The following is an 820,000-nucleotide window of genomic DNA, read 5'->3' as shown; positions in this document are numbered from 1 at the left end:
GTGAGTTATGTCAGCTGCGTAAAATAGTCTCAGTGTTGAGATCCCCACAACCATTAGAATGAGAGGGGAGAAGTGCTTGGTTATGCACTTGCAACAAGGGGGACCTATGAGTGGAGGGTAAATCCAATATTATTAACATTTGACCGCTAAGCGGTCACTAAGACCCTAAATTTCCCACCCAATATAAAACTTAACGTTTAATGAGCCAAGATTAAAATAACCTCACACATATTGATCCATAATGCATTGATTGGCATGACACTGCATGCTATATTAAGTGAATTGAAAAGATAGATTGTGGCAGCAGTCCACAATCTATGGTGTGAGACAATTAAAAATCTAACACATTGCCCGCCCGCCCGACGTTTCGCCACAGGCTGTGGCTTTATCAAGGGCTAAGAGGCAAATGGCTATGGTTATGCACTTCACACCTCGGCCCCATAATAAGTCTATGGCTACTGCATGCTTCTCCCTGCTCATTCAAATGATTGGTGGTGGTCTCAGCACTAAGACCATAACTGGAAATAACTTTAGACATGTCTCTGTGACATCCAAATGTTTAACCAGAATACGTCCAGTATCTACTTTGGTAGAATGTGATTGTGAAAGTATATCGAAACGGTCGAAACGTTGCTATTGTATGTTTTTGCTGAAATTAACTCTCTAATTCTTGAAGCGAATGGTGGACGTATTCTGTTCATACGTTTCAAAGTCTGCTGGGATTTCTTTCCACCTGGTCGGTCCGTGCATCTAACATGGCTATGTGAAGTGGTGCAGTCTCATTGTAACTCTTTTTATTAAATATCTCTGTGACATGTCAAAAGTTTTTATTTTATTTTTTTATTATTTTTTTTTACTTTAATACCTATACGTGTATAATGCTATAGTTCATGGCTTAGTGATTGGATATGTTATAAAAGTGGAATTGTAGCCTCTTATTCCTGGCAGAGAGGTTATTTCCAATGATATAGAAAGAGTTGTTTCCCATAATTCTATATTGGAGGAATGGGATTTTACAGCATTTTCTAATATTACTGACAAAGCTGCCATTAGGCTGGAGACCTTGTGCCTGAATCCCTGACATTACCCTTCATTCAATGCCTTTATTCCCATAGTCTCCAGGCTGTGAAGTGACTGAGCGCTTGGCATTCCGCCATCCCCTGTGATAGTAATTTATTGCTTATTGATTACATTTTACACTAGGGCACCGTTTCAACCTCATAATTGAAATATTTGTTGGTAGATGAAAGGAGGTTCATTAAAGTAAAATTCTATTTGCTAAAAGCTGCTTGGAAAGTATTTCCCTGTGAGTGGTATATAGCTCTCACCGGACCTCTCCAGTATAGTAATATATTATACATGTCATAGCTTTCATTTTCTTTCTTCTGGAATTCTTCAGAGGGAGATTTCTGTGCACCTAAAACTACTTTTTTCACCTCATCATCACATCAGCACCACACATGAGATTGCCCCCAATGATCCTAAAGGAACAGGAGGCACAAAGAGGTTAAATGGCCCCTCCCCAGACAACCCCCCAGTGTTTGCTGTTCCTTTGGGAAGCATTGAGGTTTTACCTCCTGGTCCTGGGGCTGGTAGCAGGATCGTTGTTGGACCAAGCCAGGCGGTGGAGGTCAGCTCCCTGGGATTCCCCCTCTGTATATATCGCTCTGGGTCGTGAGCTCCTCATGGCATGCCTCTCCGGACTCTCTAGTTCCACACTTAGGGAGTTAATCCGGCAGGGAGAAATTTTGTGCAGGACCTCTTGGGCACGCGTGTGTCCCCCCTGGTCTTTTCTGGTCTCCCGCGGTTCCGGTGCCTGCGTGTGAGGTTATGCTGCGCATGGGATGCTGGGATTGCCGGGGACCGGAAGTGCCGTCTGCGCAAGTGGTGGGGGCGAAGCTGCACGCGGACGCCGCAGGAAAGGTGCCAAATTCAAATCATCTGGGCTATATAAAGGTAAGACCTCCATTTCCTTACTGTCTATTCCCCCGAATGGAGGTTGCTGCTTCAATCCGCTCTGATTCTGTGGAGCAGGGGAAGTCTATCAGCCCAGTAAGTATCTGACCCCTTGGGGTTTCATTTACTTAAAGGGGTATTCCGGGAATTTTTTTTATCTGACTATGCTACAGGGGCTGTAAAGTTAGTGTAGTTCATAATATAGTGTCTGTACCTGTGTGTGACTGTTTTCTCACAATTCTTATGTGATTTTCATCCCAATATTTATTTTTACCAGCATACAAAATGACTGCTGTCTCGGATTTTTCCCAGCTTGCAATGCGGTCGAGACCTGACTCACTAGTCAGCTGATGACAGGGAGCCTGTCTGCTTCAATGGGTGGAGAGAGCAATCTGCTAGTAATGCAACAGCTGGAGGCACTCTGATTGAAAACCACAGGTCTGCAGCTCATTTATGTTTCAATGGGTGGGGTGGCTGATGTGTGGGAAGGAGGAAAATGGAATCATGGGATTTGTAGGCAAACAAGAAAACTGAAAACAGGAAATACAAGTTCACAGAAAGCTAGCCACAGTGTTATGGTAATCTCACAGCATAGCCATTTAGCCCAAGACAAGCGCAGATCCTTCCTAAGCATGTCCATTACTGTCTGCCAGGTACGTACTAAAATCACCTTATGGTGAATAACCCCTTTAAGGATGTGTTTTTTTTTCTTTATTCGTGGGTGTTCCTTCTCTCCTTCCAGGGAGACAAGGAGACCCCGAAAAAACCTTCTAAAGCCAAGCCTAAGAAGTTGCTGTATGTTTTGAGAAGTTACCTGAAGGGCACCTGAAACCCCTATGCAATTCTTACACGGCCAGGATTGTTCAGCAGGAGACTCTGTCCTTTTTGGACGAATTGAGCTCTATGATCAGTCAACAGGTCCAGGCCTCTGTGGCAGCTGCCCTGCCTACGTCAATTACTTGTGATCCTCCTCCTGCTAAAAAATATAAGCAAACTATTCATGTGGACTCAGATTCAGATTCTGAAGTGAATGTTTTGTCTTCTAACTTGGATTCAAAAGAAGATGTTCCCTCTACTTCCAAAAAATTAGAAAATAAAAGATCTTTTTCTAGGCTGAAGATACAGATATCCTTTTGGTTGCAGTAAAAAGTAGTGTGAATATAGAGGATCCCCCGGTTACCCTTTCAGTACAAGATAAGATGTTTCCAGGTATAAAGCCTAAAAAACAAAATGTGTTCACTATTCATGAGAACCTTAAAAGTCTAATCTTGGATGAATGGAAAGATCCTGATAGAAGACTTATGATCGCTAAAGAATTTAGAGCAAGGTTCCCATCCACGGATTTGTGGAATGAAGCCCCTAAAATAGATATTCAAGTGGCTAAAGTAGTCCAAAAGAAATCCCTTCCATTTGAGGATGCTTCACAATTAAAGGAGCCTATGGACGGGAAGATGGAGGGATTACTTCACTAAAACTGGGATGCCTCTTCTGCACTTTTAAACCCTAATATAGCAGCCACAAGCATTGCAAGATCTCTGTTTTTATGGTTGGGACAACTAGAAAACCATATTGAAAATAAAATACCTAGAAATCATTTACTTTCTTCCATTCCCATGTTAAAGCTTGCTACTGCCTTTTTTGGTTGACATATCAGCTGAGTCAGTAAGGATGGCGGCCAAATTCAACTCTGCCAGAAGAGCCCTGTGGTTGAAGAATTGGCAGGGTGATTCAGTTTCAAAAACAAAACTATGTTCTACGTTCTATTCACTAAGGTAAATTAGTGTTTGGCTCTGTCTTAGATAATATTTAGCAGCAAGAAGCACACAACAAGAAAAAATTCCCTGAAGAGATAGGTACAAAGCCAAAAAAGAATTTTCTTCCATACAAGAATAAACAGAGAGGAAAGTCCGGAAGGTGGAGTTACCCTAAAGGAGGTAAGGGGCGAGAGTTCTTGCTCAACCCTAACGCTTCTGAAAAAAAACAGTGACAGTGACTTTATTGTAAATTCTATCAAACACAGGTTCAAGATAGAGTTTGTCTCTCCTCCACCACAAACATTTCGCACAACAAATCTAGTTCCGATTGCCTGAACAAACGGTTATTTCAGGGGGTTCCGGATCTACTAGCTCTTGGAGCAATCATTCCTGTCGCCTTGAAGGAACAAGAACAGGGCCACTATTCTTGCCTTTTTCTTGTACCCAAACCAATTGGTTCTTTCTGGACCATAATAAACCTAAATCACCTGAACCGTTATATAACTTACAAACGCTTCAAGATGGAAACACTCAAAACAGCTGTTCCTTTAATACCTCAGAATGCCTGGATGGTAACAATAGATTTAAGGGATGCATATTTTCACATACCCATTTTTCCAAATCATCAAATATTGCTGAGATTTGCTGTAACCCAAAACCATCTAACCTTCCACTATCAATTCAAGGCACTACTGTTCGGGATATTCTCGGCCCTGAGGATCTTTACCAAAGTGTTAATAGAAGTAGTGGCCTTTTAGAGATAAAAAGGAATATTAATTATTCCATATCTGGACGATCTTCTGGTCATTGCTCAGTCCAAAGAGCTACTGTCCCAGCATGTCAATCTAACAATTTTCGCTCTACAGAATTTAGGCTGGATCGTAAACTTCCAGAAGTCGAATCTCCTTCCTTCAAGACAAAAAACGTTTTTAGGAATGGTGTTGGACATGAGCAAATAAATGACCTTCCTGCCAAGAGGACAAGTCTCATCGCTGATTCAGAAAATCAAAACCTTCTATCAATCGGACATTACCATCAGAAATGCAATGTCCCTGTTAGGTTCCATGACCTTGTGCATTCCAGCTGTCCCATGGAGCCAAAGACATTCCAGAATTCTTCAAAAACAAATTCACAAAGTCTGGGGTCGTTCTCAGTGTTCTCTGGAAATGAAGATGAGGATTCCTCTGACTGTCAAGAAATCCCTCAAACGGAGGATGAAAAATCAAACTATAAAGAAGGGGAGTATCTTGGATTTCTCTACCATCAGTCACAGTCATGACGGATGCCAGCCTAAAAGGTTGGGGAGCACATGTTCAAGATCTTTTTCTCCAAGGCATCTGAGACAAAAAGAAAAAAGGACATGCGCCCCTAGTGTAATACTTCAAAAACTTTGGGGTAAGGGAAGGGGTTGGTATTCCACTTACCAGATGGTGTTGCGCTATGGGCACAACACCTAGATGAGCTCGAGTGATGATGCAGTGTGCTGAATGCAGCCTGGATCCTCCGGTATCAGCGTGGCTGGCCGGCTTGCAGAGATATCAGGAACAGAAAAGGGGAAAAAAGATCCTCAATAGGCGCAATGGACAGCAGTGAAGGAGAATTCAATGGTCATCCATCATTAATATAAAGATATTTATTGAGCACACAATGGCAACGCGTTTCTTGCCCGGATCGGGCACTTCCTCAGGCAAATGTGCCTGAGGAAGTGCCCGATCCGGGCAAGAAACGCGTTGCCATTGTGTGCTCAATAAATATCTTTATATTAATGATGGCTGACCATTGAATTCTCCTTCACTGCTGTCCATTGCGCCTATTGAGGATCTTTTTTCCCCTTTTCTGTTCCTGATATCCAAGGCATCTGGTCAGAGGAAACTCACCGTCTTTCTTCCAATTTTCGGAAACTGAAAGCTGTGTTCAAAGCTTTGAAGGCATCAGAACCTCTCATTCAGAGACATCATGTGAAGATTTACACCAACAATGCTACCACTGTAGCTTTTTTAAACCACCAAAGGTGAACAAGACACAGATTACTGCAGGCGCTGACAGAAAAAATATTTTTTGGGGCGGAAGACAGGATATTGTCAATTTCTGCTATACATCTCAAGGGAAGCGAAAATGTTCAGGCAGATTACCTAAGCCACCACCAGATCAGTCCAGGAGAATGGGAACTCAATCCTCAAGTATTTCAGGAGCTGGTCTTGAAGTGGGGGGTTACCAGAAGTGGATCTTTTCGCCACTCGGAAAAATCGGAGGGTAAACAATTTTTTTCCCTATTTCCAGACGACCTCCCAGATGGAGTAGATGTTCTTCAACAAAGTTGGAACTTCAAGACAGCTTAAGCATTTCCTCCATTCTCTCTGATCAGCAAGACTCTGCAGAAAATTCTTATGAAGAAATCCAAAGTCATATTCATAGCTCCAAATAGCCCAAAAGGGGGTGGTTCACCTTTGTTCAACACCTGTCGGTGGATCATCCTTATCTTCTTCCCCTAAGAGAAGATCTCCTGTTGCAGGGCCCTCTATTCTTCAAGGGTCTAACAAATCTGCAGCTGACAGCCTGGCTTTTGAGCGGTCAATCCTAAGTCAGAAAGGTCTCTCACATAAAGTCATCAATACCCTGTTATAAACAAAAAATCTACAACCTCTGCCATTTATTGGAAGCAATGGAAGAAATTTGCCTCTTGGTGCGGCTCCTGTCCTCCGGATGCCTTGAACCCTTATATCTCTCAAATCCTTAATTTTCTTCAAGACGGACTTGACAAAGGTTTATCCATCAGTACATTAAAAGTGCAAACAGCAGCCCTGGGATGTTTTTTGGCTCAGGTATTGCAGACCATAAATGGATAAAGAGATTCTTTAATGCGGTGGCAAGATTAAAACCCAGAATAACTAACCTCTCGCCACCTTGGGATCTAAATTTAGTCCTTACAAGTCTTACTAAAGAACCCTTTGAACCACTTCTAAAATCTTCCTTGAAATTCCTTACCTGGAAAGCGGTCTTCTTGACAGCCATCACGTCAGCAAGAGCGGTGAGTGAGATTCAAGCGTTATCTTTTGAAGAACCTTATTTAACTATACTTGTAGACAGAATTATTCTGAAACTAAATCCAGCTTTCTTACCGAAAGTGGTATCAGACTTTCACAGATCCCAAGACATCATTCTACCTACCTTTTGTAATTCTCCCAAAAAACGGGAAGTTTTTCACTCCTTGGACGTGAGAAGAACTATTCTCCTTTACATACAGCAAACCAAAGATTGGAGAAAAGACTTAAAGGGGTATTCCAGGAAAAAACTTTTTTTTTTGTTATAATTCAACTGGCTCCAGAAACAGATTTGTAAATTACTTCTATTAAAAAATCTTAATCCTTCCAATAATTATCAGCTGCTGAAATTGAGTTGTTCTTTTCTGTCTGGCAACAGTGCTCTCTGCTGACATCTCTGCTTGTCTCTGGCACTGCACGGAGTAGAAGAGGTTTGCTATGGGGATTCGCTTCTACTCTGGACAGTTCCCAAGACAGGTGTCATCAGAGAGCACTTAGACAGCAAAGAACAACTCAACTTCAGCAGCTCATAAGTACTGAAAGGATAAAAATTTTATAGAAGTAATTTAAAAATCTGTTTAACTTTCTGGAGCCAGTTCATACATATATATATATATATATATATATATATATATATATAAATAAGATTTTTTCCTGGATAACCCCTTTAAAACTATTTGTTCAGTTCCAGGGCCCTAACAAAGGGGAAAAAAAGCTTCTAAAGCCTCAATTGCCAGATGGGTGACATCAACTATTTCTGAAACTTATAGAAGATCAGGAAGACAAGTTCGGGAACATCTCAAGGCTCATTCAACCAGAGTGATGGCGATCTCCTGGTCTGAGAAGTCTTCTGCCTCATTAGAGCAGATTTGCAGGGCAGTGACTTGGTCAACCCCTCACACCTTCTTTAAACATTACAAACTGAATGTAGCCTCGTCTCCGGATTTGGCATTTGGATGGAAATTGCTGCAAGCTGGTGTCCCTCCCTATACATCGTTTATCTGGTATGACTGGTGTGGTGCTGATGTGATGATGAGGTGAAAAATGGGAATTATAACTTGCCGATAATTCTGTTTTCTTGAATCATCACATCAGCACCCTTTAATCCCTCCCTAAGTTGTATACGTATGTTTTGTTTATATATATATGCTTCTTAGTAATTTGTAAACTCTGAGGGGTTGTCTGGGGAGGGGCCTTTCAACCTCTTTGCGCTTCCGGTTCCTTTAGGATCATTGGGGGCAATCTCATGTGTGGTGCTGATGTGATAATTCAAAAACAGAATTATCGATAAGTTATAATTCCCATTTTGTGTCACACAGTGTGTGACTTTACTACAGTAAACATGTATTCAAGTAAAAAAAAAAAAAGAAAAGTCATTCTTTTTCTTTTAATTTAAAATTGTAGGTAGAAAAGTGTATAAATCTGTTTACTGTAAGTCCGGTAATTTAAAGGGGTACTCTCTTACTTTAAAACATATCCTCTATCTCAGCGTTTTCCAACCAGTGTGCCTCCAGCTGTTGCAAAACTACAACTCACAGCTGGAGGCACACTGGTTGGGAAGCGGTGCCCAATCTGCACAATTGTGGTGGGTCTAATCTCTGGGCCCTTATGTGATTTCCAGAATGGTTCCTCGTCTTTCCCTGTGCATGAAGCATCATGTCGGCATGCACTGTGTATGGGAGCGCCAGAGTTACCCTAGTACAGAGCTTACCATATATACTCGAGTATAAGCCTATTTATCGTGCTGAAAACGCCCCCCTCGAGTGAACAAAAAAATATATATTGCTTTAGGCATACCGGTGGGGGTGGGCCGGGCTGTCCATCTTAACCGGGAGGCACTCTTCTCCGCTCCGGGCCGTCCATCTTCACTGCAGGGACCATCCGCATTCTGGTGGAGATGGTGAGCCGATACGGGCTGTCCATCTTCACCGGGATGCCTTCTTCGCTGCTCTGAGCCATCCTCGGACTAGTGGTGCTGCATTGACGCTGCTGCGCAAGGATGTCCTTGCTGGGCAGACATATGACGTCAGGGGCGTCCCTGCACACAGATGTCTGCTGCACACGGACCTCCCTGCGTGGTGGTGTCAATGCAGCATCACTAGTCCGAGGATGGCCCGAAGCAGAGAAGAAGGCCTCCCGGTGAAGATGGACGCCCTGTACCGGCTCACCCTCCCACCGAAATGCGGATGGTCCCTGCAGTGAAGATTAATTGGCCTGGCTCACCCTCCCTGGATGGTCCCTGCAGTGAAGATGGACGGCCCGGCTCACCCTCCCTGCAGCTACTAGAGCAACAATTGGGGAGGTGAGAAGAAAACGAAAGGGGGGTCTGGATGATGACAGGGGGTCATATGGAAGGGGGGGATATTGACAGGGGGGTCTGGATGATTACAGGGGTAGGGGATGATGGATGATGACAGGGGAGGGGAGGATGATGTATTTCCCACCCTAGGCTTATACTTGAGTCAATAAGTTTTCCTAGGTTTTTGGGGGGAAATTTGGGTCCTCGGCTTATATTTGGAACTGCTAATACTCGAGTATATACGGTATGTATTTCTGGCGCTGCCATAGAGAATGCATGGATCTCACGCCTACACAATGCTTCATGCACATGGAGAGACGAGACATCATTCTGGAGTACCTCTATAGGACATTGGACGTAAGTGTATGTCATGGTGCCCTGGTACTTATCGCAACAGAATGTACATTTACGTCCTAAAGGGCATTTTTACTACGAAGCAAGCACAGGAGCTGTGTGTGCTTCATAGGTGGCAAGTCCTGGCTGCTATCAGCAGCCGAGACCTCGTCACTAATGGCCAACATGGTCACTTTTTTATTTATTTTTTACTCTAGATTTGGTTAACACTTATTTCCCATTTGCCAACCACCAGGTACATGACCCGTGTTCATGGCATGCACCCGAAGGAAATTACACGCCAGCTAAGCCTAGCAGTAAAAGATGGCTTGATAGTGGAGACACTTACTGTCGGATGTAAGGGATCTAAGGCTGGTATAGAGCAGGAAGGTTACTGGTTACCAGGGGATGAAACCGTAAGTATTAATCCTATATATATAATCAAATGCTTTCTGTGTAGAAGACAAACACATTTTTAAGTGGCATGTACAGAGCCATCAATGTGCTTCTTTTGCCCGTGTGATTTATTACATGTATAATGTTTGTGTTGCTTTCTTTTGTCTTTTTCCCTTTTTTTTTTACATCTACATGTTAAAGTAGCGCTTCATCTTTGAATCTATGTTTATCTATTAGGCAATGCATTGAAATTGCCTCATGCATATCTGTAGCTCAAATTGGTCCCATTAGGTACGGTTGTATTTTGCCTTGGATAAGCGGTCTCGTGAGGGCAATTCCTTCCGCTCTGGCAAGCAAAGCTGTGGGTGACCTCACACTGATGGATTACAGGCTTTCTGATAATGTAATACAGTGTCGGGCCAGATCTCAGTTTTAGTCCGTGTACACATCTATACATCAAGCATACACCTCCAGCTTAGGTTAAAGGGGTACTCCGTGAAAAAAAAAAAAAAAAACATTTTATTAACTGGTGCCAGAAAGTTTTACAGATTTGTAAATTACTTCTACTAAACAATCTTAATCCTTCCAGTACTTATCTGCTGCTGTATGATCCACAGAAAGTTATTTTCTTTTTTTATTTCTTTTCTGTCTGACCACAGTGCTCTCTGCTGACACCTCTGTCCATTTAAGTAACTGTCCAGAGCAGGAACGGTTCCTGACATGGACAGAGGTGTCAGCAGAGAGCACTGTGGTCAGACAGAAAGGAAATTCAAAAAGAAAAGAAATTCCAGTGAGCCCATTATGACCCTAAGGACAGGAGCATTTTTTTTAATCTGACCTCTATCACTTTATGCATTAATAATTCTGGGATGCTTTTACTTTTAAATTTGATTCCGAGATAGTTTTTTTGTGGCATGTTCTACTTTATGTGAATGGTAAATTTTCGTTGATACTTGCATCATTTCTTGGTTTAAAATTCCAAAATTTCTGGAAAAATTTCTGGAAAAATTTGAATTTTTCTAACTTTGAAGCTCCCTGCTTGTAAGGAAAAGGGACATGTCAAATAAATGACATATTGATTCACATATACAATATGTTAACTTTATGTTGGTATCATAAAGTGGACATGTTTTTACTTTTTGAAGACATCTGAGGGCTTCAAAGTATAGCAGCAATTCCAATTTTTCACGAAAATTTCAAAATCAGAATTTTTCAGGGACCAGTTAAGTTTTGAAGTGAATATGAGGGCCCCTCAAAACTTGTAATTCATTTTCTCTCGAGTAAGGAGATACCTCATATGTGTATGTAAAGTGCTCTGTAAGTGCACTAGAGGGCTCAGAAGGGAAGGAATGACAATGGCATTTTGGAGAGCGAATTTTGCTGAAATAGTTTTCGGGGGGGCATGTCGCATTTAGGAAGCCCCCATCATGCTAGAGCAGTAAAAAAAAAAACACATGGCACACTATTTTGGAATCTACACCCCTCAAGGATTCATAACAAGGGGTAAAGTGAGCCTTGTCAACCACAGGTGATTGACAAACTTTTGTTAAAGTGGGACGTAAAAATAAAAAAATTTAAAATTTTCAATAAAAAAAGCTTGTGTTAACCAAAATTTAAAATTTTCACCAGGGGTACTAGGAGAAAAAGCCCCCAAAAATCTGTAACCCCATTTCTTCTGAGTATGGAAATACCTCATATGTGGATATAAAGTGGTCTGCGGGCGAACTACATTGCTCAGAAGAGAATGAGCGCCATTGGGCTTTTGGAGAGAGAATTTGGTTGGAATGGTGGCCATGTGCGTTTACAAAGCCCTCATGGTGCCAGAACTGTGGACCCCCCACATGTGACCCGCATCTACGATAGGACCTACATATAAGATAGGGCCAGGGACTATTGAAAGGATTCAGATTATTGTTCAGACTAGATGGGCCAAATGGTTCTTATCTGCCGACACATTCTATGTTTCTACATGCGGGGGGTCCACTGTTCTGGCACCATGGGGGCTTTGTAAACACACATGGCCTTCAATTCCAGCCTAATTCTTTCTCCAAAAGCCCAATGGCGCTCCTTCTCTTCTGAGCTCTGTAGTGTCCCGGCAGATCACTTCACATCCACATATGGGGTATTTTCTTACTCAGAAAAAATGGGGTTACAAATTTTGGGAGGCTTATTTCCTATTACCCCTTGTGAAAATGAAAAATTTGGGGTAACACCAGCATTTCAGGGAAAAAAATGTCATCAAAGATGGGGTGTTAAGGCTCGCTATACCCCTTGTTACGTTTCGTGAGGGGTGTAGTTTCCAAAATGGGGTCACATGTGGGTGTTTTATTTTTTTTTGCGTTCATTTCATTCCTCAAACAGGGTGCCCCCAGCTGCTGTAAGACTCCCAGCCTGCCAGGACAGTCAATGGCTGTCCGGCAATACTGGGAGTTTTTTTTTGCAACAGCTGGAGGCTCCGTTTAGGAAACACTGCCGTATGAGACGTTTTTCATTTTTATTGGGGGGGAAGGGGGGGACGTGTAAGGGTATGTATGTAGTGTTTTACCCTTTATTTTGTGTAGTGTTTTAAGGGTACATTCACAAGCGGGGATTCACAGTGAGTTTTCCACTGGGAGTTTGAGCTGTGGCCGAAAATTTGCCGCAGCTCAAACTTGTAGAAGGAAACCCACTGTAAACCCCCGCTTGTGTGAATGTACCCTGTACAAACCTTCAACTGTGGCAAAACTACAACTCCCAGAATGACAGACCGTACATGCTGGGAGTTGTGGTTTTGCAACAGCTGTAGGCACATTAGTGGGGAGCCACTGAGTTAAGAAACAGACTCCAGCTCAGTGATTCCAAGCTGTGTGCCTCCAGCTGTTGCAAAACTACAACTCCCAGCATGTACGGTCTGTCAGTGCATTCTGGGAGTTGTAGTTTTGCAACAGCTGGAGGCACACAGGTTGGAATCACTGAGTTAGGAAACAGACTCTAGCTCAGTGTTTCCCAACCAGTGTGCCTACAGCTGTTGCAAAACTACAACTCCCAGCATGCACTGACAGCCAAAAGGCATGCTAGGAGTTGTAGTTATGCAACAACTGGGGAACCACAGTTTGGAGACCGCTATGCCCTCCATATGTTGCAAAACTACAACTACAAGCATGTCCAGACTGTCCAGGCATGCTGGGAGTTGTAGTTCGGCAACATCCAGGGGATAGGAGGAGGTGGCACCTCTTTTTGGTCACTTTTTATATCATGAAAAAATTAATAAAAAGCAATCAAAAAGTCTGGTCAATGCAAAAATGGTACCGCTAAAAACTTCAGATCACAGCGCAAAAAATGAGTCCTCATACCACCCCGTATGCAGAAAAATTAAAAAGTTATAGGGGTCAGAAGATCACAATTTTTAACGTATAAATTTTCCTGCATGTAGTTATGATTTTTTTTTTTTACAGTACGACAAAATCAAACCTATATAAGTAGGGAATCATTTTAATCGTATGGACCGTGTGGTGTCATTTTTACCGAAAAATGTACTGCGTAGAAACAGAAGCCCCCAAAAGTTACAAAATGGCGTTTTCTTTTCAATTTTGTCTCACAATAATTTTTTTTCCTGTTTCGCCATTTTTGGGTAAAATGACTGATGTCATTACAAAGTAGAATTGGTGGCGCAAAAAATAAGCCATAATATGGATTTTTAGGTGCAAAATTGAAAGAGTTATGATTTTTTTAAAGGTAAGGAGCAAAAAACGAAAGTGCAAAAACGGAAAACCCCCCGGTCCTTAAGGGGTTAAACTCTAAAGCCAGTTGGAAGCGTAATCATTCCATGGTTTTATATATGCTTGCATATATTCTATATACACATAAGTCACTTTTGCAGAACTATAGCTCATCCATTCATGTATCATGGTGCTGAATGATATATTCGTTTTTCTGCATGCAGCGCTTGATACAGTACATAGTGTTGTATTTTTTACTTTTGAATGCAGCATGCACTTTTGTTAACAATCTGCATTATACAAATCAGTTAAAGGGGTATTCCGTCTTTATACATCTTATCACTATCCAAAGGATAGGGCATAAGATGTATGATCGCAGGGGTCCCGCTGCTGTGGACCCCCGTAATCTAAGTGCAGCCCCCGGCATTCTGTGCCTCCGAGACGGGGACGTGACGCCACGGCCACACCCTTTAGTGAAACCACGCCCCTCCATTCATGTCTGTGGGAGGGGGCGTGACGGCCGTCATGCAGCCTCCCATAGACATGAATGGAGGAGGCATGGCCTTTGGATAGGCGATAAGATGTATAAAGCCGGAATACCCCTTTTAATGTGTAGATTCCTTTTTACCAAGCATTGGCACAAATGTAATCTCTTCATAATAGGGTGAGAGCATTGGACCTTCGTGCTCTTGTCCCCCTCATTGATTGGTAGTGGCCATTATTTAGATGCTACTAGTCCTTCCAGTGCAGGTAGGGATAGAAAGATGGTGTCTGGAACCCAGCGCTGGGTGGTGGGTAATATGGTAAGTATGTTTTTTTGGGGAGGGTATTTCGATAAGGCAGCATTAGGGAGGGGGACCAGTAGAGGAGACATTCATACTACTTGCAACATAGTGATGTTTAACCATTAATATGTGTAAGCCTGGGATCAGTATTTGTTAGTATCTTTTAACCAAGACCCAGAGTGGGGCCAAAACACCAAAAAGGTGCAAGTCTGACCATTACAGTTTTTCTCTGTGTTGGTTCCGCTCCTGTTTTTGGCTTAAATATTACCCAGCTTTAGTGTGTATGAGAACAATGTTTACAAGCCCCCCCCCCCCCGGCCACCCACTGAAATATATTACAACTAAGTACCCCAAGGATTTGGAGCAGGGTTTCCAAACTGGGGTGCCTCCAGCTGTTGCAAAACGACATCTTCCAGCATGTCCGAGCATCCAGGGAGTTGTAGTTTTGCAACAGCTGGAGGCACCATGGTTGGGAAACAGTGATGTAGAGACTTAATATGTACTCTCTGGGGGGGGGGGAGGGGGGCATGCACCACATTTTCAGGACCCTAGGATTTAAGTTAGTGTCCCTCCATCTGTCGCACAACTAGTACTCCCAGCATGCCCAGACAGCCTTTGGCTGACTTGACTTGAAGGCCTGTTTCCAGTCGTTGTTCTGTTATTTCTCTAAAATGCTGCTGTGTGGTTCGGGCAGCATTAATCTTATGACAGGTTCCCTTGAAGGACTATTTGGGTGTCCTATTACAGCTCCAATTTTTTCTTTTATATAGAGCTGTAATACAGCAGCCAAATAATTCACAAGATCCTTGTGAATGAATGGGTACAAAATCATCTCACCCTTTCATAATCCCTTTTTCTTTTCTATGGATGTATATAGGAAAAAAAAATTATATATTCAAAGAAGACCGCAGCACTCCAAGGTAAAGTGAAAACTTGGATAGCGTTTATTCCATCTAGTTCAAGGGCAACGTTTCATCTGCGTACCAGCTGCAGAATTTTTCAAGCGTACCTGCAGCCTTTTTCAAGCGTACCTGCAGCCTTTTTCAAGCGTACCTGCAGCCTTTTTCAAGCGTACCTGCAGCCTTTTTCAAGCGTACCTGCAGCCTTTTTTGGCTTGAAGAAGACTGCAGGTACGCAGCTGAAACGTTGCCTCTGAACTAGATGGAATAAACGCTATCCAAGTTTTCACTTTACCTTGGAGTGCTGCGGTCTTCTTTGAATATACCTACCGTTATCCCGGGACCAGGGATTTGTACCGATAGTTCCCACATGTAAAGGTGTGCTGCTCCTTCTTGGGTATGTATATATATATATTATTGTGGTTGTATAAATAAAAAGGTTATGAATGAATCTCATCATGTCTGTGTGTGTTAAACATGTCCATTCCCCATTAAACCTTTTACGTATTTTTTCTGTCTCTATCAGGTAAGCCGTTGATGTGTTTTATTTTTGTTATTGTATGATATTCTGGAAGGGCATCCCAACAGCAAAAAATGGTTCCCATAATTGCATAGACATCATTACATCAGCCGACTGCAGTAAACCACTACAATAGTTGTATTAATAGCGACTGGAGCTTGTCTGGTGAATGGCGCGACTGATGGAGCAGATTTACATCAGATGAGAGCAAACATTTTGTTAACACAAGTCACTGTTTCCCAACAAGGGTGCCTCCAGCTTTTGTAAACTCTCAGCATGCCTGAACAGCCCAAGCCTGTCCAGCCTTGCTGGGAGTTGTAGTTTTACAACAGCTGGAGGCACCTTGATTTAGAAACACTGCCATAAGGGCTCTCTTATGAATTGAGACTGTGCTATTCAGGAGAAAGCCCCAGGCCCCCGGGAGGAAACTGGTGGCGCTGGCACTGTGGCTGCCCCGTGTGTTCCCTTTAGTGGCACTCACTACTCACCAATAATTTCGGGCTGCACCTGGACTTGCCACTGCCTAAAGCAGCAAGTGTCGTCTGTCGTCAGTGCCTCCACATGTAAGTGGGCCATAATGTAATTACTATTTTACTGACAGTCAGTCCTATGAGTGAAAACACAGTACAATGTGGTCCAAACTGGGACCGAAGAAGGATTGGGGAAAATGTTTTAAAGGGGTACTCCGGTGGAAAACTTTTTTTTTTTTTTTAAATCAACTGGTGCCAGAAAGTTAAACAGATTTGTAGATTACTTCTATTAAAAAATCTTAATCCTTCCAGTACTTATTATCTGCTGAATAATACAGAGGAAATTCTTTTCTTTTTGGAACACAGAGCTCTCTGCTGACATCATGACCACAGTGCTCTCTGCTGACATCTCTGTCCATTTTAGGAACTGTCCAGAGCAGCATATGTTTGCTATGGGGATTTTCTTCTTCTCTGGACAGAGATGTCAGCAGAGAGCACTGTGCTCGTGATTCAGCAGAGAGCTCTGTGTTCCAAAAAGAAAAGAATTTCCTCTGTAGAATTCTGCAGCTAATAAGTACTGAAAAGTTTAAGATTTTTTAATAGAAGTAATTTACAAATCTGTTTAACTTTCTGGCACCAGTTGATAAAAAATAAAAAAAAGTTTTCCACTGGAGTACCCCTTTAAATGTTAACCTGCTCCAGAACAGGAGCAAATGCCCATAGCAAACCTCTCCTGCTCTGGACAGTTCCTGACACAGACAGAGGTGTCAGCAGAGAGCACTGTGGTCTGACTGGAAAGAACTACACAACTTCCTCTGGAGCATACAGGAGCTAAGGATTGTGGAAGGATTGAGATTTTTTAATAAAAGTAATTTACAAATCTGTATAACTTTTTGGCACCAGATGATCTGAAGACTTTTGCTTTCCTCCAGGGTAACTCCCAAATAGCTGTCTTGGGGCTTCCTTCTGAATAGCAATATTTCTTGTCATGCTGTGATAGATCCCCCAGACCTTTTCAGAAAGGTGTACTCATCGGCATTCTGATTACAGGTTGTCCTGCTACTTAGAACCCCAGCAGTCATCTGTAGATTAGTTAACATCGCAACAAATGCTTAATTTCCCCACAGTGCCTCCACAGGAGAAATAAAGCATTACACAGCTACTATTAAAGTCAACCAGCTGAGACACTTTTTGTATCTGCTCTCTGTCCTGGCTGATAGATGAGGATCCTGACTAGAGGACTCCACAGTCCATAGTGCTCTCTGCTGACACCTCTGTCCATGTCAGGAACATGTCAGGAAATGAGCAGCATATGTTTGCTATGGGGATTTTCTCCTGCTCTAGGCAGTTCCTGACATGGACAGAGATGTCAGCAGAGAGCACTGTGGACAGACAGAAAATAAATCCAAAAAGATAAGGCCTTCCGGGCATGCTGGGAGTTGTAGTTTTGCAACAGCTGGTGGCCTCCTGGTTGGGAAACACTGTTAAGCAGTGAGAATTGTGCTCCACTTGCTTTAATACAAACATATGTGTTAAAGGGGTCATCCGGTGTAAAACTTTATATATTTTTTTTTTAAATCAACTGGTGCCAGATTAACAGATTTGTAAATAACTTTTTACTATTAAAAAAAATCTTAATCCTTCCAGTACTTATTAGTGGCTGTATACTACAGAGGAAGTTCTTATCTTTTTGGATTTATTTTCTGTCTGTCCACAGTGCTCTCTGCTGACACCTCTGTCCATGTCAGGAACTTCCTCTGTAGTATACAGCCGCTAATAAGTACTGGAAGGATTAAGATTTTTTTTTAATAGAAGTAATTTACAAATCTGTTTAACTTTCTGGGATCAGTTGATTTAGAGAGAAGAAAAAAAAAACAGTTTTCCACTGGAGTACCCCTTTAAACTCCAGAATGTGTCCCTGTCCATAGAAAATAAAAGAAGGCATCTGTAATGAGTGGAATGTCAAGACATTTGCTGGAGTCAACCAGGAGGCCCTTTTGTTTTATAGCATTTTTCTTAACCAAATGTATTAATTTTACCTGATGATTTTGCAATCCCTCCAAAATATGCCAATTCTGTTTAGCACAACACTTTTGTAAATTATTGCAGATGAAACATCACCAAATTCACGGAAGAGAGGGAAAATCAGTGAATTCACCTGAGGTTTGTTAAAGTGCTTTGATTTCAAGTGATGCAAGTATGTAAGCCAACACTTTCCTTGTCATTTTCCATAGTCAAAGCAGTGGGACTAAATGGAGTAACCTGATAAAGTGGGAGGCAAGTCCACGCTGGGGTTAATGACAATCCATTAAAGGTCACCACTCATTTCCCTCACTAATAGTAAAATAGGGTCAGAACTTACAACATAGCATGTTTTGGATCTCCAGACGTGGAAGAGCCTGTAGAGTGTTGCCGCTGCTTCTTTGCCACTAGATGGCCCAACTGCTTACTATAAATTTACTGTGTGCACATATATATATATATATATATATATATATATATATATATATATATATATATCTCAATATCTAGTTTGTAACACGGGATTAGAAATGCTATTGTTTAATCGAAACATTGAAATTGATTGAGGATAAGGGGTGCAGCCGCTCTCCAGTGGTTATAAAGATTCTAAAACATAGATTAATCCTTCTAGACTACTATGTTCTTAAAGTGTACCTTTAATTAACCATAAATGAGATTTCTTGGACTTCTTTTTATTGATGGCCTATCCTCAGGATCCATATCTGATCACTGGGGGTCCAACACCTAGCACCCCGCTGCATCCGCATATATAGTAAATAGAGCTGGAAGCAGACTGCTTGTACATTGTGTAGTGGCCATGCTGGGTAACTGCAGCTCAGCTCCCATTCACTTGTGATAATAAGCCGCAATAACCCAGCAAGGCCATAACACTAGGTACGGATCCAGCTGCTTACTACCTGTTCTCGGTGATATCTTGAGGATAGGCAATCAATAACAGTCCTGAAAAGCCCCTGTCAGCTGCAATTCAATTCACATTTTAAAGGGGTACTCCGCTGCTCAGCGTTTGGAACAAACTGTTCCGAACGCTGGAGCCGGCAGGTCGTGACGTCATAGCCCCACCCCCTTATGACGTCACGCCCCTCAAAGTAAGTCTATGGGAGGGGGGTGACAGCCATCACGCCCCCTCCCATAGACTTGCATTGAGGGGTGGGGCGTGATGTCATGAGGGGGCGGGGCTATGACGTTACGAGCTCCCAGCTCCAGCTTTTGGAACAGTTTGTTCCAAACGCTGAGCAGCGGAGTACCCCTTTAAACTGCTGAAACTGTTAGATACTTGTTAGGACCTTTGATGTATCTGTCTGTGCTTCCATAACATACAAAAATGCTTTAATTTTCCAGTCAAAGGGACAGTCATATCCCCATGAAGTGCTGAGGGCTGGAACTTCTCCTTGCTCCCCCTTCCATCCCCATTCCCATTCCTCCATTCCATTTGATTGACAGTCAGCTGTAAGCTGAGCCCTGTTTCCAAATGTCATACCTGCACCAAATTTGTGTGCACAATGCATGAACAAGATTTGGAACAGGGCTTGGCTTCTAGCTGGCTGTTAATCAAGCAGGAATGAGATGTAGAGCAAGGAGGTGTTCCAGCCCTCAGCACGTCTCAGGCCTGGGAACACCTTTTATGACACTCGGCACCATAGAATTAAAGCAGTTTCTACATTATGGAAGCACAGACAGATAAATGAAAGGTTCCACGTGTCTCTATCTAACAGTGTCAGTAGTTTGGAACATGAATTGCAGTTGGCAAAGTCCCTTTTACATAGTAAATGAGTATTGTGCAAAACTCGCACAACATTTCGTAACCATTTTTATAGTAGATTTTCGGTCATTCCAGATATATTGCAGCTTGGGCCTTCTGAAGTTAATAAACAGACCCCCAGCCCCTTAGGCTATGTTACAAATCTCTTGTTTATTCTAATGATATAAGTCAAAGAGAAAGTGACGGGGAGTATAGGAGACAAGACATTTGTCTTTATTTTATGACTGCTGCATAGCACACTTGCCAGTGTGCTAGCAGAAATGGAGAAAGCCCTCCAAATTCAGGCGTATGTCTTGCACAATATTCATGTATTGATGTATCATTCTCAAAGATTTAAAGAAGCACTCCAGGGTTTTTTGCAAATTTTTTTTTTTTGCCTATATCCTGCACACTCACTATCACTAGTCCTACAGCAACATCTGTTTCATTCTAGTACAGCTGCCTTTATACATTTTATTACTGTAACTGGGTCATGTGAGCACTAATCTGATTCACAGAAGTTCACAGTAGTTAACATGTTAGAGAAAGTGGTCAGCTGTGAACTACAGGATGACATTATCACCTATCAGATCCCTCCTCCTAGCTCACAGATCCCTCCCTCCCCTCTCAGCTCATAGATCCCTCCCCTCTGAGCTCTATCTGTATACTGCTGGTGCAGCTATCTCTCTGGGAATCAGGATATATAGTAGTTATACATATCCTCTGTTTACACATTGGCCCTCATTTACTATTGCAAACCCAACATGTTTTATCAGGTTGTGCGCCAGAATTGAAAAAACCATGACTAACTCTCCATTTTGCTAAGAAAACCCCAAAAAGGGGTGTGGCTGTCAGGAAAAGGGGGGCGTGGTCACAAAAAGGGGCGTGTTCTCTACATTTTCACAAAAAAATTACATATTTACTATGGTTTCCACATAAAATGTGGTGGCTTTGAGCTGAGGAAAACCCGACAGATCAGAACATGTGTAAAAAAAGCAAAATGTAGGGAAAGTGGAAAATGTAGGGAAACCTTAGTAAATACCGTGGAAAATAAATTGTAGGGAATTAAAACCCACAAAGAAACCTACACAACACTCTTAGTAAATCAGGGCCAATGTGTTTTCTGCTGTGATTTTCTCACCATTGCAGCAGAAATGTAGACAGCCAAAATGCAGTAAGAACGTGAAAGGCTAAGTTTCTTTTGTGGCCCAAAAAAACACCTTTTTTCTGGCGTTTTATGCATTTGAGTGGAAATTGCATTTTTGGCCCCTTTGGCTTTTTTTTTTTTTTGGTACCCAAAATAAAAAAAAAAAGGATGCAGTAGTGATGGGAAAAACAATTTTTTTAACGAAATTTATATTTTTATATCAAAATTTTAATACATTTTTAATAAAGTGTGTGTGTGTTTCACTTTTTTTTGTATCTATTTTATTTTATTTTTTACATTTTTTAGGTAGTACTATTACTCCCAGCATGGAACAAACTGTTTCATGATGGGAGTAGTAGTACCTTTACTTTATAGACATATCGCCCTGGTTTTCAGTCGTGACATCCGATGCGATCGTCCATAATATAGCAGAGATGCAGAGCGGCTCTATACAGCGCTCACATCTCTTCACTATACTCTGGCCAGTGATATGAACAGAACATCACTCATTCGTATTTTCCGCCCAGAGTTGTGATTGGCCGGATGGTTGCAGCCAATCACAGCTCTCAGAGGGAAATATGAATGAGTGATGTTCTATTCACATCACTGGCTGGAGTATAGTGCAGAGATGTGAGCGCTGTATAGAGCCGCTCCGCATCTCTGCAACAGATAGGATGATCGCATCGGGTGTCAGGAGTGATACCCACTGTGATCTGTTCTTAATTGCAGGTACTACTACTCCTATCATGGAGCACACTCTGTTCCATGTTGGGAGCTGTAGTACCTGCAGTTAAGGAAAGATCACTGCGGGTATCACTCCTGACACCCGCTGTGATCCTGCTGTATAATGTATAGATGCGGCGGCCGCTCTTCTATGGTCGCCTGTACTGCCGTATTTATACACCTATTCATATTTCCCACAGAGAGTTGTGATTGGCTGGTACTTCTGGCCAATCACAGCTCTCTGCAGGAAATATGAATAGGTGTATAAATACGGCAGTACATAGAAGAGCGGCCGGCTGCATCTATAAATTATACAGAAGGATCGCAACAGACCCCGGGTGATCTGTCAATTAGTACAGGAACTACTACTCCCATCATTGAACAGTGTGTTCCATGCTGGGAGTAGTAGTACTACCTAAAAAAAAATGTTTAAAAAAAAGTGAAAAACACACATACATTTTTTATTATTGTCGGCTACATTTTTAGAACCCTGCCTGTACACATAAATTGATTCCTGTTTTAAAAATTAATAAAAATGTTGTTATAACAGATACATTTCGTTAGATACAATTTTTTTCCTTCACTACTGTGTCTTTTTTAAATTTTTTTTTTTTTTAATGGTACCCTACACAATTTTATTAAAAAAGGTATCTCCATCACTTTTTTTGGATCGCTAAAGTCCAAAAAAGAATAAAAACCGTCTGCAAAAATGCCAAAGTTAAAACCCATGTGTCGTTTTTCTTGGCGTTTTTTTCACTCCCATAGAGTTCTATGGAAGAAAATCACCACGATTTTAGGGGAAAAAACGCCAGTGGCTCAACATGCTGCAACTTTGCAAAACCACCTAGGAGCTAAAAAAAAAAAAAAAAAAATTTGAAAAAACGCCAAAAGGATTAAAAAAAAAACGCAAACTGAAAAATGCCAAGTGGAAAAAAGAATTTTGCGATCTCTCTGCGGTAGAATCCCCCCCCCCCCCAAAAAAAACAAGTAGAAACTTAGCCTAAAAAATTCATTAGGAATTCTATGTGCATACAGCCAAAGTACTTCAAATCCTCATAAACACCTCAGTTGTGGTCAAGTAAATTTTCCTTATGGCAAAATGTCACAAAAAAATGCACTTTAAATAAGAAAATACATCAAAACTGCACATAGTGTAAACTGACCTCAACCCACTTATTAGTCTGAGTTCACCTGGGAGAACTCCAGCAATAGCAGCTTAATTAGATGGCTAGGTGCAGTGATCAGACCCCACACCCCACTCTCTGCAAAGCCAGAGAATTCATGGCATGTAGACAGCATTACAGAACCATATCAGTGTTCAGTTGCATCCAGTATGGAGCCAAACCTATACCTGCCACATCAACTAAAACAGGTAAGCACAAGGCATACACAAGAACCTCCACACTATTCTGAAATTATAGCCTATGCTGCACTAATATCTGCAAAAAAATAAACAAAACATCCCCAGAGTGCTTCTTTAACATCACTGATGCTTTTTATACATAAACCCACTGTGTTTTAAATATAACTGGATGTATATGTTGTCACATACTGTAGACGATGCCAGGAATACTCTAAACTATTTTGCGAGTAAACGTACTTCTACTGTTCATTTCTCATGCTCTTTCAGCACTGATCTAGGTCGATCTCTAATTAATGTAGGTTTAGCTACTAATTCTAATGTAGGTTTAGCTACTAACTCTTCTAAACGTCTTTACCATATACCTTGCCAAATAACCATGTGTTTCTTCTAGGAATGGGAGGCAGAAACTCATGACTGGTATTGTTTTGAATGTCATTCACCCGGAGAGGTGATGATATGTGACCAGTGTTTTCGTGTCTACCACCCAAAATGTTTACCCGATGATTTAAGACTCAGGGATAGCAGTAATCATTGGCAGTGCCCCATCTGCAAGGTAAGGCCACATCTTGTCTCTCTGGTTTCCTGATAAAATATGCAAATTGGGGGGGTATATATCAATTTTGCCTGTTGACCGTTTCTTTTTACCCTTTTTTTTTTTTTTCACTTTGGTTTTCGTGGACATGCACCAAATTTATCATTTGGTGCAAGTTGTTAGTAATTTTGGCGCAAATGTTGAAATCAGCTGTTCACAGCGCCTTTTACACAGTATTTTACCCTGTAGAGCAGCCATTTCGGAGTCCCTCCTGCAGTATATCAGCAAGCGACATGAGTTATTTTCTTTTGTGGGGTTTATAGCCGCCATGTGAAATGGATTTTATTTTCAACTTGGGTATTTTTTATTTATTTTTTGTTACTTTAGTGCAGTGGTCTTCAACCTGCGGACCTCCAGATGTTGCAAAACTACAATTCCCAGCATGCCCGGACAGCCGTTGGCTGTCCGGGCATGCTGGGAGTTGTAGTTTTGCAACATCTGGAGGTCCGCAGGTTGGAGACCACTGCTTTAGTGCTTACCTTTCCTGAACCTGTGTGGCCATGTCCAATGCTGGCTCAACGGAGGGTGAAGGTTCCTCAGAGACAACTATGTCGCAGGATAGTATTGAGCAGCCCTGGAGGCATCGCTGCTTTCACAAAAAATGTTTTTTAATGTATTTTGACACCTTTACACTTTCTGACATTGTTAAGTGTGTTTTCCATGTGCAAAATTTCTTTGCGCCAAAAAAAACGGGATTTGCGCCAGATCGATTGGCGCAAATGATGAATTACTGACTAAAGTTGAAATCGCACACACAGGACCGTGTGATTTTGAGAAAGTTGTAAAAATGACAGTGGAGAAGATGCACCAAACTTTGGCGCAAAAAGACACTGCGCCAAAGTATTGCGCCAAAGTTATGTGAAAAAAAAACCACATAAATCCTTTGATAAATACCCCCCATTGTGCCTACAAAACAAATACATACAGAGATGGAAAAATATGTTTTTTAAATGTGCAAATAGGATACAATAAGTGATGTTTACCTTTTGCGGGATGCTCTTATGTTGAGGAATTGTCAAAGACATTACAGAAATTACAGAAATTCCTCATTTAATACCTTAAATTGTGTTGTTGTTTTTTTTCAGCGCAAAATAAACATCTTTATGTCTAGAGAGGTTTAGATTCAGAGAGCTGCAGGGTATTGTTGAATGCTGTCACGGCTAAAGAGAAAGAATCTGCTTATAACAATTAGAGATGAGCGAACTTACAGTAAATTCGATTCGGCACGAACTTCTCGGCTCGGCAGTTGATGACTTATCCTGCATAAATTAGTTCAGCTTTCAGGTGCTCCTGTGGGCTGGAAAAGGTGGATACAGTCCTAGGAAAGAGTCTCCTAGGACTGTATCCACCTTTTCCAGCCCACGGGAGCACCTGAAAGCTGAACTAATGTATGCAGGATAAGTCATCAACTGCCGAGCCGAGAAGTTTGTGACGAATCGAATTTACTGTAAGTTCGCTCATCTCTAATAACAATATGAAGCAAATTCTTTATGCAGTTCTCAGATGTATATAAAAGTGTACGGCATAAAGTAGGAGGCCCCAGGGGCATGACAGTAGTATTTTCTCTTTGGTGCTCTGATTTCCTATGTCACAGCTCCCTTAGGCCCTGCACTAGGCAAAAACCACGATTTCAGATTTTCCTGGAGTGTTTTTATTTTTTTTAAGTATATATCGTATCATGTCTTTTTCTGCATTTGCTGTCACATGCTCTAAGACTCTCTTACATTGAAAAGTATCATAGTTTGTTTTAAAGGCTTTCGTTCATTTCAGCTTTTTATCCTGCAACTTTGATCCTGAGGAAGACAAAAAAAAAAAACAAAGTAGAAGCCAGAAAAATAAAATCATTCTTGACTCTAAATCTGGCAATCAGAATAAATCCCTGGATCAATGACCCTTCTCCAGAATCCATTAAAGGGGTATTCCAGGAAAAAAAAACTTTTTTTTTTCTATATCAACTGGCTCCAGAAAGTTAAACAGATTTGTAAATGACTTCTATTAAAAAATATTAATCCTTTCAGTACTTATGTGCTTCTGAAGTTAAGGTTGTTCTTTTCTGACTAAGTGCTCTCTGATGACACGTGTCTCGGGAAACGCCCAGTTTAGAAGATGTTTGCTATGGGGGTTCGCTTCTAAACTGGGTGGTTCCCAAGACAGGTGTCATCAGAGAGAACTTAGACAGAAAAGAACAACAACAACTTCAGAAGCTCATAAGTACTGAAAGGATTAAGATTTTTTAATAGAAATAATTTACAAATCTGTTTAACTTTCTGGAGCCAGTTGATATATAAAAAAAAGTTTTTTCCTGGATAACCCCTTTAACTATAAGCTGTAATATAATAACAATCCAGAACTACACCCTGGCCCCTTTTTTCTTTTTACCTCTTTTAGTGAGTTCCCTATGACACCTTCTACTAGCAGAGCGTTCCATAGTCTCACTGCTCTTACAGTAAAGATTCTCCTTCTGTTTTGGTGGAGAAACCTTCTTTCATCTAGATGTAGAGTATGAATTGTGGAGTATTCCATGGCTTCTGGTGCTTGAGGTGCGATGCAAACAGTAAATTTCCGCTCCCCCCACATTCGCTGTCATCCAGCTCACTAAATGTACAGTAACATGAGCGGTGATACATATGGTGCTGTGTGCATTGATCCAGTAGCTTTTGATACCTGCACACTCACAATGCTTCTAAGATGTGTGAGCAGCAGTGCATATTGTAGTGTGCATCACTGCTTACTATCTAGCTGCTGATCTGCTTCTAAGAAGCACAATACTCCAGAGTGCTTTGTTAACATGATGTAGTGCCGCCACAATTATATTGGCTGAGGCTATATCCCAGCATGCTACCCTCTCAAAAGTCAATTGAAAACTTATAAATAAAAGTAATCCAAATGTGAAAGAGCCTAAGGATGTCCTTAAAGGAAATCTGTCACCAGTGTCACCTGCACTAACCTGTCGCTACTGACAGGGGATGCAGGTGACACTGATGACAACGGTACTTACCTTGTCCCATTCCGTGCAGGGGATCCCCGGTAATCTTCTCCTTTAGCTTCAGCTCTGGGCCCGGCTTGGGGCATGGGAGGAGCTTAGTGACATCACCACTGTTGTTCCCTAGCAGTGGGACCCAGCAGAGAGCAGCAGCAGTGATGTCACTAAGCTCCACCCATACCCCAAGCCGGGCCTGGAGCTGAAGATACCGGAGAAGATTACCGGAGATCCCCTGCACAGAAGGTAAGTACCGTTGTCATGAGTGTCACCTGCACCATCTGTCTGTACCAACAGATTTCCTTTAATGTGAATCTGCTTATATTTATGATATGAGCTGTAGGCTTGGTGACGGGACAACAATATCAAACATACATTTGCTAGTGTGGACTTTTAAAATGATGTTGTGTGAAGGAGGATGGGCTGAGCTGTGTAGTGTTGTAGCATTGCTTGCCTCCTGTGTCCCCCTCCCCTCCATATTCTAGTTGATTAATTGTCTGTAACACAACTCTGTGCAATACTGTGACACTTAAGCAGCTCAGCCCCACCTTGACACTTGAGTTTTGGGACAAAAAATATCATTTTATAAGTTGTGGCAAATCCATGAACACTAGCAAATGTTTGTTTGATATCAAGTAAAGTACCTGACAGTGTCTGCAGCTCATATTGTAAGTATGATCCAAGGTAAGTGGTCGGCACTACCAAAAATCAGGTGCACGAGGATAATGTATATTGTAGGTATGAGCTGACTGATTCACTTTAGTGCTGGGCGGTATGACCAAAAATGCATATCACGGTATCTTTGTAAGCTATGGTGGTTCCACGGTATTTAACGGTATATCCCCCCCATTGGCAGGGGGGAGAGAAGCTGCGCTCGCGGGTGACAAACGATTAGTCCCCCGATTTGGGGTGCAGCGCTGGTCTGAGGGACGTTGGGGGGGCAGAGCTGCGGCCATCACTTGATGATAATAGGGGGGGGGGGGTAAATACCGTGGAACCGCCATGTTGTTCAATGTCCATACAGTACTGTAAATAAATAAGTTAGACCCAGTGTTATTTTCGGAGAAACAACCCAGATTTTTAAAACACAAATAAAACATAGAAAACTATATATTTTTTTAAACAAAGTACATTAGAAAGATTTTTTATTTACCATAAGGAGTGCAATAGCGAAAATTAGTTTTAATGATAGTGCCCATTTAAAGTTAGTGGGGGGAAATCCATGAGAACATCTTGACACTGCAGTTTTAAATATGCAATGTGTTCCTAGAGCAATAGTCTACTGATGGCTACAACAGAGATTTTATTGCCTGTTCAGGTCACCGGATCTCAGTTCTGGTGACTGCATTTATCTCACATAAAAACTGCAGCAGTTCCTGCCATACAGCACTGACAGACAGCTTACGTAAAGCGTACCTGCTCCTCACATGACGTTTCATTATAAAATGTCATGTGTGTCCATTGAACTGTCTCCTGCATTTTCAGCATTCTCTTCTCTGCAGGTTTCATCTTCAATTGCCGATTTTTGCTAAATTCAGCTTTAGTAGGTGTGGAGACTATCTGCACCGCACACATACAGAATAAGAATACATCCTGCGCCCATGTCTTTCTGTAAAACACTCTTATAAGCAGCAACAACATGAACATGTAGCTGTCAATCTAAATCTGGGCTGAGAAAACAAAGCACTTCCTAGAGTCAGCAGCACTATGGAGGACAGAATATAGCAGTACTGAACAGTGTAGCCCGGCCATAAATTGCATATCCTCAGATTTCCAATGTATTTTTATTTATTTTTTTAGAATGTAAGTGATACATTTTGCTGCAGTTTTAGGCTCAATTTAACCCCAGGCAATACACTGTCCCCTGACTACCCAACACTGTTTATGTGCAGAAACACATAAATAAGTAACATCTCTCTTTCTTTTTTTTTTTTTCTTTATTCAGATTTTCAAACCTGCATTGGACAAATCTGCACTATATTGGCTATGGTAAATACTCCTATTCCAAAAAATGGGATGCTAAAAAGTGGAATTGGCAATCATTCCAATATATAGTCAGTGGTGTTTCTGCTCCTAAAGTAGTGCAAATTTGGACATATGAACATGTCTTAAGAATTCTACTTTCATTTTCGATTATTTTGTTAATAGAACTAGCAACAATGTCTCCATGTTTCTATCTATCTCTCTCTCCCTCTATTCCTCTGTCTCTTTCTCTGTCTGCCTGTTTACCCCTCTCTTTCTCTTTCCCTCCATCTCTCTATCTCTCCCTCTTTCTTTCTCTCTCTATCTCTCCCTCCCTCTTTCTTTCTTTCTTTCTTTCTTTCTTTCTTTCTCTCTCTATCTCTCCCTCCCTCTTTCTTTCTTTCTCTCGCTATCTCTCTCTCTGTGCAGCTGTTGCCTTTTCCCTCTCCCCTCACCATAGACTTTTCTGTGCAGCTGTAACCTGATCTCTCAGGAGTTGATAAGCCATCTTCATCACTTCCTCTCTTAAACATATTTTACCTGTGGAATGAAAATAAGTAATCAGTGCAGGAGGGTGATGGAACAAGGAAAGAAGTCTGATGAGTACAGAAAAAGTAATTTCTCTATAAGATATATTAGTTTCTGATCTATGGCTAATCCTTTTGATTAATGAGAAAAAGGTGAAATAATGAAAACACTTTGATCAATATCTGAAATGAACTGGACATTTAGGTTGAATTTCTATAGTGACTGTTAGGTCTGACACCAGGCATGTCCATTATGTACCGTATATACTTGAGTATAAGCAGAGTTTTTCAGCCGATGGCTGTCCGGGCATGCTGGGAGTTGTAGTTTTGAAACATCTGGAGGTCCGCAGGTTGAAGACCACTGGGGCCTTCGTCATCATCCAGACCCCCCTTTAGTTTTCTACTCACCTCCCCTTGGTGGGAAGGAAGGGTGAGCTGGTCCGGGCCATCTATGCTGCAGGGACCGTCTGGTGGGGAGGGTTAGTCGTTCCGGCCTGTCCATTTTCACAGGGAGGGCCCTCTTCTCCGCTCCGTCCCCGGCCTAGTGATGTTGCCTTGACGACAACGCACAGGGACATCCCTGCGCATGACTGTCTCTGTGCGTCATCGTCAAGGCAACGTCACTAGGCCGAGGACGGGCCCAGAGCGGAGAAGAGGGCCTCCCTGTCAAAATGGACAGGCTAGAACGACTAACCCTCCCCACCGGACGGTCCCTGCAGCATAGATGGCCTGGAACAGCTCAGCCTTCCTTCCCACCAAGGGGAGGTGAGTAGAAAACTAAAGAAGGGGGGGGGGGGTCTGGATGATGACTAAGGCCGCAGTGGTCTTCAACCTGCGGACCTACAGATGTTTCAAAACTACAACTTCCAGCATGCCTGTCCGGGCATGCTGGGAGTTGTAGTTTTGCAACATCTGGAGGTCCGCAGGTTGAAGACCACTGAAAGGGATTGACAGGCGGTGATGATGAAGGGGGTGGGGGAGGATGACGAAGGTGATGATGATGGGGTGATAATGACAGGGTGATGATGACAGGGGTCTGGATGATGACGGGGGTCTGGATGATTACATGGGGGGATCATGTATTTCCCACCCTAGGCTTATAGTCGAGTCAATAACTTTTCCTGGGTTTTTGGTGTGAAATTAGGGGCCTCGGCTTATATTCGGTCGGCTTATACTCGAGTATATACGGTACTACATTTTCTAATCTAATCTTTTACATTATAACAGTGTATCTGCTGAAATGATTTGTCATTTTTTACGCTTTTATATGTCTGAGGTAGTTTGCTTAACCTTTATCTGTCATAGAGACATATCAAATTTTTTTCCGGACCAGACTAGTCACTAGAACAAGCAGGAAAAGAGGCGCGCCACCACGTGCTTCTCTTCTTTCTATGTGTTTATGTGACAGAGAGGTCTTATAGACTTACATTATGCAACCATGTGGGTCACATGACAAAAAGCTGGGAGAGCGTGCTTTAAGTCCACAACTCTCCCGGTTTGTTCTACTGATCGGTTGAACACTCAGACCCCGACCGGTCAAATCTTTTATATATATATCTCTCTTTGACACACACAAAATTTTTTTGTGACAGTGCCCATTTAAGTGTCAATGAATAAGACCCTAGTACTTTAACGTCTTATTTTGTTCTTCAGACTATGAAAAAGAAAAACGCTAACAAGCAGGAGATGGGTAAATACCTTCGATTCATTGTGTCCCGTATGAAGGAGAGGGTAGGTTTTACTTCTAGAGTAAGCTGATTCCTCCAGTGTCGTCTCAAGCACATGGTAATCACTTCTTGCAGGAGCAGCGGCTGTTCTCATATGCATGTGTTATTCTTGTGTACACTTTGCTCTCATCACTCAATGCTTTGTAGTGGTTTATTTCATTGCAAATGTCTTGCAGGATTTTAGTGAAGTATACTTGTATAGCTTTTATGCTAAATCTGTCATGCTTGGTCTTTACAGTCACATTTGTTAAAGGAACTAAAAAAACGTATCCCCTGCCTGCAGGATAGGGGATAAACCTCAGATCGCGCACGGGACGGGGCTGGGGACGGTGGGATATCCGACCGCTGTGACCCCTGCGATCTCCCGCACAGTGCCCCAGCCTGTCGACCACAGCAAGAAGTTGTAGCCATTGCGCCCCTCAAGGCATCTCTATGGGAGAGCTGGAGAAACTCGAATGCTGCATCTCCCACTTTCCCATAGAAATGCTTGGAAAGGGATTGTCGACCCAACTTCGTGCCGTGGGTGACACGCTGCGTTCATGCAGGGTGCTGGGTGGGAGATGCGGATAGGAAATACGTTTTTTTGATGCTGGACTTCCTCTTTAAATGTCTATGCCTTTCTTGACAAAATGTGTTCAATAGGATCCAGCTAAAAAAAAAATCAAAAATAAGGAGAGTATACAGATGTAGCCTGTTCGGCTTTATAACTAATTCTATTCATGTCTGGATATTCATTAACCCCTTAAGGACGCAGGACGTAAATGTACGTCCTGGTGAGGTGGTACTTAACGCACCAGGACGTACATTTACGTCCTAAGCATAACCGCGGGCATCGGAGCGATGCCCGTGTCATGCGCGGCTGATCCCGGCTGCTGATCGCAGCCAGGGACCCGCCGGCAATGGCCGACGCCCGCGATCTCGCGGGCGTCCGCCATTAACCCCTCAGGTGCCGGGATCAATACAGATCCCGGCATCTGCGGGAGTTCGCGATTAAAATGAACGATCGGATCGCCCGCAGCGCTGCTGCGGGGATCCGATCATTCATAACGCCGCACGGAGGTCCCCTCTCCTTCCTCCGTGCGGCTCCCGGCGTCTCCTGCTCTGGTCTGTGATCGAGCAGACCAGAGCAGGAGATGACCGAAAACACTGATCTGTTCTATGTCCTATACATAGAACAGATCAGTATTAGCAATCATGGTATTGCTATGAATAGTCCCCTATGGGGACTATTCAAGTGTAAAAAAAAATGTTAAAAAATGTAAAAGTAAAAGTAAAAAAAAAGTGAAAAATCCCCTCCCCCAATAAAAAAGTAAAACGTCCGTTTTTTCCTATTTTACCCCCAAAAAGCGTAAAAAACATTTTTTATAGACATATTTGGTATCGCCGCGAGCGTAAATGTCCGAACTATTAAAATAAAATGTTAATGATCCCGTACGGTGAACGGCGTGAACGAAAAAAAATTAAAAAAGTCCAAAATTCCTACTTTTTTAATACATTTTATTAAAAAAAAAATTATAAAAAATGTATTAAAAGTTTTTTATATACAAATGTGGTATCAAAAAAAAGTACAGATCATGGCGCAAAAAATGAGCCCCCATACCGCCGCTTATACGGAAAAATAAAAAAGTTATAGGTCATCAAAATAAAGGGATTATAAACGTACTAATTTGGTTAAAAAGTTTGTGATTTTTTTTAAGCGCAACAATAATATAAAAGTATATAATAATGGGTATCATTTTAATCGTATTGACCCTCAGAATAAAGAACACACGTCATTTTTACCATAAATTGTACGGCGTGAAAACAAAACCTTCCAAAATTAGCAAAATTGCGTTTTTCGTTTTAATTTCCCCACAAAAATAGTGTTTTTTGGTTGCGCCATACATTTTATGATATAATGAGTGATGTCATTACAAAGGACAACTGGTCGCGCAAAAAACAAGCCCTCATACTAGTCTGTGGATGAAAATATAAAAGAGTTATGATTTTTAGAAGGCGAGGAGGAAAAAATGAAAACGTAAAAATTAAATTGTCTGAATCCTTAAGGCCAAAATGGGCTGAGTCCTTAAGGGGTTAAAGAAGAACTCTGGGAATTTTTTCTCTTTTCTTGCTTATATAGTGCAGCACCGGCTGTAACTAAATAATAATGTAGAGGTTCTTGTGTATGCCTTGTGCTTACCTGTTTAACTGATGTGGCAGGCATGGGTTTTCAGTCATATTTCATCACTGAAATATTTTTTTATTTTTTATTGTTGCCTACATTTCCAATGAATCCCATGGCTTTGCAGAGAGAGGTGGTGGAGTCTCTTCACTGCAGTTCCCCTGGTGATCTTTCTATTACCTGGCTAGACTCCACCAGCCTAAACTGCTGAGACTCACAAGGGATTTGGTGTCAGTTCCCATTTTTTTTTCTATTCAAACAGCGTGTTAAGGCATTCTCTACTATTGCTATTCCCTAATGCACTTGACATAAGCGATTGAATTACCCTAGGTCAGTGTTTTCCAACCAGGGCGCCTCCAGATGTTTCCAAACTACAACTTCCAGCATTCCCGGACAGCCGGAGGCTGTCCGGGCATGCTGGGAGTTGTAGTTTGGCAACAACTGAAGCCACTCTGGTTGGAAAACACTGTCTTAGGTTATATCCTTGGCAGACAGATACAACAAGGCAGAAGAACCCCAAAATTCCCTATGCAGCTCTATAAACCTACATAGATCATCCATTGTGGATACGTTCAATGCTCTGCTAGAGATTTTGTGGGGAATTTATTAATCTGTTTAGACTGCTTTTTTCCATCTAAATTTGTCACAGGTTGGCCCAGTGGGACTTTTTCTACGACATTTCATTTAGACTGTAAAAATTTCATTTAGACTGTTAAAATTTCATGAAGGGATCTGATTTAGATCACTTTGTGCAGTGATTACTGATATATCGTGTGCGACTTTTTGTCAAAAGTCTCACAAAAGTTACAAGAAAGTCACTCGGGCCAGATTTAGAAGCTATCACAGGGCAATTCATTTGATAGATTTGTCGCACGGCCGATACTCTCTGCCACATTTAAGGTAGAACAGTTAGTTCTGTGGTCATCCTGCAAAGTCCATGCGCTATCTGATAAATTTGTTGCATGATCGCCACTAATTCTGTATTTTTTCAGCAAGAAAGCCAGAACAGAAGAAAGGACAGATTCGATGCCCCTCAAATGTATTTAAAAAAAAAAAAGTTTCTTCATAAAACAGAACAGTCATAATCTGTTCTCATGGCCGAAAATGTGCGGAATGTCCACCCGGAATACACAGGTGGGCATTCTGCACATTTAAAGGAAATCTGTCAGCAGTGTCACCTGCACTAACCTGGTGGTACCGACAGGTAGTGCAGGTGACACTGGTGACAACGGTACTAACCTTGTCCCGTTCCGTGGCGGGGATCTCCTGTAATCCCTTCTGTTAGCTTCTCTCCAGGCACCCGGCTTGTGGGATGGGCGGATCTTACGGACATCACCGCTGCTGTTCTCCCATAGCGAGACCCAGCAGGGGGCAGCAGCAGTGATGTCACTAAGCTCCGCCCATGCCCCAAGCTGCTGCTGTTCTCTGCTGGGTCTCGCTGTGACAGAACAGCAGCGGTGACGTCAGTAAGCTCCGCCCATCCCCCAAGCCGGGTGCCTGGAGAGAAGCTAACGGAAGGGATTACAGGAGATCCCCGCCACGGAACGGGACAAGGTAAGTACTGTTGTCACCAGTGTCACCTGCACTACCTGTCAGTACTGACAGGTTAGTGCAGGTGACACTGGTGACAGATTTCCTTTAAAGGAGAACTCCAGAATAGGAAAATTATCGTCCATAATGCCGGCAGTAAAAAATAAATAAACAGGTACATACCTTCCTTCGCTCCCACGGTGCCTCCGGTAACCAGCTCCGGCCTCCGCCGCGATCCTCTTACTGGTTGCCGGTGGTCGGTGATTCATACTGCACTCAACCAATCACCGGCCACAGCGAAGTCCCGACTCGACTCGGCCGGCGATAGGCTGAGCGGCAGTGTGACGTTTTCGGCCCCGGCAGCAGGTGCCGGCATAGTGAAGAGTTGTGTGTCTTGAAGCTTTCTCACCGGGGGAGCGAAGGAAGGTATGTACCTGTTTATTTTTTTTACTGCCGGCAGTATGGACAATAATTTTCCTATTCCGGAGTTCTCCTTTAAATGTTCAGATGGGTGCTAAGTCTGCTCGAAAATGCGCCGTCTCATAGACAGGTCTATTCTTTCAGTGGACGCCCAAATCGGGATCTCCAAGGCAGATTTTGCTGCCGCAGAAATTCTGCCATGTGCACAGTGCAGCAGGATCCCATTGAAATCAATGGGACTCTGCTGCAGCAGAATTTCCAAGTGGAATATTGCCACAGAATACCACTTGGAAATTTCATTGCTTCTCTGTATGTTATCCTTGACTTGCTTGTCATTTGTATGCTATGCTGAGCAGTAACACCCATTATACTAAAAATAAGTTAGTGACATGCTGTAAAAGTTTCTCTGGGCTCTCGAATCCTATGTTATTGTTGTATGTTATATACTTCTTCTTGATTGTATAAGACTGTTGGATCATTTGTGGATACGTATAAATCCGCTTTTCTACTAAATAAATTTCCTTTTTTTTCCAGGCGATTGAACTGAACAAGAAAGGAAAGGACAGTAAACATCCCATGTACAAGCGGTTGGTGCACACAGCCATCGATGTGTCCACCATTAATGAGGTATATATCTATAGAATGGTGTTCTGAACTACAGTAGAGACTGTAAAGGACACCTGCCCTGACACATACAGTGGTCCCTCAACATATGATGGTAATCCGTCCCAAATGAACCATCGTTTGTTGAAACCATCGTATGTTGAGGGATCTGTGCAATGTTAAGTATAGGACAGTGATCTCCAACCTGCGGACCTCCAGATGTTGCAAAACTACAACTCCCAGCGTTGGCTGTCCGGGCATGCTGGGAGTTGTAGTTTTGCAACATCTGGAGATCCGCAGGTTGAAGACCACTGGTATTGGAGGTTGTACTCACTTGTCCCCGCCACTCCAGACTGTCAACGCTCGTCACCACTGCCCTGGATGTTGCCATCCATCGCTGTCGCCGCGTCCCCGTGGTGTCCCCAACGCTCCGGGAAGGTCTCTGCTGCCTGGGAACGTCACTCTCCGTCGCCGCCATCACGTCGCTACGCATGCCGCTCCTATTGGATGATGGGACGGCGAGCGCGGCGACGTGATGATGACGAAGGAGAGCGCCGGCGATGCAGGGGATCCCGAGGAGTACGCTACGGAGCCCCGAGGACAGGTGAGTGATCGTCAGCGGACCACACGGGGCACCGTAAACGGCTATCCAGTGGCAGCTGAAGCAGTCTGCGCTGCCGGATAGCCGTTTATGCGATGGCCCCGACATACAAAAGCATCAAATGTTGATGCTGCCTTTAACACGCGATGGCCTCCGAGAGTTGAAGCATGTTGAAATTATTGTATGTCGGGGCCATTGTAGGTCGGGGGGGGGGGTCACTGTGCACACTCATATTTCTGCCTCCTTAGATGAGACATTTGTAATGCTCCGTCATTAGATGACTGTAAAATGCAAGTGGATAGCTTGGGTTTCAGTATAGAGTAGGGGTGCGTGATTGGCCAAAAATTTCATATTGTGATTATGGAAGTAAATATTGTGATTTCGATATACAATTGATGGTGAAATCCCCCATTTTGTGTCAAATCCCCCTCTCCATTTCACGTCTCTACCTTGTTTCACATTTGTCCCCTCATTTCACATCTATTCCCCCATTTAACATCCTGCCCATTTCATCAGCCCCCCCATTTTACATCCCCTTTGATATGGTGCCCGACACAGGGGAAACATTAAAAAAAATAATGCTTACCAAGCCCTGTTCCCCGTAGGTCTGCTGCAGATCCCCTTCTCCTCCAAGTGGTCCCAGTATTTTCTGTGCTTCCTTCTTCAGAGACAAGCTGCTGGTTGCAGGACCTTCCTCCTAAGCCAATCACTGGCCAAGACAGTACAACGCTGTTGCCAGTGATTGGCTGTGTGGCAAGGTCCTAGAGCAGGCTTCTTTTCTGTAAAGAAGGAAGCACAGAAGACACCGGGACCCTTTGAAGGAGAACGGGATCTGTGGTGGACCTGCATGGACCAGGGCAAGGTACACATCAGTTTTTTTTAAGGTTTTCCCGGTGCCCTCGCACTATATTACACACAAGGGTCGGGTCTGGGGCCGGGCTGGACTGCCGAAATTTAAATGAAAGGTAATAATTGCAGGACTTTGCAGGCACGTAATGGCTAAACGATAAATCATGCAGCCCTAGTAGAGAACAAGCTTGGCCTCTAGTTGTACTTGGTATCAGGTGGTCTTATGCACTTGCCTACATTTTTTACGGGATACAATCGATCAATTTATCAAATTAATATAGATAAGAGTCAAAACGAAAGCACTCTATGTAGGATACATATTCATGGTAGAACCGAGGGAGGGGGGTTACAGCTTTGCAGATGTCCTCCACCCAATCATGCCGTTAGATCTTACAGCAGTGTTCTTCAACCAAGGTTCCTCCAGCTGTTGCAGAACTACAACTCCCAGCATGCCCGGACAGCCTTTGGCTGTCTGGGCATGCTAGGAGTTGTAGTTTTGCAACAGCTGGAGGCACCCTGGTTGGGAAGCACTGCCTTACAGTATATAGCAATGTTTCTTAATGAACCCTCAAGAGGCCTTCTCTTAAGAATTTCCATCCAGCTTATCTGGATGGCCCTAAGTCTGGGACAGAGAAGCTGAACAAAGATCGCTGCTGCCGCCGCACACTTTTCCCCCCTCAGTTTTTAGATTGTAGGGGGGTCTCAACACTAAGACCCTGACAGATCAAAATTTTTGACATGTCAAAAAAAAATTACAAGCACACTTTTAGGCTAAGTTTCTACTTGTTTTTTTTTTTTTTTAGGGGGCGGGAAACGCCAGTTCTGCCGCATGGCGTTTTTTTGGCCCAAAAACGCTGCCACCAGATTTTAGCTGTAAATCAATGAGAAATCGCAAAATTCTTATTCCACTTGGCGTTTTTCACTTTGTCCTTTTTTTTTTTTTATCCTTTTGTCGCGTTTTTTCACCCTTTTTTTTTGCATTTTTCAGCTCCTTGGCGGGTTTTTTCAAAATCGCAGCATGTTGAGCCACTGGCGATTCTTTTAGTCAAAATCGTGGCATTTTTCTCCCATAGAAGTCTATGGGAGTGAAAAAACGCCAAGAAAAACGATATGTGGGTTTTAACTTTGGCGTTTTTGCAGGCGGCTTTTATTCTTTTTTGGACTTTAGCGATCCAGAAAAGTGATGGAGATACCTGTTTTCATAAAATTCCGTAGGGTACCATTAAAATAAATAAATAAAAAAGATACAGTAGTGAAGGAAAAAATTGTATCTAACGAAATGTATCTTTTTTATAACAACATTTTTATTAATTTTTGGCACCCAACAAATTTTGGGTACCAAAAAGAACTGCCAAAGTGAAATTTCCACACAAATGAAAAAAAACGGCATAAAAAACGCCAGGAAATTGCACTGGCGTTTTTTCAGGCGTTTTTTTTTTCAACACAAAAAACGCAGGACAAAAAAACAAGTAGAGACTTAGCCTTAGGCATGTAGACAAAAAAAAAAGTTGTTAGTCCTCTTGCACACAGAAGACCTTTCCAGTGTCATATGTCGGAGGTATTCTTCCTTAGAAGCAATGCTGTAATACGACAGGTGATGTATGATTTAATTTCCGTTAAATGTAGCCGGAATCTCATAGAAATAAGCCACCAGAGAAATTCGGAGGCATAGTACAGTAGGCCCTTTAGAGCCTCTGTCCATAATACAGCTGTATCAATGAGATTGTGAACTGACTGCTATTCTTTCCGGAGTTAGGAGGTACATGGTGACAAAGTATTTCTCACCCACTCACATATACATAAACAATGCACCTCACATTGCAACCCTATTCTTCATAAAGTCCGTGCCTTACAGAACCCTTCCAATACTTCTTTCGCTGTCTATGATTCTGCCATTAAGAGGTATGTTTTCATTTTCCTTTAACTACTGCTCTGAAGAAGCCAATAGCTATTCTTCTTTTTTTACAGTACAAGGAAATGACTTTAGTTTTCCCTCTGCAAATATTTAACCTATTTTATTTGCTTTTTTTCTTTAGAAAGTAAGTGAAGGAAAGTATAAAAGTTACGAAGAGTTCAAAGCTGACGCCCAGCTTCTTCTCCACAACACCATTATCTTTTATGGAGGTGATGTATGGTATTATTTATCTAGTTAAAGAGGACCTGTGACCAACCAAAAAAATATAGAAATTATCATTAAAGGGGTACTCCGGTCGAAAATATATATTTGATTTATTTATTTATTTTAGATCCACTGGTGCCAGAAAGCTAAACAGATTTGTAAATGACTTCTATTAAAAAATCTTTATCCTTCCCGTACTTTTTAGCAGCTGTATGCTACAGAGGAAATTCTTTCTTTTTGAATTTCTTTTTTTGTCTTGTCCACAGTGCTCTCTGCTGACACCTGATGCCCATATCAAGAACTGTCCAGAGCGGGAGAAAATCCCCATAACAAACCTATCCTGCTCTGGACAGTTCCTGACACGGACAGAGGTGTCAGCAGAGAGCACTGTGGACAACACAAAAAAGAAATTTCCTCTGTAAGAATTTCCTCTGTAGCATACAGCTGTTAATAAGTACTGGAAGGATAAAGATTTTTTAATAGAAGTAATTTACAAATTTATTTAACTTTCTGGCACCAGTTCGTTTAAAAAAAAAAAGTTTTCCACCGGAGTACCCCTTTAAATAGATTAGCATGCCCTGAACACACATCTTTTTACAGTTTTTTGATATGTCCTCCCATTCCTGAGATTTGAGGGTTTATAGTTTATCTGACAATTCAGGGAATCAGTCAGATGGGCGTGAAGTTAATTTTAATAGTGGGAGGGGTTATCAGGTGATGGGCGGGGTTATTATTCAATCTCTCCCTTATATGACTCTTACTAAAACTTGGTTACAGCCATCTGACACTGCTTTTCCTTCTGCCCTAACTTCACCATGCCCATACCCCCTAGACCTGAGGAAAAACATGGCTCCCACATTTCTTATCTACTGACATGTCTACAGTTATCATGGGTGATTTCATGATTTCAACATCTCATAGATTGTAAGCTCTTACAAACAGGACAAAAACAAAAACTGGGGAAAAACTTTTTATTTTCTAAAGCCGTTCTTTGTGGAGGGAGGGGTTTTCTGGTGAAATTGGGGGAAAAAAAACATTTTTAAAAGAGTACTCCACTAGAACACTTTTATTTATTTTTTTTTTTTTTTAAGTCAACTGGTGCCAGAAAATTAAACAGATTTGTAAATTACTTCTATTAAAAAATCTTAATCCTTCCAGTACTTAGCTGCTGTATGATCCACTGGAAGTTCTTTGCTTTTTGAATTTCCTTTCTGTCTGACCACAGTGCTCTCTGCTGACATTTTAACAACTGTCCAGAGCAGGAGAGGTTTTCTATAGGGATTTGCTCCTACTCTGGACAGTTCCTAAAATGGTCAGAGGTGTCAGCAGAGAGCACTATGGTCAGACAGAAAAGAAATTCAAAAAGAAAAGAACTTCCTGTGGATCATAACAGAGGCTGATTAGTACAGGAAGGATTAAGATTTTTTAATAGAAGTAATTTACCAATCTGTTTAACTTTCTGGCACCAGTTTATAAAAAAAAAGTTTTCCAGTGGAGTACCCCTTTAAGGAAGTAAATTTGACTAAGGAATATGTTCTTTTTTGTTGATAAATAATATGTTTATAACGTCCTAGGCTGGGAGCAAAACACTACAATCACAGAGTCACCCATATAGCCTTAGGTCATTGCCTCACAAGTAGTTGCACAAAAACTACATTATATGCCCTAATGTTTTTTTCATATATTTAAAGTTTAAAGTGTACCCGTCAGAGCCAACAAAATTTTTTTTTTAATATATCACTCAGTACCTCATCCTGACCATGATTTTATGTGTCTAGCACCTTTATTAATTTTTTTATTACACTTTTAATTTAGTTTACTAGTTTAAATTTCCTCTCAAAGGGAGGGGGTGTGGCCTCACTGTGCAGGTCTCCGCCCCTTCCCTCAGTATGCTGTCTGCTCACATCTCCCTTGGCATTAGCAAAACTACAACTCCCAGCATGTCCTCACTGACAATAGCAGGACACAAGCTGACAGTGGGAGGATTTTTCCTCCAGCTGTGAGCCCTGCGCTCACAGCTGTCAATCAAGGAAGTATGTCCATGACATAGGTGATGACACATGGACACAGCAGGACTAGTATGTGTCCAAGCAGGCAGGGGGGGGGGGGCAGTTGTTTGACTTGATTTTTCAGTATGAAATACTGAAAATGTCCTAATGAAACCAATTGCAAAACCTATTGGTTATACATGCTTTACAACATATCAAAAGTGTATGTATCTGACAGTGCCCATTTAAGTGCAGTACTTGTTTGGTGCAGTTCCCTGGCTTCATAACATGTCACAGACCTGATGTTGGGATAAGTCATCAGCTCACACATTCTCTCTTGTAATTCCTACAGATGACAGCGAGCAGGCTGATGTGGCAAAGGTTCTGTACACGGACACCTGTCATGAGGTAAGCTGGAAGTAGAAAAACAAGCGCTCCATAGGGTAATATTGTTGGTGCCCCCCCCCCCCCCCAAGAAAAAAACAAACAAAAAAACACGGGCAGAAGCAGCATTTACTTCAATTACAAGTCTATTAGTGAGTCAGAAATAGACCAAATGAGGACACGATTATACTACATTTACTCTATTGAAATCAATGGACCTGGTGTAGGTATGTCAAGGTATATCAGCATACCAGTTTGCCAATCTATATCCCAAACATACCTTATTATCCAGTTTTGACCATTAAAGAAAAAAAAAAGCTCTTTGTGTTCTACTATTGTTAAATACTTTCCTGCAGAGGGCTACTGTGTACTGTGTGGTATATGGTTGCACCCTGTAGATGGTATATGGCACTGTATGCATTTACATGGGAGCTGATTTCATAACATACAGATATACCTCCCACAAACGGCTTGGACACCGTCTGCACAGAGCCTTAGCTTAAAGGGGTACTCCTCCCCTAGACATCTTATCCCCTATCCAAAGGATAGGGGATAAGATGTCAGATCGACGGGGTCCTGCTGCTGGGGACCCCCGGGATCTCTGCTGCGGCACCCCGCTCTCATTACTACACAGAGCACACTAGCTCTGTGCGTAATGACCGGCTTTACAGGGGCTGGAGCATTGTGACGTCACGGCTCCACCCCCTCGTGATGTCATGGCCCGCCCCCTTAATGCAAGTCTATGGGAGGGGGCGTGATTGCCACTACACCCCCTCCCATAGACTTGTATTGAGGGGGCGTGCTGTGACTTAACGATGCTCTGGCCCCTGTATTACCCATCATTACAGATAGAGCTAGGTGCCGCAGCGGAGATCCCGGGGGTCCCCAGCAGCGGGACCCCGGCGATCTGACATCTTATCCCCTATTCTTTGGATAGGGGATAAGATGCTAGGGGTGGAGTACCCCTTTAAGTGTGTCCAATTGCACCATGACATAATTTTGTTTTTGTTTTTTTATATATGTGGTCTGTTTTAGGAATAGGTCAGTGGTGCCCATTCAGAGACTTTCATCCAAAGAGTCACTGATTAACTTGGTTGTTTGCTGTAGGCAGCTCCTCCTCTTTTCTTCTTCTTCCACTGTTCTTCATAACTCTCGTGGAAGGAAAACCCTTCATGTATTTTTTCTGATAAGTGTTCAGTGACTTTGTTCTTTTCTTTCAGTTGGATGAGCTGCAGTTGTGCAAAAATTGCTTCTTTTTGTCGAATGCCCGGCCTGACAATTGGTTCTGCTATCCATGTGTAAGTTTATAAAACAACCTTTTGCTTGAATGATGTAAATGTCGAATTTCTCAGACACAATGTAATAATGTACATGCACATGCTCTCTCCCCGTTCCCAATTTTCCCTTCGCTATTACCAACAGATGTACTGTCCCCATTTTTTTTCAGCCCTCCTCTAAAAACAGCAGCATTGACCCCCCTAACCCAGTGTTTCCCAACCAGGGTGCCTCCTGCTGTTGCAAAACTACAACTCCCAGCATGTCCAGACAGCCTTTGGCTGTCCGGGCATTCTGGGAGTTGTAGTTTTGCAACAGCTGGAGGCTTTCTGGTTGGGAAACACTGCCCTAACCACTTCTCTGCCCCTGTTTCCCCCACTGGCAGAAGCATTTTACCCACCTCTCACTAGCAGTGGTATTCTTCCCTTTCCTTTTCCTATTTCGACCCATCCCAGACTGGCAGGAGCACAGCAGATTATGGAAGTAAGAGTCCCTCTATGTTCTTCCTATGCCATCTCCTCGCTTAAGAGTAGGACTAGCAGATTCATGGTCATGTGACCATAATGTAATCCCTAATACCTTTCTAATTCTAACCAGGGTTGGCATTATGTGTGTAGTTTCTGCTTTGGTGTTCCTGCTCCATGCCGAAGCCTGCACTGGCAGGAACCACACACCTTACCAGCCAGTAAGTTTTGCCTCAAAGTTTGAGAAGGTCTACTCTAATGCGTTTTTTTCAGCATATTGTGCGTGTAGTACATGTCTATTTTTTCTTTTACAGTGTAATGTTTTGTAAGACTCCCAATTTCATTGCACTGTACTTTATTGCAGAATCTATACAGGAAATCAAAACAAACCTGCCATAGGTAAACACAGCCATCAGACCCATCAGAACAATCTTTTTCCATATGTCCTATAAGAGAATATTGGGTGGGTCCACATTGACGATAAGGCGTTCCATTGTCGCTTCCCCCCCCCCACTGATCATTGCTGGTCTAGCCACTCTAAACAATGCCCATACGGTCAGCTGATCGGCAGACTTCATTAGACAACCCTTTTAAGGATTCTTTTTGCCCTCATACAAGGTTTAAAGCGTACCTGTTATATCCCACAAAAAAAAAGGTTTTATGTTACTCAGTACCTAATCCCGGTCATATACATTTGCTTTTTATATATCTAGCACCTATATTTCTTTCACAAATACCTTCTTTCAATAACTCACTTTGTTTGTCATCCTGTGCTTTGGAGAGGGTGTGTCCCTCACTCTGCATGACTCATCTTACTCCATGAGTGCTGGGCCTCTCCATCCAATCACTGGTCTGTAACCTCTTCCCCTCCCCTCTTTCATGCTGCATTCTGATAGGACAGGAGTGAGCACAGAGGAGTGCAAGCCCACCCTCCATCAGTGGACTGTGTCCTTGCCTGTACTTCAGCTTGCACATACCATTATGTTCTGGATATACAAAAAAGAAGGTTGCAGCAGCACTCTTGGTCAAAAAATGGAGGCTCTTAGTGCACTTTTTGATCAAAACGTGTCCCCCCCATCCACCACGCGGAGGTGGCCTCATTTCGGATGGGACCCTAACACTCATTTCACTCACCTCTGCTGGGCATACAGCCACTGACTGGGTGACATGCTGGATCCACTATCAATTTAAAAAAACTCCTGTGAAACAGGGAGGGGTGCACGGATACAGAGGGTGCCACTTTCCCTAAATTGCACAGCAAAAACAAAAAGACAAATAGCCAGCACAGCTAGCTAATACACGGGTGCACGCTGCTGTGGCAAATACAGAGTATACAAAAAAGAAGGTTGCAGCTGCACTCTTGGTCAAAAATGGAGGCTCTTATTGCACTTTTTTATCAAAATGTGTCCCCCCTCGACCACGCGGAGGTGGCCTTTTTGATCAAAAAGTGCGCTAAGAGCCTCCATTTTTTTACCAAGAATGCTGCTGCAACCTTCTTTTTATGTACTGGATGGTATGAGAATCCCTAGTGTTTGTTTGTTTGTTTTTATAAGTCATGATTTCTATAAAAAGTAAATAACATTTTCTTATGAAGTATATGAGAAAGGTTAACTTAAAGTTTTGCCAAGATGTACAACATATAAAAAGTTTTTGAATCTGACAGTGCCCATTTAAGTTATTTTATACATTTTTTTTCTTATTAATATGAATTGAAAAATATTTTTCTTTGTGTGACATTGTCATTTTTATTGTTTTCTTTTATGCAATGATTTTATATAACAGTGTTATTATTGTGTCCAATAACCATTATAACCTCCATTTCGTTACAGATCCCTAACCATGAACTGGTCTGGGCCAAGATGAAAGGCTTTGGCTTCTGGCCTGCTAAGATCATGCAGAAGGAGGACAATCAAGTGGATGTTCGTTTTTTTGGCCATCATCACCAAAGGTACCTATATGGGTCGATGTACATTTATGTAAAACGAAAAAATTATTAAAAAGATAATAAGAATATGTAACAACGGTGAATAGAGTAGAGCAGTGTTTTACAACCAGGGTGCCTCTAAATGTTGCAAAACTACAACTCCCAGCATGCCCGGACAGCCTTTGGCTGTCCGGGCATGCTGGAAGTTGTAGTTTTGCAACAGCTGGAGACACCCTGGTTCGGAAACACTGGAGTAGAGTATTATAATGGACATTGTTCCGATTTAGAAAGTGTGTTTTGTAAAACTGAGAAAGCGGAGGTCATTACTTATGGTTATAAAAATCTTGTTTTAATCCTTCAGCAGGAAATGCTGTTAAACACGTTGACCTACATTAAAAAAACAAAACATTTCGGTATATTAGTAAATTATTGGATTCAGAGATCGATTATTACCAGCTACACCTTACTGAGCCACAGTAACTCAGCAACACCACTACATAGAGAATGGAGCCACCTGCTTCTGGCCCCATTTACTGTGTAGTCTGGGTGCTGCAGACTGTGCCGGTGAGGATAGTCCATCTACCTCGGTCTGGAAAATTCCTCTAATTTGAGATGGAGTTGCTGTACCATGCAAAGTTGCCCATATGGACAAGCATTGCCTGTCTCTTATTATTTGTGTTTTAAAGTGGTACTAAGTGGTTAAAAAAATGTAATCAACTGGTGCAAAAAAGTTAAACCGATTTGTAAATTACTTCTATTTAAAAATCTTAGTCCTTCCAGTACTTCTCAGCTGCTGTATGCCACAGAGGAAGTTCTTTTCTTTTTGAATTTTCTTTCTGTCTGACCACAGTGCTCTCTGCTGACACCTCTGTCTGTGTCAGGAACTGTCCAGAGCAGGAGAGGTTTGCTTTGGGGATTTGCTCCTACTCTGGACAGTTCCTGACATGGACAGAGGTGTCAGCAGAAAGAAAATTTAAAAAGAAAAGAACTTTCTCTGTAGTATACATCAGCTGATAAGTACTGGAAGGATTAAGATTTTTAAATAGAAGTCATTTACAAATCTGTTTAACTTTCTGGAACCAGTTGATTTAAAAAACATTTTTTCCCACAGGAGTACCCCTTTAAGTATTAGTCATACTGATTTCTTCATTTTTTACTGTTTGTACCCATTATTAGTTCAGTGCTATATAAGAAAAACTAAAATATACTTTCCCAGTGATATGTTGTAAAACTCCCATTATACATCAGGGCCTGGATTCCATCAGAGAATATCCAGGAAATTACAGTCAATGTTCATCAGCTGCATGTAAAGCGAAGCATGGGCTGGAAAAAGGCCTGTGACGAGTTGCAACTGCACCAACGCTTCCTACGTGAAGGCCGATTCTATAAATCCAAGGGAGAAGATAAGGGGGAGGAAGAAGCAGAATCGAGTATCTCATCGACTAGTAATGAACAGGCAAGTGGCTTATAGAAAGTACATTTATGGTACAGGATTTTAACAATAGCTCAATTCCTTTCATTCTCAATCTGCATGGTTTATTGACTGCTTATGTGTCATGCCCAGTTTGTTATTGACTGTGTGAACATGCCCCAAAACAGGTTTTGCCTGCACAAGGGTGTCTGGAAACCCAGCTGTGCAGGGAACTATAGCGTGGCCCCAATCGAGTAAAAGGGGCCAAATTACATTTCCCTGCCACGAACATGCGATGTGCAGGTAAAACTTAAGGCCACCATACACATTAGAAAAAAGCCATTTTAACCGCCTGGTGTAGGTGGGACTAGCTGACTATCTACTGCAGTGCTTTCCATCCAGGGTGTCTCCAGCTGTTGCAAAACTACAACTCCCAGCTTACCCAGACAGCCTATGGCTTCCCGACTTTCCCCTGATAAAGGTGGGACCAGCTAACTGTCTACTGCAGTACTTCCCAACCAGCGTGCCTCCAGCTATTTCAAAACTACAACTCCCAGCATGCCCAGACAGCCTATGGCTGTCTGGGCATACTGGGAGTTGTAGTTTTGCAACAGCTGGAGGCACACTGGTTGGGAAGCACTGGTCTAGTGTGTATAGGGGGCCTCCCAACTTTCCCCTGAAAGCTAAAGGAGAGAGCGATCAGGCATGTTGGATTTCAACTGCCCGATCCTTTCTTTCTTAGAGAAGTAAGCCGCTGATAAGATTAGGAGGTCTACAACTTACTCAGCCTCTCTCCATCCAGAACACACAAATGCCCGGCTGTACACGAATATTCTTGTGCATGGAGGTGATCATAAGAGACAGCTATTTCATAGGTATGGCTATTTTCAGACAGGGGTGCACTGCTAAACCAGAGCTTGGCACCCTTCAGACACAGGATTGGTGGGGTTGTTATAAATCAGAGCCACTTAATCAAGAAGCGATGACATAATCTAAACATACGTCTTTATGAAAGAACGATTATAATTTAACATAACTAAATAGTGGTTTAGTAGGAATAATAAAAAAAAATTATAATAATAATAAAGTAAAAGTAGTTTAAACAGTACCTGTCATGATCTTGTTAAACTTTATAATTCTCTCAGTTCACTGCCCCCATCATGCCCCACCCCCTGCCATTATTTTTTATTATTTGTTAGTTTTCTACCTTGATATTGATCTGTATTTTCTGCTCAGATTCATAGACTGGGAAGGGGCGTTCCCCAGTAGGCGTAACATCATCTGAACTTCCTCCCGCACTCTGCTACACACCGCACAGAGCAGTTCAGTGTGAGATGAGCTATGATTGGCTAAGGCTGCACCCCCCCCCCCAGCACTCCAGACTGCATTTCCTGATTGTGGACTTCTGCCAGGCCAGCAGGAGTCCAAAGCCTGTGCAAGAGATGGGGGGAAAATGTGCTCAGGACAAGTAGGGAGACACCTAGTGGCCTCTTTTTTTAAACACAAACAAAACATAGAAAACATAATTTTGTTTAAACAAAGTACATATAAGAAATATAATGCTAATTATTATTATTATTTTTTCCCTTTAACTAGGATAAAATAGGGCGTACGCTTTATTATGGGTCTGGTTAATCTAGAGTGGTACGTATTAATACATGTATCTCACTAGCTAAACAAGAACCATAATAAAGCATACATAAGAACCTATACCAGATAAAGGGTCACTCGGGAGGGGGGGGATTTTTTTAGATCAGCTGGTGCCAGAAAGTTATAAAGATCTGTAAATTACTTCTACTTAAAAATCTTAAAGGAGATCTGTGGTGCAACACTTTTTATGTCCACTGTGCCCGAGCTGCAAAAGCTGAAAAAAACAACAAACGTTCTCACCTTTCTATGTTCCCCCGTTGCGCCAATATTGGCGTCCCGGTCTTCCGGTGCTGGTCTCCTTCCTGCTTCTTGGGCTCGGTGACTGATACTGCGCTCAGCGTATTGCTGGTTGCAGCGATGTCCTGCCTCGGCCGGTGATAGGCTGAGCGCACTGTCATTTAAGGAGCCTGGGCCCCACCTTCTCCCTGCTGCCCGGGCTCCTTACATGACAGTGTGCTCAGCCTATCACCAGCCGAGGCAGGACATCGCTGCAACCAGCAATACGCTGAGCGCAGTATCAGTCACCGAGCCCAAGAAGAGGAAGCAGACCAGCATTGGAGGTCCGGGACGCCAATATCGGCACAACGGGGTAACAGAGGAAGGTGAGTAAATTTTTTTTTTTTTTTTTTTGTATTTGCAGTCCAGGCACAGGGGACATGAAAAGTCTTGCACCACAGTTCTCCTTTAAAGGGGTACTCAGGTGGAAATTTTTTATTTTTTTTTATTTTTTTTTATATCAACTGGTGCCAGAAAGTTAAACAGATTTATAAATTAATTCTATTAAAAAATCTTAATCCTTCTAGTACTTATTAGCTGTTGAAAACTACAGAGGAAATTATTTTCTTTTTGGAACACAGAGCTCTCTGCTGACATCATGACCACAGTGCTCTCAGAGTAGAAGAAAATCCCCATAGCAAACATATGCTGCTCTGGACAGTTCCTAAAATGGACAGAGATGTCAGCAGAGAGCACTGTGTTCCAAAGGGAAAATAATTTCCTCTGTAGTATTCAGCAGCTAATAAGTACTGGAAGGATTAAGATTTTTTAATAGAAGTCATTTACTAAAAAAAAAGTTTTCCACCGGAGTACCCCTTTAATCCTTCCCGTACTTAGCTGCTGTATGCTCCAGAGGAAGTTGTGTAGTTCTTTCTGTCTGACCACAGTGCTCTCTGCTGACACCTCTGTCCATGTCGGGAACTGTCCAGAGCAGGAGACGTTCCCTATGGGGATTTGCTTCTGCTCTGGACAGTTCCTGAGCACTGTGTCAGACTGGAAAGAACTGCACAACTTCTCGTGGAGCATACAGCAGCTGATAAGTACTGGAAGGATTAACATTTTTATATAGAAGTAATTTACAAATCTGTATAACTTTCTGGCACCAGTAGATCTGAAAGCATTTATTTCCTCTGGAGTACCCCTTTAATATGTACACCACTGCAATACATAAAATATATGAATACAAATGAGGATATCATGAAGAACTGTAGAGGCGGCTCCAGACATGACAGATCACCTGGAGTACACCTGGAGTCCTCACACAACCTCTTCACAATTTGTCCTGGTTTCCCCCAGACATGAAGAGATACATTGTCTGGGCAACAAGACAAGTCTGTGAATTGTTTCCTACAGCTCTTCTAATTGAAATCCAGACAATCTATAAACAGAAAGGGAACCAGCTCTGCACTATTTAAAGATTATCTTGTCGCTGTATATTCCTGCAGGATGGAAAGCATGTTTGATATCTGCTCAATGTTAGCAGGATTACATTGACATTGTATCCTTAATGTGTCAAGCAGAAGGCAACTCAGGAACCAAGAGCCAAGAAGGGGCGTCGCAACCAGAATGTAGAACCCAAGAAGGAAGTAAGTTCTCCAATGTATACTGTCTTATCATTTCTATATATCGGTTTATTGTAAGGCATCAGATATCAAAGCCAATGTACAAGCAACCTATAAAATATAAAGGATGAATAGGGAGAAATAAACCTTTAGTCAAGATATGTATGTAGCTGGGCTTTTTAAAGGGGTATTCCAGTTAAAATCTTTTTCATATCAACTGGCTCCAGATTTTTCAAATCTTAATGCTTCCAGTACTTATCAGCTGTTGAAGTTGAGTTGTTCTTTTCTGTCTGACAACAGTGTTCCTGAGACACAGCGGTGTCAGCAGAGAGCACTGTTGTCAGACAGAAAAAAACAACTCAACTTCAGCAGCTGATAAGTACTGGTAGGATTAAGATTTTCTTTTAAGATTTTAACTTTCTGGAGCCAGTGGATATGAAAAAAATTATTTTTAACTGGAATACCCCTTTTAAGAAATACATCGTAGTAACATTCAGGATTTTCATTGGTTAGACCTTTGTTTTCCAAACCAGGGTGCCTCCAGCTGTTGCAAAATTAAAACTACCAGCATGACTGGTCAGGCATGCTGAGAGTTGTAGTTTTGCAACAGCTGGAGACACCCTGGTTAAGAAACACTGGGTTATACGTTATGTATTGTCAAACTGAAGTGGATAGGGAGATGAAGAAATAAGCTTATACAGTATAATGGATAGGACCTTTTGCTGTATTTTATAGGTTACATATAGGTTAGGAAGGAAAGAATGATCAATCACTTGATGTCTATACCAGGAGACATTAGAGGTGCATTGGTAGAGATAAAAGTGGCAAGTTGGATACAACCTTTCAATGCATAACATAATTAAAGGAGTACTCCGGTCCTAATACATCTTATCCCTATCCAAAGGATAGGGGATAAGATGTCTGATCACGTGGGCCCCTTTCATTGAGGGAGCGGGGCGTGACGGCACACGGGGGCGGAGTCGTGATGTCACACGGGGCGGGGTCGTGACATCACGATACTCCAGCCCCGTGGTCATCACGCTACACACTCGGAGCCTCCAGCACTGCAGAGAGCTCACAAAGGTGGGTGCGGAATTACAGATTGCGGGGGTCCACAGTGGCGGGACCCCCGCGATCTTACATCTTATCCCCTATCCTTTGGATAGAGGATAAGATGTATTAGGGCTGGATTACCCCTTTAATTCGGTGTCTAATGATCTTTGAGAATAATTTATTATAATATTAGCTGCGGACCCGGTGTTGCCCAGGTCTTCCTACCTAAACCTTGTGGGCGAGGAAAAGCAACAATGAAGCTCTCGTCCTCATATCCCTACAGCATATACCTTGCCCATATCCTGGCCTCATATCTCGTCTTCATATCCCTTCCTCTTATCCCACCCTCAAATCCTGAGAAAAATTGGGACCTTATTCCTGACCCCGATTTCTGGGAGAGGAGATAAGTGTTAATGGTAGAAGAACCTCTTTAACGGCATCTATGATAAGAAGTTCACTATTTATGCAGCAGTATATCATCTAAAGCAGTTTATCTTAACTGGGGCGCCTCCAGCTGCTGCAAAACTACAACTCCCAGCATGCCCAGACAGCCGAAGGCGCCCTGGTTGAGAAACACTGATCTAAAGCATGCTACTGTGCTATACATGAACTATCAGTCAGAATAGGCACCTGTGATGGATTGGGCAGCACCATCACCAGATCTTAACCCTATTGATTCCAAAGGATTCCACCTTAAAGGGGTTCTCCACTGGAAAACTTTTTTTTTTTAAATCAACTGGTGCCAGAAAGTTAAACCGATTTGTAAATTACTTCTATTTAAAAATCTCAATCCTTCCAGTACTTATCAGCTGCTGTCTACTCCACAGGAAGTTCTTTTCTTTTTAAAGTTCTTTTCTGTCTGACCACAGTGCTCTCTGCTGACACCCTATCCATTTTAGGAACTGTCCAGGGCAGGAGAGGTTTGCTATGGGGATTTGCTCCTACTCTGGACAGTTCCTAAAATGGACAGAGGTGTCAGCAGAGAGCACTATGATCAGACAGAAAAGAACTTCAAAAAGAAATGAACTTCTGGAGCATACAGCAGCTGATAAGTACTGTAAGGATTAAGATTTTTAAATAGAAGTAATTTCCAAATCTGGTTAACTTTCTGGCACCAGTTGATTTAAAAAAAAATGTTTTCCAGTGGAGTACCCCTTTAATGGACCTTTTCTGTAGATATTGATGAAAATGATTTGTTAATCCAAAATCTAACACAAAAAAAAAACCCAAATATTATCTTGTTGTGAACATTTTCTATAGCAAGTATGCGCTTCACTACAAATCTAATCCAACCTGTTTTATTTGCAGGATCCAGAGCCCGAACCTGAGACGGAAGCCGTGAGCTCGAGCCAAGAAATCCCTTCTCTGCCACCGCCAGTTGAAAAGGTGTCTGTCTGTACACAGACAAAGAAGCAAAGTGCCTCGTCTCCAAGAATGTCGCACCGCAGCACACAAACCAACAATGACGCCGCGTGTCAGAACATGTGTCACGACAAGTACAGCAAGATCTTCAATGACTTCAAAGAAAGAATGAGCACAGACAACAAGAGGGAGACCGAAAGAGCTGTGCGAGAAGCCATTGAGAAGGTTAGAGGGAGAGAATCACTTATGTAAACTGACAGCATTCTCTGCTGTATATGCAGCACAAGTGCCCTGTATACCAAGCTAACATTAAAGGGGTACTCCACTGGAAAAAAAAATTGTTTATATCAACTGGTGTCAGAAAGTTAAACAGATTTGTAAATTACTTCTATTTAAAAAATCTTAATCCTTCCAGTACTTATCAGCTGCTGTATGTGCCACAGGAAGTTCTTTTCCTTTTGAATTTCCTTTCTTCCTGACCACAGTGCTCTCTGCTGACACCTCTGTCCATTTTAGGAACTGTCCAGAGTAGGAGCAAATCCCCATAGCAAACCTCTCCTGCTCCGGACAGTTCCTTACATGGACAGAGGTGTCAGCAGAGAGCACTGTGGTCAGACAGAAAGGAAATCCAAAAAGAAAATAACTTTCTCTGTAGCATACAGCAGCTCATAAGTACTGGAAGGATTAAAACATTTTAATAGAAGTAACTTACAAATCTGTTTAACTTTCTGGCACCAGTTGATTTAAAAGAAAATGTTTTCCAGTGGAGTACCCCTTTAAAGGCCTCTATGAAGCGATACTTCTTCTGCTGCGCCCACCGCAGAGGTAGGCAGGGAAGGAGGGATCGCGCACACCTGAGGAGCAGCTTCTATCCTGTATTTGCAGCTGAGCTGTCTGCTCTGCTCAGCATTGTGTCCATTACATATTACTCTCTCCGGGTGTTTAGGGTTCCCTGTTGATTTGTATACAAGTCACCAAGTCAAATAAATAGTGTCATATAACATATTTGAATAAGTCACTGGTAGGGATGTCCCGATACTGGTATCGGTATCGGGGCCAATACTAGCCATTTGCATGGTATCGGGGACTCGTTTAATGTCCCCGATACCATGCCTTATACCTGGTGCCGCTCTGCTGCCCCATTCTCCCGTCCTCTGGTCCGCATCATAGTGTTCCATGGAGGAGCATGTGACACACACGTCACTCCGCCTCCTCCCCCGCGCCCAGTGTAACGCTACGCAGGAAGCAGGAGTGACGTGTATGTCACATGCTCCTCCATAGGACGACACGATGCGGACCGGAGGAGAACGGGGCAGTGGAGCGGCAGCACCAGCCCCTGACAGAGGAGGGGGGGGCTGCTACTGTCTAAAGAGGGGGGCCTGCTGCTGTCTAAAGGGGGGCCCTGCTGCTGTCTAATAGGGGGGGGTGGTCCTGCTGCTGTCTAATAGGGGGGGTGGTCCTGCTGCTGTCTAATAGGGGGGGCCCTGCTGCTCTCAAATAGGGGGGGGAGCCCTGCTGCTGTCTAATAGGGGGGATACTCCCTACTATTGCAGGGGGATACTACCTACTATTAAAGACAATCTTACAGCAGAGTCACCTGCACTAACTTGAATGTATATGTAGATAGTGCAGGTGACCCGGTTTCTACTGCTGCTCACCATGTGGTCATCGTTCTCACCGCCAATGCAAATTCCCTGTTCTGTCCAATGGAGAAGAGAGAAATCTTGGCTCATACTACAGCAGCCGCCTCCATTGTACACAACAAGGACCCACATATCATACGGTAAGAAGCGCCAGAGACCGGGTCATCCTGGTATAAGATTCCCTTTAAAATAAAAGTACTCGTACTTGGTATCGGCGAGTACTAGAATTAAAGTATCGGTACTCGTACTCGGTCTTAAAAAAATGGTATCGGGACATCCCTAGTCACTGGTTTAAAGGGGTATTCCGGGCAAAAACATCTTATCCCCTTTCCAAAGGAATTGTTCACTTTACTGTCACTTTACTCTGAAGCATCTAAAATCAATCCGTGTAGTTTTTATATATATATATATATATATATATATATATTTTGCCATTGATACATTGTGACACATTAAGAAGCCGTGTTGTCTCATGAGATGGCTGACAATACTTCTTTCTCTTTGCAGCTGCGAACAGAGATGGAGGAGGAGAAGAGACAAGCAGTTAGCAAAGCCGTGGCCAATATACAAGGGGAGATGGACAAAAAGTGCAAACAAGTGAAAGAAAAGTGCAAGGAAGAGTTTGTTGAAGAAATCAAGAAGCTGGCAGCACAACACAAGCAGCTGATATCCCAGACCAAGAAGAAGCAGTGGGTAAGAGGCCCAATCTATATACAGCAGTGTTTCCCAACCAGGGTGCCTCCAGCTGTTGCAGAACTACAACTCCTAGCATGCCCGGACAGCCTTCAATTGAGAAACACTGATATACAGCTTAGGCCAGGGCTGCAGACACTGCGAGGACTGTTAAAACTTAGATAGACTCCCTTTATTGTGAAACATCCACCTGAAGAATCTAAAAGCTGGCCAGACATTTTAGGTAACCGTTTGACCTGACAGCACTATGGGCCCCGAGAGTATGTGTTACCCCTGGGTACAATGGATTTGTCTGGATCTTGAAGTGACATTCTGGCCATTTACATTTATCCACAAGATAGGAGATGTATAATTATTGGGGATCCAACTGCTGGCCCCCCAACAATCTCAAAAACCAGGGTCCTGTGTCCCATTAGAATGGAGCATCCATAACGTACTGCTGCTCCATATACAGTGACCCCCTGACCTACGATGGCCCCGACATACGATCATTTCACCATACGATGGTCTCTCAGAGGCCATTGCATGTTGAAGGCAGCATCAACATACGATGCTTTTGTATGTCGAGGCCATCGCATAAAAAGCTATCCGGCAGCGCAGACTTCTTCAGCTTCCGCTGGATAGCCGTTTACGGTGCCCCGTGTGCTCTGTTCAGTGTCACTCACCTGTCCCCGCTGCTCCAGACTGTCCTCTTCATGCTCCGCTGCATGGCCTTCCCTCTCCTTCATCGTCATCACGTCACCGCGCGTGATGGAGAGCGACGATCCAGGGCAGCGGTGACGGTCTGGAGAGGTGGGGACACCCCGGGGATGTGATGTCGGCGATAAAGAGCGACGATCCAGGGCAGCGGTGACAGTCTGGAGAGGTGGGGACACCCCGGGGACGTGATGACGGCGATAAAGAGCGACGATCCAGGGCAGCGGTGACAGTCTGGAGAGGTGGGGACACCCCAGGGACGTGATGACGGCGATAAAGAGCGACGATCCAGGGCAGCGGTGACGGTCCAGAGCGGCAGAGGGACACGTGAGTATAACTTTCTATATTATTATTGCACGGATCCCTCAACATACGATAAAGTCAAGTAATGATGGTTCATTTGGAACGAATTACCATCGTATGTTGAGGGATCACTGTATAATTAATGGATCGGCATTGCACACACAAAACCGGCACTCCATTACTTCAGGGGACTCGAAATCCTATTGTAGAGATTGTGGGGAGTTCCACCAGTCAGAATTCCTTGATCATAAACTTATCCTTTATCCTTTAAAGTAGTGTTAATGGCCACAATACCCCTGTAAGATAGAAATGCACAAAAGATAAAATTGTTTGTCTAACAGCTATCACTCCTGATTTCCTTATACACATGAACTCCCAGCTTAGGTGAGTGTGCATGTGCTCTGAATATGGAGAGGGAAGAAAGCTTGGGCAATGTCAATTATGTTCACACTATGAAATTTCCCCCTGGAGATATTCCCTGTTGAAGACTCCACCCGAACAGCCACTAGCAAAATTAATTGGTGTTAGGACCGTGCGGACCCGCGCCCTCACCATTAATGGCAATGCAGTCTGTGCGTAATTGTACCAAAAGAATGTACTGTGCATGTTTCTTTCAGCGGGTGAATGTCCGCAGATGAATTCTGCACTGCTGAAATTTTGATGTGAATGGGTCACGACAAGTCCCATTCACCCCAGTGTTAGATAAGTGCAGCGGAATCTCCCCACTGAATTCCTTAGTGGAATTCTGTGTGGAGATTCTGTAGTGTGAACATACCCTTAAAGGGGTACTCCACCCCTAGACATCCAAAGGATAGGGAATAAGATGTCTGTCCTGCCACTGGGGACCCCCTTGATCTCGGCTGCGGCACCCCAGACATCCGATGCACAGAGGGAACTTTGCTCTGTACCGGATGACTGGCGCTGCAGAGCGGAGGCTAGTGATGTCACGGTCATGCCCCGCTCGTGATGTCATGGCCACACCCCCTCAATGCAAGTCTGTGGGAGGGGGCGTGGCGGCCGCCCTCCCATAGACTTGCCCCCTCCCATAGACTTGCATTGAGGGGGCGTGGCTGTGACGTCACGAGCGGGGCATGACCGTGATGCAGCAGGGAGATCGCGGGGGTCCTCAGCAGCAGGACCCCCCCCCCCAATCAGACATCTTATCCCCTATTAAATAGAGGATAAGATGTCTAGGGGTGGAGTTCCCCTTTAAGAGGCCATCATATACATTACATGGTCAGGGGTTCCTGTCAAAATCATCAGGTTTGGTCAACCCATGTTTGTGCCAACTTAAAGGGGTACTCCGGTGGAAACCTTTTATTTTTTTTTTTAAATGAACTGATGTCAGATTTGTAAATGACTTCTATTAAAAAATCTTTACCCTTCCAGTACTTTTTAGCAGCTGTATGCTACAGAGGAAATTCTTTTCTTTTCAAATTTCTTTTTTGTCTTGTCCACAGTGCTCTCTGCTGACACCTTATGCCCGTGTCATGAACAGCCCAGAGCAGCATAGGTTTGCTATGAGGACTGCTCTGGACAGTTCCTGATACGGGCATCAGGTGTCAGCAGAGAGCACTGTGGTCAAGACAAAAAAGAAATTCAAAATGAAAAGAATTTCCTCTGTAGCATACAGCTGCTAAGGAGCACTGGAAGGGTACAGATTTTTTAATAGAAGTAATTTACAAATCTGTTTAACTTTCTGGCACCAGTTGATTAAAAAAAAATAATAATAATTCCACCGGAGTACCCCTTTAACTCTTTTGTCATTGTATTGTTTTTAGCCTATAAGACCTATAACGGTGTGACTGTGTTTCTTTCCTACAGTGCTACAACTGTGAAGAGGAGGCAATGTACCACTGCTGCTGGAACACCTCTTACTGCTCCATTAAGTGCCAGCAGGAACACTGGCACGCTGAACACAAGAGAACCTGTCGCAGGAAAAGATGAATCCTTCCCTCCCTCTTGTGTTGTTTTCTTCATATCTCTCCTCAAACTCTGTGTTTTGTTTTTAATATCCAAGATGCCGTTCTCGCTTACTATCCTTATACCATTTCCAAAGCAGCCCGTAGTTCGCCCAGTACTGGAAGATATGACACAACTCCTGTACTGAAGTGCCGAACTCTTTACTCCACAGCAGAAATATTTGGCACAATCCTCCGTGTGCTTGTATTCAGTCTCTAACCTGTTTGCTGCCAGAGGATCCCGCAGTGTGTTTTTATTTCTGATAAGTGCATGACATCTCTTCTGAAAACAGCCGAGGTTAGACGTCGTTCCTTCCCGTACTAACACGTGAGAAGTTGGAAGTGCGTTTTACATTCATATTGAAATATTTTGGCTAATACACAGTAGTTTTTTGCTAGTCGAATTTGCATTTCAGGTTTAAGGCATTTTGAGTTTTTTAAACGTTTTAATGTTTTAAAGTAATTTTTAACAAATATGTGTCAGCCAAGCGACAGGTCTTAATCTCCCCCCTATAGAAGCAGAGGGAAAAAAGGCACCCTAATTTGGTCTCATGGAGTAACCCTGGACCACAAATTTAGCTGATAGCAAAGATCAATTCACATTGAGCCAAATGTGTGGTGCCAGTCAGTTCTTGGTGGAGCTGTGAATGTAAAGAAAACCTAAAGGGAGGGGGGGGGGGATATATTACTACCTTTTTAAGTAGAAAAAAAAGCCTCACGTCTGAAACCTGCCAAGCTTGTGTCATTACGTTCCTTCTACTTTGAAAGGCATTATGATATTTTAGTTGTTCTGTACCAGGGGGTTTTAAGATTTTTGGGAACAGGGTTCATACAAAGCAAGAAATGTTTTTTTTTTCTTGCCTATTTTATTTGTAAAAATATATCCCATGTTTGTTCATTACTTATTTTCAATATATAAACTTTTATAAAGAAATGAAATATATTAACTTTGATTGCATAGTTTTAAATACTGGTAATCTTCTCTTAGTTCATAGGCGTTACTTTTACAATTTGCACAGTTCATAGTCCTATGGAGGCACACTAAAAAGAGACAATTCATCCCAAGAATCACCCTTGGACAACTTCTTACAGGGTTTATTGAGCGCTCGCGTGTGCTGTTATTGTACCTTAGAAATAGTTCACCTGTTCACAGAAATGCTAGGCATGCACGATTGTCACCTAGGGGCGTTAATCGGGGGTCACCTTGCTCTGGGAATCTTTGATTGACGTCCTGAATATACCGGGGCTTCATAAGTAGAAAATGTGATTTACTTATGTAGCTTTCTGTATTGGATTTCTAGTGTTGCAGGTTTTTAATCTTTCATGTCACACTAAGCATGCACATGATCAGGGCACTACTGCCATGTAAGCTAATACAATCAGAATGTGCATCAATGTGTCATAGGTAGTAGCTGATTTTGCAACAAATTACAATGTAAATTTTACTAGGAGGCCTACGCCATAGTATGGAGACATTAAAACCGATAATCATTCTGTAGGCAACTCTTGGTTAAACTGCAGGTCACCTATGCAGCTAGTTCTTTTTATTGTTTCAAGGGATCAAGGATTATACAAGCATGGCTGCTTTCCTCCAGAGAGAGAACAGCGCCATACATGTCCATGTCTAATATGAAACTGAGCTTCATGTCAATAAATAGTCTTGGACAGGTTTGGTGCTGTTTCTGGAAAAACAAACAAAGCAATTATGTTTTTGTAATCTTGACCCCCCCCCCCTTTAAATGGGTTATTCAGGAATCGAAAAACAGAGCACTTTTTTTTTTTTAACGCTTCCGGTCTGTCCCCAGGTTGTGTGTGGCTTTACATATTACAACTTGGCTCTATTAACTGCAATGGAATGGAGCTGCAAAGCCACACCCAACCTGGAGACAAACGGGAAGTAGTTTTTAAAAGAAATTAGCTCTGTTTTTCAATTCCTAGATAAGCCCTTTAATGTATCTACAACTATAAAGAAATTATCTTTCTTAAATTCTTTATAAAAAATCTACAATTTTGTGTCCACAGCTCTTATAGAGACCATTGTGTCTAGAAACTTACTTTCTCTTTGCACAAATCTCTCTCTAATGTGCAGGACTCGGCTGTAAGAAATGAAGAAAATGTATGGAAAGTTTGTTGCAGCATAAAACAATGACTTTAGCATTTAGATAATCTTTAAAGGGGTTGTCCCGTGAAAGAAACAGCCTGTGCATGGTGTCAGCAATTATAATAACACAGCTTACTAATATAGTGTTACTAGTCATAGTGCACAGATCTTCCATATGAGCTGAGTTGTCTGGTTTAAAGCTGTCACGTCACATTCTGTGCATGCAGTCTGTTCCTTCCCTGCTCTCCTTTCCTGTCTGCTTGGAAGGAGGCCATTGATGTCAAGGGGGTGGCTCATATTACTGCTCATTAGTTTTATGACCCCTTTAGATAATGCAGCAGGAAGCCTTTTTTGTCACATTAGTTTCTGTCAGAATAGGCTCAATGCTGTCTTATAGAAGTAATCCTAAATCTAATGGCCAGTAGTATGAGTTCCCCCTTCACATCACCGGACTTGTCTTGAGCAGGGAGAAGGGACTGGAGCAGACTGCATTCAGAGTGTGTGACTTGGCATCAGAGCTACAAGCCAGACAGCTCAGTTAATATGGAAGATCTGTGTAGGATGGCCAATAATGTTGCTTTAAAAAAAACTTTTTTTTTTTTCATAAAACATACACATTTTTTATTTTTTTGCTGGACAACACCTTTAACTCTCATCTATCATGCGACCTTAGCTAAAGCATCCACTTAGCAAAATCACCACCTAAGCATCTGAGATCTACCAGATGCTTAAGGGGTTCTTGTCATAACAAAAAATAAATAAAAACAAGCACTTTTTAGGATCTGATAGATCATTGGCACTTGTGGTTTTGCTGGTCTAAGTGTCAATGATTTTCCAGATGCTTTAGTAAGTGTTCTATGTTATAATATAATATGGGCACATTTTACTTCAAATGCTGGGCCTATATGTCTCCATGGTAACCGCTTTGTGTTGTCTGATTCTGCAGTCATACTAGCATCTATCTGTCCCCTATTTTTTAGGAACCTACCAAAAATATATTAGTAAGAAGTAGGGGACAGCTAGGAGGGAAGTATGACTTTACGGGATCAGACTACACAGGGATGTATTTGTAGTCTGTAACCATGGAGATACAGCGACCTGCATAGACAAAACAATAGACCCAAAACAATAGGATTTTTTTTTTAATGAAGTCATTTAGTTTTTTCAATGTAGATGCATTGGAACAATAAAAAGTAAAATATTTGTGCGCAGGTATGAATTACCTAGGATTAGTCAGAGGGATGCTGAACCGATCAGGAAGCTATATGATGTATTTTTGTGCATTTTTAGTTCATTCCCAACCTGCTATAAACAGGTAGGAGCTGCCTTGATGTTGGGGCCCCTGATGTCTACAGTCAGATACACAGCAATTACTGTCAGGATCTCTGAGGAGCCGACGCTTCCTCCACACAGTAAAGAGTAATGCATGCCAGTTCTCTTGTAAAATATCAGTTTTTACAACATCTTCAGAGCATTAACCATAGGAATGGATCGATAGTTGAAATTAGTGCTGGGTGGTATGACCAAAAATGTATATCACAGTATTTTTCAAAATTTTGGCGGTTTTACTGTGTTTAACGGGGGGGGTCCTTAGTATAGTGTCAGATGGTTGGGGGTCCTCACCATGGTATCCGGGGTCTCGGTCAGGTTGCCTAGTAACTCTCCTCCACGTCTCTGCAGTTCTGCTCTATTTTTCTGGTGGTCGGGGGTCCTCACCATGGTACCTGGGGTATGGTCAGGTCGTCCAGTAACTCTCCTCCATGTCTTCAGTTCTGCTCGAGCTCTGCTCTAGTTTCCTGCGCCCGCCCAGAAGTCACGTGCCCGCCGGAAGTTGTAGTCCCCTCCCAGCTCCTCACAGTCAGTTCAGTGCGGCTCTGACTACACTTCCCAGAGACGCTGTGCGTCCGGACGTTTCTCTACGCCACCGCGCATTGGAGTTGATTGCTATGGAAACGGTATTGCGGTATGTGAAAAAAATCATATCGAAAAGAAAAAACACACCGGTATTCAGTATGAACCGGCATACCGCCCAGCACTAGTTGAAATAATGTTTTATTGTTTTTTTTCACCTATAAATCTTTCACGTTGGGAGAGGGGGGTTGTTTTAATAAACAACATCATCAGCCACTTTTTATTATCATTGTATTTTAATTCATCGTATGTTCTGTGTGTGAAAGGAAGTTCGTGTTTTGTTTTGTTTCTTGTTTTTGTTCTGTTTTATATGAGGATTCTGAGCAGGAATGTAGAGAAACCTAATGCGCTAGCTAATCGGAGGAAAGAATATTGAGGAAGATTTGTAAATATTTATTTAGATCTTTGCTATTTATTGCAAGTGATTAGAATATGGCAGTGGAAAATGTCACCCGGGGAGCACTTGTGAATACTGATGAATGGCTGAGAGTTAATGAACAGCCATATTCTGGTTACTGCGGGAGACAATGAATCTATCGGTAGTCTATCGATTTTACATATACTCCCACAGTGTGGTTTTATTTTTTTGTTAACATTCAGCTTCATACATAAAGTCAGCATGACGTGACTGCACTTTCTTAAGATGACAACATCATCTTCCTCAGTCCATCCATACGAGATAAACCACTCCACTGCTGTAATGGGCTATGGTACAATCCTGGCAGAACAGATACTTATATACAATATCTGCAGTATCGATCCAGACCTATGAATGAAAGTGTATTGTGAAAAAATAAATAAAAATACATTGATGTAATATCATTCCAAGAAACATACAATATAATGGTTATCTGCATGAGATTGAGACTTGTGTTATTTGGGCTTCTTTTCCTGTGTCTTTTGACATGGTTGCACATTGCAGAGTCAAATCTGTGTGAAAACTATAAAAAAAAAATCAATTAAAGATTGTGGCCTGGTTTTGTATATGTTGTAAGTTAAAGTAAAAAAAGAAAAATGACAAAAAAGAAAAATGTTTTGAGACAGTTACTACAAAACTGAATTCACTTCTGTTTCTTAAGCTGTACTAAGATGTTAAGCTTGGCCACTCTGCACATTGTAATTATCCATTGTGGCTGGTCTAGTTCTTTGACACATTCTGCCATTTTGTAAGCTGCTCTTACTAGCAATATGTGTTAACATTTGTTAATAAATGTATTTAAAATCAAACCATGGTGTGGATGAAATGACTTTTCTCTGGGGTTCCTCCATGCAGTCTTGTATTCTTTACAGGAGACTGTTCAGTGCAGCTCATTGTGATAAAATTCAAGGACTTTCAATGCCCTTGTCTGCATTCTCTTCTAGAGGATGGTTTAGGAAGGCATACTGTATAGGTAGCATTTAACAGGCAAAAAGTATGTGGGCATCTACACAGTACACCTATAGGAGCTTTTAGGGCATCCCATTCTTCATTCATAGGTGTTAATATGGATTTTATGTCCGACTACTCGTTATAGCAGCTATAGAATGAGATGTACAATTGAAAGAAAAAACTTAAACAGGTACAACCAAACGTGCTGTATAGGTGTCAGGTGTATGTATCCAATCAGATGTGACACCAGGTGATATAAGGAAGAGAGCCCTAGTAACGTCTCCTTTCTTTGCTGCTCGTCAGGAGAGTTAAGTTATATCAGTATACTGTGAAATTTTGTCCTTTTATACTTATTCCCTTAATTCATGTTTAAATTTATTCACATCCTCCTATTTGCGCATTCCCTTTATTTGCATTACCCTTTCATATCCTTATCTATTCTCCGTTTTACGCATATTATTTTATATTCTTCCCGCTTACCCTTTCTCTCCTCTTAAGTCTCTCCGACTCTCTCTCCATACATTATATTATTTAATTATATTCTGGTACCTACTCGCTCCCGAGTCCTCACACTCCGTGTATCTCCGACGCCATTACTTTCTCTGCGCAGCTCCGATTTTCGCGCGCATACTCCCGCTTCTCGTGAGACTTCCCCTCAACTGCCAATCTTGTACTCGCGTTCTCCTCACACTCCGTCACTTAATTTGTAAACTTCTTAAAGGCATTCGCTTTAAAAGACCTCCACGTCCAAAATATATTTCCACCTGGGATGTTTCCTTGGTTCTCTTTCTTCTTGGACAGACAACGATACTCTTTCTCAAAAAATTTCATCTTTTAAACTTACAATGCTTCTTTGTCTAATTTCCATCAAGAGAGTCTCTGATGTTCATGCTTAGACATATCTCGTAGGACTTTTTCCCCATTTTTAAATATGTAGACATACCAAGACTTCCCTTCATTCATATTTTCCTAACCGCCCTGACTTATACATACTATCCTGCTTACAGGCTTATGAACGGAAAACCTCTTCCCTACGTTCTCCATCCTCATCTCAATTTCCAGTTTCCTCATCTACCTTAGCCAGATGGATTAGAACCACGATGGCTCTAGCTGGCATTGATATATCTTTATTTGGTGCCCCCACTGTTCGAAGCGCTATTTCTACAAAAACTGCTGTCTCAGGCGGCTCCCTTTCCGATATCTTAAAAGCCGCTAATTGGTCTTCAGAAACTACTTTTAGATCTTTTTTACTTCCGCCATGAACCTCACGTTTCCATGTCTATACTCTAATTCTAAACCTTTTCTATTCTTGAATATATGTTTTCGTATGAGCCTCCTAGTCTGACATAAAATTTATGATTTTCCTAACGTTTGTTACGGAAAATATGGATTTTATTAACGACAGGAGGCGAATAATATCCCTCCCATAACCCTACCCTGATATATATCTCTATGTTTATTTAGCCTTCTAGGTTTCTCCATGATGACGACGTTCCAGTTCCTTACTCCTTTTGGATGACAACTCTACAACTCATCACTCTGATGGATTAAACTCTTTTAAGAATGGAATTTCTCCTACGTTTTTCTTTTCTTCAAATTCGGGACTGGATTTCTACTTCCTATTGTTCCTGGTTACAACTTCATCTTCTACTTACTCACACCAAAGAAAGGAGACGTTACTGGGGCTCTCTTCGTTATATCACCTGGTGTCACATCTGATTGGATACATACACCTGACACCTACACAGCATGTTTGGTTGTACCTGTCAAAGTTTTTTCTTTCAATTGTACATCTCTTTTTATAGCTGCTATAACGAGTAGTAAAGAATTTGGGAGTGTGTTTGGAAATTTTTGCCCATTCAAAAGAGTAATTTTGAGGTCAGGCACTGGAATTGGACAAGAGGCCTTCACTTGCAATCCCCTTTGTAGTTCATCCCAAAGGTGTTCCATGGGGTTGAGGTCAGGGCTCTGCAACCAGTCAAGTTCTTTCACACAAAACTCCCCCAACCACACCTTTATAGACTTTGGTTTGTCATGCTAGAACTGAAGGGCCAAACCCAGACTCTTTCTTTAAAGTTGGAAGTAGAGATGAGCGAAGTTACACTAATTCGATTCGTCATGAACTTCTCGGCTCGGCGGTTGCTGACTTTAGCCTGCATAAATTAGTTCAGCTTTCAGGCGCTCCAGTGGGCTGGAAAAGGTGTATACAGTCCTAGGAGAGAGTCTACTAGGACTATATCCACCTTTTCCAGCCCACCGGAGCACCTGAAAGCTGAACTCATTTATGCAGGCTAAATTAAGCAAACGCCGAGCCGCGAGGTTCGTGACGAATCAAATCACTGTAACTTCGCTTATCTCTAGATGGAAGCATACAAATGTAATGCTAAAGATTTTCTTTATTGGAACTTACAGGTATAGGCCAACTTCTAAAAACCACTCCACAGGATTTGTGTTCCTCCCCCGATCTTAACAGTTGGCACAATGCAGTAGTTGGTAGTCACCACACCCAGACTTGTCCATCAGACTGCCAGATAAGTATGAATTGTCACTCCACAAAACATCTTTCCTCTGCTCCAGAGTCAAGGGGGGGGTTGTACTATACATCACTCCATCCATTGCTTGGTTATGTAAGGCTTGTATGCATCTGCTCGGCCATGGAAATTCATGTCATGAAACTCCTGGCAGGGCACAGTTTTTGTGCTGATTTTTATGACAGATAAGGTTGTGGCAGAGTTGCTGTGGTCCCCAAACATGTCCATTTTCAATAATACCACTCACAGCTGATCATGGAAGGTCTAGGATGAAAGAAATTTCACCAGCTTACTGACTTGCTGCAGAGATGGCTCCTAATACAGAAACAGGCTATTCAGAGGGCTCTTAGAATGACCCATTGTTTCACAAATGTTTGAAGGCGACAGCATATGCCAAGAAACATGATGTGAATGTAGCACCTGTCTGTATTGCTGGCACCATATCTCCTTCACGCTTCCATCAGGAATTCTCACAATGAACCAGCCATAGAGGCAGGACACCCTTCATATGCCAGAACTTTTTCCTGTATAGTTGGACTAATATATCTCATTGCATTAGGATATGTACAGTGTTTACAGTGTGTTTGCCATAATCATGTGGCTTCCACCATTTTTATAAACAAAATTGTTTGGTTTTTTACACTCAAAATTATCTTGAGATGTCTCCACAGGGCAGGAGGAGTAATCTGTGAGATCCAGACTACAAAGTGTAGGTAGAAAACCTTTCTGTGTGAAAACTCATGTGGTGCTCAGTGAGAACTTGATGAACTCTAAGGCCCATATCATGCACTTGTGTTTGACACCAAAAGGATATGAGCACATACATACATACATACATACATAAGTTATAGCTGTCAGATTAAAGATTTATTTTTATTTTTTTTGCTCATAGCTACTTCTTCCAACTCCAAAATATATATATTTTTTCAATGGAGAGTGGAATGGCAGTGACTATATCCTATGGGAACAAATTTCAATGTAAAAATCAAACATTGCCACATCCTTCTTTTCCCAACATTTGCCATCAGGTTAAAGTCAGGAAGCCCACACAAAAACTGGATATTACCACCATGTTCTAGTATCTTCTAACACAGGAGAACATCCATTACGTGCAATGAAAAAAAAGGTTTCCAAATCAATAGAGACAGGGATTCCTTACTGTAAGAGCAGTGAGATTTCAGGACTGTCTGCCAGAGGAAGGTGTCATATAGTTACATAGTTTATAAGGTTAAAAAAAGATCAGATCCATCAAAATCAACCTATATCCCTATTGCGCTGATCCAGAGGAAGGGAAAAAACCTTTATGAGTCTGATACCAACTCATTCATGATATCTGAGACCCAGCTGGGTAGTAACGGTACAGATGGTTTTCTTCATAATCTTTGTTTATTCATCTTTACGGATTCATGAAATCTTGATGCAATAGAAAATGAAAAGTGAAGCTAAATAGCAGATACAGACATGTATGAGCTGAGATGTCCTTCCTGCTCAACACCTTGGAGAAGGTCCCCTAATATATTTATACATACTGTAGTTATTAGGTCGCCCCTAAGCCATCTTTTTTTCTAAACTAAATAACTGAAATGTAGTGTTCTCCTTCCCCTTATTAGGGTGCATTTACACCACGATTCGTTAACACGGTCACCGGATCCGGCTGGAGGCTATGAAAACTGGGCGCTCCCGTACCCCAGCCGGACCCATTTGAATGAGCCGACCAAATTCAGATAGTGACTCCAAATGTAAAACAAAATTAGGGAAACACAGCCGCACATCCACCATTTGTATTTTGATCTACTTGCTTCTCAGCATAATTTCAAAAACTAACAGGTTGTTAGTATACATTTTGATCAAAAAGTACAAGCCCACTCGCCACGTGAAGGCCACCTAGTCAGAGTGGGTCCCTAATCTAACACTTGTGTAGCGCCAGGTGGCGACCACCGCCTCCGCGACACCAAGCCCACAGGGGGGAATGACCCAGTGACCAGGCAGCCCCACTGCTCCCCACGGCTCTGGGCCACCCCACCTCACAGACAAAGCATCACAGTAACAATGGCCGTCACAGAGCACCACAACACTGTGAACACCTATCATGCTCCCTGCCAGAGGGCTGGGAGAGTGCTAGGATGAAACCCATATGATAATTAATAATAATTAAAAACGCCTGGGCCAAATGGGTGGAGTGGAGTGTTGGCTATGGATGAGGGGAGAGACTACAAGTGTAAAACAAAAATAGAGAAACAAAAACACAGCTGAACATCCACAGTTTATATTTTGATCTACTTGCTTCTCAGCATAAATTCAAACACTAACAGGTTGTTAGTATATACATTTTGATCAAAAAGTACCAGGCCACCTATTCAGAGTGGGTCCCTAACCTATCACTGGCGTAGTGGTTCCGGTCGGCTCATTTTTGCTCATTTTGCTACTGTTAACATAAACTTCTAAGTCCTTTTCTATGTCAGTCATCCCCAGTATTTTCCCATTTAATATTCCCAGCCTGTTTTTATCCATTTCATGTACATAACATTATCAGTGTTGAACCTCATCTGCCACTTTCCAGCCCAATCCTCCGACCTATCCAGATCCATTTGTAACAGTGCACTGTCCTCTATTGTGTTAACTACTTTACACAATGCACTGTCCTTTATTGTGTTAATCACTTTGCAAAGCTTAGTTTCATCGACAAAAGATTGATGCTTTACTATATAATCCCTTTTTTCACCACATCTGTAGCAATCAAATTATTATGAAGTATATTAGGAAAATGCTTAGTTTTTGAGGAAGTATTAAATTGAAAAAAAAAGTAGTTTCTAATGACAGTAATGTCAGTCTAATATGACAGTCACACTGTCATGCCCATAGGCGTGCGCACAGGGTGTGCCAGGTGTGCCCAGGCACACCCTAATCACCGCGGCCGTGGAGCAAAAGGGGCAGCTGCCCCGGGCCCTGTAATTCCTGGGGGCCCAAAAGCAGCTCGCCCCTTTTGCCCCATGGGCCCTGATAAAGCTGATAAAGGCTGGCGGGCCAGGTGTCAGGGGCCCGGCCAAAATGTTAGTGGGAGGGGGCCCAGGGGGAAGGAGAGGGTCCGGGGGGGGCGGGTTTGCGCCGCAAGCTACCTTTTTATGTTCGCCGCCGTCGTCACTCATCCCCAGGCAGCCAGTACCGCAATGGCTGTCTGGGAGATGGTCACGTGACGTGACGTGCGACGTCACGGGCGGCATCATAGAGAGTAGCGGAGCAGAGAGAGTCTCCCGCTCCTCTCAGTCCCCACACGGCCGCTTCCAGGATCCAGTCCACAGCAGGGGACCCACCGCCGGATATGTGAGTATGTATAATGTGTGTGTGTGGGGGGTATTTATTATATAGTGTGCGTGCGTGTGTGTGGGGGGGGGGTATTTATTATATAGTGTGCGTGCGTGTGTGTGTGGGGGGGTATTTATTATATAGTGTGTGTGTGTGGGGTGGGGGGGGAGTTATTATATAATGTGAGGGGGGATTTATTATATAGTGTGGGGGGGATTTATTATATAATGTGAGGGGGGATTTATTATATAGTGTGGGGGTGGGGGGGATTTATTATATAATGTGGGGGGGGATTAATTATATAGTGTGGGGGTGGGGGGGATTTATTATATAATGTGAGGGGGGATTTATTATATAATGTGAGGGGGGATTTATTATATAATGTGAGGGGGGATTTATTATATAGTGTGGGGGGATTCATTATATAATGTGAGGGGGGATTAATTACATAGTGTGGGGGGTGGGAGGGATTCATTATATAATGTGAGGGGGGATTCATTATATAATGTGAGGGGGGGGATTCATTATATAATGTGAGGGGGGATTAATTATATAATGTGAGGGGGGATTAATTATATAGTGTGGGTGTGGGGGATTTATTATATAATGTGAGGGGGGATTTATTATATAGTGTGGGGGGGGATTCATTATATAGTGTGGGTGTGGGGGATTCATTATATAATGTGAGGGGGGATTTATTATATGGTGTGGGGGGGATTTATTATATAATGTGAGTGGGGATTTATTATATAATATGAGGGGGGATTTATTATATAGTGTGGGGGGGATTTATTATATAACGTGAGGGGGGATTTATTATATAGTGTGGGGGGGATTTATTATATAATGTGAGGAGGGATTTATTATATAGTGTGGGGGTGGGGGGATTTATTATATAATGTGAGGGGGGATTTATTATATGGTGTGGGGGGGGATTTATTATATAATGTGAGGGGGGATTTATTATATAGTGTGGGGGGATTCATTATATAATGTGAGGGGGGATTAATTATATAGTGTGGGGGGTGGGGGGGATTCATTATATAATGTGAGGGGGGGATTCATTATATAATGTGAGGGGGGATTAATTATATAATGTGAGGGGGGATTAATTATATAGTGTGGGTGTGGGGGATTTATTATATAATGTGAGGGGGGATTTATTATATAATGTGAGGGGGGATTTATTATATGGTGTGGGGGGGATTTATTATATAATGTGAGTGGGGATTTATTATATAATATGAGGGGGGATTTATTATATAGTGTGGGGGGGATTTATTATATAGTGTGGGGGGGATTTATTATATAACGTGAGGGGGGATTTATTATATAGTGTGGGGGGGATTTATTATATAATGTGAGGGGGGATTTATTATATAGTGTGGGGGTGGGGGGATTTATTATATAATGTGAGGGGGGATTTATTATATGGTGTGGGGGAAATTTATTATATAATGTGAGGGGGGATTTATTATATAATGTGAGGGGGGATTTATTATATAATGTGGGTGTGGGGGATTTATTATATAATGTGAGGGGGGATTTATTATATAGTGTGAGGGGGGATTTATTATATAGTGTGGGGGGGGATTCATTATATAGTGTGGGGGGGATTCATTATATAATGTGAGGGGGGATTCATTATATAATGTGAGGGGGGATTTATTATATAATGTGAGGGGGATTCATTATATAATGTGAGGGGGGATTTATTATATGGTGTGGGGGGGATTTATTATATAATGTGAGTGGGGATTTATTATATAATATGAGGGGGGATTTATTATATAGTGTGGGGGGGATTTATTATATAGTGTGGGGGGATTTATTATATAACGTGAGGGGGGATTTATTATATAATGTGAGGGGGGATTTATTATATAGTGTGGGGGGGATTTATTATATAATGTGAGGGGGGATTTATTATATGGTGTGGGGGAAATTTATTATATAATGTGAGGGGGGATTTATTATATAATATGAGGGGGGATTTATTATATAATGTGAGGGGGGATTTATTATATAATGTGAGGGGGAATTTATTATATAGTGTGGGGGTGGGGGGGATTTATTATATAATGTGAGGGGGGATTTACTATATAGTGTGAGGGGGATTTATTATATAGTGTGGGGGGGATTTATTATATAATGTGAGGGGGGATTTATTATATAGTGTGGGGGGGATTTATTATATAATGTGAGGGGGGATTTATTATATAATGTGAGGGGGGATTTATTATATAGTGTGGGGGGATTTATTATATAATGTGAGGGGGGATTTATTATATAGTGTGGGGGGGATTTATTATATAACGTGAGGGGGGATTTATTATATAGTGTGGGGGTGGGGGGATTTATTATATAATGTGAGGGGGGATTTATTATATAGTGTGGGGGTGGGGGGATTTATTATATAATGTGAGGGGGGATTTATTATATAATGTGAGAAGGGAGGAAATTATGCATGTGAGGGGAGGATAATAGTGATTATTATAATCCTCCCCTCACGTATATGTAACATCTCTCCCTCACATGTATAATCTGATAATCCCCTCCTCACACTGATTATCCCCTCACATATATAATATCATAATCAGATTATGTGTGAGGGGATTATCAATGTGAGGAGGGGATTATCAGATTATACATGTGAGGGGGAGATGTTACATATATGTGAGGGGAGGATTATAATAATCACTATTATCCTCCCCTTACATGCATAATCTGATAATCCCCTCCCCCGTACGTATCCTGTACTGATCCTGAGTTATATCCTGTAAATCTTTTTATTATAAAAATCTAAAACATAACAGACATAATCAATAATACATAACATAAACTCAGCTTACATGCGCCATAAATATGAAACAAAATAAGACAAATTGTCATTATAACAAAAACTAAACTTTTACCAGCCAGTCCAGTTTCAACTAAAACTAATTACGTACACGTATATATAAACTAATGAAATATTATGCGTACCCCAACACCATACATCACACCAAACTCACACCAAATACACAAACAAAAACTCTGCCATACCCGGCAATAGGAAATAAAAGCCGTCCAAACCTGGACATAATGAAAATATTGACTAACAGGCAGCAGATACATTACAGACAAAACATACATATAAACATACATATAAACATAAACATACATATAAACATAAACATACATATAAACATACATATAAACATACATATAAACATACATATAAACATAAACATACATATAAACATACATATAAACCTAAACATACATATAAACATACATATAAACATACATATAAACATACATATAAACATACATATAAACATACATATAAACATACGTATAAACATACATATAAACATACATATAAACATACATATAAACATAAACATACATATAAACATACATATAAACATAAACATACATATAAACATACATATAAACATACATATAAACATACATATAAACATACATAGACTTTTTTTTTTCCTTTTCCTCTCTCTCTCTCTCTCTCTCCCTCTCTCTCTCTCTCCCTCTCTCCCTCTCTCTCTCCCTCCTCCGATCCCACACTCACTCACACCCATCCTCACCACCATCATTAGCGGATATCACACTCATACCCATCCTCTCCTAATATATATTAAAAAAAAAAAAAAAAAAAAAAAAAAATTTCAAAACAAATAGATCCGGCTGCCTTAACTAAAACGAAAGGTAACTAAACATTAATAAGCATACATATACGGTAATACAGAAATACAGGTAAATGAATAACAATAACAACTCTTTCACTATCTAATCCCAAAGCCCCTCCAGCCCCTCTGGCCATGAGATGGTATAAATGTCCAGTCCAGTCCAGTCCATAATCCACACCAGGAGCCGGGCATCATGGAGTCCAATATTGTTCATCAATGGCTCCACCCAGCTCAACTCTTACCCCCCATTCCCCCACCCAACCTATTCTATAGCCCCCTATATACATATATACAAGAAAGTAAAAGCAAGGCCTATTCAGCCATGCCACCAAAAGGTTTGCCACACAACATAATTACTTAAACACATACTATACACTTATTAACATAAACATAACTATATACATAACTATACATATAACTACATTACTATATACATAACATAACAATTGTAAGGCCCAAGTTCAGTTACCTGCAAGCCCTTCATACACTCATTTCTCTAAAACAAAACAAAAAGCTAAAGGTGACATGCGCCAGCCCTCCACCGGGATCAGAGTATGGCAGACCAGATACCAAATAATTTTTAAACCTATCCCTCACCTACTTTACCTAGACTCACACTATCGCTGCCCCTAAAGTTTAAGCTGTCCCTACACACTGACCCTAACACTGACCCTACCACTCTATCCCTAACCAGAATTAAGGTGCCTCCCCCAAAGGGTTCAGCATCTAGGGCACATCAAATGAAAACCCTCTCCATAGGAGAGAAGCCCTACTTGTACCCAATCTGCCATACTCTAAAGACCTGATCTTCCCGAGATCACCGGTGATATTCCTACAGACCTCCACCTCGGAGAGGACTCTTCGCTGTGTAGATACTAAACACCGTGCATTCCACGTGTGGTACCTAACCACTAAGCTAACTAAAAATAATGTGCACCGATCTCGGCCACCCAGGATCTTGAATGCTCCATAAGCCCACTCCGGATAGGCAAGGCCGGCAAGTTGACTCCAGCCGATGGAAGCGCCCACCCGGTTGTAGACCCCTATATTAAAGTGACAATGAAGCAGGAAGTGGTCCATGCTTTCCAGCGTGTTCCCGCACTCTTCTCGGGGACAGTCCTGGTCATCAGAGCTCCTACACTTCAGGTTGTCCCTTACACATAGCTTCCCCTGAAAGCAGCGCCAGGCCAAGTCCCAAAACTTCTGGGGGATCCGTTTCGAGTTCAAAAGACTTAAACCAACCCTCAGATCCCGACCTGGGCAGTCCCTGAGCGCCAGAGGCTTCTGGAAGTGGGTCAACAGAACCCGTTTGGGAGATCAGGACCCAGTCAAGGCGTTCCCTTGACACACTCCCAGACCCCACCGACGTAACGCCTTCAGAGTCGGGGTAGCGTAAGCCGGAAGATATCCATGTGGTGTACGGAGGTCCTTCACTTGCCCTCCTGTCTCCCATTCCTGGAAGAAAGGCCGAAACCACTCCCTGCAGGAGAGTACCCACGGAGGAGACCTCTCTTTCCAGAGGTTTGCGATGTTGGCTTTCAAGAAGGTGTTCGTTAAGAACACCACAGGGTTTACCATAGATAAACCCCCTAGTCTCCTCGTGCGGTACGTAACCTCCCTCTTGACTAGGTTCAACCTGTTCCCCCATAACAGTTGGAAAAACAGGCTGTAGATCCTAGTGTAGTAAACCTCTGGCAAGATACATACGCTGCCCAGATAGATAAACAAGGGGAGCAGGTACGATTTGATCAGGTGTATCCTTTCCCTGAGGGTCATAGACCAACCCTTCCACTGGTCCACCTTCTGAGCGGCATCCTGGAGCTTACCATCCCAGTTTTTGGTGGGATAATCATCCTGGCCAAATGTGATGCCCAAAACTTTTGCTGACTCTTGGAGCCCTGGAAGGGTGTCCGGGAGATCAAACGTGGGATCCCCCCCTCCCAGCCAGAGACTTTCACACTTATCCCGATTGATCTTGGACCCGGATGCCTCCGAGTAACGATCCACCTCCGACATCACCACCTCGACCTCCACCCTCGAGGAGACGAAAATGGTGACATCATCAGCGTACGCCACCACTCTCTGGGCGACATCCAGCTCCGCCAGACTCATCCCGACTCCCGCTAACGGCCCACAATCTACCCTCCGGACGAAGGGATCGATTGCGAACACGTATAACAGCGGGCTCAAAGGACAACCCTGACGGACTCCGGACCCCACCTCAAAAGAGCGGCCAGACCAACCGTTCACCAGTGGGAAACTCTCTGCCCCTGCATATATGGTGACAAGCCAATTCACAAAAGTACTCGGTAAGCCATATCTCAGGAGGACGGACCAGAGGTACTCGTGGTTCACCCGATCAAATGCTTTGGCCTGATCCAGGGACAACAAGTACCCCTTCCAGAGACCCGCACTACTCCGCCCCACTGCCTCCCTGACACTGAGGACAGCACTTAAGGTGCTTCGGCCCGGAACAGAGCAGTGCTGGGCCCCCGAAAGGAGCCGGGGTGCAAACTTCACCAACCGATTAAACAGTATCTTGGCCAGAAGCTTCCTGTCCGTATTGAGAAGAGCTATGGGTCTCCAATTCTCAATCCGGCTAGGATCTTTACCCTTTGAGAGAAGAATCAGGGCCGACCTCCTCATTGACTTTGGCAGAGTGCCCGAGGAGAGACACTCATTAAATACCTCAGTCAAGAGGGGAGCTAAAGACTCCTTAAAGGTCCTGTACCACTCGGATGTTAAGCCATCCGGACCTGGAGACTTCTTAGGGGCAAGCCCCTCGATCGCCAGTCTCACTTCCTCTTCCCTGATTTCTTCTGCCAAAACATCAAGAGAGGGGTCTACCCCTGGCTCAGGAATGGTTTCAGCCAGGAAAGCCGACATCTTGTCCCGATCTAGATCCTTCCTCCCCAAGAGGTGTGAGTAGAAGGATCTGACAACCTCCAGGATCCCTGATCTGGACCGATTCAGAGATCCCGTACTATCGATCAGTCCTGAAATGACTTTACTACTCACTGACATCTTACAGTTTCTGTAAGGGTCGGGCGAGCGGTACTTCCCGAAATCCCTCTCAAAAACCAAAGATGCGTGCCTATCATACTGACACCTCATCAGCAAGGATTTCACTCTGGAGATATCCTCTCGGCTACCTCCAGTCGAGACGAGAAGCTCGAGTTTCCTCCTCAGACCCTGATACAGGCGATACCTGTTCAGGGACCTGAGGCTCGAGAGCTGGCGGAAGAACCCCGCAACCCGCTTCTTGAATATCTCCCACCACTCTGACTTACTACTACAAAGGCCCAGTAAAGGTACCTGACTCTGAAGAAAATCCTCAAAGGACTGTCTTATCTCCGCTTCCTCCAGGAGGGACGAATTCAGCTTCCAATAACCTTTACCCATCCGGGGGGTCTCTGAAACATTCAAGGAAAACAAAATCATACAGTGATCGGAGAACTCCACCTCAATCACGGACACTGCGGAAGAGACGGCTTCCTCCTTTAAATAAAACCTGTCTATCCTAGACCTGCAGCTACCTCGATGATAGGTGAAACCCGCGTGGCCTGAGGGGCTCCGGATGTGGGCGTCCTCTAGGCGAGCTTCCCTAACTATGCTATTGAGGGCTGTACTGTCATAAGCCAGCGGACCATTGGAGCCTCTCCTATCTTGGGACCTCGTGACAGTATTGAAGTCCCCTCCAAAGATCACTTGCCGACTTGTAAAAAGGAAGGGCTTGATCCTCATAAAGAGGCTTTTACGGTCCCACTTTGTTTGTGGGGCGTAGATGTTAATGAGCCGGAGCTCTTGCCCCTTCATGAGGACATCTAAGATCAGGCACCTCCCCATTTCCAACTCGATAACCCGTCTGCATTCAACAGGAGCGGTAAAAAGGACCGCCACCCCACTATATGGCTCAGCCGCAAGAGACCAGTGGGAGGGGCCGCGCCTCCACTCTCTCCTGGCTTTTACCAGGGAGGCTAGATCTGACAACCTGGTCTCTTGCAGATACAAAATGTCGGCTTCAACTCGGCCGAGAAAATCAAAGGCTGCAAATCTAGCCATATCAGACTTAATGCTGGCACAGTTAATGGATGCCAGCGTCAATGGGGTGAGTGCCGCCATCCTGAGTGATCGAGTTGGATGGCCTATCCCCTTTACCTCTTACCCTTCTTCTTCCCCCCTTCCCCATCAGAAGAAGACCCCCTTTCCTTCTTTTTAGACCTCTTTAGGGATGCTGACATATCCATCCCACGATCCTCATCTCCTGACCCAGGGGCCACCTGCCCTCCCAAGGAAGTTACCTCAGAAGGAACAGGCTCAGCACCTCCCGGAGGTTCCTCCGCCTCTGAACAAAGACTCTCAGCCTCCCCCTCCAAAGAAAGGGAAGAGTCCTTGCCAAGGGCCCGATACCTATTGGATAGAACGATCAGAGGGGGGTTGGTCAGGCTTTTCCCAGGCACTTGGCCTGCAACACCGGAGGAGGAAGATGATGCCCTGAGTACCCTCTGGCCCTGCCTCCTTCTGCCGCACTTTTGTTTTTCCTTTTGCCCTTTCCCATCTTCCTCATCCAAACTTTCATATTGAGAGGAACTTGAGGAAATGGCCCTATTTGCCTCCTCTTTACGAAGTTTCCTTATCTCTTCACCTAACTCGGCGTCCCCAAGAGCCTCAGCTGTCTTCTCTGAGCCAGCGTCGGGAGCAGGATCCCGGACTACACCTTCTACCAGGGAACTTTCAAGATCCCTGCTCCTTCTGCGCCTCTCCTCCCTCCTAAGCTTAGAGGGGCTCTTGTTCTTAACTTTCTTCATTGGCTCTAGTGCCCCTTCTCCTCTGCTGGTCCCCACCCCAGATGAGGCAACCTCACTGCTCTCCCCATCCCGGGTGGTCACAGCATTGGAGAATGAGCGGGGACACCGGCTAAATGGGTGACCAAGGTCACCACACAGGTTACAGCGAATCCGGCCACAGGTGGCAGCCAGATGACCCTCCGCACCGCACAATGCGCACATCTGCTTAGTGCAGTTTGCGCTAAAGTGTGTGGGATCACCACACTTGTGGCACAGCTTCGGCTGTCCCTGGTAAAAGACTTGGATCCTATCGCGGCCGAGAAAGGCGGCTGATGGAATGTGTGCGACAGTGTTACCTGAACGGCGGAGGCGGACGGAAAACGTCCAGGCTCCAGACCAAATGCCATGTTCATCCAGATTTTTCTTGGGGACGTCCGTCACCTCCCCATACCTGCTCAGCCAGGTCATTATGTCATAGCAAGAAAGAGACTCGTTACGTGTCAGAACGGTCACTTTCTTGACAAAACTCTGGCGGGATACCGCCTTCACAGCGAAATCCCGCCAGACAGGCTCGTCCTTCACCAGTGCGTGATTAGACCAAAAGAGCTCAAGCCCTTCTGGCTTCACAAAACTGATGTCGAACTCAGAGGTACCGAAGGGGTGGATCAGAGCAAAGATGTCATTAGCCCTGAATCCCATCTGGAAAAGAAGCTCCACAACTTTTGCCCTAGAAGGGCATGCATCACCGCCTCTCCATACCAGACGGGCCACATTCCTCCGGCCACGCTCCTGCCCGCTTGTTGGAAGGGACCAGACCACCTCCCCATTATGCTCTCGGAATGCCCCAAGTCCATGTCTTTCTATCCAAAAAGACAAGTCGACCTCCCGGTCCTCTACCTGGAGCGTTCTATCCCCTCTCCTTAAAGCCTCCAGGAGGCGCTGTTGCAAGTTACCTTCCCCTGGATTAAGAGATGAGGATCCCCTGGGACCCCCAGCAGCGACATTAGCATAACTCCTTATTGGAGCAGTCGCTACCGGGGGGGCAGCCGGACCGACACCACTCCCCCCAGAAACAACAGTAGAGGCAGTAACATTATACATAACACTTGTGCCTGTCCCCTCCTGCCTAGCTGCACTGGACTGGCCGGGATATAATCTTGCTGGCTTTATGATGCCGGGCTTTACACTTGCATCATTGGCTTCATTGGGCACACTCAACCTTGCAGCAGTCTTCCCTTTAGAAATATCGGAAGAAGCTGCTTTGTCGCATACTTTGCCCTCGGCCTCCGCCAATACCTCGGCTTCAATTTCTTTAACTGCTACTAACATTGCATGGGTTGTATCATGTCCATGTTCCTGTGGTACCAGTCCTCCACCGCCAGCTCCACCCACAGCAGCCCCACCACAGCGCCACAACTCAAAAGAGCCAGACACCGCTGACTGGGCCGCCGAGAATGGCGCTCCGGTTCCAGACACCTGGACACTCCCCCCTTTGCCTGCAGAGGAGTGCCCTGCAGTGCCAGACCTGTTCTGGGAGCTGCCCTCTCCCTTGTCTTTATAATTGCCCGGCCGCCCGAGCTCCATACCAACCTCTGCCACCTGGACACTCCCCCCCTCACCTGCAGAGGAGTGCCCCGCAACGCCAATATCCCTTAACTGGGGACATGCTACCTTGTCCGCAACACTGTCCGGCCCCTTGGCCGTATCTTTGCAGGTGCTGGCCCCGCTACTATGACAAGCGAGGCCAGCGCTTTCCCCCATCTTTACTTTATTATCCCAGGTGTTCTGGCCCCGCTCCACATTTGCAGAAGGGGGGACAGGCAGATTACCAGGGTCTGCACCCTGAACTGACTTTGCAGCCGGCCCAGGGTGCACAAAAGGAACATAAATCAAGCTTACTTGCTCAGATGTTTTTTTCTGCCTTTTCTTCTTCTTTTTTATTATTTGTTCCTCTCCAAGGTCGTCGCCAAAACTAAAATTATCCAAATGCATGGGGGACTCCATCTTTACAATTTGTGCCAGCAGGGCGCCACCACAACCCTCCTCCTCCTCGCCAGCACTCTCGCCCGATGAAGGTGGTAATGCCACTTGTCCTGCAGGTAGACTTGCTTGGGACATGTTCACACCCTGCATTGGCTGCGGCTTGGCTTCCACAGCTTCCCCACTTGCCAGCACCTTAGCCTCTTCAGCCTCCATTTCTTGGACCTCATCCTCACTACTGCTCTCATCTGCTGAACAATCACCCCCAATCTCCTCTTCTTTTACTGGGGATTTCATCCTGGAGGAGCGATCCTCATTAAGAAGTTTCTCCCTAAATAAATAGCTCCCCTCCAGGACAGCCATTCTCCTCAGCTCAGTCTCCTCCAGCTCCAGCCTCAAGGACTTAACCCTTGCAGAGTACTCTGGTTTCTTCCGCTTGGTAGTTGTGCTCACCTGATACTTGGCAAACTTTAGCTCCTCTCTCAGCTCCCTCAGCTTCTTCCCAAGGAGTTCGTACTTGCCAATCTTGGCAGCAAGTCTGGAGCTGTATGTCGCCATAGACTCCTTGGGTCTTCTCTGGCCCCACTGCTCCACAACCTGGCTCTTGGAGGAGCTCTTCTGTGCTACAGAGACCTTCTTTAAACCTGTCTTGCTTGCAGGCTTTTCTTCCTGGCTGAGAGCCTTGCGGCTTCCAACCATTGCTGGAGGGACAGAATCCACATCGCTGCGGACCCTGCCAGATCTTCTAACCCCTCCAGCCGGGGCACTGGCTGGTAGCTTTCCCTCTACACCCCTCGCCAGCCTGGACCGAGGAGTGGAGGTCAGGGGATTCATGCTGATGGCTCCCCCAGGAATCTGCCACCTTCCTGGGAAAGCAGGTGGAAAAATCAGCCTCTCTCCTCTGGAAGTCTGGAGTCTCAGGAGCTCAGCAACAGACACACCTAGCGACCACACCCTCCAGAGCTGTACTCACTATTCTGCTGGTGAGGTCACTGTGTACATACATTACATTACTTATCCTGTACTGATCCTGAGTTATATCCTGTATTATACTCCAGAGCTGTACTCACTATTCTGCTGGTGAGGTCACTGTGTACATACATTACATTACTGATCCTGTACTGATCCCGAGTGTGTGTGGGATGGGGATACCGCCATTATACATACACTGTACAGCAAGCATACCTCCATTATACATACACTGTACAGCAAGCATACCTCCATTATACATACACTGTACAGCAAGCATACCTCCATTATACATACACTGTACAGCAAGCATACCGCCATTATACATACACTGTACAGCAATCCTACCACCATTATACATACACTGTACAACAATCATACCTCCATTATACATACTGTCTGTGACTGTACAGCAATCATACATCCAATCCATTATTAATGGATTGGATGTATGATTGCTGTACAGTCACAGTGTATGTATAATGGAGGTATGATTGCTGTAGAGTGTATGTATAATGGTGGTATGCTTGCTGTACAGTGTATGTATAATGGATGTATGATTGCTGTACAGTGTATGTATAATGGAGGTATGCTTGCTGTACAGTGTATGTATAATGGAGGTATGCTTGCTGTACAGTGTATGTATAATGGTGGTATGCTTGCTGTACAGTGTATGTATAATGGAGGTATGCTTGCTGTACAGTGTATGTATAATGGAGGTATAATTGCTGTACAGTGTATGTATAATGGTGGTATGCTTGCTGTACAGTGTATGTATAATGGATGTATGATTGCTGTACAGTGTATGTATAATGGAGGTATGCTTGCTGTACAGTGTATGTATAATGGAGGTATGCTTGCTGTACAGTGTATGTATAATGGTGGTATGCTTGCTGTACAGTGTATGTATAATGGAGGTATGCTTGCTGTACAGTGTATGTATAATGGAGGTATAATTGCTGTACAGTGTATGTATAATGGTGGTATGCTTGCTGTACAGTGTATGTATAATGGATGTATGATTGCTGTACAGTGTATGTATAATGGAGGTATGCTTGCTGTACAGTGTATGTATAATGGATGTATGCTTGCTGTACAGTGTATGTATAATGGTGGTATGCTTGCTGTACAGTATATGTATAATGGATGTATGCTTGCTGTACAGTGTATGTATAATGGATGTATGCTTGCTGTACAGTGTATGTATAATGGTGGTATGCTTGCTGTACAGTGTATGTATAATGGTGGTATGCTTGCTGTACAGTGTATGTATAATGGATGTATGTGTTGCTGTACAGTGTATGTATAATGGATGTATGATTGCTGTACAGTGTGTGTATAATGGCGGTATGATTGCTGTACAGTGTATGTATAATGGAGGTATGATTGCTGTACAGTGTATGTATAATGGATGTATGATTGCTGTACAGTGTATGTATAATGGATGTATGATTGCTGTACAGTGTATGTATAATGGATGTATGATTGCTGTACAGTGTATGTATAATGGAGGTATGATTGCTGTACAGTGTATGTATAATGGTGGTATGCTTGCTGTACAGTGTATGTATAATGGATGTATGCTTGCTGTACAGTGTATGTATAATGAATGTATGATTGCTGTACAGTGTATGTATAATGGATGTATGATTGCTGTACAGTGTATGTATAATGGAGGTATGATTGCTGCACAGTGTATGTATAATGGAGCCTCCAATCCAAAAAAAAGCCTCCAATCCAAAAAAAAGTTTTAATAAAGTTTTTCATTTTGTTTGTATTGATATTTATGAGTGTAGGTATGTTTATGTATGTGTGCTTGCGCTGCGTGAGTTTGTGCTTTAGGGTGCACACCCTAATGCAATAGGCTGCGCACGCCTATGGTCATGCCTCCAGTATCTTTATGTACTGAGCCTAATTACAAAGGCACACCATCTAGTGGCTGACTTTGCCTGTCAGTGATTTGTCCCTCTGCCACTTCCATCCCTCCACAGTGAAGTGAGGCATCCTGGGAAAGAGAACTCCATTACAGACTGTGCTAAGAAGAGAAAGACTGCACCCTCCATTCTCCCATGTGGCAGTATCACTGGTAAGCTTATGGACTTGCCCCACAGTTTCTCAGCCACAGCTGCCACCAGCTACACAGACTCTTATGTTCAGGAGAAGCAGCTGCTCTGTCTTAAACGGGTATTCCAGGAAAAAACTTTTTTTTCTATATCAAATGGCTCCAGAAAGTTAAACAGATTTGTAAATTACTTCTATTAAAAAATCTTAATTCTTTCAATAATTATCAGCTGCTGAAGTTGAGTTGTTGTTTTCTGTCTGACAACAGTGCTCTCTGCTGACATCTCTGCTTGTCTCGGGAACTGCACAGAGTAGAAGAGGTTTGCTATGGGGATTTGCTTCTAAACTTGGCGGTTCCAGAGACAGGTGTCATCAGAGAGCACTTTTAGACAGAAAAGAACAACTCAACTTCATCAGCTCATAAATACTGAAAGGATTAAGATTTTTTAATAGAAGTAATTTAGAAATCTGTTTAACTTTCTGGAGCCAGTTGATATATATATATATATATATATATATATATCATTGTATATATCATTGATATATATATATATATATATATATATATATATATATAAAGTTTTTCCAGGATAAACCCTTTAACCATCATGGACGTACGCGTACGTATAAGCACCCACGCAGTTAAGGACCAAGGACGTACGCGTACCCCCGTGGGAATTTTGGTCCCTGCCGTGCGCCATGCGGGGACTGAACCGGGATGACTGCTGATATCGATCAGCCGTCACCCCGCGCAAATGCCCAGGGGGGTCATCATGTCGATCTCCACGAATTCACGGGTCATACGGGTCTATGGTGACCCAGAAAATAAGGGGGATCGGGGTTGTCAAAGACACCCACGATCCCCTTGAAGGGATAGGAGTGAGGTGGCATGGGTGCAACCCCTCCTATCCCTACTATTGGTCGTATAGACGCGACGACCAATAGCAGATCGGGGGGGTTAACTTTCGTTTTCCCCTTTCTGCCCACCCACAATAGGCCGGGCAGAACGGGGAAACCGAGGAGGACCGGCGCCGAAGTCCACTTACCCTGAGGGCGATGATCGTTGTCGGAGATCGGCGGGCGGCGATGTCATGCAGCTGGCTCCCTTGATCCTACGGAAGCCGGTGAGTTGCCTAGCAACATCTGGAGGGCTACAGTTTGAGACCACTATACAGTGGTCTCTATACTGTAGCACTCCCTATGTTGCAAAACTACAATTCCCAGCATGCCTAGACAGCTGTTTGGGCATGCTGGGATTTGTAGTTTTGCAACAGCTGGAGGGCTACAGTTTGAGACCACTGTAAAGTAGTCTCTAAACTATAGCCCTCCAGATCTTGCAAAACTACAACTCCTAGCATGCCCACACAACTGTTTGCTGTCTGGGCATGCTGGGATTTGTATTTTTGCAACATCTGGAGGTCCACAGTTTAGAGATCACTGTGCAGTGGTCTCTATACTGTAGCTCTCCAGATGTTGCAAAACTGCAAATCCCAGCATGCCCAAACAGCAAACAGCTGTCTTGGCATGCTGGGAGTTGTAGTTGCGTACCTCCAGCTGTTGCATAACTACATCTCCCAGCATGCCCTTCGGCGATCAGTACATGCTGGGAGTTGTAGTTTTGCAACAGCTGGAGGCACACTGGTTGGAAAATACTGAGTTAGGTAACAGAACCTAAAATTTGTAGTGTAATTTCTCCCAAGTACGGAAATACCCCACATGTGGCCCTAAACTATCTCCGTACTCGGGAGAAATTACACTACATATTTTGGGGGGCTTTTTCTCCTTTTACCCCTTATGAAAAGCAAAAGTTGGGGTCTACACCAGCCTGTTAGTGTAAAAAAAAATTTTTTTACACTAACTAACATACGTTTTATTTTCACAAGAGGTAAAAGGAAAAAAAGACCCCCAAAATTTGTAACACAATTTCTCCTGAGTATGGATATACCACATATGTGGGCGTAAAATGCTCTGCGGGCGCACAACAAGGCTCAGGAGTGAGAGCGCACTATGTACATTTGAGGCCTAAATTGGTGATTTGCACAGGGGTGGCTGATTTTACAGCGGTTCTGACATAAACGCAAAAAAATTGATACCAACATGTGACCCCATTTTGGAAACTACACCCCTCACGGAATGTAACAAGGGGTATAGTGAGCCTTAACACCCCACAGGTGTTTGACGAATTTTCATTAAAGTTGGATGGGAAAATGAAAAAAAAAAAATGTTTCACTAAAATGCTGGTGTTACCCTAAATTTTTCATTTTCACAAGGGTAAATAGGAAAAAAAAGCCTCCCAAAATTTGTAACCCCATTTTTTCTGAGTAAGAACATACCCCATGTGTGGATGTAAAGTGCTCTGCGGGTGAACTACAATGCTCAGAAGAGAAGGAGCGCCATTGGGATTTTGAAGAGAAAATGTGTCCGGAATTGAAGGCCACGTGTGTTTACAAAGCCCCCATAGTGCCAGAACAATGGACCCCCCACATGTGACCCCATTTTGGAAACTACACCCCTCATGTAATGTAATAAGGGGTACAGTGAGCATTTACGCCCCACAGGTGTCTGACAGATTTTTGGAACAGTGGTCTATGAAAATGAAAAATGTAATTTTTCATTTGCTCAGCCTACTGTTCCAAAGATCTGTCAAATGCCAGTGGGGTGTAAATGCTCACTGAACCCCTTATTAAATTCTGAGAGGGATGTAGTTTTCAAAATGGTGTCACATGTGGGGGTGTCAACTTTTCTGGCACCACGGGGGGGCTTTGTAAACGCACATGGCCCCTGACTTCCATTCCAAACAAATTCACTCTTCAAAAGCTCAATGGCGCTCCTCCTCTTCTGAGCATTGTAGTTCACCCGCAGACCACTTGACGTCCACACAACGGGTATTTCCATACATTTAAAACTGCATTTTAGTGCGAGTAAAATAACTGTGAGTGTTAAGGCTCACTGTACCCCTTGTTACGTTCCTTGAGGGGTGTAGTTTCCAAAATAGCATGCCATGTGGGTATTTTTGCTGTTCTGGCACCATAGGGGCTTCCTAAATGCGACATGCCCCCCATAAACCCTTTTCAGCAAAATGTGACTCCTTCTCTTCTGAGCATTGTGGTTCGCTCGCAGAGCATTTTATGTCCTAACATGGGGTATTTCCATACTCAGAAGAGATGGGGTTACAAATTTTGGGGGTCATTTTCTCCCATTACCCTTTATAAAAATGGTAAATTTGGGGGGAAAAACTGCACTTTAGTGAAATAATTTTTTTTTTCATTTACATATCCAACTTTAACGAAAAGTCGTCAAACACCTGTGGGGTATTAAGGCTCACTGGACTCCTTGTTACGTGCCTTGAGGGGTGTAGTTTACAAAATGGTATGCCATGTGGAGGGTTTTCTGCTGTTCTGGCACCATAGGGGCTTCCTAAATGTGACATGCCCCCCAAAAACCATTTCAGAAAAACTCTCCAAAATCCCATTGTCGCTCCTTCCCTTCTGAGCCCTCTACTGCACCCGCCGAACACTTGACATACACATATGAGGTATTTCGTTACTCGAGAGAAATTGGGTTACAAATTTTGAGAGGATTTTTCTCCTTTTAAAAAACTGGGTCTACAAGAACATGCGAGTGTAAAAAATTAAGATTTTGAATTTTCTCCTTCACTTTGCTGCTATTCCTGTGAAACACCTAAAGGGTTAACACACTTACTGAATGTCATTTTGAATACTTTGAGGGGTGCAGTTTTTATAATGGGGTCACTTGTGGGGTATTTCTAAGAAGAAGGCCCTTCAAATCCACTTCAAATCTGAACTGGTCCATGAAAAATTCCTATTTTGAAAATTTTGTGAAAAATTGGAAAATTGCTGCTGAACTTTGAAGCCCCCTGATGTTTTCCAAAAGTAAAAACATCTCAACTTTATGATGCAAACATAAAATAGACATATTGTATATGTGAATCAATATATAATTTATTTGGAATATCTATTTTCCTTACAAGCAGAGAGTTTCAAAGTTAGAAAATTCCAAAATGTTCTATTTTTTCATTTAATTTTGTAATTTTTTCACCAAGAAATGATGCAAATATCGACAAAGTTTTACCACTAACATAAAGAAGAATATGTCACGAAAAAACAATCTCGGAATCAGAATGAAAGGTAAAAGCATCCCAGAGTTATTAATGCATCCCAGAGTTATTAATGCTTGAAGTGAAAGTGGTCAGATGTGCAAAAAACGCTCTGGTCCTACAGTGAAAAATGGCCTGGTCCTTAAGGGGTTAAGTTGTGACCAGCAGACCAGCTCTCCACATGTCATCCATGTTATTACTTGTTATGTTCCAGTCATCTTGTATTATGCTGATGTTAGTTGTATATGAACATGTGTTTATTCATGTTTTCTGCTCTATTGTTTTCTAGTTTTACCGTGTGCTTATTTCTATGACTCAATAAATCTACAGACTTCACCATACAGTCTTGTCTATTGAAGAATAGGGCGGTTTATCTGCATGTCAGACTACACACACCACGGGGTAACGTGTAGCGAGACAGAACAGTGAAACAGCGGCTACCCAGCCAGCGGGATACAAGACACCGAGACCTGCTCACAGATATACAGCACTCTCTGCACAGACCAAATCTGTTGCTTCTGTCTCCACAAAAGCTTCATCTATTAGCAGTGCAGCGGCCATTGCCCGCGCAAAAGCTGAAGCAGCTAAAACACAAGCAGCATTCACCGAGCAAGAAATGCAAGTTAAAATACAGAAGGCACGGCTAGAAGCAACATTAGAGAAACTTGCTGCAGAAAAGGAAGCGGCAGCCACCATTGCTGAAGCTGAGTTCTTAGAGGCTATAGAGTACCCCAAAACACTAAGACATGACAGCATACAGGTATGAAGCTTAAACTGCAAGATCCATTGCAACGCACTTCAGAGTATGTAAATGAGCTACCGGGTTCAGACAACAATACTGATCCAGTACAAAAACCAGTTCCATAAGTGAAATAGGCCCAGTGCAGTATGAAGTGCCATCCTGGGTCAACTACAAGCAAGAGAGCAACTCCGCTGGTAATAACCTCATTACAGGTCAAGCAAAGATGCGTTTTTTAGAAAAATAAACAGAAAAAAAAGCGCAATCATGTGCCGTTATTCCTTTAGATAAATAGGTGGTGTGCTGTGGTGAAGTATGCTCACCTGGGTATGTTGTGTTGTGGGCACAACACCAATTTGCGCATATCGCCAACAACCAGTGGCTCAGTAGATCTGGAGTGCAGCCGACATTGATCCCGTCCTTCGGGCGGTCAAAATGATCAAGATTAAAGCCGGTGCAGGCTCAGTAGAGAAACGGATGTCTACACAGCGCTCTCCAAGGGATATAAATAATTACTAACCGTAACTCCGGACAGGTAAAATAACAAAGATTTATTTAACATGGATAGTGCACGGACTACGTGTTTCAAGGGACCTGACGAAGAGGGGGTCCCGCCCCTCGAAATGCGTAGTCCGTGCACTATCCATGTTAAATAAATCTTTGTTTTTTTTTACCTGTCCGGAGTTACGGTTAGTAATTATTTATACCCCTTGGAGAGCACTGTGTAGACATCCTTTTCTCTACTGATCCTGCACCAGCTTTAATCTTGATACAGGTCAAGCAAAGTCATATTACCTCACCGTTGCATCTCCCATGACGCCAAAGCGGTTTGATACTGGGCAGCACAACAAAGAGACTACTAACAGGTATGAGCGCACCCCATATTCTCACCAGGGTAGTCCACCACCAGTATATCCTGCTGTTAACCAGACCACAATGGACTTTGCAACGTTATTTTACACGGCATGAACTAGTCGCAAATGAAATTGTGAAGTTCAATGATCGTCCTGAAGGCTATAGAGCCTGGAGATCTTCCTTTCAGAATGTCACCAGAGACTTAGACCTGTCATGTAGTGAAGAGATTGACCTCTTAGTCAAATACCTGGGGGAAGAGTCAAGCAAACATGCAGCTAGGATCAGGACTATCAATATAAACTACCCTGAGACTGGTCTTAAAATGATTTGGAGCAGACTTGATGAGTGGTATGGTTCAGCAGAGGTTATAGAAAATGCCCTGCTCAAAAGAATTGAGGACTTTCCCAGGATAACCAACAAAGGCTATCAGAAACTCAGAGAACTTAGTGACTTACTAATGGAACTACAAGTTGCCAAATCTGAAGGGGACTTACAAGGACTTGCGTACCTTGACACAGCAAAAGGTGTCAACCCTATATCTCAAAAATTACCCTACAACCTACAAGAGAAGTGGATTACCCATGGTTCCACATATAAACATAATGTCCCTTTTCCTCCATTCTCTATTTTTGTTGATTTTGTTTTGATCTTACATTGTCATGTGCCACTCCAGTTCTCAATTCACCCAAAACCTTAGTGGCAGTACACAAGACCAATGTTTCTCCAACAGATTTTATTCACAGGCCTGCAAGCCAAGCAGAGGTAAAGGTCTAGGATCCAAGCAAACAGTGTCCCATACATCAAAAGCCTCATCCTCTCCTAAAATGTAGAGCCTTCAAGAGAAACTAGTTAAAGACTGCAAAAGATTCCTGAAGAGAATGGCATCTGTTACAAGTGCTGTGGATCCACATCTCATTTTGCCAAGGATTGCAAGGTCAGTGTAAAATGCACAGAATTTGACACCACAGATCACATCACAGCTTTACACCCTGGTCCAGCACCATGGGCTTCACAGAGCGCTTCAAGTGACATTGAGCATGACGGGGAGAAAGGAAACACTGCTATAGCTTCACCAGAGGTCACTTCACAATGCACAGAAGTGTGCAAAGGGACATTAGGCAGCAGATCCTGTTCCAAAATCTGTCTAGTCAGAGTCTATCCAAAGGGCCAAAAAGACAAAGCTGTAAAACTGTATGCTATACTGGATGATCAGAGTAATAGATCTTTAGCCAGATCAACATTCTTTGACATCTTCAAAATTCAAGGTACCAAGCACACCATACTCCTTAAAAACCTGTGCAGGTACCACATCCACAATGGGAAGGAAGGCTACTGGCTACCAGATTGAATCCTTAGATGGACAGACATGCCTGCCCTTACCTACCATAATTGAGTGCAACCAAATTCCTGACAATAGATCTGAAATTCCTACATCAGAGGCAGCAGGCTACCATTCACACCTAAAGAGCATGGCACATCTTATACCAGAATTTACCAGGCACAGATAATCCAACTTCTTGGGAGAGATATTTTACAAGTACACAAAGTGAGACGTCATATTAATGGGCTCAATAATGCTCCCTATGCCCAAAAGCTAGACCTAGGATGGGTCATAATAGGAGATGCTTAGGACGCATGCACACTCCCATCTCTGTGCCCAGCATGCTCACAACTACGCTAGACAATGGTCGCCCTTCTCTTTTACAACCATGCCACAACAACTTTCATGTCAAAGAATTGCCATACAGCGACCAACTGCTCTACCCTACACAGATCTTCCTTGTGACAACTATGCAACATCTATGAAGATCAGTTAGGATGTACAGTCTTTCAGGGAACAAAGGGGGTAATCAGGTAGCAATGTCTATAAAGGACAAGTTGTTTTTAGACATAATGCTGATAGATTTGTTAAAGATGATTTAACAGCTGGGTCGCACCTTTTCCATTCAGGAGTCCCAGACAACGCCTGCCGAATAACAGAGAACAAGCTCTAAAACGTTTCTCTTCTCTCAAGCATAATCTGCAGAGGAAACAAGAAATGAGAAATCACTTCTTCACCTTCATGGAAAAGATATTCGAAAATGGCCGTGCAGAGATAGCTCCCACACTCAAAGACTTTGAGGAATGCTGGTGCCTACCAATGTTTGGAGCATATCACCCAAAGAAACCAGGCCAGATCAGGGGGGTGTTTGACTCTAGTGCAAAGTTGGAGGGTGTCTCTTTAAAGGGGTACTCCCGTGGAAAACTTTTTTTTATTTATTTTTTTAGATCAACTGGTGCCAAAAAGTTAAACAGATTTGCAAATCACTTCTATTAAAAAATCTTAATCCTTCCATTACTTTTTAGGGGCTGTATCCTAAAGGGAATTTCAAAAAAGAAATGCATTTCCTCTGATGTCATGACCACAGTGCTCTCTGCTGACCTCTGCTGTCCATTTTAGAACTGTCCAGAGCAGGAGAAAATCCCCATAGCAAACATATGCTGCTCTGGACAGTTCCTAAAATGGACAGCAGAGGTCAGCAGAGAGCACTGTGGTCATGACATCAGACGAAATGCATTTCTTTTTTGGATTTCTCTTTAGTATACAGCCCCTAATAAGTACCGGAAGGATTAAGATTTGTTAATAGAAGTGATTTACAAATCTTTTTAACATTCTGGCACCAGTTGATTTAAAAAAAAAAAAGTTTTTCACAGGAGTACCCCTTTAAATGATGTTTTCTAGACAGGTCCAGACCTGAACAACAAACTTATGGGAGTACTCATGTGCTACCGCAAAGATTCCATTGCTTTCACAGCTGACAATAAAAAAAAAAGTTTCACTGTTTCCTTGTCAAAGAGAAAGACAGAAATGTCTTAAGATTTCTCTGGTACAGAGACAATGATCCTTCTAAAGATGTTACCGAGTGCCGTATGAGAGTGCACATCTTTGGCAACAGTCCTTCACATGCAGTTGCCATTTATGGACTCAAAAGGTCTGCTCAAGAAGGTGAGGCAGAATATGGATCAGATGCCAGAGAATTTGTAGAAAACAACTTCTATGTTGATGACTGCTTAAAAGCTATGCCTTCAAATGAGACTGCTACTAATCTCCTCAGGAGAGCTCAGGAAATGCTTGCCTACTCAAACCTCAGGCTTCACAAAATAGCCTCCAATAGGCAAGAACTAATGGAAGCCTTTCCATCTCAGCCTGTAGTGATTTGAAAGACCTGGACTTAGGGACTGACCCTGTGCCGGTACCACGCAGCCTTGGAATTCTCTGGAATCTAAAATCGGACACCTTCACCTTCCAAGTGCCAGGAGGAAAAGGCCTTCACACATAGATTTGTTCTGTCCACCATAAATAGCTTGTATGATCCCTTGGGATTTGCCGCTCCTGTTACAATTCAAGGTAAAGCCTTACTCAGAGACTTAACCCGTGAAACATCTGACTGGGACACACCTTTACCAGCCGATCAAAGGATTCAGTGGGAAGAGTGGAAAAACACTTTAACAGCGTTATCTAAGCTCAATGTAGCTAGACCCTATGCACCTGTGCCTTCTACAGTAATGCAAAGCCAAAAACTCTACATATTTTCAGATGCTTCTGTCAAGGCAGTATAATTATACTGCCAACCTTGTGGGGAGAATTATACTGCCAACCTTGTGGGGGGGGGGGGAACTATACTGCCAACCTTGTGGGGAGAATTATACTGCCAACCTTGTGGGGGGGGGGGAACTATACTGCCAACCTTGTGGGGAGAATTATACTGCCAACCTTGTGGAAGGAGGTGGGGGGGGGGGAGTATACTGCCAACCTTGTGGGGGGAACTATACTGCCAACCTTGTGGGAGGAAGTATAATGCCAACCTTGTGGCGGTGAACTATACTGCCAACCCTAATGTGGGGGAACTATACTGCCAACCTAATGTGGGGGAACTATACTGCCAACCCTAATGTGCGGGGAACTATACTGCACCTAATGTGGGGGAACTGTACTGCACCTAATGTGGGGGAACTGTACTGCACCTAATGTGGGGGAACTGTACTGCACCTAATGTGGGGGAACTATACTGCACCTAATGTGGGGGAACTGTACTGCACCTAATGTGGGGGAACTGTACTGCACCTAATGTGGGGGAACTATACTGCACCTAATGTGGGGGAACTGTACTGCACCTAATGTGGGGGAACTGTACTGCACCTAATGTGGGGGAACTATACTGCACCTAATGTGGGGGACTATACTGCACCTAATGTGGGGGAACTATACTGCACCTAATGTGGGGGAACTGTACTGCCAAGCTAATGTGTATTCTGATTTAATTGCTGTGCTGGCACTTTGAGGGGAAAAAAGTTGGCGTGCATTACGGTTCGGGCACTCGGGCTCAAAAAGGTTCGCCAGCACTGCTATAGTAAATGCAATACCTCTCACTCCAGTCCCTAGTGATCCTGAGGAACCTCTCTTATTGACTCCTGCCATTTTGCTTACTAAGATTTGTATAAACATCAATGGAGACAAGTGCAAAGTCTTGCAAATACCTTCTGGGACAGATGGCGTAAACAGTATTTATCTACATTGCAACCACGGAACAAATGGCAAATCAATTAACCTAAAAGATGGTGACATTGTTCTTGTAAAAGACTGTCAAGCTCAAAGAAACCATTGGCCTCTTGGCTTAGTCCCCAAAACACTCCCTAGTGAGGATGGAAATGTTCGCAAAGTAGAAGTGAAGATAACAAAGGGAAGAGTCCAAGTTGTTTCTCAGATCAATATCTGAGCTAATTTTGCTTATATCTTCTGAAGACTAAATTGGTGGCATCCATGGATACCAGGCGGGGAGTGTCATGCCTCCAGCATCTTTATGTACTGAGCGTAATTATATAGGCACTCCATCTAATGGCTGACTTTGCCTGTCCCTCTGCCCCTTCCATCCCTCCTCAGTGAAGTGAAGCATTCTGGGAAAGAGAACTCCATTACAGGCTGTGCTAAGAAGGGAAAGACTGCACCCTCCATTCTCCCATGTGGCAGTATCACTGGTAAGCTTATGGACTTGCCCCACAGTTTCTTAGCCACTGCTGCCACCAGCTACACAGACTCTTATGTTCAGGAGAAGCAGCGGCTATGTCTGAAGTTGTGACCAGCAGACCAGCTCTCCACATGTCATCCATGTTATTACTTGTTATGTTCCAGTCCCTGTATTATGCTGATATGTTAGTTGTATATGAACATGTGTTTATTCATGTTTTCTGCTCTATTGACTCAAATCTACTGACTTCACCATACAGTCTTGTCTATTGAAGAATAGGGCGGTTTATCTGCATGTCAGACTACACACACCACGGGGTAACGTGTAGCCAGGACAGAACACACACTATTTTGACCAAATCAGTGAACAGGGCTCCGATGCTCATGTGATCGAGTCCTATGCTAAACCATTTTTAGTCTTGTTTGGCTCTCCTGGGAAAACCAATATTGGAAATATACAGATAATGGGGCTCAAGAATATAGACATATCGATATACACAATAGAATATATAAAAATGTATTACAAATCTATAAAATAATCTCCAGTCAGTATGTCACGCTAAAATAACAGAACTGCACAACACAGGGCCCTTGTGGGTGCAGGACCAAATATATACAATATACACAGATAACCCTTAACACACTAAAAGCTGCTTCACCATTAGAATCAATGAGGAGGTCCTGAAATGCGTCTGACAATACCACTATTTACATTACCATATACACCTGTCTATGGACTGCTTCACCGAGGTCCATTCCAGATTTTCTCAAAGCTCGGTTTTCCAACTGCTCCAGTAGAGTACGCTGACCTGATAACATCATGCATCAGACAGACACCTGCCGGCCACCCCAGCGCTGTAGGGACGCCACCAGGACAGTGACTTACTGACACAGGCTTGCCCTACGCCCAGTCTGCATATTCCACGGGCAGCAGCTTCTTAACAGGGCTGGAGTGAGGACTGCATGTCCTGGGAACATCATGCTGGAGGGGTGAGCGGAATAGTGTGCCGAGTGTGATTGTTTGTTTTTTATAGGCCATATCTCTAGAGACTACGGCATATGCTTTTATCTCTATACTATATCTATTTAGAGACTGTCTTTTCCGAGATATGAAAATGCATGTACAGTGGGGCAATAGAATATTATGTCAGCCACCAATTGTGCAAGTTCTCCCACTTAAAAAGATGAGAGGCCTGTAATGTTCATCATAGGTATAACTCAACTATGAGAGACATAATGAGAAAAAAAATCCATAAAATCACATTGTCTGATTTTTAAAGAAATGATTTGCAAATGATGGGGGAAAATAAGTATTTGGTCAATAACAAAAGTTCATCTCAATACTTTGCTATATACCCTTTGTTGGCAATGACAGAGGTCAAATGTTTTCTGTAAGTCTTCACAAGGTTTTCAGATACTGTTGCTGATATTTTGGCCCATTCCTCCATGCAGATCTGCTCTAGAGCAGTGATGTTTTGGGGCTGTCGCTGGGCAACACGGACTTTCAACTTCCTTCAAATGTTTTCTATGGGGTTGAGATCTGGAGACTGGCTAGGCCACTCCAGGACCTTGAAATGCTTCTTATGAAGCCACTCCTTCGTTGCCCAAGAGGTGTGTTTTGGATGATTGTCATGCTGAAAGACCCAGCCACGTTTCATCTTCAATGCACTTGCTGATGGAAGGAGGCTTTCACTCAAAATCTCACAATACATGGCCCCATTCATGCTTTCCTTTACACTGATCAGTTTTCCTGGTAAATTGGCAAAGCATGATGTTTCCACCCCATGCTTCACAGTAGGTATGGTTTTCTTTGGATGCAACTCAGCATTCTTTCTCCTCCAAACACGACGAGTTGAGTTTTTACCAAAAAGTTCTACTTCGGTTTCATCTGCCCATATGACATTCTCAAAATCCTCTTCTGGATCATCCAAATGCTCTGTAACAAACTTCAGATGGGCCCGGATATGTACTGGGTTAAGCAGGGGGACACAGCTGGCACTGCATGATTTAAGTCTCTGGCAGCGTAGTTACTTTGGTCCCAGCTCTCTGCAGGTCATTCACCAGGTCCCCCCCCCCCCCCCCCCCGTGTGGTTCTGGCATTTTTGCTCACCTTTCTTGTGATCATTTTGACCAGGGGGTGAGATCTTGCGTGGAGCCCCAGATCGAGAGAGATTATCAGTGGTCATTTTTGTCTTCCATTTTGTAATAATTGCTTCCATAATTGATTTCTTCACACCAAGCTGCTTGCCTATTGCAGATTTAGTCTTCCCAGCCTGGTGCAGGTCTACAATTTTGTTTCTGGTGTCCTTCGACAGCTCTTTGGTCTTGGCCATAGTGGAATATGGAGTGTGATGTAGTGGACAGGTGTCTTTTATACTGATAAGTTCAAACAGAGGAGACTCTTAAAAAAAAAAGTTATAGGTATGTGAAAGCCAGAAATCTTGCTTGTTTGTAGGTGACCAAATACTTATTTTCCACCATAATTTGCTAATAAATTATTTAAAGATCAGACAATGTGATTTTATGGATTTTTTTTCTCATTATGTCTCTCATAGTTAAGGTATACCTATGATGAATGTTACATTATGCGCTACGGCCGCACATGCTGGCCGTGTGCGCATGGTCCAGTTACCTGCTGCTGCTGGCAGGGCTGGGATTCGCATTGCAGGATGCGCCCACATGCAAATCCCAGCCTGTCACTCACCTGGTTCTTCTTCTGTGCCTGCCTCTCTGCTATGGCGTGCATGTCCCCATCACCTAGGGTGCGCGCCAGAGCTTTAAGATTTAAAGGGCCAGTGCGCCCATTAGTGAAGTAACACCTGTGGCTCATTAATAAATTCCTCCACCTCCCACACTTCCCTGCCAGATCTTTGTTGCCCTAGAGCCTTAGAGAAAGCATTCCTGTGTATTGCCTTGCCGTGCCACCCTTGCTCCGTGACCTGACCTTACTCCTTTGCCGCCTGCCTACTGACCATTTGCTACATTTCTGACTACACTACTCTGCCGCCTGCCCTGACCTCATGCTATCTAGAACACGAGTTGCCTTACCCCACTTGTGCCTCGAATCTCCTCAGCGGCCTGTGTGGTCGAGCGGTGCCAGGGGTAGCGACTTGGGTGCCGGATGCCGCAGCAAGTCCTTCCCGCTTTGCGGTGGGCTCAGGTGAAAACCAGCGGCACCTTAGACTCTGCTCCCTGGTACAGTCAGAGTCATCTACCACACAGGTCCAGTGGATCCACTATCATCCACCAGTGTTCCAGTCTACTGAAACGTGAGTGTTACAATGAAAATTACAGGCCTCTCTCATCTTTTGGTAGAACTTGCACAATTGGTGGCTGACTAAATCCTTTTTTGCCCCACTGTACCTACAGCTAGCATTCACACTTTATATTAGGAGTGCTATTGTGGACACTGCATGGACTTAATTACGGCCTTTGAGGCGCAATACTATTGTTCCCAACATAGGAGATGTTTATTGTACATATTATGACTGTGTAAATTCTATTTATAGTGCTTTATATATATATATATATATATATATATATATATATTCGGTCCTGCACCCCCAAGGGCCCTGAGTTGTGCAGTTCTGTTAATTTAGCGTGACATATTGATTGGAGATTATTTTTCTAGATTTTTAATACATTTTTATATATTCTATATGTCCAAATCTGTGAGCCCCATTATCTGTATATTTAAGGGTAAGCTCCGAATTGTTCCACTAGATACAGTGAACCGGATATATTACGGTACATGGTTTTGAAAACCAATATTGGCCATGTATGGTTTTACAGAAATTGTAACCCAGCTCTCCCAGGACTTGCCGAACAAAATCAGTCAAACATGAAAAGAACAGGCACCCTGACCCCCACCTATTACAACTTCAGACGTGTCACTACGACATGTTCCCTATCATGTCCTAAAAATGACCGTATCCAAGGCAATGGCAGGTAAAAATATAGAATACAGTAGATCTACAAGCTGAGATGTAAGAAATAAACAAGCAGGACAGATATTCAGAGCAACAAAAATAAAAGCTTTTATTTCTTCATTTGAATATAAAACAGGCGTTATCACAGATGTACAAAGCGTACTGGTGGTTTAACATACAAGAAGGTTGCTGTCTTTTGCACATAAAAATTTTATTTAGTTTGTATCGGTCCAGCTGTGATTGGCTGAGTAAATGACGTTTCTCATACCAGTCAACACTCCATGAAGTAACGCTTCTGCTAACATTCAACTGATAGACAGGGACGATGTCTCCCTGGGGTAAAGTGTCAAGCAGAATTAAAGAGATCATAAAACAAGCACCATGAGGAATCTGTTGGACTGTGTGTGGTGTGTATGGATTATCTGCACTCTCCTCTCCGTCTACCCACATCGAACTTCAAAAAAAGCACAAAAGGTCACAAGACAGACGTTACAAGATCCCATGAATGGTATATCTACAGTACGCATTCTAATACAGAATCTTCCTTTATTGCTGTTTCTTAATCTTGCCAGCACCAGAGAGGGCAGTCACGTGTCATGTACGATGGGCACAATACACAGAGATCTGGATAAATATTACTGTACATTTTCTATATGCAGGCAGATAGTGCTACATGTTTCTGTCATTACTACACCCTTGGCTGATGCCCCTACTAAAGTGAATGATCGCTGCTCCTTGCCATCTAATACCTGAGATCAGATGCTGGCATTTTGAGTCCACATCACCAAATAGAGCTCAGCCGGTCAGTACTGTTCCCTTGTAAAGCGTGGTCAATGGTTTTAATCACTAGAATCATTTTCACTGTCACAAACACCACAATCATCTATTCATAGTCAACGACCAAAGAAAACCGTTGAATAGAACGATTGGCCCCAATGTGCCAAAGTGACACAGTAGAACCTTACGATGAGACTGTCATGGAGGTCTCCTCATTATGGAATGACCAAGTGTGAAGATAATATGGCTGCCTCATATCTGCACTAGGTAACCACTGAAAAATCAATAGCTAGGTCCCAATATAATATTGCTATTGTAGTCAATACATTTTCGAAGCAAGATGTTATTTATAATAGCTGCACACCTGCCCAAAAGAGTATCCTTCAGTTGCCATGTAGACCAGTAGGCTAACTATAAGACACTGGGGGAGATTTATCAAAACCTGCCCAGATGAGAAACTTCTGAGTTGCCCATAACAACCAATCAGATGGCTTCTTTCATTTTTTAGACACCTTTTCAAAAATTAAAGAAGCGATCTGATTGGTTGCTATGGGAAACACAGCAACTTTTCCCCTGGACAGGTTTTGATAAATCTCCCCCGTGTCCTGCAGCCTGAAGACTATCAATGGATTATACCAAACAGCCTGCAGGGGGGCCATGAGGACTCTGAACAGCATTGCGCATTATTACTAGATATTCGAAAAAAGGTTCTCTGCTTTGGACAATCCTAACCTTTTAGAAGGGTCTCTTTACAATAAGCAGATCACAAAGTGTCCTCTAGATGGGACCTCCAGTGAGTAAGAGATCAGCTGTAATCTGTGGTGGAAGCCTGGCAGTAAGTGTTCAGTTTCCCTGCAGCACTCCCACAGGAGAAATTAAGTATTACACATTTAAATTAATGGGCTGTCTGTGTAATGTAGATCCTCCAGAGCGAGAGATACTCTGAGTAACCGCTTTTCTATAAAATTTCAGAATTCCATAAGAGTATATGAAAATGTTTTTTGTAATCTGGACAAACCCCTTACACATTGGAATAGGGAATGACTATCTCTTCCAAATATATGTTTAAAGGGGTTGTCCAGTGAAACACAACTTATACCCTAACTCAGTAGTCTGATCCCCAAGATCTCCAGAACAGGGCCTCTGCCCTAAGAGAGATCACATGCGCAGATGACAAACAATCCATTCATTTCTATAGAAGTGACCAAGATACAGAGCGCTGTACTTCGGTATCTTTGGAGCTCCTATAGAAATGAATGGAGCGTGTGTCCTCTACAGCATGTGATCACTGAGAGCTGGGCCCCAGCAGTCAGAACCCCTGCGATCAGACACTTATCCCCTATCCTGTGGATGGGGGATAAGTTGTGTGACATTGGAAAAACCCTTTAAATGTAGTTTTATTATTTTTGATAAATTATTTATAGTAAAGAGAAGTTTCTGAAACTTAAAATCAGTTCATACATACGAATGAGATGGTTTCTGGAAGTAGCTCCTGGATTTCTACCAGCTCCATCCAGATCATAGAGATCAATGAAACTTATGCAAAAAATATGCAGCTTGACGCGATAAGTAATTTTGCTTCAGATTAAAGTTGTTTCTTATAAGGGAGACGATTCATATAAAGGCCTGTCACATGTAAAAGGACATCACTTATCTCCAGAAAACAGAGTGGTACCCTATAAATCGCATTGCTTAGATGTAGGCTAGAGCCAGTAATGAAACGTAATAAAAGATATCCAGCTGTCAAGTTGCCATGAGGGAGGTGTCTGCAACTAGATTGTACATACATTTTATAGAAATGATATGAAAACAAATAATAAATAAAATAAATCCTTTAAAAAAAATAAAAAGACACAGACTATATTTATGGGATTCTCTATTTCATCCAGTGACCCCCATAAAGTAAATACTATTGGCTGCGTGCGGTTGCCTTACTGTATTTAAAAACAGGATCCATATCTAGATTTAAGGGGTTGTCAGTGATTAAAGAAAGGGTCTAATTTATTTTCAGAAGCAGTAATAATTGTTTCTATGGGTTGTGTGGGTTACTAGAGAGTAAAAATATACAAGAATAAAGCCCAATACACATTTATGGACCGGATTCAACATGGGGCTTTATGACTAAGGTAGTGGTCATGTCCGGGTGAATAGAGGGATGAGATTCTATTGGTGGGAAATCATGAAAGACCCTTATTATGATCTCCTGATCACCATAGAAAATCTAATGTATAGGTGGCTAAATAAAAAAAAAAAGTACAAAACAAGACAACTTCTATAACACATGGTTTAATAGACATAAGTGGCATCTTTCCTTTACCTTATAAAATATAGATCAAAACTACAGTACAATTCACCTGGAAAAGCCTATTAGTCAATGGGACTTTGAATTGCAGGGTTTAAAGTAGTACTCCAGCTCAAAATAACTTATCCCCTATCCAAAGGATAGGGCATAAGTTATAGATCGCGGGGGGTCCGAGCGCTGGGGCCCCCGGGATCTCCTGGACAGGCAGCGGCAGTCTGCCGAAAGTGAAGTTTCGTCCCCAGCAGAAAGCCGCGGCAGACACTCCCCCTCCATGTATTTCTATGGGATTCATGGAGGGGGCGTGTCGGCCGCTGCGTCATGCGGGGACAGAACGCCCCCTTTCCTGTATATTGCCACGGCCCCGTACCGAAGATCGCGGGGGGCCCCATCGCTCGGACCCCCCACGATCTATAACTTATCCCCTATCTATTTTGCACATAGATATACTTTAATTTCAGTGAAATATTTCAAGTGAAATTAACGCCGATTCCGCTGAGGGAATCCCTTGCTGAATTTACTCATGGGCCCTAAAGTCAGAGTTTTACTCCAAATAGGAGACTTGGGAACCGTTTGGGGAAACATCTTGGGACAGATTTATCCAAACTTGTACATAGGATAGGTTGACCACCCATAGCAACCAATCTCATTTTTTTTTCAAAGATCATTTAAAAATGAAAGAAGCGATCTGATTGGTTGCTATGGGCAACTGGTCAATCTTTCCTCTGCACAGGTTTAAAGGGGTACTCCCATGCCCAAGTCTTCTGAACATCCGGTTCAGAAGGTTTGGAGCAGCAGCTGCTGCTCCAAGCCTTCTGAATTGGATGTTCAGAAGGCTGGGGCACTAGAGTACCACTTTAAGTCTACCCCCACTGACTAAAATGGAATGGTGTGAGGGCTGCTTTGCATATTCTTACTTCTCAGTGGAGTGTGAATGGCTTATAAATTGAACATTATCCCGAGGGTGTGTAGTCCTAAGAGGCTTTAAGGGGTTGTCTGGGTTTAGATTAAAATTTCCATGGGTTGTGCCTAGTACTGCATATTCACCTTATTCAAAGTAGTGGCACTGTCTGGGGGGGGGGGGAATAGAAGAGCCCTTGTTGATGTTATCATTACCATCATGTATGAAACCACTGTAAAGGCAACTCACAGAACAATCTAATACACATGGGGGGAGATTTATCAAAACCTGTCCAGAGGAAACGTTGACCAGTTGCCCATAGCAACCAATCAGATAGCTTCTTTCATTTTTGAAAGGGCCTCTTAAAAATGAAAGAAGCGAACTGATTGGCTGCTATGGGCAACTGGTCAACTTTTCCTCTACACAGGTTTTGATAAATCTCCCCCAGTAACATTTGCTACATTTTGTAGATTTTTGCCTGTGTTTGGGTATAATGAATAGATGGATGTCAAGAAAGAAGTTAAAAGAAGAAAAATACCCTCAAACTGGACTGTTCTTTATCTACTTGGAAAACTGTCTATTATTAAAGAGTAACTCTCATTAAAACTAATTTTTGCTATTGCACTCCTTATGGTAAATAACAAATATTTCTAATATACTTTGTTTAAAAAAAAAAAATGAAGTTTTCTATGTTTTATTTGTGCTTAAAAAAGCTCAAGAGCACATTTTCCCCCCATCTTATACACGGACTTAGGACCGAAGTCCAAACACAGGAAGTGCCGCCTGGAGTGCTGAGGGGGGGGTCCAACAAACAGCATATGGCAGTTAAGTGTGAGAGGAGCTATGATTGGATGAGGCTGGACACCCCCCCCCCCCCTTCTGCACTCCAGGCTGCACTTCCTGTGTTTGGACTTCGGTCCAAAGTCTGTGTATAAGATGGGGGAAATGTGCTCTATTAAACACAAATAAAACATAGAAAACTTCATTTTTTTTAAACAAGGTATATTAGAAATATTTTTTATTTACCAAAAGGAGTGCAATAGCAAAAATTAGTTTTAATGAGAGTGACCATTTAAAGGATTATCCAGTGAATAAGACTTATCCCCTGTCCACAGGTTAGAGGATAAGTGTCTGATTGAACACTGTGACCCTCTCCCGCGATCTCCAGAATGAGGCCCATCTCCTACCTCGGAGTGCTCCAACCCCACCTTTTGAGATGAACTGGTCTCTGAGTGATGGCCTGCTCCACCAAGTACTGTCAACAGCAATGTCCCATCTAATCCGGTGATTGGCGGAGCGGGCTGTGACTCCCAAAACCAGTTAAGGGATAGGTTTTATCCACTGATAACCTCTTTAATAAACCAAATAACTTACATAATGAATGTGAGTGATTAACTCACAGAAAGCAGCAAGCACTACAACCCCACATTTTTTATTCTGTCCCATAGTTATATATCACTGCAAATATGTAAAAAGTTCTATGTTTAATGTGAATGTCCTTTTTTTTTCTAATCATCTGAATAGTCCTAAAATTCTGTGCCCAGAATTTTTTTTTTATATCTTTCTAGAATATGGTCACATGTGGTGGATGGTCTGTAGATCTATCATATATTTTCTCAATTATCTTTAATAGGGAAGTCTGCAGCTTATCCGCCACATCTGAACATAACCTTAGGCTATGTTCACACAATGGAATTTCTCAGCGGAATTCTGCATTGGAATTGCGCACAGAGATTCCACAGGGGCAGAGTCCAAATGATTTCAATGGGATTCTGCTGTGCTGTTCACATTGCATAATTTGTGCGCTGGAAACATCTGGCGCAAAATTTTTTATTCTGGGGTCCGCAGAAAGAATAGACATGTCTATTCTTTCTGTGGACCCTGCACAGAAATGCACTGCAGTCTATTAGATGGCGCATTTCCAATCGGTCCTATCGCTGGCATGTTTTGCTGGAACTCTGCTGTCAGGGGAATGTCCCCACAGAGATTTTCCGTATGGACATTGCCCTGTGTAAACATCGCCTTATAGTAAGGAAAGTACCACAAAAGTGAATTAAAGGTATAAAAAAAAAAAAAAAAACCTATAGCTTTTGCTGATTCCCCACCGATGCTGTTCTGACTGCCGGTCCCCACTGGGGAGCGGTTCCTGCTCACCATCCCAACATGCAGGAAATGCCAGTCACTGACTGGGGGGGTTACTGCTGTGGCATGTGATTGGCTGAGCAGGCATTACCTGCATATCATAATGAAGAAAAGCAGCTGGGACTGACACCATTGGGGAATCGGCGACAGGAGAGTACATGTGTTTTTCATTTTTATCCCATTAAATATAGAAATGATTAGGATAAAAAAAATAATTAATCAGCACTGAATGCTAGGTCTGAAAATTATCTATAACTTTTTAAAAGTCTCTAAGAGGTCTAAGTGATGCCAGAAACCTGTAAAAACTGGAGGTGGGACAAGTCTCATTCAAATTCAAAGCACATTGGACATACTTTGCCTCTACAGAAAGAACGTCCTAAGGGTCTATTGACACGGTGGAATACACTTCTATGAGATTTCGCACTCCCGTTTCCACTTGCAGAATTCCATAAGCGGAAATTCTAAAGTGTCAATGGCAGAATCCCATAGAAGTGTATTGGGCTTTCATTTGAGGCAAATTCTGCTAACAGAAATTCCGCCGTGTGTATAGACCCTTACCGTTAACTAAGAAACCAGTGAAGCTACAAGCATACGTGCAGAACAATGTATCATAATACTATGATTTTCATTAAGTATTAAGGAACCTTATTTTATACTTTCTTTTCCATATATTCTCTTAAATTAAAAATTCCAGGGGCGGCCCATCCTTCACCAGATACAACAGTCTATTACGGCAGCCAGCAGACAGCCAGGGGAGCGGAGAGTACATCCATAAAAACATCAGCAGGGGTGGACTGCCGCAGGAACTCTGAATGACTGCAGCTACAGAGAAATAGACTGGAAACAGAGGATATCTGCTAGTACAGGTTTTATCACTCAATCCCAAAAGTTGCTTCACATTCGGATAAGTGTAGGGCCAAGTACATTATTTATTAACAGCTAAGAACACAATTTGAACCAACTTTTATTATTTTGTTATAGTCTCTATTAAAAATCTATTTTTTGTCTAGACAAACCCTGTGTAGGTAATCCTGAGGTCATACTATAGTCCAAATTGCTTCCTAGTTCTGGTTGAGATACATTCAATGGTTAGTAAGAAATAGGGGTGGGATGTAGTACACCCGCCTTTGAAGTCTGTTACCATGGATACAAATAGGACTTCCTAGGAGCTAGGAGACACAACATAAAAAATAATAGGAGATTTGTAATCAAGACTATTTGCAAAGTTAGGGTGGGTTCACACTGCGTTTTTATCTGTTTCACTGTTTAATTTTGCTGTATGCAAAAATGTAGTTACCTACACCATTGTGTTTGCTAAAAACTAGCTATATTTTACAATCCTTTTTTTTTTATGTACACCAATGGGAAACAGAATATGCTTTATGGCATTTAACAGCATCTGTTTTAAAGGGGTACTCCGCCCCTAAACATCTTATCTGCTATTCAAAGGATAAGGGATAAGATGTCTGATTGTAGGGGGGGGTCCGGCTGCTGGGACCCCGAGATCTTCGGCCCAGCGCCGCAGCATTTTGAACATGAAAGCTTGGAGCGTCACGCCATGCCCCCTCCATTCATGTCTATGGGAAGGGGTGTGACAGCTTGTACATAGCCGTCATGCCTTCTCCCATAGTCACGAATGGAGGGGGCGTGACGTCTGTGGTCGCCTGTCATCCGGTATAGAGCGGGGTTCGCTCCATGCACTGGATGACTGGGGTGCCGTGTCGGAAATCACGGGGGGCAGGGTGAGCCCACCATTACATATTACTTAAAGGGAAACTGTAAGCCTGTTCACCCACACTAAATCGAATACATTGGGTTATAGTGTGCGCGAACAGGAGTCCAACGAGGGGTCAATTACTTAAAAATGTTCAGTAGGTCCTAAGATATGTCCCTCAGAAGAGTCAGTGAATAACATGCAGGGGACACGGCTCCGCCCACACAATTTACATATTAATTGCCTGTAACTCCACATCCCAGTGGAGTCACAGACAATGAATATGGAAATTGAGTGGGCGGAGCCCCTCCCCCCTATATCCTAGTACAGTGGAGTTACAGACAATGAATATGCAAATTGAGAGGACAGAGCCCCGCCCCCTGTGTGTGATTCACTGAAATTAGCAGAGGATCTTCTGGGGGACATATCTCAGGACCTATTGGGCATATTTAAGTAAGTGAACCCTTATTAGACTCCTATAACCCAGTGTATTGGGTTTAGTGTGGGTGAACAGGCTGACAGTTTTCCTTTACAGCTTAATTTTTAATATTAAATTATTTTTTTTGCTAATTCTTATGCCGCAGTTAAGCCCACCCTAACAGCATTTAGATAAAATATGCTTTACAGCAGCTACATAGACACAGGAAAAAATAGACTCGAGGGGACTTATGGACTTCTATGGGATAGTCTTCTATGCATGCAGAGGTCACTGTGCAGGGAAGGTAGGATGGGAGCTGTGACAATCACCTATTGTGAATGGCCTGATCACATCTTATCTATAAACTGGTGTCACCTGTCATTGTACAGTGGTCCCTCAAGTTACAATATTAATTGGTTCCAGGACGACCATTGTATGTTGAAACCATTGTATGTTGAGACTAGAACTCTATGAAAATCTGGTAATTGGTTCTGAAGCCCCAAATGTTCTTCAAAAATAGGAAAAAGTGAGGATTAAAGAAAAATAAGTAGATACCTAATATAGATAAAGCAAATCCTTACATATAAAAGTAATAAAGATCTGCTGGGAGCTGTAATCACTGTCTATGTCAGTGTTTCCCAACCAGGGTGCCTCCAGCTGTTGCAAAACTACAACTCCCAGCATGCCCGGACAGCCTTCGGCTGTCCGGGCATGCTGGGAGTTGTAGTTTTGCAACAGCTGGAGGCACCCTCTTTGGGGAACACTGGTCTATGTAGAGGACAGGAGCTTCTTCAGGGTCCTGTACAGAACACACAGTGTCCTTAAAAAAAAAAAAAAAGGAAAATGGAGCCGCCCTCACCTGATGCCCAAAGGAGCAGCTAACTCTGGCACAGGTAAAGAGTACAGAACATGTAATACCTCCCTGTACTGTAGGGGGCACTACCAGACACCAGTCAGTGCATACACTTCAGTAATACAGGTAAAGAGTAGTACAGAACATGTAATACCTCCCTGTACTGTAGGGGGCACTACCAGACACCAGTCAGTGCATGCACTTTAGGAATACACAGGTTTTACCAGTGAAATGCCCATTCTGATTGGTCGGTTCTTCCAGCCATTGACACGTTTCGCAGATTCCATAGCATTGTATGTTGAGTCTGGTTTCAAGTTACAATGGTCCAGAAAAGACCCTTGTATGTTGAAACTATTGTATGTTGAGGCCATTGTAAGTTGAGGGATCACTGTAATCCTGTGATAGTAGTAAAGAGACTGCTGAAAACTTTTCTTTACAGAACAGGAAGTGTAAGCTTATTATAGGTTAGTGCCAGAAGAAAAATGCAAGATTTCAGTATTATTTTAAATTAAAGATGGTAAAATGCTAAATTAGAAAAAACATCACCAATCATTCAAAAAAAAAACCCTGATTAAAACAACAGGTAATTTTCTGATGACACGTTGCCTTTAAAGGGGTATTCCAGGCAAAAACTTTTTTATATATATAAACTGGCTCCGGAAAGTTAAACAGATTTGTAAATTACTTCTATTAAAAAAATCTTAATCCTTCCAATAGTTATTAGCTTCTGAAGTTTTCTGTCTAACTGCTCAATGATGATGTCACGTCCCGGGAGCTGTGCATGATGGGAGAATATCCCCATAGGAACTGCACAGCTCCCGGGACGTGAGTCATCAGAAAGCAGTTAGACAGAAAACAACAACTCAACTTCAGAAGCTAATAACTATTGGAAGGATTAAGATTTTTTAATAGAAGTAATTTACAAATCTGTTTAACTTTCCGGAGCCAGTTTATATATATAAAAAAGTTTTTGCCTGGAATACCCCTTTAAGTTACTTATGATGCATTTGGGCAATGATTGCAAAAGTATACATACCCCTGGTTTTCCCGCTTTCATTTAATCTCCTTTCATACTCTTCTATAACTTTAACTAAATCCTTAAATTCGATCTCACTCAGCACAGAAGTCTGCCTGCTCATAACACAGAATCTGCATTTTACAAGCAAAGTACCAGCGCTGGCATGTGGATATCCTTTCGCCCTTTACATTTAGAAATAAGTGGACACAATACACCTAGAGCTTTACTAGAATTCGAAATGAGTTGGACTGCGGGATTACAGGATGATCCTAAATGTACAGCTTCCCTGTTATCAGCTGGCAGACGTCCACGTTGGGCGAGGCCTGTCTGAGGTCACAGATTCTCTTAAAGATAAGTCACTTGATCCAAAGTTCTTTTTTATTTGTGTTACCCTGTGAGAAGATTTTCTGTATTCTCTGTATTGAACACAATTACAAAAAGTCATTTCTGAGAACAGAACTAAACATTTTACACAGAATTTAGAATGAGGCAGCTATGACGTAAATCTTATTCATAGATGTAAACAAACAAAACGATCCTCCATGTATCATGTACATAAAAAACAAAACATGATCGATGCTTTTTCATTCTTAGGTGGCTTTTAATTTCAAATTTGGGACTTCGAAATCTGGGTTGGACTGTGTAAAATAGAAATTTGATTCTTAATGTTATTATTCCAATGTAGACAACATTGAACGCCGATGGAAGATGTGAGGCAGCACGCTGATGATGACACAACTATGACATTTCTGAAAACCAAAACATTCCTCAACATGATTTTTTTCCCCCACATACTATCGATTGCATCCTCCAATCGGCACACACATTATACAATTGTATCTACTGTTGCTTCTCTAGGAAAAAGAAAAATGATAGTGCATATCAGACATACGTTTTGTACACCATCTAAAGGATGGTATTTAAAAATCCACTTGCTGGTATCTAGAGTAATCTTGTATACGGGAACACAGGCAATCCACGATTGCAGTTTTTTTTTTGTTTTTTTGAACAAAGATTGTGAATAACACCCAGTTATATACAGTGGGAGACACCATGCAAGTGACACGTACTGCATCGTAAACATTAAAATATATCCCTTCCCGCATAACCCATTAGTGAATTTATAATTTCATATATATATATTTGATGTGATACTATCCACTCAAGATAATACAACGCTTTTTTTTTATATTAGCAAACATTACAAGAAGTTTACTTTCTTGAATGCTGTTTTTTGTTTTATACTTCTAAAGAGATCAAAATAAATTAAACATTTTATACATAATTACATATGGAGAGTTAACTTATTTTATCTTTTTAGTTCAGTACAAAGATACTTGCCAAAGTCCACCTAATGCATACTATGTTTTTATTTTTAACAATCGCTAGGTATATTACTCTCAATCTGAGATGAACAGCAATTTATTTTTTAAATTTGTGTGCTTACTTAGGAATTGCTATGTAAACCCTCTTGGGGTTGAAGAATTCAGATTGTTAGGTTACAACATATAACCTCCATCATTCTTAAGCCCCAAGAAGGCAAAAAAATAATAAACATTAAATAAAGACTTTCTACAGTAGTCTGGTTTTTTTTGGTTGCAGGAGGACACATTAAAGCCCACTTAATGGTTTGCAACCAGTTATCTTTCCTTGCTGTATCAGACGGAGAAATACAAAATAAAATAAAAACCTCAACTCTTATATTAAGGGGTTAAAACACTGGACAGATTAGCAGCTTACAAACTTTGGCTTCAATCCAGTACTCAAAAAAGCTAAAACTGTGATTTCGATCCTTCTTATGCATGGTGTATCATTATGAAATTGGAGTTGTTGTTTTTTTGTGTGTTTTCGTACCACTTTTCATTTTGTAAATAACAGGACTAGCTTCTCCAATTGTCTCCGACACACAGATGTGAACAATGCAACAATCCTGTCACTTTAAAAAGTTTTCAGCCAATTTCATTCCATTCAAAAATAATCCTTCATAAAGTACAAAGCTACATAATGAAAACAATGGGGTCAGTCTAGCATCAAAAACAAAACAAAAAAGCAAAATAAAATTTTTCTCTTTTAAAAACTGGCATTTAAAATAATAATACAAAAGCTGAGGGTCACACAGGTCTTCGTGCAATGGAGACCTGAATAGTTCTCAGCCTGTCAAATGGAGGCAGCAAAGTACCTTAACAAAAAAGTCTCTTGGTGCTAAAATGTAGTGGTAAAAACAAAAAGCACATTTCACATTCTGTCTGCCCAATTTTGAGAAATTGGAAAGTTAAAATGACAAAAACTGATCCATTTTGAACAAAGGTTAAATCCCCTATTTGCAAGTTTGTAATTTTTTTTTGTTGTTTTTTTTTTTTTTTTTTAGTGGACACAAAAAATTTATACATCTATTGTGAAGTCCATGGAAGCCTTTAAAATTACAAGACTACATGTTGTAGGCCACATATATGGGGTCCAGCTGATCTGCCAAAAACCCATCTCGCAGGTGCATACGCTGTTTCTCTCCACGGGAGTTGATAGGAATGACACCAATGTCCACCACTACGACCACACCTACAATAAGATAATGTTCCTCCAAGATCACGTTGGTGACTAGTGGTACCAGATCCAGGGCTTCCTGTTCAGAGCCATCAAGTTCTACAACAACGACCAACAAATTTGTCCAGGTAAACACAGCACTGGCGGGAAAAAGATTAAGGTGAATAAGTTGTACAAAAAAACAATGGAATGGAATACACAATATTTTATCAACATTCTTTTTAAAGGGAGCTTGAAACATGGCTTAAACTAGGACACTAATGTAGACAATATTACGAGTTTATAAAATTAATTTACAGCATGTGATACCTACAAAATACAACAAATCACTATTTCTTACGGAGACAATGATGAATTTAATGGGCAACATAAATGACCCAGTAACTGTTCGTGTGGCCTAGCCCCGATTAAAGGGGTAGTCTAGTGGTGAAAAACTTATCCCCTATACTAAGTATAGGGGATAAGTTTGAGATCGCGGGGGGTCCGACCGCTGGGGCCCCCTGCGATCTCTATGTACAGGGGCCAGGCTCTCCGGCCAGATAGCGGGTGTTGACCTCCGCACGAAGCGGCGGCCGACACGCCCCCTCAATACATCTCTATGGCAGAGCCGGAGATTGCCGAAGGCAGCGCTCCCGCGGGCTGTCGGGGCTCCGTACAGGAGATCGCAGGGGACCCCAGTGGTCGGACCCCCTGCGATCTCAAACTTATCCCCTATCCTTAGGATAGGGGATAAGTTGTTCACCACTGGGTCACCACTGGACTACTCCTTTAAGCCTTGTGATGGCTTAACAAATGAGCGCCGATCAGCAAGATTGCCACTTGTTGCATGCCTCCCATTGTTATAGGGCCCTTACACAACAGTGTCTCAGGGTAACTGTTACTTGATGGTCTCTACAAACTTTGATTTTTGTAGACATCTTTTTATTGGCTTTCTTTATTCTCTTCTGGTCAGCCATGTCATAAAGAAAACTTTTTTGTAACATTAACCATTACAATATTTTCTGTTTGATTCAGACAATTTTTTGCAATTGTTCATGATTGTTGGTTATAATTTAATTTATTGTTTTTTTTGTAATCTTATACTCTATACATAGAATTCTTATTAAAATGATTACTATAGAAAATACCTATTGTAAAATAGAACACAAAGCTCTTACCATTCTGTAACACTCTTGTGGGCTCTGATCACAGATGTTTCTATATCAATTGGGTGATATCTCATCCCCCGTAGCTCCATTGCTTCATCCAGTGCCCCAACCACATAAAGAGCATCGTGCCTTTCTATAGAGATAAAAACAAACAAAATCTATATCTAAGCTTCTTTTGTCACTTATACTATTTTATCTCTTTGAACTATCATTCTTTTTATACAGATATTGATACAAGTTCTAGACAACTTTATAGGTCATAACTATGGGACTCCACTGCAAAATTTTGTGAACTTTACTGTTCACCAGACGACCTACGATGACCATGGCAGAATTCTTCTGATTGCTGAGCAAATAAATAAACATTGAGGTTGTATGGCAGTGGTGGCAATGGCAACAAAAGTTGCTGTTGAACCCTGACTATTATTGTTAAAGGATTTAACTGGTCTAGTGGCTAAGTCCTTCCATTTGCCAGAACAAACAAGAAGAAGCCCTTAGCTGATCGCTTTCTTTTCACTTTCTCTTCGTTCTCCCTCCAGGAGAGGGATTCTTTAGAAAGTGTATGAGTCTGTCTCTTCAGCTAGGAAGGAAATGGGAAGAAAATCACTTATATGAGCTCTTCTCCCTGTTCGTTCTAGCAATTGGTGAAGGTCTTAGCACCCAGACCCTGACCAATCAAATCTTTTGACAAGTCTCTATTACATAGAGTTTTACATTCATTTACAAAAACATTACAAAAACTTTAAAGTAGTTCCTAGCAATGTTACAACCGTAGTAAGGCCAGATTGACTTGTGTGTCAGAGGTTCTGGTCAAATAACTGGACCAAAAAATTTTTTTTTTGGGGGGGGGGGGGGGGGGGCAAAATAAAATCTAGATAAATGGAAGACACAAATGGAACCAATTAAAGTCAATGGGGTCCATTGTGCAGCAGACTGGATGGCTCAGTGTGCTGCTGCTGAATGGAAGAAGTGAACATGACCTTACAGGTGTGCATCATAAACCATCCTTCTTCTCTACTACTTAGTAATGGTGCTACTTTTTAATACTAGTGAAAGAGTAGCATAAAGTTTCATTTATAGTCTTACCTCCATTAGCATCTGTTAGTTCCGTTCTTCTCAAGAAACCCAGGTAACCCGTTCTTGCCCATACAGTTTGCGTGTCTCCAAAGCTAAGCCTAGAACTGAAGTGATCAGACTGCAGGGACTCATCTCCATAAATTGTGAAGTAGCCACTGGCATTGTGAGCGCTATGAACCCAAATCTATAAAACAAAAATGTATTTTTATTTTTTATTTGTTTCAATGTAAGCTAAGCTTTGCCTAGGTTGTTTAATCTATAAGAAAATTAAACTGTGAGAAATAATTTACTGACATGAAAGGCTGATACCACATCCAGTATTTTTAGTCAATTATCACTGCTAATGGTGGTGAAACAGTTATGTTTAGCTCAGGTTCCTTATGTTAATACTAATACTCAGGTTCTACATTTGTAGACTATTAAGCATAAATTTAAACTAAGTCTTAGGCAGTTTTTAGTTATCTTCTCCAATGGACTAAAACAAACAATGAAACTTCTGATTTTATTTTTGAAGTTTAGAAGTGGTCCTTTCAAGAACTGGTCTTCTACAGGGTGGTCTTCTCAAAGAAGATGGCCACTATGTATATTATGTTTGTATCTTGTTGAGGTTTTAATTTACTGAGACAGTTTAACCATAGTCTAGAGACAGTATAAGAATGAGTCAGATTTATCAAAGTGGCTTACATTGTATGGTAAGTTTGATGCAACTTTAATCAGATTTTCCTAACTTTACATGACCTACTGGTTGGTTTAACACCTAGAGGAGGCAGGATGTAAATGTATGCCATGGCTCCCTGGTACTTAGTGCACAAGGGAGTACATTTACGGGCCGAGGCATGTGTGATAAGTTTTTGTTTCCTGGATAAGCAATTTGAAAGTTACATCTTGAATTACAATAGGCATCTAGTCTAAGCTGAAATACCATACATACTTACACACTGCACTCCCTACAGGTTTCTGTCACTTCTATATGCGACATCAGGGGAGATCCGCGCAGTATGCAATATGCATGAATCAAACAAGGAGCGTAAGGCTGCCATTAGGACATGACAGTGTGACTGCAGTCTAAGGAGCTGGGGAAAATAGCAGGAAAAAAATACAGCTTGTGCCGTCTTTTTCTCCCGCAAATCCAGTCAAAAAAAGCCGGTGCCCGACGGCACCCATAATAGTAAATGACCTGTTGTTCCCAGTCACGAGAATGGCCGTTGAAGTCACAAAAAAAAAAAAAAGAGACTTTAATGGCCGTCCTTGATGGGGCGCAACGGCAGTGTGAAAGATTTAGCAACCAGCTAACTCGCTCCTATTACAAATATAGGAATAAAGATAATGACCAAGTTCTTGTCCAAGTACTAGTTCAGTGACACCTGTGGACAAATATACTATATAGTGGTGCTGTCAGATCATAATTTCCAGTGATATCCAGATCAATGGATCTGTTAGATGTTTTCAGGCGCTGCCTCAATGGTTTTTTGCATTGGCAGAGGGCCAGTCAGTCTGCCGGCCACTAGTGCAGTTGGTCTCTAGGGGATACAGGTGACTGTATTATACTCACAATATATTTTAGTACTTGCCTTTTAAGTTTTGAGATATTTGTTTGCTGGGATATTGATATACCATGTCAGTGAATACCTCTCCAAACCCAACACCCTATTATTGGCTTAATATACGTCAAAATCTTGCACCAAAATTTTTCAAGCATGTAGACACATTTTAAGCCATGCCATGTTTGAACGAAATGATGCACCTTTATCAAAACCACACTGCCTTCTATAGAAAACATGACCCTTGATTGGACACAGTGAAAAAATATCTAAAAACCCCTTATCTATGTATCACAGTATGCTGTGTCCGACTTCTGATGCATTTGCAATAGTATGTCTGCGCTATTCAACGTGACACATATATCAATAAATGAGGATCTAGATGGTGCGAATACTATTTACACTATGTATTACCTCTATATAATGCTGAATTATAGGCTCACTCGGTAGCATATACCATCAATATAAAAACTAGAAAATTGTTAGAACTACTCAGAAGCAGCGGAGGGTTCATTATTCAGCAGCAAAATTCCAAAAGCCGTTATCAAATTCTTTATATCAATTACATTGGTCCCATAAAGCTTAATGTATAAAAGAAAGAATTTATTGCTAGGAAAGTTATTATCTTAACAAAGAAAATGCTTTAGACACAAGTTAATCGTGTGTCATTTCACATTGGCGTTTTCTAAAGCAAAATGCTACTTTCATGTTCTAAGCAAGAAAGACGACATTGCTAAAGCTCATTGATTAATGTTCTGTCACGATTCAGAAGGGAATTTAATCCCCTTTATAAACAGCAATAAATCGTAAGGCTCTAATACCAAGACTTTGATTTCCAATATGCAGATATATTAAATATTAGATGCCAGAGGAAGAGAATAATGTAAAAGATTAAGAATAAAACAACAACAAAAACCACGATGGAGATGTACAAACAAAAAAAAGACATCAACAAACCCAATAGCAGGGAAAGAGGTCTCAGGCACTGAAGACTTTTTAAGCTTCCTATAGTAGTTTTCCAAGATTTTAGTGAATTTTTGGAAAACCTCATAGACTAGGTTCAGACTGGGGAATTTCCGAGCCTAATTCTGTTTAGAAATTCTGCTTGAAAATTCTAATGCAGCATTGCTGTCAATGAGAATCCTCTGCACCATGCACACTGTGGAATTTCAGCAGCAGAAGCTAGAAAAAAAAGGTATTTCGGCTTAATCAGTGCGGTATACATTGCTATTTATGGGGATGGTCCTAGTCCATGCGGTCCAGTGCCAGGCACCATCGGAATCTCCAGATGGAATATTTCTGAAGTATATATATTTAAAATATATTTCCGAAATATAACAAAAAGAAAACAAATAAACAAAAATTCTTGAAAAACAACCACACTTTGGCACTCATATAGATTTCATATAGATAAAAGAAGTCTTTTATTTTACACATCACCTGAAGTAATAATCTTCAGAGAAAAAGATGGATGACTTACCTCGCCAAGATGAGAGTCTCCAAGCGGTCCCTTTGTTTCAGGATTTGCGATGATTATTCGAACACCTGGAAGGATCTTGTAAGAAAGGAACAGACAATAATAAATGCAATGATAGTGATGCAGTCAGGTCAATATATGGGAGAAAATGGAAGATGTTAGCGCCAGATATATCATCAGCAGAGCGGAGAACACGTGTAGGATGGTAGACAGAGGTGAGGGAGGAGATGTAAGGTGGTGCAGTACTGGGGAGAGTTCTGTGAGTAAGACTGAGGATTTTGTACTCTTTTATGAACTAAACGGGTAACCAGTGTAGTGACAGACATAGGGGGAGGCATAAGTGTAATGAATGGAGAGGAAGAGGAGTCTGGCTGCTGCATGAGGAAGAGGAGTCTGGCTGCCGCATGAGAAAGAGGAGTCTGGCTGCCGCATGAGGAAGAGGAGTCTGGCTGCCGCATTTAGGATGGACTGGAGAAAGAGAGCTACGATATTCATGACAGTTTTAACTGTATCAGCAGTAAGGAAAGGGCGGATTCTGGAGATGTTTCTGAGGTGCAGATGACAAAAACATAGAAGGGAGTAAATATAGGGAGTGGAAGAAAGATCAGAATCTAGCATGACTCCAAGACAGTGAGCTTGCTGCCTGGAAGTTATGGTAGTACTGGACATGGAAATGGAAATGTCAAGTTTAGGTAGGTTAGTCAAAATATAGAGGAAATACAAGAAGATTAGTTTTCGAATTATTTAATTTTAGATATATGGAGGACATGATGTTTGAGACAGCAGAGAGACAGTCACTGGTATTTTATAGGAGTGCAGAGGTGATGTCACAGGAAGAGGTATAGAGTTGTGTGTCATCAGAATAGAGATGGTACTGAAAGCCAAATATACTAATCATTTTTCCAATAGTGAATGTGTAGAAAGAAAAGAGGTGAGGACCCAGGACTGATCCCTGAAGAACCTTGATAGCAAGGGGAAGAGGAGAGAGAGTAATGCTTGGAAAATGAGACACTGAAGGATCAGTCAGAGAGATAGTAGTGCCGGGAAAATGAGACACTGAAGGATCGGTCAGAGAGATAGTAATGCCGGCAAAATGAGACACTGAAGGATCGGTCAGAGAGATAGTAGTGCTGGGAAAATTAGACACTGAAGGATCGGTCAGAGAGATAGTAGTGCCGGGAAAATGAGACACTGAAGGAGCGGTCAGAGAGATGGGAGGAAAACCAGGAGAGAGCAGAGTCGTAACTGATAAGCAGAGAAGAATCAATGTAATCCACTTACTTTTCCTGATTCCATGAGAGGCAAACTGTGCGGAGACCCTCTTTCTACCAAACGAACTCTGAAACACAGACAAGTAAGAAGCCTCAGCGAAAAGAACTAAATTACAATAAGTCACATGGACAGTTAAGATTATGTTCACACATGAAGCCATGACTGCAAAGCACATAAGTGATGAGAACCATTAACACGCGATGGAGTACAACAAACCAGATGGGTAACATCACTTCTATAAGAAGGTGGTCCTGTTTCATTGTAGGGAGACAGGGCAGTGTGGGAGATCTAGCTTCTGCTAGGTACTAACACTTTAGTCAACCATGTATTATAACATACTGAGTGGATTCATTCACACTATGTTTGCCAATGTGTCCCAATGTATAGGCATACTGATGTAGCAGACTAACTACAAATGCCTATGAAACGTTCAATGTTTTCTACACCTATCCATTAATCATAGGTTTCCATTTTAAAGTTTCTATCATTAAAAAAAATGTATTTGACACGTCATAGACACACATTGAAACAGAAAGGGTCTGGGTGTTCAGACGCCAACAATCCCTAGAACAAACAGGACAAAGCACTTTGTTAAAGGGGTACTCTGCTGCCCCATCGTTCTGAACATTGTGCTCTGAACACTTGGCGCCGGCGGCAGGGGTTGTGACATCACAACCACGCCCCTCGTGACGTCACACCACGCCCCCTCAATGCAAGTCTATGGGAGGGGGTGTGGCTACTTCCACGCCCCTTCCCATAGACTTGCATTGAGGGGGCGTAATCGTGACATCACGAGGGGCATGGTAATGAAGTCACGACCCCTGCCGCCGGCACCCAACATTCTAAACCAACCCTGGGTGCTGCACAGAGATTGCTGCGGGACCCCCCACGATCAGACATCTTATTTTACACTGTATGTTGTTTTTTCTTTCTTTTTTAAAGAATACCTCTTTGCTGTTCCATGCAGCAGAAACAAAATTGTATACCAGCCTATAGACCACCTATAGGTTGGGTTCAAGTCCTGGGAAAAAAAGTGTGGGAACTAACCCAAGATTTCCACTCAAGGGCTGGTCCTACAGGACTCCTGCTAATGGGAATGGTGTTCTTGTCATTCCTATTAGTTCCTGAAGGCCTTGAGCACTGCCTATAGGAATATGTGTGACATACAGTGGCTATAAAAAGTCTACACACTCTTTTAGACAAGTTTAAAGGGGTTATCCAGGAAAAAACTTATTTTTAGATCAACTGGCTCCAGAAAGTTAAACAGATTTGTAAATTACTTCTATTAAAAAAATCTTAATCCTTCCAATAATTATCAGCTACAGAAGTTGAGTTGTTCTTATCTGTCTGGAAACCGTGCTCTCTGCTGACATCTCTGCTTGTCTCAGGAACTGCACAGAATAGAAGAGGTTTGCTATGGGAATTTGCTTCTACTCTGGACAGCTCCCGAGACACGTGTCATCAGAGAGCACTTAGACAGAAAAGAACGACTCAACTTCAGCAGCTCATAAGTACTGAAAGTATTAAGATTTTATAATAGAAGTTATTTACAAATCTGTTTAACTTTCTGGAGCCAGTTGATATATATATATATATATATATATATATATATATATATAAAAACATTTTTTTCCTGGATAACCCCTAATGGTGTGCACATTTATGCAGGTTATAGTGTAGTATTTTTCTTCAACCATCAAAGTTTTCATCTTGTTAAAAGGAAATCTGCAGTGAAATAAACGTATCCCCTATACACAGGATAGGGGATAAGTGTCTGATCGTGGGGGTACGAATGCTGGGACCCCCACGATATCCTGTATAGGCTCCGGCTCTGCCATGCAGGATGCTGTGGCTGACACGCCCTCTTCATGCATCTCTATGGGAGAGGCGGGGATGCAGCATTCGTGCCTCTCTTATAGAGCTGTATGCCCAACACCGCAATGCCGGGGCCCTGTATGGGAGGGGGGTGGTATTGATTGTGGGTCCCAGTGTTCGGACCCCCCCCACGATCAGACACTTATCCCCTATTCCTGTGTATAGGGAATACGTATATTTCACTGAAGATCTCCTTTAAGCAACTGAATTGTTCACATCATAGGTCACATTAATAGGTGGAAAAAGTTCTGACATAATTTATCTTTGTCTCATTCTTTAACATCATAAGAATCTGGCATTTTAAAAAGGGTGTGTAGACTTTCATATCCACTGTATATTCTGAGAGATTACCAAACCTACTCTATAAGTAAATCAAGAGCTGTATCAGCATAAAATACTGATCCGACCGTTTGTTTTCAGATCCCTAGATGTAATGCGGAGATATACACCACCACTAGAAGAGCTCAGGAGTTTACTGTATACTGTTATTGTATTTAGTCCAACATATTAACAGCATGCAGTCAGCAACTCAGCTACTTCCAGTGGTTATCCTGGGAATTTGGAGCTCTGCATTAACCCAATAAAACCAGACTGTTTCTAGCACAGTACGTTGAATATGGGGTCAGGTTACAATGTCCCAGGAAATACCACTGTATGGCAAAAATACTTTAACCTGATAAAGGATCACTGTATAACCATCAATAAAAAGCAAACTAGGAAGCTGGGTATTGGCAGAGATTTCTACATGCGTTGGCTGCACAACACTTCATCATAGCTGAGCAGTGCTTCCCGAACGCGGTCCTTAAATACCCCCAACCGGTCATGTTTTCAGTATTTCCTTAGTCTTTTATGGGTAATATATTTATGGTCAGTGAATCAGGCATCATCACAATGACATCACCTGTGAAAGACTAAGGAGATCCTGAAAACATGACCTGTTGGGGGTATTTGAGGACCGCGCTTGGGAAACACTGACCTAAGGGACCAAACAATTCTAGCTATTCAGACAATTGCTTTTACATTACTTTTTTTTCTTTATTCCATTAAAGCAACTTTAGTTTTATATAAATGTTGTATAACAAAACACTGATATACTTATGTACGCCTGTAAACTTTCTCTGCTCCTATCCTTAAAGGGGTACTCCACTCCTAGACATCTTATTTCCTATCCAACGGATAGGGAATAAGATGTCTGTTTGCAGTGGTCCCGCTGCTGGGAACCGCTGCGATCTCTGCTGTGGCACCCCAGACATCCAATGTACAGAGCAAACTTCGCTCCGTGTGATGACTGGTGATGCGGGGCGGAGACTCTTGATGTCACAGTCACACCCTCTTGTGATGTCACAGCCACGCCCCCTCAACAAAAATCTATGGGAGGGAGCGTGACTGCCGTCACACCCCCCTCCCATAGACTTGCATTGAGGGGGCGTGGCTGTGACATCACAAGAGGGTGTGACCGTGATGTCATGAGCCTCCGGTGCTGCACCCGATGCTCTAAATGAACATCCAGGTGCAGCAGGGAGATTGCAGGGGTTCCCAGCAGTGAGACCCTCGCGATCAGACCTCTTATCCCCTATCCTTTGGATAGGGGGATAAAATGTCTAGGGGCAGAGAACCCCTTTAAAAGGATTGTACAAAAGATGTCCCTGGACACTTTAGTGACTCCATCTCTGGGCATCATGTCGCCAGCGATCCCAGGGCTACAATAAGTTTGAGTAAGGGCCCAAGTGGCCCGAAATGTGTCGACAGTCAGTAGTATTTACATTTCTGTACTGCTGTATATTATGGCACTGCCTTGAGCAAAACTAAAGTTTTCAGTGGATTGCTGAACTTTCTGAATAGGTTAACTGCTATGATCACAGTTTTCTCTGCAGTAGTGCGGCTATCTATTACAGCTGTCCTCCCACAGGTAACAGCGTGGGCACAATGGCTTTGCCCATGCGATCTGACATATTGGTTTGTCACAGTGTCTCTACTACCTGAGGCCCCTGACATACTATAATGTCAAGGTGTGGGATGAGGTTAAAGAATGACTTGTCGTAAGCTGAAATAAACTGAAAATATTATACTAGTCATTACATACAATTCACCGGGCATTAGACATGCTCACAGTATTACTGCATTATCTGCCTAAGGTCCTATAAATCCCTGAATTTTTGTGGTGTTCCAGAAATCTTACATTCCTTAAAGGGGTACTCCGCCCCTAGACATCTTATCCTCTATCCAAAGTATAGGGGATAAGATGTCAGATCGCTGCAGTCCCGCTGCTGGGGACCCCCGGGATAGCCGCTGCAGCACCCCTCTGTCATTACTGCACAGAGCGAGTTCGCTCTGTGCATAATGATGAGCGATACAGGGGACGGAGCAACGTGACGTCATGGCTCCGCCCCTCGTGACATCACGGCCCGCACCCTTAATACAAGTCTATGGCAGGGGTGTGACGACCGGATAGGGGATAAGATGTCTAGGGCCGCCCCTTTAAAGGGGTATTCCAAGAAAAAAACTTTTTTGTTTTGTTTTGTTATCAACTGGCTCCAGAAAGTTAAACAGATTTGTAAATTACTTCTATTAAGAAATCTTAATCCTTCCAGTAGTTATCAGCTGCTGAAGTTGAGTTGTTCTTTTCTGTCTGACAACAGTGCTCTCTGCTGACACCTCTGCTTGTCTCAGGAACTGTCCAGAGTAGGAGCTGCTCTGGACAGTTCCTGAAACAAGCAGATGTGTCAGCAGAGAACACTGTTGTCAGAAAGAAAAGAACAAGTCCACTTCAGCAGCTGATAACTACTGGAAGGATTAAGATTTTTTAATAGAAGTAATGAGGACTTAAGAACCAAAATTGTAAAAAAATATCAACATTCTCAAGGTTACAAGTCCATCTCCAGAGATCTAGATTTGCCCTTTTTCCATGGTGCTCAACATTATCAAGAAGTTTGCAACCCATGGCACTGTAGCTTATGTCCCTGTGTGTGGATGGAAGAGAAAAATTGATGAAAGATGTCAACATAGGATAATCCGGATTGTGGATAAGCAGCCCCAAACAAGTTCCAAAGATATTCAAGCTGTCCTGCAGGCTCAGGGAGCATCAGTGTCAGCGCAAACTATCCGACAACATTTAAATGAAATGAAACGCTATGGCAGGAGACCCAGGAGGACCCCACTGCTGACCCATAGACCTAAAAAAGAAAGACTACATTTTGCCAAAATGAACTTGAGTAAGCCAAAATCCTTCTGGGAAAACGTCTTGTGGACAGATGAGACCAAGATAGAGCTTTTTTGGTAAAGCACATAATTCTACTGTTTACTGAAAATGGAATGAGGCCTACAAAGAAAAGAACACAGTACCTACAGTGAAATATGGTGGAGGTTCAATGATGTTTTGGGGTTGTTTTGCTGCCTCTGGCACTGGGTGCCTTGAATGTGTACAAGGAATCATGAAATCTGAATATTACCAACGGATTTTGGGTCGCACTGTAAAGCCCAGTGTCAGAAAGCTGGGTTTGCGTCTGAGATCTTGGGTCTTCCAGCAGGACAATGACCCCAAACAAAAAGCACCTAGAAATGGATGGCAACAAAGCGCTGGAGAGTTCTGAAACGGCCAGCAATGAGTCCAGATCTAAATCCCCCAAAACTTTTTTTTTTTTTTTAAATCAACCGGTGCCAGAAAGTTAAACAGATTTGTAAATTACTTCTATTAAAAAAATCTTAGTCTTTCCAGTACTTATTAGCTGCTGAATACTACAGAGGAAATTGTTTTCTTTTTGGAACACAGAGCTCTCTGCTGACATCATAACCACAGTGCTCTCTGCTGACATCTCTGTCCATTTTAAGAACTGTCCAGAGTAGGAGAAAATCACCATAGCAAACATATGCTGTTCTAGACAGTTCCTAAAATGGACAGAGATGTCAGCAGAGAGCACTGTGGTCATGATGTCAGCAGACAGCTACGTGTTCCTAAAAATAAAACCATTTCCTCTGTAGTATACAGACCCTAAAAAGTACTGGAAAGATTAAGATATGTTAATAGAAGTAATTTACAAATCTGTTTAACTTTTTGGCACTAGTTGATAAAAAAATAAATAAAAATTGTTGTTGGGAAAAGGCGCCTTCCAATAAGAGAGACCTGGAGCAGTTTGCAAAGGAAGAGTGGTCCAACATTGCGGCTGAGAGGTGTAAGAAGCTTATTGATGATTATAGGAAGCGACTGATTTCAGTTATTTTTTCCAAAGTGTGTGCAACCAAATATTAAGTTAAGGGTGCCAATAGTTTTGTCCAGCCCATTTTTGGAGTTTGGTGTGACATTACGCCCAATTTGCTTTTTTTCCCTCCCTTTTTTGGTTTAGTTCCAATACACATGTATAGCAAAACATGTGTTACTGCAATCCTTTCCTGTGAGAAATACTTCATTTTTTTTTAACAATTTCGGGGGGGGGGGGGGGGGGGCAACATTTACGGCCATGACTGTATATATATAAATTTTTTTTTCCTGGAATACACCTTTAAGGGCTGACGATACAGATACCGACATACCAAGACCTTATACAATGTGCGCTTTGGAATAATTGATAATCTGCTTTCTTGCAACAGGGGTTTGTGTTGATAGGAAATGTAAGTTTCTCTAGCAGAATGATATAATAAAACCTTATGGAAAGAGGGGCGGACGTCTGCTAGGAGAATACCGCACCATTAGTAATAAATGGCACACACATGTTTCTAATATTTTACTTTAGACAGCCCGCTTACCACATTCTAATTGTAATCCACCGCTACCACTGCGGGGCCAAGAAAACATATCCTCTAATGGAAGGACAGGATTTTATATGGCAGCCATTCTGTATCTGTAATATGCTCAAAGAAGCAAAAAAACCAACAAAAAAACTAAACTGGATAAAAAAAAAATGTGCAAAGAATGTCCTTGGCAACTGCTAAGGAATTGTGGGTAAATTCTTTGAGTTTTTACAGTACAGGTCATGATCGGTACATTCTGTATCTATACGTGTACATGTAAAGTCCTGCGCCGTAATGTGTGCAGTGTGTCCGCGCTTTAGGTCACACTAAAAACAGCATCGTCTGCATAGGGGTCTATGGGGTTTTGGATGAGGTTTCTTCATCTTGCATCCACATTGCTTAGGGTGGGTCCACACCACGATTTTGCTATACGGTTTCGTAAAAAAAAAGAAAAACGTATGCAACCGTACAGAAAGCCGTGCCCATAGACTTCCCATTCAAAACCGTATGCACCATAATGCATACGGTTGTCTCCGTTTTTCAAACCATACTTTTTTTTTTCTTGACATAAAATAGTGGCCTACCACGGTTTTTGGTAAAAGTGAAAAACTGTATTAAACCGTATACGTTTTTTTTTAAACATGGGAGTCAATGGGAACCGTACAGAACCGTATGTGCGTACGGTTCCATCCAGTTTTCACCATACGGTTTTTGACTTTCCACAGTTTTTTTTCTTGAAATTTCAATAAAACAAGTGAAACTTTATTCATAATGGAGTGAAAAGTTCAAAACGTATACGTTTTTTTTCTTAAAAAACGGATGAGACCGGACATCATTTTTCAAACAGTATACGGTTTTTAACCGTATACAGATAAAAATTTGGACACACGTTTTGATACAGTTTAGTCAGGCTTTGAGGAATCCGTTTTTTTTTTTTAATCAAAAACCTGATACAAGAACTGTATTGCAAAAACGTGGTGTGAACCCAGCCTTATACTGTACACAAAGCAGATTTTCTACAGGAAATTATTAGCATATGAACTCCACATAGTCCAAGATGGTGTTTCCCAACCAGGGTGCCTCCAGCTGTTGCAAAACTACAACTCGTGCTGGGAGTTGTAGTTTTGCAACAGCTGGAGGCACCCTGGTTGGCAAAGACTGCTCTATAACTACGTTCACAGCAGAAATCCAAGGCGAGCCACAGATTCAGACATTGACTTTAGCTCCAACAAATGGGGCTCATTTGATGGCTCTTACATTGGGGGAGATTTATCTTTTGGTTTTGATAAATCCCCCATTGCCTACATGACATCCATGGAGATGATGCATCAAGAAGTCACTTTTTTTTTCACGTAGTGTGGATTTCCAATCTTTATCAGAAACAAATCTGCATCACATGAACTATGCCACAGATTACGGTAACAGCAGATTTAAAATCCACTGTGAGAATGTTCCATAATGGTTTGATGTGGTATTTGTCACTATTTAATTACCCTTAAACCAATACCCCCCATGTATTCCAAACTCTTTCAATTTTGCACCTAAAAATCCATATTATGGCTTATTTTTTGCACCACCAATTCTACTTTGTAACGACGTCAGTCATTTTACCCAAAAATATACGGCGAAAGGGAAAAAAAATCATCGTGAGACAAAATTGAAAAAGTACAAAACGCCATTTTGTAACTTTTGGGGGCTTCCGTTTCTACGCAGTGCATATTTGGGTAAAAATGACATGTTCTCTTTATTCTGTAGGTCTATACGATTAAAATGATACTCTACTTATATAGGTTTGATTTTGTTGTACTACAAAAGTATCAGGAACTGTCCAGAACAGGAGCAAATCCCCATAGAAAACATATGCTGCTCTGGACAGTTCCTGATACAGAAAGAGGTGTCAGCAGAGAGCACTGTGGACAGAAAAAAAATAAAAGAAAAAAAAAAGAAATCCAAAAACTAAAGAACTTTCTATGTAATATACAGCCGCTAATAAGTACTGGAAGGATAAAGATTTTTTTAATAGAAGTAATTTACAAATCTGGTTAACTTTCTGGCATCAGTTGTTAAAAAAAAAATGTTTTCCACCGGAGTACCCCTTTAAATAATTTCTTCCTAGAGACATTGCTAGTGCAACCACCAGGTGGCAGCATCAGACCCAGTAAGGCAAGTATCAGAGACTCAGACTATGACGGTATGAATTTATGGCTGGCTGCGCACTGGATATGTGGGATATAGAATTTTTTGCAACTACAATACTGTACCTATAATGGCCAGTTATGTAACAAACAAGGCCCAACTTTGCTTATAAAGGTCCTTTTACACAGGTCGACTATCGTCTGTATAAGAATTCTTAAAGGGGTAGTCCAGTGGTGAACAACTTATCCCCTATCCTAAGGATAGGGGATAAGTTTGAGATCGCGGGGGGTCTGACCGCTGGGGCCCCCTGCGATCTCTCTGTACGGGGGCCAGGCTCTCCGGCCAGATAGCGGGTGTTGACCTCCGCATGAAGCGGCGGCCGACACGCCCCCTCAATACATCTCTATGGCAGAGCCGGAGATTGCCGAAGGCAGCGCTTCGGCTCTGCCATAGAGTTGTATTGAGGGTGCGTGTCGGCCACCGCTTCGTGTGGAGGTCGACACGCCCCCTTCCCGCAGGCTGTCGGGGCTCCGTACAGGAGATCGCGGGGGGCCCCAGCGGTCGGACCCCCCGCGATTTCAAACTTATCCCCTATCCTTAGGATAGGGGATAAGTTGTTCACCACTGGGTTTACCACTGGACTACTCCTTTAAGAGCCCTCGGTCCCAATAATCGGCCCATGTACAAGGCCAGAGATCAGCTGATGAAGGAGAAAACACTGGATAGTTGGTGGACCTAAATCATCATTATTGCCTGCACATTAACCTTTATAAACTGGGGATAGGCCTGACAGATTGAGTCCTGTGAAGGATCAGTGAACTAGTGCGGATCAACGTGATCAGCGTTCATTGTCAGGAGTCTGCGGGCCCATGTAAAAGGGCCCTAAAGAGATATTCTGAAGTCAGGAACAGCATAAAAAATGCTTCAGAAGAATATATCCTTATTTAATTGTCTGCCCCAGTTCTAAAACAAACAAAAATTTATACATTTTTTGGCGCCATGCACTTCCTGGTTGAACAGTTGCTCAGCACTACAATTCCCAGAATGCATAGCTTTCCCTCAGTTCTTCATTACAGTTGGAGATGAGCGAAGTTACAGTGATTCGATTCGTCATGAACTTCTCGGCTCGGTGTTTACTGACTTTATCCAGCATAAATGAGTTCAGCTTTCAGGTGCTCCGGTGGGCTGGAGACTCTCTCCTAGGACTGTATCCACCTTTTCCAGCTACTGGAGCACCAGAAAGCTGAACTCATTTATGCAGGCTAAAGTCAGCAAACACCGAGCCGAGAAGTTCGTGACGAATTGAATCACTGTAACTTCGCTCATCTCTAATTACAGTCCTCCCACAGCAGCCCTGCTACTTGCCAGTTCCCCACCCAGAGCTGTTGCATAAGGTGGAGCTTGAGCCCAGACAAGATCCAGCAAAGCTTCCTGAGACAGCAGATCAGGATGAGTCATCTCACCAGAGAGGGAGGAGCCGGTAGCTCGAGACAACACCACAGTGACAAAGAAAGAACAACACAACTTCCTGTCATGGATGAATCCCACAAAAGCACACTGAAGCCAGTACAATATGTGAAAGCACTATATTAGTAAATTATACGTCTTGGGGTGATAATCCTATTAAAACACTATTTTCTGACACTGGAATATCCCGTTGATAGAGAAACGCTCCATACCTGTGGCACACAATGGCTCTGTAGGACATATGCTGCAAACTTACAATCATGTGCATAATGCTTGGAGGAGACATCGCCATCTTATAAGGTAAAAGACGTTTTCTAGAATATGCCTATGTTCAGAAGGGGTCTGACTTTTGAAAAACCCCTCCAGTCCTGATAATGAAGGGGCTGCTGATGTGATTTAGTAAAGTGTCCCCTACGCACAACTGTGCTTGTCCCCATTCGCTTGGATGCAGCAGTAATTCAGAACAGGTACAGTAGCTGGCTAGGGTACTTCCCGGCATTCTCACCACTGGTGGGGGTCACAAAAATGGCTTCACTTTATTAGATAGGTAACTATACCAACAGAAACAAAAAGATATCCTGCACTGCAGCAATACAGGTCATCCGGCTCCACTTCTGGACCGCCAACAGACGGGCGGACAAGGCTGGCGTGGGGCACTCAGAGGCAACTGCTGCGCGAAACCGACGGCAGTCACCTCTGAGTGCCCCACGCCAGCCTTGTCCGCCCGTCTGTTGGAGGTCCAGAAGAGAAGTCGTATGAGGCCGGGTTCACACCATGTTTTTGCAATACAGTTCCCATATACGTTTTCAATTTGAAAACTGTACAGAACCGTACTGAAAACCGTATGCATTGACTCTCCATTGAAAACTGTATGCCAAACGATGCATCAGGTCGTGTTCGTTTTGCATCCTGTGCAGTTTTGTCAGTTTTTTTCCTGTACCCAAAACCGTAGTCTACCACAGTTTTTGGTTCGGGTGAAAAAACGTATTGAAACGTATATGTTTTTTTTTTAACATGGGAGTCAATGGGAGCAGAACAGAACCGTATGTGGGTACGGTTCTATCCGGTTTTCACCATACGGTTTTTGACTTTCCACAGTTTTTTTCTTGAAATTTCAACCAAACAAGTGAAACTTTATTCATAATGGAGTGAAAAGTTAAAAACGTATACGTTTTTTTCTTTAAAAAAAAGGATGCAACCGGACATTTTTCAAACCATATATGGATTTAAATATGTACACACGTTTTGATACAGTTTAGTCAGGTTTTAAAGGGGTACTCCGCTGCTCAGCGTTTGGAACAAACAGTTTTAAACTCTGGAGCCGGCGCTGGGGGCTCGTGACGTCATAGTCCCGCCACCTCATGATCTCACACCCCACCCCCTCAATGCAAGTCTATGGGAGGGGGCGTGACAGCCGTCACGCCCCCTCCCATAGACTTGCATTGAGGGGATGGGGTGTCACGAGGGGCGGGGCTATGATGTCACGAGCTCCCGTCGCCAGCTCCAGCGTTCGGGACAGTTTGTTGAGCAGCGGAGTACCCCTTTAAGGAATCAGTTTTTTAATCAAAAACCTGATACGGGAACTGTATTGCAAAAACGTGGTGTGAACCCAGCCTGACCTGTATTGCTGTAGTGAGTGCAGGATACCTTTTTGTTTCTGCTATTACAGTTACTTATGGGTGCTATTTGCTATGGATACTATTTAACACCGCTGGTTGCTGCCCTGGATACCCGCAGTGTACATCCGGGTCCCATAGTTGGAAACCGCTATATGGAGTGGTTGCGGTGCCATCATTGATTTCTATTAAATGTCTACTTTATTAGATGGGATTAACCCTTTATTGTCAGAGAACATGGTCGTTCTGAATATGAGAACCACAAAAATGTATTTTGGTATAATAAATTGAGTTCCGCTCCGGGTCTAATAGACTGAACTGACACAGAAGACTATAAAGCGCTCTTGGCTAAATGTATCTTGTTTCCTTCTGAAGATAAGGAAGACAATTCACAAGATATACTCCACTAACTAGAGCAGCGTCCCAGGTCTCACATGTTCCTGGAATGGAAGGTGGTGCCGCAGAAGGTGGGCCATGATTAGTGTGCAAGTAAAGCAACGAAACATTCGCAACAGTACAAGGAAGTAATGAGACACAAGGGTAGATACATCGCACAGTATTCAGAGCAGTCAGTGTGAAATGGGTCTCTAAGGCAATTACGAATGGTATTACAGGTTGTGTAGATCTGCTCTAAATAGCGACAAATTTTACAGTTTGTATTCCAGGACTGCAAAAGTACCTCCTTTAATTATACATTAAATAACATCGCTGTAGCTGTGAAATAGAGAAAGTATTCTGTACTGTAGATGTGGAATACCAATCAGGCTTTAATATAAAACTTAGGTAGTATACAGAAGTCCCTCAATTTACAATATGAATTGGTTCCAGGACGACCATTGTATGTTGAGGCCAGAACTATGGAAATCTGGTAATTGGTTCTAAAGCCCAAAAATGTCATCCAAATAGGAAAAAAGTAAGAAATAAAAAAAACAGTAGGTAACTAATACAGATAGAGAAAGTCCTTAAATATAAAAGTAATAAAGATCTGCTGGGAGCTGTAATCACTGTCTATGGAGAGGACAGGAGCTTCTTCAGGGTCCTGTACAGTACACACAGGGGGAGATTTATCAAAGGATTTAGACTGTTTTTTCCTGTCTAAATTTGTCGCACAGAAAGTCACAGTCTAAATACGTGCGACTTTTCTGCGACTTTTGCTCTAGAGGATTTTTGGAACATGGTGAATTCTAGTCTATTTTAGATGGAAATGCATTGGTGCTGAATTTATCAAAAGCGACTTTTCAGCAACAAGTCGCATTGGCTGAAAGTACGCCGAAATGTCAGACCATGCTGGAGCAGGTTTAAATACAGTCTAAAGCATAGATCACAAAGTCTGTGCACAGAATTTATAAAGAGCCGTGCGACTTTGGATAAATTAGGCGCACGATAGACCAGCCTAACCCTCTGTAGTTTGGTCTATATTGATGCGGAACATAGATAGCTTTGAGAAATCTCCCCCACAGTGTCCTAAAAAAGTAACATGGAGCCGCCTTCATCTGGTGTCCAAAGGAGCAGGTAACCCTGGCACAGATAAAGAGTAGTACAGAACATGTAATACTTTGCTGTACTGTAGGAGGCGCTACCAGACAGCCAGTCAGTGCATACGCTTCAGTAATACTGGGATTTTACCAGAGAAATGTCCATTCTGATTGGTCGGATCTTCCAGCCATTGAGATGTTCCACAAATCTGGACTGTCTGTAGCTTTGTATGTTGAGTCTGGTTTTAAGTTACAATGGTCCAGAAAAGACCGGAAATATTGTAACCTGAGGCCATTGTAAGTTGAGGGAGTTGTAGTTTTGCAACAGCGGAAGGCACCCTGGTTGGGAAACACTGGCCCAGTCTTACAGTATATGCTTGTTACAGAAATTGCTGAGTGAGCTGATCTGTCACCTTAACTCTTCAGCCCTCTTTGCCATGTCATGAAAAAAGTTGCATGCAATCCAAGGATCTGACCCCCAACAAACGCATACAGACAACAATTCATGTACAATGCTGTAGGCTATGCTGGAGCTATACTATGTAAGCAATGAGACACACATGCATATTGTTAATTAAATGGGTACTACGGAGAAACAAAAATGTTTTCAAATCTACTGGTGCAGAGTAAAGAGAAAGTTAAACAGATCTGTAAATTATTTCCATATAAAAACCTTAATCCTTCCAGTACTTATCAGCTGCTGTATACTACAGAGGAAGTTGTGTAGTTCTTTCCAGTCTGACCACAGTGCCCTCTGCTGCCACCTCTGTCTGTGTCAGGACCATCCGGAGCAGGAGAGGTTTGCTATGGGAATTTGTTCCTGCTCTGGACAGTTCTTGACCAAGACAGAGGTGTCAGCAGAGAGCACTGTCAGACTGGAAAGAACTACACAACTTCCTATACTGCAAAAAAAAAAAAAAAAAAAACCTAAGTGGGAAAACCCAATTTCTAGAACTGTTCCTGAACTATATAGTATATTCATTCTTTCAGTTTGATGTGTTTGTAGTTTTATCACTGTAAAAACAGATTTCACAGAAGATTATTTTTGTGATATTCTTTTTATAAGGCTAAGGCCATGACACAGGTCCAGTGACCAAATATTGCTGTGTCACACATGTATGTCATCAGTCATACATGATTCATTTCATGGTCAAAGTCGCTGTCACCTCTAGCCTAAATAACGTATTTGTCCATCTTCTCTCCTCTGTGCCATTAGTAGTATATAGTGTATATATAAATATAGTGTATAGTATGTTTACAGCTGTCAATATTCTGCCAGTAGAGTAGAGGAGTAGTGATGAGCAGCAGGGGTCATATTCGAATTTGTGATATTTCGCAAATATATTGACGATTATTTGTCCTATCTTTACAAAATTTGCATATTCGCTATGTGCATACAACTTTTTTTCCATGCAAAAATTCTCATGGAATATTCGCATGTGGGGAAAACGAAAATTTGCATGGGAAATTCACATAAAAAATTTGCATAAAAATGTGCATGTGAAAAAAAACAAAACAAAAAAGGAATATTCGTCATTACGAACATATAGCACTATATTCTAAATATTCGCGAAATCGCAAAGTGTCGATATTCGCGATAAAAATTCGCATAACGAATATTCATGCTCAACACTATAAAGGTGCGGCTGAAAATGGAGCCATCGCATTAATAAGCAATCTGTGTGTAGCCCTGGCCTAAGGAGGATAGTTTTAAGAAAGTTGCCCACATACCGGTCATGTCTTAATGCTCTCATATCCACATACACAGTTGTTGGATCTGGTCCAGATGTTCCCTGCAATAAAGATAATTATAATAAGTGAGTATTCTATAATAAAGATAGAAAGCTGTAATAATCACATGCAAAGCATAGCACATATATCTCAAAAGAGATCCTTATGTATAAAGACAAAAACAAAGATTTTATTATTTGTATAAAAATATCTTCTCTATCTATCATCTACCTACCTATCTATCTATCTATCTATCTCATATCTATCTATCTATCTATCTCATATCTATCTATCATCTATCTCTCTATCTATCTCTCTATCTGTCTATCTATCTATCTATCTATCTATCTACCTATGTTCTATCTATTTATCTAGAAACAAATGCATTCCAGAGGCATTCCCAAAATTAAGTTAAAAGTCTAAGGTTCTTTATTGACTCATGAAGGTGCGACGTTTCGACGGCATCACGCCATCTTTATCAAGCATGACATACTGGTTACAAGTGGTTCAATATATATGGTACATAGTTGATACGAATCAAATTCTCATTAATGTGTATACAGTAACTGAACATCATAAAAAATATACAATCAGTGCCAAATGGTGCAAGTATAAACTAAAATCCATAATGCATCATAAGTGATAATATACATAATGTGCAAAGTTATAAAACTGTTGTCTTAATTAGTGTCCATTAGCAGCTGTGTGCAATAAAATCACTGTGAGATTAAAAAAACATCACATGGATAAATGAGCGCTCACCGGCTACTGTATAGATGCCATCTCGGCATTCATAGTATAGAAGGTCTTACTTCTGCGCCATGTGACCATCACATGACCGGACTTGCGATCACATGATCGGCCTCTGTCAGCGCGAGATTCCGCGCATGCACACAGGGGATCGTGAGGCTGTGGAATCCATCATATAGGAGGGCATTGCTTCCAGTGTAGTAATTACAAGTATAGGTCTAAAAATTATTATTATGCAGCACCATAATAAATATCTAATGTGGGATGTACTTTAAATAGATCTAGGGCTGCATTCACACCTCGTTTTCAGCCTACGGTTTCCGGATCCGGCTGGGGGATGGGAAACTGGGCGCTCCCGTACCCCAGCCGGACCGGCACTGAAATCCATTTACTTTAATGAGCAGATTGGAGTGAAACGGTGACTCCGGTCGGCTCATTTTTGACCTGTATCCGGTTTTGTGACCGACCTAAAACCGTAGTATACTACGGTTTTAGGTCCGGTCAGGAAACCGGATACAGGTCAAAAATGAGCCGACCGGAGTCACCGTTTCACTCATCTGCATCTCACTGCATCTCCTTACACTAAATTGTTATGTGCACAGTTCTCCTTCTACACTAGTGTTCTCTCAGGACCACATGTGCTTTTCAGGACCCCTTGCCACTCCAGAAACTATTCTACATCTATGACATCAAGTATATTATATTTTTTAAATTGACATAGTCATTTGAAAAACTTTGCATAAACTTTGCAATAGTACAAGCAAATAAAAGAAGCTTCTTAATCTATCTTAAAAATGCTTCTTTCTTCTGTTATTCTTGCCCCTCCCCCTCTCATGAAAGACTGTATTCTACTCTAAAATTCAGCTCAGCTTTGTCCTGTGTCTGCAAGACAAGCAATACAAGTTTATGGAGGAGGAAGGTGGGAGCTCCACCCACCAGCTCTGGGAGAACTGCAAATTAGAGATGAAGCCTGCAGAGCAGAAATCTGCAAAAAAATATCATATAGAAGTAATATATTGGCCAGAAATAGTGCTGCTCCTCATGTACACACACAGGACAGCCTACGCTTTAAGCATCATCTCTTTGATTTTGCCAACTCAATTAGAATAGGGCATTTTGATATCAGAACCCTCTAAAAGAATCAAGCCCTGCCAAGTACTAATAATGGGCTCCGTGTATTACTAAATTTCCCCTGCAATGGCTGGATGAGACGCATATAGAACTCTTCAAGTAAAAATGAATGACACTAATGATACCTTGACCACAGCCAAGAGGCCCAGGCATTATGGCATAAAACTTGTTGATCATGTGATATTCAGAAGATTACCAAGCTGTGAGACAACTGAAGACAATAATGGCTTATTACTATTGAGAGTGTCTATTTTGTATAAAGAGATTTTAGAAGCTGATGGAAAATTTCTCTAATATGGCAGAAATAATTTTTTTTTGTCAAATCAAAAGGGAAAAATGTTGACTTACAATTGCCAAATATCACTAGCCTAAAAAGATGTTTCTGGCTCTTACTTTACATAACTCTATTGATTATTACCCTAAATATTCAATGCTAACCTGTCAGGTGATTTTTGCTGCCATGACAACAGATGATAGAGTAAGAGAATGTGAGTTCTTCTGACCCCGCCCACACAATAAGAGTTCTGCTGACTCTGCCTACATCAGGGAGTGTCCAGCTGACCCCACCATCAGCAATGAGAGTCCTAGTTATCCCACCCATAGCAGTGAGCCCTGCTGACTTCGCCCATAGCAGTGAAAGTACTAATGACCCCACCCACAGCAGTAAGAGTCCTGCTGACCCCACCCACAGCAATGAGAGTAACAGTGACCCCACCAACAGCAGTGAGAGTCCTGCTCACCAAGCCCACAGCAGTGAGAATCATGCTGACCCCATCCACACACAGTGAGAGTTCTGTTGACCTCACCCATAGCAGTGAGAGTCCTGCTGACCCTGCCAACAAAAAATGAGAGTCCTGCTGATCCCGCCTACAAGCAGAGTCCTGCTGACTTCACCCACACGCAGTGAGAGTCCTGCTCTCCCCTCCCACAGGCAGTAAGAGTCCTGCTGACCCCACCCACACAAGTGACTAATAGCCTTCTCAGTACACACAGTAATATTGGAAAAGCTGACAAGCAGGAAGCACAACTCTCCTAAGAGTCCTGTTAGAATTTACTCCACCCCCTATTACAACCAGCTAAGATTTACTCTAAAACACTTCAGCCTTTCATACTTTAAAAACAAGCCAGGAACTGGACAAAAGGTCCTCTGGGTCATCCCCAGTTGCTTCTTCTCACTCCACTGGGATTCATTGACAGGTGTCCCTATTTTTTTTTATCATTCACAATGTAAATCAGTGCCTAAAGAGAACATAAAATCATTTTATGCAAGATGCACATTTAATACCTGCTAAACCTTTAAGCTGTGAAGTCAAATGAGATAAAGAAAGTGATCTTTCTTCATATTTAGTTGTGTTTAATATCTTATTCTTGGTCACTGGTTTCCTACTACAATTGCACCCAGCCAGGACTGTGATTGGGCATAAAATACTATACTTCATTGCACTGTTCTTGAATCAGGCCAATGGTTGAACTGCATAAGACAGATATTTGAACTAAACTTATGCATAGGAAATTTTCTAAATACATTTACCCATCTGGCTATCCTTAAAAGACTCAGCATAGGGCTACCAATATAAAGTAGGTCACCTACAGCCAATACATTTTCTCAAAATGTACAAAACAACCACTGTGCTTCAAGTGATGTCTTTAGAAGGAGCACTCTACTGACAATATTTCCCAACCTGTTAGTAACATGAACCCTCAGTATGAGCCAGGACTGAAGGCTGCTTTCTCCAATGACACCCATGTATAACATAGAGAGCCATTCATATGATCAGCCTCTGTCTAACACTATATACTGAACACCTATGCAATTTCCATTGCAGTGGTAAAAAAATAGATGAAGGCAATTTTGTCCAATCAGCTGTCTACCAAGTAGTAGGTGATCATTACCGTGGCTTCCACGTTAGGTTGTCCATACAGGTTTTGGCCTAGCCACAGTGACTCCCTGTGGTTTACTACTATTTGCTAAGCTGTAGGGTACCCTTGCTTGTGGTTTCAAGTACAAGAGAAACATTGCAATTGGCGGTAATCCACATGCAGTTACCAACACTCAGCCAAAGCCTTTATGGCAAACCTTACCGGGGTAGTCTGTGACTAGATTCCTTCAACACTTGTTCAAACTTTGCAACGATTTAAAACTGAAAAATCAAAATCCATCTATGGATGGTATAAGAACTATAATAATGTTAATTCACCACAACAACAAAAAGGAAAGAATCCGGCACCGTTGCTACTAAGACAAAAATAACCTTCCTAGTCACTGTGGCCGAGGTGTAGGTGTACCGTGGAGAAGATATAATCTTGATGGTGCTACATGTGTAGAATACGTAGTAGATAATCACTTCACAATAGAAATTTTCACGGAGCATTCACCCGGTAAGATTGTAGCAGTATAGCCGCTACATCCATAGGAAGCTGGGATTCGAGCAGAGAAGTGGAAGGAGGAACCGGGGGGAGTTCAGACGCTGGGCCACGGACCGTGTCGCGCCGCTTGGTGCTTCGTCAGGCAGTCTGTGGCCGAGCGTCTGAACTCCCCCCGGTCCCACCTACCACCTCTCTGCTCAAATCCCAGCTTCCTATGGATGTAGAAGCTACACTGCTACAATCTTACCGGGTGAGTGCTCTGTGAAGATTTCTATTGTGAAGTGATTATAATAATAATGTATTGTTCACCTATAAGGTTAATTCAAGCTGCAAAAGGTAAGTTAATATTGATTAATAATTGACCGAAGTAACTAAAGCCGCCCAGTCACTGACTGATTTCATGAGTTTTAAACAGGACAGAAATATTTCAGATATAAAGCATAAAGTATTCAGAGCAGACCTGGAAACTAAAGAAAGTTGAGAAATTTAATTTCTAAATCTAATTCGTTAATATGAAATGATTTATTCAGATCTGCAAGGTCCGCTTCAATTTTCACAGATTTATTATCTATCTATCTTTCTAGACCAGTGATTCCCAACTGGGGTGCCGCAGGATTTTGCCGTGAATTTGTCATTTTTTTTTTTTAAATGTCCCACCGCGGCCTGCGCGCCTATGACTCACGGTGCCGCAAGGGGGAAGGGAAGCCTGCGTGCGGTCTGCGCACACAGCGTCCCCCCTCCCCCTTGTCCACCCTCCCCTTTCACCCATGTCCATCCTCCTGTCGCCCATGTCTACCCTCCTGTCACACATATCCACCCCCCATCACCCATGTCCGCCTTGTCCACGTCCCTGTCACCCATGTCCATCCTCCTATCATCCATGTCCGCCTTGTCCACCTCCCTGTCCATCCCTGTCACCCATGTTCACCCTCCTGTCATCTATGTCCGCCTTGTCCACCCCCTGTCCATCCGTGTCACCCCTTTGTCACCCCAGTCCACCCATCTCTGTCACTCCTGTCCACCCCTCTTTTACCCCCTTATCACCCTTGTCCACCCCTCTGATCCCGTCTCCCATGTCCACCCTCCTGTCATCCATGTCCACCCCCCTATCCAACCCTCTGTCACCCCTGTCCATCCCCGTCACCCATGTTCACCCTCCGCTGTCCACCATTCTGACCACATCCTTTTCACCCATGTCCACCCCATATTCACCCCTCTGTCCCTTTGTCACCCCTGTCCACCCCTCTGTTACCACCTTGTCACTTCTGTCCATCCCTCTGTCACCCCCTATGCCCCCTGTCACCCATGTTCACTGTTCTACACCCATCTGTCACCCATGTACACCCCCTACACCCCTGTCACCTCCCTAGACCCCTCTTTCACCCCCCTATACCCCTGTCACCCATGTATACTCCTCTACACCCCTCTGTCACCCCATACGCCCCTCTGTCACCCATGTACACTCTTCTACACCCCTCTGTCACCCATGTACACCCCTCTGTCACCCCCTACACCCCGCTGTCACCCATGTACACTCCTCTACACCCCTCTGCCACCCATGTACACCCTTCTACACCCCTCTGTCACCCATGTACACCCCTCTGCCACCCATGTACACTCTTCTACACCCATCTATCACCCATGTACACCCCTCTTCACTCCCATCACCCATGTACACTCCTGTCCACCCCAACACCCCTCTGTCACCAATGTACACCCCCCTATCACCCCCTTTGCCCCCTGTCACCCATGTTCATTCTTCTACACCCCTCTGGCAGCCATTTACACTCTTCTACACCCCTCTGTCACCCATATACACCCCTCTGCCACCCATGTAAATAAATGTGCGGAGCCTAATAAGTTTGTTTTGCAGGTTTGCAAGAAATTGCCATGATGGCCCGGACCAGATGGAGAAGAAAAGGAAACAACGCTGATTAGAGAATACATCACTTGTGAGTTGTGTCTAAGGCAGGAGTGTACTTTCCCCCCCTTTTTTTTTTGCTTGTAAACTTCGGTTGGGGTGCCCCGAGACGAAAAAGGTTGGGAAACACTGATCTAGACAAGAAAAAAGGTAGCAGAACACCGAATAGTAGGCTTGGGAGTGGGTGCAATGAGTAGGGGATCCCAGGTCACAGGACTCCAAGCCTGATATAATCAAAATAATACTGCAGCACTCCAAAGGAATAGTGGAAAATGTGGATAGCGTTAATTCCATCTTAAGCATCATGGCAATGTTTCAGCTGCTTGCATGCAGCTGAAATGTTGCCATGATGCTTAAGATGGAATAAACACTATCTACTTTTTCCACTATTCCTTTGGAGTGCTGCAGTATTATTTTGGTTATATCTATCTATCTATACACACATATATTAGAGTAATATACATTTTTCTGTGTTCGTGTCTCTCAAAGTGCTAGTCCAATGCCCATTCGATAAAACTATACATACTATGAAACATATCCTAGCTGTTAGAATTTAAAAAATAAATAAATATAGTTAGTGCTTCAGTTTTATGTGGAAAACAAACATTGAAGGGTTATCCTGGCCAAGTTCATCTTATCCCCTATCTAAAGTATAGGGGATAAGATGTCTGATTGGAGGGGCCCGCAGCTGGGACCCAGTGCAGAACCGGCATTCTACACGGAGCCACGTCTCCAGTCTTGGAAACCTCTTTGTTTCCGGGGCTGGAGACGTGACGTCACGACATGCCCCCGTCATTCATGTCTATGGTCGTCACGCCCCCTCTAAATAGACATGAATGTGGGGGCGTGGCATGACGTCACGTCTCCAGTCCCAGAAAGAGGTTTCCAAGACTGGAGACGCTGCCTGGAGATTGCGGGGGGTCCCAGCGGTGGGACCCCTGCAACCAGACATCTTATCCTCTATCCTTTGGATAGGGGATAAGATGCATTTGGCCAGAATACCCCTTTAACATCACATTTAATACTCCTCCCGCACCAGACAAACAAATTTGCAACACTGTTCAAAATACCATTTTTATTCATCCATAAACCTGATGGCTTTTAAATGCTAAGATGTCACAACAATAGGGGAGATAATAAAAAAACTGGGTAATTCTTAGACCATGTAAATTTAGACAAGACAGTATAAAAATGCAGCACATTTCTACAGTGATTTGGGCTGTTTTAAACTCTGGCACATGTTTAGACTAGTTTAAGTTTGTACTATGTATTAGTTGGCTCAGTTGTATGCAAAAATGGCACATATTTTGGTGCATATAATTCACACCCTCTTTTAAGTGAAGCCCTTCCCACTTTTCAGTAAGCCCTGCACCCTTATCAATCAAGGTGCAAAAATGTCTAAGGGGTGTCTTAAAAAAGTTGAAAATGTAAAGTAGACAAACGTAAACCAGTTTATTTGGAGCACATTACATAAGATTTTAGATGCTCACAGTTCTGATTATCTCCTACAATTAGTTGATTCTTACATGTCCATTAAATTGATGGATCAATGAAGCAATTTTTCATTGATCTCTTATAATTATTTTGTTATTAGTGATAAGAAAAATATTTTGTGTCTTTCTTTGTCAGAGGCCAACCAGGCAATACACATGACCAACACATTTCAGATAATGCGTGATGTAAAGAAATTATATTATAAGTTTGCACAACTAAGGCTTGCATTGGGCAAATCTACTTATTCTTATGCATCCAAGATAAAAAAGGAACCAATTTTGCAATTAGTATTACTGAATAATATTCTGGCAGCTCCAATGCAGATATATGTCCCCATAGTAACAGACTACAAACAAACCCTGTGTAGGCTGATCCTGCACTCATTCTCTCTTCTATCTGTCCATTTCCTTACATTAAAGGGGTATTCCGCCCCTAGACATCTTATCCCCTATCCAAAGGATAGGGGATAAGATGTCTGATCGTGGGTGGTCCCGCCACTGTGGACCCCCGTGATCACGGCTGCAGCACCCCAGACATCCGGTGTACTGAGCGAACTTCACTCTGTGCCGGATGACTGGCGATGAGGGGCGGAGGCTTGTGATGTCACATCCACGCCCCACTCGTGACGTCCCGTCCCCGCCCCTCAATGCAAGTCTATGGGAGGGGGCGTGAAGGCCGTCATGCCCCCTCCCATAGACTTGCATTGAGGGAGTGTGGACGTGACGTCAAGAGCGGGCATGCCCCCGATGCTCTTAACGAATGCCGGGTGTAGCAGGGAGAACACGGAGGTCCCCAGCGGTGGGACCCACTGCGATCAGACATCTTATTCCTTGGATACAAGGGTTTTACCTTTCAAACTCGCAGCGTGTTTCTCGCAGCTGCAAATTTCTGCTATGGAAAATCAGCCATAAATCCTATTGACATTAATAGGGTCCGCGGCAGATTTTCTGTAGCGGAAAATTTCTGAACATTTTTCACGGACAGCTGGCAGAGAGCCTGCCCCCTTACAGACTCGCAGTGGGAAACATGCTGCAAGTTTAAAGGAAACATGCTCATGTGAACGAGCCCTTGGGCTCAGCAATTTCTGCAAGAATTATGCCACAGGTGAACTAAAGTAAGCCTGGTAGGTTATCAATTTTGGACAAAATATAGCTGGCCATGCACATTAAATAGCTGTTGTTCGAATGTTCCTTCAGTCATAAGCTAGGTTGCCCTGCCAAGTTTGCATGTATTCTGAATAGAGAGGGAAGAAAAGGTTGTTGCTAGACTCCTCTGATGGCTTATGTCCTCAAGGAGAAAAGGATTGGGCAGTTGAAATGCATTATGTCTGATCCTTCACTGACATCTGCTGCTGGCCCCATATATATTAGTAATGAGTCAGAAGATGCAGGGCTTGGTTGTTGTCTGTAACCAGATATATACACAGAGCTCCATAGGAGCAGGAGACACAAATGGTAAGATATTATTCATCAAAACTACTTGCACATAATTTGTTATTCTACATTCACACTATTGTGATTGGTTGCAAAGGTGGAAGAGAGAAAAACCAACTTAAAGCACATAAATGTTCTACAATGTGGTAACAAATCTTAGTACAAAACAGATTTATCCTTAGACTTGTCTATAAAAATACATTTTGCACAACCTTTATAAATGTGTCCCTCTAAACCACTTTAAAGGGAACCTGTCCATAGTTTCATGCTGCCTGAACCACTGACAGGCTCCTTATCATGCACTCTGAATAGCTGTGTTATCATAGTTTTGGCTGGGAAATGGCCTGCGTGTTATTGAGGCTGTCTCCAACCCTGATGGACAGATCTTTCCCTAAACCCCCGCCCTGGACTTAAAGTCACGTTGCCGGCTGAAGTTACAACTATGATTACCCTGAAGTGGCAGTGCCATTTAGAATTGAATGATATAGGACTGTGATAAGGAAGCCTGTCAGTGATTCATGATGTCTATGGTTCGGGCAGCATGAAAATAGTGCTAGGTTCCCCTTAAACCCCCTGTTATTTGTCCAGTTTTGACTCAAACATGTAGAAAGCTCAGAACTTAATTGGCTGATATGGTTAACGTAAGAAATTTTATAGGTGGGTTTTAAGGGAATGTAAAAATCCCATACCTGCTCAGTCAGTTTCCCCAGCCTGTGTGGCTATAGCAGCAGGGATTGCAAAGGGGGTGAGTGAAGGTACAGTAAGGAAGAGGTGAAGAAAATTATAAGAAGGAGGTGACGTACAAAAGTCAAACAGATATAAGAACACAGGGATGTAAGGAAAATGCCAGAAGCAGGGAGTAAAACAAAACAAAAAAAACAAAAACAAATGTCAAATATAGAAACTTTAGCAAATGAAACAAAAACAGTTAAATTAACAAAAGAAAATAATCTGTTTAAAGATTAAACAACTAAAAGATGAGATGTCTACAAGTTTAGTAGAGACAGTCATGAACAGTTGATGCCAAAGCAGCATTTAATGACACCTACAATACCTGAGAACATAGTAATAACACAACGTGTGTACAGACAGGACAGCGGTAACATCTCTAATGTATGTGGAGGAAACCCAGACCAAGGTGATAAAATACTTAACCCCCAAATACTTCATACACATGAACCCTGCTAATTCTCCCTTATATATACTGTATATGGCAAACAACTGCTTTACACAAAATATGTTGTGCTTAATTTAATGTGCAATAGAAATCTACTCCAGCTATGAGCCCATGACCTCTATTAGATTACAGGTACGATATTCATCCTTAAGGTGATCAAACAATCTTAATCCTTCCAGAGGTGTCAGCAGAGAGCACTGTGATCAGACAGAAAAGAACTAAACTATTTTCTCTGTAGTATACAGCAGTTGATAAGTACTGAAAGGATTAAGATTTTTTTAATAGAAGTAATTTACAAATCTGAATAACTTTTGGCACCAGTTGATTTGAAAAAAAAAAAAAAAAATAATAATGTTTTTCACCGGAGTGCCCCTTTAAGCATACACACTATGGAGTTTCGTTGACTCCGCCAAAATAATTAACATGTTCCTTCTTTTGGAAAAATCTGCTCCAAATCCACTTGAGATGGTGGATTTCCAAGTGATCCTAGAGCTGGCTTGGTCTGCTGCCCATGGGGTCTTTGAGCCAAATTTTTTCCGGGCAGACATTCCGTAACGTGAATGAGCCCTTATACACTGTTGAAAATAATAAAACAAGAGAAACAGAAACACAGCCGCACATCCACCATTAGTATTTTGATCTTTATGTTTCTCAGCATAAATTAAAAAACTAACAGGTTGTTATTATACATTTTGATCAAAAAGTGCAAGCCCACTCGCCACGTCAAGGCCACCTATTCAGAGTGGGTCCCTAACTTAACACTGGCGTAGTGCCAGCCGGCGACCACAGCCACCCCAACACCATGCCCACAGGAGGAAGGACCCAGTGGCCAGGCAGCCCCACTGCTGCCTGACCAAGCCCCTGGCTCCGGGCCACACCACCCCACAGACAAAGCATCACAGTAACAATGATCACCGCAGAGCACCACACCAGTGTGAACACCTACCAAGTGCTCCCTGCCAGAGGGCTGGGAGAATGCTAAGAGGAAACCCATATGCAGTCTCCTGATAATTAAAACTGCCTGGGCCGAATGGGTACAGCAGAGTGCTGGCTATGAACAGATTGTTAGTATACATTTTGATCAAAAAGTACAAGCCCACTCGCCACGTCAAGGCCACCTATTCAGAGTGGGTCCCTAACCTAACACTGGCGTAGTGCCTGCTAGGTTAGAGACTCTGTGGCAGCCATTGTTTCTGTGATGCTTTGTCTGTGGGGTGGTGTGGCCGGGAGCCAGTGGCTTGGTCGGGCAGCAGTGGGACTGCCTGGCCACTGGGTCATTCCCCCTGTGGGCTTGGTGTCATGGTGGCAGTGGTCGCTGCCCAGTGTTAGGTTAGGGACCCACTCTGAATAGGTGGCCTTGACGTGGCGAGTGGGCTTGTACTTTTTGATCAAATGTATACTAACAACCTGTTAGTTTTTAAAATTATGCTGAGAAGCAAATAGATCAATATACAAATTGTGGATGTGCGGCTGTCTTTCTCTATTTTTGTTGTACACTGTCGAAAATGAGCCTGGCATCCGGCAACTCTTTCTTCCATACAGCAAAATCTCTTTCAGAAGACTCCCCCCTCCCCTATTGGTCTTCTGGGCAAAGGTGGTCTTCTCCCAGTGGGCTGAAAATATTTCACAAGAAATCTGGTCTGGATAAGGTATCCTTAAAGGAATACTCCGGTGCACACTTTTTTCATGTTATCCCGTCCGGGCTGCAAAATAAAAGAAAACGCACTTTCTCTTACCTGCCAACGAGCCCCCGGAGCTCCGGTACAGGTGTTCGGTCCCCGGGCTGTATTCTTCTTACTTCCTGTTAGCCCGGTACGTCACACGGAGCTTCAGCCTATCACTGGCCAGCGATGGCCAGCGATGTCCCGCCTCGGCCAGTGATAGGCTGAAGCTCCGTGTGACGTGCCGGGCTAACAGGAAGTAAGAAGAATACAGCCCGGGGACCGAACACCTGTACCGGAGTGTATCGGAGCTCCGGGGGCTCGTTGGCAGGTAAGATAAAGTGTGTTTTCTTTTATTTTGCAGCCCGGACGGGATAACATGAAAAAAGTGTTCACCAGAGTGCTCCTTTAAAGAGGGGGGAGCTGTTTATACAGGAAACGTTGGGTTGTCTGAGCCAGCTGTTGGCTGTAGGAGTGATGTTGGGTATACAGGAATGTTATCACTGCCGCCACGTAAACAAACCCCACAGAGAGAAATGGTGTTGAGTACAACGGGGCAAACTTACCTTTTACGGTAGGGTCACATGTCGCACATCCACAGCGTATTTGGCAATCACAAGAGCGGACTCCCTGCTGCGGCAGGCTAGCTCTGTGTTTCCACTCGCAGCGGCGGATTTCGCACTGCGCATCTGCTACGAGCAGGCACTATGTCTACACCCAGCAGTGAGCTCCCTCTTGTGACTCCAATTGGTGCATCCGCAGCTAAAATACGCTGCAGATGTGCTACATGTGACTGTACCCCTCAGGGTGTATTCACACACAAACACAGGATCCCCTGCAGATTTGAAGTTGTAAAATCCACAATTGCAGATTTTACAAGCCAATTCTTATGTACAACAGTGGATTTTACAAATGAAAATCTGCAATTGCGGATCTAGTGTGTGTGTGTGTGAATACGCCCTTAAACAGATTTTCCCCCAAAAATATTTAGAATACACTTTGTGCTTGCAGGACTTTATTTAAGTATAATGTGCCTTCTGAGGATTCTGTGAAAGCTGCGCGAGCCACAGTCACACGTATTCCAAGCAAACGCTAGGAGAAAGCACAGGATTCTAGGCTTTTAAGTAATGAAGCCGCGCGGCTCGTGAGATTTCCTATAAATACTGATTCACAAGCTAGAGATTGTCTTTTATCAACCTCTCCGCTGATAATCTTAGAGATTTAAGAAAATAACTTCAGCAAATGGCATTATGTTTTTAAGCTCGGCAACCGGAATACTAATGCGAGTCTTGTACAGCGCACACGGCTTAGGAGCCTTCTACTATGTGTGAATATATGGGGTAATACGATACAGACCCATAGAAATAGGTCATCTAGGCCAATGGTCTCCAAACTGTGGCCCTTCAGATGTCGCAAAACTACAACTCCCAGCATGCCCGGACAGCCAACGGCTGTCCGGGCATGCTGGGAATTGTAGTTTTGCGACATCTGGAGGGCCACAGTTTGGAGACCACTGATCTAGACAACCATACAATGAGCACAGATGCAATGTTATGAGCATCAGGAAAAAAAAGATTTTTTATTTATTTTATTATTTTTGCACTAAATTTATGTACTAAATTATGCTTTCCCATAGAGAAGATGAGCGTGAAGGGTTAAGTCCTGCTGAAAAAGCGTTGCCGATGTAGTTTAGTCAATGGAGTCTATGAACTGCGCCTTACGGGATGTATCAAATCGTGAAATCTCAACCATCCGTCAGGAAGAGTAATGGGGATTTCTGCAGCTTTTCTGTACATTTTGTCTGGCAATCTTCAGACAGTCAGACGCAGTCGGTTTACAACAAAGCCGACGGCTGTCCGGGCATGCTGGGAATTGTAGTTTTGCGACATCTGGAGGGCCACAGTTTGGAGACCACTGATCTAGACAACCATACAATGAGCACAGATGCAATGTTATGAGCATCAGAAAAAAAAAGATTTTTTATTTATTTTATTATTTTTGCACTAAATTTATGTACTAAATTATGCTTTCCCATAGAGAAGATTAGCGTGAAGGGTTAAGTCCTGCTGAAAAAGCGTTGCCGATGTAGTTTAGTCAATGGAGTCTATGAACTGCGCTTTACGGGATGTACCAAATCGTGAAATCTCAACCATCCGTCAGGAAGAGTAATGGGGATTTCTGCAGCTTTTCTGTACATTTTGTCTGGCAATATTCAGACAGTCAGACGCAGTCAGTTTACAACAAAGCCAACGGCTGTCCGGGCATGCTGGGAATTGTAGTTTTGCGACATCTGGAGGGCCACAGTTTGGAGACCACTGATCTAGACAACCATACAATGAGCACAGATGCAATGTTATGAGCATCAGGAAAAAAAAGATTTTTTATTTATTTTATTATTTTTGCACTAAATTTATGTACTAAATTATGATTTCCCATAGAGAAGATTAGCGTGAAGGGTTAAGTCCTGCTGAAAAAGCGTTGCCGATGTAGTTTAGTCAATGGAGTCTATGAACTGCGCTTTACGGGATGTACCAAATCGTGAAATCTCAACCATCCGTCAGGAAGAGTAATGGGGATTTCTGCAGCTTTTCTGTACATTTTGTCTGGCAATCTTCAGACAGTCAGACGCAGTCGGTTTACAACAGAGATACGAGGGTCTCCGATGTAAAGGCATCTGAGGCTGTAGTGTTTTGGTCAAATACACTCAATGCTTGCTAGAATTATGGTTCATTACAATTACTTCCTATAACCGCTAATTCCTTTCTATTATTGGACACATAAATCGACACCACAGCATATTTGCTACTGTGTATTTTTTCCTACCCATTGAAGTCAATGGGTAGGAAAATACGCAGCAGCAAACATGCAGCAAAATACGGCACCTGCGACTTTACCCTATGGTGGTATTATTTGGGTACCGAATGGTAATGTCACTTACCAAGGGCTTTATATTACAATATTCTTTGGACACTGCATATTATTTGGACGCTGCATAGTTGAAAACTAAAATGACCTACTATTTTTTTTCCCAGTGTATTATTTGTGGGATTTATGGAATAGTATTTTTGGGGTGATTTTGTCAAATAAAAAAATAAATTAAAATAAATAAAAAAATCTATTTTTCTGATGCCCATGACATTGCATCTGTGCTCATTGTATGGTTGTCTAGATCAGTGGTCTCCAAACTGTGGCCCTCCAGATGTTGCAAAACTACAATTCCCAGCCTTATAGGATGTTATTATGTGGAATATGTATAAAAGTATTTTGTCACTATATGGCAGTTTACATGAGGTTATATTACAAGAACAAATGGCGAGTAAGGCTGCATTCACACCACGTTTTTGCAATACAGTTCCCGTATCGGGTTTTACATGAAAAACTGACTCCTCAAAACCGGACTAAACTGTATCAAAATGTGTTGAAATTTTAACCCATATACAGTTAAAAACCGTATACAGTTTGAAAAATGACTTCCGGTTGCATCCGTTTTTTTTTAACAAAAAAACTTACACGTTTTAAACTTTTCACTCCATTATGAATAAAGTTTCACTTGTTTTATTGAAATTCCAGGAAAAAAAAAACAACTGTGCAAACTGGATGGAACCGTACGCACATACGGTTTTGTACGGTTCCCATTGACTCCCATGTTAAAAAAAAAAACGTATACTGTTTCATACAGTTTTTCATCCGGACCAAAAACCATGGTAGGCTACGATTTTAGTACGACTAAGGCGACTAAGGTCACTGAAACGCGTCACTTCATGATCCCTGTTGCTGTTTGCTGTCAGATTTTACAATAAACCATCCTTTGCATCGTGCTTACAGTGCTGGACAATCTCTTTCTACTTAGGCTACAATTTTAGGTACGGGGAAAAAAAAACTGACAGAACCCTACAGGATGCAAAACGGACACAACCTGATGCATCGATTGGCATACGGTTTTTAATAAAGAGTCACTGCATACGGTTTTCAATACAGTTCCATACGGTTTTCACATTGAAAATGTATACGCAAAAAAACGTATTGCAAAAACGTGGTGTGAATGCACCCTAAGTAAGGCCCTCCAATTGCTTGTTGCTCAGGGCTCCGTTTTACAGAAAATAAAACTGTATACTATAGTGTTAAAAAAAAAAATATATATATATATATATATATATATATAGTGTAACAAAAAATATGTGTGCACCTCCATGTAAAATCAGGGTTAGGGTGGGTTCACACCACGTTTTTGCAACACAGTTCCCGTATACGGTTTGAGCGTCAAAACTGTATGGAACCGTACTGCAAACCGTACTCATTGACTTTGTATTGCAAACCGTATGTTACGGTTGCATACGTTTTGTATCCGTTACGGTTAAAAGCGTTTAATTTCCCGTACTTCAAACCGTAGTCTACTACGGTTTGAAGTCTGTTTGAAAAACCATATATAAACCGTATCAGTTTTTTATATAATGGTGGTCTATGAGAACCGTATTCAACCAGATACACTTACGGTTACATCCGGTTTTAACAATACGGTTTACGACTCTGCACATGCGCAGTTGCCTCCGAAAGTTCCACCAGCTGCTAGAATCTTCTATCTGGGAGTGTTTTTAGTGTAAAACCGTATGCAACCGTATACAACCGTATATCTGTTTTTTTTAATCACAATACGGTTTTTAACCGGAATCCGGCATATACAGTTGTATACAGTTTAGTATGGTTTTTAGCGATACGTTTCCTTCAAAAAAAAAAAAAAAACGTGACACGGGAACTGGATTGCAAAAACATGGTGTGAACCCACCCTTACATAGAGAACCTGTTGGTGCTGGGTTACTATGGTTGTGACTCAGATTTAGAGACTCTAAGCTATTGTTTCCCAACCAGGGTGCCTCCAGCTGTTGCAAAACTACAACTCCCAGCATGCCCGGACAGCCAACGGCTGTCCGGGCATGTTGGGAGTTGTAGTTTTGCAACAGCTGGAGGCACCCTGTTGGAAAATACTGCTCTAAGCAAAGAACAATGGACAAGGTGATATATAAAACAAAATTAAATTATCCTGGAAGGGAGCACTTTAAACAATAGCAAAAGCAACAGTAAAAAGAAGTGAAGCGGTAGAACATTAGGACACCTGACAGACTGGCGTCATGACATCTGCAGCGCAATTTCTCTCTATAATTATGCTCTATGGAAGGACGTTCACTTCATATAATAGAATACAGCATGCGATGGCAGAAAAACTATTTTTTTTTCCTATCCCAGGGTAAACACTTTAGTCCCGACAGGTAGAAATCAAATACATCAGTGGAGACAGATACTAGAATATTTTATAAGCAAAAAATGTTCAAAGCCAGGACTAGACAGATGGCGAGTCCTACCGGCTGTAATATACAGCTTGTGACATATAAATGCTCCCAATATCCTAGCCCTGGAGGGCATACGTAATGACTAGATCGCCTCGCAAGTTTCACGGCGCCATACAGGATAACATATACGTGAAACGTACCACAGCTGCACTGAAGACGGAAAAGAAACAAAAAAAACACCTGATAAAGTCATTTCCAGGGCGCATTCTGCTACGCGGGTACATCAAAGCCGATTCGACTCTCCACTGCGGAGGACGACAGGTTTCGGCCATGGTTGTGATAGATGTTCTGCATTTCAAATGCCATTCCGCTCAATTTCCGTTCTGGATTTTTTTTTTGCAGTTTTGCGGAATTTGGACGGAATTCCGGCGGAATTTCTGTGCGCTCGAAACACAGAATTCCGCCGAAATTCAAAGCCCCGTTGACTTCGCTGCAGAATCCCGCTAAATTTAGGACAGGTCTTTTGCGTAATGCGGAAATTTCGCTGTGTGACTTGGACAGTGGAATCCCATTGAACATAGGGGGGAGATTCACCAAAACGTGGGCTGAGAAAAAGTTGACCGGTTGCCCATAGCAACCAATCAGATCACTTCTTTCTTTTTATTCAGGCCTCTGAAAAATGAAAGGAGAGATCCGATTGGTTGCTATGGGCAACCGGTCAACTTTTCCTCAGCACAAGTCTTGATGAATTAGGGGCAGTAAATTTCGGCAGAATTTCTGGCGGAATTATTTCTACGAATAGTGAACATAGCCTAAGAGTGTAGCATGGATGTCAACTAATCTACTGTATAGCTAGATCAGGCTGCGGTTCCCCGGCTGTTGCAAAACAACAACTCCCAGCATGCCCGGACAGCCGCTGGCTGTCCGGGCATGCTGGGAGTTGTTGTTTTCAGGCCCGGTGTAAGAATTTTTGCCACCCTAGGTGAAAGCTCCTTCCGATGTATGGAGGCATGCGCGATGTTAGACAGATCGCCCCTGTCTGTCTCGGAAATGGCGCTGCGCTCCTCCAGTAGGCTGAATAATGCTGATTATTGTAGTACGGGTGATGGTAGCGTGGCAGGGTTTTGCTTGATGGGCAGGTGCTTCAGATGGGCGGGTGCTTTAGATTCTGGCTAACTTTATTGCAGCTGACAGAGTGGCGCCCCCATCAAGAGGGCGCTCTAGGAGGCTGCCTATTTTGCCTATAGGCAGAACCGGCCCTGGTCATTTTGCAATGACTGAATCTCTACAGTTTAGAGACAATTAATCTATATGTTCCCTAAAAGACTTGTTACTGCTTTATGAATAAGAAGAACCCTGTCAAAGACATTTTTGGGGGGAGGGGCCTTTATTTTAACAATGTCTTGCCGGGCAGTTCTAATGGGTCAGGAGTTGATCCATGCACGTGACCAAAATGTATAGATTTTTCCAATCTATAAGAAATAAATTGACTCTCTTCAGAACATAAAATGCTTTCTTAGCAGAAGTCATTGCTAGAATAGTCAGAGCAGTTTTTGTGAACGTCAGATATAAAAAAAATAATAATATTACTGGATGCATCATCTTGGATTTGCTCCACTGATGTCAGGTCATTTTTAATGTTCACAATAATAAGTCCCCCCCTTCTTTAGAGCTAAGACATCAGGTTCACTTACTGTAAGCAACCCTCTTCAGGAGACTGGGAAAGTTGGATGGCACCCGTACTGCATGCCGCCCCAGCAATCATAGGCTGTTCATTCTCCCAGAACTCCTCACTGTAGCAGCACCGCAATGCCCTTTCCCTGCCCCCACACTGAACTCTGCTCTCCCACCCCACTATTCTCTCAGCCCACAATATATCTCTCCCGTGCCCATCCCCTCTCCCTGCCTTTGCATTAACTATTCTCTGCACCTGCCTGCTGGACAGTTAAATGACATTGTTTCAGCAGCAGGATGTTTTAAACTCCTGGATAATCTCCACAGCCTGAGAGTCACGCGATAAGGAGATGTACCAGAAGTCCTACTTGCATGGGACTGAATTCCGGTCAGACTATGGGACTTCTGGTAAATCTCCTTATCGTATTACCTTTGGGCTGTGGAGATTGCCAGCGAGTTTTAAACTTTCTGCCGCCGCATAAATAACACCCATTGTAAAGTATGATTTAACTGTCCAGGATCCCTTGTTTTACTCTTGGGCTGCAGAAATTGTCGGTATTGGGACATCTCTTAACTCTATTATATTTACTATACTTTAAAGTGTATTTGTCATTTACAAAAACTTTATGTATAATGTAGATAATACTATTATATCTATATTTGTAATATACATTGGTTAAAAAATTTTATATTTTCGGTTGAGAAAATACTGTCCCTGCAGCTATTGTCTGTGTGTCTCTGTGAGGAGACAAATAAAGGAAGTGAGGACAGGACAAGCAGGGCTCTGTGCAGACTCCTGACTTGTCAATCAGCCTGCTGTGTAAGCCGGATGTGTGCTATAGAGCCTCAGTGTAGAGAGCCCTGCTTGTCCTCAGTGTACAGAGCCCTGCTTGTCCTCAGTGTACAGAGCCCTGCTTGCCCTCAGTGTACAGAGCCCTGCTTGCCCTCAGTGTACAGAGCCCTGCTTGCCCTCAGTGCACAGAGCCCTGCTTGCCCTCAGTGCACAGAGCCCTGCTTGTCCTCAGTGCACAGAGCCCCGCTTGTCCTCAGTGCACAGAGCCCCGTGTGTCCTCACTGTACAGAGCCCTGCTTGTCCTCAGTGCACAGAGCCCCGCTTGTCCTCAGTGCACAGAGCCCCGCTTGTCCTCAGTGCACAGAGCCCCGCTTGTCCTCAGTGTACAGAGCCCTGCTTGTCCTCAGTGCACAGAGCCCCGCTTGTCCTCAGTGTATAGAGCCCCGCTTGTCCTCAGTGTACAGAGCCCTGCTTGTCCTCAGTGTACAGAGCCCTGCTTGTCCTCAGTGTACAGGGCCCTGCCTGTCCTCAGTGTACAAAGCCCTGCTTGTCCTCAGTGTACAGGTCCCTGCTTGTCCTCAGTGTACAGGGCCCTGCTTGTCCTCAGTGCACACAGTGCTCCATCAGATAGTCTTTCTGCTCTCACAGTGTCAGACATTGGAACTAAATTTATTTTACATATTCTAGCGGTTCATTACAGTTAATACTGTAAACTCCTAGAGATGAGTAATAACCGGTAACACACTGTATACTGTTTGCTCTTAGATAGTGATAACCAGTAAAATGCTCTATACTGTCCTTGCTGGGTGTAGCGGATAGACACGACTGCGGACTGTCTGGAGGTTGCAGTTACATTAGGCTGCCGACTGAGCGGGGCAGTGGTTACATTAGCCTGCGTATAGGCTGGAGACAGTGGTTATGATAGATTATGGACAGATTGGGGGCAGCATTTATAGTGAATTTTTTATTTCTTCAACAGTAGGTACCAAAAAAGTGGGGAGATCTCTACAGTGGGGTGGCAAGTCTATATAGTGGGGGGGAAAGGGGTTGAAAGTTCTATACAATGCTTTGTGGAAGGTGTATACAGAGCTGGGGGTCTATAAAGTGGTTTGCGCAATGCTTTTGGAAGAGAAGTCTATACAGAGTTGGAAGGTGGGAGTATATACAATACTTTGGAGAGGGGGATCTCGAACATGCTGGTGGGAAGGAGTGGATCACTAATGTGCTTAGGGATGGGGGATGTCTAATGTGCTGGAAAAAATTTGCTGGGGTGGATCTCTAATGTGCTGGGGGAGTGGGAATGTGCTGGGGGTGGGGTGAATGTAAAATCTGATGAGGGGTCTCCTCACTGGTGCCATGCGTTGCTCCCATCTTGTCCTCTTCAAAGAGCAGTGGCAGCAGCCAGTGCCTCCCCTGCCTGCAGCGCCCCCGCTGTCTTCTCTTTAGCCATGTATCAGAACATCACAACTGACCTTCCATATACAGGGCTCAGCTTCTCAGCAAGGAGATCACAGCAGTAAGGGCTTCCCTGCTGCCTTAAGACATGTCCTGTACATGAAACATCATTGATTATACAGGGCAGAGATTTCAAAGCCCCATAGACTACATACAAGCCAGGCGGGTCGTAGTGCCACCGCCTGGCCAAAGCAGTGACGTACAGGGTCACATGACCAACCCTGTAAGTTATAAAAGCCAGTCAAATTTTTAATGCAAGCTAATTAGAGAAAATAAAGTTGCTGCAAGGCAGGTTTATTAACATTTAAGTAAGTATAATTTAGAATACTACTTTTATGTTTAGGCTCAAATGAGAAAGAGAACAGAATGAATGCAGCTGAGCCTGTAAAGGTTATAAAAGAAGGAGCTAAGTGTCAGCATTAATAAGGTAATGTAGCTATGCAAGACACTGCCCAAATGATGGTGCGCCCACGCTAGAGGCAATACTATCACAGTATGAAAAGGAGCTACTTTGTAGCCAGAGTTGTGGAGTCAAAGTCCTGTTGTCTGAGTCAATTCTTCGTAGAGTCTGCAGAAATGTGAAATAAGTGCATGCAAGGTCTTCAAAAAGGCTCTGTAAGTAATAACTTGGGCTTCATTAAAGCTGATAAAACACTAACAACCCTAGACATTGTGTGCTTGTGTGATCATAGTGTTCAGTAAGTAAAACATACTATACCTGTAAACATATGGCTAGATTAACACGGCAGCCAAATGATGTGCTTACGGCCCTCGGATGCAGACCCAGGTCTTTAAATAATTTGGAGAATGATTGGGTTAAAGATATTCGAGGGCGCTCCTCAGCCACTACCACACAAGTCCGTACTCTAGAGAGGTCCAAGCCCCTTGCCTAGGAGACAAGAAGATACGTTATGAAATGTATGATCCCATGAAAACAATAGGAAACCTGGAAATGCTTAGGACACAATAAATCTCTAGAGGCAATTTGTTCCAATAGATTCCCTGTGGGGAAATCCAATATTCAATAATTCCAATAATCATTTCCCATATCCTTGTTTCATAAAATTCCCATAAGCTTTATTAATTTTCTACACAGAATATTATTTTTTTCTCACAGAAAACTCTTATGCTAGCAGAGAGAAACTGTCCGCAGGTTACACTCAATTGTATTTCTGGGTAACAGCACTATTCCTAGTTAAAATTTGTCCTACTCTGGGCAGTGTAGGACAAATAATTATATTTTCAACTGTAAATTTTTATAAAATTTTCACAAAAGGAGTACAAACAAGTAGAAGTTGGGGAGACAATCCCCAGTAGCAGGCATTACACGTAGTGAAATACAGCAAAACATATCATACAAGCAAGGCATCATTGTGGTAAAATAAGGACCAAGGGCTAGGAGTTCACCCTCAGGAGGGGGGGTGGCCTGTTTCCAATGCATGGCAATGAGAGTCTTGCCCGCCAGGACAATATGAAGAAATAATTTAAAGGGTCAAGGCTTTAGTGGATAAGTGTAGTAAGAAGACTAAGGGATCCAAGGACACCCTATCTCCCAGAACCTCCCGAATAAAATGTTGCACTTTCACCCAGAATGGGGTGATCAATGGACACGTCCAGAATATGTGATATGTATCACCTAACCCTACTCCTCATCTCCAACATTGAAGGGGATATCAGGGTTCAGCCTGTTGAGCAGGACAGGGGTGTGATACCAGCCCATAAGCATCTTAAATGGTGTCTCTTTATACGCCGTACAGATGGAGGCCCGAGAGGCCCTATCCCAAATCACCCGCCACTAAGGAAGTGAAATGGTAGTATCAAGGACCTCCCCCCAATGCCCCATATAGCTATGTGAGGGGGGGGGCACCATCCAAAGGGGAGTTTAAAAGGGAATAGATACTCGAGAGTAGTCCCCTCGTCTGAGGCCCACTCCTACACAACCGCTCAAAGCTCGTGGGGAGTGACACAGTCAGTGAGCCCCGCTGTGAGGACAGATAATGCCTCAGTTGCATTTAGTGGGCCAGTTCAGAAGCAGGGAGGTCCGAGCGAGACTTCAAGTCCTCAAAGGGTAAGAGAACACGAGTGACAGGATTAACTACATCAGCCCAACAGAATAGACCTCTCGAACCCCACTCCCCCACCATTCGCGAGGTACCCCCCCAGAGGAAAAGCTGGGTGATAGAGGAAGGATTGCATCGGGGAGGAGGAGGAAAGGAGTTGGAATCGCCTAGAGCAATAAGTCCAAACATAGCGAGCGAAGGACCAAAGGAAGGCACTGGGATGTACCGGTGCCAGCCACAGCTTTTCGAGTTCCATCCATTTACTATAAGCCCGGAGGGTAGACCATGCGGCTAGGCAGTGTAGGACTAATTTTAACTAGGAATAGTGCTGTTACCCAGAAATACAATTGAGTGTAACCTGCAGACACACGCAGTTTCTCTCTGCAAGCAAGCTAGCATAAAAGTAACAGAGTTTTCTGTGAGAAAAATAATATTCTTTAAATTAATATAAAAAGGGTAAACAAGTATATGGGAAATTAGGGAATTATTGGATTTCCCCACAGGGAATCTATTGGAACAAATTAACTAAGTTGGTCTCGACCAGTTATGGTGAGGGTAACTGTATATCAGCTCTCATACATGTCAATGGGAACCGAGCTGCAGTAACCCAGCAAGAAAGGTAAACTGGGGGTCACATAACTTGTTCACGTCCATACACAACTATTAAATAGGAAATAGAAGAACTATGCCAATTGTATCCAGGTTTGTTCTGTATAATAAATGTGAAAATGATCTGGCTTAGTGAGTGACCAGAAATCAGACAAAAGAGGAAAAACACTTCATAAAAATGACATGTTGTAGGAACATGAAAACATTGTGGTACTTAATCCCCCCTAAAGGATTGCCAAAGAAGTGATCTGGCCTGGAAGTAAGAATAACATAGCTGAGTGCAGGAGCATTTCATGTTACTTACTGAACTATGTATTCTCCATGTAAGATTAATCCTAATAAGTTATTCCCATGGATGTGAAGCTACCTCCCAAAGTCTGGTGCCCTGAGACCAATGATGCTATTGTCTATGATATTATATAGGTACTACTGCTCATACCAGTATATATACACTCTACCACTAATGCTAGTACATAATGTTATATATATATACACAGCGATCCCTCAACTTACAATGGCCTCAACATAAAATAGTTTCAACATACAAATGGCCTTTTCTGGACCATTGTAAGTTGAAACCAGACTCAACATACAATGTACAGACAGTCCAGATCTGTGAAACATGTCAATGGCTGGAAGAACTGACCAATCAGAATGGACATTTCACTGGTAAAACACCTGTATTACTGAAGTACATGCGCTGAACTCCTGTCTGGTAGCGCCCCCTACAGTACAGGAAGGTATTACATGTTCTCTACTCTTTACCTGTATTACTGAAGTGTATGCACTGACTGGTGTCTGGTAGCGCCCCCTACAGTACAGGAAGGTATTACATGTTCTCTACTCTTTACCTGTATTACTGAAGTGTATGCACTGACTGGTGTCTGGTAGCGCCCCCTACAGTACAGGGAGGTATTACATGTTACGTACTCTTTACCTGTATTACTGAAGCGTATGCACTGACTGGTGTCTGGTAACGCCCCCTACAGTACAGGGAGGTATTACATGTTCTCTACTCTTTACCTGTATTACTGAAGCGTATGCACTGACTGGTGTCTGGTAGCGCCCCCTACAGTACAGGGATGTATTACATGTTCTCTACTCTTTACCTGTATTACTGAAGCGTATGCACTGACTGGTGTCTGGTAGCGCCCCCTACAGTACAGGGAAGTATTACATGTTCTGTACTCTTTACCTGTATTACTGAAGCGTATGCACTGACTGATGTCTGGTAGCGCCCCCTACAATACAGGCAGGTATTGCATGTTCTGTACTCTTTACCTGTGCCAGGGTTAGCTGCTCCTTTGGACACCAGTTGAGGGCGGCTCCATGTTACTTTTTTAGGACATTGTGTGTGCTGTACAGGACCCTGAAGAAGCTCCTGTCCTCTACATAGACCAATGTTTCCCAAGCAGGGTGCCCCCAGCTGTTGCAAAACTACAACTCCCAGCATGCCTGGACAGCCTTTGGCTGTCCGGGCATGCTGGGAGTTGTAGTTTTGCAACAGCTGGAGGCTCCCTGCTTCGGAAACACTGACATAGACAGTGATTTACAGCTCCCAGCAGATCTTTCTTACTTTTATATGTAAGGATTTGCTTTATCTGTATTAGTTATCTACTTATTTTACTTTAATCCTCACTTTTTCCTATTTTTGGATGACATTTTGGTGCCTTTAGAACCAATTACAAGGTTTCCATAGAGTTCTGGTCTCAACATACAAAGGTTTCAACATATAATGGTCGTCCCGGAACCAATTCATTGTGTAACTTGAGGGACCACTGTATATATATACACTTCAAGGAAAAGGCAGTGGCACTCCAAGTCGTGAAACGACTTGGAGTGCCGCTGCTTTTTCCTTGAAGTATTCAAGAGGATCCTGGACCAGGACCCTGGATGAGAGGCACCCATTCACATTGGGAGTGCTGCTTTCTTCCTTGAGTTATATATATATATATATATATATATATAGGCACTATGGTCCACAATACGGCTTATGTTATTATATGCACACTATGACTCTTGGTGTTTTATATACATTTCCTCTTATACTACTACATATATGCATTATGCCCTATGTTTTTATATAGGCACTACCGCTCATACCAGTATATATACTCCACCACTGATGCTAGTACAGTATATCTGCCTATGGTCCATGTTTTTATATAGATACTACCGCTCATACCAGTATATATACTCCACCACTGATGCTAGTACAGTATATCTGCCTATGGTCCATGTTTTTATATAGATACTACCGCTCATACCAGTATATATACTCCACCAATAAAGCTAGTACAGTATATATGCACTATGGCCCATGTTTTTATATAGATACTACCACTGATACCAGTATATATACTCCACCACTGATGATAGTACAGTATATATGCTCTATGGTCCATGTTTTTATATAGATACTACCGCTCATACCAGTATATATACTCCACCAATAAAGCTAGTACAGTATATATGCACTATGGCCCATGTTTTTATATAGATACTACCGCTGATACCAGTATATATACTCCACCACTAAAGCTAGTACAGTATATCTGCCTATGGCTCATGTTACTGAAGACAGTCCCTCCATATTCGGCTCCTGGGTTTGCCCCTGGAATGAACCAAAGATTTCTATCCCAGCCATGATGAAGAACCACAGATGTAATATTAATGCACCATCTAGAAAATACGACAAGCTTTAATTTTTCTTTCTGAAGTCAAGAAATAAACAATATACCCCGGGGCAAAAAATGCATTCATTACCTTTAGGGATTCAGTCTGTAATCCAAGTCCCTTGGTACAAAGTTCCATTACAGAGTAGGAACAAAATGTGTCTCTGACTTTGTACTGACTGACAGCAAGAAGCCACAAGGCAGGATTGATCTCCAGCTCTGAGGGGGGAATCAGAATAGACTGGTGTCCTGAATATACGCTGTAAAGACATGAGACATATTAGCATGCACGGGGAGTCAGGCTGCAGTATTTTATGACATGAACACTGCTGACTAAGCAAACTCCTAGGACCTGTACACAGCTATTAAACCTTACTTACTATTTCATGGCTCTGATCTACTGACATTTTTTATTTCTAAGACACAAGACTGTAATAAAGAAACACTTTCAATGCTGAATGTACAAATCTCAAATTGAGGGTTTGCATCTAGAATATAAAAGCCATCCGGTCCGTGCTGCACTGCACATAATGTCTCCCTTTTTGTGGCACTGCACTATCATTATTACTATTATTATTATTATTGCTGTTGATATAGTTTCTATTTCTGAGGATACTACAGATAATACCAAACATTAAGGTGGGGGGGGGGGGGGGGATTTATCATCCTTGCACCTAATGCAAAGTTTCAATAAAAGGCACAAATTGTAGCTAAGATCGATGCCAGCCCCAAGTTGGCATAGTTTTTTAGTAAGAGCACACGGGCAGCCTTAGATACAACCCCATATTTTCTGCCTGAATTCTTATTTTCACGGTACCCAATTTACTTAAAGGGGTACTCCAGTGGAAAAAAATGTTTTCAAATCAACTGGTGCCATAAAGTTAAACCGTTTGGAAAATAATTTTATTTAAAATTCTTAATCCTTCCAGTACTTATCAGCTGCTTTATGCGCCACAGGAAGTTGTATTTCTTTTTTTTTAATTTCTTTTCTGTCTGACCACAGTGCTCTCTGCTGACACCTCTGTCCATATCAGGAACTATCCAGAGCAAGAGAGGTTTGCTGTGGGGATTTGCTTGTACTCTGGACAGTTCTTGACATGGACAAAGGTGTCAGCAGAGAGCACTGTGGTCAGACAGAAAAGAACTCCAGAATGAAATACAACTTCCTCTGTGGCATACAGCAGCTGATAAGTACTCGAAGGATTAAGATTTTTAAATAACAGTAATTTACAAATCTGTTTAACTTTCTGGCACCAGTTGATGTGAAAATTATGTTTTTCCATTGGAGTACCCCTTTAACACACTAAATAGAATGGCTTGTCCAGTATTAGAAAATAGTCTCCTTTGTTTTACAAGAAACACCACCACCCTTGACCATGGGATGTGTCCGCTATTGCAGCTCAGCACTATTCTCTTGAATTGGGCTGCAATACCAGATACAGCCTCCTAGGCAAGAATTGCGCTGTTCTGAAAAATTAGCCATTAAAATGCTGTTAAAACTCTTCAACTATTTATAAGATACAATCATTACAAATGTGACACCACTACCAAAGCACTTAAAGCATTGTCTGGTCTAGAAAAAATGCATGTCAATAAATTTTACATCCAAAATGTGCAAAAATACACTGTGTGAACATGGCGATAAGCCAAAGGCTGTCCGGGCATGCTGGGAGTTGTAGTTTCACAACAGCTGGAGGCACACTGGTTGGGAAACAGTGTTATACATATTAGCATATGGTAATACAATACTGCTTTACAGAGATACTGCTTCCAGTAAATAATATCTCCATACCAAGATCCACACCACAAACTGTAAACCCTTTGAAGGGAACTAATCATCAGATTTTACCATATATAACACGTGGAAACACATCATATATGGTAAAATCTTCTTCCTCACTATCCCTGGGATGGTGAAGATATGAAGTTAGTAGGTCTCCCCCGCTGGCCCTGTAAGTAGTCTCCGGGGAGCTATACTTACCTAGTCCTTTCTTCTCCAGCCTTAAAGGGGTACTCCGATGAAAAACTTTATTTATTTATTTTTTTTTAAATCAACTGGTTCCAGAAAGTTAAACAGATTTGTAAATTACTTCTATTAAAAAAAATCTTAATCCTTCCTGTACTTATTAGCTGCTGAATACTACAGCGGATACTCTTTCCTTTTTGAAACACAGAGCTCTCTGCTGACATCATGAGCACAGTGCTCTCTGCTGACATCACGAGCACAGTGCTCTCTGCTGACATCTCTGTCCATTTTAGGAACTGTCCAGAACAGCATATGTTTGCTATGGGGATTTCCTTTTACTCTGGACAGTTCCTAAAATGGACAGAGATGTCAGCAGAGAGCACTGTGCTCATGATGTCAGCAGACAGCGCTGTGTTTCAAATGGAAAAGAATTTCCACTGTAGTATTCAGCTAATAAGTACAGGAAGGATTAAGATTTTTTATTAGAAGTAATTTACAAATCTGTTTAACTTTCTGGCACCAGTTGATTTAAAGACAGCCCTTCGGTGTGATTGACAGCCCACGTCCATGCTATGATGTGGTCCGTATCCGGGCTGTCAATCACGCTGGGGGGGCATGATTACAGCTGGAGAAGACTGAACTAGATGAGTACAGCTCCCCGCCCATTTACAGGGCGGCGAGGGTGTCTTACTAATTTCATATCTTCCTCATCCCTGTGGGCAGGAACGTCCCCTGGGGATGGTGAGGAAGAAGATTTTACCACATAATGTAGGTATAGATTTATATAATATAATGTTTTGTTTAACCAAAATGGAAATATTTTTGCACTGATGGATTGTGAGCTCTTGTGTACAGGGTCCTTCCTCCTCTTGTTTGAGCCACAAGGCTATGTTTAAATGCCAGAATTTCCAAGCGGAATCTGACGGTAAATTTCTGCTCGGCAGAGGCATCTTCTGCAGAAATTCTGATTCCAGCCTACGCCAAATGATTTGACAGGTCGATTGTCTTGGCAGATCATGCCCGGAAATGCATTACCGTCTATGTAGTCTGCGCATTTCAGAGCAGTCCTGGTGCCGGCATGTTCTGCCAGCGCCCGCTATTTGCGGAATGTCTGCGCGTGTTTTTTTACTGGCAGGCATTCTGCAAAAATTCCGCTGTGTGAACATAGCCTTAGTGTATATGTGGAATACGTTGGGGCCATGTTTGTGTAGCTCATTGTGAATGCACAATACATTTCCTGTGGTTTATGATAGGATGGCAGAGAAAACTCCTGCGTTATCTTAACACAGACTCCAATGCATGAATAACTCATCCTCAGCAGATATATGATCAGAATAACTCTTCCTCAGCGAACATTTCCACTACATGACTAAAACTGTGAAAAATCACTTCTCGGATTCTAATAGACCAGGAGCAGCATGAATATGGACTATAAGGGTTAACACGATATAAGCAAATACGTGGTACAAATAATGTAACTGAGAACTATCCGGACTTATATCAAAAATATATACCAGCCATAAATATTTAGCACCCACAGCAGGGGTCTCCAAACTGTGGACTTCCAGATTCAACATCTGGAGGTCCACAGTTTGGAGACCCCTGACCTACAGGATAGGAGATAAATGTTCAATTAGTGGGATATACCAAATCGGCATACAATATTGTAGCGATCAGTAGGGGTCAAAGCAGTCAGACCCCAACAGATCTAACATTCATTGTTTAGATTTACATGATCAATGCAAGCAAAGTTAAAGGGGTTAAAAAACTTTTTTCTTAATATATATATCTCAACTGGCTCCAGAAAGTTAAACAGATTTGTAAATTACTTCTATAAAAAAATCTTAATCCTTTCAGTACTTGTGAGCTTCTGAAGTTAAGGTTGTTCTTTTCTGTCTAAGTGCTCTCTGATGACACGAGTCTCGGGAACCGCCCAGTTTAGAAGAGGTTAACTATGGGGATTTGCTTCTAAACAGGGCGGTTCCCGAGACACGTGTCATCAGAGAGCACTTAGACAGAAAAGAACAACCTTAACTTCAGAAGCTCATAAGTACTGACAGGATTAAGATTTTTTAATAGAAGTAATTTACAAATCTGTTTAACTTTCTGGAGCCAGTTGATATATAAAAAAAAGTTTTTTTCCTGGATAACCCCTTTAACTTTGCTTGCATTGATCATATAAATCTAAACAATGAATGTTAGATTGGTTAGGGTCTGACTGCTTTGACCCCTACTGATCGCTACAATATTGTATGCCGATTTGGTATGTCCTACTAGTTGAACATTTATCTCCTATCCTGTAGGTCAGTGGTCTCCAAACTGTGGACCTCCAGATGTTGAAAAAGTACAGCTCCAAGCATGCCCGGACAGCCAACGGCTGTCCGGGCATGCTGGGAGTTGTAGTTTTTGAACATCTGGAAGTCCACAGTTTGGAGACCCCTGCTGTGGGTGCTAAATATTTATGGCTGGTATATATTTTTTTATATAAGTCAGGTTAGTTCTCAGTTTGACCCCTACTCATCGCTACAATATGGCATGCCCTACTAGTTGAACATTTATCATGTATCCTGTAGGTCAGGGGTTTCCAAACTGTGGACCTCCAGCTATTACAAAACTACAGCTACAGTTGTAGTTTTTCAACAGCTGGAGATGCACAGTTTGCAGACCACTGCTGTAAGCTATAAATATTTAATTAATTTACAAATCTGTTTAACTTTCTGGAGCCAGTAGATATATATAAAAAAAAGTTTTTCCCTGGAATACCCCTTTAAATGGATTGTTCAGTTCTCAAAAACTATTTTCATACACCCCAGTCGAGGGTTAAAGGAGTACTGTTGCCAAAATTAACTTATCCCCTATCCACAGGATAGGGGATAAGTATCTCCTGAATGGCACCCCGTCTTGCTCAGTGAGGGGCATGTGTCCTCTACCCTAAATGGCACGCGCTCCATTCATTTCAATGGAGCGTGTGCTGTCTACCACACAAACTCCTCACTCAGAGATGGTCCCGTTCAGGAGATTGCGGGGGGTCCCAGCGGTGGATAGGGGAGAAGTAAATTTTGGCCACAGTACTCCTTTAATAGGGAGACCTCTGTTCCGGAAGGAGCGCCTGTTACTATGGAGTAGCTGTCCTCTACTGTATTATACAGACAACTTATTGATTTGAATGGACTGGGTGTAATAACTGGTTTCGCCTGTGGTGGCGCTGCAGAAAAACAGAACACGTAGCTCCAGATTTCCCCACATTTCCTGATTTGCTTTTTTTTTTTTAGTAACCAGACTCTTCCAATTGGACAACCCCAAGGTTTTCATCAATAGCACCATTGTGCATTACACAAAAACTTACAAAAAGACACTTTTAAAGAAAAGATTTAAGATCATACAATGACAGAGGGACATAGAACGACAGGCTGTACACCCAAAACATACCTACAGAGGCACCAAAGGACAAAGCCCAGTCCACAGTAAGGATCCAGACAAATAGCCACCTCTCTAGAAGGGTAGAGCTCACACTGAAGTTTAATGGATCGACAGAAGGCACTAGTGGCTGCATGGGACATCTGAAAGATAGAAGAACAGATTCAATGAACAGGACTAGACAACAAGATCAGGACTAGAAACTAAATTGGCATCCCTATACCAGGAACCTAACATCCGGCAAAGCTAGCCAAACCGTCCACCCAATCCCGGGAATGTAGGATTCCGAAAGATAATGAGATAGTAAAATTCTGTTTTATACCACATACAACTAATGGAGGATCCAACTACACAGAGTTTGTTTGTAGCCTGCTACCATTGGGACTCATAACTCTGCACAGGAGCTGTATACTCAACATGTTAGGATCTTAAAGGGGTATTCCGGCATGTGAAAAAAATTATATGTAGCTGGAACTGTGAAAAAAAATTGATAAAAGGCCATACTTACCCAACCCTGGTCCACCGCTTGTTTGCTGCAGCTCCTGTGTGGCTCCTTTTGTGTCCCCCCCCAATCTCCTCTCTTCTTCTTGGTTTCTGAGGAGAGGTTGGTGCAGATCCTGTCTGCTCAGTGAAACATTGGCTTAGACAGGATGCCTCAGTGGCCAGTGATTGGTTGAGCGGGAAGGTTCTGCCCTGAGCTCTTGTCTCGAAAGCAGGAAGAATACAGGGGTTCAGTGGGAATGGAAGGAACCAGACAGGAGCTGTGGGGGACCTGGCATAGGTTAGTATGGGGATTTGGTAGTTACATTTGTATTTTCTCACGCCCCCAGCAACATTTTATTATTTTTTTTCTTACCAATACTGGAATACTAATTAAATAAGACAATTTTCTAACATTTTTATTTTTGATGCACTGATAAGTGAACACAATTTTACACCAATGTTATTTTTAGTTCAGAATCCTATCCTAAATTTAGTCTCCAACCTCAAACTAGAGACAGATAAGAGAACACATTGGCACCACAAGAGTTACAATCGCTGCAAATTGCGAAACGGACATAGCGATAAATCCAGACTGAAGCTTTATGTATATGTTGAATATGCTCCTAATGAACTGAAAATGATGACTTGGCTGCAGCGTATGAGCCATTAAATCTTTATGATACACAGGGACATTTTTACTACACTGGTTGCTTGACTTGGAAATTACAGCTCGTTAGGACAATCTGTAATGCGTTTGGATCCGTCCGCTGGATGATTTTTTTTCTGGTGAGTAAATACAGGCCATTTGACACAATCTCAGACACTTCATCTCATTCAATTTACACTAATTATTTTTTCTAAAGTTATCGTATTTAACAGGCATTTTGGTGTTTAAGAGACCGGTCGTATATACGGAGCGGAGGCAGACATTTTGTGGTCGGAGCCAACATTTAGCTTATTAGTCCACTAAGACTGCAGCAACAACGTGTAAGGGACACTGCAATAATAATAAGTAATGCTGTCATAATAAAGCAATAGTGTTGCCAAATGTGTTCTGATATTTTTGCACACATGACATAATCACTGGCTGGGAGATTATAAAACCATACAGACTACAGAAATGATTTTGTAAGAGTTTGCTGGCAGTGAGGGCAGAAGCTATTGGGATCTGTCAACACCCACTGACTCTAAGGGTACTGAGGAGAGGTAGGTTTGCAAGGGCAGAACTGCATTGGTGGAAAGGTCACAAGGAATACTCATATGTATGTTACAGAGGTAGTAGAGTATCAAAAAACGTAGGATGGGGAGAAGTGTCAGATCACAGGGGGTCCGACTGCTGGGACCCCCCTTTGGTCATCCGCCTGGCCTCCCTGCTCTCTGCATGAATGCACTGTGTGGACCCCGGCAGGAAGCAATGGCCGACACGCCCCCTCCATGTATCTCAATGGGAGAGCAAGAGATACCCGAATGCTGTATCTCCGGTTCTCCCATAGAGATGCATGGTGGATGAGTGTCGTGGTCGTCACGCCTCCATTCATGAGGAGAGTTTGGGCACTGGGAGGGACCCAGTGGTCAGACCCCCTGCGATCTGACACCTATCCCCTATCCTGCAGATAGGGGATAATTTTATTGATACTGTATAACTTCTTTAAGTAGGAGGCCGCTGGGCTTTGTTGAACTAGTTTTTAGGTGCGCAATGCAGAACAAACACTTTGGGTTGGCAATGAATTATGTAAAAAGTGGGCCACCATTCTAAGGTCAGCAACAAAAATGGACCACATAGACCACTTAGTGGTGTGTCATCCAAAAACTGAGGATATGCTTTTACAGACAGTGCTTGAGCAAGGTTTCTGAGATTGCTTGCTTCTTACTCAATGTTTTCTTGTGATTTTAATAGAAAATGTCTAATAAAGATGACCCTTTCCATTTGGAGACATAAGCCATAAAGAGGCCCCCGCTCAGGACCTTCGACTATTAAAGGAGCTATCCGAGATTAGCAAAACAGAGCCAATTTCTTCCAAAAACAGCACCACACCTGTCCTTGGGTTGAGAGTGGTATTGCAGCTCAGTTTTACTGAAGTGACTGAAGCCAAGTTAGAATACCACACACAACCTAAAGACAGATTTGGTGCAGTACTACCATGTATTAAAAAGGTTGTCCATTAATATAGATGGCCGGCACAAAATGCTACTACTACACTATCTGCCGGGGTATCACCCACTGGATCTGATGACTGCTGGGCTTCAGTAGAAAAAGTCTTTAGGTATGAATGTGGTCACACAAAGGTATAAAGTCTGGACTTACCTTCACCCCAGCAAGCATTCCAGTTGTAGATACACTAAAATCAAGGTAAGCCAACGTCTCCGGGTCTGAGGGTTTGTAGATTTGGGATGGTCTTTTCTTTGGCAAATCATCTTAGAAAATAAAGAGAGAAAAAAATCTTACAAACTACCAAGAAATATATAGCGAAGTCTACAAAAAACACAAATTTGACACCCATTCATAGAACCTGTAGCTTTGGATTTTCAGCAAATTAACCTATAAATATGTAAGAGCAAGTATGACAATGGGCTGGGGACTGTGACATGCAGAGACCCTTCGTTAGTTTCTATACTCATACATGCTTTCTGCACTACATGAGGAAGAAGGAGCAATCCTTAAAGGAAATCTGTCAGTAGTATCACCCGCACTAAACCTGTTATACCGGCTTGTAGTGCGGATGATGCTGATTAAAATGGTACTCACATTGTGTAGATTCGCCCAGCCGTTCCACCACTAATTGCGTTTTTCTATATATGCTAATGAGGGCCTTGGGGCATGGGCGGAGCTCCGATCCGAGCATCGGGCACCCTGACGTCATCTTCGCCGGGCGGCTGCTGCGCCTGGCTCATCAATATTCATAAACCCCTTCCCTGCTCCTTCGGAATGTTATAGTACTGCGCATGTGCCGCTTACTGTGCAATGACGTCTGCAGCTGTGAAGCCGAAGGGAATGCCGCTTCCGGGAGGACACAGTAAGGGACGCATGCGCAGTACTATAACACGGCTGAAGGAGCAGGGAAGGGGTTTATGAATATTGATGAGCCGGCCGCAGCGGCCACCCGGCGAAGATGACGTCAGGGTGCTCGTAGCTCGGGTCGGAGCTCTGCCCATGCCCCAATGCCCTCATTAGCATATATAGAAAAATGCAATTTGTGGCGGAACGGCTGGGCGAATCTACACAATGTGAACACCGATTTAATCATCATCACCCGCACTACAAGCCTGTGTAACAGTTTTAGTGCGGGTGATACTACTGACAGATTTCCTTTTAGGGTGTGTTCACCCGGCCGTCTGTCCCCATTTTTTTTGTCCCCGTTTTGTTTCCTTTTTGCAGGCTGTAAACGGATTCAAAACTGTTTTACAAAAATCCCATTCATGTCAATGGGATTTTTGACAATCCGTTTGCACCCGTTTGCACCCGTCTGCACTCATTTCCGTTTTTTTTTTACGGCAGAAAAAACGGCACATGCAGTATTTTTTCTTCCGTCCAAAAAAGGGAAGAAAAAACGGATACAGTAAATTTAACATTGAAGTCTATGGAAAACGGATGAGCCTTTAAAGTCATCCGTTTGCATCCGTTTTTTCGATCCGTTTTTACTTTTGAGCATGCTCAGAACAAAAACATTTTTTGGGGGGGATTATTAACTGAACAAAAACGGATAAAAATTGATAACATCCATTTGCATCTGTTAATGTCCGTTATTTTAAAGTCCGTTTTTAATTTTGACGGGAGAAGAACGGGTCTAGACGGCCGTGTGAACGCAGCCTAAGATCTGCCATGGACTGAGATATATACTGAGACCATAAAGCACACAGGCTACATACTGTACATACACACTAGAGAGGGAGGCAATGTATGTACAACACACAAATTAACCTCCTTAGCGGTAATAACAACGCATGTGCTATGCAAACAAGAGATAGTGGTAAAGGCTACAAAACCCCAAAAGTGCTGCTCTCAGTATTATTAGTATAATATGAAGAGGAAAGAAACCAAAATGGCATATTATACAGAATTATAATAGATTTTCCAGCTTATTTTGAAGCAGAGGCCTTTTCATTCACTTCTCTCCAGCTGCTTCTGTGAATGACCTACAGCCCAGGGCTGGATATCTGTCTGATACTACTTTCCTGATTGCTGCAGTATAATTACATTTGTAGATTTAACAAGAGTATGAATATTGGAAATCTACAGAGAAAGAGAATTAGTAATGCAAATTCTAGGTGCACAAATCCAACAACAATAGTAAAATAGTGCACTGTGTCCAGAACAATGTTTTGTCCCTGTAACTATTTCCTGTGTGTCTCTGGCTCTGTCCAATGAGGACAAGCAGGGCTCTGTACACTGTGGACAAGCAGGGCTCTGTACACTGAGGACAAGCAGGGCTCTGTACACTGAGGACAAGCAGGGCTCTCTACACTGAGGACAAGCAGGGCTCTGTACACTGAGGACAAGCAGGGCTCTGTACACTGAGGACAAGCAGGGCTCTGTACACTGAGGACAAGCAGGGCTCTGTACACTGAGGACAAGCAGTGCTCTGTACACTGAGGACAAGCAGGGCTCTGTACACTGAGGACAAGCAGGGCTCTGTACACTGAGGACAAGCAGGGCTCTGTACACTGAGGACAAGCAGGGCTCTGTACACTGAGGACAAGCAGGGCTCTGTACACTGAGGACAAGCAGGGCTCTGTACACTGAGGACAAGCAGGGCTCTGTACACTGAGGACAAGCAGGGCTCTGTACACTGAGGACAAGCAGGGCTCTGTACACTGAGGACAAGCAGGGCTCTGTACACTGAGGACAAGCAGGGCTCTGTACACTGAGGACAAGCAGGGCTCTGTACACTGAGGACAAGCAGGGCTCTGTACACTGAGGACAAGCAGGGCTCTGTGCAGTGAGGACAAGCAGGGCTCTGTGCAGTGAGGACAAGCAGGGCTCTGTGAACTGAAGACAATCAGGGCTCTGTGCTCTGAGGACAAGCAGAGCTCTGTGCACTTAGGACAAGCAGGGCTCTGTGCTCTGAAGACAAGCAGGGATCTATACACTGAGGACAAGTAGGGCTCTGTACACTGAGGACAATCAGGGCTCTGTGCAGTGAGGCTCTGTGACATGCCCCTAGGCTGATTGACAAGCGTGAGGCCTGCACAGAACCCTGCTTACCCCGCCCACACTTCCTGTATTTTGTCTCTGCACAGAGACACACAGGCAATAGCTGCATTTTATCATTTAAAATTTTTTTTTTACCAATATATATTTAAAATATACACGTCCCTCAATGTACAACATACACAGCCCTGACTGTGCAATCCTGCCCCCAAACCTGATAATCACTTATATTTTTAAAATGTAGTTCATGCCTACTTGACTATTTACTGAATTGTCAGACAAATTATAAACTGTTATATCTAAGGAATAGTAGGGCGTATCACTAAACTGTAAAAAGGTGTGTGTGATCGGGACAACCTAAGCCATTTAATAACATCTCATTTTTGGGGGGAGTGGCTACAGGTGATCTTAAAGTGTTACTGTCATTAGAAACAACCTTTTTTTATTTAATACTTCCTTAAAAGCTAAGCATTTTCCTAATATACTTCATAAAAAAATTTGATTGCTAAAGATGTGAAAAAAGGGTTTATAAAATGGCCACTATGGGTCTCTGTCCTTTTAATTTTGCAAACGAATCCTGAAAATTCAGCCTTTTTGGTCCATTAAAAAAAAAAAAGCCCAGAATATGAGATGAAAGTGTTGAAGTTGGCTTCAATGGAGGTAACCAGCTCAAACGGTGCTGACTGACCAGGACACAGCGAGGAGGATAAAAACAGACTTTAATACCAGGATGCAACATGTTTTGCTGTGCATGCGCAGTGAAACGTGTTGCATCCTGGTATTAAAGTCCGTTTTTATCCTCCTCGCTGTGTCCTGGTCAGTCAGTGCCGTTTGAGCCGGTTACCTCCATTGAAGCCAACTTCTGCACTTTCATCTGGTATCATCTACCGGAGGGCAGCAGACGACCATTTATATATTGTGCCTGAAACATTGGTGTCTATGAATCTACACAACCACCCAGGGTGAGCAGTTAACCATTTGATCTCTCACACCGGGTAGTGCTGGTTTTACCCTATGGAGCGCTTGTTTTTTCACTCCAAAATATGTGAGGGGAGGGGGCGAGAGGTGTGGTTATCTCCATGCTGTTCCTCAGAGCACAGACAAGATCCAGGCAGCTGCAGTTTTTGTGAAGCATTCAAATGCACAGTTACAAGCAATACAAGGTGCTAAACTATTATTTATATGCAAAATGATTTCTCTTTGGTCATTTTATGAACTTATTTCTTGTGTATGTGCACCCTATAGGTTCCACATGGCTGCTTTAGGGTTATAAAAAGCATGCACTTTGCTGGCAAAGCTGTAAACATTTAAAAATCAAATTTTGGGGAAAAAATGCAGGTTTTGTCTTCTGTATTTGCACCATATAGTTTCACATGACTGCATTAGAGTTATATAGATCATGCATTTAGACAGTATGTTTTGCAAATGTTTGTGCAGAACTCATGACAGGGGAGAGGGAAGGGGGGAGGAGAGGACCTGATCATGCTCCAGGGGAAACACCCCCAGCCTCATACATCAAAAGGTATTTTACATATTAACACATGTATATTATTATGCACACAGGTCTTAGGGCACATTACTACACTGATGTAAGACTTTTATTTTCTTACCAATGGCAGCAACGCTTTAATGTAAGGCTGAGAATGGGCCCAAAAATACAATAAGTATTCTGTCAAACTATTTCAAATGTAACTACTTTTGATAAGTATAGAAGTCACCATGAATGTGTCATGACAGACATGCCCTCCACATGTTATATCAATAATATGATTGCTTAGCAGTAGCAAACATATTGTAGTTAAGAACTGAGAACAGTTTCCGGTGCTCAGTATATAATATAGTTCTCATTAAGTGACAATGTCTAGGGAAACATACACAATATAGGTCCTTCGATTTCTATTTTATAGTAGACTCCCAGGATTAAAGGGGTATTTCGGGAATTTTTTTTATTTGACTATGCTACAGGGGCTGTAAAGTTAGTGTAGTTTATTATATAGTGTCTGTACCTGTGTGTGAGGGTTTTCTCACAATTCTTATGTGATTTTCCCCCCCAATATTTATTTTTAACAGCATACAAAATGACTGCTGTCTCGGATTTTTCCCAGCTTGCAATGTGGCCGAGACCTGACTCACTAGTCAGCTGATGACAGGGAGCCTGTCTGCTTCAATGGGTGGAGGGATCAATCTGCAACTAATGCAACAGCTGTAGGCACCCTGATTGAAGACCACAGGTCTGCAGCTCATTTATGTTTCAATGGGTTGGGTGGCTGATGTGTGGGAGGGAGGAAAATGGAATTATGGGATTTGTAGGCAAACAAGAAAACTGAAAACAGGAAATACTAGTTCACAAAAAGCTAGCCACAGTGTTATGGTACTGTGTTTCTCCGAAAATAAGACCGGATCCTATATTAATTTTAGTCACAAAAAACACACTAGGGCTTATTTTGAGGGTAGGGCTTATTTTTTTTTACAGTATGTACATTGAACAACATTTAACGGTATTTACCCCCCCCCCCCCCCATCATCTTCATGTGATGGGCACAGCTCTGCCCCCCAACGTCCCCCCCCCCCCCCGCCGGTTTATCAGCCCAGGGCTGCACACCCACGAGCGCAGCTTCTTTCCCCCCCGCCAAATAATTATCAGCCTTTCCCCCCCGCCAAATAATTATCAGCCGCTGCGCTGTTCTCCTGTGCCTGGGTTTATCAGCCCAGCGCTGCACCCCACATCGGGGAGTCCCTCCTCCCTGCCAAATAATTATCAGCCGCTGCGCTGTTCTCCTGTGCCTGGGTTTATCAGCCCAGCGCTGCACCCCACATCGGCCGGTGATAGGCTGAAGGCTCTAAGACATCCCAACACCAGCAAGCACCAAGAGCAGCGGAGGACAGCGAGGCTGGTTCCTTAGCAATGGGGGAACGGAGGACAAAGGTAAGTTAAAGTTTGCTTTTTAATATTTGCAGCCCGGGCATTGCCTAGGTCAGTGGTCTTCAACCTGTGGACCTCCAGATGTTGCAAAACTACATTTGTAGTTTTGCAACATCTGGAGGTCCGCAGGTTGAAGACCACTGGCCTAGGTCTTATATTCGGGGTAGGGCTTATATTGCAGCCCACCCTGATTATCCAGCTTGGGCTTATTTTCGGGGAACCATGGTAATCTCACAGCATAGCCATTTAGCCCCAAGACAAGCGCAGATCCTTCTTAAGTATGTCCATTACTGTCTTCCAAGTACGTACTAAAATCCCCTTATGGTGGAGAACCCCTTTAAGGGCCTGATTGCTCCTGCTATGTATGCACTTACCCACAGCTACTGATGTAGATGCAACTTCAAGGTAACTAGTGATGGAAAAACTCCTTCTCTGAGTACAGTAAAGCCATTTCTACTTGTTCTACTAGTATTGTTTGTTTCAGAATGGTGCTTTCTAAAGTTGTGTTTTTAGCAGAACCGACTGGTGATCAAGTCAATGATATACAATGATATAGAGCAGTGATCTTCAACCTGCGGACCTCCAGATGATGCAAAACTACAATTCCCAGCATGCCCGGACAGCCAACGGCTGTCCGGGCATGCTGGGAGTTGTAGCTTTGCAACATCTGGAGGTCCACAGGTTGAAGACCACTGATATAGAGTATACTGTTTGGAGGTCTGCTGAATGGTCACACCTCCACTGCTTTTAATTTTGGAGGCCAGTCAAAAATAAAGTAAGATGGCACAATCAACACTATTTTTCATAAGAGAACTAATAAATATTAGATTTCTGTCTTGACCTAGTAATGTGGTAACTAGGGGTAGGCCTAGGGATGCAGGATGTGTCCTTCTGTATCTTTGTCTGTTTATACCCTTGGGTACAAATACAAAGAACCAGTTTAAAGAGGATCGGCTTCAGCGTAAAAAAATAAAAATAAAATTGTTTTTATACTATTTTGTAGCTTGATTTAGCCTTGTCTTTCTTTGCTACTAAGCTACTGCTCTCCTGAGATATAAAGAAACAAAACTGCTAAAAAAATAAAGGGAACACTTAAACAACACAATGTAACTCCAAGTCAATGACACTTCTGTGAAATCACACTGTCCACTCAGGAAGAACACTGATTGACAATCAATTTCACATGCTGTTGTGCAAATGGAACAGACAACAGGTGGAAATTATAGGCAATTAGCAAGACACCCCCAATAAAGAAGTGGTTTTTCAGGTGGTGACCACAGACCACTTCTCAGTTCCTATGCTTCCTGGCTGATGTTTTGGTCACTTTTGAATGCTGGCGGTTCTTTCACTCTAGTGGTAGCATGAGACGGAGTCTACAACCCACCCAAGTGGCTCAGGTAGTGCAGCTCATCCAGGATGGCACATCAATGCGAGCTGTGGCAAAAAGGTTTGCTGTGTCAGCGTAGTGTCCAGAGCATGGAGGTGCTACCAGGAGACAGGCCAGTACATCAGGAGACGTGGAGGATGTCGTAGGAGGGCAACAACCCAGCAGCAGGACCTCTACCTCCGCCTTTGTGCAAGGAGGAGCAAGAGGAGCACTGCCAGAGCCCTGCAAAATGACCTCCATCAGGTCACAAATGTGCATGTGTCCACTCAAACAGTCAGAAACAGACTGCATGAGGGGTGTATGAGGGCCTGACGTCCACAGGTGGGGGTTGTGCTTACAGCCCAACACCGTGCAGGCCGTTTGGCATTTGCCAGAGAACACCAAGATAGGCAAATTCGCCACAGGCACCCTGTGCTCTTCACAGATGAAAGCAGGTTCACACTGAGCACATGTGACAGAGTCTGGAGACGCCGTAGTGAACATTCTGCTGCCTGCAACATCCTCCAGCATGACTGGTGGGTCATTAATGGTATGGGGTGGCATTTCTTTAGGGGGCCGCACAGCCCTCCATGTGCTTGCCAGAGGTAGCCTGACTGCCATTAGGTACCGAGATGAGATCCTCAGACCCCTTGTGAGATCATATGCTGGTGTGGTTGGCCCTGGGTTCCTCCTAATGCAAAACAATGCTAGACCTCATGTGGCTGGAGTAAGTCAGCAGTTCCTGCAAGAGGAAGGCATTGATGCTATGGACTGGCCCGCCCATTCCCCAGACCTGAATCCGATTGAGCACATCTGGGACATCATGTCTCGCTCCATCCACCAACACAGCGTTGCACCACAGGCTGTCCAGGAGTTGGCGGATGCTTTAGTCCAGGTCTGGGAGGGCATCCCTCAGGAGACTATCCGTCACCTCATCAGGAGCATGCCCAGGCATTGTAGGGAGTCTCTCATGGATACGGGCTAACTGGTGACATTTGTTTTGTCCTCCCTAGCCGGGCCTTTCCCTCAAATCAATGTTGTTCGTTTATTAGCTGTCCTTCCTATACAGGTGCCATTTAATACTATTTGAATTTTCTAAGGTGTGTACAGCTGCATATTTACCTTTCTAGTGATTCCATTTGCAGGTCTTTCCTCTAGATCATTGCACATTATTATGGATTATTGACATTACTTATTGTATGCAATTGAGGGGAGCACTGGCAGCTATTGGGAGGTCAATATAGGTCCCTTGGTATTGAATAGGGAGGTACATCATTACGTTTATTCCCCTGTCCTGGGGGGACATTGTGTCTCTCCACTGTAGTGTGGCTCAGTTAGAGCCTTTTTAAGTGTTTTTAATTGTGTCTTTTCTTGTTGAATTTGTACATCCTGTGTATCTTTTTTTTTCCAATTCTTTATTTATATTTTCTCACTTATTACAATCATAGAGAATCTCAGTACATCAATTAACAATAGTTTACAACAATCATAAACCTACTGAGCTTATTTACTTTATACTCAAAACTTAAACTCCTGGTATTCACATACTTCTCTATATGCATGCTATCTATATGTTTAGTACATAGGCCTATCTCCTAACTTCCCATTTCCCCTCACTTGCCCCACACTCCCCTCCCCATCCTTCCTCCCAACCCCCTCTCCCCCCTTCCTCCCAACCCCCTCTCCCCCCCCCCCCCCCCCCCGATAAAACTCCTCCTCATATTCCAGTGATTTATGGTATTCTTTCCATGCGTGCCATGTACTTAGAAACCAAGTATCTTATCTCTGTTTGAGAGGGGCCGGTTCTTCAAGAACATGGCGTCGTTCACCCTTGTATACTAGAATGCTACCGATGGAGTCCTTTTCTGTCTCCAGAAAAGAGGAATACAACTTCTGGCTGTAACTATTAAAAAGCTAAGTAGGGAATATCTATATTTCTTCATTGGTATATCATTATATTGTAGTAGAAAGAATTCTGGAGACATTGGGACTGCATGCCTTGTTACCTCACATTTAGTCCTATAGAACTGTTCCCAGAATTTCACAATCAGTGGGGATTGCCAAAAAAATATGCAAGAGGGTGCCTGCCTCCTCTCCACAATGCCAGCATGATGTATCAAGGCCTCCCCAATCTTTATCTAGCCCTTTTGGCGCCCTATACCAGCGCAAAATTATCTTGTAATTAGATACTTGTAAGCGTATAGAAATGGCTGTACAGTGTGCTAGACTAAACATCCTCGACCATTCTTCTGGCGAAAAATGTCTGTCTAAATCCATTTCCCATTATTGAGTAAACCCAGGTAGAATCCGATCTCTTGATGTGGTCCATAACTTATATATGCGGGAAAGGGCATCCTGTGTATCTAATAAAATGTGTTACTTTTTCAATGTATTTATTGTGGGTGTGCATCTATTCTAGCATTGATTCTTGTCCTATATACTTGTAGTAGGGAGGTCATACGGGCACGTGGAGGCCACACACACTACTGAGCCTCATTTTGACTTTATTTAAGGACATTACATAAAGTTGGATCAGCCTGTAGTGGGGTTTTCCACTATGATTTTGAGTGTGACTCCATATCCAGACCTCCATGGGTTGATAAATTTGATTTCCATGGATAATATTTATCGGTAGGTTGCCATAATATTTTATATTATGCTGTAATATCCACATGTCTATGAATTGCAAAATACATAACCTCAAAATAATTTAACAAACTGATTTATCTCTTTATCACAAAATCACTATGCCACTCACTGCAGTCTGTTTGTACCAGACAAACAAATGTCACTCCTTTATCTCTTGGAACACATGTAATTCATGGGGATTATCCTGTTATTTGCTTGACAAAATGTATGTAAATCTATGGTTACATTTTTAAATATTAATCAGAACACACAAAAGTCACAAAAACTTTGTGCTCCAACAGCACCATCAAAGTTACCAGCAAGGGCGTATGAATTTAAGGTACCCCTGCTCACTTTCCATTGGTGCTGTGAACTTGGGCAGGTCGCTGTATTTTGGGTCAGTATTATTAGTCCAAACGAGAAGTGGTTAAAAACACAGGATACTTTTATACTTATCATTACACTTTTTTTTATCTACCGTATATCAGTTTTGGTTAAAATATTGTCTGAGGCTGCTATAACCAAAACATTGCAGTAGGAAATAAAATAAGAGTGAAATAAAAGGGGTGCACGGATTTTGTCATACTGCCTTGTTTCTTATTGTGTAATGTAGATAACAGGACATTTTTAAATGCTCATACTCATGTTTTCATAAATAATTCTGGCACAAAGTTTACACTACCATTATAATGGTGTGAAAATGTAAAAAAGTAGGATTTTTTTTTACATAATATATTTTTTCCCTATATGTTAAATATTGCACTTTAAATGCTGTCATTGCAAAATACTACTAGAAGGGGCAAATGACAGAATTATGATTTGAATAATTCTTGTAAATATGTGCAATTTTTACAGCAATTTTAGAATAAAATGCCAGCATGGCTATGGTACCGCAAATAAAACGCAATGTGTGAATACGGCCTAAAAAAAGGCAGATATGTTTTACTTACCTCCTCAACAAGTGTATCTTTTTTTGGCATGTGGAAATTGTTTTGGGAGGGGGGGGGGGAGATTTTTGACTTTTTTTTTTAGCTTTCTTTAGTAGGTGTGTTCTCATTCACATTCATGTTTTTGTATTAAATTGTTTCAGATTAATCTTCTTTGCAGGACTCCTAAAACCACCTCACAACCTCATTACGTTTGATTTGCATTTTACCGCTGGAATTTTTGGGGATTTTAAATAAATGCTAAAGTTTTTTTGTTTTGTCATAAAATGAAAAAAATGTTGCACAAAACTAAAGCCTCACATGTTTTCAAACACAAGTGAGCTATGAAAATGTGGTGTGAGAAAAAAAGGTGTGATTAAAGTTACTGTAAAATACTTTATACAGGTTTTTGACTATGTCCCCCATTGTTTTTTGCATCTCAACAGACAGTTTTGAAGTAAAATGTGGCAATTGTTTTAGTGGCGTGCATTATTTTTTGGCCTAAAATTTAAATGTTCAGTGAGCAAGCCAAGAGGTGAAATAGAAGAGAAAATTGTAATAAGTAAAGCTAGGTTCCCACTGTCGTTGTACTACGACTTGTTCACGGTCGGTTCGGCTTTTTTTGTACTGAACGGACCCTGAATGGGTCGGAGGATAATTGCCACCGCCGGGTAACAGCGGATCCCATTGGCTTGAATGGGATCTGCCAATGTCTGTTTTTTACAGTAGTTGAGCAGGGAAAAAATAGGACATATAGTATTTTCTTTCTCTGCTCAAATCCCATCCTTCCAACGGACTGACCAATGGAGTTTCTTTTAGCAGAGCATGACGGCAATGTGAACGACCCCTAAGATGTGCCAAAACTATGACACAGTGATCCTTACTGTAATACATTTGGCTCAGCTTTGCCTGTCTCTGCTAGTTTTATATTCTTTACATTTTAGACAATTTTTATAAATATCACTGTATCTAAAATATGTCATTTTTGAAAACAAGGAATGCTGGGAAGCACAACATATTGGTGACCTCTGTCACAGAGGAAGTATTTAGCTTCTTTTCTAACCAAGGTTTCAGTAATATACAATATGGAAACTATAAAGAATGTACATCATATTTTTAACAAAAAAAGATGTAGTCGTTTAATTATTCACCAAGACACATACCCAGAAGCGGTTTTGTTCAAGTCTACGCATTATGATTTACAGAAATGAAGGGGAATCTTTTCTTCCCAAAGTACAGTAGTAGGACAAATCAATTCGGAATTTCCGAGTTGAAAGTATCACTTATCACATCCAATTATAACAGCTAGCAGGCAATTCTTCAAGATACAAGCACAGTTCACACACAGATTTAAAGAGAGCCAAGTAATTCTCACCAGTATCCAGGATCGGCGGCCACGTTCTAATATCCACGGCTGCTGCTGCTTCCCTTGACCGTAACAGTTTACAGATGAGTTGCGTAGTCATTAAGCAGGCAGAACGGCTCACCTGGGAATCAAGGAGGAAGAGAATGAGAAAATAATTATGTCTGCTCCCAGCGTCCAACCTGACAGTGTTCAGAAAAATTCTATTCTCCTTGGGGGTTTCTGCAAACCATGATATTCTTCTTAAGCTCAATCACAATGAATGACATATATTAATATTTTGTCTTTTGTGTAATAAACACTAGGTTGTGGAAGTCTGGAATTGCAGTCACAGCTAGATGAAGAACAACTTGCCAAAACATGGAAACATCATCAGGAAAAAGTAGAAAACTAGAACTTATTAAAAACATACGTCAAATCTGTTTTCTGTACTACGGTGTAATTTTTTCTGTTATACAGCAGCTACAGGGAAGAACCATATTAATAACAAACAGCCCATAATCCTTGCCTGTATAATACAATAATACAAGATCTTATGTTAGAGGTAAATTTGTGTAGGGCACATTTTACAGGATCGGAAACTGGGCATCTATTCAGGTCCCCTTATTTCCTAAAAGACCTATAAGGCAGGGAACCAAACAGGGAAGAAAACCAAAACCAAACAGCAAAATGTAGCGCAGTATGGTGGAAGTATTTGGAAAGTGAGTTGCAGTATTATCTAGGGAACTATATGACTTGTAGCCAATTGATTCAATTGATTCGGCCTTTTTCAGGATTATTTTTCCCAGGCCTTCCCATTTACTAGCTGTCTGTGCCATCTTCTTAGTGTCTAATATGCTAATAGGGGCATAGGTTGTCAAGCAGGTGGTCCCCACCACTCAGTTCTCAAGGCAGAGAGATCTTAGGTTCATGTTCTATTGAAAGTAGCGGTGACCGCCCCATTGCCAAACCATAGACTGAAATGATGTTCAAAGCTATGGGGAAGTCACATTAATCAGCATTCTCCCCTTTGAGAAGTGAGCAGTGGTTACCATCCAGTTGACAGCAGAAGCCCTCATGAGTATATTGAGAACTGGAGCAAATGGCACTGACAGCTAATAATTGGGAGCCTAGAAATAAAATTAGGAATGCCCGATTTCATGGAGCAGAAGCTCCACATGGATGATGATGCACAGGAAGACTAGCACAGTATTTTTCAGTCGCTGCATAATATTTGTGGCTTTCAGTTGGTAGTTTACATTCTGGGAGTATAATTTAGGTAATTATTTAGGTTGGGCTGTAACTGTCTAATGTTTCAGTACATAGTGGTCAAATTGGGGTATTCCGTGTCCACTTATAGTGGTATTTAAAATTGGGATGGCCAAAAGCAGGGTTTGATCACATCCACTTATTTGTTATATCACATAATTTCACAGTGGCTGCTGAAAGATAAATAAGTATATGATGTTCACTGTTAGAAAGTATATTTGTGTACTCTCCAATGATCTGTTTTAGGAGTTTGCAAAGCTTTGCAGAATACATACCGTACTTACATACAACTGTTTACTGCACATACATTTTTGTGCACCAAGCTATTACCAACATATGCCTCTATTCTCTTTGCAGGTACACAGATATATATTAATCTTTTTTGCCCTAGAAGTATTGTTTTACCATTGTCAGATCACGTCCCCTATGGTTAACCCTTGCATTCCAGTCCTTGTTTTCCATGTTACTATTGTACCATCTGGTAAGGTCAGGTTATGTCCCTCACAGATGACCCTTTTCTGGTCATCCTGGAGAACTTCATTAGTTGTTTGTGTATATAAGAGGGCACTTGCCTATTGTACTTTGCCATGACTAAGAGCTATATATAGCTCGAAACGCCATGGTGTTTCGCTTTCTGTTTTCACTTTATTTGTTTTGTGCTTATTTTAATGCATATCTATTAAAGATGGAATTTTAACTGAATTGGATACCTTGTGGGAAAGCTGGATGCCCTTTCTCTTCATTGCCTGTTTGTGGTTCTACATGACAACAGTAATACTGCTGCTGCCCTGCTCTATTATAGTATCACTTCAAATCACACAATGCTCAAAAAAATAAAGGGAACACTAAGATAACACATCCTAGATATGAATGAATGAACTAATCGTATGAAATACTTTTGTCTTTACATAGTTGAATGTGCTGACAACAAAATCACACAAAAATTATCAATGGAAATCAAATTTATCAACCCATGGAGGTCTGGAAATGAAGTCACACTCAAAATCAAAGTGGAAAACCCCACTACAGGCTGATCCAACTTTATGTAATGTCCTTAAAACAAGTCATAATGAGGCTCAGTAGTGTGTGTGGCCTCCACGTGCCCGTATGACCTCCCTACAATGCCTGGGCATGCTCCTGATGAGGTGGCGGATGGTAGCGCCTCCATGCTCTGGACACTACACTGACAGACACAGCAAACCTTCTTGCCAAATCTCGCAATGGATGAGCTTCACTACCTGAGCCACTTGTGTGGGTTGTAGACTCTGTCTCATGCTACCACTAGTGAAAGCACCGCCAGCATTCAAAAGTGATCAAAACATCAGCCAGGAAGCATAGGAACTGAGAAGTGGTCTGTGGTCACCACTGGTAGAACCACTCCTTTATTGAGATGTCTTGCTAATTGCCTATAATTTCCACCTGTTGTCTGTTCCATTTACACAACCAAATGTGAAATTGATTGTCAATCAGTGTTGCTTCCTGAGTGGACAGTGGGATGTCACAAAAGTGCCATTGACTTGGAGTTACATTGTGGTGTTTAAGTGTTCCTTTTTTTTTTTTTCTGAGCAGTGTATAAAAGAAAGAACAACTAAACACTGAACGTAAAAAGTTTGCAAACTTTGTGTAATCTACAAGATATATCCATGGGGCTTTCAATCTTTCAATCTTTAAAATTTGAACAGAAGATATGAGGACAACATTCATCCAGTAGGTGATACCCTCAGTGTGGATGCTTCAGTCACAAAGACCCGAAGTCTTATTTTCTATAGACTCTGGCCCTCATTTACTATTCTAAACCCAACTTCTTTTGTCGGGTTTTTTTGGCGCATCTTTGTCTGCGACATGTCGCAGACATCGTGCGCCAGTCTGCGACACGATGCAACATTTTTTCCCTACGGACGCGATGTGGATTCTCCCAAACCCGAAAAAGGGCGTAACCCGACATTTCTGAGCTTTCCCACGTATTTATAAAGGTTTCCAACCCGAATTTGTTGAATTGTTGTGGATTTTTTCCCGACAACTCAGAGGAGTTGGAAACCAAAACCTACAAAACCCACGTGCGACAAACAGGATGCGACATAATAATAAATACCAGGGGAAAAAAGCAGTCGGGTAAGAAAGCAAGATAGACTTACAACCCGATTTTCTAAGTAAATGAGGGCCTCTGTGTTCCTCAAGTGCCGCTGTTTCACATCAGACTAAGTGATTTCCATATTAGAATTATACGTATCTACTGTGCAACAGTGAAAGGAATGGTAGGCAGGGATCCCTATAGTCACCCAAGGTATCTGTCCTATATGGACATCAGGTTTCAGGAAGCAAATATCTCTTCCAAGGAAAGCTAAGCAGGATGCGATTCACCCAGAGAGAAGAAGGGCGAAACGTGTCAGAGTGTAAGGGGGGGGGGGGGGGACGGACACTTGGCTACCAGAATATCAGTTTTGGGTGGGTTGATTTAGTCATTGGATTGTTTTTCATTGTTTATTTCACTTCTGTTGAAGTACTCTCATTTAGAACTTATCGTTCTCCATAGGTAGCATCAGTATATTCATATTACATGTATTAAAGGCTCACTTTTGGTGTTCCCCAACCAATATGTTTTTAGAATGTCCTCTGTGTTTGTGTTTTTAGGGTGGGACTTACCTGTTATTATGAACTGTTTCATATTCATTCTCAATAAAATGTGCTAATTTTTTGAATTTTTTTGTGATTTTGCTTTTTATTTGTGGCAGGATTTTGTAGGTTATTTTATATTGTTCATTCTTACTTCGTACTTTTGGCATGGTTTAAATAAATGATATGATATTTTGATTTTACTAATATAGGTTGTGTTTCAAAGGGGACATTTTCCAGGAGTAAGTAACATATTGTTAATAACTGTTTTGTTGGGTGGCTGGTAGTAAGCCACCTATTTAGCTAGATAAGATTTATGTGTAGTTAGCACTGGGTGAACAGGATTTGTTTTGTATATGGTTATGCCTGAAGCTTCCATTTCTGTTTGACTGCTATTTTGCCTATGGTTCTATGGAGCTAATCTCCCACACTACCTAATGATATATCTAACAACAAAAATTAAGAGTCAGAGTACTGAAAAAAGAAGAGGCTAGGCTATAAGTGTTTGTCTGAATGTTTGCCAAGAACGAAACTGCTGCGAACGGTGATCATTTATAATTTGCTTAGACAACTACTTTGGCATGAGATCAAACGTCAGTGCAAGCATTCATTGATCTGAATCTCTGCTGTCATACCCTTATTACTGGGATGTAATGTATTACTCAGTGGAGTGAGGAATGCCATGATGGGTGCCATCGCACCCTTTATGTCACTAATGTAAAATATTAATGCCATAAGCTTTATTAAATATGTTTAATTAAAGGAACAGGGATAATTTTAATACTGTACTATAAGTGAAATGGGCACTGTCAGATTCAAAAACTTTTTATATGTTGTACATCTTGTCAAAATATTAACCTTTCTAATATTCTTCATAAGAAAATGTTATTTCCTTTTTATAGAAATCATGGCTTATAAAATCATGGCTTTGTCCACGCTGAAGCACAGACATGGGCAAAGTCCAGTATGTGAGGGTGGGCTAATACTCCTCTGTGCTCTCTTCTGTCTGATCGGACTCCTCTGTGCTCTCCCCTGTCGGATAGTACTCCTCTGTGCTCTCTCCTGTCTGATAGTACTCCTCTGTGCTCTCTCCTGTCTGATAGGACTCCTCTGTTCTCTCTCCTGTCTGATAGGACTCCTCTGTGATCTCTCCTGTCTGATAGCACTCCTCTGGGCTCTCCTGTCTGATAGCCCTCCTCTGTGTTCTCTCCTGTCTGATAGCACTCCTCTGTGTTCTCTCCTGTCTGATAGTACTCCTCTGTGCTCTCTCCTGTCTGATAGGACTCCTCTGTGCTCTCTCCTGTCTGATAGGACTCCTCTGTGCTCTCTCCTGTCTGATAGGACTCCTCTGTGCTCTCTACTGTCTGACAGCACTTCTCTATGCTCTCTCCAGTCTGATAGTACTCCTCTGTGCTCTCTCCTGTCTGATAGGACTCCTCTGTGTTCTCTCCTGTCTGATAGCACTCCTCTGCTCTCTCTTGTCTGATAGGACTCCTCTGTGCTCTCTCCTGTCTAATAGCACTCCTCTGTGCTCTCTCCTGTCTGATAGGACTCCTCTGTTCTCTCTCCTGTCTGATAGGACTCCTCTGTGATCTCTCCTGTCTGATAGCACTCCTCTGGGCTCTCCTGTCTGATAGCACTCCTCTGTGTTCTCTCCTGTCTGATAGTACTCCTCTGTGCTCTCTCCTGTCTGATAGGACTCCTCTGTGCTCTCTCCTGTCTGATAGGACTCCTCTGTGCTCTCTCCTGTCTGATAGGACTCCTCTGTGCTCTCTACTGTCTGACAGCACTTCTCTATGCTCTCTCCAGTCTGATAGTACTCCTCTCTGCTCTCTCTTGTCTGATAGGACTCCTCTGTGCTCTCTCCTGTCTAATAGCACTCCTCTGTGCTCTCTCCTGTCTGATAGGACTCCTCTGTTCTCTCTCCTGTCTGATAGGACTCCTCTGTGATCTCTCCTGTCTGATAGCACTCCTCTGGGCTCTCCTGTCTGATAGCACTCCTCTGTGTTCTCTCCTGTCTGATAGTACTCCTCTGTGCTCTCTCCTGTCTGATAGGACTCCTCTGTGCTCTCTCCTGTCTGATAGGACTCCTCTGTGTTCTCTCCTGTCTGATAGCACTCCTCTGCTCTCTCTTGTCTGATAGGACTCCTCTGTGCTCTCTCCTGTCTAATAGCACTCCTCTGTACTCTCTCCTGTCTGATAGTACTCCTCTGTGCTCTCTCCTGTCTGATAGTACTCCTCTGTGCTCTCTCCTGTCTGATAGCACTCCTCTGTGCACTCTGCTGTATGATAGCGCTCATTTGCTCTCTCCTGTCTGATAGTACTCCTCTGTGCTCTCTCCTGTCTGCTAGGAAAGCCCAACCTCACTTACTGGATTTTGGGGGAGATTTATCAAAACCTGTGCAGAGGTAAACATTGACCAGTTGCCCAAAGCAACCAATCAGATTGCTACTTTCATTTTTAACAAGGTCTCTGAAAAATGAAAAAAGTGGTCAACTTTGCCTCTACACTGGTTTTGATAAATCTCCCACTTTGCCCATGCCTGTGAAAGGTTTATGTTTTGCCAAGATACAACATATAAAGTTTTTGTATCTGACAATGCCGATTTAAATTTAGACCTAAGAGCAGTGTTTCCCAACCAGGGTGTCTAAAGCTGTTGCAAAACTACAAATTTCAGCATGCTCAGACAGCCATCGGATAGAAAATAGGTATCAGATCACAGGGGGTCCGACTGCAAGGGCCCTACAATCATCTCTATGGGAGAGACAAAGTGCTGCACTCGTGTATCTCCGATGTGGGGGAGGGGGGCGTGTTGACTAGCACTTCTTGCGGTGGTCAACACAGATCTGTGCAGGAGGAGAGCCGGGGAATCAAGTAGGAGATCGTGGGGGGTCAAAGCAGTCGACTCCCTGCGATCTGACACTTAGCTCCTATCCTTTGAATATGGGATACATTTTTCTAAGCTGGCCAAACCTTCATGACAAAAACCTAGTATAGCATAAGACAAAAAATAAATAAATTGACTAGCTTTGGTCTTCTGCATCTGTGTGTGTCCGTAACTGGACTAAATTTTATGCGGCTTGTATGTAAAATATTAAATAATTTAATAAAAAAAAAAAGAAAAGTTCATTATTAAGGACATTAGAAGTCACTCTGAAAAATAAAGAGCCTTGTATTCAGTAATCGGAAGAAGCACACTATAGTTTATGGCACAGTTTAGAAGAATCAGCAGCATGCTCTTCTGTTAAAAGGAAACTTACTTTATTGTCACCTGCCGATAAGAAAATGCAGACAACTTTTAACAACTAGTTGGGACACTTTGAAACGTGCATATCGCCCTTACAAAGAATGACGGAAAGAAACGTAATGTAATTATTATGCATTGTACCTCTACAATTATAAAAAAAAAAATTATGTGGATAATTGAAGGCTGTACAATTAACAAGCGTGCCGACTGAGAGACTATGGAAATCAATTTCACCAAAAAGCTATGGAATAATGATGATTCACATCACTTACAAGGTAATTACCATCAATGTAATCTAATGTGTATATTGTGCTAGATAATAAATACAATGTACTAGTTAGACACACCACACCTGCCTAGAGAAGGGGCTCCACCTACTCCGATGACTCTATAATGTTCAGTAACAGAGCACCCAAAGCAAGTATTACGCCCTATGACCTGGCTGTGCAAATGTAAAGTGATTTACATTAGTGAATACTGTATGTATCTCCGCTCAGTACTGTACACAATTAGGGAGTCCAGAACAGTTTCTGCTCTTGTATGTACATTACCTAGCACTGTACACATCTTGTATAATCTATATACAGGTCCAGGCTGATAATTCGGACCTGAATCGGCGGATCCTCAGTAGAATGCACTTCTGGTTGGCCACTCTTGTAACTCCAACAGTGGGGCCATCCCTGATATTATGGCATGACTATTGTCACTGTGCCGTATGAGGTCCAGGGTAATTAAAGACAAATGAAGGTTGATGATTAAACAATTGCTGAACGAATGACTGTCTGGACGATTTTGCCAATGCTACTTCATACTGCCTATAAATAACCGATGACACCGGGTGAAGGATGAATGATCTTTTAGGAACAAGTAGGAAAAGGTTGTTGATAAACAGTAAGATCTGTAATCCGAATTTCAAATGAAAATGTAAAACATGACCGGGATGACGACAGTCTGTCATCAGTTACCTAAATCATTGTTTTAAAATTTCACCAGATAAACAATCGTTTGGTTAAAATCAACCAAGTGTGTACTTCATGTATAGAGAGACCCCTACTCTGAAGGGGTCTTAGTTCAAACAGAAAGTCTTGATATTAAATGAGCGCTGTCACTACAAACTTTTTGACAGGTCTCTACGGCATGTCAAAAGTTCTCTGCTCAGTCGGCTTTGAGAGTGCAACTGAGATGGACTTTTATAAAAAAAAATCTATGGGACTGTCTCCTGTCGCGTGCCTAGACCAGGAAGAAGTTGCACTTAGCTGCGCCCTTCTCCTAGTGATCGGTGGAGGTCTTTACAACATGTCCAAAAAGTTTTGATCGGTCAGCTGTATAGACAAACTTGTATAGAATTCTTAGGGACTATCCTCCTGTTGGGTGCATAGACGGGAGACGCAGCACTCGGCTGTGCTCTTCTCCCTGCTTGTTTTAGCAATCGGTGGGGGTCTCTACAACATGTGAAAAATGTTTTGATCAGTCGGCTCTGTTTGTGCGATGGAGACGGACTTGTATTAAAAGTCTACAGGGCCTTCTCCTGTCACATGGACAGAGAGAGGTAAAACAGTACTCAGCTGTTCGCTTCTTCCTTCCCATTCTAGCCATTGGTGGGGGTCTCTACAACATGTAAAAAAAACTGTGATTGGATGGCTCTGTCTGTTTGACGGAGATGGACTTCAATAAAAAGTCTAAGGGACCTTTTGCTGTTGCGTGCACAAAAAGGGGAGATGCAGCACTCTTTTCTGCTCTTCTCCCTTCTCGTTTGGGTGATTGGTGGAGGTCTATATGAAATGTCCAAAAAGACAAACATCGATAGAAAGTCTTTGGGACCTTTTCCTGTCGTAAGCACAGACCAGGAAGAAGAAGCACGTGGCTGCACGCTTCTTTCTCCTCATTTTAAAGATCAGTGATGGACCCTAAGTGACAGGTACACTTTAATGTCTTCATAAAGTGATATTTAATCCTACCAACGATAGTAGGGGGTTTCCTTTATTCCTTCGCTGGGACCTTTTACAAGCTTCTAATTATGTGAGAAAAGGCAGCAAGACAAGGAAGAGCCGAAAATATTAATTTTAATAGCCGCCATCTTTTTTGCTTGTCCTAATACCACAATATTTCTCAGCTAAGCACAATTCCAGAGTCAAGATATGGAACTGTATTTCTATATGCAAAGAAAAAGTGTAACTCTTACAGGAAGAATGTCGCTTTTTTACCCACCAATGACTTTTTAATAGAGCCACAATTATTAAAGGCCAGAGCCTGGAACAGAAGCCTGCATGAGAAATTATATATAATGTTGCTGTATATCACCCATACATTGACTAGCCTTTAATGCACTCAGTATGATAGCTCATAAAAAGGCTGCTTACTCTCCGATGACTAATCCATAATTTACCTCAACAATCATCTTCACCGTAGGCAGCGTTGTTGCAATGTTCTGAGGGTGTGGAGGTCGCACTGTTATTGGCACACAACCGGCATACAGACAGCCATAAAATGCTGCAATCAGATCTATTCCTGCAAAGAAGAATCAGAAAGCGATGTTGGTAATTTACTTAGGAAATGTATGTCCACCCGCTGACAACATACATCAAATCCCGTTCATTTTAAAGGGAAAAAAATATACACCAAAAATTCCCAACCTGGGTGCCTCTAGCTGTTGCAAAACTATAACTTCCAGCATGCCTAGACCAGGAATGGAACCGATACAGAGAAAACTATAAAGGAAAGATTTGCACCTTTTTATCTGTGTTCTGGACCCACTCCTGGTTTTGACTAAAATACTGTGTGTGAACCCAGCCTTAAAGGGGTACTCTGCCCCTGGACATCATATTCTCTATCCAAAGGTCTCCATCGACCTTGGCTGCGGCACCACAGACATCCGGTACACGGAGCAAACTTGGCTCTGTGCCGGATGACTGGCGATGCGGGGCGGAGGCTTGTGACATCACGGCCATGCCCTGCTCGTGACGTCATGCCCACGCCCCTTCAATGCAAGTCTATGGGAGGGGGCGTGGCCTAGATGTCCCAAACCTCCGGCGCTGCACCCGACGCAGCAGGGAGATCGCAGGGGTCCCCAGAAGAGAGACCACCACGATCAGACATTTTATCCCCTATCCTTTGGATAGGGAAAAAGATGTCTAGAGGCAGAGTACCCCTTTAACATGAATCAAAAAACTGCAGTGTAAATATAGTCTTATAGGGAATTATAAAGAAAATACAGGGAGTCTCTTTTCAGTCAGAGTGCAAAAGAGCATTTAGAACACTTGCTGTTCCCAAGCAAAACTGTAACTAATATTTGGGGACCCCAGCAACGGAACACCTTGTGACTGAACATCAAGGCCCCTACTAACAAAAAGTGAGGACAACCCTTACAACAAACCTTAAAGGGGTTATCCAGGAAAAAACTTTTTTATACATCAACTGGCTCCAGAAAGTCAAACAGATTTGTAAATTACTTCTATTAAAAAAATCTTAATCCTTTCAGTACTTATGAGCTGCTGAAGTTGAGTTGTTCTTTTCTGTCTAAGTGCTCTCTGATACCACTTGTCTCGGGAACTGTCCAAAGTAGAAGCAAATCCCCATAGCAAACCTATTCTACTCTGTGCAGTTCCCGAGACAAGCAGAGATGTCAGCAGAGAGCACTGTTGCCAGACAGAAAACAACAACTCAACTTCAGCAGCTTATAATTATTGAAAGGATTAAGATTTTTTTAATAGAAATAATTTACAAATCTGTTTAACTTTCTGGAGCCAGTTGATATAAAAAAAAAAGTTTTTTCCTGGAATACCCCTTTAAAAATACTAATATATAAGAATACCTGGAGGATAGACAAGAGCCACATGATCTCCATCTTGTAAGTGTCCCCTTTCCATCAACATCACTGCTATCTTCTCCGCCCGTTTATGTAGCTGGCTGCATGTCAGAGAGTTCGCTATAGTTCCCTGGAGATGACAATACAGTGAGATGAATCACGATATACAAAAGGAAAGACTTTACTGAAGCTATGATGTGCCACAGACCCTTCTTCCCCTCAATATGTATAAAAAGAATGGATAAAGCTGGCCATATATGTCAGATAGTAATCACGTCTCTCCCGATCCCCGCATACACATGACCGTTCAACTCTGCCAACCATGCATTTATTCCACATGGAGAGAAGGCAACTGGCAGACTCCCCATGACAGCAGCTTATCTTCCCGGTACCAACAGCGGAAAGCTGAGTGGTCACCATGTACGTTATATATATTTATTAAATCTTTATTAATAAAGTTCTTTTAAATAAACTAGTGGTGGGTTTCAAATTAGTAGTAAACTGTAGAATATACAGTGCATAAATAGCTAAATATTAATGGCAAAGAGCCTGGTAGCTATAAAAAGAAACATGGAGAGAACTAACGTCCTGTTCTAGAACAACTGTGTCTCTGTGTGCATTCTGGGGGCATACTATCTTCCCAAGATTAAAAGGATTGGGCGTGTTGAAATCCAGAGGAAGGGATTAGTATAGTGGTTAAAAGGAATGGAAGATTCCACACTGAAGAAATAGCAGCTTTATTGTAAATCTTCGCGTAAAAACAGCAAACAAACACTTCAAATCGTCTGTCACACCTTGACGCGTTTCGAGCGCATGCGCTCGAAACGCGTTAAGATGTGTCAGACGATTTGAAAATCTTCGTGTAAACACAGCATACAAACACTTCAAATCGTCTGTCACACCTTGACCCGTTTCGAGCGCATGCGCTCGAAACGCGTCAAGGTGTGTCAGACGACTTGAAGTGTTTGTATGCTGTTTTTATACGAGGATTTACAATAAAGCTGCTATTTCTTCAGTGCTGGATCATCATTCCTTTTATCCATTGATTGGACACTGAGTCTGAGTGCAGGTCCGTGCACAAACAAAAGGGAGGTGAGCTAGACTTTCTTTATATAAATTAGTATAGTGGTGCCACCAACATTTAAGGCAGATCTTCATTATGACACCTGAGTCGTCAGGTCTTCTGGAAGAACAAACAACAAGTTCTTACCCTTGAGTTCAATAATGTATAAAGCACATGATCAGGAGTTGTTTGCGCTCTCCATTGTAGAACTTCAGACAAGAATAAGAACTAGAGAAAAAAAAAATCATATTAATATTATCATATTATGTATGGGACAAAATTGTGTGACCCATTTAGCCAACGTTATCCATGCCATGGTACAACATGACGGCATGGTACAGCAAAATTATTTTAGCTTGACATCATTATTATATATTCTGGTTATCGGTTGACCATATAAAACTTCTTTGTACAGTTGTGTTGAAAGACGATTGGAGGCCCCACAGTGAAGATCGACGTTACCCACCTACTACTACTAGTTTCTGACTTTACCCCCTCAGAATAGAAAGGCCTGGTGTTTTTCTTGTTTTTCCTGAACCTTAAAAGGGGTTCTCCGGTGGAAAACATTTTTCTTAAATCAAATGTTTTCAAAAAGTTAAATAGATTTGTAAATTACTTCTATTAAAAAATCTTAATCCTTCCAGTACTTAGCTGTTGAATACTACAGAGGATATTGTTTTCTTTTTGGATTTTTTTTCTGTATGTTCACAGTGCTCTCTGCTGACACCTCTGTTTTAGGAACTGTCCAGAGCAGGAGAGGTTTGCTATGGGGATTTTCTCCTGCTCTGGACATTTCCTGACATGGACAGAGGTGTCAGCAGAGAGCACTGTGGTCAAACAGAAAAGAAGTCCAAAAAGAAAAGTAATTTACAAATCTGTTTAACGTTCTGGCACCAGTTGATTTAAAAAAAAAAGTTTTCCACCGGAGTACCCCATTTTGGAAAACACTGCACTACCCCAACTGAGCACAATCTAAATACATACATGTAATAAAATCTCTAATACGCTTTCTACAGTAATAAAATATTTAATGCTTTCTACAGATAGACAGACACGACCTAGTGATAAGACATGAGCACAAGAATAAAGGTAACACCATGCACTCTACCCTAGAGCAGATAGACCTAGAAACTTTAGGGAACCTAATACAGAGAAGGACACCATGACCTTAAAGGACATCTGCAGCAAAAAACAACTTGTCCCCTATCCACAGGATAGGGGATAAGTGTTTGATTGCGGGGGGGGGGGTCCCACCACTGGGACCCCCTGCGATCTCCCAAATGGGACCCCGCATTGCCGCTCTATGTGAGGTCGACGGTACGGTACACCCCCTCCCCATACAGATCTATGGGAGAGGCTGGGAGGCACGAATGCTGAAGAGCCGTGGCCCCGTGGAGGAGATCGCTGGGGGTCCCAATGTTCGGATCCCCGCGATCAAACACTTATCCCCTATCCTGTGGATAGCGTATAAGTTGTTTTTTGCTGCAGATGTCCTTTAAGAGTCAACTCAAAAATCACTTCAGAATTCATAGTTTTTGCAGCAATTCCCCCCCCCCCCCAAAAAAAAAAAAAAAACAAGGCAATACGTGGAAATCATGGCAGTAAGTCGACGATGTGTAAAAAGAAATGACAGCAAGGAAACTGCATTTAGACTAATTATATACCTCTGAATTGTAGCTTCTCATGGGAGGGATATTACGTATCCTGGTTAAACACATTAATGATCATAATTTCGACATATACAGAACAGATGCAAACTGTACATACACAGCGAAGGCAAAAATGGAGATGAAAAGCAAACAAAACAAAAGATGTCTGAGTCTACATTAAACACAGGTCTCCGCTCGGGGTAGCGGCACTACATGACAAGCGGTGATAATGTGTGCTTGTTCAGTGATGTAATTGTGATAGGGAATGGCCTTTTGTTTCTTCCTTTAGTAACGTATATGAGTCACCCCTGAACGCTGCCAAAACATTGCCATCTACAAACGCAGAACAGCCGTGGATCTTCAGCTCTGGCTCCCCAGCATTGACTACATGATTAAAGCCCATGTCAATAGCATTACAGTAGGTCGCAGCAGCACAATTACCGTACTGTCCTTGTGCCCGCATGGTATCGCTGTAAGCAGTTTACAACTATAAAACATACGTTTTTATGGAGAAGAACAGAAAGCAAAGCTACTTGTTGCTTCCTTATGGTTTCACACTCATGACCTATCTAAATACAGTGTATTCAAAAAGTTTTCAGACCCTTCTGCTTTTTCATAATTCTGCCGTCAATATCCCATAATGGCAAAGTCAGAACTGAATGTTAGAAATTGTTGCTAATTTATTGAGAAGGAAAAACTAAAATATTGCATTGATATAAGTATTCAGACCCTTTACTCAGGACTTCTTTGAAGCAACTTTGACAGTGATTCCAGCCTCCAATCTTCTTGTGGATAAGGCCGCGAGGTTTACATACATGGATTTGGAGATTTTCTGCCATTCTTCTCTGCAGATCCTCTCAAGCTCTGTCAGGTTGGATGGGGACAATTGGTGGAAGCCATTTTCAGGTCTCTCCGGAGATAATCCATTGGGTTCAAGTCATGGTTCTGGCTGGGCCAATCAAGGACATTTACAGAGTTGTCCCTACTGTGATGTCTTGGCTGTGTGCTTATGGTCATTGGCCAAGATTTATCAAACTGTGTGAGAGGAAAAATAGAGTGATTTTTCCACAGCAACCAATCACAGCTCAGCTTTCACTTTACCAGAGCTCGTTAGATGTGCTATGATTAGTTGCTGTGGAAAAAAAATCACTATTTTTTCTGTCATACAGTTTGATAAATTTGGGCCATTGTTTTGTTGGAAGGTGAATCTTCACCAAGTCTCATGTCCAGAAAACTCTGGGTCTGCTTTTCAATAAGAATATCTCTGTACTCTGCTCCATTAAGCTTTCCCTCAACCCTGAACAGTCTCCCTGGTCCACCTGTAAAACCCCCCACAGCACGATGCTGCCTCCACTATGCTTCACAGTAAAGATGGTGTCGGGCAGGTGATAAGCAGTGTCCGGTTTCCTCCAGATATGATTCTTAGAATTGAGGCCAAAAACTTGAATCCTGATTTCATAAAACCAGAGAATCTTGTCAGTCTGAGAGTCTTTTAGGTGCTTTTTTGCAAACTCCAGACAGGCTTTAATGTGTAATTTACTAAGGAGAGGCTTCTTTCTGGCCACTCTGTAAGAAAGCCCAGATTGGTGGAGTTCTGAAGTGATGGTTGACCAGACTCCTTGTCCTCTTCAGCCATTACACTGAGGTCTCCCCACTTTGATTCGCTACATTGGTTGCCCATTTAGTTCAGAATGCAATATAAACTTCTATTTCTGACCTACCAAGCTCTCCCCAGTGCTGCACCTCCCTCCATCTCCTCCCTCATCTCCGTCTACCATCCTACACATGTTCTGCTAATAATCTAAAGAGAACATCCTGCAGAATCTGATCTTTTCACTCCTGTCTTGAAGACTTTGCTTGTGCTGCACTCTAGGAAGAGTTCTGGTTGCTCCAAACGTCTTCTACTGAAGAATTATGGAGGCCACTGTGCTCTTGTGCAGCAGAAATTTGTGTAATGCTTAAAGGGGTACTCCGCCCCTAGACATCTTTATGCAAAGGAACTTTGCTCTGTGACTGGCGGTGCGGGGCGGAGGCCTGTGACGTCACAGTAATTCCAAACTCGTGGCATCACAGCCACGCCCCCTCAATGTAAGTCTATGTTGCATAACTACATCTCCCAGCATGCCCTGACAGCTGGACACTTGCTGCTGGGTTTCCAAATACCAAAGTCCTCCAGCCTGAAGTTATTTTTCCCCTGACAACTTCTATAAGTGCAGAGATAAATAGAAGACACATAATCCTTTTTAGGTTATTAAAGGGGTACCCCACTGCCAGCATTCAGAACATTTAGTTACGAATGTTGTGCACACAGCGTTTGGAGCTAAATATTTCAAACGCTAGCAGTGGAGTACCCCTTTAATAGGAGAGATTTATTTGCTCATTATTGTTTTTTTATCCAGTGAGATTTGTTATTGCCAAACCCCTTGGTTCTTCCTTCCTGTATGTCTCGGTTCAATGTCATATTTTTACTGGTTTAACTTTATTATGTTTCGGATGATGTTGAAGATTTAGACTAAATATGCTGTCAGAAACCTGGCCAACACAAGTGATACAAACCTATGCACAGAGAACAGACCATATACAGTAGAAAATAGGCATGTTCATGTACTGTATACAATGTATGTATAAAGAATGTGATATATATATATATATATATATTGTAATAAAAAGTATAGAAAAAGACACATAAATGTTAGTAAATTGGGATTCTTAAAAACCTGTGTGATGTGCGTGTGGAGGACGTGAAACAGAGTAGCTGTCTACAGATGGGGAACTTCTTTCTCTTCTGAAAAAGATTTAGATTTGGTAGCTAAAACTGTCATGTTTTAAGGCTCCTTAAGGGTCAAGCACTGTTTTGAAGGGAAGGCAACGGAGAGGACACTTTTTAAAGGGGTACTCCGCTGCTCAGCGTTTGGAACAAACTGTTTCAAACGCTGGAGTTGGTGTCTGGAGCTTGTGATGTCATAGCCCCCCCTTATGACATCACGCCCCGCCCCCTCAATGCAAGTCTCTGGCAGGGGGCGTGGCAGTCGCCACGCCCCCTCCCATAGACTTGCATTGAGGGGGGTGGGCCATGACATCACGAGGGGGCGGGGCTATGACGTCACAAGCTCCCGGCGCCGGCTCCCGCGTTTGTTTGTTCCAAATGCTGAGCAGCGGAGTACCCCTTTAAGGGTCAATTTTTTTTCCCCCTTGGAGCTTTGCATGGAGTATAAACAGCCAAAACCTTATCTGAACAGCCCCTTAGACCAATTTGAGATCACTCATTTTAACATCTGTACAGCAACAAAACCAAGTCCCATGTGGTTCTACTTAACAAAAGTTAGAGAACCCTAGGGTTCTATGATAATCTACATTTAGTTCAATAAAACCCCAGGGATTTGGATTTTCCCTGTATTGCAGTCATAATACACTGGCCCATAATAAATATCTAAAGGAAATCTAAAAACAATAGATGATAGAACACAAAGATGCCCTTTTTTGAAGCATTTGTAGTTCCTCTGCTTTCAGTTCAGTACCTAACATGTCCAATAAATTAGGAGATTAATGGTCCATAACAATTGTTCCATAGAAACAGAGACATAGTTACACCCCTTGTTATTGGACATAATGACAGCCTCAGTAGCTGCATAGGATAAGGGGAATTCTCCTACATTATATATACACAATTGCCCATCAGTTATTGTTATACCCCCCCCCCCCCCCCCACAGATGACATCAAAGTATGGTGACCGTATAGTCAGCAGTACCATGAATGGGTTAATCTAAGCTAACAAGGAGTCGGCGCGTCCTGACATTCAGAGAAATATGAGAAATTAATTTTCGCTGGAGTCTGTATCTAGTTATTGTTATTTATTTGACATGGATCAATGTTAACACACTTTTCAAATGGTAAGTCGTCTATAAACCATAGGTCAGAAGCAACCAGCGTATTCTTTCCAAGTCTAAATTATAATGTCACTCTGCATTACTCCACAAAGGGGAAACATGATTTCTTTTAACAATGTAATAACAAGCAAAAGGCAGATTAGAAGTAGAATTTGTTACTCCATGAAGATGTCATAAGTTTAGCCTGTTCACCATGGCTTTATAAATTAAAGGGGTTTTCCAATACTTAAAGGGAACCCAGAGTCATGTGGCTGGTCCACGGTGGATTCTCCCTGTCCCACCAGCTTTGATTGACAGATATCTCCCTTTACCCAGACTAGAGCGATCTATCAATCAATGCTAGTGATCAGGAAGAAGATACCGGAGGATCGTGGTTTAGGTGGCATGAAAGTGGTAAGAGGTGCCCTGTAAAAGTTGAGACCCTTTTTTTTAGGATTGGCAATAAATATTTGATCATAATGTGGTCTAACCCTGGACCCCTGCCAATCTACAGCATGCAGTGACTGCGGCATTGTCTTGTCTTCATTGTTGGCATAGCCACAGTGGACATCTGCTAATCTTGGCTGATCACCTGAAACCTTTGACCTGTCTCTTTTAAGTATCATTGCCCATTTAACTACAGTGACCCCCTGACCTACGATGACCCCGACATACGATAATTTCAACATGCGATGGACTCAGAGGCCATCGCATGTTGAAGGCAGCATCAACATACGATGCTTTTGTATGTCGGGGCCATCGCATAAATGGCTATCCGGCATCGCAGACTACTTCAGCTGCCTCTGGATAGCCGTTTAAGGTGCCCCGTGTGCTGCAGTGATGATCACTCACCTGTCCCCGGCACTCCGGACCATTGTCTTCAGGATCCCTTGCATCGCCGGCGCTCTCCTTCGTCGTCATCACGTTGCCGCGCACGCCGTCCCGTCATCCATTAAGAGCGGCATGCGCAGCGACATGATGACGGTGATGAAGAACGACGATCCCAGGCAGCAGAGACGTTCCGGAGTGGCGGGAACACCCCAGGGATGCAGCGACAGCGATGGAAGGCGACATCCAGGGCAGCGGTGACAGTCCGGAGCAGCGGGGACAGGTGAGTATAACTTCCAATACTTTACATTGCGCGGATCCCTCAACATACGATGGTTTCAACTAACGATGGTTCATTTGGAAAAAATGACCATCGTATATTTAGGGACCACGGTACTTGCAAATCATAATTATTCTATAAGGAATATAACTATTGCAGCAATAGAAAACAGTTGCAACCTCATGTTGGGTTTATGGTGGGCTTGTGCTATTATACAGTAGCCAACCTTAACAAGCAGAGCTGCAAAAACCTTTGACCTCAGAAATAAGACAAGAAATGGATTTCAGGTGCCAGGAAAAAGTGACGGTTGGGTACTTCTATTACTTTTCCTCTGGCTTCCAGTAAATAACCCTACTAGTCCTCATAATATGCTAAGAAACACTACAGTAATCTACATATAGTCTGGTATCAAACAAAAACAGAGACAACTCTGGTTCTGAAAATGTTTTACAGGTTTTGGCCACCTTAGTGATTAGTTATTGTTTTGGAGGCATGATGCAATATGTATTTTTATTTTTTTTTACCAATTTTGTGGTTTTACACATTGTTGAATAATTAATAACTTATTATAATCATTATTATTTTAAAAATGTTATTATTAATAATAATGACAATAATAATAAATAGCATATCATTATATATTTTTGTAAGGCACTTCCCCTGACGATACATACTGATCCTGCCCACCGCACCACCACTCTTGTCCACAGCAGCATGTGACATGGAGAAGTCCATCCATGCCGGTATGTTCTTGATCTGCAACTGCACATGCGATAGTTTTAGATCTATTTTGGAACAGCTCAATTGGTAATGCTGTAATACCATTATTGCCACTGTTTTCCAACCACTGTGCCTCCAGCTGTTGCAAAACCACAACTCCCAGCATGCCTGGACAGCCTTTGGCTGTCCCGGCATACTGGGAGTTGTAGTTTTGCAAAAACTGGAGGCACAATGGTTGGGAAACAGTGGCAATAATGGTATTACAGCTAGAGGTGCACCGAAATGGAAATTTCAGAACCGAAACGAAACCGAAATAAAAAAAAATGTCCGGCCGAAACCGATACCGATACTGAAAATGACTTCTCCCCGTCTTCTGGTAAAATGCAGCGCTCCACTCATTAGATTAGATTCCCCCACATTAGATTGGCAGCTCCCCCACATTAGGTCGGGAGTTCCCCCACATTAGGTCAGCAGTTCCCCCACAATAGTAGGCAGCTCCCCCACAATAGTAGGCAGCTCCCCCACAACAGTAGGCAGCTCCCCCACAACAGTAGGCAGCTCCCCCACAACAGTAGGCAGCTCCCCCACATTAGGTCAGCATTTCCCCCACAATAGTAATCAGGTTCCCCACAATAGTAGGCAGCTCCCCCCAACAATAGTAGGCAGTTCCCACACAATATTAGGCAGCTTCCCCCAACAATATTAGGCAGCTCCCCCCACATTTGTAGGCAGCTCCCCCCCACATTAGGTCAGCAGTTCCCCCACAATAGTAGGCAGATCCCACACAATATTAGGCAGCTCCCCCCACATTTGTAGGCAGCTCCCCCCCACAATAGTAGGCAGCTCCCCCCCACAATATCAGGCAGCTCCCCCCAACAATATTAGGCAGCTCCCCCCAACAATATTAGGCAGCTCCCCCCCACAATATTAGGCAGCTCCCCCCCACAATATTAGGCAGCTCCCCCCCACAATATTAGGCAGCGCCCCCCACAATATTAGGCAGCTCCCCCCACAATATCAGGCAGCTCCCCCCAACAATATTAGGCAGCTCCCCCCAACAATATTAGGCAGCTCCCCCCCACAATATTAGGCAGCTCCCCCCAACAATATTAGGCAGCGCCCCCCACAATATTAGGCAGCTCCCCCCCCACAATATTAGGCAGCTCCCCCCCCACAATATTAGGCAGCTCCCCCCACATTTGTAGGCAGCTCCCCCCCACAATATTAGGCAGTTCCCCCACAATAGTAGGCAGCTTCCCCCCACCCCACAGACATACAGCTTCCTGCCATATTAGGCAGCTCCCCCCACATTTGTAGGCAGCCCCCCCCCCCCCAATATTAGGCAGCTCCCCCCACATTTGTAGGCAGCTCCCCCCCACAATATTAGGCAGTTCCCCCACATTTGTAGGCAGCTCCCCCCCCCAACAATATTAGGCAGCTCCCCCCACATTTGTAGGCAGCTCCCCTTCAACAATATTAGGCAGCTCCCCCCCCCACAATATTAGGCAGCTCCCCCCACAATATTAGGCAGCTCCCCCCCCACAATATCAGGCAGCTCCCCCCAACAATATTAGGCAGCTCCCCCCACAATATTAGGCAGCTCCCCCCCCACAATATCAGGCAGCTCCCCCCCCAACAATATTAGGCAGCTCCCCCCCACAATATTAGGCAGCTCCCCCCACATTTGTAGGCAGCTCCCCCCCCCCAACAATATTAGGCAGTTCCCCCACAATAGTAGGCAGCTCCCCCCACCCCACAGACATACAGCTTCCAGCCATATACAGTGTATGGCTGGATGCTGTATGTCTGTACTGCTGCCCCCACAGTGTTCCGGTCACCGCTCCTCCGGCCCGGGGTCACATCTACTGCTATGGCATATGGACCATAGCAGTAGGTGCCGGGACCGGTGACCGGAACACTGAAGAAGATGACACGGTCACTTACCAGGCCCCGGCCAGCGCGCATTCTCCTGCGACGATCCTGCGGTCCTCCTGCGTCTCTATGGTTGTACGCACAAGACGTCAGTGACGTCCCGTGCGTACGACCATAGAGGCGGAGAAGCGAAGGACCGAAGGAGGATCGCAGGAGGACACGCGCCGCCGGGGAATGGTGAGTGATCGGCGGACATCCTTATGTCCCGAAAAGATTTTTCGGGACACAGGGATGTCCGGGATAGGAATACTTCTTTTTATGTGCCCGGGCCGGCTTCCGTGTGTGGCTGCAGGCGGGGGCCGACCAGAGCATATAAAACCTAATACTGTATACTAAAAACCAGGGGGCCTCCAGCTGGTGTGAAACTACAACTCCCAGCATGCCCGGACAGACTTTGCCAGTCCGGGCATGCTGGGAGTTGTAGTTTCACAACAGCTGGAGGCCCCCTGGTTTTTAGTATACAGTATATTAGTTTTTATATGCTCTGGCCGGCCCCCGCCTGCAGCCACACACGGGAGCCGGTCCGGGCACATAAAAAGAAGTATTCCTATCCCGGAGAGCGCCCCCCCCCCAGATGTGCGGCCGGCCCCCCCCTGCACCCCTCACGAGTGCCTCTGCCACTGGCAGTGTTTGTAACTTGTGCTGTGGGCGGGCAGGGGAGGTGGTCATTATCGGCACATTTTTTGTTGTTTCGGCATTTTGCCGAAATAGCTATTTTCGGCCGATATGTATCGGCCGCCGATATATCGGTGCATCCCTAATTACAGCATTAGCAATTGAGCTGTTCCAAAATAGATCTGAAAGCATCTGTAAGCAGTGCCCAGGGCAAGGCAGGTATTGCGCTTCCTATTCCAACCCAGCAAATGTAAAGTGAGCAATGATGCATATACAGTACTGTATGCATAGCTGCTTACTTTTCATTGAACATACTGGATAGGGGGCACAATAACCAGTAGATTTTACACCAATAAGAATTTTTGCGCTCCAGGCAACTACCCCTGTGCCCCAAATCACACATATTGGCCCTGATTTACTATTCTAAACCTGACATGTTTTGTTGGGTTGTGCGCCAGAAATTCTGTCTGCGCTAGAATAAAAAAAAAAAAAAAATCCAGACTAAGGCTGGGTTCACACCACGTTTTCTTAAATACGGTTCCCGTATACGGTTTGGAGGAGGGGGGGCGGGGCTTAATCGCGGCGCCCGCACTCAGCCGTATTCGGGAACCGTGGTCGACCACGTTTTTGCCTGCGGTCGGGAAACCGCATACAGCTGAAAACGAAGCCGACCGGAGGCTGCGGTTCACTCCAGTCGGCTCATAGACTTGTATTAAATACGGTTCCCGAAAACGGCTGAGTGTGGGCGCCGCGATTAAGCCCCGCCCCCTCCTCCAAACCGTATACGGGAACCGTATTTAAGAAAACGTGGTGTGAACCCAGCCTAACTCTCCATTTTACTGAAAAAAACTGAAAAGGGTGAGTGGCCGCAGGGGAAAGTGGGCGTGACCACTGAAAAGGGGGCGTGTCCCCAACATATTCACAAAAAAACAACATATTTACTAAGGTTTCCACAGAAAGAGTGGATTTGAGATGAGGAAAACCCGACAGATCAGAGCAGGTGTAAAAAAAAGCTAATTGCAGGGAAAAATTTGTAAATATTGTGGAAAAAAATAGTAGGGAATTAAAACCCACAAAGAAACCTACTCAACACTCTTGGTAAATCATGGTCACTATGACACTATCCCTAAAGAGGATTTTATCATATTCCTAGCGATGTCAATACATGGATATGAAGACCGTTTACCTTTCTGGCCTGATCATTGTCCTCTAGCTGTCCCAGATCCCTTCCGCTGGCTTGTGCGATCCTCTTACCAGAGACCAGGTTCCCCACCATCACAGAGGCAGGGCCGATTTCTGCACAGACAAAATATCATGACTCTTACTTTAATGGTAGTGAAACTTTACGGAAACTTTAGTCGAAAATTTCCCATGGGGCTCAGCTATTATTTATGGCTTTATTTTAATCCCTATAAAACACCATAGATGACATATCCCACAACACATATATTAAATAATACATGTTACAAACAAATCCGGGCTACGAAAGCGAATCTAATCAGCATCCCCTGGTAATAAAAATGTCATGTCTTTGGCAAGCCAAAAATGAACGTCTACTTTATAACACAATTTCCAAAACAATTTCTGCATTTCTATTTGCTCTGGTCTGTTCTTAGTGATTCTGATACAGATATCCAAATTCCAAGCACAGACATAAGTAAGTGCTCATTCTCGTTTTCGGGGTAGGTCACTAGTATACATCACCAGGATACTGGCAAACTGCCAGAACCATTGGGGACATATATATATATATATATATATATATATATATATATATATACGTATATTGTTTTGCAAGTCACTTTTGTTGCAGTTTATTTGGTGGAAGCGCACATATTTATCATTTAGTCTCACTATGTGTGATAAATAACGCGCTAGTCTGCCATAACTAACAGATGACTTAACATTACCATTTCTCATGTTGTAATACAGGTTTCTAGAGCACCACAGAGTAGAGTCTACACTTGCGTGAAGGTGTAAAATTGCCACTTTTTAAATATTGTTATTCAGGGGGAAAAAAAACAAAGCTAATGTGTGGTAGAGGGTGTGAGATGCAGGGCAGATGGAATTACCCTAGGGGCAAATGGCATTAACCCCTTGTATTCGTGATGTCAGGGCGTGGTTTATCCTTAATACCACCCAAAGGTATACCGCTGGATCCTGGGCTAGGCACGGGGGCAATAATGACTCCAACAACAAGTTACGGACAACGGTAGCTTAACTGAGTGACAGATGGAACAGTCTATACAGTCCTGCCAGGCCCACGGAGGTGACCAGTGACTTCAGAGACCTTAAGGGCTTGCTGGGACTTGCCGTAGATTTGGACAATTTTAGTGCAGGCCACTCTGACTTGACAATAGATATGTGACTGACTTGACTTGAGACTAACAATGCTGTGGTTACAGCTTACTTGAAGAATTGTGGCTGCTGGACTGACTTAAAGGGATAGCTATCCCGCCCCCTCCCATAGGCTTGCATGGAGGGCGTAGCGCGACGTCACATGGGGGCAGAGGCGTGACGTCACACGCCGTGTGCTCTGTGGTCGCCGGTAATCAGACCTGGAGAGAACACGCTCCGGGGACTGATTATAAACGGGTGCCGCGTGCAAGATCACGGGGGTCCCGAGCTGGGACTCCCGCGATCAGGCATCTTATCCCCTATCCTTTGGATAGGGGATAAAATGTCTAAGCACCGAAGTACCCCTTTAAGGCTTCCTATGGACTCCAGACACACTCTAGGACTTGACTGCACTGCAACTCAGCAGAGAGTGAAGAGACTCCTCCCAGGGCTTTTATAGGGGAGACTCTGGTGGGGTCCCATAGGTCACCCTTAAGTCACATGGTCCCTGATACCTCCTGAGTTACACTCACATGACAACTGGTGATCACATGTTAACATTTCTTAAAGTAATAACACATAATATATGCATTATACAGTATAACACATGGTAAACAATTTATACATAAGGGGACACTGTAAGGAGGCTGCCCGACAAGGCAGCAAGGATACGGGGGCACAACTCCTGTACTGGGCCACCACAAATGTATTTGTGTGTTGTATTATAGCTTGGTTCCATTCACCTTAATGGAACAGAGCTGCAATACCACACTCAACCTGAGGACAGGGGCGCATTGTTTTTGGACAAAATCAGCTCTGTTTTTATTATTTTGGATAACCCCTCTGAGCTGTTTCAGTTATAATTTATGAGAACTTGTGGCCTAAATGTTAGTAAATCTGTTCAGATGGGATAGGCCACACTCTCTCTGCTATGCCACTCCCAATTCAAAATGGTAAAAGAGCCCAAAAGTCACAAATGAAGGTGTGTGCAAAAATTTGCAACTTTTGCACATCAGAGAACTGGCGTACATGTTTTCACAGATTCCTATTCAACATCTGTAATCTGTTACATAAAGAAGAAGAGTACATACTAATAACATAGGTTCTTATTGAGGACATCTGAGAACACTACATAGAGACCAACATCTACCATAAAGGGCTATGTTTACCATTTTTTTGGGCCCCATTTTGTTCAGTATTTTTACCAAAACTAGGTGTAGGTCCATAACACAGAAAAGGATGCATTTTTTTCCATTAGCTTTCCACTACTGGTTTTGGTAAAAATACTAATGAAAATGAGGCCCAAATAAGGTTCAAAAACTTAATGGAAAAATAGCAAAAGGCTGTATTTGGCATAAAACTATACATTCATTTAAATTATAGTATCTCCTAAAAAAAAAAAAGATAAAAGAATCATATAAGAAAAATAGAATTCTGGTCTCACCTGGCTGTTTCTGTCTTGGTTTCGGAAGGTTCGTGACACACGTGTGAGGACACATGAGCACATTGCACGGATGGAGTGACCCCTCGAGGAACAGTTGCTTGGTCTCTGACAGGTGAATACCACCTAAAGGGGTTTTGGGGAGTGTGTTTGCTGGTACTAGAGCTAGACAGTACACTCCAACTTGATGTATACTATCGATTGCCTGTAAGAAACACAAGAAGCCATTATCAAAAATATTTATTTTCATAACAAGGTTGGTGCTAACTAGATCAACTGGCGGTGTCTGACAACATGTTGAATTATGCAGATATATAATTAGGCAGTAAACCAAGATGTAGACATAAGTACTTGTCAAGGTTTTTTCATCAAATTCTTATTGAAACTGTCTTACTGTTATTGACGTGCTGGGTGATCACCATTTTAACCCCCATTCTTGTTCCCATATGGGATTGGCACTTACCATATATACTCGAGTATAAGCCGACCCGAATATAAGCCGAGGCCCCTAATTGCACCCCAAAAACCCAGGAAAAGTGATTGACTCAACTATAAGCCTAGGGTGTGAAATACATCATCCCCCCCTGTCATCATCCCCCCCTTCATCATCCAGACCCCCGTCATCATTCCCCCTTTCATCATCACCGCCTGTCAATCCCTTCAGTGGTCTTCAACCTGCAGACCTCCAGATGTTGCAAAACTACAAGTCCCAGCATGCCCGGACAGCCATCGGCTGTCCGGGCATGCTGGGAGTTGTAGTTTTGAAACCTCTGGAGGTTCGCAGGTTGAAGACCACTGCGGCCTTTGTCATCATCCAGACCCCCTTTAGTTTTCTACTCACCTCCCCTCGGTGGGAAGGAAGGGTGAGCCGTTCCAGGCCATCTATGCTGGACAGCCCACAACGACTAACCCTCCCCACCGGACGGTCCCTGCAGCATAGATGGACTGGACCAGCTCACCCTTCCTTCCCACCGAGAGGAGGTGAGTAGAACACGAAAGGGGGGGGTCTGGATGATGACGAAGGCCCGGCACTGGTCTTCAACCTGCAGACCTCCAGATGTTTCAAAACTACAACTCCCAGCATGCCCAGACAGCCGATGGCTGTCCGGGCATGCTGGGAGTTGTAGTTTTGCAAAATCTGGAGGTCCGCAGGCGGAGACAGGCGGAGAGTTCAATCTAGTATAAGCCTAGGGGGACGTTTTCAGCACGAAAAATCGTGCTGAAAAACTCGGCTTATACTCGAGTATATACGGTAACTTGAAAGTCTATGAAGAAGGCTGAATTAGGCCTGCTGCTGCCCTAGCACTTTTAGTCGTACACCCTTACCAAGCATTGTAGTCTCTTAACTCCTCCTTTTATTACCTTCTCCATGCTCATCAAGGGCAAAGATGAATCGCTCAGCACCACAACAATGCCTCCATATCAATGTGGGCTCATTCTAGGCCCACACAGATAACAGGCCCCTTACCTCCAGGCTGTAAGCAACCAGTGAAACTAAATGTGTTCAACAGCCCACCACAACTAACAGAGGTGGGCGGAACATAAAACAAGTCAAGACAACATGCCAGGCAGGACGAACCAATAACCCCTGGCCATACAGTATTATATACAATATACTACATGGGTTTGTACATGCCTTGTTTTGCTGTGACAGTAGATGACCGCATGTGCTTCACTGTGTGTGAAGGCCACCCAAAACCAGGTGATACAGTACAACAATCCTTGACATTTCCAGTTTTGCCAAGTCAAATACTATTTTTTGTCTTTCTTTTTCTCCTCTTATAGCATAATTTATTTCCCCACTTGTAGTAAAATATTTTCAGGGCAATTTGACTCACCTGTAGAACTCTGCTCATCCACTGGAAGCTATCCTCCTCTGTGGAATCCGGCCGCTGCTCAGCCACAATAACTATCCTCTCATCATGCAGGACGTTCACTGAAAAGACGGCTATCCTGCACAAAGACAACATACATCAAAGTTATGGGATGTACAGGTCACTGGGAGAAGAGCTACAGTGATCTACAGAACAAGCCACAGAAACCTGGGAAAAGTGCACAATGTTACTATGTACATAAACTCTATGTCATATAGGTTTCTGTGTTAACATTGCAAAAGTTACTGTCATTAGTAAGAAAATGAAAAAATAATAATGCTTGAATCAGTGTAGTAATGTGCCCTAAGACCTGTATGCATAATAATATACATGTGTTATTATATACAATACCTTTTGATCTATGTATTACTGTTACATAGTTAGTACGGTCAAAAAAAGACATATGTCCATCAAGTTCAACCAGGGAATTAAGGGGTAGGGGTGTGGCGCGATATTGGGGAAGGGATGAGATTTTATATTTCTTCATAAGCATTAATGTTATTTTGTTCCAGGAATGTATCTAATCTGTGATGAGTCTTTCTCAATTTCTCTCAGAGGCTGGGGGTGTTTCCCCTGGAGTATGATGAGCTCCTCTCCTCCCTCTCCCCTGCCATGAGGTCTGCACAAACATTCTTACATTTACAAAGCATATTGCCTAAATTCAAGTTCTCTAATGCAGCCATGTGAGACTATATGGTGCAAGGGCAGAAGAAAAACCTGCATTTTGTGCAAAAAAAGATTTTTACAGCTTTGTGACCTCAGCTTTGAGCATGCTTATTATTACCCTAAAGCAGCCATGTGGAACCTTTATGGTGCAAATACACAAGAAATAAGTTCATTAAATGACCAAAGTGAAACCATTTTGCAGACAAATAATAGTTTAGCACCTTGTATTGCTTATTACTGTGCATGGAAATGCTTCTCTTCTTAAAGGAGTACTCTAGTGCAGAGTATTCCTGCTCCATCCTGCCCGGGCTGCAAAAAAAAAAATTAAAATAAACCATCTCTCACCTTCCTGGGTTCCTGCGGAGCACCACTACAGCTGATCGGTCCTCCAGTCCATCTTCTTCATACTTCCGTGTGAACGAAGCGTCACATGGCGCTCAGCCTATTGCCGCCCACCGCAATGTTCTGCCTCGGCCCATAATAGGCTGAGCACCATGTGACGCTATGTATGAAGAAGATGGACCGGAGGACCGATTAGCTGTAGTGGCGCTCTGCGGGAACCCAGGAAGGTGAGAGATGGTTTATTTTCTTTTTTTTTTGCAGCCCGGGTAGGATGGAGCAGGAGTACTCTGCACCAGAGTACTCCTTTAAAGACTGCAAACTGTCTGGATTTTGTCTGTGTTCTGAGGAACAGTGGAGATAACCACACCTCCCTTCCCCCTCCCCTCAGATATTTTGGTCCTTTTCTTTGATGGATCAAAAAGGCAGGATTTGCAGAGTTCGTTTGCAAATGTAAAAGACAGAGACCCCTAGTGGCCATTTTTTTAACCCTTTTTTTAAGATCTTTAGTATTTACATTTTGTTATGACATATATTAGGAAAATGCTTGGTTTTTAAGTATTAAATAGAAAAAAGTTGTTTCTAACGACAGTAACGCTTTGAGTATCCAGTATCTTTATACAAGGTTCTTTTAATTAGCAGTTTATTTCAACTTTGGAAAATGTAAACTATCCTTAAGATGCCTTGATCAAAAGAATTCTGATCATTGAGGATGACCCATATCGTAAAACACACCAACGCCACTAAAACCTGACTCACAAGACTAAAATGTGCTAGATGTATTAAGAGGCGCAAGTCTGTGTATCGATTTAAAATTGTAAACTCTGGATGCCAAAAACCAGGCATACAGGGGTAATAAATTCCCATGGCTTGTGGCACAACATTTTGGCGTAAAGAAAGACAAATAAAAGTTGGCCTAAACTTAGACTAAAATCACGTCAGATACATTTGGCATAGTTTTAGACTTTAGTCTAAGTTTACTTCAACAATTAGGCACCATAAGTAAATCTGCTCCAGAGCACACTAGGGACTTTGGATGACCATAAAGGCCATTGAGACCATTTTCTGCCAATAATCTTTTTGGGTCTTAAACAAGCAGGACAAATGCCAGCTAACTCAGATATCTGTCAAAAAACTGATGTTGGGGTAGTTGAATGCTAAAGAGTGTTGTGTAAGTTTCTTTGTGGGTTTTAATTCCCTACAATTTATTTTCCACGGTATTTACTAAGGTTTCCCTACATTTTCTACTTTCCCTACACTTTCATTTTTTTACACATGTTCTGATCTGTCTGGTTTTCCTCAGCTGAACTCCACCACATTTTCCTGTGAAAAACCTTAGTAAATATGTTGTTTTTTTGTGAAAATGTCAGGAACACGCCCCTTTTTGGTGACCACACCCCCTTTCATGACTGCCAAGCCCCTTTTTTTGGGGTTTCTTAGCAGAATGGAGAATCTGGCGCACACCCAGACAAAACATGTCGGGTTTGCAATAGTAAATGAGGGCCATTATGTTGCATTAAAGGGGTACTCCGGTGGAAAACTTTTATTTTTTTAATTTAATTTTTTTAAATCAACTGGTGCCAGAAAGTTAAACAGATTTGTAAATTGCTTCTATTAAAAAATCTCAATCCTTCTAGTATGTATTAGCTGCTGAATACTACAGAGGAAATTATTTTCTTTTTGGAACACAGAGCTCTCTGCTGACATCATGACCACAGTGCTCTCTGCTGACATGTCCATTTTAAGAACTGTCCAGAGTAGAAGAAAATCCCCATAGAAAACATATGCTGCTCTGGACAGTTCCTAAAATGGACAGAGATGTCAGCAGAGAGCATTGTGTTCGTGATGTCAGCAGAGAGCTCTGTGTTCGAAAAAGAAAATAATTTCCTCTGTAGTATTCAGCAGCTAATAAGTACTGGAAGGATTACGATTTTTTTAATAGAAGTCATTTACAAATCTTAAAATTATGTGCAGCTCACAACAGAAGGACCGAGGCAATCAAAGCTAAAGTCTGACCCCACCGGCAACAATAATAAATATCAATTAGAATATATAGCTTATGCCTCTAGGACCTCACCAGTGGTGCATAATGATGTGGGCAATAATAGATTGTGGCAGCGTTAATCAGAAATTGTTTTTAATTCAGATTATAAAATATAAATATATAAAACAATGACAAAGTAACACATTAAACTGGCACTGTCTAATGAAAATCCCACTGGGCCCTAGTGGGATATCCGAAATAGAATATAAAAATATAAAAAATATAAAAAAGGATGAATTAATGTTCCAATAAGTCCATAAATCTGCAAATGAAAAATAATGAAATCCGCAAAAGGTATGGATAGATATTCGGTTTTGTGGCAAAATAAACTTGTAACATAAAGTCAATGTAACAAAAAGTCAATAATCAAAAAAAAAAAAAAAAAATAAAAAATCTGTTTAACTTTCTGGCACCAGTTGATTTAAAAAATAAAATAAAAAAAGTTTTCCACCGGAGTACCGCTTTAAGTGGCATGTGTCATACCATACACTGAATCTTGCTCTCAGCTACATCTCTTCCTAACCCAGTGTTTCCCAACCAGGGTGCCTCCAGCTGTTGCAAAACTACAACTCCCAGTATGCCCGGACAGCCTTTGGCTGTCCAGGCATGCTGGGAGTTGTAGTTTTGCAACAGCTGGGGGCACCCTGGTTGGGAAGCACTGGCTTAACCCTTCCTACTTCTCCCTGAGATTTGCAGTGAAGAGTGGGAGCAGTATGAGTTTTGTTGACCTCAGGGGCAGGAGATGGCTACGAACAAATTCTGGATCCACATGAGGACGCAGAAGAATCAGTCCATGATACAAAGACCTAATATAAATATTACATTTTGTAAAAAATGTAAAAAAAAACAGGGACCTATGTATAGGTGAAGATTTCAGACGTGGTTCCTCACGTGGCCTGGACATGACAGCCTGGCCGGGATGAGTCTTCTCTGGTAATTATCTGCTGGATAGAGCCCGCAGCCGTGTGAGCTGTCAACAGCGCTCAGAAAACCTTATCATTTCTTCACCCAAAAAGGCAGCAATTCAGTTATATGTCATGTTTGTGTCAAGAAAATAAACTGCATACTATGTCATTAACCACGAGAACCCCGTATACTCAGCACGATTGTTTACCCAGAAATAAACACGGGGAGAGATGGGAATCCAGGGCACTGACATGTAATTGGGACTATTATATAGGCTTGGAGAGAAGCCAAACCCTACACATCCTGCAGCCTTAATATGACCGGATGGCAGGAAGAACAGACAGATAGATGGAGCAGAGTTTATGGTCATCTCATTTTTATAGCACAATCGCTGGTTTTACAAAAAATTGCAGGTGAACTTACTTTACTGTGATAGACACGATGATGCAAAGCTTTTTCATTTTATGAGAAATTATTAAAGGGGTACTTTGCCCCTAGACATCTTATCCCCTATCCAAAGGATAGGGGATAAGATGTCTGATCGCGGGGGGCCCACCACTGGGGACCCCTGCGATCTCGGCTTTGGCACCCCAGACATCCAATGCAGGGAACGAACTTCGCTCCGTGTCGGATGACTGGCGATGCGGGGCGGAGTCTCATGATGTCACAGCCATGCCGCCTCAATGCAAGTCCATGGGAGAGGGGGTCGTGAAGGCCAACCTCCCGTAGACTTGCATAGAGGGGGCGCGGCCGTGACATCACGCTCTAAACAAACGCTGGATGCAGCAGGGAGATCGCAGGGGTTCCCAGCGGTGGGACCCCCCACAATCAGACATTTAAAGGGGTACTCCGTCCCTAGACATCTTATCCCCTATCCAATAAGATGTCTATGGGCGGAGTACCACTTTTAATGTTCGATATACTGTGTATACCATATATACTATATATGTAACCTATCCCCCCCCCCAAAAAAAAAAAAAAAACAGTTATTGAAAAACGTAGAAAGTCCTAATCACACAACTTTTTAAAGTTTTTGAGATGTCCTCCCATTCCCAAAATATGAGAGTTTATAGTTTGTCTGACAATTCAGGGAATCTGTCAGATGGGCGTGAACACAATTTTGATAGTGGGAGTGACATCAGGTGATAGGCGGGATTATACACTGGATGTTGTACACTGAGGGGCGTGTGACGTACTGGGCTAAGGGAAGTTGGAAGTAGACAGCCCGGCTGACCGAACAGCTGTTGTGGAGCTCCGGGGAAACATAGGAAGGTAAGTAAAAGTTTGTTTTCTCTTTTTGAAGCCAGGGCAGGATGGAATAGGAATAGTCCTTTAAAGGAGAACTCTAGCAGGTGTTATTTATTTATTTTTTATCTATGGCCGTTGTGTAGAACATAAAAAATTTACATCTACAGCTTCCCCAATGCCTCCAGTCCACCGATGCGATAGTCTTCCTGAGCTGCAGCCTGACAATCTTCCACGGAAGCACCCGGGCCCAATGTGTCATACCACAGCTCAGTGAATCTCTGGCAGATGTCACGCCTTAGCTAGCGATTTGCTGAGCTGCAGTGTGGCCCCTGGCCCAATGTTTTATACTGCAGCTCAGCGAATCGCTGGCTAAGGCGTGACATCTGCCAGAGATTCGCTGAGCTGTGGTAGACGATCCCATTGGGTATCTTCTAATGAGTTATATACTGAAATCAGATAAACCCTTCAGATAGCAAATTTTGTTCTGCTGCCTTTAAATCAGTGTGTGAACAAAGGCAGTAATTTAGGGCTGCACTTTTTATGGAGAACTTGCAGAAGAATCCACATCCAAGTAGATATACTAGTTCTAGAAAACCCTGGTAGAAGTGAGAATACACTAGTTCTAGAACACCCTGGTATGAGTGAGAATACACTAGTTCTAGAGTACCCTGGTATAAGTGAGAATTTACTAGTTCCAGAGTACCCTGGTATAAGTGAGAATATACTAGTTCTAGAGTACCCTGGTATGAGTGAGAATAAACTAGTTCCAGAGTACCCTGGTATAAGTGAGAATATACTAGTTCTAGAGTACCCTGGTATAACTGAGAATACACTAGTTCTAGAGTACCCTGGTATAAGTGAGAATTTACTAGTTCTAGAGTACCCTGGTATAACTGAGAATACACTAGTTCTAGAGTACCCTGGTATAAGTGAGAATTTACTAGTTCTAGAGTATCCTGGTATAACTGAGAATACACTAGTTCTAGAGTACCCTGGTATAAGTGAGAATTTACTAGTTCTAGAGTACCCTGGTATAACTGAGAATACACTAGTTCTAGAGTACCCTGGTATAAGTGAGAATTTACTAGTTCTAGAGTACCCTGGTATAACTGAGAATACACTAGTTCTAGAGTTCCCTGGTATAAGTGAGAATATACTAGTTCTAGAGTACCCTGGTATAACAGTAATTTAGGGCTGCACTTTTTATGGAGAACTTGCAGAAGAATCCACATCCAAGTAGATATACTAGTTCTAGAAAACCCTGGTAGAAGTGAGAATACACTAGTTCTAGAACACCCTGGTATGAGTGAGAATACACTAGTTCTAGAGTACCCTGGTATAAGTGAGAATTTACTAGTTCCAGAGTACCCTGGTATGAGTGAGAATAAACTAGTTCCAGAGTACCCTGGTATAAGTGAGAATATACTAGTTCTAGAGTACCCTGGTATAACTGAGAATACACTAGTTCTAGAGTACCCTGGTATAAGTGAGAATTTACTAGTTCTAGAGTACCCTGGTATAACTGAGAATACACTAGTTCTAGAGTACCCTGGTATAAGTGAGAATTTACTAGTTCTAGAGTACCCTGGTATAACTGAGAATACACTAGTTCTAGAGTACCCTGGTATAAGTGAGAATTTACTAGTTCTAGAGTACCCTGGTATAACTGAGAATACACTAGTTCTAGAGTACCCTGGTAGAAGTGAGAATATACTAGTTCTAGAGTACCCTGGTAGAAGTGAGAATACACTAGTTCTAGAGTACCCTGGTAGAAGTGAGAATATACTAGAGTATATTTTGCACTTTCCAGCTTCACTTGGCAAAAGGATACAGTTTACAGACATTTCTCTAAAATAATTGCATAATACAAAATATATCTCTGGGGAAATCAAGCATTTTTTGTCATTTCTGTATTGAGTTTTATTTTTATTTTTTGGCAGAGACCAGATACAGTGTTTGAGCAAAAAGCAAAATGATAATTCTTGTTAGAGATGAGCGAAGTTACAGTAAATTTGATTCGTCACAAACTTCTCGGCTCGGCGGTTGCTGACTTTATCCTGCATAAATGAGTTCATCTTTCAGGTTCTCCGGTGGGCTGGAGACTGTCTCCTAGGACTGTATCCACCTTTTCCAGCCACCGGAGCACCTGAAAGCTGAACTAATTTATGCAGGATAAGTCATCAACTGCCGAGCTGTGAGGTTCGTAACGAATCGAATTACTGTAACTTCGCTCATCTCTAATTCTTGTTAATGCAGTATGCCAAATGTAAGAAATTTATGAGTAATTTTTTTTCTTTTTAAGTAATGTTACAGTACGCCAGCCATAGGAAGGGAAAAGTGTCTTGGGCTGGGTACAAATACATCCAGTGTCCCAGCATTATTGCCTTCTGCCGTTTAGGTACCGGGTCAGAATACAAAGGCCAGAGAGCAACATGTAAAATGTCCTGTGTATGTTGGGCATGCTAAAATCCTCCATAGTTATGTACCATCAAAGACTATACATGTTATGCCCCAGGCATCCTTCTCCCCTTGTCCTTACTAGGTATTGCCAATAGGGATTTATGCTCTGCTTTATAAGACAGCTGTACACTCTCTATTCCTCCTCTTGTAAATAAAAGCCGAAATAGCAGACAAAGTTCTATCCATTTGCTGCTTGTGCTTTACATTTTATTGGTTTTTGTCTTGCTAGGTGTCTCTGGTGATCTGGACCTACAAGGAGTTTAGACTGTCTAATATGAGAAGTTATATAATCTCAGTAATATCCAAAAGAGATCTCTGCGGGAGGCCACATCAGATTCCATTGTTCTGCACTACAGAGCTGTAGGAATTGTGTGCCGCCCTATGGCACAGTGCTCAAAATCTGACCATACCTAAAAAGACCTAGGTAATCCCAAAAGCTTGCATTTTTTTTGGATATTTTCAGTTCTAGTGTTTTCTAATCAGGGGGCCTACAGCTGTTGCAAAATTGAAGCAGGACAGGCTCCTTCTGATCACCTGACTAGTGATATCAGTTCTCGGCCGCATTGCAACCTGGGAAATCCCGAGACAGGAGTAATTTTGAATGCTGTTAAAAATAAATATTGGGGCAATAATCACAGAAGAATTGTGAGAAAACCGTCACACACAGGTACAGACACTATATTATGAACTACACCTCTGTCCGATTTAGGGACTTTCCAGAGAAGGAGCAAATCCCCATAGCAAACCTATCCTGCTCTGGACAGTTCCGGTGTCAGCATGTGTGAAAGCAGAAAAAGAAAGAGGCCCAGAGGAGGTGCCTTGTGCGTTACCCTAATTAACACGAAGATGTGCCCCACACAAAATGGGGGCAAAAGGGGAGTCTATAAAATGGCCGCTCACCTGGAGCATATACAGTGGTCCCTCAACATACGATGGTAATCCGTCCCAAATGGACCATCGTTTGTTAAAACCATCGCATGTTGAGGGATCCGTGCAATGTAAAGTATAGGACAGTGGTCTACAACCTGCGGACCTCCAGATGTTGCAAAACTACAACACCCAGCATGCCCGGACAGCCAACGGCTGTCCGGGCATGCTGGGTGTTGTAGTTTTGCAACATCTGGAGGTCTGCAGGTTCAAGACCACTGTTAGAGGAAGTTGTACTCACCTGTCCCCGCCGCTCCGGACCATCACTGCTCGTCATCGCTGCCCGGGATGTCGCCGTCCATCGCTGTCGCCACGTCCCCGAGGTGTCCCCGACGCTCCGATAAGGCCTCTTCTTCCCCGACATCCGCGCTCTCCATCACCGCCATCACGTCGCTACGCACTCCGCTCCTATTGGATGACGGGACGGCGTGCGCAGCTACGTGATGCCGATGATGGAGAGCGCCGACGATGGAGAGTGCCGACGATGGAGGGGATCCTGAAGAGAACCCGCCGGAGCCCCGAGGACAGGTAAGTGATGGTCAGCAAAGGGCACGGGGCACCGTAAACAGCTATCCGGTGGCAGCTGAAGCAGTCTGTGCTGCCGGATAGCCGTTTATGCGATGACCCCGACATACAAAAGCGTCGTATCTTGATGCTGCCTTCAACATGCGATGGACTCTGAGAGACCATCGTATGTTGAAATGATCGTATGTCGGGGCCATCGTAGATCAGGGGGTCACAGTATTAAATACGCATATAACCTCAAGCAGAGGTATAGTGAACTGGGGATCCCGTGCAAGCCCACAGGTCTCAGGATGGAACCGGATGGAAATCCTGTAGTCAGACTAGGTGCAGCAAGGAAAAAATGACCTACAAAGAGGCGCCCAGGTATCCATGGAAACATCACAACCTTACTAGCAGGTTTTACGCCAATAAATATCCCAAAAACTTAATTACTGCTGCTAAAACTCAAGCCAACAAAGTCCCACAAACCGAATGTCTATCGAAAATCACCAAAAAGACTTCTACAGTTGAAACGTCCCAGGACTCTTGATATTGCAGTTTTATCACTACTTTTTGCACCTGCGGCCTACAATATGTAATATACCTGTTACAGCGCACCTGCGGCCTACAATATGTAATATACCTGTTACAGCGCACCTGCGGCCTACAATATGTAATATACCTGTTACAGCGCACCTGCGGCCTACAATATGTAATATACCTGTTACAGCGCACCTGTGGCCTACAATATGTAATATACCTGTTACAGCGCACCTGCGGCCTACAATATGTAATATACCTTTTACAGCGCACCTGAGGCCTACAATATGCAATATACCTGTTACAGCGCACCTGCGGCCTACAATATGTAATATACCTGTTACAGCGCACCTGCGGCCTACAATATGCAATATACCTGTTACAGCGCACCTGCGGCCTACAATATGTAATATACCTGTTACAGCGCACCTGCGCCCTACAATATGTAATATACCTGTTACAGCGCACCTGAGGCCTACAATATGCAATATACCTGTTACAGCGCACCTGCGGCCTACAATATGCAATATACCTGTTACAGCGCACCTGCGGCCTACAATATGTTACATACCTGTTACAGCGCACCTGCGGCCTACAATATGTAATATACCTGTTACAGCGCACCTGCGGCCTACAATATGTAATATACCTGTTACAGCGCACCTGCGCCCTACAATATGTAATATACCTGTTACAGCGCACCTGCGGCCTACAATATGTAATATACCTGTTATAGTGCAACTGCGGCCTACAATATGTAATATACCTGTTACAGCGCACCTGCGGCCTACATTATATAATATACCTGTTACAGCGCACCTGCGGCCTACAATATGTACGCCGGACCACACAGTGCCTCAGGAATCGCATCAACAAACATCATAGCAATGTGATGTTAAAATACCAATTACATAGTGTGTCACGTCACGCCTTTACATACCATGATGGAAATATTGCGGATTTCAAAATAACAGCCATTGATCATAAATAAAGGGGTTCCACTACGCTACAATACCCTTAGACCGCGTGAGAACTTCTGGATTTTAAAATTGAAGACCTTGCAACCTTTGGGACTAAACAAATCCATTGAAAGCAATCTGTAAACCTGTATGTGTGTTTCTATTTTTGCATATACCGTACATATCAGCTTATATTAACTTTATCCCCTTCACTTTTAGCTCCTTTACTATTGTCTTTTCATCCTCGTCCATAAGGTATCTTATAGTCATTTTTTACCTTTCTCGTTTACTCTCCTGTTTTTGCAATATATTGAGTCCATCCATATATTTATTACTATGATTTATTATTGCAATTTCCATATGTATACGTACGGATACATGTTCTTACATATGTATATATGGTCAGGTATATATATATATGTGGGTATGTGTCTGTGCATATGTATATGTATGTGATATATTTCCATATGTATACGTACGGATACATGTTCTTACATATGTATATATGGTCAGGTATATATATATATATATATATATATATATATATATGTGGGTATGTGTCTGTGCATATGTATATGTATGTGATATAATTTCCATAACTTATGTATACACACTGATATAGTTCCTTATTATTATACTATTACAACCTTCTATCCATTTAATTTTTCATATATTCATTTATTTAATTACCCATGTATGCTGTCTATATATTATTACTATCATTATTATTACTCCAGGCTCATGGGAGCTATAAACCTGCAAAAATGTGTGTATATACACAACACTTCTACATCATTTTATCTCTATTAATGCAGTCACTAATTTTATGTTTTCATTTGTCCTTGAGTATTCCAATCATCAAAACTCCAAAGTCTCCCACTACCGGACATTCAGACAGGCGGCCAGCGCGATCCCTGCTGAGATACGCTCCTAGTGACGCGTCCTTAACAACCAGGATGCCGGTCCGTTCTTTTCACATGAAAGCAGCGGCATATGACTGTTCAATACAGAGCCGCAAAGATCAGTTCGCTCGCTCTGTATTACCTTTGCTGCAGGGACACGCTCCTTAGAGACGCGTCCCTTGCAACCAACACACAGCCCGGCTCTGTTAATACTAGAAGATGGGGCACGTTGTCCTTTGTTTACTAGCCGTGGAGCGCACGCCAACTTCAAAGTGCGGATCAAGCCTCATCCTGGTCCATAACCGGACAAACTTAAACATGTTCCTTTCCATTATATCATTTCACTTATAACACAATGATTATTTCTAAATTCCTTTTAATGTCTACAGTCATAATATTGCTAGGTAACTATCTCCCAATGTGGAATCTGATTTTCTTAGAACACTTAAGCAGGTTTTTTTTGAGTGTGTCACTTTGACCTTTGATCTGGCCACCATCTTGTTTTTTTTTATTAGTGTGCATATATAAAGCCAAGATGTGTATGTTATTTTATGAATCTGCTTAATCTGAATAAGGGGTATGTACACCCTGAAACGCGTCATTGCTGTATACTCCAATAAACTTGAAGCTTTACTCCACTTCTATGACCTGGTTGTGATCTTACCATGGATACCTGGGTGCCTCTTTGTAGGTCATTTTCTCCTTGCTGCACCTAGAGGTGTCAGCAGAGAGCACTGTGGTCAGACAAAAAAGGAAATTCAAAAAGAAAATAACTTCCTTTGGAAGGATTAAGATTTTTAAATAGAAATAATTTACAAATCTGTGTAACTTTCTGGTAACAGTCAATTTAAAAACAAATGTTTTTCAGGGGAGTACCCCTTAAATAAGGCATATTTTGGTGTATAACAGCTTAGAGGATGTGTGGAATCATTGTAAACTTGCATAAGGCCCTATTTTGTACCAAAGGAAAAAAAAAAGGATGTATATTACCTCTTGAAAACTTTGGAGCTTTCTCTAAGGGCTCTATAACATGGCCCAACATGCGCTTTAAATGAGCCTACTATAAAGCTTGTGTGGGGATAGATGCACCAGTGATCACTGGAACACAGCCCTCTGCCTCCATTTTTGTCAGCCGCACATCCCCTATTACACAAGAAAGATGTGCGACCATTGAGGGATGGTTTTTGGACAGCCATGTAAGCATTGGCTCTTTTGTCAGCTGATAGGACAATTTTGGTCTATTGAGCCAATAATCCCCTTGCGTAATAGGGTCCAAAGCAAACTAAAGTCTCTCGAAATCGCTTCTAGCTATACTTTCTATTAGTTGTGTCTGCTCAAAGCGAAAAAATATTTATTTATAAACAACCAGATTAAGGGCAGGGTTACACGTAACCGATCCACAGCGTTTTTTATACTGTGGATCTGCCGATGACCTGACCCATAGTGTGCCTCCAGCTGTTGCCCCGCAATCCGCCGCTCCGTACAGCCACACAGGGGCCTGCGAGTTGTCTCTCGGTGACTCGCGAGCCCCTGTGTGGCTGCACGGGCGGGACGAGGCGGGGCAACAGCTGGAGGCGCATTTTATGCTGTGGATCCTTTACGTGTGACCCTAACCTAAGAATGAATCTATGTTGTGGCAATGACATCTATAATTATTACAGTGGGAGACATCTTCTAGACTATTTGAGCTTTTATTTGGACACGTTCAGAAATTCATTATCACATTATTGTAAAATCATAGAGAATTGGCTTTCGGTATACACCCTGTTAGGCCATTGATGTCCTCTGAGGCTATAACCATAATACTTTGATGTACATTCTAAAAAAAGACTAAGACAAGAAAGATGGTGACATAGTTTGCATAAAATTGCATTTTTTCTCTAAGGTATTGTGAAAGGCTTGTAAATGGCTTAACTATCAAAGAGAATAATATCAGCCGCACTGACTATATGGAATACAAATGATTTTAAGGTGTGAAATCAAACCACAAAAAAACATTGAGAAAAGGATATTTCCAAGAATTGTTATCTACCTACCCTAGTATGAAAATGTAAACCTGTACAAGGCAAGGTACCTGAAGATATATTGGAGCATCTGGGTCATGAGTTATGAGGCCACCATAGCCAAGGGTTGTATAGAAGAGGTACAATATCTGAAAATAAGATAACACTGTAGGGAATTCATATTCCCCATGTGACTAAAGATGAAAGAAAAGTTTCGAGAATTTTTTAAACCCATGATGTCCCTTAGGTATACTTACATGTCCAGGCAAAGGCTGAAAATAAGGCCCAACCTAAATTTTCTCGCATCAATTTGGAGATTCACAAGTGCTTTTTGTTAGCCCTCTCTTGTAGTCGGCTCTACCCTCAAGTCCTGGGCAATGGTTATAATGACCTTCCCAAGAATCTGTATAGGAATTTATATCACATTCACGGAGCCATGACCTATACAGGTTCCCAGGTAGATCATGACAATCACTGCCCATGACCCACATGTACAGGTATTCTACATGACCGGGCTACCAGACAGCACTTATGGTTCCCCGACTGGTGGATAAACACATAGGTTTGAGTTTAGGGCTTGGATAGGACACTTTTAGGGCTTGGATAGGACACTCCTTTCCAGACAACAATTGTATTTTAAGATTTTTAAGCCAGATTTATCAATGTGGTGCACGTTGTTTGATAAATCTGGTGCAACCATAGACAGTGTTTAGACAAACTATCAGAACTTTCCTTTTACACAGAGTGTAAAGTTACAGAGTTTTGAGTAAAAATTTTAACCCCTTAGGGACTCTTTTCACCTTAAGGACTCAGCAATTTTTTGTTTTTACATTTTTGTTTTTCCCTCCTTCCATTCTAAAAATCATAACTCTTTCAACTTTGCTCCTACAGACTAGGGATCGACCGATTATCAGTTTGGCCGATATTATCGGCCGATATTCACAATTTTGGGTGTTATCGGCAATTACCTGCCGCGCCGCAGCACCCAACGATATCGGTCGATCCCTACTACAGACCCATTTAAGGGCTTGTTTTTTGCGTCACCAATTGTACTTTGTGATGACATCACTTATTTTATAATATAACCTACGGCGAAACAAAAAAATATATATATATTTGTGGGGTGAAATTAAAAAAGAAATACCATTTTGTAGCTTTGGGGGACTCCCGTTTCTATGCAGTGCACTTTTCGGTAAAAATGACACCTTATGTTTATTCTATAGGTCCATACGGTTACAAGGATTTATCCCCAATTTATAGAGGTTTTATTTTATTTTAATACTTAAAAAAATACTACATGCACCAAAATTTGTAGGTTTAAAATTGGCATCTTCTGACTCCTATAACTTTTCTATTTTTCCCTGTACAGGGCGGTGTGAGGGCTCATTTTTGTGTGCCGTGGTCTGCAGTTTTTATCGTTACCATTTTTGTTTTGATGGGACTTTTTCATCGCTTTTTATTAATATTTTTATGGTATATGAAGTGACCAAAAATGCACAATTTTGGAATTTGGTATTTTTTTACGTGTACGCCATCGACCGTGTGGTTTAGCTAACCTTATATTTTAATAGTTCAGACATTTACGCACGTGGCGGTACCAAATATGATTATTTTATTTAAAAAATGGGAAAAAGGAGGGTGATTTTAACTTTTAATAGGGAAGGGGTTAATGAACTTTTCTTAAACTTTTTTTAGCTTTTTTTTTTCTTTCCTTTTTTTAGCCCACAACATGCAATCTTCTGATTGCATACACTGATCAGTGTTATGCCATTGCAAAGCACTGATCAGTGTAACCAGCACTCTGCTGCTCCTGCCTGCTGCGCAGGCATGGAGCAGTAGATCGCAGATCAGACGACGGAGAGGCAGGTGAGGACCTTCCCGTAGTCCGGGTAAATTGATCGGGACATCACAGTTTTGTTGCAATAGTCCCGATCAGCTCAGCCGAGCTGCGGGGATTCTTTTACTTTCACTTTAGATGCCGCAATCAACTTTGATCGCAGCGTCTAAAGGGTTAATGCCGGGCATCGGCCCAATCGGCCATGCCCGGCATTAGCCGTGGGTCCTGGCTGCCCGCAGCAACAGAGACCCACCGGGTTTAACCCGTTCTCCGACGCTGAGAACGGTTTAAACCCGTTAAACTGGACCAGGGAGTACAGGTACGCCTTGAGTCATTAAGGATCGGGGACGCGTACGCCCTGTGTCCCCAAGAGGTTAATGCATTTCTTTATGCATTTAGTCCCTACTGTGTTGATTGAGAGGAAGGCAAAAACCCCTTCCCAACTCCAATATGGCATCAGAATAAATCCCTGGATCAACATTCTTTCCCCATAAATCAAGCATTTATAATCTGTAATATTATATTTTTCCAGAAAAACATCCAGGCCCCCCTTGAACTTGTTTATTGAGTCAGACATCACAACATTATGTGGCAGACAGTCTCAATGCTCTAAAAGTAAAGAATCCCCATCTGTGATGATGGTGAAACCTTCTTTCCTCTAGATGTAGAGGATACCCCATTGTCATGGTTACTGGCCTAGGTATAAAAAGATCACTAGAAAGATCTCTGTACTGTCCATTAAGATATTTGTACATTGTGATGAAATCATCTCTAAGACGTCTTTTCTCCAGACTACATAACCCCAAGCTCGATAACATGTCTTGGTCCTGTAATCCTCCCATACCATCAATTATCTTGAGCCTCCTCTGCACAAAAATAGCACACAATACTCCATATGTGGTCTGACTAATGATTAATACAGAGACAAACTTATGTTCTTGTCACGTGCCTCTATGCCACCTTCATACATCCCATGACTTTATTAGCCTTGGCAGCCGCTGCCTGGTACTGATCATTAAAGTAGAGTTTACGGTCCACCAGTACCCCCAAGTCCTTTTCAGTAAAAGTTTTACCTAATGTCTTATTTAAAACATACATTTTACATTTTGTTTTTACAGCCAAAGAACATAATCTTACATTTATCCACAGTTAACTTAATTTGCCATGTCTGTGCCCACGCCTCCAGCTTCCCCAGATCCCTCTGTAATATTATGTTATCATCCTCTGTGGTGATCACCCTTCCCAGTTTAGTGTCATCTGCAAATATAGAAATTCTACTTTGGAATTCCTCTACAAGGTCATTAATAAACATATTAAAAAGAAATGGACCCAGTAATGACCCCTGTGGTCCCCACTAGTAACTGTCACCCAACCAGAATAAGTTCCATTGATCCCCACCCTCTGCTTCCTATCACTAAGCCAGTTGCTAACCTATTTACATATGTCCTCCCCTAGTCCCAGCTCATCATTTTATGCACTTACCTTTTGTTTGGTACAGTATCAAATACTTTAGAAAAGTCCAGATATATAACATCCACAGCTTCACCCCGATCCAATCTATAACGGACCTCCTCATAGAAGCTGATCAGATTAGTCGGACAGGACCGATCCCACATAAACCCATGTTGGTGCGGTGTTAGAGGTTTATTTTCATTGAGATACTCCAGAATAGCACCTCTCAAAAACCCCTCAAAAATCTTACAGATGTTAAATGTACAAGCCTATGGTTTTCATGATTCCATTTTACCCCTTTTTGAAGACTGGAGTGAAAAAGTGTCTAAAATGTGGGACATGTCATGTAAACTATTTTTTTTTTGTCCCAACTACACCAGAATTCTGGCACATTTGCAATGTAGAGTAAATCTGCACTTTTGAGCTTAAAGTGATACTTCAGGCAAAAATTCAAAATACAGCAATGATCTTTTACAAACCTTCCTCTGTAGACAAACTTCATTGGTTCCACCGCGAGTGCCGTTGCTACTATGTCATCAGCGTTGTGTCTCCTTCCACTCACAACCATCAGGCCATCCATTTTTCCCACAACAAACACCAGCCCAGCTGGTCCAATAAATCCAAGAAGGCCAGTCCTTATGAACGGATATTCACTTATTGGTGCTCCTGAGCTTGTCATTGGGAAAACCTATAGAAACAGTAAAAGATAAGATACTATACCCAATCTCATTGTAAGCTCACTACCTTCACTGTACATACATGATATTTTTCCATATGTTCTGATGTATATGTTTCTATTCCAACAAGGTGATACAGTGGGGCAAAAAAGTATTTAGTCAGCCACCAATTGTATATGGTAAGTTCTGTGAGATGAGAGAGGCCTGTAATTTTCATCATAGGTATACGAGAGACATAATGAGAAATAAAAACCATAAAATCACATTGTCTGATTTTTAAAGAATGTATTTGCAAATTAGTGTGGAAAATAAGTATTTGATCAATAAGAAAAGTTCATCTCAATACTTTGTTATATACCCTTTGTTGGCAATGACAGAGGTCAAATGTTTTCTATAAGTCTTCCCAAGGTTTTCACACACTGCTGCTGGTATTTTGGCCCATTCCTCCATGCAGATCTCCTTTAGGCTAGGTTCACACAGCGGAATTTCTGGGCATAATTTCTGCTGGAGATCAAGTCGTCGGCACTAGGACCGCACGGACTACATTGCCGTCCCCATAGATGCCAATGCATTTCTGAGCAGATCTTCCAGAAGATCCACCCAGAAATGCATTGCAGTCTATGGAGGCAACAATGCAGTCTGCTCGGTCCTAGCGCCGCCGGCTCAATCTCTGGCAGAAATTCTGCCCAGAAATTTTGCAGTGTGAACCTAGCCTTAGAGCAATGACGTTTTGGGGCTGTTGCTGGGCAACATGGACTTTCAACTCCCTCCAAAGGTTTTCTTTGGGGTTGAGATCTGGACACTGACAAGGCCACTCCAGGACCTTGAAATGCTTCTTATGAAGCCACTCTTTCGTTGCCCAGGTGGTGTCTTTGGGATCATTGTCATACTGAAAGACCCAGCCATGTTTCATCTTCATTGCCTTTGCTGATGGAAGGAGGTTTTCACTCAAAATCTCATGATACATGGCCCCATTCATTCTTTCATTTACACGGATCAGTCGTCCTGGTCCCTTTGCAGAAAAACGGCCCCAAAGCATGATGTTTCCACCCCCATGCTTCACAGTAGGTATGGTGTTCTTTGGATGCAACTCGCATTCTTTCTCCTCCAAACATGACGTGTTGAGTTTTTACAAAAAGTTTCTACTTTGGTTTCATCTGACCATATGACATTCTCCCAATCCTCTTCTGGATCATTCAAATGCTCTGTAGCAAACTTCAGATGGGCCCAGACATGTACTGGCTTAAGCATGGGGACACGTCTGGCACTGCATGATTTGAGTCCCTGGTAGCGTAGTGTGTTACTGATGGTAGCCTTTGTTACTTTGGTTCCAGCTCTCTGCAGGTCTATCACTAGTTCCCCCATGTGGATTTTTACTCACTGTTCTTGTGATCATTTTGACACCACAGGGTGAGATCTTGCGCGGAGCCCCACATTGGAGGGAAATTATCAGTGGTCTTATATATCTTTCAGTTGATTTATTCACACCAAGCTGCTTGCCTATTGCAGATTCAGTCTTCTCAGCCTGGTGCAGGTCTACAATTTTGTTTCTGGTGTCCTACGACAGCTCTTTGGTCTTGGCCATAGTGGAGTTTGGAGTGTGACTGTTTGAGGTTGTGGACAGGTGTCTTTTATACTGATAAGTTCAAACAGGTGCCATTAAAGGAGATATCCAATGCTGAAAAACGTATCCCCTATCCTAAGGATAGGGGATGAGTTTCAGATTGCGAGGGGTCTGACCGCTGGGGCCCCCTGCGATCTCCTGTACGGGGCCCCGGCAGCCAGCGGGAAGGGGGCTTGTTGACCACCGCACGAAGCGGCGGCTGACACGCCCCCTCAATACAACTCTATGGCAGAGCCATGAGAGCTGCCTTCGGCAATCTCCGGCTCTGCCATAGCGATGTGTATTGAGGGGGCATGTTGGCCACCGCTTCGTGCAGTGTTCGACACCCGCTATCTGGCCAGCGAGCCGGGGCCCACGTACAGGAGATCGCGGTGGGCCCCAGCGGTCAGACCACCCGCGATCTGAAATTTATCCCCTATCCTTAGCATAGGGGATAAGTTTTTCAGCACTTGACTACCCTTTTAATACAGGCAACAAGTGGAGGACAGAGGAGACTCTTAAAGAAGAAGTTACAGGTCTGTGAGAGCCAGAAATCTTGCTTGTTTGTGTAACACTCACGTTTCAGAAGACAGAAATCCCGGTGGATGTGGGTCCGCTGGACCTGTGCGGCAGATGACTCAGACGGAACGCAGGGAGCGGAGAAATATATAAATGAGCCACAGGTGAGTTACACTAATGAAAGCACTGGCCCTTTAAATCTTAAAGCTCCGGGGATCGGGACATGCGCGCCGGAGCAGTGAGGCAGAGGCTGGGGCAGGAGAAGTACCAGGTGAGTGACGGACTGGTGCTCGCATGTGGTCGCGTCCCGCGATGCAGCAGCAGGTAACGGGACCATGCGCTTATGGCCAGCGTGTGCGGCCGGTGCACATAACGTAACAGTTTATAGGTGGCCAAACACTTATTTTCCACCATAATTTGCAAATAAATTCTTTAAAAATCAGACAATGTGATTTTATGGATTTTTTTTCTCATTGTGTCTATCATAGTTGAGGTATACCTATGATGGAAAATTACAGGCCTCTCTCATCATTTTAAGTGGGAGAACTTGTACAATTGGTAGCTGACTAAATACTTTTTTGCCCCACTGTATAGAGAGAGAAAAAAAATTTTTTGTCTGATTTACCAGCCCATGGTATATAATAAGTATTGATTTGTCTTAAGGCTCATTCACATTACATTTTTGGGGTACGACACTGGTATACATTGTGTATGCAGCATACCCGAATTTAATAGACCCAACCTTATCTACAATTGACTATGTTCAGTCTATTTCCCAAACATATACTTTTACATGTAAGACTCAAAAGAATGGTCTACTATGTGCAGTCAGTGGGCTTACTGCAGGTATGTTATGTTACTGCAGAATATCCTTTTACTGGTATTCCAACGTACACTAGTGATGTACCCAAAGACTTGATGGATGGAATGGAGCCTTATTCTTTTAAAATCACAAGGACAGACTTCAAACCAGGCAAATGGATCAGGACTGGAGCTTTTACGATGTGCACGCTAAACCTAGGGAGGGAGGAGACGTCATGTGAACAGCCCCTCATCTATACAAACTGCTGGCATGCTGCTATTTATAATGGCTGCTCTATGTAAAGAAAACCAAGGATATCTGGATACTCATGCCTCTAGGACACATTGCTTCTGTGCTTTATAGCTTTTACTTGTGTTCACAGCATTAGAATTCATATTAGGTTGCATTACTTTGCAGAAAAGCATTAAAATTGAAATACTGCACGGAGTTTGCAAATCCTCCCAGGTTTTGTCTTCCAAGTGCACCGCAAGAACACTCTATTCAATTATTAACATTCACTACAGACAAACGCCTTTAATGGTGAGTGCTCAGCATGCTGACAGCAGTCTTCTGCTCAACAGACATGATACGACCTTCATTGTTTAACTTATTGTGAGCTCAACGTTATTTCCAGTAGCACAAACTGCAGATCAAAAGAAGGAAGAATACTGGAATGTGCAGGGTTATTTCAATATCATTCAAAAATGATATGTATGAAAAGCCTGAACCTCATGCAAATCAGCTGTAATAAGTTTTGCCTAAAGTACACTGCTCAAAAAATGGGTTAAATAGGTAACCCATTTTAGAAACAGAAGTTTAAAAAAGCAGGAGTTGGAAGTAAGAGCTTAAAGTAACTGTAAGTATTACTTTCCCTTATAAAATGACTTTTCCTTTATAATTAATCACAGCGGGTTGTAACCAAGGATATGGACAGCAGGATTGGAGGTTTTCTTCAGTGCACATTGTGCCACATGTATACATCTCTGGAGCAGCAGATCAGGGTGAATACCGCTGTGGCAGATGTGAGCATGTTGCCCACCTGGAAGCTCGTATTAGAGATCTAGAGGAGCAAAATGCAACACTGAGGGCGACAATCTTGGAAAGAGCATACTGTTAGTGGGGTAGAAATGTAGGTTGGAGAAATTAGCCAGTAGGCCCAAGTAGGGAGCTGGGTTAATGTAGTAAGAGGGTCTGGAAAGGGGGCAAGGAAAAGGAAGGTCACTTCTGCTTCTGATCTCCCAAGAAAAATTGCCAAGTTGGGTGATGATGCAAAGGCCTCCCTATCAGTAATGGCAACCCTAATGGATACTGGTCTCCCTAACAGCCGGGGGGGACAGTCCAACTAGTAGTGTGGGGGATGGTAACGCAGGTAGGCCAAGGCAGTTAGTGGTTGTAGAGGATTCTATAGTCAGAAAGACGAATAGAATAATTTGTCACCAAGACCGCCTCAACCGAATGGTTTGCTGTCTCACTGGTGCCAGGGTTCGGCATGTGGTGAAATGGGTGGACATATTACTTGATGGGGCTGGGGATGACCCAGCTATCGTGGGCCACATAGGAACCAACAACAGAATACATGGTAGGTGGAGGTCCTTAAAGAATAATTATAAGGAACTAGGTGCCAAGCTGAAGGGAAGGACCTCTAAGGTTGTATTCTCTGTAATACTGACTGTGTCATGTGCATCGCAGGAAAGACAGCAGGAACTTAGGGAATAAAATGCATGGCTTAAGTTGTGGTGTAAGGGGGGAAGGGTTTGGGTACTGGACTGATTTTTCATTGGGGTACAAACTCTATTCTATGGATAATTTCCCCGCTGTGCTGGGGAAAGAATCCTGGAAGGGGTGGCAGAGTATTTAAACTAGGTAAGTGGGGGGGGGGAGGATAATAAAGCAAAGCAAGCAGATAGTGGGATGGATAGGTTAGAGAGGAGTCAGGACATAATCGTGGGTGGAAAGGAGACCTGTGAAAGGGAGGTTAAAGGGGTATTCCAGGCAAAAACTGGCTTCAGAAAGTTAAACAGATTTGTAAATTACTTATATTAAAAAATCTTAATCCTTCCAACAGTTATTAGCTGCTGAAGTTTTCTGTCTAACTGCTCAATGATGATGTCACGTCCCGGGAGCTGTGCATGATGGGAAAATTTCCCCATAGGAACTGCACAGCTCCCGGGACGTGAGTCATCATTGAGCAGTTGGACAGAAAACAACAACTCAACTTCAGAAGCTAATAACTATTGGAAGGATTAAGATTTTTTAATAGAAGTAATTTACAAATCTGTTTAACTTTCTGGAGCCAGTTGATATATAAAATAAAGTTTTTGCCTGGAATACCCCTTTAAGAGCAGTGGATAAGGAGATCCATGTGTTACAAACCAGCGGTGAAAATAAATGTACCCATATAAATGTACTCCCAATAGCGAAAACATATCATTAGCCCCAATAACTCAAAAAATCCCATTAGCCCCAAAAACTCAAAAAAATCCCATTAGCCCCAACAACTCGAATAATCCCATTAGTGAGATAGAATGTGTAAAACTTAATGGACATGTAAAGTGTATGTTCACAAATGCCAGAAGCCTAGCAAATAAAATGGGGGAGCTTGAGGCCTGGCTAGACTCCTCACATGACTGGGCTGTCACTCTGCAGGGGTTCGTTTCGCAGGCATAGGGTAAACAGGAAAGGTGGTGGAGTCTGTCTGTATGTAAGAAGTGGTATGAAAAAGTCAGTGTGAACGATGCCATAGTGTGTGATGATTCTGACGATGTGGAATCCCTGTGGGTAGAGGAGGAGGGAAACACTGAAAAGATAATTTTTGGTGTAATCTATAGACCCCCCAACACCACTGAGGAGATAGAAGGTCGGCTGCATAAACAAACAGAGAGGGCCGCCCGGGCAGGTACAGTGGTAATAATGGGAGATTTTAACTATCCAGATATAGATTGGGGTCCGGGGTTGGCTAAAACTACAAAGGGGAGAAAATTCCTACATTTATTGCAGGATAATTTTATGGGCCAGTTTGTGGAGGACCCAACAAGAAGTGATGCCTTGTTGGATCTGATCATTTCCAACAACGCAGAGCTGGTTGGTAATGTAACTGTGCGGGAAAACCTTGGTAATAGCGACCACAATATAGTTACTTTTGACTTAAGGTGTAGAAAACAAAGACCGGTTGGGAGGGCAAAAACATATAACTTTAAAAAGGAAAATATATCTGGGTGAAGAGCTTCACTACAGGACATAGACTGGGGGGAGGTGTTCTCAAATACTGATACAGACGAGAAATGGAACATTTTCAAATCAACACTGAATAAATATACAGTTAAATGTATTTCTAATGGGAACAAATATAAACAATTAAAACTAAATCCTATATGGCCAAAAAAGGATGTTAAAAGTGAAATAAACAAAAAAAATAGCTTTCAAAAAATACAAATCAGAGGAGTCAGCTATAACATTTAAACAGTACAAAGAGGTTAATAAAATCTGTAAAAATTGAATAAAAACAGCAAAAATTCTAAATGAGAGACAGGTGGCCAAAGAAAGCAAAACAAATCCTGAATATTTTTTTAGATATATAAATGCAAAAAAAACCAAGGACAGAGCATGTAGGACCCCTTAATAATGATAATGGGGAGGTTGTCACAGGCGATCAAGAGAAGGCGGAGCTACTGAATGGGTTCTTTAGTTCTGTATACACTATGGAAGAAGGAGCTGACATTGGACAGGTCAGTGCTGGTAACACATCATGTAATGTACTGAACTGGCTTAATGTAGAGATGGTCCATGGTAAATTAATTAAGGTAAATGTAAGCAAATCTCCAGGACCAGATAGATTGCACCCAAGAGTTCTCAGAGAGGTAAGTTCAGTAATATCTGTACCCCTGTTCATGATATTTAGAGATTCACTGGTGTCTGGTATTGTGCCAAGGGACTGGCGCAAGGTGAATGTGGTGCCAGTCTTCAAAAAGGGCTCTAGGTCTTCCCCAGGTAATTATAGACCGGTAAGTTTAACGTGCATTGTGGGTAAATTGTTTAAAGGACTTATAAGGGACTACATACAGGAATACATAGGGGGAAATAGTATTATAAGTGATATGGGTTATCTAAGGAGAGAAGTTGTCAAACCAATCTAATTTACTGTTATGAAGATGTGAGTAGAAGCCTTGACAGAGGGATGGCTGTGGATATAGGGGGAGATTTATCAAAACCTGTCCAAAGGAAAAGTGTCCCAGTTGCCCATAGCAACCAACCAGCTCGCTTCTTTCATTTTTAACAAGGCCTCTGAAAAATGAAAGAAGAAAGCTGATTGGTTGCTATGGGCAACTGGGACACTTTTCCTCTGGACAGGTTTTGATAAATCTCCCCCATAGTGTTTCTGGATTTAGCTAAAGCATTTGATACTGTCCCTCATAGACGTCTGACAGGTAAGTTAAGGTCTTTGGGTTTCGAAACTTTAGTTTGTAACTGGATTGAACACTGGCTCATGGATCGTACCCAGAGAGTGGTGGTCAATGATTCGTACTCTGATTGGTCCCCGGTTATCAGTGGTGTACCCCAAGGTTCAGTACTGGGCCCGCTGTTGTTTAATTTATTTATCAATGATATAGAGGATGGTATTAACAGCTCTGTTTCTATCTTTGCAGATGACACCAAGCTTTGTAGCACGGTACAGTCTATAGAGGATGTGCATAAGTTACAAGATGACTTGGATAGACTAAGTGTCTGGGCATCCACTTGGCAAATGAGGATCAATGTGGATAAATGTAAAGTTATGCATCTGGGTACTAATAACCTGCATGCATCGTATGTCTTAGGGGGGATTAAACTGGCAGACTCACTGGTAGAGAAGGATCTGGGTGTACTTGTAGATCACAGACTACAGAATAGCATGCAATGTCAGGCTGCTGCTTCCAAAGCCGGCAGGATATTGTCATGTATCAAAAGAGGCATGGACTCGAGGGACAGGGACATAATACTCCCCCTTTATAAAGCATTGGTACGGCCTCAACTGGAATATGCTGTTCAGTTTTGGTCGCCTGTACATAAAAGGGACACTGTGGAGCTGGAAAGGTTGCAGAGACGCGCGACTAAACTAATATGGGGCATGGAACATCTCAGCTATGAGGAAAGCTTAACATAATTACACTTGTTTAGTCTTGAGAAGAGACATTTAAGGGGGGATATGATCAATGTATATAAGTATATAAATGGCCCATACAAAGAATATGGAGAAAAACTGTTCCAGGTTAAACCCCATCAAAGGACAAGAGGGAACTCCCTCCATCTGGAGAAGAAAAGGTTTGGTCTAAAGAGGCGAAACGCCTTCTTTATCATAAGAACTGTGACTTTGTGGAACAGTCTACCTCAGGAACTGGTCAAAACAGGAACAGTTGAAAGCTTTAAAACAGGGTTAGATACATTCCTGGAACAAAATAACATTAATGCTTATGCAGAAATATAAAATCCCATCCCTTCCCCTTCATCCCACCATACTCCTTCCCTTCTAATCCTTGGTTGGACTTGATGGACGTATGTCTTTTTTCAACCATACTAACTATGTAACTATGGTAAGATAAGGAAATAATTCAGTACCCTTCCTGATTTTGAGCCCTTTCCATAGGCTGTTATAACACTATATAAACTATACTATTGTAAGGTATTATGGAGTATGCTCTGAAGTAGAGCCCTGGGCAGGACTGTTCATTATCCAAAAGTAACATAGAAAAGAAAAAGCACATATTTAGGCGCACACCAATTCCATCTAACTGATACTTTGTTATAGTACACAACATGTATCAAATAGACAGCACAATAGTCATAAAAACACTAAAAACAAGAGATGCCAGGTTACCCACAGCCTCCTTAAGCCATGGAGGGAAACCCCAGAATACAGGAGGATCCCACTCAGGGACACCCACCTGCTCCCAATAACACAATATATAAAGTCCCTCTAGACCTGTAAACCCCTATGCTGAATAGCACACAAGTGAACACAATATTGCACTGTATATAGCAGATGCATGAATATGAAATCATTCAAATAAAGTGCATGGTCAGGAGAGATGGTTAAAGATACATCACAATGTGATAAATTGAACAGTGCCCCCCCCCAGAACAGGTCCCCACGTGTTCCGTCACTCCCAGTGACTTTCTCAGGGGCACATGTATTGGCATCACCTACTGCTCTGTTTCCCCTTTCTACCAATGTCATTTCTTGCTCATCTGCACATTAGTTTTGCCTTCTGTAAAATTTTGCCTGTTGTGCATCAATCACCAATGTGACTTTTCCTAATAGTTTGCTGACTCTGCCTACTTGTGCTGATCCCACATAAGAGGCTACTTTTTATTTCCAGGGACACTTTAATTACCCAATGCCTCCATTAGCCTATATGATTCTCCCCTGCAGACTGCCTCGTATCTGCTCTTCTCTCTCTTTCTAGCCTGTGTGAGCTGTCCTCCAGGGTTTCTCTCCTCCCCTGTCTACAATCTGAGCTGGTGTGTAACCCCCTTCTCTCCCTGCTGCTATCTCTAATATTGAGAGAGCAGAAAGCCCATCTGATGGATGTATCTTATCTTTCTCAATGAAGACCAATTTAGAAAGTTGCTTGAAATTTTGCATTTAGGAAACAAATCCACAATAAAAAAAATAAAAAAAATCAGCAAAAAGGATCAGTAAAGTGTGTGCACAGCCTTTAAAGTGTGCGCAGCATTCAATCCCACTGTATAATGCATTACATATATATGTGTTTCTATCAGACTGGAAACACAGGATAAAGAGTTATTACGGTCATTTACCCTATGTAATGGGCTAAGAAATGTACCCTCCTGTAGTCTGAGTTGTAGATCATATTTTAATGCAGGGTGTGAAATCAAATGATGAATAAATGCGGAGAACACGACATTCGATAGATTGAAGACATTTATATCCATAGAAACAAGGTTTCTAATAAAGGTCAGTTGTAACCCCTGAAAGCTAAGTATGGAAATATACGACTACAAAAGTGACATTAATCTGTTATAATAAAGTGCTTCCACCAACCTCAAAGGTATTCTTGGTCATACCGGACAGACCGTAATAAGATGTGCCTGTAGCGAGCGCGCACACACACAGCTCTCCTATCTCATCTGTCCGACATAGCTGTGGGATCCCATCGGGTTTCACCGAACACATAATAGCTGAAAGAGATGGACACAGAGTTACCACAAAACTACCGTTCTATCTTAAAAGGATTGTCCAGCTTAGAAAAGCAATGTACTCTATCAATTTCTAAATTAATAAGGGACTGTCTCCTGTTCTGGTCTCCTGGTCCGATTGAAGAGACCCTACAAAGATCTCTGCAGGACCTGTCCTATCCTACATTACATGGAAGACCTTTTTACGTAAATGGGGACTATGTAATGCTTAGTTTCCCCTGTGGTGGTGCGGAAACTCAACACTAAGGGTACATTCACACTATAAAACTTTTCGAGCTGAGAAATTTCACTCAGAAATGTAATTCAAGAGTTGAAGGGGTGCTCCGGAGAAAAACTAAATGTTTACAAATTAGCTTGTGCCAGAAAGTTACACAGATCTGTAAATTACTTCTATTAAAAAAGCTTAACCCCTCCAGCTTAACCCTTTTAGTACTTTTCAGCTGCTGTATGCTCCAGAGGAAGTGTAGTTCTTTTCAGTCTGACCACTGTGCTCTCTGCTGACACCTCTGTCCATGTCAGTAACTGTCCAGAGCAGGATAGGTTTGCTATGAGGATTTGATTCTGCTCTGGACAGTTCCTGACATGGACAGAGGTGTCAGCAGAGAGCACTGTCGTCCGACCAGAAAGAACTACACAACTTCCTCTGGAGCATACAGCAGCTGATAAGTACTGGAAGGATTAAGGTTTTTAAAATGAAGTAATTTACAAATTTGTTGAACCTTCTGGCACCAGCTAATTTGAAAACATTATTTTTTCGCTAGGGTACCCCTTTCACTTCTTCCAAAAACTGCATCACTCCTGCCCCCAGGTTGTGTGTGGTAGTACATGTTGGCTCTATTCACTTCAATGGCAGTGAGGTGCAATACAGCACACAATTTCAGGACAAGTCTGGTGCAGTTTTTGGAAGGAATCGTCTCTGTTTTTCTAATCCCGGATAATCCCCTTAAATTTATTTAAAAAGAGGTTGAAACATATCAGTCTGTATGAATGTGTTATGTTCACATATCATTTTTGGAGTGTATTTTGAGCTGTTAAACACACATTTTGTATGTGCTTTCTAAATAACAATTAAAAACACTTGAAATGTGCAGGTAAAGACCTGGTTTGTGAAAATATTCATAAAATACATTGAACAACTTTGAGGCTGATTTAGCTTCTGAGCCTTAAAAATACACAGTGTAGACATAGGCCTGGGCTGTACAACTAGGCCGCAGTGAAAAAGTTCTGCTAATGCCAAAATATTTAGGTTTCAGAAATATTATCAGAATTAGAGTTATTTAGTTAAGAAAAAAAGACAGTTTAGGGGCGACATAAAGAAGTACTCCGGGTTAGGGAAATTCATCCTCTATCCTAAGGATAGGTGATAAGTGTCAGATCGCGGGGGGTCCGACCACTGGTGCTCCGGCACTCCACAAGAATGTAGGCATGTTGACCACGGCACAGTGACCACGCCCCCCCCCCCCCCCAGGAAGGTCTACAAGAGAGCCGGAGATACCCGGACAAGGCGCTTTGGCTCTCCTTCAGAGATGCACGGAGGAGGCGTGTGGGCCACGGCTTCATGCAGTGGTCGACACAGCTCTTTTCAAGCAGAGAGCCGAAGTGCCATATGGGAGATCCCCCTGCGATCTGACACTTAACCTGTATCCTTAGGAAAGTACTCCTTTAAAAGAAAACTGTGACCAAGTTCACCCACACTAAACCCAATACACTGGGTTATAGTGTGGGTACACAGGAATCCAATGAGGGGTCACTTACTTTTCTTCCTCCAATTGCTGCTTAGTTATGCGTCGGTAAAGTTCCCTTGTTTGGCATATGCATCGTGCTTTAAGGCGGGGCCCCCCGCCGGCTGTCCTCCAGAGCTCTGGCCATTGTTACTGCGCATGCGCCGGTTCCTCGCTACACCTGGAAGTTGGGATTAACAAGGCTTTAGCGAGAGGGTGAAAGGTTTAGGTGCAAGCACTCTGCAGACAGAGCTCTGCACTCATTGGGCGTAAGACTCCACATAATAATAATTATGCTAAGTAAGGCGGCAGGCTTAGGACACGTCAGAGGATGACAGCTGGAGGGGGGCCTCGCCTTGAACCGCGATACAGGGGCGAAACAACGGGACTTTACCGGCGCATAACTCAGCGGCAATTGGAGGAGGAAAAGTAAGTGACCCCTCATTGGATTCCTGTTCACCCACACTATAACCCAGTGTATTGGGTTTAGTGTGGGTGAACTTGGTGACAGTTTTCTTTTAATTACTATGTATAAATATATTAGGGGGCAGTAGGGGGCATTCTCTACGTCTAGAGGAAAGAAGGTTTCTACAGCAGCAAAGACAAGGATTCTTTACTGTAAGAGCAGTGAGACTATGGAACTCTCTGCCATAGGAGGTGGTCATGGTGAAGTCAATAAAAGAGTTATAAGAGCTTGGATACACTTCTGGAGGGTAATAACATTACAGGTTATGGATACCAGATCTATAGGGACAGAACATTGATCCAGGTATTTATTCTCATCACCATATTTGGAGTTGGGAAGGAATTTTTACCCTAGTTCGAGGCAATTGGCATCAGCCTTATAGTTTTTTTTTGCCTTCCTCTGGATTAACTCAGTAGGGACACAATATGGATATAGGTTGAACTTTGGTCTTTTTTTCAACCTTATGAACTATGTTAGTATGTGGATGTAAGCGGTGACGGTATTAGTTCAGGCACGTTGCCCTGGTATATCTGTTGTCTTGATTTTCAATCATTTCATTTAGCATGTGTTTACATAGATAAGTATACATACATAGCAAGATACACAAACACGCACAGGTTTATTTAATTGTACTTCTCATATGTCAAGAAGCATTACCGCTAAATGAGGTAAACACGTCTGTTTTTGTTATTTACAATTTACAAGAAGGAAAAACTAGAAGGAGATGCTGTCCTCGCTCTGGCAGCAAATGAGCGCGGAGCGGAGAGCAGCTGCAAGCAATCTTGTGTGAAGGCATCTCTAACATGTTCCACTTTTCCTTTTCGGAGAGATTGCCTCAAACAATGCGGTTAGCTCAGCTGTAGATTCTATCCCTTCGGCACACCCGGTCTTTGGCCTTAGATGACCAGAGGAAATCATCACTAGTAAATATACCTTTTCTATAAGTACAGCACATTCCAAGTGAATAACTTACACGACACACAAGACTACAGTGCATTTTATTTAAATAAATGTCTGCGCAAACAATATTTATTATTATTAAAAGTTTTAGTATTATGGAAATCATAAAAAAGGTGAACAAAAATCTGCCATAAATTCTTAAATTCTGCATTGTACCCCGGAGGCACACAGCACACAGCAGAATTTCCATGCGGAATCCGCACTGACATTCCATACAGAGATTCCACAGCAGCAGAGTCCTATTGATTTCAATGGGATTCTGCTGCGCTGTTCACATAGCAGAATAGAGATTTTCCATGCGGGCATGCCCCCATGTGAACATAGCCTAAGAGTGTCAAAAAGTGTGAACGTGAACTTGAACTTGAACTTAAAGGGGTACTCTGGTGGAAATCAATTTTTTTTTTAAATCAGCTGGTGCCAGAAAGTTAAACAGATTTGTAAATTATTTCTATTTAAAAATCTTAATCCTTCCAGTACTTCTCTGCTGCTGAATACTACAGAGGAAGTTCTTTTCTTTTTTTAATTTATTTTCTATCTGACCACAGTGCTCTCTGCTGACACCTCTGTCCATGTCAGGAACTGTCCAGAGCAGGAGAAAATCCCCCATAGCAAACCTCTCATGCTCTGGACAATTCCTGAAATGGACAGAGGTGTCAGCAGAGAGCACTGTGGTCAGGCAGAAAGAAACAACTCAACTTCCTCTGGAGCATACAGCAGGTGATAAGTACTGGAAGGTTTAACATTTTTAAATAGATGTAATTTACAATTCTGTTTAACTTTCTGGCACCATAAAAAAAAGTCCCCCTTTAAGGTTGCCTGTTGTTATCTCTGTGTAGGAATAAGATTTTACATTTCTTCCGAATTTTTAGAACACACTAAAGCCTCGTGCACATAGGTTTATTGGAGATGCATGTTGTATGAAATGCATGAGCCCATGCTGGGAGTTGTAGTTTTGCAACAGCTGGAGGCACCCTGGTTGGGAAACACTGCTTCAAGTACTGTGCACGGGACACTGCAGTCAGCCAGTAGCCTAAGGGGTCACGTGCAGGCCTGCAACTAACAAATATTATATATATATATATATATATATATATATATATATATATACACACACACATATATATATATATATACACACAGACATGGCCGTAAATGTTGGCATCCCTGAAATTTTCTCACAGAAAAGGATTGCAGTAACACATGTTTTGCTATACACAGGTTTATTCCCTTTGTGTGTATTATAACTAAACCAAAAAAGGGAGGAAAAAAAGCTAATTGGACAAAATGCCACACCAAACTGGACGGATGAGAAAAACTGATTAAAGGTGTCAACGCAGGATAGTCTGGATGGTGGATAAGCAGCCCCAAACAAGTTCCAAAGATATTCAAGCTGTCCTGCAGCCTCAGGGAGCATCAGTGTCAGCGAGAACTATCCGTCAACATTTAAATAAAATGAATCACTATGGCAGGAGACCCAGGAGGACCCCACTGCTGACACAGAGACATAAAAATGCAAGACTACATTTTGCTAAAATGAACTTGAGTAAACCAAAATCCTTCTGGGAAAACGTCTTGTGGACAGATGAGACCAAGATAGAGCTTTTTGGTAAAGCACATCATTCTACTGTTTACCTAAAACGGAATGAGGCCTACAAAGAAAAGAACACAATACCTACAGTGAAATATGGTGGAGGTTTAATGATGTTTTGGGGATGTTTTGCTGCCTCTGGCACTGGGTGCCTTGAATGTGTACAAGGCATCATGAAATCTGAGGATTACCAATGGATTTTGGGTCGCACTGTACAGCCCAGTGTCAGAAAGCTGGGTTTGCGTCCGAGATCTTGGAAGACATTGTCTTCCTGCAGGACAATGACCCCAAACATACATCAAAAAGCACCCAGAAATGGATGGCAACAAAGTGCTGGAGAGTTCTGAAGTGACAGCAATGAGTCCAGATCTAAATCCCATTGAACACCTGGGGAGAGATCTTAAAATTGCTGTTAGGAAAAGGTGCCTTCCAATAAGAGAGACCTGGAGCAGTTTGCGAAGGAAGAGTGGTCCAACATTCCGGCTGAGAGGTGTAAGAAGCTTATTAATGGTTATAGGAAGCGACTGATTTCAGTTATTTTTTCCAAAGGGTGTGCAACCAAATATTAAGTTAAGGGTGTCAATAATTTTGTCCAGACCATTTTTGGAGTTTGGTGTGAAATTATGTTCAATTTGCTTTTATTCCTCCCTTTTTTGGTTTAGTTCAAATACACACAAAGGTAATAAACATGTGTATAGCAAAACATGTGTTACTGCAATCCTTTTCAGTGAGAAATACTTCATTTTCTTAAAAAAATTCAGGGGTGCCAACATTTGCGTCCATGACTGTTTTTTATATTTACTTTTTACACACTTTTTTAGTCCGCTAGGGGGTTTTGTATGAGCAATTATTCAATTACTCATACAGATCAATGCAGCACATAAATACTGCCCTGATCCATAAAATATGCAATAGACAGACTTTATCAATAGAGCCCCAGCAGCCGCATAGGACTATCAAATCTGGCCCACTGCACCACCAATGACACTTGCAACGGCCATTTAGATGCAGGTGGTGAAAACTCCTCATTGACCGACTAATTGTTAATGAAAATAGTTAAAGGGGAGCTCCGGCTCGCGTGTCCCCATCCCTTAGGGCACGCGCGCCGGAGCTCACAAATTTAAAGGGCCAGACCAATAATTATTGTGTACACCTGACACCATTCTATACGTATACCCAAAAAAGGTAGGTTAGTACACCTCAAAATTTAACAAAACAAGACTTATAAATCACACATATATCCTATAGAATAAGTCAAAATTATTTAAACATGAAATTTTACCCAATATTAACCCATAAAAACACATACACATAAGACCATTAAAATATGTTCTATAGGATGGAGGGGTACAGTGCAGTGCAATTCATCAAAATAATTGATCTATATATACATATCATAAATAAATAGATAATTTGCTGTCTCTCTAGTGATGTGCATCCGGGCAGGGTGGCGGCGTGTGGCGCGCGCGAAGCGCCCAATAATGGCGACCACTCTGTTTCCATTGGCCATCTATAATTGGATTAAGGTATTTAAACCCCCTTGCATTCCCCCACCTCACAGCTCCTGGACAAAGCAGCAGCAAAACGCGTTGGAGGGTGAGGTGGGGGGGTCCGGTGCAGTATTTGAGTACATTCTTATGGTTTGTTGTGAGCCCTCTATTTTGTAGGTATCTATATAGGTATATGTGATTTGCATGGCATCTCACCTTTGTTATTTGATATAGCTGCTTATATATTATATTTTATCACTCATTGCACTTTATTCTCAGTGCAATATATCTTGTTGTGCAATATAATCATAGATTCTGCAGCTTTATTTATAGTTTTCAGTAATAGTGCAATACACACAGCTGTCCTTGTTATGCACCTTATGTATGGTATGGTATGGTGCAATCTGTCTACATGCCATGTATATTGAATAATTGACTAATGTGGCTCCTCTATTCTGTGTATATATATATATATATATATATATATATATATATATATATACACACATTTATTACTCTAGTTGATGAATTATCTATTTATTTTTGATATGTGTATAAAGATCAATTATTTTGATGAATTGCCCTGCACTGTACCCCTCTATCCTATAGAAAATATTTTAATGGTCTTATGTGTATATGTTTTTATGGGTTAAAATTAGGTAAAATTTAATGTTTAAATAAAAACTAATTTTGTATAATAAATTTTGTTGTAAATAATTTTGACTTATTCTATAGGATTTATACTATTCTATAAGTCCCTGCACCTCCCACACTTCCCTGCTGGATCTTCAGTGCCCCTAGCCTGAGATTAAGCGTTCCTTATAGCCTGTTAGCTTTACCCGTGTATCCAGACCTTTCGCTACGTTACCAGACTCCGCACCTTTGCCGCCTGCCTTGACCATCGGCTACCTTTGACTACGCTACTGCCTTATCCTCCTGTACCTCACCTTGCCCAGCTACCTGTGTGGTCAAGCCATGTGGGGGTAGCGACCTGGGTGTCGCCGGCCGCAGCAAGCCCATCCTGCCTTGCGGCGGGCTCTGTTGAAGACCAGCGGCACCTTAGACTCCGCTCCCCGATACGGTCTGAGTCATCAGCCACACAGCTTAGAGGATCCAAACCCAGCTCCGTTACAGCCCCATTGTCTACAAACTGCTTATGTCTGCATGAGGCCTATCAGGAATCTTCATCCCCCTAAGCATCAAATTAACATTGCACACAATTGGTTGGCTGCAGCAATAGATCTCTCTATGTGAAAAATAAATTAATATTGGTCTTCCCTTTACACAACAGTAATTGGCTCAGAATTTTGCATCAGTATAAGCTAAAACAAGAAGTGTGTCCAAAACATGGAAAAGGTACAAATCTTTCAATAAAAACTGTTTTCTATTTAGGTTTCACATTTCTGGTGTTCCCCAGATACTGTCGTGTGAAACCAGCCTTACATATCTCCGTCCTGGGGAAAATATGTGACCTAAAGATTAATTTCCCTTAAATATCTTTTTGGGGTAATGTCATATGTATAATAGAATTTTAACTTGTCCTATATACTTACCACCAGGCATCACTGTCCCGACATCTTGCACAGTGAGTACAGATAGTTTTTCTTCCGAGTCCACCCTAATGACTCCATGGGTGAGTCCTTGCATTGATAATACCCCTCTTCCCGGAGGCTGGTTGCTGTCATCAGTCGGCCTATGTTAAATGAACAAAAGCAAGAAGAATGGATAAGGAAAATATTTTTAGCACAGTACTTTTTCGATATGTTTTTAACTTTTCAGACACTTGTAGGTTACCATAGAGACACGTAAGTCTGTTTAGGAGTTCTATACACTATATAGTATACATTTCTTAAAGGGGTATTCCGGGTATTAACATTTTATCACCTATCCAAAGGATAGGGGATAAGATGACTGACCGCAGGGGGGCCCACCACTGGGACCCTCCGCGATCTCCCTGCAGCACCCGCATTGTATGCGGGACTGCTTCTCCAGTTTCGGAACTGAAGACGTGACGGGACTGGAGACGTGGCGTAACGCCACTCCCCCCCCCTTTTGACGTCACGCCACGCCCCCTCCATTTATGTCTATGGGAGAAGGTGTAACGGCCAATATGCCCCCTCCCATAGCCATGAATGAAGGGGGCGTGGCATGATGTCTCGAGGGGGGCGTGGCGCTACGTCACGTCTCCAGTCCCAGAAACCGGAGGTTTCCGAAACTGGAGACGCAGCCCCACATACAATGCGGGTGCTGGAGGGAGATCGCGGAGGGTCCCATGGCGGGCCCCCGAGATCAGACATCTTAACCCCTATCCTTTGAATACCCCTTTAATCAAGAACTGTGGTCAATTTGCTTATTTTTTTATTCACTGGAACAATAAATAAACACTTAGTGGAGTAAGTCAATGTTATTCTGTGTACAGTGCAGTGCTTGGCTATCTCATTTAATAAAGTGGGGGCGCTCTTGTTGACCCTCTGCTTAATTTAAAACAAAGTAGTTGTGCACTGTTCAGCACACTTATCCCCCAACTGTGTATAGGTTAATTTAATTTAGAATACCCCTTAACCTTGCAAACCAATATCAGTTCTTACAGTTTTGAAAGAATAATAAACCTGTTCTGATCTAGTATTACTAACACAACCCTTACACAATGGGCTCTATAATACACTAGTGCTAGAAGAACATTTCCAGGACAGATATTAACAAAGTATATTAGAGAGTTCCAAAACATTTTATAAGAGAATGATTTCTTGCAGGAAACCTCTTAAGATCCTTGATCCATGATCTTTCATTTATTTTATTACTTTATACTGGAACCATGCTGGCATTCACAAGGCTTTGAATAATTCACAGTAAAGAAGCACTAAATATAGTTTAATTGAGTGTTTTTACAAATAAAGCACTAACAATACACCAACCAAGATCCCAGCTCTCCACTTTACAAGACATTTAAATCACAAAGACTTTTCCTCTCCCAATGATTCTCCTCTGTCTCTCCCCCCCATCAGGGTTGATGAAAAAAGTTACAATATGGGTCAATGGCAAAGCATTAAAAGAACACAAAAAGGTTTTATTGAAATAAATTAGACAAACGGATGAACAGGCTGCCCTCTTGTTGGCTTGTGATTTCTTCTTTCTTTTTCCAGGAATCCAATCGTCAAATGTATTGCACAGATGGAGTCTATGACTCATATTTTACTATGATCATTACTGCATGAATCCTATGACATGCCATGTAAACGGATATCACTTTTATCATGGTCTCATAACTGCATTTTACTGTTCTCTGGACTACAGAAAATCATGTTTGCATGTGTAAAACTCAATAAACATAGCATTGGAAGGAAATAGGTTCTAGCGCAACTTCAGTCTCTTAAAGAAACTCTTAGGCTAAGTTCCCACTTGTTTTTTTTCTGGCAGTTTTTGGAATTCTGCCACTGTAGTTTTTGAGCCAAAGTCAGAAGTGGATCCATAAGGAAGGAGAAGTGTAAGTCCTTCCTTTATATGTCCTATTCCTTTTGAATACACTTTGGCTTTGGCTTAAAAACGGCAGTGGCCGTATTCCAAAAACTGCCAGAAAAAAAACAAGTGGAAACTTAGCCTTAAAGCTCGCTCAGATTCTGGGACCAGGCTCTGCAGTGTCCAGTTTGTGGGTGTAAGAAATACTCACAGATAACTAGGCTGCAGGACTAGTCGTCACATATAGCAGCCTTCTTCCTGGCGCCCGGGCCGGTTACATGACACTGACTCAGCCTATCACCAGTCGAGGCAGGACAACAATGCGATAAGCTGAGCCACAGTGTTACATGTTGGGCACCAAAAGCCAGAAAAGGACCGAGCCAGTGGATGGGACAGTACTATCAGACAGGAGAGAGCACAGAGGAGTGCTATTAGACAGGAGAGAGCACAGAGGAGTACTATCAGACAGGAGAGAGCACAGAGGAGTCCAATCAGACAGGAGAGAGCACAGAGGAGTCCAATCAGACAGGAGAGAGCACAGAGGAGTCCTATCAGAGAAGATAGATCACAGAGGAGTATTATCAGACAGGTGAGAGCACAGAGGAGTACTATCAGACAGGAGAGAGCACAGAGGATTACTATCAGACAGGAGAGAGCACAAAGGAGTCATATCAGACAGGAGAGAGCACAGAGGAGTACTATCAGACAGGAGAGAGCACAAAGGAGTCATATCAGACAGGAGAGAGCACAGAGGAGTACTATCAGACAGGAGAGAGCACAGAGGAGTGCTATCAGACAGGAGAGAGCACAAAGGAGTCCTATCAGAGAGCAAAGAGGAGTACTATCAGACAAGAGAGAGCAGATGAGCGCTATCAGACAGGAGAGAGCACAGAGGAGTCCAATCAGACAGGAGAGAGCACAGAGGAGTCCTATCAGACAGGAGAGAGAACAGGGAGTATTATCAGACAGGAGAAAGCACAGAGGAGTGCTATCAGACAGGAGGGAGCACAGAGGAGTACTATCAGACAGGAGAGAGCACAGAGGAGTACTATCAGACAGGAGAGCACAGAGGAGTGTTATCAGACAGGAGAGAGCACAGAGGTGTACTATCAGACAGGAGAGAGCACAGAGCAGTGCTATCAGACAGGAGAGAGCACAGAGGAGTACTATCAGACAGGAGAGAGCACAGAGGAGTACTATCAGACAGGAGAGAGCACAGAGGAGTGTTATCAGACAGGAGAGAGCACAGAGGTGTACTATCAGACAGGAGAGAACACAGAGGAGTGCTATCAGACAGGAGAGAGCACAGAGGAGTGCTATCAGACAAGAGAGAGCACAGAGGAGTGCTATCAGACAGGAGAGAGAGCAGAGGAGTACTATCAGACAGGAGAGAGCACAGAGCAGTGCTATCAGACAGGAGAGAGCACAGAGGAGTACTATCAGACAGGAGAGAGCACAGAGCAGTTCTATCAGATGGGAGAGAGCACAGATGAGTACTATCAGATAGGAGAGAGCACAGAGGAGTACTATCAGACAGGAGAGAGCGCAGAGGAGTACTATCAGACAGGAGAGAGCACAGAGGAGTCCTATCAGACAGGAGAGAGCACAGAGGAGTCCTATCAGACAGGAGAGAGCACAGAGGAGCACTATCAGACAGGAGAGAGCACAGAGGAATACTATCAGACAGGAGAGAGCACAGAGGAATACTATCAGACAGGAGAGAGCACAGAGGAGTGATAGCCCACCCTCACTTACTGGACTTTGTCCATGCCTGTGCTCCAGCATGGACAAAGCCATGATTTTATAAGCCATGATTTCTATAAAAAAGAAATAACATTTTCTTATAAAGTAAATTAATGATCTTATGAAGAAAATTAATCAATAAAAGGTTAATGTTTTGCCAAGATGTAAACATATAAAAAGTTTTTGAATCTGACAGTGCCCATTTAAGGTTTAATATTTTCATTCCGCCAGCCCGTGCATAAGGGATAAAAAACAAACAAACCTGGAGTTCTCCTTTAAGCAGCCAGTCACAGAGACTAGCTGTACTAATCAAGAGCAGATACCTGCAGGACAATGGACCAGCTACTCTCTTAGAAAATAATAATAAGAGTAGTAGTACTTACAACTGATTTATTCAAACCACAATTATTACACAGAGACAAGAACAAGCTAGCAGTAGGCCTAGGGTGACAAAGTGAATGCTGGCTACTCCAGCAAACAAGACAGAAAGCACAGAGAAAGCAATACCCCCAGCACCTCCACATACTGTATGTAAATGACGACCTAAATAACCTAGCAAACACCAGCCTACACCAAAAACCAGACCCAACTAAAATCTGGAATGGATCCATTATATTATACTGTGATGTTAACTAGCAAAATAAATCCATATTCACTCATCAAACGTAAGTGCAGAATGTGCCACAAATGCAATAACTCAGCCCATTACATGTGGTGGTAACATAATTAGCTGGTGGTAGTTACCAACTGGGACGCCTTTCAATGGAACTTACATTTGCCACTGATCAAGTTGGCTTTTCGGCACTCTTGAGATTTTTTTTACAAAACAAAACATACTGTGGGACATTTCTCATCTGTGGCATTTTGGTGCACCCCCGCATAAATAAAGCTCGACCCGTTTCCAGTAAATTCAGCAGCTATGTGGCATTGCGTCCACCGCACAGGTATACACCATCTATTGAGACGTGTATATTTGCGACTTTAGGTGTCGCAAGGCATATATGCAAGTGTGCCCCTCAATGAGAGGCCGAGTCCTCTTGCAGGCTCCTTCGCGCCCCTCTGGTGCTAGCGGTAAATCTTTGCCATCACTGCTCAAAAAATTTCAACTTAAGGTCACTGGTGCAGCTTAATAAATATCCCCCATTATTTACATGTAGAATAATACTACACATGCAGATATCTATAATATTATTCATGCAGATCACAATCTTGTCATGATTGTAATTGAAAAGGATTGCATTGTTCAGGCCATATCGCAATGACGATCTAACCATGAAGCGATGAAGATAGGAAGCATCTGCATCCAGCCTGCCAGTTTTGTATAGTGTACAGTACAAATTGTCATTCAGGGGGATTATAGAATGTATCCATACAACCACGGCCTATGTCATATACCCTACTGACTCAGTGAAGCAGTCAACTCAGTCAGACAGAAATGTCACAGCGATTTTCAAGGATGAGATGAGACACCACTCCATCCGGCTTCACTCCAAGACGTAAATAGGAAGATAATGCAATTCAGTCTGGGTTATGAATGACAATTACATGCAAAACATATCAAGTTACTTAAATAGCCCAGGCAAATGTAGCAAGAAAAAGCATTCAGCATCTTTGTAGGTCTCCCGAGGTTCTACTGTGTAATTTTTATCCAGTGCGGCAGGCGCTTCAATTCCTGACTAATTATTTGCGCTCCTCTAACGGGTCATATGACTCAAGTTAATTCAGATAGCAATATGGTCTCTTGCAAAGCTTCCCTTGAAAAACCTGCAGTGATAAATCTCAATTAAAGGTTAATGCAAGAGCCGGCTCTGAAACGGCACAGAGATCTCGGAAACTGGAAGCCTTCGGGCGTCAATAGAAAAAGACAATATGAAGAAATGTGAGAGACAGATCTGGTAGCGATGACATCTGTGCTGACAGGAGAAGGCTGAGAAACAGTAATGGAGGCGCGCCATGAACACTGGCATGAGATTTTACTCTAGAGGAAGACTATGTGGTATATCACAAAACAGCTCAGGATAGACTTCGTCATGTTCACCCCCCTGTAGATCGCTTTCTACATCTGTATATAGAAAACAGAGTGCGGCATTCACAATGACTGTATTAATGGGGTCTTTCAACCATAAAATACATACGAGATTGCCTGTGTCTTCACGTTGGTTCCACTCTAAAGTTTCTACCCCTGGGACTTGCTTTGGATTTTCAATACAACAGACTCTTTGTAATTACAGTTTTAATTAGGGATCTCTATTGGGCAACTCTATGCTCATCTCTGAGTGCTGAAAGGAAAGACAGGACAGAACTAAAGCCACAACTAGTTACCCTAATAGTATCATCCCTTTAAAGGGGTATTCCGGCCCTGAGACATCTTATCCCCTATCCAAAGGATATCCAAAGCCGTGGCGTGCAGCTCAAAAAGGTGGGTGGCGAATACAAGATTGCGCGGGTCCCCCCAATCCCCAATCCTTTGTCTCAGGGCCAGAGTACCCCTTTAACCTCTTAAAGGGGTACTCCGGTGAAAACCTTTTTTCTTTTAAATCAACTGCTGGCAGAAAGTTAAACATATTTGTAAAATACTTCTATTAAAAAATCTTAATCCTTTCAGTACTTATTAGCTGCTGAATTCTACAGAGGAAATTCCTTTCTTTTTGGAACACTGATGACATCACGAGCACAGTGCTCTCTGCTGACATCTCTGTCCATTTTAGCAACCATGCATAGCAGATGCATAGCAGATGTATGCTAAGGGCAGTATGGTGGCTTAGTGGTTAGCACTGCTGCCTTGCAGTGCTGGGGACTTGGGTTCAAATCCCACTAAGGACAACAATAAATAAAGCGTTATTATTATTATTATAATAATGTCAGCAGAGAGAACTGTGCTCGTGATGTCATCAGAGAGCATTCCAAAAAGAAAATAATTTCCTCTGTAGTATTCAGCAGCTAAGAAGTACAGGGAGGATTAAGATTTTTTAATAGAAGTAATTTACAAATATGTTTAACTTTCTGCCACCAGTTGATTTAAAAGAAAAAAGGTTTTCACCGGAGTACCCCTTTAAGGACACAGTGCAATTTCCTTTTAGCTTTTTTTTTTTTTTTTACCTCGTCTTATAAGAGCCATACCTCTTATTTTTCTATCCACAGACATATATGAGGGATTGTTTTTTGCAGGACCAATTGTACCTTGTAAGGACACCTATTTATTTTACCATAAAATGTACGGCAAAACAAAAAAAAATTTGTGTTGCAGGAAATTGACATAAAAACACAACTGTGCAACTTTTGCGGGGTCTGGTTTTTTACGCAGTGCACTTTACAGTAAAACTGACATGTTCTCTTTATCCTGTGGGTCAATACAAAACAAGTCAAAATGTGTTATGTTTCTTTGGCTTTGTTATTTAAAAACTATGAGAATGCAACTTTGAGTTATCAAAGTGCAGATTATCAAGTGGATCGCGCCATTCTCCTTGGGGATTTTTTCCTGCTCCTGCTTTACATATACTGAATTTCTCTACAGAACAAGAAGTGTAAGTTTATTAAGGCTTACTGAAAACTGCAAGATTTCGGAACTTTTTAAAAATATAGGAAAGTTAAAAGAAACATTACTGACTGTTATTTTTAAACATCACAAACATAAAAAAAACATAACATTTTTTTTACAACAAAATACGTGTTAAAATGTGCAAATATATCAAAAGAAATAATCAAGGGCAAAGCGTGAAGAAGCAGTAAAAAGGTTGGGGCGCTCTCTCGTAGATGATGGGGGCGTGATGAACTTGTCAAGAACCACTACACTCTGGGTGGTGTGATGTCCCGCCGAGGTTATCAACGGGCACAGCACCTCACCAGGTGAGTGTAAAGTGGAGAGTAATAACGGTAGTTGTGCTGCTCGAGATCCCCTGTCCGTGACCGCGAGGGTGTACGGAAATATTATAACCAGGAAGAGGAGAGTAGAAAATGGGAATACTTGACGAGCGCTACTGCTGAAATAAAAAGGATGCGGAACGCCAATAAAGCACAGGACAGTTTATTGTGGTTTAGAACAAACGGACAACACGTTTCGGCACCAGCATGTGCCTTCTTCAGGTCCATAAAATAAATGATTTTGGCATCCTGAAGCCTATGGTGTGCGGTGGTGACGATGCCACCACAGCACACCATAGGCTTCAGGACGCCAAAATCATTTATTTTATGGACCTGGAGAAGGTGCCGAAACGTGTTGTCCGTTTGTTCTAAACCACAATAAACTGTCCTGTGCTTTATTGGCATTCTGCATCCTTTTTATTTCAGCAGTAGCACTCGTCCAGTATCCCCATTTTCTACTCTCCTCTTCCTAATCATGGGCAAAGTAAGAGGTTGTATGAATTAGAAAAACATTTACCCTATTAGGGAGTTTTGAGGATCCTCATAGTTTGTGCAAAGCATAAAGCAATAAAAAAAAGAAAAAAAAAGGAATTTCTTACAAGCTGACTTTACCTGCATATAACCTATTGATTTGAATGGGCACTGAGTGATACCTAACTTCCTCTTTGGTGGCGCTGCAGGGAAATTGAACACTTTTTTTTTTATATCAGTTTGTTGCACAGATATCAGCTGATGGCTTGGTGTCCCAACAGGAGAAGGACACTTTGTGATCATCTCATAGTTAATTGTAACAAGTAGGGATTGTCCAAAGCAAACAAGTAGGGACTGTCCAATGCAAACAAGAAGAAATTGCCCAATGCCACAAAGTAGCGATTGTCTAAAACAAACAAGGAGGGTTTGTCCAATGTGACCAAGTAGGGACTGTCCAAAGCAAACAAGGAGGGATAGCTCAAAGGGTACAGGGAGGCCCGTCGCTACAGGACAGGCAAATCAAGCATGTGCTTGGGGCCCCGAGGAGGCTGGGGGGCCCCGAGCAGAGCCAGTGTTTGCTCGTCCTGTAGCGACGGGGCAATTCCCCCCATCACCAGAGCCGGATTAACAATCCTGCTCTTGGAGTTTGTGCTCCGGGCCCCAAGCACCCAGTCAAACAAGAGGGCCCCCAAATGTCTGACATTTTTTTTTAAATAAACTCATTTGCAGCTTTGGAGTTCTTCTCACCTCACCACAATCATGCTCCCCCCCACCCCCGCTGCACTTGGTATCTTCCCTCAGCCCGGACTCTTCTCTCAGCCTTCAGCCGTCTGAGCAAGAGGAGGGGGAAGGAGAGAGCTGTGAGGAGACCGCAGAGGCTGTACAACATGGGGCCTGACTATAGTAGGTGTCCCTGGATATATATATGTATATAAGCGTGTATGTGTGGATATATATATATATATATATATATATATGTACATATGTGTATGTCAATGTGCTGTGCCTGTGTGTGTGTTACTACTGTGGATAACTATATGTAAAGTGCATGTGTGTATCTATACCAGTGTTTCCCAACCAGGGTGCCTCCAGTTGTTGCAAAACTACAACCCCCAGCATGCCCGGACAGCCAAAGGCTGTCTGGGCATGCTGGGAGTTGTAGTTTTGCAAGCTCTGTTGGCATCCTGGTTGGGAAACACTGATCTATTCTATCTGTGTGTGTATGATGCATGTATAGTATGTGATGTGTACAGTGTGTGTGTGTATGAAGCATGTATAGTATGTAATGTGTACAGTATCTGTGTGTATGATGCATGTACAGTATGTAATGTGTACAGTATGTGTATGACGCATGTATAGTATGTAATGTGTACAGTATCTGTGTGTATGATGCATGTACAGTATGTGTATGAAGCATGTATAGTATGTAATGTGTACAGTATGTGTGTATGATGCATGTATAGTATGTAATGTGTACAGTATGTGTGTGTATGATGCCTGTATAGTATGTAATGTGTACAGTGTGTGTGTGCGTATATGAAGCATGTATAGTATGTAATGTGTACAGTGTGGTGTGTGTATGAAGCATGTATAGTATGTAATGTGTACAGTATGTTGTGTGCATGAAGCATGTATAGTATGTAATGTGTACAGTATGTGTGTATGATGCATGTATAGTATGTAATGTGTACAGTATGTGTGTATGATGCATGTACAGTATGTAATGTGTACAGTATGTGTGTGTGTATGAAGCATGTATAGTATGTAATGTGTACAGTATGTTGTGTGTGTATGATGCATGTATAGTATGTAATCTGTACAGTATGTGTGTGTATGATTCATGTACAGTATATAATGTGTACAGTGTGTGTGTGTATGATGCCTGTATAGTATGTAATGTGTACAGTATGTGTGTGTATAAAGCATGTATAGTATGTAATGTGTACAGTATGTTGTGTGTGTATGAAGCATGTATAGTAAGTAATGTGTACAGTATGTTGTGTGTGTATGAAGCATGTACAGTATGTAATGTGTACAGTATGTGTGTATGATGCAAGTACAGTATGTAATGTGTATAGTATGTGTGTGTATGATGCATGTATAGTATGTAATGTGTACAGTATGTTGTGTGTATGAAGCATGTATAGTATGTAGTGTACAGTATGTGTGTGTATAATGCATGTACAGTGTGTTGTGTGTATGATGCATGTACAGTATGTAATGTGTACAGTGTGTGTGTGTATATAATGCATGTACAGTATGTAATGTGTATAGTGTGTTGTGTGTATGATGCATGTACAATATGTAATGTGTACAGTGTGTGTATGATGCATGTACAGTATGTAATGTGTACAGTGTGTGTGTATAATGTATGCACAGTATGTAATGTGTACAGTGTGTGTATATAATGAATGTACAGTACGTAATGTGTACAGTGTGTGTGTGTAATGTATGTACAGTATATAATGTGTACAGTATGTGTGTGTGTGTATAATGCATGTACAGTATGTAATGTGTACAGTATGTGTGCTGTGCGTATGTAATGCATGTACAGTATGTAATGTGTACAGTGTGTGTTGTGTGTATGATGCACGTACAGTATGTAATGTGTACAGTATGTGTATGTGTATGATGCCTGTACAGTATGTAATGTGTGCAGTATGTGTGTTGTGTGTATAATGCATGTACAGTATGTAATGTGTACAGTATGTGTGTTGTGTCTATGAAGCATGTGCAGTATGTAATGTGTACAGTGTGTGTGTTGTGTGTATAATGAATGTACAGTATGCAATGTGTACAGTGTGTGTATGAAGCATGCATGTACAGTATGTAATGTGTACAGTATATGTGTTGTGTGTATAATGCATGTCCAGTATATAATGTGTAGTGTGTGTGTGTGTGTGTGTGTATGAAGCATGCATGTACAGTATGTGTGTGTATGATGCATGTACAGTATATAATGTGTACAGTGTGTGTGTTTGTATGAAGCATGCATGTACAGTATGTGTGTGTATGATGCATGTACAGTATGTAATGTGTACAGTGTGTTGTGTGTATGAAGCATGCATGTACAGTATATAATGTGTACAGTATGTGTGTTTATAATGCATGTACAGTATATAATGTGTACAGTATGTGTGTGTATATGATGCATGTACAGTATGTAATATGTACAGTGTGTTGTGTGTGTATGAAGCATACATCTACAGTATGTAATGTGTACAGTGTGTTGTGAGTGTGTATATAATGCATGCAGTGGCGGATCGGGGGGGGGGGGGGGAGACAGGGAAAGTGCCCCCCCCCCCCCAGATTAATTTCCCCATCACTTTTAAGGATATCCCTATTAAGGACATCCCTATTAAGGACATCCCATGCCCCTGTTAGCCCACTGACGTCCCGTGCGTGCGCCCATTGGAAAGCAACGCGGAGGAGCGGAGCAGCGAACAGGACATGCGTTGGCCAGCATGGTAAGTGACCAGCGGCACATCAGCTTCAGTGCTCCGACCACCACTCCTCCAATCCCGGGACCTACTGCTATGGTGGCCGGACCAGAGGAGCGGTGGTCGGAGCACTGAAGTAGGGCAGTAATCAGGCATACAGCCTCCAGCCATACACTGTATGGCTGGAGGTTGTATGTCTGTGGGGGAACATACTGCACCAAATGTGGGGGAACTATACTGCACCTAATGTGTGGGGACTATACTGCACCTAATGTGGGGGAACTATACTGCACCTAATGTGGGGGAACTATACTTGCACCTAATGTGGGGGAACTATACTGCACCTAATGTGGGGGAACTATACTGCACCTAATGTGGGGGAACTATACTGCACCTAATGTGGGGGAACTATACTGCACCTAATGTGGGGGAACTATACTGCACCTAATGTAGGGGAACTATACTGCACCTAATGTGGGGAACTATACTGCACCTAATGTGGGGTAAACTATACTGCCAACCTAATGTGGAGAACTATACTGCATCTAATGTGGAGAACTATACTGCACCTAATGTGGAGAACTATACTGCACCTAATGTGGGGAGAACTATACTGCACCTAATGTGGGGAGAACTATACTGCACCTAATGTGGGGGAACTGTACTGCATCTTATGTGGGGTAAACTATACTGCCAACCTAATGTGGAGAACTATACTGCATCTAATGTGGAGAACTATACTGCACCTAATGTGGGGAGAACTATATTGGACCTAATGTGGGGAGAACTATACTGCACCTAATGTTGGAGGACTATAATGCACCTAATATGGGGGAACTACAGCCTAATGTGGGGGACTGTACAGCACCTATTGTGGGGAACTATACTGCACCTAATGTGGGGAACTATACTGCCTAATGTGGGGGGAACTATACTGCACCTAATGTGGGAACTATACTGCACCTAATTTGGGGAGCTATACTGCACCTAATTTGGGGAGCTATACTGCACCTAATGTGGGGGAACTATACTGCACCTAATGTGGGGGAACTATACTGCACCTAATGTGGGGGAACTATATTGCACCTAATGTGGGGGAACTATACTGCACCTAACGTGGGGGAACACTGCTAGCCTAATGTGGGGGGGGGGAACTCTGCTGCACCTAATGTGGGGGGGAACTCTGCTGCACCTAATGTGGGGGAAACTCTGCTGCACCTAATGTGGGGGGAACTGTGCCGCACCTAACGTGGGGAGGGGGGGGGGGGAGTGTGCCGCACCTAACGTGGGGGGGGGGGGGGAGTGTGCCGCATCTAACGTGGGGGGAACTGTGCTGCACCTAATGTATCTACGTTCGCTCACGTCGCGCTCCCAGAATTCAAGGGCTGGCGTTACTACGTCCTGACGCCGGCCCTAGAGCGTGACGTGCGTGAACATCAGGGTGGGGGGGGGGGGGGGGTTGTCTAAAGTGAACAAGAAGGGCTTGTCCCAAGAGGAGAAGTTCTTTAATCAGGGCAGGCCAAAGATAGCAGTATGTAAATGACATGTTAGAAGTTGGGGGTCCAGGTGCTGAGATCCCCACCAATCACTAAAACAAAGGTCTGAAGTGTTTAGCACAGCTGAGCTCTGTGCCCCTTTGTGTTTGCTTGGCTCTACTCGGAGAATGCTGTGTACGGATTTACAACTCATTGGTTGGAGGCCGACTGTCTTACCAACTGGACCTCCAACAATCAAAACTTCTGACGTGTCACTTATAACTCTTTAATTTAACCCCTGTACACAGAGCAAGGTAAGGCTGTTATTATAGGGTACCTCTAGTTGCACTCCTGGCGGAAGGATATTTTCTTCAATTTAAAAACCACTTTTGGATTTCCAGGAAATTTCTCTCCAGATCAGGGCAGTTACGGGCAAGTCACTCGATCAGTAGTGGCCATGAAATTTAAAAACCTATCCTAACGTAGGAGTATGAATAGAGATACCCTTTAAGCAGGGTATGTGGTCATCATCATAATTAATTACAACACAGCCTGCCTCCCATCATACACCTGCTATGTTGAACCTTTTGAAGCAAAACCCTTAGAAAACCATTCAGATCCAAAATACACTTCCTACTCTAAACTAAAGTAGCTTATTACATTACAATAATCCCTTTAAGAATATTGCTGTAATGTTTTTTTAAGTGGTTGCCATTGTTGTCTCTGGCAGTAACATTTCCATTATTCTGTAAAACACTATGAAATTATTCCACCAGCCATTGTTGAAGTTCAAGCTGTGGTAAACTAAATGTGTTTCTTTTATGAAGTACAATATAAATTGTACTTTGTGTTTTCTTCTTTATTATATACACTACTGAGATTTTATTTGTGCTTTTAAAAAATGCTTATAAAGTTACTATAGCTGGGAACATATAGGATAATGAGAGTAACATAACCATCACTGTCGTCATTGTAAAAAAAAAAAATCAGGCTCATTTCATCATGGCCGCGCCCCGCTCATGACGGCACGGCCACGCCCCCTCAATGTAAGTCTATAGGAGGGGGCGTGATGGCTACCATGCCCCCTTCCATAGACTTGCATTGAGGGGGCATGGCCATGACGTCACGAGCCTCTGCCCTGCATTGCCAGTCATCCGGCATGCACCGGATGTCTATGGGACCCAGCTATATATTGGGACCCAGCTATATATTTTGCATTGCACCCAGGAGCTTCAAGTTACACCTCTGGATTTCAATCATATGCCGTTCATTTAGCTAAGGAAATGGATATTCCATCAATACTTAAAATAAACATTACCTCCTTATGGCTACAGTAAGAGCCTCTGGTGAACTGGCACAAGGACAAATGACTTCTTGCCGCAGGCCTTTACTTTGGAAGACATTGAGGAAAGCGTCACAAGAAGAAATGGACCCTGGGGAGAGAGGACAAGAAGAGGATGTGATAACAAATGTGCAGGAAATATAGCGCTCGGACAAGATGATTTAGAACTCTATAAAGAGCAGTGAGGACATTCAGAATAGTTCATCTTCACACGTGTCCTGCGGCATTAGAACACTACAAGAAATAAACTAATACGGAGGCTCATTTATCTTTGTCCATTTGTCATTTGTCTAATTCAAGCCACCAACACTGCTTTTCACTTTCCAGTTAGAAGAACAAACTACAAATCTTGAAAATAAAACATGAAGTGATGAGATGCTGTAATATGGCTCCAAAAGTCAAGGCCATTTTAAGGGAATGTATCAGTAAAATACATATTTCCCTTATATAACACTAGAAGCTCCAAATGGTTCCATAATTGAGCAGGACCGAGTCTACGGTGTCCATATTAGGACATCATCAGGCGTCAGCCAAATAGCCATCATTCCTCCTCCCTCATCCTCAAAATCTGTCCTCCATCAGAGTAATCTCGTCTCCTCTGTCGTATATCATATTAACCGCTGTCATCCCTCAACCAAATCTCTCTTCTCCTTCACACATAAACAAAATCCTCCCACATTAAACAGTCAGCTTAACCTCCCTCATCCCTCAGACAAACCTCGGTCATACCTCAGACAATCCTCCGTCATACCTCAGACAATCCTCCGTCACACCTCAGACAATCCTCCGTCACACCTCAGACAATCCTCCGTCACACCTCAGACAATCCTCCGTCACACCTCAGACAATCCTCCATCACACCTCAGACAATCCTCCATCACACCTCAGACAATCCTCCATCACACCTCAGACAATCCTCCATCACACCTCAGACAATCCTCCATCACACCTCAGACAATCCTCCATCACACCTCAGACAATCCTCCTTCACACCTCAGACAATCCTCCATCACACCTCAGACAATCCTCCATCACACCTCAGACAATCCTCCATCACACCTCAGACAATCCTCCATCACACCTCAGACAATCCTCCATCACACCTCAGACAATCCTCCATCACACCTCAGACAATCCTCCATCACACCTCAGACAATCCTCCATCACACCTCAGACAATCCTCCATCACACCTCAGACAATCCTCCCTTAGCCCTCAGCTCTCAGCCAAACCTCTTTCATGCCTCAGATGTCAGCCGAACAGCCGTTAAAGTTTTCCTTTACTCATAGAAAACTGAGAGCGCATGCGTAGCACTCCACTGACAGCAAAGGGCTAATCTAGGAAGCTTTAGGAGCGTAGCCCTGCGCATAAGAGCGCATGTGCAGCTTTCCTCCACTACGCAGTTAGCGTAGGGAGGATAGCGCATGCACAGTTGTTCAGAGTAGTCTGTAAAAAACTGTGCGCGCATGCGTACATAATTAGAGTAGGTATCAGGTAGGGAGAAAGGGAAACCATCGTAGGGTTAGCATAGTTTAACATTAGTGGAGCATAGCTTGTTTAGATTGTAACGTAGTTAGCATAGGTTAGGTTTTATAGTGAAAGGAGCTAGGATATAGGTTTTAAAGTAAAGAGATTACAACTCCCAGCAGGCCCAGGCATGCTGGAGGTTGTACCCCCGACAAGGGGTATAAAGCCATCTATACAGATGGCTGTATACGGTGATCAGAAGGCCACTTACTCACCTCCGTTCTTGCTCAGTCACTAGACGTGGAGCAACACAGAAAGACGACAGAGCTGGAACGGGCGTGGTAAGTAAGGCTCTCCAGGGGGAGAACCCCAAAAAATGTACTAACCCATTTTTTGTGTTTTTCTTCTCGTTTCAGATACGTGAATGCGGAGGACTACATCGGATTTGGTGGACTACGATGATGACCTGCACTTTTTTTTGTTTTGTTTTAATAAAAAAGGTTAACGAGGGCTGTGGGGAGTGTTAAACCACGGGGAGTGTTAAACTACGCTAAACTACGCTAACCCTACGATTTTTCCCATCTGCTACCTACTCTGTGCGCACATGGGTACGTAGTTAGTTTTCTACAGACAACTCTGAACTGCGCATGCGCTAACATACGCTAGCCTCCCTATGCTAACTGCTCTTATGCACAGGGCTACGCTCCTAAAGCTGCCTACGTTAGCCCTACGCTGTCATGCGCTCTAAGTTTTCTACGAATCGAGGAAAACTTTAATGTCTGTTCGACTGACGTCTGAGGCATGTCGGAGGTTTTGGTGAGAGCTGAGGGAGGTTTGTCTGAGGTGTGACAGGGGTTTGTCCGAGGTGTGACGGGGGTTTGTCTGAGGTTTGAGGGATGAGGGAGGTTAAGCTTATGGTGTAATGTGGGAGGATTTTGTTTATGTCTGAAGGAGGAGAGAGATTTGGCTGAGGGATGACAGAGGTTAATATGATGTACGATGAAGGAGTCGAGATTACTCTGATGGAGGACAGAATTTGAGGATGAAGGAGGAGGAATGATGGCTATTTGGCTGATGCCTGATGATGTCCTAATATGGACACCGTATGAGTCACTGTTATAAATCTTTGACGGTCATAAGGAGGTTTCTCAAGTTCCAGCTATAAACAACTAAATAACCATAGGAGATAGTTATCCTAAACGTGTTCCTGTCATTAGGAAAAACTGTTTTTTACATGTCCGAATTCTTATGCAATCTTTTCCCCTGTGTAGGTATGCAGGGTTGGCTCCAGGCATTGCAGGCCTTTGGGCAACAGAGTCACAGTGGACCCACTATTTACCACACCATCTGCTTGATAGTTGTGCAGCATGTTTACCGCCATAGGCCCCTATGTCCAGTGGGCCCTTGCACCTTCCTAGCTTTGCTTGGTACTGATGATGGCCAGGTAATTATGAGAGTTATTGGGACCCATTTGGTGTATAAGTGCAATTAAAAAAAAAGTTACTTCTATCTCCATTTAGGCACTATGCTTGTAAAAACACATGGCAACATACAGTATACCACAAATACGGTTACAAGTTACAAGTCCCAGTGTATATTTTAGCACCATATCCCCAAAATTTGATGCAGTAGTGCGATAACAGCTCACCCAATGTGGACCCGCGTGAAACGCGTCAGATCTTATCGTGTGTGTACTCCTGTATGTGTCAACTGAAATAAAGCCAAATTTTACTTCACCATCACACCTTGGATGGCGGACATTCTCTTTTGTTGCCCCAAAATTTTATGTGAGGCCTTAAAATGGCCGTACACTTTTCAATGTTGGCCAAGCGTTTGTATCTTATCTCTCTTAGGCTATATTCACACAGTGGAATTAGCTGGGACTCTGCTGAAGCGCAATTTCTGAGCTGGATAATTGTGGCGGATTCAACTTGGAAATTCCGCCAGGTGAACATGGCCTTAGAGATAAAATTTCAACCCAGTCCTTGGCTCCACTGACATCATATGTCAGCGAAGAGCCAGGACTCAAGAGGCCTCTGTACACTTTAAACAGTTGGCCAAACCTGCTGAAGTCAGTGGGTTTGACCAACTTTAAGGTGTCTATGGCAGTGTTTTTCAACCAGGGTGCCTAGCTGTCTGAGCATGCTGGAAGTTGTTTTGCAACAGCTAGAGGCACCCTGGTTGAGAAACACTGGTCTAAAGTCTATGAGCCCCTTGATATATGACCAGGTAAATTTGTAGCACAGTTTGGAAATAATAAAAATGATAAAATAGATAAGAACAACATCATTGTGATATATAAATTCACATAAAGTAGAATGTAGAGCGGCACTCCAGCCTGTATAATATAACAACATCTATATATGGACACTTTGGGTATTCAGAATCAATCGACCAACGGTGGTGCTAGGTATAGTGGTTAACAGCTTATCAAGAATCAACAGTAGTAGAGCATGAAAGTAATCCTGCACTCACCTCAAAGGTAAGGGTCATCCGGCTCGTTCCCAGGACCTCCAACAGATGGACAGGCAAGGCTGGCGTGGGGCGCTCTGAGCGCCCCACACCAGCCTTGCCTGTCCGTCTGTTGGAGGTCCTGGGATCGAGCCGGATGACCCTTACCTTTGAGGTGAGTGCAGGATTACTTTCATGCTCTACTACTGTTGATTCAAAATATATAATTCACTTCTTCACCACCAGTTCCCTGCTTTAATAAAACCATATTAAAACAGCAATATAAATCATTGATATATTGGCAATACAGTATTGAAAACTAAAATAAATTCCCATACAAAATATCCTGTACAGAACATACTAATACTTGCTGGCTTCTGCTCTTTATCGTTCATCGACTACGGATCAGACATTTACAGTAGATTTACCACAACTAGATGACCACAACTGATTTTAATACTGCCCGACCCCGGACTGTACTTACAAGGATTTGCTCCATCCGCCACAATCAACATGCGTAATGAGGAGAGGTTGATGTCTCGTTGATCCCGATGTGCAACCAGGGCCCAGTGCATGTCCCTTGACTTCACACATGCCACTTTTGCTTTAAGAAAAAAACAACAACGGGTAAATGCAACAAGACTGAAAGAAAGTTAATAAGAAATGCAGAATCGCCAAAATGTGACCCAAAAATACTAGATCCCTTCATTTGGCTCTAGTCGCTAGAGACCCTGATACAGATCTCTGGGAACTGACAGTGCCACAAACCTTCTAAATAGCTATGTAAAATATGAGAATATAAAGCAGAATTCCATCAGTTTGGGATATAAAAATTATTATTTATGATAAACTGAGATTTTGTATCAGAATTCTTGCTTGGAAATATGAATGGATATTTGCATTTATGGTAAATCATGTCAATTGTGGGAAATGTTGTGTCACTGCACTATCCCAGATATGCGGATAGTAAAACTGGCAATTATGGTATTTTACCATTATTCACCAAGGCAAATGTAGAGGTGTGAATAATAACGAATAACCAGCGGGACAAAACTGACTCTTTGCCATATAAGCAGCAGGTATTGTTCTGGACTGCGCAGATTGCCAATGATTATCTTTAAACCTATGTGCAATTTTCAGCTTTATTGTTACCTTTGTGACATTAAAAACACATACAGTGACCCCCCGACCTACGATGGCCCCAACATACGCTCATTTCAACATACGATGGCCTCTCAGAGGCCATCGCATGTTGAAGGCAGCATCAACATACGATGCTTTTGTATGTCGGGGCCATCGCATAAACGGCTATCCGGCAGCACAGACTGCTTCAGCTGCCGCCGGATAGAGTCACTCACCTGTCCCCGGCGCTCCGGAACGTCCTCTTCGGGATCCCCTGCATCACCGTTGCTCTCCTTCATCTTCATCACGTCGCTGAGCACGCTGTCCCGTCATTCAATAGAAGCGGCGTGCGCAGCGACATGATGACGGTGATGAAGAGCGACGATCCCAGGTAGCAGAGACGGTCCGGAGCGGCGGGGACGCGGCGACAGCGATGGAGGGCGACTTCCAGGGCAGCGGAGACGGTCCGGAGCAGCGGGGACAGGTGAGTATAACTTCCTATACTTATCATTGCACTGATCCCTCAACATACGATGGTTTCAACTAACGATGGTTCATTTGGAACGAATTACCATCGCATGTTGAGGGACCACTGGTATAGTCATTTTATGTCACATTTCAATACAAGCCATGTAATACTCCAGCACATTGTTTCCCCAGCAGGGTGCCTCCAGCTGTTGTAAAACTACAACTCCCAGCAAGCCCGGACAGCCAAAGGCTGTCCGGGCATGCTGGGAGTTGTAGTTTTGCAACAGCTGGAGGCACCCTGCTTGGGAAACAATGTGCTGGAGTATTACATGGCTTGAAAAGCACAACAGACTGACAAGTTACCTTCCTAAGGGTATGTTCACACAGTGGAATTTTGGGCGGCCTTTGCCAAAATAATTGACGTGTCGATTCTTTCAGTGAAAGTCACTCAGAAATGCATTGCCATCTATAGAGACGCTCCTAGTGCTGGTGGAACATGAAAATTTGCAGAATGTCTGCCCGTGTTTTGCAGGCGGACATTCCGAAAAATTTCCTGCTGTGTGATTATACCCTTATGGTAAACACAATTTTTATTTTAATGCCAGCATTAAGGCCTAGTTCAGGTGTGTTGCGCTCGGTTCAGAGGAGCTCCGCTGGCGGAGTTCGTTCAAATTACGACTTGAGCGGAGAAAAAAAAATACTGCAAGCAGTAACTTTTGTCTCTGCTCATCTCCTGCGAAACAACGGACACCTGCCAGAAAACCGTCGGAATCCATTTAAAGTCAAAGGGATTTGTCAGTGTCTGTCTGTGCTCTGACCGGTTCAGGGTCCATGCGGTACAAAACGGGTTGAAGCACAACGCTTAGCCTAACGAATATGGACTTTTTAAAATGTCTTTTCTAGACACTTTTCAAAACTGGCATGGAATGTGCAGGAATTGTCTACATGACAGTGGTCTCCAAACTGCAGCCCTCCGGATATTGCAAAACGACAACTTCTGGAGTTTTGGGACATCAGGAGGGACAATATTTGGAGACCACTGATCTAAAACACAAAAATAAATTGGCGCATGGCATGTACTTGACCTTTGACCTAATTTCCACCTAATTTGGCACTCCTTGTCAAAGTATAGCATTTTGGCCTTCACCGTATGTGATGGATTACGGATTGATGACTGATCCCGTAGACTTATAATGGGTTCTCCAAGTGTCTTTTGGAGGACACACCTGAATGGGGCTCAGTTTGGTTTCTTGCCTTTGCCCAGTTTCCCCAACCAGTCTTCCTCCAGCTGTTGCATAACTACAACTTCCAGCATGGCCAAGCCTTCCGCTGTCCGGGAATGCTTGGAGTTGTAGTTTTGGAATAGCTTGAGGCACACTGGTTGGGGAACACTGCCATAGACACCTTAAAGTTGGTCAAACCTATTGACTGTCCTATTGGAGGACATGTGTAAATGGGGCTCAATTTGGTTTGTTGCCCTGGCCCAGTGTTTCTCCAGCTGTTGCAAAACTACAACTTCCAGAATGTCCGGGCATGCTGGAAGTTAAAGTTTTGCAACAGCAGGAAGCCCCCTGGTTGGGAAACACTGCCCTAGCTTATGCATCTTGCAAGTTTTAGAAAAATGTTGGACAACAACAGATTTTACCTTTGTACTGGCAAACTTTCTGTATCCACGACAAGGGATTGACTTTCATGAGGGAGTACGGGATGCTGATCACATGCATCATGTTCATGACACTCTGAAATCAAAACACAGCGATCCTTGATTATGAGACGGGAAGGGAAAACCATCTTCCAGGATAATTAATCCACACAAACAGCGGCGGTGCTAATTTCCCAATTTAATTTTCGCCTTTTCTCCGCATTTTCACGAGGACACTTAAAGTTAATGTTCATAATAATTTAGAAACATGAACATTTTACAGTGCGGTAAAGGACTCGGCACATTAACTGCAAAAATATAGGATACAGCCCAGTTATCAGCCACGGCCTCGTAATGCCAAAGCTTTTTCCATTGAAAATGTTTATGCGAATTCTTACAAAGTTGCTTGGGGAAGCAGAAGTTGTCAAGTCTAATAGCGCTACATATAGTTGTATATGGCTGGTCTAGGAGAACAACATATGTCAAAAATGATGGATGACTCCTGAGTATTTGAAAAAATAAATATATAAATGGATGTATAAATAAATTAACATTGTTAGGCCACTGTCAGCAGGCTGTATAGGACTTTTTATCCTGAATTTGTTCATACCTCTCATTAGAGATTTGACCAATCCGGTGCAGAGATATCAGAGTTTAAAAAGATATGCAAATTAGGTTTTGTAGCCCAATGGGCGTTTACCTCAGTCACAAGGGTCCAGCAGCATTCAGTCACTTCACCAGTTTGGTGAACATGGTGAGACAGTTTTACACAGGCCCACACTAGCCTGACGATGAACACCGATTGGCGCTCGTTTCCAGAACCTATACAAGGCTCAATAAACCATGTGGCCCACACATCCTGTTTACAGAGGCCAATGTGCAGCTGATATCGAATGGCTACACAAAACGGCTGATCGGTGGCCCTTTTACATGATAATCGGGAACAAGCCTAGGAATGCTCAATTGTTCAAAAATTGTCCTGCCTAAAAGGGCGTTTAGTCCTTCCCCTATGTACACTGGTCACCTCCTCTACCCCCGATTGACAACCAATAGTGACTGACCTTTGCTGGGCTCCACCGGCCGAACGTCCAGTGATATCTCAGCACTGAAAGCAATCAATTAACTAAAGGAATGTACTGATTTAGGGCCAAAAGTCCTATAGAGCAATGCCCTTACTTTATACCCTAAAAATCAGCTGACAGGCCAGCTTTAAAGGGATATTCCAGAGGTAGAAAGTCATTGCATAACTCAAGGATTAGTGAGGGCCTAATATTAGGGACCCCAACAATCATGAGAAAAAAATGGGCATTAGAGGATGTCGGCCCTCCATTCTTGTGGCTAGCATGGACCCTGCTTTTGGGACCACTATCTATCAGCATGTAACAGAATATTCTAACATTTCTAAGACCAAAATGTGGGATGGACGACAGCATCATGAATGGCAGCTCTGGTGTAAGGTCCTGCTGTATAGTCCTGTGCTAAGAGATAACTAAGCACCATTCCCTCAGTGTAACACTCTTTCCACACTATGGGGGGAAATACCATGACTGGAGTTCCATATGCCAGTCTAAAGTAATCTCCCACCAGTGCAGTACTGAAATGGATCCATCATGGGGCACCCACCTCTTATATCCAGGAACATGTGAGGCTGCACTGTGTGGCAGCCACAAAAAGCTCTGAAAAGGCATAGATTTTCACTGCAATTCATATCTGCCATCTGGTTGTAAATTGTAGTAAATTCGGACACTTGGTGAAGATTGTCAAAAAGTTGCAAAAGCTTTGGACTAAGCTGGTGCTAGTGCACAAATAATGACATATTTTGCCAGTTTAAGCCAGATGCTGGCATAATACATCTTGTGGAAGGCAGGGAGGATCCCTAAAGTAAGCCACTGTTTTCTATAGGCTGCACAGTTTCCAAACTTAGTCATGTTTACATATGTTTTTGCACTAATTAATATATATATATATATATATATATATATATATATATATATATTATATATATATATATATATATATATATATATATATATATATATCACTGCTCAAAAAATAAAGGGAACTCTTAAACAACACAATGAAACTTCAAGTCAATGACACTTCTGTGAAATCACACTGTCCCCTCAGGAAGCAACACTGATTGACAATCAATTTCACATGCTGTTGTGCAAATGGAACAGACAACATGTGGAAATTATAGGCAATTAGCAAGACATCCCCAATAAAGGAGTGGTTCTGCAGGTGGTGACCACAGACCACTTCTCGGTTCCTATGCTTCCTGGCTGATGTTTTCATCACTTTTGAATACCAGCAGTGCTTTCACTCTAGTGGTAGCATGAGATGGAGTCTACAACCCACACAAGGAGCTCAGGTAGTGCAGGATGGCACATCAATGCGAGCTGTGGAAAGGTGGTTTGCTGTGTCTGTCAGTGTAGTGTCCAGAGCATGGAGGCGCTACCAGGAGAAAGGCCAGTACATCAGGAGACATGGAGGTGTCCGTAGGAGGGCAACAACCTAGCAGCAGGACCGCTACCTCCACCTTTGTGCAAGGAGGAGCAGAAGGAGCACTGCCAGAGCCCTGCAAAATGACCTCCAGCAAGCCACAAATGAGGGTGGTATGAGGACCTTGACATTCACAGGTGGGGGTTGATGTTACAGCCCAACACCGTGCAGGATGTTTGGCATTTGCCAGAGAACACCAAGATTGGCAAATTCGCCACTGGCGCCCTGTGCTCTTCACAGATGAAAGCAGGTACACACTGAGCACATGTGACAGAGTCTGGAGACGCCATGGAGAACATTCTGCTGCCTGCAACATCCTCCAGCATGACCGGTTTGGCGGTGGGTCAGTAAGGGTGTGGGGTGGCATTTCTTTGGGGGGCCGCACAGCCCTCCATGTGCTTGCCAGAGGTAGCCTGACTGCCATTAGGTACCGAGATGAGATCCTTAGACCACTTGTGAGACCATATGCTGGTGCGGTTGGCCCAGGGTTCCTCCTAATGCAAGACAATGCTAGACCTCATGTGGCTGGAGTGTGTCAGCAGTTCCTGCAAGAGGAAGACATTGATGCTATGGACTGGCCCGCCCGTTCCCCAGACCTGAATCCGATTGAGCACATCTGGGACATCATGTCTCGCTCCATCCACCAACGCCACATTGCACCACACACTGTCCAGGAGTTAGCGGACGCTTTAGTCCAGTCTGGGAGGACATCCCTCAGGAGACCATCTGCCACCTCCTCAGGAGCATGCCCAGGCATTGTAGGGAGGTCATACGGGCACGTGGAGGCCACACACACTACTGAGCCTCATTGTGACTTGTATTAAGGACATTACATAAAGTCGGATCAGCCTGTAATGCGGTTTTCCTCTGTGATTTTGAGTGTGACTCCATATCCAGACCTCCATGGGTTGATAAATTTGATTTCCATTGATAATTTTTGTGTGATTTTGTTGTCAGCGCATTCATCTATGTAAAGACGAAAGTATTTCATACGATTAGTTCATTCATTCAGATCTAGGATGTGTTATCTTAGTGTTCCCTTTATTTTTTTTGAGCAGTGTGTATGTATATATATATAATTAATTTTTTTCCTTTTACAATAGGCAAAAGTGTAGACGTTCGCACTATTATTCATGCAGCCAGTTGAGCATTGGATTGAAAGACATCATGTCAGACGTAAACAAAGTTTGTCTACCTCTTCTGAGACCCTCTAAATGCAATTTTACGTTAAGTTTTGATCTTCATGACCGTCCTTATTCACCTTCACCTTAAACCTTATTTTGTAACTTCCTTAATACTCCAGCAGTTTAGTCTATTACGGAACTTACTGTATCTTTCATTACACCAGCATTTGCCAAACAGGGTGCCCCCAGCTGTGTCAAAACGACAACTCCTAGCATGCTGAAGGCTATCTGGGCATGCTAAGAGTTGTATTTTTGATACAGCTGGAGGCACTCTGGTTGAGACACACTGCATTACAATATTAAGCTATTTTGATGCTTGATAGAAAATAACTCAAGTGTGAACACAGCCTAAAATATTCTCAGGATGGCACACAATTAACTTTTTTTTGTAAAATAGATCATGATGGCACACCATTCACTTTCTTGTAAATAAAAATAAATCTGGGTGGCACCCCACTTACACGTGAGTAGAAACAAGAATCTTTTTCCAGATGTTAATACACAAAATAAGCCAAAAGTCAAACTAAATCAGAGTCTGAGTCTAAATAATTGTCATTGTCCACCAAAGCAGTGTTTCACAACCAGAGTGCCTGCAGCTGTTGCAAAACTACATCTCCCAGCATGCTCGGACAGCCGTTGGCTGTCCGAGCATGCTGGGAGTTGTAGTTTTGCAACAGCTGGAGGCACCCTGGTTGGGTAACACTGGTCTAAATATTTTACTAGGAGCCATTGGTTCACCAGAGACCATCAAAAGGCAGGTAGCCAAAGCTAAAGCATGTATGCTAATGAACGCACATCATTAATGATCATCTATTGAAGGCAGAATGCTCAAAAACACCAATAGTCAAAGATAGACAGTTTCAAGCTAAAAATATCTGTCGGCATTGGATTAAAGGGGTACTCCACTGGAAAACATTTTCTTTTAAATCAACTGGTGCCAGAAAGTTAAACAGATTTGTAAATGACTTCTATTAAAAAATCCCAATCCTTCCAGTACTTATCAGCTGCTGTATAATACACAGGAAGATCTTTTCTTTTTTGAATTTCTTTTCAGTCTGACCTCAGTGCTCTCTGCTGACACCTCGGTCCATGTCAGTAACTGTCCAGAGCAGGATAGGTTTGCTATGGAGATTTGCTCCTGCTCTGGACAGTTCCTAAAATGGACAGAGGTGTCAGCAGAGAGCACTGTGGTCAGACAGAATAGAAATTCAAAAAGAAAATAACTTCCTGTGTGTTATACAGCATCTGAAAAGTACTGGAAGGATTGGGATAGAAGTAAGGTTATACGAGGACAAATTAAATTTTTAGATGAAGTTCACTTTTAGCTGCATCACCTGCTCTGTTTCAATCCGAAAATCAATTCTCTTCAACAACATCAACAAAGCCATTAATAGCAAGAGAAATATTACCCAAAGTTACACCGAACACATATCAAAAACAACAGCTAAACTTTTGTTCCTGCAGATCACAAGCTCAGCGCCCTCCTGGGTATCCTACATCCGAGTCACCTTCACGCATCTACTAGGAATACATTTCCTTACTCAAATTAGATAGAAATGTGAGACGCTCAAGTCAAGCCAATGTTCAAAAAGGGCAAAGTCATGGAAAAAGGAAGAGCAGGTGGCGGATTTAAGAGCGGAGCACCTCTATCTGATCCCACTTAATCTTCACCTACAGAGCAGTTGTCATACAGGACATGCACAAACAGATCAGAAACAGATTAAAGGGGTACTTCAGTGGAAAACTTTTTTTCTTTTCTTTTTTTAAATCAACTGATGCCAGAAAGTTAAAGGGGTACTCCACCCCTAGACATCTTATCCCCTATCTAAAGGATAGGGGATAAGATGTCTGATCATGGGGATCCCGCCGCTGGGGACCCCCGCAATATAGCATGCAGCATCCACCTGTTACTGCTATGGAAGCGCTGGAGGGTCTGGCTCCCGACCACGGGGTCAAAAGATCGTGACATCACGACTCCGCCCTCGTGTGACATCACGCCCCGCCCCCTCAATGCAAGTCTATGGGAGTGGGCGTGATGGCGTCACACGGGGGCGGAGACGTGACGTCACGATCTTCTGTCTCAGTGGTCGGGAGCCAGACCCTCCAGCGCTTCCGGAGCAGTAACAGGTGGGTGCTGCGTGCTATATTGCGGGGGTCACCAGCAGCGGGACCCCCGCGATCAGACATCTTATCCCCTATCCTTTGGATAGGGGATAAAATGTCTGGGGGTGGAGTACCCCTTTAAACAGATTTGTAAATCTCGTACCTCTATTAAAAAAATCTTAATCCTTCCTGTACTTATCAGATGCTGTATTCTACAGAGGAAATTATTTTCTTTTTGGATTTCTTTAATGTCAAGACCACAGTGCTCTCTGCTGACACCTCTGTCCAACTGTCCAGAGCAGGAGAAAATCCCTATAGCAAACATATGCTGTTCTGGACAGTTCCTAAAATGGACAGAGGAGTCAGCAGAGAGCACTGTGCTTGTGACAGAAAATAAATCCAAAAAGAAACAAATTTCTTCTGTAGTACTGGTAGGATTAAGAATTTTTAATAGAAGTGATTTACAAATCTGTTTAACAGTTATCAGTTGATAAAAAAAAAAAGTTTTCCACTGGAGTACCCCTTTAAAGGGAAAATGTCTATGAACTGTCGGTCCTTCTCCCACCCCCAACACAGATTGGTAACCGCTGAATGATCGTTCCCCTTCAAAAGGTTATAGCAACAATAAACAATCAGAAAGGCAAACAAATTAGAAATAAAAAGGCTTTTAGATAAAATTGCAGCAAAAATGTGAGAAAGTGAACTAAACCACTGGAATTTTTTTTGTAAATAAAAAAAAAACTGAAAAAAAAGTTTGTCTCATTTCAAATTTGGACAATATTTTTTTTTATAAAAATATGTTTAATTGATGCCTCATTTCAGGAGACTTTTTGGATGAAAAAATAAAATAAAATCAGTGTCCTTAAACTAAAATTGTGTCTGATCCTTAAAGCGTACCCGTCAGATCGAACAAAAAAAACATTTTTTTATATATCACTCAGTACCTAATACTGACAATGTACATCTTATTTTTGTGTCTAGCACCTTTATTTATTTATTTATTACACTTTTAATTTAGCTCACTAGTCTGAATTCCTCTCAAAGGGAGGGGGCGTGGCCTCACTGTGCAGGTCTCCGCCCCCTCCCTCAGTATGCTGTCTGCTCACATCTCCCCTAACATTAACAAAACTACAAGTCCCAGCTTGTCCTTACGGACAGTAGTGGGACACAAGCTGACAGCTGCGCTCACAGCTGTCAATCAAGGAAGTGTGTCCATGACATACGTGATGATGCATGGACACAGCAGGACTAGTATTGTGTCCAAGCAGGCGGGGGGGGGGGGGGGGGGGGGGCAGATGTATGAAATACTGAAAAATTTCTAATGAAAGCAATTGCAAAACCTATTGTTTATACATGCTTTACAACATATGAATTTTTTTTGTATCTGACAGTGCCCATTTAAGGTTCAAACACCATGGACCTAAATAGGTTAATAGTGATATCTTACATGCAACCTTTGCACCTACACAGGGGGCAACTGCACCCCCCCCCCCTGTTGCAAGCACGCCTCCTGCCTCATGATTGACAGCCTTTTTTGCCTCATTTTAGATGAGCTTGTGCTAAAATGAGGTAGGGCTGTCAATCATCAGGCAGGAGGCGTGCTTGCAACAGGGGTACAGATGAATGCAGACAGACGACTCCAGCCCCAATCACTCCAGATATTTCACTTACAAACAGCACAGGCAGCAAACAAAGCTTAGTCTCTAAAACATATCACTCAAGACACACATATCATGCACATGTATAGAATTGTTATATTTTGGGGAGTTTAAGCATTTACTAAAACAGACGAATAAACAGAAGTAACAGAATTCTACCGCTATAATAACGAAATGATGTAATGACAGGCTATTGAGAAGTCGTTCTCATCTTAGTAACAATAATCTATCTGAAGTGGAGTAGAAATGGATCCCAGATGGAGACATGAGACGCTGGAAAGCCAAGGCTTTGTGTGCCGGTACAGCAGGTGATAACAAAGAGATGAAGTAATCGGCAGATCAATCTCTCCGATTGTTTGTTAGTCGACGGTTGTTGTCAAACCACAGAACAAGCAAACACAATGATGTCATCTGGAGTGAAGGATTATTGTTAGGTTTATGATTGTAAAAGGCCCTTTGTGGCACGTCAAGATGGAAGTACACACTAATAGAACAGGTGCTACCATGCGTACTGTGTGCAAAATGAGTCTCTGCTGCGAGGCTCCGAATGACTCTCACAATGAAAGGTCCTCCGCAGCATGACACACACCGCTTCATGGAAACACCATGAGGCCCAAAACATCTGTCCTATGTTCTCTGATGTCCCGAGGAGGGGACACTTAAAAAACACACAATTTGAAGGTTTGTTATTGAGAAGAACACAGGAAACCGACAAAGTCCAACGGATAAAAGAAAAACCCTTTGTTCTCAAAGATGAGACTGTGCTCTGTGAAGAACCCAATGTTCACAAAAATAGAGGAAACGTATTAGTGGTAGAAAAAAAGGCACAATTTTGGCAGCCCAGACAGACCGGACTGATTTACTGCGATGTACATCTATGGTATCTGGAATCTATGGTAGTAATGACCGGCATAGATTTCAGATTGTGGTTCACAAATTTATTAGGAGGTGTTTTAGACGCAGGCGTTTAGGACATTCAATTCAATACTATGAACAACAAAGAAAAGTTGGATATCGTACCGTCAAAATTCCGTGCCAGAGCCCCACATCTTTCTTGAAATCCAAAACATTCACAATGGTTTCCGCTACACAAGGAAAGGTTCAAGTTATAAAAAAACATCAGTATAAGAAAACATTACAAACAAAGACTATAATCTATGGATTCCTTGGTTATTAATAATCTTCTCAGAGCAAAAACTAATCTACTAGAGGGATTATTACCTAAATGAGATTACAATTAACCATTGAGTTACTGGATGCCGATACCTGTCATACCCACATAAAACCATACTGGTATCTGTAAAACATCAACACAACAACCTGTGGAACTGACTCTTAAAGGGGTGCTCCGGTGAAAACCTTTTTTCTTTTAAATCAACTGGTAGCAGAAAGTTAAACATATTTGTAAATTACTTCTATTAAAAAATCTGAATCCTTCCAGTACTTGTTAGCTGCTGAATGCTACAGAGGAAATTCCTTTCTTTTTGGAACACTGATGACATCACGAGCACAGTGCTCTCTGCTGACATCTCTGTCCATTTTAGCAACCATGCATAGCAGATGTATGCTAAGAGCAGCATGGTGGCTCAGTGGTTAGCACTGCTGCCTTGCAGTGCTGGGGACTTGGGTTCAAGTCCCACTAAGGACAACAATAAATAAAGCGTTATTATTATTATAATAACGTCAGCAGAGAGAACTGTACTTGTGATGTCATCAGAGAGCATTCCAAAAAGAAAAAATTTCCTCTGTAGTATTCAGCAGCTAATAAGTACAGGAAGGATTAAGATTTTTTAATAGAAGTAATTTACAAATATGTTTAACTTTAACCAGTTGATTTAAAAGAAAAAAGGTTTTCCCCGGAGTACCCCTTTAAAGGGGTACTCTGATGTCAGGCCACACACCCTTAGTGCAAGTCTATGGGAGGGGCTGTGGTGGCCACCATTCCCCCCTCCATAGACTTGAATTGGGGGGTGTGGCCTGATGTCACGAAAGGCGTGGCCGACCCCTGCAGTGCGCACACAACGTTCGGAATTGAATGTTCCGAATGCTGGCTAGTGGAGTACCCCTTTAAAGGGCAAGTGCAGTAAAGAAAGTAAACCTCTGGCATGTGGACACATCAGAAGATAAAGTTGGTGGCGGTCCATGGGTTAGGACACCTTGTTTCAATGTTGAAAGGGCTATAGCAGTACATTGATACTGCCCCAGTATTGACTGTCTAAGGGCAGATATTGGGGGCACAATACTATGATATGTGAAAAATGTCCAATCAGCAGGGGTCTCGGCCAAAAATATTTATTTCTGTAGGCGACCAGAGGAAACCGGAGACAAAGAGGTGGCACTGCAAGGCCTTGTGATCAGGAGGAGTTTTAGCAGTGGGTCCATCACCGATAAGACCATGATGACTTATTTAGTGGTGTGCCACAAATGTCAATCTAGAGGCAATCCATAGAGACTGTAAAGATCTATACACAGTGGTCCCTCAAGTTACAATATTAATTGGTTCTGGGACGACCATTGTATGTTGAAACCATTTTATGTTGAGACTAGAACTCTATGGAAACCTGGTAATTGGTTCTGAAGCCACCAAAATGTCATCCAAAAAGAGGAAAAAGTGAGGATTAAAGAAAAATAAGTAGATAACTAATACAGATAAAGCAAATCCTTACATATAAAAGTAAGAAAGAGCTGCTGGGAGCTGTAATCACTGTCTATGTCAGTGTTCCCCAAGCAGGGAGCCTCCAGCTGTTGCAAAACTACAACTCCCAGCATGCCCGGACAGCCAAAGGCTGTCCGGGCATGCTGGGAGTTGTAGTTTTGCAACAGCTGGGGGCACCCTGCTTGAAAAACACTGGTCTATGTAGAGGAAAGGAGTTTCTTCAGGGTCATATAAAGAACACGCAATGTCCTAAAAAAGTAACATGGAGCCGCCCTCACCTGGTGTCCAAAGGAGCAGCTAACTCTGGTACAGGTAAAGTGTACAGAACATGTAATACCTCCCTGTACTGTAGGGGGCACTACCAGACACCAGTCAGTGCATGCACTTCAGTAATACAGGAGTTTTACCAGTAAAATGCCCATTCTGATTGGTCAGTTCTTTCAGCCATTGACATGTTTCACAGATGTGGACGGTCTGTACATTGTATGTTGAGTCTGGTTTCAACTTACAATGGTCCAGAAAAGATCATTGTATGTTGAAACTATTGTATGTTGTGGCCATTGTAAGTTGAGGGATCACTGTATAAATAATATAGTACTTCATATACTAATATAGTACTCAATATACTATACAGTAAAATAAGGCAAGGTAGAGGTAGCTCGGGCCAGTGGTGGCTAGACTCCTGACTCTTCAGATGTAGCTCCTTATTCATCAATAGGCAGATCCTGGGCTACTTCCATTGCCTTCTCCAACATTTTAACATGGTCAGCTCCAGGGTCCCCAACACGGCTATGTACTCCAAGACAGCAACAACAAATAGCAAAGATAGCCAGTGCTAGCGATGAAAACTTTATTCGAATCCCATTAAAACCGCATACAAGCGGAAACAGCCAACAAACAACTCACAGTAAGCGTGGACGCATTTCGGGTAACACCCTTCGTCTAAGCACCAGTGCTTAGACGAAGGGTATTACCCGAAACGCGTCCATGCTTATTGTGAGTTGTTTGTTGGCTGTTTCCGCTTGTATGCGGTTTTAATGGGATTCGAATAAAGTTTTCATCGCTAGCACTGGCTATCTTTGCTATTTGTTGATACAGTATATGTTGTTCCACCCAAAATATTATTGAAATGCATTTTGTTGTTGTTTGTGCATTACATTATTGAAATTCAGCCCCTTTTCTGCAAAATCTATTGCTCAAAAGATCCTAGTTCTACTAAAAAGGAGCAGTGACATTTACCTTCCGTGTATCCACAGGCCTGTGTGAGCGCCTGGCAATGTGTGAGGAGCGCTATTCTAGTCACTGTTACCCCCAGCACGCTGCCATCTTTACACGTTTTATACTGTAGAAGAAGAGATGTATAACATAAATACACAACTAAATATCATTGTATCATGACACATTATGCATTTACTAATACACAATGAGTTTTGTTTCACCATTGTCAACACTTCTGTTTGCTGTCACTGAATGAAAGAGTTCTACGTTAGTTGTGCTCACCTGCTTCCCAACCAGGGTGACTCTAGCTGTGGCAAAACTACAACTACCAGCATGCTGGTATGTCAGTACTATAGTGTTACATACTATGTCAGTACTATAGCGATACATACTATGTCAGTACTATAGTGTTACATACTATGTCAGTACTATAGTGTTACATACTATGTCAGTACTATAGTGTTACATACTATGTCAGTACTATAGTGTTACATACTATGTCAGTACTATAGCGATACATACTATGTCAGTACTATAGTGTTACATACTATGTCAGTACTATAGTGTTACATACTATGTCAGTACTATAGTGTTACATACTATGTCAGTACTATAGTGTTACATACTATGTCAGTACTATAGTGTTACATACTATGTCAGTACTATAGCGATACATACTATGTCAGTACTATAGTGTTACATACTATGTCAGTACTATAGCGATACATACTATGTCAGTACTATAGCGATACATACTATGTCAGTACTATAGCGATACATACTGTCAGTACTATAGCAATACATACTGTCAGTACTATAGCGATACATACTATGTCAGTACTATAGCGTTACATACTATGTCAGTACTATAGCGATACATACTATGTCAGTACTATAGCGATACATACTGTCAGTACTATAGCAATACATACTGTCAGTACTATAGCGATACATACTATGTCAGTACTATAGCGTTACATACTATGTCAGTACTATAGCGATACATACTATGTCAGTACTATAGCAATACATACTGTCAGTACTATAGCAATACATACTGTCAGTACTATAGCGATACACACTATGTCAGTACTATAGCGATACATACTATGTCAGTACTATAGCGATACATACTATGTCAGTACTATAGCGATACATACTATGTCAGTACTATAGCGATACACACTATGTCAGTACTATAGCAATACATACTATGTCAGTACTATAGCGATACACACTATGTCAGTACTATGCCACTACATACTTACTTCTATATAGGCAGTGTCATTATTTGCATCCTTGATATGTGGAAACCAATCGCGAGGAGGTTTGGATAGATGTTTTGATTCTGTGACAAACCAGAGCAGCTTTGGCCAACCTTGAATTATACAAAAGAAAAGTAAAAATTATTGTTGTCCTAATATAAAGAATTGTGGCTCATATGTTTATAACTTCTGTAGTAGAACTCCTTCACTTGTATCCTGCTTTTGGCAGGACTTTCCCAGGAACTGGGTTTATGCAAACCTGGCCCAAAAGTGGATACTTTGGAGGCTTTCCTGGTCATTTCTGTGGGGCTGAGGCGTAAATGTCTCAATGTTGTGATTTCATATGTAGGCAAGAATGAAAAAATGATAACCTAACCATGGTTGCCATCTTTCCACCATGGAGGCTGAGGCTGGTGGTCTATATAAACACATGCTACCAGCACTTTGACATAACAGCAGTTTGGAGATGGCACTGTAACCAACAGAATGAGGGCAGCAGTCTCAACATACAGATGATTTAAGTTCTTATCATTTTTGCATTAAAAAAACACAACAAAAACATCCATTCCAGTGCTACTGGATCATCACCTTTGAATTGTGGTATCTCCCCCGTTGGACTCTTTGGCAGTCCTTTATGACAGGCATCACTAGTCAAGGCCACAGTAACTCCACAGCTTCCTAGCAAAAATCCAATCTGCTGGCTTCCTGCATCCTGGAGAAGAGGAAACATAAAACATCATGATACAGGAGCAAACACGGGATCTCATGGAAGGTTAATGAGGGTCCATTTCTTGGCCAGGCATCAATTTCTAAAGCAAATCATATTAGACTACTACACAGTATGCATTGGCGAACAAGAAAAAAAAAAACACACATGGCAAATGTGATGGAGCATGTGCTCCTCTGCTGCAAGATCCACATTTAAAATAATCTTGTAGTTCGTCATCTTCCCAGCTGGAGGCTACATGTCCATGTGAACTCTCATAGACTTCTGTCAGCCCTGCAGCCCCGAACTGAGCGGAGAGGACTGAATCGAATTCTTTAACTATGTGAGGTACCGTGACTTTGTGAATGTAGTTTTCTGCAATAAAATGGCAATTTTTTTTTACAAACCAAAAAGTTGGAATTATTACTTACTGATAATTCGTTTTTCATGAGTCCATCATGACAGCACCACCATGAGATTATCCCCTGTAGCTCTAATAGGAACAGGAAACACAGAGAGGTTAAATAGGCCCCTCCCCATCCACCCCTCAGTGGTTTTCAATTAACTAGAGCATAAACAATACTTCTATAATACTTATCCACATAGAAGGGCGGGGATTAAAGGGTGCTGTCATGATGGACTCATGAAAAACGAATTATCGGTAAGTAATAATTCAAACTTTTCACTTCCTCATCATGACAGCACCACCATGAGACATCCCAGATCAACAGGTGACATTAGGGAGGGACCACAGCTTGCAACACCTTTCGGCTGAAAGAAAGATCTTGGGAAGAGGTTACATTCAACCTATAATGGTTGAAGAAGGTATGCGGAGATGACCATGTTGCCGCTCTGCAAATCTGTTCTATGGAGGCTGAGGCTTTTTCGGCCCAGGAGACAGCTAGCGCCCTGGTTTAGTGAGCATGAAGACCTTCAGGGACTTGCTTACTGGAAGATTTATAGGCCTCCTGGTTAGTTATCTTCAGCCACCTAGAAATTGAATTTTTTGAAGCTTCCTTGTCCTTATTAGGCCCTTGAAATTGATTGAAAAAGTTAGAATCTTTTCTCCAGGATTTAGTAGTCTCCAAGTAATGAATAACACATCTTCTAACATCAAGGTTATGTAAGACTTCCTACTTCTGATTTTTTTGGATTATTGCAGAATGAGGGCAATGTAATTATTCTGAGACCTGTGAAAATTAGTGACCACTTTTGGAAGAAAAGCTGGATTAAATTTGAAGATAATCCTATCATCCAGGATGATACAATATGGTTCTTCAACAGATAGAGCCTAGATTTCTCCAACCCTTCTTGCTGAGGTGATGGCAATAATTTAACAGAGGTCACAGACAGAGGCTCAAAGGGATGAAAAGGCAGAAAGAACTAAATTTAAATCCCACGGAGGAGTCAAGTTAGATATTTTAGGTTTAAATCTAGAAATGGCAGAAAAAAATCTTTTTATCCATTTATGTTCAGCTGAAAGGTATCAAAGTAGCATCCAAAAGCTGCCATCTAAACTTTTAAGGTACTGATAGAAAGACCTTTTTTGAACCCATCTTGGAGAAAGTCTAATATCTTAGGGATGTCTGGATTCAGAATGTCCGATGGGGAAGGACCACGCCATAAGATACATTTCTTCTAGTATCTCAAATATATACCAGAAGTAAAACCTTTTTTTACTTTTCAACAATGTATTAACCACCTTACTAGAAAGTCCTTTCGTTAGTAGGATCTGCCTTTCAAGAGCTGTTAACTGTAGGGTTTTCTAGGTCTTGGTAACATAGAGGTTCCTGTGTCAGAAGATTCTTCACCTTGGGAAGCCGGATCAGATCTGTTACAGAGCTGAGATTAAGGAGACAACCAACCTCTCTTGGGCCACCAAGGGGCTATGAAGATGACTTGAAGTTTCTCTGCTTGAATCTTTTCAAGTGCCTTCAGGATGAGAGGCAGAGGAGGAAATGCATTAGCAAGAGAGAAGTCCCAAGCTTGTTGAAGAGCATCTACTGCAAGAGGTTTCTCCCTTGGATTGAGGGAGAAAAAGTTCTGGACTTTGCAATTTTTCTTGTTGGCAAAGAGATCTATTTACGGGTTCCCCAAGCTCTCACCAGTGACTTGTGAATTTAGTTCCCATTCCCCTGGATCCACTTGTTTCCGGCTTAGGAAGTCTGCTTCCTGATTTTCTATGCCCTTCAGATGTACAGTTTTAAGGGAAAGAAAATTTTTCTCTGCCCAGATGAAAATCTTTGAGGAGAGATCTCTTAGAGGGGAATGTCTTGTTCCCCCTTGGTGGTTGAGAAAGGCCACTGTAGTTATATTGTCCGAATATACCTGCACATGATGGTTTTTTAAGAGATGTTCTGAAGCGCTTAATGCAATTAAAACTGCCTTCAATTGCCAAAAAATGTAGGAGAGACATCAGGTTTTCTGAAGATGAAGGTGCTCCAACCCTGAAGACTCGCGTCTGACGTCACTGATGTGGAATTTGAAATCTCTTCTCTAAAGACAGTTGGGATCTGTCCCATACTTTCAAAATCAGGGATTAAAGGGGTCTCGAATGGCTTTAAGCCCACGGTACTGCCGGTATCCAGGATGTCATTGACCCTAAGACTGACATGGCTGTTTTTATAGGACAAGAATTTATCCGTATCAGATATGAGGAGAGAATCAGGAGAGAATCAGGAGAGAATCTTGTCTTCTGGGAGAAAGGTCTTTTGTTTCTCCGAATTTAGGATCATGCCCAGAAATTTCTTCTTCCTTGCTGGAATTTAGTCTGACTTCTGCCAGTTTATGATCCAGCTGAGGTTCTGAAGACAAGACCGAGTTAGAAGAAGGTGCTGATGGATGTTGACAGGAGGTCTCCTTTTACTGGGCAATAATTAGTAAATCATCCAGGTAAGGAATTATTAAAATTCCTTTTCGTCTCAGATGAGCAACCACCTCTACCATTACTTTCGTAAATATCCTCGGGGCGGAGGATATTCCGAAAGGAAGGGCCTGAAATTGAAAATGGAGACTAAAGTGATTGCATTGAATTGCAAACCTGAAGTATTTTTGATGAGAGGGATGAATTGGTAGGTGGAAGTAGCACATCCAGGAGTCTCTTTGTATCAGAGGTATGGCTGTCTTTAGGGTCTCAGTCTTGACCCTTTTGTATGAAATAAACTTGTTTAGATTTTTTACATTTATAATAGCTCTGAACGTGCCGTTGGGCTTGGGCACCAAAAATAGATGGGAGTAGTGACCCAGACCTTGTTCCAAGATGGGGAGCGGAATGACAGCTCCTAGAGATAAAAGATCTTTCATGCCTGAAAAGAGACGTTCGTTTAAAATGTCTGATCCAAAATTTGTAGAACAAAATCTTGGAGGAGGAAGGCTGATAAACTCTTTTCTGTATCCCTGAGATATGGAATTTAGAAGGAAGGGATTTATTGTGATCTGGGACCACTGGTGACTGAACAGAGACAGCCTTCCTCCCACCAGATTGTCATTGCTTTTTGTTATCAGAATCGGGATTGAGGAAAAAGTATTTGCTTTCCCTCCTTTGGGATAGCTCCAGCGACCTCCTTTACCTTTCCCTTTATATTCTTTGTCCCTATTAAAGGAACAACACTTTTTTTTTTTTGTTTAGGTTTTTTCTGAATAGGGGAATCTTTTTTCCTGTCTGCCACCTGTTCTAGAATTTTTTCAAGGACCGGGCCAAAGACAAGATTACCATGGAAGGGGATGGCACAAAGCTTAACCTTAGAGGTAGAGTCACCTTGCCAATTTTTAACCTATAGGGCCCTTCTAGCGGAGTTAGATAAGGTGGTGGCTTTTGCCGCAAATCTAATTGATTCCGCTGATGCATCCACCAAAAAGGCTGTGGCTAGTTTCAACATTGGAATGAAAGATAAAATATTTTCTCTAGATGTTTTATTGAGCAAATGGCTCTCTAACTCCTCTAGCCATATAAAGAGAGACATGGCTACAGTAGTAGCTGTAATATTGGGGTTGATTAAAGCCGAAGAGGCTTCCCAGGATCTTTTTAGAAGACCATCCATTTTGCAGTCTAGGGTGTCCTTCAGCTGACCCACATCCTCAAATGGAAGCGCAGAATTTTAACAACTTTAGAAAGCTGCACATCCATTTTTGGAGGTTCATTCCAAAGTTTAACTTCATTAGGGTCAAAGGGGAAACGATATGAGAAATTCTTTAGCAATCTGCAAGCGCCTCTACGGAACCTGCCACTCATCTGTGAGTTTTTATGCTAACATGAACCGAAAAAACTTTTGTTTTTTGAGGTTTCAGACCAGCAAACATCCTGTCCTGGATAGATGTAGGTTCTGGAGTATCTATTATATTCATGGCATTTCTTATCTTCAGAAGAAAAATAATATTTTTAATCATCCCTCTTAGGAGGAGTGTCTTGAATTTCACCCTCTTCTTCAGAGAAAGTAACATCAGAATTAGAATCAGAATTAGAATCAGAGTCCAAAACAATAGCAGTTTTTTGCTTTTTTGGTGGAGGAGGTTCAGCCCCAGGCATATCAATAGTAGCGGAGCGGAGGTACTAGGCAGTGCAGTAGCTATGGCAGACTGTACTTGCTGATTAATAAGTAAACGAAGCTCATCCATAAAGGACGGAGATTCTTGGAAAACAATTCTGTCAGTGCAAGCCTTACAAAGGGGTTTAGGATGGGTATCCGGTAGTACCACAGCACAGATTCCATATTTTTTGGACTAAGATTTAGATTCCTTAACAGTTTTCTTTCTTTTCATTTATTTGGGGCCTCCTTGTCTGCTTAAGTGGGAAAGGGAATACCCATAAGAATAAAAACTATATACTACTTAAGAAAGTAGAATATAGGGAAAAAAGCAGCATAGAGCAAGGCAATATGGTGCTAACCCCAAAGAAACCGCTGCAATTGAAAACACCTTGTGATACATTAGAAAAAGCAGCACAGAAAGTAAGTGAACCCCTGAGGGCCACTCACGGTTACAGCTGATGCCGAGCACTCCAGATGAGTAGAGCAGGGGGCAGCAGACAAATCCATCACTCAGAGGGATGTAGGATGGAACAGAGGAGCAATTTATACTCCTCTGTTCTAATTTGGCGCCCCTCCACGCTTCTCCGGTGGGCGCCGCCATCTTGGGGTGGGACTTCCGGTCTCCAGCCAATGCCTGAACATACACGCGTCAGTGCGCGCGTGTAGCATCACACGTGCGCGCCCCGGCAGCATAGAGCCCGGAACAGCCAGGGAGCTCCAAGGAGAACAGAGACCAGCCAGAGCAGGACTCCTGCCGCAGGAGGAAGGGACCAGGAGGCAACAACTCGGAGGAAAAATGACTCGATGCAGCACAGGGTGAGGGAGATGCCAGCATGACCGAAGCCCCCCTGCCTGGCAGCCCCATCCGGATCAGAAATCAGCCCACCAGAGGTAAGAACCTCACTCTCCGTGTATGCTCCTAGGAACAGAAAACACTGAGGGGTGGATGGGAAGGGGCCTATTTAACCTGCCTGTGTTTCCTGTTCCTATTAGAGCTACAGGGGATAATCTCATGGTGGTGCTGTCATGAGGACGAAGTGAAAAAAACCTTTAAAAGGAAAAAAATAATTTTCAAAACAACTAGAAAGTTGAACAGATTTGTAAAATACTTCTATTAAGAAATCTTAATCCTTCCAGTAATTATCAGCTGCTGTATACTACAGAGAAAGTTGTGAATTTCCTTACTGTCTGACCACAGTTCTCTCTGTCTATGTCAGGAACTGTCCGGAGCAGGATATGTTTGCTATGGGGATTTGCTTCTACTCTGAACAGTTCCTGAAACGGACAGAGGTCTCAGCAGAGAGCCCTGTGGTCAGAAAAGAACAATGCAACTTCCTCTGTTGTATACAGCAGCTGATAAGTACTGGAAGGATTAAAATTTGTTAATATAAGTAATTTACAAATCTGTTGTTACAACAGTTGTCACAAACTTTCTGGAACCAGTTGATTTGAAAAACATTGTTTTCCACCAGAGTACTCCTTTAAGGCTGTGTTCACATGTTCAGTCTCTCTCCCCACTACAGGTGTTGAGCTCCATAGACTTTCCATACAATCGATCTTCTGCAGGAAGGAAAGAGACATGAAAGTCAAAATCCACCAGAGAATATCCAGCACCAGTGGAGAGTCTCGCGTGACATGTCTAACATGACTACCCAGTGCCAAGGAAAGTATCGGTGTGGCTCGTCTAAGCATGGTGGGATTGGCTAAATCCAAGCACAGGAAGAGGGTAAACCTCATGAGGTCACATGAATCTGTAAAGCATTGACCCCAAAATGGCCGCTGGAGCCAGAAAAACAGGGATCGAGCATCATCTCGAATCATATGTACTATAATACTATATATGGAAAAAATGCAGGTATGCGTTACGGATTGCAGATGCATGTATATTACACATTAATATGACTTTACATGATGCAGTTAATTCCATGTAATTTTCATTTGCTGGAGTACCACATAAAAAATGATATTTTTTTCTTAAAATTGCATCAATTGACTTCAGATCACGAGAGCTCTGGGACTTTTCTTCTTAACTGTTATGAAAAGTTAGTGCTCCTTTCATCCATATCTTCCGACCAACAGTATTGAAGCTGCAAATCAATGTATAACCTATAAAGCACGGCACAGGTTCTAGCAGTATTCATTACATGGCCCTTTTCGGAAACACTGCAGGCAGCAAAGGGGTCACAGCACCTCACCTTCCTTGTAAGTGGCACTTCAATGGGAACTGGAACAACTTCAGCTAATAGACAGCCATAAAACGCTACCATAAACGCAGCAGGGTCATTATTTGGAAAAACGAGGGCCACCTACAAGAACAAACAAGATGTTACCAGAGGAGCAAAAGGAATTAAACAATTCTGAAAAGATCATGTGTGCTTCGCTGTAATGGAAAGGGCATTCAAAAAAAAAATATTAAATCTATTTCTCAGGGTCTACAAGTTTTGTTGTGCAGTCTTAGGCTCTTAAAAGGGGTACTCCACTAGCCAGCTTGGAACTAAATGTTCCGAACGCTGTTTTCGTGCTGCAGAGGACGGCCATGCCCCCTTGTGACATCACGAGGGGGAGTGGTCGACCCCCGCTGTGCGAAAAAAGCGTTCGGAACATTTAGTTCCACGCTGGCCAGTGGAGTACCCCTTTAAAGCAAATGGCTATATAAACGGTTGTATTATGCCTTCATACATGAGATGTTTATTTATTGTCAAAAACAGAATCAAATCTTGTTTTATGGGATCAGGAAAGAAAGTTTTTAGAAAGTTTTTGATGTAACAGAACAGGATGCATTCTTAGCTCTTAAAGGGGTTTTCCAGGACTTTTCGATTGATATACAGTGAATGAGGCCAGAAGCTTCGTGCCATTCATTGTATACTGGTGGTATTGGGTAACTGCAGCTCAGCGCCCAATGAAGTGAAGGTGAGCTGCAGTTACCTGGCGCCACCAGTATACAATGAATGGCTCAGGCCTTCCGCAACGTTCACCGATAGGGTGGAGCGCTAAATAGCTGAGGGGGCATGAATGCAAGGTGTCAGTTCCCACCAATCAGCGACTGATGACATATCCTGTGGATAGGCCATCAATCAAAGTCCCGGAAAACCACTTTAAAGTGGTCTCTGGGACTTTTTCCTAGAGATAGGTAATCATTTTCTGTCTGGTGAGGTTTCAACAACCCACAGCCCAGCAACTGTATACACAGAGAACAGAGGTGGAAGCAGACAGCTCCATGTAGTGGCCATGATGGGTTACTGCAGCTCAGCTTCCATAGATGTGATTGGGTGCTGAAATACACGAACTCAAAATGGCCACTACACAATGTACAGATCTGTCTACTTCAGGCTCTGTTCATTGTGCACGCAGGTACGGATGCAGCCCCCACTGACCCACTGAGGATAAGTAATCAATAAAAAACTCCAGAAAAAAACCTTTATGTCTCATGTATAAAGCCACAAAACAGCAATGTGCACAAAAGTGAAGTGCAAGGGGTGTAGTTACATGGGGTGCATAGGTTGTGGTCACACCTAGGCTGTGGAACCTCAAAGACCCTCTAGAGGCCATCTGGAGCTTAATGGGGTTTTCTAGACATAACCTATCCAAAGGCCATCAATAGTTGATTGGCACCTGGCACCTCTGCTCCAAAGGAAATAAACAGTGAAAGGGAACCAGAAACCTTGGCTCTGTTTATAGTGGGGGTGCATCCCACTGAAGTCAATGGGAGCTGCCTTGCAGTTATCCAGCTCCACCACTACAAACAATGTATGGATACAAGACTTCCAGCTCCCATACACTGTTTATTTCCAGCGCCAAGATTAGGCCATCAACAGTTTTTTGGATTGAAAACCCCGAACTTTATTTATTTTTTCTCACCCTAATCTGTATTAGGTACTTCTCCAGGATACCCCTTTAGGGTCTGTTCAAACCACAGAATCTCCACATTGAACTCAGATCAGGAATTCTGCTTGAAGATTCAGCTGCACTAATCGAACATTGGTGTGAATGGCTCTTCCGCCCAGCCGCTTATTCCCACACTAAATTAGCAATTTTTGCCCAAAATGCTCCAAGCTTTAATGTTTTTGTGGGTAAAGTATGTCAGGATATATAACACTTCTTCACTTAACATTCTTAGAACTTCTTAGACACTAACTAATCCAAATTTAAAAAGAAAATGAATAAATAAAATATCTGACGAGATCCTAGAAAATATCACGTTATCTTCTGTCTTTCGCCGTCGGATGAAAGTATTATGTATATATAAGCCTTTACTTTGTAATTGTGGCCCTAGAAATATGAGAGATTTGTACTTACACAGCAGTAATTAAAAAGCTGTCTTTGGAATTGTATTTTCAGACGGAAATTAAAGGTTTTCGCCGGTCTCACTCCCACATTGGGTAGAAAGCAACACAAAAAAGGAGTTAAATGGCTATAGCATATTAATTGTAATGAGACCAGGCAATGGGATTGTATGAATTCCATCTGCACTGTAAGTCCTTGCTAAATCCTGCCCTTTCAGGGAACAGAGCTGTGAAATTACTATGTGTTAGAACATAATTATGCCTTTACAGCGCACTGACATTTGTAGCAAGTGTGGAAGAGGAGCCGAGACCTCTGTGTCCTTTTTTAATTTTTAGGTTTTGAGGGTATTTTTTTTTTTTATCATCATCAATGAAAAAATGTAAAAATAATCATAAACAGAGATTCTATGGTTATGTAAATTATTTAAAGGCGCCTAATGGTCTTTTTTATTGCTTTATTAAAGGGGTATTCCAGGAATATTTTTTATTTGACTATGCTACAGGGGCTGTAAAGTTAGTGTAGTTCATAATATAGTGTCTGTACCTGTGTGTGATGGTTTTCTAACAATTCTTCTGTGATTTTCACCCCAATATTTATTTTTAACAGCATACAAAATGACTGTTGTCTCAGATTTTTCCCAGGTTGCAATGCAGCCGAGACCTGACTCACTAGTCAGCTGATGACAGGAAGCCTGTCTGCTTCAATGGGTGGAGGGATCAATCTGCAACTAATCCAACAGCTGTAGGCACCCTGATTGAAAACCACAGGTCTTTTGAATGGATGCAGCTCATTTATGTTTCAATGGGTGGGGTGGCTGATGTGTGGGAGGGAGGAAAATGGAATTATGGGATTTGTAGGCAAAAGAAGAAAACTCAAAACTGCCCGGGTCAGCACAAGAAACTGTCGCTTAGCCAATCACTGTCCAGCCTCAGCTAGTGATTGATTGAGTGACAATGTGATGCGTTAACAGCAGCACCAGAAAGTTAAGTTTAGTGGGGGGTGAAGTTCCTGAGGGGGAGAAGAGAGGTATAAACAGGCTTTTTTTTATTTTTATGAGGCAGCCTGGGCAAATTTCATAAAAAAACTTTTTGCTGGACAACCTCTTTAAACACTGCTCTTTTACTGCTTCAAAAAAATGCACAAACTACTGTGTGTGAACATAGTCTAAGAATGCACCACATTTAGTGGCTCAACTTAAACTGTCTAGTCTTAGTTTGTACCATCTATTATAGTTGGCTTGGTTATACATAAAAAAATGTGTGGCAAAAATTTTAGGCACACTTAAGGGGGTATTCCTGGATTTTTTTTTACTAACTGTAAAGTTAGTGTAGTTCGTAATCTAGTGTCTGTACCTGTCTCTAATGGCTGGTCTCATATTCTTATGTGATCTTTGCTCTGAATGTTCATTTTTAACAGCATACAAAATGACTCCTGTCTCTGGTATTTCCCAGGATGCAGTGCGGCCGAGACCTGACATCACGAGTCAGGTGATAACAGGGAGCCTGTTCTGCTTCAATGGGTGGCGCAACCACAGGGAATTAGCAACAGCTGGAGGCACCCTGATTAGAAAGCACTGACCTTTTTCATTATATCCAGCTTGTTTGATGTTCAATGGGTGGGGTGGCTGATGTGTGGGAGGTAGGAAAGGGGAATTATGGAATTTGTAGTAAAAAAGAAAACTTTGCAGGAAATACTAAGGTTCACAAACAGATAGCCACAGCCAGGGCCGGATCATCATTGGCACTCATGGAGCGCCTGCTCCGGGCACCGTGCCCGCAGGGGCCCCCGTCACATTCGGGGCATCCCTGTGTCCCGAAAAATCTTTTCAGGACATAAGAATGTCCCAGTTACGTCTCTGCGGTGGCCCCCGCGTTAACTTTAAAAACGAAGGGGCCGCCGGAAGGTAGCGCACTCAGGGACGTCACTGACGTCCCGTGTGTGCGCCCATAGAAGAGCAGAGCGGAGCAGTGAGGAGGACGTGCGGGTATGGTAAGTCACCACTCACCAGCACGTCATCTTCAGTGTTCTGACCACCACTCCTCTCCGGTCCCGGGACCTACTGCTATGGCCCATAGGCCATAGCAGTAGATCATGACCCCGGATCGGAAGAGTGGTGGTCGGAACACTGGGGCAGTAAACAGGCATACAGCCTCCAGCCATACACTGTATGTGGCTGAAGGTTGTATGTCTGTGGGGAAACTGCACTGCACATTAGCACTGCACTGCACTGCAGCTAATGTGCAGAACTATACTGCACCTAATGTGGGGAACTATACTGCACCTAATGTGGGGAACTATACTGCACCTAATTGGGGGAACTGTACTGCACCTAATGTGGGGAACTATACTGCACCTAATGTGGGGAACTATACTGCACCTAATGTGGGGGGGGGGGACTATAATGCACCTAATGTGGGGGGGGGGACTATAATGCACCTAATGTGGGGGGGGGGGGACTATAATGCACCTAATGGGGGGGGAACTATACTGCACCTAATGTGGGGGGAACTATACTGCACCTAATGTGGGGGGGGGAACTATACTGCACCTAATGTGGGGGAACTATACTGCACCTAATGGGGGGGGACTATACTGCACCTAATGGGGGGGGGGGAACTATACTGCACCTAATGTGGGGGGGGAACTATAATGCACCTAATGTGGGGGGGGGGGACTATACTGCACCTAATGTGGGGGGGGGGGGAACTATACTGCACCTAATGTGGGGGGGGGGGGGGGGACTATACTGCACCTAATGTGGGGGGGGAACTATACTGCGCCTAATGTGGGGGGGGAACTATACTGCACCTAATGTGGGGGGGGGAACTATACTGCACCTAATGTGGGTGAACTGTACTGCACCTAATGTGGGTGAACTGTACTGCACCTAATGTGGGGGAGCTATACTGCACCTAATGTGGGGGAACTATACTGCACCTAATGGGGGGGGGGACTATACTGCACTTAATGTGGGGGGGGGGGGACTATACTGCACCTAATGTGGGGGGGGGACTATACTGCACCTAATGTGGGGGGGGAACTATAATGCACCTAATGTGGGGGGGGGAACTATACTGCACCTAATGTGGGGGGGGGGGAACTATACTGCAGCTAATGTGGGGGGGGGAACTATACTGCACCTAATGTGGGGGGGGGAACTATACTGCAGCTAATGTGGGGGGGGGGGACTATACTGCACCTAATGTGGGGGGAACTATACTGCGCCTAATGTGGGGGAACTATACTGCACCTAATGTGGGGGAACTATACTGCATCTAATGTGGGTGAACTGTACTGCACCTAATGTGGGGGAGCTATACTGCACCTAATGTGGGGGAGCTATACTGCACCTAATGTGGGGGAGCTATACTGCACCTAATGTGGGGGAACTATACTGCACCTAATGGGGGGAACTATACTGCACCTAATTGGGGGGGACTATACTACACCTAATGTGGGGGAACTGTACTGGACCCCTAATGTGGGGGAACTGTACTGCACCCCTAATGTGGGGGAACTGTACTGCACCCCTAATGTGGGTGAACTGTACTGCACCCCTAATGTGGGTGAACTGTACTGCACCCCTAATGTGGGGGGGAACTGTACTGCACCCCTAATGTGGGGGTGAACTGCACTGCACCCCTAATGTGGGGGGGGAACTGTACTGCACCCCTAATGTGGGGGGGAACTGTACTGCACCCCTAATGTGGGGGTGAACTGCACTGCACCCCTAATGTGTGGGGGGGAGCTGTACTGCAACCCTAATGTGGGGGGGGGGAACTGTACTGCACCCCTAATGTGGGGGGACTGTACTTCACCCCTAATGTGGGGGGGAACTGTACTTCACCCCTAATGTGGGGGGGAACTGTACTTCACCCCTAATGTGGGGGGGAACTGTACTTCACCCCTAATGTGGGGGGGAACAGTACTGCACCCTAATGTGGGGGAACTGTACTGCACCCCGAATGTGGGGGGGGGAACTGTCCTGTACCCCTAATGTGGGGGGGAAACTGTGCTGCACCCCTAATCTGGGGGGGAACTGTGCTGCACCCCTAATGTGGGGGGGAACTGTACTTCACCCCTAATGTGGGGGGGAACTGTACTTCACCCCTAATGTGGGGGGGAACAGTACTGCACCCCTAATGTGGGGGAACTGTACTGCACCCCGAATGTGGGGGGGGGGGACTGTCCTGTACCCCTAATGTGGGGGGGAAACTGTGCTGCACCCCTAATGTGGGGGGGAACTGTACTGCACCCCTAATGTGGGGGGGAACTGTACTGCACCCTTAATATGGGGGGGGAACTGTACTGCACCCCTAATGTGCGGGGAACTGTGCTGCACACTTAATGCGGGGACTTATACTGTACCTAATGCGGGGACTTATACTGCACCTAATACGGGGGAACTACAACCTAATGCGGGGGAACTACAACCTAATGCGGGGGAACTATACTGCTCCTAATGCGGGGGAACTATACTGCACTTAATGTGGGGGAACTGTCGGGGGGGGGGGCATCATTTGGAAGTGCTCCGTCTTCCAGGCAGCCTTAATCTGGCCCTGTCCACAGCTTTATGGTAATCTCACAACAGCCATTTAACCCAAAGACAAGCGCAGATCCTTCCTAAGCATGTCCATTACTGAGTGGCAGGTAGGTGCTAACATCACCTTATGGTGGAGAACCCCTTTAACCCACACTTACTATAACTAGGCCACACGCAAAAAGCCTTACCCCCTTGTTATGGAAGGCACAAAACGGTCTAAATCACATTGAAAATGTGGTGCAAGGCATGTGCGCCAGTATTTTTTCACGAGGCAGTTTTAATCAGCTGTTGACTGTCCGGTCATGCTGACAGTTGTAGTTTTGCAACAGCTGGAGGCACCCTCCTGGTTGTAAACACAGTTTGAATCAACTAACAAGAGAACATAGTACAAAACGTTACCCTGTCTCCAGGCCTGACCATCGGCTCCTGTTTAGTTCCCAGTTTATGTAATATATTGTAGGCAACCTTCATACTTCTAGTCCATAGTTTTCCTGTTAAAAAAATAATTATTAGAATCATATTTCTATCCAAATGTAAAACCAAAATGATGCCTGACAGTACAGCATTTCTCAAAATAGGACTCTTTCTTAAGACCGTTCACTTAGGAAATTGTCTTAAATTTTTTTGTTCTTGAGCAGCCAACAAGTCTTATTCAAGGTAACACCAACTTTGTCTTCTTTAACTTTTTCCAGATCATTCTTTATCATTCTTTCCTGTGTTCGCTCGGGCTTCACATGATATATTTATTAAATAAAATGAGCTATAAATTACTTATTTCTGAGAAATGGGGGGGGGGGCTCAAAACAGACGGAAAAGCGGAGGCAAATATGAAATATTAAAAGAAAATGTAGTATTTATTTATTTATTTCACATAAGGTCTCAGTCTCAGGCCATGTTCACACAATAGAATTTCTGAGCAGAATCCGTCGGAAAAATTCTGTTGAAAATTTAGCAAACAGTTACTATTTCCTTTCCCTGAGTTTGTTGAGAAAAGTCAAAGAATCCTTGCAGGAGGATCAGTAATTCATAAAAGATGTCTTATTTTAAAAGAAGATTTACAGATGAAGAAGAGCTAAATGTGACAGTTATCTATTTAGAGTTGTAATTAATAATGTCGGGATAGAATGACCCCCCCCCCCTCTCCTAAATACAGCATAACACAATATGTATGACAAAATACTACTTTGTAATCCAGCTCTGCTGTATCTGGAAACATGCCAGGAGCAGTTGTGCATGGACTGCATTAATATATAGCCTGCGACAAATATTCTTGCTACACACAATGTCTACTGCCACTGGAAATATGTATTCTATAAAAAACATTGCAAAAAAATCTAATTTGTACTTAAATTTTATAATTTAATTAAATAAAAATTTATATCACACTTTATTCCATATTTGACTTCTCCCAGGCTGTCCCTGAAAACTACATAGCAAAAATTAAATTGGGGGGGGTCTTTCTAATTTCTAGGGCAAACATGCATATCGTGTGGGTGAGAGAGGAGGTAGGAGAAAGCGTATGCTTTTATGCATGTTGGGTGACTCAGTTACTACAGGACATGTTGCCATCACTTCATAATCAGGGGCGGACTGACTGGCTGGTCCATTCGGACGTGGTCCAAGGGCCCGGCCAGGTAAAGGGCCGCCGCAGCTGCTGAGCCTCCAGGACACTTGTCCCAGATCCCTAGTCAGACAAGCTCTACTTTCTATGTTCTTTTCTATGTAAATAAATAGGGATGAAAGGAACCTGATTGATGGCTCCCCCCCCCCCCCCCCAGCACAGGAAGAGCTGACAGGCCTACCGGGAACACCACAGAGCGGGCGCTTCATGTGAGGGTGAGTAATGTCCCTGTGTGCTGCCTCTTTCCCCTCTGATCAGCAGTATAACCTGGGGGTGGGGTGTGTGTAAAGTAGCAGCCCAGTGGGGACACTTTCCCTCCTCCCATGTCCACAGGTCACCAACAGGTCGCATTACCAAAAATTATTTGTGAACAATCACGGACAAAAATGGCATTGTTTTACCGCAATTTTTGAAATCCCGGTAAAACCGTGCTATTTTTGCCACAATTTTTCAAAAAATTGTTCTGGTGATGCAACCTGTTTGTGACCTGTGGACACTGGAGGAGGGAAAGAGACCCCCCGCTGAGGCCACAACATGTGGACACACTGCTTGTTTACTTATTATTAACCCCTTAAGGGTACATTCCCACGTACAGGATCTGCTGCATATTTTGTGCAGCTGATGTTGTTACTCATTAGCTTCAATGGGTAGCAAAATCAGCTGCACAAAATATGCAGCAGATCCTGTAGGTGTGAACGTACCCTAGGGATGCACGGCATACATGTACGCACAGTGTCTGCTCCCACTGTGTTGTATAAATCATTAGCCGGAACCATCAGCTAATGCCAGACATCACCGATCCGGCTGTTGTCTGAAATTAAACCTTTGGACACCGCTATCAAAGATGATGGCTGTGTCTAAATCTGATCAGGACCACTGCAGCAAAATCGCAGGGTCCCAATCAGCTGAGAGGAAAGCTGAAGAGGCCCTACCTGGCTCAGTGTCGTCCGATCGGCGCTCCAAGTATAGGCAGCCTGTATAAGTAGAACGCTAATAACACTGATGAATGTTGTGCTATAGTACAGCATTGGTTAGTGTTTGCGAACAAAAGGTGATAAAAAAAGGTAAAACAAAACCTATATAATTTGGTTATCCGTGTAATAATATACTATTATCATAAAGATAACGTGTCATTTTTGTGTAGTAACAAACCCCTCCAGAATTTGCAAACTGCGCTGTTTTAAAAAGAAAATTCGACCCACAAATATTTTTATTTGCTTTCGCCATAGATTTTATGGTAAAATGAGTGATGTAATGACAAAGTACAATTGGTGGAGCAAAAAAACAAGCCTCAGAGAATGGGGCGGGGCAGAGGTGTGGCCAGGGGCTGACTGGGGGCCCTTGCTTTATTTGGTCCGGCAGCCCTGAGTGTTGTCCGCCCCTGTCCATAATAGTTACAACTCTTTGCCCTTCCCAATTAAAGTAGGAAGAGCAGCTCTAAAATACAAATTTGCACATGGCATATTACATGGAATAGATACTTTTAAGGGGCGCAGGAAATGGAAAATAAGACCTAAAAATATGTGTTAAGCTAAATAAAGCAAAAAGAGAAATGCATGGCAAACCTAAAAGTCAAAGAAAGATGTTTATATTGCGATATATCTGTTCTTGTCAGGCTGTAAGAATTAAGCCTGGGTCTGGATGTAATCCACTGACAGGTCAAAGCAATATATAACTCTTGAAAGGAACATGAAGTTTCTGATACAAGTTGTTTTTAGCTGACAGCCTGAGAAAAATAGACCCTTGTCAGAAAGTGAATACATAATTGCATTTTTTATTACTGTTTATATCAGTTTTGATATCAGAATGTTCAAAGATATTGGAAGAGATTTATCAAAAACCTGTTGACCAGTTGCTTATAGCAACCAATCAGATGTCTTAAATTTTAAAAAATGTTTCTGAGAAATTAAAGAAGAAACGATCTGATTGGTTGCTGATTGGTTGCTTCTCATCTGCACAGGTTTTGATAAATCCCCCCCAGTAACCCCCCCTCAGTAACGAGGGGCTAACAGCTTGGGGATGAAGATCTAAGAATGAAGAATCACCAGTTGGGAACAGATATCGAAGAATAGGGGTCACCAGTTTGGGAACCAAGAACTAAGAATGAGGGGTGACCAGTTTGGGGAAAGAAATCTGAGAATAAGAGGTCACTGGTTTGGCAACGGAGATCTGAAAATGAGGGGTCATCAGTTTGGGGACAGAGGTCTGAGAATGTCAACCACTGTCCAGGCAAGCTAGAAACTTTAGTTTTGAAACATCTGGATCGCGCCCTTCACCTGCTTATTCTAATGATCGGTGGGGGGTCTCAGCACCAAGACCCTGACCGATCAAAACTTTTGACAATTCAAATTTTTTTTTTAATGACTGGAACACTTAAATTTCAATGAAAAGGAAAAACTCTAAAGCCATTCTGCAATGATCTATGAGTAAATTATTCAATCACTATTTCTTATACAGCCTTGTTATAGTAAGAGAGTTTTTTTCTTTGAATATTCAATCCGCCTGTTTCCATGAGAAAGTGTGTTAATGATTAATGAGTAACTAACTCCATGACCACAAGGCAAATTAAATATACACTTTTATTTTCTTATATAAACTGCTCAAAAAATAAAGGTAACACTTAAACAACACAATGTAACTCCAAGTCAATGACACTTCTGTGAAATCACACTGTCCACTCAGGAAGCAACACTGATTGACAATCAATTTCACATGCTGTTGTGCAAATGGATCAGACAACAGGTGGAAATTATAGGCAATTAGCAAGACACCCCCAATAAAGGAGTGGTTCTGAAGGTGGTGACCACAGACCACTTCTCAGTTCCTATGCTTCCTGGCTGATGTTTTCATCACTTTTGAATGCTGGAGGTGATTTCACTCTAGTGGAAGCATGAGACTGAGTCTACAATTCACACAAGGGGCTCAGGTAGTGCAGTTCATCCAGGATGGCACATCAATGCGAGCTGTGGCAAGAAGGTTTGCTGTGTCTGTCAGCGTAGTGTCCAGAGCATGGAGGTGCTACCAGGAGACAGGCCAGTACATCAGGGGACGTGGAGGAGGCAGTAGGAGGGCAACAACCCAGCAGCAGGACCACAACCTCCGCCTTTGTGCAAGGAGGAGCATGAGAAGCACTGCCAGAGCCCTGCAAAATGACCTCCAGCAAGCCACAAATGTGCATGTGTCCACTCCAATGGTCAGAAACAGACTTCATGAGGATTGTATGAGGGCCCAACATCCACAGGAGGGGGTTGTGCTTACAGCCCAACACCGTGCAGGATGTTTTGCATTTGCCAGAGAACACCAAGATTGGCAAATTCGCCACTGGCACCCTGTGCTCTTCACGGATGAAAGCAGGCTCACTGAGCACATGTGACAGACATGACAGAGTCTGGAGACGCCGTGGAGAACGTTCTGCTGCCTGTAACATCCTCCAGCATGACTGGTTTGGCAGTGGGTCAGTAATGGTGTGGGGTGGCATTTCTTTGGGGGGCCGCATAGTATACCATGTGCTTGCCAGAGGTAGCCTGACTGCCATTAGGTTCCGAGATGAGATCCTCAGATCCCTTGTGAGAACATATGCTGGTGTGGTTGGCCCTGGGTTCTTCCTAATGCAAGACAATGCTAGATCTCATGTGGCTGGAGTGTGTCAGCAGTTCCTGCAAGAGGAAGGCATTGATGCTATGGACTGGCCCGCCCGTTCCCCAGACCTGAATCCGATTGAGCACATCTGGGAGATCATGTCTCGCTCCATCCACAGACTGTCCAGGAGTTGGTGGATGCTTTAGTCCAGGTCTGGGAGGACATCCCTCAGGAGACCATCTGCCACCTATCTGGAGCATGCCCAGGCGTTGTAGGGAGGTCATACAGGCACATGGAGGCCACACACACAACTGCGCCTCATTTTGACTTGTTTTAAGGACATTACATCAAAGTTGGATCAGCCTGTAGTGGGGTTTTCCACTTTGAGACTCCATATTCAGACCTCCATGGGTAAAAGGGGTATTTCAAAAAAATTTTTTTTTTTTTAGATATCAACTGGATCCAGAAAGTTAAACAGATTTGTAAATTACTTCTATTAAAAAATCTTAATCCTTTCAATAATTATCAGCTGCTGAAGTTGAGTTGTTGTTTTCTGTCTGACAACAGTGCTCTCTGCTGACATCTCTTCTTGTCTCGGGAACTGCACAGAGTAGAAGAGGTTTGCTATGGGGATTTGCTTCTAAACTGGGCGGTTCCCAAGACACGTGTCGTCCGAGAGCACTTACACAGAAAACAACAACTCAACTTCAGCAGCTCATAAGTACTGAAAGGATTAAGATTTTTTAATAGAAGTGATTTACAAATCTGTTTAACTTTCTGGAGCCAGTTGATATATATATATATATATATATATATATATATATTTATATATATATATATATATATATATATATATATATATATATATATATATATAAAAGTTTTTTCCTGGATAACCCCTTTAATAAATTTGATTTCCATTGATAATTTTTGTGTGATTTTGTTGTCAGCACATTCAACTATGTAAAGACTAAAGTACGGTATTTCATACGATTAGTTCATTCATTCAGATCTAGGATGTGTTATCTTAGTGTTCCCTTTATTTTTTTTGAGCAGTATATTTTTTGCAGCCCAGGGGGCAAGGCAGTCAGCTAACAGAGGGGATGTAGGAGTGCAAGACCCGCTAATAAGATTTGCCTTTTAGCTTCAAATGTAAACATTGAGTTCAGGCGAATCAACAAGATCTTCAAAGTTTATTTGCCAAAGATTTACTATGGCAGGAGACAACCAAACATTCCAACCAAATAGTTGAGAGTCAAGAAAATGTAAAAAAAAATAAAAATTACATGAATAAAAAATTAATTTAGCAACCCTGAAATTCTCTACACAAATGTATTTTTTTCATGGTACAAGTTAATAAAAAAATAAATAATAAATTAAAGAATGTCCCATGAAAGGCAACACCTAGCTAGGGTATAAAACATTTTTCAAAAACTATAAAACTCCAACATTACATCCAACATCTGACCACTAAAAGTTATATCAAATAGGTTAAAGCAAAACCTCAGTGAACCCTTTATTACTTTTCATACACAGCTACTAAGACAGGTCATGGATTTCAAGTGCCCCACTGTATATTGGCAGTAATTTCCTCCTGCGCTGTAGAAAAGCGATGAAGGAAAACTGATCACGTTCATACGAATAAGACAGTTCACATCTTGACTCATTTCCCCCTTCCGGCCTGTAAAAATAATGACAGCTGGACCCTAGACAACTGATGCCAAATTATGTACTTTGCCATCGGTTGTGGCATCAGTTGCGACCAGTTTTAGGCAGGGTTCACTGAACCGGATTGCCAGATATATGTGAACCCAACCGAAGACAAAAAGATTGACTGGCTTAAACTCTCCAAAAAAGGTAACTAAAGAGAAGCAACCCTGTTCCTGGCCTATGATAACAGTAGGATTTCTTTAAATTGCTGAAGCATTTCACAGTGAATCATACACCACGCAATAAGGGATCCTAAACGTGTTTTATGATACTGTGGTTTGGGAATACAAAAAAAAAAAAATCATATTACCGTAATACAAATAAGTAAAAATAACAACTGTTGCTATATACAGTATGAACCTTGGATTGGGATTTGCTAGGGACTGTTCATTCAATACTGTATAAATCTATTGGTCTATAAATACAGTACATATGACTAAGATATCTACAAGGTTACAAACACTAATTCCAATATAATAAAATCATCAGCACAACAAGTAAGGAGAAAATGAATATGAGATTGCTCAGGCGCTGTATTTATTATTGCCAGGAAAATTGCATTTCATGTCACGTTATGGGTGTTTGCACCGTCTGATCACACAACAAATCACTAGAGCAATTTTTAGAAATTATCATCTGCAGACAGCCAGACTGGATCATAGTGTCGGCCATTAAGTGCTCCAATTTAGAACCAATTTACTAAGTGCTTTTTCAGAGCTCAGCAACAAATACAATGAAGGATTTCTGGTGAGTGTTCTTTTAAAGCAACTAGTGCCTGTAATGTTGGCAAATACCCAAGGGAGTACAAAGAAACCTTAGGGCTCTTCCAAATATCTTACTTTTTCACTTATGTTTTGCCAACTGATTTTGCTCCAGTTTCCCTGTTGATTCCACCTTTTCAACACTGAGGTGGGGCCCCATCTCTTACTTTAGAGAACTTTAGCCCCCACCTTTTAAGACAAACTGCTCTTGGGAGTAAATGCCAGCTCCATCAATTATCAGCCCCAGCCATGTCCCGCTTTAGCAGGTAATTGGCTAAGAGAGACTTTACTCTTGAGAACAGGTCATCTTGGACGGTACGGCCCAAAACTCTCCGAGGTAAGAGACGGGGACCCATTATGGAGATCACAAGGGGGTTGTCCAACCCTTGGGACCCCCTGCTATGTCCAGAATGGAGCTTGTCTTTTACCTCAGAGAGCTTTGGCCTCTACCATCAGACACTTGTTACCTAGATAACCCCTATAAAACTCCCCTGCTTATACCTCTGCTTTAAATCTCATCTACTGGCCTGATACTGCAATCCACTGTGGATAAATACACAGTATTTTCTCCCACAATCCCCCACTGCATGCCCAGTGGGGACTAACTACCAATACCTCCAGGACTGAGACCAAGAAACTACAGCCAAACTGAGCATGCGTGACCACCTTAGTATAATCCATAAGGTGGACATAACCAGGGCAACAGGTTATCAAAGCAGAGCAGGCACATTGGTTATTAGTGAACAGTAGTTTCTTAAAAATGCTTGTACATTTGAAATATATTTACTTACAAATAATGCATCAGTAGACATATTTATATTAATGGGAAAACCCCCTTAATTTATCTTTAGTTACAGCTGAAGTACTCATTTACAGATTACACAAGAATACACAAAGGCTCTGAGAGCAGAAAGAACCCTTAATATTAATTCCAGAGGGACTTACAGTAGTTTGTAAGAGAAGCTTTGAACTGGAATCACACAGAGTAGAAAGCGTTCACTGTAAAGTTTAGCTATGATTTAGACAAATAGTATAAAAAATGTTTTCAACAAAAATTCAGTAAGTTTTAATTATCTAAGGAGTTAAATATTGATTATTTTTATACCAAAGGGATAAAAAAAAACTGTTGTAAGAAGATTAAATTGAAAGCAGAAAACTGTGGGTGTAAAATAACCAAAACCTCCAACTTCAATCAGCGGTTTCTTTACTCCTCAGACCTTTAAGGTAGATCGATACACTCTGGGAGATACCTGGGGCACCATGGGGAACTGACAAAATGGGAGGACTCATATGACTGCAAATATTACTTAATGCCATGCCAAAAGAACTGGGACATACCCCTGGTGACACCACTGCTGCCAACTTGTTCCTCATAAATGGAACTTACATCTAGGGCACTGGTATAATCTCCAGATTATTTGCAAACATGATAGTCAAGCCACTATAAATATATATATATATATAAATGGGAAGAGGATTTAGGGTGATGGGATACATCAGAAGTGACCACAATGACATCTACATGACCCTGGATGACATCTATATGAGCATCCTGAGGAAGCAATGAAAGTGCGCTCGGGGTCCAGCACACAGCGCTATCGCAATATGGGTGAGCTGCATGTCCTGGTATTTGTCACTTTATATGAGGAAACAATTTAGGATGGTAATTTTTGCACTAGATGTAATCTGATTAGGTGGGTTGTTACTCTTGGCACTAGTCACTTTATTACAAAAGATTACCGTAGATTACGGATGTTATATCTTCACCTATTTGAATATATTGAGGCATCTATTTTGCCATCCCTTTATGTATTATATTGTGGATCTGCAGCTACCCTTATTGTAAAAAACGTACCTAAATTATTAACTTTATGCGCTACACTGGCTGTAATTTCTGTATTTTTGTAAACATCTCAATGGATTATTGTGTACTTATTTTACACAGTACGCGGTGCAACAGATTCTTCTTCTTGGTATACGTTGTTGTAAAGATGTTGAGGCCATAGTATTTAAAGGGGTATTATGGCCAAATACATCTTATCCCCTATCCAAAAGATAGGGGATAAGATGTCTGATCGCGGGGTGTCCCAGCAGCAGACCCCCCCATGATCAGACATCTTATCCCCTATCCTTTGATCTCCGTGCAGCATGCGTTTCCGGGACTGGAGAAGTGACACCACGCCATGCCCCTTCCCATAGACATGAATGGAGAGGGCGTGACGTCACATCTCCAGTCCCGGAAACACAGAGGTTTCCAAGACTGGAGCAGCAGCCCAGCATAGAATGCCGATGCTGCACGGAGATCACGGGGAGTCCAAGCAGCGGCCCCCCACAATCACACATCTTATACCCTATCCTTTGGAGAGGGGATAAGATGTCTTTGGCAGGAGCACCCCTTTAAAGCCTATCTGCATTGTGAAATGATGTCCCCCGTGCATCTTTTGTGTTTCAGAAATTTCAGACTCAAAAGCACTTGGCATCGCATTTGCTAAGGGCCTCGGTGATGTAATCTCCGGTAATACGGCGCTAATAATCCCGATGGTAATCCTGGTGCTTGCATTGGTTAATAATGGGTAAGTATCCCAAAATCTCCACAAGAAATTATCACAATGAAAAAACTGTAGTTTTCACCAAACATTCTCTTTAAGGAAGCATTACTTTTTGCACTCTTGTGAGAAAGCTTAGGGCTGAGGGCATAAACAGAGAACTTAAAATATAAATAGTGTAATTGACACATGGGCCCCTTACTTTTCTGACCATTGACACATGGCCACCCACCTTTCCCAACCATTGACACATGCTGCTCATCCTTTCTTGACCACTGACACATGTTCGCTACCTTTCATCCATTAACACATGGCCACCCATCTTTCTCGACCACTGACAGATATATCATATCTTCTTTTCTTAACCACTGACGCATGGGCACCTCCTTTCCAGATCATCATTAGACCTCCATTCTTGATCATTGATGCATGGTCCCTCTTCTTTCCTAGCCATTCACATATGGTCACCCACCTTTTTTGACCACTGACACATTGCCCCCCTCGTTTCTTGACCACTGACACATGGCCCTCACTTTTCAGACCATCATTAGACCTTCTTTCCTAATCATTGATGCATGGTCCCCCTTCTTTCCTGACCACTGACACAGGGTCCCCACCATACCTGACAAGCCAAACCATGAATTGCACATTGTAATTGCAATATGGACAAATAATATTAACTAAAATGCATTTAAAAATGTATGAATGTCAGAATGTATACGAAAGCCACAGCAGTAAAGTCATTCATCACAGTGACATTACCTTCATTATATTCCTTTTAACTGATTAATTTGTGTGCAAAAGTCACTCCACAACTTCCACACCCTTTAGTTAAGACTAGCCTTTGGTGTTCACCTTATCTGTCCATCTGTTCTTCGTTTATGTTCCAAAGAAATAGACCCTTCATCTGGTTTCATAACATTCAATGATGTTAAACAACTTTGATCTTTTCTTTCCCCCAAACTGTGCGAGTCAACACAAATCCAGACTCTTACCATATGTCAATATGTAGAGTGGTTTTCCATTTGTATCCATAGTGGTAAGGCAGGGCGCTTTAGGTGATATGGTTCCCCATCGCTGTAGTGCTGCTTCTAATGAAGGCGGCCAGTTTGTGACTACTCCCAACTGCTCTCCTCGCATGGCTAACATCTGCGCTCCTTCTGGTTTTGGCTGGTTTGGGTCAGGCTGTTGAACTTCATAGAAAATATAATGACAGATTTAGCATTAATACAAGAGAAAATACTCTCCTGTGCAACAAGAATGTAAGCCACTGCAACACATTGTAGATTTAATTATATTTATTTCTTTATGGACTTCTTTATGTTGTGGTTTAGCCATTTTACGCCCCTTCAGGACCAGATTATATTGGGCTCTAGGAACACATTTTTTTTTTTTTGCACCATACTTGGTGTCTTGCTCATTCAACGTGCATGAAAAGAAAAAAATTGTTTAAAATCATGGCAAGTGCCAAAGAGGCTGTCTCTTCTCCCTACATGCCCGAAAGGCTCAGTTCTTGACCTGACTGGATGCTAGAGCTGTCAATCATAGCGGAAACTTGGGGAAACCTAATACTGGTCCCTTCATGCACCTAACCTGAAGAGCCTAACTCCTTGACACTCATATCAATAGACAAGAGAGTCAACAATGTTTTATTTCCGATGGTGATGAGTATAGTGATCATTGTTATACTGAAGGGATCAGTGTTTTCTCTGATCCTGACAGGTGTGTAAGGAGAATGTCTGTCAATGAACCTGCAAGATCATGACAAATATGTCATGTTGCGGCAATTGATGTACATTTTCATCAAGGCGCTGGAATAGGTGATGTTGCTCTTTAAACATTTTAATAGGGAACTGCATTATTGTGGATAAATACTACATAGCCTCTGTGGTGTTCTGGAAAACAATCTGGACTATCAGCGGTGCCGCAAGATGTTATTTTGAAACTCCCAATTACATATGATAATTTGTACATTTGTAAGCTGACTGCTTGCAGAAACAGAAGTTTATTTCCATACCACTGTCATGTGACCTAACAGCCTATGCGAAATTACGTAATCGGCATCTGATCTTCAACATTGCATATGGAATTGGCATTTGATCTTACATTGCAGTTTACTGTATATAAAATATTTAAGATTAAAAAAAAACTTGTCATTCAAATAATTGTATTGATTAAAAAATTTAGTATTTTGAATAATAAGCTAAATAAAGGAAAAAAAATGTATAAAAGATTAATATGAAACATTTCAATACACACATCATACACTGCTCAAAAGAATAAAGGGAACACTTAAACAACACAATGTAACTCCAAGTCAATGACACTTCTGTGAAATCCCACTGTCCACTCAAGAAGCAACACTGATTGACAATCAATTTCGCATGCTGTTGTGCAAATGGAACAGACAACAGGTGGAAATTATAGGCAATTAGCAAGACACCCCCAATAAAGGAGTGGTTCTGCAGGTGGTGACCACAGATCACTTCTCAGTTCCTATGCTTCCTGGCTGATGTTTTGGTCACTTTTGAATGCTGCCGGTGCTTTCACTCTAGTGGTAGCATGAGACGGAGTCTACAACCCACACAAGTGGCTCAGGTAGTGCAGCTCATCCAGGATGGTACATCAATGCGAGCTGTGGCAAGAAGGTTTGCTGTGTCTGTCAGCGTAGTGTCCAGAGCATGGAGGCGCTATCAGGAGACAGGCCAGTACATCAGGAGACGTGGAGGAGGTCATAGGAGGGCAACAACCCAGCAGCAGGACCGCTACCTCCGCCTTTGTGCAAGGAGGAGCACTGCCAGAGCCCGGCAAAATGACCTCCAGCAGGCCACAAATGTGCATGTGTCCACTCAAACGGTCAGAAACAGACTCCATGAGGGTGGTATGAGGGCCTGCCGTCCACAGGTGGGGGTTGTGCTTACAGCCCAACACCGTTCAGGACGTTTGGCATTTGCCAGAGAACACCAAGATTGGCAAATTCGCCACTGGCACCCTGTGCTCCTCACAGATTAAAGCAGGTTCCCACTGAGCACATGTGACAGACGTGACAGAATCTGAAGACGCCGTGGAGAATGTTCTGCTGCCTGCAACATCCTCCAGTATGACCAGTTTGGCAGTGGGTCAGTAATGGTGTGGGGTGGCATTTCTTTGGGAGGGCCACACAGCCCTCCATGTGCTTGCCAGAGATCCTCAGATCCCTTGTGAGACCATATGCTGGTGCGGTTGGCCCTGGGTTCCTCCTAATGCAAGACAATGCTAGACCTCATGTGGCTGGAGTGTGTCAGCAGTTCCTGCAAGGGGAAAGCATTGATGCTATGGACTGGCCCGCCCGTTCCCCAGACCTGAATCCGATTGAGCACATCTGGGACATCATGTCTCGCTCCATCCACCAACGCCACATTGTACCACAGATTGTCCAGGAGTTGGCGGATGCTTTAGTCCAGGTCTGGGAGGACATCCCTCAGGAGACCATTCGTCACCTCATCAGGAGCATGCCCAGGCATTGTAGGGAGGTCATACGGGCACGTGGAGGCCACACACAATACTGAGCCTCATTGTGACTTGTTTTAAGGACATTACATAAAGTGGGATCAGCCTGTAGTGTGGTTTTCCCCTTTGATTTTGAGTGTGACTCCATATCCAGACCTCCATGGGTTGATAAATTTGATTTACATTGATAATTTTTGTGATTTTGTTGTCAGCACATTCAACTATGTAAAGAAGAAAGTATTTCATACGATTAGTTCATTCATTCAGATCTAGGATGTGTTATCTTAGTGTTCCCTTAATTTTTTTGAGCAGTGTATTATCAATGTATCTTGTACTGATCCTAAATAAAAGCCTTCAGAGCTTCATTCTCAAACCTGCAGACTTTAGGGTAGAGCTATTCCTGCACACAATTCTGCTCACACTCAGCACACAGTTTATTTGGTAGGAAAAACTATTTTCCTCTATTAGAGGAGCTCATCTAAGCTGTTAGAGATGTATGTAACAAAAAGCCTGTTGACCATTTCCAATGACAACTAGAAGAAGTGTGAATACAGCTCTGGAGTGTAATAAAGGATATAACCTAGAATCAAGGTAAGCAGTTTATTATTTAATTCTAAGAGCATACAAACGTAGACAGACAGTCTTTAAAAGCACCAAATTTATCACCAAATAAATCTGGCGCATTTGTCTAGTCTAAGTCTTCATTGTTCCAAAAGCTTGTAGCTACAAAATACTGGTAGTCCAATAAAAAAGGTTTTACAAGATTCTACAACATTCTATGATTTTAGACTATCTATAAATTTGCCTACTTTACGCCAGAATCGTGTGCCAAAATTCTGGTCTCCAACGGCACATTTAGGCCAAGTCCCTTTCCAGAGAAGGCATACACCTTTCAACTAAGCACAAAATCCATCAAACAAGGTGCAAAATTGTTGAAAACACATAATAAAGGTGCCACAAGCCACATAACAGGGGTTTGGCACAAATAACGCCAGAATGCTGGTGCATTTGCATTACAAAGCCTGTCCCATTGTGTTTTTGAAGCCCTTTTGCCACTTTTTTAGATACACACAAATGTAACGTAACAAGTGTGCGAGGCTTCAGACTCTTGCCAAACAAGACTCATTTATCAAAATACTTCCCCACAGTTTTCGAAAACAAATAGAAGGCACACCTGGGGTTGTTTTTAACCTACAATAACTGCGTTCATCCTACTGATGAATCTGGCGACATACAATGCAATGAGGGAAGAGTCCTTAGAAATCTCTGCCAATGTATTTATAAAGACGATACATTCTGCATGGAGCATAATGTTAGGCATTTGCATCAAAAAAAGAAAGAAAAAAAAAACTAGGTTACTGCCATACAATATGTAAATGTTTTCACTTCCTATAAATATAGTGATATGTACACCCTGGGAAAGGACAGCAAGCAGACAGAATGTTACTGTGGTGTTTTTCTCCGCTATGTAATTAGACTAAACTATTGGGGATAGAAGGAGATTATTATGATATTAGCGTTCTGCCAGATCACAAATACCAGTTATTGGCTTTAGGCACCTCTCACATTTCAGAACTAATGAAAGTTGACAAATTGATCAGATGCAATTAGCGGTAACGTGACAGCGCGCCTATTCTGGCGGATTCAGGTGTGCAGCGCTTATTAATACTCTCCGAGGACACGAGACAGAGCAGGGAATTGTGCTACGCTACACGGAGAGATCATCTACTGCTTCTATTCACTGGGTTGTCCAAGCTGTGGGTTTTAACGAGCAACTGTCATGAAGAATATGCTTGTGACGCTGCACACACTGTGCACTAGGGCTTCACAAGCATATTCTAGACATACCTTTACAGGTCTGTTAGGCTGCTTTATACTTACACAATGTGGCTTCATAATCTCTCTGGGAGTCAGGCTCTGCTCCGGGTCACACCGCCTCTTTTTGCGCAGTTGATTGACAGACAGGGCTCGTCTGCTTGCAATGGCCCTGTGCAGCTCAGCTGTGATCGAGCCCTGTGTGTCAATCAACTGCGCAACATAGGCAAAGAGAGGCAGTGCAGCCCGGAGCAGAGCGGACCCCAGGCTCCGCCTCCCCGACTGTCAGCCTGACTCCTGGATGGATTATACAGCTGCATTTTGTAAGTATAAAGCAGCCTAACGGACCTGTAAAGGTATGTCTAGAATATGCTTGTGAAGCCCTAGTGCACAGTGTGTGCAGCGTCACAAGCATGTTCATTGTGACAGTTGCACTTTCAGCTGCTGCAGGAGTGATAAACCAAGGTATATCAGTTCTTGCTTTGTGTCCCTCTCGGTTTGCGACAAGCGGCAATAAACGGCACATCAACAAACGGAAGGCATCACACGATCATACTGTACTGACTTAGGGTATGTTCACACTACATAATTCCGGAATTACGCGCTGTGAACATAAACACATAAACATCAGTGAGAATTGGTTTCCACGAAACCCACTCACACTGAGCAGTTTCCGAGGCAGACAATTCTGCCGCTGAAATTGTTCCACACAAAGAAAGAACATGTTCATTCTTTGCGCAGAAGTCTGCGAGCACTACATAGCCGTCAATGGTGAAGGCACAGTGCCGCACGATCCTACCGCCGAAGTATTTCGGCGGCGGCCACCAGAATGGAATCTCCGCTCGCAAAATTCTGAGAGCGGAGATTCCGTTCAATCTCCGTAGTTACCTTAACATACCCTTAAGGTTTCATGTTGCTGAAAAAAATTGCTTGGTTCTCATCAATCTTTAATGTACTTTACAAAGCGTTTTGGGGTAATACATTTATTTCCCTAAATAGGAAATACATCACCACATCTTATGTAAAGAATCAATGCATAGCTTGGTATCAGCCATATCATGAACCAAATATACATATAAACATGGATGTGTGTTTACATTTTAAAGTCACGTGATGTGGTAATGTATTTCCTGTTTAAAGTCACGTGATGTGGTAATGTATTTCCTGTTTAAAGTCATGTGATGTGGTAATGTATTTCCTGTTTAAAGTCACGTGATGTGGTAATGTATTTCCTGTTTAAAGTCACGTGATGTGGTAATGTATTTCCTGTTTAAAGTCACGTGATGTGGTAATGTATTTCCTGTTTAAAGTCACGTGATGTGGTAATGTATTTCCTGTTTAAAGTCACATGATGTGGTAATGTATTTCCTGTTTAAAGTCACGTGATGTGGTAATGTATTTCCTGTTTAAAGTCACGTGATGTGGTAATGTATTTCCTGTTTAAAGTCACGTGATGTGGTAATGTATTTCCTGTTTAAAGTCACGTGATGTGGTAAAGGATTTCCTGTTGAAATTTAAGTGACGTGGTGATGTATTTGTTGTTTGGGGAGGGCCAGCCAATAGAAACTGCACCTCCCTCCAATGGAATCATAAGGACCATATGTCAACTACACTTATATATGTCTTGTGCTCCCTACAAAGTGAGAACCATTTGAATTTGCATATGTGTCACCCTATGAAGCGCTCGGCCCATTCTCTTCTTTTTTTTATATACTATGTGCCTTTTAGTAAATTACTAGTTAGAAGTATAGGACACATTTTCAATGTCTCCCAGAAGTTTGCAACGTATTAATAAAAACAAACGGTATTACTAACCTTCCAATAACTCCTCAAAGTCGTCAACAAAGAACTCCCGTAACGGTGGCCGCTTGGGTCTTTTTAAGGTGTTGACCAGTTGCTGGATCTTTGCAGACACTCTACTGCTTACAGGGACACCTGGAAAACCATAAACAAACAAAAAGATCAGTAATACATTAGCAACTCACAATAAAAACTAACACCGTGGTGGTTAGAATAGTTAGGTGTATTCAATAACTTTCGTTTTCAGATGTCTACATCTACTTTGAAGTAAGGGAGAAAATTGATATCTATATGTGAATTCTGGTAGAAAAACAGACATGGTGCACATCTACAATCGTGTATAATGATCTGATTGCTTCTCAGCATAATATCAAAAACTAACAGGTTGTTAGTATATATTTTTGATCAAAAAGTACAAGCCCACTCGCCACGTCAAGGCCACCTATTCAGAGTGGGTCCCTAACGTCCCTAGCATAAAATGGTGCAGCACCGGGCGGCGACCACCACTGCCGCGACGCCAATGCCCACAGGGGGGGAACAACCCGCTGGCAGAGCAGCCCCAATGCCACTCAAACCAGTCTATGGGCCGCACCCCCCCGCAGACACGGCGCCACGGCAGCAACGGACACCGCACAGCACCACACCAGTGTGAACAGGGATGTAATAGCTCACTTACCATACTCTCCCAGTCAGACTGGGAGGCAGCTAGGAAAGAAATGGCCCATGTGCAGCTAACTACTGCTTATATATCTTCCCCCTTTTTTTTTTTTTGAACATGTGCTGCACTCTTCCCCACCCCCTCAGCCCAAACTTATATAGGTGGTAATTAGCTAGGGCCATTTCACTCCTAGCTGCCTCCCAGTCTGACTGGGAGAGCAAGGTAAGTGAGCCATTACACCTTGTTCACACTGGTGTGGTGCGGGGCGGCGTTCGTTGCTGCCGTGGCGCCGTGTCTGCGGGCGGGTGCGGCCTATAGACTGGTTTGAGAGGCATTGGGGCCGCTCTGCCAGTGGGTCGCTAAACCCCCCCCCCCCCCCCGTGGGCACCTGTGTCGCGGCGGTGGTGGTCGCCGCCTGGTGCTACGCCATTTTATGCTAGGGACGTTAGGGACCCACTCTAAATAGGTGGCCTTGACGTGGCGAGTGGGCTTGTACTTTTTGATCAAAAATGTATGCTAACAACCTGTTAGTTTTTGATATTGTGCTGAGAAGCAATCAGATCATTATACAAGATTGTAGATGTGCGCTATGTCTGTATTCTACTCGAATTGATATCTATATGTATTTAACCCAGATAACCATTATATCTACTAGGTCAGTGGTCTTCAACCTGCGGACCTCCAGATGTTGCAAAACTACAACTCCCAGCATGCACGGACAGCCGTTGGCTGTCCGTGCATGCTGGGAGTTGTAGTTTTGCAACATCTGGAGGTCCGCAGGTTGAAGACCGCTGTACTAGGTTAAGCAAAGGATCCAGATTTTTCCAGGGATTCTCAGATGCTGCTCTATATAGTAACTTGCAAGCTAATATAAAGAAGCAGGTAAGATGGACTTGTACATTGAAGAAGACCTGTGATGTTTTCATCCATGTTGAGCGACTGTTCTACAGATTTGGGTGATTTTTCTCCAGCAGTAATTGGTGCAATTAGCCTTGGCACCTGATATGCCAATGAGGACCTAAACTGTCAACTGGGTGCTCACTACCACTTTGTTCCAATAAAGAAAGGATCAGGCGTAAACCCCAATGAGAGCAGAGGTCACCTCCTCCTTGACAGTCTATGGACATAATTCTGGTCTGCACTGTTAAGCAGGCACCACCAATGAGAACTCTCCCTGCTGAAAGTTGAGCAGTGGTTGAGCACCCAGTTGACATTCTAGTGGTGAGCACCCAGTTGACATTCTAGTGGTGAGCACCCAGTTGACATTCTAGTGGTGAGCACCCAGTTGACAGTCTAGTGGTGAGCACCAAGTTGACATTCTAGTGGTGAGCACCCAGTTGACATTCTAGTGGTGAGCAACCAGATGACATTCTAGTGGTGAGCACCCAGTTGACATTCTAGTGGTGAGCACCCAGTTGACATTCTAGTGGTGAGCACCCAGTTGACATTCTAGTGGTGAGCAACCAGATGACATTCTAGTGGTGAGCACCCAGATGACATTCTAGTGGTGAGCACCCAGATGACATTCTAGTGGTGAGCACCCAGATGACATTCTAGTGGTGAGCAACCAGATGACATTCTAGTGGTGAGCACCCAGATGACATTCTAGTGGTGAGCACCCAGATGACATTCTAGTGGTGAGCACCCAGATGACATTCTAGTAGTGAGCACCCAGTTGACATTCTAGTGGTGAGCACCCAGTTGACATTCTAGTGGTGAGCACCCAGATGACATTCTAGTGGTGAGCACCCAGTTGACATTCTAGTGGTGAGCACCCAGTTGACATTCTAGTGGTGAGCACCCAGATGACATTCTAGTGGTGAGCACCCAGATGACATTCTAGTGGTGAGCACCCAGTTGACATTCTAGTGGTGAGCACCCAGTTGACATTCTAGTGGTGAGCCCCCAGTTGACATTCTAGTGGTGAGCCCCCAGTTGACATTCTAGTGGTGAGCACCCAGATGAAATTCTAGTGGTGAGCACCCAGATGACATTCTAGTGGTGAGCACCCAGATGACATTCTAGTGGTGAGCACCCAGTTGACATTCTAGTGGTGAGCACCCAGATGACATTCTAGTGGTGAGCACCCAGTTGACATTCTAGTGGTGATAACCCAGATGACATTCTAGTGGTGATCACCCAGATGACATTCTAGTGGTGATCACCCAGATGACATTCTAGTGGTGAGCACCCAGTTGACATTCTAGTGGTGAGCACCCAGTTGACATTCTAGTGGTGAGCACCCAGTTGACATTCTAGTGGTGAGCACCCAGTTGACATTCTAGTGGTGAGCACCCAGTTGACATTCTAGTGGTGAGCACCCAGTTGACATTCTAGTGGTGAGCACCCAGTTGACATTCTAGTGGTGAGCACCCAGTTGACATTCTAGTGGTGAGCACCCAGTTGACATTCTAGTGGTGAGCACCCAGTTGACATTCTAGTGGTGAGCACCCAGATGACATTCTAGTGGTGAGCACCCAGTTGATATTCTAGTGGTGAGCAACCAGATGACATTTTAGTGGTGAGCACCCAGATGACATTCTAGTGGTGAGCACCCAGATGACATTCTAGTGGTGAGCACCCAGATGACATTCTAGTGGTGAGCACCCAGATGACATTCTAATGGTGAGCACCCAGTTGACATTCTAGTGGTGAGCACCCAGTTGACATTCTGATGGTGAGCACCCAGTTGACATTCTAGTGGTGAGCACCCAGTTGACATTCTAGTGGTGAGCACCCAGTTGACATTCTAGTGGTGAGCAACCAGATGACATTCTAGTGGTGAGCAACCAGATGACATTCTAGTGGTGAGCAACCAGATGACATTCTAGTGGTGAGCAACCAGATGACATTCTAGTGGTGAGCACCCAGTTGACATTCTAGTGGTTAGCACCCAGTTGACATTCTAGTGGTGAGCACCCAGTTGACATTCTAGTGGTGAGCACCCAGATGACATTCTAGTGGTGAGCACCCAGTTGACATTCTAGTGGTGAGCACCCAGTTGACATTCTAGTGGTGAGCACCCAGATGACATTCTAGTGGTGAGCACCCAGTTGACATTCTAGTGGTGAGCACCCAGATGACATTCTAGTGGTGATCACCCAGATGACATTCTAGTGGTGAGCACCCAGATGACATTCTAGTGGTGAGCACCCAGTTGACATTCTAGTGGTGAGCACCCAGTTGACATTCTAGTGGTGAGCACCCAGTTGACATTCTAGTGGTGAGCACCCAGTTGACATTCTAGTGGTGAGCACCCAGTTGACAGTCTCGTGGTGACCACCCACTTGACAGTCTAGTGGCGAGCATCTAGTTGAAAGTCTAGCGGTGACCACCCAGTTGACTGTTTAGTGGTGGCACCAAGTGGACAGTCTAGGCCCTCACTAGCATATCAGCACTAACTGATAATGAACTAGGGTCAAGAAATCAAAACAAAGCGTCCAAATATTTGAAATAGTAACTTCATATTTACATAAGAGGTACAAGGAAGATTCCGTCAGGATCTGTCTGACTACAGCACGGACAGACAGGTATCTGATGCGTTTTGGTCGCCAATGGTGACTTAAATGCATTAGAGTCATGTCTGTCGGTGCTGTGTGGACTACTGAATCAATAAAGAAATGTTTTATGGAAAACTATACTGCTGGAAGCTTCCTTGTACCTCTTATGTATATATTGACGACCCAACTCCAGGTCATCCGTGCAGGATAACGTTTTCTTGTGTGGCGAGAGCTAGTTTGTACTTTTGCACATTTTGTCTAGTAGCTCCATATTGATAATGGAGTTTTTTTTTATTTTATAGAGGCCATATATACTTTTAAGTTTGGTTAAATTTTGGAAAACAAATATATAGGGCTGTATTTCTCAAAGTAATTTATAAGTAGCGTTGGCCAACATGTAACATTTATCTTCAACGCCATCACAAATAACAAGACTGTCGAGCTTCAGGCTAAAAGCAGTGCAGCTGAAAATAAAAATATGAGTTAGGCCTTCAACACGTGGATGTTATAATATGCTTTTCCATTCTATTTTATTTTTTGACAGGGAAACAGATAGGCACATTGAGATCATTGATCTCTATAGAGTTATGGAGTGCCAGTGCATACAGTGGTAACAGATGACGAATGTCAGAAAAAAAAGGATTAAAACCCTCTGGAATTCGCCTATAAAATCTGCTTTCGGCAGTGGCTGTGTGCATTACTTTATAGACATCAATCATTCCTATCTGGAAATCTATCTATCACAGGGTGATATGAAAGCAGGAAGGATATCATAACAACCATAGGCATAGCCTAGTACTGCCCTACTATACAGTGGGACTTGGGGGGAGCACACAGGCAGCAAGGGTCCTATGCAAGAGTTATATGTAGGTCCCCCACTCTTAAAGGGGTTATCTAGGCTTTTAACAATGATGGTCTATCCTCATCATAGGCCATCAATATTACATTAGCAGGGATTATACTCCCAAACACCTCACCACAGCTGTTTGATGGAGAACCTTGCAGAACCTTGCACATCCACTACGGATACCCAAGAGTTGCAGCCCATTTATACAGCTGATTATACAGCTCATCCTATTATAATATTAATGGCCTATCCTGAGGCCTGTGTGACGCTGTGGCATTTTAAAGGAATGATAAAATCACGTGGGAACTGGCCTCTGAGAGGTGGTCCTCAGTGGCTTTTCCTGCCTTGTTGACCTTGATTTATGACTCTCTATACACTTATAGGGAGATATCTACCAATCAAGATAGAGACAAATGGACTTCAAAAGGTGCGGTGGGTCTTTTGCGGCGCTGACTCGGAACAGGCACATGAGGTGAGTATAAAAGGTTTATTAAAATGCAACGTGTTTCACCGCACATGTGCAGCTTCATCAGGCCTGATGAAGCCGCGCATGTGCGGTGAAACGCGTTGCATTTTATATAAACCTTTTATACTCACCTGATGTGCCTGTTCCGAGTCAGCGCCGCAAAAGACCCACCGCACCTTTTGAAGTCCATTTGTCGCTATCTACTTGGTTGGGAGGCTGCAGATAAGGCTCGAACAATCCTTACACGCTGTCCATTGTTGTGTGTGAGCTCACACAACCACCTGGGGTAAGAGGCTTTAAAAAGAAGCCTTCTACCAATATCTACCCAGTCGGTTTTACACTGTGGAGCGCTCTCTTTTATCATTTTTAATCTACCAATCAAGGCCAGAAGGGTAGGGAAGAGCCACTAGGAACCACCCAAATTGGAGCCCTGTGTCTGGGAGACATAACAATCATTTAGGTTGAATCATACAACACTGCAAAGAGGGAGTCTGTCTCTGCTTTATGCTGCCAGTGATTCGGACAGCATGAAACTGCTGCCAAAACATGGAACATAACTATATGTGAAACCAAAATCTTCTCAAAAAGGAAGACACTTTAACAGAAGCCCCCAACCAATACATGGCACTAAAGAGCTGAATAGTTTCTAGATAGGATAGCTATTTTGTACACTTTTTTTCCCAGTAAGCATTGCATGCCCTATAAGATTCCCTATGCCAGCTTGGCGGTCTTCTTAAGAACACACCTTACCACTCAGCCCCTCTACTGGAGCATTCATTACATATATGATGAATATGGTGGGTTCAAGGATCACTTTAAAACATCAGTTTTGTATAGTATGTATGATGGCTCAATAAAAAAAGGAAAGAAAAAAAAAAAAGGGTAAAAAAATGCATCTTATCTTATGAGTCAGATGCTACCATCGCCAACCGGCATGTGACTTATGGTAATCATTGCCACGCTGAAGCTTTCAAGTAGCAGATCAACTATTCCAGGAGTTAAAAAAAAAGTCAAATTAGAAGCAAACTGTGCCAAGGGCAATACCCATTACTGCACAAGCCATTGTTCTGCGGTGTGCCGGAATGCAGTAAGTTGTAATTATTTTCCCACTATTTGAAATGACTGTTTGTTCTCAAAATAATTAACATCAGCTCCAATAAACTGTACAGACTTTGTGCGGACAGCACTCTTCTCTATAATGCTTGAGATTGGTTTTGGAATAAATGTAACAAAATCCTAACTATGAGCAGTAATGTCTAATATCCTGGTATAAGTAATGTTATTGTCAATTACCTTAAAGAATAATCTCATTAAAAGTCTAATTACACTTAGCAGTTTTGTCATTTTAAATCTGTTCTGTACTATAACAAACCATTTGTAATGCAGGAATAAATGCCTTCTGTCAACTATTAACACCCAATATTAAAAGGGTATTCCAGGAATTTTTTTTTATTTGACTATGCTACAGGGGCTGTAAAGTTAGTGTAGTTCATAATAAAGTGTCTGTACCTGTGTGTGACGGTTTTCTCACAATTCTTATGTGATTTTCCCCCCAATATTTATTTTTAATAGCATACAAAATGACTGCTGTCTCAGATTTTTCCCAGTTTGCAATGCGGCCGAGACCTGACTCACTAGTCAGCTGATGACAGGGAGCCTGTCTGCTTCAATGGGTGGCGAGAGCAATCTGCAAGTAATGCAACAGCTGTAGGCACCCTGATTGAAAAGCACAGGTCTGCAGCTCATTTATGTTTCAATGGGTGGGGTAGCTGATGTGTGGGAAGGAGGAAAATGGAATCATGGGATTTGTAGGCAAACAAGAAAACTGAAAACAGAAAATACCAGTTCACAGAAAGCTAGCCACAGTGTTCTGGTAATCTCACAGCATAGCCATTTAGCCCAAGACAAGTACTGATCCTTCCTAAACATGTCCATTACTGTCTGCCAGGTACGTACTAAAATCACCTTATGGTGGAGAACCCCTTTAATGCAAAAAAATAAGTCAGAGTTTGAAGCAATGTAATATAAAGTCAAACACATAAAAAAAAAACTATTCAAAAAATATAAATCCCCTGGGTGGAGTTAAAGCAATAAAGCAAAATTTCAATATTACAGATCTGCACTTTATGAATGGGAAGCTCAGCTGAGTCCCAGAAGCCCGCTAATGTCTACACTGCGTCAAGAGAAGAAAATACTTACATTTTTGTTAAGTCTTATTTTATGATATTTGGTAATAGCGGAGATCTATTCATATTATTAACATATTTATAGTGGATGATGTCTTTATCTTTCTTTTAGGGTAAGGTCAGACATAATAAATCCATAGCATATGTGACGCTGCAGATGAGCTACTGACCATCCCTAGAGCAGTGGTCTCCAACCTGCGGACCTCCAGATGTTGCAAAACTACAACTCCCAGCATGCCCGGACAGCCAACGGCTGTCCGGGCATGCTGGGAGTTGTAGTTTTGCAACAGCTGGAGGTCCACAGGTTGAAGAACACTGCCCTAGAGTGTGTTTCCTGCTGTGCCGCGTGTGTTCTGCTTTGCACTTTGCACTCACAGACATTGCAGTCGCTTCCTAAGATAGGTTGAGAGCAGCCGCGATGTCTGTGAGTACACTGCGCATGTGTGTGTGACTCGCAATACCCTGTGTGTCTGCTCGTAGCGTCGGATTGCTACTATGAGCAGACAAAGCAGGACAAACGGGCACAGCAGGAGGCACACTCTAGGAATGGTCAGTAGAGCATCCGCAACGTCAAATACGCTGAGGATGCGCTATGTGTGACCCTACCCTTAAAGTGTCCTTGATATGTAAAAACTTTTGACAAGTCAGAAACATGGCAAAAGTTTTGATTAGAATGAGCCGGGAGAAGCACATGACTGTGCGCTTCCCTCCCTGACTTGCTGCGATCTCTATCCAGTTGACGGGCTCCAAAGGCTCATAAGAAACCCCGACCAATCAAAACTTTTGACACGTCTCTGACATCCAAAATAAACAGTAATGGAACAGCACCACATTGACAAATGATGGAGGCATGTGACTTAATTGTATGGACTTGATCCAGCATACACAATATGAAGAAAACAGCAGGTCCGATGCTGGTCCATTTTCCCAGACCTGTCAGAAAGCTGTACTGTGTGACCTTTGGTGTCGTGGACTAAGCTGTTTCTCCAAAATGAGAATTGGTACACCCCAATCCCTGCTCTGACAGCACTCACAGGCAGAAGCAATTGATTACAGAGCCATTCTGTTCATTGTGCTTTTGCTTAAAGTGCTGCTCTTGCCCATCTAGTGCTAAATGCTCTTAGGGGCAGCAGTGTATAGGGTCAGGGTAAGATATTAGACTTAAAGGGGTACTCCCGTGGAAAACTTTTTTTTTTTTTTTTTTTTTTTTTTTTTAAATCAACTGGTGCCAGAAAGTTAAACAGATTTGTAAATCACTTCTATAAAAAAAAATCTTAATCCTTCCAGTACTTTTTAGGGGCTGTATACTAAAGAGAAATCCAAAAAAGAAATGCATTTCCTCTGATGTCATGACCACAGTGCTCTCTGCTGACCTCTGCTGTCCATTTTAGGAACTTTCCAAAACAGGAGAAAATCCCCATAGCAAACATATGCTGCTCTGGACAGTTCCTAAAATGGACAACAGAGGTCAGCAGAGAGCACTATGGTCATGACATCAGAGGAAATGCATTTCTTTTTTGGATTTCTCTTTAGTATACAGCCCCTAAAAAGTACTGGAAGGATTAAGATTTTTTAATAGAAGTGATTTCCAAATCTGTTTAACTTTCTGGCACCAGTTGATTTGAAAAAAAAAAAAGTTTTCCACAGGAGTACCCCTTTAAGGGATACAGTAACCCCTAACCCTATACACTGCCCCCCCCCTATAATGGCATTTAGCACTAGGCAGCTCTGCCACTGCTTGCTTCTGCCTGGGAGTGCTGTCATGCTTGATGGTCAGTGGGAATTAGGGCCTGTGCTTGTGAAGTAACTTTAATTTTGGAGGAACAACTTGGCCCACGTCACCGGAAGTAACACAGTACAGCTTTATGACTGGTCTGGGAAAATGGCACAAACATGGCTTCCCATGAAGTGAACATCGTACAGTACAAAGCAGAGCAATATTTCGACCCTTACACAGTGATGTTTTGGGGATATTAATGTATTTGGGAGTCTGGGATATGAATGTATTTAGGGGTCTGGGATATGAATGTGTTAAGGGGTCTGGGGATATGAATGTTTTTGGGGGTCTAGGGATATGAATGTTTTTGGGGGTCTAGGGATATGAATGTATTTGGGGGTCTGGGATATGAATGTGCTTGGGGGTCTGGGGATGTGAATGTTTTTATGGGTCTAGGGATATGAATGTATTTGGAGGTCTGGGATATGAATGTGTTTAGGGGTCTGGGATATGAATGTGTTTAGGGGTCTGGGATATGAATGTGTTTAGGGGTCTGGGATATGAATGTATTTAGGGGTCTGGGATATGAATGTATTTAGGGGTCTGGGATATGAATGTATTTAGGGGTCTGGGATATGAATGTATTTAGGGGTCTGGGATATGAATGTATTTAGGGGTCTGGGATATGAATGTGTTTAGGGGTCTGGGATATGAATGTATTTAGGGGTCTGGGATATGAATGTGTTTAGGGGTCTGGGATATGAATGTATTTAGGGGTCTGGGATATGAATGTGTTTAGGGGTCTGGGGATATGAATGTATTTGGGAGTCTAGGGATATGAATGTATTTAGGGGTCTGGGATATGAATGTGTTTAGGGGTCTGGGATATGAATGTGTTTAGGGGTCTGGGGATATGAATGTATTTGGGAGTCTAGGGATATGAATGTATTTTGGAGTCTAGGGATATGAATGTGTTTAGGGGTCTGGGATATGAATGTGTTTAGGGGTCTGGGGATATGAATGTATTTGGGAGTCTAGGGATATGAATGTATTTGGGAGTCTAGGGATATGAATGTGTTTAGGGGTCTGGGATATGAATGTGTTTAGGGGTCTGGGGATATGAATGTATTTGGGAGTCTAGGGATATGAATGTATTTGGGAGTCTAGGGATATGAATGTGTTTAGGGGTCTGGGGATATGAATGTATTTGGGAGTCTAGGGATATGAATGTATTTGGAAGTCTGGGGATATAGATATGTGTTGTTATAGAGACAAGACATGACTGCAAATGTGTTGGATTATATTCTCTATGTTGGACTATATTTGTTTTCTTAGCATAAAAGGGTCCACTTCAGTTTAAGGTTATGGGTTCTTATAGAGGTCCCTTTTGGTAAAATTTCCTTAACCAAACAATGACAAAATAAAGCAATATAATTATATCACACATGTTACCAACTTCTCCATTCAGTAATACCTACCATCTCCTGTTTCCATAAGCTCAGCATTGCCATACTTGGAGGTGGCCCGCGATGTTGATCCCTGTGGTCGTTCCACTTGTATGGAGTGCTCTGAGGTGTATGTGGTAACATCTGGAGGGGCTGAATGGTTTTCTGTAAAAACACAGTAAGACTTAGCTATGGGGAAGACGACATTCTTCATTTGGAAACACACCACAAAATGCAGCCGAATCTCTGCAGATAGCAAAACCGACACATATTACTTCATCAACTGTTACAATAAGCGGCCATGACAAATGCTTTGCAGATGTATAAAAGACATTCAATCTTAAAAATAAAATACAAATATATATATAAATAAATACCTATATAAATAAAATAAAAATAATAATAAAAATACTAGCTAAGGCTTCAGCAAACAAAATAAAAACTGGGATGGTAGACGGAAATGCGACAATTTACTATTATAAATTTCTTGTAGGGACACAGGCAATATACAAAGACATACGGTGTCAGGTAGGCACGGGATTTGCAGAAAAGCATTTTTTTTTGCATTGTTTTCATTACAGAAAAAACCAAAAACATATAATAAACATCATATATGCCTTATATACAATGTTTAGAAAGCTTACGACAAAAAAACAAAAAACACACTTTCTTTTATCTTGAATAACACGTTGCCCATGTTTCAATGACTGCCACGTCTTATTTTCAGTCTCTTTTATATATGGTGATAATTCATTCCAGAAACCATAGCGGAGAAAGCGTGAACTCAACCATACATTTCTTACTGTAGAGAAATTGTTCTGGGGTCTTCGCCATTCGATCGCCAACTAGAATAATAATGCTGTCCAGTGCTGCTTTCCAGATATGTGAATTTTACAGGATTAAACCTAGTGCTATGATAGTAGGAAAGTAGGAAAAAAGGTGCTAGGACATGAAGGGGTTATCCAGGAAATTTTTTTTTTTATATATATCAACTGTCTCCAGAAAGTTAAACAGATTTGTAAATTACTTCTATTAAAAAAACTTAATCCTTTCAGTACTTATGAGCTTCTGAAGTTAAGGTTGTTCTTCTCTGTCTAAGTGCTATCTGATGACACCTATCTCGGGAACCACCCAGTTTAGAAGAGGTTTGCTATGGGGATTTGCTTCCAAACTGGGCGTTTCCCGAGACAGGTGTCATCAGAGAGCACTTAGACAGAAAAGAACAACCTTAACTTCAGAAGCTCATAAGTACTGAAAGGATTAAGATTTTTTAATAGAAGTAATTTACAAATCTGTTTAACTTTCTGGAGACAGTTGATTATATATATATATATATATATATATATATATATATATATATAAAGTTTTTTCCTGGATAACCCCTTTAAAAACTACATGGAAGAAATGAAATGTATAAAATCGCTTTTTACTATTGGCTTTGGTGCATTTTGCATAAATAGCAACAGTCCGGCAAGTGCGTAAGATACTAGTATTGCATGGGATAATATTGAATATTATTATAAAATAGAGGGGAAAAAACCCCAAAAACTACTATCCAAAGCAGGTCTATTCATATGAATTTAAATACGTTCAACCAACTCCAATTTTTGAAGGTCTACTGCAGTGGTCTCCAAACTGTGGACCTCCAGCTGTTGCAAAACTACAACTCCCAGCATGCCCGGGCATGCTGGGAGTTGTAGTTTTGCAACAGCTGGAGGTCCACAGTTTGGAGACCACTGCAGTAGACCTTCAAAAATTGGAGTTTGGAGACCACTGGTCTACTGCATAAAGCCTAAAAATTCTGCAGTCTATGGGACCCATCCTGTACCTCCATATGCTTTTATTTTTATAGATTCCTATGGAACTTTACCAGAAAAAACAAATGTGACCTGTTCCATTAGATGCTATATTAGGTTTTCTTTTGCAGAGCCTCATTTCTTCTACGGGACAATATTTCTATAATACCGTGTGCTTCGCCAAGTGCCCGGCGTCTAATTATCACTCACACTTTAATTAAGTTTCGATGCCCCGGTCCCACTCGAGTACCCACTTCTTAAAATTTAGAAATGCATTACAGCCGAATACGTTTATACATAACTTAATGAAATTGAAAAAAATAAAAACTGAAGCTGCATGAACTAGGGAGAATTCGTTTTTCTCTAAAAAAAATTTATACATTCAAATAATTAATGTTTTCCCCAATACATTTTATTTAAATAATTGAAATAAATGTTTTTTATTTGTTATATGGAATGATGAAGTTGTATGTGCAAAAATTTTTTAGTAATAAAAACTAAATTAAAGGTTTAGTAAAGAAAAACAAAACAAAAAAACAATCTAATAATACTGATTCATTCTGCAAATTTTAATCTGTAAAGAACGGTGTTTATGTACACGGGTTATTCGCACTTTAAAATGCATTTAGCGTAAAAAAGAAACAGTCGGCTACACCTCACAAGACTCATGTTTCACAAAAGAAGGTACTACAGGTTTTTTATTTACTATATAGTGTCGGTGCTGTTGGATATTTACATTCATTTTATTTGTTAGGACAAAATCATGTATTCACCTGCCTCCGGTCCCCCACCAGGGCCATTTTAATGGTGCTGGTCCTCTCTATTGAGCACTTCCTACTCTTCTCTCGACAAATAGGAAATGCCTACTCAGCCAATCACTGGCTGAGGCCTTCAAGACTGGTGACTGGCTGTGCTGGCACTTGGCAGCAGGAACCTGCATTAGCAGGGAATCAGTAGAAGATGAATACATGCTTTTTCTTCTCACTTTGAGCCCTTAAAAGGGGTTCTCTGGTGGAAAACATTATTATTATTTTATATATTATTATTATTTTACTTCTATTTAAAAATCTTAATCCTTCCAGTACTTATCAGCTGCTGTATGCTCCAGAGGAAATTGTGTATTTCTTTTCAATCTGACCACAGTGCTCTCTGCTGACACCTCTGTCCATGTCAGGAACTGTCCGGAGCAGGAGAGGTTTGCTATAGGGACTTGCTCCTACTCTGAGCAGTTCCTGACATGGACAGAGGTGTCAGTAGAGAGCACTGTGGTCAGACAGACAGAAAAAAAATAACTTAAAGGGGTACTCCGCACCCCTAGACATCTTATCCCTGTACAAAGCATAGGGGATAAGATGTCTGATCGCTGGGGTCCCGCTGCTGGGGGCCCCCGGGATCTCGGCAGCAACACCCACCTGAACGGCTGACACCTCACACCGGGAGCGCTGGAGGCTTTGGATCCCGACCACAATGGCGGACGAGCGTGACCTCACGACTCCGCCCCATGTGACGGACCTCCCATAGACTTGCATTGAGGGGGCGGGGTGTGACGTCACACGGGGCGGAGTCGTCCGCCATTGTGGTCGGGATCCGAAGCCTCCAGCGTTCCCGGTGTGAGGTGGCAGCCGTCCAGGTGGGTGTTGCTGCCGAGATCCCAGGGGCCCCCAGCAGCGGGACCCCGGCGATCAGACAACTTATCCCCTATCCAAAGTATAGGGGATAAGATGTCTTATCGTGGGAGTTCCGCTGCTGGGGACCCAGTGATCACAAGGCCAGCGGCCGGAACACAGAAGCTTAGTGCTTCCATGTTCGTGACATTACCCCGTCCATTCATGTCTATTGGAGTGGGCATGATGGCTACGTTCTAGCCATTACACCAGCTCCCATAGACATGAATGGAGGGGGCGTGGCAGCTGTAGTCACCAGTCATCCGGCATGGAGCGTGTTCGATCCATGCACGGATCACCGGGGTGCTGCGCCTGAGATTGCGGGGGTCCCCTTTGGATGGGGGATAAGATGTTTTTTGCCTGAGTAGCCCTTTAACTTCCTTTGTAGTATACAGCAGCTGATAAGTACTGGAAGGGTTAAGATTTTTTTAATAGAAGTCATTTACAAATCTGTTTAACTTTGTGGAACCAAATGTTTTGAGAAATTTTTTTTCCACCCCTTTAGGGTACGTTCACACATACAGGATTCTGCATAGATTTGAAGCACAGGATTTGTAACTGCCGATTAGAAGCTGTGATCAGTCATTCAGTTTACATCTACAGCAGAAAATCCTGCGCATCAAATCCTGCGCATCAAATCTGCATATGTGTGAAGGTACCCTTAATGTATAAAATGAAAGCTCCGGAATACTGCTGTAACTACATAAAGCCTTACTGTCATTGAAATTAACTTTTCATATGGTGCACAGACAAAAGTTAAGATTTGTCGAGGGGGTCTTAGTGCTGAGACCCCCTCCGACTGATAGTTATAGCCGAGTGAAGCACGCAGCAGCATGCTTCACCTCTAGCTTGGTGCAAAATAGACTATAATGAAGCACATCTCCACCTGGGAAGTATTTTGCGCTGCCGCACTTTCATCCAGCTATAACTAACAATCAGAGGGGTCCCTGCCTGTGTAACATGGTAAAAGTTAATTCAAATGACAATAACGCTTTAAAAAGACAAATAAAGCCGCTAAAATGCCCTGAGGTTTATCCTGAGGCTGGTTTCACATGGGTGTATTAGGAAGGCATTTTTGAATCTGTATTATGGACTCCCACCCGGCCTGACTGACACTTGTTTATTACCATACTCAGGCTGGAACTTGTAGCCGTAATACAGATGCAAAATTGCATCCGTAATAAGCCCATGTGAAAATAGACCTAACACAAATTTTACCAAAATTTTGTTTAAAAAGTAACATGCAACTTTAAGTGCATGTTCACCCAAAAGATTTCCACAACAGAAATCTGAGCCAGACCTTTGTATTTCTGCCGCTAGTTTACAGTCTCATTCTGAAGAATTTGACATGAATTGTAGTCTCGTTCATTGCAGCTAATCCGCAGATTTGCATAGGCTTCACATGAAGACGTGACAAGTCACCTTTTCCCACGATGCAGATTTAAAATCCATGTCAGAAAAAATTCAGTACCATATAAACTATAACTATAAAGCCAAAAATCTTCTTTATACTCTCTGGTGGGACCACCATTTCTGAATGTTTAACTTTACACAATAGTATTTTTACCATCAATACAAATTTGCATATACAGTAGTCCCTCAAGTTACAATATTAATCGGTTCCAGGACGACCATTGTATGTTGAAACCATTCTATGTTGAGACCAGAACTCTATGGAAACCTGGTAATTGGTTCTGTAGCCCCAAAATGTCATCCAAAAATAGGAAAAGTGAGGATTAAAGAAAACTAAGTAGATAACTAATATAGATAAAGCAAATCCTTACATATAAAAGTAAGAAAGATCTGCTGGGAGCTGTAAATCACTGTCTATGTCAGTGTTTCCCAAGCAGGGAGCCTCCAGCTGTTGCAAAACTACAACTCCCAGCATGCCCGGACAGCCTTTGGCTGTCCGGGCATGCTGGGAGTTGTAGTTTTGCAACAGCTGGGGGCACCCTGCTTGGGAAACACTGGTCTATGTAGAGGACAGGAGCTTCTTCAGGGTCCTGTACAGTATACACAGTGATCTAAAAAAGTAAAATGAAGCCGCCCTCACCTGGTGTCCAAAGAAGCAGCAAACCCTGGCACAGGTAAAGAGTAGAGAACATGTAATACCTCCTTGTACTGTAGGGGGCGCTACCAGACACCAGTCAGTGCATGCACTTCAGTAATACAGGTAAAGAGTACAGAACATGTAATACCTCCCTGTACTGTAGGAGGTGCTACCAGACACCAGTCAGTGCATACACTTCAGTAATACAGGGGTTTTACCAGTGAATGCCCATTCTGATTGGTCGGTTCTTCCAGCCATTGACACGTTTCACAGATCTGGACTGTCTGTACATTGTATGTTGAGTCTGGTTTCAAGTTACAATGGTCCAGAAAAGATCGTTGTATGTTGAACCTATTGTATGTTGAGACCATTGTAAGTTGAGGGATCACTGTATTTAAAACTGTCCCTTATAGCTAACCCAGAGGCAGACTGTGCTTCTAAATCATCAGTATCTTATAATGGAGTTCACATATATTGCATTCTGTAATAATATGAAGAAAATAAACCTTCTAGTCTGGTTTACACATGATGCAAAAAAGAACAATTGTACAAGAACTGTTTTCCAGCAGCATCAATGTTTAGTACATAGCCAAACTGTCTCAGATAATAATCCCCCTCCCAAACACACAGCGGGGACGTATCAAACAGCATAAGCCAGGAACAATTTGGAAGTACTGACCCGAGTCGAGTTAACCTTCCATCATACATCAAACTCTAAATACTCCATTAATGTCTCACAACGACAAGAAAAACTGCAAGCCCATGCTGGGGTTTTGTCTTAATGCTCAACAAAGCGCACAAGCAAAGGGAATAAAATGGAACAGGGAATATAGCCACGACAAACAATTGCTTATATGCTTAGATATTTTTTCCTTGGGGCAAAGGGGTTGTGGGAGAGTGACCATAAAACAGTACAAACAGGCACAGCAAACCAAAGAAGGATGACATGCATACTCCAAATGCACGTACAGTATACGTAAAACAAATTGCAACAAATTTGTAATGCTGGTGATATATTGGCCTTTAAGGATACAGTCACAACCCATATTTGTTGCTGTTTTTACTGGCATTTTAAATAAAAAATATAGTTAGAACAGTGGCAAAAATTGAACACAGCGTAAAGTAGATAGTGGATGTACCTGTACTCACTAACTGGTCCCTAATTCTTTATAATAAATGTCAGATTCCCCTAGGCCAAAAATGCTGCAACCAGGCCAACAAACAGGTTATTTGCACATTAAAGGGCCCATTCAAAACCCACATTATAATTTTTTCTGTATATGTGGCATTCCAAGACAATATTAGTATATATATATATATATATATATATATATATATATATATATGTTTTGGGAAATGTATTGCATTGGGATTCAATTGATTCTTTTTAGATATGTTTTTGCATCCAGGGGTTTGTTTATCTACTAATCTAGTTATGTATTCAATTTGGACGGGAGGTCATGGTGGGGTTTGGGGGTGGAGTTATGGGTTATTTAAAGGAGACATTGGAGACATTGGTGCTAAAGGGTCAAAACACGTTGTGAATTTAAAAAAAATAGTTCCTATATTCTTTCATCTTGGTAGATTTTACTGTGAGCTGTAGGTTTGACTGCGCCCCGGAATATGGAAAAAATTGTTGGCCTAGTTTTGGTCTTTTTGGAAAACTGCTTTACATGTCAGCGTTGGTTCCTTGGTGTTGTGTACATGGTTCTGCACTGAGCTGACATCTTTCCACAATTATCAGAATTTGCACCACTCTAGAAGGTTAGTGCATTTCCTTTGGGCTTCTGTTGCTCTACATTTTTGTTTTGCAGTAAAAGAGGGCACTTGAGCCTTAAGGTGGGCCATACATATTAGACAGAAGTAGGCTAATGGTCTGACAACCACCGTTGTCTGATGAACAGTCATTTTTAAGATCATATTGACTGTAACAGTTGTTTAAGGGGCAGAGGACGAATGATCTTTCTGGGAAAGTTCTTTAAACATCTTTTAAATTGGATGAACATTTCAAACAAGGTCAACTTTTTACAATAAAGGAATGTTGTCAACTAAAACAGTCACTCAGTTATATTTTATCTGTTGAATCTTTATTATGGTTGAAAACATCCATTTTCATCAACTTTGTTTTTATATGTATGGACATCGTTAAAGGGGTACTCTGCCCCTAGATATCTTATCCCCTATCCAAAGGTCTGATCTCCTTGCTGCACCCAGCATTCGTTTAGAGCATCGGATGCAGCGCTGGAGGCTTGTGACTTCACGGTCATGCCCCTCTCGTGATGTCATGGTCACGCCCCCTTCCATAGACTTGCATTGAGGGGGCGTGGCTGTGACATCACAAGCGGGACGTGACCGTGACATCACGAGCCTCCGCCCTGCATCGTAAGTCATCCGGCACATCGCTTCATGCACCGGATGTCTGGGGTGCTGCAGCCGAGATAGTGGGGGTCCCCTTTGGATAGGAGATAAGATGTCTAGGAGCGGAGTACCCCTTTAATGGCCAATGTGGTTCACCTGATAACTTCTAAGCAGGTTATCCACCTTTACATCCTTTTCATGCTGAAGAAGTCTTGCAGAAGAGGTGGAGCACTAATATGAACCCAGTCGAACCCAAGTGCTCAGTGTGAACCGGCTTTCATCTGTGAAGAGCACAGGGCACCAGTGGCGAATTTGCGAATCTTGGGGTTCTCTGGCAAATGCCAAACGTCCTGCACGGTGTTGGGCTGTAAGCACAACCCCCACCTGTGGATGTCGGGCCCTCATACCACCCTCATGGAGTCTGTTTCTGACAGTTTGAGTGGACACATGCACATTTGTGGCCTGCTGGAGGTCATTTTGCAGGGCTCTGGCAGTGCTCCTCCTTCCACAAAGCCAGAGGTATCGTTCCTGCTGCTGGGTTGTTGCCCTCCTACGGCCTCCTCTACGTCTCCTGGTGTACTGGCCTGTCTCCTGGTAGCGCCTCTATGCTCTGGACACTATGCTGACAGACATGGCAAACCTTCTTGCTACAGCTTGCATTGATGTGCCATCCTGGATGAGCTGCACTACCTGAGCCACTTGTCTGGGTTGTAGAAACCGTCTCATGCTACCACTAGAGTGAAAGCACCGCCAGCATTCAAAAGTGACCAAAACATTAGCTAGGAAACATAGGAACTGAGAAGTGGTCTGTGGTCACCATCTACAGAACCACTCCTTCATTGGGGGTGTCTTGCTAATTGCCTATAATTTCCACCTGTTGTCTGTTCCATTTGCACAACAGCATGTGAAATTGATTGTCAATCAGTGTTCTTCCTGAGTGGACAGTGTGATTTCACAGAAGTTTCATTGACTTGGAGTTACATTGTGTTGTTTAAGTGTTCCTTTTATTTATTTTTTGAGCAGTGTAGTAAATGCCAACTTGACAGAACCAGAGATGAGCTTCATCGAGCAATTCATTCTGTCGGAAAAGGCTCCACTTTCCAAGTACTTTTTAAAGTTCTCTGATTCACCTCAAATGTCACATCAGACTTTTTCAGGGAATCAGAGAACATTGAAAAACAATTGGAAAGCTGAGCTTCTTTTTCAGACACAACAAATTGCCCCATGATACTTTGATTTCGGTAATTCCTACAGCATTTTTCCTTATATCTGGACAGAACAAAAAGTGCACATTAATGGGAGATCGGTTTTAGACTCATGACTACTATATTCCAGCCTAAAATTTTGATTTCCTAATGCCATTTCCAAACCTGTATCATAAAAATTTACTTTGCCAAAAAAAGGACAAAACTTTTTTTTACGACAAAACAACATAACAGGGCTGACGTATAAAATGATTAAAAAAAAATATTTTGAAATACACTGGTTTACTTTCATGTTTGGGTCATGAACTACAGTCTATATTATACTTCAGAGCCGGAATCACTATACTGCAGGATTTAGAGCTGAAATCTCCCAACATCCCAAATGGTCAAATTAAGCCTTTATACTAAGACCTATATGGTAATCTTAGGAAAAAAGACTGCCCTATTCACATCATGGTTTTGGTCAGATGTCAGGGTTTTAGTCTGCAGTCGGTCGAAAAGGGGTGGGATGTACAGCCCAATGTGTTTCCAGAGGGCCCATTGACTTTAATGGGATGAAGTGTAATTCTGTTCACAATGGTTGGCCCATTGGGACACAGGATTCCTGATATATACCCCAGCATGTGACCAAAAATGTGATGGGAAGGGGGGCTTAAAAGGGTACTCCGGTGGAAAACTTTTTTTTTTTTTTTTTTAAATGAACTGGTGCCAGAAAGTTAAACATATTTGTAAACTACTTCTATTAAAAAATCTTTATCCTTCCAGTACGTATTCGCAGCTGTATACTACAGAGAAAATTCTTTGCTTTTTGAATTTCTTTTTTGTCTTGTCCACAGTGCTCCCTGCTGACACCTCTGTCCATGTCAGGAACTGTCCAGAGTAGCAGAGGTTTGCTATGAGGATTTTCTCCTACTCTGGACAGTTCCTGACATGGACAGAGGTGTCAGCAGAGAGCACTGTGGACAAGACAAAAAAGAAATTCAAAAAGAAAAGAATTTCCTCTGTAGCATACAGCTTCTAAAAAGTACTGGAAGGATAAAGATTTTTTAATAGAAGTAATTTACAAATCTCATTAACTTTCTGGCACCAGTTGATTTAAAAAATAAATATTTTTTTTTTAAAGGGGTATTCTGCCACCGAGACATCTTATCCCCTATCCTAAGAATAGGGGATACAATGTCCGATTGCGGGGGTCAGGCCGCTGGGACCCCGGGGATCTCCTAGCCAGCGTTCTTAACATTCATGTTCAAAATACGGATTTTGGGCAGCCATGGTCGTGCGACCACAGCCGTCATGCGACCACAGCAGTCACGCCCTCTCCCATAGACTTGAATGGAGGTGGGCCTGGCATGACACCACAAACATGGCATGCCCGAAGCCGTCTTTGAGAACATAAATGTTCAGAATGCCGGGGTGCTGGCCTGGAGATGGCAGGGGGGTCCACACACGATCACACATCATTTCCCCTATCCTTAGAATAGAGAATAAGATGTCTAGGGGTGGAGTACCCCTTTAACAGTTATAGGGACTTGGCTGTAATGCTCATCTACAGTTTGTAATGACACCCAAAAAAAAACTGTGTAAGAATCTCTGAACTACAATAGTACTGCAATAAAAGTAATGTATTTACAAAGTAGTGTATCTTTTTATGCAAATTATAAAATAGAAGGTTGCTCTAACCCATAGAAATAAAAAAACAACATAAAACACTACACTTATTGGGTACATTTCTGGCTTTATGTGGTGTCTTTCTGAGGTTATAATAGAGATCACCACCATCAGGATTAAGACTAGGTCCAGCACAATGTTCTGGTTAATGCATGGCCTACTTGGGATCTGAGCAGCCCAGAACTACATATAGGGCACAACATTACACCAAAAACATATCTACAAAATGGGATAAAGTGATGCGAGGGAAGAGCAAGGAGTTGGGAAACTTCATGTACTCACCATTTTTAGGTGTGCTTTGCCAGTGGCAAGAAGCACCTTTAGCACTCGCCTGATTCTGTCCATTTGACGTTAAGAAAAAGCCGCGACCACTTGTGTCACATGACTCATTTTGAAAGTGTTCCTTGATGGAATGCACAACTGTCAGTGAAGGTAAAACACACCAAGATGTGAGGATCGCCTGTCAGCTAAGCAGTGAAGGAGTTAATGTGCAATACAAGTTTACAATCAAAGAGGTCTTAGAGATCTCACAGATTATAAACATATAAAAAAAAAAATCTATAGCATGTCTTAGTCTACTATTCCAGCCCATTAGGGACACTCAATATCACCCACCACCGCCTACTATCCTCCAAGAAAATATGGACCCATCTGTCAATCCCCCCAAAAACAACCCTCCTAATGACATTCAATGCTTCAGGATTTCACAGAACATGACTGGGGAGTAAGCAAATTGCCATACTAGGGAAAGGGATAAGTCAACATAACAAGGAAGAAGCTTGGGCAGCTAGCACTGGAGAGCAAATTCAAGATGCAAAAAGTCAGCTATACATACTGTGATACTGTCCATCTGTCCTCCTATTCCCTTCAGGAAAGAAAAGCAATTGTAAGCCAAGATAGCAAAGGCTCAATTAACTTTCTGGTGAGACATAATACATGAGATGCTAAAGATATACTAATGTGGCCTCCTCTACACTCACGGCAGGAAGCCATTGTACAGGTTACAATAGTCATGATAACGTTGCCTATCAATTCACTAAACGTGTGAAATACATTGGAGCCACATTGCTTACTAGTTCAAGGGGTCTTTCGGATTTATACATCTTATCCCCTATCCAAAGGATAGGGGATAAGATGTATGATCGCAGGGGTCCCGCCGCTGGCGGGACCCCTGCGATCAAACATCTTATTCCCCTATCCTTTGGACAGGGGATAAGATGTATAAACCTGGAATACTTCTTTAACTTGGTTCCAAGACTAAAATGGCTATGCTGGTTGGGTATGGTCAGTCGACATGGTTTACAGATGGCATCTATTTAATGTAGCGAACCTTCCACTACTTCTTAGCTGCCAACGCTCAAAGGTCGTAGATGTGAAGTGAATCTTCTAACCCAAACTAAGATGGCATAACATTCAGATACTATGTTTTGTAAAATAACCATATAAATTAGGATTAAACTGACTACTGACTACTCTTAGGGACTACAGATGAAGTGGTGAAAGGGCAGCAGTCCCTAAAACCCAATCTTAGAATTAATAGTTTTATGCAGTTTACTCTGAAAGGTTTGGTCATTCTATTTACCACTAGTGAAATATCTTCATGAATGTTTACTAAATTAGTCTTAAAGATGCAAGGGACATAAACATATTTTGCAGAAAATAGAATATAAATACATAAAAATAAAAATGCATTGTTCTATACATCAAATCCTTTAAAAAAGAGAATGTTAAAGGGAATCGGTTAAATCCACCTTTCCCGAAACTGATGGTGGTTTATTTCTTTACCAAGTGTCGTGGAGGCGGAGCCAAACTGTTCATGTGCCAAAGCCTGGCATTCCTTCTTGCTCACTCTCACCTCTTAGCCCAGACTTGACTGATTTACAGGAGTCAGCTTACAATCAAAGAGGGGCTGGGAGTTGAGGGCAGGCAAGGAGGCGTGACAAGAAGCTCAGCCCTGCCTCTTTGACACTTGGCTGAGAAATACAGTGAAAAGGCAATTTTTTAAGTTTGGCAACCACCACCAGCTCCAGGAAAGGTAAAGTTTGGGTTTTATACTCTAACAACTTTTTCTTTTTCATTTTCTTTTTAACTAAAACATAGTATAAAAAAAATGTTTAAAAAAGAACAAAGCTACTATGAAGAAGCGACAATTTACAGACCTTGTAAGAAAGTGGCACAAATTGACTTTACTAACTCTGTTAGATTAAATGGGGTCCCCATTGATGGATTATCGAGACTCCCAACTAATCAGCAAAACAAAAAGAGAGGTGGCACTCAAGAGTGGGATTCACCTAAATGGGACTAAGGCCTGGATAAAAATAAAAAGCCCCTTTCTTCTGCTGATGAATAAATATTCTGGTGGTCGGGAGCCAATCAACAGTCTATTCTAAGGATAGGCCATCCAAGTATTTCCTAGAAAATCAATGTTTGGTTACCGATTGTACTTGTTTTGTCACTTCGATAGAAAGAAAATCACACATTTCTATGCTCTAACTATAGTCTGTACAATATCTTGTCTGTACATTATACTAGAACATTATATTAGCAAGACGACGGATTTATCACCACAGGTCGGCAGAGGTGTTCTTCTGCAAAGGGTATTCATGGACACCAGCAACATCTTTTAGTTTCTGTCAAGAGAAGACGTCATTAAGTAAAGTTAGCGGCTTGGCAATCACGTACCTATGTGCGTCTGGGCCATGACATCTGCTAATCTGTGAGCGGCACTGCTGCCCCCGCTCTGTGTTGAAGAGGAAGAAGTGGTTGATGTGGTTGACCCATGGATTGCTTGGCTAATCCAGTGCTCCATGTTTATACTTCCTTGGCTTGAGGTGGGAGTTCCCTGGGAGTCACCTTGTACTGAACCTTCATCCTCTGACCCTGAAGAGGTATCTGCCAAAAATACAGATATAATAAATGTACCAAAGCCCAAAACACATCTGAGGATCTGATGCCCGTTTTCACCAGGAGAAGGCTCACAGTCAGTGTGGAGGACTAGGTGGAGGATAGTGGAGGACTAGGCAGTAATGCCCATTGCAACAGATATTACTAGAAATGGAATTCACAAGATTCCAAAAACAAATTTTGGGTCAGTATAACCTCACCTGGGGGTGTGTATGCATCCATTGATGTTTGCACCACAAGGGAGCGACGTTTCGATGGCATGGGTACTGCCATTTTCCTTTCTTTATGCTTAGCAAGCGCTGCCTGGACTGCTTCTGTATGTACATCTGTAACAGCAGCAAATCAGTGTTTCTGAATGATGTAAAAAACCTTATAGCAGTGATTCTCTTTGATATACAAACCTTATTTTATCAGCTGCCCTATAAACAGAATAAAACACACAGCTACTGGATATATGGAGAATGTTCAGTCTTTCTGATCCCAATGTGGACATGAAAGTATGTAAAGATATAGCAAGTCTGGAGAACCTTTGCTTAGGACAATGAGAGGCATTTATCAAAAGTGAACTTTTGATTGCTTTTTGTTCACTTTAGATAAAAAAAAGTTGGGGTTAAAGTGGCGTCCATGTGCCAAATTTCTTAAATGGCGCACGGATGTTAATAAATGCCCTCTGAACTGCTCTGTTTAAATGTCGCAGAGCAGTGGCGGGCAATGCAGTAATGCCTCGCCCCCTCAATACAAGTCTATGGGAGGGGGCGTGGTGACAGTCACACCCCCTCCCATGGACTTGTATCGAGGGGGCGGAGCTTGATGTTACGAGGGGGCGGGGCTTGACGTCACGAGGGGGCGGGCGTGACGTCATAATACTCCGGCCTCTGTATCGCCTGTCATCTACTGCACGGAGTGAACTTTGCTCCGTGCAGTAGATGATAGGGGGCGCTGCAGGAGAGATCTCGGGGGTTCACAGTGGCGGGACCCCCGCAATCAGACATCTTATCCCCTGTCCTTTGGATAGGGGATAAGATGTCTAGGGGCAGAGAACCCTTTTAATACAATTGTCGCATGGAAACATATAGGGCAGGGTTGAATTGCCCTGGGATTTCTTCTAAATACGGTCCGTGCAAATTTTTTGTGACTTCTCAAAGAAAAATCGCACATGATAAATTAGTGACCACTGCACAAAGTGATCTAAATCCGATAATTTTGTGGTAATAAAAATTAAACATTCTAAATGAAATGTTGCAAGAAAAGTCACACAGAACCTGTCTGCGACTTTTCCTGCGACAAATTTAGACGGAAAAAGCTGTCTAAATTGTTTTATAAATTCCCCTAAATGTGCTGTTCCTCAATTCTTTCCTCCTGGAAATGTATGAATAAATTGACAAGTAGGCGTTACCGTTTCCCCTGTCAAATGGGTGTGACTGTAACCCGGCCACAAGGTAAGGTCTCAATAGGTAGAGCAGTGGTGTCAAACTATGGCCCTCCAGATGTTTTAAAACTTCAACTCCCAGCATGCCCGGACAGCCAACGGCTGTCCGGGCATGCTGGGAGTTGAAGTTTTACAACATCTGGAGGGCCACAGTTTGACACCACTGAAGTAGGGGCATAACTCTCTACTGGTAATAGTTATCAATTTATACATACATTTCTATGTTTTCATTTTTAGATTCAAACATTTAAATCATCAAAAACACAAATGCCAAATCTCTGGATGTATCTTACCAGATCGATAGCGTTCATCTCTTGAGCCTGAGGAGCGCCGACGATGATATCTAGAGGAAGAGGAAGGGGTAACGGGAGTTCTACGTTCTGGTGGTAGTACTTGGTCCACCCCTGCAGAAAGAATAAAATGTAAAAGTAAAATAATTAAAGTAATAATAAAAAATATATATATTTATTATAAATAATAATAATACATAAATAAGTACATCAAAAAATTAAAAAAAAATAATCCAGTATAAAATATATCACTAGGAACAAATGTAGGAATTCATCCATGGTGTCATTTTTGGTCGCCACATAGAAATGAAGCCAATTTTAAATTTGTTTTCCTAACTCTAAATACTACTACAAGACATTTTATTGAAATAACCCGAGTGCTTGAATCGATTAGAAATAAAATGTGGTCTGATCCAAGGTTATCCAAGCTACAATTGCAGGCCAACGCAATGTAAATAATGTAATGCTGCACAAACCGTTGTACTGGCTACTAGGGGTGTGAATCGGCAAGAATTTGGCGATACAATGCGTATCGCGATACGATATATCCCGATTCTGTTTACGAGACGATATAATGCAATATATCCCGATTCTGACTCAAAAACGATATATTGCGATTTTTACGCACGCAGTGATACCGAATATGTTTATTTTTATTTTGTTGACATGTTTTTATATAGGAATAGGGGGTGATTTTAACTTTTAATATGGAAGAGGTTAGTGTGTGTCTTTTACACTTTTTATTAAAAAAAAATTGTAATTTTTTTTTTATACACTTTATTAGAATCATTAAATTCCTCAGACAGATGAATAGAGTTCTACTGAACTCCATTAATCTGTGATCCATTGATAGAGCCTAGTCAAGCCAGGCTCTATCAATGACAGAGCCACGGGACAGCAGGAAGCAGAGGTAAGTCCTCCGGCTACCTCCACAGTGGATCGCTTGCCCGCAATTTTTTGGGTGTCTTCCAACACAGGGTGCCTCCAGTTGTTTCACCACTACAACTCCCAGCATGCCCTGACAGCAAATAGATGTCAGGGCATGCTGGGAGTTGTAGTGGTGAAACAGCTGGAGGCACCCTGTCAGGAGAACTAAGGGCGGAAGTCGGCCCCCAGCAGGCATCAGTGACGTGGTGCCTGCTGGGGAAGACTGCCTGGAAGTGAGCACACTACCAGGCAGACAAAATGCCATTTTAAGATAATAAAAAAATAAATAAATAAAGGCAGGGAGGGGTTAGGGATAGACGGGCAATAGGCAGGGACAGAAAAAATAAATAAATTTAAAAAAAAAAGAGGATGGTGGAAGCTACCCTTTAAAGGTGTACTCTGGTGGAAAACATTTTTTTTAAATCAACTGTGCCAAAAAGTTAAACAGATTTGTAAATGACTTCTATTAAAAAATCGGAATCCTTCCAGTACTTTTTAGCAGCTGTATACTATAGAGGAAATTCTTTTCTTTGTGAATTTCTTTTTTGTCTTGTCCACAGTGCTCTCTGCTGACACCTGAGGCCCGTATCAGGAACTGTCCAGAGCAGGAGAAAATCCACATAGCAAACCTATCCTGCTCTGGACAGTTCCAGACATGGACAGAGGTGTCAGCAGAGAGCACTATGGACAAGACAAAAAAGAAATTAAAAAAGAAAAGAATTTTCTCTGTAGCATACAGCTGCTAAAAAGTACTGGAAGGGTAAAGATTTTTCAATAGAAGTCATTTACAAATCTGTTTAACTTTATGGCACCAGTTGATTTTAAACAAAATGTTTTCCACCGGAGTACCCCTTTAAGTAAAAAAAAAATCTAACTTTGCCAGGTCGGGAAAATGAAAAATCATGAAGTTAACTTTTTTCCCCCTGCAATGTGGATGTTTACTCAACAAGGGAATTATTATAGTGTGTGTGTGATGTAAGTGTTTTTTTTTTTTTATCCCGTTTTCTTTGCAGTTTATTTGACATGGCTGGGACTAATTTATCAAAAGTCACACAGCCTTTTATGAATTGTGGTCGGAAGCATCAGTGATATTGATGACTGGAGATATTGCGTGGTATAGACGCTTTTTACCATGTGGTCAGACTTTTTGCATTGCACATACATTAGCCACTTTTCACAGAAGTCGCAAATGATAATCTGTAACTTCTACGGTATACACAAATGCAGTGGTGTGTAAAATCGCTCTGGGTGTAAAGTCACAAAAAAAAGTCCCAGCACAGCTTGCTGCGACTTTGTTAGGGTCTAATTTATAGGGGGGAAAAAAAAGGGTCAACACCAAGATAAATGTCCCCCAATGTGTTCAATATAAGACATGAATAGTACAGCTGTTTGTGCGTTACCAGTTTTGGTGTAGGTCAGGACTGCGACTCTGTGACACACCAAGTAATTTTAAAGTAGTGGTCTCAAAATGTGGCCCTCCAGATGTTGCAAAACTTCAACTCCCAGCATGCCCGGACAGCCAACGGCTGTCCGGGCATGCTGGGAATTGAAGTTTTGCAACATCTGGAGGGCCACAATTTGAGACCACTGTTCTGAAGGATTTACTGAAGTCATAAGTAGAGATGAGCGAACTTACAGTAAATCCGATTCGTCACGAACTTCTCGGCTCGGCAGTTGATGTCATATCCTGCGTAAATTAGTTCAGCTTTCAGTCTCCTAGGACTGTATCCACCTTTTCCAGCCCACCGGAGCACAAGAAAGCTGAACTAATTTATGCAGTAAAAGCCATCAACTGCCGAGCCGAGAAGTTCGTGACGAATCGAATTTACTGTAAGTTCGCTTATCTCTAGTCATAAGTATAAAAACATGTTTCTGTGGAAAATTGTAAATACATATATAGCATACAGCTGCAAAGATAAAACATAATAGAATACTTTTCAATGCAACAACAGAACAGAGAAGGAAAAACAAAACTAATTTTATGTAAAGTTTGGCTTCTAAGACAACATTGTTTGTACGGTCCAATTATAATTTTTCTTTCAGCAAAAATAAATAAAAAAGATGCACTGTGTAACAGACCATCTGGCTCATTCAGGTTACTGTCAGGAATTGGATTGCTCAATGTGATACGTTTAAGGCAGCAACTTCCAGCTGTCTGGGATACAACAGAATTATTAACCCAATTTATATCCTGGCGTGAGGCTGTAATATGCGTAATGTACTATGAGGACATAATTATAAGACCGTACATCTTCAAGATCCAAGAAAGAACAGTATGCACCTGGGCTCATCTGTACTAATATCACAACATGCACAAATGAGTCACAAAATACAACACTCAATATATATATATAAAATAGGATACAGACCTCAAAATATATATATATATATATATATATATATATATATATATATATATATATATATGGGAATATATGCTGACAGACTAGTTGTATGAAATTAAAATAGGTATTTATTATGGTTTAGAATAGTTTAAACTGTCCAAGCAGGGCCCTTGCTATGGACTAATTAATATCTATCTATATATATATATATATATATATATATATATATATCTACCGTATATATATATATATATATATATATATATATATATGTATAGATAGATAGATAGATAGATAGATAGATATAGATATTACAATAAAATAATATATTTTATAAATAAAAATTTTATTTTAATATATATATATATATAAATCATAAAATGTTACAGTCTCTTGTAATACCTTTTTTATTGGACTAAGCATTTTGTATAGAGAAGCTTTCGGGATTCCTCCCTTTATCAAGTCCAAAGCAAATCTAAGCTCACAAGCAGAAGACACAGGTTACATCTCACAAATTTGCATATTTGTGAGATGTAACCTGTGTCTTCTGCTTGTGAGCTTAGATTTGCTTTGGACTTGATAAAGGGAGGAATCCCGAAAGCTTCTCTATACAAAATGCTTAGTCCAATAAAAAAGGTATTACAAGAGACTGTAACATTTTATGATTTGCATCTGCATTACTGGACTAATACGGCTACTTAAATTTACTAATATATATATATATATATATATATATATATATATATATAATCCCAAAATAAAGCAGCACTACTTATCCAGTCCAACCAAAAAATTGGTGCCAGCGTCCCAAAGGACTTGATCAGAGCCCATCCAAGATAAAAACCAGATACAGGCGCAGCACTCCAACAAAATAAGTGATTTAATGTCTCATGTCAGCATTACAACGTTTCAGCTCCTCCTGGAGCCTTTTTCAAGCATGCTTGAAAAAGGCTCCAGGAGGAGCTGAAACGTTGTAATGCTGACATGAGACATTAAATCACTTATTTTGTTGGAGTGCTGCGCCTGTATCTGGTTTTTATATATATATATATATATATATATATATATATATATATATATATTATTTTACTATATATTTATTTTATTGTAATATCTATCTAAGGTATATATAATTAGTCCATAGCAAGGGCCCTGCTTGGACAATTGAAATCAGTGGTGTGGAAATAAAAAAAAAAATAACTACTTGTCCAAGGGACTAAAGCGGAACACAATCTACTTGTCCCTCAATAAAATCCACTTGTCCTGGTAGATAAAATAATTTCAACCAAAATAGTACGAAAATAAGGTCTTTATTAGTTTCCGCACTTTCGTTTTTTCCTCCTTTTTCCTATAACAGCCATAACATTTATTTTTCCATCTACAGACCCATATGAGGCTTGTTTTTTGTGGGGAAGTATACTTTGTAATGACACATTTTCATTTTTCCATAACTGAGACAAAAAAAAAAAATTTTTGTGAGGTGAAATTGAAAAAAAAAATGCAAATTTTGAGGTTTTCTTTTTTTCGCCATTCACCTTGTGGTCAACATTACATATTATTTTGATACTTTACGTCGGTCTGATTACACCAATACCAAATTTTTGTTTCCGTCACGTTTTAATAATTTTTTTTTTTTATTTAAAAAAGAAAATCCCTGACCTATAATATTTTTCTTTTTCCGTATATGAGGGGTTATTTTTTGGGCCGTAATATGCTGTTTGTATCGGTACCATTTTGGCATTGATCAGACTTTTTGAAAACTTTTTTACTTCATTTTTTCTGGGATATGATGTTATAAACATAAAAAAGCTATTCTGTGATTTGGTTTTTTTTTTAACGTTAACGCCATTTACCGTACGGGATATAAAATGTTATTTTTTAATTGTTCAGTCAATTATGCACGCGCCAATACCAAATATGTTTATTTTTATTATGTTTACATATTTTTATATGGAAAAGGGGGGTGATATGAACTTTTAGGCTACGTTCACACGGGCGGATTTAATTGCGGGTTTCCCGCTGCATATTTGAAAGGGGGCAGGCTCTTCTCAGCTGTCCGCAGCAGATTTTCCTAGGCAGAATTTATGCTGTGGAAAATCCGCTGCAAGCCCATTGAAGTCAGAAGGGCCTGCGGCGGAAAATCTGCTGTGAACAGCAGAGAAGAGACCGCCCCCTTTCAAATACGCAGCGGGAAACCTGCAAATAAATCTGCCCGTGTGAACGTACCTCTAATATGGAAGGGGTTAATGGGTGTTTTTAAACTTTTTTTTTTTTATACACTTTTTTAGGAGGAATCCTTTAGATTCCTCATACATCAATTCAGTTCTATTGAACTCCATTTGATCTGTCTTCATTTGATTGAACCTGCTCAAGACAGGCTCAATCAAATGCAGATCTATGGGGGCAGCCATGAATGCAGAAGTAAGCCCTTCGGCTACCTCCACAGGGGATTGACAAACCCCCCATCCCCCGCCCCCCACGATTGCGCTGTGGAGGTCGATCCACCCCACTTGATCACCAGGGATGGTTAAAAGATCCCTTTAGACACTGCTGTCAACTTTGACAGCGGTCATCTAAAGGGTTTATAGCCGCCCGCGGTGATCGCCGCATGCCGGACTATTAGCGGCGGCCCCGGCTACTGAAATTAGCCGAGGGCCGCCGAGTATGGAGCAGGCTTGAGTCAGGAGCTCCCTCCATACACCCTGAGTGCCGTATGAGGTGCAGACTTGCGTCCCATGCAAGTCTGCATCAGCTCCTGCACCTCACACCGGCATTATGGTCAAAAAAAAAAAAAAGGGGGAAAGTTGCTCCGGCCCTGCTTGCCCGATACAGGGCTAAGGGTATGAAAAATTCACCTGCCCGGAGCCCGGAACTACATGTCCCGGGCGTCGGGCGATAGGATTTCCACATCCCTGTAAACTATTCTAAACCATAATAAATACCTATTTTAATTTCATACAACTAGTTTGTCAGCATATATTTCCATATATATATATATATATATATATATATATATATATATATATATCTCTAGAGGTCTGTATCCTACATTGTCTTTTTTATTATTTTTTGGCACGAAGGGTTACGTGCAACACAAGCACCTTCCAGTTTTATATATACCATACATGTATATATATATATATTTTTTTTTTATATGTTTTTATTTTATTTATAAGTGTATAACTTTTTTCATATGTGTGTGTGTATATATATATATATATATATCTATCTACAGTGGGGTAAAAAAGTATTTAGTCAGGCACCAATTGTGCAAGTTCTCCCACATAAAAAGATGAGAGTCCTGTAATTTTCATCATAGGTTTACCTCAACTATGAGAGAAAGAATAGTGGGAAAGAATACAGGAAATCACATTGCAGGATTTCTAATGAATTAATTGGTAAATTCCTGGGTAAAATAAGTATTCGGTCGCCTACAAACAAGCAAGATTTCTGGCTCTCACAGACCTTTAAAGGGGTACTCCGGTGGAAAACTTCTTTTTTTTTTTAATGAACTGGTGGCAGAAAGTTAAACAGATTTGTAAATGATAAAAATAGGATATTAGTCCTCAGCTCAATATCAAAAAGATTAATGGGGGATGTCTGGTATCAATAATAGAGAAAACAAAATTAGTATATAAATGATATTTAATAGATATTAAATAGTGCGTTCCCGCACAAAAAATCCGACATGGGTGATATATCTAAGTGAGAGAATATGCCAACACAGGTTTTTATAATGTATCAAGAAAATGATCGTTAGTATTTATGTAGAACATTACATGATACATGTAGAATATCAGATAAAGTAAAATTGAAATAAAGATGAAATTAAAATAAAAATGTAAATAAATATGGGTAATAAAAATACAGATAAAGTGAATATTAAAAATGAATAATGAAATGAAGATAAAAATAAATAAAAATAAAATTAAAAAATAAAAATAAAAATGAAAATAAAAATAGATGAAAAAAAAAATATAAATAAAATAATAACTAAAAAAAAAAATATAAATAAATTAAAATAAAGAAAAAATAATAAAAATTTTCATTTTTATTTTTTAATTTTATTTTTATTTATTTTTATCTTCATTTCATTATTCATTTTTAATATTCACTTTATCTGTATTTTTATTACCCATATTTATTTTAATTTTTATTTCAATTTCATCTTTATTTCAATTTTACTTTATCTGATATTCTACATATATCATGTAATGTTCTACATAAATACTAACGATCATTTTCTTGATACATTATAAAAACCTGTGTTGGCATATTCTCTCACTTAGATATATCACCCATGTCGGATTTTTTCTTTTACCCGATAGTCAGAGTTCATGCCACTATTCCTTACCAGGTCTTAGATATAATTCTAATTGTTTGGAGGCTTATAAAAACGAGCAGAGACCGCATATGGTCATACACCACTGAGGAAGGGGCACTACTAATCTGCTTTGAACCCCAAAACGCGTTTGGTGACTGTGATTGAGCCTTTTTATATTGGTCTAGTTCACACTACAGCTGCGGTTATACAAGCACTGATCGGATAGTTCCTCTCTGGAGAGATCTCACTTATCATTCATTTATTACATGGTCCTGTATTCAAATCCATCTGCTGAACCGGTGCAGAGCCCTCCATCATTGGATCAATATTTCTATCTGCATGCATCATTGATATTCAACATCATCTAGTATCAACTAACCTCCCGCACAAGGTCAGCTGACTTGCCATCAGCTGACCTGCTACGTCAGACGCCAAGAGTTAACTCGCCGGTGAGAGCGGCTGGATACTCTGCGACCAACGATCCGCCCCGGCTAGAGTACACCTGACGCCAAGGGACAGCTCGCCGGTGAGAGCGGCTGTATATCCTGCGACCATCACGCCGCCCCGGCTAGAGCGCATCTGTCCATCGTCCATCTGTCCACCAGCGGTGCGGTGAGTGGCACAATCTTGCCAGCGATTATATTTTCATTTGCAGGCCATTTGGCTGTGGAGTGGAGAAACCGGCAACAGCGATCCAATTCTAATACCCACTATACAAATTGATTTATATGTTATAATCATATACAGCATACGATTTTATCACAGGACATTGTTCCAGGCCAATTGTAGGATTCATCCTACAGGACACAACTCCATCATCTATAGGACTGTCACTTTTATTATTTACAGGACATTTTGCATATTTTATCAAATTTTTTTTTTCTTTTCTATCAAGCTATTTCCTTTCCAGGAGGAACGTTTTTATTTTTTATTTTTATTTATTTTTGTGTGCACTGAATTTACTACCATTCTGATCAGAGTAACACTGTATGTCACATTATCACCCAGTGTATCATTATATGGCTGTTAGCCATAATAGATACATTTGTTATTAGGAGTAGCATTCGCTCTGTAGTGTAATAACTTGTTGCATTTTTTATATTTATTACTTTTTAACTAATTGTGCGCCACTGTAGGGCCCTGCGGGAACGCACTATTTAATATCTATTAAATATCATAGTTACATAGTAACTATGATATTTAATAGATATTAAATAATATCATTTATATACTAATTTTGTTTTCTCTATTATTGATACCAGACATCCCCCATTAATCTTTTTAATATTGAGCTGAGGACTAATATCCTATTATTATCATTTTTCTATAGCTCTCTGTGGGGGAGAGCTTTTAGTTAACCTCGCTCATTTTTGTGGTTGAGCTACACATATCTGCATTTCCAGATTTGTAAATTACTTCTATAAATAAATCTTAATCCTTTCAGTACTTTTTAGCAGCTGTTTGCTACAGAGAAAAATCTTTATTTTTTTTTTATTTATTTTTTGTGTTGTTCACAGTGCTCTCTGCTGATACCTGATGCCCGTATCAGCAGGAACTGTCCAGAGCAGGAAAAAATCCCCATAACAAACCTATGCTCTACTGAACAGTTCCTGACACTGACAGGTGTCAGAGCACTGTGGACAACACAAAAAAGAAATTCAAAAAGTAAAGAATTTCCTCTGTAGCATACAGCTGCTAAAAAGTACTAAAAGGTTTAAAACATTTTAATAGATGTAATTTACAAATCTGTTTAACTTTCAGGCACCAGTTCATTTAAAAAAAAAAAAAAAAAGTTTTCCACCGGAGTACCCCTTTCACTTCTCTTTAAGAGTCTTCTCTCTCCTTCACTCGTAACCTGTATTAATGGCACCTGTTTGTTATCAGTATAAAAGACACCTGTCCACAAACTCAAACAGTCCTACTTCAAACTCCACTATGGCCAAGACCAAAGAGCTGTCGAAGGACACCAGAAACAAAATTGTAGACCTGCACCAGGATGGGAAGACTAAATCTGAAATAGGCACGCAGCTTGGTGTGAAGAAATCAACTGTGGGAGCAATTATTAGAAAATGGAAGACATACAAGACCACTGATAATCTCCCTCGATCTGGGGCTCCACGCAAGATATCACCCCTTGGTGTCAAAATGATCACAAGAATGGTGAGAAAATATCCCAGAACCACACGGGGGAACCTAGTAAATGCCCTGCAGAGAGCTGGGACCAAAGTAACAAAGGCTACCATCAGTAACACACTACGCCGCCAGGGACTCAAATCATGCAGTGCCAGATGTGTCCCCCTGCTTGAGCCAGTACATGTCCGGGCCCATCTGAAGTTTGCTAGAGAGCATTTGGATGATCCAGAAGAGGATTGGGAGAATGTCAGATAAAACCACAGTAGAACTTTTTGGTAAAAACTCAACTCGTTGTGTTTGGAGGAGAAGGAATGCTGAGTTGCATCCAAAGAACACCATACCTACTGTGAAGCATGGGGGTGGAAACATCATGCTTTGGGGCTGTTTTACTGAAAAGGGACAAGGACGACTTATCCGTATAAAGGAAAGAATGAATGAGGCCATGTATCATGAGATTTTGAGTGAAAACCTCCTTCCAACAGCAAGGGCATTGAAGATGAAACGTGGCTGGGTCTTTCAGCATGACAATGATCCCAAACACACCACCCGGGCAATAAAGGAGTGGCTTTATAAGAAGCATTTCAAGGTCCTTGAGTGGCCTAGCCAGTCTCCAGATCTCAACCCCATAGAAAAACCTTGGAGGGAGGCGAAAGTCCGTGTTGCCCAGCGACAGCCCCAAAACATCACTGCTCTAGAGGAGATCTGCATGGAGGAATGGGCCAAAATACCAGCAGCAGTGTGTGAAAACCTTGTGAAGACTTACAGAAAATGTTTGACCTCTGTCATTGCCAACAAAGGGTATATAACAAAGTTTTGAGATGAACTTTTGTCATTGACCAAATACTTATTTTCCACCATAATTTTCAAATAAATTCTTAAAAAATCAGACAATGTGATTTTATGGATTTATTTTCTCATGTCTCTCATAGTTGAGTTATACCTATGACGAAAATTACAGGCCTCTTATCTTTTTAAGTGGGAGAACTTGCATAATGGGTGGCTGACTAAATACTTTTTCGCCCCACTGTATATGTATATATATATATATATACACAAGATTTGTGTGTGTATATGTATATATATTTGGGGGTGCACCGAAATGTCGGCCGCTGAAAATTTTCCACCAAAAATGGCCCTTTCGGCCAAGGGAAGTTTCTGCCAATAACTTAGGTGGGCGTGGCTTAACACCTTCCCAACCCTTGACATACATGTATGTTATGGGTTGGGAGAGCGGACCTGACATGACACGCGTCTGCGGGTTTAGTCCACGTCATAAACGGGAGATGCCTGCTGCTATCAGCAGCTGACATCTGCCTGTAATGATGGAAATCAGAGATTGCTCCAATGTCCGTCATTTAACTGGTTAACGACCACGTCATTGTGCCGTTAACCGTGTACCGGTGATTGCCGCGGATGGCTATTAACCCTTTAGATCGCTGCTATCAAAGCGGACAGTGGCGTCTAAAGGGACATGTAAATGCTCCCTGGTGGTCCAGTGGGGTGGATCGCGAACCCCAACAAAATCCCCCCTCAATCCCCCCAGCAGCGCAATTGCGGGGGACAATCCACTGTGGAGGTAGCCAGAGGGCTTACCTCTGCATCACTGGTGTCTGTGGCTCTTCATTTGATTGAGCCTGGATGGAGCAGGCTCAACCAAATGAGCAAAGATCACACAGATCAATGGAGTTCTATGGAACTCCATTGATCTGTATGAGGAATCTAATGATTACTCCTAAAAGTCCTCTAAGGGGACTAATAAAGTGTAAAGAAAAAAGTAAAAAAAAAAAAAAAAAAACACCCATTAACCAAATCCTTTTGGTCACATTAGATCCCAAAAAAAAAAAAAAAAAAAATAATGTGTGTTCTTTAAAAAAAAAGTGTACAAACAACATATTTATCACATCCCATGCAACTATTCAATACATTTGGTGCACATACACGTTACCACCACACACATTAAAGGTGTAGAAAAATCATTCATCTACACCAACTTAAAGGGGTTATCCAGGAAAAAACTTTTGTATATATATCAACTGGCTCCAGAAAGTTAAACAGATTTGTAAATTACTTCTATTAAAAAAATCTTAATCCTTTCAGTACTTATGAGCTGATGAAGTTGAGTTGTTCTTTTCTGTCTAAGTGCTCTCTGATGACACGTGTCTTGGGAACCGCCCAGTTTAGAAGCAAATCCCCATAGCAAACCTCTTTTACTCTGTGCAGTTCCCGAGACAAGCAGAGATGTCAGCAGAGAGCACTGTTGCCAGACAGAAAACAACTACTCAACTTCAGCAGCTGATAGTTATTGAAAGGATTAAGATTTTTTAAGAGAAGTAATTTACAAATCTGTTTAACTTTCTGGAGCCAGTTGATATAAATGGAATACCCCTCTAATAAATCCCCCTTATGTCTCTATTTCATTGCTCCCCATGCATTTTGCTGTTAACCATGGTATGAGATGTTCTTATTATGTTTGTTACTGCATATTTGATGCTCCGTACCTGTAGCCTGTTCTCCTCACTCTGTTTTGTTTTGCCGTCTGTACCCCTTGCTGTTCAATAGAACATTTTATTTTTAATTTTATTTTTTTTTTATATGAAAAAAGATTGGAATAGTGTTCCAGCCTCTTGCCCACTGCGGCATGCTCCACAGTTATTTACAGAACCCACCGCAGACGCTGCATTGATCAATAGTGGGCTGTGTCCCACTTCATGGCTCAAATTGTTGTCTAGCTGGAGTTATTTTTTTTTTTTACAATAGTTTTTATAGCTGTAGTTATTATTTTTTTTTTTTTACAATAGTTTATATAGCGGTAGTTATTTTGTATCATGATGTGGGCCTGGCTATATAACCAGGCTACGGACACAGCTGAAAAGCATGTTTTTTAATGCTTTGTTTGTACCTGTTATGGTGCAAAATAGACTTTCTCCATTGGTTGTTATTAAAAATTTTACTTTACCTTTATAGCCTATGCAGCTTGCTGTAGGAGCTCTATTTTCTCTTTACTTGTATGTACAAAGCCTATATCATTCTCCCCTGCCTTGTATCTACTCACTTCTCTCTCTCTCTAGCCTAGTGTTTCCCAACCAGGGTGCCTCCAGCTGTTGCAAAACTACAACTCCCAACATGCCCGGACAGCCAAAGAGTTGTAGTTTTGCAACAGGCGGAGGCACCCTGGTTGGGAAACACTGCTCTAGCCTGTGTGAGCTGTCCTCTGGGGTTTCTCCCCCAGAGCTGGCATGTTACCCTATCACCATCGCTGTTGCTGTCTATAACACTGGGAAACAGAAAGTGCATCTGGTGGATGTCTCTAATATTTCTCTTAGTAGCATTTAAAGGGGTACTCCACTGGAAAACTTTTTATTTATTTATTTATTTATTTATTTATTTTTACATCAACTGGTGCCAGAAAGTTAAACAGATTTGTAAATGACTTCTATTTAAAAATCTTAATCCTTCCAGTACTTATCAGCTGCTGTATTTTCCAGAGGAAGTTCTTTTCTTTTTGAAATTCCTTTCTGTCTGACCACAGTGCTCTCTGCTGACACCTCTGTTCACGTCAGGAACTGTCCAGAGTAGGACCAAATTCCCAAAGGGAACCTCTCCTTCTCTGGACTTTTCTTAAAATGGACAGAGGTGTCAGCAGAGAGCACTGAGGTCAGGCAGAAAGGAAATTCAAAAAGAAAAGAACTTCCTCTGGAAAATACAGCAACTGATAAGTACTGGAAGGATTAAGATTTTTAAATAGAAGTAATTTACAAATGTGTTTAACTTTCTGTTCTGGCACCAGTTGATTTAAAAAAAAAAAAAAAAAAAAAAAAAAGTTTTCCAGGGGAGTACCCCTTTAAATAGTTGAAAAAACTATTTAGAAAGTTGCATCATTTTCCATTCAAGAAACAAATGGGGTTTTTTAATAAATCTGTTTAATAAATCTTTTTCTAATCTCAGTCCTACTTTAGTTTTGGGGCAACTAGTACGGTATATAAATAGTAACAGAACAGGACTTCCCACCGGGCACTGGGTAAAGGTAGGGGTAGGACATACACCCTGTTATTTAGGACGTAGAACCTGGACTGCAATGTCAGTCAGTAACTCACAAGTAGCCACCAGACTTCTGGCCTAGTTATGTCCACAGATGTCCAGCTATCCATTGTCATTTCCTGGAAGTAGGCTGGAATTAGGCCGGTTTTAATAAAAACATATGGCATGTGGCATTTTTCATTTTAGCAAACTGGCAGAAGCTCATACGTCTATGCCTAATTTTTGGCCAGAGAGAGCGCTGGGTACAATGCTGAAATGTTGATCAATGCTATGCTACTTTCTGATGCAGGGTGGTTCCATCTCTGGACATAAGGGAATTAAAGGGGTTATCCAGGAAAAAACTTATATATATCAACTGGCTCCAGAAAGTTAAACAAATTTGTAAATTACTTCTATTAAAAAATCTTAATAATTTCAGTACTTATCAGCTGAGGAAGTTAAAGGGTAGCTCACACCATCCTATTTTTTTTTCGTTGCTAGCCCTTTCCCCCACCGCTACTGCACTAGCCCGTTCAATACTCCCCCCCCCCCCGCCCCGCATACCCCGTTCCCTCATTACACTTGCAGTTACTGCAGAGTCCGGCAGCAGACGTGCAGGGACAGCGGCGGCGGCGATGTGCGGGAGGAGTGGCCTCCCAGCCAGTGGCCGGGGAGCCAATGCGCTCGCTCCCGCCTGTCTGATTGACAGGCAGGGAGCGAGTGCAGCCTAACTGAAAAAGGACTGATTGCCACTCCAAAATCAGTCCTTTTTCAGTAGCCGGTTTTTAAATGTAAATTAAAACCTTTTTAATAAAAAAAATGTAATAAAAGTATATTAGAGATATGTTGTAGTACATAAGTACTACAACAGATCAAAAAATAAAGTTGGTGACAGTGCCCATTTAAAGGAGAACTCTTGAATATAAAAATTGTGGCCCATACTGCCGGCAGTAAAAAAAATAAAGATGTACATACCTTCCTCCGCTCCCCCGGGGCCTCCGGTAACCGGCTCCGGTCTCTGCCGCGATCCACTTCCTGGTTGCCGGTGGTCGGATGAGTCATACTGCGCTCAGCCAATCACCAGCCGCAGCGAAGTCTGACTCGGCCGGCGATAGGCTGAGCGGCAGTGTGAAAACGCTTCAGGACACAAAATTCTTCACTACACCGGCACCTGCGGCCAGGGCCGAAAACGTCACACTGCCGCTCAGCCTATCGTCGGCCGAGTCTGACTTCGCTGCGGCTGGTGATTGGCTGAGCGCAGTATGACTCATCCGACCACCGGCAACCGGGAAGTGGATGCGGGGGAGACTGGAGCCGGTTACCGGAGGCCCTGGGGGAGCGGAGGAAGGTATGTATCTTTATTTTTTTACTGTCGGCAGTATGGGCCACAATTTTTATATTCCAGAGTTCTCCTTTAAGTTGTTCTTTTCTGTCTAAGTGCTCTCTGATGACACCTGTCTCAGGAAATGTCCAGTTTAGAAGCAAATCCCCATAGCAAACCTCTTCTACTGTGTGCAGTTCCCGAGACAAGCAGAGATGTCAGTAGAGAGCACTGTTGCCAGACAGAAAACAACAACTCAACTTCAGCAGCTGATAATTATTGAAAGGATTAAAAAATTTTAATAGAAGTAATTTACAAATCTGTTTAACTTTCTGGAGCCAGTTGACATAAAAAAAAAAAGTTTTTTCCTGGAATACCCCTTTAAACCCTACATTTTGTCAAATAATAACAACAATGTAAGCCAAGTGGTAGCATAATTCAATTGACACATATGAGCATTATCCTATACCTGTAAATAGATACTAGTAACCACTGAATGCCCCTTCTCCCAGACTCGAAGTACCAACTACCTGCCCTACTACCATTATGAACCCAATCCACATCCACCAATCTACTCCAGGCATCAACCTAGCATGTCCCACTATAAACCAAGAACCTAATTTATTTGTATACTTAGATTCTATACACGAACAGCAAAGTAACTAAAGATGACATGGGCAATGAGTAAGAAAAACAAGCAATAAATCATAGGAAAAAAATGAATGCATTACCAGGGTATCACATGTGTGTTCAGACAAAAAATGTATTTATAAAATGTCAGAAGGCTCAAATAAAACAGAATTAGAAAACCATGTTAAACAGGGCCTGTGGCCTCTTCTAACCCCGATTTAGCTGATATTGTAAATGACATAACATTTGTAAAGCATATTCTCTTGTTGAATACAGATCTCTGCGTTGTGCCATTCATCTATTATTCCTCTTCAGAATGTATGAATAAATTGACAAATGGGTGTTAGCACTTCACATGCCAATAGGGCGTGTCCCTACTCAGAACAACCAATGAGAGCTGACCATGTCAGAATGTGTAGAAAGGATATGCAAATCAGTTTTCTCTTGGCACCTTTCCCAGGTAGCTTTCCCTTAGTCAGTGTTTCACTCCAACTAGGAGTCTTAGAATATGACTGGGAATGCATGGAAGCCAGAAATCTCTCCAAAAAGAAAGAATGGCCATTTAAAGGGGTACTCCGGTGGAAAACTTTTTTTTTTTTTTTTATCAACTGTTGCCAGAAAGTTAAACAGATTTGTAAATGACTTCTATTAAAAAATCTTAATCCTTCCAGTACTTATTAGCTGCTGAATACTACAGTGGAAATTATTTTCTTTTTGGAACACAGATCTCTCTGCTGACATCACGAGCACAGAGCTCTCTGCTGACATCTTGACCACAGTGCTCTCTGCTGACATCTCTGTCATTTTAAGAACTGTCCAGAGTAGGAGAAAATCCCCATAGCAAACATATGCTGGTATGGACAGTTCCTAAAATGAACAGAGATGTCAGCAGTGAGCACTGTGCTTGTGATGTCAGCAGAGAGCACTGTGTTCCAAAAAGAAAATAATTTTCTCTGTAGTATTCTGCAGCTAATAAGTACTGGAAGGATTAAGATTTTTTAATAGAAGTAATTTACAAATCTGTTTAAATTTCTGGCACCAGTTAATTTATTGAAAAAAAGTTTTCCATCGGAGTACCAGTGGCGTCGCTAGGGGGGGGCCAGAGGGGGCCATGGCCCCCCCTAGATCAGGCCGTGCCCCCCCTTGGGCCCCCCCAATTTAAAAATAAAATGGTCCCCCCCAATTTAAAATAAATGTCCCGATACATTGATGGCTCCGCCCCCAGCACAGGAGAGGACAGGCGGAGAGCTGACAGGTCACACAGCAGAGCGTCCCTTTCATGTGAGGTGAGTGATGTCCCGTGTCCTCCCTCTCTCCCCCTGATCAGCAGTATAACCGGGGGCTGAGTAATGTGTATGGTAGCAGTCCAGAGGGGTCACTTTCCCTCCTCCAGTGTCCACAGGTCACCAACAGGCCACATTATCACAAAAATTTTTGGGAAAAATCGCGGCAAAAATTGCGCGCTTTTACCGCGATTTTTCGTAAATCGCGGTAAAACAGCGCAATTTTTGCCGCGATTTTTCCATAAATTGTTCTGGTAATGTGACCTGTTGGAGACCTGTGGACACTGGAGGAGGGAAAGTGACCCCTCTGGAAGAACAACATGTGAACACATTAACCCCTCATTAACCCCTTAAGGGTATATTCACATGTACAGGATCTGCTGCATAATTTTGCTGCATATTTTGTGCAGCTGATTTTGCTACCCATTAGCTTCAATAGGTAGCAAAATCAGCTGCAGAAAATATGCAGCAGATCCTGTATGTGTGAGCGTATCCTAAGGGCTCATTCAGGGGTGGATCCGCAGTGTATTTTACGCTGCGGATCCCCCAACAATGGACCCTACAGTGCTGCCTCCATCTGTGCCTGCTCATAACGGGAATCAGCCACTACGAGCAGACACGCTTTGATGTGTATACTCGCGCACATCATGGCCGCTCCTCCTGCTCTCTGAACTAGGCCGATGTGTGCATTGTCAGGGGGATCGGCAGCGTAAAATATGCTGGGGATCCATCCGTGTAAATGAGCCCTAAGGACACAAGGCGTCTACGCACAGTGCCTACTCCCACTGTGTTGTATAAATCATTAGCTAGAACCCTCGGCTAATGCCAGATATCCCCAATCAGGCTGATGTCCGACATTAACACTTTAGATGCCGCTATCAAAGTTGATGGTAGTGTCCAAAAGTTTTAACGACTTAAGGTCCGAGCGTTTTTCCGTTTTTGTACTTTTGTTTTTTCCTCCTTACCTTTTAAAAATCATAACCCTTTCAATTTTGCACCTAAAAGTCCATATGATGCTTATTTTTTGCACCACCAATTCTACTTTATAATGACATCAGTCATTTACCCAAAAATCTATGGCAAAAACGGAAAAAAAAATCATTGTGTGTTTATATATATATATATATATAATATATATATATATATATATATATATATATATATATATGTGTGTGTGTGTGTGTGTATAAATACACATACACACATTTTAAAATTGCCCCCCCACTTTTGTCACTGGCCCCCCATGTGCCCCCCCTAAATTTGAATGCTGGAGACGCCACTGCGGAGTACCCCTTTAAAGACAGCTGTAATATAGTATCGCCGCATGCATAAATGTGCAAACTACAAAAATATAACATTAATTAAACTGAATGGTCAATGGCATACACGTAAAAAAAAATGCGTATTTTTTGCTTATATGAGTCTGTAGGTGGAAAATTTAAAGCGTAATTATTTTTAGAAGGTGAGGAGGAAAAAACAAAAGTGCAAAAATAAAAAATGGCCAGGTCCTTAAGGGGTTAAGCACTGGGTGGATATAAAAGGCCTCTTCAGGTGTTGTTCTGTGCTGGTTATAAGACATGTACTCCGTCCACGTTGGCATGATGTTTATTATGTCTGTCCGTGCATATATCCTGAGTTTTAACCATGGTTATCTGTCCTGTTTGATATATAGATTTTAGCTTCCTTTGTTTTAGTACATTTGTTGGGTTTTAGTATTCTTGTATGTTTGATCTGCATTTGTTTTGCATTGCCTTAGTCTGCATTCACACTGTGCGTTTTGTCAGTCCTGTTTTGACCTTGTTTGATCCTGAAACTCCGAGGGTAGAATCCTGTTCTGAGCCTAGGGCTAATCCGTCTATCTAGGAGTGAGTGAGTCTTGTGCCTGTAACCGTGTTTGCTTGTATTTAGGATTTTTGTTTCCTCCTAGGCTAGTATTCTGATCACTCTGTGGCGCGTGCCCACTAGCTAGTAGCCGATTTGGTTTTGTTATTGATGTCCCTCCTTGCTTGGAGTGGAGTGTCTAGTGTGTTTCTTGTTCTGAGTCCAGTGTGAACAGTACTCTTGATTTCCTGACCCATTTAGTGTTCTGACATTCAGTTAACCTGTTCATCCCCTGCATCTCCTGATTTTGTCTGCTGTAAACTTATCCTCATATCTAGTCTTGTACAGATTACCATATCTGCCATTAATCTTGATTTCAGTTTCTGAACTGTATGTTAGTATGCTATATCTTGCCTTATTTGTATTTATATAGCTGCTTGTTGGACATGTACAGTTGGTTTGTTTTGTCTGACTCGGACGCCCATGCACTTTAGTGCCAGTCAAGGGGAGATTTCTGGCTTAACATACATTCCCAGTCATGTTCTATGAATCATAGCTGGAGTGAAACACTGACTTTAAAGATTAAAGGGGCATTGAAGGCCAAAACTTTTTTATATATATTAACTGGCTCCGTAAAGTTAAACAGATTTGTAAATTACTTCTATTAAAAAAATCTTAATCCTTCCAATAGTTATTAGCTTCTGAAGTTGAGTTGTTGTTTTCTGTCTAACTGCTCTCTAATGACTCACATCCCGGGAGCTGTGCAGTTCCTATGGGGATATTCTCCCATCATGCACAGCTCCTGGGATGTGACATCATCATTGAGCAGTTAGACAGAAAACTTCAGAAGCTAATAACTATTGGAAGGATTAAGATTTTTTTAATAGAAGTAATTTACAAATCTGTTTAACTTTCCGGAGCCAGTTGATATATATAAAAAAAGGTTTTGCCTGGAATACCCCTTTAACTACTATAAAAGGTTTCATGAGAAAGCTGCTTTACATATCCTTTCTTCTCAGAATTCCCAGTGGACCATGAATGGCCCATAAGTCTCCACACGGTTTAAAGAAGCTCTCCTTACAGGAGTAATGGCACAATGCAGAATCCAAAGAAAATGCTTTAGGATTGTTGTTTTTACAGTAAATACAAATATTCATTAACACTTATATGTCAGGAGAGCTGAGAGGTCTTCTCCAAATCATGTAGATAAGTTAATAAAACCCGGACCACACCTTGTAGCTGAGGAAGATAGGCTCCTATTAACTTCGATCTTTTCTTTTCATACCCTTTCTGTGTGATGTCACCTGCCAAAAATAAGAGAAATGGATGACGCTCTGAACTTATTTCTTTATTGCTTTTTTATTTGAGAAATTTCACCAGTGTTCCATCAGACATAGAGAAAACACAAGCCAAGTGACAGGTCAGCAGAACACAAGCCACAACAACTATATCCAAAGCCAAAGCAATGTAGACGCAGAAAAACAGATACATGTGGTAGGAATATCCATTAGTGACTAAGCAAGAATGACTTCAGGGTTTTATTGAAGACCACGCCTTGCTATTACTTTATTTATAGATAAGACACTGGAAATAGTCATGGGATACAGCAATGTATTCAGTTTTTTATGCAATAGTGAGAGAACAAATAGCAGGGTTATGTATGGAAACGTATTCCCTGTTATAGCTTTATTGCCAAAAAGTCTAAACAACCATATAAAACATATACAAGGACTGTACCACATTTATTATAACAGTTTATGATAGGCTGTGGTCTGGGCTCCATAAACAGCATCCGACAGCCTGACAAAGACTCTGCTGACAATTATTTTTTCTTTATCTACCATCCTACTGCATTATCAAATCCCGTCTGATGTCATAATGTTAGAGAAAAAATAAATTATAAATGTTTGTGTGTAAAATCTGCCACCTTCATCAGAGCATCAGCTGACTCATTGGACCTCATTTAGAGTGGGTTCACACTACGTTTTCTCCCATACGGGAGCGCATACGGCAGGGGGGAGCTAAAACCTCACGCTCCCGTATGCCTTCGTATGCGCTCCCGTATGTTATTCATTTCAATGAGCCGGCCGGAGTGAAACGTTCGGTCCGGTCGGCTCATTTTTGCGCCGTATGCGCTTTTACAACTGGACCTAAAACTGTGGTCAACCACGGTTTGAGGTCCGGTTGTAAAAGCACATACGGCGCAAAAATGAGCCGACCGGACCGAACGTTTCACTCCGGCCGGCTCATTGAAATGAATGACATACGGGAGCGCATAGAAAGGTATACGGGAGCGCGAGGTTTTAGCTCCCCCCTGCCGTATGCGCTCCCATATGGGAGAAAACGTAGTGTGAACCCAGCCTACTAAGGTTTTTGTAGGGTTTTTTGTGTTGCATGTGTTGTGCACCAGAATTTTCAATAAAAAAATCCAAAAAACCCTACTAACTCTCCACTTTACTCAGAAAACCTGGAAAAAAAAGGGGCATGACCATTGGAGAAAAGGGGCATGTTTCCAAAAAAAACTACATTTCCAGAAAATAACTACACATTTACTAATGTTCCCACATAAAATGTGGTGGATTTGAGCTTTGGAGAACTAGACGGCTCAGAGCAGGTGTAAAAAAAGCAAAGTGTAGGAAAAATCCCCAAATACAAGATACAATAGTAAATACCATGGGAAAATACCTGTCGGAAACAAAAACCCACAAAGAAAACTACACTCCGCTCTTAGTAAATGAGGGCCATTGTGTATTAAAGGTATATAGCAGCTATTCCTATAAAGGAACTGTCTGGACAAGAGCTCTCAAGAATAGCTCTAACACACTGATTTCTAGAAGATGTGAGAACTTTGTCCCTCAAATCCATATTATACGAAATTGTAGAGCAACCTAAAAGTTAACTATATTTAACCACTAAAACAGGGTGAATCTCCAAGAGCAGCTTAATTTATTGTGTCCTAAGTAAATGGTGCAAATAATATTGCTTTCATTTATAAACATAGTGGCAATATTAAGTCAAAAGTCACCAGAAATCTATTAATCTATTTATTTTAAATAAATAATGAATTCATTTATGTATTTCATTTATTTATTTTTTGGGGAAATTTTAAAGTTGAACTGAGGAAGCCACCTGGAATTGGCCTAAACTTTCCTTAACTAGACATCCACAGTATTTTCTCTGTGAAACAAATGAATTATCAGAAGAAAACGGATTTAAGTGATGTTGAATGTGACATGGTTGTTGGTGACAGGCAGGCTGATCTGAGTATTTCAGAAACTGCTGATCGACTCATTTTCTTGCACAATCATCTCTTGGGTTTACAGGGAATGGTCCGAAAAAGAGAACATATACCAAAAGTGGTCGTTGTGTTAATGTAAATGTTTTGTTGATGTCAGAGGAGAATGGGTAGACTGGTTCAAGATGACAGAAAGGAAACAGCAGCTCAAATAACCACTTGTTAAAACCAAGGTCTCCAGAATTCATCTCTGAATGTACAACACGTCAACTGGTTACAGTAGCAGAAGACCACACCGGTTACAGTAGCAGAAGACCACACCGGTTGCAGTAGCAGAAGACCACACCGGTTACAGTAGCAGAAGACCACACCGGGTGTCACTGCTGTCAGCTAAGAACAGGAAACCGATGCTACAATTCACATAGGTCAGCAAAATTGGACTGTAGAAGACTGGAAAAACATTGCCTGGTCTGATGAGTCTCGATTCCAGCTGCCACATCCAGATGGAAGGGTCAGAATTTATCATTAAAAAAACATGAAAGCATGGATCCATCCTGCCTTGTTGTTACTGTCCATCCCTTTATGACCACAGTGGACCCATCTTTTGATGATACATCCAGCAGGATAATGCACCATGTCATCAAGCTCACATTACCTCATACATGACAATAATGTCACTGGATTCCAATGGTCTCCACAGTCACCAGATCTCAATCCAATAGATCACCTTTATGATGTGGTGGAATGGGAGATTCTCATCATGGATGTGCAGCCAACAAATCTGCAGAAACTGTGTTATACCATCATGTCCATATTCACCAAAACCTCTGAGTAATGTTTTCAGCACCTTGAAGAAAGTATGCTACAAAGATGGAAGACAGTTCTTAAAGGCGTACTCCGCTGCTCAGCGTTTGGAACAAACTGTTCTGAATGCTGGAGCCGGCACCGGGAGCTTGTGACGTCATTGGCCCACCCCCTCATAACGTCCCACCCCTCAATGCTTTTCTTTGGGAGCGGGCGTGGCAGACTGAGGGGCCAGGGCAATGACACCACGCGCTCACAGCGGCAACTCCAGCATTAGCTTAGCAGAGGAGTACCCCTTTAAGGCAAAAGGGGTCCATCCATCCCTTTAAGGCAAGGTGTACCTAATAAAGTGGTCAGTGAGTATATGTAGATTTCATGTAGATTTACAGGAAAAAAAACTTAAGCTAATACGAAATTTTTCTGGCTGACAAAGGCAGCATTTTTTTTTGGCACAAGCCTCATTTGTACCCCTCTCATCACTTATTAAAAAAGCAGGTAAGGATTAGCTGAAGAGGCATGCTGTCCGACTGGTGGATTTACCACAAATTACTCCAAAAATGGTAAATATATGTCAAAAGTCTATTCCAGCTCATGGCTCATAATATTTAAAGCATGGTATACAGGCAACAAAAGATGAGACAAATGCATTAAAAGGCTTGTGATTCGTAATAAGTTTGACACTCAATAGGTGTGCAGATAGGCTACAGCAGCAGAAGACCACAAAGGGTGCCCTGTCTGTCAACTAGGAACGGGAAACTGAGGCTACAAGACAGGCAACAAAGTTAGGCAATGGAAGACAGGAAGAACATTGCCTGGTCTGATAGTCTCACCTTGCTTTAGTGCATCTCCACTTTAGATCAGGGTAAAACAATTTGGTCATTAACCCCTTAAGGACCAGGGTTTTTTTTTCAGTTTTTGCACTTTCGTTTTTTCCTCCTTACCTTTAAAAAATCATAACTCTTACAATTTTGCACCTAAAAAAACCATATGAGGGCTTGTTTTTTGCACCAACAATTCTACTTTGTAATGACATCAGTCATTTTACCCAAAAATCTAAGGCGAAACGGAAAATAAAATCATTGTGAGACAAAATTGAAAAAAATTTTTGGTAAAAATGACACCTTATCATTATTCTGTAGGTCCATACGGTTAAAATGGTACCCTACTTATATAGGTTTGATTTTGTCGTACTTCTGAAAAAAATCATAACTACATGCAGGAAAATTTATACTTTTAAAATTGTCATCTTCTGACCCCTATAACTTTTTTATTTTTCCGCGTATGGGCGGTATGAGGGCTCATTTTTTTGCGCCGTGTTCTGAAGTTTTTATCAGTACCATTTTTGTATTGATCAGACTTTTTGATCGCTTTTTATTCATTTTTTCATGATATAAAAAATGACCAAAAATATGTCATCTTGGACGTACGCCTTTGACCGTGCGGTTTAATTAACTATACATTTTTATAATTCGGAAAAGGGGGATGATTCAAACTTTTATTAGGGAAGGGGTTAAATGATCTTTGAATATACAAAAGGAATAGCAGGTGGGGGCACTCACAAGGTGTGTAATGTTATCTAAGCCTGTTCTATGGCTCCTTATGGATCGTATATACAGATATGGCGGCCCCGGGTACTCACGTGAAAATGCCACCTGCGGGGTGCATATCAGAAAAGCTGCAGTATCATAGTAATATTGTATAGAGAAAATAGTATGCACTCACCGCTAGGCTATGGCTGTCAATCCCAGAAGTCCGGGGACACGGGTGGAGTCGGCGTCTACATGGAGCGCTCGGAGGAGACGTTGACTCCACCAGTGTCCCCGGACTTCTAGGATTGACAGCCATAGCCTAGCGGTGAGTGCATACTATTTTCTCTATACAATATTACTATGTTAAATTATCTTTATTCACTTTTTTTTTGCAATGTTATAGCTCCCATAGGGACCTATAACACTGCACACACTGATCTTTTACATTGATAAATGGTTTCTCATAGGAAACCATTGATTAATGATTCTGCCGATTGACTGCTAATGCCTGGATCTCAGACACTGAGCAGTCATTTGGCGATCGGACACTAGGAGGCAAGGTAAGGGACCCTACTGCTGTGTCACAGCTGTTCGGGATGCCGCGATTTCGCCGCGTGGCCCCGCATTATAGAAAGGGAAAGGACTCAGGACGTACCGGTATGTCCTTGGTCCTTAACAGGTTAAAAATCATCCCCCATTCATCCCCAAGTGTTTATTAAAATATAGTAAATTTTTGCATACATTTATTTCTTTTTTTTTCAACTGTAATTTTTATTAAAGATTTTCACAAAAGAAAACAGGAGTTCGCCAAGACCTAGGCAAATCAGAGTCCGGGGCGCAGCCCAGCACAATCACAATAGGGGTAAGTAACAATCCAAAATGGAGAGCAGGGTAAATATAACAGTTGTACATCAGAACAATTAGCCCCGCTGTAGACAAACCATCAACCCGAAGCAAATGTACATAAAATAAGAAGTCATATAGTGAATTACTCAAAGGAGACAACTGAAAAACTCTCCAACATGAAGGAACGAGAGAGAAGACAAACATAAGACAGAAGGAGACAAAGACATCAAAGCACAAACACATTAGGGGAGAAGTAAGGAAGAAAGAGGAGGAAGGAATAGGGAGGGAAGGGGGGGGGGGGGTAGGGAAAGTTTTCGGTATCGCCTTAAGGAGGTTGCCTGTCAGAGAAACGGTCCCACGGTTCCCAAACTGAAAGGAAGGTGGGGATAGTATTATTCAAAGAGGCTGTGAGATATTCTAAAGGGCGAATTTCACTAATACGGGAGAGTAGGTCTGACTCAGTGGGAGGAAGAGTCCTCTTCCAGCATTTAGCAACTAAGGTCTTAGCCGCCCAAAAAATTTGCATAGCCAGTTTAAACAGCCTCTTGGGTAGAGCAGAGTGCGAGAGGTGCAAAAGATAGACCTGAGGGTTAGGAGGGACTGATACTCCAAAAACATCCGAAAGTAAGCGACTCACTAACTCCCAATATCCCGTGATAAGCGGGCAAGACCAAAAAATATGAAACAACGTACCCAAACCACACCGCCAGCACTGGGGGGGGGGGACACTGGGATTCAGCCTATTCAATAACTCCGGGGTATGGTACCAACCCATAATCAGTTTGTATTGAGTCTCCTTATAAGCAGTACATATGGATGCCCTAGAGGCCCGCTCCCATATTATTTTCCACTGAGGAAGGGTGATAGACATATTAAGCGCTTCCTCCCAACGAGACATATACCAGTGGGATACCTGGACACACCCCATAGGCCGGATAAGCATACATTTATTTCTACGACTGTTCCATTCTTCTAAATAGGGCTTGAAGCTATCCATGTACTGACTGCATACACTACCCTATCACAGGGATTATGCAGCCACATGTATGTATACAGCAACGGATGTAATGTTACTCGCCCATCTTCCAGTCTTCCAGACAATGCCCTATAACTCTCACACAGTATCTGACATGACTGCATTCCCCATTATTAATAATGCACGGTGACTCTGACCGCACTGCACATTAATGCTCTGTACAGAAGGCTTGCCTACGTCACCACAGATGATGAAAACCGCATGAGGTCTCCGGCCTAAAGAACACATTTACGTTTAAATTAATCATCACCTTTACTAAGAAACATTTAAAAAGCCTTTAAAGCCTGTGTGAAGACAAATCTGGACCATGTGAACAGTGATCAGTACGATAAATGGTGCCACAACAGCACTAAAGATAATCTCTGCAACAGTGTTTTCCAACCAGGGTGCCCCCAGCTGTTGCAAAACTACAACTCCCAGCATGCCCGGACAGCCAAAGTTGTAGATTTGCAACAGCTGGAGGCACCCTGGTTGAGAAACACTGCTCTAGAAAGTGGCTGGAGACTGGACGAAGGCAGAAAATAAACAGACGCTGTATCATCTTATTACACAAGATTTGTCGACATCATTCTTAAAGGGGTACTCCGGTGAAAAACTATTTTTTCATATCAACCAGCACTAGAAAGTTAAATAGATTTGTAAATTACTTCTATTCAAAAAAATCTTAATCCTACCACTACCAGTACTTATCAGCTGCTGACATTGAGTTGTTCTTTCCTGTCTGACCACAGTGCTCTCTGCTGACACCTCTGTCTATGTCAGGAACTGTCCAGAGTATAATCAAATCCCCAAAACAAACCTCTCCTGCTCTGGACAGTTCCTGACATGGACAGAGGTGTCTGCGTCTGACCACAGTGCTCTCTGCTGACACCTCTGTCCATGTCAGGAACTGTCCAGAATAGGAGAAAATCCCCATAGCAAACCTATCCTGCTCTGGACAGTTCCTGACATAGACAGAGGTGTCAGCAGAGAGCACTGTGGTCAGACAGAAAGAACTACACAACTTCCTCTGGAGCATTCAGAAGCTGAAAAGTACTGGAGGGATTAAGAATTTTCAATAGCAGTAATTTACAAATCTGTTTAACTTTCTGTAACCAGTTGGTTTGAAAAAACATTGTTTTCCACCGGAGTACCCCTTAAGTTTCTGTCCTGTGTAAACAGAGCCTAAAGCTGTCCATACACGCTTGAATCAGCTGAACCCACTAATTTTGACTCCATTTGCCAACCATCAAATGTATACAGGGACCTTCAGAGTCTCCCCAGATGCCAGATATAGCGAGAGAGAAAAGACAGGCATGTTGGATCTTTACATCCTTAATCTTTTTGTTCTCAGGGAGATAAGTCCCCTCCAGAGGTGTCTGGCAGCAACTTTATCTCCTCTCTTTATGCATATGTACGGGGGAATTCGAAGAGACAGAACTGCCAGACTTACATTCGGCCAACAGCTATCTGAAATATATAGCAGCCAAGGGCAGGGAATATATATGACAAGCTCTATATCACACTCTTTAGTGATTGCAATTACATCTTCTATGATTTCCCTTTGTGGTGACCCAGTACAGGATGTCGTCCCTGCTGTTACTGTTCTAGGCCCACAACTCCATTTTATATTTTGTTATATTGCACCGTGATCTTGTGTTATGTTGTGATAAATTATGTAACTGTACCTTTAAGGGAATGTGGCAGAGTGAACCAGGTGACCCTGATGACCCAATGGGAGCCCCCCCCACATTATTCTTAGGTACTGTAGTGGGGAGGAGTTATTCAGTCTAGTCAGAGAGTTAGGCGCAGTATACAGTCCAGTCAGAGAGTTAGGAGCAGTATACAGTCCAGTCAGTGCTGTGTAGAACCGTGTGGAGAAGTCTGAGGAGTCCTAAGGAGAAAAAATCCAAAATCTGCAGCCATCCAAATCATAGGATAACCTCATCACTCTGGTGAAAGTCAAAGCCTGGCGGTAAGCACAGAACTCTGGGGGAAAATAGTCTAAAGTCTCTAATTCAGCTGTCATTAATCTTAAATCTGCAGATGCAGCAACTACAAGTCCCAGCAAGGCGACAGCTTTCTGGGTTCATTCCCTTCCCTCTACACAAATCTGTACTGTGAGGATTTCAGCAGTAATTCCTGCCTCAGTAAAAGATAGTTTTCCGTAACCTGGCATCGTGGTCTTCATCGTCCGTGAGCCTGGCCCAGAAAAACTCTCTCATCCTTGGAACATGGTGGTTATCGTTGCCCTGGTGTCACAAACCCCCATATTACATTATTCACCCACCCCTGAAACCACACATTGAAAGGCCTATTCCAAATCAAAATGACTTATCCTCTATCCACAGGATAGGCGATAAGTGTCAGATCGCGTGAAGTCAGACCAATGGGAACCCTGTGATCTGCAGAATGGGGCCCTTGGTCTTTGTTATGAATAGAGTTGTGCATCTGCACCACTGCTAAATTAATTCTCTAGGAGATCTGCCGACAGAAGTCGAGCCTTGTAGTCAGCCATGTTAGCCAGCTGTATAGACAATGCATGGTGCGGTGGCGCGCACGCGCAACTCACCAATCCATTCATAACAAAGACCCAAGGCCTTGTTTTGCAGATTGTGAGGGTTCCCAGCACAGCAGCACAGCCCTCTTGTACAAATCAATGGTAGATGGTGCACGCATGTTCTAGAGTCCGGGTCAGGGGCACACTCTTAAAACAGCAATGAAAGAGTCTTACAAAAAATGTCTTACAACAAGCAACGTTTCGAACAGCTCCTCCTGAGAAAGACCAGGATGAACTGGTTAAAACGTTGCTTGCTGTAAGACACTTTTTATTAAATAAATCACCAGTATTTTTTTTTTTTTACCAATCTTTAGTGCTGTTGGGAGACCTTTCTTTAAAGATATATATATATATATATATATATATATATATATATATATATATAAAACAATGACTGAAATATTACCCTGGTGTTATGTGTGATATAACTGACGTTAAACCCGAAACAAAAATAAATGTGACCTTGCTGTGCAGAATCCTAAGGTACTAACACATTTGTATCTGGTATTGGATGGTATTGGAGCCTGGTGATGTCCCTGATGGACGTGTAATTGAAAATCTTCAGGGATAAAAAGGCATTTCACAAAGTAGTGAGATAGAATCACTTTCATCCCTGTTTCCTTTAAATAAATCAATTTATGAAGAAGGTGACACATTTGCACTAAAGATGCCTATCTCAACCCGAGTACACAGACTGAATGCAGAATATTGAGTATAAGGCTTTATATATGATCCGTGTATCCATCAGAGTGTAATCCATTTTATTTGTTCTGGCAGGTCACTGCGAGACTGTCACATCGACCTGCTGCGACAAATAAGGTGGATTACAGCCTGACGGATAGTTCAACACCGGGCGAGTGGCCTCATTCTAACTTTACTATTGATTTCAGTCCGCCGCTCAAGATGTGGACATTGAAGTTTGATTTTAAGGAGAAAAACCTTTGGATAAGCAGAGAAGGTTCCAGAGAAAGAACAACAAAGATCACAAGATATTATGGTTGCAGGGCTGAGGCTTCAATCTGATAGAACAAAGAATTTTATGTAGTGACAGATAAAGGTACTTTCACAAGATTCTAAAGCAGTGTTCTCCAGCCAGGATGATTCCTGCTGAGGCAAAACTACAACTCCCAGCATGCCCGGACAGCCGTTGGCTGTCCGGGCATGCTGGGAGCTGTAATTTTGCAACAACTGGAGGCATCCTGCTCTAAAGGGAACTTGTCACCTTGAAAATGTCCAATCTGCAGGTATCATGTTATAGAGCAGGAGGAGCTGAGCAGATGATATATACAATACAGTACAATCTGCAGGTATCATGTTATAGAGCGGGAGGAGCTGAGCAGATGATATATACAATACAGTACAATCTGCAGACATCATGTTATAGAGCAGGAGGAGCTGAGAAGATGATATATTAAATACAGTACAATCTGCAGGTATCATGTTATAGAACAGGAGGAGCTGAGCAGAAGATATATACAATACAGTACAATCTGCAGGTATCATGTTATAGAGCAGGAGGATCTGAACAGATGATATATACAATACAGTACAATCTGCAGGTATCATGTTATAGAGCAGGAGGAGCTGAGCAGATGATATATACAATACTGTACAATCTGCAGGTATCATGTTATAGAGCAGGAGGAGCTGAGCAGATGATATATACAATACAGTACAATCTGCAGGTATCATGTTATAGAGGAGGAGGAGCTGAGCAGATTATATATACAATACAGTACAATCTGTAGGTATCATGTTATAGAGCAGGAGGATCTGAGCAGATGATATATACAATACAGTACAATCTGCAGGTATCATGTTATAGAGCAGGAGGATCTGAACAGATGATATATACAATACAGTACAATCTGCAGGTATTATGTTATAGAGCAGGAAGAGCTGAGCAGATGATATATACAATACAGTACAATCTGCAGGTATCATGTCATAGAGCAGGAGGAGCTGAGCAGATGATATATACAATACAGTACAATCTGCAGGTATCATGTTATAGAGCAGGAGGAGCTGAGCAGATGATATATACAATACAGTACAATCTGCAGGTATCATGTTATAGAGCAGGAGGAGCTGAGCAGATGATATATATAATACAGTACAATCTGCAGGTATCATGTTATAGAGCAGAAGGAGCTGAACAGATTGATATATAGTTTTGTGAGTCCTTGCACTCTCTAATTACTTAAAAGAGATTTTCCTGCAAAAAAAAAAAAAAATTATTCATTAAATATAAACAAACAACAAAAAACGTGGTCTCAAATGGCTGGAGGTGCTCAACCCCAAATGCGGTTGTGCATTTATACTGGGGGAGCAGATCCTGCCCTTGTAGTCCGTTGCTAAGGGCGATCCCCAGCATAAAAATGCATACAATGGAGGATGCCTGCAGCGGACTACAAGTGCCACAATAGAATCCTACACCAGATAAACGTTTATCTGGTGTAGGATTCTATTGTGGCACTTGTAGTCCGCTGCAGGCATCCTCCATTGTATGCATTTTTATGCTGGGGATCGCCCTTAGCAACGGACTACAAGGGCAGGATCTGCTCCCCCAGTATAAATGCACAACCGCATTTGGGGTTGAGCACCTCCAGCCATTTGAGACCACGTTTTTTGTTGTTTGTTTAAATTTTATATTGGAGGTGTGTAAACTCCAAAATTAATGCGCCTTGAATATCTACAAGGCAGCATTAAGGTAGCACCTGTGAGGCCAGGCACCCATAATAGCCAACTCAGGTGGGGCTTGCAGCTTGCCTCCCTCCTCCCATTGCATGTGTGCTCAGTCACGCTGGAGGGTATCTGGAAGGAAGTTGTGAGTCAACCGAATGCTGCCGTAATTGCCCACTGGCCCCTGTTTTGCTTATCAAGCACAGGTAGGATTAGCGTTAGGTCTCGCACCAATTTGAGAAACCTTGGCGTTGGTGTGCGGGCTCTGGTGTGTCCTTCATATAAGGATACACTGGCGAATGTCTCAATTTTAACATCAGTGTTGAGGGATAGCCAATGTATTGTTTACATCTACCACAGTAGTGCACCCATATTCCTGTATTGTATTCATAAAATATGCACAGAATACCTGCTAAAAGTAATAAAAAGTTTGTACTTTCCTCCCCCCGCAGCCTCCCTCACGGTGCCCGGCCTTCACAATGCTGCACTTCCGGGTGCTGTAGTCAACACCTCACATTGCTGCTCGGCAAATCACTGAACACAGTGTTGTCTTGTCTCAGCCTGTAATTGGTTAAAGGGGTACTACACTGGAAAACATTATTTATTTATTTTTAAATCAAAAAAGTTAAACAGATTTGTAAATTACTTCGATTAAAAAATCTTAATCCTTCCAGTACTTATCAGCTGCAAAATGTTCTCTTTTTGAATTTCCTTCCTGTCTGACCACAGTGCTCTCTGCTGACCCCTCTGTTCATGTCAGGAACTGTCCAGAGCAGGAGAGGTTTTCTATGGGGATTTGTTCCTACTCTGGACAGTTCCTTAAAATGGACAGAGGTGTCAGCAGAGAGCACTGTGGTCAGAAAAAAAGAAAATTCAAAAAGAAAACAACTTTTTGTAGAGCACACAGCAGTTGATAAGTACTGAAAGGATTAAGATTTTTTTTTTAAATAGAAGTAATCTACAAATCTGTTTAACTTTTGGCAACAGTTGATTAAAAAAAAGTTTTCCAGTGGAGTACCCCTTTAAGCAACAATGTGACATATTTACCACAGCACCAGGAAGTGCAGTGAGGCAGAGACTGGGCGCTATGATTACGGAGGTTGTGGGGGGGCACGGGAGGTAAGTACAGGCTTTTTTAATTTTAGCAGGGAGCCTGGACATGTTTATGAAAAAAAAAATGTACAGTATGCACCGCTGCTCACCTCACATATGCCGCCGCTGGTTCAAAGCATACCATAGAACCACAGCAGCTCGTAAATACACTACTATACAGTATGCATTGTACTTAAACTGTGTGACACGCTACACCAGTAGTAAAGCATGCGACGCACACACTAAAGCATGGTGCCAATAAAGCTGGCAGACACTAAATCTGTACAAGAAAATGTGGCTCCGATTACAACAAAAAATTATTTTATTATATATACTTTTTCTATTAACATTTAGAATTGAGCAGTGACACCTGGCACAAGGGTGGTGCTAGATAGATATATATATATACACACACACATAGCAATTCTTTCATATAACTCCTTTACTAACCCCCGAAAATTCTGCAGATTGCCAACAAATTAAAATTACTTAAATATTTAGAAAGGTTCTAGCTCAGATAACCGTTCTGCAATGTATTCTAAGTGTTTAATGCAGTGTTTCCCAACCAGGGTGCCTCCAGCTGTGGCAAAACTACAACTCCCAGCATGCCCGGACAGCCGATGGCTGTCCGGGCATGCTGGGAGTTGTAGTTTTGCCACAGCTGGAGGCACCCTGGTTGGGAAACGCTGGTTTAAAGGGGTACTCCGGTGAAAACCTTTTTTCTTTTAAATCAACTGGTGGCAGAAAGTTAAACATATTTGTAAATTACTTCTATTAAAAAATCTTAATCCTTCCAGTACTTATTAGCTGCTGAATGCTACAGAGGAAATTCCTTTCTTTTTGGAACACTGATGACATCACGAGCACAGTGCTCTCTGCTGACATCTCTGTCCATTTTAGCAACCATGCATAGCAGATGTATGCTAAGAGCAGCATGGTGGCTCACTGGTTAGCACTGCTGCCTTGCAGTGCTGGGGACTTGGGTTCAAATCCCACTAAGGACAACAATAAATAAAGCGTTATTATTATTATAATAACGTCAGCAGAGAGAACTGTGGTCATCAGAGAGCATTCCAAAAAGAAAAGAATTTCCTCTATTCAGCAGCTAATAAGTACAGGAAGGATGAAGATTTTTTAATAGAAGTAATTTACAAATATGTTTAACTTTCTGCCACCAGTTGATTTAAAAGAAAAAAGGTTTTCACCGCAGTACCCCTTTAATATATTCAAAGCAAGAAAGAAAAACTGTATTGTGTGGTCGAGAATTATTTCTTGTGGTTAGAAACCCAATTCAACCCAAGAGTTCATAGAGTGGTGACATTACTCAGACTAGACAAGAGAAAGACTCGTGCGAGACACAAGCACAGCTCAATAAATCATGAAAATGCAAACAAACCCAAGTTTTCTTGGCGACCTCCCAGAGGAAAGGATTAAGAGAAATGCATCCAAAGATTTAACATGCTGGAGCTGGCCAAGAAGTCTCTAGAGTGGCTGCATCTAGTCCACTATTAAAAAGGGTGGATGCAAGAGCAGAATCAATATTAATCCAGTAAGGCGATACAAGGCCGATACACAACACAAAGTAGTTTGCACAAGGATTCCAATTGGTCCTATAAGAAGGAGTCCATTTGGTCCTATAAGAAGGAGTCCATTTGGTCCTATAAGAAGTCAATTTGGTCCTATAAGAAGTCAATTTGGTCCTATAAGAAGGAGTCCATTTTATCCTATAAGGAGGGGTCCATTTGGTCCTATAAGAAGGAGTGCATTTGGTCCTATAAGAAGAAGTCCATTTGGTCCTATAAGAAGGAGTCCATTTGGTCCTATAAGAAGAAGTCCATTTGGTCCTATAAGAAGGAGTCCATTTTATCCTATAAGGAGGGGTCCATTTGGTCCTATAAGAAGGAGTCCATTTGGTCCTATAAGAAGGAGTCCATTCGGTCCTATAAGAAGGAGTCCATTTGGTCCTATACGAAGGAGTCCATATGGTCCTATAAGAAGGAGTCCATTCGGTCCTCTAAGAAGGAGTCCATTCGGTGCTCTAAGAAGGAGTCCATTCGGTGCTCTAAGAAGGAGTCCATTCGGTCGTCTAAGAAGGAGTCTATTTGGTCCTATAAGAAGGAGTCCATTTGGTCCTATAAGAAGGAGTCCATTTGGTCCTATAAGAAGGAGTCCATTCGGTCCTCTAAGATGGAGTCCATTCGGTCCTCTAAGAAGGAGTCCATTTGGTCCTCTAAGAAGGAGTCGAAGGCTATAGCATAATATGTGGGCATGCTATAGCAGAAAACGACTCTCCATAATATACCATAAGATGGAACATAGCACAATTTCTTATTTTCTCACAGCTTTCATATGAAGAATCTGATAAATAATACAAGCAAGAATAGGGAATAGCACGGCTCTACTGGCTATCCATCTTTGAGCTTAAAGTAGTTATCCAGGCTCAGTATAGGCCATCAATATCACATCGGCAGGTAACAGACTCCAGGCACCCTTGCCAACCAGCTTGTTGTAGTGGTTGCGGAATTCATGCAAGTGTCACAGCCTCTTTAATGTTTAACAATGTTCATACTGCATTGCAATAGTGGCGCCAGTGCAATGTACCGCAGCATTGGTGGAGTCAAATGTATGGGACAAAGCTGCAGTACCTTACACCGCCACAACTAAAATGATGCTGATGCAAGGACTGGTAAACGTCAAGGAGAGTGCGGCACTTGCATATGTGCTATAGACTCTTCAAACAGCTAATTGCCTGGTTGCCGGAAGTTGGGCCCCTGCAATGATGATGGTCCATCTTGAGACTAGGACATACATTTTCGAAGGCTCAAAAACTCCTTTAAGAAATGAGTCATTTAAGACAGACAAGTCTGACATAGAAACAAGATCCCGTACAATTAGTTTACCCTACAGATTAGGCTCAAGGTTGAATAAAGACTGAGCTGATGTTAACAGGTCCTAGAAATCGGCACAGCCTGTCGACAATTAAAATATATTTTAATGATTAGTTGGCCTCCCGGTTTGCCTGCACTGTAATTGCAGCAGCAGTTAAGGGAGTATGGGGATTGATCACTGCTGTCGGATATTAACCATTTAGATGCAGCAGTCAAAATTGAGAGCAGCATCTAAATAGCCATTACAAGTGTCACTGATTGTGTAGTAGTCCTGATCTGCTGCTCGCTATCGCTGTGCAGCAGATCCATTTTCATGGCAGCAAGAGGGCCTTTGCTAGTCCTACATAGCTACTGGGAATCATGTATCAATGCAATATATATGCTGAATTGATCTGTATGAGCAATCAATTAAATGCTCATAAATGTACCCCATGGGGATTAAAAAAATATATAAAAACTGAGTAAAATAAGAACTAATAAAAAATAAAATATATAAATACAAATATATCTATATATATATATATATATATATATATATATATATATATATACATACACACACACACACACACACACACACACACACATGAATAAATAAACCCCCACCCATAACAAAAATTCAAATCACCCTCTGTTAAAATAAAAAAAAGTAAATAAATAAACATATTTGAAATAACAGCACGCGGAATTGTCTGAACTATTAAAATATAACATTATTGATCCTACACAGTGAATTGACTCGATAAAAAGAAAATGCCAGAATTTCCAGAAAAAAAAGAATAAAAAACAAATTGGTACCGATAAACACTAGCAGAGCAATGCATATCCTGTACAGACACCAAGTCAGGCTTTCAGATGTTTTAACAGGAAAACAGAGCATTGAATGCAGCTATATATGTGTCTGGAGCCATATGCAATTCAAGATCAAAAGATCGTAAAAGATTTCACTGGTGTATAATGCAAAAATGGTGTATAATGCAGAATGATGTGCTCACACCATGCCCCCTACAGCATTCTGATCCAGAAAAAAGGCATCTAATTACACCAGAGAACACTGCTTTATGGTAGGTACTTTGGAATATGTCAGACGTATCCGACACCTTAGCTAAACTAAAGCTGGCAGAATTTCAAATAAGATGCGAAGGAGGAAATTATATAATTCCTGATGCCTACAATTGCCATGGACACGGAAATCGTTTTTGCAGATAAACCCAATTTTTGTGGAAGACTACACTTCTGACTGATGTTCTGCAATACAATTCAACATACAAAAGACTCAAAGCTATTGAATTATAGATGGTACACAGGGAAACCACCACCAAGCCAAACAAACAAAATAAAACCATGCCCATGACACCAAACATTTTCTTCAATTTCAATTTTAAAATGTTATTTATAAAATTATATTTAAAAAAATATATAAATAAAGTGGATTTTATTGCCAACTTTACAAGGTAGAGTTATTATAACTGTAATTGACTTTGGACGCCTTTGAGTGTTTGGAGTTGAAGGGGTACTCCGGTAAAGGGGTAAAGGGGTACTCCGGTACTTCTTTTTAAATCAACTGGTGCAAGAAAGTTAAACAGATTCGTACATTACTTCTGTAATCCTTCCAGTACTTATTAGCTGCTGAATACTATAGAGGAAATTCTTTTCTTTCTGGAACACAGAGCTCTCTGCTGACATCATGACCACAGTGCTCTCTGCTGACATCTCTGTCCATTTTAAGAACTGTCCAGAGTAGGAGAAAATCCCCATAGCAAACATATGCTGCTCTGGACAGTTCCTAAAATGGACAGAGATGTCAGCAGAGAGCACTGTGCTCATGATGTCAGCAGAGAGCACTGTGTTCCAAAAAGAAAATAATTTCCTCTGTAGTATTCAGCAGCTAATAAGTACTGGAAGGATTAATATTTTTTAACATAAGTAATTTACAAATTTGTTTAACTTTCTGGCACAAGTTGATTTAAGAAAAAAAAACTTTTCCACCGGAGTATGCCTTTAAGAGTTTGCTGTGGTTGCTCTGCTTTCTTTCTACGTTTGAATGTAAATCATCCCATACAGAGTGACTTGTGTGTGCTTAAAGGGGTACTCCACTTCCTCAGCGTTTGGGACATTTTGTTCCGAACGCTGGGTGCGGGCGTCGTGACGTCACGGCCACGTCCCTCAATGCAAGCCTATGGGACGAGGCGTGGCATCACAAGGGTGTGGCCTTGCACATCACGACCCCCGCAGCCCGCACCCAGCATTTGGAACTAAATGTTCAAAACGCTGGTGCAATGGAGTACCCCTTTAACTCCCCATCTGCAGCCTGCTTGAGCTGCCCTTCATGTATGCTCTCCCAACTCTCCGCACTGTGAGTATTGTGTGATAGGAGGAGGTTAAACACAAGTGCATTATAGGGGGCGCATTTTTTTCATATGTATTGTTGCCCCAGGTCCATCCTCAATGGTGAGTATAAGAATATGAATGTGGCCAATATTTTGCTTGTGTGAAACTGGTCTTATAGGTAGAGAGGTAGAGAGGTGTGGAACAGAAATGGACATAGTTCTCTGACAGTTTATTTTCATACTTAAAAGGCAGATGAAAGCCTGATGAAAGACTTACACAGCAACAGAATGGTAGAGAATATTTAATAAGTACGGTACCTGTCACGAAATAAACTATTCTAAACTAAATCATGCTATGTTCCCTAACTACTCCTAACACTGCTACAGCCCTTAAAAATTTCAAAGCTTTAAAAAGCTGTGTATCATACATTTCTTCTTGCTCACACAGTGAAATTTCCCAGCAGGAGAAAGTGGGCGTTTCCCAGCAGGCATGGCATCACATAAGCCTGCAGGGGGCCACTTCCGCCCTCACATCATTGCAGCGCTGTGAAGAATAGAATACCTCAGGCTCTGTGCACATTTCAGTCTGTGTTGCTATCAGTGAGGCTCCCCTTAAGCTTTCAGTCTGTGTGTCTTTCTGTGAGAATCTGTGGAGTTTTTACTTTCTGTGCAGCTGTGAATGAAGCTTAGTGCAGAGAAACACTTCCTGAGTTTGGACTCCTCCCAGGCCAGGAGGAGACCAAACTCACTGTGTTAATTGTGGCAGGGAACAGAACAGAGCCACCTAGTGGACATTTTTTATATTACATTTTAAACATATTTATGTTGATAATATTAAAAGCAAATGAATGGGAAAGTGTCTGCTAATTACACAAGGAACACTATATTAAAAGTTTTATTTGGAGACAGGAACTCTTCAATAAAGACAATATAGAAATAAATTAACAATAAAACTAAAGAAATTCAGTGCAAATGGTTCAAAACTAGACCAGGCAGTCAGCAAATGTGCCAAAGATTAGAAAGATTTGCCACATCTTGCTAGACATGTTAGAGACATTTCTATTTATTTCACAAATTTTTTAATAAAAAAATTGGCACATTTTAAACCATACCCCTCTTCTCTAAACCATTTACCCTTTTCCTAGACATTTTCATCTAGTAAGGCACAAAATGGGTTTAAAATATATAATAAATCCAGCACAAGGCACGTTCAAGGTATTTCTCTTGGAGCAAATTGAGTCTCAATTCTGGTGTCTTTAGGTTAGTAGATTTCCCCATTATGTACATACCCTTGTTGTGTATGATGCTAATAATCTAATAAAATTACTATGATTAAATAAAAAACAGGATACAAGTTCCCCTTGAAACATTTCTCTCTCTCTCTCATAATTTTAGATCCATATTTCCCCCTAAGAAATAATTTTCGGAGAGTTGTTTACCGATGACTCAAGTTTGGTGTCAGCCGCTTGGCAGCGGGGATTACGGAGAAATAAAGCTGTTTGTGCAGCACGTCATGAGTCATATATTATACCATCTTTACCAATTCAAGCATTTTAGATTGAGTATGGATTTATGCTCTAAGGACCTTATATTCTGTCTCTGAAACGGGAAAAAGTTACCAATTAAAATGAAAACATCAACTAATCCTCACTGAGCCGCCTTCAAGAAATATACCGTCTCATGACCCATCTGGACATTCGACAACAATGGTATTTTTATATATATACTTTTACGATCCTGAAATGGCTTAAGGCAAAATATTTCATTTTTAATGAATCTTCTGCCGGCCGGCCTCAGTCTGGTGCCCTTGCTTAGTCACTGTTTATAATCAGAATGTTTTCCTTGCAGAAACATTTCGGGCAGATTTATGGCACTAAACATTGGCAGAGTAATAAGATAAGGAAGAATGGTGTCGGACATCGGTGTTGCTTGACCAGGGATTCTCCAGCTGTTGCAAAACTACAACTCCAATCAGGATGTCAGAGCATGATGGGAGTTGTAGTTTTGCAGGTTTGAACACTGCTTTACATCGTATGTATCAAGGGGCATTAACTGTTTGTAGCGATGAAGGGAGGGGTGGCGAAGAAGGTAGAAAATGCTCTCCATGGTGTAGTGGGTGCAGGCAAGATAACGCCAGGGATTAAATTGAGTTTACCCCAAACCGTAGATGAGAACAAAAACACTTCTAGTTTGGAATGACTAGCACTGAATGGACCTTCACACCAGGATAAAGACAAACTTCTTTATTCGACCATAATGTACAACGTTTCTCTGCTCAATGGCTGCTTCGTCAGGCATACGCCTGACGAAGCAGCCATTGAGCAGAGAAACGCGTTGCATTATGGTCGAATAAAGGAGTTTGTCTTTATCCTGGTGTGAAGGTCCATTCAGTGCTAGTCATTCCTGACAATTTGCTCGAAAAGTTCTCCCGGTATCCACAGATGTTTTGTGCTTGCACTACACAGTAAGCAGGGATGGAATGAGTTGGATTGGTTCACTGTGTAGTGGCAGACCTGGTTAATAGAGTACCGCACCTGTTTACTTAATTTTAAGTAAAGCTGCAGTTACCAGGGGCCACAATTATGCAGCGAAAACAGCCAACTACTTCCACCCATATTTATTGTGTAGTGCAAGTGACAAACAGCTGACTGGTAGGGATGCCGGGTGTGCCAACACCTCCACCAATGGATGGCCCATCCTAGGAATAGGTCTTCAATCATATTTGCCCAGAAGATCCTTTTAAAGCTATATTCATACTAGTGCTATTTCTTGTCCCCTGATTTATTTGAAGACTAATCTGCAATAAGGATGCACTATATGTCAACATTAGATTGCCTACAGGTTCACTTATTCTGGACTTGAACTACAGGCTCCATTGCTCCATCCATGAAGCTTTATATAGGACTTACAGACTTTGACTTCTTTGAGCGGGTTCCCTGTTCAGCCCATGTAGGTTGCTCTCTATCCCTTCATTAAATATACAAACACAATATAGATTTTAATGGTCAAACCCACATAGCACTGTGGTGAATAGAGCCGGGTTCATCCACAGTAGACCGCCACCCTATGATCGGTTGGCCATAACCTGTGAATTGTAGCAATTGTAGTTTTTACAAGAGAAATAAACTATGCAAGAATCCCAAACTATAATATTCAGAAGAAAGTTACTGCGTGATGCATTAGGTATTTGGCCACATGGGAAACATTAATATACTCAGCTCAACAATTCAGGTCCAACAAGTCAAATACAGTATTTATTAACAAAAAAAATGTCGTTGAAAATGTATCGGCCACATGGTTCTCATTCCTTCCTGAACATTTTAAATGCTGAGAAATAGGCAACAACTCTAAACAAAAACAAACAGAATTAAGAGACACAAGGAGAACATTACATTCAGCACAAAGTTCACGGAGGGCGCAGTCAGCGTAGAAGCTTCAATAGACTCGGTAATCGGCCTTCTAATATGTAACATGTTTCTGTTTTACAGTCAGGCAAGAAAAACTGTTATTATGTTTATACCCATAGAAGATATCAGGGGCTGGTCCTGTCACATTTTGATGGTATGCCGCAGCTATACATCGGGTTACCATTAAAAAGGTGTTAAACAAACCCAAATAGACAACAATAGGTCTACTGAACCCTATGGCTATGCAGTAATATATGTTGAAATATCTTTTTTTGATGGCATTCCTGCGTATACCCACGGCATACAGCCATACCTGATGTGAACAGCCCGAAAAATGAGAAAATTGAGCCAGGTTCATTCCCACTGCAGTCTTTAAAAAGTTCAAATTTGTATACATTATTTGAAAAGGCAAGAAGCCTATATATATGAGTGAAAATCGCACTAATACAAAGGCATTTTCAAGTTGATAACAAAAAATATTTTTCTGGCATCTGGTACCCTACCAATCAGCAAGACTGCTTTAAAGCCTAAAGCTATGCATACACTACAGTTACGACTTCTGATATTAACTATATCAATTGATTAAAGCAGGGTGGGGGAGGGAGGAAGCATGCATGCTTCAGTTCAGCAACAGTTCCTTGTCATTTGAGCCTGATCTTAAGCTGACAGATTCCCTTTTAACAGAGTCTAGGCAAGTATCCTAGATCCATATTCAAATGGATCCCAACGAAACCTGATGGATCCCATTGATTTGCAAATGATTTCTCACTTTTTAGCCTAGTTTTTGCCACATTTCACATTTCAAGTGGTGCATTGACAGAACAATAACAGTGCCAGTGTGACTTAATGCATTTACGCAGGCTTTATAATGTAGACATTTACTACATGAGGAAAAGTTAGATCTTGTGGGCACTGCTTTAAACCAAGTCATCTCGAGAAAGCAGAGGACTATGCAATTGTTTGACAGGGTCCTAATACTGGGGAGCTGCTTTAGCAGTCCCTGCAGGATTGATATTGAGGACCAAGTTTTATTAAGTAACATACAAAAGGTTGGGGCATCAAAAAAGACTAGAAAATGCAGATTCATGGTTTCATTTGGTCACGGAAAAGGAAGCAGCTCTCCTATGCACAACTCTGCAAACAGCACTATAAGGCTATGTTCACACGGTGGAATTTCCGAACCAAATTCCTTGGAAATGTTGATGCTGCAGAGTCCCATTGAAATCAATGGGATTCTGCAGCACTGTGCACATGTCGAATTTCTGCAGCAGAAACACCCAGATTCCGGCAAACGCAGAAACATTAAACCTGTCCAATATTTCTGTAGACTACACTTGGAAGTGCATTGCTGTCTATTGTGATGGCACATTTCTGAGTGGTCCTGGCACCGCCGAAATGAACAAATATGCTGATGGTCCGTCCATGTTTTTCAGGGCAGAAATTTTGCACATTTTAAGCCAAGTGAACATAGCCTTAAACTCCTCTTCCTTGTCCCATGTGCATTAAAAGGGATATCCAGCATAAGGTGATTTTAGTACATACCTACCAGACAGTAATGGACATGCTTAGGAAGGATCTGTGCTTGTCTTGGGGCTAAATGGCTATGTTGTGAGATTACTATAACACTGTGGCTAGCTTTTTGTGAACTGGTATTTCCTGTTTGCGTTTTCTTCTTTTGCCTACAAATCCCACAATTCCATCTTCCTCCCTCCCACACATCAGCCACCCCACCCATTGAAACAGAAATGAGCTGCATCCATTCAAAAGACCTGTTGTTTTCAATCAGGGTGCCTACAGCTGTTGCATTAGTTGCAGATTGATCTCTCTCCCACCAAGCGATCGCTCCACCCATTGAAGCAGACAGGCTCCCTGTCATCAGCTGACTAGTGAGTCAGGTCTCGGCCGCATTGCAACCTGGGAAAAATCTGAGACAACAGTCATTTTGTATGCTGATAAAAATAAATCTTGGGGTGAAAATCACAGAAGAATTGTGAGAAAACCGTCACACACAGGTACAGACACTATATTATGAACTACTCTAACTTTACAGCCACTGTAGCATAGTCAAATAAAAAAAAAATCCTGGGATACCCCTTTAAATATTATGCTGAAATTAATTCTTCTGTTATAATCTTTGAAATTATACTTCTTCTCTTTCCAGTCGCATCTTATGTTTATGGTGTATAAGTAATGTATTATCTATCAGCGACTGTAACCTCCTATATAAAACACACAGACATGCATCTTATATACAAAAACAGTTCAGTCAGGAAAAGCTTTGCCGTATGATCACAGTCCTAGAGCATGCACACATCTGCCGACAAGATAAATATTCAGGCACACTGGGATAAAGGAATAAGCTTTGTTTCATGTGCAGCTCTAAGCAGTGGTGTTATGACATGCTGTGTCCCCAGAGAATAAGCAAATTCCCAAGGTACTGGCCTGCAGCCAATGGTGCGAATACCCAGCTAGAGGCCTAAATAGTTTAAGGCCGGAGAATTGTGTGGTCGTCTTGGATTTCCCAGAACTCCCCGGGAGTAGAAGACGCGAGCTGTGCTGCTTTTATGGACTGGCTTACTGTAAAAGTAAACACTGGCTGTCTCTACAGGGAGTTTTCCATATCTAGCGTCAGGATATTTCATGGCTCTAATAGTTGCAGCGGACACTGTGTATCGAGGACACAGCCATTTCCATTTTTGGAATTTTATGGGCAATAGAACCTAGTCAAATATTTGCTTTCCTCTGCTCCTTCTTTATATGCCATACTCTCCTCAGACACAGTGCCATATTTAATGGAAGCCGGTCCATAGGAGATATGTGGAACCTATCTGTGTATTATAAAGATACATTATAGGACAGTGTTTGCCAACCAGGGTGCCTCCAGCTGTTGCAAAACTACAACTTCCAGCATGCCCGGACAGCCAACGGCTGTCCGGGCATGCTGGGAGTTGTAGTTTTGGAACAGCTGGAGTCACACTGGTTGGGAAGGACTGTTATAGGAATTTGGAATCCGTCCCCCCCCCCCCCCCCTAGAATTAGAAATTGTAATAGGCTGAAATGGACAAATGGAGGACTTTTTTCATTCTTATAAACTATACTACTATGTTAAAGGAGAACCCCCCGCGTTTAAAATTGTATTCCCATCCATAGGATAGGTAATAAAGTATCTGATCGCTGAGGGTCCAACCTTTTGGAGATATCTAGAGATGAGCGAACTTACAGTAAATTCGATACGTCACGAACTTCTCAGCTCAGCGGTTGCTGACTTTTCCTGCATAAATTAGATCAGCTTTCAGGCACTCCCTTGGGCTGGAAAAGGTGGATACAGTCCTAGGAGACTCTTTCCTAGGAGTGTATCCACCTTTTCCAGCCCACCGGAGCACCTGAAGGCTGAAATAATTTATGCAAGAAAAGTCATCAACTGCCGAGCCGAGAAGTTCGTGACGAATCGAATTTACTGTAAGTTCGCTCATCTCTAGAGATATCCAAGCACAGCCTATCTCCAACGCTCCCATAGAGAATGCATGGAGTGCATGCCAAAGCCTACACTCCATGTAGCTGGGAGGTTCGGGGCCCCTGTTCTGGAATTAAATGGGTACTTCGGTGGAAAAGTTTTTTTTTTTTTTTTTTTTTTTTTTTTAAATCAACTGGTGCCAGAAAGTTAAACAGATTTGTAAATTACTTCTATTAAAATATCTTAATCCTTCCAGTACTTATTAGCTGCTGAATACTACAGAGGAAATTCTTTTATTTTTTGGAACACAGAGCTCTCTGCTTGACATCATGACCACAGTGCTCTCTGCTGACATCTCTGTTCATTTTAGGAACTGTCCAGAGCAGCATATGTTTTCTATGGGGATTGTCTATGGGGAAGTACTGGAAGGATTAAGATTTTTTTAATAGAAATCATTTCAAAATCTGTTTAACTTTCTGGCACCGGTTGATTTAAAAAGAAAAACGTTTTCCACCGGAGTACCCCTTTAATGGGGGTGTCCCAGAGGTTGGACAACCGGGCGATCTGACATTTAACCACTATCCTGTGCATAGGGGATATGTTTTTAAACACTAGAGTACCACTTTAATAGTATAACATAAATTCAAATACTCTGGATTCTTATGAAATCTAATATTCTAGCACAAGAATAGGCAAACTTTGGCATTGCAGTAATTTTCTACTACATCCCCCATTATGCTTTTAAAGGGGTACTCCAGTGGAAAACATTTTTTTTTTTTTTTTTTTTTTTTTTATCAACTGGTTCCATAAAGTTAAACAGATTTGTAAATGACTTCTATTTAAAAATCTTAATCCTTCCAGTACTTATCAGCTGCTGTATGATAGAGGAAGTTATTTTCTTTTAGAATTTTGTCTGACCACAGTGCTCTCTGGTTTTTCTGTCTGACCACAGTGCTCTCTGGTGAAACCTCTGTCCATTTGAGGAACTGTCCGGAGCAGGATAGGTTTGTAATAAGGATTTGCTCCTGCTCTGGACAGTACCTGACATGGACAGAGGTGTCAGCAGAGAGCACTGTGAAACACAACTTCATGTGGTACATACAGCAGCTGATAAGTTCTGTCACACCCCCTCCCGTAGGCTTGCATTGAGGGGCGGAGCGTGACGTCACACGGGGGCGGAGGCGTGACGTCACACGCCGCCGGCCTGTTGGTCGCCTGTAATCAGACCCGGAGCGACCCCGCTCTGGGGACTGATTACAAACGGGGTGCCGCGTGCAAGATCCCAGGGGTCCACAGCGGCGGGACTCCCGCGATCAGGCATCTTATCCTTTGGATAGGGGATAAGATGTCTAAGCAATGGAGAACCCCTTTAAATAGTCCAAAGGTTGTATGTGGCGATGCAGTACCAGACACAACCCATAGGTGGTACTGTTTCTGAGGAAAAAAACAACCTGGGGGAGATTTATCAAAACCTGTTCAGAGGTAAAGTTGCTGAGTTGCCCATAGCAACCAATCCGATCACTACTTTCATTTAAAAAAAAAAATGCCTCGGAAAAATGAAAGCAGCAATCTGATTGGTTGCTATGGGCAACTCAGCAACTTTTCCTCTGGACAGGTTTTGATAAATCTTCCCCATAGCCTGTCTTTATAACCCTTTTAGGATATACTGACATACTATGGAGAGTTAGGGTGCATTCACACTGGTCAGGAAATTGTTGCCTTCTGTCATTTTATCCATCAAGCGGAATTTCCATGCGGAAATGAAGAGGGAATGAATGAGGAGGCTATTTAATCTACTTTTCTGAATTCCACTTCAATTCCGCTCGAATTCTACTTGAAAACGATGTCGGGCAGAATTTTTTTTTTTACTATTGACTTCTATTGGATTCTGCTCACGGATTCCGCTTGAAGAATGAACATGTTTTTCTTCAAGAGGAAAGGAATCCAGGGTCGGAATTCTGCTTGCGGAATTTCCGCAGTGTGAACAGGACAGCAGAAATAACATTAAAGTCAATGGGCAGAGGAGATGGGCATTCATTTGGAGCGGAGAATTCAAGGGGAATTACTCAAGTAAATTACTCTTAGTGGGGGGAATTTATCAAAACCTGTGCAAAGGAGAAGTTGCCCAGTTGCCCATAGCAACCAATCAGATCGCTTCTTTCATTTTGCAGAGGCCTTGTTAAAAATGAAAGCAGCGAGCTGATTGGTTGCTATGGGCAACTGGGCAACTTTTCCTCTGGACAGGTCTTGATAAATCTTCCCCAGTGTGAACAGGCCCTTAGTCTCTCCATGACATAAACCATGCAAAACTACAACTTCAAGCAGCCGGCTTCATAGTCCCCTAGCACGCAGCCACCGTGTGTGTGTGTATATATATATATATATATATATATATATATATATATACACGTTCTGCGCAAAGGGTTAAACTTGAACCCGCAAATTTTTCAAAACAATCCGCATGTTGCAAAACCATGGCAACGTCAGCAGTATATGTTTCTGATAAGGCATGATGACGGATGAAGTGGATAATGTTAACAATATGTGTTTCCCTGACACCGCATATAATGTATGTCACCCTGCTTGGAAGAACATAAGGGAGTAATAAAAACGTAACTCGCAAAAATCCAACTGGTGACCCTCTTCCGGGAGATGGAATGCTGGCGGCACCGAAGAGAGAGACCACATGAATATAATTACTCCATGAAGCCATCTATGATCCAGCACAAGAATTCTTTTAGCAAGGACCGTCTGACAGCTGCTTTTTCCCCCAAAAAAACATTCACTAAGTCACCGCCCCCCCCCCCCCCCCCCATTGTCCCAACCAACTGGAATCTGCCAATAATTGCTTTTAAGTGATCGATAAAACTTGTTCTGAAATTCTTCCCCTCTGCTTATGCATTTCAGTAATTTGAAGTGAACAATGTCCGATATCCGTGCCAGGGGTGATAAGCCAACAGCACAGCATGTGCCAAGCTGAACACTTGTTCTCGGGACGTGAAATGTTCCATTCCCTCGCTCCTGCCGCCATAGAAGACCGTCCACTAAGACACGTATTCTTACGCCATTATACGCAGATTAGGAATTTTCAATTTTGACGCTGATAACATAGACTAGACAGGTGGGGCCAAGTGGAGAGAGAAAGTGTATGCAACCAACTACAGCAGTATTTCCCAACCAGGGCGCCTCCAGCTGTTGGCTGTCTGGGCATGCTGGGAGTTGTAGTTTTGCAACATATGGAGGTCCACAGGTTGAAAACCCCTGATATATAGAATAATGAGAGGGCTGAAGGACGATCCCATTGTCCAGCCATGTAAGCTACACCCATGCTTCCCAGAATAAAATTCCTGAAAAGATTTTGAAGCTGGAGAAAAGGACAATGGACTGTGTATTGTAATCTAGAGTTCCTCTATAATAGTAGTCTAGTCTGTAGTTTAGTGTTCCTCTATGATAGAAATCTAATCTGTGTAATCTAGAGTTCGCCTAAAATAGTAGTCTAGTCCGGGTAATAGTAGTCTAGCATTCCTCTAGAAGCATAGCCTGTGTAATCTAGAGTCCCTCTATAATAGTAGTATAGCCTGTGTAATCTAGAGTTCCTCTATAATAGTAGTATAGCCTGTGTAATCTAGAGTCCCTCTATAATAGTAGTATAGCCTGTGTAATCTAGAGTTCCTCTATAATAGTAGCATAGCCTGTGTAATCTAGAGTTCCTCTATAATAGTACTATAGCCTGTGTAATCTAGAACGTCTTCTTGACCAGCAGTTGTATAGTCTAGACCCCCCCTTTTTGCCTCTTTGCAGGTTATTCTTTTTTAATAAACATATTGGGAGATGCAGAGAAAAGTCTTTGAGAGGACAACCTAAAATTGCACTAAAAGGTGGTCTTCTGGGGGGCTGTCTTTTTAATGAACATAACTAGCATGCAATAGAAAATCTGATCTGCATAAGGAGTGATCTTCTCAATGGGGTGAACTTTAGGAGATCTTCACTGTAACTTCTTCATGGACATACTCTAGAATACAAAACGAGACCGAGTGCTTTCTTGAATAAGATCTCCAAAAGGAGTGTAATACAATGATATATACAATAGAAAAGTGCTTGTCTGGTTTTGTTGTGTATTTTTGAAGTATGTGTCAAAACTGAAAAACCTGGAGGAAACCCAACGAATAAGGGGCGGACATACAACTTCCATGCCATAGGTTATAAGTACCTCAGTGCTGCAACACTGCAAACTACGAAGCCACTATGTAACCGGCGTATGACACAACAACCAGCACATGGGCAATAAATATACCGAAAATCCGCCAGTATTTTGGTTCAATGTAACAAAATGAATTCATAATGCTAAGATAACTTGTAACTACAGTGATAATATATTTCCTAGGTGTGACAAAGCAGAAAATGTGCAGACATTACAAAGTTATTTATTTAGTAGAACAGAGAAGATTCATTTTGAAATATCCGGACATTTTCGGCTTTGTCCACCAATGAACTATATTATGGTCATAGCTGATGGATTTGTCTCAATGAAGGAATTTTGTAATTTTTACTTAGATCTGAGACCCTAAATACTTGTGATATTTTCTTGTATTTCTTGTCCATGTGCTTGTTGTGGTGTCATAGACCTCTTAAGATCTTAGTGTACATAGACCCTGAAAGCGTTATCCGTGAACACTGAACATAATGCACTGGTATTGTATCATCTCTTCTTCTAAAACAGTGGTTCTTAACCTGGGTCCGATCGAACCCCAGGGATTCAGTGAGTCAGTCCCGGGGGTTCGGCGGGGGAGGTCGCAACAGGACAGGCAAACCAAGCAATTGCTTGGGGCCCTGAGCTGGCCCGGGGCCCCGAGCAGAGCCAGTGTTTGCCCATCCTGTAGTGAAGGGGCAATTCCCCCCCATCACTATTAACTCCCTGGGGCCCTGCGTTAAGCTTAAAAACGCAGGGCCGCCGGGACATAGCGCACACCAGGACGTCACTGACGTCCCGTGCGTGCGCCCATGGAAACTAAAGCGTCAAGGACCGGAGGATAGAGAAGGAGGAAGACGCGCACTGTCCAGCTTGGTAAGTGAACAGCGGCACGTCATCTTTGGTGCTCCGACCACCGGTCCCGAGACCTACTGCTATAGCAGGAGCAGTGGTCGGAGCACTGAAGTGGGCAGTACACAGACATACAGCCTCCAGCCATACACTGCATATGGCTGGAGGCTGTATGTCTGTGGGGGAACACTGCCTGCCTAATATGGGGGAACACTGCCTGCCTAATGTGGGGGAACACTGCCTGCCTAATGTGGGGGAACACTGCCTGCCTAATGTGGCAGAACAATGCCTGCCTAATCTGGCAGAACAATGCCTGCCTAATCTGGGGGAACACTGCCTGCCTAATGTGGGGGAACACTGCCTGCCTAATGTGGGGGAACAATGCCTGCCTAATGTGGGGGAACACTGTCTGCCTAATCTGGCGGAACAATGCCAGCCTAATGTGGGGGAACACTGCCTGCCTAATGTGGGGGAACACTGCCTGCCTAATGTGGCGGAACAATGCCTGCCTAATGTGGCGGAACAATGCCTGCCTAATGTGGCGGAACAATGCCTGCCTAATCTGGGGGAACACTGCCTGCTTAATGTGGGGGAACACTGCCTGCCTAATGTGGGGGAACACTGCCTGCCTAATGTGGGGGAACACTGTCTGCCTAATGTGGGTGAACACTGCCTGCCTAATGTGGGGGAACACTGCCTGCCTAATGTGGGGGAACACTGCCTGCCTAATGTGGGGGAACACTGCCTGCCTAATGTGGGGGAACACTGCCTGCCTAATGTGGGGGAACTCTGCCATTGTTGCGAAAATGACATGAGAGTGGCACTTGCCAAGGTAAAGCCGCGCATTTCTGAACTAGTCTCTGAAAGACAACAGCAGAAGTCACAATGATTTGTAGAAAATATTCATTATGTTTTTGTTTTTGTGTGAAAATCATGTTTTCGTGGTTTTGTTCCTTGTTCTTAATGGTTTTGTTCATTTTGTGCTCCTATGTATAAATATATACTTAAATATATACCTCCTATGTTTTGAATTTGAAAAAATCATATTTTATTTTTCCAAATAAGAGGGGTTCGGTGAATGCGCATATGAAACTGGTGGGGTTCAGCACCTCCAACAAGGTTAAGAACCACTGTTCTGGACGTAATATTTTTTAGCACCAACGTGTGTAGCACATTGTCCTGGCCCTTATTCACAGTACGGTTCTATCCAACTAAGTGGAGATCACAGAATGTTTCCCCTATACTGAAAGATTGCAGACTTGTAATTTGTTCAGTCCTGACTTCCTCTGAAGCCATTTTTACAGCAGCCAATATCCTCAAAAACTTCACAAGATTTTCTGAAAGTGGCACCAGGGAAAGATGAACAGAAGACTAAGATGAGGTCAGCGTATCCAACGCTCCAGCAAATGGCTGACTGTGAAATGTATACAGAGATCAGTCTAATGGGAGGGAGAAAGGAATAAAGCATCTGAAGTTCGGCTATATACTGCTGGAGAACGCCATGCAGTTCTTGATGTCGGCATGCTGTCTCCTTCCAATTATAAACATCCATTGCAATATCCCGTCTTCTCATTACATTATTTTGCTTATTCACAGATGGATATACAGATGTAGATACAGAATTATAAGTTTCCAGAGAAGAAAGAGACCCTGGTAATCCTTCCCTCTATGATTAACTTATGTAAAGAGGAATGGTAACATGAAAAGTATTGTCCTAAGTGTCGCCCCAAAGAAGCAAATCCTCAGAGCCCTGTTCAACATATACTGGTAAAGAAAAACCTTCACCTAAAGGAGCAAGGGGGCCTTTATGCAATATTCTACCATACAGTCACCAATGTTGATCAGCACCATAGGCTGCAAATGCAACTGCCCACCAAATGCCTAATGTGCATGTTTCTTTGAGGAAATTCATAGGGAGATGATGGCTGTATATAAAAATACCTGTATATCACCCCAACCGCTGTCACTACCTCCAACTGGGTGACAGTCCCTACACTCGCTAAGGATGGGTTCACATCACGTTTTGTCCCATACGGCAGGGGGAGCTGAAAACTTACACTCCCATATGCGGTCCCGTATGTAATGCATTTCAATGTGCTGACCGGAGTGAAACGCTGACTCCGGTCGGCTCATTTTTGCCCCGTATGCGGTTTTTCACCAGACCTAAAATCGTAGTCGATCACGATTTTAGATGCGGTGGGACAAAACGTGATGTGAACCCAGCCTAAGTGCACAGGGCTTCGGGGAAGTCAGACAGGCCAGGTCAGCAACTCACAGGCAAAAAGGTACTGGTCAGCAGACAATGGGTTAATCCAAAACAAGGCAGAGGGTCATAACCTAAAAGGGAGCAGAATACAAAATCAGAAACAACTACAGAGTCAGGGTCAAACCAGGAGGGTAGCACAGTAAGTCAGGTCAGGTATACAGGGAATACAGGGGTCAGGAACACTGATAATGGAAAGAAACATCTATTACATGCACAGGCAGTATATACAGGGCAGTTTAAAACATACCTGTCACCAAATAAACTTTTCTAAACTTACTCAGACTATGTTCCCTAACTACTCATAACACTCCTCAAACCCTTAAAAAAAAATTCAGAGCTTTAAAAAGCTGTGTATCATACCTTCATTCTTGCTCACATAGTGCATTCTCCCAGTAGGAGAAAGTAGGTGTTTCCCAGCAGGCATCACTGAAGCCTGCTGGGGGATTACTTCCGCCCTCACATCGTTGCAATGCTGTGATAAATATAAGACCTCAGGCTCTGTGCATGTTTCAGTGAGGCTCTGTGCAGCTGTCAATCAAGCTCAGTGCAGAGAAAAATGTCCTGAGTTTGGTCTCCTACCAGGCCAGGAGGAGACCAAACTCACTGTATTAATTGAGGCAGGGGGACAGAACAGAGCCACCTAGTGGCTGTGAATGGGAAAGTGTCTGCCAATTATACAAGGAACACTATATTAAAAGTTTTATTCGGTGACAGGTACTCTATAAATATACCAATGCTGGGAGGTGTGAGGTCACTGGGGCTGTATTAGATGGCTTCTCTATGCCCCGCTGGCCTTGATTTATAGCTCCTACAGTTTATATATAGGGAAAAATCTTTCAATCAAGCCTGGTGGGGTTGTAGAAGATGTCCCAGTGACTTCATGGCTGATTTTTAAACTGTGTCATGCGCTGCATTTGGTTCGGGAAGCATTGTGGGTAAATTTTAGCAGGCCTAAGTATAGCGTTTAGCAGATTTCTTTATGGAGAATGCTCAGACAGCAGATTTCCTAAAGAGGTGGAGAGAAGATTCCTCGGTGACTTAAAGCCCCGTTCACATCTGATGAAGCAGCCCTGATGATGCCCCTGGTGAAGTGAAACATGTAGGTGGGGGCCCATGTGTCTAATGTGTTTTAAAAAGCTCACATACACTAGTATAACAGACCGCAGCTACCAAAATACAACATGACATTGGGATAGTCTTATATAGAGGACTGTCCCATAAAACATTACATCACTAGTCCCCATCTTTCTTTGACTGTGGATATTGGTTGTGTACCTATCCCAGTTATAGCCATTGGTTCAGGCAGCATGAAACTGATCCGGTTTCCTTTAAGAGAAGAGGCGTAACGTTTTGCAGATTTCTGTATGAAGAATGTTCCGCCAACAGATTTCCTTTCCTAAATATACAGAAAATATGTAGTAGGAATCAGGTCATAATTATTTCTACTTTCACAGACACTGCAGATAGAGAAGACAATTGTGACGAGGCCAGATCCATTACATGCTATTATATGCACCAGTTACAGGAATAGTCAGGGTTAAGTAAGAGCCTCTCTCACGTACGTCAGCAGCGAATCCCTGTTGTTACTCCTGGTAACACGTTGTGATTACTAAGCAAGTCTATTAATAGTCCCAGTCTCTTCTCTCCTCTTCATTACAGCAGCGATCAGCTCCACATTATGTCAAGGACATCATCCCGCACACAGGTTAAACACAGTGAACAGCCAGCAGATCAGCAAATAAGACTAATAGAACTAAAACACTATCTGCCCCGAGCTCCATGGCATCTCTTCTGTCACCTTATGGTGAAGATATCCTGTAGCACCTTCCTATCTATCTGATATATCAAGATCGGTCACTAAGACATTCATGGAGGACGTAAGATAACCTTTCGGAAATTACCGAGATATGAACCTTACTTCTGGGTGGTTACATATTGTATAATATTCAGATGTTTATGGGTTTATAATAAAATCCACAATACATGGCCATATCATGTGATTTAAAAAAAAAAAAATTTTTGTTTTTGTTTCCAGCAAGTATGGCAAAATCTGTAATGCATCCTCTGGTACATGTTGGAAATGTCATTCACTCCAGAGAAATGCAGTGGAAATTGGCAGAAAAAAAGGACATAGCCGAGTAACCTCCAGCTGTTGCAAAACTATACATCCCAGCATGCCCAATGCTGGGGGTTGTAGTTTTGCAACAGCTGGAGGTCCACAGATTGGAGACCACTATAAAGGGGTACTCCTCTGGAAAACATTTTTTTTTAATCAACTGGTGCCAGAAAGTTAAACAGATTTGTAAATTAAAAACAAAAGGAAAAATAGCCAGCACAACAACCTAATACACAGGTGCCCGCTGCTGTGGCAAATACAAAATGTACAAAAAAGAAAGTTGCAACAGCACTCTTGGTTAAAAAATGGAGGCTCTTAGCGCACTTTTTGATCAAAATGTGTTCCCCCATCCACCACATTTTGATCATAAAGTGCGCTAAGAGCCTCCATTTTTTGACCAAGAGTGCTGTTGCAGATTTGCAAATTACTTCTATTTTAAAATGTTAATCCTTCCAGTACTTATCAGCTGCTGTATAATACAGAGGAAGTTCTTTTCTTTTTGAATTTATTTTCTGTCTGTCCACGTTGCTCTCTGCTGACACCTCTGTACATGTCAGGAACTGTCCAGAGCAGGAGCAAATCCCCATAGCAAACCTATACTACTCCAGACAGTTCCTGACATGGACAGAGGTGTCAGCAGAGCGCACTGTGGTCAGGCAGAAAGGACATTTTAAAAGAAAAAAACTTCCTCTGTAGTATACAGCAGCTAAGTACTGGAAGGGTTAAGATGTTTTAATAGAAGAAATTTACAAATGTTGTCATCTAAGATGAAAAGATGGCACTTCGCAATGTGGATACAAATAGTGCTGATTTATTAACTTACAAGAGTCAGCAGGTTATATGGATCCAAGAGAGGGAGCAGACAGGTGGAACAACGTCCGTTTCACGGTTAAACGCCACTTCTACTGGTTCCTACCAGGTAGGAACCAGTAGAAGTGGCGTTTAACCGTGAAACCAGGTAGGAACCAGTAGAAGTGGCGTTTAACCGTGAAACCAGGTAGGAACCAGTAGAAGTGGCGTTTAACCGTGAAACCAGGTAGGAACCAGTAGAAGTGGCGTTTAACCGTGAAACCAGGTAGGAACCAGTAGAAGTGGCGTTTAACCGTGAAACCAGGTAGGAACCAGTAGAAGTGGCGTTTAACCGTGAAACCAGGTAGGAACCAGTAGAAGTGGCGTTTAACCGTGAAACCAGGTAGGAACCAGTAGAAGTGGCGTTTAACCGTGAAACCAGGTAGGAACCAGTAGAAGTGGTGTTTAACCGTGAAACCAGGTAGGAACCAGTAGAAGTGGCGTTTAACCGTGAAACCAGGTAGGAACCAGTAGAAGTGGCGTTTAACCGTGAAACCAGGTAGGAACCAGTAGAAGTGGCTTTTAACCGCGAAACCAGGTAGGAACCAGTAGAAGTGGCATTTAACCGCGAAACGGATGTTATTCCATCTGTCTGCTCCCTTTCTTGGATCCATATAACCCGCTGACTCTTGTAAGTTAATAAATCTGCACTATTTGTATCCACATTGCGAAGTGCCATCCTTTGATGACAAGTGTTGAATATCGTATATTGCTGTTGGATTGAGCACCGCTACCAGTGGACTGTATAGAGACGAGTATACACCTCATTACTCCCATCTACTACTGTCCTTGCTGGAGTTAGTAGTGCCGACCCCCATGTCCATCTTATCTAATTTACAAACCTGTTAAACTTTCTGGCACCACTTGATTTAAAAAAAATGTTTTCCAGCGGAGTTCCCATTTAAAGAGTACCGGTCATCAGACTAAACTTTTAATATATTGTTCTTTATGTAGTAATAACACACGTTGCTATTTACTTGCTGTTAACATTCTCAACCTTTCTATGTTTTTATGTGATTAATGTGAAAAAACAGCCACAAGGGCTCTCTTCTGTTCCCTGCGCAAGTCAAACAGTTAGTTTGGTCTCCTCCCGGCCTTGCAGGAGACCAAACTCAGGAAGTCCGTGTGGGGCTAGTGAGGTACAGCTCTCGCAGGGGAAAGGTATGATACACAGCTTTTTAAAGCTCCGAAAACATTTTTAAGGGCAGGAGGGGTGTTAGGAGTAGTTAGGGAATATAATCTGAGTTAGTTTAGAAAATATGGTTTGATGACAGGTTCTCTATAACAAGCTTTGATGAATCCCCCACAATGGTTCTGTGACACATTCCCACTGAACTCCAAAAACGAAATAGTCTGCAGTGTGTTGCCTCAACCTTATATATAAGCGCCATCCTAATTCTGCCTCTTTGCTTTTACAGTAAGAGAGATATTGCTGAGGAATACGATTCAGAGGTGTTCTCTATGTGTTCTCTATGTGGAGAAGATGCCTAGACACAGGAGTGCTGAATTAGGCAGATTTCCCATCTGAACCATATGACAATGACTTCTAAGGTGAATCTGATCCAAATGCTGCAGAAAAAAAAATCTACATACAGTCCATACAGAAATGAACCCGCAGTGCTATTCCTTTTACCTACATGAATCCTCTGTTTTATATGTACAATTTCCCCATGTACTGTATAGATATCTATCTACTAGGGCTGCACGATATGGGGAAAATGTGCGCTTGCGATTTTGGGCCTAAATATTGTGATATGCAATGTGATATAATAAAAAAAAATGGTGAAATCCCCCCATTTCATATCCAATCGCCTCCATTTCACATTTATCCACCCATCTTATGCCCACCGCCTGTTTCACATCTCCCCCTTGTCACATTTCCCCCCCCCCCTTGTCACATTTCCCCCCCCACTCCCCTCCCGTCACATCCCCCCCCCCCCTTGTAACATTTCCCCCCCCCCCCCCCCTCCCCTCCTGTCACATTCTTGTACTGTAACAATACACTCAGTTTCCTGGGTGGATTTCAAATCTTCTGCAGGACCCGGGAAACCGAGTGTATTGCTGCAGTACAAGACCATTCTCCATCAGCCAATCACTGGCTTGACACGTGACACCACTGCGGCCAGTGATTGACTGAAAAGGCAAAGGTCCTACTGCACTAAGAAGAGAGGAAACTCCGGACCGCACGGAGACGAATCTGCAGGGACCGGGACTAGGTGAGCAGAAGGTTTTTTTTTATTTTTCTCCCTGCGCCCTTAGCTCAGTGTTTTTCTAGCAGGGTGCCTCCAGCTGTTGTGAAACTACTACTCCCAGCATGCCCGGACAGCCTTTGCCGGTCTGGGCATGCTAAGAGCAACAACTGGAGGACCCCTGGTTGGGAAACACTGACTTTTAGTATTTAAATTAGTTTTTCCCTGCTCTGGCCGGCCCCCGCCACAGGAGCCCGAGCAGATAATCGCATGTTTTCCCGGGGGGCCGTATCGCCATATCGCAAAAAGCGAAAATCGCGATTCGATTGCTTTTGCGATATATCGTGCAGCCCTTCTATCTACATATATATATATATATATATATATATATAGAAACAGAAGAATGCAGCAGCACACTGCCAGCACAAGGATATAGGTGCAACATGAATATGCAGTTAAAACATGGAGAGCTATACAGCTATGGTGTAATAGATGCAAATGTGAAACTATGAAATAGTGAGGCACTTAGCTCGCAAATTTGGAGACAAATTTGCGAGCTAAGTGCCTCACTATTTCATAGTTTCACATTTGCATCTATTACACCATAGCTGTATAGCTCTCCATGTTTTAACTGCATATTCATGTTTCATCTATATCCTTGTGCTTGCAGTGTGCTGCTGCATTCTTCTGTTGCTGTATATCTAGACTAGTAGCGTGCACCTGTAGGCCAGGTCCATATAATAGTTTGGTATCAACTAAAGTGCTGGCTAACTTATTCTTTGTCTATATATATATATATATATATATATATATATATATATATAGGCTACTGCTGTCGGAATGTTGCACTTTATTTTGTGGACACAAAAAATTTCCAGTTTTCTTCATGATCCAAGACCCGACTGGTGCTGTGATTTTCGGAGTTGGTATATATATATATATATATATATATATATATATATATATATATATAGTTTCCAGGGACTATGGAAAGGAGAGTGACTAGAAGTGGTGCAGGAATAACTTTGGCGCTGGCCGAAGAAGATTGGCAAAACCACAAGAGTAGAACCAGGTCTTTTTATTGTGCAAAGATGTAACGCGTTTCGCTGCACATGCGCAGCGTTATCAGGCATCTGCCTTGGTAAGCGGCTGCTGGTCCCTCTCTAGATCCTACACACGGAGCGCCTTCTGCTTTCTTTTTTCATGTACTGTACTATGCAAAAACCTTATGTTTTGTGTTTACTGTTTTAATAACAATTTCTGAAAATAAAGGATTAGAAATAAAATAAACAACCAACCAAATAAATCAATAAATGAATGAATGAACGAATAAATAAATAAATGAATGAATAAATGAATGAATGAATAAATAAATAAAATGAATAAATGAATGAATAAATGAATAAATGAATGAATAAATGAATGAATGAATAAATAAATAAAATGAATAAATGAATGAATGAATGAATGAATGAATGAATAAATAAATAAATTAATAAATAAACTGATCTGCAGAGTTACTTTTAATTCTGCAGCATGGCAATTTATTTTGTGCAAATATTGCAGACTTGTTGCAGTAAGCCTGCACTGTATTTTATGGTTGCGGATTCTGCTGCAGATTATACACAGTCATGAATTTTAACCAGGGGTCAACTCACCCCAGTTTTCCATTCAAGGACTGGTCCCTGCAGGACTCCTGCTAATGGGAACAGTGTACCAGCAGTGGAAAAAGTGCAGGAACTCCATTCCCATGCGTTCCTGCAGGACCTGAGCCCTGATTTTAACCACAACAACTTCATGATATAGTATAAGGCTCAACCCCTCAAGTCCTAGTTTTGCAAAAGCTGGGAAACGACATGCAAAGGAATATCGCTCTGTGACATCTCATTACATTGAAGAGACCTCATGCTAGGATGTCAGTCCATATTATTATTACGGTGTAATTACTGATCACGATATGTCATTCAAACATTCCAGCCATGCACATGTCTAGATATGTATCACAAAGTAACGTCTCATTTCAAAAAACAATATACATCAAACCTTCGCTCCCTAAACTGCTATCGCAAAAGACAAGCATCAAAATGTAACAACAATCCCAAGATTTGTTTATTTTCTCAGGTTCTATCAATTAAACACCATGTATCATTTACTGTCATCATTTAAACATGCTAAGCTAGTGTTTTCCCAAACAGTGTGGCTCCAGCTGTTGCAAAACTGCAACTCCCAGCATGCCCGGACAGCCTTTGGCTGTCCGGGCATGCTGGGAGTTGTAGTTTTGCAACAGCTGGAGACACACTGTTCGGAAAACACTGTGCTAAGCTGTCACAGAAACAGCTAACAATAAGCATTCAGATTTTAAAATATGCAGCACAGACAAATTTATCTTATAGCTACTTAAAGGGGTGCTCCGGCGGAAAACTTTTTTTTCTTAAATCAAAATTAACCAGAAAGTTAAACAGATTTGTAAATTACTTCTATTAAAAAAAAATCTTAATTTTTCCAGTACTTATTAGCTGCTGAATACTACAGAGGAAATTATTTTCTTTTTGGAACACAGAGCTCTCTGCTGACATCACAAGCACAGTGCTCTCTGCTGACATCTCTGTCCATTTTAAGAACTGTCCGGAGTAGGAGAAAATCCCCATAGCAAACATGTGCTGTTCTGGACAGTTCCTAAAATGGACAGAGGTGTCAGCAGAGAGCACTGTGCTCATGATGTCAGCAGAGAGCTCTGTGTTCCTCTGTAGTATTCAGCAGCTAATAAGTACTGAAAGGATTAAAACATTTTAATAGAAGTAATTTACAAATCTGTTTAACTTTCTGGTGCCAGTTGATTTAAAAAAAAAGTTTTCCATCAGAGTACCCCTTTAAAGGACTTCACTGTTGGAAAAAAAATGTTTGCAAATCAACTGGTGCCAGAAAGTTTAACAGATTTGTAAATTACTCCTATTCAAAAATCTTAATCCTTCCAGTACTTATCAGCTGCTGTATGATCCAGAGAAAGTTGTATAGTTCTTTCTGTCTGACCACAGTTCTCTCTGCTGACACCTCTGTCCATGTCAGAAACTGTCCAGAGTACAAGCAAATGCCCATAGCAAACCTCTCCTGTGCTGGACAGTTCCTAATAGGGACAGAGGTGTCAGCAGAAAAAAATACAACTTCCTGTGGAGCATCCAGCAGCAGATAAGTACTGGAAGGATTAACATATTTAAATAGAAGTAATTTACAAATCTGTATAACTTTGTGGCACCAGTGGATTAAAAAAAAATAATAATTTCCACCGGAGTACCCCTTTAAAGGAGAACTCCAGCAAAAATGTATTTATCCTCTTTCCACGGCATAGAGGATAGGGTTCCCCCCACGATCTCTGGAACAGGATCCAGCTGTCATTGAGGAGCACATGCTACAGACAGCAAAGCGCTCCATTCATTTCTACAGACAGCAAGCGCTCCATTCATTTCTACAGACAGCAAGCGCTCCATTAATTTCTACAGACAGCAAGCGCTCCAATAATTTCTACAGACAGCAAGCGCTCCATTCATTTCTACAGACAGCAAGCGCTCCATTCATTTCTACAGACAGCAAGCGCTCCAATCATTTCTACAGACCGCAAGCGCTCCAATCATTTCTACAGACAGCAAGCGCTCCAATCATTTCTACAGACAGCAAGCGCTCCAATCATTTCTACAGACAGCAAGCGCTCCATTCATTTCTACAGACAGTAAGCGCTCCAAAATAAATGAGTTGAGTGTGTGCTGTGTACCCGTAGATGACACTTGCTCCTCACTGAGAAAGCCAGGTCCCATCCTAAATAGCAGGGCGTCACAGCAGTTGGACCCCCCCCCACGATCAGCTTCATATCCCCCATCCTGTGAATAGGGGATATGTACATTTTAGCTGGACTTGAAAAATACAACTCAATTCAGTCTTGTGTTTACAAGATGGAGTAGGAGCTCGCTAACATGCTAACTACGTAAGAGGGAAGGGCGAGGAAGGAGATGCGAGTCAGTACAAATTGACTGTGAGTATAAGATCTCTCCCCAGGGCTTGAATCACAGCTTATACTGTTCAATACTGCTCTATAATGCCCTCAGTGCTGCTGCTGCTTCTTAGGATGTACAGTACTTTAAAGACAGAGCAAAGCCCTTCTGTGTGTGCAGGGTATGAGACATTACGGAGGCTAGGATTCATACACTAGCTCATGGAAAACTGAAAATTAAAGATGAAGCTTACAGAGGGGGAAAATGGTGAAAAATCTCATATGCATATTACACAATAGACAGAAATAGTGCTACTTCTCATGTACAAACACAACAGCTTCTGCTGTGACATTACCTGAAATGACAGGTATGTTTAAAGAAATACAACAGGGTTTAAGAAGCTTTATAAGTAACAAAAGTTTGACATTCAGAGGTAATTTGATCTGACGCTTGAGAACAAGCCCCCATTCTCTATTACCAGACTCTCTCTGTACAAAATGACTAAAGAGACTGACAATTCACTAAAGAGACTGACTGCTGTGTCCGATAATGGGATTACTGACAGGAAATCTGCTAAGTGCAAAAAAACAACATCCCCGCTCAGTTTATTTATTTATTTTTATTATTGTTATTTCTTTTTGCTTTTTTTTTTTTTAGTAATTGGTTCTAAAGGGATTTTCCACTTTACATATATTGTTTACTCATGGAAGACTAAAATGTTTAGCAACATTCTAATATATTTGTAATTCAGTTATTAACCATGTTCAAGATATCTGCTAGCTGACAGTGAATGGAAGCCTTGCTTTATTTGAGAGGTCGAAAATGACATGGAACAAGTTAGGGTGGGTTCACACAACGAGGGAGATTGATCAAAACCTGTGTAGAGGAAGAGTGGTGCAGTTGCCCATAGCAACCAATCAGACTGCTTCTTTCATTTTCCACAGGCCTCTTTAGAGGCCTGTGGAAAATGAAAGAAGCGATCTGATTGGTTGCTATGGGCAACTGCACCACTCTTCCTCTACACAGGTTTTGATAAATCTCCCCCCAACGTTTTTCAAGTACGGTTCCCGTATACATTTTCATTATAGAAAACTTATGGAACTGTATTGAAAACCGTATGAACCCCGATGCATCCGGTCGCCAAAGACCTAGGCGTCACCCCTGTAGCGGAAATACACACAAATACACTCACTTAAAACTGGCCTAAGAGGTGTAACATTGAAGTTTCTGTAATAAAATTAAAGAGATTGTCCCAATAAATATATTTTTTTAATTAGACTGTGTACATTGAGGCACAAGTAGAAAATGTTCCATTGGAATGGCGTCAGTAAAGAATCAGGGGCAGATGTATACCAACAATTTCATTTTTTTTTCCCCATTTAAAAAATAATACATTTATCTGGACAACCCCTTTAAGGAGGTTCTGTGACAAATTTTGATCAATAATGCAAGTTGGTCATGGCCATGACTGCTCGGTCTCTGCTTTCGGTGCCAATTCTGTTACTGGGACAGTCTTGTTACTAGAGATACACAGAATGCCCTAGTCCAGAGTCTAGGCCCTACTCGATACAAACTTTTCTGTTGATCATTCAGCCATAGTAATCAGATTTTTTGCAAAACCAAGTATCAGGGCACATTCACACTCAAAAATCTGCTTAAAGGGGTACTCTGCTGCTCAGCGTTTGGAGCAAACTGTTACGAATGCTGGAGTCGGGATCTCGAGACGTCATAGCCAGCATCCCCTCATAATGTCCCGCCCCGCCCCTCAATGCAAGTCTATGGGAGGGGGCGTGACGTCTGTCACGTCCACTCCCATAGACTTGCATTGAGGGGGCGGGGCGTGACATCATGAGGGGGCGTGGGCTATGACATCACAAGCCTGCTCCAGCGTTCTTAACAGTTTGTTCCAAATGTTGAGCAGCAGAGTACCCCTTTAAAACTCCAGTGCAGCAGCCTCCCATTGTGTTTAATCTAGTTCTGCTGCACTGCACAACTGCTGATTTCCCATGGAAATATTCATTCTTTCTGGGCAGATTCCACTCAGATCAGCATTACCGTCAATCTTGAAGCATGTCCAAGCGCTCCTAGCACAGAGTGTGCGCTGAATATTCGCCCAGAATTTCTTTGTGTGGACATTCCATAGTGTGAATGCGCCCTTACATGTACTGTCAGATTTCACAATTATGCTCTATTAATATCACATCTTAAAGGGGTACTCCCATGGGAAACTTTTTTTTTATTTATTTTTTTAAATCAACTGGTGCCAGAAATGTAAACAGATTTGTAAATTACTTCTATTAAAAAATCTTAATCCTTCCAGTACTTATTAGCTGCTGAATACTACAGAGGAAATGGTTTTCTTTTTGGAACACAGAGCTCTCTGCTGACATCATGCGCACAGTGCTCTCTGCTGACATCTCTGTCCATTTTAGGAACTGTCCAGAGCAGCATATGTTTTCCATGGGGATTTTCTTCTACTCTGGACAGTTCTTAAAATGGACAGAGGTGTCAGCAGAGAGCACTGTGCTCATGATGTCAGCAGAGAGCTCTGTGTTCCAAAAAGAAAACCATTTCCTCTGTAGTATTCAGCAGCTAATAAGTACTGGAAGGATTAAGATTTTTTAATAGAAGTAATTTACAAATCTGTTTAACTTTCTGGCACCAGTTGATTTAAAAAAAAAAAAAAAAGTTTTCCACCGGAGTACCCCTTTAACATTCTCCTCCACAGCAGCTTCGAGGTAAAGCCATTTTAGTTTATTACAGGCTTCAGATTTTTGAGTAGTACCTAAGCATATAACAGCTGATATATTATCATTGACTCTTTTTTGTTTCTATAAACTATGTATTATTGTGCTTACTGGAATCACATTAGCATTTTTACATATTAATCAGAGTCTTACTTTTTTTTTTTTCCACCTCTACTGAGGCCTGCATAAAGAAAAATGGCCGCTCCCGGAAGCTTTGGATTTATTGCCCATCAATTTCAAGATACAGGACCAAAAAAAACACTCACGTTACCGATTATGAACCTAATATATCGTGTGTTTATTTCTCCATGTCATTTATTAAGCGGCTTGTCATTGAGCGTACGCAACCCCTTTGAATTAGGAGGGGTGTCAATTTAGAATTTTCACTTTTGAATGCTACAGAAATATCACATAGCATCACACATAAGCATCGAATCAATGGATAATCAACACGAGAAATGACACGCTATGGACCGCCATGTCGAGTCATTACGGGGAGAGAACAAGCTCTTGACTCTCTTGGAGTCTAATTTCTCATTGTCGCCATGAAGGAGCTCCTGATTGGTTCACTCCCGGGAGCACAACATTACATGATTGCAGAAATAAATCACAAGAATCACAGAGGCGAGGAGACGTCGAAACACGGCACAAACACAATCAAATGTTGAAAATATGTATGAATCCTTCTTACATAATGCTGCTGTTTTCCAAGACCTCCCATGCCATCTCATTGCTGAGGGACCCGAGATACATGGATGACCTGGAAAACAGTTATTGTGGAAGAAACAGCTAGTGAAATAAATCATTGCAGGCAAGACACATTTCATTCAATATTAAGGCCCTTTCATACACAAATACACCCCCAACCGTCAGCAATGTTCTATGTACATTTTCCCACCAAATCAAGAATTTAAAGGGTACTCGGCTCAGCATTTGGAACAGTGCCGGGAGCTTGTGATGTCAGGGCCACGCCCCTTCATGATGTCACACCATGCCCCCTCAATACAAGTCTATGGGAGGGGGCGTGACATCCGTCACGCCCCCTCCCATAGACTTGCATTGAGGGGGCGGGGCGTGACACTATGAGGGGGCAGGGCTATGATGTCACGAGCTCCCGGCACCAACTCCAAAGTTGGGAACAGTTTGTTCCAAACGCTGAGCAGCGGAGTACGCCTTTAACTAGAAATTTAAGAAATTATCTAAAATTGTCCTTTGGGGTAAAGTCCAGTGTTAAGGATTCTATGAAGTATAGTTATTGTTTAATTATGTTATGCACAGATGGGTCTCACCCTACCTTTCTATGCAGTCCAATCTGCAGGTAGCATGCTATAGAGCATGGAAAGCTGGGCAGATTAATAGAAGAATTCCAGGATAATTTATTCTTTTCAAATTCTTGCGTATTCTGAGTTTAGGAGTCCAGTGGGCGGACTCCAGGGGTCAAGTCCCGGAAAAAAAAAATAAGTAAAAGGACCTCACACATGATTTCCATTCATGGGCTGGTCCTGCAGGACTCCTGCTAATGGGAATGGTGTTCCTGCTGTGGAAAAAGTGCAGAAACTCAGTTCCCATGCGTTCCTGAAGGACTTGACCCCTGGCGGACTCTATACGAGTGTGCATCCTATTGTGATCGGTAGGGGTCCCAATGATCGGACCCACGCTTATTAACTAGTTAAAGGGATACTCTGGTGCTTAGACAAAGGATAGGGGATAAGATGGCTGATCGCGGGAGTCCCGCCGCTGGGGACCCCCGTGATCTTGCACGCGGCACCCCGTTTGTAATCAGTCCCCGGAGCATGTTCGCTCCGCGACTGATTACCAGGGACTACAGGGCGGGCGGCGTGTGACGTCAAGCCCCCGTGTGATGTCATGCTCCGCCCCTCAATGCAAGCCTACGGGAGGGGGCGTGATAGCTGTCACACCCCCTCACGTAGGCTTGCATTGAGGGGTGGAGCGTGACATCACACCCGGGCGGAGGCATGATGTCACACGTCGCCCACCCTGTAGTCGCCGGTAATCAGTCCCGGAGCGAACATGCTCCGGGGACTGATTACAAACGGGGTGCCGCGTGCAAGATCACGGGGGTCCCCAGCGGCGTTTGGATAGGGGATAAGATGTCTAAGCACCGGAGTACCCCTTTTACCCCTAACATGTGGATAGTGGAAAACTTTGAATCTTGGAATAACCCCTCATGATCCAAATTCAATATATTCTTGTAAGCAAAACGCAGGATAGGCAGTAATTGGCATCATAATCACTACTGTAAGTGCCTACATACTATTGCTTACACACCTCCTGCCAGAGTAGTGTGAAATACATTTTTTTCAATGCTTTTAATTTGAGCCAAAATGCAAAAGGTAAGTGAGGACACATCTGTCTAAAAAATGTAATCTGTGGTTTTGAGAAATGGAATTAGCGAGCGATGATAATATCACAAGATGAATAAACATGAAAAACAAAGCATGTGATTATCCTTAAAAGCAATGCTGCAATCTATGCGGGCCATCTAGCATAGCTCTTGAAGGACCAGCTCACCCCATGGGTTTAGCGGCATCTGGACATTAAAGGGGTTATGCAGGAAAAAACATTTTTTTATATATCAACTGGCTCCAGAAAGTTAAACAGATTTGTAAATTACTTCTATTAAAAAAATCTTAATCCTTTCAGTACTTATGAGCTTCTGAAGTTAAGGTTGTTCTTTTCTGTCTAAGTGCTCTCTGATGATACCTGTCTTGGGAACCGCCCAGTTTAGAAGCAAATCCCCATAGCAAACCTCTTCTAAACTGGGCGGTTCCCGAGACACGTGTCATCAGAGAGCACTTAGACAGAAAAGAACAACCTTAACTTCAGAAGCTCATAAGTACTGAAAGGATTAAGATTTTTTAATAGAAGTAATTTACAAATCTGTTTAACTTTCTGGAGACAGTTGATATATATATAAAAAAGTTTTTTCCTGGAATACCCCTTTAAATACTGTAAAGAAATAAGCCAGCTTTGAAAAATTCTTGTACATTTATAAAGCACTGACAACACAATATAAAAAGGGTTGCCTTATTTTAACAATCCCTTTGTATGGTTTTTAAGGAAGAATATACATCATGAAGGGGATATTATTACTCTGCACCCTTTTTATGAGCAACAGTGGAGAACTTTAGTCCATTCATGAAAGGTCACAAATTTGAATAGCTACCGTAATTGTAGTACCAAATTTCCCCTGTAGCGGCCGCTGCAGGGAATATGAGCTATGAATGCAATCTTCCACTGCAAAATCGGGAACACCTTTCATATTAAAGAGGTCTCCAGAACAGTGGTCTCCAAACTGTGGACCTCCCGCCGTTGCAAAACTACAACTCCTAGCATGCTTGGATAGCCGTTGGCTGTCTGGGCATGCTGAGAGTAGTAAATCTACAACGGCTAGAGGTCCAAAATTTGGATACCTAGGCTATAAAAAGTACTTGACCAAAGTGAGAGCTGTTAGAATATGAAACAGATTAACCCTCATGGGTGGGCGATTTTACCACTTCTAATAGACCTAATTCTAATACATTGTGGGTTCTACTTTACTTCAGTGCATGATTTCATTACACCAATATACATAATTAGCGAAGTTTTGGCACCAAGTCCGGAGCCCACACTACTGCCTATGCAATGCAGGGGCAGCGCTGGCAGTTACACCCGTTATTTTTCCCGATCACTCATTATTTCAATTTTTTTTTTTTTTAAGAATTTTTATTTATATAATTGTAAAATAATGTTTACATTTTATTTAGTTCTAGTTTGTAGTCACAAAAAATATGACGCAAGTGCTTTACCTTTACTCTAGATAAGTTTCTGTTCACATCACAGTTATGGCTTCCACTTAACATAGTATATGCTATATCCCTCTGACTGATGGCATACAGAGGCATCAGTCACCTTTGGGATTCCATTATTAGGAAAGTTAGGCAGCCGCCTAAGGCCCCCCACTTGCAGGGTCCTTGTTGCCGCCTAACTCACTCTGCTAAATATGTAAAATTAATGGCAATGCATACAATATGCAATTTTTACAGTTTACTTTTATTTTCACTTGCATATCATTTTTAACTATGAGTGTCCGTGAGGGCCTCATGTTTGAGTTTCATCTAAGGCAGGGGTCTCAAACTCCCAGCTTGCGGGCAAGCAGCACTGAATGCCAAAAGACTTAACACATGTCAGCACTGCTACAGTACCTGTACCAATCACATGATTTTTGCCCCTACATTTATTTTTAACAGCATACAAAATGAGTGTTGTCTTAGGTTTTTCCCAGGTCGTAGTGTAGCGCGAGACATTACATCACTAGTCAGTTGTTCAGAGGGGAGATCATTCTGTAATTTGCAACAGTTGAAGGCACCCTGGTCAGAAAACACTGGTCAAATGCATTGAAGGCAACACAGGTGTATTTCAATGGGTGTGGTAGCGGATGTTTGGAAGGAAAAAGGATGACTTCACACTTAGAAACAACTATGGGATTTGTAGTTTGAGAGAACAAACTCCAAAAAGAAATTGCCAGTTATGGTAATCTCACAACACAGCCATTTAGCTCCAAGACAGGCGGGGATCCTTCCTAAGCATGTCCATTACTGTCTGCCAGGTACATACTAAAATCACCTTCTGGTGGAGAACCCCTTTAACATCTCTCTTCAGTAGGAGTCCAGTGGGAGGTTCTAATCAATGAGTGACAGCTATCTGTGTATCCATGCATTTACAGGGAAGGCTGAGTGAGACCACCCACTGGACTCCTAAGTATAGAAAGAGCCAATCAAAAGTTTCTAGTTATTCTGAATCTTTTCCCCACATGCTGCGTATTACTATTCTAAACTGCTGCTGTATAAAACGACGATAGTAGATTAAAGAACTTTTTCATAATGACAGATTAATTTTAAGTTATTCCACGAGAAGGAACAACCTTTCCAAAGTAAAGTTACTGGCCTGAAGTAAGTAGGGCACACGAATCCTATGCAGTAAGATGGTGCCGGGTATAAAAGTACACCTATAAAAAAAACACTCAAAAGACTTTTTCCAATGTATGATGTTCATTTATGCAGATTTTATTTGACTAAATCCGCTATTTTCTTTCATAGTTCCATTATGTAGAACTTTTTCTCCACAGATGGGAATTGCGAGGTGCAATTAGCAATTTATCTTGCAGAAAACATTTAATTCTTAAGCATATCGGAATAATGCCTTGAGAGAAAGAAACAGGGGAGGGGGGACCAATTAGCCGCTATTCACATCTGCTTTTGTATTCAGCAAAAGTAGTAAAAACTTTTAATATATAGCTGGAGAAAAAACCTTTAAATAATCTGAATCTGGCGGACCTGCGAAATGAGGACGTGTTATCTTATAGTAGTCAACCTGCGCCGCTGTGATTGATGGGTCTGATAATTGACGAAACTCATTTCCACAGAACTAGGTAGATGTAGCGATCATCATTTGACAAATGTAGGACGATGTAGTAATCTTACAGTAATAGGACTCAAAGTCTCCGAAACAACGCAATCCATTTCTGCTGGCTAGATCTACCATTATACAGCTGATGGCAATCATGTACAGTGATCCCTCAACTTACAAGGGCCTCAACATACAATAGTTTCAACATACAATGGTCTTTACTGGACCATTGTATAACTTGAAACCAGACTCAACATACAATGCTATGGAATCTGCGAAACGTGTCAAGGGCTGGAAGAATGGACCAATCAGAATGGACATTTACTTATTTAAACCCCTGTAGTCATAAAGTGCATGCACTGACTGGTGTCTGGTGGTGCCCCCCTACAGTGCAGGGAGGTATTACATGTTCTGTACTCTTTACCGGTATTACTGAAGTGTATGCACTGACTGGTGTCTGGTAGTGCCCCCCTACAGTACAGGGAGGTATTACATGTTCTGTACTCTTTACCTGTATTACTGAAGTGTATGCACTGACTGGTATCTGGTAGTGCCCCCCTACAGTACAGGGAGGTATTACATGTTCTGTACTCTTTACCTGTATTACTGAAGTGTATGCACTGACTGGTATCTGCTAGCGCCCCCTACAGTACAGGGAGGTATTACATGTTCTGTACTCTTTACCTCTGCCAGGGTTAGCTGCTCCTTTGGGCATCAGGTGAGGGCGGCTCCATTTTACTATTTTTAGGACACTGCGTGTTCTGTACAGGACCCTGAAGAAGCTCCTGTCCTCTACATAGACCAGTGTTTCCCAAAGAGGGTGTCTCCAGCTGTTGCAAAACTACAACTCCCAGCATGCCCGGGAGTTGTAGTTTTGCAACAGCTGGAGGCACCCTGGTTGGGAAACACTGAAATAGATAGTGATTACAGCTCCAGCAGATCTGTCTTACTTTTATATGTAAGGATTTGCTTTATCTATATTAGTTATCTACTTATTTTTGTTGAATTCTCTTTTTTTCCTATTTTTGGATGACCTTTTGGCGGCTTCGGAACCAATTAGCAGGTTTCCATAGAGTTCTGGTCTCAACATATGATGGTTTCAACATACAATGGTCGTCCTGGAACCAATTAATATTGTAACTTGAGGGACCACTGTATATGGAAGTTTATTTTACCAAAGCTGACCATTGACACCTGTAGTTGTGAATGCATAGTTGACCACCAGATGTCTAAGGCCATATTCATACATGGCCCAACTAATGCAGATTTGCCCGTGTATTCCTCACCTTAGTCTGAATTGTTCACAGCACAATGCATGTGGATAGGATATTTAACACTTCATCCACAAGTTAAAGAGGAACTCTTTAAGATGTCTGATCGTGGGGGTCTTGCAGCTGGATCTCTGTGGGGTCGCGATGTCACCCCCCGCCACGCCCCCTCCCATAGACTTGCATTGAGGGGCGTGGCCGTGACGTCACGAGCCCCGCCACCTGCTCCAAGCGTTCGAAACTCATTTTGACATTCATAGCAAGCTGGCTATACTGAGGAAATGACACAATGTTATACCCAAGATATTGGGTTGGGTTCACACTGTGCCTTTCCCCCTTTCATCAGAGGTATATGACAGAAGGACTCCTAACGTATACCTCCAACGGAAGGCTGGTATGTCCAGGCATACAGCAAGATACAAAGCCTGCTCCGATATGGGAAGCCAGAATTGGTCAGTTGGCACAGCAGTAAAATGGTAGAAAATTCTGAAGGAAGACCATTTAGAAAGTTACTTAAAGGGGTATTCCAGGAAAAAACTTTATATATATTATATATATATATATATATATATATATATATATATATATATATATATCTCAACTGGCTCCAGAAAGTTAAACAGATTTGTAAATTACTTCTATTAAAAAATCTTAATCCTTTCAGTACTTATGAGCTTCTGAAGTTAAGGTTGTTATTTTCTGTCTAAGTGCTCTCTGATGACACGTGTCTCGGGATACGCCCAGTTTAGAAGAGGTTTGCTATGGGGATTTGCTTCTAAACTGGGCGTTTCCCGAGACAGGTGTCATCAGAGAGCACTTAGACAGAAAAGAACAACCTTAACTTCAGAAGCTCATAAGTACTGAAAGGATTAAGATTTTTTTAATAGAAGTAATTTACAAATCTGTTTAACTTTCTGGAGCCAGTTGATATCTATGAAAAAAAAGTTTTTGCCTGGAATACCCCTTTAACTTTGCATTAACAAAGCAAATGAAGAATAAAAAAAATCTGTACAAAAAGGTGTTTATAGGATCAGGTCACAGTTCTTCAAAACACTGCACTAGTGCATCTAAACCTGACTAACTTCCACCAAAATATATCCAATGCAGAGAACGCACTAACTTAGTATGTCAACAAAGCTATTTAAATTGCTGCCTTGCAGAAACATTATCAGCCAGCAGCACTTTAATTATCGTTCATCAGGATCAACATTAATGACATCTCTTAAATGGAGTCCATCAACGCCGGCTATTACTGACAAGGTAGATTGGCCGCTTCCTCCTATCTCCGGCAGCAGCTATTAACGCCATTTTCATAATATTACCTGTACACAAACTCTTTTTCATTAAATCGACAAGGGCAGCTGGCATCCTTTCTTCTCAGGCAAACCTAGAAAAGGCTAGGACTGAGAAGCTTCAGAATATAGATTTCAGGGATACTTCTATATGGTGTGAAATAAAACGGTCAATCAAACTCAACTATCAACTCAAATAGCATTTGTTAAAAAAAGGTCATCAAATCCATTTACATTCAGCTTTGCCATAATCAAATACGGTATCATACACCGATATAGAGAACCCTGCCAATCAATGGAGGTAAATGGTGCGACTATATAGTTTAACACCAAAGATAAGAAAAAGTGCACCACAAAAAACAATATTAGCAATGTAAAAAAATATATTATGATCACAAAACATATAAAAGACAGATAAAAATACATGTACATAATCAGGAAATAGCACCAGATACATACACATATAGATAGGAGGGCACAAACTTCAATATAGAAATGAGAACTAGATCACAGGTCAGGGTGTATTAAACACAAAAATCAAGTAAGTAAGGTGTGGTAAAATACCACAGGGATACAGCGTAATGAAAGACCTGGAGAGAACAAAATAGGACAAAACATCATAGAAGAAGTGCCAAACCATACCTATGTTACCCCAACGACCGTTTCGCTGTATGATCGCTTCCTCAGGGGGCGTGAAACGCCCCCTGAGGAAGCAATCATACAGCGAAACGGCCGTTGGGGTAACATAGGTATGGTTTGGCACTTCTTCTATGATGTTTAGTCCTATGTTACCCCAACGACCGTTTCGCTGTATGATTGCTTCCTCAGGGGGCGTGAAACGCCCCCTGAGGAAGCAATCATACAGCGAAACGGTCATTGGGGTAACATAGGTATGGTTTGGCACTTCTTCTATGATGTTTAGTCCTATGTTACCCCAACGACCGTTTCGCTGTATGATTGCTTCCTCAGGGGGCGTTTCACGCCCCCTGAGGAAGCAATCATACAGCGAAACGGTCGTTGGGGTAACATAGGTATGCTTTGGCACTTCTTCTATGATGTTTAGTCCTATGTTACCCCAACGACCGTTTCGCTGTATGATTGCTTCCTCAGGGGGCGTTTCACGCCCCCTGAGGAAGCAATCATACAGCGAAACGGTTGTTGGGGTAACATAGGTATGGTTTGGCACTTCTTCTATGATGTTTAGTCCTATTTTGTTCTCTCCAGGTCTTTCATTACGCTGTATCCCTGTGGTATTTTACCACACCTTACTTACTTGATTTTTGTGTTTAATACACCCTGACCTGTGATCTAGTTCTCATTTCTATATTGAAGTGTGTGCCCTCCTATCTATATGTGTATGTATCTGGTGCTATTTCCTGATTGTGTATATGTATTTTTATCGGTCTTTTATATATGTTTTGTGATCATAATAAAGATATATTTTTTACATTGCTAATATTGTTTTTTTGTGGTGCACTTTTTCTCATCTTTGCTGTTAAATAATCAAATATCGTCTCCTTGAAATTATTCAAAAGGTTGATACTCTTGTACCAACATTGGATCCAGAAATATTAAAGCTTACAGAGGGGGAAACACTAAACAGGCCCTTCTGTTCCAAGATCTTTGAAACAGAGCACTTTTATGTACCCCACTACTAGTGGATATTACTATTTGTGTGGTATTAAAGAACCCTGTGCAATAAAAGAGACAGGGTCCTAAGTCATACTGAAGTAGTACAGATATCAAAAGGTCCGATCGTGGCTGGCCGGGGAATTGAATGTTGCTTGATTTCCCAACTTGGAACTAGCGATCTCTGCAGGTCTAAGGCGTGAGTCCCAGTGTGAGCAAAACCTTTGACACGTCTGGGCAACCTGTCAAAAGTTATTTCTAATAACAAACACTTTAAAGGGGTTTTGTCACAATTTTTTAACAATCCCCTTTTCAGGATAGGGGAAAAATGTATGACCGGTCGAGAAGGGCTATCGATCGTGCACTGGTAGCTGTATGCATCATCTATAACAGTCAAAGATAGCCAGGTGCTGTACTACGCATATCAGAATGCTACTTCTTTTAGGATATGTTCACACTGAGGAATGTGAACAGAATTTCCACTTGTAGAATTCTGTGAGCGTAGATTTCATCTGGCGGCCGCCGGCAAAATACTTCAGTGTGAACATATCCTGAGATGGAGGTTTCGGGAATCTTGGTCTCGAGATCATGGGTGTGGCAGCGGTTAGACCCACTGCAGTCAAATAAAAGGTTGGGACTTCTGCATGCTTACATAAAAACGGGCAGTTCTATTCCACTTTCACGGGAAAGTAATATATTAAACCACACCCAGGCACGAAGTGGAGCAGTTCGCAATACACTTTATATTCACTCTACTCTACAAGACCGATAAAATCTCTAAGGTTCTTCTATGGGTATTAAATTACGACAGAAATCAGCGGTGAAATTTTACATGCATTTACATAGTCTTCTAAACTACTGATTTATTCAGACTATAACAATGAAAAGATTTTGCTCTAGGCCTGGAGCAACAGTGGATAAAATAAGACCATGGACTTGTTTTCTTCCAAATGTGACTGAGTGGGAAAAAAATCCTGACAATAACCATGGAGCACATACAAAAAGAATATAAAGGAAGGGATGATGAATGCTGGTTTATTGTCAGAGAGGTCAGTGATGATGTCAGATATAAACAATAACTCCACACTGTCAAACGGCTGGACAGAAAGCCATAACGTCAAGCACAAATGAAGTCATCTGTAAATCTGTAGGGATAATTTGGTAAGAGAGTGTCCATCCAAAGCAAGTAGTATTTATTATAGTCAGTTTTAAAGGGGTATTCTGGGCAAAAACATTTTATCCCCTATCCAAAGGATAGGGGATAAGATGTCTGATCGCAGGGGGATGGTTGAGACCCCCACGATCTCCCTGCAGCATCCACATTCTTTGCGGGTGCTGAATCTCCAGTTTCGGAAACCTTTCGGAAACTGGAGATTCAGCACCCGCATAGAATGTGGAGTTAATGTTTTCGCCCGTAATACCCCTTTAAGATGGAACAACAAAAACAAGAGCCTGGTAGTCTAACATATACTATATATATATTCTAAAAGAACACTGAAATCTTGTAGTATTCAGTCTGGCCACTAAGCCTAATAATAAGATTATGTTCACAACTGCGTTAGGAGCTCAGTTATAGATGCTGATAACAAGGCATAATGGAGTGTGTCACAGTGGACATCAATGGATCCTGACAGGTTCCATTGACTTTGATTAGTTTGTAGGGTTTCCATTAGATCTACCTTATTTCGCAGGGGTTTTTTTTTCCGCTAAAGTCCCATCATTTAAAAGGAATCAGTTAATGGGGCTTTCTTACGGAGAGCCTAATGCTGACGTGAACGAGTGTCATGAGAATAACTGTTTTGTAGATAGGTCTTCTCAACAGACCTAATCATTACAGGCAGGATTACAATGAAAGGTGACACTTGTGTAAGTTAACAAAGACCCACCACTGACAACAAGGTGATGGTCACAGCTTCCCTCCTCCCCCATCCTGTAGTGAGTGACCTCTACGCAGATCACAAAGCATGCCTAGAAAACTCTCCCAATTAGTTTTAGACTATTGTTTACTATGGACCATGTAGCTGTTCTAAAGAATTTATCTAAAAGCTGTTAAGCTAAGGCAATATCACTGTACAAAAAAAAAAAAAAAAAGAATTTCCCCCTTGCCTAAAACATAGTGTAAATCCACCAATAAAGGTAACCTATCACTTCCATGCTGACTAAACCAGTCAATAGGAAATTTCCCGTGACTTCTTCCTGTCCCGATCCCCAAACAGGACAAGATTTATCAGTCATGGCTGGTGGGGCAGATGAAGCTGCCCCAATGACTCATGGGAGCATGAAAATGACAACAGGTTCCCATTAAACTTTAGGTGTTTATGTTATATAGTGGACAACATGAAGGGCATTGTAGAAGTTACAGCATTTCAGCGGGTCCTGTCTCTTTAGCAGACTGGACCTCCAATTGTGACGGCTAAAGTGTTCATACAAGACACAGGTGATGTGAGGCATCACACCAAACCACTCAGCTATTTAAAACACTTCTTTCATCCTAGTTCACATTGTTACTTCTGAATGGATGAACAAGATAATGAGAACATTTAGCTCAAATTGATCCTCTCTTGCATCAGTCTTAAAGGACGATTACAGACATAATGCCAGTAGTAGAAGGCATCTCCGTAAATAGCATGAATATCCTGTTCCTTAACTTTAGTTATGAATTTTAAATTCTTACAAGGAAAGAAGGAAAGTTAAAACTTAATGTGTTGTTGGGCATGAAAATGGGGGGGGGGGGGGGAGGAGAAAAACGGCAAATACATTTCCCTTTTGGGTGCTATTAAAAATTGCCGCCATTACTTAGTTTTTAGCGGTCTGTAAAATGACAAGCAAATTGATTCAAACAGATTGTCATGCAATTATTTGTCTATAAAATACATTTCTTGTCTAGAGAATGCAGTTTATAGCTCTGAAAAGCGCATGGTGTCCTTCTGAAGAGACATTTTATTTCATCATTTACTTTTGCTGGTTGGACATGTTAGAGTAACTGTTCTTTATACAGATGAAGCAATGCTTTCCTAGGCTGTGTATACCAGCCTGTAACTCTCCAGATAATAACCCTTAAAGGGGTACTCCGGTGAAAAACTTTTTTTTTTTTTTTTTTTTTTTTTTTAAATCAACTGGTGCCAGAAAGTTAAACAGATTTGTAAATTACTTCTATTAAAAAATCTTAATCCTTCCTGTACTTATTAGCTGCTGAATACTACAGCGGAAATTCTTTTCTTTTTAAAACACAGAGCTCTCTGCTGACATCACATGCACAGTGCTCTCTGCTGACATCTCTGTCCATTTTAGGAACTGTCCAGAGCAGCATGTGTTTGCTATGGGGATTTCCTTTTACCCTGGACAGTTCTTAAAATGGACAGAGATGTCAGCAGAGAGCACTGTGCTCGTGATTCAGCAGACAGCTCTGTGTTTCAAACGGAAAAGAATTTCCACTGTAGTATTCAGCAGCTAATAATTACAGGAAGAATTAAGATTTTTTAATAGAAGTAATTTACAAATCTGTTTTACTTTCTGGCACCAGTTGATTTAAAAAAAAAAAGTTTTTCACCGGAGTACCCCTTTAAGTGCCACATAAATGCTAGCTGAGTCAGAAAATATCCAATACCAGATACAATGCAATTGGGTGGCAAGTGAAGTTCTTAAAGTGTACCTGTCATACCACTGAAAAAATAATGCTTATAAATGTTCCTCACCAGGTCATGCAGATTCTTTACATGCCTTTTTTTGTGTGTCTAACTTCTGTTTTTGGCTCACAAATCCCTCTGTTTTGCTGCTTACTCATTATGACATCCACTGCTCAGGAAGGGGCGTGTTCGACTCTGAGTCTGCTGTGCTGTGCTTCTTCATCGAATCAAATTAATTATCAGCCCAGCGCTGCTCTGTCCCTATCGGGGTACTACTCACGTCACCCACAAGCACTGCCCTCCTCGTCCTCCTGTTTGTTGCGGCCGCCGGCGCTGACACTCTATACTGTATCCCTATGCCCGGGCTGCAGAAGGTAAACAAAAATAAACTTTAACGCATGTTCCTACGTTGGCCTTATGCTCTTCCTGGGGATGTGAACCTCGGACAGCCGTTAGCCTATGACCAGCCGCAGCGATGTTCCGCCTCGGCCGGTCATAGGCTGAGCCCAATGTCATGTAAAAAGCCGGCTTCTTACATGACAGTACGCTCAACCTATCACCGGCCGAGGCGGAACATCGTTGCGGCCGGTGATAGGCTGATGGCTTTCCGACGTTCCATTCCCTAGGAAGCAGGTCCGAACCGAAGGGGAAGGGGAGTTAAAGGTTATTTTGTTCACCTTTTGAAGCCCGGGCATAGGGATACAGTATAGAGCAGTGGTCTTCAACCTGCGGACCTCCAGATGTTGCAAAACTACAACTCCCAGCATGCTGTATTCTGGGAGTTGTAGTTTTGCAACATCTGGAGGTTGAAGACCACTGGAATAGAGTGTCAGCACCGGCGGCTGCAAGAAACAGGAGGACGAGCAGGGCAGCGCTTGTGGGTGACATATGTAAGTAGTACCCCGAAGGGGACAGCGCAGCGCTAATAATTAATTGGGGGGGGGGGGCAGAACAGCGCAGCGCTGGGCTGACAATTCATTCCCGAGGGGGAGGGGCCAAACCGGTATTGCGGTATGGATTAAAATTCATATCGGGCAGCACAAAAATTTCGGTATTCGGTATGAACCGGTATACTGCCCAACCCTATTGCCAAGATGTACAACATATAATACATTTTTGCTAAAAGTTAGTGTCAATTTAAATCAGGGACACAGCAAAGAACAGGCTGAGAGTCGGACAGGATGGTGTCAATAAGCTTCTCATTCGTAAGGCTTTATAGCAGTGTTTCCCAACTAGAGTGCATCTAGCTCTTGCAAAACTACAACTCCCAACATGCCTGGACAGCCTTTGGCATTCCGACTCCTGATCGCATCAGTCTCGGGGTAAGTCTTGGGCTATGAGATAGCCAGGGACATTTAAACATATCCTGCTGCGGCTCATCGTGACATACACTTTTGTAACTTCCCATAGAGTTATCACTATAGCACTGACTGGACTATAGAAATTCTCCACAAAAACTATGGTGAGAGCTTTAATGACAGATGTATGTGTGGTTTCCCAGTACCGGATTGCATCCGTTACCTTGTGGTGAGGTCCCCAAAGTCAGAGTCCCTAGGTACCGGTGGGGTCATCATCTATAGTTAGCCCCTAGTCACCCCTTTAGTAGTTAAAATTATTCAAATTCTAAGTGTATATATGTATATAATGTATGCTTACCTTGTTGGTATTGCCGCAGGACCTGCGGGTCACGTGATGCGTTCCAGGACTCTATGGTTTTCTAGTTAAGGACCTTTGGAGGTAGTCAGGTGATCACCCGCCATGCATTGTAACGGTGAGTGACAGCTGACATTGGACCAATCCAAAACGGCCCTGCTCCTGCCCATATAAGGGAGCGGCGGCCATTAATCGCTCTCTTGTTCCTGTGCTGCTGATGACGGATCTGCGCAGCTGTCATCAGCACTTGCTAGGCCTAAGCCCTGCGGCAGCGGCCATCTCTCAAAAACTGTGAGTTACTTCAATCCCTGTTAACTCCGCAAGATCACTGGACCTAAATACTCCCCTAAATCCAGCGGATCTCTGCAAGAAACCCTAATTCTAATAATTTCTGGATAACTCAATGGTCCTCAGCATCTGTCAATCACTGCCGTGCTGAATAGAGACTTTGTTAATAAGACTGTTGCTGTTATTGGATGTACCGCAAATACCTCAGTAAAGTTTCACACAAGTTCAAGTTCATCTTTGCTGTGGACATTCAGTCATTTATACACGCACCTATCGTTTCTGGGAAGGGTGGCGATAGGCCAAAGATTTACCTCAGTGTATTAGCCCTCACCCTGGCGTCACGAGTGACAAGGGTTAAATTAACCCCTCATATACCGAAGCAACACCCCAACTACACAACACCCCAAGGCAGTTTACCACATATGGTCCCCATACCAGACATGACTTTCTGTTGAACTATTACTGCTGTTTTATTTTTCATGCAGTAAGAACGGACATAGGGGGAGATTTATCAAAACCTGTGCAGAGGAAAAGTTGCCCAGTTGCCCATAGCAACCAATCAGCTCACTGCTTTCATTTTTAACAAGGCCTCCACAAAATGAAAGAAGCGATCTGATTGGTTGCTATGGGCAACTGAGCAACTTTTCCTCTCACAGATTTTGATAAATCTCCCCCATAGATATCAGTGGAAAGCTACCACCAATATAATTTAGAATTCTAAATGCATTTATGTATGTATTGGGCTTTATCCAGAACACACGCTTACTACAGGGATGTGGAAAATACAGGTGATCGACCTCACATAACTCAGACAGCAGGGAATCAATAGATCTACTAATCTCCTAGAAAGGATGTTTTCCCATTTGTGACTACTAATACACGTTGTCCAGGAAAACACACAGTTTCCCTTAAACGCGTCTTTCATTGAGAAAAAGGGATGACTTGCCCCTGCTCGGCGTGTCATACTGCACTGCAGATCTGTGGTAAAGTCAGATTGGGAGACGCGGGTTACTATGGAGACGGCTGATTTACTGTGACCGGCCTTCTTTCCCTGCCTTATTCTGAAGCTTATCAGGATATAAAAAGTCGTCTTGATGCCGCGATTTAGTTGTCATCGTGCTATGGCTTCCTGGCTACCGTTTCCTCCTTAATAAAATGTTGCAATTTCATGTCAGCCAACAAATCTGCCAATTTCCGACAGGTAATGTGATTTTACAGTGTTTGACGGCTACCTGTCACCAGGAATTATTATCTTATCATTCAAAACACCATCAAAATTACCTACATAATCCTTAATAGCAAACATTTAGGCACACTTTTTCAAAGGGCAGGGGACAATGTGGGCAAGTCATAAAGTGAATTTGCTATGCTGCGGATTTGGAACACTCTGTTAAAAAAAAAATGAAGAATTGAAAGTGTAACTTATTTCGTAGAAGTTGAGATATGACATAGGTTTTGATTGGTGGGGATGCAGGAGCTAAGAATGAGGGGAAAGAAGCACTCAGTTGGGAGCGGTGCCCCTCTGGAGGTGACTGGTTTTGATGACTCAGCTTAGCGGCGGTAGTGGTGAATGGACTCGCGCACACACTCAACTTGGTGCAAAACTAAAGGACAGTCAACCAAAGGCGAAGGGGCACAGCACTCAGCTGAACGTGTCTGCCCCTTCATTTCAACCATCTGTGGATGTCTCAAGAACAAAACTGGATGTCTCAAGATGTCTAAAACAAGAACAAATACCCCCCCCCACCCACCCACATACTTACCTACGTGTCCACGTCACTTCCAAGACCGACTTATCTCAGCATTTACAGCCCTCGTATACAAAAACAGGCTGCCAGAGTGTCCTGCTTCAGTCATTAATAGACTGAGCGGGTCATCACTGCAGACAAGTGCGTCTCAGAAGTGTCAGCCAAGAGCGTTTAGCGGAAGACCGGAAGACTTCACAGGGGGATCCCTAAGCGAGCAAAGTAGGTAAGTATGTGTTTTTCTTATAGTCATGACTACTGCACAATGCATATGAATCGGGCTTTGGAAGCTTCACAACAAATTTTGTAGATCTGTACTGGGTATTCGCAGTTGATTTCAATTTGCAGATTCTAAACTCAATCTTACACTATGACAAAAATTGCAAGAAACCCCTCCCCCCCCCAAAAAAAATAAATAAATAAATAACATTCAAAAAACAGATTTACCAGAGGTGCAGAGAGTGAAGGAAATTGTGGCACATAGTTAGGTTTTATTTGAAAAGAGAATACCCAAAAGCCAGTTATTGCCCCAGAACTGCACCTAATGCAACAATTGATTCACATACATGGCATTCAGCTCAAACACAATAGGATTCGGTGTATTGCTGTTAGAAAGTAAGGCTGGGCGGTATACCGGTTCATACCAAATACCTACATTTTTGTGCTGCACGATATGAATTTTAACCCATACCGCAATACTGATTTGGCCCCTCCCCCTCTGGAATGAATGAATTGTTAACCCAGTGCTGCACTGTCCCCACATCAGGGAACTAATCCTATGTGACCCGCGAGCGCTGTTCTGCCCCCCCCCCCCAATTATTAGCCCAGCGCGGCGCTGTCCCCATCGGGGTACTACTCACATGTCAACCGCAAGCCCTGCCCTCCTCGTCCTCCTGGTTGTTGCGGCCGCCGGTGCCGACACTCTATACCAGTGGTCTTCAACCACCAGATGTTGCAAAACTACAACTCCCAGCATGCCCATGCTGGGAGTTGTAGTTTTGCAACACCTGGAGGTCCGCAGGTTGAAGACAACTGCTCTATACTGTATCCCTATGCCCGGGCTGCAAAAGGTAAAAAAAATAAAATTTAACTCACCTTCCCCATTGGTCCGGACCAGCTTCCTGGGGAATGGAACGTCTGACAGCCGTCAGCCTATCACTAGCCGCAGCGATGTTCCGCCTCGGCCGGTGATAGGTTGAGCCCACTGTCATGTAAGAAGCCGGCTTCTTACATGACAGTGGGCTCAGCCATGTAAGAAGCCGGCTTCTTACATGACAGTGGGCTCAGCCTATCACTGGCCGAGGCGGAACATCGCTGCGGCTAGTGATAGGCCAACGTCGGAACAGGAGTTAAATTTTATTTTGTTTACCTTTTGCAGCCCGGGCATAGGGATACAGTATAGAGCGCCAACGCCGGCGCCAGCAACAAACAGGAGGAAGAGGAGAGGTGATGTGAGTAGTACCCCGATGGGGACAGCGCAGCACTGGGACAATACATTTTTTTTGGGGGGGGGGGGGGGGGGGGGCGGGGAATACCGTTATATACCGTGGAACCGCCATGAGTTAGAAAATTACCGCAATACACATATTTGGCCATACCGCCCAGCCCTATTAGAAAGCAATGATTAAGCATTGTAGTGTTGCTTATTGTGGATGACAATGATGTCTGGTGTTTATATCTTGTACGAAACATCATTATAACACAAAGATTTTGCTTCACAAAATAATAAAACAAGATTCCAGGACTGCATGGAGCACTGTAACACTGATAAATGACTACAGTATATCATTTTATACTAAAAAATCCATTAGACAGATCCTGCTAACAGGCTGAACGGTTTGTGTATGGAACACAAGAAAACACAAAATGTAAAAGGTCAGAGTGAAAATCAATACAAGCGAGGATTAAAAAAGTCCAAGACATGGAAATATCACAAGAACGTATTCACTAGAAGGCAAGAGATTCTTCAGCATCTGTCAGATACATGATCTACTTAAAGGATACATCCACTGCTGAGGACCAATTTTCAGCTGAGAGACATGCACATAATCTGTACAAAAAGTTTAAAAACTTTAAGAATACATTGTATTACTTAAAGGGGCATGCTACAGGCATATGTATGCATTTAAAACTTTTCAGGGTATGGATAAAAAAAATAAAAAGAAGAAGCATGTTCTCACCAGCTGCCTATGCCGTTTTAATGGTGCAGATCCCATTTTTCAGAACTTCCTCTTCTCCATCATGGCACATAGGATATACCCACTCAATAGTGGCGACCCATTTTGGGCAGTGACTGGCAGAGTGGGTATTTCCTACGTTTTGTGATGGAAAGGCGTAGGCAATATCTGCAGGTGCCAGAATAGCAACAACGGAAAGGATCAGAGGCAGGTGAGTACACACTTTTTTATTATTATTTTTTTTAACACCCTGAACAATCTTTAAAGGGGCATTCCAGGATTTTTATTTATTTATTTGACTATGCTACAGGGGCTGTAAAGTTAGTGTAGTTCGTAATATAGTGTCTGTACCTGTGTGTGACGTTTTATTCACAATTCTTCTGTGATTTTCACTCCAATATTTATTTCTACCAGCATACAAAATGACTGTTGTCTCAAATTTTACCCAGGTTGCAATGTGGCCGAGCCTGTCTGCTTCAATGGGTGGAGGGATCGCTTGATGGGAGAGAGATCAAGCTGCAACTAATGCAACAGCTGTAGGCACCCTGATTGAAAACCACAGGTCTTTTGAATGGATGCAGCTCATTTATGTTTCAACGGGTGGGGTGGCTGATGTGTGGGAGGGAGGAAAATGGAATTGTGGGATTTGTGGTCAAAAAAAGAAAAGTGTCAAACAGGAAATACCTGTTCACAAAAAGCTAGCCACAGTGTTATGGTAATCTCACAACATAGCCATTTAGCCCCAAGACAAGTGCAGATCCTTCCTAATCATGTCCATTACTGTCTGGTAGGTACACACTAAAATCACCTTATGGTGGATAACCTCTTTAAGGGAAAAAAATGTTGCTGTAGTATATTTACATGATACAGAAGCAAAGGCTGTCCGGGTATGCTGGGAGTTGTAGTTTTGCAACAGGTGGAGGCTCTTTAGGTGGGAAACACTGAATTATAACATGACTGGGACAGTTTATCAGACTTAGTGAACGTGAACCTTCATTGGTTACTCCCAGACTGCAAGCAGAGAACTGAAAAAAATCCCTTAAGGGTCTATTCACACGTACAGTATTCTGAACAGATTTGATGCGCAGGATTTCAAGCTGTGCTCAGTTTACATTAAAATCTGCAGCAGAAAATCCTGCACATCAAATCTGCGCAGAATACCATACGTGTGTATAGACCATTAATGGGCCAATGTAGTATTTATTTTTTATATTTTCATATATTTTTTTGACAGACGCTGTATTTTCTAGCATGAAATCTTATACTAAGACTAAGCCGTGCATAGCAATTGGAATCAGTGATTGGAACGGCTGCTCCCCACAACATCCTTGAGGTGGTAAAGGTTTCAGGAACATGAGGGTCAACTCTATTTGTCAAATATGACAATCCAAAGGAGAATCAGTGGCTGATGGAGACAAACAGGCCAGAGGTTGAGCAAACCGTGTCTTGGCTCACTTGGTTAGAAGTCAAGTGCACGAAAAGCTAGAACTCCTCAATGGAGGCTGGAAACTGGAAAATAATTCAGAATATGTGAAACAGTGTTGTCAAAGAAATATTTCATATACAGTGATCCCTCAACCTACAATGGCCTCAACATACAATAGTTTCATCATACAATGATCTTTTCTGGACCATTGTAACTTGAAACCAGACTCAACATACAATGTACAGACAGTCCAGATCTGTGAAACTCCTGTATTACTGAAGCGTATGCACTGAATTCCTGTCTGGTAGCGCCTCCTACAGTACAGGTAGGTATTACATGTTCTGTACTTTCACCTGTACCAGGGTTAGCTGCTCCTTTGGACACCAGGTGAGGGCATCTCCATGTTACTTTTGTTAAGACACTGTGTGTACTGTACAGGACCCTGAAGAAGCTCCTGTCCTCTACATAGACAGTGATTACAGCTCCCAGCAGATCTTTCTTACTTTTATATGTAAGGATTTGCTTTATCTGTATTAGTTATCTACTTATTTTTATTTAATCCTCACTTTTACCTATTGTGGTTGACATTTTAGTAACATAGTTCATAAGGTCGAAAAAAGACCAGAGTCCATCAAGTTCAACCTATAACCCTAATAAGTCCCTACTGAGTTGACATAGATCTAGAATCCATAACCTGTAATATTATTATTCTCCAAAAATGCATCCAGACCACTTTTAAATTCTTTTACAGAGTTCACCATGACCACCTCCTCCAGGAGAGAATTCCACAGTCTCACTGCTCTTACAGTAAAGAACCCCCATCTGTGCTGGTGTAGAAACCTTCTTTCCTCTAGATGTAGAAGATGCCCCCTTGTTATTGATACAGTCCTGGGTGTAAATAGATCATGGGAGAGATCTCTGTATGGTCCCTGATATATTTATACATAGTTATTAGGTCGCCCCTAAGCTTTCTTTTTTCTAAACTAAATAACCCTAATTCTGATAATCTTTCTGGGTACTGTAGTTCTCCCATTCCCCGTATTACTCTGGTTGCCCGTCTTTGAACCCTCTCCAGCTCCACTATATCTTTCTTGTACACTGGTGCCCAGTACTGTACACAGTATTCCATGTGTGGTCTGACTAGTGATTTGTACAGCGGTAGAATTATTTCCTTGTTGTGGGCATCTATGCCCCTATTGATGCACCCCATGATTTTATTAGCCACTCTTTATTAGACACTGGTCACTACAGCTAAATTTGCTATTAACTAAGACTCCTAAGTCCTTTTCCACATCAGTCGTCCCAAGTGTTCTCCCATTTAATACATAACCCCAGCCCGGATTTTTCCTCCCCATGTGCATTACCTTACATTTATCAGTGTTGAACCTCATCTGCCACTTCTCAGCCCAAACCTCCAACCTATCCAGATCTATTTGTAACAGTGCACTGTCCTCTATAGTGTTTACAGCTTTGCAGAGGTTAGTATCCTCTGCAAAGATTGCTACTTTACTATTCAACCCATCTACAAGGTCATTAATAAATATATGAAATAGAACAGGACCCAGGACTGACCCCTGTGGTACCCCACTAGTAACATTCACCCAATCAGAGTATCTACCATTAATAACCACCCTCTGTTTCCTATCATTGAGCCAGTTATTTACCCACTTACACACATTCTCCCCCAGCCCAATCCTTCTCATTTGATGCACCAACCTTTTATGTGGCACCGTATCAAATGCTTCGGAAAAATCCAGATATACGACATAAGCGATTTTGGTGGCTTCAGAACCAATTACCAGGTTTCCATAGAGTTATGGTCTTAACATACAATGGTTTCAACATACAATGGTCGTCCTGGAGCCAATTAATATTGTATCTAGAGGGACCACTGTACAAAGGGGCAGAAGACGTATGCTCATATTACTTTAAATACATTCTTTTTGCTACAAAGAACTTGTTGATAAACCATCTGGATATGCCATAAAAGTCTGATCAGAGGAAGTACAACCATATCAGTGCTTGTCTTGGACACGCTCCTTTCTGAGCAGAGGATGTAAGAATGAGTGAGTAGCAGAACATAGGGATTTGTGAGCCAAATACAGAAGCTAGACACAGAAAAAGACATGGAAAGCATCTGCATGACATAGTTAATAAAACATACTGTACAGTATAAGCATTTTTCTGTGATATGACAGGCAGGCTTTAAAGGGGTACTCCGGTGCTTACACATCTTATCACGCCCCCTCCCGTAGGCTTGCATTGAGAGGCGGAGTGTGATGTCATATGGGGGGCGGTGGCGTGACGTCACACGCCACCGGCCGTGTGGTCGCCGGTAATCAGACCCGGAGCGAACACGCTCCGGGGATGGATTACAAACGGGGTGCCGCGTGCAAGATCCCAGGGGTCCCCAGCGGCGGGACTCCCGCGATCAGGCATCTTATCTCCTATCCTTTGGATAGGGGATAAGATGTGTAAGCACCGGAGTACCCCTTTAAACAAAAAAATTGCTGTCCACTATGCTTTATAGGAATTAAATTATTGAGTAAAAAAGTATGTGCAGGTATAATAAAGTGCAGAAAAGTCTATTTAAATTGGGAAGGATCAGAATAATTAAAAGTATTGGAAGATTAATGGATGAATAATTAGATAAAAAAATCTATAGATTATGTATAAAAATAATGCAGCAAGATAAAAATAAAAAAAAACATTTAGGATAATGGTGTTAATGAAGATCTTTATATACTCATTAGCACCAATATCCTGTATCTTTATTTTTATTTTTATCTTGTTACATTATTTTTCTACATAATCTATTTATTTTTTCAATAATTATTCATGCATTAAAGGAGTTCTGTAGTGAAACAATTCATCCCCTATCTAAAGGATAGGGGATAAGTTATAGATTGCGGGGGTCCGACTGCTGGGACGCCCCGAGATCTCCTGACCAGACCCCGGCAGTCTGCTGGAAGGGGGCGTGCCGACCGCAGCTTCCTGCAGGGGGTCGGAACGGCCGCTTCGGACAGACTTCTAGGGCTCCGTTCAGGAGATTGCCGGGGGGTCCCAGCGGTCAGACCCCCCATGACCTATAACTTATCCCCTATGCTTTGGATAGGGGATAAGTTGTGTTTCAATCTTCCAATATTTATAAATATTCTGATCCTTCCCAATTAATAGCACTTTCTGCTTTTTATAACACCTGCACAGACTAACTCATTCAGTAATTTATTTTAATTTAATTAATTTCAATAATTCCCATGGAGCCTAGAGAACTGTCATTTTTTGGTTTAATGCAGATTAGACGCCCATCAACTGAATGCACCAATTCTAATCTTATATGTATTGTGATGTATAAGGAAGGAACGATCAAGTATGATAGATTTCCAAATGTCAGATCCTAAGAAACTAAAAGAAATGTATGGCAACATGTTATAGGATCATGTCTGCAATAATGTCAATTGTCAGGATTGATTGTGTATTTGGTAAACCACACAGCCAGGGGGTCTCACAGGCCACGGGATGGGGACCACTGAAACTATGTTTTTTTTTTTTTTTTTTTTTTTAAGATCAACTGGCTCCAGATTTGTAAAACAGATTTGTAAATTTAATTCCATTAAAAAATCTTAATCCTTCCAATAGTTATCAGCTGATGAAGTTGAGTTGTTCTTTTCTGTCTGACAACAGTGCTCTCTGCTGACACCTCTGTCTGTCTCAGGAACTGTCTGGAGCATAAGAGGTTTGCTATGGGGATTGGCTCCTACTCTGGACAGCTCCTGAGACAGGTGTAATCAGAAAGCAGTTAGACAGAAAAGAAAAACTCAACTTCAGCAGCTGATAAGTACTGGAAGGATTAAGATTTTTTTTTTAATAGAAGTCATTTACAAATTTGTTTAACTTTCTGGAGCCAGTTGATATATCTAAAAAAGTTTTTTCCTGGAATACCCCTTTAACTAATGTAAACAAAATAAATAAATAAATAAAACGGACAGATCTCAGATTTGATGAACTGGCTCCTGAATTCCCCATAGGCCAGTGTTTCCCAACAAGGGTGCCTCCAGCTTTTGCAAAACTACAACTCTCAGCATGCCCGGACAGCCTTCGGCTGTCCGGGCATGCTGGGAGTTGTAGTTTTTCAACAGCTGGAGGCACCCTGGTTGGGAAACACTGCCATAGGCGGTGCACAGATTTGTGTCGTTTTCATGTGACAAGTACTGTGAAGTGCAGCCACAGCTACAGAATATATTCTTTCACTCAGAATAGATGAACATATAAGTGCCGCCCATCCTATCTGTCTTAAGAACACACACATTCTGTTTTGTAATGGAACTGTCTTTTTTTCATGATTCGTTTGAAAGTCAATTGGTAGTTGAAATTTTGCCAGCCGGAATTCAGCAATCTTCAAAACTAATATTCTTTGAGGTCCGTACAAAAAAAAAAGATGAAAATATATTCTCCTGTAATTCAAAACTATCTTCCCAGAATTCTCTACTGCATGGCAAATGAATAGGATTGAATCCACAGACATATCTCACTGACAGCTGCAGCTTTTATAGAGATTGTCCTGTCTTTACGTTGTTCCTCTATTATAGGATAATTCCATTTGGAATATTACTTATAGAAACATAGAATGTGTCGGCAGATAAGAACCATTTGGCCCATCGGCATGAGCACTTCTCTCTTTCTACTGCTTATACCTCTCCCTATACATCCAAGCATTCTGCTAGCGTTTCCTGCTGCTCTATTACATTGTCTTCCTACCTTTAAGTCTTCTGAAATAATTTCTCCTAAATCCCTCTCCTCAGATACTGAGGTCAGGACTTTGTCAAATATTCTATATTCTGCCCGAGCGTTTTTACACCCCAGGTGCATTATCTTGCACTTATCCACATTAAATATCAGTTGCCAGAGTTCTGACCATTCTTCTAGTATGCCAAAGCATTCTTACTCAGGCACAGTGGTTACCGATTTCACACATTCTGAGAGGATTTGGTGTTGTCTGGGATGCAATATCTAAAGCAGCAGTCCTCAACTGGTAGGCCAAATCCCAAATCTGGACCCCACAGAGCTGCCATCATAGATGTGTTTGGGGAAGACATGGTCAACTACAATGCATTTGTAATGGCCGCCAAGTTTGTGCTGACTCTTTTAATGTGTGGTAAAAATCGGCATCTACATGCGGATTCACTAGGAAATTCATGGGGTTTCCCTGCAGTTGCAGTTTGTGACACCACAACGTCCTGGGCTATGCACTGGATTAGAGCCATGAGCAAATAGCTGTAAAATCACTGTTAAATTGATTTTGGGACTAGACTTAACATGACACTTCTGATTATAACAATTTTCATATATTTGCAGTCCAAACACACATCACGGGCCAATGACATTGACAAACTGACCTTAAAAGGGTACTCCAATGCTCCAGCGTTCTGAACATTTTGTTCAGAACGCTAGGAGCCAGAGGCTGTGATCATGACATCACATCACGCCCCCTCCATTCATGTCTATGGGAGGGGGCGTGTCTGCCGATAGGCCCCCTCCCATAGACATGAATGTAGGGGGCATGACGTAACGCCACAAGGGGCGTGGCCGTGATGCTTCGACAACTGCCGCAGGTGGGAGATCGCGAGGGGAGGGGGGGCCTAGAATGCCGGATGCTGCGGGAGATCGCGAGTGGGGGGGGGGGCCCAGCAGCGGGACCCCTGCAATCAGACATCTTATCCCCTATCACTATTTTTATTTATAACCAACAACCAATAAAACTCTGGGATGAATATTATACTGGTATATGAACAATCCTAGGACCGACGCTCAGAACTCTAACAGGTTTAAAGGGGTACTCCGGTGGAAAACTATTTTTTTCAAATCATCTGGGGCCAGAAAGTTAAACAGATTTGTAAATTACTTTTATTTAGAAATCTTAATCCTTTTAGTACTTATCAGCTGCTGTATGCTCCACAGGAGGTTGTATAGTTCGTAGTCTGACCACAGTGATCTCTGCTGACACCTCTGTCCATGTCAGGAACTGCCAAGAGAAGGAGAGGTTTGCTTGTACTCTGGACTGTTCCTGATATGGACAGAGGTGTCAGTAGAGAGCACTGTGGTCAGAGTGGAAAGAACTATACAACTTCCTCTGTAGTATACAGCAGCTGATAAGTACTGAAAGGATTGAGATTTTTAAATAGAAGTAATTTACAAATCTGTTTAACTCTCTGTTACCAGTTGATTTGAAAAAAAAAAAAAAGTGTTTTCCACCAGAGTACCCCTTTAAGGAGCTGTTCATACTATGTCTTAGGCTTTTATGAAACCTTCAAAAAGGTATTCCAGTGTATCGCAGCATGCCCACGACTTAGCCATGAAGTTGACCATAGAAACCTAGGGGAGAATTACCAAACCCTGAGTAGAGAAAGAGTGGTGCAGTTGCCCATAGCAACCAAATACCTTATTTCATTTTTAAAAAGGCCTTTAAAAATGAAAAAATCCCAATCTGATTAGTTTCTACCCGTAACTGGTTACATTCTCCTCTACACAGGTTTTGATGAATCTCCCTCATGGTCTATATGTAAATGCATTTTGTCTTTTTATATTGGTATACATTTTATTTGGGGGGTGCACACGCTTAGCCTACATTGCTTTTGCGTACAGCCAATAAAAGGTATAACTCTGACTCCACTAGAGCAGTGGTCTCCAACCTGCGGACCTCCAGATGTTGCAAAACTACAACACCCAGCATGCCCGGACAGCCAACGGCTGTCCGGGCATGCTGGGAGTTGTAGTTTTGCAACATCTGGAGGTCCGCAGGTTGGAGACCACTGGTCTAGAGAGAGACCTATGGGCTGCGGGCATGCTGCATTATACATGACAATAGGGGAGATTTATCAAAACCTGTCCAGAGGAAAAAGTTGCTGAGTTGCCCATAGCAACCAATAAGATCGCATTTTTCAGAGGCCTTTTCAAAAATTTTAAAAATAAATCTGATTGGTTGCTATGGGCAACTCAGCAACTTTTCCTCTGGACAGGTTTTGATAAATCTCCCCCAATATGTTTGGATGATATCACAACATGACATGGACAGCAACTAAAATGCAAGTCTAAGAATTAAAGGAGTATTCCGAGATATAAAAACGTATCCCCTATCCTAAGGATGGGGGATAAGTGTCAGATCACAAAGGGGTCAGACCGCTGTCCCCCCCCCCCCCCCCCACTAACTCCCATTTGGGGAGTGTTCATCCACCGCATATTGCAATGTGGCTCTATGGGAGAAACTGAAATTGCCGAGTGTGCTTGTCAGCCGCTGCTTTGTGCGGTGGTTGAACACGCCCCAATTCAGGAGGAGAGCCTGGGCCCTGTATGGGAGATTGTGGGGGCCACCGGTCGGACCCCTTGCGATCTGACACTTATCCGCTATTCTTAGGATAGGGGATACGTTTTTGTATGATGGAGTACCGCTTTCATTATGCAATCACATCTACACAAAGAATCCAAACAGCTGGTACAATAAAGGCAATGTTTCGGGTGCAGGCCCTTCATCAGTTAACAAGTGTTTTCTACAGCTGTTGTACCAACTAAGTGATAAATATATACCAAAAAGGGCCAAGGACCTAAGGCAAAGCTTACAGCAGCGAGGCGGAGCCTACAGCAGCGAGGCGGAGCCTACAGCAGCGAGGCAGAGCCTACAGCAGCGAGGCAGAGCCTACAGCAGCGAGGCGGAGACTACAGCAGCGAGGCGGAGACTACAGCAGCGAGGCGGAGACTACAGCAGCGAGGCGGAGACTACAGCAGCGAGGCGGAGACTACAGCAGCGAGGCGGAGACTACAGCAGCGAGGCGGAGACTACAGCAGCGAGGCGGAGCCTACAGCAGTTTTACCATGATTGCCATTTTGTCCAAAATCATAATCAAACCACAAAAATAATAATAATATTAGTAATAATAATAATGTATTTCCATGCTGAATCTCTACAGTGGTCATGAGACTTTGTCATATGCTGTGAATACCCCCCGATAGGTGATAACCTTGTATTGATCTACCAATTACTTTTTATATGTATTCCATTTATAGTCACATCTTACGGCACAGTTTGGAAAGAAGATGCCACTTTAGTGTGACAGCCACATTTATAACAAATTGCCTATTCAAAGAGGAACAAAAAGATGGAGAAAAAAAAATTGGAGACATAATAGACCGAAAACAAAAGCTGAAGATTTGGCCAAGTTGTAAGGTCCAAATAACCAGCTGCAGCAAACAGATAAACCCAATAATATCAGAAAAGTGCAGAACACAATGTAAATCACCATAGTCACCTCTGATCCAACACGAGCCAACATGTAATATTCTGTCCGTGACTGCAGCGAGTGCGTCCTGTACATGAGATGTCAATATTTTCATTGGATACAAAATAATCAGCGCCCTGCCAGCAGGAAATACGCAGAGAACACTCAGGCTTTATGGTAATGATGGAACTCCCTCACACTTGTTTCTCAGTTTAGCTTTATTGTGTGAAATAAGGGGGGGGGGGGGGGGGGGGGGACGTAACATACTATACACAAACTTACGCTGAATAACACTGGTATCTAAGAAGGGACGAGAGCTGAAGAGTAGATTATAAAGGAGATCACGTTTTGGAAAGATTTTGTATGCAGTCATTCGTTTTACATGTTTAATATGCCGACAGCACGTTGTAGGGCATGAATTGCTTAGAAGATATCCAATCATAGTTTTGTGTATCAGTTATCATTTATTTATCTAAATCCTTGCTCCTTCTGGGGCAAAGAGTCCAGTAGGCGGTCCTAATCAGTGACTGACAGTTTTCCCTGTGCATCGGCAAAACTAATGGGAATGTATAGGTTGCAATTGATCCAGGGCCCTGGTGCTTAAATGGGCACTGTCACCAAACTTATTTTTTTTTTGATATGTTGTATGTTCGATATGCTGCAGGCTGGCGTGACGTCACACTCGAATTCGGACTGATGCTGGCCGGGCAATCGGTCCTAATTGATTCAGCCTGCGCTCGCTCCCTGCCTGTCAATCAGACAGGCGGGTGCGAGCGCTGAGAGCACATTGGCTCCCTGGCCTCACACACCGGCCCCGCCTCCCGGCATATACACCACTACTGCTGTCTTGCACTAAGGTATGAGAGTGGGGTTCAGGGGGGGGGGGGGGAGACTGAGAGCGGGGTTCGGGGGGACTGTGAGCGGGGTTCGGGGGGGGGGGAGACAGAGCGGGGTTTGGGGGGGGGGGACAGAGCGGGGTTAGGGGGGGACTGAGAGTGGGGTTCAGGGGGGACTGAGAGCGGGGTTTGGGGTAGCGCCATGGCCACAAGGTTTTTGTTTTCAACACAGGCTGTTTCCAGTTGTTTCACCACTACAACTCCCAGCATGCCTTGACAGCCAATAGATGTCAGGGCAAGCTGGGAGTTGTAGTGGTAAAACAGCTGGAGGCACCCTGTATAGATGAGGTAAGGGCAGAAGTTGGCGGAAGTGAGCACACTACCAGGCAGACAAAAAGGCATTTCTCAGATAGTAAAAAAAAAATTTAAGGCAGGGAGGGGGTTAGGCATACATGGCAATAGGCAGGGACAGAAGGAAAAAAAGATGGTGGGAGCTACTCTTTAAGGCAACCCACAAGGCCCCTTTGCCCCATAAGATAATGCAGTACAATAAATGGCACATCGTAGTTATGGGGCCCTGTTACAGATTTTGCACTGGGGCCCAGGAGCCACAAGTTACGTCTCTGTGAGTGTGCACACAGAACAAGCTGTCAGTCATTTGCTAGGACCATATACTGGACTCTTGAGACCAGAATAAGCAGAGGTTTAGATCAATTAATTACAAGTTATACTGAAGTCTTTCTTATAAAACTATCCATATGTTTGTCCACCTCTGTTTGCCACTAACAAATCAGATCACTTTATCAACTCTGTCAGGTTTCCTTTGAAGGGTTTGTCTCCTAAAGACGACACCTTAACTGCACAGGGGCATTAGAAAAGTGGGTGCCCATCTTGGGTCATCCCTCTATTACTGCGACAGTAGAATCTTTACCATGTAATACTATATTTTACCAGCAGGGGCAATAATATCTCAAGGCCAGATATATCTGATCGCAGTGGGTCCGGCCGCTGGGATCCCCTGCGATCTTTGGGCTGGCTTCAGTGTTCGTGAGGTCACGCCACGCCCCCTCCATTCATGTCTATAGGAGGGTGGCATGACGGCTGTGTACTTAAATACGAAAGTCTATATAAAAAAAGACAAATCCTTTGGATTTGGTGCATCATTATTTTTAAAGCAATGAAGGGGGATGCATTTCCTTAGCAGGGTTATTATTATTCCTCGTATAGTTATATGTGAGTGAGAATGAATCAGCCTCTGCTGCCACTTAAAAATAAATTTGTACCTTTGTTTCCTGGCAGCCGTGATGCCTGCAGGTACGATACCTGTAATTACTACTGAAATCCCTGGCTCACTGAACCCTGAAAGACACTCATGCTTTATTGTATGGCAGGGTAAAAACAGGCTCAGCCGCTCGCTCCGAACGACTCTCAGGCTAATCAATTAGGACCTTCATTAGCCAAGTCTTGCTGAATGGCACAAAGCAACACACACAAGTACCGCTATTCTTTGTGTTTAGCAAAAGCTAGCCCAGTGTATGTCAAGCCAAATTAGTGAACCGATAAGGGTAATTTCACATCAGCGGACTCTTTTACTGCTCCTTATTCTATCACTGAAACATTGGAAGAATCTGCAGCTGCATCCCCCTCCTCCCTGTCTTACATTACCTATTTTACACTAATTCTATACCTTGGAGAAGGTTACTGAATATTTACAGAGAACTTGTGTGCAGGTAAAGTAGAACTAAAGGATTGTATAATGTGAGGAAGCTACCTACTTCACCTTAATAATGTATTCTATAAAGTTTCATATTTTAAACAGTATCGGTCACCAAACTAAACTTTTAATATATCGCTCCTTATGTAATTATAAGACACTTTGCTATTTACTTGCTGTCAAACTTTATATTTTAATGTGATTGAAAAAATTGCCACTAGGTGGCTCTGTTCTGTTCCCTGCCGCAAGTCAAACAGTTTGGTCTCATCCCGGCCTGGCAGGAGTCCAAACTCAGGAAGTGCGTGCGGTGCATGGTGAGGCACATCTCTCACAGGCTTCAGTGACATTGTGTCTGCTGGGGAACGCCCACTTTCTTCTGCCGGGAGCTCACACATTGTGAGAAAGGGGAAAAGTATGATACACTGCTTTTTAAAGCTCGGACATTTTTTTTTAAGGGCAGGAGGGGTGTAAGAAGTGGTTAGGGAATATAATCTGAGTTATTTTAGAAAATATGCTTTGATGACAGGTACATAACATAAATTACTGCCATAATTTATTAAAGGCTATAGAAACCCTTGTATGTATTTTTATTATTGCATTGTACTTATTATGGCATAAAAGCTTTTTTTGCAATCTGCTCTTTCCTATTCAGAATGACTTTTGATTTGGTCAAAAATCAGCCTAACAAATAATCAAAAGAGAAGAGAGATCTGATTATAGAAGTCTATGAGAAAAGAAGGGGAAGCAGGAGAGGAGGGCCGAATGACTGGAGAGAGACAAAGGCAGACAGGGAAACTACAAAAGCTTATAGTGAGTATTAGGTCTCACCTCAGTGCTGAATTTACAGGTTAAACTTTTCAGTACTGCTCTATAATGTCCCCCATTCTGCTGCTTCTTCTGCGGGTGTGCTATAGAAATATGTATGATGTGCAGTATATGGGAGACATCATAAAAGCTAGTCTTCACACACTTCCTCAGAGACAACTGAAAATTAGAGATTCAGTCTGCATAATTTGGTGATAAATGCCATATACAAGTTAAAGGGGTACTCCGGTGAAAACCTTTTTTCTTTTAAATCAACTGGTGGCAGAAAGTTAAACATATTTGTAAATTACTTCTATTAAAAAAATCTTAATCCTTCCTGTACTTATTAGCTGCTGAATACTACAGAGGAAATTATTTTCTTCATGGAATGCTCTCTGATGACATCACGAGCACAGTTCTCTCTGCTGACGTTATTATAATAATAATGCTTTATATATTGTTGTCCTTAGTGGGATTTGAACCCAAGTCCCCAGCACTGAAAGGCAGCAGTGCTAACCACTGAGCCACCATGCTGCCCTTAGCATACATCTGCTATGCATGGTTGCTAAAATGGACAGAGATGTCAGCAGAGAGCACTGTGCTCATGAGGTCATCAGTGTTCCAAAAAGAAAGGAATTTCCTCTGTAGCATTCAGCAGCTAATAAGTACTGGAAGGATTAAGATTTTTTAATAGAAGTAATTTAAAATTTGTTTAACTTTCGGCCACCAGTTGATTAAAAAGAAAAAAGGTTTTCACCGGAGTACCCCTTTAAAGAATGGCCATAAACATTGCTGTTCCTCATATATACTTTAATAGGGTTAGAAAAAGAAGGTTTCCTTACACATGTCTAATAAATCAAAACATAACAGTTATGCATTGCACTGTACCAGTAAATCTTAATGATGACAATAGGAATACTGACTAATTATGAGATGTGCCGTGATAATTTCATTAAAGGGGTTAGCCAGGAAAAAACTTGAGATTATATATATATATATATATATATATATATATATATATATATATATATCTCAACTGGCTCCAGAAAGATAAACAGATTTGTAAATTACTTCTATTAAAAAATATTAATCCTTTCAGTACTTATGAGCTTCTGAAGTTAAGGTTGTTCTTTTCTGTCTAAGTGCTCTCTGATGACACGTGTCTCGGGAACCGCCCACTTTAGAAGAGGTTTGCTATGGGGATTTGCGTCTACACTGGGCAGTTCCAGAGACATGTGTCATCAGAGAGGATTTAGACAGAAAAGAACAACCTTAACTTCAGAAGCTCATAAGTACTGAAAGGATTAAGCTTTTTTTAATAGAAGTAATTTACAAATCTGTTTAACTTTCTGGAGCCAGTTGATATATATATATAAAAAAGTTCTTTCCTGGAATACCCCTTTAATCCCTGTGAAATTGTTCATTATATGGATAAAAAGATCCATCTACAAAATAGAATGGCATCGCCCCTCTTACACATAAGCGTTCTCTGTACTTAACAGAATAGTAACATCTGTCTGGACAGCAGACTTTGGTCAATAAGATCTTAAAATATAACGTCTCAGAGGGGGAAATCTCCTAAGAAACATAGTTTGTTTGAACAATACAGTTGGGAGCAGTTTATACAAGGACAAATCTGTAACACATGATCCGTTCGTTACATGACGTTCCGTTAGTGAATGTTATTAATAAATATGGAGAGAGCAAAACAGATACATGTTACTCTGAAGCAGTGGTCTTAAACTATGGCCCTCCAGATGTTGCAAAACTTCAACTCCCAGCATGCCCGGACAGCCGTTGGCTGTCCGGGCATGCTGGGAGTTGAAGTTTTGCAACATCTGGAGGCCCACAGTTTGACATCACTGCTTTATAGTAAATTTACAGATTATGGATCCTGCAAGTGCCACAATAATACTACTCATTTATCCCACAGAGGACATTAGATACATAGATAGATAGACAGATAAACAAGGATAAGTTGGCCAGCACTACTGATACCAAAACTACTATATGGACCTGGCATACAGGTGCACGCTGCTAGGCTAAATATACAGCAACAGAAAGAATACAGCAGCACACTGCAAGCACAAAGATACAGATAAAACATGAAATGCTATACAGCTATAGTGCAAAAAATGAAAAAGTGAGGTACTTAGCGTGGTGGGATGGTCCAAGCTATTTGGCCGCCAAATTGTGAGCTAAGTACCTCACTTTTTCATTTTTTGCACTATAGCTGTATAGCATTTCATGTTTTATCCGTATCTTTGTGCTAGCAGTGTGCTGCTGTATTCTCCTGTTGCTAGATAGATAGCTGTGAGATAGATAGCTGCGAGATAGATAGCTGCGAGATAGATAGCTGCGAGATAGATAGCTGCGAGATAGATAGCTGCGAGATAGATAGCTGCGAGATAGATCGATGTGAGATAGATCGATGTGAGATAGATAGATAGATAAGAGATAGATAGATAGATAGATAGATAGATAAGAGATAGATAGATAGATAGATAGATAGATAAGAGATAGATAGATAGATAGATAGATAAGAGATAGATAGATAGATAGATAAGAGATAGATAGATAGATAGATAGATAAGAGATAGATAGATAGATAGATAAGAGATAGATAGATAGATAGATAGATAGATAAGAGATAGATAGATAGATAAGAGATAGATAGATAGATAGATAAGAGATAGATAAAGAGATAGATATGAGATAGATAGATAGATATGAGATAGATAGATAGATATGAGATAGATAGATAGATAGATATGAGATAGATAGATAGATAGATATGAGATAGATAGATATGAGATAGATAGATAGATAGATAGATATGAGATAGATAGATAGATAGATAGATATGAGATAGATAGATAGATAGATATGAGATAGATAGATAGATAGATATGAGATAGATAGATATGAGATAGATAGATATGAGATAGATAGATATGAGATAGATAGATATGAGATAGATAGATATGAGATAGATAGATATGAGATAGATAGATATGAGAGATAGATATGAGAGATAGATATGAGAGATAGGATTTCCGCCCCAATTCCTCAGTGTGAACATACCCTTAGGACTCCTGCATGAGTCTGAAATCTATAAAAAAAAAAAGGAAAAAAGGACTGGTAGGGAGACCCCTAGTGGTCATTTTTTTCAAAGTGGAAAATTAAATAGAAAGAAGCATATTTTTTTAATAACATGCAATTGTAAAGTTATTCTGCATACATTAATCTATAATATATCAAAATTTTATTTTTTTTTTTTTATAAAAAGGTACCCTTTAACTTCAGAAGCTCAAAAGTACTGAAAGGATTAAGATTTTTTATTAGAAGTCATTTACAAATCTGCTTAACTTTCTGGAGCCAGTTGATATACATCTATATATATATATATATATATATATATATATATATATATATATATATATATAAAAAAGTTTTTTCCTGCATAACCCCTTTAATAAAGACTCCCTGTGTACACTCCAGGCCAGTGTTTCCCAACCAGGGTACCTCCAGCTGTTGCAAAACTACAACTCCCAGCATGCCCGGACAGCCGAAGGCTGTCCGGGCATGCTGGTAGTTGTAGTTTTGCAACAGCTGGAGGCACCCTGGTTCGGAAACACTGCTCCAGGCTGTATGAAGTACACACTTGACATCAATTATCAACTTTATACTGCATTCAGATATGCACAGAGAAGACTGTTCACTGGAGGACCCGCACCCCCCACCCCACCACCATTCCATCTCTGCACGATGGCGCAGAACGCACGACTGAGATCTTCAACGTGTCCAATTATTGTATTGTTAACCAGACAAAGATCTCAGGAAGTGTTGAGATGAAACAGTATCCAAGTTTTCATTTCAAAAAATTAAACCAATATGAAGAGACAAAAAAAAAAAAGTCTCATCAATTCATAACATAAAAACAAACACTCATTACAGACACTAAGCAAACTATAGCACCAGCAAATGAGTTCTATTGTCTGGAATTAACCCCTTCTTTCTAGCACATTAATTGGGAGAAGAAGAAGAAAATTATTTTTTATAAATAGAAGAGGAACAAGTTGCTTTCCCATCCCTGGAGTAAGTCGGGAGGGGGTTTTTTCGTGTCGTAACCAGAAGCAGATGTTTGCTGGTGCTGCATTGCATCAGCTACTCCTGAGAGCGCCTGCTGCTGCTGCTGCGCTTCATTATATTCCTACGAAGTGTTGTGCTTTTCATGAGACAAATCAGCAATGACAACCGATATCTAAAGACCGTGCTGACCCCCAAATAATTTTTTTATCTTTTTCTAAAACCTTTGGAGAAGCAAAGACCTCTAAAAGACCCCATTGCATCACACGTCAGGCCCTGGCCAACAATGCAGTGATCCCTCGACTTACAATGGCCTCAACATACAATAGTTTCAACATACAATGGTCTTTTCTGGACCATTGTAAGTTGAAACCAGACTCAACATACAATGTACAGACAGTCCAGATCTGTGAAACATGTCAATGAACTGACCAATCAGAATGGGCATTCACTGGTAAAACCCCTGTATTACTGAAGCGTATGCACTGACTGGTGTCTGGTAGCGCCTCCTACAGTACAGGGAGGTATTACATGTTCTGTACTCCTTACCTGTATTACTGAAGCGTATGCACTGACTGATGTCTGGTAGCGCCCCATACAGTACAGGGAGGTATTAAATATTCTCTACTCTTTACCTGTATTACTGAAGCGTATGCACTGACTGATGTCTGGTAGCGCCTCCTACAGTACAGGGAGGTATTACATGTTCTGTACTCCTTACCTGTATTACTGAAGCGTATGCACTGACTGATGTCTGGTAGCACCCCATACAGTACAGGGAGGTATTACATATTCTCTACTCTTTACCTGTATTACTGAAGTGTATGCACTGACTGATGTCTGGTAGCACCCCCTACAGTACAGGGAGGTATTACATGTTCTGTACTCTTTACCTGTACCAGGTTTAGCTGCTCCTTTGGACACCAGGTGAGGGCGACCCCATGTTACTTTTTTAGGACATTGCTTGTACTGTAAAGGACCCGGAAGAAGCTCCTGTCCTCTACATAGGCCAGTGTTTCCCAAGCAGGGTGCCCCCAGCTGTTGCAAAACTACAACTCCCAGCATGCTTGGACAGCCTTTGGCTTATTTAAAGGGAAATCGACAGCCGGTTCAATCGCACTAAACCCAATAAAATGGGTTATAGTACGGCTGAACTGGATTAGAATGAGGTATGACTTATCCAGATCCGCGGTCCCATTCCATTGAAATACCTGTTGTATTAGCCTTCATTGCTTATAGTCACCTTTGCGCAATGGAGGTGGGACCCAGCATGTTGGCAAATACTAAGCGGATCACTAAATACTGTTAATAGCAGCACAAGTAAGAAGGCTGACCCCATAAAAATGTACAGAAAATAAGATTTGAAACATATAAAAAGTTATACATTGCCTTTTTTATCAATTAGTGCCAGAAAGGACGAGGATCACTCACCATCAGGACTGTGCTTAAATCTTTATTCCATGTGCATCGTGAACAGGGCATGAGGCAAAGAGGACTTGAACTTCTATTTTTAAATAGAAGTAATTTACAAATCTGTTTCACTTTCTGGCTCCCGTTGTTTTAAAAATAAAATAGTTTTCCACCGGAGTACCCCTTTAATATTTGCCATTTGAGCACTAAATATAGCAGCCCCTATGGTGAAACTAAAAGTGTCGCGCTCAAATACTGCGCTACAGTCCTGTGTTATGGCCTACAGCAGTGATCTCCAACCTGCGGACCTCCAGATGTTGCAAAACTACAACTCCCAGCATGCCCGGACAGCCAACGGCTGTCCGGGCATGCTGGGAGTTGTAGTTTTGCAACATCTGGAGGTCCACAGGTTGAAGAGGCTTACAGGATCAATACTGTCATCCTTACAAAAATTTTTTTTTTCCAGATATTAGAAATAGTGGAAAATTCACTTCTTTGACTTATTTTTTTCATATCTGGAGCTTTTGTTTTGTCGCAGTTATAACCCCTAAAAAGCCTACAAGTGACAGTATACAATGAAATCATTGGCCCTCATTTACTATTCTAAACCCGACTTGTTTTCTAGGTTTTTTTGGTCGCATCTTTGTCTGCGCCATGTCGCAGACATCGTGCGCCAGTCTGCGACACGATGCAACATTTTTTCCCTACGGACGCGATGTGGATTCTCCCAAACCCGAAAAAGGGGCGTAACCCGACATTTCTGAGCTTTCCCACCTATTTATAAAGGTTTCCAACCCGAATTTGTTGAATTGTTGTGGATTTTTTCCCGACAACTCAGAGGAGTTGGAAACCAAAACCAACAAAACGCACGTGCGACAAACAGGATGCGACATAATAATAAATACCAGGGGAAAAAAGCAGTCGGGTAAGAAAGCAAGATAGACTTACAACCCGATTTTCTTAGTAAATGAGGGGATATGGAGGGTAAGAGGGAGTCCTAGTAGTCTATAACCAATTCTATAGGCCGGTGGTCTTCAACCTGCGGACCTCCAGATGTTTCAAAACTACAACTCCCAGCATGCCTGGACAGCCGATGGCTGTCCGGGGCATGCTGGGAGTTGTAGTTTTGCAACATCTGGAGGTCCGCAGGTTGAAGACCACTGTTATAGCCAATACGTGCTGCATCTGTTTAGAGGAATGGGGGGGGGGGGGGAAGATAAGCAGCCCCGTACTGAAACCCAATTAGATGACAACCGTGAAAAGCATTAATACGTTTTTCTTAATTAAATGTAAAAATAGCATCACCATACAGGAACCTGTGCGCCCGATAGTGAATGCCGCGCACAGCCAAGCCATCCATTCATTCATGTTATCTCATCGCATGCTCCCATTAGGAAGTAAGCATTAATAAATCTCTGACACTTCCCCATCGCCTACTCGGTTCAGCTATTTCTGGACATCTAAACACAATACCTGCAGTTCAGTGCTGGATGCACAGGCAGAATGCTCTCTGAAAGCCATAAGTCCTTCAGGTTAGACACACAAAGGAACGGTATATTACAGAGAAGGAAAGCACAGAACACTTCACAAGGGCTAAAGGAATTCTATATATTCAGCTAGTTATTGCAGGGTTACAGTGGTCACCCCAAGATTAAAACTTGCAACTTTAAAAGGTAAGTGAATTGAGGTGATAGTAGGTAACATTTTATTTCAAATAAACAGGTACAGGACAATAACATAACATGTTTCGGGGGTGGTATCCTCCTTCATCAGGGGTTTTATAGAACATTATATACACAAATATTAAAAAAATGGTGCCCAAACCCATGTGGGTGGCATCAGCTTACCTCCCCTTTACTCATTTACAACACTTTAATATTTGGCCAAGCCAATGTTCTTTTGTATGGGGTAAATGAGACAGATAGCCAAACCAATGTTTGCCTGACAGCTTTTAAAGGCGTATAAGCATCTTTACTTCTTGTGTGAATTACTCCTAGCCATTGCATCTCTTCAGTATCCACTCCCAGTTAGGGCTCCACATCAATGTAAAATAGAAAACATTTCAGATGCCTTGCGACAAATGTTAGAATTTAACCCCTTAAGGACAAAGCCCATTTTCACCTTAAGGACCAGAGCGTTTTTTGCACATCTGACCACTGTCACTTTAGGCATTAATAACTCTGGGATGCTTTTAATTTTCATTCTTATTCTGAGAATGTTTTTTCGTGACATATTCACTTTAAGTTAGTGGTAAATTTTTGTCGATACTTGCATCATTTCTTGGTGAAAAATTCCAAAGTTTGATGAAAAAAAGGAAAATTTAGCATTTTTCTAACTGAAGCTCTCTGCTTGTAAGGAAAATAGATATTCCAAATAAATTATATATTGATTCACATATACAATATGTCTACTTTATGTTTGCATCATAAAGTTGACAAGTTTTTTACTTTTGGAAGACATCAGAGGGCTTCAGAGTTCAGAGGCAATTTTTACATTTTTCATGAAATTTTGAAAATCAGAATTTTTCAGGGACCAGTTCAGTTTTGAAGTGGATTTCAAGGGTCTTCATATTATAAATACCACATAAATGGCCCCATTATAAAAACTGCACCCCTCAAAGTATTCAGAACGACATTCAGAAAGTTTGTTAACCCTTTAGGTGTTTCACAGGAATAGCAGCAAAGTGAAGGAGAAAATTCTAAATCTTCATTTTTTGCACTCGCATGTTTTTGTAGACCCAGTTTTTGAATTTTTACAAGGGGTAATAGGAGAAAAAGCCCCCAAGAAAACAGCCCAAAAACTGCCCCAAAAAAACAAAAACAAACAAACACATGGCATACTATTTTGGAAACTACACCCCTCAAGGAACATAACAAAGGGTACAATGAGCCTTAACACCCCACAGGTGTTTGATGACTTTTCGTTAAAGTCGGATGTGTAAATGAAAAAAAAAATATGTTTCACTTAAGTGCAGTTTTTTCCCAAATTTACAATTTTTACAAAGGTTGATGGGAGAAAATGTCCCCAAAATTTGTAACCCCATCTCTTCTGAGTATGGAAATACCCCATGTTAGGACGTAAAATGCTCTGTGGGCGAAATACAATGCTCAAAAGAGAAGGAGTCACATTTGGCTTTTGGAAAGAAAATTTTGCTGAAATGGTTTTTGGGGGGCATGTCACATTTAGGAAGCCCCTATGCTGCCAGAACAGCACTGTTCCAAAAATCTGTCAGACACCTGTGGGACGTAAATGCTCACTGCACCCCTTATTACATGACATAAGGGGTGTAGTTTCCAAAATGGGGTTACATGTGGGGGGGGGGGTTGATTGTTCTGGCACTATAGGGGCTTTGTAAACACACGTGGCCTTTAATTCCGGACAAATTTTGTCTCCAAAAGCCCAATGGCGCTCCTTCTCTTCTGAGCATTGTAGTTCGCCCGCAGAGCACTCTAAATCCACATATGGGGTATGTTCTTACTCCGAAGAAATGGGGTTACAAATTTGGGGGGGGGGGGGGCGTTTTTCCTATTTTCCCTTGTGAAAATAACAGACCGTGCATGCTGGGAGTTGTACTTTTGCAACAGCTGGAGGCACACTGGTTGGAAAACCTTCAGTTAGGTTCTGTTACCTAACTCAGTATTTTCCAACCAGTGTGCCTCCAGCTGTTGCAAAACTACAACTTCCAGCATGTACTGATCGCCGAAAGGCATGCTGGGAGATGTAGTTATACAACAGCTGGAGGTACGCAACTACAACTCCCAGCATGCCGAGACAGCTGTTTGCTGTTTGGGAATGCTGAGAGTTGTATTTTTGCAAAATCTGAAGGGCCACAGTTTAGAGACCACTGCATAGTGATCTCCAAACTGTGGCCCTCCAGATGTTGCAAAACTACAAATCTCAGCATGCCCAGACAGCAAACTGCTGTGTAGGCATGCTGGGAGTTGTAGGTTTGTAAGATCTAGAGGGCCACAGTTTGTAGAGACCTCTGCACAGTGATCTCCAAACTGTAGCCCTCCTGCTGTTGAAAAACCGCAAAATCCAGCATGCCCAAACAGCTGTCTGGGCATGCTGGGAGTTGTAGTTTTGCAACATCTGGAGGACTACAGTTTAGAGACCACTGTATAGTGGTCTCAAAACTGTAGCCCTCCAGATGCTGCTAGGCTAACTACTCACTGGCTTCTGTAGGATCGCCGCACCAGGGAGCCGCATCGCCGTCCTCTGCCGCCCGTCGCCGATAGTAAGTGGACCTCCGGCGCCGGTCACTGTCGGTTCCCCCGTTTTGCCCGGACTACTGTAGACTACCGGGTCACCGGAAACCCGTATGACCCAGAATCGCCGCAAACGCCAGTGTGAATTCACTGGCGATTTGAAGCGATTGCAGACATGGGGGGGGGGGGGGGGTGTCAGGACCCCCCTGGGCATTGGCACGGGATGCCTGCTGATAGATATCAGCAGTCATCCAGTCCGGTCCCCACCCGTACGCCTGTGGTCCTTGAGGGGTTAAACATAGTAGCCTAGCTTTATTTAATCATAGAGAAACATTGAGGTTATGTGACATTGCTGGACTAAAAGTTCTAGTGAAGCCCTAGCCTAATGGGGTAAAGATGCATCAAAACTGCAATAAACTGCCCTATGTGATCCTGGCCTAAGTCTTCATACCCAGCAGCAAGGACAGAAGGTCAATGTATTAATAGCAAGATTTAAATAAACCATAAAATTTCATCCTATTTTGTTTTGTTATTTAATCACGGTAAAGCTTTAACATAATTAGAACACAATAAATTGTAAAGAATATCCATACTTCTTATTGGTTTACTATAAAAGTTTCTTATTTAAACAAGATTTATTCTGGCAGCTATAAATTCAGAGCAAGACGCCAATTAATCCTCGGAGATACAGCTGCACAAAGTTCAATGTGTTCCAGAATAAACAGACATATATTATCTTTATGTGCTATGTACACAGGAGGCTTGGCTCGGGACGAAGCTTCTGTTCATCACACAGAGCACGAGCAACAAAAGTGAGGTTGGCAACAGATGCCTTATGTACCTCTTAACCAACTGGGGCAATGTGTGCTGCGCCTTATAAAACAGAGGGATATTATTTGGTGGTTTTGCCACATTTCTAGTAACTTATGTATAATATATGCTGAGCAGATCTATAGATTTATATAGGCCAGGCGAGAGTAATTTTTCATGATTTTTTACATTGAGTGCCAATGTATGCAAATATATCACATATGTTCTGAGAGTTTATCAACTTAAATACCAGATGTGTACCATGTGGTGTAAACAGAACCCTTAAAGGAGTACTTAGGCGAAAAATTTACTTTTTATTTATAAGTAGCTGATTGTAGGGGGTCCGACCACTAGGACCCCCTGCCATCTCCAGGACTGGACCCCCAGCTCCCTCAGTGAGGATCACGTGACGTCTACAAGGGGGCGTGGATAATGCCCAAGAGCTGTACTTGGATCTTTTTGGTGCTCCTATAGAAATGAATGCAGCGCCTGCCGGTTGTAGCACGAGTTCCTTATTGATCGTCTAGTCCCGTCCCGGTGATCATGGGGGGTCCCAGCGGTCAAACCCCCTGCAATCATTTGTGGATAGGGGATAAGTTAATTTTTGCCAGAGATCTACATTGCACAAATATGGTAATTTGCCATTCTGGATTTTGGCCATGTAGCAACCCTTATGGAATTTTAGGGTTTTTAAATGCCTTTTCAACATAACAGAATAAATAAAATGTATATGAACATATTTTTTTACTAAAATGTTACTATCATATAATAATTTAAGAATCACGAGAAGAAGGAGATAAGGAGGCACTCACGTTTAACGGTGTAACAGCTTCTTTTATTTTCGGTGCATACGGACATTACGATAGCGGGACACCATCACAGGAACACACAGGTGTAGTGACAATTGTTTACCGCCCCTTCCGAGCGTTTCTTCAAACTGCCTCTGAATGACGGGCGTGAAACAATTGTCACTATACCTGCGATGGCGTCCCGCTATCGTAATGCCCGTACGCACCAAAAATAAAAGAAGACTGTTGCAACGTTAAATGTGAGTGCCTCCTTATCTCCTTCTCGTGATTGTTGTATGCTGCTATTTCTGAGGATCGAGCCCCACGGTTAGCGTGAACAGGTATCTGCTTACCCGCAGTATCTGCAGGATTGTTGATTGCTTGAGCCAAAAGGGATATAGACCTGTATCAGAGACGTCAGTGCTGGTGCTCTTCCTTTCAGTGTATAATAATAAATTAAGGTTGCAACATAAAATGTGAAAAAAAGTGAGATTCTAAAAACGTCCCCAATGCACGGTTTGTGATTGTATAACCAGGCAGGACTGAAAAAATACACGCTGCTACCTGTTTTATAAAATACCCACTATTCCCCAACTATTCCCGTCACGTGTCCTAATAGGAAATGCAGGAAGAAATACTAGGTGTATTTACTTAGCGACTTGACTATAAGCCTCTGTGTATAAAATGAACATATATTAATTGCTGTGAACACATAATGTCAGCTAAATGTACTGACAGCAGTGATTTACACACAACACATATGTAGTAAACACAAACACTGGCATAAAGTTACTGATATATAGAATACATTAACACCTAGTTAGTGTTCAATATCATTTTATTAATATTGTAGAGACACACAAAATACCATAACTACAACAAAAATACCATAACTACAACAAAAAATAAATAAAAGAAAAAAAGAAGAAATTAGAGAGTAAAAAAAAAAAGGTATACAAATATATTCAATTCGATTCTTCAGTATTGCCTTATTGTTAAGCTGGTGATATAAATAATCAAAATAGATACTTCTTACTCCATAACTTGCAGTCTCCAGTCCCAAATACTTCATGGAAGAGAAAAAAGGGCAAATGCCCAGACAAAACCAATGCTAGAAAGAGGAAAAACAATGCAATTCCCAATTCCTATACACATTACTAGAACTCGTAGGTGGAGTGGGGTAATTCCCCATCCCCCCCCCCCCCCCCCTCTCCCTACACGAGCCAACACGACAGAACAGAACAACGACACTTCACATACATATCAGGGAAAATAGGGAACGATTATTATCATGTTTCTATAGTATATCTTATAATAAGGCCCTGGTCCTTAACCACTTTTTCAAGGCCTTTGGGGGAGATTTATCAAAACCTATCCAGAGGAAAAGTTGAGTAGCCCATCGCAACCAAATAGATCACTTCTATCATTTTTCACAGGCCTTTACAAAAATGATAGCAGCGATCTGATTGGTTGCTATGGGCAACTCATCAACTTTTCCTCTGGACAGGTTTTGATAAATCTCCCCTATAACCCCTATCCATTCTGACCAATTATTCCAAAAAGTTGGTCATTATCTGAAGCTCACATTCCCTCCAATTGTTGCAAAAGATCCAAGGCTTCAATCCATGTCCCTCTAGTGGGTGCCCTCTTTGATCCCCATGCTCTTGCTATAACTTATCTGACAAAACAAAACCAAGTATATCTTTCTTCCCTCCACCGATAGTAAAGGGTAAAACTGAAATCATATAAATTAAAGACATTTCTCCATAAGTTAAACACCAGGCACTGAGTTACCCCTCCAACATAAAGGGGAAGATATTGGATATTATTTATTGATTTTAGATGACTTAGTGGTTCGGTTCTCACACAAAGCTCAAAATGCTGTCATAGGCACATCGGGGGAGATCCATCAAAACCTGTCCAGAGGAAAAGACGCTGAGTTGCCCATAGCAACCAATAAGATTTCTTCTTTCATTTTTAACAAGGCCTCTGCAAAATGAATTAAGAGATCTGATTGGTTGCTATGGGCAACTCAGCATCTTTTTCTCTGGACAGGTTTTGATGAATCTCCTCCGATATCAAGACTATTTGCCAAGTTTAAGTCCTATACATATTATCTAAGCTGAAAGTAGAAGAACCATATTCCCTTAGGGGTTTCTCTTCATTCTATTGATTCCTTCAAGAAAAATAAACCCCTGGGACCAAGTACATCTTTTAGCCTAGGGGAAAAGTCTCCATTACGGGAAATAACCCCCATTTCCTTGTTCCTCATGGTAGAGCTGGGTTATCTACTAATGGGCTAAGTAACCCTGGAGCATTGATCAATCTACATTTCAGATTTATATCAAGCCATGCTCAACATAAAATACCTAAAAATGACAAATCCTGGGCACCTTCAAATTTTGCAACCAAAACACCCCTCTTGACAGAGAAGGATGAAGAGAGTGGAGCATATCCACCCAGAGTTTACTTTTACCCTGTTGGTGTAACTCCACTACACATATACTTATACTACATGATACAAACAAAAATCAGGTAGTCCTACCCCCTCTTTTCCTTTTTATTTTTATTTATTTTTTATAATCGCAGATTTCAATCTCAGTCTTTCCCCCTTCCAGAATTTTTTTTTAACCCTTTTATCCAATTTCTCAAGGGATGCTTGTGACATCCCCCTTGGTATTGCCTGGAATACATATAATAACTTTGGTAATACATCCATTTTTTTAGGTATTTATCCTACCAAACCACGATATGGGTTTTGATAACCAATTATTAAGGTCCCTGTCTATTTTCTTTATTACTACTAGATGATTACATTTATACAACTCATTGGGGATATCTATTCCCAAATTACAAATTTTAGATTCAGCCCACTTAAATGGGAAGGAAGCTTCCACTGAAGTCCTTTCCTCCTTTGTTAAATTAATGGTTTTACCTTAAAATCACTTAATTTACTATATATTTAATACATTTACACCTATTTAACTAGCTCTATTATAATTAATTTTTCAGAGAATTTAAATAAAAGTTTGTGGTTAAACGATCTGAGGGGAATCGGCAGTGTTTGCCCCATGGGGCAGCTGGGACCCCCCTTATGGAGGGTCCCAACTGTCCCATGGAGCAAATGCTGCCAATTCCTCTTCATCTTGTTTTACCTTAACTTTTATTTTAAATCTCTCAAAAAATAACTAAAACATAATGGTAAAAACTGACAAAAAAGGATTTGATCTGGAAAATGCTCCATGAAATAAAGGAATTAACTAGATCTATCTATATACCGTAGTTTTTCGCTGCCCTTTAAACTGCAGTGCAGGCTGTAATGATGTCCCGCTGGTGCAGAAGAAGGCTGTGCGGAGCAGAAACCATCAGAATATGTCTGATGTACGGATTCTCCATATGTGCATGATGATAACAGTAATAATAATAATAATAATATGATAATTTCCAGCATTTCAGGTTTTCAGAATTTAAGCAAAGATGAGATGAAAAAAGAAAATGGACCTAGAGACCAAGTTAGATAAGTCCAATGGATCTTGTCTGGTGGCCCCGCAATAAGAATTCACAGGTAACATCAATAGTAAAAATTTTAGGAACATTAGTTACCTGGCTCATGGGATTTCTCTGATCCTGCTTTAAAAGATTGATTTTCCATTTTGGATGGAATTTGACTGGGCCTTTTATTCCTCTCCCGAAGGTTAAACAGTTCTGGATTCACTGATCCTGCAATCTGAGAAGTTTAAAGGGAATGTTTCATAAGAAAATGACTTTTGTTTAAATCAAGTTTTAGGTTAAACTGATTTTTTTTTTTTTAAAGAATTTTTGTTGATCTTTTCCCTCATTTTAAATGGCAAACAGAACAAATCCTCCCATGTGGCGACGGGATAGAGAGCGCAAGACACCCAGGTATAGGAAGTGAGGTTTATTCACCCATGATGCAACGCGTTTCACAGATAGACTGCTTCATCTTTTTATCTCATTTTAAATGGTCACTGTCAGATCCCAAAACTTTTTTTTATGTTGTTATTGATAATAATTAAAGACCTTTTGTAATATGGTTGTTTAACAATTTTGACTATTTAATTAAGAAAACGGCTCCTGAAAATCCCACCACTAGGGGTCCTCATACCTACTGGGACACTAACCAGTCCTGAAGCAGCATAAGGCTAGTCCATCGTGGACAAGAGATTACTCCTGGACAAGGCTGCATGAGCAGATGCACCAATCACCTCCCACCACCACAAGGGAAGGACACTCCCCCTTCACCTGAGAGGATTTCTAACACTGTGAGAAAATGAAGAGAGGTATTTTTATATTAAAAATAGGTGATAGAGGCATAAAATTCATATGTACATGGTCAGGATTTGGTACTGAGTAACCTATTGTTTTTTTTTGTTTTGTTTTTTTGTGGCATCTGACAGGTACACTTAAAAAATTAACTTTTTCAATTATAAATGAATTCTGACCAATATGCCTAATAGCTGACATTGCCTGTTCTTTAGAAAAAACAGCAGTCTCCTCTATCATCAGAGACAGGACTACAGTGTAAGGTGACACCAGATAAGACAGGATGAGATCATTCACAATAGGCAATAATCACAGCTGTCTGCACAATGATCTCCACAAAAAGGTCACAGAGCATGCCTAGAAAACTTTTCCATTGAAGTCAATGAGTCCCCTGCAGTCTATTGCTTCCCTTGTCCTTGTAGCTGCTGTAAAGTGTATCTCTAAATGCTATTAACAAAGCAGTTCAGAGGCATAGGCAATATGGCTGCCCACATAGTATTGAACAAAAAAGTATCAGGCTCTAATTAGTAAACATGCTTAAGTAATACATTCACAATAAATCACACCAGCTATAATTTAGAGCCTATTTAATATAAGTAATAACTGTCCAGAGAAATTCTGGCCAGAAATCCTGTGTGCAGCTAGTGCCACAAAAATTAATTGGAGCTAGGACCGTTCAGACATGCTCTACTCCTATTAATGGCAATGGCACCCACGTGGCATTCTGCCAAAAGAAAAAGCATGTTCATTCTTTTGGAGGAGCCTCGAATCCAAGAATTTTCATGGTGCAAATTTTACTGCTGAAATTCTGCCGTGTGAACCATACAGCAGAATCCCACTAAAAACAATGGAAGGCTGCTGCACCAGAATATTAAGAGTGGAATTCCACTTGGAAATTCCATAGCGTGAATGGGCCCTTAAAGGGGTACTCCACCCCTAGACATCTTATCCCCTATGCAAAGGTTAGGGGATAAGATGCCTGATTGCGGTGTTCCCCAGTGGGCAACCGCGCAATCTCAGCTGCAGCACCCCAGACATCTGGTGCACGGAGCAAACTTCACTCCGTGCCGGATGACTGGCGACGTGGGGCTGAGGCTCGTGACATTACTACCATGTCCCACTTGTGACATCACGGCCACACCCCCTCAATGAAAAAGTCTAAGGGAGGGGGCGTGACGCTGTCACACCCCCTCCCATAGACTTGCATTGAGAAGGCGTGGCCGTGACATCACAAGCGGACGTGGCCGTGATGTCACGAGCATCTGGCGCTGCACGCGATGCTCTAAATGAACACCGGGTGCTGCGGGACCCCCATGATCAGACATCTTATCCCCTATCCTTTGGATAGGGGATAAGATGTCCATGGGCGGAGTACCCCTTTAAGGTCTGTCCACATGGAATGGAAATGCTGCAGATTTTTCATTCATTAAAACAAACAGTAGCAAATCAACACTGTCTGGATTTTACGCAAAGTTGTTGCCGCACATTTTAGTAGGACTTAAGCTACAATATCCCATGCGATATACTATACCTTACTTTGCAAGTTCTCGTTAGAAGTGTAAAAACAAAAGAAAATATACATTCAGTAAAAGAGCGTATTAGAGCCTGCCAGGGCGTTCTAGACAAATTTAGTCTCATAAATTATACAGTGGAAGCAAAACATGAAATAAATATGCTTCCCAGGAACAAGTGTGTATTTCAGAGCCCAGAAGTCCATTAGCTGAGTTACTGGAGCAGCCGTACATACCGAAGGCCCCGATAATTGAAGTCGGCCTTCAAATATTTAGACATCGCGGACCTGCCACTAATCTGCAGCGACATTTATTTTGTGCAAAATAAAAATGTTTCTGTTCACAATCAAATACCCTGACCTGTCATAATGTCACTAAAATTCACCCCGCTCCACGGATATAACACAGTGACATTATTACACAAATGTGCCAACTGCTTTCAAATATTAACTTTTTTTTTAATTTTTTTCCAGGAAATGAAATATTGATAACGCAATGAGAAACAGGAAAGGCTCCGAGCATTAGATAACGTACTGACACAGGTCCAGAAGCGCACATTCTATGTATGGTCTCACTTCCACAAATGTTTTCACAGATGTGATATGTTCTGTTCATTTAGGTTTTATAGGTTAGATTTTTTCTTTTTTATGTTTGACTGAGAGTCCTTAACTATGACAAGCACAAAGTGACATTGCACAGGAAGGTCTGTCTGTTCAATGTAACACTACAAGGCCATGGTTTGTTCTATGATAAGTACCAGGCAGATACACTGACCTTCTTAAAGCGTTACGGTCGTTAGAAACAACTTTTATCCATTTAATACTTCCTTAAAAACTAAGTATTTCCCTTATATACTTCATTAAAAAATGTGATTGCTAAAGATGTGAAAAAAGGGTTTAAAAAACGGCCACTAGGGGTCTCTGTCTTTTTAATTTTGCAAACGAACCCAGAAAATTCAGCCTATTTTGGTCCTTTTTATTTTCTTTTCTTAAAAAGGACCAAAATATGTGAGGGGAGGGGGCGGGAGGTGTGGTTATCTCCATTCTCTGCCTCAGAACACAGACAAGATCCAGACAGCTGCAGTCTTTGAGAAACATCCTCATGCACAGTTACAAGCAATACAAGGTGCTGAACTATTATTTATATGCAAAATGGTTTCTCTTTGGTCATTTTATGAATTTATTTCTTGTGTATTTGCACCGCATAGGTTCCACATGGCTGCTTTAGGGTTATAAAAAGCATGCACTTTGCTTACAAAACTGTAAAAATGTAAAAATCTTGTTTTTGGGAAAGCATGCAGGCTTTGTCTTCTGTCCTTGCACCATATACTTTCACATGGCTGCATTACAGTTATATGGAACACGCATGGCTGCATTACAGTTATATAGAACAAACATTTAGACAGGATGTTTTGCTAATTGAAAAATGTTTGTGCAGAACTCATGACAGGGGAGAGGGGAGGAGAGGAGCTGAGCTGATCCTCCTCCAGGGGAAACGCCCCAAGCCTCTGATAGAAATGCAAAAGACTTAGAAAGACGGAGCACAGGAATACATATATGAAAAGGTATTTTACATATTAACGCATGCACATTATTATGCATACAGGTCTTAGGGCACATTACTACACTGATTTAAGCCTTTTTATTACTTTATTTATTTCTTACTAATGTCAGTAATGTTTTAAAGATGAGACACAAGGTTTCCTTTTTCCATAGTCAAGCAGGGGCTACTTTTGTGAACCCCAATAACTTTAAACTTGAAACGTCACTTAATAAAAAATCCTAGAATTTACTGGCTTAGACATGAACTTTTTGTTACCGTCTTGTAATCTATATGGGCAAGGAAGTGGAATTTTTTTCTATTTAAAGGGGTACTCCGGTAGAAAACTTTTTTTTATTAACTGGTGCAAGAAAGTTCAATATATTTGTAAATTACTTCAATTTAAAAATCTTAATCCTTCCTGTACTTATTAGCAGATGTATGCTACAGAGGACATTCTTTTTTTTTATTTATTTATTTTTTGTCTTGTCCACAGTGCTCTCTCCTGACACCTCTGTCCGTGTCAGGAACTGTTAAGAGCAGCATAGGTTTGCTATAGGGATTTTCTCCTGCTCTGGAAAGTTCCTGATACATGCATCAGGTGTCAGCAGAGAGCACTTTGGACAAGACAAAAAAGAAATTCAAAAAGAAAAGAATTCCCTCTGTAGCATACAGCTGCTATTAAGTACTGGAAGGACATATCTTTTTTAATAGAAGCAATTTACAAATCTGTTCAACTTTCTGGCACTAGTTCATTTAGAAAAAAATGTTTTCCACCAGAGTACCCCTTTAACTGAGTTCTGAGCACAGATGTTCATTGACAAACTTCAGACGGGCCTCCATGTGTGCTTTCCTGAGAAGAGGGACCTTGTGGGCACTGCAGGATTTCAGTCCTTCAGGGCGTAGTATATGACCAATTGTTTTCTTGGTGACTATAGTTCCAGCTGCCTTGAGATCATTGATAAGACCTCCTGTGTAGTTCTGGGCTGATTCCTCACCATTCTCATGATCACTGAAACTCCACCAGGTGAGATCTTGCATGGAGCCCCCAACCAAGGGAGATTGATAGACTTCTATTTGTGAATAATCGCAACAGCTGTTAACTTCTCACCAAACAGTTTTCCAGCCTTGTGTAGATCCCTAAATTCGTTGGACAGCTCTTTGGTTTTGGCAATGGAGGAGAGTTTGGAATCTGTTTCATTGATAGCTTCTCTAGACAGGTGTCTTTTATACATGTAACAGGCTGAGATTAGGAGCACTCACTTTAAGAGAGTGCTCAAAATTTTTGCTCAACTCTCGCTCCCAGGTGTATAAAAGACACTTTGGAGCCCTAAATCTTGCTAATGGGGGATTAAATACGTATTTCACTACATAAAATGTGAATTAACCCGTAACTTATTAGAAATGCGTAGTCTGATATTGCAGCATAGCTCCACTGAAGTGAACAGAACAAAGCTGAATACCACACACAACCTGCAGAATATGTGGTGCTGTTTTCGAGAAGAAAGAAGCCAAGTTTTGCTTAATCGGAAACAACCACTTTAATATTTTCTAATGATATGATACGATCAAGTAGCCAGTTAAAATATATTACATTGAAATGTGCTCAAATCGGAGGTCACTTCAACCTGCCTGTAATTTCATATTGTATAATCCATACTAGTTCATGCACACACTTTTTTCAGTGTTATAAAATGCGTGTAATAAGAAAACGTCCGCAGCATCAGTCTTTTGTCACTTCATTGACAAGAGGAATGGTAATGCTCAGTTGTCAATTTATATACACATTTCCAGGAGGTGTAACAAAGGAACAATATGGATGTAGATTTCTAAGGAAGTCTGCATAAAGCATGATTGGGGAGGGGTTTACAGAGTTAGGACTAGGATAGATATATAAATGGACATTTTAGGTCAAAATGAATTAAACAGTCATCAGGGATTGAAAAACATATAAACAAAAAATATATATAGATAGATCGATAGATATATCTATATCTCTGGCTAAGTGCAAAAAAAAAAAAAAAAAAGCCCGTTCCTACTGGACACAAAACATCAAGGCCATACAATTACTATGGAGGAAATAAAATGTTTGCTTTCAGTCACCAGTATGCCACTCCGGTCTTGTGGAAAAAGCCAAGAGTAGAACTTTATTTAATTGGTAAAACATTTTCCTAATATGTCTCAGATGCTAAGAATTTAAAACAGTTTGCCAGCTTTATGGGACTCCGTTTTTTTCACCCCTAGTGTATCTATCTTTCACATTCCATTTAAAGCAGTGGTCTCAAACTGTGGCCCTCCAGCTGTTGCATAACTTCAACTCCCAGCATACCCGGACAGCCGTTGGCTGTCCGGGTATGTTGGGAGTTGAAGTTTTGCAACATATGGAGGGCCATAGTTTGAAACCATTAATTTAAAAAAAAAAAAAAAAAAAAAATAAAGATCCAGTCCAAAAAGCCAGGTCAAAAGGCAATACGCAGGGAATCACGACCATGACACAATATGCAGACTGCACCATATAAATAATAGAAAAAAAAGTCCTTGATTTAAAAGGTATTAGCATCTCTTAGTGACACATTATAACAAAACATTAAGTCTGGGTTACCAAATCTGTCTACCCGGTGGCAGCCCTGTGTGTTTAGTGAAGTTTGGGGAAGGACCACGTGCAGGCGTGACTGTGCACATTTTGCTGTGTTTGCGCTAAGTTGGACCGTACCCTTGAAATACAAAATGTCTGATTTTTGGTCACATCCCAGAAAAAATGTAATAAAAAGTGATCAAAAAGTCATATATGTGCAAAAGTGTTAGCGATAAAAACATGAAAATGCAAGAAAAGAAATTGGCTTTGTCCTCAAGGGGTTAACAATTTCTCCATCCATTATCCATTATACAGTGGTCACATAATATTGGCATATGTTTCACCCAAAATACTGCCATTCAGTGCTCAAAAAAATTGCATTCAGACATTACTGCCACATAATGCCTAATAGTGACGGGGATCAGAGCGGCCAGGCCAGTAATGGTTTACATACATCACTACTACAGGGTGGGCCATTTCTATGGATACACCTTAATAAAATGGGAATGGTTGATGATATTAACTTCCTGTTTGTGGCACATTAGTATATGTGAGGGGGGGGGAAACTTTTCAAGATGGGTGGTGACCATGGCGGCCATTTTGAAGTTGGCCATTTTGAATCCAACTTTTGTTTTTTCAATAGGAAGAGGGTCATGTGACACATCAAACCTATTGGGAATTGCACAAGAAAAACAATGATGTACTTGGTTTTAACGTAACTTTATTCTTTCATGAGATATTTACAAGTTTCTGACCACTTATAAAATATGTTCAATGTGCTGCCCATTGTGTTGGATTGTCAATGCAACCCTCTTCTCCCACTCTTCACACACTGATAGCAACACCGCAGGAGAAATGCTAGCACAGGCTTCCAGTATCCGTATACACTGCTATATACTACTATATACACCGCAGGAGAAATGCTAGCACAGGCTTCCAGTATCCGTATACACTGCTATATACTACTATATACACCCCAGGAGAAATGCTAGGCACAGGCTTCCAGTATCCATATACACTGCTATATACTACTATATACACCCCAGGAGAAATGCTAGCACAGGCTTCCAGTATCCGTATACACTGCTATATACTACTATATACACCCCAGGAGAAATGCTAGGCACAGGCTTCCAGTATCCGTATACACTGCTATATACTACTATATACACCCCAGGAGAAATGCTAGGCACAGGCTTCCAGTATCCATATACACTGCTATATACTACTATATACACCGCAGGAGAAATGCTAGCACAGGCTTCCAGTATCCGTATACACTGCTATATACTACTATATACACCGCAGGAGAAATGCTAGCACAGGCTTCCAGTATCCGTATACACTGCTATAAACTACTATATACACCGCAGGAGAAATGCTAGAACAGGCTTCCAATATCCGTAGTTTCAGGTGCTGCACATCTCGTATCTTCACAGCATAGACAATTGCCTTCAGATGACCCCAAAGATAAATGTCTAAGGGGGTCAGATCGGGAGACCTTGGGGGTCATTCAAATGGCCCACGACGACCAATCCACTTTCCAGGAAACTGTTCATCTAGGAATGCTTGGACCTGACACCCATAATGTGGTGGTCACCATCTTGCTGGAAAAACTCAGGGAACGTGCCAGCTTCAGTGCATAAAGAGGGAAACACATCATCATGTAGCAATTTCACATATCCAGTGGCCTTGAGGTTTCCATTGATGAAGAATGGCCCCACTATCTTTATACCCCATATACCACACCATACCATCAATCTATCCAATGTGGGATAGTGTCAGACCAATAACGGATGGTTTTGTTTGTTAACTTCACCATTCACATAAAAGTTTGCCTCATCACTGAACAAAATCTTCTGCGTAAACTGAGGGTCCTGCTCCAATTTTAGTTTTGCCCATTCTGCAGCAACTGAAACTACAGATACTGGAAGCCTGTGCTAGCATTTCTCCTGCGGTGTATATAGTAGTATATAGCAGTGTATACGGATACTGGAAGCCTGTGCTAGCATTTCTTCTGCGGTGTATATAGTAGTATATAGCAGTGTATACGGATACTGGAAGCCTGTGCTAGCATTTCTCCTGTGGTGTATATAGTAGTATATAGCAGTGTATACGGATACTGGAAGCCTGTGCTAGCATTTCTCCTGCGGTGTATATAGTAGTATATAGCAGAGTATACGGATACTGGAAGCCTGTGCTAGCATTTCTCCTGCGGTGTATATAGTAGTATATAGCAGTGTATACGGATACTGGAAGCCTGTGCTAGCATTTCTCCTGCGGTGTTGCTATCAGTGTGTGAAGAGTGGGAGAAGAGGGTTGCATTGACAATCCAACACAATGGGCAGCACATTGAACACATTTTATAAGTGGTCAGAAACTTGTAAATAACTCATGAAAGAATAAAGTTACATTAAAACCAAGCACATCATTGTTTTTCTTGTGAAATTCCCAATAGGTTTGATGTGTCACATGACCCACTTTCTATTGAAAAAACAAAAGTTGGATTCAAAATGGCCGACTTCAAAATGGTCGCCATGGTTACCACCCATCTTGAAAAGTTTCCCCCCTCACATATACTAATGTGCCACAAACAGGAAGTTAATATCACCAACCATTCCCATTTTATTAAGGTGTATCCATAGAAATGGCCCACCCTGTAGTTTGCTCCTAGAGGCCTAGTCCTAAGGGGTTGGAGCTCTAAACTAGTCCTCTTTAGCTGGGTTCATATAAGCTAAAAACAGTCATATTTTTTATGTCAGTTCGGGTCACCAGACCTATGGTTGGGCCCTTTTACAAACATAAATACACATTTGTATTAGGCTAGTCTGAACTAGGGATCGACCGATTATCGGTTTGGCCGATATTATCGGCGATATTCACGATTTTGGGCGTTATCAATTACCTTGCCGATAATCTGATAATGCCCCGCCCCCCACTGCGCCACACTCCCCAACGACCCGGGTCCACACTACTTCTGGCTCTTGCTGAGCCCTGTGTTACGCTGTGCGCTGCGCAATGACGAGTGTCGTCCTCAACGCGACGTCACCGTCAGTGTGCACAGTGACAGCTCAGGAGGACGCCACCGGAGCCAGATGTAGCGTGGACCCCGGGAACAGGTAATTATAAAACCGGGCATGAGGGAGGCAATGGGGCCAGGGCGGTGCAGTGGGGTGTGCGGCGGTGGGGGGCGCTGTGCAGTGCGGCGGTGGTCGCGATGGTAGCGGTGATAGGACTCAGGAGGACGCCCGGACAGGCAGGGGGAGAGAAGCGCCCGCTTTAAATCAATGATCTGCAGCTGTGTCGCAGGGGGGGGGGGAGGGGGGGATAAATAGCCGATAATTTATACCGGAATATCGGTATAAATTATCGGCTATCGGCCCTAACCTCCACAGATTATCGGTATCGGCCCTAAAAAAATCGATATCGGTCGATCCCTAGTCTGAACCCAGCCTTAGAAACAAATTAAGGTCTAGAATGTTTCCGCTTTTAAGAACTGTGCAGTACTAATGTCAACAAGCAGTTAAGCCAGGGTGGCATTTATCATTGTAGGTGTAAGTGAAGCATTTATCTTTGTAGGTGTAAGTGAAGCATTTATCATTGTAGGTGTAAGTGAAGCATTTTTCTACTCCTTTTTGTGTGTGCTGATAATGTGTAGAAGCAACAAATTTATTAAATGGTCGCAGAACATTTGATAAATTTTGTGCAGGTCACATTTTCTGAAATTTCTCTCTTCACATACACCAAAAAGCTAAACTAAGTCTGAGCTGGTGTAGTTTTAGAGGCTTTTCAGTGGCTTTGCGCCTTTTTTGATCCTTTTCACAAAAAGCCTTCCATATCATGTGTATTGCCAAAATCAGTGGATTGCAACTCAAAATCAGCAGAAATGTGTAAACCAAAAGATGCAAAAAAGACCCTGTTTGAGCCTTTTTTGCGCCTTTTGTAGACACAAAAAACAGTCTAAAGACAATGATAAATGTTGGCCAATACCCTTTTCCTTCATTCAGCCCAGCAACTGTAACAAGAATTTGTATCCACAGCTGCCAAACATTTGGGAATGTTCTTTTACTATTTGCAGTACAATGCAAATATATAAACATCAAATACACCAATAATACAGTCCCAGTTGTTTAAAACATCCATATTTGGTATTCAAAAGAAAGACACTGTACTAGCGTCTAAGTGACAACCACATTGCAATGGTCCATCATAGTGGACAAAACGACAATAGAAAATAAATTTGATTACTTTGTTCTCACCTACCGCTAGGGATGTAAGAAAAAATCTATTCTCGCGATAATCGCGATTTTTCATTTGCCGATACAGAATCGATTCAAAATATTTTTGAATCGATTCTTTTAGGGATGTGGAATTTTTAATAAAACGCACTTTTCTTACCTGCCAACGAGCCCGCGGAGCTCCGGTACAGGTGTTGGGTCCCCGGGCTGTATTCTTCTTACTTCCTGTTAGTCCGGCACGTCACATGGAGCTTCAGCCTATCACTGGCCGCAGCGATGTCCCGCCTCCGCTGGTGATAGGCTGAAGCTCCATGTGACGTGCCGGACTAACAGGAAGTAAGAAGAATACAGCCCGGGGACCGAACACCTGTACCGGAGCTCCGCGGGCTCGTTGGCAGGTAAGATAAAGTGCGTTTTATTTTATTTTGCAGCACCGGAGTACTAGATCGCCGCTGTCAAAGTTGACAGCGGCGTCTATTGGGATCTATGAATGCTCCCAGGTGGGCGATATATCGCGATGTATCGTCACCTAGACGGTATCGCGATATATCGCGATATATCGAATCGCCACACTGGTATCGCGATTCGAATCGAATCGCCAAATTCTTGGCAATTCACACCCCTACCTACCGCTAATACTATAGTTAAACTTATTTTTATTTTTTTATCTCCACATAAAAAAGGAATGAACATGATGAATGTGAAAGTGCTTAAAGGGGTACTCCCGTGGAAAACTGTTTGTTTTTTTTGTTTTTTTTAAATCAACTGGTGCTAGAAAGTTAAACAGATTTGTAAGTTACTTCTATTAAAAAATCTTAATCCTTCCAATACATTTTATGGGCTGTATACTACAGAGGAAATGCTTTTCCTTTTGGATTTCTCTGATGTCACGACCACAGTGCTCTCTGCTGACCTCTGCTGTCCATTTTAGGAACTGTCCAGAGCAGCATATGTTTGCTATGGGGATTTTCTCCTGCTCTGAACAGTTCCAAAAATGGACAGCAGAGGTCAGCAGAGAACACTGTGGTCATGACATCAGAGAAATCCAAAAATAAAAGGATTTCTTCTGTAGTATATAGCCCCTAAAAAGTACTGGAAGGATTAAGATTTTTTAATAGAAGTAATTTACCAATCTGTTTAACTTTCTGACACCAGTTGATTTAAAAAAAAAAAAAAGAAAGATGAGAAAAGATGAGTCATGCAGAGTAAGGAAACGCCCCCTCCAAAGCACAGGATGACAAACCAAATAAGCATCAGAAAGAAAGCATTTGTGAGTGAAATAAAGGTGCTAGACAGATAACATAGATAAGAAAGCTTTTTATTTTTTGTGGGATATGACAGGTACTCTTTAAACTTTTCCTAACTCTAAAAGAGGAAAAAAATTACCATTTAATTATCTTACATAACTGTGCAAATGTTTTAGGCAGGTGTCAAATTGGCTCCATTAATTATTCTGCAGCAGGAGAACGACTCCTAAATATACAACCTTTTTGATTATTTTCAGTGTAAAAAACTAACAAGGAGTCCTGGTAGTGAAGATTTGGTCTCCACAGAGGCCCCTGATCTCAACATCATGGAGTTTGTCTGGGATCACATGACGAGACAGAAATATTTGAGCAGGCCTACATCCACAGCAGAAGATGTTTGGAACAACCTTCCTGCCGAGTTCCTTAAAATCCTGTGTCAATATAGTTGCAAAAGTCTACCAATCTATGTGATAAGATGAGTAAACTACTTACACAATGCATCCTTTTTCTAAAATTGTTCATTTCAATAAGTAAAAACTATTTCTATCCACTGGAGTTAATAAAATCCTACATACAACAAACCATTTGCCTTTTAAATATCCCCCAGGATCGGTTTAGTTTTGGAATACAGTCATGCTCAATAAAGCTTTATACTGGAGCTCATTCCATTTCAGAGTAAAGTGACAGCCACACATAAAAACCAATACCCTTATATCGCTCTTAAGAGTCTGAAGAACACATTTTGTCTGATCTTTACATCACATTTGTTTGTGGGCCAGAAACTTCCCATAATCGGGCATCAATGCAACTGGACAAAAGTTGGCTTATGAAACATTTTATGAAACTACATTTACAAATTTAAAAAAAACCAGGGAATGTGTCACCTTAACCTAGATTTCTTTCTGATTAGTACCAGATACAGAAATTTGTAATTTTTTCTAATTTTCTAATTGGTTATTTTCTGATTGTAAATTTTTTTATTGCATTTTTGTACATTATTATGGGAGCAGCCATCTTGCCTGAGCTGTGTTTAAATAGGCACTGTCATCTCAACAAACTTTGCATAGATCAATAGCACAAGCGTATATAAGAAACCTTGTAATATATTGTATTAGACAAAAAGCTTCTTTCTCCTGTTTTCAAGCTTCTCCCCTCTCACTTTTCTCCAGAGAGACTGTATTCCTCTCTGAATAATCAGCTTAGTTTTGTCCTGTGTCTCCAAGACAAACAAAACAAGTCTAAAAAGGGGGAACCTGTAGAGCAAAAATCTGTTGAGAAATTCCATACAAGTTTTATATTGGCCAGAAATAGTGCTGCTCCTCATGTATACACAGGACAGCTTATCAGCATTTAAAGGGGTACTCCAGCGAAAAACATCTTATCCCCTATCCGAAGGATAGGATGTCTGATAGGACAAAGGATAGGATGCCACCACTGGGGACCGCCGCAATCTACAGCATGGCACCCTGGTCATCTGTGCACGGAGAGAACTCTGCTCCGTGCCGGATGACTGGCGACAACAGCTGCCACGCCCCCTCCATTCAAATCTATGGGAGGTGGCATGAAGGCTAGTATGCAGTCATGAATAGAGGGGACGTGGTGTGAAACACAGAAGCTCCAAGCTTCCGTGTTCCGGACACCGCCACTGACGGCCTGGGGATTGCGGGGGTCCCCAGCGGCGGGACCTCCACGATCAGACATCTTATCTCCTATCCTTTGAAAAGGGGATAAGATGTTTTTTGCCGAAGTACCCCTTTAAAGATATGCTCTACACCAGCTTCGATGGAAATAGGTGTCAACAGAAAGGAGAGACCATTCCACAAGGAGGGGGAGGCTGAGCTCTAAGATTCAGCTATTGTGACTATCCAGTATTGTCTATACACTGATGACATTTTGTTGTTTCAATCTCAGATTAGTTTTAGGCATAGTGGCCAAAATGAAAACTGCAAGATTTCAGGAATTTTTTTTTTTTTACATAAGTATAGTACAATGACAAATGAGGGGGAAAAAAATCACCAAAAATTCTCATAAAATATGTTTAACATATAAACTGGATTTAAACAATAAGTCATTTTCTGAAGACACGTTCCCTTTAATGATGCTCTAACATTAAAGGGGTATTCTCATGATTAAAAAGTTATCCCCTATCTGTTATTACTCAATAATTATACATTTTTTTTATTACTATGCATTCTTTCTGTGCTTTTAACTATTAGAAAAAATATATATATATAGTTTTGTGACAGTTTTTCTATCTGGTTTATGAATTAATCTACTATCTTAGAATTATCTGGTGTAAAAAATAATAATTCCCAACCAGAGCTGCTTATCTTTACACACAGATGTCAGTGGAGCCCTGCAGAGGGCAAAAATATCATAGCACAAAAAAAGTTATCAACCAAAATCTAGTTTAATGACCAGAGATGCAGAAGTAAAACTCGAGACAGTTTAGCATCTTAATATTGCAGGATTCGTTTTCTAATCAGTATCTTCACAGGGACCATGGTGCTAAAAGTCCTGCTTATTACTCTTCTATAATTATATTCGGAGCTCACAATATCACAAGGACTTTGGAGCAGGAAGATTATGTTTTACATGCTGGATCTCAAAGTGACAGCATTGTAAAGGGCTAAGTGCAAACCTAATCAAAACTCACAGTACGACGGGGGTGTGAGACACACAGCCAGACTCAGAAGAGAAGATCTTTATTATTCTCTGAATAAAATCTTCCCAAATATTATGGGACAAAACATTTTCCAACAAGACTAAGCCACCAAAGCTGATTTATTAATATGAAGTCTTCTCTATTTATACATTTGAAATAAATAAAAAAAAACACCACAACAATCTGGATTGCTATTTCTGTCAATGAACTAAGAGAGAATGTCTATTTTTGTTGTAACCTAGAATTATCCTGCCATAGCTCAAAATCCCATCACTCTTTATGTAAAAAATCCAATTCATTTGGTTTGGTCTTCTGCTTATGAAACCATTATAGTTGGGGAAAACTGACAATGTAATATGTAAGGGAGCTAGCTAACAAATGACTGTATTAATGGGGAGTAATTATATATCAACCACAGTAGAGATTTTTACAGCCATTATTGGGCAAACTTGGCCGCTAGCAGAGGTGTCTAATAGGTTCCCCCATAATAAAATGTAAGTTCAGCATCGGTGTGCCACTTGTTTCGCTTAGTCTGGCTCAGACTAATTCATAAGAATTAAGTTATCTGAAGACTGCTCCAGTCTAGGCGTATGCAAACTATTAGGTACTCTCTTTAAACCAGGCTCAAGAGCCAATTTGCATGTCATGCAACATCTGGTCATGCAAGGGATTGAAGACACATTTGCAAAAGTAAATCTAGGCTTATGTGTAGCTTAAATGGGCGCAGTCAGACACGAAAATTTTTCTATATGTTGTACATCTTGGCAAAACATTAAAGGGGTACTCCGCCCCTGGCATCTTATCCCCTATCCAAAGGATAGGGGATAAGATGTTAGATCGCCGCGGTCCCGCTGCTGGGGACCCTGGGGATCGCCGCTGCGGCACCCCGCCATCATTACTGCACAGAGCGAGTTCGCGCTGTGCGTAATGACGGGCGGTACAGGGGCCGGAGCAGCGCGACGTCATGGCTCAGCCCCTCATGACATCACGGCCCGTCCCCTTAATGCAAGTCTATGGCAGGGGGCGTGACGACCGCCACACCCCCTCCCATAGACTTGTATTGACGGGGGTGGGCCGTGACATCACAAGGGGCGGAGCCGTGACGTAACGATGCTCCGACCCCTGTATTGCCCGTCATTACGTGCAGACCGATCTCTCTCTGAGCAGTAATGATAGCGGGGTGCTGCAGCAGCGATCCCCGGGGTCCCCAGCAGCGGGACCCCGGCGATCTGACATCTTATCCCCTATCCTTTGGATAGGGGATAAGATGTCTAGGGGCGAAGTACCCTTTAAAGTTTTCTAATATTCTTCATAAGAAAATGTTATTTTCTTTTTATAGAAATCATGGCTTATAAAATCATGGCTTTGTCCAAGCTGAAGCACAGACATGGGCAAAGTCCAGTAAGTGAGGGTGGGCTAGCACTCCTGTGCTCTCTCCTGGCTGATAGGACGGGAGAGAACACAGAGGAGTACTATCAGACAGGAGAGAGCACAGAGGAGTGCTATCAGACAGGAGAGAGCACAGAGGAGTACTATCAGACAGGGGAGAGCACAGAGGAGGGATATCAGACAGGAGAGAGCACAGAGGAGTCCTATCAGACAGGAGAGAGCGCAGTAGTACTATCAGACAGGAGAGAGCACAGAGGAGTCCTATCAGACAGGAGAGAGCACAGAGGAGTATTAGCCCACCCTCACATACTGGACTTTGCCCATGCCGGTGATTCAACTTAGACAACGCCATGATTTTATAAGCCATGATTTCTATAAAAAGGTAGTACAATTTTCTTATGAAGTATATTAGAAAGTATATTAGAATGTACAACATATAAAAAGTTGTTGTATCTGACAGTGCCCATTTACAGTGTAAGTCCAGCATTGGTCTCCTGCCCATTCTGCAAAGATTGGTGCAGAGGCTGAGTGGTACAGTGACCAAACTTGCTGGACATTGTACAGAGAACTTTCTGAGCATCGCTTGGTTCTCTCAGCTTCAATCTTTGAAGAACAGGTGAGAATCCAATGCTGGACTTGCACTTTAAACCACACATTAAAATAGATTTACTGTTGAAAATTCTGGTGCAAAAACTTTTCTTGTATCACTTACGTAACTGAATGTGACATAGTGATGTTTCTTTCAGAAAAAGGGGGGGGGGGGGCATGGTATAAATGCACCAAAATGTAGACACTTGATCTGATTTGAAGTAAGCAACTAACAATTTGCCTAGGCTTAAACTGGACAAGTTATCACTGTTGATAAACCAGGCACATCTGAAGACTATCCGTCTAAGTTTCCACTGTCTAAGAATTGAACAGTTTTAGTAAATCGGGGGCAATGATTTTTAAATATCACGTCTAATAGGTGACAAAATTTAGATCTCTAAATCAATGTCCATCTCCTAAAATACTGTGTAAGATCTATACCTGGAGAATACTATACAAAAAATGGGTTGTGCAAGAAATGTGCAGGCACGCAAATACAGAGACTAGCGTAAATAAACAGTATTCAGACAGCACACAAAATATTTGGAGGACAGGGAGTACCTCATACGGTATATACAAACACTATAGTCTTACACACTTGTTTAGAGTACACTGTATGACACTATGGTGAAGTTACCAAAACATGACATTCCAGAAGGTCTTATCAGACCTCTGTGTAAACCGACATATTTGTTGGCTCATGTATACCAAATTCACCAACTTTAGTGGGCACAGAACTATTTTATTTAAACCAACAGAAATATTAATTATTTACCATCCATCTATTTGTTGGCATAATATATGTAAACATTACGGCCTTCGACTAAAATTTCCAAAAATGATAATACCTGCACCAATGTGAGGAGTACCCTCTATGGCACTTTCCTGAGCTAGATACCACCATTATTAAAAGCCAAGAGCCAGGCCTAAGGGTCACCACACATAAAATCAACCAAATTCACCAATTTTGGTAAGACCAGCCAAGTGCTTAATATGTTTGGGGGCTGATACATTTCTAAAGCCCAATCCTTTTATTCTCAGGAAGGAGTCTGGCAGCGGCTAACTCTCTTTCTCCATTCAGAAACATTTGTGTGTATGGTGTAAATGAGCCAAACTAATATTCCGCTAACAGCTATACGCATGGGTATGGTTATGTTAAAGCTGAACATGCATTTCCGATAACTGATGGCTATCTGTGCTTATCCACACATACTCAGGAAAGCATGCATGTAGCTCATGTTTTCTCCCTGAAAACAATAGGATCAGGCATGTTGAAATCCAACGAGTCTAACTCTTCTGTCCCTAAATATCTGCCATCGGGGAAGTGTCGGGAGACAAAAACATTAGTTGACCTTCAATCTAGTATTTATGCCCATCTTTAGCTTATCATTGGTTATCCATGCTTTGATCTTTTAAAGCTTTATTTCCTTTTTCATTACTATAGTGAAAATAAACACTTCAACGACCAGTCAAATCTAAAATCAAGATTGTGCATTGCCTTATCTATGTTGTGTCGCTTCTCTGCCTAAGCTAAAGCTCTTACTAAATGTGGTGTCTCTCACCTTCTTAAAATTATTTTTTTTAATCATCAGTTTCATCAACTTTCTCCGCACCGAGTCCACAATTTGTATTTGTTTTAGGACTGACTGATTTGCTGCAGGACTGCCTCGCTGACATTTCAAATCCTAGAAAATCAAGGTCTTTGGTCATCTGCAGGAGCTGCTGCCTTTCTATAATCCTTCTTTCTCTCTTCGATCGGCAGGTGAGGATCAGATGACAGTCCTGATCTGTGTGTTTCTGCATCATCTCAGCTGACATTTTAGCTTGGTTGCTCTTATGTAGTTTTAACCTTCCTGGTGATAGACACCTACCCATGTTTCTCAAGAACAGGCTTAAAGATTCTTTCCACAACCCAGCAATTCACCTTGATCATTGGAAACTGGATATTAAATATAGCTAAATGTCAAAGACACTAACGGTAACAGGAGATTTATCAGAATAGATTAAAGTGACACAAAATAGGAAAAATAACATCAAACGGAAGGAGGATCTCATGGAAAAATGAACTGTAATTCAATAATTCTAGCATAAAAAAGAAAAACAATGATAACGAAAAAGTGAAAATTTATTACACCTTTTATGAGATTTCACAGACGTTGGTCTACACTGAAATCTTCCCGGAAGTTGTAGAAATTTGCATTTTGCTAGGAAAATGATACAGACAAGTAACACATTATTATTATAGTGAAACTACACACTATTTTAGAATTGTGTTCTAAATAAATAAGGATTGGATTATCAAACACTAGATTAAGGGACTTCCATGGTAATTCACATTAAATAAACCAGTAAATCTGGTATCTATAGGTTCTATTTTTTGTTAGGTAGGTATCTCCTATTGAGACCATTTTTTATTTGTAAACTAATATGGACACCATTAAATCTCCTGAAGGAAAAGTTTCACTAGAGTTGACTGAGTCTACCATAACATTTACAGAACTTAATCATAATGAATCTGCTGTTGATTAATTTAGTCTGGTAAAAGTCGTTCCGCTTAGTAAGTGTGCCAAGTACCCGAAGAGGTTTGGAATGGAACTTTGGGCTGTCTCATTTCAGACTTCTCTGGAACACTCAGAAAACAGAACTTTTTACAAGACTAAATGACAACTATTTCAATAAACTTGGCTTTGGCAAATCTTACTGACTCACTCAACTCTGGTTGTCACTTGTAAATCTCACTAGTATGAAGTGATATAGGTGTGGAAAGTGAAGAGATCTGTTTTTCTAGAGTCAGGGAAATTAAGAAAACAAAGCATGTGGAGAATTGCCTAGAGTTTAGAGGAACATATATAACTAGTACAGAGCTGAGTATAGAACATTAAGCTAGCTCATATAACAATGAGTTTCATTAGTCAACTCAATAGACAATGGACAATATTGTTCAACAAGGTCATGGATACATCCATCCTTTTGGATGGTTCTATCATGGTAGTAGTGTAGTAAATTGCTGACTATCGGCTAAACCTCTGGTGTTGTGATTTATAACAAAAGTCATCATACAACAATGGCCTTGGCTGTCTTATCAGCCTTACTAAGCAACAAAGCTGTAAAAGTGGCAACAACTGCTGCTCCACGAGACCACCTGTGCCAGAGAAATATTGTAGATTTGCCATAGCCAAGGTGCATTCCTAATATGCTATCCTATATCTAACTTGTGACTGTTTACCAGACATTGCCTCTGCCTGACTCTTGTATACCTCACTGACTATCCTGTGCATTACCCGGAATACGAGTCATCCTACTGCTAATAGCAGATCTTAAAGGGGTATTCCGCCCATCTTATCACCTATCTAAAAGGATAGTGGATAAGATGTCTGATCGCGGGGGCCCTCCGCTGGGACCCTCCGCAATCTTCGTGCAGCAACCGCCATTCTGTGCCGGGCTGCTGCTCCAGACTAGGAAACCTCTGAGTTTCCGGGACTGGAGACGTGACGTCACACCACACCCCACCCCCTCCCATAGACATGAATGGAGGCAGCGTGGCGTGACTTCACGTCTCCAGTCCCAGAAACTCAGAGGTGCCGGCTGCTGCATGGAGACTGCGGGGGATCCCTGCGGCGTGCCTGGCGATAAGACAGCTTATCCCCTATCCTTTGGATAGGGGACAGGATGTCTATGGGCAAAATACCCCTTTAAGCTCTGTTACATCTTTACCTTGGGACTGCTTGACCTTTGCTGGGCTAAATCTTTTGCTGCTGACCAGCATCACCTATTGGAGCTGCTTTCTGCTACTGTTTGACCCACACTGGACTGTGCTTCCTCTCTTGCTATATCACCAGGCTGCTGACCTGTTCTACCTACCTTCCCTCTCTCTGCATCCCTAGTGCCTGGCATTGGGGCTGTCTGGCCTGCCTGCTCAGCCTTCGCCGACACCTGGAGCGCTCTTGGAACATTGACCTGGTACCCTTTGGCAGCAGAAGTCCAGCCTCTGCATCTTGGAGTGGGATAAAGGGTAAAAAAACTAGAGGATACTTAGACTCTGCTCCCAAGTTTTGCCCCAAGTCAAACCAGAAAGGTATTAAGGCAGGTCTACACCAACTTAGACATTACAAGTAATTGATAAGACAAAGCAAGTATTGGAATGTTGCATTTTGCCGAATATATTGCCCCTATATATCACAAAAATAAAACGTACAAATATGTATATAGTATCAAAAAATTGTATAAAGAAATAGCAATTCGCCATCAGTGTATGGCCACATATAAAGTTACAATATCACCACCTTAGGATAGGGATACGTTGTTGTAGCGCAACTGCCAATTCCCTCCTATACCTTGCTGTTGCGCATGCGGGATATTATAGTATTAATAGTATTAATGTATTGTGGTTTTAAACATTTAATGAGAGCCTGTCACCATGCACCCTCAGGTAGAATATAGTGCATGCGCGACATCCTCCCATCTAATGTGTGCCTAACATTAGAAGCCAATTGACGTGATAATTACTGTGACTGTCCTACCTACTCCAGAAAACGCAGCTGATAAGGAAGAATGTGTATGGTTCCCTATAATATCAAGGTTAATACATGATCAATTAGTGTGTGCGGCACCTGAGAATATATATTGCGCCCTGTGTACACATGCCTACATTTGTTGAATGATACAAGGAGGAATGTGATCACGTATGGGTGCTCTGTAGTGTTATTTAATAAGTGTGTGGAATAGTTGGTTATCGAGACTATTTATTTTTATTCCTATCTTGGTGGTGGTTTAGATGGGAGGATGTCGCGCATGCACTATATTCTACCTGAGGGTGCATGGTGACAGGCTCTCATTAAATGTCTAAAACCACAATACATTAATACTATAATAGCCCACATGTGCAACAGCAAGGTATAGGAGGGAATTGGTAGTTGCGCTACAGCAACGTATCCCTATCCTTAGGTGGTGATATTGTAACTTTATATGTGGCCATACATTGATGGTGAATTGCTATTTTTTTATACTATTTTTTGTTACTATATATACATTTTATTAGATGTGCACAAAGTTATGTTTTAAGGTTCCCTTTTTTAGTAATTTTTTTTGTGATATTATTTGGGAGACCTAACCCCATATTGATATATCAGTGAATTAAATATATATTTACATATATATATATATATATATATATATATATATATATACATATATATATATACACACATTATATATATATATATATATATATATATATATATATATATATATATATATATATATATATATATATATATATATATATACCGTATATACTCGAGTATAAGCCGACCCGAGTATAAGCCGAGACCCCTAATTTCAACCCAAAATCCCAGGAAAAGTTATTGACTCGAGTATAAGCCTAGGGTGGGAAATACATCATCCCCCCCTGTCATCATCCAGACCCGTCATTAACATCCTCATCATCATCACCGCCTGTCATCATCCAGACCCTCATCATCATCACCTGTCATCATCCCCTTGTCATCATCCCACACATCCCCCCTTCATCATCCCCTTGTCATCATCCCCACCCCCCTTCATCATCCCCTTGTCATCATCCCCACCCCCCTTCATCATCCCCTTGTAATCATCCCACACACCCCCTTCATCATCCCCTTGTCATCATCCCCACCCCCCTTCATCATCCTCTTGTCATCATCCCACACCCCCCCTTCATCATCCTCTTGTCATCATCCCACCCCCCCCCCCCCTTCATCATCCTCTTCTCATCATCCGCCCTCAGTGGTCTTCAACCTGCGGACCTCCAGAGGTTTCAAAACTACAACTCCCAGCAAGCCCGGGCAGCCATCGGCTGTCCGGGCTTGCTGGGAGTTGTAGTTTTGAAACCTTCGGAGGTCCGCAGGTTGAAGACCACTGCGGCCTTCGACATCATCCAGCCCCCTCTCACCCCCTTTAGTTCTGTACAGTACTCACCTCCGCTCGGCGCTGGTCCAGTGCTGCAGGACTGTCCGGAGAGGAGGTGGTCCGGTGGGATAGTGGTTCCGGGCTGCTATCTTCACTGGGGGCGCCTCTTCTCCACGCTGCGGGCTCGGAATAGAGGCGTTGCCTTGACAATGACGCAGAAGTACGTTGGCAATGAACGTACTTCTGCGTCGTTGTCAAGGCAACGTGACTATTCTGGAGCCGGGCCCGAAGCGCTTAGATGAGGCCTCCCCGGTGAAGATAGCAGCCCGGAACCACTATCCCACCGGACCACCTCCTCTCCGGACAGCCCTGCAGCACCGGACCAGCGCCGAGCGGAGGTGAGTACTGTACAGAACTAAAGGGGGGTGAGAGGGGGCTGGATGATGTCGAAGGCCGCAGTGGTCTTCAACCTACGGACCTCCGGAGGTTTCAAAACTACAACTCCCAGCAAGCCCGGACAGCCGATGGCTGCCCGTGCTTGCTGGGAGTTGTAGTTTTGAAACCTCTGGAGGTCCGCAGGTTGAAGACCACTGCGGGTAGGGAGTTCACTCGAGTATAAGCCGAGGGGGGTGTTTTCAGCACGAAAAATCGTGCTGAAAAACTCGGCTTATACTCGAGTATATACAGTATATATATATATATATATATATATATATATATATATATATATATATATATATATATGTGAGTGTGTACAGCAATTATTATTAAGATCTACAGAGACATATGAAGTCATTCGCAGTGATGTGGACAAGTATAACTTTTGCACTAGGGACCAAGACATTTCACATGAACAAGTTAATAATACATTAATATTAAGTTAACTTTACATGAACTATGCCAATACCATAAAAAAGCTAAAATATACCGCAACCAAAAGAAAGTAAAATTATACTAGAATCTCTAACATCCATTAATGCGTCTTTAGCCCAATCAATGTCTCCAACAGAGACTCCCACAGGGAAAACAAAAAACAGAAATGTTACTTGACTCATTTCCCTAGATGTTCCATGGGTCTGCAATGAAAGAGGTTAAATGCATACCATTAACCCCAGGATGGCTCGAGAAGAATTTTCCGATCATATGATTCTATCCTAATAAGAAAGCTCTGATTGTTGGGTTTTCTACAGTCCCGTCTCTTGTTATGGAACATGTATCCTAAACTACAAATTGCTAATAAGTTGACCTTTAACAAGAAAGGATGCTTGAAAATGTAAGAATATTAAAAGAGAGTGTGTGTCTGGGTATAGACTGTATTAGAATAGTTTAAAATAAATGTCTACAGTAAAGCAAAAGAAAATGGGGAACATTGTTGAAGCCATAAAAAGGCAGTATCATAATTAGGCAGAAGTCTACAGGTGTCATGCAAGTATGTTGTCCAAAGCACTTTAAGCCAGTCCAATGGTGTAGATTTGTGCCAGAGAAGTGCAAAAAATATCAAATGACAAATTCATGACGAGTTTTGAAATAAGTCTACACAAAGGTGCATAAAAAATTGCACCAAAGTATGCGCCCAATATCCACAATAAAACCAGTATACATCCACTGGGCACTGGGTTTCGTGCTATTCTTTGACCTTTTCTGGTAGGTTCTATCCTGCAATCAATATACTAGTTTATTACGGTAGTTCTTCTCCAAACTCTCTCCAAAGTATCTACATCCTTCTGGCCATACGGTCTCCAGTACTGCGCACTATATTCCATGTGAGATCTCACCAGAGATCCCCATACACATAAGACGGCAGGTCCTGCAGTTGTGCCTGATTTTTTTTCTAATGCTCTGGGCGCCCTAAGGCTCTGTTCACACTGCAGAATTTTTGCAAGAATTTCTGCATTGAAATCCATATGGAAATTCTGCATGTGTTTAAAGCCTATTCACTTCAATAGGATTCCTCAGTCACACAGCAGAATTTTTGCTGCGGCTGTTCTGCAGCTAAAATTCTGCTTTCTGCAAAAATAAAAGTCATGTTTTCTATTTTTGCGCAATTTGGCTGCGGAATTTGTGGGGAATTCACAAGGATTACATGTAGACTTTACTTTACCGGTTATTCAAGTGTAAAACTTTTTTTTTGTTTATCATTTAAAAATCATAACCCTTCCAGTACTTATCAGCTGCTGTTTGCTCCACAGGAAGTTCTTTTCTTTTTAAATTTATTTTCTGTCTGACCCCAGTGCTCTCTGCTGACACCTCTGTCCATGTTAGGAACTGTCCTGAGTAGGAGCAAATCCCCATAGAAAACCTATCCTGCTCTGGACAGTTCCTGACATGGACAGACATTCAAAAAGAAAAGAACTTCCTGTGGAGCATACAGCAGCTGATAAGTTCTAGATTTTTTTATAGTAATAATTTACTAATCTGTTTACCTTTCTGGAACCAGTCGATTAAAAAAATAAAAAAAATAAAAAAAAAAAGGTTTCCACGGAAGAACCCCTTTAAATTAAAAAAAAAAACACCTTATTAAGTGTACTGCGGAATCATGCAGAATTTGTGCGGAATTTCTGCACAAATTCTGCAAGATGTGGAATTCTGGTGTAAAAATAATGCTGCCGTGCCTTTTGAACGCAGATTTGTTATACAAAAATGTAGCGGTCTTGTTTAACTGAATGGTACTTGCAGAAATCCATTTGTTTCCTGACAAAACAAACCCATACAAATGAACAGGAAAAATGACAAGTAAAATGCCTTTCATCCCTGGACTGGTCTCCTCCCCGTGGATCTGATCACTTCCTGGTTTTCTCTTTGACCTGTGACCCTGCTGTTGCCAGGCCCCAGAGCACACACTTTCCACAATCCCCTTGCTTGCATACACAGTAGAGTCGAAGGCTAATTTCACAATGCGTTGTGGTTTCACCCGTTGTAGGTCTGTTCGGTTTTGTATTTATTTATTTTTTAGCGCTAAATGTATTTAGAACGGGTCAGGGCACAACTGACACTATTTTTTTCTTCACTCAACTCCACTGGCCGACAGAGCTCCCTTTACTGGAGTACAAAGGCACTGTGAACGAGACCTAACTGAGCATGCCTGGCCATCTCCGTGGATGCCCTAAGGTGGTCGGAACCAAGGGTAACAGGGCAAAACAAAGCAGACACATGGTGGCTTAATTAGTATATATCACAAATAGTAAATTTTCAGAAATGCTTGTATGTTAGAAATATATTTCATTTAACATAATTCATCAGTTTAGATCCATTTATCTTCATGGAAAACCCCCTTCCCGCTATAAAATGTATGCATACGTCCCAGCACTCGACACGTTCACGCGCTGGGACGTATGCCCTAGCGATCTCCTGCACTGCCGCGGGCAGCGCAGGAGATCAGCGGAGTAGCCAGCTGTCAATCACAGCTGGAGGCCAGCCGCAGCTACTGGAGATGCGATCACGCCGATCCCGGCAGCATTAACCCCATAGATGCAGTGATCAATCCTGATCACGCATCTACGGTGTTGACAAGGGGAGCACAATACGATCGCGGGTCGCCATTGGTTGCTATGGCAGCAGGACAGATTACCTCCTGTCTGCCTTCTACGGCAGGCTGGAAGGGACAGGCTGTAGCTGATCAGGTCATACTATGCTGCAGTACAAATGTATGGCAGCATAGTATAACCTGTAAAAAACTTAAATAAAAAGTTCTTAAATTAAAGTATGAAGTGTAAAATTTTTTTTTTATGCCCCTTTCCCAATAAAAGCCCTGAATTACCACCAAAAAGATCAAAAACACAAATATACATTATAGGTATTGCCACATCCGTAATGATGTGTACTATAAAACTATAACGTAAATCATCCCGCACGGTAAAAAAAAAAAAAAAAAAAAGCGCAAAATTTGCCAGTTTTGGTACAAATAGCAGAATAAAAGAGATCAAAAGGTAGCCATGTATCGCAAAAATTATACCAATGGAAAGTACAGCTCATCCCGCAAATAAAAATAAGCCCTTACTTAATGGCGTCAGAAAAAAGTTACGGCTGTTGGAAAATGAATGGCAGAAAAATTATTTTGCTCAGAAAAGGAAAAAAAACATAGAAAGCTATATAAAATGGGTATCGCCATAATCGTACTGACCCACAGAATAAATATCATCACTTTTACCGCGCAGTGTACACCATAAAAAAAAAAAAAAAAACACCAGAAATTTTCCAGTTTTTCACAATATTTTGGAGTTTTTCACAAAAAATTCTGCGTGTCAACAAAAAATGCTACACTTGTATAAAGCACAATATTTCACGAAAAAACAATATCAGAATTAGTGCTGGGCGGTATATCGGTTCATATCAAATACCGACATTTTTTTCCCTCACGATATGGATTTTTCCCATACCGCAAGACCGGTTGGGCCCCTCCCCCCCAGGAATTACTTAATTATCAGCCGCAGCACGCTGTCCCCACATCGGGGAACCAATCATATATGACCCGCGGGCACTGTTCTGCTTCTCTTCCCCCTCGGCCGCCTCCTTAGTGCGCTCAGCCTATCACCAACCGAGGCAGGACATCGCTGCGGCCGGTGATAGGCTGACTGCTCTGTGACGTTCCCATCCCCAGCGTGAGGCAGTTATCGGAGCAACAGGGGAAGATGAGTTAAAGTTTATTTTTTTTGTTTATTTTTTCAGCCCGGGCACAAGGAATATGGAGTACACTACAGATTTCTAGCGCCGGCGACCCGCAACTCACAGGAGGACAAAGTGACATATAATTAGTTCCCCGGGGGACAGCGCAGCGCTGGGCTGATAAATCGGGGGTAGGTCACATGATTGGGGGGTGGAAAATACCGTTAAATACCGTGGAACTGCCATAACTTACAAAAATACCATGATGCACATTTTTGGTCATACCGCCCAGCACTAATCAGAATTGCTCCACTCAGAAAAAGCATTCTAAAGTTATTGACATTTAAAGAGACACATGTCAGATAAAAAAAAAAAGAGCCTGGTCATTAAAGCGTACCCGTCAGATCCAACCAAATTGTTATATATATATATATATATATATATATATATATATATATAAATATATATATATATATATATATCAATCACTCAGTAGCTAATCCTGACCATGTACATCTAATTTTTATGTGTCTAGCACCTTTATTTTTTATTACACTTTTAATTTAGCTCACTAGTCTGAATTCCTCTCAAATGGAAGGGGCGTGGCCTCACTGTGCAGGTCTCCACCCCTCCCTCAGTATGATGTCTGCTCACATCTCCCCTAGCATTAGCAAAACTACAACTCCCAGCTTGTCCTCACTGACTGTAGCGGGACACAAGATGACAGTGGGAGGATTTTTCCTCCAGCTCTGAGCCCTGCGCTCACAGCTGTCAATCAAGGAAGTGTGTCCATGACGTAGGTGATGATGCATGGACACAGCAGGACTAGTGTGTGTACAAGCAGGCAGGGGGGGGGGGGGCAGTTGTTTAGAAAATGTTCAGTATTTCATACTGAAAAAGCCAATGAAGGCAATTGCAAAACCTATTGCTTTACAACATACCAACATTTTTTGTATCTGACAGTGCCCATTTAAGGTAAAAATGGGTCCATCTATAAGGGGTTAACAGTCCTTAAAAGAGTACTCCGCCCCTAGACATTTGATCCCCTATCCAAAGGATAAGGGACAAGATGTCCCACCTCTGGGAAACCCTGCGATCTCTCCTGCAGCAATCCCTGTCAACTGCTGCACGGAGCGAAGTTCGCTTTGTGTCTGATGATGGGCAATACAGAGGCCGGAGTATGGTGACGTCACAACCCCACCCCCTTGTGACGCTCCCTCCCACTGACTTGTATTGAGGGGGCGGGGTCGTGATGTCATGATACTCCGGTCCCTGTATTGCCAGTCATCAGGCACAGAGCAAACTTTGCTCCATGCAGCAGATGACAGGGGGTGCTGTAGGAGAGATCGCGGGGGTTCCCAGCAGTGGGACCCCTGCGATCAGACATCCTATCCTTTGGATAGGGGATAAGATGTCTAGGGTCGGCGTACCCCTTTAATTCTGGGGTCTGGACCTTTTGACTCTTCAGTGATATCAGCACAGTTATGGAGATTTAAAAGTAAAAAAAATGCATAATGCAGGTTTATACAGTTAGTTCAGAACAATCTTGGAAAGTTTAGCTAATTCCTATTTCATCAGGTGGATTCTTCTCATAAAACATATATATTCACTATTTAATAAGACATAAGCTGTTTTTTACAGAAAATGGAAAGTGGATATACATAATAAATATATAAAGTAAAATGTTTTCTATTGCGATTTAACTCTATAAAATATTTACAGCACAATATAACAAAAAAAGACACTAATATATTGCATTATTTAAGTAGACATATGCATTAATGCACAGTTATACACCATAGACATCTCGTCAACCAAAATCTATTTTTTCGTACAACTTAAAATCAATATTTTGTACATAATCTAGTTACTAAAGTCACAGTACAATGTATTAACAGCTACACATACTGATGAGCTCCATAGGGAGTAACATGTCTCAGTTCTTTCACACACACGCCAGTGTCCAGTATGTAGAACTGTATATTAATTACAATTAAGTGTCATCTGACAACCCCATGGAATTCTAGCCATGACTTGGAACGCGGACTCTCAATTAGAATTAGGGCTGCCTGGAGCCATGTTTATCACCACTGACAATACTCTAACACAGGCAAGAAAAGTGTAGCCAGGAAAATTCATTATCATTACCTATCATTTCCTGTACAGTACAATTCCCATCACACGGCTAAATACACAGAATTACAATCAGATCTTCCTACCGGTCAATGAACATACAGTTCATAAAAAAAGCTACATGTAACATCCTTAAAGGGGTACTCCGGTGAAAACCTTTTTTTTTTTTTTTTTTTTTTTTAAATCAACTGGTGCCAGAAAGTTAAACAGATTTGTAAATTACTTCTATTGAAAAACGCTTAATCCTTCCTGTACTTATTAGCTGCTGAATACTACAGCGGAAATTCTTTTCTTTTTGGAACACAGAGCTCTCTGCTGACATCATGAGCACAGTGCTCTCTGCCGACATCTCTGTCCATTTTAGGAACTGTCCAGGGTAAAAGGAAATCCCAGAATATGATGTTTTGGACAGTTCATAAAATGGACAGAGATGTCAGCAGAGAGCACTGTGCTCATGATGTCAGCAGAGAGCTCTGTGTTCCAAAAAGAAAAGAATTTCCGCTGTAGTATTCAGCAGCTAATAAGTACAGTAAGGATTAAGATTTTTTAATAGAAGTAATTTACAAATCTCTTTAACTTTCTGGCACCAGTTGATGTAAAAAAAAAAAGTTTTTCATCGTGTTAAAGGGGTACTCTGATTGAATTTTTTTTATTTCATATCAACTGGCTCCAGAAAGTTAAAGAGATTTGTAAATTACTTCTATTAAAAAAATCAGCATTTGTGTTCCTGTGGATAGGGGATAAATGTTCTGTATTAGAGTTCCCCTTTAAAGGGGTATTCCAGGCCAAAACTTTTTATATATATATATATATATATATATATATATATATATATATATATATCTCAACTGGCTCCGGAAAGATAAACAGATTTGTAAATTACTTCTATTAAAAAATCTTAATCCTTCCAATAGTTATTAGCTTCTGAAGTTAAGTTGTTGTTTTCTGTCTAACTGCTCTCTGATGACTCACGTCCCGGGAGCTGTGCAGTTCCTATGGGGATATTCTCCCATCATGCACAGCTCCCGGGACGTGACATCATCATTGAGCAGTTAGACAGAAAACTTCAGAAGCTAATAACTATTGGAAGGATTAAGATTTTTTAATAGAAGTAATTTACAAATCTGTTTAACTTTCCGGAGCCAGTTAATATATATAAAAAAATGTTTTGCCTGGAATACCCCTTTAAGATCTGAGAGCGCTTCCCCCTTAACTGTGGAGGAAGATGTGCCTTGTTCTTGTAGGTAAATTAAGCCTCTCCTGACGCAGCAGTGGATGCGGTTGAATGATAGAGATGGCAGATTTAATAGCTCTACTTTCTCCCAACAATGATTCGAGGAAATGGTTACTGTTAAGTGCATCACAAAAACTGGGCTTCCCAGAATACGCCGCGAGGAGATGAATACAATGAGTAGTAGTATTGGAACGGTTGCTGTTGTCATCGCTCTTAATTCAGATTGGAGTATCCATTATTTTTATGATTTCTAATGCCCGTAGCTACGTACAATTAATACAATTTATGTAGGATTGGTAACTGGTGATACTACCACAACTGTGGTCCTCCAAATGTTGCAAAACTACAACTCCCAGCATGCCCGGACAGCCGACGGCTGTCCGGTCATGCTGGGAGTTGTAGTTTTGCATCATGTGGAGGTCCACAGTTTTTGCTAATGCATTTTTTTTTGACAAATATTATCATCACAAAATTGCTGCCTATTGGGCTTCTGCCGCTCAGCTCCCACTGGAGTGAATGACAGCTGAAGTGCAGTAACCTGGTGCCACCACTACACAATGTACGGCGCTGTCTGCTTTCGCTTCTACTCTTTCTGTACAGTGGTGACCAAACATTTTGAGACTGACACGAATTAGGATTTTTACAGAGTTTGTTGCTTCACTTTCAAGGGTATGTTTACATGGCGGAAATTTCCATGCAGAATTCCGCCGGCATATTCCGCACCGACATTCTTCTGCAGAGCCCCACTGATTTCAATGGGATTCTGCTAAACTATATCCGCCAGTGTTTTCTGGGCAGACATTCTGCACTTTATCAGCCGTGTGAGACTGCCTTAGTCAGATGTTTCTATGGTACAATTACAAGTATAGTAAGGGAACTTAAAGGGGTTATCCAGGGGAAAAACTTTTTTTTTTATATATCAATTGGCTCCAGAAAGTTAAACAGATTTGTAAATCACTTCTATTAAAAAAAAAATCTTAATCCTTTCAATAATTATCAGCTGCTGAAGTTGAGTTGTTGTTTTCTGTCTGATGACAGTGCTCTCTGCTGACATCTCTGCTTGTCTCGGGAACTGCACAGACTAGAAGAGGTTTGCTATGGGGATTTGCTTCTAAACTGGGCGGTTCCCGAGACACGTCATCAGAGAGCACTTAGACAGAAAAGAACAACTCAACTTCAGCAGCTCATATGTACTGAAAGGATTAAGATTTTTTAACAGAATTAAAGGGGTATTCCAGGCCAAAACTTTTTTTTTTTTATATATATCAACTGGCTCCGGAAAGTTAAACAGATTTGTAAATTACTTCTATTAAAAAATCTTAGTCCTTACAATAGTTATTAGCTTCTGAAGTTGAGTTGTTGTTTTCTGTCTAACTGCTCTCTGATGACTCACGTCCCGGGAGCTGTGCAGTTCCTATGGGGATATTCTCCCATCATGCACAGCTCCCGGGACGTGACATCATCATTGAGCAGTTAGACAGAAAACTTCAGAAGCTAATAACTATTGGAAGGATTAAGATTCTTTAATAGAAGTAATTTACAAATCTGTTTAACTTTCCGGAGCCAGTTGATATATATATAAAAAAATGGTTTTGCCTGGAATACCCCTTTAATTTACAAATCTGTTTAACTTTCTGGAGCCAGTTGATATATATTAAAAAAAAAAAAAGTTTTTTTCCTGGATAACCCCTTTAATGGTCTAGGTTCACACTTGCATCAGAACTCTGATCGGAAGTATTCATTGCACATTCTATTCACTTTGCAGGCCCTGCAATACTGCAAGCAGTAATTTTTTGCATGGCTAAATACTGCTAAATAAAACAGGCAGACTGACCTCAAACAGAAGCCAAACGCAAGTGTGGATCTAGCCTTAGCAGAATATATATATATATATATATATATATATATATAGATAGATAGATAGATAGATAGATAGATAGATGTGTGTGAGTGTGTGTAAAAATAAAGTTAAAAAAAAATGTAGCTAAATATAATTCACTGCTAAATAAACCAGATGGACTGTTCAACTCAGTTTCCTGACCCCAAAAGGAACCCAAATGCAAGTGTGAACCTGGCCTTAGCAGAATTACATATATATGTGTGTGTGTGTGTAAAAATAAAGTAAAAAAAAATAAAATGCAGCAAAATATAATTCAATGTAATTCACTAAAAGATCACCAGAGTGGAAATCTAATTAGTGGTAAAGTGCCATTAGTATAAGATGTTCAATTAACATGGGCAGGGATTAGCGCTATGTACAATGACAGATTAACAATCATGGATGGATTAAATGATGTCTGCAAACCGCCAGCACAAAATAGGTCTGCTCATATCTATCTGCAGGTCATCTATGTAGCAACACATTAAACCGGTGTCCTTCATTTAATAGTGATGTTCACAGGCCTTATATCTTCTTCATATAATGCGCTGCAGAAAGTGCAGATATAAATTGTTATTCCAAACTACCATCGTACAAAAATTAAATAATATCTATGCATAAAGTTTTAATTCTGCCAAAAAAATACAAGAACACACCCACAGAACAGATGGGATCATTTTATCAAAACAGACCACTACCTGCCTAAGTGTATAATACTATTACTTTAATAAGTCATTCTTCATAGGATTAGAAATCACGACAATATACAGTAAAACCAATAACCTATAGAGCTACATTTTTAGGTCCCTGTTTAAAAATTATTAAAAATATTGTTCTAAAAATATAAATTTCATTCAATACAATTTTCAGTGAAAAAACGCTATAGTCTCAACATGCTGCAATTTTGAAATAACTGCCAAGGAGCTTAAAAACGCCAAAGGGATAAAAAATTTTTTTTTTTTTTTTTTTTTAAAAGCCAAACTGAAAAACGCTAATTGGAAAAGGCATTTTGCGTTTTCCTATTGACTTGCAGTTACCATCTGGCTGCAGTGTTTTTTTCACTGAAAAAACACCATGGGGCAGGTGGAAACAGCCTCAGAAAGTGAAAATGAAAACACCATTGCTAAAAATAGCTGTGGTGGAAAGAACTTAAAGGGGTACTCCGGCGGAAAAAAATTTTTTTTTTCATATCAACTGGCTCCAGAAAGTTAAACAGATTTGTAAATTACTTCTCTTAAAAAAATCTTAATCCTCCCAGTACTTATCAGCTGCTGTATGCTCCAGAGGAAGTTGTGAAGTTCTTTTCTGTCTGATCACAGAGCTCTCTGCTGACACCTCTGTCCATGTCAGGGACTGTCCAGATTAGGAGCAAATCCCCATACCTCTCCTGCTCTGGACAGTTCCTGACATGGACAGAGGTGTCAGCAGAGAGCTCTGTGATCAGACAGAAAAGAACTTCACAACTTCCTCTGTAGCATACAGCAGCTGAGAAGTACTGAAAGGATTAAGATTTTTTAAGAGAAGTAATTTACAAATCTGTTTAACTTTCTGGCACCAGTTGATTAAAAAAAATTGTCCACAGGAGTTTTTTTTTTTAATGTAACTATATGGTTGATCTCCATCAATTACTGATTGTTGGAGTGCAGACATAAGAAACCCCCGTCAATCAGTTGTTCACTGCCCCACATTATATAGTGTACGGGGCCGGAAACCCAGGACCATTAATTGTATAGTGGTGGTGCTGGGAGCCAAGATACAGTTCCCTAGTACCTCCACTAAAAAGAAATGAATAGCTCAGGGCTTATACCCCATTTTACTTTTGAATATAGGGCACCCAACAGGTGATTGGCAGGGGTATCGGGTGTCAGCACCCTGCCAATAAGTGATTAATAGCCTATTGAATGGATAGGCCCAAAAAACCCTACCAGGGTACAGTCACACATGCCGTATTTTGCTGCCCATTGACTTCAGGGGGAAAAAGAAAAGCACTCAGGCCTGTGAAACTTTTTGGAGGTCAATATTTTATTTTTTTACTTTATTAAAAAGGAAAAATAAATGATGATTTGTCAATTCAAACCAAATGTGGGTTGGAAGGAACCATCCCATGAAAATATATGAGTTCTTGAGGCTGGCGAATAAGCAGTGAGTAAACCTGATGAGCGCTTTGTGCATCTCCTCACAGTGCACATTAATTATACCTTTAGTCATCTCCTCGCCTCATATGGTTCAGTAAGATATCTGCTAATAGCACGGTTTTACTTCAACAGAATGGCACATCTGCAATTGCATTTGTCAACATCTATGTAACCGAGAAGGATTATATTAATTTCACCCCTAGCAAAAAAATAAAAAAGTAAAAAATAAAAAAGTAAAAAATAAAAAGGGGGGGGGGGGGGAGGGTGAGAAATAACTAGTTACATTGATCACAGCCGACACAAGGAGCTGTTTCCCAGCAACAATATAATACTTTTCATTATTCCCAGAGAACACGGATTTGTGTATTAGATCCAATATGACTTCCGTATGCTCGGGGGGATAGAATCCATGAGCTTCCTTCTCACGCAGACTGTACATGGTGTGATGTACAAGCTGCTGTATTAACACCATTATTTATTTGACATGTTGCCAACACCTTGGATAGGGAGATAGGGAGAGGGAACAAGACTATTTCGCTCGGCCCTGGAATTTGCAGGTAAGCAGAGAAGTAAAATCTTCAGATAATTGGGTTAGCAGCGGGTAATAATGTGTGACCCTATTGTTGGAGCGGGAGGTGTTGTTGGGAGAATGAATCAACTGATACTAATGGATTTAAAGTGGACCTGTCAGCAGGTGTTTAGGGTGTAAGTTAAGGATATGGCTGTATAGGGCTTATGATCCTGTATCCGTACGTACGTATAGATAATTGACTCCTCCAAAGATATCAGGGTAAAACAATATGCAAACTAGGTTTTGGAGCCCACTGAGCGTTCCCCTCCATTGCTAGAGCCCAGCATAGTTCAGCCCCTTCACCAGTTAGTGACTCCCCTTTGTGGTCACCTCCTCTACATCCCTGACTGACAGCAGTCAAAATGTGCAGGACTCTAGGAGCCAAGGGGAACAGAACTCTAATTTACATTTTTTTTAACTCTAATATCTCAGCCATGGAGGGGTGAATTTACTAATATGAGGTATGTGCAAATGTAGGGTCAAAGGCAAAATACATCCCTATATATCTAAGATTTATGGAGGTCCCAGTGCCCTATCCCACCTCTGGGACCCTGGCCACATAGTCACATGCAGTGGTCATGTATATGACTTTCTACTGAAGTCTGTGTAAGTTATAGAGACAGTCCATAATGTAACATCCTCCAAAAGATAGAGGTGATTCTTCCATCTGCTCATTTGCAAAAAAAAAAAATGTAAATGCGGATAGAGAATTGATAATTGAAATAAATAAACTACAATTTAAATTAAAAGATATGACTGGAATCCTGATGAGAAGCCCAATCTAGCCATGTGCTTATTTTCCTTAATGTTTTCGTGCTGACAGGTCCCCTTTAAGACGTGTTGACTGGGCCAGTCAACAAGTTGTTACATCCCCAAGAAGGACGTTCGGAGTAGATAACAGAATAAATCTTCCTGCTGCCATATATCAGTAACTACATTCCATACTCTCTATCCTACTACCCCTCTTATTACTTTATACCTTCATTTGACTTTTACTATTAATTGTTATAGCTGGTAACCTCCATATATTTTACACCTTCCCACTACCTGAATGGCTATTTTTTCCAGACTTAACTATCTTTTATTTTACCCAAATTTAAATTTTTTTTTTTTACTAGTGTGTCTTTAATACAGTGGTCCCTCAAGTTACAATATTAATTGGTTCTGGGACAACCATTGTATGTTGAGACCAGAACTCTATGGAAACCTGGAAATTGGTTCTAAAGGCACCAAAATGTCATCCAAAAATAGGAAAAAGTGAGAATTAAATAAAAATAAGTAGATAACTAATATAGATAAAGCAAATCCTTACATAATCCTTAAAAGTAATAATCCTTAAAAGTAATAAAGGGAGCTGTAATCACTGTCTATGTCAGTGTTTCCCAAGCAGGGAGACTCCAGCTGTTGCAAAACTACAACTCCCAGCATGCCCGGACAGCCAAAGGCTGTCCGGGCATGTTGGGAGTTGTAGTTTTGCAACAGCTGGGGGCACCCTGCTTGAGAAGCACTGGTCTATGTAGAGGACAGGAGCTTCTTTGGGGTCCTGTACAGTACACACAGTGTCCTAAAAAATTAACATGGAGCCGCCCTCACCTGGTGTCCAAAGGAGCAGCTAATTCTGGTACAGGTAAAGGGTACAGAACATGTAATACCTCCCTGTACTATAGGAGGCGCTACCAGCCACCAGGCAGTGCATATGCTTCAGTAATAAAGGCAAAGAGTAGTACAGAACATGCAATACCTCCCTGTACTGTAGGGGGCGCTACCAGACACCAGTCAGTGCATATGCTTCAGTAATACAGGTAAAGAGTAGTACAGAACATGTAATACCTCCCTGTACTGTAGGGGGCGCTACCAGACACCAGTCAGTGCATATGCTTCAGTAATACAGGTAAAGAGTAGTACAGAACATGTAATACCTCCCTGTACTGTAGGGGGCGCTACCAGACACCAGTCAGTGCATACGCTTCAGTAATACAGGTAAAGAGTAGTACAGAACATGTAATACCTCCCTGTACTATAGGGGGCGCTACCAGCCACCAGTCAGTGCATACGCTTCAGTAATACAGGTAAAGAGTAGTATAGAACATGTAATACCTCCCTGTACTGTAGGGGGGCACTACCAGACACCAGTCAGTGCATACGCTTCAGTAATACAGGAGTTTTACCAGTGAATGCCCATTCTGATTGGTCAGTTCATTGACATGTTTCACAGATCTGTACTGTCTGTACATTGTATGTTGAGTCTGGTTTCAACTTACAGTGGTTCAGAAAAGACCATTGTATGTTGAAACTATTGTATGTGGAGGCCATTGTAAGTTGAGGGATCACTGTACAGTGGCACGGACATATACAGTACATTAAACACAATTCGGTAGGCTTCTTGGGAATTGCCTATGGTCTCCATACATTCTCTTTCTCCCAGCAGCTAATATATTCCTGTGAGTGTAGGATGGATTAGTCACACACGGGCTTACTGTAATTACCACAGTGGATTCTGGGCACCGAGCCACAGTAACAGGTGCACACGAGTTACGTTATAAGGGACACAAGTGGTCTTAGCTTACTGTGAGTAACCCCCTGAAAAGTGCTGCACCCTAAAAGCCTTTCTGCTAATATGGTGTGTCTTTATATCATCTTTTTATCTGTGTGCATTGAAATAATATTAAAAATATCTTACTTATCAGCAGTAAAAATAATTTTAGATAAATCCCAAGACCTGCTGCAAGTACGGAGACAATAATGCAATGCACCATAACAATTGCTGGTAGATAGCTGGTTGTTGATCTATGGATAGATTGGCCCCCCAGTGAGGATGGATGGAAAAACACTGCGTGCAACTAGTACAATCATGTTGGAGACAACTTTCTATACATATGTAAACACATAGGGGGAGATTTATCAAAACTTGTGTGGAGGAGGAGTGGTGCAGTTGCCCATAGCAACCAATCAGATCGCTTTTTCCATTTTTACATAGACCTGTGAAAAATGAAAGAAGCAATCTGATTGGTTGCTATAGGCAACTGCACCCCTCTTCCTCTACACAGGTTTTGATAAGTCTCACCCATACTGTACATAGTCTTTAATGCAACAGTATCTACTTCGGTGGAAGAGGAACGGTGCCAGATAGAGATGAGCGAACTTACAGTAAATTTGATTCGTCACAAACTTTTCGGCTCGGCAGTTGATGACTTATCCTGCATAAATTAGTTCATCTTTCAGGTGCTCCGGTGGGCTGGGAAAGGTGGATACAGTTCTAGGAGACTCTTTCCTAGGACTGTATCCACCTTTTCCAGCCCACCGGAGCACCTGAAAGCTGAACTAATTCACGCAGGAAAAGTCATCAACTGCCGAGCCGAGAAGTTTGTGACGAATCGAATTTACTGTAAGTTCGCTCATCTCTAGTGCCAGATAGATAGTGGCAGGATCCGAAAGGAGAGTGTTTGTGAATTATCCTACAATATAAATGGTGATGCAGGGACACAAGATTATTCTACCCGATCCAATTGTAATTGTAACAACCGGATTGGCAAACAAGTATCTTTTTGGCTATGGTATCTTTTTAATATGTGATCTGTTTAATTCCCAGCTTTATATAAAGAAGGAAGATAGCAGACTGCACTCACCATGCATATGAAGGCTTTATTGTGGCAGATAAAGCATAACCATTAACAGCAGAGGACAGGGGCGCAGGACAGAGGACAGGGGCGCAGGACAGATCCGCTTTGCGCGGCTGGGCGCGCTTCCACAAGCTGACACTTGGCGTCTCATCTGGCGCATGCACCAGATATGTGGGAAACACCAGAAGGATTTCCATGGTAACATGTAAACAACTAGCGTCATGTGATACAAAGTACATAGAACGTAAGTGCAACTGAAAACAACTATGAAGACAAGCAAGGTATAACAATGTAGCACCTAAGGTTACAAAAACGGGACAAGCTTGTTGCTATCGTTCAAACCCAGTGCTCCTGTAGCGTCTAGTTGAACAATCCATTTGGCTTCCATCTGTAAAAGGATGACATATCAGTCCCCTCTGTGCGGGGGTACATTCACTCTCTAGAGTCCTGAAAATCGTAGAGAGCTGCAATCTCCTCCGTGCCATTCTCTTATGTGGACAATTAAACTAGGAGCACCAGCTCCAGTCTGTATGGAGCGAAAATGCTCACGAATGTGGACATGGAGCTGTCTGATGGTTTTGCCCACATAAAAGAAACCGCACGGGCAGAATAAAGCGTACACAACGAAAGTTGTGCGGCAAGTAATGAGGTGATTCACCGTGTGTGTATGGCTGCCTAATTTCACAAGTCGACATGATACATTATAGGAACAAAGGGAGCAGGTTCTGCAAGGAAAATTACCTTTCGGTAAAGCTCTGGTTGTTTTTACTCGTTCAAGGGCATCATTAATGATGGCACTGGGATAGCCTCTTTGTGCTAATCGGGAACACAAATCCTTGGCTTGTTCTTCAAACACTTTTTGGTCACTATGTATTCTTTTCAGGCGAAGCAGTTGTGAATATGGAATGCCTTTCTTTACATGCAGTGGGTGGGAGCTCGAGAAATGGAGAAGAGCACTGCGAGCAGTAGGTTTACAGAATCACATAGTCACTAAACTGTAGTCAATGACTTTTAACTTCACATCAAGGAAGTAAAAAAACAAGTTCTCTTTTTTGGAGACATTCAGAAAAGAAACTCAATTAGAAAAATCCACCTCTGTGCCATTGTGGCAGGGATCGGCTTTGTGACTGAATCTTTGTACCAGTATATGGAATGGTTACTTAAACCCCTCCTTCCCTCTACCCCCACATACATAAAAGATACGGTGATCTTTTATGACATCTAGAGGGATTCGGTTAGCAGGAGAGCTACAGACTCGCTTCCACAGACATTGAGAGCCTGTCCACCCGTATCCGTCATGATGCGGGTGTACAGGCTATCCGCGAGTTCCTCCTTGAGACCGACAAGACTCCCCAATTCACTAATTTTGTTTGTGACTCTTTGCGTTTTATCCTATCCCACAAAGAGTTGAAGGACAACGAGGACTGGTATAGGCAGGTGATTGGTACTGCCATGGGCACGCCGGTCTCCTGTACCTATACCAACCTGTTCCATGCTATCCTTGAACAACATTACGTTTTTTCTTTCATCAATCCTGTCGTCAAACACATAAAAATGTTTAAGTTTTGTTGACGATATTTCAGTGGTGTGGGATGGAACAGAGGCTGATTTTTCTAATTTAGTTTATTTTTTGAATGTCTCCAATAAAGAGAACGTGTTTTTCACTTAGGTGTTTGGTGGTCAAGAGCTCGACTTCCTTGATGCGAAGTTAAAAGTCATTGACGACAGTTTAGTGACTATTGGATTCCGTAAACCTACTGCTCGCAATGCTCTTCTCCATTTTTCGAGCTCCCATCCACTGCACCTAAAGAAAGGCATTCCATATTTACAACTGTTTTACCTGAAAAAGGATAAAAAGTGACCAAAAAGTGTTTGAAGAACAAGCCAAGGATTTGTGTTCCCAATTAGCACAAAGAGGCTATCCCAGTGCCATAATTAATGATGCCCTTGAACGAGTAAAAACAACCAAGAGGGCAGACTTGTTTAAATCAAAATGTAGAAACCATACCCAAGCCAAAAGATTTACCTTCTCCCCGGACAACACCAATTTGAACACTGTGGTATCTAATGCTATACGCCGCAACTGGTACAACCTTGAAACAGATGTAGATCTAAAAGAAGTTACTAAACATCCCCCACTTATAACCTTCAAAAAAAGTGTCACCATTGGTGACAAACTAAAAAGATCCTCTAACCATCAATTATGCAAGACTAAGAATTGGCTATCCAGAGCTTTACCGGAAGGTAATTTTCCCTGCAGAACCTGCTCCTTTTGTTTCTATAATGTAGCATGTCGACATGTGAAATTAGGCAGCCATAACGACATTTAGGAGGTGACCGACATTTCATCCTTTTACAGAGGGAAGCCAAATGGATCGTTCAACTAGACGCTACTGGACTGCTGGGTTAAAACAATCGCAACGAGCTTGTCCCGTTTTTGTAACCATAGGCGCTACATTTTTATACCTTGCTTGTCTTCATAGTTTTCAGTTGCACTTACGTTCTATGTACTTTGTATCACATGACGCTAGCTGTTTACATGTTACCATGGAAATCCTTCCAGATGAGACGCCGAGCGTCAGCTTGTGGAAGCGTGCCCAGCGAAACGGATCTGTCCTGCGTCCCTGTCCTGTTTGTCTGCCTGCTGTTAACGGTTATGCTTTATCTGAAACAATAAAGCCTTCATACGCATGGTGAGTGCAGTCTGCAATCTTCCTTCTTTACATTTGCCTGTTTCCATGACTGTTCAGACTTAGCACCACCTGAAGCGTTTATGTACTTGGATTGCACCTGTTGAGAGCTCCCCTCTTACCTGCACACAGTTCCCTAGTCTTGCAGCTGCCGATCCTTATCTCTACCATTTGCATTAATTCCCAGCTTTGCCACACCTGTACAGACCACCCGTTCACATTTTGAATTTGTGGTTAGCAGAGTAGATGGCAGCCTAGCATGGGGGGGGGGGGGGGGGGGGAGGGCTTTAAATCTCTTCATACAAATATTAGGGGCACTAAGAGATTAGGGTGGACAGACATGCAATGTAATATACACTATAATCACTAGTGATTGGTGGGGAGGGGTGGCCATGGGGGTATTTAATAAGCTGATTGTTGTCCATCTGCTATTTTTCTCAACTTCAAGGACCATGGGTGATGGCACGTTCCAAAACCCTTCTCTCGGGAACCCACAAGGTGTCTATAGTATTTCCACAGCAGAACTATGCGGGCAGGGTAAACTTGTCATAATGCCCCTTGGTCTAAAATAAGCCAGTGTAGCATGGATAATAGAAATATTCTATATAATTGCACAATACATAGTATTAGTGGTCAGCCAGACAGGAAGACAAGAGATAGCGCATGAAGAGGAATAAACCCAGATTATGCAAAAGGTCTGCAATGCTAATTATATTATCATTACGGCGGTGAAGATAGACCTCAACATGACACCAAGCGAATGATATAAAGCCTTAGTCCTTCTCATGCAATTAAGGATCACATAATGAAATCATGGCGGAAGGCTTTGGGTGTATTTACAAGACAGCAGTAATGAGCTTACTTGCATATTTCAAAAGAATGCGGGAAAAAAATCCAGTTGTAATAAAAGGCGATAGCACTTCAGATCGGCGGCAAAACAATCATGCGGCAGATGGTTGATACAACATTTGGCGGTCCAGCTCATTAGATAATCGTAAGCAATGCGCTGCCTGCTAATCTTCTTGATGCATTGTATAGCATCATGTTTTGTATCTGTCCATATACCAGCTACAAAAGAAAAGAGATAATATACACCATACACACACTATTCATTAAAAGGCCATCACCATGTGCAAACATAACAGAGATTACAGAAATCTATGACCTGCAAACTACATATTCTCCAGGTACAGGACAGCCTCCTAGCAACAGAATATAGGTACGGTCAACTGGCCTCCAAAAATAGGGAGAAATCTGTCAAACAGTATCAGGAAGGCGTGTGTGGGGGGTCATGATAAATAAAGCATATAGCAAACTCTACTCACTTTACATTTCATTGTCCTTGAGGAAACATTGGACCTGATTTATCAAACTGTGTGAGAGAAAAACTGGAGTGATTTTTCCACAGCAACCAATCACAGCTCAGCTTTCACTTTACCAGAGCTCGTTAGTTGAGCTGTAATTGGTTGCTGTGGAAAAATCACTCGTTTTTCTCTCACACTTTGATAAATCTGGGCCATTGTGTGAGGTTGAACTGTCTCTTTAACAACGTAAGATCAACCAATTGTATAGAGCAACAGCAAAATTCTGAGGACATTCAACCACCTCAATATTATGGGACTACGCCAACATTCAACACAATAAAAAAAACAATTATGTTGTCCTAGTTTCTATGATTTTGGCATAGCTGAGACATTTTACCGAACCCTTTTCCTCATGCAGAATCTAAAAATAAATCCTGCATGAGTAAATGATTCCTGAAAGCCGAAAATAGCTGGAATTAGTGTCAAAATGGCAAACTAACGGCAAGAAAAAGAACACGGAATAAAACAAATAATGTCTAATTCAAAAGAGGGTATATATTAAATGTATTACCACCGGTATTTCTATACGGTTATATACACGTTATCAGGCTGAAAGCTGGTTGTAGTACAATCTGTGTAGAGCTAAACATGATGGGCCATTGAGTTTGATCAATAGGGTCCAACCCCCAGGAACCCAACCAATCAGAAAATCATGGTATCATTGCGTAAATACTAACATGGCCACAACTGGTACTGCAGTTTAGTTCCATTTGTTGGGCCTGAATACACATTAAGGGTACAATCACACAGGATTATGCGCAGATTTTATGCGCAAGATTTGTAACTGCCAACTAGAAGCTGTTCCCAGTCATTTAGTTTAGTTTACATTGAAATCTTCAGCAGAAAATCCTGTGCATATGATGCGCGCTCACTTTTTTTTCCCGCAGTGTTATAGCCTCCATAGGGAACTATAACATGCAGTACATTGATTCAATACACTGATCAATGCCATTGCATGGATTTCTGGCTTGGAGCAATCAATTGCCGATCGGAGGCGCAGAAGGCAGGTAAGGCACCCTTCTGCTGCGACCTAGCTGATCGAGACATCGCGGTTTTACTGCGATGGTCCCGATTAGCCCGACTAAGCTGCCGGGAAGCTTTCACTTTAGACGCGGCAATCCACTTTGATCGCAGCGTCTAAAGAGTTAATGCCGGACATCAGCCCGATCGTCAATGTCCAGTATTAGCCATGGGTCCTGGTTGCTTCGGTACCCACCTGGTATGATGTGCGCTCACCTGCTGAGCTCGTGTCATACCTCAGGAGCCGCAGATGGACATTAATGAACGTCCATTTGCGGCAAGGGGTTAATGGTCATCCATATTGGTGGGGTTCTCAGCTGTTTAAAGGTGAAGTGGTTTTCCATTCATTGTTTATTTCATACCGAACAGTCACATTCAAGTTATGGCATTACAGCTCTGTCCCATTTCAGTGTATCAGAAGTCAGCACCCTACCATTCTGATATGAATGGCTAATCAGTTTAAAGTGTACCTGTAGGCTCCCACACAAAAAAAAACTGTTATATGTTACTCAGTATCTCGTTCTGATCATGTACATGTAATTTTTATGTATCTAACACTGATATTTCACACAAAAAATAGCATAGTACAGCTGCTCAATGTCTTTTTCATCTTCCTAAAGGGAGGGGGTGTGTCCTTCTCTTGCCTGCACTGTGATGAATCCTCCCCCTTCCCCACTCTGCTGACTCTACTCTGGGGAGCCTGGCAGCCCTGCTCTGTAATCCTTTTCTCTCTGGTTTTATGCTGCACACACACACGATTATTGGGGATTGCCTATACTCTACCATCTACCAAAGACAATATGTTGAGGGTATAACCTAGAGCCTCCTCCTAGTTACGGTCAAATTCTTCTTCTGTTTGGAGTTTGATGCGACTTTCTGACTTTGAACACATACTACTGTATTTTGTAAAGGAGTCTTGATAATATTTTTGCTGTTCAGAAAGTGGCATCGCCCTTTCATATAAGGTGGGATTCCATCCGTTAACCTTATGCACTTTTATTTATATGTGTGAACTGTGTTATATAGAATATGTATTCTTTTCACTATATTTAGTAAGTAAGAGTGTCACACGAATGGTGGCAAAGTGCAGGAGGTTAAAGCAGGTGTAATGTGTAATTTGATTGATGACTTTATTTAAGAACTCTCAGTGTGTTTTACCTTTTCTATAACTAAGGCTGTAAACTAGCAGCCGAAACGCGTCACTTTGTCTGTACCTGTAATTATTTAATAAAATCTTCGATATTTTACCGAACCAAGCGGTGGACCATCCTGTCTGCATGATCAATATTGCATGGAAGTGGTTCATTCCGGTCCTAGACGTTCTAGGAATCAAAGGGAGAGCTGGAATTTTTACTCTATATTAAACTTAAATCTATGTCATTCATGTGTGTCATCCTATAATGCTGGGACTTGTAGTTTTGGAATAGATGGAGGTACAGTGTATGGATAACTCGTTTTACAGCAGTGTTGACTTCAGCTGTATGCCTACAGATTTTCCAAAACTTCAACTTCCAGCATGCCCAGACTGTCCAGGCATGCTTGGAGTTGTAGTTTTGCAACAGCTGGAGGCTCATGTTTACCTCCTGCATCCTTTTCAATCAGCCATCTCGTGTCCATAACCCTTGGACACGCTCATACTGCTGTGGGATTCATCAGTGTCCGAGAAGGTATGGGGACCCGTAGTGGTGGTATTTTCAAAGGCAGTTTTCTTTAATAAAATGTGAAAAAATTTTAAGGGTAGGATCACACGTACAGGATCCTGTGCAGATTCGATGCGCAGGATTTGTAACTGCAGATTAGAAGCTGTGCTCAGTCATTTAGTTTACATTGAAATCTGCTGCAGAAAATCCTGAGCATCAAATCTGCGTATGTGTGAACGTACCCTAAAGAAGTATATTAGAAAAACTATTGTCTTGCCAAGATGTACAACATTTAAAAAGTTTTCATATCTGACAGTGCCCATTTAAAATAACCCAAAACCCCTGGTAACAGTTCATACATTTATATCAATATGCAGACAGAACAAAGTTGTGTTGCATAGGAGACTGCATTTTAATGATGGATGCATTTATTGATTTTAATCTCTTCCTATACATTTTCAGATGATAGCCGTTAGAATGTGACAAGGATGTACAACTAACCTTTTTAAATAAAAAATGTTAAAAAATTATAATAAATTCAATTTATTAAAAAAAAAAAAAAAAAAAAAAAAAGCCCCATTAAGTACAGGTCTTTGCTTTACTTGGTGATAAACATCTGAGAGATAATTAACAGGAAGTCAGCTGACCCATTACTGACCACTTCCCCTGACACATTAATAGTTAAAAGTGGGTTCAGTGAAAAAGCAACAACCTGTGTGAGGTGTTAAAAAGTAAAATAAAGAAACTTACTATAATAAATATTATTAGCCATAGTGCAGAGATCTTCCATATCAGCAGTGCTGTAACCCTTGTGAAATGTGATATTACGTCTTTGAGAAGCAAGTCTGCTCCATTCCTCTGTTCCTCTTGTTAGCACAGGACAAGACCAGTAATGTGAACAGGAAAGCTGGTATTACAGCTCATGAGATTTATGACTCCTTAGATAAGGCAGCAGTGTGACTGACAAGGCTTCCTGCTGCCTTATGTAATGAGTGGTAAAACCAGCTCTTTCCTTCACATCACTGGTCTTGTCCCATGATGACAGGAGGGGGAGTGGAGCTCTCTACATTTAGAGCCTGTGATATGATTTCACAGCTTACAAGGAAAAGGACACAGCTGATATGGAGGATCTCTGCACTATGGCTAACAACATTATAATAGTAAGTTGCTTTATTAGACTTTTTTCACGCCATACAACGGTTGTTGTTTTTCGCTAGACAACTACATTAAGCACTGTGATCTTCTGTAGATCCCACTGGTGATCACATGACCCAGTTACAGTAATAAAATACATGAATGTAGCATTCCTGGTATAAAACAGAATTGTAGGCTTAGTAATGTGCTGTTTTATTATATTATCAAATGGACAGAAAAACAGAGTGGTGATCACTTATGGTAACATGAACTATGGGAAATAAGAACAAACCCAAAAGCCAAAGAGCACCCTATAAGCCAACTAGCTAATAAAGGCTTCTGTAATGACTGTTGCCATCAAAAGTGACTGAAATCCCAATAGCAATGTGAACAGAGCCTAACAAAACTACTCCATTCCTGAAAAACTGTATATACTGTAGAACAAATTTCGCACCCGCTGATAATCTAATGAGGGTTGTCAGACAGAAAAGCAACATTAGGTGTCTGGCAGCCACTTCCACGGGAGATAATATATGTGTATTATAGGGGGGGTATCAGTAGTTATTACTGGATGAGAAATCTGCAAATCGCCAACAAGTGTCATAAAGAACAGTGTCCCTCCAGCTGTTGCAAAACTACAACTCCCAGCATGCCCGGACAGCCGTTGGCTGTCCGGGCATGCTAGGAGTTGTAGTTTTGCAACAGCTGGAGGGCAACAGTTTAAAGTTCACTGATATAGAAAAAACAAAGAACAAAAAATGCGCGACCGTAATGATAAACGACGCATAAAAGCGATATCATTGTACACAAAAGAAATCTATGTATAGATGCGAGAGGAACAAGTGCTAAACAGCTGCACATACACACAAGACGACCATAAGGAACATGTTTACAGCACGTTGCGAACCTCGACATGGTGGAATACTTCACACACATTCATACATTAGGAGGTGTCGGGGGGTGGGGGGATTCATGAAAGTGCAGAAATATTTTAGGAAAACATGTTATGAAATAAGATGCCTCCGCTGAAGGCTACGCCAATGTAAAAAAGGAAACAGATCTAGGAAGATTTTTGTTGCCGCGGTAACAATCAACAAATGAAATTATTAAGTGCGCCGGCTACTGTTCCTATGGCAACCAACATGTCTCCCAGGTTTCATTCATTGGCAAGATATTTTCAGTAAGGCAAAGGAAGAGAAAAAAAAAAAAAAAAATACTATTTTAAACAGGTAAGAAGGTGCAACTTTGTGCTGCCAGCAGGAAAATAAGAAAGTACAGGAAGAAATCAGTTAAGAGAAGAGGAAAAAAAAATCTGTATTTTAAAATTGTATTTTTTTTTTTTTGTTTAAAGGATAAACACACGTATATATATATACGTGTCATAATGGTGTCATTTTTTTTTTTTACCTCTACAAATGTTTCCCCCCCCCCAAAAAAAAATTATAATAATAATAATTAAAAATGCAATCTGTACTTTCCCTGAAAATAAAGCATTTGGGGGAAGATTTATCATTTGGGGGGAGATTTATCAAAACCTGTCCAAAGGGAAAGTTGCCCATAGCAACCAATCAGATCGCTTCTTTCACTTTTGAAAATACCATACCATGCACACTCACCACCACTAGTCGTATAGCGCCATGTTTTTTTATTACTCTAACTTGGTCATGTGATCACTGTCTGACTCTCACAAGGTTACTGTGCCTAATGTGTGTCAGAGGATGTCAGACCCGGGTCAGCTATATTCCTGTGAACTACAGGATGACATCATCACCTTCCAGATCCCCTCCTACTAGCTCACAGACCACTCCCCTCCAAGATCTGTATACTGCTGCTGCTGCTATTTCTATGCACATGTGATCAGGATAGATTATATACCTCCCCTGAAGCTTTATTACACATTGCTCTTTTTCTCAGTTTTCGCTATGATTTTCTCAACATTGTGATCTTTTACCGTAATTGAGGACATCACAGTAAAATGTGTAATTTTTACCATGATTTTAGACAATCACTGCAAAAACAGCCAAGATGCAGTAAAAATGTGTGAAAAATGCGGTAAGTATTCACCATGTGAACACAGTCTAAAGACTTAAAATCCTTATAAAACACCTTAAAGTGTACCCGTCAGATCCAACTAAAATTATTTTTTTTTATATATCACTCAGTACCTAATCCTGACCATGTACATCTAATTATCTTTATGTGTCTAACACCTTTATTTATATTTTTATTACACTTTTAATTTAGCTCACTTGTCTGAATTCCTCTCAAAGGGAGGGGGCGTGGCCTCACTGTGCAGGTCTCCGCCCCCTCCCTCAGTATGCTGTCTGCTCACATCTCCCCTAGCATTAGCAGAACCACAACTCCCAGCTTGTCCTCACTGACAGTAGCGGGACACAATCTGACAGTGGGAGGATTTTTCCTCCAGCTATGAGCCCTGCACTCACAGCTGTCAATCAAGGAAGTGTGTCCATGACATAGCAGATGACGCATGGACACAGCAGGACTAGTAGGTGTTCAAGCAGGTGGGGGGATGGTTGTTTGACAGGCTTTTTCAGTATGAAATACTGAAAATTTTCTAATGAAAGCAATTTCAAAACCTATTGGTTATACATGCTTTACAACATATCAAAAGTTTTTGTATCTGACAGTGTCCATTTAAGGGTAGGGTAACACGTAACGTAAAAAAATGCTGCAGATCTGCCGTGACCTGACCCATAGTGTGCCTACAGCTGTTCACACAGCTCAGCCAGATGATTTATAAAAACAGGCATTACATAATCACTTTAGAGTGGAATTGCAAACCAACATGCAACCAATCTCATGGCAGCAACATCTGCTAAAACAGGCATATAAACGTAGAAGGCATACACAACACAACCTCTATATATTTCTCTATAAAATTGCCTTTGCCACACTATGTATGCAAAAAAAGATAAAATCCTGGAGTGCTTCTTTAATATAAGGATACTCTTCAACTAGTAAAATGAACTCCCAAAAGCCAAATGTTCTAAAGGAGACATTAGGGAGGTTTTTAAGTCAGTTAAAAATACGGTAGCTCAAACAGCAGCCAAAATAAAAAAAATAGTGCACATGAATTTAATGGGGAACGCCAATGGGGAAAAAAATTATTTTCTTTTTTTTTTATATCAACTGGTGACAGAAAGTTACACAGATTTGTAAATTAATTCTATTAAAAATCTTAAATCTGTCCACTACTTATTAGCTGCTGTATGCTCAGGAGGATGTGCTTTTCTTTTTGAATTTCTTTCCAGTCTGACCACAGTGCTCTCTGCTGACACCTCTGTCCATGTCAGGAACTGTCCAGAGCAGAACAGGTTTGCTCTTGGCATTTTATCCTGCTCTAGACAGTTCCTGACATGGACAAAGATGTCAGCAGAGAGCACTGTGGTCAGACTGGAAAGAAATTCAAAAAGAAAAGAACTTCTTGTGGAAGTACTGGAAGGGGTAAGATTTTTAAATATTAATAATTTAAAAATCCGTATAACTTTCTGGCACCAGGTGATTTAAAAATGTTTTTTTCCACCAGAGTACCCCTTGAAAAATATTAGGTGTAATTTGTTAGGTTATACACTACACACCCTACAACTCTACCTGCAGTGAGATAATTCTCCTCCTGTTTCACTTCAGATGATTTCAATGACTTAGTGTCCGCTTCTCCCATGATTTACACTGTAGCTCTGCTTTAAAGCTACAAGTGACCCTACCCCAAAAATTCTACTGGCCAGTGGCTTCCACAATATGGCCATTATTAGAAATGTATTTTAATGTAAATGTAAATGTATTCCGCCCATGACAGTTTTTATAAGTAATGGCAGACTTCATCACTTTGTTATATCAACTAAATTGTTTAAATACAAAAGGCAAAGAAAACCAAAAATTTCCCTTAACCCCATGAAACTGGGACATTAGTACACTGCTCCAAAAAATAAAGGGAACACTGAGATAACACATCCTAGATCTGAATGAACTAATAGTATTAATTACTTTCGTCTTTACATAGTTGAATGTGTTGACAACAAAATCACAAAAATTATCAATGGAAATCAAATTTATCAACCCATGGAGGTCTGGATATGAAGTCACACTCAAAATCACAGTGGAAAACCCCACTACAGGCTGATCCAACTTTATGTAATGTCCTTAAAACAAGTCACAATGAGGCTCAGTAGTGTGTGTGTGGCCTCCACGTGCCCGTATGACCTCCCTACAATGCCTGGGCATGCTCCTGATGAGGTGGCAGATGGTCTCCTGCGGGATGTCCTCCCTGACCTGGACTAAAGCATCCGCCAACTCCTGGACAGTCTGTGGTGGATGGAGCGAAACATGATGTCCCACATGTGCTCAATTGGATTCAGGTCTGGGGAACGGGCGGGCAAGTCCATAGCATCAATGCCTTCCTCTTGCAGGAACTGCTGACCCAGTCCAGCCACATGAGGTCTAGCATTGTCTTGCATTAGGAGGAACCCAGGGCCAACCGCACCAGCATATGGTCTCACAAGGGGTCTGAGGATCTCATCTCTGTACCTAATGGTAGTCAGGCTACCTCTGGCAAGCACATGGAGGGCTATGCGGCCCCAGAAAGAAATGCCACCCCACACCATTACTGACCCACCGCCAAACCAGTCATGCTGGAGGATGTTGCAGGCAGCAGAATGTTCTCCATGGCGTCTCCAGACTCGTCACATGTGTTCAGTGTGAGCCTGCTTTCATCTGTGAAGAGCACAGGGTGCCAGTGGCGATTTGCCAATCTTGGTCTTCTCTTGCAAATGCCAAACGTCCTGCACGGTGTTGGGCTGTAAGCACAACCCCCACCTGTGGATGTCAGGCCCTCATACCACCCTCATGCAGTCTGTTTTTGACCGTTTGAGTGGACACATGCACATTTGTGGCCTGCTGGAGGTCATTTTGCAGGGCTCTGGCAGTGCTCCTCCTGCTCTTCCTTGCACAAAGACATAGGTAGCGTTCCTGCTGCTGGGTTGTCGCCCTCCTACGACCTCCTCCAAGTCTCCTCATGTACTGGCCTGTCTCCTGGTAGCGCCTCCATGCTCTGGACACTACGCTGACAGACACAGCAAACCTTCTTGCCACAACTCGCAATGATGTGCCATCCTGGATGAGCTGCACTACCCGAGCCACTTGTGTGGGTTGTAGACTCCGTCTCATGCTACCACTAGAGTGAAAGCACTGCCAGCATTCAAAAGTGACCAAAACATCATCCAGGAAGCATAGGAACTGAGAAGTAGTCTGTGGTTACCACCTGCAGAACCACTCCTTTATTGTGGATGTCTTGCTAATTGCTTATAATTTCCACTTGTTGTCTGTTCCATTTCCACAACAGCATGTGAAATTGATTGTCAATCAGTGTTCTTCCTGAGTGGACAGTGTGATTTCACAGAAGTGTCATTGACTTGAAGTTACAATGTGTTGTTTAAGTGTTGTCATTATATTTTTGAGCAGTGTATATTACAAGATGGAGCTACAGCCAATAATATTGTAGTGATGACAATGGCTGAGCAAGGCTACTGTAGATCAGACCAGCCAGACACTATTCCAGTGTTTTTCAACCAGGGTGCCTTCAGCTGTTGCAAACCACAGGGTGCCTCCAGCTGTTGCACACCAATCAGTGTGCTTCCAGTTGTTGCAAAACTACAACTCCCAGCATGCTCAGACAGCCGTTGGCTGTCCGGGCATGCTGGGGGTTGTAGTTTTGCAACAGCTGGAGGCACCCTGGTTGGGAATTACTGCACTATTCTCTACAGAAGAGGAACCACACTTATATAGGATATTTAAAAAAAAAAGGAAAATGCTATTTTAAACACTTATCATTCGATGTAGACTCTCTGGAGCCTATAAAAATTCGTCCATGAATTATGCAGCGAGAAATTGTTGCATAAAACATTGATTGTACCTTACAAGAGAGATGTGCTGGCATACGCTGGGGTTTTAAGCAAAACTGGATTAGCTAGACAGTCATTGCAATCCAAGTGTTCCTATTAACATACAGATTTTCAAAATTATCTCCCCCCCATCCCGGTAACTTTCTTTTTCACAGCTCCTGTACCAGATGCAAATGGAGATAAAATCCCAGCACCAAATGAAAACGTATTATGAAATGAGAGTCATAAAGATCCGGTAATGAGGACGGTGATTAGACGTGCCGCGGGACATGCCGGTGACATCACTGCATATAAAGAAATATCATGCCTGAAATGCTTTTAAGCCTCTCCCTGGCAGCACGGTGTAACTATCCATTTTATACCTGACGGGGTCCCTCAAGGACTTCTTCATACACCAGCTTTACAGGCATTGCTAGAAAACATTTTACCATGGCAACCGGGGCACAAAGTGGCAGACACCATTATCATGTAAAGGAAAATCATAGTCTTTCTTGCACAATCTGCTGTAAAACAATAGCAAAGCTTTTAGGTATCAATACCGAGTATAAGCCGACCCAAATATAAGCCGAGGCCCCTAATTTGACCCCTAAAACCTAGGAAAACCTATTGACTCGAGTATAAGCCTAGGGTGGGAAATATATCATCCCGCCCCCCTACCCTGTCATCATCCCCCCTGTCATCATCCAGACCCCCCAGGTCATCATCCAGACCCCCCCCCCCATGTCATCATCCCCCAGTCATCATCCAGACTCCCCGTCATCATCCCCCCTGTCAATATATCCCCTGGCATCATCCAGACCGCCCCCCCCCCCTGTTAACACACAGACCCCCCTTTCGTTGTCTACTCACCTCCCCAGTTGTTGCTCTCTCGGTCCTTTCCTGTTGCCTAGCAGCTTCAGGGAGCGTCCGCATACCGTTGGGGAGGGTGAGCCCATCCGGGCAATCCTTCTTCACCGGGAGGCCCTCTTCTCCGCTCCAGGCCGGCCCGGGACTAGTGACACTGCAGCAGACGTCCAAGCGCAGGAACACCCCTGACGTCACGGATGTCTGCTGCGCATGGACGTCCTTGCGCCTGTCGTCATGAATGTAGTGTCACTAGTCCGGGGCCGTCCTGGAGCACAAAAGAGGACTTCCCGGTGAAGATGGACGGCCCGGACCAGCTCGCCCTCCCCACCAGAATGCGGACGGTCCATGCAGCGAAGATGGATGGCCCCGTCCCCCCATCGGTATGCCTGAAGCAACTCTTTATTATTTTTTTTTTCACTCGAGTATAAGCCGAGGGGGACGTTTTCAGCACGAAAAATTGTCCTGAAAATCTCGGCTTACACCCGTGTCAGCAGAGGGCGCTCTTATTTTTCCACATTGGTTTAGAACAATATATTTTTATTATTTGTGAGGGGGTTGACATGCCCCGTTCCCAAAGAGAGCTGGGGTCCTGTGCAGTCGGACCCCCCGCGACTGTTTTTAATTTCACTATGGTCACTTGTAAACAATATCTTTAGGCTGCAGGTAGGGTTGCCACCTTGCTGGTGTTTTGGCCACCCTGCCGGAATTTTTATATTACAAAAATACTGGCAATGCAATGGTCGGTATTATTCCAATCAACCCTCCAACTACCAGGATGTTACACCATATGCTATACAAGTGTTTCCCAACCAGAGCACCTCCAGCTGTTGGCTGTCCGGGCATGCTGGGAGTTGTAGTTTTGCAAAACACTAGTGTTGGAAAACAATGACCTATACTATATACTACTATATAGTCAAACATGCTGTAGTTGTAGTTTTCATTTGGAGCAGCTGCTGAGCCACAGCGTGTATCAGGGCATGCTGGGAGTTGTAGTTCATAACTAACTGCAACTCCCGAATATAATAAAACAAAAGCGACCAAAAAGTCATATCAAAACAATGGCACTGTTAAAAACTACAGATGGGGGCTCATACAGGCCAGTATAAGGAGAAATAAAGAATTTATAGGGGTCATAATAGGACTAAATTTCCCCCACATATGCGTATCCTGTGATGTTACGCATATATAATTTATTATGCAAATTAGCATGTCCGCTATTTTTTTTTGCAAGAAAGGTGGCACCCCTAGCTGAAGGTAAGGGAGGGTGTCTACCATAGGTATATTAATGACCCACCTCTACTAACAGACCACGATAAAGAGCTGCATGCAGGATTGCTTCATGTAGATTTTCATTATTATGCACTTATGGATTTTTTATTTTGTATTAAAAAAACAAAGAATTTTACTCCGGAGCAACGAGTGCTGAACCCTTTTTTCTTTGTTTCAAAATTGTATTCCTGCTAAATCTTCAGTTCCAGTGTGGGGAGACGCAGGCCGCGCTGAGCGGTACAGCTGTTGAGTCAACTGGACCATGCTCAGCGAAGTTCTGTGCACGAGCGCTTTTCTGATGGACAGGACTTGTGCACGGAGCTTTGATGAGCATGTCATGGTTAATTCAGCAACTAAACCGCACAGTTTGACCTGCGCAATTTGAGGATTGCACAGGCTCACAAATTTGAATTTGCGCATCAAAAGAGGTTTCCTACTTTGGGCGATATCTACTTAAAGGGGTACTCCACTGTAAAAAAAAAAATTAAATTAAATCAACTGATGCCAGAAAGTTAATAAGATTTGTAAAGGACTTCCATTAAAAAATCTTGATCCTTCCAGTATTTATCAGCTGCTGTAATGATTCACAGGAAGTTATTTTCTTTTGAATTACCTTTCTGTCTGGCCACAGTGCTCTCTGCTGACACCTCTGTCCATTTTAGGAACTATCCAGAGCAAGAGAGGTTTTCTATGGGGATTTGCTCCTATTCTGGACAGTTCCTAAAATGGACAGAGGTGTCAGCAGAGAGCAGTGTGGTCAAGCAGAAAGGTAATTCAAAAAGAAAACAACTGGCTGTAGATCATATGGCAGCAGATAACTACTGGAAGGATTAAGATTTTTAAATAGAAGTAATTTACAAATCTGTTTAACTTTCTGGCACCAGTTGATTTAAGATTTTTTTTTTGCCAGTGGAGTACCCCTTTAAAGAGGTACTTCACTGGAAAACATTTATTTTATTTTATTTTTTTAAATCAACTGGTGCCAGAAAGTTATACAGATTTGTAAATTACTTCTATTTAAAAGTCTTAATCCTTCCAGTACTTATCAGCTGTTAAATGCTCCACAGGAAGTTTTTCTTTTTGAATTTTCTTTCTGTCTGACCACAGTGCTCTCTGCTGACACCTCTGTCCATTTTAGGAACTGTGCAGAGCAGGAGAGGTTTGCTGTGGGGATTTGCTCCTACTCTGGACAGTTCCTAAAATGGACAGAGGTGTCAGCAGAGAGCACTGTGGTCAGACAGAAAGGACATTCAAAAAGGAAAAAAAAACTTCCTGTGGAACATACAGCAGCTGATAAGTACTGGAAGGATTAAGATTTTTAAATAGAAGTAATTTACAAATCTGTTTCACTTTCTGGCACTAGTTAATTTAAAAAAAAATTTTTCCAGCAGAGTACCCCTTTAAAAGGGTCCCTTGACAACAACTTGATCACTTAGATCTCTAATGGGCACTCCAGCAATCAGCTGTAATCCATTAGAAAACTTGTCAGTGGTTTCGTTGCCCTGCAGCCAGACCACAAGGGAAATGAAGAATTACACAGTGCCCATTCAAATAAGTGGGCTGCTTGTGTAATACAGGACAGTTCCTCCAAAGCAAGAGGTGCTCTTTGAAACCATTCTTGTCAAGAAATGACAATTAACTCCCTAATAGGTAATGTACACTGACTGGCCACTATATTCGGTACACCTGTTTAAATTAATGTTATTCCGAAAATAGCTAATCGGCCATGCACATGGCAGCAACTCGATGCATTCAGGTATGTAGAGAATTACATTTTTTTTTTTATAAAGTTCAAACTGAGAATCAGAACGGGTAAAAAAGAGGATTTAAAGGAGTTCTGTGGTGAAAATTAACTTATCCCCTATCTAAAGAATAGGAGATATGTTATAGATTGGGGGGGTCCGAGCTCTGGGACCCCCCCCCCCCCCTGCAATCTCCTGAACGGGGCCCCGGCAGTTTGCTTGGAGGGGGCATACCCACCCCCGCACGAGGTGTCGGCTGACACACCCCCTCAATGCATTCCATAGAGATACAAGGAAGGGGAGGGGGGGGGGGGGGTCCGCTGCGGCTTCCTGTGAGGGACGGAACGGCCGCTTCCAGCAGACTATAACTAATTTTTCGTCGAACTACTCCTTTGAGTGACTTTGAATGTGACATGGTTGTTGGTGCCAGACGGCTGGTCTGAAAATTTCAGAAACTGCTAATCTACTGGGATTTTCCTGCACGTCCATCTCTAGGGTTAACAGTAAATAGTCTGAAAGGAGGAAATATCCAGTAAGCGTCAGTTGTGTGGATGAAAATGCCTTGTTGATATCAGAGGTCAGAGGAGAATAGGCAGACTGGTTTGAGCAAAAGTCACTCAAATTATTGATGGTCCCAATCAAGTATACCGACCAAGTATGCAGAATACCATCTTTGAACGCACAACACGCTGAACCATGAGGCAGATGGGTTACAGCAGCAAGGACCACTCTGGGTAGCACGGAACAGGAAACTGAGGCTACAAATAAACACAGGCTTACCGAAAGTGGACAGTGAAAGACTAAAAGAATATTAACTGGTCTGATAAGTCTCGATTCCAGATGCGACAATTTGGTGTAAACAATATAAAAGCACAGATCCATCCTGCCTTGTATCAACGGTTTAGGCTGGTGGTTGTGGTATAATGGTGTGGGGGGAATTTTTTTTGGCCCATTTGGGTCTCTCCGCACCAGTTGAGCATTGTTTAAAAGAGACAGCCTACCTGAGTATGGTTACTGACCATGTCTGTCCTTTTTTGGCCACAGTGGACCCATCTTCTGATGATACATCCAGCAGGATAATGCACCATGTCATCAATCTCACATTACCTCATACATGACAATAATGTCACTGGACTCCAATGGCCTCCACAGTCACCAGATCTCAATCCAATAGGGCACTTTAGGGATGTGGTGGAAACAGATTTTGTCATCATAGATGTGCAGCAGACAAATCTACAGCAACTGTTGCAGAAAATGCTTTCAGCCCCTCGTATAAAGTATGCCATGATTAATAAAAGCAAAAGGGGTCCAACCCGGGACTAGTAAGGTGTACCTCATAAAACCCTTTTAACATATAACACACACGGCCACTATAGAAAAATAACACTGTAAAGTGGGGTCTACAAGAACGATGAACTCCTGGTAAGGAAACACTGGGGGTAAGCTAGAATGGGCGTTGCTAACCATAACACTAGACTACTCCTATAGGATTTATGTCATGTTCATCCCACAATGTGGCATCCTTTATGGACATTTATCAACGGGTTTAGTCAGGTTTTCTTTACTATAATTGTCGCAAAATTGTCGCAACTGCGACTACACGATTTTTCGTGCGACATTTTGACTGGAAAGCGAGAAAAGCAAGTTTTCCTAAAATTTACTATGTAGTAATAATTTTAAAATGGACTACGGGTAGTCAGGTATTTATTAACTGCGACAGTCGCAACTGCGCAAAAAAAAGTCGCAACAGCGTTAAAAATTGACTAAATTTACTCCAGCTCAAACATGGAGCAGAAAAAGCTACTACCAAAGTAAAAAAGGAAAAAATGGTTACGTGAAAGAAAATTATCAACAGGCTGAAAGCAGTTGATAAATACGTCGCACATAAGCAAAAAAAAAGTAAGGAAAAAATTACTAAAAAAAAGAATACATAAGCAAACATTGATAAATGTCCCTCATTGTGACCAGGTCTATTACGTTAGATTACAGGCATGAATCCAATGCCTATACTTACTTCATTATAGCAAATCAGGGATGAAAATCAAATCAATATTCATACTCTTCCAGGTTAAGATTAGTCCAACCAGAAAATAGCGCATAGTTTACCAGGGAAATCTGCACTTACATCCTGCTAGGTGAAATCCAATCGGTTAAATAGCGATTAACACCTGTCCTTAGGTATAGTGGGATTGAGGCTACAAGAATCCAAAATATGCAAATAAAATGGATTAATATTTTGCAGTGAAGAGACCCGGCAGAGTATAACGTATCAGACTCGGGCAGAATAAGCTTTTCCATTTGTAATAAAATGACTTGCCAGCCTCCCACAAGTTTAAGTTCCCTCCACATAAAGTAAGGCCAGCAATTCACTTAAAAACCACCGCGCTGAAATTCTCCAGAGAACCAGCAGCTTCATATCAGGGCAATGAGATTTGCTCTACTTGGATGATCACTCGCTTACAGCCAAATGAAGAAGCTTAGATCTGAAGTTACCTATCTAAGGAATGTAGAAGTTTCTTTCTAGCAGAAACCATCGGATTTTCCCTGAAATAATAGATACAGGATTTAATTTGTACCTCGATTTGGCTTCAAAATAATTGAAAATCCTTGGTACAGAATCCATAGGGAATGGAACAGGTATGTAGTAAACCGTAGCAGCAATAGGTGCGGACGTTACAAGGTGGTATTCAGTATACATATTACTGCTCCGGCCAGAGGTTACATTGTAGTTAATGGGATTACTGTATTTTTCGCCGTATAAGGCTGGGTTCACACTACGTTTTCCCCCATACGGGAGCGCATACGGCAGGGGGGAGCTAAAAGCTCGCGCTCCCGTATGTCACCGTATGCGCTCCCGTATGTCATTCATTTCAATGAGCCGACCGGAGTGAAACGTTCGGTCCGGTCGGCTCATTTTTGTGCCGTATACGCTTTTACAACCGGACCTAAAACTGTGGTCAACGTATGGGGGAAAACGTAGTGTGAACCCAGCCTAAGACGCACTTTTTCTTCCCAAAAACTGGGGGGAAAAAGTTGGTGCGTCTTATATGGTGAATACACATTAAAACCCTGTCCTATCGCGGCGGTACCTGCGGCCATCAACGGCTGGGACCCGCGGTGATGCCCTGTATTAACCCTTCAGACGCGGCGATCAAAGCTGACCGCCGCGTCTGAAGTGAAAGGGACACTAACCCGGCTGCTCAGTCGGGGTGTTCGGGACCACCGCGGTGAAATCGTGGCATCCCAAACAGCTTACAGGACACCGGGAGGGACCTTACCTGCCTCCTCGGTGTCTGCTCCATGCCGGGATCCCCTGCATGGCCGGCGCTCTCCTTTGTCGTCCGCACAGTGTCGCGTACGCCATCCCGTCATCCAACTGGAGCGGCGGGCATAGCGACGTGATGGCGGCGACGGAGAGCGAGGATACCGGGCAGCAGAGACGTTCCGGAGCAACGGGGACACCCCAGGGATGCGACGACAGCAATGGAGGGTGACGGGTCCGGAGCAGCGGGGACACGTGAGTATTACCTCCTATCCAGTGGTATTCAACCTGCGGACCTCCAGATGTTGCAAAACTACAACTCCCTGCATGCCCGGACAGCCAACGGCTGTCCAGGCATGCTGGGAGTTGTAGTTTTGCAACATCTGGAGGTCCGCAGGTTGAAGGTTCAGAAACTTTTTTTTCTAGATTTTCAGCCTTTAAAATTGGGTGCGTCTTATATGCTGGAGCGTGCTATATGGTGAAAAATACGGTATATAGCATTTATATAATGCAGCTGAAAAATACAGAAATTTACATTCTATAGTTATGTACAACAAGCAATGACCATTCAGCCCCATTGTATCTTCAAAAATTTGGTTTTACTATGTGTGCTAGCACCCTTCCATAGGCCAAGAGCCATTGACTGAAGCCACTAGGCTAAACTACAGCACAAGGCCTCCAGCAAAGTATGTCCTACACCAACATATCAAAGCTACACTTGGGGCCTACACGAATTTGCTCTACACGCGATGCCTTACAGGATCTTATCCCTATAATTTGACTTGTCTGCAGATGCCCGAATAGGGTGGCAGAAGTACCGATGATGTTAGATCTGAAGTCCTACATGCTAAAATGGGGCCTAAACTGTCGAATGGGTGATCACTACCGCAATGTGTCGAGCATCAAGTTCATATCCCATTGTAAACAGTGATGACCTTCCCCTTGACAGGTAAAGAGGTTGTCCAGATATAGAAAAACAAAGCTAATTTCTTCAAAAAACAGAACTTCACCTATCCGTAGGTTGTGCGTGGTATTACAACTTGGCTCCATGCACTTTAATAGAGCTGAGTTGCAATACCACATAGAAATCATCTGTTTTTCTAATCCCATCTGCGGATTATCAAGGGGGACAGCCCAGACGACAGACTATGCACAGTTAGCATATCGGACACTAAAACTTAACAGAATGGAAGCTGGACATACTCACTTCTCCTCGCTCCCTCATATACAGTGACCCCTTGACATACGATCATTTCAACATACGATCACTCTCAGAGGCCATCGCATGTTGAAGGCAGCATCAACATACGATGCTTTTGTATGTTGGGGCCATCGCATAAACAGCTATCCGGCAGCACAGACTGCTTCAGCTGCCACCAGATAGCCGTTTACGGTGCCCCGTGTGGTCCGCTGACGATCACTTACCTGTCCTCTGGGCTCCGGCGCGTCCTCTTCGGGATCCCCTGCATCGTCGGCGCTCTCCATCGTCATCACGTCGCTGCGCACGCCATCCCGTCATCCAATAGGAGCGGCTTGCGTAACAATGTGAAGGCGGCGACGGAGCGCGCGGATGCCGGGGAAGCAGAGGCCTTGTCGGAGCGTCGGGGAAACCTCGGGGACGCGGCGACAGCAAAGGACGGCGACATCCTGGGCAGCGGTGGCGAGTGGTGGGGACAGGTGAGTACAACTTCCTCTAACAGTGGTCTACAACCTGCGGAACTCCAGATGTTGTAGTTCTACAACACCCAGCATGCCCGGACAGCCGTTGGCTGTCCGGGCATGCTGGGTGTTGTAGTTTTGCAACATCTGGAGGTCCGCAGGTTGTAAACCACTGTCCTATACTTTACATTGCACGGATCCCTCAACATGCGATGGTTTTAACAAACGATGGTCCATTTGGAATGGATTACCATCGTATGTTGAGGGACCACTGTATATGGATTGTTACTTTGAGCAAGCGTGCATGTTAAAGTGATTGGAGAGAAAATAAGCCACTGCCAGACCCTTTCAAGTCTAACATATCTGTTCTGTCTTCACCCTGACATATGGAGTTGGGAGGTAAACATACACATATTGGGGGAGATTTATCAAAACTTGTCTGGAGGAAAAGTTGACTAGTTGCCCATAGCAACCAATCAGATCGCTTCTTTCATTTCTCAAAGGCCTTTTCAAAAATGACCAGTTGCCCATGGTTGTTATGGGCAACTGGTCAGCTTTTCCTTTACACAGGTATTGATAAATCTCCCCCATAATCTGGTTTAGTTAAAACACACAGCGTTTTTGTGCAAAAATAAAACACCCCATAAGATGCCCTGTATGTTGTTGTTTTTTGGGACCAAAAACGTTGCAGCCAGATGTTAGGAATCAATAGGGAAATATCAAACTCCATTCCTACATGGCTTTTGCTTTGGTAATTTTCCTCCTGTTGTGGTTATAGGCTCAGTGGCAGCTTATCAATATTGCAGCATACTCTGGGTATGGCATTGTGAAATTTTCCTTCCCATAAACTTCTATAGGTGAAAGAAATGGCAGAAAAAACGCAGTGTGTGCATGAATATTGGCTTTTTTGTTGTTGTTTTTACTTTAACAGTTATTCTAGAATCCTGCATTTTCAATGGGATTCTGCTGCCCCGTACACATCTGTCGTGGAAATCCCTATTCAGGCCTCTACCAAAAGAGTTGACATATCAATTTTTTGGGCGGATTCCACTTGGAAATGCATTATCATCTATAGAAACTGAGACTGTGCATTCCCGAGTGGTCCTAGCGTCAGTATATTCAACCAACATCAACTATTAGCAGAATGTCAACCCAGAAAACACCAGTCATGTGAACATAGCCTTAAAGCAGTTTATGTGCACCACTGGCACACATACGGGGTCTGTACTGGTCGAAGTGTAGTTTCCATAGAACATAATTGCACAAGTCATCACTCAATGACTCTATATGTATTGGACAGTAAACCACATGCTCGATTCTATACCAGAAAAGTAGAGGAATTAAAGTATGATTCAGATTTTCTACTTTATTACAAATTTACTGCCGATTTCTCTTCACCAAATGTTTAATTCACATTCTTTTGATCACAATAAAGGAAATATTTTTAAATAGAATGAAAATGCAATATGTTTTATTCAAATTGTTTTTCTTTTCTTTTAAAAACATCCATTGACTCTCCGAGCTCTCGCTGTTACATCTAATAGCAGCGCTGAAGATAGAAATTAAAAATAACACAAAGGCAAGGAACAAAAAGGAATAAGAAAGAGATAAATGGTTTAAAAATAACCTGGGGATCCCACTGCCTGCCCTGTATCTGTGTCCATAACTCCTGCCGCGAAGTAAGCAGATATAGTACAAAGCCTTAATTGACTGCCAAACATACATATGCTGTCACCAGGTGACACACGCAGGCTATGAAAATGATGCCTGGCTCTTAAGTTACTTTCCACCAACAGAGAAGAAAAATGCAGGGAGTTGAACTTAGCATGTTCAATCACCACCGAATCTGTGATGTGAAGAGGAGTCAACCCTTAAAGCGGAGAAGGTTTTTCTCTCACTGATATGATATAAAGGAATAGAACTTATACTCGGCAGTCACTTAACCATAGCAATCTGCTACTTTATAACATTGGCGCACGGTTCACACCGCACAGACAAGTCAAATTTGGGATTACAAGACAAACCACCAAAAAAGAAATCTCCCAAAAGTATATGTGGAAAGGCCATGTGAGGGACAGACCAGGGGACAGGGAGAGTGAGCCCTAAACTGACCCTAAAACCGCTCTCCCTGCCTACTTTCCCATCCACCCTAACCGGTGGATCGACAACTAGGCGCCGGTCCCGCCATGAACTAAAGTGCAGGGGCCTAATAAAAACACAAACTTAACAGGAACTTAACAGGAACATAGAACTCTATAACAGATTAAGTTCAGAGGACATAGATCAGTGAGCAGCACAGGGGACACAATAGATAAGTGGACATGAACAGAGGACACTATAGATCCGTGGTCATGAACAGTGGACACCATAGATCAGTAGTCATGTACAGAACTCCAGAGATCTGAATAAAGAACTAAAACATATAGGGGGAGATTTATCAAAACCTGTCCAGAGGAAAAGTTGCCCAGTTGCCCATAGCAACCAATCAGCTTGCCTCTTTCATTTTTAACAAGGCCTTTGCAAAATGAAAGAAGTGATCTTATTGGTTGCTATGGGCAACTGGGCAACATTTCCTCTGGACAAGTTTTGAAAAATCTCCCCCATAGAGTTCAACACACCAGACAGGAAAACGGATAAGTCAACAGACTTTAGGAACAGACAGGGACATAGCATAATCCCCCAGAACATCCAGAAGACACAAAGTCCCCATGGACCAGAAACAGGGATCTATCGCTAATCAGGAATATTCGCATTCCCTATGCAAACCTCCAGTAGACACAAAGTCTCCATGGACAGGTAATAGGGATGCCTAGATACACAGGATATATTTATAGAACACTGTTCACACTGAACACAAGACAGGAATAATCGCAATCCCTTCAGAACACCTCCAGTAGACACAGGAATAACAATACCCTCTGAGTCCCATATACAGGTAACAGGGATGCCTAATTACAACTCAGAAAAACGGATACAACAGGATATAATTATAGAACACTGTTCACACTGAACACAAGACAGGAATAGCAATCCCTCCGAACACCCCCAGTAGACAAGGAGTCCCCATGGAGCGGTAACAGGGATGCAACATAGGACACTGTTCACACTGGACACACAAACTGGACACTCAACTCCAATATAGGAGTAGCCACTAATAATAAATCCAAATAGACTACTGGCCAGCGGCACACTCACCAGTGTGGACAGGATGCTGGCCCAGTAGGAAAACAGAAATATAAAAACACAGAACTTCACATAAACGGATACAAGAGAAAACAGTGTGAACAGACACATAGCAGAAAGGATAAACAAATCCTAAAACGGCTACACAAACACAGCTTAAAATCCACTAAGAGCATGCCACCTATCCATGGCTAAAACCAAAACATACAAGGTGCATGCTAAAACAGAGAAAGTAGATTTAAAAGCTCAAATAAGAAGAGTTTCACCCAAAGCCTCCATTAGCAGCATGGCAGTAGCAAGATGTAATGAAGTCCAAATGAAGTATCACCAGCACTGAAGCTAGTCAGTGCTGAACTTAAGTAGACACACCCTAAAGGCTATTGGACAACAGAGGCTGAGGCTAAAAAAGCCAGAGACATTAAAGGGGTACTCCCGTGGAAAACTTTATTTTTATTTTTTTTAATCAACTGGTGTCAGAAAGTTAAACAGATTTGTAAATTACTTCTATTAAAAAATCTTAATCCTTCCAGTACTTTTTAGGGGCTAAATACTACAGAGGAAATGCTTTACTTTTTCGATTTCTCTGATGTTGTGACCACAGTGCTCTCTGCTGACCTCTGTTGTCCATTTAAGGGACTGTCCAGAGCAGCATATGTTTGATATGGGGATTTTCTCCTTCTCTGGACAGTTCCTAAAATGGACAGCAGAGGTCAGCAAAGAAAGCTGTGGTCATGACAGAGAAATCTAAAAAGTAAATCATTTCCTCTGTAGTATATAGCCCCTAAAAAGTACTGGAAGGATTAAGATGTTTTTAATAGAAGTAATTTACAAATCTGTATAACTTTCTGGCACCAGTTTATTTAAAAAAAAAAAGTTTTCCATGGGAGTACCCCTTTAACTAACTATTCTCTGACCAGGGAACATAAAACTGTTCACACACAGAAAATCCAATAACTGTGTGTGAACACAGACCAGAACAGACATGACAGGCCATTGGCACACAATAGACATGTGAGAACTTGTAATTGCTTCTCTCTGTGCTGAGATACGGTCACATAAAGCTACAGGTCCAAAGCTTAAGGGTTCACTACTGAGAGACTGTGAGAGCTTTCTTTTAGGTGCAGAGCCGTCGTCATGAGGCCTTGTGTGGATTCAATCCAGCAAATACAACAGTATCCACTCCCAACCTGGTGTGAACAGTTGCAGATATACGTGTGATGTATTTGGCTATTGCGTATATCATCATAGAAGATATTAACTCCTTACCCACTTTCACCCTACATGTCTGAATGGTGTGTATGGAGTAGGCCCAGGAACTAAGTTACTTCAGTTGACTCTGTTGTGGCTGGGATGAGAGATAACTCAGATCCCATCTGTTTAACCACTCAGATGCCAAGGGCAATAGTGACCACTGGTGATTAGAAAGGGGGATGGGGCTTTTTTTCTCCATCTTACAGCCCCCCTACAACATGACACAGGGATGTTGTTGGATTGTCACGGCAGCCAGAAGCCTAAATAACATCCCAATGTCTGCCATGTTAGTACTCCTATCAAGCCCTCTCATAAGGAGAACTGGTTATCACTCATTCTTCCCAAACTACAAATCATCAGGGCAGTCCTGGACCCTTTTGCCTACTTTACCAACCTTTACTCATAGATATCTCCCTGTTATTGTATATTTAAGGCCAGTGGGCCAAGCAGAAGCTTCCAGAGACCGCCCCGATGACTCGTGTTTCGGGCAGCACAAAAGTGATTACAGGTTCTCATTAACAGGAGAATATGATAAGGTGCAATACACAGTGTATGGTACAACCGAATGAATGTTCAAGTCCCCTAGTGGGACTAAAAATAAAAAGTAGAAAAAAAGTTTAATAACGTTCAGATCATTGTCTCAAGGCAATTTAAATTCTTTCACAAAAGAAAAAAAATACTTGTACTGAAACCTTTTTACAGAAATATAACCAATTTAACATTTATATAATAATTAGAATTTAATATCCACTATAATGAAAACTATGCTATGCTATGAAAATGCTTGGAAGGAGCTTCTCTCATATATGGCTGGGCTCCTCTACATCCATCCTCTGCCTACGAGCGGTGGTCACCACTAAAATTAAGACCACCCACCCCACATCCTGAAGTGACCGCCAGCAGCCATGTACAGACAGAGAATTCATGGAGAGGTCCCCCAAATGTTTCTGTAGCCCCCAAAGAACTTAGTGCTGGGCGGTATGACCAAAACTGCATATCACGGTATTTTTGTAAGTTATGGCGGTTCCACGGTATTTAACGGTATACACCCCCACCCCTGCGCTTTAAATGAATGAGATGCCGATTGCTGCACTTTAAATGGTTAATTTGCCGCCCGCTGCGCTTTAAATGGTTACGTTGCGCTTTAAATGAATGAGATGCCAGTGTGAGGTTGCAAAATTCCCCCTCACACCGGCCGCGGCGCTGTAAACGATTACGTTGAGAGCCGGAAGCTGACACCTCCTCCTGCAAGCGCTAAAAGCCAGGCTTTTAGCGCTTGCAGGGGGAGGTGACAGCTTGCCGCGGCTCGCATCTCATTCATTTAAAGCGCAGGCGGCCGGCAACTTAACCATTTAAAGCGCAGGCGGCCGGCAACTTAACCATTTAAAGCGCAGGCGGCCGTCAACTTAACCATTTAAAGCGCAGGCGGCCGGCAACTTAACCATTTAAAGCGCAGGCGGCCGGCAACTTAACCATTTAAAGCGCAGGCGGCCGGCAACTTAACCATTTAAAGCGCAGGCGGACGGCAACTTAACCATTTAAAGTGCAGTGGCCCGCATCTCATTAATTTAAAGCGCCAACGTCTCACAGGGAGGACGGGGAAAACATATAATTATTTCCCTGATGTGGGGACAGCTGCTGCGGCTGATAATTCATTCATTCATTCATTCGAGGGGGGAGGGGCCCGACCGGTATTGCGGTATAGGAAAAATTCATATCGTGCAGGAAAAACATAGCGGTATTCGGTATGAACTGGTATACCACCCAGCACTAGTGTATATTACACATTTATAAATGTCTGAGGTTGGAATACCAATTTGATACTTATCTCTTGATCGCTTCTTTTTTATTATAAGGTTGAGTAAATTAATTCCTGCTATATATCGTATATCAGTTAAGTATACATTTCTGTATTTTGTAAACAATATGGGGGGGAGATTTATCAAATCCTGTCCAGAGGAAAAGTTGCTGAGTTGCCCATAGCAACCAATCAGATCGCTTCTTTCATTTCGCAGAGGCCTTGTTAAAAATGAAAGAAGTGATATGATTGGTTGCTATGGGCAACTGGACAACTTTTCCTCTGGACAGATTTTTATAAATCTCCCCTTATTATTTAACTTTTTTTTATTTACAAGTAATCAAATAGAACCCATATAGTATTTCCCAAGGTGAGTTGGGGCTTCACATAAGCCAGTGTTTTCCAACCAGGGTGCCTCCAGCTGTTGCAAAACTACAACTCCCAGCATGCCCGGACAGCCAACGGCTGTCCGGGCATGCTGGGAGTTGTAGTTTTGTAACAGCTGGAGGCGCCCTGGTTGGAAAACACTGACATAAGCATAGTGTACTATTATGAAATGCAGCATTCCCAGTCCTGGATGGTATGCAGGTGGCACTGCCAAGACTCAGATCATAAATTCACTTTGAGGATAGGGTTCTGACAGCTTCAATGGCCCATTCATCTCTCCATAGGACACAAATCAGGTATACAGTCCTCCCCATATTAGGCTTTAGCTATGGTTTTAGTCCTCCTCTGACATTTATCAGCGCAGAGACACCAAAAGAATCCACTAAGAGGAGATGAAACATCAAACTTCATTACACAGCACAGGGCTCGCCGGTGATCGCCGGTCAGCTACGACAGAGGGTTCTAGACACAAGGTTTACTGCAAGCTTTTGTACGGAATTCATAGGAATTAGGGTATACAGGATTAGGGTACAAAGCAAACTATTCTTTGTTGTCATAAAATTAAAATCCCATATGGAGAGGATTTGTCAGCTCTCCTGAGAAGTTGGTTTTTAGTTAAATAGTTACTTTAGAGTTGTCATTTTAGGAGGAATGCTTCTTTTGGTAGAACTTTGTATTGTGCTGTTCTGCTGTTACTCCTCCTGGAAATGTATGGATAAACTGACAAGTGGGTGTTGTCTTTCCTCTTGTCAAAGGGGAGTGTCCCTACACACCATAACACTGTCCAATCAGGAGAGTGTTTCCAAACCGGTGTGACTCCAACTGTTGCAAACCGACCAGCTGGTTGGGAAACATTGAGTTAGAGACGTGCAACATTGAAAGTGAAGCTAGTCATGAGTCTGCATGCACCTTGAATGCGGAAAGGGAAAAAAAAAAGGTTTTGCTAGACACTTCTGACGGGGCTTAAAGTGGAACTCTAGTTTGTAAAAATCTATCTTCTATCCATCAGAGTTTGGTCTCCAGAAATGGGCCGCGGCTGGACAACGCTGGGGATGGTGACTAAGAGGCCTATCGCCCCTAGACTAGTAAATCTTGAAAGGTGGGAGCCTGGAAGCTCACGGAGATAAGTCAGGCCCCATTCAGTCAGAACTCCCACGATCAGACACTTAGCCCCTATGCACAGGATAGGGGATAAGTGTTTACAAACTGGAGTTCCTCTTTAAGGGTGCATTTCCACCTGGCGTATTTTGCTGCGTATTTGCTGCTGCGTATTTTATTTCCGATTGAAGTCAATGGGTTAGAAACTACGCAGCAGCAAATACGCAGCAAAATACACCAGGTGGGAACGTACCCTAACACCCCAATAAAAAAGGGATCAGACTTGCTGTGATCTAACATACCTGACCATTCTTTACCCCAACATCAGCTGTCAGGGAGGAATTAGGAGGGTCCATAAACATTAGAAGGTAGGCTAATCCCAATGAAATTGGGGGGTTTTGGGCAACTTTAATGTGTATAGCCAGTTTAATGGTAACCCCCTGTTATTTTATACAATTCCAAGAAAAATAACAGAGAAATTGCATAGCACAGAGTTCTAAGAAAATATATCAACCTACATACATGCATAGATATTTACTTTGTAATTCTGTACATTCTGTATCATAGCCCAGAGCGGCAACCAACAAGCTTATCAAACATAACGCACCAACTCAGACTGGATCCCTATGGCAGCATACATGTGAGACCATCACTTGATTCAACCACATGAAGCAAGGGACCTCTATTCTCATGTTTGGTGGAGGTCCAGGCAATCGGATGGCCTAGAGATAGGGGGGAAAAGTTTTTAATGGGAAGGGTCACACATGCTGTATTTTCTGCAGCTAATTTTGCTACCCATTAGAAAATAGGGTAGGGAAATAGGCAGCAGCAAATATGCATCAAAATACGGCATGTGCGACCCTACATATAGATGTATTCCGGATTCATAGTACATCTTATCCCCTATCCAAAGGATAGGGGATAAGATGTATGATTGCAAGGGTCCCGCAGCTGGGGATCCCCCTGATCTTGGTGCAGCCCCTGGCATTCTGCGGCAGGACCCCTGCGATCATACATCTTATTCCCTATCCTTTGTATAGGGATAAGATGTATAAACCCGGAATACCCCTTTAAGTTACAAACCACAGGTTACTTTTACATATGGACTGTATAAAGCTGATCAAAAATGGACATATGTTTTAACTCTAAAAACCAGAAGAAATTCTGCTGAAATTATTAAACCCATTGAGTTTTTAAGTTTTTGAAATTTCTTACCATTAAACAGAAGATAAACATGCCCCTTTCTTACTATAATCTAACATTTTCCTATAAAATTTCAAAGCGCTGTGAGTTTATTGCCTTCTCCGGGCTGTCTGGCTAATCAAGTGCATCCTCATAAGAAGTTGAACGGTAAAGAAAACGGGAAAAAAATTATTCCGAAGTGGAAAAAAAGGGACGTGTGGTTTGGTATTTGAGCCAAATTGTGATGAAGAGAAAGCGTTCTTCCTGTGGCGGATCCCCCTAATGAGACATAAGGATGTGTACACTCCGACTGACCTCCTCCTCCAGTCTTTGATGTGTGTCAACAAGTGAAGAGTTTAGAAGTTACAGTCTCTTTATACGAAAATAAAAGTCCTGACAGAACCTCTGCGTCCCCTATTGGCACAACACAAAAGCAACTCAAGACACAAAAGCCACACGATGCAGTACACAAATTAAACATGACAACATAAAAGGTAGAAAATTGCCCAATTATATCCATAATGATCCAATCTTTAAATAAAACAATCACCATTGATATTCAACTACAAAGTACCACAAACCAGGGAGAAGGACACCTCTGCCTTCTCTAAGTCTCCTGGGACATTATCTAAACTGGACCAGTATTATGTCTTGGATTACTGTATAATCTAATTCATCAAATATGAATACATACTTATTACCCAACTATAACGCAGAAGACATAACCTAACCATCTACAAATGGGTGACCAAGAAATCACTTGGATAAAAACTAGATGACTAGAGTGCATTGTAGGTTGATTGTGAACCAGAGCGCCACCATGGAAGAACCAAGCTGATATCTTGCATATCACAATCGCTGTGCCACCGACTACCCGTTTCCAAAGTAGGATCCAGCAGAGGATTGACTGCTAAGTGCATAATTTCTGCAACTGAGGATGCAGCCATTAAGGGACCCTAATCATATCAAAACATTGCTTCAGTCTGGGAAGAACAATAGAAGATGGTAGCAGTCACCCCTGCACCCTTGAACTTGAGAGGATCCCTGCCGCATAACAAGACACCAAGGTTATAAATGGCGCATGGTGGGTGGCGAACCCTGCAAGACATTTTATTGGGGGCACAGTAGCCCCCGTGCACACACAACATTTTGACAATTCTCTCAGAGCTCATTCACACTATAGAATTTCTAAGCAGAGAAATTCCGCTCAGAAATTCTGGTGTAGCAGCCTTCAATTGTTTTCAATGTGATTCTGCTCAAAAGTGCACACTATGGAATTTCTGTAGTGGAAAATTTTGCAGTGGAAATTCAAATTCTGGACTGTAACATGTGCATTTTTTCTGTAAAATCAGCTTGGAAAAACATTGCTCTCAATTGAGACAGCGCATGTCCGAGTGATTCTTGTGCTGACTGATATTGGCGGCTGCTGCAGCATATGTAATCTCCACCTGGAGATATTTCTTAATGTAAACAGGGCCCTAATACAATTTGTATTTGAATTATTTATCCCTTTTCAGGAGATCTTTGCTTGCTGTTAATGAACGACAAATGTTTGCTATCTATATCCAAAGGCTGAAAACCAGTACAGACTTATACAGTGACAGCGAGCCCTCCATTATATAACTATAATAACTATGTAAACAGGACGGTCCTGTCTACTGAGCTCTAGAAACATCTCATATTAACATTAAAGGGTATTTCAGCTCTTAGAAACATATCCCCTATCTACAGTGTCTGACAGCTGGTTGTTATAGACTGTTAGACCCCCTGCGATCTCCATAATGGGGCCCAAACTCTCCCTGTTTGCATTGAGCGGTGGGTCGGCACATGCTCCATACATTGTCAATAAGAGAGCCAGTGATAGCTCGAGTACAGTGCTTGAGGTTGGACTCCTAGTGATCAGACATTTATCCACTATCTTGTGGGTAGGAGATGTTTTTAAACATTGGAATGCCCCTTAAAAGGGGTACTCTGCCCCTAGACATTGTATTACCTATCCAAAGGATAGGGGATAAGATGTCTGATTGCGGGAGTCCTGCCACTAGGAGACCCCCGTGATCTCTCCTGCAGCACCCCCTGTCATCTGGGGCATGGAGTGAACTTCGCTATGTGCCTGATTACTGGCGATGCAAGTCAATGGGAGGGGGCATAGTGTTACATCACAAGTCTCTGACCGCTGCATCACCAGTCATCAGGCACAGAGCGAAGTTCACTCCATGCCCCAAATGACAGGGGGTGCTGCAAGAGAGATTGCAGGGGTCCCACTGCTGGTATATGGGATTCGATGTCTAGGGGCAGAGTACCCCTTTAAGGGTCACTGCACACATCAGAATTGCTGTGGATTTTACCTGATGATTTACAGAGTGGATTATAGTATAAAGCAAGTGGATGAGACTACAAATCTCATTGACACGCTAAGGACTTTTTCTGGACTAAAGACTGACCCGTAGTGTGGATTTTAAAATCCAAAGCATGTCAATATCTTTAGCAAATTCTGACCATGGATTCTCTTCTTTCAATGTAGTGGCTTTTCCAGCAGATTTGCTTTGGATTTGCAGCAGAACAATCTGACTCGTGCAGACCTGGACTTTATGTGTACATAGAACCATAAACCCATAAAAGTGTAGGGTATAAAGAATATTGTTCTGCAGACTATGACCTGTATAGGAAGATGGGATAAGGCACGGCGAGGAATGCTTAGCTTTTATTTGGTCTGTACAAACCTTGGGTAAACATGGTGTCATTGTTTTGGTTATGTGGTGACTTATTAATGTTCTATTAATTATGTCATATTGTTTCTTTGGGTTATTTGTTAACTTAAACATGCTGAGTTATGATCCCTTCAACCTAAACAAATAGGAACAGATACTATGTAAAGACAAATGACACCACTCAGCACATTCTATAAAGATTCAGCCATAGTCAATATAGGAGACAGTAGATTAGAATTGATATGTAGCGTCAGGCAAAGGTGGCAAGGTTTCCAGAGCCCCTTTAAAGGGATTGTCCAGAATTAGAGGAATTAGCTGCTTTCTTCCAAAAACAAAGTCACATCAGTCATCAGGTTGTGTGTGGTATCCAGTCAATTCAATGGAACTGTGCTGCAATACCACATACAAACAGAGGACAAGAGTGGCACTTTGTTTGGAAGAAAGCTGCCATGTTTTTCAAATCCTGGATAACCCCTAAATCTAAAAATTACGCAGAACTAAGTGATCCACAATACAGTGCACAGTAAAGTTCTACACTGTGTACGATATTAAGCCAAAAACTGTATGCTCATGTGAACAAGGCCCAATACTGATGGGCCGTCATCAAGGCAGAAGCCACAAGGCTTTTCAAGTAAGTTGAATTCATGAATTGATATGCATTTAATCCCCTATCAGCAATATTTCTGGCTCCCAGGTGTCTTTTATACAGGTAACGAGCTGAAATTAGGAGCACTCAAAGGGAGTGCTCCTAATTTCAGCTTGTTACCTGTATAAAAGACACCTGTCCACAGAAGCAATCAGTCAATCAGATTCCATACTCTCCACCATGGCCAAGACCAAAGAGCTGTCCAAGGACATCAGGGACAAGATTACAGACCTACACAAGGCTGGAATGGGCTACAAGACCATTGCCAAGCAGATTAGTGAGAAGTTTATAACAGCTGGTGTGATTTTTCGCAAATGGAAGAAACACAAAAAAAAAAAACATTCAATCTTTCTCAGTCGGGGGCCCCATGCAATATCTCACCTTGTGGAGTTTCGATTATGAATCATTCCAGAACTACACGGGGCGATCCTGTCAAGGGCAGCTGGGACCATAGTCAACAAGAAAACAATTGTAACACACTACTCCATGAAGGACTGAAATCCTGCAGCGCCCGCAAGGTCCCCTTGCACAAGAAAGCTCATGTTTAGGCCGGCCAAAGTATTTAAATGAACCTCTGAATGATTCAGAGGAGAACTGGGTGAAAGTGTTGTGGTCAGATGAGACCTAAATCAATCTCTTTGGCATCAACACAAATTGCCATGTTTGGAGGAAGAGGAATGCTGTCTATGACCCCAAGAACACCATCTCCACCAAACAGTATGCTTTGGGGGTATTTTACTGCTAAGTGGACAGGACAACTACACAGTACACCGCATCAAAGAGACGATGGATGGGGCCATATACCGTCAAATCTTGGGCGAGAACCTCCTTCCTTCAACCAGGACATTGAAAATGGGTCATGGATGAGTATTTCAGCGATGCAATGACCCCAAACAAAGAGCAGTGCTTGTTCTAGGGGTCAGGTCATTATCTTCACTGACAAGCCTTTCCTATTTTTCCCAAATTCGACAAGAAAAGGGAGAAAAACACATTAAAACGGTCATTCTAATTTTATAAGCTGTTCAGAATAAAAGATCATAGCTTCTTTCTTCCAAAAACAAAGCATCACACCTGTCCTCAGGGTGTGTGTGGTAATACAACTTGGCTCTATTCTTTCTAATGAACCTGGGCTGCAATTCCACACATGAACTGAGAACAAGAGTGGCGCAGTTTGTAGAAGGAAGAAGCTTTTTTTTTTTTATTCTGAATATTCCTTTAATTCAAAAAGTAAAAAATAAATAAATCTGACAAAACAAAATTCTTTAGTTTAATTCTTCATCGAAGACCTAAAATAAGTGTATACGTGACAGTTATGGGTATACCAAATATATATTTGTCATTATTTTATATTTTATTCTCGTATTTTTATTTTTTATTTTTTTTGGTTTACTATAATATACGGGAACACTTATATGACCGTGTTTTTAAAAGTGTGCCCAGTGGAAAACCCCGTTATGTAATTTATATACAGTATATTGTGCCTTTGCATAGTAATATGCTCTTGCTCCACTACTGTACCCTAATAGAATTTTACAAGAGACAGCCTTGGGGTCCTTTGTCGGATAATAGGCTGTTGCCATAGTGATGCCAGCTACTTGCTTTTACGTCGCCAGGCCTGGGAATCAAAGATACGAAGAGGTTAACCCAGTGTTTCCCAACCAGGGTCCCTCCAACTGATGCAAAATGAGAACTCCCAGCATGCTTGGACAGCCTTCGGCTGTCCGGGTATGCTTGGAGTTGTAGTTTTGCAATAGCTGGAGGCACCCTGGTTAGGAAACACTGGGTTAACCGATGGGAAGGGAGGGCGGCTGCGTATTACAGCCATTGGATGAGCTCAGTAATAATGCCAGCATATGCACCTTGATGTAACAGTACCATTGACATACAGCTATGTCAGGACAAATACATAAAGGAACATGATATTGTTCCTGCTGCAGAAATTCTTGCAGGAGGAGACAGTACTTCGTACTTCGCCTACTGAAGTGTATCCCAATTATTATTCAGGAAAAACTCCAAAAATTTAAATGAAAAAGAGTGAATGCCGCTCTGTACCATTTTTTACCTGTTAAAATCCCCATCATAAGGCGAGCAAAAAAAATACATTGCTTTCACAAAGCCGCCCTATCAATCAGCGGCTGTAAAATTCATGGACCTGTCAACACCTTTCACTAGTAACTTGAAACATTGTTCTCTACAGAATTGTTAGACAGAGGTTCCTTACCTGGGATAAAAAATGACAAATTGCAGAATAGGGAAAAAAAATGAACAGCAAAGCCAGGAGTATCTAAGTGTAAACAAGCCTCCGATCCGCCACCTGCCATTATAATCCAGTCCGACTGGCGACGCTTCACTGATATCATCCTTATGGTATTTTCACACACAGCATTTTTGGGATAAAATACCACTGCAGATTTTGATGCAAATTTCTCAGTCAAAGCCAGAAATGTTTTCAAATAAAAATGGGTTAAAGAAGGACTTACACAGATATAGTAACTGCTAGATTGCGGCAGCGCGACATGAAGGTGCCACAGTGCATCAACACACTGGTGGGTGCGATACTGTCAAGTCCTATGCTGTACTATATGTATTATCATTCACTACATTTGCCGGTCCAGGCACTGTTTCACCCAGCAAAAGCACTGTAAGCAGCAATGCACCCAGTACTATGTGTATCACTGCTCACTCTTTACTGCACATTAACTGTCTACCTGGCCTAGCAAATGTGTATGATCGCTCAGAGGTTAGCGGTAATGCTGTATGAATCACTGCTCACTCTTTACTGCCTATTTACTCTGTACCTGGCCTACCGAATGTTTGCAATAGCTCGGGGGTTGGCAGCAATGCTGTGTTCATCACTGCTCACTCTTTACTGCACATTCACACTGCACCTAGCCTAGAAAATGTGTATAGGAGTCTATAGGTGGCTCTTACCCCAGGCCCAGTGAATGTGTACGATGGCTCACAGGTAAGCAGCAATTCTGTATGTATCACTGCTCACTCTTTGCATGCTGTGAGCACCCAGCCCTGCACATGTAAAGAGTAAGGGGTGAATGTTAAATATGCAGCGAGGCATACAATACTGTAGGCTTTGCAGTCCAGTGTGCAAGAGCAGGAAGTCCGACCATTGAAAGGAGTCCCTGCTCCTATATGTACAATGCATGGTGTGCTATACTATCAGTCTCGTGAAAAATGTTGACAGCAACAGCATCTGAACTTCTGTACTATGTCCCCCCAACAACAACATTAGCAGCAAGATTCTGAATTGCACAATGCGGTCAGAATCACACATGTAGTTTCATACTGGAAAGAAAAATACAAAGGGAGGACTTGAATGACTGCAAGGGAACGTACATTCAGGTCAATGGTAAACAAGAAACATTGCTGATCCACATTACAAACATGCAACTGACCATCACTTTTAGCATATAACTAAACGTGGAGACTAGAAAAACATATCTGTACAACAATAGTTGCATGAAGGTCACAGAGGAGTCACAGGGGCAACTTTGGCACCTGAAGAGTTGCCACAAAACCAAAAAGAATAAGTAATATATCTGCAGTGTAACAGTGTGCTGTCAGTACTGTGTGTGGGCCCGCACTGCATCTTGTTAACAGTGGTGTGATGTACTGATATACTGAAGTCACTATTGTGTAACAAAATAGGAGTAATGAAAGGCGCAAGTCATCCTACAAAAAATAAGCCCTCATGGATGTTGTAATGCAGAAACACAAGAACAAATAAAAAATAAACACACAAAAAGACTGTGGGTTGGTGTTCTTTCTATTTTCCCTGCAAAACAATTACCGTATGTATCCCAAAATGGTGATGTTAAATAAAACTCCTCCTGCAAAAAACAAGTCCTCATATGGCATATGTCCACAAAAAGAGAAAAACATAGCTCTTGGAATGTAGAAGTAAAGATGCTGTGGACACAGCGTAAAAGGTGATGCTTGCAGGCGCTCTTTCAATTTTCGATTAATTTTGTTAACTCCTGACTGGAAGAGCGCCTACAAGCATCACCTTTTACGCTGTGTCCACAGCATCTTTACTTCTACATTCCTCGACCGTTAGAAGGACGGGACTTGATGCCGGCTGCACTCCATCTACTTTAGCCACATTGTCTGGCTTCAAGCGCATGATGGTGTTGTGTTCATAGTACAATACATAAAGGTGAGGGTACCCTAATGCACCACAGAATACATTCCCTAAAGGAGTAACGGCACATAGTTGCACTTTCTTTTCTGTTTCTTTTTTCTATCTTGCATCCACCATAGCTCTTGGAATGTGACAATGAAGAAACCCATAAAACGTTGTGCTTATTAAAGGGGTACTCCGGTGGAAAACTTTTTTTTTTTTTTTTTATCAACTGGTACCAGAAAGTTAAACATATTTGTAAATTAGGGAAATGTAGATATGTGTAGCTCAACCACAAAAAATGGGCGAGGTTAACTAAAAGCTCTCCCCCACCGAGAGATATAGAAAAATGATAAAAATAGGATATTAGTCCTCAGCTCACCACTACACCACTGAGGAAGGGGCACTACTAATCTGCTTTGAACCCCGAAATGCGTTTGGTGACTGTGATTGAGCCTTTTATATTGGTCTAGTTCACACTACAGCTGCGGTTATACAAGCACTGATCGTATAGTTCCTCTCTGGAGAGATCTCACTTACTATTCATTTATTATATGGTCCTGTATTCAAATCCATCTGCTGAACCGGTGCAGAGCCCTCCATCATTGGATCAATATTTCTATCTGCATGCATCATTGTTATCCAACGTCATCTAGTATCAACTAACCTCCCGCACAAGGTCAGCTGACCTGCCATCAGCTGACCTGCTACGTCAGACGCCAAGAGTTAACTCGCCGGTGAGAGCGGCTGGATATTCAGCGACCAACACTCCGCCCCGGCTAGAGTACACCTGACGCCAAGGGACAGCTCGCCGGTGAGAACAGCTGTATATCCTGTGACCATCACGCCGCCCCGGCTAGAGCGCATTTGTCCATCGTCCATCTGTCCACCAGCGGTGCGGTGAGTGGCACAATCGTGATTTTATTTCTATTTGCAGGCCATTTGGCTGTGGAGTGGAGAAACCGGCAACAGCGATCCAATTCTAATACCCACTATACAAAAAATTCATATGTTATAATCATATACAGCATACGATCTTTTTGCAGGACATTGTTTCAGGCCAATTGTAGGATCTACCCTACAGGACATAACTCCATCATCTATAGGACTGTCACTTTTCATTTACAGGACTTTTGGCATTTTTTATTATTATTTTTTCTATCAAGTCATTTTCTTTCCAGGAGGAACGTTTTATATTTACTTTTATTTTTATTTTTTGTGCACATTGAATTTACTACCATTCTGATCAGAGTAACACTGTATGTCACATCATCACCCAGTGTATCATTATATGGCTGTCAGCCATAATAGATACATTTGTTATTAGGAGTACCTTTCGCTCTGTAGTGTAATAACTTGTTGCATTTTTAATATTTATTACTTTTTAACCAATTTTGCGCCACCGTAGGGCCCTGCGGGAACGCATGATTTAATATCTATTAAATATCATTTATATACCAATTGTGTTTCTCTTTTTCTCTATCATTGATACCAGACATCCCCCATTAATCTTTTTTGGTATTGAGCTGAGGACTAATATCCTTTTTTTATCATATTTGTAAATTACTTCTATTAAAAAAAATCTTAATCCTTCCAGTACCTATTAGCGGCTGTATACTACAGAGGAAATTCTTTTCTTTTGGGATTTCTATTCTGTCACAACCACAGTGCTCTCTGCTGACATCACTGTCCATGTCAGGAACTGTCCAGAGCAGCATATGGTGCTATGGGGATTTTCTCCTGCTCTGGACATTTCCTGACATGGACAGAGGTGTCAGCAGAGAGCACTGTGGTCGTGACAGAAAAGAAATCCAAAAGAAAATAATTTCCTCTGTAGTATACAGCCGCTAATAAGTACCGGAAGTACTAAGATTTTTTTTTAACATAAGCAATTTACAAATCTGTTTAACTTTCTGGCATCAGTTGATAAAAAAAAAACAAAAAAATAAAAAATTAAAAAATTCCACCAGTACCCCTTTAAGAGATGGTACCACTGATGTGGAAGCAGTACAGAAACTTCATGGAAAGAACATAAGAGTACTTGAAACACATTTAAAGGGGTACTCCACAGCTAGACATCTTATCCCATATCCAAGGGATAAGATGTCTGATCGTGGGGCCCCACTGCTGGGGTTCCCCACGATCTCCAACAGCACCCGGCATTCTAAACAAATGGCGGGTTCCTGCAGCAGTGGTCATGACGCCACGGCCATGCCCCCTTCATTCATGTTTATGTTAGGGGGCGTGTCAATCGACACACCCCCACCCATAGACATGGCGTGACATCATGAGGGGCGTGGCCATGACATAACAATCTTGGCCTCCGTCTCCGAGCATTCTGAACAAAATGTTCAAAACCCTGGAGCACCGAAGTATCCCTTTAAGAGGTGGAAAAAATAAAAATAAAAATTTAAAGGGGTTGTCTAGGGAGCAGAAAAATGTATTACCGCTACTGCTCCTCGACACACATCTTGGAAGAATACCTTCTAGGACAAGAAGGGGCAGGTGCCAAATCGTGATCATAAAAAGCCAAAAAAGCTGTCAATGCTACGGCGGCATCATATGGTTATTAGACAAGTGTACGATCACCGTAGATCTGACCCTCTACAGATCAGGACTTTCTGAATCGAGCGGTGGTCATGCCTCTTAGGCAGTCCCATAGACAATGAAAGGAGCTGCAATGCATATACTGGACCGCCATTAAATTCAGAAGGGAGCTTCAGGAATCCCTTTCTCCAATCCGTGGTGCAGCTGTTCCCTCATCCTCCCCTTTCCTTTTCCATAGACTTTTATAGGCAGCAGCTGTAACCTGATCTCTCAGTGAGTTGATAATCCATTTTCATCTCTGCTTACTCACTTGCAGTTTACAAAAAAAAAATCCGTAGATATGAGGCAATATAAGAGAAAGATAGGGTGAGGAAAGTCTCATACGTAGAAAAAAAAAGGATCTTTTATGTAACAAGATACGTTACAAAGTTTCTTATCACATATATGTTTGTACTTATTGATTTATGGTAGAAAACTGAACTGACGATAACACTTTCAACTGTTTGGTGTTTCCTTCTATGTGAACATTAGATAGAAGACTGACATATCAGAGCAGTGTTTCCCAACCAGGGTGCCTCCAGCTGTGGCAAAACTACAACTCCCAGCATGCCCGGACAGCCAACGGCTGTCCGGGCATGCTGGAAGTTGTAGTTTTGCAACAGCTGGAGGCACCCTGGTTGGGAAACACTGCATTATAGTCATGAAATCTCCAGCAAACAATACTCCGATGTCCAAGCAGCCGCCATACCAATCCCCCACTAGAAGCAGTAGTTCATTTTATTGCATATTTGTATTTATTAGTGTATGGGGGATCCGCTATGCTGCTTGCATTGCTATAATGAAATATGAGCCACGGACTGAGATGCCCATTCCTCTAGTCATTATCCTGCCATAGAGAGTAAGAGATAAAATGACTTGAATTTACTAAGCAATTTCTTGAAGAAAGCCTCTCTCAACCAAGCAAGTAATCTTGTTATATTCAATAAGACGACCGCGGCAAAACATTTATACATTTAAATTATACAACGATTCAGGATATTGTTCCTCCAAGCCCCGTTCTGTGACCTTTGCTGATAGATATAGAGACATATTTATTACACTCAATTTGATATTAGTGTAGGGGGAAAAAATCTAGGAAAATGCAGATATTAAACAGTTTCCGGCAATGCTATCAGGGATACACGCAATTTACTGGATGTCGCGGCTGAAGTAACCATTGTATGTCGGATTGTGACTACATTATAGAGAGGGGTTAGGAATGTGGCGCAGGGGGATTCGAACCAGGTTCTGCTATATCACAGGGGGTGACATCATCGCCATTCCAGCACTGCAAGCAACTGGCTGGAAATGATTAAGGGCGCAAGTGCTAATTCGTAACCCTTTCCCTACTCACCAAGCCACTATATGAGCCCAAATGGAGAACTACAAATAGGTCATTACCGAGAAAATCATTCAGCTAGAATTGGTTTTCCAATTACTTCTCATTTAATACTGGAAGGATAACGGAATGGAGAACGGTCAACAGTCTGGGTTGAAAAAGAAATCTGGAGAAAAGGGCATCTAGAAAAGTGCAAATGAACAAGGATAGAGAGAGAGGAGAGAGAGGGAGGGAGAGAGAGAGAAAGAAATGAGACAGATAGATAGACAGCTAAATAATAGATAGATCAATAAAGACAGACAAACAGATCGATAGATAATAGATAGATTCCAGATGCCGTAACATCCAGTTCTCCCTTGTAGCCCTCAGCGTCTTGGACCGGGGCAGACCAAATCCAGAGGTTATGAAAGAACAGAATAGTCCAGCGCTGTTTAGTCGGCAAATTATGAGGAATTTTTAAAGCAAAAAACACACAGGTACAGACCAGGTGACGCGTTTTGGCCGCTAGTACACAGCCTTAGTCATGACTAAGGCTGTGTACTAGCGTCCGAAACGCGTCACCTGGTCTGTACCTGTATGTTTTTTGCTTTAAAAATTCCTCATAATTTGCCGACTAAACAGCGCTGGACTATCCTGTTCTTTCATAATAGATAGATAGACAAATAGATGGATGAGAGAGATAGATAGATAGATAATATAGACAGACAAATGATAGATAGATAAATCTTGATACTGGAAAGACTCAGAATAATGGAATGGAGAACGGTAAACAGTCTGGGTTGAAAAGGAAATCTGGAGAAACGAGCATCTAGGAAAGTGCAAATGAACAAGGATAAGTAGAGAAAGAAAGAAAAAAAAAGTAAAGGGAAAGAAAGGAAAAGAAAAGAAAGAAAGAAAGAAAAGGAATCAAGAAAGAAAGGAAAAGAAAAAAGGAAAGAAAGAAAAGAAAAAGGAAAAAAAAAGAAGGAAAGAAAAAGGAAAATGAAAAAGAAAAGGAATGGAAAGCAAAAGAAAAAAGAAAGAAAGGAAAGAAAGAAAGAAAAAGAAAGGAAAGGAAAGCAAAAGAAAAAAAAAGAAAGAAAGAAAGAAAGAAAGAAAAGAAAGAAAGAAAAAGAAAGGAAAGGAAAGAGAAAGAAAGAAAGAGAAAGAAAGAGAAAAGTAAAGAAAATAAAAAAAGAAAAAGGAAAAAAGGATAGATAGATAGATAGATAGATAGATAGATTCCAGCTGTTGGCTGTCCGGGCATGCTGGGATTTGTAGTTTTGCAACAGCTGGAGGTCCACAGTTTGGAGACCATTGTGATAGAAGCAGAATTCCCTAATGGGATTATCTCAACCATTGACCTCAAACATGGTGCTTCACTTCACAAAAGCCTAATATTAGGCCCGATATGATAGAAAAAATAATTATGAAGGTAAACAGTGATATCAGGATCAGCTGGACAAACAGTTTACAGTCTGCAGTTCCGCCATTATTCCCCAACCGTACAGCCCTGGACCAGCCACTTGCCATGCACACCTGTAATTTCCAGCAGTACATAATGGATATGATAAAATCCAGTGAAAAACTACAGAGATCTATTTACACAGGTGCCGTGCTGCTCGCCGTGTATTTTCCTATATGTACCTGCAAACCCGAGACACAGCTTCATGACAGGATGATGAAATGGCTGCTGGGGTTTTCTCTCCAAAAATTCATTAAAGTGTACGCATTTTCATCATAAGAATGATTATCCTAATATAAAACACAGAAGCTGCACCGAAATTAGAAAAAAATATGTAGAATTTTTTTTTTTTTTTTAAGTTTAAACAACTTTACTTAAAGGGGAAAACTCATTAGAAACAACTTCATAATGCAGTTCCCAGGGCGATCAGCTGATCACTTCCAGTCCTACTCCTACCATTTCTGGCACATTCCTGGTTGTTTGGCCCAGGGAATGACCAACTGTCCTTCTTTTACAAGAAAGTCTGCTTTGATGGGGGTCCTAATGGGGGGGACCCCCTTTCTATTATGATCATGTGCCCTAATAAGGTATGGGGACACAAGTTGTCATTGTCCTTTAAGTGTCTAAGAAAAAAGTGGAACAGCACTGAGAGATGCCATCATTTCCAGATTGATGGGGTCCTATTGCCAGGACCTCTATGATTCTCAAAACCAAGAGGCCTTGTTCTTTCTTAAATAGTACCTGTCATATCCCACACAAAAAAGTTATATGTTGATTATACTAATTTATGTACATATCATTTGTATTTGTCTAGCACCTATATTTTTCTCACAAATACCTTCTATCTGTTGCTCACTTGGTTTTTTATCCTGTGCTCTGGAAGGGGCGTATCTGCCTCTGGCCGTCACTCTGCCTGACTCCTTTCTCCGTGGGTCTGCTGTGCTGGGTCTCATACAATCACTGCAAGCTGCTGTGTAACCCCTCCTATCTGTTTTCAAACAGGAGTTTGATAGGACAGGATTAAGCACAGAGGAGTGTTAGTCCCGCCTTCACTTGCTGGACTTTGTCCCTGCCTGTGCTTCAGCTGGGGCAAAGATGATGCTGCAGCCGGACAGGATTATTTTCTGGGTGACACAGGGACCCCTAGTGTTTTTTTTTTTTTTTTTTTTATAAGCCATGATTTCTATAAAAAGGAACAAAACTTTCTTATCAAGTATATTAGAAAGGTGAATGTTTTGCCACAATGTTAAACATATAAAATGTTTTTGAATCTTACAGTGCCTATTTAAATGCATACAACAGTTTTCCCCCTGCACATTCACGCCCATCCACCCACTGTGTGGGGTACTAAAACACAGATCTCTTTGTCCAAGCTAAGCTGTACAGCACACTGGATGGACTGTAGCGCCACTTTGCAGGAAAAAAAGTCAAGGGGACCACAGTCCCTTTTTTCACACATATTGGAAAAGGCAGATTAGGTCAACAAAAATTAGAGGAGAAAAAGGGAGAGCACTTCTTGTTATAAAAGAGAGATAATCAGTATAAAAGTGAAATAAGACAGCAGCTCACCAGACGTGATTGTGTGACGTCATACACAACAATGGTGAGTGCATCAAGAGGTAGTGTATCCGCAGCCCTCCGGCTAGGCAACGTATTCAATTGGTCTGACTTCAAGGAGAACACCGGCTCCACATGGCGCAGGATACAAAAGGAATGGAGATCAGATAAAATCGAGATAATTTATTTCCCAAGATGCAACGCGTTTCGCTGCGGGAAAGCAGCTTCATCAGGCATGAGAGGGAATGAGTACTTTATAGGAGTGGTAGTTTGTTACGTCAGTACAAGGAAGGGAGAGGGAACATTTGGAATAAGTAATGTGATATATGTTTTTGATATGTTTCTCCTGTAATTGTTACAATACATAACAAACCACCACTCCTATAAAGTACCCATTCCCTGTCATGCATGATGAAGCTGCTTTCCAGCAGCGAAACGCGTTGCATCTTGAGAAATAAATTACCTCGATTTTATGTGATCTCCATTCCTGTTGTATCCTGCACCATGTGGAGCCGGTGTTCTCCTTGAAGCCAGACCGATTGAACAAAAATTAGAGACCACTGCAGGAGCAAGCAAAGAGATTGCTGGGGTTATTCAGTCTCAGGATAGCCCATCAATATAAGACTGATAGGTGGTAAACTCCCAGCACCTTTTTTGATCAGGGGCCACAGAGCTCATTCGAGTGATGCAATCTCTTCACTGTTTACTTTGGTTAGAGCGGTTCATACTTTCAAATAAAATCAGTCGTGGTCTGAACACTCTCTTGACATGTTTGTCTTACATGTCCGGGTATTTTCCGCTTTAAGTTCATATATGAATAGGTAGGGTACAACAAGTTATACTTATAATGTGCTTCCTTGCTTCCTTTTGGATATACAGTGACCCCCTGACCTACGATGGCCCCGACATACGATCATTTCAAGATACGATGGCCTCTCAGAGGCCATCGCATGCTGAAGGCAGCATCAACATACGATGCTTTTGTATGTCGGGGCCATCGCATAAACGGCTATCCGGCAGCGCAGTCTGCTTCAGCTGCTGCCGTATAGCCGTTTACGGTGCGCCGTGTGCCCTGATGATCACTTACATGTCCTCGGGGCTCCGGCGCATCCTCTTTGGGGTCCCCTGCTATGCTGGCGCTCTCCTTCAACGTCATCATGTCGTCGCGCACGCCGTCCCGTCATCCAATAGGAGTGGCGTGCGTAGCGACGTGATGACGGAGAGCGAGGATCCTGGGCCGCAGAGACGTTCCGGAGCGACGGGGACACCCCAGGGATGCGGCGACAGCGATGGAGGGCGACATCCAGGGCAGCTGTGACGTGTCCAGAGCAGAGGGGACACGTGAGTATTACCTCCTATACTTTACATTGCACGGATCCCTCAACATACGATGGTTTCAACAAACAATGGTTCATTTGGAACAGATTACCATCGTATGTTGAGGGACCACTGTATAGCCGCTCCTCTCCCCCGACTCATTGCCTAGGTTATGAATCCTCGCTCCACTCTAGAAGCTGTGGCAGGCCAGTGAGGCCACTCTTTCTGCATTCTAGGGTCAGGAGCAAGGATCAGCTAGCGCCTTTGAAACTAGGTCCCCAGGCCGGCCACTTTATCAGCACTAGAGAATGCATTGGGCCTACAATTTTGTTATAAAAGGGGAATGTTACAACTGCTGTTACCCTGACTTGTCATCACTATCTCCTAGGCTGCAAGGACCAGTGCTGTGCAGAGAGCAGGAAGTAGCTGCAGGCTCAGCGCAGCACAGAGGTGAAAAAGGTAGATGGGAATACCTCTTAATATATGGCATCTCTTTTTAGGATGCACTGCAAATCCTGTCCACAGGAAAAGGGATAACAAGCTGATCGTGAGGGTCTGACTGCTGGGGCCACCACCATCGATCACAAGAATAGAGGAAAATTGTCTACCTGAATAAAAAAAAAAGGAGCCATGTATGTGTGCGGCCCTTTAAATATGCCATAAATCAATACAAAAAAAACAAACAATGGCTTTACTTCAAACTGCAATGTATGAGCCTGGCCGAGATAGCCTAATGATTTTAGCCTGCATGATTTTCCTATAGCTTGTCTTTTTTTCCCCCCTTTTCTTTACATACCCAGTATGAGCTTAGACCCACTTTTCCATTGAAGCTAATACTGAAAATATTCCCCACAATGCTTAAGCATTCAGAAAAACACAGCAGGTTATAAAAGCATAAACTACACTCCTACACGAAGCACCATTCCAGGAAAAAACATAGAAACACGGCATTATATTTAGACAAAAATAGAAGCTTTATGTGTATTCAGCCTTCCACATACATTGGTAAATTCTGTCAAAAGCTGTTTTTTATTTTTATTTTTTGAGGAGGGGGCATTGTATGTTACCTTATATCAGCGTTTCCCAACCTGGGTGCCTCCAGCTGTTGCAAAACTACAACTCCAAGCATCCTACTATATAGTCCAACATGCTGGGAGTTGTGGTTTTGAAACAGCTGGAGGCACCCCTGGTTGGGAAACATTGACCTCTACTATATACTACTATATAGCCCAACATGCTGGGAGTTGTAGTTTTGCAACAACTGGAGGCACCCCTGGTTTGGAAACACTGCCCTAGATTTACTGCTCTTTTTCTGTAGGATTATACCGTCTATATGGTTTTCTATAAACATTACTGCCAAGTGTTATGTGAAACACATTGAATATTAATGTCTTAGAGCCCACTAGTCCGTGCCGTCCTAAAAGCCTGAACCCTGGGGGAATAAAGGAATCAGTGAGTGTGTGCTGCGGGGACGACTCTTGGGGTAATTACTATGTATATGATGAGGTGATCAATGAGGTCTTCGGTTCATTATTGATATTGAGTAAGTACCGCCACACAGTGAACTGTAATACAGTAATGTTATGCAGCCTTCCAACATTGAAATCATTAACTGTACTGGCTGGTAATACTAATTTTTCCAACATATAATTATTTTCCAGTATCTAAAAAATACTCCTATACTAAAGCATCTTATCATACTGTCATAGGGAGACGGGGCACCAAGTGACCCATGGTGAATGTGGGAAACTATTCCACAGTCTCTAAAGACCAAAACTGGTTGGGCCACCAAAAAGACACCCCATTTGCCTGATGGTGACTAGGGTTGCCACCTTTCTTGCAAAAAAAATACCAGCCATGCTAATTTACATAATTATATATGCGTGACATCACAGGATACACATATGTGGGGAAAATTTTGTTCTATTCTGACCCCTATAACTTTTTTTTCTTCATTTTTTGTGCCCCGATCTGTAGTTTTTAACAGTACCATTATTGTTTACATTTTTTGTGACTTTTTGATCGCTTTTTTCTATCCCAGCATGCCCTGATATAGCCTATAGTAGTATATAGTATAGGTCAATGTTTCCCAACCAGGGGTGCCTCCAGCTGTTGCAAAACTACAACTCCCAGCATGTTGGATTATATATAGTAGTATATAGTATAGGTCAATGTTTCCCAACCAGGTGTGCCTCCAGCTGTTTCAAAACTACAACTCACAGCATGTTGGACTATATAGTAGTATATAGCAGTGGTCTTCAACCTGCGGACCTCCAGCTGTTGCAAAACTACAACTCCCAGCATGTTGGATTATATATAGTAGTATATAGTATAGGTCAATGTTTCCCAAAATGGGTGCCTCCAGCTGTTGCAAAACTAAAACTCCCAGCATGTTGGACTATATAGTAGTATATAGTATAGGTCAATGTTTCCCAACCAGGTGTGCCTCCAGCTGTTGCAAAACTACAACTCCCAGCATGTTGGACTATATAGTAGTATATAGTATAGGTCAATGTTTCCCAACCAGGGGTGCCTCCAGCTGTTGCAAAACTACAACTCCCAGCATGTTGGACTATATAGTAGTATATAGTATAGGTCAATGTTTCCCAACCAGGGGTGCCTCCAGTTGTTTCAAAACTACAAGTCACAGCATGTTGGACTATATAGTAGTATATAGCAGTGGTCTTCAACCTGCGGACCTCCAGATGTTGCAAAACTACAACTCCCAGCATGCCCGGACAGCCAACGGCTGTCCGGGCATCTTGGGAGTTGTAGTTTTGCAACATCTGGAGGACCGCAGGCTGAAGACCTCTGGTATATAGTATAGGTCAATCAATGTTTCCCAACCAGGGGTGCCTTCATCTTTTTCTTTCACAACCAAGAACAGTTGTGGAAAAGCATTTCTGTATCTGTCACCATTAGGGTTGCCACCTGGCCGGCCATTGCATTACTGGTATTTTTTATATAAAAATACCGGCAGGGTGGCCAAAATACCGATGTGGCAACCCTAATGGGGATAGACAGATAGATATTAGATATATATGAGATAGACAGATCGATATTTGTCACAAGAGTTATAGGATGCCATGGTTGGCAAGTCTCTTTGCCCCATAAGAGTAAATGCATATATATGTTATCTAGTCTCATTGTAATAACACTATCCCATAAGCAGCCAACATAATCAAACACTTTTTTTCACTGTAAGTAAATGTAAAGGTCCAGTACTCCCGGAAATGACTGAATGTACGGTACATAAATCCTGCGCCACTTTCTTGACTATATTCCAGAGTAGTGCGGGCCGGCTGTCAGGATCCTGGTTATCACACAGTAGATTATGTATGAAATATTATAACGTGATTTCTTCCCTTCAGATTTCCATTAATGGCAATTACAAATGCAAGAGAGAAATCTTCGTCTGTCCGACGCCCATATCAATCAGGACGCGGCTTTTGAAGTGAGCTCTGCCAGACGACCGGGCTTCTTGTCAACAGATGGGGTACTTGCTACTCAGTTTATAAGATCTGGACTGTCCTGCTAATAAGATTTCATCAAAGCGGTGTATTATAGCCTCAAGGTATCTGACTGAATCTGATGAAGCCCCACAATGCTATTTATCGGATTGGTAAAACTGAGCCAAGCACAAAAGAAGTCAAGAAGAATACATTCTTCACCAAGACCACAGCTGAACGGGATGAAAACAGTGCCATGCCATCTGACACTTGCAGAAAATACATGACTCATTCCCTTTAAAGATAAAAAAGAACAAAAAACACTTAAACCAACCAAGACACTGGAACCTATTAGAAAGGGTAAGTCTCAAGACTCAACATTTATCTATGAAACCTGCTATACGCCATATCTTCTCCGAAGCCATGCAATCTTGGCAATAATCTCATCTCACATAGTACATATGAGGGATAGAGAAAACAATGCTGACATTTAGGCCTAATGTACATGACAACGACACCAACCTAAACTAGGCTATATACATCTACATGAGGCCTTAGGGACAGGTAAACTGATACCCATTATTAAAGGATGGTGACATAGGTCAACATAGAAATTGCCATACACATGATAAGCCCACGAACTGCTAGCAACCGAACACCCTCATACATATGAATGACCGGCTGAGCTGAACATGCAAAAATTTGGTGGAGCAGTAGCGTATGCTTGGCCACCATTCTCTGTCTTGGCCACCACTCTAATCACTGTCTATGGGACTTATAAACCTTGCAGAGGGCTTGGCTATATTCTGAAGTCCCATAGAGAAGAAATTAAGTAGTGGGAAACCATGTGCACTGCTGCTCCATTTATTTGGAGGACAAGGAACCAGCATTCTCATAATCTGTCAGGGTTCCAGTGGTCAGACCCCCCCATCTACCAGCAAATTATCCCCTATCTTGTGGAATAACCCCTTTAAAAGGAACTACCTATTAGGTTCTTTCACACTACAAAATCCTCCGTTTTTAAACATCCGTAGGAAGATCCGCGTGAAAATCAGCTCAAAACGTCAGTAACAAAATCCTATACGTCCGTTAAAAAATCCCATTATAGTCTATGGGATTTTCTAATATCCGTATGAATCTGTTATAGTCAGTTATTGATAACTGACGTTAGTTTGTTACGGAAGATAGTTACGGAAGAAATAGCTCATGAACTATTTCTTCCGTAACTAATGTCCGTTATCAATAACGGACTATAACGGATCCATACGGATATTAGAAAATCCCATAGACTATAATGGGATTTTCTAACGGACGCATAGAATTTTGTTACTGCCGTTTTCAGCTGATTTTCACACGGATCTTCCTACGTATGTTTAAAAATGGAGGATTTTGTAGTGTGAAAGAAGCCTAAGAGAAACACACATTACCTACAATTCCTTGCCATCCAATATCTGGGAAGAGCATTGAACCAAAAATATGCAACTTACCCATTGTATACGTGTCCGCACATAAACATACAGACAAACACGTACGCTATATTTTTATTTACAAGGCAATTCCCTGGGACACCTGCTCCAGCTAAAAGCTATACAAATGCCTGTCCTTCACAATAGACGCTCCGTCATCCCTCAGTGCAGCTTGAACTTGGCAGCTCATTTTTTTAGCGAGACGCAGGCCAAGGTTGATATGTTTATATAAAAACCCATTTCCAGTGTAATCTAAAGTCAGCGGAAGAAGCCAACACAAGGGAGACAAAGCAGAGCCGGCAGTGTAAGCGTTAACTTCCATCTCCATCCAGAATGCCTGTGCAAGCATTGATTTTACAAATGCTCGAATAAGAGAACAGCTGCTACTTGTCAAAGCACAACCCAAACCTTCCAGCATACGCCCTTCCCAAACACGTCCAGCCGTTTCACACCCAACTGCCGCCATGCCACACTGGCCCTGTGCACTCCCAAAACCAATGTGTCCTGTGCAGGGAGGTGACAAGGGTGACAACCGGTCACCTGCTCGGACATTCTGCTGTCACAACGCAAGACAAACACTACAAGAATCTCATCGTGTGAATAGAAGCAGGGAAAGTGAACCACCACGTGCACATGCCCACCCTGCTCACCAGGCGTACAGCAGCATCCGCTTTATATATAAATATTTAACCTTTTCAAGAGTATAAAACGTATATGTCAAAGGCAAACACAAACATTGTGTGAACCAAGGGACGATCACAGAGAAGAATTGAGAAGAATGAAGAATTAATGCAACTTAAGGCTATGATTTTCAATAGGGAACAAAAAAACGTATTGATCTATTTAAATAGGTCGTCCGTCGTAAAACAACTTATTCCCTAGCCACAGGATAGGGGATAAGTGTCTGATCACAGGGGGGGTCCGACCGATAGGACCCCCGCGATCTCCTGATCTTGAGCGCTGGAGAGACCAGAGTGCTGTGCTCCTCTCAGGGAGCTGGGGTGCTGGGGAGGAAAACACCTCTTCCTATACGGTGGATAGTTTTCATGCAGATTGTGACAGAAAATCCATATAAAAGGGCGCATGCAAGCCCTAGATCCTTACTTTGTACAAGTCATTCCATTTAAATCCACTCCTGGCTTTGGCTCACAAAAGCGAATGAAAAACTGACAAAAACTAATATTTTCCAAAATATTTTGGGGGAAATTTATCATTGTCTGTGTAAATCATGCTCTTTTTACCCCATTTGCCTGGATATACATCATGTGTCCTTGCCCCACATTTATTTAAAGGGGTTCTCCACCATAAGGTGATTTTAGTGCGTACCTGGCAGACAGTAATGGACATGCTTAGGAAGGATCTGCGCTTGTCTTGGGGCTAAATGGCTATGTCATGAGATTACCATAATACTGTGGCGAGCTTTTTGTGAACTGGTATTTCCTGTTTGACTTTTCTTTTTTTGACTACAAATCCCACAATTCCATTTTCCTACCTCTCACACATCAGCCACCCCACACATTGAAACAAAAGACCTGTGGTTTTCAATCATGGTGCCTCCAGCTGTTGCATTAGTTGCAGATTGATCCCTCCACCCACTGAAGCAGACAGGCTCCATGTCATCAGCTGACTAGTGAGTCAGGTCTCGACCGCATTGCAACCTGGGAAAAATCTGAGACAAGTGTCATTTTGTATGCTGGTAAAAATAAATATTGGAGTGAAAATCACATAAGAATTGTGAGAAAACCGTCACACACAGGTACAGACACTATATTATGAACTACACTAACTTTACAGTCCCTGTAGCATAGTCAAATAAAAAAAAATCCTGGAATACCCCTTTAAAGTAGATGTTGACCGATTTCGAAATAAAGTCGGGGCAGGGTGAGATTGAGCAAAAAATTTGTGTGTTGGCGTAAATATTTGACAATTTTAAAAACGTTTCAAGTGATAAAACTACCGACCATTGCAAAAAGTTAACCATGGCACACTGCCTTCAAGGAAATTCTTTTCTTTTTGAAACACAGAACTGTCTGCCGACATCACGAGCACAGTGCTCTCTGCTGACATCTCTGTCCATTTTAGGAACTGTCCAGAACAGCATATGTTTTCTATGGGGATTTCCTTTTACCCTGGACAGTTCCTAAAATGGACAGAGATGTCAGCAGAGAGCACTGTGCTCATTATGTCAGCAGACAGCTCTGTGTCTCAAACGGAAAAGAATTTCCACTGTAGTATTCAGCAGCTAATAAGTACAGGAAGGATTAAGATTTTTTTAATAGACGTAATTTACAAATCTATTTAACTTTCTGGCACCAGTTGATTTAAAAAAAAAAAAAAAAAAAAAAAAGAGTACCCATTTAACTCCTTCCCTATTGCTGTCACTGGGGAAAATATGTGCTAAATCTACAGCATTTCTGCAAAATTTGCGCAGATTTCTTATGCAGTCTGTGGGGTGAAGCCTCTACAAATGCATCCACTGCATATTTTCTGAAAAAAAAAAAAAAAATACACAACTATCACTAATACACACATGCATTTTCACTAAAACCACCAGAGAGGTTGTCATCCGCAGTGAAGCTGCCATCATTCTGCGTTATGCCGATACAGTATATGAATAGTAATTTAATTTTGATAGCTTTTAGCGCATCATTATTTTCCTTAGGGATTAAAAGGCCTGTATATTAAAGTTCAGTCAGAATGTAATCTTTTCATACCCAGTATGTATTTTCAGCTCTAAACCGTCAGCATGCGTCCAACGTGAAGATATTTATAGCTCAGGAACCCAAATCCATGATTTATGAGCGCAGTTTCACTACCTTACCCCACAGAGTTTTTATGACGCAGTGCAACGACAACGTTACATTCTAATTCCAGCTCGACTGCTAAAAGCAAACCAGCCAATGTCAATATTTAAACCCAAATTTTCGAAGTTCTCGGCTGCCTGGCTAAAACAGCACAGCCCGCATCTGTCTTTTTCAGTCAAATTAGCACAGCAACCCTGTACTGTGACTAATCTACACCGGAAAATGGATCCACTCTCAGGCATGTTAAAATGGAATGAAATGCAGGGCTTGCTGGAGAGAGCTGTCATGTAACATTACCAAACCATTTGCTTGCATTTGGCTAAATAGCTTTAACTGTTCATCGCCTGTATGAGGAGGAAATGTGGGGCAGAACAAGTCCCTGCAGCTACAAGGGGAGTACAGTAAGACAGCTTTCATCTGCCAACTATAGAACCTGACATGGATTATACCACAAGCCAGATAGTCAGAGATGGGAATGTAAAACATATCCCTGCAGAACCCTGTAGATAGGTGGCCCCAAAATATGTCACCATCTAAAAAAATAAATAAAAAAATTGGTCATTGTACAGTGATCCCTCAACTTACAATGGCCTTAACATACAATAGTTTCAACATACAATTGTCTTTTCTGGACCATTGTAACTTAAAACCAGACTCGACATACAATGTACAGACAGTCCAGATCTGTGAAACATGTCAATGGCCGGAAGAACTGACCAATCAGAATGGGTATTCACTGGTAAAACACCTGTATTACTGAAGTGTATGCACTGACTGGTGTCTGGTAGCGCCCCCTACAGAACAGGGAGGTATTACATGCTCTGTACTACTCTTTACCTGTATTACTGAAGCGTATGCACTGACTGGTGTCTGGTAGCGCCCCCTACAGTACAGGGAGGTATTACATGTTCTGTACTACTCTTTACCTGTATTACTGAAGCGTATGCACTGACTGGTGTCTGGTAGCGCCCCCTACACTACAGGGAGGTATTACATGTTCTGTACTCTTTACCTGTATTACTGAAGTGTATGCACTGACTGGTGTCTGGTAGCCCCCCCTACAGTACAGGGAGGTATTACATGTTCTGTACTACTCTTAACCTGAACCACAGTTAGCTGCTCCTTTGGACACCAAGTAAGGGCGGATTTACAGCTCCAGCAGCTCTTTCTTACTTTTATATGTAAGGACTTCCTGACTTTTTCCTATTTTTGGATGACATTTTCATGGCTTCAGAACCAATTACTGGGTTTCCATAGAGTTATGGTCTCAACTTACAATGGTCGTCCTGGAACCAATTAATATTGTAACTTGAGGGATCACTGTATATGATTCATAATTTTGCTAGAAATAAGGGGTACACTCGCTATTCTGAGCCAAATCTTCTCTAAACTGAATCCTTTAAGAGGTTGTCCAACTTATTGGTAGGGGATTAACCCCAGAAACCCAAACTGATGAACTGTTCATCAAGGACCCGCAACACACACTGAAAAAAGGAAGGGCTCTATACAATGTGTAATGACTATTCACTTCAATGGTGCTGAGCTGCAGTTAAAGGGGTATTTCGGTCCAATATATATATTTTTTTTACCGTAATCAACTGGTGCTAGAAAGGTAAACAGATTTTTTAATTTCTTCTATTTAAAAATGTTAATCCTTCCAGTACTTATCAGTTGCTGTATGCTCCACAGGAAGTTCTTTTATTTTTGAACTTCCTTTCTGTCTGACCACAGTGCTCTCTGCTGACATCTCTGTCCATGTTAGGAATTGACCGGAGTAGGAGCAAATCCCCATAGCAAACCTCTCCTGCTCTGGACAGTTCCCGACATGGAGAGAGGTGTCAGCAGAGAGCACTGGGATCAAACAGAAAGGAAGTTCAGAAATAAAAGAACTTCTTGTGGAGCATACAGCAACTGATAAGAACTAGAAGGATTAAGATTTTTAAATAGAAGTAATTTACAAATCTCCACGAAAGCAACAGAAAAAGGGGAGAGCACTCTTAAGAGCAATATCACCTTATATAAGCAAAGTGGTCCTCGGTGACCTCTGTCAGTGTCTCCTGCGGGGTGCACATATGACAGTGTGAAGTATACAATGTAAATACAAAAAAGAGCACATACGTGCACTCACCGCAAAGCAGAGACAATCAAGCCTGGAGGTCCGGTGGCGATGACGGGGTGCTGGGTCTCGGCATCGGAGGCTACGCAGGCTGTTTAGCAGATAGATGCGTTCTTCTTCCGGCCTCGGAGAGGCCGGAAGAAGCACACATCTATCTGCGAAACAGCCGGCGTAGCCGCCGAGGGCCACACACCAGCGCCGATGCCGAGACCCGGCATCCCGTCATCGCCACCGGACCTCCAGGCTTGATTGTCTCTGCTTTGCGGTGAGTGCACGTATGTGCTCTTTTTTGTATTTAATTTACAAATCTTTTTAACTTTTGCCACCAGTTCATTTATAAAATATTGTTTTCCACCAGAGTACCCCTTTAACCAAAACAGCCACTACACAATGTATGGAGTTATATGCTTCTGTCTCCATTCATTGTGAATGTCGTTGCGAAGCTGTAGGGAACAGCTGATTTGCGTGGGTGTCAGATCCTTACCAATGAGAGATTCATAGCTTATCCTCGGGATAGGCAATTAATAAAACAAAAAATTCTGGAAAACCCCTTTAATAGAAGGGGGTCCTCTGTTTGGGATCCTCATCTCTTGGTCAAAGGGAAATGTGGTTAAAAAGAGGAAAACTTCCTCAGAAGGACCTGTCCTGTACTGAATTATACAGAAAACCCACTGATTTAAATAGGAGGAAATACTGAACCCTTACTGATACGTTTTCCACAAATTATTGCAAGTTCCTGGTGGTCTCGAAAGGCTGATACTTTGTAATCTGATTATTGTCAAGTGACCCTTCTAACTAGTAAAAACAAAAACAAAAAAAACCTTTAGGATAGGGTCACATGTAACGGATCCGTGCCTCCAGCTGTCCGACACAGGGACAGGAGAGTCTGGAAGCGCATGAACAGTGTACTCAGACATCGTGGCTGCTCCGCAATGACTGAGAACACTGCGAGTGCACGTGGTGACTCCCAGGTCCCTGTGCGGCTGTTCATAGCGGTGGATTGTGTGGCTGTTCATAGCGGTGGATTGTGCGGCTGTTCATAGCGGTGGATTGCTGCTGTAAACTGGAGGCACACTACAGGGTTAAGCATAAAATATGCTGCGGATCCGTTACATGTGACCTTACCCTTAAAGTATATTCAGACAGAATAGGACCTTAGTATAGCATTTGTATAACTATCTTTTAGTGTCCAGTAAAAGGTCTCAGTACCCTGCCCCCTCCCCAAATCAAAACTCTCAGAATATCTGAGGATATAAAAAAAAAAAATTTTTCCCCATTTTCAATAACTGTCGATCAAAAGTTTTCCCTCCCAACACCCTCACATACATAAATGTTCAGCACAACCTCCCATGTGTATTCTCTATGAAGAGGGGAGGGGTAAGCTGCAACCAGACAGGTCAGATGGTGGCTTATTCCCCCCCATAACAATAGGCAGTAGATCCAGCTGATGTTACTCTAAGGTGCATGGGCCCCTATACGTCACTTCCCTCTTGAACCAAATAATGAAGTGAACTTGTACCAAAGAAAAGGAAATGATCTCCCACCAAACAAAAACAATGGACGTGTGTCCCAAAAATCCAACCAGACTGATCTATCAAGAAGGGTCTCTTGGCTCCCACAGACAGCAGATCATGGCAGATTAAAGAATCTTTAACATCTATGAAAAGTTTACAATTGTGTTCTTTAGGATTTCGGATCATCACGTTCTATCACAGTAACTGATATGGATGAAAGAATGTAACTTTACTATTCTACATTTCTGCACATGAACGGAACACTTTCCACTCCACCCTTCCCTATACTAGCTGAGCCCTGTAGTTTCTCCGCAACGAAAGTGGAAACTAAGAAACAACACTCAAAAGCCGCTTATTTTGGGCTATATTTTTGCCACGTCAACTGTACAATACTTATTCTTAGATGTGAGTCAAAATCAGACTTTTTCACTTGGGCACCTTGTATTTTTGTCTGCACTAAGTTCGGCCACAGCACAGATTTAGGTCTCTGTATAAGCCGCAATAACGTGTCAATCGGAAACAAAACAGCAGTAAACACAATTGGTCTAACATATAAAAGAAAGGAACTACAAGGTAAAAAAGTTGTCAACAGTTGTCTATACTTAAAGTTAAAGGGGTACTCCGGCGGAAATTTTTATTTTTTATTAACTGGTGCCAGAAAGTTAAACAGATTTGTAAATTACTTCTATTAAAAAATGTTAATCCTTCCAGTACTTATTAGCTGTTGAACTGTCCAGAGTAGGAGAAAATCCCCATAGAAAACATATGCTGCTCTGGACAGTTCCTAAAATGGACAGAGATGTCAGCAGAGAGCACTGTGGTCATGATGTCAGCAGAGAGCTCCGTGGTCATGATGTCAGCAGAGAGCTCTGTGTTCCAAAAAGAAAATCATTTCCTCTGTAGTATTCAGCAGCTAATAAGTACTGGAATGATTAAGATTTTTTAATAGAAGTAATTTACAAATCTGTTTAACTTTAAAGGGGTACTCCGGTGGAAAACAGATTTTTTTTTTCTAATCAACTGATGCCAGAAAGTTAAACAGATTTGTAAATTACTTCTATTTAAAAACCATAATCTTCCAGTACTTATCAGCTGCTGTATGCTCCACAGGAAGTTGTATAGTTCTTTTCTGTCTGCCACCTCTGTCCATGTCAGGAATTGTCCAGAGCAGAATAGGTTTGCTATAGGGATTTGTTCCTGCTCTGGACAGTTCCTGACACGGACCGAGGTGTCAGCAGAGAGCACTGTGGTCAGACACAAAAGAACTACACAACTTCGTCTGTAGCATACAACAGCTGATAAGTACTGGAAGGATGAAGATTTTTAAATAGAAGTAATTTACAAATCTGTTTAACTTTTTGGCACCAGTTGATTTTGAAATATTTGTTTTCCACTGGAATACTCCTTTAAGATGGCAGTAATACACAATAGGACAAACAGCATCAATAAGGCGTACTCTACACTACAAATACAGCCAAGATCAGCCCATAAAATAAAAACATGTAGATAAATATCTAAAAATAGGTCTAAAATGTAGTTACATTTTTTTGCTTTAAAAAAAGACATTTTTCGAGACGTAAAATACAGCTCAAAAAACATTATGTCCATATAGCCTGACTACTTGTACAGTATCATGGTCACTTAGCTGTATGCAGCAAAGCTTTTTCTCTACTTGAATAACTAATGTGACAGAATATCACCTGCTATATGTAAATGTACAAAAAATGGGGGACCTGAGTAGGACAGTCTTATAGTGTGAACCGAAGCTCTAATGCAAAATGAAGGAGCCAAGTGAATTTGACGTGATAATCCTAGATAATAAATATGGTTAATGGTTTCCGAAAGGGTGTTTACAGCATGCCCTTTCTTGGCACACTTGACACCCAAGAGATTGGGTTGTAGACGAGATGCTACATCATCCCTCAAGCCTTAATCATTTAGCGTCTGAATAAGAAGCAAAAATAGTTTCTTCAAAATTTAAGTTGTTTTTAGTTTACTCTTGATTTTTTTCTCTCTCTGGTATCCGGTTGCTTAGGCTATGTTCACATCTATGTTGGAGCTCCATCTCAGAATCCATGTATTTAGAAGGAAAGGATCAGACAAAAAAAAGCTTCAAGTAGTCATTTTTGGTCTGGCCAGATCCTGCTAAATAAACGGACACCAGACGAAAACCAGTCAATGGGATCTGTCCGGCGTAATTTTCCCGCCCCAACCGCACCTCTGCAAAGATGTGAACGAGGCCTGTTTGATTTTCCCCAAACTTTCTTTGCTTACCAGGCACCGTGAATTCCTACATTTGAAGAACTGTTTTCTTTTATTACAGGAACTATTAGGGGTGTGTCCGTCGACAAGCATGTTGACAGTTTCCAACAGTAACCAGAAAGACCTTGCTTAAAGGGGTACTCCTCTGCCCCCGCGTTTGGAACATTTTATTCTGGGTGCGGGCGTTGTGATGTCATGGCCACGCCCCTCATAACCTCACACCACACCCCTCAATGCAAGTGTATGGGAGGGGGCATGGCAGCCGCTACGCCCCCTCCCATACACTTGCATTGAGGGGGCATGGCGTGATGACACGAGGGGCATGGCAGTAACTCCACAACCTCCGCAACCCACACCCAGCGCTCTGAACAAAATGTTCCGAATGCTAGGGCAATGGAGTACCCCTTTAAAGCTCCTGGTTACCGTATAGGCTGCAACTCAGGATAAGTACAACAAAGTTACTCAACGTTTTGGTGAACGCACCCTATAAGAAACGAACATCTACAGTGTAAGGCTACGTTCAGACTACAGAATCTCCAGCAAGAAATATTCTGTCTGGAGATTCCGAGGGCGTCCAAAGCCAAGCAAGATCATTCTTTCAGTGGCGGAATACCAGTGGCAGAAGGATTGCTCTATGCTTTCCAGAAATGCTCATTTCCCCATGGCCGCTGGGCATACGGTATCTTTACAAATTATATTTTTGCAGGAATGAGAACACAGAAGTAATACGGTCCTATGTGGCTATTTTATCGTGGATTGCAAAAGAAGATTCATACCAGATTATAGAGCAAGCTGCATATTTGTTGGCTTTGCATAGAAAATGTTTTAATGGATATATGACCTAGTTTCTGTTGTCAATGTAAATCATTATAAATTCATCTCCTAGTAAACCCCTTATATATTCATTTATAATATATACTGCAGTTTTGTGCAAACATTGTCTAGAAGGTGCATCCAGATTGTGCTTCTTGGGCCTGATACGTCAGGTTGCTGCATCAAGAAGACGATCGGCTTCGGGGCCAAGGGCAGGACACCTGAGCCATCGCGGGAGGTAAGTAAAGTTTGTTTTGTTATAGAACGGGCTTACCCCCAGCCACTGGATAACCCCTTTAGGGCAATACACTACCAGGGTCTCCGGACCACTCCATAGCATAGAGAATAGTGTCATGATTTGTCTCCCTGCTTTATACGGGAGTATTACCTCTATATAAAATGAGGATATTTCCACACCCCAATGCAGAGGTCCCCAACACAATCCTCAAGGCACATTTTTCCCTGTTCTAGTCCAATAGAGTAACTGAGAAATGTTGGTGGGCCATGGAGGTCTGGGTTGGGAACCAGTGCTCCAATGAATCCTACACTATTGATTTGTTTATACAGCGAACAGGGCCAATTAAAACCCTGCTCCAGGCCCTGGTTGTCACAACCTAAGGGAAGCAGACCAAAAACATGAGACATTGAAATCGAAATATGCAAAATAAAGAAATGCTGAATATAGGAATCAAGTAAAAGGGGACATTGCCTTCATAAAATTTATAATTTCAAGGGGTAAAAAATGTTTCCAAATAAACTGGTGTCAGAACATTATCCAGATTTGTAAATGATTTCTATTTTATCATCTTAATCCTTCCAGTACTTATCAGCTGCTATATACTACAGAGGAAGTTGTGTGGGTCTTTTCTGTCTGACCACAGTGCTCTCTGGTGTTCATGTCAGGAACTGTCCAGAGCAGGAGAGGTTTGCTATGGGGATTTGCTCCTACTCTAGACAGTTCCTGGTATGGACAGAGATGGCAGCAGAGAGCACTGTGGTCAGACTGAAAAGACTCTACAAAACTTCCTCTGTAGTACACAGCAGCTAATAAGTACTGGAAGGATAAAGATTTTTAAATAGAAGTAATTTACAAATTTGTATAACTTTCTGGCACCAGTTGATTTGAAAACCATTTTATTTTTCTGGAGTACCCCTTTAAAAAGAAAATGTATGAAAAGAAGGTATGATAATTATGATAAGAAATGATGAGCCCTGATCATCTCTACATATAGCTGGTTGGAAAGCAGTGGAAGGAAAGAGGGCACTGTAAGAGCAGAGATAAAAAAAAGTTAAGGCCGTCCTTAAAGGGGTACTCCGGTGGAAAACTTTTTGTCTTTATGAACTGGTGCCAGAAAGTTAAACAGATTTGTAAATTACTTCTATTAAAAAAAATATATACCCTTCCTGTACCTTTTAGCAGCTGTATGCTACAGAGGAAATTCTGTTCTTTTTTAAATTTCTTTTTGTATTGTCTACAATGCTCTCTGCTGACACCTCTGTCCGTATCAGGAACTGTCCAGAGCAGGATAAAATCCCCATAGCAAACCTATGCTGCTCAGGACAGAGGTGTCAGTAGAGAGCACTGTGGACAAGACAAAAAAGAAATTCAAAAAGAACAGAATTTCCTCGGTGGCATACAGCTGCTAAAAAGTACAGGAAGGGTAAAGATTTTTTAATAGAAGTCATTTACAAATCTGTTTAACTTTCTGGCACCAGTTGACTTATAAAAACCTTTAAAAAAAATATATATATTCCACCGGAGTACCCCTTTAAGCAGAACATTTTCTTGGGAAGAATATTCCAGCACAGAGATTTCTTCCACTAATAAACCAATACGACAGGACGACAGGACGACGTCTGGCCAAACCCTCGTCCCCCTGAAAATAAAGAACTCACGAGTTATCGTGGGAATAAAACAACGCGCTGTTTATCTGGAAAACTCCGCTCATATAGACACTTGTAAAATGATTTATTAGGCACATTTGTTTCTCCGAAGAACATTTCACTCTCCTGGGTTTGTTCAATCCAAGATCAGCGGAACATAAATGAAATCTAATTGACATGCAGAAACAAATCAGGATGCCACAATTTAGAGGAGGACGCTGTATGGCGGTATATTTTACGTTGAAGGCGCTTATCATACACACTGTAAAACATGAATGAACGAGAATTCACAAAAAAGGAAGGGGAGGAAGAATATGTTATATGCTCTATGGTCGTGGTCTTCAAACGGTGCACCTCCAGATGTTGCAAAACTACAAGTCCCAGCATGCCCGGACAGCCGTTGGCTGTCCGGGCATGCTGAGACTTGTAGTTTTGCAACATTTGGAGGTCCACAGTTTGGAGACCACTGCACATTGAGGAGAACAGGAAATTATATAGTACACCACCATAATCAGGAACTACTAAATCCATTATCAGCTACAGCAATGGTCCCAACAAGAGGCTTGTGACCCGCCATTATGATCATGTGCTCTGTGACCCGCCATTATGATCATGTGCTCTGTGACCCGCCATTATGATCATGTGCTCTGTGACCCGCCATTATGATCATGTGGACTGTGACCCGCCATTATGATCATGTGGACTGTGACCCGCCATTATGATCATGTGGACTGTGACCCGCCATTATGATCATGTGGACTGTGACCCGCCATTATGATCATGTGGACTGTGACCCGCCATTATGATCATGTGGACTGTGACCCGCCATTATGATCATGTGGACTGTGACCCGCCATTATGATCATGTGGACTGTGACCCGCCATTATGATCATGTGGACTGTGACCCGCCATTATGATCATGTGGACTGTGACCCGCCATTATGATCATGTGGACTGTGACCCGCCATTATGATCATGTGGACTGTGACCAGCCATTATGATCATGTGCACTGTGACCCGCCATTATGATCATGTGCACTGTGACACGCCATTATGATCATGTGCACTGTGACCCGCCATTATGATCATGTGCACTGTGACCCGCCATTATGATCATGTGCACTGTGACCCGCCATTATGATCATGTGCACGGTGACCCGCCATTATGATCATGTGCACGGTGACCCGCCATTATGATCATGTGCACTGTGACCCGCCATTATGATCATGTGCACGGTGACCCGCCATTATGATCATGTGCACGGTGACCCGCCATTATGATCATGTGCACGGTGACCCGCCATTATGATCATGTGCACGGTGACCCGCCATTATGATCATGTGCACGGTGACCCGCCATTATGATCATGTGCACGGTGACCCGCCATTCTGATCAAGTGCACTGTGACCCGCCATTATGATCATGTGCACTGTGACCCGCCATTATGATCAAGTGCACTAACACTTTACATTACTACAAATGTATCCCAAACACACCACAACAAATGTTATCTGCACGTGGACAAATTTCAATAAAATTTTTGAAAATTCATAATTTTTCGCTTCTCTACACTATGTTGACCCCAAGATCAGAAGGAGGGCCTTTGTAAGAGCATGTGTAGAGTTCCCCCATCGCTAACCTTTTCCATTATTCTACTCTGCAATAGGAGCAGAGGAACCAATCTGACTTTGATGGGGTCAGTTGGGTTCCCATTATGGTGTCCTCCATTTTACCATACAGTATTATACTTTTTGCCATGCTATCCATACAATGGGTCCCGCTGGGTCCTTTGGAAACAGGTGGCACCTTCTCAGGGGCGGCACATTGACATTTTTGACCTCTTCATGATCCATGACGGACCTAGTCCCTCATGGTGCCGCTCAGGGTGTATGGAGTGGGCTCCTTACTTGAACCCGCTCCATTCCCGGTGACCCCCAGCTGTCATCATTCGCTGGGGGTTGCCGCAGCCGGCTATTAACCCTTTAGATGACCGTTGTCAAAGCTGACCGAAGTGTCTAGAGGTAGCTTTAAACCATCCGTGGTGGTCCAGTGGTGTGGATCGCCCTCCGCAGCACAATCGATTCACTGTGGAGGCAGCCGGAGGCCTTACCTCTCCTTCCTGCCCATGTACAGCTCTGTATTTGATAGAGCCTGGCTGGACCAGGCTCTATCAAATGATTGCAGAGCACACAGATCAATGGAGTTCTATAAAACGTGATTGATATGTATGAGGAACCTACTGATTCCTTCTAAAAGTCCCCCAAGGGACCTATAAAGTGTAAAAAAAAAAAAAAAAAACACACACACACACACACATTTTCCCCTTTTAGTTCAAATCACCCCCCTTTTCCCATTTTCCATTTAAAAAACATTTAAACATAAACATGCATAATTGTCCAAACTATAAAAAATATAACATTATTAATCCCATACGGTAAATGTCGTAAAAGTAAAAAAAAAAAAAATACAAACCCCCAAAATATATATATTTTTTATGCCCTCCTAATATGCAATGGCATAATAAATTTTTTTGCCAGCATTTCCCTGCTGGACCCAGGCAGCACAATGTCTTGGGCCGGCGCTGCTTATACCATTGACATCACCTTTGGTTAGTTATTTAAAAAAAATCCAAATCCTTTGTTATGGGTGGTTGATGTAGTATTCATCTAAGGGCCATTTTACACAGGGCGATTATCAGTAGAACAGGCCAATACCACCCTGTGTAATAGGACTAGATATCAGAAGACAAACAAGTGTATACTTGTTCGTCAATTGATCAGGTCATTTTGACCTGCTAAAAAATGATCGGCTGTGGGGTGAACATATCCCAGTGTAATAGAGGATTTGCGGCCAATGACTTATTGCAGGAAAGGGCCACACAAATTATCCAGCGATTGCTCGTGCTACCGTCCCCGCACGATTTCTGAGCCATGTAATAGGCTCTATAAACGAGCGCTGATCTACGAGATCAGCGATCATTTACGCAGGATTTCGGACCATGCACTACAGCACTTAGACACTGAAAAGAACAATAGCATGTCATCCAATGGACAATGTGCCCTTCTAGACCCATAAGGCATATCAAAGCTTAGTGATGACTCAGCTCCCCACCTCCACGTTTTATTACTTCCGTCATCCCGTACATATCTCATTCTATAAAATGACATTATTTCCAAAGTGGCGATCATGTGGAAACATCTCCATTTTTCTATATTTTGTTCCGCCGGGTCTGCCTTGCTAAGAGCACATACCACAAAACACTCTGACACAGCTGTTGTCTCATTCGAATGTTTCCACTTCATAGCTCTGACCAATTTTCTTGGAATGTCCCTGGTGAATTTTACCTGCGCCGCCCTTTTGGATTATTCTCACCCAGACTACAAAAAAGCCTCGGCAGCCAGACATAGGGCGGATTTTATTTTAATTTCTTCAGGGTGATGACACCGGCATGGACAGAAGCACACAAATGTCAGCATGAATGTTTAATGACGCTACTCTTACCGAAAAAAGCCAAGGTTTACACGGGCAGTCCTGGAAACCCTCATTCTTTATTAGAGATACATAAGCTATGAGTACGGCAATTATGTGTTTACAGGCACTGATCTACAACAATACCAATCGGGGACGCCATCTTTCTTAAGATTTGAAGAATTAAACTAAAGAAACCAAGAATACTATTAGATCTGCCACCATTCCTAGCTGTTCGGGTGTCTAAGTTACACAATGGATGCAAGTATGGTGCTGAAATCATCATACTGGTAATACCACCAAACAACGTTAAGTTCACAACTTTTATGACAAAGCCTAGACAAACTCCAATGAGAGACAAAAGAGACCGTGGCACTCACCAAAGATGCTTGAGACTACTTTATTCACCGGGTGACACTGCAGGGAGACAACGGACAGGACAAACAGGGGTGCTTCTGGACAACGGAGCCGTTTCGCGTACTTTGACGCGTCAAAGTACGCGAAACGGTTCCGTTGTCCAGAAGCACCCGTTTGTCCTGTCCGTTGTCTCCCTGCAGTGTCACCCGGTGAATAAAGTCGTCTCAAGCATCTTTGGTGAGTGCCACGGTCTCTTTTGCCTCTCCTTGGAGTTTGTCTATAATGTAATGTATTGGATCCGTGTTGCACCACTCTATTGCGGACTGTCAGCCGGTGAGGAATCAGCTGCTTGTTAATTTATCCCAGAGGAGTGTCTGCAGTGCCGAGGTTTTTCTCTTATGTTGGGAGTTATATGACAAAGCCATTTGATACAAATCCCAAAGGAACCTAGTGGTCTACAATGAGTCCATTAGGTACTTTTTGATGCAGAATACAGTAGCAGACTGTGCTATTCTGCCTGTCCAGTGCTGGCTCATCTCCCATGCACAATGGATGTTTTATAGGAAGCTGGATATTTACTGAGAGAGTAGTGGATGCATGGAATAGCCTTCCTGCAGAAGTGGTCGCTGCAAATCCAGTGAAGGAGTTTAAGTATACATGTGATAGGCATAAAGCTATCCTTCATATAAGATAGGGTTAGGCATAAGGATATCCTTCATATAAGATAGGGATAGGCATGAGGCTATCTTTTATATAAGATGGGCCAGGGACTAATCAGAATATTGGGCAGACTAGATGGGTCGAATGGTTCTTATCAGCCGACACATTCTAAGTTTCGCTTTTCTTGCCGCCACACTATACCTGTTGAGGTTCAAAGACCAAAACATACATAGAAATTATATCTTATCTGAATTTGAATTGTATCTCTGTTTCTAGAGGAAATTAATCCCTATGATAAAATAATTCCTTAATTAAATAAATAGACTCTCCAATATACAGAAGGAGTGCAGTTGTTTTTCTCACTTAAAGGTTTTCTGTTCACTTTTAAATCTTCTGATAGGATATAGAGCTGAATGAGCTATGTATGTGTGTATATATATAATATAGAGTTTCTTGGGTAGTATATAAGAAGTCCAGTAGGTGTTCCTAATCAGGGGACTGACTGACATCTACGTTTGTATGCATATTCTTACTGAGATAACTGTCACTGATTAGGACCATCCACTGGACTCCTAAATAAGAGATTTCAACTAAAGTAAACATGCCATCAGATTTTACCATTTATAATGTGTTGCAGCATATTATATATGAAAATCCCCTTCCTCACAATCCCCAGGAGACATTCTTGGCGGCAGGGATGGTGAGGATATTAAGTTAAAAAAGTGCCCCCCAACGGCCTCTTAAGTAGTCCCCTGTTCAGGGAGCTATACTTACCAAGTCTCGCCTTCTCCGGCTGTAATCACGCCCCCTCAGTGTGACTGATAACCCTCGGCACCTTTTTGCTTCCTAAGAAGACAGAGCAGAGTAAAGACGCAGGCCGTGTCCAGGCTGTCAATCACGCTTATGGGAAATGATTAAAGCCAGAGCAGGCGAGACTATGTAAGTATCCCTGCCCAGGGGACTACTTATGGGGCCGGCAGGGGAGACTTTTTAACTTCATATCCTCACCATCCCTGTGGGCTGGAATGTTTCCTGGGGATGGTGAGGAAGAAGATTTTACTATCTATAAAGCTTTTCAATGCAAAGACAGGTTCCCTTTAATAAAATGCAAATTATACTAAATATTTTCCTTCGGCTGTCCAGGCATGCTGAGAGTTATAGTACTGCAACAGATGGAGGCACCCTGGTTGGGAAACGCCGATATAGACATACAAATAATGATTTTACACTTTTTAACCCCTTAAGGACTCAGGGTTTTTCCGTTTTTGCACTTTCGTTTTTTCCTCCTTACCTTTTAAAAATCATAACCCTTTCAATTTTCCACCTAAAAATCCATATTATGGCTTATTTTTTGCGTCGCCAATTCTACTTTGCAGTGACATTAGTCATTTTACCCAAAAATGCACGGCGAAACGGAAAAAAAAATCATTGTGCGCCAAAATCGAAAAAAAAAACGCCATTTTGTAACTTTTGGGGGCTTCCGTTTCTACGCAGTGCATATTTCGGTAAAAATTACACCTTATTATTCTGTAGGTCCATACGGTTAAAATGATACCCTACTTATATAGGTTTGATTTTGTCGCACTTCTGGAAAAAATCATAACTACATGCAGGAAAATTTTTACGTTTAAAAATGTCATCTTCTGACCCCTATAATTTTATTTTTCCACGTACGGGGCGGTATGAGGACTCATTTTTTGCGCCGTGATCTGAAGTTTTTATCGGTACAATTTTTGTTTTGATATGACTTTTTGATCACTTTTTATTCATTTTTTAATGTTATAAAAAGTTACCAAAATACGCTTTTTTGGACTTTGGAATTTTTTTGCGCGTACGCCATTAACCGTACGGCTTAATTAATGATATATTTTTATAGTTCGGACATTTACGCACGCGGCGATACCACATATGTTTATTTTTATTTTTTTTTACACTGTTTTATTTTATTTATGGGAAAAGGGGGGTGATTCAAACTTTTATTAGGGAAGGGGTTAAATGACCTTTATTAACACTTTTTTTTTAACTTTTTTTTTGCAGTGTTATAGGTCCCATAGGGACCTATAACACTGCACACCCTGATCTCTCATCCTGATCACAGGCGTGTATTAACACGCCTGTGATCAGTGTTATCGGCGCATGACTGCTCCTGCCTGGATCTCAGGCACGGAGCAGTCATTCGTCGATCGGACACCGAGGAGGCAGGTAAGAGCCCTCCCGGTGTCCGATCAGCTGTTCGGGACGCCGCGATTTCACCGCGGCGGTCCCGAACAGCCCGACTGAGCAGCCGGGATACTTTCAGTTTCACTTTAGAAGCGGCGGTCAGCTTTGACCGCCGCTTCTAAAGGGTTAATACCGCACATCGCCGCGATCGGCGATGTGTGGTATTAGCCGCGGGTCCCGGCCGTTGATTAGCGCCGGGACCCACGCCATATGATGCGGGATCGCGGCGCGATCCCGCTTCATATCGCGGGAGCCGGCGCAGGACGTAAATATACGTCCTGCGTCGTTAAGGGGTTAAATCCCAACTACCCCCATCCCACAAAACAAGAATAGATATTGGCCCTCATTTACTATTCTAAACCCGACCTCTTTTGTCAGTTTTTTTTGTCGCATCTTTGTCTGCGCCATGTCGTAGACATCGTGCGCCAGTCTGCAACACGATGCAACATATTTTCCCGACGGACCCGATGTGGATTCTCCCAAACCCGAAAAAGGGGCGTAACCCGACATTTCTGAGCTTTCCCACGTATTTATAAAGGTTTCCAACCCGAATTTGTTGAATTGTTGTGGATTTTTTCCCGACAACTCAGAGGAGTTGGAAACCAAAACCAACAAAACCCACGTGCGACAAACAGGATGCGACATAATAATAAATACCAGGGGAAAAAAGCAATCGGGTAAGAAAGCAACATAGACTTACAACCCGATTTTCTTAGTTAATGAGGGCCAATATATTTTTAGTAAGTTACAAAAATAAAATATAACAATTCCCTATTTTGTTGTTTGCGCAGCTTAGAGAAGGCTGCATGGCTTTATATGGCAAAACAGCAATAGCCAAGGTAAAGGAACCAGATCTGTGGCTTAATTTTTCATATTGCAGAGGCTCCAATGTATCCCCCGGTTCAGATTAAATTGGAGAAATATAATTATGGGCACTAATTGCCACTTGAAGCATTAATGTTCGGAGTAGGAGAACATTATATCCGCTCCAGTGCAGATAACATGCCCCAGAACTAGAACATCAAGCTCTAATGCAAACCCCCTTACTAGGCTCCTCAATAGCAAATCAACGCAGACTGCTTCATACCAGCATATAAACATAGCATCCAGTCTCTTCTTTTACATCATGAAATAGTAAAAATATTTTTTTCAATTTTCTTTTTATTTTAAAGGGGCACTCCGCTACTGCTTCTTCAGCCTCACAGCCTGATTTATCATTGTTGTCTTTGGAAAGGGAGTTTTTAAGTAATTTTTATTTCATTTTTGGCTTTAATTTTGTTTATGTGCAACACATTTATGATACCATCACATGGGGTTGATAAATGTGGTGCACATACACACAAAACAATAACTCACTGCAGAACACCAACTTGTACGATTCCTCCTCTTTTCTGCTCTAAAGTTGCAGTTGTGAAAAAAAATTATGTGTGTGTATGTAAGTATATATATATGTGTGTATGTGTGTGTGTGTGTGTGTATGTAAATATATATATATATGTGTGTGTGTCACACACATATATATATATATATATATATTTACATACACACACATATATATATATATATTTACATACACACACACGCATATATATATATATATATATATATTTACATACACACACGCATATATATATATATTTACATACACACATATATTTATATATATATGTGTGTGTGTGTGTGTGTGTGTGTATGTAAATATATATATGTGTGTGTATGTAAATATATATATGTGTGTGTATGTAAATATATATATATATATATATATATATATATATATATATGTGTGTAAATATATATTTACATACACACACACACACACACACATATATATTTACATACACACACACACACACACACACACACACATATATATTTACATACACACACACACACACACACACACACACACTATAATATATATTATATATATATATGTATTTATTCAGATCCGTGAATGCAGAGGATTACTTCGGACTATGTTGATGACCATTTTTTTTTTTTTTTTATAAAATGGTTAACGAGGGCTTGAGGGGGAATGTTTTTTGGAATAAAAGTTTAACATGTTGAGTTTTATTTACTTTAGTAGTAAAAGCTGTCTTATAGACATCCATCACTAAGCCGCTATCCCCCAATTACTACCACACTGGGAAGAGCCAGAACCAACAGGACCAGAGCATCAAAAATGGCTCTCCTGGTCCTAGGCGGTAACAGGCTGGCGTTATTTAGGCTAGAGAGAGTCAATAACAATGGTCCTTGCCCACCCTGGTAACGTCAGGCTGTTGCTGCTTGGTTGGTGTCTGGCTGAATTAAAATAGGGGGAAACCTACACGTTTTTAACATAAATAAATAAAATAAAAATAAAACAAAACATCTTTGGTCAATATTTAGTAGATTGTGTTTCAAAACAGGGACCCTCCAGCTGTTGCTAAACTAAAACCCCCATCATTCCCAGACAGCCAAATGATGGAAGTTGTAGTCTAGCAACAGCAAGCCTCCAGTTAAGCAACAACTGGAGGCTCACTGTTGGTAAACTACAACTCCCATCATTCCTAGCCAGCCAACGAGTGTCTAGGAGACACAGTGTGTAGAAAACCCTGCCTTAGTGATTGCTTTTTCTTTTTTTATCTAACAATGTCTATTTTTATAACCAGTGCAGAAAGATTCTGGTCGTCTGAGCTTGTCCGGATCAATGAAAAAAAAAAAAAGGGTCCGAGGTGGAACGGATAAATCGTGGACACCGAAGAACATAAAAACGGGAATTTATTAATGTCCTTAATAAATTCCCATTTTTTGTTATTCAGTGTCTGCGGTTTATCAGTTCCACCTCTGTGCGCGCCCCAAATAATAGGTGTGGCAGACACAAACCTTCCATGTTGTACATGGTCGGCCATTCATTTGAATATTTGCATATATTACTACTTTGCAGCAGCAAACATGTAAAGCCATCAGTTACCTTCCCTGATGAGACTATCGTTGTTGCTGCTTCAAATTAAAGGGGTTATCCAGGAAAAAACTTTTTTATATATATCAACTGGCTCCAGAAAGTTAAACAGATTTGTAAATTACTTCTATTAAAACATCTTAATCCTTTCAGTACTTATGAGCTGCTGAAGTTGAGTTCTTCTTTTCTGTCTAAGTTGCTCTCTGATGACACGTGCCTTGGGAGCTGTCCAGAGTAGAAGCAAATTCCCATAGCAAACCTCTTCTGCTCTGTGCAGTTCCCGAGACAAGCAGAGATGTCAGCAGAGAGCACTGTTGTCAGACAGATAAGAACAACTTAACTTGAGTAGCTAATAATTATTGGAAGGATTAAGATTTTTTTAATAGAAGTCATTTACAAATCTGTTTAACTTTCTTTAACCAGTTGATCTTAAAAAAAAAAGAAAAAGTTTTTTCCTGGAATATCCCTTTAAAGAGGTCTTTTAGGAGAACCCTCTATAACCAGCTTATATCATATTGCTGATCCATTCAAAGTAATAAGGCACAGCTGCCTAACTACATACAATAACATCTCTCCAGGAAACGCACAGAGCAGCAGGGAGTCTGAATCCTCCTTGGTCTTTTATCTATATTATTGATCATTCCGGCTTGTAAAAAGGGGCAATTTAGAGATCAACATTTTATAAGGAAATTGGTATTTGTGCAATTATCTAAAATTCTACTGTACGGCGAACACGGTGACAAAGTAATCGGCAGCAAGAGCAACAACTGAGTCCGTGCTATGGAAAAGAAATCCTTTCACATTAAAGGGGTACTCCACTGGTCAGCGTTCGGAAGTAAATGTTTCAAATGAAATGCTGTTTTCGCACTGCGGGGGTCGACCGTGCCCCTCGTGCCATCACGACCATACCCCCTCAATGCATGTTTATGGGAGGGGGCGTGACGTCCGTCACGCCCCCTCCCATAGACTTGCATTGAGGGGGCGTGGTCGTGATGTCACGAGGGGCATTGTCGACCCTCGCAGTGCGAAAACAGCGTTTGAAACATTTACTTCCGAACGCTGACCAGTGGAGTACCCCCTTAAGGGTGAGGTTTACACGGCAGAATGTACATGCAGAATCCTAGCGGAATATTCCGCACAGAAATTCCGCTGAAAAAGAGTCCCATTGATTTCTCAATGAGACTAACCCGCACCCAAAACTGTGGCTAAAACTGTGGCATATAAAGTGAAAATCCCTAGATATCTCATGGGCATGCCTTGAATTCCTGCTGGGAATTATTCTGATGAAATAATATCATTGTGTGAACAGAGCCTAAGCATTTCTACCCTGTTTTCCCGAAAATACACCCTACCCCGAAAATAAGCCCTAGCTGGATTATCGGGGTGGGCTGCAATATAAGCCCTACCTCGAAAATAAGACCTAGGCCAGGGGTACTCAACTGGCGGCCCGCGGTCCAGATCCGGACCGTGGCCGCCAGTAATGCGGACCGGAACAGCCCCCCATCCTCCACACTCCCACAGACCCCCATCCTCCACACTCCCACAGACCCCCATCCTCCACACTCCCACAGACCCCCATCCTCCACACTCCCGCAGACCCCCATCCTCCACACTCCCGCAGTCCCCCATCCTCCACACTCCCGCAGACCCCCATCCTCCACACTCCTGCAGCCCCCCCATAAATAAATAAGCCCTACCCTGAAAATAAGCCCTAGTGTGTTTTTTGTGACTAAAATTAATATAAGACCCGGTCTTATTTTCGGAGAAACACCCATATAAACAACCATATAGCTTTGTACAGGCAGCATATAAATTGAGCACAGTATGGCAGCACATAGACGCCCTACAGTTCTGTATTAGGGATACAGTGCTCTCTGTACTGTCCTATAGATCTCATTACATAGCTCTGCTTTATGCATTGGTCTTTAGACATATGAGTAGGCCAACAAGGGGTACGGTAATTTATCAAGGCTGTACACCAGTTTTCTAGTATACAAAAGTCTAAAAAAATGTGCACATCAATGGGTAACTTTTTTGGCCTGCTGCACCCCCCTAGGGCACATTAACAAAAAAGTGGGGGGGGATCTTATGGTAAAGGTCGTGGCCTCCCAAGGCAATGAAGATTTATCATCATTTATGCCCGAAACTAGAATAAGTATGCCAGAAATCTACTTCAGCTCCTATCTGTCTTAGACAGTACAAGAGATGCACCAAATTTATTATCGTGCACCTACCTTCAGAGCACTTTTACTTAAAGGGGTATTCCAGGATTTTTTTTTATTTGATTATGCTACAGGGGCTGTAAAGTTAGTGTAGTTCATAATATAGTGTCTGTACCTGTGTGTGACGGTTTTCTCACAATTCTTCTGTGATTTTCACCCCAATATTTATTTTAAACAGCATACAAAATGACTGCTGTCTCGAATTTTTCCCAGCTTGCAATGTGGTCAAGACCTGACTCACTAGTCAGCTGATGACAGGGAGCCTGTCTGCTGCAATGGGTGGAGAGAGCAATCTGCAATTAATGCAACAGCTGTAGGCACCCTGATTGAAAACCACAGGTCTTTTGTTTCAATGGGTGGGGTGGCTGATGTGTGAGAGGGAGGAAAATGGAATCATGGGATTTGTAGGCAAACAAGAAAACTGAAAACAGGAAATACAAGTTCACAGAAAGCTAGCCACTGTGTTCTGGTAATCTCATAGCATAGCCATTTAGCCCAAGACAAGTGCAGATCCTTCCTAAGCATGTCCATTACTGTCTGCCAGGTACGTACTAAAATCACCTTATGGTGGATAACCCCTTTTAAGAGCGGTGTAAAGTGATTGTCTGACAGATAATACCTGCCCACATCTGGTATTATGGCAAATGGGCCTCTATGCATCGCTTATAGAATAGAGAAAAAAAAGAGAAAAAAATAGAAATCATGGCAGGGATAAGTCTCTGTCTAACTTTAGCCCATTACCTACGTTGGTAGAAAGTGATTCCCTTTAGTTACAAACTATTTTTACGACAATTTTAATTGGACGATTTAGAACTTTCATTAAAATGAAGTATGCCAGGAATTGTAATTTAACACCCGCTCAAAAGAGTCAACTTTTGCACTGACTTATAATAGACAAGAACACTATGTGCTTACATATATACCCTGTACAGTCACACTAGAAAGGATATATCCAGACACCTTCACAAAAATGTCACTCCCCTAAAGACCTAAAATGTCACGTAACCAATAGACTCCGCATCCTGCAGTAGTGTCATGGCGATGAAACAGAATTGAGCGCATGAAATATTGTTCACTATAAAGGAAAACCCAGCATTTTAATTGAAAGAACAGATTGAGGTCATTGGGTTGTTATCTCAGCATTTACCTGCTTGCAGATGAAACACAACTCCCTTATGAGCAGGCAAATCCTGGCGGCCCCCCTGCTGTTCCTTAGCCGGCCACTTTGCAGTGAGTCTTCATTCCCTTGGGTGTTCTTCTCCGTGTGACTTTCCATAGTGACACGTCTGGTACTTCACGACTCAACAAACACCATTCCTCTAGCTATGTATAGCACAGCACAAAATGATTTATCTACCTTTATTAGCACACGGCGAAACCAAACCATTGAATAAGCCATTTAATGCTAGGGCCATGCTCTCCTCCGCTGGGTCAACACGTGGACTAATCATAAAGTCGAAGATACTAGATTAAACCTGGTATAGCGGTAAAATTCCTTCTCTCCACCAACATCTGTCATCAGGGAAGAGTCGGAAAGTTGGTCCATCCAAAATCATCAGGTTCAGCCTCATTAATATATATAGCCCTATTGCAGTAGCTCATTTCTTGTGCTCACAAAAACTATCCCATTCATCTTTATGGTGCTTACAAAAATCCATGTGCCTGTAACCAAAACAGCCCAATTTGGATGAATGGAACGGATTTTCAGTTGGAAGAAATTTTTCCAACAAATCTGCCACGTGTGATCCTCTTGTAAGGTTCAGAGTCTGTGCACACTATGGTTATGTTCATTTACATCAAGTTCATATGTTATAAGATGAAAAGGAAAAATGTTGGCAACTCACCAGTTCTTCGTTGAGTTTAAATATACTCACATATTTCAATCATGTAACGAGGTGGACGGGTCCAGGGGGGTACAGTAGGCGACAATGGGCCGTGTTTCGCACAGGTGTTGTGCTTCTTCGGGCCTCCTTGGAGGCCCGACGAAGCCCAACACCTGTGCGAAACACGGCCCGACGAAGGAGGCCCTTGGAGGCCCGACGAAGCCCAACACCTGTGCGAAACACGGCCCGACGAAGGAGGCCCTTGGCGGCCCGACGAAGCACAACACCTGTGCAAAACACGGCCCGACGAAGGAGGCCCTTGGCGGCCCGACGAAGCACAACACCTGTGCAAAACACGGCCCGACGAAGGAGGCCCTTGGCGGCCCGACGAAGCACAACACCTGTGCAAAACACGGCCCGACGAAGCACCACACCTGTGCGAAATACGGCCCGACGAAGGAGGCCCGACGAAGCACAACACCTGTGCGAAACACGGCCCGACGGAGGCCCAACGAAGCACAACACCTGTGCGAAACACGGCCTGACGAAGGAGGCCCTTGGAGGCCCAACGAAGCACAACACCTGTGCGAAGCACAACACCTGTGCAAAACACGGCCCGACGAAGGAGGCCCGACAAAGCACAACACCTGTGCGAAGCACAACACCTGCGCAAAACACGGCCCGACGAAGAAGGCCCTTGGAGACCCGACGAAGCACAACACCTGTGCGAAACACGGCCCGTTGTCGCCTACTGCACCCCCCCCCCCTGGACCCGTCCCCCCCGTTACATGATTGTAATATGTGAGTATATTTAATAAACTCAAGATAGAAGAACTGGTGAGTTGCCAACGTTTTTACGTTTTTCCTTTCCATCTTATACCATATGAATCGTTGACTGCTGTTTGACGTCTGAGCACCACTGAACTTCCCAAGACAGTATTCCACTATACTATACTGTAATAAGCATTAGCATAAGGGTACGCAGAAGAAAGCAGTGCCGAGCTTCTTTGACTGTGTTCATTTACATCAGGGTTTCAGTGTCTTTGACAGCAAGCATAGCATGGTCTGCAACAGTAGAATTGTACAGTGCTGCCAAATTTGTTGGTGCTATAGAAATAAATATTATTATTCTTATAATCATTATAATTATAAAAAACAGCAGTGCCATTACGGAAATCCGGCAGATCTGACTATAGGTCATGAGTGTCATATCATTATGGATCTGTTTAGAACAAAAAGCCATTTACAATTTCGTGCCCATTTTACTATTAGGTTCCTCTTACGCTCATAAATGACCCTGCTCTACTGAATGCATTACCTGGGGCCCACACACCGCTGGGAACGTAACAGAAGACTCTGTATCTAATCCATAGACTAATTCACGTCATTGAAGCTTTTGCTTCATTGGTTTTTTATTTTTTTTCCCCTTTCCAAACTCAACAACAAAGCTTATGTAATGGAAAAAAAATGTCTTGTGAACCCGGGCAAAAGAAGCACAAACGGATTCAGCGTTGTCATCAAATGAGAACCAGATTTAGGGAATATTTATTAAATTTATTCTTTGCAGACCTTTCACAGGTCGTTCAGGGAGTCAAAAGGTTAAAAAGAACATTTCCAAATAGCTGGCATATTTCTCTCCCCTAGCGGAATGGTTCCAGATTGAGATTCAGTGCTGGATTTACCATCTCTTTTTAATTATATATGAATGGCTGGTATGGAAAAAAAAAAATAGAAAAAAATAAAAGAGAGAGGTCTGCGTGAATGATTCGGGAATTACAAAGAAATACAAGCTGCCTCCTGAATCCATACAAATTCCATAGGCTCAAAAATGTGGTCTTACCAGAGATGCCGAGTATATGAAGTAAACCCAAACTGCTGCAACCCATGTCATTTTAAGAATTCTCAAATGTTGTAGAGAAGCAGAAACCCAGACAAATCCCAGGAGATAGTGAGCTAACTTTCTTTGGTAATTTTTAATTATGTGAGCACGTATCTTTCGGAGGGTAATTGTAAATTTGTCTGGATACAGAATTCTGTTTCTTTCAATGGATAAAAAAAAAAAATTCCCCAAACTCGTTTGTCTGAATGTTTTTCTACAAAATTAATTACTCTTAAACATACAATTTTGCTATACAGAATATAGGTGCTTTTCAATCTGGACAACCCATTTCTAAAATGAACACAACTTAAAGGGGTATTCCAGGAAAAAAAATAAAAAATATTATATATATATATATAAATATATATATATATATCTCAACTGGCTCCAGAAAGTTAAACGGATTTGTAAATTACTTCTATTAAAAAATCTTAATCCTTTCAATAATTATCAGCTGCTGATGTTGAGTAGTTGTTGTTTTCTGTCTGGCAACAGTGCTCTCTGCTGACATCTCTGCTTGTCTCGGGAACTGCACAGAGTAAAAGAGGTTTGCTATGGGGATTTGCTTCTAAACTGGGCGGTTCCCAAGACACGTGTCATCAGAGAGCACTTAGACAGAAAAGAACAGCTCAACTTCATCAGCTCATAAGTACTGAAAGGATTAAGATTTTTTTTAATAGAAGTAATTTACAAAAAAGTTTTTTCCTTTAATAACCCCAGACAATGGATGGTTATCAGAACTATGTGCACAGGTAGGTGATATCTTTTTGAGGAGACCACCGAAAATTGCATTGAAAAGTCATCTTCTTAAAAGGGTACTCGGCTACTCAGCATTTGGAACAAACTGTTCCGAACACTGCAGCCGGGAGCTTGTGATGTCATAGCCCCGCCCCCTCAGGGGATGGGGTTATGACGTCAAGAGCTCCCTGCGCCGGCTCCAGCGTTCGGAACAGTTTGTTCCAAACGCTGAGCAGCGGAGTACCCCTTTAAAGAGTCTCCTCAAAGAAAAGGGCCACTATGCACTTTGTATGGTGAACAGAAAATCTGTCACACAAGATATGAACTGGATGATAGGGTACCGGTGCAGAGGAAAACTTGCCCATAGCAACCAATCAGATCGCTTCTTTCATTTTTCAGATTCATTAAAAAAATAAAAATAAAAAAAAAGAAGAAGCAGCGATCTGATTGGCTGCTATGGGCAACTTTTCCTCTGCACAAATTTTGGTAAATCTCCCTCAAGGTCTTTTGGAGGAGTTTTACTGTATCTTCTTTAAAAAGGGGTTATCCAGGAAAAAAAAAAATGTTTCTTCTTTTTTTTTTTTTTTAATCAACTGGTGCCAGAAAGTTAAACAGATTTGTAAATTACTTCTATTAAAAAATCTTAATCCTTTCAGTACTTATGAGCTGCTGAAGCTGAGTTGTTCTTTTCTGTCTAAGTCCTCTCTGATGACATGTGTCTCGGGAACCGCCCAGTTTAGAAGCAAATCCCCATAGCAAACCTCTTCTACTCTGTGCAGTTCCCGAGACAAGCAGAGATGTCAGCAGAGAGCACTGTTGTCAGACAGAAAACAACAACTCAACTTCAGCAGCTGATAATTATTGAAAGGATTAAGATTTTTTTAATAGAAGTAATTTACAAATCTGTTTAACTTTCTGGAGCCAGTTTTTCCTGGAATACCCCTTTAAGTTCTTGAACAATATGCATAGTTTGGACAGCCTCCACATCCTCGAAATATTGTCCAATTCTGTTTGAGGGCTATAAAAATATTGTGACGGCAAAGGTCACTATAAAGCGAATCTTAGTGGCCACAATATAAAGTTCAAGTGCCACCTAGATTGGATCTTAGGAATAGAAAATGTCATTGTGTCAAGGATAGGCATGTCTCTTTATTTACAAAGCCATACGATAGAAACACGGTAATAAAGTCATCGCTTTCCCAAACACATCTTCTGTTCCTCTGAAAGTTCACACTAAGTGTGCAGAAGAATTCTGTAGAGAATAGATAGCCGTTCCTTCACAACCCACATTCTTCTGGAATGTCCCATTTATATATCAAAGTTACCAGTGACTGTATTTCAAAGTAATGTTTAGGACAATGGAGCTATTCTTCGATTCCATATTGGAGGTCAAGCAATGCAGGGGACAAGGCCAAGCTCACTGAGCTGCAATGTGCAGTAAGTCGGGCCTTGCAGAGGTTAGGGCGAATAGAAAAGGTCAGCATAAATCATGTTTATAAGCTGAAATCACCACTCACATACACATAAAAGGGCCTGGTGATGGCTTATTCCTTTCTCCCCATTGAAATAAAGATACGTGATTGGCTTGGCAGACTAGCTGTGACCAATAAGCCAATAGTTACGGCATTTTTATATATATATATATATATATATATATATATATATATATATATATATATATATACACATACATACACACACGTGGCTATAGGCTAGCTATAGACAAAGATTTTAATTAAAGGGGTCTTCCAGGAATTTCTTTTTATTGATGGCCTCTCCTTTGGCTCTTTACCAGGGCTACGGTCGCCATTTACACATTTAAAGGGGTACGCCAGTGAAAAACTTTTTTTGGTTTTTTAATCAACTGGTGCCAGAAAGAATCCTTCCAGTACTTATTAGCTGCTGAATACTACAGTGGAAATTATTTTCCGTTTGAAACACAGAGCTGTCAGCTGACATCATGACCACAGTGCTCTCTGCTGACATCTCTGTCCATTTTAGGAACTGTCCAGAGTAGGAGAAAATCCCCATAGCAAACATATGCTGCTCCGGACAGTTCCTAAAATGGACAGAGATGTCAGCAGAGAGCTCTGTGTTTCAAAAAGAAAATAATTTCCACTGTAGTATTCAGTATTGTAGTACTGGAAGGATTAAGATTTTTTAATAGAAGTAATTTACAAATCTGTTTCACTTTCTGGCACCAGTTGATGTAAAAAAAAAAAAAAAAAAAAAAAAAAAGTTTTCCACCGGAGTACCCCCTTTAAGAGAGGTGGAAGCAGACCGCTCCATACACTGTACCGGGTTACTGCAGCTCAGAACTTATTGAAGTATATGGGAGTTGAGCTGTAGTCACCCAACATGGTCACTTCCAAAATATATGGAGTTCTCTGCTTCCACCTCCATTTACTGAGTATGTGAGCACCATGATTCTGGTGGGGTCATGGTTGGTGGATCCTTCCATGATCAGCTGTTGATCAGCTATCAATAAGACTGGGGGAAAACCTTTAACAATTCAAAATATTTTAGGACTGCTAAAATTATATTCTTATGTCTATTATGCTAAATAGGATTGTCTTGAATCAATAGAAAGCTAAATATATTTTCTATCATCTGAAAAATAAATAAGGGGTAATGCAAATATACAATACTTCCAGTGAGAACAACAAAGTAGTGTTCATAGGATTGTGTAGATAAAGATACAGTCCATCTGGCACTGCATAAGGTTGTCTTTCAAGCAACACATTTTCATACAGCCTATGGTATTCTGGTGGGAGTCGTGCAGATTAAAGATGGTGGTGCTCTATCCTATCTGGCACATATCGCTTCCATACAATGTATCAAAAGAAGGGTAAGGATGGCACTCACCACGTTTGCTGAATAAATCATGGCATTTTATTCGTGCCACTATACAAAGTGCATCGTGCAGCTAGATCCGCAATGGGCGATGATGCTGGGACCTCTCCCCAGAAAGGTGCGACAGCTGTTTCGTAGCTTGTAGCTACTTCATCAGGCCACGCCCCATGGGGCGTGGCCTGATAAAGTAGCTACAAGCTACGAAACAGCTGTTGCTGTCCCAGCGTCATCGCCCGCTGCGGATCTAGCTGCACGATGCACTTTGTATAGTCGCACGAATAAAAGAACGATTTATTCGGCAAACGTGGCGAGTGCCATCCTTACACTTCTTTTGATACAGTGTTCATAGAATGCAATATAGATATATGAAAGGGATATAAAATGCTGCTACTTAAAGGGGTTATCCAGGAAAAAACTTTTTTTTATATATATATATCAAACTGGCTCCTGAAAGTTAAACAGATTTGTAAATTACTTCTATTAAAAAATCTTAATCCTTTCAGTACTTATGAGCTTCTGAAGTGAAGGTTGTTCTTTTCTGTCTAAATGCTCTCTGATGATACCTGCCCAGTTTAGAAGCAAATCCCCATAGCAAACCTCTTCTAAACTGGGCAGTTCCTGAGACAAGTGTCATCAGAGAGCACTTTGACAGAAAAAAACAACCTTAACTTCAGAAGCTCATAAGTACTGAAAGGATTAAGATTTTTTTAATAGAAATAATTTACAAATCTGTTTAACTTTCTGGAGCCAGTTGAGAGATATATATATATATATATATATATATATATATATATATATATATATATATATATATATATATATATATATATATAAAGAGTTTTTTCCTGGATAACCCCTTTAAATTTTTGGTTACATGTTTTAGCAAAATTTTGTGCCAAAAAAAACAAAAAAAAACAAAACACACAAGGGTAAGCTCTTGGATTCGCCTGGTCAACTTCTAAAGCCTCCTCCGATTTTATTATTCATCCCCGAGTACGATTCTCCTTGTTTGGTTAACTCTTCTTCCGCACTTGACAAGTAAGGCACTGTAAACATTTATCACACTTAGTCACTTCAGTCAACATACAAAATCTCTGTATGTGTCAAAGGACGTCTGCCCCGAATGAGCAGCTTTCATGTCACCTTCCAGAGAACGCTGCCTCAAAGAGAGTTTGTCTGGATGAAGTCGCTTTCAGAGATGTCACTGCTGCGCGGCGTCCAACCGAGTTCTACGAATCACATTGGGAAGAAGCAATTGTGTAGGTGCCAGACTAATTTGCACGAACCATTTACCGGCTGGAGCTGCAATCTGTACAGCAATGGCCTGAAAGTAACAGCAATTTACCTGCATATATACTGTACCAAAGGGGGCTGAAGAGCATAGATCACTCATGAAATATAAGAAAGAACCCCCTCCACAACTGGAAATTATTTATAGCATGTCAACGGTGACAAAGACCCGTATTATTTTATGCGGTTGACTAGGACATTGATGAGTGTATGCACTGACTGGTGTCTGGTAGCGCCCCCTACAGTACAGGGAGGTATTACATGTTCTGTACTCTTTACCTGTATTATTGAAGTGTATGCACTGACTGGTGTCTGGTAGCACCTCCTACGGTACAGGGAGGTATTACATGTTCTGTACTACTCTTTACCTGTATTACTGAAGTGCATGCACTGACTGGTGTCTGGTGGAGCCTCCTACAGTACAGGGAGGTATTACATGTTCTGTACTCTTTACCTGTATTACTGAAGTGCATGCACTGACTGGTCTCTGGTAGCGCCCCCTACAGTACAGGGAGGTATTACATGTTCTGTATTACTCTTTACCTGTATTACTGAAGTGTATGCACTGACTGGTGTCTGGTAGCGCCCCCTACAGTACAGGGAGGTATTACATGTTCTGTATTACTCTTTACCTGTGCCAGGGTTAGCTGCTCCTTTGGACACCAGGTGAGGGCGACCCCATGTTACTTTTTTAGGACATTGCGTATACTGTACAGGACCCTGAAGAAGCTCCTGTCCTCTACATAGACCAGTGTTTCCCAAGCAGGCTGCCCCAGCTGTTGCAAAACTACAACTCCCAGCATGCCCGGACAGCCTTTGGCTGGAGGATCCCTGCTTGGGAAACACTGACATAGACAGTGATTTACAGCTTCTTACTTTTATATGTAAGGACTTGCTTTATCTGTTTTAGTTATCTACTTATTTTTCTTTAACTCTTGCTTTTTCCTATTTTTGGATGACATTTTGGTGCCTTTAGGACCAATTACCAGGTTTCCATAGAGTTGTGGTCTCAACATACAATGGTCATCCTGGAACCGATTAATATTGTAACTTGAGGGACCACTGTAGTAGGATAATAGCACTAAGCTTTACGTGATTAGTAAACCAACTTTTATACACACCTTACTATGTGATAAACATGTATTAAAATCTAAAAAGGGCCCATGGCCTCTTGTGATGTGTTTATTGTAATACTTGTATTTTCCCTGAAATAACAATTTACTTGGTATTCTGTGTCATTCCTTTGTTATTCCCCCTAGAAATGTATAAATAACTGGGTGTTACAATTCCCCTTTTTCAAAGAGGTGTGCATCAACACAGTATGAAACCGTCAGCATTGCTTGGACAGTGTATTGGCAGACCCCCAACTGGTAACGCCCGGTTGCCATTGTATTTAGACATTTTTATGAGCGGTAACAGGGGAATGCAGGGAACATGCATATTTGTGCTTTTAGGGTAGGGTCACACGTGACCTATTTTGCTGTGTATTTGCGGCTACGTATTTTTCTACCTATTGACTTCAATGGGTAGAAAAATCCGGAGCAGCAAATACACAGCAAAATATGGCACGTTACCCTACCCTTAACCCCTTAAGGACTCAGCATTTTTCAGTTGTTGCATTTTCGTTTTTTCCTCCGTACCTTTTAAAAATCATAAACTTTCAATTTTCCACCTTAAAGGGGTAGTCCAGTGGTGAAAAACTTATCCCCTATCCTAAGGATAGGGGATAAGTTTGAGATCGCGGGGAGTACGACCGCTGGGGCCCCCGCGATCTCTCTGTACGGGGGCCAGGCTCTCAAGCCAGATAGCGGGTGTCGACCACCGCACGAAGCGGTGGCCGACACGCCCCCTCAATACATCTCTATGGCAGAGCACCCGCGATCTGCAACTTATCCCCTTATCCTTAGGATAGGGGATAATTGTTCACCACTGGATATCTCCTTTAAAATCCATATGATGGCTTATTTTTTGCGCCACCAATTCTACTTTGTAATGACATTAGTCATTTTACCCAAAAATCTACTTAAAAAAAAAAACGCCATTTTGTAACTTTTGGTTACTATTTTATATAACATTTCTGTTTCTATGCAGTGCATTTTTCATATTATTCTGTAGGTCCATACGGTTAAAATGATACCCTACTTATATAGGGTTGATTTTGTCTTACTTACTAAAATTGTCATGTTCTGCCCCTATAACTTTTTTTTATTTTTCAGCATATGAGGATGTATGAGGGCTCATTTTTTGTGCCGTGATCTGAAGTTTTTATCGGTAACACTTTTGTTTTGATCAGACTTTTTGATTGCTTTTTATGATATAAAGTGATCAAAAATCTGCTATTTTGGACTTTGATTTTTTTTTTTAAGTGTACGCCATTGACCGTGCAGTTTAATTAACAATATATTTTTATAGTTCAGACATTTATACACACGGCGATACCACATATGTTTATATTTATTTTTATCTACATAGTTTTTTTATGGGAAAAGGGGGGTTATTCAGACTTTTATTACGGAAGAGGTTAAATCACATTAATAACACTTTACTTTCATTTTTATTTATTTTTTGCAATATTATAGCCCCCATAGGGAACTATAACCTTGCACACACTCATTTCCTACACTGATCACTGCTATGCAATAGCATAGCATTGATCAGTGTTATCGCCGCTCGACTGCTCCTGCCTGGATCTCAGGCACGGAGCAGTCGTTCGGCAATCGGACAGCGAGGAAGCAGGTAGGGACCCTCCTCGTGTCCGTACAGCTGGTCGGAACACCGAGGTTTCACCATGGTGGTCCCAATCAGCCCGACCGGAGAGTGGAATAATGGCACAAGGGGATTAAGTATCGCATTAGTATAAAAGGTAAGCACACGCAATTATGAAAATAAGTAATTTCATGACTTATTTTGTCCGCAGGTACTCCTCGCGTGTAAGTTCCATGCAAATTTACACGCGAGGGGTACAGGCAGACATACTTTCACCCTTTGGGGGTACAGTTGCAAGAGGTTGAGAACCACTGCCTCTCATGATCTTGTAAAATGTTATAATCCTCCCAGTTCACTGCCCCCATCTTGATAAAAAAAAATAATGGCAGAGAGTGGTTTATCATTTTTTCTACCTTGATATTGCTCTGTATTTTCTGCTTAGTCTCAGACAGATTCACAGACTGGGACAGGGCGTTCCTCAGCAGGCGTGACATCATCTGAAGCCTTACAGGGGGGGAACTTACTCCCGCACTCTGCCACACACAGCCCAGAGCAGTTCATAGTGAGATGAGCTATGATTGGATAAGGCTGCACCCCCCCCCCCTCAGTACCAGGCCAGCAGGAGTCCAAAGTCTGTGCAAGAGATAGGAAATGTTCTCTGGACAAGTAGGGAGACACCTAGTGGCAGCTTTTTTTAAATACAACAAAAACAAAAAAACTTTTTTTTTAAACAAAGTATATTAGAGAAAAAATGATTTACCATAATTAGTTGTAATGAGAATGCCCATTTAAAACAATAGGCATTAATTCAAATCTTTAAAAGCTTGTTCCAAACAAAGAGAGACATGTTAAAAACTGACTTATCAAAACGCGTCAGCGTTTAACATGTCTCTCTTTGTATGGAAAAAGCTTTGAAAGATTTAAAATAAAGCCTATTGTTTTAAGGAATATGGCCAGCTGGAAAACCGTTTTACTTTTGCATAGGTATGAATGTAGGGTTAGGTGTATAGTAGTTGGTCACAAATGACAGAGACCGATATCACAGTATATGTATTTGTATTTACATCTTCACATTCTAACATCCATCAGTAGGAGAAGCTAAATAGAATGTGTTATATAGTCACTTACAAGGCTCTAATATTAATTTATGCTGATGGATAAGACCACAATGCCCTTCTCATTTGAATACATTTGCCTAAATAGCATTTTTTTTTCAAATACAGCTATTAGGCCTCTTTCAGAAGAAGCCTTCATACAGCTCTTCTGATCTCAGATGTCACATGCCGAGCGGACTGGCAGATTTTAAGCTTATCAGAATCATGTAAAATCTCTACAATACACTGCTCAAAAAAATAAAGGGAACACTAAGATAACACATCCTAGATCTGAATGAATGAACTAATCGTATGAAATACTTTCGTCTTTACATAGTTGAATGTGCTGACAACAAAATCACACAAAAATTATCAATGGAAATCAAATTTATCAACCCAGGAGGTCTGGATATGGAGTCACACTCAAAATCACAGTGGAAAACCACACTACAGGCTGATCCAACTTTATGTAATGTCCTTAAAACAAGTCACAATGAGGCTCAGTAGTTTGTGTGTGGCCTCCACGTGCCCGTATGACCTCCCTACAACGCCTGGGCATGCTCCTGATGAGGTGGGGGATGGTCTTCTGAGGGATGTCCTCCCAGACCTGGACTAAAGCATCTGCCAACTCCTGGACAGTCTGTGGTGCAACGTAGCATTGGTGGATGGAGCAAAACATGATGTCCCAGATGTGCTCAATCGGATTAAGGTCTGGGGAACGGGCGGTCCAGTCCATAGCATCAATGCCTTCCTCTTGCAGGAACCCAGGGCCAACCGCACCAGCATATGACCTCACAAGGGGTCTGAGGATCTTGGTACCTTATGGCAGTCAGGCTACCTCTGGCAAGCACATTGTGGCCCCACAAAGAAATGCCACCCCACACCATTACTGACCCACCGCCAAACTGGTCATGCTGTAAGATGTTGCAGGCAGCAGAACGTTCTCCACAGAGTCTTCGGACTCCGGATTTGCTAATTTTGGTGTTCTCTGGCAAATACCAAACGTCCTACACAGTGTTGGGCTGTAAACCCAACCCCCACCTGTGGCCGTTGGCCCTCATACCACCCTAATGGAGTCTGTTTCTGACTGTTTGAGTGGACACAAGCACATTTGTGGCCTGCTGGAGGTCATTTTGCAGGGCTCTGGCAATGCTTCTCCTTGCACAAAGGCAGAGGTAGCAGTCCTTCTACTGGGTTGTTGCCCTCCTATGGCCTCCTCCACATCTCCTGATGTACTGGCCTGTCTCCTGGTAGCGCCTCCATGCTCTGGACACTATGCTGACAGACACAGCAAACTTTCTTGCCACAGCTCGCATTGATGTGCCATCCTGGATGAGCTGCACTACCTGAGCCACTTGTGTGGGTTGTAGATTCCGTATGATGCTACCACTAGAGTGAAAGCACCACCGGCATTCAAAAGTGACCAAAACATCAGCCAGGAAGCATAGGAACTGAGAAGTGGTCTATGGCCACCACCTGCAGAACCACTCCTTTATTGGGGGTGTCTTGCTAATTGTCTATAATTTCCACCTGTTGTCTGTTCCATTTGCACAACAGCATGTGAAATTGATTGTCAATCAGTGTTGCTTCCTGAGTGGACAGTGGGATTTCACAGAAGTGGGATTGACTTGGAGTTACATTGTGTTGTTTAAGTGTTCCCTTTATTTTTTTGAGCAGTGTATATTTAGCTACACAACTGAAGAACAATACACGCAGGAGTACGAGTTCATTTCTGATCATTGATCCATTGCTGGTCAGAGATGACAACTGAGACAAGACGAAACCCTTTCAGGAATATTAATAGGAACAAAATAACACTAGAAATCTTCATCTTGCACAGTGGTCAATCTTACAGCTGTCGAACTGTCTACATGACAACTGCAAAATCTGCATCCTCATATGTAGTTTCCAAATCCTCATAAAGAACGACTAGATTATGGAAAAACAGTAGGACAGTAGGTGTGGACTAAAGAATGTTGTATATCATCTACAAGGAGACGACAATATATGTAGTGGTTGCATCAGCAATGCATAAAATGGTACACATTGTAGGAGCCAGGCAATAAGAACTTCCACGCACCCAAAAAGTAGCAATTTTTTAGGTGTGCGAGTTTCTTGGCTTTTGGGATTTGTGTAGCCCTTGGTTACATTACGCCACAGGAGTGTTATTCTGCCCACAGACATTAGATTTCTTTCAGCAAAGGATTATGATTTTTTTTTCTTTTAGGTATAAATCTTTAGTTTTATGTAAGGGGAAGGATACGGCATCTAAGTAAGAAAAAAGTTCTTACGTTTTTTTGTTTTTTATTTATCAAGCCAGACACATCCTTTCTGATGACTTGACCATATCCACAAGTTAAAAATGTTTCACAAATTTTTAGAAAAAATACACTTTCTATGAAGGCATCATAAATATTGCAGAGGTTTTTTCCCAGCAAGAAAATCCACATCTTACCACGTTGTAACCTGTGGATTTTAAAGACTCATTCACATTACGATTTCGGCCATCACATATATATGTCTGCAAAAGTTTTTGACAGTTCTACTATACTCGCAGCGCAATTGGCAGCAGGAGGATTATATGTGTTATGTTTATTCCATTGTGTATGGTCGGCACAACCAACTTTGGTGCATATTCACACTTTGTGTCCTGCCGCATTCAGAGGGTGGCTACACCATGGAGCGCTACTTCTTTTCTTTTTGTAGCAGCAGATTTTCACAGTCTGTCAATGAATACGTGCAATGGAGGGCTTAAAGGGGTAGTCCAGTGGTGAAAAACGTATCCCCTATCCTAAGGATAGGGGGTAAGTTTGAGATCGCGGGGGTCCGACCGCTGGGGCCCCCTGCGATCTCTCTGTACGGGGGCCAGGCTCTCTGGCCAGATAGCGGATGTCGACCTCCGCACGAAGCGGCGGCCGACACGCCCCCTCAATACATCTCTATGGCAGAGCCGGAGATTGCCGAAGGCAGCGCTTCGGCTCTGCCATAGAGTTGTATTGAGGGGGCGTGTCGGCCGCCGCTTGGTGCGGAGGTCGACACGCCCCCTTCTCGCGGGCTGTCGGGGCCCTGTACAGGAGATCGCAGGGGGCCCCAGCGGTCGGACCCCCCGCGATCTCAAACTTATCCCCTATCCTTAGGATAGGGGATAAGTTGTTCACCACTGGGTTCAACACTGGACTACTCCTTTAATCTTGGTGTGAACCCTTCTTTATAAGTGGATTTTTAAGATCAACACATGTTTTGATACATTTTCCAAACGGCTTTTGGCGCGACATTTTTAAACTCCCATTAACTTCATTGGGGAAAAAAACACATCAGTAACGGACAGGTTAACTCTTTAAAATTCCCCACATAAGTCATACTCCATGTGAGTGGCTGTTCGGGCATGTTGGGAGTTGTAGTTTTGCAACAGCTGAAGACACACTGTTTGGAAAACACTGCTATATATATATGAAATAGTTGCTAAACTTTCACACTAAATAGTTCAGACCTTTCCAGCAATTCGTATTACTGTTTGAAAGGTCTAAAAAGGCTACCAATTAGAAAAATAAAAAATATTGTGTAATGAGAAATACACACAGCTCTATAAGAATCAGTCTAGTGCCTAAAGGGTTACTGCATATGCTTTATGAACCAGGGAACAAGTAAGCCACGCTCGGTATAGAACAATCCGTGTCTTTCATGCAAAGTCTATTTCCCCCAAATAGAAACCTCATTACCTTACTCAATGACAAAGTCAACAAATGCAAACAGCGCCTCAGGAGGAGGATCCTCAAGAGGAGGCTGAAAAGCAGAGTCAATAGATGCAGTGGACCTAGTCAAATACACCCGGTCTCTTTCATTAGACTCTGTTTGCTCTTTGTATACCATTGTGCCTGCTGCTTAATCTCAAAATCTTCACCGTACCTGCTTTGTGCCTCAGCCTGTGAACCATCACACGTTATTAAATCATGGTGCTGAGTACGCACCTTCCCTTTCACCAGAGGCGCCTCTGTCTTCTATCAGCATTCAGGAGAGGCCCCTTTATCCACTAGGCCGCAGACTCCTGACACACACAGAGGGGATCACACAAAACACGAAAGAAGAAAAAAAAACTAAGGTAGATGCCCCAAAAAAACTATTTCACTAAAGTCAAAGTCATTGGCCCTCATTGACTATTGCAAACCCGACATGATTTCTCGGGGTCTGTGCCGACTAACTCTCCATTTTACTAAGAAAACACGGAAAGGGGGCGTAGACATCAGGAAAAGGGGGTGTGGTCACAGAAAAGGGGTGTGTCCCCGACATTTGCACAAAAACACAACATATTTACTAAGGTTTCTACCGAAAATGTAGTGAATTTGAGCTGAGGAAAATCAGACAGATCAGAGCATGTGTAAAAAAAAAAAAAAAAAGGAAGATGTAGGGAAACTGGAAAATGTAGGGAAACCTTAGTAAATACTGTGAAAAATTTGTTAGAAATTAAAACTCACAAAGAAATTTACACAACACTCTTAGTAAATCAGGGCCATTATCTGTAGAACCTTGACTTCTCTGTGATTACATTATACCCTTCCCTAATGATGTCACATGTAACCTACTATAACATGTGGCCTACTATAACCAGTCCATTTGGTGTGTATTTCTCTCTTTAAAAAAAAAAAAAAACGCAAAGATGGGTCCCCAGTAGAGATGAGCGAACTTACAGTAAATTCAATTCGTCACGAACTTCTCAGCTCGGCGGTTGCTGACTTTTCCTGCGTAAATTAGTTCAGCCTTCAGGTGCTCCGGTGGGCTGGAAAAGGTGGATACAGTCCTAGGAAAGAGTCTCCTAGGACTGTATCCACCTTTTCCAGCCCACGGGAGCACCTGAAAGCTGAACTAATTTATGCAGGATAAGTCATCAACTGCCGAGCCGAAAAGTTTGTGACGAATCGAATTTACTGTAAGTTCGCTCATCTCTAGTCCCCAGCTCACCATTATTAATAGCGATGTCCTGATACCAGTATTGGTGTCTATACCAGTCATTTGCATGAGTACTTGTACTTGGTTAAATGTCCCCCATACCCAGCATTCGGAACTAAATGTTCCGGACACTGGGGCAGTGGAGTACCCCTTTAAACTAGGCACTGATTTTAGGTAGAGCAAAGTTCATGACATAGGATAACTTTACAAAATTCCAAATAAGAGCTGCATTCGAAGAAAGTGCACTGTCCCTTTAAAATCTGAGGAATGCAGAACTTGAGACCCAGCTGTCAGGGAAGAACAGCTTTCAATACAGAACTATTAGCACAATTTGCCCTCTATATTAGCTCCTTTAGAAACTCTCGTCTGTGAGATCTGATCTGTCAGTGCCAAACATCAGTCCACGTGGGTGAAAGCACCATCTCTGTCCTCAAAAACACAGTGGCGACCATTGTTGAGCAATGCTGCTACAGTCTGCCAGCCACATGGACCCCTGCTATTGTCCTACCCAAGGTCATTTCCCATGCACAATGGGGATCATGCAGTGACAGCAAGAAGCCAAAAAAAGAAGGCATGAACTGTGTCCCTCACTGGCAGAACCCCTGCCAAGATGAGGAATGACCTTATGCTGCCAGCTTGACTTGTATTATGTTAACACTCATGTGGCAATGACGCTGCCAACAAACCATAAAATGGTCAAAGAAAGGAATACATCTATAACAAAGGTTAGTTGTATGCAAATCCAACAACCTGTTAGGAATGCAAAAAGGACATCCCACCGACATTACAGAGTCTTACACAAGGAAGATACTCATCTTCAAGGGGGTACACCGCTGCTGTGACGTCTTACCCCCTTTCCAAAGCATAGGGGATAAGATATCTGATCGTGGAGTCCTGCTACTGGTGTCCCCGCAATCTCCCGCAGCACCCGGTATTATAAACAAACCCCAGATTCCTGCGGCTGTGGTCGTGACGTCACGCCCTCATGATGTCACGCCACAAACCCCTCCTTCATTCATGTCTATGGGAGTATCAGCCAACACGCCCTCTCCAATAGGCATGAATAGAGGGGGCATGGTGTGACATCACGAGGGGCGTGGCAGTGACGTCACAAATACGACCTCCAGCTCAAAGCGTTCTGAACAAAATGTTCAGAATGCTGGAGCACCGGAGTACCCCTTTAAATCAAAACCAGCACCAACTAACATAAGATAATCAAAAGTTCCATAGTTATATCCTATTGTTCAATAGGCATGATGTATATCTGGCAATGCAGCAATAAAGGGTGTCACACTGCTTTTCCAGGCTTCAGAACAGCAATATGGGGGAGATTTATCAACACCTGTGCAGAGGAAAAGTTGTCCAGTTGCCCATAGCAACCAATCAGATTGCTTCTTTCACTTTGCAGAGGCCTTGTTAAAAGTGAAAGAAGCGATCTGATTGGTTGCTATGGGCAACTGGGCAACTTTTCCTCTGCACAGGTCTTGATAAATCTCCCCCGATGTGACTAATCAGACCAGTTATTCAAATCTATGGAAGCGAAACCACTGTTGATGGCCATAGTGATCCGGTCACACAGAACGTTTTACATTTATTTATAACAATATTTAGATTACAATCACTTGTGTTTACTAATAAAATGTAAACACAGACAATGTTAGGTTGGGGGGGGTTGCAACTGAATAGAACGGATATGTAAGGTAAAGTTTCTGACATATAAAATAAATGGAGGCTGTAATGGAAAACTAATGGCGGCATGCGTCACCCATAGACATAAGGGATTTATGTAACAGATACCTTGTAAGCTGCCATGTACTGGCCAGGTGATGCCAAAACAACACTTTTTAGGGTATGTTCACACTGAGGAATTGGGGCGGAAATCAAGCAGAAATTTTCTGCCTCAAAATATTGTTACTTTTCCACAAGAACTCAGATTTCGGGCGGAATTCGCATGGAATTCCAGGTTTCATGCGGAGGAGGAGTATCAAGTATTTCTATTCATAAATGTATTAAAAAAAATTTCATGCGGAAATTCCGCGCCAATTTCGCGCCAATTCCGTGCGGATTCTGTGTGGAAGTGCTTCTGACTCAAAAAAAAAAAAAAAAACAACATTGATCTCTATGGGAGAACGACGCTGATTCCGCCTGAAAGAAAGAACACGTTCTTTCTTCAAGCGGAACAGACTTCCTCGTCAGAATTCACTGCTGAATGATTTGGAGAGGAAAAAGCGAGCAGAATTACTCATGGAAATTCCTCTCCAATTCCTCAGTGTGAACATACCCTTCCACAATGGAATCTCCACCCAAAGATACTCCGGGCAAAGATTACGTCTGATGCGGGTGCCACAAAAATCCTTCAGCCATTGGACCAAACGGAAACGCGCCATCACCATTGATGTCAATACAGTCCGTGCGGAATTCTACCGAGAGAATTAACATGTTCATTCTTTCGGCAGGTTCGGAATTTCAAAATTCTGCAGTGTAAATGATGCAGCAGAATCCCATTCAAAACAATTGGTGGGCTGCTGCAGCAGAATTTTCAAGCAGAATTTTAGAGAAAATATTGTAGTGTGAATGTACTAACAGTGGCTGCGTACGAAGATGTCTAGCATGCACAGTAAGTTGGGAGCTTTCCCAGTGTACAGGTAAATCAAATGTTTGTTTGACTTCTATTTCTATTGCATTTTATTATTAAAATGACCAAAGGAAGTGCAAAAGACAGCAGACCCCGCCGATTTTGGTGGGACTGGCCAACTCTCTTATGTGTATGGAGCCTACAAATCTTGCCCCACAGATACTGTGTGGGGAGAGAAGGGTCGGGAATGTTGGATTTCAACTGCCGGACCATTTTGTTTTCCAGGAGATAAGTTGCAGTCAAAGCCAAAGCTACTGAAGGTGAATGGGCCCTTTTAGCAAATAATAAAACATTATATACCCAAGAAGTTATAAACAGTTTTTCTTAAAGGGGTATTCCAGGAAAAAAAACTTTTTTATATATATCAACTGGCTCTAGAAAGTTAAACAGATTTGTAAATGACTTCTATTAAAAAATCTTAATCCTTTCAGTACTTATGAGCTTCTGAAGTTAAGGTTGTTCTTTTCTGTCTTAATCCTCTCTGATGACACCTGTCTCAGGAAACGCCCAGTTTAGAAGAGGTTTTCTATGGGGATTTGCTTCAAAACTGGGCGTTTCCTGAGACAGGTGTCATCAGAGAGGATTAAGACAGAAAAGAACAACCTTAACTTCAGAAGCTCATAAGTACTGAAAGGATTAAGATTTTTTAGTAGAAGTCATTTACAAATCTGTTTACCTTTCTGGAGCCAGTTGATATATATTTAAAAAAAAAAAAGTTTTTTCCTGGAATCCCCCTTTAAGGCCTGCCTTGGGCATCACTAGGAGAGTCACAGTAAATAAGCAGGGTTGCCCGAAATGTAGATAGAACATAGCATAGAACAGTGGTTTCCAACCTGCAGACCTCCAGATGTTGCAAAACTACAACTCCCAGCATGCCCGGACAGCCGTTGGCTGTCCGGGCATGCTGAGAGTTGTAGTTTTGCAGCATCTGGAGGTCTGCAGGTTGGAGACCACTGGCATAGAATATATTGGAGGTCGGCAGATCACTTCAGAGATTTTCATTGAAAATTTAACTAAAAATAAAATTCACAAGACTGTTGTCTCAAATCTCATATTCTTCAAAGCCGAGCAGACGTCTACAGAGAGTGGCATGCACATTGCATCAGCCCATAGAAGCCTCGGCTGATCAGCTGCCCAGTAAGTGGAAAAAACTCCCAGACAATTTCAGGAAACACCCTGGCAAGTTCCATCAAGCTGCAACCACAGAAAGAACATTCCCTCTCAAAAACCATCCATTTAAAGTATTTTCCATTAACACCATTTTCATAATTTACCAAATGTAAAACCAAAATGGCGTGTGTGCACCCGACTCTCCCGCCCTCTCATCTATCACAATATTTTTATTTTGTTTACATTTTTTTTTTTAATTTTCAACATGGAATATATATTTATATTAATTGACAAAAAAAAACTAAACAAAACCATAAGGCAGACTAAATGGCTTCCACTGAAATTATGTGTTTTATTGGGGGCTACACGGTGCATGTGTAAAAAGCAATAGTCTGTTGCAGTGACTGGCACATCATGGGATCTCCACTGTGATATTTGTTGCACATTTCTATAGAAGACCTGTTAGCTCTGCTGACATATCTGTTTTAGTAACTACTTTTTATTGTATTTCCCATAAAAAAAAAAACTATTGTTAAATATCTTTTATTAGAGCTATGTCTTGAACTATTCCTTTTTTATTCTTCCTAAAAAATATAAAAATAAAATTGTCATCTGGGAGTTAACCATTTCCAATGTCAAAATGGCCTTCCACTAGACCAGTGGTCTCAAAAATGTGGACCTTCAGACTGTCCAGGCATGCTGGGAGTTGTGGTTTTGCAATATCTGAAGGTCCAGTTTAAAGGGTTACTCTGCCCCTAGACATCTTATCCCCTATCCACCCCCCCCCCCCCCTTTCCCCCGCAAATCACCTTTGGATAGGGTAGTACCCCTTTAAAGACGATTACATTAGACAGTCTAAAGGTGAAAATACACTTTTGTCAATAGATGAGTGAACCTGCTGTCTTTGGTGGGTTCGCCCAACTATCCAACACATATGAAGGCCTTCTGACTCTCCATGTAGGGCTTCGACCGCCTGACCCTACTGTTTTCTGGGAGAGAAACTGTCATCAGTAGAAATGAAGTACAAAATGACCCAAAGATCAAGCGCTGTTTCAGGTTCCAAAATTAAGAAGCCAATGCAGATGTAACGATTAAAGTACCAGCAGGCACTGTATTTATTAATTCAGAAACCAATTACGCGTTTCGGAGGTGAGATCCTCCTTCCTCAGATTGGCCAATCTGAGGAAGGAGGATCTCCCCTCCGAAACGCGTAATTGGTTTCTAAAATAAATACAGTACCAGCAGTTACTTTAATTGTTACTTCTGCATTGGCTTCTTAATTTTGGAACCTGAAACAGCGCCTGATCTTTGGGTCATTTTGTACTTCATTTCTACTAATTGGAACAGGACTGGATCTTCCACCCCTGTGACCCACTGGGCTTGCAGTTTTGTTCCTTACAAGGCTATGTCTATACCCTTTTAAGGGGTGATAAACACTGACTATATGCTTTAAGGTGAGCAGCCAACCGAAAGGCTGGTACCCCCCTCCCATCCCCGAGTCCACCTGGTGTCGTGGGTAATACACGTGGCGCGGTCCCTCTCTTTTTCTTCTTTTTCAGATATAAGCTGTCACAAGAGCTGTCTGACAGTGGCTTACCTATCTCCTCTTTATTCACAACATATGTCTATGCTGAATGTTCATGTGTATCGGGAGATCAGCAGAGAGCTATTGATGGTGTATGGGTACCTTGACACTGTCCAATTATTGCTAACAGCATCAAACTGTAGGGACACACCTAAATGACAAGGAGACTAAGGGCCCTTTTTAGATGGGCTGTATTATGCAGTAAATCTCGTACATCGGCTCTCTTGTTTACTAAGCCTTTTAGAAGACTCGACAATCATACAGGCAGTGCTGCAGGAATGATTGCTGGATCGCACATGCGGCCCTATGCTTCCATTTGTCAGCCCATCCTCAATTACATGGGTAGAGGTGCAATCGACAAAACAGTTTTTTTTTTTAAATCTGTCAAAAAAAATTCCTTACTACACAAAGCAATATTGGCCTATCTGGCCAATAATCATCCTATGTGAGAAGTGCCTTGTAAATTTATTACTATATTCCCAGGAGAGGTGACAGAGGAACAGCACAATGCAAAGTAGTAAATCTTTGCTCTTTTACGAAGAATTACTACAACAGACATGCAAGACAAGTATTTCCTACAACAGATATGTCAGGAGAATGGATAGGCCCTCCAAAAAGGAAACTTTTCACTATAAAAATACAATCCAGTCTGCAAGCATAATGTAATAGAGCAGGAGGAGCTAAGCAGATGATATATACAATACAGTACAATCTGCAGGTATCATGTTATAGAGCAGGAGGAGCTGAGCAGATGATATATACAGTACAATCTGCAGGTATTATGTTATAGAGCGGGAGGAGCTGAGCAGATGATATATACAATACAGTATAATCTGCAGGTATCATGTTATAGAGCAGGAGGAGCTGAGCAGATGATATATACAGTACAATCTGCAGGTATTATGTTATAGAGCAGGAGGAGCTGAGCAGATGATATATACAATACAGTACAATCTGCAGGTATCATGTTATAGAGCAGGAGGAGCTGAGCAGATGATATATACAATACAGTACAATCTGCAGGTATCATGTTATAGAGCAGGTGGAGCTGAGCAGATGATATATACAATACAGTACAATCTGCAGGTATCATGTTATAGAGCAGGAGGAGCTGAGCAGATGATATATACAATACAGTACAATCTGTGGGTATCATGTTATAGAGGAGGAGGAGCTGGGCAAATTATATATATAGTTTAGTAGGAAGACACAGTATAAATTGTTACTTATCCATTGAAAGCTCTGCTCATTTTGGCCTTAGGAGTCCAGTGGATGGTATCAATCAATGATTGACAGACTTCAATCCATAAGTAACAGGTTATTCTGGAGGTTTCTTCACAAAACTATATATCAATCTGTTCAGCTCCTCCTGCTCTATAACATGATACCTGCAGATTGTACTGTATTGTATATATCATCTGCTCATCTCCTCCTGCTCTATAACATGTTGTCTGCAGATTGTACTGTATTGTATATATCATCTGCTCAGCTCCTCCTGCTCTATAACATTATACCTGCAGATTGTACTGTATTGTATATATCATCTGCTCAGCTCCTCCTGCTCTATAACATGATACCTGCAGATTGTACTGTATTGTATATATCATCTGCTCAGCTCGTTCTGCTCTATAACATTATACCTGCAGATTGTACTGTATTGTATATATCATCTGCTCAGCTCCTCCTGCTCTATAACATGATACCTGCAGATTGTACTGTATTGTATATATCATCTGCTCAGCTCCTCCTGCTCTATAACATGATACCTGCATATTGTACTGTATTGTATATATGTATTGTATATATCAATCCTCCTGCTCTATAACATGACTCTGACGGATCAGAGTTAAGAGAGATACATGTTTTTGAAGAAGAGGCACACTGAGTGTGTGTTGACCCGGGGACCCAGTCAGGGTGAGAATAGCAGCAGTGGGGAATCAGGTAGTTCTTCCTAATCCTTTTGCCATTCTGCCCTCTTTTTAAGAATATTTATGCCACTGGACAATTCCTGTAAATCATTGCAAGAATTCGCACTAACTGCAGAAAGAAAAGGACCATATATCTAGTTTAGAGATCCACATGCTACAAAAGGTTTTCCCATATAAAGAATTCTATCAGTGCAGATCATTGAAGCCAATGTCATTGTGAAATTCCTGTGTAAGCTTTACACGATTTCACACAGATCCTCGGCAGCTGAATGACAGCCATGCTCCCTCTTTATATTCTGCCCACGTTGTCAGGGAGAGACGGCTTCATTGGTGGCTGTAGAGCAAGGTCCTTCAAGGAGATGGCATGAATGGGCATAGCAGAAAAAAAACTAAGCACAATATAGGATACAATAAAATCACTAAATACTGTGAGGCTACAGTGGAGCAAAAAAGTATTTAGTCAGCCACCAATTGTTCAAGTTCTCCCACTTAAAAAGATGAGAGGCCAGTAATTTTCATCATAGGTATACCTCAACTATGATTGACACACTGAGAAAAAAAAAATCCGTAATCACATTGTCTGATTTTTAAAGAATTTATTAGCAAATTATGGTGGAAAATAAGTATTTGGTCACCTACAAACCAGCAAGATTTCTGTAACAGAGTGTCCTCCACTTGTTACCTGTATTAATGGCAACTGTTTGAACTTGTTATCAGTATAAAAGACACCTGTCCACAACCTCAAACAGTCACACTTCAAACTCCAATATGGCCAAGACCAAAGAGCTGTCGAAGGACACCAGAAACAAAATTGTAGACCTGTACCAGGCTGGGAAGACTGAATCTGCAATAGGCAAGCAGCTAGGTGTGAAGAAACAAACCGTCGAAGCAATTATTAGAAAATGGAAGACATATAAGACCACTCATAATCTCCCTCGATCTGGGGCTCCACGCAAGGTCTCACCCCTTGGTGTCAAAATGATCACAAGAACAGTGAGCAAAAATCCCAGAAGCACACAGGGGGACCTAGTGAGTGACCTGCAGAGAGCTGGGACCAAAGTAACAAAGGCTACCATCAGTAACACACTATGCCGCCAGGGACTCAAATCATGCAGTGCTAGACGTGTCCCCCTGCTTAAGCCAGTACTTGTCAGAGCCCAGACATGGCTAGAGAGCATTTGGATGATCCAGAAGAGGATTGGGAGAATGTCATATGGTCAGATGAAACCAAAGTAGAACTTTTTGGCAAAAACTCAACTCGTCGTGTTTGGAGGAGAAAGAATTCTGAGTTGTATCAAAAGAACACCATACCTACTGTGGCGCATGGGGTGGAAACATCATGCTTTGGGGCTGTTTTTCAGCAAAGGGACAAGGACGACTGATCCATGTAAAGGAATGAATGGGGCCATGTATCGTGAGATTTTGAGTGAAAACCTCCTTCCATCAGCAAGGGCATTGAAGATGAAACGTGGCTGGGTCTTTCAGCATGACAATGATCCCAAACACACCACCCAGGCAATGAAGAAGGAGTGGCTTCATAAGAAGCATTTCAAGGTCCTGGAGATGCCTAGCCAGTCTCCAGATCTCAACCCCTATAGAAAACCTTTGGAGGGAGTGGAAAGTCAGTGTTGCCCAAAACATCACTACTCTAGAGGAGATCTACATGGAGGAATGGGCCAAAATACTAGAAACAGTGTGTGAAAACCTTGTGAATACTTACAGAAAGCGTTTGACCTCTGTCATTGCCAACAAAGGGTATATAACAAAGCATTGAGATGAACTTTTGTTATTGACCAAATACTTATTTTCCACCATAATTTGCAAATAAATTCTTTAAAAATCAGACTGTGATTTTATGGATTTTTTTCTCATTATGTCTCTCATAGTTGAGGTATACCTATGATGAAAATTACAGGCCTCTCATCTTTTTAAGTGGGAGAACTTGCACAATTGGTAGCTGACTAAATACTTTTTTGCCCCACTGTATATATAGGGGGAGAACGTAACAGTCCAGCACTGTCACAAAATATATAGTGCATCTCCACCCATAACAACAGCCCTGCACTTCTTTCCTACTAATCCAGAGTTTCCCAACCAGGGTGCCTCCAGCTGATGCAAAACTACAACTCCCAGCATGCCCGGACAACCTTTGGCTGTCCGGGCATGCTGGGAGTTGTAGTTTTGGAACAGCTGGAGGCACCCTGGTTGGAAAACACTATAGTAACGATTTTTTGCATTGGCTCCCATATGAAAGGGCTGACTGTGGTAAAAGCCCTCAAACAACAAAAGGTTCTTCACAGGTTTACACTAAAATGCTGACATTAAAGAGGTTCTCCACAGTAAAACTTTTTTTTTTTTTTTTTTTTTTTTAAATCAACTGGTGCCAGGAAGTTAAACAGATTTGTTAATTACTTCTATTTAAAAATCTTCATCCTTGCACTACTTATCAGCTGATGTATGTTCCAGAGGAATTTCTTTTTTTTAATTTCCTTTCTGTCTGACCACAGTGCTCTCTGCTGACACTTCTGTCCATTTAAAGGGGTACTCCGCCCCTGGCATCTTATCCCCTATCCAAAAGGATAGGGGATAAGATGTTAGATCGCCGCGGTCCCGCTGCTGGGGACCCTGAGGATCGCCACTGCAGCACCCCGCCATCATTACTGCACAGAGCGAGTTCGCTCTGTGCGTAATGACATGCGATACAGGGGCCGGAGCAGCGTGACGTCATGGCTCCGCCCCTCATGACATCACGGCCCGTCCCCTTAAGGCAAGTCTATGGCAGGGGGCGTGACGACCGCCACGCCCCCTCCCATAGACTTGTATTGACGGGGGCGAGCCGTGACGTCACGAGGGGCGGAGCCGTGACGTAACGATGCTCCGGCCCCTGTATTGCCCCTCATTACGTGCAGAGCGATCTCGCTCTGCGCAGTAATGATAGCGGGGTGCTGCAGCAGCGATCCCCGGGGTCCCCAGCAGCGGGACCCCGGCGATCTGACATCTTATTCCCTATCCTTTGGATAGGGGATAAGATGTCTAGGGGCAGAGTACCCCTTTAAGGAACTGTCCAGAGTAGGAGTAAATCCCCATATAAAACCTATCCTGCTCCTTACCGTTCCTTAAATGGACAGAGATGTCCGCAGAGAGCACTGTGGTAAGACAGAAAGGAAATTCAAAGAGAAAATAATTTCCTGTGGAGCATACAGCAGCTGATAAGTACTGGAAGGGTAAAGATTTTAAAAATAGATGTAATTTATAAATCTGTTTAACTTCCGGGCACCAGTTTATTTTAAACAAAAAGGTTTTTCCAGGGGAGTACCCCTTTAAAAAGTCATGAGATAAAAAAATTATAAAAAAGGATGAAAAAAAGTGGAGTTCTCCTGACCCCAAGCCAGGATCTGCAATCCCCACCCTTTTACGTGTTAAATAAGGAAGACCATGTCAGCATCTTATGCTCTTCCTCGCTGCTGACGGGGCTGGCATGAGTTGAATTCATCTTCTTGGCAGAGGGCCCTCTAAGACAGTTATAATAGGAAAAAGAAAACAACATAAAAATGTAATCTAGATTCCTATTCTGCCTTAGAGCAAAGAGAATCCTTATGACCCACGGGGTCAGGGTGTCTATTTATGGCTGGGAAGGGGGGCAGGGGTTTAGGTCAAAGTCAACATTTTGAATAGACAACTATCTGCAGAATGGAGGTCGGTTTAAGCCTCTTCTCTGGATTGGACATGATTGAAAAGTTTATTATTTAGTATTATTCTCAGATGTAACAAAGTGAATCTACACAGAAAACCACTTCCTGGACACGGCCCTGACAGCTGATGATCCTATAAACGTAAGCCTCTCACACTGTGCACATGGTGAAGACCGTCACCCAGGGAGGCCCCTAAGTAGTCAAAAGTATCACATATTGTACTACAAATAACCGGCCCGTCTCCATGTTTTCTTTTCTTTTAACTCATTCATGTCTTCTGTAACCTAATCTAATTACTCTGGGCCTCTTTTTTTCATATATAAACATTTTTCAGATGGATACATTTCTTAAACATTCTGTAGCTTGTGTACAAATTATAATCAAACAATAATCACACTCTGTGCACTGGATACAACTATTAAGTTAATATAGTAGGAAAAACAATGTAACTTAAATGGGCACTGTCAGATATAAAAACGTTTGATATGTTGTAACGCATGCAGAACCAATAGGTTTTGCAATTGCTTTCATTAGAAAGTTTTCAGTATTTCATACTGAAAAAGACAGTCAAACAACCATCCCCCTGCCTGCTTGGACACATACTAGTCCTGCTGTGTCCATGAGTCATCACCTATGTCATGGACACACTTCCTTGATTGACAGCTGTGAGCGCAGGGCTCAGAGCAGGAGGAAAAATCCTCCCACTGTCAGCTTGTGTCCACTACTGTGAGTGAGGACAAGCTGGGAGTTGTAGTTTTGCTAATGCTAGGGGAGATGTGAGCAGACAGCATACTGAGGGAGGGGGCGGAGACCTGCAGTGAGGCAACGCCCCCTCACTTTGAGAGGAATTCAGACTAGTGAGCTAAATTAAAAGTGTAATTAAAAAAAAAATCTAGGTGATAAATTCCTTTTAAAAGGTTTTTCTTGGGGGTTAGAATGGACAGATAGCCTATCCAAAGGATAGGTCATCAATCGCTGTTCAACAGGGTGGCAACACCCAATACCCCTTCCACTCAGCTATTTGACACCCACAAAAAACTGTGAACTGGACCAGAAGCAGTTGTAGTTGTGGCGCCACCTAACTGCAGCTCAGCTCCTGTTCACAGTGAGCTTCAATAACTAGGCCCAGCTACTACACAGAGAATGGAGCAAACTGCTTCCTGGCCTAGTCACCTTTCAGCTGATAAGCGAGGGTATTGGCACCCCGCTGAACACCGATTTATGTCCTATCTATTCTAGCCTAGAAAAACCCTTTAAAAGGGTTAGTGCTAGAAAGCCAAACTATAATCTAACTATAGTAAGCCCCAATAACACCATCAACGATTAAATGAAGTATTACACAATATCAATCAAATTTATTGTACTGTCTAATGTGCTGGGTCCTTCAGAGGAATGTTCACCAAATTGATCGGCTCGGTATAGTGCTATCTATGGCCACCCAACCATCATCACCAAACCACACGATATCATGATGTATCAAATTAATTCAACCAACTTTATTGAGTATGCAATTACAAGCAATGTTAAAAAACATATATAAGGCACAACAGGTATCACAACAGAAAAAATAGAGGGGTATACTCTGAGTAGATGCTGTAATATTATAATCCAAGGTCACAGGTATAGATTTAAGGCAGAACTGCTAAATGTTCATAAGGAGACAATCAGCACAAAGCATATAAAAAGTATAGAACTACCTGCTCAAATCATATAAAATAGTAGTACAAGTATAAAATATAGACTGTGCACCCTGTGGGGAGATACCTCACCTCCAGCCCCGAACGCACGTTTTCGCCCTTTTCTTCCTCAGGGGGCATGTACTAAGCACAGGTAGGGAAGGGTATAAATGTACATAGGCAACCAATCAGCTCCACAATCATACATAATGGACATCCATTACAGCATCTACTCGGAGTTATAACTGTTGTGCCTCATATATGTTTTTTAACATTGTTTGTAATTGCATACTCAATAAAGTTGGTTGAATTAATTTGATACATCATGATATCGTGTGGCCTGCTTGTTTGGTGATGGTCCTTCAGAGGAAGAAACACTCTCTGTAGTTACTTTCTGCTCTGGCTAAAAGACGTGGACCCTGAATCCAAATCTCCATGGGGGAGATTTATCAAAACCTCCAGAGGAGAAGTTGCTGAGTTGCCTATAGCAACCAATCAGATGGCTTCTTTCCTTTTCAACAAGGCCTCTGCAAAATGAAAGCAGCGATCTGATTGGTTGCTATGGGCTACTGGGCAACTTTCCCTCTGGACCGGTTTTGATAAATCTCCCCCAATATGTTGTCACCTATTAACAGGATAGGTAAGGACTAGCTTAGCGGTCTTCAAATTGTGGCCCTCCAGATGTGGCAAAACTACAACTCCCAGCATGCCCGGACAGCCAACAGCTGTCCGGGCATGCTGGGAATTGTTGTTTTGCCACATCTGGAGGGCCACAGTTTGAAGACCACTGGACTAGCTAATCGGTGGGGCTTCAACTGCTAGGAACACGATGATGGAGTTCCCTTGTCCTAGACTGAATGGCGATGCAGAGCACATGCCAAGCATAGATAGGGATAACCCCTTTGATTCTATTTCCTTCTATTTAAGCTCGGTGACAATGAACATGGAGGCCATTATAGCACAAAGAGATATAAATATAACACTGCATCAGTATGCACAGGGTATGGAAAAGACTAGATCTACAGCAGAGAAGATATGAGGACTTTAATTGGTGATCCAAAGCGGCCATACATTTTAAATAACGGTTGACCTTACAGCTATTTCTTTTGATCCTACTACCCCAAATGCACGTGCAGTTGACAGACCATGAGAGAAGGGAGAAAACCACTGCCAGATACCTTGGGTAACAGCTTATCTGCCCAAAAACAAGGAGATCATTACATCCAATATGCTGGACCATTCTCTCACCAACATCTGCCATTGTGGGAGAGGTGAGGGGCCCATACACATAAGATGGCCGGACTATCCTACTGAATCAGTGGGTTCAGCCGTCTAGAATGTGTATTGTTTAGCATTAGGTTAATTGTTATTGAATCATCCTCTCATATACATGGTCAGAGTTTCAGCAATATGTATTGCAACAGCTGGCAAGTCACAGGTTGGGGTGCGCCAATATATACGGTAGATCTTAAAATATAGTCAAACTAAAAGGACCATCTCACAAAGCCAATCGTTCTTACGTAGAAGCTGTCATAGAGACCAACTTTTCTAACGCCAATTGATCGGCTGATATCGCAGGAAGCCGCGTCTGGCTATACTTCAATGTAACATTATATGCGATCATTCATATTAATGGACCAACATGTCATCCATGAAGAAAGAGGCCCACAAGAGCTCAGTCAGTTCTTATTCACACACTACAGATTTGGTCAGTACTTTGAATGAGCATTTTGAAGCCAAAAATCCAGGTATAAAATTCTTCCATAAAAAATTTCACCTGATTTCAGAATCCAGTCCTGGGTTTTGCTGTAAAATACTGATATATACTGGACTCCACACATGGCCATATAGAACAAGGGCTCGTTCACACAACAGATTCTCAAGATGGAATCTGCTCGGATTGTACCTTGCAGCACACTTCCATTGACTACAGTGGGTTTTCCTTTGCTGCTTTACACAGCGGAAGTTCCACGACAAAACTTCAGGATTTCAATTCTGGACAGACTTCGGCAGTACAGGCCCATTAGTCAATGGGGCTTTAAATTCTAGCACTTATTTTCATGGCAAATTCTATGGACAATGAGATGATATCTCAAAACCTGACGAGAGGAAAAGTTGACCACTTGCCCATAGCAACCAGATTGCTTCTTTCATTTTTGAAAAAGGTCTCTGAAAAATAAAAGCAGCAATCTGATTGGTTCCTAGTCAACTCTGATTGGGCAACAAGTCAACTTTTCCTCTGCACAGGTTTTAATAAACCGACCCCCAATAAGCCCCAATTCAGCCTCATCCCTGCTTTATTGACCATGGAATGGAAAGGACATTGTATTCAGCAAGGACATTTTCTTGGCTGAATTCTGTAGTGTGAACATAGCCCAACTTTACATTCTGGCTTAAAGGGGTACACCTGCTGGAAAACATTTTTTTTTTTTTTTTAAATCAACTGGTGCCAGAAAGTTAAACAGATTTGTAAATTACTTCTATTAAAACACCTTAATCCTTCCAGTAGTTATCAGCTGCTGTATGCTCCACAGGAAGTTCTTTTCTTTTTGAATTTCCTTTCTGTCTGACCACAGTGCTCTCTGCTGACACCTCTGTCCATTTAAGGAACTGTCCAGAGTAGGAGAAAATTAGTGCTGTGCGGTATGACCAAAAATGTGTATCACAGTATTTTTCAAACTTATGGCGGTTCCACAGTATATATTTTTTCCCACTCATTTCCCCCTAACCCCACCCCCCTCAAATGGGGGGGGAGAGGGGCCCGACCGGTATTGCGTTATAGGGAAAAAGTCATATCATACAGAAAAAACACACCGGTATTCGGTATGAACCGGTATACCGCTCAGCACTAGAGCAAATCCCCATAGAAAACCTATCCTGCTCTGGACAGAGGTGTCAGCAGAGAGCACTGTGTTCAGACAGAAAGGAAATTCAAAAAGAAAAGAACTTCCTGTGGAGCATACAGCAGCTGATAAGTACTGGAAGGACTGAGATTTGTTAATAGAAGTAATTTACAAATATGTTTAACTTTCTGGCACCAGTTGATTTAAAATATAATGTTTTCCAGAGGAGATTCCAAGACAGATAACCATCCTCAAGGACAGTGTTTCCCAATCTGTGTGCCTCCAGCTGTTGCAAAACTGCAACTCCCAGCATGCCCGGACAGCCAACGGCTGTCCGGGCATGCTGGGAGTTGTAGTTTTGCACCAGCTGGAGGCACACTGATTGGGAAACAATTCTCTAGGATGTTGGTGCTAATACGTTAATTACTGACTTTGCACAATGGAGGTGGGATCCGGCATACCCAGCATCCTTGCCTCCTTCCCCTCTGCTCCCATATGTGTGCCCACCTCACTTTCACATGCGCGAAGGGGGTCTCATAATTCATGAGGTGGGGGGCATATGTTCACACTGTATTTTTTTTTTGCATAATGTCCGCATAGAAAATTTCCGGCGGACATTCCACAAACGACAGGCACCAGCAGAACATGCCAGCACTAGGACCGCTGGGAAATGCATCTCCATAAACGACAATGCATTTTCAGGCGGATTTCGCAGAAAGAATTGGAGGTGTCTAAAGGCTGGAATCAGGATTTCCTCGGTAGAGGTTTCTGCTGCAGAAATTCCGCAATGTGCACAGTGAAGCAGAATCCCATTGAAAACAATGAGATTCTGCTGCAATGGAATTTACAAGTAGAATTCCGATTCCGCACAGAAATTCTGCTGTGTAAACATGACCTAACAATGCTGACAATTTCCCCATAGAGATCACCTGGGGTCCCAGCAGTATGACCCCCAGCAACCGCATTTCTGCTTCATTCATCCGAGTATCATTTAAGTGCAGCGACATTTTGGGGTTGGCTACAGTCATCGCTGAATGTGTATCTAAGTCTGCATGCATTTCTATATAGTACAGAGTAATTTCCTTGTATATCATCATAAACGTTTGGCCCAATTCAGGCCGCAGCCTCTTCCTTATTGTAAAGATAAGAGTCACATCCAATAGAAAAACAATATCTATCTAAGTGACACAACGACATATCGATCCATAGCCTTTCGCTCATGGACTTTGTGCTATATGTAATGAACTGTCACGGGCAGAGTGAAGGGAAGGTGCCACATTGATAAATCTGGGCCAATCTGTATCTGATAGATAGCAACCAATCACAGCTCATTTTAAAGGGGTATTCCAGGGGAAAAAACTTTTTTTCTTATATCAACTGGCTCCGGAAAGTTAAACAGATTTGTAAATTACTTCTATTAAAAAATCTTAATCCTTTCAATAATTATCAGCTGCTGAAGTTGCGTTGTTCTGTTCTGTCTGGAAACAGTGCTCTCTGCTGACATCTCTGCTTGTCTCGGGAACTGCACAGAGTAGAAGAGGTTTGCCATGGGGATTCGCTTCTAAACTGGGCGGTTCCCAAGACAGGTGTCATCAGAGAGCACTTAGACAGAAAAGAATGACTCAACTTCAGCAGCTCATAAGTACTGGAAGGATTAAGATTTTTTTATAGAAGTAATTTACAAATCTGTTTAACTTTCTGGAGCCAGTTGATATATAAAAAAGGCTTTGCCGAAACGCGTCCTGTTTACCCGCATACAATAAATACGAATTGGCTTGCAACTTGGTGAGTGCCGGGACTTTTTGTTCTATATAGATATATAAAAAAAATACATTTTCCTGGATAACCCCTTTAAGAAACGAAAGATGAGCTGTGATTGGTTGTTATCTCTCCGAGACAAGAATCAGACACATTTTTGTCTCAGATTGATAAACCAGCATCAATAGGTTTGCACAGACAGCAGATAATACCCCGCAATGTATACGGCTAATTCTCTAATCTATAATCCGCTTCCAACTCTCGACACCTATGTAAAACGGCAGCGTCCTGAGGCTGTGTTCACACATAGCAGTACCATGCCGTGTGGATGATTACTGCGCCACAAAATTGCATGCAGTTTACCGCAAGTTGCTGCCATTTTTGGGGCGTTATTGAGCGTATTGTGAAAGAGTTTCCAAATGTGGGAATAACAATATCCTAAAACAACAGTAATGTTGGGTAAAACGTGAGGTTTTGCTGCAGGACACTAGTACTGTGGTCCCTCAAGTTACAATATTAATCGTTTCCAGGACGACCATTGTATGTTGAGACCATTGTATGTTGAGACCAGAACTCTATGGAAACCTGGTAATTGGTTCTGAAGCCACCAAAATGTCATCCAAAAATAGGAAAAGGTGAGGATTAAAGAAAAATAAGTAGATAACTAATACAGATAAAGCAAGTTCTTCCATATAAAATTAAGAAAGATCTGCTGAGAGCTGTAAATCACTGTCTATTTCAGTGTTTCCCAACCAGGGTGCCTCCAGCTGTTGCAAAACTACAACTCCCAGCATGCCCGGACAGCCGCTGGCTGTCCGGGCATGCTGGGAGTTGTAGTTTTGCCACAGCTGGAGGCACCCTGGTTGGGAAACAATGGTTTATTTAGAGGACAGGAGCTTCTTCAGGGTCCTATACAGTACACACAGTGTCCCAAATGGAGCCGCCCTAACTTGGTGTCCAAAGGAGCAGCTAACCCTGACACAGGTAAGGAGTAGTACAGAACTTGTAGTTCCTCCCTGTACTGTAGGGGCGCTACCAGACACCAATCAGTGAATGTACTTCAGAAATAGAGGTGATTTACCAGTAAAATGCCCATTCTGATTGGTCAGTTCCTCCAGCTGTGACAGGTGTCACAGATCTGGACTGTCTGTAACATTGTATGTTGAGTCTGGTTTCAAGTTACAATGGTCCAGAAAAGACCATTGTATATTGAAACTATTGTATGTTGAGACCATTGTAAGTTGAAGGATCACTGTACTGTGTGAACTCAGCCTCCTAACCATTTTCACACACACGCTTTCTTTTCTGCTTTCTTCCTTGAAAAAAATATTCAGCATTTCCTGCATTTTTTCATTTTGTTTAAGGTGGTTTTTTTTTCTCCATAGTTGTAACTAGAGATGAGCAAACTTACAGTAAATTCGATTCGTCACGAACTTCTCGGCTCGGCAGTTGATGTCTTATCCTGCATGAATTAGTTCACCTGAAAGCTGAACTAATTTATGCAGGATAAGTCATCAACTGCCGAGCCGAGAAATTCGTGACAAATCAAATTTACTGTGAGTTCGCGCATCTCTGGTCGTAACATGTGTTTTTATCAAATTCTATAGACAAGCGGCCAGGTATAGGCAACCTTTGGCACTGCAGATGTTTTGGACTCCATCTCCCATGATGCTTTGTCAGCATATTGGCTGTAAGAGCATCATAGGAGATGTAGTCCAAAACATCTGCAGTGCCAAAGGTTGCCTATACCTGGACAAGCCTATGGAAAAATGCCGAAAAAATGCTGTACACAGAACAGACTATGTTTAAAAAAATAAATAAATAGTTGCCAAAAAACTAAACAAAATACCAGAAAAATGCAATGTCCGTACGTTTTCTAATGTTTCACAATCAACTTATATCAGCTTTTCTGTGAAAAGAAATACCACAAAAAAATAAAACTGTTTTTCCAAAAAATTCTGCATGCCAAACCATCCTTAGAAAAGGCTTTTACAAAAAAAAAAAAAAAAAAAAGACCCAGTGATCTTGATAAACATATTTAAATTAACTGCACTCTTTAATTTATATTTTAGGTGGTAAATGTTGACATTTAGAGTGTGTTCACACTAGCCTAATGACAGCTGTCAGATACAGTCGTTAGAATTGTGGCCGTAATACGAACACCAAAAAATGCATCTGTATTACTCCAGTGTGAACCCAGCCTTAGGGTACGTTCACACAGGGACCGCAGAAAATCTGCTGCGGACAGCCGAGAAGAGCCTGCCCCCTTTCAAATACGCAGCGGAAAACCCGCAAATAAACCCGCCTGTGTGAACGTACCCTTAGGGTGCATTCACACATGCACATTTTCTGCTGCAGATCTGAGTCAGCAGATTTTTCTGCCCAGTGAAGTCAATAGGCAGCAAAATCTGCAGCTGCAAATCTGTAGCAGATCTGCAGCAAAAATATGCAGGTGTGAACGTACCCTTAGGCTACATTCACACGGGTGGATTCATTGTGCTGCATAGTTACTACAGCTGATTTTCTGCTGCTTATTTTAATATTGACTTACTAACAGAAAAAAAAGCAGCAGAAAATACACATCACAATCCACACCTAAATCTGCACCAAAATCCACTCATGTGAGCGGACCCAAAGGGCCTATTCCCACTACATATTTTTTGAGCGGAATTCCATTTTGAAAATACGGTGCAGCAGCCTCCCAATGTTCTCAATGGGATTCTGACGCACCATTCACACTACAGAGTTTCCACAGTGGATGTTCCCCAGACTCCGGGAATAAGAAACGCACTTCCTTGGCATCTCCTTGTGTTTTTGGTGTCGATAACATTTATCATTTTATTTTTAAATGCACAATTTTTTGCTATCCTCCCCATGGTTTTTCTTTAAGACTTGAAAAATGGCAAAAATAAATAAATACAAATGTAATAATATGAAAATTTTTTAGCAAAAAATAAAAATAAAAAAGGCAGAACAATAAAATGTGTGGAGGAGGCCTACCAGCAGTCCATTACTATCGGGTATAAACTACAGGGGCCAGACAGAGATACAATATGTCTTTATGAACCAATCTGAAGAAATATAGTAATAAGTCATAAACCCCTTTGAAGGGAGTCTACACCATCCCCCTCTTTATGTGAGAACAATGAGATAAATATTGGTGTCGTAATGTATAAAACGTATTACACAGCATTTCTCCTATAAACCCCATCAGTAAGCAGAAGTCCTCCATCTGTCGTCTTCTACTCAGACATTTCTTAGTATGGATGGGGTCATCGGTATAAGATGGAATATGGACATGTCCCTCAGGGTAACTGTATTACTACGGTTTTGTAGTCTTACCTAATTTTTCTAACCATTTTACTGTACTGAATTTCATATAAATCTAGGAAAAGCAACAAAGACAAGTAGAGGTCAGCAGGGGCTATGCATTTCTAGGAAACCTGAGTGACTGACAAAATGATAACTAATGCTGTGGTGAGCTTCAGATCGCCGCTTCCAGTATACATCAGGATACTATCAGGTAGTCCGACTTACCTGCTGCCAGTATACATCAGGATACTATCAGGTAGTCCGACTTACCTGCTGCCAGTATACATCAGGATACTATCAGGTAGTCCGACTTACCTGCTGCCAGTATACATCAGGATACTATCAGGTAGTCCAATTTACCTGCTGCCAGTATACATCAGGATACTATCAGGAAGTCCGACTTATCTGCTGCCAGTATACATCAGGATACTATCAGGAAGTCCGACTTATCTGCAGCCAGTATACATCAGGATACTATCAGGAAGTCCGACTTATCTGCAGCCAGTATACATCAGGATACTATCAGGTAGTCCGACTTATCTGCTGCCAGTATACATCAGGATACTATCAGGTAGTCCGACTTACCTGCTGCCAGTATACATCAGGATACTATCAGGTATTCCGACTTACCTGCTGCCAGTATACATCAGGATACAATCAGGTAGTCCGACTTAGGCTGGGTTCACACTACGTTTTTGCCAAACTGTTTTCAATCCGTTTTTCTAAAGAAAACCGTATGGCAAAAAAACGGATGGAACAGTATGGAAAAAAGTAAACTGCATGCGTTTTTATGCGGTTGCAGTACGGTTTTTAAACCGGAGTCAAAACCGTGGTTGACCACGATTTTGTCTCCGGTTTAAAAACCGTACTGCAACCGCATACGTTTTTTTTTTTTTTAACATGGACGTCAATGGGAAACGCACATGTATACGGTTCCATACGGGGAAAACATATACGTTTTTACTTTGCACATGCGCATTTGAATCCTAAAGTCCCCACCCAAGACCCCTCCCATTAAAAATGGACAAAATTTTCAAAAACATTTTTTAAAAAAAAAAAATTTAAAAAACTGACGGAACTGTATGCACTTTTAAAAACAGTATACTGTTTAAAAACGCATACGGCTTACTTTTTTCCATACTGTTCCATGCGTTTTTTTTGCCATACGGTTTTCTTTAGAAAAACGGATTGAAAACAGTATGGCAAAAACGTGATGTTAACCCAGCTTTACAGCAGCTTTAATAGATCAAACATACATTACTTCTGACTAAGGCTGCGTTCACACGGCCGTCTAGACCCGTTCTTCTCCTGTCAAAATTTAAAACTGACTTTAAAAAAAACGTCATTAACGGATGCAAACGGATGTTATCCGTTTGTATCCATTTGGATCCGTTTTTTGTTCAGTTAATAAACCCTAAAAAAATTTTTTATTTTGTTCTGAGCATGCTCAAAAGTAAAAACGGATCAAACAACGGAATGAAAAAAAACGGATGCAAATGGATGACATTAAAGGCTCATCTGTTTTCCATAGACTTCAATGTTAAATTTACTGTATCAGTTTTTACTTCCGTTTTTTGGATGGAAGAAAAAATACTGCATGTGCCGTCAAAAAAACGAAAATGGGTGCAAATGGGTGTAAACGGATTGTTAAAAAATCCCATTGACATGAATGGGATTTTTTAAAAACCGTTTTGAATCCGTTTACAGCCTGCAAAAAAGGAAACAAAATGGGGGGGGGGGGAACGGGGACAGACGGCAGTGTGAACGCACCCTAAGCGTGGTCTGCTTTGATTCCTAGTTGCTGGGTAAAAACAAATATCTGGATATACAGAAACGGCGTCACACTTGTCCTCAGGTTGCGTGTGGTATTACAACTTGGCTCTATTTACTTCAATGGAACTGAGCTGCAATACCACACACACCCTGAAGACAGGTGTGGCGCTGTTTTTGGAATCAAGTTTAAAAAAATGAAAAACAGCAGCAATCTGATTGGTTCCTATGGGCAACTAGTCAACTTTTCCCCTGCACAGGTTTTAATAAAATCGACCCCCAATAAGCCCCGATTTAGCCTCATTCCTGAAAGGACACAGAATTCAGCGAGGAAATTTTCTTGGTTGAATTCTGTAGTGTGAACATAGCCCAATTTTACATTCTGGCTTAAAGGGGTACTCCGATGGAAAACTTTTTTTTTATTTTTTTTATCAACTTTGTAAATGACTTCTGTTAAAAAATCTTAATCCTTCCAATACTTATTAGCTGCTGAATACTACAGAGGAAATTATTTTCTTTTTGGAACACAGAGCTCTCTGCTGAATCACAAGCACAGTGCTCTCTGCTGTCATCTCTGTCCATTTTGGGAACTGACCAGAGCAGCATATGTTTGGTTTGCTATGGGGATTTTCTCCTACTCTGGACAGTTCTTAAAATGGACAGAGATGTCAGCAGAGAGCGCTGTGCTCTTGATGTCAGCACAGAGCTCTCTGTTCCAAAAAGAAAGGAATTTTCTATGTAGTATTCAGCAGCTAAAAAGTACTGGAAGGATTAAGAATATTTAATAGAAGTAATTTACAAATCTGTTAAAATTTCTGGCACCAGTTGATTTAAAAAAAAAAACAAAAAAAAAAGTTTTCCACCGGAGTACCCCTTTAAAGAAGAGATTCCAAGGCAGAAAACAATCCTCTAGGACAGTGTTTCCCAGTCAGTGTGCCTCCAGCTGTTGCAAAACTGCAACTCCCAGCATGCCCGGACAGCCAACGGCTGTCCGGGCATGCTGGGAGTTGTAGTTTTGCAACAGCTGGAGGCACACTGGTTGGGAAACATTTCTCTAGGATGTCGTTGCTAATATGTTAATTGATGACTTTGCACAATGGAGGTGGGATCCGGCATACCCAGTATCCTTGCCTCCTTCCCCTCTGCTCCGATATACACACCCAACTCCATTTCACAGGGGGTCTCATAATTCATGAGTTGGGTGGGCATATTGGAGCAGAGGAAAAGGAGGCAGGGATGCTTGGTTTGTCGGCGCCCTCCATTTACTTTAATGGAACTGAGCTGCAATACCACAGACAACCTGAGGACAAGTGTGGCGCTTTTTTTGGAAAAAATCAACTCTGTTTTTTAAGTCTGGAAATATTCTGCCTATTTCAAAAGGATTCGGCTGCAGCGTGCACAGAATTTGCGTGGCGGAAACATCTGCCGTGGACATCCTAATTTTGGTTGCCGCAGAAACAAAAAAGCATTTTCATTGCCGAGGATTGCAGTCGGAAATACATTGCCGTCTATGAAGACAGCGCATTTCAGAGCGGTCCTAAAACCGGCGGAACATGCAAATGTCCAGAATGTCTGTCCGTGTTTTTCGGGTGGACATTTTTCCTGCCGTGTGAACATAGCCTAAGGCTATACATGTTAAGTTATGTGTTAAGTTGCATGACCAAAATGTTTAACGTGACTTTACTACAGTAGCAATTTGGCTGTTAAGAAAAAAAATAAATGAATAAATAAATTGCCAAACCGCAGAGAAGCCACAAGCAAGTTGCAGTCACACACGAATTTCGATGAGGTAAGGATTGGCACATTTGCATGTGACCTGGACCAAAAAAATCTAAAAAACAAAGATGGATTTTTTTCCACAACTTTGATGCGACAGCCGTGTTGTGTCGCAATGGGACCACGTTGACAATTAAAATAGTCAATGTCGCCACGCAATGTCACGTGACCAAAGTGGCCATGAAGCCCTTGCCTAAAGCAGAGATGCAAGGGGGAGATTTATCATGAGGAAAAGTTGCTGAGTTGCCCATAGCAACCAATCAGATCCCTTCTTTCATTTTTCAGAGGCCTTTTTAAAAATGAAAGAAGCGATCTGATTGGTTGCTATGGGCAACTGGTCAACTTTTCCTCTGGACAGGTTTGGATAAATCTCCCCCACTGTCTCCAGCTTTCTCAAGATTTTACCAAACTATACTGGCAGCCATTCCTAGAAATAGATATCACTAAGGCCCTGTTCACACGTGGATTGATGGGTCCTTTCACAGATCCTGGACAAAAACATTTAGCATACTTTATCTGATAAAATGGCGGGCACCATGACGGAAACCCGGCAACCTTATTCTAGTCAAGGGGTCCATCGGTTGCCGTGTGTTTCCGATCCAGCAGCGCCGTCATTTTCGTAGCAGAACGACGCAAATGTTTAACGTATATGAACAGAATGTCTAAGGGTGGGTTCACACCACGTTTTTCAAGTACGTTTCCCGTATACGGTTTCATTATTGAAAACGTATGGAACCGTATTGAAAACCGTATACATAGACAAATAATTGAAAATCGGATGCATCCAGTCGCATACGGTTTTTGTCTCTGGTTTAAAAACTGTACTGCACACGCATACATTTTTTTTTTTTTACTTGGACTTCAATGGGAAACGCACATGTATACGGTTCCATACGGGAAAACCGTATACGGATTTTACTTTGCACATGCGCATTTGCATCCTAAAGTCCCCACCCAACACCCCTCCCATTAAAAATGGACACAATTTTCAAAAACGTTTTTTTATTTTTATAAAAACGGACGGAACTGTATGCACTTTTAAAAACAGTATATGGTTTAAAAACGCATACGGTTTACTTTTTCCCATACTGTTCCATCCATTTTTTTGCCATACGGTTTTCTTTAGAAAAACGGATTGAAAACAGTATGGCAAAAACGTGATGTGAGCCTAACATTGTGGCACAAGAGGACGACTCAAGGTCTTATATATATACCCCCGACTGGGGGAATAATCATCATTTCAGTGATCTTATCTACAGTACCGGACCCCCATAGGTGCCCAGACTGAATGGGCACCTTGAAAAATTAAAGTGACAGGACACAATTGCAACAGGGCATCCAATTCTACGCCGTGACAACAAATCACCTTCCTAAAGCCGTGTGATTTTGTAGCCTAATAGGTTAAGTCGGGCGCGCGCTGCCACCGAGGTCTAATCCACTTTCCAGTTCTAAAAACCATGGCGGTATAATACATGTGCTCAACAACAAACCGTAGGCCCGGAGGGGCCCTGTGTATTGCCAAATCTTGACTGAAAATCCATTAGGATTGTGATAATGGAAGAAAATTAATCTCTAATTGACAAAATTAAGATATATTCCTCATGAAAAAAAAAAAAAAACCTGAGAAAAAAAAATAAAAATACAGTTCCAGAAAAAATAAATAAATAAATAAAAAATAATAATCTCTAAAACCTCCAAAACCCAGGCAGGTCATCAAAGGGTTAATCCAATCTATAAACGTTGACGTAAGAAAAGAAAAAATCCTCCAGTCTGGGCACAGCCAAGTCGGAAAAAAAAAAAAAAACCTAAACAGGTTGGCGTTGGGACTATTTAAAGATGGCTTCTCTCTAAATGGGGATGCTGCAAGCAGGGTTGCCATGGTGATGCCAGCAATACTTTCGCTCCCTTCGCTTTAGACGCGGAATGTTGTAATTGAGATTGATTCCAGACAGTAAACAAATGTGACTCCGGGAGATCAAATTATTTAAGTTAATTTTTTTTGGTTTAGTTTTTATTCTATTTTTTTATCGTCTTATGGTGATTTTTTATTTTTTATATTCCTATATATCCAGTAGAGAACGGAGAAGTATTAGTGGGCGGCAAGGGGTTAATGCCAACAAAACGGAGGCAAATCCCGGGAAACAAAGAAGAAGTGACAGAAATCATTTCTACCTTTTGTTTTAGTGCAAACGGATACAATATAGCAGCAAGCGCCTCCAGCTGTTGCAAAACTACAACTCCCAGCATGGCTGTCCGGGCATGCTGGGAGTTGTAGTTTTGCAACAGCTGGAGGCACACTGTTTGGAAAACACTGCAATATAGGTACAAGGATACATAATGTCTGCCTGGCACACAATATGGAATGGTACAATATAGATACATAATGTCTGCCTGGCACACAATATGGAATGGCACAATATAGATACATAATGTCTGCCTGGCACACAATATGGAATGGTACAATATAGATACATGTCTGCCTGGCACACAATATGGAATGGTACAATATAGATACATAATGTCTGCCTGGCACACAATATGGAATGGTACAATATAGATACATAATGTCTGCCTGGCACACAATATGGAATGGTACAATATAGATACATGTCTGCCTGGCACACAATATGGAATGGTACAATATAGATACATAATGTCTGCCTGGCACACAATATGGAATGGTACAATATAGATACATAATGTCTGCCTGGCACACAATATGGAATGGTACAATATAGATACATAATGTCTGCCTGGCACACAATATGGAATGGTACAATATAGATACATAATGTCTGCCTGGCACACAATATGGAATGGTACAATATAGATACATGTCTGCCTGGCACACAATATGGAATGGTACAATATAGATACATAATGTCTGCCTGGCACACAATATGGAATGGTACAATATAGATACATGTCTGCCTGGCACACAATATGGAATGGTACAATATAGATACATAATGTCTGCCTGGCACACAATATGGAATGGTACAATATAGATACATAATGTCTGCCTGGCACACAATATGGAATGGCACAATATAGATACATAATGTCTGCCTGGCACACAATATGGAATGGTACAATATAGATACATAATGTCTGCCTGGCACACAATATGGAATGGTACAATATAGATACGTCTGCCTTGCACACAATATGGAATGGTACAATATAGATACATAATGTCTGCCTGGCACACAATATGGAATGGTACAATATAGATACATAATGTCTGCCTGGCACACAATATGGAATGGTACAATATAGATACGTCTGCCTGGCACACAATATGGAATGGTACAATATAGATACATAATGTCTGCCTGGCACACAATATGGAATGGTACAATATAGATACATAATGTCTGCCTGGCACACAATATGGAATGGTACAATATAGATACATAATGTCTGCCTGGCACACAATATGGAATGGTACAATATAGATACATAATGCCTGCCTGGCACACAGTATGGAATGGTACAATATAGATACATAATGTCTGCCTGGCACACAATATGGAATGGTACAATATAGATACATAATGTCTGCCTGGCACACAATATGGAATGGTACAATATAGATACATAATGTCTGCCTGGCACACAATATGGAATGGTACAATATAGATACATAATGTCTGCCTGGCACACAATATGGAATGGTACAATATAGATACATAATGTCTGCCTGGCACACAATATGGAATGGTACAATATAGATACATAATGTCTGCCTGGCACACAATACGGAATGGTACAATATAGATACATAATGTCTGCCTGGCACACAATACGGAATGGCACAATATAGATACATAATGTCTGCCTGGCACACAATATGGAATGGTACAATATAGATACATAATGTCTGCCTGGCACACAATACGGAATGGTACAATATAGATACATAATGTCTGCCTGGCACACAATATGGAATGGTACAATATAGATACATAATGTCTGCCTGGCACACAATACGGAATGGTACAATATAGATACATAATGTCTGCCTGGCACACAATATGGAATGGTACAATATAGATACATAATGTCTGCCTGGCACACAATATGGAATGGTACAATATAGATACATAATGTCTGCCTGGCACACAATATGGAATGGTACAATATAGATACATAATGTCTGCCTGGCATCAACACACACACAGGGCATGTCAGAATGCAGCCCTGGTGACATGGTGCTTGCTGTAAACGATATTTTTAGGACATGTCGGATGGGAGGCATGAACATTCTCCACGTCCGCAGAATGCCAGCCTTGAATGCGACCAATGCAACTACCACCAGCTGCCGCACAAAAAAAAAAAACAGAGGGCACAACCCCCTGGGCATCAGTGATGATGATGATGATATTCCAGTATTCCACAGAGCCCCCCCCCCCCCCCCCCCTGCCCTCTCCTCTCATCTATCACCCCCTGGCACTTAGGGAGCTTAGTATGACAGCGGCATTAACCCTTTCAGAGAGACCTGGCCCTGGTTTGACAGCAGCAGCTGGGTTAACCCCCTCATCGCCAGGACAAGACAGAAGTGGTTAATGAAGCCTAAGCTCCTTTATAGAGGAGGTAGGGGAGGGGGGGATGGATCAGCATGTGTCATCTGCTGATAACATGGGCCCTGCAAAGGGTTAATCCTCCCTTATTTTTTTTTCCCAGCAACAAGAGGATGGATGCAATGAAGGGATCTGCAGTAACATGGGAGGGAAATAAGGATCTGCAGTCATCCCAAGATCAGGGGGTACAGAAGGGGATGAGGGGTGTTTTTACCTTCAGACAGCTCCAGCTCCAGTTCTGCCAGCCTGGCTCTCACCTCCAGGGGTAGGGACACACTGTCCAGGCTGCGGTCAGCCATTCTCCAGCCTTATATTGGGGTTCAGGCAGCAGCACTCGGTCTCCCCCCTCAGCTCTGTCTTTGTCAGGCTCTCCTCAGCCAGGCATGGGAAGGGAGGAGAGGGGTGGGGGGTTGCAGAGGAAATGCACTGATTTGCTGCTGTCTCTGCTGCCAGTGATGGAGGTGCCGAGGCTTCACTTCCCGGGGAGAGCAGGGCTGCAGTGCATCAGGCCAGAGCACACAAAGCGGCAGACGGGCAGCCCACCCTGGCAGCTCTGCAGATCATTCTCTGGGAGCTGCTCTTTCCAGTGAGGAAGAGGAGGAGGGCGGGGCCAGAGGCATGCACACATATAGACGGTGCACCTTAAAGACGCAGTGCACTCCGTGCCCCCTCACTGCGCGCCCTGCATCACCCTCACCACACGGGCAGCTCTCTATTGGTACCGCTCGGCTCCCACGTGGATTCGAGGTCATGTGACCCACATTTGACATCACGAGTGGAAATGACAGATTTTTCATCTGCTTTATTCAGATACCAGATTTGGAAAGTCAGGGGTGTGACAGATAATGGAATGGAGCCCCCAGTACACCAGGACCATCCACGTTCAGGATATGGGAAGTTTTATTGATTCTATAATGCATAGAGATAGTTCACACAGTGATGTCACAGTACAGGGATAATACACAGTGATGTCACAGTACAGGGATAATACACAGTGATGTCACAGTACAGGGATAATACACACAGTGATGTCACAGTACAGGGATAATACACAGTGATGTCACAGTACAGGGATAATACACACAGTGATGTCACAGTACAGGGATAATATACAGTGATGTCACAGTACAGGGATAATACACAGTGATGTCACAGTACAGGGATAATACACAGTGATGTCACAGTACAGGGATAATACACACAGTGATGTCACAGTACAGGGATAATACACAGTGATGTCACAGTACAGGGATAATACACAGTGATGTCACAGTACAGGGATAATACACAGTGATGTCACAGTACAGGGATAATACACACAGTGATGTCACAGTACAGGGATAATACACAGTGATGTCACAGGACAGGGATAATACACAGTGATGTCACAGTACAGGGATAATATACAGTGACGTCACAGTACAGGGATAATACACAGTGATGTCACAGTACAGGTATAATACACACAGTGATGTCACAGTACAGGGATAATACACACAGTGATGTCACAGTACAGGGATAATACACAGTGATGTCATAGTACAGGGATAATACACACAGTGATGTCACAGTACAGGGATAATACACAGTGATGTCATAGTACAGGGATAATACACACAGTGATGTCACAGTACAGGGATAATATACACAGTGATGTCACAGTACAGGGATAATACACACAGTGATGTCACAGTACAGGAATAATACACAGTGATGTCACAGTACAGGGATAATACACTCAGTGATGTCACAGTACAGGGATAATACACAGTGATGTCACAGTACAGGGATAATACACAGTGATGTCACAGTACAGGGATAATACACACAGTGATGTCACAGTACAGGGATAATACACACAGTGATGTCACAGTACAGGGATAATACACAGTGATGTCATGGTACAGGGATAATATACACAGTGATGTCACAGTACAGGGATAATACACAGTGATGTCACAATACACGGATAATACACACAGTGATGTCACAGTACAGGGATAATACACACAGTGATGTCACAGTACAGGGATAATACACACAGTGATGTCACAGTACAGGGATAATACACAGTGATGTCACAGTACAGGGATAATACACACAGTGATGTCACAGTACAGGGATAATACACACAGTGATGTCACAGTACAGGGATAATACACAGTGATGTCACAGTACAGGGATAATACACACAGTGATGTCACAGTACAGGGATAATACACACAGTGATGTCACAGTGCAGGGATAATACACACAGCAATGTCACAGTACAGGGATAATACACAGTGATGTCACAGTACAGGGATAATACACAGTGATGTCACAGTACAGGGATAATACACACAGTGATGTCACAGTACAGAGATAATATACACAGTGATGTCACAGTACAGGGATAATACACTGTGATGTCACAGTACAGGAATAATACACACAGCGATGTCACACTACAGGGATAATATACACAGTGATGTCACAGTAAAGGGATAATATACACAGTGATGTCACAGTACAGGGATAATACACAGTGATGTCACAGTACAGGGATAATACACACAGTGATGTCACTGCTCCTCCCCGGAGCGCTCGCGGCGTTCTCCTCTCTGAGGCACCCCGGTCAGACCCGCTGACCGGGAGCGCTGCACTGTCACTGCCGGCGGGGATGCGATCCTCGTAGCGGGACGCGCCCGCCCGTGGGTCGCATCCCAATCTACTCACCTGTCCCGTTCCCCGGCTGTCACGTCCCGGCGCGCCCGACCCCGCTCTCTAGGGCGCGCGCGCCGTCTCTCTAAGATTTAAAGGGCCAGTGCACCACTAATTGGTGCCTGGCCCAATCAGTGTCAATTAGCTACCCTGCTCCATGTGTATAAAAACCCACTTCCCCTTCCTGTCCTTGCCGGATCTTGTTGCCTCAGTGCCTAGTGAAAGCGTTTTGTGAGTGCCCTTACCAGTGTTTCCAGACCTTCTGCCGTTGCCCTTGACTACGAACTTCGCCGCCTGCCCTGACCTTCTGCTACGTCTGACCTCGCCTCTGTCTTGTCCTCCTGTACCATGCCAGTCTCAGCAGTCCGAAGTTCTTCTCGGTCTGCCGTGGCTCCAACGTCATGCTCCTACCCTCGACTGGAGCACCGGGAAGATCAAAAATTGGGGCCCTTCTTGTCACAAACGATGCCTGACATCTGCTCCCACTTGTCTAACTCCTGAGGTTCCACCTTTACCGGGCCCTCCCAAGGCTTACCAGGACTTTTCTGATGTTTTCTGCAAAAAGCAAGCAGAGATCTTACCTCCTCATAGCCTCCTTCCTGGTACCACTCTGCCCCGTGGCAAGATTCACCCACTGCCCCCCCCCCCCCCCCCCATTCCCACTTCTTCTGGAGTTCCTGCCGTAGATGAAGTAACCCGGGACTTCTCCGTTATCTGGAAGGAGACTCAAGGGTCGCTCCCACTAGCCTTGTCTCGTGTGAAGGGACATGCAGATAAAAAGAGGGGGAGACCTAAGGGGGGGGGGGGTACTGTTACGCCGAGCGCTCCGGGTCCCTGCTCCTCCCCGGAGCGCTCGCGGCGTTCTCCTCTCTGCAGCGCCCCGGTCAGACCCGCTGACCGGGAGCGCTGCATTGTCACTGCCGGTGGGGATGCGATCCGCGTAGCGGGACGCGCCCGTCCGCGGGTCGCATCCCAATCTACTCACCTGTCCCGTTCCCCGGCTGTAACGTCCCAGCACGCGCGACCCCGCTCTCTAGGGCACGCGCGCGCCGGCTCTCTAAGATTTAAAGGGCCAGTGCACCACTAATTGGTGCCTGGCCCAATCAGTGTCAATTAGCTTCCCTGGTCCATGTGTATAAAAACCCACTTCCCCTTCCTGTCCTTGCCGGATCTTGTTGCTTCAGTGCCTAGTGAAAGCGTTTTGTGAGTGCCCTTACCAGTGTTTCCAGACCTTCTGCCGTTGCCCTTGACTACGAACCTTGCCGCCTGCCCTGACCTTCTGCTACGTCTGACCTCGCCTCTGTCTTGTCCTCCTGTACCACGCCAGTCTCAGCAGTCAGTGAGGTTGAGTCGCAACCGGTGGACACGACCTGGTTGCTACCGCCGCAGCAAGACCATCCCGCTTTGCGGCGGGCTCTGGTGAAAACCAGTAGCAACTTAGAACCGGTCCTCCGGTACGGTCCACTCCAATCCCTCTCTGACACAGAGGATCCACCATCCGCCTGCCGAATCCTGACAGTGACGTCACAGTACAGGGATAATACACACAGTGATGTCACAGTATAGGGATAATACACACAGTGATGTCACAGTACAGGGATAATACACACAGGGATGTCACAGTACAGGGATAATACACACAACGATGTCACAGTAAGGGATAATACACCCAGTGATGTCACAGTACAGGGATAGGTCACACAGTGATGTTACAGTACAGGGATAATACACACAGTGATGTCACAGTACAGGGATAATACACAGTGATGTCACAGTACAGGTGATAATACACACTGTGATGTCACAGTACAGGGATAATACACAGCGATGTCACAGTACAGGTAATAATACACACAGTGATGTCACAGTATAGGGATAAAACACAGTGATGTCACAGTACAGGGATAATACACACAGTGATGTCACAGTACAGGGATAATACACACAACGATGTCACAGTACAGGGATAATACACACAGTGATGTCACAGTACAGGAATAGGTCACACAGTGATGTTACAGTACAGGGATAATACACACAGTGATGTCACAGTACAGGGATAATACACAGTGATGTCACAGTACAGGTGATAATACACACAGTAATGTCACAGTATAGGGATAATAAACACAGTGATGTCACGTTACAGGGATAAAACACACTGATGTCACAGTACAGGGATAATACACAGTGACATCACAGTACAGGGATAATAAACTTAGTGATGTCACAGTACAGGGATAATAAACACAGTGATGTCACAGTACAGGGATAGGTCACACAGTGATGTCACAGTACAGAGATAATACACAGTGATGTCACAGTACAGGGATAATACACAGTGATGTCACAGTACAGGGATAACACACAGTGATGTCACAGTACAGGGATAATACACAATGATGTCAGTACAGGGATGATAAGCACAGTGATGTCACAGTACAGGGATAATACACAGTGATGTCACAGTACAGGGATAATAAACAGTGATGTCACAGTACAGGTATAATACACAGTGATGTCACAGTACAGGGATAATACATAGTGATGTCACAGTACAGGGATAATACACAGTGATGTCACAGTACAGGGATAATACACACAGTGATGTCACAGTACAGGGAAAATACACAGTGATGTCACAGTACAGGGATAATACACAATTATGTCACAGTACAGGGATAATACACAATGATGTCACAGTACAGGGATAATATACAGTGATGTCACAGTACATGGATGATAAACACAGTGATCTCACATTACAGAAATGCTGTATTCAATGATGACAAATACAGGAATAATTTACACAGTGATGGCACAGCAAAAGGATAACGTACACATTGAAGTCACAACACAGAAATCATATATACAGTTATCACAAATGCAGAACTAATGCACAGAGATGTCATAGCACAGGGATAATGTATGCAATAATGTCACAGTACAGGAAAAATGCACACAGTGATGTCACACTACAGGGATAATGCACACAATAATGTCACGGTACAGGGATAATGCACACAATGATGTCACGGTACAGGGATAATGCACACAATGATGTCACGGTACAGGGATAATACACACAATGATGTCACGGTACAGGGATAATGCACACAGTGATGTCACAGTACAGGGATAATACACACAATGATGTCACAGTACAGGGATAATGCACACAATGATGTCACGGTACAGGGATAATGCACACAATGATGTCACGGTACAGGGATAATGCACACAATGATGTCACAGTACAGGGCTAATGCACAATGTGTGCACAATACAGCAATAATGTACAACGTTATGTCATAATACAGGGACAATGCACACAGCCATATGATGCTACAGGGATAATGATCCCAGTTTTGGTACAGTACAGAAATAATGTACACAGCACTAGGATAATGGTACAGTCATGTCACAATACAAGGATAATATTTATTGCTCACTGCAATTTTACACTATAGGGTTAATGCACACAGTGGTGACACAGTACAGGGATAATGCACACAGCGATATCACAGTATAGGAATAATACACATAGGTCCTCTCCTATTAGGTTTCCGTGTAATTTTAGTAGGAAAAATTCAAGGGAATTGCGTTTCACTGTATTTATTAACGACATGTACCACAGTTCGCTTATTTTTCTGACCATTCAGTTACCTTAAATGGGAATTGTCAAATTCAAAAATCTTTATATGCAATACATTTTAGCAAAACATTAACCTTTTTAAAATACTTCATAAAAATGTTCATACAATTCTCTTTTTTATAGATATCATGGCTCATAAAAAAAGATCACCAGGGGTCCCCATATCATCTAGATCATAATCCTATCCGGCTGCAGTATCATCTTTGTCCCATCTAAAGCACAGCCTAGGACAAAGTCCAGGAAGTGAGGGTGGGACTAGCACTCCTCTGTGCTCATTCCTGTCCTATCAGACTACAGCATGAAAACAAAGAGGAGGGGGTTACAGAGCAGCCTGCAGTGATTGGATGAAGAAATCCAGCACAGCACAGCAGACTCATGGAGGAAGTGAATGCATGGTGAGTGAGTGCGGGCTCAGTGCTTACCTCGGACATGCTGCTTCCTGAGCAGTGGATGTCAAAATGAGTGAGCAGTAGAACAGAGGGATTTGTGAGCCAAATAGAGAAGCTAGACCCATAAAAAAGACATATAAAGTATCTGCATGACCCAGTGAGTAACATATACTGTATAAAGCTTTTTTTCTGTGATATGACAGGTATGCTTTAATTTTATTTTCCCCAAAAAGTGGGTGTTTTTAAATTTTTCACAATCCAAGTTGTGAAAAAAATCACTATGAAAATGTAAAAAAAGAGGAAATATTAGTAAATAATCCCCCAAAATGTCCCAGGCTGGTATAAAGCATACATGGGTTGTCATTTGCTCTCACTGTGTTTTCACATGTCTGAAAAAGTTTGAAAATTTACATATGTATAAGTAGGAATGGACCCTGTCAGCTGTTTCGCCCCATGGCAGCTGCTACGCCTTCTACCCTGGTATTATTGACCATGCTTTAAAGGTGTATTGGGAAGATTTTATATACATATCGGAGACCCCTTTTTTTCATTTTTTTTCTTACAGAAGTGATCTGATTGGATGCTATGGTCAACTGTTCAGCTTTTCCGTCTCCCCAGCTGTGCAAAATTACAACTCCCAGCATGCCGGGATGGCCTTCCGCTGGGTTGTAGTTTTGCAAGAGTTGGAGAGCCACAAGTTGGGGGACACTGCTTTAGTATAGCTATCTCATTTAAAGAGGATTGTTTAATTCAAGAGGTTGTTAAAGGATTTGTCCAGTATATAAAGTTTAATAGACAACAAGGTTAAGGTGAATGATTTACACCTGGGCACTTTCTCCAGCCAGGGTGCCTCCAGCTGTCACAAAACTACAATTCCCAGCATACCCGGAGCATTCTGGGAATTGTAGTTTTGCAATAGCTGGAGGCACCCTTATTGGGAAACCCTTGTGTAGAATGAAGTAGTAGCACAATATGTTCTCACTGATTTAATACTTCTATAGTATACCATAATTCATATATATTATGGCAAAACAACACAGCAGTAAATTTATAAATGGCTGTGCCCATTTGTGCGCAGTGTGCCAGCTTCCTATTATTTTTGAGTGGTAAAAGAGATGGCAACATTATTTTAATTAAGATGCCATCAGCTGTAGGACAAGGTCAAAGCACGGGCCCTGACGCTGGCACATGGAGCAGAGAGTGCATGTGATATTTTGACTTTCTAGGACTCTGTTTCAGTCACCTGCTTCATAAGGATTCCCGGCCACCTGAGTTAAATTTCGCTGTGTTACAGTGAGTCTTGCCCTTAATGTGAGTTCAGACTTTACAAAAATATATGAGTCTGGAGGAGAAAGGACCAGAGGTATAAGCAATAAATACATTCTGCCATGGACTGGTCTGGAGTCCAATATGGACATTTATCAACGGGTTTAGTCAGGTTTTCTTTACTATAATTGTCGCAAAATTGTCGGAACTGCGACTACACGATTTTTCGTGCGACATTTTGACTGGAAAGCGAGAAAAGCAAGTTTTCCTAAAATTTACTATGTACGGTAGTAATAATTTTAAAATGGACTATGGGTAGTCAGGTATTTATTAACTGCGACAGTCGCAACTGCGCAAAAAAAAGTCGCAACAGCGTTAAAAATTTACTAAATTTACTCCAGCTCAAACATGGAGCAGAAAAAGCTACTACCAAAGTAAAAAAGGAAAAATTGCTTACGTGAAAGAAAATTATCAACAGGCTGAAACCAGTCACACATAAGCAAAAAAAAAAGTAAGGAAAAAATTACTAAAAAAAAGACTACATAAGCAAACATTGATAAATGTCCCTCCAAATGTTTTTTTCTTTGGTCTTCTTTTTAGGGTTTGCTAGCTTAATGGAAATCTGTCACCAGTGTTACCTGCATTAACCTGTTGGTACTGACAGATAGTGCAGGTGATACTGATGACAACCGTACTTACCTTGTCCCGTTCCGTGAAGGGGATCTCCGGTAATCTTCACCATTAGCTTCAGCTATGGCCCAGCTTGGGAAATAGACTAAGCTCCGCCCGTGCCCCAAGCCGGGTCGGAGCTGAAGTTTACAGGAGAAGATTACCGGGGTTCCCCTGCACAGAACGGACAAGGTAAGTACCGTTATCATCAGTGTCACCTGAACTATCTGTCAGTACCAACAGGTTAGTGCAGGTGACACTGGTGACAGATTTCCTTTAAATTATCTTCGGGGTGTGGCCTGTGGTCAGAGTTACTTTGAGGGTGTAGTCTGAGGTCTGGGTTACTTGAGGGATCTAGTCTAAGGTCTAATTTATTTAGTAGTTTTCTTTAGGAGTCTGAATTATTTTGGTCAGAATTCAATTTGGAGTCTGGTCTGGAGTATGTAATTATTTAGGGGTCTGGTCAGGCAGCTGAACTTATTTAACCCCTTAACGCATTTTACGCATTAATAACTCTAAAACGCTTTTACCGAATATTCTGATTCTGAGATTGTTTTTTTGTGACATTTCGTGATATTCTACTTTATTTTGGTGGTAAATTTTCATCTTTACTTGCATCCTTTTTTCGTGAAAAATCCCCAAATTTCATGAAATTTCTGAAAATTTTGCATTTTTCTAACTTTGAAGCTCTCTGCTTGTAACGAAAATGGATATTCCAAATAAATGTTGTTTTTATTCACAAATACAATATGTCCACTTTATGTTGGCATCATAAAATGGACATATTTTTACTTTTTGAAAAAATTTGAGGGCTTCAAAGTAGAGCAGCAATTTTCAGAAATTTCATGAAAATTGCAAAATCTGAAGGGACAGATGTTACAGAACTACAACTCCCAGCATGCCTGGGCAGTCTAGGCATGCTGAGAGTTGTAGTTTGGCAACATCTGGAGGGCTACAGTTTGGGCACCACTGTAACAGTGGTCTCCAAACTGTGACCCTCCAGATGTTGCAAAACTACAACTCCTAGCATGCCCAGACAGCCTTTGGCTGTCTGGGCATGCTGGGAGTTGCAGTTTGGCACCCACTAGGAAGGACAGCAGTAAAGATCGCTTACTGCCCCCCTTCCTTCCCCCCACTGTCGTTTTCCCTTCCCTATACATAGAACAGATCAGTATTAGCAATCATGGCAAGTGTAAAAAAATGTAAAAGTAAAAAAAAAGTGAAAAATCCCCTCCCCCAATAAAAAAGTAAAACGTCCGTTTTTTCCTATTTTACCCCCAAAAAGCGTAAATTTTTTTTTATAGACACATTTGGTATCGCCGCGTGCGTAAATGTCCGAACTATTAAAATAAAATGTTAATGATCCCGTACGGTGAACGGCGTGAACGAAAAAAAAAAAAGTTCAAAATTCCTACTTTTTTAATACATTTTATTTTAAAAAAAATTATAAAAAATGTATTAAAAGTTTTTTATATGCAAATGTGGTATCAAAAAAAAGTTAAGATTATGTCGCAAAAAATGAGCCCCCATACCGCCGCTTATACGGAAAAATAAAAAAGTTAGAGGTCATCAAAATAAACGGATTATAAACGTACTAATTTGGTTAAAAAGTTTGTGATTTTTTTTAAGCGCAACAATAATATAAAAGTACGTAATAATGGGTATCATTTTAATCGTATTGACCCTCAGAATAAAGAACACACGTCATTTTTACCATAAATTGTACGGCGTGAAAACGAAACCTTCCAAAATTAGCAAAATTGCGTTTTTCGTTTTAATTTCCCCACAAAAATAGTGTTTTTTGGTTGCGCCATACATTTTATGGTAAAGTGAGTGATGTCATTACAAAGGACAACTGGTCACGCAAAAAAAAAAGCCCTCATACTAGTCTGTGGATGAAAATATAAAAGAGTTATGATTTTTAGAAGGCGAGGAGGAAAAAATGAAAACGTAAAAATTAAATTGTCTGAGTCCTTAAAGGAGTAGTCCAGTGGTGACTCAGTGGTGAGCAACTTATCCCCTATCCTAAGGATAGGGGATAAGTTGCAGATCGCGGGGGTCCGACCGCTGGGGCCCCCTGCGATCTCCTGTACGGAGCCCCGGCAGCCCGCGGGAAGGGGGCGTGTCGACCTCCGCACGAGGCGGCGGCCGACACGCCCCCTCAATACAACTCTATGGCAGAGCCGAAGCGGTGCCTTCGGCAATCTCCGGCTCTGCCATAGAGATGTATTGAGGGGGCGTGTCGGCCGCCGCCTCGTGCGGGGGTCGACACCCGCTATCTGGCCGGAGAGTCGGGGCCCCGTACAGAGAGATCGCAGGGGGCCCCAGCGGTCGGACCCCCCGCGATCTCAAACTTATCCCCTATCCTTAGGATAGGGGATAAGTTTTTCACCACTGGACTACCCCTTTAAGGCCAAAATGGGCTGAGTCCTTGTTGGGTTAATGTTATGATTCAATAAGGGTTATTCATCCAAAATTTTACACCTGTTCAACTTCATGCATAAACCAATACATTGTAGGACATTCATCCTAAAATGACATCAGAAAAGGACTGCATAGGGTTCATATACAATCTCATGAAACATCAGATTTGTAATGATGTAACATTTTTTGTGCAGGTCTTGTAATTATAATATTGATAGCAAAATAAGCCGTATTACCAAACTGGACTGACAACTTTTATCTGCATAGAGTTTTACAGTGGATAGAGATGAAAGCTTGTGTCACAAAGACATTTAATGTAGGAATACTTGACAACAGGAACCTTAGAAAAATTTTATTATTTTGTCTCTATCTATCTATCCATCTCATATCTATCTATCGATCTATCTATCCATCTATCTATCTATCTCTCATAATTATCTGTCTATCTCATATATATCTATCTATCATCTATCTATCTCATATCTATCTATCCATCTCATGTCTATCTCATATCTATCTATCCATCTCATGTCTATCTCATATCTATCATCTATCTATCTACCTGTGCTTCATTTGTTTTGTTTAACAAAGTGTAGTGAGGGTCGACCAGTGTGATATTTGCCCTACAAGTGACAATATCTACAAGTAGGTCTGATGTGAAGAAACACATGGGACAGTTGTCCCTTCCTTAGGCCCTCTGCCTTGTGTTTAGAGGTGACAGCTGGCCCTAAAATATTGTTGGTCCAATCTTTCCATGGTAGAAGCAATTGTTTTTGTACAACAAAATAAAATAAACATCATTGTAAATCGATTCTTGGTAATGGGCTTTGGACTTTACTTCTGGATTCCTCCTGATCCTGACTCATATAATGGCAGGTTCACACTACGATTTCAGTGTACGGCTGCCGGATCCGGTTGGGGGGGGGGGGGGGGAGCGAAAACCGGGCGCTCCTGAATTACAGCTGATCCAGGCCCGTACCGTAATGCATTTCAATGAGCCAACCGTAGTCAAATGGTGACTCCGGTCGGCACATTTTTGCCCCGTATCCGGTTTTCTGACTGGACCTAAAACCGTGGTATGCCACGGTTTTAGGTCTGGTCACAAAACCGGATACGGGGCAAAAATGTGCCGACCTGAGTCACCATTTGACTACGGTTGGCTCATTGAAATGCATTAGATACGAGCCGTACACTAAAATCAAAGTGTGAACCCTTAATTAAAGAATATTGACTCATATAAGTCATATATATTTGAATAAAACATTTTCCAGGTGACAATTAATATAAGCACTAAACATGGCCGGCTGTACACACCAATTATAGATGACTATAGAGTCATTGGATGAACACCGGTACCTATGGTGTCACTTATTTCGGGGCAAATTGTTGCATCAGACAGAAAATCCAACCTATGTGATTACAATTCCCACTGACAGGGTCCTGTTGATCCTTCATACAAGTTTATGGGCAGCTTTAGCTATGTTCACCCTACATTTATTCTATACATCACAGGTATATGTTTGGCATGTTTACTAATGTATCTCTCCTTTTTATACCCCTGAAGAATGCCAATACAATGCCTGCCACCTCAATAGGGTCCAAAAGAACACTCTTTTGACCTCCATCAAGTCAATAGAAGCCTATGGTTATCTTCGGTTTATGCACTCGGAGCGTTCTTGACAAAAAACTACTGAACCGTTCACCCAAATGTAGGATAAATAGCCTGAGGCTATGTTCACACACCCTTTTTGAGCTATAAAAAAAAAGACCAAAAAATAACTGTAAACCTGTGTGCGAAAGAGAAGCGTCTGAAAAAAAGGTTCGAAATGAGTTTGTGAACATAGCCTTACCTTTCTTTCTGAAAACCAGCAGTAACTATGAGGGTCTATTCACATGGCAGAATTTCCACTTGCCGAATTCGGAGTCAAATTAAAGCCCATAGACTTTTATGGGATTCCGCATTCTCATTCACACTTCTGAATTTCCGCTTGCGGAATTCCGCTAGCGGAATTCCGCAAGCGGAAATTCAGAAGTGTGAATGGGAGTGCAGAATCCCATAGAAGTCTATGGGCTTTAAAGGGGTACTCCGGCGCTTAAACATCTTATCCCCTATCCTAGCACGTCACAACGCTCCGGCCCCGTGATCGGCAGTGATCAGACCCGGAGCTAACACGCTCCGGGGACTGATTTTAACGGGGTGCGGCATGCAAGATCACGGGGGTCCCCAGCGGCGGGACCCTCGCGATCAGGCATCTTATCCCCTATCCTTTGGTGTGTGAATAGACCCTAAGTCACATTAGATGATTCTCTTTCGGAACTATTTTCCAAATATATTTCATTGATAGAAGTTAAACACTGTTATAGATTATTCTTTGCAAGAACAATTTTACAGTGGCACGTGACTCGGATCCTTACTTACTAATAGAAGTAGTGGACAAAATTAGGGACCTGCGCCTCCCTTGGCTTCAATCAATAGTTCTTGCCTTTGTGAGTCCTCTGATTCATGGCTGGGTTGCTGTTCCTTTGCCTCACACCACCATCTGCTGCTGACTATTGACACCTTTAGCAGGAGATCTATTTGCTTTCCCTGCCTTCATGAAGATTGTTGCCTGAAAGACCTAATTCTGTCATGAAAGGATTGGCTGGTAATGCCTACCGAGATAATTAAAGATCCCAGGTCTCAAAAATTGACTTTTCGGTTTCATTTATTCATAGTATTCTGAGCAGGTAAGGTGCACTACAGACATATGACAGTGTGATATCCCTGAAAATGTCATTTCATTCACCGTAAAGATATTGGCTTGGGAAGACACAGACAAAACACTAAGACAAGTATAGCCATTTATAGCAGTCATGATTTTCAGGCCTCATCATGGGAAAACGGCAAAAAACGTTGCTATGTGAATTGTCACCTGTAATCGTGATGTCTGACCCCTCTGCTTTCTCTTGTAGGTTTCTGAATGATGCAATATTAGCCGTCTGGGCTATTGCATAGCAACAATCCAAGAATGCAATTGGAAAAGCTTGAGTGGAAAAAAAAACCTTTAGAGAAAGCGCTGCGGTTCCTCAAGAAATAATGAAGGTGGACTGAGTATATTTAAAAGGTTCGCAGTGGAACCATATTTATTCAATATAAAATAAAAAATGGGGATGACGCGTTTCGGGAGGTGCCCTCCCTTCCTCAGATCAGGAGGAAGGGAGGGCACCTCCCGAAACACTTCATCCCCATTTTTTATTTTATATTGAATAAATATGGTTCCACTGCGAACCTTTTAAATATACTCAGTCCACCTTCATTATTTCCTAAGGAACCGCAGTGCCTTCTTCAAAGGTGTTTTTTCCACTCAAGCTTTTCCTCATCCACAGGACAGCGGTGCAGCTGTTTCCTGCAACCCAGAGGGCTAGCAGCGACTCCACCTACATTCAGTACCCCATTATCACTAGGGTGATAGGCTCTCAATTATCTTATCCAAGGTGAGCGGCCATCCATATGTATTTTTTGACCAACCCTTGAATTCCAAGACTCTTGTTACCAAGGGTAATGCGCTAGGCGCCGGTATCGGTCTCTCTCTTTTTTTCCAAAGAATGCAATTGGGGAGACAACTGTAAGGCTAGGTTCACATCACGATTTAACCATCCGATTATCAGATCATAAAATCGGATTAAATCGTATTTCAAAAAATCGTATACAATCGTATGTAAAAATTTCTTTGCTATCAGATTTTAAAATCGTATCCAAAAATCGTACAGATGAAAATTCCATCCGATTTTCAATAAAAATCTGATCCTGTTTTTAAAATTAATATGTATGTCAATGACAATAAAGTTTTATATATTTGAAGTGTATGTGTTTTGAAGTCTACTGCGCATGCGTCCAAAAAAATCGTGTGCGATTATTCTGATAGAATCGCACAGTCACACGATTCCATGCGATTTACATAGACTTCAATAATAAAAAAGGACACAATTTTGATCCGATTTTGAATCTGGACGAAAAAATCGTGGTCAACCACGATTTTACCTCCGATCTTAAATCGTGAAAAATCAGAGGCGGATCAAAACTGATGCATTTGTTGTCTATCATTAATGAATGGAAGTCAATGGATACGACTTGGCATGCAGATTTGTACGATTTCAAAGTTAAAAATCGTGAGAAGAAGTAGGATGATAAAATCGTGATGTGAATGCACCCTAAATCTTAGCCCTGTGTATTCTTTTGCTATCACTTAAAGGAGAACTGTGGTGAAACACTTTTTATTTCTCCTGTGCCCGGGCTGCAAAAACGAAAAAAAAAACAAAACCTTTAACTCACCTGCCTACGTTCCCCCGTTGCGCCGATATCGGCATCCCAGTCCTCCGGTGCCGGTATTCTTCCTGGGCACAGTGGCTCATACTGCGCTCAGCGTATCACCAGCCGCAGCGATGTCCCACCTCGGCTGGTGATAGGCTGAGCGCACTGTCATGTAAGGAGCCTGGGCCCCGCCTTCTCACTGCTGCCCAGGCTCCTTACATGACAGTGTGCTCAGCCTATCACCGACCGAGGCGGGACATCGCTGCGGCCGGTGATACTCTGAGAGCAGTATGAGTAACCGAGCCAAAGAAGCAGGAAGAAGACCAGCACCGGATGACTGGGATGCCAATACCTTTGCAATGCGGGAACGTAAGAAGGTGAGTTAAAGTTTTTTTTTTTTTTTTTGCAGCCCGGCCACAGTTCTCCTTTAGATCACACAAAAAAATTAATTAATTAGTATGTTATTCAGTGCCTAATCCTGACCATGTACATCTAATTTTATGCCTCTATCACCTATATTTATTTTAAAAAATATCTCTTTTCATACGCTCACACGCCAGAATTTCTGCATGGAATTCAGCGTGAAAATTCTGCATACATTTATAGCCAATACAGGTCAAGTGAATGGGCAATTAATTTCTGCAGAAATTTTTGTTTTGATGAGCAGAAATCCTCTCAGGGGAAGCGGGCGTGTCCCTCCCTTGTGGTGGTTGGAGTTGATTGGTGTGTGGTGGAAGGGGGTGTGTCCCTCCCTTGTGGTGGTGGGAGGTGATTGGTGTGTGGTAGAAGGGGGTGTGTCCCTCCCTTGTGGTTTTGGGAGGTGATTGGTGTGTGGTGGAAGGGGGAGTGTCCCTGGACAAGCTGCAGGACTAGTTAGTGTCCTAGTAAGTATTGGGTCAAAAAAATGTAAACAACCATATTGGAAAAGGTCTTTAATTTTCAGCAGTAACAACATATAAAAAGTTTTTGGATCTGGCAGTGCCCATTTAACTTTCTCCAGAATGCTTCTTATTTTCTGTAGTTGCCTTCGGCTGTCTGGGCATCCTGGGAGTTGGAGTTTTGCAACAGCTGGACACACATGGGGAAATTTATCAAAACCTGTCCAGAGGAAAAGTTGCTGAGTTGCCCATAGCAACCAATCAGATCGCTTCTTTCATCTTTCAGAGGCCTTTTAAAAACTGAAAGAAGCGATGTGATTGGTTGCTATGGGCAACTCAGTAACTTTTCCTCTGGACAGGTTTGGTAAATCTCCCCCACTGTTTGGAAAACACTGCCTTAGACCTTCATCTGAATCGTAGTTAACAGGGGTAAGCCATGATAGCTTCAAAGACAGGTATGCCTGGCATTAGCTTGTTAACACATTCTGCACTGTGTCACTAGTTTAAGTATGGAAGACACTACAGATGCACTTTAACCCCTTAAAGACCACGAACGTATATTTACATCCGTGGCTGGCTCCCGATCTGTGAAGCGCGCTCAGAAGCTGAGCGTGCTTCGTATCTGCGGGTTCCCAGTTGCTATCAGCAACCAGGACCCGCAGCTAATATCAGACATCGCCAATCGGGCTGATGTCCGGTATTAACCCTTTAGACGCCGCAATCAACTTTGATCTAAAACGGGAGAAATACATACTGCCTAGCTCAGCGGGGCTGTTCGGGATGCCCTGAACAGCTGAGAGGACAGCGGGAGGTGTCTTACCTTCTTCCCGGCTGTCTGATCAGCGTTTGATTGCTCCAAGCCTGAAATCCAGGCTTGAGCAATCAAGCGCAGAAAACACTGATCAATGCATTCCTATGACAATGCATTGAACAATGCCTGCCATCAGTGTATGCAATGTTATAGCCCCTAGAGGGGGCTATAATACTGCATAAAAAAAAGTTTTTAAAAAAACTCAATAAATGTGATTTAACCCCTTCCCTAATAAAAGTCAGAATCACCCCCCTTTTCTCATAAAAAAAAGTGTGTAAATAAAAATAAAAACAAACATATGTGGTATTGCCGTGTGCATAAATGTCCGAACTATAAAAATATATCGTTAATTAAACGGCAGTCAATGGCGTATGTGTATGGGCAAAAAAATTCCAAAGTCCAAAGTATTTTTTAGTCACTTTTTATACTATAAAAAAATGAATAAAAAGCGATCAAAAAGTCAGATCAAAACAAAAATGGTACTGATAGAAACTTCAGATCACGTCGCAAAAAAAGAGCCCCATACTGCCCTGTTCGTGGAAAAATTAAAAAGTTATAGGGGTCAGAAAATGACAATTTTAAACATATTAATTTTCCTGCATGTAGCTATGATTTTTGCCAGAAGTACGACAAAATCATACCTATATAAGTAGGGTATCATTTTAATTGTATAGACCTACAGAATAAAGAGAATGTGTAATTTTTACCAAAAAAATTTACTGCATAGAAACGGAAGCCCCGAAAGTTACAAAATGGTGTTTTTTTCTTCAATTGTGTCGCACAATGATTTTTTTTCCATTTTCGCCGTAGATTTTGGGGTAAATTGACTGATGTCATTACAAAGTAGAATTGGTGGCGCAAAAAAAAGCCATCATATGGATTTTTAGGTACTAAATTTAAAGGGTTATGATTTTTGAAATGTTAGGAGGAAAAAAACGAAAATGCAAAAACTGAAAAACACTTGGTCCTTAAGGGGTTAATGTGAGTAGGGGTTATGGATAGATTCAATGTGTCCCATGACTTGATAATGCGCCACAAGTAGTTCATTCTTAGGCTATGTTCACACCTCGGAATATCCGCACGGAAAATCTCCATGCGACATTCTGCAGGCTGCGGGCGCTGGCATAACATGTCGGCGCTAAGACCGCACAGGATGGCGCTGTCTCTTAGATGATGGCTATGCATTCCGCGGGGAGTCCGCGCAGGTTCATTCTTTCTGCAGACACGGAAATCGGAATTTCCGGCCAGAAACATCTGGCCCGGAAATTCCAGCGTGTGCACAGCGCAGCAGAATCCAATTAAATACAATGGAACTTTGCTGCAGCAGAATCTCTGTGCAGAATTCCAATGCAGAATTCCGCACGGAGATTCGGAGGTGTGAACATAGCCTTACTATGTATTGTAGCGGTAATGAACATAGCTTTTAAGCAGGTTTGCTGATATGCAGTGTATCCTATAATGTGTGTATATATATATATATATATATATATATATATGTTCTCTATAATGGAGTTTAAAAAGCTTAAGTTGCTTTTCTTTCTATTGACACAAGAGCCCTCTTGTTATTTCTTTCATATTTTATGGGGGATTCACATAAAGCAGATTAAGTTTTGGTAGCTTAAAAAGTTAATTCTCTGCAAAACTAAATCATGTAATACCAGCAAGAATAATATTTCAGAGGCTCCGTGTATTCAGGCCTTAAAGGGTTCCTCTCATCAAAAAAACTTTTGATATATTATAGATTAATGTATGCAGAATAACTTCACAATTGTATGTTATTAAAAAATATGCTTCTTTCTATTTAATTTTCCACTTTGAAGAAATGACCACTAGGGGTCTCCCTACCAGTTCTGGCAGCAAGCATTTCAGACTCATGCTGGAGTCCTAAACACTAGGAGCTGCCAGTCTGCTTTGTTCACAAAGGAGAACACTCAGAGCTGCCAGTCTGCTTTGTTCACAGCCTGTTTGGCTGTGAACAAAGCAGGCTGGCAGCTCTGAGTGTTTAGGACTCCAGCATGAGTCAGAAATGCTTGCTGACAGGACTGATCGGGAAAAATACAATAGAAAGAAGCATATTTTTCATTAACATGCTATTGGAAAGTTATTCAACATTCATTAATCTAAAATATATCAAAGGTTTATTTGATGAGAGGTACCCTTTAATTGCTTCTATGGTATTTAATGGCCTTTAGAAAAACTACTGCGGGGATGTATCCAGACCAAAAAATGTAAGAAGCAGTCCTGTCGTTTCTTTTTATAATAAAAGTCTATTTGGATGCAAAGTTTAACTTTTCTGCCTAGTATTCTACAGACATATTGAAGTGGCTGCCGGTTATCTTCCCTTTACTTTTGTGAAAAATATAGGTCAATACCAATTTTTTCACTTTGGTTTTCATGGACATGCTGTTAGTCATTTTGGCTCAAATGTTGAAATCAGCCGTTCACAGCGCCTTTTACACAGAACTTACCGCCACAGAGGACGCGTATTTTACCCTGTAGAGCGGCCATTTCGGAGTCCCTCCTACAGTATATCAGCAAGCGACATGAGTTCTTTTCTTTTGTGGGGTTTATAGCCGCCATGTGAAATGGATTTTATTTTCAACTTGGGTAGTTTTTATTTTTTTTTGGTTTCTTTAGTGCAGTGGTCTTCAACCTGCGGACCTCCAGATGTTGCAAAACTACAATTCCCAGCATGCCCGGACAGCCTTTGGCTGTCCGGGCATGCTGAGAGTTGTAGTTTTGCAACATCTGGAGGTCCGCAGGTTAGAGACCACTGCTTTAGTGCTTACCTTTCCTGAACCTGTGTGGCCATGTCCAATGTTGGCTCAACGGAGGGTGAAGGTTCCTCAGAGACAACTATGTCACAGGATAGTATTGAGCAGCCCCAGAGGTGTCGCTGCTTTCACAAAAAAATATTTTTATCTATTTTGACGCCTTTACATTTTCTGACATTGCTAAGTGTGTTTTCCATGTGCAAAATTTCTTGGTGGTGATTTGCGCCCAAAAAAACCCCTAAAGGCGCAACATTGCGCCAAAGATCGATTGGCGCAAATGATGAATTACTGACTAAAGCTAAAATCACGCACAGGACCGTGTGATTTTGAGAAAGTTGTAAAAATTACAGTGGAGAAGATGCACCAAATTTTGGTGCAAAAAGACGCTGCGCCAAAGTATTGCGCCAAAGTTACATGAAAAAACACACATAAATCCTTTGATAAATACCCCCCCATAGACAGTACTAGAAACACAGACAGAGAGACTGCTTTCTGCTGACTCCAGTGCAGGATTCACAGCTTTGATTTCTGAAGTACTGCTTTATAATGTTTTCTATGCTGCTGCTACTTTTGTTTGCTTTATATATGTTGAAAAGGAAGAAATATCCAGCACAGCAGGAGCTCGAATGCAGAAAATATTTATTCCAATACAGCAACACACAGGAGTAAACAGCAGTGACGCGTTTCAATCGTCTAAGCGATCTTAGTCATACTGGCAATTGAGAAGAGAGTTTTCTCCTTTCAAATATTCACTTTTAAATGTCCTAGTAGGGATCGACCGATTATCGGTATGGCCGATATCATCCGCCGATAATCACGATTTTGGGCATTATCGGTATCGGCAATTACCTTGCCGATAATGCCCCGCCCCCCGCACCGCCCCCACCGCACCGCGACCGCCCCCCGACCCACCGCGTCGCACCCCCCACCGTAGTGCTGGGCGGTATACCGGTATGGATTTTTGCCCATACCGCTATACCGGACGGGCCCCTCCCCCACCCTCCGAGTCAATAAAAAAATTTAAATAAATAAACTTACCCGTAATGGGGGTGGTCCGGGCCATCCATCCTTCCTGTAGTGTCCGGGGGCGTTCCGGGTGGAGGGTGCACCGGTACGGGCTGTCCTTCTCCGGGGGTCCTCTTCTCCACTCCGGGCAGGCTCCGGCCTAGTACGCTGCATAGACGCCGCTACGCCGTGACGTCAGGTGCGTCGCTGCGCACGGGCGTCACTGTGCAGCAGCGTCTATGCAGCGTACTAGGCCGGAGCCTGCCCGGAGTGGAGAAGATGACCCCCGGAGAAGAAGGACAGCCCGGACCGGTGCACCCTCCACCTGGAATGACGCCGGACACTACAGGAAGGAAGGATGGATGGCCCGGACCACCCTGACAGGTAGGGGAGAGAAGCGGGTGATGGTGGCGGCGGCGGCCTATGGCACCGCAAAAGCCACTGCAGTGCATTGATTTAAAGCACCCGCTTTAAATCAATGACCTGCAGCGGTGTCGAGGTGGGATAAATAGCTGATAACTTATACCGGAATATCGGTATAAGTTATCAGCTATCGGCCCTAACCTCCACCGATTATCGGTATCGGCCCTAAAAAAACGATATCGGTCGATCCCTATGTCCTAGTACAGCTAATATAGACCCTTCGTAGACATCCCCACTCTATTAGCTGAAGTCATTAGCTGTGCTTAGCCTAGATCTCAGACTAGGAGAAGTAAACAAGGCAGTGCATGAGAATTCATTGATTTCTATGGCCTGTCCTCCTTGCAGCAGTGCTGCGGGCAAAGGAGCATAGACACAGCTGTTCTACAGCCACAAAAATCAATTGGGGGTTGGGGACCCTCAGCAATGACACTTCCAAGTCCTGCCAGTTGGGTCCAAATCTTAAAAATGTTATACATTTTTAAATTTAGTTTTATTTCCACAATACTACTGAATATTAAAGAGTTAAAGGGGTTATCCAGGAAAAAAATTTTTTTTATATATATCAACTGGCTCCAGAAAGTTAAACAGATTTGTAAATTAGAAAGCAACAAGTAATGCCGCTCACCCCTTTGAACAAATCCGTAGCACCTGCGCAAGGACACGCCGGTCCCGCCCTTGGCTTTGTACAATAGTAAAAAGAAGAATTGTCCAGCGCTGGGTTTGCAGGTAAAAGCTTGCTTTTATTTAGAAAATCCGACAGAAACACCTGACAGAGGACAATGTCTGACGTGTTTCGCACCTGGGTGCTTAATCGTCCACGATTAAGCACCCAGGTGCGAAACGCGTCAGACATTGTCCTCTGTCAGGTGTTTCTGTCGGATTTTCTAAATAAAAGCAAGCTTTTACCTGCAAACCCAGCGCTGGACAATTCTTCTTTTTAGATTTGTAAATTACTTCTATTAAATAATCTTAATCCTTTCGGTACTTATGATCTGCTGAAGTTGAGTTGTTAATTTCTGTCTAAGTGCTCTCTGATGACACGTGTCTCGGGAACTGTCCAGAGTAGAAGCAAATCCCCATAGCAAACCTCTTCTGCTCTGCGCAGTTCCCGAGACAAGCAGGGATGTCTAGAATAAAAGAGAGGCAGAGCTTCCCATAGGGCGGTATCGTTACAGGTATTAGGAGCAGGGACATTGAATAGAATGCACTCAAAGGAACACTGCTCACCTGTTGTTGTTGTGAGAGAGCCACAACAACTATATGCGCATGGGTCACTCAAGACCAAGGTACTGGTAGTGCTGCTTCCCCGGCGTCGGTATGGAGGAACTCCGACCGATAGATATCAGGATGAATGAACAAGGGGAAAAAAAACGGTGCTGGTAGCGCAAACCACTGCAGGAGCTGTTTCAGGTAGGTACACTTCTTTATTAAGCCGTGCAACAACGTGTTTCGAGGCCACAATGCCTCTTCATCAGGAAAAATGGCTTACCATTACCGTTAGCCATTTTTCCTGATGAAGAGGCATTGTGGCCTCGAAACGCGTTGTTGCTCGGCTTAATAAAGAAGTATACCTACCTGATACAGCTCCTGCAGTGGTTTGCGCTACCAGCACCATTTTTTTTTCCCTTGTTCATTCATCCTGAAGCAGAGATGTCAGCAGAGAGCACTGTTGCCAGACAGAAAAGAACAACTCGACTTCAGCAGCTGATAATTATTGGAAGGAGTAAGATTTTTTAATAGAAGTAATTTACAAATCTGTTTAACTTTCTGGAGACAGTTGATATATATAAAAAAGTTTTTTTCCTGGATAACCCCTTTAAACAAACTTATGAGGACACAGTATATGTATGCAGAGGAGGTAGGCGATGCCAGACTAGCTTGTCTCAGGCAGGTGTACGCCAACTGTTGGTAGCTGTGGTTTAGTGAATTTCCTCCAAAATGATATGTTATCTTATTTTACTGTTAAGATGTATGTCACTTTTTGAGCTTTACACAGCAAAATCTTCATGAGAATGTGATGTTACGCTATGCGGTGCCAGCACGCGGCCAACTGGTCTATTATGTTTCTGATATTTAATACAGTCACGTGGTTACCATGAGATTTCATTATCCCATGCCAAGCATTTCATGCATGCCCATATTGCTCTGCATTTTGTTATCCCATCTTGTTGACAACTGCAGGGAGAAATACATTTTTCCCTTTCAATGTCACTGAAGGTTGCGCCTTGCCAGACTGCCCCGTGAAATATGTGGTGGGATAACATATGCAGTTCCACTCAGATATTGATTTTATCATGTGATTTCTGCTTACAGATGGTCATTCCCAGGATTGGAAAGATTTCTGAATTTTATGTCAATTTGTGAAGATGACCTAAGATAATAGAGACATTTTATTTTTCCTGGACAGAAATCAGTCTATTAAATCTTGATAGCACATTTTATGGTGGCATGGCATTTATTAATCTTTTTCTAATAAATTAATCATATATTTCGCCCTATAGGACGCACCGGCATGTAAGACGCACCCAATTTTAAAGGTGCAAAATCTAGAAAAAAAAGATTCTGAACCCAACAGTGATCTTCAACCTGCGGACCTCCAGATGTTGCAAAACTACAACTCCCAGCATGCCCGGACAGCCAACGGCTGTCCGGGCATGCTGGGAGTTGTAGTTTTGCAACATCTGGAGGTCCGCAGGTTGAAGACCACTGGTATAGGAGGTAATACTCACGTGTCCCCGCCGCTCCGGACCCGTCACCGCTGCCCTGGATGTCGCTCCATCGTTGTCGCCGCGTCCCCGTGGTGTCCCAGATGCTCCGGACGTCTTCTTCCCCGGGATCCACGCTTTCTGTCGCCGTCATCACGTCGCCGTCATCACGTCGCCGTCATCACGTCGCTATGCACACCGCTCCTATTGGATGACAGGATGGCGTGCGAGACGACGTCGAAGGAGAGCGCCGGCCATGCAGGGGATCCCGGCACGGAGCAGACACTGAGGAGGCAGGTGAGGTCCCTCCCGGTGTCCTGTAAGCTGTTCGGGACGCCACGATTTCACAGCGGCGGTCCCGAACAGCCCGACTGAGCAGCCGGGTTAGTGTCACTTTCGCTTCGGACGCGGCGGTCAGCTTTGATCACCGCGTCTGAAGGTTTAATTCAGGGCATCACCGCGATCGGTGATGTCCTGTATTAGCCGCGGGTCCCGGCCGTGTATTCGCCGTATAAGATGCACCAACATCCCCCCCCCCCAGTTTTGGATGAAAAAGTGCGTCTTATATGGCGAAAAATACGGTATGTATATGTTACAGAAATGCAATAAATCTTTAAAAAGTCTGGGTTCACGTTACGTTTGTGCAGTATGTTGCATGTATGTGTCAACAAACTGTCAAAACTGGATGCCAACTTATAAGTGCACGTACTGTTACGCCTAGCGCTCCGGGTCCCCGCTCCTCCCCGGAGCGCGTACGGCGTCTCTCTCTCCGCAGCGCCCCGGTCGGTCCCGCTGACCGGGAGCGCTGCACTGTCATGGCCGTCGGGGATGCGATTCGCACAGCGGGACGCGCCCGCTCGCGAATCGCATCCCAGGTCACTTACCCGTTCCCGTCCCCTGCTGTCATGTGCTGGCGCGCGCGGCTCCGCTCTCTAGGGTGCGCGCGCGCCAGCTCCCTGAGACTTAAAGGGCCAGTGCACCAATGATTGGTGCCTGGCCCAATTAGCCTAATTGGCTTCCACCTGGTCCCTGACTATATCTGACCTCCTCCCATGCACTCCCTTGCCGGATCTTGTTGCCCTTGTGCCTAGTGAAAGCGTTTTGTGTGTCCAAAGCCTGTGTACCAGAACTTCTGCTATCCACCCTGACTACGAATCTTGCCGCCTGCCCCCGACCTTCTGCTACGTCCGATCTTGCTTCTGCCTACTCCCTTGTACCGCGCCTATCTTCAGCAGCCAGAGAGGTTGAGCCGTTGCTAGTGGATACGACCTGGTCACTACCGCCGCAGCAAGACCATCCCGCTTTGCGGCGGGCTCTGGTGAAAACCAGTAGTGACTTAGAACCGGTCCACTAGCACGGTCCACGCCAATCCCTCTCTGGCACAGAGGATCCACCTCCTGCCAGCCGGCATCGTGACACGTACAATGACAGGCCCTATTGACTTTAAAGTAGTACTCCAGTGGAAAACATTTTTTTTTTCTTAAATCCACTGGTGCCAGAAAGTTACACAGATTTCTAAATTACTTCTATTTAAAAATCTTAATCCTTCCAGTACTTATAAGCTGCTGTATGCTCCACAGGAAGTTCTTTTCTTTTTGAACGTCTGTTCTGTCTGACCACAGTGCTTTCTGCTGACACCTCTGTCCATGTCAGGAACTGTCCAGAGTAGAAGCAAATCCCCATAGCAAACCTCTCCTGCTCTGGACAGTTCTTGACATGGACACATGTCAGCAGAGAGCACTGTGGTCAGACAGAAAAGACATTTGAAAAGAAAAGAACTTCCTCTGTAGTATACGGCAGCTGATAAGTACTGGAAGGATTAACATTTTTTTAAATATAAGTAATTTACAAATCTGTTTATTTTTTTTTAATTAACTGGTGCCAGAAAGTTAGTTTTCCACCAGGGTACCCCTTTAATGGCCCCAACATATTCAACTAGTGACTATGTTTGGATAATTTCCCAAATGTGTACACGTATTTACTTACACTGCATTTTTTAGTCTAAATAAATACATGTATACATTTGGTAAATGACCCAAAAGTTGACGCTAGTTGAATACATTTAGGATATTAAAATCAATGGCACCTATGCCTGAACACATTGGCATCACATTTTGACAATTTAAACGTGAAGTGTATTACAAAACCGTAATGTGAACACAATTCAAAAAATGACTATTCATGAGGATACAAAGCTACACCCTTGTTTCTGTAGCCTTATACAGTTTTAAGCGGAGCGTATTGCCAGCTCTCATAGTTGTAAACTGTACGTACACCTACGTGGTGTCGGGTTTTTTTTCTTCCTGAAAAACTAATTACTAGTTACTGTGACAGGCCAGCCAAAGCTACACACTTGTCTAATACAGTTTAAAGCGTAGTGGAGCGCATTGTCCTCCTATCATAAGTGCAACATATACGCACTCAGCCGGTGTATAAGTATGTCAGGCAGAGAAGTGCCAGGATGTGCACAGAGGACTGGCAGAGGCATAAATTCATCAGGTGCAGGCAGAGGTCTCAGCAGAGTAGGGGCGTGTGGCAGCAGGAGTAGCAGCTAGAGGTCTGAGCTCCCGGTGTCAGCTAGCAGTTGTGTCTCGACCAGCAACCCAGGAGCCGTGATTGATTGGTTCACTCAGTCATCCACTTCAGGGGAAATCCGACACCCCCAGTCAACAGTTGGTGGGTTCCTCAGACTCAACCCTCGGTTGGCATGGCTCTCATGCTGCTGCTGCCACCTCCAGGCTGTCATTGTGCTGCCATATGGTCTCCTCATGCTGATCTTTCCACCTCCAGGCTCTGTCATTGTACCACCATATTGTCTCCTAATGCTGATGCTGCCACCTCCAGGCTCTCTGATTGTGCTGCTATATGGTCTCCTAATGCTGATGCTGCCACCTCCAGGCTCTGTCATTGTGCCGCTATATGGTTTCCTCATGCTGATGCTGCTACCTCCATGCTCTTTAACGCCTTAAGGACCAGGCCATTTTACACCTTAGGACCAGAGCGTTTTTTGAACATCTGACCACTGTCACTTTAAACATTAATAACTCTGGGCTTTTAGTTATCATTCTGATTCTGAGATTGTTTTTTCGTGACATATTCTACTTTATGGTGGTAAATTTTCGGCGTTACTTAGTTAATTTAGCATTTTTCTAACTTTGAAGCTCTCTAGTTGTAAGGAAAATGGATATTCACAATAAATTTAATTTTTATTCACAAATACAATATGTCCACTTTATGTTGACATCATAAAATTGACATATTTTTGCTTTTTGAAAAAATGAGAGGGCTTCAAAGTAGAGCAGCAATTTTCAAAAATTTCATGAAAATTGCAAAATCTGAAGGGACAGATGTTACAGAACTACAACTTCCAGCATGCCTGGGCAGTCTAGGCATGCTGAGAGTTGTAGTTTGGCAACATCTGGAGGGCTACCGTTTGGGCACCACTGTAACAGTGGCTCCAAACTGTGACCCTCCAGGTGTTGCAAAACTACAACTCCCAGCATGCCCAGACAGCCTTTGGCTGTCTGGGCATGCTGGGAGTTGCAGTTTGGCCTTCCAAGTGGTTGCCACTGTAAAGATCACTTTACTTTCACTTTCAATTCCCCCCTCCCCCACAATAGTTTCCCTACCTGACCCAGGATCCAGCAGTCTCCAGCAACGATCGGGGTCTCCAGGCATCTTCTCCTGCAGGTACCGACCTCCATCTTCTTCCCACGATCCCCTCGACATCCAGGGGTGGCCAGAAAGGGGGGTTGCCATGGCAACCAACTGTCCTGCTCTGGCATTGGTCAGAATCAATTCTGACCAATGGCAGGGGATAGGAGGAGATTGCAGCATTGCGACTTCACTCCTACCCTTAAGGATGATCTGGGCAGTCACTGACAGGTCAGATCATCACAATTTTCCGGGTGATCGAGTCACCAGAGACCCGATCAGCCCGGAATAGGAGAAAATCGCATGTCTTAATTGACATGCGATTCTCTGCGATCGCCGACATGGGGGGGGGGGGGGACCCCCCTCGGCATTTGCACGCCATGCCTGCTGAAGGATTTCAGCAGGAATGCCGTTCCGATCTCTGCCCCGCGCGCGGCAGAGACCGGAGAAACACCAAGACGTTCTGGAACGTCCTTGGTCCTTAAAGCCCAGGGTGCGGGGACATTCCAGAACATCCTTGGTCCTTAACCCCTTAACGACGCAGGGCGTATATTTACGTCCTGCGCTGGCTCCCGCGATATGAAGCGGGATCGCGCCGCGATCCCGCATCATATCGCGTCGGTCCCGGCGCTAATCAACGGCCGGGACCCGCGGCTAATACCACACATCGCCGATCACGGCGATGTGCGGTATTAACCCTTTAGAAGCGGCGGTCAAAGCTGACCGCCGCTTCTAAAGTGAAACTGAAAGTGACCCGGCTGCTCAGTCGGGCTGTTCGGGACCGTCGCGGTGAAATCGCGGCGTCCCGAACAGCTGACCGGACACCGGGAGGGCCCTTACCTGCCTCCTCGGTGTCCGATCGGCGAATGACTGCTCCGTGCCTGAGATCCAGGCAGGAGCAGTCAAGCGCCGATAATGCTGATCACAGGCGTGTTAATACACGCCAGTGATCAGCATAGGAGATCAGTGTGTGCAGTGTTATAGGTCCCTATGGGACCTATAACACTGCAAAAAAAATGTAAAAAAAAAGTGTTAATAAAGGTCATTTAACCCCTTTCCTAATAAAAGTTTCAATCACCCCCATTTTCCCATAAAAAAAAAAAACAGTGTAAAAAAAATAAAAAATAAACATATGGGGTATTGCCGCGTGCGTAAATGTCCGAACTATAAAAATATATCATTAATTAAACCGCACGGTCAATGGCGTACGCGCCAAAAAATTCCAAAGTCCAAAAAAGCGTATTTTGGTCACTTTTTATACCATTACAAAATGAATAAAAAGTGATCAAAAAGTCCGATCAAAACAGAAATCATACCGATAAAAACTTCAGATCACGGCGCAAAAAATGAGTCCTCATACTGCCCCGTACGTGGAAAAATAAAAAAGTTATAGGGGTCAGAAGATGACATTTTTAAACGTATACATTTTTCTGCATTTAGTTATGATTTTTTCCAGAAGTGCGACAAAATCAAACCTATATAAGTAGGGTATCATTTTAACCATATGGACCTACAGAATAATGATAAGGTGTAATTTTTACAGAAATATGCACTGCGTAGAAACGGAAGCCCCCAAAAGTTACAAAATGGCGTTTTTTTTCCGATTTTGTCGCACAATTATTTTTTTTTCCATTTCGCCATGCATTTTGGGGTAAAATGACTAATGTCACTGCAAAGTAGAATTGGTGACGCAAAAAATAAGCCATAATATGGATTTTTAGGTGGAAAATTGAAAGGTTTATCATTTTTAAAAGGTAAGGAGGAAAAAACGAAAGTGCAAAAACGGAAAAACCCTGAGTCCTTAAGGGGTTAATTAAGGTGCTGGTCCCCAGATACAGAAATTCCTCTGCATTAGACCACAAGTAAGTTCTGAGGATATGCATTAGCTAAAACTTAACTTTTCTTAGGATAAAATATATGGACCCCAATTGTTTTTTAAATCTAACAAAAGTAAAGGAGTGCGGAAAAAAAACAAAACATGTGCCACCTACACCACCAAGTATTGATGTGATGCAAAGACCTCTAAAAGGTGGAAGGGAACAATGTATGGTCCATTGTAACCGGTGGGGGTAAAAACTTCCCCTGTAAGGCCCTACTCTCGCATTATTAATTCCCTTCTTGGCAAGTGTTACCCTAAAAAGGGCGGCCCCACACAGGAACCTTTGCCTATTTCCACCTGAAAACACTGCCATTTCCCAGGGTTTTTAGTTGGAAATAGGGAGAGGTTCCTGTGTGGGGCCGCACTTTTTAGGGTAACACTTGCCAAGAAGGGAATTAATAGTGCAAGAGTAGGGCCTTATAGGTGAAGTTTTTACCCCCACCTGCTACAATGGACCATACGTTGTTCCCTTCCACCTTTTAGTGGTCTTTGCATCACATCAATACTTGGTGGTGTAGGTGGCACATGCTGTTTTTTGCACACCTTTCCTTTTATTAGATTTAAAAAAAAATTGGGTCCATATATTTTATCCTAAAAAGAGTTAAGTTTTAGTTAATGCATTTCCTCAATACTTACCTGTGCACACCAAGACTTTGCCAAAAGAGACCATTTTCTTCTGCCTACGTGCCTCAACTACTATTCTGATCCTGCCACACATCTGATGCCAAGTTTTCCTTCTTTCACCCATCTTGGCCACCGGGTACTGGTATTAACACCCACCATCCCACTCTACCAAAGTGTACCATAGTGCACGGCAGCGCCGACATGTGGAGCTGTAACTACGGTCAGGGACAATACATGTCCTTTATGGCCCACTGGGTGAATGTGGTTCCTGTACAGCCACAATAACAACTTGGACAGGTCACACCGCTTCCTCCTCCACGCTCTCAGCCCGTTGGTGCTGTGACAGTGTGCGACTCCACCTCCTCATCCTCCACCGTGTCCACGGACAATTCTCTGTTCTTCACACGGTTTGCCTTGGCGAACGGAGTCACACAGGGGAGGAACTGCTAAAAATCATTCATGAAGAAATCGAATCATGGCTTACTCCATCTGCAAGACATCCGAACAATGGGAAGGAAACTTTGCATGCACTTCAGCCACTCGTACACTGCAAAGCACACCCTCCTTGAGCTGCAGCGTCAGAACAATATCCCCCAACATAGTCTGATTTGCAATGTTTCCACATGTTGGAATTCCACCCTCCATATGTTGGACCGACTATATGAACAGAGAAAAGCCATCACTGATTCCTTGATGATCCAAGCGGATAAGGGGACTCCCCTGTGTAACTTCAATGTCAACCAGTGGCAGCTCGTACGTGACACCTGCCGTTTGCTCAGGTCCTTTGAGGAAGGTGATACTGTTTGCTGAGCTGTGTATCTAATCTCTCTTTGTGTTATATTGTCTGATGAACAGTGTATCTAATCCCCCTGTGTCTGATACTGGTTGTTGAGCCCCTGTATCTAATCCTATAATTTGTGATACTGCCGGCTGTAACTCTCTATCTAATACTGCTAAATGTGATACTGTCTGCTAAACTAGTGTTTGTTACAGTAGTAAGGAGATTACACGAGGAGGAGGTTTGTTACAGTGTGTCACCCTGGTAGTAAAGAGATTACATGAGTAGGAGGTTTGTTACAGTGTGTCACCCCAGTAGTAAGGTGATTACATGAGAAGGGGGTTTGTTACAGTGTGGAACCCCAGTAGTAAGGAGATTACATGAGGAGGGGGTTTGTTACAGTGTGTCAACCCAGTAGTAAGGAGATTACGTGAAGAGTAGGTTTGTTACAATGTGTCACCCCAGTAGTAAGGAGATTACATGAGGAGGAGGTTTGTTACAGTGTGTCACACCAGTAGTAAGGAGATTACATGAGGAGGGGGTTTGTTACAGTGTGTCACACCAGTAGTAAGGAGATTACATGAGGAGGGGGTTTGTTACAGTGTGTCATCCCAGTAGTAAGAAGAGTACATGAGGAGGAGGTTTATTAAAGTGTCTCACCCCAGTAGTAAGGAGATTACATGAGGAGGAGGTTTGTTACAGTGCATCACCCCAGTAGTAAGGAGATTACATAAGGAGGGGGTTTGTTACAGTGTGTCACCCCAGTAGTAAGGAGGTTACATGAGGAGGTTTGTTACAATGTGCAACCCCCATAGTAAGGTGGAGCATGTCAAAAGGCGCTGAGAGGCATGGGATGGAATAAGTGGTAGCTCGCCTCGTGGAGGATTTTAAAGGGTACCTTTCATCAAAAAAACTTTGATGTAAATGTACATCATGGTGCCGTGGTACTTAACGCACCATGGCGTACATTTATGCTCCGTCATGACCGCAAGCACCTGACCAGTGCTCGCGTGATGCGTGGCAGGTCCCAGCTGCTATCAGCAGCCAAGAACCTGCCGGTAATGGCGGACATCCGCGATTGTGTGGATGTCCGCCATTAACTACTCAGATGCCGTGATCAATACAGTTCACGGCATCTGCGGCAGTGCGGTACTTTGAATGGATGATCGGATCGCCCGCATCGCTGCAGCAGGGATCCAATCATCCAGCATGGCAGCCGGAGGGCCCCTCACCTGGCTTCGGCCATCTCCCGTGGTCTTCTGCTGTGGTCTGAGAACGAGCCGGAGTCTTCTGCTGTGGTCTGATCAGTGCTATGCCCTATGCAGAGCACTGAACAGTATTAGCAATCAAAGGATTGCTATAGATCAGGGGTCGGCAACCCCTGTCCCGGATCCCCAGGCTAGCGAGCGCCGCTTTCAGCTGTGTGTGCACGCGCTCACACAGTTTAAGCCTCCTCTCAGTGTGAGCCGCAGGACCTGCGGCTTTACTGAGAAGAGAAGCAGTGCAGGCACCGATGACGTCACTCATCGGCGCCTGCACTGTAGCGGGAGAAGAACGGATGCAAGGTGATGGGGGGGGGGGGGGAGTTGCAGAGTGATGATAAGGGGAGGGGGGTACAGAGTGATGATGATGAGGGGAGGGAGGTACAGAGTGATGATGATGAGGGGAGGGGGCTACAGAGTGATGATGATGAGGGGAGGGGGGTACAGAGTGATGATGAGGGGAGGGTGGTACAGAGTGATGATGATGAGGGGAGGGGGGTACAGAGTGATGATGATGAGGGGAGGGGGTACAGAGTGATGATGATGATGAGGGGAGGGGGGTACAGAGTGATGATGATGAGGGGAGGGGGCTAGAGAGTGATGATGATGAGGGGAGGGGGGTACAGAGTGATGATGAGGGGAGGGTGGTACAGAGTGATGATGATGAGGGGAGGGGGGTACAGAGTGATGATGATGAGGGGAGGGGGTACAGAGTGATGATGAGGGAAGGGGGGTACAGAGTGATGATGATGATGAGGGGGGTACAGAGTGATGATAATGAGGGGATGTACAGAGTGATGATGATGAGGGGAGGGGGGTACAGAGTGATGATAATGAGGGAAGGGGGGTACAGAGTGATGATGAGGGGAGGGGGGTACAGAGTGATGATGATGAGGGGAGGGGGGTTCAGAGGGATAATGAGGATGGTGGGGTACAGAGTAATGATGATGATGATGATGAGGGGAGGGGGGTACAGAGTGATGATGATGAGGGGAGGGGGGTTCAGAGTGATAATGAGGATGAGGGGAGTGGGGTACAGAGTGATGGTGATGATGGTGGGGTACAGAGTGATGATGATGATGAGGGGAGGGGGGTACAGAGTGATGATAAGAGTGATAATGATGATGAGGGGAGGGAGGTACAGAGTGATGATGATGAGGGGAGGGGGGTACAGAGTGATGATGATGAGGGGAAGGGGGGTACAGAGTGATGATGATGATGAGGGGAGGGGGGTTACAGAGTGATGATGATTAGGGGAGGGGGGTGCAAAGGGATGATGATGAGGAGGAGGAGAGCAAAATGATGATGATGATGGGGGGGTTGCAAAGTGATGAAGATGAGGGGGGAGCAAAGTGATGATGATGAGGGGGGTGTAAGTGATGATGATGATGATGGGGGTGCACAGTGATGATGGGGGTTGTTGCAAGGAGATGATGAGGTGATGAGGGGGGGTGCCAGTGATGAGGGGGTGCAAAGTGATGAAGGGGGGAAGAAAATAATGATGGGGTGCAAGTAATCATGGGAGGTGCAAGTAATGAAGGGGGTGCAAGTGATGGGGAGGGGAGTGCAAGTGAAGGGGAGGTGCAGCCGACGGGGAGGGGGGTGCAGGTGACGGGGAGGGGGGTGCAGGTGACGGGGGATGCAGGTGACAGGGAGGGGGATGATGATTTGGATATGAAGGAGCACTGGCTACTTCCTTACCTGGCTACCTACACACTTACCTGCCTGGCTACCTACTTTATTAATTTCCTGGTTACATACCTACCTACTTAGCCACCTGGCTACCTACCTACCTACATAGCTACTTACCTACATAGCAACCTGATTACCTACCTACATACATAGCTACCCATTTACCTACCTTGCTACCCACCTATGAACTTACCTCCATATCTACTTACCTACCTGCATAGCTACCTACCTACTTGGCTACATACCTACCTATATCCAAAGAAAATAGTAGCTCACCATAGTATAAAGTGCAGTATTCAGTGCAGTTTATTCCATTCCAAACAGAGTTACAGAGCAGGCTATGTTACCTCTCATACTTCATAAAGGCGCAGACAGGTTGCTGAAACGTAGCCTGCTCTGTAACGCTCTTTAAAATGGAATAAACTCCACCAAATTCTGCACTTATGGGGAGTGCAATGGAAAAATGCAGAAACTAAGATGTTTATCCTGCAGATGCTGCAGTGATGGGTTTTGGCTGTAAGAAGTCATCATGGTGGGCTGAGCCAGATGGAGAACAGAAGGAAAGAGGACGACACTGACCGTAAAAGACGTGAATTGTGAGTCAGTTAACTGTATGTATATTATTGCGCAACACGACTGGGGTCTGATTCTGGGGTCTGTATTGTGGTGGGGTCTGATTCTGGGGTCTGTATTGTGGTGGGGTCTGATTCTGGGGTTTGTATTATGGTGGGGTCTGATTCTGGGTCTGTATTATGGTGTGGAATGATTCTGGGGTCTGTATTATGGAGGGGTCTGAGTCTGGGGTCTGTATTATGGTGGGTGGTGATTCGGGGGTCTGTATTATAGTGGGTGGTGATTCTGGGGTCTGTATTGTGGTGGAGTCTTATTCTGGGGTCTTTATTATACAGGTCTGAGTTAAAATGGTTGTTCTCACTAAGGTCCTTACAGCGAGAACAGTATATATAGACAACTCTGAAAAAGCCACACCCCCACAAACCCCACCCACATCAAAGCACACACATATTGCCAGCACACCAAGCGTCTTTGAAAAAGATTTGGGCACAGCACTACCAAAAGGTTGCCTACCCCTGCTATAGATAGTCCCCTATGGGAACTATTAAAGTGTAAAAATGAAAGTAAAAAAAGTAATTAAAATTGTAAAATGTCCTTTTTTCCCATTTTACCCCCATAAAGTGTTAAAAAAAATGTATACACATATTTGGTATCACCGTGTGCGTAAATGTCCGAACTATTAAAATATAATGTTATTAATCCCATACGGTGAACAGTGTGAACGTAAAAAAAAAGCGCAAAATTGCTGCTTTTTTGTTACATTATAAAAAAAAAAAATTTATAAAAGTTTTATATACACAAATGTGGTATCAATAAAATGTACAGATCATGGTGCAAAAAATGAGCCCTCATACCACCGCTTATACAGAAAAATTAAAAAGTTATAGGTCATCAAAATAGAAGGATTTTAAACGTACTAATTTGGTTAAAAAGTTAGCGATTTTTTTTAAGCGCAACAATAATAGAAAAGTACCGTATTTATCGGCGTATAACACGCATTTTTTAGGCTAAAATTTTTAGCCTAAAGTCTATCTGCGTGTTATACGCCGATAAGCCGCTGCAGTTCAATGATTTAAAGCGGGCGCTTTAAATCAATGAACTGCTGCGGCTTTTGCAGGTGCAGAGACCTGCCGCCTTCTCTGCCCCTGCCTGTCCTGGGGTCTAGAGCCCATCTGCCGCCGCTTCTCTCCCCCTGCTATCGGCACCGCTGCCCCTTCTCTCCCCCTGGCTATCGGTGCCGCTGCCCCATTGCCAGTGCCGATAGCCAGGGGGAGAGAAGCGGCGCCGGCAATGGGGCAGCGGCGCCGATAGACAGGGGGAGAGAAGGGGCAGCAGCACCCATTGCCGGCGCCGCTGCCCCGTTGCCTCCCCTATCCCCGGTTGAATAATTACCTGTTGCCGGGGTCGGGTCCGCGCTGCTTCTGGCCTCCGGTGTGGCGTCCCCTGCGTCGTTGCTATGCACTGCGAGTAGCAAAGACGAGTGACATCACTCGTCTTTGCGCCGAGCCGTGCAGCGCATAGCAACGATGCAGGGGACGCCACACCGGAGGCCAGAAGCAGCGCGGACCCGACCCCAGCAACAGGTAATTATTCAACCGGGGAAGGGGGAGGCAACGGGGCAGCGGCACCATACATTTTATAATAAAATGAGTGGTCATTATGTAGGACAACTGGTCACGCAAAAAACAAGCCCTCATACTAGTCTGTGGATGAAAATATAAAAGAGTTACGATTTTTAGAAGACGAGGAGGAAAAAATGAAAATGCAAAAATAAAATTGGCCTGGTCCTTAAAGGGGTTCTCTGCCTCTAGACATCTTATCCCCTATCCAAAGGATAGGGGATAAGATGTCAGATCGCCGGGGTCCCGCTGCTGGGGTCTACCATGCAGCACCCACCTGTAGCGGCTTCCGGAACTGCTGGAAGTCCTCAGGCTGAGTCCATCTCGAGGGACAGCTGTCACGCCCCCTCCCATAGACTTGCATTGAGGGGCAGGGTGTGACATCACATGGGGGCGGAGTCGTGACGTCACGATCTTCCGTCCCGGTGGTCGAGATGGACTCAGCCTGAGGACCTCCATCGGTTCCGGAAGCCGCTACAGGTGGGTGCTGCATGGTAGATCCAGGGGGTCCCCAGCAGTGGGACCCAGGCAATCTGACATCTTATCCCCTATCCTTTGGATAGGGGATAAGATGTCTAGGGGCGGAGTACCCCATAAAAAAAGGGTTACCCAGGAAAAAACTTTTTTTTATATATCAACTGGCTCAAGAAAGTTAAACAGATTTGTACATTACTTCTATTAAAAAATCTTAATCCTTTCAGTACTTATGAGCTGCTGAAGTAGAGTTGTTCTTTTCTGTTTAAGTGCTCTCTGATGACACGTGTCTCGGGAACCGCCCAGTTTAGAAGCAAATCCCCATAACAAACCTCTTCCTCTTCGCTGGGGTGCTGACAGGCAGGGGCTGGAACAGGTGGTACCTTGCCTCATGGCGGGCCGCCAGCTCGATGCTCACCAGAATGGATCCTCAAAAGAGGATTTTAAAAAATTAAAATAAATTCAAATTAAATTAAATAAAAAATAAATCTCTTTTCACTGCTCCAGACGCTCTGCAGCAGTGAATCTAATAGCGATGCCTGTAATCTGCTTGTCATACTGTGTAATAGTATTATTTCACTATGTGTGTTAAGACAAGGACACTATGTGTGTTACACCCCCTATTGAGGCTCTCTGTAGCCCAGAAATAGACGTTTTTAATAGTGATTCGCTACGAATAAATTCAGACCGAACCAAATTTTTTTCGGAACATTCGTCGAATCGGCCGAATGGAATTTTTAAAAAATACGCTCATTTCTAATTATTATCTTTACTGGATGATATCAGCAAAATAAGATATCAGTTTCAATACACTGTCACCATGGGGGCACTATATGGGTCCATGTTGGTAAAGTAGGGAGCCGTCCGGGCACTGTTTAGCTGTTTATGAGCAAAGTATGGCTCTCTGTGAGCATCGTTCATCTTGATGTCTGCACTGTATTGTACTCTGAGCAATGTAGTGTGCATTATTTATCTGGGCAACACCTGGCAATGACTGTGCATGGGTGGTATATAGCACTGTCTGGACACTGCATATATTTAGCTGGACACTGCTCATGGACTGTATAAAAATTATGCTAGTATAATTCCATATAAATTCAGGTTTTACAATGTGGAAACATTTTCTGTGGCACATCAAACACACCAAATCATGTTCTCTTCTCGCTGACAAACTTCTGAGGTATGAAATAGGTCTGAAACTTCTCTTGACAGCTGTTACTGGTTGGCACATAACTGTCCCTCAGGAGCGCTTATCTCTGAAGACAGAGCTTTTCACACTAAAAGGAAATTGGTGTAACTCTTTGGGAGTAAGTGGGGGCCGGTAGCAGCGCCATAGATCAAGTAAAGGCCCTTTTTACATTGATCAATTATTGTCATAATTTGCTAATTTTCCAGCGATCATAACAATAATAGCCATTGTGAATACAGGATAAAATCAACGATCACTAAAGCTATTGCAGGTTTGATTTACTGCGCTACTATAAAAATGACCATTATCAGCAGCACAACTTGTAAATGCCTGCTTGGCAACTCCTGCTTGGCATTACTGACTAGCAACAATTGATAGATAATAGTTTTGCTTCTTGCTGTCATGTTGGGCAGGGATAGAGGGCAGCCCTAATCTTGCCTACACCCTCTGTCCCTGCCTACTTGCGTACCCGTCCTAAACAAAGGCTCCACAACCACGAGGATGGTCCCTATCTGACTACGTGCAGGGACCGACAGAGTCAAAATAATAAAATACAATACAGTTGGTGTCGGAGAACAGCTGGAGGCACACAAACTAACACAAATAAATCTAAACACACACACTGAAACCGTAGTCAGACAGGCCGGATTAGCAACAGATAGTAAGAGAGGTACCAATACACAGAAGCAGAAGAAAGGTCAAAAAGCAGAGCCGAGATCAATATCCAAAAATTCTGAGTACAACGATGCTGGTTACTCAAAACTAGTTCTTTCACTGGCAACTAAAAACAGAGTGAGCTGGACTTAAATGCTCACCCACAGGTGCAGGCTCAGCCTGATTAGCTGATACAGCCCAGATTGGCTAGGACGTAGCCAAGCAACCAGGCCAAGCCGAACCTCATTGAGGGTTAACCCTTCGAGTTGCTACATTTGCTCCCTTTGTGAATCCAGTATGCCTGATCCTTCTTTCCCTCAACCTCATCCATCAGAGCAGAGTGGGGAGATTCAGCTGATCCCACCAAAATAATGGATTATGGCTGTTTTCACATGTTGCGGCTAATTAGTGGTACCAAAAGAAATAACTGCTGTAATAAGTGTATCTGGTTCTTGCAGATGGTTCAATTCCTCTTGTGTTCAGCCAATGTATTTTTCGATGCGGTGACTTCATCCAGGCCAAACAGGGCCGTGGCGATAAACAAATGACATCTGGCCTCGGTGTTTATGCCCTCCCCAGGTAGGCTATATAAACTCAATCTGCACATTACACATTGCCTGTTACAGGTTTCTTCCCTTTACTTGCTCCTGTCCAGTGCTTTGCTATATTTAACCCAGTGAATTCTGACGTTGGCTTGTGACCCGACTTTCCTTCGCTGTACTGTGTCACTGTCTTGGTTTTTGACTTGGCATGCTTGACTTCTCTCTGTCTGTGTTTGTTTATTCCCTTTGTTTTGTTATTGGTCCTTGTTCTGTACCTGTTTAACCCATTGTGTCTTGACATGCTCCATGATGTCTGTACAGTGTTTGTTTTATTGTATTGGACTTTACTGCTTTCAGCACCTACGGTAAGTAGGGTAGGGACTTGTACTGTGGCTGGGGCCATCCTATTAAGAAAGGTGGGCACCCCAATAGGCAGGGACGGAGGCTTGGGCTAACTCAGGACTGCACTTATTCCTGCCCGACGTAACAACCGCTTGCTTTTTTGCTGCAAATGCCAGTTGTTATGTATATCGCGGTAAGTGGCATCTTTTTTTACTACCATTTTATTACTTTGTGGTAAAACACGCCAAAAACGACATACTTGCTGTACTGCTAATACGCTGCAATGTGTCAACACAGCCTAAACTGGCTTTTATCTTATCACTATAGCTAATTTAGTAAAGCTTTTCCCATGCAGGAAATTGCTTTTTTCCCCCTTTTTCCCCCTTGCCGATATAATCCCTTATTTTGCTTACACGTAAACTTGCAAGTAAGTATATAACTGTCTTTCTTCAAGTTACATAGAAGTCAGAGTTACATAAAAGGATGGTTTAAAGGGGTACTCCGCTGCCCTAGCATTTAGAACATTTTGCTCGGAACGTTGGAAGCGGGCAGCGGGGGTCGTGAAATCACGACCACACCCCTCGTGATGTCACATCATGCCCCTTCAATGCAAGTCTATGGGAGGGGGTGTGACAGCTGCCATGCCCCCTCCCATAGACTTGCATTGAGGGGGCATGGTGTGACATCATGAGGGGGAGTGGCGTTACGTCACGACCTCTGCCGCCCACACCCAGTGTTTTAAACGAATGCCGAGTGCTGCACATAGATCGCGGGGGGTTCCAGCTGCGGGACCCCGTGATCAGACATCTTATTCCCTATCCTTTGGATAGGGGATAAGATGTCTTGGGGCGGAGTACCCCTTTAAGCCCCCTTGGTTGTTGGGCCCTGTGTCATTTGTCACACGTCTGTGATGTTCTTCTCTTGCGTCATGAAAGGAATTAGTAGTGAGATACTAATAGCAAACCTCAGGTTATCTTTAGTACAAAGTCCTTTGAATTATTGAATGGAATTGTAAATGGCATTACACAATGGTATAGGATTGCCTGTGGGATGATTTCCACCACAACTTGAACTTTTCCATCATAACTAAAGGCTGCCCGTTGTGTGGGCAGATAATGTAGGTATGCATCAGTCTTATGCATCAGTCTTTTGTTTCTTCAACCTTTTTTCTGGTCCATTTTATAACACATATTCCTTTGATGCAATATTCACATCTACAGAATCGTAGCCTTTTATTCCAGAAGCAGAATACACAGAAAGCGTAGCAGGCCTTTGTGAGTGTGTAGGATGAACTGCTTTATTGCGACGTCATTGACTGCCGATGTTTGTTAGATTCAGCTATTGATCTGTGTTGGAAGACAAAGGAGAAAAACAGATGACGACTATTTCACGTACAAGTGTCAGATCATATTTCCAACTATGTTATTGTCATCGTAGAAGGTAATTTTGATCTTAAAGGGGTACTCCGCCCCTAGACATCTTTTCTGATCGCGGGGGTCCTGCTGCTGGGGACCCCCGCGATCTTCCTGCTGCACCCGGCGTTCGTTTAGAGCGTCGAGTGCAGCGCTGGAGGCTCATGACATCCCGGTCACTCCCCCCTCAATGCAAGTCTATGGGAGGGGGCGTGACGGATGTCTGCACAGGATGTCTGGGGTGCTGCAGCCGAGGTCACGGGGGTCCCCAGTGGTGGGACCCCCGCGATCAGACATCTTATCCCCTATCCTTTGGATAGGAAATAAGATGTCTAGGGGTGAAATACCCTTTTAAAGGGAAAACCATCTTTTAGTGTTATAGGCCATACTGGTCTTTTGGATCCATTCAAATAGATAAATAAATAAAATTCAACTTGAATATTGATTTTGTTGGACATCCAGGGACCCACACACTCAATTGTAATGTTTATTTATTTATTGGAGTCCACGTAGAAACACCAGCTCTCCAATCCCCTATAATGTGCCCGGATCGGTGTCCAGCCAACACCATCACCGACAAAGAGCGCATGCACTCGAAACGCGTCTGAGTTCAGGCTGATTTTACCTGTGTGCTGTGTTTCCAATAAAGCTGCATGAAATAGTGCTGGATCATCTGCCTTTCATTTTATTTATTTATTGCATGAATCAATTAGAATTTCACCTGTCTCACCTGTAATTTCTTCAAAACTGCACACATACACATAAATGTACACTGCACTGAATCCAACATGTCTGTCACTACTTGCATTAAAGGGGGGCTGACAGCTTATTTTAAAGTCTTTCCCCAAAAATGCAAAGGGTATGTTCACTTAATTTGCAGTGGAAAATCCACAAACGTATTATGTTCCTACCTTTTAATGTAAATTCATTTGCAGCAAATCTGTTTGCGGATTTTCTTCTGCAGCGTATTATGTGCCTGTAAACTTACCCAAATTGGGTCCGATCTGCTGCACAAACACTGAATAGGGGAAAGTTGCTGCACCAACTCTGTGTATTTATTATAAATATCTATTTTTCCATTTTTAAGGGCATCGTGGGAATTGTAGTGCCTTTGAGTAATCTTGTGTGTTCATGATTTCTAGGCTATGCTGGGACTTGTAGTACCCCATTTTCCCCTCCCCTTATATTCCTGATTTCAATGTTCATAATAGCACTGCAATTCGAAAGTGTTCCAGTGTGTACTTACAGTATTTATTACTGGTTATGCTGAGATTTGTAGTACCTTGGTACCTTGATGTTCCAGTGTCTAATGATTCATTTCTATCTTATGTTGGGACTTAGTAGCTTTGTGTTCCAGTGCGTATTTATTTCTAGGCTTACAGTATACAATTCTAAAAAATCCTTTCATTACTTGGAATGGAAACCTGACAATGATCCACTTATTTCTTAGTTGGAGTCCCCCTGTTGCTATTATACTTTACACACCGGGATCTCTTCTTGCATTCTCCTTTTATTACCCATTTCACCAACAGGATTTCCAAATTGTCACACTGTTTTAAACAAGATTGCTAAATTGAGATAAACACCTCCAAAATCCTAACAAAAATATAGAAACACAGAGTCAAGATATAGTAAAGAATATGATACATTTTATTGAAATGTGATCACACAATTTAATTAATAACAAAAAGTACCACTCCCCCTTTAAAGGGATACTCCACCGAAAAACATCTTATCCCCTATCCCCCACGAGGCACCCCAGTCATCCGTACACGGAGTGAACTCCGCTCTGTGCCAGATGATTGGCGACTACAGCCGCCACACCCCCTCCATTCATGTATATGGGAGGAGGCGTGACGGCTACTTACTAGCTCCAAGCTTCCGTGTTCCGGACGCAGCCGCTGCCAGCCCGGATATATCATGGGGGTCCATTTTAGATGTTTTTTTGGGCAAAGTACCCCTTTAAGGGGTTTATTAATAATTTTTGTATGCTTACCTTATGTTTGTGGCCTATGTAAAGTTCTAGTTATGTATGTTGTGCTTAAATGAGTTGCCTTAATATTTGTGCTACAACCACCTTAAAGGGGTAGTCCAGTGGTGAAAAACGTATCCCCTATCCTAAGTATAGGGGATAAGTTTGAGATCGCGGGGGGTGCGACCACTGGGGCACCCCTTCGCTCTCTCTGTACAGGGCCCCGGCTCTCCGGCCAGATAGCGGGTGTCGACCCCTGCACGAAGCGGCGGCCGACACGCCCCCTCAATACATCTCAATGGCAGAGCCGGAGATTGCCGAAGGCAGCGCTTCGGCTCTGCCATAGAGTTGTATTGAGGGGGCGTGTCGGCCGCCTCTTCGTGCGGAGGTCGACACGCCCCCTTCCCGCGGGCTGTCGGGGCTCCGTACAGGAGATCGCAGGGGGCCCCAGCGGTCGGACCCCCCGCGATCTGCAACTTATCCCCTATCCTTAAGATAGGGGATAAGTTGTTCACCACTGAGTCACCACTGGACTTCTCCTTTAAACACCTTCTTTGACCTTTTGTGCGACTCAAAGGTTGAACTAGGAACATTGCCTTTTCATGCTTGTAATTACTCTCAAATGCTACATGACAATGGGGGAGATTTATTAAAACCTGTGCAGAGGAAAAGTTGCTGAGTTGCCCATAGCAACCAATCAGATCGCTTCTTTCATTTTTAAAGGAGTAGTCCAGTGGTGATTCAGTGGTGAGCAACTTATCCCCTATCCTAAGGATAGGGGATAAGTTGCAGATCGCGGGGGGTCCGACCCCTGGGGCCCCCCGCGATCTCCTGTACGGAGCCCCGACAGCCCGCTGGAAGGGGGCGTGTCGACCTCCGCACGAGGCGGCGGCCGACACGCCCCCTCAATACAACTCTATGGCAGAGCCGAAGCGCTGCCTTCGGCAATCTCCGGCTCTGCCATAGAGATGTATTGAGGGGGCGTGTCGGCCGCCGCCTCGTGCGGGGGTCGACACCCGCTATCTCGGCGGAGAGCCGGGGCCCCGTACAGAGAGATCGCAGGGGGCCCCAGCGGTCGGACCCCCCGCGATCTCAAACTTATCCCCTATCCTTAGGATAGGGGATAAGTTTTTCACCACTGGACTACCCCTTTAACAAGGCCTCTATAAAATGAAAGGAGTGATCTGATTGGTTGCTATGGGCAACTCAGCAACTTTTCATCTGCACAGGTTTTGATAGATCTCCCCCAATGTGTACATGGAAAAAGGACTCAGATACCAGCACCTGGACTCTCTACACACATTGGGGGAGATTTATCAAAGGATTTAGACTGGTTTTCCCATCTAAATTTGTCGCACAGAAAGTCTCAGTCTAAATATGCGCATCTTTTTTGTGACTTTTGCATTAGAGGATTTTTAGAACATGGTGCATTCTAGTCTATTTTAGACGGAAAAATTTATTTGTGCTGAATTTATCAAAAGCGACTTTTCAGCGACAAGTCGCATGGGCTGAAATGTCAGACCATGTTGGAGCAGGTTTAAATACAGTCTAAAGCTTACCGTATTTCTCGTCCTATAGGACGCACCGGCGTATAAGACGCACCCAATTTTTAGGGGCAAAATCTAAAAAAATAAAGATTTTGAACCCAATAGTGGTCTTCAACCTGCGGACCTCCAGATGTTGCAAAACTACAACTCCCAGCATGCCCGGACAGCCGTTGGCTGTCCGGGCATGCTGGGAGTTGTAGTTTTGCAACATCTGGAGGTCCGCAGATTGAAGACCACTGCATAGGAGGTAATACTCACGTGTCCCCGCCGCTCCGGACCCGTCACCGCTGCCCTGGATGTCGCTCCATTGCTGTCGCCGAGTCCCCGTCGCTCCGGAACGTCTCTGCTGCCGGCCGGGTATCCTCGCTCTCCGTCGCCGCCATCACGTTGTTACGCACACCGACGCATGTACGCGACGATGTGATGACGAGGAAGGAGAGCGCCGGCCATACAGGGGATCCCTGAACGGAGAAGACACCGAGGAGGCAGGTAAGATCCCTCCCGGTGTCCTGTAAGCACTAACCTGGCTATTCAGTCGGGCTGTTCGGGACCGCCGCGGTGAAATCGCGGTGTCCCGAACAGCCCGACTGAACAGCCGGGTTAGTGTCACTTTCCCTTCAGACGCGGCGGTCAGCTTTGATCGCCGCGTCTGAAGGGTTAATACAGGGCATCACCGCGATCGGTGATGTCCTGTATTAGCCGCGGGTCCCGGCCGTTGATGGCTGCAGGGACCGCCACGATAGGGGTGTATTCGCCGTATAAGACGCACAGACTTTTTCCCCCCAGAAAAAGAAAAAGTGCGTCTTATATGGTGAAAAATATGGTAGATCCTGAAGTCCGTGCGCAGAATTTAACAAGAGCCGTGCGACTTTTGATAAATTAGATGCACAATAGACCGGCCTAACCCTCTGTAGTTTGGTCTACATTGATGCGGAACATAGACAGCTTTGAGAAATATCCCCCATTGGGTTCGTACCTACATAAATGGGTACATTTAAGTAAATGGTACAAATTTTTTTTTTAAATCAACTGGAGCCAGAAAGTTCAACAGATTTGTAAATGACTTCTATTAAAAATCTTAATCCTTAGGGTATGTTCACACTATGGAGTGTGAACGGAATCTCCGCTCGCAGAATTCAGCGAGCGGAGATTCAGACTGGCAGCCTGCGGCGGTAGGACCGCAGTGTTCGCGGACTTCTGCGCAAAGAATGAACATGTTCTTTCTTTGCGCAGAACAATTTCAGCAGTGGAATTGTCCGCCGCTGAAATTCCGCAGTGTGAACGGATCTCGCAGAAACCCATTCACACTGATGGTAATGTTCACTGTGCGGACTTTTACTCGCGGAATTCCGCGGGGATTCCGCAGTGTGAACATACCCAAAAGTACTTAGCTGCTGTATGATCCACAGGAAGTTCTTTTCATTTTGAAGTTCTTTTCTGTATGACCACAGTGCTCTCTGCTGACACCTCTGTCCATGTCAGGAACTGTCCAGAGCAGGAACAATTTTCCATAGTCAACCTCTTCTGCCATGGACAGTTCCTGAGACAGACAGAGGTGTCAGCAGAGAGCACTGTGGTCAGACAGAAATTCAAAAATAAAAGAACTTCCTCTGTAGTATACAGCAGCTGATAAGTACTGGAAGAATTAGGATTTTTAAATAGAAGTAATTTACAAATCTGTTTATCTTTCTGGTACCAGTTGATTAAAAAAAAAAAATATGTTTTCCACCAGAGTACCCCTTTAAGCTTTTCTTGATACCATGATGCATGAGACTTGGTTCTGTTACTTGCTGTTTTTTTTTTATTTTTTTTTTGTATTGCAAAAAACATTAATGAAAAAAAAAATAAAATAAAAAAAAAATCACTTTCCTATCTCTGTTCCCAGCAGTTTGTTTATTGGGCTCACAATTGCAAAACTAAGTAGGTGAACAGATGATAAAGAGGGATGACATTGGCTATGCTTACTTTATTCACTGACATCAAATTAAAGGGGTATTCCAGGCCAAAACTTTTTTTTATATATCAACTGGCTCCGGAAAGTTAAACAGATTTGTAAATTACTTCTATTAAAAAATCGTAATCCTTCCAATAGTTATTAGCTTCTGAAGTTGAGTTGTTGTTTTCTGTCTAACTGCTTTCTGATGACTCACGTCCCGGGAGCTGTGCAGTTCCTATGGGGATATTCTCCCATCATGCACAGCTCCCGGGACGTGACATCATCATTGAGCAGTTAGACAGAAAACTTCATAAGCTAATAACTATTGGAAGGATTAAGATTTTTTAATAGAAGTAAATTACAAATCTAAAAGTAAACAAGAAACAACAGTGGCACCGATACCTTAGGCCTCCTAAGACCACGAGATGGAGACGGCGTCCCGCTAGACTGGAAATCCACCCTGGCAACGGAGGTGCTAGGACAATAAAGACCGTAGTCACCAAATAGTAGTAAATGAAGAAAAAAGGTGTCCTGCACTCACCGCTTCAGTCCAGGTAATCCTGCTCCCATCTCGGGTCACGACTCGAACACGGAGGGCATGGGTAGTGGAGCGCTCAGAGGCGACTGCCGGCGGTTTCACGCATAGGAATGCGCTTCATCCGGCCTCCAAAGGATAGGGGATAAGATGCCTGATCGAGGGAGTCCCGCCGCAGGGGACCCCCGTGATCTTGCACGCGGCACCCTGTTTGTAATCAGTCCCCGGAGCGTGTTCGCTCCGGATCTGATTACTCTCGATCACGGGGCCGGCGGCATGTGACGTCACGCCTCCGCCTCCGTGTGATGTCACGCTCCGCCCCTCAATGCAAGTCTATGGGAGGGGACGTGACAGCTATCACTCCCCCTCCCGTGGGCTTGCATTGAGGGGTGGAGCGTGGCGTCACACGCCATCGGCCCTGTGGTCGCTGGTAATCAGACCCGGAGCGAACATGCTCCGGGAAATGATTACAAACAGGGTGCCATGTGCAAGATCACGGGGGTCCCCAGCGGCGGGACTCCCATGATCAGGCATCTTATCCCCTATGTTAGGGGATAAGATGTCTAAGCACCAGAGAACCCCTTTAAATTCAATATGCCTGATCCTTCTCTTTTTCACATCATCTGTCAGGAGAGAGTTGGGAGTCCCTATTCACATTAGATGGCAGGCCAGTTGTATTGAAATCTGTATGGAGGCCCTGTTGTAATGATGTCATGTCCATAAATCAACTGGTACCAGAAAGTTAAACAGATTTGTAAATTACTTCTATTAAAAAAATCTTAATCCTCCCAGTACTTTTCAGCTGCTGTATGCTACACATTATTTTTTGAATTTCCTTTTTGTCTGACCACAGTGCTCTCTGCTAACACCTGCTATGGGGATTTGCTCCTACTCTGGATAGTTCCCAAAATGGACAGGGGTGTCAGCAGAGAGCACTGTGGTCAGACAGAAAAATAATTCTAAAAGAAAAGAACTTCCTGTGGAGCATACAGCAGCTGATAAGTACTGGAAGGATTAAGATTTTTAAACAGACGTAATATATTAAAGCTTCATTTTAAAGAGGTTATCCAGGAATAGAAAACAGAGCTAATTTCTTTCAAAACACTCCCCGTCTGTCTCCAGGTTCGGTGTGGTTCTGCAGCTCAGTTCCATTAAAGTGAATTGGGCCAAGTTGTAATAACGCACACAACCTGGGGACAGACGTGGAGCAGTTTTTTTTTTTTTTAAAGAAATTAGCTCTGTTTTTATATTCCTAGATAACCCCTTTAATGCTTAATCACTAGGTGATAAGCTTTATCGTAAGTCTGCCTTGTGACTTTCTTTATACTTGGGTTTTATTCTGGACCAGATTGAAAGACAAGCCGACATTACTCAACATTCTAGTTAACCGTCCAGTTTACTTATTGAATACTTGATGCTACACTTAGGGTAAATAAACACTGCTTTGAACCCATTGTCTGTAAATGGCATTTTTAAAATCTCCCACCACCAAGAAAGGAAGATTACCACTTATCTGCTACAGGGAGTACAATGTCTTCAGGGAATCACTCACCACATCTCTATTCAGCTTCTCACTTTCTCTTTGATGTCATGTTTGACTAATGACATGACTACTATATAATAGGAGAAGGAAAGTCTGCAAAAAAAATGGATGCCTTGGGGAAAAAAATTCACATAAAACTGGATTTTCTGTGACTAATCCAGAGCATTCGCAAATTTTGAAGGTATCAGATGTAATGTGTATGTAGCAGAAAACAGCTGAAAATGCACAAGAATACAAAAGTGTAAACAAATGTAAAGTTCTTAAAGAGATTCTGAATACTGGGTTATAGTGCAGATGAAGAGGTGTAAAATGATGGGTCACTTACTTAATTCGGTTAGATAGGTGCAGCGAAATGGTGGAAAATAGTTTTATTTCGAATGCACCCCAGCATGCATTGGAGACAGGGAGACAGCTGGCTGAGCTCCCCTGCCTCATCTATATTTTGCCTGCTTCCTGCCTCCGGCTTAATTATTCAAATTCTTTACTCTCATGTCACTAGGATGTGAGAGCCGGCTAGGGGAGGTGTGCGTGTCTCTTTACCTGCACCATTAAAGCCTTGATACACCCAACTTCCGGGCGTAGCGAGCCAACACATCTTGCACTCTTCTCAGAGATTATATACTAATCACAAGTGCAGTATTTTCACTAATGGCGTTACACTAACGTGCACCTGTCATTTCAAGTGATTTTTCAGGATAAGTGTGTACATGAGGAGCCACATTATTTCTGGCCATTATATAACCTGTATATGGTATATTTCAGCAGATTTCTGCTCTGCAGGCTTCATTTCTAGATTACAGTTCTTCCAGAGCTGGTGGGTGGAACTTCCTCCTCCCCCTCCATAGCATTTACTGCTTGTTTTGCAGACACAGGACAATGCTGAGATGATTTTCAGAATGGAATACAGTCTTACAGGAGAGGAGGGAAAGGGAAAGAAGCTTGATAACAGGAGGAAGAAGCCTTTTTGCCTTATAAGATATAGCACAAAGTTTCATCTATTCGCTTGTACTATTGATCTATGCAAAGTTTGTTTAAATGACAGTGCCTATTGAAAGAGATTCTGACAACTTTTTCACCCGCACATAACCAAACGCAAATGCTTTACTCACTCCAGTCGGTGGTGCCGATAGTGAGATAGAGCCCCCGTTGCTAATATGCAAATTAGCTCTTTCACGCAATGGAGGCAGGAGCTGGCATTGCGAGCATCCCTGCCTCAATCCCCTCTACTACCCTAATACCACCGGCTACCACTTCCCCCGTTTCGCGAAAGAGCTAATTTGCATATTAGCAACAGGACCACCGATCGAGTGAGTAAAGCATCGTTTCACTCATATTCACCCGTAGTATAACCCTGTGTATGGGGTTTAGTGCGAGTGAACAAGCTGTAAGATTCCCTTCAACTACTATGGAAGAAGGGATCAAAATCAAATAAAGACGTAATATGACAAAGGATTTTATAATTTTATAGTTTAGCTTATCAAACAGTTTATGCACATTTTTATAGGCAGATACTCCAGCCCACAAACCTTAAATGTTTTCACCAGCTCCTAGAAAACTAGTTGTAGGTTGGTGAGAGATGACCATTTACACAAAACAGCAGTAGCTGTCAGGAGTCACATTCTTCCCGTTTAGCATCATGTAAAAGAGTCATCCACTTAACTTTTAGAAGAACATGTCAAGAAGGTCATATTCAGCCAGCATACAGTGCGTAGCCTTTTTAAAAGAGGGTACTGTCCAGCTCTTTTGTGTTTTCAATAGTTTTGACACAAAAAATAACCCAGCATGCATTGCTATTCTTCTAGTCAGAACCAGCATCGGACTGGCTTGCTGGGGGCCCTGAGGAAACTCTGCTGGGCCCAGGCACTGATTCCTGCAATGGCCACCTATGGGCCCGGCAAGTGGGTGAGAAACACTTTACATTGTATCTGCGTCACCTGGGTGCAGACATTGCTGTATGTTATGACCGGACAGAAAACAGCTGTCGGCCCTGTTCCCAACAAAGGCTCTTGTACAGACAAATAACTTGCATATGTACAGTTAAGGTTATTGTCATGTCTCACAAGGAAGCTACTTGACACTATGTCCCTGGAATGTGGTTATACACATGCTGCAAGTAGCTGTCCACGAGACCTGCTCCCTGGACTTCTTTTTAGCATAGAGTATATCTGTACTTTGTAAATTATATGGTAGTTTAGAAGAATTTTATAATTTTAGGGCAGGGACACACTGAGCGGATACACAGCGTATTTGACGCTGCGAGAAATCTGCCGAGTGGTGGGAAATACGCTGCTTATGCGCTAGGAGCAGACACAGGGCTTTCCCTGCCACAGCCCTTTGTCTCCCAAAAGGTTCGGGAGCCGTCCGCACGTCACAGTTATGCCGATGCCCGCGGCTGGCCTCTTAACCTTATTGCAGACACAGGGCTGCGGCCGAGAAAGCTCATACACAACGCATTTCATGCTGCTCGGCAGATTTCTCGCACCATCAAATACGCTTCGTATCTGCCCAGTGTGACCCTCTCCTTAAAGGAGTTATCTGGGAGCGGAGCAGGACCCCGGAGGCACCGCGGGAGCACTGGAGGTACGTATAGGCTTATTTTTTTATATGCTGCAGTATGGACATTGTTATGTGTGGTGGCCCAGTACAGGAGTTGCACCCCTGTACCACTGCTGCCCCGTCAGGTGGACTCTATTTCAGTGACCTCTGGCCCCCCCTTTTATCTATGTTCCCTAAATAGTTTATAAGCACCTATGTTATCTAATGTAATGTGTATATATTGTTATGTGCCTTTAAATACTGTGTTGTAACCAAGCAAGGTCCTGTAGAGTGACCTATGGGACCCCTCCAGAGTCTCTCCATATATACCCTGGGAGGAGCTAGTTCAGTCTCTTGAGTTCCAGTCTAAGCTAAGCTGAGCTACAGCAAGGTCAAGTCCTGAGAGAGAGTGTCTGGTGTCCTGAGGAAGCCCAAAGCCTACCACGCAGCCACGCATCCACAAGTCCGCCACCCCACAGGTGAACGTCAAAACCTTGTAAGCTACATACGGGGAGAAGCCTGTCAAGTTAGTCTAGTCAAGTCAGTCAAGATCAGTCTGTATCAAGTCAGCGTGGGCCTGCAGCAAATTGTCCAAATCCACTATAATTCCCAGCGAGCCCTAGAGTCTCTGAAGTCACTGGTCACCTCCTTGGGCCTAACTGAGCTGTCAAGACTATTACACCGTTGTTCCATAACTTGGCGTTGGAGTCATTATTTGCCCCGTGCCTAGCCCAGGATCCAGCGGTATACCTTCGGGTTGTGAAAAGGTTGAACCACGCCCTGGCGTCACGAACACAAGGGTAATAACATCTACCCTCATCACACCCTCACCACATATGAATACCCCCTATGAATAGCCTCCCCCTATCAGGGCTGAAGTCACTTGCAAGATTTTAAAAGTGACTCAGGCTGTTTAAAGATCTGACTCAGTCTACACTACCTGTTTTTTTTGGTAGTAGACTTTTAAAACATGGCCCAATTTAAGCCGCACACCCTTTTCTGAGGCTCCCTTTATAACATTTGCCTTGGTGCAAACAAAACAATATTCTTTAAAAAAATGTGTCTTGTGACATTTTTTTTTACCAGATCTGGCGCAGTCGGAACAAAAATATATATTCCCCCCATTATTCCTATTTTATGACTAGCTTTAAAGGGGTACTCCTCCCCTAGACATCTTATCCCCTATCCAAAGGATAGGGGATAAGATGTCAGATCGCTGGGGTCCCGGTGCTGGGGACCCCGGGGATCCCTGCTGCAGCACCCCGCTATCATTACTGCGCAGAGCGAGATCGCTCTGCACGTAATGACGGGCAATACAGGGGCCGGAGCATCGTTACATCACGGCTCCGCCCCTTGTGACATCACGGCCCGCCCCCGTCAATACAAGTCTATGGGAAGGGGGGCGTGGTGGTCGTCACGCCCCCTGCCATAGACTGGCATTAAGGGGACGGGCCATGATGTCATGAGGGGCGGAGCCATGACGTCACGCTGCTCCGGCCCCTGTATCACCCGTCATTACGCACAGAGCGAACTCACTCTGTGCAGTAATGATGGCGGGGTGCCGCAGCGGCGATCCCCAGGGTCCCCAGCAGCGGGACCATGGCGATCTAACCTCTTATCCCCTATCCTTTGAATAGGGGATAAGAGGCCAGGGGCGGAGTACCCCTTTAAGGATTGGTTATTTGACCCCATATTCACATCATCACTTTTCGCTACCGATTCATAAGAGATCTGTAGATCTAAACCCCAGTATAGAGCTTTGCCTCCATTCAGGCATCTGTTTGTAGTTAAACAATCCCTTCAGAATTGCATACTTCTACATAAGTCAAGTGACGGTTGATAAATGAGAACGAAAAGACTAAAATGAGCTTTCAGATCTTTTGATAGGGAAAAAAAAAAAAAACCAAATAAAATGGAAGCTTCTATTGTGTGACTCACAAACGGTGTCCAGATGCTCTATTGTAAGACAGTGAGTATCTCTGTGATGAACCACATGAAGGAACAATAGTGACATATGTGATCATCATAATAACGTCTTAATCTGGAAACTGCACCGAGCCGTCTGCATGGCCGAATGTAAAAATAATAGCAATTACAAGTCTCATAGACCGTTACAGACGGATGTAATTGTCAAGTGCATGCAGATGTCTACATGTATTGGCTCCGCATATCATTCTTTCAGTATTCTCCTCCGTCTCCTAACCCTCTTGTTGCCAGCATCGCCTTAGGGTTCATTTGCAAACATGTAAAATTTGTGCCGTTGGTAACAGTTATGCAAATCCGGAGATAATGCAGCTGCCGGCACATCACTGACACGTCTGCAACTTCTCCCACCAGTTCTTAAGCTGTAGGTCATGCTGAGCTTGCAGCTTCCTCATGCAAATGACCAAGATACTGGCTGTGAGCATGCAGATTTGGAAATATCTATACTTGGAGAAAGCAATTAAAAAATCAAGAAGGTGTCCGGATAGGAACGGATTATGTCGGCGGCATTATTCCACATCAAGACTTGTTTTAAAAAAAAATGAGAATGGGTACTTAAAGGGGTATTCCGGCCAAAGACATCTTACCCCTATTCTTTGGATAGGGGATAAGATGTCTAATCGAGGGGGGCCCACCGGCGGGCCCCCCGCGATTAGACATCTTATCCCCTATCAAAAGAATAGGGCATAAGATGTCTTTGATTGGAATACCCCTTTAAATTGTCAGCTGTTCCTGGTTTACAGACTTATCTCATAGATAACCCGCCCATTACCATTATTGATCAGTTGCACCATCAGAGTCTTTTATTTTGTACATAGGGGTTTTCATATAGTAAGTGGTGCAAGGTTTTCCTTTATCGAGGAAAAAATGTTCAGTTCACTGCCCAAGCTATTTATTTAAAGGGAATGTGTCATCAGAAAATGACCTGTTTAACCCGTCCAGGACGAAGGGCGTACAGGTATGCCCTTGCGACCTGGTACTTAAGGTCTCATTCGCCCTGGTCCCGTTTCAAGGGGTTTAAACCGTTCTCACAAGCAGAGAATGCTTCAAACCCAGTGGGTCCCGGTTGCTATGAACAGCCAGGACCCACGGTTAATTCCGGGCACCACCGATCATGTTGATGCCCGGCATTAACTCTTAAAGGGGTATTCAAGGATTTTTTTTTATTTGACTATGCTACAGGGGCTTTATAGTTAGTGTAGTTCATAATATAGCGTATGTACCTGTGTTTGACGGTTTTCTCACAATTCTTATGTGATTTTCACCCCAATATTTATTTTTAACAGCATACAAAATGACTGTTGTCTCAGATTTTTCCCAGGTTGCAATGCGGCCGAGACCTGACTCACTAGTCAGCTGATGACAGGGAGCCTGTCTGCTTCAATGGGTGAAGGGATCGCTTAGTGGGAGAGAGATCAATCTGCAACTAATGCAACAGCTGTAGGCACCCTGATTGAAAACCACAGGTCTTTTGAATGGATTCAGTTCATTTCTGTTTCAATAGGTGGGGTGGCTGATGTGTGAGAGGGAGGAAAGTGGAATTATGGGATTTGTAGGCAAAGAAGAAAACTCAAAAAGGAAATACAAGTTCACAAAAAACTAGCCACAGTGTTATGGTAATCTCACAACTGTCACAATACGGCTGGCAGGAGGTGGATCCTCTGTGCCAGAGAGGGATTGGCGTGGACCGTGCTAGTGGACCGGTTCTAAGCTGCTACTGGTTTTCACCAGTGCCCGCCGCAAAGCGGGATGGTCTTGCAGCGGCGGTAGCAACCAGGTCGTATCCACTAGCAACGGCTCAACCTCTCTGACTGCTGAAGATAGGCGCGGTACAAGGGAGTAGACAAGAGCAAGGTCGGACGTAGCAGAAGGTCGGGGCAGGCAGTAAGGATCGTAGTCAGGGGCAACGGCAGGAGGTCTGGAACACAGGCTAGGAACACACTGGGAAACGCTTTCACTGGCACGATGGCAACAAGATCCGGCAAGGAAGGGAAGGGGAAGTGAGGTTATATAGGGAAGTGCACAGGTGAATACACTAATTAAACCAACTGCGCCAATCAGCGGCGCAGTGGCCCTTTAAATCGTAGAGACCCGGCGCGCGCGCGCCCTAAGGAGCGGGGCCGCGCGCGCCGGGACAGGACCGACGGAGAGCGAGTCAGGTACGGGAGCCGGGGTGCGCATCGCGAGCGGGCGCCACCCGCATCGCGAATCGCATCCCGGCTGGAAGAGGTATCGCAGCGCACCCGGTCAGCAGGTCTGACCGGGGCGCTGCGATTGCGAGGATGTTGCGAGCGCTCCGGGGAGGAGCGGGGACCCGGAGCGCTCGGCGTAACAGTACCCCCCCCTTGGGTCTCCCCCTCTTCTTGGAGCCTGAGAACCTGAGGACCAGACTTTTGTCTAGGATATTGTCCTCAGGTTCCCAGGATCTCTCTTCAGGACCACAGCCCTCCCAATCTACCAAAAAAAATCTTTTTCCTCTGACCGTCTTGGAGGCCAGTATCTCCTTTACGGAGAAGATGTCAGAAGAACCGGAAACAGGAGTGGGAGAAACAAGTTTGGGAGAGAAACGGTTGATGATGAGTGGTTTAAGGAGAGAGACATGGAAGGCATTGGGAATACGAAGAGAAGGAGGAAGAAGGAGTTTGGAAGAGACAGGATTAATCTGGCACAAGACTTTGAAAGGACCAAGATAGCGTGGTCCCAGTTTGTAACTGGGGACACGAAAGCGGACATATTTAGCGGAGAGCCATACCTTGTCTCCGGGAGCAAAAATGGGGGGGGGTTCTTCTTTTCTTATCGGCAAACCTTTTCATGCGGGATGAAGCCTGTAAAAGATAATTTTGGGTCTCTTTCCATGTGGTGGAAAGATCACGAGTTACTTCATCCACAGCGGGCAAACCAGAGGGCAAGGGAGTAGGGAGGGGGGGAAGAGGGTGACGGCCGTACACCACGAAAAATGGGGACTTAGCAGAAGATTCAGAGACTCTGAAGTTGTATGAGAATTCGGCCCATGGTAGAAGATCTGCCCAGTCATCCTGGCGGGAGGAAACAAAATGCCGTAAATAGTCACCCAGGACCTGGTTAATTCTTTCTACTTGCCCATTGGATTGGGGATGATAAGAAGAAGAGAAGTTTAATTTAATCTTGAGCTGTTTACAGAGGGCCCTCCAGAATTTAGACACGAATTGGACGCCTCTATCCGAGACGATCTGCGTGGGCAAACCGTGAAGACGAAAAATGTGTACAAAAAATTGTTTTGCCAACTGAGGCGCTGAAGGAAGACCAGGAAGAGGAATAAAATGTGCCATCTTGGAAAATCGATCAACGACCACCCAAACAACAGTGTTGCCACGGGATGGGGGTAGGTCAGTAATAAAGTCCATACCAATCAGTGACCAAGGCTGTTCGGGGACAGGCAGAGGATGAAGGAGACCAGCAGGCTTCTGACGAGGAGTCTTATCCCGGGCACAGACAGTGCAGGCTCGCACAAAATCAACAACATCCGTCTCCAGAGTCGGCCACCAATAGAAACGAGAGATGAGTTGCAGGGACTTTTTGATGCCCCCATGGCCTGCGAGGTGGGAGGAGTGACCCCATCTGAGAATCCCGAGACGTTGGCGTGGAGAAACGAAGGTCTTCCCTGGAGGAGTTTGCCTGATGGAGGCTGGGGAAGTGGAGATCAGACAGTCAGGAGGAATGATGTGTTGCGGAGAGACCTCTGCTTCCGAGGCATCCGGGGAACGAGAGAGGGCATCGGCCCTAATGTTCTTGTCGGCAGGGCGAAAATGAATTTCAAAGTTAAAACGGGCAAAGAACAACGACCACCTGGCCTGGCGAGGGTTCAGCCGTTGGGCAGACTGGAGATAGGAGAGATTCTTGTGATCGGTGTAAATGATAACTGGAAATTTTGATCCCTCCAGCAGATGTCTCCATTCCTCAAGTGCCAATTTAATGGCCAGTAGTTCTCGATCCCCGATGGAGTAGTTTCTCTCCGCCGGAGAGAAGGTCCTAGAAAAAAACCCACAAGTAACAGCATGCCCGGAAGAATTTTTTTGTAGAAGGACCGCTCCAGCTCCCACTGAGGAGGCATCTACCTCCAATGGGAAGGGTTTAGATGGGTCAGGTCTGGAGAGCACGGGAGCAGAAGAAAAGGCAGATTTGAGCCGTTTAAATGCGTCTTCCGCTTGGGGAGACCAGGACTTGGGATTGGCATTTTTCTTGGTTAAAGCCACGATAGGAGCTACAATGGTGGAAAAGTGTGGAATAAATTGTCTGTAATAATTGGCGAACCCCAAAAAACGTTGGATAGCACGGAGTCCGGAGGGGCGTGGCCAATCCAAGACGGCAGAGAGTTTATCCGGGTCCATTTGTAATCCCTGGCCAGAGACCAAGTATCCTAGGAAAGGAAGAGATTGACATTCAAACAGACATTTCTCCATTTTGGCATAAAGTTGATTGTCTCGAAGTCTCTGAAGAACCATGCGGACATGCTGGCGGTGTTCTTCTAAGTTGGCAGAAAAAATCAGAATATCGTCCAGATACACAACAACACAGGAATATAAGAGATCACGAAAAATTTCATTAACAAAGTCTTGGAAGACGGCAGGGGCGTTGCACAGGCCAAAGGGCATGACCAGATACTCAAAGTGTCCATCTCTGGTGTTAAATGCAGTCTTCCATTCGTCCCCCTCCCTGATGCGGATGAGATTATAAGCACCTCTTAAGTCCAGTTTGGTAAAGATGTGGGCACCTTGAAGGCGATCAAAGAGTTCTGAGATAAGAGGTAGAGGGTAGCGGTTCTTTACCGTGATTTTATTAAGTCCGCGGTAATCAATGCAAGGACGCAGGGAGCCATCTTTTTTGGACACAAAAAAAAAATCCAGCTCCGGCAGGAGAGGAGGATTTGCGGATAAACCCCTTTTTTAAATTTTCCTGGATGTATTCAGACATAGCAAGAGTCTCTGGAGCGGACAGAGGATAAATTCTGCCCCGGGGTGGAGTAGTGCCCGGGAGGAGGTCAATAGGACAGTCATAAGGCCTGTGAGGAGGTAAAGTCTCAGCTTGCTTTTTGCAAAATACGTCAGCATAGTCCATATAAGCCTTAGGGAGACCGGTTACAGGGGGAACCACAGGGTCACGGCAGGGAGTATTGGGAACCGGTTTAAGACAGTCCTTGAAACAAGAAGTACCCCAGCTCTTGATTTCTCCTGTGGACCAATCAAGGGTTGGGGAATGGCGTTGAAGCCACGGTAATCCAAGGAGAATTTCGGAAGTGCAATTGGAGAGGACCAAAAACTCAATTTTTTCGTGATGAGGTCCGATGCACATTAGGAGGGGTTCCGTGCGGTAATGCACGGTACAGTCCAATCTTTGATTGTTAACACAATTGATGTAGAGGGGTCTGGCGAGACTGGTCACCGGGATGTTGAACCTGTTGATGAGAGAGGCCAAAATAAAATTTCCTGCAGATCCGGAGTCCAAGAAGGCCATAGTAGAGAAGGAGAAGATGGATGAAGATATCCGTACAGGCACAGTAAGGCGTGGAGAAGCAGAGTAGACATCAAGAACTGTCTCCCCTTTGTGCGGAGTCAGCGTACGTCTTTCCAGGCGGGGAGGACGGATAGGACAATCCTTCAGGAAGTGTTCGGTACCGGCACAGTACAGGCACAGATTCTCCATGCGGCGTCGTGTCCTCTCTTGAGGTGTCAAGCGAGACCGGTCAACTTGCATAGCCTCCACGGCGGGAGGCACAGGAACGGATTGCAGAGGACCAGAGGAGAGAGGAGCCGGGGAGAAAAAACGCCTCGTACGAACAAAGTCCATATCCTGGCGGAGCTCCTGACGCCTTTCGGAAAAACGCATGTCAATGCGAGTGGCTAGATGAATGAGTTCATGCAGGTTAGCAGGAATTTCTCGTGCGGCCAGAACATCTTTAATGTTGCTGGATAGGCCTTTTTTAAAGGTCGCGCAGAGGGCCTCATTATTCCAAGATAATTCGGAAGCAAGAGTACGGAATTGGATGGCGTACTCGCCAACGGAAGAATTACCCTGGACCAGGTTCAGCAGGGCAGTCTCAGCAGAAGAGGCTCGGGCAGGTTCCTCAAAGACACTTCGAATTTCCGTGAAGAAGGAGTGTACAGAGGCAGTGATGGGGTCATTGCGGTCCCAGAGCGGTGTGGCCCATGACAGAGCTTTTCCGGACAGAAGGCTGACTACGAAAGCCACCTTAGACCTTTCAGTAGGAAACTGGTCCGACATCATCTCCAAGTGCAGGGAACATTGTGAAAGAAAGCCACGGCAAAACTTAGAGTCCCCATCAAATTTATCCGGCAAGGATAGTCGTAGGCCGGAAGCGGCCACTCGCTGCGGAGGAGGTGCAGGAGCTGGCGGAGGAGATGATTGCTGGAGCTGTGGTAGTAGCTGCTGTAGCATCACGGTCAGTTGAGACAGCTGGTGGCCTTGTTGCGCTATCTGTTGCGACTGCTGGGCGACCACCGTGGTGAGGTCGGCGACAACTGGCAGTGGAACTTCAGCGGGATCCATGGCCGGATCTACTGTCACGATACGGCTGGCAGGAGGTGGATCCTCTGTGCCAGAGAGGGATTGGCGTGGACCGTGCTAGTGGACCGGTTCTAAGCTGCTACTGGTTTTCACCAGAGCCCGCCGCAAAGCGGGATGGTCTTGCAGCGGCGGTAGCAACCAGGTCGTATCCACTAGCAACGGCTCAACCTCTCTGACTGCTGAAGATAGGCGCGGTACAAGGGAGTAGACAAGAGCAAGGTCGGACGTAGCAGAAGGTCGGGGCAGGCAGCAAGGATCGTAGTCAGGGGCAACGGCAGGAGGTCTGGAACACAGGCTAGGAACACACTGGGAAACGCTTTCACTGGCACGATGGCAACAAGATCCGGCAAGGAAGGGAAGGGGAAGTGAGGTTATATAGGGAAGTGCACAGGTGAATACACTAATTAAACCAACTGCGCCAATCAGCGGCGCAGTGGCCCTTTAAATCGTAGAGACCCGGCGCGCGCGCGCCCTAAGGAGCGGGGCCGCGCGCGCCGGGACAGGACCGACGGAGAGCGAGTCAGGTACGGGAGCCGGGGTGCGCATCGCGAGCGGGCGCCACCCGCATCGCGAATCGCATCCCGGCTGGAAGAGGTATCGCAGCGCACCCGATCAGCAGGTCTGACCGGGGCGCTGCGATTGCGAGGATGTTGCGAGCGCTCCGGGGAGGAGCGGGGACCCGGAGCGCTCGGCGTAACAACAACATAGCCATTTAGCCCCAAGACAAGCGCAGATCCTTCCTAAGCATGTCCATTACTGTCTGCCAGGTACGTACTAAAATCACCTTATGGTGGACAGCTGTCACACCCCCTCCCATAGGCTTGCATTGAGGGGGTGGAGCGTGACGTCACACGGGGGCGGGGCCATGACGTCACAATGCTCCGACCCAGTGATCGCCAGTAATCAGACCCGGAGCAAACATGCACCGGGGACTGATTAAAACAATCCTTGCTTTCTTCTCGTTACTGTTCCCTTATTGTGTTTGCAAATTTCATGAATGACACAAAAAAATGTAACGCCATCATTTTTCCATGTATTTTTTTGGCTATAACAAAATGCATCCCATAATGCCTTGTGTGACCCTGGCTAAACAAATGAATGTGCATGTTCTTCATATTGACACTTGTCAAAAGCGTCAGTGTTGTTGCACAGTAAGCACAGACGGGTTGATGAAGCCGACAGACGTTAAGGCCTCACATTGTGACAAAAGGTCATGAAATGTGCAGAGAACACAGCGACTATTGACCCCAATCTCTGCTCAGCTATTTAAAGGTAATAATCAAATAAGCGATGAAGTGGCGGACGTCTTATCTAATAGACACAGAAGCCAAGAATTGGAAACAAATTTACCAGATCTTTATCATCAGTTGCTGCGGCTCTTTGCCTGGCAGGAGAGCGCTGGGATTGGGCTTCTATGGGTTGGAAATACTGTGATCGCTGGGAATGATGTCGTGCTGTCCTATCACAACAGCTTCATCTTATGTTTTGGAGGAGCACCTTGTCTCCTTACAACTTCCAGCACAGACTTCTAAGACGTGACCTTTAAGTGACCGCAGTCATGAGCAGAATACAGAAATGCGCATTTGTTTTCACAACTCATAATGTCGCTTCCAAAAAGGAAAATCATTGAAGATATTATTTTGCTGTATTTCATAGTAGTAAATAGACCAGTGCATCCTTAGTTATGGCCTCTGCGCCATTATGTAATTCCCCATCTGTATATAGTATTTTGTGCAGAGAAATAAGTGATCAGCTTCAGAGAGGGGAATGTCAAAATAGTATCTGTACCCCTGTGAGACAGGAATGGCGGCCGGGGAGCGCTGTATTTCCCCAAGGTACCTGTTATATGTAGCAACCAGGTTTAGGGGCTATTTACATGTACAGTATCCTGCGCAGAATTCGAGCTGTATTTAGTGATTTAGTTTAGATCGAAATCTGCAGCATTTAATCCTGCGCATCAAATGTGCGCAGGATACTGTACATGTGAATAGACACTTAAAGGGGTACTCCACTGGAAAACTCTTTTTTTTTTAAATCAACTGGTGCCAGAAAGTTAAACAAGTTTGTAAATTATAGATGAGTAGTTCGGCACTGCTAACTTCTGAACCTGAAAGCGGGTGGACACTAAGTCGCTGTAGCGGAGTGGAGGTACGGTGGTGCTCGGACTCACGTAGAATATACAATCAGTGCATGAGAAGATAAAGAAAAGTCGGCACTCACCGGATTTCCAATTCAGCAGATTTTATTGCACGTTACTCACAGCCGTAGTACATTTCTCGGGGAGACCACGGATGGTACAAGGGGGGTACCACAGAGAGGCGACACCTGTGTTTCGCACTTAGTAGTGCTTCAACGGGCCCGTTGAAGCACTACTAAGTGCGAAACACAGGTGTCGCCTCTCTGTGGTACCCCCTTTGTACCATCCTTCGTCTCCCCGAGAAATGTACTACGGCTGTGAGTAACGTGCAATAAAATCTGCTGAATTGGAAATCCGGTGAGTGCCGACTTTTCTTTATCTTCTCATGCACTGAAGTTTGTAAATGACTTCTATTTAAAAATTTTAATCCTTCCAGTACTTATCAGCTGCTGTATGCTCCACAGGAAGTTCTTTTCTTTTTTAACTTCCTTTCTGTCTGACCACAGTGCTCTCTGCTGACACCTCTGTCCATGTCAGGAACTGTCCAGAGCAGGAGAGGTTTGCTATGGGGATTTGCTTCTGCTCTGGACAGTTCCTGACATGGACAGAGGTGTCAGCAGAGAGCACTGTGGTCAGACAGAAAGGAAATTCAAAAAGAAAAGAACTTCCTCTGTAGAATACAGCAGCTGATAAGTACTGGAAGCATTAAGATTTTTTTTTTAAATAGAAGTAATTTACAAATCTGTTTAACTTTCTGGCACCAGTTAATTAAAAAAAATATTGTTTTCCACCAAAGTACCCCTTTATGCAAAGCGGCCACTACACAATGTATGGAGCTATATGCTTCTGTCTCCATTCATTGTGTGGTAGCTTGGGGGGTGTAGGGTTGAACAAGGGTGTTGCAATGTAGTGTTGCTGGGTATAGGATTAACTCTTGATTGTCGTGACGCCAGGGTGAGGGCTTCCTCTGTATCTATATGTCCTACCGCCACCCGTCCCAAGAGCGATAGGGAGGAATAAAGGATTGTCCACAGCCGGAATTGTAATAAACTTGAAATAACTTTACTGCAGATTTTATGCAGGATGCAATTAACAACAGTCTTTACAAGAGGACTGGGATTTAGGCTCCTCATGGGTTGTCTGTGACTTTGTAGGAAATAAGCTTTGATTCCTTTCTATACGCTGTTCTATTGGATTTAGGGGTAGGTTTAGGTTCAGTAGTCACGTAGGATTTGGTAGGATGGAGTTGGATTAGCTCACGGTTTAAAGTGCGGCTGAAGTGGAAGGCTTCAGGCCTAGATTGTCTTGTCACTGCGATAACTGATCTGCTTACTTGGAGTTCCCAAGGGAAAAGAGATGTTACTGCTTTTGAGTTCAGCAGGAAGAGAGAGATTAAGTGGATACAGCGCCCTTATATACAGAAGGGGCAGGATCAATGCTTATTGGTTCCCCAAACCTGTCAGTCCAAGTACAAAGCATTATGGTATATCACATGACCTATCACATGACCCAAAGGTCCTTAAGCTTAGCACAACAGAAGTACAGAAGTATCACATGACCTAAGGTCCTGTACATTAATTACACTATAATAAAATATATTAAATATATATATTTCAATGACAGTAGAAGGCGACTAGGGGTTAATCCACCATGAGAGCCCTATCAGCATGGAGGAACTCTGACTATGGGGACCCACGACTAAGGTACGGGACCAGGTCCAGTACCGGGACACCACAATTGTGAATGTGGGTGCGAAGCTGTAGGGAACAGCTGATTTGCGTGGGTGTCAGATCCTTACCAATGAGAGATTCATGGCCTATCCTCACGATAGGCAATTCATTAAAAAAAAAAAACTTCTGGAAAACCCCTTTAATAGAAGGGGGTCCTCTGTTTGGGATCCTCATCTCTTGGTCAAAGGGAAATGTGGTTAAAAAGAGGAAAACTTCCTCAGAAGGACCTGTCCTGTACTGAATTATACAGAAACCCCACTGATTTAAATAGGAGGAAATACTGAACCCTTACTGATTAATAAAAAATAAACAAATAAATAAAAAGTTGGGTGAGAAATCCAGCCGGTGGCATCTCAACCACTTAGAAATAAACAAATGCCTCATTTCTCATTTCTATGAGACGTCCCTACTTTTCTGATCACTGGGGAGGGGTCTGACTGCTGAAGCCCCCCACGATCTCCTGTACGGGCCCGATCAGCATATCTCTAGCTGAGCCGGTACCTCGGCTCAGCCAGTGATTTGCTAAGCGGGCTCTTCCTGAAGCCCATCTCTGAGGGTAAGTACAGGGGGCCGCAGCAGTCAAACCTCCCGCGATCAGGAACGTATCCCCTATCCTGTGGAAACACTGAGAATTAGTGCGACTTTAGCTGTTGCAAAACTACAACTACCAGCATGCCCGGACAGCCAAAGGCTGTCCGGGCATGCTGGGAGTTGTAGTTTTGCAATAGCTGGAGGCACCCTGGTTGGGAAACACTGCAGTAGGCTGTTCCTAGCACATTGAATGTGCCAAAGGCTGTCCGGGCATGCTGGGAGTTGTGGTTTTGCAATAGCTGAAGTCACTCTGGTTGGGAAACACTGTTCTGTACTGTGACAATATTGGTTCTGTGACATTATCCCAGTCTTGTGACAGGGTTGCATGTTCTAGCCCAGCGGTCTTCAAACTGTGGCCCTCCAGATGTGGCAAAACTACAACTCCCAGCATGCCCGGACAGCCAACGGCTGTCCGGGCATGCTGGGAATTGTAGTTTTGCAACATCTGGAGGGCCACAGTTTGAAGACCACTGTTCTAGCCCTTATACCTGTACTGTGACATCACAGTGGTCTTTAGCCATCAGCTGTGATGTCACTGTTTCTTTATCCCTGACTGTAAGATCGCTCATTGTTTATTATTCATGTACTGTGGTATTATTGTTTGTTATTCCTGTGTTGTGACATCACTTTGTGCATTGTCTCTGTATAGTGATTCACTGTAGCCATGTATGCATCATCCCTGCGCTGTGACGTCACTATGACTATGATTCATGTGCAGTGGCATCATTATCTTTCTTAAGCTTGTGAAGACAGACTGTTTATTAGGTCTGTATTATAACTCTAATTACACATCATTCTGATTGCTATTCCTGACATTTCTGTGACTATGATTCCCAGGCAGAGATCACTATTTATTAGCTTAAAATACTGTGACATCACTGTATTTATTATTCCTGTACTGTGACATCACTATGTTATTATCCCTGTACTGTGCCATTTTTATTATCCCTGTACTGTGACATCACTGTGTATTATCCCTGTACTGTGACATCACTGTGTATTATCCCTGTACTGTGACATCACTGTGTATATTATCCCTGTACTGTGACATCACTGTGTATTATCCCTGTACTGTGACATCACTGTGTATTATCCCTGTTCTGTGACATCACTGTGTATATTATCCCTGTACTGTGACGTCACTGTATATTATCCCTGTGCTGTGACGTCACTGTATATTATCCCTGTACTGTGACATCACTGTGTATTATCACTGTACTGTGACGTCACTGTGTATTATCCCTGTACTGTGAAATCTCTATGTTTATTGTCCCTGTATTGTGACATCACTGTATTTATAACCCCTGTACTGTGAGATTACTGTGTATCATATTATTAGATTTCAGTTACATCGTTTTCAGGGGTGTACACACATAAAGTACAGAGGCTGTGGGGCCACTTAGGCCATGTTTACATGTCAGAATTTCAATGCCGGAGATTCCGCTGGAGCAGAGTCCCGTTGAATTCAATGGGACTCTGCTGCGCTGTGCACACGATGGAATTTCTGTGCCATATGTTTCCGGCACGGAAATTCCGTTTTCTGTGTCCGCAGAAAGAATGAACACGTTCATTCTTTCTGCAGATTCCGCACAGAATGCATAGCCGTCTATGAGACAACGCATTCCTGTGCAGTCCTAGTGCCGGCAGTTTGAGATTCTCTGAGCAGACATTCCGTAGTGTGAACATAACCTTACATGTTTGTTTTTCAGAATAAATCACTGACTACAAAAGTAAAGGTGCAATAATTAATTTAATTGTTAATTGTCTTTAAAACCCATTTGATTTCTTTTGCCTGTGACATCAACATTTTTTTTCCTGTCTGCGGTGATTCTATATTTAATGAGAAGACTCTGAATATTATATTATTATACTTATTACCTATCTATAGCATGATTTAATAGCTGACAAATATAGAATACTAATAGCATCCTGTATTGGTCTAGGAATAGCAGCAACCAGTCAGGAAAGGATGGAGTGCATGTGTATCTCATAAACCTGGAGGAGGATGGGAGACACTTCTTACAATCCCGAATCAATATCAGTTTACCCCTCTCCCACTGTGACTCCTACAAAGAAATTAGGAGGAATAAGATACCAGTGCACTCGCACCACCGTTGGGCCACTGTGTATTGTGCCAAAAATAAAACAAAAAAACGTTACATTGCCCGCCAACGGTAATGCTGATAAGTTTCATAATAACTGAAAGTAGTCAGTTTTCACTGAAACACACTGGAAAGATAGCTCCCCCTACTGCAGCCACTATGGAATCACAGGCATCCTGAAACAAGCCATGCCAGGACAGAAATTATACCAATGTTTGCCAACTTGCTGCTCTCCAACTGCCAGCACTACAACTCCCAGCATGCCTGGACAGGCGAAGAATTGGGAACACTGAATTATAGGGACATATATTGTGAAGCTAAACTAAACATGTGTGTAAGTATCTCCTGTGCAATGGATAAAGCTCCAGTACAGAACTTCAGTGCAGCTGTTTTCTCATACCCCTACCTCAGAGGGTCTGAGGCAGTGGTCTGTAAACTGCAGACATCCAGCTGTTGTAAAACTGCAACCCCCACCATGCCCGGACAGCCGTTGGCTGTCCGGGCATGCTGGGATTTGTAATTTTGCAACATCTAAATGTCAAAAGTTTGATCTAAGGCAGTGTTCCCCAACCAATGTGCTGCCAGCAAGGGTCAGATTAACATAGGGGTGTATGGAGCTGCTGCTCCAGGCCCCTACCTGAAAATAGGCCCAGCCATCCTTTAAGAATCTTTTTCTTTTGCGGCCCGCGCTTGGGGATCCAGGATACTTGTCCCAGATCCCCAAGCCAGCGAGCGCTGCTTTTAACTGTATGTGCCTAGCTGTGAGTCTGAGCAGGCCGACAGTGACCTCTGCCCTGACGCAGGCGCCAATGACGTCTAACTATCTCAGCTGTCTAATTACCTATCCACCCACCCACCTGGTTAACTACCTCCCTCCCCACCTACCCACCAACCAACCTCGCTGTCTGTCTACCTCACCACCCACCCATTCATCCCCCTGACTGTCTAATTACCTCTCCACCCCCCAACCTGGCTGTCTAACTAACTGGCCTCACCCACCCACTTGGCTGTTTAACTAACTAGCACCACCCACCCACCTTGCTGTCTAACTAACCCCGCCCAACCCACCTGGCTGTTTAACTAACTAGCACCACCCGCTTTGCTGTCTAACTAACTATCCCCACCCACCCACCTGGCTGTCTAACTAACTAACCCCACGTATCCACCTGGCTGTCTAACTACCTCTACAAACACCCACTCACCTGGCTGTCTAATTACCTAACCTGGCTTTTTAACTGACTCCCCAACCACCTGGATTTCTAACTACCTCCCTACCCACCTGGCTGTCTAACTACCTCCTCTACCAACCTGGTGGTCTAGCTACCTGCCCACTCTCCCACCTGGCTCTCTACCTACCTAGCTGACTGTCTACTTTCTTACCCACCTGCCTAGATGTCTGTCTACCTATCTGTCTAGTTAGCTACCTCCCTACCTACCTGTCTGTCTACCTACCTAACCACCCACCCATCTACTCATCTGGTTGTCTACCTACCAACATACACACCAGGCTGTCTACATAACTAACTGTTCTGTCTCCATACATACCCAACCACCTACTTACCTACCTGGAAGTCTACCCACCCACCCACCCACCCACCCACCCACCCAACTGGCTGTCTACCTACCAACCTACTTGGCTGTCCATGTACTTACCTACCTAGCTACATTCCTACCTTCCTATCTACTTAACCATGTGGCTACTTACCTGGCTGTCTACCTAGATAGCTATCTTCCTAGCTGGGTAACCTACCTAGACAGCTACCTACCTGGCTGTCTACCTACCTACATACCTGACTAGTCCTAGCTAGCTACCTACCCACTCAACTACCCACCTACCTCCAACCCACCTACCTGGCTTGCTACCTAGATAGCTACCTACCTGGATGTCTATCTACTTATCTACCCTCCTACCCACCTGGCTTTCTACCTACCAATCTATTTACCTGGTTATCAACTTACCTAGTTAGCTGCCTACCTATCTGGCTATCTTTCTAGCTACCTACCTGGCTGCCTACCTTCCTGGCTACCTAACTCAGTATATAGCTCCCTACCTACCTTGCTAACTACCTGTCTATCTACCTAGCTAGCTAGCTAACCTACATAGCAATCCAATGATTCCATAGCACACCAAAATGATTATTTCAAAAGTAAACAGTGATTTTATTCCATATCTAGTGTTACAAATACGCTACGTTTCAGCAGCCTCTCGCCGGCATTTTCAAGCTCGGCGGCGAGAGGCTGCTGAAACGTAGCGTATTTGTAACACTGGATATGGAATAAAATCACCGTTTACTTTTGAAATAATCATTTTGGTGTGCTGTGGAATCATTGGATTGCTATACTGAGTGAGCCCCTGACCAAGGCTCTTGCCTCTGCGAGCACCTTCTTTATTTTTTCTTTATTTTTGTAGTAGTGCTGTTCTTCTGGAATATAGCTAACCTACATAGATAGCTACCTACCTACTTAGCTAAGAACATGCCTAGCTATCAACCTACCTACATAGTTAATAACCTAGCTATGTACCTACCTAACAAACAACCTATCCACCTAGATAGATAGAAGCAACCTATCCACCTAGATAGATGATTGCAGCACTCAAGGTTGTGAAAAAAATGTGGTAGCTTTAATCCATCAGAAACTACAGATGCACCTAGATAGATAGCTACCTACCTAGCTAACAACCTACATACTTATCTGGCTACCTACCTACCATCATATTTATCAACTTGGGGGGGGGGGGGTCGATCTACCTACCTAAGGATGTATTTACCTTTTGAGGAGGGACTACCTCCCTGAGGACATACCTGCTTATGGGGAGGGGGGCTACCTAATATGAGAACTATCTAACTTCTGTAAGACATACCTACCTAATAGTAAAACTACTGCCTATTGTGGGGGGTATTCCTACTTAAAGGGGGACCTACTATCCTCCCCACTTTTACTGTGGCAGACTACAAGGGTGGTGTGAGGTGCAGAAATGCGTCAAATGCAGTTCAGCTGTCCGGAGAGGGACGTAGATTTTCACAGCCCCGCTCATTTTTACAGTCCCGCTCAGGGACGTAGATTTTCACAGTCCCGCTCAGGGACATAGATTTTTACAGCCCTGCTCCTGTCACCTACATCCCTGAGCGGGACTGAGGTGACAGAAGCGGGGCTATGAAAATGTATGTCCCTCCTGCTGAGGGAGGTGCAAGGACAGAAGTGTGTACAGGGCAGAGGGAGGTGCAGAGTTGCGTCCTGCCCAGCTCTGCCTTCCCTTCCCCTCGCTGTATGTTTGGAAATCTCCGGACAGCTGAGGGGAACGGCGAACGCAGAACTGCACCTCACACCACCCTTGTAGTCTGCCACAGTAAAAGTGGGGAGGATAATAGGTCCCCTTTTAAATAGGTACACCCCACAATAGGCAGGTAGTTTTACTATTAGGTAGGTATGTCTTACAGAAGTTAGATAGTTCCCATATTAGGTAGCCCCCCTCCCCATAAGCAGGTTTGTCCTCAGGGAGGTAGTCCCTCCTTAAAAGGTAGGGGAGGAACGAACGCATAGGATGCAGTTCTGCACCTCACAGGGGCATTATAACAGTTTGGGACCTATAGGTAGGGAGATTGTGTAGATGTTGGGAGGGTAGTGTAAAAATGTGGAGTGTAACATGTTTGTCCTGCAGATGCTGAAGAGATGAGTTTTGGCTGGAAGAAGTTCTCATGGCCGTCTGAGCCGGACAGAGAAGAAAAGGAAAGAGGATGCCGCTCATCAGAAAAGATGTCTCCTGTGAGTCCCTAGATGAAACTTTAATCACTTATATGGTATACAGATCCTGTGTACAGCTGGTATTTACTTCTATATGGGCACTGTATGGGGGAAAACCAGTCTGTATACAATAGGTTTATTCGGTAACAGTATGGTGCATTAGTCAGTCGCTGTGTGATATATAGCGTGTTCCTGATGCACCGGCATTATTTGGCCTTTGTATTATTTGTAGACTGGCATTATTGATATTGTTAGTCTGTGTATAGTGGTTTTTACTCAGTATTGTGATATTATTCAGTCTTTGTGTGGTGGTATAACTGATTTCATGTATACTGTTATTATTGGTAATATTGGTCCCGGTACTCTAGATTTGGTAATATATATGATGATAATATTCCTCCTTTTATACTGGTATTATTGGTAATATTGTTACAATATGACTGTAATATATATGGTGATAATATTCCTCCTTGTATACTGGTATTTTTGGTAATATCGGTCCGTATACAGGATTTGCTCAGTAACAGTATGATGGTTATGTATATGGTGATAATATTCCTCCTTGCATACTGGTATTGTTAGTAATATTCAATGATATAAAATAATGGATATAAAAGCGTTTTGGTTGGTGTTATTTTATAGCAATGGGGGGGGGGGGGGGGCAGAATTGTATTCTCAGACCCAGAAAGCACAATGGGGAAGTGGCCATCAGCATGGAAAGAAGGGCTGAAACCTTCCTAGCGCCCCCTGCTCTACAGCCAACCCTGTCACCTCTAGGATGGCATCAGGCGGCAGTGATCATCTGCAGGAGCTGGAGAGGTCAGTGCTGGGGCCTAGCACATGGGACAGCTGGGCCTGGGCATTGTCTGCAGGGGATGTGAGCACTATCTAGCTACATACTTATCTATAGTGTTGCTCGCGAATATTCGCAATACGAATTTTATTTGCGAATATCGCATATTCGCAAATATTCGCGAATATAGCACTATATATTCGTAATTACGAATATTCTTTTTTTTTTTTTTTATTAAATTTTTTTTTTCACAGTACACATAACAGTGATCATCCCTCTCTGCTTCCAGCTTGTGTAGTGTAAAGAAGGCTCTAATACTACTGTGTGAGACTGGCGTGTGAATTTTCGCATATGCGAATATTTGCATATGTTAATTTCCGTATATGCGAATTTTTGTATATACAAATTTTCGCATATGTTAATTTTTCGCTCACGCAAATATTTGCATATGCGAAAATAAAACGCGAATATATGACGAATATTCGTCCATATATTCGCGAATATTCGCAAATTCGAATATGCCCTATGCCGCTCAACACTACTTATCTACCTGGCTATCTACCTACTTAGCTAGCAAACAATGGAATTAGCTAGCTACCTACCTGTCTATGTACCTGGTTAGCTAACAACCCAGCTGTCAGGTCGCGGCCACTTGTAGACCCATCAAAATTCTCAGCACCAGGCCCATGATGCTCTTAATCCGGCCCTTCCGCCAGCTGTTGAAAAACTACAACTTAGCATGCCCGGACAGCCTTTGAGACAGCTGGAGGTATACTTGTTGGGAAACAATGGTCTTAGAAATTAGGATGTTTCTCAAACTGTTAGCCTATGTCTACACATATATTTTTGGAGTGTATTTTGACAAGTAAAATGTCAGCTTTAAACTTCATAATATGTCTGTTTTACTACTGCTTTCCCCCACTGAGTTGCATTAAATATGATTAGAAAATGTCAGTTCATATCATGTCAGTTTTCTATGACTGTAATAAAAAGTGCATGGAACTTATTTTGTACATATTAGGCCCTTTTACGTACAAAAAAAATGCTTGTTTTACCTTATGTTTTTTCCTTGTACACTCTTGAAAACACATAAAAATGGAGTAAAAAGAGAAAAAATTGTTCCATGTAACAAAGATTGTGCATAAAATGCTTCAAAAACGGAAAATAAAAAAGCTTGAATATGTAAGGCTCATTGGGGGAGATTTATCAAAACCTGTGCATAGGAAGAGTGGTGCAGTTGCCCATAGCAACCAATCAGATCGCTTCTTTCATTTTTAAATTTGCTTGGGAATATTTTGAATGAAACATAAAAAAGGGGTTAAAACACATAGGAAAAAAAGGCCATATAACTAAAAATGTGCTTAAAAATGATTTTAAAAAAAGCTTAAAATTGGTTTCAAATTGTACAGAGAGAAAACAATATCCATTTACATACAATATCCATTTACATACATTGTTAGGATAACTTTACATACATAATATGGGAACACGACACTTTCCATTTATAATAAAGAACACATATGAAAAAATATATACAATAAACATAAAGAAAACAATGATAAACAGGATAGAAAAAATAAGCTTCTCTTTGGGATCTCATTAGCAACCAATTGTCTCCTGGTATTAGTAAAGTAGGGTTTTTCTTTTAATTTTCCACATTAAAGGGAACAATCCAACCATAGGCCAGGCCTGATCCTGAGTTTCATTGTATATTATGGGAAGAAAGGATATATAATGTATCTCTCTCATCCCACCTTTTTAGGCAGCTTTTCTTTAAAGGGGTATTCCATGAAAAAACTTTTTTTTATATATATCAACTGGCTCCAGAAAGTTAAACAGATTTGTAAATTATAAAATATGTAAAAAAGAAATATATTGCCCGGACCTTCCAAGGTAGTGTATTTAAATTATATAAATGATAGAAAACTGGGTCGTACTCCAATAATAATTCATTGATTATTTATTAAAAATGTATAGTGCATTATTCCTCACAGGGCCCTTGTGAGAAGAAACACATATAATAGATATACAAAATTACAAAATTAAAATATAGAAATGTTATAAAAATGTATCACTGGCATGTGGAATAGAATAGCTTAGCTCTATGTTGGTGGATTCATATAACGTCTTTAGAGTATTGTAAAGGTGTAAATGTCCTTTAGTATGGTAATTAAAGTGGATACTCTATTACCGGTCCTGGGTGATGTGGCTGTGTCAGCTCCCGTGTCCGGATGGCGGTCAGCGGTCCTAGATGGTGCTGTGGCTTTGTCTTTCAAGATCCAGGTGTTTATGCGGTGTTGGTCGTCCCAGGTTAGTGGCACTGGCGGGTGCCGATGGTAATTCACCGGGAGGCCGTGCGCTGGCAGGCGCTGTTGGAAATTTGTCAGGAGACCAAGCGCTGGCAGGCGCTGATGGTATCGATCTCCTCACCGCTGGACTTGGAAGCCGGAGACTACACGCTGGGTAGATGGAGCTTGCCTCGTGTAGGTGGCGTGTGACGTCAGCTGGAACCGGAGTTGACCAGGTAAAATCAGGACCGGACACTAGTCTAGGTCGACTAATGCGTGAGGGATCCACAATGTAATGGATTTGCTCCGTGAACTAGAGCTTGGATTCATACAGAGCATATATGCCAGTGTACAAAATCAGTGCATAAGACTAGACGCGTTTCAGGGTTCTCAGATACGACCCTTTCCTCAGTAGTCATAATGGTTAAAAGCAATATTTGTCTATTTATAGGAGTACGAATCCCATAATTCAACAGTGTTCTAAGTGATAACAGAAACATGGAATGGATGATCAAAATAGGGAATTACCTAGAGAGCAATAGTGAATGTGAATACCGTCAAAAGACGGAAAATAAATGTATGGGTGAAACTAACTGAACTTTGTATCTGATTACAATTTAGTATCTTTCCCACAATAACGATGAAGATAATAATGATAGAATAGAGATGATGGAGTAAAAATATATATATGAAAATAAAAATAGGAATAAGAATAAGAATAAAACAAAGATAAAGGTGTAGTTCCAGATGGAAATAAAAACAAAAAATAATTAGAATCTGATAAGAAAGGTAAAAATGAAAAATAAAAAAATAAAATAAAAAATGAAAAATAAAAAATAAAAAATAAATAAAATAATGAATAATAAATAATAAATAAAAAGGGGGATTGGATGAATTACATAAGTAAATGGATAATGGTAGAATGAATACAGAATATGAAAGAAAAAGAGATGTAAGAAAAACAAAAATAAAAATAAAAATGAAAAAGAAATGAAATAAAAAATAAAAAAATGATCATAAAAAGGAGAAGAGTAAAAAATGGAAATAATATAAGATGGATAAAGTGATGGGAAATAGAATAAAAATAAATAAAAAAAGGATAGATGTAAAATAAAAATAAAAATAAATAAAAATAATAAAAATAAAAATAAAAATAAAAATAAGAATGAAGTGTAAATAAAAAATAAAAAATAATAATAATAATGAGGATAAAATAAATAAATATAAATAAAAATAAAAATAAAGATAAAAATAAGAATAAATATTAATAAGGTGTCAGAGTAGAGGATGGAGTCAGTCCATGGGGCACCCCCCAAAATACTACAGGGGTGAACCCATGGGCCAAGTGCATCCCCTACAGAAATCCAAATAGTTCAAAACTGGAGTTGAGTCCCCCTGGTTCTAAAGTTGCGAATTCAAAGATCTTCTTACTTTCAGCCTTAGACATCTTAAGCAGATGACTGCCACCACGCCAGTCCTGTTTGACTAATTGGAAACCAATGAAGGAGAGAGAAGACATGTCGCTATTGTGAATGGTGGAGAAGTGAGCTGATAACGGATGTTTTAAGTTCTTATTTTTGATGTTATTGAGGTGTTCGGCTATCCTCATCTTAAGGGCCCTTTTGGTACGACCCACATATTGCTTTTTGCAGCCGCATTCTATTATGTATAGTACCCCTTTTGAATTACAAGTGATTAATTCTTCTATTCTCCATTTGAACATATTAGTTTTAGAACAAATTTCCAAAACTTTCTTAGGGCCTTTGATTTTTATACAGTTGGCACATATTCCACACCTCACAAATCCCTTTGTATTTAACCAAGTGGTGTTCTGTTTCCTTGGGGGAGCTTTTATAGATGGAGCAACTATGAGGCTCAAATTAGGGGCCCGGGTGTATACTATCGGAGGACGTGATGGTAAAAGTGCCCCCACCTCACGATCTTGTTGTAACAAATGCCAATGTTTCCGTATTATTTTCTCTATTTTTTTGTAAGAATTATTAAAGGGAATTACCATTTTTCCTCCAAAATCGGCTTCTTTTTTTTCTTTAGTATTTTCAAAAAAAGTGGTTCTGTCTAGTGATTTAATCTTTTCTAGAGATTCTACCAGGAGCTGATCGGGATAGTGTTTCTCCTTAAATTGACTTGTAAGGAGGTTGGCCTCGACCAAAAATTGGTCATCTGAGGTACAATTCCTTTTTAACCTGCGATATTGTCCCTTTGGGACATTCATTAGCCACCTAGGTAGGTGGCAACTCGAAAACCCTATGTAGCTATTTTTAGCCGTTGGTTTATGGTATGTTTTGCAAGTGAGACCATCCCGATCAGCGCTGATAACAATATCCAAAAAATTAATGGATTCCCTACTAATAGTAGATGTGAAGTGTAAATTATATTTTTGTGTGTTCAAATCTAAAATGAAGTGCTCTAAACTAGTCTTGTCACCCTCCCAAATTAAAATAATATCATCAATGTACCGCTTCCAGAGCACCAGGCCTGCGCCAAGATGGGGTATGATGTTACTTTCCTCCCAGGCTGCCATAAATAAGTTGGCATAACTTGGCGCAAACCTGGTGCCCATAGCGGTACCAATTAATTGTAAATAATAATCCCCTTCAAAGTAAAAATAATTGTGTGTCAAAATAAATCGGATGGCTGAAGTGATGAAATTAATCTGTGGTGATTTAATGTGCCCGTGTTTCAAAAAATGTTCAACTGCTGCTATCCCTAAATCGTGTCGGATAATCGTATAAAGTGAAGAGACATCCAAAGTGGCTAATATATATTTGTTAGACCACTCAAATTTTTCAATAATATCAACAATTTGTGTGGTGTCTTTGAGGTATGTGTGAGTTTTTTGCACAAATGGTTGGAGGAATCTGTCTACATATTGAGACAGGTTCGAAGTGATTGAGCCTATCCCTGACACAATAGGGCGTCCAGGGGGATTAATCAGGCACTTGTGAGTCTTTGGGAGGCAATAAAAAATCGGCAAGCGGTCTGGGGTCCCTAATATGAATTGATGTTCCTTCTCATTGAGGATACCATCTTCCACTGCCTCCTTACATAGTAAATGTAATTGTTGGCTAAATTCCTGAGTGGGATCGTGTTTTAATTTTTGGTATGTATTAGAATCATTTAACTGTTTATTGCATTCTTGTATATAATCTGTAGTATTAAGGATAACAACTGCACCCCCTTTGTCAGCGGGGCGAATTGTAACTGTGTCTAATAGTTGTAATTCTTTCAAAGCTACTCTCTCTTTCTGGGAAATGTTATCCTTCGGATATTTGGTCTTTTGGATTTTTCTCAAATCATTTTCTACTAATTTTTTAAAAGTGGTAACGTCAGGGCCCATAAGATGTTTAGGATAGAACCATGATTTGGGTCTACACTCAGTATGTATATACTCAGTCTCAGTTGTTGATCGTTGTAACGGAGTTTTTAAAAAATGTTTTTTTAAACAGATATTGCGAATATATTTTTCCAAACCAATATAGGTCTGGAACTTGTCCAGTGTGTGGGATGGGGCATATTTTAATCCCTTGTTCAAAAGGGTTTCTTGTGCCAAAGTTAATGTGTGATTGCTCAAATTTATAATGGGTGTATTCCCAGGTGGGGTTTGACTATTTTTTGTGGGGGTAGAATGACATGGTCTAGTTCTATATCTTCTACGTAACCTCTTTTTTTGTTTGGGGTCCCTAATGTTTGTAGTGTGGGAGGGGCTTGATGTACTTCTGCTGATATTGTATGGGTTTTTAATGGGACTTTGATTGGTTGGGTTATTTGTTGTTTTGGTTGGTATCTGTTTTGATAAGGTTGATGTTTGTAATAATTTGGACGGAAATTGTGAGGACTGTTTGTGCGATTTGTGTATGGTCTGTAATTGTTTCCCTGAGGGGGATTCCTGTAGTGTAATTCCTCCCTTGAATGGTATGGTTTCTTGTAATGTGGGTTTGCCTCTAAAAAATCACCACTCTCCAATAAAGGGGCGTAGTGGTTCCTCACAGGCACATTATATTGATCATTATGTGTAGTAATATTTTGTTTTTGAGTCTGCCAATGTAATTTCTTATTTTTTCTATTCATTATTTCCATCTCTAATTTATCTAATTTTTTACAGATATATTCCTGTTGTTTGAAATACTCTGAGTTCTGTTCGAACTTGTCTAATTCAATTTTTAACTGGCTTATTTGTAAGTCACAGTTATTTAGAAGTTCATGTCTACGTTCTATGACAAGTTGGACCAGACCCCTAGAGTATTCCTTTAAGGTTTTATTCCATTTATTGTTAAAAGTCTCTCCTTCAAGGTCACCTGCGGGAGTTTTTGATAAAGTAAGTCCTTTTGGAACAATGTCTAATTCTAACAAATGAGACAAACTTTTGATCTCCCATTGATTCCTTAGACGCTTGGACATAGTCAACTCCAATTTTTTGAATAATTAATTTTTATTAATATTTATTCTTATTTTTATCTTTATTTTTATTTTTATTTTTATTTATATTTATTTATTTTATCCTCATTATTATTATTATTTTTTATTTTTTATTTACACTTCATTCTTATTTTTATTTTTATTTTTATTTTTATTATTTTTATTTATTTTTATTTTTATTTTACATCTATCCTTTTTTTATTTATTTTTATTCTATTTCCCATCACTTTATCCATCTTATATTATTTCCATTTTTTACTCTTCTCCTTTTTATGATCATTTTTTTATTTTTTATTTCATTTCTTTTTCATTTTTATTTTTATTTTTGTTTTTCTTACATCTCTTTTTCTTTCATATTCTGTATTCATTCTACCATTATCCATTTACTTATGTAATTCATCCAATCCCCCTTTTTATTTATTATTTATTATTCATTATTTTATTTATTTTTTATTTTTTATTTTTCATTTTTTATTTTATTTTTTTATTTTTCATTTTTACCTTTCTTATCAGATTCTAATTATTTTTTGTTTTTATTTCCATCTGGAACTACACCTTTATCTTTGTTTTATTCTTATTCTTATTCCTATTTTTATTTTCATATATATATTTTTACTCCATCATCTCTATTCTATCATTATTATCTTCATCGTTATTGTGGGAAAGATACTAAATTGTAATCAGATACAAAGTTCAGTTAGTTTCACCCATACATTTATTTTCCGTCTTTTGACGGTATTCACATTCACTATTGCTCTCTAGGTAATTCCCTATTTTGATCATCCATTCCATGTTTCTGTTATCACTTAGAACACTGTTGAATTATGGGATTCGTACTCCTATAAATAGACAAATATTGCTTTTAACCATTATGACTACTGAGGAAAGGGTCGTATCTGAGAACCCTGAAACGCGTCTAGTCTTATGCACTGATTTTGTACACTGGCATATATGCTCTGTATGAATCCAAGCTCTAGTTCACGGAGCAAATCCATTACATTGTGGATCCCTCACGCATTAGTCGACCTAGACTAGTGTCCGGTCCTGATTTTACCTGGTCAACTCCGGTTCCAGCTGACGTCACACGCCACCTACACGAGGCAAGCTCCATCTACCCAGCGTGTAGTCTCCGGCTTCCAAGTCCAGCGGTGAGGAGATCGATACCATCAGCGCCTGCCAGCGCTTGGTCTCCTGACAAATTTCCAACAGCGCCTGCCAGCGCACGGCCTCCCGGTGAATTACCATCGGCACCCGCCAGTGCCACTAACCTGGGACGACCAACACCGCATAAACACCTGGATCTTGAAAGACAAAGCCACAGCACCATCTAGGACCGCTGACCGCCATCCGGACACGGGAGCTGACACAGCCACATCACCCAGGACCGGTAATAGAGTATCCACTTTAATTACCATACTAAAGGACATTTACACCTTTACAATACTCTAAAGACGTTATATGAATCCACCAACATAGAGCTAAGCTATTCTATTCCACATGCCAGTGATACATTTTTATAACATTTCTATATTTTAATTTTGTAATTTTGTATATCTATTATATGTGTTTCTTCTCACAAGGGCCCTGTGAGGAATAATGCACTATACATTTTTAATAAATAATCAATGAATTATTATTGGAGTACGACCCAGTTTTCTATCATTTATATAATTTAAATACACTACCTTGGAAGGTCCGGGCAATATATTTCTTTTTTACATATTTTATAATTTTTGCAACTGTGGTATAGTTGCATGCCCTGTTGACCTCAGGTAGTATTCATATACTAATTGTGAGCTGCACTTGCACCCCCCGTTTTTTCTTTCTTTAGATTTGTAAATTACTTCTATAAAAAAATCTTAGTCCTTTCAATAATTATCAACTGCTGAAGTTGAGTTGTTGTTTTCTGTCTGGCAACAGTGTGCAGTTCCCGAGACAAGCAGAGATGTCAGCATAGAGCAGAGTAGAAGAGGTTTGCTATGGGGATTTGCTTCTAAACTGGGCGGTTCCCGAGACACGAGTCATCAGAGAGCACTTAGACAGAAAAAAACAGCTCAACTTCAGCAGCTCATAAGTACTGAAAGGATTAAGATTTTTTAATAGAAGTAATTTACAAATCTGTTTAACTTTCTGGAGCCAGTTGATATATATAAAAAATAGTTTTTTCCTGGACAACCCCTTTAACCTGTTGGGGACGAAGGGCGTATGTATACGCCCTTGCGTCCTGGTACTTAAGGACGAAGGGCGTATCCATACGCTCGTGGGAATTTCGGCCCTCGCCGCGCCGGGCGGGGACCGGGCCGGGGTGACTGCTGATATCTATCAGCAGGCACCCTGTGCAAATGCCCAGGGGGTCATTAGACCCCCCCATGTCGGCGATCGGCGCAAATCGCAAGTGAATTCACACTTGCGATTTGCGCCGATTCCGGGTCATTACGGGTCTATGGTGACCCGGTGACCCGGAATAGAAGGGGGATCGCGGGTGTCTAAGACACCCACGATCCCCCTAAAGCAATAGGAGTGAGGTGGCAGGGTTGCCACCCCTCCTATCTCTGCTATTGGTGGTCTAGACGCGACCACCAATAGCAGATCTGGGGCGGAGGGGTTTACTTTTGTTTTCCCCGTCCTGTCCTCCCACAATAGGCGGGGCAGAACGGGGAAAACGAAGATGAGCGGCGCCGGAGTCCACTTACCCCTCCGGAGGCAGCGGAGCGACGGGGATCGGCGGCGGCGACGGAGATCTGCGGCGGCGTGCGGCAGAAGAGGACGGCTCCCGGATGCGATGGAAGCCGGTGAGTATTTGCCTAGCAACATCTAGAGGACTACAGTCTGAGACCACTATAGTGGTCTCTAGACTGTAGCCCTCCAGATGTTGCAAAACTACAACTCCAAGCATGCCCAGACAGCTGTTTGCTGTGTGGGCATGCTGGAATTTGTAGTTTTGCAACAACTGGAGGTCTGCAGTTTAGAGACCACTGCACAGTGATCTTTATACTGCCCTCTAGATCTTGCAAAACTACAACTCCTAGCATGCCCACACAGCTGTTTGCTGTCTGGGCATGCTGGGAGTTGTAGTTTTGCAACATCTGGAGGTCCACAGTTTGGAGATCACTGTTCAGTGGTCTCTAAATTGTAGCACTCCAGATGTTGCAAAACTACAAATTCCAGCATGCCCACACAGAAAACAGCTGTCTCGGCATGCTGGGAGTTGTAGTTGTGTACCTCCAGCTGTTGCATAACTACATCTCCCAGCATGCCCTTCTGTGATCAGACATGTTGGGAATTGTAGTTTTGCAACAGCTGAAGGCACACTGGTTAGGTAACAGAAAATTACTGAGTTAGGTAACAGAACCCAACTCAGTATTTTCCAACCAGTGTGCCTCCAGCTGTTTCAAAACTACAACTCCCAGCATGTACTGACAGACCGTGCATGCTGGGAGTTGTAGTTTTGCAACAGCTGGAGGCTCTCTGGTTGGAAAATACTGAGTTAGGTAACAGAACCTAACTGAAGGTTTTCCAACCAGTGTGCCTCCAGCTGTTGCAAAACTACAACTCCCAGCATGTACTGACAGACCGTGCATGCTGGGAGTTGTAGTTTTGAAACAGCTGGAGGTTTGCCCCCCCCCCCCCCCCCCATGTGAACGTACAGGGTACATTCACACGGGCGGATTTACAGCAAGTTTCCTGCTTCAAGTATGAGCTGCGGCAAATTTTTCGCCGCAGCGCAAATTCCTAGCGGGAAACTCACCTTAACCCGCCAGTGTGAATGTACCCTAAAAACACTACACTACACTAACACCTAATAAAGAGTAAAACACTACATATACACCCCCTTACACTGTCCCCCCCAATAAAAAGGAAAAACGTATTGTAGTGTTTCCAAAACGGAGCCTCCAGCTGTTGCAAAACAACAACTCCCAGCATTTCCGGACAGCCACTGACTGTCCAGGCATGCTGGGAGTTTAGCAACAGCTGGAGGCACCCTGTTTGCTAATCACTGGCATAGAATACCCCTATGTCCACCCCTATGCAATCCCTAATTTAGTCCTCAAATGCGCATGGCGCTCTCTCACTTCGGAGCCCTGTCGTATTTCAAGGAAACAGTTTAGGGTCACATATGGGGTATCGCTGTACTCGGGAGAAATTACACTACAAATTTTGGGGGGCTTTTTCTCCTTTTACCCCTTATGAAAAGGAAAAGTTGGGGTCTACACCAGCCTGTTAGTGTAAAAAAAAAAAAAATTTTTACACTAACATGCTGGTGTTGCCCTTTACTTTTTATTTTCACAAGAGGTAAAAGGAAAAAAAGACCCCCAAAATTTGTAACGCAATTTCTCAGTAGTACGGAAATACCCCATATGTGGGCGTAAAATGCTCTGCGGGCGCACAACAAGGCTCAGGAGTGAGAGCGCACTTTGTACATTTGAGGCCTAAATTGGTGATTTGCACAGGGATGGCTGATTTTACAGCGGTTCTGACATAAATGCAAAAAAATAAATACCCACATGTGACCCCATTTTGGAAACTACACCCCTCGTGTAATGTAATAAGGGGTACAGTGAGCATTTACGCCCCACAGGGGTCTGAAAGATTTTTGGAACAGTGGTACGTGAAAATGAAAAATTAATTTTTTTTGTTTGCACAGCCCACTGTTCCAAAGATCTGTCAAACGCCAGTGGGGTGTAAATGCTCACTGTACCCCTTATTACATTCTGTGAGGGGTGTAGTTTCCAAAATGGGGTCACATGTGGGGGGTCCACTGTTCTGGCACCACGGGGGGCTTTGTAAATGCACATGGCCCCCGACTTCCATTCCAAACAAATTATCTCTCTAAAAACTCAATGGCGCTCCTTCTCTTCTGAGCATTGTAGTTCGCTCGCAGTGCACTTGACGTCCAAACATGGGGTATTTCCATACTCAGAAGAAATGGGGTTACAAATTTTGGGGGGCATTTTCTCCTATTACCCTTTGTAAAAAAGTAAAATTTGGGGAAAAACCAGCATTTTAGTGGAAAAATATTTTTTTTTCATTTACACATTCGACTTTAACAAAAAGTTGTCAAACACCTGTGGGGTGTTAAGGCTCACCGTACCCCTTGTTACGTTCCTTGAGGGGTGTCGTTTCCATAATAGTGTGCAATGTGGGGGTTTTTGCTGTTCTGGCACCATAGGGGCTTCCTAAATGGGACATGCCCCCCAAAAACCATTTCAGAAAAACTCACTCTCCTAAATCCCATTGTTGCTCCTTCGCTTCTGAGCCCTCTAGTGCACCTGCCGAACACTTGACATACACATCTGAGGTATTTTCTTACTCGAGAGAAAATGGGTTACAAATTTTGAGAGGATTTTTTTCCTTTTACCCCTTGTAAAAATTCAAAAATTGGGTCTACAAAAACATGCCAGTGTAAAAAATGAAGATTTTGAATTTTCTCCTTCACTTTGCTGCTATTCCTGTGAAACACCTAAAGGGTTAAAACGCTGACTGAATGCCATTTTGAATACTTTGAGGGGTGCAGTTTTTATAATGGGGTCATTTATCGGGTATTTCTAACCAGAAGACCCTTCAAATCCACTTCAAACCTGAACTGGTCCCTGAAAAATTCCGATTTTGAAAATCTTGCGAAAAATTGGAAAATTGTTGCTGAACTTTGAAGCCCTCTGGTGTCTTCCAAAAGTAAAAACTCATCAATTTTATGATGCAAACATAAAGTAGACATATTGTATATGTGAATAAATATATAATTTATTTGGAATATCCATATTCCTTATAAGCAGAGAGCTTCAAAGTTAGAAAAATGCAAAATTTTCAAATTTTTCATGACATTTTGGAATTTTTCACCAAGAAAGGATGCAAGTATCGCCGAAAATTTACCACTAACATAAAGTAGAATATGTCACGAAAAAACTTTCTCGGAATCAAATTTATAAGTAAAAGCATTCCAGAGTTATTAATGCTTAAAGTGACAGTGGTCAGATTTGCAAAAAATGCTCCCGTCCTTAGGGTCATAATGGGCTCCGTCCCCAAGGAGTTGAAGTAAGTCTTTCACTCCAATTAAGAATATTAGAAATGACTCAGAATGTTTGCCAAATAAATAAATATTTCCAAAAGGAAAGAATATCCATCTGTAGACAGCTGCTTTCGAGTTATTGGCCATCATCAGTACAGAATGGGATACTGCTTAGCTGGTGAGAGACCTATTGTTGTGGGAGCAACATAAAGATGTGTGGTGGCCCAGTACAGGATGGTGTTTCCTCGTACCTTCCCTGCCCTGTCAGGCAGTGTCCCCATGGCCCCTTGCAGTTGTTTCCCCCATGTAAATAGATTATGCATTATATTGAGTTTTGTACCTTTAATAAATGTACCCAAGAGGTACCAGTGACCAGCTGACCCCAAAGGCGACCTATGGGCTCCCTGCTAGTCTCCCCCATATAAGCCCTGGGTGGAGCTAGCCACTTTCTCTTGGAGCTCTGCTCTCTCTTTGTGCTGAGGTCCAGTCCAGTCAAGTCGTGCCTATAGTTTGTGTCCAGAGCAGTGGAGGCCTCAAGTCAAGTTCTGCAGCCACAAATCCAGTCCTGCAGCCTCAGGTCAAGTGCATGTAAGCTGAAGTCACTGTCCTGTCAGTCAAGTCAAGTCTTCTGTCTACTCAGCATGGCCTGCACTAAATTCTCCTGTCTACTAAAAGTCCCAGCAAACCTGCGAGGTCTCTGCGTCAGTGGTCACCTCCTTGGGCCCTGGCTGTACTGTATAGACTGTAACAACTGTCTACCCTCAGTAAAGCTACCGTTGTCGGTAACTTGGCGTCAGTGTCTTCATTGCCCCGTGCCTAGCCCCGTATACCTTCGGGTGGTTAAGGCTAAACCAAGCCCTGGCGTCACGAACACAAGAGGTTAATACCATTTGCCCCTAGGGTAACAACATCTGCCCTGCACCACACACCCTGCCGCCACCACAGATGTGTGGAGACTTATAGGACATTTTTTCTCCCCTGGGAATTCCTTGAAGAAAGCATATGCAAAGCAGCTCTCTTATGCTACATTTACAGGTAGTTTAAAGTCAGTGTTTCACTCCAACTAGGAAATTTAGGAACTGACTGGGAATGTATACCAATATTATTATGCATTTACAACTACAACTTCTTCACAATTCTGCAAGCTGCTGAGCTAAGTCTCCTAAGTCTCACCTGCTTTTTAGTATTTTTGATATTTTGTTTAAAGCAACTTTATATTGTATTTTAAGCATATTTTACAAAATGTTTGGTGATGTCTTTGAGAAGTCTCCTCCTTATCATCATAGGCAGGATTGCATTGGAAGCAGGCCTCTGTATAGAGATATCAAAGCATCCATCATTGACAATAGGTGATGGTCACATTTCCCTTCCTCCCCCATTCCTGTTTTTGTCCTTGTCTTTTAAAGACATGCTTCTTGCTGTTTTATATGTCTTTGATACTGGGTGTAGGCTTCTTTTGGCTATAAATAATGAATAAAAAAAAAGCAAAAATGGGGCAGTCCAATGATTTTGAACTCTTCTGTAGAAAGACTACACAGGTTACCTTACTGTGGTGCAGATACTTGAAGACTTTACTCACTGAAGGGTACTTGTTCTGTTGGTTCGCCACTTCTGACTAGTCAATTCTCCTTTTTGGAGCAGGAAACAGGATACATGAAGATGGATGCCCTCACAGATTGGACTGGAGACAACCTTGGGTGAAATTCTTCAAGACTCCACATAGTGCCAGGATTACCACATCAGCAAATCTGTCTCAGGTTATATGATTCTTACAACTGGAACAGTACTTAGTTCTCTGCTGGAGACAAGTCTTGGTTATCTTGCTTTCAGCAGGCTTACACTGGAACAGGCCTAAACTTTACTAACTGAACTTACCAGGTTAAACGTCAGCAGTAGCAGAGCTTGGAGACTTTCTCACACTTCTCTGACCAGGACCAGGCTCAACTGGTTTAAAGGGGTACTCCAGTAGAATTTTTTTTTAAAGTATTTTATAGTCATACCTATAACTCTGCAGCGAAGAATAGGATATTTCATGACTAGATCCCATAGTCCTCCCCTCTCTTGTCACAGGAAGATTCACCGGAATTCTAACTACCCATTACTAATAAGTAGTAATGGGTAGTTAGAGTAGTACCATTTAATAATATAGGATGAACATAATTTAATGGAATGGATCCCAGAACAGCATGAAATCTAATAAAACTGTGATAGAAGTGATGTGCATGGTTAATTAGCAACACCTAGGCCAGTGGATAGTTCTTCGTCCAGGTCTTCCATCTCGACTCGCAGGTCCTTCTCTTGTTTAGCTTCCAAGCGTTCTTTTTTTGATTTCTCTATAGTATACAGCCACAAAAAGTTTTCCAGTACCCAGCTATGGGCACTAACATGTCACACTTCACCTGTCTGCTTCTTTCACTAATTCACTGAATAACTACTTCTTGCAGAAGGACAAAATATAATTTAGCATCTATTTGTTTTGCATGTGCATTAGAGGAGTGTCAAATAAAGTGTCACACATACATTGGAAAACATTACACAATCTAGGCCCCAATTCTGGGGTAGCACATGTACATAATGTTTACAACGAACAGGACAGCTGGTAGATTCAATAGTAGAGGTCGGAAACACGTGGACTTGGATTGGGGTAGATAGGTCCACATTTAAAATCTCAAAGGGAACCTGGGCAATAAAATTTTTGGGGGGTTGGGCATAGGTCCTCTTTAAATAGTATTTCCCAGAAAAATTCTGTATATCACTATTCATGTTCAGTGTCCCTTACCAGCTGCTGTGTAACTTCAGACATATGTCACGTAGCTGAATTTTATAGAGCTTCATTGTTCTGATTCCTAATATGTGGACACATGCACCAGCTGGATGTGCTTACATACCCTTTAATCTGTACTTGCTGTATTATGGCAAACCCTAGGAATTACAGGTGTTGGCCTCAGGTCTACTATAATACACCACTGCTAGCACACACTCAAAATAATCCGGTCTGCACAAACACTTCAACTTGCCACCTCCTATCTTACAGTCCTTGGCATGAAATGTTGCATCCAGATGGCTGGTTTGGAAAAACTAAAATGAACCTGAATTTTACTGGACAGCAGCTTTTCTACATCCACCTGAAGCAGCGTGCGGGTGAAAGGGGCAGCGGGGAGCTGGATGCCGGAATGTGAGAGGAATTACAGATGGATAATCAAAGCCGACAATTAATTAACACATTGTCTTCCCCTTCTGATCCATTCTTATGGTCGATGGTGACTGCGGCTGTATCCATGGTCACAGAGTAATAGACTTCTAGGTGTAACTGGATTCTTTCTACAAATCTAGATTCCAGCTAGTGCACAGAATGCAAACCATGTAGTGAAACAGTGAAGTATATGTTATAAATAACCACAATTCAATGAATAAATTCATGATTTATTTATTTTTTATTATCCACTTGTGGACCGATGAATTCTTAAAATGTCCATCTGGTCCACATATAACTCAAAGGCATATCTGAACATAAAGCAAAACGTGGACACAGCAGTCAGCACAGTGGTTCTTGCTCCAGCACACTTACAATGTTCACTTGGGGCAGTAGATCAGCACAGACATAGGTGCAGATATATCCAAATCCTTGTGGTGCTCAAGTCCCATAAAGGCAGCATTAGATGAAAATCCAAACAGAAGGTAATCAGGAGGCACCCACCGGAGAAGCGTGTCTACTTTCTCTTTATATTTGGTAAGCTACATTACAAACAGTAGGGTACAACCCAGACACCATGAAACACGGAGGTAAAGTTACAGCTGCAATCTTACCTCTGTGTCTCATGGTGTCTGGGTTGCACCCCACTGTTTGTGTTGCTAATCAAAAATAAGAAGAAAGTTTTGACATGATTCCCTGGTGCCTCCCGATTACCTTCTGTTATCATATCTGAACAACCCTGCAAATATTGTTTGCAGTTGCTACAACCTAACATTCTGTTGGCCAACAGCTATCTATCCCAATCTTCCTATACACGTGAAGGTTTGGTATAGCTGTGGTGTCCCGGTACCGTACCTTGTACCGTACCTTGTATGCTAAGTCTCCAAAGTAAGAGTTCCTATCTACCGGTAGGATCCTCCTTGTGGGATAACCCCTAGTCACCTCTTCCTTCTTTCATTTTATTGTGTTTCATGTATATAAATGGTATATATTTTATTATATGTATATTACTTCCAGGACCTTAGGTCACATGACTAATACGTTCATCACAATTGCTCCAGAGGTACAATGACCCGAGCACTAAGGTCCCAATCAGGACTAACTACCTAAAATTTAACTTTTATTAAATATATGGTAAAATATAGACTGATATTTAATTTTATTAAAATAACAACCTTGTATCCTGTGTGTTATTGTATCGTAAATTACTGGCAGTATATATCCCTGTATATAATATTAAACTCCGAACAGATGCCAAGTTTAATGTAGCACCATCAGATTGGCAATGTGTGTTGTTCTGCTGTCTTTATTGTATATGGAGGGGCTTTCAACCCTCTCTTAAATCAACATAAACAGGGATGTATCCAACTATGGTAGGTATCATTGGTGGTGACTGCCGGCTGCACCACCAACAAATAGGGTGGGGCCTAAAGGCTCTTCCACCATTTCCTATAGGAGCAACTGCCTATGATATATACTTTTGTAGACAGGTACAAGAGACGCAATTAAAACATAGCATTTGCCTACCAATTCAGCAGCTTACTAAACGTGAGTCTACTGTGGTGTCCCGGTACCGCATCCTATCCGGTACCTGTGTATATAGGTCCCCATAGTCAGAGTCCCTAGGACGTCGGGTCCTTTTTGTGTGGTCTGCCCCTTGTCCCATATCATCTAGATAGTCATTAAACTAATAGTTTATTCAGGATTTATGTAAATATAATAGTACTAATGTATATTACTAGTTAATTACCTGTCCGGAGCATAGCAGGACCTGCGGGTCACGTGATCAGGTAAACTCTATGGTTTTTGCTTAAGGACCTTTGGAGGTCCCTGTGACATATTGCACCCACCATGCTTTGTGACGGTGAGTGACAGATATTCGGACCAATAGAAACAACCCTACCCCTGTCCATATAAGGGATCGGTGGCCATGATTCTCCCTCTTGTTCCTGTGCAGCCAAGCAAGCAAGATCTCTCATGTTCCCGGGCTGTCAAACGAGCAGGATCTGTGCAGCTATCTTCCGCAGTGAGTTAGGCCTGAGCCTTGCGGCAACGGCTGATCAATTCAGAATCGTGAGTGTATCAATCCCTAAGCACTCTGCAAGATCACCGGACCTTATCTATCCCCTAAATCCGGACAGATCTTCGCAATTTACCCTAAATTCAGAGACTAGTATTACTATTCAAGGTCCGCAACAACTGTCAGTCACTGAACTATATAGAGACTGTTATTGTGCATTGGATGTACCGCAAGCCTTTCAGTAAAGTGTATCCAAGTTCAAGTTCAAGTTCAAGTTGTGGACCTTCAGTCATTTTGTGTATGCACCTATCGTTACTGGGAAGGGCGGCGATAGGCCGGAGAATTACCTCAGCATACTAGCCCTCAGCCTGGCGTCACAAACTATAGGGTTAACCTTAAACCCTCATCTACCTAAACAACACCCCAACTACCATACACCCCCCAAGGGCTACCACACTACCAAATCTACATCCTGTTAATTCTGCGTGACTGCTGGACCTAAATAATTCCCCTAAATCCAGCAGAACAGCGTAATTCCAGATTCAGAGCTTATATACTACAAGGTCCCAACCAACTGTGAGGAACTTACAGACTATTCTTCTGTATAGACTGTTTGCCATTATCAACCTGCATAAAAGCCACAGTAATGTTATCTACAGTTTACTAAACCTCCGGTTGTGGACAATCCTTTATTCCTCCCTATCGTTCCTGAGACGATATATATATATATATATATATAGAGAGAGAGAGAGAGAGAGAGAGAGAGAGAGAGAGAATTCGGGTAGAAAAGAGAGAGAGGAAGAACCCGCACCCTGGCGTCACGACAGTTAAGGGTTAATCCAACACCCTTTCATCACTGCACAGCTACACCACCTACACCCTACACCCCCAAGCTACCGCATAGCCAAATGTTCATGTGTTCTCAATGGAGAGAGGAGGGGTACGCACTGGTGGCAGCTTTTTTTAAGAAAAAGAATAGGGTCAGGAAGTTTGAAATCCAACATGTGTGGCACCTAAGTTTAGGGCAGGCAAATAGTGTGCAGAGTGTACAGATTGATTTGTGACGCCAGTGCACTGTTAAACTACAAGGTCTGAGGTTGAGATAGCTTCTCCTGGGCCAGGCGCAGGGTAACGAATACACAGATGCAAGGTTTTGGATAACTATCTTTACTGTGGCTAAAAGAAGCAGCTTTAAGCAATACAGTCTCTTCTGCACAGGGATGGACAGAGTGGATCCTGGGGAGCCTGTCACCTTGCTGGGAGTTGTAGTTGTTGTTTAATGCAGCTTTAAGATTATTAGCAGTCCACGCTGACTTGAAGGGCTTGACTGACTGACTGAAGAAGAGATTTTCCCCAAAGACTTTGCTTACCACTCTTCTATGTCGGGGTTCTATTGAGATTGGCGTGGCTGTGGAATATTGTAGTTTTCTTCTCCCAAGGCTTCATCTCAGTACCTTAGCTTATTAGCTGGAAGCACACTCTCCTCTCCTCTCTCAACACTCCTCACAGCTAGTCCGAGACTACTCCAGACTACTCCAACTAACTCCTCCCCCCTACACTTTACAAGGGGGGATTTAGCGGTCCCCCATTGGGGCTTCAGGGTCACCTGGTCCCTCTGCTGAATCCCTTAAAGTAACAGTGCTTAAATTAACACATACCATGACACAACAATATTTTATATTATTACAGGCTTGACAATGGAGCCCCACATATACTGTAGACAGCTGGGATGCCCAAGGCAATCTTTAGCCCACAAGACAGCCTTTTGGCGCTGCAACACCACACATGTTATATCCTTCTCTACCCCCAACATCATCTGTCAGGAAGAGTCGATAGGCCGCCATACACTTTAGACAGTTTGCTGTTTTTGTACACTATAGAAAAAGACCAAGTTGACTACCATTTAGATAATAAAAAAATACCTTTTATTGAATTACACTTAAAAAACAGTATCTCAATAAAATAATGATGGAAGCCAGGATTACAGACATAAACAAGCCAGCAATGCAACGACAGCTACAATATTGTAAACCATTCAATGGGAGTCACATATCAGACATCACATAAATAACCAGTATGGCTCAGAGACTAGGCATCATGGGAGGCACCATGTGGCAACTTACTATCTCCATGTAAGGGTCACTATCACCCCTGCTGTCCCTACGGCTAAATGTAAAGGTATGTAATCCCTCACCCATGTCAGTAGCTGAGTTTGCACCTGGACCCTGAGCGCGCTTTCACTCCTTCCTCAGTTTGCTGGTTTAGCCAAAGTTGCTGGCTTCAGCTGGCTAAAGTGCAGATCAGCTCTGCAGCACTTATTAGGAGGCTGTATTCTCTGTTACCTGTGACCCCTGTGGGAAAGTCCATTCCTTCTGGTGGGGTTCTCTGCCCCTAGACATCTTATCCCCTAATCCAAAGGGGATAAGATGTCTGATTGTGGTTTTTCGTGCAGCACCAAGCATTCTGAAAGTTTTTTCAGAACGCTGGGTGTGGGTGGCTGTGATTGTCACGATTCGGCAGGCTGGAGGTGGATCCTCTGTGCCAGAGAGGGATTGGCGTGGACCGTGCTAGTGGACCGGTTCTAAGCTGCTACTGGTTTTCACCAGAGCCCGCCGCAAAGCGGGATGGTCTTGCAGCGGTGGTAGCAACCAGGTCGTATCCACTAGCAACGGCTCAACCTCTCTGACTGCTGAAGATAGGCGCGGTACAAGGGAGTAGACAAGAGCAAGGTCGGACGTAGCAGAAGGTCGGGGCAGGCAGCAAGAATCGTAGTCAATATGGCAATAGCAGGAGGTCAAGTACACAGTATGGACAAACACAGTAAACGCTTTCTCTAGGCACTAAGGCAACAAGATCCGGCAGGGGAGTGCAAGGGCAGTGATCAGATATAGTCTGGGAGCAGGTGGAAGCCAATTAAGCTAATTGGGCCAGGCACCAATCATTGGTGCACTGGCCCTTTAAATCTCAGAGAGCTGGCGCGCGCGCGCCCTAGAGAGCGGAGCCGCGCGCCAGCACATGACAGCAGGGGACCGGGACGGGTAAGTGACCTGGGATGCGATTCGCGAGCGGGCGCGTCCCGCTGTGCGAATCGCATCCCCGACGGCCATGACAGTGCAGCGCTCCCGGTCAGCGGGAGTGACCGGGGCGCTGCGGAGAGAGAGGCGCCGTGAGCGCTCCGGGGAGGAGCGGGGACCCGGAGCGCTAGGCGTAACAGTACCCCCCCCTTAGGTCTCCCCTTTTCTTTGTCCGGTAACTGCCTCCCCTGGGATGAGGACACCGGGAAAGAGTGGAGGGTTTCCTCAACGGCAGGCAGTACAGCAGGAGTGGGAATGGGGAGGGAGGGCAGAGGGCGAAGCCTGGCACGGGGCAGTGTGACACCAGGACGGGGGCCATGAGGAGGCACTGAGGCCTGCCTGACGGGACTGGGAGGGGGGGAGAGGCACTTCCTATGGCAGGCAGAGCCCCAGTTCTTGATCTCTCCTGTGGACCAATCAAGGGTTGGGGAATGGCGTTGAAGCCATGGTAGTCCAAGGAGAATTTCGGAAGTGCAATTGGAGAGGACCAAAAACTCAATTTTTTCGTGATGAGGTCCGATGCACATTAGGAGGGGCTTCGTGCGGAATCGCACGGTGCAATCCAACCTGACTCCGTTGACCGCGGAAATGTAGAGTGGCTTGACGAGACGGGTCACCGGGATGCGGAATTTATTCACCAAGGAATCCAGAATAAAATTCCCAGAGGCACCGGAGTCCAAGCAGGCCACGGCTGAGAGGGAGGAGTTGGCTGAAGGAGAAATCCGCACGGGCACCGTGAGACGTGGAGAAGCCGACTTTGAATCAAGAGACGCCACACCCATGAGAGCTGGGTGCGAGCGTGCGTTTCCCAGACGTGGAGGACGAATAGGGCAATCCACCAAGAAATGTTCGGTACTGGCACAGTACAGACAAAGATTTTCTTCCCTACGGCGATTCCTCTCTTCCTGGGTCAGGCGAGACCGATCCACTTGCATGGCCTCCTCGGCGGGAGGCCCAGGCGTAGATTGCAACGGAGACTGTGGGAGAGGTGCCCAGAGATCTAAGTCTTTTTCCTGGCGGAGCTCTTGATGTCTCTCAGAAAAACGCATGTCAATGCGGGTGGCCAAATGGATAAGTTCTTGCAGGTTGGCAGGAATCTCTCGTGCGGCCAGCACATCCTTGATGCGACTGGATAGGCCTTTTTTAAAGGTCGCGCAGAGAGCCTCATTATTCCAGGATAATTCGGAAGCAAGAGTACGGAATTGGATGGCGTACTCGCCAACAGAAGAATTACCCTGGACCAGGTTCAGCAGGGCAGTCTCAGCAGAAGAGGCTCGGGCAGGTTCCTCAAAGACACTTCGAATTTCCGAGAAGAAGGAGTGTACAGAGGCAGTGACGGGGTCATTGCGGTCCCAGAGCGGTGTGGCCCATGACAGAGCTTTCCCAGACAGAAGGCTGACTACGAAAGCCACCTTAGACCTTTCAGTAGGAAACTGGTCCAACATCATCTCCAAGTGCAGGGAACATTGCGAAAGAAAGCCACGGCAAAACTTAGAGTCCCCATCAAATTTGTCCGGCAGGGACAAGCGGAGGCTAGGAGTGGCCACTCGCTGCGGAAGAGGTGCAGGAGCCGGCGGAGGAGATGGTTGTTGCTGCTGTAGCTGTGACTGAAATTGCTGTAGCTGTGACTGAAGCTGCTGTAGCTGCGACTGAAGTTGCTGCGTCATGGTGGTCAAGTACGACAGCTGGTGATCTTGTTGGGCGATCTGTCGGGCTTGCTGGGCGACCAGCGTAGTGAGGTCAGAGACAACTGGCAGGGGGACCTCAGCGGGATCCATGGCCGGATCTACTGTCACGATTCGGCAGGCTGGAGGTGGATCCTCTGTGCCAGAGAGGGATTGGCGTGGACCGTGCTAGTGGACCGGTTCTAAGCTGCTACTGGTTTTCACCAGAGCCCGCCGCAAAGCGGGATGGTCTTGCAGCGGCGGTAGCAACCAGGTCGTATCCACTAGCAACGGCTCAACCTCTCTGACTGCTGAAGATAGGCGCGGTACAAGGGAGTAGACAAGAGCAAGGTCGGACGTAGCAGAAGGTCGGGGCAGGCAGCAAGAATCGTAGTCAATATGGCAATAGCAGGAGGTCAAGTACACAGTATGGACAAACACAGTAAACGCTTTCTCTAGGCACTAAGGCAACAAGATCCGGCAGGGGAGTGCAAGGGCAGTGATCAGATATAGTCTGGGAGCAGGTGGAAGCCAATTAAGCTAATTGGGCCAGTCACCAATCATTGGTGCACTGGCCCTTTAAATCTCAGAGAGCTGGCGCGCGCGCGCCCTAGAGAGCGGAGCCGCGCGCGCCAGCACATGACAGCAGGGGACCGGGACGGGTAAGTGACCTGGGATGCGATTCGCGAGCGGGCGCGTCCCGCTGTGCGAATCGCATCCCCGACGGCCATGACAGTGCAGCGCTCCCGGTCAGCGGGAGTGACCGGGGCGCTGCGGAGAGAGAGGCGCCGTGAGCGCTCCGGGGAGGAGCGGGGACCCGGAGCGCTAGGCGTAACAGTGATCGTGATGTCACACCACACCCCTTTGTGATGTTACGCCGTCACATGAATGGAGGAGGTGTGGCATGACGTCACAATCACGGCCGCCCGTACCCTGCGTTCTGAAAATAACTTTCAGAATACTGGTGCTGCACGGAGATCGCAGGGGTCCTATTGGCAGGAACCCCATGATCAGACATCCTATCCCCTATCCTTTGGATAGGGGATAGGATGTCTAGGGGCAGAGTACCCCTTTAAAAGTAAAAATTTACACAATCTCTAAAAGTGCACATTTTAATAGAATTTTAATGACTAAACATTACTTTAGGCAGTAGCTTTCTCCCCTGATCTACCCACACATTAATATTTAGCATAGCTTATCTCTCCCAGAAAGAGAACAGGTTGAGCATTTAAAATCCAACATGTTCAATCCTTCTTTCCCCCAAAATCATCTGTCAGGGGAAAGCTGCAAGGCCACCAAACACTTCAGACAGTCAAGTGAACCCACCAAAGATGGCAGATTTACCCAACAGCATCTAAAGTGTATGGGCACCTTTAAACTCTGCTCCTTGGTGTGGCCCTACACTGACTCAGCAGCTACCCAAGGATTCCTCACCACTGCCAGGTAGGCCTCGTGTTATCAGAATCAGGTCTTGTAGGCCTCTGCTAGAAAACAAATATGTGGGATATGCTGGTCTGCTAATGCAGCCCTAACGTTTCTGTAAATATCTTACAGAGCAGGAATAATAAGAACCAGTTCTGTAACTTAATTGTTGGTTTCATTAACATTCAAAGACGATCTGCAGCTGTGGGGTAGAAAAAGAAGAAACACGGAGGAGAAATTTATTGGAAGAGATAAAGAACCAGAGGGAATATATTGCTGAATGATTGAGGAGAGAATAAGAAAAGAAAAGTGAGGTCCCTTAGGTTAGAGCAAGGAAAGAACAGGAGCACAAACAGCAAGTGAAGAATAAGACTAGACAAGGCTCTAAGGAAGCAAAATTGCTTTGTTGGATAGACATCTATTACGTGCTATCAGGAGAGAACCAGAGCTCAACCTAGAGCAGAATAATTGGCTATACACTAAGCACTATTACAAGGTTGCTGCTACTAAGCAGGTACATTGTAAAGATGACAACCTAAAATATGGTGAAACCAGCCAGTTGAGTGAAACCAATTAGAGTACATTTAAACCAAAACTTTTGTCATGGCACCTCCATTTACCTGCCATGGTAGAGAAGAACAGTGGAGAATATTTGGGTTTAGTTAAGAAAATATGTAGAACTGGATGTTTTCCATTGGCCAGGTAGGAGAGTTGGACCAAGTATGGATTTTCCTGGCTACCTGTCTGGATTGCATCAATGGAGACATTGGGGGCTTTATATAGGTGAGGGGTAGAAAGCATATGTAATTAAGGGGGTGTTCTTATTAAAGACACTATAGCATATCCATGAGATTAAAAAGTCTGATTGATGTGGGTTCCATCTCTGGAACTTGCAACAATCTCTGTATTGTGTTATATAATAGGAAGCACTTTTCATGTGGATGGATAGACAGAATTACCAGCTCTTTTATTAAATAATATATAATATATTTGTTCATACAAAGTATTGGATGCTGTGTTGAGCAGCTGTAGGTTCCAGGGTCTGACGGGGCCTTCTCTTTAGTGCCCTGTTAAGGTAAATGGCACCTGTCACTCAGGAATAGACTTTCATTAAGTAATAGATGACTAATGTAACCAGTCAGCGCTTCCCTGTAGATAAAATCGATTGAACAGAACAAACGGCAGACTCCCCAACTTCATTGGTTTAGGTGTAAAGGTTTTCTCATCTGGCTTCTTAGATTTATTCTCAGCTAGACAAAATATATAAATTGAGAAGACAATTGCCTTATTTTCTTTAGTTCTTGAAGGGGGAATGTGTAAATAAACTTTTTGTGTTAAACATATTTTTTTAATTTATCACCTACTACGGGATTTGGAGTGGGCTTAGGGGCTGAGCTTGCTACAAAGCCGGTGAGTACCGTATTTTTCGCCGTATAAGACGCCCTTTTTCTTCCCCAAAACTGGGGGGGAATAGTTAGTGCGTCTTATACGGCGAATACCTGCAGCCATCAATGGCCGGGACCCGCCGCTAATACAGGACATCACCAATCACGGTGATGCCCTGTATTAACCCTTCAGACGCAGCGATCAAAGCTGACCTCCGCGTTTGAAGCGAAAATAACACTAACCCGGCTGCTCAGTCGGGGTGTTCCGGACCACTGGCATCCCTAACAGCTTACAGGACACCGGGAGGGACCTTACCTGCCTCCTCAGTGTCTTCTCCGTGCCGGGATCCCCTGCGCTCTCCTTCGATGTCATCACGTCGTCGCGCACGACGTCACCCAATAGGAGCGGCATGCGTAGTGGTGTGATGATGGCGACGTGATGACGGCGACAGAGAGCGTGGATCCCGGGGAAGAAGAAGTCCAGAGCGTTGGAGACACCACGGGGACGCGGCGACAGTGATGGAGCAACATCCAGGGCAGCGGTGACGAGTCCGGAGCGGCGGGGACACGTGAGTATTACGTAGGTTGAAGACCACTGTTGGGTTCAGAATCTTTATTTTTTTAGATTTTGCACCTATAAATTGGGTGCGTCTTATATGCCGGTGCGTCCTATAGGGCGAAAAATACTAATGGCTGCTATCAACAGCCAAGATTTACCGCTAATACCGGACATTGGTGATCATGTAGATGTCCAGTATTAACTTCTAGATCCCTTAACCCCTTAGATCCCACTATCAAAGTCTATTGCGGATTCTAAAAGTGGTAAAATACTGATGCCCATCCTTCAGGGGGGCTGATTGGGATCTCTACAGTGCGATTAGTGTCCTGTTCAGCTAACATTACGCCCTGAGGTCCCTCACCTGCCCCTGAGACGTCCAATCTCCAGTCTTAGGCAGGCTGGAGAAGCAGAGTGCTGATAATACTGATCAATGCTATGCATTAAACAGTAATTGCATGTATTAGACCCATAAGAGGACTATGTAAGTGTGAATAATAAAATAAAAAAAATGTGTTAATAAATGTAAATCACCCCCTTTTTCCCATTTTTCTAATAATATCATGAACATAAAAATAAACATATGTGGTATTGCCACAAGCGAAAATGTCCAAACTATTAAAATATAATGTTAATTAAAGTACATGGGGAATGGTGTAAATGTAAAATAAAAGTGCAGAATTGCTTATTTTTGGTCACTTATTAAACCAGAAGAAAAAAAGTTATCAAAAAGACCAATCTAAACAGAATATGACAGATAAAAACTAAAGAACTACAGTGCAAAAACAGAACCTTTAACTCCTTAAGCACTCAGCCCATTTTGGCCTTAAGGACTCAGACAATTTAATTTTTACGTTTTCATTTTTTCCTCCTCGCATTCTAAAAATCATAACTCTTTTATATTTTCATCCACAGACTAGTATGAGGGCTTGTTTTTTGCGCGACCAGTTGTCCTTTGTAATGACATAACTCATTATATCATAAAATGTATGGTGCAACCAAAAAAAACAATTTTTGTGGGGAAATTAAAACGAAAAACGCAATTTTGCTAATTTTGGAAGGTTTCGTTTTCACGCCGTACAATTTATGGTAAAAATGACATGTGTTCTTTATTCTGAGGGTCAATACGATTCAAATGATACCCATTATTACATACTTTTCTATTATTGTTGCGCTTAAAAAAAATCACAAACTTTTTAACCAAATTAGTACATTTATAATCCCTTTATTTTGATGACCTATAACTTTTTTATTTTTCCGTATAAGCGGCGGTATGGGGGCTCATGTTTTGCGCCATGATCTGTACTTTTTTTGATACCACATTTGCATATAAAAAACTTTTAATAAATTTTTTATAATTTTTTTTAAATAAAATGTATTAAAAAAGTAGGAATTTTTGACTTTTTTTTTTTCGTTCACGCCGTTCACCGTACGGGATCATTAACATTTTATTTTAATAGTTCGGACATTTACGCACGCGGCGATACCAAATATGTCTATAAAAAAAAAATTACGCTTTTTGGGGGTAAAATAGGAAAAAACGGACGTTTAAATTTTTTATTGGGGGAGGGGATTTTTCACTTTTTTTTTACTTTTACTTTTACATTTTTTTAAAATTTTTTTTTACACTTGAATAGTCCCCATAGGGGACTATTCATAGCAATACCATGATTGCCAATACTGATCTGTTCTATGTATAGGACACAGAACAGATCAGTGTTTTCGGTCATCTTCTGCTCTGGTCTGCTCGATCACAGACCAGAGCAGGAGACGCCGGGAGCCGGACGGAGGAAGGAGAGGGGACCTCCGTGCGGCGTTATGAATGATCGGATCCCCGCAGCAGCGCTGCGGGCGATCCGATCATTCATTGAAATCGCGTACTGCCGCAGATGCCGGGATCTGTATTGATCCCGGCACCTGAGGGGTTAATGGCAGACGCCCGCGAGATCGCGGGCGTCGGCCATTGCCGGCGGGTCCCTGGCTGCGATCAGCAGCCGGGATCAGCCGCGCATGACACGGGCATCGCTCCGATGCCCACGGTTATGCACAGGACGTAAATGTACGTCCTGGTGCGTTAAGTACCACCGCACCAGGACGTACATTTACGTCCTGCGTCCTTAAGGGGTTAAACAGCCCCTTAGGGGTCAGGAGAGGACAATTTTAGGTATAACCATTTTCTTACAAAAAGTTATTTTTTAAATGTAGCAAAATAAAATAAAAAACTATATAAAGAAGAAACAAATCCCCCCAATAGTAGCATAGAAACATAGAAACATGGAATGTGTTGGCAGATAAGAACCATTTTGCCCATCTAGTCTGCCCAATAATCTGAATCCTATCAATAGTCCCTGGCCCTATCTTATATGAAGGATAGCCTTATGCTTCTCCCATACATGTTTAAACTCCTTCACTGTATTTGCAGTGACCACTTCTGCAGGAAGACTATTCCATGCATCCACTACTCTCTCAGTAAAGTAATACTTCCTGATATTACTTTTAAACCTTTGCCCCTCTAATTTAAAACTATGTCCTCTTGTGGTAGTTTTTCTTTTAAATATGCTCTCCTCCTTTACCGTATTGATTCCCTTTATATATATATATATAAAAGTCTCTATCATATCCCTCTGTCTCTTCTTTCTTCCAAGCTATACATGTTGAGGTCCTTTACTCTTTCCTGGTAAGTTTTATCCTGCAATCCATGTACTAGTTTAGTATCTTCTCTGAACTCTCTCTAGAGTATCTATATCCTTCTGGAGATACGGCCTCCAGTACTGTGCACAATTCTCCAAGTGAGGTCTCCCCAGTGTTCTGTACAGCGGCATGAGCACTTCTCTCTTTCTACTGCTTACACCTCTCCCTATACATCCAAGCATTCTGCTAGCATTTCCTGCTGCTCTATTACATTGTCTTCCTACCTTTAAGTCTTCTGAAATAATTACTCCTAAGTCTCTTTCCTCAGATACTGAGGTCAGGACTGTGACAAATATTCTATATTCCGCCTGAGGGTTTTTACATCCCAGGTGCATTATCTTGCCCTTATCCACATTACATTTCAGTTGCCAGAGTTCTGACCATTCTTCTAGTTTTCCTAAATCCTTTTCCATTTGGCGTATCCCTCCAGGAACATCAACCCTGTTACATATCTTTGTGTCGTCAGAAAAAAGACATACCTTACCATTGAGACCTTTTGCGATATCACTAATGAAGATATTAAACAAAATTGGTCCCAATACAGATCCCTGAGGTCCCCACTGGTAACAAGACCTTCTGAATATTCTCCATTGACTACAACCCTCTGTTGTCTGTTACTCAGCCACTGCCTAATCCACTTAACAATATGGGAGTCCAAGCTCAATGACTGCAGTTTATTGATAAGTCTTCTATGTGGGACAGTGTCAAAAGCCTTACTAAAATCTAGATATGCTATGTCTACTGCCCCTCCGCCATCTATTATTTTAGTCATCCAGTCAAAAAAATCAAAAGATTTGTTTGACATGATCTCCCTGTAGTAAACCAATGTTATTTTTCATCTTGCAATCCATGGGATGTTAGATGTTCCACAATCCTATCTTTTAGTAGGGTTTCCATTAATTTCCCCACTATTGATGTCAGACTTACTGGCCTATAGTTGCTTGATTCCTCCCTTCTATCTTTGTTGTGAATGGGCACGACATTTGCTAATTTCCAATCTTCCGGGACGACTCCCGTTACCATTGATTGGTTAAATAAATCTGTTAACAGTTTTGCTAGCTCATCACTAAGCACTTTTAACAATTTTGGGTGTATCCCATCAGGCCCCTGTGACTTGTTTGTCTTCACTTTAGACAGCAAACGTAGAACCTCTTCCTCTGTAAAGACACATGCATCAAACGATTCATTAGTCTTCCTCCCTAATGGAGGTCCTTTTCCTTCTTTTTCTTCGATAAAAACTGAACAGAAGTATTCATTAAGGCAGTCGGCAGTAACAAATTGTGTTTAATCTCCCCCCCCCCCCCCCAATTTCGCCCTACAAACTATTTCTACTTTCTACAAAAGTCCATAGAACGAGAATCAGCCCCAACTCCTTCTGACTCTTGCAGGTGACCTTCCAGCTTGCCATAGCTGGAACCATAATACCACAAAGGGAATGGTTACAGCAAAAAGAACGTCAGAGGTGAGGTCCGGATATCAAGAATGTTTCAGATTTATTTCACACCATAAAGTGTACATGTGCTAATGTACAATTTATGGTGTGAATAAATCTGAAGCCTTCTTGATATCTGGACCTCTGATGTTCTTTTTGCTGTGACCATTTGCTTTGTGGTATTTCTACTTTACTATACTTTGTGGTTAAATGAGTGATGTCATTACAAAGTAAAAATGGTCTTGCATAAAACAAGCCCTCATATGATCTGGAGGTGGAGCATTTAACGACAAAAGTCGAGAATAAAAAAAATAAAAAGGCAAAAATATTAAATCACTGATCCAGGGAAGAAAATAAAAATGTCCCAGAGCCACCACAATACCTGTTCTGTGTCCCCTGTAGTTATCCATGTGGTTTTGGTAGCTCTTGTGATCCCTGTTGTATCCTGAATTTTCTTTTTCCTTGCTTGCAGCCCAGACTACAACTCCCAGAAGTCATTGCAGTTCTGTGTAATGGCTGCCAGCCAATTGCTTTCATCTGTGTGCATGCTGTGTTTTCAGTCAGCAGCACACACTACATGTCTTTTCTTTCAAACTATCCTTTCCCCAGCAATAAATCATGCTATACTCATGAATGGTAGCAGTCAGTGATAAGATCTACAGCAGGAAAAGAGCAACGGTATGGGCTGAGTTGTGACTGAGAATCTTCACTGGGCTTCTCTGCTGGCACACAGGGAGAGGAAGGGGGAGGGGAGCTGTGGTTGTGAAGCCAGAAATCACATTTGTCATGCAGGAGGGTGGGGAGTCGGGACTAGGTGTCAGTGAGGGGTTTACCCAAAGACAAGCAGGATCATATTATGACATCTTTCTCTCACTCCCTGCATATGTAAGTAACAGCTGAAAGAGGGAAACTGCTCTATATAGCGAATGATATTTAGACAAATAAATAGGTTTGTTAGAGGGGAAGAATGGGCTATGGGTTTAGTTCCCCGGAGTACCCCTTTAAGGGGTTAGGTATATGCTGCTGAACTGATTCATGACTCTATAGTTGGGTTGATAATATGGTCATTACAAACATACATCTATAGTGTAATTAATATTTCAAAGTTGGCAAGTACTATAAGGCTATGTCCACACATTGGCCCAGATTTATCAAACTGTATGAGAATAAAAAGGAGTGATTTTCCTACAGCAGCCAATCACAGTTCAGCTAACGAGCTCTGGTGAAGTGAAACCTGAGCTGTGTTTGGCTGCTGTGGGAAAATCCATCTATTTTTTCTCTCTCAGTTTGATAAATCTGGGCCATTAATTGTCTGCGTGGACATTCCGGAGACTGCGGGCGCCGGCACATTGTACTATGACTAGGACCGCACAGAAAAGCACAGTCTCAAAGACTACTATGCATTCCGTGCTGTGTCGTCAGAAACAGGTTCATTCTTTCTGCAGACACGAAAAATGGAATTTCCATGACAGAAACATCTGGCAAGGAAATTCCGCCAGGTGCACAGAGTAGAAGAATCCTGTTGAATTCAACGAAACGTTGCTGTAGCGGAATCTCTGTGCTGAATTCCAATGCGGAATCCAGCAAGGAAATTTCTGACGTGTGAACATGGCCTTATTCTATTGATCCTAACTCTTCCACTAGACAGAACTCTGAGTTGATAATGTAGGATGGCAGAAACAAGTGAAAAAGTTAACCGGCAGATGTTATAAAGAAGAAAATCAATAACCTGGTTGCTGGGTAGTAATTAAATAATATTGTGGATCACCTGCGCTGAACTGCGGCCTGACAGACACTGGTTGTTAATGTAATCATAGCCAAGCAAATCCAATAATGATATTGTCCCTTCTGTTAAAGGTCTTTGTTCACCTCTGGAGTCAAATAGTGTTGGATGTCATTGTGAATAGATCAGAGTGGACAATTCAATCAATATCTGGCATGTGTTTTATTTATAGAGTAGAAAGACCTCAAGGTATGTATATATATATATATATATATATATATATATATATATATATATATATATATATATATATATGTAAAGATGAACAAGCTAGTTAGATATGTATAAGCAATTTATTAGTGAAATACAATTGAAAGTATGTCCAAGCAGGGCCCTTGCTGTGGACTGTATACTTATTGGTACTCAAAATTCATACATGAACAAAAATCAACTGTTAAAATAATCTAAAATCGTTTAAAATTACTTGAAAGTCATTGGAGGTATATATGTTGTGAGAAAACGTTGTAAAAAATCCTCAATACAGCCACCCGCAAGTAGTTCAATATATTGATATTGTATCCGTCGTATTTAGTAGCAAAGTGATTTTTCATACATTCCTTGTCAAATTGAGAAATATACATTCACTTTTATCCTTCTATTTCATTCCCATTCTCAGCTCATTTTCCATTTCATTTATTTATTTTTTATATCGTTTTATACATATCGTTTTATTGCATTTTATACAAGCTAGTTTTTAGACATGCTATGAGTTTACAATCCAGTCCGCATTTTCCTAATCTATTTGTCCACATTTTACAAAGAGACTGGAATCAACTCTCACTAATTCTAATTATCCTAATTATACTCATGCCATCAAATACGGACTATATAAGACTCAGAGAGAGATGGGGTATGTATTAAATTGCTATTGAGAAAGGGGTCTCCCCGAAACGCGTCTAGCATACTTACCCACCATGTCAATACAGACCACCCTGAAGAAACAACCATCTTCAGCATTTCCAGCACTTGCAACTGTTGGAACCCCCCAATTTGCAGCCCACCACTCAGACGAGCACTCTGCAGTGCTAAACACACACGAGGACTCTTTCTGCTCACACCCACCGACGGACTGTTGCCTTCATTCCACTGCCAAATACCGTCCAGACGCCAACCTGTGCCACTCCGGATACCAAGCCAGGCCAGCGCACGGACACATCCCCGGGCCTGCCGCACAGCCATGCCAGTCCTGATAAGCAAGGTTCCCATCCCGGAGATCATTAGAAGCGGTGCGGTGAGTGGTGCATAGCACCAGCCTCTTATTACAAACTATCACTTTGCTACTAAATACCACGGATACAAGATCAATATATTGAACTACTTGCGGGTGGCTGTATTGAGGATTTTTTACAACATTTTCTCACAACATATATACCTCCAATGACTTTCAAGTCATTTTAAATGATTTTAGATTATTTTAACAGTTAATTTTTGTTCATGTATGAATTTTGAGTACCAGTAAGTATACAGTCCACAGCAAGGGCCCTGCTTGGACATACTTTCAATTGTATTTCACTAATAAATTGTTTATGCATATCTAACAAGCTTGTTCATCATCACATATATATACCTTGAGGACTGTCTTCTCTTTTCTACTCTATACTACTATTTTTTGGCATGTAGGGTATGTGCAACACAAGTACCTCGGTATATACATATATAGTGTGAGACCCCCAATCTCTTTTTTCATGTGTTTTATTTAGAAGTGAAAACTTTATTTAAAAACTGTGGCTTATTCTCTATTGTTGTTTTTTATTCTCTACTATTTTTATGCTGCACTATGTGAGATTTATGTTTGCCCATAATGTCCCACAGCATCTTAATGATATTTAGATCCAGGCTTTGACTTGGCCATTTAAGAATTCTCCATATCTCTTTTTTTCACCCATTCTTTGGGGGTTTTTACTAGCGAAGTATAGATTCATTGGCATGTTAGAAGGTCCACTTCTAGCGGATCTCCTGTCTGGTACAATAAAGAATTCATAATGAAACCTATGGATGGAAAAGTGTCCAGTCCCTGATACAATAAAGCAGACCAAAACCATCAGATTTCCACCACCATATTTTTACAACTCGTTGTAATGTTTTTGGTTTTAACCAGACATGGTTTCTAGTACTGTGGCCAAATAATAATACCAACCTCATCTATTGAGTCCTAGTGCTATCCTATGTGTTCATGGAAAAACTAAAGTCTTGCTCTATTTTCTTGGCACACCTTCTATGTAGATGTTTTTAATTTGAATTTAAAACCATTCTTTTTTTTAGATTTACCTTATAGACCAGTGATGACATTTTGTAGGTCCTAGATACATTTTTCAGCATCTTGCAGGTTGAATTTGTTTGGTAATTTGCCAGTTTTTTAGGCATTTACAACTCTATCTAAAGAAAATGTTAAATGTTGACATAGATACTACTCAGTGAACAAAGAAAGGTAAAAGGGCAAATTTGAGGTTTACACTCAAGTTTCTTCAGATACCACTGTGTCAATGAGGCTCATTGTACTTGGAACTTTGTGTTTCTGAAGCTTAAAGGGGTACTCCATTGGAAAACATTTTTTGTAAATCAACTGGTGCCAGAAAGTTAAACAGATTTGTAAATTACTTTTATTAAAAAAATCTTAATACTTTCAATACTTATCAGCTGCTGTATGCTCCACAGTAAGTTCTTTTCTTTTTTACTTTCTTTTCTGTCTGACCACAGTGCTCTCTGCTGACACCTCTGTCCATGTCAGGAACTGTCCAGAGCAGGATAAGTTTGCTATGGAGATTTGCTCCTACTCTGGACAGTTCCTGACATGGACAGAGGTGTCAGCAGAGAGCACTGTGGTCACACAGAAAAGAAATTCAAAAAGAAAAGAACTTCCTGTGGAGAATACAGCAGCTGATATGTACTGAAAGGATTATGATTTTTTAATAGAAGTAATTTACAATTCTGTTTAACTTTCTGGCACCAGTTAATTAAAAAATAAATAAATAAACAAATAATAATAATAATAATAATAATGTTTTCCACCGGAGTACCCCTGTAATACTCACGTTTCTGAAGACAGGAACTCTGGTGTATGTGGATCCACTGGACCTGTGTGGTAGATTACTCGGACTGTACCAGGGAGCGGAGTCTAAGGTGCTGCTGGATTTCACCAGAGCCACCGCAAAGCGGGATGGGCTTGCAACTGCAGGCGACACCCAGGTCGCTACCCCTGGCACGGCTCGATCACACAGGCGAGAGATGAGATGCGAGGCACAGGAGGGATGAGGCAACTCGTAGCCTGGATAGCAGAAGGTCAGGGCAGGCGGCACAGTAGCGTAGTCAGGATGTAGCAGGAATTCACTAGGCAGGTGGCAAGGTCAAGTAACAAAAGCAGGAGATCTGGTACATGGCAAGGCAATACAATGGAACGCTTTCTATAGGGCACAAGGTAACAAAGATTCGGCAGAGAAGTGAGGTGGGTCTAGGAATTTATAAACAAGCCACAGGTGGATTACACTAATCAGTATGCTGGCCCTTTAAATCTTAAAGCTCCGGTGCTCGCATGCCCTAAGGAACGAGGACACATGCGCCCAGAGCAGAGAGGCAGAGGCAGAAGAAACACCCGGAGAGTGACAGACTGGGGCTCGCATGCCTCTGACCGCCAGGGGGTGTCTGCTCCAGTAAGGAGGGAAGGAGGAGTGCAGGGCAGGCTAGACAGGTACTGGTAGTGGGGGACTCAATTATTAGGGGGACAGACAGGGCGATCTGTCACAAAGACCGTGATCACCGAACAGTGTGTTGTCTACCTGATGTTCGAGTTCAGCACATCGTGGATCGGGTTGACAGGTTGCTGGGTGGGGCTGGAGACATGATGACATAGTGGGTATAACAGAGACTTTGTTGGACGATAGCTGTGACTGGGCGGTCAACATACAGGAATATATTCTATTCAGGAAGGATCGGACAAAACAGAAAGGGGGAGGAGTTTGTATGTGAAATCCAGTCTGAAGGCCGCACTGCGGGAGGATATATGGGAGGGAGACAATAATGTGGGTCATTATGGGTAGAAATATCTGGAGATAAAAATTAAAAAATTCTGATACTAGTTTGTTATAAGCCACAAAACATAATGGAAGAGGCAAATAAACAAAGAGGCAAATAAACAAAGCAGCAAATCAGAATGAGGTGATAATAATGGGGGACTTTAACTATCCTGATATAAACTGGGAGACTGAGACCTGTGAATCTCATAAAGGAAACAGGTTTCTGACTATAACTAAAGACAATTATCTGTCCCAAATGGTGCAAAGCCAGACCAGAGGGGGCGCCCTACTAGACTTAATATTAACCAACAGACCTGACTAATGTGCAGGTAAAAGGACACCTGGGAAATAGTGATCATAATATAATACATTATAACTTGTTCTTCAATAAGGGAATCTCTCGAGGGGCCACAAAAACAATGAACTTTAGGAAGGCAAAGTTTGATCAGAGAAGCCCTTAACAATATAAATTGGGATGATGTCCTCAAAAATATGAATACTGACACTAAATGGGAGACTTTTAAGAATATTTTAAATTCTCACTGTAATAAATATATACCTTATGGGAATAAAAGGGTCAGAAATAAAAGAAAACCAATATGGATGAATAAAAACATTAAAGGGGCAATAAAGGACAAAAATAAAGCATTTAACCCCTATGTACGGACAGCGGAAGGGCATGCTGGGTCTTGTAGTTATGCAACAGCGGGAGGCATACTACTTTGGCTGGGGATGCTGGGGATTGTAGTTATGCAACAGCTGGAGACACACTGGTTTGCTACTTAACTCAGTGTGCCTTCAGCTGTTGCAAAACTACAACTCTCAGCAGTCACCGACAGCCAACGGGCATGCTGGGAGTTGTAGTTATGCAACCAGCAGATGCACCACTACAACTCCCAGCATGCACTTTAGCTGATTGTGCAAGCTGGGAGTTGTAGTTATACAACAGCTGAAGGTACACTTTTCCATAGAAAAAATGTGCCTCCAGCTGTTGCAAAACTATAAGTCCCAGCATGCCCATAAGGGAATGCTGGGAGTTGTGGTGGTCTGCCTCCTGCTGTTGCATAACTACAGCTCCCAGCATGCCCTTTTTGCATGCTGGGAGCTGTTGCTAAGCAACAGCAGGAGTCTGTCACTCACCTGCTGCTGCCGGCACACAGGTCAGTCCCTCGTCGTCGTCGCCGCCGCCGCCGTCGCTCCTGGGGCCCGATCCCAACAGGGACGCCGGGGATCGGGGTCCCCAGCAACCGGGGTGCACGTCCCGCACCCGCTCATGTCCTCCGGAAGAGGGGCGGAGCGGGTTGCGGGAGTGACACCCGCAGCAGGTGCCCTGAATGGTCGGCCAGTAATCCGGCCGACGAATCAGGGCGATCGTGAGGTGGCACCAGTGCCACCTCACCCCTGCTGGCTCTGGCTGTTTGGGGCCGTCTCTGACGGCCCCGATCAGCCAATAATTCCGGGTCACTGGAGACCCGATTGACCCGGAATCCGCCGCAGATCGCTAGACTGAATTGTCATCATGACCCCCCTGGGCGATATGCCCCGATGCCTGCTGAACGATTTCAGCAGGCATCGGGCACCGGCTCCGCTCCAGATGGTTGCGGGGGGCCGGTAAAATACATGACGTTCTCATACGTCATGTGTCCTTAAGGACTCGGAAATGGAGACGTATGAGAACGTCATGTGGGTTAAAATACTAAAACAGGACAGCAGTGAAGAAGCATTAAAAAGCTATAGAGAAATATGTAAAATATGTAAAAAAAAACAGATAAAAGCCGCAAAAATAGAGACAGAGACTCATTGCCAAAGAGAGTAAGACTAACCCCAAAATGTTCTTCAACTGTATAAATAGCAAAAAGGTCAAAAATGAAAGTGTGGGCCCTTTAAAAAATGATGAAGAAGAAGTTATAAATGGGGATCAGGAAAAAGCTAATATATTAAACAAATTCTTCTCCACTGTGTTCACCGAGGAAAATGAAATGCCAGGTGAAATACAGCGAGATAAGGTAAACTCCCCAGTACAGGTCACCTGTCTAACCCGGGAAGAAGTACAGTGCCGCCTACAAAAAATCGAGACCCACAGAGCGCTCCGTAGTGCAGTAAAACCAAGGTGAATGGCATCAATTGTAGAATGAAAAATTGCTCACCCCTGTGGTTGTGCTAGAAGGCAGGCACAACACTGGTAAACACATGTAGTAGAATCTCCACAATGCAGCCAATCCCTCCACCAAGATTTGGTGTCTCAGATACAGCACAATTCCTCCAACCACAACGGGATTCAAGTAGGCACAAACAGTGGATAGCCACAGAAGTCACAATGGCACTCAAGCGATAAGATGCAGTGATGGTAAAAACATTTAATATGACAGGGAGGGTTCCCCAGGACTGGCGCATAGCAAATGTGGTACCAATATTTAAAAAGAGAACAAAAGGTGACCCCGGAAATTATAGACCTGTTAGTTTAACCTCGGTTGTATGTAAATTGTTTGAGGGTTTTCTAAGAGATGCTATTTGGGAGTATGTTGATAAAAATAAATGTATGACTCCATATCAGCATGGCTTTATGAGGGATTGGTCCTGTCAAACTAACCTGATCAGCTTTTATGAGGAGGTGAGCTCCAGACTGGACCAGGGACAATCGCTGGATGTCGTATATCTGGATTTTTCCAAAGCATTTGATACGGTTCCACATAAAAGGTTGGTGCATAAAATTAGAAGGATTGGGCTAGGGGAGAATGTGTGTAAGTGGGTAAGTAACTGGCTCAGTGATAGGAAACAGAGGGTGGTTATTAATGGTACTTATTCTGATTGGGTGACTGTTACTAGTGGGGTACCACAGGGGTCCGTCTTGTGTCCTGTTCTGTTTTATATATTTATTAATGACCTTGAAGAGGGGTTGAATAGTAAAGTAACAATCTTTGCAGATGATACTAAATTCTGTAAAGCGGTAAACACTATAGAGGACAGTACACTGTTACAAATGTATCTGGATAGGTTGGAGTTTGGGCTGGGAAGTGGCAAATGAGGTTCAACACTGATAAATGTAAGGTAATGCACATGGGGAGGAAAAATCTGGGCTGGGATTATGTATTAAATGAGAGAACACTTGGGATGACTGACATGGAAAAGGACTTAGGAGTCTTAGTTAACACTAAATTTAGCTGTAGTGACTAGTGTCGGGGCAGCTGCTGCCAAGGCAAATAAAATCATGGGGTGCATCAATAGGGGCATAGATGCCCACAACAAGGAAATAATTCTACTGCTGTACAAATCACTAGTCAGACCACACATAGAATACTGTGTACAGTACTGGGCACCAGTGTACAAGTAAGATATAGTGGAGCTGGAGAGGGTTCAAAGACGGGCAACCAGGGTAATACGAGGAATGGGAGAACTACAGTACCCAGAAAGATTATCAGAATTAGGGTTATTTAGTTTAGAAGAAAGAATGCCTAGGGGAGACCAAATAACTATATATAAATATATCAGGGGACAGTACAGAGATCTCTCCCATGATCTATTTATACCACGGGCTGTATCTATAATAAGGGGGCATCCTCTACATCTAGAGGAAAGAAGGTTTCTACACCAGCACAGACGGGGGTTCTTTATTGTAAGAGCAGTGAGACTGTGGATTTCTCTGCCTAAGGAGGTGGTCATGGGGAACTCTGTAAAAGAGTTCAAAACGGGTCTGGATGCATTTTTGGAGAGTAATAACATTGCTGGTTATGTATACTAGATCTATATGGACAGAAGGTTGATCCAGGGATTCATTCTGATGCCATATTTGGAGTCGGGAAGGAATTTCTACCTCTAGTATGAGTTTTTTTTTTGCCTTCCTCTGGATCAACTCAGTAGGGACTCATTAGGGTTATAGGTAGAACTTGATGGACTCTGGTCTTTTTTCAACCTCATAAACTATGTTACTATTAATTCATAACAACCTTTTATGGTTTAGACTTTATTAACTATGTGGCACCTATTACTTATATGCTCCCAGAGACATCAAAGAACAAAGAACTACTGTTTACTAAGTTTAAAAAGTACCTGTCATGATATTGTTACATTTTATAATCCTCCCAGTTCACTGCCCCCATCATGATAAACCACCCCCTGCCTTTATTTTTATTATTTTTTAGTTTTCTACCTTGATATTGCTCTGTATTTTCTGCTCAGTCAGATTCACAGACTGGGAAGGTTTGTTCCCCAGCAGGCGTGACATCCTCTGAAGCCATACAGGGGAGAACTTCCTCCCTCACTCTGCTACACACAGCCCAGAGCAGTTCAGTGTGAGATGAACTATTATTGGCTAAGGCTGCACACACACACACACACACACACACACACACACACACCATCCCCCCTCAGCACTACAGACTGCATTTCCTGATTTTGGACTTCTGCCAGGCCAGCAGGAGTCCAAAGTCTGTGCAAGAGATGGGGGAAGATGTGCTCTGGACAAGTAGGGAGACACCTAGTGCCAGCTTTTTTAAACGCAAATACAACATAGAAAATTAATTTTTTTTAAAACAAAGTACATTAGAAAGATGTTTTATTTACCATAAGGAGTGCAATAGCAAAAAAAATGTTATGACAGGGCCCATTTAACAGAGGGAAATTGGAAATTAGGGAATAATGGAATGTTACATGCAATATTGTAAAATTGGCAATAAGTATAAATGTAAGATAAAAGAATCCAGCAAAAATTTGGGCAGCTAAGAAGGCTGGGAGATCAGGACAATTTCACTCAATTAAAGGGAATGTGAATACAATTTAATGGATAGCAGCAGATGTAGTAACAACTACAGGATAGACTAATGCAACAATTTTAGTGGAGGTGGTGATCCCAACAGTGTTAGCATTGGATACTGAAAGGCAACATTATGTTGCATTTGATTATAGCTCTATCAAGTAATATCCTTTTATACTCACATAGGATAAAGCAAAGCACCAGCTGTTGACAATGTTTATCTGGGGTGTATTGCTAGAACAATCTGGGCCCTCAGGACAAAAGTTTAGGTCTTTGTCATGAAATGAGGTCTTGATACATTGCACACCTATAATAAGAGAAATCTGTGATCCTAATACATGACTTTCTCCATGACTCACTTCAGGAAAAAAAAAACACATAACATCCATTGTATTGAATAATTCAAGTTAAAAGAAACCATTACCATGAATTATTTAATTCCACATAGATTGATTCTGCAGGACATTCTTCAAACCAAGGAATCATTATACAAATGAACCCACGCCATGTTTGTTCTTCGTTCACATAATATCCGTACAGGTAATTTCTAGCCTTTAACACCATTAAAAGGGGTATTCCGGCTTTATACATCTTATCCCCTATCCAAAGGATAGGGAATAAGATCTATGATCGCAGGGATCCTGCCACTGGGGACCCCACGATCTCGATGCAGCCCCCGTCATTCTGTGCCGGGTGCTGCCTCCGAGACGGGGAAGTCAGGTCACGGCCACACTACCTCCATTTATGTATATGGGAGGGGGCGTGATGGCCGTCACGCCCCCTCCCATAGACTTGAGTGGAGGGGCGTGGCATGACATAACTAAGGGGCGTGGCTGTGACTTCATGTCCCCGTCTTGGAGGCAGCGCCTGGCACAGAATGCCGGGGGCTGCACCGAGATCACGGGGGTCCCCAGCAGCAGGACCCCTACGATCATACATCTTATTCCCTATCCTTTGCATAGGGGATAAGATGAATGAAGCCAGAATACCCCTTTAAGTTTCTTTTTATTTAAACAGGTTCAAAGTTCTTCACAGACTGATTTCTTAGTCCTCGTTCACATTGATACAAGGCCAGACAGGCCACAGCAGGGGCTAAAAAATTTACACTGAACAGTCTCTGTATTAGGAACCGCCTATACCTGACATCATGTGACTAATAACACAATACCATGTAGTGGTCGTGTTACTATTGGCTCTCAGATAATGTGTTAATCTCTCCTCTGCACAGTAGTAGGCAACATTTGCCATCAATGGGTAAATGTGTTGACTTGAATGTCTTTGACTGCGGGGACATTGCTGGGGCCCAGAGATGTGGTGCCAGTATTTGTGAAACAGCTGTACTTTTTGGCTGCTCCCAAACCATGGTACCATAATTATACCAAGAATGGATAACACAGGTATCTGTTTCGCAGAGGTCTGAGATGTAAAGTCAAAACACCTCCTCTGCATTTCGGACCTCTGTGACAGCGATACCTATCCTTATCATCCAAACCATAAACCTGCAATATTATTCCATCATTGAATTGTTTTCCAAATACATATATCTTATGTCATGCTACTAATGTAAGAACTCTTTCACATCATCTTACCTTCCCTGATGAACGTTAAACATTGTATAGGGGAAAAGAGGTCAGAATTCGACAGTGTGTAATGGGAATTGTATGTGTGGGGCCATTATGCAATACAAGGGGCAGCTTCAGCTATCCTAATTCAGCCACTGTCCCCCAATACATTGATTCATTGATCCAAAAACTTTTTATATGTTGTTTACTGATGAAAATTAAAGATCTGGCAGATGAGGTTCAACACTGATAAATGTAAGGTTATGGACATGGGGAAGAATAATCCGGGCTGTGATTATGTATTAAATGGGAGAACACTTGGGACGACTGACGTGGAAAAGGACTTGGGAGTCTTAGTTAACAGTAAATTTAGCTGTAGTGACCAGTGTCAGGCAGCTGCTGCCAAGGCAAATAAAATCATGGGGTGCATCAATAGGGGCATAGATGCCCACGACAAGGAAATAATTCTACTGCTGTACAAATCACTATTCAGACCACACATAGAATACTGTGTACAGTACTGGGCACCAGTGTACAAGAAAGATATAGTGGAGCTGGAGAGGGTTCAAAGACGGGCAACCAGGGTAATACGGAGAATGGGAGGACTACAGTACCCAGAAAGATTATCAGAATTAGGGTTATTTAGTTTAGAAAAAAAGAAGGCTTAGGGGAGACCTAATAACTATGTATAAATATATCAGGGACCGTACAGAGATCTCTCCCATGTTCTATTTATATCCAGGACTGTATCAATAACAAGGGGGCATCCTCTAAGTCTTGAGGAAAGAAGGTTTCTACACCAGCACAGACGGGGGTTCTTTACTGTAAGAGCAGGGAGACTGTGGAATTCTCTTCCTGAGGAGGTGGTCATGGTGAACTCTGTAAAAGATTTCAAAAGGGGTCTGGATGCATTTTTGGAGAATAAAAACAATACTGGTTATGTATACTAGATTTATAAGGACAGAATATTGATCCAGGGATTTATTCTGATGCCATATTTGGAGTCGGGAAGGAATTTTTACCTCTAGTTTGAGGTTTTTTTTGCCTTCCTCTGGATCAACTCAGTAGGGACTCATTAGGGTCTGATCTAGATGGACTCTTGTCTTTTTTCAACCTTATGAACTATGGGGGTATTTATCAATATTTGCTGTGCGTAGTCATTTTTTACCTCGGTTTTTCCTGCGTTATTTTTCACGGACGTGCGCCAAATTTATCAATTGTCGCACGTCCGTTAATAACTTTGGCGCAAATGCCAAAAATAACAGACCACAGCGTCTTCCAGTCAGGAACGGCCACCATTTCTCCCGCGCTGCTTGCAAGCTTGCCTGTCGTCTTTTCACCTTTCTTTGTGGTAAGTTTTCATTGTCTTTTTCATCATTTCTATTTGAAGCATCGTTTTGTCCACTTGGTTTGGTTATTGGTGTACTATGGGGCTTAAATTGGTGAATTCTGTTCATAACTTCTAGTGTCTTTCAAGAAATAGTGTTATGCCTGCGGACAGGACATCTGATGGAGAGGGTCCCTCTCAAACAAATGCCTCCCAGGATAGTAATGTCGCCACTCGGAAGCGCAAGGTGTATCAGAAGAAAATGTATTTCTCTGAACAGGAGATTGAAGTGTTAGTTTCTCTCTCTCTCTCTCAAGCTATAGCTAAACTTCAACTCTCCGCATGTCTAGGTGGCCAAAGTGCATGTTGAACAAATGTTTTCTGAGAATGGTTGGCCAAAAGCAAATACTACTCCAAGCAATAGGAGCCTTTTTCTGATTCACAAAGGGTTGAAGAGTACTTCTGCTACATGTAGAGTGACTCACTTGGAAAATCACTACCCATTGGTCTACCCAAGTTTGCGCTCCATAAAAATGAAATGCCCCGAATTGCCCTAAAATAATGTTATGGTCAATTACAATACTAAGCTTTAAATGTGTACATATACCAGGCTTTTTCAAAAGAAGAATAGGGGTCCGGTTGCAAGAGCAGAGATTTAGAATACTTTCGAGGTGTATTTAAGCATGGCGGTGAGATGCGCCTCGTTTGCGGGGAAAGTGAACACTTTTGCGACAATGATTAAAAGGCGCAATTAGTAAATTCACGTCCACTGCAGCAAAAGAAGCTATGCCGCATAACAATAAGGTCCAACGTGAAAATAAGCAGAAAACTATTGTCGCACCAAAAGTCGCAAAAAACAATTGTCGCACATGAAAAGCGACAAACAACCGTCAAAAAACAGGGGTAAAACTAATGATAAATACCCCCCTATGTTGCTATGTAATATGGTTGTTTAAAAATGATCTCATAAAAAAAAAACGGTTCCTGAAAATCTCACCACTAGGGGACCACATACCTACCGGGACACTAACAAGTCCCACAGCAGCATCACAATTGTCCATGATTCATGGACAAGAGATGACTCATGGACAAGGCTGCATGAGCAGACACATCAATCACCTCCCACCACCACAAGGGAGAGACATGCTCTCTTCACCTGAGAGGATTTCTAACAGTGTGAGCTAATGAAAAGAGGGGGTTTTATAATAAATATTGGTGATAGAGGCAAAAAAAATTTATATGTACATGGTCAGGATTAGGTACTGAGTAACATATTATTTTTATATTTTTTGGTGGGATTTGACAGGTTCGCTTTAAGTGATAACTCTTCTTGCAAGTCTATAGAATTAAATGTATCTACCTTTACAGTATGTCACATAAGTAAGTACACCCCTCACATTTTTGTAAATATTTAATTACTTATTTTCTTGTGACAACACTTAAGAAATGACACTTCTACAATATAAACTGTACAGGCTGTATAACAGTGTTTAAAGGAAAACTAACAAGAGGGTCACCCACAGTAAGCTGAATACATAGAATGTGATTGACCCTCTTTAAAACACTCATCCAAATCCATGGAGTCATTGTGGAGTTATGAAGTAAAATAAAGATATCCTAATGTAGAGAAACTATAGCGATACTAACATCATCATCTCCCGGCCATAATGCCCACCCCCTTCATTATTATTCACTGCTTCTGCTGATGATGTGCGTGTCAGCATCCAAGCTAAGCCTCATCACTTGTGCTGCATATTCATCCTGGGGTCTAGAATTTCTGCCATGGAACATCTGCATCAGAAATTCCATAGTGTGAATGGACTAGGTTTGCCTATTCAGTATTGCATGACTCCAGCCATGGTTTCACTGGCCATTACATTATTTCTAGGGGGGAAGGGACATGACAATAAAATATACAGTGTGTGACCATAAGGTTCCTTGCCTCCCGGCTTTGGATGAACTTGGGTTGATGCCTATGTGGTAGCCTAGATTGTTTATGCTTCCTGAGCTTTGACAAAGAGAGGACTTAGATCCTGGACCCTTGCAGGTGCTTTTTGGCCCAGAAGGGCTAGCGATAGACTATACCCTTATGTACTTTCTTTTGCACTGGGTAAAAGAGCATGATCGCATATTTGTCCGCTAGGATGATTTAAAGAGTATCTCTCTTTAACTTGATACATTTTATAATCCTCCCAGCTCACTGATTCCATCATCATAAACAACTCCCTGCCTTTATTTTTTATTATTTTTTAGTTTTCTACCTTGATATTGCTCTGTATTTTCTGCCCAGCCTCAGGGTCAGGTTCACAGACTGGGAAGGGGCGTTTCCCAGCAGGTGTGACATCATCTGAAGCCATACAGGGGAGAACTTCCTCCCTCACTCTGCTACACACAACCCAGAGCAGTTCAGTGTGAGATGAACTATGATTGGCTAAGGCTGCACCCCCCCCCCCCCCACCCCTCATCACTCCAGACTGCATTTCCTGATTTTGGACTTCTGCCAGGCCAGCAGGAGTCCAAAGTCTGTGCAAGAGATAGGTGGAAATGTGCTCTGGACAAATAGGGAGACACCTAGTGGCAGCCTTTTAAACACTAATAAAACATACAAACTTAATTTTTTTTTTTTAACAAAGTACATTAGAAATATTTTTTATTTACCATAAGGAGTGAAATAGCAAAACAATTGTTTTAATGAGAGCGCCCAATTAAGGTAAAAAGAAAAGTTAAAACACCACTATTTTGCTGCTTATAGGTGTATTCACACGTCCAGTATCCTGTGTACATTTGATGTACAGGATTTGAAGCTGCAGATTTTATGTTGGAGATTTCTACATAACCTAAATGACTAAATACAATTCAAATTCAGAATGCAAATCTGCAGCTTCAAATCTTGCGCATCAAATATGTGCAGGTTACTGGAAGAGTGAATACACCCTATTATGTGATAAACATATAAAGTAAAAAAAAAAAAACTGGTACAGGACTTGACTATGTTCATACTTACAAATATAGTCAAATTAAGTGGAGTGGTGGTCAAGCATGCCACTGCTACTCCACTCACTCAGGACAGTTACCTCCTATCCTGTAGATTGGGAAATACTGAGTTAACCCAAGATTAAAAGTTATTCCCTAACAGGGAGCCTCCAGCTGTTGCAAAACTATAACTCCCAGCTGTTTGCTGTCCGGGCATGCTGGGAATTATTGTTTTGCAACAGCTGGAGGCTTCCTGCTTGGGAAACACTGGGTTAACCCTTTTATGGGATTACGGCAATGAGAGAAATAAAAGACCATACAATGCAAACCTCTCTATTTGTCAAATGCTGATGGTAGTCATTGTTAGGTAGGAGGGAGTACATAACCTTTGGCCAGGTACAAGGCTCACAATCAGAATCAAACATCAAACTATGGTTATATTCCTGTTTATAGTAACTAAAGAAACACTGTATATACCATTTTTATCATCTAGAATCCAATTAATCACTAATGTCCATTGCAATGTCACGTGAACTACTGTGCATCCACTTCTATATATTAAATAAAAATATATAAATAGTCAGATATAGCTGTGATTGTCTTTATCTACAATTATGATAAGTAGATACGTTGTGGGTCTTAGTAACTTGTGCCATCTAGTGGCAGAAACACTGTAATGCTGGTCAGTCAGTCCAAGGTCCCTCTGCTTATAGGGGGAGATTTATCAAAACCTGTGCAGAAGAAAAGTTGCCCAGTTGCCCATAGCAACCAATCAGATCGCTTCTTTCATTTTTAACAAGGCCTCTGCAAAATTAAAGAAGCAATCTGATTGGTTGCTATGGGCAACTCAGCAACTTTTCCTTTGCACAGGTGTTGATAAATCTCCCCATAGTGTTTTTCCAAATCAGGGTGCCTCTAGCTGTTGCAAAACTACAACTCCCAGCATGCCCGGACAGCCTTTGGTTGTCCGGGCATGCTGGGAGTTGTAGTTTTGCAACAGCTGGAGGCACCTCAGTTGGGAATCACTGGCTTATAGACTTCTGGTGTCATGTGCACATGAGCTGGGTCAGGTTGTGAGGCTTTGATAGTAACTGGAAGAAGATAAAAAAAAATAGATGCCATTAGAATGTATAAAATATACACAAAAACATTCTATGTCTTAAAATATTTCCATTTGCCTTGATTTCTGCCAAAATGATGGAAACCATGAGAGAGCTTCCATGGACCTCAATATAAAGTCATGGCATCTGTCCTATGATAAAAGTAGCACATAAGATATTTTAGCTTTCAAAGGGTTGGTCACTTCTAAACATTTTTGCTAAAATATATGGTATGGCACCACTTGTCTTTGCCTTAGTGTAATGAGAACTTCTCCCTCTCATGACATGGTGTCCTATGGAGGGGCATGTGATTATAATGTCACTGCAGCCTCTTCCATTAGGACGATTCTCATGAAATGTGTGCAGGAATGTTAGTGTAACATGTGGTATGATGTATAGTGTAGGGACACCTGTGCTGAATAATGTACTGTCATGCTATGTATGGTAAATGTATTATTTTATTATGTGCATGTGCTGTGTCACAGTACATCGCATGTATGCGTAATACCGTTTGATAAATAACATTTAATAAAGTTATTTTCAATAAAAAAAATTATAAAATGAAAATAGCACAAATGCAATGGAGCAGGATGAAGGATTTGTAATGGTAAAACACCATGCTATGGGTGCAATCTCTGTCAGGGAGAGAGTGGATGGGAGATCAGGAGACCAAGGCCCAGACGAGTAAAGATAGTAAGTGACTTAGAGGGGAATTCTGGGCTTAAGTAACTTTTAACTATCCTGCCCATTATGAAGAATTATGCTAGTTCTACATTTACATTTACCAGTTTCCTAGGCACTTACAACTCTCTTTCTGAAGGCTTTTGGATATTGGCACAGTGATACTGCACAGCAAACAATGAAGATTAAAATACACCATATTTAAATGGGCACTCATTAAAACAAATTTTTGCTATTGCACTCCTTATGGTAAATAAAACATCTTTCTAAAGTATGAATTCGGGTAGAAAACAGACATGGTGCACATCTACAATCTTGTATAATGATCTGATTGCTTCTCAGCATAATATCAAAAACTAACAGGTTGTTAGTATACATTTTTGATCAAAAAGTACAAGCCCACTCGCCACGTCAAGGCCACCTATTCAGAGTGGGTCCCTAACGTCCCTAGCATAAAATGGCACAGCACCGGGCGGCGACCACCGCCGCCGCCGCGACACCAGTGCCCATGGGGGGGGGAGCGACCCACTGGCAGAGCGGCCCCAATGCCCCCATCCCCCCCCGCAGACACGGCACCACGGCAGCAACGGACACCGCACAGCACCACACCAGTGTGAACAAGATGTAATAGCTCACTTACCATGCTCTCCCAGTCAGACTGGGAGGCTGCTAGGAAAGAAATGACCCATGTGTAGCTAAGTACTACTTATATAGGGTTGGGCTGAGGGGGTGGGGAAGAGTGCAGCACATGTTCAAAAAAAAAAAAAAAAAAAAAAAAAAGAGGGGATAGAAATCACAGTGTGAATTCGGGTAGAAAAACAGACATGGTGCACATCTACAATCTTGTATAATGATCTGATTGCTTGTCAGCATAATATCAAAAACTAACAGGTTGTTAGTATACATTTTTGATCAAAAAGTACTTTGTTTAAAAAAAAATAAAAAAAAATAAAAAGAAGTTTTCTATGTTTTAATTGTGTTTAAAAAAGCTGCGACTAGGTGTCTCCCTACTTGTCCAAAGCACATTTCCCCCTATCTGTTGCACAAACTTTGGACTCCTGCTGGCCTGGCAGAAGTCCAAAATCAAGAAATGTAGTCTGGAGTGCTGAGGGGTGTGTGTGTGTGTGTGCAGCCTTAGCCAATCATAGCTCATCTCACACTGAACTGCTGTGTGTAGCAGAGTAAGTGAGGGAGGAAGTTCTCCCCTGTATGGCTTCAGATGATGTCACGCCTGCTGGATAACGTCCCTTCCCAGTCTGTGAATCCTACTGAGATTGAGCAGAAAATACAGAGAAATTTTAAGGTAGAAAACTAAAAAAATTATAAAAATAAAGGCAGGGGGTGGTTTATCATGATGGGGGCAGTCAACTGGGAGGGTTATAAAATTTAACAAGATCATGAGAGGTACTCTTTAAAGTTTTAATAAAAAAATTTTTTTGTACTTTTGTACTGATGAGACTTACTGTTCTTGGAACTTTGTGTTTTTGAAGGTCCAGGTTCCTAAGCATCTGTTTCAGTAGTTGATCATGTGGTTCAGAGTCTTACTTTTTGTGTCTTATGTTTTTTTTCTGTAGGTATAGTCCCCAAGGTCCACAGGTCTCTCCTGCAGGGTCCCCCCCCCCCCCCCCTAAGTCATTATGTGGTATTATATTGTATATTGAGTATGTACATCTATTATATGTATTGTACAGTTAATATAAGTAATATATGAAGGTTGTTAGGATATTTACCCTGTATAGGACCTTCCTAAGGTCATGTGATCTATCATGTGATATGTGATCACATGATATACCCAGAGTTCCATGGACACAGGTAACCACAGGCAACCAGCTACCAATGGGCTTTAGTCCAGCCTCCTGATATATAAAGGGCTGTAGTCTCCATATTCTCTCTCTTATCTCCTTGACCCAAAAGCAAGTTCTGTACAAGTCAAGTCTCTACTGTCCCCACCACAGTGATAACAGTAGTACAGTGGCCTGCATCATTATTACCGCAACTACAAGTCCAAGCAAGCCTGAGAGGTTCCCTGTGTCCCGGTCCCCTCTGTGGAAGTTGGCTATTTGTAAAGACTGTTTTATGCCTCCTTCAGTAAAGTTCCAGTTGCATCAAAAACTGCTTTGGAATCTCATTTACTATATGCCGTTTTGGGCTGGTTGTCGGCGGTACTCTACACCATACAACCACATCCTGGCGTCATGAACACTAGGGGTTAACAACATCTTGCTCCAGGGGTTAATACCATCTGGCTCCGCTACCTACACCGCTACACCCCGTGGTCCCGCCATAACACCGATGGCTCATCACACTGTAATTAACTGTTTTGTGTTGCAAGGGGTCGAACTTTAGGGGACAGAGCTAAATCAGCACAAATACCCTTTATTCTCAGGTCTGGTGGGTGTCCGGAGGTTGATCCCCCCCCCAATCAATTATAAAGTTATGGTGACTCCCAGGGCCGCAGGTTGTAAAAGGATCATTCAGGATCAGAAAAAAAATGCTACATCTGTCCATGGGTTGTTTTCCAATTCTTTAAACTTGATGGCATATTATTAGAATAATCCTTTAATGGGGTCCATCTATTGACATCCTTGCCAATCAGTTGTTTAAAATGAGGGCTAAGAAAGAGCTGCACCCCCTTCCTTATTTACCATTTATCAATTGTGCTTTTTTCTACTCACACTTTAAAATGTCTTTTATGCTGCATTGAAAATATGCGAGAGTTCATTATTGCGCCACTGTCTGTGTTTTTTCGCGCCATTCTTATCCCGGAAACATCTCACATAATGTTCCGTGATTAATAGTGCCTAGAAAAGCCATAACTATGTGGATGAAACATGTCTCGGGGTTAAATGTGAGTGCAGGTGCAGGGACTATGAAAAATTATTATTATTTATTTTTACAATTGGACGATAATTAATATTTATATTTTAATAATTGATTACATGACATTTTTATTCCTCCTCCCAAAAAAAAAAAGACACAAAAAAAAACCCACATACAAAACACTTTTAATATCTGATGGAAACTTTTTTTACCCCAAGATTTTGGTGCAAAATGCCAAATTATTGATGCAGACAGTTTGAATATGTACCCCAGTGTGTCTCCAGCTGTTGCAAAAATACAACTTCTAGCATGCTGGGAGTTGTAGTTTTTCAACAGCTGAAGACACACTTTTTGAAAAACACTGCCATTAACAGACGGAACAAAAATAAATTTTCTAGCTCTTTATCTGTAAACATATGACATGTATTATGTAGCAGAAACACAAAGGGGGACATTTATCAAAACCTGTCCAGAGGAAAAGTTGCTGAGTTGCCCATAGCAACCAATCAGATCGCTGCTTTCAGTTTTGAAAAGGCCTGTGAAAAATGAAAGAAGCAATCTGATTGGTTGCTAGGGGCAACTCAGCAACTTTTCCTCTGGACAGGTTTTGATAAATCTCCCCCATAATCCCTTTGCACACCGCGGCACGCTCATACCATTATTCAATAATCTGAGGTCATACTTTTACTAAAAATAAATTCAATTTGCCACTTTATTAGAAAAGGAATATGAACGCAGTCTTGATGCAATTCATTAACTATGTCAAGAATTTTTCATCACAAGCTATGAGTCACTGATAAAGATCTTATGACTGCACCAAGAACGTATGAAGTGATAGCGCATAACAGATTTCATTTGTTGTTATTCATGTAATTGTATTTAAAGGGGTACTCCGGGGGAAAACAAATGTTTTCAAATCAACTGGTGCCAGAAAGTTCAACAGATTTGTAAATTACTTCTATTAAAAGATCTTAAAGGGGTATTCCCGGGCAAAAACATTTTATTCCCTATCCAAAGGATAGGGGATAAGATGTCTGATCACGGGGGTCTGCTGCTGAGACTCCCCGTGATCTCCCTGCAGCACCCGCATTCTATGTGGGAGCTGCGTCTCCAGTTTTGGAAACCTCCCGGTTTCCAGGACAGGACTGGGGACGTGACATCACGCCACGCCCCCTCCATTCATGTCTATGGGAGGGGGGTATAACGGCATAGAATGCGGGTGCTGCAGGGAGATTGCGGGGGGTCCCAGCAGCGGACCCCCCGCGACCAGACATCTTATACCCTATCAGACATCTTATACCCTATCTTTTTTTTATACCCTATGCAATCCTTAATTTAGTCCTCAAATGCGCATGGCGCTCTCTCACTTCGGAGCCCTGTCGTATTTCAAGGAAACAGTTTAGGGCCACATATGGGGTATTTCCGTACTCGGGAGTAATTGCACTACAAATTTTGGGGGGGCTTTTTCTCCTTTTACCCCTTATGAAAAGGAAAAGTTCGGGTCTACACCAGCATGTTAGTTTAAAAAATAAATAAAAATTTACACTAACATGCAGATGTTGCCCCATACTTTTTATTTTCACAAGAAGTAAAAGGAAAAAAACAAAAACAAAATTTGTAATGCAATTTCTCCTGAGTACGGAAATACCCCATATGTGGGCGTAAAATGCTCTGCGGACGCACAACAAGGCTCAGGAGTGAGAGCGCACCATGTACATTTGAGGCCTGAATTGGTGATTTGCACAAGGGTGGCTGATTTTACAGCGGTTCTGACATAAACGCAAAAAAAATTAATACCCACGTGTGACCCCATTTTGGAAACTACACCCCTCACGGAACGTAACAAGAGGTATAGTGAGCCTTAACACCCCACAGGTGATTGACAACAATGCTCAGAAGAGAAGGAGCACCATTGGGCTTTTGGATAGAAAATTTGTCCGGAATTGAAGGCCAGGTGTGTTTACAAAGCCCCCATAGTAACAGAACAATGGACCCCCCACACACACACACACACACATACACATGTGACCCCATTTTGGAAACTACACCCCTCACCGAATGTAATAAGGGGTACAGTGAGCATTTACGCCCCACAGGTGTCTGACAGATTTTTGGAACAGTGGTCCGTGCACAGCCCACTGTTCCAAAGATCTGTCAAATGCCAGTAGGGTGTAAATACTCACTGCACCCCTTATTAAATTCTGTGAGGGGTGTAGTTTCCAAAATTGGGTCACATGTGGTGGTGGTGGGGGGGGGTGGGGGGTCCACTGTTCTGGGGGATTTCTCTCCTTTTACCCCTTGTAAAAATAAAAAAAATGGCTCTACAAGAACATGCGAGTGTAGAAAATAAAGATTTAGAATTTTCTCCTTCACTTTGCTGCTATTCCTGTGAAACACCTAAAGGGTTAACAAACTTTCTGAATGTCATTTTGACTACTTTGAGGGGTGCAGTTTTTATAATGGGTAATTTATGGGGTATTTCTAACATGAAAGCCCTTCAAATCCACTTCAAAACAAAACTGGTCACTGAAAAAAGGAGATTTTTATGCTTACCGTAAAATCTCTTAAGATCCATTGGGGGACACAGACCATGGGTATATGCTGCTGTCTCTAGGAGGTTTGACACTATGGCAACCTGGAAAGGTCGGCTCTTCTCAGCAAGGATTACCCGCCCACAGGCACCTGAGCTAATCAGTTTTGGTCCCAGAGCAATAGGAGAAGACCGACAGGTCAAGAGAAAAACCACGAACTGTCCGAGCAACCAGAAGAAAAGGTAACTGAACGCACCCTCGGACAGATAACTGAAATAGGAACCTCAGAAAAAGGGTGGGAGCTGTGTCCCCCAATGGATCCTTCTAGAAAGAGATTTTACGCTAAGCATAAAAATCTCCTTTTCTCTATCGGCTCCATTGGGGGACACATACCATGGGACGTACCAAAGCCGTCCCTTGGGTGGGCAAGGAAATCAGTCAGGTGGATGGCTGGACCACTGCCGCCTGCAACAACTTACGGCCCAGACTAGCATCAGCTGATGCAAAGGTTTGAATCTGGTAGAACCTTGCGAAAGTGTGCAAAGACGACCATGTGGCCGCTTTACAGATCTGAGGAGGCCAAAGACTTGTTGCGGAGGGCCCAGGATGCCCCGACAGAATGGGGGGAATGAGCCAAAACCCTGAAGGGTGGATCTTCCCCTGGCAGCGGTAAGCTTCTGAAATAGCAGATCGGATCCACCGAGAAATGGTGGCCTTAGAAGCAGGTTGTCCTTTACGACGACCTTCCGGAAGAACAAAAAAGGAGTCACACTGCCAAAAGGAAGAAGTGAGTGAGAGATAGGTCCGAACAGCCCTCACCACATCAAGTTTGTGGAGCAAACGCTCCCTTGGATGAGAAGGCGCCGGACAAAAGGACAGCAGGACGATGTCCTCATTGAGATGAAAGGCCGAAACCACCTTAGGTAAGAAAGACGGACCTGGACGGAAAACAACTTGTCCTGGTGTAGAACCAGGAAGGGAGAACCGCAGGAGAAAGCTGCCAGCTCTGACACCCTCCTAAAAGAGGTAATAGCAATAAGGAACGCCACCTTCCAGGAAAGGAGGCGAAGAGGAATGTCCCTGAGAGGTTCAAAAGGAGCACCTTGCAGGGCACCGAAGACCAAGTTTAAGTCCCAAGGGGGAGAAGGGGACTGATAAGAAGGGGCTGCGTGTGCCACACCCTGAAGAAGGTCTGGACATGAGAAATGGACGCAAGAGGATGTTGAAAAAGAATGGAAAGTGCCGATACCTGAACCTTAAGGGAGCTGAGAGCCAACCTTTGTTCCAGCCCCGACTGCAAAAAGGAAAGGAGTCTGTGAAATGAAAACCACAACTGGAGAAAAAGGCTGAGTTTCACATCAACAAAAATAAGACCGCCAGGTACAGTGGTAAATGTTCGCAGAGGAGGGCTTGCGAGCCCTCAACATGGTGTGAACCACTTGGGAAGAGAAGCCGCAGTCCCGTAGAACCGCGATCTCAACCGACACGCCGTCAAAAAGCAGAGACTGTAAATTGGGGTGGCACAGGGGACCTTGAGATAGGAGGTCTGGACGAGAGGGAAGGCGCAGCGGTACGTCGTTCAGGAGCCTGACCATGTCAACATACCACGCCCTCCAGTCTGGGCCACGATAATGGCGGGAACGCCCTCTGCTGTGAGTTTCCTCAGGACCCTGGGAATGAGAGGAAGGGGAGGAAACAGATAAGGTAGGGCAAAGCCCGACCAAGAGATCACCAGGGCATCCACGGCCAGAGCCAAGGGGTCCCGGGTCTTCACACAAAAAGAGGAACTTTTTGTTGTGGCGGGACGTGCAGAGGTCCATGCCTGGAGTGCCCCAGAGGTTGCAGATCTCTGCAAACACCTCCGGATGCAGGGACCACTCGACTGGGTCGGCTGAGGACCGGCAGAGAAAGTCCCCTTCCCAGTTGACTACGCCGAAATGAGAATTGCTGAGATGGCCGGAACCCTGAGTTCCGCCCAGAGGAGAATTTCCCAATGAAGCAAGCAAAGATAGAATTTCCCTATTTCCAATATGTTGATGGGGAGAAGGGCTTCTCGGGAGGACCAAAGGCCCTGGACAATCCGGTCCTTGAAAACACCTCCCCACCTCCCCATAGAAGGGACTGACAAGACTGTCGAGATAGAACGATCTTGCGGTCGAGAGACAATGGAGACCTGTCCCACCGGGAGAGAATCACCAGTTGAAGAGGTCGGTAATGAAACTGGGCCAGACTTTTGCCAAAGTCTCCACTATTCTTGTCCACTTGATCTTTGAAAGAAGCCGCATCAGCCCCTGGCAGGGTAGTCGCCTTAGAAAGGCGGGAGACCGGTGGATCCACAGTTGGAGAAGAGGTCCACTGAGCAATGAGGTCCTTGGCGAAAGGATATTGCGCTTGAACCTTCTTAGTTTCCTGAAACTTCTTGTCAGGATGTCTCTAGGCGGACTCCAGCAAGGCTTAGAATTCATCATGAGAACTGATAATTTTGGGTGCCGGTCGGGCATGGTGAAAGGAAACTTCTGGAGCTACGTCCAAAGTTCCTGGGTCCTCTAGGTGGAAGGTGTCCCTTATGGCTGAAACCAATGAGTCCACCGTGTCAGACACATCTGTGCGGTCCTCTGAGTCAGAGGCCGAAACAGAATCCTCATCTACAAGTTCTCCAGGTGAGTGGGAACGAGTGGAGGGCAGCCCTGGAAGTTGGAGATAATAACCAGGTGATAATAACTAGCTTTTCCTGCTCCATGTTGGAGCTGGAGTAAATTTAGTCAATTTTTACGGCTGTTGCGACAGTTTATTGCGCAATTGCGACTGTCTCAGTTAATAAATACCTGACCACTGCAAGTCAAAAATGAAAACTTGCGTAAATCAAGCGGGAATTTTTTTTTGACTTGCTAGAGAAAGTCGCACGAAAAATAGGGTAGGCGCAATTGCGACAATTTTGCACCAAAAATAGTCAGAAAAAAATGACTAAACCCCTTAGTAAATGCCCCTCTATGTTCCTGAGTCCCCACCTGAAAACAGAAAAGAAAATGGAGATAAAAATCTAAACGTCCCTAATCTAAAAAACAAAAAAATGTATGACCTGGTCTGGGGAGAACGCAGACCAGCATCTACCTCCTTAACCTCTTAAGGACCCATGACGTATCGGTACATCATGAGTCCGCTCCCGTTCTATAACGCAGGGCCACGGCAAAATCGCGGCATCCCGAACAGCTTACAAGACAGCCGGAGGGTCCCTACCTGCCTCCTCGCTGTCCGATCGCTGAATGACTGCTCAGTGACTGAGATCCAGGCATAAGCAGTCAAGCGGCAGAATCATCGATCAGTGGTTTCTTATGAGAAACCAGTGATCAATGTAAAAGATCAGTGTGTGCAGTGTTATAGGTCCCTATGGGAGCTATAACATTGCAAAAAAAAAGTGAATAAAGATCATTTATCCCCTTCCCTAATAAAAGTTTGAATCACCCCCCTTTTCCCATAAAAAAACTGTAAATAAAAATAAACATATGTGATATCGCCGCGTGCGGAAATGTCCGAATTATAAACACATATTGTTAATTAAACCGCACGGTCAATGGCGTACGCGCAAAAAATTCCAAAGTCCAAAATAGTGCATTTTTGGTAACTTTTTATATAATGAAAAAATGAATAAAAAGCGATCAATAAGTCCGATCAATACAAAAATGGTACCGCTAAAAACTTCAGATCACGGCACAAAAAATGAGCCCTCATACCGCCCCATACGTGGAAAAATAAAAAAGTTATAGGGGGACCTACAGAATAAAGAGAAGGTGTCATTTTCACCGAAAAATTTACTGTGTAGAAACGGAATCCCCCAAAAGTTACAAAATGGCATTTTTTTTTCAATTTTGTCTCACAATGATTTTTTTTTTCTGTTTTGCCATAGATTTTTGGGTAAAATGACTGATGTCATTACAAAGTAGAATTGGTGGCGCAAAAAATAAGCCATCATGTGGATTTTTAGGTGCAAAATTGAAAGAGTTATGATTTTTTAAAGGTAAGAAGGAAAAAATGAAAATGCAAAAACGGAAAAACCCGGGTCCTTAAGGGGTTAAGACACTAAGCTATAACTGATTAGCTCAGGTGCCTGTGTGCTGAGCCAAGGGGGAGAGTGCCAAGCCATCATTTCTTTGCGAAGAAGGCAGTACCAGCCCTGCACAATTCTGTGGAACAGAAGGTGGGCCAGTCCTTGAGCCTTTCGGTGTGTACCAAAGTGCACGGCAGCGCCGACGTGTGGAGCTGTAATTACGGTCAGGGACAATACATGTCCTTTATGGCCCACTGGGTGAATGTGGTTCCTGCACAATCAAAAAAGCAACTTGGACAGGTCACGCCGCTCCAGCCTCCACGCTCTCAGGCCGTTGGTCCTGTGACAGTGTGTGACTCCGCCTCCTCAGCCTCCACTGCACGGACAAGTCTCAGTGCCACTCCAGTATACCATGTGTGCAGGGAACGACGGTGTCACGCTGGTCTTCACATGATTTGCCTTGACGAACGGAGTCACACAGGGGAGGAACTGCTAAAAGTCATTCATCAAGAAATTGAATCATGGCTTACTCTGCGAAAACTGGAAATGGGAACCATGGTGACCGACAACGGGAAGAATATCTTGTTTGCGCTGCGATAAGGAAGCCTGGGACATGCGCCCTTCATGGCACACGTGTTCAATCTGGTTGTCAAGCAGTTCCTGAAGTGTTCCCCCCATCTGCAAGACATCCTAACAATGGGAAGGAAACTTTGCATGCACTTCAGCCACTCGTACACCACAAAGCACACCCTCCTTGAGCTGCAGCTTCAGAACGGTATACCCCAACATAGTCTGATTTGTGACGTTTCCACTCTCCATATGTTGGACCGACTATACGAACAGAGAAAAGCCATCACCGATTTCTTGATGATCCAAGCAGATAGGGGGACTCCCCTGTGTAACTTCAATGTCAACTAGTGGCAGCTCATATGTGACACCTACCGTTTGCTCAGGCCCTTTGAGGAAGCCACATTATTAGTCAGTCGCCAGGATTATGGGATAAACAACGTCATTCCACTGCTTCATTTACTACAACATGTTTTGGAAATGATGGCTGGTCAGGGCACTGGACACTTGCCGCCTACTGGAGGGGCACAGTGGAGCACAGTTTAGGTTTTGCAAGATGGCCGTTGTTTCTAGTCATCTGACAGTAGAGGAGGAGCAGGAGCAGCCAGAGGAGCTAGAGGGTTATGAGAAAGGTGAGACAGAGGATCCAGACACACCGTGGCAATATGCAGTGGAGATGGATGCAGGGAGTCCCTCCGAGTCACTTGCACAAATGGCACGATGCATGCTCACTTACTTGCGTAGTGACCGCCGAATTGTCAACATTCGGCAGCGGGATGACTTCTGGCTCTCCACCTTATTGGACCCTCGCTATTGGCACAAAATGTGGGCCTTTTTTACACCCACTGAGAGGGAGGACAAACTGACCTTCTACAGAGACACCCTACGTAGTCAGTTGGCATATGCCTATCTGCACCATCGTCCATCTACTCGCAGGTCTGACTCGGGGGGGCCCTCTGGGCCCACCTTCCACTGCCATGGCTGCTGGGGAGGGGAGGGGTGGCAGGAGCAGTACCAGCTCCATCAGCAGCAGCCTGAGTCTACAGTCGCTGATGAGTAATTTTCTTCACCCATATAGTGAAGCAACTCATCAGCAGCCAGTAGACATGGAGCAGGACCTGAACCAGCAGGTGGTGGCATACCTTGACATGGCCATGCCAACACACTTTGAAGATCCGTTGGACTTCTGGGCAGCCAAACTTGATTTGTGGCCGCAACTAGCAGAGTTTGCCCTGGAAACGCTGTCATGCCCAGCCAGTAGTGTGCCATCAGAGCGGCTGGGGCCATAGTAACCCCAAGGAGAACTCGTCTGCCCATGAAAAATGTGGAGAGACTGACGTTTGTCATGATGAATCAGGGATGGATCAGCCAGGATTTCCACCCACCAATGCCTGATGCATCAGAGTAGATTGACCATGGTGCCACACCAACACTTCACAAATATGGTTAGTACCAAACATGTTTAAGGCCCTGCTCCCCAGTTACAGACATTCCTCCACATCAGACCACAAGTAAGTATTGAGGATATGCATTAGCTAAAACTTAACTTTTCTTAGGATAAAATATGTGTAACCAATTTTTTTTAAAATCAAACAAAAGGAAAGGTGTGCAGAAAACACCATGTGCCACCTACACCACCAAGTATTGATGTGATGCAAAGACCTCTAAACAGTGAAAGGGAACAACATATGGTCCAATGTAACCGGTTAGGGTACAAATTTCCCCTGTAAGGCCCTACTCTTGCATCATTAATTCCCTTCTTGGCAAGTGTTACTCGCCCTAAAAAGTGCAGCCCCACACAGGAACCTCTCCCTATTTCCACCTACAAACACTGCCGTTTCCCAGGGTTTATAGGTGGAAATAAGGAGAGGTTCCTGTGTGGGGCTGCACACACTAGGGCGAGTAACACTTGCCAAGAAAGGAATCAATAATGCAATAGTAAGGCCTTACAGGGGAAGTTTTTACCCCCACCAGTTACAATGGACCATACATTGTTCCCTTCCACCTTTTAGAGGTCTTTGTATCACATAAATAATTGGTTGTGTAGGTGGCACGTTTTTTTTTTTTTTTGCACACCTTTCCTTTTGCTTAATAAAAGTTAAGTTTTACGTAATGCATATCCTCAATACTAAAACTGTTACAAAAGAAACTGTTTTCTTCTACCTACCTGCCTCAGATACTATTCTGAACCTGCTTCCCACCTGATGCCACACATCTGATGCCAAGCTCTCCTTTTTTTTTTTTTTACCACTTTCGTCAACTGGTACTGGAATTGCCACCCACCACCCCAGGCTGTGTCATTCAGCCACTATATGGTCTCCCCATACTGATGCCACCTCCAGACTCTGTCATTGTGCCGCTCTGTGACAGTGATTCTAATAGTGACGCCTCTAATCTGCATGTCATACTGAATAACAGTATTATTTCACTAGCCCAGTACACCCCCTATGCATGTTACAGCAAGGCAAAGTGTTCTACACCCATATTGAGGCTCTCTGTATGTCATTTTTAATACAGATTCGGACCAAACCACATTTTTTCGGAAAATTCTGCGAATTGGCCAAATAGAATTTTTCAAAAATTCACTCCTCTCTAGCTATCAAATCAATGAAAGTTTATTTTTCTCTGGTTAGCATGCCACAACCACAGTCTGTGAGTATTGAACCACTGTGAACCAAGCTGTGAAGATCCTTATCAATAGAGAACATGTTAACTGGAATATGTAACATGCTACATACTCATTATACCTCAGAGACTTTCCATTCAGTAAATCTACTGTAAAAGCAACCTCTAACGGGACGGTGACCAAATACTACATCATCTGCACTAAAAGCTGTAACATTCCACACTGTGCTAAAGTAACTGTATTGTAATGTATCCCATTGAATCCTAGTGTTTCATTTATGCACTGTGCTCTACAGGAACAACTAATTTAAAAGGTTTACAGGGAACATCATGTTAGCTACACCACCTTGCCACGTGACATAACATCTGAGGACTACTGGTGCGTTAGTCCTTCTGCGCGTCCCTCCTGGTGGTCTAGGGGAGGTGTGTGTGGCCATTGGCCATCAAGTTTCTCACCTCCTTGCAACCCCTGGGCATCTCGGCTTCGGCTAAGATGCCATCAGTATATGGTTCCTTGGCTGACTCCTTGGTTAACGCCTAGGTTGATGCCGGGTGCTTTTGTGGTCCCTTAGTAAAAGGGATTATGAACCCGGGCCCTTGCAGGTGCTTTTTGCCCTGGAATGGAAGGGTAGATTTGTTGGGGGCCTCTCTCCTATTGGAGAAGGGCTTTGCGATAGGCTGTATCCTTTGTGCACATTTTTTTTGTGTGACTTGTTTGCACTTTGTCTTGCAATCCGTGTGATAGAGAGCACATGCCTCGGCTCTATAAAAAAAAAAAAAAATAAATAAATAAAAATAATAAAAAAAGAACAACAACAAAAAAAAAATTCTGAAAGACTACTTCTCCCAACTTAGGCTTCTTCCACACTGCATTATAGTCAATGGGCTCCGTCGGGCACCACTGTTTTTCAGCGAGAGAAAAATAAAATACTGCGCAAGCTGTGTTTCTTCTCCCGCTATTTTCCCTGGTGGCCCCGACGGCCGTCACACTACTGTGAAATGGGCTTTACCTGCATTGCAACTGTCCCCATATGCTATAAATGTATGAAGTGAGTGTGCATACATTGTGGGAAGTGCTTTGATGTTTGTCAAATCTGTGATGTCATGTTTTGGGCTAATTTTTCTACATTCTACATTTATGGCATTCTTACAGGATGTTTGGGAGTATGGCTTGGTCCTGAGAACAGGGGGTTTCCCTGTCAACTCTTTGTTAGATTATGGTTGCACTTACATGGTCACTCTCCATAGGGGCTCATCCAAACTTCCATATTTTGGATCTGTATTATTTCCATTTTCATTCATCAAAAAAGCATTGTTAATATGTACATTGCCAACAGCTTTATTTCCATGTCTATTTTTTAATATGCACTTTTATTATGCAGATGATGTTTTTAGTTTTTGCATAGTTTACGTGACCCTGTTTGCTTTATTTTTTTATACACATGTTTTAGAAACAACAAAAACAAAAAAAGTCAACTCTTTAACAAAAAAATTAACAAATATGGATGAAAAAGGACATAAAAGATTTGTACCAAAAAGGACAAAGAATAAGGAACCAAAAATAAAACATTTTGTAAAAAAAAAAAAATAATAATAATGAATACAATCCCTTTATGCATCTGTATTTGATCTGTATTTTGATAGAGAAGTGTGAATAAAGTCTAATAATGAGCAGCAGGTATGGAAACAGCATCTCACTTGACTGCTTCTTTATTTCTTATTTCTCTCCTTCATCACACCATAGAGATTACCCATGTATGTGCAGTGACCTTTTCATCACAAACAGCGAGTGATTGAATGTAATGTGTCCCCACTGAATAGAGTCCCAGACAACATCAAGGTATACTGTCATTGGTTGATAGCTAGTGATGTATAAAGGGGACCAGACACCTTCAATAGCTGTTGGCGAACATCTATCTCTCCTGATCATCCCTACACATGAATGCTTGGCACGGCCTGTCTTCTCAGTGGAGCAGGAAAATACAACTGAGGCAGCGCTCTATCACCCATATGTATAAAAGTGCAAATGTGTTACTCAACAAAGTGCACAATGATACTGTCTATCACAAGCAGAGCTCCCACAAACCTTCATATCCTTTCTGGTCTGACACTTGTAAAGGTTCTGGAATCGATGTTCCGCCATTTCTGAAGCTCAGGGAGGACCAACATTGCTCCTGGCACCCAGCTGGGTGTCAACCCAAATAGCACCACAACTGGTTGCCATCCCTTAGAAAAGAGACCCGGGGATTCAGTGAGGAACCTGATGGACACACACAGCTCCACTAGGGACATCTACAAGGACACCACAACCTGAAAACTCCTTGTGGCATACACACATGTAAAAGTGAGCACAGAGACCCGAAAGAAATAAAATAAAGTAGATGAGTGCTGTCATCTGGCCGGATACATTAAAATTCCTCTTAGTGAACAGTAGACAGAAGGCTGGCTGGTGGCCACTAAAACTAGGGGTGAGTGCCCAAATAGGGTGAAAGTGAAGTACGTGTGGTGACCGAGTACAGGATGGTCTGTCCCTGTACATTTCTCCTGCCCTGTCAGGCAGAGTCTCTCTATGTCCATGTCCCCAGTGTAACCCCTAATGTACAGGGAGGGCCATTTATATGGATACACCTTAATAAAATGGGAATGGTTGATGATATTAACTTCCTGTTTGTGGCACATTAGTATATGTGAGGGGGGAAACTTTTCAAGATGGGTGGTGACCATGGCGGCCATTTTGAAGTCGGACATTTTGAATTCAACTTTTGTTTTTTCAATAGGAAGAGGGTCATGTGACACATCAAACCTATTGGGAATTTCACAAGAAAAACGATGATTTGCTTGGTTTTAACGTAACTTTATTCTTTCCTGAGTTATTTACAAGTTTCTGACCACTTATAAAATGTGTTCAATGTGCTGCCTATTGTGTTGGATTGTCAATGCAACCCTCTTCTCCCACTCTTCACACACTGATAGCAACACCACAGGAGAAATGCTAGCACAGGCTTCCAGTATCCATATACACTGCTATATACTACTATATACACCGCAGGAGAAATGCTAGCACAGGCTTCCAGTATCCATATACACTGCTATATACTACTATATACACTGCAGGAGAAATGCTAGCACAGGCTTCCAGTATCCGTAGTTTCAGGTGCTGCACATCTCGTATCTTCACAGCATAGACAATTGCCTTCAGATGACCCCAAAGATAAAAGTCTAAGGGGGTCAGATTGGGAGACCTTGGGGGGTCATTCAACTGGCCCACGATGACCAATCCACTTTCCAGGAAACTATTCATCTAGGAATGCTCGACCTGACACCCATAATGTGGTGGTGCACCATCTTGCTGGAAAAACTCAGGGAACGTGCCAGGTCCAAGCATTCCTAGATGAACAGTTTCCTGGAAAGTGGATTGGTCGTCTTGGTTTCTACAGCAACGTTCAAATACAGCGAACTTGTCAAGAGGTTTTGTTGCAACCAATTTTGTGTGTGCCCAGCTCTTAGCCGAGATTCTTTGCTAAGAACTATATAATGTACCTGGACTGTGGAGCGGTACAATGAACCTATGTGTATATATATATCTCCTGTTGTAGTAATATATTTTTGCTTACTATTCGACACAAGTCAACACCTCTGCTAATGTGCTATAATTGTCGTTATGTAATAAAATGTATATAACTTGTTTGTACATCAGGTCAAAGTGTACAGTGTTTTTGTGTCTGGCAATTTTTATGGGAGGTATCCTGACCCAGTCAGGAGGGACATCACTACTACCTCACCGCCAGGGCAATATTATAAATATTAAAATACCACATAAAGTCCTGTGCTACACACAGTCCACTGACAACACGTTAAGTCATGCACATATGTCTATAATCACAATAGGGCTGTAGCATTTTCCATAGTACCAGTCCACAAAATGTTTATAATGTTTAATGTCTAATATTTTCTTGTGTCCATGTGCCCAGAATACTTTACTGGTCAGAAGGAAATCCTGTTAACCCACTGCGCACATACAAAAATAAGGTAACAAATGTCTAGTATTGTCTAGCAATGCATAGAGTTCTGGGGAAAAGTGTGTCCACCGAGGGACCCCAGTAGCCAAGGCATTGGGTAAAAAGCCTCCGACAGTCCAATCCCTTCAAATTGTGTCTATTGTCATGTATAATGTATTAGAGTTATACCCTTACAACAGTTATAAGGATAACAAGTCTTCATATAGTTCAGAGTGTGTATGGACATTTTATGCTACAATGACTCTTTATATGCATCCAGTTACTAATTTAAGACCTGGATATGGACGTTGTTTGAAATGCCCTAGGAACTGTCTGTGGCCCCTGTGGTCATTCCGGTCCTCCGCCCTCTATGACAGGGCGTCGAGGGCGACTATTAAAGATGGGGAGTTTGTGGTGGCCCAGTATGGGATGGTGTGTCCCCGTACATTTTTCCTGCCCTATCAGGCAAAGTCTCACCATGTCCCCAGGGCCCGCTTACAGTGTAACCCCTATTGTATATGTTTGTATTACTAGTGTACTGTTGCTTTAAATATTATACCATGTGCTTGTTACCCAGGAGGCACTAGTTACCAGGTGACCCCATGTGACCTATGGGATCCTTGCTAAGTTCCCTATAAAACCAGGGGAGGGGCTGCAATCTCTCTTCTTAGCTCTTGTTCTTGAGGTCCAGTTCAGTCAAGACGTCTCAGTGTGTGTGTCCAGAGCATTGGAAGCCTCAAGCCTAAAGTCTGCAGCCACAAAGTCAGCTCAAGTAAGCTCAAAGTCATCTTCATGTCAATTGTCAAGTCAGTCAAGTCAAGTCTTCTATATAGTCACGGTGGCCTGCACTGAAGTGTCTCTACATACTGCAAGTCCCAGCAAGCCTGCGAGGTCCCCGTGTCACCTCCTTGGGATATTGGCTGTACTGCATAGACTGTATCACCTGTCTACCCTCAGTAAAGCTACCGTTGTCCATAACTTGGCGTCAGTGTCTTCATTGCCCCGTGCCTATTACCTTCGGATGGTTAAGGCTAAACCACGCCCTGGCATCACAACAAGAAGGGGTAATAACATCTGCCCTGCATTGCACCCCGCTATAAAATGTCTTCAAATTAACTGGTGCCAGAAAGTTATACAAATTTGTAAAGTATTATTTTTTTAAAATCTTAACCCTCCCAGTACTTATCAGCTGCTGTATACTACAGAGGAAGTTGTGTAGTTCTTTCCTGCCTAACCACAGTGCTCTCTGCTGCCACCTCAGGAACTGTCCAGAGCAGGAAAGAGTTTCTACGGGGATTTGCTTCTACTCTGGACAGTTCCTGACACGTACAGAGGTGTCAGCAGAGGGCACTGCGGTCAGACTGGAAAGAACTACACAACTTTCTCTGTAGTATACAGGAGCTGATAACTACTGGAAGGCTTCAGATATTTTATTATAGAAGTAATTTTCAAATCTGTTTAACTTTCTGGCATCAGTTGATTTGAAAACATTTTCCCACTTATTTTCCACCGGAGTTCCCCTTTAAATGCAAGTTTTAGCACATTTCTGCCAATGATTATAATGAAATAAACCAATGTTCTTTTCCCCTAATTCGGGGAAATTTTTCACTTTTTTTTTTTCCAATGGATTTCACGTCTGTGCTCGTATTGTGGGCGTTGGAGTACAATGGGCTAGTTCAGGACATAGCTGGTTAATAGGGCAGGACTGCCATCCCTGTGTTATCAGGTTCTCTTTAGTATGGAAAAAGATGACTCGATCATCATGTTTTTCGTGACACATAAAATGATCCTGATTACTTTAACGTGTTCTATTAGTCAGCCATGAAGAACCGAGCCTCACGCAGGATGACAGCAGGTTGTTTGTTTCCTGTGTTCTCACATCAGCCGTCAATGTTATAAGCCGGTGGAAAGTGTAGATAAACATGGTGACGTCACTGTGTGATCTGTGCCAATCTCAGGTTACTGAAGAAGATTAGGAATCAGCAGCTTACCGCGGCCCTCCGTCCACCCCACTACCTTACCTATCTGTACGAGGAAAACAAGGCGTCTGCAGAAGAATCAGACTCCCCCATCATCATCCATTCTGAAGAAATAGTCAGCTGACCGTGCACGTCTGAGGTTCGGCAGTGGGTCCTGCTGTTCTTCGGAAAAATACAACAGCCCCCCCCCCCCCCATAATGCCATGTGCAGCATTTATAAGTAAAATTTGCGCCATTTTTCTGTCTCCTAAGTGCATGCATCTTAAAGGAGTACTCCGCTGCCCCAGTATTCAGAACATTTTGTTTCGAATGCTGGGTGTGGGCGTCAGGGGTCGTGATGTCCCCGCCACGCAAGTCTATATATACAGCTTTTTTTTTTTTGGGTGGTGCATACTCTGGAATTTTTTTTTACAGTTTTCCAGTGTTTTTCTTTTTTCTGTAGGACATGAAAAACACCAACAATGCATTGTACAAATAAAAGATAATCAAATAATAAAAGCCACCAAAGATTCCGGCAAGTCATGCAGTTTTTGTGGGTCCCTCACAGCCTAAGTCAGTGTTTCCCAACCAGGGTGCCTCCAGCTGTTGCAAAACTACAACTCCCAGCATGCCCGGACAGCCAACGGCTGTCCGGGCATGCTGGGAGTTGTAGTTTCGCAACAGCTGGAGGCACCCTGGTTGGGAAACACTGGCCTAAGTCCTCTAACAATTCACAGTTAAGGGTACATTCCCACACAGCGTATTTGCTGCGTATTTGCTGCTGCATATTTTATTTTCCCTGTTGAAGTCAATGGGTAGGAAAATACGCAGCAAATATGCAGCAAAATACGCCACATGGGAATGCACCCTAAGAGAGTTCTGTCTGCAATAAATGGTATGCATGCTGCTCTCTGCCAGGATATGACAGATCCACAGCACTGCTGGAAAATAAATGGAGAATGTGAATACACACAAATAAGATTGCAGCCCTCGGTCATATGTTACTGGGGTAGCCCTCAATCTCTTGCGGGAGCTTGTATTAATCTACTGACTCAATGTGATCAACTACCATATTGCAGCTCCTATAAAGCCGTACAGTAAAATATGAAAGTAAAATAATTGCTACATAATTTTAATTCATGATGCCTAGTCTAACCAGCCCTGATGGACGGTCAAAAAAAACCTATTTTTATTTTCACCACCTTCATAGAAGTAACCTGGGTGAAATCACTCTTTCTTCAAAGCTTTCACATGTACATAGTAGAAGTAGGCTGATATGGTTTGTATTTTTTAATTTTTTATTTGTAATGCAAATATTTTTTCAAAAGAAAAGCGATTATTTTCTTTATTATAAAACACAAATTTTTATACAGTGGGGCAAAAAAGTATTTAGTCAGCCACCAAGCTCTCACACTTAAAAAGATGAGAGAGGCCTGTAATTTACATCATAGGTATACCTCAACTATGAGAGACATAATGAGAAAAAAAAATCCATAAAATTGTTATGGTTTGCAACTGCATGCCATTTTGACACAGTTCAGACTTGGGGGAAGGACTTGCGGCAACTTGCATATGGCATACTGTTAATGGGTGGGCCTGACTTGACGTTAAGTTGTTAAGGCACACACCCGTATCCTGTCCGTGACGCCAAAGTTGTGGTGACCCATGGTGTATGGTGGGAGCATGGGGTGTAGGTGGAGGGGCAAGATATTAACCCCTAATGTTCGTAAAGCAAGAGTGGTTTTTGGGTACCGGAACCACACGAACGGTATCTCCCCTATTCCAATGGCTAGGCAGTGAAAGGAGAGTCCACAACCAAGTTATGGTTTAACAGAGGCTTTACTGAGTTTAGATATTAGGTATTATCTTCACAGCTAGGCTGGATTCCCAGAGAGGTGGCCAGGAACACAGAAGGACCTTGCAGCTTGCTGGGACCAATTAGATTGGTAATAAACTTTAGATTATTATCTTGAGGCTTGACTTTAAACTGGACTTGACTATGGGTAGTGACAGCAGACATAGACTTTTGACTTAGTGGAATGACTGTAGCTTTGCGGCCTTCCAGGTGCTTCTCACTAGCACTGAGGTATCTGGTGTTGACTGGTCTCAGTAAAGACTGATGGTACAAGAGAGAATTGTAATGGCAACCCCCTTATATAGAGGGGGGCTGAGCCAAAGCCCATTGATCAAACTGTGGGTCATAAATTAAGCTGGTGATCTCTGGGTAACATCATGTGATAACATAACATGTGACATTCCACAGGTCCTTTAGACAAACTAAACATTAATGCACTGACTATCCATAAAATAAAATAGATAACAGTACAGTAACAGCAGGGGGGCACACTGCAGGAGAGCCCCCAGGTCACTGAGGGACTCAAGCTGACAGGGCCTAAGGGTAGTACATAACCATGTTCTGTACTGGGACATTATACAAACATAGTCAAAAGGCATACTAAGTGACTATTCCTGGTCTGGATACAGGTGTCTAGATAATAATAGGTTGTATCTGTCTCAATTTGTCTGTCTATCTCAAGTCATCTATTTGAGATTCCTGAGAAAGAAATCCATGGCTATGGTATTGGGTTAGAAAGACAAGGACGTTTACTGATTGAACAGGTGATTATAGTAGCCATAATATAGTAACATGACATTTATATCTTTATACCAATTATAGTAAATACATGATCATGTCATGTGACTAGACCCTGTTCTCCATGTTTACACCCACCCAGTCATCATTGAATCATTAATTTCTACTGATAATTTGTTTTCCCTTAGTCCTAACAGTGGCACAGATGGGGTATTCCACCCCCGTGGACTGATTAGGACCAGTGGAAATTTTAATAACATCCTCTAAAAAAATGATCTAGACCCTCCCACCCCCCCCCCCCACCCCTTACATATTGGGGGGGGGGAGCCCAACCCCCTTGTGTAATTACAATTAAAAAGAAAGTAAAGGGAGGGATTGAGAAATCAAATTATGAGAAAAGAGAAAACAAATTATCGTTAGGAATTAACGATTCCCTTATGTCCAAACCAATGGCACAGATGGGGATTTAGGAAGTAGACACGCCCATGGGAGGTCACTCATGCCTGGTGGAGGATAAAACCTACAGCCCAAATGAGGAATAGCTAGCTATTCTAGAATCCATTCAATAATGTGAGAAGAAAGTGAAGTATGAACTCCAGGAATCTGACTTACAGCTGAACTCCAGAGGAATCGAGCTTCTTTCTGCAAAGGAGGTAGCTACTGCTCTAGTAAAGTGAGCTTTAACAAATTCAGGGGGCTCCAGACCCTGAGAGACATGAGACAACCGAATGGCTTCCTTGATCCAGCGACTAATAGTTGGTTTGGAAGCTCTGTGTCCCTTACAGACACTAGAAAAAAGTATACGTTTTTCATCCTCACTGAATTCCTTGGATCGATCCAGTTAAATCCTGAGACATCTCGACAGGTCAAGGGTACAAAGGCCTCTCATATCTTCTGAGGAGGGGAGCGGAGCTAACACAGGAAGAAAATTAAGAACAACCCTGTCCGGGAGGAACTGAATACAAGGCTCAAAGGCAGAAAAGACCTGGAGTTCTCTAACTCATTTTGCAGAAGTGACCCTTGAAGGTAAGGGATCTGGTTAACAACCATGGACATGTATACTTGTGAAATGGCCGTTAACCGGGTACGACGCAGGCTCCCAACTCGAGCCCGCGTCATACCGGCAGGCCCTTAGCTGATTCTTATAGCTGAGGGCCGGAGTTAATAGCCGTCATGCGGCGATCGCCGTGGCCGGCTATTAACCTTTTAGATCGCCGCTGTCAAAGTTGACAGCAGCGTCTAAAGAACCCTGTGAAGGGCCATTCTGGATCGCGATTCCCCCCCCCCCCGTCCCAGCCCTCGCATTGATAAAGCCTGGCAGGACCAGGCTTTAGCAATGGAGTGCAGAGCACACAAATCAATGTGATTCTATGGAAACACATTGATCTGTATGAGGAATCAAATGATTCCTCCTAAGGGGACTAATAAAGGGTGTTCAAAAAATAAAAAATAAAAAAAACATTAACCCCCTTCCTTAAAGGGTAGCTCCCACCATCCTATTTTTTTTTCTTTCCTTGCCTATTGCCAATCTATCCCTAACCCCCTCCCTGCTTTTAAATTAAAAATTTTTACTATATTAAAAATAACTTTTTTTCTGCCTGGTAGTGTGCTCACTAACAGGCAGACTTCCCCAGCAGGCACCACATCACTGATGCCTGCTGGGGGTGGGGGGGGTAAAGGGGGGGTGGGGGGTACTTCCGCCCTTAGTTCATCTACACAGGGTGCCTCCAGCTGTTTCATCACTACAACTCCCAGCTTGCCCTGACATCTATTGGCCATCTATGAAACAGCTGGAGGCACCCTGTGTAGATAAACTATTAGTAAGTTACAAGCAGCGCCAGCCCGTTCCCTCCGTCAAATCCCCCAGCGTCATACCCTTTTCCCTCCATAACAACCCCCCCCCGCGCATACCCGTTCCCTTCATCACAAACCCCCCTCCTGCATACCCCGTTCCCTCATTACACTTACTGCAGAGTCCGGCAGCAGGCGTGCAGGGACAGCGGCGGCGACGTGCGGGAGGAGTGGCCTCCCAGCCAGTGGCCGGGGAGCTAATGCGCTCGCTCCCTGTCTGATTGACATGCAGGGAGTGAGTGCAGCCTAACTGAAAAAGGACTGATTGCCAGGCCAAAATCAGTCCTTTTTCAGGCGTGACGTCACGCCAGGCTGCAGCCGGCCACTAGGAGAGTGACCCCTAGGGGCCAGATTTTAAATGTAAATTAAAGCATTTTAATGGAAAAAAAAAAAAAAAAAGTATATTGGAGATATGTTGTAGTACATAAGTACTACAACATATCAAAAAATAAAGTTGGTGACAGTGCCCATTTAAGTTTAAACCCCCCCCCCCCCTTTTCCAAAATGTCATATAAAAATATGTGGTATTGCCGCGTGCGTAAATGTCCGAACTATAAAAATATATTGTAAATTAAACCACACAGTCAATGGCATACGCGCAAATTTTTTTTTCATACCATAAAAAAATAAAAAGCGATCAAAAAGTCCAATTAAAACAAAAATGGTACTGATTAAAAATTCAGATCACTGCGCAAAATATGAGCCCTCATACCACCCCGTACACGGAAAAATAAAGTTATAGGGGTTAGAAGAGGACAATTTCAAGTGAATTAATTTTCATGCATGTAGTTATGATTTTTTTCCCCAGAAGTACGACAAAATCTAACCTATATAAATAGGAAAAGAGAGTTCATCAGCTCACCCGTGGTTACGCTCCGCGCCCAGACAGATGCACCCCAGCACCGATGAGGATCAACATAGAAAAAAGAAAAAAGGATCCAGCGCGGGCTTTGTGCAAATAAGAACTTCTTTTATTCAGGTACCAACACACAGGATAAAAAGTGACGCGTTTCAGCCAGACATGCTAGCTTTACTCATCAGTATGAGTAAGGCTTGCATGTCTGGCTGAAAACGCGTCACTTTTTGTTGGTGTGTTGGTACCTGAAAAAAAGAAGTTCTTACTTGCACGAAGCTTGCGCTGGATCCTTTTCTTTTATATAAGTAGGGTATCATTTTAACCGTATGGACCTACAGAATAAAGATAAGGTGTCATTTTTACTGCGTAGAAACGGAAGCCCCCCAAAAGTTACAAAATTGTGTTTTTTCTTCAATTTTGTCGCACAATGATTTTTTTTCCCCATTTCGCCTTAGATTTTTTAGTAAAATGACTGATGTCCTTACAAAGTAGAATTGGTGGCACAAAAAATAAGCTACCTAATGGATTTTTTAGGTGCAAAATTGAAAGGATTATGATTTTTTAAATGTAAGGAGGAAAAAACAAAAGTGCAAAAACAGAACGCTTGGTCCTTAAGGGGTTAAATCCACCTCCTCTAAAGGCTCAAAGGGGGGAGATGATAACCCCCTGAGCACGACCGATAAAGCCCAAGAAGGATAGGTCGAATGATTGTAGGTTTAACCCCTTAAGGACCAGGGGTTTTTCCGTTTTTGCACTTTCGTTTTTTCCTCCTTACCTTTAGAAAATCATAACCCTTTTAATTATGCACCTAAAAATCCATATGATTGCTTATTTTTTGCGCCATCAATTCTACTTTGTAATGACATCAGTCATTTTACCCAAAAATCTACGGCGAAACGGTAAAAAAAAATCATTGAGACAAAATTGAAAAAAAAAAAAAAAAAACGCCATTTTGTAAATTTTGAGGGCTTCTGTTTCTACACAGTAAATTTTTCGGTAAAAATGACACCTTCTCTTTATTCTGTAGGTCCATATGATTAAAATTATACCCTACTTATATCGGTTTGATTTTGGCGTACTTCTGAAAAAAATCATAACTACATGCAGGAAAATTTATGTTTAAAATTGTCATCTTCTGACCCCCATAACTTTTTTATTTTACTGCGTATGGGTCAGTATGAGGGCTCATTTTTTGCGCCGTGAGCTGAAGTTTTTAGCGGTACCCTTTTTGTATTGATCGGACTTGTTGATCACTTTTTATTCCTTTTTTCATGATATAAAAAGTGACCAAAATACACTATTTTGTACTTTGGAATTTTTTCCAACCATGCGGTTTAATTAACAATATATTTTTATAATTTGAACATTTCAGCACGCGGTGATATCACATGTTTATTTTTATTTACACAGTTTTTTTTTTTAAATGGGAAAAGGGGGGTGATTCAAACTTTTAATAGGGGAGGGTTTAAATGATCTTTATTCACTTTTTTTTTTTTTTTTTTGCAGTGTTATAGCTCCCATAGGGACCAATAACACTGCACACACTGATCTTTTACATTGATCACAGGTTTCTCATGGGAAACCAGTGATCAATGATTCTGCCGCTTGACTGCTCATGCCTGGATCTCAGGCACTGAGCAGTCATTCGGCGATCGGACACCAGGAGGCAAGGTAGGAGACCCTCCTCGTGTCTAACAGCCGTTCAGGATGCCGCGATTTCGCCGCAGCAATCCCGAACAGCTCCCTGAGCTAACCGGCATGGTTTCACTTTCACTTTAGACGCAGCGTTCAACTTTGAACGCCGCGTCTAAAGGGTTAATAGCGCGCGGCACCGCGATCAGTGCCGCGCGCTATTAGCCACGGGTCCCAGCCGTTGTTAAACGCCGGGCCCGACCCGCTATGATGCGGGGCCACGTCGTGGCCCCACGCTATAGAAAGGGAAAGGACTCAGGACGTACTGGTAAGTCCTTGGTCCTTAAGGGGTTAATTCTAGAGGCTCCTTTCAGGAAACTTCTAATTCGGGGGTCTTGAGAAAGAGACTTATTAAAGAAAGCCGAGATAGCAGATACTTGCACTCTTAGGGTGGAAGGAGATAATCCCTTGTCTAATCCATCTTGCAGGAATGGCAGAACAGCAGGAGTGGTAGGATTCTTTGGACATAGTTGGCATAGCCGACACCAAGATGAGAAAGTGTTCCATATTCTTCCATATGATCTAGTTGTAGCTTCAGATCTGGAGTGCGACAAAGTTCTCAAGACCGACCCTGAGAGCCCGTCTACAATTGGAAGGGACCGATCAACCTCCAGGCTATCAGGTTCAACATCTGGATGTTGCAGCAGCTGTGAGTCCCCTGACACTATTGCTTGCTCTGGGGGAAGTCTCCAAAACTGAGCGACTCATCTGAATGAGTTGGGTGAACCAATATCGAATGATGGCTATCACAGAGGCTTGGTCGTGCCTAATTTTCATCAATGCCCTCAGAATCAAGAAAAGTCAGAATTATGACTTACCGATAATTCGGTTTCTTTGAGTCCACCATGACAGCCACCAGAGAGATGGTCCCCTTGGACCTAATAGGAACAGGAACAGAGATTTTAAAAGCCCCTCCCCTCCCACCATTCCTCAGTGTTTTACAAATTACCCTTTAGGGACAGGATAAGATGAATAGGTAACACAAATATAATAAAATAATATAACAAGGGGGGGGGGGGGTATGAAGGGGCTGTCATGGTGGACTCAAAGAAACCGAATTACCGGTAAGTCATAATTCTGAATTTTATTCCTCGTCCACCATGACAGCCACCAGAGAAATACCAAATAAATAATTTAGGGTGGGACAATAGCATGTAGAACTTTCCTACCAAAGTAAAGAGCCTGACTATCTGAAAGATCAAGCCTATAATGCTTAAAGAAAGTATGGGAACTAGACCAGGTGGCAGCTTTGCAGATTTGATCTATAGAAGCAGCAGATTTCTCAGCCCATGAAGTAGACATGGCCCTAGTAGAGTGAGCTTTAAGTCCTTTCGGGACTGGTTCCCCTTTGGATACATAAACTTCAGAGATGACCGTTTTTAGCCACCTTGCAAGAGAGTCTTTTGAGGCTTTTTTGCCTTTGTTAGGCCCCTGAAATTGTAAAAGTAAGTTGTCGTCTTTTCTCCAAGGATTAGTTACTTCTAGATATCTTAACAGACATCTCCTGTAATCTAGAGTGTTAAAAGCTTTTTCTTGCTCATTCCTAGGATTGTAACAGAAAGAAGGGAGCACAATTTCTTGTGATCTGTGGAAATTAGAAGCAACTTTTGGTAAAAAGGCCGGATCCAACCTCAGAGTCACTCTGTCGTTTGAAATAGTCATGTAAGGTTCTCTAATTGACAGGGCTTGGATCTTCCCCACTCTCCGAGCAGTTGTTATAGCAATTAAGAAGGCGTTTTTTAAAGTAAAAAATCTTAGGGAGATTTCTTCCAAAGGTTCAAAGGGAGTAACTGTCAGTCCTGAAAGGACCCAATTCAGATTCCAGGAAGGAGTCTGAACTGGAATCCTAGGTTTAATTCTGACTAAGGCCCTAAAGAACCGTTTTATCCAATACTGCCCCTAAAGCCGCCACCTGGACTTTAAGGGTACTTACCGATAAACCCTTTTCAAACCCCTCTTGTAAGAAGTCTAAGATACCGGGGATATCAGGTTTGGAAAGATTCAATTTTTTAGGAGACATCCAGTCCACAAATTTGTTCCAGATCTTCATATAAATTTTAGATGTAGAAGGTTTTCTACTTTTTAGAAGTGTAGCAATTACGTTTTTAGACAGACCTTTTTGTTTTAAAATCAACTCCTCAAAATCCAAGCCGTGAGTTGTAGATTTTGAATTCCTTGATGCGAAACTGGTCCCTGGAGGAGAAGATTGTCCATCAGAGGTAAAGGATAAGGGTGGTCTATAGCCAAACTTTTCAGAAGGCAGAACCAGACCCTTTTTGGCCAAAAGGGAGCCACAAATATTACTGTCAGCCTGCTGTCTCGAATTTTCGCTAGTGACCTGGCAATTAAAGGAATTGGAGGGAAGGCTTAAGCCAGAGGAAAGTTCCAAGCTTGGGCTAGAGCATCCACTGCTTCTGGATTGTCCCTTGGGTTCAGCTAAGAAAATCTCTCCACTTTCGCATTTGTCCAAGATGCAAACAGATCTATACATGGGTTTCCCCATTTGTTTACTAGAGACTGGTAAATCAGAGGATTTAGGGACCATTCCCCCGGGTCTAAAGTCTTCCGACTCAGGAAATCCGCCACTAGATTGCAGGAACCCTTTAAATGCACTGCCGTGATGGAGGCTACATTTGTTTCTGACCAAACAAAAATTCTTGCAGATATCGCTTATAGCGCTCTGTGTTTTGTGCCACCTTGGTGTTTAATGAACGCTACTGCTGTAGAGTTGTCTGAATACACCTTTAAGTTCTGATTTACTACCAGATGCTTGGCTGCTTGTAGAGATTCCCATATCGCTCTCAACTCCTTGTAGTTTGATGAGAACTTTTCCAGATGGGGAGGCCACTGACCTTGGAAGTATTGTTGGTTTATGTGGGCTCCCCAGCCCCAGGCGCTTGCATCTGTAGTTATAATTGTTTGGTCCGGCAACCAACAAACCCCCCTCTGAAGGTTTGCTTCTTTCAGCCACCAATTCAGACCTCGATACCCTGGGGGATAGATGAAATTTCTTTTCTAGGGAAAGTTGGGTTTTGTCCCATACTGAAAGAGTCAGGGCTTGCAGCATACGTGAGTGGAACTGAGCCCACTGGACGGCCGGGATAGTAGAAGTCATGGAGCCCAGTATGGACATGGCTTCTCTCACTGAAACCAACTTTTTCCTCTGAAAATTTGAGATTTTCTCTTGAAGAGAGGTAATTTTTTCCCTTGGAAGGAATGTGGATCTCAATACAGAGTCCAGAGTCATTCCCAGGAATAATTTTGTGTGGCTCGGAACTAGATCCGATTTTTCCAGGTTTAAATTCATCCTAATTCCTGTAGACAACAGATTACTTGGGGTTGATGGATTTTTAGAAGCTCTGGAGAACCTGCTGATATAAGAAGATCGTCCAGATATGGGATGATGACAATATTTTTTAGTCTTAAAGAGGTAACTACCTCCACCATTAACTTTGTGAAAAGTCTGGGGGCTGATACGATCCTGAACGGGAGGGCTACAAACTGGAAATGAATAATCTCCCCGTTGAGACACACTGCAAATCTGAGATATTTCTGAAAATCTGCATGAATCGGTACATGGTAATATGCATCTTTTAGATCCATAGTTATCATTAAAGCCCCTGGGGTAATCATTGGGATTGCTGTTTTCAAAGATTCCATTTTGAATTTTTTGTACACAATGAGCCTGTTGAGGAACTTCAAGTTTATGAGTGTACGAAATGAGCCATTTGGTTTCTGTACTAGAAACAGGGAAGAATAGTGAGCCCCTGCCCGTTCCGAGACAGGAAGATGGGAAATGGCACCCAGATGAAGCAGATTTTGGACGCCCTCTATCATTTTGGACGCCCTCTATCATCCTGGACTGAAGAGTAGGAGAAGATTGGTTTGAGACTAAAAACCTGGGAGGAGGGAGAGACGAGAATTGTATCCTGATTTTATCAGATTCAGGATCCAGGAGTTTGAGTTTTTTTTTCTTCATCAGTGATCAACAATAACCTCAGTCTCCCTCCTACAGGTATCATGTCATTGTTTGTAGGGAGGGGTTAAGGATAAAGTCTTTTCCTTTACCCCCCTTTTGGTAGCTCAACCTCCCCGACTTCCCCTTACCTCTAAAGTTTGAGAACTTGTTTCTTGTTTGGGGACGAAAAGTTTTCTGCGGTTGGCTAGATTTCTCTTCAGGAAATTTCTTTTTCCTATTTGCCGCCTTCTCAAGGATGTCGTCCAATGGTTGGCCAAACATTACTTTACCTAGACAGGGAACACCACATAATCTAGATTTAGAAGTGTTATCACCCGTCCAGATTTTAAGCCATAAAGCCCGCCTTGCAGAATTTGAGAGAGCGACCGATCTAGCGGCCATTTTGACCGTCTCCACTGAGGCGTCTGCAAGAAAACCTGTTGCTAACTTTAACATGGGAATAGATGATAGAAGATCCTCTCTAGGCGTTTTATTTTCAATATGATCTTCTAATTGAGAAAGCCACACATACAGTGCTCTAGCCACACTAGTGGCGGTGATGTTTGGATTTAACATTGCTGAAGTAGAATCCCACGTTTTACAAAAGAGCCCCTCCATTTTCCTATCCAATGGGTCTCTCAGCTGAGAGGCATCTTCAAAGGGCAAAGACATCTTCTTTACAAATTTAGTAACCTGAACATCTATTTTAGGAATATCAGACCATAGGTCCACATCTTTATCATCAAAAGGAAACAGAGATCTGAACTCTTCAGGTAGTACCAGACTCTTCTCCAGCTCCTGCCATTCATCAACAATAATACTTTTAATATTCTCATGAATGGGAAAGACCATTCTTGTCCTGGACCTCAACTCACCAAACATTTCGTCCTGAATAGTCATAGAATGTTCTTCATCCTGAATACCCATGACGTCCCTAACCGCTTTAAGGAGAGTCTGAGTATCTTCAGATGCGGAAAAATATTTAGTATTTACTGGCTTAGAGGGTCCTGGAGAAATTTCTCCTTCTTCCATACCCTCTATGTCAGATCTAGATACAAAGATCCTCCTCCCCAGAATCAGAATCCGGAACCACTTTGGGTCTTTTAGCTGGAGGCTGAATATCTCAGACTTTAACTAGACTCCCACTGCCACAAGGAATACCAGGTTGTAAATTAGGCATATAACCAGATGAATACTGAAGAGGGTTACTAGGTAGGTAACCAGTAGCAACAGAAGAAACATTAGCTGGCTCAGCACTGGTGAAAGTCGGATATACATTAACAGCAGATGGAACATTCATGGACGACTGACTGCTAGAAGACGGAATTAAATTAAGTCCGGCCAGAGATGACTGTATTTCTTGGCGAATAAGTGATCGCATATCTTCAGAAATACAGTTTCTCTTCTTGAACTACTTTAGATATATAATTTTTGCATAATTATTTTTTTATATGTCTACGGAAGTTTAGCATAACACAAAACACATTTGCAAATTTTCGCTTTAGGTTTTTGTGAAGGTTCCTGATCTCCCTAAGAAAGAAGGAACCACAAATCAGAAGCTAAACAGAGCAGTATTTGCAACAGAAAATATGCAGGAAAATACTCACAGCTGGAGAAACAAGCTGCTCCATAGCATCAGCCTTGGAGGAAGCCTGTGAGTCCATGGTAGCCAGAGGACAATCAGATAAAGAGAACACTCATTTTCCTACCTTTATCAAAACAGGAAATTCAAATTTTGGCGCCCCGCCGGCACCTCCGTACAGCCTGGAACTTCCGATCCACGCTCAAAGCGCCCGGCTTCCCCTGGACAGAATTAAGCACTGCACACTCACGCAGCGTCCCACGGGGAAGCCAGGAAGCAGCAGTCCATACACTGCCGCAGACCCCAGGAGACCACCGACAGCTCACAGAGCCCCCGCCGACAGTCCCCTGGAGTACCGCCGAACCCAAGGAACCGACATGAAGGTACATGTATCCCGCGCAAGTGTGGGTCACATGGGCGCAGGATACCGCAGTATCCTTAGCGTGGGGACATATAGCTCCCCCGGAGCGCAGTCCCCCACTCGCCCAGAGGCCGGGACAAGTTCCCAGCGACTAAGTGGGAGAAATGGGTTAGGGGCTCCAGAGGAGGCCGCAACCCTCCCCAGAGAAAAAGATAAAAGTAAAAGAAAAAAAATCCGAAGTCCACAACAGATCCAGAGCTCTGTCTTGGACCTAATAGAAACAGGAAAACACTGAGGAATGGTGGGAGGGGCTTTTAAACTCTCTGTTCCTGTTCCTATTAGGTCCAAGGGGACCATCTCTCTGGTGGCTGTCATGGTGGACGAGGAATAAAATAGGAGGGAAGATGTAGGCCAGCCTGAACCTCCAAGGGATTGACAGAGCATCTACTGCCAAGGGATTGTCCGCTCTGTAGAGGGAATAGAATCTGTCCACCTGGACGTTGAACCTCGTTGCCATGAGATCGATCTCAGGGGTGCCACACCTGAGCATAATCTGATTGAAAGACCACTCTTCGGTCGGAAGGCCTCTGCTCAGGCGGCCTGCTATAACATTGTGAATACCCCAGATATGAACGGCTGATAAGTGGGTGAGGTTCAATTCTGCCCAATCCAGAATCACACCTCTCGCTCAAGAGACTTTGACTTCATGCCTCCCTGTTTGTTGATGTATAGAACAGCTGTCATGCTGTCTGACTGAACTCTCACAGTTTTGCCCTGAATATAAAGGGCAAAGTGAAATAGGGCCAATCTGATGGCCCGAATCTATAGGAGATTTGAGGATAATGTCTTCTCTTGGGGAGACCAAGTCCCTTGGACTGTTTTGTCCAGAAGATGTGCTCCCCAACCTACAAAAGGGATGCGTCTGTGGTATGATCCAAACAGGTTGGATCAGAGATTTTCCGTCCTTAAGGTAAGCCCACAAACACAGAGAGGACCGGCTTGAGGAGACAAGGAGTGCACGGAATTTAGTCCCTTCGGACTGGGATCCCACTTTGCTAAAACTTCCGACTGAAGAAGACGTAGGTGCCATAAAGACCAAGCTACCGCTTCTGTGGTTGCAGCCATCAGTTCCAACATTTTCATTAGATAGCGGAGAGTTACCTGCTTGGGAGCTGAGAGAGATTGGGCTGTGTCCTGGACCCGTAGCTTTCTTTCGGGAGTTAGATGAATAGTCATCGCTACGGAATCTATCATGAACCCTAAGAATTTCACCGACGTGGCTGGATGAAGATTGGATTTGTTCCAATTGATTATCCAGCCTAGTTGATGAAGAAAGGACACAGCTGTCTGAATATGTTGGGAAAGGATCGTTTGAGGAGGCAACTTTGAGAAGCCAATCATCTAGGTAAGGGACTATACACAGTCCCTGAGGTCTCTGAGCAGCCACCACAGAAACTACCTTGGTGGGGCCGAAGAAATCCCGAACGGGAGGGCAACAAACTGATAGTACCTTAGAACTCCCCGAATTTGAACAGCGATCCTTAAGAATCTTCTGGATCCAGGGTGGATGGGGATATGAAGATAAGCATCCTTGAGGTCCAAGGTTGCCAGGAAATCCCCTGGCATAAGAAGATTTGATAACTGACCGAATTGTTTCCATACGGAAACGCTTCCGTCTGATAGACCGGTGGAAGAACTTTAGGTCTATGATCGTCCTCAAATCTCCTGTGACTTTGGGAACCAGAAACACAGGAGAATAGATGCCCAACCCCTGCTCTTGAGAGGGAACCTCCTCCAAGACACCCTTCTGTAGATATTCCAGAATATAGGCTTCCAAAATCTTTTGTTTGTTGTAAGGTAAAAGTCTGGTTCTTACAAATTTGTCTAGAGGAATATTCTCCAATTCCACTCTGTACCCTTCCAAAATGATCCGGAGGACCCAGGAATTTTGAATATGGGTCCTTTAGGAAATAGGAGGCGACCGCCTACAGGAAGAGAAGGATAAGGTAGTTGGGGCAGAGTGGGAGCACTGGCAGATATCCAAGAGCTTCGAAGAGGCCCGTAGTCAGGGTGCCGAGGATCTTCCACCCTTGGAGCCCCTGGAGTGTCTACCGCTCCTTTGTTTTTGGGACCCCCAATATTTTTGGGATTTGGCTTGGGAGCCTGACCTGGCTCCATACCTTTTACCTCGACCGCAAAAGGACTGCTGAGGAAGAGATATCCCTTTCCGATCAGACAGTCCCTCCATAACGCGGTCGAGCTCAGACCCAAAGAGAATGCCAGGCTCATAAGACATAGCACACAGAGTGTGTTTAGAGTAGGTGTCAGACCTCTAGGGTTTAAGCCATAAGGGGAGACACCCCACTGAGGAGAGGGCCATGAATTTTGAGGTCAGCTTAAGTTGCTGAGGAGCAGCATCACAGAGGTAATCGATAGCCAAACTAGCAGTTTTACAAGAGGCCAAAATGTCATCCCTTGAGACCCCTTGGTCTAGGTCGGACTGGATTTCAGAAAACCTATTTCTCAAGAATTTAGCCACCTCAGAAGAGGCTGTCGCCACAGAGGTGGACGCTGAGGCGGTAGAATAGGTGCGCCGAAAGGCGCAGTCTGCCTTATGGTCCATCGCATCCTGGAAGCTAGAGCAATCATCCGAGGGAACCAAGGTCCGTTTAGATAATTTTGAGATGGGCAAATCCACCTTCGGTACAGGTCCCCATGAAGATACTTTGTCTTCCTGTAAGGGAAACATGCTTTTGAAGCGCTTTGTAAGCACGGGACCTTTTTCCGGCTTCTATCACTCCATCTTCATTAAAGACAACAGTGAATTGTCTGCTTTAAAGGCCCTAGGCCCCTTCGAGACAGACGTAGAGGCTTCACCGTTGGTAGCATTGCCACCGAACCTGATAGACCTAAGCAGACGCTGAGTTTTCTGAGGGAAGGAAAAAAAAATATTGAAATTTATCTTCCTCTTCACATACTTTTTCCCTGGACACCTCTATAGATCTTGGTGGCAAAGCTGCTCTTGTACACTTAGCGGCCATCAATTTCTTTAACTCGTCAATGGAGGCTCCCATCATGTTCATATTGGAGGACACAAAATCCTTGACCCAGACAACCATATCCTGAATAGTAGGTTCCTGCTGGACCTGGTATCTGGCACGGCACGAAAGACAGCGTGAGAACTGGTAGTTGTCCTCTAACAGGGCCTGACAATCGTGGCAAAAGTACTTACTTACAGTCGGCAGACGACATGCTCTGCAAGATATAAGCAGTTAAACATGGAAAGGGGAAGAAAGGAAAAAATACGTTAATCCAATGGAAAAAGGCTTTACCATAAGGAAAGCAAGAAAAGGCAACAAATGTCTCAAAATAGCAAACAGGCTATAGAGACAGCAAAAAAACTCAATAGCAATCCAAGCTAGAGTAGGGCTAGGAAAAGGCAAGCACTACAGCACTAGGAAGCCGCCAGGCTATTGTGAGTAGCCTTAAATAGGGCACAGCTAACTGAAGCCACAAAGCTCTGCTCATTATGGGCAGAAGTAAAAAATGTCTTTAAATCCCAAGCATAATAGGATAAAAATTTTGCAGGTTAATAGAAGGAAAGGCATTGGTTAAAACCTGAAGCCTGAACATTTAAAATTATACACATAATAAAATAAGATCGACAGAGCCGGAAGTGACGACAGACGCTGTCACCTCCGACCCGCCCCCTCCCCGGAACGCAACGCTCACAGAGGAGGAATTCGGCTGAATAGAGAAGTGCTGGCACAGAGCAGCATACAAGAGAAAACACAAGCAGCAGATGCTGCAAGGTAAAAGGAGGAACCCTTATAGTAGGGGAAAGTAGAGGAGCCAAAAAAGCACCCCAAAGGAGTCACAACAGATAATAAAAGTGAAAAAATTGGGGGTCCTGATAGAGTAATCCTGCAGGACCCGTCCACCAGTCATAACCTCTGTCCGAGAGGACAGGAAAAAAAAAAAAAACAAGGGGGTTGGGCTCTTTCCCCCTATATGAAAGGGGGTGGGAGGATCTAAATACCCCATCTGTGCCACTGGTTAGGACGTAAGGAAATGACATATTTGTTTGGGTGGATGCTTAAAGGGGTACTCCGGTGGGGAAAAAAATTTCAAATCAACTGCTGCCAGAAAGTTATACAGATTTGTAAATTACTTCCATTAAAAAAATCTTAATCCTTCCAGTACTTATCAGCTGCTGTATCCTCCACAGGAAGTTGCGTAGTTTTTTTTCCTTTCTGACCTCAGTGCTCCCTGCTGTCACCTTGTCCAGAGCAGAAGTTTGCTATGGGGATTTGCTCCTAGTCTGAATTATTCCTGACATTGGACAGAGGTGTCAGCAGAGGGCATTGTGGTCAGACTGGAAAAAACTACACAACTTCCTGTGGAGCACACAGCAGCTGATAAGTACTGGAAGGATAAAGATTTTTTTTTTTAAGTAGTAATTTACAAATCTGTATAACTTTCTGGCACCAGTTGATTAAAAGAAAATTGTTTTCCACCAGAGTACCCCTTTAAGATAAGGAAAAAGCTAAAAGCATGTATAATTAGACACAGGGAGGCATCACTACATTCCTCACAGAAGTTCCTAGAAGCTACCTGAAGAGGCAGAGGCATGAAAAGTCAGGGGGAAAATATTTTCCCATTGCCCTCTCTTCTCGGATGCATAACTCCCAACTTTTGCTAAGCACAGGATAAGCAACGCCCCTAACCACACTCACAGCCACACCCCCAGCATGAGAATACCTCTTTAGGGTAGGGTCACACGTAAAGGATCCGCCATGACCTGACCCATAGTGTGACTCCAGCTGTTGCCTTGCCCCCTGGTTGGGTCGCAGTGGCAATCTGCACTCCGAGCAGTCACACAGGGGCCTGCAATTTGCTGAGTGCATTCGCAGTGTACTCCGACATCGCAGAGCAGCCACAATGTTTGAGTACCTTCACATGTATGGCTGCTCGAGACAGCGGATTGCGGCTGCGAGCGGCGCAACAGCTGGAGGCACACTGTGGGTCGGGTCACGGACGCAGCTGCAGTATAAAACATGCTGTGGATCCGTTACATGTGACCATACCTTTAGGGTCTATTCACATGTATAGTATTCTGTACAGAATCTGACGCTGTATTCAGCCATTTAATTTACATTGAAATCTGTAGCAGAAAATCCTGCGGATCAAATCTGTGCAAATAGGCTGCATGTGTGAATAGACCATCAACAGCAATAATGTTGTCAGTGTCACCTAAGTTTAGGAAGACGTCCTATACTGACAACAATCCCCATCGTTACCACTACAGACAATATAAGAGATTACATACAGTTATATCAGGTCATGTCTTCTCTGATCAGCGTCCTTCACTTTCCTTTTTCTTCTCCAGCTCAGACACCATAATGATTTCTTCTGGCTATGACTCTCTTGAGAACATGGCAGGAAGAAAAAACATTTTGGACTTCGCACTTTTCCATCAACTATAATGCCCCAAACTGTAATAATGCCCCCCCCCCCCTTTAGTAGAGTGGGTAGCAGCAGATGTCCCCACATTAGGCGGCAGATTTCCCTCCCCCCATAGTAGACCGCAACAGTGCACCAATTCAGCTCCCCCCCCACCAAAAAAACCCGTCCACATGCATGCATGCTTACCTTCTATGGCTCTTCTTTTCTGTCTTCCTCTCTCTTTGTTACAGCATCTGGTGACATCACTCGTGCGCTACAGTGCAGGAGGCAAAGCTCAGCCCGACCTCTTGCGTTTGCTGGCTAAATGTAGCCAGCTGGCACAAAAGTGATTGACAGGGTGAGGAGCCAATGGCTTCCCACCAAGCTCCACATTTAACTGTAAATGCCTTTCATAAGGCATTTACAGTTAAACGCGGGACATGTATAGGCTTTTCTGGGACGGCAGGACATCACCCCAACAGCAGGAATGTCCTGCTGGATCCGGGACGGTTGGGAGGTGTGTCGGATGACTGGTTATGACTATAGGCGTTTTCATGGACTCCAGGCAGCCATCTTTCCTTTATCCAGAAGTTCAACTATACATACTCTCTGTAAGATACACAGGTTTCTTATTTGATGAAGTTACCTTATTTATAATGTGGATGGAATTATATCATGTAGATGAGCAGAACTGGCTTCATATAATCTCCATACTGAGATGGTAAAAAGTTTATAAACTGCACCCCCTTCTACTGCAGATTAAGGGGATGTGTCTTATGGGGATCAATGTAATCACATATTGCATGTATCAGTCTATGGATTTTTCTCTACTCTACCACATGATATAAAAATTCCCACGAGGAAACTTAAGTCTTCCTAATTATTATATTAGTACTGTATTTTAATATCAGAGATAGTTCTGGTTAGAACTGGGCAGGGTTTACTCCCATTTTATATATCTAGAGATTAGATGCCCATTCATCATCGTTTGATTTGAGGTTCTCTTTTCAAAGTAATCCCGATATGATATCTGAACTTACCAACTTCCGTGACTAAGTTTGATACCAACTAATCGTATTCATGTATTATTGATTTATATCTGACATTGTGTCATGGATTTTTTTTATTACTCATCTATATCATGGCGAGTTTATTTTAATGTATTATAGCCAATAAACCCACATAATTTTAATAATAATATTATTTTATTATATTGCAAAATTTACTTCCACCACTACTTCCTAGAACTTATATCTGGGAAAATAGCCAGGCCCAGATATGGTGTATTGCATTGTTTATATATTTTTGCCAATTCATAACAGCCATAATATTTAATATTGCTGTTGACCATAAAAAAAAAAAAAAAAAAAAAAAATCCTAATTGAGTTCTATTATATATCTTCTGACAAAATGGAGGCCTTAGGAAGACGATATCTCCAACATAGTAAGCACCAACAGTCGAAGATATTCCCTGACATGTTGGACCCTTGTTTAAGAAGGTTTATGTCCCCAAATGGCAAATCTCACAATACGACTCCTGACACGAATGCCACATCAAATAAGAGTTCTGTCAGAGATCCAATAGTGTTCTATTCCTTTGATTTTCCCACCTGTAGTACATGGAATTCTACCATAGACAATACTGAATCATTCTTAACACAACGTACATTTTATGGTCAGAATTTTTTTTTTGTTTTTATTAACCAAGAAGGATAATTAACGAAAAACAAAGAACCTTTATTAAAGGAAAAAAAGAAAAAACATAACAGTGCCTAAATCTTTATTTTTTTCATAACCTACATTTTTTTTTTCAAATTAGACTTTTTTTTTACATCGTATGTCACAAAAAAAATTAAATTACCAATACTTTACAGTTATGCTTGATTCCAGTCTTAATGGAAGAAATAGGACAAAGTGAAAAACCCTCAGATGTTTCTATTCCATGTAAATACAGTTGCGCAAATTCAAGTGAACCGCCTGCAGCTGTTAGTGTAAAAGATCCTCAACACAAATTGTTTTACCAGAAGAGCAGGAGATAGACAGATATGTACCACTTCGCTCAGCTGTTGCGAGATACACCTCAAAATCAGAACAAATCTCAGTACAATACAGTGGCTTTCTGCTTCTAAAATACTGAAACACAATCTTGGCTCTGCATTGGATGCAGGCCTAAAATGCAAATTTAAAAGAAAGTAACAAAAATGATCAGGAGGTAAAAAAAAAAAAAAAAATTATAATAATTCACAGAAAAAAATTCCCCAAAACTAAAAACATTATCATGGTAAATATTTGTGGTTTAAATCAAAATAACTTTTGTCAATGACAAAAGCAATTTTCTTCAAAAGTACTGCACACAGTATACTCTTGGGAATGTAAACAGTTTGTTAAGCATGACAATGGTACGACTTCCCCTGCTGAAGGGAACTTATACCCCCTTATCTTCCCCTTTCTAAAAGGAGAAGTTGTCTTACCATAAAAAGGAGGAGTTCTGCAACATCTAAAGATCAGTTAATGTTCATAAAACTGTAGTGTTGCAACTATGGGAGGCACACATACATAATACTGTATATTTCAGTATATACAACTGCGTAATGCATTGCCCCGTATAAAAAAAATGGCCTTTGAACTTTATCGATTGCGAACCGACCAAGAGTTAAGCCAATTGAGCAAACACAAAAAGAATTATTTTTTCTTCAGATGTGAAAAGAAATGATAGAACAGATCTTTCAGTTTTTTGTGCAGGGATAAAAAGTTCACTAGTTGTAGTGTGTGAAAGTATTATGTACACCTGACATGCTCCTAAACAATGTGTCAGAGCTGACATAAGAAGCGCAGTGAAAGTCACTGTTAAATAGGGGGGGGGGGGGGGGGAACATGGAAAAATCTAAAAATGAAAGCTCTATAGTAAAAACCCATGGTTATTGGCTACGGGTATAAGTGTTTGTTAGGTTAAGATTTTTGCAGCATGCTTTGTCCAAACATTTTTTTTTTTTTTTTTTTAAATTATGAATTATTTACCGTACTATGAAGAAAAGAGTGTTACATATGTCACAAAATCCAAACTGTTTCTTACTTCATAGGATACGTAATGGTGGAGAAAAGGGTTTCTCAAGAATGATGAAATAGATGAGGGTTTTACTTTTAGATAAGACTAGCACTCTCCCTTTTGCAGTGAATAGGCGAAGTCAGCTCAACACAGCCAGTTAAAAAAAAAAAAAGAAAAAAAAAAAAATGGAAAAAAAAAATGCAAACCACAACATTTAGTTTATCTACATCCAGCTTACCAGCAACATTTATAATATATCAACAATAATTTTTTAGCATTTTCCGTAGGGTACCTTTTTTTAAATGTTCTGATTATTTACAACTGTACAAGCAAAGCACACACTTCCAAGTGCACATATTTAATACAGTATTGACTATTTGCATTTACATTTCAACAATCTGGAAAAAAAAAAAGAAAAGAAAAAAAAAAAAAAAAGATCAAATATTCGATATCTTGAAGGTATATTACAAAACTGTTGCTAATTCCTGTACAACAGTGTCATTACTCAGGTCAGTCATAACAGAGGTACACACTGAAGCCAAGTAATTTTTTTTCTTCTTTTTTTTTCTTTTTTTTGTATTTCACTCAGGCTAACCCAGGAGGGGTCAGACTTAATTAAATCTAAGCTGTCTTATACAAAAGTTAAGGCAAAGTCATTTTCAAGTTTAAATAAAATTCAAGTCTTTAAATATTGGATGGAAATATTTTTTAAAAAAGATTCTAAAACAAATAGAAAAACAAAAAAGGAAGAAAAAAAAGCAGTTTAATTTGTCTTCTACTACCTGAACCTGCAATTTATCATATAGGTTCCTCTGGCAGTATTAATGAGAAAGGAGCAGGGGAAACAAAACAAAAAAAAGAACAGAAACAAACACGCCTGGAATAAACTGTACCCTACAGCGTAGACTTTCGCTGCTCTGAATACGTTTTAAACTTTACATATTTCAAACTAAAATAATTTAGATTCTTCTTTATTAGAAACGTGCTAAATTTAGTGCATCCTTGTCCTTCAAAAAGTATTTAAATGTGTACAACCTGCAATAAACCTTTATTCCCAAGGTGGTTATGACATCTCCCACCATTATATATAGATATATATATTTTTTATATATATGTAAGTCGATATATAGAAAAAGAAAATTCTAATACATCATCAGCCCATTTTCCTGATCAAAACGGAAAAGTTCATGGCAGCTGGGAGATGTCATTAAGTAGTTACCCCTGGTGCAGCATGGTATTTAAAGGATCTGTGGGCCAAAGGAAAAAAATTTAAAATAAACTAGAAAAAAAATGAATATATTAAAGGAGCAATAGTTGTAGAGGGTAAATGAAAACCTACATGGAGCAGAGATATAAAGCATTAAGTGCTTGAACTTTCTTTAAGAACAATGTGCTTTGAAACATCTGACTACGTTAACTTGTGTCCTGGAAATGTGGAGCTGGATAAGAGTTAGTAGCATGGAGAAACCATCGCTGTCAGAAAATATGCATCTACACAAACCTAAACACATCAAGTAATGTAACGGAAAGGGAAGCAAAAACATAAAAGGTATTTTTAGTAGCCAGTTATTTTTGGTAGCATTCAATGGCAATGCTAACGTAACAGATAAAAGGAGGTCTGCATTTAAAAAAAAAAAAAAAGGCAAAAACAAAGTAAGAGTTGCTTGACTTTTAACACCCAATAGTTAAGTGATACATGCTGGCATTACTTGATGTAGGGGAATGGTAAAAATGATAAAAAAAAATACTTAAGTGTCCGTAACTACAGAGCCTTATCCAGCAACTCATTCCGTAATACATGGGAGTGGCGTGACAGCTAATGTGTGATGTGTAGGTCTCCCTTTGGCCTTTTTCCCTTCTATTGAGGAGATTTTACTGGGCTTCCAGGTTCCTTATTTACACGTTTTCCAACAGCCAGAGGAGGTGGAGGAGATCTACGCCCTGATAGTCTCCTCTGGTCTTTGGGCCGCCCTGGGTTTGATTTTGCAGGTGGGGTGTCTCTGGCTTTCTCTACTGATGTGTCATTCACCTTCCTCTCTTCTTTGACACAAGCCGTAGAGTTTTGCTTCTGTTCTTTCGAGGGCTGTAATGTAGGCCCATCCTTGCTTGTTCTCTGGCAAATCTCTGCATAACTCGGCTTTCTTAATTCCTAATGGGGGAAGATAAAAACTATTACCAATAATTCAGTATTAAAAATTGAAAACTAGGCTACCATGTACACAAACAAGCAGGGTTTATACATGAAATCGTAGTAGGTTTATTGGTACTCACTGTAGCAGCTCCATTGACCTGAATGGATTTACTAGCAGTACTGAGAGTGTTTGAAATCCTTTCGATAGTTGGAGACTCCCGTTGCTGAATATCAACTATTTTAGATTCACTGAGGGGGGGGGAAAAAAAAAAAAAAAAAAAAAAAAAATTTAAGTGCGTGTATTACGACCATGTGAAATCAGCCTATGACAAACACTCCCCAAAAATTCAAGATTTTATGAAAGAAAAAGTGAGGCTTTCCAAAATCATAGTAAAAATAATGCTTTTACTGCAGTTTGCGTAATTACAGTAAAATAGTGCAATTTAGTATTTATTTAATGCAAAATCACTGCAAAAACCCAAAGTTTGAAAACCCTTACAGTGGAGGTATATAACTCATATCCTGACCCATGGAGATAGCAGCAGTACGCCGACAAAACTGGGTGGGGAGGGGTCTGAGAGCTGCTAAGATGTGGTCATTGTATCCTGTTCACATGATGCAGGTACAGTGAGGGATCTTAAAAACGCAGTTGAAATAGAATGAAACAGACGGCACTGAAGGACTAATGATTGTGGGTGTGAATGATGGGGGAGAAAAAAATTGGAGTGCTTCTTTAAAATTCATAAGAAAATAAGACAAAACCACTAAACAGCATAAAACTTACTCTGGAGAATGTGATGGGGAAGGAGGACTCTGGTAAGTCACTGGCAGAACAGTAGGGACTGGCAGCAAAGGTTCCCGTGGAATTCCAGAGGGGACAGTGTTTGTACTTGCATCTACATTAATGTTCTACAAACAAACAAAAAAAACAGGTGATAAACTGTTCAAAACCAACAGCCTTTACAGACAAGGACTACAATACTGTTAAATCTTGGTGAGTTTCTAAGCCATAAACTTGTGATACCTTGAATATGAGCAGTACGTTATTTGTGTAGGAGCGTTACTTTAGATGTGTGCATACAATACACTTCAGTACATATTCCTGCAAATTTAGTCTAGGGCCACACTTCCACATTTGGTAGTACTAGTGATTGAGTTCAACTAGTGAGTGACAGCTGTTGTGCAAAAGATTGCATGGTTCTCAATGTACTGTGACTGGTAGTTAAATGGTCACACATTAAAACTAATTTTTGTTATTGCACTCCTTATAGTAAATAAATATTTCTAATATACTTTGGTAAAAACAATGAAGTTTTCTATGTTTTATTTGTGCTTACAAAAAGCTCAAGAGCACATTTTCCCCCATCTTATACACAGACTTTGGACCAAAGCCCAAACACAGGAAGTGCAGCCTGGAGTGCTGAGGTGGTGTGTCCAACCAACAGCATATGGCAGTTATGTGTGAGAGGAGCTATGATTGGATGAGGCTGGACACACACCCTCAGCACTCCAGGCTGCACTTTCTGTGTTTGGACCTCGGTCCTAAGTCTGTGTATAAGATGGGGGGAAAATGTGCTCTTAAGCTTTTTTTTTTAAAGCACAAATTAAAAAAAAAAAAATGAAGTTTTCTATGTTTTAACAAAGTATATTAGAAATATTTATTTACCATAAGGAGTGCAATAGCAAAAAATTATTTTAATGAGAGTGACCATTTAAAATCAATTCATAGCATTACTAAATGTCAGTGTAGTGTGAGGCTTAAAAGGGCACTCCAATGATAAACAATGTTTTTTCAAACTAACTGGTGCTAGAAAGTTACAAATTTGTAAATTACTTCTATTATAAAATCTTAATCCTTCCAGTAGTTATCAGCTGCTGTATACTACAGAGGAAGTTATGTAGTTCTTTAGTCTGACCACAGTGCTCTCTGCTGACACCTCTGTCTGTCAGGAACTGTCCAGAGCAGGATAGGTTCGCTATGGGGATTTGCTCCTACTCTGGACAGTTCCTGACATGGACAGAGGTGTCAGCAGAGAGCACTGTGGTCAGACTGGAAAGAACTACACAACTTCCTCTGGAGCACATAGCAGCTAAGTACTGGAAGGATTCAGAACTTTTAATAGAAGTAATTTACAAATCTGTTTAACTTTCTAGAACCGGTTGATTTGAAAAAAAAAAAAAAAATGTTTACCGCTTTAAGCACTTAGTCATCCTGATACATCTAACAAGGAATAGGTTGCCTTCAAGTGAAGAACAGATATAGAGAAGACATACACTTCGGCTCTATTAAAACCATGCATATAAGTTTTAAAAAACTACACCAAACATATCTATAGGACTCCATTTACTTTAGGATGTCCTTTTGGCCTCCATTGCACTGCAATATATTTGTATACTTTTTGTGCTATTACATAGCCTAGTACACTATGCCACTCAAGTATTTTAAGCAATAGAAGCCTATTAAGGACATATATCTCACTGTATGTTTTTGAAAATATACATCTGGAGAATATAACAACATAAGCTCTTCAACATTTTCAATAGCAAAATTGTCCAAAAGGTAGGAGATAACTATGGGGGTACAAATCACAAATTAAAGGAGCTGCCACTCGTTCTCTATGGGCCATTGCCAAGCAAAACTTATGTGTGTTTAGACAGGGAATATCTAATTTCCCCCATGCCCACATACAATGTGACTGTCATGATAGCTGCCAGCTCATTCAACAATGAAAAATTAAATTAAAAGCAAAAAAAGGTAAACTTCTACGGCTATTATTGCCTATTAGCAAAACTGCCCCCCACCCCACACACATACACTTTATGAAAATATGGAGATCCTTGAGCACATCTACTGTGCCAACAAGGAGGCTGATTTTACCTTCTCTTTTGATGTGCTTATTACCAAATTAGACAATCTGTTCTCAAAGAAGTCTTCAGGTTTTAAATTGCCAGCAGCACCAGGTAAAGGAGGAAAACTTGACAGCCCTAATTCAAAGCTAGGAGAAGGAGGCTTAATGGGTGGAGGCGACTGTGTCTGTCCTCTCTGGAATAAAAAATAAAAATAAATTAACATTTAGTTAAAGTGTACACAGGTTACAGACACAAGATTTTTTTTTAAAAGCATTTTAGGGGTTCAAACTATGCAGTTTGCATAACAATTGTGTAGATTTGCTGCAAACACGGTTGGATAGCTGGTAGTGTAAAATAAACTGTACCTTTCCTGGAGCTGAGGGTATTGGCAAACTTATAAATTTGCCTTTTTATTTTTCAGTTGAGTGTCAAGGAGGTGGAGCAGAGCTGTTCAAGTGCCAAAGCCTGGCAAACCTCCTCACTAGCCCTCACCTCTCAGCCCCACCTTGAAGGACTTTGAGGGATGTGTATTTCAATGACTGAGGGTCAGGAGGTGATGCAAGTGAGATGGTGTGCCCAGCTGTGGCATGTAAGCTGCTCTGCTCCATGTCCTTGACACTGTGAGGTGATTTTATAACTTTATCAACCAAGTGCCACAGAGGCGGGGCAAAGCACCTTAATATACCAAAGCTTGCCCTTACCTCCTGGCCCTTTATTGATTGAGATACAGATCCCTGAAAATCATTTAAGGTGGGGCTGGGAGGCTGGGTTCTGCCAGTGTGACACTTGACTGAAAAATAAAAAGGTAATTATAAGTTTGGAAAATACCATTAGCTCTCGGAAAGGTAGAGATTGCTTTTATACGCTAACAGCTATCCAATAGTGTCTGCAACTCTCAGCAGCACATACAGCTTGCCTTTAAGATCTTGGCCAACATCTATCATTGTCTTTAGACTGTTTTTTGGGTCTAGAAAATGTGCAAAAAAGGCACAAGCAGGGTTTATTTGCGCCTATTGGTTTACACATTTCTGCTGATTTTGAGTTGCAATCCACTGATTTTGGCAATATGCATAATATGGACGGGTTTTATGAACTGCAACAAAGGCGCAAAGCCACTGAAACGTCTCTAAAACTACACCAGGCCAAATTTAGCTCTATGGTGTATGTAGAGTAAAATTTCTGAAAATGTTTACCTGCACAAAATTTATGAAATGCTTAATAAATTTGGTGCTCCTACACATTACCAGCACACAAAAAAATTAAAAGAAAAAAGGTGTATAAAAGTGGCTTCACCTGCACCTACAATGATAAATGCCCCCCCCCCTTGAGCATGTGTGTGATCTATATAATGGAGAACATCTTATAACCATTAATAAAGCCATTTATATCCTGAAGTTAACTTAAAGGTGATCTGAGCTACAAAATCATGCCAATTTCTTGTGCAGATTAGGCTCTACCTAGAAGGTATTCATATGTATAAAAAATCGCTGTCAGCTGAATGTGTGTGTAAAAAACAAAAAACAAAAACAAAACACTCTTCCAATCCCTAGAGACGCATGAATGTTCAACCTGGCCAAGCGTTCTTGTGTTATGAATGGAAAGAGGAGGGGTAATTCACTGCCAGAATCCTCTGATGGCTGTTTAAGAACAAAAATATTGGGAAATTGAAATTCAACATGCTTGACCCTTTATGTCATCAGTGGGTTCGCTTGGCTTTTATTTATTTTTTTATGTTTAAGCGGAACTTATCACACAAGTTTATCACATGGTTATAGGATGTTGCAAACAGGGACAAGTAACCCTACTTAACCCCTTAAGGACCAAGCCCATTTTAACCTTAAGGACCAGGCAAATTTTATTTTTGCATTTTTTCCTCTGCGCTTTCTAAAATCCATAACTCATATTTCCATCTACAGACCCATATAAGGGCTTGTTTTTGTGTGACCAACTGTACTTTGTAATGTAACCTAATTTTACCATAAAATGAACGGCGCACTCAAAAAAAATAATTTTTTTTTAGGGAGAAAATTTTAATTAAAACCACAATTTTGCACATTTTGTAGGGTTTTGTTTTCACACTCTACACTTTACGGTAAAAATGACATGTGTTCTTTATTCTGTGGGTCAATATGATTAAAATGATACCCAGTGCTAGATACCGTACTTTTCTATTATTGTACTGCTTTAAAAAAATCTCTAACTTTTTGTACAAAATCAGTAATCTAAAATTACCCTATTTTGACCACCTATAACCTTTTCATTTTTCTGCATATAGGGTGGTATGAGGGATAATTTTTCATTTTTTTGCGCCGTCATCTGTACTTTTTATCAATTCCACACTTGCATATATAAAACTTTGATTTTTTTTGGGATATAAAATGTGACAAAAGCAGCATTTTTGGATTTTTATTGATATTTTTTACATTTACGCCGCTCACCATACGGGATCATAAACATAATTTGACAATTTTCATTTTTATTGGGGGAGGGGAGGTTTCACTTTTTTTTTTTTATTTATTTATTTTTAACACTTTTTATGTCCCCATAGGGGACTATCTATAGCTATTATTTGATTGCTAATACTGTTCAGTGCTATGCATAGGGCATAGCACTGATCAGTATTATCAGCGATCTTCTGCTCTGGTCTGCTCGATCTCAGACAAGAGCAGGAGATGCTGGTAAACGGACGGAGGCAGGTGAGGAGACCTCCGTCCACCATTACAGATTAGATCCCTGCAGCAGCTCTGCAGGCGATCCGATCATCTATTTTAACATGCACATTGCTGCAGATGCCGTGATCTGTACTGATCACGGCATCCGAGGGGTTAATGGCAGACATCCGCGCTAGCAGCCGGAACCTGCCGTGTATGACGTGAGCATCGCTCTGATGCTCGCAGTCATACACAGGACATAAATGTACGTCCTGGTGCGCTAAGTACCGCTGCAACAGGACGTACATTTAAGTCCCTGGTTGCTAAGGGGTTATCCAGGAATTGAAAAACAGACCTAATTTCTTTCAAAGACCGCTTCTGGTCTGTCTCCACTCTGGGTGTGGTATTACAACTTGGCTACATTCACTTTAATGGAACTGAGCTGCAGAACCACACCCAACGTGGAGACAGACAGGAAGTGGTCTTTGAAAGAAAATCTCTTTAGATTCCTGGAAAACCCCTTTAAGCTTATCCATGCAAATTAGATTGAAGGGGTATTTCAGGATTTTGTTTTCCTTCGGCTTTTGAGCCCCATCATGACAAGTTATAATCTGTGTAATTTACTTCTAATACCCACAGTGCGCAGTTTTGCCCAGCTTTCATGCACAGGACTCACAGGATTCTACTGTTGTCTCTCACCCACTCACTGCAGCATAGCAACGCCCCTTGAAGACTATATAACTTATGACATTGTCTCTGGCTAAGGAATGCTGGGAATAGTCAGAGAAAACATTAAAATAAAATACTTTCACTATAGTACTCCAGGTGTGGGTCCTGTGCATGAAATAGGACAAAGCAGCACATGATGGTAATAGACTATTACACAGTACTATAAATTGGCATCAAGAACTTAAAGGGGTACTCCACCCCTAGCATCTTATCCCCTATCCAAAGGATAGAGGATAAGATGTCAGATCGCAGGGGACCCCGGGATCTCTGCTGCAGAACCCCGCTATCATTACTGCACAGAGCGGACTCGTTCTGTGTGCAATGACTGGCAATACAGGGACCGGAGCATCGTGACATCACGACACCGCCCCCTCGTTACGTCACGGCCCGCCCCTCAGTACAAGTCTACGGGAGGGGGCTTGGTGGCCATCACGCCCCCTCCCATAGACTTGCATTAAGGGGGAGGGCTGTGACATCACGAGGGGGGCAGAGACGTGACGTCACTATGCTCTGGCCCCAGTAGTGCAGTCATTACGCACAGAGCGGCGGGACCCCGCTTGGATAGGGGGATAAGATGCTAGGGGCGGAGTACCCCATTTAAAGATAACAAAATCAGACAATTTCAACCAAAATGATCAATCATTGGACGAAATTAAAAACTTGTAGCGGCCCATAAACAACTGTTGTACAAGTAGTTTGGTTGAAATGAAATTTTGGGCTGATAGTTTATAGATAACAAAAGATTTTTCACCCGGCTATCTTTCTCGAAATAAAATTCTGATAATATTCCCAGAAAGACAGCTATGTATGTTTGCATGTTCCAGCATCACTTCCAAATGGCTAAAGATGTTACTTATATGCCAACTAAGAATATAGGATAGATTAACCCTAACCTACACCCATTTGCGAGTGACAGGATTTTTGTTTAAAGTCCCATGCAAGTTTATGATAATGATCGGTTACTGCATAACTTCCTAATGGTTGGAGATATTTCGATAATACGTAGTACAAATGCTACTTATTTGTCACATAAAATTAAAGGATGGGGATTTTGTTTCAAGTCCCATGCAAGTATATAGGATTTCCGTTACCTTACTCCAGAAGCTCTGCTCTGCATCTCCCGGTGAGTGCATCAGTCCTGCTTGCATGCCACACCCTTCCCGAATGCCACACCCCTCCCTCATAAAGCCAAGTCCGCCCTTTAAGCAACACCCTTTTTATTTTCTACCCCTTTTGTGCATCGGTCTGGCTTGCAAATCACACCCTCTCCCATAAAGCCACGTACTCTATTACCCAACAACTCAGCCCCACCGGAGGACAAGATAGGAAGACAAGAGCTTTCTCCTTTGCTACTTTCCCTCCACCCCTGCCTCCCCAATGATAAAGTAGGAAAAACCAGCCAATGCCAGGCACTGAGCTAATATATATATATATATATATATATATATATATATATATATATATATATATATATATATATATATATATATATATATATATATTTATATTTATATATTTATATATTTATATATATATATATATATATATATATATTTATATTTATATATATTTATATATTTATATATATATATATATATATATATTATAAATATATCTGTATATAAATTAATATTAATTACATATATATGTGTGTGTGTATGTATATGTGTGTGTGTGTGTGTATGTGTGTGTGTGTATGTGTGTGTGTATATGTGTGTGTGTGTATGTGTGTGTGTATGTGTGTGTGTGTATGTGTGTGTGTGTATGTGTGTGTGTGTATGTGTGTGTGTGTATGTATATGTGTGTGTGTGTGTGTGTGTGTATATGTGTGTGTGTGTGTATGTGTGTGTGTGTGTATGTGTGTATGTGTGTGTGTGTATGTGTGTGTGTGTATGTGTGTGTGTGTAAGTGTGTGTGTGTGTAAGTGTGTGTGTGTGTAAGTGTGTGTGTGTGTAAGTGTGTGTGTGTAAGTGTGTGTGTGTAAGTGTGTGTGTGTAAGTGTGTGTGTGTAAGTGTGTGTGTGTAAGTGTGTGTGTGTAAGTGTGTGTGTGTAAGTGTGTGTGTGTAAGTGTGTGTGTGTAAGTGTGTGTGTGTAAGTGTGTGTGTGTAAGTGTGTGTGTGTAAGTGTGTGTGTGTAAGTGTGTGTGTGTAAGTGTGTGTGTGTAAGTGTGTGTGTGTAAGTGTGTGTGTGTAAGTGTGTGTGTAAGTGTGTGTGTAAGTGTGTGTGTAAGTGTGTGTGTAAGTGTGTGTGTAAGTGTGTGTGTAAGTATGTGTGTAAGTATGTGTGTAAGTATGTGTGTAAGTATGAGTGTAAGTATGTGTGTAAGTATGTGTGTAAGTATGTGTGTAAGTATGTGTGTAAGTATGTGTGTAAGTATGTGTGTAAGTATGTGTGTAAGTATGTGTGTAAGTAAGTATCGTATATACTCGAGTATAAGCAGAGTTTTTCAGCACGATTTTTCGTGCTGAAAACACCCCCCTCGGCTTATACTCGAGTGAACTCTCCACCCGCAGTGGTCTTCAACCTGCGGACCTCCAGAGGTTTCAAAACTAAAACTCCCAGCAAGCCTGGGCAGCCATCGGCTGTCCGGGCTTGCTGGGAGTTGTAGTTTTGAAACCTTCGGAGGTCCGCAGGTTGAAGACCACTGCGGCCTTCGACATCATCCAGCCCCCTCTCACCCCCTTTAGTTCTGTACAGTACTCACCTCCGCTCGGCGCTGGTACGGTGCTGCAGGACTGTCCGGAGAGGAGGTCGTCCGGTGGGATAGTGGTTCCGGGCTGCACTATTAAGCGCTTCGGGCCCGGCCCCAGAATAGTCACGTTGCCTTGACAACGACGCAGAGGTACGTTCATTGCCAACGTACTTTTGCGTCATCGTCCAGGCAACGCCTCTATTCTAGGCCCGCAGCGCGGAGAAGAGGCGCCCCCAGTGAAGATAGCAGCCCGGAACCAGTATCCCACCGGACGACCTCCTCACCGGACAGTCCTGCAGCACCGGACCAGCGCCGAGCGGAGGTGAGTACTGTACAGAACTAAAGGGGGTGAGAGGGGGCTGGATGATGTCGAAGGCCGCAGTGGTCTTCAACCTGCGGACCTCCGGAGGTTTCAAAAATACAACTCCCAGCAAGCCCGGACAGCCGATGGCTGCCTGGGCTTGCTGGGAGTTGTAGTTTTGAAACCTCTGGAGGTTCTCAGGTTGAAGACCACTGCGGGCGGATGATGACAAGAGGATGATGAAGGGGGGGGTGTGGGATGATGAAGGGGGGTGTGGGATGATGACAAGGGGATGATGAAGGGGGGTGTGTGGGATGATTACAAGGGGATAATGACAGGTGATGATGATGAGGGTCTGGATGATGACAGGCGGTGATGATGATGAGGAGGATGTTAATGACGGGGGTCTGGATGATGACAGGGGGGGATGATGTATTTCCCACCCTAGGCTTATACTCGAGTCAATAACTTTTCCTGGGATTTTGGGTTGAAATTAGGGGTCTCGGCTTATACTCGGGTCGGCTTATACTCGAGTATATACGGTATGTGTGTAAGTATGTGTGTAAGTATGTGTGTAAGTATGTGTGTAAGTATGTGTGTAAGTATGTGTGTGTAAGTATGTGTGTGTGTATGTGTGTGTATGTGTGTGTGTATGTGTGTGTATGTGTGTGTGTATGTGTGTGTGTATGTGTGTGTATGTGTGTGTGTATGTATGTATGTGTGTGTGTATGTGTGTGTGTGTGTATGTGTGTATGTGTGTATGTGTGTGTGTGTGTGTATGTGTATGTGTATGTGTGTGTGTGTATGTGTGTGTATGAATGTATGTGTGTATGTTTGTTAAAAATAAAAACAAAAAAAGGCACAGAGCAGTTTTTTTTTACTACTCACCACAAACTTGTCATCCCTTTTTTTCCTGTATCCATAAGAATTTTTCCTACAGATTTAAAGAGATAACTTGTTATACTGCTATACTTCTCTTTATACGAAAAAAAAAGGGAACATTAATTCAAATCCATTATAACCGTCACAGGTCCTAGTAGATGAAAAACAACAACAACTCTGTTACAAGAATACAACATCTGTGGCGCACGCAAACTCACCTCCCCCTCCCAAGACCAGGGGAGGTTTCAATAGTGGTAGGTTCCACTCGCCCAGTACCGACATCCCTCTTGACAAAAGTTGCCGTATTTGGCATTCTTGTTCTAGTCTGTCCTGGCTGTCGTGCTGGTGGCCCTCGCACACCATTGATTAATCTATCAGTAGTAAAGTTGAAGATAGTTGGACCATCAAGAAGTGCCGTACCCCTATCAGTACTAGGTATTGTATGTCGAAGGTGAGACTTGCCAGGATTCCTAGAGAATTATTAAATACAGAAGTTGCAAGTAAAGAGAAAAATCAAAATAAAATATTCTGTTTCTTGAGGTGAGGTTGGCAGCACACAGCATTTATGTGAACAGTATGGCTGTCCAGGCTTCACTATACATAAGATGCTTCATCAGGTCCACAAAGCTATGCTGGACCCAGACAAACTAGAAACAAACCAATTACAACAACAAGCGTCTCAAAGATACAATAATCAGAATAATCTAAAAGTTACACTTTCCTATGAGATTGGATAAACCATTTCGATAAAGCAATCCCTTATTGGCACAACCGTCTAGTACAGCATTCTATCACATAACCAGGTGCCCTCATCCCTTAGGTCCCACTCACATTTGGGCTTTACTTTGAGCATATATGCTGGGAAATGTATACCTCATGGACATTAGCCAAACATTATGTATGCAGAAGTAAATAGAGGGTTATAGAGAAAACTGCTCAACAGTGGTCACAAATGGAGAGACTCGAACCAGCACAGGACAACAGAATTTATTTTGACACAATGGATGACGCGTTTCGGCACACAGAGTGCCTTCCTCAGGTCCAGAACCCCACAAGTGCATCCGTGCATACTACCACCCAAGTAATTGCACTGTATGTTTGGACCCGAGGAAGGCACTCCCTGTGTGCCGAAACGAGTCGTCTGTTGTGTCAAAATAAATTCTATTGTCCTGTGCTGGCTCGAGTCTCTCCATTTGTGACCACTGTTGCGCAGCGCCTCTAAGACACTTTTTTTCTCTATAACCCTCGATCTGCCAAAACTGGCCTTTGCGCAAGGGTCCAGTCCCGGTCAGAGTGCGGCAGCCACAACCTACTAACATAATACACACACCAGCCTAATGTGAGCAGTGACAAGGCTTTCTAACCGATCTGGTGAGTATATCATTTCGGTGTGGTCACACTAAGTCGGTATATATAAACAAAGGGAGCGCCCCCTGTCTTTTTCTCTCCTACATCAGGATGCAGAAGTAGTGTTCTTTCGGCACATGTTTTTTTAACAAAGATAAACAGCATATGTATACTTTTCGTTTACAAGTCAATAGATTATGCATATAGTTGCCTACATGTGACCGCACGGTTGTAACAGTCCTACAGAATGCAGAAGAGTGTTAACTTGGCGCTAATCCACCTAGAAATTAGTAAATTCATTCAGTTCCAAAAAAGATTACAAACCTGCTGTTAGCCGAATGAAACTCAACCAGCTCCTGATGATCCACAAAACAATATACCTACTACCACCTATAAATTGTGTAAGTATCCCTGAGAAACCAATGGCGATGCCTAGTCTTAAAATGCCACTATAGAGCTTTTTCATATATACAAAAGCTTAAACTTTGAAGAGTACCTGTCGCAATGATCAGGCAGGAAGAGTGTGTGTAAGTTGGCTGGGCATTCTTGTAGCTTGAGACTATGCCCAACATGGCGTGATCGGGTGTCAAAATGCCTGAAAATCCAAGACTTTGCATGGGACTGACAGCATTTCAACTCCTTTACTTACAAGAATATTCATATGTTCCCTTTTCTGCATGTAGCTGTTACATGCTGAGACCCTGCACTTTTGCAAGCGAGAGTTGCTGATCTAGTCACGGATGTGATCTCAGATCTCACTGGATCTGAGATTTGTTGGCGAGACTGTCCAGGAAGGCTGGGAGTTGTAGTTTTGCAACAGCTGGAGGCACCCTGGTTGGGAAACACTGGTCTAGGTGTTCAGTCCTCCCACATAATAGAGTGCATCCCTCCAGATCAACACACAATTATTAGAGTCAGTCTCTCTTGCAGCACAATGGAGCTTGAGTGAGCCAGGGAAAGAAGCACTCAGCAATGTGACTCTTTTTCAAGTGACAGGGGCAATGGAATCCAATGGAAAAAAAACATTTTTTTAAATCTGGTGCCATAAAGTTAAAGACTTGTAATTTACTTCTATTAAAAAAAAATAATAATCCTTCCAGTATTTATCAGCTGCTGTATGCTCCAGGGAAAGGTGAGTAGTACTTTTCAGTCTGACCACAGTGCTCTCTGCTGCCACCTCTGTCCATTTCAGGAACTGTCCGCAGCAGGAGAGGTTTGCTATGGGGATTTGATCCTACTCTGGACAGTTTATTACACAGACATAGGTGGCAGCAGAGAGCACTGTGGTTAGACTGAAAAGAGCTAATCAACTTTAACTGGAGCATACAACTGCTGATAAGTACTGGAAGGAGTAGGATTTTTTTATAGAAATATTTAACAAATGTTTAACTTTCTAGAGCCAGTTGAAATAAAAAATTAAATAAAAAATAAATTCCCCACCGGAGTACCCCTTTAAATGTCTTCGAGCTTTGTTGAGAAGTACACAGGTTCTTGAAAATGTTTATTTAGGGTAGGGTCACACAAGCCATATTTTGCTGTGTATTTTCTACAGCAGATTTTGCTACTCATTGATGTCAATGGGTGGGGAAATATGCAGCAAAATATGGCACGTGTGACAGATAAAACAGATAATTTACTTATTACTTTTTTTTTCTTACATTAAAAATTACACATTCCGGAACGTAAGAAAAACTCATAACTATTGATGTAATAAAATCTAAGTTGCTGTAGAATGTGACCTTACAACTATGCAGAAGATTTATTAAGCAGAATGCAGAAGAAATTTGGCATTAATGTAGTAACACATGCTATATGTCACAGTTTTGGGGGGGAGTTATCAATGCTTTCCACAGAAAACTAGTCTTAGCGCTATGCACCTCTAGAAGTGTAAGTGTTAAGGTTAGTGGTGTGTTGGCTCATAGTAAGCACACATCTGTACATCTCTAATCCACTCCATTGCAGGGAGAGTCAAGCCAAATGGCTGAAGGGGCACAAGCTTGGGTGATCCATTTCGCCCCTTTGTTTCAACAATGTGTAAAGGGGGGGGGGGGGGGGGGATCTCAAGACCTGAACCCTAACAGTTAAAATCTTCTGACATGTCACTATCACTAAAATAGACAAACACTTGAAAGTTTCTTACCATAACTAACAAACTGCAAACTTTATTGTCTACTAAAACCCCCATATCTACACTTGAACTACAAGAACCAGCATGCTCTAGTAAGGACCTGTGACAGCCTAGCAAAGCCTACTTTAAGATACTACTACTACTATCATCATCATGCAGCGCTTTCCTTATTTAGGTGTTGCATCATTTGTACTACAACCCCCAGAATGCTCTTGCAAGGATCTGTGACAGCATACGGCAGTGGTCTCCAAACTGTGGACCTTCAGCTGGAACAAAACTTGCTAGAGCATGCTGAGGGTTGTAATACATACAATACAACACCGTAATAAGGAATGCAATGTATGATAGGAGTAGTTTTACCTTCAAGTAGGCTCTACTAGGCTGTCATAGGTTCTTAATAGAACATGCTGCTTCTTAAAGAATAGATATAGGAGTTGTAGGAGACAATAAGGCACGCTGAGGCTTGCAGTGCACAGTGATCTTATCTGTGCACTGATAGTGCTTCAAGCAGTATCCAGCCCCCCCCCCCCCACCTTAAAATGATGCTGCACCGCAGGAAAAACACAAAAACCTGATGCTTTCCCAGCATTCTCCTAAGATCCAATTCTCCTAAACTGTTCTGTTTTTGTGCTTCCTTCTTTAGGGTGCGTTCACACGCTATTATTAGCAGTGGGTTTCCCGCTGCAGGAATCCTGCTGCAAGTAAGGTACGCAACCATTGATTTAAATGGGTCCACAGACAGTCCGCAATAGTGTCAGATTTGCGAACTGTCCGCAGACCCATTTAAATGAATGGTAGCGTAACTCACAGCGGGAAACCCGCTGCTAGTTACTAGCTTGTGAATGCACCCTTAAAGGGGTACTCCGCCCCTAGCATCCTGTCAGATCGCAGAGGTTCCGCCACTGGGGACCCCTGGGATCTCTGCTGCATTACCCCAATATCATTACTGCACAGAGCAAACTCGCTCTGTGCGTAATGTCAGGTGATACAGGGGCAGGAGGATCATGAAGTCACGACCCGCCCCCTCAATACAAGTCTATAGGAGGGAGCGTGATGGCCGCCACGCCCCTTCCCATAGACTTTTACTGCTAGGGCGGGCTGTGACTTCACAAGGGGGCGGAGCCATGTCATCAAGATGCTCCAGTCCCTGTATTGCCGGTCATTACACACAGAGCGAGTTTGCTCTGTGCAGTAATGATAGCGGGGTGCTGCGGAGGAGTTCCCGGGGGTCCCCAGCGGCGAGACCACCGCGATCTGACATCTTACCCCCTATCCTTTGGATAGAGGATAAGATGCTAGGGGCAGAATACCCCTTTAAAGACAAGCAACTGATAGGAGGACATTCCTGCTCAACCAATCACAGGCTGAGACAGGACACCATTGGCTGAGAGAAAAGGTTCAGCAACCAGCTGCTTGACAGAAGCACAGAAAAGACAACTGGACCGCTCGGAGGAGAACAGGATCTGCAGCAAATCAATGGGGGACAGGGGCTAGGTAAGCATCAAGTTTTTTGTTTTTCTTCTGTGATTTATCATACATCCATATTGGCCAGGATGATGTAAATAGCTATAACTGTCTACATTACCGTCTGTAGCACTAAATTCACATGGCCGGTATGGGGGATAGATAATTATGATAACACTGTACACTGGAACATTAGAGGATTCTTTACATGGATGACACACTATGCAGCACAGGAAGGAGCATTTTTACTAAATGACTGCTAGGAAATGAAGTTCAAAGAAAACCATGTGACCGCCAGAAGCTCCACCCACCACAGATTTTCATGTAAAAAAGTGGGTGGTGAAAAAGAAGGAAAGGACAAGGAAATCAGGTCATGACTGCATTATTTTTCAAAGGAAGACATTTCATTCAACCTGACAAAAATGATGTGGAAAATGGACATAGTAGAATGCCTTTACCCATGGTGATACATTTTGCGGACTTTGTGCCTGTCTGTTGCAGTATGTCTGTGCTGTGAACAGTGTGAAGGAGATTAGTGTGTGCTGCCGCCATCTCTGGCTCTAATAACTGAAGAAATCCACTACTGTTCTTAGTGCCACCATTACTTTAGAAATTCAGTGGCTATTTTCTAAAGTAAGTACTGCTCAAAATAACATCAGAATTAATCAACCAGTAAATCTCCAGAGCAAGGGTGAGAGGTAACCCAAAGTGTCAGCTTGAAAAGTGTTCAGGAGGACCAAAACAATACAGGATTGCGTGGTCAACATTTCTGATCAGCAGAGAGAATTTTTAAAGTTCCATTGTACCAAAGTATCACTGTGAAAAAAGGGTTAAGTCTGCAATAATACAAAAACACGGATAGCAGGGTACACTTTGCACTTGCCTGTTCCTAGGTGTGTAAGGTCGAAGCGATGTCAAAGGTGATGCTGTTGGCTTGAATGTCGGAGATGTAAACCCATTTATGAATCCAGTATTAGGAAAAGGTGTCACCTAAAGAATAGCAAAGTGAACTGGAGATTAGATATAAAGGCTAAAAAAGTAAATAACGAAAAACTTTGCACTCCGTTTTCAGAATACGTGAATTTTATTTACAATCCTAAACACACAGACATTTCCGTCCTAAGACTATGTTCTCAAGGCAGAATTTCACCAAAATGTACTGTCTAATTCCACTGTCTAATTCCCTGTCTAATTTTGCGGAATTCCGTGAATGAATCCCATTGAAGTCAATGGGGTTTTGACTTTCAGCAGAATTCTGTGTTTTTAGGACACAGAATTCTACCACAATTCCGTTCAGCAAAGTTTGCTGAACTGAATAGCGTATTTTCCACCATGTGAACAGTCTAATTGGATCTTCATCAGAAATCTGAATTGTTGAGGAGGATATTGTAGATCGTAGAATTGGTCAATTGCCATGAAACAAGCTTTCTGTAGTGCGACCTATAGCAGCTATGGCATTCTATAGCAAATATAGGTTGTATTACAGTACGCATGCTTCGCGGCAATTTGCCAATTCTACCCATCAACACAATACTTCACAGCAATCTGCATTCCTGATCCAATTTGGGCAGAAACATCTACAGTCATGGCCGTAAATGTTGGCACCCCTGAAATTTTTCTACAAAATGAAGTATTTCTCACAGAAAAGGATTGCAGTAACACATGTTTTGCTATACACATGTTTATCCCCTTTGTGTGTATTTGAACTAAACCAAAAAAGGGAGGAAAAAAGCAAATTGGACATAATGTCACACCAAACTCCAAAAATGGGCTGGACAAAATTATTGGCACCCTTAACTTAATATTTGGTTGCACACCTTTTGGAAAAATAACTGAAATCGGTCGCTTCCTATAACCATCAATAAGCTTCTTACACCTCTCAGCCGGTATGTTGGACTTCGCAAACTTATTGGAAGGGCACCTTTTCCCAACAGCAATTTAAGATCTCTCCACAGGTGTTCAATGGGATTTAGATCTGGACTCATTGCTGCCACTTCAGAACTCTCCAGCGCTTTGTTGCCATCCATTTTTGGGGGCTTTTTGACGTATGTTTGGGGTAATTGTCCTGCTGGAAGACCCAAGTTCCCGGACGCAAACCCAGCTTTCTGACTCTGGGCTGTACACTGCGGCCCAAAATCCATTGTAATCCACAGATTTCATGATGCCTTGTACACATTCAAGGCACCCAGTGCCAGAGACACCCAGTGCAAAACTACCCCAAAACATCATTGAACCTCCACCATATTTCACTGTAGGTACTGTGTTCTTTTCTTTGTAGGCCTCATTCCATTTTTGGTAAACAGTAGAATGATGCGAGTTACCAAAAAGCTCTATCTTGGTCTCATCTGTCCACAAGACATTTTCCCAGAAGGATTTTGGCTTACTCAAGTTCATTTTGGCAAAATGTCTTGCTTTTTTATGTCTGTGTCAGCAGTGGGGTTGTCCTGGGTCTCCTGCCATAGCATTTTATGGCATTTAAATGTTGTCGGATAGTTTGCTCTGACACTGATGCTCTTTGAACCTGCAGGACAGCTTGAATATTTTTGGAAATTGTTTGGGGCTGCTTATCTACAATCCGGACTATCCTGCGTTGTCACCTTTCATCAATTTTTCTCTTCCGTCCACGCCCAGGGAGATTAGCTACAGTGCCATGGGTTGCAAACTTCTAGATAATGTTGCGCACTGAGCAGTGGCGTTGCGACCCGGGTGCGGGGGGTGCGGCCCGCACCGGGTGACACCAACCTAATGGGGTGACACCAAGATGCTCCGCAGCACCCCCCCTCCCCCATCTGTGCCCGGCCGGCCTCCCATCCGTCAGCCCCCCCCTGCGCTGTGTGTGCGGTGCGCCCGTCCGTCAGCAAACCCCCTCTTTCACCTTCACTGTGCGCCCGAGCGTCATCACCCCCCCCCCCCCTCACCTTCACCAGCACTGTGCCCGTCCTCCGCTTCCACGTCTGCGCCGGCCTGACGTCACACCGCATGGCCGCGCAGGAGGACGTGAGTTACGTCAATCGCACGGCGCCCGGTGAGAAGGAGCGCTGCGCTGGATGGGTGAGTGTGTATGTCTGTCTCTCTGTCTGTCTCTATCTATGCTTGTGTGTGACTGTGTGTGTTTGTGTGACTGTGTGTGTGTCTGTCTGAGTGTGTGTCTCTCTGACTGTGTGTGTGTGTGTGTGTGTGTGTGTGTGTGTGGGGGGGGGGGGGGGGGGGTGGTATAACCAGCAATCTATTGTGGGGAGACTTTGACCCATTGTGGGGAACCTGCAAGGGAACCTGTGGCCTAATGTGGGGAAACTACTACAAATGTGCGGAGTCTATGCTACCTTATGTGGGGAGTCTATGCTACCTTATGTGGGGAATCTGTGCTACCTAATGTGGGGAATCTGTGCTACCTAATGTGGGGAAATTGCTACCTAATGTGGGGTAACTGGTACCTACCTAATGTGGGGGAACTGGTACCAAATGTAGGGAATCTATGCTGCCTAATGTGGGGAATAGATGCTACCTAATGTGGGGAAACTGCGACCTACCTAATGTGGGGGCACTGCTGCCTACCTAATGCTCCCCCCCTGGCAGTAGCACCCTCATCATCCACCAGCAACACCCCCCCCCCCCAGCAGCACCTCCATCAACATATCCTGATGGTGGATGATGGGGGTGCTCCTGCCAGGAGGATGATCCTGCCGATGTATGATGGGGGTGATACTGCCAGGGGGGATGGCCAGTAGCACCCTCATCATCCTCCAGCAACACCTCCCCAGTAGTAGCACCCCCATCATCCACTAGCAACACCACCAATACCCCCCTCGTGTTGTAATAGCATCAGCTAACGGATGTTGAGGGGTGTTACTTTGGTTGTGGTATTATATTCAGAGGGTGCACTGTATGGCAACGTTATATTCAGAGGGCGCAGTTTGTGGTAGTATTATATTCAGAGGGCGCAGTTTGTGGTAGTATTATTAGAGATGAGCGAACTTACAGTAAATTCAATTCATCACGAACTTCTCGGCTCGGCAGTTGATGACTTATCCTGCGTAAATTAGTTCAGCCTTCAGATGCTCCGGTGGGCTGGAAAAGGTGGATACATTCCTAGGAAAGAGTCTCCTAGGACTGTATCCACCTTTTCCAGCCCACGGGAGCACCGGAAAGCTGAACTCATTTATGCAGGAAAAGTCATCAACTGCCGTACAGAGAAGTTTGTGACAATTTGAATTTACTGTATTTTGCTCATCTCTAAGTATTATATTCAAAGGGCGCAGTGGGTGGCAGTATTATATTCAGAGGGTACAGTATGTGGCGATATTATATTCAGAGAGTACAGTATGGCAGATTTATATTCAGGGGTACAGTATGTGGCAGATTTATATTTAGAGGGTACAGTATGTGGCAGATTTATATTTAGAGGGTACAGTAGGTGGCAGATTTATATTTAGAGGGTACAGTAGGTGGCAGATTTATATTTAGAGGGTACAGTATGTGGCAGATTTATATTCAGAGGGCGCAGTTTGTGGTAGTATTATATTCAGAGGGCGCAGTTTGTGGTAGTATTATATTCAGAGGGTACAGTGTGTGGTAGTATATTCAGAGGGTACAGTATGTGTTGGTATTATATTCAGAATGTACAGTGTGTGGTAGTATTATATTCAGTGGGTATACTGTATGGAAGGTTTATAATCAAAGAGTATAGTGTATAGTAGTATTATATTTAGAGGATACAGTGTCTGTCAGGTTTATAATAATAATTGTTTTCATATAGAGGATGAGAATGCGCTGACATAGTGAGGAGACGTCTGGGCGTCACATTCTACAGACAGAAGTTTTAGCTGGACCAGGCGGTATGTACCATCTGAATTAGATAAGGGAAGACTATAGAGAAGACGTCACCTGTAGTCACTGATATCATTGTACATTCTCCTCTCTATGTCCTATCAGAGCTGTAGTCACTTGTCAGTTCTACAGTTAGGTCAGTGAAACTACAACTCCCAGCATAACCTCACCACTGCATAAAGGGGTACTCTACTGGAAAAAAAAAAATTTTAATCAGCTGGTGCTACAAAGTTAAACAGATTTGTAAATTACTTCTATTTAAAAATCTTAATCCTTCCAGTACTTATTAGCTGCTGTATAAGCGATTCACAGAAAGTTATTTTCTTTTTTAATTTCTTTTCTGTCTGACCACAGTGCTCTGTGCTGACACCTCTGTCCATGTCAAGAACTGTCCATAGTAGGAGAAAATCCCCATAGCAAACCTATCCTGCTCTGGACAGTTCCTGACATGGACAGAGGTGTCAGCAAATAGCACTGTGGTCAGACTGGAAAGAACTACACAACTTCCTGTGGAGCATACACCAGCTTATAAGTACTGTAAGTATTAAGATTTTAAATAGAAGTAATTTTAAAATCTGTTTAACTTTCTGGCACCAGTTGATATAAAAGAAAATGTTTTCCAGTGGAGTACCCCTTTAAGTAATTCTGGGAGCTGTATATTTCAATAGTGAAAACTTCTTTAACACTTTCCTATTCTGTGGCAACTGGTATATCTGATTATTATACTGGAATTTCTCACAATGCGCTACAACAGTGGTGTCTGTCACAACAGGCTAAAAACTTACTGGGGGGAGGGGGTAGGTATGGGGGTGACACCATTTTCTACCGCACCGGGTGACACCAACTCTAGCAACGCCACTGGCACTGAGGACAAAGGCAAATCTAGATCTCTGGAGATGGACTTGTAACCTTGAGATTGTTGATATTTTTCCACAATTTTGGTTCTCAAGTTCTCAGACAGTTCTCTTCTCTTTCTGTTGTCCATGCTTAGTGTGGCACACACACACACACACACACACAATGCAATGCAATGACTAAGTGAACTTCTCTCCTTTTTATCTGCTTTCAGTTGTGATTTTTATATTGCCAACACCTGTTACTTGCCATAGGTGAGTTTAAAGGTGCATCACATGCTTGAAATAATCTTATTTTTCCACAATTTTTAAAGGGTGCCAATAAATTTGTCCAGCCCATTTTTGGAGTTTGGTGAGACATTATTTGACAATTTAGACAATTGGTTTAATTCCAATACACACAAAGGGAATAAACATGTGTATGGCAAACCATGTGTTACTGCAATCCCTTTCTGTGAGAAATACTTCATTTCAGGGGTGCCAACATTTACAGCCATGACTGTATAGTTGCATTGTAAATTAAATTCACTTATCCTAAAAACAAAGTGCCAACTTAAGTGTTACTTATTAAACATTGGGGTCCTACTTGAGTACTATCAAAGCATGAGTGCCAAATTTATGTTATATACCAACATTTTTACATGTACCTTCATTATGCCAAACTTGACATGTCCTAGCGACAGTGTTCAGACCAAGGAGAAGGAGTCGGAAGTTGTCCTGTGCACTCTTTACCCCCCCCCCCCCCCTCTTCCCACAACCTGTGTCATATGATTGAGGCACTCTCAGACTTAGATGGAGAGTTTGTCTTGATCACATGACACAGAGTCGTGAGAGAACGTGTGGAGCACAAACTTTTCTGTTGGTGGTCACTAGGACATAATAGTTTTGCATAATGACAGTGGCTATTTAAGTTAGGAAATATCGGATTCTGTGGCCTCTAACTGCAAGATGTATAGTTTATTTTTATTCTTTAATGTTTCACCATGTTTCAACAGATTTTGGCCAATTATAACATGACTGAAACCAACTATTTGTAGTATTACACCAACCTAATGCGGTGGGGGACACCTGTGTGGGGGGGAAACGCCAACCTAATGGGGGGGGGGCGGGGGACTATGCTGCCAGCCTAATGTGGGGACAGCAACCTCCAAACACTCACAAGGGACTTCAATAGGCGCAGAAAGGATGAGGAGTTATAGATGTATAAGCGATAACATTTATTTGCAGAACAACGCGTTTCGACGCCAGGACGGGCGTCTTTCTCAAGTTCATAGCAAATGTGAACAAAGGAACATATTTATACAAAAAACAGACAAAAAGGGAATCAACTCACCATGGGCGGTTACTCCGTCTGTGTCAAACCGGATGTGATAATCAGAATCACGGCGCACAGACGGAAGTAGTAAGACGGACTACATACGGACAACATAGGGTAAGTATATATAAAAATATAAATATACATATAAAAATACATAAATCAATTACTGTAAAAATCTAGCAGCAACAAGGTATACTGGTCAAATTAGTATTATGTGATGTTTTCAATTGTCTCATTCAACCCATCAGGATGGAGACATTTAAGTTTAAAGATCCAGTAGGACTCTTTATGGATTAGTTTTCGAAAACGATCTCGTTGGTCTATAGAAATAACATCAATAATAGTGAGTTTCAATAAATCAGGGTTGCTATTATGTTTGTGTGAAAAGTGACGTGACACACTATGCAAGAGGAAATTTTTCCTAATGTTGAACCGATGTGCGTTCATGCGGGACCGCACCGTCTGAACGGTGCGGCCCACATACTGTAGTCCACAAGGACATTCTAACAGATAAACTGCATAGTTGGTATCACAGTTATAATTCTGTCTGATATCTGTCTGTTTTTTGTATAAATATGTTCCTTTGTTCACATTTGCTATGAACTTGAGAAAGACGCCCGTCCTGGCGTCGAAACGCGTTGTTCTGCAAATAAATGTTATCGCTTATACATCTATAACTCCTCATCCTTTCTGCGCCTATTGAAGTCCCTTGGGAGTGTTTGGAGGTTGCTGTTACCATTACACCTTTGTGGTGGCGGGACTGGCTGCATTTTGGAAACTCTTAACAGTGTTGTGCCTGTTACACTAGCACAACTTACCGGGTAAGCGCTTCCAGTAAACTACTGTGAATTTCCACTTGCCCGATTAATGCACTATGGATCGCTTCTCTTTCTTTTGTATTAGCCTAATGTGGGGGGGAACTATGCTGCCAGCCTAATGTGGGGGGGTAAACTGTGCTAATGTGTGTATGGGGGAGGGGGGGGCGGGACCATGCTGCCAGCCTAATGTTGGGGGGGGGGGACGACTGTGCTGCCAGCCTAATGTTCGGGGGGAGCTATGCTGCCAGCCTAATGTTCGGGGGGGAGCTATGCTGCCAGCCTAATGTGGTGGGAACTATGCTGCCAGCCTAATGTGGGGGCGGCGGGACTATGCTGCCAGCCTAATGTTGGGGGGACGACGGACTATGCTGCCAGTCTAATGTGGGGGGGGGGGGGGGGGCGGACTATGCTGCCAGCCTAATGTTCGGGGGGGACGGGACTATACTGCCAGCCTAATGTGGGGGGGGGGGGGGGGGGGGGGGGAACTATACTGCCAGCCTAATGTGGGGGGGGGGGGGAACTATACTGCCAACCTAATGTGGGGGGGGGGGGGGAACTATACTGCCAGCCTAATGTGGGGGGGGGGGAACTATACTGCCAGCCTAATGTGGGGGGGGGGGGGAACTATACTGCCAGCCTAATGTGGGGGGGGGGGGGGGGGGGGGAACTATACTGCCAGCCTAATGTGGGGGGGGGGGGAACTATACTGCCAGCCTAATGTGGGGACGGGGGGGACGGGACTATACTGCCAGCCTAATGTGGGGGGGGGGGGGGGGAACTATACTGCCAGCCTAATGTGGGGGGGGGGGGAACTATACTGCCAGCCTAATGTGGGGGGGGGGGGAACTATACTGCCAGCCTAATGTGGGTGGTGGTGGGGGGGGATGAGACTATACTGACGACCTAATGTGGGGGAACTATGGTAAGGTATTGTAGCACGGTAGAGGGGTAGTCTAATACGGCAAGTATATCACAAAATCTATATTATGACTGTAAAAGTTGGGGGTCGTCTTATATACACAGTTGTCTTATACGCCGGGAAATATGGTACGTTTTGTAAAAATAACTGCAAGACCAGGATAAAAGAAGAGCAGGAACATACCAATGAAGGGTCAAGGTAGCTGTGTGCCGTAGACCAGGCCGGTGGCGTGATGAGGCTGTAGAGTGGGAACTGCTGCTGTGGACTATACACCGGAGGTAAGTAAAATGATGTTGTATAGCGTTGCTGTGTGTAAAGATTCATATCCAGAGGTCGGTAACCATTCTTTGGCAAAAAGGTATTTATCGCGATCGCCTTTGCCTTTATTCTAGCCTGAAAAAAAGTCAAGAAAAGGTAAGACTTAATACATGCATAAAAAGTATTAACAACAAAGGGGTACTCGTCCCCTAGACATTTTATCCTCTATCCAAAGGATAGGGGATAAGATGTCTGAACACGGGGGGTTCCGCTGCTGGGGACCCCTGCGATCTCCCTGCTGCACCCGGCGTTCGTTTAGAGTGTCGGGTGCAGCGCCAGAGGCTTGTGACATCATGGCCGTGCCCCCACAATAGAAGTCTATGGGAGGGGGCATGGCCGTGACGTAATGAGCCTCCACCCCGCATCGCCAGTCAACTGGCACAGGGTTCCCAGTGGTGGGACCCCCGCGTTCAGACATGTTATTCCCTATCCTTTGGATAGGGGATAAGATGTCTAGGGGCGGCGTACCCCTTTAATGATCAGCTGCTATATCCATGTATATATGTTTATATAGAAGGTGCTTCAAACTTTAAAATAGAGGGTACATGTAAAAAAAAGAAAACTAAAAAAATTTATATATTTATATATATATACACACACACACACACACACACTATATAATATAATCAGCCATTAAGCCGTTTGTGGGCAAGAATATATAAATACAATATAGTCTGGGTTTAAGATGGCTTAATGATCTGGTGCCAGAAAGTGCCCGTATCAGGAACTGTCCAGAGCAGGAGAAAATCCCCATAGCAAACCTATGCTGCTCTGGACAGTTCCTGACATGAACAGAGGTGTCAGTAGAGAGCACTGTGGACAAGACAAAAGAAATTCAAAAAGTAAAGAATTTCCTCTGTAGCATACAGCTGCTAAAAAGTACTAAAAGGATTAAGACGTTTTAATAGAAGTAATTTACAAATCTGTATAACTTTCTGGCACCAGTTCATTTAAAAAAAAAAAGTTTACCACCGGAGTACTCCTTTAATAGGGAGATCACAGAAGCAGTCTCTGTTCTTGTGCACACACAAGTTTGTCTACATTTCACTGGTTTCAGTTTCATTACATTTCTTTGCTGTATAGTATAGAGAATAAGCCTGCACTACTGTGTACAGCAAAAAAAATATATGTTGCATTCTGTTAACAAGTATAATTATTGCTATGAAAACAGATTCTACTAAATGGCATAGAGCAGAATACAGTGGTCCCTCAAGTTACAATATTAAATGTATCCAGGACGACCATTGTATGTTGAGACCATAACGCTATGGAAATCTGGTAATAGGTTCTGAAGCTCCCAAAATGTCATCCAAAAATATGTGTGAGGATCAAACAAAAATATAGTAGATAACTAATACAGATAAAGAAAGTTCTTTTATATAAAAGAAAGAAAGATCTGCTGGGAGCTGTAATCACTGTCTATGTAGAGGACAGGAGCTTCTTCAGGGTCCTGTACAGTACACAGTGTCCTAAAAAAGTAACATTGAGCCGCCCTCACCTGGTGTCCAAAGGAGCAGCTAACCCTGGGACAGGTAAAGAGTAGTAGAGAACATGTAATACCTCCCTTTACTGTAGGGGGCGCTACCAGGCACCGGTCAGTGCATGCACTTCAGTAATACAGGAGTTTTACCAGTGAATGCCCATTCTGATTGGTCAGTTCTTCCAGCCATTGACACTTTTCAAAGATCTGGACTGTCTGTACATTGTATGTTGAGTCTGGTTTCAAGTTACAATGGTCCAGAAAAGATCATTGTATGTTGAAACTATTGTATGTTGAGGTCATTGTAAGTTGAGGGATCACTGTACTCGTTCAGAATTTATTTAACATGTGTTTATCTTTTTAGAGGGGAATAAAAACATATGTTAAATGTAAACACAAACGTAGTGTTAACACAGCCTAAACAGGTCTAATACTGACAACCCAATATACCCTGGACCTGAACTGGCTGAAGCATTGTATCTTCTAACCTTAATTGGCTTTCCTTGAAACATCTTCACTTCTTCTCTTAGGTACCTGTAAGCCTGAAAAACAAAGCAGGAAAAAAAGGTAATTTTATACACTATAAATATCAGGACCAAAAGTGTGCAGCTACAAAAATAACTAGATAAAAAAAGCATAAATGCCTAAACAGGATTATGCAATCTATATTCTATTATAATACATAAACAATTGTCGATATCAGGACCTGCTGTAGCTCAATTTGTAACCGAGGGGCTGTTTGCCAAGAACAGAGTAATGAAGGTGTTTTGTTTAGCTTTTGTTTTGATTTCAGTGAAAACCAAATTTTTATAGTCACACGGCAGAATTTCTACACATCTGCACCCATTCCACGTCTGCATTCATTTGTGTGGTTTCTGGCCTATGCAGAATTAGTCCGGAATTGAAGCAGAATCCTCATGCAAAAATTCAGAAGTGCGAATGAGAGTGAGAAATTCCACTGAAGTCTATTGGGCTTTAATTCAAAGAGGAATCCGCATGCGGAAATTCTGCCATGTGAATATAGCCTTACTCTACTGAAGTTAAGGCGCATACAGAATTACCACCCAAAATGAATCGGCGCTATAACCACGTGGACATGCGCCATAACCATTGACTAAAATGCATGTTGGAGCAGAAAAGGTTAATTTATGTAGAATCTGGGAGACAAACCAAAGGCTGCTTCAACTGAATACACTTCTGAAATTTTTCCAGGCAGACATTCTGTAGTGCGAATGAGTCCTTAAAGGGGGTACTCTGGTGGAATACTTTATTTTTTTTAAATCAACTGGTGTCAGAAAGTTAAACAGATTTGTAAATTACTTCTATTAAAAAAATCTTTACCCTTCTAGTTCTTTTTAGCAGCTGTATGCTACAGAGGAAATTATTTTCTTTATGTCTTGTCCACAGTGCTCTTTGCTGACACCTGATGCCCATATCAGGAACTGTCCAGAGCATTATAGGTTTGCAATTGAGATTTTCTCCTGCTCTGGACAGTTCATGATACGGGCATCAGGTGTCAGCAAAGAGCACTGTGGACAAGACAAAAAATAAATTCCAAAAGAAATGAATTTCCTCTGTAGCATACAGCTGCTAAAAAGTACAGGAAGGGTAAAGATTTTTTTAATAGAAGTAATTAACAAATCTGTTTAACTTTCTATTATCAGTTGATATAATATTTTTTTTTCCACCAGAGTACCCCTTTAAGCTGAAAGACTGTAAACTGATATGCCTGATACGTATTATTGGCTTGTGAGTCGTAAATAATCACCAAGATAGGGCATACAGTACTAGAATAGTACATATATACAGTTGTGATCTGCAACTAGTTTCTAATGTAATGCTTAATAAATGAATAATTTACCAGTCTGCGCTTCAGCTTTCTTAAGACATAATGCAGTGCTTTTGCAAAACTACAACTCCCAGCATGGCCAGACGGCCTTTGGCTTTCCGGGCATGCTGGGAGTTGTAGTTTCGCAACAGCTGGAGGCACACTACACTGGTTGGGAAACCTTGACATAACGTAATGTTGCAATTCAGGCATTAGCCGAAAAATGTGTGTAAAGTAAGAACACTCGCTTAGAATCCTGAAAAGATGATCAAAACAACAAAATGTGCCAAAGGCTAAATAGAGCAGGTCAAAGCAAAGTGGGCTGAGAAACGAATACATTACCTGTTGTGCATCAGCTTCTGATTCAAATGTGATGAACCAATTGTCATTATAGGCAAATTCACAATGAATAAACTTCGGCAAGTTCTCTCCCTTAAAGAGGGCTTCTACCTCCTGACAAAGAAAGAAACATGATTAAATATGAAGGAAAAAAAAGCAGCATTTATGTGTTCTATTACATTCACTTTCAAGTTAAAGGAGAACTCCAGGCAAATGAAATTGCCTTTATATTAGCTGCACATGATAAAGTTATATAACTTTGCAATGTAAAGTGTCATCTTTGCTGAGCACATACCCTGTTTGCTCCAGCCAGGAAGTCCAGGAGATCTTATCACACTGATGACTGCCATAGACAGCTTTAGTGTTTGAGTCTCCCTGATTGACTAAGACAACACCCCCCGCACACTCACAGCAGCCCCTTCCTGCAGCTCACACATGAAACAAGAAACATGAAACTTCCTGGGTGAAGTGCAAGGGTGAAAGGGGATGGAGGGGAGTGTGAGGATGAAGTTCATGTTTACCCACGGACTCCATCTTCCTATACTATAGGCAGGAAGGGGCAAGTGGGGGACCCGGACCCAGGGTACTGCAGCCAGGTGCTGACCGTTTGCGAGAAGGGTTTGACTGACCATACTTTTATGCACCGTGCCCCTTTGTCGCATGTGGGCGATCAGGTAGCGCCATGCTCCTGTCGCCCAACCTAGAAAAATAACAAAGGAAAAAAAAAAAAACTAACTAGACATCCCTAGCTAGAAAACAACAGAAAAAAACTGGTCCGGAGAGAGCTCCAGACCTGTAGCTGCCTCCTACTGACACTAAGCTAAAAACTGATTAGCTCAGGTGCCTGTGGGCAGGTATATCCTGCTGGGAGGAGCTGACTTTTTTGCCTAGTTTCAGCCTCCTAGTGGACAGCAGCATAATACCCATTGTCTCTGTGTCCCCCAATGAGGCGACCGATAAAGACATATTTAACTCCTCTTGTAACTCAGCAAAGCCTCCTTGACACTTAAAGGGGTACTCTGGTGGGAAAAAAAATAATTTCTCTTCATATCAACTGGCTCCAGAACATTAAACAGATTTGTAATTTACTTCTATTAAAAAATCTTAATCCTTCCAGTACTTAGCTGATGTATGCTACAGAGGAAGTTCTTTTCTTTTTGAATTTCCTTTCTGTCTGACCACAGTGCTCTCTGCTGACCCCTCTATCTGTGTCAGGAACTGCCCAGAGTAGGAACAAATCCCCATAGCAAACCTGTCCTGCTCTTGACCGTTCCTACATGGACAGAGGTGTCAGCAGAGAGCACTGTGGTCAGACAGAAAAGAATGATTCAACTTCCTCTGTAGTATAGAGCAGCTGTTAAATACTGGAAGGATTAAGATTTTTTTTAATAGAAGTAATTTACAAATCTGTATGACTTTCTGGCACCAGTTGATTTGAAATTTCTTTTTCCCCCACCGGAGTACCCATTTAACCCCTTAAGGAGCACGGGTTTTTCTGTTTTTGCACTTTCGTTTTTTCCTCCTCACCTTTTAAAAATCATAACCCTTTAAATTTTGCATCTAGAAATCCATACGATTGCTTTTTTTTTCCGCCACCAATTCTAATTTGCAGTGACATCAGTCATTTTACCCAAAAATCTACGGTGAAACGGGAAAATAAAAATTATGCTGCGATAAAAAAGAAAAAAAAACGCCATTTTGTAACTTTTGGGGGCTTCCATTTCTACGCAGTACATTTTTCAGTAAAAATTACACCTTCTCTTTATTCTGTAGGTCCATACGATTAAAATGATCCCCTACTTATATAGGTATATAGATTTTGCCGTACTTCTGGAAAAAACCATAACTACATGCAGGAAAATGTATACGTTTAAAATGGTCATCTTCTGACCTCTAACTTTATTTACTTTGATGCGTATGGGACGGTACGAGGGCTCATTTTTTGCGCCGTGATCTGAAGTTTTTAGCGGTACCATTTTTGTATTGATCGGACTTTTTGATCGCGCATACGCAATTTTTTTGCGCATACGCCATTGACCGTGCAGTTTAATTAAGGATAAATTTTTATAGTTCGGACATTTACGCACGCTGACATACCACATATGTTTATATTTTAGTTTACTTTTTTTATGGGAAAAGGGGGGTGATTTTGACTTTTATTAGGGAAAGGGTTAAATCACATTTATAAATTTTTTTTTTTTTTTTTTGCAGTGTTATAGCTCCCATAGGGGGCTATAACACTGCACACACTGATCTTATACATGGATCACTGAAAAGCCATAGCTTTGCATTGATCAGTGTTATCGGTAGTCGATTGCTCAAGCCTGCATCACAGGCTTAGAGCAATCAATCGCCGAATGGACGCGCCAGTGGAAGGTAAGAAGACCCCCGCTCGCGTCCTAGCTGATCGGACCGCCGAATTTTCACTGCAGTGGTCATGATCAGCCGGGAAGCTTTTACTTTCGTTTTAGATGAAGCGTTCAACTTTGAACGCCACGTCTAAAGGGTTAATAGCGCGTGGTACCGCGATCGCTGCCGCGCACTATTAGCCCCGGGTCCCGGCATGAGTTACATGCCTGGACTGCCCCGATATGACACAGGGTCAGCCCGTGACCCCGCGTTATATCGTGGGAGCCGGCCAAGAACGTAAATATACATCCTTGGTCGTTATGGGGTTAAGCATTATCTAGAGCAGGGGTTCTCAACCAGGGGTACACGTTCCCCTAGGGGTACGCCAAGGGTTAAAAGGGGGTACGGAAATTCGCTGACCAATACCGAGCCCTGTATTGGCCAGTATTTGTCAGAGCAGTGATTGGACGCCACAATCCCCGCCACAGCTCACTATATTTTACTGTGGCCACTTTACGTGAGCTGCAGGGGCTGCCGGGCCTGACATGCGACGTCCCCGACGTTGCGCAGAAGTGCCGGCACAGCGTAGAAGGAAGTTACCCGTCAGTGTAGCCCTCCGACTCGGCCGAATGGAAGAGACACAGGCCTGGTAAGCATGTTAAACTAAGTGTAACACTGCAGTATGGAAGGGTGTTATCTCATATTGGCCCAGGGGGATCGGAGGGGGGAATAATGGCACAGGGGGATTAAAGGGGTACTCCGGACCTAAAAACATCAACTTGCATTGAGGGGGCAGGGTGTGACGTCACATGGGGGAGGAGTCGTGACGTCACAATACTCCGGCCCGTGGTCGTCACACTGCACACTCTGAGCCTCCAGTGCTGTAGAGAGCTCGCAAAGGTGGGTGCTGAATGACAGATCGCAGGGGTCCCCAGAGGCAGGACCCCCACGATCAGACATCTTATCCCCTATCCTTTGGATAGGTGATAAGATGTTTTAGGGCCGGAGTATCCCTTTAAGATGGAGGGGGGAATAATGGCACAAAAGGATTAAGATGGAGGGGGGAATAATGGCACAAGAAGATTAAGATGGGGGGGGGGGGGGGAGAATAATGGCACAAGGGGATTAAGTATCGCATTAGCAAGGTAAGCGCATCCCCATTATGAAATTGAGTACTTTTATAATTTATTTTGTCAGCGGGTACCTGTTTCGCACAAAGTTATGTGCGAGGTGTACCTGAGGACATACTTTGACCGTTTGAGGGTACAGTCGCAAAAAAAGGTTGAGAACCACTGACCAGTTGATCATTTTAACGGGATTATTTCAGCCTGTAAAATCTAACGGGCCTATCCTCAAGTCTGGAGTCAGACTACAGAATTTAGTACCGAAATTCCTAAGTGGAATTCTGGTCTGAAATTCTGTAGTGTAAACCTAGCCCAACAGGTAATTTATTATTAGTTCAGTGGTGGCCCAACTTCTGACCGTGCAAGTGCTGTAGCTATGTGGGGATGTAAAAACACACACACACCCCCCCCCCCATCATCATCATCATCATCAAGACATTATGCTTACTTCGATTGGAGTAGATTCAGGAACTTCACGTAAAATAACAATGCACCGATTCTGATTCGGTCTGACTTTCTCTCCTTTCTCATCCACTTGGACTAAAGGCAAAGCTGAAATGAAAGTTATACACATTTAGAGTAATGGATTTCACATACTGATTGTCTAATGCTTTCCATGTGGTACTTATACTAGCCATTTATAGATACACACACCGTCAATACAAAAAAACTATTCTAATGAATATAATCGTGAAACTATACTATAAAGTTTCTCCCTGACACACAATGCAGGTAGCTATTCATAATTACATTTAGCAACCTGAATTCGAGTGTTTCAGGCAATACAATTTCTAATCTAACCATGTACTGCACATTATATTTACTAAGTTTCTGTGATGATCACAGGAACTTTATTCCTACACCCAAAGGCAGTGTCCACCCCCCACCTGTGGCACTCTAGCTGTTGCAAAACTACAATTCTCTTCATGCCCTACAGCAGTGTTTGCCAACCAGGGTGCCTCCAGCTGTTGCAAAACTACAACTACCAGGATGCCCAGACAGACTTTGGCTCTCCGGGCATGATGGGAGTTGTAGTTTTGCAACAGCTGGAGGCAGCCTGGTTGGCAAACACTGCCCTACAGGCTATCTGTAGCCCCGGGTCATACAGCAGTAGCTTTAAAAAGGACACCAAAATGTGTAGTAAATTTACGTATATTTTTCTCAGGGAATAATGAGTGTTAGGCACATTAAACTAGCAAACCCTGTATGGGTTAATACTTACATCTCAATACATCAACTATTAAATCCATGTCAGTGCTGAGTTTCTTGACATGGTCAAGATTTGCTACAGTCAGAATTGGCACATATTGATCACTGTCCATTTGTGATATAAGGTACATGTCACTGGCGAGATTCTCTCTGGGAAAAAAATAAGTCAGGCAAATTACTCAAATCATATTCAAAGTACTGGGATCATTGTTGGTTAAGAAAACCCATCATCTAACAGCAAGAGGTAGCAGAAAAGCTGTCTGCACCTGCATACTACTTCCACTGGAGGGTTTACTAAGTGGTGATAAGAGCGGGTAGTAGGTGGTTGCCTATCCTTTGACATGAAAATTGGTTATGTCTTAAAGTGGACCAGTCATTAAAAAACAAACCAAAACACCAGGAGAATGAGCAAGGGGAAACGTGTGGTAGCTTACTTAACTCCCTGACTTGTGGCAATTTAGAGATGAGCGAATTGACAGTGATTCGATTTGTCACGAACTTCTCGGCTCGGCAGTTGATGACTTTTCCTGCATAAATTAGTTCAGCTTTCAGGTGTTCCGGTGGGCTGGAAAAGGTGGATACAGTCCTAGTAGAGAGTCTACTAGGACTGTATCCACCTTTTCCAGCCCACTGGACCACCTGAAAGCTGAACTCATTTATGCAGGCTAAAGTAAGCAACGGCCGAGCCGAGAAGTTTGTGACGAATTGAACCACTGTAACTTCGCTCATCTCTAATAATAAGTCTATAGGGCCATCCAGTGAAGCTGGACAGAAATTGCTGCGCACACTTCTCCCCATTCATTCTCCTGATGGGTGGGAGTCAGCATTGAGACCCTGGCCGATCAAATCTTTGACATTGCAAAAGTCTTAAATGGCAGGTACACTTTATACTGATTGTTAGAAAGAAAAAAAGTCAACTTCAAATAGTCCACCTATAGTTAGTTTTCTCAAAACTAAATTGGAGAACCCCTTTATTGGAGCAGTATGAACAGCATAAAAGACCAGAGAACATCCTGTCTATGGGTTTATACAGTTGGCATCCCTGAAATTTTTCTAGAAAATGAAGTATTTCTCACAGGAAAGGATTGCAGTAACACATGTTTTGCTATACACATGTTTATTCCCTTTGTGTGTATTGGAACTAAACTAAAAAAGGGAGGAAAATAAGCAAATTAGACATAATGTCACACCAAACTCCAAAAATGGTCTGGACAAAATTATTGGCACCCTTAACTTAATATTTGGTTGCACACCCTTTGGAAAAAATAACTGAAATCAGTTGTTTCCTATATTCATCAATAAGCTTCTTACACCTCTCAGCCGGGAATGTTGGACCACTCTTCCTTTGCAAACTGCCCCAGGTCTCTCTTATTGGAAGGCGCCTTTACCTAACAGCAATTTTAAGATCTCTCCACAGGTGTTCAATGGGATTTAGATCTGGACTCATTGCTGCCACTTCAGAACTCTCCAGCGCTTTGTTGCCATCCATTTCTGGGTGCTTTTTTGATTTATGTTTGGGGTTATTGTTCTGCTGGAAGACCCAAGATATCGGACACAAACCCAGCTTTCTGACACTGGGCTGTACAGTGCAACCCAAAATCCGTTGGTAATCCTCAGATTTCATGATGCCTTGTACACATTCAAGGCTCCCAGTGCCAGAGGAAGCAAAACAACCAATACATCATTAAACCTCCACCATATATCACTGTAGGTACTGTGTTCTTCTCTTTGTAGGCCTCATTCCATTTTCGGTAAACAGTAGAATGATGTGCTTTACCAAAAAGCTCTATCTTGGGCTCATCTGTCCACAAAACGTTTTCCCAGAAGGATTTTGGCTTACTCAAGTAAATTTTGGCAAAGTGTAATCTTTCTTTTTTATGTCTGTGTCAGCAGTGGGGTCCTCCTGGGTCTCCTGCCATAGTGTTTCATTTAATTTAAATGTTGACGGATAGTTCCCTGAGCCTGCAGGACAGCTTGAATATCTTTGGAACTTGTTTGGGGCTGCTTATCCACCATCCGGACTATCCTGCGTTGACACCTTTCATACATTTTTCTATTCCGTCCACGTTCAGGGAGATTAGCTACAGTGCCGTGGGTTGCAAACTTCTTGACAATGTTGTGCACGGTGGACAAAGGCAAATCTAGATCTCTGGAGATGGACGTGTAACCTTGAGATTGTTGATATTTTTCCACAATTTTGGTTCTCAAGTCCTCAGACAGTTCTCTTTTTGTTGTCCATGCTTAGTGTGGCGCGCGTACACACACACAGTACAAAGACTAAGTGAACTTCTCTCCTTTTTATTGGCTTTCAGGTGTGATATATAGCCCACACCTGTTACTTGTTCCAGGTGAGTTTAAAGGAGCATCACATGCTTGAAACAATCTTATTTATCCACAACTTTGAAAGGGTGCCAATAATTTTGTCCAGACCATTTTTGGAGTTTGGTGTGACATTATGTCCAATTTGCTTTTTTTCCCTCCCTTTTTCGGTTTAGGTCCAATACACACAGAGGGAATAAACATGTGTATAGCAAAACATGTGTTACTGCAATCCTTTTCTGTGAGAAATACTTAATTTTCTAGAAGAATTTCAGGGGTGCCAACATTTACGGCCATGACTGTATTTACACATGAGTAAAGGAAACAGTTCTACAGGTAGAGTAGTATAAACTATGGCATACCCTACCAAAAGTGTATTAATGGCTAGACCAGTGTTTCCCAACCAGGGTGCCTTCACTTGTTTCAAAACTACAACTCCCTGCATGCCCGGACAGTCAATGGGAATTGTAGTTTCGAAACAGCTAGAGGCACCCTGGTTGGGGAACACATTTATAAGACGTCAGATGGCACAGCATAGAAACATAGAATGTGTCAGCAGATAAGAACCATTTGGCCCATCTAGTCTGCCCAATAATCTGAATCCTATCAATAGTCCCTGGCCCTATCTTATATGAAGGATAGTCTATTGCTTATCGCATGCATGCTTAAACTCCTTCACTGTAATTGTATTTTCACTGTACTTCTGCAGGAAGGCTATTCCATGCATCCACTACTCTCTCAGGAAAGTAATACTTCCTGATATTACTGCAGAAATCTTTTAAACAATGTCCTCAGCGTTTTAGAATTCTGCTGATCATATACACGATAGCTGCTGATCACCCCTTCATGCATCTGACAGCTATCGCTCCTGATCCCCAACAAATGCAAGCTCTGATGGGCATACATTTGTTCTGAAGGTGGAGATGATTGCTACTGACATCTCTAGCAGTGACTTATCACACCGAGAACAAAAAGATGAGGCCCTTTTCTTTTGCATAATATTTGTAATATGACGCTGCAGACGCAACATCATCCATTTATTTCTATGGGAGCTCTGGAGACACCGACTACAGTACTCGGTACTGTGAATAGCGGCTGAGCTTTTTTTTGGCAGGACAACCCCTTTAAGGTCAACCCTATTAGCAACAAATGCCACTGTATGCAGACAGACAACTCCGATGTACTCTGCAAACCTAGCATGAGTATACCCCACAAGGAACACTGCTTCCAATAGTACACATACCGAGATAAGCAAAATTCCAGTGTTTTTTTAAGCACATCTCGTAGGTCTTCTTGACCTTCTGGTTGTGGTAGATCAACTGCCCCTAAAGAGAGAAGAAAGTAGGTTCCGGGTTATAAAAATCTAATGCTTTTCCAGTATTCTAGAGCTAAATGTCAGTGCATTACCTATACATTTTTATAGTAAAATATATTTTTGAGTAATGTTTATATCAATGTTTCACACTGATGAAAGTACCTGAATGGGTGGTTTCATGCATAGATTCATATTCTGAGTTTCCCAGAGATATCGTATTCATATCTGTTTGGTCTGACACAGAAACTGATGGAGCCTGGTCTTGTGTTAGCACAGTATTGTGTCCTTTCTGCTCATCACCACCATTGTTATCCAGCACTGGGAGGGGAAAAGAAATGAACAATCATTGTCACAGTAAGGTTGTACAATAGGACACACTTTATATCCCAGTGCTATATAAATGTATTTAAGTACGTGCAGTATATTGATATGCACTGTGGGTATGAACAACCATTGCAGAAATAGAGGGTAGAGCTTACAGACGTGACACATGGGATGGATACGCAAAGCAGCTTCTTCCCAGAATTCCCAGTGAAGCACAAGTAGCCTGTTAGCTACCACTGTGCTCTCAACTAGGAGAAACATTACCCCTTTGGTCCCAAGAAATAACACATGATGTGGTCTTGTAATCAATGTGCAATAAAAAAAATTAAATAAAAGTGTTGTTCCACCAGGATGTCCCTACCATGTAAATACATTTGCGCAGATCAGCTGATCAATGATGTATCAGATTTTAAATGACCCCAGGGATCACCCATAAGAGCCTGTTTACAGAATTTCCACAGGGAGATTCAGCTTGAAGCAGACTCCCATTATTTTCAATGAGATTTGAGGCTGCCACAAGCGGAATCCGGAATATCAACAAGGAATATCCAGAGTGTGAACAGGGCCTAACTTATAAGAAGAAGAAAATGTATCAGCTATTTACGTAAATAGGAGACTACTTAATAAATTGCTGTGCCCAGTTTACCAAAGCTAGATTTACATCGTCCAGCACCAGCTAATAAAGGGGATGCCAAGCAGGTTACTTTCCACAATGTCGTCTGCATGCAGTCATACCACTGTGTTATCCTCCTGATACAATCTCTGAAACATTGACAGTCCAAAAGAAAAAACCCTTTTCCAGATTTTCAGTCCACCATACATTATGCACAGTGGCCATTTTCTTAGAAAAGACCACCCACAAAGAAGACCACTCAAAATTCTGCACCAAAATCATACAGGGCAGATCAGCACAAATGTTTTTTCTGCTTTCTGAATAATATCAGAACTAGCATTATATTGTACCTGTTGCAGAATCAAAATGTATTATTTTTAATCTGCCACATCTGAAAGACGACAAGAGTATTCACAGTAGTAACTAGTAACTCAATTTTCTCTTTGAATTCCCTAAATTTATAAATGATAAAGATATGCATTTATAGGATTGGCCCTTTATATTGCATTAGATGTATGTGAATGCAGACAGGTATGTGACAAAACATAACATTAGGTGACAGGGCCATGCTTATGTGATCTTACAGTCTAATGGGATTGGGGATTGAGACAAGAGGTGGGGGGGGGGGGTCTACAGGCTGTATATAGGATTGGATGAAGCGGACCTGACGTGATGGTCATGGGATGGGATGGGATTATATGCCTGAAGGTTGACATATTGTTGTGTTTTCAAGGTAGGAGAGTTTGGACAGGACGAGTGTCAAAACTACCTAGTGAGGAAGGAGGTGTCTCTAAAACTATCTGATGCACAGCTAAAATAAAGTACAAAAGATCTAGTTTAAAATCAATACAAAACAGATGCAAACTAATACAATGGATCCATAAAAGGGAAAAAATAAATAAAATAAGCAGTTGATCCAGCACATTTACAAATTTACGTGTTTACGAATGTGACGTCACACGCCCGCCCATCCAATTAGCTGCAGAAGTGCCCACCTCTGCCACCGATTGGCTGAGCAGGCGTCCCTGAATACAAAGGGGTGCTGGACAGAGGGGATCAGAGCTCTGATACTGTGGCAGAAAGAAAGGCAAGTGATTTATTATTATAAACATACCTATATATACACACAATATATCAGTGGTCTTTAAACTGTGGCCCTCCAGATGTTGCAAAACTACAATTCCCAGCATGCCCGGACAGCCGTTGGCTGTCCGGGCATGCTGGGAGTTGTAGTTTTGAAACAGCTGGAGGGCCACAGTTTGAAGACTGCTGCAATATATATTATAAATAAATAGTAAATCTGTATAGTAAATCTGTATATTGTATGTCACCAACAAAGCGAATTCCAGAATGAGAGCATTGCAGCATCACTAATATACACAGAATACTTCACTATGGGAGACAAGTTTGTACCTTCTTTGGAGGAATCAGGAGGTTCATCAGGCAGCTCCTCCCAGGATTGGCCAACTGTTCCGTCAGCAGTTCCACCTGCTTCCACATGTAGCATGTGATTCCCCCATACTTTAGCATTGGGGTTTAATTCAGAAACCTTTGCTGATTCCTATAAAATAAAAGGACAATATTATGAGAAGCATCAAAAATGAAATCAATAAGAAAGAGTCACTATATAGACTTTATCTAAAGATTCGGTAAATACCACAAACGCACGAGGACACAAAATAAGGATAAACAAAGTAAACCAGATCCAGTGGTTCCAAAAAGCTGCAACAAAATATCCTATCAAAGACAGAGGACACACAAAGGGATAACATAAGATACCTTGTGTGGCTTCCATCTTTGATAAGATATTTTATCCAAAGATTTTCAAGATGCTTATATGGAAAGATTTTGTTTATTTTGGATTGAATCGAAGGGTTGCAGATTGGATAAGAGTCCATTATGACAATGACAAGGTCTAATGGCAGAATATATCTTAAAATATATAGCTATAGGGCAAAATATTACAGCTTCCACTATTATGATAACATCTGAACAGACCTCAAGGGACCATCTATCTGTGTAGTTAAAATTTGACAACTAGTTTAGTTTAAAGCCAAAACGTACAGATATATAGACTTCACACAGGACACCCAGAAGTTGGGAGCTCAATGTTCACAACAGGCACGTCTTATACGTCAGCCCTCCTGTGTGTAACTTAAAGGGTGAAATGGACTTATGCCCTATCTACAGGATAAGGGAAAAGTATCTGGTCATGGTGGGTGGAAGGGGTTGGGGGTCCCCAGCTCTCAGTGAGAGCATGTGCTGTAGACAGCACATACTCCATTCATTTGTATGGGAGCACTGGAGATGCACAAGTCCAATCCTCTTGTATAAGCACGAGTGCATCTCCAACGCTCCCATAGAAATGTGCGTCTACAGCATGTGCACCCATAGACAACCAGGGCACCTTTCAGGAGAATGCGGGGGGTCCCATGAGACACTGTGCCATAAAAATCACATTATGCTGGGTGTTGCACTGGAGGAGCTGAGGAGACAGCTGAAGCTTCATCTCTGCAGAGAGCAGCGCCCCCGTTCAATCATTTTTGCACCAAATTCTAAATGAATATCATTTAGAAAAATTACTATAGTACACAGTGCTGCAAGATAGTCCTTTTAATAGTCCTACTTCAAAAAAAGCATTTGAGGTACCATATACAGACTTGGGGCTCGTTCACACGGCAGTCTGCCCCCGTAACTTTTTGCCCGTTCTGCTATCAGTTTAATATTTTTTTTAAACTGGTTGCAAATGGCTGTAAAATAATCCCATTGATGTCAATGGGATTTTTTTTTTTTTTTTACAATCCGTTATCACCCGTTTCCTTCCTGTTCCGTTTTTTTTTTGATGGGGGAAAAAAAAAAAAACGTTGCACGCAGTATTTTTTCTCCCGTCAAAAAAAATGGGATAGAAACGGATATAAAAATTTAACATTGAAGTCTATGGCAAACGGATGAGCATATAATGTCATCCCGTTTGCACCTAGTTTTTAATATCCATTTTTCAACCGTTATTACTTCTGAGCATGCTCAGGAGGAGTGAAATCAGCAAACTCTTGCTGTGCTGTGGGACGACTACTACTACTCCCATCACGGAACAGACTTGTTTCCTTGATGGGAGTAGTTGTTTCCAGGTTGCGGGAGTCTGGGGAGGCTAGATTAATGCTTGTACTACTACCCCCATCATGGAACAGTCTGTTCCATGTTGGGGGTAGTAGTACAGGGGCTGAGGGATTGATCGCACTGGGTCTCACGTCTGAGACCCCATGCAATCAAAAGTTATTAACCAGGGGAGTGGGCGGCATGGTCCGCAACCCTGCGATGTTATCAGTGTGTTTTACTTTAATTTTCAAACACCCCGCGGGGAGCCCTGAATGGCCGGCACCGAGGGGCCATTCAGGGCTTCCTGCGGGGTTTTTAAGGTCATTATTACGAGGATTGTAATGTTGCACCACACTGCGTTGCATTCCCTGGCTGCCCTGATGCACTGCAGGAGGGCAAGATCTTTAAGTAACGCAGCAGTGGGCAATCTATATATAGCTAGCGCAGTGGGTGGCCAGACATAAAGCACTATATGTGTAATGTCCCCTAGCAGCGCTAGCTATGTTGTATAATGCCCCCCGCTGCACTAACCATGTATAATGCCCCCCGCTGCGCTAACCATGTATAATGCCCCCTGCTGCGCTAACCATGTATAATGCCTCCCCAGCGAGCGCATACATAAATCCCTTGCAGCGCTATCTGTGAATAGTATACTACCTGCAGCACATCTGCTGGCCGGGAAGCGGGCCGCATTTCGCTGCTTCTCCCGGCCAAGAGCACGATGTGCTGCTGATGGTATACTATTCACATTATCCATAGCTAGCGCAGCGGGGGGCATTATCCATAGCTAGCGCAGCGGGGGGCATTATCCATAGCTAGCGCAGCGGGGGGCATTATCCATAGCTAGCGCAGCGGGGGGCATTATCCATAGCTAGCGCAGCGGGGGGCATTATCCATAGCTAGCGCAGCGGGGGGCATTATCCATAGCTAGCGCAGCGGGGGGCATTATCCATAGCTAGCGCAGCGGGGGGCATTATCCATAGCTAGCGCAGCGGGGGGCATTATACATAGCTAGCGCAGCGGGGGGCATTATACATAGCTAGCGCAGCGGGGGGAGCGCATTATACATATAGCGCTATATGTTTAGCCCCCACTGCGCTAGCTATGTATATTGCCCACTGCTGCGCTACCTACAGATCTTGCCCTCCTGCAGCGCATAAGGGCAGACTGGGAACGCAGCGCAGTGTAGTGCAACATTACAATCCTCGCTAATGACTTTAAAAACACTGCTAAGAGCCCTGAATGGCCCCTCGGCCATTCAGGGCCCCCAGCGGGGTATTTAAAAATGGAAGTAAAACACGCATACAATGTACATCGCAGGGTTGCGGACCATGCCGCCTGCTCCACTGGTTAATAACTTCTGATCACATAGGCCTCAGAAGTGAGACCCAGTGCAATCGATCCCTCAGCCCCTGTACTACAAACCCCATCATGGAACAGACTGTTTCATGATGGGGGTAGTAGTACAAGCACTAATCTAGCGTCCCAGCCACCTGCAGACTCCCGCAGCCAGGGAACTACTACTCCCATCATGAAAAGAAGTCTGTTCCATGATGGGAGTAGTAGTAGTCCAGGCTGCAGGAGTCTGTAGACAGCTGATACTAACGGATGAAAAACTGATGCAAACGGATGCCACTAAATAGCATCCCTTTCCATCAGTTTGCACCCGTTAATAGAATGGTCCGTTTAGGAAGCAATAACGGACAAATTATAGACGCGGACAATGGCCGTGTGAACCTAGCCTTACACATCTTTAGCATGCTGAAGTTATAGTTATATGTTCTTTCTAGGTAATTTCCAAAGTGTAAATTCTGTCTTAACAGTCTAAGAGTAGTCAATCAAGTGTAAATATTTCCTTGTTATCAGTAGGTCTCAGAGGATCTCACCTATGTATATTACATTATTCATGCGGAATGCAAATAAAGGTATCTGATTATGAATTAATAATTAATACCTATGGAATAAAAAAGATCCACCTGACAACACAACAGCCGGTAGTACACAGTACTACGTCAAATGTGTAAAATAAATGACATGGTACAGTCAGACTATTATTACCCTAATGGCATTCAGTCCCTTTGTCCATTTCATGACAGTAACATGTCGCTCTAGCATACTAGGGCTGTAGCGATTAACAGTTAAAAATCGATAATAGAAATAGTTGTTGACGATTTCCATTATGGATTAGTTGTTTTGGGGGGGTGGGGCGGGGTTTTGCTGGGGGGTTTGGAGGCCTAATAACAAAGTATTCCTGCTAGTGCTTATACTTTCTTTTCCTTTTTAGCACCTCAGTCTCCCCTTGCAACATCTGCGGCCTACCTCCAGCATGGAGTGCAGTCCGGAAGCCAGCTCCACCTCCTTACCCGCCGCCTTCAGTGACCAGATCTCCCACGATCCTGAAGCCCCTTGTTTGACCAGAAGCTCCAAACTATCCTCTGTGCAGTGACAGATCTTCCTGGTGCATTGAGGAAAGCCATCACTAAGGTCTGAACTGCTCCTTTTCCCCTACAGCAATGCTCATAGGTTAACCCTTCAGTTGCTGTCCCCTATTTTCTCCGGTGTTAACCCTTTAGTTGCTGTCCTTTCGCTCTTACCCTGTTTATTTTTCAGGTGCTGTCCCCAGTTAACTTTTCATGATTCGGTCCTCAACCCCTTCCTGGTCCCCTCCAAATCATTTTATTTTAATTTTTTTACTACAATTAAATCGAACCAATGATCAGCCGACTAATCAATTTTTACAAATAATCGGTAGTTGTAGCCCTAGACTACCTTTGTGATAACTGTTTAACTTTTATTTTTTATGTTGAGGACGTAAAAGTTGAATATTTGATCAAATGCAAAGGGGGAATGCCATGCACCCTAGGGTATAGGGTAATCGTAAAAACTTACAGATTCACAGCAGATCTCAGGCCAACCCCAAATATTTCTGTTTTCAGGAGCCAGTAGCTGAAAGGAGTATTTCCCTGAGCGGATGTCAGAAATCTCTAGGTTTTCGTCACTGCAGTTGTACTGATGGTTACATTGCTGATCTTCTGATGTAGAATCATACCATAAGTAATCCACTTTATAGTCAGGCTGGACCAAGAATTGTTCGCCTGATAAAACACAGGACAGTGACAAATGCTGTTCACCTTCACACAGATCCTTGGTCTTATTTTGAGAATCTCTAAGAAGATTTTGCATCAAGTCAAGTACACACTCCTCATTACTTTGTTCTGGTTCATTGCTATCTGTAAAGCCTGCGGACAGTGTGTGGATCTCATATGATGGAGTAGCAGCATACTCATCTACCTGGTCCTCTTCATAATCATGATAGGGGACATTCATTGTACCCAATTCCGTAAAGCCACCTTCAGTAAAAGGCTGTGAGGCTTCAGACATTAACAGATCTTCATTACTGTGAGTGACAAGACTGGTGTGGTCCTGTGACTGGTCTGAAATGTCACACAGGATCCTGTTTTCCAGGCAAGCGTCATAGATTAGTTCACCATCAGTAGTGTTAAAGACAGGACTGACAAGCTTCTCGTTTACCATGTCCCCAGAATGAGAAGATGCATTCAGTTCCTGGAAATCCTCCTTCGAACTGTTAACAGGAGAGATATCAAAATATTCAACAATGAGAGGACTACAGCTCTTACGACTTGTGCCCGATAAGTCACTGTCAGAGTACCCGTTAATTATTGGCTTTGCACGAGAAGAATCAGACGTTAAAGCATCTATTACACAAACTTTCACAGCTTCCAACATGCTAGCGGGGCTACTGCTTTCATTATTTTCTATGTGGTGTGAACCATTACTTCTGAGGTGAGACGAAGCACAGTCTGGATCACATTCTTTGAATTGAGGAGAAGTACCGGTACATGCTGAGAACTTTTCAACAAGATCTATTACATCAGACTGCTCTTTAGAGATACAATTTGAAGAAGGATTCTCTGTAGTACGGTCCAGCTCTGAAGTTTCAGTATGTGTGTCTATAGTAACTAAGAAACCGGCAGTGTGATTTTGTTTATCAAGAGGTTCCGCACAAACTTCTCCATTACTTTGTTCATCACTCTCATTCCCATTCAAGCAGTTACTAAATTCCTCCAAGGTAGGTGGACAACCCTCTGTATTTTCAGATTCAACTATATCAACAATACTGTTCTTCCTGCAGTACACAATAGAATTTTCTTCGTGTTTACTAGATATTGGGGAGTCATTGATAACATGATCATCCACATGTTCTTCCAAGAAATCAACTTCAAGACTCTGACTCAAAGATTTATTACAACCCGAGTGTGAAGTGTAACACGCGCTTTCAATAGGCGATTCTGTGGTCCCATAAACTTTGTTTGAGAAATCTGATGCAGTTGTTGGTTCCCCTTCAGAAATCTCCGGTTCAGTAAATGGCAACTGAACTTGGTCAACACTGGTTTGTTGCTTTATTTCATTTAGTTCTAGCAAAGCTGTAACATCAATTATGGTTTCAGGAATACATTGTCCAGGTGGAGTAAGGAAACGTAAGCTTTGTTCCTCAGTTTTGCAATTTATTGGAACAGTATCAGTGGGATTTGTCAATGAAATGACAGGTTCCAGACAACTAGTGTTAAGAACACAGTCATGAAGTTCATTCAAGTCTTTGGTTTGAGGTCCAAGTGAAAGTAAACCTGATGGAGCAGTGTGAGGAAAACCCTCGGTCTCATCTGAATAAACTCCTATAGGCTTGTGATTTGGTACACAAAATACATTTTCCATCCCAATATCCGGAGAACTTGATGTGTCGTACACGCTTTCAGCAGCAACTGAATCCTTATTGGGTATCTTATGTTTCTCAGAAACATCTTCATTTATATCCTCCTCCTCTACTAAACAGATGCTGTAGAACGTGTTAGTCCTTAAATTCGTCACCTCTGCATCACTTTGACAAAGCAGGTTTTCGTTTATTTGCTTTCTTGCTGAACAGAAATCCAATAGGCTCCTATCCTCTGTAATATCAGCATTTTCCTCGTCTTCGCTCTGTGTTAATACGCTCTGCCATGCTTCCTGGCCGCCGGCCAAGTAGTTTGCTTTTAAGGAAAGAACTTCCTGTGAGTTCTGCTCTGGATTCACTGACACTTGATCCTGTGAGGCATGGTCATGCAGAGGCCATGCTTCTCCCATCGTAGTGTTAGAGACCAGAGCTGTACAATTGCCTGTATTTTCTATAACTGTGCATTCATGCTCTGAGGTTGGTTTAGATTCTACTTCTCTCTCTTTCTGCAAGTGATTGTATTTAGACATAACATTTAATTCATTTATGGGATTCAGCAAGTTCACCAACCTGGTTTTGCTAGATTTCAGCATTGATCCATTGTGCTCGGTGTTATCCATGCTCTTGTAGGAGGGATACGGGGAGCTCTTAAACAATCCATTACTTGTCAGCCCTGACTTTACAGAAGTTGTTGAGTTTTCTGACCCAGAGACTGGAAAAATCCCTTGAAGTGACGCGTTCTCTCCTGCGTGCGGATCTTGAATTTCACTTTGCGTAGTAGAGTTTTTCTCTAAATCTTCACATGATGTTGAATCGAACAAGCTGGTCCTTTCAAGGCTTCTGCGTGGGCATAATTCTTTGCTAAAACAGCAACCCATTGTAAAACCATGCTCTGCTAGTGCCGTGGCTGATGCTTTAATGAATCTACTATAGGAATCAGTACAGCTGGGTATAGGCCACTACCCACAAGTCAAAAATAGTAACTTCAGACAGACAAATCAAACCACATGCTATTGTCACTCAAATTACAATCCAAGACACTAAGGCCTCTGTATTGAGGAGATTTGCCAAGGCGCAGGCCAGCAGCTGCCAAAACCAGAGGGTTACTTGTTTAACTCTTACGTGTTCTATATAAACTGGGGGATGGTGCAACTTAGGGACAATAGTGTTATTTTAACAAAATTTCAAACTAGTTTAATATAATTGGCTGCCGAACCTTTTACACATTTGCCAATAGAGCAATGCAATGATCCCCAGTCTGTGGCCTTCCAGCTGTTCTAAAACTACAACAACTCCCAACATACTGAAAGGTTTATTTTTTTTTTTTTAACAGATGGAAAGTCACAGACTGGGGATTATTGAAATAGGGTAAAGGGCTGTGAGGTTGAAAATATTCACTATAGCAATGTCTTGTTAGGTCTTGTGTAGCAGTGATCTTTCAGATGAATTGGATAGTTGCAAAATCTCTGCAAAAAATCTGCCTTTTGTGACACAGTATATACTCTACATGTGAACATGTTCTTAAACTGTAATCTTTGTTATTGTATTTGGTGGTCACATCAGATCAAGGTTTTGCAATCATTGAGAAATAAAACTATGGCTATTAATTATGACACCATTTGGCACAAGCCCATGAAGTAGCTATGGAGGTGAAAGGTCACTCAGTGCTTAATGGAGTAAGCAAGCACTAAGGCTAATGTTCACATTGCAGAATGTCCACAAAGAAAATCTGTGAGGACATTCTGCAGACAGTCTCCGGAAAACGCAGTCTCAGACGGCAATGCATTCCGTGTTGAGTCCACAGAAAGAATGGAAATGTCCATTCTTTCTGTGGACACTGGAATTTGAGGCAGATGTTTCCAGGGCAGAAATTCTGCTATTTATACATTGCAGCAGAATCCCATTGAAATCAATGTGACTATGCTGCTGCTGAATCTCCATGCTGAATTCCAATGCGGAATTAAACACAGAAATGCTAAGGTGTGAACATACTGTTAAAGGCGCACTCTACCCTCACACATCTTCTCCCCTATCCAAAGGATAATTTGACATAAGATGTCTGATCGCAGGGTCCAGCTGCTGGGACCCCTGCAATTTCCACACAGCACCCGGTTTCTGAGACAAAGACGTGACTTCACGCCACCCCCCTCCATTCATGTCTATGGGATGGGGCGTTTCTCAGACTGGAGCAGCACCCGGCACAGAATGCCAGGTGCTGCACTGTAGGGACCCCCCCGATTAGACATCTTATCCCCTATCCTTTGGATAGGGGATAAGATGTCTAAGGCCGGAGTACGCCCTTAAGGCTTTAAAAGGTATTAGAATTTGTTCCCCACTAAAGTACAGCCCATGCCAACCTTTACAACAAAGTAATTTTCCTGTTCTTTCCTTTATAGGGGGAAAGAGAGGCAGGGAAATCCACAAGGCAAGTGGGCTGTGTCTGGTGTTCATGGGAATGAGCTGCTATACCTGATAAAGCCCATGGACATGAGGAATGCTGTTGGGTTTATTTCTTCTAACAAAGACTGTAAAAAAAAAAAAAAAAAAAAAAAAAAAAATAAGTATCACCTTTAGGGTACGTTCCCACATTCAGGATCATGCGCAGATTTGATGCGCTGGATTTGTAACTGCCGATTAGAAGCTGTGCTAAGTCATTTAGTTTACATTGAAATCTCCAGCAGAAAATCCTGTGCATCAAATCTGCGTACGTGTGAACGTACCCTTAAACTATAAAGTAAGCAAGGACATCCACAGAGGAAACCAAAAACTTTATGATGAGGAGGAGAAGTAGTGGGGGGGGGGGGGGTGTAAGTGGGGAACTAAAACACAAATCATATGAAAATGTAGAAATACAAGAGGTGGTTATAGTAATGTATAGCACCAATATGTTAGGCGTTAACCATGGTAGCATGAGGGATTTAGAAGAATATGGTCAAATTACACTGACACCCGAATTGCACCTGTCATATGTTCTCTATTTCTATCAGTCCACAGCACTGCTGCAAGATAGCTATCACCATAAATAGGCTTCTAGATAAGGCTATGTTCACATCTGAAACTAGCCCTTCAGTTGTAATATATAAATCGGAAAACTGGCTAACCAGTATGCAGACACAACATGGTATACACCCACTAGATCCATTAGCTTCAATCGACTGGACATGTATGCAAGTGCTTTTCTTATATGAAACCCAAAAGCTCATTTGAATATCAAAATAAAATAGAATATTAAGAAATGAAGAAGAAAATAGAGGGGAGAGCACTCCTGGTGTAGATACAGCTATTATGAAGGATACATCCGCAAGGCAGTGTAAGGATCCAGCAAGATAATTGACACCTGTGGGGTGCACATAATAGAGCAACAGTAAATGCAATCCACCAAACAAAAGAACGATAGCATGCACTCACCACATAGACTGTATCTAAGCATCCGGAGTCACTGGGAAGCATCAGGGAAGACGCCGAAGCGCTCAGAGGCTACGCCGGTCGTTTCACGCAACAATGCGCGCTTCTTCCGGCCTCTGAGCGCTTCTGCGCCGGAGGATGCGCGCAGCTTCTTCACCTGATGCTTCCCAGTGACTCCGGATGCTTAGATACAGTCTATGTGGTGAGTGCATGCTATCGTTCTTTTGTTTGGTGGATAAAATAGAATATGCTTGCATGTGTAATGAACACATTTACTTTTAGACTACGTCCAGTCGTAAGTAACTTATGCTTTGGTCACTTCTGTGGCGGAGGCTCCATTCTGGGCCAGAACGGACACTAACTGAACACAACGGATCCTACTGGCTTTTATAGGGACTGTCATTTTAAAGAATTCTAACAGTCTGATAACAGTAATGATAAAAACAAATAATGCATGCAGTGCTTTTTGTCCGGTTATTGAAAAGGATTCAGCAATAAGGAACCCGAAAGGAGCCTTTGAGAGATGGGAGAGAGAAGACAAATACTATCTATTATGTAGGTATATATTTATTTTAGGGTAGAGCAGTGTTTTCCAACCAGGGGTGCCTCCAGCTGTTGTAAAACTAAAACTCCGAGCATGTACGGACAGCCTCTGGCTGTTGGCATTCTGGGAGTTGTAGTTTTGCAACAGCTGGAGGCACCCTGCTTGGGAAACACTGGCATAGAGATACAGGAACCTCATGCCTCCCGCAATGCAGCCAACAGGTGCCCCACTGAAGGATTGGTCACACACAGAAAAGTGGTAAGGAGAAAAGTGGTTGGACCTAATGGCAGTCAGGCTACCTCTGGCAAGAACATGGAGGGCTGTTTGGCCTCCCCAAAGAAATGCCACCCCACACTATTACTGACCCACCGCCAAACCGGTCATGCTTGAGGATGTTGCAGGCAACAGAACGTTCTCCACGGAGTCTCCAGACTCTGTCACGTCTGTCACATGTGCTCAGTGTGAACCGGCTTTCATCTGTGAAAAGCACAGGGCGCCAGTGGCGAATTTGCCAATCTTGGTGTTCTCTGGCAAATGCCATACGTCCTGCACGGTGTTTGGCTGTAAGCACAACCTCCACCTGTGTATGTCAGGCCCTCATAGAGTCTGTTTCTGACCGTTTGAGTAGACACATGCACATTTGTGGCCTGCTGGAGGTCATTTTGCATGGCTTTGGCAGTGCTCCTCCTGCTCCTCCTTGCACAAAGGCAGAGGTAGCGGTCCTGCTGCTGGGTTGTTGTCCTCCTACAGCCTCCGCCATGTCTCCTGGTAGCGCCTCCATGCTCTGGACACTACACTAACAGACACAGCAAACCTTCTTGCCACAGTTCGCATTGATGTGCCATCCTGGATGAGCTGCACTACCTGAGCCACTTGTGTGGGTTGTAGACTCAGTCTCATGCAACCACTAGAGTGAAAGCACCGCCAGCATTCAAAAGGGACCAAAACATTAGCAAGGAATCATAGGAACTGAGAAGTAGTCTGTGGTCACCATCTGCAGAACCACTCCTTTATTGGGGGTGTCTTGCTAATTGCCTATAATTTCCACCTGTTGTCTGTTCCATTTGCACAACAGCATGTGAAATTGATTGTCAATCAGTGTTGCTTCCTGAGTGGACAGTGTGATTTCACAGAAGTGTCAATGACTTGGAGCTACATTGTGTTTAAGCGTTCCCTTTATTTTTTTGAGCAGTGTATGTTAAAAATAAGTTCTAACACAAGAACTAACAAAAACTAGAACAAAGTGTAGGATACTTGGGGAGCCAATGAAATAGCCTCACACATATTAGCTTTAGATGACGAATGTTAAAGAAGTTATTCCTGATCTACAGGATAGGGAACAAGTAGTTTATCGTGGGGGCACAACTTCTGGGACTCCAACCGATCAAGATAACAAAGGTGCATTGTTCCCCAAGTGAACAAAGTAGTAGCAGAATTGTGCATGCCACGCTCCATCCACCTTTATATGGGACTTCTGAACATAACAGGGCAATGTACTCAGATATGTTGAGAAGTCCCAGTCGAGCATATGCACTGCCATTCCATTTACTCAGTGTACAACTGATCTCAGTTCTCGATCAGTGGGAATTTCAGTTTTCATTCATCCCGATGATAGGGTATAACTTAATCTTATGATAACCCCTTTAACAACTAGCCTCATGGCCAAACACCTAGTCTAAATATTGTGCCTCTAAGGTAACTGGGCATCCAGCTTAAAAGGGTATTCCAGGCTTAACTAACTAACAACTATCCTGCCCATTATGAATTATGCTAGTTCCATAATTACTTGCTATACAGCTCTGCCTTGGAATGTCTTTTTCTTCATTATATGGTCCCCCCAGGTTTAGCGTTTCCTTTGAGGTCCTCCTGATGACGTTCGTCTCACAATCCTTTGCGGCTCGAGGCAGCAGCTGGTATATGGGGGCTTGGCTATTTCTTGTATTTCCTCAAAAGCCAGCCCCCTGAACGTTTGAGGTCCATCTGTATGTCCTGACGTTCCAGCGTCCTGTGATCTCGGCAATCTGCTGAATGCGGTAACGCAGGGATCACCGCCGATGGACTGCAACGGGCTGGCTTGTGAGGAGATACAGAAATAGCCAAGCCCCTGTATAACAGCTGCTGCCTCGAGCCGCAAAGGATTGTGAGACGAACGTCATCAGGACCTGAACGAAAACACTAAACCATATAAAGAAGAAAAAGAAGACAACCCACGGCAGAGTGGTATAGCAAGTAAATGTAGAACTAGCATAATTCTTCATAATGGGCAGGATAGTTAAAAGTTAGTTAATCCCAGAATACGCCTTTAAGTCCACTAAATATGGCAAACTTACAACAGGGATTTTTACGGCACTTGATCCCATAGCAATTCACTAAAACGTGTTAGCTTTACATACACAGGATCCACGCACCGACAGAACTCGCCACACATTTTGAGGCTCACAGTAATAAAAACAGATAAATATGCAAAACATTATTTCAGTGTTGTATCGGACCTGGAGGCTCACATAGGAACTGATAGGTTATTGCTTATGCCTGGTTTCACATGCATTTCCCAATGATCCAGAAAAGGACCTTTTTTGTTTGGATTATGAAGATATCCAGACCAATGAGTGCCAGCATAATGGGATTTTATTGACTATGGAAGAATTTCAGACACATAAAGCTGTACTTACAAGATGTGAACTCTCTTTGGCTTCTTGGACTTGCTGTACCTGCGGTTCAGCCACAACTTTAGTATCCTGATCTGAAGTCATGAGCCGTCTGCTTCTAGGCTCCTCAGAGAAAACGAGTCACCCTAGAAAGCTGCAAGGAAATCCCAAAATTATTTTTTTTTTTTAGAAAAGTCATTCACCAATAACATGGCAGATTAGAACAGCAGACAGGCCCACACTATATAACATTTCAATAAGAGCTAAACTAAATTTTTGCAACACAGTCTAAAAGAATGTTTAAGGGCATTCCCAAACCAGAGTAAGGGTCTATTCCCACTGCGGAATTTCCGATTGCAGAATTCTGCCTCAAATTAAAGCCCATAGACTACTATGGAATTCCGCACTCCCATTCACACTTCTCAAATTCTGCAAGCGGAGTTTCAGAAGTGTGATTGGGAGTGCAGAATCCCATAGAAGTCTATAGGCTTTAATTTGAGGCGGAGTGACGCAAGCAGAAATTCCACTGTGTGACTAGACCCTAAAGGAACTTGCAATTTAGAACAACAAGAAAAAACCCTGGTCTCTAATGGCAGGAAATTCTCAACCCCAAATGCAGTTGTGCATTTACACTGGGGGAGCAGATCCTGCGCTTGTGGTCCGTTGCTAAGGGCAATCCCCAGCATAAAATGCATACAATGGAGGATGCCTGCAGCAGACTACAAGTGCCACAATGGCATCCTACACCAGATGAAAAGTGTGGACGTGTAACATATAGAATAATACATAAATTTAGGTGCATTACTGTGGTAGATGTAGACAGTAACATACTACTAAGCCTCAAAATTATGTTAAAATTGAGACATTAGGCAGTATATCCTCATATAAAGGACATAACTGAGCCCGCACACCAACAACAAGGTTTCTCAAGTGGCACGGGACCTAACACTAAACCTACCTGTACCGTATGGGAAATACCAGGGGCCAGTGGGCAAATACAGCAGCATTAGGTCCAACTCACAGCCTGCTCCCAATTCACTCCAGTGTGGCTAAGCACACATATAATGGGAGGAGGGCTATGAGCCCCACACAAGTAGGCCAATATGTTGCCGACCTCACAAGTGCACCAAAATGATGCCTATAATAGTGATTAAGGCGCATTCAATTTGGAGTTTATACACCTCAAAATATAAGATTTGAACAACATGGGGGGGAAAAAAAAAAAAAGTCAGACCTAATGCTGCTGTAATTGCCCACTGTCTACATCTACCACAGAAGTGCACCTAAAATATATGTTACACATCCACACTTTTCATTGGGTGTAGGATGCCATTGTGGCACTTGTAGTCTGCTGCAGGAATCCCCCATTGTATGCATTTTATGCTGGGGATTCCCCCTAGCAATGGACCATAAGGGCAGGATCTGCTCCCCCAGAACTGCATTTGGGGTTGAGAATTTCCTGCCATTTGAGACGTTTTCTTGTTGTTGTTCAAATTCTTATTTTTAGAGGTGTATAAACTCCAAATTTAATGCGCCTTAATATTATAGGCAGCATTTTGGTGCACTTGTGAGGTCGGCAACATATCAGCCTACTTGGGTGGGGCTCATAGCCTTCCTCCCTACTCCCATTATATGTGTGCTTAGCCACACTGGAGGTAACTGGGAGCAGGTTGCGAGTCGGACCTAATGCTGCTGTATTTGCCCACTGGCCCCTGGTTTTGCCCATACGGCACAGGTAGGTTAGTGTTAGGTCCCGTGTTAAGATACACGTTAGCATTTGGTCCTGTGAGACTCAGAAAAATTATGGTGTAACTACAACTTACACCAAACCTCAATGTTTTTTGGGGGAACAGAGTTTGTTAGAATTTTTGCAATCACTACAAGTTGCCAAGGACCTTTTTGCTCATAAGGTATCAGTAATGTCACATGTCCGTCTTGCGAATGCTACGATTTGGGCAAGCAGATTTTGCAATGGTGTCCGAACCCAAGACAAACTCCATTCACCCCTGAATTAACAATTCACTAATCAAACCCAGTTTCCTGTTCTTATTCCTAGCTAAATCCATTTCCTTCGTGAAATTCTGAACACAGTATAAAAAGTTTCTGCGCCAAGTGGTCATAGTTTTCTCTCTCCATGGATTCTCTATCAGGAAGCTCTGGCTTTCACCGAAAGAGGGAGGAGGTGTCAGGACTCATTGAGAGGGGGAGGAAGCATTATCTGTGCATATATCATACTGAAGGCTGAAATTTTTAATGATTTCCCAGCAAGGTAACCATCAATTTAATACACAATAAGATACTACTACTCTAATAAATTGGAAAGAGGTAGAGCGGAAGTATAACTGTTATTTGAGTAGGCTAGATCCCATCCAGACTGGATAATACTGGGATTATATAGGCGGGGTAATTCATTGCTCATGCTAACCAAACATGTGCAAAAAATCCAGCACTAACCCCATGTAGTCAATCCATCCTCCTCATGCACAGACCAGCAGCTCAGACCCAAGCCTTGGTAATGCACAAAGTTTGGTCCAATCCAGCGAGTTAAAAGAATTAAACTTTAGTCCAAAGATACATGGACATTATGCATTCTTTACAAACGGTAAAGCCATATATTTGGTATCGCCGCATGCAGAAATGACCAAACTATAAAGTTTTATCTAAATGTAGTTGTATATATTAAGGGCTTTGGGGGGAGATTTATCATAACCTGTCCAAAGGAAAAATTGCTGAGTTGCCCATAGCAACCAATCAGATCGATTCTTTAATTTTTAAAGAGGCCTGTGAGAAATAGAAGTGATCTGATTGGTTGCTCTGGGCAACTTTTCCTCCAGACAATTTTTGATAAATCTCCCTCCTTTGGGTTTAACCCCTTACGGACTCCGCACATTTTGGCCTTAAGGACTTAAAATTTTTACGTTTTCATTTTTTCCTTCTCGCCTTCTAAAAATCATAACTTTTATATTTTCATCCACAGACTAGTATGAGGGCTTGTTTTTTGCGCGACCAGTTGTCCTTTGTAATGACATAACTCATTATATCATAAAATGTATGGCGCAACCAAAAAACACTATTTTTGTGGGGAAATTAAAAAGGAAAAACACAATTTTGCTAATTTTGGAAGGTTTCGTTTTCACGCCGTACAATTTATGGTAAAAATGACATGTGTTCTTTATTCTGAGGGTCAATAAAATTAAAATGATACCCATTATTACATACTTTTACATTATTGTTGTGCTTAAAAAAAATCACAAACTTTTTAACCAAATTAGTACGTTTATAATCCCTTTATTTTGATTCCCTCTAACGTTTTTATTTTTCCATATAAGCGGCGGTATGAGGGCTCATTTTTTGCGCCATGATCTGTACTTTTTTTTGATAATAAATTTTTTCTAATTTTTTTTTTAATAAAATGTATTAAAAAAGTAGCAATTTTGGCCTTTTTTTCGTTCACCGTACGGGATCATTAACATTTTATTTTAATAGTTCGGACATTTACGCACGCGGCGATACCAAATATGTCTATAAAAAAATTTTTTAACGCTTTTTGGGGGTAAAATAGGAAAAAACGGACGTTTTACTTTTTATTGGGGGAGGGGATTTTTCACTTTTTTTTTTACTTGTACATTTTTTTACACTTGAATAGTCCCCATAGGGGACTATTCATAGCAATACCATGATTGCTAATACTGATCTGTTCTATGTATAGGACATAGAACAGATCAGTATTATCGGTCATCTTCTGCTCTGGTCTGCTCGATCTCCAGACCAGAGCAGGAGACGCCAGGAGCCGGACGGAGGAAGGCGAGGGGACCTCCGTGCGGCGTTATGAATGATCGGATCCCCACAGCAGCGCTGCGGGCGATCCGATCATTCATTGAAATCACGCACTGCCGCAGATGCCGGGATCTGTATTGATCCCGGCACCTGAGGGTTTAATGGCAGACGCCCGCAAGATCGCGGGCGTCGGCCATTGCCGGCGGGTCCCTGGCTGCGATCAGCAGCCGGGATCAGCCGAGCATGACACGGGCATCGCTCCGATGCCCGCGGTTATGCACAGGACGTGCGTCCTTAAGGGGTTAAAATGTTTTCATACAAGCAGTGTGTGCAAGTGCTTGCATGTCCAGGTCTATAAGAAGGCAAAGCCTGTGGGCTGTGTCAGGTCCCTGCTGGTATCTAAACTTAGATTATGAAATACCAGTAGCAATATCAATAGGCAATCGAAAAACAGAAGTACTTTCTTTCAAAAACAAATCCCCGTCTGTCTCCAGGTTGGGTGTGGTTCTGCAGCTCAGTTCAATTGAAATGAATGGAGCCAAGTTGTAAAACCACACCAAACCTGGAGACAGACAGGGAGCTGTTTTTAAAAGAAATTAGCTGTGTTTTTTCTATTCCTGGATAACCCCTTTAAGACTGTGTGCCAGCAGTCAAAATGCTTCAGCGTTGCTAACAGGTGACATTACTGCTTGTCCCAAAAATATTATGTCAGTGTATT

The 820,000-nt window shown here is 42.4% G+C and overlaps 3 protein-coding genes and 1 long non-coding RNA gene across 19 annotated transcripts in view; 2 read left to right on the top strand and 2 right to left on the bottom strand.

Annotated features, from left to right (window-relative positions):
• ZMYND11 (zinc finger MYND-type containing 11) overlaps window positions 1–63,120 on the top strand; it is an 89,494-nt gene extending 26,374 nt beyond the window's left edge. For 3 of the 4 annotated variants that reach the window (XM_056519541.1, XM_056519543.1, XM_056519542.1), the window contains exons 3-16: window positions 9,640–9,799; window positions 18,261–18,314; window positions 23,557–23,718; window positions 30,880–30,957; window positions 35,599–35,691; window positions 39,154–39,241; window positions 41,577–41,632; window positions 42,829–42,906; window positions 45,177–45,295; window positions 46,520–46,727; window positions 50,129–50,194; window positions 52,532–52,810; window positions 54,736–54,921; window positions 57,745–63,120. In XM_056519541.1, the coding sequence (XP_056375516.1) occupies window positions 9,640–9,799; window positions 18,261–18,314; window positions 23,557–23,718; window positions 30,880–30,957; window positions 35,599–35,691; window positions 39,154–39,241; window positions 41,577–41,632; window positions 42,829–42,906; window positions 45,177–45,295; window positions 46,520–46,727; window positions 50,129–50,194; window positions 52,532–52,810; window positions 54,736–54,921; window positions 57,745–57,867 (1,750 nt within the window). In that variant the 3' untranslated portion in view covers window positions 57,868–63,120. The remainder of the gene's footprint in view (window positions 1–9,639; window positions 9,800–18,260; window positions 18,315–23,556; window positions 23,719–30,879; window positions 30,958–35,598; window positions 35,692–39,153; window positions 39,242–41,576; window positions 41,633–42,828; window positions 42,907–45,176; window positions 45,296–46,519; window positions 46,728–50,128; window positions 50,195–52,531; window positions 52,811–54,735; window positions 54,922–57,744) is intronic. The other variant, XM_056519544.1, reaches the window with a different exon arrangement.
• A 44,589-nt stretch (window positions 63,121–107,709) lies between these two features.
• On the bottom strand, window positions 107,710–603,951 carry DIP2C (disco interacting protein 2 homolog C). 10 transcript variants are annotated; one of them, XM_056519534.1, is made up of 41 exons: window positions 603,489–603,951; window positions 443,428–443,551; window positions 397,074–397,142; window positions 352,582–352,653; window positions 332,552–332,662; window positions 331,030–331,155; window positions 330,608–330,817; window positions 328,761–328,790; window positions 328,208–328,345; window positions 317,218–317,349; window positions 306,381–306,500; window positions 300,257–300,454; window positions 289,444–289,535; window positions 282,413–282,523; window positions 275,574–275,697; window positions 274,989–275,098; window positions 273,742–273,844; window positions 270,867–270,931; window positions 262,403–262,496; window positions 259,652–259,771; window positions 255,227–255,341; window positions 241,016–241,155; window positions 233,083–233,219; window positions 222,922–223,130; window positions 205,620–205,734; window positions 203,785–203,986; window positions 201,190–201,299; window positions 190,260–190,340; window positions 189,056–189,179; window positions 187,631–187,752; window positions 178,149–178,260; window positions 166,087–166,196; window positions 163,311–163,441; window positions 158,007–158,175; window positions 153,290–153,460; window positions 131,431–131,492; window positions 116,415–116,472; window positions 115,137–115,211; window positions 112,125–112,299; window positions 111,048–111,171; window positions 107,710–110,030 (listed from the first exon to the last, which is right to left on the bottom strand). In XM_056519534.1, exons 2-41 carry the CDS (start codon window positions 443,474–443,476, stop codon window positions 109,778–109,780), a joined length of 4,869 nt encoding a protein of 1,622 aa, XP_056375509.1. In that variant the 5' UTR covers window positions 443,477–443,551; window positions 603,489–603,951; the 3' UTR covers window positions 107,710–109,777. The 10 variants fall into 10 exon arrangements, with proteins under 10 accessions (XP_056375509.1, XP_056375505.1, XP_056375508.1 ...); XM_056519530.1 differs by lacking the exon at window positions 603,489–603,951 and adding an exon at window positions 496,536–496,653; XM_056519533.1 differs by lacking the exon at window positions 443,428–443,551.
• On the top strand, window positions 360,622–372,240 carry LOC130273173 (uncharacterized). Its single transcript, XR_008843897.1, has 3 exons — window positions 360,622–360,753; window positions 362,229–362,395; window positions 371,726–372,240. It is a non-coding gene; the product is annotated as an uncharacterized LOC130273173 (long non-coding RNA).
• Window positions 603,952–760,670: 156,719 nt separating the features above from the next.
• LARP4B (La ribonucleoprotein 4B) overlaps window positions 760,671–820,000 on the bottom strand; it is a 93,786-nt gene continuing 34,456 nt past the window's right edge. For 3 of the 4 annotated variants that reach the window (XM_056519528.1, XM_056519527.1, XM_056519526.1), the window contains 16 exons: window positions 815,530–815,659; window positions 802,497–802,644; window positions 800,309–800,464; window positions 800,075–800,156; window positions 796,526–796,662; window positions 795,752–795,855; window positions 791,834–791,944; window positions 790,152–790,205; window positions 788,049–788,258; window positions 780,013–780,119; window positions 774,409–774,660; window positions 774,197–774,242; window positions 766,963–767,127; window positions 764,869–764,993; window positions 764,225–764,333; window positions 760,671–764,102 (listed from right to left, as the gene is read on the bottom strand). In XM_056519528.1, coding sequence (XP_056375503.1) covers window positions 763,812–764,102; window positions 764,225–764,333; window positions 764,869–764,993; window positions 766,963–767,127; window positions 774,197–774,242; window positions 774,409–774,660; window positions 780,013–780,119; window positions 788,049–788,258; window positions 790,152–790,205; window positions 791,834–791,944; window positions 795,752–795,855; window positions 796,526–796,662; window positions 800,075–800,156; window positions 800,309–800,464; window positions 802,497–802,644; window positions 815,530–815,610 — 2,178 coding nt within the window. In that variant the 5' untranslated portion in view covers window positions 815,611–815,659 and the 3' untranslated portion in view covers window positions 760,671–763,811. The remainder of the gene's footprint in view (window positions 764,103–764,224; window positions 764,334–764,868; window positions 764,994–766,962; window positions 767,128–774,196; window positions 774,243–774,408; window positions 774,661–780,012; window positions 780,120–788,048; window positions 788,259–790,151; window positions 790,206–791,833; window positions 791,945–795,751; window positions 795,856–796,525; window positions 796,663–800,074; window positions 800,157–800,308; window positions 800,465–802,496; window positions 802,645–815,529; window positions 815,660–820,000) is intronic. The other variant, XM_056519529.1, reaches the window with a different exon arrangement.

This window comes from Hyla sarda, chromosome 5 (genome assembly GCF_029499605.1).
Source record: "Hyla sarda isolate aHylSar1 chromosome 5, aHylSar1.hap1, whole genome shotgun sequence".
In the NCBI taxonomy this organism is placed as follows: domain Eukaryota; kingdom Metazoa; phylum Chordata; class Amphibia; order Anura; family Hylidae; genus Hyla; species Hyla sarda.
The sequence above is the reverse complement of the archived record's forward strand: the minus strand, read 5'-3'. Positions and strand labels throughout refer to the sequence as shown.

What these genes read in the sequence shown, in the direction of transcription:
- DIP2C (XM_056519530.1), bottom strand. Translation starts at nt 496,598, where the DNA reads ATGCGGACGCTCCCTGAAGCTGCTAGGCAACAGGAAAGGACCGAGAGA. An exon ending in GGAGATACCACAATTCAAAG is followed by an intron (nt 275,099 to 275,573) that starts GTGATGATCCAG and finishes GTATAATTCAAG; the next exon opens with GTTGGCCAAAGCTGCTCTGG. An exon ending in TCTGGCACGGAATTTTGACG is followed by an intron (nt 262,497 to 270,866) that starts GTACGATATCCA and finishes TTTTGATTTCAG; the next exon opens with AGTGTCATGAACATGATGCA.